The 1,153,433-nt window shown below is 42.2% G+C and overlaps 2 protein-coding genes, 9 long non-coding RNA genes and 3 pseudogenes across 31 annotated transcripts, besides 48 other annotated features; 5 read left to right on the top strand and 9 right to left on the bottom strand.

The window, feature by feature from the left end:
- Window positions 60,767–60,856: a silencer, noted in NCBI's record as "silent region_16827". NCBI's record gives its function as "represses an Ori minimal core promoter by ATAC-STARR-seq in GM12878 lymphoblastoid cells {active_cell/tissue: GM12878}" and the evidence as "EXISTENCE:reporter gene assay evidence [ECO:0000049][PMID:35858748]".
- Window positions 168,805–170,004: an enhancer, noted in NCBI's record as "BRD4-independent group 4 enhancer chr6:2434059-2435258 (GRCh37/hg19 assembly coordinates)". NCBI's record gives its function as "activates an origin of replication core promoter dependent on BRD2, P300/CBP, MED14 and CDK7 cofactors, and independent of BRD4, by STARR-seq in HCT116 cells {active_cell/tissue: HCT116}" and the evidence as "EXISTENCE:reporter gene assay evidence [ECO:0000049][PMID:35650434]".
- Window positions 168,933–169,666: an enhancer, noted in NCBI's record as "H3K4me1 hESC enhancer chr6:2434397-2435130 (GRCh37/hg19 assembly coordinates)". NCBI's record gives its function as "activates a minimal SCP1, AML or CMV promoter by ChIP-STARR-seq in primed H9 embryonic stem cells {active_cell/tissue: H9 hESC(primed)}" and the evidence as "EXISTENCE:reporter gene assay evidence [ECO:0000049][PMID:30033119]".
- Window positions 180,340–180,914: an enhancer, noted in NCBI's record as "OCT4-NANOG-H3K27ac-H3K4me1 hESC enhancer chr6:2423149-2423723 (GRCh37/hg19 assembly coordinates)". NCBI's record gives its function as "activates a minimal SCP1, AML or CMV promoter by ChIP-STARR-seq in naive H9 embryonic stem cells {active_cell/tissue: H9 hESC(naive)}" and the evidence as "EXISTENCE:reporter gene assay evidence [ECO:0000049][PMID:30033119]".
- On the bottom strand, window positions 190,238–358,076 carry GMDS-DT (GMDS divergent transcript). Its single transcript, NR_046229.1, has 7 exons — window positions 357,899–358,076; window positions 354,903–354,992; window positions 340,145–340,228; window positions 274,497–274,546; window positions 205,051–205,252; window positions 204,792–204,963; window positions 190,238–191,049 (listed from the first exon to the last, which is right to left on the bottom strand). It is a non-coding gene; the product is annotated as a GMDS divergent transcript (long non-coding RNA).
- On the bottom strand, window positions 261,329–262,472 carry HMGN2P28 (high mobility group nucleosomal binding domain 2 pseudogene 28; annotated as a pseudogene).
- Window positions 357,952–358,581: a silencer, noted in NCBI's record as "silent region_16826". NCBI's record gives its function as "represses an Ori minimal core promoter by ATAC-STARR-seq in GM12878 lymphoblastoid cells {active_cell/tissue: GM12878}" and the evidence as "EXISTENCE:reporter gene assay evidence [ECO:0000049][PMID:35858748]".
- Window positions 357,952–358,582: a biological region, named in NCBI's record as "H3K27ac hESC enhancer GRCh37_chr6:2245481-2245981".
- Window positions 358,082–358,582: an enhancer, noted in NCBI's record as "H3K27ac hESC enhancer chr6:2245481-2245981 (GRCh37/hg19 assembly coordinates)". NCBI's record gives its function as "activates a minimal SCP1, AML or CMV promoter by ChIP-STARR-seq in naive H9 embryonic stem cells {active_cell/tissue: H9 hESC(naive)}" and the evidence as "EXISTENCE:reporter gene assay evidence [ECO:0000049][PMID:30033119]".
- Window positions 358,224–980,023, top strand: GMDS (GDP-mannose 4,6-dehydratase). Of its 12 annotated transcripts, none has more exons than NM_001500.4 (11): window positions 358,224–358,508; window positions 479,098–479,142; window positions 486,273–486,360; window positions 487,949–488,058; window positions 642,863–643,055; window positions 643,858–643,962; window positions 673,599–673,726; window positions 861,243–861,361; window positions 877,317–877,413; window positions 979,289–979,357; window positions 979,598–980,023. In NM_001500.4, the coding sequence occupies exons 1-11, from the start codon at window positions 358,407–358,409 to the stop codon at window positions 979,658–979,660; spliced, it is 1,119 nt and encodes a 372-aa protein (NP_001491.1). In that variant the 5' UTR covers window positions 358,224–358,406; the 3' UTR covers window positions 979,661–980,023. The 12 variants fall into 12 exon arrangements, 11 of the variants coding, with proteins under 11 accessions (NP_001491.1, XP_011512804.1, XP_047274611.1 ...); XM_011514500.2 differs by lacking the exon at window positions 358,224–358,508 and adding an exon at window positions 358,651–358,894; NM_001253846.2 differs by lacking the exon at window positions 358,224–358,508 and adding an exon at window positions 427,838–427,897.
- LOC107986512 (uncharacterized) lies at window positions 369,518–372,461 on the bottom strand. The gene is made up of 2 exons (XR_007059405.1): window positions 372,379–372,461; window positions 369,518–371,246 (listed from the first exon to the last, which is right to left on the bottom strand). It is a non-coding gene; the product is annotated as an uncharacterized LOC107986512 (long non-coding RNA).
- Window positions 376,780–377,074: a silencer, noted in NCBI's record as "tiled region #10202; HepG2 Repressive DNase matched - State 5:Enh, and K562 Repressive non-DNase unmatched - State 19:H4K20". NCBI's record gives its function as "represses a minimal TATA promoter and a strong SV40 promoter by Sharpr-MPRA in HepG2 and K562 cells {active_cell/tissue: HepG2 | K562}" and the evidence as "EXISTENCE:reporter gene assay evidence [ECO:0000049][PMID:27701403]".
- Window positions 381,034–381,651: an enhancer, noted in NCBI's record as "NANOG hESC enhancer chr6:2222412-2223029 (GRCh37/hg19 assembly coordinates)". NCBI's record gives its function as "activates a minimal SCP1, AML or CMV promoter by ChIP-STARR-seq in naive and primed H9 embryonic stem cells {active_cell/tissue: H9 hESC(naive and primed)}" and the evidence as "EXISTENCE:reporter gene assay evidence [ECO:0000049][PMID:30033119]".
- Window positions 381,818–381,887: an enhancer, noted in NCBI's record as "active region_23871". NCBI's record gives its function as "activates an Ori minimal core promoter by ATAC-STARR-seq in GM12878 lymphoblastoid cells {active_cell/tissue: GM12878}" and the evidence as "EXISTENCE:reporter gene assay evidence [ECO:0000049][PMID:35858748]".
- Window positions 414,520–414,814: a silencer, noted in NCBI's record as "tiled region #5333; HepG2 Repressive non-DNase unmatched - State 19:H4K20". NCBI's record gives its function as "represses a minimal TATA promoter and a strong SV40 promoter by Sharpr-MPRA in HepG2 cells {active_cell/tissue: HepG2}" and the evidence as "EXISTENCE:reporter gene assay evidence [ECO:0000049][PMID:27701403]".
- Window positions 486,307–486,857: an enhancer, noted in NCBI's record as "NANOG hESC enhancer chr6:2117206-2117756 (GRCh37/hg19 assembly coordinates)". NCBI's record gives its function as "activates a minimal SCP1, AML or CMV promoter by ChIP-STARR-seq in naive H9 embryonic stem cells {active_cell/tissue: H9 hESC(naive)}" and the evidence as "EXISTENCE:reporter gene assay evidence [ECO:0000049][PMID:30033119]".
- Window positions 603,987–604,187: a silencer, noted in NCBI's record as "peak5622 fragment used in MPRA reporter construct". NCBI's record gives its function as "represses an SCP1 promoter by STARR-seq MPRAs in K562 erythroleukemia cells {active_cell/tissue: K562}" and the evidence as "EXISTENCE:reporter gene assay evidence [ECO:0000049][PMID:32103011]".
- Window positions 650,215–651,414: an enhancer, noted in NCBI's record as "P300/CBP strongly-dependent group 1 enhancer chr6:1952649-1953848 (GRCh37/hg19 assembly coordinates)". NCBI's record gives its function as "activates an origin of replication core promoter dependent on BRD2, BRD4, P300/CBP, MED14 and CDK7 cofactors, with strong dependence on P300/CBP, by STARR-seq in HCT116 cells {active_cell/tissue: HCT116}" and the evidence as "EXISTENCE:reporter gene assay evidence [ECO:0000049][PMID:35650434]".
- Window positions 663,192–663,261: a silencer, noted in NCBI's record as "silent region_16825". NCBI's record gives its function as "represses an Ori minimal core promoter by ATAC-STARR-seq in GM12878 lymphoblastoid cells {active_cell/tissue: GM12878}" and the evidence as "EXISTENCE:reporter gene assay evidence [ECO:0000049][PMID:35858748]".
- Window positions 683,659–684,204: an enhancer, noted in NCBI's record as "NANOG hESC enhancer chr6:1919859-1920404 (GRCh37/hg19 assembly coordinates)". NCBI's record gives its function as "activates a minimal SCP1, AML or CMV promoter by ChIP-STARR-seq in primed H9 embryonic stem cells {active_cell/tissue: H9 hESC(primed)}" and the evidence as "EXISTENCE:reporter gene assay evidence [ECO:0000049][PMID:30033119]".
- Window positions 729,260–729,760: an enhancer, noted in NCBI's record as "H3K4me1 hESC enhancer chr6:1874303-1874803 (GRCh37/hg19 assembly coordinates)". NCBI's record gives its function as "activates a minimal SCP1, AML or CMV promoter by ChIP-STARR-seq in naive H9 embryonic stem cells {active_cell/tissue: H9 hESC(naive)}" and the evidence as "EXISTENCE:reporter gene assay evidence [ECO:0000049][PMID:30033119]".
- Window positions 729,761–730,262: an enhancer, noted in NCBI's record as "H3K4me1 hESC enhancer chr6:1873801-1874302 (GRCh37/hg19 assembly coordinates)". NCBI's record gives its function as "activates a minimal SCP1, AML or CMV promoter by ChIP-STARR-seq in naive H9 embryonic stem cells {active_cell/tissue: H9 hESC(naive)}" and the evidence as "EXISTENCE:reporter gene assay evidence [ECO:0000049][PMID:30033119]".
- Window positions 806,445–806,624: an enhancer, noted in NCBI's record as "active region_23870". NCBI's record gives its function as "activates an Ori minimal core promoter by ATAC-STARR-seq in GM12878 lymphoblastoid cells {active_cell/tissue: GM12878}" and the evidence as "EXISTENCE:reporter gene assay evidence [ECO:0000049][PMID:35858748]".
- Window positions 816,975–817,044: an enhancer, noted in NCBI's record as "active region_23869". NCBI's record gives its function as "activates an Ori minimal core promoter by ATAC-STARR-seq in GM12878 lymphoblastoid cells {active_cell/tissue: GM12878}" and the evidence as "EXISTENCE:reporter gene assay evidence [ECO:0000049][PMID:35858748]".
- Window positions 838,218–847,407, top strand: LOC124901239 (uncharacterized). The gene is made up of 2 exons (XR_007059404.1): window positions 838,218–846,519; window positions 846,849–847,407. It is a non-coding gene; the product is annotated as an uncharacterized LOC124901239 (long non-coding RNA).
- Window positions 863,824–864,163: an enhancer, noted in NCBI's record as "active region_23868". NCBI's record gives its function as "activates an Ori minimal core promoter by ATAC-STARR-seq in GM12878 lymphoblastoid cells {active_cell/tissue: GM12878}" and the evidence as "EXISTENCE:reporter gene assay evidence [ECO:0000049][PMID:35858748]".
- Window positions 873,690–874,191: an enhancer, noted in NCBI's record as "NANOG hESC enhancer chr6:1729872-1730373 (GRCh37/hg19 assembly coordinates)". NCBI's record gives its function as "activates a minimal SCP1, AML or CMV promoter by ChIP-STARR-seq in naive H9 embryonic stem cells {active_cell/tissue: H9 hESC(naive)}" and the evidence as "EXISTENCE:reporter gene assay evidence [ECO:0000049][PMID:30033119]".
- Window positions 935,507–946,956, bottom strand: LOC107986514 (uncharacterized). The gene is made up of 2 exons (XR_001743788.2): window positions 937,925–946,956; window positions 935,507–936,981 (listed from the first exon to the last, which is right to left on the bottom strand). It is a non-coding gene; the product is annotated as an uncharacterized LOC107986514 (long non-coding RNA).
- Window positions 938,079–938,248: an enhancer, noted in NCBI's record as "active region_23867". NCBI's record gives its function as "activates an Ori minimal core promoter by ATAC-STARR-seq in GM12878 lymphoblastoid cells {active_cell/tissue: GM12878}" and the evidence as "EXISTENCE:reporter gene assay evidence [ECO:0000049][PMID:35858748]".
- Window positions 938,259–938,488: an enhancer, noted in NCBI's record as "active region_23866". NCBI's record gives its function as "activates an Ori minimal core promoter by ATAC-STARR-seq in GM12878 lymphoblastoid cells {active_cell/tissue: GM12878}" and the evidence as "EXISTENCE:reporter gene assay evidence [ECO:0000049][PMID:35858748]".
- Window positions 958,985–959,932: an enhancer, noted in NCBI's record as "H3K4me1 hESC enhancer chr6:1644131-1645078 (GRCh37/hg19 assembly coordinates)". NCBI's record gives its function as "activates a minimal SCP1, AML or CMV promoter by ChIP-STARR-seq in naive H9 embryonic stem cells {active_cell/tissue: H9 hESC(naive)}" and the evidence as "EXISTENCE:reporter gene assay evidence [ECO:0000049][PMID:30033119]".
- Window positions 966,722–967,253: an enhancer, noted in NCBI's record as "H3K4me1 hESC enhancer chr6:1636810-1637341 (GRCh37/hg19 assembly coordinates)". NCBI's record gives its function as "activates a minimal SCP1, AML or CMV promoter by ChIP-STARR-seq in primed H9 embryonic stem cells {active_cell/tissue: H9 hESC(primed)}" and the evidence as "EXISTENCE:reporter gene assay evidence [ECO:0000049][PMID:30033119]".
- Window positions 969,605–970,105: an enhancer, noted in NCBI's record as "H3K4me1 hESC enhancer chr6:1633959-1634459 (GRCh37/hg19 assembly coordinates)". NCBI's record gives its function as "activates a minimal SCP1, AML or CMV promoter by ChIP-STARR-seq in naive H9 embryonic stem cells {active_cell/tissue: H9 hESC(naive)}" and the evidence as "EXISTENCE:reporter gene assay evidence [ECO:0000049][PMID:30033119]".
- Window positions 972,908–973,834: an enhancer, noted in NCBI's record as "H3K4me1 hESC enhancer chr6:1630230-1631156 (GRCh37/hg19 assembly coordinates)". NCBI's record gives its function as "activates a minimal SCP1, AML or CMV promoter by ChIP-STARR-seq in naive H9 embryonic stem cells {active_cell/tissue: H9 hESC(naive)}" and the evidence as "EXISTENCE:reporter gene assay evidence [ECO:0000049][PMID:30033119]".
- Window positions 973,835–974,762: an enhancer, noted in NCBI's record as "H3K4me1 hESC enhancer chr6:1629302-1630229 (GRCh37/hg19 assembly coordinates)". NCBI's record gives its function as "activates a minimal SCP1, AML or CMV promoter by ChIP-STARR-seq in naive H9 embryonic stem cells {active_cell/tissue: H9 hESC(naive)}" and the evidence as "EXISTENCE:reporter gene assay evidence [ECO:0000049][PMID:30033119]".
- Window positions 979,232–979,341: an enhancer, noted in NCBI's record as "active region_23865". NCBI's record gives its function as "activates an Ori minimal core promoter by ATAC-STARR-seq in GM12878 lymphoblastoid cells {active_cell/tissue: GM12878}" and the evidence as "EXISTENCE:reporter gene assay evidence [ECO:0000049][PMID:35858748]".
- Window positions 984,358–985,220: an enhancer, noted in NCBI's record as "H3K27ac-H3K4me1 hESC enhancer chr6:1618844-1619706 (GRCh37/hg19 assembly coordinates)". NCBI's record gives its function as "activates a minimal SCP1, AML or CMV promoter by ChIP-STARR-seq in primed H9 embryonic stem cells {active_cell/tissue: H9 hESC(primed)}" and the evidence as "EXISTENCE:reporter gene assay evidence [ECO:0000049][PMID:30033119]".
- Window positions 988,968–989,584: an enhancer, noted in NCBI's record as "H3K27ac-H3K4me1 hESC enhancer chr6:1614480-1615096 (GRCh37/hg19 assembly coordinates)". NCBI's record gives its function as "activates a minimal SCP1, AML or CMV promoter by ChIP-STARR-seq in naive H9 embryonic stem cells {active_cell/tissue: H9 hESC(naive)}" and the evidence as "EXISTENCE:reporter gene assay evidence [ECO:0000049][PMID:30033119]".
- Window positions 989,585–990,202: an enhancer, noted in NCBI's record as "NANOG-H3K27ac-H3K4me1 hESC enhancer chr6:1613862-1614479 (GRCh37/hg19 assembly coordinates)". NCBI's record gives its function as "activates a minimal SCP1, AML or CMV promoter by ChIP-STARR-seq in naive H9 embryonic stem cells {active_cell/tissue: H9 hESC(naive)}" and the evidence as "EXISTENCE:reporter gene assay evidence [ECO:0000049][PMID:30033119]".
- FOXC1 (forkhead box C1) lies at window positions 989,932–993,914 on the bottom strand. The gene has a single exon (NM_001453.3). It carries the CDS (start codon window positions 993,381–993,383, stop codon window positions 991,722–991,724), a length of 1,662 nt encoding a protein of 553 aa, NP_001444.2. The 5' UTR covers window positions 993,384–993,914; the 3' UTR covers window positions 989,932–991,721.
- Window positions 993,057–993,156: an enhancer, noted in NCBI's record as "active region_23864". NCBI's record gives its function as "activates an Ori minimal core promoter by ATAC-STARR-seq in GM12878 lymphoblastoid cells {active_cell/tissue: GM12878}" and the evidence as "EXISTENCE:reporter gene assay evidence [ECO:0000049][PMID:35858748]".
- Window positions 993,487–994,106: a silencer, noted in NCBI's record as "silent region_16824". NCBI's record gives its function as "represses an Ori minimal core promoter by ATAC-STARR-seq in GM12878 lymphoblastoid cells {active_cell/tissue: GM12878}" and the evidence as "EXISTENCE:reporter gene assay evidence [ECO:0000049][PMID:35858748]".
- Window positions 995,870–996,379: an enhancer, noted in NCBI's record as "OCT4-NANOG-H3K4me1 hESC enhancer chr6:1607685-1608194 (GRCh37/hg19 assembly coordinates)". NCBI's record gives its function as "activates a minimal SCP1, AML or CMV promoter by ChIP-STARR-seq in naive H9 embryonic stem cells {active_cell/tissue: H9 hESC(naive)}" and the evidence as "EXISTENCE:reporter gene assay evidence [ECO:0000049][PMID:30033119]".
- FOXCUT (FOXC1 upstream transcript) lies at window positions 996,471–998,298 on the bottom strand. The gene is made up of 2 exons (NR_125804.1): window positions 998,030–998,298; window positions 996,471–997,813 (listed from the first exon to the last, which is right to left on the bottom strand). It is a non-coding gene; the product is annotated as an FOXC1 upstream transcript (long non-coding RNA).
- Window positions 996,737–997,237: an enhancer, noted in NCBI's record as "H3K4me1 hESC enhancer chr6:1606827-1607327 (GRCh37/hg19 assembly coordinates)". NCBI's record gives its function as "activates a minimal SCP1, AML or CMV promoter by ChIP-STARR-seq in naive and primed H9 embryonic stem cells {active_cell/tissue: H9 hESC(naive and primed)}" and the evidence as "EXISTENCE:reporter gene assay evidence [ECO:0000049][PMID:30033119]".
- Window positions 997,238–997,738: an enhancer, noted in NCBI's record as "H3K4me1 hESC enhancer chr6:1606326-1606826 (GRCh37/hg19 assembly coordinates)". NCBI's record gives its function as "activates a minimal SCP1, AML or CMV promoter by ChIP-STARR-seq in naive H9 embryonic stem cells {active_cell/tissue: H9 hESC(naive)}" and the evidence as "EXISTENCE:reporter gene assay evidence [ECO:0000049][PMID:30033119]".
- Window positions 999,040–999,109: a silencer, noted in NCBI's record as "silent region_16823". NCBI's record gives its function as "represses an Ori minimal core promoter by ATAC-STARR-seq in GM12878 lymphoblastoid cells {active_cell/tissue: GM12878}" and the evidence as "EXISTENCE:reporter gene assay evidence [ECO:0000049][PMID:35858748]".
- Window positions 999,160–999,579: a silencer, noted in NCBI's record as "silent region_16822". NCBI's record gives its function as "represses an Ori minimal core promoter by ATAC-STARR-seq in GM12878 lymphoblastoid cells {active_cell/tissue: GM12878}" and the evidence as "EXISTENCE:reporter gene assay evidence [ECO:0000049][PMID:35858748]".
- Window positions 1,006,097–1,006,331: a silencer, noted in NCBI's record as "fragment chr6:1597733-1597967 (GRCh37/hg19 assembly coordinates)". NCBI's record gives its function as "represses an EF-1alpha promoter that drives an FKBP-Casp9 reporter gene in an ReSE screen in K562 erythroleukemia cells {active_cell/tissue: K562}" and the evidence as "EXISTENCE:reporter gene assay evidence [ECO:0000049][PMID:32094911]".
- Window positions 1,007,368–1,007,921: an enhancer, noted in NCBI's record as "H3K4me1 hESC enhancer chr6:1596143-1596696 (GRCh37/hg19 assembly coordinates)". NCBI's record gives its function as "activates a minimal SCP1, AML or CMV promoter by ChIP-STARR-seq in naive H9 embryonic stem cells {active_cell/tissue: H9 hESC(naive)}" and the evidence as "EXISTENCE:reporter gene assay evidence [ECO:0000049][PMID:30033119]".
- Window positions 1,007,442–1,007,491: an enhancer, noted in NCBI's record as "active region_23863". NCBI's record gives its function as "activates an Ori minimal core promoter by ATAC-STARR-seq in GM12878 lymphoblastoid cells {active_cell/tissue: GM12878}" and the evidence as "EXISTENCE:reporter gene assay evidence [ECO:0000049][PMID:35858748]".
- Window positions 1,009,126–1,009,643: an enhancer, noted in NCBI's record as "H3K27ac-H3K4me1 hESC enhancer chr6:1594421-1594938 (GRCh37/hg19 assembly coordinates)". NCBI's record gives its function as "activates a minimal SCP1, AML or CMV promoter by ChIP-STARR-seq in naive H9 embryonic stem cells {active_cell/tissue: H9 hESC(naive)}" and the evidence as "EXISTENCE:reporter gene assay evidence [ECO:0000049][PMID:30033119]".
- Window positions 1,017,053–1,017,235: a silencer, noted in NCBI's record as "fragment chr6:1586829-1587011 (GRCh37/hg19 assembly coordinates)". NCBI's record gives its function as "represses an EF-1alpha promoter that drives an FKBP-Casp9 reporter gene in an ReSE screen in phorbol 12-myristate 13-acetate-treated (for megakaryocytic differentiation) K562 erythroleukemia cells {active_cell/tissue: K562(+PMA)}" and the evidence as "EXISTENCE:reporter gene assay evidence [ECO:0000049][PMID:32094911]".
- Window positions 1,026,637–1,027,410: an enhancer, noted in NCBI's record as "H3K4me1 hESC enhancer chr6:1576654-1577427 (GRCh37/hg19 assembly coordinates)". NCBI's record gives its function as "activates a minimal SCP1, AML or CMV promoter by ChIP-STARR-seq in naive H9 embryonic stem cells {active_cell/tissue: H9 hESC(naive)}" and the evidence as "EXISTENCE:reporter gene assay evidence [ECO:0000049][PMID:30033119]".
- Window positions 1,040,871–1,044,971, top strand: LOC107986555 (uncharacterized). The gene is made up of 2 exons (XR_007059403.1): window positions 1,040,871–1,043,696; window positions 1,044,649–1,044,971. It is a non-coding gene; the product is annotated as an uncharacterized LOC107986555 (long non-coding RNA).
- Window positions 1,044,972–1,048,542: 3,571 nt separating this feature from the next.
- On the top strand, window positions 1,048,543–1,150,551 carry LOC102723944 (uncharacterized). Of its 6 annotated transcripts, XR_427861.4 has the most exons (7): window positions 1,048,603–1,048,697; window positions 1,051,345–1,051,483; window positions 1,101,266–1,101,378; window positions 1,139,516–1,139,690; window positions 1,144,728–1,145,005; window positions 1,149,597–1,149,669; window positions 1,150,264–1,150,551. It is a non-coding gene; the product is annotated as an uncharacterized LOC102723944 (long non-coding RNA). The 6 variants fall into 6 exon arrangements; XR_926384.2 differs by lacking the exons at window positions 1,101,266–1,101,378; window positions 1,139,516–1,139,690; window positions 1,144,728–1,145,005; window positions 1,149,597–1,149,669; window positions 1,150,264–1,150,551 and adding an exon at window positions 1,074,650–1,075,465 and having other exon boundaries at window positions 1,048,543–1,048,697; window positions 1,051,345–1,051,448; XR_001743921.2 differs by lacking the exons at window positions 1,101,266–1,101,378; window positions 1,139,516–1,139,690; window positions 1,144,728–1,145,005; window positions 1,149,597–1,149,669; window positions 1,150,264–1,150,551 and adding an exon at window positions 1,074,674–1,075,465 and having other exon boundaries at window positions 1,048,543–1,048,697.
- Window positions 1,079,561–1,079,730: an enhancer, noted in NCBI's record as "experimental_90995 CRE fragment used in MPRA reporter constructs". NCBI's record gives its function as "activates a minimal promoter by MPRAs in K562 erythroleukemia cells, with activity observed for both the introgressed and non-introgressed 6:1524419 variant alleles {active_cell/tissue: K562}" and the evidence as "EXISTENCE:reporter gene assay evidence [ECO:0000049][PMID:34662402]".
- Window positions 1,079,597–1,079,656: a silencer, noted in NCBI's record as "silent region_16821". NCBI's record gives its function as "represses an Ori minimal core promoter by ATAC-STARR-seq in GM12878 lymphoblastoid cells {active_cell/tissue: GM12878}" and the evidence as "EXISTENCE:reporter gene assay evidence [ECO:0000049][PMID:35858748]".
- ELF2P2 (ELF2 pseudogene 2) lies at window positions 1,088,264–1,091,488 on the top strand (annotated as a pseudogene).
- LOC124901238 (uncharacterized) lies at window positions 1,091,320–1,107,732 on the bottom strand. 4 transcript variants are annotated; one of them, XR_007059399.1, is made up of 4 exons: window positions 1,107,606–1,107,732; window positions 1,105,287–1,105,500; window positions 1,094,915–1,095,016; window positions 1,091,320–1,091,465 (listed from the first exon to the last, which is right to left on the bottom strand). It is a non-coding gene; the product is annotated as an uncharacterized LOC124901238 (long non-coding RNA). The 4 variants fall into 4 exon arrangements; XR_007059400.1 differs by lacking the exon at window positions 1,091,320–1,091,465 and adding an exon at window positions 1,092,547–1,092,786; XR_007059398.1 differs by lacking the exon at window positions 1,091,320–1,091,465 and having other exon boundaries at window positions 1,094,742–1,095,016.
- On the bottom strand, window positions 1,096,231–1,096,507 carry RN7SL352P (RNA, 7SL, cytoplasmic 352, pseudogene; annotated as a pseudogene).
- Window positions 1,111,361–1,114,340, bottom strand: LOC105374883 (uncharacterized). Of its 2 annotated transcripts, none has more exons than XR_926387.3 (3): window positions 1,114,252–1,114,340; window positions 1,113,886–1,114,061; window positions 1,111,361–1,111,634 (listed from the first exon to the last, which is right to left on the bottom strand). It is a non-coding gene; the product is annotated as an uncharacterized LOC105374883 (long non-coding RNA). The 2 variants fall into 2 exon arrangements; XR_007059402.1 differs by lacking the exon at window positions 1,111,361–1,111,634 and adding an exon at window positions 1,113,048–1,113,131.
- Window positions 1,150,552–1,153,433: the final 2,882 nt, after the last annotated feature.

The following is a 1,153,433-nucleotide window of genomic DNA, read 5'->3' as shown; positions in this document are numbered from 1 at the left end:
TGCAGTGAGCCGAGATCATGCCACTGCACTCTAGCCTGGGCAACAGAGTGAGACTCCGTCTCAAAAATAAACAAATAAATAAAAACAAAAACAAAAGAGGTGACACTAACTACTCATAAGTCATAAGGTTGTTTCAAGGATTCTTTGCAGCCTTTTATGCCACTCTGGCTGAGTGTTGCCATTTTTTATTGGGCCCCCAAAGTGGGAGTCTTTGTCCTTAGATTCTGACATCCCTCCAAGCATGACACCCCATTTACATGATGCCTTCTTTTAGTTCCCCAGTGTCCCCTTTTCTCCAGCAACCGGAGGTGTACAATGTTGCCCCCAAAAGATCCTTTCCAGTAGACCATCATCAGCACCCCTGACTCCCCCTCACTCTGGTCTTGCTGAAGCTCTCTCCTGGGAAAGGTGGATTCTCCGATCAACTCTACAGGGAGTTTAAAAGGGCAAGCTCTGTGGTGACCACCTCCGGGCTTATTTCCTTGGGATGAACTTCAGGAAGTGAATTGTTGGCCAAAGAATCTGTCTTTTACATACTGCTTGCAATAGCTCTTTATATTTAAGGACGCTGGTTCTGTATCTGGAATACATATGGCAGGTATTTTTCTGCTTTGTGAAGTGACATTTCATTTTGCTCAGGAGATTTATGGAATTTATCACATGCAGTCAGAGATACTGGTAATTTAGTTTACAATCCCCGACTTCAATGTTGTTTTTAGAAAGGGCCGTTCAAACACCCAAATTATATAAATATTTAGCTAAATTTCTTCTACTACTTGTAAGGTCTCATTTTTAACACTTTATCTCTTTAATCCATCTGGAATTTATTTTGATATTTGGAGTAAGGTAAAAAGCTTAATTTTTTCCAGATAGGTAAGTAGGTTTCCTGGTACATTTAATAATCTTTCCTTTCCTTGTTTATACGAAGCGCCAAAGTTATCTTATATTAAATAATGATATGCACTTGTGCCTGTTTCTGGATTTTTGAATGATCTTTCTAAATCTGCTCTGTCTCTTTTTACATTAACAGAAACCTGTTTTAACTATGTAGCAAAATACACATTAATATGTAATAATAAAAATACACTCATCATCATTTTCAGGTATTGTTATTAATTTTTCTTAGTTATTCCTCCCAAATTATTCCTCAAGTTTAAATTTGTAATCACTTTTTAAAGTTAAAGAAAATATTGGGGTTGTGATGGAGATTGCATTAACACTTTACGTTCCATTTGAGGATAATTTACATGGATGTACTATATCTTCTCACTCAGCAACATGATCTGCCTTTCCATTTTATTGCCTTTTTTTTTTTTTAATCTTAATAAAGTTCTTGGCCAGGCACAGTGGCTCACGTCTGTAATCTCAGCACTTTGGGAGGCCAAGGTGGGCAGATCACCTGAGGTCAGGAGTTCGAGACCAGCCTGACCAACATGGTGAAACCCTGTCTCTACTAAAAATACAACAATTGCCCGGGCACAGTGGTGGATGCCTGTAATCCCAGCTACTCAGGAGGCTGAGGCAGGAGAATCACTTGAACCTGGGAGGTGGAGGTTGCAGTGAGCCGAGATCGCGCCGCTGCACTCCAGCCTGGGTGACAAAGTGAGACTCAGTCTCATAAAATAACATAAAATAAAGTTTTTAAGGCTTTTTTCTAAATAAATACCTTCTATATTCCTCTTAAAATAAGTTTAATTTGTAGACAGTTCACATTTTTAAAGCTATTGTGAACATTTTGCAGTTCTGTTTAACATTTTCAACATATTTCTTTTTCATAACTCTCTGCTGCTAGATGCCTCATTACAAGAGCTAATTGTCCTAAAATATTTTAGGCAATGTTCGACTCATTTGTTAGTATCTGTGAATAGCTCTGAATTTCCTTATCCCTGAGGACAATTTTCTGTCACTTCACCAATATTTACTCCTCTGTCTTCACCCTGTTGCTTCTTGACAACAGTAAATAGGAGTGGTCAGCATGAGCCTCCTCTTCTTAACTTTGATAGAATTGGCTCTAACTGACACCATCAAGTATGATGTTGGCTGTTGGTTTGAAATATTCTTTATCATATTAAAGAAGTATCCAGTTTTGGCTTTCTGAAAGTTTTCATTCTGAAAGGATGTTGACTTTTACCAAATGCCTACAGTCTATCTGCTAAGACCCTTAATGGGGGCATCCTGTGTTCATCTGCTTTGATCAGAGACACAGATTGATTTGCTGCCATTAATCAGCCTTAAGTTCTAGAATAAACCCTACTTAAGCGTGAGTTTATGCATTGATATTCAAAGTTTAGATTTACTTATAGATTCTTTTCTTTTTTGCTCCTTCTGCCAGTAAAATTACCTGATGTGACTTTCCTATTTCTACATGTTTTTAAATTATTCATTATTATTATTCCCTAAAAGCTTAAAAGAACTTGCGCATAAAAAAAGTGGTTTATAGAACTTTTTGAAGCAATTTATTTGACATCTTTTCTCAATTTCTTCCATGGTATTGGTCTGTTCTAATTTTCTATATTTCTTTCTTCTCAATTCAATTGCATTTCAATTTCCCATTTTATTACCACAGAGTTATACATAATTCTTTTTCATAATATAATTTTCAAAATGTGAAGGCTTATTTCTGCCTCTGTGTTCATAGACATCTCAGTCTGTTCAGGTTGCTGTAACAAATCACCATAGAATGAGTGGCTTATAGACAACAGGAATTTATTTCTCACAGTGCTAGAGGCTGGGAAGTCCAAGATCGAGGTGCTGACAGATCCTGTACCTGGCGAGGGCCCTCTTTCTAGTTTGCAGATGGCCATCTTCTTGTTGTATCCTCAAAGGCAGAAAGAGAGATAAAGAGCTCTCTGGGTTCTCTTGGTAAGGGCACTAATTCCATCATGAGGGCTCCTCTCTAATCACCTCCTAAAGGCCCCACCTTCTAAGACTATCACCTGGGAGGCTAGGATTTCAACAGGTGAATCCTGGGGGATGCAAACCTTCAGACCAAAGCAATAGAGGACATGGCTAACATGAAGAAGAATGAGGGAAGAAGGTAAGACATCTCTCCAGGCCTCAGTGAGATGCAACCCTGTGGTGCTGAGAAACCTAAGGAGCCAGAGGGTTCTAGTAGCTCAGCCCTGTGTCTCGATTGCTCACAATGAAGATGGGGAGGTGTATGCTGTGAAAGCCACACACAGCTTGGTGTAGCCAGGTTGGCCCAGGGTATGCTGCAGTAACAAGCACAATTTCTCACTCACGCTCCATGTCTTATCTGGATTACAGACAGGCTGTGCTCATCAAAGTCCCCCAGGGTCCCAGGCAGACGAGGCTCCTACAGTTATCATTGGCCATGGACAGGATGTAAAGAATAGTGGCCTGACACTCACAGCTTCTGCCCAGAAGCAACACACACCACATCCTCACCTCCATTGCCAAAGCAGGCCTGTGGCCATAGTTAACTCACAGAGGGTGAGGCACAAACCTGCTCTGCACTGGAAGTGAGAGCAACAGCACCAATGACTACCACTGGCTCTGAAAAAATCAGCTTCACCTACTCCCTCACGTTGCCGGAGCAATGTCCACCAGCTTAGACTTCTGCGGTTCACAATTTAACCCCCAAAGTGAGTGATGTAGTATGTTAAGGTTTCTGGAAGAGAAAAGGAGAAATATTTTGGGGGGAGTTGGGGTGGATGTTGCCTTTTCGTGCTCATCAAATCATTCACCAGAAGTGACTGCTGACTTTGCTGGGATGTGGCCATATAAGAAAGGACGCCATGACCTTGGGTAAGCATGAGAACCATGAGCTAATTAAAGAGCATTTCCAACTGTCAACTGGTGGTGTCATTATAGGAATTATTCATTGCAGTTAAGGACATCTAGAGCTTTCCCAAGATGGGGTAGTACAATGGTGAATTACATGTGTCAACTCGGCCAGGCCGTAGTACCCAGTTGTTTGGTCAATACCAGTCTAAATGTTGCTGTGAAGGCATCTGTTAGACGTGATTAAGATTTGAATCAGTAGACTGAGGAAAGCAGATGACCCTCCATGATGTGGGTGGGCATTATCCAATCAGCTGAAGGACTTAGGAGGAAAGGCTGAGGTTTCTGGAAGGAATTCAGTCTGACCGCTGCAACATCAATCTCCTAACTGAATTGCCAGCCTGCCTGCCTGACAAACTTCAGACTTGCAGGGCCCCACAACTGTGTGAGCCAATTCCTTAAAATAAAATTTCTTTCTCAATGGATAGATAGATTAGACACAGAGAGAGAGAGAGAGAGAGAGCAAGCAATCCTATCCGTTCTGCTTCTCCAGAACACCCTGACTAATGTAGGAGGCCCCACAAGAGGCAATTATTTCTTGTTTGCAAGGCCACTCAATAGAGATGCTGCAGAAGAAGTGTTTGGGCATTTCTGGGGTAAAATTTGGTAAATATTAAATACTCTGTCCTCAGAAGAAACCCATACACCCATCCATTGTATGTGCACACACTTTTGCTTATGATATTAGTGAGTTCAGTCTCCCGGAAGCTTATTCCCACCCTTTCTGACTAACATGGAACTGTGATCCTCTCAACCCTGCAAAGTTATTTTGTGTCACTGAACCATCAAAGAACCTTCCTTTTCATAGTTCTCCCCAATCTCCCATGACTTTGTTGCCTCATGCACCACACACAGAAGAGATGGGTGTGACCATGAGCGTGGGGAGGTTGAACAGTGCTGGCGTTGGACACAGGGCAGGAGCAGTGAGGGGCAGGCCCACCTGCAGGGGGCCCTGCAGTCAGCCACACACGGCGCCACTCCTGTTGCGGTCATGTCACCCATGCCACCATTGCTGCTGTGTGCCTGTGTGGCTGCCCAGGTCTGTAAGACAAGTAAAAATGATCACCAGGACAAAAGAATGGCTTAAAATATTTCCACTTAAGAGAAAACAAAAATAAATGTCAGGACCAATCCTACCCATGGACGAGGCCTTCAGACACAGAGGCCACCAAAAGCTAGCTCCTCTCCCCAGCACTTGGCTCAGATAGGCCCTGCCCAAAGGGAGCGCATGGGCACTGAGGAAGGTCCGGTGACCCCCAGCGCGCGCACACACACACACACACACACACACACACACACACACACACACAACCTGTGGCTGTGTGTGGCTGGGCAGTGGACACTAAACTTAGGTTGCCTTCTCTTTGAATAAATACAGTGTTTGTGCTTCCACAAGAGTTAGTTCAAAGCGTCCTCAAAGAATCATCCTAATATTATAATGCTCATGAAATCCAAAATGACAGACCCACTTTTTTTTGTTCATATTCAGACAAAGAACAGAAAGGTGAAGTGACTTTCTCAGAATTAGAAGAGAGTACTGAGAATAGAACTGTGGTCTCCTTGCTCTAAGTGTAGAATTAAATCAGTCTCCGAACCTGACGTATAACTGGCCCTTGTGTGGACTTTTTGATCCCCTCTAATTCTCTAATGTGTGTCTCAGAATATTTTGGATCTGGCTTTATTTTCTTAAAGCAGTAAAGGACCTCCTTATGTTTCCATTCACTTTATTTTAACAGCATTTTTTTTTCTTTTAATGATTTTTTTCCCCCGGAGCTGTTTCTACGTGGAGGAAGTGCGGTATAGCATCTAGAGGAAGCCATATGTCTGTGGTCCATTTTCTTTGACTGGAGAGACTGAGTGGTCTCAAATAAAAAAACACTGCTTGCCAATTGTCAGGCAGGCAGGTCAGGTGATGAGGAATTGGGGTGAGGGGCTGTGGTCTCCGTGGCCCCTAATCCCTCTCTCTCCCACAACCCCTCCCACCCATAAGGGTGTAACTCTCTCACTGGCTTACATGGAGCCTGCATCTCTCCAACATAACACTTCTCACAGTTGCAATAAAACAGTTGTGTGTGTAATTAATGGTTTAATACTTGTCTCATGAAAACATGACCTATGCAGGCTGGCATCATGGGCAAAGAATCTGTGCAGCCGCACAGGGTCCCTGAAGGGACCCTCACTGGATTTAATGCTCTGCTGTTGCTGTCTTGAATTTTTTTTTTTTTTTTTTTTTTTTTGAGGTGGAGTGTCGCTCTGTCACCCAGGCTGGAGTGCAGTGGCGCTATCTTGGCTCACTGCAATCTCCACCTCCCAGGTTCAAGTGATTCTCCTGCCTCAGCCTTCTGAGTAGCTGAGATTACAGGCATCTGCCACCACACCTGGCTGATTTTTGTATTTTTAGTAGAGATAGGGTTTCACCATATTGACCAGGCTGGTCTCAAACTCCTGACCTCAGGTGATGCACCTGCCTCAGCCTTCCAAAGTGCTGGGATTACAGGCATGAGCCACCATGAAATTCTTGAAATAAGCCTGTCTTTAAATTCTTAGCAATTTTTTAAGGGCCCTGCAAATCAAGCAGCCGGCCCTGGACCTAAGTCCGTCTTGTCTTTGTTGTGTCCCGGGCTCAGCACCGTGTGGACAGCAAACACACAGTGATTGTTAAAAGTTGTTACTGAATAAACTCATGAAGATGAGCAAGGACAAACTTGGTTATTTCAGTTAAGGCCGATTCTGGAAGAGGGGAAGATGAGCAACGCTTCCAGAGTTCTCAGGAGGCTGACTCTGACATGGGGGTTTGTGTATGAGAATCCTCAGGGAGTCCTCAAGCATTGGCCAAGGTACAGGTTGGGTGATGCAGTCACACAAAGAGTGCCTGGGCCCCCATGCAGGCTGGCAGGGCCCTCGGGGTGGCTGGGGCTCAGTGACCAGAGGCAGGTTGGCAGGAAGGAGGTGTGCTTCCCAGCAAGGCGGCCCTCCAGCCTGGTGCAGTGGTTCTCAGCCGGGGTGATTCTGCTTCCTGGGGACATTTGGCAATGTCTGTGGGCATTTTGGGTTGTCATGACTTGGGGAGGGCTTCCAGTGGGTAGAGGCCTGAGAGGCTGCTGAGCACCCTCCAATGCACAGCTGGCCCTCCACAACAAAGGACCACCAGCCCTGAATGTCATCAGCCAAGGGCAAGCCTTGCATGGCTGGGCCTTACTTCTTCCCAGACATCTGAAGGCAGCATTTCCATGAGCCTGGTGGGCTTGATTTCCTGGGGGGAAATGTGTAAAAGGACAAACCACAGCCCCAGCCACTGCAAAGGGTGGGAAAGCAACAACAGGTGTTCCCCATTCCAGGATTCCCCATGCTCACCGGGCACCTTTGCTGGCCTTGGTGGCTCACCTAGTGGCACCGTCTCTCGATGCCAGCCCTGAGAGGGGCTGTAGAGCCCTGTAGAGCAGCTGGAGTTCATTTCTGGCTCACACTCATGCACTGTGTGATCATATCTCAGCATTGCTCCTCCTTCTTGAGCTGGCCAGGAAGGACCCCTCCCCATAAGGGTCTAGAGGTGCTTGAGGGAGAGGCACTGCTGCCACCCAGTGGGCGGCCTGGGGTCTGGGCACCTGCCCAAGTGGCTCCCCCATGCCTCCAGCCTTGCACACTCTCATGTTATGATGGATGACTTGGCTGGGCCCATCCAACCTTACAACCTGGGGGGATCTGAGAGAACTTAGCTATGATGGGCAGTTCTGGCTTTAGGGTCACTTGGTGACACAACTTTGGCACTCTACCAGGGTCTCCTAGCTTACTGGGAGTTGTTTTCCATGACGTGTATAATTCTCCTCTTCGGGTGGCACGGCCCTGGTCTAAAGCCCTTGGGACTATGTTGGAATTCTCCTACTGGGGCTTGTCATATATTCTATGTAGCATCTTTCCCCACAGATACCCCCATACCACAGAGTCTGCAAGGTTGTATGGCTAAGTGACACTTCCTTGTTCCACATCTTGATCTCACTCCACTCAAAGCTGACATCCCTTTGCTTTTCTTGGTATAATGGATTAAACTGTCCGCTCCATGCAAAAGAGGTATCCAAGTCCTAACCTCTAGTACCTGTGAATGTGACCCTAAAATAGTCTTTACAGATGTCATTAAATTATGAATCTTGAGATGAGATCATTCTGGATGTAGGGTGGGTCCTAATATAATGACAAATGCCTTTATAAGAAAAAGGAAAGGGAGACCTGAAACATATAGAAATACACAAGGAAAAGGTCACATGAAGATGGGAAAGGGAGATCTGAAACATACAGAAATACACAAGGGAAAGGTCACATGAAGATGGGGGCAGAGATTGGAGTGCTGCTTCTACAAACCAAGAAATGCCAGGAGCCTCTAGAAGCTGAACGGAAGGATCCTTCCCTAGAGCATTTGGAGAGACCATGGCCTTGCCAACACCTTGATTTTAGACTTCTGGCCTCCACAACCATGGGAGAGCAGGTGTCTGTTGCTTTAAGCCCCCCGTTTGTGGTGATTGGTTACAGCAGTCCTAGGAAATACCATAATACTATATGGCTAGGTATGAAGGATGTTGTCTCCATGGCTTCTCAGGTGCTATGCCTCCTTCATGGCGGGAGGTGTAAGAAGCAGTAATGTGTCTTTAACTTTGGAGGGATGTCCTGGCATTCCCAGACTGCTGGATCTTATAACTTTTATTGATGTGGTGGCCTCTAAATTATCATGGAATTTATCTCCCACCTCATAGAGTGCATGGGTCTTACTATAGCATCCAACATACTTGCCATATCTTGCCTATCTGCTCTAATTAGCAAGCAGTCATCAGCACAGTGGGCCAGTGTGAGTTTCTGCAGGTGTCCAATGTCCAGGCCTCCCCAGGCTATATGATCATAGAGGATAGAAGAGACATCATGGCTCTGTGGCAGAACCGTACGTGTGCAATCTTGTCTGATCCAAAGGAATGTGTATTGTTTCTAATCCTTTAGGCATAGAAAAGAGGATCAATGGCTGTATTGTTAATCTGCTTCTGCAAGATGCCACATCTGGCACTGCAGCTGCACTTGGGGAGTGCCTTGGCAGAGTTTGCAGTTGTTCACTGCTGTCTTCCAAGACCTGTCTTGTTCTTCTGGGGAGTGACTGGTGGGTGACATGGAGATTTGATAGAGGACTATTAATTCCAAGTCCTTTAGGTTTTGAAGGGTGGCACTCATCTCTGCCATCCTCCCAAATGCAATACTGTTTCTGACTTGCTCCTTTCACTGGGGATGGGCAGTTTCTGAGGGTTCAGCTTGGCTTTTCCTGCCCTGATAGCCGATCCACAGGCCCATGAACCAACATGAGAGTTGTGCCAGTTATGAAATATGTCCATGCCAATTATACACCCAGGGACAGCGAAGATGACTACGGGGTGGGTCTGTGGGTCCTGTGGACTCCTGTAGCCCAGACCTGTGCCAGGACTCCACTTATTAACTGGCCTCTACATGCCCTGCTCCATCAAGGTAGCAGTGGGGACATAATGACATTCGGGATCCCTGGGTATTAACATCAATTTGGGTCTTCTGTACAATCATCCTCAAAATAGTTGGGCATTCCCATTTCCCCAGTGTTCAGTTGTCTGAGTGAACAGCCATAGCTCCCTTTACAGAAGGACAGGAAATGATTATACACACTTGTCATGGTGCTGTAGGTTTTCATCCCATTGGCCTGGCCCTACTTCAGTCAATGAGTGCAAGACTAGAAAGCAGGCAAGGGGATCTTGACACTCTCTTTTTTTCTGAGATGGAGACTCACCCTGTCTCCCAGGCTGGAGTGCAATGGTGTGATCTCGGCTCACCACAACCTCTGCCTCCTGGGTTCAAGCGATTCTCCTGCCTCAGCCTCCTGAGTAGCTGGAATTACAGGCACCCACCACCATGCCCGGCTAACTTTTGTATTTTTAGTAGAGACAGGGTTTCACCATTTTGGCTAGGCTGGTCTCGAACTCCTGACCTCAAGTGATCTGCCTGCCTTGGCCTCCCAAAGTGCTAGGATTACAGGCGTGAGTCACTGTGCCTGGGCTTTTTTTTTTTTTTTTTTTTTTTTTTTTTGAATCAGGGTCTCACTCTGTTCACTCTGTTGCCCAGGCTGGAGAGCAGTGTTGCAATCATGGCTCACTGCAGCCTCAAACTCCTGGGCTCAAGCAATCCTCCCACTTCAGCCTCCCAAATAGCTGGAACTACAGGTGTGTGCCACCTCACTGGGCTAATTTTTAACATTTTTTGTAGAGATTGGGTTTTAGTATGTTGCCCAGGCTGGTCTTGAACCCCTGACCTCAAGCAATCCTCCTGCCTCAGCCTTCCAAAGTGCTGGCATTACAGGCATGAGCCACTGTGCCCAGCCAGATCTTGACTTTTTATGGGGATGGCTGTCCTCAGCCTCTTGCTTATCCACCCTTGATGTCTGTTGTTCTGATTTGAGCAATCAGTGCTCTTGCTGGCTGCTCAGCCTTCTTGCCTCAGGGATCTAGCCTCTGTTACCACAGTAGCTGTCTACAGGGCAGGCCTCTGGCTGCCTCCAGTCTTGCCACTCCCTAGGATAACTGATGCTGAAGCCCTCTCACCTGACCTCTGCTGTTCCAGCGGCCTCCTCACCAGTGTCATCAGGGAACCTGGTTCTGTGACAGCCCTGCCGGGGTTATCCCTGGCCTGATAGGAGGGCTGCCACCGAGCTTCTCCGGGAGGCTGGTGCCCTCACTGTGGCATTCCTCAATGCTATCCTAAACAGAGACTCCTCAAGTCCCTCCTGCAGAACGTGGTCATCGGGTGGGTTTTCTGGCCTTGCCTAATGTGGCTAGTCTAGCAGGCCCATTTCCTGAGGCTGTGATCCTTTCTTCTACCATGAGCTGTGGAAGTTTGGGTCTTTCCACCTCACTTGACGTGGACCATCACTGGTGTGCAGCACCATCTCCAGGGTCAAGTCTTGAATCAGGAAGCATTCCTGTGTATCCATACAGTCCTCCTCAGCCAACTTTGGCTCCAGCCTTCTCAGCATCCAGTCCCATCTATACTCTCCCAATCCCTGCCAGCTCACACTGGCTGGGTCCTGCAGCTGTCCTCAGAATAGGCCCTAACCTGCTCCCCAAGACCAGCACACCTCCAGCCAGATTAGGCTGTGACTTAACCCCAGTGAGTGGTCCAGGTGCAGAGAGGGACTCAGGACAGATCCAGAGCAGGCCTGCACTGTCTCATGAGGAGAGGCCTCTGCACCGACTGCACAAGGGGAAGGTGCACACCTCAAACAGGGGGAAGTGGGTTGCTTCTGGCAGCCAGAGGGTTCAAAGGAACCTGGAGATTCAAAACTTCCAAGTGCCTCTTCCCAAATGTCCCCATCCTAGGACTTAGAGTCCCACTCCTCCCCAGGCGGGTCCCTGACCCTGGCTTAGCAGCCCGGCCTAGGTTGAGAGTTCAGCTTTCTCTGGTGTTTCTGATGTTGAGTCCTGAGCCTGGCTCTCACCTCTGTCGCCCTTTGGCTGCAGCACATGGAAGTGTCTCCTATTTTACCAAGGCGGCCTTTGGCTCTCAGGCCCAGCCATTCACAGCTGTGTGATCTTCCACGGCCTTTCGTCTTGTTTTCTGAAGAACCTGCCACCTCTAGCAATAGTCTTTCCATTCCACTGCCCTTATAATTTTTTAGTTCCTCCATATTCCTCCAACACTTGATACAGTGAGCCCTTTGGTACCTTCTTTCCATCACTGTGACATCCCTGCCTCCTCCAGTCTGAGTTTCACCACTGCCACTCTGCTCCAGAGCCAACCTACAACTAGTGATGGGGCTCCCACTGCCAGTGGCAGGGGTGCAGCACTGGGACCCCACTTGGTATTGCTTCCCCAGACAATCCTGAGACTAACAGCTGCTGATCAGGTGCCCAGGACGTGGGCCTTCATAAAAGAAGCTCTCAGAAACTCCTTAGAGAGTGCTGCTGGGCAGACCACCTATGAAGGAAGGAAGGGAGCAGGGCTGGGTGGAAGATGAAGCTCTCAGCTCACCCCACAGGCAGCCCACAGGAAAGCTGGGGTGTTCTGTGGAGTTGCCCCAAATTGGGATAAGGGGACCAAGCCTGAACACTCCATAACAACTAGTCATTTGGACACAAGCTGTCCCTAGGAAAATGGCAGGAAGCTTGAGTGAGGTAGCTGTCTTCAGCCAAGAGCAATTCCTGGAGAGGGTTGACAGCTGAGCTCTGTCAGTCAGCAGCAACAGCCGTAGTAATACAATAATATCCATTATATAATATATAATGTAATAGTATGTTATATAATAATTATATATTATTTGATATATAATGTAATTGCATGTTATATAATAATCATGTGATATATATCATAATTTGTATATGCATAATATATGAAAATATATCATGTACATAACATTATATATTATATCATTATATTCTACTTCATTTGTGAAAATTGGTATAAGCAGCAATAGTACATGCTATGTAATATTAGGTATTGCTATGTAATAACTTCATATATTATATTTTAAATTATATTATATATCGTGATGTGTTATGTCCTGTTGACTTTTATTAATAGATATTTAATTATTGAGAGCCAGATTGCTCCAAGACCTTAGGATCAAGAATGCACTTGCGTTGAAAGCAGAATGACCAGCAACAGCATCTCACCTTGGCAGAGTCAAAAGGAGCATCAGAAATTTTTCCCCCAATTTCCATTAACTGGGGCTTGATTCTGGCAGGAAAATGTCTTGTTCCTCTACTTTATGCAAAGCGTGTGCCAGGCAGTCAACGAGCATGCACTTTTGCACATTTTTCAGACACCCTTGTTGGCTCCAGCCTTGGTAGCACATGGCTGGGCTATGGCAATAAAAGTCTGGCAAGTTAGCAACCCGTGCTCTCCTCAGACCCAGGGAAAAGCATAGCTTTATGGTCACCAGCAATGGTCTGGAGACTGTAGTTTTAAAACATTGTACAGTCAATTCTCCACATGCATAGGAGTAGAACAAATCATCTGAAAGGCTTTGATATTTGGCTCCACAGGCATTGTGCATGGGGAGTAAAAGGGATTGATTTTTGTTTTGAGTTGTTTTAATTTTTGTCTTTTGCAGGTTTACCTTCTCAATTATATTTTGATTAGATAAATTGTAAAACTGGGCTTCATTCCCTCGGTGCTTTCTGGCTGAAAGATGGAGAGAGTGGCCAGAAGTTAGCCCAGAATTAAAGTTAGATAAAGCACAGATTACAGTCCTGCTGATAACCAAGACTTTGCTATTGACTTTCTGAGCTTAGTTCTCTGGCACAAGAGAAAGACTGTTTTCTTTTAAGCTCACAGATGTGCCTAGGTCTCAAGCCTATCTAATATAAATCTTGCAGGTTTGCCAAACAGTAAGACTTTGGAAAGTTTTACCAAGAAAGCCAGGCTTACATGCAGCAACAGCACCATTGTCCCTCCAGTGTAGACTACAATTTACATGCAGAAGAATGAAGCCAGACCCCTATCTCTCACATTATACAAAAACCAGCTCAAAATGGATCAAAGATCTAAATGTAAGATCTGAAACTAAAACTACTGGAAGAAAACATAAGAGAAATTCTTCAGGACGTTGGTTTGGGAAAAGATTTTATGAATAAGGCCTCAAAAGCACAGGCAATCAAAGCAAAAATAAACAACTGAGATTACATCAAACTGAAAAGCTTCTGTACAGCAAAGGAAACACTCAACAGAGTGGAAAGACAACCCACAGATGATACAAACTATTCATCTGACAGGGAATTAATATGCAAAATATGTAAGGAAGTGAAACATTTCAACAGCAAAAAACAAACAGTCCCATCAAAAATGGAGAGAGGTCTGAACAGACATTTCTCAAAAGACAACATGCAAACGTCCAATAAATATATGAAAAAATGCCTGGGATCATGGTGGACGGGAGGCAGGATTAGATTGCATCTCCGGAGAGAGCAGCATGCAGAGTCTCGCACTGTGAATCTGAGCTTTAGATCCACTGCAAGAACAAACCAGCAAAACTAAGAGGATCCACAGACCCTCTGAAGGAAGTGGATTCCTCCTGCAGGACCCAGGAGACACCCCAAATACTGTGAATGCCCCAACTGCAGAAGTGGGAAAGGGAAACCCCCCTCTTCCAAACACTCCCCCCTCTCCCCCACTGGAGAAGCTGAAGATCTGTTTGTGGGAGAAGTTTCTGACTTTACCTGGAGCTGAGTCAAGTTAGAGAGCCCAGCAAAACACAGGGGTAGAGAAAGCAGCAGAAAGGCCCTGGGAGCTCTTTGGGTCCCCTAGCAGCCCATTCCTGCCTGGCACCACAGGGATCCAGCAGGAAGGTGGCCTGAGGGGCAGGGGGTAACACTCTACAAGGAGAAGGAATTCTCTAGCTGAACTTTGTAACAATTTGAAGAGAACAAGAAGCCTCCTGGCCAGAATTCAGGGGAGGGCGCGAATCAGGCATGCAGACTTCACAGTGGGGGTGGGGGGATGGGGCATAAATGAAAGCCCTTCTCTCTCACAGCTGGGAGGCAGGTAGCCTCAGGCAAGTTTTCAAGCCCGTCTCACCCTCCACCTAAAAACAGACTCAGGGCTGTTGGGGAGCACGGTGGGAGTGAGACTGGCTTTTTGGTTTGCGTGGGAGCTGGATGAAACCTGTGACTGCCAGCTTTCCCCCACCTCCCTGACAACCTGCATGACTCAACAGAGGCAGCCTTAATCCTTCTAGGTACACAACTCCAGTGACCCTGGACTCTCACCCTCACCCACCACAGCAGCCGCAGCAAGACCTGCCCAAGGAGAGGCTGAGCTCAGACACGCCTAGCTCCGCCCACACCTGATGGTCCTTCCCTATCCACCCTGGTAGGGGAAGACAAAGGACATATAATCTTGGGAGTTCTAGGGCCCCTCCCACCACTGGTCCCTCTCCACACTACTACAGCTGATGCTTTCTGGAAAGCATCACCTCCTGGTAAGAGGCCAACCAGCACAAAAATAGAGCATTAAACCACCAAACCGAAGGACCCTTACAGAGTCCAATGCACCCTCTGCCACCTCCACCAGAACAGGCGCTGGTATCCACAGCTGAGAGACCCATAGATAATTCACATTCCAGGACTCCATGCAGACAACCTCCAGTAACAGCCCAGTGCCAGGTAGACTCGCTGGGTGGCTAGACCCATAACAGAGACAACAATCACTGCAGTTCAGCTCACAGGAAGCCACATCCACAGGAAAAGGGGGAGAGCACTACATCAAGGGAACACACCGTGGGACAAAAAAATCTGAACAACAGCCTTCAGCCCTAGACCTTCCCTCTGACAATGCCTAAAATGAGAAGGAACTGTAATATGACAAAACAAGGCTCTTCAACACCCCCCAAAAATCACAGTAGTTCACCAGCAATAGATCCAAACCAAGAAGAAATCCTTGATTTACCTGAAAAAGAATTCAGGAGGTCAGTTATTAAGGTAATCAGGGAGGGAACAGAAAAAGGTGAAGCCCAATGCAAGGAAATCCAAAAAATTATACAAGAAGTGAAGGGAGAAATATTCTTGGAAATAGATAGCTTAAAGAAACAACAATCAAAAATTCAGGAAACATTGGACACACTTTTAGAAATGCAAAATGCTCTGGAAAGTCTCAGCAATAGAATTGAACAAGTAAAAGAAAGAAATTCAGAGCTCGAAGACAAGGTCTTCAAATTAACCCAGTCCAACAAAGACAAAGAATAAGAAAATACAAACAAAGCCTCCAAGAAGTCTGGGATTGTGTTAAACGACCAAACCCAAGAATAATCGGTGTTCCTGAGGAGGATGAGAATTCTAAAAACCTGGAAAACATATTTGGGGGACTAATTGAGGAAAACTTCCCCAGTCTTGTGACAGACCTAGACAGCCAAATACAAGAAGCACACAGAACACCTGGGAAATTCATCACAAAAAAGATCTTCACCTAGGCACATTGTAGTCAGGTTGTCTAAAGTTAAGACAAGGGAAAGAATCTTAAGAGCTGTGAGACAGAAGCACCAGGTAACCTATAAAGGAAAACCTATCAGATTAACAGCAGATTTCTCAGCAGAAACCCTACAAGCTAGAAGGGATTGGGGACCTATCTTCAGCCTCCTCAAACAAAACATTTATCACCCAAGAATTTTGTGTCCAGTGAAACTAAGCATCATATATGAAGGAAAGATACAGTTGTTTTCAGACAAACAAATGCTGAGAGAATTCACCATTACCAAACCACTGCTATAAGAATTGCTGAAAGGAGCTCTAAATCTGGAAACAAATCCTGGAAACACATCAAAACAGAACCTCTTTAAAGCATAAATCACACAGCACCTACAAAACAGAAATGCACTTTAAAAAGCAAAAACAAAAAACAAAACCAAAGTATACAGGCACAAAGAGCATGATGAAAGCATCGGTAGCTCACATTTCAATACTAACATTGAATGTAAATGGCCTAAATGCTCCACTTAAAAGATACAAAACCACAGAATGGATAAGAACTCACCAACCAACTATCTGCTGCCTTCAGGAAACTCACCTAACACGTAAGGACTCACATAAACTTAAAGTAAAAGGGTGGAAAAAGGCAATTCATACAAAGGGACACCAAAAGCGAGCAGGGTTAACCATTCTTGTATCAGACAAAACAAATGTTAAAGCAACAGCAATTAAAAGAGACAAAGAGGGACAGTATATAATGGTAAAAGGCCTTGTCCAACATGAAAATATCACAATCCTAAACATATATGCACTTAACACTGGAGTTCCCAAATTCATAAAACGATTACTAATAGACCTAAGAAATGAGATAGCAACACAATAACAGTGGGGGACTTCAATATTCCACTGACAGCACTAGACAGGTCATTAAGACAGAAAGTCAACAAAGAAACAATGGATTTAAACTACACCTTGGAACAAATGGACTTAACAGATATATATGAACATTTCATCCAACAACTGCAGAATATACATTCAATTCAACAGCATATGGAACTTTCTCCAAGACAGACCATATGATAGGCCATAAAACGAGCCTCAATAAATTTAAGAAAATTGAAATTATATCAAGCACTCTCTCAGACCACAGTGGAATAAAACTGGAAATCAACTCCAAAAGGAACTTTCAAAACCATGCAAATACATGGAAATTAAATAACCTGCTCCTGAAAGAGCACTGGGTCAAAAACGAAATCAAGATGGAAATTAAAAAGTTTTTCAAACTGAATGACAATAATGACACAACCTATCAAAAGCTCTGGGATTCAGCAAAGGCAGTGCTAAGAGGAAAGTTCATAGCCCTGAACGCCTACATTGAAACGTCTGAAAGAGCACAAACAGACAATCTAAGGTCACATCTCAAGGAACTAGAGAAACAAAAACAAACCAAACCCAAACCCAGCAGAAGAAAGGAAATAACCAAGATCAGAGCAGAACTACATGAAATTGAAACAAACAAACAAACAAAAAATACAAAAGATAAATGGAACAAAAAGCTGTTTCTTTGAAAACATAAATGAAATTGATAGACCATTAGCAAGATTAACCAAGAAAAGAAGAGAGAAAATCCAAATAACCTCACTAAGAAATGAAACAGGAGATATTACAACTGACACCACTGAAATACAAAAGATGATTTGAGGCTACTATGAACACCTTTACGCACATAACTAGAAAACCTAGAGGAGATGGATAAATTCCTGGAAAAATACAACCCTCCTAGCTTAAATCAGGAGGAATTGGATACCCTGAACAGACCAATAACAAGCAGCAAGATTGAAATGGTAATTTTAAAATTACCAACAAAAAAAAGTCCAGGACCAGAAGGATTCACAGCAGAATTCTACCAGACATTCAAAGAAGAATTGGTACCAATCCTTTTGACACTATTCCACAAGATAGAGAAAGAAGGAACCCTCCCTAATTCATTCTATGAAGCTCCCATCATCCTAATACCAAAACCAGGAAATGACATAACCAGAAAAGAAAACTGCAGACCGATATCCTTGATGAACATAGATGCTAAAATCCTTAACAAAATACCAGCTAACTGAATCTAACAACATATCAAAAAGATAATCCACCATGATCAAGTGGGTTTCACACCAGGGATGCAGGGATGGTTTAACGTATGCAAGTCAATAAATGTGATACACCACATAAACAGAATTAAAAACAAAAATCACATGATCATGTCAATAGATGCAGGAAAAACATTCGACAAAATCCAGCATCGCTTTATCATTAAAACCCTCAGGAAAACCGGCATACAAGGGACATACCTTAACATAATAAAAGCCATCTATGACAAACCCATAGCCAACATAATACTGAATGGGGAAAAGTTCAAAGCATTCCCTCTGAGAACGGGAACAAGACTAGGATGCCTACTCTCACCACTTGTCTTCAATATAGTACTGAAAGTCCTAGTCAAAGCAATCAGACAAGAGAAAGAAATAAAGGGTGTCCAACTCGGTAAAGAGGAAGTCAAACTGTCACTGTTTGCTGACGATATGATCATTTACCTTGAAAACCCTAACAACTCCTCCAGAAAGTTCCTAGAACTGATAAAATAATTCAGCAACTTTCTCAATACAAGATTAATGTATACAAATCAGTAACTCTTCTATACATCAACAGCAACCAAGCAGAGAATCAAATCAAGAACTCAACCCTTTTTACAGTAGTTGCAAAAAATAAAATAAAATAAAATACTTAGGAATATACCTGACAAAGGAGTTGAAAGACCTCTACAAGAAAAACTACAAAACACTGCTGAAAGAAATCATAGACAACACAAACAAATGGAAACATATCCCATGCTCATGGGTGGGTAGAATCAATATTGTGAAAATGACTATACTGCCGAAAGCAGTCTACAAATTCAATGCAATCCCCACCAAAATACCATCATCATTCTTCACAGACTTAGAAAAAACAATTATAAAATTCACATGGAACCAAAAAAGAACTTGTATAGCCAAAGCAAGACTAAGCAAAAAGAACAAATCTTGAGGCATCACACTATCTGATTTTAAACTATGCTATAAAGATATAGTCACCAAAACAGTGTGGTAGTAGTATAAAAATAAGCACATAGACCAAGGGAACAGAATAGAGAACCCAGAAATAATCCAAAATAATCCCAAATACTTACAGTCAACTGATCTTCGACAAAGCAAACAAAAACCTAAAGTGGGGAAAGGACACCCTTTTCAACAAATGGTGCTGGGATAATTGGCTAGCCACATGTAGGAGAATGAAACTGGATCCTCATCTCTCACCTTATACAAAAATCAACTCAAGATGGATTAAGGATTTAAACCTACGACCTGAAGGTATAAAAAGTGCTAGAAGGTGACATTGGAAAAACCTTTTAGACATTGGCTTAGGCAAGGATTTCATGACCAAGAACCCAAAAGCAAATGCAATAAAAACAAAAATAAATAGCTGGGCCTAATTAAACTAAAGAGCTTTTGCACGGCAAAAGGAACAGTCAGCAGAGTAAACAGACAACCCACAGAGTGGGAGAAAATCTTCACAATCTATACATCTGACAAAGGACTAATATCCAGAATTTACAATGAATTTAAACAAATCAGTAAGAAAAAAAACAAATAATCCCATCAAAAAGTGGGCTAAGGACATGAACAGACAATCCTCAAAAGAAGATATACAAATGGCTAACAAACATATGAAAAAATGCTCAACACCACTAATGATCAGGGAAACTCAAATCAAAACTACAATGCGATACCACCTTACTCTTTCAAGAATGTCCATAATCAAAAAATCAAAAAACGGTAGACCCTTGGCATGGATGTGGTGTACAAGGAACACTTCTACACTGCTGGCAGGAATGTAAACTAGTACAGCCACTGTGGGAAACAGTGTGGAGATTCCTTAAAGAACTAAAAGTAGAACTACCATTTGATCCAGCAATCCCACTACTGGGTATCTACCCAGAGGAAAAGTCAATATTTGACAAAGATACTTGCACACGCATGTTTACAGCAGCATAATTCACAATTGCAAAATTGTGGAACCAACCCAAATGCCCATCAATCAACCAGCAGGTAAAGAAACTGTGATGTGTGTGTGTGTGTGTATGTAAGTGTGTGTGTGTGTATATATATATATATGATGGAATATGTATATGATGGAATACTATGTAGCCATAAACAGGTATGAATTAACAGCATTTGCAGTGATCTGGATGAGACTGGAGTCTATTATTCTAAGTGATGTAATGCAGGAATGGAAAACCAAACATCGTATGTTCTCACTGATATGTGGGAGCTAAGCTATGAGGATGCAAAGGCATACGAATGAGTCAGTGGACTTTGGGGACTTGAGGGGAAGAGTGGGAGGAGGGCGAGGGATAAAAGACTACAAATATGGTGCATTGTATACGTGGGTGGTGGGTGCACCAAAATCTCACAAATCACCACTAAAGAACTTATTCATAAAACCAAATACCACCTGTGCCCCAATAACTATGGAAACAAATTTGAAAAAATGTTCAGCATCACTAATCATCAGGGAATTGCAAGTCAAAACTACAGTTAGGTATCATCTCACCCAAGTTAGGATGGCTATTATCAAAAAGACAAAAAGACAAACAAACAAACAAACAAACAAAAAAAACATTGTTAAGTATATAGAGAAAAGGGAACTCTTGTATGCCATTGGTGGGAGTGTAAACTGGTACAGCCACTATGGGGAACAGCATGGAGGCTCCTCAAAAAACTACAAATAGAACTATCACATGCTTCAGCAACCCCACTACTGGGAATTTATCAAAAGAAAGGAAATCGGCACTTTTAAGACATCTGCACCCCCATGTTTATTGCAGCACTATTCCCAATAGCTAAGATATGGAAACTATGTAAGTGTTCAACATAGACAAATGAATGAAGAAAATGTATGTTATATATACACAATGAAATACTATCCAGTCATAAAGAGGAATGAAATACTGTCATTTGCAGCAATAAGTGTGGAAAGGGAGGACATTACGTTAAGTGAAATAAGCTCAGAACAGAAAGTTAAACACAACGTGTTCTCACTCATATGTGGAAGCTAAAAAAAAAAGTTGATTTCATAGAAGTAAAAAGAACACAGGAGACTAGAGCCTGGGAAGGGTAGGGGAAAGGAGGGATTGGCAAAAGAACAGCTGGATAGGAGGAATAGGTTCTAGTGTTCTTCAGCACGGTAGGATGACTGTAGTTAACAGTGATGATACGGATAGTGTCAATAGCTAGAAGGAGGAGGATATGGAATGTTCCCAACAAAAAGAGATGATAAATATTTGACCTAAAGGATATGCTGATTGCCACTATACATTATATATATCAAAACATCACTATAAAGATGTATAATTATGTCAATCAAAAAAATTTTTAATAAAAAGGAAATGAAAAAAGAAAACATCATAGAGAAGAAAGGATACCTGCCTGCATAGGTTTTCATTGCAAACGAAGGTGGCCTATCTGATTCTCATTTCTGCACAGTGGAATGTGGCAGCAGCCCCTACCGGTGACTGAGTTCTCATCATAATGGCAGAAAACACGGTTTTGAAAGCTGATATCTTTAAAGGCAGGTGTGACCCAGCAGCCTACGCTGCAACAATCACTTTTATTTCTTACACTGCTCGTGGGCTCAGTCTGACCGGTAACTTGCACCAATAGTACAAGCCAGAATGCCAACCTGCCCACTTCCATCTCACACCAACCTTGATGTTCTATTGGGTACTGAAACCAAAAATCGAAGTTTAGCTGAAAAACACACATCTACTATGTTGAGCATCTACTGTGTGGAGCGATTCTAGCATTCTTGATTTGTTTTGTTTTATTGCTGCTGTCATTTTGTTTTGCGTTTTAGTGGACAGACCTCTCCTTTGAGGCATCTTTTACTTCTTCTCTGGTGGAAGCCAAAACCATCGGTCTTTCACGTGCCTTTCTAATTGTTTTTAACCCACTGTGATCTAACCCAGTGGCTGACAGAGAAGGAGCTGGAGGAGATATGAATTGCTGACTGAGTCTCCAACAGGTTGGAGTCTAGGAGAGAGGGAGACTTGGGCTTTAGTGTAGACCATTGTTGAATTGTGGGGTAATCTTTGAAGCCATGCCCAGATTCTATACAATGGTGCATTTTAAAGATAGGAAAAACAAATATGGAAGAAATGAATAAACCAAAAGAGATAGTATCAGTGCCCTGGGGCTTGATTAAAACAACAATAGGACAAGCAGAAACTCTGGTAACTCCCAGACTGGGAAGCCAGTTAGGGATTTGAGGGCTGTTTTTGCATGTCTTTTAATTTAGCGTGACATACTAAAAGAATCTTAGAGTATTTTGGTTCATTTTTCCTGTCCTTAATTCTCTTTTATTGGTTTCTGCTTCGACGTTACCTTTTAGTTCGGTTTTGTTTGATGAGAAATGGTTTTGGAATTTTGACTCAAAAATGGAGGGATTCTTTATCTATTTTGTTCCTGGATCAAATAAAATCACCGAATGTCTGACATCAGTTCTACTGTTTGAGATCTTTTATGCTACTCCTTTAATTCCTTCTCACATGGGGTCTGAAATCCTGAATTGGAAGCTGTCATTTCCCTACCAGCTCTTCTGTCACCTATTTTATAAATTCCCTGAAGCCAAATCACATTAGTCTACCCTTCCTTGAGGTTAACAGTTGATTTAATTTAACTGTGTCTCCTAGGAAGGCCCTTTCACTAGCTATCCTGGTTGGCAGCGTTTCCTCTTTCTCTTGGGCCCATGTTTCCTCCTTAGAGATAACAAAGGCCCCATTTTTTCCCTCCTCTCCATACATAGCCGAGAAGTTTAACAACCCACAGCTATTCACTCTGCTCCCAGTTATTTGTCCAGCAGTGTCCCGTGTGTACGTGCATGTGTGTCTGGTGTAGGGAGGTGCCCACCAGGGCAGAACACACTAGAAAGATATCACTGCTTTTGCCCTTCAAGACCTTACAACTTAATGGGGTACATAAGATGGCCTTAATGTAATTAAGCAGACAAATTAAAGCAGACAAATAGGAAAAAGCTCAAATGGGAGAATAAGAAAAAGTAGTAGAGCAACAACAAGAATTTGTTGAATGATTCTTAATTCATTGCCAGGCACTATACTAAGCACATTGTGAGCAATATCCTATTCAATTCTCTCTACAGCCTTACAAGTCTGGGGGACTATGATTAGTCCCATTTTACAGATAAGACAATGAAGGCTCTGAAGTGTTAAGTGACTTGGCCCAAACCGCACAGCTACTGCATACAGGTGACTTCTGGTTCTGGGGCCTGAGCTTGTAACCATGGCCATGTCCTTGCTGTGGGTGCGACAGACTCTCAGAGCAGGAGCAAGTCAGGAAGAGCCACACGAGTCGGAAGTTGCACAGCTGAGCTGGGCTTTGAGAGACTCACAGAGTTCAGCTCAAAGGAAGGGCATTTCAGGAGGCAGGTGGGAGGATGGAGGAGAGCATAATAATGAGGCATGGTGAACGGCAGGAAAGGTTGGGTCAGGGGCTTGTGCACAGAAGGTGGCCACAAAACATGGGACTCGACGTGGCAGGCTGCAGGCGGGCTCCAAGCCTGAGAGACGATGTGGACTGTGGGCTTTGGCTCAGCCGTGGCTCAGGAGGCACCGGCGCTGACGTGTAGGTGCTGTCCTGGGCTGGGCTGGTGTCTGCAGGATGAAGCAATGGGGCATCCTCCAGTTTATTCCAATTTTGGGTTTAGTTCTCCTTTTTGAAATTCCTTTTCTTTTATGGTTACTTTAATTCTGTTCACTTTTGTGAGCAATGACTTTGAAATCATGACTCGGAAAGGTCAGAGAAAGAGACACCCGGAGACCAATAATCACCAACAGGGCTGGGGACAGATTCAATAGGAAGGAAAAAAAAACCAAAGGCTTCCCCAAAGGCAGGCTCTGGGTGTCTGGAAATGTGGTTTTGCTGACAGAATTAGGACAAGGAGCCAGTCTGGGGGAGGATGACCTCAGTTTTGGATAAGTTGAGTCTGAGGTGACATCAGAGAGCCGGTGGAGCAGTCTAGTCGGTAGCCTGGGGTACAGCGAGAGGTCAAGGCCAAGAGAACAGGCTTGTTATTTTCTTTCTCTTTATTTCCAAGAAATTCCACATTGCCACTCCCACACCCTACCTTTTTTTTTTTTTCCTTTTATATGGCTACTAGATTTTTCCAGAACCATCCAGACACTTCCACAATCCCAGCACCCTTCTAGTCCAGCCTACACAGCCCTGTCTCCATGACAGGCTTGGTAAAACTGCCCCCATGGAAAGCGTTGCTGATTCCTCACCAGAATGTCTCTCTGCAGGAAGTGCAGACTCCCGGGAGCTTTGAGAACGTGGCTCATTACTCATGGTCTGTCCAAGCCCTGCTGTCTGTGCAGAGGGGACTCTGACTTCAGTTAGGTCTGTGACATGCACTCTCCCATCAGGGGCAGCTGCCAAAACCCAAGCAGAAATCTACAGTGACGGTTTCCATTCACAGATAATATTGTGTGTGTGGCTGGCTGCGGACTGGAAATGTGGATCCTGTCAGTACCACTGAACTCACTTGGAAAACGCGGCTGCAATGTGTCACGCACAGGCACACTGGCCAGAGGCCGGGACCCAGGCCCTGCGGCGGTGGGAGCTGCGAATGCACTGACTGGACGTGGGCCCTGTCAGAAACACTTCATCCATCAGTGCGCAGCCCACTGGGGCCCGGAGGGCTCCATGAAAGTCACCGGGCCCTGAGACACCAGGAATATGCTTCCTGTGCTCCAAGATCACCCAGTACCCCTCTGGTCCCTTCAAAGGCTGTGATTCCACCTCTGAAAATGGGTTAGAGAAACCTGGCATTAAACAAAGATGATGAGAGTCCACCGCTTCAGACTGAACTCCTGCCCTAGGCCCCAACAGACCAGGCCAAATCAAAATGGAATCACTCATGCCAAATGTCACATCATCAAACTGAAACTTGAAGGAAGCAAATAGGGCCCAAAACAGACCAGTTTTTCCTGAAAACAGGAGATTCCAGTCTACTGAGTCAGCATAATAAGGAAGTTACGTTCTCCAAACCTTCCAAAACAAGTATCCTCATGCTAACCAGTCAGCTTTTTTCTTGTTTCCCTGTTCCCACCTTACCAAACCCACTGTTCTGCTCTTGCCCAGTGAGATCTCTCATTCTGTTTAATAGAAGGGAGGCTGCCCTGGTTCATGAATCATGCATAAAAGCCAATGAGACCTACAGCTAAATGGGTTGTAATTTTGTCAACAGGTAGGTTTGATGTGCCCTGGGGTTAGAGGTGAGAGCAGGTATGGGCTCTGTGGGTGAGGCCCTGTGGACCAGGGCATGGAGGAGGCCGTGTGGCTTTGTGGAGCCACACAGCAATGGTGTGGGCTGCTGGGTTCTTCTAACCACAGCAGGACAACAGGTCCCTGAAGCTGGAGGCAGCCCCAGAGGCATCTCAGCCAGCCTTCTCCTTGTAAAGGTAAAACTCGGAGCTCAGAAGGGATCTGTGTCTTGTCCCTGTAGGAGTAGAAGAGAGAACTCTAACCCAAATCCCGGGATCCCTCCACTACTCCCTAACCCCCTTTTCAAGTGCGTTTCAAAAGAATGGGGAAGTGAGGCTAATATTAAGAATTTGTCACAGGTTATAACTGCTTTATGAAACAGATCTTCAGGTTTCTTGGTGGTGCAAAGGCAGTATCACCCTCCCCTTCTCACAGTACTGTGACTCCTTCTGCCAGGTTAGTTACAAATATAGGACCTGCTTTTTCTTTCTTTCTTTCTTTCTTTCTTTCTTTCTTTCTTTCTTTCTTTCTTTCTTTCTTTCTTCTTTCTTTCTTTCTTTCTTTCTTCTTTTTTTAATCAGGGGAAGCAAGGATTCAGGTAGTGCTCCAAGGCTAGGTGGTGTCCGCCCTCTTCAAGGCCACAGCAAGGCTCCAGGCTAGAAAAATCTTGGTTCCTTTACATGTACCTCTCTGGTTACTTTTCTTCTCATCTATAAAAACACAGCATTAGCCAGATGTGGTGGTACATGCCTGTAGTCCCAGCAACTTAGGAGGCTGAGGTGGGAGGATCCCTTGAGCCCAGGAGGTTGAGGCTGCAGTGAGCTATGATCATGCCACTGTGCTCCACCTGGGCAACAGAGCAAGATCCCATCTTTAAAATATGAATAAGTAAATAAAATCATAGTGGTAGGTACTGTGACTTCTACTGTCCTCCCAAGCTCTCAAATTCTATTATTCCATAAAATCAAAGTGGCTTTAGTCTTCCTGAGAAGTCCTTATCCACGCAGATTTTAGTGATAACACTCAGAGTTGGCGCTGGTGGATAGTACCTACGCTGGGCCTTTGTAGAAATCACACTGGCAGTGTGCGTAAGGAAATCTAAAATGGCACCAGTCTTTTTACTTTCTACAAGTCTGTCCTGGGGAAATAATCTGAACTGCAATCCAGATATATCTATAAGCATATTTATTATTATAACATTATTTAGAGAATCAGAGAATTACAAACTATTTCCAATGTAATTTCCAATTACAAACAATGTCCAATATAGGGCAGTGGTTAAATCTAGTCATAATGGTAATAGTACGCAGTTACCAAAACTATGTTTTCAGAGAATATTTGTAAGAAAAATACTCATAGTATGTTATATGTTAATATAATATACAAATGAAAATTGCCAGTAATCCTTAGTTTTAGGAAAAGAGATCTACAATTTATACATGAATTTTTAAAAACTAGAAATAAAAGAAAATGCTAGCAGTGAACATAGGAATCATAGATGATTTTTAAAAATGTTCTCTACAATTTTTAAGTTTTCTCTGAAGAATAGGTATATCTTTTATAATCATAAAATAAATAATGGGACAAAAATTACTCACTAGGACTTCTGCTTCCAGGAAGATAGAGTCATCCACTTTTCCCTAAGTCATCCACTTTTCCACCCTCTAAGTACAACTAAAGACCATGCACATTATCTACAAAACAAATATAAGAAGACTCTGAAAGATGGAGAAGAAGGCAGACCAGCTGGGGACATGACGGGCTAAGGAAAAAACAGCGGTGAGTTCGCTGGGTTATCTTCTTCTCTCATATATCCCTGTCTTGGAGCTGAAGAAGGCAGAAACCCAGGCACAGGAAAAAAAAAAAACAAAAAAAAAAGCCCCAACAAAAGCCTGCTCTCTCTAGCTAAAGGACCAGGAAAAGGGCAGATTAGCAAAACAGGATACTTTTAGACAATGACTGCTGTATTCCAGGCAAACAGCACAGAAAAAACTTTGCCCCCCAACCCCCACCCCACCGCCCAACACAAATAAAGGCCAGATAGGATGCCCAGACTTCACTCTTGCAAGGCTGCAATGAGCCCTAAACCCCGACTGGGGTGGTGTCAGAGAGGACTGAGTTGGGAGCTGGGACTTCCACGATAGTGAGTAATGAGCCTCCTGCCTCTCCCCATTCTCATAGTGTCATTGGACATCATGCAGAGAACTTGGACTTCTGCCCCCACCAATCAGTAATAAGTAGTGCCCCTCTTTTTCCCCTGTTGGAGCATTGCCACAGAAAGCCAGCAAAACAGAAAGTTTAAATAAGGTCCAGGGTTTTAGGCCAGGTGTGGTGGCTCATGCCTGTAATCCCAGCACTTTGGGAGGCCGAGGCAGGTGGATCACCTGAGGTCGGGAGTTTGAGACCAGCCTGACCAACACGGAGAAACCCTGTTTCTACTAAAAATTCAAAATTAGCTGGGTGTGGTGGCACATGCCTGTAATCCCAGCTACTCGGGAGGCTGAGGCAGGAGAATCGCTTGAACCTGGGAGGCGGAGGTTGCAGTGAGCCAAGGTCGCGCCATTGCACTTCAGCCTGGGAAACATAAGCGAAACGCCATCTCAAAAAAAAAAAAAAAAAAAGATCCAGGGTTTTATATGCCCAAAAATGTCCAGGCTTCAATAAAAAAATTACTCATCATACTAAGAACCAGGAAACTCACAGTCTGAATGAAAAAGGACAATCAATAGACACCCACACCAACCTTAGAAAGATGTTAGAATTATCCGAAAAGGTTTTAAAGCAGCCATGACAAAAAAAGCTTCACTAGCAAATATAAACAAATTTGAAACAAAAGAAAAAAAAATAAAAGTTTCAGAAAAGAAATAGAAAGTTTACACAAAAAAGAAGGCATAAAGAAGAACCAAATGGAAATTTGAAGGTTGAAATAATGCAATAACCAAAAATTAAAAACTCAGTGAATGGGCTCAACACCAGAATGGAGGAGACAAAGGAAAAAATCAGTAGTTGAAGTTAGAACAGAAGTTCCCCAACCTGAACAACTAAAAGAAAACAGGCTAGAAAAATAAATAAATAAACAGACGCTCACAAACTTGGAGGACTATAATAAAAGACATGACATCAGGGTCATCAGAGTCCCACAGGGAGAAGACAAAGAAAGTGGTGCTGAAAAAGTACTCGAAGAAATAATGATTCAAAATTCCCCAAATTTAGCCAAAGACATAAACTAACAGATTGAGGAAGTCAAGCAAACCCTCAACTGGATATACCCGAAGGAATCCACACCAAGACACATCACGTCATCATTCTAAAAACAAAACAAAACTCTTACAAGCAGCAAGAGAGGAGTGACATCTGGCCTATAGAGGAAAAGTGATTCAAATGTCAGTAGATTTTTCACCAGAAACCATGGATGCAAGAAGGAAGCGGCACAACATTTTTCAAAGGCTGAAATAGAAGAACTATTAGCCCAGAATCTTATATCTGATGAAAATGTTAAGGTATGAAGGAAAAATAAAGATATTTTCAGATGAAGAAAAATAAAGATAATTTGCTGCCATCATACCTGCTCTAAAAGAATGGCTAAAGGAGATTCTCCAACAAGTAAGGAAATCCTTAAAAAAAGAAAACAGAATCTTGAAATATCAGAAAGGAAGAAAGAACAATGGAAAGAGAAAAATGTGATAAATAAAATACATTTTCTTTTCTTAAGTTTCCTAAATTATGTTTGATGACTGATATAGTTATTAGAAGAAACATTTAAGATAGTTATTAAATGGGGGAAGATAAAAGGACATAAGGGAAGTAAGATTTCTGCACTTTACTTAAACTGGCAATATGTAGTACACTGTGATGTTATGTATATATAATCTAATGCCTAGAATAATCACTGAAAAAGCTAAACAAAGAAATACACTCAAAAATATGATAGATGAATCAAAATGGAATTCTAAAAAATGTTCAAGTAGCCCGACAGGAAAGCGGGAAAAGAAAACAAATAAAAAACAGAGTAAACAGAAAACAAAAACAAAAAAGTAGACTAAAGCCCTAACATGGCAAAAATTACACTAAATGTAAAGGCCTAAATACTCAATTAAAAGACACAGATTGGCAGATTGAATTTTAAAAATTGCTATATGTGCTGTCTAAAAGAAACTCACTTCAGCTATAACAATAGAGGCAGATTAAAATTAAAATAAAGAATATATTATACAAATATAAATCAAAATAAATCACTATTAGCTATATAGTAACATCAGATAAAGTAGATTTCAAAGCAAGGCAAACTACCAGAAACAGAGATATTACATAATGATTAAAAGCTCAGTCCACCAAGAAGACATAGCAATCCTAAGGTATGCACCAAACAATAGAGAAATATGTCAAATATGTGAAGGAAAAAATACATAGAATGAAGACAAATATATAAATCTGTAATTATAATTGGAAACTTCCACAACACTTCCTTCAATAATTGACAGAATAACAAGACAGAAAACTGGCAAGGATACAGAAAACCTCAATAACGTCATCAACCAATAGGATTGAATTGACATTTATAGAACACTCTGCCCCCAAATAGCACAATATATATTTTCCTCAAGCATCCACAGAAATATACTAAGATAGACTATATCCTGGGCTATAAAACAAATCTCAAAATTTTAAAAATATTTTAAATTGTACCGAGTGTACTTCTGACTAAAATGAAATCAAATTAGAAATTAGTAACAGAAAGATAACAGGAAAATCTCCAAACATTTGGTAACTAGACAATACACGTCTAAATAACCACAGATAACAGAGAAAGTCTCCAGGGAATTAAAAAAAATGCATTAAACTGAACGAAAGTGAAAATACAATGTAAAAATATTTGTGGCATACAACTAAAATAGCGCTGACAAGGAAATGCGTATTACTAAGTGCTTACATTAGAACAGAGAAAAAGCCTGAAATCAATAGTCTAATCTCCCACCGCAGGAATCTAGGAAAAGAAGAGAAAAATTAACACAAAACCAGGAAAAAAAAGAAATAATAAAGATCAGAGCACCAATCAATAAAATTGAAAAGAAAAGAGAGAAAATCAATGAAACTAAAGGATGGTTCTTTGAAATGTTCGATAAAATTGACAAGCTGGTATGAAGACTGACAAAGAAAAAAGAGAGTGGACACAATTTGCCAATGCCGGAAATGGCATGAAAGATCACTAGAGAACTTACAGCTATCAAAAGGATAGTGAGGTGATACTAAAATAAATAAATCTGACAACTTAAATGAATGGATCAACTTACTGAAAAGCACAAACTACCACCACTCATTCAAAATAAATAGATCATTAAATATCCATTTAACTATAAAGGAATTGAATTAATAATTTTAAAACACCCCAAAGATAAAATCTCAAGGCCCAGGTGGTTTCGCTGAAAAATTACACCAAATGTTTAAAGAATTAACACTAACTCTATGCAATCTCTTTCAAAAAATAGAAGAAAAGGGAATACTTTTCAATTCATCTTATGAAGCTAGAATTATTCTGGTACAAAAAAAAAAACAGAAAAAGGCAGTACAAAAAAAGAAAAATACAGACCCATATAGATGCAAAACATCTTATCAAAATATTAGCAAATAGAATTTGGCAATACATAAAAATATATGCCATGAGCAAGTAAAGTATACTTCAGTAAAGTAAAGCTGCTTAAATATTTCAAAATCAATGAATGTAACCTACCATACTAATATGCTTAAAAAAAACTATTAAATCAATTGGTGAAGAAAATACTTTCTAAAAATTCAAAACTGAATCATAACAAAAACTCTCAGAAAAATGCAAATAGAGGATAATTTCTACTTGATAAAGAGCATCTACAGAAACCCTACAGCTAACAATATACTTAATAGTGAAATAGTGAATGTTTTCTTACTTTTTTTTTTTTTTTATTGACCAGGCTGGTGTGCAGCGGCTCCATCTTGGCTCACTGCAATCTCCGCCTCCTGAGTTGAAGTGATTCTCCTGCTCTGACTCCCAAGTAGCTGGGATTACAGGGGCCCAACACCAGGCCTAGCTAATTTTTGTATTTTAGTGGAGATGGGGTTTCACCACATTGGCCAGGCTGGTCTTGAACTCCTGACCTCAGGTGATCCACCTGCCTCTGCCTCCCAAAGTGCTGGGATTATAGGCATAAGCCACTGTGCCCCACCTGAATGTTTTCTTTCTAAGATTAAGAACAAGGCAAGAATGTCCCATCTCTCAACTCCCATTTAACACAGTAGTGGAAATTGTATTCAATGCAATAAGGCGAGAAAATAAAATGAAAGGCGTACAGAGTAGAGGTGACGAAATAAAACTGTTCCTATTTGTAGATAATATGATGATCTATGTAGAAAATCCCCCCAAAATCCACAAAAACTCCTAAACTAATCATATTAATAAACTATTTAGCTAATAAGCAAGCTCTGCAAGGTTACAGGATAGAAGACAAACCAATGTATGAAAATCAAGTGTATTTATATATTCTAGCCATGAAAATGTGGACACCTCAATTAAAAATACAATACAGTTATAATCACTAACAAGCAGGAAACACTTTAGGGTAAATACAACAAAATATATAGAACTTGCATGCTGAAAACTACAAAATGCTAACAAAAGAAGTCAAAGAAGACCTAAATAAATGGAGAGATATACCATGTTTATGAATTGGAAGAGCTAAAATAATTAAAATGTCAATTCTCCCCACACTGATACACAGTTTATAGTAGATTGAGTAAAATCTGTGAATATATTCAGGTCATAATCCCTGGAAGGAGTAAAATCTGTGAATATATTCAGGTCATAATCCTTGGAACCTCTGAATGCTATCTTATATAAAGGAACTGGGCTGGGCATGGTAACTCACATCTGTAATCCCAGCACTTTGGGAGGCCGAGGTGGGCCGATCACCTGAGATCAGGAGTTCGAGATCAGACTGTCCAACATGGTGAAACCCCGTCTCTACTAAACATACAAAAATTTAGCCAGGCATAGTGGCACATGTCTGTAATCCCAGCTACTTGGGAGGGTGAGGCAGGAGAATCACTTGAACCGTGGAGGCAGAGGTTGTAGTGAGCCGAGATTGCACATTGCACTCCAGCCTGGGCAACAAGAGGGAAACTCTGTTTCAGAAAACAAAAAACAAAAAAACGGAACTGTGCACTTGTGATTAAGCTAAGGATGTTGAGGTTGGGAGACTATCCTAGATTATTTTGGGCGTCTAAAATGTAATCACAAGTGTCCTTATAAGAGGGAACCAGAGGGATAGTTGACGCAGAAGTGCAAGTGGGAGGTGAAAATGAAGCAAAAGGTTGGAGCAATGGACTTTGAAGATGGAGGAAGGAGTCCTAAGCCAAGCCATGCAGACGGCCACTAGAAACCAGAAGAGGCAAGAAAACAGATTCTTCCCTCAGAGCCTCCAAAATAAACCAGCCCTGTCCATACCTTAACTTCAGTCCAATATGTCTGAAGACTTCTCGCCACCAGAACTGTAAGAGAATAAACTCGTTGTTTTAAGCCAGTAAGTCTGTGAGAATTTGTTAAAGCAGTAATAGGAAACTAGTAAACAGGTTTAATGAGATTCCTACCAAAATCTCAACAAGATTTTTTTTTGTAGCTATAGATAAGCTTATTCTACATTTATATGAAAAAGCAAAAAAACTAGAATAGCCAAAAACATTTTTAAAAAGAGATGAAATTCTTGAAAGAATTTAGTCTACCCAATTTAGATTGATTGAAAGAAATTAGTCTACCCAATTTCAGGATTCCTTACATAGCTAAGACTGTGTGGCATTGGGGGAGGGATAGGCATATATAGATCAATGAAACAGAATAGAGAACACAAAAATTGATGCACACAAATATGCCCGATTGACTTTTGACAAAGGTACAAAAGCAATTCAATGGGGAAAGTATAGCCTTTTCAACAAATAGTAGACAAGTGGACATATATAGGCAAAAAAAAAAGAAACCCCTTAAACTAACCCTTATTAAATTTATATAAAAATTAATCAAAATGGATCATGCTCTTAAATTAAAATTAAAAATTATGACACTTTTTGAAAAAAATAGGAGGAAATCTTTGCGAACTAGGGCTAGGTAAAGAGTTATTAGACTTGACATGAAAAACATGATTCATAAAAGAAAAAAGTGATAAATTGGATTTCATCAAAACTAAAAACTTTTGCTATGTGAAAGTTTTAAGAGAATGAAAAGACAAGCTATAGACCAGGAAAAAATATTTGAAAACCACATATTTGACAAGGGACTAGTATCTATTAAACAAATATAGCAAGATTGCTGACAAAAAAACAAAGATAAAAAAATCATATTCTTCTTGGCAACTTCTCTGTAACAAGCAATTGGGAACTGAAAATAAGAAAACAATGCCCCTTAATAACACCAAAAAATGAAATACTTAGGTATAAATCTAACAAAATATGTACCTGATCTCTATGTATGAAACTGCAAACAACGGTGAAAGAAATCAAAGAAGATCTAATAAATAGGAAAATATTCCATATTCATGGACTGGAAAACTCAATATTGTTGAAATGTAAATTCTTCACAACTTGATCTATAGATTAAATGCAATCCCAATCCCAATGAAAATCTCAGTGAGCTATTCTATCGATATTGGCAAACTGCTTCTAAAATTCATATGGAAAACAGAAGATCTAGAATAGCCAATGCAAAACAAAAGAAGATCAAAGTTGGAGGACTCAACATTCCAATTTCAAGACTTACTATAAAACTACAGTAATCAAAGCAGCATGATACTAGCCAAAGAATAGACATGTATATCAATGGGATAGAATACAGAATCCAGAAACAGAGCTCCCCAGATACAGTGATACAGTTTGGTTCTGTGTCCCCACCCAAATCTCACCTTGAATTGTAATAATCCCCATGTGTCAAGGGTGGAGCCAGATGGAGATAATTGAATCATGAGGGCAGTTTCCCCCATGCCATTCTCATGATAGTGAGTGAGTTCTCACAAGATCTGATAGTTGTATAAGTAAGTGTCTGGCGTTTCCCCTGCTGGCACTCATTTGCTCTTGCCTGCTGCCATGTAAGATGTGCCTTTGCTCCTCCTTTGCCTTCTGCCATGATTGTGAGGCCTCCCCAGCCATGGGGAACTGTGAGTCCATTAAACCTCTTTTTCTTTATAAACTACCCAGTCTCAGTTATGTCTTTATTAGCAGCATGAAAGTGGACTAATACATAGAGTAAAATGATTTTTAAAACAAAAAAAAAAAATTCAGGGGCAAAGTCACTTCACTGGCAAAAGAATAGTCTCTTTAACAAATGATGCTGGAACACTTGTATGTACATATGCATAACAAACAAAGAATAAAAATAGACTTTACACCTTATACAAAAGTTAATTCAAAATGAATCATAGGCCTAAGTTAAATACTGCAAAATTATAAAACTTAGAAAATATACAAGAAAATCTATGTGACCTTGGATTGGTGATGAGTTTTCAGAAAAATATTGAAACAATATCAAAAGCATGATCCATGAAAGAAAAAAGTAGATAAGTTGAACTTTATTAAAATTAAATTTTATTCTGCAAAAGGCACTCTTAAGAGAATGGAAAGATAAGCCACTGGCTGGGAGAAAATTCATGTCAAATATATATCTGATAAAGGACTTGTATCCAAAATATAAAGAACTGTTAAAACTCAAAAATATAAAATAAACAACCCAATATAAAAATGGGCAAAAGGCCAGGCGCAGTGGCTCACGCCTGTAATCCCAGCACTTTGGGAGGCCATAAAAATGGCTAAAATCTAAAACACTGACAATAGCAATTGCTGGTGAAGATGTAGAGCAAAGGAGACTCATTTATTGCTTGTGAGAATGCAAAACGATACAGTTACTTTGGAGGACAGTTGGGCAGTTTCTTACAAAATTAAACGTAATCTTACCATATGATCCAGCAATTGTACTCCTAGTAGTTATCCAATTGATATGAAAACTTATGTCCACACCAAAACCTACCCATAAATTATTATAGAAGCTTTATTTATGATTGCCTCAAAGTTGAAGGAAGCAAGATACCTTTCAGTAGGTGATTTGAAAAACTGTAAAGCATCCATAGGATAGAATGCCATTCAGTGATCAAAAAGAATAAGCTATCAAGCTTAAAGGCCATGGAAGAACATTCAATGCATATGTCTAAGTGAAAGAAGCTAATCTTAAAAGGTTACATACTGCACAATTCCCCATATATAAATACGACATTCTGGGAAAGACGAAACTACAGAGATGGCAAACAGATCAGTGGTTTAGGGTGGAGAGAGGGTTAAGTCTGTGAAACAGGGAATTTTTTTTAGGGTGGTGAAATTATTCTGGTGGACAATGACACTATGTATTTGTCAAGACATTGAATTTTACAGCAGCAAGAGTGAACCTTAGTGTATGCAATTTTTAAAATAATCATTTATTAGGTTGGGGGATCCTAGAATGGAATGCAGATTGCATCAAAAGAATCTAACTATATTACAAAGGTATGAAACACCCTCATGGAGGGGGTTGGAGGAAAAAGATGCTGACACCAGTAACTTTGAAAATGAGTGGCGGATGTTTGACTAAGGGCAAAAATGAGCTGAATGTGTGCACTGTACTGTAAAGTTGTTCTCATGAAAGTATGGTATAAAGTTTTGTGAAGGTATAAAGTTGTTTGTGAAGGAAAGTGTTAACAATTATAAAACCACTACACACATATTCTGGAACTGAACAATTAAGAAAATACATGACAGATGGTCGGTAGATTTCTAACTCTTGGAGTAAGAAGTTATAGACAAGCAAGGGAAAGAAGTTAGAATGATCTATTTGGTGATAGATTGCAGTTGGAGACATTGCTATGAACACATGTCTTGCTTAATATAGATACAGATAGATACATAGATAAATATTTATGGATATGTCCATATACATAGGTTACCACACACATATATATTTCCTTGCTCTGTTAGCTGAGAAGGCCTGGAAGCAATGATATCCCAGGAACAAGGAGCACCCCTAGCACCCAGATCTTGGTGTCTAACACCGTTCTCCAACAAAAGGAAACAGGGCACCTTGGAGAAATGGCTGATTCTATCTCCAACAAAAGGAAACAGGGCACCTTGGAGAAATGGCTGATTCTAGGACTAAGGTAGGAAATACACAAGATGATCCTGGGGCAACTATAGTGCCAGAAAGTAGAGAAGTGTGCAGAAATAAAATCCCCAATGATAGGAATATGTCAAAAGGATTCAGAAACCAACTGAAAGAACTCCAGTGCCCAAAGCTGGAACAATTTGAGCAACAAAATAAATGAAATAGTACTGGGTTAGAGCCCAAAGTGTAAAATAAGTATTCATGAGTCCAAGTGATATAGATAAATGATTGAATAAGTAAATAATTGAGAGGGAAGAGGCAAATCTATGCAAAGGAATTCCAAATAGTTCATGTAGACACTGCCCTCAAGGAGAGAGAGGGCGCAGCTCTTCTCTCCTTAAGCATGGGCTGTGCATAGGGACTTCCTTCCAAAGCGTACAGTATTGAATGGGGAAAAATAGAGCAACTTTACAGTGTAGAAGCCTGACCAACACATTAGCCAGGAGTAAGAGTCAACATGACGGTGAAAAGCCATGTTGATACTATGTACCCTTGATAGGGTGTGATGAGAATGGCACTTTGCAGTCTTCCTCCTCAAAACACTGGGGTTACCCAATCCAATAAGGAGGAAAGTGTCAGACTGATCCCAACTGAGGGATTTTCTACAAAGTGTCTGAGCAGTACTCCTCAAAACAGTCAAGGTTATCTAAAATAAGGAAAGCCAGAGACACTGTCACAGTCAAGAGGAGACTAAGGAGACGTGACCAATGGCTACAACATGGCATCCTGCATGGGACTCTGGAAGAGAAAAAGGACACTAGGTAAAAATGAAGGAAATCTGAGTAAACTATGAACCTTAATAAAGAATAATGTATCAACATTGGTTCATTGATTGTGGCAAATGTACCAGACAAATATAAGATGTTAATGAAAGGAAAACTGGGTGTGAAGCGTATGGAAACTCTGTACTACCTTCAGAACTTTTCTGTACATTTAAATCTACTCTATAATGAAAAGTTTATTTAAAATTTTTTAAAAGTTAGTAAGCTATCCCTTTTCTGAAAAGGTTAACTCTTGTTTATATTCAAGGTCAGCAAATAAGACAGCTTTTAGTGGATAGATGATTACAAAGTTAATCATAAAGACCTTTTAAGGCAAGATAACAAATACCTATCTATCATTTATCTATCCTCTATCTATCTATTATCTATCTATCTATCATCTATCTCTGTCTATATCTATCTATCTGTCTATCATCTATGTATTATCTATCCATCTATCATCTTTTTAATTTTTATCTGGCTATCTATCATCTATCTATCTATCTATCTATCTATCTATCTATCTATCTATCAATCATCTATCTATCTATTATCTTTTTAACTTCTATCTGGGACCTGACTCTGAGCTCAGGCACTGTAATGAATAAGAAATATTCCCCACTCTGGATAAACGCAAATCTCCTTGAACTGTGTCTGAGTTTCTATTGCTGTGGGTATTCAGGGTTAAAATGATGCATGCCTGTCTTCTTTGCAAGGGCACAGGCATATAACCCAGCTATGAGGACACACACAGCATTCTGAGTCTAAGGTTTTATGGGTTTTGCTTTGTTTTTAATATATTGGTTGGAATTTCAAAAAATTTCAATATTTGAGGCAAGATAGTGGAAACTTTAGCAACCTCAGGGCACCTTATTGGTCTTGATGTCCTGCTCTCCAGTCGACATCCTGCATCACAGAAGGCTGTACAAATGCTGTGATGGTTTTCACACATTTCACAGCTGAAGTAGCTGAAGGCCGCAGTAGCTCAAGGCCTCAGTGGGGAACACCGAGACTTACCCTTCACTGTGTACATTACAGCTAACACACTGTGTACATTACAGCTAACATTCATAGGTCACCATGGTTATGGTCACTTCTGTTGTTTACAGAAACTTAGTTAAACTTACACCAGTTGAGACCACCAGCCCTACACTGGGCCTGAGCAAACGCCCAAAGAGGTGGCCTTTCAGCGATGGAGAGCCAAAAACTCCACCCTCAGATCATGATAATGCTTCCATTTTCTGTACACATGCCCCATGAAATGCCATGAACCTTGACTGTGCTTGCCCAGAATGAACCTGTTACTTCATTTTTCTCCACTGCCAATCACCTTTCTCCAAGCCTTAGAACACCCCACTTCCCTAACCCATAAAAATCCCCAAGCCTTATCTTCTACTTCCTCACTTGGTGGCCCTGCAAATAACCCTTTTCTCTTTTGCAAAACCTGTGTCACAGTGATTGATTTACTGTGCACAGGCAGAACGGACATGGAACTGGCTGGTAACACCAATCCCCCAGAAAGCCAGTTGTGGAAACATTTACCAAACATTACACCAAGGGTCCACAGCCAGCTTTACTTGAAGAAAAGATGTCTGCATTTTGTGTGGTAATGGCCTCCATATTCTAGCTAGGGTGAACTTTTTGAAAGGCAAATCTGATCTTGTCATTTATTTGCTTAAAACACTTTGCAGGCCAGGCATGGTGGCTCACGCCTGTAATCCCAACACTTTGGGGGGCCAAGACAGGTGAGGAGATCGAGACCATCATGGCCAACATGGTGAAACCCTGTCTCTACTCAAAATACAAAAATTAACCGGGTGTGGTGGTGTGCGCCTGTAGTCTCAGCTACTCAGGAGGCTGAGGCAGGAAGAATTGCTTGAACCCGGGAGGTGGAGGTTGCAGTGAGCCACAATCGCGCCACTGCACTGCAGCCTGGTGACAGGGTGAGACTCCATCTCAAAAAAAAAGGCAACAGCAACAAAAAAACACTTTCCATTGCTGTTAGGATAGAGACCTGAGGATGACTTTTAAGGCCCTACATGACTTGGCCCCTTGTCTCTCACTGGATCTCAGCTGGGGCTGGGTACTGCCAGGTTTTTTCAGCAACTCTAGCAATTCCTCAAATGCTCCGTGCCCCCTTCTGTGATGGGGTCTTTTCAGGCTCTGTAACCTTATGTGTAGGTTTGCCTGGGACTGTCCTGCTTTCAATACTGAAAGTCCCATATCCTGGGAACTCCCTCTGACCCAGCAAAGCCCACTCATGAGGAAACGCTCCACCTTTCTCAAGCCATCTAGTTGCTGTTTGATACTGGCCCAAGCATCATTAAAGCAGAGTTTTCCCTGACTTCCTAACCCTTTACCCATTTCCTTCAACCAAGCAATGTGCCTCCCCCCGCCCCTCGCCCCAGTGATATGCTATGATAATGACTCTACTTCATGGTACAATGCTTATTGCAGTTTTAATGACAAATTCTTTCTTGTGATCATTTGATTAATGTTTCTCTCTTCCTCTGCACAGCAAGGGAATGGGGCCGTATTGGTGTGCATCCCTAATGCCTAGCACAGAGCCCAGCATCCAAGAGCTACTCATGTATTTGTGGAATAAATCAATGAATGAAAGAACTCCCCATCCAATACCTTTTACTGTGGGACTACACCCCTATGGACTGGAGCACAGAATGGCTTAAAGGTGGGGAAAAGAATGGTTTACAGGTGGCAAAGCAGAGGACCAGGGCTTAAAGAAAACAAACAGAAAATGGCTACGAGGGAGTTGGGAGTGTTTCAGAACCAAATCTCTGCCTCTTTCAGTTTCTGCCTATCAAGCCCCAAACATGGAACAGCTCGTAGTTCAAAGTGTCAACATATGACTATTGAATCTGGAAACTCAAACACATACTTTCGTTTCTGGTAAGGCTACACTCCTATTTGAGGCTTATCTTGTAATGCTTGAGCCACCACAATGTAATTGAAGTAGGAAAGCGTCTCATTTCAGAACCACAAGCAAACACTGACACACATCGTCCTTTACACCAAAGGGCTGTGGATCTGGAGCTCCCATGGCCTGTGATTGTGCCCCACCACCGTTTGAAGCCTGGAGCAACATACCTCAAATCCAGCTTTAGATCCAGGTGAAGGCTCTGGAAAATGTAATTCCATGAACACTTTCAGTTTACTGACAACAGTAATTAATTAGTGCTGAAATGGGAGCAGCAAACACTCCTTGTTTGAGGATTGTTTCTTCATTCATTTTCCATGTCCCCCAATTAGGCAACACTCGTGGGTGGGAAGAGCTTTTGCTTTAAGGAATTAGTTAAAAATAAAAAGGATCATTTTGCATACTGCATGCTGCAAGAAAAAGCAGTTCCGCTGTCCTTCACCTCAACCATCACTTCATACATTCCCATTGCTGTCTGCTGGAATCACAACACATTATGCCAACTGGCAATGTCGGTGTGCATTTTTAACTCACTGGGGAGTGAAGCAAGAAAAACATTTTTGTAAGACTATTTAAAAATTATTTGCAAGGGAAACAATTAAAAAAATGTGTGGCCATTTTCTTGATGTTGAAGAAATGCTATATCCAACATCCAGTTCCAGTGGGCCAATTTTCTCCTGCAAGATTTATGAAGCAAACGCTGCCAAGCAGACAGAAATCTAAATAGTAACATGTTTCCTTTTAATAGAACTTTAATTTAATAAGAATAATACTCCCAAATAGCCAGACAGCTTTATAGCACTCTAGTCATGGTATCTCACTTTCCCCCAGAGCCCTGGGGTGATAAGTATGTTCTTGTACATCATCACCAGAGGCTGCCTGGCAACCAGCTGTCAGGATGGCCTGGCTGGGCCTCCGGTCTTCCAGGATTAACTGGGAATTCCATTTCCCAACAAGCACACATATGCCACACCTCTAGGCAGATACTGTAATTTCTACTCAAAAATTCCCACTTCTTGTTTGGTAAATCCACAGTTTGAAGATAATCCCCTAAAGTCTATACCTGCTGATAGGCCATAGGTCATTTTCAAAGCCTTATAGCAAAGTGGTGGGAAGGTTTTATTTTTATTGTTTCTTGGGATGGAATATCTAAATGCAGTAGAGACCCTTTATAAATCACAGGTTGGGGGGTCTACATGGACTTCAATGTTCTAATGTATTATTATCTCTGACTTTTCCTCTAAGCATTTTTAGTATTTCAGGAACTAGCCTTTGAACTACACGGTACACAAATCAATGTAAGATGGAGCCCTGGCACAAGGGGATTCTGCTGTAGTTCACAGTTGGGGCTGAGGAAGTCCATGCATTGAGCTCTGTTTTAACTCTGCATTAATGATTCATCCTTGGGCTATATCCACTCCAGACTAGGCACGTTTGTGGCATGCATGCTGTTCCTCCCTCCACACAAGGCATCAATGACAACCAACTAATCACAGCACCATATCCTGTTAAAACCAAACACAACCTCAGAATCTTCCTCAGCAAGGTGTTCTGCAGAGACACACCAATCCATTCAATGAACTCGGCATTGAAACCTACCTACCATTCCCTGGTTTATCAATTTAGATCATTAAAGAAAACAAAACAAATTACTCTCTAAAACAACTGGCATTTTGGGGAAAGAACTTTGTAATCCATTATTGTAAAAATAAACAATTATTAACTCCTCGTGCATCTCCACTACCTCTCTGTACTTCCATTGCACTTAATCGAGCTGTTAATGTTACTTATAAGCTCCCATGAGAGTGTGTCTGCCTTTGTGCTAGATTGAGTCCCTTGAAAAATAAACAATAATTAACTCCTTGTACATCTCCACTACCTCTCTGTACTTCCACTGTACTTAATCTGAGCTGTTAATGTTACTTATAAGCTCCCATGAGAGTGTGTCTGCCTTTGTGCTAGATTGAGTCCCTTGAATTCAGGCATATGAGGCTCCATTCCGAGCTCTAAGCATACGGCGGGAATACTGTCGTTGCTCCATAAGTGTTTGTTGACTGAATTGGAAGCATTGAGAGGATCTACTCAACCAAATGTCAAGAGTTTCTGGAAGGGAAGCTAAAAACTTTAGGGAGCCCAGGAAGCACTTATGTCATAGGACAAAACCAGGGATGGCCAAATGCAAGGGTATGGGGTAGAGCTTTCAAGCACTTTTATTGCAATTAGAACCACCAAACAGTGTTTCAAAGTGCACTTGCTAATTCAAGGTTTATCTGAACCCGGGGAATGCTTTGGTCAGCAAAACTGGACAGAAAAACCTCCTGAGAACAAACTGTCTCATAAGATTTCCGTTACCTGCTGCTTCCAGTCCGACTGAAAATACCTCGGGGCAGCCTTTCGAATGGTGGTTTTGGCACTTCTTCCCCCAGATGGAGCCCAGAAGTGCAGGAGTGCACAGAAATCAAATGTCCTGGGAGGGGAGTTGATTAAATGTTTTCAAACCTCAAAACAGGAGAAAGAAAAAGAAAAAAATCAGTTCAGGTAGAGTTCAAGTTTTGGGGTCAAGCTTTAGGGACCCCTGGGACTCTTTTGTAGTGAGGCCATTAACTGCCTCCTTGAAATCGTACCCCGGAGAGCTTATCAACAGCAACAGTGTTCAGTCACAGCACTGCCCTTCTTTGTTTTGTGTGGTCCGTTTGTTACAGAGCAAGCCCAGAATCGTGCTGCACTCTGTCTGCTGAAGGCCAGCGTGGGCCAAGTCACAGAAGAATCCAGCATTCATCCCGAGGCAGAGGCTGTCTTTATTTTCCACACTTCCTTCTACTTTCCTCTTGAAATCAGAACTTCAAATGGCTGACCCTTGCGCAGATCTGTTTTTCCTGTGGAGATGGTATCACTTCAAGCTGCTTTTTCACATGGAAAACTTTAAAGCCTCTCGCTGACACAACCACCCTCCCAAGATGCTGACGGATGAAGCTGGAGAAAAACAGGCCAGGGTGTGTTTGAAAACTGGGCAATTTCAAGATTTTTACCTAATTTTGAGTCCTTTCCAGATGTTATCTAGTGTGGTTGACTTTAGGGATAGATTGCTATTTTTCTGAATAGGAAATCGGGCATTTTCACTTGGGTGCAAGAATAATTCATGAAATGGCTGCTGAAGACTCTGAACTGCCGCCTCACCCAGGGGTTCTCCCTTAGGTGCTCACCCCCTTCCCTCTTTGTGATACTGTCTGCTTTTTGCTCTCTGGGAAGGAGTTGTGGGTTTTGATTACTCTTTACAAAAGAAGGCTAACATCATCCCCTGGCTGAAGTAAAACAGAATCACAACATTTTAGAGTACGGTCTGGAAACTTTTTTGTAAAGGACCTGAGAGTCAATATTTTCATCTTCGCAGTCTCTGCCACAACCACTAAACACTGCTGTTGAGAAAGCAGTCAAGGACAAGATGCAAACAAGTGGCATGGGTGCGTTCCAATAAAACTTTATTCATAAAAACAGGCTTCAGGCCAAATGTGGCCCGCCGGCCATAATTTGCACATCCCTGTTTTAGTCGATTCAACTTCTGTTTGCTTCCTTGACTCATGGTTTCCAATAAGGAAAAGTAACTGTGATGACAGATTACTGTTCCTGAAAATGCCCATGCAGTATCTAGATATAGAAATAGTCTTCTTTTTTTGAATCAAATATTTATATATTCAATATTTAATGTTCATCGGGGAATATTCTTAACAAGCAGGTGTTTCAGCTTGGCCATATATCCTGCCAAGAGACGGGTCTCATTGCCTCATCACTCAGCTTGATGATATGAGTGCTGTTTTCAAGACTTGACCTTGGAAGCCAGGGGCAAAAGTGTAACCATTTTTCATCTGAAGCCTCCAGGGAAATTTTAATTTGAATGGCTCCCATTAGGCCTACCCACCTCCGCCCTCCCAATTAGATACAAAACTTCCTTCTCCTCTGATCCTATTCAGTTGGGACGTAGGACTCTACATATTCGGAACCACCCAAGCTGAGACTGGCCCAAGGACTCATAAGAACCCCACCAGGGCCCAGAAATACTGTCCCCACCAGGAAGAGCAGGGACAGAGGAGGTCGGGGAGAGGTCAGCACCCCTCCCCATTCCCTCCAAGTTAGAACATGTGCAGAAGCTATCTGATTGCACCGGTCACTTTCATTAGGTTAACATGTGCACATTTAGCCAAACAGGTGAAATTGATTTATGCCAGGCTTTAAGGGTCAGGGGCTGCCCAAGCACACGGTCTTTGTGTGAGAAGACTGGGATTCTTCTGGGTTGAAATTTGTGAGAAATTCAGTTTGAGTGCACACGCTTTTCACCTCTGAGGCAAGCCTGAGGCCACCTGAATCAGAACCAGATGGATTCTCAGGCCTAAAGACAACAAATAGCAGTTAGGAATCCTGTCGGTAGAAAACCACCAGAGCAAGGGCTGGCCAGAGACACGGCCAACTCCTTTCTAGAACTCCGCAGTGCTGCTGCCCACGAATGCTCACCAGATCTGGAGTTGGGCCTCAGCCCTTTTGTTACCCGCAACGCCAAGAACACCGCATCATTGTAAACCGGTTATTTGAGACTGTTCAAGTGAAACCCGGAGCTCCTTGTCCCTCCAGCCCCCCTTCCTGTGCAATGTGCCCCTTGCAGGGGCTGGTTTGTTTTGGCAGGGCGAGCAGATGCCCTCCCAGTGCTGAGATCTGAGCCCCGACGGGAGGTCAGCAGTGACCTGAAGTCTTGGGTGGCCGCCTTCACGCTTGCACTTCCCCGTCAGCTGATCCCTCTACCACCCACGCACTGGACGGTTCTGCGAGCTCAGAGATTCCTGAAGGAGGGAGTGCCGACCTCCCATGCCCCCACCCCCCACCAGCCTGGCCCCCTGGAAGAGCCTGCCCGCTTGGAAATCTCAGGCTCTGCTTTTTCATAAACAGCGAGGGAGGTGAGCATTTAAACATGTGGTCTGTGAAACATTAGCTTCCAACTGATCATTGAAATGGGGCCTTGTAGACAAATGATGACTTAGCTGTCAAGAAGTTTCTCTAAAATCGCCTTCGAAGAGAGAAGAGGGGTCAATGGACTATTTTTCAGAGACTGGGTTTGTTTGGGGACCCCAATCACAGGAGCATTGCCAGAGTGGACCTTTTTCTTCCCAGCCTGTCATTAAATTCCTGGGCATCGCACTGGAAGTCCAGGAGGGCCCTAGCACCCCCGGAAGTCACCGATCCATCTCCACTGTCATGAGAACAAAGCCGAGGATGCTCACAGGGGTGTGGGGGGTTGGTTTCCATTTCTCTCCTCAAGGCACAAGACACCCATTCAGATCATGGAATAAAATCCCCCTAATTGACTTGCAGCTATTTCCATAGCGTTGCCCAAGCTCTGACCTTAGTCCCGCCCCTGGGAGTCACTATGAAATTCCTGCTGATCGCAGAGCAAAGGAGCATGGAGCTGTGGATAGTGTATAGCTGCAGGTGCCACACCCCTTGGCAGCCCGAGCATCCACGCTGGCCCGGCCACCTGTTGTCCTCTCCTCCCAGGAGGGAGGAAGCAGGTTGGAGTGGGACTCTGCCCTCTCTCTGTCCCATTCACTGCATTGCAAGAAATGAGTAAGGGAAACAGAGCACCGAGGACAGGGCGGGTGCTGGGGGCATCCAGAATTGTGAGAAGGAGGCATGGCCTGGAGCAGCTTCCTCCCCGCAGCAAGGCTTCTGGTGGGTCATGCTCAATGCAAGGGCTTCATGACAGTTGGAGCTGGACTAAGTGGAGGCATCTTTCCTAGGAGTCATCCTGAATGTTTCCTTTGCACAAAGCATTTAAAATCCTCCCAGGAACTAGAGGTCTAGCAATTCCATTCACACAGATGCCCAATGACGGGAAGGGATGGGAAGTATAAGGGGGTACAAAAAGGGCCATTCTTTGTTCTGGTGAGCAGGTGAAGTAAACTCCTATTAAAGAGTTTATTGGTCTCTCTGTGGCTCATGACATTTATTTAGTGCTTGCTGAGTGCCAGGGCTCTGCTAAACACTTTACGTACATTGTTTTACTTGATTCTCACAGCAGCTTTTATTATGCCCATTTGCACAGCAGTAACTGAGGCTTAAAGACAGTGACCTGCCTAAGATGGGGGAGCTGATCTGTGAGGATGATGGAGTGGATTCAAGAGACTTCACTCTTCCCTACGACCGCATCACTCAGGGTTTCATCTAAGGTCACCAGCAACATCTTGGACAGCCATTATACCGACCAGTTTTTCTTTGCGATCACGTTGAGGTGACTGGGGTGTGGGAGAAACCCAAGAAGAGGCTGATGTAGGAGAAATCTAGGTACAGTTTGCATCAAAGACAAGAGGCCCTGCCAGAACCAAAGCATGTGTGCTACAAAGCAGACACACACAAGTGCACACATGTGCACACACACATGCACATGCATGCAGACCATACACACATGCACATATGAACATGTGCATGTACCACACACATGCTACAGGCATGCTGGAGCAGCCCCCTCCCACCAGGCAAGGCTTCCGGTGGGTCGTACCCAGTGCTAGGGTTTCATAAGAGTTGGAGTTGAACTAAATGGAGAAACCTTTCCTAGGAGTTACTTCAACAGCCTGAGAGATCATTAATAGAGGAGAGGGTGTGGCTGCTGAAACAGTGGTCTTTTATCTGTTTTCTCCCATTTCTCTACATCGCACCTCCCTCTAGTGACAGGAGTGAGGGGAAGGTAGGGGAAATGTTGAGGATGGAGCAAGTGCCCTGAAATGCTGTATTCTTGGAAGAGTCAAGTTGGGTGTCTTTGCTTTGTTTTGTTTGAGATAAGGTCTTGCTCTGTTGCCCAGGCTGGAGTATAGTAACACCATCATGACTCACTGCAGCCTCCAACTCAAGCGATCCTCCTGCCTCAGCATCCTAAAGTGCTGAGATTACAGAACACTGTGCCTGGCCGAAGAGTGGAGATTTAAAATCCCAGTAAAGTAGGGAATGTGGCAGTGCTTGTAGGGCGGGCGGGCCCTGCAAGAAGGAGCATGTGTGTGTGCCTGCAGCCTCCAGTGGCTGTCAGACTCTGCTTCAAGGCCCAGGAGGCTCCTGAAGGCCTCTGTATATTTGCCAGGGAGAAGTGGCTGAGAAGTGAACAGGGTTGGTGACGGCACCAGGCCTGATAGCACATCTGGAATCAGGGTGACCTGAATCCTACATCCCAGTCAACCCATGCTGGTGGGTCACAGTATGACTTGAGCCCAATTCCAAAAGCTTCTCCAGCTCAAATGTTTAAAATCCCATCACTAGAGTAGACCCCACTTGAATTCTTAATTTAAAATCTCTCTGTAACTTGTCCTCGTAGGCCCTGGGGTGCACGAGGAGCTAAAATGTGGGATGAGAAGAGAACTGGAACGTGAGAATTAGCCCCTGGTTCTTAACTCTGGCTGCTCCTTACCACGGTTGGGGGAAACATTGAAGAATGTTGAGGCCTGAACCTGGGTCACTCAAGTCAAAGTCTCTTGTCACACAGCTGGGCAGCTGGCAATTTTTTTGAAGTCCCCACCCCACGTGATCCCATTGCTCTGCCAGGTTAAGACCTGTGAGACAGGCTGGATGCAGTGGCTCACGTGTGTAATCCCAGTACTTTGGGAGGCTGAAGTGGGCGGATCACCTGAGGTCAGGAGTTCGAGATCAGCCTGGCCGACATGGTGAAACCCTGTCTCTACTAAAAATACAAAAAAATACCGGGCGTGGTGGCAGGCACCTGTAATCCTGTAATCCAGCTACTCCTGAGGCCGAGGCAGGAGAATCTCTTGAACCTAGGAGGCAGAGGTTGCAGTGAGCCGAGATGGCACCACTGTACTGCAGCCTGGGTGACAGAGCAAGACTCTATCTCAAGGTGGGGGGTGGGAAAGACCTATGAGACAGCAGCAAGGTTGGTGGGGGCCCTAAGAACAGAAAAGCAGGTGGGAAGGAGCCAGGTCACCCCCGCCTCCCACCCATCCGAGCACGAGGATGAGGAAAAGACTGGATTTGTAACAAACAGCAGAACCTAGCCAGAAAATCCAACTTGGCGAATTAGAAGAGAACTACTCTGTGTGTGTGTGTGGGTGTGTGTTAGTGTTTGGGGGAATGCTTAGTTCTCTTTATTGACTGACATTAAGTGCACTAATTAAAATAACTTTCCCTATTCAAATACAAGTGGGAGGGATTAGCAGAATTGGGTAACCACCCACTTCAGCCACTCAGGGCACCAGTGATCCAATATCAAGTAGCAAGGACAAAATAATGCTCAGGCCATTGGATCACTCTGCTCTTTTTTACTTTTTTGAAAGAAACAAAAGGAAGGAAGAGTAGAAGGGAGGGAGGAAGAAGGAATTCCCTTTCAGAAACCTAAATCAAGACGTACCTAGAAATCGACAAACTTGGTGAAAATGTAAGCCCTGGTGTTGTGGCATGTGCTCTTCTCTAAAGATCCTTTGAAGTGGCCAAGTCTGGAAGCCTTTGAAAAAGCTGCAGAGAGTAGATTTTAGGTGCTATTACCAAAAAAAAAAAAAAAAAAAAAAAAAAAAAAAAAAAAAAACCCACAAAAGACAGAAGATAACTTTGGAAGGATGGATATGTTAATTTGCTTGCCTGGCATCATATCAAACATCTTAAATAATAAATATATACAATAAAACATAGCTTTGGAAAAAACAGAAAAGAAAGCTGCTCCAAGCCTTGCTTTCAGCAGAGCGTGATTAAGATGCTCTTCGGGGAGGAGGGGCCCCATCCTTCCAGAGAGGCTGCAAGTGATCAGAGGAGGGACTTGTTCATTTCAGACTTGATAGCTAAGAAGCCAAATTTGTCTTCACATTATTTGAAACTTACGTATCAGGTGTTGCTTGGAGAGGTAACATCTGTCAGAAGGGGTTGCATGTTCATTTTTTAAAAATCTGTACTTTGAAAGATTAAAGTTGACAAACCGGCTCCTTAGTGGTTGAGTCAGAGGCAGGACTGGCAATTTGTAGACATCATCTGTGTTTTCATCACCCCATCAGGAAGCATTTACATTGCACTTTATATTTGCAGCATATTTCACCTTGTATTAGTTTTCTCCAAGGTTTACTATTTAAAAGATTTTGCTGGGTAAAATTACAGAAGTGATTTAACAAAGCAGTCTCATACAAGCCAACCACATTCTGAATAACAGCCCTTGAAATATGTTTGCTTTTTTGTTACAAATAACAAAAATTGAAGTCCGGGAAAAGTCAAATCTTCAGTAGCGTTTACACATATTATTTTCAGAGCAGGACTTTGGAAACTTGGGTCCCTGGGTTTGTATTTTATCTTTTCACCTGTAGAGCCATTCCTCTTCATCTTTCTTGCACGGCAACCTAGTTTGGGTTTTGTTTTTTGTTTTTTGGTTTTTTTTTACCTGTTATTTCACATTTTTATCAATGCACGGCATCTTTTATTTTTTGAAGGAGTCATTGACAAGAAAAAAATTTCCATTTTGATATCATGCAAAATGCAATAAAGAAATGGTAGAGATTCTGTCACTTTAATTTTTAAATCTTCATTGGTTGTTGCCCTTCTTAGTGAAACTATTCCTGTCCCTACTGGGGCTACCGACCACCTCAATCCTTTTGTAAATAGGAGATGCATGAACATGCGTGCGTGTGTCTGTCTGTGTGTGTGTGTACTCAATTTTCAGACTGCTTTGTCTTTATATAATATCTCTGTGAGGGGTGGGGAGAAGGTCACCTTTATATTCTGCAAGATGGAACTAAAACTGAGACTGATTAATCAGTTACCAAGTTCACGAAGGATCTTAGGGAAGCCGTGTAGCAGTAGGGATGAGGGGAGTCATCTGCTAACCAATCATGGAGGTAGATGACCTTGGAGCTTACTTAACCTTAGGCCTTATTATTTTCAACAGCAAAACTGAAATAATATCAGTCATGCTTCATGTTCTGTTATTATGACTATCAAAACTGATCATGGTTGGAAAATGTTTTGTAAACGTCAAATGACTATCCACTGTGTATATCATTATATACTACTATATACATTTGTATTTGTTATTAAAGTCTATACATACTTAATTCATGCATTCTTACTAAAATTGGAGTTGAAGTTATTTCATTTCAGAAAGGGCAGACGCATTTTCTAACTTTGCTAAAGGTAATTTTTTTTTTAGAGAGAGTCTCACACTGTTGCCCAGGCTGGAGTGCTATGGCACGATCTCGGCTCACTGCAACCTCCACCTCCTGGGTTCATGCAATTCTCCTGCTTCAGCCTCCCAAGTAGCTGAGATTACAGGCGCACACCACCACATCAGGCTAATTTTTTGTATTTTTAGTGGAGACGGGGTTTCACTATGTTGGCCAGACTGGTCTCGAACTCCTGACCTCATGATCCACCTGCCTCGGCCTCCCAAAGTGCTGGGATTACAGGCGTGAGCCACCGCGCCCAGCTGGTAAAGGTAATCTTTTGCCCCTTGATACAGTGTAACTGCTTTCTGAAATAATTTTATAAAGAGATTCTCATTTAAGTGAGAATTATTTATAAAAACAAACCTCAAATACCTCTAACAAAAGGTCATTGTAAGGAAAAAGCACATTTTGTGAACTCGAGTAGACTTTAATACTAGTCCTTCAGAGATGTGTGGGATAAGATCACACTGATGAAAAATATATTACTTTCTCTTTCAAGGAATAATATACATCCCCCTCCACTTTTTCCCTTTGCTTTTGGAACAAATATTGAAGAAGTTCTCTCTCTTTTAAAAGCCAGGAAATTTAAGAAACTTTAAAAGAGAAGCTCAGTGGTTTGATGGGCCTGCAGCCAAGACCTCCAGGACCCGGGGAGGCCCGAGTCTCTGAAGGGATCACGCGCCTCGGAGGTGGGCTGAGATGATACCCAACCATGGCTTTTCTCTAGCTTAACTTGAAGGCACGTGTGTCCTGCTGTTCTTTTGAAAGCCTTTTCTGTGTTCTAGGGAACTACCCCAAGAAAATAATCAGAATGTGGACAAGATTTACATTCAAGGAGAGTTATCAGAGTGTTGTTTAGAATAGCAACAATAGAAGAATGTTTATATATATTTTATATGTGTATGTGCATACGTGTAGTCATCGGTATGGTATTTTCAGAGAATGTTTATTAATATGGTAAATACTTTGTGCTACAGTATTTGATGAAAAAGGTAAAACACAAAATCAGGAATGCAATGCTTTCGATTTTATAAATGTATATGTGCACAGGAAAAAAAAGATCAAGTGAAAGTATGTCCAAGGCTGGGCGTGGTAACTCATGCCTGTAATCCCAGCACTTTGGGAGGCCAAGGCAGGCAGATCATTTGAGGTCAGGAGTTCAAGACCAGCCTGGCCAACATGGTGGAACCCCGTCTCTACTAAAAATACAAAAAAATGAGCCACGCATGGTGGCGTGCACCTGTAATCCCAGCTACTTGGGAGGCTGAGGCACGAGAATCCCTTGAACCCAGGAGGTGGAGGTTGCAGTGAGCCGAGATCACGCCACTGGGTAACAAACTGAGGCCCTGCCTCAAAAAAAAAAAAAAAAAAAATAGAAAATATCTTCAAATAATACTCATGGCTATCTCCCAGTGATAGGTATGAGGAAATTTAATTTCTTCTTATGCTTTGCTGTATTTTCTACAATAATTATATATTATAATTGAAAAGACAGTTTGTTGTTTTTATCAAGAAAGTTTTTTCCAAAGATGTGAGTTCTAGTGGAGCATGGTGGCATGCACCTGTAGTCCCAGTTACTTGGGAGGCTGAAACAGGAGGATCACTTGAGCCTCAGAGTACAAGTCTAGCCTGGGAAACATAGTAAGACCTTGTCTCTAAAATAAGTAAATAAATAAATAGATAAAATTAAGAAATGTAAGTTCTGTTCTGACTCAGCAATAAATCTGTGTAGAATAAGAACTTATTTTTTCAACACTTGGCTTATCTTTGTATAGCCCTTCTTTTGGCTGTAGCTTCTGCTGGACTAAGCATTGTGTCTGTAACCATCCCAGAGCCGTGACAACGAGACTCCACAAGGAAGGCAAGTGGAGGACTTGAAGCAATCAATTCACGTGTTCACTGACCCAGCAAATGCTTCTTGATCTGCTGCACTTTTGGGCATGTTTTCAGGTATTTTATATTTAGAAACTCAGTATGATGGGCATGGGAGAAGAGATTAGGGCCATGGTTTGAGGCTTCTTTTCTTTTGGAAGCTATGTCCAGCTAAATATTTCTCAAATATGTCAGTTCTTCTCATCCTGAACAGATTAGCAAAACTCTCCGAAAGATGACCTTTGAGTTCTTGACTTCAAAAAGTATTTAACAATCATGTTCTGTGTGTCCAATACTGTGCTAGGACCTTGGATATGGAAAAGAAGAGTAATGAACAATCTCTACCTTCAGGCAAGGCATCAGTGTTTTCCTATTGTGTAGACTGCTTGGTTTGACCACCATTAATAATTACTGTCTATTATGTAGAGAGGAGAAGGCAATATTTTTTGATTACCCCATTGGATACTTCAAACTTTGCCATTATGAATTTCTACTCTATCAGTTACTTGATATTCAAGTACTCCCCTCCTAATTCTTTTTTTCAGACGGAGTCTGGCTCTGCCACCCAGGCTGGAGTGTAGTGGTGCGATCTTGGCTCACTGCAACCTCGGCCTCCCAGGTTCAAGCTATTCTCCTGCGTCAGCCTTCCAAGTAGCTAGGATTTCAGGCACATGCCACCATGGCCAACTAATTTTTTAATTTTTAGTAGAGACAGGGTTTCACCATGTTGGCCAGGCTGGTCCTGAACTCCTGACCTCAGGTGATCCACCCGCCTCGACCTCCCAAAGTGCTGGGATTACAGGCGTGAGCCACCACGCCCACCTGCCCCCTCCTAATTCTTTTGGTAGACTTTAATGTACCCTGACAAATAAAAACAATGGCCTTTCTGTCTATTTATAAATCATGTGAAACCTATGTGGACCAGAGAACATCCTAATCTCTAGTCTTCTGGATGTTTAAAATAAAGCGGCTTTCATTGAGTACATGTTATAATTCTAGATATTTTAACACTAGATTAATCAAGATCACCCAGGATTTAAGTATTTATCTCAAACAATATGCAAAAGTAGTCTGTGATTTTTCCTAAAACTCCCACTTCTGGACACTCCTTGAGGTCCAGATACTGACTCTCCCCAACTCACTATGTGTTTAAAAGTATCAAGAATATCAGTGAGTGAGTATTCAGTAACCTAGCAAAGCTAACAGGATATACGGGATGAAGGCTTGTAATGAATACTGCATTTATCAGCAAAATCATAAGAATTTTCCCTCTGTGTACTCAACATTTTTTAGGTATGTGCAGCCATTATAGCAGAGCTTTTCAGCCTTCAGTGTGCCCAGGAATCCCCTGGGACCATGGGGGATCTGTTAAAATGCAGATCCTGGGAGGGCTGGGTGGCCCTGAAAGTCTGAGTTTTAACAAGATCAGGTGATGCTGATGCTGCCGGTCCATGGGCCACACTGAGTCACCGGGGTCTTTAGATTTATCTCATAGAGAGAAACACGAGCATTGGAAGGAAATTCTGAACTATTGAAAATAAAGAAATCTTCTTTTACAGCCAGATAATATGCCCCAGGGAACTCTTTGAGGTGTGTGATGGGATATAGCCTTTGGAAGGCCATGCATGATTGAGTCACTGTTAAGGCCCCTGTGAGTCTAGCACATTACAAAAAGGCCTCGGAGGTGGGAATTGCAGCGAATAAGGATGTCCTGGCAGCCCAAAGCCTTGCAGGTGGGGCGTGGAAGCAGCATCTCTTCAAACATACAGGCCAAGTGAGATATGAAGTGTGAAATTGCTTTGCAAAGTACAATATAAATGTCAGGTGATATTATCATCATCATTGTTTTGCACAATGTGTACTGGGTCCTGAGGCACAGTCTTGGTGGCTGTGGAAAATAAAAGAATTGCAATTCCTATTCTAGAAAGCACCGAGGCACTTCACTGCAGGTTTCTTGAGGTTAAGGCTTGGGCCATATGTAGGGATGGGGCAGGTGGTTCACGCTGACCCCTGTCTCTTCCCTGTCTTAATATCAGCTTAGTTCTCTATTTACTCCAGGCTGCCTTCATCCCTTTTCCTACCCACACCCGCGACCAAGCCTTTCCCAGCACGCAGTGCTAGAATGAGCTGTTTGACCTGTCTTCCTTACTCAAATTCTCTGTATAGCTTTTATCTCTGACCTCACCCAATGCCTCTCACTCCCTACCCTTCACGGAACAAAACGTAGTACAGTATAGGGCAAATTTGCTCATCTAATCGTCAGCCTTAAGAAGTAAAAACAACAGTCTGGCTTCCCCCTTTATGTTTTAGATTTTCCATCCATACATCTATCTGTCTGTCTTATCTATCTACACATGTGTATGCATATATGCATATATTTTTTCTGCACTTATATTTTTCATGAGGTTGAAATTTCTCAGTCTTTGTTGCTGCATGTGGTTCATGATGCTATTTTATTTTATTTTGTTGCATATATCTGTATTGTGGGTTGATCTTGGACAGTTAACATTATTATGATGCTTCCCTTGTTGGTATATGCTAATCTATCTATGCTCTTGTTAGCCCACTCTCAATGCAAACAGTGTTTGCTCAAGAGTAGGAACTGTTTTCATTTGCTTGAGTCTCTGATAGAAACTATTCAGAGGATGACATTGCCTTGCTCTTGACAGCTCAAACTTTATCTGATTGGGTGTATTTTGGGAACTGGGAGAAGTAATTGGACTTCAAAGCCCCAATTGTTATCAGTGGATTCTCAGCTAGAATAAAAAAAAATGGAAAATTCCTGATCAAATGTTTAACAGCAGTGGACCATAAGAAGTGCATAGTCTGGCACATCATTCCTCATTTAACATTTATTCAGCAACTATTTATTGACCACTTACTGTGATCAAGGATCTTGGTGAACATTGAACAGTGAATATTGTTGTGGTCCTGAAGATACTCATAGCCTGTGTGTATATGTGTGCTAGTATGTATGTATCTAAATAAGCATGTCTGTTCCAAAGTATGTGGGTCTAAATGTGTACGTGTGTGTGTGGTACAGACAGGGAGAGTGCTCACAGGGTGGATAGACAAACAGACTTCTTCAAAATTGCCTGTCAAAGCATAGTAGAAGTAAGCCCAGAGCACTGAGAGGAACCAGACCCAGACTCGAAGTTTACAGGAAGGATTTCCACCAGAGCAACAGCAAAACTGAGACTTGAAGGTTGAATAGGAATGGAGCCACACAATGTGTAGGAGGAACAAAGATGTTTTAGTTAGAGGAAAAGGCATATCCAAGGCCCAAAGTGAGACTGTTTCAGCATGAATATGGCTTTGAGTGTGACACAGGAGTGTAATCACCTGACAGGTTCATCTTGCCCACCACCCACAAAAGCTGGTGCACTGAAAACAGCAGGTCTTTGCAATAGAGAAAGAGTTTAATACATGCAGAGCCAGCTATGTGGAAGCACAGCAGTTTGTTATTACTCAAACCAGCTTCTCCGAACATTTGGAGGATAGGGTTTTTTAAGGATAGTTTGATGGGTGAGGGGCTAGGGAATGAGGAATGCTGATTGGCTGGGTCAGGAATTAAATCACAGGGGGTTGAAGCTGTCTTCTTGTGCTGACCCAGTTCCTGGGTAGGGGCCAAAAGACCAGATGAACTAGCAGTCTGGGGGGTGCCAGCTGATCCATCAGAATGCAGAGTTTGAAAAATGCCTCAAACACCAATCTTAGGTTTTACAATAGGAGCAGTTGGGGAGGTTTCAGATCTTATGACCACTGGAATAATGGCTGGTTATCCTTCAACTACGCCTACATCTTAGCAGAGTTCGGACCCCTCCCTAATCTTGTAGCCTTTCATTAGTTTTTCAAAGGCAATTTGGTATCTAAACAAGGAATGCATAGCTTTGCAAAAGGCTGTTATCATCCTTGCTTTAAGGTTAAACTATAAACTAAATTCCTCCCAAAGTTAGCTTGGCCTATGCCCAGCAATGAAGAAGGAGAACTTAGAGCTAAGAAGCCAAATGAAGTTAGCTATGTCAGAGTTCTCCTACTGTCATAATTTTGCAAAGGCAGTTTCAGGAGGACCTGTGAGAGTCAACGTGGGGGAGTTAAGAGACCAGATCACACCTCCAAGCCCCAAGTGTGAGACGGAAGCTCCATAGCACATTTCCATTCTGCTAGAGTAACAGTCCCTAGAATAGCGCTCTGTGGTTTGTTCACTGGGAGAGCCTGAAAATCCTCCTGCTCTGTCTTCACCCCCACTTCTTCCTGCTCAGTGTAATCATGTAATCATTGCACAAGACTCAAGAAGACCGTAGTGTGTTTGGTGTGAGACAGAAGGAGAGCTAGACCTCTCTTTCCACTGAAGCCACACACTCTTTGTGAACAAGCAGTGTTTGTACCCCTTTGTAAGATATTCCAGCACTGTGAGGCATCTGAACAAACGTTTTAATAGATACCACACTCTGCTCCCCCGTGGTCAGGCAAGAACATGAAGGCCTCTTTCCTGCACCCAATGGTGTGGATTGCAGATTTAGGCGAGTTGATGTAAAAGATCTGATGGGGCTGCTTGGACGGATTTCCAAATAAGCAGTTTCTCACGAACGTGGAGCAGAGTGATGCAGAGACCTACAATGTGATGAAAGAAGTCCAAGACAGCATCAGAAATGACCCATTAGAGGGGAACGGGGGCAGAGGTGATCAGCGTCCCAGCTTTTGCTAAATGTAACATGACTAGCCAAGAAAGAGAAGTCATTATTGAGAAAATGTGGAAGTCCAGCCAAGAGTTTGGGTGACGGAAAATTAAATATAGTTGAGACATAAAATTTTACAATATAGGGATTGTAGGATGATTGGAAGGCTTTCATAGTTTAAGAATGCAGTTCAATGGACCATCTCTTAGCATTATCCTGGAAGCTTATACTTTTGATTAAAACCACACAAATCTATCTTAGAAATTCAGGAAAGTGTGTGCATACCTTAAACCCACACATGCTACCACCTGGACGACTAGTGTTTTCATTTTCTTTCTATCTAACTTAATTAAAGTGGCCATGGCCAAGCTGGAATTCCTATGTGAACTTGGTGTAGAAAATTCAAAGAGGTTAGAGATTTTTAAAAGATTATTTAAGAGTTTACGCATAGGATCATTTTCAAGGGATATAGGCCAGACACAAATATAGCCACAGTGCTTGGAAAAATGACCATAAATATGCTTTGGTGCTGCCTACCTGGAGGGGCTTGAGGCTGAGCAGGGATAGCACGACCTGACCCATGTGAATAGTTCTATGATCGATCACGTGCAGATTTGGAGGGGGTGGTGATCGAGGAGGGAGGAGGTGAGCTGGAGACAGGCTAGATTTGAGTCCTGGCTGTGGTCCTCTCCAGATGTCGCTTTGTTCATTTCTACGTTGTCTGCTTCACTTACATCCACTTTCCTGACTCAGCCAGCTCCCAAGCACTCATGTAATTGCACTGGGGCAGGAAGATGAGAGAGTGCTGAGGTTTGGAATTACTAAGGCCAAGATCTGTCACACCAGAGAGCATTGTGTGCCATGAACAAGAAGCCCAAAGGAATAAAAAGTAATCAAATAATAATCATGGTTTTGAGGTGTTTAGCAGATCTGAATTTCCACAACATGCTAAATAATAAAAATGTTTCTCAAGAAACATCTACCCTAATAAGAAGGAATCTCATGGTCTTAAATCAGCTGAGTTCAGTTCAATGAGCATATATTGAGATTCTCTTATATTTGAGGTGCTGTGAAAAACAATGGGAATAAGAAGAGGAATCACATGTGTGCACATCGGTGACAATTCTATCCCTCTCTATCCCTACTGCAAACAGAATTGCGATGTATCTACAGGAACGGCCAACCTCAGTTGCTTACCAGTTCTGGGCGAGGCACTGTGCTAGGCCCTGAGGCTATAGAATTTATTATGACAAAGTTCTCGTTCCTAGGAGCTCATATACAATGACTATTGCCTTCTTTCTCCTGCTTGATAAAGCTCATAAACTCTCAGCATCAAAAAAGTCATCATGCAGTACAGGAATAAAACCCTAAAAGATGCCAAAACTTGGTCTAGCTTTTTGGGAACATGATCAAGAGGAAAAAAAAAAAGAGAGAGAGAGAGATACAAGAATGAGGGAAAAGTTTCAGTCACTTCCTTCGCATTAAATTTTAAGTTATGTATATTCTGACTTGGCACACTTTCATCTTCTGTGGCTGTTTTATTCCCATGTATTCTAAATATGCCTGCAAGAATTAGCAAAAAAAAATCTCAAAACAGGAAATATAGTTAAATGTAGATTTCAGATAAAGAATGAATAGCTTATTATAAGCTATAAAAAGTTATTCATTCTTATCTGAAATCCAAATTTAACTGTCATGAATTTTATCTGGTAATGCTAATTAGGAGTTAGCTCTGTGGGTTTATTTATTTATTTTTTGCTTTTTTTTTTTTTTTGAGACAGAGTCTCACTCCATTGCCCAGGCTAGAGTGCAGTGGCGCCATCTCGGCTCACTGCAACCTCCGCCTCCCGGGTTCAAGAAATTCTCCTGCTGCAGCCTCCCGAGTAGCTGGGACTACAGGCACTTGCCACCACACCTGGCTAATTTTTTTATTTTTAGTAGAGACGGGGTTTCAGAATGTTGGCCAGGCTGGTCTTGAACTCCTGACCTCAGGTGATCTCCTCTTCTTGGCCTCCCAAAGTGCTAGGATTACAGGTGTGAGCCAATGCGTCTGGCCAGCTCTGTGTTTATAGAGAAGATGTACTGCATTCTCCTGGGGGGTACTCAGTCTTACACCTGAGCAAGCTCTATGCTTAAAGTTCTCTCTAGATCCTGGGATTCAGTTAGTCTAAAAGCTCAAAACTTTTGTTTTATCCATCTTTGATTTAAGCTAAGAATATTTGCCTGCTTCTTTGAAGAATTTTATTAGCTTTTTACTTGCTGCTTTTTAATTTTCATTTGGTCCTGGTCTATATTATATTCTTGATCTTATTTTCTAAAATCGATTGGCATATGCAATCCTATCTAGTCGTCATGTGGAAAATCAGTCCATTTTAATCAAGTGAGGCATTACATAGTACCTCCCAAAAAAGTTCTCATCGTCAACCCAAATTTTGCTGGTAAAGGGAAAAAAGCAACGAGAATAATGGCAGAGTTTGTCCTGCTGAGAATGTGATACCAGCAATATTCTTTATATGGGACATTTGGTTTCAAATACATAACCTCTTTAGTTAAATTTAAATTAGTTAAACTCACTTATTTATTCACAGATATTTAAATGCCCATGTGGGAGCCACCATGGGCAGCAACAGAGACTGGCACCTGCTTGTGCAGAGCGGGCAGCCCATAGCTGTGTGGCCAACCAGGTGGCTGCCAGCCACATGTAGCTACTTGAATTTAAATTTAAATTAATAAAAATCACATGCTGTGTGATATGGTTTGGCTGTGTCCCCACCCAGATCTCACCTTGAATTGTAATAATCCCCATGTGTCAAAGGTAGGGTCAGGTAGAGATAATTGAACCATGGGGCAGTTTCCCCCATACTATTCTTGTGGTAATAAATAAGTCTCAAGAAATCTGATGGTTTTATAAGTGGGAGTTCCCCTGTACAAACTCTCTTGCCTGCTACCATGTAAGACATAACTTTGCTCTTCATTTGCTGTCTGCCATGATTGTGAGGCTTCCCCAGCCATGTGGAACTGTGAGTCAGTTAAAATTCTTTCCTTTATAAATTACCCAGTCTCTCGTATGTCTTTATTAGCAGCGTGAGAACAGACTAATACACCATGCTAGCCACATTTCAAGTACTCAATAGCCACATGGGGCTAATGGTTACTGTGTTAGACAGCACAGACTATGGAATGCTTCCAGCAGTGCCCGGTGTCCTACAGGACAGTGCAGAGCTATAGGGAAGCAAAGGTGGGATGATTAATTTCTCAAATTATTACTTATAGTAATTGCAAATATGTTACCTCCCATGAAATAGACATCCAAGGAGTTATACGGTCACATAACTAGAGAAGCCTCTCTGAGGAAGGGATGTTTGATGTGCAGTGGAAAGTAATGCACAGGTGGCTACGGGACAGAGAGCTGTCTGGGTAGAGGGGCTGGTGCAAACCAAGGTCCTCAGGGGCAGGGAAAAAAAAGCATTAGAGGAACAGACAGAGGCATGAAGGAAAAAGAGAAAAAAGGCACAAAAGGAACTTGGAGCAGGAGCCTGGAGGGCTGTGGTGAAGACCAGAGGGTTTATCTGAAGAGCCAAAGAAGGGTTGAAGTGATGTGTTGAGATCCACACTGCCTGCTGGGCAGTGTTAACTGAATAATGAGGTTCATATTTTTGGAAAGGAGAGATTTCTCATACAGGGTTGCATCCTGCAGGGTAGCCATTCTGACAGGTTGGGAAGCGTAGCCTCTGGCCAGAAGCTAGAAACAGACACTTAGAAGGTGGGAAGAATGTAAAAGGGATTTATGCTGAACCAGGTGACCAAATGCACATATTCAGTAAGCTACAGAAGGAGGCACGAATGGAGAAACGTGCACATGTGCAATTGAGCTTCATGCCTCTTCATGGGTGGCATGTACAAAAAAATGACAGTGCTAGCATAACCTGAGAGTGGAGTGTTTGGCCCTCTGAGATCAGAAGGTGAAGTGGAGGACAGGAAAACCCTTAGTATGCAATCTCCATAGACTCAGCAGAACCACTCTGTGGTTGGTGGTTTCTTATCAGGAAGGAACGCAGTTGTGTTGAAACCACAAAAGGGAGGGGCAGAAGTCAGGAGATTCTTCAAAATCAGCAATGGAGCTAGTCTTTCAAAACAGCTGGTTTCTGTTTAACCATTGAGGAAGAAAACCTAGTGGCGGTTAGCAAGGGAGCGGGTATAGCAAGGCGTGTCTGACCTTCTATCCATCATGGCCATGAACTCAGTTTTTACAGTTTCTCTAGGGTTCCCCTGGCCAAGAGAGTGTCTGCTCAGTTGGTTGAGGGGCTTAGGATTTTATCTTTATTTCTCAGCAGCAAAGTGAGCACTGAGACACCAGGTGTATGCTGTTGCAGGGATCCAGGTGGGAGAGAGTATGGCAGCTGGGAAAGTGTAACAAGCACCACAGACTGAGAGACTTGAACAACAGAGACTGGTCTCCTCACAGTCTTTGGGGCTGTGAGTCTGAGATCAAGGGGTCGTCAGGGTTGGTTTCCCCTGAGGCCTCTCTCCTGGGCTGGTGGAGGGTTGGCTTCTCCCTGTGTCCCCACATGGTCTTCCCTCTCTGCATGTCTGCGTCCTCATGTCCTCTTCTGATAAGGGCACCAGTCAGATTGGGTTAGGACCCACCCTAATGACCTTGTTTTAATTTAATTACCTCTTAAAAAACCCATTTCCAAATACAGCCACGTTCTTAAGTACTGGGGTTTAGGACTTTAACATAGGAATTTGGGGAGAACCAGTTCAGCAAGTTTAACTGTTCAACTAGTGTCAGAGGGATCTTAGCATGAAGGTCAAGTAGGTTCATCGTATGTCACTGGCTTATGCCCCTACCCACCCGGATAGCCGAGAGACACATTCAACTCGAGAAACACACAGGACAGAAAAACGGTCTCCACTTTAGAAGCTCTAGTCACAACATATTTGAAGGAGTTCAATAAAAAGAAAGGGAGATGGGCAGAAGTTAGTGCTCTACCAGAGCTATGTGATGATGTGAGTTCTAATTGCCCACTATAGTCCTCATGACTCCCGCTTGGGAGTTTCGGGTTAGCAGATTGGCAGGGCTGTAGCTCCCAGCAGCTTGGCTGCAACCTTCCCCCATCTCCCTCTGGTTTGCCTCCTCTCTCTTTGGGAATGGCCTTCTCAGTCCTGTCTACCTCGCTAGTTGCCTCTCAGCTTAGACATCGGCTCCTCTGGAAGGGGTTGAAGCTTTGCAGGAGGTGTAAATGCTTTGGCTGCCCTGCCAAGTAGCAGACCACTGGGCAGGGCCCATGTGAGCAGCAACTCTGAAGTTCTCCTTTACAAATCAAAACTACCAATAAAATTATCTTAAATAAATTTCTGATTGTCATCAAGGGTCAACCAGGTAAACCCGAAGACTAATGGCAAAAGGAAACGTTTTTCTCTGGAAGTAACAAAACAATTTTTAACTGAAAATTTCAAGAGCCCAGAAAAGTCATAAAAGAAGTCTGACATTTTTTTAAAAAGTGGGCCGGGTGTGGTGGTTCATGCCTGTAATCACAGCACATTGGGAGGCTGAGACAAGCAAATCTCTTGAGCCCAGGAATTTGAGACCAGCCTGGGCAACATGCCAAGACCCTGTCTCTACAAAAAATAGCCAGGCATGGTGGCGCGGACCCATGGTCTCAGCCACTCAGGAGGCTGAGGTGAGAGGATCGCTTGAGCCTGGGAGGTTAAGGCCACAGTGAGCCATGACTGCATCACTGCACTCCGGCCTGGGTGACAAAGTGAGATCCTGTCTCAAAAAAAGAAAACAAGTGTGTGAGTCTGTGTGTGTGTGTGTGTGTGTGTGAGAGAGAGAGAGAGAGAAAGAGAGGGAGAGAGAGACAATTCATAGAAGGAGTTAGATCTAAGGCAAGCTAACTTTCTAGGGGAACTACTGTTTTGAGCACTTTACTTGTATTGTGTCATTTAATCCTCACAGCAGCTCATGAAGTAGATATCACATCCACATTTAAGAAGTGAGGAAATGGAGTACTGTAAATACTTGGCCGAGGTCAGACTAACTACTAAGCAGCCGAATCAAGATTTAAACCTATGTTTGTGTAATTCTACAACATGGGCTCTTAAAAGCTGCGCTACAGGTAAAAGATCAGAGAAGACATAGCAGGTATCCAGCAAGGTCAGGATGTTGAGAAGTGACTGAGTGATTGAATTGTCACTGTCCCTAGTTTGACGGTGAGGGATGCACAGAGAAACAGCCCCACCTCATATTGCTCAAACGACCGAGTATTGGTCCATCCTCTCTAGAAGAGCATTTGTAAAAAAGAGACTTAAACAAGCACAATTCTTCTTCAGGAATCCAACCTAAAAATAGTCAGAAACTCCAGAAAAGCATTGCAATAAATTGTTATATAATGTTAATGTTACATTATGTAGCCATCTAAATGGTACTATTGAAAAAAACATGTTTTCTAATGATATTAGAAAATGCTTTCATGACTAAGAAAAGAATTTCAAGAAGAATACTTGTATATACATATAGTATTATCCTAATTTTGTTATTTTTAAAGAACATATACATGTGCTTAGAAAAAAAAATCACTGGAAAAAGCCCACAAAATAATGGCTACTCCTGAGTATTGTATCTACTAGTGATTTATATTTTCTTCTTTAAATTTTTGTTTTCCAAATTCTCTATAATGAGCATGTATTGTTTTAGAATTAAAATATTAATAGTAGAACAATTTTAAAAGGTCAAATAATAAATTTATGCCATGTTATGGGAATAGTTCTTTGACTTCTTAAATAATAAAAGAAATAATAAAGAAAATGGGAAAATAATAAGGAAAACAATGAAATAGGAAAAACTGGAAGTAAAGGCAAGTGACAAAAGTTTATTAATTGAATAGAATTTGTAATAGTAACATACTGGAAATAATACGTGCAATGATGAGGTTAATTATGTTAATCATAATATATAAGTCTGCAGGTATTTGTAAACAGCTACAAGCTAAGAACGTAAAGACTTGGGAGATGTATATATCTCTCTTCTGACACCATCACTCTTTGAGGTCACCAATGACATCCACACAGTTAAATCCAATGGCAAATTCCCAGTCCTGTCAATTGACTCCTCCTTTGACCCATTGGCAACTTCCTCCTCTTTGACATTCTTTCTGCCCTTGACTTCCAGAACACTCCAGGCTTTCTTCCTGCTTTAACTGGCTACTATTTCTCCGTCTTTTTTTGAGGGTTCTGTCTCCCCTTTGGGAAACAACAGTTCAGTGTTCTGAGTCTTGGTCCTCAGTCCTTACCTCCTTTCTATTTACATTCATCTCTGGGTGATCTGATGATGTAGGTCTATAGGCTGACAATTCTTAAATGTCTCTGTCTAGCCCAGATCCTCCCATAACTCTGGACTCCTATCTCTATCACCTCCACATGAATTTCCAACAGACAGGTCCAATTTAGTACATCATACACACACACACACACACACACACACACACACACACATACATGATAAATAGTACATGACCTTCAGAGCCTAAAATATTTGCTATCTGGCCCTTTTCAGAAAAAGTTGATCAATATAATATGTATATAATCTTCACATTAAATTAATAAGAATAAAAGTTCTGTTATTACAATATCAAAACATATATGTAAAATCACATTATATGAAATATCGCAAAATGAGAGAATGCATAAAGATGAGAAGAGACCAAAAATTGATAGCTGTTTTTACGCATTCATTCATTATCCAATATTCTTGAGACAATTAACTATGTGTCAGACCTTGTTTCTGTGCAGAAGAAACATCAATGATGAAAACAGACAGAAGCCAATGCCCTGTGGAGCTTACATTCTAGCAGGAGGGAGGCAGATGGTTAACAATAAGTATTTAGTATGCTCCAAAGTCAGTGCTGTGGAAAAGGTGTGTTGTCGCAGGATTGTAAATAGAGTAGGCCATGCATGTCTCATTGAGAAGGTGAGGGATGATCAAAACCTGGAAGGAGGTAAAGGCGTTATCAATATGGGTTGTGGGCAGAAGCACATTCCAGGCAGAGGCCCTGAGGCTAGAGAGTACCGGGAATGATGAGGAATAGCAGGAGAGCCATCCACTGGACCTCCATGAGTTAGAGAGGTGGTGGGGTGGGGTCAGGGCTTTGAAGACCTTTTGAAGGACTGAGAACAGTGTTTGAACAGAGGACAGGAGTGACATAGTGTGAGCCCCATCTTCAAGGAGTTGCTATGGCTGCTGTGTTCATAATGGACTTTAGGGGCTGGGGTGGCATCTGGGACCCCAGCTGGAAAACTGACTGTAGTAGTCCAGAAAAGAAAGCCATATTGGTGGCGCAAATAGTTAGAGGTGATCAGATTCTGACATATTTTTGAAGATAAGGCAGAGTCAAAATGATTTCTTCCTGGATTATGTGGTGGGAGAGTCAAGAATAACATCAACATTTTTGGACCAAGCAACTGGCAGGGTGGAGTCACCAATTAACTAGATGGGGATGACTCTCTGTGGGGTCAGCTTTTGTTGTACTAAATTGGACCTGTCTGTTGGAAATTCAGGTGGAGGTGTTAGATATAGGAGTCTAGAGTTGTGGGACGATCTGGGCTAGACAGACATCTGGGAATTGTCAGCATATAGACCTAAGTCATCGGATCATCCAGGGGTGAATGTAACCAGTTCAGAACACTGAACTGTTGTGTCCCAAAGGGGAGAAGAAACCTGCAAAAGAGACGGAGAAATAGTAGCCAGTTAAAGTAGGCAGAAAGCCTGGAGTGTTCTGGAAGTCAAGGGTAGAAAGAGTGTCAAAGAGGAGGAAGTTGCCAATGGGTCAGAGGAGGAGTCAGTTGATAAGCCCAGGAATTTGCCATTGGATGTAGCCATGTGGACATCATTAGTAACCTCGAAGGGAATAGGCTTAGTAGAATGATGGCATCGGAAGCCCAGTTGGAAGAACTTAAGAGAGAATGAGAGGACAAGAATTGGAAAGAGCAAATGTGGACAGCATTTCTGAGAGATTTTCTTGCAAAAGACAGCAAAGTAGAACCATAGATAGAATGAAAATTGCAGTCCAGAGAGGTTTTTTTTTCTCTCTTGCCAGAAGAAATAACAGCACGTCTGCTTGCTTATATGAATTATCCAGTAAGGCAGGAAGATTTGATGATGTAGGAAAAGAGGCTCCTTGGATGCTGGACTGATGTCCTTGAGTAAGCAAGAGATGGGATCCAGGGCCCAGATGGAGAGTCTGACTTTAGACAGTGACAGGGTTCAGAACATGCTACACCAAAATATGGCATCTCGGCGCTTGAGAAAACAGAAGCAGAAAGGCCACTCTCCCTTTCCCATTCCCTTCTTCGTGAAGCACGTCATGAGACCTAGGAAGGTCACTCTGACCTTCTCCTTCTCCCTCGCTCGTCTCCTGAAGACAGGAAGGAATGTCACAGAGGGACACCAACACCAAGAAGACTCTGAACAAACTAGCCTTAAGTTCCCCCTAGTTGTTACCATTAGATCCGGAGTTCGAGACCAGCCTGACCCACATGGTGAAGCCCCATCTCTACTAAAAATACAAAATTAGCTGGGCATGGTGGCAGGCGCCTGTAATTCCAGTTACTCAGGAGGCTGAGGCGGGAGAATCACTTGAACCTGGAAGGCTGAGGTGGCAGCGAGCCGAGATCGCGCCACTGCACTCCAACCTGGGCAACAGAGCTAGACTCCATCTCAAAAAAAAAAAGAAAGTATAAGCAATTTAATTAATGGAGCAAACATTTATGTCTAGGTCTGACTCAATGCCCTTATTTAAATCTTTTCTTTTAACCATTATGATAAAATATCCATAACATGAAATTTAGCAACTTAGTCATTTTTAAGTGAGCAGTTCAGTGGCATTAAGTACCTTCACATTGTACAACCATCACTGCCGTCCATCTCCAAGCCTCTTACACCTTCCCACAATGAAATTCTGTACTCGTTGAATTAAAACTCCCCAATTTAATTATTTTAAATACACAAATGTATTATAAAAACAAACTAGACTGCCTTTACTAAATATAAATATTACATTAAAGAGAAGAGGTTGAGGCATTTTTGGCAATGCTGTTAATATAAAAAATACTCATTAAAGAAATCTTGTAAACTATAGGCCAGGAGAACTGCCCTTAAGTCTTAAGTGCTGAGATAAGGGAAGCTAAGGGAAACTGGTGACGTCCCCTCCCAGGCTCTTTCTGGGTGCCCCACAGAGTCTGGACTCAGCAGACAGGTGCTCAGAGGGCAGGTGAGAGAGGAGCTCTTTCTGCTCCTCACAGAGCCATCATCACAGTGGGGGCCTGGGCAGTCTGCACACCTGCCCGGCCAAAGCTCACTCACTCTCCAAGAGCATGGGGACCGCCAGCTCCAGAGGGTCTCAGCTTTGCTTCAGTCCTGAGCTTACCTCACTCTTACCTGAGCAGGTCAAGTCCCTCTCGACCTTCAAGACCACAGCTCGTTCCCTCGAGACCACAGCTTGTCTCCTCCTCAGAGGCCAGCAGGCCACTCACATGAGTCCACTAGGTGCTCCTGCAGGTGCCGGCAACTCTTGCATAGGAAACAAGGAATCCTCCCAAATGACTCTGAGTTACAGATAGAGTAGCAGTGAGACTTAGGTGATTTCTAGCCTGATTCCCTTTCCAAAGAGAGTACCCGAGCACCCTCCTCATCCCTCTGATATTAGTAATTACAAAGCCTCAGACTGCAGCAACCTAATTTGGGGGAGAAAAAAAAAACAAGATGAGAAAAACACAGATATAATACACATTTTAGTTTCAATACAAGGAACACATCTGGGGGACCCGTGCTTTGGAGTGGAATATTAGAATACAATATCTTGAAGTGTTACCCTACGTTTCTTCCTATAGAGTGAGTAGAGTAGGGGTATGTTGACCTTACCCCGTACAAGACAATACATCATGAAACTCGGTAACTTGACAAATCTCAACTCGCATCAAGCATCTTGGTGCTCACCACTTCGTCTTTTAAACACGTACCTGTTTTTTAAAAAGCATCTGCTGATTTGTCAGTAAAGCCAGAACATAACACCTTTATTGTTATCTCCATAAATATTTCTATACCACGTGAAACAACCAATAATAGGCTAATTTATTAAGCACTAACTGCGTCAGGCATTGTTCTAAGAGATTTACATGTAATAACTTGTTTAATGTGCATAACAACCCTATGGAATGAGTATTATTATTACCCGCTGTGCCATTTATGAAGTTATTATAACGCCAGCTATGAAGAAAGCTCAAGAACTTTGGAAATACTGCACTAAGTGAAAGAAGTTAGTCACACATCATATGATTTCATTTATATGAACTATGAAGTGTCCAGAGTAGGCACATGTCTTTCCAGAGACAGAAAATAGATAAGCGGTTGCCAGGGACTCGGGGGAGGGTAGGCTGGGAAGCGACGCTAGTGGGTACGGGGTTTCTTTTTGGGATGATTAGAGTGTTCATGGTGGTGGTTGCATGACTGGGTGATTATATGAAAAACCACTGAATTGTACATTTAAACAGTCAAGTTTTATGACGTGAATTATACATCAATAAAGATGTTTAAAATCATACCAACTATCATCCCATGACCAGTTACAGATACAGGAATGGTAGCAGCTGTATTTACCTTTTATGTATTTATAGAAATATTATTAATGTATATAAGTTTTGATGTAAGGTAACTTTACAGTCTAGTTTTAGGTAACAATATATGCAGGTGGGATTGTTGCTGAATCTGAGAACTGATTAGCGTAGACAGAGACAGAGGGTGTGCCTTTCCCAGCCTGCTCCCAGAGCTGGACATGAGTGCTGCTTTTCCTCATTTTGTGGAGAGGGTAGAAACATCTTTGCTTGTTCCAAGGATAGTTGCCTCTCATCAGGTGAAAACACAGAGTTGGTTTTGTCATAGTATGAAATTCCAAATAGAAGAGGGTGTGTCTGGAAGGTGAGTGGACAGAGGGGTAGACTGCAATCCTGGCCCCTTCCCCAACCTCCTCCTTCTAGCCTCTCTGTCATGCGGCAGCAAGGGCTCTGCAAACCACCGTCTGCACTCCAGCTCACTCCCTGTTAGGCTTTGCACACTGTATGACTGGGGAGAGACCGGAAGAGGAGGAAGAAGAAGGGATTTGCTCCTTCCTGTTGGCTTCCTGTTTGCCTGCAATTGTGAGTTTTATCCCAACAAGACTTCTTCAATCTGGAAGCTGCAGTTTCTTCTTGTAGCAACAGCTGAATCACATTTGAAGTTTTTTCAGTATTTGCAGAATCAGTGTCATTGCATCCCCTCTGAGTCATCAGCAACAGCACATGTGTCCCCTCCCCAGGGGTCTGGGTTGCAGGCCAAAGGGACCCCTCCTGTGATCTCAGAGGTATTAGCAACAGCCAAGTTCCACATCCTACTTAGAGGTCTGTTTTGACTCTATTTGACCTCTTAGAGGTGGAATTCGGTCCCATGCCACACTCGTATGTTGAAATCTAACATCATAGTGCCTCTGAATGTGATGTAATTTGAAAATAGGGTCATAGAAGATGTAATTAGGAAGCTAAGATGAGGTCATCAGGGTGGACCCTAATCCAATATGACTGATGTCTTTGTAAAGAGAAGAGATTTGAGCACAGAGATGTGCACACAGGAGGAGCTGCCCTGTGAGGCTGAAGGAGAGAGCAGCCAAGGAACATCAAAGATTACCAGTAAACCACCAGGAGTTAGGAGAGAACATGGAAGAAATTGTCCCTCACAAGCCTCAGAAGGAACCAACCCTGCCTGCACCTTTACCTTGGACTTCTTACCTCCAGGACTGTGTTGTTCAAGCCAGAAAGTACCCTGCACACTATCTCTTTTTTCTCATCTATTGAAGCATGATTGTCAAATAAAAAGTGTATATATTTGAGGTGTACAACATAATGTTTTGATATGCATATACATTGTGAAATGGCTGCCACAATCAATCTAATTAACACATTCACCACTTCACATGGTTACGTGTGTGTGTGTGTGTGTGTGTGTGTGTGTGTGTAGTGAGAATACTGAAGATCTACTCTCTTAGCAAATTTCAAATATAAAATATATCATTGTTAACTATAGTCATCATGCTGTACATTAGGTCTCCAACACTTATTATCTTACAATGGAAAGTTTATACGCTTTGAGCAACCTCTCCAATTTGCCCCAGCCATCAGTCCCTGGAACCACCATTCTACTCTTTGTTTCCATGAGTTCAACTTTTTTAGATTCTACATATAAGTAAGACAACGCAGCACTTAATGTTCTGTGCCTGGCTCATTTTGCTAAGCACAATGTCTTCCAGGTTCATCCATGTTGTTGCAAATGTCAAGATTTCCTTCTTTCTTAAGACTAGATAATATTCCATTGTGTATATAATAGCTCTATTTTTAATTTTTTGGTTTTTTGAGACAGGGTCCCACTCTGTTGCCCAAGCTGGAATGCTTTGTAATGTAATTTGAAATCAGGAAGTGTGATGCCTCCAGCTTTGTTCTTCTTGCTTAAGATTGCTTTAGCTATTTGGAGTCCTCTGTGGTTCTATATGCATTTTGGAATTATTTTTTCTATTTCTTTGAGAAATGTCATTGAGATTTTGATAGAGCTTGCACTGAATCTGTAGATCACATTGGGTAGTACATTGGGTGGCACGATCATGGCTTACTGCAGACCTGACCTCCCCAGGCTCAGGTGATCCTCCCACCTCACTTTTTGTGCTTTTTTTTTTAAGAGATGGGGTTTCGCCATGTTGCCCAGGCTGGTCTTGAACTGCAGAGCTCAAGTGATCCACCCACCTTAGCCTCCCAAAATACTAGGATTACAGGTGTGAGCCATCACACCTGTATCTTTTGACTTTTTGATAACGGCCTTTCCAACAGGTGTGAGGTAATACCTCACTGTGGTTTTGATTAAAGAAGACACAAATAAATGGAGAGATATTACACATTCATGAATTAGAAGAATTAATACTGTTAAAATACCTGTACTACCCAATGTGATCTGCAGATTCAGTGCAAGCTCTATCAAAATCTCAATGACATTTCTCAAAGAAATAGAAAAAAAAATTCTAAAATGCATATAGAACCACAAAGGACCCCAAATAGCTAAAGCAATCTTGAGCAAGAAGAACCAAGCTGGAGGCATCTCACTTCCTGATTTCAAATTACATTACAAAGCTATAGTAATCAAAACAGTTTGCTACTGTTGCATAAAAACAGACACATAAACCAATGGAACTGAATAGAGAACCTGAAATAAACCCCTACATGTATAGCTAATCTTCAACAAAGGTACCAATGTGGAAAGGAGAATCTTCTCAATAAATGGTGCTGAAAAACTGGTTAATCACATGCAAAGGAATAAAATTGGACCTTATCTTAAACCATACACAAAAATAAACTTAAAGTGAATTAAAGACTTAAATGTAAGACCTGAGATCATAAAATTCCTAGAGGAAAGTATAGGGGAAAATCTCCTTAGCATTGCTCTTGGCAATGATTTCTTGAATATGACACCAAAAGCACAGGCAGGAAAAGCAAGAATAAACAAGTGGAACTACCTCAAACTAGAAAGCTTCTGTATGGCAAAGGAAACAATCAACAAAATGAATAGGCAAACTACAGAGTAAGAGAAAATATTGCAAACCATTAATCCAATGGGGAGTTACATTTAAAATGTATAAGGAACACATATGACTCAATAGTAAAAATGCAAACACAAATAACCCAATTTAAAAATGGGCAAAGGACCTGAATAGACATTTTTCCAAAGAAGACATACAAATGGCCAAGTATATTGTGCTCTACATTGTGAACCAGTGGGAATTTATGTTGAAGTATAACACGCTCAACATCACGAATCATCAAGGAAATGCAAATCAATACCTTGTGTAATTTCTATCCCCCAACTGAGCCTTGGCTGATACACCCAGTTTTCATATAAAGAAACCAAGCACAGAGGAATTAAACAAATCGTCCAAAGCCAAAGAGCTCATGAGTGACTAAGCTAGGGTTGGTGCAACTCCAGAAGCCATGCTCTTAACCACAATGCATGACTGTATCTCCACAAACTAAAAACCTCAGTAAATTGGTGACTACACATGTAAAATATAAGATAGCATAACACCCCTTTCTTTCAAAGCTGAACACAGACTTCATCTTTAACTTACTTTCCTGTCTTTGCAGATACCTATAACCTGCACCAGCTCAGGTCCTCTGAAAATCAGAGAAAGTCTTGGGAAAGCTGATGAGGAGTCTTTGAGTAAAGGTTGTCCATGGTTAGGGTCCCATTTCTGGCAGGAATGAGCCAGATTTAGTTGTTCTGCCATGTTCAGTCAATGGCTGGATGTAGCTTGGGGGAAACACAGGCTCAATATGACCACCATGGTGGATCCAAAGGGACTGTGGCTTGAGGCTGTTAGTCAACTGTGCTTTCTGCAGCAGGTTTTCTTGAAGGAGACCTCTAAGAGATATGTCACTGTGAGGGATGTGAATCCACATGTCCATGCATGTCTGGGGAGTGGCTACTCCATGATCCAGGGGGCTATTCCTGAGACAAGACTTAGAAGAGGGAGGTTATTGGGGTGTGATGGTTAATTTTACGGGTCAACTCGACTGGGTCACGGGGTGCCCATATTAAACACTGCCTCTGGTTGTGTCTGTGAGATTAGCAAATTAGATTAGCATTTGAATCAGTGGACTCAGTAGATGGCCCTCCCCAGTGTGGGTGGGCATTCTCCAATCCTTTGAGGCCCTGAATACAGCAAAAAGCAGAGAAAGGAGGAATTCACTCCTTTTGCTCCTGTCTCACTGCTTAAGCAGGGACATCTCTTCTGAACTATGCCATCAGCTTTCCTGAGTCTCCAGTTTATAGGCAGCACATCATGGGACTTCTCAGCCTCCATAATCCCGTGAGTCAATTCCTTGTAATAAATCTCTCTCTCTGTTTCTCTCTCTCTCTCTCTCCTATTGGTTCTGTTTCTCCAGAGGAGCCCAACTAATACATGGGTGAACCACACCCCTACCACTGCAGGGGGTTGCTGCTTGCCACCGTTGATACTCATCAGCCCTTCTCCTCTATCCATTCTAAATTCCCTTCATTTATGGCTACCATGGTGGTCTTGGTGGCCCGGTGGTGTGACTCAAACCTTTGTTTCTAAGGGATCTGAGCCATTGGTTATCGTGTCCTTTTCAGGTTAGAGTTGCTGCACGTTGCCATTCCTGGTTACAACTGGGTCCCTGGGTGGATGGCCTGAGCGCTGCACATATTCCTGCTGCCTCCGCTGTGTAGCAGCAGCCCTTCCTCCCCTGCTGGGGAAACAGCATGCGCGATACAAGGGTTGCTGGTTTAATCCCTATGCTGTGTCCCGAAGGATGGTACCCTATCCCCTCAGTGAGCTGACGCTTCAGTTTTGCCTTTAGAAGGCTATTCTATACTTTCCGAGGCCAGCGGTTTCTGGAGCACATAGAAGTGATAAAACCAGGGGATCCCATCTGCAGCTCCTTTGCTCTGAGGTGGGCCCCCTGGTTGAATGCTGCACTGTGTGGGGTTCCACACCTGTGCATCAGGCATTCTGTGAGCCCCTGGATAGTGGTGCTGGCTGAGGCCCTAGAGACAGGAAAGGCAAACCCTATCTGAAGAGGCATCTACTTCTGTTAAGAAAACTTGCTGGCTCTTCCAGGATGGAAATCGTGCAACAAGAGGCCGATTGGTTTCCTTGAAACATAGTATCATGTTAGGGGCTCAGCATAACTTTCTACTGCTCGCACGTTGGCCAGCCAGGGGCAGCAGTAGCTAGACTAGCCTGGTAAGTAAAAATTCAAGCATTTGCACCCACCATGGCTGCTCTAGTTGCATGCTCATTGTACTAGCTTCAGGGACAAAGCTTCGTCAGCCTGAACTGGTTGAGCCGTTTGTTTTCTTCCTTATGCAGTGTATGGTTTATGGTGGACACCAACAAGCAATACAAAAGCTGAATTCCTCATGTCCCCTCCCCAGCTGCACACCTTGACTTCAGATGCCCTTGTCTTTGACCTCCTTGTCTTTGATCTTGTCTTCCTTCTCCTCCCATGCCCTTGACCAGCTGGTGAAACCATTTCTTACAACCCAGAAAACTATATATTCCACTTCAGGCCACTTCTCCTTCCACATAAAGTGGATGACCAGGTGTACCACACAATTCTGCCCACTGTTTCCAGGGCCACTCCTGAATGTGACTGCAACGCAGCCACTGTCTATTTCTGGTGTGCACCTGCTTTCCAAGTTTAACGGTCTCTAACTAAATTTCTCCTACAGCTGGTCATAGAGGATCCCACTGGCCACAGGGATGAGCTACGGTTGGTGACATGCGGGTCTGTTCTACCTGCTCATGCAGCTTGCTGTTCCCCTGGTCCTGCTCAGACTTGATCCAGATGTACCATCTCCATCCAATGATAGATGGCTGCTGGGCCAACATTATGACTTAATCGGTCTGATGAATGAGCCTGTAGTGGGCAGCTGCCTTATGGTCAAGTGCGTTCCATCTCCCCCAGAGCCTGGTAACATGCCAAGAGCTGTCTCTCACGAGGTGTGCAGTGCCCTACTGCGGATGCAATTGCATGGCCCTGCTCCAGCACCCCAGAGGCAGGTGCTGATTGATCTGCTGGGGTTCAGCACAAATTCACACAGCATCTGGTTCCACTGATACCTCTGATACCATAGGATCTGTGCCAGCTCATACGGCCCCCATGGCAGGTCTGGATTTGCTTCAGGCCCCATTTTTAAAGCTGGAAGCCTTCCATGCCATCTGGTATAGGGCCAGAGCCTATCCTTGGTGTGCAGTGTTGCCTGAAGAACTCCAAGAGGTTAAACTGGCAATGTACTTCCTTTGCCGTAGGGATGCAGGATGTAGCAGTGTATCTGTTACTTTGGAGGGGATATCTGGGCAACCCTCCTGACCACTGAAAAACTTTCCTCAAATGGCAGGCCCCTGAATTTTTATGTGGCTGATCCTCTACCCTTTGAAACATACGTATCTTACCAATATACTAGCCATCTCTTGCTTGTCCTGGCCAATCAGTGTGATGTCATCAAGTTAAAAAAATCAACATAATGTTTTGTAGGATGTCCAATGGTCCATATTTCCTTGGACTAATACAGAGAGCAGGAAAGCTAACATGGTTCTGGGGCAAAAATATGAATGCATATTGTTGTCTTTTTCATGTGAATACAAATGGTGCCTGATCCATTTTTTTTCTGATAGGAATACAAAATACATCCACCAAATGGATACCATGTACCTGAGGATTCATGAATCTGCCCTAGCAACAGTCCTGCATCTGGTTTTGAGCACACTTTTTGCAAATGGAGCTACTACTTGACTGAGCTCGGGTAGTCCACCTTGATACAGAACAGAGAGGGAGCTTGTGCAAATTCACAGAGAAAACTGTGGAGCCAGAAAAGACATACTGTTCTTTCCAATATGATGTGGAAGTCTGAAAGATTAGGAATTGTTTGGTAAGAAAAAAATATACATAGCTATTTGTGGATGACAATGCCCTGACACTGTTCCTCCTTTCTGTCCTTGGTTGGGGGCCTGCCTCATTTCTCATTGAGGGGAATTCCTTCATCAGGACCTGCTACGCTAATGGTCACGGACCAATGTTCTTTTTGCTGTTTGAACAGAATGCTTGCCTTGTGTATGTCCAGTCACAAAGTTCCCTTGATAAAAACCATATGAAAATACCACAAAGCCAAAGGGCAATAAATATTGTTACATAGAGCACGTTTTGTTGAAAATCATGGTTTTAACACTTTAAAAAATATCTCTTGCTAAGGCTTACTCTCCCAACACAGGCTTCTTGACCCAGCCCCTTTCTTTGAGATAGCTCTCATCTAACACAGTCGGGATACTGGTTTGTCATTTGATATCAATCAGAACTTTAAAAAGGAGAAAGGAGACAAACTTGGATTAGATGACTTCTGGGGTCAGGTTAGTGCCAACCCTGAGGTGGTGCAGAGTCAGGGGCCTCCACCTTTGCAGAAAGGGTCCATCGCCTTCATCTCCCAGCTGCCTTGATTAAGCAGAGGCCCTGCAAGGTGTGGAGAGCTGCTTCAGATTCTCATCATCCTTTTCTCTATCACGTTTCACAAACTACCTCCCATTACCCAAATGCCCACTTCTTTCCTCTGCCAAGGGGAAAATTATTAGGTGCCAGCACACTCAATAGGTGGTTATTCAGTTGCACTTGAAAATGTTCATTTACTGTAACAGGCTCATTATTCTAGGAATGTAATTGGAACCCAGACTGTTATGACCTCAGGAAATAGAATGTAACAAAGCTACACAGAAATATTAACTTTGCCCCAAAGCAGGGCAGCCCTTTCCTTAGGGAAAGTGGAAGAATCCATCCTATTCTCTCATAGGCCTATAGATGGTTGGAGCTGAAGCAACTTTAGAGGACTTCTAATAAAAATTTCTTAATTGACCCATGGGGAAACTGAAGCTTATCCACTTAAAAAAATAGACCTCTGCCATAGAGAACTTTTTCTAGTGACCACTAAAATTTAGAGTAGCCAAGAATTAGGCAAGAAAGACTTTATCTATACAACATGGAAGTTAAGGGTACTTATAACCAGATGTTAGGATGACAAGTATTAAAAACATTTTAAAAGTTGAAGAAAAATAAGGAGAGAGGAGTAAAAACCAAAAACCCATATTAATAGCTTATGTAAAGCAAGGGGTTTAGACAAGATGACAGAGGTCTTTCCAGCTCTGACATTCTATTTCATCATGTCTAGTGTGCTTTTAAAAATCATTAATAAAGTGGAGTTTAATACACATATAATGCACTGTACACTAATCAAATAGCCAACGCAGGAATCTGGTTTGATATTAATGATTTAGACTGGAAACTGTTCAACAAATGGGCTTAAAATAATTAAAAAGGCTATCCCCTTCAAGTGAGCGATGCTTAGGCTAATCTGGGACCTTATTTTTAAGCCTCAGAATAGCTATATTCCAGAGACCTCATTTGAGTTCAGTTTCCCTTTTTGGAGTAAAGTTTTATGGCCTCATGTGACTTTATAAGAAGGACATCATTATATGCACACACGCATACATATGAGCCATGTTTGAAATTGCTAATTTCAGCCTCTGAACAAAGAGTATTTTGTAGTATAGTAAGACATATTTACTAGTATTAAAACGGCAGACTTAGTATAAGTTTTACAACATTAAAAATGCAATGGAATTTTTTAGACCCAAAATAATATATAGTGCTTAACTTTTCTCAATTGTGTTAAAAACACAGAGTCAAGATCCATGACCCAGTAGAGACATGCACAGGATATGAATAGACAATTCAAAAAAAAAAAAGGAAAAGTACTTGTCTGTTGAACATAAGAAAAGAGGCTCACTGTACTTATTATCAGAGAAATACAAAGTAAAACTATACTGCGAGGTAATTTTTCATAAATCAAACTGGCAAAAATCCAAAAGTTGCTAATCTTTCTCGTGGTAGAAGCTGTGGGGAAACCACTCTCATGCATTGTGGGGAGAGTCTAAATTGCTACAGCCCCAGTGAAGGTCTATTTAGCAACAGCTATCAAAATTACAAATGTGGCTGGGCACAGTGGCTCACGCCTGTAATCCCAGCACTTTGGGAGGTGAGGTGGGCAGATCGCGAGGTCAGGAGATTGAGACCATCCTGGCTAACACGGTGAAACCCCGTCTCTACTAAAAATACACAAAAAATTAGCTGGGTGTGGTGGCGGGCACCTGTAGTCCCAGCTACTTGGGAGGCTGAGGCAGGACAATGGCGTGAACCCAGGAGGCGGAGCTTGCAGCGAGCCCAGATCACGCCACAGCACTGCAGTCTGAGTGACAGAGCAGGACTCCGTCTCAAAATAAAAATAAAACAAAATTACAAATGCATATTGCCCTTTGACCCAGTAATTCACTTCTGTAACTATCCTACAGATATACTTGCACATGTGCAAAAAACTGACATATATCTACAAGGTAACTCATGGCAGCATTGTTGGTAGTAATAAAAGATTGGAAACCTCTAAAATTTCCATTAGCAAGGTTTATTTAAATACAGTATGGTACATACAGTTTTTTTTAATGAAGAGGCTCTCTATACCTATGATATGGAAATATATCCAGATACAAAATTTTGTGAAGAAGCAAGGTGAAGAAAAGTATGTGCATAGTATGTTCCTTTTGCGTAAAACCGAAAGGGGAGATAATAATATATATTTGTGTTTGCTAACACTTATGCTTAAAAACTCTGGAAAGAGATACAAAAAAAATTAAAAGTTTTTATTTTTAAATTTAGATTCAGGGGGTACATGTGCAGGTTTGTTACAAGGGCATATTGTTTGATTCTGAGATTTGGACTCATGATTCAGTCACCCAAGTAGTGAACATAGTACTCAATAGGTAGTTTTCCAACCCTTCCCCTCCTTTCATCCCCTCTTTTGGAATTGCCAGTATTTATTAACCCCACGTTTAGCTCCCACATATAAGTGAGGATATGCTATATTTGGTTTTCTGTTTCTGCATTAATTTGCTTAGGATATGGCCTCCACTGCTTCCATGATACTGCAAAGTACATGATCTCATTCTTTTTTATGGCTGCATAGCATTCCATGGTGTGCATGTACCATATTTTCTTTCTTTTTTTTTTTTCTTGAGATTGAGTCTTGCTCTATCGCCCAGACTGGAGTGTAGTGGCTCAATCTTGGCTCACCGCAATCTCTGCATCCCAGGTTCAATTGATTCTTGTGCCTCAGCCTTCCTAGTAGCTGGGATTACAGGCATCTGCCACCATGTCCAGCTAATTTTTGTGTTTTCAGAAGAGTTGGGGTTTCACCATGTCGGCCAGGCTGGTCTCAAACTCCTGACCTTAAGTGATCTGCCTGCCTTAGCCTCCCAAAGTGCTGGGATTACAGGCATGAGCCACCACACCCGGCCTGTACCACATTTTCTTTATCCAAACCACTGGCAAACAAAAGTTTTATGGGAACAGGACACATAGTGGATAAAGGCAGAAGAAAGACTTTTTACTGAATACTTTTGCATATCTTTGTTTTATTTTGAAAACGATGTGAATGTATTACTAATCAAAAAGATTCAATAATTTTCAAAATAGAGATGTTAAGAAATCACTTTGCCAAAAAAATCAAAACACCAAATGTCTGTTTGATTTGGTTTACTTTGAGTTTATATTGCAATATAATCATAATCACCTACTATGAAAGTCGGCATGTATTTTGTGGTGATTGATTTTTTTAATGTTCTTTAAAAAATACTTATTTCTTATTTAGACTTAGAGTTAGCAGTGATGGTTAGGTAAGATATCGTAACAGTCCCATAGGAATATCTTTATTACATAAATGCTAAACAGCCTGCTAAATTCTTATTGCAATATTAACACAACAGCCTCCTCACCAGCTTCCACCTTGCCTTCCTCTGGTCCATTCTCAGCTCGGGAACCAGAATCATCCTGCTGAAAGTATGAATAAGGTTGTGTCATTCTTCTGCTCGAAGCCCTCTTGCTCTTGTAAAAGTCCTTACAGTGGAGTATGAGGTCCTATAGACAGCAGTGCCCAGCTTGTGGCAGGTGTCACTTTGGCTCCAAACACACTCTTCTTTGCCTGTCTTGCAATGCTGGAGCTGGTCCCTGTTGATATTCTCCTGACACAATGCTCAGCTCTGTCAGCAGAGGGCACTGCAGGAGGAAGGAGTAAAATAACATTTCAAGGCCAAAGCAGAAAGCATGTGGTTCAAAATCCAGGTCATCACATTCCAGAACCTGCACTTTTAATCTGTTTACACTGTTGGTTCCCCATTTTTGGCAGGCAGTTAGGTGGTGGGTTAGGGCATCTCTTCCAGTTGACAAGGGCCATTGCTAATATTATTTAGCAAAGATATTTAACAAACTTTGAAACCACCTGTCTATATCTTCATTTAGCTTGGTCTTTGACAGCTATCAAATGAGAATGTTTTGATGTTTTTGCAGCAATTCTGAGGTGAAGGGCTAGCTCTTTGTTCCCATCTATAAGTTTGTCATTGCAACCCCATCAGAAACAGAAATGATGTGTCTGTTCTTTCATGCGTGATATCTACTGGTGAATATTAATTTAGTGATATGTTTTCGAAGGTCACTGGGGATTGATTTCAAGCTTACTTGTTCATCATTTCCAAAATTCAGCCATTATGCTTAGGCAAGTAAACAAGCAGGACCTTGCCCAGCTCCCTGCTTCTGGTAGTACTGTGATGATGCTCCATGAGTTAACGTAGCAAAGTGACCCTGAAATTACATCACCAAGGTTTTCCAATAATCTGGATGTTTATCTATTCTTGATTTAATATCTTGCTAAAATTCCCCAAACAAAAAATTCCAATAGGTAATATCTCATAATAAAATACTAAAACATCCATAATCGTCAATTGCTTCTGGTTTCTAAAAATTATAGGCTATTTTCCTAATAGGTGCATTCATAACCCAGTCATCATAAACTCCAAGATACTAATTTTGTTCAAAATCTATGGTGATCTGACCCAACTTGAAAGACTCCAGGACTGCTCTGTCCTCTTTCTCTGATACTTATGTGCCCTAGGATAAAGTGTTGCCTACTAGCGAGTCTTTGCCCTTCCTGGTCACTGTATGCCTTGTACAGTTACGTGTTCTGCAGGCTCTGTGTTGATACATGTCCACCTTGTAAGAAAATCCAACTTCCGGGGCCCAGGCCAAAGATGTGTTAATCTAAATCATAGTAACAGTCATGAGACATCACTCTTTCTCTATTTCCAAATTTCCCCCATTTGTTCTTTCAAAGGTTGGCTGTGTGCCTCTGCACAACATGTCAGGGCCAAGAAGTTGCTTCCAGCTCATCTAATCTGGAGAGATGGGATTACCTGTCAGACTTAGATTTTGCTGCTTTTGTAAAATGAGTCTACAGGATAGAGTGGCACAGAGTGGGAGTAGAAAAATAAAACTCTAAGTGACAGACTCTCAAGGGTGAGAAGTTGAACGTGTGAAGCGTTGGGGTTTAAAGACCCTGCAGTCCAGATGGGCTTTTTGTCACCTGTGGGAGCCCACACATAATCACCAGTGGACCCAGCGCCCTGAGTTCAACTGGTCAGTAGCTGCGAGAGAGCAGGAGCCAGGAGCGATCTTCTTTGGAAAAAGCACATTTATTCAAGGGATACACGTCAGGAGACAGCAAGAGAGAAGGTAGAGGGGGGCGAGGTTGGGGAGGAAAAGGGGACGTGGTGAAGAAGGAAGGAAGTGAAGTTCCCTCTGTGGTTAGATGATTAGTCATGAGTAATGTGCTCTTTACATTGTTGTGTTATGTTTTTTGTTGTTGCTGTTGGTCAGAAAGGTTCAAATATGTGTAGACAGAGAATTTTTTTGTGAAAGATCCTACTACTTGAACTGAAGCCATTTTCTGAGGCCGGGAAGCTCGCTTTGTAGAAGGAATTTTAGTGTTATCATCATAAATTTAAAAGAATCAGGCTCTTGTCTTTCCTTGGCCTTGGTTGGTTTGTGTTTTCAGAACAGCTGTGCTATAAAAATATGCCCTCAAACACATGTGCTTTAAGTGGTAGGATCATAGAATTCACAAAGACACACACTTTAAAATGCTGGAGTTTGCAATCCCCAATAGTGATATAATTGTTATGAATTTGCGCCGTACAGCACAGCACCAACACTGATGGAGTAAAACCCACAGGAAATGCAAGAAGAAATATGCAGAAATTCACCGACAATAGGAAACTCAGTTCATGTTAGATCAAGCACATGTGCACACATACAATGTAAAAAAACAAGACCTAAACCAGTAATGAAACGGATCTAATTGCTATATGTCAGATGCTATACTCTCAAATTAGAGAATGAACGAATCCTTTTCCCAAATGATCCAGTAATAGTCATAAAAATGGACTAAGTCAGGCAGAGAGAAAACATCAATTGTTTTTAAGTTAAAATGTACAAACATTTTTATCATAATTCAATAAAATAAGAAGTCAATAATAAAATTAGAAACTAGAGAACAAATAAACAGGGCCGGGTGCAGCAGCTCACACCTGTAATCCCAGTACTTTGGGAGGCCGAGGTGGGTGGATCGCCTGAGGTCAGGAGTTCAAGACCAGCCTGACCAACATGGTGAAACCGTGTCTTTACTAAAAATACAAAAATTAGCCAGACGTGGTGGCACATGCCTGCAATTCCAGCTACTTGGGAGGCTGAGGCAGAAGAATCACTTGAACCTGGGAGGCAGAGGCTGGAGTGAGCCGAGATCATGCCACTGCACTCCAGCCTGGGTGACAGAGCGAGACTCCATCCCAAAAAATAAATAAATAAAGTAAAACCACCACTAAAATATTTTGAAAACTCTTTTTTAATTCTTCTGTCAATGAAAAATCAAAATCAACATCAAAATTGCAGAATATTTAGAAAATAATGATAATTAGAACAATATATATATAAGCCTATGGGGTGCCAGTAAAGCAGCGTTCAGAGAAAAACAGTAGCTTTAGATGTTCATATTGTTAAAAATAAAATATGGAAGGCAAGTACATTAAGCCTGCATTTTAGGAGCTTGAGGAAAAATAACAGAATGAATGTAAGGAAAACAGAAAGAAGTAATTTCTTTTTTTTCTTTGAGACGGAGTTTTGCTCTTGTTGCCCAGGTTGGAGTGCAATGGTGCGATCTTGGCTCACCACAACCTCTGCCTCCCGGGTTCAAGTGATTCTCCTGTCTCAGCCTCCGTAGTAGCTGGGATTACAGGCATGTGCCACCAGGCCCAGCTAATTTTGTATTTTTAGTAGAGACGGGGTTTCTCCATGTTGGTCAGGCTGGTCTCGAACTCCTGACCTCAGGTGATCCACCCGCCTCAGCCCCCCAAAGTGCTGAGATTATAGGCATGAGCCACCATGCCCGGCCAGAAAGAAGTAATTTCTATGGATAAAAACAGAAATGAAACAATTTTTAAAAAGAAAATCAGTAGTACCCATAAATAAACTCAGCTGTTGCTTTCAGTAAAACTCATATCAAAAAACATTAGCATGAATAAGGAGAGAAATACAAACACAAAAATTTAGAAAGAATAATGCAAATAGAGTACAAACTTAAAATTATAAGAGACTAATGTCAAAATGTTATACAAATAAATGCATATTAATTATCAAAATTGATCCCTAAGCAGAAAAATCTACTCAGACCAATTAACACAGAAGAATTAAAATTAATGAAGATCTGCTCCCCAAAATGCATCAAATCTGGACATTTTCCACAGATTCCTATCAAGCCTTAAGGATTAGGTCACTCTAGTGCTATTTAATTTGTTTCAGAGCATTCATATTCTTTCTATGCAAGTAGCATAACATTGATAACAAAACCTCCCACAAATTATTGCATAAAAGAAAAATACAGGCCAATTTCATTTGTGAAGACCCATGGAGAAAACACACACAAAATAGTGCAGATAAGAGCAGACCAAGAGGAGCAGCATGAACAGGGAACACTCAACATCCTTGGGCAAATGTGTAGTGCCTTGTTATCCATGCTGTCTGAAGCACAACAGGCAACCTGGTAGAGCCGTCTATGAGACTAGGGGAGAAGGATCCTGACTCTCGGGTTGAGGGGCTTTTGTACTGCATTACTAGAGAGGGATTGGCCCTTGCCTGGTGTAATCAGTGCTAAAATGCAATAAAATGCAATACCAACATGATGCTATAGGACCTTGGTTTCTGCTGTAGCATACCAGCCCATGGCTCATGGAGTCTGCAGAGAAGCATTGTACTCTCTGCCTCTGGTGAGAGAGGGATTGATTCCTTGCAAACCTTGGGGTTCAAACTTTGCAGCTATAGTTAATAAAGAAGCAATGTAATGGCAGGATTTATCATCTCAGCATTCATGTTTAGGGAAATACCAGCTCCTACCCTGGCACATTCAGGAGCTGGGATCCAGGCTTTGCAATTGACCAGAAATGATGCTTAAACACTGCACTGTAGCCAGTTTCCACGTAGCTTGAAAGACCAGCTCTCTTTCTGGCAGCCACATTTCAGGAGCTCAGTCTTGGACAGACCAACTTTTACCTCAATAAGTAAATAGAATCCAGAAAAATACTGAAAGAGTAATATGCCACACCAAGTGCTTTATCCCAAGAATTCAAGGATGGTTCAATATTAGGAAATCTGTTGATATAATGTACCTACTGAAATGTTAAAGGAAAAAATATGATACAATCTTCATAGATAATGAAAAGTATTGGTAAAACTCAACATCCAAAATCTATTCTTGATTTTTAAAATACTTAATAATTTAGAAAAAGTTTATTTGGTAAGAAGATTCTCTTTAAATTCAGAAACAAATAAAAGATGTCCTTTATCATCACTATGATTTAAAATTGTTCTGCAGGTACTAAAATTTCAATTAGATAAGAGAAAGAAATAAAAACACAAAATTGGAAAACAGAAGGTAAAATTATTATAATTTTACCGAATAGACTCAATCTAAAATCATTGTAACCAATAATAGAATACAACAACATTTTTGAGTAGAAAACTTCTATGATAAACAGACATTATACCACTGGTGGAATTTTTTAAATATGATGAAAGAGCTGGGCAAATTTACACATGCCTGTAGTCCCAGCTACTCAGGAGGCTGAGGTGGGAGGATTGCTTGAGGCCAGGAGTTTGAGGCTGCAGTGCATCTTGATTTTGTCTGTGAATAGCCTCTGTACTCCAACCAGGGCAACATAGTGAGATACTGTCTCTTAAAAAAAAAAAATGAAAGAAAAGACCCCATTTGTGAAAGTAATAAAAAAAAAAGCATATAATGAATAAAAACATGCAATTCCTAAATGCTACTGAAGGACAGAAATAAAGACTTGGACAAACACAAAAAAGGTATTTCCCTAAATTAATCTATAAATTTACCATAATCCCAATAAAAAACCAACAAGATAGTTTTTACTAGATAAGTTGATTTCTAAAGTTAGTATGAAAACAAACAGCACAACCGTCGCAGACCCAGGAAAGGAAGGGCAGTGCTTCCATGGAGGTTAGAGTCATGCAGACCCAGGAAAGGCAAAAGAGTATTCCAGATGAAGAACAGGGGTATGGTAGACCTAGGGCAGGGAGGGGAGTGCCCCCCATGGAAGACACAGCCACTGCAGACCCCAGGCAGGCAGGTGAAGCATTCAGTCTCTGTTCCCTCTCATCCTCTGGTATTCCACTGATGTTGCCCATTGATCAAACCCAACTGGACACCAACCTCCCAGGACACAGAACATGCTGAGAAGGGTAGAGAACAGATCCGGGCTGAGTGGCCAATAAACAATAGCCAACACAGTTGCCGCCTGCCCCTGAGGCTCAACTGTCCCCCATGGAGGGCATGTCCTTTCTTCCGAGATTAAACCACTGATGGCATTTCCAGAGTTCACTCCTACTTTATGTTCACAAGGATTGATAGACTTTACTGTCTTGGCAGGTGTGAAGTACAGTCACTGAGAAGCTGAAGTGTGTTATAGAGAACGGATTCATTATTAGCTCACCAAAACTACCCACAACATCTCCAAAAGTAAATAAAAATTTTAAAAGAAAAAAAAAAAGACTAGCCAGGCATTTTCTGTGGGGGGATTGTTTGGACACCATTGAAAATCAGTGTTGGAATGATAGGTTTAGAAAAGCCAAAATGCTCTCTTAGGATAAATTCCATCATCCATAAATTCCATAAATTCCATCCATAAATTCCATCATCCATAAAATAGGATCTTTGTATTCCCTGTGGTTATCAGGCATAGGAATGAAAATAAAATGACGTTGATGAAAGTATTTATTCAACTGTAAAGAATTAGGCAAATATAAGGTTGGATTATTTGCTTCTAGATCATGGCATGTAAAAATTATATAAAATGTAAATGTTAGTGTCCATAAATAAACTTTTGTTGGAACACGACCACACCCATTTGTTTACATATTGACCTTTGGGAGTTTGTGCTACGACTGCAGAGGTGGGTAGTTGATACAGACACCGTGTGGCCCACGAAGCCTAAAGTAGTATCTGGCCCTTTACAGAAAAATGTTGCCTCTAATCTAGTAGAAGAAAACAAATCTATAAACAATTAACTGTAAATAGGATGAGTCGAGTTTGCAGGGACAGAGTCAAGAGCAAATGCGGGAAAAGATGACCTCTTCCTGCAGGAGGCGGGGGCAGAGTGAGGGGCCAGGAAGGGAGGCTAGCCCCTTATGAGCACTGGCCTGCTGCACTGACCATAAAATGTCAATAAACGTACACATCAGCAGGACTTCCTCCAGAAAGCACTTTTCCAGTGCTGGTGGTGGATTTATACAGATCCCACCAAATATTCATCCTTTACCCCTGTGGCCAACACCAGCACTTGCTGGATTGCTGGATGATTCGATGGCTGGACATTTTAGAGACACTCTGCCCAAACATGGCATAACTGACTTGCTCAGAAATTGAAGCCATGCCAACCTATACATTTGTTGCCACTGGGTTGCCATCAACTACGCTAACTGGCCACAGATAGAAATGGGGATTTGTGGTTGGAGGTTATTCAAAGATGAAAAATAACAAAAGGAATTGGGTTGGAAATCATGGCCCACAGCTGGAGGGATAACTCCAAGATCTTCAGCAAAACCATCTCCAACTCACTGCAGGACTGAGACAAGAAGCTACAATATGTGATGAAAGACAGTTGAGAACAACAAGCCTCAGCAAACAGCAGGCCCCGAAGAGCAAGTGGTAAGGGGGCAATCTTGGAAAACAGCACAGCAGAGCACACAGCCTCCTGTGTCCAGCCAGTGCAGGAAATTCATCTCGTCTCCCCAAATTCCAATAATAAAATGGGTTGACATTAGCAAGAATGATATGCCACTGGCTTATCTGAAATGAACTAGTTGTCCTAGGGGTTATGGTGCTAGTTGACAGTGCCTCTCCTCCTTCTCCTTCCTGCCATGTGTTAGCCATGCTTGCTGGCTCACCATGCTCATGGCAAGAGATGCTAGCTGAGGATGCCGGAAGGATTCCCAAAGAACTAAAGGAAGGCGAAGATTTGCAGTACAGACAGGATTCACAGTAACCTGGAGGGGGTGTGAGGGCACCCCCTGCATCTCGTGCAGGGTTGATCAGAAGAGATCCTGAGGTGTTTGGAAATCCTGTCTTCTACTTGAGCCCCACGCAATCTGGTCTTCTGCTATTCAGTTACCTGGGAGGGAGCTGAGTCTCTGGTGTCGCCACTGGCCAGCCTCAAAGAGCTATGCCCCTCCCTCCCCATACACCTCCTGCCCCGGCGTGCCACCCCCTCTTTCTGAATCCCAGAATAGCAAAGAGTTGAAGGCATCTTTGCACAGAGCTTCAGGTTCATTTCTGTTTCACTCTCATCCTCATGATCCATGTGTGCTGTACTCTTCGGGACCATGGCATTTAGCCATGGGACTATAAAGGAGCCTGGCTCGGACTTGGTCCTTGCCTAAAAGGAGACAACCAATTAGCGGCAGTGATAACTACTCTATAGCATTTCACAGATTTAAAATGCTTACATCTTATATAGCCTCACAATAACGCTGTGGGGAGGATCATTTTATTCCCCCTTTACAGACAAGACAACCAAGACCTAACCGAGACCTAGAGAGGCAAAGTAACTTATCCCAGATGCTTTAGCTGGGAAGCAGCGGGGTCAGGGTGGGGTCTGGTTTTCAGAAGCAGAGTCCTTAGAGTTCCTTACCTGAGGCTGCCTGGAGATAACGCTATGAATAAAATCACTGACTCAGCGCAATGCGTTACAAAAGAGTAAATTTCAAAAGTTCTTTGTTTATGCCTATCCCAGAGAGCAAGATTCTCCTTTAAGAAGTAAAAGCTAGGTAGAAAGTGAATAAATGAAATATTATGCCACTTGTTTTGAAAGCCTCATATTTATACATTCCTTAATTTGTTTTTCACTCACCATATCTGAATGGCTAATGCCACGGATAGAAAAATTCATCATTATTTCCAGTTTCTTAATAGGGTCCTCTAGCATCTGACAACCAGAGAATCATAATTGTCTATGTTGCTAACTAGTATGAGTTTAGATATTCTGTTAGCCAGGCAACTACTTAAAGCAAACTTGCGAGCTATAAACAATTTTCTTTGGAAATATCTGCGGTGACTGATTTAGCATTGTTTGTTTGTTTTCGTTTAAGAAACTCCACTGAGAACTCTGGGTTCTGAAATACGTAACTGTTTGAAAGCTTCCTTGATTTTCTAAATGCCATTTGCCTTCTGAGAGTCAAAGGGCAAACTTGAATATAACAATATTCAAGTTATTTTTTAACAGATTATCTAAAAGCCTGAACGGAGTAAGGTTATACATATTTACTTACTGAGAGCTTGCTTGGTGGAGACACCACCAAGCATTTCAAATAACTGAAGACAATTCCTGCTACAACCTTATGGGGCCAGGTGACCACCTGCGTCTTTGCGGGTGGGAACCTGAGGATCAGACTTGCAGAACGCCCACCTCATAGTGGCTGAGGTGGGGCTCGGACTGCCCTGCCTGACGCCAACGCTGTGCAAGAAAGGCCAGCTCTCCATTACACCTGTTCCCAGGGTGTGGCCACCCCTGGCAAGGTCCCCATCTTTCTTTTTCCTTCTTATCTTCCACATACTAGGCAGGCACCCAACATTCTCTTGCTTTGTTTTCATTTTCCAAATCCACCCAATGGAATCTCTCCTCTCAGGAAGAATCTGATAAACGTACTGAGGAAACAAAAATGTCCAGAGAAGCTTCGCGTGTGCTCTCCCTGTTGCAGGGTATTCTCGTGGAGGACAAAGTCCTTGTCTGGCAGACATCAAAGGCATGGGAGGGTGTGACTGTGGAATTTCAGGCCTCAGTGAGCCAAGGGGAAAGAATTTCGAAAGGCAGAAGATCCAAAAGTCACACCGTTTAGACAGCTCCCACACGGACGCCCTCTGAATTCTCCCGCAGCGTGCCTTGCCTTCTGTGCTTTACTCATGGCCCCTGCACACCTAAGTGTGAGAAATACAAGTGGCTTCCTCGCCTGCTAGTAGAAGCCCTGAGTTATTTTTTAACAAACTCTTATGTCGTATCCACCACATGCTAAGAACTTTGTAAATATTAATTCATTTACTTTTCATACGAATCCTGTGAGGTAGGATTATTATGATTCTCATTTTGCAAACGCAGAAACTGAAGTACAGTGAGAGTAAGTAACATGCTCAATGAGAAAGGAGGTGGCAGAACAGAAATCTGGGCCCAGGCAATCTATGGTCTTATTCCATGTTAAATTCAGAGACAAGCCTAACCCTCAGGTTTGCAAATCTGGGAGTAGAGTTTCCCGATGAATGAACGATCCGAGGGCAGTCCACTGGGGGACGAGAATGAACGTTGATATTTGCCCACTGAAACGAGTGAGGGCTGTTGTTAGATTGCAATTATATGCTGAAATTTCCCTTAAATAATAGTAAAATTACAGAGTGAATTCGGGAGCTGGAGATACCTTAATGATCATTTGATCTAATTGCCCACAACTGTCTGCATTTTACAAAACCCAGAGACTCAAATAACAAGGAAAAGCCGGGCACAATGACTCACAACTGTAATCCCAGCACTTTTGGGGGCCGAGGCAGGTGGATCACCTGAGGTCAGGAGTTCTAAACCAGCCTGGCCAACATGGCACAACCCCGTCTCTACTAAAAATATAGAAAAAAAATAGCTGGGCATGGTGGTGTGCGCCTGTAGTCCCAGCTACTCAGGAGGCTGAGGCAGGGGAATCACTTGAACCCGGGAGGCGGAGGTTGCAGTGAGCCGAGATCCCATCACTGCATTCCAGCCTGGGTGACAGAGCGAGACTCCATCTAAAAACAAACAAACAAAAACAGGGTAAGTCTACAAGACACATTGAAATAAGTATAAACACAATGTGATACGAAAACATAAAGAATAGTATGTGGTTTCTGTGTTCAAGGACTACGAAGAATTGGAGAGACAGAGCAAACCACCAAAAACCCCAGGAGCAAAAGGGAAGTGGGAAGGAAGCACACGGGTTACACTGACTGTGTGGACCTGCGTGCTGCCGGAGGAATTCGGAGCGGCTCTGTCAGGGAGAACTCCTCAGGGAAGGGGAACCTGAATCCCGAAGGATGGGGATACTGAGGCCTGTGCGGTCTCCATCTCTCCCTCCATCCATGACGGGAGGGCCAATCGCTCACCCCATTGCCAAGCTGTCTTGTGTGTTTACTTCAACCATGAGAAATTTCTGAGGAGCAGTTGAAGCGATGTGTGTTCCTAAAGGTAGGCCTGAAAGAAGGCACTGTGGCTTATGGCATGAGTTTTATTTACAATTTCCCGTGACAGTTTTAAGCCTATTGGCGTTCCTTACCTTACTCTTCAGAGAATTTTTATTCAAGAAAATCAACAAATCGTTCATCCCTGAAACACTAGATGGTTTTGTGACTCTGAGAGTATTATGGAAATTATAAATGATAAGGAAACTCTGGGCCAAATTTAAGTTTTATGTGACTGTCCAAGAATTATAGAGGATGGGAACCTGACCCTTTGAGAGTTAAAAATGTTGCTAAGACAGAGAAGACTGGATGCACAGAGCCAAAGTGTACTAAATCACATTGGTGGTGCAATTATCTCCCAGCAAAGATCCGTGGAGGTGAAGGTCAGGCTGGGGGTCCAGAGGATGGTTAGGGAAACAGGGTCCCCCTTGTTAAAATAAAGCAATTAGTTTAATATATACTGTAGGGAAAGGAGAGAAGGGAAGGGAAATTCCCCTTGTCAAATGTCGAGCGTTTTGAATACCGCTTAGAGCAAAAGTAATAAGGCACTCTTCATGAAAAAATTAGCCATATACCACGTCTAAGTGCAAACATGTGTGTTCTTTATGTCTCTAATTCATTTCAACTTCTGTTAACTGGGAATATTTTTATGTGCATTCTCCGTTGTTCCCTTTCTCACTCTAACAAAAATGTGTCAGGGGGCAGGAACGCTGCTCATGGTTGCAAGTACATTTACATACCATAAAATATTTAATGGCTCTTTCTAGTATGGTTAAGCCCCACCAAATGGCTAAACCAACTTTAATTTACAATTCATGGACCGAAGCATCTAAAGGGCCATAATATTTTGCTGCTGCTAATTTATATCTCTTAGAGAGACATTAAATTTAAAATCGGCCATTTAGAAGTTCCAACTTCACATTCCTTTCTGTAAAATAAAGACCCAAACATTTCTTTACTTCCAGGAGTTTATGTTCTTTGCCATAGCAGGGAGCCGCATTTCTCTGATAATTTTAAAGATCTTTGCTCCCTACAGAGAGTGTTTAAAAACCACCTTTGAAAATAACCAATTTTGACTTAACTAGAAACTGGAGTTTGTTTGGTTCTTACAGAAAGAATGAAAAAAAAAGTTTCTGCAATGAAATACACAACAACATGGATGATGATTTTCAAAAATATTATGCAGATAACACAAAGGATAAATACTGGAGGGGATGGATACACCATTCTCCATGATATGATTACTATGCGTTGCATGCCTGCATCACAACATGTATCCCACAGATATATGCACCTACTATGTACCCACAGAAATTAAAAAATATATATTATGCAGAGTAAAATAAGCCTTACCCAAAAGGGTGCCTACGGTGTGACTTCATTTAACAGATGTTCTAAAACAGGCAAAATAATATATATTGAAAAAAAAAATCAGAACATTGGATCATCTGGGTGGAGGGAGACAGAGGAGGAGGCCTCTCCAGTCAGAAGAGGCCATAAGGGAACATTCTAGGGTGGCGGTGATGCTTCATGCCTTGGTAAGGATTTGTTACCCATTTGTCAACATTCTGCCAATATACACTTAGGGCATACATTTCATTTTATGTTAATTTTCCTTCAAAAGAAAAAACTGTAAATGAATATAGAACTCTGATTAATGACGTAATTAAGGATAAGTATAGTGATGTCTGTAATTTACTCCACAATGCACCCAAAGAATATAAGGCGGTCTGATGAAGGGAGTGATCTGAGTAGTAAATAGTTAATGGTAGAATCTAGTAGATAATATACAGCTATTCCCATAAAATCGTCTCAACTTTTTTCATGATAACATGAAATTTCTCATAATAACACGTTGCGGGAAAGTAAAAGGCAGGCGGTACTTATTAGCAATTAGGCCGGGAACCCAGGCTTCGGCTGGGAGCATCTCAGACAAACTGGACATGGGGCCACCCCACGCGTAGCGGATCCTGACTCTTCATTTAAACCTGCCTCAAGGCCACTTTCATGGAGTCAAGATATGTGTTTCCTCTGGATTTTGTTATACAGTGCTCAGAGTCCTCACAAAACTATGCAAAAGCCATGCGTCACCCCTTCTTCCAATACAGAAGCTGGAGAATTTGTGTGTAGCAAAGGGCAGATATGAGAGCCAGTTCTGAGCGATGATAAGTGAGTAGATTTATTACAGCTGAGCATCCCAGAAAGCTTTTTAAAGAGGAGAGAATCAGCAGGCTTCCCCTTCTGCCCTTTTTCCGCCTCTTCTCCCTTTGCCTTCCTTTGCCTCCTTATGCCTGCCTGGAATACAGACACAGTGCCTGGAAGTAAGGCAGTCACTTTGCAACAATGAGGATAAAAACCCACAATCCAAGGGTGGCAGAGCAGGAAGCCAGATGGAGCCTGGATATCAACCGTGTTCCAGTTACACTGAGATGTCTTGTTACCTGACACAAATACATCTCTTATTATTTAAACATCCTTGGGTTTTCGGTTACATTTAGCGAAATGCATGCCTAACTGATATTCAGGGTTCTTGCATCAGCTCTCGAAAAAGTTTTATGTTAATTCACATTAATTTGTGCAATTTATTGGGCTGAAAGATTTGAACAGGAAGGAGGAAAGGAGGAACGCCACAGAACTAAACAAACAGGGGATCATGAAGCCCGAGTGTGTGTCTGTGTGTTTGCGGGGACGGGGGGTGTTAGAAGCAAACCAGTGTGTCTTCCTTTTCCTCCTCTACCCTCTTTAACATTTTTTTTTATTTTTGAGACAGAGTCTTGCTCTGTCGCCCAGGCTGGAGTGCAGTGGCGCGATCTCGGCTCACTGCAAGCTCCACCTCCCGGGTTCAGGCCATTCTCCTGCCTCAGCCTCCCAAGTAGCTGGGACTATAGGCGCGTGCCAACACGCCCGGCTAATTTTTTGTATTTTTTAGTAGAGATGGGGTTTCACCATGTTAGCCAGGATGGTCTGGATCTCCTGACCTTGTGATCCACCCGCCTCGGCCTCCCAAAGTGCTGGGATTACAGGTGTGAGCCACAGCTCCCGACCCCTCTTTAACAGTTTTGTGCTGAATCTGATTAAAATAAACACACAGAGTAGGCTTGAAATGAAGAGAAGCTGTTGCAGAGAGCATGATACAGCAGGCTGGGAGGGGCTGTAGAGAGAACAAGGGAAATTGTTGCCAAAGTGCTAGCCCTAGGGTTACATTAACTGTGCGTGTGAGTATACACGAGGAACGCAGGTCGTTCTTCATCCCAGCTTCTAACCACCTCCCTGCATTCCCAGTCGACGGCTCTGCCTGGTAGCCAAAGCCATATGGGCCTCCGAATGCCTGGGGTCCGGAAATAACTACATGAAATGCTGAGCCCCGGGATATCTTGGGGACAGTGGCGGGGAGCCCCATCTGCACTGATGGCCGGGAGTCACGAAGATGCAGGAAACGAGGACGGCCAAGTGACTCTGCAGGCATCGCCGCGACTCTCTAGCCCCAGGTTCTTAGATGAGGTTTCAATAAAATAATTTGAGCAGAATGAATTCATACTCCATGAAAACATAGAGGAGATACAAATCCCTACCTTTCTCATGTTCCCAGAAACTGCTGGCTTCCTGCCCATGGCATATGAAAACCTGTAATCTGCTAAACTTTTAGAAAGGATGATTTCACTTAACATTGGTCTGTAGGACACTTCAGATAAAGGTCTTTCAGCATCTTATGATTCAGCATTACCACGTCATTCTGATATTGTTTAAGCCTCTGTCATCAAGCTAGGCGGCAACGCTCGGCTGGTAACTCAGGCGGCGAACGACAGAGCGCAGGTGGAGAAGCATCACGCGGTGGCGTCCTGGGGTCCACATGGTGAATTTCACTGGACACTTGCTTATTACAGAACCTAAAAAATATTGTAAACATCTTTCAAAGCCAAACCTCGCCCCGCCTCAACAACTAACACTATGTGAGTGGCCCGTGAGCTTATAAATCTGGAAGTCACATTCGATCACGAGCAGGGAGGGAGTTAACTTTCATGGCCAAACCTGTTTTCTGCTTAGGACAGGATTTTAAAAAATTGCTAGTGAAAATTGCTATGACACAGATGGAAAATTACCAAGCACTGACGGTTTCACTTTGAGATGATTATTCTGCCCCGTTTTGTTTTTGAAAATAGCAGCTTTTTAGAAAATAGAAAATGGTATTTTTTGGGCTTCAAAGTTTTTGCCCCGCCTTAGTTACACACGAGGTTTAAAACAAACCATTTTATTTCAAGGAATGTACCTACTGGAAACGCGTACAAGTGGACGTGCTAGTATGTATTTGTGTGTGCAGTTTAATCATTCATTCCAGCTCTCCCTGGAAACTTGACCGTGGTGATTTAGTGGGCACAGAGCTGGGATACTTGGATATCTACGACCTGCACATCAAACCCAAGCATCACAAGCACCACACAAGCCTCTGGATACGTGGGCCTCTGACACAGCCGCCCCTCTTCACACTAATGTTCAGCATCCTTTGGGCATGGCTTCCATTACATAGGTCACCGCATAAACCCAGACACTTTGCCACTCATTCTTAGCAAGGTGTAAATACGAAGAAACACTGTCATCCACATGTTAATTGGAAAAACAATTAAAATAGGTTTTATTGGAGTCCCTTAGAAATGCAGAAGGGGATTCTATTAATTAAAAATGAATAAAATGTGGGAGGCCAAAGAGAGAGGATCGCTTGGGGCCAGGAGTTTGAGATCAGCCTGGGCAACATAGCGAGATGACATCTCTGCAAAAATAAATTAGTAAAATCAAATAAACAAATAAAAACTCACAAAGGACTAAGGAAAATGTTCTTCCCCATCATTCTCTTTCTTTGAATGTCCGAATTGCATGTCAACTTCCCCTAAATCTTCCCTCTTCCTTCTCCCCAAAATACTCCTTTGAGTCAGTCTGAGCTGATGCTCACCCTTCTCCCTGTCCATCCATCCCTTTCTTTTCACCTGTAACTTTCTGGAAATCGATCAACTCTTCCTGGATTCTCTGTCTTCACCACTATCTCCTCACATAATCTCTGTCCAATAAAGACTCAGAAGTGAAGCAAGTTAAGACAGATGCCCTTCTCTGAGTGGGAGTGGGGAGAAGGTGCAAATACTCATGTAGTAATTATTTCTCCCGTCATTGTTTACATTAATGGGGATTCCACAGTCAAGGGGAAAATATAAATATTCAGAAAGTTTCTTAGCCAAATTCCAACTCCTTTTCTAGGAAATCACAACAAACAGTAAATCTCAAGACTGATCAACTGGAGTTCAGTTCCTCTATGCACCTTGCTCTTCTGACTTGGTACCATGAAAGGGGTGCTGCCAGGAAGCAAATGGGAAAAAAAAAAAGTTCCCCACTCCACCTGTAGCCATTGTAAAGCTAAAAGCACCCATCTTCAATCGCCAAGAACAAGTCAAAAACCACAATGACCGAGGCAAGGGCAGAATTATCTTCAGATGCATTCACAGATGTCTCCACACTGTATTTTTGTTAAGTCATCCATCAACCTCATGTATAACTCAGAAATGAAAAAACTTTTCTTAGAGATAATTTACAGCCTGGAAAAATAATCCACAATGGATTATATGGGGTCCACTGTGTGTGGGTGTTGACCACTGGAATATGCAGGATCCACTCTCTAGCGTTTGTTCAGTAAATAAGTTGGGTAGTGTATTCACTTGCTTTTTTTCACTCTTCCATCTTCCCCTATGCCTGAAACAGTGTAAATGTGCAACAAAGAAAAAGAAATGAGTTAGGGATACACTCAGAGCATCATATTTTTTGTATCATGAGGCACAGACAAATCGTTGCTATGTGTGTTAGAAATGCCAGGGTGAGGTGGTAGGCACTTGGCATTGAGGTACCCTCCTATGAAGTACTGGCTGTGGGTCAACTGCCCTTAGTTGACTCTCGCATTTTGTCTCATTATGTGCTGGTGAACAGCCAGCTGATGTCTGCTCTCCTAATCTTTCTGTCATTAATGATTGGCCCTCATTCTGGCAGCTTTTTGGCTTGAAACTGAACACTTCTGACAAGTTCTACAAAGCTGAGAATTTAGCCAAGGGGCTCTTTTGTCAATTAAAACATGTCATCCCGCAATTGCCATCAGGGGCTTTCCAGGGCTCTTGAAGTTCCATTGCTGTCTGGGCTTCAAGAATGAAAAGTAAAAATGTAAGACCTTGTGAAGTCATTCCTTCAATCACAGGAAAGGCAAAGTCTTACCAACTCATATTTAAATACTGGCCCAGAAAGGAGACATCCACACAAGAAGGGCATTTCCCATTTTCCCCATTTTCCCCATGAATGATTGTCTAGCGACTGGGAGTTACCTAGACAGCCAAAACAAATAAATCAGACCTAAGACACCACTTTGGGGTCTGAATTGTCCAAATTGGCTGTCTAACCAAGCTGCTAATTCAGAATGATGCTAATTCATAGGAAAATTGTTGAAACTTCTGCTTCAGCTGTTGAAAGCTGGCCTCAAGTTTCTTAATATTGTGTTACATGGGGCATGCACAGACATGTATCTTGAGCATAATATACTTATTATTATACGGCCATAAGTATGTGACTTAAATTCAACCAAAGCCTGAAATGTTTCTTCATGGAAGCCCAATTCATCACAATTGTTTAGTATAAAACACCAGGCTTACTTGTTTTACTCAGGTTCTATTTCCCTTCTTGAGATGATTTAAGAATTTTAATAAGCTGTAATCTGAAAACTCTCAGGACGTTTTTCAGGCTCTTCTGGGAAGAAGCCGCATAGATGAACCCAGCACTGAGACTGAATTATGTTCCCAAAATCTAAAAGCCAAAATGTCAGGTCAGTCCTCAGAGCCAGGGGGGCTGATTTACAGTATCCCCAAGTTCCCATGGATATGTAATCACTTCTTGTTTCCGTTGCCTTTGTAAATTTCATGTAACTTCAGAACGTTAATGCAGATACAGAGCAGGACGCACAGGCAAACACTCACAGAACAGGGAGCCTCACCCCAAACTCACACTTCCACTTAGTAAACCTCCCTGGATAGAGATTAACTTTCAACTTTAGCAAGTTGATAAAACCATCGAGTTGCTGATCAATTGGTTAACACCAAATTTATTCACAAAATTTCAGATGTGTACATTGAAAGACTTAAGTGAAAATCCACAGAAATCATGACAAGCAAGCTGAGATGGCTGTGAAGTTTTCCAAGATCTTTCAAAGCTGGACACCGTTCAAAGTTCTTCTCAAACCCCACATTCTCCGAATATGTGAGGATTCTTCCTCTGAGAGCTCCAAAGTCATGTCTAATTGTACAGAGATAGCCAAAACTCCAGGATAACAGAAAAAGTAAGAAAGGAGGGTAAATCACTAGAAAATTAGGAAGTTATCATATGCAGAAAGCAGCCCTGTCTTTGCCTTCTCGTTAAAATGAGGAGAAAGAGGAAACTAAGAGGTCTGGCTAAGTGTTTTCAAACTTAATTCACACAGAATCTAATGTTATTAATGATATTACAGATTCATTTTGCCAGAGTGAGTTTTTTACCATAATCTTGTAGGTTTGCACTTCCATGGCTGTTCTTACCATGACCACTTCTCTATTTCTTATCTTGTCTAAATTAACATAACTTAGTTATGCTCCGGGACTGAATGGTCAGGCTTTCCATAGGAATGGCAGCCACAAAAACGCTATCAGTAATTTCCTGCCCAGTTAGGATTTCACTTATTACTGATTCTTTCAATTCAAAAATATAGACGGCAAAGCCAGAAACGGTCTCTGCCTGTGTGGGGCTTCCAGTCCAGAGAGGCAGAAGCCATCATTCAATAGTCATGAACGGGAGTTAAATTAGGATTCTGAAAGGTTTTCCAAACAGAGGCAACGGGAGTTCCAGGCTCTTCCAACAGGGGGCGCCGCCCAACAGGGACGTCAGGACCCAGCTGCGGTCTGAAGGACAAGGAGAGGTAGGTGGGAGTTAACTCAGCAAAGCCAGGAAGACATGTCTGCCCAGGCAGGGAGACCAACATGTAAGACGGGGTGTGTCAGAGGGTGGGTGGTAAGGCTGCATGGTGAGGGTGAGGGTCTGCTGAGGCTGGGAGCAGCAGAGTGAGGGGGTGCTGGAGGCACTGGTGGGGCCACCCCTGCCAGGGTCTCAGACACCATATGAACAGCGCATTCTCCTAAGGACAGGAGGAAGCCATTGATGGCTTTTTGTGCTTTTCCCCAACTTTATTGAGGTATAACTGACAAATGAAAATTGTATATGCTTTCAGTACACCACGTAATGTTATGATATATGAATACATTGTGAAATAATTAGCACAATCTATTGATGTGTTGCAAGTTTCATTTTTATCAAGATTAATCTGGCTGCAGAGTCAGAACTCATTTGGAATGGGCAGCAGAGGGTTTGGCAGAGCTGACTAAAGGCTACACACTGGTCCAAGACAAAGACCCTGATGGCCTGGACTGGGGAAGGAGGGTGCTGAGAATGTGCAGTGACGGGGGAGTGAGGAGGGTTGAGTGGGGGGGAGGAAGGATGGGGGAGGGTAAGGAAGGGTGAGGAGTGAGTGAGGTGTGGATGAGGAGGGGTGAAGAGGGGTGAGGAAGAGACGAGGAGGGGTGAGCAGAGGTGAGGAGGAGATGAGGAGAGGATGAGGAGCAGTGAGGAGGGGTAAAGACAAGATGAGGAGGGGTGTAGAAGGGATGAGGAGGAGATGGGGAGGGGTGGGGAGGAGATGAGGAGGGGTGAGGAGGAGTTGAGGAGGGATGAGGAGGAGATGAGGAGGGTGAGGAGGAGATGGGTGAGGAGGAGATGAGGAGGGGTGAGGAGGAGATGAGGAGGGGTGAGGAGATGAAGGATGAGGAGGGGTGAGGAAGAGATGAGGAGATGAAGGATGAGGAGGGGTGAGGAGGTGATGAGGAAGAGTGAGGAAGAGATGAGGGGTGTGGAGGAGATGAGGAGGGGTGTGGAGGAGATGAGGGGGGCTGAGAAGTGGGGAGGGGTAAGGAAGAGATGAAGGGGGTGAGGAGGAGATGAGGAGGGGTGAGGAGGAGATGAGGAGGGGTGAGGAGGAGATGAGAAGGGGTAAGGAGGGGTGAGGAGGGGTGAGGAGTGAGTGAAGACGAGGTGGGAACTGGTAGGAAAAGGGAGGAGGTTGCTCACTTTTACCCTCTGGAACTGGGTCCTGGGCTTCAGAGACAGAATGAGCTGGACATCCACTGGCTTCCATGGGAAACCCCAAGTGTGGTTTTGAAGTGTGGAAATTGAGCTGCTCTGTGTATCTCAGAGGAAATGTGAAGTGGGCAGTAGGGTATGCAGGCCCCAGTCTCGGAGGGGAGTCCAGGCCGGGGTAGCCATGGATGAGTCACATAACCTGATAGAGGTTAAGCATCTTTTGTAACTCCTGTTACTAACCTTGCTAGTATTTACACATACAGCACTGGGAGTAAAATGTAAATAATAAAAACATCTGGACACTTCTGTTATCAATCACTCTTTGACACCATTCCTCCCCTCTTCTCTCCCCTCCAGGCTTGACGCTTCATCATAACTCCCACAGGCCCTTCATTCCACAGTTGAAATTCTTCTGGGAAATCTATTTGACTCTGCATTTCACACGTCAAAATCATTTTCTTCCTTCCTGGTTGGGAAACAGCAATTAAGGTTCTTCAGTTTAGCAAAAGTTACAATATGTCGATGTCTTGCACAGCCTGTTGCTAAATTCCCCCAAGACCTTGAGGTGCACTCCATTCAGACAACTTCTCTTCCCTCTTAGGGTACTTTGCACAGGTTGGGCAACAGAAAATGACTAAAAGAAATACAATATTTATTGGATAGCATAAAACCTAGTCTTTTTTTTCCAATAAACTGACAGTTTTCTACACTCTTGCCTAACTCTTCCAAATTTTCTTAACCATCCTTCCCCTCCCGTATGATCAATAGTTTAACTCAGTGTTATGTTTTATATATTTAATGCTGCAAAAGTCATTCAGAGGATCCAAGACTCACACAGACGTTAGTCTGGAAAGAGCTTGGCATTTCAAAATCTCAGTTTATCAGGTAATAATTGTTTTATGTGTTTTTAACAAAAATCTTTTTAAAAAGGCTTTCGGACCAACAAAACTATAATTTCACTGACAGTTACCTTTTGATCAATCTAAATTTAAAATGCATTACATTGAGCTACTCAAAGGCAATGGATTGTTACAGAAAGAATTTAACTATGGGAAGATCTGGTTCTAGAACTAGTTCTTCCTCTTTCTTCATTTATGAACCTAGAGGGAAGTCACTTCATCTCTTTGAATCTCAGTGTCTTCATCTGTAAAATGGGAATATTAGCACCTGGCTTCATAGGACAGTCTTTTAAATACTGCATATCTATGTAAACTCTCTTGGATTTACACATAAAATCTATCATTTTATTACTATATAAATGCAAACTATTGCTAAGACTTTCAAAAAAAAAGTTTTCTGTGGTTTTCTGAATGTCTGTTTCTTCTTGAAACTATCTGAAATATTTTTGATCGTCAGCATTCCTTCTAGCTGGAAGTAGTCAGGAAGCCTGAAGCGTCTTCGGAGCACCCTGTGACTGGGGACATGTGGAGACCCGCACTTGCACACGCTCATACCCTACGTGTCCTTGAACAAGTTATTGAAGCTCTCGGAGCTTTTCCTTAAAGTCACACGATCTCTGAAGACCTGAACGTTCCAGCCAGGTGCTTGGCATGCAGCAGGCTTTCCCTTCACGCTATTGCCTTTGTCCTTTCTCCTTCTTTTCTTCCCCAAACTCCCTCCCGGCTATGTGAGCGTTCCCCCTCAGGAGGGCTATTTCACAATGCTGCTGGCCTGTGGGCGGTTATGACTGCCCCGGGTGGCTTCTGCTCCTGGGTCAACATTCCGGCTGCTCACCACAACTTCCACGGAGGGCTGCTAAGCGCCCCTGGGACTCCAGTAAGCCTCAAAGGCTCCCAAGGCAATTTCAGATCATGAAAACACAAGACATTAGAGTTATGTTTCAGAAAATAATTTCCAAATGCCATCAACTCCCCAGAAACACCCCACTCTTGCCACCCGCCCTCCTCCCCAACAATGCCAGCAGGCCCACAGCAACTGGGGGTCGCCCTCAGAAGTACCAGGGCCAGGCCTGCAGCAGGGCGCACTGACCGAGCCCAAGGCACTGCACCCACCACGCTCCTCCAATCCCTCCTGCCCTTGCTCTCTCTTGTTTCCTTCTTCCTCTCTGGGAGGCTCCGCCTTTTCTCCTGAAAACCTTTTCCAGAGAGCAGAACAAGAGCCTTCATCCAGGAGATGCCCTCTTCACAGTGTTGCTGGCCTAAATCCTGGCTCTTTATGGCTCTGACCGAATGTAAACAGTTATGACCCAATGGGCAGAATGGTTATTTTTGGAAGGGCACATCTGTTTGCTTTGGAGAAAACTCACCAGGCTGGGAGTGACAAATACTTTTCCCTTTGCTCAAAGATCATTTCTTTGGGGCAATTTGGCAATAGCCAAATTTTCAGATGGTATTTTTTTGAAGGGTCAGCATGTGAACCATACGCAGGAGCTGGGTTGTACTCCCACACTCCCAGGAGGGACTGCCAAGCCGGTCAGCATGCAGGAAATGAAGTTGCAGCACCGCTGGGGGGCATCCAGCTGCCCTCCTTCACATTGTTACGGCAGGCCCTCCCCATGGCTGGGGTACTAATCTGAACTCCCCATCATTCTGTGAGCCCCCAAAGAGCCTGCTTTGATGACCCCCTTCCCATGGAGACACAACCCAGAATGGCATTCCTCTGAGAGTATTGTCTGTGCGCGTCCGTGTGCCACGGTGAACAGTCATCCTCAACAACCTGCCTGTTTTCCAATAAAAATGAAAGCTGCTTAATGGACAAAGAGTTTCAGTTGAGGAAGATGAGAAAGTTCTAAAGGTAAATGATGGTGATGGTTGCACAACAGTGTGAATGTACTTAATGCCTCAGAGCTTAAAATGGTTAACTTAAAAAATGGTTAAAACAGGCCACCAGGCACAGTGGCTTATGCCTGTAATTCCAACACTTTGGGAGGCTGAGATGGGAGGATGGCTTGAGCCCTAGCAATTCAAGGCTGTCGTGAGCTATGATCATGCTACTGCACTCCAGATTGGGCAACAGAGCAAGACCCCATCTCTCAAAAAAAAATTTAAAACAGTAAATTTTACGTTATGTGTGTTATATATGTGTAATATATCAGATTATTGTTTGTTCTTATGTCATTGGTGTAGAACTCCGAAAAGTTTAGTGTCAGAAAAAATGTTAACTGGCAGTCTTTCAGGTCCACCCAAGCATTCCTACACACTTCAACGCACTGCATTGTGACTTGATGTCAACTGTTTTTCTCTACCATGCTGTCAGCAAAATCAGTGTGTCAATTTCTTTACATGTAGAAACACATGCATAGAGGCATTTTCTGCAGTAGACACCGTGAGATAAGAACAAAAGAGCTTCCTGGCCAACGTGGTGAAACCCCATCTCTACTAAATATACAAAAATTAGCTGGGTGTGGTGGCACATGCCTGTAGTCCCAGCTACCCAGGAGGCAGAGGTAGGAGAATTGCTTGAACCTGGGAGGTGGAGGTTGCAGTGGGCCGAGATCGCACCACTGCACTCCAGCCTGGTGACAGAGAGACTCCATCTCAAAAAAAAAAAAAAAAAAAAGAACAAAAGAGTCATCCATGGTGATGGGAGAAATAGGAGGGTCAAGTACAGATACGATGTCAGAGCTAGTGGCTTTCAGGCAAATTAAGCTCAATAACCAACGTTTTGCTCCTGGAGAGGGCAGACATACTGCTCTCAGGTGCTTTAGAGCTGGTACGTCATTCAACCTTCTCAGGAGGCTGCTTAAACTTATTATTTGCTGCTGAAAAATCCTCCAGAAACCATTAGCTTATATTAATGTAAGGCCACTAAATTCTTTCCTAATGACAGAGCCATTCAAAGTGGCTAGTTTGAGAGACGTACAGCTAACTTTACACCAGGGACGTTTTATGGAGAAACTAGACCTGGTGATGCCTTCTTTAAGTGCCCCCCTCAATCACCCCAATGGGAGTTGTCTTGGGGGCCATTGGGAAAGAAAGTTATACCCGTGAAAGGGAATGACTTTCATTTTCCCTCTGCTCCAGAACTCTTAATGACTCGCCCAGGACTAGCTGTCTTGCTTTTGAATTGTGGCAGCTTAATCACGTCAATCACTGTAGGCAACAGCAGTAGTATATGACATCTAAAACCCACCTTTCAGGCCAGGCCTGGTGGCTCACACCTGTAATCCCAGCACTTTGGAAGATAGAAGCTGGAGGATCGCTAGAGGCCAGGAGGTTGAGAACAGTCTGGCAACATAGTAAGACCTCATCTCTACAAAAAAACAGAAACGCCCAAACAAACAAAAACTAGCTGGGCTTGGTGGCATGTGCCTGTAGTCCCAGGTACTCAGGAGGCTGAGGTGGGAAGATCACTTGAGCCCACTTGAGCCCAGGAGTTCAAGACTGCAGTGAGCTATGATTGTACCACTGACCCCACCTAGGTGACAGAGTGAGATAATATATCTAAAAAAACAAATAAACAAAACATTCATCCCCCGAATGCTTGGCAATTATCAAGAAATTATTTCAGTCACTCTTTCTTCATGTGTCCTGAGAAATTCTTGAAGAAGTGACTGCTTCCTAAGAGAACAATACCAAATGAGAAATGGGCACAGGTATCATTTTCACCTGTGGAATGAATCATATTTTTACAAGCACTTTTGTTTATATAGATACAATTTAATCTTACAAATCACAAGAGCAAAGCAAATTATACTTGTTTGAGAGGTATAAAAACTGAGGCCTTAAAGACCGGAATTCAGACCCGAGTCTCCATCTCTTAACTCAATGCTTGCTCAGATACATGCTTACAAAGGTGCCCTGGGGACATTATTAGCCTGCAATTTCCCAGGGATATTTTGAATTTTCCTGGACAACTCTGGATTCATCCTCAAGAACCCACCCAACACATAGTTACTACATACAGTGATAGGAAGTAGAAAAAAGAGTATGTCTCTCTCTCTTATAGACGGGTCTTGCTCTGTTACCCAGGCTACAGTGCTAGAGTGCAGTGGCGCAATCATAGCTCACTGCAGCCTCGAACTCCTGGGCTCAAGCAATCCTCCCACCTCAGCCTCTTGTGTAGCTTGGACTACGGGCATGGGCCACCATCATGCATGGCAAATTTTTTTTTATTTTATGTAGAGACAGGATCTCGCTCTGTTGCTCAGTTATATGGTTTGGATTTGTGTCCCTGCCCAAATCTCTTGGTAAATTGTAATCTGCAATGTTGTGGGAGGGGCCTGGTGGGAGGTGATTTGATGATGGGGGAGGACTTCCTTCTTGCTGTTCTCATGATAGCGAGGAGTTCTCATGAGATCTGGTTGTTTAAAAGTGTGTAGCGCCTCCTCCTTCACTCTCTTCCTCCTGCTTCCACCCTGTAGGACGTGCCAGCTTCCTGTTAGCCTTCTGCCATGATTGAAAGTTCCCTAAGGCCTCCTCAGCCATGCTTCCTGTACAGCTTGTGGGACTGTGAGCCAATTAAACCTCCTTTCTTTATAAATTACCCAGTTTCAGGTAGTTACTGAAAGAAATGTGAGAACTGACTAATACAACCAAAGTAATCTGAAACTCCTGGCCTCAAGCGATCCTCCCAACTCATCCTCCTAAGTAGTTGGTACTACAGAAGCACACTACCATGCCTGGCTATTCTTTTTATTTTTTGTAGGGATGGAGTCTCTCTACGTTGCCCAGGTTGGTCTTGAACTTCTGGCCTCAAGCAATCCTCCCATGTCGGCCTCCCAAAAGTGCCAGGATTACAGGCATGAGCCACTGTACCCAGCCAAGTATTATTTTAATGTTTTTAATTATTTATTTTAATATTTTAATGTTCAATAAATATTTTATTACTTTAGAGTTTTGAAGATGAGTGAGCACATTTGTAAAGAGAACCAAATTTGTAAAACAGAACCTCTAGAAATGGATTGTTCTCTTTGATCCAGAGGCAGATGCTTCCTGCCATTTGCTCCTCAATGAGTGGGGAAGCTAAAGGAGTCATCTTGATCTGCTCCTCCCCTGTGTGAAAACAGTAACATTTACTAATGTTTAGTGAGCACTCTGCAAGTGCTTCACCTGCATGATCTCAGTCCCCACTCGCAACCAGCCCATGAGATGGATGGTGTCAGATGGGTTGCCATGGGAAACAGAGACGTGAGTCACAGAGATGCCAGGAAGCTGGCGTAGCTTGAACTTGGCAGAGCCAGATATCGAAGACAATTGCTTCAAAGTGTGTACAGACCGTCCCTGACTTAAAATGATTCGACTTCAGGATGGTGTGACGCCTTCATAGAAACCGTACTTCTCTCATGGTGCTAGGCAGCGGCAGCGAGCCCCACTCCATCAGCCACACATGTTCAACTTAGGATATTTTACAACAAATCCAGTTTAGGATGGGTTTGTTGGGCTGTAGCCCTGTTGTAAATGGAGGGGCATCTGTACTCTTAACCTCTGCTGTACTGTGTCATTTTTCAGACTGCTGTCTTATAAGCAATCAAAACCTCCCACACATCTAATTATAAGAGCAACTTCTATTCATCCTCCCCACCATATCCTCATTCTTTGTACAGAAAAGACTGACATAAATCACACACATACACACACACACACACACATACACACACATCAGAGCTTCCCATCCACTGGAGGATGAGGAAAGGATGCGATGTGTGTTTGCCTGTGTGTGCAGCCACATACATAGAAAGAGCTAAGAGTTAACAGACCTAACATCCAAGTCATTTTGCAGGCAATTCTCCTTTATGGGACACCACAACTCTGATCAAACCATTGCAGAGACAGGCCGAGCCGTGGGGACTTTTGGAATGCTTGTTACTCATCAAACTCTTTTCTTTGCCTGGCTAACACCATCCCATCCTTTGAGTCTCAGCCCAGAAGTCCCTTCCTTTAGATTAGCTTCCAGACTCCCAAGGCCAGGTCAGCCCCACCAGCCACAAGGTGGTGAATAGTAGACTGTTTGTAAAAGCTAGTGAGGGAAATGCCTGACTTGGTTAGACAGCCATAGGGTAGTGGGTCCTATGTGAGGAATCCTTCACCGAGGCAACCAGAGCCCACACGCCTGCTGTTCCTGGGGCCTGGCCCAGTTGTTAGGACTGCAGATAGTAGGAGTGGGATGGATGCTTGGGCCACTGTGAACAGAGCTGTCTGGTGCCTATCACCTACTATTTTGCATTTATAGCCACACCAAACTTGATGTATCAAGATCCTGGGTTTCTAGGTTTCTTTATTCCCTGTGTCCATTTTTGGCCAGAAGAGTGAACGGAGGAGATTGTGTAACATAGAAGTCAGTGGGGCCACCAGGTCCTCCAGGATTCAACTAAAGTTGGCTAAGCCTCCTTCCCACATCCTGTGGGAAGGCCAGGGACCTACCCAAGATTTCTGCAAACTCCGTGGGAGTGACAGTCCCATGGTCACCTCTTGTTCCAATCTTCTGACCTCCTGACCTCTTGAACTCATGCACAGCTCACCTCCTGTGACCGTCTCCTTCTCTCTGTCCCATGTCACCCCAACCCAGCCACAGCTTCCACCACCCCACGCTCACACAAGTCGGTGGGTGTATCAAAGACCCTGACTCAAGATTAAGGAGGATGGGGATGGGGTGCACACCACGCAGCGTAGCAGATAATTCAAGACAGGAAGTCAGGCATCCCTCCTCCAGAGCTGCTCCCATGAGCCTCTTGGCTGACTTTCCCCCACATCTCTGGTGTCCCGACATGGGGGAAATGCTCTCAACGTGCTCTCGCACCTCTCTTTCAAGTGTTATTGTTGGTCTCCACCCACCATCTCCTGTTATTTTCTAATACCATGCAGTTTCTCCATTTCTTGGTCATTTCCTGACCATTGCGGACCATGCCCTCGTCTTCATAAACAAACATGCTCATTTAGATATATTCCTAAGCAAAGTCAGCTCTGTCCAAGGGAGGAATTCCACAGTCAGTTCTTAAAGTGACTTTCTGCTCAGCATTTCCCAGCAGGAATTAAAACGGCCCTTGTATAGAGAGGGAGGCGGATGGATGAGTGAAGCAGGGGTGGATGAAGTGGAAGATGTGCCTGGCAATTCAGGCTGTGGACCCACAAGTAGCCCACATGGCAGATGGCCAGCCCAGAGCCAGAGCTGCCTTCAGTCATTTGGTAAAACACCATCAAGCGCTTCACGGGTGATGGTCACAGTAAGTGCCGGGCTTGAAACGGAATACAAATCCAGCCCACCCCCAAGGCGCTCACTGCCGTGGGCAGGCACCAGGAAGCATGGTTTTCAGGGCTGTGGGTTCTGTGAGATGCCACTGAGGCCCAGCACCCCCATCATGTTGCCATCTGATCATGGAGGGTGACTAAAACACCGGGACCGTCGGAGGCCTGGGTTCCTCCCCTCGTGCTGGCCTCTGCTGTTGCTGGCATAGGAAACAGAAAGGTGAGCAGTGATCTCAGGGTGCAGCCTCCCCACCCTCCTTCACCTCCCTTCTCCACCTGGCCCCACCCACAATCAGTCAACATTTCACCAGTTTCTCCACATACTGGATGCTGTCCATTGATGCCTAAGCCACATCCCCAATCCCCCTTCTCTTCCTCTGAGAATCCCCATTGTATCCGGTTTCCACCCTACTCACAGTGATGTCATCTCCTGCCCAAATACTATGGGCTGAATCCTGTGTCCCCCTAAAATTCGTGTGTTGAAACCAACACCAAGGTGACGGTTTAGGAGGTGGGGCCTTTGGGAGGAGATTAGGTCATGGGGGTGGAGCCTCCTGAGTTGGATTTGTGCCCTCATAAAAGAGGCTCAAGAGAGACACCTCAGCCCGCCATCCACATGAGGACACAGCAAGAAGAAGCCATCGATGAAGGAAGTGGGACTCCACCAGACAGTGACCTGCTGGCACCTTGATCTTGGACTTCCAGCCTCCAGGACTGCTAGGGCTGTTTATAAATTTCTGTTGTTTAGAATCCACCAGCTGATGGTACTTTGATACAGCAGCCCAAACAGATGAAGACACCCAGGGAAGATTCTGACTCATCTTAGCCAACCACATTTGCCCCGTTTGCCCGAGAGGCATGGTAAATGAGGGAGCCTGCAGAAGGGGCATCTCTGAGACATCCCCTTCTCCTCTGGTGAGACTGGTGTCCAGCAGGAGCTGGACTGTGCAGCCAGCCTGCAGCCAACCAGAGGGCAGCAGGAAAGATGGAACAGGAATCTTGGTCTCCAGTGACATTATTGAGCGGCTGTTCTGTGAGGTCATAAATTCTTGGGTTGTCCAAGCCAGTGGGAGCCAGAACTTTACGTTATTTATGACTGAAAACAACTAATACAGCAGGAGCACAACAGCTGTTTCTGCAAAATATATATTAAAGTACATCTGTGCCTTGCCAAGAGCAATGGGACCCTTTTGGCGTTGTCACAAGAACTGGGGGGGCAATGGCCTATGATGCACAGGACTGTTCCCCAAAATAACTATCTCACATTCTGCAAGATCTGAGGATGTTCTACTGTATAGCCATGTAGGTGAGAGGCCTGCTTGTAGCATTATCTGTGCCTAGAATCTAACCCCATTCTACATAAAAGCACAAAGAATCTTTACACAGGTTTAATATACAGTGATCATGTAAATCTTGAGACTTTTTAAATTTTATTGTTGGAACAATAACAAGATTGGGCACTGGTTTGGAAAATCAGCTCACATTTTGCAAAGCTGCCCACTTTTGAGCCCCACATGTATTCATTCATTGTTCATTGTTCATTCATTCATGCTGACGCTGTTGATTTCCGATGGTTCTCTATGCACATGCACCCATCTGACTTCTTCACTATGTCGTCCTGGCACAAAACTACCTGAGCATTTAGCAATTCATCATTACATTGATTTTTAAAAACATATTTGTAAGTGGATGAATTTCTTTCATGGTGTGTTACAGAATATTTTTTAAAGGATGGTTCCAAAGTTGTATACATACACAAAACTGATCAGATTGTACACCTCAAAAACATACTTCCATTATTCCTCCATAAAGTGGGGAAGAGTGGGATCTTGAGTCTGATAAAGTCACTGGAATAGATAATCCGTGAGGTCTTTTCCAAATCCTAAAATTTCACAAAACCCTATTTCTATTGCATAAAGAATCTTGGGTCACAAACTGTAAATAGGTCAGCAACTTCTGGAGATTTATATTGCCATAGAGGGCATAGGTTGGCCCCTTTTGGCTTGGACTTTTATTAAAGTGTGCTACATGAGAAGATGCTTGATAAATATTGTCCATCTCAAGAGACTGATCATTCCCGTGTGTATCTGATACTACTGGCTCTTACTCTGCCGAAGATAATTCTTGGGAAATTTGAATGTGAAAAACCCTTTCAGATCCTCTTCACCACACCACTTCCAAATCTGACCCTAATTACTTCATAAGCTGTTACTCTTCTGGGTAGTTGATTTATGCTTAGAGATTGGTTCATGGTAAGCTAAGCCCAGAGCAAGTCGGGTGCTGAAGCTGGCTCCTGCTGGCTTCTGAGAGAAAACCATGTGCTGTCCTTCACAACTCCATGTTGAGTGGCCTTGTATTGGTGGCTTATAATCACTCATGAAGGGAACATTTACACCTTAGAAATAGGCAAATGCTGCCAGGGCTTTTCACTGTTGGAGAGCTGATTGTTAAGTATTTGCCAGCACACTACTATCCAGAGCGTGAGCAGACGCCTTCTCCACTTCGATATGCCCAGACTCTGTGCTGAGGCATATGGGGGGCAGACTCTTACTCTTAAAAGTTCACATAAATTGGCTGGGCACGGTGGCTCACGCCTGTAATCCCAGCACTTTGGGAGGCCGAGGCAGGCAGATCATCTGAGGTCAGGAGTTCATGACCAGCCTGACCAACATGGTGAGACACTGTCTCTACTAAAAAAATACTAAATTAGCTAGCTCTGGTGGCACATGACTGTAATCCCAGCTACTCAGGAGGCTGAGGCAGGAGAATCGCTTGAACCTGGGAGGCGGAGGTTGCAGTGATCAGAGATTGCGCCAGCCTGGGCGACAGAGCAAAACTCCGTCTCAAAAAAAAAAAAAAAGAAAAAGAAAAAGAAAAAAAGAAGCTCACATACATTGTAGCTTCATTTTGAATATTAGAATCTGCTTCTCTGTTATCAGAAGACTGAGGATATGTACTTGTGACCTTGACCTTTCCTAGGAGTAGGTAAAAGATCTCTAGATGATTGGGGAAAAGGTGGGTTCATGGATAAGCGGGTAGCAGGGAAGTAAAATGTTGCCAAATATGCACGTGTATGCATGTGTTTGTACGTGTGTGCACGTGTGTGTGTGTGCATGTGCGTGTGCCTGTGCATGTGTGTGTGAAAGCTGGCTTAAAAATCAAAGTTCACAAATGTTGGCCCCAGCTAACAAGTCTGACATCAACGGTCTGATTGCTGGAGGTTCATTAGTGCCTCTTACTGAATGGGGTTTGGCAGCGGGCTTGTTTTCCATTGGCACGAGAGAGTTAAGAAAGAAACTGCCAACAAGTTTTTCAGCCAACCAGATTATAATCAGCTTGCTCCACCTGAACCTGGTGCCCATACAGTCATTTCAGTTAACACCTGGAAGTCTCCAGAAGTTGGTGGGAAGCAGATGAAAAGATTCAGAGTTGGGGAAAACATGTTAAGGGGCTGGGCCTTGAGCTCACAAATAGACTTGGGTTGCAGCCCTGTGAGATGAAGAAAACCCATGTGTGATGAAATACAGGAGTGCGCCCTGGAGGTATAACTCACACTGACAAATATAGACATTCTATGGCCTACAGATCCTCCTAACCCAGGGAGAAGGCACGGAACTTTCCAGGCATCTTGGATGTTTCTGCGTCTCAGGGAAGTTTCTCTGGTGGCCCCCCTTAGGGATCCCTCTGCGCTCTTGTCTTCCTTCCTTCCCTTTGCTGTCTCCTGGCCTCCCTTCAGGCACATATTTACTCAGTACAAGTTTTCCTGCCAAGCACAAGATGCCCTCTTGCTCCCTCTCCACGCCCTGTTAAAACCCACCCCCAGAAATGGATCTAATGTCAGCCATTTCTTCCTCGCTCATCTCAAGCCCAGTCACATCCAGTCAGAAGAGGTGTCTATCTAACATAACATGCTGCTAGGACGGTGACACCGGGGTGTTATTCAGCTCCTGGGAGGGTCTGAATCGCTATACATCAGCCTGGTTGAGTTTTGTCTCCTCTGCCTTGCTGTGGAGTTGACACACTGTGAGGAAGTTTCTGGTTACTTTGCAGATATAATTAGTTGGCTCCAGACAAAAATTAAGCACTCCTCTGAGTTTCTGTAAACAATGAATTTGTTGGTTTTTTTCTGAGTGGATACAGTGGGTACAGGGGAGTTGGGGGAGGCTACTGGGGAGTGGTTCACTGAAAAGATATTGAAAGCATAACAACAGAAAAGCAGGTAGCAAAAAACAAAACAGTACAATTGACAAATAGGATTTGGACTATTTCTGATCAGAAAAAAATCCCTTGGGAATAGAAAATCAGAGCCATCATGCCTAAAGGGACGTTAGACAGTGACCCTGGGAGACAGGGATGCATCCTCTGGTTGATGCTAAGAAGTCCCTGGTGTTTGCAATCAGCCCAGGGCAGCGATGGGCGGTAACAGCAGGATGGTCCTGAGCAGCGGAATTCTGCCAAGCTAAAGGGCTTCTCCTGATGCCTCCGCTTCCATACACATCTGCTCAGGTGCCCTTTAGAAACTTGCTTTCATCCATGCAGTCCTCGAGATTCGCATGAAGTTATTTAGTTAGGACTTTTTTTTTTTTAATTTGGAGGGGTACATAATATTATTTGCCCTGGATCTTAGAAATCCATGTTACAGTGCAAAAAGCATACCTCCAAACTGGCCATTTATTAGGGAAAAATTATATCTCAATACACTTCAAAAGTAGAAAGCACACAGGTCAAGTTTGTTTTCTGTCGTGTGTGTGTGTGTGTGTGTGTGTGTGTGTGTGAATTTTTAAAAGGTAAAATCCTCATGACTTTCATAAAATGAACATATCAAAGATTTTGTTTACATCATTAACCAAGGAGGGCATCAGTAAGATATCAACTACAGTTCAAAATAGAATTAAACACACACACACGCACACACAGGAACACACACGCATACACACACAACACACACATACAACACACACATACAACACACACACAACACACACCACACACAACACACAACACACACAGCACACACACACACGCACACACAACACACACACAACACACACACGCACAACACACACACACGCACACACACAACACACACATGCGCACAACACACACACAAACACACACGCGCAACACACACACAAAACACACACACGCTCGCGCGCGCTGGGGTTGGGGGGCGTGCAGGGGCAATTAGGAATGTTGAAATGAACTTACAAATAGATGCAAAATGTGTCAACATCTACAGGGGCAATAATTAATGTTATCACCACTGGAACTAATTCAGCATTTCTTTGGTCAAGAATTATTTGTATTACTATGCAACTTTTTCAACGTACAGTGTTCTAAAATAGCTCATAGATGATGAAAGTCAGAGATAACCTGGAAGGGTGTGCTGCACCGGACACCCAGTAATCTTTTTGCCCATTTCAAACTTTTCAAAAATGTTTCAGTATATGTGTGTGATTCTTAATTGCACTTACACATCCTTGGACAATCACTACATATTGTTAGAATAAGAAAGAACTCAGCAATGAATCTTTTACTAATTTCTGTTTTATACAGAAACTCTGTTCACCTAAAAAGGTAGATGGTAAGTGAAGGATTTGTTGGTGCAATGTCACTCAATTCTTTGAACTTCTGAGTAATATGCCAGAAGTCATATTATGACTGATAATCAAAGTTATTTTTAATGCTCTATTAACTGCCAATCTCATTAAATCTTCCTTTAATTTTACTGAAGGCAAAGTATTAAAAATAAGCTGGTTCCTCATTTGCTTTCTCAACACCAATGTTTTGAATTGTTTCCTTGTTGCCCCAAGCACTTTTACCTCCTGGAGCAATGTGCCCTAATGTGAGGAAGAGGCCTGTCTTTCTTTTGTAAAATTGGAAAAGAGCATCTGAGAAGGAGGGGGAGGGAGAAGAGAACTAGGCTCACTCACACACAGTGTTCTCCTACCCTTGATATCCCCCAGTGCTTGGCGCGTGGTAGGATTTTTAAGAATTAACAGAAACGACCAAATAACTGAATTAATAGGTGTCCAAAGTAGATTTACTATAAAACAAAGCTGATGCTGCAGTGCCCTTCATTGCACGATCCCCTTCCAGGGCCTGGGTGAGCACCGCAGGCAGTGTCCATGTGAGCATGTATTTCTTGAGGGGGCCTCTAACACTGTGCCCATGTGCTCATATGTAATACAATTTGCAAAAGTAAGCTACTTTAAGAGCAACGGATTCGGATCTTTTTCCATGCTCATGTCCCGTTCATCAATTTCTCCTCTGCAGGGTGAGCTGTGGTGCCCGCAGGCCAACTGGGTTCCAGTTAGGGGCAGTAGAGTTGGGGACATAATTAATTTGGATTTAATGGAATAAATTTATGTGACTTCCAGGCGCTCTTCTTACTGTTAAACGATTGCTAATTATCCTAATGTAGGGATGGCTTCTAGGAATGTCCCTGTTGCACACTGTGTCTACTCACCAAGCAGAAGAACTGATGATTCAGGACCAGCGATAAGAATGCATCCTACAGCACCCAGCTGTGTGTAGCAGAGGGAAGACAAATTTCTCCAGTCATCAGTGATGTAAAGTGATCTGCACAGGGCCAGCAACATCTTCTCAAAATGAAGTTCACCATGCTTTCTTTCTTTTTTGATGGGAATGGCATATTTGATAAAATTGGAACACATTTTTTTAGCAATTAAGAAAGAAAAAACATTTTAATAAAATAAATGAACCCTTGACTTGAATGTATTTTGAAGTGTTGTCTTTTGTCAAGCTTAAATTTATTAAGGACCTGAGAGAAAAATTCACATTAAATTCAATGGAATATGAACAAATGTCAAGAAGCTATGTGATGGAATTAATAGAAATTATTCTGATATAGATGACCAATTTTAACCAAAAAGTGTCCAGATAATTCAAAAAGTAATCCATCAAAAAGAACAAATACATTCTGAGTCAAAATCATGAACAGGCCATTGTATTATTGGAAAATCTAATCAATGAAGATGCAAGAATCTCATGAACGTATTAAGGGTAAGATTTAAATGTCTTGTGGATTTGAGACAAATTAGTTACATCAATGAAAATACCATAAACTTCACAAAAGTTTGTTATAGGAAATCATTAACCAAACTAGCTAATGCAGGTCATCAATTCAATGAATATGTTTAGTCACTGTACATGAAAAACTGAAATGAAAACATGAAAAACTGAAATCTGCAGCTGAAGAATAATGAGGTTCATAAATTTGGTAAAAGAGCTTTATTTCTCATAAAGCATCGCAGCCTGCAGGCTGGCCATCTTGCAGGCTGGGAAGTGTAACCTCCATAACAAGTACTTCAGGAGAGGGGGTCAAGGGAACTGGAATGTACGCTGAGCAGGTTGGCTAAGTATACATGTTCAGCAGGTCATAGGAGGAGCGATGGAAACTCACAAAAGGGAGGCAAGGGCATGTGTAGTAGCTAACAGGCATGCAACGTGCTTCCCTGCTCACTTTGGAGAGGCAACTTAACATTTAAATGTATTACAAGTAGGCTCTAAACATCAAAAGGTAAAGCAGAGGACATGGAGGCCCTCTGTGTGCAGTGTCCGTAGACTGGCCAAAGCCACTCTGTGGCCAGCGGTCTCTCATCTGGAAGGAATGCTGGTCAGTCCTGTGTCAAAACTGTAAGGGAGGGGCAGCATGAGGGCTCGTTGGTATCATAGGTAGAGCCAGTCTTTCCAAAGGGCTGGTTTCTGTGTAACCCTTAAAGAGAAAGCCAGTGGCAGTCAGCAAGGGAGGCGGTGTAACAAGGCCGGCTGCCCTTCCCTCCTGTCATGGCCAGGAACTCAGTTTTTAAGGTTTCTTCAGGGTCCCCTTGGCCAAGAGGGGATCCGTTCAGCTGGGTGGGGGCTTAGAATTTTATTTTTATTTCTCAAATCTTACAGTTCATATATAATGAATGTTTCCTGAAATCTAGACAATATTGAACTTTACATAATGTGACCAATATTAAATTGAAAAGGGAAAGTAAAAAAATTCTCTAAATCTTCAATAATAAATTTTAATCAAACACACTAGAGAAAGGTCTGAATTATCTTTCTCTTCTCTCTATAGAAAATGGTACTGCAAAACTGTTGCATTTTGAGGAGATGATCAAAGAGGGTACAACCAAAATAGGTAAGAAAAAGTGTTTTAGAGATGCATCAGAAAGTTAATTGATAATAATTTTTTTTTTTAGATTTTGTGACATTTAAGTTATGTTGCAGATTTTTTACATTTGTAATTAGTTTGGTAAGTTCTTAATCATGCCTCTTCCTGTGATGTTGTGAAATGTATATGGTCTTCTGGTTTCTTGATTCATAGCTCCCAAAATCCTCGGGATCTCTGGAGTGATGAGTGGCTCTTGTATGCTAATGAGATGACTGGAGCCCCTCGATAGTCTCAGGTGGGAGGCTGTTTGCTGTTTTCAACCCTCCCAAGAGGGAAGGTTGAAACTTTCAGCCCACCTCCTACTCCCCCACACCTCAACCACCTCTCTCACTTCCAGGGAGGATAAAAGGGCTGAATATTGAGTGGATCACCAACAGCCAATGATATAATCAATCATGCCTACTTAATGAAATTTCCATAAAAATCCAAAAGGACTGAGCCCTGGGTCTTCCAGATAGCAGAACACGTACAAGCTCCTGCAGGGTGGTATATCCAGAGAGAGCATGGAAGCCCTGTGCCCCTTTTCCCATTCCTTGCCTTATGTATCTCTTCCATCTGGATGTTCATCTGTATCCTTTGTAATTTATCCTCATAATAAATGTGTAAATGTAAGAATTTCCCTGAGCTCTGTGAGCCACTTTAGCAAATTAAATAAACCCAAGGAGGGGGTTAGTGGAACCCTGGTTTGTAGCTGGTTGGTCAGAAGCACAGGTCACCACCTGCACTGCAATTGGCATCCGAACTGAGGGATAGACTTGTGGGAATGAGCCTTCAACCTGTGAGATCTGACACAATCTCCAGCTAGACAGTGTCAGAGCTGAATCGAATTAGAAGACACCCAGCTGGTGTCCACTGGAGAATCATCTGCAGAACTGCTTGGTATGTGGGGAAAAACTCCACACATCTGGGGTTATAGAAGTGTGAGTGTTGTGAGAGTATAGCAGGAGAAACTGAGTTTGTTTTTTCCTATGTCCTTACACTTCTAAAATTTCTCTTGCATATTCTCTCCTCTTGCTGATGTTAAGCCTTATTACTCTATCCTCTGTCTCTGACCCAGTCTTCTGTAGTTTTCCATTATTTGTCCTTATTATGTTTTATTCTGTTTTCTCCTAACCTGCTTTCTGATTATCCTTAATGACTCATCTGTCAAAGACAGCCAATGAGTTCTTAACTTTGATTACTGAATTTTTTGGTTTTCCAATTTGCCTTTGGTTTTTGTAGCATACACTACAACCTCTCATGTCTGCTAAAATTCTATTGTCTTTCATCTCCTTGAACATAGTAAAAAAATTATATAAAAGTCTGTATATCTATTAAACTTTCTATTTTCTTCTTCTATTTCTATTAAATTTGTACCTCCACTCTCTGGAGTCTTTGTGGCTCTGTTGCCATTGTTAGCTGTTTCAGCTGGTGTTTGTACACAGTGTCGCATCTCCTAGAAGTGTGGTTACTTTTTCATTGTATGCTAGATTCTGTAACCCAAAATTTCTCATAGAAATAATTTGAAGCTCAGGTGCTAACAAGATTGTAAAGAATTACCGAGCCAACTTCCAGAAGGGAGAATTGAGCTCAGCACTGGAGGTCCCTTTTTCATTGGAGGAATTTGCATGTTCCCGAGGGAGAAGCAAAGAGGTGGGGTGAAGCCACTGACTGCCTCATGGGGCTAAAGGACATGCTTGGAACTGCAAAAGGCTCTATGTGTATATGTGCATGAGTGTGTGTGTATGTGCACCTAGGACACAGCCCTTCAGTGCTCCAAGTCAAAGCAAGTGGAGGATTGGGATACACTTAGTTTGGGTTACATTTACACAGCTCATCATTACTTCCAGGTACAGTAAAATCATTGCTGCCATCCTGGTGTGGGCATAGCTTCCGGGAATGCTCAGAAAGCCCATTCTACTGATGCACCCAGCGTGTGACCCAAAGTGCAGAATCACAGGTCATCTCCCAGGCCAAACATCCTCCACAGCACAGGAAGTACGTCGGGAGGGAAGGGAATGAAAGTTTGAAAAAGAGTCAGAAGCCAGTCTGTCAAAAGGTTTTCCAAATCTTACAGCTTACATATGAGAAAAAGTTGACAGAAGTTATCCACAACTTGATAATAACACTAACACTTACATGACTTACCAATAATGAGTTGTAAAACTGAAAGAAAGATTTTCAACTTATCAATAAGAACCAAATTGTGATTGATTGTGCTAAAGACTGAATTTTCTCACTATTATCTCTATAGAAATGACATTACAAAACTGTAGTCAGAAAAAAGGCCATCAAACATTATACAGCAGAAAATATAAGAAAACAGGAATTACAGAGATTGGTTGGACAATTAAGTAATAAAGATATTATTTTCTTGGATTTTATGCTGTTTGTGGTATTTCACAGGTTTTGAAAGTGTGTAATTCACGGTAATTTCTTTTATCTTTCTAAATGATAACAATTGTGTACTTAATTTTGTATTTCTTCTTTCTGAAAGAGGACACCCACATTGTGTAAGCTCAGGCCCCTCTCAGCCTAACTCTGTACCAACGTATGCGTTTCGAAGGCTTTGTTCCATAGTTACTTGAGAAGGGATCCTCTAGCTCTCGTCATGCCACTTAAACTCCCTGGATTTCATTTTAGTCGTCTGTAAAACGAAGGAATTAGCCTAAAACTTCTGAGATCTGTTGCAGCTCTAAAAGCAAGGCCTCTGCAATGCCGTGAATCGTAGCAGTAAGATTCAGCAAGGCTTTCCTCACTGTGTGACCTTGTAAAATTATGTGTCCTGGTTTGACAGATGAGAAAAAAACTGACCCAGAACAAGAAAAAGCACGCACACAACTGCAGAACTCCAAAAGAGAGCAACCGAGACAGAAATCAGAGGGACGAACAAAACAGCAGGTGGCCAATTTGGCCACGTTCCAGGGCAAGGTGCTGGAGCATTTGGGCAAGACTATCAGGGCAGGTGGCCAAGGCCGGCTTTGCAGATCAACTCAACACCATCTCAAGGATATAAAATGGTTAACGGCAAAGAAAATGGAAGACAGCATTTCTTTGGACAAAGTTTTTAGAGTGCCACGGCAATTTCTGTCCCCATATCCAGAGGTTTGGAGTTCATATTTCTGCATAGAAGTAGGTCTTCTAATTATTAAAATCAAACTGTTGTGGTGACTAGAAGTGACTACAGGAGATTTTCTTTCTTTCATTTTTTTGTTGGAGATGGAGTCTCACTCTGTCGCCAAGGCTGGAGTGCAGTGGCACGATCTTGGCTCACTGCAACCTCCGCCTCTGGGTTCAAGCGATTCTCCTGTCTCAGCCTCCTGAGCAGCTGGGACTACAGGGCATGCCACCACGTCCAGCTAATTTTTGTATTTTTAGTAGAGATGGGGTTTCGATATTTTGGCCAGGCTGATCTCGAACTCTCGACCTCAGGTGATCTGCCTGCCTTGGCCTCCCAAAGTGTTGGGATTACCGGCGTGAGCCACCACACCCGTCCAAAGTCACACTCTTAACTTAATGGTTTAAAGATACTCGAGACAGAAATACTATGTAAATTATGCAGTGCTTTACAAATTTTAATTTGGATTACATTGCTTTTATGAGTCATTATATCAACAAATCTCATACTTAATAGATTTTATAGATCAGTATGATTTACAAATATTTTGAGAGGTAGGTATTAGGTTGCTAAGTCTTTATTTGCCAAGTAAAAACATTTTTTAAAATCCCATTGAGAGGTGAAGCTGGCTGGGCTTCTGGGTCTGGTGGGGACTTGGAAAACTTTTCTGTCTAGCTAAAGGATCGTAAACGCACCAATCAGCACTCTGTGTCTAACTAAAGGTTTGTAAACGCACCAATCAGGGCTCTGTGTCTAGCTAATCGGGTAGGGTACTTGGAGAACTTTTCTGTCTAGCTAAAGGATTGTAAATGCACCAATCAGCGCTATGTGTCTAGCTAAGGGTTTATAAATGCACCAATCAGCACTCTGTCAAAATGGACCAATCAGCACTCTGTAAAATGGACCAATCAGCTCTCTGTAAAATGGACCAATCAGCAGGATGTTGGTGAGGCCAAATAAGGGACTAAAAGCAGACCACCTGAGCCAGCAGTGTCAACCCACTTGGGTCTGCTTCCACGCTGTGGGAGGTTTGTTGTTTGGCTCTTGGCAATAAATCTTGCTGTTGCTTACTCTGGGTCTGCGCTGCCTTTTTTTTGTTTTTTTGTTCTTGTTTTTTGAGATGGAGTCTCGCTCTGTCGCCCAGGCTGGAGTGCAGTGACGCAATCTCTGTTCACTACAAGCTCCGCGTCCCGGGTTCACACTATTCTCCTGTCTCAGCCTCCGGAGTAGCTGGGACTATGGGCACCTGCCACCACTCCGGGCTAATATTTGTAATTTTAGTGGAGATGGGGTTTCACTGTATTTTAGCCAGGATGGTCAGGTCCGTGCCCCCTTTAAGAGCTGTAACACTCAATGCAAGGTCTGCACGAGACCATAATCCCACTGGGAGGAAGAAACAACTCTGGACGCACCACCTTTAAGAGCTGTAACACTCACTGCAAAGGTCTGCGGCTTCACTCCTGAAGTCAGCAAGACCACGAACCCACCAGAAGGAAGAAACTCTGGAGACATCTGAACATCTGAGGGAACAAACTTTGGACACACCATCTTTAAGAGCTGTAACACTCACTGTGAGCATCTGTGGCTTCATTCTTGAAGTCAGCAAGACTGAACCCACCAGAAGGAACCAATTCCGGACACACCATCATTTAAAATCACTAACATTTTATAAGAGGAAGAAAATGTTTAAATATGTAGGAAAATATATAACAATACACCAGCAGAATAAAAAATAGGAGTAGAAACGTAATAAATTTAACTTTATAAATGTTTGCCTCATAATTGTTTTTCCCCATAGGCATATAAAAACTTTGTTATAGACCTGGGCATGGGGGCTGTGGATTAAAAGCTTATTGAGGCATTGCTTTAGTTATGGGATTTCAGCAACCAAAAAACCGTGATGGTCCTATCAGCATTTCAAAGCTATTTAAATTGATATGAACCACAAACTGAGCTATAAATCCAATTTCTTTTATTTTCTGATACAATAAACCAAAACATCAAATTCTAACATCACTCTCTTAAGTATCTCCTCCTCAGAATTGTCCATGAACCCCAAAGATTTACCAGGTCCAAGGGTGAAAGTGGGACTTGAGTTCTCAGTGCAAAAGAAAACCCTCAATGCACCACTGCAATTGCTTCTTGTCACATGGTGGCGCTGTTGAAGCTTAGTCCTGCACAGCCCTGGCAATAAAGGAACTGCCTAGGCCACCAAGGATCTTCAGGGGTCTTCAAGCCCTTTCCGAAGTAATGCTTGCCACCAAAAGCATTCTATATTAGAGCTTCAAAGTTGCAGCTCTTAAAGATATGCTCTTTCATCTCACATAGAGGGGAACCTTCCAGAACACCAACTAGCCTAGGAGCAGTTCTAACAGCCACCACCTCAGCCTACAGAACTGGCACTCCCCTTTCCTCCATGTCAACCACTTTGGCAGGAATGGGGCAGATTTTGCTTTGCACACTTTGACCAGAGAAATGCTCACCACGTCCCCTCCCTGGACACTCAGATCTCCATGCAGGGGAAGCCCTGAGTGGCCCTGTTGAACAGAGAGTCCTCTCAGTGATAGCCAGGTGAGTGTGCACTTAGGCCTATGCTGCAGAAAGGCTGCCATCTCTCTGTGATATTCTCAGCAGCCCCCCTCTCTCTCTCCCCACTCCGACCCCGGCTAGACATTGCTCCAGAGAGAACGCCCTGCTTAACGGCCATCATGCCAATCTCAAAATCTGCTTTCTGGGGATGCCAGACGGCAATGCTGGGCTGTACTTCAGAAGTTCTGGTCCTGACCATTGGATTCCTTAGGATCACAACAGACAGCACGAATAACTCACATGCTTACAAAGGTGAGCAGCTACTGCAAAGGAACGTGGGAATACGCCCTAGAGGTCACTGGCCTCAGCAGCAGCCAGTTGATCCAGCATCCTGTCTGCACTTTACAAATTGGCGGGAGGAAGTACAGCACTGCTGCAGATGGCAATGTCACCCATCGTGGTGTTCTGGACAGATCCAGTTACGTTGTCTGGCTCATTCAGTAGGATGTGTCCACATCCTGCACCCCTTGAGCACATCGGGGTGAGCAGCTGTTCACTCTGAAGACGTGTGTGGTTTCATATCTCTGAAAGGCTGGATGCCCAAGCCACAAAGGCTAACCTGGGAAAAGATCACTGGGGACACTTTCTCAAAAGGTGGCTGCACAGCAGGTGGCTCTAGGGATGTCTAGGCTTCTTTCTCACCTGACCCAGCCATCCTGACAACAAGCAGTAGAGCACTGGGGTTTAGGGTAGTGGCTCTCAAAGTGGTCTGTGGACCAGTATGAGCATCACCTGGGAAATTATTTTGAAATGTAAATTCCCAGGCCCTGCTCCAGACTTACTGAATCAGAGACTGGGTGTGGGACCAGGGAGCTGCATTCTAACAAGCCCCACAAGGGGTTCTGATGCAAACATTTCAGATTAGTGTTTGGGGACTTTTTCTGTAAAAGGCCAGATAGTAAATATCTCAGGCTTTATGGACTATGTGGACCCTGTAAGCAGCCAGGGATAGCCTGCAAACGGATGAGGGTGGCTGTGTCCCAATCAAACTGTATTTGTAGATGCTGAAATTTGCATTTCGTGTAATTTGATGATGTCATGAAATATTCTCTTATTTTAATTTTGTCAACCATTTAAAAATGTAAAAAACAATTTTTAGTTGCCAGGCCATACAACAGGCAGTCTTCCAGATTGACCCCAGCCTGTAGGTGCCACCCCTCGTGTTGAGTTCGGACTGGATTGGAATCCTGGAGCTCCCCTAACCAGGTGGGCAGCCTTGGGCAAGTCATACAGTCTGTGTGCCTCAATGTCCGCCAATATGAAATGGGGCAGTACTAGCACCTGTCTCACATGGATGCTATTAACGTTAAATGGTTACCGCACATATCACAGCCCTAAGTAGGAGCTTCTTATTTTCCCGTCCATGCGTAACTTACCTCCTTCTTATGGTCAGTTGTCCATTTCATGAGAGGTACAGCCGTCCAGCACAGAGACCCCCACAAGTGACCCTGAGGCTCCCAATGGTCTTGTCTTGGGCTCCCCGAATGCCTTCCAAGATGGGTTCATAAGGGTTGCATGCTGCTTTTGCCCCAGGAGACGAGAACCCCCAGGGCTCTGGCAGGACAGCATCCTAGTTAGATGAGCTGAATGAGCTCTTTCTCAGCCGTTGATCTGCTGTGCTGCTCGGGGTCATCCGCAATGTTCTAGGCAACGCACCACGGCTCCAATTTAACAGTTGACAAGGTCAGTCCACCCTTTATTTATAGCTTGGCCTGGAAAGTGCCAAAAGCAATGTTTTAAATAACAGTAGGGCAGGTGTCTGTGTGTGAGAGACAGACAGAACATGACAAGGGAAAAGTGACAAGAGTGGCAAATTGGCGATTCTTGCACAGGGAAGCCAGCATACCAGCCCTAAATGACCCTGCTGAAAGGGATGAGGAGGTAGCATGCCTGGAGGAGGAAGTGGAGACCTGGCATGGAGCCTCAGCTGGCTGCCTGGACAGTGCCTGTATGGAACCAGGCCAAGGCCCTGGACATCTGTGATACACACTTGTGATGTGTTCAGGGCTGGGGGTGCCCCTCTTCTACTGTGCTGTCCTTCCAGAGCCTGGGAAGCATGCTCCAAAACGTTCCTTGTCTTCTCTCATCAAAATGTAAGCCACGCTCTCCAGGCAACAATAAAATCCCTATTTGGTGCAACTGGCCCTTTGCTCACTCCTGCCAAATAGGGAAGTGCGTGGTTTATGAACTAGATAACAGTTTCTGGCTGTCCGTGATGAAAGACACTGAAATATGCTACAATGGAAACTGTGAAGTGTTTGTCTCTAGAAATTAAGAGTTTTCGATGTAAGAGGCAGAGGGGAATAAAGAGGTTTTTCTTGTTCAACATTTTCCTATTTTGCTAAACAAAAAGAGTCTGATGCAAAATAGAAAATTCAATTGCACACATTTTATCTAGATATTCTGTCACTTATGTATAACAGGAACTCCAAGAGGTAATCAAGATTCTTCCTATTCACAGACGACTCAACTGAGGCTCAATAAGGTGAAACAACTTTCTCAAGACCCTGTGGGCAGGAGTGGAGGAGTGAAGCTAAGAGTCCATTTGGCAAATGAATCTGAGCCAATGAGAAACAGCTCCAAAACCATCCCACGAGGGAGCAGGTGAGAAAAGGTCCCTATAGAGGCAAGGAAAGCCCCAAAACACTGCCAAAAAGTGCCTACACATGATCTATTTTGTCATTTCTCTGTGGCTTCTTTAAAAATTAATTTCCCCATAGTAAGACAGCCTTTCCAGAATAAATCAATTTCCCCATAGTATGACACCCTTTCCAGAATCAATTAATTTCCCCATAGTAAGACAACCTTTCCAGAATAAATCAATTTCCCCATTGTATGACACCCTTTCCAGAATAAATTAATTTCCCCATAGTGTGACACCCTTTCCAGAATAAATCAATTTCCCCATAGTATGACACCCTTTCCAGAATAAATTAATTTCCCCATAGTGTGACACCCTTTCCTTGGCTTTCAGTGACCACTTGTTAAGATCCTTGGTGACATTGTCCTTCACAGAGATAACTATTTGGGTCGAAATCTCTAACCATGTCATGTGAATGCCAAGGATGGACTGTTCTGACCCCGTCCTCAGAGACAAATGCTCTACACTCTGACACATTATTTTTTGTCTTCTCTTCGACTCCAGCCCTGTCCTTGTTGTCACTGACTCCGTCCTGCTTGGCCCAAGGACAGGCTGAGCTCTCCCCAGTACCATGTGGACACAACAGTCATGAGAGGGCCACAGCAAGGGGTATCCATGGAATATCGTCTTGCTTAGGATGTTTCAAACTTGTCCAAAGGACAACAGGAGGACTTTACCCTGGAGGACTTTTAGAAGAACATGTGTTCCACTATGCACATCTGTAGTAAAGGCCGACAAAGAAACCAAACTGGGACCAATTGAGCTAACATTTCTTGAAGGCCAGTGCCAGACACAAGCCCTGAGTCACAGAAATATGGTAGCCAACTTTGGATGAAGCCAATTTCTCATCCCTACTTCCCTCAGCAGAAGCCAATAGTGAGATGGATACTCCCACCTGACACGTGACTAGAACTCATTCTCCGAATTCTGAATCCTCTTTCATTACTCTATAAACTCTGCAACCTGATAGTCAGTGTTATCCCTAATTCAGAAGAAATTCTACCTTAAAGCTCTGCCTCCCCTGGCCCATTCTCCTTCCCTTGGCATCAGGAGGTATTCAACCATTTTGATGAGCCTGGAGATCTAAACTTATGAGAAAGGTTTGCCTGGGCTAATGCCCCTGCCCTGTTGGGTGGTGCCTGGGGTGCCATGGCACTTGGGCACGAGGAAAACACACCACCCCCCATGCAGGTGCTTTCATGGCTTGGAGAGAGTGCAAAGTGCATACTCATGCCAGGGGTGGCCAGCGTGGCAGGTGGGAGCCCTGGGTCTCCTTCCCAGGTATCCACTGCTGAGTCAGCCCTGCCAATCCTCCTCATCTGTTTTGCTTCAATGTCTGCCCTAAAGGCTGTGAGCAAAATCGTTCCCTCAGCATTTTCCTTACAGCTAAGAGAGGGAGAAAGAGAAAGATGAAGGACATTCACCCTCTGGCCCTACCCAGAGGCCTCTGTGGGCGTCCCGCAGGCAGAAGAGGATGACAGATGTCACCCCTTCCCTTGTGTGCAGGGGAGGCCGCCTCTGCCTGATTCTGTCCAGTTAGCAAAACAGGAGGAGCTGCCAAGACAAATAGCTGAGATATGAGAGTTACAGCTAGCGCTCACCACGGTGTGAAACAGACCCGTGAAACGAGACATCAAGGATGCTGCTTGGAATAGCTTGAATGTCGAACATTCTTTCCCAGTGGAGGGACAGAAGGAGGCCAGCAGCAGCAGTGTGGGAGATGGAGGCACAGTGTTGTCCTGGGGGCCGACACACGGGGCAACCCCAGGTATCACCCTGGGAGGTGGGAGACAGTGCCCACTCTTCACCCATTCCATGCCAAGGCTCCCTGCTACCCTCATCAAAAAATAACACGGCTATTAATAGGTCATATCAAAAGAGCCCTTGTAGTTTATAATCATTTTCATCTGGCTTAGGGAACAGCAACCATAAAATGTCTGTCTGGTGGCTGCTGGGCCGGCAGGGCAGGTTTATATTAGCTAGTACTCAGAACGTGGTGGCAATGACAGACTAGGCAGAGGATGGTTTATGGGCTTTAATGCCTGTGCTGACATGGAGGATCGGAGCGAGATTTATTTTATGCCCGGGCCATCACTGAACACTGAAAACCAGTCATTACAAGCCAGATGACAACTGGAATGCACTAATCACTTGAAGGAATATTTATTTGGTTTTTAAGTTTTTGGATGAATCTGGTTTTCGGAAAGTCAGGCCCGCTAGGAAGTCAGACTATGCCATTATTACATCCAAACCATTATACATTTGCTAGCCAATTATGTAATCCTATATGGAAAACATAACCAGAAAGCAGGATAAGCCCCAAGACCTGAAGGCTCATTATTCCAGGCTCACCATCATCTGTGGTTACTACACACACTAAATATTATTAATGGACCAAAAGAACCCAATACTTGTAAAGTCTGGTCAGTATCATTAAATCCACAGCTTCCTGTGACAGTGAATTTGATGGAGTGGCAATATGTATTAGGTCACTTTTCTTCTGACTCATTTCACTGGATTTCATGCGATAAAGTAGCAAAAAGAGGCCATTTTTATTAAGCCCATTGTCAGCCTAAAGGTTCAATTAAGTTTCTATAAACACATCTTCTTTTGACACTACAACCATCCCTGATGTTAGCATTCCTGCTCTCAAGCAAGTCATGCCTTAGAATTAACTACATTTACTCGTGACATTGTTAACAGTTCCTGCTTCTTCCAGATGAGTAAAGGAGGTTGGGCAGAAATGCTGGATATGCTACTATTTCTTTTTTCTTTCTTTTTTTTTTTTAAGATGGAGTCTCGCTCTGTTACCCTGGGCTGGAGTGCAGTGGTGCCGTCTTGGCTCACTGCAACCTCTGCCTCCTGGGTTCAAGCGATTCTCCTGCCTCAGCCTCTTGAATAGCTGGGACTACCGGTGCATGCCACCATGCCTGGCTAATGTTTTGTATTTTTAGAACAGACAGGGTTTCGCCATGTTAGCCAGGAGGGTCTCGATCTCCTGACCTTGTGACCTGCCCTCCTTGGCCTCCCAAAGTGCTGGGATTACAAGTGTGAGGCACTGCGCCCGGCCATATGCTACTATTTCTATAAACTATGGCCTAACACTACCTGTATCATCTTCAATTCATGCCATCCCACTTAACTATCTTGTTTTTCTTTCCTTTCCAGAACTCTATGCGAGCACTTTTTTGGGATAATTTTTCTCCCTAGGAGGATCCATCATTTTCCCAGTGCACCAGGAACAAGAAGCCTGGGCTGATTCACAGAGGGCGGCTCAGGCAGCCCCTCCCATGACACTCCGCCTAACTGGTCAGCCAAGTGTACCCAAGGCTCCAGACAACGTCACAGCCTAATGGCTGCTGGGTGTGTCCACAGTGTGGAATGCATTGAGCTGTTTGCTCCTGTGGGCACATTTCTGAGTCTATGTCATCCCCACCAAAATAAATCATGTTTTAAATGTACATGAACTATGACCATAGATGTGCTCTCCCTGTCTCTTCTCCATCATTAAGTCTCAGGTAAGTACAAAGCAAATAAAGGAAAAGCCCTCTAATGTGCACGGAGATTCTGGGGCTTTGGAGTGGCTGTGTTATACTTGAGAGATGGCAGCATGCGGGTTTTAGGGAGAAGGCAGATACCAGAACCCAGCTCCTGCCCTTGAATTCGTTGTTGCCAGTTCCTGTCTTGACTTCAGGTGTCGTCTCTTCACCCACCCCCTGGCTTCTGTTCAACAACTTCTACTTTGCAGGATGTTCTTGTTTTGTTTTAGAGACAGGGTCTCACTCCGTCACCCAGGTTGGAGTGCAGTGGTGCGATTATGGCTCACTGCAGCCTCGAACTCCTGGGCTCAAGCAATCATCCCACCTCAGCCTCCTGTGTAGCTGGGTCTGTAGGCATATGCCACCATGCTTGGCTAATTTTTTGTATTTTTTGTAGAGATGGGGGTCTCCCTATGTTGCCCAGGCTGGTCTTGAACTGCTGGCTTCAAGCGATCCTCCTGCCTCCGCCTCTCAAAGTGCTGCGATTACAAGCATGAGCCACTGCTCCTGATCCTACTTTGCATGTTTTGGATTTTGTCACATTTGTATTTAGCAAACTTCAAGAAAAAAGGTATCAGAAAAAAGAAAAGCAAATCTTGCTGCATTTTTCTTCCAGGGTAACCCTGTGCAAGGAATTCATTCATTTTCTTATCTAAGTACCCTTTTTCGACCATGTCAGAAATCAAGACATTTCTAAGACAACATTTAAAGGTAATAAATTAGGCAAACACAAACCTATTTTTCAAAGGCTTTGAAAGACTTTCAAAGCTAGGGCACAGAGGGCCTGGCCAAGGGCTGCAGCTCTCCGTGGCCTCACGCGCAGTACTCTCAGCATCTGCGCCAGGGGTTCTCTGTTCTGGTTCCCACAGGTCCACGCTGCATCTCCCCCATCCTGGCATGGGCCTCCCCAGTGGGCTTCTGTCCTCTGACTTTCAGTTGGCTTTGGTGATAGAGAGTGAGGTCAGGGTATTTGCTCCCCAGCTTCCTTCCTGAGGAGTTGCTTCTGATGGGCTTTGTCCCCTGAGCTAAGGTGACAGTTCTTCTCCAGCTGGCCTTTGCCACAGCACTGTCTCCTTTCATGTTCCTGTAACCACTGGCCGCCCTCATCCAGTGTTACTATCACCTGCCATTTCCCTAAACCCTGTTGTCAACTTTGTCCATCCCCTCAAATTATTATAATTTGTTTCACCGTTTGACTGATTCAACACGGGGTCTCATGGGGAGGTCTGGCCAAGCACAGCCTGGAGCCACGTGCCATGTACTAGAATGTTCCGAGGTTTGGGATGTTTGTGGCCGCAGAAAGGAAAGGATCTGTGCTGTAATGCATGCTCCAATGCGGCCCATTAGGATTGTACACATCTGAGGGGCTTTTCTGGAAAGCTCTTATCAAAGTCTTTGGTCTATCTCATGGTTCTTTGGCGGTCTACACTCTACATTGAACAACGCTGGCCTGCGTGAATATTGCTAGACATGCACAACCCACAGTTGAACACCTGGATGGATCTTCCAAAAGGAAGCACACTTACGCCAGCAGCACTGGGATCAAGAAACAGGCATGACCAGCATCCTCCAAGCTCCCTCCCGGCCCCAGCCACTCCACCTCCAGTGGTAGCTTTCACACAAACTTTTAATGCCATCGTCCCATTTGTGCTGTTTTTGAATGTTACGTAAGTGGAACCGTGTTATATGTACCTTTTTGTGTCGACCTCCTTTTGCTTTAGATTATGTTTTGGCATTTATCTAGGCTGTTGCATATGTTCATTCTCATTGACGCACAGTTTTTCACTGTGGACACATCACAGCATTTATTCATTCTACTCTAGAAGAACGCTTAGGTTGTTTCCACATCGGGGGCTATGAAAATGGTGCCACCGTGAACATACACGTGTCTTTTGCTGAACATGGTGTATGCATTTCTGTGTGCATGTATGTTGGATCATTGAATCTTAGATAATGTGTATGTTTAGCTTTAGGAGATGATTGCTAAATAGTTTTCTGGAGTGATTGTATTAATTTTCATTCTGGGTAGACTTATCTTTTTGATCATTTCCTGAGTGTGTATGCATGTTGCACCTCTCCTATTGGGATTCTGGACCAATGAAAGGCTCTGGTTTAAGGCCCTGATGAAGATGTTTTTAGGCCCCCAGGCAGACTGGTGAAAACTCTTTGGCAGAATTTGCATCAGTACACCAAAAACCAGGGTCTTGGTGCCGTGATTTGTACCAGCTCCTCCCTGCCTGCCCTTCTGACCCATGTTCCCTCCTGGCCAGCGCTGTTCAGGACAGACAGAAAAGAGGAGACTGGGGTTTGGGAAGAGAAATGGAGATAAAGTACACAACAGAGATGTGGTGTCAATTTCCAGCGCGGATTTGAGAGCAATCCAAGGGGCAGGGTTAACCCAGACCTGAAAACCATCCTGCTCTTCGGGCGTGCGGCCTTGTGTGTGGGGAGTGGGGGACCCCAGGGGGGTTGCTCCACATCAAGCAGACCCAGGAGAAAAACACCTCTTACTTTGCATTATCGGCCACAAAGGAAAATAATGACACAGGCATCTCACTGGAATGGATGGAGAGGAAAATCCTGAAATGTCTCCATCGAATAAGGAATGAGAAGTGGGAAATAATTGTGGAGTCCCCACTACTACCAATGTAAGATACATTAAATACCACCGATAACTTCCCTAACTAGTGTCTAGCAGTATTGTTTCATTTTATAGTATAGATAATTTAATAAGAGCTACTAACATTTATTCACAGTTCTAACCCCTAAGGCTGCCGTAACAAATCACCTCAAACTGTGTGGCTTAAAGTAATGGTAATGTATCCTCTCACTGTTCTTGAGGCCAGAAGTCTTGATCCAGGTGTTTGCTGGTCTGTTCCTTCCAGAGGCCCTGAGGGATCCTCTGTGCTGGGCCTCTCTCTCGGCTCCTGATGCTGCAGCAATGCTGGGCATTCCTTGGCTTGCAAAGCATCCCCTGATGGCTGCCTGTGTTCACATGGTGTTCTCTGTGTGTGTGTGTGTGTGTGTGTGTGTGTGTGTGTGTGCGCGCGTCCAAGCTTTCTTCTCTTGTAAGGACACTAGTCATGTAGGATTTAGAGGCCACCCTACTCCAGTATGGCCTCATCTTAACTTGATTACGTCTACAAAGACCCTGTTTCCAAATAAGGCCACATTCACAGATTCCAAGTAGACATAAATTTGAGGTTGGACAGCGGCGGGGAGAGGCATTGCTTTTCAACCCTTTACACCCCCTACATGATTTTTCTCCATGACCTTAAGATGAAGTATGAATTCTCCTCCTACATAGATGTCCAGGGGCATAATTTTTGCTGTTATAAAGGGAACCCAGATGTATGTAATGAGTCTTGGGATGGAGCGAGAATGTGAGTTAGGAGAAAAGAGGCTCTTGTCCCTTCTCTGATATGCGTAGCTCTTGTCATAACTTAGGAGGGAAGAGAACTAGGGGAGGACACTTAGAGGACAGCTACTGCTAACGTTGGCCAAGGTCTTATAGTACAGTGAAGTAACTAGCTTATAAACCCTGAGGCAGCAATGTCCACAAAATGGGGAATTCCAGCTGCTTATAACCAGAGAGAAAAGGCTGTCCCATGTTTTAGGGCTAATGAACGCTTGCCAATGGCCTATTTCCAGGCAGCCCGGAGCACCTGACTGGCAGGAGAGTAGAGCACCTGTGGAGATCCATGCACAGACACACAGCCATGGAAGCTGTGGAAATCTTTCCACTTTGCTCTGTGATGCACATTTTATGTCTGTCATGCATTCTGTCTGTGAGTTTCTCTTTTTTTCCGGGGTGCCTACAGCAGGACCTCACCCCAGACAATGGCAGGATGGCCTGGAGATGGGAAGGGAGGAAAGGCCATCCTATTCCATGAGCAGCATTCCCAGTGGTGCCGCACAAGCCAGGCCATAGCAACAACTGGAAACCTTCTCCTGGAGACCTGGGGAAGGGTCCAGCTCACACAAAGCCTAACTACTACCATCACCCGACCTCAGATCTCTGTGCCACCATGATCTAGTACACCAGAATCTGCAGGGCCAGGTGAAGTTGGCGCAGCTTTTGGTTAACAGCGATGCAAATGGGACTTCAGATTCAGATGACTGTTGAATCCAATAAAGAGAAAATTGGGAAGTCTCCATTTATTGCTTACATTTTTATTCCGTAAAAAGTCAACTCAGATGACTCAGTCCAAAGGAAACCTATTATCGTGTGTGCTTGGAAATGCCCAAATTCACTCTATAATTTTTAAATTCACTCTATATTTTAACATTTGGTTCATGACTAAAGGAGCTTCAGGTTTTGAAGGCAATTACCTTCACAGCATATCAGCTATAGCTAATGATAAATATCCATTCTCAGCTCAATTCAGGGCAGGGTATATTTTCAGAAAATGGCTCTTTTAAAAGTATAACTGAAAAGCAGTGGTCAGGTTAGGCCTACTTAGTGTTTAATTAGGACATGGTTGCCTCCTTAGAAACCCTAAAAAAGAGGACCTTTGAGGCACAGGTTGCTTCTGTAAGCATTGCACATGGATCAGAACCGAATTATTTTCTGTTTCAAAAACAGCTTTTGCCAAGGGAAGGTGCTGCCTGGAGCCACGCTGAGACTGACACGCCCTATCGACTCTTTTGTTCTGACTTTCCAACACACTCATCTCTTCGCCTTGGGTTTGCTCAGCTGGCCACGAGCACGTGCTGAGTGCAGGCTAAAGTTCAGGAGAGGATTCACAGAAACATCAGAGAGGTAAACATGAGAAAGAAACGAGGAAATTCAAATTGCGCTGAATATGCCACCCATCTGTCATTAATTTTGAGTGGAGTTGCAGCTCACCCACAGGGTAGCTTCTCATATCAGAACATAAGAGGGAAATAGGGCATCACCTTGAACCATCCTCAGAATGCCCCACGTGGACATGCCCTTCGTCATTTCCTTCATTGGTAGAAGTGTTGGCTGCTTCTATGGTTGAACACCAAATGAAGGTGTTGCCTGGGTTTAGAGGCCATTTCTCTTTAAGCCCTAGGCTCACACTCAGCGCATGGGATGTTTATGCCATAAGTGCGTGGATGTTTATGCCACTTGTGGCTGATGAGCGGCACGGCACCTGCAGAGCCCCCAGCCCTGCTTCACTCCAGGACACACAGTGAAGCATGAGAGTGTGTAATCAACCACAGCATTTAACATTTTTTTTATTTTTGCAGAACACGTAAGGTTGAATTCATAGAAGTGAAATGTAATTTTGATATAACTCCACTCAATTTCAAACCGACATGCACATCTCAGGGGTGATACATAAAACATGTATGATAATTTTCCATATTTATGTAGTTAGTATGTAATTAATAGCTAAGTAGTTAAAGCAGTTACATGTGCTGGGCCTGTGCATTTCATGGAAAATGAATGAACAGACTCATTTATGGTAATTGGTTGAATAAGCTTCGGAGTGGCAGAAACACATCTAAAATTAAGACTAATGAACATAAATAAATCATTTGTTTTATGATGGCTCAATCTATAGGCTATAAATGATAAACTTTGAAAGATATGTTTTATATCTTTATACATGTTTTATAAAAGATTATATTACTGCAAGTTGGAGACAAGCAAGAACCAAATAAGTGCTATCAGCCTGAAATGCTGGAACTAATCAAGCATTGAAGACAGGGAGGTGAATAGATTTCTTGCTGTTCCTGGATACTGAGCTATAAAGTGAACTCTAACACAATTTCTAATGGACTATTTTCATACACCAAACAAATAATAAATTGTGATCCATGGAGCAAGTCCAGCAAAAGCTTCTAGCAAATAACAATTAAAAGAATAGAAGGCTTATTGATTACTATGGAGTTATTTATTTTAAAATATTGCCATCTTAAAGCAACATATTACTAAATTATGGATGATTTTTAACAAATTCCTCATTTAAAAAGATGGAAAGCTCTGGGAAGCCTCATGATCTTTATAGAATTCTCTGTCCCCCAAAGGCATGGGAGAGCTAAACTCTGGAGTAGACATTTCCTTAACCAGTCTTAGCAATTCTTGCTTCCTCTCCCCCAAGAAACTCTCCCCTTTCTCTGATGGAGGAGAACAATACAAATTTCCTTAGAATCGACAGGCTATGCCTTAGAAGCCACAATAGCTTGTGAGATCCAGCTGACCTATATTGGGTAGAAAAACCCACAACTGAAATGAAACAAAATTCTTCCTTGAATCTACAATATTGGAGCTTTACTCTGGAAAGAGATAAAATGACCAAAACTTTCCCGATGTGCCTCCTTCACCTGGGCTTCCCATCCTGAGGAAGTAGCTGGAGTGAGCTGGGCCTGGCAGGTCTCAGCACAGCCACCCCAGGAAGAGCGTGTCCTCCTGCATCTTCGCCCGGCTCAGCCAGGTGAGGAGCCAGTCCACATCTGAGGCCGTATCATTTACCCAAAAAAGAAGAAATGCAGTGCATTTCCCCAAGAATGGGCTGTTTGGGAGCAAATCCAATTTGTCATAGAAATAGCCTGCATGGATCAGTGCAGGATGGTCAGCTTGTCAGAGATGCAACCAGCTACTCATGATCCATCCTGAAGTCAATTATAACCCCTAGAATCTAGCAGAGTAGATCACCACAGCCCCATTTTGCACACACACATGCACACGTACACACACGTCCACATGCAGGCACAGACATGCACACACACACGTCCACAGGCATGCACAGACATGCACACATGCACGCACATGCACGCACACATGCATGGATGCACAGACTCCCAAGCACATTCCCCGCTCTGCTTCCTGCCCAGGTACAGGTGTGGCTCTGTCCACATGGTCCCCACTGCTCCCACGTCCCACAGCATAAATGCACGCCCAGGTGTGTGGAGACTCCTGGTGCAGGGGAAGTGAAAACACATGCTCCTCACACATGAAGCACTAATTTCCAGCTGTGGGCAAAGGTGAGTACAGCAAGGCCACTGCCAGCCTCCCCGCAGCACCCACTGGGATCCCTCCATTCTGCTCTGGGACTTTGCTGGGATGCCCACCAGCTCTGCAGGGCAGGCTATGCATGCAAGGGCCGCGTAAACAGATGCCCACAAAAACTGGGTCCATCAAGACCACCAGTCTTGTTTTCCCTCTGAACCAGCCAGAAGTTTAAGTCAAGTCACCCTAGGGGAGCAAGTGCCCAACCGTCGCATCCACTGTGACAATAGTGCCACATCCGCTGCAGGCTGAGGTTCTGGGAACAGAAAAGAAAGCTTGGAGAAGAGAACCCCTTTGACATTCCCGAAATCCAAACCAGTGCAGTCCCAAACACCAGAGTGACTCCCTGGAGGGACACTTGTTTATCCGTTTGTTTGCATCTCTTGGTTTCCTACTTTTACCCCAAACCAGAAAAAGGGACAGGCGATACTAAAAGCAATGGTACATTTTTGTCATATTTCTCATCCATTCAGAACTAGAAAGCAGCAGAAATCTTGTGGGAAAGTCACTTCTCAGGAGATTTCTAACCCGATTTCTTAACTACAGTGGTCTGGATTTTTTGCCTAAATTTTAGATAAGGTCTTAATTCCTGGTTGCTTGGCTGCTCAAATTTCAAATTCTTCTCAGGTTCACATCAATCATTCCAAGAGACAAGCGAAACATTTCACATAACACAATGTGCTGGCTTTTAGCGTATCTTTGGTCTGAATGTGTAAGACTTCTGTGTCTTTGAGGAAAAGCATATCTCCCAAAAAAGGCCCCCCTGGCTCTCTCTCGCTCCCTCTCTCTCTCCCTCTCCCTCTCTCACTCCCTCTCTCTCACTCCCTCTCTCGCCCCCACCTTGCTCCCTCTCTCTCTCCCTCTCTCTCTCTCCCTTTCTCCCTCTCTCCCTCTCTCTGTCTCTGGCTCCCTCTCTCTCTCCCTCTCTCACTCCCTCTCTCTCTCTCCCTCTCTCTCCCTCTCTCCCTCTCTCCCTCTCTCGCTCCCTCTCTTTCTCCCTCCCTTTCTCTGTGTCTCACTGTCCTTATGTCTCTGTCTTCCCTTTCTCATTCCCTTCCTCTGTGTCTCTGTTTCTCTCTTATACTCTCCCTTCCCTCCCTCCCTTCCCTCTCTGTCTCCCATTCTCCTCTCTCTGTCTCTCTCTCTCCCCTTCCTCTCTCTGTCTACCCTCCCCTCTCCTCAACTCTGAAGCTGGATCTCACCACCCCTGCAGCCCAGACTCCGACTCTCTCTCTCTCCCCTTCCTCTCCCTGTCTACCCTCCCCTCTCCTCAACTCTGAAGCTCGATCTCACCACCCCTGCAGCCCAGACTCCCACACTCTCTCTCTCCCCTTTCTCTCTCTGTCTACCCTCCCCTCTTCTCAACTCTGAAGCTCGATCTCACCATCCCTGCAGCCCAGACTCCGACACTGAGCTGGGAAACCAAGTGTGCTGTAAACACAATGTATGAGGAAACCACAGAAATGAAGACAATTAGGGTAAATAAGATCCAGTGATCAAATATAGCTAATTTGTATCCATAATATTTGGGAGTTACACAGTCTGCTTCAATTTGAAAGATATCTTCCAGACCACACTGTTTTTTCTCCGTGGGGACTGCCTTTTGCTTTTAATTATTGAACCTGAAGAATTCTTGCCATAATTTGGGGTTAGCTTGTCATTCTTGAAGAAGAAAAAAAAATCTAGTCCACAAATCCTCCTGTATTCCAACAATTCCAATACTAGGCTTCTGTGGCCAAATTGACCATCAATTAGCTGTGTTTTTCAGAAGGAGTGGGTGAAGCAGGGAGAGGAATCGGAGAAACTCACAGCAAGCATGGCCTCAAATAGCAGTGGGGTGGATGCAAACTCCTTGGCAAACAGCCTTGGCTAAATAAAATGTATAAGAAAGATCTCGGAAATAGAATATGTTACAAAGAAAAAGTGAACTCTAAACAACAAGGCTTCACCTTCCTCCTTGAAGAGGTGTTGGGTGCTTTTAGGAATTTGCTAACACTGTCCACAATTTAGGAAGTGCATTCCGCGGCGCCGTCTTGTTAATACTAATTGTTCCTCGTGATAGAAGGTGGAGCATGCCCTTGGTCCCACCCAGGGGTGCTGGGATGCATGGAGGACCCTGACAACAAGTGAGCTTTCATTCTCCAAGCAGGGCTTGCAGCGACAAGGACAGCAGCCTGAGCCACCTCACTTGACACGAGATCGTTTTGCACACTCAGGCACACCATCCGTGAGCCAGCTGCATGCCGTATGAACCGTGCCTTTATTTTCTATACTTTGGTGCTTCCACATCCAGGGTCTAGGCTGACCCTGGAGAGACTGCTCCTCCCCACTCCTCCCCACCACACCGCCAGTTAGTTAATTCCTTGAGATGATAAACAACTCCCTGCAAGCTCACCTTTCATAGACACCCCGACCACCTCCCTCATGGGGCTCTCATGCTCTGGGCCACCATCCACCTTCCCTGATACACCCAGGTCCATGTACCAGACAACAAGGAACAGTCTTATGAGCCAGAGCCTGCTGAAATTATTCCACCTGGCCGATCCTCAGCCTGCTTATCCCTCCTTACCTGTTCCTTCCTGCTGAAACCCCAGAGAAGCCTCTGGCCACAGTTTCTCCCCTTCCTCTACCTCCCAACCAGCCTGGTGCTTTCATTGCCCCCATGACACGGCACGCCCCTCCTCTTTGGAACCGTGTGTAATAAGCTGCCTCTTCAGTGGTAGTCTTCTCCTGGTCTGTTGGCCTTACATACCCGAATAACAATAAAACTCACATTTTAAAACACAGGTATTTCCAGCCAGAGACATCAAAGACCAGGAATTCATTTCTTGGGGAAGATAGGCTTATTTTCTCGCAAACCAGCTGTGTTTTAAAAAGTAACAGGGAACAATAGGATTCCAAATTTTCAAAAATAAAATAGTTTATCAAGTTGGCAATTTTACGTACATACATACACGCCCACACATGGAGCTGCAAGAGCCTGTCGTCGGAACATAGACTCTCTCATCAATGTTGTGGGAATGTGAGTAAGAACAACTTTTCCGGAACTGTATTTGGTATGACTATTTGAAGCTTTAAAAATCTGCATCCCCTTTCACCTGGAAATTCTACTTTGAGGAATATATCCTAGGGGGGGAAACAAAAAGATGTAGTAAAATGGTTTTCCTGAAAGCATCGTTTGTAATTTAAAAGAGTGGGGAAAAGCATCAACCATAAATATCCAGGAACAGAGGACTTGGTGAGTAAGTGACCTCCTGCAGAACGGGAAGTTCCATCCTGCCGCTACAATGATAACTGGTGAATGTAGAAAGATGTTCACAACATAATTTTAACTTAAAAAAAAGATATTACAGGCCGGGCACGGTGGCTCTCGCCTGTAATCCTAGCACTTTGGGAGGCCAAGGTGGGCAGATCACCTGAGGTCAGGAGTTCGCAACCAGCCTGGCCAACATGGAGAAACCCCATCTCTACTAAAAATACAAAATTAGTGGGGCATGGTGGCACATGCCTGTAATCCCAGCTACTCGGGAGGCTGAGACAGGAGAATCGCTTGAACCCGGGAGGTGGAGGTTGCGGTGAGCTGAGATCATGCCATTGCACTCCAGCCTGGGCAACAAGAGCAAAACTCCGTCTCAAAAAAACCAGATATGATTATCACTCTATGTTCTGACAGGTAGTAAAACAGATATTTACCAATATCTGCTCTGAATATCTTAAAATCATAAATGTCCACCTCCAGCATCAGCGTGCATGGAGAGCAATGTCAGCACCCAGGGACCACTGAAACATTACGGGGCACTTGGGACAAATGTATAAAGGGGCTGGACAGGTACGTGCTGGGGTGTAAATAACAGTGAGTCTTGGATGATGAAATCATGAGTGTTATATAGTCATAACTGTGGTAAGTTTAAAAAAAGAAATCAGGACGGGCGCGGTGTAATCCCAGCACTTTGGGAGGGCGAGGCGGGCAGATCACTTGAGGTCAGGAGTTTGAGACCAGCCTGGCCAACACGGTGAAACATCATCTCTACTAAAAATACAAAAATTAGCCGGGTGTGGTGGCGGGTGCCTGTAATCCCAGCTACTCGGGAGGCTGGGGCATGAGAATAGCTTGAACCCAGGTTGCAGTGAGCTGAGATCACACCACTGTACTACAGCCTGGGTGACAGAGTGAGACTCCATCTCAAAACAACAACAACAAAAGAAATCATGAGTGTTTTAAAATTCTCTTTTGCTTGCTTATGTTCATATCTAATGTTCCTATAATGAACGTATTTCTTTTGTATTAAGAAAAGATACACTTTTAAAACATTTCTCAAAAGGCCGTTTCTAAGAAATGGAAGAAAATTCAACTCAAAAGAGGTATTGACCCACTCACCCAAGAGAATTCCATTTTTAGGGCTACCAGGGTTCCTTCAGGTCAGTTGGGTATAATTCAGACCACGAGGGCTGACAACCGGCTTTGCTGAGCGACTAGGTTTTCTAGACCAAAGAACAGGGCACAGAGTTTGGTAACTGTGCCTGCTCTTTGGAAGTAAGATCACCCCAGGGCAGGGCAATCCTGTAGTTGCTGAACTAGTCTAAACTTTGAAAACCACAGAGACCCACAGGTGGAGGCTTAAAGGAAAATTAAGCTGAAGCAAAAACAAATAAGCAAACATGGTTTCTAAACACTGGAAAGATGGCCCTTCATTAAACTGTCCCTCAATTCCCTTCGACTCAGCAACATTTCGGGGGATCTTGTCTGTGCCAGACAGAGGCTGGGTGCCAAGGACAGAGAAGTGGATGGGCATGGACTCCGCCTGTGCTCTGCAGGGCCTTTTAGCATCTTCTCATCTGGTGGGAGGAATGCAGGCCCTTGGAAGTACGAATGCAGGGAGGACTAGACAGAACAGACATGGAGTTCCATTTTATTGACTGACTGTGAAAGTTAGCCACCCTGAGCCTCATTTGCACCCATATCTGCAAAGTGGGCATCATAATAAATATGTCATGACGTTGCTGTAAGAATTGTACCTATGAAGTGGCTAGATCAGTGCCCGTCTCCCCACTTCCATGAACTGTTCCACACCCCACTGAACAAATGGTCAGCTCCTGCCGAGGGAATCCAACCCCGTTCCTCTGCAGACCCAGCATTTTCACCATTTAACTTAGAATTATTATTCTAATCAGTCATGGTTCCAAGAGTGCCTAGTGGATGTTGGGCATTAGTATCTGGAAAGAATTCTTGACAGTCTCCATTTGATCATCTGAATTTCCTAACAGGTACTCCTGGAATGCTTTTATAAAGTAGAATGGCTTGAGCTAGCTGAAAAAATGTCTGTGACATGCTTGCCATACATCTTAACTAATTAGACGGGTCTTCACAGCTTTAAAAAAAGCAGAGATTTGGCCAGGCGCTGTGGCTCACACCCTTAATCCCAGCGCTTTGGGAGGCTGACGTGGGTGGATCATGAGGTCAGGAGATCGAGACCATCCTGACTAATATGGTGAAACCCCATCTCTACTAAAAATACAAAAAATTAGCCAGGCGTGGTGGTGGGCACCTGTAGTCCCAGCTAGTCAGGAGGCTGAGGCAGGAGAATCACTTGAACCCAGGAGGCGGAAGCTGCAGTGAGCCGAGATCACGCCATTGCACTCCAGCCTGGCGACAGAGCAAGACTCCGTTGGAAAAAAAAAAAAAAGCAGAGACTTGTATAATTAGCAGAATACCTCTGTGTCAATAAACTCTGTATCAATCCTTTTCCTGCCCTAATCTCAGAGCGTGCTTGTTATTTTCTATCACATTTTCCTTGGGCATGTCTAAGGAATTTTTAACGGTCACTCTACAGACACTGGCCATGCCTGTGGTTACTACCCAGGAGTGGGAAACAACAGACATTTACTGACTTGTCACAGGGTTCAAGATCCCTGTCCAGCCCTGAGGGTCAGCATGTGAGGCTTCCTCCCTGTGTCTGCCAACACCGGTCAGATGCAGGGCCCACTGTGTTAGTCCAGGTCCCCACAGATGCAGGTACCAAGACCTGTGAAATATGCAAGCACTATAAGGGGAAACACCTAAGAATGGGAGAGCCAGGTACGACTGGGGGAGCCACCAGGCTATGATGCAAGTCAGACCGAGTGAAGGAGAGAGGGGGGCGAGGGTTGGGGAAGGCCTCCGGACCACTCCATAGTCTAAGAATGTTTCTGAGGGGCCATCAGATAGCTCTCAAGCCAACAGTGCCTACCAGAGGAATTCCCCATTTCCCAGGAGGGATACTGCCTCAGTATCCCGGCTGCCTGTAGGAAGCACAGCCTCCAAGGACAGGCGGAAGCCAGTGATGGGTTTCAGAGCCCGCAGCTGGGCCCCCGGGCTCCTTCCGCTTCTGCAGTTGGAGGCCTGTGATGCAGTCTGCTCTGCAGGAAGCTCCTTGCTCTCCAGGCACTCACGCCTTTGCAGCTGTGCCCCTCTGTCCCTAGGGTACCTGTGGATACCCTGGGAAGTGCGTGGTGCCTTACCATGGTGCTCGCTTGGTACATACCTTTGTTTTCTTCTCGATTAAATTCAGCAAATGCCAAGGAGGCCCCAGGCCCTGCGCTGGCCCACAGTGCCCAGAGGTGGCAGCTGTCCTGGGCATGTTTGGCCCTGAAGAGTGAGAGGTTCCAGGCCAGTAAGGAGGGGACATGGCCTGAGAGGAGGAGAGGGTGGAAGAGGCAGATGGAGAAGGGAAAAGCCACAGTCACTGGGATGCAGGACGGGATGAAACCAGAGAGGGCTCATGGATGCCGAAGCGAAGAGGGTGCCGAGGAAAAGGGGCGACTGGCGGCGGACGCAGAGAAGAGGAGGACTTCGCATCACAGGCGGGCAGAAGCCTGAGTTTCCAGGCCATCGGTGAGGCTCAGAGACTGTGAGTGCCTTTGCTCAAGTGCATGTGGGGGCTGGACCAGGACTCTTCAGGGTCTCATTTTGTGGGTTTGCCATCCGAGCCCCCTTCCTTAGCCTTCATTTCTTCATCGCTGTGACCTTCACAGTAACCCTGTGATCTCCCAGGATCTCCCCGAGTCTCCCTTCCTCAGCTTTCTCACCAGGTCATAGGAGCTACCATGGCCCCATCCGGCTAAACCATCCCTGATCCACCAGGGGAGATTAGACGTGGTCACACAGGATGGGTATCTTCATGCCCAGCGAGACCCTCTGTGAGCCTCCACCCCCCGTCTGCAGAGGTGCAGGAGGACGTCTGGAAGTTGCACAGTATGACCTGAGCGGGATTTCTCAGGAGACTTCACTTGTGCCCGGGTCAACAGAAGAAGAACAGGCGCAGGACCCCCTGAGCTTCCGGACACCCCACAGGGCAATGTGCCAGCCCAGGGCACAGCAGGACCTGAGGCGTGGACTTTGTTCTAGGAGGGGACGCAGGCCTCGCTCTTCACAGGGACCCCCACAGCAAAGCAGCCCTGTCCATGGGGGCATCGACAGCCTGCTCGGTGCCAGGCAGTCTGGGTTCGCTCTGTCGGCTCTTTACAGGATGAGACACCTGTTGAACATCAGCCACCCTGAGCCTGGAGAATTATTTATTTATTTATTTATTTGAACGGAGTCTCGCTCTGTTGCCCAGGCTGGAGTGCAGTGGCGTGATCTCTTCTCACCACAACCTCTGCCTCCCGGGTTCAAGTGATTGTCCTGCCTCAGCCTCCCAAGTAGCTGGGACTACAGGCATGTAGTCCCGGCTGATTTTGTATTTTTAGTAGAGATGTGGTTTCACTATGTTGGCCTCGAACTCCTGACCTCGTGATCCACCTGCCTCGGCCTCCCAGAGTGCTGGGATTACAGGCATGAGCCACCGTGCCCAGCTGAGCCTGGAGAATTTATGCACCTGTGGGAATCTGTGGTCCCTCCTGCAATGGGAGGAATCCCCAGTCCTGAGGGAACAAGGTTTGGAGCAGCTTCTTCTACTGAAAAAAGTAGGGAACCCCCTGGTACCAGAGAGTTTATCTATCAGACAACGCAAAGTCAGAGCCCCCAGGGGCACTTTTGGACAAACCTGCTCACGCACCACAGGTCTGTAGCCGAAGTCACTATTTTGTACAAGCCGTGGGTGGCATTAAAAATCAGTGCAGGGCAAATGGAATGGCAAATGTTCAAACAACGGACAGAGAGCCTCAGTGAGTGAGACTATGAGGCAAGGCTTCATAAGAGAGAATTTCTTCAGGGCCTGCAGGGGTCGGTCAGGCTTGGACATGGCACGTGGTGGCAAGAGTGTTCACACTAAGATGTCAACCTAAACCAAGGTCACAGGGAACAGAGAGGAGCTGGGAACATTCCTCACATCAGAACATGGCTGGCTGTCAACACCTGAAACACCCCACCGTTGGATAGGAGTTCACCAAAACAGAGGAACCATGTTCTGTTAAGATTTCAGAACAGAATTCAGAAACATCATTTCCACCAAGTAGATTATAAGACTGGTGATTTCCGCCCATGAACACTTGTTAGCGTTTGCTCTGCTGTCCTGAAACAGTTGGTCTTCTGTTCCATTAGAATCCAGCTAAATTTTTTAAAATTATTCTTCTAGGCCTCAAATTTTGCTACTTCATTAGCATAATGAAATTTTATTGTTCCCAAATATACTATTCTTGCCAGCTCAATTCAGAGGCTGCAATTTTTAATGTGTTTTTTTTTTTTTTTTTGACTGTTTGGGGCAAGCTACCTAGTTTAGAGCTATCTCAGGATAAAGAACTTCTGGAACAAACCATCAGTTTCTAAGTCCTGACAAGGAATGTCTAACAAAAGCACTTTTTGCACAAGGCGAGGAGCTGGCAGCCAAGCTGCGGACCTGGCACCCAGCCTCCTCTCCCTGCTCTGCGGCTCGATGGCTGCCTTTGTCATTGGATCTGTGATGCAAGTAATTCTAAATGACCCCAAAGTGTTTTTCTCTCCTTTATATTGTTTGTCTTGAGGTAGACTGGGTGTTAAAGATAAGCCAGGCTTGGAAGCATGGTTAGAACCAAGTGTGACTAATCGCTGCCACTCGTGCAAGGAATACTTCTTCTCCCATATGCCAGGACACATCCCTCCCTCATTCTCTGCTCGGTCAAGTCCTGCTCTCCAGTCCCCATCCACCGCCAAGGAAAGGCCTCTAGTGGACAGGAAACTGGGCTGGGGCCATACCAGCTCCCCAGTGCACGGTGTGGTGTGTGCAGCCGGGGCTGATCCGTGTGCGTGTCCTCCCTGCCGGCTGTTCGCTCCCCTGGTTGACTCAGCTCCTCCTTTGCGGTGTGTGCTCCCCTACGTGGGGGGAAAACACGGGGTTGTCCTCTAAGCTCTGCCAGGAGCACACATTGGGTTTATTGTATGTCAGTGGCTTCTGGGCATCCGGTTTCTTATCCATAAGAAAAGAAGGCTGGCACCTATGAGGCGTGCCCTCCCTCCCCAAGTCCACGTCCATGACAGACATCTTCCATTGATCACGCCCTTGGGCTCCGACGTGAACCCAGAATCCTTCTCAATTCTGGGCTCCAGGCAGCCACCACCAACCCACTGTTATTGGCTTTTTTAATGAAAGTGATTTGCCATTCTGGGGCTAAGCTTCCTTTCAGATCTAACAGCCTATTACTGTATGAAATGAATGCAACAGCAATATGGCATTCAGAACAGTGGGCTAGACCAGCCAATCCTGCTATTTATATATTCCTTTTTTTGTAGTTAACTTCAAGTGAAGGCTGATCAGTTTGTTTTTTTTTTAAGACAGAACATACTTTTATTTGAAGTAAAATATCTCCAAATTCATGTATGAGCCTTGACGCCCTTTTGTAGGACAATAGAATATCTTTGGTCTTATATTTTGAACCAGATTCCAAATGAGAACCAACTTTTTAAAAAATCATTTTGTAGCTCAGGCAACTGATATCTGGTTATGTTCTCCAAGTCCATTTCCTTCTTCCTTGTTGTAAATTTTACAAAATTTAAGCAATCAGATTAGGATGAACAACTGATGACGAATCTTTCTTTGGTGAAATGAATTCAGTAGATCTAGTAGCCCATGCACGTGCAAGACAGGGGAACAGAGTCCTGGGTGTTAGCAGCCATCAAGCCCCACATGGGAGCTTTAGGCTGAGGCTCTCGGAGCCTTAGAAAGATAACAGTCTTATTGTGCTTTGGCCACGTCACGGTCTTCGACAGTTGGCACATGTCTCTATAGGACAGTAAGTTCCTCCAGGAGAGAGACTGCTTGAGATCAACCAAAGAACTGTGGATAAATTGGTTTTTGAGTGAATCTTCTGTGTTCGGGCCTTCAAGAAGCAGACTTGAAAATGTTTTGGGGGTCTTAGAAGGCAGCCTGCACTCTGTCCGGAAAAACATACTCATCACTGTCAGGCAGTGAAAAGATCCCAAGAATCCTTTCTTTCTTGGAACACTATTCCTGGAAAAGTGAGCCTGAATATTGCTTCCAGGCCTGACTGCAGTTTCTGTTAGGCTGATCCAATTTGCAACCTCTCCAGCAGGCACTCAATGTCCCAGGGCAAGGAGGGGGCGCTTTTTGAAGAATCAGTATCAGATGCTGAGGCCATCCCAATCATTGGCCTTTGGGCAAAACGCATAAACTTGAAATGGCAAAACTCCCAACAAAGTTCATTAGAACATCTGGGCACCTTATCAGGGATTTATCAAGCTTTCCAGAGTTGATCCTAGCCTTGTTTTAATGAAAATCGCCTGTTGATGAACAATTTATGCCAAGAATTTTTCCTTTTCTTCTCCTCTTTCTCCTTCTGCTTCTCCTTCTTCTCTCTCCACAACTCTGGCTTTTATCACTGCAAAAGTTAATTCTGAAACAGTGAACAAGCCTCATATGTCCAGGCCTGCTATATACACTGTTATTATCAAACATTTGTGCTTAGGTTAACCACTCTATGTCAACATAAAATAAGTGTAGTGGACATCCATCATCACAGCTTGAACTGGGGAATGGCATGAGGTTGAATTACCCTCTACTTTTGCAACTGGGTCATTGGCCAAGACAACACAACCTTTCAGTCTTCATTTGTATAAGTTAAGAAAGATCGTCATATGTTTTACTGATTTTAAAACTGGTAATTTTATACTAGTCACATATTTCAATTAACTAATTGTTATTCCTCTGTAATTGTGCCCTAAGATGACTTAACCCTAGAAGTTGCCATTATAAAATTAAAATAAATAACTATATTCTGACAGAGTACTACCCATCATATAAATTAACAACCTTTGTTCATAGCCTTGGGGAAAAATAATGCTCTTTGAATAATCAAAATGCTATTACCATAACATTACCATACACTTTTATTTCTCTGCTCTCACCTGACTCAGTTGGTATGTTTGGTTTTTTTTTTTCTTTTTTTTTTTTTTGATTCCTTGATTTACATGAATAAATTAGCTTACAATGGCAGTTAATGAGACAAAGAAAGGGGATACTGTTGCAGGCTAAGTGAGGGGCAACCTTGGGAATGGAAATTCTCAGAAAACTCTCCAGGCCTAAAGATAGAAACTCTAGAGCCCTAGTGGTCTGGAAGACATAAAAGATGCCCGAGCCTGGAAAGAGGAGTCAAAACTCAAGGATCTGAAAAGCCAGTGGGTGGTAAATACATTTTACAGGAGGCCGTTGGTTTGGACAAAGCCAGTCCCCAGCAGACCACACCAAGCCAGAATGGAGTCCCTCGTGCTCAGCGCCACATAATCAAGCTCAACTTTGAAACAGGTCGGTTTTCCCCAAAAACCCAGGATATTACAGTCAACCTGAATCCTCGTAATAAGGAAGTCCCCTCTGTTTTAACCCTACAAAGAAAGTAACTTGGATGCACCCAATCTGCTTTTTTGTCCCATCTCTGATTTCCTCAGCCCTTTTCTGCCTATAGAGCTAACCACCTCAGGCTGGGCACAGTGGCTCACGCCTGTAATCCCAACACTTTGGGATGCCGAGGTGGGCAGATCACCTGTGGTCAGGAGTTCGAGACCAACCTGGCCAACATGGTGAAACCCTGTCTCTACCAAAAATACAAAAATTAGCTGGGCGTAGTGGCAGATGCCTGTAATCCCAGCTACTCGGGAGGCTGAGGCATGAGAATTGCCTGAACCTCGGAGGTGGAGGTTGCAGTGAGCCTAGATCGCGCCATTGTACTCCACCCTGGGCATCAAGAGCGAAACTCCGTCAAAACAAAAACAAAAACAAAAAAAAAACACACACAAAAAAAACAAACAAACAAAAACAACTAACTGCCCCTGCTCATCTCATTGGAGCACCCATTCTACTTTACAGAATGCGATGTTGCCCGATTCTAGAATCACAAGTAAAAGTCAATTCGATCTTTGAACTATATTTGTGGTAATTTTGTCTTTTGATAATGGGGTTGAGGGGAGCGAGGGATGAGTAGTTGGAACACGGATTATCTTTAGGGTGGTGAGACTGCTCTGTGTGATACTACAGTGGTGGATAATGTCACTAGACATTTACTCAAACCATAGAATGTATTAAATATAACTCCAAGACTGAGCCCTAATGCAAACCATGTGCTCTGAGTGATAATGATGCATCAATGCAGGCTCATCCATTGTAAGTAACGTCTCACACGGGTGGGGGATGCTGATGGTCGGGGAGGCTGAGAGGGGGACGGGGGTGCATGGGAAATCTCTGTGCTCTCCCCTCAAGTTGTGAACCTAAAACTGCTTTAAAAAATAGAGTCTATTTAAAAAATTGTGTACAATGGGATCTGTATCTCCACAGCTGTAGATTTAGTGTTTCATTGTCCACATGCAACAGAACAGTACTGGATCTTCCATTTGGAGACAACTTGCCTTAGAAATGAAGCTTTTGAATCCAAAGAGAACATCTAAACCAGGGGCTTTCTGCTGGTCTCCTGGTTACATCATTAGGATATTATCTTAACGACACACAGCAGCCAAATACATTCAGTCACTCACCTTAAAGTCTATGCTGTTTCTCCTCACTAAATCCCCAGGCCCTGAGGGCAGAGTCTGAACACAGACCCCTCCTAGTCAGCCCTAGAGAACCATATGGTGGTGTGGCATGGTGGTTGGGATGAGGTATTTAAAAGACTGTTTCTCTTTTCAGTCACAGGAGAGCGAAAGACATTTCCAGTTCGTTAAATGAAGCACAGAGGCTAAGCCAGAGGCAGCATTATTCCTACGTCCTTAGGTTTTCTAAGAGGGAATGAAATTTCCACTACACTCCTCCGGGGAAAAGCTGGGGAGGAGTCTTGCAGCTTCGCTCCATCCCTCCCCTCTCCTCCCCAGAGAATGGCGACCTCTGTTTAACGGGTTCATTTGGGAGAAGGAAGTAAGGGCAAGCGCACCTCTGCCTCTCCTGGGATCCCCATCTTCAGGCCTGGTCAGGGGTCCTGCCCTGCTCTCTCCAGCAGGGTGGGGGATGGCAGCTAGGACTGTGCTTGAGGCTCATGGGGAGTTTGACCTTTCCAAGCGTTTTTTTTTTTTTTTTAATTTAAAAAGCCCTTGTGGCTGCCGGTCCTGCATTTTTCATCAGAGCTAGTAGTTTTTCATCTCTATCTGATTCTTGCAATTCCATCCAATATCTCATGAGCCATGGGGGACAGGATCCTAAAAATCACAGCAGGGTAAGGTGGAGGGTTGAAATCTATGTACAGAAAATGGTATGTCCACAGGTCTAGCAAAAGAAGGAGGGTGGAGCTCATGCCCAAGGACCAAAGAATGCCCAGGTCCTCCTCTCTGCTGTCCGTCTAGCCCAAGGAAGAGACAAAGGATGGAGGGAACTCCTGGCCTTCTCTGCTCAGGGCCTTACTTGTTCTTGTTGTGTCTTGCATGTACATCTCTTTCTCCAAGCCACATCTCCAGAACCTGCCAACCTGGTTGAGGCACTGTCTTCATTTTATTCTCTTCTTTATTTTTAAACTCACTTTTAAATTTCATACATAATGTACAAATATAGTCTCACTATAAAAATGTTAAATGCTAGAAAGTAAATATCCCACCTAAACTTCCCCCAACCCCCCACTCCATCCTCCATCTTAACACTTTTCTCTGAGAACAACCTCCTGCAAACATTTCCTGAAGACCCACTTCAGGGCCCTCTGCTGTGATGAGGTCCACCTCTCCAGAACACACTACCTGCCACCCCCTCTCCCAAGGACCAGATTCAGCTTATTTAACACCCAGTGTAGCTACAGGTTATCAGAAACATATTGACTAAATGCAACGCGTGAATCTTTCTTGGATCCATGATTCAAACAAACAAACAGGATCATTAATAGACACTGATGAGACATTTGGAAATGTGAGCCATGACTGGATATGGGATGATGATCAGGAATCATTGTTAATATTGTTGACATGTGACAATGGATTTGGGTCTTTATATTTACAAGTCCTCGTCTTTTAGATATATAATCTGAAACCTGTATGACTGAACTTATATGAGGCCTGGAATTTTCTTCAGAATGGTACTGAGCAGGGGGCAGAAGGTGGGGGTAAAATTGAAACAAGATTGGCCATGCGTGGATAATTGTTGAAGCTGACTGTGGGAATCTGGAGGTTTTCTTTTGCATGTGCTTAGAATTTTCCATAATAAATGTTTAAAAAAAAAAAAAAGCACAAGGCCCTGGCCGAGTTTCACTGATACAGTCCTGGGGAATGAATCTGTTCTTGTCACCTTCAGGACCTCTGGAGTTGGGGACAGCTGACAGACGGGGAGGGCTGCTGGCAGGTGTGGGCACTCACCCAGCTGAGAAGGGGCTCCAGGAGTGGGAGTGGTCCTGACCCCATTAATGAAACTGGACTACTCTCCGCAGAATGCCAAGCTCAGTCTTGGACTCAGATGGAAAACATGAACAGTATACTTTGCAATGACCCCAGCTTTGAGGTTCCCGTCATTTCATTTTAGGACTAGGTTCCCACACCCCGTCTTAATTTGAAACATTCAGGCACATCTCTTCCCCATTATGAAGCAGCGGAGACATGAAGGTCTTAGAAGCAGCCTTGCTCTGTGATTGCACGGTGGAGTTTCTGCCCCGGAACGTGGGCGTTCTGACACATGGGATGCTAGAAGCAGATGTGGCTGAGCAGAGCTTAGGACTGTACCCAGGAGTGAGAGATGATTGGGATATTTACTTTGAAAAGTAGCCTCTGTAGATGGGAAATGATTAATTCACTATGAGGAATTTTATATTCTGCAGGGTGATACCCTCAGGAAAGAAAGGGCCTCTCTGAGAAAGCCAGATTGAGAAAGTCTCCCTTGGTGTCCCAGCACATCAAAGCCCCTTCCTTCCCACAGTCACTTAATTGTCTGCCTTCACAGAGAAGGGAAGCAGCAAGAAAGCCAGGGATGGGGAGAGGGAGAGAGGGAGAAAAGCTATTTTACCTGCTTTGGAAAAGTTGTGGATCATCCAAGGACATTAGCAAGAAAGTGAAAAGACAACCTATAGAATGGGAAATATATATTTAGAAATCATGTATCTGATAAAGGTTTAACATCCAGAATATGTAAAGAATGCCCACAACTCAACAACAGAAAGACATACAACCCAATTTTAAAATGTTCAAAGACTTTGAACAGACATTTCTCCAAAGAAGATACACGAATGGCCAATAAGGACATGACAAATCAGCATCATTAGTGCCTAGGGAAATGCAGATGAAACCCCAAGGAGATGTCACTTCACACCCACTAAAATGACTATAACAAAAGTTAAATAAAAAGTGGAAAACAAGTATTGCTGAAGATATAGGGAAATTAGAGCCCTCATACTTGCTGGTGGAAATGTAAAATGGTGTAGCTGCTATGGAAAACAGTTGGATGGTCCCTCAAAAAACTAAAACAATGACCATATAACCCAGCAATTCTGCTCTTAGGAATATACCCAAACGAATTGAAAGCAGGGCCTTGAACAGTTACTTACCCATGTCCACACAGCACTATCCACAATGGCTGACAGGTGGAAACAACCCAACTGTCCATCAACAGATAAATGGAGAAATAAAATGTGGCACATAAGTACAATGGAATGTGATTCAACCATATAAAGGAAGGACATTCTGACACATGCTCCAACATGGTCGCACCTTGAGAACATTATGCTAGGTGAAATAAGCCAGACACAAAAGAACACATAGTGTATAGTTCCACCTCCATGAAACACCTAGAATAGGCAAATTCACAGAGACAGAAAGTGGATTCAGTTAGTGAGGGGAGGGGGATAGGGAAAGGGAGGAACGGGAAATCGTTGTTTAATAACCAGTAGGCAGGGTTTCTGCTTGAGATGATGCAAACATTTGGGAACTAGATATGGGGACAGTTGCACAGATTTGTGAATGTAATTAATGCTGCTGATTGTACACTTAAAAAATTGTTAAAGGGGCTGGGTGCGGTGGCTCACACCTGTAATCCCAGCACTTTGGGAGGCCAAGGCGAGTGGATGACCTGAGGTCAGGAGTTCGAGACCAGCCTGGCCAACATAGTGAAACCCTATCTCTACTAAAAAATACAAAAATCAGCTGGGCGTGGTGGCAGGTGCCTGTAATCCCAGCTACTCGGGATTGAGGCAGGAGAGTCGCTTGAACCCAGGAGGTGGAGGTTGCAACAAGCTGAGATTGCGCCATTGCACTCTAGCCTGGAAGACAGAGCAAGATTCTGTCTCAAAAAAAAAAAATTATTTTACCACCATTTTAAAAAATGAATAGCATCATATGCCAAAAACCACTGAATTATGCACTTTATATGGGTGAGTTGTAAAGTATATGAATTATATCTCAATAAAGGTGAAAAATAAAAACAATTCACATACACACACACACAACCCTCAAAAAAGTTGTGAGTCCTCACCCAAGTCCACGCTGATGTCCACCAAAGACGTAATTTTCAGAGCGGATGAATCCGCCCACACCCAGTGTTAAGTGAAGTGGCGTCACCTGCAACGGTGATGTTTCTGATCACCGTGAGAGGCACGAGCACCTCCCACCATCTGTGTCAGCTGTGATTGGCCTGTGCTGTCCTGCGGATGCCAGTGGAACTGGGTTTTAGCTGTAACATGTGCCTTCATGTCTTCACAGATCGTGTCTTCAGCGTGTGAGGGAAACGGCTCTTCCAGCATCTTCTCAGCCCCTCTGCAGTGGACACTGACCAGTGTTTATAGAACCCAGTTTGAGACCCTCTTGGTGAATCTGGACAACTGAGCCATTCACTCTTCCTTATAAAACATGAGCAACGTAGGGGGGAGAGCAGACACTGTCCAAGACTTTGGTCCCCTCACATAGTGCAAGCTGAGTGGGGAGAAGCCAGGAGCCCCCTGCAAAGGAGGCTGCCATCTCACCCTGGACCCCACAGGGCCTCCCTGGCCTCCCCAGCCTCTCCCCACAGCCTCCTCCTGCCCGTGCTCCAGCCTCACCACCTAGCACTCCTCCCTCAGCAGGCACAGTGCCCCGCAAATGCTCCAGACTGTCCAGGAATCCTTCAGCCTGAAAAACCCTCCATCCCTTATCCACTGACTTGACTTTATTTCTGGGTCTCAGTCCACTGCTACCTCACCTTCGAACCCTTTCCAGACCCTGGCAATCTGAGTTAGTTGATCTTCCTCTGTGCTCCCAACTTTGACATAGAACTTGTATTGTCCTTGTCTATCTCTGTTTGATCTCTGAAGTCCTTGAGGACAGGGGCTGTGTGTGCATCTCTGCATCCCCATTGCTTAGCACAGTGATTGACACACAATCAGCTCTCACATGTTTGTTGAATGAATGAATGAGTGAATGGCAGGACCACCACATTAGACAACCCAGGGGACAACACTCACATTGAGGGGGCAGGGGAAGTTGCAAATAAAAGTACTGCCTGGAGCTGTACAGCTGGGAGATCTTGAATGATTGCCTCTCTATATCCCCAAATGGAATCCCATCCTCTGAAGACGGTACACAGGGTGTTGTACCCCCAGCTTTCACACTAAGATGGCCACTCATCCAAGATCCTCCAAAATGATTCTTCACTGGCCAGTCCTGGTAATGTCTGTTCCTACAACCTACTTTGAAGATTCGATTTTGCACTCCAAGGGTCTCCAGAGAGGGTCCTCTCCTCATTCTGTGCTTGTGTGTTGGATGGGCCAAGGGAGGGAACTAACTTTTGATTCCATTTCCTCCGTTATCACGCCAGCTTCTTCAAACTGCCTCACTTGGGATTTCAGTCAAAACCACAAAAATAAACTATATTTTCTAATTTTTCATTTTCTGAATATTACATTTTTATGTGGATAGCAATACCAGTGATTGTGTCCCTATATTTCCCTGAACGGTCTAGAGGTCATTCTAATAACATATGAAGTGTATTTCAAAGAGTCCCCACATCAGAGCAGCTTAACAATAGTGGATTGTCAGCATGAATTCCTGCTATATAAGATTTCCAAATGCATCTCAGAGTCTCTGGCTAACACCAGTTTGTGCCCCTTCGTGCTAATATGGAAACTACAATCAACTGAACATTTTTTTTTTTTTTGTAAATGAGTATGTGTTGGAGATTTTTTTTTTACTGCATAATAAAAGCAACATAAAATGAATTTGCTCCAGTGCTTCTTCACACTTCAAAACTCCATGCCCCACCTGCTTGTGCTATTCTTTACTTGGCACCCTGCCCGGACTGTAACTAGGTTATCAGCCGGGTGATGGCAGGAGCCTCCAGCCTGTGCGCTTCAGTCGAGCCCGGGTGTCCCACGGAGGTCCGCGCGGCGCTGATGGAGACCGGGATCAGTTTGCACCCCAAGGGGACTTGGCCACTCTGGATATTGCTTTTATAGACTCCGGTTGTTTCTGACTCTATGTTTTTTATTACATTCCTTTGCAATTCTAGCAGCTGTTTTTGTCAAGAGTCTTAATAAAGTTTGAACTGCTAAACGAACTTTATGGAAATTGGTCACAGAAGAAGTCTATGCGGCACCTTTCAGAAAACCAGAGGTTACGTTGCCCCTGGGCTACCTCCGCAGTAACAGTAGTGACAAACAAACCTAACAGCGTGGGTGAAGGATGATGGTTTGGCAACCAATTTCTGACTCGATTTCTGAGAGACTACCATCCACACACACACTTAGTTTCTTTAGATCTATTTACCACAATTTATTAGAAACATTTGGCTGCATGGCTCAAATGGTGAAGTTGCTCTAAGGACCTTTAAAGAGAGTCAACTCATGTTTGGTGTTTTGTTTTGCTTTGGTTTTATTTCATGTTGCTTTTCAATTTTATAAACCTAAGACTCGGAATAATTGAACTTAGAAACTTTCTATGAAAGAAAAATAAAGTGTCTGAGATACTCTTAGTTTCTCTCTCATTGCTTAATTATACTAAAATGTTGGTCAATTTTGTTATGCATATTAATTTGGCCATGAGGTTAACTTGATTTGATGGCATCTCTAGGAGCCAGTGAAAAACTCAAACCCCATTTTAGACTTGCCTTGGGTATACTGGTTTACCATCCACTTCACATACCGATGTTATGGAAGAATAATTCATCAACAGACCAAAACTAACCATTCATCAGTTTGGGGTGTGACTTCATCCATTTCCATGAATAAAACAGACCCTAAAAGCAATAAAGCAAACTGTTTCATAGCCTTAGTCCGGCAGCTGGATGCCCTCCATCCTGGATAGTCCTGGATTATAATGGGTCCTTTATGAAACATCTCTTTGAAAAATTGGTGTTGCCACCAAACAGAGTTAGTTATTAGCAACACTGCAGCTAGTTGAACTAAAATATTTCTATATAGATGACCCAGTGACTCACCTCAGACTTATGAGGTGTAAAATGCAGAGGTCAGGTTAGATGGTCTTTAAAGATCCTCACACCTCTAACACTGGGGCTTTCTAGGACACAGTGAGAATTCTAGGATGAGAGAAGATAGCCAAAGCGGCGGAGTCGCACTAGGTGGAAGGCACTGGTAACAGAGTGCTTTCACTGCGGAATAAGCAGACACTTCCCCTGTTCCAGGTGGGCTGCGGCGAAAAGCAGGTGACGCCCGGGTGCAGCTGGGTCAAGCTCCAAAGCAAACCAACCTTCACAGAGCCAGTGGCTCCAGGGTCAGCACTCACATCCAGCTTCCTCTCCAGACTGCTGAGAAGTGCATCTGAGTTCAATTTGCTTTTGTCTGTCAGAATCTATTCCAACAAAAAGGAGAGGGAAAACGTAATCATGGTGAAGGACCCCACATCCTCTGCGATGACGTCACAGCGAAACACTCACTCGAGATGATTTACAGCTCCGTTCTCAGTTCCCAGCACCGAGAGTCAGTGGACACTTCTTTATATTGTTCTTGCTACTTTAAAAAATGGCCCGATTCCAATCACTTACTTATGTTCTGATACCCTAACGCCTGTGCTTCGAACGGCAACCGAATCTGCTGCTCATTACGATGACCTTCTTCACTTCCTCCTGTCCACATCACAAAAGCACACTTTCCTTTAGCGACCAGTGGAGGGTGCTGTTGTATTTGGTGTGTTTCCACCTTCCCTCCTCTCAGGACAGTTTTTGTTTTTTTTTTTCCCTAAGGGAAAAGGGCTCTTTCCCATAGTAATGTGAACATGATGTATGATAATGAAAACAATAACTACATCAACATATTTTCCCCAGAAGTTGTTTTTTTTTTTTTTTCAGAGCATGAATGTAGGGCTCTTAGCTATAATACACTAAGATAAATGAATGGACTTTAGAGAAGTGTGGAAGGTATTGAAAAATGCTTTCAAGATGGACATGGGCTTCGCAGACCTTGTAATTTAATGATTTTGACTACTGGATATTAGGAGTTTCATTACATGTCATCGTTCAATAGTTTAAAGATAATATAACAGCAATAAAACGTAGCAAACAGCAAGAATAACATCTGGCCACAATCAGCCCACTGTCATAAAATAGACTCCCTGACTGCCTTTCACAGGGCATGAACCTGGCAAGAATGAATGATAGAAAGACACACTTTCAGACCGAGTTGTGACAGCTGAATATTATTTCCAACCACTACACTCAAGATCTGTGCTAGGCATTGCTCCATTCCCTCCCTGAAGCCTGAACTCAAAACACTCAATTTTGTTCTTGCCTTTTCCTTTCCCACAGTAAACTTCTGCTTCTACGTGACAATATCTTTTTTATAGTTTCTTGCTAATTGGATTTTGCTCTGTACCACACAGGTAACCTAATAAATCGATTTAAGAAGCACAGCAAGCTTATAGCATGCTCCAAAAGAATCTAGAACAACAAGTAAGGAAACCTGGCTTTAGTTCAAGCACTTTCATGAATCCCTAGGAGGGCTGCCAGATAAAACACAAGACATATAGTTAAATTGGAATTTTAGATAAACAACAAATAACTTTTTAGTATAAGTATGTCCCAGATGATATTTGGGATATATCTATGCTTAAACCTGTCTGTTGTTTATCTGAAATTTAAATTTAATGGGGCTTCCAGTAATTTTATTCGCTGAATCTGTCAACCCTAACCATCAAGGACAGCCAAACTTGGAATGACTGCACTATGCTGTCTACAGAATTTCAAGTTTAAAATCTTATTTGTCTATCTTGCATGAAAATATTTTTTAAAGACTGAATTTACATTCATTTAAAAATGTGACTGCTTTATAGCTTTTGAAGAAGATAAAGGTTTCCTTTCTCTCTTAGCCTAAAGAGCTTTCTGCTGCCAAAAGCCAGATGGAGATAATTTGGCTGATTTATTATTCTGATTGATGGAAAACTCAGCTTAGGAAATGAGGTTTTTGTAAAGCAAGGCTGACAGATAACAACAGGATTCAGCCCAAGTTACACCAAACGAGTCAAAGACTTAGCTGCTTTTCTGCCAAACCCAGGTAGAAACCAAGGGGCTGGAACAACGGCCCGCCCAATGTCATCTCTGGTGTGGCATCTGTCACTCATTAACTTTGCTTCCATCTTGGTCACCTGAGCAGAATACCCAGCTCTAGCTGCTGCCTGGGTTTTTTTTCCCCGGGAACAACCAAGCAGGTATTTTGGAATGCTCAGCAAATAGTGGTGCCTACACAAGAAAGAGAGAATAAGCCAGGGTCCCCAGCAGCCAAGTAAGTTAGGCATGTAGGGATGCCCCACTGGCTTTCGGACAATCAGTGAAGCTGGAATCCATGACGCTTCCTCAGCTGCCGGTGTCACTGCTCCCTTAGGAGCTGAACTGAACCGTGCAGATGTGGAGAAAAGGGAACCTTTGCATACCGTTGGTGGGAACGTAAACTAATACAGGTATTCTGGAAACCAGTATGGAGGGTCCTTAAAAAACTAACAATAGAACTACCACACAATCCAGCAATCCCACTTTGGGGTATATGCTCAAAGGATTTGAAGTCAGTACGTTAAAGGAATGTCTTCACCCCCATGTTCATTGCAGCACTATTCGCAATAGCCAAGATATGGAGTCAACCTAAGTGTCCAGCAATGGATGAACAAATAAAGAAAATGTGGTGTATATATTCACAGTGGAACACCACTCAGACTTTAAAAAGAAGGAAATGCTTTCATTTTTGACAACATGGATTGACCTGGAGGACATTATGGTAAGTAAATTAAGCCAGGCACAGAGAGGCAGATACCATGTGATCTCACTTATATGTGGAATCCAAAACACGCAAACACATAGAATTAGAAAGTGGAATAGTGGTTACCAAGGGCAGGACAGTGGATGGACTGGGGAGATGCTGGTCAAAGGGTGCAAAATTTCAGTTAGGAGAAATACATTTTTGTGATCTACTGCAGAGCATGATGACTATAGTTAATAATAATGTATTATGTATTTCAAAATGGCCAAGAGTAAATTTAAAGCGTTCTCACCATAAAAAATAAGTATATGAGGTGATGGATCTGTTAACTGGCTTGATTTAATCATTCTACAGGGTATACCTATATCACAGCATCATGGTGTACCCCATAAGTATATAAAATTTAATTTGTCAATTAAAAATTAAAAATAAATTTTAAAACTTAATAAATGAAAAAAGTCACTGAAAAGTAAAAGAAAAATAACATTTTTTCTAGGTGCAAAACAGTTTTTTTGGAGATGAGGTCTCACTCTGACACCTAGGCTGGAGTACAGTGGTGCTCACTGCAGCTTCAAACTCCCAGGCTCAAGCAATCCTCTCCCCTTAGCCTCCCAAGTAGCTGAGACTAAAGGTGTGTGCCACCATACCTGACTAATTTTTAAAATTTTTTGTAGAGTTGGAGTTTCGCCATGTTGCCCAGGCTGGTTTGGAACTCTTGGGCTTAAGTGATCCACCCACCTTGGCCTCCCAAAGTGCTGGGATTACAGGTGTGAGCCACCATTCCCAGCCAGATGCAAAACAATTTTTAATTAAAAAAAATTGTAGATTTTTCTTAAAAAAAAAAAAGAAAGAGAAAGGAAGAAAGAAAGAAAGAAAGAAAGAAAGAAAGAAAGAAAGAAAGAAAGAAAACTCAATGTAACACCAGAGAGTAGCCCAAGGACTGAGCAGAGGAAAGCCTACTGCCACTGCCATTAGCACCAACACACGTGATACAATGAAGAGATCAAAACCCAGTGTATAATTATTATTGTTGAATCCCCCAAAATGTCACCAGTCAATTAACTGCTAATTAAGCAAAATTAAGTTTATTTGAGCTCATTGCAGGAAGAGACAACATCACCTTAACGGAATCTTAGCAGAGTCTCAGAAGAACAAAGCCAGCAGTGGAGCCTTCTGACTTTGGGCTCTGGGCTCGAGTTGTTTAAGGCAGGTATTCCAAGGTAAGGAATGATAGGGACTGGGCATTTGGGATTGGTGGATGCATCAAAATGACTGTCTCGAAGTGAGTGTGGGTAAGTTCACTGTTTTTTAAATAAGCAAGCTGTTTGCCTTGGTGAGCAGGCTATTTTCTCCAATAAATTGACTGAAGAAATTTCCTGAAGCAAACAGTGAAAATAATTTTTGATTTTCAACCTTATCTCCCCTGGGCAAAGTGTCCCATGAACAAACAAATCATGTTGACATGGGTGGTCTCAATTCTATCTTCACACAGCAACTTTTGGTTTCAGTTGAACCCTAATAGAGAGTTCCTACTTACATGATCACCCACTATATGCTGAGCACGTTCTACATGTTTTATGAAGAAACATGAAAGTAACTATTGGTGTCCCCATTTATTGACAAAGAAACAAGTCTAAAAGCTATTAAGTCATTTGCAAAACCCTTCTGGATCAATCATTTCCTGAAAGAAAAAGATGGCACAGAAGTAAGTTTTATCTGACATAAATAGAAACTGAGGCAGGTTTAAAGGTTTGGGCCAAAGTCTACAGCCCTCTGGAATGACTCTAGGATGACTTTGAAGGATGTGAACTTTGTTCGCCTCATCTCCTGTCTATAGATCATAAGTAATTGCGGTTTTTGCCATTAAAACTTTTGCCATTACTTTTAAATGGCAAAAACCTCAATTACTTTTCCACCAACCTAACAGCATATTTTCCTCCTCCTTCCTTTTTTTTTTTTTGAGACAGAGTCTTGCTCTGTCACCCAGGCTGGAGTGCAGTAGTGCAATCTCGGCTCACTGCAAGCTCCACCTCCCGGGTTCAAGCTATTCTCCTGCCTCAGCCTCCCGAGTAGCTGGGACTACAGGCGCCCGCCACCACGCCCAGCTAATTTTTTGTATTTTTAGTAGAGATGGGGTTTCACCGTGTTAATCAGGATTGTCTCGATCTCCAGACCTCGTGATCCGCCCACCTCGGCCTCCCAAAGTGCTGGGATTACAGGCATGAGCCACCGTGCCCAGCTCCTCCTCCTTCTTGATGCCCCTTTACATCAAGAAAATCACAGTTCCTGTCCAAGAGAAGTTCACAGTCTGATTTATTCACTTAACAACTAACTTAGCATCTACTCTCCCTACTCGCAAACTGAATAGTATGGGCACCTTAAGACCCCACACCTCAGGACGGGGTTTGCACTCAGAAGGTCACCTTTCCCCAGCGTGGACTTCATGTGAGGCATGAGAAACTATCACGTTACTTTCCTAAGGAATTAAATGGTCTGAGCACTGTAGCAACTTTTCTTTCTCAGTATAATCCATGAAAAACATGGCCTAAATCATGATAACACTAAGCCCCAAATTTTCAGAGTAGGACATGAAATTATATCTTAGTGACTTCCTTTGACCCAAAAGAAAAATGCAAAGCTGGCCTCACTTGGTTTATCTTCATGTTAATCGTGAAGGAGGAGTGTGTTTAAAACACCAGCAGACGAATGCCATTTTTCAACTTTTTCCACACAATGTTAGGTGCCTCTTGAGCTACGGTATTTGTTTAAATCATCGACTCCAATGACCCTACTCTCTCTATTTATTATGCTTTGGATGAAATAATATTGTAGGAGTTCCTATTTTTTAAATTCCATGCTACTATAAAATATACACTGGATCCATCACTATTTCACCAATCCGTTCATGACTTTGAAATCATAAATGGGTTAGCTTCAAACCTTCCTTTTCTGAGAAAAATAAGATAAACCCTGTTTCATTTACTTTGGAAAGTGCTAGCTTCTTTATTTCAAATACACAGCTCAGATTTATGTTTTCTTTTTAATAGATTTTTCTGTTTTTCTAATGCCTAGCCTGGATGATCATCTTTGGAAAACAGAACTGCTTTTGGACAAATGCTGATATCACAGATTAAAAGGGGATATAACTCTTTACACATGAAAGGGAAGATTTCCCTTAGTTCTTACCTCAGCAATAACAGCAGCAATAGATTCTATCCAAGAAGTTTTAATCACATATGTCAGCATGACATTTTTATAATAAAGAGAACTTAATTATTAACTGATCACAAATTAACTATCTATTATTGTGTTGGGCCAAATATTGTCTAAAATGAATGATCATTCTTTCTTAAAAATTCTTTCTTCCTCAAAAAGATTATATCAATTTTATTAATTGTAATGGGAGTATATTTACGTAGCTAACATACCAATGTAAACATAGGCATGATATAAATCTGTAAATTAATAGCAACACTGAAGCTATTTGAAATAACATAGTTACGTTTTGGCCATTAAGATTGACAAATAGGCCAGGTGCCATAGCTCACACCTGTAATCCCAACACTTCAGGAGGCTGAGGCAGGCAGATCTCTTGAGGTCAGGAGTTCGAGACCAACCTGGTCAACAAGATAAAACCCCGTCTCTACTAAAAATACAAAAAATTAGCCAGGTGTGGTGGCACTTGCCTGTAGTCCCAGCTACTTGGGAGGCTGAGGCAGGAGAATCGTTTGAACCCAGGAGGCATAGGTTGCAGTGAGCCAAGGTTGTGCTGCCACACTCCAGGCTGGGACTGTCTCAAAAGAAAAAAAAGAAAAGAAAAGAAAAAAAAGATTAGCAAATACATAATTGGAATAGTTGATATACCTGTTATTTCTACCCTGTCCAACCTACGGGATCTCTTTATGAGTAAATGGAATCAGGGACTTTGAAACTATGCTTAGTGTTACAAATAGCAAGTTATAAAAAAAGTGACCATTTAGAACAGCGTTTCTCAATCTTTTACTCATTACCACCCCTCCGCCAAGGAACCCTTTTTAGACATCTTCCCTAATCAATCCCCCGTATGATTCTAATATCACAGATATAGTGTTTATGTACTACATATATGTATATCTGTGACTTATATATAAAAAGGATTTTTAAAACACACCCCTTAAGAACCAATTTTTATTCATCTGGGGGCAGTATTACCCCTACTGATTTTGAGGATTTAAAAATATAGAGAAAGATAGCAGCCCCCAAATTCCCACTTGGAAAGAGGGTTGTTCTACTTTTCTTGAATCACAGCCAAAAACAATGGGCCTAGATCAAAATAAATACAAAATCATTTTCTGGGATTGGGTGGGGAAAGATAAATCTTCATTTCTAAGCTGACTTTTTTCCCCTGAAAATATTAGTTGTTATCTAACAGCAGTGAGCCTATTACTGACTGAAAGGAAATGTTGACCTTTGGTACTCAGCCCTGTATATGACCATAAACACGACTTCACCCATTACCATCATCACTCACTCATTCACTTCCTGACATTTGCCCAACCAGCTCTGCCTCAGGAGTTAGAGATGCAAGGAAGGATAACACTCAACTTGAATTTCTTCATTCCACTAATGAGACCAGCAATCTTAGAAGTAGTAAAAAAGTAAACAAATCTATGTATTCCAAAACACCTAGAATGTCTAAAGAAAGAAAGTGTATTGCTATTTCTGGAAGAGAAATAAAGCATAACATTGAGAGGCAGTGATTATGAATCACAGCCCTGTTACCGTGTACATAGAGACAATTTCCATTCTTTTGAATAAGCAAACCAACAGCCTGACTTTGGCCATCCACAAGTGTGTCAACAAATCTGCCTTAAAACTGACTTGCAAAAGTTTGAGTTACAACTTTAAAGGGCTCATAAAGGAATGGTGAGATGGTGTCTTGTGGCAGCCAGCTTCTACTTTGAATCTAATTAAGTATTTCAACCACTGTAGGTTAAAACGTTGATTCCCAAATGGGGCTTCCACACGGGAGTTGTAGTTTTTCAAAACAGTTGCCTCCTCCATTTGTTTTTGTCTCCAGCCAGCCTTAAACCTCAGGCACCACCTGCTTTAAAAGTTCCCTTTCACAGCCATGATGTAGTGGGAGGACATGCAGCTTTGGCAAGATCATGGTTCACTGAAAAGCAACTTTGCACTAGCACGCCATTTATTTCTGACATGCTGGCAAAATTGAAAAAGGCTTTAACTCCACAAGGGGTAACATTTTTCTTTAGGAAAATTGTCAACACAGGTAAAACAGCTGTGGGCAAATTAAGAGAAATTAGCTATTGAGTCAAATTCCTGTAGCTTGGGGATGATTTTCATTGACATAAACGTAGTCTAAAGTCATAAAAAGGAGTGTTTCCCAAACGAGATCCAGGGATGCTGATGATAGCGAGTCTGTGATCTATCGTCCATCTGAGAGTGAAGGGGGAAATCACATCATCCCTAACTATTTGGCTGCTCCTACTCTTGTTAACAAGGGCCGAGAGCCCCAGTAAGTAAGTGGTGGGAGGAAGGTCAGCACAGATGGGGATGTGGGGACAAATCACATGCATATGACCACCAAAAAGGGAGCTGATGTCAAACGGTATCCCAGAGGCTGGCCTGGCCAAGCTCCTCAGACAGTCTCCATCTTCTCTATGATTTAAAAGCTGCAAAGAGTATGAATGTTGTGAGAGACAATTTTGATGGTGTAAGTCTTATAAGAAGTCTGGGAAAGAATAATGGCAAAAGCCCCTTTTCACCAACTAAGAAAGAAATTACAGCCTTTCCAAAATTCCTACCCATAAGTCCAGATTTTAAACTTGGCTGCTGTCTATGAAATAATAATAATAATGAGGGCTTCCTTTGTCCAAGAGATGAGTTTCAGGGGAGAGGTAGAAAGAAGACAAAGACAGCAAAACAGATTGTCAGGGTGAAAGTAAGAGTGTAGGTGGCTATGGAGCAAGAGAGAGAATAAAATGTAGTCAAAAGAATCAGAGCACCTAGTGTTGAATTGTTCATTTACATCAACATTTCCAAAAGTATCTTCCCTGGACCATAAGTTAACTATGTTCAGAAATGCATGTTCATCTCTCACATGGTGTTTAACAGTGTCTATTTCTATATTCAATTCTCTAAGGAGTCCTGCAATGTGGGATATTTACTGTTCATTACAATAGACCATTCATGGTGGATGTCAGTTGTGTTATAAAACTAGCTTGTACCAGTTCATGAGAGCTGTTTTTAAATTTTTAGGAATTGGCAAACAGGTGTTAAAAATGTAATTGTTAAAAAATCAGTTATAAAATTACAGTTAAATACATTAAAAACAAAGGAAAATAAGCTCACCCAGTGAGTTTGTTTTTAAATTCCAGTTATTTTATTTTTTAGTTCGGCAGAGTGGGGTAACTAAAGTTATCTTTCCATCTATTTTAAGAGTGTCCACAATTGCTTTTTAGAACATTTTAATATTAATAATAGTGCCTCTAATATCTTTGTCATTTAATTCCAAAGTCTGTGTCATCTTAATAGTGTCTGTTGATTGCTTTTTGCCATCTGAGTTGAGATTTGTCTAATTCTTCCCATGCCAAGTAATTTTGGGTTGTGTCCTAGACAGTTTGACTATTATGTTATGAATGGGGTCTTGTTTAAATCCTATGGGAAATGTTGGTATTTTTGTCTTAGCAGACAATAAAATCCAGGTAGGTTCAGGCTTAAGTTCCAACCCGCCATCTTTGGTCTGTGGTTTCAAGGTCAGTTCAATTTTCAGGGCCTTTGCAGTGTTGTTTACCTATGTCCACAAATGTGCTACTCAGTGACTGCCTGGACCCTAGACGGTGGTCTGTCTGTTACTTCAGTTCTCAAAGTCCTTTGTGTGCTGATTAGAATCACATTCATTCGTGTGCAGCTCACGGGGAGCCAGGATTTCATAACCACCTTGAAGGGTTGCTTTCCCAAACTCCTTGCCCTCTGTGCTCTTGTGAGTCCTTGCTAGTTCCCCGGCCCTCCCCTTTTTGATCCTCCACCTGGAAAGCTGGAACTTTAGTTACCCCCTGTGCTGAGCCCCTCTGCAGCTGCACCCACATCCTGGACCCAGCGGTGAAGAGAACTGGAGGAAAAACCTGGTAGACTCACTGCCAGCTCAGCAGTACTTGGAGTTGTGGCCTCCTTCTCCAGTCAACCTTCCACAACTTGCTCTTCTGAGTCCTCCAGTAGCTTCTCCGTGCCTTCGTCCTGGCCCTGCAGCTACATACCACTGGAGAGATGGGGAGGAGAGGAGGAGAGCTTGCTCTGTGCCATCAGGAGCTCCCTGCAGCTTCTGTCAGCCTGCGTTCTTTCTGCCCTCCAAGAGAAGGCACTGTCTATTCTTTATTTCTTTTCAGGAGAGGTAGCCCTGGTTTCTTCAATGATCCCTTATAGTTTATCGTTTCCAGACTCCTCTTCATCTCACTCACTTGCCTCTGGATTTCCCAAATACATTATTTTTCTTAAAGTGTGGTGCCCATAATATGAAACTCTTACCTCCTCTGATCTGTATACTGCAAATCTACTAACTCAGTTGAAAGTACATTTGCATTTTCAGTAATTGCATTTCATTATTGGCTCAGGCTAAACTTTTGGAAGCCCCAGGTCTTTTGCATATGAATAATGTTAGGTCTTTGTCACATTACTGCAATTGGTCATTTTCACTTGGATGCAGGAATTTAGTATTATTAATATTTCATTTTACCTTATCGGCTCTAGTTTGTCATTCTTGCCTATTGAAGCAATGTAGAATTCTGACACTCTTGTCTATTTTATTGGTTATCCACTTTAGCTTCATGTAGTGATAACAGAGGCAGGTTTTATTAAGTTCTGGGGAGCCTGGCAGAGCAGAAAGACTTTCAGAAGTTCAGGTCCATCTCTGCCTTCTCACTTCAGCTGGTAATATCCTCCCCCGACACATCCCATTTGCTTTGCCTGAATATAAGTAATCCTCAACTATAGACAGAGTTCAAGCTATTTCTCTTGGCATTTCTTTGCCCACGTCAAACAAGGGCTAAGTCTAGACACCTGTTTGGATGTGTTCTGTGTTACGTAAAGCAAAGCGGATGGATACCCTACAGTGGCTAAGAGCTCTGGCCCGCTACTCCAGAGGAATTTGAATTGGAGAAATTGTTATAGAACAGCTTTCCCACACCAGAGATAGGAAAGAGAGGTGACTTTGGTACTGAGAGAAAAGAAGGAAAGAGAAGGAATAAGATGAAGAAATATTGAAGGGAGACAAAGAGAAGGGGAAGGGAGGGAAGAGGAGGCAAAAATGGAGCCGAAAGGAGGAAGCTTTTGGTGCTACAGGGCCCACCTCATTCATGCTAGCCTGTGCCCTGGTGGACCTATGTCTTACACGCACCCTGACAGAAGCTGGATGGCAGCGCCCAGCCACACTGCGTGGCAAGCATTGTCTTCTAGTGTTGAGATAGCTTCACAAAGAGCTCCAGGAATCCCACTGCCAGAGGTCATGAACTGGGCAAAATGGTGCTCTTTCCAGAAAAAAAACGTGGAGTCTGCAGGAGAGAATTATGGATCAACAAACCAGAGTCCAGTAAAAGAGAAAAGTGAATCTGGAGAGAATTGAGGAAGACATTTTAATGGAAATTTTCAAACATATGGCAAAACAGAGTAATCTAATAAACCTCCCTGTGCCCAACACGTAGCTTCAATAACAGTTAGCTCACACCCAAGCCGGTCTCACCTAGACCCTTACCTGCATCCCCTACTAGCTCGCCCCACTGGGCGGTTCTGAAGCAAATCCCAGACCTCATTCCATTTCCTTCATATAAACTCCAAGGGAAAGTAAAACTTAAAGAAAAGCAAAAGTAAAGCTACTGAAGAAAAATTTGAAGGGCCCAGTGGGGAAAGGAGAAAAGAAATTCATCCCTAGGAATTATTCTCAGATTTTGGTAACATTTTACTTTGTAAATAAGACATAAGATTCCATTACCACTCCTTTTTATTAATACTACAGCAGAAATCAGACAGTTCATAGGGAAACATGACTGATATTGGGGGGAAATCTACCCACCCCATAGGGTTAAACATGAAAGAAACATTTGAGCTGTGTTGGTCCGTGGTGACAATGTTTTTTAAAATATATGGGCTGTGACCATATTTTTAAAGTTTGTATTTATTTTGCTTCGTTCCATGAGATGTAAACTGGGATATTCAGTTATAAAACAGCATTTTATGGCTTCTGGGTAATTCCCCAAGAGAGGAAAATAAAGTTTCTTTGCCTCCAAAAAAGTGATAAATGTTTAATGAAACATCTAGACCTTTCCCCCTTAAAGTTTAGGCATGACTTTAGAATATTTTTATAAGCATCTGATATCTTCCACCTGAATTTAGCTGATGAATCAGAGCCCAGGTACGGGTCTGGAAAAAGGAAAAGAAATACGTGAGGTTCCCAAAGCAGGATTTGCTCTTTAGTGCTGGGAATTGCCAATCAAATGAGAGCTGTGTGCCTAGGAGGTTCATGAATTGCCTCCAAAGAACAAACCCCACTCGGAAACTACGGACGAAGGTTCAGAATGTCATCCTTAGCTCCAATTGCTGGCTACTTAAAAAGTATGACTATTTTCTCTTTCACACACATACACAGGCACATCCACATACACAGTCCATAAAGGGTTTTCCAGCATCAGGTGGCTTTTAACTTAACTAGTTTCAGGGAGGTATAAAACAAACTGGAAACAAATATGTGAGATGTCACTTAGAATAAAACAAAGATTTCCAAGCAAAAGAGGAAAAATCTTGAAAAGGCATAGTTAAGATTTCACCAAAGCTTAAACCTTTCTCAGTGAGCTCTAGACCCGCGAGCCCCTGATGCAGACAGTCCTGCCCCACCGCCTTCGTCCGCGGTGACTTCCTCTCCGTGTAGCGTGGCTGGTGAGAGTCGTGGCTGTGAACACCCGCATCGCAATGGGCACGCCATCCTCAAGGTGCGGACTTGCCCCCTTTTCGCCCCTTTTATTTCCTGTTATGGTGTTATTTGCTGCCTTATTTTTATACCTCTGGTTTTCATTTAATAAAAGTCAGAAGTAATAGACTGTAAATCTCTTTATGTTCTATGCGGCTGGGCCAGCCAATCCTCAGCCCCTACCTGAGACCTCTCCTGCCAAAGCCCACGGTTCCAGCCCCAGGGGAGGGCAAGCCGGGCGGGGAGGCAGGGAATGGAGACTTTTTGCCCGGGGCCTGTTAACCTGAGTATACTTTCTCCTTCTCGGGTTTGTTTTCTCAGCTGGTGGCACACGCTCTGCTCCAGCACCACTAGGCCTAGTGGAAAACGGCTTCCTCCAAGATCTAACGGTCCATTTTAAAGAAGTGGTTTGGAGTTCAGAAGAAGGGAGCTCAGTTATAGCTCTGTGCCCAGCTTTCTCTGTTTTTCTTAGTCCATGGAAATAGGAGATGTGTAAATAGTTCATATTTCACATTCCACCTGTACCAAAATCAGCCAAGGCAGACAAGGCTGGCTCTTTAGACCCTCCTGCACTTCAACCATTAGTGTCTTCCCACACTCTCCTTAAGTCCCCATCACCCGATTTTCTACCAATTCCCCGCCACACACGCACACTTGTTCACATCCCAAGGGAAAATATGTCTTTTCCTGAAATCATCCATCCTTACAACATCCTATGATGCGTTGACTTTTCTGTTCTGAGCCCCAGCTTGACATACCAATGGGCATCCTTGTAATTATCGGCACTCAGAGGGGGGTTTATTCCTCTTTTTTTCTCTAACCAAACATTAGCAAAAGTTGGCCTCGAAGAACCTAGCTGACAGCTCTCAACTGGGAACTGAAGAGGAGAGACATCAGGACGTTTGCGGCAGCCTGAGAAGGAACGCACCTGTCCTCTGTGGGTGTCCTCTGACCCACATCTTCCCTTTTTTTTTAAAACCTCAGCTGGAAAATGGCCCTAGAGCTTCCATGGGCAAAGAGTCCCCCGCCTGTCATGGAGCAGACACTCAAACAGGTCCCTTGCTTGAAGATTACTGTGAAAGGAATGAATGAGTGATTAGCGATGGCGCGGACCAGCTCTGTAAAACCCCTAATGACAGAAGGGACAGAGGAACATGTTCCACCTGCCTTCAAGCTCTCCAGCTGTTACTGACACCTACACAGAGGCCAGAGCTAGATGGCCTTCAGGGGTATTTTGAGATGAGGTAGAACCTGCCCCGTTAAGCAGCAGCCCTGGCCTCAGGCCAGGCCCAGAGGAAACGTGTTGGGAGCCAGGAATGCCCAATTCCTATTCCAGGGGCCTCTTTCCCTGCTAGAAACGGGAAGGAGGAGGAGGAAGCTTCTCTGTGTCTTAGAGTCTCAAGGGTCAGTGAAGTATCTTGAGGAAAGAAATAAAGAAGAAGGAAGGAGGGAGAGTAAGCAGGGAACGGCAGAGACGATGTTGAAGAGAAGGACGGAGACGTCCCCCGGGACCGTGAGGTGGGCCCTCCTTGTTGCCATAACTCCAGCTGCTAATTTCCAGTTGTCAAGATTCATCTCCCAGAAAAGTAAAAGCTGAAAAGAACGTGTAATCTTCTTGAGAGAGACCCCACAGTATCTCCAGATGTTTTGGGTTATTCTGTGGTGAGGGGAAAAGGCCTAGGTTGAGAGAAGCAAATATGTTCATTCTTTGAAAGGAGGAAGGTCACCAAGTGGGAACGGTTTCCAGCCTTTGGAAGTATCGCATTTCAGCAGAAGGAGCCAGGAATAAGATATCATTTGTTACCTTTGCTAATCCATTAAGTAGACATTGGACAGCTGAGCTATTATTTGGAACTCTCTGCTATGTATCCTCTAACAAGGAAACAGTGTCCTGCTGAGTTTAGGTGTGGTGTGCGCTAAGGCGACATAAAACTTTCAGCAGCTTTCGATGAAGCTGATTTTTATTTTAGGGAACAGCACACACTGAATCAGTAGGAGAGATTGAAACCGCGGCCTTCCCTCCCCTCATCAGGAAACGCATTATTAGTAAATTACTGGATGCTTTAAACGGTTTATGGTGACGTTTTAAATCAAATCTACCCCCAGAAATAGGGTTTGTATTGAGCATGTGTGTGGTGGGGTTTTCTCCCTAAATGCAGTACCTCAGAATCATTGCAAAGGAGCGATGACATCCAGCTTCTCATTCTCCTGATAAAAACACGGAGGTCTGGGGAGGGTCAGTGACTGCATGAGAGCACAAGCTAACGTGGCGGCAGGGCCAGGACTGGAGCTGTGAGTGGTGTTTCAGAGTGCCAGCTGTCGCCCGGGCAGAACACGCATGGACCCAGGAACCACGTGATGGTCCTTGCCACTCCAGTGCCTGCCTGTTGTCTGCACCTTACCTGGGCTTTGGGCTTAGGTCAGCAGCTCTGTCTTCCAGCATGGCTTCTGTTTCTAGTTTGAGCAACACTGAAGGACCAGGGGCAGGGGCGGCCCCGAGCCCAGTGCCAGGTCCTGTGTGGAATAGAAAGGTGTGTGAGCTGCGGATGCTGGAAGCCTGACCCCACCATGACATCGTTCTGCATGACTTGCAGGTGATTCACACAGACCAGCCAGCACTGGCTGCTGCACCGTCCTTCCTCATTCCCATGACACAGCACAGGCCATGGCAGGTAAAGACAGAGGGCAAATTGAAAATACAGGTTAAAAGGCTCCTTTTCATTGAGTCCTGTTCACCTGACAATGACCCGTTGAGTAGGAAGTGTGGGGCTGACAGGTGGAGTGAGCCTAAGGCTAAGCCACAAGCGAGGGGCCCAGGCTGGGCCTGGAGCATGGTGTCGCCAGCTTCGAACCCTGCCCAGACAGCCGTGTCTCCCACGCCTCCTCAAAGAGGGCCTCTGATGCACAAGTGCTGTTTTGCTTGGCCAGCATAAGTTCCCTCTTCTGCTAACAGCCCCTCAGGTTTCCTGTGGGCCTGACTGTACCCTAGACTCAGGCTTTTGGAGGGTTGGCTGGACACCAAGCTCCTGGCGGGGTGCAGGGGCATTCCACCTGCCTTGCCTTGGTGATTGGCTCAGCGGGGCGATCATGATCCCAGCTGGGTGCAGAGACGCTGTCATGAAGAGAAGCTTCCTCTTTCTGCTGGAACTGCCAGCCATAAAGGTCAAGTAAGTCCTGAGCTTTCAGTTTCCCCCTGAGAGCAAAGCCACCAGGTAGGAAAGCTGAGATACAGAGGGCAGCGGGAAAGGGAGAGACCAAATCCGAATGACCGCATCCTGGAAGGCCTGGGATTCAATTGTGCCCCAGATTGAATCCAACACTGTTCAGTAGGTTCCCATTCTGCCTAAGTCAACAGTTACATTTCTGTCACTGCATCAAATACCAGGTTCATAATTCCAGTGTCCACATAGGGCTATGGGAAAAAACAGGAAAACTCTGAGGCAATTGCCAGTAAAGAATGTAAGCCTAATCGCATTCCACCAAGAGTTCTCCCAAAGCCCCCCTGCAGCCTTGCACTCGGGAGAGCCTCATTTAGCAGTGGAGACACACAACAGTGGCTGCCTCCATTTTGCTCCCTGCTTTGAATTGAGCATGAATTGTGCCATGATGGGGTGCACAGAAGGTAGGGCCGAAGAGCAGAGGCAGACCACCCAGCTGAGCCTGGGACAAAAGACAGCTCTCAAGACAGTTTGCAGGATGAGGGAGAACAAGAAGAGGAACATTTGGGGAGCAGGGGAGATGAAAAGCCCACTTTTAGAAATATGAAATTTTGGGCTATCTGCAGGACATCTGAGTAGTCATGTCCACTCAGGATGTAAAACGCAATTCTTAAAGTAATGGTGGACAGACATATGGGTCGGAGATACCAAATTTGTAGTCAACAACATTTGGGCAGTGGGGTTGGGGGAAGGTAGAAGGAGAGGTAGGGTTAGTTAAAACCATGGACACAGATGGATGAGGCTGCCCAGAGACAAGATGAGAGAGGAAGACGACACAGCCAGCCCTTGTGGGACAGCAGCCTTTAAAGGGCAGGACTGGGAGTGGGAACCAGGAAGGAAAACAAAAAGAAATGGTCAAGAATGAGAAGAAAAAAAAAACCAATGGGAAATGTCACTGAGGCTAAGCAAGAGAGTGTTTCCAAAAATAAAAGCCATTGAAAAAACCAAATGCCATGGAGATCAAAGAGAAGAAAAGCTGGGAAGGATCCCTGGGATTTAGTGGCCTTCTGCAGAGCAGCTTCATTGGTGTGACAGTGGCATGGACCACACCAGACACACTGAGCTGTCCCTTTCCTGAAGCGTCCTGCCTCTCTCCAAGAGTTCTGTGTGTTTCTCTCTCTCTCCTCCTCCTTCCCTGAGCCCCATACTTGTCTCTGTGTCTCCTCGTTGTGCATGCCTCCATGACCACGCTTAGTACATTCCAGGGAAATGATTCCCTTTGCATTTTTCTTTCTTACCAGACCATGAGCTCCTCCAAGCCAGGGACTCTGTGACTCATCTTTCTCTTTTAAGCATTGAACTTTGGTATCACTTACATCTGACAAAACGCACACATCTTAAGTAAGCAACTCAACTGATTTTTAGACACGCATCCACCTGGGTGATCCCAGCTAGATGAAGACATACAAGTTTCTAGAACCCGAGACCCCTGCCCCATGACCCCTCCCAGTTGACACTATTCTGACCTCCATCGCCAGGAATTAGTTTTGCCCAGTTTTGAACTTCATAGAAACGGAGCCATGGAGTCTGTACTCTTTGGAGCTGTCTGCTGTCACTTGACCTTTTGTCATCGTATTGCAGGTAACAGTAATCTGCTCCCTTCCACTGCTCTGTGTTGAATGAATCTACCATAATTTACGTGTCCACGGTTCTGTACGCAGACACGTGAGTTGTTTCCAGATTGTGCTGTTAAGAACAAGGCTGCTATGGGCACTCTGGTCCATCTCTTTAGTGGACATAGAACTCATGCTGGGAGGGACATGCTCCGGAGCCTGACTGGCATCTGATCGTTTCAGTACTCTCTCCTCATCCTATACATGGGGCCAATAGAGTAGACACCTAATAAGTAAAAATCACCCTGAAGTCATAAGCAAGTTTTCAGCAAATCTCTTACAGGAAGTTACAGTTAAAGCCGTTTCATAGGGTCTTTGTGGTATCATCAACAAATATTTTTGATTCAGTTTCCAAAAGCTCATGAGTAGGCCAAAAGATCAATTAGCAGACAACATCAGCCCCTCTACTTAAAGAAGTCATAATACAGGCTCATATATGTATATATATATATATATATTCAGTAGATAAGGTGAACAGCTTTTGTAATGAATAAGATAGCATATGAAGAATTTGTCTTCAAAGAAGACTCAGAAATAGGATCTGCAGTTTCACCAAGGGGAGAGATGAGACATGTACTCTACTCTAGGTTGGAAGGAGGGCCGGGTCAATGTAACTATTATTTTGCACAAAAAAATATGCTTGGGCAGGAATGGGGCCTCAGCAGGTGCCTCAATAAGTACCCCAGGAATGAACCTCACCAATCAAGATACCAAATTTGGGGGCTTACTTGTGAGATTCAGTTTTCACTGGTTAGAAGAAGTAAGCACTCCGGGAAAGCCAAGGAAGCAGGAGAAACCAGCCTTCGTAGTATGAAGAATGACATCAGGAAATGCCAGAGTTTCAGACTGTCACTATGTCCCCCTATCCTCACCCCCACTTTGAGGGGCAGAATTTGACCACAGGCTTGGCCTGAGTTTGCATAAAAAGAAGTGAAATCTTACCTGAAAGAAAGGATAAAAGGAACTGCAAGACACTGCAACTTCCGGTTTGGATGCAAGCCTTTTTCTTCATTCCACTTTCCTCCTTCTCCCAGGCCTCTGCCCAACCCATCACCCCAAGGCAGGATGCAAATCCAAATTTGAAGCCAATAGGATTTACTGGTGTTTTTCTGAGTGGCCTCCGTCCCCTTGGAACACTTTCCAAGAGGGAGGGAAATGACTATCTGCCTGCCCTGCTTAAAGTATCCATGCAAAATGAGGAGAGAAATAATTTAATCACAGGTGCTGGTGAGGGTGAATTGAAGGCCATCAATCCTCTGTGGCTGGCAGGCGCAGATAAGAAACAGAGGACATGTGTGGGGGTGGAAATGAACACAAGCGAATATCCTTTGCTTTCTCAGGCAGGGTCTGCCCCAGAGGGAGCAAACTAATGTGTCTCCCTGAGCATCCAACTCCTCTCATTCAAGTGTCAGCTTAAATACAATGACACACTCATTTGCTTCATGGTCTCCCATTAATAATATATGAGAGTTTCTGTAGAAAGCCTGAAAAAAAACTTTATGGGAAACGATGACAAGAGTTTTCACCTGTAGTTCAAGGATGTGTGAACTGGTGACACGGGGGCAAACAAGGAGTGAGTAGTGTACTCACTGGTGTTGGGGACACTGGCTCCTGTGATGCCTGCACCTGGACAGTTCAGAAATCCCAGTGGGAATCTCCAAAGAGGCACAGAACCATGCCAGGGGGCACCATTTACACTGAGAGCCAGTGAGGAACAGAACGGGAATGAACGTCATCACATCACTGTCTGAACATTGGCCAAGTGTCCTGAGATACCCAGAATGCTACTGAATTTTAAGTAGGTTATTTCATTGTCTTGGTAAATGTACTCAGAAGTGTCAGGGTTAGAACTCCTATGTTTTGGAGTTTTGAATATGTATGTACAATGTAAGCACACGAGATGGAAGGCAAGAAAGGGAAGTGGCTGCAGAAGTTTGAGAACCAACCACATCCCCAAGAAACACTCACCCATTGAAGAATGGTGGGAACACAGCACCTTCTCTATACACTGGGAGTTCTAATGGTCAATACACTCTGGTTTAGCACTTCACTAGAAATTCTTAGAAAATGTAGATTTAACTAAATTAAAAGTTTCCCCAAAGGCAAGCACACAACAGGGCATAAAGTAAATGATGAATAAATAATTTTTTATTTGATCCAACAGTCCCTTCCTTTCCTTTTATCATCTTAATTCACATACACTGAAGGTCTGATTCCTGAAGAATTAATCTTCTATTAAGGAAAATACAGTTTCGAATAGCACCAAAAACATTTATTTCTGGTCCCCACTTTCTCTTCCTTGTTCAGCCTGTCTGATCTCCCAGAGCAATAATACTGCTGACTCATTGGTACCTCCAACCCAGCGATCCAGGCCGTCTGTGGCCCACACCCATGTGATGCCCTTGAAGCTTAGTTTACATTCCATGGTAAATCGGTATAATCACTTCTTTGCACATATCCTCAGCTTCCTTGCTTCTTCTGGCTTGGTCACGCTTCCTTAACAAAAATACAATCTCAATCATGTCTTAACTCTCAAGAAACTCGACTCTACTTCCCTGAGAACATCACAGCACCCAGAAGAGAATGCTTACACTCCCACACCTCACCCACCCATTTCCCAGCATCTGTACCCATGCATTCTGCCTTCCTTCCTTTATTGCAGATAAATTGTACAATCTCCTGCTAAAGCAAAGCTCTCTATTTGCACTGTCCAGCCCATATCCTCAGGTCTACTCAAAGGCATTGCTCCCTGTCTCCTACATCACTATGTTTTCCCATTCAACCAGATTATCAGCATACAATCATACTACGCTTTCTCTCACTATAAAGTTTCACAGCCAGTTCTCAGTCCTCATCTTACTTGACTCATCAGTAGCTCCAGACATGGCCAATCACTCCTTTCTCCTTGATTCTCTTTCTTCATTTGACTTTCAGGACACCTCACTCCACTTTCCCCCCCACTTCACTGGTCTTTTCCTTCCCATCTTCACTGCTGGCTCCCCTCTACTCCCTGACCTCAGGTGTTGGAGTTTCCCAGAGCCATGTCTTGGCCTCCACCCTCTCTCTATAGACACTCCTTCCCCTTGGGATCTCATCCAGTCTCACAGCTGTAAACAGTATCTATATGCCAATGACCCTCCCTAGTCCACACCTCTCTCCCAAACTTCAGCGATCCACTCCACAGACCCCACAGATGTCTGATAAGCATGTCAACTTCAATGTGTCCAAAATCAAACTCTCAATCTTCCCTCCCCAACCAGCAGCCTTTCCCGTTTCAGTTGATGCTGACCCATCTCTAGAGTTGTTTATACCTCTTTCTTTCTCTTCTATGCCTCATCCTAACCTATGGGGAATTCTGACTCTACCTTCAAGATATCCCCAGGACCAAACTCTTCTCACCACCTGCCCTGCTGCTACCAGGTCCAACCCACTGTCATCTCTTGCCTAGATTCCTGCAATTACCTTCTAATAGATTCCCCCACTCCTACCCCACCTCCAGATCTACTCTCAAGGCAAGAGCCAACATTATCCTCAGAAAATGTTCTGCAGGTTATTCAGTCTTCTGCTGAGCACTCTCAGATGGCTTTCTGTGGCCCTCTGAGCAAAAGCAGAAGTCACCCATCCCAACCTACTCAGCTCCCATCATTCCCTCTTTGACCTCACCTGACCTTTCTCCTTAGTATTGCAGCCTGTCCCTACTATGACCCTCCATTGCCTGCCCTCTGGTCTATTTTTCTCCCGTCACTGCCCTCACCACCTTCTCATTGATCGTATAATCAATGTATTATCTGCCTTCCTTCACTGGAATATGAACTCCGTGGGGCAGGGTCTTTATTTTGTTCCCTGTTTTCTCCAAACATCTAGAACAATTTCTGCATGCCATAGGTGTCAACTTTCTTGGACCCACTAAACCAACTTTTTCTGAAGTCGTGTTTGTGCTTGTGGAAATGCAGATCAGGTCTCCCAGAATCCAGGAAGCAGATGGCCTGGGAGTGAGGGTGGGGCATCTGCACATTTAACAAGCTCTCAGGTCGTGCATATCCATGTGGAGTATCCCTGAGAATCACATGCGAAGTCTCTTAATGTCTTTTTAGATTCTGTACCCTTTCTTTAAATGTCAGTCTACAGGTTCCTAATCGATCAGACAGATAAATCCATGTGTAAGCAGACAGAGGTGGAAGGAGGGTCCTTGGAAACCCCGTCTCCTTGTAGTGGCCTCTGAGGGGAAAGGGCCATTCCCCAAGGCTTCATAGAATGAAGACATCTGGTGTAATGTGTAGCGCAAGCCTATTGCTTTTAGGAAATTTTTATTAACGTTAACTTTTTACTGACTCAATTCTCCTGATTGAATTAGACTGCACTAAAATTTAGAATGAGCCTAAAGATGCTAAAATATAAAACTCCCCTCTGGAAATGCAACTTTTCTCTCTCTGCTGCCCCCACTGTCACCCCCACCCAACCTGAGCACAGCTCCTGTCCCTCCCCACTCTGTGGAGGCTGCTGCATTCTGACAGTCTCAGTAGCTTTCTTTACCTCTTGCCACAGGAATCTTCTGCTGCCCTGGCCCATGCTGACTTCAGCCCCAGATCACCCTGATTCTCTCTTTTCTCCATTCCTCTTCCTCGATTTCCCAAATACTACCAAAGTAAATGATGCACCCATGTGGATTGGCTCCATTGCAAATTAATGTTTTTGAGTCTGGACTGGAACCACAGTCCTGCACGATAGCTTACTTGGTCATTGGAGGTCAGTCCCCCTTCCCTTCCCTTCTCCAGTGAAGGCTACACCCAACTTTGCCTACTCTCCTCAAAGTGACAACGCCCTTACACCTCTTAATAAATACCATTCCCTTCTGAGTTGACAGAGAAAACAGATGCTATCTGGCACATACTCCCTCAATTCCCCTCTACTTTTGGACTAACCTTACTAATGTTTTCATGGTTGTGGTTTCAAAAAGATGTCTTCACTTCCTTTCAAGATAATTCTTCCCATGCCCTTCATTCCATCCCCCCAGTTCTCCACTGGAATGTGCCCTCTGTTGTATCTTCTGCCTCTTTCTTTCTACTATCCCTACCTTTCAGCCAGAGGAAAAGAAATACAAAAAGAAAATACATCAACACTGTCAACTCTGTGCCCCCTCAAACTACTTGTCCCATCTCTCTCTCTCTATTCTTCTCCAAAGTCTATGAAAATATTCTAAATGGCCACCACTACAGTCACACCTCCTGTTTCCTCCTCAACCAGTTTAAAATAACTTTTGCCCCTGTCTTTTCAAGAAAATGCTTTCTCAAAAATGAGAACTCTTTTTTATTTTTAGCTCCCACATATGAGTGACATCACAAAGTGTTTCTTTTTCTGTGCCTGACTAATTTAACTTAGCATAACGTCCTCCAGGCTCATCCATGTGGCTGCAAATGACAGGGTTTCCTTCTTTTTATGACTGAATAATATTCCACTGGGTGTTTAAAAGTTGATATCATAGAAGTAGAGAGTAGAATAGTGGTTACCGGAGGCTGGGAAGGGAAGCGGGTAGGAGGGTTATGGAGAGGTTGGTTAATGGGAACAAAATTACAGTTAGATAAGAGGAATAAGTTACAGGATAGTAGCATAGTATAGCATAGTAGGATGACTATAGTTAACAGTAATTTATTGTATATTTCAAAATAGCTAGAATGGAGGATATTGAATATCCTCAATACAAAGATACAATAAATATTTGAGGTGATAGGTATCCCAATTACCCTGATTTGATCATTACACATTGTGTACATGTATCAAAATATCGCATGTATTCCATCAATATATATAATTATTCTGTGTCAATCAAAATTTTTTAAAGTTAAAAAATGAGAAATCTTACTTCCACACTGCATCCTTAACACCTAACCCAGTGACTCTCATATAGTAGATTTTATGAATATTTGTTGAAAAAGCAGTTCCTAATGATTTCCTAATTTCCAAATACAACAGCCTCTTGTCACTAAGCCTGGTCTCTCCACCACCCTACAGTCTAACCTCCACACATTACAGTGAGAGGTCTTTTTAAAACATGCATCAGATGGGATGAATAGACTTTAAAGTGACCTCCACGACCCCCACCTCCTAGTATTCAGGTTCTAGTTCATCCCCCTTGAGCGTGAATGAAATCCGTGACTTGCTTCTAACCAATAGAATATGGCAAAGGTGTTGGAAGGTCACTCTTATTACAACGTTATGTTATAAAAAACTATGTCTTGCCAGCAGCCTCTCTCTGGAGTCTTGTTCTCCTTGTTGACTTTGAAGAAGCAAGTCACCAGAAATAAGTGAATTCTGCCAACAACCTAAGGGAGCTTGGAAGTGGACTCTTCCTCAGCTGAGCCTCCAAATGAGAACAAAGCCCAGCTGACACCTTGATCACAGTCAGGAGGGAGGCTGTGCCACCCTCCTACAGAACTCTTAGAAGAAAACTTAGGAGGAAAACACCATGGCATTGGACTTGGCAAGGATTTCCTGAATATGACACCCAAAGTACAGGCAACAAAAATAAAATTAGACAAATTGGACTACATCAAAATTAAACATTTCTGTGCATCAAAGGACACAATCAACAGAGTGAAAAGGCAACCCCTGGAATGAGAGAAAATATTTGCAAATCAGACACCTCGTAAAGGATTAATAGGCAGAATATATAAAGAATCCCTACAACTCACTACAACAACAGAAATAACCTGATTTTAAAAATGGACAAAGGATGCAAATAGACATTTCTCCAAAGAAGATTTACAAAGAGCCAAAAAATATATGAAAAGGTGTCCAATATCATTAATTATTAGAGAAATACAAATCAAAACCACAATGAGACTTTATACCAATTAGGATGATTACTATTTAAAAAAAAAACAGAAAATAACAAATATTGGCAAGGATGTGGAGAAATTAGAAATCTTGCCCACTGTTGATGGGATTCTAAAATGGTGCAGCTATCATAGAATTCAATATGGTAGTTCCTCAAAGTACTAAAAATAGAATTATCACATGACCCAATAATTTCACCCTTAGAAATATACTAAAAGAAATCAAAAGGAGGGACTGAAACAGGTTTGTATGCACCCATGTTCATAGCAGCATTGTTCACAATAGCAAAAGGTGGAAACAACTCACGTGTCCAACAACAGATAAATGGATAAAGAAAACGTGGAATATATGTATACACACACACACACACACACACACACACATAAACACACAATGGAATAGTATTCAGACTTAAAAAGGAAGGAAATTCTGACACATGCTACAACATGGATGCACCTTGTGGACACTATGCTAAGTGAAATAAGCCAGTCATGAAAGGACAAATACTGTAGGATTTCACTTATTTGAGGTGGAATTCGACTAGCAGTCAAATTCAGAGACAGAAAGTAGAATGGGGTTGTCGGGGATCTGGGGAGGGGAAATGGGAGTTATTGTTTAATGAATACAGAGTTTTCACAAGATGAAGAGTTCTGAAGATGGATGGTGATGATGGTTACACAACAATAAGAATACTTAACTCTGCTGAACTGTGCACTTACAATGGTTAAAATGGTAATTTTTTTTTTTTTTTTTTTTGAGACGGAGCCTCGCTCTGTTGCCCAGGCTGGAGTGCAGTGGTGTGATCTCAGCTCACTGCAACCTCCACCTCCCGGGTTCAAGCGATTCTCTTGCCTCAGCCTCCCAAGTAGCTAGGACTACAGGCATGCACCACCAGGCCCGCCTAATTATTGTATTTTTTAGTAGAGATGGGGTTTCACCATGTTGGCCAGGCTAGTCTCGAACTCCTGAGCTCAAGTGATCCACCTACCTCGGCCTCCCAAAGTGATTACAGGTGTGATCCACTGTGCCCTGCAAAGTGGTAAATTTTGTTATGTCTATTTTACCACAATTTAAAATAAGTAAATAAAAATCATTTACAGATAAAAGGTACATTCAAAATATAAAATACATCAATGAATTTTAAAGTAACAGAGTACCAAAAGTTTTTTTATATTGTTTCAGAATCTATGTTGCAATTAACTTTTAAAAATTATCATTTATTTAAATTTATGAAGACTCAAAGAATATTTATAATTATCCAAAAGACTATTTAAATACTTCTCCTTTTGCAACTACATATTTATGTGAAGCCAGATTTTCCTTATACGTTTCAACCAAAACAACATTTTGCAACAGACTGAATGCAAAGCGTGAATGAAAATCCAACTTCTTCTATTATGCCAGACATGACAGAGGTTTGTTTAAAAAAAAAAAATTGTGGAGGAGGAGCCAAGATGGCCGAATAGGAACAGCTCCGGTCTACAGCTCCCAGCGTGAGCGACGCAGAAGACGGGTGATTTCTGCATTTCCATCTGAGGTACCGGGTTCATCTCACTAGGGAGTGCCAGACAGTGGGCGCAGGCCAGTGTGTGTGCGCACCGTGCGCGAGCCGAAGCAGGGCGAGGCATTGCCTCACCTGGGAAGCGCAAGGGGTCAGGGAGTTCCCTTTCCGAGTCAAAGAAAGGGGTGACGGACGCACCTGGAAAATCGGGTCACTCCCACCCGAATATTGCGCTTTTCAGACCGGCTTAAGAAACGGCGCACCACGAGACTATATCCCACACCTGGCTCAGAGGGTCCTACGCCCACGGAATCTCGCTGATTGCTAGCACAGCAGTCTGAGATCAAACTGCAAGGCGGCAACGAGGCTGGGGGAGGGGTGCCCGCCATTGCCCAGGCTTGCTTAGGTAAACAAAGCAGCCGGGAAGCTCGAACTGGGTGGAGCCCACCACAGCTCAAGGAGGCCTGCCTGCCTCTGTAGGCTCCACCTCTGGGGGCAGGGCACAGACAAACAAAAAGACAGCAGTAACCTCTGCAGACTTAAGTGTCCCTGTCTGACAGCTTTGAAGAGAGCAGTGGTTCTCCCAGCACGCAGCTGGAGATCTGAGAACGGGCAGACTGCCTCCTCAAGTGGGTCCCTGACCCCTGACCCCCGAGCAGCCTAACTGGGAGGCACCCCCCAGCAGGGGCACACTGACACCTCACACGGCAGGGTATTCCAACAGACCTGCAGCTGAGGGTCCTGTCTGTTAGAAGGAAAACTAACAACCAGAAAGGACATCTACACCAAAAACCCATCTGTACATCACCATCATCAAAGACCAAAAGTAGATAAAACCACAAAGATGGGGAAAAAACAGAACAGAAAAACTGGAAACTCTAAAACGCAGAGCGCCTCTCCTCCTCCAAAGGAACGCAGTTCCTCACCAGCAACAGAACAAAGCTGGATGGAGAATGATTTTGACGAGCTGAGAGAAGAAGGCTTCAGACGATCAAATTACTCTGAGCTACGGGAGGACATTCAAACCAAAGGCAAAGAAGTTGAAAACTTTGAAAAAAATTTAGAAGAATGTATAACTAGAATAACCAATACAGAGAAGTGCTTAAAGGAGCTGATGGAGCTGAAAACCAAGGCTCGAGAACTACGTGAAGAATGCAGAAGCCTCAGGAGCCGATGCAATCAACTGGAAGAAAGGGTATCAGCAATGGAAGATGAAATGAATGAAATGAAGCGAGAAGGGAAGTTTAGAGAAAAAAGAATAAAAAGAAATGAGCAAAGCCTCCAAGAAATATGGGACTATGTGAAAAGACCAAATCTACGTCTGATTGGTGTACCTGAAAGTGATGGGGAGAATGGAACCAAGTTGGAAAACACTCTGCAGGATATTATCCAGGAGAACTTCCCCAATCTAGCAAGGCAGGCCAACGTTCAGATTCAGGAAATACAGAGAACGCCACAAAGATACTCCTCGAGAAGAGCAACTCCAAGACACATAATTGTCAGATTCACCAAAGTTGAAATGAAGGAAAAAATGTTAAGGGCAGCCAGAGAGAAAGGTCGGGTTACCCTCAAAGGAAAGCCCATCAGACTAACAGCGGATCTCTCGGCAGAAACCCTACAAGCCAGAAGAGAGTGGGGGCCAATATTCAACATTCTTAAAGAAAAGAATTTTCAACCCAGAATTTCATATCCAGCCAAACTAAGCTTCATAAGTGAAGGAGAAATAAAATACTTTATAGACAAGCAAATGCTGAGAGATTTTGTCACCACCAGGCCTGCCCTAAAAGAGCTCCTGAAGGAAGCGCTAAACATGGAAAGGAACAACCGGTACCAGCCGCTGCAAAATCATGCCAAAATGTAAAGACCATCGAGACTAGGAAGAAACTGCATCAACTAATGAGCAAAATCACCAGCTAACATCATAATGACAGGATCAAATTCACACATAACAATATTAACTTTAAATATAAATGGACTAAATTCTGCAATTAAAAGACACAGACTGGCAAGTTGGATAAAGAGTCAAGACCCATCAGTGTGCTGTATTCAGGAAACCCATCTCACGTGCAGAGACACACATAGGCTCAAAATAAAAGGATGGAGGAAGATCTACCAAGCCAATGGAAAACAAAAAAAGGCAGGGGTTGCAATCCTAGTCTCTGATAAAACAGACTTTAAACCAACAAAGATCAAAAGAGACAAAGAAGGCCATTACATAATGGTAAAGGGATCAATTCAACAAGAGGAGCTAACTATCCTAAATATTTATGCACCCAATACAGGAGCACCCAGATTCATAAAGCAAGTCCTCAGTGACCTACAAAGAGACTTAGACTCCCACACATTAATAATGGGAGACTTTAACACCCCACTGTCAACATTAGACAGATCAACGAGACAGAAAGTCAACAAGGATACCCAGGAATTGAACTCAGCTCTGCACCAAGCAGACCTAATAGACATCTACAGAACTCTCCACCCCAAATCAACAGAATATACATTTTTTTCAGCACCACACCACACCTATTCCAAAATTGACCACATAGTTGGAAGTAAAGCTCTCCTCAGCAAATGTAAAAGAACAGAAATTATAACAAACTATCTCTCAGACCACAGTGCAATCAAACTAGAACTCAGGATTAAAAATCTCACTCAAAGCCGCTCAACTACATGGAAACTGAACAACCTGCTCCTGAATGACTACTGGGTACATAACGAAATGAAGGCAGAAATAAAGATGTTCTTTGAAACCAACGAGAACAAAGACACCACATACCAGAATCTCTGGGACGCATTCAAAGCAGTGTGTAGAGGGAAATTTATAGCACTAAATGCCTACAAGAGAAAGCAGGAAAGATCCAAAATTGACACCCTAACATCACAATTAAAAGAACTAGAAAAGCAAGAGCAAACACATTCAAAAGCTAGCAGAAGGCAAGAAATAACTAAAATCAGAGCAGAACTGAAGGAAATAGAGACACAAAAAACCCTTCAAAAAATCAATGAATCCAGGAGCTGGTTTTTTGAAAGGATCAACAAAATTGATAGACCACTAGCAAGACTAATAAAGAAAAAAAGAGAGAAGAATCAAATAGACACAATAAAAAATGATAAAGGGGATATCACCACCGATCCCACAGAAATACAAACTACCATCAGAGAATACTACAAACACCTCTACGCAAATAAACTAGAAAATCTAGAAGAAATGGATACATTCCTCGACACATACACTCTCCCAAGACTAAACCAGGAAGAAGTTGAATCTCTGAATAGACCAATAACAGGTTCTGAAATTGGGGCAATAATCAATAGTTTACCAACCAAAAAGAGTCCAGGACCAGATGGATTCACAGCCGAATTCTACCAGAGGTACAAGGAGGAACTGGTACCATTCCTTCTGAAACTATTCCAATCAATAGAAAAAGAGGGAATCCTCCCTAACTCATTTTATGAGGCCAGCATCATTCTGATACCAAAGCCGGGCAGAGACACAACAAAAAAAGAGAATTTTAGACCAATATCCTTGATGAACATTGATGCAAAAATCCTCAATAAAATACTGGCAAACCAAATCCAGCAGCACATCAAAAAGCTTATCCACCATGATCAAGTGGGCTTCATCCCTGGGATGCAAGGCTGGTTCAATATACGCAAATCAATAAATGTAATCCAGCATATAAACAGAGCCAAAGACAAAAACCACATGATTATCTCAATAGATGCAGAAAAAGCCTTTGACAAAATTCAACAACCCTTCATGCTAAAAACTCTCAATAAATTAGGTATTGATGGGACGTATTTCAAAATAATAAGAGCTATCTATGACAAACCCACAGCCAATATCATACTGAATGGGCAAAAACTGGAAGCATTCCCTTTGAAAACTGGCACAAGACAGGGATGCCCTCTCTCACCGCTCCTATTCAACATAGTGTTGGAAGTTCTGGCCAGGGCAATCAGGCAGGAGAAGGAAATAAAGGGTATTCAATTAGGAAAAGAGGAAGTCAAATTGTCCCTGTTTGCAGACGACATGATTGTTTATCTAGAAAACCCCATCGTCTCAGCCCAAAATCTCCTTAAGCTGATAAGCAACTTCAGCAAAGTCTCAGGATACAAAATCAATGTACAAAAATCACAAGCATTCTTATACACCAACAACAGACAAACAGAGAGCCAAATCATGGGTGAACTCCCATTCACAATTGCTTCAAAGAGAATAAAATACCTAGGAATCCAACTTACAAGGGATGTGAAGGACCTCTTCAAGGAGAACTACAAACCACTGCTCAAGGAAATAAAAGAGGACACAAACAAATGGAAGAACATTCCATGCTCATGGGTAGGAAGAATCAATATCGTGAAAATGGCCATACTGCCCAAGGTAATTTACAGATTCAATGCCATCCCCATCAAGCTACCAATGACTTTCTTCACTGAATTGGAAAAAACTACTTTAAAGTTCATATGGAACCAAAAAAGAGCCCGCATCGCCAAGTCAATCCTAAGCCAAAAGAACAAAGCTGGAGGCATCACACTACCTGACTTCAAACTATACTACAAGGCTACAGTAACCAAAACAGCATGGTACTGGTACCAAAACAGAGATATAGATCAATGGAACAGAACAGAGCCCTCAGAAATAATGCCGCATATCTACAACTATCTGATCTTTGACAAACCTGAGAAAAACAAGCAATGGGGAAAGGATTCCCTATTTAATAAATGGTGCTGGGAAAACTGGCTAGCCATATGTAGAAAGCTGAAACTGGATCCCTTCCTTACACCTTATACAAAAATCAATTCAAAATGGATTAAAGATTTAAACGTCAGACCTAAAACCATAAAAACCCTAGAAGAAAACCTAGGCATTACCATTCAGGACATAGGCGTGGGCAAGGACTTCATGTCCAAAACACCAAAAGCAATGGCAACAAAAGCCAAAATTGACAAATGGGATCTAATTAAACTAAAGAGCTTCTGCACAGCAAAAGAAACTACCATCAGAGTGAACAGGCAACCTACCACATGGGAGAAAATTTTCGCAACCTACTCATCTGACAAAGGGCTAATATCCAGAATCTACAATGAACTCAAACAAATTTACAAGAAAAAAACAAACAACCCCATCAAAAAGTGGGCGAAGGACATGAACAGACACTTCTCAAAAGAAGACATTTATGCAGCCAAAAAACACATGAAGAAATGCTCATCATCACTGGCCATCAGAGAAATGCAAATCAAAACCACTATGAGATATCATCTCACACCAGTTAGAATGGCAATCATTAAAAAGTCAGGAAACAACAGGTGCTGGAGAGGATGTGGAGAAATAGGAACACTTTTACACTGTTGGTGGGACTGTAAACTAGTTCAACCATTGTGGAAGTCAGTGTGGCGATTCCTCAGGGATCTAGAACTAGAAATACCATTTGACCCAGCCATCCCATTACTGGGTATATACCCAAAGGACTATAAATCATGCTGCTATAAAGACACATGCACACGTATGTTTATTGCGGCACTATTCACAATAGCAAAGACTTGGAACCAACCCAAATGTCCAACAATGATAGACTGGATTAAGAAAATGTGGCACATATACACCATGGAATACTATGCAGCCATAAAAAATGATGAGTTCATATCCTTTGTAGGGACATGGATGAAATTGGAAACCATCATTCTCAGTAAACTATCACAAGAACAAAAAACCAAACACCGCATATTCTCACTCATAGGTGGGAATTGAACAATGAGATCATATGGACACAGGAAGGGGAATATCACACTCTGGGGACTGTGGTGGGGTCGGGGGAGGGGGGAGGGATAGCATTGGGAGATATACCTAATGCTAGATGACACATTAGTGGGTGCAGCGCACCAGCATGGCACATGTATACATATGTAACTAACCTGCACAATGTGCACATGTACCCTAAAACTTAGAGTATAATAAAAAAAAAAAAAAAAGTAAAACGATGCCACTTTACTGGGTTTCTGTGTTGAAAATACAGCAATTTTTCATAAAAACATCATTTATGTCAACATGTAATAGGCTTATGTTTATGTGAATTAATGAAAGATGTTTGCATATGAATTAAATATTTTAAATCTGCCCAGTTTGGGTTTCTAATATGGTAATTGTCTATAGGTACGCTCCACATAATGATAAACTATTTGGGGTCCTTGATAATTTTTTAAAGTGACAAGGGGCACTGAGCCCCAAAACTGTGAGAACTGCTGCATTCAGATGGCTGTATTACAGGGCATAGAGCATTTAATCTCCTCCTCTGGCTCCTCTGCCCCTGGAAGATGGCAGTTTTAATAGAGAGAATGTAGACAGTCCCATTCTGGGGGCCGGAAGGTTGAAGCCAGGACTGCTAGGCTGAAATCAAGGTGCCAGCCGTGCTGTGCTCCCTTCGGAGGCTTTAAGGGAGAATCTGCTCCTGCCTCTTCCAGCTTCTGATGGCTGCGGGGTCCCCGGGCCTGCAACTACATCCTCCAGTCTCTGCCTGTCTTCACCTGGCCTTCTCCTCTTCTGTCTGCGTGAAATCTCCTCTTATAAAGACACATGTAGATTGGATACCATTGTTTGATTCAGGTTGAGCAATCCCTTTATAATCATATTTGAGTCTTCTTTTGAAGTTGCAGCCCAACAGTGTCAATAAGAGATGTTTGAGCTGGGTGCCGTAATCCTAACACTTTGGGAGGCTGAGGCCAGAGGATCGCTTGAGGCCAGGAGTTCATTAGCAGCCTGGGGAACACAGGGAGAACCTGTCTCTACAAAAAATAAAAATTAGCTGGGTGTGGTGGTGCACACCTATAGTCTCAGCTACTCAGGAGGCTGAGGCACTTGAACCTGGGAAGTTGAGGTTGCAGTGAGCTGTGATTGCACCACTCCACTCCAGCGTGAGTGACAGAGCAAGACCATCTCTCTCTCTCTCTCTATATATATATATATATACACACACACATATATATATACACACACATATATATATATACACACATATATATATATAATCAAAAATTAAAATTAAAAATTAGCTGGGCATGGTGGCACACACCTGTAGTCCTAACTGCTAAGGAGGCTGAGGCAGGAAGATTGCTTGAGCCCAAGAGTTGGAGGCTGCAGTGAACTATGTCCACTCCAGCCTGGACAACAGAGCTAGATCCTGTCTCAAAAACGAATGAAAGAAAGGAAGAAAGAGAGAGAGGGAAGGAAGGAAGAGAGAAAGGAAGGGAGAGAGAAAGGAAGGGAGAGAGGAAGGAAGAGAGAAAGGAAGGAAGAAAGAAAGAGAGGAAGAAAGGAATAGAGAAAGGAAGGAGGAGAGAGAAAGAAAGGAAGAGAGAAAGGAAGGAAGAAAGAGGAAAGAAGAAGGAAGGAAGGAAAGAAAGAGAGAAAGAAGGAAAGAAAGAAAGAAGAGAAGGAAGGAAGAGAGAAAGGAAGGAAGGAAGAAAGGAAGGAAGAAAGAGAAAGAAAGGAAGAGAGAAAGGAAGGAAGAAAGAGAGGAAAAAAGAAGGAAGGAAGGAAGAGAGAAAAAAGGAAGGAAGGAAGGAAAAGAAAGAAAGAGAGAAACAGGAAAGAAGAAAGAAAGAAACAGGAAAGGAGAAAGAAACGTTTGATTTGTTCACAATCACAGTGTGCTTTGTGTTTGCTTTTCTAGTCTTTTCTTAATTCACAATAAAGAGATACTAGTAAGGATATGGATCCTGAAACCCAACTACCTAGGCTGAAGCTCAGCTCCATTTACAACTTATGTCGCCTCAGAAAACTTAGTTGTTCATTTATATTTCAGTCTCCTCATCCATAAAATGGGAAGGATAATATCCTACTACTTAGAATTGTTGTGAACAGTAAATGAGTCCACAGTTGTAAAACACTTACAAGAGCGCCTGGCACATAGTGAGCGTTATGTAAATGTTCATCGTTATTATTATATGAACAACCTTACCAAGAAGAAATTGAATGTGGTTTAAGGATGAGATCATTGGAATTGCAGTTGGAATTGGAATTAATACCACTGACATGATGGATATGGATGAAGCATTTCAGCTGTCCAATAAGAAGTCACGAGACACTGAGACCTGGGTACCCAACAAGACATCATTTTGCGTTTCCGCAGTAGAACCCGCACCTATTTTTCAGAGGTTTCCGGGCCATGCCGTTCTGCCCCTCCCACCCCAGAGCATCCCGCACAGCCCGAGGCAGCTTCTCTGAACAGTCTCCAAAGTCAGCCGAGTCACTTTGTAGTTTTTTGTTTTTTTTTTTTAATTCTTCTTTAGGCACAGCCTCTTTCTGAAAATGAATGGTGTATATTTACAGAGAAAAAAAAAAATGACAGCATGTTTTCTGTGAAGAGCCACATCATTTTTATTCCACTTCCTGTTTCCGCCATTTGGAGTATTTATAAAGTTTTCCATTTGATCCTTTTTTTTTTTTTTTGGACAGACTGCTTGTTTGGAAACAGCGGAGGAACAACAACTAAATAACATGGAGTGCGCAGGCACCGAAGCTATAAACAGCCTCATCAGCATTGCCCTCCTGCCCAAGGGTGGAATGAGCCGTATCTTGATTGAGACTCAAGGGGACAGGACCCTGAAGTGGCACAAAGAGCGAGCAGTGTGCGGAGCCCATATGCAGGCCCGAGCGGGGCAGACGACGCACAGCGCAGGAGGATTTCTGCTCCCGCCTGGAATTCATTTGCAGTCATTACCTTGTGGGTGCGAAGAGTTGCCCAGAAAACAGAGGATGGAAAGTAAGGGTTATCACAGACTATTAAATACTCTGCGGTTTCTATCCCAAAGGGATCCGGAAAGGGAAGGCTCTTAAAAAGCTGTCTCCAGATAGTCTTTTAAGAGAACCTGTTAGCAGAAGTCAAGCCCTCAATAATATGAGTAGTGAAGTGACAGAAAGCCCTAGAATGAAGGGAGGACGGTGACGATTGGACAGCAAATCCGAGGGTGCTTGTCTCAGGGACTTTGCCGACGGCCTGTTTCTCAAGGCACAGTGGCTTTCTGTTCCTGGAACAAGTGATTCAGTGCATTTCCCAGAATGATTTTTCAAGCTGGCTTCTTTGCTGGATCTGAGACCCAACCCGTCCGTTTATAACATGTTAATTTCAGGGCAGAGTGAAAGCCACCCATCCAAAGCTAGCCCAGAACCAAAATAGAACACAGTAATACAGAATGTTTTTGAGTTTTCCTGCTCGAAGCCCTTTCTGGCTAAAAGACATTCCCTATAGCTTGTAATTCCTCAAGGAAAAAAGCCTGATTGTATTGAAATCCCTGTGTGTTACATCATGGGATGCAGCTTGGTCCCCTTCTTTGTTGCTTGTTACTTAATCTGTCTTACCATTAAGAACAACAACAACAACAAAATACCTCTGGAGTTGGCTGCCAACCCTGTCACCACAGAAGAACAGGTGTCAGGACCACCCTAGTTAAGTCATGTGGTGCTAAGGGACTTGTTCATGGCAATGGTTTTTCCTTTTAAAAAAATACCTCCATGGTCATGGGTCGCACTGAGGTGACTGGAGGATGTCCGGCCTTTGCAGGCAACTCAGAAAAGGATGCAACTTCTGTGAAAGGTGGACTTGTCACGTGGGGTTGGAGCCATGGGTGACAACATGAATTGCCCCAGAATCCAGGAACTGGAGAGATAGGGAGCAATCTCCCTGGACAGCTCTCAAGGAGGATCAGGAAATGCTGCAAAACTTGCCATCAAGATGCACGACTAGCAAGGATGGCATTAGAAAGGGTTCCTGGGTGCAGTGGCTTGCACCTGGAATCCCAGCATTTAGGGAGGCTGAGACAGGGGGATCACTTGAGCCCAGGAATTCGAGACCAGCCTGGGCAACAAAGTAAGACCTCCATCTCTACCAAAAATAAAAAGTAGCCAAGCATGGTGGCACACACCTGTAGTCCCAGCTACTTGGGAGGCTACGGTGGGAGGATCTCTTGAGCCCAGGAGTTCAGGGCTGCAGCAAGCCATGATTGCACAACTACGCTCAGTCTGGGCAGCAGAGCCAGACCCTGTCTCAGAAAGAAAAAAAAAAAGAGGATTCTCAAGGCTGATAATACACAGGTGTTTGCATGCACGTGCTCAGGTACTCTCCTAGAAAGTACCTGAAAAACACACGAGAAAAGCTTTTCGTAAGATTTTATTCAAATCAGCAGTATAAAAGTCACAGCAGAGTATTTAGCCCTATTAAGTAATGGAGCCATTTATCATAGTAAAGGGAAGGGAATTGGGGGTTAGCCTACTTCTAAGCATTTCATTCAAGGGAGAAAGATGAGGGAAAACACATAATATATCTTAGGAACAGTAATGTCCTGTTATTGTTAAAAACTGCTGGGACCTCATTAGAACTTATGAAAACATCATCTATAAGTACTGAAAGGCAATAAATCTTCGGCAGCCAAAAAAAGAAAGTGGGCAATGGGAGGGAAAGGCAAGAGGGAAGAAAAAGAGGGAGAGAAGAAAAAGAAAAATAAAACAAAGAAGAAAATTACCATCTATCTGTGGTCTTCTCACTACGCTAGGAGCCAGCACTTTCCATGTTTGCCTGCCAGCTGGCTTCCCAAAGTGACCGTGTAAATTTGGCAGCTTGATGCCAGTGGACCAGGTAGGAGACTATATTAAATATTTTAAAATAATTATTGACAATTAATAAAATGTTTAGAATAGGTTTTTTCTCTTCACTTTTCATACTATAACCTCTCAGTGATCTTGGTTCCTTCCTTGGACGTGGAAATTCCTTTTGGTAAGCTTCATCCTGTGACTCAAGTCGAGCTAATTCTGAACGGAGCAGATATTGTACAGTAAGAGGTTCAGGTTGCTGCTTTGGGGTTAATGAAACATTGTCCCTATAGCCGTTATTCTTGGCACATGGCTGCAGAGCATCTTCCAGGCCAAATGCCTTTATAAGATTGCAGGGACTATGCAGCTCAATTGTTCTGGAATTGAGAAATGGTCACAGATAATAAGTAATCATCCTCTTTTTGCAAAATGGAAATCATTATAGCTTCAGCAGTGAACTAGGTGGAAAGAATCGACTGTCAGAACCTGCACAGTAACCACGTCAACAGAAAGTTGTCAGTAGAGAAAGAAATCTCTTGGTAAGTAGAGAGCACAGTATATTCTGTATTCCGTAAATGTAATCTTCTTTTTTCTATAAGAGAGATGAGTTGACTCCTCAACTGGCCAATCAGTATGAGGCTGCAAATTCTTCCCTATCTGGCTTTCATGTCTGGAGAGAAACATGCTCACCATTATTTGTACTTTTTTATTGTCTGCTGATCATTTTTAAAACATTTAACACTTCTGTAAATATACACTGCTTTCATAACTTAATATTAAATAAAAAGCTAAATTATTAAGTATTAAACAAAACTATGCATTTAACAAATTTGACCCTTCTAAACATTTAAGCATTAAATAATATAAAAAATTAATCAGATTCTTCCAAACATTTAAATGGCATAAGTCTTAGTGATGCTTTAAACATGTAAAAAGGAAACAAAATTATCATAATGAATACAAAACAGATCACTACACTTATACCCAAACTGGTTCACTAAAGACTTAATTCCGTGAATTTAAGTTTGCTTCTCCATTATTATTTTTATTTGTATTCTATTTTCTTTCTAGAATACAAACTTTACTCATTTAGCTAAGAAATCAAGACTTACCTTTCTAGACTAGCTATGACTGCGGATAGGAGTTTTGAGACTGAAGATAAGATTTTGGCAGCTTCCCAAGGAAATTGTTGCCAAGTCACTTACCCTGGTCCCTTATTAGAATTGTACTTGATCCACCACTTCAGAAGTTCTCCCCATCATTGGCTTTGGAAAATATGATGGGTTTTGACCTTTTGTGACCTTAATCATCTTGTCAATATCCAAATGGTGAGTATTTATCATGTCTTATCTTTATGGAATGTTCAGTACAAGTTCCTTTTTCAGCTTTTATTCTAAGTAAGACCTGGTCTGGTGTATTTAAGTCTAAAGCCTTGGGTTGATTTGGGTCACTGAAACATTGTAACATTTCTTTCTCATCAGCCATTAAGATCCATAATATTGGTGGGACACAGTGGTTCACACCTGTAATCCCAGCACTTTGGGAGGACGAAGGGGGCAATTCACTTGAGGTCAGGAGTTCGAGACCAGCCTGGCCAACATGGTGAAACCCCGTCTCTACTAAAAATACAAAAATTAGCCGGGTGTGGTAGCACAAGCCTATATTCCCAGCTTCTCGGGAGGCTGAGGCAGGAGAATTGGTTGAACCCAGGATGCGGAGGTTGTAGTGAGCCAAGATCGTGCCACTGCACTCCAGCCTGGGAGACAGAGTGAGATTCCATCTCAAAAAAAAAAAAAATCCATAATATTGACATAAAGATGCCAGCAAAAACCCAATAGCTATTCTTCATCTGCCTTTGTGTGTAGGAAGCTGGGACAGCACAATTCTGATGGTATCCTTCACGCCTTTAGGGGCCCAGAGCTGCCTATCTCTTCCACCTTCCTCTTTACATGTAGACCTGATTAAATAGTGCAACATTGAAAACAGTAAGCAGAACATTGCTCAACAAAATTGAGGAACCCAGCAAGAGGATCTCTTTAGGATATATTTCCTTTTAAACTTGACTTTGAGTGCATTATTCAGATTAAAGATGAGGACCACTCGACTATGACCATTATGAAGCTTTGCTACCACCTGTCTTATAATTTCAGCACAGTGGTTCTCTAAGTATGGTTCCCAGACTGGCAGCACCACCTGGGAACTTAGAAGAAATTCAAAGTCTCTGACCCTGACCCAGACCAACTGAATAAGAAACTCTAAGAGTAGGGCCCAGAAGGCCGCCCACAGCCCTCGTGGTTACGACACTGCTGAAGTTGGATGACCGCTGCAGTGGCACCCCCATCAAGCATCTGAGTCTTTATTTCCTTGCACCAGCAGTCAGCAGATGGAAGCTTCTGGTGAAGTTCCCTGAATTTTAAGATTACTAATTTTTGAAGACGATACTTGCAGGAATAAAGACATACTGGCACAGTTTTGTCATGCTCAGAAAGAACCTATCCCAAGAGCGATATTATACATAATGTGCTAGGGTTGAAGACAGAGGTATTTGTTCAATCAAGTCACAGCACAGGGACTTAATTGAGAAAAATGACACTCTAACTGATCAGATTACAACCTACATCAAGGAGTCCTGAAATTGGGAAATTGTGGAGGAAGAGAGGGAAGGGGGAGAAAGAAATTCTATGTTAAAGACTAAAAACTCTGGACACCAGAAAGGTTGAGTTTGTTCTGCACAGGGACCCTCAGCTGTCCCCATCTGCTTTGTATCCAACGAGTTCCACTATGAATTCTTGATTTTCAGCCTTGGTTGGGCGACAAGGCCCCCCATCCTCCAGAGAAGCTCTTTCAAGTGGCCTTGATTTGCCTAAAACTCATCACCCCATCACCTGGTCCTTTACCCTAAGAAAATAACCCTGCCCCAATTCAAAGAGAAAAGAAGTCATCAGATCAGTAATCCCTCAGATTTCTCCCACAAAATATACAGATTTAACCTGTAAGTACATTCACCTTTTCTTCTCCCTCCCTATTAAAATGAAACAGGTGCCCTCCCCCCTCATCTATGGTTACTTCACCTCCACTCTGGAGCCCACCCTTCTGCATCCAAGGGACTTTCCCTCTCATGACTATCTCCCTCTCCTTTTCCTTCACCGTCTCCTTCTATACAGGCTCATTCTCAACCACAGAGAAATGTACTCAAATCCCCCTTACTTTAAATAAAGAGCAGCCGGGCACAGTAGCTCACGCCTGTAATCCCAACACTTTGGAAGGCCCAGATGGGCAGATTGCTTGAGCCCAGGAGTTCAAGACCAGCCTGGGTAACACCGTGAAACTCCATCTCTACAAACAAACAAAAAATGGCCAAGTACGGTGGCTCACTCCTGTAATCCCAGCACTTTGGGAGGCCAAAGTGGGTGGAGTTTGAGAACAGCCTGGCCAACATGGTGAAGCCCCATCTCTACTAAAAATACAAAACTAGCCGGGCCTGATGGAGTGTGCCTGTAATCCCAGCTACCTGGGAGGCTGAGGTGGGAGGATTGCTTGAGCCCGGGAGGTCAAGGCTGCAGTAAGTTGTGATCGCACCACTGCTCTCCAGCCTGGGTGACAGAGCAAGACCCTGTCTCAAAAACAAACAAACAAAAAAGCATACTGAAACCCCATTTTTCCTTACCTACTCTTATCCCTCCAACTACTTGGTATTCTGGCATGAATCCTAGGCAGTTTCCATGTTAAAAGAGAGGATTCACAAGGTTCTACCAGGAAATGCCTTTATTCTATGCACCCCTCATTTCAACCTGTCCTGTGGAATTTGTTCCTGCCCTCCTCTGGAAGGGAGATTGGGTACAACCATAGTTGTAAGAATATACAAGAGTGGTCTTCTTTTTGCCATTGGTGTACTTGTTCCTCTGTCTTAATCAAAATTCTGAACTTTACTTAAAGCTTCTCCCCACTCTCGGCTTTGCCTTGGAGGCCTTGGAGTGGGCAGGGGTCTCTTGTCTTTCTAAGCTTCATGCTTCTGTACTGTCCCCTCCTCACAAATCCTCCTCTGGCTCCTCCTGGGAGAAAGCCAAGGCCAGGGAAGCTCTGATTTGGCAGACAGTGCCTCCACCTTCTAATAGTGCTCCCTTGTCTTGGGGACCCCCAAAACTGACTATTTTTCCTGGAGTACATTTAAGAGACGTTCTGCATAACTGTGGATCTCTCAAAAAGCTCCCTGCTTCCCATGTTTAGCCACTTACAACTCCCTATTAACTCTGTTTCTGATGGTCCAATCAACACAAACTCTCTCCCCGGTCGGGTCTCTGGCTCTCCAGGTGGCCCTTTTAGGTAAAGTCCACTTAAACGTGACTCCAGACATTTATTTCCAAGTCTGGTGGACTAGAAACCCTAAATGACCCAGCCCCAATTTCAGAAAAGGAAAATAAATGAAACTGGATAAATATGAAACAAAAGAAAATAACATTTTAGTGAATCAACATGCCAGCAATAAAGTGAGGCATCTATCTTACTCTGAAACTTGGAAGCAGGAGTTTCCAGTTTCAAAGTAAGATACTGAGCCTGGGAACTACGGAAAGTAAGGAAGATCCAAAGCAGCCTCCACCCAAAACTAAGTACTGAACTCTGATGACCTTTCGTTTCCATTTGAGAGCTACAGGGGCATGAGAAACAGAAAATTAAGCCCACCCAAGGTGGAGAGACTGCCCCACCAAGTGAAGCCTAGAACATCTATAGCCTTAGTATAAGGGTAAGTAGGAAACAGACTAGCAAAGAAGGGGAAAGAAAGAACATGCCTATCTTGAGAAGTCTTAACTACAATCCCCACTCATATGGGTTTTCAGCCAATACACACTATGTCTGTGTTTTGAAAAAACAGACAAATTGGTCTCAAGCTGGTCATGCCCCAGGTGACTTCTAGAAGAAATGTCATATACAGGTGCTCCTCGACTTACCATGAGGTTACCTCCTGATAAACTCATTGTAAGTTGAAAATATCATAGGTCTAAAATGCATTTAATATGACTAGCCTACCAAACATCAGAGCTTGGCCTAGTCACCTTCGTTGTGCTCAGAATTTACATTAGCCTGCAGCTGGGCAACAGACAACACAGCTCACTGTCACTTATCAGTTGTTTGCCCTTACGATCATGATCCCCTGGCTGACTGCCTAGCATCTCAAAAGAGGATCATGCAGTTTTCCGTGAATGCATATCACTTTTGCACCATAGTAAAGTCAAAAAATTGTGAAGTCAAACCATCATAAGTCAGGGACCATCTGTACTCTCAAAAGGAACCCAACCTCAACTCAATCTCAAAGAATTTCAACAGATAAAGTCTCAAGAAACAGAAATACAGAAGGAAACAAGGAACAAGAGCCAGGAACATGAGCAAGTAGCAGCAGAACATGCAGACACACCCACACATGTTGCAGATTGGGTGCTTTGGAAGCAGCCACAGGGTCAGACCTTGGAATACAGTGTTTATTAGGGTCAGCAACTGTGAAAGGGAGGAGAAGGAGAAGTTGAACTGTAATGTAGCTCTAACAAACCCTTGTTCAACCCAGTGTGTGAAAATATCATCCATGAGAGGTGCCAGGTCTTGATACCCTCACAAAATGGCCAGGTCTTGATACCCTCACTCTGTCCTCAGATGCAGGCTATTTTGAATAGGGCATGGCCGTAGGCAAGGCAGCTCCCTGCAGATGGAGGCTGCCTGCTGAGCTCATTTCTCCCCACAGCTGGGCATAGACATCTGGGCGTCAACTCTTTCCTTGATGTGGAATATAGGTGGCACATCTCTGTGTCAGATAGATAGATAGATAGATAGATAGATAGATAGATAGATAGATAGATAGATAGTTAGATTAGATGTCAGAGAGACCAAGATTTTCGATATGGAACCTATCAAATAGAATATAAAATAAGTATTTTATTTATTTTTGAAGACAGGGTATCGCTGTCACTCAGGCTGGAATGCAATGGCACAATTCCAGCTCACTGCAGTCTCAAGCTCCCAGGCTCTAGCAATCCTCCCACCTTAGTCTCCCGAGACTAGGACTACAGGTGCACACCCGCCATGCCTGGCATATATATATATAGTAGAGTTGGGGGTCTCACTACATTACCCAGGCTTATCTCAAACTCCTGACCTCAAGCTGTCCTCCTGCCTTGGCCTTCCAAAGTTCTGGGATTACAGATGTGAGCCACTGTGCCTGGCCAAGTATTTTAATAAATATTTTTATTTCCTTTAGAGTTTTGAAAATAAATGAGCACATTTGTAAGGAGAACCAAATTTGTAAAGTAGAACTTCTAGAAATGAAAATTATAATATTCAGATTTAAAAGTTTATTAGACGTGTTAAACAGCAGATTAAGCACAACCAAAGAAACAATTACTAAACTAGAAAATAGGCATGAAGAAATCCAAAATGCAGCCCAGAGAAACAAAGAGATGGAAGAGAGAATAAGAAGATGTAATATATGTTTAGAGTTCAGTAGAAGACATGAGAGAGAATGAAGAAGAGGTGATATTCAATAAAATAATGACTGAGAGATTTCCAGATTTGTTGAAAGACTCAAACTGTCAGAGCCAGGAAGCCCAATAAATTCCCTGTGGGTTAAATAAAATAAATCCAAAGGTAGATGCATTATTAAAAACAACAACAACAACCAAAGAACATCAAAGACAAGCAGGTTTTCAATGCAAGCCAGAGAGAAAAGACAACAACCTTCAAAGGGAAGGAGTTACATTAAAGGTTATTTCTTATCAACAATAATCAAAGCCAAAAGAGAGTAGAATTTTTTTTTCAGTTTGCGAAATTTTTTCAGTTACTGTCATCCTGGAACTCCATACCGAGTCAAATTATTTTTTCAAGAACGAAGAATAAATAATAACCTTTTCAGACAAACAAAACCTGAGAGAGCTTCCCCCAACGGACTCTTATAAGCAGAAATTCTTGTAATTTCTGCTTGTAAGGTATTTGGCAATCCTAAAATTAAAAACATACTTTCACCAAAAAACATACTGGAGAAAATAAGAAAACAAGGCAAAGAGTGAAAGAAGATACTTGTAATACATATAACCCACAAAGTCTAATATCAATGATATGTACAGGGATGATATGGTTTGGCTGTGTCCCACCCAAATCTTGTCTTGAATTCCCACATGTGTGGGAGGGACTCAGTGAAAGGTAATTGAATCATGGGGGGCAGGTCTTTCCCGTGCTGTTCTTGTGATAGTGAGTAAGTCTCATGAGATCTGATGGTTATCATAAAGGGGAGTTTTCCTGCACAAGCCCTCTTCTCTTGTCTGCCACCATGTGAGCTGTGCCATTCACCTTCTGCCAAGATTGTGAGGCTCCCCCAGGCATGTGGAACTGTGAGTTCTCCATTAAACCTCTTTCCCTTGTAAACTGGCCAGTCTCAGGTATTTCTTTATCAGCAGTGTGAAAACGGACTAATACAAGGGATCTTTCTAATAATGAATAAGAATATGACAACTCAACAGAAAAATGGCAACCAACTCAAACAGGCATTTCATGCAAAAGGAAATTCAAATGGCCGATAAACTTATTTTTAGATGCTCAAATTTATTAGTAATCCAAGAGATGCAAACGAAAATCATAATAAGATACCATTACATTAGGATGTCAGAAACTCTGAAGTTTGATAAACCAAATGTTGGTTGGGACGTGAAGCAACTGGGACTTCCATACACTGCTGTTGGCAGTGGAAGCCAAGAACAGGTTGTTATGGAAGATAAGAATAGAGTGATCGCTTCCATTGGGATCGCCTTTCTAAGAAAATTTTAGCTGAGATTGAAGAATAAGAAGGAGTTCATTAGATCAAGCTTTTCCAGCATAGAAAAATTTGTGGACAGTTGGGCGTGGGGTCTCAAGCCTGTAATCCCAGCAGTTTGGGAGGCCGAGGTGGGTGGATCACCCGAGGTCAGGCGTTCAAGACTAGGCTGGCCAACATAGTGCAACCCCGTTTTTACTAAAAATACAAAAATTAGCCAGGCATGGTCGTGGGCACCTGTAATCCCAGCTACTCGGGAGGCTGAGGCAGGAGAATCGCTTGAACCCAGGAAGCAGAGGTTGCAGTGAGCCGAGATCACGCCACTGCACCCCGGCCTGGGCAACAGAGTGAGACTCCATCTCGAACAAAGAGAAAAATTTGTGGAAAAGCCTGAATGGTAGAGGGCTTGGCATGTCTAAAGAACAGAAAAACAGCCAGTGTTGCAGGACAGAGGAGCAAGGGGTGTGTGTACAGAACAGCCCAGGATTAGGTTAAAGTGGCAGAGGCATTATTCACGTTTTTCAGGTTATTCTGAGGATTTTGACTATCATCCTAAGACCTATGGGAAGCTATTCAAGGGTTTAACGAGCAAGGTAGTGGCGTTATCATATTTGCATTCTTCAAAGATCACTCTGGCTAATAAGGAAAACGGGTTGGGTGCATGTGTGTGTAATAATGGACACAGGGAAATCACCCAGGAGCCTTTTGCAATAATCCAGGTGATGAAGAATGAGAGCATAGTGTAGGGGGAAGTGGGCAGATTGTGGATAGTTAGGAAGTAAAATCAATAGGCCTTAGTGATGGTTTGGGTATGGTGGTGAGGACTACAACTGATGTCTGGGGCCTGGCTTGCAAAACCAGTTTCATTGTGGTGCCATTCACTCAGATAGAAAACCCCAGAAGAGGACAAATTTGAATGTGGGGCAGAGAGAGATTAGTTCAGCTTTGCACATACTGATTTTGAGGTGCTTATTTTCCCTCCAGGTGGACAGATAAAAGATCCGATGGTGCATTAGACCCACTCACACTAGTTTGCATCTCTTCCAATTCTGTGTTCAGTCATATCATGTCAGTAGCTTGATGTCAGCCACAGTGAGAATATATGCACCTGGAAATTGGCAAATGCGACAATTCATGGTGTATTATTTCTTCCCCTTTGGAGAATTGGTTGTTAAACATTGACCAGCACACCACTCTTTGGACTGCAGAGGAGAAGTCTGGTGTCGAGATATAAAATTGGGGAGTCACTGGAAGGCAGCTGGAGGTTCTCAGCTGTGCTTCATTAAGCGGCAACTCATTTTTCACAGAGAGCTGAAAGTCTTAGTGGGGAATTTGCTTATGCCATCCCCATAAAACTGCCTCGTATAGATACATGAATGGCTGGCAGACTCTTCAGACAGGTTGGGGATAATTTTATAAGAAAATGAATAAAAAAGAAATATTTGTCAAAGAAATGCAATTCTCCCATTTTTGGCCTTGCTGATGTGGCAAGGAATGTGAAAAAAAGTGTTAAGGTTTACTCGCATGTTCCATTTACTGCCTTTGGGACCATTTGCACTTGCTTCCTTAGGAGCTCTGTGGCCTGATGCCAGCCCTGTGTACACACCAACACCAGGTGGCAGGCCTTATGCACACCTACCCCACCTGACCTCACATCCAGGCATAAGCAAGAAGACACAAGCAAAGAGCCCTGCCAACAGCCTCGTTTCCATCCACAGAACCATGCACTTCCAGGCCGCACATGGAAGCAGAGCTTAAGAAAATACCGTGGCTAAGGTGTCTGACAACTGGAGCAAGAAGTGTAGCTATTACTGTTCAAAGAAGGGCTTCCAGGGCTGCAAAGCAGTAGTAGTGCATGGTTCTGGGAGCAGCAGCCCTGCCCCTAGGAGGTCTTGGTACGCTTCCAGAGATAACAGCTCTAATGATGGTGGTGGGAGCACCTTCCTCCGGGTTAGGACTTTACACTTTTCCAAGTATTTTCACATGCAGTTTCTCATTTCTTTTTTACGACAGCTCGATGGAGTTGAAAGCACAAGTGTCACTATCTTCCCCTGCTTTACAAATGAAGTAACTAAGGTTCAGAAAGAGTAGTTGTGACTGTCCAATTCCAGCTCCTTCAAATTAACATGGACCACCCAGCAACGCTGTGCTGGGACTGGGTAACATTCACTCAAAGTCTTTCCCATTTATCTTCTCTCCAATGTCTTATTGTTGGCATCTCTGGTTTCCTAACCTTCCTCCCTTCCCTACCCTCCCACCAATTTGAATTCCAGGAAATGGTGTACATACTTGCACATATAATGGAATATACAATTCTATATGTGATTGTATCTGTTAGTAATAGTATATATTTTACCTTCTGAAACATCTGAACAGGCTGCTTATTTATAAAGACATAAGTGGAAATCCAAGCAGTATCCATCATATATGTGTTAATATATATTATAAAAATGTTTTTTAAAAGAGCTTTCATCTGGTTATAAAATTAATACATATGTTTATATTATAAAACTTGGAACAAAACGTTTTTGTGATTATAAAATGATATATTCATTGATATTATAAAGTTTGGAAAATCAGGAATAAACTATTATCCATAATTAATATCCAAACAAAAATATTTGGTGTGATGGAAACCTCCTTAGAGCAAGTATGTAGACTACCAAGATAGTGATTTTTTTTTTTTTTTTGAGACAGAGTCTTGTTCTGTCACCCAGGCTGGAGTGCAATGGCACCATCTTGGCTCACTGCAACCTCCGCCTCCCAGGTTCAAGCAATTCTCCTGCCTCAGTTTCCAGAGTAGCTGGGATTACAGGCACCTGCCACCACGCCCGGCTACTTTTTTGTATTTTTAGTAGAGACAGGGTTTCCCTATGTTGGCCAGGCTGGTCTCGAACTCCTGACCTCAGGTGATCCACCCGCCTCAGCCTCCCAAAGTGCTAAGGATTATGGGCATGAGCCACCACACCCAGCCAATGGTGATTATTTTAAAAGCACACTTATTTGAGTACAGGCATACCTTGGAGATATTGTGAGTTCAGTTTCAGACTACTGCAAAAAAAAAAAAAGGGAATCACACAAACTTTTGGTTTCCTAGTGCATATAAAATTATGTTCACACTATACAGTAGTCTATTAAGTATGCAATAGCATTATGTCTAAAGGAGCAATGTACATACCTTAATTAAAAAGTACTTATTGCTTTAAAAATGCTAACAATCAGCAAGTCATCACCCTTTTGCTTGCAGGTCTTGCCTCACTGTTAATGGTTGCTAACTGATCAGAGTGGTGGTTGCTGAAGGTTGGGGTGGCTGTGCTATTTCTTTAGGACAATGAAGTTTGATGCATCTATGACTTTTCCTTTCACAAAAGATTTCTCTGTAGCCTCCAATGCTGTTTGATAGCATTTACCCAGAACTTTCAAAACTGGAATCAGTCTTCTCAAAGCCTGCTACTACTTTATCAAGCAAGTTCAAGTAATACTCTAAATCCTTTGCTGTCATTTCAACAATGTTCACAGCATCTTCAGCAGAAGTAGGTTCCACCTCAAGGAACTGCTTTCTTTGCTCATCCACAGAATCAGCCCCTCATCCATCTAAGCTTTATCATGAGATGGCAGCAGTTCAGTCACATCTTCAGCCTTCACTTGTAATTCTAGTGCTCTTGCTATTTTTATCACATTTACAGTGATTTTCTCCACTGAAGCCTTGAACCCCTCTAAGTCATCCAAGAGGGTTGGAATCAACTTCCTCCAAACTTCTGAACATCCTTCCAGGAATCACAAATGTTCTTAATGGCATCTAAAATGATAAATCCCTTCCAGAGGTTTTCAATTAACTTTTCCCAGATCCATCAGAGGAATCACTGTCTAGGGCAACTATAGCCTTAGAAAGTGTATATCTGAAATAATAAGACTGAAAGTCGAAATTAGTCCTTGATCCACAGGTTGCAGAATAGATCGTTGTATTAGCAGGCATGAACATAACATTCGTCTCCATCTTCATCAGAGCTCTTGGGTGACTAGGTGCATTGTTAGTGAATAGTAATATTTTGAAAGGAATCTTTTTTTTTTTAATCTGGGCAGTAGGTCTCAACAGAGGGCTTAAAATATTCAGTAAACCATACTGTAAACAGATGTGCTGTCACCCAGACTTTGATGTTTCACCGATAGAGCACAGGCAGAGTAGATTGAGCATCATTCATAGGGACTCTAGCATTTTAGGAATGGTAAAGGAGCACTGACTTCAACTTAAAGTCACCAGCTGCATTAGCCCCTAACAAAAGAGCCAGCCTGCCCCTTGAAGCTTGGAAGCCAGGCATTGACTTCTCTTCTCTAGCTATGAAAGTCCTAGATGACATCTTTTTCCAATGCAAGGCTGATTTATCCACCTTAGAAATCTATTGTTTAGTGTAATCACCTTCATCAGTGATCTGAGCTACGTCTTCTGGACAATTTGCTGGAGCTTCTCCATCAGCACTTGCTGCTTCACCTTGCACTTTTATGTTATGAAGATGGCTTCTTTCCTTAAACCTCACGATCCAGTCTCTGATAGCTTCAGAGTTTTCTTTTGCAGCTTCCTCAGCTCTGTCAGCCTTCACAGATGATACAGTTTGGATGTTTGTCCCCTTAAAATATCATGTTAACATATGATTCCCAATGTTGGAGGTGGGGCCTGGTGGGCGGTGATTGGGTCATGGCGGGTGAATCCCTCATGTCTTGGTGCTGTCCTCATGAGGGTGAGTGAGTTCTGGTGAGATCTGGTTGTTTAAAAGTGTGTGGCAGCCCCCACTCCCTCTCTTGCTCCCATTCTCACTGTGTGATGTGCCTGCTTCCCCTTTACCTTCTGCCACAATCAAAAGCTCCCTCAGGCCCTCACCAGAAGCAAGTGTCAGCACCATACTTCTTATACAGCCTGCAGAACCAGGAGCCAATTAGACCTCTTTTCTTTACAAATCACCCAGCCTCAGGTATTTCTTTATAGCAACACAAGAACAGTCTTACTCAATAGAATTGAAGAGAGTTGGGGGCCTTGCTCTGGATTAGGCTTTGGCTTATGGGAATGTGGTGGCTGGTTTGATCTTCTATTCAGACCACTCAAACTTTCTCCCTATCAGCACTAAGGCTGTTTTGTTTTCTTATCATTCATGTGTTCACTAGAGTAGGACTTTTAACTTTTCAAGAACTTTTTCTTTGCATTCACAACTTGGCTTGTTTGACATAAGAGGCCTAGCTAGCTTTCAACCTGTCTGGGCTTTCAACATGCCTTCCTCACACTCTTAATAATTTCTAGCTTTTAATTTAAAATTAGAGACATGCAACTTTTCCTTTCACTGGAACACTTAGAAACCATTGTAGGCTTAGTGATTGGCCTAATTTCAATATTATTGTATCTTGGGGAATAGGGAGGCTTGAAGAGAGGGAGAGAAATGAAGGAGACGCTGGTTGGTGGAGCAGTCAGAACACACACGACATTTATCAATTAAATTTGCCATCTTATATGGGCATGGTTCATGAAGCTCCAAAACAATTACAATAGTAACATCAAAGATCACAGATTACCACAACAGATATAATAGTCATAAAAACGTTCAAAATATTGTAAGAGTTACCAAAATGTGACACAGAGACACAAAGTGAGCACATGCTGTTGGAAAAACAGTGCTGATAGACTTGCTCAACACAGGGTTGTCACAAACCTTCAATTTCTAAAAAAAATACAATATCTGTGAAGTGCAATAAAGCCACAATAAAACAAGGTGTGCCTGAATACAAATGATGGTATTTACACATATAATGAATATTCCTGTGTATGCCTATTCATGTATATATATTTTTAGTCAATCTCATCCTATGGAATCCCTTTAATCCCCACTTCTAGTCCCAATTCTAGGACTTAGAGTCCTAAGGGGTAGCTGTGGAAGCATCAGATACACAGTCACTATGGTAGCCTGTCTCTTGTGTAGTTCCCTGCCAGCAGCCATGTGAGTGCACCATCCTGAAGTCAGGTCCTCCAGCCCCAGTCAGGCCTTCAGATGACCACAGCCCCCAATACTATGAGGAGAGATCCTATCATGAGAGATCCTGAGCCAGAACCATCCAGCTAAACTGCTCCTCAACTTCTGATCCACAGAAACTATGGATTAATAAACTCGTATTGTTGGTTTAAGCCCAAGATTTGGAGTAATTTATTATGCAGATAACAAATATACTGGCTTTAAATCAGACAATATAACCTAAACCCAGTCTCTATCACTTACTGGATAATGGCCTTGGGAATCACACTTTATCTCTTATTTATAAATTATTTAAAATGGAAATAATATTACCTACCTCAAAGCATTGCTTTAAAGAGTAAATGTGATCATATAGCACAGGGTCAGCATTCCTTGGGTGACTAATTCATTTCAGTTTCTCATTTTTAGCACCAGAAGTGCAGCATCTGGAGAAGCCCCTCAATCCTGGGAAGACTGGGATAGTTGCTTATCCTAGTATTCATTGAAAACTGGATGAAGGTGAAAGGCGTCAGTGGCATATAGAAAATCAAGAAAGCCTAGAAACACCAGATGAACTTACCCCATCCCCTACTTACCTACACATGAAGAGATGTCCTGGCTATAGATTGTATCATCGTATCTGCGAGACCTGGATTCCCAGGTCTTGGGAATACAATGAGGTTGCTTCTTAGACATTCGGCAGTGCCTCTGGAGACTCCTGGCCTGCTGAGGAGCTCTGCTGCCTCCGTCACTCTGGTCTTGCAGTGGAGACTCCGGGTATTGCCATGAGCATGCTTCCTGAAGAATGAGACAGGGCCTGCACTGGAAACAATGCCAGTCTAGAACATCGTATCAGACACTGCTGAAGGATTTTGGGGCACTGACAGGGAAGTGCACCTCAACCAGTGCTAGAAATGGCTACTCTTACACCCAAACCTGACCTTGGAGGCCCTTACCAGGCAGGCTCCCTGGCCAGCCTTCAGTCAGCCTCCAGGGACCCCTAAGATCTCCCAGCCCCTTAGAGTCCACATGCTATGGGACACACCTCCCTCCATTCTGCCTGGAGGTCTCACCTCCAGACCTCCTTGCACTCTGCGCATCTCCACCAACCCACTCCACACATGACTGGTGCCTTCTTGTCCTTCAGGTCTATGCTGAGCCACTGCTTCCTTTTAGAATGTCCCCCAAGACCCAGGGATGGGTCCCAAACCTTGTCCTGGAGGTGGTGCATTGCAGGCCATGGCATGGGTGCCCCTTTGCTTGTCTGCCCCCACTACCACCTGCCAGCAGCCTGCTTGAGCTCAGGACTGTCCTTGTTCACCCTTCTCTTTTCAGTGTCACCACGGTGCCTGCCACATAATAGATGCTCAATAAATAACTGCCAGTTAAATGAATAAATGGCTTTCATTCCACTTTGCTCAATTTTCCAAAGACTGAGAGCTGGGAAGAGTCAAATGCTCCTTCTGCTCCTTCAAGGCCACAGTTTGCTCTGGCTAATGAGCCAGCCACGGGAAGAGGGAGCAAGGACTGGAGTGCTCATCCTCACACAGGATGCATAGTGGTGCACAGCAACAGCACTTCAGCATCCAGGAGTGCCTGTCACAAAGCAAGGGCAGGAGTGGTCATGGCTCTTAAAGGATGTCAGGGGATGTAGTTCTCTGGCTACACTGCTCACTTAGGAAGTCAGGGATAAAAGTAACAAGCTCTGAATGAGTTTTCTTGCTTTTGCAAAACAATATGACACAGACCTGGACTGGGCCATTTGGTAAACTCCAGTGCTGATGGACTCCTGTGACAGGGAGCTTCAGCCTGCAACGACTGAACTGCCCACCTGCAGGTGCAAGCACAGGTAGTGGGTAGTCTGGTGACACGCCAGGGGACGATGCTCAGGCAGTACAGAGGCAGCTAGCCTCGGGGCCATGCCGGGAAGCAGGAGCGAGCGAGGCCATGGCAGCCTGGGCTCCTTGCCAGGGGCTCCTACTTCATGCATCATGTGTCTCGTTGGAGAGAAGAATGTCTTCCAGGAATCCCGGTCACCTCAACATCTGGTTTAGTGCTTTTTCCTCCAGCCCAAATAAAGTGACTTGTTACTTTCAAAATCAGGTCCAAGTAAACAGAGGGGAAGGGTGTTTCCACAAACAGACTTCGTTCCATCTGGTAAACAAGAGAAAAAAAGGGTTGGAGGGCAAAGTGAAGCCTTGCGAAGGGCAGCAGAATGGAGTGGGCAGCCTGCAGGATATTTGCGGTGAGTGCAACATGCTGAAATCCAGGCTCTGAGACAGCTTGTCTGCTGGGCTGCTGAACAGGGAGGGAAGAAACTGCATGCTAATGAGCTATTTGCTATGACGTGGCTGCTATGGGGAGGTAAGCACTATCCCGTATGTGATTCTCCAAGACAGCACTGTGACCAACACACATAAAGTGTCAGGCTGAACAGCTGCAGCCGCCCTTGGGGTTGAGGGAAGGGCTCTTGTAACATTAATTGAATGCCCTTATGCTTTTACATGTTTTCTTTAATGCAATCCTTGCAACAAAGCTGTAAAGAGGAATTATCATCCCTGCTTTATTAATTAGACTAAGCAACTTAAGTGCACACAACTAGTAAATTCAGAACCATGATCCGAACCTGGAGCTCCTACCATTGTTCTGTAGTGCGAGGTGCCACCTTCAGACTACGGCCTCTGCATTACTGTCTTAGACACTTTCCACACGAGGGCTGAGTAACTTTGTTTTCTAGTTTAATGGTGATTTCAATAGGTCCATAGCCAATCACAGCAAGCTATTGATGAGAACATTCTCAGTGAGCATAAACCCCTGGGCCAACCACTCTGCTTCACATTTGCAATCCTGCCTCCTCCTACATTGGGATTTAGCACATTTTCCACAAGGTGGAGCATCGAGGTAACTACATAAAACTCACACTCACTTATGCTTTTTTTTTTTTTTTTCGAATTTGAAAATCCAAATTCCCCATCTGCTCACAAAGTCTTGTCTGGAATTAACCAGACAGAATGATAGCCTCACATTATAGAGTGGGTGCCCAGTTAAGGAAGCAAGTTGAATTTACAGCGGTAACCTTTGCTTGCCAGGAAAGTCATCCAACTGGGGTTGGAAAACCAGTCCTCAAATCTTGAGTATTAATTGGACCTTTGGCCAAAGCAATCACTCTATCAGCCAATTAAGGTCCTTGGAGCAAGAGCATACTGTCACTCAGAGCCAACACAGGCAGCTTAAGCCCTGGTCACAGACCATTTCTTTCCCTCTGCCGCCAAACCCATGCCTTTGCCCCTTTGTCTCCAGTGACTCGAGTTTCCCTTCTTCCGTCTGCAAGCAAAATTAGAGGGCTTTAGAGCTCTCCAGGACCCAGCTACCTATGAGTATTTTAAAAAGAAGCCACAGCTAATCTATTGAAATTTGTAAAGTTTGTGAATTTTCAGTGAGGGTCATCAGGGAGTTTGTTTCCTTCTGGAAAGAGACAAAGAGAAGTGGGAACCAAGAGGAGTGGGAATTTGGAGACCAGCTGATGGGATGGAATTGCGTGGAAGACATGCCAACTTCTCACCATCTTTCTTTCCAGTGTGAAAAGGAACACGTATTCAACACCTGCACTCTTTCTGTTACTGTTTTCGGCATCATATTGACTAGTATGTTCCAATGGCACTCATGTTTCCAATGAGTGTGAACCATCGCTCACTGGAAAGACACATATAGACACTCTGGTGTCCATGGGTATAGGTTGGAATCCAGGCTCTGTCACTTTCTAGTTATAAAATTCTGGACAAGAAACTTACACTCTCAAAGCTTCCATGCTGCCAACCTTAGGTTGCCAAAAGGTTTACATGAAAATTATTTCACACAGTTAACACATGGTATGTACTCAATAAATGTTAGTCACTATTGTTATTGTTATCTGCTGGCCATTTTTCCAAATCCTCTCTCACTCAGAGACTCCTCTCCATTTAAAAAAAAAAAGTATAAAATTGGACATTTCTGTGGGCCCCAAATCTGTATATTTTCTAACTTAGACCAGTGGCAAGCTTGTACTAGGATACATGGGACCAAGCCAAGCTCTCCAGAGAGTCTCTGGTGAATTACAATGTGGATGCTAAGCCCCACATATAGGAAGCAGAAAGTCTTTTTTGATATATGACCAGGAAAATGGAGAATTGAGGCAATCGCAATAAAGTTTTGACTCACTTGAGATATCCCAATCATTGAGGAAAAAAAAGTATTCTGTGGACTTAATTATCTGAAAAATTGCTTCAAGCTTCCAGGGAATCCTGTAGACAGTGAAATGATTGACATGACTTCCCCACAGCACATGATTTGTATGGCCGCCCACAAAAGCAAGAATAACCAGTCAGTGAAAGACTGAATTGGTAAAAAGCTAGAGGAACATTCCCCAACCAAGAGTTATCAGCTCCCAGGGCTCCCTGGAGCAAGAAGTCACCAACTGACAGAGTGGCCATCCTGCAGGACAGTGTGGTTTGGCCACCTGCATCAAAACCAAGTGTGATGCTCAAAAGCACAGAAAGATTTCATCTTGACTTTTCTAACATTATTCCTGACAGTTATCTGAGATTTGGGACCGCTGGTTTTATCTAAGAATAACTGAGTAGCTACCACAATGACAATTCATGGAGTAGTCTCAGAATTCTTCACTTCCAAGATAAACATGAAGAGGCTTATGGAAAAAAGAAATCTTTCCTGTCCATTTCACCTACATTTCTTGGCTTCCTACGTGCTTTGTGAGATATCCCTCACATTTACACTTCTCAACTATTGCTCCCTTCTCCCCATTGGCCCTGGCCGTTAAACCGATAATGATGGCACAGTGTCCTTTCAGACACATTTTTATTGAGGTCCCACTGTCTAAGTGAAGTGGGTGTGCCGAGGGCACTGGGTTGAGACTGCACATTGGAAAGCATCTCAGTGCTGATAACCTCCCAGTGCCTTGTGACAAAGCAATGGGTTTACCATCAGGTCCAAGTAATGTGCCAGAAACGTTCAGGACCTTAGCAGAAAAGAGAGAAAATTATCTTCAAGGCAAGGAGACCCATGAGAGCAGACTTCAATATGTAAAATCAATCAGAAGGGATAGATGTGCCAAGGCTTGTCCCTGGGCTCCAGGTGATCCAGCCACCCCCTGCTACATGCAGTCTTACAACGTTGATGCCCATTCTGCTGCCAGACCAGGATCTTTCCAACACTAGCTTTGCCCCAGTGGATACTTCTAGCTGAACCCTGCAGCCCTTCCACATAGGCTCCACTCAGCACTAGGTACAGTCTGTGTGGCATCTGTGGCCTCATGCCCAGACACATAGGGCAGGACATTAATTCAGAGGGCCTAAAACTTACAACCATAACTTTTAAAGACTGCTATTTTAAACTGTGTTGCATTTACAAGTTGAAAACTCATGAATTCCTTCAAAAGCATGGAAATAACGGCACTAATAAAAATATCTAATGAAATAATACGAGTAAACTGTTACTCAACTGTACCCATTGCTATCAACATCCTCGGTGAGGCACTTGAAACGTGAAGTTGATTGGAAGGACTGTTTAGTGCTACCCGTCCTGAGCACCAATGGGTCAAGCCAGTGCTCTTGCTTCCCTCCTGCTGAGAGCACTGGCCTTGGTCCTGGGTGCCAGGATTGGGAAGGGGGGCAAAGGGGAATGATTATCATCTCCATAGCTGCCCTTCCCAGCACTGGGTGCCAAGAGCTTTACATTCACTAATTTAATCCCATTAACAACTCTATAATAGAGTGGGCACTTCTGTGCCATTCTACAAATGAGGATTCGGAGACTCGAACAGCCTCAGAGTAACCTGCCCCAGTTACACAGTTAGTGTGTTACGGATTTGGGTCTAGAATCCAAATGAGGGCTGTTGGGTCACAAAACACCTATCTCCATGATTAGATCAATGTTCTCAAACTTGAACGTGCATTCAGGTCACCAGGGGAGTCTTGTCAAGATACAGATTCTGATCCTGTGGGTCTGGGCTGAGGCCTGAGCCTCAGCCTTTCTGACAAGCTCCCAGGAGATGCAGAGGTTGCGGGTCTTAGACCACACTTGGAGGAACCAGATGCAGTGTTGCACCCCTCTTCTATGTCCACGAAGTGTCCACAAGTGAGAGAAGGCCGAGTACAGAAAAAAGGAGAAGGAGGAAGACCAGTTTTTCCCTTCTGCAAAATGTTGTTCTGTCCCCTGATGCAGGGGTCCCCAACCCCTGGGCCGAAGACCGGTACCAGTCCATTGCCTGTTAGGAACCAGGCCACAGAGCAGGAGGTGAGCAGTGGACAAACATTACCACCTGAACTCCTGTCAGATCAGCGGTGGCATTAGATTCTCATCGGAGCTGGAACCCTATTGTGAACTGTGCATGGGAGGGATCCGGGTTGCACGCTCCTTATGAGAATCTAATGCCTGATGATCTGAGGTGGAACAGTTTAATCCTGAAACCAATCTATGAAAAACTGTCTTCCACAAAACCAGTCTCCACGGTCAAAAAGTTTAGGGACCACTGCCCTAATGTATACCTGACAATCAAGAAACCCACAGCCAAGAGCTTTGCTCCCATGAAAGCTCTTAACCAGCAACTAAATTCAGTTTCCATGTATCTGTCAGAGATCTTTTCCAGAACACTTGGGCCTCAACAGACTGGCCCAATTTTGCACTTTAGGAAATCAGCCTCCAGGAGTAAGAACTGGTACAACTCCCTTCCCCAAGATGAAACCCGAGGACACAGTGATAGTCACAACTGGGTCAGCCCAAAAGCTTGCATGTGGTCTGCCACACACACACTGGGAGAAAGCGAATGCTGCCTCCTTTAAGGACACCTCAGGGGCATCCAAGGTCATCCACGACAGCCTGATATGGGCCTTTCAGCTCATGACTTTCACCTGGGATTGGTTCTCATTTCTAAGTGGCACTTCCTCCCCCGTGGAGCTTTCTGGGGACACTTCATGGAAGGTGCGTTTTATTTTCATGGAGAGCATCGGGGTGAGTCTTGAGAGTGAGGTTAGGACTCTCAAGAGGGACATGGCAGGGATGTCTGGTGGCAGCTGAAGCTTCAGCCCCACACACAGGACCAGAAGTAACTCGGAGCACAGCCATATGCCAGGCCCGCCAGGAGCCAACACTGCCCCTCCTGCCCTCCTTTCCTGCATTTGGTTCCCTCCCTCTCTGTGGGCATCCTCCCTCTTCCCTACACCCAGAACGTGGAACTGGGAAGTGCCCGGCACAGACCCCATGCCCTCGTCCTTGGCATGAGCTCACCCTTCTTAAAGAAAACATGCAGTGCAGTGACCACCACTAAAAAGCATGGTGAAGACTGGGCAAGAGACATGATGTTTTCATCCTGAGTTTCCTCAGCCTGTTGCTGGAAACTTTAGGGAGTGATTCTTCCATGAAATCATCATCCATTCATTCAGCAAATACTGAGGACCTACTAGGCAGGAGGCACTTTGCTAGGCCTGGGGCTATGGAGATGAGTGTAACACAGTCCCTGGGCCTAAAGAATTTAGCATGTAGAGGGGGACAAACAGGGAGTAAACAGCGATGGCACATTCTCATAAGTGCCGTGAGAAAGGCATGTTCAGAGCAGAGAGGAGCTGGACGAGAGGGCACCCACAGTCACTGAGCACTCACTCTGTGCCAGACACTTTACATCCATTTCTTTGATGCTTTCCAATATTGTTCACATCACTGCTCATCTGGAAAATGAGAATAGCCCTGAGACCAAATGAGGTAAGCTCAGGAGGCCTCTCTTAGCTGGAGGCCCCCTGCCCCGGCTCCAGCCCATCTCAGCAATCCTAACCCATCCTCAGGTATGCTACTGTCCCATACAGCCAGGGAGGGATGAGTTACGTTACACCATCAACTCCTCACAACTCTAAAAATGGTGAAAGAAGGCTGCATGAGTGTAAGCAGCTGGTTCAAGCTGTCCCCGTTCATGAGAAATGAGATTGAGATGCCGACCCAGGCTTGTTCCACAGTAACAGGGTTCCCCGTTGCATTGCCCCCAGCTCTGCCTTGCTTGAGGAGTGGACACCAGGAAAGGGATCTGGACAAGGAGTTTCGCTGCAGGAGAAGGAAAGAGCAGAGATTTCCAAGCATAAGAAACAGCACGTGCAAACACACAGCAACATCAAACAAGTTTTTCCATATCCCAGATTAAGAACTGTGGAATAGTATTCATTTATGTGTGACAAGAATAAAAGGAAATTGTTTTGCTGAGATGGCTTAAAACCTGGATGACGGGTTGATAGGTGCAGCAAGACCCCATGGCGCATGTATGCCTATGTAACAAACACGCACATTCTGCACAACATGTATCCAAAACTTAAAGTAAAATTTACAAAAAGGAAATTATTGCAACACAGTTACTAATAATTGCTTCCCTCTTCACCTTTTAAATAGAAAGGACACTTTGCTCAGGCAGGTTAGCTTTTCAGTTCTGTTCCACTGACTAACAGATGGATTGGAGCATGTCAGATGCTGAAGGGCAGGCCTAATCCAGGTGAGATGGGTAGGTCAGGGGAGGGAAGGAGGAGAGTTTAGCAGGTGGGAACAGAGGAAGAATCATGGGGAACTGGAAGGGCACTGAGAAAGAGAGGGAGAAGTAGCCACAGAGGCTCTTGAAGAGATGTGGGGAGGTTTTGCAGGGTTCTTGTGTGTTGAACAGTCAAGAGACCCTCAGCCAAGGCCTAGCAGAGCCGTTCTGGGTGTTTAGATGTCCATGCTTGTTTCTCTGAGCCATATCACCGTGCTGAAAATGGCCTGGGGGCAAGTCTGTACACTTGAGTTGTACATTTGATCCACAAACTTGCTTTGGAGATCCTACTCCGTCCAACTGCGGTGCTGAGCAGCAGGAATACAGCCCTGTCATCCATGTGCTTCCGGTGAATCCAGGGCACAGACAACCAGCAGGTGCTCTGATGACAGGGTGAGGCCTTTCAGACAAAAGGGACAGCACACGGAATTATTCTTGACTCTTTCTGTGCTCACAGTCCACATCCAGTCCGTCCATGAACTATGAAGCTGTTTCCACTTTGGGGCCATGATGAATAACGCTCCTGTGAACACGAGTTTTTTGTGATGTGATGTTTTCACTTTTCCCGGGTGTGCAGCTACGAGTGGAGTTACTGGGTCACATGGTGCCTCTGTGATCTGTCTGCACATACTCCATATTTTACTTATTAATTTTAGTTCTATCCTATCCTGTTTTCTCACCTTTGCTAAAACGCAAACCTCATGAAGGCAGCAAATTGTTTTCTGTTTTGTTTGCTGCTATATCTCCAGTGCTTAGAAAATAAGTCCTCAGTAAATATTTCTGGAATAAATGACTGAATAAATGTACAGAGGCCTGAGGGTGAAACATCCTTTTGTATTCAGGAAGCTGCAAGTCACTCAGGATGACTGGATTGTAAGATACAGGGGCTTAAAGGGCAATGCTGAGGTTGTGCATAGGGAACAGGTGAACTTACCAAGAACCATGGGCCTTAGGCATGCTCTCTTAACCAGGAGAGCAACCAGATCCATGGGGGCAATTTGTGTTGCAGGTTGTGGGATTCCAGCTCAAGTTAGCCTAAGCAAAAGAGGGATTCTATTGGTTCCCAAGACTTAAGTTCAAGGTAAGCAGTTGCTTCACCCCCTGTGAGATCCAGAGATGAAGATGATTCTCTTTCTCCCTCCTCTTCCCTTTCTCTTTCTCTCAGTCCCTTCTTTTCTCTCCCTCTCTCCTGTGGCCCCTCCTCCACTTTCCACTTTCCTGAATTCATTTGATTCCTGCCTGAGTTCTCTCCTCGCAGTGGCAAAATGGTCAGTGGAAGTTCCAGGCTTTCATCACCCCTTCAGCCTCCAGCACACCCAGAAAAACCAGGGTGCCCACTCTTTCCCCCACATCCGTGGGCATCTCCCGGAAGGTCTTTGATGAACCCCAGTTAGGTCTGAATCTTGTGCTGGATGAGTCACAGGGACACTATCCAGCCACAGTGGCTGGTCCCAGTAGTTGAGGGACCCTGAGAATTGTGTGGAATGTGGTGATGGGGAGTGTGCATGCGGGTGCACACATATAGGGTATTTGTGTGTGTGCACCGTGTACATGCAGGGGTGTATGTGTGTATGTGTATTAGGGTCTGGGTGTGGGTGTGGGGTGTGTTCAGGGAGTGTGCATACACGCATGGGTGCCTGGGTATGTGCACGTGTTTGTGTGTACGTGGAGTGTGTGTTTGTGTGTGCATGGTGTGTGTGCATATGTATGCACTGGTATGTGTGCATACATGGGGTGTGTGTGCATATGTGGAGGTGTAGGTATGTGGGGAGTGTGTAGGTGTACATGTATGAGTGCATGTGCGTGTGTGTGAAGGTGTGTGTGTGTGTGTGTGTGTGTGTGTGTAGCAGTGGGGTTGGGGAGGAGACAGTCTCCAGAAGGAAAGTGGGGGCCTATTAGCAGCAGTGTAGGGATGGGGAGCTGGGCAGTCAAACCCTTCGAGTCCTGATGCAGAACCTAATCAGAGCTGTGTGGCTGATGGATGAAATGACAACTCAGCACGGATGGTGGCGAGGAGATGTGCAGAGGGACATTAAGAATGGGAGCACCTAGTGACAGATGACACATAAAACATGGCCCAAGCAACTCCTGGGGAGCTGGCTGAAGGGACTTGATGTGGCCCGATATCACAGAGTGAACTAAAGAATAATGGAATAGAAGCAGATCTTGTTGAATGGCTTTGGTTTCCTGGTTTTGTTAACACATATTCTGACTTACTTTCAATTTAAGTCGAAAGGACCTGCCTGAAAACTGTGATCAGTAAACAGCCTGGTCATCAGAGCCGCTGTAAAGGGACCGAAGACACACAGTCCCTTTCTCTTTGAGGCTCGAGCACTAACCCAGAAACTGGAGAGGGCATCCAACAACACAAAGTTCCCTTTAATACATATGCACATATTTTAGTGTATATGTATATATGTAATAAAGTGGAATGCAGAAAGCAGGTATTTACATACGCACATATTTTAGTGTATGTGTACATACGTAATAAAGTGGAACGCAGAAAGCAGGTATTTACATACGCACATATTTTAGTGTATGTGTATATACGTAATAAAGTGGAATGCAGAAAGCAGGTATTTACATACGCACATATTTTAGTGTATGTGTACATACGTAATAAAGTGGAAAGCAGAAAGCAGGTATTTACATACGCACATATTTTAGTGTATGTGTATATACGTAATAAAGTGGAATGCAGAAAGCAGGTATTTACATACGCACATATTTTAGTGTATGTGTATATACGTAATAAAGTGGAATGCAGAAAGCAGGTATTTACATATGCACATATTTTAGTGTATGTGTACATACGTAATAAAGTGGAATGCAGAAAGCAGGTATTTACATACGCACATATTTTAGTGTATATGTATATACGTAATAAAGTGGAATGCAGAAAGCAGGTATTGTCTCAAATTCAGAATGGTTACAATTGATCATTTTTTCAGTTAATAGGTAAAGTTGTTCTGGAGTACATGGGATAATGAAATATGTATAAAACAAATAGGAATGGGTTGGCAAAAACCAACCCAGTGAGGAGATAAGCACTGATGACATTAAGATGAGTAATTTATACCCAAGGCTGAGTAATTTATAAAGAAAAAGTGGTTTAATGGACTCACAGTTCCATGTGGCTGAGGAGGCCTCACAATCATGGCAGAAGGCGAAAGCATGTCTTACATGGAGGCAGACAAGACAGAATGAGAGCCAAGCAAAATGGGTTTCCCCTTATAAAACTGTCAGATCTTGTGAGACTTATTCACTACCACAAGAACGATATGGGGGAAACCACCCCCATGACTCAATTACCTCCCACCGGGCCCCTCCCACAACAGGTGGGAATTATGGGAGCTACAATTCAAGATGAGATTTGGGTGGGGACACGGCCAAACCATATCAGGTAGGTAGGTAGGTAGGTAGATAGGTAGATAGACAGATGATAGATAGATAGATGATAGATAGATAGATAGATAGATAGACCAATAGATAGATAATTAGTTTTCTGTAGTTACTGTAACAGAGTATCATAAACTGGGTGGCTTAAAACAACAGAAATCTATTCTCTCACAGTTCTGGAGCTAGAAATCAGAAATTCAGGTATCCACAGGACCACACTCCCCCAGAGCAGAGGCTCTAGGGGAGAATCCGTTCCTCCCCTCTTTCAGTTTCTGGTGGCTCTGGTGTTCCTTTGCTTGTGGCCACATCACTCCAATCTCCACTTCCGTAGCCATGTTCCTGCTTCCTCTTCTCTCTGTCTCTCCTCCAAGTGTCTCTTATAAGGACACTTGTCAATGGATTCAGGACCCACCCACCTAATCCAGGATGGTCTTCTCATCTTGAGATCCTTCCCCTGATTATGTCAGCAAAGACCCTCCTTCCTGAGAAAGTCACATTCAGAGGTTCCAGGGATCAGGATGTGGACATATCCTTCTGGGGAGTAGCCATTCAGCCCACCACAGGTAGACAGACACTAGATATGCCTCCTATTCATATATTAGATTTTATTACATTGCACTCTGTCCAGTTTTATTTTTCCCTTCTCTTAGTTTTGTAACTACTGCAACTTAAGCAACTGTGAGTTGCCTGGGTTCATTTTACCATATCATTTTGCGTCACAAGCTCACAAAAGACTACACTTTTGAAAAAATGATTGTCAAACCAGATGTGAGAACCTCACATGAGACACCCTATAATTCAAACCATGAGCCCTGCAGGCTGTGTTTCAAGAAGGACAGTCCTATAATAAAAATATTGTGTGTATTTCCCCTCGGCCTTCTACAGGTTCAGGTGCACGAAGACCTTGACACCTATGAGCCAAAAAGTTCCGGAACCTATTTGGGTGGACGTAGAGTGAGTACTTGCTTGAAATCTGTCTTTCTGCCAAGAAATAGTCACCATGCCCACAGCCCCAAAAGCATGTGGTTCTAGGTCACAGCCTGTCACATAAGGCATGTCTGTGGAAAACAGATTTTTACGAGTATCCCATTTCTTTAATCTTCCTTTCCTCCTTGTTGAAAAAAACTAAAAAAAGAAAGAAAAGTAATGTGTTTGTGCCAGTGGGAGAAGAATATTGATATTTTTTTCTGTTTAATTTCCAAAACGCAAAGTGCCTAAATAAAACTTGTGATTCTCTTTGCATCCCAGATTGGTTAGGGCGGAAGTTTGTTTCAATGAAAGTGTATTAAATAGTGGCTTAGTTGGCAGAAGGCAGCAAACCCAGAAGAAAGGGAAGAACATAAAAAGCACTGGAAAAGTAAGTGAAAAGTTTTTCTTTTTAAGTTTGTAGTAGGATAATATTTAAATATACAGGAGTTAAGTATAGTAAATATGTTTTTCATTTTAATTGATCAAACATCTCTCTTCATTGGTAACATATCCTCTTTCTTTCACTCAATGAAAATTCTGACTTGAGTTATAAAATAGCTAGTCATGATTTTTATTGCCATAGCTAGCCATATTTACGTCAATGTGCCACAATAAAACAGAGAGAAACGGTCATTTTTATGTGTAAAGAGAGTGAGCTTAAGCCATGTACCTCTCTCTGGCCACATTAGCATGCACTCGGCACAGCTACAGGGGCCTTACACGGCCCTCCTTGCACGGGAGACTCTAACATCTGGCTTACGTCTGTTTGGTCGGAAAAGTTTCTGTTTCATTTTATTTTTCACTTTATGCTGATACTTTTTGGCTTTTCCAAAAGTATTCTTGGGTTTTTAAAATATATATAGTATGGCCTCAAGTAGTTCCATATTTATTCATACACTGATGTAGCCAAGTTACATGAAGAGTGAAGGAAATGCTTCAAGAGAAAACCGCATCTTACCTCTCGTTTTTTTACTGAATATTTTGGACAAAGAGAATTTTTTTATACCAAGAACTGTATAAGTATCTCAATGTGTATCTTCCTTTTTTTCCTTTGCATTTCTGTTGAAATCTTCTTTACTTAAAAAAAAAAAAGTTGCAGTACTGCATTCCTTTAATAAAAATTCCATGAATAGGCCAGAATTCTGTAGGAAATCAAGTGAGCTAGGACTAGTATTATTCACTTATACTTACAGTTTAATACCATAGTATTAAATTCTCAGTTCCTATTATTAAAATGACATTTATATCCTGTTCAACTGCCTGGATAAAAAAAAAAAATCCATTCCTCGGAATCGTGATGCCCAAATGCAGAATAAACTATAATGCTTAGAATTAATTGCTTCTATTACTCAACAAAAATACAAAGCAGAATGTAAATGGTAAAGGTTCCAGGGAACAGCTGGAAAATATTGCCCTCTTGATAGAAGTTACCTTAATTGTGAAATAATTCCCAAGCCAGGATATCAGCTTTAAAATTTTGCTTTTCTGTCCCCTGGGCAATATTTTACTATTCTGGTCTAACTAATAAAGGTTACCTCAGTTGTTTATTTACAGTTATTGCTGTCAGTTGCCAAACCAATAAAATCCATAAACTCTATTATTTATCACAAGAAATCTGTGTGGTTTTATAGACGTATATGGTTATTTTTCTGTGCATTTTATAGGTTCTGTAACCAATACTAAGTCTCTAAACATCTAAGACAGCTTCTGCCCTGCGGGTACCATTTCCCAGCTGTTATATTAGACATTAGTCACTACTTATTTTGTAAGATTTTTAATTTAACATGTTTTACGACTGTACATTTCATTAGTATTCTATGCAGTCATGCAATTGGGTACCTACTGCCTGCCAGGTACTATGTGAGGTCTGGGGGATAAATAAACTCTTACTAGTTCAGGAAGATTCATGTTTCCTGATCCTGTGGACAGTGCAGCCCATCAGAGAGAGAAACCTCAGAACGGGGCAGTGAGAATAGACCTGCTAGCTTTTACTCTGTAGATCATTTGGAACAAAACCTCTTTACCCAGGAGGTCGCAATGGCAATTGCCACAGCTAAAAGGAAACAATAGAAATAAGACTTGGAGCCTGTAATCCCAGCACTTTGGGAGGCCGAGGCAGGTGGATCACCTGAGGTTAGGAGTTTGAGACCATCCTGGCCAACATAGTGAAATCTGGGTTACAAGTACATTTGAGCAAGCAGGCAAATTTGCAAATATGGAATGGCAAATAATGAGGATTGACTGTATATATGAGATATTTTAAAACATTTTTATCATAAAAATTTTCAAATCTGCACAAAAGTAGAGGGAATATTAACTTTTTTTCTATCTGGATCTCTCTCTTTTTTTTTTTAACTTCACCTCTATGACCCACGTATCTCCGGACAAGATAAAATATGTGCTTGCTCTGTTCACATAAAATAAAGCCTCACACATAGGCATGAAATATGCCTATGACCTAGTATTTGCCCAGTTGAGTTCTTCGAGAACACACCGGGGACTGTTGTGGGGTGGGGGGCGGGGGGAGGGATAGCATTAGGAGATATACCTAATGCTAAATGACGAGTTAATGGTGCAGCACACCAACATGGCACATGTATACATATGTAAAAAACGTGCACATTGTGCACACGTACCCTAAAACTTAAAGTATAATAATAATAAAATTAAATTTTTTAAAAAAAGAGAATCAGTTATAAACCAAACCATGCTGAACTCATGATAATGAACAAACAGGAGACAGGATGAAGAATTAGATACTGATTAGATACAAATACATGTAAAAGATAAGCCCTTTATTGGAAAAAGAAAATCAGGATAATAGATGGAAAAAAAAGAATGTATTCATCACAGATATGTAAATTATATTTCATGTCAATTAGAGTCCTACATGTGCCCAAAATTAACAAGCTTCCAGCAGCTGAACATGTCTGAAAAGCATTTTAGTGGACTCTAGACAAGCTAAGTAACACACTACAGAAAACTGACCAGAAAAAGTTGGCCCAAGTAAGTGTCCTGGTTGGAAATTTCCGATGTGAATGCAAATAAGGCTGAACGGGTGTGAATTACTGCTCCAAGAAACGCTATAATTCTAAACAAAAACCTCTTTACCCAAGAGTTCACAATACTAACTGCCAAACTAAAAGAAAATTATAATAATGGTGATAAAACCAAATTGGTAAGAAATAGATGACAAGAAGTTCTTCTTTGTTGGACAAAGAAATAAAAATTCTTTTTCTGTAAGTTTCACGCTTGTCTATTTTTAAAAATTTCTTCCCACAAGAGGTCACAGCTTAGTTAGGCCTCCTACCATAAAAATCTCAAAAATAATTTCTAAGCAGTTTTGTTTTCAACATCACAATCCTGAAATGAAATCAGAAATTGAAACATCTGCCTCATGCATGTGGATTTCAGACTCTGAACACATAACCTTACCAGGCTTTCGGAGGCTAAGGCGTTCTTACTGAAGACCACTTGGATTACCTTTCTTCCCTCTTTTGTTCATGCCATTCTCCATAGCAGGAAATGTATCATGTAGCATATCATTTGCCCCAAACCAAATTTTCCAAGTTACATGGTCATCATCTCCCTTATTCCTGGAACAGAACAGTGTTGCAAAGTTTGCCAACAGTAATTCAGGCTTGTGCTCCAAGTCGCTTCCTAGACAAGCCTGTCTTGACCGACCAATACCTGGTTTCCCAACGCTTCAATCTACGTAATGAGATGTTGCTGCCCTGTAGTGTGGATGGATGTTTGGGAAAGATGGAAGAGAGAAGGGTTTAGATGCAACCTTAATTATCTACCCCTGACTAGTCAGGAAAGATAGAAGAAATCAGGACGCTGGTTTTTGCGAGGTGAAGAAAATTTAACATTAGGAAGCCAGGAATCAAATAGGAGACCAGCCACGTGTTAAATACGGCTCTCCCTTAAAGCACCAGGACAGGGGAGCGGCGGGGACGGTCTTAGGGAAAAGCCGGGCCAGGATCGAATTGTGTGGTGGCTGGCTTGGCCCTTGGCTGGCACAGTGCTGGCTCGCCTCCTAGGCCATTCAATCTATCTTCATTTCTCTGGCAGTTGACATTTGCCTGCAACAAGGCATTCCTAAAATGATACGATCCAAGAATGTCTTTTATTTACGTTATGATATTCAACACAGACCTCGTTTCTTAATTCACATAAGTAAAGACACCGTAAACGTCTCATTTTAGCATAAAGCAATATTCTGTGCCCTGATCAAAGACAGTAACTGTTGGGTTCCTTTTGCCTGGTTCATTTCAATGCAATGTATTCCTTCAGAGACTAAGTCGTTTCATTTCTAAAAGAAATAATACTAAGATAAGAGCAGGCAGTGAGCCTATGGCTTCCACCAGGAACTGGCTGTCAAAGGTAGAATAAACATCTAATGATTAAATGTTCCTTCTGAAAGGATCAGTAACAATTAGGTAGTGACCACTTTATTTGTGTAATTGAGTTACTTTCCTTTGTGACGCACTTTATTTTATTTTTATTTTTTTTTTTTTTGAGACAGGGTTTCACTCTGTCTCCCAAGCTGGAGTGCACTGGCACAATCGCAGCTCACTGCAACCCCTGCCTCCTGGGTTCAAGCAATTCTCGTGCCTCAGCCTCCAGAGTAGCTGAGACTAAAGGCGTGTGCCACCACGCCTGGCTAATTTTTGTATTTTTAGTAGAGATGGGGGGTCTCACCATGTTGGCCAGGCTAGTCTCGAACTCCTGACCTCAAGTCATTCACCCACCTCGGCCTCCCAAAGTGCTGGGATTACAGGCGTGGGTCACCGCACCCAGACTCCTTTGTGACACTTTAATTTGGTTTTGGAAACTGCAGAATATCTGAATTCTTTATTTGAAAACATTTTAAATCTACTTTTCCTTCAATTTGGGGAAACTTTTCCTACCCAAATTAGATAGGCATATCTATTTATGCATAATTCCTAGATATTGCAGATGCTGAAAAAATTTAGTGAAATTAGGAGCTTTTTTAGCTCAAAGTGAAATATTGTCATGATATTAGTTCCCCTGCCCACTCACGTCCCTTACTTTCCATAGTCCTTATTTTCCAAATCAGAAAACAATGTGTCTGTCACACACTAATGTTTTATCAGGAGAGCCGGTCACCACTTTTCTGGCTGTGTTTTTGTTTTGTTTTTGAGACGGAGTCTCACTCTGTTGCCAGGCTGGAGTGCAATGGCACGATCTTGGCTCACTGCAGCCTCTGCCTCCTGAGTTCAAGCTATTCTCCTGCCTCACCCTCCCGAGTAGCTGTGATTACAGGCCGGCGCCACCACATCCAGCTAATTTTTGTATTTTTAGTAGAGACGGGGTTTCACCATGTTGGCTAGGATGGTCTCGATCTCTTGACCTCATGATCTGCCCGCCTCGGCCTCCCAAAGTGCTGGGATTACAGGCGTGAGCCACGGCACCCGGCCTGGCTGTGTTTTTGTGTGTGTGTGTCAGAACCTCATTCGCTCCATCAGCTATGTCCCTAACTTAATTGATTCCTTAACATGTCTCAACCATTCACGCTGGCATATACCTGCGTGTGTGATGTATGGATCCCAATGCATTTTTGCCATGTAGACAAAAATTGGGGTCTTATCTATTTGATGTGCTTGTGCTGAAGGTTCACTGGCCACAAGCTGGGCCACATTGCTCAGTTTTTCCACTGACTAAAGCTATCGGGAAGGCCATTCACACTGGTTCTGTTTGAAGCGTGGAACAAGATACTATAATTTCAGTTCAACCGAGCATGGCCAGAGTAGATGTACATTCCTCAGAGTGCAGGAAGGGCATCCAGCCAGGGGTACATGCAGAGTGGGGGCTCTGTCTAACTTGCCTGGCCACCTCACTGGGCCTCGCCCTCCCACCTTTTAGTTAGTAGTGAGCTCTTGCTTGATTGAGCCTGCTACCTTACTCCAGTGCAGCCCATTGAGAAGCAGGAGGGGCAGATGTGCTGGGTCGCTCCATCATTTAGTCTTTTATTCAAGGAGTACTATTGAAGGCCTACCATGTGCCAGCCACAGTAGGCTCCAGGGACCCCACAGTGAGCAAAACAGACTTGGACCCAGCCTCAGTGACTCCTGCAGTTTAATAGGGAAGATGGACACTAAAAAGCATCAGGATCCATGCCTTGATAAAGCAGTGTGGTTCTAAGCACACAGCACTGAGAGACTAGTGATTCTGCAGTTCTTCCGTGGTGCTAAATTCTCAAGTCCTCCTGACCCCTGAGATGCAAAATAATCTATTTTTTTCTGCAATACTGGATAAATCATGAAGAACTTCAGCAGGAGTGAAGCCCACTTGTGATGGGGCTGTCTTTTCCAGTATCTAGGGCTCTAGGTATAAATTCTAGTCTTGTTTAGCATTCTGTCCTTCTACGGACTTGATGAGTAATACTGCTTTACATGTCTGCAGTGAGTTCTAGTCTCAAAATCAAGCCCATCTACTGAGGCAATCGCTTGACACCTTTCTCTTTATTTTTTTGGAAATGAGCAGGATACTAACTAACCAACTAAGTAATTATCCATTTGTTCTTCACAGCCGTCCTGCAAGGTAGACAAGGCCTGGACTGTTTTCTAGATAAGGAAATGGAAGTTTCAAGGATAGGCAACTCGCTCAAATCTATACAGCGGGGAAGCTGGGGCCTAGGTCTCCACTCAATCAATCCTTCTCTGCTTGAATCACATGTCGGATTTTATTAGAGTGACTGCATGTTTGTAAAACTTGGTCATTTTTCTGCCCTTGTTTTTAATGAGGTTGAACAAGAAAAGACCAAAGGACAAATTAAAGCATAAGCATTTAAATATAAATTTATTTTTTTACATCACCTGAGAAAAAGAGGAAAGAAACATCCTGTTCCCTCCATGGACAGAAACATAGCCTCTTTATAGCTAAAACACTATGAGTTCCTGTCAGTTCATTTCCCCCTGCGACTCATAATGACTTATTTCGAAGCTACTTTATGTTGTTGTTGTTACAGGCAGGACCGTGAGACGTGTACTTGAGTCACCGTGACATCTTCCTGTCTCGTTTTCGTTTGTTTCAGTTTGGTTTTGCCTTGTTTTTTTTTTTTTTTTTTTTTTTGCAAGTTCTATCGCAAACACATATACTGAGGCAGAAAGTTAAATTAAGATCTAATGCAGTTATCTCAAAATTAAGGAACCAGTCAAAGCAGTAATCTTTAATGTGAGTACAGTAAAGTCAGCAAACAAATAAAATGGGCCAAAAGCCCCCTGCCAGCCCCTTGCACCCATTAGGTTCTATTTATGTGCCTCATGCCCTGTAGAAGACAGTGCTGGCATTGAGCAAATGTCTAGGAAAAGCTGTTAAGTCTCACAGATGTACAAATTATGTTAGCTGATTTCCCAATGCTTCTTTAACACACTATAAATAAACTATCCTAACTGGTTTTTGTAAATAACTTTGCGATAGGTCACTTGTGAAATGAATTCACTACTTGTCCTATCTCAGAAGGTGACTGGGAAATTAAATAAAATGATATATTTATGTTTACCATGTATTTGTTTTTATTTATCATCCTAGTCATTACTATTATCAACTTAATATAACAGGTCAGATAACTTCTCTAATGATATTTTTAGCACTGATCAATTAAAATACTTTATATGGGCTTTTGTATTTATGCTTTGGTGATACCAACCCTTTATAGGTTGGCAAAACTGTATGGCTTATTAGATTGTTGGTTAGTTTGCACATGTTTACAAAAATCCGCTAAGACTCAGGAATGCCCTTTTATTCTTTTTTCATAACTCTGCCCATTTTTTTCAGTACCTCTACAAACGCACAAACCTTATTAAGGTATATCTTCTCCAAGTTCCCTAGCAGAGAGTAGGTGCTCCATAAACACTGCAAGAAGAGGGGGACAATCTTACCTAAGTATCCCATACCTCTACCGTTGTGAAGAAAAAATGTAAGTGAAACCAGTTGCCTCACAGGTGTGAAGAATTCCCTAGGGTCACATGCATTTAAAAGAGGCCTTCCTCTTGAGGGCACTGTGTAACACCCACAGGGACAATTCTAACATGGAATCATCAAGACCAGCCCTAGAAATAATGGATCAGAAGTCAAGTCTGGGAAACACTGCATATGCCAACCTTCTCCAAGTCACAATAAAGGCTCTGAGAAGTCCCACAGAAACAAACCTGTTTAACAGTCCTTAAAAACTGAGTTGACTTTAGAACTTTCTCTCCTTCCTCTTTCCTCTCTCCCTCCTTTCCTCCCTTCCCTCTTTCCTTCCTTCTTTCCTTCTTTTCCTCCTTCCCTGATTCTTTCCTTCCTCCCTTTTTCCCTCTGTCTCCTACTTTCTTTCTATTTTCAGGGCACCTTAAAGACTAGTTGAGGAACACTATTATGGTAATTCTAAACTAACAAACACGACTTGTCAAATGGAGAAGGGAGACATTTTTATACTGTACAGCCTTCCTAGCACCTCTCAGAAATTCCCATGCAGGTGTGAAGCAGGACAGTACTCAGCTCATGGGGTGTGAGGGCTGTTAGTGCATGCACAATGCCGAGAGGGCACCACACACAGAGGAAGTGCTCCATAAATATGTGCTATCACCATCATCATCATTATTAATTATGGTATCCACCAGGGATTGGTCCCAGGGCCCCCCTTGGCTACCAAAATGCATGGATGCTCATGTCCTTGATATAAAATGGTATTTGCATATAACCTACACACATCCTCCTGTATACTTCAAATCATCTCAAGTCCTTATAACACCTAATATAATGTAAATGCTATATGAGTGGTTTTATAGTGCATTCTTTTAATTTGTGTTGTTTTTATTGTTGTGTTGTTATTTTTTATTGTTTTTTTTTCTGAATATTTGTCATCCATGGTTAGTTGAATTCATGGATACACAGAGCAACTGGACTAAAGTTAACCTTGGACTAGTCCTGAGTGAACCTCTGAAATGTTAACTGGAGTATATGTTCAGAACACGCTTCTTGGTGGCAAATATTTTTGAATCAACAAATGAACCAGCTTCTCCTGGGGCAGGCTATTTTTAACATGTTTTAAAATGACCTCTCACTGTTCCGTGGGTGGGTGGGCAGCTGTTTGCAATTACAGCCATCTATGTGGTCCACAGGTATGCCAGCGCTGGGGAATCTGGCTTTTTGTGAAATGTTTTTAAGTAACTTGCTGCCACACTGCACTCAGCAGCCAAACCACACCAAATGGAAATGTACTAAAAGAGATGGGCCGAGCAAAGCGCTCCCTGAAAAACAGACAAGTGACTCATGCTCATAAAATATCACTACCATGGTGACTCTTCAAACACGCTGCCCCGTCCTCGGAGGGGCGCGCATGGCATTTCTGCCAACCGTTTATTGGCCTATTGTTGAGAATGATGGTTTTTTCACAGTGGCTTCTTACTTCTTTATTGGCAAGGCCAGAAGACACGTTGGTGCTGAAGACAGGCCTTCTCAGCTCCGGGAGGAAGAAAACCTCCTTCCCGGACTGCTGCAAACTTCTAAACAAAAGCCTGCAGCCAATTGCACTGTAGCAACCACCAGCAAGGGTGTGAGTGGGTTTTTTGTTGGTGGTGTTCTGAGGCATTGAAATGAAGCAAATAGTCACATGAAGGATTTCTGGAAAATACACGCTCTTTTCATCCTTTCAAAAGCTGTCAAGCCTTAGAATACGGAAATGGCAGTTTGGAAAGCTCCTTATTTGGAAAGAGTTAACCCCACGTCCCTCCAGGCTACCTGCTCCCATCAGGGTTCTTCAGCTGCTCACCCCTGACTGGCTGTGCCTGCTTTTCCCCATCCGGCTGTGAGTGGGCACACACGTGTGGTGTGTGTGTGCACATGTGTACATGTGTGGTGGATACATGTGGTATGGTGTGTGTGTACGTGTTAGTTGTGTATATGGGGGGGTTGTGTGTGCAGTCTGTTGTGGAGTGTGTGGGATGTCAGCGTGTGTTGGGTGTGTGTGCTGAGTGTGTGTATATTTGTATATGTGTGTGTAATGCATTGGGTTGGTGTGTGTGTTGGGTATATTTGGAGGTTTGTGTGTGGTGTGTAGAGGGTGTGTGGTGTGTATATGTGCTGGGTGTGTGTGTGTTGGGTGTGGGTATGTGTGTTTATATGTGTATGTGTGTTTGGTGTGTTGAGTTTGTGTGTGGTGTGGTGCATGTGTTGGGGATATAGTGGAGGTTTAGAGTTTGTGGGGAGGGGTTGAGTGTGTGTGGTGTGTGGAGTCTGTGTGGTGTCAATGTGTTTTGGATGTGTACATATGTGTATGTGTGTGTGGTGTGTTGGATTTGGATGTGCTGTGTGTGTGTTGGGTGTAGGGGAGGTTGTATATGTGTTATGTGTATAACAAGGGACAAATGCTCTTAGCACAAACAGGAAAGATTTCTACCCCACAAAAAAATTCATTTTTATGCCACGTCCTGTGGTCATTGCCAGAGCCAAAGCTTCATACTTATTCCACGATGCAGGAGACACTCTCCACCTGCCCTGATGACACCTGGGGCGTCATACGGCCTACAAATCAACGAGAAGTTGCCAACTGGTTTTTCTGCATTTTATATTATGCTATAGTGGTGGCGGCCAAATATTCGAATAGACTATCTTCATTTTGTTTTACTACCTCTTTCTAACTCGTCCATAATCATCACATTGGAACAAAGGAGGAAGTCAAGAAGAAAGGACAAGTAGGAACATAAGAGAGAAGACGGAAAGGGGAACAGAGAAACAGAGAGACGGCACACCGGGAGACGTTCAGCAGGGCTGCTCAGCGTGGCCTGCACGCGCCCTGGAGGAGGAACGCCCTCGCACCTCCCGGAAACCCAGAACAATTGCCCGAGTGTATCTGAGGATCCATGAATTAACGGTCCCAGAACTGTCATCACCCTCTCACTAACACGCTCTCACCTGTGACATGTTGGCTGGCCCGGGTTTGCAGGTTCAAAGCCGGCTTTGTATACCCACTCCCTCACCATTCCCTTGTGAAATGTGTTCAATTTTCCCCACACGCACACTTCTACGTAATTGTTGCATGTTCTTGTGCTTAATGAGAATAGCATAATACTCAGGTAAAGAAGCCCCAGGTGTTCTGGAACAGTGGTGTTTCAGACAAGAGCTTTGAGGGGGGAGGAGGCACAAACATGGATGTCATCCTTTAGACACTGCACTCAAATTCACAACCTTCCTTCAATCTCAATTGTCCTTGAGATCAAATCAAATTATTACTATTGTTAAACAGGTGACTAGCTTAAATGGCAGCAGCAAGCAGTGCGAGGAGGGCTTGCAGTTGTGCTGATTTCCCCCATAAAATGCTGTACTAAATAAACTTTCAACCTCCATTTCCATCTGTCTAGGGATTTTCAACAAATTCAATAGATTCATTCACAGAATGCTACAGCCAGAAGGGACTTTAGTGATCATCTGGTGCAAATACCTCAGGCCCAAATGTATAAAATGACTTGTCCAGAGGACCTTAGCAGGTTGCATGGAACCAGGCCAGGAATTGAAATCATGCTCTCTGCACCCAGTTTCCACAGGCTCCCATCAAGGATACCAGCGCACACAGGACAGAGAGCCAGCTGGTTCAGGACTGTCTTACCATGGGGACATGGGGAGCCATGCTTTAACACAGACTTCATTAAATTAGGTAATTTCACGTGAACTGGTTTGCAAACACCCACCTCCCAGCACTTTCTTGTGCCAGCTCCAGGAAAGAGACTGTGCTTGGTTTGTCATGAGCAAGGATGCACACAGCCATTAAGCAGGTTTAACCCAACAGACCTCACTCTTAATACATTCCTTCTAAAATAAACCCTTTGCAGAATAAGATATTCTTTCCATACTCCACTGAGGGCATTTGTATCTAATTGGTCTAGATGAGGAAAGAGGAGAAAGTATCATTAAAGAATATTCTGAGACTTGAAATTAGGTATTTTTTTAACTCCTGTGAAATATATATGTATGACTTTGTCTCACCATAAAAAGAAATATGAGAGCTAAGTTTCCTTCTTTGGGGAAAAGGAGAAATAGGCCAATATATTACAAGCTCAGAGCATGAAAGAGTTTGGCAAATACAGACTGGTCTGTCTGCTTTTACTTTTGAGACTGTGTAGGAACAAGGTGGGTAGGAAAGCGAAACTTCTTCTCCTGTACTAAGAAAACATGGAATTTAATGTCAATAAATGTCCAGCAACGAACTATCCCAGAGATGCTATCTCGACATTCTAACATGGAACCCAGGCCAAAAACATAAATAGCTGAAAGTCAGAGTGTGCAAATCACTCAGATGTATGCGGCCAATGTATCCATAGACATCTTCATTTTTCCATTCCTCAAAAGTTTTAAGAATGTACCTGGGCACATGCTCTGTATCCTGCCTGGAAGTTTCCTCCTATCCTCTTGGCTTATCTAACTCCTACACATACGCAAAGTCTCAGCTCAAACATGATTTCTTCCCAGGTGCTTCTTCTGTTCCCGACTTCCCCTATTGTGGGATCCCATGATGTCTGCCGCATCTCACCTCACTTAAGTAAAGCCATCCATCCTGCTAAGCTTATGTGAGGGGAGTAAGTGTGTTTTTCCATTCACAACTGTCCCCCAGCAATTATTCCCTTTTGTCTTAATCTGCTTTGTGCAGCTACAACAAAATACCTGAGACTAGATAATTTATGAAGAACAGAAATTTATTTGTCACAGTTCCAGAGGCTGGGAAGTCCAAGATCCAGGTGCCAGCATGTGGTGAGGGCCTACCTGCTGCATCTTCACATAGCTGAAGGCAGAAGGAACAAAAAGACACAGACTCCCTCCATCAAGCCCTTTTACAAGGGTGCCTAATCCCATTCATGAAAGAGGACCCTTCATGGCCTGATCACCTCTTAAATGTCCCACCTCTTTATACTATCACATTGGCAACACCTTTATTTTGGAGGGGACATTTTCACACCATAGCACCTCTAACTTTATGTCAGTGCTAAATACTTAGCATCTAGTAGTGTGAAGTGGTCTAAGTTGCTCCAGAAACATAATTTATAATCAGTAAATCGATCCTGAGTTATCTGAATGCCTACCCCATTACCAAGTACTGTCCCTTGATATAATCAATGCTTGCTTCTGCATTGGGCTTTATGAGGGTATTAGTGTCAAAAAGTACTACCTTAATTGCAATGAGCTAATAAAAGAATAGAGCTTATCCTGTCAATCAGGGGTCAGTAAGCTTTTTCTGTAAAGGGCCAGATAGTAAATACTTTAGACTTTGCAGGCTTTTTGGCTTTTGTCACATTTACCTGATGGCTGATGTGGTGTGAAAGCAGCCATAGACTAAATATGAATAAGTAGACATGGCTGTCTTCTGATAAAGCTTTATTTACAAAAACCGGTAGTAGGCTGAGTTTGGCCCACAAGCTACAGCTTGCCCACCCTGGACCTAATGATACCTCGAGCCAGCCGCTGGCCAGATGACCTATCAGAGGGTTACAGGAAAGCTTGCTGGTGGTTTGAATAGAGAGAAATGGCAGAATAATAGCATCATTTTGCAGAAGATATTAAAATGGTCATCTTGAATTAAAAATAGAAAAGAAACTGAACCTTAACAGTCCATTCCAGATTCACGTTAAGAGCAGTGGTTTTGGTATAGAGTCTATGTACTTGCAGAATTTTTAAATTTATAAATTTAAATATATAATTTTTTTTACAGTAAAAGTCCCTCCTTCCCATTACCACTTTTTTTTTTTATACTTTAAGTTTTAGGGTACATGTGCACAACGTGCAGGTTTGTTACATATGTATACACGTGCCATGTTGGTGTGCTGCACCCATTAACTCGTCATTTAGCATTAGCTATATCTCCTAATGCTATCCCTCCCCACTCCCCCCACCCCACGACAGGCCCCGGTGCGTGATGTTCCCCTTCCTGTGTCCATGTGTCCTCATTGTTCAATTCCCACCTATGAGTGAGAACATGCCGTGTTTGGTTTTTTGTCCTTGGGATAGTTTGCTGAGAATGATGGTTTCCAGCTTCATCCATGTCCCTACAAAGGACATGAACTCATCATTTTTTATGGCTGCATGGTATTCCATGGTGTATATGTGCCACATTTTCTTAATCCAGTCTATCATTGTTGGACATTTGGGTTGGTTCCAAGTCTTTGCTATTGTGAGTAGTGCCGCAATAAACATACGTGTGCATGTGTCTTTATAGCAGCATGATTTATAATCCTTTGAGTACATACCCAGTAATGGGATGGCTGGGTCAAATGGTATTTCTAGTTCTAGATCCCTGAGGAATCTCCACACTGACTTCCACAATGGTTGAACTAGTTTACAGTCCCACCAACAGTGTAAAAGTGTTCCTATTTCTCCACATCCTCTCCAGCACCTGTTGTTTCCTGACTTTTTAATGCATGGGCAAGGACTTCATGTCCAAAACACCAAAAGCAATGGCAACAAAAGCCAAAATTGACAAATGGGATCTAATTAAACTAAAGAGCTTCTGCACAGCAAAAGAAACTACCATCAGAGTGAACAGGCAACCTACAGAATGGGAGAAAATTTTTGCAACCTACTCATCTGACAAAGGGCTAATATCCAGAATCTACGATGAACTCAAACAAATTTACAAGAAAAAAACAACCCCATCAAAAAGTGGGTGAAGGATATGAACAGACACTTCTCAAAAGAAGACATTTATGCAGCCAAAAAACACATGAAAAAATGCTCATCATCACTGGCCATCAGAGAAATGCAAATCAAAACCACAATGAGATACCATCTCACACCAGTTAGAATGGTGATCATTAAATATATAAATTATATAATTATATAAACTATAAATTATAAAATTATAAATTAAAGTAAAGGGAGTTTATGCATAGCTTTAGGGACTGTACATACTGAAGTACTACAACAATGACAATTTATTTAAACACTGGGGGATTCTGTCAGAAATTTTTTTCTTTGAAAGAGATTTGTCCAGACATTTCTCGAGGTTGAGAACCACTGGCCCACATGAAATGTACGCTCTATAGACCCTCTTCATTATTCAAGAGAGCTCAGGAACCAAAGGCACCACTAAAGTTTCAAAGATCAGACTTCACAGAGAGAACTCATTCTAATGCACTATTTGTGTGACCACAAAAACCTTCACAATATGGAGTCCTGATCAGATATCTGATTTCTTTTTGGCCTGTTTGGTTTTGTTTTTGTGAGTTTAGCCAAAGTTTCCTTAGATTTCAACATTTCAAACAGTGTTTCAATCAACACAGAAGCGAGCAAAGGCTTGGTCTTCAGGGTCTTTTTGGAAAGAAAACTATCACTGCATTTATGAAGCCGAAACATTCATATGTGTGCATACGTACCCATGTGTCACAAGTACACATGCTTTTCTGGGGACTCCATTTAAACCTGTTTGTTTAAAGCCTCAGCTTTCCCTAGAGTTTTCAATGTTTCGCCATTGAGTATCATGTTTGCTGCTGTGGGTTTTTTGTAAATATTCTTTATTGGATTATGAAAGTTCCTTTCTGTTCCTAGTTTGCTGGGAGTTTTTATCATGAAGGAGTGCTGAATTTTGTCCAATTTTTTTCTTCATCTATCAAGATGAGCATACGATTTCCCCCTTTTGTTCTAGTAATCTAAAGAATTACATCGACTCTCAAAAGTTAAACCACTCTGAATCCCTAGAATAAACCACATCTGAACATGATGTTCTATCCTTTTTATACACCAGTTGATTTGGTTTGCTAATATCTTATTAGGGAATTAAGCATCTTGTGATTCTCCTGTCTTTTCCTTGTCAGATTTTGATATTCAGGGTAGATGCCTCATAATAGAAAGTGTTCCCTTTTTTCTATCATCTGGAAAACTTTGTATAGCATTGTTATTGTTTCTCTCCTAAACATTTAGAAAATTTGACCAGTGAAACCATCTGGGCCTAATTTTATTTCATATAAAAGATCCTAGAAATCCTTACTTCATTTATTTCACAATAGGGCAAATGTCTACCTAGATATCAGATTATAGGCTGAAGCCCTCTCCCCTCTGAGTACCTCCTTCCAATGCTCACCACTCCCCCAATCCCAGCAACCCAGGGGTGTGGGAAGGTGGGACCCACCCGACCACTGCTTCATTGTAAATCCTCTGCACACGGGTCCCATGGCTAGCACAACAGCGCACCAAAGGAGACTCTGCCATGCACTCCTCTCAGCTGCGAACTCTAGGGACCCAAATCTTTAAGGCCAAAAGTCCCAAGGTCCCCTGAATCTATCAGCATAACTACACTCTTCTAGGATGGCAAACAGCTGCAAGATCTCAGCAGTTTCCTCTACCAAAGACTCTTCACTTGCCCACAGTTCTTATCCATTTCAGGTCTGCTCTTGCTCTGCCCCTGAGGCCCCTGGGATGCAGGTTGACTGATGGCGCAGCTTTCTCTGGAATATCACCATGCTGGTAGTCGTTGTGGAGGAGGCAGAGGGGGCAGGCAGATCACGTGCTGGTGCTGGCTCTTGGAGCCCCAGTCTGAGAGTGGCAGGCCACATGTCCCCTTCTACATCCTTAACTGAAGCAGGACACATCCAGACAGAGCTTCATTAGAGCAGGACCATGTTTGTGAGCCACAGTGATCTAATCTGATTTAGAGCAACAATTCACCATGTCTTCTCTGCCTCCACGCCATTCCCTTGAGCCACGCACTAGTCTCAGATAACCACTTTCGGTTTCAGTTGTCTCACCTTCTAAGGGAATAAAAATATGTTTGCCACAGGGGCCTTGTGGCCATTTGCATTTAAGGTGTCGGGCACGTAGTAAGCACGCAATGATATTAGTTATTACTATCATTTCTCACTGTGTACAGTAATTCCTAATGGGGGTGGGTTGGATAGAAAAGGGAAAGAGCAGATTGCTAATTGTTATCCTAAAGGTTTGGGGGTTTTAGGTGAAACCAAAGCACTTCCCTCCATCACCACCCCAACACACACAGACACACATGGGCTCACACACATGCAGGACTTGAGGTTCTACAGAGGGATTCTTTGGGAAGCGTGGCACTCCTGCATCCATCCTAGTTCCAATGGATTACTCTGGATACTCAGGGTTACTCTGGGCCCCAGATACCCCTTGAAAGCTCAGGCTGCCCATCAGGGGGCCCATAGTCTGGTGGCACTGGAGCAATCGGATCCCAATGGCACAACATGGCTTTCACTTGGTTCTGCAGTATTTCCTTGACTGTGCAAAGAAAACACGCAAAAGACATTTTGTTGCATAGTCCCACGGAAGCCCTGCTTTGCAGTCAGGAGAGGAAACCTCTCTCTTTCTCTTCCTGCTAGTACCCATACACTCACTTTTCTTTTGGTGAGAGCCTACCTCGGTTTTTTTCTAGGGGCCCCCTCCTCCCGCTCCCCAGCTCCAGCGTCAGGCCATGGCTGAGTTAAATCATGTATCACCCTGTGGCGTGGCTTCAGTGAGCAAGACCCTCCTGAGGCAGTGAGGCTGGGCGGCTATTTGCTGGGCCTTCTGGGAAACCAGAAACGTGCTCTTCCTTTGGAGAAGCTACCGGGAGGGAATTCCTTTCTCCTCGGAAAGGGATGCTGAGCTGCCACTGCCATCACATCAGGCCTCTCGACCTCAGCTCTACTGACATTTGGACTGGGCCATTCTTTCTTCTGACATTTGGACTGGGCCACTCTTCGTCACAGCAGCTGTCCTGTGCACTGCTGGATGTTGAGCAGCACGTCTGCCTCTAGCCACTGGATGCCAGTAGCGCCCCCTCCTCAGTTGGGACAACCAAAAATGCTCCAAACGTTGCCACATGTTCCCTGGGGAGGGGGAGCGAGGATGCCAAATAGGCCCAAGTTGAGAACAACTGCTTTCCCTTAAAGTCAGTTCCAGTAGACTTGTCTGTCACTTGCAGCATATAGAAACCTGTGACAGACAAAGAGGAATGACATCCTTTAATCGTCTCCTAGAAATATTTTTAAGTGGGGTACGCTAAACTCAAATTCCACCAGTGAGTCTCATGCGGACCTTGTGTATGCTGGGTTTTTAAGCATTTATTTTAAATTAATTAAACATTTGCTTTATTTTATTTTATTTATTTTTGAGACAGAGTCTCACTCTGGAGTCTCACTCCAGGCTGGCATGCAGTGGTGTAATCTCACCTCACTGCAACGTCCGCCTCCTGGGTTCAAGCAATTCTCAGGCATACAGCACAACTCCAAGCTAATTTTTTGTATTTTTAGTAGAGACGGGGTTTCACTGTGTTGGTCAGGCTGTTCTCAAACTCCTGAGCTCAAGTGATCTGCCCACTTTGGCCTCCCAAAGTGCTGGGATTACAGGTGTGAGCCACCGCACCCGGCCAACTTTTATTTTGATGGTTCTAAAAGCAAGAAAAAGTTCTAGTTTGGAAGACCTCCTTTGAAATACTGACTTGGATTAAGTATCAAATATGGTTGGAAAAAGAGACACCAAGTTTTAAAAGGTTATTCTACAAACATATGTTTATAATTAGGACACAGATTTCAAGGAAATAGTAGATCCTTACAGAAGAAAGAGCAAGACTAAGAAATGACCAAAGTCACTATGTATTCTGTTTTCTTAGAAATGACCAAGGTCATTATTTTCTGCTCTCTTAACAAAGAAATTAGGTCACTTGTAGAACAAGGCTAAGAAAAAAATCAGTCCCGGCCATGAGTGGGGACTGCATCTTTGCATCATACCATTACGAACAGCTGGCCATTGGATTCAGGTGCCTCTCGAGGAGGATGAGACCTTGGACCTAAGCCATTCTCTTCCACTAAAGGCAGTACCCAAAGAGGGGCTTCGCTGAGGACTGTCAGCTACCAACACTGTGGCAGCTGGAGGCACGAGCACCAGGTTCCAAGAGGGTCCCAGCAGCACAGCACAGCAAGACTTGATTAACATGCTGAACACTAAATACAAAGTTTGCATCCCTCAATTATCAGCTTCAGGAGGACATGCACCTTGCCTTTCTTATTTATCCCAGCATCCTTAAGCACCTGGAACAAAGCCTGGCTCATGGTATTTATTGGTCAGTAAAATTTGTTGATTAGTTAGCACTGAGATAAGCAGTGCTGATGCATTGATTACAGCGAGTCAGTTTCCATTCAGGGCTCTGAGTTGAGTTGAAATTTTTCTCAACTAAATTGCATAGATTTATTATTTCTTATGAGCATCATGACATTTTACAAATGTAGCTGGAAAGTCCATTTTAAATGACATGGAGTCAACCCCTCAGTTGCAGAGGTATCTCAACTCGGGTAAGAGAGTGCCCCGGAGGGAGATGAGTAGCAAGCCTCAGTAATGGGATGAGGCAGGAAACGCAACCATCCCCGAGTGCTCCCCACGATGAGAGAAGGGTCCTCTTGGCACCTAGAACAGCCTTCGGCCAGGTCAGCTGGGTGAGGGAGACACACACTGAGATGGCTGGGGTTCCTCTGTGGAAAAGCAGGGGGCAGGGGGCATTTTGGACAGCTCTTTGGAAAGCTGTAAAATAAAATGCAGTTCAGAACACATGGTGTTTGATCAAACAGAGCCTCCACTCAAGCGCCAAGACTCAGCAGAGGCACTCAGAACTGCATATTGTAAGCCAGAGTGTGTGTTCATAGGAATAATTTAAATATTAGGGAACTTAGTTCTTTGTTTGTAAAACAATTTCTAAATGTGTGTGCTGTCTCATTCTACTTGGGAAAAGAGCCAAGTTACCAATACAGGAGTGTGTGGGATGTGTGCATGTGTGTGTGTGTGTGTTCGTCATGCATGTGTGCCATGTGTATGTGTGGGCATGAGTGCTGGCACACAGCACATTCCACAGGATAGTTATTTCTCAAAGCAGGAGCCAATACTTTTCTCTTTTTAAAAAATGTTTTTCTTAGTTTAAGTATATACTCTTCATAGAATAACTGTCCTTTACAATTACAAACCAAGATCTGGGCCACTAATTCCATTCCTTTTCCTTCCCTCCTTCCTCTTCCCTTCCTTCTTTCCTTCCTTCCTTCCTCTTTCTTCCCTTCCTTCCTTTCTCTCTTCTCTTCCACTTTCTCCCTTTCTCTCTCTCTCCCTTCCTTCCTTCTCTCTCTCTCTCTTTCTTTCTTTCCTGATGGAGTCTTGCTCTGTCACCCAGGGTGGAGTGCACTGGCACGATCTTGGCTCACAGCAACCTCTGCCTCCTGCCTCCCAGGCTCAAGCAATCCTCTCACCTTAGCCTCCCAAGTACCTGGGAATACAGGTATACACCACCAAGCCTGGCTAATTTTTTAAATTTTTTTCATAGAGACAAGCTCTCACCATATTGCTAAGCTGGTCTCAAACTCCTGGGCTCAAGTGATCCTCCCGCCTCGGCCTCCAAAAGTGCTGGGATTACAGGCATAAACCACTGCACCTAGCCTAATTTCTTTTTAATTCAACAGATTATTATTTTTCGAATGAGTTGCTTTTTAAAAAAATTTTCCAAAGAGGAGAGGTCGTCATCAGTATGTTATATTCATCAGCTAGCAGGACACAAGTATTGGGCTTTGCCAATACAGTGTGGTGGTTATCAGACTTTGTTTTATAATTTTTAACTTAATTTTATGTTTGAATAGTTAGTAGTTGGAGATGATACACAATTTAAAAGTGTATGTCAAAAAAAATTGAATTTCTCTCCTTCTCTCCTTACCCCTAGCTACCTAGTTTCTTCTAAAGTGGCCCTCCGGCACTTGTTGCTACCGGCCTTTTCTTTCTTTTTTTATACAAATGGGAACTTACATTGCTGCACTGTTCTGCACCTTGCATTTCACCCCAATACACCTTGGAGAACACTCCATATCAATATAGTTTCCTTATTTTTGTTCAGAGCTGCAAAGTTTTCACATTTTAGGTATTTCCAATAATTGGCTATTATAATTAATAACTGTGGATGTGCTGTTTGCACACGTGCAAGTACAGCTGCATAATAAAATCATTGAAGCAGAATTTCTGGATAGAAGTGTTTAGAGTTTTGATGGGTAAGAACAAATTGCTCTCTATAGGGATTGTAATTAATTTACATTCCTTCTAGCAATGTATGAGACTTCCTGTTTTTTTAACTTTTTCTTTAACAAAGTCTGTCAATTTTTTAAATCTTTGTCAATCTGGTAGGTGGAAATGGTATTTCTGAGGGAGCTGTCAGGGAGCGGGGGGCAGGGGGGAGTGGTAATAGATAAAACAAGATTGCCCATGAGTTGATCAATGTTGACGCTGAGTGATGGGTGCAGGCAGGGAGGTTCACTGCCCTATTCTATTTTAGTACAGGTTTGAAGTTTTCCAAAGTAAAGGTGTAGTAAAATAGCCACTTATTTGTATGTGCTTTTCTGGGTCCCGTCTATTCATAGTCTTTTCCCATTTTTCTGTTATGTTGTTAAAGCTTTTCTACTGGTTTATAAGGAATAATTTAAATATTAGGGAAATTAGCCCTTTGTGAAACAATTTCTAAATATTTTTCATACTTCATCCGTTAACTTTTGAACTCTCAGAATGGTTTTTATATATTTGAATTTAATAATTTTTATTTTATGAATTCTGAGTTTTGTAACATAATTAGAGAGATGTTTCCTATTCCAATCTTTTTAAAGTTCTTCTATGCTCTCTTAAAGTGTTTTCATGGTTTCTTTCTAGGTTTTTTGTTTGTTTACACTCAAAGCTTTGGTCGATCTACAGTTTACATGGTGCTAATATTTAAGACTGAATCCAATTTTATTCAGATGTTTGTCCTATTGTCCCAGCATTATTTATTATATGACCCATCTATTCTTCCTTGATTTCATTTCCCTTTTATCATATAATGAATCTTTGGAGGTATTAGGGCCAGTGTATCCCACAGTCTGTCTGAGATAGCTAAAATCCATGACCTCTCTGTCATCTGATTGCAGTGGCTAGTACCACCAAAACAATGCTAAATATTATTGTAATGTTTTGGGTTTTGTTTTTTGTTTTTGTTTTGTTTTTGTTTTTGTTTTGTTTTGTTTGAGATGGTGTCTCACTCTCACCCAGGCTGGAGTGCAGTGGCATGATTTCAGCTCATTGCAACCTCTGCCTCCTGGGTTCAAGCAATTCTCCTGCCTCAGCCTCCCAAGTAGCTGAGATTACAGGCGCCTGCCACCATGCTCGGCTAATTTTTGCATTTTTAGTAGAGACAGGGTTTCACCATGTTGGCCAGGCTGGTCTCGAAGTCCTGACCTCAGGTGATCCACCCACCATGGCCTCCCAAAGTGCTGGGATTACAGGCATGAGCCACCACACCCAGCCCCTGCTTCTAACTTTGATGGAATACTTTGTATTTCCCCATTATGCATGATGCTTGAGACTAAAATAGGTATCTTTTATTTTAAGGAAGTATCCAACTATTGCTAATTTCTGAAACAACCCCCAAATATCAGTGATTTAAAGGTTGTTGTTGTTTTAATCACTCAATCAGAGCCCAACATGGGTCACAGGGGAATGTGAGGACTTTCTTCCATGCGATCCTTCAGGGACCCATGTTCCTTCCATTTCCTGGCACTACTATTCCGAGAGCATCAGAGGCCTTCCCGGATTCTCTGCATCTGAATGGCAGAAAAGCTTAGAGAATATGCAGGGAATTGTATGGGAGATGTTCTATGGGCCAGGCCTAGAAATGGCCACTCACTTCTTTTCACATTTCTCCTACCTGCAAGAGAAGCTGAACAATGTTGCCTATCTTGGTATCCAGGAAGGAAAAGATACAGTTTGATGACTGCATTACTCTGTCCATTATTCCTATTATTTATTTCCCACCTATTTGCATGTTCATTTTATGTGCATGAATATGGAGTTTACTGTGTTAGTCAGGACTAGCTAGGTTATGCTGCAGTCATAGACAACCTGAATGGCTCAGCTTATTCCTTACTAATGATCCATAGGCTCAATGTAGAGGATCAGCTCTGCTCATCCTAGTCACTCGGGAACCCAGATTGACCATCTGATACCTGCTTCCACGATAGCCATGACAGATAAGGAAATGTCTAGAAAGGCAGAAACCACATTTCAGTGACTGAAGCAAGTCACACAGCCATGACTAACTACCAGGCAGGGCAGGAGGAGCATGTGCAATTCTCCCATGTGTTTGGACACAGAAGTAAACCAGATATAACTTAGCTGTGGAAATACCTACCCTACATAGTGCGATAAAACTATAAATCTGTGTTCTAAAGCCTATCTCACATCTAATCTATGATTGTTTTTATATCCATAGACATATATTAATGTAGTAGGAAAACACTGAAGTGCACCTCACCCCAAGAATAGGATAAGGAGTTGAAAAGATTGTTTATAACCTTTTACACCTTGGTCTACTCAGGGTTCCATATCAATACCCCCAGCCACTAAACTCAACAGAGCCTGTCTAGAAAGAGCAGATCTGCATTTGTTTATTATAAAACTGATAAATCGATCCTTAAATCTGACTAAAGCATTTCACAATTCTCCATTCCAAGGACTAAAACTTACTGCAGCTGAAGTTTTCATTTCAGTTGGAATCTGTCAAATACCATAGAGAGGCCAAAACTAAATTCTGTTAGCAAAGGTCAAGATTTGTGGAAATTAAATAAAAAAAAAAATCTTATCAGCAGTTACAGTTTCAATAGCCTTCTCCCTCAAATGTTAGAAACGAAGTGCCCCTTTTTTCTTTATGGACTACTAGGTACAAAGTATTACAAGAAAATATACATATTCTAGGGAAATCAATCAGTCAAGAAATGAATTAAGTTCCTACTATGCACGCCAGCTCTTGGAATGTGGGTAATTTGTTTTTCCATTCCAGTCGTTATTTGGGTTTCTAACCAGAACTTTACTGGATGTGGATGGATGAGAAAAGGTCAGGATGAAATCTGAGCTAAGAGTGCAATTTGGGATGGATTCTCTTCCAAGGTGTGTCACAAAGTAAGCATGGTGGGTATATCATAGAATAATTATCACCTGTCAATCAATATCCCTCTCCGAGTTTTGCTTCTTCAGAAGTATTTGGAAGCAGAGACCCTACCCTTGCCAGATTCTTGAGCAAATCACCCGGAATAAGCTGCTCTTTGTAAACCCTACTGTTAGAGAGAAAGAGAGAGGTGGGTGGGGAGGGCTTTGGGGACGTTCCTTTGATGTCTGGGACTCCATTTGCTCCCCTCTGCCTTCTTCTGACCTCCATAAGGTTAACCTGTGTCCACACACGTTGTACCATTCCTTATTTGCCCCTCAGCTAGCGTCTACTGAGAACTACTATGTACCAGATCCTGTGCCAAGTCATGGTGATACAAAGTAAAACCAAACGTGGATCCTCCTTTTGAGACAGTCACCACCCAGTAAGGAAATGGACATGTTGGTGAGCTTGGCATGGAGACACTGCTCCTGCCGCTTGCTGCGCTGTGCAAGCTGTTTCATTCACGTTAGGTTTCAGATTAAATCAGTACTGGCTTAAGCCTCCACCTGCAGATTGGCAGGAATTCCAGGATCCCAAACTTGCACTTTCTTGTCCTCCTGGATCATCTAGGAGTCCTGGAAGTCTCCACCACAGTCTTCTTCCAAGCCCTGTTTTCTCCCAGGCTGCTGCTTCTATTTTGCTAACTTGGTTTACACTGCCAGCCAGTACTGCGAATCACCTGTCAGCATTGCTCATCCAGGCTGCAGCCAGAGGGTCTTTCAAAAGAGAAATGCTCAGCAGGGACCTTTTCCTCTCTGTCCTCAATCGGTATAGGTCCCTGTCACTCCGCCTCCCAGGGCTGAGGCTCTGAAGACTCAGTCCTTCCAGATTCTTCCGGCAGAGCCTTCATGGAATCCACAATGACCAACCCCCTTTCCAGACCCAGAGATTCTCAGTGGCATGACTGCTTTCCTTCTCAATCCCAGAAATACAAAGGCTGTATTTCTTCTCTTTTCCAGGCCCTGTTGCTATGACGAACATAGGTCTTTCAACTACCTGGCAAGCAGGAGGTCCTCATCCCAGATGTTCCAGTGGCTCATTCTGTGGTCTTGAATCAGGGCCACCGCTTATAGTTGTAAAAGCTACACATTGCGCAACTTCAAGAGTGGGACTGTTGGGTCAGAAGACAGATGCACACTTGAGTTCACAAAGAAACGGATGGTTTTCCAGAATAACTGTACCAGTTGCACTCCCATTAGCAACACCCTGTCTCTCCATATCCTTGTCAAGGCTTGAGTCATTCATCCTTCTAACTGTTTCCATCTCATGGGGATGAAGTCGTTTCCATTACTACACTTTCTAGAGCTGGATTATTGGTGACACTGGGCTTTGGTCATTTATAATCTTAGCCATGAACTGTTATGGTCTGAAGGTTTGAGTCCCCCTCAAATTCATATGTTGAAATCCTAACACCCAATGTGATTTTAGGAGGCAGCGCCTTTGGGAAATGATTAGTCATGAGGGTGGAGCCCTTGCGATGGAATTAGTGCCCTTATAAGAAGAGACAGCAGAGTGCTTGCAACCTTTGTCTCTCTCTGCCATGTGAGGATACAGACAGCTGTCTAGCTGTCTGTAAACCAAGACGAGAGCCCTCACCGAAGCCCAACCATGCTGGCACCCTGACCTCAGACTTCCAGCCTCCAGAACCATGAGAAATACTTTGTTGTTAATGAACAACTCAGTCTATGGTAATTTGTTACAGCAGCTCAGACTGACTAAGGCAAGGACCTGTACCTTAGCGAACAATTTGGAAATAAATATGCTTAATCTAGATGGTATATATTAAGGGTAACCAATAATAAGTAACTTGCTCCCTCTGAAAATGTTAGTTTTCTTGAAGCACACTAAATACATCACCTTCTTGGGCCTGCACAGCCATGGTGTCCAGCACTTTCCAAAGCACGTTTCCCCCGTGGGCAAACAAGGTGCATCTCAAGACAGGCCCTGCGGAGGGATGGGACAGTAGGTAGCACAGCAGAATTCAGCATCAGTCTCATTAGACCAATTATTTATATTATCCATACTACAAACCTTTTCCTATCCTACACTCAGTATTAACAAACACTTCTGAAATGCCAGGCATGGAACTATGTGCAGGGGGTAGGGCAGACGACAGAGGGCCCTCGTGGAATTCACCTTCTGAAAGTGAAACAAACAGCTTTAGATGCAGTAATGTTACTGGAAGTGCCTGAGTGCAGAGTATCAGCACCTTCATTCATTTCCCTGGCATCCACAGACAGAGATATTCCGACCGACACACAGGCCCTGCCTTGGGGCAGGTTAGTGGGGATGGTGTCTTCATGCACAGGAAGCAGCCAAGCCACGGGAAGCTGAGATGGTGACAGAGTAGAGCTGCCCAGCTGGGCCCAGCAGAAGCCAGGTCCCTGAGGACACAGTGGCACTCACTCCTTGTTCTGGGCCTTCTTGCCCCTGCCCTCCTTCCAAGCACACAGCTCATCAGAGGTGACCACACTGGAGACTTCAGGCTCTCCCCAGTGAGCAGGAAGAGGTGCCTGCCCTGTGCTCTTGTGCTGGCCTGAGGCCCCTCTCCTTGGCTTGTAGAGGTCATCTTCTCCCTCTGTCTTCATGTGGTCTTCCCTCTATGTGTGTCTGTGTCCTCATCTCCTCTTCTGATATGGACACCAGTCATACTGGAACAAGGAACACCTTAATGACCTCATTTTAATCTGATTACCTCTGTAAAGACCCTGTCTCCAAATATGATCACATATGAGTTTAGGGAGAACACAATTTAGCCCATAACAGGGAGACACCACATGCCCACTAAAATGTCCTCCTCAAATCAAAGGAGACTGACAAATGAAGGTGTGCAGCAGGTAATAAGATATCATCCCAGCCAACAGCAAACTGGGAAAGCAGCTTATTTAGGTTTTATCTACTTTTCTTTCCCTATGTCTTCCTCTGTTAAGAGCAGGGAGGTGGGAGCTCAATGGTAGCTGAGGAGCAGCTGCAGCCATGAAGCAGGATAGCCCAAACCACTGTGTTATTCTCCGGCAAAGCAACTTTTACCGAAAAGCATAACTTCTATTGAAAAATTCTGCCATGTTCAATGGCTCATGCCTGTAATCCCAACACTTTGGGAATGGCATTTTTTAAGTACCAGGTGTGAGTATCAGTGGCATGACCACTTGTCTTCTCAATCCTAGAAATATGAAGGCTGAGACTTATATGGCATTTTTAAAGCAACTATTAACTATATAAACACCGTATTCAACACTATCAAGAAATATCAAGAGTACGTGAGCTAAATCTTCACATTTTATTTTCAACTTAACAGTACAATTTGTTAGTATGACTTGGAAACCAAAAAGAAAACAATATAAATGCATGCATTTAACTCCTACAACTCAACAACAAAAACAAAATTTAATTCAAAAATGGAATAGACTAGAATAGACATTTCTCTGAAAATATACACATGGCCAATAAGCACATGAAAAGACGTTCAACAACATTAGTCATTAGGGAAGTGCATATCAGTGAAATATCACCTCACAGCCACTAGGATGGCTCTTAGCAAAATAGGTGAGAATGAGGGTGAATAACAAGTGTGGGCAAGGATGTAGAGAAACTGGAACCCTTACGCATTGCTGGTAGGAATGTAAAATTTTGCAGCTGTTGTGGAAGACAGTTTGGTAGTTCCTCAAAAGGTTAAACATAGCACCACAATACGATCCAGCATTCCACTTCTGTGTATAAGCCCAAAATAATTGAAAGTAGGGACCCAAACACGTACTTGTACATCCATGCTCATAGCAGCATTCGTCACAACAGAAAAAAGGCAGAAGCAGCACAATGTTCATCAACAGGGGAATGGATCAGCAGAATATGGTGCATACACTGGAATACCCACTCAGCCATAAATAGAAATGATATTCTGACACACGCCGCAACAAGGATGAACTGCAAAAACATTATGCTAAGAGAATAGCCACACACAAAGGACAAATATTGTATGATCCCACTTTGTGAGCTACCTAAAATGGTCAAAAGCATAGAGAGAGAAAGCAGAATAGGGGTGTCCAGGGCCTGGGGGCAGGGAGAATGGGGAGTTGGTGTTTAATGGGTACAGAGTTTTGGTTTGGGAAGATGAGAAGTTCTGGAGATGGATGGTGGCGATAGCTGCACAACATTGTAAGTGCAGAAATGTCACTGAACTGTGCACTTAAAAATGATGAAGATGAGCCGGGCACAGTGGCTCATGCCTGTAATCCCAGCACTTTGGGAGGCCGAGGTGGGCAAATCACCAGAGGTCAGGAGTTCGAGACCAACCTGGCCAACATGGTGAAACGCCATCTCTACTAAAAATACAAAAAATTAGCTGAGCATGGTGGTGCACACCTGTAATCCCAGCTACTCAGGAGGCTGAGGCAGAAGAATCGCTTGAACCTGGGAGGCAGAGGCTGCAGTGAGCTGAGATCGCAACACTGCACTCCAGCCTGGGCAGCAGAGTGAGACTCTGTCTCAAAAAAAAAAAAAAAAAAAAAAAGCGGTGAAGATGGTAAAGTCTATATTATATAAATTTTACCACGATTTTTTTAAAAGTCTCTCTGTTGGCTTTGTGGAGGAGAGGTTGGAGGAAGGATGGCAGGAATGGAAGCAGAAAGACCCTTTTAGGAGGCAACCGTGACAGTCAAGGCTTAGACTAGAATGGGAGTGATGCCGGTGGGTGGGGATCAGGGGTGAATTTGGATGATCCCAACATTTCCCACTTAACATCATTAATCTGTTCCTGAAAGTCAGATATTCTGTGAAAAACCACTAAAAATTTTCTTATCATTGTTTGTAAATTGAAAAAAAGTTATATTACAGTGCATGGCAACCATAACCCCAACCAATTTCCTAATATATAACTACAACACAGTGAAATGTCCACATATACATAATAAACTATTATGTCAGGATGTGAAATGCTTAAACCATCATTTCCTGACCTCCACATAGTGAATGTGCTGTTACTTATTCATCTGATTTGTAGGCAGTAGCAAGTAACAGTTTATATGCCATAATATAAGCATTTTGTTTACAATGGGCCATGACAAGTAACACACAGCAATGAATCCATTTGTTGGAAAAAATGCAGACAAAAGTTTACAATAAAAAAGTGAGGCTCAGCCAGGCGCGGTGGCTCAAGCCTGTAATCCCAGCACTTTGGGAGGACGAGGTGGGCGGATAACGAGGTCAGGAGATCGAGACCATCCTGGCTAACACGGTGAAACCCCGTCTCTATTAAAAATACAAAAAATTAGCCGGGCGTGGTGGCGGGCGCCTGTAGTTCCAGCTACTCGGGAGGCTGAGGCAGGAGAATGGCGTGAACCCGGGAGATGGAGCTTGCAGTGAGCTGAGATCGCACCACTGCACTCCAGCCTGGGTGACAGAGCGAGACTCTGTCTCAAAAAAAAAAAAAAAAAAAAGTGAGGCTCAGCCGGGCCCCATTACTCACGCCTGCAATCCTAGCACTTTGGGAGGCCGAGGTGGGAGGATCGCTTGAGGCCAGGAGTTCAAGACCAGCCTGGTCAATATAGGGAGACCCCATCTCAAATTTTTAAAAAAATGAGGCTCTTTCCTGTAATTAACTGTGATTCTTCATCTTCACAGTTTCCAGGGATGTGGGCACGGACATCTTTGGAGGCTGCTATTCTACAATGCATGAAGGATGGAGGAAGTACGAGTTGTCAAGCTGCGGAACCTGGGATCTCCTACCTCTGGCTTTCTCACTACGTGAAATGAATTTCCAAACTGTTCAAGCTAAAAAAAAAAATGCATATATCTTAGTTTGCTTTGTGGCTTTCTGACTGATATTATGAACAAATTCATGCTATATAATTGTATCCCCTTGATAACTTTTCATACTAAATTTACACTCATGAACACCAAAGTACGAAATGAAAAATTCAGGCAAGTTACAGCAAAGAGCCCAGATAAACAAGGGAAAAAATGCTTGTCTATGAGCAATCTACCAAATCAGGATCGCTACTTGGAAGCATTCAAAATTAGTCTTTATTATTAAAGTACATTTTTTTCACAGGAAGAAAGACTTCCTGTATATGTCTAAACGGTTGATGTAAAAGTGCAGCTGGCCATACATAGGCTAATCCACATTAATTTAATATTAAAATACAGTATGCCAGCTCTTTCTAAATTTGCTCCAGAGCAATAGATGTCTTGGGAGTCCATATTAATGAAACATTATGTTGCTCTAAGCAAAAAGGAGCCCTGCGGAACAGCCCTGAAAAGAAGAAAAAGACCAGGAAACTTCACAGGCTGCTCTGCTCAAAAAGAAGATTAAAAATACCCACTAGAAGAATTAGGAAACAAATACAAGAGCACCTTTTTCTTTAATTTCTCCACTTTCCTCTTTCCACATATGATTTAACACAAGTTTTGCCATAATAGGCTGTCCTTAATAAAGACAACACAGAATGAATTAATAAGTGAATGAATGAATAAAAAACAAATGATTGGATAGAATGGTTCATCATTTGGGATCAATATGTCTATGAAGGATAGTAATGAAAGTATAAGTAGTTGTCAACAGTTTCCCTCTTCTTTCTCACTCAGCAGCAGCCACATGTTCTCACTGTCCTTAAGCAGATCTAGTAGTTGCGTGGAGTGCTAAAGTCTAACTGTGAACTCATCTTTTAATGAAGACGCTAATTTTTAAATCACATGGATGCTATTGATTTGTTTGGCATATCTCATGCATCAATACATATAACATGCATCATCACATACTATAAATTTTTTAAATGTATAGACCCAAAAGATTGTTTTAAGACATAGTAGACCCAAAGTGGAACAATGAATGTGTGAACAACAGTCAAGAAAAAAGTTTAGTTAGTGCTTCATGAGAATACTCATTCAATTAGGAAGTACACCCACTGCTTACTCTAACGTACGTCCTCGTCCTAACTCAGAAACACATTTTGATACTGAGATGACTTCCTTGGCTACACAGGGCCTCCATTTCCCCCCAAAAAGAGGGTTGGATCAGGTGGTGGTTATGGCGTCTCCCAGTTCAAAAAGCCAACAGCATCATTTCAGCGAGGAGTAGTTTAAACTAATGTTTAAAGTATTACAAGTGCCAAGCACTCCAAATAGACTTTAACCACTAAGTAAGAAACCCTGGGCTATTCTCCAAGAGTCTTAAAACTTGCTTAGAGTCCAAGAAGACGGAATTGCTGAAAATAAGTTGTGTTGCCTTAAGAATAGGAACCAAAATATGGTTTTAACCAAAATATTTGATTTGTGTGTTAATACAGACACACTTTTTGTTCTCTGTCCCAGCTTTTAATATTACAAGTCATTTTAAAGTCTAAAACTACGATCAATGGGTTTTTAATGTCATATTTCTCTTAGATTGTTGCTGTTGTTGTTGTTGCTCGGGGTTTTTAATTTCATTTTTCACTAGAAATCTTAGAAATCTGTCAAAGAATAAAGTATGTCTTTGGGCATATATACTATACTTCAAGTTACATGCATTGGAAATTTTACATATGGTATTATCATTGCTTTCAGATTTAGATATTTCAGCTAACACACACGTAGACTTCCCTAAATCAATCCTACCCCTCCACTACCACCTCCACCACTGCTTTTCAAAGGATTTAGCCCATTACACAAATGTTGCTTATATGTATTTCTTCCAGGCAGCTCCCATTGTCTGCAAGTACTCTCTTCAAAAACAAATTCAAAAGTAAAGTTAAATGCAGTCATATTACAGAGATAGCAGCAACAATATTTGGTTAACATAACTTCCCAAAATGTAATGTGTGGTTCGAATAAATTTGTTGGGAAGTGAATGTTTGCAGTAGAAGAGTATAAGCAGATATAAACATCAGAACCTTTACGATTAAATCAACAGAACGCCATTGAAATGTTCTATATCAATGAAGAATGGCTTTAAAGTACAATGCTTTAGTAAACACAGACCCTCACTTTAATCAGTAATTTTAAACTTCCCTTTCACCAAACATTTCACGAATGCCTGCCAGCATGAGATATAATCGGTTAATGTAAGGTTCACCCTCTTCTCCTTTGTCTCCACTATACACATATTTTGAAAATGGAAAGACAAAAAAATGGAAACCAGGGTATTTACAAACGTAATTATTAGCACCACAAAGATCCATAATTCCCATTATTTTATACGTATATTGGAAATGGTTTGTAGCTGCATATGATACCAATACGTATTCACTCCTATCAAAAGATAACAGTCACACCTAAAGGCACATTTCTGTGAAAGCCATTTCACAAAACAGGAAAAAAACTGAATTTTGAAATGATAGAGCTTTGCGTCCTTCTGCCAGGTGTTTTATTTTTATCACATAGTTTCTGTAAGAGAAATTTAGGCACAAATAGTCTTTCTCAATTAGGCCAGCTGGTGGCGGTGTTGACTGCATACCAGAACAGCCTAAACCTGGCAAGAGCTTCTCATTGTTTCAGAAGAGTATTTCCCAAGAAATACAAATGAGTTCATCTTATCTGTGTTTTGAAACTTTCAAAGATATTATTCCCTCATATCAGCGACTACTGTGAACTCCCTTTGTAAAGCCTGATGATCCGTCTATTTCTCTTGGCTCTGTGTACAGCATTCAAGAGACAGGACGTGTTTCATTTCCAAGGCTTAGTTAATCGATGGATATACATTTTATCTGTTCACAGCTAGCACCACTGTTTACCTTGCCCATGACAGGGCTTTGAAACTACATGGGAATTTTCCTATAAGCAGAAGAAAGGGCAACATCTGCATGAGAGAAACACAAGTTTATATTCGGAGTTAGAAACATTAAAATCGTCCAGGCCGCTGTCAGATTAATGTGTATACAGACCCACTCTGGGTATGCAAATCAGGATCTTCCCACGAACTTCTCTTTAATTGTGCTTTTACTTGATATGTCCTTATCTGTGTGTGTGTGTGTAATCTGCCTACTTAATGGAACAATCTCTGACACCAGGGCTTTGAATCATGCCAACAAGATAAACTGAAACCGATCATATTGTCAAAGAGGCATTTATAAATGTAAATACTTCTGTATAATCTGAATAAAATTTTCTCTTTCTTTATTACCAAAGTTCTCAGGTTTACTTACATGCTCCTCTCCTCTCCATATGCATTGCTGAGTTAGTTGTTCATTCCTTTTCTGTAGAATAGAGTTGGCAAATTTTTCTTAAAAGATCAGATCATAAATATTTCAGGCTTTGGGGACCAAGAGGTAAAGTCGAGACTATTACGTGGGCACCTACATAACCACTTAAAAACGTAAAAGCCATTCTTAACTCAAGAGTAGTACCAGATGCAGAGGAAGGACAGATTTGGCCTTGCAGGCCAAAGTTTGCCAATCATCTTCTAGAGAATAAATTCTATCATGGGATGTATGTATATTTTTCCAGTAAAATCCACAAAGACTGGCAGAAAAAAAGACTCTAGCCTGTATATGATGTTAAAATTTTTCTAGTTAAAAATTTTCCAATTTAAAGCTACATATTAGAATTTGATACTAATCATTTATACTTTTTAAAAATGCATACTATTATCACTAAGAAATAAAAATCCTGGACCTGAGATCAGAAAATTTGGCCCAAGAGACACTCATAATGCTGCACAATGGGCTGTGTGTGGCGACAGGGGCAAGAGAAGACAACCAGAAACACCCCCAAATAAATAACCATAATGCTGTGCACAACATACCAAGCACAGCAGGCAATTTTCAGTAACCACCTTATAGCGTGTTTTAAAACTTAGTGTTGACAACACAACATTTTTTTCTTCTTATCGTTAAACATTTTTAGTTTTATTTGTTTTAACTGACTAATAACAATTATACATATTCATGGAGTTCATAATGATGTTTCAATACATATAAAGTGAGTGATCAGATCAGGGTAATCAGCATTTCCATCATCTCAAACATTTATCATTTCTTTGTGTTGGGGACATTTCATAGGCACCAATACCTTAAATTTTAAATTTAGAATTTATATATTTTTGACAATTATTAGCACTGTAGGTTTTCAAGAAAAGATCCCCCTTCTTGCAGACTTGGGACTGTGCAGGGAGCGCTCCGGAGGCCAGGACAAAGGGTATCAGCGATGGGCTGGTGTTGATGTCTCTTCCCTGGAGATCTGAGAGAATGAGGAACTAATCTGTTGAACTAACTTAGAATGAATCATGAGTTTTGGGTTCACACTTTGTTTTTTTTTTTCCTTTCACCAGCAGCATAGGGTATTTTGCAAACTAGATTAGCTAGTAGAAAAGGAATGGCATGAAATAACAGACTCACTCAATAATTATTTGACTTTGCAATATGGTCAAAAATATTCTCAGAAGCTTACTTTTTGAAAATGAAGAAAAGAAACTTGATATGCCTGCATGCTGGGCCCTGACTTAGAGCTAATAGGGACCTTCAATATCATCCAGTTCAGCCCTCTTAGTTCACAGGTGAGTAAATGACAGCCCAGAGCACTTGAGTGGCTTGCCCAAGGCCACACAGCAAGGAACTAGCTATTCCAGGCTGATGCGTAATCAATCTACTTAACAGCAAACTTTCTAGCTCCAGGGACAGAACCAAAAGCAAGTTATTTTTCTTGAAATGAATGGGTCTTTACTTAGACTCACAAGGTAAGAGTAAAATATGAGCTATTTTGAATGCTTTCCAGCATTGTCCAGAAACCCAATAAAAATGGGAATTAAGGGATACAACTCTCACTACTACTCCAGATAGGATAGGTGCAAGCTGTGGAGAGCCGGGGGTTCGGGGGGAAGTGGGAGGTGGGTGGGGGTTTGAGAGCTGGCCTGCAGATGCCCAGGAACCTGAACCCTGCCTCCTCCAGTGGTCACCAGCCACACTGTGTCTGAGGGTCTCCAATGCTGGCAGAGACCTGCAGCCTCTGTCATCGCCTCAGACTGTACCATTCAGCAGCCACCGGGCCCTCCCTTTTGTGGAATCAAAGGGAAGCATCAGGAGAGACCAGGCATCTCAAAGCTGGGCTCTCCAAACATCACGAGATCAACTCCTTAAACATAGGAAGCCAAGCCTCTCGCCCTTCACATTTAAACATCTCAAACTGCTGCGTTCTAATCAAGTCAAGCAGCCAATGTTGTTTTTAACATTTAGAGTCTCTACTTTATGGGACACTGTGATCCATACAATAAATTTTTATCACAAGCTGGCATTTGCTCAACAGGTTCCTGGCTACTGAAGTGGATTACCCTTGGGCCCTCTATCAAGATGGCTTCATGTCTGGATTCCAGGTGACTTGGATAGTTTTCACTCTACTAAACCACACTACCTATAACGCACCTGATCTCCCTTGAGTGTCAGAGTTGGACATCCTGCCCTGTAGCACCATAACGACAAGAGAACCCAATCTTGTAGAGTCAGTGTGATGGTCTGGGGACATAGGAAATGCCTCTTTCTACACAGAAGGAAGATTATATTACGTAGTCCTGGTGAGTTTTTTCCCCATAATTGTCATCCAACATAAACGTCAGTCTCCATACATACGGCCAACAAACACGTGAAGAAATGCTCAGCATCACTGATCACCAGAGAAATGCAGGTCAAAACCACAATGAGACACCATCTCACACCAGTCAGAATGGCTATGGTTAAAACGTCAAAAAAATAACAGATGCCGGTGAGGCTGCAGAGAAAAGGGCATGCTTATACACTGCTGGTGGGAATGCAAATTAGTTCAGCCCCTGTGGAAAACAGTTTGGAGATTTCTCAAAGAAGCAAAAATAGAATTACCATTCAACCCAGCAACCCCATGACTGGGTATACACCCAAAGGAAAATAAATCACAAAAGACACCTGCCCTTGTATGTTTATCACAGCACTGTTCTCAACAGCAAAGACATAGAAACAACCCAGGTGACTATCAATAGTAGATTGGATAAAGAAAATGTCAGCCGGGCGCGGTGGCTCACGCCTGTAATCCCAGCACTTTGGGAGGCCGAGGCGGGTGGATCACGAGGTCAGGAGATCGAGACCATCCTGGCTAACAGGGTGAAACCCCGTCTCTTTTAAAAAACACAAAAAAATTAGCCGGGCGTGGTGGCGGGCGCCTGTAATCCTAGCTACTCGGGAGGCTGAGGCAAGAGAATGGCATGAACCTGGGAAGTGGAGCCTGCAGTGAAGCCGAGATCACACCACTGCACTCCAGCCTGGGCGACAGGGCGAGACTCCTCTCAAATAAATAAATAAATAAATAAGAACGAAAAAATATCAAACTTATACACCACGGAGTACTACAAAGTCACAAAAAAGAATGAACACGTCCCCTGAAGCAACATGGATGCAGCTGGAGGCCATTATCCTAAGCGAATTGACACAGAAACAGAAAACCAAATACTTCATGTTCTCACTTCTTTTTTTTTTCTTTTGAGACAGGGTCTTGCTCTGTCTCAAAAGCCCAGCCCAGGCTGCGGTGCAGTGGTGTGATCACAGCTCACTGCAGCCTCAATCTCTCAGGATCAAGCAATCCTCCCACCTCAGCCTCCAAAGTTGCTTGGACTACAGGTGTATGCCACCATGCCCAGGTAATTTTTTAAAAATTTTGTAGAGACAGTGTCTTGCCATGTTGCCCAGGCTAGTCTCAAACTCCTGGGCTCAAGTGGTCCTCCCACCTTGGCCTCCCAAAGTGCTGGGATTATAGGCATGAGCCGCCACACCCGGCCTGTTCTCACTTATAGGCTAAACCAATGTTTAGCTTCACCACAAAAGGACATGAAGACGGGAAAAATAGACACTGGGGACTCCAAAAGGAAGGAAGCTGGGGGCATGGGCTGAAAAACTACTCATCGGGTACTATGTCTGCTACTCGGGCAATGGGATCATTAGAAGCCCAAACCTCAGCATCACACAATATACCCTTGTAACAAACCTGCACCTGTGCCCCCGAATCTAAAATAAAAAGTAAAATTGAAAAACAAATACATACATAAATAAACAAAATGGAAAAAAAAAGAAATGTCAATCTCCCCTTCAAAATGCAAGGTTAGGACATTTTCTCAGCTGACTACTGAGCTCCCAAGGTTTTTATTTTAAACTAAATTTAATGTTGACAAATATTTACAACTATTTCCATTTGGATGCTGTATATACTCTATACTACTGTAGCTGTTATTAAGAATATTATGTCTATCATTTTTCTCCAAAAATTTCAGAATGTTCTATTAAATCCTAACACAAATTTCCCTCAACCCTACATTGCCCCATAATCCTTATCTTGGGTGTTCCTCAAATATAACAAAAGAGGCTAAGGTACACAGCCAGCCAGAGCAGGCAACGCGATTATGAATGCAGGGTCCTCTGACACCGCAGGAGACAGTCCCCCACCCCCGGTATGCATTTAATATTACAATTCCATTTGCAGAATAGATCTCTCCCTACTAAATTTGCAGGATTGGTGTCAGAGAACAGGAAGAGCCCAAAGGTTGTGGTTAAGGGCTGAGAGACACAAAAAGCCTATGGATTACTTGAAATCCCAATGACTTGTGAGTTGTTACCGTGAGGAGGTTGAACAAAGGCAGCAGGGTTCAATGTATAAAGAGTGTCTACTAGCAGCTGATGAGGACGGCCATCTGCAGTTAAGCTAATTCATCTTGAGTGTTTAAGCATAACAGGACATCATGCCCTTTGTCCTTCTACACAACTCCTTCATTGATATGAATCAAGGAATTTTTGTCATTTTTTTCTGTTCTCTGTGTGTGTGTGTGTGTGAGCGCGCACGCGCATGTGTGTGTAAGATGGGAAGATCTTTCCAGTTTAAGATATCCCAAAGTGTCCTTGTCCATAGGTGGTTGACTGGGGAGTGGGCTACCCAGCTGTTTGATCTGCAGGGCCACAGTTTACTTTGGATCTTGCCTCGTTTTTGTTCTAAAGCCCTTGCAACATGCTGTGCCTGGTGTTGTTGCTCATCTCAGGTGGCTATTCTCCATGCTCATTTCTGTTTTTGAATTAGGTCTCCAACTTCAGGTTCAATTCCATTGACAAAGCCAGATGAAAGGGCTGTTGCTCCCTCAGCACCTCTGTAACGCTCAGCTGTCATCCAAAGTTGCTTTCTAGTCTATCTCGGAAATCTCCTATAGTGTCATCTTTTTTCTTTGTTTGTTTGCATGATTGAATTATGCTCCAGCAGATTTGTTTTGAAAACATTTGGGGTATGACTTTTAGGGCACTTGACCTACATTTTGGGTAGGTCCCTTTTTTTGACTGTCAGGTTTATTGTGGAAAGGGGAATCCTATAAGGCATCGTTCCTGGTCAGTCCAATCAGCTTTTACCCTCCAACCTTTAGCATCGGAGGTTCTGACCAACATGTGTACACGTTGACAAATGTACAAGGTACCCATGTGTACAACATGTGTACAAAGTCAGGGGTCCCTGGGTCATATGCCTCCAGAGGAATTCTAAACTTTTCTAATAAATATTTGCTGGTCTTCTTTGGCTTTAAGGAAATCATTTTTTTTTCAACTTAAAAAAAAATACAGACAGGGTCTCACTGTGTTGCCCAGGCTGGTCTCAGACGCCCGGGCTTAAGCAATCCTCCTGCCTCAACCTCCCTAAGTGCTGAGATTACAAGCATTAGGGAAATCTTTAATTATACCTCTTAATTCAGCCCAGGCCCAAGGCTTAAGTCTACAGTTTCCCCACATAACTGGTTTGAAAGAGGAGTTTTAGGAGGGTTGTTTGGGAAAAGTAGGAGGTCTGGACCAAGGGAAGATGAGGGAGGCGGTGTGGGTGTGGAAGGACAGTGATCAGAGCATAAAAGGAAAAGAGAGCTGGATATTAGGAGACAACCAAGGGAGCATGGAGGGGGAGGTTTTCCAGAAAAATGAGTCTAGTGTGTTCTTTCTTACATTTGTCGAATTGCTCATTAGCTCTGGTCAATGAATCTTTTAGTGAAGCACTTTGTACGTCAGAATTTTATCTGGAGGTGTACCAATCAAAAAATGCCACCCAGCAGGCAGAAAGCCAGAGAGAATGCTGTCTCTGGATCAAAGTCAAGCTCTCAAGACACAAAATCCAGATGGATCAAAGTCAAGCTCTCAAGACACAAAATCCAGACAGAAGGAGAACCTCATCTGGTTTTATTGGTTACCCATAGCTGAGTTTGTCCAAGTGGGTGCCTGTCAGTGAGAACCACAAGCTCACAGGTACGTGAGCGAAAAGGACTGACAAAGAAAGGTATGATTCCACCAAGGCTGCCAAACAAATGGGAACTAATACCCAGTTATTAACAAAAGCTGGATACCAAAGTGAGCACAGTCAAGGAACTCAACACAAAGAGAGTGGGGTTTAGACTCAGGGCTGACTTAGCACATCCGTGCTTCGAGTGGCAAGACACAGGGGGCCTCTGTGGGTACCAGACCTGGCTGAAGGTTGAGTCCAGGACAACAGAGTGTGCAGACCTCCACTGTTAACTATGGAAATACATGAAGACCAACCAAGTGAGAACAAGCAAAGACTATTTATTCAGAGCTTGCCATAGCAAGGGCGTCACCCACCACCTTGCATTTCGGCAGAGACTCAAAGGCAAGGAGAGAGGTAGGAAAGCTTTATAGTAGAATAAGGGGAAGCTTTCAAGTGCATGTTGATTGGAGGATATAGGCGTGGGAAAGCTGGAGGCAGCTAACTAGAAGTGGGGCCTCCTATGTGATTGGTTAGGGTGCATATTTGACTTTCTCTGATTGGCTGTTAGTTGGAAGCAGGAACAAAAATTAGAGAAGTTGTCAATCATCACTCAAGTTCTTGACCTGTTATGGCGGCTCAGGCCTGTAATCCCAACACTCTGGGAGACCAAGGTGGGTGGAACACTTGAGCCCAGGAGTTCAAGACCAGCCTGGGCAGCATGGTGAAACCTTGTCTCTACAAAAAATACAAAAAAAAAATTAGCCGGACACGTTGGCTGTACCTGCAGTCCCAGCTATTCAGGAGAATGAGGTGGGAGGATCACCTGAGCCCAAGAGGTCAAGGCTGCAGTTAGCCATGATCACCAGTGCACTCCAGCCTGGGTGACAGAGTGAGACACGGTCTCAAAAAAAAAAACAAGTTCTTAACATTTTGGGCCAATTGTTACAGAGATTATTGCTGCAGTTTGTGGATCTGAATCCTATTTTTATATAGCCTGGCCATTGTCCACTGGTCTATTCAGTCTCCCAGCACATAGCCTTCAACCCAGCACTTTTGTTCCCGTGTGAATGAAATGAACCATGTACAAGGTTATGCATGGCAACATTGTTTTGATAGACAAAAGAAAAGTTGGAAAACAACCAAAATGTCCATAATCAGGGCACAGGATAAATGAGTGAGGCTGCCCCCCTATAATGGAGTACTAAATCGGTGTCCCCTTAATGTACTCCCAAAGCCCATTGTCCATGCTTTGATGACAGCACTCATCACATGGTGTCCATTTATAGGTCTGATTCCTTAACTTCACTCTTAAGGACTCAAAACAAATTTTAACTTTCTCTATGTGTCTGCTTAACACTTGTCAGGTGACAGCGAAACATGGAACCTGTTCCTCTCTAAACAGAGGATAGGCAGTCATAAAAAGCAGTACAGAGTTTAAATTTCACTAACATAAAAACACAATTCAGTAAATTGAAGCATATTTTTGGGGAAAAATTGTATTCTACTATAAATTTGGACATTAGACTACATTTACAAAAGCAATAGAAGTGTTTAATTCAAATGAAATAAGGTTCTAAAAGCAGGGATCAGCACAGTTTTTATAAAAGGGGTCACACTAAATATTTTAGGCTTTGAGGACCATATTGCATTTGTCACCTGTTCTTTGATTTTTTAAAAATAAACTTGGCCGGGCGCAGTGGCTCATGCCTGTAATCCCAGCACTTTGGGAGGCCGAGGTGGGTGGATCACCTGAAGTCAGGAGTTTGAGACCAGCCTGACCAACATAGTGAAACCCCATCTCTACTAAAAACATAAAAATTAGCCCCACTTGGTGGCGTGCACCTGTAATCCCAGCTACTCGGGAGGCTGAGGCAGGAGAGAGAATCGCTTGAAACCAGGAGGCGGAGGTTTCAGTGAGCCAAGATCGTGCCATTGCACTCCTGCCTGGGCAACAAGAGGGAACCCCGTCTTAAAAAAAAAAAAAAGAAAAGAAAAGAAAAAAAAACTTAAAAATTGGGGCTTGCAGATCTCTGTTTAACAGGCAAAGTTCATTGACTTCTTTCTGTTCTTAAGAGACCATTTTGGAAATCTAAGTATAAATATCTAAGTATGAATATTAAGGATACTAAATAGGTTTTTTCAGACAAAGTAACCATACAAGAAAAGAGACTGAATTGACTACTGAAATTTTAGAGTTAGAAGCAACTCCAGAACTTGTTAAAACTCAAATTGCTATGGGGTCCAAGTTCCAAAGTGATGCTCATGTTTTTTGTCTGGGACCACATTTTGAGATCTGTTGCTGGATAGGCTAAAAGCTTTCCAAATCCTTATTTTTGCTGCATCATGAGGAGATTCTTGTCATCTCTGTGAGCAAAGCTCCTAGGAACAAATTCCCCTCCCAGCAGCCAGTGTATTGGGCACTTTGTTGCTGTCACACGGAAACTTCACAGACCCACCCAAATCTGAGGACAAAAGGAAAATGTTGTCTAACCGGCAACACCCCCTGAGGTACACCTCTGGAACAAGAATACAGCAAGAATCTATTAATAGGAGTGATCCCTTTCGAACTGAAAAGTTCCTGTACCCCTCCCTGAAGTAAGCGCCGGTATTAAAGGCTGCTGACCTGAATGGGCCATAATGCAATATGGTGACAGCTTATGTAACCTGTGAAACTAGTTCAGCCAATCTTCAGGGACAATAGGCTTAAAATGGATTGATGTTAGATCCTTTTTAGGTGGACTTGGGTGTTCAGTTTGGTTTATTAGCCTTCCTTAAGCCTGCTAGCCTGTGCCAATTTTTATCATAATCCTTAGCACTCTAAATGGTCCTTGGGATCAAAGACCAGCTTACTTGTCTTTGTTGAGTTAATACATGTTAAACACTTAGAACAGTACCTGCACATAACGTGTACTATACAAATCTGAGTAATTGCTGTTATTATTCACAGCACCTAGCCTGGAGCTGGGTACTTAGAAGGAGTTGAATAAATACTTTTCAATAATGAATAAACAAACTGTATGATGCATGCTTATGATCCCCTCAGTAAAAATTTTTGTAGTTTATTTGTGGTCCTTGGAAACATTAATAATTTGGGACAGTCCAGACATTAAGTTTCTGTTTGGGATAATGAAAAAAGTTCTGGAAATAGATAGTGGTGATGGTGTATTAGGTTGGTGCAAAAGTAATTGCAGTTTTTGCCATAGCATTCAATGGCAAAAAAATCGCAACTACTTTTGCATCAACCTAAACACAACGTTATGAATGTACTTTTTTAAGCTTCCACATGTAAGTGAGAACATGCAGTATTTAACTTTCTCTTCTAGCCTTACTTCACTTAACATAGTGTCCTCCAGTTTCATCCACGGTGCTGCAAATGACAAGATTTCATTATTTTTCATGACTGAATAGTATTCCAGTGTGTGTGTGTGTGTGTGTGTGTGTGTGTGTGTGTGTGTGTGTGTGTATAATTTTTCTTATCCATTCATCTGGTTTTGGACACCTAGGTTGATCTCACATCTTGGCTATTGTGAATACTGATGCAATAAATGTGGAGGTGCAGATGTCTCTTCAATATAATGATTTCCTTTGCTTTGGATAAATTCCAGTAGTGGAATTGCTGGATCATATTGTAGTTCTGTTTGTAGTTTTTTGAGGAACCTCCATGCTGTTCTCCATAGTGGCTATACTAGTTTACATTTCCACCAACAATGTATAAGAATTCCCTTTTCTTTGCATCCTCACCAGCATTTTATATTTTTTGTCTTTTTGATAACAGCCATCCGAACTGGGGCGAGATGATACCTCATTGTAGTTTTGATTTGCAATTCTCTGATGGTTAGAGATGTGAGCACATTTTCACATATTTCTTGACCATTTTTATGTCTTCTTAGGGAAATGTCTATTCAGATCATTTGCATTTTTTTTTTTTTTGAGACAGAGTTTTGCTCTGTCACCCAGGCTAGAGTACAGTAGCCTGATCTTGGCTCACTGCAACCTCCGCCTCCCAGGTTCAAGCAATTCTCATGCATCAGCCACGTAAGCAGCTAGGATTACAGGCATGTGCCACCACACCCAGCTAATTTTTGTATTTTTAATAGAGACGGGGTTTCACCATGTTGGCCAGGCTGGTCTCGATCTCCTGGGCTCAAGTGATTCACCCACCTCGGCCTCCCAAAGTGCTGGGATTACAGGCGTGAGCCACTGCGCCTGGCCCACATGTCCATCTTTTTCTTTTATTATTATTTTTTGTTAGCTGTTGAAGTGTTTGAGTTCTTTGTATATTCAGGATATTCACCCCAAATTGGATAAGTAGTTTGCACAGATTTTCTCTAATATTGTAAATTATCTTTTCACTCTATTGGTTGTACCCTTTGCTGCACAGAAACTTTTTAGTTTGCTATAATGCCATTTGTTTATTTTTGTTTCTGTTGCTTGTGCTTTGGATATCCTATTCATAAAATCTTTTCCCAGACTCATATCCTGAAGCATTTCCCCCAAAGAACTTCTTCTAGTAATTTCATGGTTTCAGGTCTTAAATTTAGGTCTTTGATCCACTTTAAGTTGACGTTTGTATTGGGTGAGAGGTAGGGGTTTAGTTTCATCCACTTTTCCTAGAACTATTTATTGAAGAAACGGTTCTTTCTCCAATGAGTGTTCTTGGTAGTTTTGACAAAAATCAGTTGACTATAAATATGTGCATTTATTTCTGTGTTCTCTATTCTGTTCCATTGATCTACGTGTTTTTTAATGCCCATTTTGGTTACTACAACTTTGTAATATATTTTGGGGTCTGGTAGTGTGACACCTCCAACTTTTTTTGTTATTTCAAACTTTATCCAGCTTTAGTAAAGGTACTTTCCATAAACAATCATGGTATTTCAAGCAGAACTTGGGCAGACAATCATTAACAGTACACAACAACTTTCAAACTCCCTTCTTCAGTTGACTACCCAAAATCAGAAAGCCACTATAAAACTCAATTAAGTCTTCATCTGATGCTCTGAACAGAGAAAGTTTAGAGTGAGGGTTAACATTTCACATTTAGCATGTTGTTCAACACCTTTTCATGAGCCAACCCTGGCTTTCAGGAAGTAAAATGAAAATGGCAGAATTTATCCAAAGATCCACAACCTACAAATGGAACCACTGCTCTTTTAAGGAGCACCATCTCAGTGCTATCACTGGAAAGTCCAGATTGCCTGACACACTGGTGACCAATTACTGGGGGGTCACATCCCAACAGGTGTCTGGGTTTAAGGGAGTTAAGTCTATGCTGAAAGGTTGAAAGGGAGAAGAGGACATAAAAATGAATTTGTTTTTAATGGCTTTTGTGACAAGGTGGCCATGTGTGTCAAAGTCAGGAAATCCCTCCTCCTGGGAGCCAAGAGGAAGTCTCTCAAAACTAGAAGGGAAAGGTGTCTTCTCCACATCAATCCAGCTTCACGGACATTCTTTTCCCAAAAACAACAATGAATTGTTCTGTGTGCTAACAACATAGCTTTTAAAAAAAGTGAAACAAAATGCTGCATTTTTATAAAACTTGATAAAAAGAGTATTTCACACTCTACAGTCACCTCTAGAGGCACATAGTTATCAAAAATGTGCACACTTCACTTGGCATCTCCAGCACCTTCAGCTTTCTGTGCCTGGTCTGTTTTGGCATCTCCATTTTCTGCAGGGTTATTCCCCTCCTTGCCAGCAACAGCTTTTCCCTTTTTCCATTGGGTACCTTCTCTCCCTTCTTCTCGAGAGCCTTTTTTGGCTTGGGCTCTGGCTTTGGAAGGTTTAGTAGACAACCTCGCGGATCTTCTCAGTGGTTCGTCTTTCACCTTGGCTTTATCTCCTTTAGCATCCCCTTCAATCTTTGTCTTGGGCATGATGGCAGCAATGGCAGTGGGATGTAGGCACTTGGCAAGGGATGCAGTGGCCCGTGGGCTTTGGTCAGCCCAGGGGGCATTCTCACCCTTCTTATTTGATACCTCCAACTTTGTTCTTTTTGTTTGGAATTGCTTTAGATATTCGAAGTCTCTTGTAGTATAATATACATTTATGATTTTTTTCTATTTCTGTGAAAAATGTCATTGGTATTTTCATAGGGATTACATTGAACCTGTAGATTGCTTTGGGTAGTATTGTCATTTGACAATATTAATTCTTCCAACCTATAAGCATGGGGATGTCTTTCTATTTGTTTGTATCCTCTTCAATTTTTTTCATCAAAGTTTTGTAGTTTTCCTTACAGCAGGCTTTCACCTTCTTGGTTACATTTATTACTGGGCAGTTTATTTGTTTTGTAACTATTGTAAATGGGATTGCCTTGTTGATTTCTGTTTCAGCTAGTTCATTGTATGTGCCTACAAAAGCTACTGATTTTCGTATATTAATTATGTATCTTGCAACTCTACTGAATTCATTTATCAGTTCTAAGAATTCTTGGTAGAGCCTTTAAGTTTTTCAGTATATAAGATTATGTCATCTGCAAAGAAAAATTCGACTTCCTCCTTTCCAATTTGGATGCCATTTATTTTCTTCTCTTGGCAATTGCACTGCACAAGACCTCCAGTACTACGTTGAACAAAAGCAATGAGAGTGGACATCCTTGTATTGTTCCAGTTCTTAAGAGAAAAGCTTTTGGCTTTTTCCCATTGAATAAAATGTTAGCTGTGGTTATGTCACACATAGCTTTTATTATATTGAAGTACTTTCCTTCTGTACCTAATTTACTGAGAATTTTGATAATGAAGGGATGTCGAATTTAATCAAATGCTTTTGCTTCATCTATTGAGATGATGACACGGTTTTAGTCCTTTATTCTATTGATGTAATAATGATGTTTATTGATTTGTATATGTTGAACCATCCTTGAATTGCTGGCATAAATTTCACCTGAGCATGGTGTATCATCTTTCTGATGTAATTTTGGATTCAGTTTGCTAGTGTTTCACTGAGAACTTTTCCACCTATGTTCATCAGGGATATTGGCCTGTAGATTGTTTTGTTGCTGTTCTGTTCTTGCCTAGTTTTGGTATCAGGGTTATGCTGACCTCCTAGAATAAATTAGGAAGAATTCCCACTGCTTCAACATTGCTGGAATAACTTGAGAAAAATTGGTATTAATTCTTATTTAAAGGAGCAATAGAATTCAATAGGAAAGCCATTCAGTCCCGAACTTTTCTTTTTTGGGGAACTTTTTATTACTAATTCAATCTCATTACTTCTTTTGTGTGTGTGTATGTGTGTGTGACTTACTCTGTCACCTAGGCTGGAGTGCAGCAGTGCAATCTTGGCTCACTGCAACCTCTGCCTCCTGGGTTCAAGTAATTCTCCTGCCTCAGCCTTCTGAGTAGCTGAGATTACAGGTGCACACCACCATGCCTGGCTAATTTTTGTATTTTTTCAGTACAGACAGGGTTTCACCATGTTGGCCAGGCTAGTCTCAAACTCCTGATCTTGTGATCTGCTCAGCTCAGCCTCCCAAAGTGATGGGAGTACAGGCGTGAGCCACCGTGCCCAGCCCAATTGCATTACTTCTTATCACTCTGTTCAGGTTTTCTATTTCATCTTGGTTAAATCTCAAGAGTTTGTATGTGTCCAGGAACTTGTTCATTTCCTTGAGGTTTTCAAATTTATTGAAATATAGTTATTTTTAGTAGTTTTTAATTATCCTTTGTATTTCTGTGATATCCATTGTGACATCCCCTTTTCATTTCTGATTTTATTTACTTGGTTTTCTCTCTTTTTTAGTTAGTCTAGCTAATTGTCTATTTTGTTTATCTTTTCAAAAATCCAAATTTTTGTTTCATTGATCTTTTGTATTTTTTAGCTTCAATTTTGTTTATTTCTTCTCAGATCTTCATTATTTCCCTTTTTCTACTAATTTTGGATTTGGTTTTTTCTTCTTTTGGTAGATTTGTATCTTTGTGCATCATCAGGCTGTTTATTTGAAATATTTCTAGTGTCTTCATGTAGGCATTGATTGCTATAAATTTGCCATTTAACACTTCTTTTGCTGTGCCCCATAGGTTTTGGTATGTTGTGTTTCTATTTTCATTTGTTTCAAGGAATTTTTAAATTCCCTTCCTAATTTATTCCTTCACTCATTGGTCATTCAGAAGCATGTTTTCTAACTCCCATGTATTTGCATAGTTTTAAATGTTCCTCTTGTAATTGATGTCTAGTTTATTCCACTGTGGTCACATAAGATATTTGACATAATTTTGATGTTTTAGTGTTTTGAGACTTGGAATTTCCTTGTCTCAAGGAAATTCCTTGTGGGCAAAGGACAGAATTCAAAGTCATCCCTCTGAGGTTGACCTGAGACAAATGGATATCTGATTGTTTCCTCTGTCTTATTCTTTATGTAACAATGCAGATGCACCAAGCCAGACTAAATTGTGTATTCAGTGGAAAGCTGATCGAGGACTTAAAAGAATGCAACCTTTTGTCTCTTATCTACTTCTGACCTGGAAGCCCCCACTTCAAGTTGTCCTGAAGTGTCTCATGTCTCCCTGAAATGCATAAAAGCAAGCTATTCCCCAACCACCTTGGGCACATGTCCAAGCCTCAGGACCACCTGAGGCTGTGTCATGGGTGCATCCTTAACCTTGGCAAAATAAACTTTCTAAATTGACTGCGACCTGTCTCAGATATTTTGGGTTCACATTATTATCTTTTCACTTTCAGATGCAAGGCTCCCTTGAGCATTTCTTATAAAATCAGGTTAGTGATAGTGAATTCCCTTATGTTTTGCTTGTCTGGGACTTTATTTCTCCTTTATTTCTGAAGGAGATAGCTTTGCTGAGTATAATATTCCTAGTTGACAGGGGTTTTTTCCCAGTACTTTCAATATCTTGCCCCATTCTCTCTTGGCCTGTAATGTTTGTGTAGAGAAATCTGCTCTTAGTCTAATGGGGATTCCCTTAAGTTTGACTTGACACTTTTCACTTGCTGATTTTAGAATTCTTTGTCTTTGACTGTTGACAATTGGACTGTTATGTACCTTGGAGAGGACCTGTTTGGGTTGAATCTATTTGGAATTCTTTGAGCTTCCTAGACCTGGATGTCCACCTTTCTCTCAAAACTTGCGAAGTTTTCTGCTATTCTTTTATTAAATGTGTTTTTCTCACCTTTTCCCATGTCTTCTGCCTCTGGAACACCCATAATATGAATATTTCTTGGTGTAATAGTGCCCTATAAATCTGATATCCTTGCTTCATTATTTCTTCTTCCTCCTCCTCTTCTTCTTCCTTTTCTTCTTCTTGTTCTCCTCCTCCTCCTTCTTCTTCCTCTTCTTTTCCTTCCTCCTCCTCTTCCTCCTCTTCTTCTTCCTCTTCTTCTTTTCCTCCTTCTCCTCCTCCTGCTTCTGCTGCTTCTACTTCCTGAGTTGTTTGAAAAGACCTATCTTTCAGTTTAGAAATTGTTACTTCTACTTGATCTAGTCTTTTGTTGAAGCTATCAATTTCATTTGTTTTATTCATTGAATTATTTAGCTCTAGGATTTCTGTTTGGTTCTTTTTTATGATACCTTTTTTATGATATCTGTCTCTTTGTTGAATTTCTCATTCAAATCAATTCAAACCATGAATTGCTTTCCTGACTTTATTGAGTTTGTACGTCTGCATTTTATTGTATCTCACTGAGTTTCCTTATGACTATTATTTTACATTTTTCTCCACCTTTCACAGATTTTCTTATAATTATGGACTGTTAATGGAGAATTACTGTTTTCCTTGCTTTCTAATGTTTGATGTATCCCTACATTAATTTTACACATCTGATGGAAAAGTTGCCTTCAGCAATTTTATGGAGTAGGTTTCATAGGGAAACCTCATAGGTTTCATACACTTATTCATATAAGTGAGTTTGGGGGTATCAGTTTGGTGGGGTGCACTGGCCTTTGTTCTACATTAATAAGTAGTGTGTTATCCATTTCTTCAGCTATAATCCACACTAGTGGCATTTGTGAGTGTGTGTATATATATACACACACACATATATGTAAAATTGTGTGTATGTACACATATATGTGTGTATATATATACATATATATGCAAAATTGTGTGTATATATACACACACACATATATACACATATATATGCAAAATTTAATGAAGCTAATACTGTGACCACTACAGAGGCCCCCAGTGTGTCACTTCTAATCATAATCTTTTCCTTCCCTAATCAGAAATAACCATTATGACTTTTGCAAAATTCAGTTTCTTGCTTAAAATTTTCCATTTGTTTATGCATTTCTAAGTGATATAATTTAGTTTGCCTGTTTTAAAAATATGTAAATAGAATCACACTGAATGTGTGTGTGTGTGTGTGTCCTGTTTCTTTCATCTAACATTATATATGTGAGATTCATTTATGTTGTTATGTACAACTGCAGTTAATCAATTTTTATGGTGCATGGTATTCCATTGTATGAATATACCAAAATTAGGTTGTTGTTTTTTTTTTCTGAGACAAGTGGCTGGAACTACAAGCATGCATCACCACACCTGGCTAATTTTTGTATTTTTAATAGAGATGGGTTTCATCATGTTAGCCAGGCTGGTCTCCAACTCCTGAACTCAAGTGATCCACCCGCCTTGAGCTCCCAAAGTGCTGGGATTACAGGCGAGAGCCACCATGCCGGGCCCCAGCATTAGTTTATTAAATAGCTATACCAGCTTCTTTCAATTATAGTGTGAATAATACATCTTTTTTCTTATTTTCATTTTAGACCTTTCTCTACCTTATATTTTGGAAGTACCTTTTGTAGATACCATATAATTGTATTCTTATGGTTTTGATGTTCTTGTTATCTAATCTGATAATCTTTGTATTTTAGCTGACATATTTAAGCCATTTGCATATAATATAATTATTTTATATTTGGGCTTAAATCTAGCATATTTTAGACTTTATATTTGTTATAGCTATTCAGTGTTTCTTTCTTCTCCTACTCCTTTTGTAATATTTTTTATCATTCCATTTTTTTCTCTACTGATTTCAAATTAGATCATCTGATCCTATTCTTTTTTATAAGATAAAACAATATACTTTAATGTAATAAGGTATGAAAAAATAATCAATATGCTTTCAGATTTCAACTGCAACAAGTTTTTTTTTTTTTAAATCACATGATTGGCTCCTCTGGCCACCAGACCCCATCTTCCAAGAGTCACCTCATTAGCACAGACTCCAGTATGATTGAAAGGGGCTTTTTAAAATTATTATTTCAATAAATATTTGGAGAATAGGTGGTATTTGGTTGCATGAATGAGTTCTTTAGTGGTGATTTCTGAGATTTTGTGCACCCATTACCCGAACAGTATATACTGTGCCAAATTTGTAGTTTTTTTTATCCTTCACCCCCTTCCCACCCTTTCCCTTGAGTCCCCTAAGTCCATTGTATTATTCTTTTTTTTTTTTAAACAGAGATGGGGTTTCACCATGTTGGCCAGGCTGGTGTCGAACTCCTGACCTCAAGTGATCCACCCGCCTCGGCCTCCCAAAGTGCTGGAATTACAGGCATGCACCACCACACCTGGCCTGTGTCATTCTTATGACTTTCCATCCTCATAGTTTAGCTCCCACTTATGAGTGATAACATACAATGTTTGGCTTTCCATTCCTGAGTTACTTCACTTAGAATAATAGTCTTGAATTCCATCCAGGTTGCTGCAAATGCCATTATTCTATTCCTTTTTATGACTGAGTAGTATTCCATGGGATAAATATACCAGAGTTTCTTTATCCACTCGTTGAATGATGGGCATTTAGGCTGTTTCCATATTTTTGTAATTGCGAACTGTGCTACTATACATACGTGTGTGCAAGTATCTTTTTCGTATAATGACTTCTTTTTCTCTGGGTAGATACCCAGTAGTGAGATTGTTGCTGATACTATTCTTTTAATGGTTATCCTAGAAATAAAAACATGAATACCTATTACTAAGCAAGCAATGGACTTGCTGACTGATGTTTACAGAAGCCAATGTTATGGCAGAGGCTTTTGAGAAAAGAAAGACTTTATTGTGAATCAACTGGCAAAAAGACAGAAAACAATGCTCAAATCTCCCCAAAAAAATGCTCAAATCTCCCCAAAAAAATCTCCCCAAGCCAGGGGCTTGGGCAGGTTTTACAGGAAAAGGGTAATTAGGTGTGATCTAATTGGATCTTGCAAAGAGGTAACGCCTGGGGGTGTGATCTAATTGGATGATGCCATGAGGTGATGCCAGGGTACTATCTAATTAGAGCATGAGATGAGGTAATCCCCAGGCTTGCTGCCATATTCAGTCCCTGTTCCTTCATATGAGAGGTTTGGTTCCACCTGTGGTAGACTTTTTAGTTCTGCCCGGATCTGGAGTCATGAATAAGGCACATTTGGTTCATCTGGGCATGCTCAGGTTATGTGCCCTGCATTCTAAGGTTTCACAGCAATTGAAAAACAATTCACCATTTTATTACACAAAGATGAATTAGATTGAGCCAGTTCTATGGTTACATACTTAACAAAATCTAAAGATATCCTCCTCCTAGACAATGAATGGACCTCAGAAAAAATTTAATTTCATTTGCCCTTTTCCTAATTTATATGTTATTGTTGGAGTATTAACTCTGTTTTTTTTCAATCCTATTAAATATTAATGTTCATCTTTTTCCTTTAGGATTATCTAGATACTTCTCACTTTCATTGCTCTTTACTTTTTCTTGCATGTTATGTCTTCCACTGGAATTATTTTCTTTTGCCTGAAGTATACTCTTTTTTTTTTTTTTTTAACAGGATGTCACTCTATCACCCAAGTTGGAGTGTAGTGGCACAATCGTAGCTCATTGCAGCCTCAAACTCCTGGGTTCAAGCAATCCTCCTGCCTCAGCAGCCCAAGTAGCAAGGACTAAAGGCATGCACCACCACACCCAGCTAATTTTTTTTTTAAGAGGCAGGGTGTGATATGGTTTGGCTGTGTTCCCACCCAAATCTCATCTTGAATTGTAGCTCCCACAATTCCCACATGTTGTGGGAGGGACCTGGTGGGAGATAATTGAATCATGGGGGTGGTTTCCCTCATACTGTTATCATGGTAGTGAATAAGTCTCATGAGATCTGATGGTTTTATAAAGAGAACCCCCTTTTGCTTGGGTCTCATTCTCTTTTTTTGTCTGCCACCATGTGAGACATGCCTTTCACCTTCCACCATGATTGTAAGCCCTCCCCAGCCACGTGGAACTGTGAGTCCATTAATCCTCTTTCTTTTGTAAATTGCCCAATCTCAGGTATGCCTATATTAGTCCGTATGAAAACGGACTAATATAGGGTGTCACTATGTTTCCTAGGCTGATCTCAAACTCCTGGCCTCAAGCAAACCTCCTGCCTCAGTCTCTGCAAGTGTTGGGATTACAGACATGAGCCACCATGCCTCATCAAGAAGTATATTCATTAAAATTTCATTTAGTAATGCTCAGCTGACAGTGACATTTATCTGAAAATGCCTTTTTTAAAGGTCATTTTTGAAAAAGGTATTTTTTTGTTGCTTACAGAATATAAGATTGGAAACTATTTTCCTTCAGCAAATTGTCTTCTTGTTTAAATTGTTGCTGTTGAGAAGTCTGCTTTTCACTCTCTGATAATATTTTGAAAATAATTGCTTTAAACATTTTCTCTTGCCTTTAGCTAGCATAATTTTTATTAGTATTTGTTATTTTATCATATTTATTTGAGGCTAGATGAGGACGTCTTTGTACTTAGTGTGCGTCCCATATTTGTGAATTTCTGATTTTTAATTCCAGAAAATTCTCAGATTTCATCTTCTCAAATATTGCCTCTCTCATTCTCTTTCTTTAGAACTCCACTTATTTGTTAGAGCTCACTTTATTCTCCTCACCTTCTTACCCTCCTTCTATATTTTGCATCTCTTTGTGTCTCAATAATACAGGCTAGATGAAACATTCTCCCCTATGTTTCAGTTAACTAATTTTATCTGTGGTAGAATTTAATCTTTTGTTAAACACATCCAACAAATTTTTAAAGTTTAGTCTTTCTATTTTCCATTTATTACTCCATTTGGTTCTTTTTTAGATTTGGTAGGTCACTTTTTATAGGGTTCTATTCCTGCATATATTTTTTTCTTTAAACACAGCAAACCTGATTGTTTTACGATCAATCCATGGCTGACATTTTCACTGCCTGAAGTGCTTACGAGTTTATTTCTGCAAACTGATGTTTCTGCTTTTTCCTTTTTCTCTTTTTGTGCCCATAATGCAGTGAATCTATGTACACTCTTTAAATTGTGTGCTAGGCACTATCCATGAAAATTTATTTGTGGAGACTTTTTGAGGCCTAAGATAAAGATATCTCTACCCAGTGGTAAATGCGTAGTGGCACTATTAGTAAAATGACCACTTTTTTTCTAACTTTTTAAACAATATTATTGGGAAACCACATAAAACAATACTTGCATACTTTAATAATACATATCAGTGCCTTTTAACAAGAGTTTACAAACTGTGTAACCACTGTCAATGTCAACAAGTAGAATTTTCTCCTTAGAAAATTACTGTTTGTCAGTTTACCTATGTAACGAACTGGCACTTGTACCCCTGAACTTCAAATTTTTTAAAAAAAGAAATTTACCTTGTGTCTATTTGCAGTCTGTTTTTCCCACCTTAAACCCTAATGAACCACTAATCTGCTTTCTGTCACTATAAATTAGTTTAGCTTGCTCTAGAATTTGACACAAATTACATTGCACACTTTTTGCTTTTTTATACTCTTGCGTCTGCCTACTCTTATTCAGCATAACATTTCTGAGAATCATCCATGTTGTTGTATGTATCAGCAATTTGTCCTTATATCTCAATAGTAACTCAAGTTATAAATATACCACAATTCATTTATCCAGTCAACAGCTCATGGACATTTGAATTGTTTCCAGATTTTAGTCATTTTCAATAAGGCTACTATTCATGAATAGTCCCATTCACATAAATGAACAGGCATTTACAAATATTTTTGTAAACATATGTTTTTGTTTCTCTTGGGGATGGAGTTCCTGGGTCAGGTGGTAGGCACAGATTAACTTTACAAAATCTACCAAACTGTTTTCCAAGGTGATTATACCAAGATCAGTTTTAAATAAACTCAAGGCTTAAAAAAAATTGGCCATGCAGGAGACAAGAATTTATGCTGAACATCCATGAGAAGTGCTACATGTTACTGTTTCTCAGGAATAAGGTCCCTGCCCTCCACATCACCTCTGATAAACTTCAGAGCAGCCTTTCTTATAGATACCTGGTGAGAGTTCACTTCTGATTACTTTACCCTTATGGTATAGCCTTTTGAACCCATCTTAACGTGGGGAGTGTTTTCTCCCCTTCTTAGGCAGATCATGGAATTTGCTTTCTGTCATCTTCTAAGGCCATCGAAACCAAAGATCAACCTTCCCAGACCAGCAAATGCCTTTAGAACCCAAGAGGCTTCTGTGCTTTGCTTACCTTCCTGAGCTTTCATTTTCCCTTAGATTTTAGCTGGGGAATTTCTTACATCTTGGCAGCTTTTCAATGATTGCAAAAAAAAAAAATCTTTTCTATTTTTCCCAAAATTGTAGGTCTTTTCAGAAGGAGGGTTGGTTCTAATAACTAAGTCCACAACAATTTGTTCTTTTCTTTCACCTTCTCTGTTATATCAGGAAACTGGTCTGTTTTATATTCTACTCATGTTTCTAAATTGTTTAAACTTTTATAGTTGGAATACATTCCACTTATAATCAGCAAAAATAATAAAGATATTACCAATTTAAAAACATAGTAGTGATTATCTTTAAATTTTTTCTATGAGAAGTATTTTCCCTACTTCCTTTAAAAGGGCAAGCTAAGTTTTTTTTTTTTTTTTTTTTGAGATGGAGTCTCACTCTGTCACCCAGGCTGGAGTACAGTGGAACAATCTTGGCTCACTACAACCTCCACCTCCCAGGTTCAAGCGACTCTCCTGCCTCAGCCTCCCAAGTAGCTGGGATTACAGGTGCACACTGCCATACCCGGCTAATATTTTGTATTTTTAGTAGAGACGAGGTTTCACTGTGTAAAAGGGCAAGCTAAGTTTTGTGTTTTAAAATTGGAGGTGGGATGAGGGGAGCGGTGGGCTTCCTAGGGTAGCATGCACAAGATCAGACAAGTTGTTATGGGTTGAATTGTGACCCCTAAAAAGAAATATTGAAGTCTTAACATCCATATCTTAGAATACACCCTCATTTGGAAATAAAGTACTTGCCAATATAATTAATTAAGATAATACTGGAGTATGGTGCACCCTTCCAATATGACCAGTTTCTTATAGGAAAAGAAAACAGAGGCATGGTGGCTCATGCCTGTAATTCCAACACTTTGGGAGGCTGAGGCAGATGGATCACTTGATGCCAGGAGTTTGAGACCAGCCTAGCCAACATGGTAAAACCCCATCTCTACTAAAAATACAAAAATTAGCTGGATGTGATGGCACATCCCTGAAATCTCAGCTACTCAGGAGGCTGAGAATCACTTGAGCCTGGAAAATGTAGTGAGCCAAGATCACACCACTGCACTCCAGCCTGGGTGACAGAGGGAGACTCTGTCTCAAAACAAAACAAAACAAAACAAAACAAAAAAAGAAAGAAAGAAAAGAAAAGAACACAGAGACAGGGCCAGGAGTGGTGGCTTATGCTTGTAATCCTAGAACTTTGAGAGGTCAAAGTGAGAGGATCACTTGAGACAAAGAGATCAAGGCTGCAGTGAGATATGATTGTGCCACTGCACTCCAGCCTGTGTAACAGAAAAAGACCCTGTCTCGAAACAAACAAACAAACAAACAAACAAACAAAAAAAAACAGAGACAAAGACAGAGACACATAGAGATAATACCACAGGATGTCAACAATTGTGAGACATCACCAGAAGCTAGAAGAAAGGCATGAACCAAATTCTCCATTAGAGCCCTCAGAAGGAACCCACCCTGCCTACATCTTGTTTTGGGCTTGTAGCCTCCAGAACTTTAAAAGAACAAACATCTGCCTTTTACAGCCATCTATTTTGTGGTACTTTGTTCCAGTAGCTATAGCTAACTAACATACTAATAGAGGAAAAAATACTGGATTATTCTAAGCAAGAATTCATTCATTTGAAAGAATAAGAGAAAAGTCCTAATCCCAGTGGCAAACTATGCTGATGTATAGTATAAACTGCTGGTGATGAAAATGGGAACAGCACTTTCCACAGTGCTGCAGGAGGAGGTAGGACCTCTGATGGTGTTGACATGTGAGGCTAGGCACCAAACCCCTACTCTAAAGGTTTAGCTGACACAAAGCAGGGAAATAGCCTAAGCAGCAGAGTTGCTGGTTTTCCAATAGTCACCATGGGCTCAGAAAATAAACCTCTTTGTTGCATCCCTGTGGTATTCTTTAACATGTTCTTCTGTCCCCTGCACTTTTTCTAAACTGGAAATACACTAGAATATTCATTTCAGAGATGGCCATAGATAACAATGCACAAGAACACACCAGCAGACAGATTCAGGAGCTGCAGATGATAGTGAAACGGTTTAATAGACTAAGAACAAGAAAGATTTCATCAAGTTTTCTGGATAGCAATAGCATTACCCCAGCCCCCACTTTGATGAAGTTGGGCAAGAGTAACCTAAATAAACAATAAATTTAATCTCTTTTCAACTAGACACATTAGAGCTCAAAGACAGATTTTATCTCATTTGGAAAATAAATAAAAATAACAGTGTTTACACCCAGTTGCTGTTAAGCAAGTTATTACTTTAATCATATTGGTATGTTAGAGAAAAACACAGAATAAAGTCAATAGAGATCCCCCTATTTAGACCTGGAATTTGACATACTTTTTCTCTCCTATTTCTATCTTTTACCAAGATATTTCTCTCCAATTCTCACACTTACATTAGAAGCCAGGTGCTTTCTATGACAATGGGCTTTTTGGGAGCCTTCCCAAGAGACTTGTTTCCATCTCACCTGTCTCAGAAAGTAATGGGACCCAGCAAACTGTAGAGGCCTGGGAGCTCCTGAGAACAAAAGAGAGACAGGTAGTTTGCTTATATCCCAGAAGACCCACAGTGCAGCAGACAGTGGCTGTCACAGCTCAGTGACCTCTCCATTGTGGGGGAAATGGAGAAAAGAGTGCACCATGTACCCAATGTTCTGTCTTTTCAGGGAGCTGCTCAAGGCACAATCATTAGAGAAAAAAAGAGATTAGGAGTGCCTGAAAAGAAAAACAGAAGATCCTTCTAATTGATAATTCACACATGTAACTCCAGGGAAGACACATACATAAAAAAAAGGTTTAAGAGGAGTAGCTAATTGTGAAGGTCTTTCTCTGTACAAATCTAGTCCACAAAGAGTGGGAGAAGCAGCTGTTTTTTCAAATGCATGGATCCCAACACAAAGTTACAAGGCACATAAAGAAACAGGAAACATTGCCCTATCAAAAACAAAACAAAACAAAACAAAACAAAATAAGTCTCCAGGAACTGACCCTATATAAATGAACGTATGTGAATTACCTAATAAAACATTGAAAAGAAACGTAATAAAGATATTTAAAAAATTCAGGATAATGATGCAAGAACAAAATGAGAATGTTAACAAAGAGATAGAAAATATTAAATAGGACCAAACAATAATTTAGTGACTGAAACATACAATTACTGAATTGAAAAATGTACCAGAGGCCAGGCGTGGTGGCTCATGCTTGTAATCACAGCACTTTGAGAGGCCAAGGCAGGCAGATTACTTGAGACCAGGCGTTCAAAACCAGCCTTGCCAACATGGTGAGACCCTGTCTCTACTAAAAATACAAAAATCAGCCAGGCGTGGTGGCATGTGCCTATAATCCCAGCTACTTGGAGGGTGCAGCATGAGAATCACTTGAACCCAAGAGGCAGAGGTTGCAGTGAGCCAAGATCCTGCCACTGCACTGCAGCCTGGGTGACAGAGCAAGACTCTGTCAAAAAGAAAGAAGGAAAGGAAGAAAGGAAGGAAGGACGAAGGAAGGAAGGAAGGAAGGAAAGAAGGGAGGAAGGGAGGGAGGGAGGGAAAGAGAAAGAGAAAGAGAAAGAGAAAGAAAGAAGGATGTACCAGAGAGTTTCAACAGTAGACTTGGTCAAATGGAAGAATTAATTAGAAAATTCAAAAACAGGTCATTTGAAATTACCCAGTGAGAGGAGAGAAAAAAAAGAATGAAAAAGAGTAAATAAAACATAAGGGACGTATAAGCCACTGTCAAGTGGGCCAATGGACACATAATGTAAGTCTCAGAAGAAGAAGGGGGAAGGCAGAGAGAAAGAAACAGAAAGTTTTTTTGAAGAAATAATGGTCTAACACCTCCAAAATCTAGGGAAAGAAATGGACACCCAGATTTGAGAAGTTCAAATATCTCTAACTAGATAAACTGATGAAGTGCAAACCACAACACTTTATGATCAAATTGGCAAAGGTCAAAGACAAAGACAACTTTGAAAGCAGCAAGAGAAGAGCAAGTAATTACATACTAGGGAGCTTCCATAAGACAATCAGCAGATTTCTCAGCAGAAACTTTGTAGGCTGAGGGAATGGAAATTCAAATTCTTAAAAAAAAAAAAAAAAAAAGCTGCCAATCCAGAATGCTATTACCTAGAAAAACTATCCTTCAAAAATGAAGAAATAAAGACTTTTCCAAATAAACAAAATCTAAAGAAGTTTATTACTACTAGACCTGCCTTATAAGTGTATAACTATAAAATATGTTAATGGGTACACATTAAAAATAGAACTCATGATATCAATTACAGTTTACACAAATGTAATGATTTGTGTAACTGATGATGAGGAGTAACAATTACATCAAATACATATTACATCAAATATGTAATCTGTGACAGTAAGTAGAGGGGAAAAGTAAAAGAGCAGTTTTTTATGTGATTAAAATTGAGTTGTTATAAGCTTTAAATAGACTGTTATAACTATAACATGTTTTATGTAAATCCAATGGTAACAACAAGGAAAATATTTGGCTGGGCGTGGTGGCTCATGCCTGTAATCCCAACACTTTGAGAGGCCAAGGTGGGCAGATCACCTGAGGTCGGGAGTTTGAGACCAGCCTGACCAACTGGAGAAACCCTACCTCCACTAAAAAAAAATACAAAATTAGCTGAGTGTGGTGGCACATGCCTGTAATCCCAGCTACTTGGGAGGCTGAGGCAGGAGAATCGCTTGAGCCCAGGAGGCAGATGTTGCGGTGAGCTGAGATCGTGCCATTGCACTCCAGCCTGGGCAACGAGAGCAAAATTCCATCTCAAAAAAAAAAAAAATATATATATATATATATATATATATGACAAATATATATATATATATATATATATATATATATATATGACACACAGAAAATTAGAAATGACTCAAAGTATGTAACTGAGAAGTTCAACAAAACACAAAGGAAAATGGCAAGAGAGGAAAAGTGACAAAAAGCTCCAAGACAGAAAACAATCAACAAAATGGCAATAGTAAGTCCTTCCCTATTAGTAATTCTTTAAAGGTTAAAGGATTAAACTCCCACATCACATGACATAGAGTGGCTAAGTGGATTTTAAGAAAAAAATAAGATTTAACTGTATCATGTCTATGACTCTGTCAATTACATAAAAAGAGACTCACTCTAGATATCAGATATAGTGTCTAAGTGAAAGGATGAAGATATTTCACACAAATGGTAACCAAAAAGAACAGGGTGACCACACCTATATCTGATAAAAGAGCCTATAAGTCAAATTGGTCACAAGAGACAAAGAAGGTCACTATATAATGATAATAGGGTCAGTTTGCCAAGGATATATAACAATAATAAATATATATGGACCCAACACATAAAACAAACATTGACAGAACTGAAGGGAGAAATAGATAGCAACACAATAATAGTAGGAGATTCCAATACCCCACAGTCAAGAATGAATAGACCATTATCCAAACAGAAGATCAATAACAAAACAGGATTTGTGAAACCCTATTATTGATCCATTCTTGTATTGCTTATAAAGAACTACCTGAGACTAAGTAATTTATAAAGAAAAGAGGTTTAATTGACTTACAGTTCTGCACGTTGCACAGGAAGCATGGCTGGGGAGGCCTCAGGAAACTTACAATCATGGCAGAAGGTGAAAAGGAAGGAGGCATGTCTTACATGGATAGAACAGGAAGAAGAGAGCTGGGGGAGGTGCTACACACTTTTAAACAACCAGATCTAGTGAGAACTCACTCACTATCATAAGAATAGCAAGGAGGAAATCTGCTCCCATGATCCAATCATCTCCCACCAGGCCCCATCCTCCAACACTGGGAATCACAGTTCGACATGAGATTTGGGCAGGGAGACTAATCCAAACCATATTATTCCACCCCAGCCCCTCCCAAATCTCATGTCCTTCTTACATTTCAAAACCAATCATGCCTTCCCAACAGTTCCCTCAAAGTCTTAATTCATTCCAGCATTAACTCAAAAGTCCACAGTCCAAAGACTCATCTGAGACAAAGCAAGTTGATTCCACCCATGAGCCTGTAGAATCGAAAACAATTGGTTACTTCCAAAATATAATGGGGGTATAAGCACTGGTTAAATACTCCCATTCCAAAAGGGAGAAATCAGCCAAAACAAAGGGGCTACAGGCCCCATGCAAGTCCAAAACCCAGAAGGGCAGTTGTTAAATCTTAAAGCTCCAAAATATTCTCCTTTGACTCCATGTCTCACATCCAAGAAACACTGATGCCAAAGGTGGTCTCCCAAGGCCTTGGACATCTCTGTCCCAGTGGCTGTGTAGGATGCAGCCCCCTTGGCTGCTTTCATGTGCTGGCATTGAGTGCCTGTGGCTCTTCCAGGTGAATGGTGCATTCTGGGGTCTCGGGGCCAGTGGCCCTCTTCTCACAGCTCCACTAGGCAGTGCCCCATTGGGGACCCTGTATGGTGATTCCAGCCTCACAATTCCCCTCTGCACTGCCCTAGTAGAGGTTTTCCATGATGGCTATGCCCCAAAGAAGACATCTGCCTGGACATCCAGGTGGTTCCATACACCCTCTGAAATCTAGGTGAAAACTCCCAAGCATCAACAATTACCCTCTGGGCACCTGCAGGCTTAACACCACATGGAAGCCACCAAGGCTTATGGTTTGCACCCTCTGGAACAGCAGCCTGAGACATATCTGGGGCCCTTTTAGCCACAACTGGAGCTGGAGCAGCTAGGACACAGGGAGCAGTGTCCCAAGGTTGTGCCTGGCAGCAGGGCCCTGGACCTGGCCTGCAAGACCATTCTTCCTTCCTAGGCCTCTGGGCCTGTTACAGGAGGGGCTGCTGCAAAGGTCTCTGAAATGCCTTCGAGGCACTTTCCCCATTGTCTTGGCTGTTAACATTCAGCTCTTCTTTACTTATGCAAAGTTCTGCAGTCAGCTTGAATTCCTCCCCAGAAAATGGATTTGTCTTTTCTACTACATGGCCAGACTTCAAATTTTCCAAACTGTTACCCTCTGCTCCCCTTTCAAATATAAGTTCCAGTTTCAGGTCATTTGTTTGCTCACAAATATAAGCATAGGCTGCTAGAAGCAGCCAGACCACATCTTGAACATTTTGCTGCTTAGAAATTTCTTCTGCCAGATACCATAAATCATCAATCTCAAGTTCAACATTCCACAGATCTCTAGTGCAGGAGCACAATGCCTCCAACCTCTTTGCTAATGATTAACAATTGACCTTTGCTCCAGTTCCCAATAAGTTCCTCATCTCCATCTGAGACCTCCTCAGCCTGGACCTCGTTAACCATATCACCAACAGCATTTTGGTCACAACAATTTAACAAGTCTCTAGAAAGTTTCAAACTTTCCCTCATCTTCCTGTCTTCTTCTAAGCCATCCAAACTGTTCCAGTCTCTGCCCTTTACCCAGTTCTGAAACTGCTTCCACATTTTCAGGTACCTTTATAGCAATACCCCACTCTTGGTACCAATTTTCTGCATTAGTCCATTCTCACATTGCTATAAAAAATGCCTGAGACTGGGTAATTTATAAAGAAAAGGGGTTTAACTGACTCACAGTTCCACAGGCTGTACATAAAGCATGGCTGGGGAGGCCTCAGGAAACTTACAATCATGGCAGAAGGTGAAAAGAAAGGAGGCACATCTTAATGGCTGGAACAGGAAGAAGAGAAAGTAGGGGGAGGTGCTATACACTTTTAAACAACCAAATCTAGTGAGAACTCACCCACTATCACAAGAACAGCAAGGGGGAATTCTGCCCCTATGATCCAGTCACCTCCCATTAGGCCCCCTCATCCAACATTGGAATTACAATTCAACATGAGATTTTGGCAGGGACACAACTCCAAATGATATCACCTACAGACCAAATGAACCTAAGAAACATGTACTGTATTATCCATCCAGCTGGTATAGAATATACATTTTTCTCAAGTGCACATAAAACATCATCCAGGATAAAACATATGTTAGGTTAAAAAATAAATCTTAGCAAATTTATGATGATTGAAATCATACCAAGTATCTTTTCTGGCCACAATGTGATAAAACTAGAAAGCAGTAACAATAGAAAAACTGCAAAATTCACAAATATTTAGAAATTAAACAACACACTCTTGAACTACCTGTGGGTCCAAAAGAAATCAGAAGGTAAATTAGGAAATATCTTGAGACAAATGAAAATAGAAACACAATATACCAAAACTCATGGGATGCAGTAAAAGCAGTACTAAGAAGAAAGTTTATAGTGTAAACTTTATGTATAAAAATATACATATATCTCAAATTAGTAATCTAACCTCAAGGAACTAGAAAAAGAACAAACTAAGTCCAAAGTTACAGAAGGAAAAAAACAATAAGATTAGAGCAGAAATAAATGAAATAGAGAATAGAAAAACAGTAAAAAAAAAAAAAATAAATGTAAAGATTCTTTCTTGAAGAGATCAATAAAATTGACAAACCTTTAGTTATATTAAGAAAAAATCCAGGGGCCAGGCATGGTGGCTGACACTTGTAATCCCTGCACTTTGGGAGGCCGAGGTGGGTGGATCACCTGAGGTCAGGAGTTTGAGACCAGCCTGACCAACATGGCGAAACCTCATCTCTACTAAAAATACAAAATTAGTCAGGCATGGTAGTGTGCAGCTGTAATCCCAGCTATTTGGGAGGCTGAGGCAGGAGAATCACTTGAACCCTGGAGATGGAAGTTCCAGTGAGCCAAGATCACACCACTGCACTCCAGCCTGGGTGACAAAGTGAGACTCCGTCTCAAAAAAAAAAAAAAAAAAAAAAAAAGAAAAAGAAAAAGAAAAAAAGGAAAAATGCAGAAGACTCAAATAAAATCAGAAATGAAAGAGGAAACATTAAAAAAGATAACACAGAAATAAAAAGTATTACAGAACACTAGTATGAACAATTATACATCAACACATCGGTAACCTAGAATAAACGAATAAATTCCTAGAAACATACAACCTACCAAGTCCGAACCATGATAAATAGAAAATCTGAACAGACCTAAAACTAGTAAAATGATAGAATCACAATCAAACACCTCCCAACAATGAAGAGCCCATGACCAGATAGCTTCACTAGTTAATTCCATCAAAATTTAAATAATTAATGCCAAATCCTTCTTAAACTCTTCCAAAAAAAGTGAAGAGAAGGGAATATTTTCAAACTCATTTTATGAAGCCAACATTTCCCCGATACCAAAGGCAGACAAAGAGGCTACAAGAAAAAAAATTCAAGACCAATCTGAATAGAGATGCAAAAATTGTCACCTAGCAAACCAAATTTAGCAGTACATTAATGGCACTATATACCATAGCAAAGTGAAATTTTTCCTGGAATGAAAGGACAGTTCAACATACAAAAATCAATCATAATGACATACCACATTAACATAACAAAGAATAAAAATGACATGGTGATTTCCATAGATGCAGAAAGAGCATTTGAGAATGTTCAACACTCTTTCATGACAAAAACACTCAACAAACTAGGAATAGAAGGAAATTACTTTCCAATAACAAAGGAAATGAAAAGTCCATAGCTAATATCATACTCGATAGCTAAAAGCTAAAAGCTTTTTCTCAAGATCAGGTAAAAGGCAAGGATACCTACTGTCACTACTTTTATTCAACATAGTTCTAGAAGTCGTAGCTAGAGCAATTAGGCAAGATAAAAAATAAAAGTCATCCAAATCTGAAAGGAAGAAGTCACATTATCTTTGTTCACAGATGTCATAATGTTATAAGTAGAAAACCAAAACAATGCCACACAAAAACTGTTAGAATTGAAAAATTAACTCAGCAAAGTTTCAGGATAAAACTACCTAAATCCAAGTTGTGGGATTAAGATACAAAAATCAGTCACATTTCTATACACTACAAAAAATCAAAGCAAACATAAATTAAGAAAACAATCTCATTTACAATGGCATTCAAAAGAGTAAAATACTAAAGAATAAGTTCAAACAAGGAGGTGAAGACTTATGCCCTGAAAACTATAGACTATTGATTAAAAAAATTAAAGAAGGCATAAATAAATGAAAAGACACCATATGTACATGGAATGTACTTAACATTGTTAAGATGTCCACATTACCCAAAGTGACCTACAGATTCAAAGTAATCCTTATAAAAATACCAGTCACATTTTTTGGCAGAAGTAGAAAAAGAATCCTAAAATGTATATGGAACCATAAAATTTAGACAAACAATAGCTGAACCCAAATAGACAAAGCAATCTTGAGAAACAACAAAGCTGGAGGCCTTACACTTTCTGACTTCAAAACATGTAAAGCTACATTAATCAAAACAGTATGATACTGTGAAACAGACCAATGGAACCGAATAGAGAGCCCAAAATTAACCATCTATATACATTCAACAAATTTTTGACAAGAGCACCAAGAAGACAAAATGAAGAAAAGAGAGTCTCTTCAATAAGTGGTGTTGGGATAACCAAATATCCACGTGCAAAAGAATGAAATTGGACCCTTTTCTTGCACCACACATCTGGTTTAGGAGGTAAACATCGTTAGGGAGATGTGATTGTGCTTACTACAAACTGCTTGGTATGTTTGACTTTGGAGCCATGTGAATTTCCTACCTTATTGTAAAACAAAAGATAATTTTTTAAAAGACATCTACAAATTGAGAATAAAACATAACAAATTAACTTAATTGTATACTTAGTTGGAGGCATAAACATAGAGGCTAACTATTCCAAGTGAGTTTAAAACACAGTGATATCATTGCAGCACAAAAGAGATGAAAAACAAAAAGATCAAAACTATTTTCAGTAATCATATTGTTGGTTGCATTTAGTACTGTTATTCTGAAACTATTGCATGTTGTGTGGGTTAAAGGAAATAAACAATTATGTAATACGCTAATTGTATTTACCAGTAACCTTAAGAATTGTGGTTCATATCTGGGAAAAAGGAGATATAGATATAAACCAGAAAATAAGATATTGCATGGATTTATTGGCCAATATCATTTCTTCAGACTAAGGAACACACTGTACAGCCTGTAATGTCCAGCAATAGGCAGAGAGATATTCTCCTTAGAGTAATGGTTTGATAGGGAAGTAGAACAGGCAATTAAAACATTGATTTAAAACCACTATTTAAAAGCATAAAGATTGGATTACACACCTTCATGACTGTGTGCTCACACTCAACACTAGTGGAACTAAAGGATCTAAAATTCTCCATTTTTCTGGTGCATCTGAGGAAGAGGGATTGGAGAGTATGCAGGTATGACTATGCGATTCTTGCCAAGGGGGGAATATGCTGGTATAATGATCCTACTTTTTTCCTTTTCTCCATGTATTACCTCAACTTTTATCTCCCTACCTGATGCAGTGGTCACAGGACCAGGGCTACGACTACAAGTGCTGGAAGTAGGTATAATTCCTAAGAAATCTTATGCTAGAATTCCTAAGGGCCTGATAGAAGTGGGTTGTACTTCACTCCATCTAGCATAATTGGGGTTAGCAGTAAATGCAACTATATGGCCTGGTGGTAAAAACAGTGTTAGCAACAGAAGGCACAGAAATTCTAGACAAATGGGGTAGGTCTCTGGCAAAACCCCACCTTCGAGACAAAAAGCCTGAAACCCACGGCCCAAAGTGAGAACTTCCATTTCTGTTAGCCCACTCTCTCCTGATTGGTTCTGAGTAATGTCTTTTTACCAATTGAATGTTGCCTTTTCCAAAACTACCTACAGCCCCCTTGATCCCATCCTGTGCCTATAAAGAACCCATACTCAGCTGACAGAGAGAAGAAGTGGCTGGACATCAGAAGAAGCAGCTGGACACTGGGGAGAGGCAACTTCGACTTCAGAGATGGTGGCTGGATGAGGCAACTTAACTTTGGAAGAGAGAGGTAGAGAGGCAGCTTGACTTCAGGGGACAGCGACCTGCCCTTCCCATCCTCTTTCCAGCTCCCCTCTCCTCTGAGAGCCACTTTCATTACTCAATAAAATGCTCCACATTCACCATCCTTCAATTCGTCTGCGGGACCTTATTCCTCTTGGGCACCAGATAAGAATTTGGGACTCACCAGGTGCAGGTACCCAAAAAGGCTGTCACACTGGCCCTTTGCCCTTGCTGGTGGAGGGCAGCCACCCCACAAAATGAGGCAAAGGGCCCACTGAGCTGATAACACACTGCTGTCTTCAGACAATGGAGCTAAGAGAGCATTGTAACACGCCCTCTGGGGCCTTGGGGTCGCAGCCACCTCCAGCTAGATGCTGCCATGGGGCCTGCACAGAGTTCACTCCTGCTGGCACTAAAGCAGCTGGTTTCTGCACTTGCTCACCTGCATGCGTCCTCCCATGAGGGGTGAAGCACAGCAGACCCAAGCAAGTGGAATTTGCTTTTGCTGGCACCACAGAAGCCAGTCAGTTCCTGTGCCCGTTTGCTCACAGGCTCCCTCCCACAAGGGGTTGAATGGGGTAGGCTAAGTAAACGAGACACCCTGCCATTAATCCAACAAAGGGGTCATGAAAATATCCTGCATCATCATCCACAGTTTTGCACCTGTTTCACCTTATCCTATGTCAATGGGAATGAACTGAAGGGAAGGAACTTGCTGCTAGACTAGTATTGTTGCCTGCAGTGTAGACAAGCACAGTAGCTGAACCTAATGTCTCTTCCAGAGGTGGAAAAGTTTGGGTATAAATGAAGAGAAGGAAGAATAGTAGCTGAGGGTAAAAGAATGAACAAATGGATTACAAATTGAGAGAAACCTAGTATTACATTAATACCTTGAAAGATGACATCCTGGACATCCTGTCTTAGCTCAATTATGTCAGCTGCCTGAAAGGGTGAAGCATGTGTTGGCCAAGACTCCTCCTGCTTTTGGAAGCTGACAAGATTAGATGGAAACCTGTAAATCTGAGTGGCTTCACCCTGGAAGACAGTCACACGAGATGATGGACTGGAGTAATTATTAATGACTGAATGGGATGCTAGCAATATGGCAGTATCTTTTCAATTGTATGTCCTTTTGATATAAGGTATTTGGGTTCAAAGATCAGGGTGGATTGTGATATTCTAAAATATATATTTGGCCTTCATCTTGGTTTTCTGGCATACAACTCCTAAAATCCTTGGAATCCTCAAGGTAATTCCTCTTTTAGTATGCTAATGAGTTCACTGATGCCTGGCAGCCCCCAGGTAGCTTCAGAATGACGGGCTGGTCCCCAGAAAGATCAAGGCAGGATTAGAGGGTTTCTACTTTCAGCACCCCCTATCTTTCAGAGGGGAGAGGGACTAAAGGTTGAGTTGATCACCAATGGCCAATGATTTACTCAATCATGCCTGCATAATGAAGCCTCCATAAAAACCCAAAAGGACTGGCTTCAGGGAGCTTCCTTCTGGACACCTAAAAACGTGGAGGTTCCTGGAGAGTGATGCACTCAAGGAAGGCATGGAAGCTCCATGCCCCTTCCCATAATTCACCCTATACATCTCTTCATCTGTATCCTTTGCAATATCCTTCATGATAAACCAGTAAACATGTTTCCCTGAGTTCTGTGAGCTGCCCTACCAAACTAAGCGAACCTAAAGAGGAAGTCATAGGATGCTGATTTATAGCCAGTTGGTCAGAAGCACAGGTTAAACAAACAAACAAACAAACAAAAACCTGGGTTTGCAACTGGCATTGGAAGTAAGGGAGACCACCCCTCATATTGTCTTATGCCTAATTTCTGCCTCCAAAGAAAGAAGTAAAAACTAAAAGGCAGAAATGAAATCCACAAGCAGACAGCCCGGCACCACACCCTGTGTCTGGTAGTTAAAGATCAACCCCTGACTTAATCGGTTATGTTATCTATAGATTACAGACACTGTATAGAAAAGCATTGTGAAAATACCTGTCCTGTTCTGTCCTTTTCTAATTACCGGTGCATGCAGCCCCCAGTCACATACCCCCTGCTTGCTCAATCGATCATGACCCTCTCACGAGGACCCCCTTAAAGTTGTGAGCCCTTAAAAGGGACAGGAATTGCTCATGTGGGGAGCTTGGTTGTTGGACACGTGAGTCTTGCTGAAGCTCCCAGCCGAATAAAGCCTTTCCTTCTTTAACTCGGTGTCTGAGGGGTTTTGTCTGTGGCTTGTCCTGCTACATTTTTTGGTTCCCTGACCGGGAAGCAAGGTGATTAACGGACGGTCGAGGCAGTCCCTTAGGTGGCTTAGGCCTGCCCTGTGGAGCATCCCTGCAGGGGACTCCGGCCAGCTTGAGTGACACAGATCCTGAGAGCACTCCTGGGTATGCAATTGCCCTAGTGGAATGCCTCACCAGAGCAGTGCATGGCAGGCCCCCGTGGAGGATCAACGCAGTGGCTGAACACCGGGAAGGAACTGGCACTTGGAGTCCGGACATCTGAAACTTGGTAAGACTGGTCTTTGGAACTTGCCCATTCCATTTGAGTGGAAGCATGGCCTGATCACCCACGACGTGCCTGTACCAGCACTTTGGTTTTTGTTTTTGACTTGACTTGGATTGCTTGATACTTTGGTTTTGGTTTTGACCTGGCTTGGATTTCCTGATACTCTGATTTTGGTTTTGATTCTGGTTTGGTGTAAACTGTAAAAGTGTGTGTGTGCCCTTTTTACCTGTTCTTTGTGGTGTGCGTGTGGTGTGAGCATGGTGTTTTGTCTCAAAGAAGCATGGGTCAGGCACAAAGTAAGCCCACCCCACTAGGAAATATGTTCAGAAATTTCAAGAAAGGATTTAAGGGAGACTATGGAGTACTATGACACCAGGAAAACTTAAAACTTTGTGTAAGATAGACTGGCCAGCATTAGAGGTGGGTTGGCCATCAGAAGGAAGCCTGGACAGGTCCCTTGTTTCAAAGGTATGGCACAAAGTAACCTGTAAGCCAAGCCACCCAGACCAGTTCCCATATATAGACACTTGGTTATAGCTGGTTTTAGACCCACCCTCCACACACACACACAGTGGTTGAGAGAACAGCAACATAGGTGGTTGGCAGAGGCAAGGAAAGACCAGCAGAGAGAGAGAGAGAGAGAGAGAGAGAAAGAGAGAGGCAGAGAGAGAAACAGACAGATGCAAAAGTAAAGTCAAAGAGAAAAAGAGACAGAAAATCAAAGAGAGAAAGAAAGAAAGACAGAGATATGCAAGCAGTTAAGAAAAAAAACAGTGTATACTATTCCTTTAAAAGCCAAGGTAAATTAAGAACCTATAATTGAAGGTATTCTCCTTACCCTATAACACTCCAATACCACTTTGTTGTCAGTGTAAACAAGGGCGTATCCCGAAAGCACTGAGGCCTTCCTATCAAAAGTCCTTAACCCAGTAACCTGCAGATGGCCCAAATGCATTCAATCTGTAGCAGCAACTGCTTTGCTAACAGAAAAAAGTAAAAAAATAACTTTTAGAGGAAACCTCATTGTGAGCACACCTCACCAGTTCAGAAGTATCCTAACGAAAAAAAAAAAAAAGGATGATTTAACATTAACCACTGAAAATTCCCTTAACCCAGCAGGTTTCCTAATAGGGGATCTAAATCTAAATTACCATACAAAGGACCAACCAGACCTAGGAGGAACTCCCTTCAGGACAGGAGGATCGATGGTTCCTCCCAGGTAATTGAAGGGAAAAAAAAAATGCCATCTATACCAATTCTAAGTTAATTTGGACAAAACAAGGCCTTATTAATGGCAAAGGATAATTGAAGTCCCAAACTTACAAGGGTTTCAACAGAAGTAAAGTTTGCTAAAAGTTAACAGTGTAATATGTATTATAGTAACTTCTAATCTTGTGGCCTTAGACAGTCTAGTCCACAGACATAAAAGAAGTTTGCTTTGGAAAAGAATGGTTATCATCTCGAAAAACAAAAGGGAAAAAAAGGGGGGGGCAGAATTTATGTAAAAAGAGTGTTATATGGTAAATTCTTGTCCTGAATTAACTGGTTGTTTAAAGACAGAAATGTTTGTAATAAGTCAGAATGTTGAGGCATGTCGAAGAATTGTCTACAAAAGTCATGAAAGAGAAAAATGTTATAAAAAAAGAATTTATGCAAGAAATGTTGTATAATTTAAAAGTTACTAGGCCTCCTGAATGTAAAACTATTAAAAAAAAAAGTTTATGTGCAAGGTGTATAAGGAAAGTAAAATATACCTTTGATAAAAGGATTATAAGGAGGCATAAGAATGCAAATTTTTATCTACACTAAAAGGTTAAAAAATTTTTGTTTTGAAGGTTTAAGCAAGTTTTAAAATGTTAATTATATAAAAAAATTCTGTGTGTAAACATATTAGCTAAAGTTAAACGAGTATCATCCAGTTTTTCTGTGAACTGGACATTAAAGTGAAAACACAATGGGTTTTTCTTAAAGCACTAACCTGCTCTTTAACAGAGATTATAAAAGGTTAAAAAGAATCTATAAAAATCTTACCTTATGGTCTGACATTAAAAATTGAATAAGTATGTATACAAAGTTTTATTAAAACTAAGTTTAACATTAAATATAAAGGTGAAATTTAGCTTATCTGGTATAAAAAAATCATACAAGAAGCATTATTAAATATAAAATGGTGTTTGGCTTTCTTTGTCTAAAAACTAATAAAAATAGATGCTAAAGGAAATTTCTCAGCAAGAAGGCACCAAAGACCAAAGTCCACTGTTGATGTCCCCACATTTAAAAGAAAAAGTCAGTTTCTTAGAAATTATATACTTGGTTTATCTTCCACTTTCCTTTCCCTCAAAACTAAAAGTCTTTTAGTACAAGTACCACCCCTAGAATTTCCAGTAAACCAGCACCAGCCTGAAGATCACCTTCCTATCAAAGGGTGGAAAGAAGAAAAACTCAAGCCAGCCTGGGAAGGACCCTATCTTGTGCTGCTACCACCAAGACTGCTGTTCGTACAGCGGAAAAGGGATGGACTCATCACACCAGAGTCAAAGCGCCACCCCCTCCAGAGTCGTGGGCCACAGTCCCAGGGGAAAACCCTGCCAAACTAACACTAAGAAAAATTTAACTCTTTCGTCATTCTATTACTTTCTTCTTTCCTCGCTCTATTGCTGACCATCTGGTTATTAACATAAGCAAGTCGATTTTGCCTCAAACTATTGCATTTAATGCTTGCCTTGTTATACCCTGTGGGGACTTGCCAAGTGAAAGACAGCTCTCTACTTCAGAAAACTACCTCTTTCCTTCCTGACTCTCCTCAGACTGGGCATTAGTAAATTAGGACCACTTAATCCAGGGAAATTTTGATAAAGACTCCAGTGTCAACCAGGAGTGTTGCTCCCCAATGTAGAGCTTTTATGCCGTAGTTGGTCCAACATTCTGTGGACCACTAAAGAGAAAGGATGGACTGCCCCAACCAATTTTTGTAATTTCCCAAAATCACACATTCATTTTACTAGACGATCATGGAAGTTAAAGACTTAAAACAAACTTTGGCAATTAAGACAGCATACCAAGATGCAAATGCCTCGTTGGAATGGATCAAATATTCCACCTGCACGTTAAACAAAAGCAATTGTTATGCTTGTGCACATGGCAGGCCAGAGGCCCAGATTGTCCCCTTTCCACTAAGGTGGTCCTCCAGTCGACCAGGCATGGGCTGCATGGTAGCTCTTTTCCAGGATTCTACAGCCTGGAGTAATAAGTCGTGCCAAGCTCTCTTGCTATATCCCAAAGTCCAGCACCCTGTGGGTCAGCCCCTGAGGGCCATCCAGCCTCCATTTCCCAACACTAAGTTCACTTCGTGTCTCTCATGACAGGGAGGAAACTTAGCATCCCTTGGAGACCTGAAAGGATGCGGTGAGCTTAAAAATTTTCAAGAGCTTATCAATCAGTCAGCCCTTGTTCATCCCCGAGCAGATGTGTGGTGGTATTGTGGTGGATCTTTACTGGGCACTCTGCCGAATAACTGGAGTGGCTCTTGTACTTTAGTCCAATTGGCTATCCCTTTCACCCTGGCATTTTATCAACCAGAGGGAGGAAAATAAGACATTGTAAAGCGAGAGGAGCCCCTTATGGGTCTTTCGACTCTCACATCCATTTAGACACAATTGGAGTCCCATGGAGAATACCAGATCAATTTAAAGCTTGAAATCAAATAGCTGCAGGATTTGAGTCAATATTTTGGTAGGTGACACTTAATAAAAATGTAAATTGGATAAACTACATCTATTACAACCAACAGCAATGAGCTTTTCATGAGTTAAAAGAAATCATGTCGGCCCCAGCCTTGGGGCTACCTGACCTGATAAAACCTTTTATACCCTATGTGTCAGAAAGAGAAAAAATGGCAGTTGGAGTTTTAACCCAGACTATAGGTCCCTGGCTAAGGCCAGTGGCCTATCTCTCAAAACAACTAAATGGAATTTCCAAAGCCTGGCCCCCATGTCTAAGGGCCCTGGCAGCAATGGCCCTGTTAGCGCAAGAAGCAGATAAACTAACCCTTGGGTAAAACCTGAATATAAAGACCCCCCATGCTGTGGTAACTTTAATGATTACCAAAGGACATCATTGTTAACAAATGCCAGATTAACCAAGTACCAAAGCTTGCTATGTGAAAATCCCCACATAATCATTGAAGTTTGCAACACCCTAAACCCTGCCACCTTGCTCCCGGTATCAGAGAGCCCAGTTGAACATAACTATGTAGAGTTGTTGGACTCAGTTTATTTTAGTGGGCCCAACCTCCGAAACCATCCTTGAACATCAGTAGACTGTGAGCTGTACATGGACAGAAGCAGCTTCGCCAGCCCCTGCAAAGTGACTCTGAAGAAGATGACAAGCCCTGCTCCAGTCATACCCAGAAGTTGATGCATGGCCGAAGCATGAGAAAACTCATCGCGGGACTCATTTTCCTTAAAATTTGGACTTGTACAGTAAGGACTTTAAATGACCTTCCTCAGACTGAGCACTGTTCCCAGTGTATACATCAAGTCACTGAGGTAGGACAAAAAGTTGCTACAGTCCTATTATTTTATGATTATTACAAGTGTACTGGGACTCTAAAAAGAAACATATTTGTATAATGCTATTCTATGCAAGGTATGTAGCCCAGGAAATCACCAACCTGATGTGTGTTATGACCCATCTGAGCCTCCAATGACCACAGTTTTTGAAATAAGATTAAGGACTGAGGAATGGTGGGGGCTCATAAATCATACGAGTAAAGTGTTAGCCAAAACAAAAGTAAAAGGGGTGCCCAAACAAGTCACCTTGAAGTTTGATGCCTGTGCTGTCATTAATAGTAATAAGTTAGGAATAGGATGTAGTTCTCTTAATTAGGAAAGAGGCTATATGGCAGAAAATAATTACATTTTTCATGAATTAGGACTGTGTGGAAATGAATGTAGATACTAGTCTTGTGTCATTTAGGCTACTTGGATAAATAATAAAAAGGATCCTGTCCACCTTCAGAAAGGGAAAAGTGGCCTTTCCTGTACCAGTGGTCAGTGTAAACCCTTAGAACTAGTAATAACCAACCCCTTTGATCCTCGCTGGAAAAAAGGGGAGCATGTAACCCTAGAAATCGATGAGGCTGGACTGGATCCTCGAGTAAATATCGTGGTTTGAGGAGAAGTTTATAAATGCTCTCCTGAGCCAGTATTTCACAACTTCTATGATAAACTGAATGTACCAGTACCAGAAATCCCAGGAAAAACAAGAAATTTGTCTTTGCAATTAGTTGAGCATGTGGCCCAGTCTCTCAATGTCACTTCATGTTATGTATGTAGAGGAACTGTAATAGGAGATCAATGGCCACGGGAAGCCCGAGAATTAGTACCTACAGACCCAGTTCCTGATTAATTCCCGGCTCAAAAGAATCATGCTGATAACTTCTGGGTCCTAAAAGCCTCAATCATTGACAATACTGTATAGCAAGAGTGGGGAAGGACTTCACCTTTCCTGTGGGAAGACTCAGCTGCCTTGGGCAAAAACTGTATAATACTACTACAAAAACAGCCACCTGCTGGAGTTCAAACCACACAAAGAAAAATCCATTTAGTAAATTCCCAAAGTTGCAAACCGTGTGAACCCACTTGGAGTCCCACCGGGACTGGACAGCCCCCACTGGATTATACTGGATATGCGGGCATAAAGCTTACATCAAATTACCTGACTAGTGGGCAGGTAGTTGTGTGATTGGCACTATTAAACCATCTTTATTCCTACTGCCCATAAAGACAGGTGAACTCCTGGCCTTCCCTGTCTGTGCTTCCTGCAAAAAGAGAAGCATAGCTATAGAAAATTAAAAAGATGATGAATGGCCTCCTGAGAGAATCATACAATATTATAGGCCTGGTACTTGGGCACAAGACAGCTCATGGGGATACCCGAACCCCATTTACATGCTCACCAAATCATACCGTTACAAGCAGTCTTAGAAATAATTACTAATAAGACCGGCAGAGCCTTGACTATTCTGGCCTGGAAAGAAACTCAGATGATAAATGCTATCTATCAAAATAGATTGGCTCTCAACTACTTCCTAGCAGCTGAAGGAGGGGTCTGTAGAAAATTTAACCTTACTAATTGCTGTCTACACATAGATGATCAAGGGCAAGTAGTTGAAGACATAGTTATTAGAAATATGACAAAACTGGCACATGTGCCCGTGCAAGTGTGGCATGGATTTGATCCTGGGGCCATGTTTGGAAAATGGTTCCCAGTCCTAAAAATATTTAAAACTCTTATAATAGGAGTTATAACAGTAATAGAAACCTGCTTAATGCTCCCTTGTTTGCTACCTGTACTTCTTCAAATGATAAAAAGCTTCATTGCTACCTTAGTTCACCAAAATGCTTCAGCACAAATGTACTATATGAATCACTATCGCTCTGTCTTGCAAGAAGGCATAGGTAGTGAGAATGAAAGTGAGAACTCCCACTATTGAGTGAAATTCTCAAAGGGGTGGAATAAGGGAGGAGAGCATATTGTTTATGGCCAATTTCTGCCTCCAAAGAAAGAAGAAGTAAAAACTAACAGGCAGAAATGAAATCCACAAGCAGACAGCCTGGTGCCACACCCTGGGCCTGGCCGTTAAAGATCAACCCCTGACCTAATCGATTATATTATCTATAGATTACAGACATTGTATAGAAAAGCACTGTGAAAATCCCTGTCCTGTTCTGTGCTATTCTAATTACCGGTGCATGCAGCCCCCAGTCATGTACCCCCTGCTTGCTCAATCAATCACGACACTCTCACATGGACCCCCTTAAAGTTGTGAGCCCTTAAAAGGGACAGGAATTGCTCACTTGGGGAGCTCGGTTGTTGGAGATGTGAGTCTTGCCGAAGCTCCCAGCTGAATAAAGCCTTTCCTTCCTTAACTCGGTGTCTGAGGGGTTTTGTCTGCAGCTTGTCCTGCTACAGAAGTGGAGGCAGTCTTGTGGCACTGAGCCCTCAACCTGTGGGATCTGATGCTAACTTCAGGTAGACAGTGTCAGAATTGAATCAAATTAGAGGACACCCAGCTGGTGTCTCCTATACAACTAATTGCTTGCTTGGTGTGTGGGGAAAAACCCTCACACATTTGGTCACAGAAGTCTTTTGTGTTGATTGCTGTGGTGTGAGAGCAGAGAAAAAGTTTCCTTTTTTTTTTTTTTCTAATGGCTCTAATTCTATTATATGGACTCTACCCTCATGACCTAATTACCTGTCAAAAACCCCATCTCTGAATAATACCTAATAAGAGGGTTAGTGCTTTAACATGAATTTTGAGGGGGACACATTTAGCCCATAACAATTTAGGTTTGCACAGAATAGAAAGATTAGCCAACATTGTTCCCCAAAGAGAAAATTAATACATGTGTTTTAGTTACCTTGAAGTCTTCAATAAATAAACTAGAAGTTTCTTTCCTCCTCATATAATCCTGGGCTAGAATGGCAGCTCCATGACCATAGAGAGCCAGGCTTCTACCTTATTTCTCTGCCATCCTCAATACATGGCTCCCTCCTCATTGTTCACGGTGATTACTGGAACTATAGCCATAACCTCCACATTCCAACCAGCAAGAAGGATAAAGAAGGGCATGCAGCCGGGTGCGGTGGCTCACACCTGTAATCCCTGCACTTTGGGAGGCTGAGGCGGGTGGATCACCTGAGGTCAGGAGTTTGAGACCAGTCTGGCCAACATGATGAAACCCCATCTCTATTAAAAATACAAAAACTCAGCTTGGCATGGTGGCATGTGCCTGTAATCCCAGCTACTCAGGAGGCTGAGGCAGGAGAATTGCTTGAACCCAGGAGGCGGAGGTTACAGTGAGCCAAGATCACGTCACTGCACTCCAGCCTGGGCAACAAGAGCAAAATTCTATCTTAAAAAAAAAAAAATAAAAAAGAACAAAAAAAGAAGGGCATGCCTCTCTGTTTTTATGATAGCAACTAACTAAACAATTCTCTGCATTAGGTACAAAGTTCTAAGAATTTATTACCAATTTCCATAGAGCCCAGAGGTCCGATACGCTGACATCCTTTTGCAAAGTGGGAGATTTCTCACATTTCCACCTTATGGCTAATTATGCCACCTTAGGGTAGCAATAAAATCAAATTTTACACACTTTTTTTTTTTCCAATAGTCTTTGCCAGTATGCTAGCAGGAAAAAAAAAGTATGGTATTCAAATAAAGTGACTTCTGGTGTGGAAAACAGCAAGCGTTGTCCCATAAAACTTCAAAACTGACCTAAAACTGGTATAAGAACTCCTACAGAACTCCCACATCATCAAAAATGGAGGGAAAATATTAATTTTTCAAAGACCAAAAATACAGAATATTTTTGTGTAGATGTCAGTAAGGATGCTTTGGTGGTACTATCTTAAGACTGAAACAAAACAGAGGAGATGATTATATATACATTCATGTGTGCTTTTTCTGGATTCTCATTATCTTTAATTTTCTTGTTCCTGGGAAAGGCATACACAACCCTGAGGCTCCTTTTGTAATAAGACCTTTCCAAAGGTCTCTGGTTCAATGGCACTCAATAAATATTTTAAAATAGTAAAATTGAAGGCAACATTTTTAAATGTCCCAAGACAATATCCTGTCTCACAAGCATTAGGATTAGTACTCAAGGAAGAGAATTTCTGGTAAAACACTGATAGAGCTTAGTATAGCATACTTCACAATAGTCTGGAAGAGATTACTAAGAGCTCACCCACTAGGGATTAAAGCCAAAATTTTCTGAACAGGCTGATGATTAGGTTATTAAGGATAATCTGGTCCTTGATCCAGTAGTGATTCTCTACCATCAACAACTTGATGATGGGTAAGCTACAAGGAACCATAAAAAAAGAAAGAAAACACATTCCAATCCCTTCTGGTGATGCATACCTCGTTGTTCTAGGCAAACATGAGATATCCAGCTGTTAAAAGTTGTTATCTGAATTTTAGAAGGGCAATAAAATGTATGCTTATAAGGAATGAAGTGTTATACCTGTTTTTGGAGAATATACCCTGTTTTACTTTTTAGGGAGATATTAAAATCATTTTGTTTTCTTGAAAACTTGAATTTGTGAGTTCCTAAGATATGAGTAAGCCATACTTAACATCTGTGGGGGCCCATTTAGACCCCCAAAGTTGGCATAAAGATTATTTTAAAGTGAAAACATTTGAGCTACAGAATATGCCGAAAGGAATCTTATCTGAACATCTCTGATCTGACTATAGCAGACCCTCCCCAAAATACAGCTACCATTAGCCACCCTCCAAGGGAGCTTCCTGCTAATTCAGCTGCCAAAGAGACACAGACTGTCCATTCCTATTAGCATCAAAAAGCCCAGTAGTACTTTCCCATTGTTCCCCTTCAAGTTCTAACACCACAAGCCCCTCCCCTCCCATTAAATTGTTATATAAATTCTTATCTCCGGTTATTCAGTGAGTTGCTCATCATTGAGCAACTCTCAAATGCACATGGAAATAAACCTTGTTTTTTTTCTTATTAATCTATTGTCAGTGAATTCGCAGGCCTCCAACCACTGGAACCTCAAATGGTAGAGGAAAGAGTTCCTCCCAAAACTATCTAAGACTCTCTAAGATTATTCTGCCACAAAGACATAAATTGGGGTGGGGAAGGGAATCCAATAAAAATCGTAGACTTGAAGGTATAAAATAAACTTGCTCAGGATAAAACAGAGTAAGTTAGATAGAGTAAGGCTCATAGTTTTAGCCAGATGTGGAAAATTATTTTTGATTTTCTCCTGTGTTCAGGGTCTGTATTAGTCAGCGTTCTCTAGAGGGACAGAACTAAAGGAATATATATATATATATATATATATATAGTTTATTAAGTACAACTCACATGATCACAAGGTCCCACAATAGGCCATCTACAGACTGAGGAGGAAGAAGAGCCAGTCCAAGTTCCAGAACTGAAGAACTTGGAGTCTGATGTTCAAGGGCAGGAAGCATCCAGCATGGCAGAAAGATGTAGGCTGGGAGGCTAGGCCAGTACCTTTTTTCACATTTTCTATCTGCTTATTATATTCTAGCCATGCTGGCAGCTGATTAGATGGTACCCAACCCGATTAAGGGTGGGTCTGCCTTGCCCAGCCCACCGACTCAAATGTTAATCTCCTTTGGCAACACCCTCACAGATACACCCAGGATGAATACTTGGTATCCTTCAATCCAATCAAGTTGACACTCAGTATTAACCATCACAAGTCCACCCTTTGTCAACTTGAACCCATACACATCTCCTGAGATCATACATAATATTCAAATAAAGACAATAATAAGGTCATAATTATGCCTAACATAACTATCCTTCATACAACTGGAAACACACCAATCCCCAACCCAAATACTATTACATAAAGTTAACAATACTTAAATGTTGATGTCAAGTCAATAAATCTTACATCACATGATAAAGGAGAAAGGAAACAAAATAAAGATATTTTCTTAGTACAAGTGTATACATGCAAAAACATGTTTTTAACAAAAGAAGGAGTAAATACTCATGACAATTACAGTCCTGGTTTCTGCAGCTGGTCACGTGGTCGTAGCTGGTATTGATGACCACCTTCTTCTACTACTCATTCTGTATTCCCTTTGCCTTCAACAAGCACCTCAGCAGGCTGTGGTTTTTTCCCTGGTGGAGTGACCCAAACCTTCATTCCTGAAGGGTCTGGGTCATTTGTAGTCCTGCCTGGATTGGGCTGTTGTAGTTTCCCATTGACCTTAATCACAGGGCATGGTAATACTAAGAGATGTCCTAATGGATCTTCTGTATTCCATGCTTACTCTTCCTTACCTCTGCTGTGGAGTAGTAGACTGATTTCATCTTGATAGTCCAGGTCAATCACCTCAGTCAACACTGTAACTCCCTTCTTAGCCTGTTGATTTAAAGATAGCAGGAGTCCAAAGTGTCCAGGTGGCAATCTTAACTTCCAGTTTAACGGAATTGCTGTTGTGTCTCCTGGTGGCAGCGTTCCTCCCTCTGGAACTAAGACCTCTAGGCCAACAGAACGTAACGTCATGGGAAGAGGCAGCAAAAATTTTGCTGGTGGATCACTAGGGGTGATGGTGAGTGGTGCCACTTCCACTTCCACCTCTTGATTCCTGGACCTGTGAGTCCTGGCTATGGGAGAAACAGTACCGTATATTAAACGCTGATTCAGAGCATACATGGCCTGCTGGAGAACTTTGCCCCCACCCTGCAAAGTATTTTCACCTAGTTGGCATTGCAATTGTGACTTCAAAAGGCCATTCCTCCATTCTATCAATCCAGCTGCTTCAGGATGATGGGGAACGTGGTAAGACCAGTGAATTCCATGAGCATGGAGCCCACTGCCACACTTCTGTAGCCATAAAGTGGGTGCTTTGGTCAGAGGCAATGCTGTGTGGAATACCATGATGGTGGATAAGGTATTCCATGAATCCCTGGATGGTAGTCTGGGCAGAAGCATTGAATGCAAGACAGACAAACCCATATTTGGAGTTAAGTGTCTATTCCATTGAGGACAAACCTCTGCCCTTTTCATGATGGAAGAGGTCCAATATAATCAACCTGCCACTAGGTAGCTGGCTGATCACCCCCAGGAATGGTGCTATATTGAGGGCTCAGTGCTGGTCTCTGCTGCTGGCAAATTGGGCAGTCAGCAGTGGCCATAATCAGGTCAGCCTTGGTGAGTGGAGGTCGATGTTGCTGAGCCCATGCATAACCTCCATCCCTGCCACCATGGCCACTTTGTTCATGGGCCCATTGGGCGATGACAGGGGTGGCTGGGGAAAGAGACTGAGTGGTGTCCACAGAACAGGTCATCCTATCCACTTGATTATTAAAATCCTCCTCTGCTGAGGTCACCCACTGGTGAGCACTCATGTGGGATACAGATATCTTCACAGTTTTTGGCTACTCAGAGAGGTCCATCTGCATACCTCTTCCCCAAATGTCTTTGTCACCAATTTTCCAATCATGCTTCTTCCAAGTCCCTGATCATCCAGCCAAACCACTGGCTACAGCCCATGAATCAGTATATAATCACACATCTGGCCATTTCTCCTTCCATGCAAAGTGCACAACCAGGTGCACTGCTCAAAGTTCTGCCCACTAGGAAGATTTCCCTTCACCATTGTCCTTCAGGGATGTCCTAGAAAGGGGCTGTAGTGCTGCAGCTGTCCACTTTCGGGTGGTGCTTGCATATCACGTAGAACCATCTGTGAACCAGGCTCTAGTTCTCTTCCTCTCTTCTCTTCCTCTGTCAACTGAGCAAATGGAACTCCCCATGAGGCCATTGGTGCAGGCTGGGGGAGAGAAGGCAGGGTGGCAGGAGTGGAGAACATGGGCATTTGAGTCACTCCATCATGTAACTTACTTGTGCCTTCAGGACCTGCTTGAGCCCAATCACGTTATATACCACTTTCATTTGGAGATGGTATGCTGCTGTGCACAACCCACTTTATGGCTAGATGGGTCAGAAAGCACCCAGTTCATGACAGGCAGTTCAGGTCCTATGCTGACTTGATGACCCATAGTCAATTGTTCAGTTTCCACCAAAGCCCAGTGACAGGCAAGAGCTGTCTCTCAAAAGGAGAGTAGTTATCTGCAGAAGATGGCAGGGCCTTGCTCCAAAATCCTAGAGGCCTCTTCTGTGATTCACTTATGGGGGCCTACCAAAGGCTCCAAACAGCATCCCTATCTGCCACTGACACCTCAAGCACCATTGGATCTGCTGGGTCATATGGCCCAAGTAGCAGAGCAGTTTGTACAGCAGCCTGGATCTGTTGTAGAGCCTTCTGTTCTGGACCCCACTCAAAACTGGCAGCATTTTGGGTCACTTGACAAATGGGCCGGAGTAACACATCCAAATGAGGAATGTGTTGCCTGCAAAATCCAAATAGGCCCACTAGGCATTGTGCCCCTTCCTGGGTTGTAGAAGGGGCCAAATGCAGCAACGTAACCCTCACCTTAGAAGGAATGTCTCGACAGACCCCACACCACTGGACTCCTAGAAATTTTACTGAGGTGGAAGTTCCCTGAATTTTACCCAGATTTATTTCCCATCCTATGGCACACAAATGTCTCACCAATAAGTCCAGTGAGTTTACTACTTCTTGCTCACTGGATCCAAACGGCATAATGGCATCAATGTAATAGACCAGTGTGATATCTTGTGGAAGCGAAAAGCAATCAAGGTCTCTCCGAAAAAGATTATACCACAAAGCCAGAGAGTTGATATATCCCTGAGGTAGGACAGTAAAAGCATATTGCTGGCCTTGCCAGCTGAAGGCAAATTGCTTCTAGTGGGCCTTATGAACAGGAATGGAAAAAAATGCACTTGCCAAGTCAATGGTGGCATACCAGGTACCAGGAGATGTGTTAATTTGCTCAAGCAATGAAACCGCATCTTGTACAGCAGCTGCAATTGGAGTCACCACTTGGTTAAGCTTACAATAATCCACTGTCATTCTCCAAGACCCATCTGTCTTCTTCACAGACCAAATAGGAAAGTTGAACAGGGATGTTTTGGGAATCACCACCACTGTATCTTTCAAATCTTTGATGGTAGCACTAATCTCCACAGTCCCTCCAGGGATGTGATGTTGTTTTTGATTTACTATTTTTCTAGGTAGAGGCAGCTCTAATGGCTTTGATTTGACCTTTGCCACCATAATAGCCCTCACCCTACCAGTCAGGAAGCCAATGTGGGGGTTCTACCAGCTGCTAAGGATGTCTATGCCAAATATGCATTCTGACACTGGGGAAATGACCACAGGATAAGTCTAGGGAACCAGCGCACCCAATGTTAAGTCGGACCTGAGCTAAAACTCCATTAATTACCTGATCTTCATAAGACCCTACTTCAATTGGAGGACAACAATGATGTTTTGGGTCCCCTGGAATCAATGTGAGCTCAGAGCCAGTGTCCAACAGTTCCTGAAATATCTGATCATTTCCCTTTCCCCAGTGCACAGTTACCCTGGTAAAAGGCCAGAGGTCTCCTTGAGGAAGGATGGGTGAAAGATTCACTACATAAATTGTTGGTAATGTAGTGGGGTCCTTCCTGAAGGGTACCTGGCCTCCCCTTCATTCAAGGGGCTCCAGATCTGTAAACTGGCTCAAGTCTGGAAATTGAGGGGCTGTGATTCTCTCTTTTTATAATTCAAATCAGTATTTTGTCCATTCGACCTAGAAGTTTTCTGCTTTTATAAATTAAGCAGAAATGCAGTAGGCTTCCTGTCGATTTAACTTCTAGAAACACCATAATTAATTAGCCATTGCCAGAGCTCTACAAGAGTCAGACTATTTTTTTTTTTTTTTTTTTTTTTTTAGTACTTTAAGTTCCAGGGTACATGTGCACAACATGCGGGTTTTTTTTTACATAGGTATACATATGCCATGTTGGTTTCCTGCACCCATTAACTTGTCATTTACATTAGGTATTTCTCCTAATGCTATTCCTCCCCCATACCCCCACCCCATGCCAGACCCCAGTGTGTGATGTTCCCCGCCCTGTGTCCCAGTGTTCTCATTGTTCAATTTCCACCTATAAGTGAGAACATGTGGTGTTTGGTTTTCTGTTCTTGCGATAGTTTGCTCAGAATGATGGTTTCCAGCTTCACCCATGTCCCTACAAAGGACATTAACTCATCCTTTTTTACGGCTGCATAGTATTCCATGGTGTACATGTGCCACATTTTCTTAATCCAGTCTATCATTGATGGACATTTGGGTTAGTTCCAAGTCTTTGCTATTGTGAATAGTGCCACAATAAACATACGTGTGCATGTGTCTTTATAGTAGCATGATTTATAATCCTTTGGGTATGTACCAAGTAATGGGATGGCGGGTCAAATGATATTTCTAGTTCTAGATCCTTGAGGAATCGCCACACTGACTTCCACAATGGTTGAACTAGTTTACACTCCCACCAACAGTGTAAAAGCGTTCCTATTTCTCCACTTACTCTCCAGCACCTGTTGTTTCCTGACTTTTTTAATGATCACCATTCTAACTGGTGTGAGATGGTATCTCATTGTGGTTTTGATTTGCATTTCTGATGAGAAATGCATGAGCATTCAGTGACAATGAGCATTTTTTCATGTGTCTGTTGGCTGCATAAATATCTTCTTTTGAGAAGTGTCTGTTCATATCCTTTGCCCACTTTTTGATGGGGTTGTTTGATTTTTTCTTGTAAATTTGTTTAAGTTCTTTGTAGATTCTGGGTATTAGCCCTTTGTCAGATGGGTAGACTGCAAAAATTTTCTCCCATTCTGTAGGCTGCCTGTTCACTCTGATGATAGTTTCTTTTGCTGTGCAGAAACTCTTTAGTTTAATTAGATCCCATTTGTCTATTTTGGCGTTTGTTGCCATTGCTTTTGGTGTTTTAGTCATGGAGTCCTTGCCCATGCCTATGTCCTGAATGGTATTGCCTAGGTTTTCTTCTAGGATTTTTATGGCTTTAGGTCTAACGTTTAAGTCTTTCATCCATCTTGAATTAATTTTTGTATAAGATGTAAGGAAGGGATCCAGTTTCAGCTTTCTACATAGGGCTAGCCAGTTTTCCCAACACCATTTATTAAATAGGGAATCCTTTCCCCATTGCTTGTTTTTGTCAGGTTTGTCAAAGATCAGATGGTTGTAGATGTGTGGTGTTATTTCTGAGGCCTTTGTTCTGTTCCATTGGTCTATCTCTCTGTTTTTGTACCAGTATCATGCTGTTTTGGTTACTGTAGGCTTGTAGTATAGTTTGAAGTCAGGTAGCATGATGCCTCCAGCTTTGTTCTTTTTGCTTAGGATTGTCTTGGCAATGCGGGCTCTTTTTGGTTCCATATGAACTTTAAAGTAGTTTTTTCCAATTCTGTGAAGAAAGTTATTGGTAGCTTGACGGGGATGGCACTGAATCTATAAATTACCTTGGGTAGTATGGCCATTGTCACGATATTGATTCTTCCTATCCATGAGCATGGAACGTTCTTCCATTTGTTTGTGTCCTCTTTTATTTCGTTGGGCAGTGGTTTATTGTTCGCCCTCAAGAGGTCCTTCAAATACCTTGCAAGTTGGATTCCTAGGTATTTTATTCTCTTTGTAGCAATTGTGAATGGGAGTTCACTCATGATTTGGCTCTCTGTCTGTTATTGGCGTACAGGAATGCTTGTGATTTTTGCACATTGATTTTCTATCCTGAGACTTTGCTGAAGTTGTTTATTAGCTTAAGGGGATTTTGGGCTGAGACGATGGGGTTTTCTAAATATACACTCATGTCATCTACAAACAGAGACAATTTGACTTCCTGTTTTCCTAATTGAATACCCTTTATTTCTTCCTCTTGCCTGATTGCCCTGGCCAGAACTTCCAACACTATGCTGAACAGGAGTGGTGAGAGAGGGCATCCCTGCCTTGTGTCGGTTTTCAAAGGGAATGCTTCCAGTTTTTGCCCATTTAGTATGATATTGGCTGTGGGTTTGTGATAAATAGCTCTTATTATTTTGAGATATGTTCCATCAATACCTAGTTTACTGAGAGTTTTTAGCATGAAGCGCTGTTGAATTTTGTCAAAGACCTTTTCTGCATCTATTGAGATAATCATGTGGTTTTTGTCTTTGGTTCTGTTTATGTGATGGATTACGTTTATTGATTTGAGCATGTTGAACCAGCCTTGCATCCCAGGGATGAAGCCGACTTGATCTTGGTGGATAAGCTTTTTGATGTGCTGATGGATTCGGTTTGCCAGTATTTTATTGAGGATTTTCGCATAGATATTCATCAGGGATATTAGTCTAAAATTCTCTTTTTTTGTTGTGTCTCTGCCAGGTTTTGGTATCAGGATCATGCTGGCCTCATAAAATGAGTTAGGGAGGACTCCCTCTTTTTCTATTGATTGGAATAGTTTCAGAAGGAATGGGACCAGCTCCTCTTTGTACCTCTGGTAGAATTCGGCTGTGAATCTGTCTGGTCCTGGACTTTTTTGGTTGTTAGGCTATTAATTATTGCCTCAATTTCAGAGCCTGTTATTGGTCTATTCAGGGATTCCACTTCTTGCTGGTTTAGTCTTGGGAGGGTGTATGTGTCCAGGAATTTATCTATTTCTTCTAGATTTTCTAGTTTATTTGCATAGAGGTGTTTATAGTATTTTCTGATGGTAGTTTGTATTTCTGTGGGATCAGTGGAGATATCCCCTTTATCATTTTTTATTGCGTCTTTTTGATTCTTCTCTTTTCTTATTAGTCTTACTAGCAGTCTGTCAACTTTGTTGATCTTTTTAAAAAAACAGCTCCTGGATTCAGTGATTTTTTGAAGGGTTTTTTGTGTCTCTATCTCCTTCAGTTCTGCTCTGATCTTAGTTATTTCTTGCCTTCTGCTAGCTTTTGAATTTGTTTGCTCTTGTTTCTCTAGTTCTTCTAATTGTGATGTTAGGGTGTCAATTTTAGATCCTTCCTTCTTTCTCTTGTGGGCATTTAGTGCTATAAAGTTCCCTCGACACACTGCGTTAAATGTGTCTGTATTAAATGGAGTCTGTATTAGTACCCCTTTCCAATAACAATACCTACAGATTTGGATGAATTCTTCTCTTGTTGAGATCCTCAAGATATCCTAGGGTCCTGGGCCTGCCAGGAAGTGACATTCTTTTCTCACCTGTAAGGCCCAGAACCCTGTAAGCCGGGTATCAGTCCAGTTTTTCCAAAGGGAAGAGAGATTAATTGGCATTATAAAATCCACCTTCGTTTCTTTTTTAAATTTTTATTTTTTTTGAGACAGGGTCTTGCTCTGTCACCAAGGCTGGAGGGCAGTGGCGCCATCTCAGCTCAATACAACCTCTGTCTGCCTGCAACCTCCGCCTCTCTGCATCCTCTGCCTCCCAGGCTCAAGCCATCCTCCCACCTCAGCCTCCTGAGTAGCTAAGACTACAGGCGCGCCTTACCATGCCTGGCTAATTTTTTGTATTTTTTTTTTTTTTTTTTTTTTGTAGAGACGAGTTTTCGTCATGTTGCTCAGGTTGGTCAAAAACTCATGAACTCAAGCAATCCACGTGCTTCACCCTCCCATCGTGCTGGGATTACATTAGAGGCATGAGCCATTGGGCCTCAACCTTAGTTTCTTGAAGCTGCTTGTGATAGAGACAGTAGACAGTGAAGAGTACCCAGTGAAACCCAACCTTCAGGCCTAAAACAGCCTGAAGGCTGAAAGATTGGACTGCTGGTCCCAGATGAAAAACACGACCCAGAGGGAGAACTGCCCCTGTTTGTCCACCCTTTCCCAACTGATTCTTTCTGAATAATGCCCACATGTGCACTGGAGGAATGGGGTGGAGTGACCAGGAATTTGCACCTTATGCAGGGGGAGGAGTCTGGCTCTTCAGCTCATGTGTGGGGGCCTGATATTCAATCTGTGAGGTGGGAGGCCATTGGCAGGACACCCCTCACTTTGCTGAAAGTTTTTTTTTTCTTCCTTTTTGCCCAATAAATTCCACTGTCCTCACCCTTCAGAGTGTCCACATGCCTAATTTTTCCTGGTCGTGGCAGAAGAATCCAGATTTAGCTTAACTAAGGAACAAAAATTCTGCATCGCTTGGTCATATCTGATCTATACACATTCTCAAGTACGACGTTCCAGTCAAAACCTTGGTTATAAAACCAATGCTTCCAATTATGTTCTGTTACGAAGAGAACAGATTCTTATTGAACTTACATAAATAACTTTATTGCCATGAAAAAAGGATAGTCACTAATAGCTTCTGAATTCTGGACGGGTCAAGTAGGGAGAAAAAGTAATTGTATTTTGTTTATAAAGGAGTAATCTACCAAGCTGCTGTAAGCAATAGGTAGTCTAAGAGAAAAAAGAAAATTTTCCTTAAATCTGGAAAACAAAACCAGCAATGATTCAAATAAAATGTCATGAGTTCATTTAGTCTCATGTAACTAATTCTTGTTCTGCTAGATTTTGGTTCTAGCAATTTTATGAACCCAAGAGTTTCCTTATCAGAGTTCTGGAAATCCTTACCCAATTCAAGGTATAACAAAGTTACCAGAAACCTGAACCTATCAGTTATTTTCATGAATCTACTTGAAGATGAAATACTTTCAGACTACACTTACTTGTAAATGTAAGGTTCTTGTATTGGTTCAAACACCGTCTCAAAAAAAGAGAACTGCCCAAAACTGGGTAATTTATAAAGGAAAGAGGCTTAATTGACTCACAGTTCAGCATGGCTGGGGAGGCCTCGGGAAACTTAAAATCATGGCAGAAGGTGAAGGGAAACCCAGGCACCTTCTTCACAAGGCAGCAGGAAGGAGAATTGCCGAGCAAAGGGGGAAAAGCCCCTTACAAAACCATCAGATCTTGTGAGAACTCACCCACTAGCGTGAGAACAGCATGGAGGAACTGCCCCCATGATTCAATTACATCCACCTGGTCTCTCCTTTGGCACGTGGGGATTATAGGGATTATGGAAATTTCAATTCAAGATGAGATTTGGGTGGGAACACAAAGCCTAACCATATCATTCTGCCCCTGGCCCCTCCCAAATCTCAGGTCTTTTTCACATTTCAAAACCAATCATGCCTTCCCAACACTCCCTCAAAGTCTTAATTCATTCCAGCATTAACCCAAAAGTCCAAGTCCAAAGTCTCTTTGAGACAAGGTAAGTGCTCTCCACCCATAAGCTTGTAAAATCAAAAGCTGAACAATTGATTTACAGCCTTGTTGCCATGGGTGAGACCGCCAGTTGGCCCATTACTCAATACAACCATCACAACCAGATGTGCAGACCTCTATACCCTACCCCTCACGTGCTTTACCCAGCCCAGCCTGTATACCCTACCCCCAGTATCAATTCTTGCACTTTGCCTAATAAAAATCCCAACCTTTTCAAAGAGTCAGTGAGGGAATTCTCTCTCTCTTGTGCTGCCTCCCTTATGCCCATGCATAAGCTCCAGTGAAGTCTCAGGAAAACTCTTTGGGCCTCACATCAATTTCTATTGCATTGAGAGCCCAAGAACCCATAGTTTCTAACAAGCCTAGACAATGCAGTGTGAACCCCCTGAAAAAATTTTAAAGAAAAAGAAAAGGAAGAACTTGGTGTAAGAACCACGTTGGGAGGAGAGAAGGGTGTGTCTTACGTTAATGAATTCAATTTGGGATTTTAAAGAATAATTCTTTAAGATAGTCCCCAAATCCCTATCTAGATGCCTCTCCTTTGCTTGGTGAAATAAGTCAATGGAGTTTGCTGAAAGATCAGCCACAGGACATGATCACAAAAGGCAGAGGAGTGAGACAAAGAAAGCTAAATGGTTTAGTCTACATGATAAAGAATTAAGAGTGAAACTCTGTCAAAAAAAAAAAAAAAAAAAAGAATCTGGAGTTTCCTGAAAAAACTTTCAGATAGAGGGATAGGACCTTGCAACCCAGTAAACTGGAACCCATGGTGCGAAAGGGGGTTGGGGAGATGAGAGTGACTGAGGAAATGAGAACAAGGAAGTCTAACTATTGGTGCTTGCTTATCCTCATTACCACTGCCCCTGCCCGTCCCTGCCACTGCCTCCAAAGAAGCTTTTTGGTACAGGGGTGCACTACACAACTACCATATGTTAGTGATAGTTTGTGGGAATTGAAAACAACACAAAAACCAATGCTATATCCCACATTAGTTGGGAAGAGGAGAGGTGGAAACAGGAGGAAGGATAAACTGAGATGGCATTTAGTAGGGGCACAGGAAACAAAGGGCAAAGACCAGGAGAATTCATAGAAATAGAGGAATAAGGGGATGGAGCTCCAACTACTTTCGTTTTAGTGTAGTGTGACCATCCCCCCCCCCACACACATATGTATACATAAGGTGGGTGAGCTGGAGTCATTTGAGAGCCCGAAGTGTGATTGTGTTAAATCAAGGTGTCTCTAAACCAGTTTGAACTTCTGAATGGATTCCCTACTGTAAGGAGCTCCTTCCTGTTACCTAAATCCTTTTCAGAATACAAGTCCTTTGCCAAGTGTATACTCTGCAAATATCTACTTCAAGTGTGTCGTTTGCCTTTGCTCCCATTATGGTGTCTTTTGAGAAAGAGCAGCTCTCATTTTTCTTGGAGCCCAATTTTTCAATGTATCAATAAAGTATGATGAATACTTTTTTAATGAAGTCTTTGCCAACCCCAAAGTCATAAAGATATTCTCTTATGCTTTCTTCTGAAAGCTTCGTTAGTTTAATCTGTTACATTAGGTCTAAAATCCTTCTTGTGGTTTTTGTAAAGAAGAAGCGTTCTGGATACATGTATTTTACTTATAGATATCTGATTGGCACAGCACCATTTATTGGGAAGACCATACCCACTGCACTACAATAACACCTTTATAAAAAAAAAATCAATAGTGGTCTATTTCTGGATTTTCTATTCTGTTATCTAGTCAGCTTGCCTATCTGTGCTAATACCACACTGTCTTAATTACGATCACTGTAAGTTTTAGAATCTAGTAGTAATATCTACAAATCTTCTTCAAGCACACCTTTGCAATATGCGGCACATTTGTTTTTATATATATTTTAGAATCAGCTTATTTTTATATAAACCTGCTGGGAGTTTGATTAGGATTAGATTAAATCTATCGATTTGGGGGGAACTAAAATCTTTACAATCGTGAGTCTTCCACCCCATTAACATGATATAACCCTCCATTTATTTAAAGCTACTTAAAAAGATCTTTTATATCTTTGATTAGATTTATTCTAAGGTTTTTAATTTTTTGTAAGTAATATCATCTTCCTTATTTCTTTTTTTGTTACTTTGTTGCTAATATTTAAAAAATTGATTTTTTGTATGTTGATCTCATTTCACAAAATTGTTAAATTTACTTATAGTTATTCTACATTAATAACTATAATTCTTTTTTTTCCTTTTTAAATTTCAATAGCTTTAGGGGTACAAGTGGTTTTTGGTTACATGGATTAATTGTATAGTTGAAAGTCTGAGAGTTTAATGTACCTGTCACCTGAGTAGTGGACACTGTACCCAATATGCAGTTTTTTATCCCTTATCCTCATTTCACCCCTCCCCCTTGTCAGTCTCCAATGTCCATTCTACCACTCTGTATGCCTTTGCATACCCATAGCTTAGCTCCCATTTATAAGTGAGAAAATACGGTATTTGTTCCATTCCTGAGTTACTTCACTTAGAATAATGACCTCCAGCTCCATCCAAGTTGCTGCAAAAGACATCATTTCATTTTTTCGTGGCTGAGTAGTTCTCGATGGTGTATATATACCATGTTTTCTTTATCCATTCATCAGCTGATGAACACTTAGGTTGGTTCCATATCTTTGCAATTGTGAATTGTGCTGCAATAAACATATGTGTGCAGGTGTCTTTTTTTGAAATAATGACTTCTTTTCCTTTGGGTAGATACCCTGTAGTGGGATTGCTGGATCAAATGGTAGATCTTTTTTTTTTTTTTTTTTTTTTTTGAGACAAGGACTCAGTCTGTCACTGAGGCTGGAGTGCAGTGGCATGAAAATGGCTCAGTGCAGCCTCTACCTCCTGAACTCAAGCAATCCTCCCACCTCAGCCTCCTGAGACCACAGCTCATCTCCTAGCTGGGACCACAGGCTGGCAACTCCTGTGGCTAATATTTTACTTATTTGTTTGTATTGACATGGTCTCACCATGTTGCCCAGGCTAGTCGGGAACTCCAGGGATCAAGCAATCCTCTTGCCTTGGCCTCCCAAAATGCTAGGATTACAGGCGTGAGCCACTGCACCTGGACTAGATCTACTTTTAGTTGTTTGAGAAATCTCCACACTATTTTTAGAGATAGTACTAATTTACATTTCCACCAGTAGTGTATAAGCATTTGTGGTTGGGTGAAGTGGCTCATGACTGTAATCCCAGCACTTTGGGAGGCTGAGGTGGGAGGATCACTTGAGCCCAGGAGTTCAAGGCCAACGTGGGCAACATAGTGAGACCCTGTCTCTACAAAAAAAAATTTTTTTTAATTAGCCAGGCATGGTGGCACATACCCATAGTCCCAGCTACTTGGGAGGCTGAGGTGGGAGCATCACTTGAGCCCAGGAGCTTGAGACTGCAGTGAACCATGTTCATGCCACTGCACTCCAGTCTGGGTGACAGAGTGAGACCCTATCTCAAAACAAAAAACAACAACAACAAAAAAACATCATTCCCCTTTCACCACATCAATGCCAACATTTGTTGTTTTTTGACTTTTCAATAATGGCCATTCTGGCGGGGGTAAGATGGTATCTCACTGTAGTTTAATTTGCATTTTCCTGATGATTAATGATGTCGAGCATTTTTTCATGTTTGTTGGTCATTTGTACATCTTCCTTTGAGAAATGTCATTTGCCCAATTTTTGATGGGATTATTTGTTTTTTTCTTACTGATTTGTTTGAGTTCCTTGTAGATTCTGGATATTAATCCTTTGTTGGATGCATAGTTTTCAAGTATTTTCTCCCATTCTGTGGGTTGTCTGTTTACTCTGATTATTATTTTTGCTATGCAGAAGATTTTTAGTTATAATTAGGTTTCATTTATTTATTTTTGCTTTTGTTGTATTTGCTTTAGGAGTCTTAGTCATAAATTCTAGGTTTTCCTAGGTTTTCTTCTAGAATTTTTATGGCTTCAAGTCTTAGATTTAAGACTTCAATTCATCTTGAGTTGATTTTTGTACACGATGAGAGATAGGGATCCAGTTTCTTTCTGCTACATGTGGGCATCCAGTTTGCCCAGCACCATTTATTGTATAGGGTATCCTTTCCCTAATTTGTGTTTTTGTATGCTTTGTCAAAGATCAGTTGGTTGTAAGTGCATGGCTTTATTTTTGGGTTCTCTATTATGTTCCATTGGTCTATGTATTTACTTTTATACAAGTACCATGCTGTTTCGGTTACTATAGTCTTATAGTATAATTTGAAATTCGAGTAATGTGATAACTCTAGATTTGTTCTTTTTGTTTAGGATTGCTATTCAGGCTCTTTTTTGGATCCATATCAATTTTGGGATCAATTTCCTAATTCTGTGGAAAACGATGTGGTATTTTGATAAGAATTACATTGAATCTGTAGATTGCTTTGGGCAATATGGTCATTTTCACGATATTGATCCTTTCAATCCATGAATATGGGATATATTTCCATTTGTTTGTGTCATCTATAATTTCTTTCAGCAATGTTTTGTAGTTATCCTCGTAGAGATCTTTCATCTCTTTGGTTAAGTATCTTCCTATGTATTTTTTTTCTTTTGCAGCTATTGTAAAAGGGATTGAGTTCTTGATTTGATTCTCACCCTGGTTGTTTTATAGCAGTGCCACTGTTTTGTGTACACTGATTTTGTAATCTGAAACTTTACTGAATTCATTTATCAAATACAGAAGTCTTTTGGAGGAGTCTTTAGGGTTTTCTAGGTACACAGTCATATCATCGGAAACCAGGGATAGTTTGACTTCCTCTTTTCCAATTTGGATGCCCTTTATTTCCTTCTCTTGCCTGATTGCTCTGGCTAGGACTTCCAATAACTATAATTCTAAGATTCTTTCTGTGGTCTTTTGAATTTTTATAAGTACAACATGTTGTTGACTGAAAATTTCTCTTACTCCCACTTCTTTTTATATGTGGTAAATTAAGTTGATTTTTCTTTTTTCTTTTTCTTTCTAATTATACTTTTAAGTTCTGGGGTACATGTGCAGAATATGCAGGTTTGTTACATAGGTATACACGTGACATGCTGGTTAGCTGCACCCATCAACCCGTCATCCGTATTAGGTATTTCTCTTAATGCTATCCCTCCCCTAGTCCCTGCCCCCTGAGAGGCCCCAGTGCATGATGTTCCCCTCCCTGTGTCCATGTGTACTCATTGTTCAACTCCCACTTATGAGTGAGAAAATGCAGTGTTTGGTTTTCTGTTCTTGTGTTAGTTTGCTGAGAATGATGGTTTCCAGCTTCATCCATGTCCCTGGAAAGGTAATGACCTCATCCTTTTTTTATAGCTGCATAGTATTCCGTGGTGAATATGTGCCACGTTTTCTTTATACAGTCTATCATTGATGGGCATTTGGGTTGGTTCCAAGTCTTTGCTATTGTGAATACTGCATATTGTTTATGCAATAAACATATGTGTACATGTGTTTTTATAGTAGAATGATTTATAATCTTTTGGGTATATACCCAGTAATTGGATTGCTGGGTCAAATGATATTTCTAGTTCTAGATTCTTGAGGAATCGCCACACTGTCTTCCACAATGGTTGAACTAATTTATACTCCTGCCAACAGTGCAAAAGTGTTCCTATTTCTTGGCATCCTCTCCAGCATCTGTTGTTTCCTGACTTTTTAATGATCGCCATTCTAACTGGTGTGAGATGGTATCTCATTGTGGTTCTGATTTGCATTTCTCTAATGACCAGTCATGATAAGCTATTTTTCATATGTTTGTTGGCCACATAAATGTCTAATTTTACAAAGTGCCCGTTCATATCCTTTACCCACTTTTTGACAGGGTTGTTTTTTTCTTGTAAATTTGTTTAAATTCTTTGTAGAGTCTAGATATTAGCCCTTTGTCAGATGGATTGCAAAAATTTTCTCCCATTCTGTAGGTTGCTTGTTCACTCTGATGACAGTTTCTTTTGCTGTGCAGAAGCTCTTTAGTTTAATTAGATCCCATTTGTCTATTTTGGCTTTTGTTGCCATTGCTTTTGGTGTTTTAGTCACAAAGTCTTTGCCCATGCCTATGTACTGAATGGTATTACCTAAGTTTTCTTCTAGGGTTTTTATGGTTTTAGGTTTTACATTTAAGTCTTTAATCCATCTTGATTTAATTTTTGTATTAGGTGCAAGGAAGGGATCCAGTTTCAGCTTTCTGCAGGTTGCTAGCCAGTTTTCCCAACACCATTTATTAAACAGGGAATCCTTTCCCCATTGTTTTTGTCAGGTTTGTCAAAGATCAGATGGTTGTAGATGTGTGGTGTTATTTCTGAGGTCTCTGTTCTGTTCCATTGGTTTATATATCTGTTTTGTTACCAATATCATGCTGTTTTGGTTACTGTAGCCCTGTAGTATAGTTTGAAGTCAGGTAGCGTGATGCCTCCAGCTTTGTTCTTTTTGCTTAGGATTGTCTTGGCTATGTGGGCTCTTTTTTGGTTCCATATGAAATTTAAAGCAGATTTTTGTAATTCTGTGAAGAAAGTCAATGGTAGCTTGATGGGGATAGCATTGAATCTATAAATTACTTTGGGCAGTATGGCCATTGTCAGGATATTGATTCTTCCTATCCATGAGCATGGAATGTTTTTCCATTTATTTGTGTCCTGTCTTATTTCCCTGAGGAGTGGTTTGTAGTTTTCTTGGAAGAGGTCCTTCAAATCCCTTGTAAGTTATATTCCTAGGTATTTTATTCTCTTTGTAGCAATTGTGAATGGGAGTTCACTCATGATTTGGCTCTGTTTTTCTGTTATTGGTGTATAGGAATGCTTGTGATTTTTGCACATTGATTTTGTATCCTGAGACTTTGCTGAGGTTGTTTATCAGCTTAAGGAGGTTTGGGGCTGAGACAATGGTGTTTTCTAAATATACAATCATGTCATCTGCAAACAGGAACAATTTGAATTCCTCTTTTCCTGTTTGAATACCCTTTATTTCTTCCTCTGGTCTGATTGCCCTGGCCAGAACTTCCAATACTATGTTGAATAGGAGTGGTAAGAGAGGGCATCCTTGTCTTGTGCTGGTTTTCAAAGGGAATGCGTCCAGTTTTTGCCCATTCAGTATGATATTGGCTGTGGGTTTGTCATAAATAACTCTTATTATTTTGAGATATGTTCCATCAATACCTAGTTTACTCAGAGTTTTTAGGATGAAGGCTGTTGAATTCTGTCGAAGGCCTTTTCTGCATCTATTGAGATAATCGTGTGGTTTTGTCATTGGTTCTGTTTATGTGATGGATTACGTTTATTGGTTTGCATATGTTGAACCAGCCTTGCATCCCAAGGATGAAGCCAACTGGATCTTGGTGGATAAGCTTTTTGATGTGCTGCTGGATTTGGTTTGCCAGTATTTTATTGAGGATTTTCGTTTTGATTTTCATCAAGGATATTCACCTGTAATTTTCTTTTTTTGTTGTGTCTCTGCCAGGTTTTGGTACCAGAATGATGCTGGCCTCATAAAATGAGTTAGGGAGGATTCCCTCTTTTTCTATTGTTTGGAATAGTTTCAGAAGGAATGGTACCAGCTCCTCTTTGTACCTCTGGTAGAATTTGGCTGTGAATCTGTCTGGTCCTGGACTTTTTTTGGTTGGGAGGCTATTAATGACTGCCTCAATTTCAGAACTTGTTATTGGTCTATTCAGGGATTCCACTTCTTCCCGGTTTAGTCTTAGGAGGGTGTATGTGTCCAGGAATTTATGCATTTCTTCTAGATTTTCTAGTTTATTTGTGTAGAGGTGTTTATAGTATTCTCTGATGGTAGTTTGTATTTCTGTGGGATCAGTGGTGATATCCCCTTTATTTTTATTGCATCTATTTGATTCTTCTCTCTTTTATTCTTTATTAGTCTGGCTACCAATCTATCTATTTTGTTGATCTTTTAAAAAAAAAACAGCTCCTGGATTCGTTGATTTTTTTGAAGTATTTTATTTTGTGTTTCTAACTCCTTCAGTTCTGCTCTGATCTTAGTTATTTCTTGCCTTGTGCTAGCTTGTGAATTTGTATGCTCTTGCTTCTCTGTTCTTTTAATTTTGATGGTAGAGTGTCAATTTTAGATCTTTCCTTCTTTCTCTTGTGGGCATTTAGTGCTATAAATTTCTCTCTAACCACTGCTTTAAATGTGTTCCAGAGATTCTGGTACTTTGTGTCTTTGTTCTCATTGGTTTCAAAGAACATCTTCATTTCTGCCTTAATTTCGTTACTTACCCAGTAGTCATTCAGGAGCAGGTTGTTCAGTTTCCATGTAGTTGTGTGGTTTTGAGTGAGTTTCTTAATCTGCAGTTCTTTATTTGCAGTTCTAATTTGATTGCCCTGTGGTCTGAGAGACTGTTATGATTTCCATTCTTTTGCATTTGCTGAGGCATGTTTTACTTCCAATTATGTGGTTAATTTTAGAATAAGTGCAAGGTCGTGCTGAGAATGTATATTCTGTTGATTTGGGGTGGAGAGTTCTGTAGATGTCTATTAGGTCCGCTTGTTCCGGAGCCGAGTTCAAGTCCTGAATATTCTTTTTAATTTTCTGTCTCGATCTGTCTAATATTGACAATGGGGTATTAAAGTCTCCCACTATTATTGTATGGGAGCCTAAGTCTCTTTGTAGGTCTCTAAGAACTTGCTTTATGAATCTGGGTGCTCCTGTACTGGGAGCATATATATTTAGGATAGTTAGCTCTTCTTGTTGCATGATCCCTTTACCATTATGTAATGCCCTTCTTTGTCTCTTTTGATCTTTGTTGGTTTAAAGTTTGTTTTATCAGAGACTAGAATTGCAACCCCTGCTTTTTTTTGCTTTCCATTTACTTGGTAAATATTCCTCCATCCCTTTATTTTGAGCCTATGTGTGTCTTTGCACATGAGATGGGTCTCCTGAATACAGCACACCAATGGGTCTTGACCCTTTATCCAATTTGCCAGTCTGTGTCTTTTAATTGGGGCAATTAGCCCATTAACATTTAAGGTTAACATTGCTATGTGTGAATTTGATCCTGTCATTATGATGTTAGCTGGTTATTTTGCCCATTAGTTGATGCCGTTTCTTTGTAGTGTTGATGGTCTTTACAATTTGATATGTTTTTGCAGTGGCTGGTACTGGTTGTTCCTTTCCATGTTTAGTGCTTCCTTCAGGAGCTCTTGTAAGGCAGGCCTGGTGGTGACAAATTCTCTCAGCATTTGCTTGTCTGTAAAGGATTTTATTTCTCCTTCACTTATGAAGCTTAGTTTGGCTGGATATGAAATTCTGGGTTGAAAATTATTTTCTTTGAGAATGTTGAATGTTGGCCTCCACTCTCTTCTGGCTTATAGGATTTCTGCTGATTAATCTGCTGTTAGTCTGATGGGCTTCCCTTTGTGGGTAACCAGACGTTTCTCTCTGGCTGTAGTTAACATTTTTCCCTTCATTTCAACCTTGGTGAATCTGATGATTATGTGTCTTGGGGTTGCTGTTCTGGAGGAGAATCTTCGTGGCGTTCTCTGTATTTCCTGAGTTTGAATGTTGGCCCGTCTTGCTAGGTTGGGGAAGTTCTCCTGGATAATATCCTGAAGAGTGTTTTCCAACTTTGTTCCATTCTCCCTGTCACTTTCAGGTACACCAATCAAATGTAGTTTTGGTCTTTTCACATAGTCTCATATTTCTTGGAGGCTTTGTTCATTCCTTTTCATTCTTTTCTCTCTAGTCTTGTCTTCTTGCTTTACTTCATTGAGTTGATATTGAATCTCTGATATCCTTTCTTCTGCTTGATCAATTTGGCTTTTGATACTTGTGTATGCTTCATAAAGTTCTCGTGCTGTGCTTTTCAGCTCCATTAGGTCATTTATGTTCTTCTCTAAACTGGTTATTCTAGTTAGCAATTCATCTAACCTTCTTTCAAGGTTCTTAGCTTCCTTGCATTGGGTTAGAGCATGCTCCTTTAGCTCGGAGGAGTTTGTTATTATCCACCTTCTAAAGCCTACTTCTGTCAATTTGTCAAACTCATTCTCCATCCAGTTTTGTTCCCTTCCAGGCAGGGAGTTGTGATCCTTTGGAGGAGAAGAGGCATTCTGCTTTTTGGAATTTTCAGCCGTTTTGCACTGGTTTCTTCCCATCTTCGTGGATTTATCAACCTTTGGTGTTTGATGTTGGTGACCTTTGGATGGGGTCTCTGAGTGGACGTCCTTTTTATTGATGTTGATGCTATTCCTTTCTGTGTGTTAGTTTTCATTCTAACAGTCAGGCCCGTTTGCTGCAGGTCTGCTGGAGTTTGCTGGAGGTTTGCACCAGGCCCTCTTTTCCTGGGTATCACCAGCAGAGGCTGCAGAACAGCAAAGATTGCTGCCTGTTCCTTCCTCTGCAAGCTTGATCCCAGAGGAGCACCTGCCAGATGCCAGCCAGAGCTCTCCTGTAGGAGGTGTCTGTCGACCTCTACTGGGAAGTGTCTTCCAGTCAGGAGACATGGGGGTCAGTGACCCACTTGAGGAGGCAGTCTGACCCTTACCAGAGCTCAAGCACTGTACTGGGAGATCTGCTGTTCTCTTCAGAGTCATCAGGCAGGACGTTTAAGTCAGCTGAAGCTGTGCCCACAGCCACCTCTTCCCCCAGGTGCTCTGTCCCAGGGAGATGGGGGTTTTATTTATAAGCCTCTGACTGGGGCTGCTGCCTTTGTTTCAGAGATGCCCTGCCCAGAGAGGAGGAATCTAGTGAGGCAGTCCGGCCACAGTGGCCTTGCTGAGCTGTGGTGGTCTCTGTCCAGTTCGAACTTCCTGATAGCTTTGTTTACACTGTGAGGGTAAAACCACCTACTCAAGTCTCAGCAATGGTGGATGCCCCTCCCCGCACCAAGCTCAAGCATCCCAGGTTGACCTCAGACTGCTGTGCTGGCAGTGAGAATTTCAAGCCAGTGGATCTCAGCTTGCTGGGCTCTGTGGGGGTGGGACCCACCGAGCCAGACAACTTGGCTCCCTGGCTTCAGCCCCCTTTCCAGGGGAGTGAATGGTTCTGTCTCATTGGTGTTCCAGGTGCCACTGGAGTATGAAAAAAAAAAAAAATTCCTGCAGCTAGCTCGGTGTCTGCCCAAATAGCTGCCCAGTTTTGTGCTTGACACCTAGGGTCCTGGTGGTGTAGGCACCGGGGGGAATCTCCTGGTCTGCAGGTTGCAAAGACCATGGGGAGAGTGCATTATCTAGGCTGGAGTGCACTGTTCACAGTCCCTCCCAGCTTTCCTTGGCTAGGGCAGGGAACTCCCCAACCCCTTGTGCTTCCCAGGTGAGGCAATGCCCCACTCTGCTTCGGCTCGCACCCACTGTCCAACCAGTCCCAGTGAGATAAAGCGGGTACCTCAGTTGGAAATGCAAAATCACCCGCCTTCTGCGTCTCTCTCACTGGGAGCTGTGGACCGGAGCTGTTCCTATTTGGCCACCTTGCCAGCAATCATGTTGATTGATTTTTAAGTGGGAAACTAACATTGCGTTATTGAAATTAACCCTGACTTGTTGTGATGTACTAGTCTTTATTTGGTAATTTTTAAAAGCATTTTCTTCTAGAAATTGGCCTATAATTTTCCTTTCTTGTATGTTTTAGAATTAAGATCATATTGGCCTTACAAAAAAGTAGAGAAGTGTTTCCTCTTTCTATCCCCTAAGAGAATTTATGTAAGATTGTTGTTATTTCCTCATTTAATGTTTGAAAGAAATCACCGGTGAAACCACTGAATCTGGAGTTTTACTTGTGTGAACGTTTTTAATTATAGGTTAGGTTTTTAAAATAGATATATGAATTTTTTTTCTCTTTGTGTCCATTTTGGTAGGCTATGTTTTTCTAGGGATTTCTCAGTTTCACCACAATTTTAAATGACATAATTATTGATTATATTCCTTATTAATCTATTCGATATCTATATAACTTGATGGATGTTTCATTTTTCTTCCTAATAGTGAAAATTTGTGTCTTTGCTTCTATTTATGATGTCATGCTAAAGGGCCTATCAATTTTATTGTTCTTTTCAAATAATACACTTTGGGTTTTGTTTATTTTTTCTAGTGAACATCTGTTTTATATTTTTCTGCTCCTATATTCATTCTACATTTTAATCCCCATAAGACATTAAATTATTGACATATATGGTGAATATTTACTTACATTTACCCTCATATCATCTCTTTTTATTTTTCTTTATTATTTTCTCATGTTTCCATGCTTCTGTGTGGGACCATTTTTCTTTTGTCTGCGGAATTCCTTTTAGTATTTCTTTTAGTTCACATCTGCTAATGATGAATATTTTCACTCTTGTTTATCTAGAAATGTCTTCAATTTGCCTTCATTTTTGAATAGTATTTTTGCTTGGTACAGAGTTCTAGATGGGCAATTATTTTCTTTCAGCACCTTTTGCTTTTCATATTTTTTCTTTTTCTTTTTTTTTAGAAATGTGGTCTAAGTTCCCCAGGCTGGTCTCAAATTCCTGGGCTCAAGTGATACTCCTGCCTCATCCTTCCATGTAGCTGAGATTACAGGTGTGAGCTACCACACCCAACTCTTTCAGCACTTTTTAAATGTTATTTCATTGTCTTCCATCTTCCATCATCTCAGCTGAGGAGTGAATTTAAGTCTTTTGTTGCTTTTACAACTACTATGCTTTTTTTAAAATCTAACTGCCTGAAAGATTTTCACTTGTCTTTGGTTTTAACAGTTTGGCTATAATGTGCTTAGGTTGTATTTTTAAAATTCATCTTACTTTGGGTTTGTAGGCTTGAATCTGAGGCTTGTCTTTCATTAATTTCAGAGAATTTTGCAGCCATTATTTATTAAAATATTGCTTCTGATCTGATATGGTTTGGCTCTGTGTCCTCACCGAGATCTCATCTTGAATTTTAATCTGAATTGTAATCCCCACATGTTCAGAGAGGGACCTCATGGGAGGTGAATGAATTACGGGGGCAGTTCCCCCATGCTGTTCTCGTGATAGTGAATGAGTTCTCACAAGATCTGATGGTTTTGTGAAGGGCTTCCCCCACCCCTTTGTTCTGCACTTCTCTCATTCTTCTTCTTCCTGCCACCATGTGAAGAAGGACATGTTTCCATCCTCTTCCACCATGATTGTAAGTTTCCTGAGGCTTCCCCAGCCATGCAGAACTGAGTCAATTAAACCTCTTTCCTTTATAAATTAACCAGTCTCAGGCAGTTCTTTATAGCAGCATGAGAACAAACTGATACATGACCCATTCTTGTACTTTTCTCTTTTGGAGACTTTAATTTCAAAAGTACACAGTACTCTCTTTTCTATATTACCCACCCTTTTTAAACATTATGCTTCAGTTTGCATATTTTCTATTCACTTTTCTTCTAGTTTACTACTATTTTGGTCTTGTATGGCTAATGTGCTGTTAAACTCTTTTATTGAGTACTTAATTTCAGTTTTTGAATTTTTCAGTTCTAGTATTTCTATTTTATGGATTCAAATTTTCTAGTAAAATTCTCCATTTTTCTCTATTATCTTGACATATTAATCATAGCTATCTTAAATTATTTTTCTAATAATTCTAATATTTGGCTTTCCTTGAAACTGTTTTTATTGTGTTTTTTCTATTGTTATTTTTCAGTCATAAGGTGTGCCATGCCTAGCAACTTTTTATTAAATGTCGCACATTGTGTATGAAAATGTTTAGGGGTTGTGGATGATTTTATCTTATCTTCCTTCAGTGATTACTATTTCCTTTGCTAGCAGATCAAGTAGGCGATTAATGCTTTGTTCCCATTCGAGACTGAGATGACTACAGGTTCAGTTTACTTCTAGATCAATCCTGACTCTTCGGTCATAGCATCTAGGTGTTTCACCTGAGGACTTATGGAGGTCTGACATCTAATACCTCCCTTTTCAGCAATAAGTGATTACCAAAACCTGTGCACTACTTACCAGAGGTTTTTATTTGGCCTCTAATCTCCATCCCAGCACAGCCCGAGAATTCAGCAAATGTCTTTAGGCAAGTCCAACAAAGTATCGAGGTCAGTTTCTCACTTCTCTTTCCTTATAAAAATCAAGCCTCTATGACTTTTTGTCTTTCCAGTGTGAGATGGCAAAAGGCTTCATTGGTTTCTCTGCCTCTTAGTAGCAATCCTCTTCCTGATCCCTTTGCTTGAATTCTTCTTTTATTGCTCTATACCTAGAATTTAAAAATGTCCTGAGGAAAAAAGAGACTGCATAATGTCAGCTCAATTCTCTATATGGTTCTCCCTTCTCCAAGGTTTTGTCCCGTTAATTACTATTTTCCTCTGTAGCTCTTTGATTACTTCAAACATATATTTAAAATATATATTTTTCTAACTTCTCTAGCTGATCTTAGAAGAAGCGTTATTCTGTCTGAACTATTCCATCATACCTGAAAGTTAGTGAGTTTTGTTTGTTTGTTTGTTTTTGAGATGGAGTCTCACTCTGTTGCCCAGGCTAGATAGATGGTAATGGCATGACCTTGGTTCACTGCAACCTTTGCCACCTGGGTTCAAGCGATTCTCCGACCTCAGCCTCCCGAGTAGCTGGGATTGCAGGCACTCACCATCATGCCCGGCTTTTTTTTTTTTTTTTTTTTTTTTTGAGACGGAGTTTCGCTCGTCACCCAGGCTGGAGTACAATGGCACGATCTTGGCTCACAGCAACCTCCGCCTCCCGGGTTCAAGTGATTCTTCTGCTTCAGCCTCTCGAGTAGCTGGGATTACACGCATGCACCACCATGCCCAGCTGATTTTGTATTTTTAGTAGAGATGGGGTTTCTCCATGTTGGTCCGGCTGGTTTTGAACTCCTGACCTAAGGTGATCCACCCGCCTTGGCCTCCCAAAGTGCTGGGTTTACAGGCATGAGCCACCACGCCCGGCCATGCCTGGCTAATTTTTTTTTATGTTTTTGTAGAGAGGGGATTTAACCATGTTGGCCAGTCTTGTTTTGAACTCCTGACCTTGGGTGATCCACCTGCCTCAGCCTCCCAAAGTGCTGGGATTACAGGTGTGAGCCACCGCACCTGGCCAAGTTTTCTTTTTTAAACAAAAATTTTATAATATTCTACTCAGCTTGAGTTATTTTTTTGCCTACAGAATAAAATCCAAACTTCTTACCAGGTTAGAGAAGTTCCTTTTACCACCTAGTGTTAGGAAATCTTTCCAGCTTCATCTCCTGCTACTCCCTTTCATTCACCCTATAACTCAGTCAAATTGAACTGCTCATGAATCCTCAAATATACCATGCTTTTCCACCGTTTTAAGCCTTTGCACAAGCCATATCTCTTGCTAAAAATTCCCTTTCCCTTTTCTCTCTTCCCAAGCTACTACTGATCAGTAAGGCTCATCTTAAATGCCACTTCCTCTATGAAGCTTTGCCTGTGCTCCAAGAAAAAAGTTAGATACTCCTTCTTTTAAATATCTATGTTCATACTACTATTTTAACACTTTCTTTGTTATAATGTATGTTAATCTGTTTATCTTCTCCAGTAGACCCTGAGATACTTGAAGGTAAGAATATGACATTATGATTACTTGTATCTTCAATGTCCAGAATAGTACTTGGCATATATTAAGCTCAAGTTTAGGAGTCTTCATTGTATATAGTTCTTACTAAAAGCCCTTGGAATTCTTTTCTACCTGCTATCCCAATCAATCTACTTTTCCTCTTTTCCTTCATAGTCAAACTTTAGCCACAAATGGTCTAAAACTCTGCCTTAATTATCTCAATTTCCACAATATCAAATATTTCTTTTACTAAAATTTGGCAATTGCCCTACGACTTTACAGAAACAACACTCTTGAAATTGCCCAAAATTTCCTTCTCACTGTATACTGCGTTTTTTATTAATTGATCCTGTGAACTTCAGAATTGATGTACATCTTGTTTTAAAATCATTTGTATATAATTTATTTACCTGACAGACTATTAAAAATTGATAGAATTTTTGTGTGTATTAATACCACAAAAAGTCTTAAACTTAGTAAGTCAGATAAAGAATGAAGGCCATCTTCAAAGATCTTACTACAGTTCTATCCTTCTATGTCTCCTTTGTATCAGCTGAGACTGCTTACTATCTTCTTCAAATCTCTTTCCTCACAGGGAAGAGACAATACCTCCATCTGGCTCTATACTACTTCTACTACTTCTATGTGTTAAATCATGTGGGAATGAAAGAGAATTCAAAGGGTAAATGGCACAAATGTGATTGGATTTAGCCAGAAGAGGAAGTAGTAATCAGGGTAGGACCAGCTGCATGATGAAAAATGTCACTATCATTTTGACCATGAGATAGCATCAGGGATTTCATCATAATCAAAAAGATTTGTGATGGTCACAGGCAGTTTCAACCTTTCTGGTATTCAGAATCATGATATAGGGACTGAGGATATGAGTATCTCAAAATACTGAGTAAAGATCGATGTTGTCCATTTGGCTGAGAGTGATAACAGGTAGAGCCCAAACTGCTTAGAGAAAAGAAAACAAGCAAAAGAATAAAGGAAAGTTGCACTAGATGACTGGCTAAAAAGGTATACTGCTCTTTAATATGAGTAGAACACTAGTCACAAGGATCAAGAGTAAATCAGGAGGGAGTAGAAAGAATTGCTTGAACTCACAGTGGCTAAGCATGAAATTGCCACTGTAGTTCCTAGTCCTACCCAGTTTATTTCCACTCCAGAATAGGGATAGAGTTTGGCACGATGTAAACTTTTCTAGCTTCTCTTTTTCTTCCCATTCCAGCTGTGGCCATTCTCCCATATTCTCTATTTTTATCCCTCTTCCGTCTATTGCTTCTCTTCAGAGTCTCATTTTGCTTACCTTATTTCAATCATTATATCTTTTCAGATGTCTCTGTTTTGCTGCCTTCTGGAGTGTAGGCAATCATCAAATCTATAGATCTCTAGCCTTATCCTGTGTAGTAAGACCCACATATTTCAAATTTCCTACTAAACATTACCATCTCACAAAATTCCTCAGTAAAATACTAGCAAACTGACTTCAATAACACGTCAAAAATATTATACACCATGACCAAGTGAGATTTGTCCCTGAGATGCAAGATGAGTTCAACATATACAAATCAATCAATGTCATATGCTACAAAACAGAATGAAAGTTAAAAACCATGTGATCATCTTAATAGATGCAGAAAAGCATTTGACAAAGTTCAACATCCATTTATGATAAACACTCAACAAAATAGGAATAGATAGAAATTCCCTCAACATATCAGGTCATTTACGAAAAGCTTACAGCTAACATCATAATCCATGGAGAAAAACTGAAAATTTTTCCTCTAAGATCCAGTACAAAGCAACAATGCCCATCATCACTACTTCTATTCAATCTAGTAGTAGAAGTACTGGCAAGAGCAATCAGACAAGAAAAAGAAATAAAAAGTGTCCACTTGGAAAGAAGAGGTAAAATTATCCCTATTTACAGATGGCATGATTCTATATGTAGAAAATACTAAAGGCTCCAGAAAAAAAAAACACGATTTGACTAATAAACAAATTCATTAAAGTTGTAGAATACAAAATCAGGATACAAAAATCAGTTGCATTTATATACACCAATAACAAACCATCTGAAAGAAAATCAAGAAAGTAACCCTATTTATGATAGCATCAAAAAGAATAAAATACTTAGGAATTAATTTAACCAGAGAAGTGAAAGATTTGAAAACTGAAAAGTATAAAACATTGATTTAAAAAATTGAAGAAGACACAAATAAATGGAAAGATACTCTATGTTCATGGATTGGAAAACATTAATATTATTAAAATGTCCATACTACAAAAAGTAATCTACAGATTGAATGCAATTTCTATGAAAATTTCAGACATTTTTCACAAAAATAGAAAAACCCATTCTAGAATTTGTATGAAACCACAAAAGACCATGAGTAGCAAAAGCAGTCTTGAGAAAGGAAAATAAAGTTGGAGGAATTACATTTCCTGATTTCAAATTATATTACAAAGTTATAGTATCTTAACAGTATGATATTAGTATACAACCACATGCATAGACCAATGGATCAGAATAGGGAGCCCAGAAATAAACCCACACATTTATCAACTGACCTTCAACAAGGACACCAGTAAGACACAATAGGAAAAAGATAGTCTATTCCACAAATGGTGCTGGGAAAACTGGATATCCACATACAAAGGAATGAAATTGGCCCCCCTTTTTTAACACCATATACAAAAATCAGCTCAAAATGGATTAAAGGTTTAAATGTGACCTGAAACTAAAGAACTTCTAGAAATAAGTCGGGAGAAAAACTTTTTGATCTTGGCTTTGGCAATTATTTCTTAACACACATAAAAAATTCAGGCAACAGAAGCAAAAATAAACAAGTGGGACAATATCAAACTAAAAAGCTTCTGCACAGCAAAGAGAGCAATCAACAAAATGAAAAGGCACTCTATGAATTGGGAGAAAATATTTGCAAACCATATATCTGGTAAAGGGTTAATATCCACAACATATAAGAAACTCACACAACTCAATAACAAAAAAACAAACAACCCGATTTAAAAATGGGCAAAGGACTTGCAACAGACATTTTTCTGAGGAAGACATACCAATGGCCAACAGATATATGAAAAGGTATTCAACATCACTAATCATCAAGGAAATACAAATTAAAACTACTATGAGATATCACCTTACACCTGTTAGGATGGCTATTATCAAAAAGACAAGCGATAAGTATTGGTGAGGGTATGGAGAAAAGGGAAGCATGTACACTATTTGTGGGAATGTAAATTGGTACAGCCCCATTCATAAAAAACAGCACAGAGGTTCCTCAAAAAATTAAAAATAGAATTGCCACATTATCTAGCTCTCCCACTTCTGGGTATATATCCAAACACAATGAAATCAGCACCTCGAAAAGATCATCTGAACTCCCATGTTCACTGCAGCATAATTCATAACAGCTAAGATATAGAAACAACCTGCATCTGTTGATGGATGAATGGATAGAAAGAATGTGATGTATGTGTACATATACACACTTATATACACACACCCAATGGAATATTAGGCAGCCTTAAAAAAGAAGGAGATCATGCCTGTAATCCCAGCACTTTGGGAGGCTGAGGTGGGCGGATCACAAGGTCAGGAAATCGAGACCATACTGGCTAACACAGTGAAACCCCATCTCTACTAAAAATACAAAAAATTAGCCAGGCGCAGTGGCGGGCGCCTGTAGTCCCAGCTACTCGGGAGGCTGAGGCAGGAGAATGGCATGAACCCGGGAGGTGGAGCTTGCAGTGAGACGAGATTGCGCCACTGCACTCCAGCCTGGGTGAAAGAGCAAGACACCATCTCAAAAAAAAAAAAAAAAAAAAAAAAAAAAAAAAAGAAAAAGGAGATCCTGTCATTTACAACAACATGGATGAAGCTGGTGGACATTATGCTAAGTGAAATCAGCCATGCGTGGAAAGAAAACCAGTTCATGATCCCACTTACATGTGGAATCTAAAAAAGTCATACATAGAAACAGAGAGTAGAACAGTGCTTCCCAGGGGCAGAGAGTTGGAGAAACATGAAGACGTTGGTCAAAGGGTACAAAGTTGCAGTTCTGTAGGATGAAGGAGTTTAGAGATCTAACGTACAGCATGGTGACCATAGTTAATAATACTGTGTTGTATACCGGAAATTTGCTGAGAGACTTCAAGTGCTCTCACTCTAAAACAAAAAAAATGGGGTGACTATGTGAAGAGATGAATGTATTAATTTGCACGACTTTAGTAATCATTTCACTATGTATATGTGTTTCAAAATATCATGTCAGGCCGGGCGTGGTGGCTCATGCCTGTAATTCCAGCACTTTGGGAGGCTGAGGCAAGCAGATTGCCTGAGGTCAGGAGTTCGAGACCAGCCTGGCCAACATGGTGAAACCCCATCTCTACTAAAAATACAAAAATTAGCCGGACGTGGTGGCAGGCACCTGTAGTATCAGCTACTCAGGAGGCTGAAGCAGGAGAATGGCTTGAACCCGGGAGGCGAAACTTGCAATGAGCCGAGAACGCACCACTACACTCTAGCCTGGGCAACAGAACAAGACTCTGTCTCAAAAAAAAAAAAAAAAAAAAAAAATCCCAGCACTTTGGGAGGCCAAGGTGGGCAGATCACGAGGTCAGGAGATCGAGACCATCCTGGCTAACACGTTGAAACCCCGTCTCTACTAAAAATACAGAAAATTAGCTGGGCATGGTGGCAGGTGCCTGTAGTCTCAGCTACTCGGGAGGCTGAGACAGGAGAATGGCTTGAACCTGGGAGGCAGAGCTTGCAATGAGCCAAGATCGCACCACTGCACTCCAGCCTGGGCAACAGTGCGAGACTCCGTCTAAAAATAAATAAATAAATAAAAAAATAAAAAACAAAACAAAATATCCTGTTTCACACCTGAAATATATGAGATTTTAAAATTATTTTAATATGCTTCTTTCATCTCAAAATCAGACATCAATTCCCCCTCAAACCTTTTCTGACTTCCCTATTTCTTTTACTATTTAACCAGCCTGGCTATTATAGGCTATGAGGCTGAGTCTGTGTAAGGAACCATTCATCTAGCAGTGGTGACTATGCATTAGAATCACCTGGGGAGCTTTCAAAACATACCAATGCCAAAAAAAAAAAAAAAAAAAAAACAATGCCTGCACTGAACCCTGGACAAATGGAATCAGAACCACCTAGGGGAGAGTGTGAAGTCTGTTCCAGTCCCAGTCTGGGCTTTTGTTTCTCACCTGTAAAATGGATATAATATTATTTTCCATATGGAATTGTCGTGAAGATGAAAAATAAACTATGTAATTCACCTACCACAATACCTGGTACATAACTGGGGGCTCAGTGAATGGTTTCTATTAATAAGAATAATACCTTTATTTTCCTGTTATTCTAATCACTGAAGTTCATGGTAACTCCCACTTCTCTGGGTCCTCATTCCCTACATTCAGTTATGCCAAGCTTTATCAATTCAAATTTTAAAATACCACTGGATTCATTCTCTGCTTCAAATCCTTTTCTCTCCTACAGTTTAGTACAAAAAATTTTAAATATATAACAAAGTTGAAAGAATTGTATAGCGAATGTGCATATACTCACCACCTAGGTTCTACCATGAACATGTTAACTACACTTGCTTTATCACATAACTCTTCATCCATTGATCCGTCTTAGTTTCTGATACACTTTAGATTACAGACAACAGTGCACTTCCCTCTAAATGCAATCATTAACTAGAGTTCCATGTTTACAGTTTTTGTTTCTGTGACAAAACTTACATATAATGTAGTGCACAAATCTTACGTGTACATTTACTGATTCATTTTACAAATGAATATACCCTTTGAACCCAAATTCCTAACAAGATATAGAATATTACCATTACCCCAAAAAGTTTTCTCATGCTTTCCCCATCAATGGCCACCTTTCCTCCCCAAAACAACTTCGGTTCCAATTTTTTCCAACACAGAGAAGTTTTGTCAGGCCCTTATTAATTCACACCAACCTAGACTATGAGGTAGTCTTCAAACTGGTTTTCCTGCCTCAACTAGAATCACTCTTTACCTTTAATTAACCTTTCATCCAGATGCTACAATAATCTCCTAAAGCACCACTTTGTCACGTCACCACTCCACCCTGCACCATTTCATAAGCTCCCACTGCCTGTGAAGTCCAAGCTGGCCCCAGCCTGTTTTTAGGTTCATCCCTACCACTCCTGAAGTATAAAACTTTGAACTTCTTTCAAGGCATTACACACTTCCTTGGGTTTAGTTAGTTGTAGAAAACTGGACTGTAAGCATCTTGAAAACTCAAGTGGTATCCTAAGTATCTTTTTATCTGCTGCAGCACGTGATGACACTTCCTTGCACATAATTAGCAGCCAATAGATAAGCATGGAATAAACTAATGGTTACATTTTAAGAAGGAAATGAATGAGTCTTTAACTCCCTGACACTGCCCTGGCGTTAACTTGGATTGGTTATATTTACTGTTTCTATCTCATAAGAATGTGGTGAGGTCACTGTATAACAATTCCTCAAGGAACCCTATAAGATTCAGGGATCAAAAAGAGAGGGGGATGTAAGGGGAATCCACTGAAAATTTCTGACTGGAACTCTACAGTGTGATCTTATGCTACAAAAAGATTGAAACTTCGATTTTTTAAAGTTAGTTCTTGTCTTGTTAATTCAATAAGAAGCTGAATTAACTAACTCTCCAGTTTCAAGTGTACAGCTTAGAGCAGTGGATCTCAACCTTGGCTGCATATTAGAAGCATCTGGGGAGCTTTTAAAACTTACTGGTGCCCACACTCCACCCCCAGCCATTTTGATTCCATTTGTCTGGGGTTCAGTGCAGGCACGGGTATGTTTTGAAAGCTCCCAAGGTGATTCTAATGTGCAGTCACCACTGCTAGATGAATGGTTCCTCACACAGACTCAGCCCCACAGCCTGTGATAAATACACAAGCAAATTTACTGCCGCCTCCTCTCCCTCCAGAGACCCAGTGTGAAAGGAAAGAGAAAATTCCTAGTCAAAGAGGATAATTTGTTTTGTGCCACTCCTGGCAGAGTACGGCATGTGTGTGTGTGCGCACCACAGAGGAGGGGTGTGGGTCTTTGCAGCAGCTACAGGTTCTCAGAGAGCGGGGCCCTTCCCCTTAGCTGCAGGAAGGCTAGGTCAGCAGCTGCCAGGCAGGAAAGGTAGTCACATAAGGTTCATGTGAATCCTGTTGCTTCAGACTGTCCCAGTGAGAGGCCATCATGCCTCTTAATCACATGGGCAATGACTAGGAGGGTAGGGGGAGGAGGTTCTCAGCAAAAATAACCATCAAACCTTTTAAAACACAGATGCTGAAGATAGCCACATACTACTTGTATTTCAAACATAAAGTCGGGGCCTGTCGCATGGAAGGGTAGACACGAGTAGATGTGTCAGTCAAGTTTCTGTGTAACAACCAAAGTAGGCCAGGGCTCCCCAGCCTTTCCTTTTCAGGGCAGTAATGGAAAATAGTACAGTTTTCCATATGTTGGGTAAACTAAAGGCAATGGTGAGGGCATCTGTGTTGAACTTAGTGAAAAAAAAATCATTTCTTTATATTACATGATTAAAAGAAAACTAAAATGCTAAGTATACAGGAAAGTATTAAATGCTGAGTTTAAAATTTCCAAATAAAATGTGATCAAAATTTCAATGAGAAAATGAACTTCTTTTTAGAATAATTCTTTTTCTTCTGAACCCCAGTGGGTTTTTATACCCTTCAGTTGTATCAGTGGTCCCTGCTAGGCTGATTGTTCCCTTATCCCACTCTCATTATCACTGCCCTGCCCCTCCCAAAGGGCAACCACTCTATTCTGTTTCATGTGTATTTTTTATTTGTCTGTGCTCTTATAAAATGTGCTTTGTTGCTTTGTATGATGTACTTTTAATTTGTGTAGATAGCATTGTGTTCTATACCTCATTTTATTCCTTTGCTTTGTTTTCAGCACAATCCAAAGTGTTCTGTGTATTTTTCATCCTCTACTTCCCATTGTTGCATGGCACTCCATGGAGTGCAGACACATGGTTCACCTACCCACACGCAGGCTGCTTTCAATACTTTGTCACCATGAACAGCATGCATTTTCTGCAACTGAAGGAAACCGCTTTCCTGTCCTCAACTGGAATTCAGATCATTTGCTCCTTTAATTTATACTTCTTTAAGTCTAACAGCTAGCTATTCCTATTGTGGAATGCAAATGTTAAATCATAATGCAAATGGATTTCCAGTTCAATTAAACTTTTTCTTTGTTTTTAGAGACAGGATCCTGCTATGTTGCCCAGGCTGGAGTGCAGTGGTTATTCACAGGCATGATCATAACATACTACAGCCTTGAACTCCTAGGCTCAAGCAATCCTCCAGCCTCAGCCTCCTGAGTAGCTGGGACTACAGGTGTGAATCACTGCACCTGGCTAAAACTGAACTTTTTTACATCAAGTATTCAGAAATAATAATTTTTTCCTCAAGCATATCACCATTATACTTGTAACTTCATTGTTTTGAATTCCGTTCAAAGATTAAAATCATAACCCCAGTAAGTGTCTCCAGTGAACTTTGTTGTGCCCCATTTTCCCAGGTTGAAGTTTTGCTGTGCTTCCTTAAATTTTGTCAGTACACAATAACATATTTTCACACAGCTCTTATAATTTTCCTGTCCCAAGTAAAAGTTACCACTATAAACATCTTTTGCAGTTGTCATGTGTTGCTTACCTGTCTTTTCTCTCCAGTAACAGACCTGACCTGTTGCAGGTGGGGAGTCTGCCACTGAGAACAGCAAGAGGTAGCTGGTTTCTTCTCCCTTTTTGCAGTCTGGCTGCTACCCTTCCTCCCATCTTGCAGAAGATGGTTTCTGACCCTTCTCTGGGATGGGAAATTAGGAGTGAGGAAAGGAGAGGCACAACATTTTTGCTACTGCCAGAGTTGCATTGCTCTCTTTGGATGTAGCAGGTTTAAAACTAGGGTTTTCTCATCTGTGGTATCCTTGTTGTAGGTAATACACTCTGCTCCTACTCAAAATTAAGATCTTGCCTCAGCCCTGAGGAACTGGCAGTTCATCTGTGGATTCTTTTCACTGATAGCCTTTTGTCCCTCTGGGCAGTCTTTTGGTGGACCTAAGTCACCCCCTGGTTCATTCTTGCATAAGATCTGCACCTGGTCCTTGGGCTCCATCCATGCATGTTTTTAGGCCCTCCCAGCACAGCAGAAATCTCTCCTCGACCAGCTCTGAAGAGCAGCTGACCAGCTCAGTTCCCATCTCTCCTGATCCCTGGTCAAGAGGCAGAGGCCAGTCCTCTGTGAGTCCTCTGTGTCTCCCATACCATAAGAGAACACACATCCCATCACACATTACCATTAAAACTCCATTCCCGGGACTTCAGGAGAGTTTAGACGGTTTCATCCTCCAGCATTTCCACACACAGAGAGAGTGAGGCTCACAAAACATCAGCAGTTCTCTCCAAAAGCACCCTCCAAGTCTCCTTCGGTCTCCACTGACACAGGTGAGTCGTGGGACATCATCTCATTGGCTCTCTGCCCCTCCTTTCTGCATGTCCTGCACAGCTGTGGTCCTCACACTTCACTCTGGCATTGCATGTCCAGGGTCTTAGGGTCTCAGCTGAAAGTTTCTTGGAACACTCTGTTGCATGTACATTATGATGCCCTGGCTGAGGCGGGTTGATGGCTTTTGATGAAAACAACAGAAGTTGACAGGAAAACAACAGAAGTTGACAGGAGAACAAAAGCATGCACACTGTGTAAAAACTTGTGGTCCAGCTCGTCCATGATTCTGCAGCTAGCATGGTTCCCTCCTGCAAAGTATACCTGCTCTCTTTGAAACCGACATTAAAAATCAGAAAATCCCAGCTTCTCTTAGTAGCCATATTCAGCAGTTTCTCAGATTAATGCAGTCTTTTTGAGGCCTATTTTTTTTTTAAGTTTTCCAGAAGGAAGAAAGGGCCAGGGCAGGGGTTTGTTACCGGAAAAAGGGTCTTATCCCAGATGCCAAGAGTGAGTTCTTGAATCTCTCACGGGAAAGAATTCAGGGTCTTTATTTACTTAGCATCATTAACTTATTCCCTCAACCTTAAATATCTTGTGACCAGGACTGCCCAATCCCCTGGGACTATAACCCAGCAGGTTTGGCTTTATCCAGCCTCTATTCAGGATGGGGGCACTCTGGTTAGGACGACTCTGACAGATTCACTGCAGCACCAGCCGAGGGCTCCTCCAGAGCTAAGAGCAGGAGAAGCAAGGCCACCCCAACACACAGGAACCACCAGACTTGAATGGGCAACAGCAAGATTCCAGCAGGAACTATGAGATCCAAAACATCCAGTTATTAGGGGTTGTTACCACAGGAAGGTGCTGAAGTCAGCACAGAGCAGAGGACTTGCAACCAAGAGCTTAAAATTTATTTAAAAACAAACAAACAAAGAATAAGAGTTGTTTGTCTGCTTGTTGGCAATTTTTGAAAGTTTTTATTTGTGCTAATTATCTGGACATGAAAAATATTATAAGGAAATTAACCTTGGTACATTTTCACATATTTTGATGGGTTTCTTAGTTGTACCTGTGTCTAATACTGGTCAATGGCATTTCTCTAAAGACTTTTTATTTGGTGAGTAAACCAAGATGAAAATTCTAAGCCCCCCAACTGACTGAATGGACCCCCCCAGCCAAGAGGATGCCAAAGAAACCTGAAAAACCAGTTCCTGCCATGGTGAGAAGTGGGGTCAGACATGCCTTATTATACCCACTCCCTTTTGCAGTTTAGACACAACTGACCAGCACTCACATTAAAACAGAGATCCTAAGACTCACCGAACAGACTCTTTGTAGCAATCAGACACCAATGTCAACCTGACTCAGCTACAGTATCACATGACACATAACAGGCCCTAAAGGAAATCAAACTAATTTACGCCCAGAATATGTTTCTTTGACATATTCTGAAATGGCCTTGAAAAGCTGTCTCTTGTAGGGGAAATTTACATTCTGTAGAGAATCCCCCTTTCTTTCCAGGTCTTTTCCTGAGCCAGGAGCAATGTGACTGAGTCTGACACGTTTTAAGGTATGTTAAGAGACATTTACCATCTGTTCTCTCCGAAGCCTTCTACCTGAACCTTAACTTCCACAACTCCTCCACCCCCACTGCCACCCCAACACTTACCTTAATTCAAGCTGATGTCAACTCTTCAGGTATAGCTTAACTCTTTCAATCAACTGCTAACCAGGAAAGCTTTGAATACACCTGTGACCTGGACGCCCCTTCCCACCTGCTTCAAGATGTCCTGCCTTTTTTGGCTGAATCAATGTATATCTTAAATGTATTGATCTATGTCACTGCCTGTCACTACTGTCTCCCTAAAATGTATAAAATCAAGCTATAACCCAGTCACCTTGGGCACATGTTCTCAGGACCTCCTGAGGCTGTGTTACTGGCCCCCTCAACTTTGGCAAAATAAACCTCTAAATCAGTTTAGACCTGTCTCATACTTTTTGGTTTACAGGTATCATTATCATTAATTTTCTTTCACAAAATTGCCAGCAATATTATTCAAAGTGGCATTTTGTGGTTACTACCTTTGAGAGCTTTTTGACTCCTTTAATTGACCTTCTCTGTAGATCATGTTATTTCAAATTGAGAAAGTTCTCCCTTCATGGGTCCTAAGGTACCTGGACAGCACCAAGCAAATTCTGTAAATGGTGGGTGTTTTCAATTCTACTTTCTTTGGTATTAAATGTGTAAATATTTCAGTCCCAATATATTCGCAGTTACTGCCTTTTGCCCCTGCCCCTCATCTCTCAGGCTTGTCCTTGCTATAAGCTTCAGAGCAGGTGGACTGATCTCACCATGCCCTTTGCATGTCACTGTGACGTGGCCCAGGGCCCAGGCCTCTCCTGGACTCTGACCTGCATGCTTCCCCATACATCCTTCTATCTGACTTTATTTCTCCGTCTTTTAAGCTCTGGAAACCTTTCCCAAGTACCCTTGAGAATAGTGTTGTCCAAAGGAAATCTCTTACATTTCCTTTGTCTTATATATGACAGTCATATATATAATTTCAAATTATCCAGTAACCACATTTAAAAAGTAAAAAGAAACAGATAAAATTGCCTTAAATATATTTTAATTCAATATATTAAGAAATTATTATTTCAATATACAACCTGGCTGGGTACAGTGGCTCACATCTATAACCCTAGCACTTTAGGAGACTGAGGCAGGAGGATTACTTGAACCCAAGAGTTCAATACCAGCCTGGGCAACAAAGTTAGATCTCGTCTCTACAAAAAATAAAAAAATTAGTTGGGAGTGGTGGCACATACCTGTAGTCCTAGCTACTTGGGAGGCTGAGGCAGGAGGATCCCTTGAGCCCAGGAATTTGAGGTTGCAGTGAGCCATGATTGCACCACTGCACTCCAGCCAGCCTGTGCAACAGAGCGAGATGCTGTCTCAATAACAATAATTTCTATGGGTGGACTGAATGTTTATATCACCCCCAAATTCATAAGATCAAATCCTAACCCCCAATGTGATGGTCCATGGAGGTGGGGCCTTTGGGAGATTAGGTCATGAGAGTAGAAGCCTCATGAATGGGATTAATGCCTTTGTGAAAGGGACCCTAGAGAATTATCTGGCTGTCATTCCACCATGTGAGGATACAACTGGAAATCAGCAGTCTACAACTTGGAAGAGGCTTCTTATCAGATCCCATGATGCTGACTCCTTGAAACTGGACTTACAGCCTCCAAAGCTGTGAGAAAAAACATGTGTTGTTTAAGCCACCCAGTCTATGGCAATCTGTTATAGCAGCCTAAACTAAGTTGAGTGCAGTGGCTCAGTGCAGTGTCACGATCATACCTCACTGCAGTCTCACTTTCCTGAGTTCAAGTGATCCTCCTGCCTCAGCCTCCTGAGTAGTGGGGCCACAGGTATGCATCACCATGGCCAGCTAGTTTTTTTGATTTTTAGTAGAGATGGGGTATTGCTGTGTTGCTCAGGTTGGTCTCAAACTCCAGAGCTCAAGTGATCCTCCCACCTTGGCCTCCCAAAGTGCTGGGATTACAGGCCTGAGACACTGCACTCACCCAAGAAATTATTAATAAGACATTTTATATTCTTTTATTGGCCTGAAAATGCAGTGTGCATTTTATACTTCTGGCACATCCCAATTCAAATGAGCCACATTTTCAGTGCTCAGTAGCTGTATGTGCTGGTAGTTCCCACATGGGACCTCGGTGCTCTGAGTGTAGTCCAAAGACCAGCAGCAGCATCACCTGGGACCTTGTTAGAAATGCAGAGACACTGTATCTCAGAACTTAAAGTAAAATGGTAATAATTAAAAAAAAGAAATGCAGAGACCTGGGCTCCACCCAAGACCTGCGGAATCAGAATGTGCATTTTAACAGGACTCCCCAGGCGACATGGCTGCACATTAAAGTTTGAGACACTCTGGTCTGGAAGACACAGTCAGTCCTCGGTAGAATCCCTCACATCCTCCACTTTTTCCTGAACATCCCCATCACCTGCCTGGTCTTGCTGAAACCTGGCTCTGACCTGGGGCACTCCTGCCCCCCGCAGTTCTCTCCAGTGGTGCCTGTTTCCCTCTTCTTCCCCACTCCCAAGGCCCTCCTGGCTCTGTGTCCCATGCCAGCAGGTCGTACCACCCACTTGCTCTTGTGGTTGCTATCCTTGACTGACCCTAGTCACTGCTTGGCACTTCTAGTTCCTTGTCACTCCAACAAGACTTAGTGATTTCAGCATCTGGTGATCCATCCAGTGTCCTGGCCCCCTCAGTTCTCTCCCCACCTCCAAAAAGCTTGACTTCCATGATTATACCTTAGACATTCCCATTACGGAACACACACACACACACACACACACACACACACACACACCCCTCTACATCCTTGCCATAAACTCAGTTTCAAGTAACCACTCTCCAGCCACTATTTCCTATTTTCCTCCTCACTCCCTCAAGCACCTTGATGGTCTTTCTACCATTGCAGGACCCACAACACATTGATCCATCCTCCACCTCACTGTCCCTCACCCCTCATCTCGTTATTTCTCTCCTTGCCACGGTTATTCCATGCTTCATCCATACAAGCAATCTCTTCCATATACCCCCCTCCTCTCTCTTTTGGTCATACATCCTCACCAAAGTCACAGTCTTGGTTAAATCCAACTCTCTGCCTTCACCATGCAGTTGTACATAGCCCAAGAAAAGCTTGTAACTATTACTTTAAGTACAAGATGATTAACCAAGTTATACTTGAGTGTTGCCAGCCCATTTCCCCAGTCTGTTCTCTCTTCTACTCTCCTAGATGACTCTCACTCCCCTTCCTTAAACTCTCAACACCCCTCCCCCATCCTCACTCTTGGAACCAATGCGGTGGTTAATGTTAGGTGTTCACCTGATGGGGCTTAGGTTGGGGTTTCACCATGTTGACCAGGCTGGTCTCGAACTCCTGATCTTAAATGATCCACCCACCTCGGCCTCCCAAAGTTTTTGATCTTGAAATTTGTGATGAGCATGGAGTTAGAGTGAGAGAGGTAAGGGCCACTTTGAGTTTTACCTAGTTCCATCTCCTATTTTCCCATTGCCCCTCCAAGAGACAGAGTGCTCACACATCTCATCGACAATCTGTAGTGGTTCATATTATACACTTCTTTAGTAGCTCACTCTAGCAGCTCACCCAGCAGTAACAAGTAGTTATCACAGTGCCTGGTATACAGTGGACACTAATAAATATTTGCTGAGTGAAGGCTGAATAAATAAAACGTTCAATCAAAATGTAAATTTGTCTCTTTTGTCTTCCTTGAACTTTAGAAAAAAGGAAACTGCTCAGCATTTTTCTCAAAGCCCTTGATTAGACTTGAAGAGAACATTAAAGAAGGCTTTTCTCTTGACAAAATGACTTCTTAAAACTTTTAATAGGGGCACTTGTTTTTGCTTTTCATTTTTATAGGAATTCTGGTGACTAGTCTATATTTTATGCAAGGAGGAATACTGAATACAATAAGCTGTAAAAGGCTTCCAGGAATATAGAGTGAGGAAGAAGGAATAACATTCCTGACCTTGAATGTCATCATCTAAATTGATTAATTTTTAAGCTACCCCCATAAAATAAAACTAATAGAAGAACAGAATTATCTGTTTCTCATCAAGATTCAATTCAGTAGGCATTTGCTGAATATCTTTGCAATGTGTTCTGGGTGCGTTCAAAGAAGTAAAATGTACAGCTGGTAACTTTGGAGATGCTCTGTTTTTTCAACAGTGTGAATTAAGATGTCTTTTTTTTTTTTTTTTTTTTTTTGATTTGGCATAACCCAAGAAGGCTTTTTAAAGGAAACACTAATTTCTAGTGTTTACTTGCCTTAGAACTTTGAATCAAGAAGCAGAGAAAGGCAGTTAGGGAGGTGTGAAATGTTTTAACTGACCAAGAATTTCCTTTCTCTTTGAATGCTCTCTTTCCATTTTGCCATTTCACATTTTAAAATTTTTTATAAATACTATCAAAGGTTTATGCTGGATTCCAAAGAAGTTAATAGAAACTTTGAATACATAAATGGAATTCCCAGCATAGTTGAACGGAATGTATACTATTGTGAGTAAATGCTTTATAATTTTTTCCTTTTACTTATTCTCATTGCCATTATATGAATTCAATTGTATGACATTTTATAAATTCACCATTTATGTGATTTTTTTGGCAGGGATTTTTAAAAAGATAGGCAGCAGCTTTTTATAAGTTGCAAAAACCATTCTTAGATGCCACATTTAACCAGGAACACTTAAAAAATAAAAAGCATTTTAAAAATATCCATTTTTAATATTTTAGATGAGATTTATTTTTAGTTAATGTATTTTTAGTTAACTCAGCAATATTGTTTATTTGGAATCCTGTTACTTAAATGTACAAGCTTTCGCCCTGAGATGAGCTTTATGGATTTTCTCAGGATTGACTTGGAAGATATATAATAAGTATTAAGGGAAAGTTTCAGTAACGTTCTTAGTTAAGGATATCAATGAACAGTGGTAATAATGTTTGGTCCAATTTATGCCTTGATTGATTTAAATTCCTGATAACTAAAATGAGAAGGGAAACTTGGCTTAATTAGGAGGTATACTGTATTTTTTTAATGATCATAGATTTCACTATTGGAAGGGAACAAAAACGATAATTTTCTCCAGCACCCTAAGACCTTGCTCCCTGGGGGCCAGGGCTGTGTCTTTGTCTCTAGAGTTTGCTGAGATTCTGGAATGTGTGCTCAGGAAATAGAGTGAGAGAGGGGAGGCATATCTGCCCCATTTAATTGTGAAGCAATGGAGGACAAAGAAGTTTCCTGAGATTACATAACCATCAACAGTTACAATCCCAGATTTTCTGCATCCTCTTGTGGGACATGACAAGAAATAGATACCTGGTCTCTGCTCCTGATTCCTGACACAGAGTTCCAAAAACCTTTGTAACTGCCTGGATGATAGGAATGCTGGGAACATCTTTTTGTTATAATATTTGGTCTTAGTCCCCAGTTTCTAACACAAGAGCTTCTAAGACCCTTGGAATTTCTGGAGTGATGAATGTCCTTCTCTAATGAAATGACTCGGTATTGGGGGCCCTAGATAGCTTCAGGATGGGGTTTGGGGAATGGAGACCAAGGCATGATCAGAGGGATGGACTTCCTGCCTCCCCAACCTTCAGGGAGGGCAAAGGGGCTGGAGATTGAGTTAATCACCAATGGCTCATGCCCAAATAATAAAGTCTGAATAAAAACCATTAAATTTCTTATTCCTCTGCCCCTCACACCTCATCGTCTTACCACTACCATGCCCATCCCTTTGCCATCCTGAAATTCTTTTCCTTCTGGTTTTTAAGCCTAGCTAAAGTGACCTCTGACAGCACAGGATACTGAAAGAGAAAGATCAGGACTTCTATTTCCTCCTGTAGGCTGTGTCCTGTACTGTCTTGTGGGAAAGAAGTTGGCTTATAGCAGGATGAGTCAGAAATCGGGGACTGTTTCCTAACACTAGGTAGTCCCTATGCCTTCTCCTTGTCAGATGTGGTTTTGTTCACTATTAGGTTGATCCACTTTGAGTGTTCAGGAAATACCTAGTTCCATCAGTCCTAGTTTCCATTCATGGGGATGGGTGACTCCTGAACATTCATTCATAGGATGGTCCTACCTAGGCTCTACACATGTTCATACAGGTGTAAGAGCCAGACCCCAGTAGCAGATGAAAACTCTATGATGTGTATCTCTTATGCACTGGTCTCATGCATGAGTGGAGGTGCTGGCCATTTGGGCTCTACCCATCCACATAAGGATTTCTAGAATCCAAGCCTATCCATCTGAAGGTGCTCATACCATTCTAGAGCCTTCCCGTCTCCCCAAGGCACATTGTTTCCTTAATCACTAGTGGGGCATCTGTCCCTTTGTTCTGCCTGCATATAGTCAGCTTGTCGTAAGAATACTAGAATGGCAGGGATTTCTACCCTATGGGCCTCTTTACATGACTGGCATGCTCCATTTACCACTGTGGTAGTCAAAAAAGCTCTCTGTCTAAAAACGGCCTTAATATGCTAGGTCTTTGCCTGACATTAGCATTCAAGGCCTAACGGGGTTTGTCTTAATGTGTTCTGGCTGCTATGACTATGTACCACAGGCTGCATGGCTTGAACAACAGGATTTATTTTCTCACAGTTCTGAAGGCAAGAGGTCCAAGATTAAGGTGTTGGAAAATTTGGTTTCTGGTGAGGCCTTACTTTCTGGCTTGCAGATGGCTGCCTTCTTCTTGTGTCCTCACATGGAGTCTCTGTTCCCTCCCCTTCAGCCTGCACATGACTTTGCAACTGCCTTGACTAACAAAGTACAGCTGAAGGCAATACAACATCTACCTAGCTCTCTCTCAGGATACTTGGCCTTGGGAACCAGCCATTGTGCTGTGAGAATGCCTAGCTCTGAGCTGTGGCTGAGCTCCCACACAGAGGCAGTGAGTACCGACTTGCCAACTGTGTGTTAGCTAGCCTGGAGGTGGACCTTCCAGCCACTGAATGTCCCTGTGAGGCAGAGATGAGCCTTCCCTGCAGAGCCCTGCCCAGATTGCAATTAACAGGCAACATAAATGACCATTGTTGTTTAAATCACCAAGTTTTGGGGTGGTTTACTAAGCAATAATAGGCACCAGGAACAATTGGGGATAAGTCTTTTCTCTTGTTGCTTCCTTGTAATATAATTTTTAACTCCTCAGAACATAAAAGAGATTTCTCCAGACTTTTGTTAAGCTTTTAGAAATATAACTGGTTCAAAAGGAATGACTGAATATATGCATCTACATCTTTTTTATTCCAATATCCTGATGAAATTATAAAAGAGATTTCATATTTTAAAAATCCAGCAAACTAAAGCTGACACTGTATAAAATGAAATACATACCATGATCAACAGGGGTTTATCCCACATGCATAAGGCTGGCTCAACATTCAAAAATCAATTAAGGTAGTCCATCACATCAACTGGCTAAAAAAGAAAATCATATGATCTTATCAATATACACAGAAAAGACATTTGACAAAATCCACTGCCTGTTTATGATAAAAACACTCAGCCTACTAAGAATAGAGGGGAGCTTCCTAAACCTGCTAAATAATATATCTGTTTAAAGCCCTACAGTTAATACCATGCTTAATAGTGAGAAATTAGAAGCTTTCTGGCTAAGATTAGCAACAAGACAAGGGTGATCCCTCTTGCCACTCTTTTTCAACATCATACTAGCAGTCCTAGCTAGTGCAGTTGGACAAAAAAAGGAAATAAAATGTACACTGATTGGGAAGAAAGAAATAAAACTGTCTTTGTTCATAGATGACACAATCATCTACATAGACAATTCAGAAGAATCTCCAAAAACCTCCTGGCCCTTATAAGTAATTATGGCAAGGTTGAAGGATGTAAGGTTAATTTACAAAAATCTACGTCTTTCATAAAAATGAACAATAAACAAATAAATTACAAACACAATACCATTTACATTAGCACCCCTAAAGTTATATACTTAGGTATAAATCTAACAAAATATGTGCTTGATACACATAAGAAAATCTATGAAACTGTGATAATAGAAATCAAAGATGAACTAAGTAAAATGGAGAGATATTTTATGTTCATGGGTGGGAAGACAATATTGTCAAGATATCAGTTCTTCCCAACTTGATCTCATTTTGGGGTGGTTTATTAAGCACTATATAATAGGGACTCAATAGGGATTCAATGCAATCTCAATCAAAATTCCAGCAAGTTATTTTGTGGATATTGACAAACTGATTATTGAATTTATATGGAGAGATGAAAGACCTAGAATAGCCAAATCAATATTGAAACAGAAAAACAGGGTTGTGGACTGACACTACTCGACTTCAAGACTTGCTATAAAGCTTCAGTAATCAAGATGGTATGATATTAGCAAAAGAATGGACAAATAGATCAGTGGAACAGAATAGAGAGCCCAGGAATAGAACCACGTAACAATTGACCTTTGAAAAAGAAGCAAAGAAAACTCAGTGGAGAAAAGTCAGTCTTTTCCTCAAATGTGCTGAAACAACCGGCCATCCACACGCAAACAAAACAAAACAAAACAAAATAAAAAACTGAATCTAGACACAGAGATTACATCTTTCACAAAAGTTAACTCAAATGGATCATAGACCTTCATGTTAAGTGCAAAATTATAAAATTCCCAGAAGATAACATAAGAGAAAATCTAGATATCCTTGGATATGGTGATTGTTTTTAAAATACAGTAACAAAGATAAAATTGATAAGCAAAGCTTCATTAAAATTAAAAATTGCTCTATGAAAGGACTCTCAAGAGAATGTAAAGACAAGTCACAGACTGGGAGAAAATATTTGCAAAACACACATCTGACAAAGGATTGTTATCTAAAATATGCAAAGAACTCTTAAAACTCAACAATAAGGAAAGGAATAACTCAATTTAAAAAATGGGCAAAAGACCTGAATAAATATCTCACCAAATAAAGTATATAGATGGCAAATAAGCACATGAAAAGATGCTCAACATCGTATGTCATTAGAGAATTGTAAATTAAAATGACACTAAGATAAAACTACACATCTATTAGAACGGCCAAAATCCAGAACACCTGATGCTGACAAAGATGTGGAACAGTAGGAATTTTCATTCATTGATGGTGGGGATGCAAAATGGTCCAGACACTTTGGAAGATAGTTCGGCAGTTTCTTACAAAACTAAACATACTCTTACCACATAATACAGCAATCACACACCTTACTATTTACCCAAATGTGTTAAAAACTTGTCCACAAAAAAACTTGCACAAAGATGTTTGTAATGGCATGATTACTAATTTCCCACACTTGGAAGCGACCAAGACATCCTTCAGTGGGTGAATGACTAAGCAAACTCTGGTAGATCCAGACAATGGAATATTATTCAGTGATAAAAAGAAATAATCTATCATGCCAAGAAAAGATATGGAGGAACCTTAAATGCATATTAGTAAGTGAAAGAAACCAATCTGAAAAGGCCATATACAGTATGATTCCAACAACGTGACCTTTGGAAAAGGCAAAACTATGAAGACAGTAAAAAGATCAGTGGCTGTCAGGGGTTGCAAGGAGAGAGGGATGAATAGGCAGAGCACAGAGGGCAGTGGAACTAACCTGTATGATACTATTATATAACGGTAATTACATGCCATTATACATTTGTCCATACCCATACGATGTACAACACTTGTTAAGCCCTAATATAAACTGTGGAGTTTGGGTAATAATAATGTGTCAGTGTAGGTTCATTGATTATAACAAATGTACTACTTTGGTGGGAGATGTCGATAGTGGAGAAGGTTGTGGGTGTGTGACAGAAGGGGGATATGGGAACTCTCTGTATTTTCTGTTCAATTTTGCTATAAATCTAAAACTGCTATAAAACATAAAGTCTATTTTAAAATACATATAATCTTTATATAATTAAATATATATAATGTTTAATGTCCATAAAAGCACTAGAAAGCCAAGAGAGGTAGAACTAGCTTAGAAAAGAGAGGACTTTCAGGAAGACAAAAAGAATTGATTATGGTGAAATCCAGTAGTGTGAAAAAAAAAATCAAGATAACAGAAATAATGGTTTCTATATTTTAGTTTCTTATTTTTTCAGCAATAACTATAAAAGGAAATATCAGGAAAAATAGATTCCCACTCACAATTGCAACATAAATTATAAAACCTTGGTTGAAATGTAATAAGAAAAACATTAGAGCTAAGTGACAAAACTTTAAAACTTTAAGTCTTAAATAAATTGGTAGGAAATAATTCTGTACATATTAATATAAAATGTAAGTATTTTATATGAATCTGTAAATATAATATTAGTCCCACTGCAAAGAAAAAATCCTAGTGGAAAGAATTTGATAAGATAATTCTGATATTTTCTAGGAAGAGAAAATGTGTTAAGAATAGAACATAGCTGGGCATGGTGGATTACGCCTGTAATCCCAGCACTTTGGAAGGCTGAGACAGGTGGATCACTTGAGGTCAGGAGTTTGAAACCAGCCTGGCCAACATGGTGAAACCCCGTCTCTACTAAAAATACAAAAAAATTAGCTGGGTGTGGTGGCATGTGCCTGTAATCACAGCTACTTGGGAGGCTGAGATAGGAGAACTACTTGAACCTGGGAGGTGGAAGTTGCAGTGATCCGAGATCACACCACTGCAATCCAGCCTGGGTGACAGAGCAAGACTTCGTCTCAAAAAAAAAAAAAAAAAGAATAGAACATAAATTTTAAAAATGAAGAATCATAAAGTGGAAATGATTAAGCTATTATACTGAAAAAGCTTGACACTGAAAGGTTTGAAAATTAAGGCAGTTAAACAAATGAGCTTCTAGTAAAATATCTATATGTAAATTCCAATTCAAGATACAAGAAAGACAAAATATCAAATTAGTGGGGGGAGGATGGACTAATCAACAGATAGCTTTGAGATCATTGATCAATGACTGTCCAGTTGAGAAAAAACATTTTATTACATTTTACATAAAAATACATACACAGGGGTGAGTAGTGGCTTACACCTATAATACAACACTTCGGGAGGCCAAGAGGCAGGAGGATCGCTTGAGGTCAGGAGTTTGAGACAAGCCTGGGCAAAACAGTGGCAAAAAAATCTCTACAAAAAATAAATAAATAAATAAATAAAAATCAGCCGGGCATGGTGGCACATGCCAGTAGTCCCAGCTACTCGGGAGGCTGAGGTGGGAGGGTTCCCCGCTTGAGCACAGAAGTTGTAGGCTGTGGTGAGCTAGGATCACACCTCTAAAGCCTGGGGCAGAGTGGGGCCCCATCTCTTCAAACAAACAAACAAACCATATACAGAAGAAAATAGAAGGACAGTGTTATCATCTTGCTGTGGGGAATATCTTTCTAAGTAAGTTCCTAGAAACAAAGCAAAATGAAAAGCAACTTAATGGGAGGATGTATTTGTAACATATAAAATGACACGGTGTTGATATCTATCATATACAAAAAGCTTCAACAAATCTACATGATAAACAACCGCACAGAAAATGCACAAAATATATGACAAGACAATTCAGAGAAAAGGAAATAGAAATGGTTAAGCATTTGAAGAGATGCACAACTTCACTAATCATCAAGAACACGCAAATTAAAACAAGATACCACTTTTTAAACATCTGGTTTTAAACGATTCCGAGTTGAATATTCAGTGCTGGGAATGGTCTGTGGAATCAGGCACTTTCCTACACTGTAAGTGGAAATGTAAACTGTGATCACCTTTGTCCAAGGCAGCTTGGCAGCATATATCCTGACACACCCCTGGGTCCTGTACCTGGCATAGATTACATATGGGATAATTATTTGTTCACTTAGTGCAGGATTAGTTTCACAAACGGAAAGAGCATGGACTTTGCTATGAGACAGAGAGGGCTTTCATTCCTGGCTTTGCCATTTATTTACTAAATAACCTCTAAGCAATTGACTGTAACTTCCCTGTGTTCCAACTTCTTATCTAAAAAAAAATGGAGATAACTTCCTACCTTGTAGGCTGTGAGGAATACTGAAACAATACATGAAGTGTTTCATCTAGGCTACCAACTTATAAGTGCTCAATGAAGAAAAGACTTTATTCTCCCCATATGATTTTCCTGACAACCCAAGAGAAATCCATTTCCTCAGAAAACTTTATCAGCTTCTTTTTACGTTCTCCTTCCTCCTCATCCAACCTTCTCAGAATTGCCCTTAGGCTCTTGTCTTTTGCCAACACAGTTTATTAGACTCTTGCTACTGAGGATGATGTTCATTACTACATCAGTCCTTTAATAGACTTGACTGCTGTGGGTTGAATTGAGTTCCCCAAAAAGGTGTTTAGGTCCTAACCTCTGGTATGTACTAATGTGACCTTATTTGGAAAAAGGGTCTTTACAGATGTGATCAAGCGAAGATGAAGTCAGAGTGGCGTAGGGTGGCCCTGACCCAACTCAACTGTTGTCCCTATTAAAAGAGGGAAATTTTTAACACAGACACACACAGGGAGAACATCACGTAACTACAGAGGCAAAGAAGGAAGCAACGTGTCTATAAGCCAAGGAAGGCCAAGGAATGCTGGCAACCACCAGAAGCTAGGAAGAGGCAGACACGATCCTTCCCTAGAGCCTGCAGAGCGGATGTGGGCCTGTTGACACCTTAATTTCAGATTTCTAGCCTCCAGAGTGTGAGAGAATAAATTTGTTTGAAGTCATCAAGTTTGTAGTATTTTGTTATAGCAGTCCTAGGAGACTAATACACTCCTGCACAAAAGGTCAATTGACTAATTCTCAGTTTGGTAATAACCAGTGGAACAGATGGAGATGACACAAGGTTTTGGGTAAGTATGGATAAATCCCCTAAAATATAAACTTGGTTTTTCCACATTAAGCTAGGGTTAGAAAAGGGAAGAATGATTATCAGTCTTTGTGTGTGTGTGTGTGTGTGTGTGTGTGTGTGTGTGTGTGCTGCTATAACAGAATACCACAGACTAGGAAATGTTAAAGAACAGAAACTTATTTCTCATAGTTCTGGACACTGGGAAGTCCAAGATTAAGGTGCCAGCATATTTAGTCTCTGGTTCCAAGATGGTGCATCATTGCTGCATTCTCCAGCAAGGGGGAACACTGTGTCCTCACATGGCAGAAGAGTAGAAGAGAGAGCGAGAGAGAGAAAGCCCACTTCCACAAGCCCTTTTCATAGCAGCATTAATCCATTCATGAGGGCAAAGCCCTCATGACTTACAGACATCCCGTTAGTCCACACCTCCCAATTCTGTTGCATGAATTTTGGAGGCATCACTTTCAAACCATAGCAATGTTTAAGGGTCAGATGGGTAAAAAAAAAAAAAAAAAAAAAAAAATTCTAAGGAACAAAACATAAGCTTGTTCTCTCAGTCCACTTGGAATAAGGAAGGAAAATTAAGGGTGTGGTTTTCCAAGCATTAAGCTCCAAAGGCCCCAAATTTCCCTGGCAGGGTGCCAGATGATTGTATGTTCTTAGTGGCCATTAAAGTTCTTCTACTGTGGCTCCAGGCTCCTTTCTTCTTCACTACTTAGTGGTCTAGAGAGATGTAGCAATAAAAATAAATTGATCAAAATTAGTTTAGATGAGTTGGCTAAAACAAAAAATGTATTGAGTTGCAAGGAACAGAAAATCCAGTTAAGGTGATTTAAAAAATAAGGAATGTACTGTCTCACATAGAAATCTAAAGGTAAGAAGTTTCAGGGTTGGTTACTATCGCAGCTCAATTATGTCAGGATTCTGAGTTGCTTTTGTACAATTTTTGACTTTCCCTTCATAGTCATAGGATATTCGGTATAACTCCAGGCATCATACCTACAGAACAACCCCCACAACCAGAAAGCGAAGTTTGTCTTTGCCCATCTCTTTTCAGGAAGGAAAGCCCTTTCTAGCCCAGCATACTCGGTTGTGATGAACTCTGAGCTATCAGAGATAATGGACAATGCATGCCCATGGCATGGTACACACTTTCTTGTTTTTTTTTTTTTTTGTTTTCTTTTTTTTTTTTTGAGACAGAGTTTCACTCTTGTTGCCCAGGCTGGAGGGCAATAGCACGATCTCGGCTCACTGCAACCTCTGCCTCCCGGGTTCAAGCCATTCTCCTGCCTCAGCCTCCCGAGTAGCTGGGGTTACAGGCATGCGCCACCACACCTGGCTAATTTTGTATTTTTAGTAGAGATGGGGTTTTTCCATGTTGGTCAAGGTGGTCTCGAACTCCCAACCTCAGGTGATCCACCCGCCTCAGCCTCCCAAAGTGCTGGGATTACAGGCATGAGCCACCGCGCCTGGCCTAGGAACATAACTTTCATTGTGACCATGTGACTATGCACGTTTGATGCCTGGCTTTATTGTATAATGCACCAACATGGCATTAGTTGCTCAGTCAAAATTTGTACATGGAATCTGGATATAAATCTAGGTGATGTTCTTGTGGGAGGTAGTTTTAGAAACCATACATAGTAATTACGTTGCTTTTCCAAGTCGATATATTTAATAGTCTTCACAAATAGCTCCCCCAATGAGCTGTGCCTCCTATGATTCACCCCTTGAATCTGGGCTGGCCTTGTGACTTGCTTTTGACTAATAGAATGTGACAGAAGACACACTGCATGACTGCTGAGTCCAGACCATCCAAAGCCTTGCAGCTTCCTCCTAGGACTGTTGTAATGTTTACTTTTGTGAAGTGAACTACCACGTGTAAGTCCCACCACTCAGACTCCCACACTGTGAGAAAGCCCAGGCCAGCCACACGGAGAGGGCTTCGTGGAGAGAAAGAAATGCTCAGCCAGGCCCTCGCATTCTCGTCATCTTAACCCAGGCAAGAGACATGTGCATGACGAAGCCATTTTGAACTTCTAACCCAATCAAACCTTCAGAGGATCCCAGCTCCAGATGCCATCTGACTGCAACCGGAATCACAATCCCAAGTAACAACTTCCGATCTGAGCTCAGCCAACACATAGAACCACAAGAGATAATAACATTTTTTTTTCTTTAATTAAACCATCAAATTTGGGGCCTCCAAAAAGGGAATGTGATGGACAGGTCCTACGGTCAATAATTTTCACCTCTTGTTGTTTATGTCTTCTTAACATTCCCCTCCCCTTGAGTGAGGGTGGGACTTATGTTATACAAGGCTCTGTCTTAGCATACTGGACTGGGAGATTCTTTTTGCTGGCTTCATGCAGTAAGTAGCCATGTTGAGAAAGCCCACATTGTAAGGAGCCACAGGTGGTCTCTAGGACCCAAGACTGGCCTCTTCTGATGGCTAGCAAAAAGCCAGGGTCCTCAGTCATACATCCACAATGGAGTGAATTCTACCACCAACCTAATGAACTTGGAAGTAGGCTCTTCCCCTGTCAAGCCTCCAGATGAGAATATAGCTCATCTGACACCTTGACTGCAGTCACATGAGACCCTGAGCAGAGGACCTAGCTGAGTCATGCCCAGGCTCCTGCCCCACAGAAACTAAGATAATAAATGTGTATTACTTAAGGCTGCTATGTTTGTAGTAATTTGTTACGCAGCATAGAAAACAAATGCAAGAGGTGAGTGTATTTTGCATAAGGAAGAGCTATGAATTGAAGTGGCCCAAGGATGGCCTGAGATAGTTTTCAAAGAGGGCCACAATCAATTCCTTTCCTCTCTGCATATTTGTGCTGCTCCTTAGATTGAGATGTGGAATCTAATTCCTTCCTGTTGAGTTGGACTGGTCTTGTGTCTTACTTTGTCTAGTAGAATGTGAGAAGAAGTGATGTTCTGAGACTTCAAGGCTAAGTCATAAGGAGTCTTGCAGTTTTTTCCTCAGTCTTTTAGAACCCTATACTTGGTAGTACTGACTCACCATGTAAGCTGTCTCCCACACTGAAGGGACCATGTGGAGAGGCCATAGAGAGGCCAGGGAGAGAGAGGCCTGGCCACTTAGATTCTATCTGAGCCCTGCTTTCCAGACTTCCCTGTCAAGGCACGAGACTGTGAGGGAAGAGTTAATGAACTCTCCAGCCACCATCTGAATACCACTGAGTAACTCCAGTTAATGTCACAAGGAGCAGAATAACTGCCCAGCAGAGCCCCGTCCTAATTACCCATAGAACGATGGGCTGCCATCAGGCAGGATCTGGATGGATCTCATACAGGAAAGGCTGAATGCCTTCAACACTAACCTGAGGATATCACCTATAGGAGGTGGGCAGGAGGGACTCAATGGCAGAATAATTCCACTTATTTCATCTCAGGGGCTAGGGTTGCATAACATGGCTATGCCTAAGTCCTTCTTTGACAAGGGGAATGGAACTAACATGATGGCTTTAGACGAATCAGGATTAACTCCCTGGCGTTTTCACTGAACACTTTACTTGGCTGAATGCTCCTTCTGTTGGGAGCCAAGCCATAGTATCTGTCATGATGATTTGAAGCCATGGTAATTTTGCCAGGATCCCAGCTGATACTGATTTTGCCACAACTATCTCCACTGCTCACTGGCTGCTGAAGGTTCCATCTTCACTAGCGCTTACTGCTTTTTGGTGAGGTTCCCAAAGGAGCAGCTTGCTTTTTTAAGACTTAGTTTGCTTGAGAACATGGAACAAATTACCCCAGAGTTGCATGTCAGGATTATTTAGTGATCCTATCCAATGTCAAGTCAAAAATGGGTCTTCTCACTAACATTTAGGACACAATCCAGGACAGAGCCCAGATACTCTTCAGCACTCTTCTATCCTAGGGCGAGTTTCCCAAGGCATGCCTCCTGGAGGTTGATGAAAGATCTCTCTTAGTGGGAATGAGGGGGCCATTTAAAAAAATTCATTAGGATCAAAGTTCTCTTTCCCAGAAAGTCTAGCAAATTCTCTATTGCATAGGATTCGTGACGCTTGCCTTTATAGTCCTAGCATTCTCATTATGCAGATTAGGCCCTTAGCCAACCCTTTACCAGTCATCAAAAATGACTGGAAGCCATTACTAGTTGAAGTGGACTGAGCCATGAGGAGCCTGAGATTTATGACAGCATCTTGAACATGTTAAACATATTAGTACAAAATGGTAAGGTTTCTCTGGCATTACAGTGCTTAGAATTAGCAATAAGACCAATATCTTAACCTTGAGGCAATTTTGACACATTATAAGAATCAGACTAGTAACCAGGAACTGGAAAATTTCCATAGCAGTCAATGGTGTTTTATTACCTCATCTATTTTAAAGAACAATGTATTACTTCATCTCTAGTGTTTTATGTTATTAGAGATTCACTTTTATTGAGCAAGGCTTTAAGAAATGTCACAAAGGGAGGAGTGGGCATAGGCATGTTCTCAAATCCTGAGGGGAAAATGCTGAAAATAAGCTCCATGGACAACTTAAACCTTCACATGCTTTTCCTCTCTGGGTTTGATGCTGCTAATGGAAAAGCAATGCTGTGCTCCTTGAGAGGAGGTTCTAATTAGACAGTATAGCAATGATTCCAAGGCTCTGCTCCCTGGGTTTTAGCGCATTGAGAAATTGAGATTATTAGAGTGGAAAACCTTCCCAATAAAATGTCCCCAATGAAGTTTTCTAGCTTGAAGACTATTGGTCAAAAGAAAAAAAAAAAAGAAAAAAGAAAAATTAAAAAACAGAGGAGTAGGCTCGGTGCGGGGGCTCATGCCTGTAACCCCAACACTTTGGGAGGCCAAGGCAGGTGGATCACTTGAGGTCAGGAGTTCGAGACCGGGCGTGGTGGCACATGCTTGTAATCCCAGCTACTCAGGAGGCTTAGGCGGGAGAATTGCTTGAATCCGGGAGGCGGGGGTTGCAGTGAGCTGAGATCAGGCCACTGCACCCCAGGCTGGGTGACAGAGCGAGACTCCATCTCAACAAACAAAACAACAACAACAAAAACCCAGAGGAGCTAGAGACAAAGTGACTTAGGCTTACATACATAGCCTGCTGTAGATAAGGTATATACGTGGCCCAGAACTCATACTTGTAATACTCATTTGCCTGAAGACAGCTATCTGATGGGAAATTGTATGAGTGAGGATGTAAGAGAAAAAAAATAAATGTGTTCAATTATTTTGAACACATTTATTTTTCCTTTTCTAAATACATCATTCAAAAAACTTGCTGTAGTCTGATTTCATTTGTAGGATGGTATATTCCAAAGTTGAGGTGGCAGATTTCAGGAACTTCCTAGAAATTTTAGAGCTATTGGCCGGGTGTGGTGGCTCATGCCTGTAATCCCAGCACTTTGGGAGGCCGAGGTGGGTGGATTACCTGAGGTCAGGAGTTTGAGACCAGCTTGACCAACATGGAGAAACCCTGTCTGTACTAAAAATACAAAAAATTAGCCAGGCATGGTGGCACATGCCTGTAATCTCAGCTACTCAGGAGGCTGAGGCAGGAGAATCGCTTGAACCCAGGAAGCGGAGGTGGCAGTGAGCCGAGATCGCGCCATTGCACTCCAGACTGGGCAACAAGAGTGAAACTCTGTCTCAAAAAAATAAAAAGAAATTTTAGAGCTATCTCATTGCCTTTTAACTCTGCTTCTAAAACCCTGCTGCTTCTGCTATGCATTCTAAGAAAGATTTATGCGATGTATTTTATTCCAGTGGAAAAGCAGGGATCTAAGTTGTCTCATGTCCAACAAAGTTGGATTGTCTCAGATTTTATTTAAAAATCCAGTGCTTCTATTCTGCTTATTACCTGAACTGGAAAACTGGTATAAATCTTGAAGTTGAAGTTCAGGGAAAGTAAAAAAAAAAAAAAAAAAAAAAAAAGAAATGGTCTCTACTTCTCCTTCTCTACTGGATGCTTTCTGTTGCCCCGACCCTTCTCTCTCATTCATTTTCATGCACTCAGGAGGTCATCTCTTTGGTCTTCCAGTCTTGGTTAAGAGCACTGGGTCTGAAGTTTGAGCCATGTCAGCCAAGGGTTAGAGCTGGACACAGAAGCCACTATAGGGATCTCAAGTAGAAAGGGATTTAATACAGGAAATTCTGTATTTACAAAATCCTTGCAAGAAAAAAATCTGGCAGTCTAAAAAAAAAAAAAAAAACTAAACATGCAATGATCACGGGACCCAGCAATTGCACTCTTGGGCAAAGTGAAAATGTGTGTTCACACAAAAACCTGTACATGAATGTTCACAGCGGCTTTATTTGTAGTGGTCCCAAACTGGAAACAGCTGAGATATCCTTCAGTAAGTGAATAGTTAAACCAGCGATTGTACTGCCATACTATGGAATACTACTCAACAAAAAAATTAATGAGGCCGGGTGCAGTGGCTTATGCCTGTAATCCCAGCACTTTGGGAGGCAGAGGTGGGCAGATCACTTGAGGTCAGGAGTTCGAGACCAGCCTGGCCAACATGGTGAAACACTGTCTCTACTAAAATACAAAAATTAGCTGGGTGTGGTGGAGGGTGCCTGCAATCCCAGGTACTTGGGAGGCTGAGGCAGGACAATCGCTTGAACCTGGGAGGCAGAGGCTGCAGTGAGCCGAGATTGCACCACTGCACTCCAAGCATGGGTGACAGAGCAAGACACCCTCTCAAAAATAACTAACTAACTAAATAAATAAACAAACTATCCATACACACAACATCTTGGATGATGACTCTCCAGAAAACTTGAATGACAAAAGCACATTTCAAAAGATTATTCATTTATAATGCTTAAAAAAAATTGAGACAAGGTCTTGCTCTGTCACTCAGGCTGGAGTGCAGTGGTGCGATCATGGCTCATTGCAGCCTCAATTTCCTGGGGTCAAATGAGGTCCCAGCATCCCCAGTAGCTGGGACCAGAGGCACGTGCCACCCTGCCTGGCTAGTTTTTATTTTTTGTTGAGCTAAGGTCTCGCTATATTGCTCAGGCTGGTCTCAAACTCCTGGGTTCAAGCAATTCTCCAGACTTTATCTCCCAAAGTGCTGGGATTACAGGCGTGAACCATTCCACTCAGCCTATGATACATTTTGAAATGACAAAATTTTAAAAATAGAGGACAGATTTGTGTTTTCAAAGGATTAGGGATGGGGGTGGGAGGGAGGTGGTGCAGTTATAAAGGGGTAACATGAGGTGTCCTGGTGGTTTTGGAATCTTGATGGCGGTGGTGGATGCATGAATATATACATGCAATAAAACTGTATAGAAGTAGGCCACACATGGTGGCTCATGCCTGTAATCCCAGCCCTGTGGGAGAGGCCAAGGCAGGAGGATTGCTTGAGCCCAAGAGTTCAAGACCAGTCTGGGCAACAAAGTGAGACTCCTGTCTCTACTCAAAATAAATAAATTAAAAAAATAGCTGGGCATGGTGGCTCATACCTGTAATCCCAGCTCTGTGGGTGGCCAAGGAGGGAGGATCAATTGAGCCCAGGAGCTGAAGACCAGCCTTGGCAAAAGTGAGACCTCGTTTCTACTAAAAATAAGCAAATTAGCTGGCCATGGTGGTGTGTACCTGTGGTCCCAGCTATATAGAAGGCTGAGGCAGGAGGACGGCTTGAGCCCAGGAGGTTGAGGCTGCAAGTGAGTCTGGATGACAGAGTGAGACCTTGTCTCAGGCAAAACAAACCAAACCAAACGGTACACAAGTAAATACACATACTCTTGCACAAATGAGTACAAAAACTGAGGAAATCTGAATGAGATTGGTGAATTCTATCAACGCCAATATGCTGCTTGTGCTATTGCTCTATAGTATTTGAAGACATGACCATGTCACTCACTGTATTTCTTAAAAATACATTTGAATCTACAATTATTAGTTGAAAAAAATATTTATGAGACAGAGGAAGAGAACTCGGAGGGCCTTCAGTTGTTGATGTCAGGACATTACCACCATAGCTGAAGGCCAGAATTCAGAAAACCACTCCTGCTGCCATGCTGCTCCCCCAACCCAAGTGGCTCTCATGCCCATGAAAACGGTGACTAGACCCAAACTTGGACTCTAACTGCCGTTAATCCTCATGTCAGTTGGACCAGAAAGCAGAAGGATGGCTTCTGTTTCACTTCCACCTGCCAGATTGAGCAGGAACGCATCTAATTGACAAAGCTCAATTTGCTTCCTATATATGAGATGCAAAATGGTCTGGGACATGTGGCTTTGAGCACTCTAATTTTTCCAAAGAGAGTATGGAATGGGAGTTGAATGAGCATAATATCTACCATAACCAGCCACTAGCTATGTGGCCTTGGGCGAGTTTATTAATGTTTCCAATCCTCAGTTTCTGACTCTATGAAATAAAGATCATTATCATACTGAGTGTGGACAAACTCAAATTGTTTTTCCCCTGCTCTAACAAAACACCAATCAACAGAGAAGACTTCTGTGACCAAGTATGCATGGGATTTCTTCCCACCCACAAGCAGGCAATCAATTCTATAGGGCACACCAGCTGGGTGCCCTTCAATTCCATTCAACTCTGACACTGTCTCCTTGGAGATAGCATCAGATCCCACAGGTCAAGGGCTCAGTCCCCAATACTGTGCCCCCGCCAACTTCTGATGCCAATTGCAAGCCCCAGGTTATTCTACCTGTGCTTCTGACTGGCCAAAAAGTGGGCTTCACGTGACCCCCTTCTTAGGTTTATTAATCTGAAAGAGTGGCTCACGGAACTCAGGGAATCTCTTACTCAGGATTACCAGTTTACTGGTATGACAAAGTATATGACAAAGGATGCAGATGAGGAGATGTACAGGGCAAGGAATAGGAGGAGCTTGGAGCTTTGGTGCCCACCCTGAAGCGTCACCCTCCATGTACCTCCACGTGTTCAACTATCTAGAACTCTCTGCACACAGTCCTTTTTGGGTTTTTATGGAGGCTTCATTATGTCGGCATGATTGATTAAATCGTTGGCCGTTGGTGATCAACTTAACCATCAGCTTCTCTCTCCTCCCTGGAGGTTAGGGGATGGGGCTGAAAGTCCCAGCCCTCTAATCCTGCATTGGTCTTTACAATGACCAGTTTCCACCCTGAAGCCACCTAAGGGCTGCCAGCCAACAGTGAACTCACTCATTACCCTACAAAATACATCGCTTTGGTGATTCTAAGCATTTTAGAAATCATATGCCAGGAAAACAGAAATGAAGACCAAATATAGATTTCACCACAGCAGACGCACTTACCTCCTGGAGTTGGCTGAGATGCAGCACGCTGCCCCACACATCTCACACGCTCCCTCCATCCATGCTGGCCATTAGCATGGTTTGTGCAATCTGAGAAAGAAGATCAGCAAATGTTCCATGTGAAAAGCAAAGGAAAGAAATGTTTAAAAAAGGAGAGGAGAGAGAATTTTAAAGGGAATGCTGGAGAATCGTTCTTGAATAACTGGCATGCACTCAGTGGCAAGAGATGGGAAAGAAAGAAGTGAAAAATGTTATTCCACATATTTAGTCTTGTACAGAATGATTGACTTTTATCCAATTAGAGGACTTGGAGTTGGAGGCCTCACTCTTTTCTCTATATTTTGTATCATATTAAAACAAATATGAAAATGTTATGAAAAGTCATAAAATGATTCAATATCATATCCCTTTCAGATTATAGCCCCTTGAAGATTATTTCTCCTCTACTGCTATACCCTCAGCAGCTAGTATGTTTCTGGAGATTAGCCAAGTTTGTGAGTAAAGGTATCAGCATCAACAATTAGCTACCAAATGTATTTGCTTCTTCTGACATACCATGAAGTCACTGTATAGTATAGCCAGTGTCTGTCAGTTCAACCACCCGCTTGTTAACATCTTTCACTGGCCTCCTGGAGAAGGGTTACTCAGCCTCAGCACTATTGACATTTTGGGCTAGAAAAATCTTTGTTGTGGGAGCTTCCTGTGCACTGCAGATGGTGAGCAAAATACTTAACCTCTACTCATTAGATACCTATAGCACAACTCCATTTGTGACAATCAAAAATGCCTCCAGACATTGTCAAATGTCCCCTGGGGGCAAAATCACCCAGGGATGAGAACTGTGTTAGAGGAAAACACAACTGAGCCATCACCCTTAGAGCTTTCCACTACCGCTGGTCGCTTTACTTCTAGTTAATGTAATCTTCTTATGCTGCCCCAGACCCTGTGCTGACGTTGTTCAAGTTGCCCTAATGCTACTGGGAAAATGACAACAACCTCCACTACCAACCTCCTCCCTCCGAGCCCACAAACAGTTAAAAAAAAGAACCTCTTTTTCCCTCTAGCTGTCAATCATGGGTTGAATTTTGTCCCTCCCCCAATTAATATATTGATGTCTTAACTCTTAGTAGCTCAAAATGTGACTGTATTTGGAAATAAGGTCATTAAAGAGGGTCCTAATCAAATGTAACTGGTGTTCTTATAAGAACAGGAAGTTTGGACACAGACACACATACAGAGAGAACGCCATGTGAACATGAAGACAGCCAGCTACAAGAAAAGGAGAGAGGCCTCAGAAGAAATCAGCCCTTGATCCTAAACTTCCAGTCTCCAGAACTGTGAGGAAATAAATTTCTATCGTTTGTCACCCTATGGATGGTACGTTGCTGTAGCAGACCTACCACCTGTCTTCAGAAAAGTTCTCTAGAGAAATAGCCTTTATTCTTCAAGCTTCCTCTGACCTACCATTTCCCATCATTTTATAAATATTTTCAGGCCCTAATAATGTTGATTTTTTTTCCATTTTTCTTCTACTGTCACACACTTCTAGGGCAGGTGTTTGGTGGTGTGACAGGAAATTGACTGGTGTCAACTTCCAGTGTTTGTGTGATAGGAGGTCTCAAAACTACAGGATAAATGTGTCATATCTCCCATAAGTATCAGTTTTGCTCAGTGATTTTTTTTTTTTTTTTTTGAGATGGAGTTTTGCTCTTCTTGCCCAGGCTGGAACGCAATGGCAAGATCTCGGCTCACTGCAACCTCCTCCTCCCGGGTTCAAGCGATTCTTCTGCCTCAGCCTCCAGAGTAGCTGGGATTACAGGTGCCCACCACCACGCCTGGCTAATTTTTTGTATTTTTAGTAGAGACGGGTTTTCACCGTGTTGGCCAGGCTGGTCTTGAACTCCTGACCTCAGGTGATCCACCTGCCGCAGCTTCCCAAAGTGCTGGGATTACAGGCGTGAGCCACTGCGCCCGGCTTGCTCAGTGATTTTTTTAAGGAAAATGTTAAATAATTGGCTCATGCATTAATTTAAAGCGTATTTACATGAAAATGAGTATAGTTTTAGCATATTCCCGTATATTTCACAGACATTTCTAGCTTATAGCATGTTCCTCTCAATGGAAGTGTTCCCTCTCCTCAGCTTCAGGGTCTCTTCATCACTCAGAGGCACCATCAGATGTTTGTTGAGCCATTCTCCTCATAGAACGCAGAGGAGAGGCCAGGTGTGAAACCAGACCAGTCTATCTATAGCTAAGAAATATTCCTAACGGACCTCGAGGAGCGCGAGAGGGAGGTTTTAAATGTAATCCTGAGCTTTTCTGATTTTGGGGTTCCAGGTCTGCTATACATACTCTTGCACGTTATATTGGGCACAGCCCTAGTAACTCTGTGATTTGAAATGATGATCTGAAGTTATCGATTAGGGAGAGGAATGTGGACAGAGAAGCAGAGCAACGGAGACCGGGAAGTTTCCGTCTGTGTCCTGGATTGCAGCCAACTGCTTAGGCACACACACCTGCTGCCCTCCCGGCTCTGAGTCACCTCCTCTCCTCTCCCTGTCCAACGAGCAGCTGCCAAATGGCAGCCAAATCCAACAGATGTAAGCCGGGACCCCACCTGTGTTTGAATTACTTTCTTTGAAATCTGCCACGTCCAGGTTTATTGACCCGGGCAGTCTTTTCAACATTTCCTTATGCCGCATACGGGTGGGGCTAGGGACTTTCTTGTGCACTGGCAGTCCTCAGAAGAGAAAACTTTGAATTCAGCTATTTGGAACCTCGTTACTGGTTCCGAGCCTCAGGAAAGGCCAGAAGAGCGAGAGCCAGCCTAGTTAGTCACTCCCACATCTGTGACCCCCGTTTACGGGCCTTGTACGCTACTGCCCTTCAGGTACCATAAACCGGGCTTCTCAAAGGGCACTGCAACAGGTTTCCAGGAATTATTTATCAAAGTCCATGACCCCGGCCCTGTGACCCCTGGGTTTGAAAATTCAGACCTTCAGCCTAACGGAGAGGTCGGCTCAGCGTTCCTCCCAGCATCCTCGGGCGATATTAGGGTCCTGGGAGATTCGGGAGGCCACTGCGTCCAGGCCCCCCACGGCCAGCCAGGCGAGAGGCGGGACGCGAAGCCGCGGCCTCCTTCCTCTTCCCTGAGGCGGTGGCGGCGGCAGGCCCCGCCCCTCCCGCGCGGTGGCCGTCGGCGGAGGGGCGGGGCCTGCTACAGCGTCGCCGGCTGACGCGAATGACGCTGCGCCAGTCAGGCCGCAGCCCCGCTGCTTGGCCCGTCGGGCCCGCCTTGGCCGGCTCGGCCCGCCCCCGGCCCTCCCTGCACGGCCTCCCGTGCGCCCCTGTCAGACTGTGGCGGCCGGTCGCGCGGTGCGCTCTCCCTCCCTGCCCGCAGCCTGGAGAGGCGCTTCGTGCTGCACACCCCCGCGTTCCTGCCGGCACCGCGCCTGCCCTCTGCCGCGCTCCGCCCTGCCGCCGACCGCACGCCCGCCGCGGGACATGGCACACGCACCGGCACGCTGCCCCAGCGCCCGGGGCTCCGGGGACGGCGAGATGGGCAAGCCCAGGAACGTGGCGCTCATCACCGGTATCACAGGCCAGGTGAGTGCGGGGGCGGGGGCGCGCCGGCCGAGGCAGCCTGGGCACGCGTGCTCTCCCTACGCGCCGCTACTCGTGGGCTGCGGTCTCTCCAGGAACAGCCCTCTCGGCGTCCCGGAAGGGGTCTGCTGCCGGGAGGTGGGACGGAAGGTACGGTGCAGTTAGTGTGTTGCGTGTGGGGTGTGCGGGATACATCGAGCGCCTCTGGTCTTTCTCTGGGGGCTGTGAGCGTGTGTGCCGCGCGGGATGTCGCGCTCACACCCGGGCAGGACCGCCCGCTCTCACCTGCCCCTCAGGTGACCGCAGCGTCTCTTCCTCCAAGCCCATGTCGTGCTTCGCAGCTCCTAGTGCCGGAAAGGGAAAAGAACCGGTGATCAATGAACTTGCGGGTGAGGTCTTCTTGATGTGTCTCGGCTCAAGGGGCGCTTACCTGCTAACGTTTGGGAAGCAAGAAAAAGGGTGCTTTGCTGGTTTCGTCCCCTATCACCGGATTTCCAGATAGAAAAGAGAACATGAAAGAAAGTAATGCTGTGGAGTCACCTACTAGGACATGTTTAGGAAAAAGAACTTAAAAAACTTTTTAAAATCACGCCAACTTCTGAGATTCAGGTTGACACATTTGGAAGTGTATCCGAGGCACACTGGTCCAAAAGTGCGGCTAGTTCCATTTTCAAAGGAATAAGTTCGTCGAGTAAGGTAATCAAGAGGAGGTCTTCGGAATGTCTCAGGCTAAGCATGGCTGGTTTGTGAGGGTCGCCTCTTAGAGGTGTTGCAGTAGGTGGGATCCGACCGCTGTGTCTTACCAAGCTGTGCTGTTTTAGATTCAGTGGTCATGAAGTAATCGTGCCCACATATTGCTGTAGAAAGAATGTGATGTGTGTGCTCCTGGGTATCTCTGGGTGGTGGCCAATATAACACTGAGATAAAGGTGATAATGGCTAATACATATTGTGTCTATCATGTTCCAGTCGCTTGCCTAACATTAACTCATTTAGTTCTCATAACAAACTCTTTGAGGAGGTACTTTTATTATCTCTATATATGTGGAAACTGAGGCATGGGAGTTTGATTTGCCTGAGGTTAAACCGCTGGGAAGTGTCCAGTTGGTATTGAAACCACTCTCAAAGTTCTCTAGTGTTAGAAAGGGCTAAGTGGGCAGGAGGCAGCGGCTCATACTTGAAATCTCAGCACTTCGGTGTGCAGAGGTGGAAGGATTGCTCGAGGTGAGGCCAGGAGTTTGAGACCAGCCTGGGCAACATATTGAGACGTTGTCTCTACAAAAAAATTTAAAAAATGAGGCAGGCATGTTGGTGCTCACCTGTAGTGCTAGCTACTCAGGAGGCTGAGGCAGGAGGATCACTTGAGTCCGGGAGTCTGAGGCTGCTGCAGTGAGCAATGATGGTACCACTGTACTCCAGCCTGGGGCAAGAGAGTGAGATCCTGCCTCAAAAAAAAAAAAAAAAAAAAAAAAAAAAAAAAAGAAGGAGAAGTTGAAATTGGCCAGATGCACAGTCACAGAATATTACACAATTTCAAGTATTGAATACCTGATTTACTGCTGGTTATTCATGCATCTTGCTTTGCTTAAGGTAATCATAATAGACAAGAGTTTGAAAACTAGTAAGAGGTGGATCTGAGTTTGAAAACTAGTAAGAGGGCAAGGATCTGAGGTTGAGAAATTGAATCCTTGAATTGAGGCAGTAAGACAGGTCAGGGCCTACATACTGTCCTCCCCCTTCTCTTTGTTTTCTAATGCTGGGACCTTTCTGCAGATGATTCCCTTTTTTCCATTTTGTCAGACTGGACCTGAAGCTCAAATGTTTACCAAGTTTACCTAATCTCTGGAAAGTAGAGATTTTATTTTAGTATTGTCCGGAAATTAGTTAAGATTAACATCTTAACTAATGTGCTGTGTTGGTGTGGCCTATACCAATTTACACGACCAGCAGTATGAATCAGTGCAGATTAGAAATGGAACCTAATTTTGACTTTTAAGAGCAGTCATTTGGCTGGAACTGAGTGGCCAGGAAGGTATGGAAGTGGGCCCCCACTCTAGTTTGTCCTGCAGCCTGTCATGGGAGTCTACCTGAAGCACCACACTCAGCAGACCACTCCCTGACTGGAATTTTTTGGTTCCTCATTTCATTTCCAACTTAAAACACCTGCATGGCTTTCAGGTTGGGTTGAATCTCTGCCCCAGTGTTTCTTTCTTCCCTCCGGCATCTGCCCTCTGCATTGTCTCCTCATTTGGTGTTGCATTGGCTTCTGTACCCCTAGCATAGTGCTGAATTCTGTAGCTACCACATAAACACTTGCAGATGGAATTTACTGCTCTTTTATGTTTTTTATTTGTATTCCAGGACAGTGACTCCCAACTTGAGTATCAAGGATCTCTGGAGCACTGTGGTGTTAATGCAAGGGGTCTGAAAATCCATACCTTATTGTATGTTTTCTTAATAATATTGGCTGAGAACTTACTGAGCTATTCACTCTGCTAAGCATTTTGTATATCCCTACCTAAGAGACAGGTATAATAAGTATCCCCATTTATCCCTGGCTAAGTAAGGTTAAATATGTTCCCTGAGGTCGTACATCTAATGAGTGTCAGAACTGAGATCTGAACCCAGATCTCAGCAGTTGCTGTAAGTCATTTTGTTATACAGACTGTGGTGAGCCTTATGAGACAGAGAGAAATAAATAGTCTTACTCTAAGAAGAGATTTCAGATTCAAATGCCACTGCTCTGGCACTTGGGGCTATCATGGCATTTGTGCCAAGATGGGCTCTTAAATGGGTTGTCCCAAATTCCCGCTTGAGAATAGTGCGGACAGCCAGGGTGTCCTGTCTGCTGTGTATCTCTAGTACGTATTGTCAGGCTTCTTATTCTAGCCTTCCCCTCCCATCGGTTCTTGACACACTCCTTTTCCAAAGTGGGAACCTTATTAAATAGGCTTTAAAGAAGCTCAGGCTCTGGCTTTGCATTGCTGTCTCCAGGCCCTCTGCCAGCCACTCTTAAAAGCTCACCCCCATTGGCTAATGATGCTGTTCTTTACTGCACTCTTGGAGATGTTCTTGCTGTTTTTTGAATACTGTTGCCTTGTACCTCTTTGGAGTAATTATTTGTGGCTGAATGGCCTCACAATTCTTATTCCTTTTAAGGTGAGTCTCAGTGTTCTCAGCCTAATCCTGATAAATGCAGCCATTCCAGGAACTTCCTCTGTATTTACATGTATGCAGTCCCTGTTGATTGTATAAGTAATTTCATATCTTTTGTCTTGAGATTATGAACTACTTTAAGATAGAAATCTCATTTTCAGCCTGTTACCTCCCACATGCCTTCATCTAGTGGGGTTTCAAAACTGTTGACTTACTTTTTCCATTAGCAGAACACATCTTCACTGCATGTCTGCAGTGTCCAAGGCTTGTTTTGGTGCTGCTGCAGATATAAAGATATGAAAGTTGTCTTCATCTGTTTGTGTTGCTATAAAGGAATACCTGAGGCTGGGTAATTTATAAAGAAAAGAGGTTTATTTGGTTCATGGTTCTGAAGGCTGTACAAGAAGCATGGCACCAGCATCTGCTTCTGCTGAAAGCTTTAGGCTTCCACTCATGGAGCTAGTGTATGCAGAGATTACATGGTGAGAGAGGAAGCAAGAGGTGGGGTGGGGTGTGGGGTGCCAGGCTCTTTTTAACAACCGGCTCTAGCGGGAGCTAATAGAGTGAGGAGTCACTCATTACTGTGAGGATGGCACCAAGCATTCATGAGGGATCTGCTTCCATGACCAAAACACCTCCTATTAGTTCCCACCTCCAACCTTGGGGATTAAATTTCAGTGTGAGATTTGGAGGGGTCAAAGATCCAAACCATGGCATTCCATCCCTGACCCCCCAGATCTCATCCTTCTCACATGCAAAATACAATCATCTTTCTCATGCAAAATACAATTCCAATAGTCCCTAAAATTCTTAACTTGTTCCAGCACCAACTTAACGGTTCAAAGTCTGAGACTCAAAGCAAGTTCCTTCTAGCTATGAGCCTGTAAAACCAAAAACGAATAATTTTTTTCCAAGATACAATGGTTGTACGGTCATTGGGTAGACATTCTGTGACTGCAGCAGCCAGGATGTCGGAGCAGCATGTAGGACGTTCCAGGACTCCTTGAGGTGTGCCAGGCCAGCTGTGCCCCGGGCCTGTCTCCCCAAACCATGCTGTCCTCCTAGGTCTCTGGGCCTCTGATGGGAGAGACAGCCTCAAAGATGTCTGAGATGCCTTCAGGGTCTTTTCCCATTGTTCTGACTATTAGCACCTGGCTCCCTTTTATCCATGCCAACCTCTTTAGCAGGTGATTGCTCCCCAGCACCATTGGCTTTCTTTACTGAAAAATGCTGTTTTCTTTCACTATCACATGACCAGGTTGTAGATTTGAAAAATTTTTCTGATCTGTTTCCCTTTTCTCTACCAATTCTACAAGTAATGCACTTTGAACAGCAAATGCAACAGACTGAATTACCATCTTCCTTATGACATTGATAGTCTAGTGGTATGATGATGGTGATAGTTATAATTATGGTAGATTAAAATAATTAACAAGTACTGAGCATTTAGTTTGTGCCAGGTACCGTTCAAAGTGCATTACATTTTGTTCAAAGTATATTTGTTGAAGCAACAGAGAGCTTCTATGAGGTGGTTTTCTTTTTCTTTTCTTTTTTTTTTTTTTTTTTTGAGACAGTCTTATTCTGTTGTCCAGGCTGGAGTGCAGTGACGTGACCTCGGTTTACTGCAACCTCTACCTTCCAGGTTCAAATGATTCTCGTGCCTTAGCTGCCTGAGTAGCTGGGATTACAGGTGTTTGAATTACTGCTTAGCTCTTTCTGAACTGCACTGGCTTTGGGTAAGTCACTTATCTTTTCTGCCAGGTTGGAAGAATAATTCTTATCAAATAGGAAATAAATCTGCACATAGTAGTGGCCTTTGCCTCATTACTGGAATGGACCTTCCCTCCATAGTGTTAACAGAATAATAAAAGATTTCTTGACTTTTAGGAAAGGAAGTTGAATGTGGGAGGTATTACTATTTAGCCTTGCTTTGCATGGGGAATCTATTATCTAGAAGCAGAAAGTTCTGTAATATTTGGAATCAACCACAAGGCTATAAAGTACTGGGAGGCCAACAGATTTAATGTCCAGTGAGTCTTTCAAGACTGTGCAAAGCAGATCTGGGAGCTGGTCTTATCTTCTCATATAAGAGGATTGTAGGCAGTGACTTCCATTCTAAATCTTCCTTGCTGGGATTTGCAGTCCTGGGATAAAAGGTTTGGCATTATTGGGCTGGGCGTGGTGGCTCACACCTGTGGTCCCAGCACTTTGGGAGGCTGAGGCGGGCCTCCCAAATCTCTGGATCACGAGGTCAGGAGATCGATACCATCCTGGCTAACATAGTGAAACCCTGTCTCTACTAAAAATACAAAAAAATTAGCTGGGCATGGGGGCAGGTGCCTGTAGTCCCAGCTGCTTGGGAGGCTGAGGCAGGAGAGTGGGGTGAACCCGGGAGGCAGAGCTTGCAGTGAGCCGAGATCGTGCCACTGCACTCCAGCCTGGGCGACAGAGCAAGACTCCATTTCAAAAAAAAAAAAAAGGTCTGGCATTATTGGAAGTGAGAGAGATGTCTTGAGTACTGTCCTGCTTAATCAAAGACTGTTACATGTGATTAATTGAAAGAGCTCTGGACTGGGAATCAGAGGTTGGGTTTTGATACCAATTAATTGTATAGCCTTACATTTTTTGAGTGTTTTTCTTAACTTGTCAAGTGAAAGGGTTACCTGGTTATTCTTAGGGATCTAAGGGCTGCTCCTAGTCTACAGTAGTGTGATGTTTGGATTACATGCTGACTTATTATGTGTACAATAGAGAAATTATGCAATTATCTTTATATTTAAGCAGTGCAGTAATTTCAGTTTTAGACATAAAGCCAATTGGATTTTTTTTTTTTTTTTTTGAGACAGATCTTACTCTGTTGCCTAGGCTGGAGTGCAATGGTGGTATGATCTCACTCACTGCAACATCCGTGTCCTGGGTTCAAGTGATTCTTGTGCCTCAGCCTCCTGAGTAGCTGGGATTACAGGCGTGCGCTACCACGCCCAACTAATTTTTGTATTTTTAGTAGAGTTGGGGTTTTGCCATGTTGGCCAGGCTGGTCTTGAACTCTTGGCCTCAAGTCATCCGCCCACCTTGGCCTCCCAAAGTGCTGGGATTATAGGCGTGAGCCACCGTGCCCGGCCAGGATAGTTTTTTTTTTAAATGAAACCAATGAACTATTAATTTTACTGAATTTGAAATTAAGTTTGTAAACTAAGAAGAAATTCATATGAGTTGTATGTTGTCAGAATTTGTAAGGATAGAGTGAAAACTTGGAGCTGTCCATCTTTGTAGGACATATCAAATGAATGAAGTGACTTTTTGGTGAGGAACGATTTTTTTTTTAACTGGTACATAATAATTGTACATATTTATGGGGTATGTGTGATATTTTGGTACATGTTTGTAAAGTTCAAATCAGGGAAATTAGGATAGAGGAAGGAGTTTTAAATTCTTGGGTTTTTCTTGGGTAGAAAAATGGAGTTAATTATGCCCACATCACAAATTGATGTGTGGATTACAAATGATGATTATATTATAATAAGGCCTATCACTGTTCCTGGCATGTAGTGTTTATGAAGTGATAGTTCTTATTTATTATGAATAAGTTCTCACAGTGGGAAGGAATGAGAGAAGGATGGAGAAGTGCTTGGGAATGCAGTTAGGGGTATGTAGGATGAATGAGAATAGTAAAAGTATGAGGATAATGAGATCAAGGATGCAAATGCATTTTGGTGACAGGTTGGATGGTAATAGTATGGCCAGAAATGCAACCACTGGGAAGGAAAATCAGTTTTCTGGGGGAAGACAGTGAATTATTTTGTTCCTCTGGAGTTTGAAGTGCAGTGGTGCAATCATAGCTCGCTGCAGCTTTGAACTCCTGGGCTCAGGTGATCCTCCTGCTTCAGCCTCCCTGGTAGCTGCCACCAAGCCTGACTGATTTTTTTACTATTTTTTTTTTTTTTTTGTAGAGACAGGATCTCACCAGCTGACCAGGCTAGTCTTGAACTCCTGGCCTCAAGCAATCCTCTGGTCTTGGCCTCCCAAGTGCTGATAATACAGGTGTGAGCCACTGCACCTGGCCTCTTTGTCTTAAAAATGACTTAAAAGTGCTCAGAGGTGGCTGCTGTAGAGTGGGCAAGTCCTAAAGGTGGCCATGCTGCTGTGCTGTACCTTTAGCCAGTCTTCTTCCCTGTCTCCCAGAACTTTCTGTAGCTCTTACTTAGAAGGCATGAAAATTAACACTTTCCCTTTAGTTTCATGATTGATGTTAACCAGGCTATTCTTAGTATATTTCAGTTTTCTCCTTTCTTTCTCCTTTATTTATTTGTTGATTATTTGCATTTCCTAATGTTAAAGATACTTCCAGGCGGGGCGAGGTGGCTCATGCCTGTAATCCCAACACTTTGGGAGGCCAAGGTGGGTAGATCACCTGAGGCCAGGAGTTCAAGACTACCCTGGCCAACGTGGAGAAACCCCATCTCTACTAAAAATACAAAAATTAGCCTGGCATGGTGGTGGGCGCCTGGAATCTCAAGTACTCGGGAGGCTGAGGCAGGAGAATCGCTTGAACCCGGGAGGCAGAGCTTGCAGTGAGCCGAGATCATACCACTGTACTCCAGCCTGGGTGACAGAGCGAGACTTTGTCTCAAAAAAAAAAAAAAAAAAAAAGGTACTTCCAAACTTCCAATTTACAATTTCTCATGCTTTTCTTCCTTTCTTGAGGAATTTTGGGAATCTCACACTTCCAGAAGTAAGGTGCTCAGTTGCATTAACCATTCCTGTATAAGCTTAATACATAGGAAATGAGTGAGTAAAACATGTCTGAAAGGTAATCCTATAGGATAGAAAGCTGATTATCAGTAATGTTCTTGGCAGTGGGGCACCAATGTGCCAAACCTAGTCTTTGGCAAGCTAGTAAGCAATTTTCCTGCCAAAATCTTGTGACTTACCATAAGTAGTAACCCAATTGTTTATATAAATTTACTCATTGAAATGACTCAGCTTTCCAGGATATTATTTTGGCATTTACTTATGTAGAATTGAGTTACATAGACTTGAGGTTAGATGATTTTATATGCAGTGACGTTCTTGGCTGAAGGGTATTTACTTCATTTGTTTCAGACTGTTCATACTGTGCCTTTTAAACAATTTACCACATGTGATTCTAGGGGAATCCTTTCTCAGATCTTCATACTAAGTTCTTTTAAACTTAAGAGTGAAAAAATAAAGGTATTTACTAGGGATTTATAGAAAGTATTTCTTTATACTGACTAATTACACTTGGGAAAATGAACCACCAAAGCTTGGTTGTATTATATATATATTATGCTTGAGCATTTGGTTTGATTGTAATGTGAAATGAATTGCTTGATCATGTTTAACAAAAATATGTTCCTTAATGCTGAGTGAAAAAGCCTCTAATTGGCACTTTTAGAAATCTTTTAAAATCAAAACATGATTTTTCTATGTTTCTTAGAATGGTACTGTATTTCTATCACTTTTCACAAAAGTTAGATTTTTAGTATTGCTTTATTCGAACTATATTTTTACATCGGTTCTTTAAAAATGATGAATTGGAATTTTGCAAGTATATGCAGACACTAGTAGTATTTTTTGGTGATCAATATTGATAAACGTGTTTATTGTAGTTTACAGTGGAATCCTTCAAAATGGAAGCTTTGTTGCAAGAGACCTGCAGGACAAAATGCAAGTGTGGCATATATGCTTGTTGGAGTAAACCCAGTCAAGGAGAAAGACAGCAGAAACCCTGTTTGTCAAGAATTGTGGGAGGCCTGAGATTTTACCTTACTTGCAGGCTAACAAGTTAGCTTCTTAAAATTCCACGGATGATGGCAGAAGACACAGCACTCCTGGGTCAGCAGGCAGTATGAACTTCATGTTTGTGACAGCTCTGTTTGTATAGTATTTTCTTGCCCCTCAAAGACCATGTGGGTAACACGGTGGCTGGGTGGGTCTAGGTGGATGTTGCCCATGCAGTGGGTATGCACCACAGTTGAGAAAATCTGAGATTGGGAAACCCCAATTTTTTATAAGGGAACTAATAATCCTGCCCAGCCTTTGCTTTGAGGGAGACATTATTTTTATTATTCTGCATAGCAAACAAATCTTCCATCTGCTCCAGAGAGAAACACTATTGCTATCTTAAAATGCTATCTACAGATGTCCTGTACAGGAAAGATAGTAGCCAATAAAAGCTGTCAGTGCAATCTGCTCATAAGACATGCAGAAACTGGAGAGACCCATAGAGAACTGGCTCCCAACACCATTTGTTTGCCTTGTTCCTGAAACTTACCAGATTGGCAACACAGACCAGTTTTCCTCTTTTTTTTTTTTTCTTATTTTTTTTATTTTTTTTTATTTTCCAGAAAGGGTCTTGCTCAGGCTGGAGTGCAGCAGTGCAAACACAGATCACTGGAGCCTCAACCTCCTGGGCTCAAGCGATCCTTTGGCCTCAGCCTCCCGAGAAGCTGGGATCACAGATGTGCACCACTATGCCTGGCTAATTTTTGTATTTTTTTTTTTTGTTAAGATGGGGTCTTGCCGTGCTGCTCAGGCTGGTTTCAAACTCCTTGGCTCAAGCAATTCTACCATCTCAACCTCTCCAAGTGCTGGTATTGCAGGTGTCAGCCACTGTGCCTGGCCCCAGTTTTCCTCTTATGTCTCCATGCAGACTATGGGGAGCTCCAGCTTTGCATTTGTTTTCTTTTTGCTTGAAGAACAAAATGATAAGACCTGGATTTGGGTGCTTAGTATGGAATGAATTAGGCATTGTCCCTGGGGGAGGCATTTTATATTTCCCTGTATGTATAGGCATGGGAAGTATAGTAGGTTTGATTTTGTTGGAATGTTTAGTAAGTTTAATCTGATAGATTAGTCTCAGTTGGCCTGAAGAAGTCTAGCTCAGAAGGACATTTTTCCAGCCCTGAAGAAGAATATGCCTGCTTCCCCATCACCCCTAAGGGGATGATTCTAACTCTGTTGGCTGTGGCACCTTTGTGTACACGTATCATCACTTGTTTTTTTGTTTTTTTGTTTTTTTTGAGATGGAGTTTTGCTCTTGTTGCCCAGGCTGGAGTGCAATGGCATAATCTTGGTTCACAGCAACCTCCACCTCCCAGGTTCAAGCGATTCTCCTGCCTCAGCCTCCAGAGTACCTGGGATTACAGGCATGTGCCACCACGCCCGGCTAATTTTCTATTTTTAGTAGAGACGGGGTTTCTCCATGTTGGTCAGGCTGGTCTCGAACTCCAGACCTCAGGTGATCCGCCCACCTTGGCCTCCCAGAGTGCTGGGATTACAGGTCCTCACTTGTTTTTAATTTACTCACTGAGTGACCGTAAACTTCTTGCATTAATTTCAATGCTTTCTCTTTTTTTGCTTTAAAATTGTACCTGATGTAAACTCTCATACCTTCATTTAGAGATTACTCCTATCATTTTTGAGAATGTTTCTCTGGTGTCTACCATATGCTAATAGGGCCTGCCCTCGAGGTCAGAAAATTTATGTCTTTTCAAATCTTGTAAGTTTGCTAGGATTTTATTTTTTTTATTTTTTTTGATACGGAGTTTCGCTCTTATTGCCCAGGCTGGAGTGCAGTGGTGCGATTTTGGCTCACTGCAACCTCCGCCTCCTGGGTTCAAGTGATTCTCCTGCTTCAGCCTCCTGAGTAGCTGGGATTACAGGCACCCGCTACCATGCCCAGCTAATTTTTTGTATTTTTAGTAGAGATGGGGTTTCACCACGTTGACCAGGCTGGTCTCGAACTCCCGGCCTCAGGTGATCTGCCTGCCTCGGCCTCCCAGTAGGATCTTGTTTTGATTTTCATGAATTTTGATGTTATCATTGAAATATCTAGAAATCTGCATATTTTATTTAAGAGAGTCTGCTTTTTGTACACAAGGAATGCTTGTTCTTGGTGAAGCCTCAGGTATGATGGATAGGAAGGAATAAGAAAGCTGTTTGAGAGGAGAATAAAAGGACTTAGCTACTGATTGGATTGTTGGATTGGGAAAGTCAGGAGAAGTAAGGGTTTTTGTTTTGTTTGTTGTCTTTATTTTTATGGTTGATACCAATGACATTCAGTTTGTGTAAATCCATGAGGACAAGACTGTATTTTACTGCTGTATCCCTAGTGCAGTGTCTGAAATATGGTGGGCTCTCAATAGATATTTATTGAATGACATCTGGAGTTCATACTTCCTCAGAAATCCTGGAGGAAATACACTGCATATAAGAAGGAATGGGAATGTAGATGTGCAGTGTATCATACTTTAGAGCAGGATCGACAAACTGTATCCCCTGGACCAAGTCCAGCTGCCTCCTGTTTTTGTTTTTGTTTTTCGAGATGGAGTCTCCCTCTGTTGTCCAGGCTGGAGTGCAGTGGCGCGATCACTGCCCACTGCAACTTCGGCGCCCCCCACCGGGATCAAGAGAGTCTCATCCCTCAGCCTCCTGAGTAGCTGGGACTACAGGTGCCTGCCACCATGCTTGGCTAATTTTTGTATTTTTAGTAGAATTGGGGTTTCTCCATGTTGGCCAGGCTGGTCTAGAACTCCTGACCTCAAGTGATCTGCCCACCTCAGCCTCTCAAAGTGCTGGGATTACAGGTGTAAGCCACCACGGCAAGCCCTGTTTTTGTAAATAAAGGTTTGTTAGAGCATAGAACACCTGTTTACTTATTGTTTCTGGCTGCTTCCACATAGAGTTAAATAGCTGCAACAGAGACCATGTGGCTTTGAAAGCCTGAAATGTTTACTCTCTGGCCCTTCACTGAAAAAGTTTTCTAAGGTTTGCTGTAGAGCTCTCTTCCTTAGGGTGGATAGTGGAATTGCTACTGATCATAGATGATATCTCCAAATGAGAGAATGTGGAGACAGAAGGATGAGAGTGAGGAGGAGGAAAATGTTTGCATTTCAGGCTTGGAAGAGAAGGAAGCTAGGGAGGGAGGGGAGAGGAGAGAGAACAAAAGTACTGAGTAATATCGTGGAATCTGAGGGAGGCCAGAGATGTTTTTGTTGTTTTGGTGGTAACATGTAACATACAATTTATCATTACTGACATTTAGTACATTTACGAGGTCGTACCTTCTTTACCACTCTAGTTCCAGAACACTTTTTGATCACTCCGGAAGGAGAGCCCATACCCATTCATCAGTCACTCCCCATCCCCTCCTTTCCCAGCCCCTGGCAGCACAAATTTACATTCTGTCTTGTATGTTTTTCCCTTTGCCTTAGATCTGGGAAAGGTTTTTTTTCGTCATGGTGGGGAAATGGGCTTCTGTGCAGTCAGGGGAGAAGCCGATGGAGGAAAGGAGTAGTGTGGTTATGGAAGAGGCTGAAGGGGAGAAGGTCGCGGGCATCTGGAGGCCTGAGATGTGCATGAGCATCCAGTCCTGCACCGGCGCTGGTGCTGCAGTGGTGCCGTCTCTGTCACTGCAGTGCTGTTCTCTGAGAGCTGTTCCGCAGCGTGATTTTGGGTGCTGTTCCTCATTATGAAGCCTCTCAGTCATCTTCTTCAGTCTGCACTGTACCTTTCATAGATTTCTGATTCAATTAGCTGCAGATTGGTTTTTGTGGCTTCCTACCTGAACGAAGATAGAAAATGATGATATATATGATGGTGGACGGTAAGATGACAAACCAGTTTTGAAGTCCTCTAAGAAACATGAAAGTGGATGTGAGTGGTAGATCACACCAGTGAGGTTGTGATTTTGATTAGAGTGTTGTGAGTAAATTTCATGGGCCATAAGTGCTGACAAACAAAGATTGTTATGGTTTGATGTTTCAAAAGGGGCATCAGGAATTGAGGATAAAGTGTTTGTTGTACCCCCTTTTGGGGTCTAGGAGAATGAATGAGTAAAAATCCTGAATGTCAGTAGCTCATGGAGTGTTAGATTTTACATAGACTGGTAAAAACCTGAGATTGATATATGGTGGCTAGGTTATTTTGAAAGTAAGAATCTTAGGAGTAACAAATTGCTGTCTGCTATCACAGTATTTAAAAAAAAAAACCCGTTTTACACACCAAAATGTAAGAAGAACATGCTCCCAGAATAAAGAACACTCACCAAATTATATACTTTTGACTATGTGAACTACTTTTTCTCATTTCCATTTTTTTCATTTTGCTAAAGAACGGGTTAAAAATGTGTCATGGATTGGCATTAGTCCATACAGTACATTTGGGAACCACCTATTGAATACTATTAAAAAAATTTCATTTGTCCAATTTCATTTGTTCAGATTCTGAAATGAAAAACAATTTCATTTATCTGATTTCATTTGCTCAGAACCGAAATATGAACTTCTTGGGGATAGGGATCATGTCTTAAACCTGTGGTGACCATTTTTTTTCTTGACTCCAAGGTAGGACACACGTTATCTCATATATAAATGATCTAGAGTGGAACTGAATGTTGGAAACCAGGGCTGTCTGGAAGAATTTGGAGTTACTATACTTTATAATACTTCATTCTTCCTGGTACCCATTTGATATTGAGCACCATAAAAGGTGCTTGGTAAGCATTCGTTTGTTGGTTGTTTCAGATTTCATTTTAACCACTTCCTTTGGCATGCTGAGCAAATTCCTTAGGCTTTTTTTTTGGAGACAAGGTCTGGCTCTATTGCCCAGGCTGAAAAGCAGTGGAGCCATCTCAGCTCACTGCAACCTCCGCCTCCTGGGCTCAAGCCATCCTCCCACCTCAGCCCCCTGAGTACCTGCGACTTTGGGTGGGTTCTACCATATCTGGCTACTTTTTGTATTTTTCTTTTTGTAGAGATGGGGTTTTGCCACGTTGCCCAATCTGATCTCAAACTTGTGAGCTCAAGCCATCCGCCCACCTCAGGCCTCCTAAACTGCTGGGATAACAGGTGTGAGCCACTGTTCCTGGCCCTTGGGCACTTTTCATACCTCACAAAGAATATACTAGCAGAACTTAGGAGTCAAGATACCCAGGGAATCCTTACAGCTCTGTTTCTGCAGCTCTCCCTAGTCTCTGAGTGTGCTTGGAAGGAATATTCAAATCATCATTGTGTTGTTTCAGGTTTAACTTGGGAACTTGAAACTGAAATCAAGTTTTGGGGACCTTCTGGGTGGTGACAGATCTTGTTGTTTTGACCAGGCACTCTTTCTTGTCCCCCTGTCCTTATAATGTTGACTTAGGCATCCTGCTAGCTTTGTGAGTTGGTCAACCCTGGGTATTAGGGGAAGGAACGGGGGGGGGGGGTGGGAGGGGGGAAGAGAATACTAAATGCATTAAGTGAATTTCTCAAGGTGGATGGGAAGGTTTTGGGGTTTTTTTTTGAGGAGAAGTAATAATACATAGTAGATTTTTGTTAAAGTTTTGCTTTTCTACATTTAAATATAAACCTTGAAAAGGAGAAATAGGAAGAGTTGACCAAGTATTGAAGTCCCTTTTTTTTTCCTTTTGGCTTTTTTATGGACAACGGTGGTTTTTAATTTTATCCCTTATCAATTTTGCTATTTTGACTAATTTAGTAAGTTCAAATTATTTAAATTTATGTAGTATTTTCTTTCCATTGAGTTGTCTTTTAATATTTACTGTTTGAACATATAGGTTTTAACCTATTTAAGCGTTACCAAAAGTTTATACTATTGCCAGATTGTTACTATGGAAAATTTCATTTTAGTTGCTAAAAACAAGGAAGTATTTTATCTAGGCCAGGGAAATAATTGGGAGCCCAACTAGAAATCTTAGCAGATTCTCTATATAGGACATCGCTGTTAGTGGAGGGCTTAGGGATGGATCCAGGAAACCTGAGATTACTGCTTAGGTCTTTGAAGAATGGAGATCACTTAACCTTTATGGGCTGTGGTTTTTCTTCTCTTTAAATATACGTTTCAGAAAATAGATGTAAATATACGTAGCTAATAAAAGCATCTAGATTTTTAGTTTTCATCAGTCAAAATTTATAGCATGTGTAATGGAAACTTTTAGTAGGACATTGACTGATGTAGATAATGCTTAACGTTTGGATTTGGGAAAGATTTCAGGAATTAATCCTGTGGTAGGACTCTGAGGAGGAAGTCAACTGTGGACTCTGGAGAGGGGTCTTCAGAGGAGTCTCGCAACTGTGGACTCTGGATAGGGGTCTTCAGAGGAGTCTCGCAACTGTGGACTCTGGAGGGAGGTCTTCAGAGGAGTCTCGCAAAGCCTGTAGTGGAATAGGCAGCATTGTTGTTTCCATGGCAGCTTGGAATGTGGAGGTGGAAGCTGCTTCCCTGGGGCTCTAGGCAGGAATAAGCCTTCGAGGTTTACAGGTAGAGTCTCATGCTGGATGACTGGGTTACAATTTAGTATTCTTCAGGTAGAGCAACCAAATAATGCTTTGAAAGATTCATTTATCTTATAGGTCAACAGTTTTTGTTTTCTATTTAGTTGTAGTAAGATTGTGTTAATAGGCAAATATTTTTGTCAGGGATGATCTGGGCAAAGTACCCATTTCTGGTACCTGAATTCTGGCCTTGGAATTAAGATAAATCTGTAAAGGGAGAGGAGAGAAAGATGAACATGAGTTTGATTCCTGACCTCAGTACTCACTGGGTGTCACAGGCAAATTTACTTTTTTTTTGTCTTGCTCTTGCCCAGGCTGGAGTACAGTGGCGTGATCTTTGCTTACCGCAGCCTGGACATGCTGGGCTCAACTAATCCTCCCACCCCAGCCTTCTGAGTAGCTAGGATCACAGGTGTGTGCCACCACACGTGACTCATTTTTGTATTTTTTTTTTTTTTTTTTTTGTAGAAACAGGGTCTCTCTATGTTGCCCAGACTGGTCTTGAACTCCTGGGCTCAAGTGATTCTCCTATCTTGGCCTCCCAAAGTGCTGGGATTACAGGCATGAATCACCATGCACAGCCCATGGGCAAACTTTTGAGTCTTTTTGAACCACCCTTATCTGTACTAGGACGAAAGAAAGTGCCTTGCGTAATGATCTTCTGGAAATGAGAACATTGTTATCCTGGAGGATCACTTTGGTTTTTCTTGTATACCAGACTGGATGCGGGCAGTGTCCTACCTCTGGACAGTGATTGGCTGATGCCCTCTCTCACCCCATCTGCAGTGAAGCCCTGGGGAAAAGTGGAGCCACGGGAGACCCCCACCACTAGAAGTTTGCTTCAGGGACTCTTGCTTTTCCTGTCTTCTTCCCCTTCCCTTTCCCCACTTCATCACATCAATCATAGAGTTTGCCTCCAGGAGCTAGCCTCTGGTGTGGTTGCTGCCCAGAGCCTGGCTGCCTGGCCACTTCCATTGCCCCATTGTCGACTGGAGCCTTATTTTACTCACTTCTCAGATGTCATACCTGGATCCCACTTGTTGAAGCTGTCAACGGGGGGTATTGGGGCTAATTCCAGGGGCAAAAAGGGAGCTCTACAGCACTACACAGTTGTACTGAGAAAGCTATTCCATGCAGCAAATGCATTGTTCAGGGTTACTCTTAACACTGCACATTATGGCGCAGGAACTAAATTTGTGTTCAAATGAATGCCCTTCCTACAGAGAAGTGGACTCCAAGTTTAAATAGCTGATTTCCAAGTTTTCTTTGGAAGGATTTGTTAAAGCACACACTTTGGATCAGTTCTTACCACCAGTTCCAAAGCTCACCAAGCTTAGGTGGAAGGAGGCATGGCTGCCCTGGGGATGGGGAAGGGATGCTTTCTTAATTGTACTCTGCATGGGAGAAATGTTTCTTTCTCTTAAAAGCAGTTTTACCTGTTTAAAAAACGGGCTCAGCTCAAGGCAGATCACTTAAGGTGGGACGGAGAGGGTTTGGAGTGTATATTGAAGAAAAGGAGAGTGCTTATAAAGGTGGGGGAGGAAAAGGAGGACGTGAAGGCCCAGAAGTGCTGAGAAGCACAGAAGGGTGGTGTTGGTGTTGGCTTTTCAGTCTTCATTTTCCTCTGTGAGTGGATCCTTTTAGATCAGTGGTGGGATGTCATAAACGTTTAATCCTGAGTGACACAGAAGGTGACACAGGCTTGCACTTTATATCCAAGAGGAACCAAGCACACTCAGATAGGTGCCTGCCATTCTTGTTTCTCTAGGAAAAGTTCCTAAAGGTGCTAAGAGGGGTACATTTTGTCTAGGTTCAGCACTGGGAGGGAGGTGTAAGAAGCTGCTTGCCTTCTTTTTACCTTGTACTTCACTGCGTAGACCCAGCACAGGCTTGGGCCACGTGCCGAGAAAGGGCCGCACAGCCACAGGTTGGCTCTCATTGAGCATGGTTATGTGTTAACTACCCATATTTCCTGGAAATGCCACAGAACTGAAGTTGGAAGCAGGTAGGAGAGCCTATGTCTGGACAGCAAGGGGAGTCCTGGGCAGCTGCACTTACATGGACCTTGGGGAGCTGGCCCCGTTGTTGCCTTGCTGTCATGGCCACTGAGATTCAGCTGCTATTGTGACCCAGGGGACCTCTGTGTGGCACAGCCTTCTGTTCTGGAATCCCAGGGAAACAGCTCTGGCCTGCCCGCTCCTTCCTATAGTTCCAGCCACAATTGGCACCTCACTCCCTGCATCCAGTGCAATCTCAGGTGTCTCCTGCTGTGCTTGCCTTTTCCACAGTCACTCTCTAGGAACTACTGAAATTCTCACTAGAATCAGCTGTTTCTCTAGATATGGAGCTTGTTCCAAAAGAATACTTTGCTTTTTTGTTGATGTTCTGACCTTTGATTTCAGTCCTCTCCAAAGATAAGAAACTTGCCATTTGTAGTTGAAGCATCCATAAAGCATGGTTCTGATGTTGGTGGTGTAATAGAATTACTTGGGCAGGTTGAATAACTCTTGGCTCTTCTATGCAGTTCAGTGGGCTTAGGGTAGAACTTGGAGCTGGCTGTTTTTAGAAACATTCTGAGGTGTTTGAAAAGTGAGGTGTTGTGGTTGAGAACCATTCATTTATGGGGACCGTAGTAGTGACTTGAAACATTTTATATATATATATGACATATATATGGAAATATATATATTTCATAAACTTTTTTCCTTAACATTTATTCAGAATAGTAAAAATAATGTTCACTATTGAAAAATTGGAAGTATAGGAGGATATAAAGTTTCAGGGGGAAAAAAAACAACACCCGCAATCCCACCACTCAGAAGTAATTACTGCCTGCATTATCTTTTCTTCATTGTTTTGACTAACTTGTTACTGATTGACTTCACTGCTTTTCAGCAAATGTTACTGGCCTTGAGTTGGATATGGAACTTAAATTCCATCTGGAATCATTCCTGGATGATTCTTTCAGAGTCATCAAGTACTGATTGAGTACGAGGGACTCCAGGGATGAATGCATCTGGGGGTCTAGGGTGAGGAAAATCCCAGCCTCAAGAGATCTTGTTAGTTAACCAGCTTAGCACCTCCTATTATGATTGTCATAGACATTTGTGTGTATATTTTAGTTCACATGTTAGGTGTTTTTAATGGTTTCATATTATTTTGAGTGATAGAATTTAGGAGAGTAAATGCTAGTAGAATCAGAGTTCATTAGTTTTTGACATGTTATATGCAAACACTTAAAAAAATTCCTGTGATGTTTGCTGAAGTTTGCATTTCCAGATACTCATATTCCATTTCTGTGTATTCTGATAGGAGGGTTATAATATCTCTGTTGTTGGGGCTATTGCTCTGGAGTATTTATCGATTAACTTTTGTTAATGATATACTCTGTGAAAGCACTTTATTAACTGGATTAAAAAAATTAATTGTAGCACACAGTAATGCGAAAATTTAGTTGGAATGTTGCCCTTATGGACAGTTATCATAGGCAGAATCTAACTCTTAGATGGGAACAGCAATCATGATCTCACAGGTCTCCTACAGCTCTGACAAATTCTTTCAAAATTAGTGAACTGCATTCTGGGTCTCTACTATAGAAGAGTCTCTGACTTCACGGGTTTCATGTTATTTCTACCCAGGAATCAGGATGCCTCACCCAAAGGCAGTTTTGACAAAATTAAAGTATATTGTTGGTGAGTGTCCAGAAGAGAGTGAAAACTGGGATGGCCTGGCTCAGTGTTGGTCTAGCAGAAACTACCTCTAGTGTAATTGTTTCCTTTCTCCCTCCTCTTTGTTTTCTGCCTCTATTTCATTTCTTTCTTTTCACAGTTTTTTCTTTTCTATTCCTCTCTCTTTTTTTCTTTTCTTAGGTTAGGCTTTCAGGGGCTGGAATGGGAGCAGAGTTCACCTGCCAGGAAGTGAGAATGGCAGGAAAGCTGGAATGGCAGTCCTTGGCTCTCCTGTGGTCGAGGTCTGATTACCTTCTAGGTAGTCATTGTGTCCCAGGAGATTTCAGAGAACAAACAGTGGAATCTTATTTAAATAGTTCTGTTAGGAGCATTAATGTTGTTTGTAGGTCATGGTCCAGATGGAAGCTGGCCCTTTTCTGACAAATACCTGGAAACATTTCCTTATTCTACTGTACGTTAGGATTTTGCAATCATTCTTTTCTGATCCCTAGCTTACTGGATAATCACAAAGGCTTTTTACTTCCTTTGTGCTGTAATATTGATCATCTGTGTTGGTTGGTTTACAGCCAACACACTGATCCGGATGCAAGCCGGAAAATCTAAGGGTTGGCAAATGATTCGTCATTTGCATAGAACAGCCTAGGACTCTTCAGAATGAACTTATGGAAGAGAGCTGTGGCATAGGAGCAGGAGAAGGTACAAGTTAGGGAGCAGTTTGGTATTGCACTTCATCTTTAGTTCAGCTTTGTTGCAGGGATCAAGACTGCAAGTTAAAGGGCAAGTTAGGGGGCACCTCTGTCTTTAATGAGATCATAGGATAAAGGCTTATTTATTTGTTTGTTTGTTTATTTATTGAGACAGGGTCTTGCTTGGTTACTCAGGATGGAGTGCGGTGGTGCAGTCTTGGCTTACTGAAGCCTTGACCTCCCCAGCTCAGACAATACTTCTGCCTCAGCCTCCCGAGTAGCTGGGACCACAGTTGTGCACTACCATGCCCAGCTAATTTTTTTTTTTTTTTGTATTTTTTATAGAAACGAGGTTTCACCATGTTGCCCAGGCTGGTCTTGAATTCCTGGGCCCAAGCGATCCACCCACCTCGGCTTCCCAAAGTGCTGAGGTTACAGGCCTGAGCCACCATGCCCGGCCAAGGCTTACTGTTCATCTCAGGTAGCGTCTGACATCGTGTGGACGTACGTGCGTTCAAATCTCCTCTCTGCCAGTTCTCAGTTCTGTGACTTTCAAGTAATTATTCAGCCTCTCTGTGCCTCAGTTTTCTCTTTTGTAAAGTGAGGATAATGGTACTAGCCATAGGTGAGGGTTGAAGGACACAGTGTCTGGCACATAATATTAATAAATATTCATTAATGTTTTACTCTTGGCTGTCCTGAACATTAGTCTGCTTTGACCTAGAATTCTTTTCCTGAAGACACGCTATAATTTTGATGAGAGTAAACAACTAACTCTTATTTGCATGTTCAAATAAACATGTTTTTATGAAGGTACTTGGTGTTCATTAACAAATGCTATACTTATGATTTTTTTTCTCTGAGACATAATACCAAACTTGTACATAAAATATTTCTGATCACTGATCTTCGCTCCTATAACTATAAAATTATATGTAAAATAGCTAAAAACTACTCAGTGCACTCTTTAGAATATATGTATTTCTCCTATGAGAAGCATCATTGAGATCTTTATTTGGGAAGCAATTAGGTTGCAAATTGAAAACAGTTTCCAACATCATCACCAAACTGAAAATGCCAAGTTGTCTGAGTCTAATGTCCAGAAGTCATTGTGGCCCTGTGGTCAGTGTTCTGCATTAGGGATCCCTGCAACAGAGCTGAATTAAAGATGAAGCACAGTAACCCAACACCTGTGTCAATAAGGGTGGATAATTTCTAGGGTTCCACAACGGGCTGTCAGTATCTTTCTCATTATTCCCCCAGCCTTTGTTTCACAGCCCAGTGGCTTCAGTCACTATGTCCATTTTCTTATCTCTTAAGGACTGTTCAACTCATTATATTTGGTTGCTTTCCCCATCCTACCCTAAACTGTTGTTATATAAGATCTTCTAAATTACCTTTCACGGCTAAACCCTGCAACTTCAGTCCTTGTCTTACTTGCTTTGTTGGCGTGTGTTATCACTGTCACTTTTCCTCTTGATTTTCCCTCCTCTGCTGGTTTTCCTTGTACCTCTTTGTCAGTGCATTGTTCTGCCCACCCTTGCAGGTTAGTGTGTCTTAACATACCATTCCTGACTCTCTCCTACTTTGTTCACTTTCTATGTCTACAACTGCAGTCACTCTTCCCTTGTGAATCCCAAAGCCTTGTCTCCAGTCCAGATTTGTTTCCTGAGTTCCAGACCCTGAGTTCCAAATGCCTCAACATTTCCATGTAGGTATTTCATAGACATCTCCTACTCCACATGTCCCTCCCTTCTATCATCTCTGTGTTTTTCCCCACCCTATTTCAAAGCAGGACCACAATCCATTTGGGAGCCAAAGTCAGAAATCTTGGAGTCATCCTATCGTCCTCCTTTCCCCTCACTCCTCATGTCTTCACCAGCAGGTCCTGCTGATTTTACCCCACTAGCATAGCTTTGGTAGCGGTGTCATCTCTTGTCCTTTCCTTGCCCACATCAGTTACCTTGTCCTGCCTGGGCTGTTATAGTAACCTCCTACCTGGTCTTCTGCTTCCAGTCTTTTTTTTTTCCATTCATTTGCTGCCAGTGAGTTTTAGCTGGAGTGACCATCTGATCATGTCAGATGGTCGCTCCTCAGCTTAAACTATTGGTGGCTCTCTCTTGCCCTGGGGGGAGTGTAAACTCTCCAGTGTCCCAGTGCCTTTGTGACTAGCACTTTCCTGCCTTTGCACCACATGCCCCCTGGCTTGTGTGTGTTTTGTAACCCAGCCATTTTGTACGGATAGTTTCTTGAATTCACCATATCCACATTAGTCATGGTTCTCTGGAGAAACAGAACCAGTGGGATGGATGGATATGGATATATATATATGTGTGTATATATATATAGAGAGAGAGAGAGCGCGCTATTGATTGATTGATTGATTGATTGATTGATTTGAAGGAATTGGTTCATGTCATTGTGGGGGCTGGCAAGTCTGAGATTTGCAGGGCTGGCTGGCAAGCTAGAGACACAGGAAAGAGTTGATGTTGCAGCTCCAGTCCAACATCTAGGCCGCTTGGAGGCAGAATTAGTTGTTCCTCCTGGGTAATGTCTTTGAGTGGATGAAGCCCACTCACATTGTAGGGAGTATTACTCAGTGTACTGATTTAAATGTTAATCACATCTAAAAAATAGCCTTCAGAGCAACATCTAGGCAGGTGTTTGACCAAGTCTGGTTGGCATATCCTAGTTAGCACACAAAATTAACTGCCTCACTGTCTTTCTCAATGTTGCTCGTGTTTGTATCTGTCCAGATTTCCCCCACACCTACTGTGGTGCCTACTGACCGCCTGGAAACCTGCCACTCATCCTGTGCTCCACTCTCAGCCTGCCCTGACCTTCTCAAGCAGCACAGCATTTCTTAGTACAGCATTTCCTTTTTTTGTTCCTAATTGGCTGGTAATTGCGTCTATTACAGTATTCCCCCTTTGCTGTGAGTATTCTTAAATTGCCTAACAGAATCAGTATGCCTCAAGGACCAAGCTTCTATTGTTTACATTCACCAGTGCTTAAGCACCTGATGAGTACCCAATAATTGTGTAATGAGGCACCGAATGAATGGAGACATTTGGGCCAAAGGGTCGGAGATAAGCAGTGAGAATGGAAGCAGTTGAGGGAGAAAGCAGAGGTTTTGGAGCCATTTGGAATTGGAGGAATCCCATTCACTGCACCAGGGTGTGGTCTCTAACCCCAGGAGAGCATTTTAGACGCCTAGGGAAAGCAGCTCTGCAGTCAGATTGACAGGATCGGAGTAAACCTCTGAGAAGCTCCAAAACTCAATCCCAGATCATACTTCTTACAGTGAGTGCTGGTCTAATGATTTCCATAGAATTTGCATCGTAATTTGGTGACAGTGTGTAAAAGCTGTCATTATCAGACTTCAGCATACTAGTCGCTTCCAGCTAATCACCTCCATGCAGGGGAGCCTAGACTGAAACATTGTTGCTTTTCATTATTTTGGAGAATAATTTAGGTAGAATTACTGTTTAATTTTTGTATTTCCTATTTAAGAAAACCTGTTTCTTTACGGCCCTTTGACTTTCATTTTCTCTTTTTCTTCCCACTGACCTGGCGGCTTCTTAAAGGGGCAGCACCAAGTTTCCTGTTGCCCCTGTGGGCAGTGGCCACAGATTGTCTTCTTTTTCTTCTTTTATACCCCATGGCACATTCTGAGAGTATTTTCTTTTTTCGTTGTTGTTTGTTTTCTTTTTGCTTGGGACTGCTATAATGTGAATATGATATTCTCATTAATTCATTTACTCATGTTGCAAAATTCACTAAAATCCCTTTGTTAAAAGAACATTTTAAGGCCGGGCATGGTGGCTCACTCCTGTAATCCCAGCACTTTGGGAGGCCGAGGCAGTCGGATCACGAGGTCAGGATATGGAGACCATCCTAGCTAACACGGTGAAACCCCGTCTCTACTAAAAATACAAAAAATTAGCCGGTCGTGGTGGCGGGTGCCTGTAGTCCCAGCTACTCTGGAGGCTGAGGCAGGAGAATGGTGTGAACCCGGGAGGCCGGGAGGCGGAGCTTGCAGTGAGCCGAGATTGCGCCACCGCACTCTAGCCTGGGTGACAGAGCAAGACTCCGTCTCAAAAAAAAAAAGAACATTTTAGATGACACTACTTTAAGTAATGTAATATTGTGTTTAAGGGAGCTTGATTAAAATAATAAAATGCAATTGAAGTCAAAACAGATGGATAAATCATGATATTACAAGTGAGAACTGGAATTCTACGTGAAGCCAGGAATAAAGCTGAGAGGTAATCTTTGAGCCACAATTTTGTGTTTTTTTGTTTATTTGTTTGAGATTGGGTGTTGCTTCTTGCTCTGTTGCCTAGGCTGGAGTACAGTGGCTCCTGTAACCTCAAACTCTTAGATTCAAGCAATCCTCCCACCTCAGTCTCCTGAGGAGTACATTACTTGTGGTAATGTACTACAGGTGTACATTACCATGCCTGGCTAATTAAAAAATTTCTGTATAGACGGGGTCTTGCTGTATTCCCCACGCTGGTTGTGAACTCCTAATCTCAAGTGATCTTCCCACGTTGGCCTCCCCAAATGCTTGGATTCCAGGTGTGAACCACTGTGCCTGAGCTTGTACATCCCTTCTTAGAAGGCCACAGCTTTATTACCATTATCAAACAGGGACATACAAGTACAGGTTGAGTATCCCTTATCTGAAGTGCTTGGGAGCACAAGTGTTTCAGATTTTTTTTTTTTCCGATTTTGAAATATTTTCATATACGTAGAGAAATGTATATACAAATCTTGGGGGTGGGACCCAAGTTTAAACATGAAATTTGTTTATCTTCATATATACCTTAAACACATAGCCCGAAGGTAATTTTATACAACACATTAAGTAATTTTATGTGTGTAGCAAAGTTTGTGTACATTGAACTGTCAGAAAGTGAAGGTGACTCTATCTGAGCCACCCATGTGGACAGTCTGTAGTTGTCTGGCATCCCCATCCTTCTTGAGGCTGAATTTATATGCTACGTATAAGCAATTATTGTCTCACATCTATTCACATTAAAGCACTTAACAGTAAAAAATATGACATGCCATTATTACAGCGAGAAAATAAGTGTCAGGGTAACCAAGCAGCACAGAGCATCACCAGACATCTGTACCAGCTGCTAAACCACAGCAACAGCACACAGCAGCAGGCTTTCCGTCTCCATCTGTGAGGCCTTGTGTTGACTAAAAGGTTACCGTACCTGTATCTTGTGTTTGGTGGGTGAAAAGAAACATCAGAAGTATTGAAGGACCGGGAAATTGAGTCCTCTAGGGATAAGGAGGCGTTCTGCTGGATGGCTTTTAAAGATGTTTCCTCCGGAGTCATCTGCCTCATTAGCCATGATTTTTGTCTTACAAGTCTTTGATTTTATACACTGACAGGATTTCATGTTTTATTGTGAATGCACACTGCCCTAGCCCTTGAATAAGCCCTTCACACATTTTCAACATGTTGTCTCTGGGCACTTTTTCTGCAGTGTTGACATCATCTTCATTGTCACCATTATAGGTTGAATATCCCTTATCTGAAATGCTTGGGACCAGAGGGGTGGAATTTTCCACTTCTGGTGCCATGTTGACACTAAAAAAGTTTTGGATTTGGGGACATTTTGGATTTTCAGATTAGGGATGCTTAACCTGTAGTTGTATAATTTATGACATTTGAAGAAAACGGAAGTGACCCGGCTGCTCAGGAGCAATATTCATGATACTGAAATCAGAGGGAATTTTTTTTTAAAGTTTCTGGTTTAAGTTGGTGCCCAGGAGGTGTGGTCTTTTAACTGGTGTGGTCGGTGCTCTGTTTGTTACTGGTCTGTGACAAGGTAAGTACAGAAAATGAGAGTAAATTTAGAAGCTTTTATAGCAAGTTCCTGAGACATTTACATCTAATCATTTTTTTTTAGTAACTCACCTTCAGTTGTATTTTACAAAAGAACCAGTTCATGATGGATTAGAAATTTAAAATGAGGATGCTGACAATAACTAGTTCTTTACTGCAGACAGTTTGAGAAGCACTGGTTTAGAGGATCCTGTGTAAAGTGATTACGAATATCGTCCATATAGTAAGTTCTATGTTGTCTTCTCACTTAACAGGATGCACTGTTGGCTGATGGCCTAATGACAGCATGCTCTTCAGCCAAACTGGTTCTGTAGGACTCAAGTTTCTACCCTCTCTATCATCTGGCTTCTATTTAGATTTTGCTTTATTTCCAAATTTTTATTTATCTTCTGGGTAGGTAATATATTCAGCTAATTTAAAATATAAAGATGCAAATGGGTATTCAGGTGAGTCGTCCTATGCCTGTCCGCCACCTCCCCATTTCCTCTTCTCAGAGGACCGACCTGTTGCCTGTTTACTTTCTTTTTTTGTTTTTCACACAGGGTCTTGCTCTGTCGCCCAGGCTGGAGTACAGTGGTATGATCGTAGCTCACTTCAGCCTTGACCTCCTGGGCTCAAGCGGTCCTCCCTCCTCAACCTCCCAAGTAGCCAGAACTCAGGCCTGAATCACTGTGCCCAGCCTATTTATTTATTAAGAGATTTTTAAAGAAATTCCTAATGCTTAGAATCTGTGAAAAAGCACAGGTGTTAGGTTAGCTCTTGGAACCTTGTGACCCTGAATAAACTTTAGCCTCTACAAACCTCAGTTTCATAATGTATAGAATGAAGATAATTAACTCTAATTTCAGGGTTGTTGGCACGTAACATAGCTCTCAATAAATGATCTGGTGATTGTAATCTGAAATACTTTAGAATGCACATTAAGATATATAGAAGATTCATAATTACAATTGTGCATATTAAATATATTTAATAATTATTTGGGAAAGATAAAAATTAAGATAATGTTCTGTACTCTCTGAGGTGAATTTTTAAAAATTGCTTATTTTCCATTGCAAGATGTAAAAGTGTGGTATCATAGTATATTTGCAAAAGTGAATCACTACTTTCTGGCAAAGACAGAGTGTCTTAGTCCAAGAAACAATATAAGGTGAAAAATTTTGTAATTTACGGATGATCTGATCTAACTGGTTTGTCCTAATTTTTCACTTCCGGTGGTCAAAGATATCTTCATCCCTTGTTTAAAACTTAGAAGGGAGGCAATTTCTGTGGACTTGAGGTGGAGAAAGATGGGGTTCCTTTTTGCTGTTTACTGCCTTGCTTTTCTTTCACCTGTGCATTTCCAGAGGTGAGTCTGGGTGTTGTCTTGGTATTCAGATGAGTTCATCGTAATCCTCAACTTTCTTCTCTTTCTTTTCCTCTTTTTCTCTGAGGTGTTCGCTCCAACTCTGCATATGTTACAAAAAGGGGAGTAAGTGAGAAAATGGTCAGGCTTGGGGTGGTGCTGGGGAAGCAGTGAGGAAAGGTGGTGAGGAGGTTTGGAAGGCGTTTTGGGGCTTAGGGGTACCCCCACAGGTGATCGTGAATACTCACTTGACAAACCACTTGTCAGCTCATTTGGAGCCCGAGAGCAGTTGTTTTCAGTCACTTTGTCCTTTAGACACTGGCAGAATAATTCCAGAGTCCAAATTAACTTGGGTAAAATACTGCTTGACTTTTTATTTTCTGGATCAAAACTAATCTTTTCTTTACTCCTTTAAAAGAAGGATGTGTAGGGCTGTTTCTTGGTAGGCTTTGGCTCCAGTTAACTCAGTTCATCCAGGGCTTTGGGGGGCACTGGGAGGCTTGGAGGGGAATGGGAGGGGCTTACTTACCTTTATTAAAGTGCCCTGATAGTTCAGTTATTAACATGCAAAGCCACTAATAGCAGCTGAAACATATTGAGTGCTTATATATACCAGGCCTTATGTGTGTTAAGATGTTTGCAAGTTTAATCTTCAGAAGATACCATCACTTTATAAGCTATTTGCAGCATTATTGTAAGCACATTTTGATGTTTACTATTTAAAACAGAGTTGGGAGGTGTTTCTCCTACCTTACCCCAGTAAAAGGCTTAGTTCAAAAGCAAGTTAATGAGATTATATGTGTTTCTCCCTTAAAGTTAAACAACAAACCACAAACATAAACCTTCACTTAATATTGAAAATATTATTACATGTCATATATTTTACTATATAAATATTAAGTTGTATTATTAAAGTATTATAGTATGTTAAAAATATATGGCAGCTCTCTATTACAGGCAAACACGTGTCCTGGTAATAGAACTGGCAGCTCTTGGTGTGGTGCAGAGTGAGGTGAGGGGAAATTAAGCAGGGCAGGCCAGGAAGCAGGGGAGGGTCAGGTGGGAGGGGGTGCAGCCAGGTGTCCCAGTGTGGGCTTCACAGAAACTGCTGTCTGATGATCTCTGTCCCTCTAGTGACCAATGCCAAGCTGCTTACCTGATGCTTACAGTTGAGAGCTGTGTTCTGAGCTGGGTGCAGAGCCAGCTCGAGTCCACGTGCTGAGCGCTCAGGCCAGGTGGGCGGCTGAAGCCAGGGCGGCTGCGGGAGGCTGGCAGGGAGGTCTGATGTGCGGGTCTCAGAATGGTGCAAACCTTGCCAAGTCTCGGGGAAGTGTCCTGGAGTAGGAACCACTGAGCTCCCTTTCCGTGAGGAGCCATGGGAGTTGGCTGCGAAAAGGGGTTGAGGTGCAGGGGCTGCTGCAGAGGCACCTGCCCAGGAGAGGCGGGTGGGAAGCAGCCAACTTAAAGCACTTTGGGGGTGTTTGGAGCACGTAAATGCAGTGTAAAAGGGATAGCACAAAGGGCTATGAAGAATCCTAGTGATTATATTACAGATGTGCTTCCTCCTTAGAAAATTTGTATGTGTGCAAGTTGATAGTTAAGCAGGTTTCAGTGACCCAGGCTGGCATTGAACTCCTGGGCTCAAGTGCTCCTCCTGTCTCAGTCTTCTGAGTACCTGAGACTGCAGGTGCGTGCTGCCACACCAGCTCAGACCTCTTTAACTGAAGTCAGGCTCTTTCCCACAAAGAAGTGTGAGTGCAGTTTACCCATGTGCACACGTGCTCACACACGCTTACACCTGCACACACCTCCATGTAATCTTAGAGGTTCATAGCACTCTGGAAACACATGCCTGTTACTCTGATTAAGGTAGAATCTGTTTCATACTAACTTAAGCCAGTAAAGATCATGTTTTTGTTAAAATGTTCAAAATAACTTATAATGTAGGAATTATGGAATGAGATTGTTAGTCTCTTCAATTGAGTTTAAACACATTATGTACATATTTCTGAACTTTAAATGCTGTGTAACTAGAAATCAAAATATCTTTCATTGTAACTCCTTAAGTAGCATATATTGTCCCCTTTAAAACTATTTAATCTAAAATCTTTTAAGTCTATATGCTGTCCTATTCCCAAAATGATTCAAGGCAGCCTTATTTATTTAAACTTTTTATTAAGGAAGTTTTCAAATATATACTGAAGTAAAAATCATAGTATAGTGAGCCCCCACATACCCATCCTCTAATTGTAATTATTAACTCATAGACAAATTTATTTCATATGTAGCTCTATGTTTCCGTGATCCCCTTCCAAATTTTTTACAGTAAATTCTGGTCACTGTATATGATTTCAGCTGTATTTATTATATTATATATCTTTAATTGGCTCTTTGAAAAAGTAACTACACAACCTTTATTGTATTTACTAAGTTAATAATAGTTTGTTAACACAATTAGATGTCTATCAATGTTCAGATTTCACTAATTGTCTCATAATTATTTTTAATAATTTGTTTGAATCAGGGTCCGAATAAGGTGATACATTAAATTGGTCAATGTCTCTTAGCCTGTCTTTAATTACCTCCTTTCCCCCTTCCTTCCTTTCCTTCCTTTCTCCTATTTTTCTTCCCTCCCCATCTCTTTCTCTCTTCTCCCTCTCTACTGTCTCTTTCTCCCTCCTTCCCCCACTGATATGGTTTGGCTGTATCTCTACCCAAATCTCATCTCGAATTATAGCTCCATTACTCCCACGTGTTGTGGGAAGGACCCGGTGGGAGATCACTGAGTCATGGGGGTGGTTGCCCCCATGCTGTTCTTGTGGTAGTGAGTGAGTCTCATGAGATCTGATGGTTTTATAAAGGGAAACCCTTTTGCTTGGCTCTCATTTTTCCTTTTGCTTTCTGCCATGATTGTGAGACCTCCCCAGCCATGTGGAACTGTGAGTTCATTAAACCTCTTTTTCTTCATAAATTACCCAGTCTGAGTTATGTCTTTATCAGCAGCTTGAAAACGGACTAATAACATCCTCTCTCTGTCTCTTTTTCTCTGTGTCTCTATCTCTGTATGTGTCTCTTTCTCCCTTCCCCATCCTCTCTTATAATCTGTTTGTTGAGGACACTGAGCCATTTGCTGTGTTTTGTTTCTTCCATAGTCTGAATTTGGTTATATTCCCAAAGTGTTCTTTTATCCCTTTATTTCCTGTAAATTGATGTTTAGATTTAAAGACTTAATCAGATTCAGTCTTGATTTTTCTTGATGTGGGGTGGAGACAAAAGTACTTCACAGTTGGTCTTAACGTACTTACATTAAGAAGCATGTGATGTCTTGGTTTTCTTCATGTAATATCAGCAACCATTGAAGATCATTCTCAAGATTATCCATTATTTCATTAGAAGTTGCAAAGTTGTGATAATCTAATTCTGTAGTTTTTTCTTCAGTGATTAGTGGAATACTTTTAAAAAGAGAAGCTCCTGCTGGATATGGTGGCTCTTGCCTGTAATCCCAGCACTTTGGGAGGCTGAGGAGGGAGGATCACTTGAGGCTATGAATTCAAGACTAGCCCAACCAACATAGTGAGACCTTGTCTCTTAAAAGAAAGAAAGAAAATTTATGTAAAAAAAGAAGCTCATAAGTGTAATCATTCCTTGGTATCCATGAAGGATAGATTCCAGGACCCTCGCAGACACCAGCATCCACAGATGCTCAAGTCCCTTAAATAAAATGGCATAATATTTGCATGTAACCTGCACACATTCTGCTATGTATGATAAATCATACTTAGATTACTTATAATATCTAATACAATGAAAATGCTATGTAAATAGTTGTTATACTGTATTGTTTAGGGAATAATGACAATAAAGGTCTGTACATGTTCATTACAGGTGCAAAACCATCCATTTTTTTTCCCTCATATTTTTGATCTGCAGTTGGTTGAATCCTCAATGAGGAACCGATGGATATAGGGGCCAACTGTATTCGGTTACTCTGAGGTATAGAAAAGGCAAAATAAATGATCAGTTATTTTTCTTTACCAGTTTTTAATGACTTGGTTTCATACCAATTTCCAATGGTGACTAATTTTGTTTTTAGTACCATTATGAATTCATGGAATGAAATATTGTTGATGTGTGTCAGTTGAAGCTTGTTGTCCTATTGTTGAAGTTCTAGTTGTCCTAATCTGTGAACCTTTCCATTTGGCCTCTGTGTCCTTTTGATACAGGCTTGATAGTCTTTGCTTCATTGCTTTCTGGTATGACAAGAGGATTCATACATTTTTCCTGCACCAGATCTGGAATCAGCTCTTTTTCTAAGGAGCCCAAAGGCAGGTTTATTTTAATTTTGAAAATATTTAAATGAAAAATTAACACTCCGTAGGTCATCTTGACGTTGCTGCTAAAGTACTTGTTTTAGTTGTTGCCTCAAAGTATGTAAGGAACATTACCTTGTTCACTTTTTCATTTAATCAGAAACTCTGAAGAGTGTTAGTTTACCCCTTCTCCCCCTTAAGCTTGAATTCTAGCCTTCGTCCTCCTATTCTCATAGACCCCACTGTGCTTTCTTCTGGTCCTGCTGTGTCCTCTAATGCTCGCTGATTGGTATTCTCCTTATGTGGGTTAGTTTTTAAAGGGTGCTCTTCCTAGCTGCCCTGCACTGAAGCACGGCCCAGCAATCTGCTCTGGGACTACCCTTGTTTTATTTTTTTACTCCGTATGTGCCCCTCCTTCACCCCAAACTATAGTAGAACTGTTTTGTGTACCTTTATGACAAAATCAATTTGTATTTTATTTGCTCTCCTTTTTCAAAGTGAGTTTACATCAAATATCCCATTTAATTCCTACAACTGCTTTGTCAAGACCATTGGGTCTGTATTGTTATTTTCATGTCACAAATGAAAAAGATTGAAACCCAAAGAGCTTAATGGGCCTAAGGTCCCACCATTAGTAAATGACAGATTAATGAGCAGCTGGAATTAGAATTTAGAGCTGCAGAGTCCACCCCCACTGCCAGGTTTCACCAACTACCATAAATCAAGGGATTCCTTGCTACGTATTTTGAGGGACTCTTGAGTCAGGACAGTCTAAAAAGGCTTCCCTCAGTGATATTTGCCACCTGTGGTGAGCTTTTGCTGTGGATTACAGTTTTATGATTTCTAATACTGTGGACAGAGATCAGCAGTGAGAGCCCACGCCCCCTTTATTGAATTCAAAAATACTGGGACAAAAATAATGTACAGTAGGGGGCTAATTTTGATTTCCCTGTCCCTAAGGTTCCTAAGCCACCTAGAAAGGGAGTAACCTTAGGGGATACAAGTTAAGTAAAAGAATGCCATGGGCATACAGAAGAAATGATAAGAAAAGGTGATATTTTTCTTTTTAAAGACTTAAACTGATTATTTTTTACAGGAGTAACCATTCAGAAAATACTGCCCTTTTAAGCTTTCCAGAGGATGACACACGCTCTTATGGTTTATAGTCAGAATCCATGTCGAGCTGCACATGTGAAAAATGAATGTCATGTTGTTTTCAAGTAGTAAGCTCAATGTTTCTAATTTAGTTTTTTTTTTTTTTTTTTTTTTACAAGTTAATCTAATTTTGGTATAAGTGGAAAAGTTGATAATTAAAGAAAGCAGGTCCTTTCTAACACAAAGACCACTAAGGATGTTTTCTCCAGCAATTCTTAATAACTTTATAGTTTTTATTCCCTTGCAAAACATGGGTTTGGGGCTGTGCAGTTAGAGAATATGTATTGTTTAAGTGTAAATTTTAAGCACATAAGGAATATCCTATAACTTGTATTATTATCTAAAAATTGTTGTAATGTTTTTGAGGTTTTGTCCTGTTGATTTTTTTGTTGCTCTTTCTTTTTAGGAAAAATTCTTTGAAATGTTGGTCCTGCAATGCTCGCTGCTTGAAGCAGTGTTTTGTCTAAGCTTGGGTGGATTCTGAATTGTTAACATGTCTGTATGCTTGCCTGCTTAAGTTTTTGACAAAGACCTTCTTGAACTCTTAACTTTCCCAAGTAGAAAATAACAGTAGAGCCACTGCAGGAGTTAGTTGAGATATTGCTATTTTATAATTGAATTCATATGTTAAAAGCTCCAGGTTTGAAGTAGTATAACTTTTCTTTATCATATCACAAAATATCACATCTACTTGGCTTCTTAATCAATTGAATTACAGAGAAATGTAACACAGGTTCTAAATTAAAAACAAATAGGTACTATGACATTAAAATTCCCTGCACAGTTATACTATATTTACTTACTTGAATGAACTGTAATTAAAAAGAGATGGGTTAAATTATTACCAATTGTTGAAGGTTTAGTTAAATTTTAGGTGACGAAACTGTGAAAAGGGATAGGAAAGTCATATTTTTGGAAGGCTTTTATGTATAATGTCTTACAAGAGTACCTAGTTCCTACTTTGGCTCACCTAAAAGACTGGAAGTCGTAAACTTGGTAACATTGTTTTCAAATTGAATAAATATTTCATGGGAATTTAGAATTCTGGGCTCATTCTCACTAATGTCTGTTTTCTGACCCTACGGCATAGATTATTTAAAAACTACTAACATGAAATACGTATTTTTTCCTGCCTTACGTGTTCTTTGGGAGTTAAAAAATTTTTTCTAGTTATTTTTGGTGGGGAAGATCTTGCTACAAAGAGGAGTGAGACTATTTGAGCATTTCAAATAGACCTATTTGAGCATCCTTTTGGTTTATTTTGAACATCTTTTGATGTAGGGTCTATTTTTTAAAAAAACATATAGGGCAGATGTTACTATTAATTAGTCTTATCTAAAGTTTAACATGCAAATTAGAGAATTGTAGGAGAAAGTAATTGAAAGTGTTATACACATTAAAAATAAGCAGATGTCATTTGGAAAACAAATAGATACTTGAGATTATTTTATTACTTCTTCAGCAGGTATTTGCTGAACACCCACTATGTTCAGGTGGGAATGAACGTGGTAGACATGGCCCCAGACGTCAAGTACGTGTGTAAGGGGCGTTAGTAATGCACATCCCCAAAAAACATTCCTCTTACTCTTCTAGTGTGGTGGCAGAGGAAAGACAGAAGTAAACAAACCAGAGCTGTTTTGGGTAATCACTGTGTTAGTCCGTTCTCACACTGCTATAAAGAGCTACCTGAGACTGGGTAATTTATGAAGAAAAAGAGGTTTAATTGACTCACAGTTATGCAGGCTGTACAGGGAGTATGCCTGGGAGGCTGCAGGAAACTTGCAATCATGGTGGAAGGGCGAAGGAGAAGCAAGCACATCTTCACATGGCATCAGAAGAAACAGTGAAGGGAGAAGTGCCACACACTTTTAAACCATCAGATCTCATGATAACTCATTATCACGAGAACAGAAAGGGGGACATCCGCCCCCATGATCCAATTATCTCCCACCAGGTCCCTCCCTCAGTGCTGGGAATTACAATTCAACATGAGATTTGGATGGGGACACAGAGCCAAACCATGTTAGTCACTAAGTGCCGTGAAAGGGATGAACTACATGTGGTGTGATAGGGCAGAGGGTGGGTGTAGACCCTCCAGGTGCCGTGCCCAGAGATGCGGGTTCAGGAGGAGACACCACTGCCCATGGCCCACCTCTGTCTGTCTCTTACCCCACCTTGGGAGTAAGCAGACCTTTCCTGGGAGCCCCTAGCTGATTTCCTTTCCCACCTTGGGAGTAAGCAGACCTTTCCTGGAAGCCCCTAGCTGATTTCCTTTCCTGTCTCATTGGTCTGAAATGAACCCCATACTCATGTCTTAGCCCGTCCATTCTCGAGGCACTCCTGGGGCTGCGTTACACCAGGAAAGGATGGGTAAGCACATTGGGGATTTTGTTAGATAACTTGGTAGTTAACAAACCCTGACCACTACAGGTTTTCTTAATAATAGGTAAAATATATTGAGCACTTACTATTTGCCAGGCTAAGTGTTCTAAGTATTTTATGTGCATTATGCCATTTAATCCTTTTAACAGTGTGCTAAGGTAGGTGCAGAAACTGAGGCTTATGGAGATGAACTTGGCCTGCCTTGTGTGGTGGACCTGGGATGCTAACTGGGCACTCTGGTTTCAGAGCTTGCATCCTTAAAATGCAATCTGTGGAAAGTAGGAAATAGATTTTTGAAATATTCTGTACAAATTTGTTGATTATAATAAAGGCACTCAGGAGCTAAATTGGTTACTTTCAGTAGCTAGAAAATTTATTTATATGAAGCTTTGTTTTCTCTAGTGTAGAATAGTGATTATCTTTTTCACTAATTACATACAACAGAATATATCACCTTTCTATATGTTAAGGCTGTCTTGTTTACGGATCATTTCACGCTAGGTTTTGGGTCCTTTGGGTAAGGAGTGTGTGTTCTATCTTCCTGTGCCTGGCAGCCATGGTAGTGTGAGCTGGGCTCTGTTAGCCTCTTGGTTTATCTGAAACAGCTTAAGAATCTGTCTTAAGCCTAGCATTAAACATTGTGGTAAATCGTATTAGAACCCCGAAGATAGATTTTCCTCCCAATTTTAAAATTATTTTTTCTTACGTGTCCTTTTTTAGGGCCACTTACTGGCTTCTAGAGGTTTTATAAATGCACGTTTGATAATGCTAAACATAGGTAAAATAAGCAGAAGTTTTCTAGAATTCAGTCCAGAGAGAGAGAGAGAGAGAGAACGTGTGTGTGTGTGTGTGTGTGTGTGTGTGTGTGTATGTGTATGTGTATGTATGTGTATTAGAGATACATTACATGCAAGGTTTGACTTGGCACTTGAAAACTGACAGCAGGTGTGTGAGTACCCACTGTGGTCAAGGCATCTTGGCTAACACCTGCCTATTGTGCGGGACTACTCCCCCTGCAGGGGGAAGGTGAGCTAGTCAGCCAGTTCTGGCATTTGCCATTGAGCTGAGGCTGCTTAAAACATCAGATCTGCAGAGTACATTGTGTTCAGTGGCCCAGACTTTTTTATTTCCTTAACTAGTAGCCTCTACCCCCACAGTATGTACTAATTTCAGGTTCACTGTGGGGCAACCAGTGCTCTTATTTTTTCAACCAAGTGTATTTTGGGTTCCCATCATTTAAAATAAAGGATATTTTAACACCAGAATAGTTAGGAAGTAATCTCAAAAGATGTTATAAGAAGTCTGATTATGGAGTCATGGGCTTATCTAATAAATCTTGATTTCTTTTTTTATTTTGCAATGCCCTGCTGAACACTTAACCATGTGCTGTTAACATGAAGGAGGTGGGGATCCAAAACAGTTTTCTTGAAGTGATGGAAGAGGTTTCTAAAACTGAGCTTGAGAATTAAGTTTGGTAATATTCTTGCTCTTATGCTTGGACAGGACAGCTTGGGTCAGACACGTAGTTGTTACCTGTGCTACTGATGAGAACATTAGATTGCCTAATAGTTTTTTTTTTTTTTTTAATGTAGCCCACTGTACCGGCCTTAGAATTCAGTTAGTGATAATCGTTTAGCAAAATGTGTTTAACTTGAAGAAAATAGTAAAACATGCTCTTTCTAAAATTATGGCTTCTCAAATTACCACATCTTGGGCAAGCTATTTTCTAAAGTGCTTTTACTTTCCTTCGGGTATTTCAGCTACATTGAGCTCTTCCACAGTTTGGGCTGCCATAAATCTATGGGAAAGTGTTTTGAATAATTATGCAGACAGTTTCTTAGAAGCATCTAACATATGTGGGCCTCCATCAGTACCACCTCTTTGTGGCCCTGCAAGCTGTGGGAAAATTGTCTGTACAGCTTGTATATAATACTCTACAATTTTCCTGTGACTGTAAAAAGTATGGACTGGCGATCAGAAATAGTAGCTTCTGTTTTTAGCTTTGCTATGATTTGATATTTATCCTTAGGTGAGTTGCTTAGCCTTTCTTTGTGACAATTGTGTCATCTGTAAAACGGAATATTGAATGTAGATAAGCTAACTGCACTGTTCAGCTGTGATGCAGCTGGTAACAGAACAAGTCTCCTGAAAATGATGGATAAATCTTTTCTAATCTAAACTGCTCCAGCAGCAGTTTTGGGTGATGGCGTAAACTTGAGGGTAGAAGCCAGATATAGAAGGAGGCTACCTAGGTCATTGATTATCGTTGACCCCGTAATCAGCAGTTCTTGACTGGCTACCATCAGACTTCTCTTACATGATGTGTGTTGGGTTCTAACTTATGCACAGCTTCACCTAATCCTAACAGAGTAAAGCTTATGTTTTCATGACCTTATAAGTAAAACTTTTCTAATCTGGGAAGGGAATACCTGTCTGCCTTTTCCACCTCATCTTTCCTGACTGGGTTTTTCATATGCCTGGAAAAAGCTACTAACTTGGCAAACATATATATGCTTAATTTCTTGGTTCTCAAGATCCTGTTTTAGAGAAATCTTCTCAATATTTTCCTGTTGAGAGGAATTTACTGTGTCCCTTAGTTATTAAGAAAATTGCCTGTGGCCATGTTAACCTTACAGTCTTCCCTGCAGAAACTTCAAATGGGCAGGACTGTAATTTCCAGAGGGGAAGGGGTGATCTAAAATGAGAATCACTTTTATTTTTACGTAACAATAGGCGAATTGCTCTTAGGGGTAGTATTCATTCCTTCAACAAATATTTACTGAGCATCTGCTAGGTGCTAGGAACAAAACCGTCCTAGGAACAATGCAGACAAGTTAATGGGCAATTTGAATCCAATACAGATTTTGTAAGTTTGATTACAATTCTAAACTCTAATGTTATAAGCTCAGTAGTTTGTTGTCATTGTGGCATGGACAACCAGTTAGTCTTCACTTCCTCCTTAAAAATACAATCCCTATATTATTTGGGGTGAACACTGAGCTTAATTAAATGATGACATTTTCCAGCTTCCTTAGCAGTAAATGTGACTGTGATTCAATTCTGGCCAATGAACATAAGTGACAGTGCTTTGTGGAACTTCTGGAAAGCCTGCTTAAAGGAAGTTGAGAGTTGGGAGACATGTCCCCTGTGCCTTTACCTTCTGCTTTTCTGTTTCTTGGTACATGGATGTGATGTCTGGAGCTCCAGCAGCAGTTTTCATTGGTGACATAAACTTGAGGGTAGAAGCCAGATATAGAAGGAGGCTACCTAGGTCATTGATTATTGTTGACCCCGTAATCAGCAGTTCTTGACTGGCTACCATCAGACTTCTTTTACATGATGTGTGTTGGATTCTAACTTATGTGCAGCTTCACCTAATCCTAATAGAGTAAAGCTTATGTTTTCATGACCTTATAAGTAAAACTTATGTTTTCTCTGACCTCATGGCATGGCTGTGAATACCACCACTAAGACTTCTGGGAGTGTGGTTTTCAGTAGTTCACCCCTGTGCTTATTCTCCCTTCATGGCTCTGATGGACTGCTGGAGTAATTTCAGATAACAGGTAAGGACATCCTCAGACTAAGGAATATCATCTGTACTGTTCCTAAACAAATATACCTGGAAATACTTTAAAGCAGTGGTTCCCATAGTGTTTCCTCAGATCAGCAATACCGGCATCAATCTGGGAATTTGTTTGGAATCTTAGGCCCACATTTTGACCTACCAAGCCAGAGCTCTGAGGGGTGGGGCCCAGCAGTCTGAATGAGTGACTTGGATGCAGCCTAAAGTTTAAGAACCACTGCTATATGGTCTTCTGCATCTTGATACTCAAAGTGGTATATGAATATGAGGTTGGTCAGGTGACAGTGATGGTTGAGTTTGACAAAGTTGATGAAAATAACCACTTGGACTCTGTTCAACTTGTTTCCTCTTATTTACTACTGAATGGACAAATGAATACATCAAAAGATGCATGAATTCATGCAAGAGACAAGTAGACCTATGAAGGAGTGGGCATAGGTCTTCAGTGCCTCCTAGAGCCTCCCAGAGGCACCCCTGGAGTCTGACCACACTCCACTTGGGTTGAGAACCCAGAAGCATCCGATATTAAAGATAACAACACTTTGCTTGAATGGGAAAACTCATTTCAGAGTTGGATGTCCGGGCTTTTTTTTTTCTTGAGATGGAGTTTTGCTCTTGTTGCCCAGGTTGGAGTGCAATGGTGTGATCTTGGCTCACCACAACCTCTGCCTCCCGGGTTCAAGCGATTCTCCTGCCTCAGCCTCCTGAGTAGCTGGGATTACAGGCATGTGCCACCACGCCCGGCTAATTTTGTATTTTTAGTAGAGACATGATTTCTCCATGTTGGTCAGGCTGGTCTCGAACTCCTGACCTTGGGTGATCTGCCCGCCTTGGCCTCCCAAAGCGCTGAGATTACAGGTGTGAGCCACTGCACCCAGCCGTCTGTGCTTTTATACTGCCACCAAACTGTTACAGTGAAAAATGGACAAGTTGCTTGAAAAAGGACAACCAGCCTAAACTGACTTATCATGAAACAGAACACACGTGTGGTAGCATATCTATTAAAGAAATTGATATCATTATCAAAAACCTCTCTGTCACACTTACACACAAAAGCCTACAACACCCCCCTCCCCCCCCACACACACACCCTGAAGGCTTGGACTGAAGAGTGAAAAAGAGTCCAACTTGTAGCAATCTGTGGGGGTAGATGGAAGAGATGGAAGCAGAGATGCAGTGGCTCCAGCATAAGAACTTCTTTGGTAACATCTCTGCATATCGCAAGGGCTGCATTGTGCAGGACTTGTAAGAATGTAGGCATTTGGATGTCATTCTAATTGGAATCGGAAACAAATGGGAGCTATTAAATAGAAAAGAATTAGGATCTGATTTGTGATGTAATCCTCATTCTGGCAGCTTTATAGAAGCTACTCCAGAGGGCCACGCTGGAAGAAGGGAGACCAGTTAGGAGGCTGTTAGAATAGTCTGGACACAAGGACAGTGTGCTTTGGATTAGAGGACATGGTAAGAAGGCGGCAGGATGTGTGGGATTTGCTACAGGATTGAACTTAAGGAGATGAACTTTTCAATGGGGGAGTTTTATATGCAACTAATGGTGAACTTAGGTAGAGGATGGGGAATAGTAGCATTTAAAAGCAAAGAACATACAGCTCTGGGTTGATTGCTTCAGCTTTGCAACTATCCACTGATAACTTGGCTTTAACCAAGTTATGCTGTATCTTCAAAATTTTCATTTGTAAAATGGTGTTATTAACATCCACCTTTGGGATTGCTGAGAGAATTAAGTGAGAAAAACTCTGTTAAAGGGTTTAGGACAATATCCAGCGACAGCAAATGCTCAATAAATGTCATAATTATTTTTCTTTGTAAAACTTTAGACGTAAAAAAAATTCAATATTAGAAAAAGTTCTTCATCAAACCACACATAGTATAGATTGACTTTTGTTACAGAAACAAATGGTATTCATAAATTTTAGCATTATGGTAATTATGTAGGAGATAACAGAAAAATGGCCCCTAACACAAGCATGGGCTTAAAAAAGAGTGCTGTGGTCAAGTTGTGGAGCTAAATAGTTTGCCACCTTTTACCAGTAGGCGAAAGGGACATTATATGATGATCCTTGGTCTTGTAAACTGGTCAAAACCATCAGTGATAAAGGTAACCTGTCCACTAGGGAAGTGCTGGCCAATAAAATTTTCTGCAATGATGGGAATGCTCCGTTCTGCACCATCTGAAATAACAGCCTCTAGCCACGTGTAGTTATTGAGCACTTGAAATATGACTGATGCAATTGCACAACTGAATTTCTAATTTTATTTCATTTTAATTGATTTAAGTAGCCACTTGTGGTTAGTAGCTACTGTATTGAATAGCACAGCTCTGGAAGGTGAGCTTGTAAATGCAGGGACTTCGTATCATAACACTGTCCCTACATGCCTAAAGCAGCATTTGGCACATGAGCAATATTTGGTAAATATTAGTTGAATGAGTGAAAGGGTATCCTTTACACATAAGGGATGTATGCAGGAAGATAGTAAATGGAATCATTGCTATTTAATTGTTGCATTACAGTAGTAGAGGGATGAGAGAGCATTGGACAAGATTTGGGGGAAGAAGGGAGATGACAAAGTGGGCAGGAGCACTTCTTGGTAAAAAAATTAACTCTACCTGTGGAAAGGCAAACATAAAGAGGGCCGGGAAAATGACCCGATCACAGACCAGCCCACAGCTGTGGTGATTGATGATGTATACTTGGCATGTAGAGAAAATGGTGTGAATCTTAACCCTATCCCTAACCCTATCAAAATAAAGACAACTAGGATGCTAGTTTTGTAGTTTCCTGAAATAAGTTTCCTTAAGAATGTTAGTCACCCAAATTAAGAAAATTTGTAAAGTCAGGTTTTCCAGAGATACCTCTGCTTAGCTTCAAGGGAAATCACACCCTCCCACCCTCAATTAAGGAAAACGTTAAATGCTGATGTATGTTGGTCTACAATAATCTTTAGTCTTACAAAATGCCTTTTTCCATGTGAAATCGTGTGATCATTTACAGTTTTCATTCCCTGTGCTATTGCGATGATGTTTCACCTGCCTTCCTCCCAGCCTACAGCAAGGTTTTCTACTAAAATGTACCCACCTGTGAAGAAAACCTGGTAGAGTTATTGGAATCAGCGTAAACTACTTATATTTCTTTGGTATACCAGTTAGATTCTATTTTAAAAACACATTTTTTTTTCGTAGTGTTAACCACTGTCTCCAAATCATTACAGAAAACATTGTTTTAAAAGTTATTTAAAAAATCTGGACACATAAAAAAAAAATCATAGCCTAAATGTCACACCAGTATTCACACTGTGCTTCCACAGTGGGCCTACTGTACTGTCCAAAGAAACTTGGCATTTTGTCTAAGAATAAGTCAATAACAGGAACTCCATCATAAATGCCCTGGTTTCCTGCTAATACAAGACTCTCAGCTGCTGACTCTCACTAGGCAGGAGCATACAAGTTTAAATAACAGCTGGCAGCAAAGCCCGACAGGGAAGGCCGTATTATTTTTAAATTGGAGAATTGTTTTTCATAAGTTTCTTACATATTTTTTTTCCAATTTTACCATCATTTTTCATTTCAAAATTGAATAAATGTCCTCAAAGTGACAGGAAAAACTACATTGAATCAATAAACGTTAACTACCCCCCAACCCCCCAGTGGCCTAAAGTAACTCCAGTACATAAGCATCGGCCTTTTATTAATTGGACAAGCCTTCAAAAATGAGGAAAAGTAATTTATGTTGGCAATTTGATTAACAGGCTTCCTATGAACACACATTCCTGTAAAGTTAACAAGTATGAGCCATTCAAGACACACCAAGAACGGTTCTTAGAAACCTTGCAAATGAAAATGTGGCAGGATACTTCTGGCCAAAGGGGGTGCACAGCCCAGACCCAGGCGCCTTTATTGCTTGATTCAGGGTGACTTTCTGCAGACCCTGTCAAGTGTAAGATGCCATGACTGCTTCTTTAGGACCAAGCTCACAATCTGGAACCTTCTTTGTTTCCGTCTCTGCTCCATCCCCTCTCTCCACTGTGGTCCAGAACCAGGGTCATAGCTTATCTTTATTGCAGCAGGAGGCATTTCAAGGCAGAAACAGCCCATTCTATCCAGGTAAACCACAACAGACGTGGCATCATGTCAGATTCAATAGCTCTTTCATGCAGTAGCTCCCTTCCCTTGCCAGGACATAGGCCACGAGGCCAGTCTCTGAGCCTATGAGCTACCGTGACTGTTCCCACCTTACTCAGTTTCCATCAATTAACTCCATTCTCTTCCATCAGCCTGTCCCCTCCTCTGCAACTGAGGCACGGAGAGAATTAAGAGGTTGTCAAATAAGCATTTGAGTTGAAACCAGACATGTAAGCATATCAATGTCAGAGAAGATTGTATCTGTAAAAAAAAAAAAAAATAGAAAGAAATTGGCAGCAGTCTTACTCGACTGTGCTTACTCGACTGTGCAGTGAGGACATGCTGCCCTCACTGCCTAGATGGTTTCATCTCGGATGTGCATGTGGTGTTCTGTCTTCATCCTTCGCCTCTCTGCTAACATGCTGCCCTCACTGCCTAGATGGTTTCATCTCGGATGTCCATGTGGTGCTCTCTCTTCATCCTTCACCTCTCTGCTAACATGCTGCCCTCACTGCCTAGATGGTTACATCTCGGATGTCCATGTGGTGCTCTCTCTTCATCCTTCACCTCTCTGCTAACATGCTGCCCTCACTGCCTAGATGGTTACATCTCGGATGTGCATGTGGTGCTCTCTCTTCATCCTTCACCTCTCTGCTAACGCGCTGCCCTCACTGCCTAGATGGTTTCATCTCGGATGCCCATGTGGTGCTCTCTCTTCATCCTTCACCTCTCTGCTAACATGCTGCCCTCACTGCCTAGATGGTTTCATCTCGGATGTCCATGTGGTGCTCTCTCTTCATCCTTCACCTCCCTGCTAACATGCTGCCCTCACTGCCTAGATGGTTTCATCTCGGATGCCCATGTGGTGCTCTCTCTTCATCCTTCGCCTCTCTGCTAACATGCTGTCCTCACTGCCTAGATGGTTACATCTCGGATGCCCATGTGGTGCTCTGTCTTCATCCTTCACCTCTCTGCTAACATGCTGCCCTCACTGCCTAGATGGTTTCATCTCGGATGCCCATGTGGTGCTCTCTCTTCATCCTTCACCTCTCTGCTAACATGCTGCCCTCACTGCCTAGATGGTTTCATCTCGGATGTCCATGTGGTGTTCTGTCTTCATCCTTCACCTCTCTGCTAACATGCTGCCCTCACTGCCTAGATGGTTTCATCTCGGATGCCCATGTGGTGCTCTCTCTTCATCCTTCACCTCTCTGCTAACATGCTGCCCTCACTGCCTAGATGGTTTCATCTCAGATGTGCATGTGGTGCTCTCTCTTCATCCTTCACCTCTCTGCTAACATGCTGCCCTCACTGCCTAGATGGTTTCATCTCAGATGTGCATGTGGTGCTCTCTCTTCATCCTTCACCTCTCTGCTAACATGCTGCCCTCACTGCCTAGATGGTTTCATCTCGGATGCGCATGTGGTGTTCTGTCTTCATCCTTCACCTCTCTGCTAACATGCTGCCCTCACTGCCTAGATGGTTGTTACATCTCGGATGTCCATGTGGTGCTCTCTCTTCATCCCTCACCTCTCTGCTAACATGCTGCCCTCACTGCCTAGATGGTTTCATCTCGGATGCTCATGTGGTGCTCTCTCTTCATCTTTCACCCCTCTGCTAACATGCTGCCCTCACTGCCTAGATGGTTTCATCTCGGATGCCCATGTGGTGCTCTGTCTTCATCCTTCACGTCTCTGCTAACATGCTGCCCTCACTGCCTAGATTGGTTCATCTCGGATGCCCATGTGGTGCTCTGTCTTCATCCTTCATCTCTCTGCTAACATGCTGCCCTCACTGCCTAGATGGTTACATTTCGGATGCCCATTTGGTGCTCTCTCTTCATCCTTCACCTCTCTGCTAACATGCTGCCCTCACTGCCTAGATGGTTACATCTCGGATGCCCATTTGGTGCTCTGTCTTCATCCTTCACCTCTCTGCTAACATGCTGCCCTCACTGCCTAGATGGTTACATCTCGGATGTCCATGTGGTGCTCTCTCTTCATCCTTCACCTCTCTGCTAACATGCTGCCCTCACTGCCTAGATGGTTTCATCTCGGATGTGCATGTGGTGTTCTGTCTTCATCCTTCGCCTCTCTGCTAACATGCTGCCCTCACTGCCTAGATGGTTACATCTCGGATGTCCATGTGGTGCTCTCTCTTCATCCTTCACCTCTCTGCTAACATGATGCCCTCACTGCCTAGTTGGTTACATCTCGGATGTCCATGTGGTGCTCTCTCTTCATCCTTCACCTCTCTGCTAACATGCTGCCCTCACTGCCTGGATGGTTACATCTCGGATGTCCATGTGGTGTTCTGTCTTCATCCTTCACCTCTCTGCTAACATGCTGCCCTCACTGCCTAGATTGTTTCATCTCGGATGTGCATGTGGTGTTCTGTCTTCATCCTTCGCCTCTCTGCTAACATGTCATCTTCTACTGAGGCTCCCATCCCTTCCACTCTCTTACACTGCTGTGTTTTTTCCTATAGCACTTTTCATCACCTGGCACATGTATTTGTTTCTCGTCTGTGTCCCTTGTCTACAGAATAAACTTCCTCAGTGTAGAGTGTTCTGTTTACTGCTGGAGTCTCTGCTGCCTAGAATAATATCTGACACAGTGGATGTGCAATAAATATTTGTTTAATAAATGAATGAATATATTCTAGAGCTATTTGTACAAGGCAGAGATTTCCAGATCACAGTGTTCATATGTATAACATACAATCCTGTAATGTTTCTAATTTGCTATGGTATGGAATAGCATTTACCATATATAGCTTAGGTTTGTAGGCTTTATCTTTTAGAAATCCTTAATTCTTAGACTTCTCACTCATTTATTTATTTTTGATAAATATTCCTGTATCTGCTCTGTACCTGGTACTATTTCTAGGTACTGCTGAAAAGTGGTTAACAAGCAGACAAGTGTTCTGCTTTTAAGTTGATACTTGAATGAAGAAGACTGAAATAAAGGAAGATACTAATAATTTCAACAAATGATAAAAAGCCATGAAAATCATCTTAGGAATAGAGATTGAAATGAGCTTGGGGCATTGCATTAAGTTGTTGGTAAGAAGGCCTTCAGAGGAGCTGAAAATGGAGAGGAGGAAGGGTTTCAGGCAGTGGAAAAGATGGCGCCAAGGTCCTGAGTAGGCTGTATTCTAGAACACAGAGAAAGTGGCAGTACATTTAGGGGAGGGAGCAGTGAGTGGGGAGAGCAGCGAGGACAGAGAGTGGAGGCATTTGAAGGCAGAAAGTAAATGGATTGTGTAGGCCATTGTATCAGGTTTATATTTTATTCCATTAGAAATGGGAAGCCAATGGAATGACATTTGATTTGTATTTTATAAAGATTTCTGGCTGCCTGTGAGTTGTTGTGTCAGAGAATTAATTTATTTTGGGTTCCTGTTAAGGTCCAACAGAGATATTTGAGTATAATACTTTGTTGCCATCCATAAAACTAAATATTTTCATTAAATGGAGTTTAGGAAAATCTTGATTAATGAGTAAACACCACCATGTATTGTGGACATGAAGTTAAAAACAAAAGGTAAATTAGTCTAAATATTTATACCATTATGTCCAATAAGAAATGAATAATGTTGAATATGAAGTTTTTAATATGAATTAGGGAATTACATTTTGAAATATTTTAGGATAGGAAAATGGGTAGATGATTAGAGATTCAGCTTTATGTATAAAGATAGTTGTATGTTCTCTTTAGGTTAGCAATGGCAAACACTTGATATAAGGACATCATAAGCAAAGCTGTAAGCCATTACCAAGCCTGAATTATTGACTTTATGAATGGTCTGTTTTCTACCTGTTCTCATTCTAACCAATTGTGGTCTTAGAGCTAGGCTAGAGACACCTCTGTAGATAGACTAGTATAATTCTTCTGGTTTAGGATCCACAATTGCTACCCTTTCTATTCCAGACACCATGCATTTCAAAATGCTTAGTTTTTCTTGAACTTGTTGAGAAGTCTGATGTGGTATAGAAGTTTCAGCAGTTCTAATATTTTCCAGTTTCGCACAGGCAAACATAATTTTCTGATTTTGTAAAATACCTCGTAGCAGTAAAATGAAATTTTTCTTATTCATTTCTTCTCTGCAGCATTACTTTTCTTTATTGCTTAATTCTCTTGTTTTTTTTTTTTTGTTTATTTGTTTCTTATCCAGTGATCTCTGGAACATGATTAAAAACTCATATAAACTTGGACCTTTTGGTCATTGAAGAGTCTTAGCATACTTTGACATTTTAGAAAAGAAAAACAGAATTGAAGGGGACACAAGGTACATTGGTTTATGGGATGTTCCTCAAACCCTTTCTCAAATATTTTGGATGTATTTCATTTCCTAACAAATATTTTTTTCCTATTTTGAGGCAGGAAGTGAGGATATGCCTGTTGACAGGCAGCCCCTTCTTCAGGAATTACATGTATCTGTATAATGTGTACAGGCATATGCATCTGTGTATACATAGCCAGATTTGTCATCATGGCCAGGAAATTACCCTTTAGCTCCTGCTGCAAGTTCTGCATTCTTCGTTACTTTTCTCATTGGCTGGTCCTGGTCTCAGGCTCCCTTCCAGTGGCTGCTTATTTTAGTAAATTTCACACACTTTCCCATCATTCGTTCACAGTAAGCCTGTGGCACGATGTGCATCATTTCCATTTTATAGATGGGGATAGGAATGATCAGAGAAGTTACTTTGTACAGTGTCTCCCCGATGGTAAATGATAGAGATGGGATTTGGGGAGACCTGGCTTTCTGACTCTAATGCACGCATCCTCCACTGGTACCTGTGTTGTTTCTCAATAACAGCTTGAGGAAATGAATGACAGAAAGTAAAATCTGCCTTTTAGCCCTGCAGAATGGGCTCCTCTGTGAGAACGTGGCTTCCATGAGAGGGGTGTCTTCCTTTGCCATCCCTACTTGTGCCATTGTTTCTCTCACAAGGCGGCTGTGTCCTGTTAGCACCCAGAATTAGGAAGTGTGGAAAATTAAAGCCATATTATCCTGTTAAAGTGTTTCAGGGAAATGGGATACTTTGATTTGCATGGAGGAAAATGCCAAGCCCATGTGTCACTTTTTGATTTGTTCACAGCAAAGCCAGAGCTTCTCTAGTGCAGTGCTCCCTTGTGAAGGCAAATGGTGCAGGGCCAGGCAGGCCCTTTTACGGGAAATGTCATCATTTTTATAGACCTGGCCCTTGACGTGGTCAGGTTTAGCAACTTACTTGGGACCACACAGGCAGTGGAGCTGGAGAAACAGCTGGCAACAAAGCCTCCTCCTTCCAGCCAAATGGTCTTTCCCTGAAACTATCTACCTTCCTCAGGAAACTAGTCTTTTAATAGCATCTACCCTCCACCAAGAACCTGGGCGGGAGGAGGAATAGAGGCATCCTTTGAGAGCCTCCTTCCCACTCAGTGTTTCCACTTGGAGAGCTGGGCGGCCTTGAGTCGCTTGGATGAGTCAGGGACATGAAGCGCTTTGCCTTATGGTGCGGGAGAGCCTCTGGCATCACCTCCTACTAAAGCCAGTAATGGGAACAGTTATCATAATGGATGTGTCAGTTTGCTAATGACATTATTTAATACTGACTTTATTCGTTCTTCACATAAGACATTATTGAAACTTAAATTGAGGAAGTTGCTTCTCCTAGGAAGGGTGTGGGACTGCTGCTGGACACAGAGGTTTAACTTGCAACCCTTTTACTAGTTAAAAGGCTTAAATTTTCACTGGCTTTTTGACAAGTATCCGTTTAGAATCAAGTCATCACCACCATTATCATTAGAATTGTCATGGCTCCTGTCTAATGCACTCCAGCTGTTAGGCTAGTAAGCTTGAAGATAAAGGTATGCTTTGGACACATTCTGCTTTGATAAAAATCTTGATCACCCCAAGAGTCCCTAATTTGAAGTCAGAGTCACAAAGATTGGTGTTCTGCAGCTTTCCTCTTGGTAACAGAGTGTACTTTTGTTTAACTTTTTTTCCTGTGTTTTTTAACCAACATCTCTGAGCACCTATTACTACCTTGCTTGACAGTTAAGACAGCAACCTTTAAAAGTTAATGTGGTCTGTCCTGAACTGTCCAGAACTAGGCAAGAGGTAAAGAAACCACAAGCAAACCTGAGGCATGATCTGCAGTTTATTTGAATTTGTTTTGGATTCTATGTTTACTGTAGGCATCAAACACTGTAGAAAAAAACATAAGAAAACAGTTCTAGAGACCTGCTATGGTAGATTTCAGGAGTGCCTTCTGTACTTAGCAACAGTGAACTTTTTAAGTGCTTCCAAGTAGACTTGTGCCTTGTGACCCACACTATTACTACATTTTGGTAAAAGTAAACTCTTTCTGGTCTTGGCACCAAAAGTAAAACTTGTAGAGTCTAATTAAGGTTGTGTGCATAGCACTAGGTGTTTATCAGTGCAGTGAGGGAAATAAACCACCAGGTGGCTCAAGTATATAGCATCTGCGTGTTTTAGTCCTTGATAATTATAGTTTTGCAGTTGCTTTGTACTTCAGGGAGACCATTTAATATAAACCATTGTAATAATTTATCTAGTTTTTTACACAATCTTAGAATGCTAAAGTAGAAGATTGACTGTTTTGAACTGTTACTAATGTTTGTAAGTTTTTGGGCACAAACTTATGTTTTGCTTAATAAAATAAAAACTTAGACATTATTTGTGTTTTGGCTGAAATCAGTCCCCAATTGTCATCTTGGGATGTTATGATTATTTACTTATATATGTATATATTTATTTTGGCATATACTCTCCACAGTTGCAAATGAAATTAATAGATAGATGTTTAACTTCACTGTTGAAATTTAAACTGTCAGCATGATTTATTATTTATATATTTATTTTTATTAACTTTTTTTTTTTTTTTGGTAGAGACAAGGTCTTTCTTATGTTGCCCAGGGTGGTTTCAAACTCCTGGTATCAAGCCAGCCTTCTGGTTTGGCCTCCCAAAGAGCTGGGGTTATAGGCATGAGCTGCCATACCCAACCTTGTTGCCATGGTTTACATTGTCTTATTTTATACCTTCATTCTTTAGAAAAAAAGAAGGACACATAATACCTAAGAAATCAACATGTAATTTTTATGGACTTAATTATTTCCAAAGAAGGCTTTTAAAAACTTACTTTATCCCCTGAAAAGGAAGTTGCTTTGTAGCTTTCCACTTACATTAGGATAAAAAGAATAAAATGTCAAAGTATTTGCTTTACTTTAGAATATATATGCAGCAAAGTTCAAGAAAATTATCACAGTTCTCAGCAGACCAAGGCATAGCATCTCAGTTTTGGTTCTCATACTTTTTATATTTGAATCACAGAGTTCTTGGAATAGATTTTTTTTTTTTTGGCCTGATAGCCTTAAGGAATAATGGAAAATAAAACACTTCTTCAAAAATGTAACGTCTAATTTCCTATTTGTCTAGGTCTTTTTGCTTCAGAATTTTTGAACAGAATCATTAAGTACTATCGCTTCTACAGAAGAAGAAAAAGGAAAAGACAGTGAAATTCAAATCCGTTTTTTCTTTATACTAAGTCTGGTTAAAGCTTTTACTGGAGAAAAGATGCAAGCTTTTAAGCATGTGTTTTAAAATTACTATGATTTTACCCTTGCTAACTTCATGTGTGTATAATTACCTCAGAAAGGAAACAAAGATTTTTATTGATATTATTTAAAATAATGTTTTCTTTTTCTTTTTAGCAAAGTACAGGCTGATAATTCCAAAGGCTGTTTAAGGGGTAATTGTGGCTGACAGAGCAGCATTCACGGAACATCACTACTGTGCTTGGCTGGAACAGTGTCACTGTGTCTGAAAGTCTTGATAATGTTCAGTTGACTGTACTAATTGTCCTGTTTTATGCATGGCTAGCCAAGTGGTAACCAAGAGTTTTAAACAATGGATCTTTATTAAGGTATTAATTTTTGTCAAGGAAACTGACGTGATTTGAAAGAATGTTTACTGTGTGTGACACGTGTGGAAGAAATTGTTTGTGTTTTCCCCTCTTCCATGTTTAGGAAATAAAATAACCAAAAAGTGTGTGCGTGTAGCACTTTTTAACCTTAATTGTCTTTTATTTATATTGGTATCTTGATATAAAAATTGAAATTTGTTATAATGATAAAGAAATTAGAGATGTGAAACATGATTGATAAAGTAAGGAAGTAAAATTGGTAAAAATGCTTAAAGATATAATTTAGTGTTATAATACTTTTAGCTGAAATGTTTATTTATTGGGTTTAAACAACTATATATGTATGTGTGTATGTTTAAAATATATTCCATGAGGAATCGACCTTTAAGAATCATGAAGCATATTTTCCCCAACTTTCTTCACTCTTCTTTACAAGTCTTAATTTTTTGTATTGTGAATATTATAATGCCATTTCTCTCTGCTTTAATGTTCTTTTAAAGAACATTCAAAGATTACAGTGATTTAAAAAATTAACCTTGAACTCAAGAAGAACTCAATGGAGAATACAGAAGCACCTTAATCAATAGATGCCTTTTCCTCCCCTCACACACACACACAGTCCAAACTGCTGACAGAGCTGAGATTAAGCCAGGATTTCCTGAGGCATGGGAACTACCTAACTTGACTTACATCATGCTGAATTGAGAAAGACACATCATATTTATAATGCTTCTTTTTTTTTAAAAAAAAATAGCATTTTTGGCTGGACGCGGTGGCTCACGCCTGTAATCCAGCACTTTGGGAGGCCGAGCGGGTGGATCATGAGGTCAGGAGATGGAGACCATCCTGGCTAACATGGTGAAACCCCATCTCTACTAAAAATACAAAAAATTAGCTGGGCGTGGTGGTGGATGCCTGTAGTTCCACCTACTTGGGAGGCTGAGGCAGGAGAATGGCGTGAACCTGGGAGGTAGAGCTTGCAGTGAGCCGAGATCGCGCCACTGCACTCCAGCCTGGCAACAGAGCGAGACTCCATCTCAAAAAAAAAAAAAAAAAAAAAATAGCATTTTCACTAAGCTTCCACTATTCCAGGAATCCATCTGGCTATTTCATGTGTATTTGCCACCTTTACAATCCTAAAATGAAATTTGTGAATAACATATCCTAATTACACATGTTATTTAAAAAAATCCATATACCCTTTTTATGACAGTGAAAAAGGAAATGAAAAGCAAGTTGTTTGCCAGGAGAACTTGCATCTCAGTATTCAGATGTGGAGACCCTGCTGCCTAGGGTGTGGAGGAACTGCTCAGAGGCCACACTTTGGGAGCATCCCTGCTGTGGCAGCTGCAGATGCAGACTGTGGCACGTGGATGGCAGTGGAGACTCAGCAAGCACTGGTGGTGTGCTGTTGGTGTCATTGTTTCTTGAAATGGTCAAATTTGGTTAAATTTGGAATAAAATGGTAGTCTTCCTGTTTAACACATACTTTGTAACACATACGTTGTGCCTATGTAATAACTTGAGTGAGGTTTTACGCTCAGACAATTATAAACAGGTTTTTTACCCACGTGAATATTCAGCAGGACTTGAGGAAGTTGTGAGGAATGCAGAAGTCTTTGGCCGTGCAGACTGTCCTGGGTGTCTTAGGACCTCTAGTGTTCCTGGTTTCCACCCACTCAGTGCCAGTAGCATCCCCCAGTGATTGTGACAACTGAAACGTTCACAAATTCCCAAAACCCTCCTTAGGGATCCTGGGATGAGGGCTATCAGAGCCAATGGTTAAGCCCTAGCACATTTCTCTGCCACTTTCTGGAAATAGTGTTACAGGATCTTTGGGGTGTCATTTTTCTGGTTGGAAAGCTGTGGCCAGTGGTGTCTTTGTCCAACTTTTGTTTGGGCCTGCTGGGCTTGTTCCTCCCACTTGGCCTGGCAGGCTGCACTTAGCTCATGGTACCGGCCTGGATCCCACACCTCCAAGGGAGACTGAGTCAGGCGTGGACTGGCAAGACGTGTGTGAGTGAGTGCGGGGTTGGGCTACTGCACAGTCAGACATGCTGGCTGCTGCTGTGGGGCTGTCAGCTCTAGGTGCCAGCATGGGCACTGGCTCTCTGTGAGGCTGCGGCTGGACCAGGTGCACTGCAGACAGCTTCCCCAGCTGGCACCAAGGAATGCAATGGCTCCCAGAAGCTTGGAGATGCCAGGAACCATGGGGCCCCAAAGAAGGAGTCACAGCCCTGGCTTGGGGAGCTCCCAGGTCAGGGCTCCTTGAAGGACCACAGCTGTTCTCCCCTCTTCACCTGCAATTTGATGAGTGAGGAGCATGTTTCAGCCCTGTGTGTGTTACAGCTCTTTTAGCCTTGCCATTTAGTGGGTCCTGAGTTCTTGTCTTGTGACCAGGAAGACTGAGGTACGCAGACAAGTGGAGGGTGAGCAAGGCAAAGAGGAGCTTTATTGAGTAATAGAACAGCTCAGAGAAGACCCACAGTGGGCAGCTCCTCTCCATAGCCAGGGTGTCCCGATGAGTGTTCAGCTCCTAGCAGAGAGGGTAGCTCCTCTCTGCAGCTGGTCATCCCAACAAGTGTTCAGCTGTCAGCAGAGAGGGTAGCTCCTGTAGTCTGCAGCTGTCGGCACAGAGGAGGCCCTAGAGTGGGTGGCTTCTCTCTGTAGGCAGCTTGTCCCATTGTCTCTGCAGCTCTTAGCAGAGAGAGTAGCTCCTCTCTGCATCTGGTCATCTCATCTTCTCCCCATCCCCTGCCCTGCTCTAGCTGAGCCCGGGGCTTTTATGGGCCTCAGAGTGGAGGAAGTGTGTGCCAGTTGGTCCATGGGTGGTCATGGGCAGGCCCAGAAAAGTCACCATAAGCCTGCAGTGTGGTCTGTGGGACTGGTGGCCTGGCTCCCAGCCTTCATGCCCTCCCTGGCCTGAAGGTGGGGTCTCACCAGGGACCTACCCCCTTCCACCCCGGAGCCTGTCTGCTTCCTGCCATGGTCTGTGGTACCCAGGCTGCTCATCCATGGGGTACCTGCAGGCCAGCATCAAGCTGCTCTCAGTGTCCCCCTAGGTTCCACATCCCATGCTTGTCAGCACACAGAGTCTGGAGGGAGCTGAGGTGGCAGGACCCTCACATACCTGGCTGGGCTGTGACAGCTCCCCGGCTTGGCCCCAACCCCATTCGGAGATCATAGCAGGTGCCTGGAGCGGGGAGAGGCCAGACAGTGGAGGTAGGCACCTCCGAGCCTGCAAGGGCAAGGCGGGGGCCTTCCAGGGCCCCCAAGAGTGCAGAGAGGCCCGGGTCCACAGCCCCACCTGGGCGGCTGCAGATGTGTCTGGGAGGGCAGGGCTGGTGCCTGCTCCTGGCTCCCGGTTCCATGAAGCGGGAAGTCCCAGCTGTGCCCCCTTGCAGCCTGGGGGCTCTAGGTCCTTGCTGGGCCTGGGCTGGTGTCCAGGGACATCACTGTGAGCTCCCCCGTGGCCCCCGCACTCAGGGGCAGCCTAGAGCTCCCCCTCATCCCGCTTGCGGCCCTTCCCCAGGGGGTGCCTCCAGGAGCGGATAGCGGGTCGGGAGTGTCAGGCCCGGTGGTCACCCCATGCGGGGCGGACCCCTGGGGACATGGCTGTGGGTGGCCCTGTGCAGAGTCCTCTCTGGGGGCGCAAGAACACGGCACCCTTGGTGCAGTGGGCGTGGTGACCGCACCACTGGCTGGGTCCCTGTAGTGGGCACTGCTCCCATTTCCCCCTCCCGCCCTGGGTCCCCCAGTGCTGCCTCCTCCTGGTGCCCTCCCCGCAGCAGTTGTGGGTGAGAGTGGTGGTGTGGGGCTAGGGTCCGGAGCCACTGATGTTCCAGGCCTGGGAGCGGGTCCTGCCTGGCCACATGAGGGTGGGGGCAGCACAGTTTGCTGCCTTGGGGACACGGGGCACAGGGGACCCACCTTTGCCATTGCTGCTCCTGCAGCCGCTCCTGCTGCCGCCTCCCGCCACCACCCACGCCTCCCCTGCCGTGGACAGCCCCCTGCTGCCATCAATAGGACTGTTAAGAACCTTCTTTGTGATAGGCAGTGATAGGTGCTGCCAAGTGGAGGATGGTGCCACTGGTTTCCTTCCCCAAGAGAGTGCAGTCTTTTTTGCAAAAAAACATGTGCTGTGTCAGGGAGGGTGAGGTAACTTGGCCGCTGGTGGAATCCAGAAAAAAGTATTCTCTCCCAAATTGTGGCAGCCTCTTGGGGTCCTGTCCGAGAGGACACTGACCTCAGGAAACACTGGGTGGGAATTCTAGTTCTTCCCCCATGAGAAGTGAGACCTTGAGCAAAAACATGACTTGTCTGAGCCTTGGTGTTTTTATCTGTAGAAGTGAGGATCATGAGATTACTTACAGAGCAGAATAACTGTGAGAATTAAATGAGAAATTTTATGTGAATTTCACAGTATATTATAGTGAGTGCATAAAAGGTTTCCTTTTACTATTTTTTTAAACAAAAGTGAGAAAACAAGCAATCAAAATGGGGTTAGGGTTAGTCATACTAAACTATATTTGCTTTTATTAGAAACGTTTAAAAAATAAAATTCCCATAGTTTGCAATGTCAGGTTCCCATTCCACATTTGCTCTTTTTTCCCTGATGTGGTTATTTTCAGAAATAAAATATAAAATAAAAGCATTTTGTACTTTATTAAAAGTTGAAGGTTGAATGTTTTCCGTTGGCTGAGCTGCCTTCCTGAGCTTAATGATCTCACCTTGATGGGGTGGAAAAGGAGATGGGAGTAGTGAAAGGACTTGGAGCCAGGAGTCTATAAAAGGTTCACATTTGATACCACGAGTTACCCCATAATCTCACTGCGCTCCATTATTAAAACAGAAACGCTCTTACTACACATTGTTACCAACCCAGTAGTCCTGGAGTCATGAGTTATCTTGGTCACTTTAAGTTTGAGCAGAATTGATCTCTGTGTTGTAGTAGTTGTTACTTTGCCGACCTAGACCATCAGTTATGTAGTAGCATATCAAAGCCATTCCCCAGAACGGGTAGAATACAGACTGAGAAGTAATTATTTTCAAATGTGAGAGTGTGCTTCCAATCCTCCAGAGCAGTGTACTAGTTTCACATTCTGCAAATGTCCCTTCCCCCAGAAAAATGCTCTGGATGTATATTCAGAACTATGAAGGCAGGAGATTATGAAGTGCAGAGTGAGCAGAGCACAGAGGGCAGTGGCTCCCACCCTGGGCTTCTAAATCATAGGATTCCTGGGCCCCATCCCAGATTTACTTAGGATTTCTTAGGGTGGGACTTTTGGGGGAGGACAGGTTCCCCAGCTGATTCTGATGGTCATATGGATTTGGGAATCACCATTATGGACTGAAAAATTAACCCTCCGCATATAAGATTCTCCTGCATCTCCAGTTGTCCATTTGATATCTCTAAATCTCTCCCTAAATCTGAAAGTCACCACAGGTAAAACAACCCATCTGCACCCCTGACGGTCTCCTTCCTCTCAACCTACTCCTACCTCTGTTGTTTGCTTGGCTAACCTCCCTGTAACCCAGACTCAAAACACCAGTTGCCTTTGAACAGTTTTCTGCTCCCTTTTTTCCCTCAGACCAGTCACCGTGTGTTCTGTCTCTTTCATTTTTCTTATCTATCCTTGTCCCTTTCCTGTCCATGTTTTTATTAACCCTCACTTGGTATTTTGCAGTCTCATTGGTTTTACTGGATTCAGTGTTCTCCACCAGTTCATATAACTATGAAATTTGTTTTCTTAGAGCAGCCTTCTGATACTGAGTTCAGCTCTTCAGCCAAGTGTTCTAGCTTTGTGACACGGTCACCCCAGTTCTCTCTCTTCTATGTATGGCAAGCTTTGGCCATAGTGGGCTGTTGAGTGTTCTCTTACCTTACCCTGCTGATCTTTCTCCAGGGCCCACCTTGTTGTTTCTGGGTATGGCAGCCTCTTCCACGTCCTCACCTGTGGCTCTCCCACCATTCCTTATAACCCAGCTCAAATTTCATGCACTTAGAAGGCCTCATGGTTCCTCCTTTGCAACATGTGCCCTCGCCTGCCTCGCAGTCTTCTGTTGTATGTTATAATCAGTCAGTTATTGGCTTATCATTATGATGGGACAGTAAATTCCTTGAGAATCAAGACTTGTCATCTTGATATCCTGACACTTAGTGAGGAACCTAACCATTGTCGATGAAGCAATAACTTGAAATCTTTAGAAGTGAAATTACCTGGAACATACTTCATTGCTGCAAAGAGTACGAATTAAAACCTCTTAACTACTTTTTCCTACTTCAGTAATGAATCCCCGTCCATATCAAAATAGCATTTTTTCCCTTTGGCTCTCAAGGGGAGAGATGGATTAGTGACCAGCATATGATAGTTTCAGACATCCCAGATGAGGCAGCTGGGGAGACTAAAAGAAGGTTGCTGATACTGTTTTTATAGGCAGTGCTAAATTACCTTTGGTTTTGGAATTAAGGTGTTGAATAAGAAAGCTAAAATTATTTTTTGGCCATTGATGCATTTCAGCTAAATTGGACTTTGTGTCTGAGGAGACATTTCTGAGCATTTGGGTAAAATAACCGGATTTGTACTCCAGCTGTCTCCAGAGCAGGAGCCTCTGTGTGTGCTTCTTGATGCTTTGAGTCCCCCTCCTCGGTGGGCATGTTGCCCCCAGTGATGCAGCAGGTTGTCAGCCTGAATTGAGAACCAGCCTGCATGTGTATGGAATTGACTTGTCAGTTATTAACAGACCTGGGTTAGTGTGCTAATCATTACCATCCTAAGCTGAATGCTCTGCAAGGAGGCTGAAGGCTTGACTGTTCTCCTTTCCTAGGCAAATTACTTGTGGATATTGTTTCCTAGGATTTTAGAGGCAAGAATTGAATAGTGATTCTGAAACGAGAGTGGTGGTTTGAATCCACAATTTCCTGTTCTTTAGAAATTTTATTGAAGCCCTTTTTAAATAACAGTCTCCTTGAATAAAATAATTTCAGTGTGAAAACCTTTCTTCATTTTCTCCTAATGTGGATGCTATTTTTCTATTGTCTGTTGCAGTAAAAGAAAGGCAGACAAAAGTCACAGCCTAGGGTTTAAGTCTTTACTGTTCTACTCGTTTGATGTGTCATCTTAAGCAAAGCTTTCTCAAATTTAAACCTTAATGTTCTTTTCTGGAAAGTAGGCAGAGTGATGGTGGCACCACTCTCATAGGATAGGATCTCATGGTGGATTAAGTGAAATGAGGCATAGCAAGCACTGTATCTCTCAATGTAAATTTTTTCTAAATAGAACACTGTGAGGAGGCATTTTTGTGTTTCTTCCATTTTGCATTTTGTCTCAGAGCTCACTACTTCTCTAAGGAGTAGTTTAGGTCTGCTTGGATGAGAGTCAAGCTTGTGACATGACTGTTGGTGCCATAGGTAAACCAAACTGAGAGAAATATGAACATTTGCTGGTGATAAAAGAAGGAAACGTACTTCCCACAGGTCTTGTAGGCCACTGTGACTTCATCCCAGACCAGTGGGGTAGAAGTGAAGTAGAATCTGAAGACAGGTAGGGGCCACTCCTTGGCCTGAGACAGGAACGCTTTACCTGCACACCAGCCTGAGACATCTTCCTGCCTCAGTGCAGAAAGGACCAGCTGAAGCCAACTTACTCATCCATTTCTTTTGTGAACTTTGCTGATGAATGAAGAATATCTCTGTCATTGTAAAATTCATACAATATACACAATATAGAGGAAAATAGGAAATACGATTGACTAAAGAGCAAGAATCATTTAGGATGTTTTAATGATCTGGTAAAGTTTTTACATTTATTGTTTTTAAACATAGAGAATCACTAATGTTTAATAGTAGACTTTTTATCGAAAGTATAAAGCTTATCCACATGCATAATTATAAATATGAAATATATGTACACGTATATATACTATTTGTGCAATGTGGCAAATCCAAATACAGACTTCTTTTAGGCACCCGTTTTAAACTCCAACAGTGAGAGAATTAGTACATAACCACTCAGTAATTTCAGTTCTTCACCTTGATTAGTCAGATCCTCCTAAGCGAAACTGTGTAGGTGGTTGTGTGGTTTTTAGTACTTGCTTGACAGAATGGATTTTTTTTCTCTAAATTAATAAATATACCTAAACAATGGTCTTCAGTGTGTATTAGAGCAAATGCTTGAAGGCAGCTGGAAGGGACATCAAATACAGAGATGAAGTTCTTTTAGCATGTTTAATTTATTATGGAAAGGCTAGCGAACACATTGTTTCTGCAGAAGTAACTGTAGGGGCTTGTTATAGATTCCTCTTTCATCCAGGTTGATTCAGATATTCAAGTGTATTAATGGAAATCTTTAAATAGTGCCCTTTGCCTTATTTTGGGAATCAGCTAAGTTGAGTAGGTAGACTTATGCCAGATTTCATTAATTGGTATTTTTGCTAATTTTAAGGGATACTTAAAAATATCCCCTGATTACAGTAACATAAACATCTGAAGTGATTTTTGAATTGCTACACAAACAGTATTCTATTAACATTGTACATTAAAACATTGCAGCGGTCCGCATAGGCTGTGGAAATGAGTAGATTTCATTTTCCTACATTCCCTTTATGTTTCTGTTTGTACACTTGGTTTTTACATGGCAAATTTCATTGGTTCCTAGTGCCAGTTTGGCTTCATTAGAACCACCTGGCAACTCTGTTCACTACAGTTTGGGTGACTTGAAGCCTAGCCAAGTTTGGGACTCATTGGTAAGAACATTGTATTTAATATAAGAATTTAATAAATATATGTTAACTTATTTTTTGAGAATTATTACTAAACGCGTGGTTCTCAGTTTTCTCATTTGTAAAATGGGAATAATAACAATCTGCAGAGTTTTGGGGGAGATAATGAGTTGATTGAATGACAGTGGAAGGAATGTGAGCATATTCTAGAAACTCAGGGTGCAGCCCCAGCCTTACTACATAGACGAGGCTGATGTGTTCTGAATGGGGACCTTATTTTAATCACAAGCTGATGAGGCTTCAGGAAATTGGGTTATGGATTTGTTAGGTTTAACATTATCTTGGCCCTAGGGTGGCAGTATTTAGGCATTGATTACATCTTGGGTGGCTCTTTTAACTGCTCATCTGAGACATGTGGGTGAAGGAACTTGCACACAGGGTGGAATGACACAGGGCAGCCTTGGTACACATCTGGGCAGTTTAGCTGTGGAAAATGAGTAAAATGGCTGTAACTGTATTTATTGTTGTTGGCTCCAGACACTCGTTGAAGATGTTTAACTCTTCCACATTGTTGGATCCTCAGAGTTGGTATCTCAATGTGTACCAATTTAGAAGTAATTATTTTGATTAAAATATTTGGTTGGTGTACAATACAAAGAATACGTAATGTAAAGTGCAGTAGTTTTGAGGAAGAAATGGTGGTGTACATGAGAGTCAGAAGTACCACATTGGATCAGATGCATGCCAATATGCTGCAGCTGGCGGTGACCACAGGCATGTTTTGTAGGAGGATGTTGTTGTTGATATCAACTTTGAAAAAACTTAAGTTTGTTCAGTAATTGTATCCCAGCTTTCATTTCTTCCTCCCTGATTAGGATGCATTTGGCATACTTCACTGCTTAGCTAAGTGCTGAAGATTTTTCAGAACTCAGGAAAAACCGTGGAGTCAAATCTAAGTTTAAAGCTGGCTTTGCCTTGTCGGCTTGACCAATAGCCTATCCTCCCTGGGCCTCCACCATAGAACGTGAGCCCTGTGAGTGCAGGGATCTTGTCTGTTTTGTTGATCGCTTCAATTCCAGTGCCTAAAACAGTGTCTGGTACAGATCAACACATAAATGAATAGCGACTCTAGAGTGTGGCAAGTATTGTGAAAGGAATTAGCTTGGTGGCACACTGGAGCAATGTCACAGTCTTATCTGCTGACAGTTGTGTGCTGATTACAATGGTTCCCAATGGTATAAACACAGAAAACAAGAGACTTTTATGGTAATATGATAGATTTTTTGACTGTTAATGCTGATAATGAGAATTTTGGGCTTGTATTTTATATGTTTTTAAAGTTACATTTTTAAAAGAAAATTTTTTATTGAATTTTTACAAAAGTTTTATGACAGATTGACAATGAAAAACAATGGGTCCTTCATCACAGATAGTTTGGGAAGCACCGTGCTAGAGAGTGACAGGGAATGATAGCTATGTAGGTCCGGGCAGCCTCTCTGAGCTGAGATTTGAACTGAAATCTAAAGTCATCAGAGAGGACCTTTCTAGGCAGAACAAATAGAAGTGCAAAGACCTCAAAGTAGCAAAAAGCCTAGTTAGTGTGTTCAAGGGATGGAAAGAGGCCAGGAGTATAATGAGGAAGAGAATCGTTAAGAGAGGTGGGGGGAAGGTAGGCAAGGGCCAGATCTTCTAGGGGCTTAATTGACTTGGTCATGAGTTTTAGTTTTATTCTTAGTGCCAGTTGTTGAGTGGAAGTGGTGTCTCACGTGTGGTTTGAGATCACTTTTGCTGCATATGGATTTTAGGGAGCCAATAGTGAAAGAAAATATACCTATTAAGAGGCTATTACAGTAGTCAGGCGAGAGATGTTGGAGGATTGGATAAAAGTGTGGGCAGAGAAAATGGAGAGAAGTTGACCGCCTGTATGATACAGGCATACCTCTGAGATATTGTAGATTTGGTTCCAGACCACTGTGATCCCAAAGTGAATATGACAATAAAATGAGTCACATGAATATGTAAGTTATATATAACTTATGCATATACAAGTTATATATAACTTATGCATATATAAGTTATGTTGTGCATATATGTTATGTTGACACTGTACTGTAGTCTATTAAGTGTACAGTAGCATTATATCTAAAAAATGTACATAACTAAAGTATATCTTATGCTAAAGAATGCCAGTGATCATCTGAACCTTCAGTGAGTTGTAATCTATTTGCTAGTAGAGGGTATTGCCTCCCTTTTAGTGGCTGCTGACTGATCAGGGTGGTGGTTGCTGAAGGTTGGGGTGGCTGTGGCAATTTCTTACAATAAGACAATAATAAAGTTTGCCACATTGGTTGACTCCTCCTTTCACAAAAGATTTCTCTGTGCCATTCAGCTGTTTGCTAACATTTTACTCACTGTAGAACTTCTTTAAAAAAGGGAATCAATCTTCTCAAACCCTGCTGCTGCTAAATTTATCAACTAAGTTTATGTAATACTCTTTGTTGCTATTTCAACAATGTTCATAGCATCTTCACCAGGAGTAGATTTGATCTCAACAGACTACTTTCTTTGCTTATCTATAAGAAGCAACTCCTCAGCCATTCAAGTTTTATCATGATATTGCAGCAATTCAGTCCTATCTTCAGGCTGCACTTCTGTGGTTCTTCCTCCATGGCAGTCTTGACCCTCTCAAAGTCATCCATGAGGATTGGAATCAACTTCTTCCAAACTTATGTTAATAAGTTCCAAACTTATGTTAATGTTGCTATTTTGACCCTTTTCCATGAATCATGAATCTAGAATGGTGAATCCCTATCTAGAAGATTTTCATTCCATTAGATGAATCACTTGCTGTGGCAGGTATAGCCTAAGAAAAATGCATTTCTTAAATAATAAGACTGAAAGTTGAAATTACTCCTTGATCCATGGGCTGCAGAATGGATGTTGTGTTAGCAGGCATGAAAACAACATATTAACCTCCTTGTACATCTCCATCAGAGCTCTTGGGTAACTAGGTACATTGTCAGTGAACAGTAATGATTTGCAAATAATCTTTTGTCTGGGCGTGGTGGCTCACACCTGTAATCCCAGCACTTTGGGAGGCTGAGGCAGGCAGATCGTTTGAGCCCAGGAGCTTGAGACCAACCTGGGGAACATGGCGAAACCCTGTCTCTACAAAAAAATACAAAAATTAGCCTGGCATGGTGATGCATACCCTATAGTCCCAGTTACTCGGGAAGCTGAGGTGGGAGGATGACTTGAGCCCGCGAGGTAGAGGATGCAGTGAGTTTAGATTGCACCACTGTACTCTGGCCTGGGCAACACAGTGATACTCTGTCTCAAAGACAAGTAAATCTTTTGAGCAATAGGTCTCAATAGTGTGCTTAAAATATTCAGTAAACCAATTTGTAAACAGATGTGCTGTCATCCAGGCTTTGTTGTTTCATTTATAGCACAGAAACATAATAGATTTAACAAAATTCTTAAGGGCCTTATAATTTTTGGAATTGCAAATAAACACTGGCTCACATAAGTCAGCTGATTAGTCCCAAACAAGAGAGTCAGCCTGTCAGTTGAAGCTGTGAAGATAGGCATTGACATCTCTGCAGCTATGAAAGTCCCAGATGACGTCTTCTTCCAATAGAAGACTGTTTTGTCTACATTGAGAATCTGTTGTTTAGTGTAACCACCCTCACTAATTATGTTGGCTAGATATTCTGGCTGACTTGTAGCTTCTCTATCAGCACTTGCTGCTTCAGCTTACACTTTCATGTTATGGAGATAGTTTTTTCACTTTGGCCCCATGAACCAACCTGTGCTAGCTTCCAGCTTTTCTTCTGCAATTTCCTCACCTCTCTCAACCATCATATAATAGAATTGAAGAGAGTTAGAGCCTTGCTCTGGATTAGGCTTTGGCTTAAGGCACTGTTGTTACTAGTTTGATCTTCCATTCAGATCACTAGAACTTTATCCACATCAGCAGTAAGGCTGTTTCACTTTCTTATCATTTGTATGTACACTGGAGTAGTACTTTTAATTTTCTCCAAGAACTTTTCATGTGCATTCACAGCTAAGCTAACTGTTTGGTGCAAGAGGCTACCTTTCAGCCGGTCTTGACTTTGGACATGTCTTTCTCCCTAAGCTTAATCATTTCTAGCTTTTTATTTAAAGTGAGAGATGTGTGACTGTTCCTTTCACTTGAACACATGGAGGTCATTGCTGGGTTATTAGTTGGTCTAATTTCAATGTTGTTTTTCTAAGGAAGGGGGAGGCCTGAGGAGAGGGAAGAGGGAGGAGAGTCAGTTGGTGGAGCAGTCAGAACACACATGACATTTTCCGATTACATTTACCATTTTGTATGGGCTTGGTTTGTGGTCCTGGTTCCCCTAAACAATTACAGTGGTAACAAAGATGACTGATCACAGACCACCACAACTGACATAATAATAATGAAAAAGTTTGAAATACTGTGAGAATTATCAAAGTGTAAAATAGTGACATGGAGCAAGCACATGCTATTGGAAAAATGTATGACACAGGATTGCCACAAGCCTTCAGTTTATTAAAAAAAAGCAGTGTCTGGGAATTGCAATAAAACGTAGCACAGCAAAACAAGATATGGCTGTAATTTGAAATAGAATTGGTAGGATTTGCCGATGGATTGGATTTTGTGAGTAAAGGGAGGAGTTAAGAATGAATCCTAAGTGTTTTGATCATTTGGGTGAATACAGATGCCATCTGTCGAGCAGAGACACTTTTTGAGGAGAGAGGTAGGTGGGAATTAGGAATTGAGAGGTATTAGTTATATTCCTTGCTGCTGTGTACCTTTTTAATGAATTCTGTTAAACATGGAATTTCATCGATCTGTCTTTTTTTTTTTTTTTTTTTTTGAGATGGAGTCTCGCTCTGTCACCCAGGATGGAGTGCAGTGGTGTGATCTCGGCTCACTGCAAGCTCCACCACCCGGGTTCATGCCATTCTCCTGCCTCAGCCAGCCTGAGTAGCTGGGACTACAGGCACCCAGGTGTAGTCACTACGTCTGGCTAATTTTTTGTATTTTTAGTAGAGACTGGGCTTCACTGTTTTAGCCAGGATGGTCTCGATCTCCTGACCTCATGATCTGCCCGCCTCAGCCTCCCAAAGTGCTGGGATTACAGGCTTGATCCACCGCACCTGGCCTTCATCCATCTGTCTTATGTACTTTTGTTACAAATGACTTGGAGAGGAAATACCTAATGAAGTAGGCTTCTTGGACCTCTGGCTGGTTCTAACAGTTTAAAAACATTGGAGAAAGAAATCTTGTTTATCAAATATTTTGGAAATTCTTTGTAAAATTCTTTGGAATTAATGGGAGGATTTGTTCACATTAGCTATTATTTGTTCCAAGGTGACATCTTGCTCTGTATTTATTTATTTATTTATATATAATTTATGTCTCAACTAATTCCACAGAGGAACAAGTTACTCAAGTAGTCAAGTATAGATAGATATTGTGGGCTACTATATAGCTTTATCACAATTCTTCTTAAGTCAGTGAGAGGAAAAAGGGAAAAATTCAATTTTTCATATTCTAAGTCTTGAACTTTATTTTCCAATTTTTATGTTTGCTAACCATTTTTTTCTTAGTACATTCAAAAGATGAAAAGATCAAAATTTATTGTCAAACTTGGAATTACCACACTGGACCTAGCCCCTGGTCAGGACAGCTGAGAAAGCAGATTAGTTCTGGTATATACCTTTCTCTGTAGCATTAGTCTTTTCAAAAAGATCTAGGTGCTTTATGTTTGGTTTGTGCTCTGTAAGTTGAGATCTTGACATCCTTCATCTTTTATTTCCCTGAGAGAGGTACTTTGATATTTTGAAATATGCCTTTGACATTGCACAACCTCTGGTGTCTATGCCTATGGTGGTAGCCAGCCAGTTGCTAGTCCTCTGGCTTTGTTTTCCTCCTGCATTCCTGAGCAGTCTTGAAGTACCCATTTGGTTTCATTTAGACCACAGATCCAGAGGAACTGCTTGGTCAGTCCACCTGCAGTTAACCTGTTCTTTGTAATGGGCACTGGTAGGAAATTGTGGTGTTACAATGCATCTTTCTCATCTTTAAATGTGATCAGATAGATGGGTGTATCACCTTAAGTTTCATTTCTATTTCTAAACGATGGGTGTTTTGAGATAGATGAGTGTTTCAGGATATTTGTATGATCTTATGGACTCACATTGGTATAAGAAACTTCAGGGCTTCTTCTAAATGTCTGATAGATGGGTAGATAGATAGATGGGTTTATCACCTTAAGTTTCATTTCTATTTCTAAATGATGATTTTACTGATTTTACATACTTTGGCAGTATCTTAATCTGTTTGTGCTACTGTAACAAAATACTACAGAGTAATTTATAAATAATAGAAATTTATTTCTCAAATTCTGGAGGCTGAGAAGTCTGATCAAGGCACTACAGGATTGGTGTCTGGTGAGGGCTGCTCTCTACTTCCAAGATGGTGCCTAGTCATGGCATCCTCTGGAGGATGTTCTCACGTGGGAGAACAAAAGAATGAGAATGACTCTCTCTGAAGCCTCTTTTATAAGGGCATAATTTATTTGTGAGGACAGAACACTCATGTCTTAATTACTTCCCCAAAGGTGTTTCCTCTTAATACTACCACAGTGGGCATTAAGTTTTAACACATGATTTGGGGCAATATTCAGGCTATAGCAGGCAGTAATTATAATTTCAAAATGGAGAACCCTAAAATATTTTTTTTTTGGCATAACCTTTTTGTCTTCTCTGTGGACCTTGATACTGTTACTTCTTGAAATCAAGTTTTAAGATATTTTGAAATGTTTTATTAGAGAGCCAACAACCTCTTGTTTCTCTAAAGGAGTTATCTTAGATTTAAGTTGGATTGTTCTGTAATATTTGTACTATAACGTTTTACTGTGTTTACGATGCTCATGTGCATGTACTATGGTGGTTTGCATTTATTTCTCATCCCGTGGATTTCATAATAGTATTCTTGAGGACAGGCAGCATTCTTATTCGCTGTTTATGCCACATGAAGAATGAAATTGTCTTTTGCACAAAGTTATTCAATGGAAGAATATTGAGAGATTTCAAATTATTCTGTTCTGATAATGACATCTCCATTTGTCTATACTTGTTTGTGGTATACACCATTTTTTAACAAAGAATATTTCCAAGGATGTTTTGGCATCAGAATATCATTGTTAGTCTGGAAAGTCAGGGCCTGTGGATGTTCAAAGACATTGAAAAAGGGGAATTAAATATGAAAATTCTTTTAAATCCTGACTTAATGCCAGCTATGTTTCTTGATTTAAACTTTTATTTTAGATTCATGGAGTACATACACAGGTGTGTTACAAAGGTACATTGTGTGATGCTTAGGTGTGGAGCGTGAATGAATCTGTCACTCAGGTAGTGAGCATAGTGCCTGATATGGTTTGGATTTGTGTCCCTGCCTAAATCTTATGTTGGATTGGAACCCCTGGTGTTGGAGGTAGAGCCTACTGGGAGGTGATTGGATCATGGGGGTGGATCTTTCATGAATGGCTTTCATGAATGGCACCACCTACCGGTGGTGTTCTCTTCAAACAGTGCCCACGAGATCTGGTTGTTTAAAGCATGTGGCACCTCTTCCCTTTCTCCTCTTCCTCCTGCTTTGGCCATGTCAGACATGCCTCCTTCCCCTTCACCTCCTTCCACCATGATTGTAAGCTTCCTGAGGCCTCCCCAGAAGCCAAGCAGATGCCAGCATCATGCTTCCTGTATAGCCTGTGGAACCGTGAGCCAATTAAACATCTTTTCTTTATAAGTTACCTAGCCTCAGGTATTTCTTTATAGCAGTGCAAGAATGGACTAATACAGTACACAATAAGTAGTTTTCCAGCTGTTGCTCTCCTTCTTCCCTCCCGCCAGTAGTCCCCAGTGTCTATTGTTCCCATCTTTAGGTCCATGAATACCCAATGTTTATCTCCCACTTATATGTGAAAATATGTGGGATTTGGTTTTCTGTTTCTGCTTTAGTTTGCTTAGGATAATGGCCTTCAGCTGCATCCATGTTGCTGCAAAGGACACAATTTTGTTCTTTTTTATGGCTGAATAGTATTCCATGGTGTATAGATACCACGTTTTCTTTATCTAGTCCACTGTTGATGAGCACCTGCGTTGATTCTATGTCTTTACTATTGTGAATAATGCTGCGGTGAATATTCAAGTATGCATGTCTTTTTGGTAGGATGATTTATTTTCTTTTGGGACTGTCTTGTTCCAGTTCTGAAGGGGAATGCTTCCAGCTTTTGCCTGTTGAGTATGATGTGGGCTGTCATCTGATCATACATGGTTCTTATTATTTTTAGGCACGTTCCTTTGATGCCTAGTGTTTTGAGGGTTTTTATCACGAAAGGATGTTGGATTTTATCGAAAACTTTTTCTGTGTCTATTGAGATGATCATGTGGTTTTTGTTTTTAATTCTCTTTATGTGGTGAATCATATATATTGATTTGTGTATGTTGAACCAATCTGGCATTTCAGAAATAAAGCCTACTTGATCGTGGTGAATAAACTTTTTGATGTGCTGCTAGATTCAGTTTGCCAGTATTTTGTTGAGGATTTTATGTCTGTTTATCAGGGATATTGGCCTGAAGTTTTATTTTTTCGTTGTTTTTCTGCCAAATTTTGATATCAGGATGACGGCCAGCTATGTTTTTATTCATCTGATTGTCTAGTTGTTTTTGTCTTCATAGTTACTACCCCAAACCCAGTCTACTTTCCTGATCTCTCCAGATTATACGTACTGCAGACCCATCTGCTTTAACAAAATCTTTTTCCCACTTCATTGAGATTAAGTCTGCCCTTAGGTGAAGTACCTTCATCCCTTCATAATCTCTCTGTGGTTTAATGGTCCCCTTCTTCTTAGTCTCTGAACAGGAAAACATGCCTCCTGCTTACCAAGGCTGGCGTTCCAACTGCGTTCTTGGTACCAAAGACTTTTCTTACTGGATCCAGCTCCATTTATTTCCTGCCCTTTCCTGTTTCTCTCTTCCCCATCTGCCTACAAATTTTCTGAGACCATCCCTTTCCTAAAAGAGCTCTCTTCCTTTGTCACTGCTGCCTGCTTAGGTTGCTTTCCTAACCTGCTTGCCTTGATGGCCACATCTTTTCGAGGTGTCCCCTCAGTGCCAGGCCTTTTACCTGACCCTTCTCCCTCCTTGGCCCTGCACTATAACCTGTGTGCAGGACTGCCCTAGCACTGAAAGGTGTCTTCTGCAGGGAAGGAAGCAATTACTTCTGGGCCAATTCCCACTTTACTCCCCAGGATTGTCTGGGGAGAGTTTCTGAGAGGGAGTGTGAGATGAAGGATCTCTCCATATGGCTATTCTTTCCCACCTTTCTTGCTTCCTTGCACTCTTCACATGCCCTCCCCTCCTACCCCAACCAGCAGATCAGGTTGTCTCTACACCTTGCCTAAGTTAAGCCAGTAGGTGGTTTCTATGAGCTTTGCTCTGCTTCCTTCCTGGTTTATTCCCACCCAACCCCGAATTTCCTCCAAGTTAAGTTGGTTTACCAGACACTGGGTTAGGAACTTCATGCTTTAATCTTTGCTCGACTTCATGAAACACTGCTCACTTCACAAACATGTGAAACAACTTAGCTGAAGTAATGCAGCTGGGAAGAACCAAATTTCTGACATCAAAGTCTGTTTTTAACCATTGCTGCATTGTCTTAAGTGCTTGGAATTCTTTCCACAGTGAGATAAAATATTAAGAAAAAAAAATTTTTTTTAAGAAAAATGGGTTTTTCTAAACCATTTGTTTAGAAAATTGCTAATATATAATTAATAAATATAGTGAATCAGAATCTGTCCTGTTTTGGTACTATTTGTCAATCAGCAAAAGTAACTGATGTGGGGAGGCAGTCATCCCTGGTTGTAGAAGGGGGGCTGGACACCAGAATTACATGTTGTCAGTGTGCATTTAGCTGTAGTCACATCTGCTGTCTTCAGCCTCTTGACAGTAAAGCATCTGTGCTCTGAGGCACTTTTGTGTGATCCAGTTTTGTACACAGGCAGTTTGTTGGGAGCGTTACCATTGCCTCTGGTTCCTCATGTGTAAAATGGTGAGAAAATAGTATTACCTTATAAAATGGGGCTAATCATAGTGCCACAAGCCTGATAGGGCTGTTTATGTGGGTTCATGAACTTACGTGGGTTCATGCATAAGGTGCTTACAACATGTTTTAAGGGCTATATAAATGTTAGCTATAAAAATAATAATTACTCTTATTGTTAATAGAAATTGTTATTGGATATTTTATTTATGGTAACATGAGAGGGGCAGTGTATCTGCCTTTGTACGTGTATTAAAACCAAAGCATGCTCATTTCTCAGGAGCTCTGTTCTGTGAGGCTTGGGTAATGACAGTGTGAGCATGACTGGAAAGTTAAATTGGAGAGGGGCAATTCATTGAGTGAAATGATACAACCTCTGCTTCTTGGTTCTTCCCAAGCTGAGGTATAGTAATGCTGCTCTCTTTTTTCTGTCGACACAACTCCCTCAGGAATATCTGCAGAGTAGTGGGTCTGATGTCTCTTTTGCTTAACAGTTTTTACATAGTAACTTTTCTACCTCAAGTCCGAGGTGGCATATGTCTTCTTGGAAAAGAATTTCCTCTTTGAGCTCAACAGTGACAGGAACCATATTTTTGTTATTCTTTAGACTGCTTAAATTGCTGAGACTTTTAAAGGTTAATAATATTTTTATCCACCTTCAATTTTTCAATTTACTGTTGTTATATTGCATAACATGTGCTGTTCTCTTTTTGAGTTAATATATTGTAAGTTAACTTACATTAATAAATAAAACATCTCCTTTTTCAAGAAGCAAAAATGTGATTATTTCATAGATCCCCAAATCATCCAACCATAAGACTTCTCAAGAGATCTTTAAAATTATTACTTTGCACTGTGTTTCAAATAGCTACCCTCACCCCCCTTCCCCTTCAGATGATGAGATAGTTCCTCTGGTGTGGTCTGTGTGGCCTGCCTAGAGAGCCCTGATGCCCCACAGTGGCTGTAGACCTGGCCCCAAGTCCTGAAGGCTTCTGCCTTCCCAGGTGCATGTCTTATCCTGTTTCCTATATTTCATATTTGTGGTTGAGCCTTTAGAAACTAGGCACCATTCGGCCAGGCATGGTGGATCATGCCTATAATGCTAGCACTTTGGGAGGCCAAGATGGGCAGATCACTTGAGGTCAGGAGTTCGAGATCAGCCTGGCCAACATGGTGCAATCCCGTCTCTACTAAAAATACAAAAAGTTAGCCTGGCATGGTGGCACGTGCCTGCAGTCCTAGCTACTCGGGATCCTGAGGCAGGAGAATCACTTGAACCCAGGAGGTGGAGGTTGTAGTGAGCCGAGATCGCACCACCACACTCCAGCCCAGGTGACAGAGCAAGACTCCGTCTCAATTTAAAAAACAAAACAAAACAAAACAAAACAAAAAAAACTAGGCACCATTAAATTCTATTCCTGTTTGTGGCTATTCTTTGATTGTCTCAACAATACTTAAGATGAAAAAATAAAGTTTTAAAAAATTTAGCATGGTCTTTATCCTTGATTTAGATACTCTGCAAGCATAGTTTAAAAAAGATGAAATTCACCCATTAAAAAAGATGAAATGGGTGAATTTAAGCATGGAGTTCTAAACTTTTCTATGCGAGACCTGAAGATATCTTAGCAGGAAAGAATGGTATTCAAACATTCTCTTATCCTTTTTAAAAAGTACTTTTGTAAGCATTTTATCATCCATCCCCTCAGCCTTTTGAAGTAGATTGTGTATTTGATTATATTTTTTGAAATTCAGGAACTCTGAGCCTCCAGCATCTAAGCACAGAACCTTGCACACAGAAGATGCTTAATACATATTTATTGAATGAGTGAGACCGCCCAAGGTCACATGATTAGTTACTGTTCGTAGCCTGTAATTCATCTATATCTTGGTCCTCAGTCTCATGGTTTTACTCAATAATTATAATGTATTGGGATCGAGGGTTGGAATCCTCACTTGGACCTTTCTAGTTATATGGCCTTTGGACCCATTCTGGACCTCAGTTTGCTTCTAAGTAAATTGGCGATGCTAACCTGCCCTTTCTGTTCCTTAGGATGAGAAGAAATGTTACTCAGATGCTTGAGGAATGGTAGATATTCCTAAAACCAATCTTATGAAATGCTAGCGTAAGACTCAGTGGGTGTGGAAACCATCTATTTTATAATCTCTGAATATGGGCTTATTGCACTTATAAAAGCTACCACTGCAGTAATTCAGAAGCCTGGGTATTTTCCTTGACTCTTGATTATCAGAACTACAAGCAACCACAGCCTTTATAAGCAATCAGGGAATTATTTTTTCCTGTATCATTGATGTAGAATAGAACTTCCTGTTTTCACTACTTCTCTGTATAACTTCAATTTATGCCCACTCAGAATTAATTATACAAAGAAAAATGGATACATATTAAACTGTCTTCTGTGCCCCCAGTCTCTACTTTTGAACCCTTCTAAATCCGTGACTTTCTCTGCCTTGCTGCCCTCCTTCCCTCCATGCCCTGTAAAAACATGGAAGCATCTGGTATTAGTTAAAGTTATCAAATCATCGGCTGGGTGCAGGTGGCCTAAAACTGGTTCATTCTGAAGTATGTTGTCTTAAACTATGGATTTGTACTTTAACTCCTTTAATTTCTTACTGTAGATGAAAACATTTCTACCCTCCTGCTCTTTTTGGATAAACTAGGTATCAGCAAGTAGGCAGGAAGATTTTTCTATTTTTAATAATGAAAGGCTTAAGACTCAATTTTCTTCAGACTGTATCTGATTATATTTCCTAAGTGTTGATAAGCAGTAGTATGTTGTTTTTAAAATAACCTAGAAGTGCAGATTTCTTTTTTAATCCATTAATTAGACTAGTATTTAAAAATTTCTAATATTTGTGTCATTTTAAAATTAGTAATTTTATTTCTTTGGAAACTGAGAACACGGCATTGTGTACAGTTTATGTTTGTTTGGAACTTTTTGAAATTTTCAAATTTTCTTTGTGGCCTAATATGTTAATATTAGTTTTTACAAATGTTTCATGAATGCTGTAGAAGGAAGATATATTTTTAAAATGTCAGTACAAAGCCTGATATCCACTAATGTTATCAATTGTATAATTCCAGTCCTCCATGCTTTGTTAAGTTTTTCCTACACAGTAGGTCAGACTGAGGTGTGTGCTCTTCTAATGTGAGTAGGTTTTGGGGCACCAGTTTTCCATGCAATTCTAATACTTTTTGCATTTTGTCATATCAATTCTGTTTTTTTTTTGGAGATGGAGCCTCACTGTGTCGCCCAGGCTGGAGTGCAGTGGCGCGATCTCGGCTCACTGCAACCTCCGCCTCCCGGGTTCAAGCAATTCTCTGCCTCAGTCTCCCGAGTAGCTGGGATTATAGGTGCCCACCACCATGCCTGGCTAATTTTTTGGTATTTTTAGTAGAGATGGGGTTTCACTATCTTGGCAAGGCTGGTTTTGAACTCCTGACCTCGTGATCCACCTGCCTCGGCCTCCCAAAGTGCTGGGATTGCAGGCGTGAGCCACTGCGCCCGGCCATATCAATTCTTTTTAATCTTTCAGTGTAATGGTAGTTCAAACAGAAATTCATGCTTTTTGTGTCTTAATTATTGTTCCACTTAATACTTTTGCCTTGAATTCTATTTTGTCTTGTGTTCATATTGTCACTCTCTCCTTTTATTTTTATCTTCTTGAGATACAACATATCTGGTTGTTTTGAGAGGTAGTATCTCATTTTTTCTCCTCAATCTGAGAGACTTTGTCTTTAATATTGGGGAGGTCAATTCATTTATGATGATCATCATAAAAGATAAGTTCAGTTCTACTTGTGCCTTCTTATTTTTTGTTTTAAATGTATTCTTGCTTTTCGTGGGGGTTGGGAGGTCTGCTTTTTGTTACACATGCTGTCTTTGATGTCTTCCGTAGTGTTTGGAAGGTATCTTTTTTTAATTCTACAGTCTGGGAAAGCCTCTCAGATTAGCCGGCCACGTGAGTTGTTTCTCTGCCATTTATTGCGTCAGTTTAGCCCCTCACTGCTCTCTGTATGCATTTAAGTTCTGTTGACATTTTAGTTTCCTTCCTTATTTTGTTCATCTCCTTACATTATCCTATTATCTTTTTACCTTAACTTCTTTCTTTCATTGTGGCTCTTTGCACCTTTTTCATGGAAGTCTTTGTGCATTTTAATGTGGATATTGAAGACTTTCCTGATGCTTTCTTCTGGCTTCTGTGGTAAATAGTTTCACACTATGTATTTCTGAGTCCTTAGGATGATGATCTCATTTTTTGTTCCCTGTGCTATCCACCCACCTGCAGCAAGCACAATTTTGTTAGTTTTATTTTCTCTTTATTAAATCCTAATATATTTACTGACTGCTTCCTAGAGATACATAGGTAAATTAGACAGACTTTATTCTGTGTTTGTTTTCTGGATTTTAATTTTTCTCCACTCAGTTAATTGCATCTAATCATCAACACATCTGCCATTTATTTATTTATTTTTGCCATTTGCTTGTCTGTTCGGGTAGTTGATCTTGGACTTCCTAGGCTCCAAATCTGTGAGAAAGAAGAGAACTAGGCACCTAGTTTATGGTATTTTGTTATAGCAGACCGAATGGGCCAAGAAAATGTTAAACAAATTACTTACATTCTGTCTCTGTCCTGTCTTCCTTTTTTGTTGTTATTCTTTTAATCTTTTGAATATGTGTACAGACTCATCACTCCATTTTATTAAGCTCCTCAGACCACTGAAAGTTGTGTGACAATGCCATAAGCTTTACTCTTAAGATTAAGAAGCACAGACTCCTGAATTCAAGTTCATGAGTTCCTGAATTCATTTACCAATGTGTATTTGCAATTTTTGGTACTATGATTTGGATTGACAGATATTTAAAGGTAGTAATTTTTTTCAGTCTGATACATACTTGTTTTTAGAGTATTTTTTTTTTCTTTTGGAGACGGAGTCTCACTCTTTTGCCCAGGCTGGAGTGCAGTGGTGCAATCTCGGCTCACCACAAGCTCTGCCTCCTGGGTTCATGCCATTCTCCTGCCTCAGCCTCCCGAGTAGCTGGGACTACAGGCGCCCGCCACTGCACCTGGCTAATTTTTTGTATTTTTAGTAGAGATGGGGTTTCACCGTGTTAGTCAGGATGGTCTCGATCTCCTGACCTCGTGATCCACCCGCCTCGGCCTCCCAAAGTGCTGGGATTACAGGCGTGAACCACCGCGCCTGGCCTGTTTTTAGAGTTTTAACTTCTAAAAAAGGTAACCAAATGGGTTAGTCTGTAATGTAATTATGCCTTTTTTTTTTTTATTTTTTTTTAAGGCAGGGTCACACTCTGTCACCCAGGCTGGAATGCAGTGGTGCAGTCATAGCCCACTGCAACCTTGAACTCCTGGGCTCAAGTGATCCTCCCACGTCAGCCTCCTGAGTAGCTAGGACTATAGGTGTGCACCACTATGCCCATCTAATTTTTATTTTTTTCTGTAGAGGTAGGGTCTTGCTGTGTTGCTCAGGCTGGTCTCGAACTCCTGGCCTCAAGATATCCTCCTGTCTTGGCCTTCCAAAATGTTTAGATTATAGGTATGAGCTAGTACACCTGGCCTAATTGTGCTTCTATTTAGTTTAGAACATATGGTAACAAGGATAATGGATTTAAACCAATCTGTAAGTAATAACATTCTCTTAAAATTGCATGGAGAAAGTCGAATCCTGTTTTCTTTCTTTCTCTCTTTTTTTTTTTTTGAGATGTAGTTTCGTTGTTGTTGCCCAGGCTGGAGTGCAATGGCACGATCTTGGCTCACCACAACCTCCACCTCCCGGGTTCAAGCGATTCTCCTGCCTCAGGCTCCCGAGTAGCTGGGATTACAGGCATCTGCCACCACGCCTGGCTGATTTTGTATTTTTAATAGAGATGGGGTTTCTTTATGTTGGTCAGGCTGGTCGTGAACTCCCGACCTCAGGTGATCGGCCCACCTTGGCCTCCCAAAGTGCTGGGATTACAGGCGTGAGCCACCGCGCCCAGCCAGTCCTCTTTTCTAATATACCACCAGATAGCACCTTCTGAATCAGCCCAGCACCCTTAAAGCAGTAATTGATAGTCAGGGCTTGCCAGCTGAACACGTAACTGAGTTCTCTCTGGATCTGTGTTTTGAATCAGTATTTGAGGATGGTGTTCTGCTGTAGGAGTTGTGTAAGTTAAAAGTCTCAGATCCTGGCAAATATTTTATGAAATCAAAGGGAAAAATAAGTTATTCTTCTGATGGCCTCTGTTTTCCCAGAAAACTTAAAATTATATTGCCTTTTTTTTTGTTTTTTTTTTTTTTTGCTGCCTGGTGGCTTTAAACTATTCTTGCTCTGTTGCCCAGGCTGGAGTGCAGTGATGTGATCTCAGCTCACTGCAACCTCTGCATCCTTGGTTCAATCGATTCTCCAGCTCCAGCCTCCTGAGTAGCTGGGATTACAGGTGCTTGCCACCACACCCAGCTAATTTTTGTGTTCTGAGTAGAGACGAGGGTCTTACCATGTTGGCCAAGCTGGTCTCGAACTCCTGGCCTCAGGTGTTCCTCCCACCTTGGCCTCCCAAAGTGCTGGGATTACAGGCGTGAGCCACCATACTGTTATATGTAGTGTTGTTGAAGGAACTCTTTCTTATGAAGATTTTTCAACTGGTTTTAATATCAAATGGACTTTTAAGTATTTTTGTAATAACGATATTAATAACTTCTGTTTCATTATTAGGTTTTTCAAAGTGCCTTCCAGTTCTTAATTTGTCCCTGACTCATGTTGGGTGAATTTAACACCTTCTGATGTTTAAGGTTATCCTAGATACTAAGAATGTGGGAGAATTTTAGTTTTTTTTCCCTCTGGAAAGATGACTGTGGAGTCTAAAATAAAGTCTACAAATTCTCTCTGAATCCTAGTATCTTTATTCAAGTGTTCTTTCTACCTATGACTTTAAACTTTCAGTATTTACATGATACGGTCTTGGTTATATAATCATATCTTGTCAGTGTAATATATCCAGATAGAATTTTAAATACCAGTGGAGTTTTTTGTTCTTTGTTGGCTGTAAGGACTTAGAAATACATCAAAATTGAGAGCAGACTTTTTTATTCTAAATATTCAGAAGTGGAGTTCCTTTTAATAATTTTGACCTTGCTTACAATACTTGTATTAAATTTATGTTTAGAAACAGAGTCCTTATTTGGCATCTACTTTGCCCCATTTTAAGAGTTTCTTTTAAAAGAAGCAGTTGATGTGTTCTGACTGGTATTTGAAGAATTTAACTGATTCATTTAACTTCAGAAAGTACAGCAAAGAAAAGAAAAAGCATAGTAGAAATCTAAATTTGTGGTTTATGAAATGGAAGCATAGTTAGGGTCTTTTCTACAGTGTATCCTCTCTCAATGTATAAATACACTGTCTTAGTTATTTAATATTGATTTGTGGTGATGTAGGCTAAAGGCTGCCATCTGACATTCATATCATGTAAGATTTTCTTGCCTCACATTCTGAGGCCCACATTTTGTTTGTAGGGAAGTGACCTTTTGCTTTGCTCCTTGTTTCTTCTACTCATGGATCTCAGGCCTTAAAGTGGTGCGCATGAAGCTGTCCGGTATCAAGGTAGTTTTGGTTTTGGATGCTGTTGTTGGTAAAGAACAAGCTTCACGCTCACCCTTCCCTGCAGTTTGCAGACCCTCAGAGAGCTAAGGAGGGAAATGGAAAGAATTGGAGCATGACTGTTGCTAACACATCTTTCCTTCTGAGGAAGGAAGGGAAAGAGCAGGCAAATGTAGAAACAATAAAGATGGAAGGGGCACCCTTAGAGAAGTTTGTACCTCCTCAGTGTAGGGGCATGAAATGACACCCACAAAGAAGAGCCATGGTATTGTCTTGCTTTCTGCCTCAGTATTGGCTAACTTTCACTTTAAAGGAATTTTTAAAATTGGTAGGACATAATAAATGCTTCAATGAAGGCACCTTAGTCATCCAGCCATTTGTTCGCTTATTTAAGCAGTACTTATTGACTGCCTGCTGTGTGAATCCGGTTGTTTCACTAGGCATTGAAGGTACAAGAGGAATGTTGTTCCCATGGAATTAATACCAGTATATATATACGATTTAGTGGAGTGGGATGTTGCCGAAATGGAAGTCTGTGTAACTTGTGATGGGAGCAAGGAGGTAAGAGCAGCCAGAGGAATTATCAGAGGAGGATTGGCTTGGGCTGGGTTTTTTTCAGGCAGGCTAGCTGGGGGCAGGCATTTTAGGAAGAAGCTGCATGTAAAGACAGGAAAGGGCATATTACGTGTGAGGGTGGGGGAAGATGCATGGCAAGAGATTAGGTGGAATCATAAGGGCATCGTATGTCTTCTGGTAGAATTAAGGTTTATGGGGGACCTGTAAAGTTGAAGAGGTTTTGACTCTGATGAGATTTGAATTTTGAAAGATCATTCTGCTAGCTTTTAGATCATTCTGGTAGATGATGTTCTGGTAGACAATGAATTGGAGAGGGAAATGAAACTGCAGGTGTGATGACCAGTAAGGAAACTAGTATACTAGTTGAGATTAGGGATGATGAGGAGCTAGATGAGGCAGTATAGATAAAACAAAGAAAATGGGTGTGGTAAGTATCAAGAAGACAGAATAGATAGAATGTATTGACTAATTGGTGGGTATAGAGGAGACATCTAGGATGACTTTCCCATTTTGCCTTAAGTGACTGGGTGAGTATTAGCACCCATATCTTCCTGGTTAACCAAGTGAAATGCTACGAAAAGTTTAAGGAAGACAAGGTCTGAAAAAATGTCCACTGAATTAGGTATCTAGGAAGTCATTGGTGAATTTACTGAAATGGGAAAGTGTAATGATTCAGTCACAGTTTAAAATTGCTTGGGAGAAACAGTGGCCTTGAAGGTGTCATAGGTTTGCTGGGCAGTTCTGACTATGCAATTGCAATTGAATCATCTATTTGTAGAGGCAACGGTCTTCCCTGGGATTTTCCTTGGCCTATTTCAGCTGCCTGGGATTAGGAACAGAGAATGTAAACAAGATCTTGGCTGATGAGGAAGGAGTGGGATGGCAGAGTTGGGGTTTTGCTCACTAGGTGTGACAGGCTGGCAAGGTGTCAGACTCTTGGAGGAACTGGGAGAACAATTAGCATTGGCCACATTTTTTGCAGGTGAAGAAACTGAGGCCTGCTGATGAGTGATTTATCACAGCAGAAGGAGCATGCTTTTGGAGTAAGATAGCGCCTGACTTGATACTTATTAACTCTGTGACCTGGGAACATTATTTTAAAATCTTTCTTCACATAAATCTTCTTACTCTGCCATTCCAGATGAAGAATCTAAGAGCAGCTATTTGTGGGTGATTGTGAGGAGTAGTATGAATAAGGTTCTAGGGTTCAGAGTCAGATCCGAATTTGAATTTCAGATGTCCTTGTGTAATTTACTTGAACTCTGAGCTTGTTTCTTCATCTGTACAATGAAAATATTCTTACATGCTGTTTTGAAGCCTAAAACTACAAGAGATAATTGTAATATTTTCTTAGTATAGGGACTGGCAAAGAGTAACAGCACAGAAACTGACAGCCATTTATTATGTTGTTATTTTTACTGGGAATCTTTGGGAACAGTTGGGCTTTTCTTTCCCTCAGAATTTGTGTCAGTTACTTTATGGAGTTTCAGTAAGATAAACTGAAGATATTCAGTATAGGAGTGAATTTTCCCAAATTTGTTCTGCCTGATACTCCATATGTTTTTTCTGCATGGGGACCGTCTTCAGTTCTGGCTAGTGTTCTGCGAGTGTTAACGTGAATGCTCACGTTCTCTGTTTTCTTGCTTCTTTTTTGTTTTTCCTGTTGAATGCTTTGCTTGTTGGGTCGCCCAGTCTGTCATCCATTTAGTCTGTTTCCATACTTGTCTTTCATATTTACTGGCTTTTTATCTCTGAGTAACTTCAGATGATTTCTTCTAATATTTGCCTTGATTCTTTTTTTTATCTTTATTTTTTTACCTTTGTCAAGTCTACTGTTCAACCCATCCTTGAGTTCATTTTAATAACTATGTATTTTCCTACGTGGAATGTCTGTGTTTCTTTTTCAGAACTGCCCATTTTTATTTCAAAGTGTTCTCTTGTTGCATTATGAATTTGATTCCTTCCTTTATGTCTCAACTCTATATATTTTAAAGTCCTGTGGAGAATATTCTGTTGTCTAATATATGCTATATGAGCTGACATTATTTTATTTAGCTTTTAACATGAGTTGTCTTCCACAGGATGCAGATTATGAGATAAACATACTATGCTATGTGATGGTTATTTTGTGTGCCAACTGACATTTGGTCAGACATTCTGGGTGTATCTGTGAGGGTGTTTTTGGATGAGGCTAACATTTGTGTTGGTAAACTTGAGTATAACAGATGGCCCTCCCTAATGTGGGTGGGCCCCATCCAATGAGTTGAAAGGCTGAATGGAACAAAAAGGCTGACTCTCCCATGAGTAAGAGGGAATTTCTCCTGCCTGATATCCATGAGCTGGGACATGGGTCTTCTCCTCCCTTTGGACTCAAAGTGAAATACCAGCTGTTCTCAGGTCTCAAAGCTGCTGGCTTTCAGACAGGAACTATACCAAGGCTCTCCTGGCTCTTCAGCGTGTGGACTGCAGATCTTGGGATTGCCAGTTTCTCTCTCATACTGTTTCTATGTCTCTCCACACACTTTATTGGTCCTATTTCTGGAGAATCCTGACTAGTACAGATTTTGGTACTGGGAGTGGTTCTAGAGGAGCAGAGTTTCCAGGATGGGTTTTCTGAATGTGATTCTGGGGTTTCTAGAAGTGGCTCTCTAATCTGATAAGACTAAAATATGCTGATAACTCTTTCCAGTAGTAAGGAGAGCACTGATAGGCCATGGCATGATCTGGCAATAGAGATATACAAGATATCACCATTGGATACTCCTAACCAACCACTTAAAGCAATCAAGGATCTGGGTACTGTGTATATGATATTTTTGAACATTTTTGGTAAACTAACAAATACGGTGAGATTGGCTGGTTGTCACTGGACAAAGTGGGGAAAGAAAAGGATGAGCTCAAGCATTTTATTTTCCAGCTCAAACACCACATAAATGCCCTGAAGGCTTGTATGTGTGCCCTGAAGGAGAACCTTAAGTTGTATTAGTTGCAGGGCTGAAATGGCTAAAAAACCCAGAATCTTATCCTGTGACTGGCTGTATTATGATGCAAATTGAACTCCCAGTCTCATAGGGTGAATACTGTTAAAGGCATTGATTGGGAAGGAAGGGGGTGCCGAAAGTTGGGATGGGGATGTGTGGGAAGATCCTGATGAAGCTGGGGATATCGAACCCTAAATTCTGATGAGTCCTCTTTGCCAGTGGATGTGGCCTCTCCACCCCCAATGGGAGTAGCCTCTCCACCCCTGTTTGAGGGCATTAACCCTGCATTGTCTAAGGAAACTGTAGTGGCTTCCTTGAGGCAGTTGCTTTGTAAGATAATGCTGAGTCTACTCAGGACCCACCTTTACCACGGCTCTGTTTTTAGACCAGTAACTCCAGCAGGCTCCTAAAGGTGAAGGTTCAAGACATGACCCCTGAGAAGGTACACTACACTCCAAAATAACTACTTGAGTTTTCTAACCTATACAGACAGAAACCTGGGGAACAAATGTGGGCATGTATATTAAGACTGTGGAATAATGGTGGAAGAAACGTGAAGTTGTATCGGGCTGAATTTGTTGACATATACTCACTAAGCAAAGATTCTGCATTTAATGTTGCAGTTTAGTGAGTCAGAAAGTGCTCTAATAGTACGTTGGGTTGGCTGAACCATGGACCAAAAGGTGGCCTACGGTGATTGAATTAGAAATGCTAGACTTGGCTCATTTTAATGTAGAGAAAAGGATTCAAAGGCTTATTAGGAAGAATGAAATGTTAGAGTAGATTTGTCGTTAAAGACCTACTTGCCCACCACGGGAGGGTCCAGAAGACATGGCTTTCACAATGGTGAGAAATGCATTTGTGACGGGAGCCCCAGCATCCTGGAAGAGCTCTGTGGTTGCTTTCGTCTGTTAGGCCTTACAGTGGGAGCTGTAGTCACTGAATTGGGAAACCTAATGCAGCAGGAGCAATTGGATCCCAGGGGCCAAGTGGCAGCGCTCAGCCTGTGGTGTTGGCTAGTTCATCCTGTGTGTCTAATGTGGGTAGGTATCACCAGGTATTTGAAGTCCTGAATAGAACAAAGGTTGACCCTCTTAACAAGTAAGAACTCTTCCTGCCTGACTGTCTTGAGCTGGGACATGGTCTTTTCCTCCCTTTGGACTCAAATTAAAATGTTATCTCCTTTTGGTTCTTGAACCTGTCAGCTTTCATGCTGGAACTTACACCATTGGCTCTCCTGGGTCTACAGCTTATTGACTGCAGATCTTGGGACTTCTCAGCCTCTATAATCACACGAGCCAGTTTGTTGTAGTAAATCTCTCTCTCTCTCTCACACACACACACACACATAGACACACACATGTTGTTGGTCCAGTTTTCCTGGAGAACCCTGACTAACACAGCTATTTAGTGTTTGCCTCTCCTGGACCCTGTGGACCTGCTCAAGAATCCCACATGATGTGAGTGGGCTTGGAAATCTGACTTTTCCTTGGTGATTCTCTTTCCACCTGAGAATCAAGGCAGATGACAGGATTTCTGACACTTCCCTTGCTTGTAGGCAATTTTTATAGTCCCTGTTCACTGTTAGGACAGTTTATTATTGTCACCTGGGCCTATTATTCAGCATTATAAAAGTAGCCTCCTAGGCACATGTCATCGGTCGTGATTGAATATATCAAGAACTTGTCCAGACTTTCCTTACGACAGTTTACATCAGCTACACTACAGTGTGCAAGGATCAATGAGAAAATGAGAGAGCTGTCTAGATCAGTGGGCTGTTGCTCCTCTAATTTTTTATTTTTTGATGTAGTCCCAGAGCCGATAGAGTGAGTGAGAGGGATGGCCACAAGGAACAAAGGATGGCAGGAATGAACTGAAATTGCAGTGGCCCCAGAGCTTGGAGAGCAGGAGGGAACTCGGTTTCCTGTGGAAGCAGTGTGGGTGGGAAGTATGCATCACTGCTGCTGTCTCCTCTCAACCCAGGGCCACTTCTTAGACGTTACTTATCTCATGGGTCTCACTCAAATCTGGTAATGTAGGGAAGCACCAGGAAAGTTTTGTGTGTGTGTGTGTGTGTGTGTGTGTGTGTGTGTGTGTGTGTGTGTGTGTTGGAATGTTATGAAAACCTGATATTTTTATTCTATTATTTGAACCAGGAATAATTTTGCTAGCAATAAGTAAGACTGTTTTAAGTATGAAGTTTAAAATTCTAACCCTGAATACATGAGACTAGAAAAAACAATAAGGTCTACTCCTTTTTTCTGCTTCCTTTTAGCAGACAAGTACTTTCAAGCCCCAGAGGTATAAGGAAAAAATTATGGGAAAGAACTTTGGAAACAGATGTCTATTATTTGATTTGAGCCACAGAAAGCCACAGTCTTAATTAGTGGAACCCTGGTGTTCCATGGGAGGAGATTTTGAGAACCACCAAACTTGTCTAGTCAGTTCCTTGTCACCATTGCAAAAACTGGCCTCCCTACGCTGTGGCTTACTCACAATTCCCAGGTCATGTAGCTTGGGGCAGAAGCATGATTAGAACCTAGGCACCCACAGGTATTCTTTCTGCTCCTTGGAAAATGGACTTCCTTTATTTTTAAAATAGGCATTGGAATGTATATCTTGGTGTGGCTCTGGGGCCAGTTTAGTCTCAAGAGATTTTTGTCTATGAATGCAGTGACCTTATCAAGCATAGACAATTTCCTGTGTCATTAAGATGTTCCTTGGCAGAATATTATTTTTCTTGGTGAATATATTGTGGTATAAAACATGCATAGAGAACCAGCTCTGTTTTTTTCTGAGTGAATTAGCTGTATTGTAGCTTATCTGTGGCAAGATCTTGCTTTTGAGTTTATTGACAGTGACTCCTGTCATTAGTGACTTGCTTGAATGAGGTCTTGGCTTTCTCTCCTTTTATTTTGACTTTTTAGCAGTCTGAGTCACAGCCAGGAAGTCCTTTGAAACCAAACCCTTAGCCCTTTTTTGTGTTTCAGGGACAGTTTGGGAAATGTCCCTTAAAGGGGTCCTTTGGTTTCTCTGTTGGGTCCCTTATCTTTTTCACCAGCCCCACGTAGGTCCTTGTTCTGTCCTAGACTGATTGGTTTGAAGGTCACAGTGGGGAATTGGGGGTTCCCCCACCACCTCTGGGTCAGCACTTTATAGCACAGTTTTATTAAGATGTGGAAAATGAATTTTCAAATCCTCAAGTACACCCAAATTGAAACAGAAAACCTCCAAGAAACACTGTGAAGCTTCCTGAGGGAAGCTGTCAATCCTCTGATAATTCCTAAATCTTGTCCCAGTACTCATAAGATGTCAGATGGTAGATACAGTAGGTGCACTGAAAGCACCTGTGGTCAGTCGTGTCATTTGTTACTATTTAACAGCTTGTTTCAGTCAGTGAGCAAAACTAACATATACACAGAACTAAAGATTTTATACTTTAAAATTATCTTAGCATATAGGCCGGGTGTGGTGGCTCACGCTTGTAATCCCAGCACTTTGGGAGGCCGAGGCAGGCGGATCACAAGGTCAGGAGATCGAGACCATCCTGGTGAACATGGTGAAATCCCGTCTCTACTAAAAATACAAAAAATTAGCTGGGCGTGATGGTGTGCCCGTAGTCCCAGCTACTTGGGAGGCTGAGGCATGAGAATTGCTTGAACCTGGGAGGCAGAGGTTGCAGTGAGCCGAGATCACACCATTGCACTCCAGCTAGGGCAACAGAGAGAGACTCCGTCTCAAAAAAAAAAAGTTAACATATAATCCTTTTGACAAAGTTTATTAAAAATAATTCTTTCAAAGAGCTTCAGGGTATGGTCATTGATTATTCAGCTTGAAAGAATAAAGAAAATATATTTAGAGAAGTGGTATTTATTGGAATATTTGCAGTCTGTGCTCATTCAGTAAATTGAGTTTGAACAACAATACATCAGAGTCTTTGGTCAGGTGTGGTCGTGGCTCATGCCTGTAATCCAGCACTTTGGGAGGCCGAGGTGGGTGGATAGCTTAGGCTCAGGAGTTGGAGACCAGCCTAGGCAACATGGTGAAATTCCATCTCTACAAAAAATTAGCCAGGTGTGGTGGTGTGCACCTCTAGTTCCAGCTACCCAGGAGGCTGAGGTAGCTGGAACTACCTGGTGGTTGAGGCTGTAGCGAGCCATGATGGCACCACTACACTGCAGCCTGGGCAACACCTGTCTCAAAATCTTCATAGACTTATATAACAACCATGACAATTGAATGACATTTTTCTACAACTTGAAAATTTGTCTTTAAAAAGAATCTATTTTAAAAAAGAGTTAATAAAGTTGGAGTTTGGTGTCAGACCTAGGTTGATTCCTAGTTCTTTCTAGCTGAAAAGTGTTCCACCTATAAAATGGGATCATAGTAGTGCTTATCCATTATATCTTAGTGAAGATTAAATGTTAGAAGCTGTGTTACATATTTAGTGCAAGGCCTGGACACTCTCTGTTAATGTCAGCCACTGTCACTCTTCTGATGAGAAATTGTTATCCGAACTTCACTCTTCTCAGAGTTCAGATATGATATTTTGGCTGAACTTGCAATTTAGAAAGATAAAAACTATCGCATGTAGTAAAAATCTGTTGGAAAATATAGTACTACTTTTCTTTAATGGGGGAGAAGTTTATGTTTTTCTTTGAAATATGTTAATATTTAGGCTTAAATTGTTCATAGTTGCTTTCTATTAACTCTAAAAGATTGAATGATTTTTTCAGCCCAAGATTTTTTGTAGGTTTCGTTGTTAATTTATGCTCCTGTGCATGGTGCTATATAATATGACTATAAAATTGCATATTTTATATATTACAGTTGACCCTTAACACGGGTTTGAACTTTTTTTCAATAAATATATTGGAAGATGTTTTGGAGATTTGTGACAATTTGAAAAAACACATAGATGAACTGTGTAGCCTAGAAATATTGAAAAAATTGGCCGGGTGCTGTGGCTCACACCTGTAGTCCCAGCACTTTGGGAGGCCAAGGCAGGCAGATCACCTGAGGTCAGGTTCGAAACCAGCTTGGCCAACATGGTGAAACCCCATCTCTAGTAAAAATACCAAAATTAGTTGGGCGTGGTGGCATACGTCTGCAATCCCAGTTACTTGGGAGGCTGAGGCAGGAGCATTGCTTGAGCCTGGGAGATGGAGGTTACAGTGAGCCGAGATCATGCCACTGCACTCCAGCCTGGCCGGCAGAGCAAGACTCTGTCTCAAAAAAAAAAAAAAAAAAAAAAGAAAAAAAGAAATATTGAAAAAATTAAGAAAAAGGTATGCCATGAATGCATAAAATGTATGTAGATATTAGTCTGTTTTGTCATTTACTCTCATAAAATATACACAAATCTATCATAAAACGTTAAAATTGGCTGGATGTGGTGGCTCATGCCTATAATCCCAGCACTTTGGGAGGCTGAGGTGGGCGGATCATGTGAGCCCAAGAGTAGGCAATTAGCAGTTAAATTTTTGGGATCAGAAGTTATCTGAGGATTTCTGACTGCACAGGAGGTCGGTACCCCTCTGTCTCCTCCCCCTCACATTGTTCAAGGGTCAACTATACGTAGAAGGAATTTTTAAAAATAACTTTTTTGGCCTAAATTTAATATGTATCCCCAAAGTTGGACTTAGTTTAACTTAACATGTGATAGAAACACTGGAAGTGTTGACTTTCATGAAGTGTCGCAATTCTAAAAAATTGAGGAAAAATTCAGTACATATTCAGTACCTGTGTTTATCCAGAGCACATAATTACTTATCTTCCTTCTAAACCCCAACCTAATGTTCAGTGATTTCTTTTCTTGTGAGAGTTAAGCTTGATGCTTTTTGATGTAAGTAGGTATACTTGTCAAAAACAGCTAAGAACTTGGCTCACCTCACCGCCTCTGGCAGCGTAAGGAATTAACCACCGTGGACACTGTGGGGAGGAAGCATCATTGATGCCGGTTGGCAAAGGAAAGGCCATAGTCAGCGCATCCATGTTGCCACTGCTTTGAGTGAGCGCTAGGGGGCGGTAAGAAGCGATTCGCTAAGTCCCCATCCTAACTTTCCCCACTTTCTTGCCCCAATACTGAAGGGAAGTCAGACCAAATATCTTGATAAACAAAAAGTGGCCAGCAGATAGCCAAAGAGGTTTTTACTAAGGAGTGAGCAGTTTTGATTTGTGATTCTTACTGAGGTTGGAAGTTCCTATTTTGATGTCTTCTGAAACATTATCACTTCCATTTAACTGATGGGGAATGCCATTTTATTTTAGCATCTAGATTATTTATTTGAGGTTGATTGGAAATTTTGCTTTACAATTCTTTTTCATTTTTCAGAAAAACCAGTTGTCACATATTTATGCTTTACTTTTGTGTTGTATTTTTACCAAACTGTAGGAAGTACTTTTTTCAATTATAAATTAAGGAATCCCTCCCAGAGCAGTTACATGAATGTCAAATTGAGATAGCCTTTGAATTCTGTTTCCCTTATGCGTACATATGTTTTATTTTGCTATTGTTTTTAAACTATTATATATGTATGTATATATGTATATAGCATTACTAGAAACTATTTTGCTATTGTTTTTAAACTATTATATATATAGCATTACTAGAAACTATGAAGGGAAAATAAAAGCTGGAACCAGCAAGGTGATGAAAAGGCCACTGTGGGAGTTGAACATGAAAGAATGGTGCTTTCATGAGGAAGGAGGTATTGATGTGGTTTTGGGGGCTGAGGTTTGTTTTTGTTTCAGCTACCATCTTAGAGACAATAGTGAATCAGAACTGTATCAGGCAGGCAGATTTTAATGCCCATTTCCAAACAGAGATGTCTCTCTTAGATACTCAGGGAAAGAGTCACATAGACCATCTGTATTTGTTCTGCTTCTCATTTTACCCTTGAGGAATGAAGGAATTCTGTTGAACAGTGCCAGCATTAGTTTAGGCTGAAACATATAATTGTATTGAGTAATAAAGGAATTTTAAAATTCCTGTTTTTTCCTGTGGCTCTCTTTCACAAAACAGGCTAATGGTGAAATACTTTTGCAAGTGTTCCCATTCATCTCTGGCTGATGCAAGATGCCTAGTGCCTTGTGGTTTCCTAATTACTGAAGCCCTAATTTCTTTGGCAAATCTCTCCCCTATAGATTTCGTTTTGGTAGTGAAAATTACTCACAAGACAAGATGAGCACTGGCATCTCTGGTCTGGTTAAGGCAACATCTGGATGCTGAGATTAGCCATAGGGATGGGTCATCTTTTCTACTCAGGTCAGCAGATTAGTTGTCCTTGGTCAGTGGGCTGAGACATAGATTTCTTACCACTTACTTGTTTCCTGGCTCACTTAAAATGAATCAAAGACAATAGCTTGCATTCTACCGCAGAAATTAGCAATCATATTGCCCACAGTCAGAAAGAAGACAAAGAATTTGAATGCACTTGACTATCTTAGTGGAGGTCTCTAGAAACTTATTGCCCAAAGTAGGGTTTACAGATAAACTGTCCTCTGAGAGCCTGTAAGACATGCAGAGTCTCTGGCCCCTGCCCAATCATACTGAAATTAGAACTTTCATGTTAATAAGATGTCAAGTAATTTGGATGCACAAGTAAAGTTTGAGAAGCTCTGCTCTAGAACATAAGTCTATGAAGACGATCTGTGCTGTGCTACAGTTATAAATGGAGTTTTTAGTGAGTCTGTCAGTCACTGCAGTACTTTTTACAAAAGGTAAATTCCTCTGGAATATGAAGGAATAAAAGTTTATTATATACACAGGTAGAAAAAAAATCTGAACTAGTTTTTCTGTGATTTTTAAAATAATTTGTTGATAGTTTTATGTTCAATGAATTTAGCAATATGTACAGAGAAAACTGTGGCATTTGGCTTTCTTAAAATCCTGAGACCTTTTTCCTTTCTTCTCATTTTAACAGAACATTGAAGAAAGTATGGGTTTATATATGGCATATGTAAAGAAAATAGATGTATATTCAGAAAGGAAGTTTAAAAGTTCTCATGCACAGAGATAAACATAATATCTACCCCGAGACATATTCATCTTTTAAAAATAGTGATGTTTTGAATCATAATCTCAGTTCTTACCTTACTTTAGGAAAAAAAGAAAGTAATTTGCTTTGTTGGTCATATTTTGAAATTTAAGTTTTTTTTATTTCTTAAAACAAAGTATCACTACACTTAATATTTTAATAGTTATCAAAGAAATGTTCTAAGACTATATTTGTAAAAAAACAGTGACTTAAATTTGTTGTGAAAGTCATTATTTGCTTGTTTGCCTGATTCTCTTTTGTTTTCTTATTAATCTCACCATTTGTCGAGCATGTGCTGTGGGCTGATACTGTGCAAGGCAGGCAGGCTTGCCTTTGATTTTCTTAAAAAATCAATATCCTTTTTCAGTAAAAACATCTAAAAAAATTCACCGTGATAGTGACGTAGAGATAATTGCATTACCATAGGAAGGTGTTTTTTTGAGTGACAATTAGTCTGTTGCTAGTTTTCCTTTCACACCTTTACCTTGAAATTATGACATGCAACATACAAACAAATATGGGAGAACCAGCTTTTCAAGACGCTCTATAATATATTTATAATTTTCTAAGCCCCGAATCAGAAAGTGGTATCAATTGAAAATATTTAAAGCAAGAAAACACTATATTATCCATCTATTTAGATTTTTCTTGACATTTAGGAAAGCTAACAATTATTCTTCCTTCCTGGAATCATTAAAAAAAGTAACCCTAATAGTCAAGTCTAATAAATGTAAAAAACAATGAGCGATTTAAATTTTCTTTTGTTGTGGGTTTATTTCTTTATACCTGAGTTTGATTTTATAAGTAGGTTAGTTTAAAATATCTTTTCAAATCATGGCTGTTGTATCTGGTTTCATTTACGTAATTTAGAATTCGCATTTGGGAAATCTTCACGACCTAATTTAAAAATACTTTTCAGCAGAGATACTGATTCTTATCCTTCATTTCAAGAAAGAGCAAACAGCTTGATGGAGCTGCTGCTTAAGAGGAAACTGGTATCATGGCTATTCTTCTTACACATCATTTTTCTTAAGGATATGGTATCCCAGAGTGCTCCATTAATACGCAACTCCTGTGAACGTGGTGCCTGAATTTGAAAAATTTAAAACAATTATATTCTTATCTGCTGCTTGGTACACACTAATCTTCTCCTGTCAGTCAGATGCAATTAGGTTGAAATGTTGATCTGTCATATATTGGTGGTAAGGAAGTAAAATGCTTCCTTTTAAATGGAGGAACTGTGAGAGAGGTCCAAAATAAATTTTGGGCCTTTGGTCACAAGGTTCAGCCACAAAAGACATCCACCCAAATGGTAATTACCTTTTATGTCATGCCGTGAATCCACTTCATTTCTGGAAACTGTCCAATTTTCTGTTTGTTTTAAAATTAATTATTGGGGAAAAATCATAGTCTTTTTTGCAGCTTCTCAGCTTTTGTGTTTTGTCTGTTAAAATATAATTACTAGGAAATAGTAAAGATAAACTTGGTTGTAGATAGTCTTCTGAGTGTTAAGGACAAATATCCTTATGATTTGATATCTTTGCATTATATCAGATTGGGCATATAAAGCCTCATTTAAAGATGTTAATTTGTTTGCTTTTTTGAAGTGGTCGACATTTATCAAGTATTTGTGCCAGTATGGGAAATGTATATAAAAAATGAAGTATGATACATGTCTTATGGGTTGAAAAAAGATAATGTTGTGAAAGAGTTATCAGCCTCTTTAAAGGTTGAATATTAGCCTTAACCATATGAAGTAGGTAAAAATCTGTAGAGTGTTGAATACTGGAATTTTATATTGTTCAACTTTTTATATTATTCTTGGAATAGATTGGTTTTTGTCTTTTTTTTTTTTTTTTTTTTTTTGCATCTCTTCAATAAGAGGCTTTTGTTGAACTCGTCTTTAGCCAAATGAAATTCAGCACAGGGTTGGGTCTGGCCAAAAGTTCAGGTCGTTAGTGATAAAAACTTTGAAAAATCCAGCTTTTCTCTGATCGGTCATATAATTGCATATCTGGGCATATGTTTATTGAAGTAATTATTATTAATACTATAAACCCTAGAATTAGTCAAGAGAACAACGTTTGGGTGGCACCAGACAATGAATGTCTGGAGTCGAGTGGCCTAAGTTTAGGTGGAAAAACCTTTTTCTGAATTTGAGTTGGAAAAGAATTGGTGCATACTTGTGGTCACTGCCTTTCTTTCCTATTTTATATGCCAAAATCCAAATTACAGATTTTAACCACTTCCCAGTATCTTAATTTAATTTTGAATATGAGTACTTTTTGAACATTACTTTTTGTATGTTAGTTAATGTAAATTATTAACAGCAATCTGAATAGAAAAGAAAATTTATTTTAAATGTTATTTTGCTGTTGGATAGAATTTCTGAAATAGAAGTAAATGCGTTCCCAAATAGGGTTGTTGTATGTATTCACAAACCATTTTTCTTTTAAGTCAGAAAAATGTGGACTGGGCCAACAGCTGAAGAAGAAAGACTAAATATACTTCATGGTTTTTCCATTTTTGTGTCTAAAATCTACCCTGAAATATAAAAATCTTTTAATTTAAATTTTCAATAAACATGATTGTGACTTGGAATTGTGCGTGTTGGGAAGAATAATTAGTTGAATGCTTGAATATAGAAACATAAAAAGCAACCTTCATGCATCCTTTCTTACTTTTCTTTTTAATGAAAGTATTGTATGGACAAGGCAAAAATCAAACTGTATATAAAGTCTCTCTGGTCACATTTATCCCTAGTGCTATATCTTCCCTTCAGAGTATAATTTTTGGTATGTTTTCTAGCAATACTAGTGTCTAACCTCTACAAATTTCTGTAAACGTTATATTCTGCATACAGTTCTGCCTTTTGCTGGAATAGACATTCTTGTTCTTGCACATGTATATAACTTGTCGTACATTTTTGAGTATATTCTTAGTCTAAAATTCTTAGCTTTGGAATTGCTGGGTCAGAGGGTAATTTTTCTTCTCTAAAAGTATCTCTACCAATAGCATATGAAAACACCTTATCACAGTGGGGTTTAGATAACTTTTTTTTGTCAGTTCAATAGGTGAACAATATAGTATTTCATTTTGATTTATATTTATTTCATTTTGAGTAGGGATCAGTATCTTTGCCTGTAAATCTGTTTATGAGTTCATTTATATATGAACTCATTTCTCTTAATTGCCTGTTCATCAACTGCCATTTTCCCTACTGGACTGTTGTTATGTTTACTTTTCATATTGGACACATTCTTTGTTTATTTGGACATTAGTTCTTTTTGTTATATTCATAAATTTTTTCCCTCCAGTTTGTCATTTGCTTTTTAATTATTTGGTATTTTTTGGCCCTACAGAAGTTTTTAGTTTTCCTATAGCCAGTCAGATTATCAGTCTTTTTCCTTTATGATCTCTGGATTTTGTGTCCTTCTTAAAATATTCCCTGGTCTAGGGTTGTAAATGCGTTTATCCAGCCTTTTTCTAGTATTTTATCATAAAATTTCCTTTTTAACCTTTGTTGTATCTGAAAGGTCTTTTGGCATAAAGAATGAAGTAGGGCTGTAGCTTTACTTGCTTCCTAAAATGTTGTTTCCAAGCATAATTTATTGAATAGTCCATTGATTAAAAGATGCTACTTTTGTCTTTTTTATTTATTTATTTATTTTGAGGAGGAGTCTTGCTTTCTTGCCCAGGCTGGAGTGCAGCGACTTCCGCCTACTGGGTTCAAGCGATGCCCCTGCCTCAGCTTCCCAAGTAGCTGGGATTACAGGCGCCCACCACCACGCCTGGCTAATTGCTACCTTTATCTTATACTACATTCCTGTATGTATTTGGGACTGTATCTAGATTTTGATTATATCATTGGTATCTCTGATATAGTTATATTTTCATAATACATAATTTTTATGATTAAAATGATTCTATCCTTTTAATATTTTTTAAGATCTAGGTTATCCTTGCATATTTATATGACTCCAACATATAATTTTGTCACCTGTCCAAATTTTTGTAACTTGTTGTTTAATTAAACTTAAAGTTAATTAGAGTACAGTGGATTTCTTCATGATGTTGAATCTTCTAATCCAGGAGCAAGAATTTTCTTCCAATATTTAAAAATATTTTCTGTTTATACATCTTAGAAGAGCTTAAAGTTTTCTTTATATTGTTCCTATTAATATCTTGTTAACTCCATTTTAAGTGTTCAAATTTGTTGCTAGTATAAATAGGATATTTCCTCCCAGCATAATTTTCTTGAATGTTATCATTTTTAAATTTGGAAACTCCTGATTTTGAATAATAATTTTGTAGCCAGTTAATAAATTCTTGTGTTTTAGGTATACAGTTATATCATCAATCAAATGATAATTTTAGTCTTCTTTTTCTTTCTTTTATTTAATTGCATTGGCTAGTAGCAGTAACAAATTCTACGTTTTTTAAATACTATTAAATTGGCCTATAAAGTGCCTTGAATGAATTCAATTTGATTTTAAAGAGCCTTTCAGAAAGGTAGTCTTGAGTTTAGTTTTGTATTTAATAAAGGACTTTAAACATCATTCTTAAATAAAGTCAAAGTATAAGGAACTAAAAAATGTGGACTTAGGTATTTGTTTACTATATTGATATTTTCAGATTAGAGAACTATCTGTGTTTATGACATTGACCTGTCGACTTGTGTGTGGCCTTCAACTATGATGGACTTTCTAACAGAACATGTCATCTTTAATTTGAAAACCTGGTACAGATTAGCAAATGCCAGTTTAGGCCAGTGTTTCTTAAAACTATTGGTAAGGTAACATGAAATATTTTAAGGGGTACATTTAAAAATAATAGTTATATCTAATTTTAATTTGTCATAAGAAAAAATCATATACCCATTTCTTACCTGTGTGTTAATGGTTGACATTTAGTTAGAACAAGATTAAGATGAATGGATTTAAAGAAAAATTTACAGTACACAGATGTCTTAAATTCTTAAAGAGTATGAGAAATTGATTGAAATATAGAAAACCCAGTTTTAGATTAATATTAAGGTGCATAAATTTTCAGAGATAAAGAGTAGGTTTTTTGCATATTTTGTTAATAGCAAGGCTTAGTAAATAACAGTACTGGTGATAATACTGAAGATGATTATGAGTAATAGGTTACACTAAGAGCTTTTATACATTATCTCAGAAACTGATTACAAGAATTTACCTTCCTGGCATTACAGTCACAAAGACATATAGCTTACTTGTACCAGATTACATAGCTAGCAAATGGCTATATTGCTCATGTATTGTAAATTTTATTTACTCAGAATTCACTCCAATTCATATTTACATGAGATAATTATTTTTACAAGTTATATTTGCTTTTGGGGATCTTCAATGAAAATAAAATAAAAAAATTGTTTTAAGTTTTTGATTTTTAATTTTTGTGGGTACATATTAAGTGATTTATGGGTTACATGAGATATTTTGATACAGGTATGCAATGTGTAATAATCACATCAGGGTAAATGGAATGTCCATCATCTCAAACATTTATCCTTTGTGTTACAAACAACCCAATTATACTCTTTAATTTTAAAATGTATAATTATATTATTTTTGATGATTGTCTCCCTGTTGTGCTAGCAAATACTAGGTCTTATTCTTTCTAACTATTTTTTGTACCCATAAAATTAAATATTTTAAGCTAATATTACCTTATAGACAAATACATGAAAGTAGTTTGTCTCGTTAAATCTAGGGATATCGCTAATAGTTCAGGCATTTCTAAGGGAAATTTGCCAGTGTAAAAGCAGTCTAATCATATTTCATTCATAATTTCCAAATATTCAAATTAGCTAGAAGCTGTGAACTTTGACTGTGGTCTGTATAAATTTTTGTGGAATAGAGATAGCTTGTATTAGGTATCATATAATTAAAGATAGAAGTGTTGATAACAGAAGTGGTAGTCAGCCTAAGCACTTTTAAATTTACTGAGTAATTAGAACTCAGTTTATGGCCAAAATCTTCAAAGTTTGCAGAAACACCCCATCTTTTAAATATTCTTTAGTTTAAGATTGTTGTGGATTCTTAATCTGAAATAATTGCTTCTTATAGGTGGAAATAATTTTAGAGATTACTTTAGGGTGTGAAGCCCTAATTTTATAGATGAGAAAACTGAAGCCAAAAGAAGTTAGTGGTTTTCCCACAGGACATTGTTATAAATGGTAAAGCTAATCTGATACTGGAATCCACATCCCTAGAATTCCATGGAGATAGTTTCGTGTTAGTGGGAGAGGTAGACTTTATAGCCAGAGGCATTCCACTTAGTGAAATTTTATTTTTATGTTTAAAAATTTTTATTTTTTTAAAATAGAAAGGAGTCTCACTGTGTAGCCCAGGCTTTTCTTGAACTCCTGGGCTCAAATGGTCCCACCTCAGCCTCCCAAAATGCCAGGATTAGAGTCATGAACCACTGCATCTGGCCTTAGTGAAATCATTAATTTATTTCACCTTGATCAGAAGTTGGTGATTTCATTGTCATTCTAGTCAGTTCCAAATACCGTTAATCTGTATATACCTGTTCCTAAATGAAAATTATTTTACAAGTACTTGATCTTCTCTCACAATACGTACTAGATGGAATGAGTGTTTTTTCAAGGAAATAATAAAATACTTACAAACTGTAAGAATACTGGGTCGTGGCAGTGTTTGCCTTGAGCATATTGTTAATATGATTAAAAATATCAGGACTCAACCTATACAGCAAACCAAAATAGAGGGTCTTTTAAAATTTTTCTGTTATTTCCAGGATATAAGGTAATTTTAAGACATGTGAAGAAGATGAAAAAAAGAAAGAGAAAGCTCCCAAGCAAAAAACCTTGGGACTTAGTTAATGCACACAATCCTGGCTGGAATCTGCTGTGTGTACTCAGTCTCCCCACAGCTTGTAAAGTCAGTTAAATATAGTCACCGTTGGGTTCTGGGGACGAGCAAATAGGAAAAGAAGGGAAAGCTGGAGGCGTGTTGTAGAAATACACTTCAAAGTAATTTATTCTAACGCTTTTTAAAGCCCTCTTTGTAAATGCACTTTTAAATAGTAGTTCTGTTTCCTTGAATCCACGCAAGAGCATAAAATAGACTGGATTCAGAACTGGCGTGGGAATATTGTCAGCTCCATTACTGCCTGTGTTGGGACAGCTGCTCTGCTCCACGCTGCCTAGTTTCTTTTAATGGACCTAGGTTCAGGTGGCTGAAAAAGCCATTCTGTGGTAGACGCCTCACATAATCCTTATGTGCGTGTTTATTGTGTGTGCCTGTTCATGGGAGTTCTGTGGCAGTTAAATTGTCCACCCAGGATTTCCAGACAGAAGGAAACACACATGTAAGTGATGCAGTATTTGCTGGTGGTGTGGCTAAAAAAATAAAAAGTCAATACACCTTGTTCTCTTTACATTCATTTTAATGAAATCAACAAAACTGATGCTCTCTTCAAATCAAACCACTGGCTGTTCAATGATTTTTCCAATTAATAAGAATATATAGTTGCCTACCTTTTTTTTCTGTGAGCTAAGCATTCCAAGATAAAGCCCTTAATCATCTTAAATTGTCGGGGATAACTTTGAGCAAGCAGAAGAAATGTTATGTGCGTCTATTTTTATTCTTTTCCGTATTTTATGTCATCAAGGTCTTGCTTTCCTCATTGGTGAAGCAGTTATATTAGGTGATCCCTCAGGTGCTCTCCATGTCTGATGTGATGATTCGTAACCATGCTGTGGAAGCCTGCTGTATCAGCGGTACCTGCATGTTGTACCTCTAGGGTAGGGTGCTTGTGTTACAGTGCAGTCCAGATGAGCAGTTTCTCACGTGTTCTACCGTATTGCTGCATGTCCGTGAATGGTGCTCCCATAGACTTACTCAGATTTGGGGTTTTTATGAAACACAGCTTCCTAAACTTCACCTCTTTGACAAAGCTGATATAATACACAGGATGTAATAATAGGTCTTTGAGAACCTTCCATCAAGACTAACTTCAGGCCGGACGTGGTGGTTCATGCCTGTAATCCCAGCACTTTGGGAGGCCAAGGCGGGCGGATCACCTGAGGTCAGGAGTTGGAGACCAGCCTGGCCAACATGGTGAAACACCTGCTCTACTAATAATACAAAATTAGCCAGGCGTGGTGGTGCATGCCTGTAATCCCAGCTACTTGAGAGGCTGAGGCAGGAGAATAGCTTGAACCCAGGACGTGAAGGTTTCAGTGAGCAGAGATCACACCATTGCACTCCAGCCTGGGCGACAAGAGGTAAACTCCATCTCAAAAAAAACAAAAACAAACAAACAAACAAAAACTTGATAGATGTGAATACAAACTCAGAGATCAGAGAATGCTTGTAAGTCTCATATTTATACTTTGCTGCCCGGCTTACGACTTGGAGGTGCATGTTGAATCACTGAATAGATCTATTAACTGGAGGTGTCCACACTGCAAATCAGAATTTGCCACACTTGGCTTAGTCATACCAGCATTTAATTTATTTTGGATCAGCCCTTCTAGCAAGGAACTTAAGGTTTTACTACTCTAAAAATGCTTTTGAAAAGTTATTTACCCTGTTGCTCACTCAACGTCTGACAAAAATGTGAAAGTGTTTCCAGGAATAGTAAAAATGTGTTTCAAAACACAGGACTGAAACAGGGAGTTTAATTCTATGGTATGGGTGCCGCACTTTGAGAATGTCTAATATACAACAACCTTTTTAGAGGCTTTTACCCAAGATTCTACTCCTAACGTATTTCAAATGTGAGTCAATATATAAATATTTTGTTAAGACAACTTGTCAGCAACACATCTGTGTCATTATGCATAAAATGCAACTACTTTTAGTTTCTACGTTGTGGAATTATCTAGTATGCTCAGGGGACTTGCTCTAAATTTAAAGCATGTACTAGGCTTGGATACATCTTTACATTTTTTTGAGTCTCTTAAAGAAAAAGGTCTGTGTTTTGTAGCATGATCTGCTTTGTAAGCATCTCATTAAGAAATGAATCCCTGTGAGAAATACAAGCTTGTTGCTCTTCTCACTTGATGGATGGTGGTGGCATGTATGTGGAGAGGGGAGGGATAAATTGATAAATGTAGGGGACTCTAGAGTGATGATCTGGGAATGATGCAGAGGTTTCCAATGTCTTAACGCCAGACTGGAGATAATTAATGCTAAGGTTTCAAAATTATAGGAGTCCGATGTCTAGGTCTTTCCTTCCCCATTTGGAATTTTATCAAAATATCCTTTTGGACCAAATCACTGGAAACTTTAGGTTCAGAGTCTTATGCATCTCTTCTGGGCTAGCAACCAATGTCACGTACTGCTGAAATTAGGGACGCTAAACGTGTATGTGAGTGGGGGCAAGCTAGTATTGGTTTTCTACTCTTGGCAGAGTCTGCTGTGTCAGAGGTTTAAATGGTTACCATTTTGATTATCTTCATGATTTGTTTCAGACCATCGCTCTTGCATTTTGGCCAACCGGTAACTTTTTTAAGGTTTCATCAAAACCAAACAGCTTTCTGAATAGTACTGTTTTTCTCTTCATCCCAGTATACTGCCTTTGACTCTACAATAGTAAAAGAAAATAAACATCTTGAGTTTAAGAATCAACTGGGTAAGTATAAGTCAAATAGGACTCCTATTTTCCTTCACCTTTGGTCCTGCAGTGCCAGTTAATGGTGTACCAGATCTATCAGCAATATCCTCTTTCCAGTCTTCATACCCTTGGGATGCACCGTTCTTTCTACCAAGAATAATATCACTTTCCTCTTCTCTGCTAAGTAAGTTCCTTTCCATCTCCAAAAGGCTGGCTGAAAATTTATCTTTAGGAAGACTTTGCTGTTAGATTGTACTTAACAGTTAACTCTTCCTTTGTTCCATTTAGGGGGAAAAATTACTTTGTGTATTGTAGTAGAAGGCACTCTGAGGAAAGAAGATCAACACTTTCATACCCCTTCAGGAACTGATTGTCTAGCTGAAGAACCAAGAAAAAAATCAAACATCCCTACTATAAAGACATTTTGAGAGGGGCGTGTTGTTAAAAAGCTTGTTTGAGTGTGCAAGAATACAGAGTACAAAAGAAGTTAATTATAGCAAAATACTTGAGTGAGCCGTGGAATTTGGCCCTTTCTGATAGTATCATAAGATCACAAAGCTTTAGGGCTACAAGAGTCATTAGAGATCATGTAATATAACATAATTCCTGTCTGTGAGTATTTTGTTAATGCCGGAGACTCAAAATGCCCAAAACGAAGTATAATCTTTTCCCACCAAACCAGCCCACCCATTTTTACCATTCTTCAGTTAACTCGACTGTCTTCCTTCCTCTTGCCCTGTAACTGTTGACTTTGCCCATCCTTTATGTGTTCATATCACTACCCTTATTTAGGAACTTAACCACCTTCATATGTCTTCAAGGTATATCCTACATCTTGCGGTATGAGCAACTTCAACATTGGAAAATAAATGACTGTTGATCTTGTAAAGTGGTTTTACCAATTTACAGTCCTACCAACAGTGCACAAGAACATGTCTTCCTAACATATCTTCATTAATAATTGATTTTGGTAGTTTATCAAACTTTGGCTAATCTGCTAGGTGTGAAACGTTATTTCGCTGTGGTTTTAACTTGCATTTCCATGATTGCTAATGAAAACTCAGGATCTTTCATGTGATTACTGGTGACTTATGTTTTGTCTTCTATGACATACCTGCCCATGCACTTGCCAGCATAGTTGTCTCTCAGTATGCATGAGCGATTGGTTCCAGGAACCCTCATGGGTGCTTAGTCCCGTATATGAGATGGTGTGGTATTTGCATATAACTTACGTACATCCTCCTGTATACTTTATTTTTGAGATAGATGTCGCTATGTAGCCAGGCTGGTCCTGAACTCTGGGCCCAAGGCATCCTCTTGTCTCAGCCTCCTAAGTAGCTGGGACTGCAGTCCTCCGTATACTTTAAATCATCTCTAGATTACTTATATAATACAGTGTAAACACTGTATAAATAGTTGTTATACTATATTTTTAAATGTGGCATTGCTGTTTTTTTATTGTTTGTTTTCTGAATATTTTCCATCTGACGTTGGTTTAATCCGTGGATGCAGCGGGCCATCTGTGTTTCCATTGGGTTGTCTCTTTATTTTATTTATTTATTTATTTATTTATTTATTTTGAGACAGAGTCTCACTCTGTCGCCCAGGTTGGAGTATAGTGGCACCGTGCCAGCTCACTGCAACCTCCATCTCCTGGGTTCAAGCAATTCTCCTGCCTCAGCTTCCCGAGTAGCTGGGATTACAGGCATCCACCACCACGCCCGGCTAATTTTTATATTTTTTTTAGTAGAGATGGGGTTTCACCCTGTTGGCCAGGATGGTCTCGAACTCCTGACCTCAGGTAATCCACCTGCCTCAGCCTCCCAAAGTGCTGGGATTACAGGCATGAGCCACCGTGCCCGGTCTAAAAATTTGATATTTAAGGCTTCTTAGATACGTTTGGTGTTTTGGGTACTAAATGTTTCTGTTATATGTGAGCTTACACTATACTTAGTGCTTAATAAACCCTTGAAATCTATTCATACTACCTGTTATCATACACCTAATTGAAAATTAGGGATTCTTGCCCAGGCCTGCGTCTCCATCCTCATCTTTAGTGCTGTCCCAGGACCCTGGCCCCAGAGACATCAAGGCACAGCAGCCAACTGGACTGGCCAGGTTGCCTTTTTATTGCCCAGTCCCTTTGCTTGGAAAGTCCTTCTTTTATTCTTATCCTCGTGGAAGCTTCTATGTTTCCTTTATTGTTGATGTGCTTTGAGTGCTGCCTTTGTGGATCTTTTTCTCACCTTCCAGAGGCCTTCATTGTGTCTCCTACCTGGCCTTACTTTGTGCAGTCACTATGCTGGGGATGTAGCAGGCACAGTTGCTGAAGGCTTGAAGTCAGGTAGTCTGGTGTATTATTTACGGTTTTTATTTTCTATATATTATGATGTTTTGACATCTTAGAAACCATTGTGGTTGGGAAGAGGCTGCCCTTGCAGGTCTAGCCAGTTCTGAGAGGGAGCCAGGGCCTAGCCAGGAGCATGCCTTTGAGATACAAACCAACTAGTCCATACCCAGACCTCCTCTATCTGGCCCTTACACTTCAGGAAGCAGTATTCCCTTGCTTACATCATTCAAGGCTAGGTGCCAGGCAACTAGAGACCACCTCTGTAGCCCAAAGCCTGCTGAAATTATTCAACTTAGCCACTCCTAACCTGTTCACCCTGCCCCGCCTTGTTTTTCCTGGAAGTCCATTAAAGACTGTGGCCTAGTTCTCTCCTCCTCCTGCCCACTCTGCCTCTCACCAGCCTGAGGCGTTCCAGTGTGGCCTGCATGGCGGGCCTCCTGTCTCTAGGATCACTGAGGACAATCAGCTGATTCCTGAGCCTCTACTGTGTGGCCTCTTGTGACCACACCTGACTGGGATCACCTAAAATAGCATAGAACGTATGGTTTGTAATCTTCCTTTGCCCTCTTTCTAGCTGGTGACCTGACCTGACCTCCTCAAGACTCTTTATTTCCTCATCCTTAAAATTGGGATAATTATGGGACCCTCCCTAAAGGGTTGTTCAGAAGGCTAATGCACATAGAATACTTCCAGTGCTGCCTGTGGTAAATATTGCCTGTTATTTTTATTATTACTGTTTTTACATATGTCAATGGACACAACTGTCTTATTTACTGCATTGCTGTTTTTTGAAGGCAAGGCATCTCTGTAACCTTGGACCACTTCCTAAAACAGCAGATTTCTGATGAATGAATGAATGAATGAATATGGGAGGGAAGAATTGGAGCCAAGATATGGAATGTTCACGTGAAGATGTTTGTTTTTATTTGGTTATGCTTTTGACAATGGAGGTGATAGTTAAATGAAGAGCCTTGATTCCTTTACTAAAAAGGCTGGATTTAACCAGAGGGACCTGTGATTTCTACACTGTTGTGAGGAGCCCTGAGTTACCTGGAATGCCTCAAGATTTGCTAAGAGGTGGGGTGGGAGTGTGACACAAAGGGTAGTGGGAGGCCACTGCTTGGGAGGCGCCTTGCCTCTCCCACAGCCATTCACAGCTTCCCCACCCAGAAACCAGACAGTTCTGTGGTAATCCCTTGCATAGATTTGATTTCTGCTTTTAAAAAAAATTACTTTAGAATAGGCAATGGAAATCAAGCTGATTTTTAAGTAAAGAGTAGCACAGTCAGTTTATCCTGGTGTGTGGGTGCTCCCACCTGGATGCTGGGGCAGGAAGACCATGGACACTGCCCAGATGATGGGGATGGGAGTGGATGGCAGTGGTTAAGTCTGAGAAGTTCTGTAGGGGAAAGGAGAGCCCGTGTGGCTCTGCAGAGAAAGGGTCAGTAGTGCCCCTCAATTGACAATGTGGGAGACCAGAGCCCAGGGGTATCTCATGTTTTAAGACAAAGAGGCCAAGCTGGTGATACAGGTTTGCTATAAAAGTTGTAGACATCATCAGGGCATTGGCGTGTCTGCTGGAGCCATAGGACCTGTGAGATTAGTAACCCAAGGACAATGAATTTTAATTTATGGAGCAAATATGTATTCCAGCCAACCAGCAACATCATGTTGAGCAATGCAGTCATGGTCCTGTCCTTGTAGACCCTACAGACCAGTGGGAAACAGTGGGGTCTGATGCAGGCTGGAGGGATCAGGATGCATTTCTGAGAAAGTGGTGGTTGAATCGGCATTTAGAATTGTGAGTTCCACTGAATGAGTGTGTGAGGGACAGGGGCAGCTGGAAGAGTTGAGGAAGGACCAGCAGCTTATGCCAAGCTCAGGAGCGATGGATGATGGACCCCAGAGAAAGCCAGTGTGACAGGCAGGCGAGTCTGGGGGCTTCCTGACAGTTAACTAGAGGTGCAAAGAGTGGAAACTCTTTCCTCCAAACTTGCCCGGCCACCTTGCCTGACCTTTCAGTTGCCACTCTCCTGATTCTTTTGGTCTTGTGTTAGTCCACTAGGGCTGCCATAACAAAGTACCACAGACTGGGTGGTTCAAGCAACTGAAACTTATTGTCTCATAGCTCTGGAGGCTGGAAGTCCATGATCAAGGTGTTGTCAGGGTTGGTTCCTTCTGAGGGCTGTGAGGGAAGGATCTGTTCCAGGCCCCTTACCTTGCCGCTGGTGGTTTTCTGGCAATATTTGGTGTTCCTTGGCTTGTAGAAACACCATTCCACTTCATCATCCTGTGACATTCTTGCTGGGTGTTGCCTGTGTCCAGATTTTCTTTTCTTTCTTTTTTTTTAAATAAGGACACCACTCATATTGGATTAGGGGCCACCTACTTTAGTATGACCTAATCTTAACTAATTACATCTGCACCAACCGTATCTCCAACTAACATCCCATTCCCAGGTCCTGGAGGTTAGGGCTTCAGCATATACATTTTCAGGGGGACAGAATTCGACCTATAACAGATCCCGCTTTTGCCAGGTATTGTTGTTATTGTTATTTAAACAGCTCCTTCGAATATGAACAGGAACCTGCTCTTTTTTCTCTTATGGCCTAGGGACAAAAACGTAAAATTGAAACTGGCTTGTAGTAAACGTGCAGTAAAACTTAAATAGTAAGGTCTTTGTTCAAGTGCCATAATTTACCTCCCCCGTATAAGAAAATACAAGTGCCTATTGTTGGGCATTAACCTACCAGACAGTTACCGCCAAATGGATAAGCCGGCAACCAGTGGAACCAAAATGTATGCTATAGGAGCGGGGTCGGAGAGAAGGGGGAGTGTAGGTGGGAGGAGGAGTGTTGTGGGGGAGAAGAAAGAGAAGAGAGAGAGAGAGAGAGAGAGAGAGCACGCACAACCAAAACCAAACCCAGACTTCCCAGTGTGTCGTTAGGTCGCAGCCGTGCTGAGTCAGTGGCCTTGGAGATGGCAGGGCCACAGTGTGTGGCTGCCGGCCGTTTGTGGTCAGAGATGCTGTATTTAGAATGTGGCTTCCAGCCTACCTGGTCACCTTTCCTTGACATCCTGTGGCTTCCCAAAATGGGGGACCTGCTGTCAGTTCAAGTGAAGTTTTTAAACGGCAGTAGTTTCTTCCCCTCCCCTCTTCATCCCTGCCTGTTCAGAATCTGTTTCCAACTCTCCGTCAGCGTTCACGGTTTTATGAAGGCTGAAATTCAGGAGGTGGGCACCTACCTGTAGGCACATAAGCTGGGATACGTTCTGGTGGGTCAGTGCCTGTGCTACGCAGGTTATTCAATATTTTGAATTTCACCCCTAGTTTCACACAATATTTTTGAAATTCAGTTTTTATTCCAGCTCTACATGTGCGTATGATAAACAGGCCTGTGTCCAGTTTAGGTCATGAAATCTTAGACTTGTGGAAGCTGGTCAGTTTTGAGGTCCAGCTTCCTATGCAGTGTGGGTTTTCTTCTCCTGTGGCAGCCTGATAACTTGTCTCCACAGGAAGATCCATACTGGCCAGGTGCTTCTTACTGCAGATGCCCATGGGCAGCTTCCTGTTGACCTGATCCCACTCCCCTTGATGGTTTCACCTTTGACTTTTATTGAACCGTTTGTAGCTCATTTTTTGTTATTAACAATATATTTTAGCCTTTCGTTTACTTGAAGGTACTGCTATTTTGTTTCCCATTTGAATATTGCTCTCTAGCACAACACTTCTTTCATTCTTTTATGTCATTTCTCACTCGTCACACTGTGAAGCCACTTTAGTTTGTCAGCATCCCTCATGACAGGAGCACTTCCCAGAGGAGGTGGTTCCATCAGGGCAGAGTTCACTGCTGTCAGCTGGGAGGGCTGGCTCAGCTGCTGACATGTTTTATCTTCCAAAGCAATGCATTCTGCTACTTTGAAGCTACCCTGAATCCAGGGTCACAGGGTCCTGGATTTCCTCACCCCAAATGGTTGACTTCTTGCAACATTTCTTAAAAACCTTCGATCGTTTTTGCATTGTTTGAATAAAGTTCAGACTTACTTGATTAAATTGCCTTCCAGAATGTGACTTGGGTTAGGAATTCCCAAACTTTGTTAGAGGAATGTTAGGTATGCCAGATGCTAAAAGGTGCATGCTTTCACCACCAGCTCTCTCTTTCTGGGAAATGGGTATTCTCTCATTAAATAGACTGGGAACGACTGCTTGCTAGATTGACCTCTTGCTGATTCACAAGGTCGCTTTGCATGTTGCAGGTTTTGAGAGGTTCTAAGCTGTATTAGTTTCCTATGGCTTTTGAAACAGACTGAGTGGCCTAAACAACACAGCTGTCTTCTCACAGTTCTGGATGTCCAAAATCAAGGTGTATGTCAGAAAGGCCATGTTCCCTTTGGAGGCTTCAAGAGGAGAATTCCTTGCTTTCTTCTTCTAACTTCTAGTGGCTGCTGGAATCCCTTGACTTGGGGCACATGGCCCTAATCTCTGCTTCTGTGGTCTCGTGGCCTCGTCTTCTGACTGGGTGAAATCTCCCACTGCCTGTTTCTTATAAGGACTCTCGCGATTATGCTCAGAGTTCACCCAGATAATCCACGATAATCTCCAGTCTCCCCAACGCAAGGTCCTTAACTTCATCACATCTGCAAAGATGATTTTCTAATATGAGGTATCAGTCACAGATTTCAGTGGTGAGGATGTGGCTGTGTCTTTTGGGGGCCATTTTTTAGCCTGCTGCATTAACTCCACAGCTGACTCACTTTACCTGTTCATGGCTAAACACACTTTGCTCGCGCTTCGCACACCTACTCCTCCTGCGCTCAGCTGCCTGGGCTGTTTATCTGCAGCATTTATCTTGGACTACGCAGCTCAAGTCTTTCTCCCTCTTTCACGACGTCTTCCTGTGAGTTCTGGCTTCCTTCTTTTCATTGCAAAGTAGTTTGGTTTATATATATATTTTTAACACACTCTGCATCTCTTGCCTCATCTCTCATGAAACCCTGTGCTGTTGTTGAACTTCTGGCGGTGTGGAATAGTGGATAAGAGTCTCTGGAGTCAGACTGTCTGGGTTGAAATCCCAGTTCCCCAGTTAATAGCTTTGTGACTTTGGGTAAGTCACTTAATTACTTTTGCCTAAATTCCATTGTCTGTAATGTGGGGATAATTAGAGTAAAGACTTCTCTTCCTTGTGAGAATTACCACAATTAATAAATACAGACTGCCATGAACACAGCCTCTCATCGTATGATCAGGAACAATAGCTATAAGCCACATGTGTCTGTCGAGCAGTTCAGTGTGACTAGCGTACCCGAGGAACTGGATTTTTAAGATGGAAGCAGTGCACGATATATTTCTGTTAAACACAGTTTTCTTGTTTTGGTAAGACTACATTAGCATACATAAACACACTACCAATCTTGCTGGTGTCAAATAATTTATTCAGTATATACTTTTTCTGTGTTCTCACTTTATAGTATTTATTAAATATTTTGTGCAGACAGTGCAGCTTATAGTGATGCAAGTACATTATCATTAGTAATTAAATTGAAATGTTTGTTTTAAATTTTTTATTTCAATAGCTTTTGGGGTACAAGAAGTTCTTGGTTACGTGGGTGAATTGTATGGTGGTAAAATCTGAGATTTCAGTGTACCTGTCACCCAAGTAGTGTACATGGTACCTGACATGTAGATTTTTATCCCTCATCCCCCAGAAATGTTTAAGTGATATATAAAATTAAGGTAACTACATCACTTGTTAGTAAATAAATATGGACAGTTTTTAAATTTGAAGTGAAGGCATACTACTGTTGCGGAGTGAGTACAGATACAGAAATTAGTAGTATGATCAAAGCAGTGGGAACACAAAGAGACTAGGGACTTCATGATGAATCTCATTTGCAATTGTATAAAAAATGTAAAGAAAATGAAATGGGCAATATTAAGACATTTTCAAGAAATCTGTGGTAGATTTGATGAGAAGTTTTTTCTCAAAGGTCAATGAAGAATTGATGGAAGTAATTGCCTGAAAGCAGAATTTAGTGTTTTATTAGTCCGTTTTGCATTACTGTAAAGGAATACCTGAGACCGTGTAACTTATAAAGAAAAGAGGCTTATTTGGCTCTCAGTTCTGCAGATGTTAGCATGGCAGTAACACTCATTCATGAGGGATCTGTCCCCCTGTCTCAAACACCTCCCACTAGACCGCACCTTCAACATTGAGGATCACATTTCAACATGAGATTTGGAGGGACAGAAATCTAAACTATATCAAATGTTCATTAAGTTTAAAAATTTTAACAGAGTATGAGCCTGTAACTTTGGCCACCTATACAGTGTCTTGGATTCATGCACTATAGAGGAAGCCAGTTTAAGATGGAGAGATGGCAGAAGGAATTATTGCAGGTACCAAAATTTTATTAGAAAATTATGAGAAGAGACAAAAATATATTTCACAAAAACTTAAAGATATTTTTCACTAAACAGTTGCCTATAGACTACATGACCCATTTGAAATTTGAAACATTTCAATTACTTTCCTTTAGCTTTGTGTAAGTTATACAGTATGATGATCCATTGTCCGATTAATACAGACTTTAAGATTTATAAATAAATGTTGTAATTTTTTTTGCCAAAAATAACAGATTTGTGGCAGAGATATTTTTGAATGTTTTAAGAACATTCAATTCAAACATTTGACTGTTTCAAAGAATTTCAGATGGATATGAAAAAATTAATTTCTATTACAGTTGACCCAGCTCTCTTAGACCGAATTCTGTATTTATTGGAATTTTTCAAGAGGCTGGTATTTCTCTTATTGCTTCATTCGACTGTATTCTGAAGCTGGACAGAGTACAATACAGTAGTTAACTTGGCAAAAAGTGTGACACATACTAGTAGTTAAAATTATCCAGTCTATAAGTGTAAATTCATAGATCATTGCTGGTTTATGGACCTGCAGAAAGAAATGGAAGACAGTGAAGGCAGTGACCTTGTGATCTTTAGCAGCACTTGTTGGTGGAGTCCTGGACGAGTTTTACACAGATTTCTATAGCATAATATTTACTCCAACCAAAGATGATCTTTTGTTGAAACAAAAAGGGGCACTTGCCCAAGTATTCAGTACTTAAAAAGGGAATATGGGCCGGGCGCGGTGGCTCACACCTGCAATCCCAGCACTTTGGGAAGCCAAAGTGGGTGGATCACCTGAGGTCGGGAGTTTGAGACCAGCCTGACCAACATGGAGAAACCCTGTCTCTACTAAAAAATACAAAATTAGCCGGGTATGGTGACGCATGCCTGTAATCCCAGCTACTCGGGAGGCTGAGGCAGGAGAATCACTTGAACCGGGGAGGCAGAGGTTGCAGTGAGCCAAGATCGTGCCATTGCACTCCAGCCTGGGCAACAAGAGCAAAACTCCATCCAAAAAAAAAAAAAAAAAAGGGAATATAGCAGTATGGTTTATGTTTTCTGACTCAGATCACACTACTTTTGAATGAACTAATTTGAAAGTCTCAGGAAAGGACAAGGTAATTTGTCAACTAGCTAGGCAGATATTAGAATTCATGTTGAAATTGAAGGTTTTCATAATATAAGTCAATAGTAATGATTAATGTGCAGAAGATTTTAATTATAAATACCATTATATATATTGGCTACAAAAACTAGAATTTGAAGAGCTCTTTGTTGATACTGATAAATTTAGAGTTGTTTTCCAATTTATGCAAATATTCCTTTGAATCCAGTGTTAATACTGACTTGACACAAGAGTTAATTAGCTTACTTAACTTGAACCGATATGGATTTGAAACTGATATGCTTATACTTCAAAGTCAAATCAGTTTTTCTTTCTTTTTTTTTTTTTTTTTTGTTTGAAATGAAGTCTCACTCTGTCACCCAGGCTAGAATGTAGTGGCCTGGTCATAGTTCACTGCAGTCTTGAACTCTTGGGCTCAGGCAATTCTCCTGTCCCAGCTTTCCAAGTAGCTAGGACTACAGGCCTGCCTCACCATGCCCAGTTTACTTTAAAATAACAAACATTTTCTTTGTTTTTTTTGGTACATGGTCTCATTCTGTCACCCAGGTTGAGTGCAGTGGTGTGATCATGGCACACTGCAGCCTTGACCTTCTGGACTACAAGCAATCTTCCTGTGTCAGCCTCCTGAGCAGCTGGGACACACCCAGCTAATTAAAAAAATATTATTTTAAAAATCTTTTGTAGAGATGGGGTCTCACTATGTTGCCCAGGGAGGCCTTGAGCTCTTGGCCTCAAGCCATACTTTGGCTTTGGTTTGGCTTCCCAAAGTGCTGGAATTATAGGAAGGAGCCACCACGCCTGGCCCAAATCAGTTCTTTTAAACAAAAGTGAACCAGTTTTGTCAATGTACTTGTGAAAATTAAAGGAAAATGATTTTTTGGATACTCAATTTCGTTATGAGAAAACTTTTAAGTATATTTGGTACAGGTTGGGTACATGAATTTACTTTTTCAATGATCAGTTTTATGAAATCTAAAACAGATCAAGTATTTCTGATGAAAATTTACATTTGAATTGTGATATGCCATAAGTGTAAAATATAGTCATGTGCTGCATAATGACATGTGGGTCAGCAAGGGACCATACACAATGGTAGTCCCATAAGATACCATATTTTCACTGTACCTTTTCTGTGTAGATACACAAATACTTACAATAGTGCGACAGTTGCCTACAGTATTCAGTACAGTAACATGCTGTACAGGTTGCAACCTAGGCACCATAAGACTATATCATATATCCTAGGTATGTAGTTGGCTCTACTACCTAGGTTTGTGCAAGTATACTGTAATGTTCATGCAATGGTACATTTCTCAGAATGTTTCCCCGTTGTTATGTAATTCATTGACTGCGTTGGATTTTGGAGACTTTAATATGAAAAAGTATGTAAAATATCTGGATAATTTTTTATTAACATGTGCATAAAACATTCTAGATATATGTGTTAAATAAAATTCATCTTTATCTGTTTCTTTTTACCTTTTTTAATTTGGCTACTGGAAAATTAAAAATTACATATGTGGCTCACATTATATTTCTGTTGGCCAGTGCTGGCCTAAAATGTGAGAAGTATGTAGTGAATGAATGTCGGCATTAATGTCATTGCTAATATGATGATGATGATGATGATGATGATGATGATGTGGTAGATGTGTTGTTTCCTTGTCCTCTCGCTAGATTATAGAAACTCAAATGTAGGAAATGCATCTTATTCTTATTTTCATTTACTCTGTCATGTTGCATAGTACATCAGATATTAATAGATGGTTATTAGCTGATTGATTGCTCCATGATCTGCTTTTAACAATGAAAATTCAGACCTCACTGTTTTTAAACCTCAGGATAAAGGTATCCCTTTAAATGAGCTCAGGCAAGCATGCACACACTCACTCACGGATACACAAATACACACAGTAGCACGTTGTTTAGTATACTTAAAGGGGGGATTAGTTTAAGCAATGGCTTTTGATAGTGGATTATTGCAAGGATAATTGAAGATACTTAAATTTGAAATATTATTTTGTGCTAAACTGTATATGGGTTTTTATATAAATTTATTAATTTCTTTAAAAAACTGCTGTGGCATCTTATTTTGGTTGAAACGTTTTTATTTTGATTGAGGGAGAGGTATTGTGGACATAACACTGTAATTAGAATTAAACAAATTGGTTTCATATTCTGCCAAGTTCTCTAACTAGCTCTATGACCTTGAACAAGGGATTTATGCTTTCTTCAATTTTCTGATCCGGAAAAATGAGGATAATATCAGCTACCTCACCAGGATGTTGTGAGATATAAATGGGAAAAAACATCTAAAGAGTACTTAGCAACTATAAGAAATTACAGGAATGTAAGATATTATTTTGATAGAAACAATAATAAATACTTTGCTGTATAGTGTAAGGTTGAAGAATGTATGTTATAGTATAAGGCAAACTATGTCTATAGAAAGTTGATAGCTTAACTATATGACTCAAATAGTTGACTTAACTATATGACTTAACTATATGACTCAAATCTACTGTCAAATAGCCAAGATATATCATAAATATTAGGAGAGAATAGCTGGGAAACAGAAGTAGTTGTTAGACATTTAAGTATTTTAAGATTAGACCAAAAAGTGCATGTGGTCAGGCTAGACTGAATCAGAGACACCTACCTGCTTTTCAGCTTCTACACTGAAGGTAAGACTCACTTCGGCCTTAGCATAAGGGCCTGGCTAGATTGGCAATTTAAAGTTTGGTGCTATTGAGACCAAGATGTGGGTGGTGGTGTCCAATCCCTATTAGGCGAGGAAGTTATTTTTCCACCTAGAGAACTCCACTACCCTTACAAAGCTCTGGTCTTTTTCAGTGGAATCTTGAAAATGTTTTCTATCAGTACCACTGAGTAGAGATTTTAAAAAGTATATGGTTGAATAAGAGCTAAGCCCCCGCTGCTGTTGGCAAAAGAAAGCAAAGCAACAAAATAAAGAACAACCTAAAAGCATTAGTCCTATAGAGGTTCAAACTGCAGTCTCAGTATCTCGCCAACTGTTCATTTTATCCCCTTTATTTCTGTGGTGGAGCTGAGCTATCTAGAATCACACCATGATTGTGCAGTCTACAAGGCAGTGACACTGGAAGACAGCTGCACAAGCATGAAGGAGGCACAGACTTTGGGACTTTTAATATGTGATTCCTCCACGCCCACCACAAGTTATTTTGGATACCTTCTTTGGGTGGCAGAACCGAAATACACAATATAGCACAACCTAACAAATACAGAGATTTAGTAGCCCACAGAATGGAGTTTTGCCAGGTGTGCCTATCCCCAGTCACCACACCCCGGTGAAATCAACATTCTTTGTGCTAACTTGGAGCTCTCCTTGCCTCCGGTGACTTAAAGTTGTTTTTACAAAATTTGATATATCCTTGGGCACTGAATATGAGTTAGCTTTATTAGTTTAATGATCTGCACCTTTCTGGGTAAATGCTTACAGATTTCTACATTTACGCTCCTGATATATGCTTGAATTTTGTCTATTTTTCAGTAATTTTAAGTAACAAAATCACAGTTCTTAACTTGTATGTTTCTTCAGTGATTTACAATGTTTCCTGTCTGTCTGGAACTCTATAGTGGCAGAGCAGATCTGAAATGCATCAGAGAGTTGACAAGTGACATTTCTATCATGACCTGCACATATTTTAAGAACGGTCTTAACTGGATTAATTATATCCTTGAAAGAAATTGGGTTAAAAAGACAAGAATATTTTTAAATAGTTAACTCTGTGCTTAACCAACAGCAGTATTTCAGTAGCAGACTGTTAAATTAATGTACAGTGAAATAGGGAAAGATATAGTCATCAGTATTTATGTATCCTTTTGTTATTCTTATGACCTTTTTAAAGCCATAAACAAAAGGACATTTGTTTTGCCTTCCTGCCTTAGCCAGGACACAAATTATAAAAAGAAATGCACAAGGAAACATTAATAAATCAAGTAAATACTAAAATTTCATAATTCTTCTCTTTTTACTGCAGTTTTTTTCCTTCCAAATTTAAAGTTTTTCATTAAGCATGGCCTTGCACACTGGACAAAGTGCAGCTCTGTTTTAGAGTACCTGCAAAACATCATTTCCTCTATAAATCACTCGAGTGATTAGAACTGCAAAGCATGGACTTTGCAAAGAAACAGCCTTTAATTGTATGGCCTGTCACTTTGAGAGATAGTGAGAAAGGGAGGAGAGAGGAACTCTAATTTTATTTTTCATCAGTTTTAATTTTTTAATATGTGTAGCTATTTACTGCAAAGAAGTTATTATTTCAGTGTGAAGTTCACTGTTAATTTATTATTAACTTCCCTACACACCTGTACAAATCTTTATTAATGTATTTGGAACCCTGGTTCTAAAAACTTTCAGCTAGTATATTGTAAACTTGAAAGGAGTTACTCACATCAGCACTGAACTGTCCGGTTAGGCAGATCTTTAAAAGGATCTGATAGGGATATTCTTCTTGTATTTCCTGTGTATTTTCCCAATCCTGATTTCATGCTCGTGTGGTGATTTATTTTTCCAGGGCACTGTGCCATCCAGTATAGAAGAGGTCAGTGTGGTAGTATTTCATAGCTTTTCTTTCATCCACAAAGCCTTGCCACCTTCTGTCCATGACTCATGCATCTACTGGTGTTCTCTGATAGCAAGAACATTTTGATTAGCTGTACAGGTTACCTGGTTATTATTCTCATGCTGTCCACATGTGGGTGGATGTGTGTGAAATCTGGAGGTCCTAGCCAATGTTGAAACATAATCCTATCTAGACCAGGAAATGCCTGGCTTCCCAGATACTTCTCAGAGCAATAGGGCAGGGACTAAATTTCTTATTTCCTTCCTGTCCTCCTCCATCCCATAACACCTATGGTCCAAATGGGTGTTTGATAGTCATTATTAATACATTCTATAGAAGCCATATTTTATGTGAAAATATCTCTAGGCCCATCATTTTCCATTCTAATAGGATCCATTATAGAGGGATCGATCCTATTAGTGAAGCAAATTGCCATATAAATAATGTATTACAAGTAGACATAGTTTAAATCCTTGTTCTACCTACTAACTATTAGACCCTGAGCTATTACCTCTCAATTCACCTCAGATTCCTCATCTGTAAAATCGAGATGAAAACAGTACCAATGACATGGGGTTATTATGAAGAGTTAAAAAGATACTGAATGCAGAGCACTTAGTGCATACTGGGCATATACCAAGTGCTGTACAAGTGCTCACTATCCTTCTTAGTACTGCTGTCATCATTTGTAGTGATAGTAGGCCATATGAAGATTTTTTTTTCTCTGATGGATGAAAACTTCAGTATGAGTGGCAAGAATGGGATGGAGGGAGGGAGAGGAAAATAGAGGTTCAAATAAAAGGAGCTTACGTTAAGAAAAAAAAAAAAAAGGAAAACCAGTGAGATACTGTATGCCTTGGGCATGCTTGTATTCACGTAGTGATGAGCAGGTGGACTCACCCTTGCTGTATCTATATATTATGTACCACCTAGCACACACGTAGGCTGTTAATAGATGCCTTTGGATTTACAGATGTTCTTTAACTTACAGTGGGGGTCTGTCCCTATAAATCCTTCGTATGTTGAAAATATCAAAAGTACATTTTTGATTTACAGTATCTTCAATGTATTATGGGTTTATCTTGGACTCCATTGTAAGTTGAGGAGTGTACTGAATGTGTACCGTTTTCATACCATCATAGAGTTGAAGAATTGTAGGTGGATCCATCGTAAGTTGGGGACTGGTTGTCCCTTTGAGGCTTCTCCAGCATTTCTGGGACTGTATTTATTGGAGTATCTGTGTGTGTGTGTGCTGTTTTTCTCCTAATCATTTAATTAAAAATTAATCTTTCTATACCTTACCAACAGTTGCTTCCTTTGTACCTGCTTGTTTTAAACCCTTTAGTCTCATTTTTCTTATAGAGTTTGCCTAAATTATAGAAAATTATTTTAGTATGTTGAAAGTAGTATTATTACACATGTTGGGTTGTGCAAAGATGTGAATTCCTGAGTTCACATTGTATTTGCGTTCTTCCTTGCTCTAATATTATACTAAGGGTTTACAATAATCATTTGCAATATAAAAGAGACTGAAGATTTGCTAGCCTGCTTCAAAATATCAGTTTTTGAGTGGCTTTTATTGGAGGTGAAAATTAGTCAATTTTGTACATGTTCTTGATACTTCCAAGAACAAACCAATTGGTAAAACACAGCCTACTAGAAAAATAGGTAAAGTGTATATATAATTCCCTGAAAAAAAAATTAAGGCCACAAACACCAAAAACTCTGTAGTGTTACTACCAGTCAAAAAATGAAAAAACACGTCTGTACCATTTTTTAAAAACCTATCACATTGGGGAAAGTATTTTTTTTTAAATTAATCTTTTAGGGCATTTCTTCCCTGTTTGATATTTTTTATATGTAAATCTTTTTTTTCTTATCAAACTAATCATGGACATAACATAACATTGCAATGTACTGAAACTGAGTGTGTTTTGGGGGAGAGAATTCTGTGCCATGGTAGACCAATATCAAGGATGATTGAAAGCCTCTGGCCTCTTTCTGAAATGCTGATACTTGGTTAGCCTTACACTCATCACCCAATACTAGAAGGTATTGTGTCTGGCCACAGAGCGGCTCTCTTTTCTTGATAGGTTTGAGGTGTATGTGCAACCACTGAGCACCTGTTTGCGAGGCTATTGCCCTTGAAAGGAGGGAAGGGGTGGCTATGTAAAGAGTATCTTAGCTGCTGGACATAAACGATTCTTCATTATTCAGAGGTTATTGATCATGTTGCTGGATTGCAGTGCTTCTCTGTATCAGGAGGTAAATCAAAGGAAGGGAAAGTTGGTTCTTTGGTGACAGCAGCTTTTATGGGGAAATATTTTTCACCTTTGAAGACTATAGGAGATGGGAGTTATTTCTGTGTTTTAAATATTGATGGTATCCTCATTTCCTTTCTACTAATTAGTTAATTATTGCTCTATTGATAATTATTGGCTCTATTTTTGTTCTTCACTTTGGTAATTCCATTTGTCTGTTTTACCGGGTTCTCAATTGTAGTCATTAGTCCAGCCTCTTCATTTTAGATATTTCCCCGGTATTTTTTAGTGCAAAATTCTGAGGTCTGGGAGTCCAGAGACCTGGTTTTCATTTTTATTTTTTGGTTGCAGGTTCTGCTACTTCCTAACTGTGACTGTACAATAAACATTTACCTGCTTTGAATCTCCATTTCCTGATCTGTAAAATGAGAGGGTTGGATTAATTAATCCCCATGGTCTTTTGAATTTTGTGAGTCTGACAGAGATTTTGTCCAATGATTTGTGTTACAAACATGACCTAGGTATAAACACCTTTCTATTATATTCTGTCTCCGTATTCTTCACAGCAGTGGTTAAATCATTGGAAGTTTTCATTCTCATTCAAAACAGCATCATTTGTTAATCATTGAAGTGTTTGTGTTTTGCTTATTGGAGGCACAGATTACCTTGATATTGTAATTCCGATTAGCTGGGAAGATGCCTTAGGAGTAATTAGACAACATGGAGTTAAAGAACATAAAAAGGCAGTGCAAACGAGTGCTTTCTCTTCTTGCAGAAGGGGTTATTCTATTTCCTGATGCCTGAGATGATCTAAACAAAGAGATTCGTTTTATTAGTGGTGTGGTTTCTTTAGCCCAGTACCATGACCGTATCCTGTTCAAAGAAGCCGCCACAGGGTGCTTAAGTAGAAACATACAGTATGATTTAGCATGCAGTTCAGAGGGGCCAGGTTCTCACATTGCATGTAAGAAAGTTCCCTTTTCGTTTGTCTGTCTGGGCTACTTATTCATCTGTATTGGAAGAGAGGAGAAAAATGCTAGTCTTCCTGTGTTGCGGGAGGATGGCTTGCCCTCGTACATAGGTGTTGGGATGGGGTGTGTGTGGGGGATGTGTGGATGTGAGATCAGTCTTTTTTTTAGCCATCTGTGGTCATTGAGAAACACAGAAACTTTCTGTGTTTCTTTCAGCTTTTCATAGTTGTGGAATTTTAGGTAGTTGTCATACTGTAGTCAAAACATGATTCTGTGAATTTCTGGAATTGGTCTTTAATTTTTACATAACTCTGTCTGGAACATTTCTGAGTACTTCATGAAAAGTGAGGGTCCATCCCCTCGGAAGAACAGGATAGGCGTCAGGAACACTGAAACCTGGCCCCATGGGACCCTGGTGCCCTGCCCTTTGGCCCCAAAGCTGGACCTACAACCACCAGCAATCTAAATCCACCTCCAAACAACACTGAACAACTGCATGGGCAGTGCCAGTCCCCCAAAAACCCAGACCGGGAAAATCTCAGGTGCTGTATCCTTTCTCCCTCCTCTGAGCTCTGGAGTGTTCTAAAATTACATGACTTCTCTGCATTTGGGTCACTTGATTAGAACTGGAAGCACTGTTTCATCCATAAAATACCCTGTAATGGAAAATGACTACATCAACTTGGTTTGAAAATGTATCTTTTATGGTCTCTTATTATTTTGTTGGGTTTTGACATGTTTTGGTGCCAGGTAGAGGAGTGGGAGGAAGGAGATTATTTTCTACTTCAAAACAGTGGGTGGCTAGGATTCTAGTCCTGGCTTTGTCTGTAACTAGTGTGATATTAGAAAAGTTGGCTAACCCCCCTGTGCCTCAGTTACCCGAGATGCCAAATATCTGCCCACCTTCCTAGCTTAGTTCTTGCGAGAGTAGGATGGGTGGCTCACACCTATAATCCCAGCACTTTGAGAGGCTGAGGCAGGTGGATCACCTGAGGTCAGGGGTTTGAGAACAGCCTGGCCAACATGGTGAAACCTGTCTCTACTAAAAATACAAAAAATTAGCTGGGTGTGGTGGTGGGCACCTGTAATCTGAGTTACTCAGGAGGCTCAGGCAGGAGAATCACTGGAACCTGTGAGATGGAGGTTGCAGTGAGCCGAGATTGCACTATCGCACTCCAGCCTGGGCAACAAGAGTGAAATTCTGTCTCAAAAAAAAAAAAAAAGGAAAATATTTCTGTGTCTTGAAAATGTTAAAGCCATGGTGATTGCTCAAAATAGTATGGCATTTAATATAAAATAGATACCCTTAATAGCCCACGTGTAAAATTAAACTTAAAAGGGTCATATTGGGACATTATCTTTACAACTAAAGAGTTTTCTGTAACAAGGATTGAACCTAGGCAGGACTTTATACCAGAATAATTGTGTTCATACTGAATGAGTTACAGATTTAGTCTGTTTGTTCCTTGTTTCAGAGGAGTCAAGCGTCAGAACTTAATGGTGGTTGTAGGTTCTCATTTGCTGTGACATTTCAGTCATTAGTCTGATTGGAGCATTCTTTATCAGCTCTGTGCTTCAAGAGGAGGCGGAAACCACCATCCTGTTGGCTTGGCGGACGTCTGCCTGCTCAGATACCACGTCTCTCCTGGAGTCCCCCAGGGGCCTGGGGAAAGGACGAGGGGGCGGCCAGCTGGGCCCCCTGGGCTGGGGACCAGGAGCCCTCGCTCGGCTCGTTTCCCACTCATTGTGCGGCCCAGGCCCTATCACTCGAGAGGCCTGGCAAGGAAGTGAGGAGGAAGCCGGTGCCACTACTGGTTCAGAATGTTCCAGTGTGGTTGGAAAGTCTGAGAAGCAGCCTGGGTGAGAAGAACAAGACCTTATTGACAGGGTTCAGTCCTGGTCAGGTCTGTTTCACATCAGCTCTCTAAATAATCACAGCTCTTGCCACCTCAGGGATCTCTAGCACGTTTACCTCTGGCTTTTTTTTTTTTAAACATTTAATGTAGCTATGGTAGAACACAAAGCATTCAAACTTTTTATTCCAAGAGAATGATTAGAAGTATAGTGTTGCCTGCTTCAAAACAATAATAGCAAAACAAAGTCCAAACTTCATACTTTACAGGGCTTTCCAACCTACTGCCAAATTATTAGTCTTATTGCAAATATTTTTCTATTAAGCTGTTTTCTCATTGATTGATTTATAGGGATATTGATTATCCTATAATAACATTTTCAGTGGTTGTGTAGCCCGACTTGGCTTGTCATGGTCTGAATTGGTCAGTGTCATTATCTAACTTAGATAATGGTCAGTGTCATTATCTGACATATATTTTAGATATGTAAAAACGGTAAGAATTGTAAGAATGGGATTAAAAAAGAATATGCCAAACATTTTCTCTTCTGCACATGAATCTATAAACTAGAATATTTACCTCAAGAAGTCAGAAGAAAATCTGCTGGAGATTTTAGCCCTGGCATGGTGGCTAACGCCTGAATCTCAGCCTTTGGGAGGCCCAGGCAGGCAGATCACGTGAGGTCTAGAGTTCCAGATCAGCCTGGCCAACATGGTGAAAACCCGTCTCTACTAAAAATATGAATATTAGCTAGGGGTGGTGGCACGCACCTGTAATCCCAGCTATTTGGGAGGCTGAGGCACGAGAATCGCTTGAACCCGGAGGCAGAGGTTGCAGTGAGCCACGATAACAGCACTGCACTCCGGCCTGGGTGAAAGAGCGAGACTCCATCTTAAAAAAGAAGAAGAAGAAGAAAATCTGCTCTAGGTTTTAATGAACCACAGAATGTGTCCCTTGTATGCTTTGCCTTGTCATTCTGCCTGAATTTATGCATGACTTCTGCATTAATGTAGTAAACACACACTTGGCAGTCCTTTCATTTTCAGGACCCATAGGGTGTTTCCAATTCCAGCTTTTGGTCAAGTAATAAGAAAAAGGTTTTTTGTTTTTTTTTCCCCCTGGAATATCTGGTAGGAGCTTTTGAAGCTCTAAGGGATATTTAAAGCCTGTTCAAATTGAAGAAACCGAAGAAAACCCAAACGTCCCCAACCACTTCTGAGGACACGAATTTCCAGTGGTTGGAGCTTCCCATTTTTATCTTTTCGTCTGAATGAGATGGATGGGGACCCTCTAGTTGGGCAGAAAGCAGAGGAGCAGTTATGGGATCGACTGCAAAATGTCTAACCAATTTATTTTCTGAGAGAGGCTGGTGACTTTTTATAGCACCTACAGAATGGTGATTTTTGAACTTTTGACCTATTAAATAGTTTAATTATATGTCTCTCATACTTTCCCTCTAAAAGTGGCACATGAAATATTTTAGGTCAAATGAAGACCCCTACCCAGAAATTTTAAAAATAATTATTAAGAACCAGTTGAGAATCTCTGTATTTTGTCAGACACCTTCATTTTAAGGCAGGAATTAGCTATATGATTTAAGATTAATACAAAGGAAATACGATTTTATAAAAAAAGAGAATATCTTCTTTTTTTAAAAGTTCATTTGTATGTGTGCATAATAATACAAATCTGATCCCCATCCCTGCTCCCTGCCACCTTAAAACCTTTTCAAGCCTTCAGTGATTTTCCAGAACCTTTAGGGTTAGCAGCCAGCTGTGGCCATTGCCTGGAAAGGCCAGCCCTCCAAAGGTACTCACCTTCCTCCACATCCCCCTGGCCTTCTTTATTCTACCATGGAGTCTTTTCCTCTCCACACTAGCCCTTCTATATCCCCAACCCACCTAGTTCCCATCTTATCCCCTTCCCCAGTGATTTTTTTTTTCTTTCCCTCTGGAGACAATGTCTCCCTCTGCCACCCAGGCTGGAGTGCAGTTTTGCAATCATGGCTTACTCCAGCCTCGAACTCCCAGGTTCAAGTGATCCTCCCACCTCAGCTTCCCAAGTAGCTGGTACCATAGGCACGAGCCACCAAGACTGGCTAATTTTTAAAGATGTTTTGGGCTGGGCATGGTGGCTCACACCTGTAATACAACAGTTTGGGAGGCCACGGTGGGAAGATCACTTGTGTCCAGGAGTTTGACACCAGCCTGGGCAACATAGTGAGACCCCATCTCCACCAATTTTTTGTTTTGTTTTGTTTTGTTTTGTTTTAACAGTGCTAAGGTCTCACTGTGTTGCTCAGGCTATTCTCCAACTCTTGGATGCAAGTAATCCTCCTGCCTTGACCTCCCAAAGTACCAGGATTATAGGTGTGAGCAACTGTGCCTGACCCCCAGTGATCTTGTTTAATGACCCCCCAGAATTACTAAGATTTCTGCTTTATGTTGCTATGACACCAAGGCATTCTGCCCCCATATTCTGCATGTTTCACACAACTGGTAAGTGGCAAAACCTAAACCCAAATCCATCTGATTCTGGAACTTCATGCTGTCTGTTGATGCATATCACTTTCCTGGATTTCATTTTCATCCTCTGTCTTCTGTGGAGCTCAAATGAATACTGTTTGTGAAAATGCTTTGTGTATAGTGGAACACCATGTGGTATTTATTGACATTATTGGTGTTATTTTTATTTTAGGTTGCCATTGTCCTTAAGTTAGGTAGCCTTTTAAATGCTTTTCTCAAAACTCTTCATCTAGACCACCTTTCTATACCACTATGAGACTGACGTTTTGCAATTTTTTCTTTCTCCCCAGGATGGTTCCTACCTGGCTGAGTTCCTGCTGGAGAAAGGCTATGAGGTGGGTGACTCAATGGGAAGCGGGCGCAGGCTGGTGGGGTTGCTCGCATGCAGCGGCCACATGCTTCCTCTGCTGCCGTCCTCCTGAGTGTGTTTTCCACTGAAACGCAGATAACAAATCAGAATCCGGGGAAGAATGTGTCTTTGGGCTTGTGAGCCTGCCAACCCATTGTGCTGTTTATCTGCTGGTGAGCACTGGTGGCTCCCCTGCACTCACAGTGTTCAGCTGTGGTGCACACTTCCCACATTCTCCGATAACGCAGCAGCCTGTGCAAGCGAAGCTGTAACATGATTCGGGTTAATTTATGATGTAATGTGTTTCATAAGAAAGTCCTACTCACCATGAAGTCACTTAATTCAGAAATTACAGAGAACAATAAAAACCAAGCTGATTGTTGGCAAACTTGAATGAAAAATTTATACCTGGAGGTTTTCCTTTCTAATAGGCAACCATATATTTTATGGAGCTGAAACTTTTAGGTTTGCTGCTTTTGTCGTTGTCTTCACCATTTCTCCTTTCCTTAAAAGAAACAATAGTTTTATATATTAATTTTGATGTGCTAAGTATGTACAACTTAATTTTTTAAAGAACGTTTTTCAGATATATACATGTATATAAATTCATGCTATACAGAAAAAAAAAAAAACCTTTACAGTGGCCCGTATGCTCTGATCTGTTTTATGAATGTTTACATTAATACTTTAGGATTATCTGTTTATTCTAATTGTTGGTACGTTGTTTTAAAAATGTGTAATTGGGGCAAATGGAAACACAACAGGAAAGAATTTGGCATCTAAATGCCAACATTATTTGAAGAAAAAAAGTTAATTTTCTTTTAACTCATAATCTGAGAGCCTTGACTTTTAGACTTGAAGAAGTAACAGTAGATATGTTTAGCACCTTCTGTACCCTTATCCAAGAGCTAATGCTACATTTTGTAATTATATGAAAATAAATGGAATTATGAAAGTACATATGTATACGTATGTCCATATGCATAAGCTGCTGTAATAATCGAGAAAGAAATGCATATTCTACGGAGCAGAGAGTTTTAGAGTAGGTTATGTATAGTACAAAGTGTTGGTTTTAGAGAAAGACCTATATTTATTCAGGCTAGATTAACCTAACGCCTTAATATCTGTTAAAAGGAATAGCTTGGCAGAGAGATGCCCATACTGTGTTTCAGATATTTGGGATGAGCTGAGAGATGTTTGGTGGCTAGAGAGGAATTAGTGATGTTGTTGTGTATCGAGTGAACCTAGAAAATGAGCTAGCTGAGCAGAAATCGCTGCACTTGTGAAGAGTGAGGTGGCGTGTCAGGCATGTCAGAAGTGATGCTCAAAACCACGCAAGTGTTGCGATCCACTCTTAGGGGGACAAGGTGGGCTGAGACTGGAGGTGAGGGTGGTGTTAACAGGCAGCATCTGTGTCTAGTCCAGAGGAGGAGGGAGCACGGCTATGCGCTGCAGTGATGGTGGACCCAGTGACAGTGACAGGGCGAGTTTGGATGTGTAGATGGCAACCATTCTCAAGCACCTGGTACTGTTAGTGTTACTGGAAAAGGCAGAGAAGCAGATCTCCATTTAGGTGTCCCTTGTTAAGGAACTAGCAGACTTCAGAAGACAAGAAGGATGAGAGATTTGCAAATCGATGCAACAAGAACCTAGGACTGCCAGATAAGCTGCAGATGTTTTTGTGGTATTTGAAATTGTAAGAGCAGATTTTATTATGACACAAAAAGACAATAGAAGGCCCACTTGGCAAATCATAGTTAATGGGAGGAATTTATCATTGAAACAATGTTTGAGAGAGAAAACAGGTTTAGGAGAGAGATCCGTGAACTGATAGAAGGAAACATGGTTGACACTATAGCGGGAAAGTACACAGCCACAAAGCATAATCAGAAATTAGTTCTCTTCCTAGTCCAGGGGAAATGTGAGCTCTCTGCATATTGTGGGACTGTAAGTGTGTTTATCCTTACTGTATTCAACTTTAATAGGCTGCTGTCCTCAATTTTAAGAGATTCGTATAATTCGAGAATAAACCATTAGGAGGAATCTGATGGTGGCACAGGCCTTATGTTTTTATGCTTAGGTCAAAGTAAATGTTAGAGTAATTTTTCAAATTGGCTGCATTGGAAAATTTCCCAAATTATCAGCTGCAGTCCCTGATTATTGAAGGCCATGAGTAAAAGAATAGGATTAGTAGATTGCATGAAGTAGGATGAGAGAGGGACGTATTTTATTACGTGTGAACTCGGGGTGGGGGGCAGTGGTGGTGGTCAACATCAGCAATTTTGGATGCTTACAGACTTCAGACTCTCAGCCTTTAGTGTGCATCAGAATCACTCAGGCCCTGTTAAGACACAGAAGGCTGGTTCAGGGATCTGGGAATTGTTCTTTCTAACACGACCCCAGTCAGTGTGACATTGCTTGCCTGGGTACTACAGATAGAGAAACCACCACAACTAAAGGTTTAGATGAGATCAGGTGATTGATTGAATCATATGATGAAGTTGAACACGGTACCCTAAGACATTTTAAATCCGTGAGGCCTTGCTTCTCTGGGTTGCCATATTATTTTGAATCTAGCCTTTGTATGAGGTATACTACTAAGGTCAGGAACAGCTGGAAACAACCTACTTAGGGATAGCAGAGGACAAACCAGGAACAGATAAACACTGTGAAGAAGAGCTTGATGCTGAGGCTGAGTTGTTCTTTCTAGAAAAGAAAGGCACACTGGTTGGTTAGCAGTGGTAAGGCCAGCTGTGCATTTTGAAACTGGGAAGCATGGGCAGTGTGGAGAGGCCACAGTCACCTGGAGGGGAGCATGCAGGAGAGCAGGGCCAGGTTGGTGGGGTAGTGATGGTGGGTGGTGTAGGCAAAAACAAACCCTGTGTATGGAATTCATGTAGCACAGTTAGACGCACTCCTTTACTTTTTCTCCCATCAGAAAAGCAAAATGAAAGTATAAATAACTTAGCTAGCCTTAAAGCAAAAATAGGCATTTGCAGATGACTTGAAAAGCAATAGCGTGTACTAACAGATTGATTAGTTGTGGTTAATCACTTTGTGTCACCTCACGCACATTTAGACTCCTGAAGCCGTGGGGCCTTGCCATCAAATGTGGCCACTGAAATCCACACATCTGATCATGCTCTGAATGAACCGTTTGAAATGAAAAAGTGAAGGGTTACTTCTCACTGAGAAGTGACTCAATTTAAAAGTTTAAAGGGACAGTTTTTAATGTTGTTTGTTTCTTGAATTTTGCTCAGGATTAAATGTTAAGGAGAGCATGAGGAGAATGGATGTAACACTCTTTCATTCTTTATTACCTACAGGGGTCATCTCATAATGAGGAAACCTAAGAATTCTTGGGTTTTATGGACAATCGCTCTTTGATTATGCTATACACTTAATTCTACACATTGCTGAAGTGCAGAGGATCATTCTCCTTTATCCCTGTTGACCAGTACAGAGCCAGAGGGGTGGACAAAGTGGTTAGCTCGCTGTGGCAAAGGAGCCTCAGGCTGGGCACTGGACACCTGTGTCTCACTCTTCCTCTGCCACTTTCAGGCTCCGTGACCCTGGGCAAGTCACTCAACCCCTCTGAGACTTAGTTGCCTTTTCTGTAAATGGGGATGATAAGCACACCTATCTCCCAAGGTGGTTGTGAAGGTTAGATAAGACAGTATATGGAAAATACTTAGCCCAATGGAGCTCTGTGGGACTCATGGGCTTATTGATCTGGAGGTGGCAGAGTGACATGGGGTCTAATGTGGACAAGCCAGTGGACACAGATCTTTAATAGGCTCTTTAGTTGGATTCATTAATGAGTATTCCTGAGTAGCAGGCATGTTCTGTTGCCTAGGAAGCTGGAGCTGTTTGCATTTCTTCCTGTCATAAGGGAAAACGGAGGATTGACAGAAATGAAGCTTTTTATGAAAGCGCATTCTAGTTCTAAGTGTGTTTCCAGCACCACTGTTAGCAGATAAACCAACACACTTTTGTACCCATTTTGCACTAAGTACAGAGGAAAACCAGAGAAGTAAAGACAATGTTGAACCCTTTAAAAGCTAAAATCTGGGACTATATGAAAATATATTAAATAACTTGGTAACAGCTACAACACAATGTATCAGAATTTAAAATAAAGAATAGGTAAATTGTGACATGAAGTATCAGCATAGAAAAGAAATGGATATAAGGTTAGTCCCATTGTTATCTCTGGGAGATTTTTTGTTAGAACATGGAGATACTTTCTTTCTTAATCTGTGAGAATCCTTGAACTGGTTTTCTTCTGGGTTGTTATCCCAGAAGCCTTTATACTTTGATTAAAAAAAAGGCTAAGCTTTTATGGATTTCATGTTGAAACTATACTGAGTGTTGGCAGGGCTGACCAAGTCTATGTCCTTTAACGTTGCCACTTACTAGCTGTGTTATCTCAGGCAACATCCTCATTCATGGAATGGGACCAGTAATATTATAGTAAGGGTGTTGTGATGATTAAGTGATTTGATACATACAGAGAACGGTGTCCAGTACATGATCATTGCTGTGTAAGTGTTAGCTATTGATATTACTTAAATAATCTATACTTTTCAAAAGGTGAGTGACATTAACCATCCCTGGGAGTCGTCCTTGCCTCCAAGAGAAATCTAGACACTAAGAATTTGAAATTCAGTGATAATAATTTTCCATTTTCTTGATCATAATTAATAAATAATAAAGCATTTCTGTTATGTTACCTGATCTGACTGTGGATTTTGAAGTTAAATCAACTTTGTTTTAAATGGAAAGAACTTGAAATTTTCCATTTTATCACCTTGTTAAGTGGGACATGAAATTTGTCAAAAAACTCATTTTCATTTATTGTAAGACCTCAGTGTTTCAGAATTATATTTTGTTTTTGAACTACTATAACTTTGTAATGATTTTGATTAAGTTTATATAAAGCCAAATTCAGCTCTTTTATCTTTTCAGTTTGGTTCCTAACACCTCATATCTTTTTCTCCCAAAATCCTTATAAAAACAAACAAAAAGCTCTACCTACATCCCTTCTGTAAAGAGAAAGCCGCTAATCTCAAATTCTTAACTAGATTGTGCAGTTTGCACACATTTTGGCTTGTCTTGAAGTTTGTATTTCACCTGTCTCAGAAGCAGACAGACCCAGCTTTCATTAGTTCTTAGAATAATACCTGCTGTCATGGATTAAGCATTTGGCAGGTCTTTCTTTCCCTGTGTACACATACCAAATGTTGGGAGTTAGAGGAAATTAAAACACTTGATTTAAAAAAAAAGCAACCAGTGCTTAATGCTTTTGATTTTTAATGTGACAGTAAAGTCTTGGTTATGATTGGCTTGACTTTGTATAGTTGTCTGCATTTTAGATGGAATGCATCAAAATCATTTAATATTTTTGTCAAAGCTTTTTATGTTTATATGTAATGAATATATATTAATAAATGGCATGTCTCTATATTTTGGGCTGTTGGAATATGTGACTTCCCCAGAATCCAGCAATCTAGAGAAGATAGCCGAAATAACACTATTGTTATTCTTTTCATTGTCAAACTTAAATTACTCTTTTTAGTATATAGACTTTTTTTATTTAATAAAACAGAGAATTTACATCTGAGAAATCTATTTCATAAGTAACTTTGATAGTAAACACAAGTTTTGCTATGTATAAGTATATATGTGAAATATATACTTTTTGTTAAAATTAAGTTTATAGAGCAGTTCAACTTTACAATTAAGTAGCAACCTGAAAAATTGGAGATCATGAAGTAGAACAGATAAGCTTAAAATTAGTGTTTTCTCCACGTTTAAATTAAGAAGTGGATATGTATAGCCAAATCTCAATTTAATGCTTCCTAGGGTTGAATGTTTGCCTCCTAAAATGTGAAACCAAGTTTGCGAAGTTCCTTTCCTAAAATATTTTCGTGTTTACCAACTTTTCTTGGGTTTCGTTCTTTTGGAAAATAATGTTGATGAGTGCTTTTCTTCCAAAGCAACTAACCAACAGAAATATTAACTGTGGGTGTGTTGTATCCTTCGCAGAAGTCAATTTCTCATGTATGCCATTTAAAATGATGACATTTCTTTCTGTTTGAAAGAAAGTCTTATATTCTTATAATTTACCTCCGTATTTGGAATATTTGAGTCATACCAAGGATTAATTTTGGTTTGAAATAGAAATGATTGAGTTAAAATATAGAAGTATATTCAGCTGCAAATGAACTTTTCAGCATAAGAAGGAACACTTCTAAAATAAGTCAAGGATTAAAACTGCCACCAGTAGAACTGGAACTTGGGCAGCTGGTGACAAGCTGGTGTTAGCATTGGCAGCACAAAGGGAGCAATCTGACATGAGAAGGAAGTGGGACCAGGTCTGGAACAATTTCTCCTGTGTGTCAGACACAAATAGTCTTTTCTTCAATATCAGGCAAGTATGCATTACATTCCTGTTTTATCAACTGTCCCCCCACCCCCCACCTATGGTTAAGTCAAGATAAAACAATTTTAAGAATCCTCTCTTCGTTTGAGTTTTCTTTAGGTCTTAAATCGAGTAGTACATAAGTGCTGTCTCTTACCCATGCTCTTTAGCTTTCCGACTTTTCTACTTAGCTGCATAGTAACATCTGCTCTCTGATGATGTCTGTGGCTCCAGAAATACATACAGTAGATGCAAAGTGCAAGCTCTGAGGCCACTGAGAAGCTGTGATGGCCTGGTGCTCTGTGGTGAGCAGGCCACAAAGGCTGTTTTACCGACACGGCCTCGAATGGTCTGTCTTCAGTTTCAAATGGAAAAGATATTTTTGTCAGCAGTTAGGCTGTAAGTGTGTGTGTTTGGAAAAGGAGACATTTGAGTATCTACAACTAAGCATGAAGTCACATAATTACCTGATTACGTTTGTTGAGATTGGCAGTAAAATCGCTGGGGAAAGACAGAGGTAGGATGTTCGTAGCTGGTGGACAGTGGTTGGGGAGAAAGTAAGCAGTGGGACTATTTCTAATAATTTAAAATAATGCTTACAAATCATTTTTTTCATAAAGCTAAACATTAGCTAAAGAAGTTGTTTATTAGTCCTCATTGCACATTTATCTTTCCACACTGTAAAAACTCAGGTCCATGGAATTGTACGGCGGTCCAGTTCATTTAATACGGGTCGAATTGAGCATCTGTATAAGAATCCCCAGGCTCACATTGAAGGAAGTAAGTCATTTTCTTTTTCTAGAATCTCTTTCTATAAGGTGTTTTCAGATGTTCCTATGTTCAGATAAGGTGTTTTCAAATGTCATTTTTGTCAAAGCCCAACAAGTCACAATTACTTACCCATGAATTACTGCACTGAATACGATTTACATGCCTTGAAAACCTTCCCTGCTCACTGCCCTAGGCCGTAGTGTCATGATGGTTTGGCTGTTAGAAGGCTATGAAGTAGATGGCTTGGAGAGACCAAGAAAGGGCATGCCTTTGATCACCGCTCTGCAGGTGTCCTTATCCCCTCAAGTAAGAGCAGTTCCACACTGGCAGTGCACCGACCCGCTTTTTATATTCAGTCCAATTTAATCAATTTAAACAATCTTTGTACATTTAATTATTTTTAAAAATAATTTGTGAAGATAGGCCCAAATAAATGGCAATCAAAACTGTTCTAAATGACTGATCATTGTCAGCATTTGCAGTTGTTTTGCTGCTTTTATTAATTTGTCTGTATGCAGCTGTACAGTTTATATAGCACAAGCAGACTGTTTTCTTGTTTGAGCTTATGGTAACTCCTGAGGTGGATAGGGAGACCCAGAGAGCACATTATAGTTGAGGAAATGGAGACAGAGAGGTTATGAGTTTTCTGAGGTTGCGCACTGTGAAGAAGGCAGAGCTGTCACCAGGACACAGGGATTTTAACTCCAAGTTCAGCCTGCATTATGTGGCCAGTTTTTCCAGCCAGCAAGGACGATACAGTCAGCTTGTAAACCATATGTGGTTTTGTATTCACCCCTGACCCCTGCATATTTGAAGGTTTGGGCTACTTGTATAGGTAGTGACAGCATCAGGAAGATGATGCAGTTGTCCACAGTAAAAGGCTTTCCACTTTAAGTCATGAAGTGTGTTGTCTTTGAAAATCATTATTGTTTTTGTGCAAAGTTCAGAACAGTCCTGCCACTGGATGTAGATATAGATCAATATTATGTAAAAATGATGAAAAGATCAAGTTAGTACATCACCCATCCACATGTATCAAATTCTTATGCTAATGAAGTCAGTGTAAGGATCTGTTTAGATTTAGGAGTTGTCCTTCAATCAATTATGTCACCACATCGGGCATTCAGTCAGGGCCTAAGGTTGATGTTTATAAAGTACTTGAAAATTACTAGATAAAAGTATCTAAAGAAAAGAGAGCTGTCTTCATCATCATCAGTGTTATGGATTGCTTTAGATGGTATACATGTTATTACAAGGTTTTCTTTTTCTGAATCTCATTCTTGCAGAACACATCTTACAACCACCTGGAGCCCTAAGATATGTTATTGTATAACATGTTCGTGATACTGTGCTTTAAAAAACATTTTTCTGAGTTTACCACCAAAATCTTTTACAGACATAGGCATTATGTAGCTATCTTTCTATTATTTAGGTAAAGGTGACAGTTATATTCTGCTACTCCAGAACCATCAGTACAGCATTTCCATTTTGACCCTGGTTTTCAGACTTTCCAAATATGCATTTCAATTTTGATGTTTTTAAAAATTGAGCTTATGTTGCTTTTCTCTATCTAATGGGATGTTTTTGTATCCTGAAGACATGAAGTTGCACTATGGCGATCTCACTGACAGTACCTGCCTTGTGAAGATCATTAATGAAGTAAAGCCCACAGAGATCTACAACCTTGGAGCCCAGAGCCACGTCAAAGTAAGCATTTTCATTGGGATTTCTCTGGCCGTGTTTCTGTGGCGTTCTGTATTTTACTTGTGTCTGCTGCTTCTCAGTGTAGTAATATAATCACTGGTCTTAGTCTTCAAGTTGAATTGTCAGTGTTAGTTTAAGTATTAATCCTAATTGAAGTACTCATAGATTTTTTAAAAGTCTCTTGTCTGTTATTAAACAATATAATAAAACCTTACCACTAATATTGGAATAGCAGTATTTGTTTATTTTGGGTTGTTCCCTGTAGCCATGAGGCCCATGGATGTGTTTTCTGCCATTTCAAATAACAGATTGTGAATTAAATGTTTTGTTAAAATGTTGGAAGATGTAACTAAGTAAAACCTTTATGTTAATATCAATTTTTGGTAGCGGCTAAATTACTGGCTGAGAGAATATTTTTGAGTCCCAATAATATGTTAAAATTAGCTGAATTAACTTTTTAATTGTGAATGGTAAAAATCATTGGAAGAAAGCTTTTTAGTCTCCCTCCTCCTCAGTGTGATATAGCCAGTGTGGATTTTCCCCTCTATTCGCATTCTGGAAGGAATCACGGTAAACATCACAGGCCCATCCTTAGGGTTCTAGTGGTCTGCTTAATTCAAGTTTTTGTTGCCGTGTCCTCCTGCTCACATGAATAAGTGAAATCTGAAGCCATGAATGATAGGAGTTCTATTTAGATACTTGTTCAGACAGGATGGTTAGTGGACCTGAGAAATAAAAGCAAGTAACTCTTAAGTTATAAAAGCCCCTCAAAAGTCCAGAAAATGTATGAGGTTTTTTTTTGTTTGTTTGTTTGTTTGTTTGTTTTGCTATTTAATGAACAAGTACAGGAGTCTTATTTCAGAAAGTTTTTCTTAGGTGATTGGCTATTTTTCTGTATCCCCATGTTTGCATAGAATGGAAGCTAAATGCCTATTCTATATACCTCTGCTTGTTTAAGGAAGAAATCATGAACTAGATAAAATGAAACCAAGTGGAGAACATGGTGAGAGAAACATAGCAATAAACTCAATCTTATAACTGATTGCCAGTCTTCATTATATGTATTTCTTTCAAATGTTAACCTTGAAGGATGGCTACATATCGATGAATGATGATACCTCATATCTGCCTGTGCTGTCTATGAAGAAACATTTTTCTTTTCTTAATCTGTGATGATTCTGTTCTATATCCAGACTTTCACCAAAGTCTGTGAAAGGTATCAGGGTCTTTAGGTTACAGCTTAGCTATTTTTCTAAATGATTCTCCATGTGTTTTTTCATTTTGGAAAGTCTCTTATGCATACTGTGTGCTTGAGAAATTACATCCCTTCTTTCCTATAGAGAAGCGGTGACTTTTTATCATTCCAGGAATGAAGACTTTATTTTTCCCTAATTGAGGTAGTCAGTCTATCTTCCACATTATAAGTCATCTGGCTGCTTCTTGACCTTCCTGACCAGCCATGAGAGTATCTTCCAGACAAAACAGAATGTTTTGGAATGAACATTCTGTTATTCAGTTTCCTTTAGATTAAGAAGTTTCCTTTGTAATCATAGATAGTTTATCACCTCTAGGAGCTGAAAATTGTAATGAAAGATGCAGAAAATTTTTATAAAGGTTTATTTATAGAAGACCTTCCCCTTGTCATTTAGTATTAAATGGGCTGATTCTTTCCTTTCCCCAAAACATATTTATAGTTCAGAAATATGTTATAGTTGGTTTTCTTAGTTGTAGTGATCATGATAGTGTTTTGTTATCGTTCTGGTGTGGTTGTACTGTAAGTAATAGAAATCATAGGCTATTGAGTTGGTTCCCTCTACATTGCTACACATGTGAAGTTTATCTTTTTTTATGGTATTTTGGCTGCTTTTCTTAATGGTTAGTTAATGGGCGGAAATGGCACTCTTCAGTGAGAATTTTGGTTTGTAAGGTCATTTAATCTTCCAACAAATATTTGTTGAGTGCATACCTCATGCAAGGTGTCATGCATGGTACAGTACGAAAAGCTGTGTCAGATACACCTCTGCTGTGGGGGTTTCAACTCTAGGAGGGGTGATTGGCACAAGTGTCTGACTCTTTAGAGGAGGGTAAGAGAGAACTTCCGTCTGGGGGTAGATGGATAGTGCGAGGCGGAACCGACACTGGCTCTGGTGTTGAGGTATAGAGAGGACAGTTACAGAGTTACAGACGTAGCGGGAAACTAATAGTTGAAACGGGGGTAATAATATGAGGCAAAGAGAAGTGGGAAAACTTGGTACATGTTTGCAGCATCATGAGCATTCGAGATGAGCTGAGCAGAACCAGTATGAGGAGAAGTGTGAGGTAAGGTCAGGTAGGAAGCTGGGCTGTGCCTGGGCAGCTACCCATGTTTTGAACGGGGGAAGATATATTCAGTGATGACTTCTAGAGGTAAGAGTCTAGAGGTAGGGCTTAAGAAGAGCTAGGAAGTTGCTGGATGAGGATGGTGTCACTAGAAATGGGGGTGGGAGTGAGGAATGAAACAGGATGCCAGGTGGGGCTGATTTCTCTATGCACTGATGTGGTCACTAGAGAAGAGGGAAACCCAGGGCTCCAGTGCCCAGGGGACCAGAAGGTCAATAGAACCAGTACTAGAAACCGACATTCAAGGAGGAACTTTTGGAGTGGGGTTGGAGAAATAAGTTCCCTTTTGGAAACATTTTACTGGCGTTACTTGAAGGACATTCAAGGGAAGCAGGCTATAAGGTAGCTTCAAATATGCTGTGAGTTTTGAGAGAGATCTAGGGTACAGAGCTGTATATTCAGCTCTTGAGGTCTTAAAGATGCCAAGTAGTAACTGGAGAAAGACGGGTAGAGGACTGAAGATTGAATCTTGGAAACAGGTTGATAGTGAGAGGGTGGGATGAGGACAAGTAGGGCTGATGACTGAAGTGGAGGAGGCAGAGGGTGGGATTGTGCCATGGCAGTCAAGAAATTGGGTCATTGCAAGCAAGAGGGGATGAGGCTAGGAGAATGAGGACCAGGAAAAGTCACCGGCCTTGCCAGTTAGGCCAGCGAGGATTTGTGACGTTTTAAAGAAACATTTTAGTGATGTGACAGAAGAACTTGGCCAGCGTGCAAGGGGTTTAGAAGTTGAGAGGTTATAAGGGAAATGCAAATTGAATGCATTTTTTTCCAGAAATTTTTATGTAGAGGGACAAGAGAGAATATGATGGGTAAAGCTTGTAGCATCATTTGTGGGTTGCCAGGCCTCTCTTCAGAATCCTTGATTCTTTAGGTCTAGGGTGGGGTCTTCGAACTTGCATTTTTAGGGTGTGTCCAGATGATGCTGTCCCTGGTCTGGGAACCGCACTTTGAGAACCCTTGTTCTAGTGTTTCAGGTTTCTTGGTTTATCCAAATAGAATATGTTCCTTAAATGCTTTCTTCTTAGACCTTTGCCTTTAATATATAGGTTTTTGAGTTTGATGTAAAATAATCCTATTACTTACTAGTTAATGACTTAATGAGCTTTTAAAGCCCAAAACTACGTCTGCAGTCAGGAGTTATAAGAATGGAAAGCGAATATGATATATGTTTGTATCAAAGTTCTTGATATTCAGAAACCTCTTTTTCTGAATTGTACATAGTCTGAGATAATAAATACTTCTCAAGTACTTAGTATGAACAGCTCCTCTTAGAATGTCCTTCGAAATCCCTGTTCCATACCACTGTTTATGCTGTGATCTGTGGACAGGCTTCGTCATGGCCAGAGCGGGCGTGGGGAAGGGGCCTGGGATGATGGCGCCATGTGATCACAGACTGCTCATCTGTCAGGTTGCTGGCAGCATGCTGCTGTGTTCCCTCACCTCTCCAGGGCTCTCCATGGTGGGTTGCAATTGTTTGTTTGTTTTCTAGTAGCTTGTTAGGGAAGGAATTAGGATGAAAAAATACATATTTTGTTTCTTATAGTTAATTTCTCTATATTAATCAGCTTTGTAGAATTTATTGTATTCATAGATATATTTAGACAAAAAAAGTTACTTCTGACAGTGTAATGTTTGCCATAAGATTAATTAAATTTCTTGTTATTTGGTTTGGTGTCCTTTTGAAAAAAGGTCCTAATATTAGCACACATTTGCATTTAATTTTGCACCCGTGACTTCTAGACTGGGTGTTGTTTGTGTTGGCTTCTGTTTGTATGGAATAAAGTCTCCTACCGCTCTCACTTCCAGTTAACTTGATGTGGGCTAGGGTATGCTAAAAGTAAGGAAAATAAAATAATAGGAAGTTGCTCTGGTTTCCTGTAGGAAACCAGCGAAGATGAAATTGGTTCTTGGAATAAACCCACAGAAGTCTGGGAAATACTGACTGAAGACATTTTTCTGAATCATAAACAGAAAAATTATGACTCATGAAGTAGGTCATTGAAAGGCTGGTTTGATCTTATGTGGGAGAAAGTGAGAGATGACTGAAATGTACTAGTTATTAAAAGAAGTTAAACCTAGCATGATGACATCATCCAAGTAGGAACAAATTATCCAATGCGTAGTCCTGCCCATTTGATGGAGAAAATGTTTTAGGAAACTGCTTTTTTTGTTGTGGTTGTGCGGTTGGTTGGTTTGTGTATTTTTTGCTGTGTAAGTAATAGTGTTGCTTAATTGTTTAACTTTAATTGCTGTCCGGATTTTCGATTCGTCCCCCATGTCTTGGAGCTTCTTTAATAATCTTAATGTCATTTTCAAAGTAGTGGTGTTGGTGAGATCTTTCTACAGTGAACCTAGTGCAGTATTTCTTTCCTTTGCCTCACAATGCCATGTTGGAATTGCCTTGATTTTTCTCAAAGAAACAACAGTTATTCCATTGTGGAATGTGTCTTTAGTGGAGACAGAAAGTCACTTAGTCTTTTTTTTAGTTTTGAAAAGGATTTTCAAATTCTTTCTCAGCGTTACAAACCATGAGTGTGTCTTTCTTTCACTTTCTCTTACTCAGATTGAATAACCCATACTTTCTACTCCTTTTCTAACCCTTTAAATATCTGTATTACTTTCCTTTTCAAGTCTCTGTGTAAGTTATTTGTTTAATTTTGTTTCAGGACTGCTAGGAGGCATGAGTGCCTGGGAGGTACACTGGGTCATGACCATGTGGCAGGAGCTGAGATTTCCTCACAGAGTTGTGCGGGACAAGTTAGCAGATTCTGACTGTGGAAGCCCCAGGGGGTTGAGTCTGAACACTCCTCCACGTGGGACTTCAAGCTTGGGATGCCAGTCAGGAGGCAGAGTTGACTGTGAGTCAAGGGGCCAGTGCGTTAGTGACCTGGCACGAAGTTAGAATCTAGGAGGGATGAGACAGAAAAGCTAGTTAAAGGAATGGAGGTGGGAATAAAAATAGCCATAGGAATTAAATCTGTGGCCCCTGGGAAAGGGCCCAAGAAACTGAATTACCTAAGCTAAAGAACTGTCATCTCCAGTGACATTTTCCTGGTGGTTCTGAGAGTTGAAATCCGTACCTTAATAGCTGACCCCCATATTCGTCCCCAGGAAGCCTGAACCTCTTGGGGCTGTTCTAATTGAGGGAGGGGGGTGGGTGAACAAATACATTGGGAGAATTGCATTATGGGGGGGAAGGGCGGTTGGTGAAAGGTGGGAGTCTATAGTTGAACATCTGGTTAGTGCCTGGCTAACCCAATTATAGAACAAAACAAAATTGCAACAGCGTGGCCCTTTACCGTGTAATTACAGTAAGGATAGGGGGTAGCCTATTAAAAACCCAGAGCAAACAGCAGAGAGGGACTGTTCTTCTGTGTTCTTGCTCATTCATTTATTTATTTTGGACCCTGGGGAGCCTGACAGGGAGGTGTGAGTAGAGCAGGAAAGTAAGGAGCAGGCAGGGAGCGTAGCTATTGCTGTTAGAAGGAAAGAGAAGCTGTTAGAACATCCTGAAATGTGGATGAGGGCCTGGCCTGTGGCCCATACAATTGCATGTTAGCATTCAGTAAGTTAACATGTGTGAATACAGCCATCGGCCCTTTACAGGCCCTGTGCCCAGAGGATGCAGCGGGGAGACATTATGTCCACTACTGGAACAGACGACTGCCATGGGGCAGAAGAGAGGAATGTTCTCACAAGAAACTATGGTCCAGGCAAGGTTATCAAATCAGGGGTGCATATCACGGTTCCTGGGACACACTCTAAAACTTCATATCCAGGTCCACACCAGACCCTGGGTCTTGGACTTTTCTGTGGCTTAAAATCCTGGTCACGTCACATGCTCACTACATGACCCTAAGAGGGCACTTAGCCTTTTTATGCTTCTGTTTTTCTCATCCATGCAGCAAGCACCTGCCTTAGGCTGTGTTTCCTTAAGATGTGATTCTACCTGTGGGCCTATGTATGTGGACTTGACTGTAACTCTTTTTCCCTAGATATCTACTTGTCTCATTCCCTTAACTACACTCGAACTTAAGCATCAGCTTCTCCGTGAGGCCCCCTGACCATCCTGTCTCCAATAATATCTCTCCTGGGATTGGACCCTCACCACCCCAAGTCCTGATGAAGGAGGCAAGCAGTGAATGCAGTGGGCATGGGGGAAAGGAAATATGCATTGGCCGCTGTGTGTCCTCCTTCACTTCAGTCCCAGTGTGCTGCCTGCTCACAGTTCAGTCTAACTTGAGGCAAATTATCTAGAGAAATGGATGGGCTCAGGTTACATAGTCAACATATCCGTCTTTGCTGTTTCTGCCTGGGACTGAGGCCTGTCATTTGCCTTAGCTGCTGTTCGAAATGATTGCAAGAATGTCTTCCTCATTCAAATAACTGTATTTCCTGCCACCAAAATGTTAACTTGTTATGATGTATTCTAAAGGAAAAAGTGATGTTTTGGATCCTTTGTTTTTTAATAAATGGGCTCTAGAATTCTAAAGTGGCAAAGATTTTGGCACAGAGCCAGCTCAAGCACTTATTTCACAGGTGCCCACCTGGACGTGCGGTTCATAAGCAGCCACACGCTACCTAGTCTCCAGCCCAGATATGATGCCACTCAGTCTTCCTGTCACACTACTAAGCTGAGAATACCGAGGTGGGCAGTATCGTTGAACTGTGAGGGGAAGATACCGCAGGACTCTGATACTTTATATCGGACCTCTTGTCATTCCCACTGTTTACTACGGTGAAATGAAGTTTTGGTGCATTTGAGTTTGAGTTTAAAACATTGTTCTTTCCTTGCTGGAGGGAACTGGTTTTAATTAATACCATATGAAAGAGTATTTGAATAGCTAGAAGATCCCCAAATTCAACAATGCCAGGTGCAATGTTAGCACATCAGTGATACTAACATAAAATTAATATATATAATATATACAGACAACAGAAATCCACGGTACTAACTCATCAGGAATGATAATCATCTTTTTGGTTAGGGTAGTACAATTTAATTCAATATAAAATTTAAAATTTTGAATATCTACACCATGGTGGTTTGTAAGTTAGCTTCCCTAAAAGCTATGGGAGGCAAATAATATTTGCTACAATTTCTTAATGAAGACGTTGTTAGAATGAGCAGCTTGTTCCTATTCATACAATTATTTTTAAATGAAATTGTCAAGTCAGTTATATAAGTATAATGTGAATTAACCTATTTTCTAAGATCTAAAAATAAATATTTCTGCTTTAGCACTGAAAATACATTTTTGTCCATATATTAGTATACACAAACTGTAACTTCATATTGGGTCTCTGAAGATAACTTATTTTGCTTAGTATATTTATGAATCGATATAGTTTATTATGATGTTATATGAGTTTTAAAACTCATTGTTTTCTTGTCTTATGTAATTTTTAGATGTGCTCAGAGCAACATAAATCACTCTAGTTTGTTAGCAAATTATGAATGTTCAAATAATAAAGATTCCTTATGAGCAGAATGCTTTACTTGTTAAAGAGCAGTGAGTACTTTGAAAGCCTGAGGATTAATAAGGTATGTTTGCATTTAGACCTAATATCCCTGCATACTATAGTGCCTTTTGTGTCTAGAAGAATTAGCTCTCTTACAGGTACAGTGAGTAGGTGCTTGGAGCAAAGACTGGATACTTTTAATCTCTGTGAATAGGTGATGTGGATGGAACAAACCTCTACGGTCAAGTAATGTTACGGTTTTGTTTGTTTTTGTTCTACAAGCTCCCATTTCTTTCTGATCAGTCCTGTTGTCCCTTCACCTGTGTGGACACAGCCCCCGTGATAACTTAATACAGTTTGTAACCACTTTTATTTGTTACAGCGCAAAATTGCAATACGAAACCTTTTTCATTTTATAATTTCATGTTTAGGTTTATAATGAATAAACACCACGATTGTAAATATGACTAGTTTATTCCCATGGTTCTTAGGAAGAAGTTGAGCATGTTTGACTTTGTATTCATCAGGGTAGGCAGGAGTGTATGCTGTTGGTGGGTGCCTGTGTGTCATCTGGCTCAGATTCTTCTTGGAAGCCTGTTGTAGATTTGAGCAATTGAATTCAAATCTAAAACCACTTAAAAAGTCCTTTATAGTCCATTAAGAATTTATATGAGAGAGAACACTCTATGAAAGTTCTCCTCTCCCTGTTCAAACAGATTGTTCTGTTTTATTAGAGCTAGGTGGTATTGTAATTTTGATAACAGCTAATAATGTTTGGAATTTTGCTCATAATTAATTAGTGGACCACACAAAGCTATGCTTGTTGGGTTTTTCACCCTTAATGTGTTTATAAATAGTGGCTTGTTTACTAAATAAAATCCAGAGTAGCATTATTTTAGTATTGCAACATTATTTTATATATATTAAGCTAAAATTAATACAAATAGCTAAATGAACATATTTACCACAATATTAATTTCTAGATGCTATTTATAAAAATGGTGGGTAAAGAGTAAGTTAGTAAATACACTGTGAGTAAAACTTTTCCTTTTTTTTTTCTTTTTTTGAGACAGAGTCTCGCTCTGTCGCCCAGGCTGGAGTGCAGTGGCACCATATTGGCTCACTGCAATCTCTGTCTCCTGAGTTGAAGCAATTCTCCTGCCTCAGCCTCCCGAGTAGCTGTGATTACAGGTGCCCACCACCACGCTCAGCTAATTTTTGTATTTTTAGTAGAGACAGGGTTTCACCATGTTGGCCAGGCCGGTCTCCATCTCCTGACCTCAGGTGATCCACCTGCCTTGGCCTCCCAAAGTGCTAGGATTACAGGTATGAGCCACCTTGCCCAGCCAGGATTCTTGATTAGATTACAGTATGTAATTTACATAAATTAAGGTGAAGACATAAATGATACTTTGTTTAATACCATAATGTATCTCCCCCGCCCCCAAAATTTGTATGTATATTTAAAAAAATTAGACTTAATACCTCTTTTAAAATACATAGTAAAGCTTGATATTAAATATGATTTCTACTTTATCCTTACATATGGCGGAGTTTATAAAATTTGCCTTGTTAAAGTTGGATCCTTAAAGTTAGTACGGTAAAATAAAATGAAATCTTTTCTAGTTCAAAAAATGTAATGCGTAAGAATTTTTTCTGCTACTTTGTACTGTAAATCATTAATTGGATACCTTACCAGTGCCAGCAAGAAATAAATCATATGAAAATGGTTTGAATGTATCAGATTTCTATTTTTTGAAAAATGTCTAAGATCGAAGATGAGTGATTAGTAGGTATCACTTTTACTCTTTGAAAAATGGCAGAGTATGTTCCTAGTTTGGAAATGTTAATTTAAAGTGTAATCCACAGCGAATTTAGATTTGCTTTATTTATAAGAAACCGCACATCAAGCCTTGGTTTGGCATGTTACAGCTCCGTTAACAGTTTATCGTTAAGAGACTGATTCTTTAGAAAATGTTGCACCCTGAAAGGTTAGCTCAACTTGTGTACGGTTCTAGTGTTGATAATTAAAGTGAAATGTTTGCCAGAGAAGAGGAGTATTGTGTTGATAGCAATTATGCAGTTATTCTAAATGGGAGCTGATAGAGAAGAGGCAGCAGTTTCGCACTTCTTATGCTGTTTGGTATATCAGGGTAAAAAAACCTGTTCCTGAGTTTCTTTTCTACTCCCATTCCATATATTTCATTGGTGCCAGGTTTTTATTTTTTTAGTATATAACAGTAAAGTCTTTTAGAAATTAGTGGTATTGACAAAATAAACCTTTTAGGACATTCTTCAAGACTGTCAACCCACATTATTAGTACTGATGGTAAATAACCAGTCTTTACCCTGAGTGCATGGATTAATTGTTACATGGTGTAGGGGACAGGGTTTTTTTGTTTGTTGTAACATTCCCATATGGCTCACACTAGAGTGCCTTTCTATTTGTTTGTTTGACACTAACTTATCTTAGGACAATTCAGAGCCAGTATGGTCAGTCCTAAAGGGGAGGCTGAGAGGCTCTTTAGTGTGGTCTGATACATTTCTCCATCTTCCCTAGAGAAGAAGTGTTTGAATATTTGACAGAAGTTAGTCGATTATTATGTCACAATATTTGAGTTATTGGTTGTTTACATAATGTGTGTAAATAATTTTTTCATCTGTTTGCTTTGCATTTGCTTTATATTAAATATTAGGAAAGTGTTTTGGTTTAGTGATCATTTCTTTTTTTTTTTTTTTTTTTTTTTGAGACGGAGTCTCGCTCTGTCACCCAGGCTGGAGTGCAGTGGCGTGATCTCCGCTCACTGCAAGCTCCGCCTCCCGGGTTCACGCCATTCTCCAGCCTCAGCCTCCCGAGTCGCTGGGACTACAGGTGCCTGCCACCACACCTGGCTAATTTTTTGTGTTTTTGGTAGAGACGGGGTTTCACCATGTTAGCCAGGATGGTCTCGATCTCCTGACTTTGTGATCTGCCCGCCTCAGCCTCCCAAAGTGCTGGGATTATAGGCGTGAGCCACCGCACCCGGTTAGGTTTAGTGATCATTTCACTCTATCATTTGGCAAGATATTTAGATTGCAATTTAGCAAAAATTAATTTATCTTATTGGAATTATTTACTTAAGTGACTTAAAATTTCAACTTTTGTTTTTCAAGCATAAGTTCATCAAATTTGCCAAATTAAAATTTATCAGCAGCAATAATGGAAAAAATCTATTGGTTATGTTCAATAATATTATGTTAAATAATGTAACTTCAGTCATTTTTCAGTTTTATAAATTTGCTTCACAGAGAAAGAAATGGAAATTTCCAATAAGCTTTACGTTTGTGTAGGGAAGCAAATTATCCCTAAAGCTTCCTTCTTCATCCCTCTAGATTAGAGACATGATTGTTTTTGAAACTGAGGAAGTTTCTGGTGTGTTTAAGAATGTTGTGCTCTTTTATACACATAGATGGCAGCAAAGAATTAGACAAAGGAAGTGAACCTTGCAGTTGTAGTGAAAGATGAGTGACAGTACAAACTGACTCCATCAGCATAGCTGCCTGTGTCTCATACTTAAACATAAAATAAGAAAGAAAGCTACTATTGATAACACAAGAATATAGGAGAACGAAGAAGGCTCTGAGAAGCTGTAATACACTGAATTTCTGGACAAATCCCAGGTGGGGAAGCTTAATCTTTTAAGGTATGTCATCCACTCCTGTAAGATGATTGAAATCAGCTAAGATAATATGCATGTCAAAATAAAGAGACAGTGAAGGGCTGAGGGGCAGTAGGGCCAGAGGGAAGTAAAAGAGAAACCACGCACAAGTTGCAGCGGCAAGCAATAGCCTGCTGCCTGCGGGCACTGTGGAGTTTGGCCTGCATGTCTCCTCTTTAGTTAAGCAAGTTACAAAGAGGAAATGTCAGTCCACGAATCAGGCAAACATTCCCTGGGAACGTTTGCTCAAATGTCAGCATTTTAGAAAATAGAACTGTAGTCTATTATGGTTCAGTCCCCATACTGGGTTTGCTGTTAAGTGCACAAGCACAAATATATTGCTTAAGAATGCATTTGCTATTAACAAGTCATTTTATGTCTTAATTAACATTCCTAAATAATGACATAATCACTATAAAAGATGACAGTCATCATTATAATTAATATTTAATATGTGTGTGCTTCCGAGGACCTTTCTGTGGCTTCTCACAAATTTCCAAGGTAATTTTCAAGTTTTAGAATTGCATTTGGTGAGATCACAGTCATGAGGATCTAATGAAGTAGAATCATATTTAGTAGAAACTGAGATTCGGAAGTGAGTTGTAGAAAAGCAATTTGTAACATGTCCTTAACAATCCCATCACCTCAGTATCTTACTAATTATAAACGAAATAAGGGCTTCTTAATGCCACTAGAGTAATGCTAACATTGTTTAGGAAAACATTTCTCCTACCCTCTATTTTTTTTCTGGTCTACTCTCAGGAATTTTAGTACCACAGACTAATCTCTGGGTCACAAAATTTATTCTAAAGGTGTGTATAACAACGTGCTTAAAAGCAGTATCTGGCAAGTCTCTCTTGTGACAGCAACGTTATTTCTGACATAATTATTTTCTTAGTAAATTTGATATCTTAACAACCCCTTCCCTCATTTCTGAGTTCAAAAAATAACACTTAATATAATTTATTTCTCATACTTAATAAAAGCTTACTTGAGAGCATATTGCCATTCATCCTCTAGCTGCTTCCCCCAAATGAGGTTAGAAGGGAATGCGGTTTGCGAGGGTATAAGGTGGTTTCCAGCATCGTACGCTGTGTACTGTAATGGGCCTCAATGTTGTTTTAATGAAGCATTAAACATATTCTGGCTGTTGCTTGTTACTTATTAATGATTAATTGGTTATACTCTGTCATATCAGTAGAAAAAGAAGATATGTATGTAGTTTTTCTGTTTTAAGCAGTCTACTGTGTTAACTTCAGTTTGTATGCACAGATATTATCTGTGTTACCCTAATATTTTTAGTAGTGTAGGCGGTTTGAAAACAAGGACAAAGAAAATTCTGATGTCTAAACACATAATCTTGCAATTTTGTGAATTTTTAATTTAATTAAATGGAATTTTATAAGTTGAACTTTCATTATCATATATTTCTTAAAACCAGGGTGTAAGATAATTGAATTAGTCACAATTACATAAACATTTCTTTATAGGTCATTTTTGAGATAGCAAATGGGTTTTAGATTAAAAGGTTGTTTAAAAACAGCTTTTAATCAGAATATAATATGTTTTGCAGGTGACTGCGTACTTTTTCTTTTACACTTTTAGCCCCTCTTTGGCAGGCATTAGATTTAGACTGTGACTTTCTTAATGCAATAACATCGTGCAGATTATTTATGTGACCTTTTCACTGCCACGGTTTTCATTAAACGGACAGTATTGCAACACCATTTCCTTCAATTGCTTGGTTTCAAAAGAATCGTGTCTCAAGCAGGCAAATCTAAGTGATTTGTGTTGCTTACTAACTGAAGAATATTGTTTTAAAACTTTTTTTAAAAACCAGCATATTAATTTTCTTCATATTAGCACTAGAACATTTATTTTCCTTGACAATATTTTATAAATATTTTGCATGAATAATTAAATGTTGGATAATTAATAACATTTTTTTCAATTTGCTTATAATTTTTAAATGGGCTTTTAAAAATGATACACTTTATAGTTTTTGATGCCCTTTTTAAAGTCTAAAAACAGATTTTGTATGAATTATAGGGGACTTCAATGTTTTATTGGCATTTTATAACCAATTTTAATTTATGATGGCTTTACATTTGTTTACGTGACTACATCTTACAAAATCTTAGATATTTGAAAAATTTCCAGTGTAGTATAATAATAGCTTAAGTAATACTTGCCTTGTTTGTCTTTCTTACTTACTTTAACTTTCACATGGTTAATTAAGTAGCATTCCTGTTGATTAATAAACTAGAGCGCACACTGTTGTTTGAGGTTAAAATACCAAAGTTTTGTGCTTATGATACTTAGATTTTCCTTTATGTCCAAATTGTCCTTTCTTTTATCTGATGTAAAATATTTAAACATATATAGATACTTTGAAAATTATTTAAATTGATAGATGATTGCATGTAATCACGAAGTATGTTTTCTCATGTGGCCATTGTTTTTCAATGAAGTGTTAATGGTTAGTGGAAAAATTTGTGTAATATAAATGCCCTAAAGTTCAATTTTGGCGCTAAATTTAATTGCCTTTTTTCCCCCACAGTTTGTGTCTTTATTTTAGATAAACACATAAGTTCATAAATGTATTGCTCATATTTCGTCTTTCTTGAGGAATGGTTTCAGATAGATTTGATATACTTTCTCTCATTTCGTGGGAGATTCTTTTCTCTTTCTCTCAGTTTCTAACTGGGGATTCCACTTATCAGGTTGAACCATCTTACATGATGATGATTCTTGGTGGTGCAACTTTGTTGGCACAGGATCCAGAGACTAATCCATAAAGCAGTTACTGGATTTCCAATGTGTGAAATATTAGTTTGTCCCTTTTTCTTGTGTTTTTTCTTCTGAAAAGCTTTACTGAAATTTCATTTTTTATTTTCTCTCTTTTTTTTGTTTTTTGTTTTTTTAGTGTTTTTTTACCATGCTACTTATGAAAGAATTTCCTAAGAACTTTCCCAAGTTCTATCACTTGGGAAAAGATGTGTTTTAACTACAACAGAAACATCCCGGTTAAACCCTTATCTGGTCAGAGATTTTTAGTTCCTAGCCAGTAAAAAACTGTTTTTTATAATGTAACATAAATTACATACTAAATTAGTACTTTCAGTAAAAACTTTTCAGTAAAATTTTGACACTTAAATGCTCACTTTTTAAAAAAAAAATCTCAGTAATGTCAGGTCATAGGCACATGAAATGTTTAATACAAAAATTGCAATATCTTTCATAATAACATAGAAGTTAACAGAGTTTTGACTAATCTTACTCATTTTCTTGCATTCTTACAGAAAATACTAGTACAATTGTAACCTTTAGTGAAATTAGTTCTTTGTAAGAATTACATTTCTATATGTAAAACAACTATAAAAAGAGTGCCAAGATTTAATGCGTGCCTTCACTTTTCGGGGACGTTTTATTTTTTCCACTGTAAGTAATCTTAATTCCAGATGTTAGCACATGACATTTTGTGTAGTGCCCCTATCACATGTTTGAGTTTTTTTAACATTAGCTCTATGATCTGATGCTATGTATACTATCTTGACTCGTCAGTGATATAGATTTTGTTGCTGTCATTTAGTTTTTATTAATAGTCTTCCATTTGTATTAGTCAAACTTAAAGGCATATGTTTGTTGCCACATACAAAATATTTTACGGAATAATCTGTAGTTTATTTACATTGTATTGTGACGTTAGACCTTTCTAGTACAGCTTTATAAAATAAAATAGTTGGTTGCATATAGAGGTATCTTATTGAAACATCAGTGTAATGATAAAAATATTAATTGTTGTAATGTTTAGGACATTAGAAGAACACAGATGTGGCCACCTTTTGAAAACTTAGAAGTTATTTATCTCATAGGAATTTGTAATAAATCCAAAAGATAACTATAGGGTTAACACATGGAATGACGATTTCACTATATTGGCAATTTATTTACATTTCTTTAACCCAATTTTAATTGTAATTCTGTGATTTAAGCCTCATTGATTTATATTTTTGATTGGTATATTGAAATATAAAACCTTCTAAATTCTAACTAGCACAGGGTACTTTTTCTTTGTCATGTGAAATTAAGGGAATTAATCTTGTCAGAATTTTTATAATCATGTAAAACAAACCTGTGAGGAAGACACATAGTCTCTCTGGGCCTCAGTTTTCCCATCTGTAAAATAGGATGTGAGGCTTTGGGAAACAGGTAAGAGTTATGCTGTATGTTCTCCAAGATCTCCTACAACCCCAAAATTTCATGATTGTCCAATTTGTTTTTGAAGTGGTATTGTGCTTATCAATATAAATTACATGTCCTGTCTAATGAAAACATCAGTGTTAATAAAACCTAAGGATGAAAAGTTCAGTTTCTTTTAAAAATCATACTTTTTGGGAGAAACAATTGTCAGATATTAGCATATAATGGTTTTTCTCAAGAAATATTTAAAACTTTATATAAAGTTATCTTGCACCTTTTTAAAAACTTAATGCAGAATAGTGGAAATTCTGGGATGGAAAAGGCATTATATTCTATTTTGTCAGAAAGTATAAATTAAAGTTAAATGCTGTATAAGCTTTTGGTCATACTGTTAATATGGGGATATCTTATCTAGAGAAAATTAGTATGTGAATATTTTCTATAAAATAGAAATCTGAATGAAGAAGTTGATTTGTTTTCTTACAGGTAAATAAATATACATGAACTTCCATGAAATGATTCTGAGGCATGTAAATAAATTTAGGTGCCAGTGTTAATTTTCCACATTTAGCTTTGGTATTTATTATAATTTACAGACAATTACAGTAGAACCTGTTGTGCCCCAAAATTGCTCACCAGGGAAAAATACAAACAAACCTATTTCATGCCGTAACTATATTGACTGTATAGGATGTGATTATGAAAACTAAGCTTCTTAATACTGTACTTTCACTCAAGTACAACTTTGCAGAAATTTCTATTTAACGAATTGATGCTTTTTTGTGGGGAAGGGGAAGTAGCTGTTTGGAGAAGTAGTTAAGTTTAAAACACATATTTGATTTGTATAATAATAGACCATTATTGGCCACTGTAGTAAATGTATGCTAAATGAGAGTTTATAATGTAAAAATAGTGGTTAAACGTAGATGACTTAGAGAACAAAAAGTAAATGTTTTAAAAATGTGTCTTTATAAGCGACAGTATTGTAGTATCCCAAGCACAGCACAAATTCCACCTATAGCAGAAAAAAAATAGTTAAAAGTTTTAATTTTCAAAGCGTCCTTTTTTGTTAATTTTTTACTTGAATAAGGGATTTCTGTTGATTTGTAGAGTTTCTAAAAGTCAAAGAAAAATACTTATATAATAATAAAACTTTTCATCTTAACTGTCATTGTATTTAAACCTTGGATTCCCAAGTAAAAGATTCCAGGATTTATAGCTAGCATAGATTCAATTATTTTAAAGCCATCCAGATTCCATTTTCAATTTAGTGGCATTTCATACTGTCAAGGTGGCAAACTTGTTCCTAAGTTAGTTTTTTTAAGCTTATTATCAGCCATAGTTTAACCCCAATCAAGACATTCCTAAGAGGTTTACTCCGAGCTTTTATAAGTTTATTTATATGTCTTGTGGAAATTTTCAGTTCAGTGCAGGGTTTGCTTTAAGTGTTTCTCAACTAAGCGTATAAAAATTAGACTTTTTCTACCTTTTATGAAATTACCATAAGGATTTAAGATTTTGTTTCTAAATAAAGTTATAAACTACGTACAAATTCTTAGATTGGTGTTTATCCTTGTTAATCTATGATAGCTAAAAATATTTCAAGTAGATTACTTTCTTTATTACTAAATTTTCCTTATTTGAAGAGTAATTATAAAAATAATTTATGTGGCTGGGCGCGGTGGCTTACGCCTGTAATCCCAGCACTTTGGGAAGCTGAGGCAGGTGGATCGACTGAGGTCAGGAGTTTGAGACCTGCCTGGCCAACATGGCGAAACACCATCTCTACTAAAATATAAAAATTAGCCGGGTGTGGTGGTGGGCACCTGTAATCCCAGCTACAGGGAGGCTGAGGCAGGAGAATCACCTGAACCTGGGAGACGGAGGTTGCAGTGAGCGAGCCGAGATCGTGCCACTGCACACCAGCCTGGGCGATAAAGAGATTTCGTCTCAAAAAAATAATAATAATAATATTATGTGTAATTTTCTTATTGTCCCAGTTTAGTTTTTTTTTTTTTCTTAAAACATAAGGGAGCATTGAAACAGCTTTATAGTTTGTTTTCACATGCTTTGGTAGTTTGAAAGTTGTTTTGTTTTGTTTGTTTTTATAGTCGTACTAAATTTAGAAAGTACCTGCAAATAAATTCTATTTAATGGTAACCATTTATTTATTTGACATGTTTCTTTTGTTTGTCACTATCCTAACCATGTAGACTGGTAATTGCCTTGCTACGAGAAGATCCTAGTCTTTTCTACAGTCAAACAGCTAGGTTTTAGGGCGGAACTGGAGCCTAGAGTAAAGGCTCACTTTCTTAACTCTTCACTGGGAGCTAAAGCTCTTCTTCCCGTGGCCTCTCCCTTGCTTTGTCAAAGTATGACATGGATGGATTGCTTGGAATTCTTTCAAAGCCTTTCCTGTGTAATAATGATGGCAAAGATTTCAGGCATTTGTCAAGGGCCACTAGCATGTGTGTGACAGCAGTTTAAGGGGGGAAAACAGTGGATTTATTACTAATAAAATATTAAAACTCTTATATTTAAAGCCAGGCATAATTTACATTCAGTTTCACCCCTCGTCGTTTTAGCTGTCCATTTTCTACTTAAGCTGCACCCTCTTTCTCTTCCCAGAAGCCTTCATCCTCCTTTTAGCCACCCCCGCACCACCATCTCCTTCCCTAGATAGGTGATAATGCTCAGTCGCCGAGGGGCTTTGACTAGAGCCATCTGTTCTACTCTCTCTCAAGAACAACAGACAAGGCATTATTCTGTGGGGGCTTGTGTATACAATTATCTACAATAATAAAATATAAAACTACAGAGTTTTTAGATTCCAAAAATTCAGTGATCTGTAACAGCTTCCATTGGGTTTCTGGGTGTTCTTGTAATTCATTTTTTCATTTATTACCTGGAATTTGCAAACTTTTTTTTTCTTTTCAAATATATTTTCTTTATATTTTTGTACAGCATGATATCATTAAAATGATACCTGTTGAATTCACATTGTCTGTTAGTATATATACATATTATATATCTGTCTTTAGTGACTATATAAAAAAGACAACTATTCTTTGACTCTTAAATATATGGGCATTTTTATATATAAAATTTACAGTCACTAACTTAATTAGTCTCTAGATGTGTCTGTGTACACATACATGTAATATACGTACACACAACTAAAATATAAAGTCATGTGTTCATTGTGACTTGTTTGGAATTTTAGTGAGATAACTGTACTTGGAGCTTTTATCCATCTGTTTGAATGGAGAACCTCCCTTTTTGGCATAGGTCAAATAGGTTTTCACTGACCCCAAGCTAGTGAGAATTGTTTTTTTCTATTTGCTTTTGATTAGTCCTAGAATTACTGAGTAATATGTGGACTTCCCAGCTAAAGAACCTATTTAAATGTTTTTTGGAACTAACTATGCCGATTGAATTGTGTTTGACCTACTGACAGCTGTTACTTAGCTTGTCATGCTCCTTAAAATGGCAAATCATTAATGTAGTCCTTTCCACTACATTAGTTAACATAAAGTGTCTTATTTCTGAAATAGACACGGTGAATGTTTCCCTGACTAGGTTGTGCTTAAACAGTGTTCAAGTTTGTAAATATGTTGTTTTCTGAAACAAAAACAAATTCTAGTAATAAAAACAAATTAAATATATATGTTTTTACTTGGAAATCATAAAATATAGTTTATTTCTCTGTACAGGTCCCTGCTTTAAGACACTGGATGTATAACAACAAATCACATGGATATTTACTTCTTTCATTTCACGCCTCTTTTTAATAAACTTTCTGTTTCACATCATTAAAATTAAGATCTACCCTTTTACTCTGCAAACTGGAGGAGAGTTATATAATGTCATAGCTGTACCTCTAATTAATAATGGGGTTGAACTCACTTTATAGATTTAGAAATTCTGGCGTTTCTTTCTGTCAAATGCCTCTTCCTATCCTTTGTCCATTCAGTTTTTATTGCTAATTTGTAGGAATTCCTATTAACTTTTTATCAGGTATATATGTTGCAGATATATTCTTCCAGTTGTCACTTCTATGCTTGCTCTATCTGTGATGTCCTTCACAGAACGTAAATCTTAAATTTCATTGAGGTCAAACCTCTCTCCCCCTTTTTTGAGGGGACTTGAGAATTCTTCTTTTGGATAGCATACTTTCCACAATTGGTGGATGTCTTTCAGCTTCTTTAAAAGTTGTCATCCAGCACATTAGATATATCATTGAAAGGGTTTATATGCTAGATTGAGTTTATGTTCAAATGACTTCCAAGGTTTCATCCAACTCTGCAATTCTAAGATTCCCGTATATTAAAGAGAGATTAAAAATAAAGTGCTCTGTCTATGAAATCTACATCACATTTGCAAGAAACACTCTGTATTTCACTGATTCTGCAACACCGATTTTCAGATGCATCATTATTTTATGTACCATTAGGAAAGCACAAGCTCTTCTGATTAAACTATGACTCAACTCTTTCTCACCACTGAGATTCTTAATATTTTATACTTATTGATAAGCTTATTTAGATTTATTGAGACATGGATTTGTATCATTTTACTCTTGTGTATATGTCTAAAACAAATAGCAAAATGAATTGATTACTTTGCAGGAAAATACAGAATTGTAGACATCCGTCAAGTGGCAGATGTTCTTAAGTTAATACGAGTTTGTGCCCCACTGAGTATTTTAGTTACTTTCTATGTTTAACTTTTTATTACTGAACTATAGTGTCATTAAGCTTAAGATGTGTAATACCTGAAGCATGCACTATTTAACTCAAGTAACTGGCATTAACAGTGATGATCAGGTGTGCACGTGATCAGGCAAGGACAACTACACCACTGCAACCTGGCCGACTGCGATTGTAAGGTACCACCTGATTTTGGGGATAATAGAATATGAGAATATGTACGGCATTCTGTGCTATATTGTAAACCTGGGTGCACGTGTTTAGTGTTTTGGGGGAGTGTGGCATCTGCTCCACAGTTTCTAGAGAAAATAACCATTCATTTGATTCTTAGTGAGAAAATTTCATAGAGAATCATTTCATTTTCAGTGTTGGTATAGTTGTGCTTCCCATACTGTGCCTCCGTTGGTTTAACACATCAAGAAATGTAGCAGCTGGAAGAGATTTTGCAGGTGTCTATGCTTATCTTTTATATAGTGCAGGGGTCTTTTCTGTAGCTTCCCTGACCACATGTAAGAGTTAATGTGTGCTTCCGTATGACTGCCTTTGCTAGGAGCCTGATCTGTATTTGGGCTGCTTTCTGGTGAGAAAAGTCTTCCTTATATTGAACCCAAATCTGCTTCTTTCCAGTCTCTGTACCATTGATTCTAACTCCCCTCAACCCCTAAACTGCACCAAATATGCCTACCCACTTCTTAGGTAAGTTCTCCTTTAAAATGTGAATGTTATTCTTAAATCTGCTCCGTTTTTTCCAAGTACTTAGGTCATGACTGTCCTTATAGAATGTGGTACTGAACACGGTACATGGCACGACCGTCTTCTCTTTTCAGCAGTCTAGAATTGTATTTGCTTTATTGGCAGTCATGCCATGCTGTTGAGTGACAATTAAAATGCCTGTGTTTTCCTCAGATATTTGGTCTCTTAGCTATATTTCCTTGTGCCCCACTTATACAGTTAATATTTGGACCTAGTAGAGGACTTTAGATTTATCTTTGTTAAGTTGCAATCTTGTAGATCTAGCTCAAATTTTTCTAGTCTATACAAATTAAACAAAAAATCTTAGTCTGTTATACAGTGTCTAATTGTAATCATTTCTAGTACTTTCTAACGTGTGCAACATGTTTCTCAGTGTGTGTCTGCCTCACTGTCACATGTAGTGCACAGGACAGTCTTGTGAAGAGAGCTCTTGTGTCCAGTAGAATCTTATCGACATTGGTCTTCAGCTCCCTTGGGAGTGGTCATTTAGCCAGTTGAGAATCTCCCTGTTTCCGCACAAAGGCCCACATTTCATTATCCAGTCATGAATAACTGGATGTCATGAAGAACTTCATTGAGGCTTCAAGATTGTTGGGAAATTATCACAGGATTGTTTCTTGAGAAATCTGTCTCCCACCATAAGCACTGTTTTCCAGGTCTTCCTAACAAATTTCAAATGAAATTTTAATAATACAAAAGTGACATAATATTAGCACAAATTTGGAAAACCAAAAAAAGTTACCTAAAATCTTAACACCAGACCTATGTTTTTTTCTTTTTTTTTTTGCTGCTTTTCTTTCTAGTCTGTTATCAGATATTTCTGACATACACACAGTCATGATATGCATTTAATTTGTATCTTTTTTAGAATTTAATTTTTATAAGATCATCTTCTTTTTGCAATAAGCAACATTTCATTGGCTGTGTAATTGTATGAGTCTTTCACCTTGAAGAATAATGCAGAATAATGATTTTTAACCTCATATTTATATTGAGCATTATAATTAAAATGCTATCTTATGCATTTTTCTCATTTGTTTGGATCCTCTCCCTGGTTATCTATAATTGGTACTATTGCAGTCATTAACAACTATTACTAGTTTTTTAGGGGATTAAGTTGAATCTTTGCTGATCATTTGAAACACCCTGAATGTTTCTTTTAAAGTCAAATTTATATTTTTGTTTTCTCATCATTCATCTTTTACGAGAAACAGAATGCATAATGCAAAAAACAAAGGTTTTTGGCTTATTTGTACTTATTTGTGTTTTTTCAAGTGTTTTCGCTGCTTCTTTTAAATATGAGAAATAATGTTTCATGGTCTTGTAGACCTGTTTTTCTTTAAAAGTAGAGATTTCTCAAAACTCAATAAGAATGGCTTAAGGTAAATATGTTTGGACTTAATTCACAGTCCGTGTAGTTGGACGTGGAAAGACTGGTCACAATGGAAATATTTGACTTGGTGGTGAGACTATAGGTTTCCTGCTTTGTCTTACTTTTATAGTTTTGGCATATGTCAATGAGTAAGTTCAAAATAGAGCCCAGAAAAAGAGGATAATGAATAATTTTTGTTTTATGGATTTGTAATCTGGTAACTACTGGCTGAATACACATACTCCTTCATATTTCTTGACAACCTCCTATTATCTTTCTGTATCTATCATTCTGTTTTATTTAGAATATCATTTATATTGCTATTCAATTAAAGGTTGTTTTTTGGATATCTAAAATGTCCAACTTATACCTATGGAGTTTTTGCATGAATTTTTTGTTTTTACTGTTGGAAGAAATGTACTGGATTCTGAGTCTTTCTAGTTCTGTTTAAGGGTACATGTGTAGCACTTTTTTAGGCATGTCGGTGTTAGAGAATCTTCTGTGTTCACTGCTAAAAGTCCTTAAACGTGTCTCTACATTTTCTAGTACCATAGAATCTCAGTGTCTTAAAGTCATCTAGGTTGACTCTGCATCTATTATTTGTATATTATCTACATTTCCAAACAAATCTGTTACGTACAATAAATGCGCTAAAATTATGCCAGACACAACACATTTACCAAGAATATAATTACAATAGTCTATATGTTTTGTTATACTTTAGTGTAGGTATATACTGTAATAGAAAACACAAAAAGTGCTGCATAAGCTGGGATGAGGTGATGATTAATTCTAAGGATGGGAAGGTTTAGGGGAAAGAGTGATGTCAGGGAAAATTGTAGAAAGGGCAATGTGTGAGTAGAATGATTGAAGTTATATTTTGCCAGGTAGTCACAGAAGGGGACTGGTTCAGGGAACAGCACAGCTTAGGCAAGATTGTGTGATGGTGCATGGATACTTAGTGTGGATTAACAAGTATACCCTGAAGGAGTAGTTTAGTTCACTACTACTAACCGGTCGTAGCAGTTCATTCCATCCACAAACAACTCTAGTTGAAAGTCTCTCTCCATAGCTTATTTTACACATATTATTTCTAATTTCTTTCCTTGGGAATCCATGTAAAATTCATTGTTTTTGTATATTTCTATTTTTAATATTTAGAAAGGGTTGTTCCCATGAATCCACTCTTCCCTGAGTCCTGGCCCAAACCAGGTCATATAGCCCTATCCTTGTAGTTGCTCTTTTTGTTATGTAGATTCATGGTCTGTAACTCTCCTGATTTTTTTTTTCCTTTTTCTGAGATAGGGTCTTGCTCTGTCGCCCAGGTTGGAGTGCAGTGGTGCCATAACAGCTCACTCAGCTTCTCAGGCTCAAAGGATCCTCCCACCTCAGTCTCCCGAGTAGCTGGGACCACAGCTGTGCATCACTATACCTGGCTAATTAAAAAAAAAATTTTTTTCTTTGCAGAGATGTCCAGGCTGGTTGTGAATTCCTTGGGCTCCAGTTATCCTCCCACCTTGCCCTCCCTTATAGGCGTGAGCTGTTGTGCCAGCCTCCTGATTCTTATCTGCCAAGCACATCCCACTTGTCTTTATCCTTCTTAAGGTATAATGCTCAGAATTAAGCATCTTATACTAGGTGTGGCCTGACTGGTTTGGAAAGAAATAAGACTGTCATTTTCTTTGTTCTAGTGACTAAACTTATGTTTTTCAGACTAAAAGTATGAGTCTGTATTGGTGACCGTATCAAACTGTTCCATTGTCCAGTCACATTAAATTACTTACACTGTCCTTGTAGCTCATTATCACTTAACATTTATTGAGATCCTGATAGTCCAAAGAGGATGGATAGAATTTGAGTTCCTAGTAATGGAAAATGGAAGAACTAAGTTCATTTCCCCTGAAGAGTTTTAATGTGTTTTGATCCATTGAAGTTGTTAAATGTATGAGCCTATGTATTATACAGCTAATGGTAGTTTGGATCTCCTTTTGATATGTGTTGGTTTCACATCTATCCAAACATCTGGTGAGGATATTTCAAACCACACTGGGTTTTCTATCAGCGTACTTTAAAAGTAAGCAATTCCAACTAAACATTATGAAGTCTTCCATACTATAAACCAAGAAGCAATTTAGTTGGCAACTCAAAAGTGGAATGTAGAATGAAAATGAAATGAGATAAACTCCCCCCACGAGGCAGTCCACAGTGTACACCCTAAAGGGATGAATGCTGATACAGTACATAAAGTGTGCTTTTATAAAAGCTTGGAATTTCCAAATATTTATCATGGCAGTGTTTTATGCTTAAATCACATAATGAATATAGTGTCATTTTTCTTTTTAGTTCTGTTATGCTGATAGTTTGAACTAATAAGTGATGAGACTCGAAACTTCAGCTAAATCCTTCTTCAATACTCTAAAGCATATATTCCACTTCAGTTGCAGAAGAGTCGTTCAAATTATTTAATGCCACTATAGACACAGTAAGAGTATCAGTATAAAACATAGCACCATTCCAAAAACTTTTGGTTTTTATTCCACTGTAATTAAGATTGAGAAACAAGGATTTGTCGTTGTTGTTCTAGCTTATGATTGGAATCCTAGAAAGCAATTTTAAACAGGTCGTTTTATAAGCTTAAGAGTTTAAAAAATCTATTTCTGTTTATTCAGGTTGAATTTTGCTTTGAAAATGTAAGAGATTTGTTGATACTTAGAATATACATCATTGTGAGTATTTTCTATGTACTGTTGGTTGATGGCCTAATAACAGTTTTTAGTGGTGTATAAATGTGTTTATAACTATCGTCAGATAAACTTGTTAACCTCAGTTTTTCAGATACTGATTTCTTTCCGAAGTATAGGAATTTCTTATACATGTTTCCTACTCTTTACCATCGGATTTGGGACCAGGTATTTCCATGGCTGACCACAACACTTTTTGTGTAGAGATTTGAATTTATTGTTTTGTTTCACATCCAGGAATTTGGTAGGCTAGATTATTTGGATCAAATCTTCTATTGAAAACAACTAAAATGCAGAATATAAAATTCTTTAAAATCTCCTTAAAATAATTGAAGAACTAACTACATGGTAAGCCATTATCAGGCTGATACTTGTGGGAAAGTAGAGGAGGTAAGCTACAAATTTAGGCTGTTTTGATCTTGAGGACATTTGCCCATTTGGCAAACTGGAACTTCATTTTGACAGTCCTATGTGATCAAAGGCACAGAAATCAAAGGGTCACATTCTTAGATTTATGGTGAATTATGCCTAAACCCTCTCTCCACATGGCCCCAGCGTGTTCCACAGGAAAAGTACTTTTGTGCTACGCAGAGCAGGAGTGGAGGGGGATTCCTAAGAAGGTGTAACCACAAGTAGACCCTCAAGCATACTGTAATCCAAAGACGTACTGCTTGGGTAGTCCAGAACATTTTAAACTCAGGATTTAGTTTTAGGAGTTTGGGAACTTGTGTAAGTCCTAGGTTCCTGACACAAGCCAACAGAATTTCTCTCTGGAGGAAGTTACCACAAATAAGACCCAAGAATAAGTTTTCAAAAGCAGTGAACAACACATAGTAAAAAATAACCAGGCACTCAAGGAAAAAGTCTGATGAGACCTCTCCTCTTACATCTCCTTTTCTCTTTTACTTTGGGTGCTGCTTCTCTTTTTCCTTCTGCTTCTCTTTTCTTTCTTATTATCTATTCTCCCTTCTTCAACTTTTGTAGCTGTTTTATTTGCATTGAAAATCATCCTCTACTTTGTGGCCTCTTGAAGCATTTATTTTATTTTGTTCTCGGTTCTGTTGCTCTGGTTAAGTCCTTCCTTGTCATCTCACAAATAGTCTATTGTTAGAACCTTTTAGTTGACTTTAATTTTATTTTTTCTTCCTAAATTCAATAGTAAATCAGGTTCAGGCTAATTAAGTCTCTTCTCACAATCCTTCAGTAGTTTCTCTGTGAAAATTCCTGAGCATGACTTTTGATTTCCTTGTAATCTGGCCCCAGATAAAAGAACTAAAAAGTATTGGAAGCTGGGGGAATGATTGAGCACCATTTATTCATGACATTCATTTCCATACTGGATAACAGTATTTTAAATGAATCTATACGCTGTTTGAGAAATTAGTTTTTTTTGTTTTGTTTTAGTATTACCATTGGCTTTTCGTGTAGTGATTTACACATAATAGCTGCCCAATAAATGTTCACTGGATGAATTAATGACTAAAGAGAGAACAGATAAAACTGTTCAGTCACCTGCCTCCCTTGGCACATGTTGCCTCTATCAAGGATAAAGGGACAAGGACCAGCTCTGACATGCTTGTTGTCACACTGTGGATTGTCCTTTGTGCTCTCAGTTTCTCAGTGTATCCCCAATACCCATTGAGTTATGCATCTTATCTGAGCTTCAGCTCTCTTGGTGGTGGGATATAGGGAAAGAGTGGTGCCAACATAAACCATGCTTAGGGCATGACATGAGGCCTGGATTTTCCTCTCTTGCCAGGTGGAGTATTTCATCTCTAGGATCAAGATTGTGATCAGAAAGAACCAGTGTTCTCTAATTTACAGAGCCAGTAACAATGTCATTCATTTTAAGTAAAGTATGCATAGAAAATTTCTATCTCAATAAAAAAGAGAGATCAGGAAACTATTTATTTTGTACAACCCAAAGACTTAAGGAATTTCGAGACTGGAAGAATGTGTGAGTTATCAGGCAAGATGAGGTTGATAGGAGGAACCTGCATTCACTGGTGGTTCATTATAGTTTGCAGGTCTTTCCACGTATTATCTCTTTTTGTCTTTATACCAATCCTATGATACAGGCAAAGCAGATTCCTATTATTACCATTTTACAGACAAGTTAATGTCTAGCTAGCCTTTCTTTTTGCAAACGAATCACTTAGATCATTTCTGGAAGCATTAGCTGAATACCTCCCATATCCCCCACACTCTGCTCTTGATTGCATTTTTTTTCTGATCTCCGCTATCACTAATTAAGCTTTGTAATCTCAGCAAAACACTGACTGTTTTCTTCCATAACATTCTTGTTTGTAAAATCTGTACTCTATATCACAGCATTTTTTTTTTTTACTTTCTACATCTCATTTTAACCTTTCTAGCCACCTTTCTTTCCTCCACTCCAGCATATGAGCATATTACTTTGTAGACAAATAAAATAAGTAAATGCTGAATTAATTGTTAAGTCAAAAGCTTCTCTTTCAGCCCTTTTAGGTTAGGAAAAACAAAGATCCTACTTGGCATAAACAAAATGTCAACAGAAGATGCGCAATAATGTCTATAAAAATCTGAGGACACAAAACTTGGGCAATGCAGATAATCTACCTTGATTATAGGGACTTCACTCAATCTAACATTCTGGCAAACTAAAAACTTCTTTGATGTTGATAATATTTGAGAGCAAATAGGCACACTGTGTTAGGTCTTGGGATAACTAAACGTCCAAGACTTATTTTTCAGGTTCATAAGCAAGTGAACAACATTCAAGCAATACTAAAATTGCGTGTGGCTAAGTGCTAAAACATGAAGTTTACTTACCACAGCAGTCATTGAGTGCCTACTTTTTCTGGGTACTGAGAATAAACACAGAAATCTGTCCTTAAATTTGAATAGTGAAGATGAAATTGTGGGCCTGAGTGCAAATTGTCTCTTCTGTTAGAGATTTTCTTAATGAGAATATTTCTGTTAAGATTGAGTTCAGAGAGAATTCATGAATACTCAAAGATTATTGATGTTACTGATGTTGGGCTCACTTCCTTTCTGATAGATTATTATCACTAATTAATTTGTTACATTTTGAGGCCAAATTTTTCAACTTAAGTAAATAAATCTACATTTAGGATGACAGGAAGAAAGAAAAAGTATTTTCATATACAAAAGAAGTAATCATCATTTCTTCAAATAAAATTGTAAGAACTGACTATTGGTTTACTAAGTGTCCATCTAATCAAGAAATGAATCATGACAGCTTTCCTTGTCCATCTAATCTATCCTGTCAGAACTTCTGAGGATCCCCAAAGCAATTCGTTCTGGTTGGTGGCATCTATGTTGTGTGAGAACAATACCAAACATGTGCCTGTGGTGGGAGTGGAAAGGCCCTTAGGAGGTGAAGGCACTCATATCCTCATAAATTACAGCTGTGGTCATAATTCTTTAGTATTTTAGCTCAACATTTCAACAAGTTTTTTATGTTAATATTTTATTTGGAGCAATATTGTGATTTTCCAAGTGATTTCTCTTATGGAAACTCTTGGGTCTATGGAGGACACAGACAAATATTTCAGAGCTTTTTTATTGCTCCAGACAGCAGCAAACACATGGCAACAATAATACACTAAAAGGAAAACTATTATAGTCGGCCTGAACATTCTTCGTCAAAGCCCTTCTTTCATAATCTTGGCCATAAAGGGCCTGGAAAGGCATACTATCACCTCTTCATTGTGTTATTCTCTGCCAGCACGTAGCCCAGAAGGGAAATAAAACACATTTAACTGATGTGCACAGGCAGAAGAAAATCTATCAGCAACTTTCTGTGAAATGTCTATTATATGAATTGAAAAGTATGTAAAAGCTGGGAGCAGCCTTTGTCACTACTGAAGTTGTTTCGAAGTCCCCGAGTCAGCTGCAGAACGGCAGCTTTGGGGAGGAGCAGCAGCATGCTGGTTACTCATGGTTGGCTGTTCCCTTCTGATTTAAGTGGAGATGCTGCCTGGCCAGTGTGCCTTGAAAGGTCTGGATTTTAACAGAGTAGCTCTCTGTATCGTATTAGAATGATGGGAATTCTAGGTGTGTGAGCCACAATTTTCTATTGTGTAAGATCAATGTCTTTGACTTGTGTGTTAGCACAAAAGTGTTGCTTCTAGTAGAGGGATGAAAAGAAGAAAGGGGAGGCAGGGTTTCATTGAAACTGCCAGCCTCTAGGTCAGTGCACATAGATAGTTACTGCCTCAGGAGGCACAATTGCTGGGTGAATGGTACCACAGAGATTGATTTAGAGTCATGGCTAGTGGGGGTGTTCTACATGTCATGTCTGGAAGAAAATCAGGTGTGTTTTTGAGACAGTGTGTTTTCATGTGGAGCAAACAATCAAAACCAGTGAGTGAGAGCAACCCCAGCATGACCATTGTTTCCTCACCTGTGCCACACTCTCTGTGAAGAGTTGTGTCCACACTTTAGTTTATTTAATAATTTGATGTAATCTGTATTGTATCCCTCATTTTATTCAGAAAATAAGCTCAGAGAATTTTTATATCTTAAGGCCACAGAATTAATGAATGACAGGAGAGCCTGGATTAATGAATGACTAGAGAGTTCAGGTATGCCTGACTTTAGTAATGTCTACATTTCATGGTTGGCCAGGTGTGGTGACTCACGCCTGTAATCCAGCACTTTGGGAAGCCGAGGCAGGTGGATTGCTTAAGCTCAGGAGTTTGAGACCAGCCTGGGAAACATAGTGAGACCCTGTTTCTACAAAAAATACAAAAATTAGCCGGTGTGGTGGTGAGCGCCTGTAGTCCCAGTTACTTGGAGGCTGAAGTGAGAGGATCACTTGAGCCCAAAATGTTGAGGCTACAGTGAGCTGAGATAGTGACACTGCACTCCAGCCTGGATGACAGAGTGAGACCCTGTTTAAAAAAAAATAGTTAGATTTTTCTCTTCCGAGGAGACTGATGTGCAAAAAAGTCAGAGAAACTGGAAGGAAGTGCATATGACTGCTAAATGTGTAAGGTAAGGTGCACAGACAATTAAGAATAATGTTAATTCAAGATGAAATATTATAATCAGAGTTATTTACTTAGTGAGAAAAGAAACCCGATTTTTTTATTTAGCCTAACATATTTGCTATACTAAAAAGCCACAGGTGATTCACAAGAAAAAAATAAGTGAGAAAATAATGAAAATAACCATGTTACAGATACCTAGGGAGAAAGAAAGGAATAAAAAAGATAAGGTCACGAGAGTGGACCTGGGTTTGCCTTAAAGATTTCTAAGCTAAGAAAAATAATTTTTTTTTTTGCTTCTTTCATGGAAGAGAAAATACTTTCATAAACTTAAGGATCTCATGACATTGGTTAAATAGGACTGTAGAAGAGTAGACTTTTCTAAATGTGAACATGTTCAGGTATTTTCCTAGGCTTCATTTGCTTTGTCTAGTAAAAACTGGTACAACCTTGAAAAATGATAGGGTTGCTAAATTTGGTACTGACTTCTGAATTTGGTTGTGGTTTTATGTAACTAATTGCAAGACTGGTTCTTTCACTTTAATAGTGTCAGAAAGTTTCTGATGAAGGGGATAGTCCTCTCTGGTTTGCTCAAATTATATGTAAACCCACTCTTTTACTTTTGAGAAGTTGAATTAAAGAGTTTTATTTAGGCCGGGCATGGTGGCTCACACCTGTAATCCCAGCACTTTGGGAAGCTGAGGCGGGCGGATCACAAGGTCAGGAGATCGAGACCATCCTGGCTAACACGGTGAAACCCCATCTCTATTTAAAAATACAAAAAATTAGCCGGGCGTGGTGGCGGGCGCCTGTAGTCCCAGCTACACGGGAGGCTGAGGCAGGAGAATGGTGTGAACCCGGGAGGCGGAGCTTGCAGTGAGTCAAGATCGCGCCACTGCACTCCAGCCTGGGTGACAGAGCAAGACTCCGTCTCAAAAAAAAGAAAAAAAAAGAGTTTTATTTAGATTATTTTATTAGAGCTGCTTGCTGTGAAATGAAGGGTAATTGAGTAATCTAGAATCTGGGAGCTATTTTAGAGATTGGAAAGTTTGATCATCATCTGCTACTTGAACAAATAAGCAGCTTGTCAAATGTGAGTCCAACCACTTGATGAAAAAGGGTATGTTTATGGGGTGGCCACTTGTTCATTTGTTTTTAAAGTTTATATGATTTTTAAAATCTCTTTTCTCCCTCAAACCTCTCAAACGCAGATGCCTCTACATTATAGGTATAGTACTTGGAAATACATAAATTGATATGAAGAGTATCTATGAGGAGGAAGGAAAAGGTTAATTAAGTTTTATGTAATCAATTGTAATTTTTATAATCTGACCCAAGACTTTAGCCAGGAAAGTAAGTTACTTGCATTTACCTAAAATATAAAGTGTAGCACGGTATTTTGCATATAGAGGGCATTTGATTAAGTATTTGTTAATTTGGTTTTCTCTGCCCAGAACTGTCCTTGAGACATATAATTTGACTGATTTATGATTTATTATAACTTAAATATTATATATTTTAGCTTTAGCTGTTTCTTCTTATTCAAGTTGAATAATTTCTGTTAATGTGGGCCATTGTAATACCCCCCAATTAACTGGAATATTTTGTTAGAAATAAACCTCCACTTGAGTATATCTGTCAGGATATAGGATATCAATAGCAAATGATAAATATACCATAATTTGCAGATTAGTTGATGATGGACTTACCCAATAAGCTGTAGTTATATTAAGACTCAAATTGCATGAAGGTTTGTGAGAAATCAGAGACTTGATTGTAAAATGAAGGCAAAATTAGCTTTCTGAGGGTATAGGCATAACCTTCAACTCTTGATTATCTAGAAGATGTTTGGGTCAATCTTTCAAAGTAGTTAGAATTAACCAAAATATCAGAAGAGGTGTCTGTATTCTGTATTCAGTGTGGCATTTTCATTTGAATGATTTGATTTTTCCTTCTTAAGTGGTTGTTTTGAATCTTGTTTTTCTGTCCACTTCATTTAATTTTACAACCCATTAGAGTAAGTCAGGATGTATTTATGGTTTTTGTGTTTTCTTGGGGCTGCCTTAGATACTTGACGAGTTGCAGATTACTTAATAATGGTAATACTATGGTTGGGTAGCTGGATTAGATGGAAGATTTGCTGTTGTTGGATGGTCTGGGCTCCATCCAGGCTCAAGCTGTATGGATGTGAAAGTGCAGGAAGTATGATTAAGGAAGATACTAGCGTTTACTAAGTGCTCGACATCGTGCTAAAGTGTTAAAGGTATCTAATCTTGTATTGATTAAAAGCCACAGTGCCGTGTTTCTAATCCCACTGTCTGATTTTACCCTGAGAACCTACATTTGCCAAGTGACTTGGAGAAATTGTTTAAGTTGTTTATACTCAATTCTCTGAAAAATTTGCAGATACCTGCTTCTGTGTTTTATAAATGATGATGTTTAGTGGGACTTTTAAGAATTGTAGAAATGGGATTGTGGTTTTTCTTAAAAAGACATCTTGTGATGAAGAATGAATAGGTTTGAATCCTTGTCAGTACCAAGGTGTGTAACTTACTTTAACCACCTTTACCCACTTTGGGGTTCGGTTTTGTCATCCAGTGAGGATATTGAATTAGATAAATATTTTGAAGGCTTTTGTTTAAATGAGTGCAACCCACAGTAAGAAATATGTTTTATAAAACATTATAGCACAGACACATGTTGAAAACAGAAATTTTACAAACCAGTATATGTTCTTACAGTGTGCAATATTTCTTTATTTTTTAAAAGTGTCATTAACTAAATTGATTTTGTGACCCATAACCATTACTTTCAGTTTGAAAAACACTGTTTTAGATGCTCTCAGACAGCTCTTTCAGTGTTAGGATTTATAAGTGAGATTTAGGATTTAATTTTGTTATTTTTGATCAAAGAAATGCACTTTGAGTTTTTAGCAATGTTGAGCTGTAATCCTCATTGTAACATGGAGGGGACATGATAGGAGCCCATGCCTGCAATTTTATGAGGGGACCTGCCAGATAGACTGCTGTGGGATATGTGGGGCCCTGGGCCGCTGGCCTGGCCAGCAGCAGTGACACTCTTCTCTTTTTGTCTCCTTCTGTTGACTGTCTCCCTGTCGCAGTACCTCATTCTTTGTGCTGCCTTACTTTCCTGATTACTAAAAGAAAATACTTGAAGTGCATCGAGGGAATGACCAGTGAGCCCTGTGGTAAATGTCATCAGCTGATGGGTTCTTGAAAAGTCCATGGATTTTGTTTGAGTGTGTGTTTGTGTGTGTGTGCGCACACGTGTGTGTAAAGTAGGGAACACGTATCATGTGTCTTTTATCTCATTACTTTCTTCATCTTGAATGTTATTACTATGCATATAATTGTTTGTATAGCTGGGATGAACGTAGAAATAGTGTTCCATCATGTAAGAACAATGAGGGTATTTCCTATTGTGGCTAAATCGCCTGAACTTTTTGGCAGTGGTGAGATTGAGCTGGGCATTGGGTTTGTTACACCACATTCTGCTTGCTTACACGCTCCTGGAAGTCAGACAGTTTTGAAGTGGGTGGTAATTGAGAGGCCACCTTCGTTGATATCTTTTTGCTTGAGAGAGGGAGAGGGGAGATCTCAGCAATAAACATATCTATTCTGGAATTCCAAAGACCTCATTAGAACAGAAATGATGGGTCATTCACCTACGCTGAATTTTTCATTGTGAATATTCTCTAAAACAGAGAGAAGGGCTCCAGATCAAACCCATACTGTAAGGAGGCCTACAAAAGCAAATCGGTACACTGTGGTAGCATAGAGTGTGGCTTGTGGCCTGTGACTTTCAGGGTTGTGGTTAATCTTATTGCTAAAATGCAAACATTGGCTTTTTTTTTCCCCCTCAAAGTCAGCCTAGGTCAGGGGAGCAAGCTGCAGAACTGGGTAATGTAAGTTCAAATGATGAGGTGATGGAAGGGCTCTAGGACAAGGACATTCCAGAGCAGAGGGATGTGGACAGACAAGCAGAAGGTTGTCTGGAGGAATCCGGAGGGGAAGTCCTGATGAAAGACTTTGTGTGGTCCTTCATAAGGCTGTTGGGTGTTCAGGGAAAGAAGGCCGAGCCATCCTACTGAGCTGCACAGAGAGGGCATAGAGCAGCCCTCTGGGACTGAGCCATTAGCAGTGTGCAGACTCTTTGTGTGTAGCCAGAGAAAACCATCCGGAGTTCCTAGGGCATATTTTTCTGTCCTGATTGTTTTGTTTTGTTTTTTTTTCCACCACAGAAGTGCTGATTTTACCATATCTTTTTCATCTTTCAAAAGTTTAAAATATAGAACATGGGTTTCTCACTAAGAATCTGACATTTTACGTTTACTAACACATTTTAAAACAAACCTTTGATAAAAATATTTAAAGAGTTTTTGTGAGACTATTGTATGAGCCCATACAATGGCCTTGTTAAGTTGGGGGATATTTTCTCAGTTTTACAGAAAATTGAGGCTACTATAATTATTCAGTTGGGCCATATGAAATTGCGATCTTGTAGCACCCAAATACAGTAGTTGAATATCAGCAGTATTAGGTTGTTCAACCTAATAACTTACCTGAGATGAAATACCCAGGAAGTGACAGGAATGGTATTGTAATTCAGCTCTGATGACACCAGAATTAATCTTCGCATTTTTATACTTTCCAAGAATTGGCCTGCTTGGACCTGTAACACCAGTGCCAGTGTACACTGCCTTGGGGCCCAAGGAAATGCATGCTCAACCCACTGCTGCTATCATGGGGCCTGAAGACTGACTTACCTGCCACCCCAGGCCCTAGCAAAACGTTACCACAGCCTCCACTAATAACTGCACCATAAGCTACTGAGGAAATCACAGATAACTGGTGCTGTGTACAGCTGAAGAAATCTTACAGAGACTACACTACTGCATACATCTAGAATCATAGCTAAAGTGCCCTACCCAACCAACACCATAGATACATGTTCAAAACAATGCCCTCCCCTGTTAAAGTAAATTCAAAAAATTGAAGGCAGTGACTGACACCAGATGCCCAAGTAGCAACATAAGGATGCAGGAAACATCAAAAAGCAAGGAAATATGACATCTCCAGGGGAACACAATAATTCTTCAGCAATGATTCCGATCAAAAAGAAATTCACGAAATCCTGAACAAATAATTCACATTCTTGATTGTGAAGAAGCTCAGTGAGATACCAGGGAATTATGAAAAATAATACATAGAAATCAGAAAAACAGTGCAGGATATGAATGAAAAATTTGCCAAAGAGATAGTTATCATAAAAAAGAACCATACAGAAATCCTGAAACTGAAGAATTCATTGAATGAAATAAAAAATGTTAGATTCAACAATAGTCTAGATTAAGCAGAAGAAGGAATCTGACAACTCAAAGACAGAAGACAGGTCTTTCAAAATAACCTAATCAGACAGAAATAATGTTAAAAGAATAAAAAAGAATAATTGAAGCCTTCGAGACATATGGGATACTATAAAGCCACCACATATTTGAATCATTTGGGTCCCAGAAGACAGAGAACAAAAGGATTGGAAAACTCATCTATTTTTTTGTTATTAAATAATAGATGAAAACTTCCCAAATCTATCAAATGATTTAGATATCCAGAAACAGGAGGCTCCAAGATCCGCAAACATATACAATGCAAGAAAGTCTTCTCCTTGGCACATTATAGTCAAACTATCTAAAGTCAAAGACAGAATTCTGAAAAAGGCAAGAGAAAAGTGCCTAGTCAGTTGTAAAGAAAACCTTATCAGGCTAATAGTGAATTTCTCAGCAGAAACCTTACAAGCCAGGAAAGAATGATACATTCAAAGTACTGAATGAAAAAAATGCTATCCAAGGGATACTATATCTAGCAAAAATATTCTTTGTAACTGAAGGAGAAATAAAGTCTTCCCCAGAAATTGCTTAAGGGAGTCCTAATCCTGGGAGCAAAATGACTACATTTACCATCATGAAAACTTATGAATGTGTAAAACCTGCTAATAAAGCAATCACACAAAGGAATAAGGGAAAGTAATTAAATGGTACCTGTACGGAAAACCACCAAACCAAAATTAGAAAAAATAAGTGAAAAAGAAAGGAATGAAGAGTATATAAAACCAGAAAACAATAACAATATAATAGGAACAAAACCTCACATGTTAATAATAATCTTGAATGTGGAAGGATTGAATTTTCCACTTAGAAGCTACAGCCTGGCAGAATGGATTAAAAATTAAGATCCAGCTATATATTACCTGCAAGAAACACACTTTACCTATAATGGCACATGTAGACTAAAAATAAAGGAATGGAAAAAATTACTCCACACGAACAGAAACCAAAAGTGAGTAGGAGTAGCTATACTTATGTCAGATAAAACAGACTTTAAGTCAAACACAGTAAAAAAAAAAAAAAAAAAAAAAAAAAGACAAGGTCATTATGCAATGACAAAGGAATCAATTCAGCAACAGAATATTATGGCTCTAAATATATATGTGTCCAACACTGGAGCAACAAGATTCATAGGATAAATATTACTAGATTTAAGGAGAGAGACTACAATACAATAATAGTGGGGAACTCCAACCCCATTCTCAGCATGAGACAAATCATTTAGACAGAAAGTTAACAAACATTTATAAACTTTTATTTAAACTGGATTTTAGACTACCTGGACTCAACAGATATTTACAGAACATTTTATCCAAAAACTACAGAATATAAAGTCTTCTCATCAGCACATGGAATATTCTCCAGAATAGACTGTTAGGCCACAAAATAGGTAACAACAATTTTTTAAAACGCAAGATCATATCAACTATGTCCTCAGAACACAATGGAATAAAACTAGAAATATCAAGAGGATCTTTGGAAACTATACGGATGTATGGAATTAAACAACATGTTCCTGAATGACGATTAGATCAATTAAGAAATTAAGAAGGAAGTTAAAAAATTTCTTGAAACGAATGAAAGTGGAAACACAACATACCAAAACCTGTGGGATACAGCAAAAGCAGTACTAACATGAAGTTTATAGCAATAAATGCCCACATCAAAACAGTAGAGTTTAAATAAACAATCTAATGATGCACCTCAAGAAACTAGAAAAGCAAGAACAAAACAAATCCAAGATTAGGAGAAAGAAAGAAATAATGTAGATCAGGGCAGAGATAAGCAAAATAGAGACTAAAGTAACAGTTCAAAGGATCAGTTAAACGAAAAGTTGATTCTTTGAAAAGACACAAAATTGATAAATCACTAGCTTGACTAACCAAGAAAAGGAGAGATGACCCACATAAATCAGAAATAAAAAAGAAATTACATCTGATACCACAGAAATACAAAGGTTCATCAGAGACTATCATGAACAGCTACACACTAACAGACTGGAAAATCTAGAGGAAATGGATAATTTCCTGGACACCTACCATCTACCAAGCTTGAATCTGGAAAAAACAGAAAGCCTGAACAAACCAATAACCAGTAACAAAGTCATATCAGTAATAAAAAGTCTCTCAGCAAAGAAAGGGCTAGGAGCAGATTGATTCTTGGCCGAATTCTACCATATGTATAAAGAAGAACTGATACTAATCCTCTTGAAACTATTCCAAAAAATTGAAGAGAAAGGAATTCTCCCTAACTCATTCTATGAGGGCAGCATCACCCTTATACCAAAACCAGACAAGGACACACAAAAAAAGAAAAGTACAGGTCATTATTCTTGATGAATATGGATTCAAAAATCCTCGACAGAATACTGGCAAACTGATTCCTACTGCACATTGAAAAGATAATACACCACAATCAAGTGGGCTTTATACCAGGGCTACAAGGATGGTTCAACATATGCAAATTAACAAATGTGATACATCACGTAAGCAGAATGAATGATAAAAAACATACGATCATCTCAATAGTTGTAGAAAAAGCATTTGATAAAATTCAGCATCCCTTCATGATAAAAAACTCTCAGCAAATATGGCATAGAAGAAACATACCTCAAAATCATAAAGGACATATATGGCAAACTCACAGCTAACATCATACTGAATGGGGAAAAGTTGAAAGTCTTTGCTTTAGGAACAGAAACAATACCAGGATGCCCATTTTCACCACTCCTATTCTACATGGCACTGGAAATCCTAGCAAATCACACAAGATTAAAAAATAAAATGCATTTAAATTGGTAGAAAGGAAGTCAGACTGTTTACCTTTGAGATGACGTGATCTTATTAGAAAAAAACAAGACTACCACAAAAAACTCTTAGAACTGATAAACAAATTCAGCCAAGTTGCAGAATACAAAATGAACATGTAAAAATCAGTAGTGTTCCTATACAAGTATAATGAAATAGCCACCAAAGATATCAAGAAGGCAATTCTATTTACACTAGCTATTAAAAAAACATAGGAATAAATTTAACCAAGGAGGTAAAGATTTCGACAAAGCAAACTACAAAAGATGGATGAACGAAATAGAAGACAAACAAATGAAAAGATATCCCATGCTCATGAATCAAAAGAATTTATAGCATTTGTCAATTTTGGCTTTTGTTGCCATTGCTTTTGGTGTTTTAGACATGAAGTCCTTGCCCATGCGTATGTCCTGAATGGTATTGCCTAGGTTTTCTTCTAGGGTTTTTATGGCTTTAGGTCTAACATTTAAGTCTTTAATCCATCTTGAATTAATTTTTGTATAAGGTGTAAGGAAGGGATCCAGTTTCAGCTTTCTACATACAGCTAGCCAGTTTTCCCAGCACCATTTATTAAATAGGGAATCCTTTCCCCATTGCTTATTTTTGTCAGGTTTGTCAAAGATCAGATAGTTGTAGATATGTGGCATTATTTCTGAGGGCTCTGTTCTGTTCCATTGGTCTATATCTCTGTTTTGGTACCAGTACCATGCTGTTTTGGTTACTGTAGCCTTGTAGTACAGTTTGAAGTCAGGTAGCGTGATGCCTCCAGCATTATTCTTTTGGCTTAGGATTGGCTTGGCAATGTGGGCTCTCTTTTGGTTCCATATGAACTTTAAAGTAGTTTTTTTCCAATTCTGTGAAGAAAGTCATTGGTAGCTTGATGGGGATGGCATTGAATCTATAAATTACCTTGGGCAGTATGGCCATTTTCACGATATTGATTCTTCCTACCCATGAGCATGGAAAGTTCTTCCATTTGTATGGGATCTAATTAATCTAAAGAGCTTCTGCACAGCAAAAGAAACTACCATCAGAGTGAACAGGCAACCTACAGAATGGGAGAAAATTTTTGCAATCTACGCATCTGACAAAGGGCTAATATCCAGAATCTACAAAGAACTCAGACAAATTTAGAAGAAAAAACAACCCCATCAACAAGTGGGCGAAGGATATGAACAGACACTTCTCAAAAGAAGACATTTATGCAGCCAAAAGACACATGAAAAAATGCTCATCATCACTGGCCATCAGAGAAATGCAAATCAAAACCACAGTGAGATACCATCTCACACCAGTTAGAATGGCAATCATTAAAAAGTCAGGAAACAACAGGTGCTGGAGAGGATGTGGAGAAATAGGAACACTTTTACACTGTTGGTGGGACTGTGAACTAGTTCAACCATTGTGGAAGTCAGTGTGGCGATCCCTCAGGGATCTAGAATTAGAAATACCATTTGACCCAGCCATCCCATTACTGGGTATATACCCAAAGAATTATAAATCATGCTGCTATAAAGACACATGCACACGTATGTTTATTGCAGCACTATTCACAATAGCAAAGACTTGGAACCAACCCAAATGTCCAACAATGATAGACTGGATTAAGAAAATGTGGCACATATACACCATGGAAAACTATGTAGCCATAAAAAATGATGAGTTCATGTCCTTTGTAGGAACATGGATGAAGATGGAAACCATCATTCTCAGCAAACTTTCGCAAGGACAAAAACCAAACATCGCGTGTTCTCACTCATAGGTGGGAATTGAACAATGAGAACACTTGGACACAGGAAGAGGAACATCACACACCAGGGCCTGTTGTGGGGAGGGATAGCATTAGGAGGTATGCCTAATGTTAAATGACGAGTTAACGGGTGCAGCACACCAACATGGCACATGTATACATATGTAACAAACCTGCACATTGTGCACATGTACCCTAAAACTTAAAGTATAATTTAAAAAATCCACTTTCCTGTAAAAAAAAAAAATTTATAGCATTAACATGACAATACTGCTCAAAGGCATCTACTATATCAGTGCAGTCCCTATCAAAATAGCAATGTCATTTCTCACAGAAATAGAAAAAATAATTCTAATGTTGTTATGGAACCAAAGAGAACAGCCAAAGAAATCCTGAGCAAAAGGAATAAAGCTGGAAGCATCACACTCTCTGACCTCAAAATATATTTCAAGACTATAGTAATCAAAATATCATCATATAGCTATAAAAAGTTATATAGAACAGTGGAACAGAATAGAGAACCCAGAAATAAATCTACATACTTATAACAACTGATTTTTGACAAAGACACCAAGAGCATACGTTAGGGAAAGTACACCCTCTTCAATAAATGGTTCTGGGGAAAATTGGATATCCACATGCAGAAGAATGAAACTGGACCTGACTTTCTCCCAGTATAGGAAGACTTAAATGTGGTCAGGCATGGTGGCTCATGCTTGTAATCCCAGCACTTTGAGAGGCTGAATCAGGAGAATTTCTTGAGGCCAGGAGTTCAAGACCCACCTTGGCAACATAGTGAGACCCTACCTTTGTTAAAAATAAATAATTAATTTTTTAAAAGACTTAAACGTAAGACCCAAAGCTGTAAAACTACTAGAATAAAACATAGGGAAAACACTTAAGGATGTTGTTCTAGACAAAGATTTTATGGTTAAGATCTCAAAGCACAGAGAACTAAAACAAAAATAGACAAATGGCACTATATTAAACTAAAAAGCATCTGCACAGCAAAGGAAACAGTCAAAAGAATGAAGAAACAACCTATTGAGCGGAAAAAAATATTTGCAAACTATTCATCCAACAATGGACTGATATCCAAAATGTGCAGGGTACTCAAATAGCTCAACAATAAAAAAAATCCCATTGAAAAGTAGGCAAAGCCCATAAATGGACAATTCTCCAAAGCCATGCAAGTGGCCAACAGGTATTTGAAAAGATGCTCAAGATCACTAAGTGTCAGGGAAATGTAAATCAATACAAGGATGATATATCATCTTACCCCAGTTAGAATGGTTATCATTAAAAAGGCAAAAAATAGCAGATGTTGGCAAGGATATAGAGGAAAGGGAACTCTTGTACACTGGTTGTGGGAAGGTGAATTAATACAACCACTTATGGAAAACAGTATGGATATTTCTTAGAAAACTAAAAATAGAACTGTCATACTGTCCATCAATTCTACTATTGGGCATCTATCCAAAGGAAAGGAAATTAGTATTTCAAAGGCATACCTGCACTTGCATGTTTATTGCAGCAGTATTCACAATAGGAAAGTGAATTATGGAATCAACCTAACTGTTCATCGGTGGACAAATGTATAAAGAAAATGTGGTATATATACATGATGGAATATTATTTGGCCGTAAAACATAATGAAAGAATGAAATCATATTATTTGCAGCCACATGTATGGAACTGGAGGTCATTATATAACCCAGGCACAGAAAGATAAATTCCACATGTTGTCACTGATATGTGTGAGCTAAAAAACTTACCCTTGTGGCAGTAAAGAGTAGAACGATAGATGCCAGAGAGTGGGAAGGATGTGTGGGTGGCAGGGGTTGGAGGGGAACAGATAAAGAGAGTTTGGTCAATGAGTACAAACATACAGTTAGAAGATGTAAGTTCTAATATTTGGTAGCAGGGTAGGGTGACTGTAGTTAGTGACAATGTGTTGTATATTTCAGAGCAGCTAGAAGAGAGGACTTGAAATGTTCCCAACACATAGAAATGATAAATACCCAAGGTGATGAATACCCCAAACACCCTAACTTGATCATTACACATTCTATACATGTAGCAAAATATCACATGTGCTCTGAAAATATGTAAAATATGTATCAACAAAAGTTTTTGTTTGTTTTTAAAGCAGCCTATAAACAGAGTGTCATTTTCTGAATACTAAAGATATTCCTTTTTTATGCATCTGGTAAGTGGCTTCTTTTTATTCTGCAGACTGATGCTCTGCCTTTCCAGGATGCCACGATGATGAAGAGTAACCAGATACATTTAGAAAAGGTGCCTCTCCGGGGCCCAGAGCTGTTGCCAAGGCGCACTGGTGCATTCGGCACAAAGCGGTGCGGGCAGAAATTAACATGGTCTGCATCAGGTGGAGGCTGTGTTAATTTTCCCTGTGCACTGACTGTCTAACCTAAACATCCCATGGTGGAAACAGAACCATTAGTTGGTATTTCTAGGGAAGGGACATTGAGCCTCAGATGGGTTAAAACAATATTTGCAAAAAGAAAATAGTCTATTAATGAAGATTATCTGAACCTGAGACAGAGAAAGGTCACACACTCAGCTTATTTAAGCAAATAGAAATTCACAAATGTGTTTGTGATTTTACCAGTTATAGCAATTTCAAGTATTGAAATGGCATTTGGAACAAGAAGATGGGGTTCAGGTTAGAGCACAGTGAATAACAAAGTGAAAATGTTGTTATTCTTGCAGCTTATAGATACCTCATTGTGTTTGCTTCTGCTAAATGCTGATGAAATGGTCTTGAAAGAGCAATGCCTGTTGTTCTTGGCTTCTATTGATTTTGTTCCATGCAGTGTGAAGGATCTACTGCTTGTCCTAAAATGATGAAATTGTAAGAAGATTGGTTTTGGATGACAGCCAGTATCTTTCCTTAACTTCAGTTTGCAGAAATTGGTCACCCAAAAACAAAACTGTAACTCCCAGAATCCACTCCCTACTCCTATGAAACTAAAACTTAGAGTTCATGCTCCTAATAGCTTTGAGAGAATTGGAAATTCCAGCATATTTTGGAGCAATAATCCATGTTTGATCAGTTTTATTTAAAATGAAAAGGATAGGCAGGCTGCCTTCAGACATCCTAAGCCTTTGTAGATATCTTACTTTTCTTCAAATATTCACGAGGAGTAACTGTTGGAACCTTCATGAATTATGGTATTGAAGGTAAAGGAGATTTGCTCCCCTTTCTTTTAGAATTTTGAACATTTTACTGGATCTCAATTGTAGAAACAAAAGTTTTTAAATGTAAATTAATAGTGGCTTTGTTCTAAGGCATACATTTCCTACTGTGTAAAGGAAAAGTTAAGCATGTAAATTGTATCCATGGCCAAACACCTACACAGACAAACACAGACAAGCAACACACAGACATGCAATACACACACACATGCACACACGCCCCTGCCTGGCAAGAACCCTCTTACTCACATGTGGGTTTCTTCGCTAATAAAGAATTGTTCTACGAATGCAAAGAAGGCTTTTTCATCACTTTTACTCTTTTTTCCCCCCTTCGTTGCTTTAATCAAAGTGTTTCCATTTTAGACATAAAGAAAGTGAGGTATAGGTATGTGCTGTGAACTTCCCAAGATCACATTCAAAGTAAGAAACATTGGCATAAGCAGCTCGAGCTTGGACCGTCTTGGAATTGGTATTCAGTCTTCGCAATCATTTGCCTTTTTGCTATCTTAGACACTTCAACTATGGCACTACAGGTCCGTGAATGGAGGTTTGGGGTTTGAGGGTTTAGAATTTTTGTTCTTTTTTTTTTTTTTTAAATGTGAAGTATCCCGTATGTCATTGTTTTTCATAGCTTTTTCAGTTGTTAAATGTTGAGGAAGATGCAATGCTTTTTCTTTGCTAGAGATGCTGCCTTTGGGTACATTTTTAGTGTCTTTACTTTGTTGTTCTTGTACACCTGTAGCATTTATTGAGCTCCTGTTAATTAAGAGGTAGCCATGTGGGATATACAAATGTGTACAGCATTGTCTTTGTTCTCAAGAAATTTATTATCTAGTACGTCACATGGGCTCATGGAAAGGAATAAAGGAGTGTCTCACACAGGACAAACTCTTGTCACCCCTTATGCTAATGGGATAAAAGGAACATTTGTGATTTCTTAGTTGAGACCAATTCATCAGGATAAGAAGTAGAAAAGGTATGTAGAAAGAAAAATAAAGACAGCTGAAATGCCCTGTGCACTTTATCTTAAAAATTTCTGATTTGGGTTTCGTAGGTAATTTAACAGGGAATTTAGGATTTGACGTTTATTATTCTGGTTTTGATCCAGTTAACATCTGGGATGTGGGTTCAGTAGGGAATGCTTGGTGGCAACTCATGTTCTTCAGAACAGATGTGTATGTGGACAAGAGACAGAGCAAGCCATTGGAAAAAGAGCACTTTCCCTCTGCTTGGTGGGAATCTCTTCTGTTGTTTAGGGTTTCTGGGTGTCATTTCTGGAGCAAGGGCATGTCTTCTGTGGGTAGACAAGAGTGAGGAAATATCACTAAGAGTAAATGTGGTGTGTGGTAGTGGCAGATAAAGACCAGGAGAGCCAGTCAGGAATTTACTAAGCAGTGTTCCACAGGATACTGGTTTTATGATATACACTCTGATGGGAATCCTTTGGACATATCTGTGTTCAGGAATTGGAAGAACTGCAGAAGGAACAGAAATGGAAAAGTAGGAGTTGCAGGTAAGCGTGGGTTCTTAGGAGCCATGGGTGAGGACGTCCTGGGACCCTGGAGTTTCAGTGAGGTCAAGTGCACTGGGACTGAAGAAAGCTTCTGGATCAGGAGTATTTAGAGCCATCTTTTGAGACATCTGACTTTTGCTATATGGTGGTCTTAGTATTGATAATGCCTTTAAACATATATAACATATATAAAGAAGTGTTTTCAGTTCATATATTTTATGACATTTCCAGCCCCAGCTCTTGTGACCTCATCCATCAGATTGCTAGATCTTAAAGGATATGTATTACTATATCATAAATTTGCTTTTCAGAATATTTTGATAATGGTTTTTCTTTTTTTTATTATTATTATACTTTAGGTTTTACGGTACATGTGCACAATGTGCAGGTTAGTTACATATGTATACATGTGCCATGCTGGTGCACTGCACCCACTAACTCGTCATCTAGCATTAGGTATATCTCCCAATGCTATCCCTCCCCCCTCCCCCCACCCCACAACAGGCCCCAGAGTGTGATGTTCCCCTTCTTGTGTCCATGTGTTCTCATTGTTCAATTGCCACCTATGAGTGAGAATATGTGGTGTTTTGTTTTTTGTTCTTGCGATAGTTTACTGAGAATGATGATTTCCAATTTCATCCATGTCCCTACAAAGGACATGAACTCATCATTTATTATGGCTGCATAGTATTCCATGGTGTATATGTGCCACATTTTCTTAATCCAGTCTATCATTGTTGGACATTTGGGTTGGTTCCAAGTCTTTGCTATTGTGAATAATGCTGCAATAAACATACGTGTGCATGTGTCTTTATAGCAGCATGATTTATAATTCTTTGGGTATATACCCAGTAATGGGATGGCTGGGTCAAATGGTATTTCTAATTCTAGATACCTGAGGGATCGCCACACTGACTTCCACAATGGTTGAACTAGTTTACAGTCCCACCAGCAGTGTAAAAGTGTTCCTATTTCTCCACATCCTCTCCAGCACCTGTTGTTTCTTGACTTTTTAATGATTGCCATTCTAACTGGTGTGAGATGGTATCTCATTGTGGTTTTGATTTGCATTTCTCTGATGGCCAGTGATGGTGAGCATTTCTTCATGTGTTTTTTGGCTGCATAAATGTCTTCTTTTGAGAAGTGTCTGTTCATGTCCTTCGCCCACTTTTTGATGGGATTGTTTGTTTTTTTCTTGTAAATTTGTTTGAGTTCATTGTAGATTCTGGATATTAGCCCTTTGTCAGATGAGTAGGTTGCGAAAATTTTCTCCCATTCTGTAGGTTGCCTGTTCACTCTGATGGTAGTTTCTTTTGCTGTGCAGAAGCTCTTTAGTTTAATGAGATCCCATTTGTCAATTTTGGCTTTTGTTGCCATTGCTTTTGGTGTTTTAGACATGAAGTCCTTGCCCATGCCTATGTCCTGAATGGTAAAGCCTAGGTTTTCTTCTAGGGTTTTTATCGTTTTAGATCTAACGTTTAAGTCTTTAATCCATCTTGAATTGATTTTTGTATAAGGTGTAAGGAAGGGATCCAGTTTCAGCTTTCTACATAGGGCTAGCCAGTTTTCCCAGCACCATTTATTAAATAGGGAATCCTTTCCCCATTGCTTGTTTTTCTCAGGTTTGTCAAAGATCAGATAGTTTTAGATACGCGACGTTATTCCTGAGGGCTCTGTTCTGTTCCATTGATCTATATCTCTGTTTTGGTACCAGTACCATGCTGTTTTGGTTACTGTAGCCTTATAGTATAGTTTGAAGTCAGGTAGTGTGATGCCTCCAGCTTTGTTCTTTTGACTTAGGCTTGACTTGGCGATGCAGGCTGTTTTTTGGTTCCATATGAACTTTAAAGCAGTTTTTTCCATTTCTGTGAAGAGAGTCATTGGTAGCTTGATGGGGATGGCATTGAATCTGTAAATTACCTTGGGCAGTATGGCCATTTTCACGATATTGATTCTTCCTACCCATGAGCATGGAATGTTCTTCCATTTGTTTGTATCCTCTTTTATTTCCTTGAGCAGTGGCTTGTAGTTTTCCTTGAAGAGGTCCTTCACATCCCTTGTAAGTTGGATTCCTAGGTATTTTATTCTCTTTGAAGCAATTGTGAATGGGAGTTCACCCATGATTTGGCTCTCTGTTTGTCTGTTGTTGGTGTATAAGAATGCTTGTGATTTTTGCACATTGATTTTGTATCCTGAGACTTTGCTGAAGTTGCTTATCAGCTTAAGGAGATTTTGGGCTGAGACAATGGGGTTTTCTAGGTATACAATCATGTCATCTGCAAACAGGGCCAATTTGACTTCCTCTTTTCCTAATTGAATACCCTTTATTTCCTTCTCCTGCCTAATTGCCCTGGTCAGAACTTCCAACACTATGTTGAATAGGAGTGGTGAGAGAGGGCATCCCTGTCTTGTGCCAGTTTTCAAAGGGAATGCTTCCAGTTTTTGCCCATTCAGTATGATATTGGCTGTGGGTTTGTCATAGATAGCTCTTATTATTTTGAAATACGTCCCATCAATACCTAATTTATTGGGAGTTTTTAGCATGAAGCGTTGTTGAGTTTTGTCAAAGGCCTTTTCTGCATCTATTGAGATAATCATGTGGTTTTTGTCTTTGGTTCTGTTTATATGCTGGATTACATTTATTGATTTGTGTATATTGAACCAGCCTTGCATCCCAGGGATGAAGCCCACTTGATCATGGTGGATAAGCTTTTTGATGTGCTGCTGGATTCGTTTTGCCAGTATTTTATTGAGGATTTTTGCATCAATGTTCATCAAGGATATTGGTCTAAAATTCTCTTTTTTTGTTGTGTCTCTGCCCGGCTTTGGTATCAGGATGATGCTGGCCTCATAAAATGAGTTAGGGAGGATTCCCTCTTTTTCTATTGATTGAAATAGTTTCAGAAGGAATGGTAGCAGTTCCTCCTCGTACCTCTGGTAGAATTCGGCTGTGAATCCATCTGGTCCTGGACACTTTTTGGTTGGTAAGCTATTGATTATTGCCACAATTTCGGATCCTGTTATTGGTCTATTCAGAGATTCAACTTCTTCCTGGTTTAGTCTTGGGAGAGTGTATGTGTCGAGGAATTTATCTGTTTCTTCTAGATTTTCTAGTTTATTTGCGTAGAGGTGTTTATAGTATTCTCTGATGGTAGTTTGTATTTCTGTGGGATCGGTGGTGATATCCCCTTTATCATTTTTTATTGTGTCTATTTGATTCTTCTCTCTTTTTTTCTTTATTAGTCTTGCTAGCGGTTTATCAATTTTGTTGATCCTTTCAAAAAAGCAGCTCCTGGATTCATTAATTTTTTGAAGGGTTTTTTGTGTCTCTATTTCCTTCAGTTCTGCTCTGATTTTAGTTATTTCTTGCCTTCTGCTAGCTTTTGAATGTGTTTGCTCTTGCTTTTCTAGTTCTTTTAATTGTGATGTTAGGGTGTCAATTTTGGATCTTTCCTGCTTTCTCTTGTGGGCATTTAGTGCTATAAATTTCCCTCTACATACTGCTTTGCATGCGTCCCAGAGATTCTGGTATGTTGTGTCTTTGTTCTCATTGGTTTCAAAGAACATCTTTATTTCTGCCTTCATTTCGTTATGTACCCAGTAGTCATTCAGGAGCAGGTTGTTCAGTTTCCATGTAGTTGAGCGGTTTTGAGTGAGATTCTTAATCCTGAGTTCTAATTTGATTGCACTGTGGTCTGAGAGATAGTTTGTTATAATTTCTGTTCTTTTACATTTGCTGAGGAGAGCTTTACTTCCAACTATGTGGTCAATTTTGGAATAGGTGTGGTGTGGTGCTGAAAAAAATGTATATTCTGTTGATTTGGGGTGGAGGGTTCTGTAGATGTGTATTAGGTCCGCTTGGTGCAGAGCTGAGTTCAATTCCTGGGTATCCTTGTTGACTTTCTGTCTCGTTGATCTGTCTAATGTTGACAGTGGGGTGTTAAAGTCTCCCATTATTAATGTGTGGGAGTCTAAGTCTCTTTGTAGTTCACTCAGGACTTGCTTTATGAATCTGGGTGCTCCTGTATTGGGCGCATATATATTTAGGATAGTTAGCTCTTCTTGTTGAATTGATCCCTTTACCATTAAGTAATGGCATTCTTTGTCTCTTTTGATCTTTGTTGGTTTAAAGTCTGTTTTATCAGAGACTAGGATTGCAACCCCTGCCTTTTTTTGTTTTCCATTTGCTTGGTAGATCTTCATCCTTTTATTTTGAGCCTATGTGTGTCTCTGCACATGAGATGGGTTTCCTGAATACAGCACACTGATGGGTCTTGACTCTTTATCCAATTTGCCAGTCTGTGTCTTTTAATTGGAGCATTTAGTCCATTTACATTTAAAGTTAATATTGTTATGTGTGAATTTGATCCTGTCATTATGATGTTAGCTGGTTATTTTGCTCATTAGTTGATGCAGTTTCTTCCTAGTCTCAATGGTCTTTACATTTTGGCATGATTTTGCAGTGGCTGGTACCGGTTGTTCCTTTCCATGTTTAGCGCTTTCTTCAGGAGCTCTTTTAGGGCAGGCCTGGTGGTGACAAAATCTCAGCATTTGCTTGTCTGTAAAGTATTTTATTTCTCCTTCACTTATGAAGCTTAGTTTGGCTGGATATGAAATTCTGGGTTGAAAATTCTTTTCTTTAAGAATGTTGAATATTGGCCCCCACTCTCTTCTGGCTGGTAGAGTTTCTGCCGAGAGATCCGCTTAGTCTGATGGGCTTCCCTTTGAGGGTAACCTGACCTTTCTCTCTGACTGTCCTTAACATTTTTTCCTTCATTTCAACTTTGGTGAATCTGACAATTATGTGTCTTGGAGTTGCTCTTCTTGAGCAGTATCTTTGTGGCATTCTCTGTATTTCCTGAACCTGAATGTTGGCCTGCCTTGCTAGATTGGGGAAGTTCTTCTGGATAATATCCTGCAGAGTGTTTTCCAACTTGGTTCCATTCTCCCCGTGACTTTCAGGTACACCAATCAGACGTAGATTTGGTCTTTTCACATAGTCCCATATTTCTTGGAGGCTTTGCTCGTTTCTTTTTATTCTTTTTTCTCTAAACTTCCCTTCTCGCTTCATTTCATTCATTTCATCTTCCATTGCTGATACCCTTTCTTCCAGTTGATCGCATCAGCTCCTGAGGCTTCTGCATTCTTCACGTAGTTCTCGAGCCTTGGTTTTCAGCTCCATCAGCTCCTTTAAGCACTTCTCTGTATTGGTTTATTCTAGTTATACATTCTTCTAAATTTTTTTCAAAGTTTTCAACTTCTTTGCCTTTGGTTTGAATGTCCTCTTGTAACTCGGAGTAATTTGATCGTCTGAAGCCTTCTCTCAGCTCGTCAAAGTCATTCTCCATCCAGCTTTGTTCCATTGCTGGTGAGGAACTGTGTTCCTTTGGAGGAGGAGAGGCGCTCTGCTTTTTAGAGTTTCCAGTTTTTCTGCTGTGTTTTTTCCCCGTCTTTGTGGTTTTATCTACTTTTGGTCTTTGATGATGGTGATGTACAGATGGGTTTTTGGTGTGGATGTCCTTTCAGTTTGTTAGTTTTCCCTCTAACAGACAGGACCCTCAGCTGCAGGTCTGTTGGAGTACCAGGCTGTGTGAGGTGTCAGTCTGCCCCTGCTGGGGGGTGCCTCCCAGTTAGGCTGCTCAGGGGTCAGGGGTCAGGGATCCACTTGAGGAGGCAGTCTGCCTGTCCTCAGATCTCCAGCTGCATGCTGGGAGAACCACTGCTCTCTTCAAAGCTGTCAGACAGTAACATTTAAGTCTGCAGAGGTTACTGCTGTCTTTTTGAGCCCTTTCTGTGCCACATGCTGATTTTTGTGACCTTGAGCAAGCTGCTTAACTTTTTTGTTCCCAGCTTCCTTATCCATAACAGTACTATTGGGTTATTGTGAACTTTATAGGAATATAAGTGAAATGCTTAGAATGACATCTCCCTCCCCAAAAGCACTCTGTAAGTGGTCTATTGTGGCATCCCCAAAGAATCAGCTCATACGAAATCAGCCTAGGTTTTCTGAAAAGGGCTTCCTTTCTTCTCCCCATGCCAGCTTCATTAACTGACCAGGCTGCCCTCACCTCAACATCAGGCCTTGTGTCGGGAAGTGTAACTGTCAGCAACAGGGCTGCAAGAGCCTGGGTGACTTGGCCAGAGTGGGATGAAGGGGCATGGGTAATATAGAAGAAATTGTAGGGAATCGGGGAGGAGGTCCTTTGGGATCCTAGGTGGGGGAAAAAACAGGTTTTCCCTTCACATGGACACAATGTCTCTGTCAGCAAGCCCCAGGGACAAAAACAATGGGAAAGTATTCAGTCAAGAAGGATTTTGCATCAAGTATGTAAGCATGATTGGTCAGAATATACTTTTTCTCTCCCTCTGCTCTTCCTCCTCCCACACTTCGGTTTTTTGTAAACCTTCTATTGGCCTTATTTCTTATTCTGATTTCCAAAATAATTTTACTAAATTTGATAAACTGAAAAATATAGTAATTACATGTATAATTTGTGATTATTAACAAAGTTTAATTTTTAAAAATTCTGAAGTACTTCTCTAAACTTTTAGTATCACTTGGATCAATGAAAACATAACTTATGCAGGGTCTACTTTTCAGGTGATGAAAATATGAGATCTACTCTTTGTATTCTGAAAGCCGTTTTATTGGGTGCCTTTTGTTGGTGTTTTAAATGTGTGAGATCTCTTTTCCACATGGTCTGTTATTAATTATTCATTCTTCCTATCTTTATTTGTAGATCACCTATTTAGATAACTCAATTTGCCCGACACTTGGGCATGTAGTTATACTAGTAACATCTGTTAATTCATGACTATTTTTGACTAGCAGTGTTAGGGGCATTAACAAGTTTTATTTATTGCTGTTCTTTTAAACTGCTCATAGTACTTCTAACCTTCAAACAGCTTTTTCTGGCTCGTTCTCACTCCACATTTGACATGCAACAAAAGTGACTTTTGTCTTGTTATGGAAGTGGGCCAAATTGTTTGACATAATGACAGGTGGGATATTATTTAGGGCTGCCGAGACCTTGGGCTCCACGAATGCTTTGTTCCCTCTAGATTGTGTTTTGACTTGCATGTTTCTGACAGCCATTGTGGCATTCACCTCTTTTATTGAGTTTGGAACATGCCTGTGAGAGCTAGCCTCATAAAGGTTTTAACTGTAGTGTTAGCAGTTTCTTAAACATTTTACATATTAACATTTATTATAGTTTCATTTTGGTGTTAATATTATACTTACCATTTATTATGGTTTGGTTTGGTTTGTTTTTACATAGTTTCCCATTATGAGGAATACAGCCACTGTGTTTATGGCTGTGAATATTTGTGCTTTGTGATTTCTTGGCCTTTTGGACACACACAGAATGTCTTGACATGTATTTACTTACAAATTGAAAAAATACAACAGATCTTACCGTTTCAGGTAAATGAATTCCTTAAGAAATTAAAACTTTTGCTGATTAGATATCTTCAGTACCAGAAGTACCAGAGTATACTATTACAACAGGAAGTGATAGGCCAATCCCAAATTTGAGATTTATTATAATACTCCACAGGGGTAGTGATTTATCTTTTTTTCTTACTTTTCAATAAAAATATCTTTATTTGATACCTTTAAAGTTTCAGGCACTGTGCCATGCATGGGGGAGGTAGCAATGAAGCAGACAAACAGAAACCTTGTCCTGGGCTTGTGTGCCACAATTTGTATCTCTGGCTCATCATAGCAAATGCCCTGTCTATAGGATCTCACCAAAAGCAAATTCTAACACAGATTGGTAGCAGTAATGCTGTAGCTACTGTTCACTGAGAGCTAGATGCTTTGTGTATGATATTGCCAACCCTTACAAGTGAGAAAGAGCTGTTACTAGCTTCATTTTATAGGTAAATGAACTGAGGCTCAGAAACATTAATTAATTTGTCCCAAATCACAGGTAGTCATGAGAATTTTAAAACTCCAGTCTTTTTGTTGCCAGTTGTTCCTTTCTATTATGATTTATCTCTGAATACAGGTTTTAGACTAATGCTATTAACTTCTTTTTAAGATAAAATCAAGGCATTGACATTTAAAACTTGGTGGTTTGGATCAACAAAGAAAATGGCTATTTTTGTATCTTGACTTTTGTTTTTTTGAATGAATGAAGGAAGAATGATTGGCCTTAAAATTTTACCAGCCACATATTTTTGGATACAGTTTATGTATATATACATTATGGCATGAGGATTTTTTTTTCTAATTTTATTGCAGAGTGACAATATATCTGTCACGGTTCTTCTTGGCATCTTCACAAATATCCACGTCAGTCCCAGTGATCTTAAGTGTATGGGATCCCTCTTCCTAGTTTTTGTCACAAGGCACAGATGTTTCAGGTCAGCAATGCAGAACGATCCCTTATGCAGTCTGAATTTTGTTTTTGAGTTGGACCTACTTGTAGCGTTCTGTGAGATTTTGCAGTAGATAGATCTATTTATTGAAGGGAGACAATGCCCCAGAAGAGCGACTGCTGCATGCAACCATGCAGGACTCTCAGGTGCCCATCCAGCGCCTCAGGTAGATGCTTCTCTTGGGCCACTAAGAAGCTTCCCCTCCTGTGACCACAGATGGGAAAATTGCCTCAGGACCTGCTGCAGGGAATATTGCTGGCAGGCTTTCTTTGGTTTCTTGTGCTGATCTAGGCATAATTGTGGTCAAGAAAATATTGAGTGAATGATTAACATATAGTTCTCAATTTTATTCAGCTGCCGAACTTGTAGCACTAGGATATAATCCAGGCCAACTACCTTGCTGTGGCTTAGGATTTCAGGTTTTAAAGTCAAAATTCAAAGCTGTAAAAACATTTGAATCCTTTTAATGTATTGTAAAGATAAATAATGACTAATGAGATAAAATTTATGTCAACACACATATTTCTTCCTCTACCCTCTAGTCTCCTATTGTTTTATTTGGGGCTGTAATAAGCATCTGTAATGATCATTCCAACTGAGGTAGTTTCAAATAATGAGGGTTGGTAACCACTTCAGATTTTTTTTTTTTTTTTTTTTTTTTTGAGACAGAGTCTTGCACTGTCACCCAGGCTGGAGTGCAGTGACACAATCTCGGCTCACTGCAACCTCCGTCTCCGAGGTTCAAGCATTTCTTGTGCCTCTGTCTCCTGAGTAGTTGGGGTTACAAGCGTGCACCACCATGCCCGGCTAGTTTTTTTGTATTTTTAGTAGAGATAGGGTTTTGCCATGTTGGCCAAGTTGGTCTCCAAGTCCTGGCCTCAAGTGATCCGACCGCCTCAACCTCCCAAAGTGTTGGGATTACGGGCATGAGCCACCATGCCTGGCCCACCTCAGATCTTTAATACTGATTTTCATACACCTGAGGATAGATTTGGGGAAACTGCCAATTCATGGAAAAATGCTTTCCTCTTTTTTTCAAAATACCATAATGACTTCTTACTTGATTTCATCTCATCTCAGATGTGTGAGGTTCAGGGAGACAGGGTGTGAGTGAGGATGGTGGGTGGTAAAGGCGGTGAACAAGCAGCTGGTCTGTTTGCAAGGGTTTCCAGGGTCTGGTTCCACCTTCGTTTCCCGTCCTTTTCCTCTATGACCTCGGGTGCAGGGTGTCAGCCACACTGGCCTTCTTGCAGACCCAGGACACAGCAACCGTGCTCCTGCCTCACGGCCTTCTGCTCCCAGACGCCTTCACAACTTGCTTCTTTTCTTTTCTTTCCCTTTCCCTTTCTTTTTTTTTTTTGTTTTTTTAGATGGAGTCTTGCTCTGTTGCCAGGCTGGAGTGGCGCGATCTTGGCTCACCGCAACCTCCATGTCCCAGGTTCAAGCGATTCTCCTGCCTCAGCCTCCCAGGTAGCTGGGATTAAAGGCGCCTGCCACTACGCCCGGCTAATTTTTGTATTTTTGGTAGAGACAGGGTTTCACCATGTTGGCCAGGATGTTCTTGATCTCGTGATCCACCCACCTCGGCCTCCCAAAGTGCTGGGATTACAGGTGTGAGTCACCGCGCCCGGCCCCCTTCTTTCTTTTTGGTCACCTCTCAGTGACGTGTTCCCTCACCTTGTTTGACATGCAGTCTGCTCATACCTCATCCTTTTCTCTGCTTTTACATTTCTCCATAGCATTTATCACTATCTAACGTACTCTACATATTTCACTTATCTGTTGTTTATTCTTCCCACACTAAAGTATAAGAGGTCCATTAAGGCAGAGATTTTTATCTGTGTAGCACCTCCTAGAATGGATAAGCTAGAATGGTGTCTCAAATGGTGGTGGCCCATCGTAGGTGCCCAGTCATCATGATTTGAATGAATGGAAGGAGATTTTCTGTGTAATCACAGCACTTCAAAGCTAGCTTCATTTTGTTTTGCTGTTTTCAAGAACTTTAAAATAAAATATGAATATTCAAGCTGTGCTTCCTGTTGTGTATTTAAGGAAAAAAGAAAACAAAAAAACGAAAAACGAGCATCATGGAGGCCTCTTCTGGAGTCAAAGCAGCAAGGCAGTCGTGATGAGCAGTGTGGAGCAGAGGGGCAGAGAATGCAGGGACCCGGGAACAGTACGCCAGGGTCGCCTTGCTTGGGAGGCTGGACAAGTGATCCCAGTCAGTTTTTCACCTATCAAACATGGGTGTTTGTGTCACTGATGTCCCTTCTGTGGTTTAATGACTACAGAGAACAGTTTTGAAGAAAGGAAAACGTAGCTTAGTGAAAAAATGAGGGAGGTTTATTATTTGCTTATGTATTTTTTTTAATTTTGAAAATGTGGTTATATTATTTGTTGTCATTTCGTTAATAAAGCTTATTTCATAAATGTAAAGAAATTCAAAAGGTAGATTCTAATACCAATGTTGAGAATGGGGCAGTCCTACTTTCATTTAGAAGACTATATTTATTACTATGCAAATTTTTGGGGGCCAGTGTCTCTGAGCTTCGCCCTGTCAGAATTATTTATTATATATTTGGGGTTGGTAAGTTTAAAAAGTATTTAAGGATTAAATACATTTTTTTTTCTTTAGGAGTTGAACAGTAGTGCATTTTTTTTTTTTTTTTTTTTGAGACGGAGTCTCGCTCTGTCGCCCAGGCTGGAGTGCAGTGGTGCGATCTCGGCTCACTGCAAGCTCCGCCTCCCGGGTTCACGCCATTCTCCTGCCTCAGCCTCCCGAGTAGCTGGGACTACAGGCGCCCGCTACCACGCCCGGCTAATTTTTTGTATTTTTAGTAGAGACGGGGTTTCACCGTGTTAGCCAGGATGGTCTCGATCTCCTGACCTCGTGATCCACCCGCCTCGGCCTCCCAAAGTGCTGGGATTACAGGCGTGAGCCACCGCGCCCGGCCAGTAGTGCATTTTTAAGTCTTGCTAAATAAGTGAATAATTTTCTAAAACATCACTTAAGCGGATGATAATGAGCTCTGTAGGCAAAACTGTGAAATATTTTCTAATATTCTAATCAGATTTTTAATATGCCTCAAATTAAAAAAACAATAGTTCAAATAAATTACATATTTTCAAATATACACCTCTTTTGGGTTCATAAAGAAACACTGGACATGATGACTTTTTTTTTTTTTTTTTTTTTTTTTTTTTTGAGACAGAGGATCACTCTGTCGCCCAGGCTGGAGTGCAGAGGCGTGATCTCGGCTCACTATAACCTCCACCTCCCAGGTTCAAGAGATTCTCCTGGCTTAGCCTTCCAAGTAGCTGGGATTACAGGCACCCGCCACCACACCCAGCTAATTTTTGTGTTTTTAGTAGAGATGGGGTTTCACCGTGTTGGCCAGGCTGGTGTTGAACTCCTGAACTCAGGCAATCTGCTCACCTTGGCCCCCCAAATTGTTGGGATTACAGGTGCCACCCGGCCTGATGACATGTTTAATGGACGTCACTACCAGCAATTTTAGCTGAAATCTAGGACCTTTTAAACAACTTTGAAGTGTGTGATGGATGCCCCTAGTCTAGTGGGCAGAATGGATCGGAGGTCGGAAGGTCTGGATCTCCTTCGCAGCCGTCGCTCTGACTCACATGACAATATTTAGAAAAGCAGATTCTTCTGTCTTGACTCCGTTGATCTCTGCTGGACTTCCACGCTTAGACTTTGATGGTTGCTATTCCACACATTGCTCCCAGGCTCCACATCCCTTCCCAGGAATCCTGAATATGGTAGTTGGAGAGATTCTTGAACATCTTGGGTTATATGGAACTCTCTACCTCTCAAGATATTCTTTTCTACCTTCGGATAGCTCTACACTCTCATGAGGGTTTTGGCTTGTTTTGGGGGTTTGGTGTTTTAGTCTCTTTTTACTCATTTTTATTAAATGTGCTAGATACCGCTCGTACTGGTATCTTGGCACCAGTATCTTTTTTAGGGACATTTTTCCTCCTTCTAATGCATTAACTTCTCTTTTCAGCTTTTTTTTTTTTTTTTGAGTCTTACTCTGTCACATAGGCTGGAGTGCAGTGGTGCCATCTTGGCTCACTGCAACCTCTGCCTCCCAGGTTCAAGTGATTCTCCTCAGTAGCTGGAATTACAGGTACATGCCACCACGCCTGGCTGATTTTTGTATTTTTAGTGGAGACAGGGTTTCATCATGTTGGCCAGAATGGTCTCGGACCCTGACCTCAAGTGATCCGCCTGCCTTGGCCTTCCAAAGTGCTGGGATTATAGGCATGAGCCACTGTGCCTAGCCCCTTTTCAGCTTTTTATCATTGAAACACTTGATGTGAGGTATTAATGCTAATATAAAGATTGAGTGGGTTGAGGCTGGAGATGTTTCTCTGTGGTGTACCCCGAAGTGCCTCTAGACCCGTGCTGCCCAAGGTGGTTGTCATGTGCACTATTTTGATTTATATTTTAATTAATTAAAGCCAAATGAAATGAAAAATTTAGCCCTTAAACTTCACTAGCTACATGTTAAGTACTCATTAGCCACATGTGGCTATTGGACAGCATTGATACAGAATATTTCTATTACCACAGAAAGTTCTGCTGGACAGTGTGGCTATAGTCCGATATTGATCCCCAGTACTCTGAAAAATAAGAATTCCATGAATTATTTCTCCATACCTCCCTGCATTTATTTCTTCAATTTTACTATAGCAGATGATTAAAGTGACACTTTATTTGAGGGAGTCAGGCAAGTTTAAATGGAAGAGATGCAGTTTAATTTGTGTTTTGAAGGAAGAGTATGATTTTGAGAATAGATATTGGTGGAATTGTTAATTTCTTGGCAAGAGTGGGTAACAAAGACATGAGTAATTCAACATTACAGGCAATTAAAGTGTGAGGTTTTCACCTAGAGATGTACTTGGAAAAAGAAGAAGTTGGGGAAATTAAGTTCTATTAAAAAATATGTGTGTACATATATGTAAAACAGTGATGTAAGTGTCAAGTATGAATTAGAGGAAGAATTTGTTCATTCATTTAGTAATTATTTGTTGAGTTTCTACTCTGTTCTGACACTGAACTACATGTAGAAGATATTATCATGAGACCTCTCCCTGGGAGGGTCTCATGATAGTATCAGTGGGTGAGATAAACACAGAAGAACATCACTGTATTTTGCCATGTGCTGTGGTTGAGAGAGGGATGATGTCCTTAGGAAGTAAGGCTGGTGGCCTGGGAAGGCATTACCAAGCAGGCACTTTCAGTGTTTGTCACCGAGGTGGTAGTTTGACAAACACATTGTTTTATTCAAAAGCACTTTGTTTCATTTTCCTCATCAGGCTAGGAACTGCCACATTTTGATCATTTCACAGTGTATTCATATTAAATGGGCAGTAATGCTGTATTTATACAGAAATGGAAATTCCCTTTCTCAGCAGTCTCAAATATACCAGTAATACATTTTTTTATTTTAAAAAATATAATGAGGTTAAATTAAGATCATATTAACATCAGAATACTTTTGGTTGGTGTAAAGTGAACTTTTTATTACCTGGTTGCAGATTAATGGTAGTAAGAGTAACAGAGAGTATACCAATGGAAAAAAAATTATTCTAAAACAAGATTGGTTGGTTAAGATTGATTGGTCCTCAAGTCCAGCCATGTGGCAGAGTGACTTTTGGAGCATTAAAGTATGTGCATATCTCTATATTCTAATCCTGGAGATTTTGAGTTAGTAAGTCTGGGGTTATTTCCTGGCATCTGCGGTTTTTTTAAGCACCTGAAGTGATTCTGATGGGTAGCCAGGGTTGAAAACCATGGTCTCTTGTGTTGAAATTTGTAATAAATAATAGATGTCACATTTTGTATCTCACAGCATGGAATGGCCCTCTTTTACATCTGTCAGAGTCTGACATTATTCTTGTGCAGATTTGAGGCTTATGGTATTGGTGAACATTCAAAGTTAATAAAAAGATGGAACTCAAGAAAAACAGAGGTACTTACATGTGCAGTGGCTAATAGCAAGAGCTCTGAAACCAGTTTGCCTGTCTTTGAATCCTGCCTTACTGTTTACCACCTTTGTAATTTAGGGACTTACTTAACTTTGTGGACCTCAATTTCTTCACTTGAAAATTAGGGATAATAGTATCTATCTTGTAGAGCTTAATTTGTGATAATTGAAGGAGTTATATGTGTCTTATTTAATAAGATGTACTTGTTATTACCTCTGGAATCAGGAGACATATGTTTCTTATTTGGTGACATACAAGCAGTAGAATGTTTTGGTTCAGTTGGCAACATTCTTTCTTTCTGTGTGGTGCATAAAATAAAATCTTATCTTACATTGATGATGTCTTACATTCATTTATGACATGCTAATAATTAGATGTATTAATTATTAAAAATAAAGTGGAATGCTTTGGTCTTTTCTTTAAACTGAAAAATTACAATGATGAGTATTAATTTCAAGCGAGTATTGGGCATTTCTCTGTGCCAGGGACAGTGCTAAGCATTTAATCTTCATAACAGGAATCATAGTAGGTATTTTGGGGCATGATTTTGAGGCAGCTAAGAAAATCACAAAACTAAGATTTAAACACACTTGACTCTAAACCCCAGCCTAATAACCACTGTGCTATACTGACTATCCTGATATTTAATCTACAGTTCTGTGCCTAATCCGCAGAGTTAGTTAGTCCTTTTTAGGTAATGTGGCAAGGAATATAAACCAAGGGGAGTCCAATTTAGTGTTTTCTCCGTTAACCACTCAGCCCTAAATGCTAACCTATGAGGTTAAGGGAAAAATTGGTTAAGAAAGAGAATACAGTAATTTGACATCCTTAGGGCAAGATTCTGGACTGTACAAATACCAGAAGCATCATGGCCAGACATGATAGTAAGTAGGAAGACTGTGAATGTCATATAGTAAATAGTGGACCAGCCAACGATTAGGTGATTTTCTTCATTGTTGATGGTCATTTGACTGACATGCCTATGTGTGGCTTTCTTTGTATTTATCCTGTTTGGGATTTGCTGACCTTTATGAATCTGTAGATTTATGACTTATATCCTTTTAGGGAAATATATGTCTTCTGCCTCATTCTCTCTCTCTCTCTCTTTTTTTTTCTTCTCTGGGAGCCCAATTACAAGAATGTTATAATATTGTCCCACAGGTTCTTAAGATCTCTTCATTTTGTTTGATACATTTTCTCTCTATTCCTCAGATTCAGTAGTTTTTATCGCTCTATCTTTACAGGAAAGTCTTTACTGACTCTGTCATCACCAATCTGCTAAACCCATTTGCTGCTTAACAATGTCGATTTTATATCCGTATGATGTTGTTTAGTTTTAGAATTTTTATTAGATTCTTTTTTACAACAGATTTTTTTCTGATGATATTCCTTTCATTCATCATGGGCATATTTTTCTGTATAACCTTGATGAAACTTATAGCAGCTGGTTGAAGATCCTTCTCTGCTAATTTCAACATCTGGGTCTACTCAGGGTCAGGGGTCAGTCTTCATTGATTTTCTTCTGAAAATGGATCATGTGGTTTTTTTTGTTTTGTTTTGTTTTTGTTTTCCTGGATTCTGTTACATTTGTTCCAACAATGTTTTTTTTTTCCCCCCCTGGGTAAAAAATTAATTTTGGTGACTCAAACTGCAAACTCAGACTCATGGGTGGTAACTGAAATCATACTTCGTTTGTTTTAGTCTTAGTCTGGTTTAAATGTCAGCCAGAGATTTGGGCAGAGTTTATACACAGAATTTATGCATCGTCTTCTCTAGGTCTGTCTCTTTGCTGGGATTCACTGTTATTGCCAACCTCATTTCCAATAGCTATGGTTGCCTTAAACTCTGTCCTTTGGTTCTTCAAGCCAGTAAGACAATGGGTTTTCTATTGGAGATTTTGGTATCTGTGGAGCTTGCAAATTCATAAAAATTAGGAAATTCACTAGAGCTATTCCTTTATCTTTATTGCAAGTGTCACTTCCCTTCCAGAATCTTCCCACTTTTGATGATCTCAGATGCCCTTAGCTAGTTTTGTTATTGTTGTTTGTTTGTTTTTAGATGTCATTCATGGTTTATAGTTACTATATGTGGGCAATTTAAAAATAGGTCTTTTAAAATTTCTTCTGGAGAGGACTCTTCTGGATATCTTCCTTTTTAATACCCGCAGATGTTTCTTGTGAAGAAGACATCTATAAAGGTTACATTTCGGGCTGAAGAACTAATGAAATTTCTGCTTCCTAACACCCTGCAGTGGAGGTTTACAACTCTTGCTTCATTTTCCCTGATAAATGAATGTATTCTTTTGTAACTTTAGTGTCTTTCATGAATATAATTTATTCTGAATTTTCAGTGAGCACATTTGATGTGGTTTTTATAGGAATTAGAATGCTTTCTTTTATATATTGAAACATTTGACCTGCTAACAACTCTTGTGTTATATAATTGTGTATGTAATAGGAGGAAAAGTAAACTCTGCTTAATTTGCCTAGAGAATTGCCCAACTATTTACTTAGTTAACATAATGTTAACCTAGTTAGCAATGCCTATCCATTATTAGAAATATTTTATCTTTATTTTCTTGATTATAGTTTAAAAAATCAAAGGTTTCTGCTTGATCATATAGGAACTGGAAAAAATTTTTCTCAGTGTGTTTAATCCCTTATTTCTCAAAATTATGTACTGTGAAATTTTAGTATGTTGAATAAGTACCTTATTAGATAATGTATGTCTCACTCTTCTACAATTTTCTCATTTGAACTATTATGATGCAAAATTTGATAGGACAACTATAAAAAGTTAATAAGTGTAGGTTTCAATGTGGAAAATAATGAAAAATGTAAAAATTTAATTTCTTTTTATACTTGCTAATTTGTTTAAAAATCTCAGAAAAGCCATAAGAGCTTTAATTTTGAAATGTCTCATTCTAGGCTGCATTGTGTATATGCCATTTGTGTGGTTGTTTTTCTGGGATTTAGTTAAATTCATTTTTATGTCTTATTTCTTAATTTATTGTACTTTCCCTTTGTCAAGACCAGACATGGAAACTGTACTTTCAAATAGAATCACTGTAAGACTATTAATTTTTAAGGATTATAGAATGGTTATATATTTGACCATTTACAAATCGTTATATATTTACCATTTACATTTTATATAAGGCCTATTTTTTGATAATGTAAAATTTACATTTCTAAATATTTTGGGCAATTATGTAATATGCATGTATCAATGGATGGGGAAACAGTAAAAATATATATTTTCTTGTGTAGATTATACAATTTGGGAAATATTCTTCAGCAATCTCTTATTATTTAACATTGGGAATTTTAAAAAACAATCAAAAAGTGGTATGTAAGGATCTTGCATCAGTTGCAAGGAGCAGAAAAAACTTAGCTAAAAGTTTCCTAACGATGAGAAGTTTATAAGCTTATAAAGCAGAAAGTTGGACACAGGTCTAGGTCAGCAGTGTTAGTGTAGACAGAGGCTCTTTCTATTGTTTGGGCCTGACAGTCTTATTGTATTATCTTGGTCCTAGGGCTAGTTTCCTCATTCTTATAAAGTGGTTGCTACAGCTCCAGATATCTGGATTTTTTCCCCATGATGGTATTAGAGGAGAAAACCTCTTTTAAAAGTTTCTCCTGTATTCTATTCCACTGGCTGGGGGAAGAGAATTCTTACAATTGTCTTGCAACCATAATAATCTATGCTCTTGGTCTAGACCATGTGTTTCCTGACCACCTGGAAGAGTGAATACCAGAACAAAATTAGGACTCTGGCTGTTACCAAGGAAGGAATGTAAGGTGGAGACTGTTGTTCTTACTCACAGATTTTAGATGGCAAAGATATTTCAGTTCCATGAAAGAGCCATATTCTCTTTGCCTTCAGGACCTTGTCAGGACCAAGCACACCTTGCTGTGTGGAGGTTTTTCTCTCTGTTTACCCAACAGACTTCTTCCCATCCTTTAACTTTCAGCTTAGAGATAACTTCTTTTCCGAAGTCTTAAATATCAGAAAATACAGGGACTTTAAAGCTAAAAGTACTACTACCGGTAAAGAAAGATACTTTGTAATATAAAGGTTCAATTCTTAGGAAGAGATAACAATTCTAAATTTGTCTCCATTTAACCTAGCATCAAACCATATAAAGCAGAAGTTGACTGAACTAAAAGGTGAAGTAGACAAATTACAAACATAGCAGGAGATTTTAGCCTATTTTTCTTTTCTGTTTTTTTTTTTTCTTTTTTTTTTTTTTGAGACAGAGTCTTGCTCTGTCACCCAGGCTGGAGTGCAGTGGTGCAATCTTGGCTCACTGCAACCTCCACCTCCCAGGTTCAAGCGATTCTCCTGCCTCAGCCTCCCATGTAGCTGGGATTACAGGTGCTTGCCACCACGCCCGACTAATTTTTGTATTTTTAGTAGGGATGGGGTTTCACCGTGTTGGCCAGGCTGGTCTTGAACTCCTGACCTCGTGATCTGCCCGCCTAGGCCTCCCAAAGTGCTGGCATTACAGGCGTGAGCCACTGCACCCAGCCAGCCCACTTTTCTTAATACCTGCTAGAAGCAGATGGAAAAGAAGGAAGATTTAAACAACACAATTATCACTTTAGCTAAGGGCCAAATCATGTGGTTTAATATATGCTTAGATTAGGGTATATGGCACCAGACTTAAACATATTCTTCCAAAGAATACAAAAATAGGGAATACTTCTCAACTTCCTTTATAAAGTGGTACAACTTAGTGAGAATAGTTAGAGAAAGGAACATTACAGACCAATCTCACTTATGAACCTTCATACCAAAAAACCCCACAAAAAATCCTGCAAATAAAAGCCAGTTATATATAATAAGCCTAACATAATATTAGCCAATTGAGTTTATTCCCGGAATATATAGATGGTTTAACATTTTAAAATCAATTAGTGTATTTTACCATGTTATCTAAATAAAGATGAAAAATTATATGGTGCTTTTACCAGAAGCAGAAAATTGATAATAAAGGAACTTAAAAAATCTGCCATATCTATGTTTTCTACTGCTGCTCTACCAAATAACTACAAACCTAGTGGCTTAAAACAACAAAAACTTACTGTCTTATGGTTCTTACAGGAGACCTGAAGCCAACATAGGTGACACTGGCAGGCGGTGTCCTTCTAGAGGCTCCAGGGGAGAATGTATTTCATTGCCTATTGAAGCTTTAGAGGCTGCCTACATTCCTCGGCTCATGGCCCCTGCATCACTCTAACCTTTTTTGTTTTTTTTAAATTGTATTTTAAGTTCTAGGGTACATGTGTACAACGTACAGGTTTGTTACCTAGGTATACATGTGCCATGTTGGTTTGTTACACCCATCAACTCATTATTTACATTAGATATTTCTCCTAATACTATCCCTCCCCCAGCCCCACACCCCCTGACAGGCTCCGGTGTGTGATGTTCCCCGCCCTGTGTCCAAGTGTTCTCATTCATTTCCCACCTATGAGTGAGAAAATGCAGTGTTTTCCATCAATACCTAGTTTATTGATAGTTTTTAGGATGAAGGGATGTTCAATTTTGTTGAAGGCCTTTTTTGCATCTATTGAGATAATCATGTGGTTTTTGTTGTTGGTTCTGTTTATGTGATGGATTACGTTTATTGATTTGCGTATGTTGAACCAGCCTTGCATCCCAGGGATGAAGCCGACTTGATTGTGGTGGATAAACTTTTTGATGTGCTACTGGATTCGGTTTGCCAGTATTTTATTGAGGTTTTTCACATCGATGTTCATCAGGGATATTGGTCTAAAATTCTCTTTTTTCGTTGTGTCTCTGCTATGCTTTGGTATTAGGATGATGCTGGCCTCATAAAATGAGTTAGGGAGGATTCCCTCTTTTTCTAATCATTGGAATAGTTTCAGAAGGAATGGTACCAGCTCCTCCTTGTACCTCTGGTAGAATTCGGCTGTGAATCTATCTGGTCCTGGACTTTTTTTGGTTGGTAGTCTATTAATTATTGCCTCAATTTCAGAGCCTGTTATTGGTCTATTCAGAGATTCAACTTCTTCCTGGTTTGGTCTTAGGAGGGTGTATGTGTCCAGGAATTTATGCTATTTCTTCTACATGTTCCAGTTTATTTGTGTAGAGGTGTTGATAGTATTCTCTGATGGTAGTTTGTATTTCTGTGAGATCGGTGGTGATATCCCCTCTATCATTTTTTTATTGCGTCTATTCGATTCTTCTCTCTTTTCTTCTTTATTAGCCTTGCTAGCAGTCTATCAATTTTGATCTTTTCCAAAAACCAGCTCCTGGTTTTAGTGATTTTTTAAAGGGTTTTTTGTGTCTCTATGTCTTTCAGTTTTGCTCTGATCTTAGTTATTTCTTGCTTTCTGCTAGCTTTTGAATTTGTTTGCTCTTGCTTCTCTAGTTCTGTTAATTGTGATGTTAGGGTGTTGATTTTAGATGTTTTCTGCTTTCTCTTGTGGGCATTTAGTGCTATAAATTTCCCTCTACACACTGCTTTACATGTGTCCCAGAGATTCTGGTACATTGTGTCTTTGTTCTCATTGGTTTCAAAGAACATCTTTATTTCTGCCTTCATTTCGTTATGTACCCAGTGGTCATTCAGGAGCAGGTTGTTCAGTCTCCATGTTGTTGTGCGGTTTTGAGGCATCGCTCTAACCTTTTTATCTGTCATCACAGCATCTTCCCTGACTCTGGCCCTACTACCTCCCTCTTTTCCTTAAAAGGACCCTAGTGATTCCACTGGGCCCATCTGGGTAATAATCCAGGGCAAGCTCACCATCTTAAGATCCTTACCTTGATCACATATGTAGAGTCCCTTTTGCTTTGAGGTATAACATAGTCACAGGTTCTGAGGACTAGAACATGAACATTTGTGTTGGGGGAGATTATTCTGCTTAGTACTGCAGTGCTAAGAATGTGTGTAAAGAATATTCTACTTAATTATAAAAATCTTTCTGATACAGCAAATGAGACAGCGTTGCCCTCTAACACCATATGTATTTGACATTGGAATGGAGGACATACCCAATACATTTAGGCATATAAGTAAACAAAATATGATCTCAGGAAGAAATCTCTCATATTTGCAGATAAATATGATTGTAAACAAAGGAAATTCCTAATGAATCTATAGATAAATTACTGGAATAATACATAATTTTTGGCATTAATCTTAGCTCAGGTTGCCATAACAAAATACTGCACACTGGGTGTCTTCAACAACAGAAGTTTTTACTTTTGCAGTTCTGGAGGCCGGGAAGTCACAAGATCAAGGCAAATTCAGTTCTTGTTGAGGGCTCGCTTCCTTCCTTGTCGTGTCCCCATGTGGCAGGGAGAGAGAGGGAGTAAGCTCTCTGGTGTGTCTTCTCATAAGGGCACGAATCCCATGTGGAGTCCCCCACCCTCATGCCTCATCTAACCCTGCTTACCTCCCAAAGGCCCATCTCCATCCCCATATTGGTATTTTGGGAGGGGAAACAAACATTCAGTCCTTAATAGAAATATTGCTGGATGCAAAGTCAATACAGTGGATAAAATCAGTTGTATTTCTATAGAATAACAACAAACAGAAAAGAAAAATTTGAAAATATGCTGTTTATGATAGCATAAAATATCAATTAGAAGCAGTAAAAAATATGCAAGATCACAAGAAGAAAAACATTATTGAGAGGAAATTATAGAAGACTTAAGAGAAAGTAGGTAATATGATGGTGATCAGTGGGAAGACTCAATATCACTAATATGTAGCTCCCCTAATTCATCTGTAGATTTATAAGCAGTTCAGCAGATGCATATGTGAATATGTAAATTGATAAGTTGATTACAAAATATATATGTAAATGCAAAGGGACAAGAATTGTCAATACAGTCTTGAAGGAAAACATAGCATGGGGGAAGAACTGCTCAGGTGGTTAGTAAAATTTATTTTAAGTCATATTAATTAAAACAGTGAGGCATTGGCCTGAGAGTAACATATAGACCAGTGGAACAGAGTATTAAGGACTTTGTGTAGTGCCTTGGGAAGGACTTATCTTTTTAATAATTGATGCTGGCCATATGGAAAAAATTCTTATACCATCTATAACATTTCTACATGGATTATAGAATGTGAAAGAAAAAATAATTAGCCTTCTAAAACATGATAGAGTAGAATATTTTCATAACCTTAAGGTAGGGAAAGATCTCTCATACAGGACATAAAAAGCTTAACCAGTTTTTTGATCTTTGCAGTTTGAATGATGAGGTTCCTCTTGGTCATCAGAGACTGTTAGCACGTGAGAATGTGTACACATGAATAATGGCTGTTGACTTCTTGAACGCTAGTTTTCAGAGTGATTGCACCATACATTTTTTAGTGCTGTTACTCAGTATGAACCCAGGGGTATAGCATTATGGAAACATTGATATAGCTTCATCTAAAAGTATCTGGAATCCAAAATCTAGTTATCAAACTTTGCCAAGTTTTCTAACACTACATGTAATTTCCTTGTGGAATTTCCTTTAAATGGTGACAGTGCATTTAAAAAAATATTTAATATGTTTATTCTTTATGTAATTTTATGCTTAAAAATTGTGTGAACGGGCTGAGTGCAGTGGCTCATGCCTGTAATCCCAGCACTTTGGGAGACTGAGGCTGGTGGATCACCTGAGGTCAGGAGTTTGAGACCAGCCTGGCTAACATGGCGAGACCCCATCTCTACTAAAATGACGAAAATTAGATGGGGAAGGTGGTGCACACCTGTAATCCCAGCTACTCAGGAGGCTGAGGCAGGAGAATCGCTGGAACCCAGGAGGCGGAGGTTGCAGCGAGCTGAGATCACACCACTGCACTGCCCAGCCTGGGCAACAAGAGCGAAACTCCGTCTCAAAAAAAAGAAAAAACAAAATTATGTGAATTATTTGAATATAATTCAGGTTTTAGAAGTCATGTGACTTTCTCAGGAGGAATTCCGTACTAAATTTGCTTTGCACAGCCACAGACTCCTCAGTGACCCCAGTAGTCACACTTTCTTTTCCACTGCCCTTGTTCGTTGTTAAGGTAAAATTACATTGGTGAATCCACTTCACAAGGATATTGCCAGAGTTGTGTGCTCACAACTCTTAATATAACTTGAACTATGCAGGGCAGTACAAAGAGAATGGCCAAAAGATTTGTGTTCCAGTGGATTATATCAAGTGTCAGCTACAATACAACTATAATCTAGAATGTGAATTGGGTATTGACTTTAGTATATAGTCAAGCTGCTTCTGATTTTTTAGTGTCTGGAATTTTTCCAAACAAAACTAAAAAGTAAAATTTGTACTCAATATAGTCAGAATTTCTAGTAATTGCTTTGTGTGTATGAATCTGCTTCTGTGCTGCACAAATTCATGAGTATACATGAGTAGAAAAAGAAAACTAATTCCTGAATTCACCATTTCATGTAAGGATTATGATGGAGTTGGGGGATACTTTTAGTCTTCCAATCACTGCCCATATTTCTTTATCGCTGCCCCCAACAGTTTGAAAAATGTGTCAGAAAATGAGCAAATTAATGTTACTTTATTCAAGTAATATATAAATATAGGAAACCTGGACATTGGTTTAGCCAGGGAACATGGATGATGTGCAAATTCAAGAAACATTGTAGCTTGTAATCCCAGCACACTGGGAGGCCAGGCAGGTGGATTGCATGAGCTCAGCAGTTTGAGATCAGTCTGGGCAACGTGACAAAACCTCATCTCCACAAAAAAATACAAAAAATTAACCGGGGGTAGTGGCACCTGCTTGTAGTCCCAGCTACTCTGGAGGCTGAGGTGGGAGGATCACTTGAGCCTGAGACGTGAAGGTTGCAGTGAGCAAAGATCGCATAACTGCCCTCCAACCTAGGTGACAGAGTGAGACCCTGTGTCCAAAAAAGAAAAAACAAAAGGAAACATCATAGAAGGAAGGTTTTGCCTGTGTAATTAATACTGTGATTTGTAAATGTGTTACTTTTTAGGTTTGATTAATGGGTATTTCCTATGATAATCTAGTTATTTCATATGAGGACCAAAAAAGAGATTTCACTAAACAATGTGCTTTCAGAAATCTGTCAGCTTTTGAATCCTATAAAGTTTTACAAAACACATTGGTTTGTCTAATTTTCTTTAGTCTATGATTTTATTTTACTTTTTTGAGACAGGCTCTTGCTCTGTTGCCCAGGCTGGAGTGCAGTGGCATGATCTTGGCTCACTGTAGACTCTGCTCCCTGGGCTCAAGCGATCCTCCCACCTCAGCCTCCTGAGTAGCTGGGACTACAGGTGTGTGTGTGTGACCACTCCTGGCTTGTTTTTACATTTTTGTAGAGACAGGTCTTGCTATATTGCCTAGGCTGGTCTTGAATTCCTGAGCTCAAGTGATCCTCCTGCCTTGGCCTCCCAAAATTCTGGGATTACAGGTGTAAGCCACTGCACCCAGCTGAGCTTATGATTTTAAAAACTAAGCTGTCTCATATATGCATATTGTTTTTAGTGACCCGTAGCCTTCATCCATGTCTAGTGGTGTTATAGTTATTACTTACAAATGGGATTGTTGAAATTAAGCTCATAGTAAAATATATTTAATTTGATTTTTTTTTTGACTGGGGCTAGCTCTTTTTTATTTCAGTGCTAGTTTAAGAACTCCATTGTCATGACATTTAGGATTACTCCAGGAAAGGTTGATAATCTCCTCCCTGCACCCTTACCACCACTGTCACCATGCAACCCTACCTCTTGTAGAAACAAGCAAACATACAAACAAAACCCCCAAAACCAATTATGGTGAAATATAAAACACAACAACATGATGCCTTTTAACTTTTTGTATTAAAAAAATAAACTGAAACTTTGAGAATGGATTATTTTGACCTTAGCAATAGTATTACAATTATAAATCATGTTGAAATTTTGTCCTTAAGCAAGAAAGAAAAAAACAGCTAATTATTCAATTCTTTCTCAGGAAAAAAAAAAGAACCTGAAAAAATAGAGGAAGGAATTAATAAATATAAGAACATTAAGCAGTAATATATAAACAATATAATTAATGAATTTAAAATATGGTTATTGATTGCCAGTGCTAATCAAGAATAAAGGAGAGAAGAAAGACACGCCTAAAAATGTAAGAAATGAGAGATGAAATATCTTTTAGAGAGGAGATTTTTCCTTAAATTTAAGACTTTTTAACATGATAAAAGATATGGGAAAAATAATGAAATGAATTTTATAGGAAAATATAAATTATTAAAATTAATTCAAGAAAATCTAAATAGGCTAGTGACCACAGAAATAACAGTTACAAAACATTAGTAACAATTGTGAAAACAAAGTTCTGAAAGGCTCTTTTTCTTCATCATTTTATAAGCCTTTAGTGAATGGATGATTTTTGTGCCATTTAATTTTCGGAGTGCTTTGAAAAAGGTGAGATAGTTCCTAATCGAATTGTAAAGTTATCAAAGGCCTGAAAAAAACACACACACACACACACAGAAAAGAAAAAATTATAGATTGAACAAGTGCCAGGCATTAATAAAATTCTACCTGGAACCATTAACAGACATATTTAGCTGTGAAACACTTGAAGTGTTCCAATTAATAATGGCATTTCCTGTATTCACTTTGAAACTATGCTGTACTTAAAAACATTTTTTTTAACTTTTAAAAGTTCAGGGGTACACGTGCAGGTTTGTTATATGGGTGAACTCACGCCACGGGGTTTGTTGTTCGGATTATTTCATCATCCAGGTATTAAGCCTAGTACCCATGAGTTATTTTTCCTGATCTTCTCCCTCCTCTCACCCTCCACCCTCTGGGAAGCCCCAGTGTCTGTTGTTTTCCTCTGTATGTCCATGTGTTCTCATCATTTAGCTTGCACTTTCAAGTGAGAACATGCAGTATTTGGTTTTCCTGTTCCTCCAGTAGTTTGCTAAGGATAATGGCCTTCAGCTCCATCCATGTCCCCACCAAGAATATGATCTTGTTCTTTTTTACGGCTGCATAGTATTCCACGGTGTATACATAGCACATTTTTAAAAACCCAGTCTACTATTGATGGACATTTAGGTTGATTTCATGTCTTCTATTGCGAATAGTGCTGCAGTGAACATATGCGTGCATGTGTCTTTATGATAGAGTTATTTACATTTCTTTGGGTATATACCCTGTAATGGGATTGCTGGGTTGAATGTTAGTTCTGTTTTTAGTTCTTTGAGGAATTGCCATACTGCTTTTCACAGTGTTTGAACAATTTATATGCCCACCAGCAGTGTGTAAGCATTCTTTTTTCTCCACAACCTTGCCAGCATGTTTTATTTTGACTTTTTAATAATAGCCATTCTGACTGGTGTGAGATGATATCTCACTGTATTTTGATGTGCATTTCTCTAATGATCAGTGATGTTGAGCTTTTTTCTCATATGCTTGTTGGCCACACGTATGTCTTCTTTTATAAAGTGTCTGTTCATGTCCTTTGCCCACTTTTAATGGGGTTGTTGTTGTTTTTTTTTCTGCAAATTTGTAGATTTAAGTTACTAATATGTGTTGGATATTAGACCATTGTTAGATGTATAGTTTGCAAAAACTTTCTCCCATCCTGTAAGTTTGTCTGTCTACTCTGTTGATAGTTTATTTTGCTGTGCAGAAGCTCAAAAACAAGTTTATTTTTTATCTCACAGGTAAGAGTGCAAGCTAGCACTGTCTCACAGAAATATAGTGTGAGTATCACGTGCACTTTCAAATTTTATAATAGCCACATTTAAAAAACTTAAACAGATAAATTAGTGTTAATAATATGTTTTATTTAATTCAAAATATCCAAATGAGTGCTTACCATATGGTAGTGGCCCTCTTCCAAGTGTTTCTGTGCCAGGGGCTGCTGTGGTCAGACAGGTGGGAGCTGTGGAGACAGGGCTGTGCTGCTGGCTCTGCCCGCTGTGGCTCCCAGTGCTCTGGCTTTGCTTCTCTCTAGCTCCATCCAGCTTATGAAGGTGTTGAGACTGCTGAGATGAAATCAGGAAAGCAACTAGGATCTTATGAGGTATATTCGAGTGCTTTTCCTACAAGATTGCTTGAATAGTAAAGATTTGCAGGAGCCCTGTTAAGGGACAGGAAAACTGAGGATTTTTCAACAGTGATGTAACCTTGCTTTGAACAGAGAGGTCTGACTTGTGAAGCCATGTAAGCTAGCTGCAGAGGACAGCTGTCACTGTGGGCAAACCATCTCTGCCTCCTCGAGCTGAGGTGCTGAGTGACGGCAGGAACCTTCTGCTTGCTGCAGGACCCCTTTGTCTTCACATCACTCTTTTAGACTCATGAGGCTTGATGAAACCCCAGAGACGTCCACAGATGTCTTTCTAGCCATAGTGCTGTCTTTATTAGTACTTTATTAGAACCAAGGGAACTTTAGAAAGTGTCATATGGATGCTTATGAATATTTAGGTCATAGTCAGTCTTCACTTTACCTAAACATTTTGGAGGGTGTTTGTGAATCATACCATAATTTATTTAGTGTCTTAATTTAAGGAAACGAGTCCGAGTGGAAAGTAATTATAGTCATCAGCAGGCTTTGTTAGTTGTTACTGGGTCTTTAAAAAATATTAAGTTTCATGTGTTTTTGATTTCTTTTGAAAATGATAAAGGGTTTGAATCTAATAAGAGCACTTCTCAAGATAGGTTCTAAAGACTACATACATCAAAATTGTCTGGACTCCATGTTGAAAATTCAGGTTCCTTGGTACTAAGCCACAACTTAAAAAAAATTTTTTAAGCTACAACTTTTTAAATTGGAATTTAAAAATTGGACTGTCAATAGATGAGCCCTGTAAATGTGTTTTGGAACAATTTTCCCATGTAATTCTTTCGCTGTAAGCTTTGGAGAGAGGTGTATAGCCTGTAAAGGTGACTCTGGCCACACTACGGAGGGTGCCCAGGGTATGGGGTGGGGACGAGTTTGAGTGCAGGTGGGGTTGGGAGGAAGTGAATTTGAGAGATACTGGGAAGTAGAACAGAGGAGACCTGCTGATGGGTCAGCCATTGGGCATTAGGAGAAGAAAAGAGGCCAGGAAATTTCCTTAGCCGTTGTGGATAATTTTTAATAGTCTTTCCTTTTTCTTAACTGTTGAATACTTTAAGGTATTCACTGTTAAAGGCAATGCTTGTTAAAGTTAAGTACAATCAGTGGAACACCCGTAAATGCAAGTTCATGTAGCTTTCAAGCAAGCAAACTTAAAATGTTTTTCTTTACTGCCTTTTCTAAAATTATATGTCATTTTGTCATGATTTCCCACAGTTATCTCAGGGTTATCTCCTTCAGACCCAAAGTCTCACTTATTGATCAGGGCGTTTGACCCAAATTTTAAGTGATATCTTTTCCATTAAAGCGATTTCCTTGGATGGGATGGAATATTACACAGTCCATGTGCATAGGCATGTGGGAAATGGTCACATTTGTGGGTGGCATTGTCACCTCTGCTCTTGGACACATATCTTCTTTTTAAAAAGGTATTTGTTTACTTTATCTCCACTTCTGTCCATGCTGCTATTTGTAATAGACTTTCTACCATTTTTACCTGAAACTTTTCTAGGAGTTTCCAAATTTATGTGTTTTTACAATGTCATATGGTATAAAATTGATGTTTAAAAAATGTATCAAGCAGTATGTTCAGCAGACACCCCTGAGCCCTACTGCACTCCTGACCTCCACCTCCCCATGACCCCACCTCCCCTTGACCCTCACCTCAGCCTGCTCCCCACCTCTTCTTCAGGCCCAGGATGGGAGGGTGAGGATCAGGGATTAGGTCAGCTGTCTGTAGCACATGTTAGTGGATAATGTTTTAAAAGTCGAAACAGTTCAATGGTTTGTTTTCTTTAAGCCCAGTCAAAATGGCCTTGGTGTCAGAATGGCTCTGTAAAAAATGTCTCATGCCATATAGTTTAATTAAATGGTCTGAGATAAATGTCATGGGTGTTACTATCATTACCTGTGGTCCATTAGTGAACACACCACTCTCCAGGTGACTGAAATAGTCACATTCTCTTGCATTTCAGTTTTTTCATTTATTACCATTTTTTGGGCATACCTATAACAAGTACTGCCTTAGGCATTTATTTATCTAATCTTTTTTTCACCTTTTACTGCAGGCTTTGCAGTTATTAGAAATTCTGTTTATATATATGTCGGCATATGTGCATTTTTGTATACATATTTACATGCATTTGTACATGGATGTAATATCCTTTTGAGTATTAGTTAGCTTTCTACCTTAGAACCACAGAGCAAGAATTCTGCAAGTAAAGTTGTCTCTGTAGGGGAGAAAAAGTAATGTCCTTTCTCATCTATTACAAGGTTCATTGCTAAGGCCCCTAAAATAAAAGATTAATAAAAGAAAAGTGTAGACGTTTATTTGCTGTCAATTTTAAGTTACACGGCAGTCTTCAGAAATGAAGACCCAAAGAAACAGGGAAACCTGTGTATTTTTGTGCTGTGTTTGATGAAGAAATAGACAGTCTACACAAGTGTGATTGGAGGATAACAGGGTTTGATCTCTTTGATCAGAGATAAGGGTGTTCTTTTCCTCTGGGTATTGGGAGGACACCTCTGGAAGGAGAGTTTTATGACCTGCTTCGGGGGAGAAGGGTGAGGAGAAGGTGAGAGTGACCTTCCTGCTTCTGCTGTTTTCTCAAATGTCAGTGTGCCATATTTTTGGGCAATGTGTCCTAAACCTCATCATCTCCTATTGCCTCTACTTTCTCTTCATAAAGTCCTCTACAGCTCTTACAGGCTGATATATTTTACTTTAAAAATTAATGTACATTGCTGCTGGAAAGGAACATATGAATAATGAATACAAAGATAATGTTATTAATGTGCTTTCTATAAAGAGCCATCCTTTCTGATAGCAAGTAAGCCATGTAGATCATATAACTGTTTCCTAACCCATGTTCTGGATAGTAACTAGCCTCTAATTTCCCACAGTCACTGATTCTTTCTCTAAAAAGCATGATCATAAAATTGTGTTTTATTACACAGGGTTTAAGCCAAATTTATGATATGCCCACCACCTGGTGCTGATCAACATTGATGAATGTTCTTATTGGCCCAGTGTTGCATTGAGCCCCTACTTTAAATGCATCTGTGGACATAGCAGCCTACCTGCCCTTTGCCACTCCCCCTTCTTTGTAGAGAGGTACAAGGGTGGTCTGGTGTGCTCTCTCACTTGGGCAATGAGGAGCCATTGGGCTTAGAGGAAGTACAGTTATGTGCTGCATAACCGCATTTTGGTCAATGAAGGACTGGATATACAGTGGCACCATAAGATTATAGTGGTGCTGAAAAGTTTCTATCACCTAGTGATGTTGCCATTGTAATATTGTAGCACAACATGTTACGCAGGTGTTTGTGACGCTGGTGTAAACAAACCTACTGCACTGCCAGTGGTATAGAAGTCTAGCGCATACAGTTATGTACTGTACATAATACTTGATAATAAATGACTATACTACTAGTTTATGTGCTTATTATACTTTTTCATCATTATTTTAGACTGTGCTTCTGCTTATATTAAAAGTTAACTATAAAACAGCTTTAGGCGGGTCTTTCAAAAGGGATTTCAGAAGAAGGTGTTATCATAGGAGACGACAGCTCCTTGCATATCACTGCCCCTGAAGACCTTCCAGCAGGAGAAGACGTGGAGGTAACAGACAGTGATATTGATGTTCCTGACCCTATGTAAGCCTAGGGTAATGTGTGTGCTCGTGTCTTCATTTCTAACAAAAAATCTAAAAAGTTCATAAAAATTAGAAAAAAAACCTTATAGAATAAGGATATAAAGAAAGAAAATATTTTTTGTTTAACTGTATAGTGTGTTTACATTTTCAGCTATGTAATATTACAAAGGAATCAAAAAATTAAAAATACTAAAAAGTTTATAAAGTAAAAAATTTATGGTGAGCTAAGGTTAATTATATTTTTGTGACTTTAATATAGCCTAAGTGTACAGTGCTCATAAAGTCCATATTAGTCCATAAAGTTCATGAAGTCCATATTAGTGTGGATTAATGTCCTAGGCCTTCACATCAACTCACCACTCACTCACTCTCACCCAGAGCAACTTCCAGTCCTGCAAGCTCCATTCATGGGAAGTACCTTATACGGATGTACCATTTTTCATCTCTTGTACTGTACTTTTACTGTACTTTTCGTGTTTATAAACACACATACTTACCATTGTGTCACAGTTGCCTACAGTATTCAGTACAGCAGCCTGCTGTACAGGTTGGGAGCCTAGGAGCAATAGGCTCTACCATACAGCCTAGGCGTATAGTAGGCTGTACCATCCAGGTTTATGTAAATTCACTCCATGATGTTTGCACGATGAAATTGCCTAGTGACACATTTCTCAGAATGTATCCCCGCTGTTATGTGATACATGGCTGTATGTTAGCGGAATTCAAGCACTCCAGTCCACAAATCTAAATGAGGGACATATTCCCAAAGAAAAACATTAGTTAAGGTTAGTGTGCCTTCACGTTGCCCCTGCCTTCTGCCATTAATGAGCAACTATATGTCCAGAGTGCACAGCAGTTGAAACTCCAAATAACCCTCATGTTTTTTAACTTCAAATTTCATTTTGTTAATAAAAGTTGGAGAAAAAATTTATGTGCTTATGTTACTCAGCAGTCACTGATCCAAGGAGCATATTTCGGGAGGAATTAATGCTTTGCTTCTCATAGGAGTCTGAATTGGGAAGAATACTTTTGAGAAAAGTTATATGAAGAGCTGTTTTTTTTTGCAGTGTTTTAAAATATATATTTGTTTTTCTGTATGAGCAGGATATTGATTTGACATATCAAAGAATGGGTCTTGCTGCTAGCTGAAGGAACACTGAAGTGTGCGGGCCCAGTGGAGGTGGGGACCAGGAGTGAAGGCTAAAGTCGACAGTGTGAAAGCATAAGCTCCCTCAAAACAAGCCTGCATTCATTCTTGAGCGCGGCTTTTCTGGCAGTCTTTCCAGCTTTTACCAGTATAGTTTGCTTATCAAAGCACTTTATCAGTGGGGAAGGGATGTGGGTTAACCACTTCACTTAGCTCTAGCTAGCTGTCCCAGTTCGCAGTCTGTCAGCAAACAGCTGCTTTTCAGCATGTACACCCTGTACTGTGCAGCTGATGCAAGGCTGGGACAAAACCAGCTTTGTGTCAGGAGGTGGGGATGGCAAAGGGGGGCGATCTTCAATGAAAAGGGACCGAGCCCAACTTCAGGCTTTAATTTATAAGGGCGCTTTGGTGAGCTAGTTTTTTCACCACCACCTCCCCCCCAACCCTCTTTATTTCAAGGTTCAAGGTTAACTTTAAAAGTATGGTGTACCAAGGCAGGTAAACTGGAGATATTGTGGCAGGGAATAGTTAAAATGTTTATCTTTGGAAACAACCATTATACTAGTACTACTTACAGTACTTATTTATCTATTTATTTATTTATTTTTACCGCTTTTCTCTTTCCCCTGCTCTCTTGTCTTCATTTGCTCCTTGTCTTTATGTCTTCCTTTCAGGCTCCTTTAGAAACCATGTGCAGGTTGCCAACACCTTTGAGACCTTAGTGCTAAGGAAAGTGCGGCTTGAGCGGTTGTAAACACTAGAGAGCAGCAGAACCAAATCCCAAGCAACCACTTCTTTCTATTCACAGCATCCAGGCGCTTTGTTATGTTACAGCATAATTTGTAGAATTTTCCCCTCCCAAAGACATAATTTGAGGTGAACTATGACGTAGACATTGATGCCATCACCGATGTTTGGTTTCTTGTTCTGGGCACAAGATAGGATTGTACTTCTCGTCTGTTTGAACTCAGACTTACCAAACCAGAGTTTTCTTTCCTGCTACTCCCTCCCCCATTGTGAGGGACATGTGTCAGATGCTGCTTCTCTGTCCTGGGAGTCCAGAATGAGCAGGACCCCCATGCACAGCTGACTAGTGAGGGAACTGCAGTGTGAACCAGCGTACTTCAGTGGGAATGGTTTATTTGGAGGCTCTGGTTACAACAACGTCGTGTAGTTTTTTGACTGATTCTACAGTGTGAGAACTTAATCTAGTTTACCTCCTTTTTGGACCATTTGTAACTCTCCACTAAGATTTTTATCTGTTTCCCACCTTCTTTTACTTGTACAAGAAGCAGTTCTCATTGAGGGTGAAGTTGAAGGGGCATTGTCAGTTCACGGGAGAGCTCCAAGTGTATGAAGTGTTGATACCCAGACAGTTTGCCTGACTGAACCATTTCTTCAGCTCCCTAAGTGCAGTTACCTTTATTAGAGAAATGTCATTTATAATCATGATGCTACCAAGGGCTCCCTCCTTTTATCTCACAAGTTCAGGCTGTTCCTACCTCATTACCTTTCGCCTCCAAAAGATAACTCCAGGTACAACAGGAATAGAAATTAGGATGTATCTACTGAGCACTTATTTAAAACCTTACTTACGAAAGTGTGTTTTATGGTTCAGGATAGCATAAGGTGAGCTACGCCACGTTAATTTGGAGAATACTGCTTACCATGCAGATTTCACAGTACATATCAGCATGCCATAGGCTCTGAAGTCTTTCCGTGCAGCTTGTTTTATCTTGTTTATGGTTTACTTTTCCCATAGAATATGCTTCGTGAGGATAACTGCTTATTCTCAGTATATCCTATATTTACTTTCTGACATTTATAGGAAGAGAATTATCATTAATCAGCATATATGGTCTTACTGTTTAACACTGTCTTGGCATTTTGCCTGGAGCCCCATTTATTTGGGACACACAAGTATGATAATGGGTAACGCCAGGAATTTCTATATGCCTTGTATGGATTGCTAAAGCCTAGAACAGTTGATGTACTAAGTGATCCCTGGGACAGACCTTCCTGGGAAGAAGCATTGATTACTAGGTGCCAACAAGCAGTAAGGCTCTGAAAATCAGTGATTTTTTTTTTCCAGTTAGCAAACCTATTAATGAATCAATAACTCAGTTTATTCCCGAGATCTGCGTTTATGAAAGACAACTTCATAATCTGTTATACTGATGTGTTTAGATCTTTATCCAGCCAAGACCTAATTTATCAACACCTTGTTATCTTAAATACTTTACACAGAAGGGTCATAAATCCTCCTTAAAAGGGCTTTATTTCACCATTTAATTAAGTCTCCCGATTTCCTTCATTGACTTGAAAAGGGAGTTCAGGGTTGAGTTGATTTTCATTAGGCACACAAATTCTTACATTAAATTAAAGTTAGGTGAAAGGAGAACACTGTCATCTAATTCTTAGAGGTGCAATAAATGACGGCTGAGACAGTCGCCCAGGCCAGGCTGCCCTGCGACATGAGATTACTTGTGGAGAGGATTTTAAAGTACTCTTTTGGCTGGGCGCGGTGGCTCATACCTGTAATCCCAGCACTTTAGGAGGCCAAGGTGGTTGGATCACTTGAGGTCAGTAGTTCAAGACCAGCCTGGCCAACATGGTGAAACCCCGTTTTTACTAAAAATATAAAAATTAGCCGGGCATGGTGGTGCACACCTGTAATCCTAGCTGCTCAGGAGGCTGAGGTGGGAGAATCACTTGAACTTGGGAGGTAGAGGTTGCAGTGAATTAAGATTGCACCATTGCACTCCAGCCTGGGTGACAGAGCGAGACTCCATCTCAAAAAATAAATAAATAAATAAATATAAATAAATAAGTTACTCTTTTACTCTGTTGTTCTGTGTTATTTTCTGCTTCCTAAATAACTTGACCATAGGTAATAATATTGATATAATTGACACAAATTTGAGCTTTTATTTAGGAGAGAAGTCTCTTGGTATGTATGATGGGGGATACAGAAATGAATGATAAGACAGAGAAATAGGTCAAATGCCAAATAGAAAGTAAGTGCCATTTGAGACACAAGATGTGGGAGATGTATAGTGGTGAATCCTTGGAAAATCAGGGAAGACATATCCTGATATCATGAGGAGCTGACTCATGAGTTGGGTTGGCCTTGAAGAATGGATAAGCTTTGAGCTCTGGGAAATGGAGAGAAGGGCATCTAGGCAGGTCAGGCACAGCATTCAACATACCGAGGAGAGAAAACTTGGCACATGAGGGGAGAACAGTTAATTTGACATCTTTGTTAATGATTAACACCTTTCATAATGAAGCCTTCCCTCCACATGGTGTAGCCTGGCTTGAGGCCATCTGAGAGGAGACAGTGTTCAGGGGGAGGGTTCTGTTTATGAATTGTGGAGCAATGTGATGTTGTGTGTGTGAAGAATTTTATTCAGCTATAAGTTAGAGGCCTGAAAACAGCTTAAATCATTTTTTCTTATGTGGTAAGAAGGCTAGAGAAGGTAGACTAGAGATGGTGTAGCAGTTCCATAGGGCTAGCAGGGGTGGCAGCTTCTTCTTTTTCCCCCCAACCATCCTCAGGCTGGGTTTCTTCCTCATGGTCTCAAAAGTGGTTGCTTGACCTTGGGAATGATGCCTACCTTCCAGGCCAGAAACGGATTGGCTGGCTTCTCCTATCTGCTTCTGCATTTGGTGTGTTTTAATACGTATCAGGTAAGCTCTGGACAACTTCACTGTATACGTGTGAGAATATAAGAACAAAAAAGGCAAATGATGTGTTTGTATTTTTTGATAATAGTTTTGGCTTCGCAGACACCCCAGAAGTGTCTTGGACACTCTCTGGACTTCCAGACCGTACTTTGAGAACTGTTGTTCTAGATCACTGTTGGCCTGTGAGCCAGTTGCAACCCAGAGGTAAAAAGGAATGTTACGTTTTTTAATAACAGCGTTGTTGACATTAAAATCCACATACCATAAATTCAACTATTTAAAGTACAACATTCAGTAGTTTTTAGTTTATTCCTAGAGTTGCGTAACTATCATCACAGTGAATTTTAGAGCATTGTCATCACCCCGAACAGAAAGCTCATACCCATTGGCACCAACATTCCTTTTCTCTCCTACCGCCCCAGCCCCTGGCAACCACAAATGTACTTTGTCTCTGTAGATTTGCTCATTCTAGACGTTTCATGTAAATGGAATAATACAGTATGTAATCTTTTTTTAATAGGAGTTGTTACATTTTTAAATGTTTGTAAAAGAAAAACAGCAAAGATGATTATACAACAGAGATGATATGTGGCCTGGAAAGTTTAAAATAGTTACTGTCTGTCCGTAAACTAAAGAAGTTTACTGACCCCTGTTATAGAAGATAAGTGCACATATTTAATATTTTTGTACGTGTCCCTTATATACACACACATATATGCATATACATATATCTATTTATCATTAAATACCTTTAATCCTGTACCAGTATATTCTGTGTGTTAGAAATCATGTGACTAAAAAATTGAAATGGATGACATAACAATGACTATGAAAGTTTTAATATTTTTTTCAGTATCCCCATGGGTTCTTTTATATGCCTCCGGACTGGTACACAGTCTCCTTCGGATCTGATTCCAGAATATTTACAAATAGGCCATATTAGAAACATTTTGGCAATTGTGAAAAGTACAGTTTCAACACCTCCATCTTAGAGCTACTGAAACATGTTCTCTGGAGGTTAAACCCAAGAATCTGCATTTTAGAAAGTACCTCCAGTGATTCTTTGTGCAACTTAGTTTAGGAACGACTCATCTGTACTGTTAGGATCTAAGCTCATCACAGGGCAAAAGGGGCAATAAAAGCAATGGCGGTGAACACCTGATAGTTTAATCCTTAAGTAACTAATTTCCAGAAGCCTTCTTATATTCTGAAAGCATTCTTTTAAGAAATAAATTTATTCTTATAAATCAAACATTGTTAATTTTTTCCTTAGGAAGTTACTTACAAAAGGTTTAAGAAGACAGAAGACTATTTGGTTCAGTGATAAAGTGAAGGATTTGTCCTATGCCTGACCAGTTTCAGTATACAACTTTTTCAGAAAGTCTGGAAAGATTTCCTTAGGCCCTTGGTCAAAAATAATTGAGAACCCTCCCAATCAATTAATATGATAGATGTTTAAGGGAAATATTGCTCTAGCTTTTTAATTTAAGAGCAGTATAACATGATACTTTGGAAACTTCTTGCTGCCTTCTTTACTCCTAACCACATGATTGGGTTTGTGGTGTCTTTCAGCAATTATTATGCATTGGTTAATGAATCATTGCATTATTGATTCAGTGATTATGCAATTATTATTTCATTGGTCATATGGTTTGGCTCAAACTATAAATGAAGGAAGTATCAATTTAAAATAATCTGGGATTGGAAACTACTTGAATTGCAAAGACTTCATTTTCCTTCATGATAATTCATTCAACTGTTTGCATGATTTAACATACTTTTTCCTTTGAAAAGATAATTTAACTACATGTTACATGTTTATTTGCATTTTATGCTTTCAATTTAGAATTTTTAAAAATGAAATTTGAGAAGTTCCAGATTGGTGTTAGAAGTTTTCTTTGCATCCTCTCCTTAGAGGAATTAGTAAGTTACATGGCAAATCAGTAAGAGGAACTGTATTGTATCTATCACCACAGGTTGTATTCCAAATGCTACCTCTGTTTTATATGGTGACTTTCTGGAAGACGTTTTAGCTACCTGTGAATTAGCAGTTTTATAATGATGAATGGAGATACTACTGCTACCAGTTAGGTTACTGGTTAAATCAGACTCCTTGTAAGCAAATTACCTTTTTGTTTTATGCCTCTCTCTATATTTTCATAAGCTTTCTAAGGGCCGACATCTTTGTTTTGTTTTCTGATATATACCCAAGAACCTAAAACAATACTTGTTGTGTAGTAGGCATCAGTAAATATTTAATAAATGAATGGATTCCAGATCTCATTTTGAAAGGGATTTAAGGAGACTTAAGGATTGTGCAAATACATACAATATGCCAAGAGAAAATAAATTTAATATTGTGGTACCAAAAATGAGATTAGTACACATACAAATTATATCCATGAAATTCTGTAGATTTCCTGAGAAGGCTTGCAGATTTGGCCCTGAGATTTCCAGCTGTATAGGATTCCATAAGAAGAAGATAAAAGACAAATTTGATTTATTGTCTCTTAAGGCATCCTTGACCTGGGCTACTTTCCTTTCAAATGCTTGACATTGATTACAGAGAGACTGAGGAATAGCTGTATGTCTCCAGTTCAAACCTATCACCAGCACCAGAAAAACAGTTCACAGTATATGTCTTCCCGATGATGAACTAGCAACTGTTGATGGGCAACTGGATACTATCTTTTGCTGGGATTTTATTCCACCCTTTGGTCATTGAGAGGTTCTAACTTCTACACTTGTTCTTTATGGATCTTTGTGTGTGCCCATTTTCAATAATAAGTTCTGATTATACAATTATAAATTTTTAATATAGTTTAAGACTTAGGAGAAATTAGGCAGTAATAAAAATGGCTAATGTTTTCATAAGGCATTTCACTAAAATGTTAATTGTATTTTCAAACTTTTAAAACTATAGAGGCCAGAAAGTGGTGACCATGGGCCTAAAATATTTTCTAAAGTTACAACTTAGTTGTTAGCATTTAGAAATCAGAAGAAAGTACAGGAAACATTTAGGCTTTAAGGTACCCGCCAGGCTTGCCCACAGTCACTCTGCTCCTCAGCTGCCTGGCCTCTGGGGCAGTTCAGTTTCACACACCAGGAATGCCCTGAGCCCAGATTTCCTACCTCTGTTTTTTACTTCTGTTTTTGCTTCTGTTTCTTTCCCCAGATGTCCTCATAGCTTTCTTCTTCACTTTCTTCCAGGGACTCAAATATCACATTTTCAGTGAGACCATCTCTGGTCACCCTATCTCAGATTGTATCCCCATCCCCACCCTGACACACACACCCTTTTCAACTTGATTTTTTTTTTTTTCTCTAAGCACTTACACTGGTCTATACATTTTACTTATTTATCTTGTTGGGTGTCTCTCCTCTCCTGTTATCCAGGTAACTCTGTGAGGGCATCCATTTGTAGTTGTTTGGTTCACTGCTACATCTTTAGTATCTAGGATACCTAGAACACAGAAGAGGTTGGGAAACTGATTGAATGAGTGAATTTCCAGCTTTTGAGAAATCACCAGCACCAAGCCCAGTGGCACTCCTGTGTGGAGGCCTCAGCCTGGGCAAAACAGCTGAAAGGGAAAAGAGCTCTCTAGTTCTTTGCTTTTCTGAGGAGCTTGTTTGAAATTCAAAATCCATGGCTCCACCCCAGAACTACTGCATCAGGATGTGCGTGTTAACAGGGCGATTTCTGTATGCACATTAAAGTGTGAGAACCATTGTTTGAGTTTACCGTAGCTGCACCTGGCCTGCTTTATGTATTTATACTACATGCTTGCATTTGAATTTGTGACCCTGGTGTAGAGAGTAATGTGATCATCTTTACGTGTGAGAGAGTTGATACAGTAATAATTTATTTTGTTTATAAAAGGAATTGGAGAAAATCCTTGTTATTGTATTGGTGTTGAGTCACAAAGATAATACTTGTGTTCTAGGCTTTTTCACATTTTAGTGAAACATATGCTATATATCACTATGTCCCAAGCAATACATTTTGAGCTACAGTATAGCTACAATTTAGCGAACCACTTTATAACAGTTTTACTATGTTTATCTAGCGCACACGGCCTTGTTTGGAGCCAATGCATAGTTTGTCAACTGTACTACTTAAAAAAAATCTGTTACCTTCACCCTCAGAAAGTAATAGTTCCAAAGGAACTGTTATAGAGTGAGTCTTATAAATTCTTCTGTGTGCACATGTCATTCATCCCCAGAGGTCATTTAGAGCCCTGAGACTTACTGTGGCCAAATGTGTTGTACAAACTGCTGCAAATCCTTGGGAAATTTAAATAAGAAAGGGTTTTATATGCATTTTATGTAGGGAGCAAGGTCCATGTAAAATAGAAGTTGGGACAACATTGGAAGTTGTGTGCTCCCTCTTAACCTCGTCCTACAAATTCGCAGATGCTGGAGAAAGAACAGCAAAATTTCCTCCAGGTGCTTTACAACCACCAGATTCAGATTTGCCTCCCTTATCTTTTTCTTGGCTCTCCAGCATCACAAATTTGACACAGGTGTTCCCATGCACCACCCCCACACATACTTTAAGAAGATGTGGGCATATATTATCTTTGTCCACTTTTAATTTCGAAATGATCTTGCAAAGACCAAACCCACAGACTCTTGTGGAGGAGATGGACAGTAACCAGCAGTGATGGATCTGTCTGGTTGTGCAGAGCATGCTGTGGGAACCACATGGGCTGTGTGTTGATCTCTGTGTGGGCACCCGCTTCCCTCCTCCTCCAACCTGCCCCCTTCTCTGGACTGTCTTCATATCACTGGGAGAAAGGCAGTTCACGAGTTGGATGTAATGCATGCTATCTGTTTTTATTGTAGAGGTTTGACTAGGACCGAGTAAAATCCTTAGGAGGCCCCCAGCACAGAAGATAGTATTACATGCTGCTCCTGTACACCCCAATATATAATTCAAAATGACACAAAATTTAAATTTATATTTAAATTAAAGTACCTTCTTCAAAATATTTCTTTGGAATATTTTGATGTCAAAATTTTAAATAAATTTGTTAAAGATAAGCTTTTCTTTTGGGGTGACACATGGAATCCAAGCATACACTTAGTAAGACTTATGTGATCCAGCATGGGGTTGGCCCCAGATCCCTCCAGAACACAATTCAAGATTATTTCATAATAGAAGTGATGCCTGACACAAGTCTTGTAAAATGAGCAAAGTGTTTCCAGCCTTTTTAAGTTTGCCACTTATACTGGGAGGAGAGGTTGGGCTGGACTGCAGGTGCAGTTGGCAAAACTGTCCTGTCAATGCAGACATAATTCTGGGAAATTACCAATACCCTGGACAATTTGCAGTAAATTTTTGCCAGGTAGATAATTTATCTGCTTTTAATATCTCTTAGTTGAGGTGTTAAGAAATAGCAGAATGCCCCAAGGATTACTGATAGGTGGTGAGAAGGAATTTGAGGGGAGTCAGAGACAGGGCAGGTTGACAAACCGGACAGTCACCTGCTGAGTAATTAAATAAAGGTTATGATTTATTTTAATGTAGTTGCAAAATATCTGGTTAGGGTGTGTGTGTAAATATATGTGTGTGAGAGACAGACACACACAGACACAGGCAGAGATGGAAGAAGCCAAAAGGTGATGTCCACAATTAAATTTAGATTAATATTTGCTGGGATTTTGATTGGATTTACTTTCTGTCTTGAAAGAGATTAAACTTTAACAAAATGCTTTCCAGTTCTTAAACATATATAATTATCTATTTTTTAAAAAAGGTATGGTAAAGGTCTTAATTTCTGCCATCTCATTCCCTCTGGTTAAAAAAAAAAGAAAGAAAGAAAAAAAATCACCCAGCAGAGCCATCTATCTTGTATAATCATCCTCATAAACCCCTAAAGTATGCTTTGCTCCCAAAACATTATTGGCATGGATCCTGGCATACAATCATCACACCAGTAATTACAGCTGTTAACTGGAATATAGTCGTTAGTATTTACTAGCCTCTATTATGAACACATAAATCATTTCATAAAACGGTGAGTGGACACATTACTTGTCGTTTTGTTTATGTTAGACATTCTCTGCAGGTATTCTACATGAAAGTTAAAGCATTCTGAGGCTCTTTTTGTAGACTGTGCTTATCATTAATAGAAAGCAGCATGTGTGCATCCTGCAAGCCCATTTCCTTATTTAAAGTGGGCATCCTTCCTCTGCTGAGATGTGCTTCCTCTTTCGTTACAAGACTGAAGATCAAGCCTTTGTAAACCCTTAAAGGTACATCCCTTCCAAATGACCTTTTGTCCTGAGCGACGAAGATGTATTGTTTAGTCCACTCAGAATTACATGGGGTGTCCTAAGAATTTTTGTTTTGGTTAATTAAATTTGGAAATGTGTCATTTTTTCCTATTATAAAGCATAAATGAAAGTCCAGTCAAATTGATTTTAGAGTTCTGGTAGATGAGATAATTGCAGAAGCTAAATGATTTAGGGTTTAAAAATGTGTTTAGCTTTTCTTCACTTAGAGAAACTTAAAACATATTTAACTTAAGTGAACTTGTCTGTGCTTCTTTTAATCTTATAAGGTGAGTTTATATCAATGTCATATGCTAAGCAGTCTTATGAATTAAACTAAATGGAATGAGGCGCTGTTTGTGTGAACAAAAGTATTCATTTTACACATAAAGATGTTTGTTCAAAGAAGCTAAAATGGAGATCTAAATCAGAATTCATTGAAATATGTAAGATATTGTTTTACAAGCTAGATTTTTTTAAGGCGGGCCCTTTAATAGTAGCTTTCGCCAAGAGTTCTGTTTTTCTTTAAAGTTTTGAAGCTTTTTTTAAACCTTTGTTCAAAGAACTATAGACACTAGAATTTTTTTAAGAGTCCAAAAGTGTAGAAGAACAGGACTCTGCAGTGGCAATGAGTTTATATATTGTATCATGATAGAAAGCCAATTTGATTAATATGACAAAACCTCCATTTTCTTCTACTGTACATGTTCAAATTTTGCAGATCATTTTGTGAAGTTTTTACTTTCCGTTAAAAATATATTTTTAATAAAAACTTTTCATAAACTTTATGAAATGTAAATTTATGGCTTCTTGCTGTGTCTGTATTATTACATGCTATTTACCCTGTTTTCTAATAACTGTCTTGTACTCTGCTATTTCCTTACATTTGTTTCTGGAAGAATCTTCCTTGCCTTTAGCTGCCATGTTCATAGAGCAGTAAGTTCTGCTGTTGTTTCTCACTCCTGCCAAATATGCTTATCATTATGTTGATGATTTCTCTTCCTATTCCAAACCCTAACACTTTTCTCCTGGACTTGCAAGAATTTCTCCCTCCATCTCTGCATATTTTATATATTCAAATAAAAATCTTTCAAATTCCCTGCTTTAAAATAAAATCACCTTAGCCCCTTTCTGAGCATGCTAAACTCAAAGGAAAAGAAAATATTAATTAAGCCCTGGGTTGCAGAGCTTTCTACCTGTGAATCTCTCTATATCTGGCTGCCTTTTTTCTCCCATTACCTTCACTTGTTCTGCCCATGCAGCCAGTCTCACACAGAGAATGTCCTTGCCCAAAATGTGTTCGCTCCTTCCTCTGGCTGTGTCCACCTGTTCCACGTTTTTCTCCAAGGACTTCATTCTCCCTCGCTTCATAAGATCAGAATGCTACAACTTCCAGAGTACCAGCCAGGGTCCTCTTCTTCATGGAGCCATTTAGACACAATGATCTTGTTTCAAACTATATTCTCTGGTTCCTGTTCTTAGTTTACCATTATGCTTTTGATTATGTACATGCTAAAATGTATTCCATAATTTCTGGGGGATTTTTTGGTATATTTTCTTTGATATTATTATTTCTTATATGATCTGTGTTCCTTGGAAAATGTATTTACCTCATTTCCTATTTCTTGGTAACATCTCAGAATTAGTACAAAGGTCTTCATGTGGGCAATATTCAATAAACTAATGAAGCTGTAATAGTCAAGTTACAAAGTATATAATTTCGGCTTGATTAATATGCACTGACATCCCACTTCTCTATTGCTCTGGCAGCTGGCTGCCTCATCCACAGACACTGGGTTCTATGAAGTTCACTTTGCTCTGTATCCATCAGCATTATCCAAACCAGGCACTGGGAGGAATTCCCAGGAAGTTTTGAGAGTGGCTGTGAGCACTTTAGGAAATGTTCATGCTAAAATTAAAACAATTTTTCTGATAACATGTACAAATTACAAAACTGAGATTCACAACAAGTTTCTGTCTATGGCCAGTGACGTAGAAAATAAAAATGTCGATTCAGCTGCTGGTGGTTTTGAATATCATGCTAAGAGAAACGATGTGTGCGTTAACCCTTCTCTTTATGTCTCGTGTAAATTGCAAAGATCTTTCTGCATGACTTGGTGTTATTATTATCCTTATTTTCCACGTCATTAAGTCCATGACACATTCTGAAGATACTTGTGTGAGGACTGGGAAAGCAGAACAAATGGAACCTCATGAATGGAGAGTGAAGGTGTGTGCTTGGGAACTAAGACTAGATGGAGCTTTTTGAGTTTGAAGTGAGAGAAGCTGGGAGGCTTTCCACACCTTGAGATAAAGAGCGAGCCACATGGCCAGAAAGCCCAGGGGGTCTCTGGCCTAGGACCAGGTGGTGGCCTTTGACCTCCCTTTGCCTTTTGAGCACCGTTTTTGGTGGGTATCTGTTGAACTAAAGTAATTGTTCTTAGAGTTAAACCTCTTACATTAAAAATATAGTGAAACTTGAGTATTTGAGTACAATGTGCTAAGGAACCTTAAAATTAATTTAAAAAGTTATTTGGTAATGTAAAAAAGTTCTAAGGACTATGTGGCCATGTAGCAGTTAAAAATCTTTTTTTTAACAAAAAAGATGTAACATCTTAGAGAAAGGCAGACATGATAATTTGCCATGTGACTGTTAGAATAATCTAATTTACAGAGCTGATTATTCAGGCAATTTCCTATGTCGGTTTTTTAGGATTAAGAAAGAACTTGCCCTCTTTGTTTCCATTTTGTATTCTGTACATACTGAGTTGAGCTTGAAGCATGTATTCAGATTGCTGGAGAACATACTGACTTAGCAGCTGGCTACATGGTATATACATCTTTATTCATTCATTTATAGACCCAAAGGTTAAGGTACAAGTATTAGGAAATACTTTCTTTTTATTACTCATGCAGTATGTTAGTTTAATTTACTTGGATAATAATAGCTGTATAATGTTAAGTGAATGCTTGATTTGATTTTTTTTTCAATTACAAGGAGAAAGAAATCTTCCACTGTGCATGTATGTGTGTGCGTGTGTGCATGTGTATTGGTTCTAAATATTTATTTTCTTGACATGAACATTTTATCCTGACCATTTAATAGGCACTTAATAAATATTTACCAAAACACACACACACACACACACACACACACACACACACACACACACACACACCCCACCATCAGATTTACAGAACTAATAGTTTTGATTTTTGAATTATTCCAGTATATTTAATAATATATAAGATCTTAATGGCATTAACAACATGTGAATACAAATGGAAACAAATTTGATGTCTTTACAAAATAAAAATAAAAATCAACTTTAATGTCTTCTTTCTTTGAGTTGTTTTCTTCTGTTCCTTCTTTTATTGAATGTTAGGTTCATTTATTTTAGTATCTTTTCCTAAATGATTGCATTGAAGACTATAATATTCCTACAAAGTATCAAAATCTCTCACTGCCATTATAGTTTTATCTGTTTCTCCTTGTTGTATGATTATCATATCCTTTTGGTGGATACTTTTACTAGTATATGGTATACTTTTTTATTCTTATTAGTATTAGAATTTAAAAGAAGAAAGGATTAATGCTAAATCAACTTTCTTTTTGTGACTAGTTGCCTGAGATTTCTTTTTCTACTAATATTTTCAATTAATTGTCCTTTTTGCTTTCAGTGTATTTGAGTGATAATTAGGTATTTTTTTTAACTTAGGAGTTGTCTTTCCCTTTTATAGGTAATAATGCACTTATACTTATTGCTGTTATTGATATAAAGATGAGTTCTATCTTGTTAATTTATGTTTTGTCCTTTTTCTTTGCTTCTCTTTTCTTTCTTGCTTTTGGCTAGTCTGATAGAATTTTCTTCATTTCCTTTTCCATGGCTGTTGGTTACAAATTTATACTTTCTCTTTGTATTCTTTTTGCTTTTATAGTTAACTTTAACATGCATACTTGATGAAGTCTAAATCTAATTAATAGTTCCCATTGCCTACTGAGAACACTTTAACCCTGAACTGCTACTTCCCATGTTTCGATTTATTGCTTTCCAGTAATTTCATTCTCTCTTGTTTGCCTTTCTTTCCAATTAATCATTGTTATTTTTGTTATTTTTAAATAAGGCTGGTAATTCTTTAGATGTATCCATATGTTCACCAGTTTCTTTACTCACTGTTATTTCTGCCATCTTGCTGCTGCATTGTGAGTTCATCTTCCTTCTTGATAAAGTCTGTCCTTTGATGATAGTTTCTGTGAAGGCGTGTGAGTTATAAACTCTCTGTCTTGTCTGAAAAAAATCTCTATTTTGCTTTTACTTTTGAATAGTATTTTGGCTAGTTACAAAATTCTAAACTGGCAGTAATTTTCTCTTGGCAATATGAAAATATCCTATTATCTCTTACTATCTATTTTTGCTATTGGTGTAATTGTTACTCTTTCAAGATTCTTTTCTCCTCAATTTTTTTTCTTTTTTTGATTATTAGAAAGTGAAAAGCAATTCTCCCTGATTGTGTTTCTCAGTTGTATTACAGTATATCTGGATGTGGGTTAATCTTGTCTTTTAACCTGAGAATTTGTGGTTTTCTTTGATTATTGAAAATTCTCAACCATGTCTCCTTGCTTCACTCACATATTATCTATTTCTTTCCTATGTAACCTTTATTAGGCACATTTTGGAGCATCTCAGCCTCTCTTCCATATCTTTAAGATTCTCTTTCATCTATTTTTAACTTTTTGGTTTTTGTGCAGCATTTTGGATGATGTTCTCATCTCTGTCTTTTAGAGCATGATGTCTCCTACTCACCTTACCCATTTGGGGATAATTTTTGTGACCATTTTACTAAATATATGAAAAATCAGTTTAGTGCTTACTTCAAATCTACCTTTTCTTGCCTGTGGCTTTACTTCCTTCTTGTACCTCTTTGAACATTTCAAATACAGTTATTTTAGAGAGTCTTTTGTATTCTGTGTTTAGTTCTTGGCGTGCACATGCTCCTGTGTGTCACATCTCTGCCCTCCGTGGAATGCTGTCCACTTGGCCTGCAGAAGGGCCCCTGAAGGGGGTCTCACCTTTGCTTGTGCCAAGACTCCTCAGGTTTCACCTGTTTCAAACAAGTTTTCTTATGTTTTGAATTCTGAAAATTGTGGCACAGAACAGTTTATCCAACCCATAGTTGTTACGAGGAAGAGACACAAGTCCTGTCCTTTTGTAGCTTATGGCCATCATCATTAATGAAAGAGGTTCGAGTATATGTAAAGATGGCAGGGGAAGCTTTATTCTGAAGTCAAACTATAAATAAGTTTAATTTGACAGTACATATCTAGGTAATTACTAGTGTTTTAAAAGTCAGTGTCATTTACATGTGAATTTGAATATAGTTTTCCTATAGTGTAAAATGAAATTCAAGCCAGCTATTTGAAAAATGCCCAGAACATCTCTGGAGACACAGTTTGATGACCATTTACCTAGATTCTAGGTCCTACGTCAGTATTAGCTGACATTATTTGCCAAGAAGTTCCAGGATCTGTGTATTTAATGAAATAAATTAGAGAGGAAATTATAAGTAATTAAAAAAACCCTCTAATTACATAAATTTAGATTTAACACACAATTCTTAAAAGACACATGCCTGAACAGTTTTTATTATTCCTCAGACAGAGGGCTTATTGGAGTTTTGGAAGTTCTCTGTCTGTGTTCTAAATGTTCACTATTATTGGCTGAGGTGCTTTCTAATTAACTGATTTCCAACTGTGTTTTACATATAAAGTAAAATCTCTGCTCTTTTGGGAATGCTCTTTTCCTGTTTCATCAAATATGCAGTCAATAGAATGAAATTCAAAAATACAGATTTTAGTAGTCTAAAATTCTGTGCACTAGAACCTTGGGTATAGATAATAACAAATCTTGTGCAGCTAAGTTCAGTTTTGTACTGTTAAATGTGGTGGTGCTTTTTATTTCATAATGTGCATTATCGCGAGCAGATTGAACAGGTGATCTCATTTCTGATATTTTCCACTCCTTTTCTTTTAAAATTTGAATTTTAAAAATCATTGAATTCGTGTTATTTTAAATATTTTGTAGCATCACTATGGTCCTCTTAATCTCATGAATCTCACGAATGCAAAAAATACCAGAAAAGTGCCACAAAATTGTCACTTGTCTTTCAGAGCATGGATTTTATGCCAGTTAGGGATTAAGAGCTACTGCTTCTATGTGTGGATCCTATATCCACCCATTTACAATTAGTACCTTGAAGGTTTGCCCTTCCTACCCTGGCTGATATATTTGCTTTAAATTTTTCTTTACCCTCCTATGAGATTTTCTTTAGATTTTGCTCCACTTTGGTTTTTTTAGACCCTGTTCCCTGTCCTTCTGGTTTTGCATCTTCTACTTTTGGTACAGCTTATAAGAGTTGCCTGTGTCGTCTTTCCATACCCTGTTGCCTTGTTAGGCTTAGGCAGCCTGTCAGGCTATAAAACTCAGGCTTCAATGAAAAGCATTCCCTCATCCTCAAGTCCAGCTTTTCTCATCCTTTGGCTTATTAGGATTACACAAAGGCCATTTGATGTTGGGCCTGCTGTGTTAGCAATTTAATGATGTTGAGAAAGAGACAGTGGCCAAGTCTTAATGAGACTGCCATTTCACAACCTCTAAATCAAGACTATCCAGCTGAGGAAGCCTGGCTCCTTGCCACCCCACCAGCTGGGTGGTGCATGCATTGTTAGTATCGCCTTACAGAGCGATTGGAGCCCAGGAGTGCAGGGTGTGTGGTGTGGTGGAGAGTCATTTCCACAGTTGGGTGGGGACGGGAACTTGGAATGCTGTCGTTAGTGGATATAACTGCTATGTTTTACCTGTCCAAGATGCTGCCCACTTGCAAAACTGGGATTAGAGTTTTAGGAACTGAGGTTAACACAAGACCTGGAGACTAAGAGAGCCACAAATATTTTACTTATTATATTAATTTTTGGCTTTTTTTCCACCTTGTATCTTTACTTATGCATTTATTGTTTCTAGTGATTGAATGCTTAAGTTTTTGGACTAAGCCTTTAAACACTCACTTTATGTCTCTTTATTATTAGGAAAAAGGCACCTAGATCTCTTAGTCTGTTAATCGACTATCTTAAGGGTCTAGAGACCACTACAACTAGTGTCTCATCTGTTGATCTCTGCTGTTTTTATTTCAGAATCAGGTGACTATCCATTCTTTGTTTCATTCCTAACTTCTAGGTTCCAGTAGATAAAGATGATCAGCATTTGGCTCCTTAGAATGGCTGGTTATAAATAGACCAGAAAATAGCAACAAGCTGGGCTGCTCCTTCACTAATGGCCCTTTTCAAATACTTAAAAGCAAATGATTCATCAAATAGAATCACTACAGGCAGAAACCTGCCAATTTGTAGAATTTGACTCCTCCTAATCAGAGTAAGGCAACAGGATGTGGAGTTCCTGCTCTGCACCTGATTAAAGCCAAATGCAGGAGAAGCAGCTGGGAGAAGGAGGAAGCTCAAGACCATCTCAGCTGGGGGTAGAACTGCTGCAGAAATTTAGAGGAAGATGATGTTACAAAACCTTTCACATTTGTTTTATTTTTCCAGTATAGTAGTAGATAAGCACATATGCAGCGCTGGGGTTTAAAGTTTTTAAAGTAACCCTGCATGTGCTGTTTAAGCAGAAACAATAAATCTAATGATGTATGGTTTAAGCAACATTCTTCCTTATGAGTAGCTGTATTATTTTTAGGTAATTCTGTTGTCCTAAATTTGCCTAATTTCCTCTTTCAGTGTTTATTTTGACTATTAACAGAATCACTGTCTTCACTTACATTAAATATTAATTTCCCCCACTGGATTTCTATTTCAGTAAGCATTTTTTTTTGCCATTAAGGGGCTCTCTGATTTTGATTTTTTAAAAAAAATATGCCTCTGGATGCATTGTAGTGTTTTCTCATGATGTATTAAAGCATGCAAAATGTATTATCTGTAGTAATTTTACAACTTTTACAAAGGTAAACTAAAACTCCGTTTCCATAAAAATAAATTTTAAAGAAGTTGGAAGCATTCTGCCTCTGCTAAAGTAGAACCAATAAAATATTAAGACATTTCAGATTCTTTTTATATAATCTTAGTTTCTAAATCTTGCTGTTTAGGATTCTCTATGTGATCTCTCATAACTGATATGTACATTGTTTTTATTTTTTAATTTATTTAATTTATTTTATTTATTTATATAGGCATAACATATGCCTAAGTTATGACCTTTAGGCATACATATTCAATGTTGACAATTTCAATTTTTATGCATACTTTTATTGTTCTCAAGGCTAGCCTTAAAATATTATTTTCTTGGAACAAATATGAATATATGCAGCATCAGTCATACATATATAAACTCCTAAGGCTCATAGCAGTTTTCTGGATGTTTGACAGTTTAAGACTTTAGGTTAAACATATGGTTTCAAATATCAAGAAGCAGTCAAAGACATCACAAGAAAACAATATACTAATATCTTTTCTGAATAGATGCAAAAATCCAAAACAAAATATTAACAGATTGAATCAAGCAACATATAAAAAGGATTATACACCATGACCAAGTGGGATTTATCTCAGGAATGCAAGGTTGGTTTCATATACAAAATTTGGCTACTGTAATATAGCATATCAGTAGAACAAAGGGCAAACACCACATAATGGTCTTAGTAGATGCTGAAAAATTTGACATTTGAAAAAATAAAACACCCTTTCATGATAATAGCCACCAAACTAGGAATAAAAGAACTTCTGGCAGGAAGAGGTGGCTCATGCCTGTAATCTCAGGACTTTGGGAGGCCGAGGCAGGTGGATCACCTGAGGTCAAGGGTTCGAGACCAGCCTGGCCAACATGGTGAAACTCCGTCTCTACTAAAAATACAAAAATTAGCCGGGCATGATGGTGGGTGCCTGTAATCCCAACTACTTCGGAGGCTGAGGCAGGAGAATCACTTGAACCTGGAAGTGAGCTGAGATCATGCCATTGCACTCCAGCCTGGGCAACAGAGTGAGACTAAAAAAGGAAAAGGAGAACTTCTGCAACCTGAAAAAGAGGATCTAGAAAAAACTCACAGGTAATATCATACTTAATAGTGAAAGATAGGATGCTTGCCCTCTAAGATGAGTAACAAGAGGAGATTATGGGCTGTCTCTGCTTCATTCAACATTGCATGGAGGCTGGAGCTAGAGCAGTTAGGCAAGAAAAAGAAACAAAAGACATCCACATTGGAAAGGAAGAAGTTAAACTATTTCTATTTGGAGATGACATCATCTTATATTGTATATAGATGATCCTAAGGAATCCACTAAAAATTATTTCAGCTGATAATTCAGCAAAGATTCAGGATACTAGATCAATATATAAAAATCATTTGTATTTCTATACACTCTCAGTGGTCAATAAGCACATAAAAACATTATTAACCATCAGGGAAATGCAAATCAAGACCACAGTGAGGTGACATTTCACATCTACTGGGGTGGCTATAATAAAAAAGACAGTACCAAGCGTTGATGAGGTTGTGGAAAAATGGGAACTTTCATACACTGCTGGTGTGAATGTAAAGTGATGTAGCCACTTTAAAAAATAGATGGGCAGTTCCTTGAAAGGTTAAATGTCAAGTTACCATGTACCCCAGCAATTCCATCCCTAGATATATACCCCAAAGAAATTAAAATGCATATTCATAGAAAAACCTGTACATGAATGTTCACAGCAGCATTATTCATAATAGCCAAAAGATGAAAACAACACAAATGTTCATTTATTGATGGATAAATGGAATGTAATTTATCTATACAATGAAATATTTTCAGCCACTTAAAGTCAATGAAGTACTTATGCTACAACTTGGATGAACCTTGAAAACATTATGGTAAGTGAAAAAGCCAGTTAGTAAAAACCACCACGTATTATGATTCCATTAATATGAAGAGTTTGGAATAGATAAATCTATAGGCATAGAAGGCTGACTAGTGGTTGTCTAGGGTTGAGGGATTGGGAACAAATGGCCAGTGACTGCTAAAAGGGGTGTAAGGTTTCTTTTGAGAGTGTTAGAAATGTTCTGAAGTTGACTATGTTGATGGTTGCTCAACAACCATCAGTGTATTACTGAAAACCATTGAACTGTACACTTTATATGGGTGAATTACGTGGTATGTTAATTATATCTCAACAAAACCACTGTCTAGAACTTGACATAACTCCTTATTGTTTCACTAAGTGAAGCTATGTATGTTTAGATACGATTTGAGTCATAGCATCAGCGTAATTCTATTCTATAATCATTATAGACCTTAAAGTTTAAGGCAGATTATATGTCAGGTTGTTGCCAGTAGATAGAGAAGGTTCAAATTAATACTCTGAGAAAATAAAAGTTATACAGAACTGTAGCTGAAGATTTCAATGAAGAAACAAAAATTGTAAAGGTTTTTGTGGATGACAAGTAGGGTGAGGAAGACTATGGATGGCAGAATATTTTGAATTAAGTTGAACATTTTAAATTTAAAAATTATTTCTATTTTTAAAAAACAAGATAAGCTTAATTCTTTACCAAGTATACCTGCAGCGTATGCAGCTTTCTTCAGTAGTGTTAGAATGGTGACCTGGTGACAATATGGCTTAATTTTAGATTTGACTTTTTTGGAAATGTAATGTTTTTTCCTTCTTTACAATTTTCTTAACATTTTCTTTTCTCTGGCTTACTTTGTTGTTAAGAATGCAGTATATAATACATATAACATATGAAATATATATTAATCCATGATTAAGACTTCAGTCAACAGTAAGTAGTTAGCAATTAAGTTTCAGGGCAGTAAAAATTTATAAATGGATTTTTGACTGCAATGGGGGTTGGCACTCCTAATTCCTATGTTGTTAAAAGGGTCAATTGTGGGCTGGACACGGTAGCTCACACCTGTAATTCCAGCACTTTGGGAGACTGAAGCAGGCAGATCACCTGAGGTAGGGAGTACGAGACCAGCCTGGACAACATGGTGAAACCCTGTCTCTACTAAAAATACAAAAATTAGCTGGGTGCAGTGGCACGCGCCTGTAATCCCAGTTACTCAGGAGGCTGAGGCAGGAGAATTGCTGGAACCCAGGAGGCGGAGGTTGCAGTGAGCGGAGATAGCGCCACTGCACTCCTGCCTGGCAAACAGAGTGAGACTCTGTCTCAGGGGGAAAAAAAAAAATAAAAAGAATCAACTGTGGTTGTTTATGGCATTTCTTTTTAATATTTGTAAGATCTGCAGATAATTTGCTGTCTTTCATTCCTGGCATGAAAATTTTGTGTCTTGTGTCCACGCTCCTCTCCTCCACCCTCGCCACCCCCACCACCTTTCAGTGCTACCTGGAAATATTTCTTCATTTTATTGATCTTTTCAGCAAATTACCTTTGGCTTCATTGATTTTTCTCTGTTGTTTTTTCCTTTCCAGTTCATTACTTTCAGCTTTTATGTTTATTTCTTTTCTTCTGCTTACTTGGGGATCGATTTGTCTTTTTTTTTAGCTTCTCAAGATGAAATTTAGATTATGTGTTTTAGATCTTTCTGCTCTTTCTATAAGTGTTTAAAACCATAATTAGCCTCCCAGCACTGCCTTTGCTGACTGATTTTTGATATGTTTTAATTTTCAATCAATTAAAATACATATTCTAATTTCTCTTGTGACTTCTTTGACCCATGGGTTATTTAGAAATATGCTCTTTCTAAATATTTGCATATTTTCTAGAAGTCGTTTTTATTGATTTATAGTTTGATTCTATTGTTGTTGAGAGTATTTTCTTTGTTATTTCGATCCTTTTAAATTTGTGGAAACATGGTTTTGGTCCATTTTATAGTCTTATTACATGAGCATTTTGGAAAGAATATATAATCATCTGCTCTTAGATATAGTGTTCATTAATCGTCCATTAGTTCAAGTTAGTTGATAGTGTTATTTCTCGATTTCCTGTTCTCTAGTTTCAGCAATCACTGATAAAACTGTTGAAATATCCAATAATAGTTCTGAATTTGATTCTGTCTCCTTTTGGTTGTGGTAGCTTTTGAGTCATATATCTTGTAGCTCTATTATTGGGTCCATGTACATTTAGGATGGTTATGCCTTCTTTATTAATTGACCACTTTTTTATTGCGATAGCTTCCCCTTTATTTCTGGAAGTACTCCTTGATTCTCTGTTGTTTGTTTGTTTTCTGGACAATTGTCTGTTTTTTCATCGTCTGCTTTCTGCTTTTTTTTTTTTTTGAGACCGAGCCTTGCTCTGTTGCCTAGGCTAGAGTGCAGTGGCGCAATCACAGCTCACTGCAGCCTCAACTTCCCAGGCTCAAGCAGTCCTTCCACCTCAGCCTCCCAAGTAGCTGGGACTACAGTTGTGTGCCACCATGCCCAGATAATTTTTCTGTTTTTTTTTTTTTTAATTTATTTTTTTTTTTTTTAGAAACAGGGTTTTGTTGCCTAGGCTGGTCTCTATTTCCTGGGCTCAAGCAATCTGCCTGCCTCGGCCTCCCAAAGTGCTGGGATTACAGACCTGTGCTGCTACATCTAGCCTTCCTTTAAGGTGAAATCTCCCAACAAGGAAAGAAAAAAACCATAAACTGAGGTTGCTAAGAATGAATCTTCTATTCTTAAAATGGGAAAGAAAAAGTCATGCTAGTTTTGCTGTTTTGCTAGTTTTGCTGAACTGCAAAATTTGGGCCACATTGCATGATAAATGTCCAGTTAAGATGGAAAGGCATTAAATTTGTGGGTAGAAGACATGAACAAACGTGTGTTCCAATTCATAGTAGTTGGATTTGGTACTGTCTGCAGTTTCAGGCATCCAGTGGAGATCTTGGAAAATACACCTTACAGATAAGGGGGACTGCTCTATTTTCTTTATTTGGCTTGCTTTAGGTTTATATTGCCCTTCTTTCTCTAGTTTCCTAAGATTATTGATTTGAGAACTTTCCTCTTTCCTAATGTTGCATTCAATACTATACATTTTCCTCTAAGCACTGCTTTTCCTGCACCCCACACATTTTGATAAATTGTAGTTTTACTTTTATTAGTTAAAAATATTTAAACATTTATCTTGATACTTCTCTGATCTATTTTTTATTTGAAAGTATGCTATTTAATCTCCAAGTATTTTCTAAATTTAATTTTGTTGTGATCTGGGGGCACAGTTTAATTTCTGTTTTTTGAATTTTGTTACTGTGTGTTTTATGGTCCCATCCATGGTCTATCTTAGTAAATGTTTTATGTGACAGTGAAGAGAATGTGTACTCTGAAGTAATCAGTAAATATCAATTAAGTCTTTTTAGCAGATTGATGGCGTTTTTCACTTCAGCTATGTCCTTGCTGATTTTCTGCCAGTTGGATCTGTGAATTACTGATAGAGGGAGGTGTATAGTCTCCATCTCTAATAATGGCTTTATTTCCCCTTGCATTATTAGTCATGTCTGATGAATTTTGTTGTTCTTTTGTAGGGTGCTTACTTCTTAAGGATTATTATGTTTTCTTGGAGAAATGACCCCTTTATCATTACATAATGTCTTCCTTATTCCTGATAATTTTCTTTGTTCTCTCTGAGATTAATATACCTATTATAACTTTCTTTTGATTAGTGTTGGCATGATATACACTTATCCATCCCTTTACTTTTGATCTACCTGTGACTTTATACTTAAAAGTGAGTTTCTTATAGACAACATATAGTCAGGTCTTATTTTTTATCCACTGTGTCACTCTTTGTTTTCTAATTAGTATATTTAGACTATTTACATTGCAAATAATTATTGATATGGTAGAATTAATATCTGTGATATTTGCATCAGTTTTCTATTTTTTGCAGTTATATTTTATTCTTCATCTTCCTCTCTATTCTTGCCTTCTCTGATTTTCATTAAACATTTTATATTCTATTTTTTCTCCTGTCTTAACCAAAAAACTTATTGGAAAAAATTTTCAGTGGTTGCCCTAAAGTTTGGGATATACATTAGTAGCTAATTTAAATTCACTTTTAAATAACGGTATGCTGCTTAACAGATAGTTCATGTACTTTATAACAGAGTATTTTGAACATCTCCCTTCCACCTCTTATAACATTGCTGTCCTTCTTTTCACTTATCCATATACTATAATCACCCATATGTTGTTTCGTTTCTGTTATCACTTTGAACAGTTATATATTAAATCAGTTAAGAATAAAAACGATTTCATTTTACCCTTGTTTCTTTCTTTTTTTTTATGGTTGTTGTTTTTGTTTCCTGAGTTTTTGACCTATATAATTTTCCTTCTCGCTGAAGAATTTCTTTCAGCATTTCTTGCCAGGCAGGTCTCCTGGCAATACATTCCCTCAGTTTTATTTGCCTTAGAAAGTTTTTATTTTTATTTTTTTGGGGGGGGGGGATAATTTTGTTGTATATAAAATTTTAGTTTGTTGGGTGTTTTTCTTTTAATACTTTTAAATATTTCATACAGTTGTCTTTTGGCTTGCTTGTTTTTTGACAAGCTTCTTTCAAAATACTCTCTTTCTCTTTGGTTTTTTGCAGTTATGATATGCATATATATATATATATATATATATATATATATATGGTTTTTATCCTCTCTGGTGTTCTCTGAGCTTCCTTGACTTTTGATTTGTTATTTGTTGCTAGATTTGGGAAATTCTCAGCCATTTCTTCCTTTCTTTGCTCTTTTTCTGGCATTCTCATTACATGTTGGTTACACCTTTTGTAATGGTATCACAGTTCTTGGACATTGTTTCATTTCTTTTATTCTCTTTTCTCTGCATTGTAGTTTGCGATGCATCTATTGATATATCTTCAAGCTCACTGACTTTTTCTGTGGTCATGCCAGGGGAACTCATTTCTGTCAGTGTTTTCATTTCTATCATTTTCTTTTGGTTCTTTTTCCCACCTCTTTTCTTGCATTACGCATATCTTCTTGTATGTTGTCTACTTTTTCCATTAAGTTTCCTAAAATATTAATCATAATTATTTTAACTTCCCTATCTGATAATTTAAAAATCTGTTATATGTGAATCTGTTTCTAATGCTCACTTTGTTTTTTTAGATGGTGCTTTTTCTTGTTTTTCTTTTGTCATGACCTTGTCATTTTTTTTGTTGAAAGCTGGACTTGACTTGTCAAGTAATAGGAACTGAGATAGTAAGCTTTTAGTGTGAGGTTTTATGTTAATCTGACAATGAGCTGGGTTTTGTTTAGTATTTGCTATAGCTGTAAGTGCCACAGGTTTTAGTTTTCCATAGTTGACTTGTGATGTTGTTTCTTCACTCTCTTGTCTAGGATACCTTGAGAACTATTTCCTAAATAGAGTCTGTGGCTTACTGCTCTCTCAGTTGTAATCCACTCTTACTATATGGAAGCCCTGTTGATGAATGTTGGTAAGGTCCTATTTTTAAAATGAGGCTGAATTTCTGGCCTGTGGCCAGAATTGTTTCTTAGCAGTTTTTTTTCTTTCTCTTTCAAAGGAGACAGGACAGATAGATGCGGCCAGAGTTGAGTGTCTGCTTTTCCCCTAGGTCAGAGAAGACTTTGTCGAAGCATTTTCCCTGAGAAGGCAAGTTTTTGTTAGGGAGACCAGAACACCCTTGGTGTATTTCAAAACTGTTACTGCAACAGGAGGGGGTTTTCTCTGATGTTCACCGTAAAGACTGTCTTGGAGCTCTTGAAGGTAAAATTCTTAAAAGTGTGGGGACTCCTCTAAGTTGGGGCTCCTGGGACTTTTTTTAACTCCCAAGCTAGTGCATATTCATTCTGCAGGAATTCACTGAAGTTACCATTTTGATTTTCCTGGCGGTTTCTCCTTCAGATAAGCCAATCTCAACCGCCATTCTCTATATTCACCTGTCTCTCCAGAAAAAAAATAAAAAAGAATAATTTTAATGTGGTTGTTTGCCCTGTGACCTAAATTCTCACATGGACCTAAGAAAAGTCATCGGTTTTCCATTTCCTCAGCATTTTTCTTGTTGTGAGGACTAGTGGTAAACCCAATTTCTTTATATTTTGTAGCTGAAACCACCCAGCTTTCTTTTCATTAGTGTTTGCATGATAAAACTGTCCGTCCTTTTAACCAATCTGTCTTCATACTTATATTTCACATAAAAAACATATTATTGAGTCTTACAACAATTTTATCTAGTGTGAAAATCTCTATTAATTAGAATATTCAGACCATTTCACTTAATGTAATTATTCATCTAATTAGATTACAGTCTTTTAATTTTATTTCATTTGTATTTCTATAAATTTAGGGGGTGTGAGTGCGGTTTGGATCCGTGGATATATTGTGTGGTGGCGAAATCTGGGTTTTTAGTGTAATCATCACCCAAATAGAGTACATTATACCCACCACGTAATTTCTCATCCCTCACCCCCCTCCTGCCCTTCCAAGTCTGTGATATCTTTTATTCCACTCTCTATGTCCATGTGTACACATTATTTAACTCCCATTTATAAGTGAGGATATACAGTATTTGACTTTCTGTTTCTGAGCTATTTCACTTAAGATAATGGCCTCTTGTTTCATACACATTGCTAGAAAAGACATGATTTTGTTCTTGTTTTATTTTACTTTTTATTTTTGAAGACAGAGTCTTGCTGTAGACAAGAATGCAATGGCATAATCATAGCTGATTGCAGCCTCAAGTTCTAGGCTCAGGGGTTTTCCCATCTCAGCCTCCCACGTAGCCAGGACTATAGGTAATGCGCGACCACGCTTAGCTAATTTTTAATTTTTAATTTTTTTCTAGAGACTGAGTGTCATTATGTTGCCCAGGATGGTCACGAACTCCTTGCCTCAGGCAAATCCTTCCACCTCAGCCTTTCAAAGTGTTGGGATTACAGGCATGAGTCACCGTACCCGGCCCTGATTTTGTTCTTTTTTATGACTGAGTAGTATTCCATGGTATATATGCCACATTTTTAATCCAGTCTTCCAATGATGGACATGTATGTTGTTTCCACATCTTTACTATTGTGAATAGTTCCGTGATAAACATATAATTGGAGGTATCTTTTTTATATAATTGTTTCTTTTCCTCTGGATAGATACCAAGTAGTGGGATTGCTAGATCGAATGATAGTTCTATTTTCAGTTCTTTGAGAAATCTCTATACTGTTTTTCATATAAGTTGTATTAATTTACATTCCCACCAACAGCGTATGTGTTTCCTTCTCTTTGCATCCTCACCAACATCTTCTATTTTTAGACTTTTTAGTAATAGTCATTTGGACTGTTGTAAGATGATACTTCATTGTGGTTTTAATTTGCATTTCCCTGATTAGAGATGTTGTGATCATTTTTTCTTATGCTTTTTGGCCATTTGTATGTCTTCTTTTGAAAAATATCTGTTCATGTCCTTTGCTGAGTTAAGCCCTTTTAATGTTTTGGTTTTTATTTGTCACATTTGTTCTTGGATCCTTTCCCCCGTCTTTTCTTGCCTTATTTGGGTTGAATTTGGTATTTTTAAAGCATTCTTTTAAATCTTTATCTTATTTGTTTATACCTGTTTGATTTTTTAAAAAATAATTTCTCTAGATTTTGTAATAAGCACCTGTATCTTATCTCTCTCTATTTGTAGACAGTATTATATCACTTCCCATATAATGTAAGAGGTTGACAATAATATACTTCCATTTCCTCATTTGGTCTTTGTTCTATTGTTTTCATAGATTTTATTTCCCCATGTTTTTAACCCTGCAATATATTTTTATTATTTTGACTTTAAACAATTTTTAAAACAATTTTTAAATGAATAAAAGGCTTATTTACCCACATCTTTATCACTTCTGATGTTCTTCATTTCTTTACATAGATGGAAGTTTTTATTTGGTATAGTTTTTGTTTAGTCTGATTTACATTTCATGTAGTTTCTGTTTGCTCTCAGTGAATTTTTTCAGCTCTTGTTTGTGTCAGCCAACATCTTCATTTTACCTTATTGAGTGTTATTTTCATAGATATAGAATGCTAGTGACTTTTAGCACTTTAAAACTCTTTTTAGATTAGATTCTGTTTAACATTTTGACAAGTAATCTCATCATCCTTGTGTTCATTTCTCTATGGGTCTTTTTCACTCTGTTTGCAACATTTTTGCTATATCACTAGCTTAGGGTAATTTGATTTTGATGTGCTATGTGTTTTTTTTTTTCTTTCTTTCTTTTTTTTTTTTTTGAGATGGAGTCTTGCTATGTCACCCAGGCTGGAGTGCAATGGCACGATCTCGGCTCCCTGCAACCTCTGCCTCTCGGGTTCAAGCGATTCTCTTGCCTCATCCTCCCGAGTAGCTGGGACTACAGGTGACCACCACCACACCTGGCTAATTTTTGTATTTTTAGTGGAGACGGGGTTTCACCATGTTGGCCAGGCTGGCCTTGAACTCCTGATGTTGTGATCCACCCACCTCGGCCTCCCAAAGTGCTGGGATTACAGGTGTGAGCCACCGTGCCCAGCCTGATGTGCTGTGTGTTTTTCTTGTGTTTATCCTGCTCAGGGTTCGTTGGGTTTCTTGGATCAGAAGGATTACAGTCTTTATCAATTTATGACAGTTTTCAGCCATTATATCTTCAAGTATTTTTCTTGTATTTCAATAGCATGTTAGACCACTTTTTCCAACTGGTCATTGAGGCTATGTTCAAAATAAATATAAGCAATCTGTTTTGGAGAGTACAGTAACGTGTTTTTTGATACTTTGTAGAATTCTGCTGATAGAGATGAAGATCCTATTTGTCATTGACATTGGCAGCTTTTATCACATTCTGTAATAATAATCATTTTCCCTTTCCATTTTTTAGTATCTTTACCAGTTTTCATCTCCTTTGTTCCTGATGTTTTGGGTTCACATTAAATCTTTGCTGCTTGATTTATTCCTTGCTTAGACTTATCTGTGCTGCTTTAAACGAACCAAGGATTGAATGGTTTTCTGTGCTCAGATCTAACATATTTGTGAAAGAGACCCTCCTGCCTTTTAAAAAGCATATCTTTGTGGCATTGTGAAAAGTTCCCAGCTGGGAATCTTGGATTCTAGTCTGCTTTTGACAGCAATTACAGGACCTAAGATCTCTGAGGTGTAGTTTACTAAACCATTGGTTCCTGAATCTGGCCATGTACCTAAAGATAACGTTCTGAATTCCCATTCCTCAAGTGTCTGATATCATAGATGTAGTATGGGATTTGGGAAGCTATCTGTATAAAAAGTCACCTAAATGGAGCCTGTTTCACTGTTGAGAGTTGGTTGGTCACTACTTCTTCATGGTTTAACCAAATGTCAATCAGGAAATACAGAATGTAGAGGCATCAGGATGTGTGAATGTTCGTATCTTGAGTTTAGTTTGGGAACAAAGAGCCTAAAATGTGTTCCCAAATGTGACTGGTCAGTCAAGAAGTGGCACTAAATACAAACCTAGCCACTTTTCTCCTTTAAATTAGAATAAAAATACCTAGCTCATTGGATTGTTACAAAGATTAAATGAAATGCTGAATATAAAATACTGACAGTAATAACAGCACTTAACATCTTGCTTCCTGTTTTTATTTTTATAAACTCAGTTACCAATCTAGCAACTTGCTTTTCATAGAGTAATTGGCAAAGTAAGTAAGAGAGAAAGCTGAAACTTAAACACAAAACCAAAAAATGAGGTATGTTACGTACCTGCTAGGGCATGTAACAAACTAAGATCAGTGCTGTGGAGCACATGTCTACACCACCTTGGGAGCAAAGGAACTTCCAGCAGGACTCACAGGACAAGTATGAAGCACTAGTTAATCTCTGAGATTCATTTAAGATATAAAATATTTTTCTAAATGAGTCATTTTCTACAGTCTTGGCCTATTGATATGGTTTAGGTACATGCAAGCTAAGCTCCTTAATTGTCTGTTATCTACAAGAATGCTTCTCTTTTTGCCCAGCAATATAGAGTATCAGCATTTCTATCAGTCATCAACAAGCTTGATAGTGAACTGTCAGCTGCTCAGCTCAGGGGTAGAAGAGCTGAGTAGTTATGAAAGAGGCAGCCAAGGGACACACTGCTGAGTCCATCCACTAGATCAGCCAGTCCTGACATGTATGCCATAACAGCCATAACATATTAACTCCACAGTCAGTGAAGAAAAACGCATCATATGTAAGTGTGACAAGTATTGGTTTAAATATGTATAAATCAAAGCCATATATTTTGTTTTTCATCAAGAATAAATAAAAGAAACAATCCTAACAAGAAATTTTACATTTAAAACGATGTTAAAAATGCTTTCCTACTGAAATTTAGTGCTAAGAAAATGTTGCTGTCTTGGGAAGAACTAATATGGATACTCTTAATCAAATGATGAGAAAGATATGATTTTTAACCTACTTATATTTTATTTCTAAAGTATTTTGAATGTAAATAGACTATAAATTGCAATTTTAGAAGTATTTTGGAAATAAATGGAGTAGAAAAGATAAATTTTAAAATGTTCTGAAATTACACAAAATAGTAACATGAGGTCATAGTATATTTTCTTTGTAATACATGGTGATAAGCACTTAAGTTTTGATATTTAGTTTACAGTTGACCCTGAAAAAACTTGTGGAACCAAATACTCAAGAAAAAAGAATATACCCTTTAGCACTGCTGACTCAACTGCTGTGCTGAGAATCCTTCTATTATTTGAACATTTTTCCCCTGAAATATACCACTTTATAATATCAGCCATTCAGTTTTGAAGAACTATAAGATTGTTTTCAACAGTGCAAAAGCCCTTAAGCTTTGGAAGCCAGGAAATTAAAACATCAGGCTCTTTTATGAGAAAACCAAGTAAATTTGAGAACATAGTGAGGAAACAGTGTCAAGCTATGTAATATTCTTGAATGTAGAAGAACTGGAAGGTTGCACATGTATCCCCTGAACGTAAAATAAAAGTTGGAAAGAAATAAAATTAAATAAACTAAAAAAAAAAGAAAAAAGAAAAAACTGAAAGTAACAAGAGAAAACTAATTAAAGGCTAAATTTCTTACAGAATTTTTCGTTATAAAAGCCTGGACAGATAATGTTCTCTGGAAGTGTAGACGCTTAGAATTGTGAAAGAGTGGCATGTTTTACCAGAAGTGTACATGCTTAGAATTGTGAAAGAGTGGCATGTTTTACCGGAAGTGTACACGCTTAGAATTGTGAAAGAATGGCATGTTTTAATTAGGGGAATGCTTATGGTGTGCTGTAATGGTATTACTTGCATTGGTCCTGTTAGTTCATTCAGTAACACACTTTGTGTTACACAGATGCACACACACACACAGCTCCTAAAGTTGTGGTTTCATGGGATAATTGCATGCCTGACAGAATCTGAGGTACTTTTCTGTATTTTATGCCTTGAAGCTACCTAAGGATGAGATCTTTGTACAATTATTCCACCTCATCAAAATCTGTTCAAAACTGTGTTTTCTAGAGTAATTTGTTATCTTCTATTGTGTTTATAAGAGTACTGTATATGAAACTTTCTTTAATCTTTTGTCACTTTTTCTCTATTCCTAGGGAAAGTTATAAGAAAAGAAATTATATGACAGATGGGCATTTTTCTTCTGCATAAGCATTTACTAAGCGTATTGCTCAAAACACATCTGCATTTGAGGGCAAATTATTTGCCGTGTGTCCTGCAAATAATTCTCCCAGTTGCTTTGAACACTGTGTTTGCAAAACTTCGTATATTTTGTATTCATATAAATTAATTTAAAGGTCAGAATGTTGTGAAGTAATTTTGTGTGATTAATTTATTTAGGGGAAAGCTAAATGCCTTGCTAGCTTTTTGGTTACAGAATGGAAAAGGTGGTAGAAATTATTGAGAGGGAGACACAGGAAAATGATGTTGAAAAGTGTGTTTTCAGCTAATATAGAAACATAAAACAATACACATAGTATATAAAATATTAATTTGTAGGTTTTCCTAGAAATTAGTAAAAATTGTATTTTGTGGCAGTTGTTAAGAAATGCATAGTAATTATGAGCAGAGATTTAGAACCCAGCGCTTTTTCCTTCATGCCAGAAACCAGTGGATTTGATGATGTCTATACTTGTCTTATCTTTCTTTTTCCTTTTCTGGAGACAGGATCTTGCTGTGTGGTTCAGGCAGAGGTGCAGTGGCATGATCATAGCTCACTGCAACGTCAATATCCTAGGCTCAAGCGATCTTCCCACCTCAGCCTCCTGAGTTGCTGGGACTACAGACATGGGCCACTACTCTTGGCTATTTTTTTTTTTTTAATTGTTTGCAGAGTCAAATTCTCCCTGTGTTTCCCAGGCCAGTCTCAAACTCCTGGGGTCAAGTGATCCTCCCACCTCGGCCTCCTAAAGTGCTGTGATTGCAGGCGTGAACCACCGTGCCTGGCCAATTTTTATGTTTCTGTTGGTGCCACTGAGTGAATGGAGGTGAGGGCATTCAGGTGGAGGAAGCTGGACATGCTTGTCTGGAACTCAGAAGGTGATTGAATTAGAAATGAGGATTTGGAGGTCATTAGTGTATAAAATGGTAGGTGACTGTGAGGAAATCAGTCTGACAAAATGAGTTCTGTAGGGGACAGAGACAGACATTGGGAACACCAAGTGTCAAGGGTGTCGAGTGAAAAGAGCCTGGTTAGGAGTGATTAGAAAAGTAGCAGGAGAATTAGGAGGTGGTGATATATAAAGACCAAGGGAAGGGAACATATTTCAAGAAGCATGGCACAGCCTCCTTGAGTCAAATGTTGTCACCTGTCCCAGGTGGTCTGGAGGGTCTAGCTGAGTCTGGAAGTTGGATATCTGAGGTGTGTGCCAGTTGGCAGACCTCTGTGGTTTTCTCTTTGAGGTCGAACACACTGGGTGTAGAAGTGGAGAAGACAAATGGGTAGGTTGTACTGGATTAATGGAAGATCAAGAAGGTAAGATATTGGTCCTGATAGAGTGAGTCGAGTGACAGACTATGGGGTCTAGACTTTTTTCTGCTGTACCAAGATTTCTGATGGAAAATGAGCCAGCAGAAACGAAAACTGTTAAAGTAGATTTTACATGTCAAAATGCCAGTTGATTTAGGATGCAACTCCAGGCTCTGTCCATTCCAAGACACATAAATTTGTCTCTGCTTTCCCCTGAAAGAGTTGAAATCATAAAGCGGCAATTGTTTCCTGAGGGGTAAATGGCCATTATGCACTGGCTTCGACTAGGATTTTCTTACCTCTAGCTTGGACCATACAGTTGAATTCCCTGAATCCTAGTGATACTTAACATATTGCACGAGGCCTTGTATTTTGAGGTAATTTAAAACGTTATTAATCCAGGCCCCATTGAGTAAGGACTTGAGCTATTCCAGACACAAGCCTTATTAAAACTCACAGTAACAGTCTCTGAAAAAAGTTCCACTAAGCAAACTAATAGTGCAAACAAGATTTTAGCAAGAATGTTTGAACTACTTACAACAGGACTTTGTTTATAAGCACCCTTAAGTACTTCTTAAGTACTTGAGAAGCTCTGACTTACCTATAAACTGTCTATATACTCATTGCAAATCACCCTTATCTGGTTATTAAATCTGTGGATTGATACTGTGTAAGATTTTATTAGTTTAATTCCAGTTGCTGTATTTTATAGATTTCAGCCGCTAATGTCAAACATTCGCTCAAATAATTTTCTAACGAGCATTATTAAATCCAAACATCAGAAACCCACTGAAAGCTTTCTTAAAATTAGGGTCTGTCTTTGTACTCCTTGCTCCTGTATCCCACAATCCTTATTTTGATCACTTCTGCTGTCTCCTCACACAATTTTGGGAAATGTCATTGGATGAAGTGTTCAGGATTTCTTTCCTGTTTCCAGAAGTCTCAAGTTGTGGTATCACCCGCTAAGTTCAGTGATAGTTCAGAAGGCTTCTGTCAGTAAGAATATTGAGCCAAGCCCAGGGGATGTGTCTTTGTATCAAGCTCCCCTGTGTTAAGCAACTATGAGCTGTCAGACTTCCCTGGTATAATATCTGGTATCATCTGGAAGGACTTAAGAGGAGAAATACCTTTAATGTTTTTAAAATTAGTTAATATCATAGTAAATTACTGAGTTGTAAAATTCAAAAAATGGCTACATTTTACTCTCAAATTTTGAGTTGTTTTGAAATATTAATAGTAATAGGTAGCTATTTCATGGTGAGGGATAATAAATAGCGGCGTCTTGATGGCCTCCATAGGTCATGATCTCCACAAAGCACTATATCCAGAAAAAGTCCTTTAAAGACTATGCTGCTTTAAATCTGTATCACTCCTTTTAGGCTGTAGGCGTTGTATGACCAATAAGTACTTTCAAATTGTCAGTCTAATGGAAGGGCTTGCCCTAGAGCCATTTGGCAATGAACATACTCTAAAAGCTTGAATAAATAATTTTAAATGTAGAGATATATGTCCAGATGACTTATTTCATTGATCTCTGACTATTTTGTATATTTCAAAGAGAAGAAGAGCCTTGTCACAAGCTGAATCATAGCCATGGAAGAGTTTAACTCTGTGGCATATAGTTCAGGATGCTATGTGAACATGATATCAATCTTAATTTAATGTGTGGTAGATGTCTAATGCCAGAATGTAATTACCTACATTGGATCTTTACCAGAAATTTAGTGCAAAATAGCTGTCTTGGGCAAAGACAGCATTGGAAAAGGGACATAATAAACAGGAGTTTGGTGCAGTAGTAACTTAATGGCCCTGACCCTAGCTCAGGGCAGTTGTTTCCTTGACCTTTGAAAGGTGTCAGTTTATTTCTGAGACGATTTTATCCTTCCTTATTGCACAGCAAGTTGTTTCAAAACACAAGAATTTGCTACTCCAAATTTAACTGTTTTGTACTCCAATTTAACTGCTTTGAGATTGTAAGGCAAATACTTTATGATTAAGGAAATTGGTAGGTCCTGTGCAGCTCTTCAGTCGTAGCAAGTCTTACTCTAGGTAATCCCTTTGGAATTTGATGCTGGTGCTGCCACTTGGACATTTCTGCTTTAATTTTTGTCACAGATTCTTTTGGGGAGTGGGTGGGATATAAATGACAAGTGCTTGCTAAATTTATGGTTTAATGGGCAGATTGTTTACACTAGTCATTTCGCTTGGCAGTGCTTTGATTTGTTGGAATTTTAAGTAAATTATTTTACTTATGGTTTCCTAATTTGCAAAATTGAAATACGTGGTCTCTCCTTACCTCAAAGAGATACAAAGAATATTAATAAGGTAACATTCCCAACCTCAGTGGGATTCTGATGCCACATAAATATATGGTATCATCATCCTCCTGCTCGTTATCATCCATTAGCAACATTGTCGTCAAGGTTTTCTCTGTATCTAGATTAATTATGACTAAGGAGTAAATTATTCCATATATGGAATCTGATTTTCACTCTGACACTCTTTTACAAGTATGTTAGCTTAGGTAACATATACTTTATTATCAGGTACTCTATTATAGAAGATGATCTTGTGGTAGCCAGTGTTCTATATGTTCAAACAGGGATTCTTCATGTTAAATGTATTTTTTTTTCTGACTTTTGGTAGTTGGAAAAAAGGTTTATAAAAGCTCAAATTTTCAAAATAACCTGTCCACAAGAACTTTTCCACACCCATGTAAGAGTGGTAGATATTTCTGGCATGATTTTAAAGTACATCTAATTTGTGAAGATAAGAATACTCTATTAAGTATGGGATTTTTTACAGGTGTAACACTTTGAAGGTACTAGAGATTTAACAGTAGATGTTGAATTTATTTCTAGGGGTAGTATTTGTGATTTCTGTTACAGTGTCTTTAAAAAGTTGTCTCATGCATGGATTTTCAGCTCAGAAGTCTATCATGCTTATCTCTGATGTGGTTTGAAATTATTATGAAATGGAGCTGTATGGCCTAGAACCTTCTTCAATATTTAAGTTCTTGAAATTAGCACAGGGTAGGATTTCATAGAAGCATATTTTCAGTTTAAGGAATAAATAGTGACATTGAAAGAACTCCTCAACTTCAGATTAATTCCTTTTCATTAGATTAATATTTGACATTAGTTCCTAAAAGATCCTCAACAGTAAAGGTAAGAAAGGATTATGAAAAACAGAAGTTGACACATTTTTTGACAGTATGTTTACATTTATAATTCAGTCTCTAACTATATCCCTCATTCATCCTGCCTTATCTCTGTAGTGTTTGCCACCACCTGATACATAACTTTTGTTGATTATTTCCTTCCAATAGGATAAAGGAGCCCTGAGGGCAGAGACACTGTCTTTCGCCACTACCGTCTGACATGCGGTAGGCACGCAACAATGTTTGTTAAATGAATAAATGAATGAATAAGTTCTTGGTCTTAGAAGATGGTGGAACAAAGGAAATGTGATTCCAGAACTTTATATAAATCCAATTTTCCCTTCAAGACCATTTTAAAACAAACTTTTAAAAACGAATATTAAACAATTGTGATTATTCAGCACCTATGCACTTCTACTTGGAAACCATCTGAGAGTATAATTCAGCCAGCAAATTGATGAAGCAAAATAAAATTGGAATAGTAAAGCCACAGTAAAAGGAATTGGTGGCAAATAGTGAATGTATTTAAATATAAAACTGAGACTGCTACATTTAGGTCTTAGATCCATTTGAGTTAAGTTTTATATATGCTATGAAGTAAGGGCAAACTTCATTCTTTTACATGTAGCTCTCCAGTTGTCCGTGCACCATTTGTTGAAAAGACTACTCTTTCCCACTGAATGGTCCTAGCAACTCTTGTCGAAATCAGTCGATCCTAGACACATGGGTTTTTTTCTGGACTCATGTTTCTAGTCCATTGATTTGTGCATCTATTCTTATGCCAGTACAGCACTTTCTTTATTACTGTTGCTTGTATTATAAGTTTGGAATTTAGGAAGTGTGAGTCCTCCAACTTTGTTCTTTTTCTGGTTATTCTGGATCCTTTGCTATTTCATATGGTTTTTAAAATCAGTGCATCAGTTTCAAAAACCTAATGTAAGAGCTAAAAGCATAAAACTCTTAAAAGAAAAAAATTAGAAACCTTTGTGTTTCAAAAGATACCATGAAGAAAGAGAATGGCAACCCACAGAATGAGAGAAACTATTTGCAAATCATGTATCTGATAAGGGATAGAGATTTAGAATATCTAAAAACTCTTACAACTCAGTAATAAAAAGACAACCCAATTAAAAAGTGGGCAAAGGAACTGAGTAAACATTTCTCCAAAAAAGATTTACAAATGACCAATAAGCATGTGAAAAGATGCTTGACATCATTAGTCATTAGGGAAATGCAAATCAAAACCATAATGAAATACCAGTCCATATCTATTATGATGAGTGGAATCAAAAGTCAGATCATAACAGGTGTTGGTGAAGAAATTAGAGAATTGGAAATCTCGTACACTACTGATGAAAATGTAAATTAGTGTAGCCACTTCTGCAAACAGTCTGTAGTTCTTCACATTGTTAACCGTAGAACTACCACTTGATGATCTAGCAATTCTACTCTACCCAAGAGAAATGAAAGCATAGGTCCACACAAAAACTTAAACAAGAATGTTTATAGCAGTGCTACTCATAGCAGCTAAAATATAGAAACAATCCGAATGTCCATCGGCTGGTTAATGGATAAACAAATGTATTATACATTGGGTATACAAAGGAATAGTATTTCTTAGAAAGGAATGAAGGCTGGGCATGGTGGTGTATGCCTATAGTTCCAGTTACTTGGGAGGCTAAGGTGGGAGAACCACTTGAGCCCATGAGTTCCAGGCTGCAGTAAGCTATGATTGTGCCACTGCACTTCAACCTGAGCAAAAGAGCGAGACCCTGTCTCTCAAAGAACCACTAAAACAAAAAAAGAGACTTCATACACAAGTGAGATTGACAGTTTCTTTTTAAGGTAATAAAGTAGTGATACATGCTCCAATATAGATGAACCTTAAAAATATTATGCTAATCGAAAGAGGTAGCTTACAAAAGACCACATTTACATGAAATGTCCAAAATAGGTAATAGAGACATAAAATAGTTGAGTGGGTTTTAGGGATTGGGGAGGGTTGAAGGGACAGGGGTTGGGGAGGTGACTGCTAATGAATACATAGTTTCTTTTGGAATGATTAAAATGCTCTGAAATGGACTATGGTGATAGTTGTAGAAACCAGTTAATATAGTAAATACTGTCCGGGAGTGGTGGCTCACGCCTGTAATCCCAGCATTTTGGGAGGCCAAGGCGGGTGGATCACAAGGTCAGGAGATGGAGACCATCCTGGCTAACACGGTGAAACCCCATCTCTACCAAAAATACAAAAAATTAGCCGGGCATGGTGGCGGGCGCCTGTAGTCCCAGCTACTTGGGGAGGCTGAGGCAGGAGAATGGCGTGAACCTGGGAAGTGGAGCTTGCAGTGAGCTGAGATCATGCCACTGCACTCCAGCCTGGGCGACAGAATGAGACTCCATCTCAAAAAAAAAAAAAAAAAGATATAGATATATATATATATAAAAAATATATATATATAATATATATATATAAAATATATATATAATATATATATAATATACATATTATATATTATATATAATAATATATAATATGTATATAATATATATATTATATATATCGTTATGTCTCAATAAAACTGGTATTTTTGAAAAGTAAGACCAAACAGCTGTGTGAACTATGGCAACAGATAAGAATGTCAGTGTTAACTATGTTTTTAAGAAAGGGGAGTAATATCATCTAGCAAAATTGGGAGAGGAGATTTCCTTATCTTTCACAGCATATTACCCTTGTCCTAATTCCTGTCATTCATTTTTGTTTGTTTTTAAAATTTATGTTCTCATTTTATTTTTTTTTATGTTTCTGATGTCTCTAATGGATCTAATTTTTTTAAAACTATATTCTACCTCCAGTTGAGTCCAACTATATTTTGTTGGTTGTTCCTCATTAGAATATTTGAACTTGTAAATTCCAAGACTGTAGCAAAATCTTCATGCCACTGTATCCTTGCCAAGGATCAAAGGAAATCTTGTGCAAACTTTTAAGCTAGTCTGCCATCTTCTACCTGAAATTCTAGGTTTTGTAGAAATAACTTATATTTTAAATACTAGATCAGCTTGTTTTTACATCTTTTAATATCTTTCTGAACAATTGCAGTTAATTCATTATCTGCAGTTTTTTTTTTTTTTTTTTTTGAGACAGAGTCTCGCTCTGTCACCAGGCTGTAGTACAGTGGTGCAGTCTCGGCTCACTGCAGCCTCCAACTCCCTGGTTCAAGCGATTCTCCTGCCTCAGCCTCCCAAGTAGCTGGAATTACAGGCATGCACCACCACGCCCTGCTAATTTTTGTATTTTTAGTAGAGACGGGGTTTCACCATGTTGGCCAGGCTGGTCTCGATTTCCTGACCTCATGATATGGCCGCCTTGGCCTCCCAAAGTGCTGGGATTACAGGCGTGAGCCACCGCACCTGGCCTATTATCTGCATTATTTAAAATGGTTTGGGATAATTAGAATTATTATCTTTATTACTTATTGCTTGTTGCATGTCTTATCTATTTGTACTTTTTTGGCTGAAGTATTTCCCAAGTAATATCTTGCATTGGTTGTATAATTTCTGAGTCTTTTTGTTTTAAAAAAAACAGTTTTCCTTTATTTTTATGCTTAATACAGCTGTCCCTTGGCATCCATGGGGGATTGCTTCCAGGAGCCTTCTTGGATACCAAAATCCATGGATGCCCAAGTTGCTTATGTAAAATGATGTGATATTTGCAAACAGCATATATACATCCTGCTGTATTTTTCAAATCGTCTTAGATAACTTATAATACCTAATACATTATAAATGCTATGTAAATAATTGGTACACTGTAGTTTTAAAAAGTAATACTTTTTATTCTTGTATGTTATTAAAATTTTTTTCTGAATATTTTGAATTGTGGTTGATTGAATCTGCAGCTGCTGAACCTATGGATACGAAGGGCTGACTGTTAATATTTTGTTTCCATTCTGGGGTTATAATCCTTTTCCTCAGATTTGTGTAATTATTGCTCTATACTTTTTAGCATTTAGAATTGCCTTCCCTGTCCCTTTCTTCCTCTTCTTTTCTTCCCTCCTTTTCCTTCCTTTCCTTATTTCTTACTAGGGAGCTCATAGTGACTTTCTTTTTATTATTTTATTTAGAAACTCTACCAGGAGTTTGTGCGTAGATGATCTGTCAATATTCTTATCTGGTATTTCATGGGCTGTTTATCCTCTTGGAAGTTTTTCGTTAGGTTGATGATTCTTTCTCTTTCATTCAATTGTTTTCACAGCTATGATAACTCCTGGATATGACATTTATGTTTCTCATTTGTTCTTTCATTATTTTTCCTTTACATTCTGGAAGGTCACTTTCAGATCATTTTCTAAATCAAGATTTGATCTTCCCCGATGTTTATTTGTTTGCCTAAGGTCTCCAGTGAGTAGCTTCCCTAAGTAACTGGTTTTTCATTTCCTGGAGCTCTTTCTTGGTACTCATTTGCTCTTCCTTCTTCATAGGCTTCTTGTACTGCCTCTGAGAGGCAGTATCTTTGCATTTCCCAGAAGATACAGAGGAAAGGCCGTTTCCCCTGCCTACTCAGCTTGGCTCCTATCCCATTTTTGGTCTTCTTCCAGTGTTCATTGACCCTTCATAGCCTGCTTGTTTTTATAGAGAGGTATAAACTGATCAATGTGGGTAGTTGGCAGGTGCCCCTCGATGCACTTGTGGAAGTCTCTGTTTGCTGTCTCCCAGGGGTCTCTGCTCACCAAATTGGCCAGTGGAGATGAACCTCACTAGGGTCCACAGGCCAAAAGTTGGCCTTCCCTTCCAGGTGTATTTCCTGGGAACAGACAAGAATCATGATCCCTTTAGGAAGCCACCACAGGGGTTGAGGAGGAGTTTTCTGCACACTGATGATTTCTGTCCAAAGCAGAGGTCTTAGAGATGTGATGTGAAGTCCTCACATCTTTTTTTTTTTTTTTTTTTTGAGACAGAGTCTCACTCTGTCTCCCAGGCTGGAGTGCAGTGGCGCGATCTCAGCTCACTACAGCCTCCGCCTCCCAGGTTCAAACAAATCTCCTGCCTCAGCCTCCTGAGTAGCTGGGACTACAGGCGTGTGCCACCACGCCTGGCTAATTTTTGTATTTTTAGTAGAGATGGTGTTTCACCATGTTGGCCAGGATGGTTTCCGTCTCCTGACCTCGTGATTTGCCCACCTTGGCCTCCCAAAGTGCTGTGATTACAGGCATGAGCCACCGTGCCCAGCCAGTCTTCACTTTCTCAAGAAAACCATCAATAACTGAGACCTATTCCTTCCTCAGGTCTTAAGAAGCAGTTATCAGAACCAACTTTGCTATCTGCCAGCACCTTCCCTCTTTACCCCATCCCTTCCTCTGCCTGGCTGTCAGAGCACATTGAGTAGAAGGAGGGGGCTGAGAATCATCAGCCCACTAGGAAATACCATGGCCGTTCCCTCCTCTCACCAAGCTAAGTGAGGTGGGCATCAGAAGACTTACTTGGAAAATTCGATGGTGCTTTAAAAACAAAAAAAAAGACTAGGGTCTTACTCCTTAGTTGGAAATCTGTTTAGGTAGTATGGAAAACACTGTTGGTTGTCTGTCAATTTCTGTTTTTCTCTTCTGAGTAGTGGAATTCTCAATTTTTGTCTGAGTACATGTCCTCAGACATGAAGAACTACATTTTTTAGCTCCCCTTATACCTAGGTGTGGTCATGTGACCCCCTTCTAAGAAATCACTTTTAGGTAGAAATGATGTGTGCAGCTTCCTAGAAGAATCCATAAAGTAGAAGGGAAATAATCCTCTTGATGGGAAGGTGCATGTGATGGCAGGAATTCTGCCAACCATTTTGTACCAAGAGTTGGAAGCCATATGATGCAGAGAGTGGAGAAATATATAGAAAAAAATAACGTCCCTAGTAATTGTTAGGATACTACGCTAGCCCTTCCTGTCTACCAGCAGACTTATGTAAGTGAAAGAGAAATAAACCTTCATCTTATTTAAACTTCTCTAGCTTTTCTATCACTGTTACATGAGCTTAGTTCTAATAGAGGTAGTCTACTAAAGCAGGGAAGAAGAGAATGGGAAGAGAAATGGCAGGGCAGAGAGAAAGGACAGCAGTGGAATAGCCACCCCCTGTCTCTTAAAAAGGTACACTACCCAGAAGATGCACTCCCAGTGAGGAAACCCCAGCAGCTGGACACTGTAAGCTGTGGTGTTGTTGGCTGTGCTTGAAGCAGTTGTTGGGGGCAGGGAGTGTGTGAGAAGAGGCTGTCCCTTGGTACCATAGTTATAGAAGAATGAGAAAGAGGAAGGAGGAAGGAAGAGGAAGGAGGAAGAAGAGGAAGGAGGAAGGAGGAGGAAGGAGAAGGAGAAGGAAGAAGGAGAAGAAGAAAAGAAGGAAAGAAAGAAAAGAAAAGAAGAGGCTATCCCAAAGCCATGTTTCTCCCTCCCTCAGGGAACTGTGCAGTGGTATAGCCTTCCCCTCCACCCCCAGGCTTTTGCAGATCCAACTTCAGCAAAGCATGCTTGAGTTAGCATGTGTCTATTTGCCACCTAGCGACCCAGCTGGGCATTGTTAAACAAAGAAGTAGAGATCACCAAAAAGAAGGAAATGTAACCTCAGGCAGTTAAGCAGGACCAGAAAGAGGGAGGTGTTCCCAGAACCAGGTTCAGCTTCTCTTCCCAGTCAGTGGAGAGCCTGGCCCTTCCCAAGCCACGTGCCCTGAGCCATAGGACTGGCTTGCATTAGAGTGGTGATGTCAGAAAGTAACCAGGAATGTCTTGGATCTGCCTGCATGTGGTTGAAGGTTCTTCTTAGGAGAAAGAGTATTTGACAGTGCAGCTGGGGGCAGTGGTGGAAGATTAAATGCTTCATGTGTTTATCTCCCTAAGTGCAGGATCTCTAGTAAACCTAACGCAGGTACCCATGGAAATGTTAGTGCGGATGGAGTTGATTTTGTTGTTGTTGATGTTCTCTCTGAGACAACACAGGGATGGAATACTGTGGACAGCCACTCTCTATTGGAGTTTTTGATAGAATCCCTAAGTGTGTTGGTTTGCTTCCCATCTTCTCCTTCTTCCTTACTCTTTTTGGTAGAGCCCGTGCACTGGTTAGGGCTGGGGTCACAGGCAGCCTGTGTCCAGTCAGAGCTGTAGCTAGCAGAGGAGTAGACCTGGAGGTGTGGTGCAAGACTGGTCTTCCCATTCCCTCTCTGTCACTGTGGTCCTCCCTTGTACCCCACTGTAAACGATCTGTGGCACAACACCTACCCTCCCAATTACATGGTGAGCCGTGTTCTCCAGGCATTGCCATGGTGGCCCCTCAGTTTCTGCTGCCCCATTTCTCCCTGGCTGTGGTGTACAGCCAGGTTGCTGCTTACGGCTTGCAGGTTTTTAGGGGTTTGTAAGGTGCCTTCGTATAAGGTTACTGCCTCTGTGTTGTGTTGATGCTAACTAAGCATGGATTATTTTTGTGTGATCCAATCATACATGCTTTATAGTGTTCAAAAAAGTTCTTTAGTTTTTCCTTTGTTGGGTGTTCCCTTTTCTGTTTCCTAGAGCTGCTATTGATATTTTTCTTAATTTTATATTGCTTTAGTGATTTCCATATGACTTTTTTAAGTAGGAGAAATAAATGTGAGTTATCAGTTTTTCTTCTTAAAAGTGGGACTATGTTGTGTCTTTGCAGGCCATGTATCCCCTGTGTGCCCTTCCTCCCAACCTATCCAGTGAAACTCAGCTTAATGCCACCTCCTTCTGGAGGCCCCAGGCTCCCAGAGCATATATACACATACTTGCTAAAGTCCTTTTTCTCTGCGTACCATATGCCCATACTTCTGATTGTGCAGTAAACAGATTTTAATGTTATTATTGCTTTGCATCTATGAGACCCAGATATATCATGGGTTCCTCAATGACAAAGTTTGCGCCTCATTTATCTTTCTGTTCCCAAACTCAGCACAGTGCCTGGCCTGAGTAAATGGTTCATAAATGTTTGCTGAAGGGTTATTTATGGCCTGCCTTCTTGATGCTTTGTGAAAATTAAAAGCTTGCAAATTATGGAATATAGCATATCATTTCCCTCATGGGAAAACTGAAATACTAAGAATTAGTTTCAGGAGTGATGTTAATATCACCTAAGAGTGTAGCCTTCTACTTTCACATACTAACTTTCTATCATGATTGTATATTTGTTTTGGTTGAGAGAATTGGAAAGGGGTTTGTGTCTGTGTGTTTTGTTGATAAAATATTCTAAATGTTTTTTAGCATAAAAAGAACAAGAAAATAAAGGAGACAATGTGACTTTATCTTGGGAGCCACATCTAAGTACAAATACAAGGAATAAGAAAATTATTCAGATTCTTAACTATTCTATGAACTTATAAAACCAGTTCTTAAATGCCTCCTTTGCAGGCTTCCTTGTAAGTCACTACACCAAAGCAGTTGCTGTAATGGAACATGTTAAAGGCTACTGTCTTCACTTCCTTCAAGCACTAGAAAAGTGTGGTGGGAGGTGTGGAGTGGGTGAGCAGAGGTGGGCAGAGCCCCATGGAGTGGGAGACCTCTCATCACCGTCCCGTGGCACTGGGAGAATATAGGAAATTTGCAGCTAGAGCTAGCTTTTTAGGCAAGAATCCACTCACATTCCATACGTGGCTGATGATAAGTCTTTGTCTGGATTTTTAAGTTTCTTTTGAACTTATATAAATCTTTACTTTTTCTGCCTTTTTTTTTTTTAGAGAAGGAGTCATTAAAGATTGAGGGCTGGAGAGTAAATGTTAGGATTAACTTAAAGCTCTGCAAACATTTATAAAATAGAGCTTTGTGAGGAATTGGAGAATGAGGAAATAATAATGAAGCACGGCCCTGAAGAGATAGAAACAGAGCTTCCGTCGCACTTTTTTGTTTCTTGCCTGAGGATCATCTTTTACTTTCCGTAGTAAGATTTTCTTTTTTCTTTTAGCAGCTGCCTTCGGCAGAGGTTTATTGAGCATCTAGCAGCTGCCAGGCCCTCTGCAGAGGTGTTGTCCATACACATGTGGAATAATCACAGACCTTGCTCTCAGGAGTCCACAAGTCAGAAGTGTAGGGTCTTCTATTGCAGCTGATAATGTAATGTTGAAAGTGATAGAGGAAAAGTTACCTAATTCAGGATTGAGGGATTAAAAAGAAGGATGAATTGGTCAGGAATTCCCCCACATGACTAAGGCAGCAATGAAACTAACAAAACCACGAGCCAGCATAGAAGCGAGAATACCCATACCCTCCGAGAAGGAAGAGAAGTTTGGTGGACTGGATATACAGTGCAGTGTGGGCTGGGCAAGGCTGGGGCAAGGGAGAGGAGATGGGACTGCATCCAGGTGACAGAGCACTGTGAGCGTTCCCGAGAGAATCTAGTATTTATTCTGTAGGAAAAGCAGCTGGACGATCTACTCACATCTGTGGTGCTGCATCATTTTCCCTTTAATAGTTCTTTCTTTTCATTCATAAACTATTTCAAATATAGTCCTATTGAAATGTCACTGTGCTTTTTGTGGGAAGTGCAGGGGATGTGTTGGTTGGGACAGAGCTGGTCATTGGAATACCAGAGGAAGCCTGTTCATCTCCTGTAGATCAACACACTCAGCAGGAAAGTAAAGAGCAGCTTCTCTTTGCCAGGCACTGGCCCTCAGTGTTTGGGACCTGTTGGGGAACAAGGTAAGCCCTGGTGGGGAGTACATTCATGACTGAAGACAGTAATACTGAGTAAATAAGCCAACAGGCCAGCAAGTTATATATTCTTTTAGAAGATGATGAATCCTGTAGGCCAAGGATTGGGAGTGCTAGGGCGGAGGCAGTGTGGGCATGGGTCACAGAGACCTCATGTGGAAGGCAACATTTGAGTGAAAAGCTGAGTAAAGTTGGGGGTGGTAGCCATGCAGATTTCTAGGGGAAACATTTTAGGCAGTAGGAACAGGTGCTGCAAAGCCCCTAGGTCGGGAACATGCCTGGTGTGTTGAGGAACAGCCTGGACGCTGATGTGGGTGAATAGGCAAGAGGATTGGCCTGGGAAAATGGCAGTGGAGCAGAGAAGACCTGAGGTTAGCCTGAAGAAGGGGAGGGAGGAGTGGATGATCACCAGCCTTGCTTCAGGTGAGGTGGTGGCCATGAACAGCGAAGGCCAGAGAGATCACCAGGTTAGTGAGGAGATTTTAGACAGGGTGAGATGGAGAGGCTCGCAGAGTGCCCAGTTAAGGGCCAATTCGTTGTGTAGTGTGAGTCTGGAGCTCAGCGGGGGTACTGGGCTAGAAATACCCCTTGGGGAATACTCAGAAACTCAGAATATATGCTCAGGTACAGCTGCCCTAACAAAGGCCCACACACTGTGTGGCTTAAACAAAAGGCATTTATTGTCTCACCATTCTGGAGGCTAATGTCCAAAACTAAGGTGTCAGCAGGGCTGTGCTCCCTTTGAAGCAGGTGGGGGACTCCTTCCATGCCTCTTCCTCGCATCTAGGGATTTGCAGCGATTTGGCCTTCCTTGCCGTGGAGCTGCGTAACTCCGATCTGTCCTCATCATCACACGACATCTCCCTGTGTCTTTGTGTCTGTGTCTTCTCTCCTCACAAGGACACCAGTCACGGTGGACTGTGTGCCAACCCTACCCCTGTATGACTTCATCTTATCAAATTACATCGGCAGGTACTCTAATTACAAATGAGATCACATTCTGAGTTGCCAGGGATTAGGACTTACACATGTCTTTTCTGGGGGGACACTGTTCAATCCCACACTAGGCAACATGAACGAAGCCCTGGATCCAGAAAAGCCAGTAAAGAAAACAGAGAAAGAACAACCATAGGGATCAGAGGAGAATTTGGGCAAAATGAAGTGATCAAAGTCCTGGGGAGAGAGAGAAGTCAACACTCAGGAAAGTCAGGAGCACATAGTCCTAGAAAGGGTATTGGACTTGGCAGTCAAGCCTATCATTGGCCACCCTCCTAAGAGCCTGGTCACAGGAGACCAGCGGTTACTGGTGGTAAAGAAGGGAAGCAGCCAAGCAGGCTGTTCTTTCTAAGGTGTTTGACAATGAAGTGAAGTGGGGTGGGTGACGATGTGGGGAGTAGGCCAGGTGCGGGAAAGGAGATGGAGCTTTTTAGGGGGGCCCTTGAGCACTTATATGAGACCAGAAGAAGAAGTTGAAAATGCCGGAGCTGTGGAAGAGCCTGGGAGTCGGGGCCTGGGAGAAGATTGGTCCTGGAAAGGAATAGGGACATCTCTCCCACTAAGAGGCAGAAAGAAGGGAAGACTGGTGGAGTTATCCAAGTACAGCATTTGAGAAAACTTACACTCCAGTGACTTGTCTGTTTTCTGGGTGAGGTAAGGGGATAGTCTGCTGGAGAATAAGAGGAATAGGAAGGGGTAGGAACATTGAGAGGAGGGGTAGAGAACCCAAAAGGGAGCTAATTAAAAATATGTGACATGACTGAACACTATACTGACTAATATTACAACATCCTTACTAATATTAACATCCACAAGTTGATAATGCCCACTTAACACCCATTTTTTGGCAGCCAGAGAGTTAGAGTAGAAGGAAAAACAAACAGTTGGCCGGGCACGGAGGCTTATGCCTGTAATCTCAGCACTTTGGGAGGCCAAGATGGAAGGATCACTTGAACCCAGGAGTTCGAGACCAACTTGGGCAGCAACATGGTGAAACCCTGCCTCTACCCCCCCAAAAAAAAAAAAAATTAGCTGGGTGTGCTGATCTGCGCCTGTAGTCCCAGCTACTCTGGAGGCTAAGGTGGGAGGATTGCTTTAGCCTGGGAGGCGGAGATTAGAATGAGCCGAGGTTGTGTCACTGCACTGGAGCCTAGGTGACAAGAGACCCTGTCTCAACAAAAAAAGAATAAAACAGAAACAATTGATAAGGGGTTGACATTTGTCAGGGGGTATGTTCCACTATGTATTAGTAAGAATACAGGTTAATTGACTGATCAACAGAGAACCAGCCAGATTACTGAAAGAAAGTGGAGACAACATCTGAGCAGAAGGTGAAGTCAATGGAGAATTTCCTTTACACCAGAATGTGGCTTTAAGAGGTCACAGTGGAAGGCCAAAGGGACAGGGACTTGTTAGGATGGGATGGTGGTGGTGGTGGCGCTGGCTAACATTTCTTTCTTTCTTTCTTTTTCTTTTGAGACAGTCTCGCTCTGTCTCCCAGGCTGGAGTGCAGTGGTGCCATCTCGGCTCACTGCAAACTCCGCCTCCCGGGTTCAAGCGATTCTCCTGCCTCAGTCTCCTGGGTAGCTGGGACTACAGGCACGTGCCACCATGCCTGGCTAATTTTTTATATTTTTAGTAGAGACGGGGTTTCACTGTATTAGCCAAGATGGTCTCGATCTCCTGACCTCATGATCCACCCGCCTTGGCCTCCCAAAGTGCTGGGATTACAGGCGTGAGCCATTGCGCCCAGCCTATGGCTAACATTTCTTAAGCACCTACGTGGAAAATCTTCACAGTTGCCTTGTAGGGTGAATAATATTTGTATCCATCTTCTACATATGAAGAAACCAAAGTACTAAAAGGTTCAGTACCATGTCCAAAATTGCACTCCTGCTAAAAAGTAGAGCTGGGCCTGGCCCCAAGGGCGTATCTTCAGCCCCTCACATTGGATGTGCTCCAGACCAGGGAAGGCAGGGCCAGGCTGGACAGGGGTCACAGAGAGCAGCTAGCCAGGAGTGTGATTGTGAATCTCCAGATGAGGGTCAGGCCGAGGGGTAGCATCAGAGAGGAGTGTTTGGAAGGGAGTGTACCAGTCTTGGTTTGTTGTGGCAGGGGACCCTAGGAGGAGTTAGTCATCTAGTGCCCACAGTGTTCTAGGTACTCAGAGCTTTTTTGCGTTTCAAAGATTAAACAAAGTCTTTTGGATTTTTCCTTACAAATCTGCAGAGTGAATTTTCTGCCTCTTGAATTTAAATGTGAAGTGTCACGCTGGGTGAAAATATGAACATGTGAACACAAAGCCTTTCTTAGCCTTTCTTCTTTGGGGATCTCAGGGTTACCCTCTCCCCTCAGAGCAAACTCTTTATCTCTCTCTCTTTTTTCCCTGACCTTGACCACATACCAGCCTAGCTGTTCTGATGTAGGAATTTGCACATGTAACCTTCTCTTCCATTAACAGCCTTTTTACCAACTCTCTGCTTCTCTTCCTCACACCAAGAGTATGCCCATTTCTTAGCTCTCGGATTCTAAAGTACTTAGCCCTATCTACTTCTTTTCTTGGCCTTAAATGTCTTGGAAAGTATTGCATTAACCACCAGATTGTAACTTGTAGGACTTTCCTAAATTCCCATACCCCCATGACCTTCCACTATGCCAGTTCTGTCATGTGGAATAAACTTGTGTCAACGTTCTCCGTTCCCATTGTCAGGATCATTACTGTAAGAAAAAATGAGCATGGGCTCATGCCCCCTGCAGCTCTGAGTCCTTGCTGACTCTTGGAAGTCCTCTGTAATCCAAGAGGGCCAGCCTTTCTGCTCTTACTGCTCACTGCTCCCGGCATAACTCTTGACAAGTGCAGCTTGCCCAGATCAACCTGGGGTTTTCTTAAGCTTTTTTTTTTTGGTTCTCACCTGTGTTTTTTTCCAAACCATTTATCTATATCCTATTCATCTCTCAAAGCTAGCTAACAAACATTCAAAATATTTCAAAATCCACTTCTCATTTTAAAATATTGATTTATTTTCTTTTGTTATTTTTTAAAAACACTGTTTTTAAATATTGTTTTTAAACATTGACAATACTTAAGCCTATCAGGCCCTGATTGCCTGTTTCTACAGTTCAAAATAATTCTTTCTTGTTAAATACACAGGACATGGCATTATTACAGATGGCATGCATGTTCCAAAATTCACATGGAGGGTTATTCTACCGGGAAGAACGTGCAGTTGGGGTGAGCTGGATAGGGAGCCCAAATTGGAGCACACTCTGGAGCACCCTGGGTTTGGAGCCCCCCTCGCCCCCACCGCCAAGAAGGAGCTCTTTCATCCCAAAGGGAGGAGATGAGGGTGGGATTGGGCTGGAGAAGGGGTACAGTTGCAGGGAGGATATATTATCACATTCTTTTTTTTTTTTAACTTGTATATTTATTTAGCTTCAGCCTGAATCACGTAGGCTTATATGAAGTTAAGCCACTATTTACTATATTGTATCTAAGAGAAAATATACTCTGAATTATGAAAAACCATCATGAAAATATACTCTTAGAGGCAACCTGATTCTAAATCACAACCACCTTGTTTTTAGAAAAAGTGAAGCATCATCTTGGTGTTAAATTGCACAGAAAATTAGGCTACCAATTCTGTATCTAGCTTGTAGTTAAAGAAAATAGTATATGTTATAGAAAATAGTAAAGAATGCATATGGGGGCTGTGCATATGCATGTATGTGTATGTGTTGTTGGTGGTTTGGTTGTTTTCCTTATGTTATTATTTTTTCCTTGGTGTTAATCCCAGTTCTGTTGCTTACTAACTGTGACCATAAGCAAGCTCCTTAATTGCTCTGAGCTTTAGTTTTTTTTCGAGAGGTAAAATAAATATAATAGTAGTCCCTGACTCACAGACTTGTCATAATACTTAAATGGCAGAGTGCATGTAAAGCACTTGGCCTAGTGCCTGGCACATGGCAAATTTCAAACTTAAATTACTATGAAGTAGACTACAACTGCTTCTTCAGTGCCTACTACATTTCCATTTTTATGTTTCATTCTTTTGCTTAGAAAAGCTTTACCATATTTAAAAGTACAACCCAACGTCCTCTCCCTTTCCAGCTTTTTTCCCCCATAGTTCTTATCACTATTGAACTTACTATATATTTCACCTCTTTATATTGTCAGTTTTCTTCTCCTCTCACTAGAATGTAAGCTCTAAAAGGCAGGGATTTTTGCTTGTTCCCTTCACGATTGTGTCCTGGTGCCTAGAACAGTTCCAGGGCCTTAGGTGTTGCGCTATAAATATTTGTTGAATGAACAAAAATACGACTGTCAAGTGATAGTTTTGCAAATACTCAATGTGTCTTAAGCAAAAACTGAAAAGAGTAAAATGAGAGAAAATTCCATACCAATTGAGAGACACAGCAATTTTCAGTAGATTTTAAACTTCGAGTGTGTTTTAAATGTATGTATATAAATAGAAAGGAAGAAAAAAAAAGTTGAAAAAAGGTTTTAAAAATTCCTTTCCCACATTTAGACTCAGTCTTTTTTCCCTTGACACAAATAAGGAAAATATGAATGGGCTATCTTTTTACATCTTCATACTAATGTTCTCTGGTGGTTTCTCAAGTCCCTTTTCTGCCCCTAACTTCTGTGTAGTAGGGAAGCTTCTAGCACAGCTGGCTCTGGCTTGTGTAAGCAAACTCACAGAGCACTACCATGTCACTCATCACAGAGGGTACAACGTTGCCTCAAACAACAAAACCTCTTCTGGCTCAACTACTGGTTTATTGTGCTTTTGCAGTGTGAAATAAAGAGAATAGTGTTTACAATATCTCCTTTGAAAAAATGTTGTCTCTTGCTTCTTAGCTTATTTACCATCCTTCTTACCTCCCTTCCCTACCCAGCCCCCTTACTCTCATTCTGTGTAGCTTAAAGCTAAAAAAATTTTGAATAATGGGCTGGAGATTATCCTGGAAGAGAAATTGCTCTTACCAAATATCCCTGACAGCTCCCCAGACCATTAAATTAATAGCAATGAGTGGAGAGATAAGCAAAACTAATGGCATGCTTAAAGCTTTGTGACAGAGGTTTGGAGTCATCATGATTCTCAGGGTCTCCTGAGATCACTCCTACAGCCCTCCTTTCATTTTCATACTGTAGTGTTTGATTATGTAAAGTCTGCCTTCACAGAGAAGTCTGAAGATTAGCTATTAATACAGCTTTGTGATAATGTAGCACCACATTCTTAGAAACTTAAGACAACTTTCTTAGGTATTTAATTCTTAATATATTTTCTGCCCTCTTTAAGGTAGTGAAAGACTAGGTTTCATAGGGAATTCACAGATGCAAGTTCTGGGTCTTTGTTGATGGTAAGTTTAGAAGCCTTATCAGTTTTTTCCCTGCCGTTGTACCACGTATCAGCCTCCAGCATTGAGGGAAGCACACTGTTTTCGTATTATACTTGTCCAGACGGCACTGGTACTTCCCTGGATAGTTAACCTGGAAAGAAGCAAGAGTAATTTGAGGTAGGGAAAGCAGGTAACATCTCACCTGACTTTAGAAAACTCCCCTGGGAAGCTCCTTTTCTCATTTGTTTTTAAGAACACGTTTACAGATTACCTGTGATTCAAGACCTTGTCTTATTAAAATAAATCTTCAAGGAAAGCAATGTTATTTTGAGTAAAAGAAATGTTGAAACTTAAAATTATGGTCCCTCACTAGTTTTCTAGGTCATCCATTTTTCAAAGGGTCATAAATATGCCAGTGTACCAAGCTAAGGTTTGTGCATCTTGAAGCTGTGGAAAAATAAAGTGGTTCTTGTATTATGGAAATGAACCATTTCCCAAATACCACTAGTGCCAGGGGCAAATTCTGACTTGCCCATTTTCCTCTAAGCTAGATTTTAAGACCAGTAAACTTCTGCCACCTTTCAGTTCTTGAAGATCTCGGTTTTAGTAGCCCGCCTCTTCCTTGTGTGGTCACCAATCACCCTTCTCTTGCTCCCTCTTTTCACTGAACTGGGATGTTTTCTGCCTGTGTGTCTTCTTGTGGTGTCTGTTCTTGCTATGAGTTTTCTAGGTGTATTTTCCAAAGGCTTGCACCTTTCTATATTTTTAGTTTTGTTGTTTGAATGTTTTATTTCCAGAATTTTGATTCCTTTTCAAATCTGTTGTTTCATTTTAGCCTGCTTATAAAAATGCTTTCTTGTTTTTAGCTGATTTTTTTTCTTGGTTTAAGATATATTTAAAAGTCATTGTTAAAGAGAGATGTTTCAAAGTCATTTTCAGAATGCTATCTTATTTTCATGTTCTCTGTAGTAAATGTTCTCTTCAGTTACATTAAATAGTTCTTATTGGTTCTTTCTTGACATTAATGTTCTTTTTAAAAAAAAATCGGTTTGCAAGCCTGTATTGAATAGGACCCCTACCCCTCTTGTATTCTTATCCCGTATGGTTAATGGTTGTGTGGCTGCCACCATTCAGCCTCTAGGATGCTCTGGTCCAGAACTAGTTCTATATTGGTGGCATAGAGCTTCATCCAGCTCTGATATTGGAAATCTAACAGCTCTGTTCAGTGGAAAAGCCAGCAGGCATCTGGAGCAGACCCTTGTGTAAAGCTTTGTCTGTTGCCATGTGCCTCTTTTTTTAGACACTTAACTTTATGTTAAATAAAAAAGAAACAACTTCTTTGATCTTTTTTTCATGGGCTGGAAAATTCTGCCTCTGCATTGGATTTTAAGCAACAAGCCTGACTGAATTCCCTCTTCACTAGGTGCTTTTAGCTGTTACCCTGTTACTCATGGGGGCTGAAATCCCACCTTTGCCTTGAACTCCCAACAGACTTGCAGCTTCAGCCTTACTTTCTGCTTTGTTTTTCAGTAGCTTTGTGTTGTTTTGGGCCATTCCTACCCAGTCATGCCTTTTTAATTTTCTAATTTAAAATTTCATCATTGCTGTACAGAGAGTGGCAGCAGTGGGAATTGTGGCCTACTGGAATTATTTAAGCTAAGCTGTTGAACTTCACCCGAAAGCTCTGGGAGCCATTATACTTTAGAAGGGTGTGACCTGAGTAGGTTTTACAATTTAGAAAGATAATTTTGGTAGCATGGAGGATGGATTGTAGAAATGCCAGATAGAGACCAGGAAACCTGTTTGAAGAATTTTGCCTATAGGCCAATGAGTCATGAGAGATCCAAGGTGTTAAGGGGGTAGATTTATAAAGGACATTAGGGTCACTAGGAGCAGCTGTAGTGTACTGGCCTGGATATTCAGTGATGCCCAGATGTCTTGTTTTCACCCTCAGGGCCAGCCCTGTTTCTTAATTATACCTCTCATTAGATTACTCACTGGCTATTTCTCTTGTTTTTGGAGGCGGGGGCGGGGATTTCTAACTTTTATTTTAAGTTCAGAGGTACATGTGCAGGATGTGCAGGTTTGTTACATATGTAAACATATGCCATGGTGGTTGTCTGCAGAGATCATCTCATCATCTAGGTATTAAGCCCAGAATTCATTAGCTATTCTTCCCGATGCTCTCCCTCCTCTCATTCTCCACCCTCTGACAGGCCCCAGTGTGTGTTAGTCCCTGCAGTGTGTCCATATGTTCTCATCATTCACCTCCCACTTATAAGTGAGAACACACAGTATTTGGTTTTCTGTTCTGTTCTGTTAGTTTGCTGAAGATAATGGCTTCCAGCTCCATCCATGTCCCACAAAGGACATTATCTCATTCCTTTTCATGGCTGCATAGTATCCCATGGTGTATATGTACCACATTTTTTAATTCAGTCTATCATTGATGAGCATTTAGGTTGATTCCATGCCTTTACTAATATGAATAGTGCTGCACTGAACATACGCATGCATGTATCTTCATAATAGAATGATTTATATTCTTTTGAATGTATACCCAGTAATGGGATTGCTGGATAAAATGGTATTTCTGCCTCTGGGTCTTTGAGGAATTACCACACTGTCTTCCACAATGGTTGAACTAATTTACACTCCAACCAACAGTGTAAAACCATTTCTTTTTCTCCACAACCTTGCCAGCATCTGTTGTTTTTTGACATTTTAAATAGCCTTTTGGACTGGCATGAGATGGTATCTCATTGTGGTTTTGATTTGCATTTTTCTAATGATCAGTGATGTTGAGCTTTTTTTTCAAATGCTTGTTGGCCACATGTGTGTCTTCTTTAGAGAAATGTCTGTTCATGTTCTTTGCCCACTTTTTAATGGTTTATTTTTTTCTTGTAGATTTAAGTTCCTAATGGATGATGGATGTTAGACCTTTGTCAGATGGATAGATTGGAAAAATTTTTTTCCATTCTGTAGGTTGTCTGTTTACTCTGTTGATCGTTTCTTTTGCTGTACAGAAGCTCTTCTGTTTAATTAGATACAATTTCTCAACTTTTGCTTTTGTTGCAATTGCTTTTGGTGCCTTGGTCATGAAATCTTTACCTGTGCCTATGTCCTGAATGGTATTGCCTAGATTTTCTTCTAGGGATTTTTTAGTTTTGGGTTTTACATTTAAGTCTTTAGTCCGTGTTGAGTTGATGTTTGTATATGGTGTAAGGAAGGAATCCAGTTTCAGTTTTCTGCATACGGCTAGCAAGTTCTCTCATCACCATTTATTAACTAAGGAATCCTTTCCCCATTGCTTGTTTTTGTCAGGTTTGTCAAAGATCAGTTGGTTGTGGGTGTGCGGTCTCATTTTTGGGTTCTCTATTCTGTTTCATTGGTCTATGTGTCTGTTCTTATACCAGTACCATGCTGTTTTGATTACTGTAGCCTTGTAGTGTAGTTTGAATTCAGGTAGCATGATGCCTCCAGTTTTGTTCTTTTTGCTTAACATTGTCTTGGCTGTTTGGAATCTTTTTTTGGTTCCATATGAATTTTAAAGTAGTCTTTTTCTAATTCCATTAAGAATGTCAATGGTAGTTTAATGGGAATAGCATTGAATATATAAATTGCTTTGGGCAATGTGGCCATTTTCATGATATTGATTCTTCCTATCCATGAGCATTTGATGTTTTTCCATTTGTTTTTGTCATCTCTGATTTCTTTGAGCAGTGGTTTGTAGTTCTCCTTGAAGGGGTCCTTTACTTCCCTTGTTAGCTGTATTCCTGGGTATTTTATTTTTTTTGTGGCAATTGTGAATGGGAGTTCATTCATGATTTTGCTCTCAGCCTGCGTGTGGTTGGTGTACAGGAATGCTAGTAGTTTTTGCACAGTGATCCTGAGACTTGGCCAAAGTTGCTTATCAACTTCAGAAGTTTTTGGGCTGAGACAATGGGGTTTTCTAGATACAGGATCATGTCATCTGCAAACAAAGATAGTTTGATTTCATCTCTTCCTGTTTGAATACCTTATATTTCTTTCCCTTGCCTGATTGTCCTGGCCAGAACTTCCAATATATGTTGAATAGGAGTGGTGAGAGAGGGCATCCTTGTCTTGTGCTGGTTTTCAAGGGGAATGCTTCCAGCTTTTGCTCATTCAGTATGATAATGGCTGTGAGTTTATCATATTCACTGCAACCTCTGCCTCCCAGATTCAAGTGATTCTCCTGCCTCAGCCTACCAAGTAGCTAGGATTACAGACACCTACCACCACGCCTGGCTAATTTTTGTATTTTTAGTAGAGATGGGGTTTCACCATGTCAGCCAGGCTGGTCTTGGGACTCCTGACCTCAGGTGATCCACCCGCCTCAGCCTCCCAAAGTGCCTGGATTACAGGTGTGAGCCACCGCACCTGGCCAAAGTATTTTCTGTTAATACCTAGTTTACTGAGAGTTTTTACATGAGGGGATGTTGAATTTTATGGAAGGCCTTTTCTCATCTATTGAGATAATCATGTGTTTTGTGTCTTTAGTTCTGTTTATGTGATGAATCACATTTATTGATTTGTGTATGTTAAACCAACCTTGCATCCTGGGCATGAAGCCAACTTGATTGTAGTGGATAAACTTTCTGATGTGCTGCCAGATTCGGTTTGCCAGTATTTGGTTGAGGATTTTTGCACTGATGTTCATCAAGGATATTGGCCTGAAGTTTTTCTTTTTTTTGTTGTACCTCTGCTAGGTTTTGGTGTCAGCATGATGCTGGTTTCATAGAATGAGTTAGGAAGGAGTCCCTCATCCTCAATTTTTTGGAATAGTTTCAGTAAAAATGGTACCAGCTCCTCTTTGTACCTCTGGTAGAATTCAACTGTGAATCTATCTGGTCCTGGGCTTTCTTTGGTTTGACCTCCTCAATTTCAGACTCATTATTGGTCTATTCAGGGATTCAGTTGCTTCCTGGTTCAGTCTTGGGAGAGTGTATGTGTCCAGGAATTTATCCATTTCTTGTAGATTTTCTAGTTTATGTGCTTATAGGTGTTTGTAGTATTCTTTGATGGTTGCTTGTATTTCTGTGGGAACAGTGGTGATATCCCCCTTATCATTTCTGATTGTGTTTATTTGAATCTTCTCTCTTTTCTTCTTGATTAGTCTAGCTAGCAGTCTATTTTATTAATTTTTTTCCAAAAACCAGCCTGAATTTTTTTTTTTTGCAGGTTTTTTCATGTCTCTGTCTTCTTTAGTTCAGCTCTGATCTTGGTTATTTCTTGTCTTCTGCTAGCTTTGGGGTTTGTTTGCTCTTGGTTCTCTAGTTCTATTAATTCTGATGTTAGGTTGTTAATTTGAGATCTTTCTAGCTTTTTGATGTGGGCATTTAGTGCTATGAATTTTTCTTTTAACACAGCTTTAGCCGTGTCCCAGAGATTGTGGTATGTTGTCTCTTTGTTCTGATTAGTTTCAAAGAACTTCTTGATTTCTGTCTTCATTTCATTATTTATCCAAGAGTCATTAAGGAGCAGGTGTTCAATTTCCATGTATTAATAGTTGTGTAGTTTTGAGTGAGTTTATTAGTCTTGAGTTCTAATTTGATTGGGCTGTAGTCTGAGAAACTGTTATGATTTCAGTTCTTTTACATTTCCTGAGGAGTGTTTTTCCTCTGATTATGTGATTAATTTTAGAGTAAGTCTCACGTGGCTATGAGAAGAATGTTTCTGGGTGGACAGTTCTGTAAATATCTATCAGATCCTCTTGATCCAGAGCTGAGTTCAGGTCCAAAATATCTTGGTTAATTTTCTGTTTTGATGATCTGTCTAATATTATCAGTGGAGTGTTAAAGTCTCCCACTATTATTGTTGGGAGTCTAAGTCTTTTTTTGAAGGTCTCTAAGAACTTGCTTTATGAACTTGGCAGTGCTTTTTTATTGAGTGTTTGTATATGTAAGACAGTTAGCTCTTCTTGTTGAATTGAGCCCTTTACCATTATGTATGCCCTTCTTTGTCTTTTTTTTTTTTAATCTTTGTTGGTTTAAAGTCTGTTTTGTCAGAAACTAGGATTGCAACCCCTGCTTTTTTCTGTTTTCCATTTGCTTGGTAACTTTTCTTTCATTTCTTTATTTTGAGCCTATGTGTGTCCTTGCATGTGAGATGAGTCTCTTGAACACAGCATACCAATGGGTCTTGTTTTTTTATCCAGCTTGCCATTCTGTGTCTTTTAATTGGAGCATTTAGCCCATTTACATTTAAGGTTAGTATTGTTATGTGTGGATTAAATCCTGTCATGATACTAGCTGGTTATTGTGCAGACTTGTTTATGTGGTTACTTCATAGTGTCACTGGTCTGTGTACTTCAGTATGTCTTTGTAGTGACTGGTAACAGGTTTTCCTTTTCATATTTAGTGCTTCCTTCAGGAGCTCTTGCAAGACAGGTCTGGTGGTGACCAATTTTCTCAGCATTTGTTTGTCTGAAAAGGATCTTAAATCTCCTTCACTTATGAAGCTTAGTTTGGACAGATATGAAATTCTAGATAGGAAATTCTTTTCTTTAAGAATGTTGAATATTGGCCACCAATCTCTTCCAGCTGGTAGGGTTTCCACTGAGAGGTCTGCTGTTAGTCTGACGTGCTTCCCTTTGTAGGTGATCTGGCCTTTCTCTCTGGCTGCCCTCAACATTTTTTCTTTTATTTCGACCTTGGAGAATCTGATGATTATGTGTCTTGGGGATCATCTTCTTATGAAGTATTTCACAGGGATTCTCTGCATTTCCTGAATTTGAATGTTGGCCTATCTTGCTAGGCTGAGGAAGTTCTCCTAGATGATAACCTGAAGTATATTTTCCAACTTGGTTCCATTCTCCCCATATTGTTCAAGTATCCCAGTCAGTTGTAGATTCATTCTCTTTACATAATCCCATATTTCTCAGAGGTTTTGTTTATTTCTTTTCATTCTTTTTTCTCTATTCTTTTTTGCCTGTCTTATTTCAGAAAGACAGTCTTCAAGCTCTAAGATTCTTTTCTCCACTTGGTCTATTCTGCTGTTAATATTTGTGATTGCATTGTAAAGTTCTTGTAGCATGTTTTTTAGCTTAGCTCTATCAGGTTGGTTCTGTTCCTCTAGACTGGCTATTTTGGCTGTCAGCTCCCATATGTATTGTTTTAGCTTCTTCGCTTTGGGTTACAACATGCTCCCTTAGCTCAGCAAAGTTCATTATTACCCACATTCTGAAGTCTCCTTCTGTTATTTCAGCCATCTCATCCTCAACCCAGTTCTGAGCCCTTGCTGGAGTTACTGCAGTCATTTGGAGGAAAAGGGGCACTCCAGATTATTGAGTTTTCAGAGTTTTTGTGTTGATTTTTTTTCTCATCTTTGTGGGCTTATTTACAAATGAGTTGCTGACCTTTGGATGGAGTTCTTGTGGTTTTGTTTTTGTTGTTTTGTGTTTGTATGTTTGTTTGTTTTTAATAGTCTGGCCACTCCAGACCCTAGTTGCCTCAGTTTTTCCAGTACCTATCACCAGTGAAGGCTGTGATATAGCAAAGATGGCAGCTTGCCCCTTCCTCTGGAAGCTTCATCCCACAAGGGTACTGACCTATTGCTGGCCTGAACGCACCTGGAGGAGGTGGCTGGAGACCCTGGTTGGAAGTCACACCCACTCAGGAGGAACAAGATCAGAGACCCACTTAAAAAAACAATCTGGCTGCTTTTTGGTAGAGCAGCTATGCTGTGTTGGGGATCCCTTCAGCCCCTGATTGGTTTGGGCTCTCCATGGCCCACAGGCAGCCCAAACAGGCAAGGTGATGACCTGCCCCACCACTCAGGCGCTCTGCCCCAGGGTGAAATTAGAGCTCTTTAGGCCCCAAAGAACATGGGGTGGGAGGGGGTGGCTGGAGGCCCCAGCTGGGAGGACCCGCCCCACAAGGAGGAGTATAACGGAGTCCTGCTTAAAGAAGCAGTCTGGCCACACCTCTACAAAACAGCCTTCATGGTGGGGAACCCCCTTTGCCTCAGTCGGCTAGGACTCTCCAAAGCTGGCAGGCTGGAATGGCTGAGTTATCCAACCAACCCAGGTGGTGGCCCTTTCCTCTTCCAGGCACTCCATCCCAGGGAGACATCAGAGCTCTGTCCCTAATACATGCGCTTGGGCATGGCTGGTGGGCCCACCAGGTAGGTCCCGTCCAGTGAGGAGGAATGGATTGATGTCCTGCCTAAAGTAGCAGTCTGGCCTTTAACTGACAAAGCTGCTTTGGTTCACTGCTGGGGGGACCCTTCCTCGTTGGGACCCTTTGGACTCTCCAAAGCCCGCAGGTTGGAACAGCTGAGTTATCCAGCAATCCAGGTGGCAGCCTGCCCCTCTCTCCGTGGGCTCCGTCTGGTCTCAGGCAGTCTCCACTCTGTTGCTGGTGGCCAGCTGGAATTCCAAGACAGTAGGTCTTATCTTGTGAAGTGCAGTGGAAGTGGGGCCCGCAGAATGATGCTGCCTGGTTCCCTGGATTCAGCCCCTTTCCTAGGGTATGTGCAGACCTCTTGCCTTGCCTGAGCTGTAGACATATTTGCTGGATATCCTGGGGCTGGAGTATGTAAAGCTTCTGGGTCTGTGTCTGTGCCTGAGCAGCTGTTCTGCCAAGACTCCACACAGCTCTGTGTGTCAGACTCAAGGCCCTGGTAGCATGGGCTCACGAGGGGATCTCCTGATCCGTGGGTTGCAAAGATCTGTGGGAGAAGCATGCTTTCCCAGTGTCACACAATCACTCATCACTTCCCTTGGCTGGGGGTGGGGGTTCCCTTGCCTCCATGATGCCCCTAGGTGGGCCATTGCCCCACCCTGCTTTTCTTCATTCTCCATGGGTTGAGTTGTTTTCCTAGTCCGTTCCAATGCGATAACCTAGGTATTTCAGCTAAGGGTGCTGTATTCACTCACCCCTTTCACTCCTCTCCATGAGTGCCATGGACTGCAGCTGCTTCTAATTGGTGCCTCTCCCTCACTGGCTATTTTGAATTGAACATTGAATGTTGGTTTTCCTTGCTTCTTCTGAACTTCAAATTTATGTTTGCTAGATACTTGTGTGGCATCCTGAATTCCATAGAAGAGTCAGGGTATGGTATTTAGGAGAAAGAAGCTGAGGCTTAGAGAGGCTCATTTATTTGCCTGTTGGTTATTGGCAAAATATGGATTTTTAGTTAATTGTCATAAGTAACTTTCTATGTCAATTTCTTCTTGTTTCTCATTCATCATTCATACATACACAAGCATCTTTTCACTTACCCAATGGAATTACTTTTCATAGCAAATTAGTATTTTTCTTCCTCTGCTTTGTGATTCTTTTGCTGAACTCCAACTTGGATAGTGATTTTTTTCCCCTTTACTTTGAACTAATTTCTATTTCTCAATTCCTCTGCTTTCCTACAGTACCATAGGTACAGGCATCATTCTCTTCCAGCCTCTTGTCTTCAGGTGCTTTGCTTGTTTCTCATCAGCCCGCAGATCCCAAGGAAACAGACATTGACCTGCGTTGTAGTAGAATAATCATGAGCAATATTCAAAAGAAAATAAGATATATCTCCTGTTCAGTGTAGGGTGTGTTTTCCCATAAAATCTAAATACTGTATTGCACAGCAATTTAAATATGAAAAAGTTGAAAACACAGCATTCATGTTTTTCCATTTTGGAAACTATGTGGTGAATACCTTTTGTTTCTATTAGAAAGATGCTAGTTTTAAAGTAATGTTTAATACTACTAAACATTAATACCAGAAGTATTAATACCAGTATACTATTATCATTAATTTTTTCCTCTTATAGTATCTGTTGCTGAATTTCCTAATCATATGCTTATATCAGGTTTGTTACATCATTGTTATTATTGAAATTATTCTCCATTAGAAGCTTAAACATGGAATTTAGAAAAAGGCATCTACAGAGGAAGAAGCCTTTTGGAAATACTGTCTTCTCTGAGGATCTTTGCCATATTGGATGATATTGGAACACCCTGCTCCTATTCATTCATTCCCTCAAGAAACATTGCTGTGTTCCCGTTATGTGCCAGGCACTGGGTTAGGCACATACTGGTGAACAAGACAGAGGTAGTTCCTGTTATTAAATTTGCCTCTAAAATTCATGGTTTTATGTATGTATGATTTGCTTCTCAAGAGATTGGCCTCCTCCAAATGGAGCAGAATAAGCACATTGTTCTTCAAATATTGGTCAGTTGAAGACAACCTTCTTTTCTATTAATTTAATCAGACTTAAACAAAGAGTATACCCTCATTCAGGTCTTCTGGACTCATAATGGGCTGATCTATGATCTCTATCCATATTCTTTATTATTTTACAAAGCCTAAATCATTGTACTACTTCCTGACCTAGAGTTCACAAGCCAAAGAAGTCTAATTTTTTTGGTGACATTCTTCATATACTAGCCACTGTATTTCCTGGAACATTTTTCTTGAGTTGTGTAGATATTTTTCGAGTTCCAGGTGACCATCTCAAAGTGTGGTTACCAGGACTTCACAGCCTCCTAGGGGTGCAGGAACCTCAGGCTTCTGCAGAGGGACTCTGCTTTCTACTCTGCTTATTCTTTGTTGAGACTACATTTTCTTGGCTTGTTAGTGTCAAACCAAAGCCTGGTGTCTTTAGGAAACTGAGGATATTCAGTACTCTGAGACTATGGGTACAGTTTTCTTTGTTCCCCTCCTGTTTGAAATGCATTGTCTTCAAATGGTCCAATTTGAATGTTCTTCCCATTTTTCAAGTCCTTTAGGTAGCCCCAAGAGATCTTGCAGTTTCCTATTCCTAATGTGACTTTCTACTTTTCTGGAAAAACATTAGAGCCTTAGGAGATTTTCATAGTGTATTCCCTTTCCTAGATTGTTTTTAAAACATTAAGTAAGAATAATCTCTAAACTGGCCATTGACAGGATCTACTTTGTATATTTTGCTTTTTCAGCTTGTATGTTTTACTCCTACTTTTAGTTTTCTGTCCGAAGTTTCCTGATTATAGTGGGGTGGGAGGTGCTGGAGATGCAGCAGAGTCTGCTGTTGGTGACTGGGAGCTGGAACATTCTCCCAGTCCCAGAGTCAGTGTTACTGCTTTCTGAAATGCACTTTGTTACAGTATTTGTCAAGGCCTATGACAGTCTAGGTGAATTATGTCCATGGGTTTCCCCCTCATTCTTCCTTGCCCATATGCTTATTTATCCCTTAAAGAATTTTGTAAAAATCGTGAGGCGGTATTGATTCTCACAAAGCCACTTTACTTTCTGCCATGGGATTATCTTTATTCCTTTATGTGGTGTGCTGCCATAGACGTTGCTAGATTTTTCACTATGAAAATGATATCTAACAATATCCTGGCAGTTTGAGTTCATCTGCAGTGTGACCATTGGTTACCCTGTTTTGTTTTGTTTTTTTTTTGAGACAGAGTCTCACTCTGTTGCCCAGGCTGGAGTGCAGTGGCATAATCTCAGCTCACTGCAACCTCTGCCTCCTGGGTTCAAGCAATTCTCCTGCCTCAGCCTCCCAAGTAGCTAGGATTACAGGCGCCCACCATCGTGCCTGGCTAATTTTTTTTTCTTTTTTTTTTAATAGAGACGGGATTTCACCATGTTGGCCAGGCTGGTCTTGAACTCCTGACCTCAGGTGATCTGCCCGCCTCGGCCTCCCAAAGTGCTGGGATTGCAGGCATGAGCCACCGTGCCCAGCCCATTGGTTACCTTTTTATGGGCATTAGTAATCTGTTGGCATTTTCATCATAGTGCATGTAGTTCTACAGTATCACTCCTGACTTCTTGAATGCCAGTCATTCTTAGCAATTTGTCGACATTTTAGTTTGTCTGTTAGATCAAGAGGCTCCTTGATATTTACCAGTGTTCCTACCTGCCTGTCTCAAACATCAGTTTGAGACTTGGAACCTGCCTTGTGTCTTCCACAGCAAATAGAGAGAAAACGTGTGGCTGTTCCTTTCCCGGACCTCTGCATCCCTCCTGTGCCTACTTCTCTAGCAGCCTTCTCTCTGTATCTGGTTGCTGTTCTTATTTATTTTGCATTTCTGTGCTTGAACCCCACTCTGTTCTTTCTTGAGCATTATTTTAATTTTACTCCATTTTGTTAAAGGCACCTTTTCCCATTTTCCTTTTGCTTGCCAGTGTATCACACAGTTCTTGTTGGTTTTGAGCTTCTGGCCCTCCTTTCCAAGTCTTTCAATAAAATGTTTCTAGTGAAACATGTAGGTATCTCATGAGGGCTTACTTATTTTAAAAAGGCTCTTTTACATTTCTCTCACAGCTTAGGTTTTTTTTTTTTAATATTCCTTCTAAAATTAATTTACTATCTGCTATTTTTGGAGGAGAGAGGTCAAGAGAAATCGAGGTGAGGAAGGAGGGAAAACAGCTTATTATCCACATAATATGATGTTGCTTTGGCCTCTCTTGTTTTGTGACTTACAAAGACTTGGATATACCACTTGCCAGTGGGATTGAAGGCTCCCAACACTGAGTTATTTGTCCTGCCTAGAAGCCTTAGCTCTACTTCTTGTCTTAAATGAACTCTCCCATATGGATAGTTGAGACTTACATTGTTGTAACCACAGGCCATGTTGTGGCGTCTCAGTCATTGAAGCATTTCAGTAAGTTCTCTTTTTTTTGTTGTTGTTCTGTCATTTTATCTATTAACTAAAGAATTATTAGCTATTTAGATGCCAAGGTTATTGCTCTCTTCCTACTTTAATGTTATAGTAGTGACCATTTTAAATGTAATTATAGTATTCATAAAAGGAAAGTAAAACTTTATAATAATATTATAATAATGAAGACTGTATGTTGTTTACTGTGTTTCAGTCTCTTTATATGCAGCTGAAGTGACTTTTCATTATTTGTCCCCAAATTACTATAATCTGGGTGGTAACTGGCAGCAAACATTAAATCTTCTATTTATCTCTTGATTATCTTCCAACAAATATTTTTAATCCCCTGATTTTTAATCCCCAGGGGTACAGGCCATTGGCTAAATACCCCTCATATAATCAGTCCCTTTATTCACTCCTGTGCTATCACTCTCTGCCAACAGAGCTTGGGGATGTTAACTCATCTTGGTAGATATATGATCAAAATAACTCAGATTAAAGTTATAAACATTACAAAATGCATTCAAAAGCTAATGTAATTGTTTAATTTTTGATTGTGTGTACATCTCTAGTGTCATGTTAATGCCTTAGTGTATTTATGTACTTTTGGAGCTTTGTCATTGAGGTCAGGAACCTATTGAATGACCCAAACCATTGAGCAATTGGTTATGTAGCAATGATGCTTTTAGGTCACACACGTGCAGATTTCAAAATGGCTGATGAGAGCTTATTTATCTGGCTGGATATAGGTGGTAAGAGAGATTTAGTGACTTTTTTTCTTTAAGCACATTCTAAAATACTGAAATTTTGTCACTACCACTTGATTTACAGGGGACGTTTTAACCTTTCTTACGCCATGGACTCCTTCAGCAATCTGGTGAAGTGTATGGATATTCTCAGAATAATGTTTTTAGAGGTATAAAACCAAATGTGTAGAATTGCCAAGGAAACTGACTCTTAATCTGTTAATATACTTAAAAACCAGGTTTGTGATTATAGCACAAGACCTGGCAGTGGGCCTGGTAAACATTGGAACTTAAGCAGTGATGGGCAGAAGTGATGCCTCCAGGCATCTGCGGCGACTGTATAGTCGTGTTGAAATGGCTGTTGTCCCTATTGATGGAAAGGTCACAAGTACTATTACTACTGAGGATTGTGGCTTACATTCAAAATAGAAGGGAACTCTAAATTTCAGATAGAATTTAGTGAAAATAAAGACATGCATTTTAAAATTTTTTAATCCAAATCTGTGTGCTCTCCTGAGTTTTATCCATGGACCCTGTGAATCCTTGGTTAAGTATTCCTGCTATAATAAATTCCATTAAGTAAGTTGATTTGTTATTTCTGTTTATCTGTAAAGAATCTCAGTGAGTTTTTCTCTAGAAAAGACCCGGATAGTTACTTCTGGTGCCATTTTCTTATACAGAAATCATGACAGATTTTTCTGTATTTATCAGCAGCTGATAAACTGTAAAATGACAGAGAAAAGGCATCTAATATGGCTAATTTCTGATAATTGGGGTCACAAAGTATTTTTAAATTAAGATTTTCTAAAAAAAAAAAAAAAACAAAAACCCAGGAGACTTAGTTTAATATTTGTTTTAAATAATTTTAACTAATTAGAACAAATTAGAATTTATTTTAAAATTATATATTTTTTAATTGAAAAAGAATGAAAGGCTTTCAGGAATGGCACCAGAGGTTCTCAGAGGTTGTGGAAGTGGCAAAGAATTGTGACCACGGAGTTATAACTGAAGTCAGGGTGCGGGGTGCAGAACTCAACATTTTAGAAATGAAGATTCTCAAACTCAAGGAATGTTGCTGGGGCAGCTGTTCTTCGTTTTGGAGTAAGTCAGAAGAGCTGGCAGACTTGGTGAGGTTGTTAAAGCACGGTCAGTCTTCCAGAGCAGTGGCTGAGTCCTTAGAAAAAAAGCAAGAGCTGGAGGGTGCTGTGAGAACAGAGCCCTGCATATGCTTTCTACTCTGACTTGTGAGAGCTCCAATTCGCCTCTGTGGCTAAAATGTAAACACATGACAAAAATCAATACCATTATTTCAACAAATATTTTCCAGCCCTCCTGTGTGCTAAGCAGTAGGGGTGAGAGATGGAAAGCCATGGCCCCCACAGTGTGGAGAGTGGACGGACAGACAGAAGCAGTGTGTGCAGCCTTGCCTCTCATCAGAGTCACTGGGAGCAGGGTGCGTTTGGGGATTGTTACCTTGTCATGTGTAATCAGTGTTCTGATTCCCTGTGAGAGCCCTTAGTCTACTTTGAGCATTTCAAAACTCTAGTGGAACTATACCTTAATATGCCTTGAGCATACAAAGGCAAACAAAGATGTCACATTTGTTTAGTCTGGTTAGCATTTGTCACTCTGGAGTAACAACCCTGTGACTGTATGATGTTCCAAATTGTAATTATAAACATTTTTGAAGAAAAATATAATTGCAACAGAATAAGGAAAAATCATACAAAATTGGGGTTATGAGTGTGAGGAAGAATAGTTTCTGAACTATAGAGCTGGGCCTTGGGCTGGGCTGGAGGCAAATAGAAGAGGCTGGGAGTATAGCACTGGTGAAAGGGCCCAGATAAAGTGATGCTGTCCTCTGCTCCAGAGCCACTGCTGGCTCCCCAGTGCCCACTGAACAAACTATAGACTGGCATATATAATTTGCTCCAGAATAGCTTCTACTTACATTACATAAATATAGCACTTTATTCCCCAAACATTGCCGGTGCATTTATCTCTCCTTTTGCTCATGCTGATGATCACTGCCCCCTTTAGAATGTCTCATCCTCACCTTTCCAAACCCCCACTCCCCCAGTCCCTATCCCCCACCCCTGCCCACCCCCATGGACCCTACTTTTTCTCTTTAAGTCTGGGATACGTGTGTAGGACATGCAGGTATGTTACACAGGTAAACACGTGCCATGCTGGTTGGCTGCACCTATCATCCCATCACCTAGGTATTAAGCCCTGCATGGATTAGCTATTTATCCTGATGCTCTCCCTCCTTCCACCTCCCTGACAGGTCCCAGTGTGTGTTGTTCCCCTCCCTGTGCCTGCGGACCCTACTTTGATCTGTCCATGTCATCTGTCCCTCCTTTGGATCTCTATCCTCCCACCCCACACTTTGTAACCATCTCAGGATGCCTTTCTTAATCCCTGTGGCCTCCCTTTTGTAGCCTCTTCAAACCTCTGTCTACTCGACACCCATAAGGCAGGCTACAGGCTACAGGAGGGCAAGGCAAGGCCCTGTCTCTGTCGCCTTTGGATTTCCTGGAATCACAGCCTGCGGCCTGCTCCTGGTCGGGTAGCGCCTTCTCTCCATTCCTTCCCTGCCCACTGAGCCGCAGTGCTTCTAGGTCTGCACCTGCCTGACTCCTATCCAGCTCTGGAGCGGGGCGGGGGCGGGGGAAAGATCTGCATCTGGCCCCAGCTGCTAAGTCAATGTCAGCTCTGCTGAGCTGCTAACTGGGAAAAACTGGTTCATGATGGAACGTAAGGTTTTATTGTTGCTGTCCTTGATTAATAACTTTCACTTACAGAGAAGCAGTAAACAGTGCAGCTGCTTGTGTGGTCTTAGGCATTTCCAGCTCACTGGTATCATGAGCCTCCTCTTGTGTCTGTGAAATCAAATGTTAGAGGAAAAGATTTCCTGTTCTCTGGTTATCTTTTACCACATGTAGTTCTTTTGCAGACAGATCTCTTTTTCCGACACCACATTTGTAGTCAGGAAACTTTGGCTCATTCATTGAGATTTTTTAAATGGAATTTGCTCCATATATAAAGTTTGTTCCATTCTTAATTGTGTACTGAAATCATTGGGGAATTATATGCCTAAACTTCAGACTGAATGTTGTCTTATTTATTCAAGTAATATTCCTGAGTACTCTCCATGTGGCAGGTATTCTTTAAGTGGTGGGAGCAATGAGAAAAAACAAACAGAGCCCTTAACCTCATGGAGCTTACAAGCTCACTAAACCAGTGAAGATGCTTTCTCTGTACTTAGAGTCCAATGGACTGAGAACTCCGAGGTGAAGCACGCCAGGGGAGGATGAGGTGAAGGTAGAGATGGCCAGGTCCAGGAAGGCCTCTTGGGGGAAGGAAGGGAGGAGTGAACCCTGGGGAAAATGTTCTGAGTAGAGGGAAAGGGCAACACCCAGACTCTGAGATGGGAGGAAGTCAAACTGGAAAGGACAAATCACTTGGAACTTAGAGGCCGCCCCACTGAACCATACGGGACTGAAGAGGCAAACAACGTATGTTACAAGCAATTTTGCCTGTCTTCACATTCCTACATATATTCTTCTTCTTGTTTCAGCTGAAAAGCCTGTAATGTGTTCAGCCTTACTCATTAATGTGTTATGGACTTCTCTTCTGCTGTGTTTGAAATGTTTTTCCTTACTAAAATTGTTATTCAAATACCTTCCCTTAATTCATTTACACTTTAGAAGATAATAGTTCTATTAACATTTACAGGATAATTAAATATATAAATATATATTTCATCTAATTTCTTTTTTTCTTTCTTTCTCTTTTTTTTTTTTTTTTTTTTTTTTTTTTTGAGATGGAGCCTCACTCTGTCACCCAGGCTGGAGTGCAGTGGCACAATCTCAGCTCACTGCAAGCGCCGCCTCCCGGGTTCACACCATTCTCCTGCCTCAGCCTCCCAAGCAGCTGGGACTACAGGCACCTGCCACCATGCCCAGCTAATTTTTTTGTATTTTTAGTAGAGATGGGGTTTCACCGTGTTAGCCAGGATGGTCTTGATCTCCTGACCTCGTGATCCGCCCGCCTCGGCCTCCCAAAGTGCTGGGATTACAGGTGTGAGCCACCGCACCAGGCCAATTTCTTATAAATAAATGAACTTTCTCTTCACGTGGCTTTCTGTTTTAAAATTACAGATATATTTTTACCTCTGTATGATTCTTGGGGATTTAATGGTGAACAGAGTCAAGGGCCCTGCTGCTGTAGAGTTTACAGTCTAGTGGGGTAGGGGCTGTTTGTGATCTTTTTCATTTACCCCAGCTTTTGCGTTCAGTAGATTTCAGAATTTTAAAAATGTGTGCTCTTTAATTGTATTAATATTTTGAAGTAAGAGTACAGTATGTGGGGAGGAAATATGAGGGAGATGCAGTGGGTCAGTGTTGGCAGACCACTCACACTAGACTCCTGATGACTATAGCCGCCTCTCTCCCTGAACCTGAAATTTACCCCTCCCAGACTACCATTTGAGGAAGAGAGCTAGTCCATTATGAGAGACTCAGGACCAAGGCGAGGAATTGGAACACTGTAAACCCCGCAAGAGGGGAGTGGGCCTTGCAGAGAGTTCCAGAATAGTGCCTGATCAGCAGTGTCTCAGGATCATCAAAGATCCTGGCTTCAGGAGCTGGAATGTTACTTGCTGTGCTTCTTGGAAAAAGAGTCACAATGTGTGACATTTCTGACCTCAAGGATTCAGTTTTGGTGGTCATTTTAAATATGTAAAATTGTGAGCACTGTAGTTACCAACACATGACAACCACTCCACTAATCAGACACACTGTATTTTCTCTTGTAATCATCTAATATAAGTGATAGTTTGTCATTATTATGACTAGTCAATATATTATATGTGAATAGTGGCATTTATCTTATCCTACTTGGTTAGCATGCCCTCTTTCATCTCTGTTCAGTTTCACATAGTTATAAAATTAACATTTAGTTATAATGAGTTTGGAGGGGTAAAAGGGCTTCAGTGATCCTGGAATGATTGTTGTCATTTGTTTTATTTGCTGTGAGGTCTAGCACAGTGAACTCAGGCCTTCCCTGATGCAGCTTTAAAAGCACATGGGATTTACATTCCATTTTGTAGACTACAGAATTGACACGTGAACTTTCAGCATCTATATCTGGTCCCTTTCAGCCCATTTAAAGGACTAATTCTAATTTTCTGTTTCCTTTAAGAAAGGCTATGATTTACCACTCACAAATAAATGTGGACAATTCTTTGGGTATCTGTTTGTATCTTTGAATGTTGATAAATTAACTTTATGTTTGAACTTAAATTTCCTGCTTCCTATGACTTTAAATCTTTCTCTCATTTCTCTGGCTTTGCTACTCGCCCCTGAGGCTGCCCTGACTGCGCCTTAAGAATGATATCCCATCGCAGTGTCTTTGCGCATTTTCCTAACTATCTCCTCCTGCCTGCACTTCGAGTATGTCTAAGATTCTTCTTCTGCACTCTGAGTTCTGACTCTTTATATAGCGTAACTGTGAAAACTATTGTTATTGTTATGCTAGAGCTTTGGAATTTATAGAGAGTTTTATCTGTCTTGCCCTTTGAAATTTTACCTTTTATTTCAGTAATATTAAATTATCAAACTTGTTTTATCATTCTCATAGCTCATTTTCTTTCCTACTGGTTTTTGTGTTTTTGTGTTGATGTTTGTATATTTGACATTTAGATTTCTCATTAGTTTACTCACTGTCTTCATTCACTCAGCAAATACTGTGCCAAGGCGTGCTTCCGGCATGGGAGACACTGCGGAGAACAAGATGAAACCCAGCTCTCATGGAGCTTACCTTTTAATTGGGGAGATAGATCATAAATAAGTAAACAGATAAAAGTTTAAAGTTAACGTGAAATGAAGCAGGATAAAGACGGGTGGATAAGGATAGAATGGCAAGGACGGGATGTTTTTAGCGAGGGAGGCAGGGCAGTGGTGAGGGGCACAGCATACAGAGGGGTCAGCAGCGTGAAGGCTCCAGGCAGGACCAGCTGACGCCAGACTAGGACAGCAGGGTGGCCGGAGAGGCTGCATCGTCGTAGTGGGGGATAAGTGTGGTAGGTTATGAGGTCAAGTGCCAGGGTGCCAGGTGGGGGAGGACTCAAATTGAACTAGTTAGAGGTTCCTGCAGTGGTTCCCATGAAAGGTGATGCCAGACTAAATTAAGGTGTGGGCTAAGTGGTGGGAACTGGTTAAATTTCAGTGAACTGTGCAGGGAAGGAAGTGTTAGGGAAGATTTCTAGGTTTTGCTTGGAATGGGTGCTATTTACAGACAGGGAGGGGCCATGGGAAAGAAGAGCTTTGGAGACAGCTTCAGGAACCCTGTTTGGGGCCATCTCAGTGTGACATGTGAACATATGAGAGGCTGTTGCTCCAAGAGGTGCCCTGGAGGTGGGCCTTTGGGCCCATTTGGACAGATGGTGAATTGAGACCTCGGACTGAGTGATGACACAGCTGGAGGGTGGGTCGGGGAGAAAACCCTCAGCACTGAGCCCAGGGCTAGAGTCGGGGTGCAGGGGACCTGGTAGACCTGCAGGCACTGGCACAAGAAAGAGCCTGGAGACTTGATGCCAATCGAGTGGAAAGAAAATTGGAAGAATATGCGATGTGGGAGCCCACTGAAGAAAATCTTTCAAGAAAGCGAGTTTGGGCAGTATTTTGTAGGCTTGGTTTTTTTTTTTTTTCATCAGTCTGATTTTTTGTTCTCCTTATTAGGTGAAATAAGATTTTTACTGTTAACTTGGTCTGCATGCCTCTGAAAATGCAACTCTCTTTGTGATTGGATGCATACTTCATAATCATCCCATAGTATTGAGAAGATAGAGAAAAAGATAATGATAGAAACCAACCACAACCAAAACCCTACTCATTTTGGCTCCCAGTTATAACTATGGTTTAGTTTTGGGGGTTTGGAAGCTTCTTCTGTAAAGGTCCAGATCGTAAATATTTTCTGCTTCATGGGAAATAACTCTGTTGCAGCTATTCAAGCCTGCTGTCATAGTGTGGAAACAAGCATAGAAGACCTGTAAACAAATGAATGTTTATAGGGCTATGACCTATAAAACTTAATTACAAAAGCAGATGGTAGGTCGGATTTGGCCTGTGGGCTGTAGCTCTCTGGACCTTCCATGTTTTCGTGTGTTTCAGAATCACACTTCTAACCTTTAGTTTTACTTAAAAATAATCTCTCTCTCTCTCTTTCTTTTTTTAACCTACGTTTCATTTTGAGACAGTCTTGCTCTGTTGCCCAGGCTGGAGTGCAGTGTCATGATCATGGCTCACTGGAGCCTCAACCTCCTGGGTTCGAGTAATCCTTCTGCTTCAGCCTCTTGAGTAGCTGGGACCACTGGTATGTGCCACCACAGCCGGCTAATTTTTTTTACTTTTAATTTTTTTTGTAGACATAGGACCTTGCTGTGTTTCCCAGGCTGGTCTTGCTCTCTGGGGCTCAACTGATCCTCTGGCCTCAGCCTCCCAAAGTGTCGGGACCACAGGTGTGAGCCACTGTGCCTGGCCAACACTTCTAAGCTTTAGGAATTGATCAGCCACAATGTACTGTTCAGATTTTCTTTTTTTAAGGAAACCACTTAATTTGTTACTTTATATTGTAAAACACTTTGTAACCAATTAGATTTTATCAGCTAATCTTATCCTGTAGCATGTTGAATATCAAACACATATGCTTAATTTTCTCTGCAGTTACCTAAAAATCTGCAAACACACAACCATCCTTTCCCCCATGCTCCCCTATCTTATTTACTATCTTTAGTCTAACAGTGCTTAATTCTTTTCCATGAGTTATGTGCTCTAGGCGATTCCTCAGGGATCTAGAACTAGAAATACCATTTGACCCAGCCATCCCATTACTGGGTATATACCCAAAGGATTATAAATCATGCTGCTATAAAGACACATGCACACATATGTTTATTGCAGCACTATTCACAATAGCAAAGACCTGGAACTAACCCAAAGACCTGGAACAACGATAGACTGGATTAAGAAAATGTGGCACATATACACCATGGAATACTATGCAGCCATAAAAAATGATGAGTTCATGTCCTTTGTAGGGACATGGATGAAGCTGGAAACCATCATTCTCAGCAAACTATTACAAGGACAAAAAACCAAACACCACATGTTCTCATTCATAGGTGGCAATTGAACAATGAGAACACATGGACACAGGAAGGGGAACATCACACACCGGGGCCTGTTGTGGGGTAGGGGGAGGGATAGCTTTAGGAGATATACCTAATGCTAAATGACGAGTTACTGGGTGCAGCACACCAACATGGCACATGTATACATATGTAACCTGCGCACTGTGCACATGTACCCCAAAACTTAAAGTATAATAAAAAAATTAATAATGACCTATTAGTGATCTAAATTGGATTCCCTAGCATAAGTGAAAACTTTCATGTTGTACAGCTTCCTTATTCTATGTTCTAATGGTTAAGGTGCTTATGCAAGGATGTGTGGTTCACGGTGAATGTAACATATCCACATATAATCTATTCAATGTATATAGAACGTTCACCACGAATATAACATTTAGTGCCACCACTTGCTGTAGCTTCTCTGTGTCAGTGGAAATACTTACCTGTTCTTAGGATTAAATAATATATACTCGCAAAATGCCTAGGATGATATGCATGTGTCTGGTACTGAGTACTTAACAAATACTAGCTATTCCTTCTTGGAGCTGTTTAGGCGGCATGTCTATAAATGAAAAACTAGTCAAGGAAAGAGAAAAAACTCACAACATTCTCATTGTTGTTCAAAATTGACTGGTCCCTTGAAAAAGACTGCAAATACCATGGGATAAGAACTTATACCTAAAAATATTTTGAGTACAGACACTTGATGTCAGAGAAGATCTTCAGAAAGATCTAGTTTAAGGTTTCTTAATCTGCAATCCACAAATCTCTGGAAAGCGTAGGCAATTGTTTGTGTCTGTGTGTGCGTATGTGTTTCTCCTCAGAGCATCTGGCTTTTATGAGACCCTCACGGAGGGAGTGGCTGAATCCTGCTTTTGTGGTGAGCCTCATCCAGGGACTCACTTGGAGTCCTGGTTCTGCTGCTCCTAGGCAGTGTGGCTTTTAGCACCTCCATCTTTCTGAACCTCAGTACCTAGTTTCTGTTTCTCCTAGGATTGTTACAAAGCTTGAACAAAAGCACTTTTGAATTGTAAAGTGTCAAATAAATTACAGTTGTGGCCCTGCTGTGGTGAGGAAACTACGGCCAGGGGAAGTGGTTGAGTGATCTGCTCAGTGGCCACTACCAGTGGTCCCAGAGCCCTGACACCCGCTCTCCCAAGGCCTTCTCAATGCACTGTTTCCTCAAAATAAGGCCATGGCTTTTCCTGATAACAAAAAGACCCAGTGCAAAAACCATTCAACAGGGAAAAACTGGCCTTTTCAACAAATGGTGCTGGGACAACTAGATATCCATCTGCAAAAAATGAAGTTGGACCCCTAACCATACACAAAATTTAACTCAAAATGGATCATAGAATTAAGTACATGAAACAAAACTATAAAACTCTTGGAATAAAACATTAGGAGTAAATCTTCCTGATCTTGGGTTAAGTAAAGTATTCTTAGATATAACATTGAAAGCACACACAACAAAAGAAAAAGTAGATAAATGGGACTTCTGTGCTTCATAAGACACCTGTAAGAAGTGAAAAGACATTAGCCCAGCACTGTACCACATGCCTGTATTCCCAGCTATTCAGCAAGAGGCTGAGGTAGGAGAATCACTTGAGCAGGTTTTGAGGCTATAGTTTGCTATGATTATGCCTGTGAATAGCCACTGCACTCCAGCCTGGGCAACATAGTGAGACCCTGTCTTTAAAAAAAAAAAAGGAAGTAGGCTGGGCGTGGTGGCTCATGTCTGTAATTCCAGCACTTTGGGAGGCTGAGGTGGGTGGATCATGAGATCAGGAGTTTGAGACCACCCTAGTCAACATGGTGAAACCACGTCTCTACTAAGAATACAAAAATTAGCTGGGCGTGGTGGTGCATGCCTGTAATCCCAGCTACTCAGGAGGCTGAGGCAGGAAAATCACTTGAACCCGGGAGGCAGAGGTTGCAGTGAGTCCAGATCGCGCCATTGCACTCCAGCCTGGGTGACAGAGCAAGACTCCATCTTAAAAAAAAAAAAAAGAAAGAAAAAAAAGAAAAGAAAAAGACAACCCTGATAATGGGAGGAAAGATTGCAAGTCATATATTTGATAAGGGACTTGTATTCAGAATATATATATATGTATGTATATGCATATGTATATATATATAAACTTTTACAGCTCAACAAATGACCCAATTTAAAAATGGCTAACGGATTCAAATACACATTTCTACAAAAACAAGATACAAATGGCTGATAAGCATATGAAAAGATGCTGAACATTATTTATTAGGAAAAAGAAAAACCACAACAAGATAGCACTTCACACCACTAGGATGGATATAACAAAAAAGACCACAGCAAGTCTATGTAGGATGTGGAGAAATTGGAACTCTTGTTCATTGATGGTGAGAAGGTGAAATGACGCAGGCATTTTGGAAAATGGTCTGGTAGTTCTTCAAAATGTTAAATATAGTGTTACTGTATGACCCAGCAACTACATTCCTAGGTATATACTCAACCAAAGTGAAAACATGGTAAGCGAAGGAAGCCAGTCACTAAAAACCACCTATTGTATGATTCCATTTGTATGAAACATCCACAGTAGGCAAATATATAGTGACAGGGCTGTTGGGGTCAGAGTGAGAGTTGGGGACCAGAGAGTGGCTGCTGATACTAGGTTCTGAGGTACTGAGTACTAGGTACGGAGTTTCTTTTTGGGGTGATGAAAATGTTCTGGGCTTAGATGGTGATGATGGCATCTACTGCTGTGAATGTACTAGAAACCACTGAACTGTAAACTGTTAAAAGGGTGAATTTTATGGGTGTGAATTATATCTTAATGAACTGTTATTAGAAAAGAATAAAAATAACAGACTTCCAAATTTGCTTTCTTACCTTTGAAAGACTGTGGATGAAACATACTTTTTTTCTTTTGATTTCCCGGCAGCCACATGACCTTTACTCACAGGCCTAAATGACATGAGTTTAGTGGTCTAAATAGGGTCCCTGGTGAGCAGTTGCCTGAATACCATTTGCATGTGCCAGGGGACAGCTTCTGCTCCAGGGCACACATGCAGGACCCAGCAGTGACGAAGACCAGTGACCTTACCCCTCAAAGGGGTTTTTCCAGTTGAGGATTCACGAGGCAGCAGGGGAAGCCTGTTTGCACTGTGCCCAGCTATATTAGCCTACGAATAAACCAGTGACAAAGATTTTGAGCCTTATTATTTTAGGGGACTTAATATTAGATTATTTTGTTCATTATGCATAAATAGAATAATTTCAGAAAGCATATCAGTCACACTTGTTTTTAAAAAGTGCTCTAAAGAACTGCAAAATATCGAATTATTCCTCAGCATTCGCTTAGAAATTGGTTCATATATACATTAGCATCTTGCTGTATGCTCTGTGTCTCAAATTAAAAAAAGATTATGCATTCGTGTAATAGATTACAAATTTATTATTGTACCTTTAGAATAGAAAATAAAACAACCCTTTTTAAATTCAGCTGTGTTCTAAAGCACATGTTCCAAAACTTCTCTGTACATAAAAATCAACTGGGGCTCATTAAAAATGTAAATTTCCTAGGTCCCTACCCCCCAAAGAGATTGGTTCAGACTGAATTTTTAAGGAAGATCCCAGATAATTCTGAGGAATAGGGTTTGCCCTATAATAACCCATGCCCTAGGAACTCCAGCCTAGAATTACGAGTAGTAGAAGGGCGGTTAAAGTGTTCTTCACATTACCATAGGTAATTAATAGGAATTAAGATATTTTTAGCAATTTGATACTGTATGTAGATGACATCCACGTTCTTATTGTGCTGTTAGAAAATAATATTTTCTCACCAACATTTCACAGTGTGTGAAATTGTAGTCTTTGTTCCTGCTGACAGCACCTTTGTGCTATGAAGCTATTAATGCAGCCCTGTCTCCGCCTGCTTTTTCCAGATTTCCTTTGACCTCGCTGAGTACACTGCGGACGTTGACGGAGTTGGCACTCTACGACTTCTAGATGCAGTTAAGACTTGTGGCCTTATCAACTCTGTGAAGTTCTACCAAGCCTCAACAAGTGAACTTTATGGGAAAGTGCAGGAAATACCCCAGAAGGAGACCACCCCTTTCTATCCCCGGTCACCCTATGGTGAGAACATGCGTGCACACCGGAGCACATGTGTGGCGTTATCTGTGGGTGTGGGGGGTGTGTGTTTTTCCTTTCATTCTGTTCATGTCTCACAGCTGAAGTCATTTGGGTGTGAGGTTAACATTAAGGTAGACTAAAGTGACTGAACTTGTTGAGAAGCATACCTTTATACGTTGCTAACTACAAGTATTTGCTGCCATTGCCTTCGGGGTGAAATTACCACCTCACTTCACCAACCCATGTTCATTCAGCCCTTCCATACAGATCACTTGAAATGGAAAATCAGACCCAATGTGATTCTTTTTCTAAACTGTTATGAGATTATACTGAAGTGATAAGGTTTCATGTTTTTTTTTATTTTCCATGAAATTTCCTTGAGCTCAAAACCTTCAAAAAAAAAGACTATTGTGTCTAATATGTTTGTAAGGAGAATATTAATGAAAGACTTCAGTGATAAAATTTCAAAGCAGTTGGAATGTTAAGATCCTCATTTTTTTCCATTCTAATTCCTCAAAAGTTAGAGAGAGAGAATGAGAGAGAAAAAGATCTAAGAAAGATTCAATCAATTCGATTGTCAAATAATGCACTGTTGGCATTACAAAAGTAAGAAATTCTTAAAATATTTCCTGGTGAACATGATTGACAGGTGTAATAACCTTTATTTCGTCTTTGGGTTTTGATACTTTTTTGTATTTGGATGCATTACAAGTTATTATTTCGGCCAAGATGTTACTGTTGAAGATGGTGAGAATCACTGTCTTTTACAACAAACTTCATTGCTTAAAAAAAATTATTCCAACAGGGGCAGCAAAACTCTATGCCTATTGGATTGTGGTGAACTTCCGTGAGGCGTATAATCTCTTTGCAGTGAACGGCATTCTCTTCAATCATGAGAGTCCCAGAAGAGGTCAGTAAATATATTAACTGAAAAGAGAATTTCAGACTTGAACAACAACAACAAGTTGCATGTCTATTTGGTGTATGTACTACAGAGACTGAAAAATTTCCTATCTGTATCTAATTATGATGAATGTCAGAGCAGCAAATGAAGAAATGTATACCCAGCCTTAGTTTTTTGTAATTTTATTTTGAGTTTGTGGGATTTTAAATTTTAACATTAAAAACTGGACAGTGTTCCAGTTTTACCATTTTAATTAGTAGATCTTATCAAGCTTGTTTTCAACCTGAGTATTAGGAAGCTACTATATGAATGCAAAGGAATAAGTAGTAAACTAATGATTGTTTTTAGAAATTACTCCTATTCAAATAGACTCAATCTGTAGGATCTATGTTATTTTTTGACTTTGAATGGTTAGATATTTGGTATTCTTTCTTTACATTTCATTAAATAGACGTCCAGAAATTACTATGCTTCTAAATTATTTTAAAATAAAGTTGAAATCAGTTTTTTAACAAGATTTTAAAAAATTGACACATTTTTATGGAGTACATAGTAATGTTTTGAAACAATGTGTAGTGATCAAATCAGAGTAATTAGCATATCTGTCACCTCAGACATTTATTGTATGTTTGTGTTAGGAACATTTAAAAACCTCTTTTCTAGCTAATTGAGAAATACTTAATATGATAAACTATAGAGCACTCCACAGAACACTAGAATTTAATGTGTCTGTCTAGCTATAATTTTATATTCTTTAAGAAATCTCCCCTTATTCCCCACTCCCTTGAAGTCAGCTCTTAATTTAGAAGTATTATCAGGTATTTTTGGAAAACTGTATTTGTTTGTATTGGCTTGTTGCCTTTTCAGAGTTGTTGATGAGACTGTAGCAACGTGCTAGTTCTCTTGTTCCCAGTATTAAGTTTTAAGTAAGAAAATGTGTACCCCCATCATTACTTCTGATTTACTGAAGCATGAGAAAGCTTTACAAAGCATGCACATGCTTTACAAAGTAAAAATTATCTGTAAGCCTTCCAAGAAGTTTTATTAAATTTCGCTATCATTTAGATTTTTAGTCTGAGAATAAACGTGAAGTCCAATGTTATAAGTTGTTTCATGACCAACAACTAGTAAGCATATAATTTTTCCGTGAAATTTTATGTGACTATATAGCTGCCTAATTACACCAACAAGTCATGAAGAAAGATTAAAGCGACAGGTTTATAAATGAATCTTTAGCGTCAGTACATTTTTATTTTATAATTGCTTAAGTTAAAAATTCCCATGATGGGCTGTTAAAGCATAAGAACCTAGCCTGTCATCACATTGCCTGAAAGGAAAACAAATTCACAAGCAGTGAGAAACATTTCTTTAATGAATTTTGTGGTCCTGGGTGCCAGCGGTAAGGGAGAAAGGAAAAGGAAGATCCTAGCTGTGGTTGCCTGCAGCATGTGGTATGAGGGCGCCCACAGAGTCTGCTCAGTCGTGGTAATCCCTGCCTCTTTCTCACAAACATGTTCATACACATTGTTTGGGTTTCTGTGTTCTTCCTCCCTCAACTTTTCCACCTGCAAAAAAAAAATAAAAGTTAATTGTTGTGAATCAGGTCAGGATAGGGAAAAACATTCCTGGGTTGCAAAGTAAAAAAAGATAAATTTGAATATAACTCCCCCTAATTCTCTCTTTGTGTACCTCCTAATGAGAACTTATTTTTTGTCTTTGTAGATGTTAACCACTAACTAAAAAAAAAAAAAAAAAAACATATTTTAAGGCCAGGCACAGTGCCCCACATCTGTAATCCCAGAACTCTGGGAAGCTAAGTTCGGGGGATCACTTGAGCCCAGGAGTTTGGGACCAGCCTGGGCAACATAGTAAGATCCTGTCTCTCAAAAAAATAAAAAACGAATCAGCCAGGTGTGGTCATGGGTGCCTGAAGTCCTAGCTACTCGGGAAGCTGAGTTGGGAAGATTCTTTGAGCCCAGGAGTTCGAGGCTGCAGTGGGTTATAATTGTGCCACTGCACTCTAGCCTGGGCAACATAGTGAGACCCCTGTCTCTAAAAAAATTGTTTTAAAGTAATAAAAAATGTTCTAAAAGTAACACGTCTTCATTTAAAATAAAATTTTAAAGTAAAAGTTCCCACCCTCGTGATAACTGCCAGCCCTATCCTCAGACCCACTGTTAACATTCCTTCAGAAAAGTTCTCTCTTTAAACATACAAAGAGGGTTCTGCTCTACATATTGTTCTGCAGCGTCAGGCTTCTATTAAATCTCTTTAGGAACTTGACCTCAACTGTAGCATACACCATTTTGTTTTGTTTTATTATATGCCTGGAAATCAGTGGTACCACATTTTTAACTATATGATCAAATAATGAGAAAAAGAGATGTACGTGAAAATGATATTAATACTTTGATATGTAATGCCTACTATTTACAGCATTTCTTAAAACTTGATCATTAATTTTCAGATTAAATTAATCTGACAGTAATGTTGTTTTCCAAGGAGATTTCTTTCCCAGACTGAAAATTCCATAATGGCAGGACTGTGTTGTATTCATACATCTCCAGCTTCCAGGCAATGCCTAATTGCTAATAAGCATTCAGTAAATATTTTTAAATGAATGAATAAGTTAATATCTCATGTTTCAGGAACAGCTTACTGACTTGAAAGCTAGGTGGTCTGAATTACAGAAAAGTAGAAATTATATCGATATTTATAAATATATACATATTGTTGATTTTACTCATATAGTAATTAAAGCTAATAAATGGGCCGGGCGCGATGGCTCATGCCTGTAATTCCAGCACTTTGGGAGGCCGAGGCAGGTGAATCACTTAAGGTCAGGAGTTTGAGACCAGCCTGGCCAACATGGTGAAACCCCGTCTCTACTAAAAATACAAAAAATTAGCTGAGTGTGGTGGTGGGTGCCTGTAATCCCAGCTACTCGGGAGGCTGAGGCAGGAGAATGGTGTGAACCCAGGAGGCAGAGGTTGCAATGAGCCGAGATTGTGCCAGCCCAGGCGACAGTGCGAGACTCCATCTCAAAAAAAAAAAAGCTAATAAATGATTTTGAAGTAAAGATTCAATCTGATATACATTAATAAACAGATAAAATTTGTTTTTTGTTAATAATCTTTGTAAACCTAGAATTTCCTGTGGTACTTTAAGTGAGTTTATTTTCTTAAGTTGGTTGAACATTTACTCATCAGTCTTCTTGTTCCCTGTTATTACAGGGAACAAACCCTTTTTTTTCTACATGGTGTAGAAAAACCTTGGTAAACCTCAATCTAGTCCTAGGTATCCAGTCACCCATGCTGAATTTGTAGAGCCCAAGTTGATGCAGTTTTTGGGGGCCATATACTTTTTCTCTAACAAAGTGTAATTGTCAAAGGTGCCCTCTCACTGCATGAATAACATTTCATGAGAATTTCTGACTTTCAAAAGTGGGGAAAAGTATTTTTTAATCTAACAATAGGCTAAACCAGAAGTTGACAATCTAGGACTCATGGGCCAAATCTGGCCTACCAGCATAGTTTTGAAAATAAAGTTTTATTGTAACACAGGCAGATGCACTTGTTTATATATCATCTATGGCTGCTTTCATCTATGGAGTCTTGTAGTGTGCAGAGCCTAAAATATTTGTTGTCTGGGCCTCTAAGAAAACATTTGCTGGCCCCAGCTGTAGACAGATCCTCAACATTCGAGAAAACTTTCACTTGGGTTGATTGTGGGTTTCTCCTATGGTAGCAAGGTAGTCTTTTAGAAAGATTTCCTATAAATGTTAAAGAGCATAGTGAGCCAGTCCTTAAGCAGAATTCTGAAGTGCTTTGGCAGGTTGGGGTTCTGTTGTACTTCACTGCTGTATGCAGGTAACCAAGTGCTCCAAAGGATCAAGCACTATGACCAAGTGCTCTAAAGGAAAGCTAGTTGTCAGTGATGTATGAAACCAAATAAGCTAGTAACTGATGATATACATGTAGCATAGTTTGTCCAACAACCACAACTCCTGAGCTTGGACACGTGCTCATTACGGTTTTGACTGCCTTCTGTGTCTTTTCTCCATCCCAACCATTTTTGGTTTTCTTTCTTTTTCTTTTTTTTTTTTGAAGACTTCATTTATTTATTTAGGTTTTCTTTCTAAATATATTTGTTTTGAGAACCGTGTAATACATCTAGAGATGTAAGAATCACCTATGCTAGCATCAGATCAACAGTTGGAAATCACTGATTTAGGGAATAGAGCCAATAATCTGCGACTTTGCATCCCTCAGTCAGCCTTCCAGTCACTCCGTTGGTGAAAGCAAGAGGGTGGATGGCACTTGTGCTATAGACTTGCTTCTTATGAAATGGGAGCACTTTAGTAATATTTACTACAAATTAATAAGAATAACAGAATTTTAGAATTAAATGTCTATAAGTCATGAAAATGTATATAGTAGTATATGTTTTATGAATAACTATTACTATGTATTATATACTGATATTCACAGACATTAACCAGGTGCTTTCTTTCATATGTACTCAGTTTTTTAAAATAAAAAAGTAGGCAATCATAACCTGCATAACAAATTTTGGTAAATGATGGACTGCAGTGGTCCCATAAGATTATCATACTGTATTATAATTAAAAAGTCACATTTTTACTGTACTTTTTCTGTTTGGGTACACTTAAATACACGAGTTTAGGCATATGTTATTTTATTGCTTCGTAGATATTGCTTTTTTCTTCTTTTCATACTGAAGGTGTGTGGCAACCCTGCATTAAGCAAATCTGTAGGTACTATTTTTTCAGGTGTTCACCTCCTGTCTCTGTGTCGCATTTTGAGAATTCTCCTAATATTTCAAACTTCTGATTATTATTATATCTGTTACGGTGATCTGTGATCAGTGATCTTTGGTTTTGCTGTTGTGATTGTTTTCAGGCACCATGAACTGCACCCATAAAAGACAGTGAATTTAATCCGTAAATATTGTGTGTGTTCTGGCTGCTCCACCAACTGGCCATTACCACCCCCTGCCACCGCCGCCCCGTTCCCTGAGACACAACAATATTGAAATTAGGCCACTTAATAGCCCTCCATTGGCCTCCAAGTGGAGGAAGTAGTTGCAGATGTGGGGGAAATAGCAAGAGAGCTAGAATTAAAAGTAGAATCTGAAGATGTGACTGCTTTTATCGTGTGCAATCTCATAATAAAGTTTTCACTGATGAGGAGCTGCTTCTTATGGATCAACAAAGAATGTATTTTCTTAAGATGGAATCTATTCCTGGTGAAGATGCTGTGAATGTTGTCAAAATAACAAAAGAAGGGTTTATAATACTACATAGGTTTAGTTGTTAAAGCAGCAGCAGGGTTTGAGAGATTGACTCCAATTCTGAAACAAATTCTACTGCGGGTAAATGCTGTTACACAGCACTGGATGCTACAGAGAAATCTTTCCTGAAAGGAAGAGTCAGTGATTGCAGCAGACTTCATTGTTGTCTTATTGTAAGAAATGGCCACAGCCGCTCCAGCCTTTAGCAACCACCATCCTGATCAGTTAGCAGCCATCGACACTGAGGCAAGCCCTCTACCAGCAAAAGGCACAGATGGTCATTAACGGTTTTCAGTGATAAAGTAATTTTTAGTTAAGGTTGTACAGGGCTTTTAAAAACATACTATTATTACACACTTAATAAACTGCTTTTTCCTTTTGTATTGTTTCTTCAAACCTGAAATTGTGTATCTCCCTGGCTGTTCCATTACATATCTTTATTTTTATATTTACATACATACAGTATTCTTTTTGCCACAAATGTGGATATAATGATAGCTTTCTACTGGAAATACAGCTTCACATTATCTGTAATAGAGAATAGACTCTCTAGGGAAAAAGGTTTTGTTTATTATCTCAAACTGTTTAATATCTATGAGGAAATAGACATGTACAAAAATTTTCTTGCCTTATTACATTTCTTTGAAAAACTAAACAATCAGACTTGTCATAAAGATATTAATTATTATATAAGTTGTGAACTATGGGGAAAATATTGAGAGGTTTTTTTAATTATTTAAAAATAGTTCATAAATAAGTATATTAGTTTCTTTTCAAATATGTTATTTACCAGTAATAAAATCTACTCTTAAAGATTATGCTATAAATTGGAACATGGGAAGCAAGCCTATTTAGTAAAGCTAACAATATTTCTAGTTTTGACTGTTTATTACATTAGGAGGTAAATAAGAAGAATAACTACTGTTCATCACATATGTAATGTAACCAGTTGGGGCTAATTATGTCTTAATTCTTAACATTGGCAGAGTACTTTGGCATGCCATAAATACAAATATGGTGACCTTTACAAAACTATAAATAACACTAATATGAGTGTATTCTAAATTAAGAAAAAACATTTTGCATGATAATTAAGAGGGAACAAAAAATACATTCTACCTTCTACTTTTGGAAGGTTAAAAAATTTAATGATTAGATTATCCCTGATTTCCTAATTTTGATGACAGTAGCTATTGTGAATAAAGGGTGAAACACACATAATATTCAGCATTCTTTTTTTTTAAATGTGATTTTTCAGTTTTCAGTATGAGTGTAGAATTAGCCGCTTTGATTTCCTACACTAAGAACAGCAGCCTCGGTTTCTGTGAGACTTCCTAGGGTCCACGTCCTGGAGGAGAAAGCCCTGACCCAGGGGTGTGACGGAGAAAGTTGTTCTGTGCTGCCGGCTGTTGGCAGGCCTGCCTCTCATACCCAGCAGCCCTTTGCTTTCCGCAGGAGATCAGTTGAAGATTTCCGTCTTTCGATGAGGATATTTTTCTTATGTTGACTCATTTTAGTCTTTCGATCATTAGGAAAGTTTGGGCAATGTAGTAACCTCTACTTCCAGGACTGACTGAGGAGGTGATGTTTGGTTACATGAGCCTACCTCGTGGGCCGTTGGTTACCAGCCGTGAGTCACTCATAGGGATTGGCTTCATCCCTGGATACCTTTAGCCTGAGTAAGAAATCACGTTCCCTGTTGACAGCGTATTTCTTCCATTCTCCTCCCACTCTTTCTTCTCTCAGTGTTTAAGAATGGGACATTTACTCAGTCTGGGTAAAGCATTCTCTCTCCCTGTGGATCTTCTTTTCTCTTCCTTTCCATATTTGCCTAACGCCTAACTGAGCCTCTCTTCTACTTGCCATATGTAACTTTGCTCCTCTGTCTCTGACCATGGGGCCTTGCAACAGATCCATCACTACCTTCTTCCCCCAGGAGCGCTTCCGTTGCTAAACTGTCTGTTCAGAATTTCATGAGATCCTAGTAAATACTTCCAGAAAGCTGGTTTATTTTGTATTTCATTCTGAGTCACGAAGAACTTTTTTTAATCATCTCCCAGCTGAGGAATCAGAGGGGTTTGGCTATCATCATCATCATCATCCTTACTGTGAAAAATGCACGCTCATTAGCTCTTCGTGTTGCGTTTGACATAGTGATTTAATACTCCACAGGTACTTTCAGAGACATTTTGACTAACTTGTTTAACTTACAAATTTTTTATCTGTATGTGGAAATGAAATTCATGTGTACTTCTATTTTTCTCTATTTTTTAATTTTAAAAATGTGTATTAAGCCATTAGATACTATTTTTTCCTTGAAAGAGCTTCTAGGGAGCAGCCAGTTAACATCCACCTGTAGGTATTCTCCCAAAATACCCTCAGAATTTGTGAAATAGGAATTTAAAGCTTCTTTCATCTCCCTTTTTTCAGCAATGAGGAAACAGAAGCAGCATGAGATTGAGTTGTCCAAGGTCGTGAAGCCAATAAATGCTAACACGGAGACCAGAAATAATCCTAGGAGAAGTCATGTAAATATTGTACATATTTGTGGAAATAACATATATACGAATTTTAGAGTTGAACTTGAGCAAAGAAACCCCTGTGACACTGAGTGGGCCACCTCAGCTTGGCAGTGAAGCAAGTGGACAAGTTGGAAACGGAATGTCTCAGCTGCTCTTATCTTTGTAAAAGACCATTAGTTTGCTTAAAGGCAATATTCCTTTAAGATGTTTGACAGAAATAATTACAATAAACATAGTTTTATAATATTAGAATATAAATGTGATATGAAATAAATAACTTCTCTTGCCTGTTATCAAGAAGTTGGTAATAGGAAGAACTAATATAAAAGACATTAAAAATCAGGCCGGGCATGGTGGTCATGCTTGTAATTCCAGCACTTTGGGAGGCTAAGACAGGAGGATAACTTGAGGCCAGGAGTTGTAGACCAGCCTGAGCAATATAGTGAAACCTCATCCCTACCACAAAATAAAAAATAAAACATTAAAAATCATGTGGCAATGGGAAGCTATAAAGTACTTTAAATATACCCATAATTAACCGTGTGAGATTGCCACAAATGGATGGTGTACTAGCACTGTTTAGATACTGAGCCATTTCTAGATGAGATAGGACATTCCTTTAAATATGGGCTTCATAAGAAATCATATACATCAGTCTAAACACAGTATTCACCTGACTGAAAGAATCTGGCATTTTTAAGGTTCATGAACTTGTGGTTTTGAGTTTTCGTCTTGAGCATTTTTTTAGCTGCCAAGTACTTTGCTTTATAAAATGTCTGACTGTATTTATCTTTATAAATTAATCTTCAGAATTTTTAAAATAATTCATGTAAAAATTACTTGTCAAAATTTAAGTAAAATTTGGGGTAATTTTCCTTTTGATTTGTTTTTTAAAGATTGTCTTTATTTGTTGCTGTAAAGATAAGATTAATGCTCTAGAATAGTGGTTCTCAACTAGGGGTGGGGAATGGGGAGAGAGTGGCTCTTTCCTCCAGAGGACGTCTGGCAGTGTCTGGAGATATTTTTCTTGTCCCAACGGAGGAGGGGGCTACTATTGGTGTCTGGTAGGTAGAGGCCAGGGATGCTGCTGAACATCCTACAGTGCACGGGATGGCTCTATAACAAACGCCTGTCCTGTCCAGATGGTTCATAGTGGTGTGCACGGGATGGCTCTATAACAAACGCCTGTCCTGTCCAGATGGTTCATGGTGGTGAGGATAAGAAACTCTGCCCTAGGATGTCATCCTTCCAAATGTGCTTGCAGAATCTGTGTGAATGCCACCTGTAACAGATGAGATGAATGCCATCTCATTTTTCGTTACACTTCAGTTTTACTTTACAGTAAATTCTTCATAGAACAACAGTAGGGTCTCATTTTTCTTTAGGTATCACTTTCACTTTACAGTAAATTCTTCATAGAACTTTAGCAAACATTTACGTGAACACCAAAGAAAACATTCGGATTCAAATAGCTCCAGGGCCTTAAGTATTATGGTCTGCTGCAGGTCAGACCCAACTCAAACCCAGGACTCTTCTAATCATTGGAGGCTGAACCCTCACCTCAGTGACCCACTGATTCACGAGCCAAGTCAAGATGGGTTTGGGACCCTCCCAAGCCTCCAAAATCAATGAACATGTTTACTTTTTGTTATTAGTTATAAGAATAACACATTTTTCATTTGAGAATAAGTTGTAGAGTCCATGATCTGGCTTTGATATAAAACAACAGTTAGAACTGATTCAAGATTATCTTTCAATGCATAGGATTATACTAATATTAGTGTGAAGGGTTCACTGCATATGAGAATTTTCCTTTAAAACTATTAGAATTCATAGATGTTTTAGTGCTTTAGGGAATAATATAATGCATGATAGAAATTAGGTAACTGGGACTTGTTTTCAGTTAATCACAATAGGCAGAAAACACTTTCTCTCTGTGTAAATACTACATATAACATGTCTAAATAAAATAATCTTTAAAAAATTACTGAATATTGGCCAGTTTGGCAAATTCAAATCATGCACTGTAGAAGTATCAAACAGGCAAACCAATAGCAAATACCTTAATATTTTGTTTGTATTTCTAGCTATAAAAGGTGCTTTGTGGCTTTTGTAGATGAGCATCAGAGACTTAATTTATTGCAAAAAATTTTAGCAGCCCATTGTGAAATCAGGGGATGAAGTAATCTCCTGTTGGAGTTCAGTAGAGCATTATAGGTTTTACACAATACCATTTGTCTGTCCATAAATGGTTAGATTGTTGGCCGCTACTCTTGGACCCACCAGGTTCTGGGTAGCCTTTCTGGTTGGGGCACAAAGTGACATCATCTGGTTTACCATTGCATTTGTAGACTATGATACTTCATAGATGACATGTACACTTGGCGATCACAAAGCTGTCTGGCCCATGTTATTCTTTGTGGAGAGATGAGGTGTAATTGCTTAAACATAAAAGACTTTTGAAGCAATACTTGGTCTAATGCAGGTGCTGATTACCACCAAACAAAATGAAATCCCTCCCATCTCCTGAGGTGAGATTTCTGGAATTGTTAAATTGAATTCAAGGGGTTGTTTTTCAGTGTTTTGTAATGTCTGTGACATTTATGTTTGAAACCAAACTGATAACTGTCTGATGACATGTAGCACAGTTCCCTGCAATATAGCCACGCAGTATATATACACAGAGAATTTGGCCACTCATCATCAGCTGTGTGCATTTGGGCACGTCACTTACTCAGATCTCAGTTTCTGCATCTGCACATGGAGAGGTTAATAACGCCCACCTGATGGAGCAAAGTGCAGCTCTGTCATTTCAGCTCACTGTGAAGGTGATGGGGAAAACTTACAGGGAAAAGATTAATACAGTGCATAGTAGATTTTGAAGATTTATTTCATATTTCCTTTCTCTTTTCTTCCCTGTTCCTGTATTTTCAATGCTGAAAGCTAGAGAATTAGTTTTTTTACTCCTTCCCTTCCAAAGTGAAAGACCCTGTTGGAGGCAGCTCTGTTAGTGGGATTGCTGTGGCTACTGGCATAAGAGGACAGTGAGAAATGTGAACGCTGCAGTGCCAGCCAACAGAAGATGGTCCTGAACCAAAAGCCAAGAATCTTTCAGTGGTGTTGACAGATAAAACAGAGTAGTTCGGCGAGACACCCGTGAATTGCAAAAAAATAAAATGTAAGTAGTATTGAAGAATTGCTGGAATCACAGGAAAAGCCATTCAAAACGAGATTTTGGCAGGTAAACCAGTTAACATTTGAATTAGGAAAGTCAAGAAAAGACGATGATGAATGAAAGGCTTATGGATAAATATCAAGGACGTGTGAAAGATTCTTAAGAAAATTAGTGAAACTGTCAAGTATTTTTTTTTTAATAGAGACACAGCCTCACTGTGTTGTACAGTGCTCAGGCTGGAGTACAGCGGTGATCATAGTTCACTGCAGCCTCGGACTCCTGGGCTCGAGAGATCCTCCTGCCATTGCCTCCTGAGCAGCTGGGTCGACAGGTGTACACTACCACACCAGGCTAATTTTTTCAAGTATTTTTTTAAGTGATACATGTATTTTTTTAATGGTCCTGTAAAAATCTTACATGAAATGTATATGGTTGTGTCAATTACAAGAAGAAAACCTTACTTTACTTTGTGACTAGACTAACAAAAATTACATAGATGCAGTTGTAATTTAAATTTTGTTAATTGTAAGTGGAAATTTTTCTTCAAAATAACATTCTTAAGTTTTTGAAATTTAGTTTGAGTCAAAACTTTCTTTTCCACTATTTGTTATGGAATATTGTTCCCCTTTTTAAGTGGTTCACGTAAGGATATAGAAGTGTTCAACTACTTGGACTCAGTCTAGGTTCTACTACATACTAGAACAACTCTGGCCAGTTTCTCAATCTCTCTGAGTCTCAGTTTTCTCATCTCTAAAATGGGGTAATCATAGTGTTCACTTAAGGTTGTTATAAGCATTAAAGGAAATCGTGGAAGTGAAGTTATTAGCACGTCATTATTATTACCATCACTGCTGCTAATGTCCCACCTAGAGAAGTAAGCTCAGTTTGTGCCACCTCGCAACTTAAAATTAATAAACAGAAGGAATAAAGGGGAAAATGCATAAAGGAACATATGACTTTGTTTTCTCTGAACAAGTTAAAAAAGTTAAGGTTTCAGAGCTTAGTAAGTGATAAGTAAAGTAGGTAAGATCTGGTAAAGTAACTTGTGGGATATTGAATATTAAATGCTAGAAGAATAATGGTCTTTGCTTCTGTTGTTTATGGGCTAATTCCCAGATATTGTTATTAGATGTTTCTGGTGTGGACAAACTCTAATGATTCCTAGAGTAAAAAATTCCCAGATTAAGCCAGATTTTATGTTTCAGAAGGTTTGCGTCTGCCTTCTATTTCTGTTGGTAAGTTTAAGATTCCTGAAAGGCTGCTAAAGCAGGATGTACGTGAGGATAACCAGCCCATGAGGGTATGCAAGTAAGGAAGTGAACATCAGTGCGGTCACAGAGAAACCCTCCTGGCAGCAAGAAAGGTGGGTTTTCAGCACAATTGTATCAGAGGAATAAGGGAGGCCCTAATGCCCACACAGTGTAAAGAAGGCTTGGTAGAGGTACCCAGGAAAGAGCTCAACCCTGGCCCCAGTGCCTCTTATGACCCTAACAGTTAATTTGTACATAAGAAATAAACCTTGTTTTAAGGAGGATGAAGGTGTTTCTCAGAGGAACACTGATAAATGTTTTTTGAGGAAGACAAAATAGGTTGGTGAGAACCTTAGTACCAGCATATCCCCATTCTGGCTGGCAGACGACTGTGTGGTCCCAAGTTCACAGAGAACATTTAATTGGGAGTGCTGGACATTGAGGAATGTTTCATAAATCTGCAAGCACAGGGAAATATTTCCCTATAGGAAGCAAATATTAAGACAGGGAACTGAAAATATAGGAAAAGAAGTTCATCTACTCTTCTACTCCCAGCACTAAAATGAGCTAATATACCATATGCGAAAAATGATCTATCTACTTCTTTCCAAAAAATGTGCAGAACTCGCTAGACACCATTGAATTCTGCTATATTAATTAAGATTGATGGTTATTAAAATGAAATCGCTTTTCTGAGCCAGATTTGGGGGATGGGGATTGCAATAGTTGAGTGCTCCTTGTGAAACATGCCTAGAGAGCTTCTTGGCACTCCTGCCCAAAGGAGGGCTGCCAGCACATGCCCACTGGTAGCTATTGTGCCCATTCACTTTGAGTCTTGGTGCAGGGGCTGTACCTGACACACGCTCCTCCTTTTCTGCAGCCAAGGGCTGAGCATGCCCTGTGATCACTTCCTGGAAAGCCTTCCGTACCTGCTTGATGTTTTCAGCATATCCCCCTTTCTTTGGCTGAATTCTAAGTGCATCTGATACTGGAATTTTTAAACACAAATTCTTATTGAGAAGTGTAAAGTGCTCTTGAGCTAATATATTAGAATTTTGAAAAGTTTCAACTTACGGGACTGTTAGTGATGTTAGTAATGATAATGATAGCATAGCAGGTAACACTTATTTAGTTCTGACCATGTGCCAGATGCTCTGTCACTCATCTCTTTTAATCCCCATAATAAAACGATGAAGTAGTTGTAGTTATATCCATTTTACAGGTAAGGTGACAGGAGTTTAGAGAAGTGAAATTACTTTCCCATAGTAGTGAAGGATATAGGATTTGGACTCATGTGGTTTGACCCTGGAACTGTGTGACTGTCCATTACCTTGTGCGGCTCCTTTGGTGGCCTGCCCCTTCCATCACATTTCATTGCCCCAGTGAGTATTTTTCCAGTTACATTAGCTGCCTTTCCTGGCCCTCTAGTTTTTCCTCAAGACCATTCTTCCTGTTTGACTTTTTGTTGCTTCTTTCCTTTCCTTATTTTTCATTTTAGGTTTGCTAAATTCTAAATTTAATTAGTGAGAAAAGGAAGTGATGAAGTAAAATATGGAAGCAAATCTTTCACCTGAAATTTTGCCACATGGGTGACATAGAAACTGGGACTAAACTGTTAAGCTGTCTTGTAACTCAGTCTATTAACTTTAAAAAAAACTGTTTCATGGTGTTTAGTTTATAGACACTATCCTGGGAATACCATGTCAGGGATACTGCTGAATGACAGATACCTTCGGTTTTAGAATTATTTGTAGTTTACATGTTTTACATGGTTGTTAAGTCCGCTTTTCTGTGATTCTCTTCACAGTATTTGTTCCTGAGTGATTTGAAGAATGTTGGGGATTTTTGTTGGTGGTGTTTGTTGTTTAGAAAACAGGGTTTCACGATGTTTCCCAAGCTGAAATCTAACTCCTAGGCTTAAGCAATCTTCCTGCCTCAGCCTCCCGAGTGGCTGGATCTACGGGTGCAGGCCATGACCCCAGGCGTGAAGAATATTGGGTTCACAGACATTACTGTCATGCAAATCTATCAAGGGCCTCTGTAACCGTATGTGCATACTCTAAATTTCAAGCCAACCCGACTATAACCAACCACAAGAAAAAAAAGTGTGAAACTTTATCTCCTTGCGTATTATGGTCTGTTGTCAGTATGTGTTAAAAACATCTCATCTAGTACTGACCAAATGCTTTTTTTGCTCATTACCTAATTTCCAGAAAGTGTACCTTGGGCCACACTCCTGTTGCCACACAGGCTCAGTCTCTGCTGCTGCTCTGGTGAGCTTGAGAGGCACGCTATTGCCTCCTGCATGCCCATTCATCTCATTAGGCTTGTGGCTGAGAACCCCACAGTTATAAAGAACCTCAAAAAGTTATAGATATGATTCAAGCAGAGAGGCTAAGTCACTAGTAAGAAAGCCATAATTTCTCTTCCTTGCATTTTTCATTCCTTAGTATTACTTTATATTGTATGTCGACAACTAAGACAGTGTTTTCTGACTGGCACACAATTCTTAGAAGTCATCCTTTATTTCTAATTGTGCTTGTTCTTGGAGTCTGACCCTTCTTGAAAAACTGCTTGAAGTCCAAATCAATAATTAGCAATAGTTATTACAGAGGAGGCAATGTTACTTATTTTCCTTGGGTGAATAAGTATCTTTTGTATGTATTTGTTTTCAGGGTATTGCCTATATTTACTTTTCTGTGACAGAAGAGAATAACAGAAACTGTCATTAGAGCCAACTAAGATTCTTGTGGAAGGAGACATGATTGCATCATTTTATGGACATTTATCTTGTCCCAATTTTCTATCAGATCAAGAATTTGAATCAAAGGTCTTTTGAAGATTTCGTTACTTTGCAGTCTTTATGCTGGGTGGCTATAAGCCAATACTATTTTTGTTAAGTTACTTCGAACGTGAAATTTTTTTTTTTTTTTTTTTTTTTTTGAGACGGAGTCTCGCTCTGTCACCCAGGCTGGAGTGCAGTGGCACGATCTCGGCTCACTGCAAGCTCCGCTTCCTGGGTTCACGCCATTCTCCTGCCTCAGCCTCCCGAGTAGCTGGGACTACAGGCGCCCGCCACCACGCCTGGCTAATATATATATATTTTTTTAGACGCAATCTGGCTCTGTCGCCCAGGCTAGCGTGCAGTGGCGCCATCTCGGCTCACTGCAAGCTCTGCCTCCCAGATTCACGCCATTCTCCTGCCTCAGCCTCCCGAGCAGCTGGGACTACAGGCGCCCGCCACCACGCCTGTCTAATTTTTGTATTTTTAGTAGAGACGGGGTTTCACTGTGTTAGCCAGGATGGTCTCGAACTCCTGATCTCGTGATCCGTCCGCCTCGGCCTCCCAAGGTGCTGGGATTACAGGCATGAGCCCCAACGCCCAGCTGAGTGTGAAATTTTAGGAAGTGGCTCTGCCTTACTTCTTAAATGTCACTACACTTCCGAGTCGAGATGGGAGCTAAAGAGAAATTGTAATCCAAGAGGTTTCAGTATGAGTGTCCTCAAACAGAAGTATGAACATTATCCTTCTGTGAAATAGCTCTATCAATTCTGAAGTAAAGCCCAAACATGATGTGGAACGATGTGGGATAAGTCATTTTTAATGCAAATAAGTCATTTCTGCAAAAAGGAGTTGATTTCAGAAGATGATATACATATCTCTATATTGTTCCAGTGTTTTTCATTCTTACATAGACTGAATATATTGAATTTGATACTCTCTCTGTCACAACAGAAAGTTTTTATCCTTCTCACATCCCTCCTCTATTTGCTACAGCTCTGATTATAGAGGTAAAAGTGTATACAGAGGTCCCTACAAACATGAAGGCAGAGAAGAACCCTAATACGTGTCAGAAGAGAGACAAGCTGCCTAGTGTGACCAGATAATTTCTTTGTTCTGAACTGGCATCTGTGGTATTACCTTTATTCTTATTAGTATGCAAGTCCTTGAAAAATAAATGTATCAGTGGAAGCATTTAATCATTCCTGAGACTCTGGAATTATGGCAGAAGCAATAAGAGAATCAGGTTCATTATGTCCTACATGTGTAAATGTAAAGATACCTTCCTGTTTAAACTGTGGAATAGCCCTGCTCCCCTCCCTCTCCCTGCAGAAAATGTTGATTGAACACCTATCATGTGTTATATACTGTGTTAGACACTGGCGAGACACTAGAGAGACAGAATAGAATGCTTGTCTTTAAGAAGCTCACAGTTGAGGTGAGTAAACTGAAGATTGCAGTGGAGTGTAATGAGAGCAGGTAGCTTGTGCAAGGGTGATGGAGGAGCACAGAAGAGGGACAGCCCCCACCAGGGGAGGAGTCAGGAAACCCTTCCACTGAGATGACACTTGGAGTGCCAGGCAGTTGGGAACTAGCTGTGGATACAGATGTTTCTCAGAGAAGGGGCCGTCCAGAGAAGGAGAAGACACCTGTGCATGCTGGGGGGTCTGCACACAGTAGGATGTCACTGGAGAGAGCTGTGAGGGGGACAGGGCAGGAGGAGATGCTGGGGACGGGGCCGGTGACAGGGCACACAGGAGCTTCCGGCCCATAGGCAGTTTATAGCCATTGAAGAAAGAGGCTTGTGGTTGCATTTGCATTTGGAAGTCATGAGTTTTCAGGACAGGTGCAGAGCAGGAAGAGAGTCAGGGCAAAGAGAGTACCTGGTAGCAGTGACAGCAATCCAGTAAAGAAAATGATAAGGGCCTGGGCCAGATGGAATTATTCGCTGAGTTTGTGCTTGTGCGTCTATCAGGACTCTGGCTTTAGAAATGGCAAAAAGCGAACCTCACGCTAAGCTTAAGTGAAATAATTGAAGATAGCGCTGTATGGGTGTTACCCAAGTATGGGAATGGCAGGAACGTCCGATTTCAGGGACAGCTGGAACCAGTAACTCAGATATCTTCAGGATTCTCCCTTTTTATCTTCTGTCTCCATTTTTCTTTCTGTCTTGGCCTCATCTTTTCAGTCCAGTTTTTTCTATGAAACTAGAACTAGGATCACTGCCCCTTTCAGTCTTGCCACTTGGAGGAAAACTGTTTTCTCTTTCAACTCCATCTGGAATGGCCTGGGGTAGGGCCTTGGTCAGGTTTCCACTCCCTCAACCAGTCCCAGTAGCCAGTGAGTGGTGCTTTGGGCCAGCTTGGGCCAGGATCTTACCTTGAATAAATCAGTGCAGTCAGGATGGCAGGGTTAGGCTACTCCCATTAGAACCATGTGAAGTAGGAAAGAGCACCAAAGCATGCTTTGGGGAATCTGCATTGAGCAGCCACCTCATTTGTGGCCTACTAGAGGCTGGGATGGGGAATTATTTAGGACTGCTGAAGAAACAGACTCAGAAGGACTTGATGAGCAGTTGACTAATGGAAGAGTGAGAAAGGAATCAAAGAGGACTCCCGGGCTACTGGGTGCAGGGTGAGACCATTCACCATGCAGGGCCATCCAGAAAGTTGTGTTAGCTTGGGGTAAAAGGAGAAGCGAACTAGAGTTAATGGTAATGTCTCCTGAGGTGAACAGGAGGAAGATCCGACCAGGAAGTTGCAGGTCATCATGACCAGGCAGCACGAGCTTAGCTCTCGCTGGAGAGCGCAGTCAGCATAGGTGTGCGAAGGTTCTCCCTCCGACTCAGTTCACGGCGTAGGAGCAGAGACAGTGGGAGAGGTGAGCGAGGCGGGGTTGAGTCGTGTAGTCAGGATGGGGTGTGTGTTTAAGATTTGAGCAGGAAGAAAAGTCCTCAGAACATCTGAACTCTGCCTTCCTGCGTTTGTGTTCTCCCTACCTGCTCTCCTGTGCCCTGGAGGAGCTGTCTGTCTGGAGCTCCTGTCTGCTACCACCTCCTTGAAGACTTGGCATCAGCAATTCTCACCTCTCTCCTGGATCAGTTTCTCCGTCATCACTAGGATCTTTCCCTCAGCATGCAAAGAGGCTGCTTTCATGCCCATCTTGAAGTGCAGTCCTCCCAGTCTCACCCCTTTCTCTCACTGACAGCAGAAGTTTTCAGAAGCTGTTTGTGCTCCTTGTCTACGAAATCTCACCCCCATTCTTTCTTGAGCCCTCTCCTTCCTTGGACTTTTGTCCACCTCTTTCAGAAGCTCTCCCATCAAGGTCACGTTTCTGTCTTTGTCCTTCTGACCTGCAGTCATGGTGATCACTCCCTCCTGGATACAGACTATCCAGACTGTTAGGATACTCCCGTGTCCTTGCTTCCCCTCACTGCTTCCTCCTCATCTGGCCTGTAAACATTATAGCATCAGTGTATTTGGTTCTCTGACCATTTATGTTTTGTTGCTAACATTCCTTTCTTGGTGGTCTCAGCTGGCCTCAGGACTTGAAATATCATCCATACATAAATAGTTCCCAAATGTGTGCCCTCAGCCTAGACCCTCGTTGGAAGGCCAGGCTTATAGATTCACTGCAGTGTTAAATGAAGACTCACCCTTGTCTCATCCTGATTTAAATATTTCATGTTTATTAGTTCCCCGATAGTTTTGTTAGTGTATCGAATGAATAGAGGTACTTAAAAGCTATACATTTTTTTTTTTATTTTGGGGATTTTGTCTTTGTGGGGTTGTTTTATTTGACTAAGGCCATGGTTCTCAACCAGGGCAGTTTTGTCCCCCCAGGGGGAAGTTGGCAACACCTGTGAACATAATTGAGGGGGTGCTCCTGGCATCTACTGGGTAAAGGCCAGTGACGCTCCTAAACACTGCAAAGCACAGCACAACCAGCAATAAAAAGGACTTATTCCTCCTTAAATGTCAATAGTACCAAACTGGAGAAAACCTGAAAGGAAGACTTACAAATTTGAATTATCTCACTGTCAGTGGAAAATGCATTGAACATTTGATACAAATAGCAAAGTAGTTTGAACATTTCTCTTTATACACATATTTTAAATAGTTGCCAAAAGGTGGTAGCTATCTCAGACAAATGCACATTGTGAATTGTCCTCTTTTAAGCCTGAGATTCCTTTAAACGTGCCTATTGGATTTTGAGTACCTGCAGTTAAATAGTGTTGCTCTTGGCAGGACTTAGTGAGCAAATGAGGTATGATCTCTCTGATCTCAGTCATCTGCTCAGTCAGCCATGACCTTCTCAGTGTCTCTTCTTTCCACACCCTGTCTCCACTGAGCCATGGCCCAGGCAGTTCACAGTGGGGTGGCCAGAGATTACCACAGGGGAAAAATGCAGGGCCCCAAGGCGGAGGTTCATGTGGGGTTCAGGATAAATTGGAATGATTTCTGTTTTCCAATGAATATTGTCCAAACTGTCATTGTACTTTATCTAACTCCAAAAAAATCTTTAAATCAAAAGCTTTTGGATGAAGTATTGAGCAATGGAATAGAATTTTTATTAGACAAATTTTGGTTACTTCAAGTACCATTTGGATATGGATGGATAATGTTTAGATATGTATGTATGCATGCATGCATGCACATATACAATCGTGTATCTGTAGACACACAAACAATAAAAATTGCCACAGGGCCATAGGAAATATACATTTGAAAAAGAAGTAATTTTGTATAGTGTGATAAGTAGAATTGTCCCTAGTAGGACTTAGTGAACCTCCTGTAGGGTTTCTTCCTTACGTCTACGGCATCATCAGAGGGTGTCAAAAAGAAGTAATTTTGTGTAGTGTGGTAAGTAGAACTGTCCCTAGTAGGACTTAGTGAACCTCCCATAGGGTTTCTTCCTTACGTCTACGGCATCATCAGAGGGCGCCCAAGGTTGCATTTTGTTTTTAAAAATAAATCTCTATTGAAGTAATACATTGTGGAAAAGATTGTGACCTAATATGCAATCAAATTCTTTAATAAATTGGCTATTATTCATGTCTTAAAGGCAATTCCATTGTTTTCAGTTTAATGCTGGCAATTTAAAGTGTGTTTTCCAAATTTTGTCAGTTTTTTTCCTTTAATGTTTGTTATAGAAGATAGAGATGTTATGTTGGTATGCTTTATAATATAATAGAAACTTTAACATGGACTCTGTGTGTGTGTATGTGTATATGTGTGTGTGTGTGTGTATATATATGTATATAGGTATATATATGTATATATATGTATATATGTGTATATATATGTGTGTGTATATATATATGCATGTGTGTATATGTATATCCTTGGGTCTTTAGGGAACACCCAGCCTCTTTAATCAGTAGATAGCAGTCAAGGGGAAGAGCAGAACCTTGTTAACCTGTGCATTCTGGAAGGGGATGAGCATCCCAGGTGTTAGTATCTCCTGGCCCCCAGGAGAAACAAACAGTGACTGTCTCAGGAGGAAGCCGTCATTTGCGTTGATGTCCTCTGGTCTCCAGCAAATTAAGGTTACTAAACATGAACTCTCACTAAATGCACAAGGAAAGAAACCACCATCAGTCAAAGTCAGCATAAATAACAAGTAATAAATAAGTCCCCCCAAAACTTCAGATACTGGAATTATCTAATTCAGAATATAAAATTACAAAAACATGTGTAAATAAAGATGTCAAATCAGAAAAAATAAGCAAGCAAGAACAGAATGTAAAAATGCCCAGGCAGGTTTGAAAAAGAACCAAAGAGAACTTTGGATGTGCCAAAAAAGAAAGAGAGAGAGAGAGAAGAGAAGAGGAGAGGAGAGGAGAGAGGAGGGGAGGGGAGGGGAGGGGAGGGGAGGAAAGAAGGGAGGAAGGAAGGGAAGAAGGAAGGGTTAAATGGCCGACTTAGATTAGATTGCTGAAGGACAATTAGATGGCTATACGGAAATTAACCCAGACTATTACAGATAAGAGCAAAGAGATGAAAATTACCAAAAAAAAGAAATTAAGAGAGTAGAAAGTAAAAGTAGTAGTCTAATATCCTTTCCCAGAAGAAAATAGAGTGAAAAGAGGCAATATCTAAAGAGATAGTTGCTGAGAAATTTCTAGACTTGATTAAAGAGTCACAGATGCAGGAAGCACCATGGACCCCAAGCAGAAAGCCATGCGTAGACACATTGGAGTGAAACCCCAGAATACCAAAGAAAACAGGAATATCTTTACATTAACAGGAGAAAAAAAGACATTACATTACCTACAAAGGAATGACAATTAGACCGGAAACACACTTCTTCCTAGCAGAAACTGCAAACCAGAAGACAGTGGGAAAATACTGTCAGCATGGAAGAGAAGATAATTTTCAACCTTGAACTGTGCACTTAGCAAAACTTCTTTCAAATACGAGCTAGTTAATTTTTCCACATTAAGGGAACTTCTAAAAATGCATTTTAAGAAGGGAATTTATGCCACAAGAAAGATGCAAGAAAGAATGATGACAAAGGAAATTGGTAGACACAGGAATTCACACAGAATTTTCAGTCTGAAATTATAAGAAGATGTATATTCCCCTGAAGAAGGAGACCCAGGGAGCTATTTAAATTAACTGAGGAAAACTTGCAGAGCTGAAACAGAGGGGAAACTTACTTTATCACCTCTAAATTAATCTTCTACAAATGGAGACCCTATTTGGCTATTATGCTCACGAAAGGAATGTAGTTACCCTTAAAATGATGTTTAAGTGAGGAAACAATGCCCCTCTCATGTTTTATCATGTATTTCAAGTATCCCCCTTTTTTTTTCTTTTAAATTAGTAGAGAAGGGGTCTTGCTATGTTGCCCAGGCTGATCTCAAACTCCTCGTCTGAAGTGATCCTCCCACCTCCCAATGTGCTGGGATTATAGGCATGAGCCACCGCACCTAGCCTCAAATATTCTAAACCTTCGTTCTTATAGTGGGTTGGGTGGTAGCCCCCAGAAAGATATGTCCACATCCTAATATCTGAACCTGTTGATGTGACCTTATTTGGAAATGAGGTCTTTGCAGTTATAATTAGTTAAGGATCTTGAGATGAAGGGATCATCCTGGATTACCAAGGTGGGCCCTAAATCTAATGACAAGTGTCCACATAATAAAAAGAAGAGCCAGAGACATAGACACACATTGGAGAAAGCACTATTCATATGGTGTGAATATGGGGGCAGAGATTGGACCACAAGCCAAGGAATGCCATCACATGCTGAGACAGCATCAGGGTTCTCCTGTAGATATTCTCGAAGGAGCATGGCCCTGTTGGATATTAACCTTCAAGCCTCCAGAGCTGTGAGACAGGAAATTTTGGTTGTTCGAAGCCACCCAGTGTGTGGGAGTTTGTTATGGCAGCCCTAGGAACTAATATAGTCCTTAACAGTTAATTTATACTTGTTTTTCAAAAACAGCAAATTAAAATTTAAAAGAAAGTTCAGTGTCTGCTATTAATGTAACAGAATGTTGAAGCTTTTTTCTAGGCGTGCTTTCTTTTCTTGTTTCTGTTCAGGATGGCATCTACCTACAGTCATGCGTCACGGAACCACAGGGATTTGTTCTGAGAAATGCATCATTAGGCAGTGTCATTGTGTGACGGTTGTAGACGTAGAGTGTTCCACAAGCCTGGATGGTATATCTTCCTGCACACCTATCGCTGCTAGGCTACAAACTGGGACAGCAGATTACTGAACACTGTAGGCAGTTGCAACACAATGTGTATTGGTGTATCTAAACATAGAAAAGGTAAAGTAAAAATACCATATAAAGGACAAAAGATATGCCTGTATTGGGCAGCTCTATTGTAATTTTTTTTTTTTTTTTTTTGAGACAGAGTCTCACTCTGTCATTCAGGCTGGATTGCAGTGGGGTGATCTCAGCTCACTGCAACCTCCACCTCCCAGGTTCAAATGATTTTCGTGCCTCAGCCTCCTGAGTAGCTAGGATTATATGCTCGCACCACCACACCTGGCTAATTTTTGTATTTTTAGTAGAGATGAGGTTTTACCACGTTGGCCAGGCTGGTCTCAAACTCCTGACCTCAGTTGATCTGCCCACCTCAGCCTCCCAAAGTGTTGGGATTACAGGCGTGAGCCACTGTGCCTGGCCTCTATTGTAATCTTACGGGACCATTGTCATATAAGCGGTCCATGCTTGACCTAAACGTTGTGGTGTGGCGTGTGGTGCTATATGGGACGTAGATGTGGCTTATTTGACCTAGTGTTGGAAAAGGGGCAGGTGGTGTCTTCAGGTGTTTGTGGTACATTCTGAATGCCTCCTGGTCTCAGCTGATGACTTGCTGGTCTGAGCTATTATTCCCTTGCCTTGTGGCCACAGAGGAGGTGGGATTAGTCCCACTTCTGGCTGTGCCTGGTGTCTGCTGCTGGTAAAATTCACAGGCTTCACTTTCCCTAGGTTCATGGAAGGAGTGAGCTTTACTCTTAAGTAGTCTTAGCCTTCAAGTCTCAATGCACCATTTCAGCGACTGCCTTAGGGTCCATGCAGGCCTGCTGGCCCTCTTGCCACTGCTCACATTGAGCCTTGCTTCACTGCTTCCTGTAGCATGATATTTTATTCTTAGTGTGGATTGTGATCCCATTTTATTGGTAAGAGAACTGAGAAATTAAAACACTTGCTTAAGATAATAGCACTGACAAAAGTAGCAAGCAGAATTATGCATAACTAACATAGTGTGTTAGACACGGTTCTAGTAATCTACCCTGAAAATTTTGTCCTTTGTCACAGATAGATATTAAAGCTGAACCTGTTTCCAGGGCATGAGATGGCCTTCCATTTTCACTTCCAGCCCAGACTCCTCAGTGCCCACCCATGATCTGTGCTCTGGAGATCCCCCTTCACCTGGGGATTTTCTTTCATTTCTTTGAGGCTCAGCTTTGTATTTAACAAAATAGGAATAGTAATATTTTACCCAGCATATACTGGTTTTTAATGTGGCAGTTTTTGTTGTCTACTGCATTGCGTGAACAGAAGTTCTGTTCTCATTCTATCAATGCTGGCAAAACTCATTATCTCAATCCAACGAGTGTTTAGGCTAAAAACCTTATTAGTTGTTCTCGGTCTTATGGATATACTTTTACTTGCATACTCTCTTTCCTAGGTTAATGAGTTAATATTGAAAGCCAAAGTCATTCAAGAAATGTTTATTATTGCTTCCTGTGTAGGCCCACATGCCTGGCTGTTTATTTTGATTTTTCCTCAATCTCAGACTTTCAAAATCAGAGAATTAAGAGATGTAGTCATCTATTAATAAAAGAACTAAGAAATCTTAACTTTCCATTGAGACTTAATTGTAGATACCATTAACATTGTAATGTAATCATTATAATAATGTCTAACAGTTACTGAGTACTTACTGATAACCAGAAAACCTAGATTTTCTCCTTTAAACATCAAAGCTTTTAGGTACTATTACTATCCTTATTTTACAAACAAGGACATAGTGATGTTCTTACATTTCTGTAAGAAATGCCATTTAACCTACATTAGTGTACCCAGTGATTTGGCATGGCAAATGTTAATATGCAAGTAGTACACAGAGGAGACTATGACTTCAGAGTGGTTAAATGGTTTGTGTAAGATATCACAGCTGGTTACTAACAGAGCTGGCTTTCCCTCCATTCATTGAGCTAACTTTTCTTAGTCCTCTTTCTAACGAGAATCTTATAGTTTAAGGCTTTATAAATCAAGTATGTATTTAAGTTAATTATAGGGGTTCCATTATCCACATGTGCTATAATAATTCACAAACACTTAGGTCATCTCATCGCAGAAGAGATTCCTCCTGCATTGCACTGTGGCTTAGCAAAACAGCACAAGGCTAGAAAGCCAGTGAGACAGGCCTGGGTCCGGCTCGGCTACTTGTCCTGACTCAGGACAGGTGTGCAGCCTCTGTGCGTTTCTCTTTCTTCACCTCTCACTTGGGATAGTCTCAGCCCTCATGTTCTATGCTTTTATATAGTTTCTTCCTTAAAAGAGCATTCTTCTGTAACATGGAGTAAAAATGAGGAGAGCAAATTTAAAAAAAAAATCATTTTAAGCCTTTCTTGAGAATTAAGTAGTAAAACATGTGGTTACAAAAATGTTTAAAATTAATCCAAAACTTTTTCTTGAAATCAAGAAAACAATTGTATTTATAATAAAATAAAAAAGAATAAAGTGTTTAGGAACAAATTTAGCAGAAGTGTAAAAATTATTCTCTGAAAACTATTAAACATTGTTGAAAGAAATTTTAAAAGACCAAAATAAAGGAGAAAGACATCCTATATTCATGTATCGGAAGGCACAATAATGTTAGCATGGGCATAGCCTCCATTTTGATCTACAGATTCAACATGATCCCTTTCAGAATCCCTGTTGGTGTTTTTGCAGAAATCAACAAGCTGATCCTAAAGTTCATATGGAAATTCAAGGGACAGAGAATAGCTAAAATAACCTTAAAAAAGAACAAAGTTGGAGAACTCATACTTCCTAATTTTTAAACTTGCCACAGAGCTACAGTAACCAGGACTGTGTGGTACTGTCATAAGGATAGACATAGAGTAAGTACATCAATGAAATCGAATTGAAAGTCAGAAATTGTCTCCCACATTTTTCATTAATTAATTGATTTTTGAGGAAAATGCTATTGAATGGGAAAAATAACCTTTCTAACAAATAATACTGAGACAGCTGGATGTCAACATGCAAATGAATGAAGTTAGACCCTTTCATCACACCATATATAAAAATTTACTAAAAATTGATCAAAAATTCAAATGTAAGAAGAAAAACTATAAAACTCATAAAAATATATAGGAATAAATCTTCATGACCTTGGATTAACGAAGCCTTCTCGAATATGACACCAAAAGCATCTGCCACACAAGCGAATGTAGACAAATTGGACTTCATCAAAATTAAAAGATAAAAAAGCTTTTATGCTTCAGAGAGCACAACCAAGAAAGTGAAAAGTCAGCCTACAGAATGAGAGAAAATCTTTGCAAATTATATAGCTGATAAGGGACTTGGATCCAGAATGTATAAAGAATTCTTACAACTCTATAATAAAAAGATAAGTAATCCGATTTAAAAATGGACAAAGGATCTGAATAGACATGTCTCCAAAATTGATATACAAGTGGCCAGTAGGCACATGAAAAGGTAGTTGCTTCATATGATTAGTTATTGAGAAGGACACATCGGAACCACAATAAGATACCACTCGGTGCCAACTAGCATGACTACAGTTTAACAGACCATAACAAGTACTGGGGAGAATGGGAAGAAATCAGAGCCCTGTTACCCTGCTGGTGGGAATGTAAAGTGGTGCAGCCACATTGGAAAAGTCTACAGTTCCTCAATTGGTAAAACAGAGTTCTCATATGACCCAGCAATTCCACCCCTAGGTATATACCTAAAAGAAATTAAAGCATACGTTCACAAAAAGGCATGAACGCTCATGGTAGCATTATTCACAAAAGGCAAAGGATGGAGGCACCACAGATAGTCATCTCGTGGACGGTTAAATAAAATTTGGTATATACATATAATAGAATATTATTTGGCCATAAAAAAGGAACAATGTACTGATTCAAGCTACAGTATGGATGAACCTTGAAAATGTTATGCTAACTAAAAGAAACCAGAAACAAAGACCAGACATTAATATAATTCCATTTATAGGAAGTGTCCAGAATAGGCAAATCTAGAGATAAAAGGTAGATTATCTGTATGCCAGGGCTAGGGTACTAGGAGAAAACTGGTGAGTGACTGCTAAATGATACAGGGTTTCTTTTTGGGATGATGAAAGTGTTCTGAAATTGATTGTGATGATGGTTGTACATTTCTATGAATATAAGAAAAGCCATTGAAGCATATGCTTTAAATGAATGAATTGTATGCTATGTGAATTATATCTCAAAATAGCTGTTCTAAATAATAGTTAAAATTACATTTTGAGCGGGCGCGGTGGCTCATGCCTGTAATCCCAGTGCTTTCGGAGGCCAAGGCAGGTGGATCACGAGGTCAGGAGATCGAGACCATCCTGACTAACACGGTGAAACCCCGTCTCTACTAAAAAATACAAAAAATTAGCTGGGCGTGGTGACGGGCACCTGTAGTCCCAGCTTTTCGGGAGGCTGAGGCAGGAGAATGGCGTGAACCCGGGAGGCGGAGCTTGCAGTGAGCCGAGATCGCGCCACTGCACTCCAGCCTGGGTGACAGAGTGAGACTCCATCTCAAAAAAAAAAAAAAAAAAGAATTAGAAATTATAGTTAATTTTGGCTAGTTATCCAAGATAACTTTAGGAACCAGATAAGAAAAGATCCACCTTTCTAGCACGACATGAAAGTTCTGGTAATATAAGAACTTGGTAGTCATATAGCTCTCGATTTGAATGCTGTTTTAGAATAGTTAATTTATATAGCTTCCCTGAATCTCAGCTTCTTCATGTACAAAATGGGGGTAATATTAGCACATGGGTTGCTCGGAAAATTAAATGAGTTACCCCATCTAAAGAGCTCAGCACAGTGCTATCAGCGATAGCCCTCATTGGAGGTGCCATAACCATCATAAGGTTGTGGTAAGAGTTGGAAGAGAAAGGCCCTTCCTCATCTTTGCAAGTGCCGTTCCTCCTGCCTGGAGTACCACCCTGTCTCACAGCTTGATGAGTCCCTTCATGACCTCACTGGTAGACTCCATTCAAGCTCCATTTCTGGTAGGCATTTCTCACGTGCGTTGCGCCTGGCAGCCATGCTACAACCCCAAAGGCTTTCCCCCCTTGCAGACCTGGCATTTTACTAGGTTCAGCACTGGTTTATTGGCCCACCTGACCCTCTCTGTGATACCTGAGAGCAGGGGCTGCTGCTTCTCTCCCAGATCCCCAGTGCCTAGCTCAGTGCTTAGTGATTGGTGGGTGCGTAGTCAACACTGGGTAAAAGAATCAATAAATTGTATGAATAGGGTCAAATACTTCCATTGGACTCCCAAACATTACTTTACTGGTAAACAGGTTAATCTGAAATGTTTTATGTTGGAATCTTCATTTAATAGTTTGCCATCATTGGTTTCTTAGTATACTTTGAGAAAATAGTATAGTCCTGACATTGAAATAATGATAAACATCAAAAAACCTAAATTTAATTCTTACAAGTCAATAGAAAAATTTTTAAAATTACTAATTAGCCACTAATTACTTACTGGCTAATAAGTAGTTTTTCATTTCGAAAGGCACTTTTTTTTGAAGGACCTCTATGTGCTATATAAACCTCTGTGGAAAGTTGAAACTTTGTATTTCTTAACATACCATCTGAATTGACAAGGGGAATTGAAAATTTGGATTTCCACGGTAGTCCCATTGTATTTCTTAATGATAATGGTGTAGGTATAAATGTACGTATCAAGTTTGTGGAGTAAGTGAATCTGGTGTATGTTTGAACTTGCGCTAAGCCACGTTCTTGCCAAAATTTGGAAAACCTATTTAGAAATATTCCCCTTATCCCTGTGCCAGCTCTCCAGAAGCCAAACACTTTGATCATAATATTTGCCTCCCTGCTTCATCTGCAAAAGAACATAGTTAAAGTCATTGGTATGTGATAAATCATGATATTCACATATCTAAACTGTATGAATCCATTATTAACTAGCTAATATGAGTATTATTACCTTGAGAATTTGGTATTAAATGGTGTTTTCTCATAACCTTACCTAGATAACAAGGTAAAACTGTCTCAGAAGTGCCTTTTAACTTTGTGATCTTTGAAAAAGCAGATAGAGTTTTCATTAAAGACCAGAGAACATTAAAACAATTTCAGTGCTTTCATCAAGATATGGCCCCTTTCAACCAATCATTTCAAAATATTACACAAAATTTAGGAGCCCTTTCTGTAAATAACACTGAAATGAATTTGGAAAGTGGCATTGCCTTAAGTATAGTACAGAGAAACTTTTGCCCAGGGGCCATATCATATCATTTGGATGGCTGTGCAGGTTTCTAAATAAGAGCCATCACCACTTATTTTGTTAAGAGAAAGGCAGCCTAAATAAATTCCTTTCTTGTTTCCTTTAACTAGTTACCCTGTGAACTAAGCTATGTTTCTTTCTCTCCCCATGAGTCCCAAAGTAGCTTTATTAATAGGAATATATGATGTTTGTGTTCTTAAAAAAAATCAGGGTGGTCTTAGATGTCTGTCGTCCATTCTGGCATTTCCCTTTATACAACCCTTTTGAATTTTCTGTTTAAAAACTGGCATTCCAACAGCTTTTCTTTGGCCTAATGCCTGGGTTGCATATTGAAGCAACAAATTAGGAATGTTAAGATGTCCCCCAAAGAAAAACGTTTGTTCTGAAAGTAGAGCTGATGTGACACATGGAATTAGGGCTTCTTAACTTGTCTAAATGACAGTTAATGATCTTTTCTCTTTTTCTTTTCTTTTATTGTTTTAACAGGGTGGCTGGGAGTGTAGAATGAAAGAAATGCCCAGAGGCCGAAATCGGGTTTGGTTCACCAAACTGTTAAATGTGTCAAGTGCACTTGACTGATACTACATCTTTTGCCTCTTTTTAGGAGCTAATTTCGTTACTCGAAAAATTAGCCGGTCAGTAGCTAAGATTTACCTTGGACAACTGGAATGTTTCAGTTTGGGAAATCTGGATGCCAAACGAGATTGGGGCCATGCCAAGGACTATGTGGAGGTAGGAACTGACACATTACATTCTTGAAAATACCCGTATCCATTGATATTCTAAATGCCAAGCGTACAGTGAAAAAGTGTGACCTAGAGGTGGGGGCATACAAACCTTTGCCAAGGCAGGTATGTTTACACTCATGCTGCTTTCACTTCAGGGATCAGTCGTTCAGGGATTGGTGGTTCAGACGTACAGGTAGCTTACACTGAATGGTACTTGAATGAGGAAAACTTTCACAAATACTCTTCCAATTATTTGTGCTGGATGATGGATAGATAGATGGAAAAAGTGTTTGAATGGTGCTCCTCTTTATTTTGGGGGTATAAAAGTACTAGTTCTCAGATCTTCTAGAAATACTGCCTCATTTCAATGTATATAATTCAAGATTCTTGGACTTACATTATTCTACTAAGTCCCGCCAAGAGTAATATTCTTATGGAACTCTGCTTTCTGCTGCTGAAGAGTCTGGTTATTACATCACACACTTCTTAACATGTTATATTGCATGTCGTTGAGCTTTACCTATTAAAGAGAGATAGAGAAAGATGTTAATAATGATTCTATTGTGAAATAATGGATATTGTTAAAGGGAAATTCAGATTTTCATTCTTGGCATTCCTAGACATGCTGTTTTGGGTTTGCATATATTACATACGCAAGTAGTATGATTTTTCTTTTATAAACAAATGGTTACCTTTTACTTTGCCCTGATCTCCCTGCTTTTAAATATCCATGTTGGTTCTGTGGTCAGACATGAGCAAGCATGGTAGAGACATTGTCCTTTCCCTGGAGTAGCCTGTCCTTGTTCAAGTGCTCACAGATTTCCTGTGCTCATGAGCCTATTTCTGTCCTGAATGATGTCTCTCTAGGAAACTGGACCCAGCTTTCTTGTTCATTTATGCAATTCAAAAAGAAACTTTAATGCCTACAAAAGAAAGCAAACAATTAGTTTGTTTGCTAGTGCAGAGATGAGGCTCACCTGCCATCTTGTTTTTGGTCATAACAATAAAAAATGTGTGTGTGTTTGAACAGCTAATACTGATTTCTGTTATGCACAAAATAATTAGCTTTGACTTTAGATTTTGAATAGTGCAACATTTAGATCTATTTATTTATTTATTTATTTATTTATTTATTTTTGAGACAGAGTCTCTCTCTGTTGCTCAGGCTAGAGTGCAGTGGCATGATTTCGCCTCACTACAACCTCGGCCTCCCAGGTTCAAGCGATTCTCCTGCCTCAGCCTCCTGCGTAGGTGGGACTATAGGCATGCGCCACCACACCCGACTAATTTTTGTTTTTTTAGCAGAGATGGGGTTTCACCATTTTGACCAGGCGGGTCTCAAACTCCTGACCTCAGGTGATCCACCCGCCTTAGCCTCCCAAAGTGCTGGGATTACAGGGATGAGCCACCGTGCCCAGCCTAAATCTTTTAAATATGTGCTTCTAAGCTATAATTACAAAGAAGCATTTTATGACATTAATCCTTAGATTTATTTTCAGAACATCACATCAAAAAATATATAGGTTCACGCTTAGAAATTATGAGAAAGTAGATACTGGCAAGAGAAGCCAAAACTTTCTTTTGTCTAACCTAAATGACCTTACCTACTGAAAAATATGAGGCTTGTTATGTAAAAATACATTATTTTCTCAATAATATCTATTTATTGTTTAGCCTTCTAGCCATCAGCATCTGCATAGAGCTACATAGTAAGCTATAGGTATTCTTTTTTTTTTTTTTCTTAAGGCAGAGTCTCGCTCTGTTGCCAGTCTGGAATGCAGTGGCACAATCTTGGCTCACTGCAACCTCTGCCTCCCGGGTTCAAGCGATTCTCCTGCCTCAGACTCATGAGTAGCTGGGACTACAGGCGCGTACCACGACGCCCAGCTAATTTTTATATTTTTAGTAGAGACGGGGTTTCACTGTGTTGACCAGGATGGTCTCCATCTGTTGACCTCATGATCCACCCACCTTGGCCTCCCAAAGTGCCGGGATTACAGGCTTGAGCCACTGCACCTGGCCCTATATAGGTATTATTTATCCAAACTCTTCTCCAAGTTCAAGGAACCAAATCGATTAAATTTCATTCAATTTTATTATTTTGCACGTAGGTGAAAAAGGATTCGGAAATCTAATAGATTTTGATAGTGAGGGAAACAGTATACCATAATGTTGATAGTGCTTTTTACAGGTTGTGTTTATTTTCTTCTTTATACTGTCTTTATTTTCCATAGATTTTAAATGAACATGTGTAAACCTTTGTAATTGGCCGGGGTAGGAGGTGACATTTCAGAAACAGGCCAAAAAGTCTCATGAAAATGAATGAGAGTGTTAAGTAAGTAAGGAGGAAGTCTTGTGTCAACGAGTAGATCTGAAAGAAGGACGCTGCTGTCATCTCACTTCCCAAATGCCAAGCTAGCTCCACTGTGAGTGTAGTCCACATCTGGGCACAACACTTCCCAAATGCCAAGCTAGCGCTGCTGCGAGTGTAGTCCACATCTGGGCACAACAGGCCCACGTTTGAATTAGCATAAAATAAAAATATTTTATATACATTTTGGCTCCAGTAGGGGTTGGTGCAAAAAGGTCGTGTTCAGTGAAGTCATTTATGATTGTTTGACAAGGCGGTGTCATTACAGCCTTTCACAAGCCAGCATGTGCACACAGCACGCTACCCTCTGAGTAAAAACACAGCAACACGCTACCCTCTGAATAAAAATACACCAACACGCTACCCTCTGAATAAAAATACACCAACACGCTACCCTCCGAATAAAAATACACCAACACGCTACCCTCTGAATAAAAATACACCAACACGCTACCCTCCGAATAAAAATACACCAACACGCTACCCTCTGAATAAAAATACACCAACACGCTACCCTCTGAATAAAAATACATCAACACGCTACCCTCTGAATAAAAATACACCAACACGCTACCCTCTGAATAAAAATACATCAACACGCTACCCTCTGAATAAAAATACACCAACACGCTACCCTCTGAATAAAAATACACCAACACGCTACCCTCTGAATAAAAATACATCAACACGCTACCCTCTGAATAAAAATACATCAACACGCTACCCTCTGAATAAAAATACATCAACACGCTACCCTCTGAATAAAAATTTGAAATGGTCAGATTCCATGGAGAGACAGATAGAAAGTTAGGTCATTCTCCTTGCCATCCAAGCCTTGATTTGTTCTATAATACAAGTGGGTCTTGTGTATTAAGGACTCTCCTGGGTTTCTAATATGTTGATGATGTAGGAAGCATTTTATAGTTCTCATTTATGTGTTCTGAACAAAGTCTAAATTACGTTTATTCAGTAAGAATTTATAGCTTGGTACCCTCCGTTTTAAGAAATATGATCATTCCTTGCAATTTTAAGTGTATTAACATAAGATTACTTCAGAGATTTATGACTAAAGGTAAATTTGTTGCCAAAATTAAAGTCAGCAATCATAAAAATGAAAAAGGAGAGGTATTGTTTGTTTAAAACACACATGCACCCTGACACTGAAATCAACTTTAGAATAAAGAAGTGTTTGCAAATGTAGGTCAAACAAGTCATAATACCATCTCATTTACACACACGTTTTAATTATACAGCTGAAATGGGAAAGGTTCCCTTATCCCCCTCGCAGAGCGTGTGATGGTGGTATGGGTTGCTTCCTCAGTGCCCCACTGCTCAGACCTCTTGGAGGAGCATGCAGATGGGCAGGTTGTGGGGCTCAACCCCACAGCAGTATCTAGGGGTGAATGTTTACAGCTGAAGCCTCTGTGCGCATGTGTTACAGGGTGCTCTTTCAGTTTAGCCATCCATAGGTGGCTTGTGTTAGCTCAGTTAGACCCCTTTCCTTATCTCCAGGACAGAGGGCTTTCTGTATCCTGAGGTTCTTGCTTTGGTATACTGGAAGAATCAGATCACACGTGGGCTTGGAGAATGAGTGCAAGGTTTTATTGAGTGGAAGTAGCTCTCAGCAGATGGGGGAACCAGAAGAGAGATGGTGTGGGAAGGTGGTTTTCCCCTGGAGTCGGGTCTCTCAGTGGCTGGAGCTCTCCTCTCTCCGCCCCAGCCAAACTCGGCATAGTTCCACCCGTCTGTGGCCTGCCGGTGTGCTGGTGCCTGTTGGTATGCTCTCGACATTCTCTCAATATCCAGCTGCTGGTGTGTTCCTCTTGATGTTCAGCTGCTTGTGTCTTGGGGTTTTTATAGGCACAGCATGGGGGTGTGGTGGGCCAGGGTGGTCTTGGGAAATGCAGCATTTGGGCGTGAAGGCAGGAGTGCCTGTCCTCACCTAGTCCGTGGGCATAGGCCTGGGGGTGGAGCCCTCACCAGGGACCTGCCCTTCTCCTCCCGGCACTTCCCTGCCCCTCTTCCGTATCACAACCTCTCTCTTTTATATGCAAAAATTTTAGTAAACCTTCAGATGAAGTGACTGACACTTTTTTACTTGTCAGTGAATTTCCATCATGAAGAGCAGAGAGCATTTTCTCCTCGTGTTGTGAGGTGGGTGCTGGTTATCCCTGCTGTGCAAGTACATTGTTTCTCAGCTTAGACAAGCTGTTTTATCTTGATTTTTCCATCTGTGTAAAGGACAGAATATAAACCCTGTAAAAAATTAGCATCAGTGTGCTATACATACATACATGAATAAAGTTTACCTCTGACTTGTAAAAATTTTCACAATGATTTATAAAAAGTCCTTACTTGTTGCTGATTCCAATTTATTTTCATCCATCTGTAGTCTTGCTTCCTAGATCAAGATGTTTTCAAAGTTATTTAAATGAGTGAGAAGTATTTCAACTTGAAGAAAAAAATATATACAGCTATATTAAATTATATTGTACTTCTGAATAAAGTCATAGGCAGTTAGATCTCTTCCAGTATTTTATTATAAAACTTTTTAAACATACAGAATAACTGAATAAATTTTACCTCAAACACCTGCGTACCACCCAGATTCTGTAATTAATGTCTACAATTACTGTTGCATTTTGAACAAAAATTAGTATTTAAGTAATTACTGTAGTGCTAATGGCTTACAGCTACAAATATTCAATTTGCACAAACACAAGCTACTAAAAATTTGCATTTTATGGGGTATAGATAGCAGTTCAAACTTTTTTTTTTTTGAGACGGAGTCTCGCCGTCGCCCGGGCTGGAGTGCAGTGGTGCGATTTCGGCCAGTTCAAACTTTTAAAATATTTTTATCTTAAGTATTTACCTGACCCCTCTACAACCTGCTTTTATGCCCACCTCTCTCCATATAGGCTCAAGCAGCTTCACGAGAACACTCTAGTGGCAATGCGCCATTTTCAACCAATGTCCAGCAGTCAGGATTATAGCAGTGGTGGCAGAAAACACTAAGGGAGAGAACCTCTGACTTCTCAGGGTGGCACTGTTCATTCAACATGTATTCTATTGAGTTCCTGCCATGGTCACAGTTCTGGTTGCTACAAATGGCAGTATATGGTCCCAATGAGATCCCACTTTGATATAAATATGTGAAACACAACTATAGCCAGAACATATTGACTGATAAGCTAAATGGTAGGAGCTGGGCCAGAGTATCTTCAGGCTTTTACCACCCACAAAAAAGGCCCCTTGCTCTTGGGAGACAGGGTTAATCAAGAGACCTAAGTCCAGCCTCTTTCCAGGACTCAGTAAAAGCCATGTATAAAGTGGCAAGAGGTTTTCCTGCTACAGCTAATCCCACAGATGCTCCAGAAGGGTCCTACTGGTAACCCAGAGGACGTGAGGATCGTTAGGGGTGAGCGTTGAAATTCATCAGAATTTAACGTCATATACCTGCATCCTTTTTTGTGTGGAGGTGGCAGGGGACAGTGAGCACAGACTGAATCATAACAAAACTACTTTTAGAAATAAACGTAATTGCCAAATGTTAAGCACTTATTATATGCCAGAAACTTTTGAAGACTTCTTATAGGTTTTAAATGTAAGAAAGAGTCTGGCTGAGACAGCTGTCAGATCTTGCCGAACCTATGCTATTGGCTGTATCAGGTAAAGAAGTAAAGGGTGTGTTTGGGGAAAATATGTAGTCAGGTCTCCAGCCCCCTCTATCCCTTGTCCTCTGAATGAATTTACCTTCATTCCAGCTCTCAGTTCTCAGCTAATACAGAGACCTGGGGAAGGTGAGGAGCCTCTGGAAGGGTACATAGGTTACAGACAGAGCTGGGAGAACTGCCCACTGCTGCCCAGTCCTTTCTTTCCTATCTGTCCATCTTCTACTAGCATTTTGTATCCTATGTTACACAAATCTGGAAGGAAGAGACGTCATTTAAACTTTGAGATCTTATTTAAGGGAAGTTTGCTTGTTGCAACATCACCATTGATGTCGGATTTTTCACGACCCTTTCACTGGACTTGTGACAGGGTGCTCCGTTTACTTGGCCCACCATGCTCAACCGCTTGTAGGAGGGAGCGCGTGAGTGAGCGAGTGCGGGATCCGGCTGGCTGCTGCTCTGTGCGCTGGCAGGAACAAGCTCCATTTACTCAGCCTGCTGCGCTCAACCCCTTGTGGGAGGGAGCACGTGAGAGAGCAAGACCAGCTGCTCTGGTCACCAGCAGGAGCAATCTTCGTGTGAGTGTTGCTGTGGTACACAGGTGGGGGTGCCTGTGACCCTGAAGCCCCAGAGGGTGTGTTACAGTGCTCTCTTAGCTCTGCCGTCTGTGGACAGCAGTGTGTTATCAACTCGGTTGGTCCTTTGCCTCGTCACGTGGAGCAGCTGCCCTCTGCCAGCGAAGGCAAAGGGCCAGTGTGACAGCTTTTTTTGGGTACCCGCACTCAGTGGGTCCTGAGCTCTTGTTGGGAGTCCAAGAAGAATGAGGTAGTGTGGACACTTGAAGGATGGTGAAGGTGGATGTATTAGTCCGTTCTCATGCTGCTGATAAAGACATACTGGAGACTGGGTGTTTATAAAGACAAAGAGGTTTAATGGACTCACAGTTCCACGTGGCTGGGGAGGCCTCACAGTCATGGTGGAAGGCGAAAGGCACGTCTTACATGGCAGCAGGGAAGAGAGAGAATGAGAGCCAAGTGAAAGGGGTTCCCCTTTTAAAGCCAACAGCTCTTGTGAGACTTACTACCATGAGAACAGGATGGGGGAACCGCCCCCATGATTCAGTTATCTCCCACCAGGTCCCTCCCACAACACGTGGGAATTATGGGAGCTACAATTCAAGATGAGATTTGAAAGGGGACGCAGCTGAACTGTATTAGTGGAGGATTTTATTTAGCAACGGAAATGGCTCTCAGCAGAGACGGGAGCTAGCTGTAGATGGGACGGGACAAGTCTTCCCCTGACGTCCAGCCGGCTCTTCCCTGAGTCAAGCCATCTCTCTTCCAAAGTCCAGCTGCTCTCTGAAGTCAAGTTTTCCCTCTCCAGTCAAACCACGTTTCTCTCTTCTACTGACTGAGTCTGGGGTCTTTATAGGCAGAGGATGGGGTACAGGACGGGCTATCGGTAGTTTTGAAAAAGGCAACATTTGATGGGCAAAAAGGCATTATTCCGAAGGAACCATTCAGGAGAGAGTGGGCAAACAGGAGTAGAGTTGTCGCCTTGGGCCGTGAGTTTCAGGCTTTTTGGTTTGAAGGTGGAGCTTCACCAGGGACCTGCCCCTGTCTGCCTCCTGCCTCTGTCACCATCAGTAGACCATGTTTGTTCATATGCAGGAGAGTAGCATATAGCAGTAGTATCTTTTTGTGTTTCCATTGTCTAAAGTGTTAGTGGTGCCTGAATCCATTTGTTAGTAAGGCCTTACTTAACAGAAAGCAACGGTGAGGTTGTATCTGTCTCATAAAGTGACAGTGGTCTGGAAAAACCAGGGATCTGCTGAGAGCTCTCTATCTTAACAACATCGTTCCTGTCTTCCTAGCAGAGGGGAAGGCATTGTGTAACTACGTGCAGAGGATATTTACCTGGGGAGTTTCCTAGAAAACCTATTCTATTAGAATCTTTGTCAAGTGACTGTTTGTTAGGTAATAAGGTCAGCAATTGAATTTCTACTCACTGTGGGAGTCTAATTCCATATTATTACTTAGGAGCCTAAGGTGTTCTTTCTTGGAAGGGAAATATGTCAGTGGCCTCCTCACTGAATGTGTTGTAATACTCATCGATTTTTTATTTTGACTTTTTATATTGATTAGTGAGGTATTGCTATTGTTTTCCATTGTGGGAAAAAATCTTCTAGCCTTCTGTGGAGCTATTTAATATACTCTCTTTGAAAAATATTCCAAGAAATACAAATGAAAATAACTAAATAAATAGTCTCTCCTTTATCTGTATTTAGAAGAACGTGGTTTCTGTGTTGTTTCTAACAAACCAAACATTTAAGAAAGGCAATTCAAGGGCCTTGATTAATAAAGAAAAAAGAACAGCTTTATTTATAGGAAAAGAAAAGCTTGTAACAGTTTCCTGCATCTTTGAAACATAAAATGTTTAGATTAAGCAAAAAACCATTTTCCTGATCTGGCTATGGAAAACTCTGTATAACAAATTCAGCTTGCCATTTCTCTTTTTTTCTCTTCTTCATCCTGTGCAGTAAACTTTTCAGTGTATTATTTAAAATAAGTTAAGAAAAATGTAGAAAATCAATTGCCTGTTTTATCTGGCTAGGTCTTGCTTGATTGGAATGACATCCCAGAAGCTGCTGTGTCCCCAAATAAGAACCTGTAGAGCCCGTTTTAAATTGTTGTTTAATGAAAGACACCTGTATCACCCATATTTCTAGTATGAATTGAGTTTTCATTTACAGATAGTTTAGAAACATGAGACTGGGTGCATTCTTAGATCACATTTTCAGTTTGATTTAAACCACATAAAATTGAGCATATGTCATTAAATCAGAAAAGCAGTTATTGGCCAGGGTATGTATGGAGAGAGGATGCAAATGCATAGAGAATAAAGTTGCATGTTCATATAAAATGGGTTAGGTATAGTGCCTGTGGACGTGGATTATGAGGGTTATGAAACTTCATGTAAGTGCTGCTTAAGTTCTAATGGGTAGCAATTAACCACATTAAGATGGAAGCTTGTACTCCACCCTTTAGTCACGCTCATTGATGTGAAGGGTCATTATACCATTGCAGATCATGAAGTGACCCATTGTACTTAAGAAAGTCATGGTGCTAGTCTTGAGAGCAAAACTCCTAGGAAAATAGTGTAAGAAAATTCTTACACTAAAGAACTGTTCACACTTAGGTTAGCTATTCACTTTCACACTTACCAAGTCCATGAGATTCCTTGAGCTTTCTCAGTCCACCCCAGCCTGTTCTGCCCTTCCTCTTTCCCTGCCCTGCTCCCCACCTGTCTCTTCTTTCACTGACGTCTCCCACTTTTTTGTGACTTCTGTGAAAGTCTGGAAAATCTGAAAATATGAACTAAACTGACTGTTTAATTTTAATAACAAGACTGTCCACAGGAAATAGATGTAAATATCTCTCACAAGATGTGACATCATCTAAATTTAGTGATGATTTTGCTTATATCTTCAATATTCAGTGCTTCATCTTTATACTCATGCACTCTGGAGAGGGCAAAACGTATTTGCAATCAAGGCAGTCTTTTGCACACATACCATACGTTAATCACTCTATCTCTCTTGCTCTGTCTCTTTCCTATACACACACAAGCTAGAAGTCAAATCTCTGTTTTTGAATGCATGCTAAAGTACTGTTTGGCTTTATCCTACTTATTAGCACCTTTATTGCAGGAAATAATTGACTAAAATTACATGTTTTGTCTTTGCAGAGCTCTGGTGGAGAAGCCTGGGGGCTCTGCTCTGTCCTTTTTTGGGCCACCTGAATGCCCAAGCCCAAGCTCCAGGTTCCCAGGCTCATCCTCAGGGGACCCTCTAATACAAGCATGTTAATCTTGCCTTTGTATCCAAAGACACAAAACAAAACCTTTTTTAAGTTGAATGTTCCCGAAAGCAAAGAAACACATTTTATTTTCAGCCCCGTTCACTTCATGCTGGAAAACATCTCTTCTGCTTATTCCGTGGGAAGGAATTATAGCAGTAATGCCACAAAGATTCTCCTTATCCTTTTTCTCAGGTAAAGAAGAAAGTTCAATCCTCTCTGTGAGTGTTGGGTCATTTGTATCTGTTATTTCAGTTTTCTACCTGTTGACTTCAATACAGCTGGGATAATTGATGGCTTTGTAGTGCTGATTTGATCCTGAAATCCCTGTGACTCTGATTGATGGCCCAGGGCATCAACGGTAAGACCTGGCAACACGGAATGGATACTGTAGGAAATGGGCCAGATCTCGTGTAAGAATAAGATGTTTAACACTGACTTGCTGGAGAAATAAGTTTAATATAGGCTGGGGACTTGGTTCCATGTGCTTCTACTCTATGCCTTATTGAAGGTGAAGAATATTCAAAAGCCATTGTACTCTTGGGATCAAATTTCCAGAGGATTTTTGACTTGTTAGAGTTGCTTCAGAAACTATGCTGCATATGCCCCAAACAGATAAATTTGAGGTATAGTTAAGTGAAAGTCTCCTTTTCCTTTTAGAAGAGAAAAACAATTGGACTTCTACTAGGGCCAGTTAGTTACAGGTACAGTTTACAGAAGCCGAATTATGTAAAGGCAAAATTGAGAAATCCTTTGAGAAATTGTCTTTACATTGTTGGCCTAAGCCTCATATGGAAATTATTAGTAGAGTTCTCAAAGAAAGGGATGAAATTACTCCATAGGATAGCTTCCCTAAGTACCTCTCAGAGTTATGTAAAATATTTGAGATCACTTTTACCATTTTTTCTCATAGAGAGAATGGTTGGGCTCTCACTATAGAGAGAAAAGTGAGGGAGACCTCTGAGGAGCAGTCAGGACTTTGTTAGCTATCTCATGTCGGTCTCTCTTGGGGAAGCTCCTTGAAGGCAGGACCTGGATCCTATCCCTCTTTATCTTTAATCATCCCTCCCAACATGCCTGGCACATAACAGATGCCCAGTAAATACCTGAATTGGATCTCCCTGCCCATCATTTCTTTATAAAATTATAAAAATGAAATCTGTATATATGAAATGTGTTCCATTTCTCTTACTATTAAAAGATGCTTTCTTTAGCTAGCACAAGACATTGCCCCCAGAATATGATCTTACCACACTTAGGTTGAGTTGTGCTAGATTTACTTGATATCAGCAAAATGTTTGCAAGCACCTTTCTTTCTGGTTGAGTGCAGATCATAAATGAAAGGAAGTAACGTCTATATGTTCTCACACAGTGGCCAGTTTCCTGATTATCTCTAGATTCTACTATTATTAGACTTTATTCCTAGCTTTATTTTTACTTTTGATTTACTTATTTATTTTGAGGTAGGTCTCACTCTGTCACCCATACTGGAGTGCAGTGGCATGATTTTGGCTCACTGCAGCCTTGATCTCCCAGGCTCAAGTGATCCTCCCACCTCAGCCTCCTGAGTAGCTGGGACTACAGGCATGTACCACCATGCCCGGCTGAATTTTTTTTTCTTTTTAGTAGAGATGAGGCCTCCCTATGTTGCCCAGGCTGGTCTTGAACTCCAGAGCTCAAATGATCTGTCCACCTCGGCCCCCCAAAGGACTGGATTATAGGTATGAGCCACCATGCCCGGCCTTATTCTTATTTTTAAAGGAAGAATATCTGAGCAGATAGAAAAATGGAAAGGCAGAAGGATAAACTGGCCCTGTTTTACAAAATAATATTTAAAAATCACTAATATACCATTAGCTTATAAGACCAAGTACCCATGGGAGTACTTGATGATATTGACATCAGCTCATTCAGAAACCTTTTTGTGTGATCATCACTCTATTTCCTCTCAGTTTTCAAGGATCTCATTTGTTAGAGGATTCTTCTAGAGAGCCAGAGTTCCAAGGAGGGCTCTATTATTATGGAAAACCGTCACACTCTCCCATCCCTTCTCTTCTCCCCTCTCTATCCTCTCTCTCAGTCTGTACCCATCACCAACACATGCAAATTAGAAGCAGGTCATGTTGTAATAATAGGACTTTATTTTTAAATACATATAGAATTTAAAGATTCTTATGTATTTATTTGACAGTGGCTCTGGGAATATCTGTGGAAACAGTGCAGTAAGAAGAAAAGAAAAGCCTTCTGCAGTACCATTTTCTGTCCCTCGTGAGTGTGATTTCATTTCCTCCCTGGTCGCACATCACCCACATGCTCAGACGACATATCCCTGTTCTTGGGTCCGTCCTCCAGCTTCTGACTCACAGAGCAGAGCGATAGTCTGTGGGTGCCTGTGTTGGAGGGTACAGGTTGCATTCCAGGAAGGTGACTCGGCTGGCATCCTGCCTCTCGGGGCATTCTGTCACCAAGTCCACAGGATACAGATACCCCATTCAAGGTAGCAGAGCTGCGCCTACTTTGTCTCAACAGAAAAAGGCAGAGATGAGGATTTCAAGGGCTGCATAGTTTCATGTGCTTTTTCTTACAGTGTGTCCTTTAGTCAAGAATTACTTGCTGGTTTTGCCTGGGTCTCAAATTTCAAGTTTGAAAATAAAATATAAAGATCTATCACTAGAACTTATTTTAAACCCTGGAAGATTGTCCTATTCTATTCCTGTAGTGCTTTGTCATTTACATCTTTGTATTTGATTCTCCCAACACATATTTGACCATGGTTAGGAGAGCACGGATTGTTTTTTGTCATTTTCATAGGAAAAGGCTGACATTGAAAGGAGAAACCCTTGTTTGATGTCTTCTCTTGGTATCAGGCAGTGGGTTCCAGCCCTGCTCTGCCAACTCCTCAGTGCAGTGACTTACCATGATACTGTGCCATGTTTCTGGGCTGATTTTTGGTATATTTAGTCATTCTTGTGAGATTTTTAAAGTCATTTTTTTTTAGTGACTTCAAGTGTTGATTGTGTAGCAAACGTATTCCTCTCGCTAGGTATTACATATAAACTAGCATCTCTACTGCTGGCCTAATACCTCTAATCATCCTGTGAAACCACTCCAGTGTGAGGAACTGAGTGTGAAGGAAACTGTAGAACATCTGAGGAGCCACATGTGAAAAGGCCAGTCCCTGTGTCCTAAACAGACTTCCTCTACATTAAGCAGTCCTTTAATAGTTGTACAATCATATAATTTGAAGAAGATATCCATTCTGTACAGGAAATACAAGTTTAACAGAAGTCGTTTCATTTGATCCTTATCTTCAAAAAAAAAAAAACCTGAAGAAGCTTGAAGACGTGGCATGGGTGGTTTAGATTCCATTGCCTTTTGTCAGTGGCAGTAGAAGCCTCATTGTAGTTAAGCATCTGCCTGGGCCTCTGGGAAAACAAAGCATCATTAACTGGCTGGCTAATGAGTCATCTATTAAAATTATCCCTAATGAATTGTGGGTTTGCTTGTTTAATTGCGCGTGGTATTGTGCTCTCAAATGTTAGCAGTCCAGTGGGGCTCAAAGAAATTACACTGGCTTTATTGAGCATTTCAGTAGGATTCTTCCTAAGTCACTGTGCCACGATTGGCTCTCTCTCTTTCTCTCCCTCCCTTTTTCGTCTCTCTCTCTTTCTTTCACTCTCCTTTCCCTCTGTTCATCCCTACCTCTCTTTTTCCCTCTTCCCTTTCCCTCCTTTCCCTTCCCCTCCCTTCAGCTCATCTCCTCTCTCTCTCCCTTTCTTTCACAGATTGTGGGGTAGGAATACAATATGAAAACTCTTACTTTGGAGAATCTGCGCTAATGGCATCTTGAGTATGAACAGCCCCCCACCCCCGCACGTGAAGGGTTGATAGAGCCTGGTGAGCAGCTGGCAGACGCCCCATTTTCCTTCAGCTGCACCCTCACGTTTCATCAGCGCTGGTCACTGTGGGCGTGCTACCTTGTAACTAGGTGGCTGCTGGTCTTCCTTTCCCTACAGCCATGTTGTCAGTCTAGAATGGGGTAGCAAAAACATCATAGGAATAAAGGGCTAAACTACGTAAAAACCATGATTGTATATTGAAAAATGCTTAATGACAGTTTTTACACCAGTAAGAATGCCAAGATCTTCAGGTACAGCTTAGCTTCCACCTGCGAAGCCTGCGTGAGCAGTGGCTGGGCGGGACATGTCTGAATGGTGAAGGTGTTGCCACCTCCCAATATGGCCCTTTCTTTATGAACAGCTCTAATGGTCAGTTGTTATTTTAAAGTCAAAGCCTTCCTTGAGCCTGAAACCATGAATTAAAATATCCAGTTAGTCTTTATTTTCAAGTTCAAAACCTTATTGCGTACTGAAAATGCATGAACTACTGGACACTTTTACAAGCTTACTTTCACAGGAGTCTGGTAAGATACGTGCTATTCTCATATTTTTCTCACTAGAGGGAAAACATAAGGCATAGAGAGAGAGGCTTGCTGAGTCTGGCCCAGATCAGGCGCGTTCATTCGGCCGACCCTTGTGCTGGCTGTACCCTGCACTGTGATGCTCTCTCTGCCTCCCACATGGCTGCCAGAGTCGCCTTTCTGAGATACAGATACTGTCATATTTCAACTTAAAACCATCACTGTCTCCACCATGGAATAAAGGCCGCTGTCTGGAGCATGCATTCTCGGCCTTGGGCAGGGCCCCAGCGTCCTCCTCCGGAGCTGGGAGCTGCTGGCCCTGCACCGTGCCGGCCCTGGGCTGCCCCTGCTGCTTGCCCTTGGAGTCCTGCCCTGCTCAGGCTCAGCACTCAGCTGCCTCTGCAGATGCCCTCCTCAGGGGCCCTACTCTCCTGGCCACTTCACTGAAGAATTGGCCATTTCCCGCCTTGTCTGCAATGCTTTATTCTCAGCCCTGTGAGCCTCTGCCAGGGCCTGGCTGACAATGCTTGCATCTGGCCCCTAGCATCTCTCACAGCGTCTTGAACCCCGGTGCTCAACTGCCTGAGATTGAACTCAGTCAAACCAACTCAGCCTCAAATCCAAGTGTCCAGCTTCTTTATGGGAAAAGCAAAACCACTGGTTCTGTGGGGACACATATTCTCTGCAGATACAGTGGATGGTTCGAGGTCTAAGGGCATGCGAGGCCTCCGTGCTGCTCTCCCTTTAGTGGATGCCAGCCACCTGCTGTAGCTGGAGCCCAGGGTGGGCAATGGCTGGCCACTGCCTGACTTGCAGACCTCCCAAGGTATCCTCACCATCCCAAGGTCATGACAACCTCGCACACTTCTGCCCAGGCCTAAGCAGGAGGGGGGCCTGTGTGGGAGAGAGGGCCTAGCACCTCACTCATCAGAGCTGTGTACATGACCACACTGCTGTGCTTCAGGGAGGCCCAGTGGCTGGATGTTGAGCTTTGCAGACACCAGTCAAGAATGATGGGTAGTTGGGCGCGACAGGAGAGGATTCAGAATTTGCCATCCAAAGCCCTGTGAGACACAAGACTAAGGCCCAGTGCCTGGTGCAGTTCTGCCTTTGACATTGTGAGGGGCGCACCTTGGGAACTTGGAGCACAGGGATCTTCCCTGGAAATAGTCTCAGGTGTCACTTGTCACCCTGCATTGGGACTTCATGAGACTGTGAATAACTACAGTAAACCAGATGTGCAAGAAGCCAGAGTCTAGGTTATAGTTACTTCAGACTCTGTATTTAAAGATTCTCTCTTTTTTTTCTTTTTTTTTTTTTTGAGACAGAGTCTTGCTCTGTTGCCCAGGCTGGAGTGCAGTGGTGCGATCTCGGCTCACTTTAAGCTCCACCTCCTGGGTTCACGCCATTCTCCTCAACTGGAGGATTCTACGCCTCCCAAGTAGCTGGGAATGCAGGCGCCCACCACCACGCCAGGCTAACTTTTTGTATTTTTAGTAGAGATGGGGTTTCACCGTGTTAGCCAGGATGGTCTTAATCTCCTGACCTCATGATACCCCGGCCTCAGCCTCCCAAAGTGCTGGGATTACAGGCGTGAGCCACCGCGCCTAGCCCAAAAGTTCTCTTAATTAAAAAAAAAAAAAAAAAAAAAAAAAACAAACAAAAAACGCTTTCATGATAATTGACACACGTTCTATGTAACACAAATCATATGCTGGCTTTTGGCTCCCACAGTTTAGCAGCAGTGCCTAAATGGGATTGCTAGTAGCATTTCTCCCATCAGCAGAAAGATCTATAGGATGGATATACTGTATTATTTTTTCCTTTCCCCCCGTACATCCACTCACTGATGTAGATGGGAACATAATGCAAACTTAAGCTTGCCTTATTTACATAAATCTTCCTGTTAGCTTTCCGCTTTACCATATCTGCATTTTTATGTTTGACCTATTAGTACTTTTTTGGTTTTATAAAGAAAAAAAAGTGCTTCCCTCAGCAGAACCATCTGGCTTCGTTTCCTGTTCCTCAGCAACTATATGTGTATTCTAGCAGGGCCACCCCTGTGGTTTTCTGAGTGGTGCTGTTTCACTGGTGGTCTTAGAATTCAACTGGAGTGATGGAAAACTTATACTATGGGCTTCTTTCAAGTCTAAAGTTTCCAAGGTGAAAAAGTGCATATTATTGTCATTTTTGACATAGCCTTTTTTTCCCTGTGACTGGAATATGGTCTTTTAAAACAAATCACACCCTTCTATTCTTTGAGGAAGAAAACTCACTTCTAAAAATGTCTTTTAGATAGTTTGCTACCAAATTTCCTTGGCAGCAAACTGAGGCAACTGAGAATATAATCCAGACATTTTTACCACATGCAAACTTTCTTTTTTTTTTTTTTTTTTTTTGTTTGTTTGAGACGGAGTCTCGCTCTGTCGCCCAGGCTGGAGTGCAGTGGCAGGATCTCGGCTCACTGCAAGCTCCGCCTCCCGGGTTCACGCCATTCTCCTGCCTCAGCCTCCCGAGTAGCTGGGACTACAGGCGCCCGCCACTACGCCCGGCTAATTTTTTGTATTTTTAGTAGAGACGGGGTTTCACCGTTTTAGCCGGGATGGTCTCGATCTCCTGACCTCGTGATCCGCCCGCCTCGGCCTCCCAAAGTGCTGGGATTACAGGCGTGAGCCACCGCGCCTGGCCCACATGCAAACTTTCTTAAAGGGTCAGTTATTAATAACTAGTTTTCTTGATCAAATAACAATAAATGAGCAAGTTAACAATAAACAATGAGCAAATTACATAACTAAAGGGTGTGGCATTCAGTTTATAGTTTGTGTGGCAGAGGTAAGGTCAGTCTCATCCAGAAGGGCAATGTGTAATGCTGCTTTGGGCTTGTGGTACACACAGAGAATCCCAGCTGGTCACTGGGCACATTTTCAGAGGGGTGTGTGCATGAGGTTGAAATTCTGTATTTTTATGTTGTAATATTCTACAGATTTTGAAAATTTTCTGACCAAGTGTGCACTTATTTTTCACTTTGTGAAATACTGCTTTCTAAATCTTTGTTTTTAGAAACAGTCACCAAAAGGTTTTGTTTGTATATATATATTTCATTTTTTCTCTTTTTCTGTTTTTGGTCTGTGCACATCCCACGGGTAGTTGAGATCCACAAGCTATGGAGAGAGGAAGACCCCACAGTATTTTCTTTTTCTTTTTTTAAGGGAAGGTGGGGTATCACATTCACCCAGTAGGCACTACATTTCACATTTGGATAAGACTTTGTTTTATAACTGTTTGTATTTAAAGCTTTCAAATTTTACTGTGTAAGGTAATGCAAAGTGTTTAACCTGTTACCTATCACATAGAAAGAACTCTAAAAAGTTGGAGTGCTCCCCACAGTCCTTTGATTAGATCACTTTTTAAAAAATTTTTTTTAGACAAAGTCTCACTCTGTTGCCCAGGCTGGAGTGCAGTGGCGTGATCTTGGTTCACTGCAACCTCTGCCTCCTGGGATCAAGCCATTGTCGTGCCTCAGCCTCCCAAGTAGCTAGGATTACAGGCGCCCGCCACCGCACCTGGCTAATTTTTGTATTTTTAGTAGAGACAGAGTTTCACTGTTTTGGCCAGGCTGGTCTCAAACTCCTGACCTCAGGTGATCCACCCGCCTCAGCCTCCCAAAGTGCTGGGATTGGAGAAGTGAGCCACCATGCCCAGCCAAGATCACTTATTTTTAGTGATCAGAAATGGTCGATTCTAAAATGATAAGATTATGAAATCTTTATTCTTCTCCTTAGTTTGAAAAAGTCTTCAAATGTAGCCTCAGACCTATTATTTTTTATGAAGAGTTTAGAGACATTGAAAAAAACTCTGTACTAGAGGATTTGGTTTTTGGAGGTGTTTTTTCCCTACAGAGTAGTTCGTGGTCCCTCAAAGACCTTGCTTAGTCAGAATGTTGCTTGAAGGTGTGCAAAGTTGAAGGGAATGCTCATTTTTAATTTTAAGAGGAAGGAAAAAAGTTAAAAATTGAGGCTAATAAAAGTTAATGAGGAACATTTAAATCCTTCAATGGTTCAATTTATGTTGCAAGTCAGAATGGTTCATGCCGTTATTATATGTGTGTGGCAACATCCTCTCTCTGCTGTAATTCTTTTCCCTTGAAAACTAGCCCATGCAGCGTGGAAGGCATATCATACTCTCATGATTGCTGTTCATTCTTTTGACAAATTCCACGGCTTTTTTTTTTTTTAATAGGGGAAAGAACAGGCACAAGGAAATTAAAATATAAACGTCTGTTTTTTCTGCCATTTTTTTCCTGTTTGACAGATTACTGAATAAAGCATGGTTATCAGCAGAGTGACCATTTCTAACTGTCTCTTTGTGCTTAAAAATTTATTTTGGGATGGGAAACATTCCCCAAACCCAGAGGGTACACTTAATATGCCAGTTTTCATTTGAGAAGAATTACTTTTCAGTTGTAGGTGTTTTGGGATGTAGCCTGACTCAACATCCAGTATTAATGGTCCAAAGATAGAACAGCTGAACTTTCTGACTGCCCTTCTTTGGGAGACATTAGCATGTCCCTGGAGACAGTTTCCCCAGCTCTGGTTACGCGGATCAGTATGTAGGGAAAGCTTATTACTTTTAGAAACGTTCCTCTTGGAGGGCCCTGTCTATTACCCACATCAAATATATGGTACACGTTGCTGTTTTCTTTGCTTTCGAAATGCTTCAGAACTAGCCCCTCCATCTTTCCCTGACTGTAGGGTCCAGGCTGTGGGAACAGATTTTCCATCAGACCACCTTGGGAAATGAAGTGAACTTTTTAGTGGTACATTTAATTCATTAATTGCCCTGTCTCCAGAGCTTCCAGAGATTTTTCTTAAAAACACAATGCCAGTTTTTTAATAGCAATGTTTAAAAAGTCAATGCTTAACTCATTCAGAGAAAAACTCCTGTGACACATTTCCTGGAGGGCATTGGCCTCACCACTTGTTTTTATTAACAATCTATATATACTTGTGGAATTTATCTCTAGATGGAATATTCAGTCTTATCCCTACACTTTCCTCAGACTGAGGCTTTTCATGGTGAGGTTGGTGACTGCACGCCAGAATCAAAAGACCCTCGTGTATGTGCAAAGCGTCTGCTGTGCTGTATGTTGGGTCCTCAGCCTCTTCCTGCTGCTGCCTGGCCTCCTACAATCACTTCACCGTTCCAAATCTTACTTTCCTTCTATTCAAAGGGAGGGGGCTGGAGTTCAACACAGGTTAAGATTTAGAAACTGAGAATATGGAATCATCTTTTGAACACTTTTTCCGTACAGCAGTATTTACCATCTAGTATAAACTTTATGTTGTTTTTAAATATATCTGCTAACAGAACGTAGTGTTCTGTGACACAGATTATGATTTTGTGTTTTAACATTGTACAATCCCTCAGTGAAACAAATTATTTATAAAGCCCAGTATCATCTTCTTTTTTTTTTCAGTTTCATTTATTATTCTGAGCTTAAGCTAAGCTAACATCTTTTTTTTTTTTTAAACATACCAGGACAAAAAATACTATAGAAAGTGCTACCTGATAGAAATAAAATTCAAGCTATACATGCATGCCATATGTTATATAATTTTAAATTTTCAGTGATTATTACACTATAAAAAGTAAAAATGTAACATTAATTTTAAGAATATTTTTAAGTCAATAAATCCCAAATATTAAGCATGTAAAAAATATTAAAAAATTATTGAGACATTTTACATTCCTTTTTCTGTACGACGTCTTCAAAATCCAGTGTACATTTTATACTTCACAGCACACCTCATCTCAGATGAGCCACAGTTCAGGCCTCTGGATCTTGATCGGGAGTTTGCTTTCTTATACACGGAATCCCATATTTAAAAACCACTGTTCTTAACTACGGTTATGGAATCCTGAAGAGGGGCAGCGGTGAGAAAAGAAAATCTGGATGCTTCTGTGATGCCATCTTGATGGATAAGCACTGTATCACTTTCATTGTGGTGATCATGTGACCCTCGCCTTGTGCCTACTGACTCACCCATGGGGCCATAGCCATGCCGTCCCTGCATGTGGAAGGAGTAAGCAGAAGACTCTTCTCAGTCTTCTCCCCAGAGGGAGAGTCTTCAGGGAGGTTTTGGAGTGGCTGTAGCCAGCATCACACACGGATGGACACATTTTACCTTCTAGAATACAGATTGTCCTTGGAGAAAAGCAACCACACAAGAATCACCCTCAGTGACTACTGGGCCCCACTCAAAAGGAGGGCAGCTTACACTCACAGCAAGATCCTGTTGCAACCCGGAGAATCCCAGGATTTCTAAAGTAAAGGACCTAAGAAAGCATCTGGTTGTTGACATAGGATTAACCAAAGAACATAGTCTATACTTTTGGGTCTTTGATTTGTACTAGGCAGAGTCTTTGTACCTGTTCTTTTAAGCAGGTAATTCACAAGTAGGCAGAACCTAAATTGTCAAGTGGGAATTTTGAAAAAACTTTACTCAAGTGCCTCGGCTTCAGACTAAGAATTAATTTCATCATGGAGAGCAGTTTAGCTGCACCTTTCTCTGGGGTTTATCTCACTTAATTCACCAAACTTTACTTGTTCCAAAAACCGTAAAGTCTTTGTTTGAAAGGCATTTCATCAAGATGTATGATATGCTCTTTTTATTCCTAGTGGCAGCAATACAAATAAATTAAACGTTTATAACTTGACCGGTGTGACTAATATCCTGCGTTTTCTGGTGGATACCCTGTCATTCTTTCATCTACGTAGCCTTTTTTCCCCTGGGAATCTCAAAGTCTTTTTGTCTGAACTGGTTGGTTATAGGCATGCTAATTACAGAGATGTGGATGGTGTAACCCCCCTCCAGCTAAAATGGCTTGCCTTTAGGGTCAGCCGTGAGTCAGGTGCAGACCTGGGATCTTAACGCAGAACTCTTGATTTTTTAATTTCTGCTCTAATCTTTAGCTACATAAACATATGAAGAAACTGACTACAGCAGATTATTCCAATACATGTCCAGCTGTCTGAGCAAACAGCCGTAGGGAAGAGCTTACCTCTCACCTCTCTTGGAATCATCAAGCCTTCGAGCAGCAGTTCCTGCCTTATGGTGCCATGTGTGTGTCTGAGGATCAGAGGAATGATAAGAAGTCAAGAGGAAGGGAGGATGGCTGAGTAGAGTGATGCACTTTCTATGCCTCTTTATTAACTGGAATGATGAAATTAAAATTATGCCACTTTTATTGAGGTTTGTAGCATAGCCCAAATTTAAAGAAAATTTTGATTCAAGAAAATATCTTTTGCCAAGAGACTTTCAGAACAAAATTGGTCTACATTTGTAAACTACTTGGGACAGAGAAACATTAGTTTAAGCTTTTAAGTGAAAAATATAAGAAAAGGAACCTACAAAGAATGGTACGGTAGCCCCCTCCTATCCGCAGTTTCACTCTCCACGGTTTCACCTGTCCGCAGTCAACCGTGATCTGAAAATATTAAATGGGAAATTACAGAAATAATTCATAAGTTTTAAATCGTGCACCTTTCTGAGTAGCATGATGAAATCTCACACCATCCCACTTCGTTCTGCCCGGACGTGAACCATTCCTTTGTCCGGTGGATCCCCACTGTCGATGTTCCCCACCCATTAGTCTCTTAGTAGCCTCCTTGGTTATCAGATTGACTGTTGAAGTATTGTAGTGTTTGTGTTCACTGAATCCTTACTTTACCTAATAATGGCCCCATGGTGCAAGCGTTTTGATGCTGGCATATTGTTATCATTGTTCTATTATTAGTTCTTGTTGTTAAGCTCTTACTGTGTCTAATTTTTAAACGATTTATCGTGGATATGTATGCATGGGAAAAAACATCGTGTGTGTACGGTTTGGTATTTGCAATTTCAGGTATCCACCGGGGACTTTGGAACATCTCCCACAGATAAGAGGGGAGAACTGTATAGTTCATTTATTGGCCAGTTATTGTCTCTTTTATATGGACATGCAACTTATGTTTATAACCCTATATTCCCTTAAAATTCTGTGCTTTTGTAAAATGTGTACCAGCTCAGGAGGCTCACCTGCCTCCCATGGAAGCAGGCTTTCATGCTTGCTCTGTGTCCGACTGACTTCGTAACATTAAATGTGTCACTGATGGTTGCTTTAGGAAATTATTTGCCTGGGAAAAGAAATACACCATGTCATAAAACAGAGAGTTCACCTATGTTAGTGAGATGATACCTTCAAAGGTGGAACATTTCTAGAAGGGTTCCTGTCCTGTCACTTCCCTTGTTTCAATACTGTATTGGCCCAAGGTAGGTATTGGTTTGGGATTTCTTAAACAAAACTTCTTTTTAAATATTTTTAGAAAGTTGCTTTTATTCAGAGGTCTCAGTATCTTGCTTTGTGCCAAGTTTGTTTTGTTGGCTTAAATTATGTTAAAATTCAGCTTTGAAAATCAGTACATGGGACCGTGGGGTGCTTGATTTGCTGAAACCCATCCACCAGTTTCTCATCTTCCCCTCATCTGTCATGTGGAGCTTTAGAGTATCAGAGTCTATGCGTGTTGAGTTCAAGTTGATACACATACACTGACACGTGCATGCCAAGCCATCTTCCCCATAAGCCAGTTGTCAAATGGGTAGAGAGATTACACATGCGAAACAGCAAATAATGTTAGAGTGTGTGCTTGCAGACACAAATATATATGCCTGTGAGACAATGACAGAAAAATAAGGAATCCTGGAAGCATACAGACTGACAGTTTTGCAGTGCATCTGAGTTCTCACCCTCCATGGTCTGGGAGAGGAACATGTGCCATCCACCCTTGCCTCCTCTCGGAGGCTGGGGCTGTGTGCAGGGAGCCCCTACGGTGGGTTCTCTGCCCATTTCCTGCTATGTAAAGTGTTATTAGGGAATGAATGGCTGGTGAAAAGGACCTTGCAGCCTGTGCTTTGAGTAGCCTGGGACCGTTGGGAACAGCCGCTTCTGTCTGTGTGATCCGAAGATAGCTCCCAGATGGGAGAGCTCCTACTCCTTTCCTTGTCCTCCCTCCCTGCCCTCTAGCACAAAAGCTTTTGGAACTGCAGGAAACCCCCTGGCTTGCAAACCCAGGACCCGTAGGCTTCACAGGTCTTGTGAATGGCCAGCATTTTGGGCTTCACACCCCACTAACCTCTTGAGAATTTCTTTGAAAAACTAGAGTATCATAGAGATGTGAAAAGAGTTTGATTTCTAAAATCAGTGAGTGCATGTATTCAGATAACCTAGGTTTAAAAAAGGCAATAAAAATTAAAATCTGCTGACTGCAATGACAGAATAATTGCATTTTATTGTGCAAATATCTAATTTGACCCAGGTTATTTTACTTAACAGCAATTAGTGTTTTGGTGTGGGCTAAATAGTACCTGAGAATCCCTAGGATTGTGTTAGTTTCATGGTGCAAAGGCTCACTGCACATTTGGAACTGGCTTACTGAGTCCTGGCACCCCAGCTCTCAATGCTGGCACTTGACTATTTGCAGGAATGGGGAACTGACCACCCACAGAATGGCTTATATGCATATGTAGGATGGCTTATATACATATATACATATGCCATGCAGCCAGCTTTGAAATGTGATAGCACTTCTCTGAGGTCCCTAATGTGCTGCTCAACCTTTAAGACTAATCAACAAAGCTAACAGTTACAGTAATACTTGTCACAAGCATCACTTATTTGGTAGTTTCATGTAAAGATCATTGTATCGTTTTTTGGAACAGCTGTTCTGTGTGGATCTGTGAAGAAAGTCTCGGTGGGTACTTTCCATTTCCATTTGAGCATGTCAGATGGCTTGGACTCAACAGCCACCTGGGCGCTCCTTCTCAGGGACACCTGCATACGTGTTCCCAGATGGCCTATGGGGTTATTGTCACATGCCAGCACCCACAGCTATGTGCTGGCCCCACATGCAGATGCACAGGTACCTTTGAGGTCCCACCTACAAGCCAGCACCCACAGCTATGTGCTGGCCCCACATGCAGATGCACAGGTACCTTTGAGGTCCCACCTACACGCCAGCACCCATAGCTATGTGCTGGCCCCACATGCAGATGCACAGGTACCTTTGAGGCCCCACCTACACGCCAGCACCCACAGCTATGTGCTGGCCCCACATGCAGATGCACAGGTACCTTTGAGGTCCCACCTACACACCAACACCCACAGCTATGTGCTGGCCCCACATGCAGATGCACAGGCACCTTTGAGGTCCAACCTACACGCCAGCACCCACAGCTATGTGCTGGCCCCACATGCAGATGCACAGGCACCTTTTAGGCCCCACCTACACGCCAGCACCCATAGCTATGTGCTGGCCCCACATGCAGATGCACAGGCACCTTTGAGGTCCCACCTACACGCCAGCACCCACAGCTATGTGCTGGCCCCACATGCAGATGCACAGGCACCTTTGAGGTCCCACCTACACGCCAGCACCCACAGCTATGTGCTGGCCCCACATGCAGATGCACAGGCACCTTTGAGGCCCCACCTCTAATGACACCGGCCAGTGCCCTCGGCACCAGGGGTGAGGCCCAGTGTGGAAGAGCTTTGCAAGGCTTTCCCCTGGACCTCACAGCTGCCCTGAGAATAAGTGCTCGCTGCCCAAAGGAGGCATCGCTTGGTTAAGTAGCTTGCACAGAGCACATGCAGGTAAGTCGCTGGGATGGAGTTTGGATCTCATGTCATGGATGCCAGAGCTTGTGCTGTTCTTACTTGCTTGGGCCATGCTACCTCTATCCATCTTTTCTGCCCTTATCCCCTTTCTTCTGCTTCCCCTCTTCTTTGTTTTGCAACACATTTTTCCTACCATTATCTCCCTTTTAAGGAACTTAACGTTGCCTCTGAGAATTGTTGACGTTGCCCTTTGTCAACCATGTGACACTGGGGACAGGTCCATCTCATGCACTCCTTCTGCCACCCCCAAGGAGGGAACAGGGCTTTGTCAGCAGTCAAAGCTGCTGTGCTGGGGGCTCCTGGCTATGTGCGAGGCATCATGCTAGGCCCAGTGAAGCCTGCAGTGAGGTATTAAGTGGGCACCACCCTGAGCCCTAACTTGGCCAACAGGAAGGTACTGCGCATTGCTGGTGTGGGAGCCGGCGAGTCACTGTTCTGACAACCCACGCTCAAGGACACAGCAGTGAGCACAGCACTCTACTATCGGCTCTGTCAGGAAAGCCTGGCCGGAAAGGAAACAAATTCGTTCGTTAAATGGACTGACCCTTTTGTCTTTGCTTAATGGAGTAACTTTGCCTTCTTTTGACTTATTCTGTCTGCCTGCAAAAAGGAAATCTGCTCTCATTTAATGGACTATCAGTTGTTGGTGTTGCCGAGGAGGGGGCAGTCCTCCTGGCCTTTGCTCTCAGGAAGGACAGACGGCCACACAGAGCAGCCCCCGAATGCAAATGAGAGTCCTGATTAACAGTAAGGCCCCCAGGGTTTCCTCCTTTTCCCAGAGATAAGGCTGGGGCTTCCTACCCTGCCACAATCAGCCAACTGTTTCAGGAGCCATTTTCTCTCCTCTGTGATTACATTTATTTTGTCTGGTACAATTTCGTGTTATTTAAATCTTAGGGTTTTAAAATGGCTTTCTCAGAAGCCATTCTCTTCTGAACCGCTTGTCCCGTGCCCCTGGAAGTCTGGAGGGCCTGTCCTGACATCACGTGCTCAACATTCAACAGCGCTTTTCTGTTCCAAGCTTGCCTTCCTCCCCTAAGCTGAAATAAATCAAAGTTGGTTGGGACTCAGTCGCAATAAATCAAGACCTGTCCAGAACTGGAGCCTGCCCAGTCAAAATGTCATAGCTTGGCTTTCACTGAGGATTAATTAAAGGCCTAATATAAAGCCCAGATGTGCTTCAGGAGAGTAGCAAGCTGCCTGGTGGCTGCATCTCCCCAGGTTCCTGCCCACCCAAGAATATGGAGGAGGACAGAAAGGCATCCAGGGTTGGGAGGGCACTGAGGGGAGGGAGGCGCCCGTAAGCACATCTGAGTGAACTTTATCTAGTTTGGAGAAAACAGGACAAGCTTTCCAGCAAGGCAAGAAGAAAAATCTATGTCAGACTGTGTGTGTACAGTATTTAAAGGGAAGGAACATGTAATATATCAGAAGGTGTGCTTTAATTGAGGAGACAAAAGAAAATGAACCAAGTAAAGAGGTTTCATTGTTTTAAAAAAATGCAGTGAGATTTATGCCTGGTTCCTGCTGAACCTGTAAATTGTTTAGAGCAGAGAAGCTGTGTAGATGAAATGCTTTTGAGATATTTTTATTCACAGAAAGTTGAATTAGACGAGAATAGCTTTTGGATTAGGACTTATCCAGGTCTTCCTTTAGTTCCACACAATTCCATGTACTCAACAAAAGGGTGCCTAATTAAATTCCGATTGAAGAAATTCATATGAAAAGCAATGTGCAACATTAATTCTCCGTATGTGCAAAGTACTGCATTTGAAGTAGGAAACAAGAAAGTGTATAATTCAAAACCCTATATCGTGATCATATTATATGACTTTAAAGTTAAATTTTACCACTATTTGTAGAAATTTGATTCTGAAGTTGGGAAAAGAAGACATCATCAAAGACTAATAAATCCACAATCTTTTTTTGTGGTAATGTGTATACTTTCCTTCCCTGAATATCTGTAAATCAGCTATGTAGAAACTTTGTAAATAAAACAAAGTGAATCTCCTGATTGCTGTGCAATTTATAATAGACACATTTGATGCAAATAATTGGAATCTTTTGATAGATATAAATAGGCTTTTTGTGACTAGGAGGGCTTGCTATTATACAGCCTATCTTTATATTAACATTAAGCTTTTATCCATGGAAAATTCAACTTTCCCCAGAAGATGTTACTTCCTCACAATGTTATATTGATGTTTAAATTCTAGACCTGAAAATTTTGTTAATAAACAATAGTTTATGTGCTGAACAGATTTAAGAAAAATATTATGGTTTAATTTGAGTGATCAGAGTGTTTTTACCTGTTATTTGACCCAGATATTTAAATGTACAATCATATTTACTTGTAAGGAATTTTTAGAAGTCCACTGGCCTTTTAATAGTGACATTGTGAGTCGTCATATATAGCGTCTTACTATTTTTTTATCCTATATTCACCTTATCTTGTGGTTGAAGTATCAATTTAAATGAATTTTAACATAGCTGTGCGATATCCCAGAAACAGGAATTTCACCTATTTTCCAGATGTGCTACACATTTCTATTGAGATTACTGAGGACTGGTAGATCATTTTGGGTTATTAAGGATCTAGCAGCATGATACTTTGTTTTTTAAGGCCTTTCCTCTAGGACCCTTTACTTATTTTAGTCAGTAATCTAGAAAAAATAATTTACTACAAATTTACATTTCCATTAGTTCAGATAATTTATGTTTTTAGAAGGGTTTCTGTGTCATGCTTTATTACTTAGTCCATAAATAACTTTTGTATTTACCATTGCCTTTTATTCTATATTTTAGTTTTAATAACATCAAGTGAGAATGAATGGCCTAGGACAATGTGTCTCCAGAATGAGGACTAGATTTTAAGAGCAAGGAAATTTAGATAAATAAGCTTGCCCCATTGCCGATTTTAAATACTCTTGCATACTTAATTCTCAATGTGCAGAATTAATTACACACTTCTAGAACTTTGAGCCAGTTGGCATTTGGTAAATGGCACAGCGTATGTGATATTTCACCCCAGATTTTCGCATCCATTAGGTTGTTCTTTTGTATTTTAATTTTGAAGTATTTTCGTGTTTAAATAAAGCTGTATCCTTTACCATTGCGCAGAAGTCATCTGAGCACCCACAGTAGCCCTTTTCCCTGTCTCCCCTCTGTGTGTGTGGTCTCCATAGCAGTAACTGATTACTTATTGTTTATGTGTTTCCCTATTCAGATGGATGACTGGTTTGTTAAGGGCAAGAATGCATGTTTCATTTTGTTTCTTCAGCGTCTAACTTAGTAACAAGCACATAGGATGAGCTCAGTATACACTGAATGAGCAAAGGCTGGCCTGTGTCTTTTCAGACTAGTTAGGGACAGTTTGGTGAGTCATTGCCATGACATATCAAAGGCCACAGTAGAGTTCTCTGAGCTTCAAAAAAAAAGCCTTGTGGGAAAGAGCAACAAAATTCTCCTAGCATATAAGAATTTTTGGAAAATGTGTTAACTCTTTGTATTTGGATCCCTTTTATTTTGTGGAAACCATAATATGGGGTCTTCAACTGATCTGAAGGAGTTACTGCAATTCCTTAAAATAGGTGGCCTGACCTCCTAATAGAATCTTTTTCATTATATATTTTTTCTTTTCTATGTTTTTTTTGTTACAATGGGATGAAAAGCTGACTTAACAGACCTAATGTAGTTTTGATCAATGTGAGCAAGAACATCTCGTTACCAAGCCCAAGTAGTAACACGTTGTTAAAATTCAGAAAAGGCTGACTTTAAGAGCTTGCCATAGTCAACATCAGAATTATGTTCCACGGTCGTGGAGAGAAACGTATCGTAATTAGCACAGGCCATCTCTGTAGCCCGGAATATTGGGCACCATGTGGCGACTCCAGGCATGCTTGCCCCCAGGAGCTGAGAGCCGGGAGCCACGGAACCAGGGAGCCACATCTAAAAGGCTCACTGGAAAGCAGGTGCAGGCACCCAAGGGCTGCTTACGCTCTGCTACCAGCGCTTCGCCGTTCTCTGACGTGGATGGTTGCTGAAGACATGCCTTTCTTGCTAGTAAATGTATTAGGAAGTGGCCTGGGAAGGAAAAAGTTGCAGCATAACTACTTTCTCCCTTGCGTGGTAGTGAGTTAGCGCGACATGTTGGCATAACTGAGTCGTCTGAAACACTGTGAGTGATATCATCGAGAGTGCTTTTTTGCAGTTAAGGGAACATACATTTTCAAAGTATAACATTTTAGACTAGAAGGTACACTTAGAAATTGTCTACTCTGATTAGATGTGGAAATGAAGACTGAAATAAGTCACTGATTTATCCAGTGTCGGAGAGCCAGAATGAAGTAAAATGACCCAGCAGCTTCTCTGGCTACTGGTTTTTCCTTTTCACTATGCCAAACTGTCTCTTCTTGTCACATTATTTGAAAGATTAGTAGAAGTTGGCCATAAAACTTCATGACTAGTTTCTGAAAATACATCAAGCCATGTGCTTGTGATATGTGTACTTTTTAATTTGTATATTATACTTCAGTAGAAGTTATCTTAAAAACTTCATGATTTATGAAATTTGACATCAGACTTAACAGCAGGGGCTCTTTATCAACACATTTTTAATCGTAATAAAGGCTTAGGTCTTAAAGTTGAAGTGGTTATAAAAAGATGGATTTCATTGGTGCTTGTGTGTTATGTGCTAGCATATCAGACATTTTAAAATTTTTTCCTGCACGCATTGTTGACGGTGTTCACTGTAGACTCTGCATGATAACGCCTCAGATTGTGAAATTTTAGCAGCATCTGCTCAGGAGCTGCCTCTACCTGCGTGGCCATCCACACCTACCTCTATGTTGGAACTCCATGGAGGTCACCCCACAACCCTAGTTTCTCCCCGTCCAATGAAGAAGGCTCCAGAGCGATGCCTCTGACCCAGATAAGGCTCCCTGCTCCTCCAAGCTTGACTTTCTAGGGAAGGGACAGTTCATGTAGAAAATAGAGTGACTTAAGCCTTGAACGTTGACTCAGAGTGTGTAGGCAGATGTGTGGACTTTTCAGCAGCTAACAACACGGTGCCCTGTGGAAGGTCTCCACGTGGCCTTAGAGTGGCGACTGTGTTCTCTTTAGTGTGTAGGCAGATGTGTGGACTTTCTTCAGCAGCTAACGACAGGGTGCCCTGTCGCAGGTCTCCACGTGGCCTTAGAGTGGCGACTGTGTTCTCTTTAGTGTGTAGGCAGATGTGTGGACTTTCTTCAGCAGCTAACGACAGGGTGCCCTGTTGCAGGTCTCCACGGGGCCTTAGAGTGGCGACTGTGTTCTCTTTGCTCTACTCCTTCACTGCCAAATTCCAAATGATGCAGCGTTTCATAAAGATTAGGTCATGTTTACAAAACAGTGTGAGCTAAGTTTCCACTGAAGCCTTAGGAGATTGTTTTTTGGCTTTGAAATGTAATATTTTTTATAGTGAACTTATTAAAACTACTACTTTCTTCCATAATCTCCTGGAATGGCCCACCGGCTTTCTCTCTTGGTTCATTGCAGCTATAGCACCAGGCTTTCTTGACGAAGGTCTTCTCTCTTGAACGGAGTCTACTCCTTAAAAAGTTCCATGGGTCACCTTTATTCCACTTTGCCATATCAAGCATTGTAACTGCTACTCACTTTAGTCCCCTTAGCCAGGACGCGTGGGGACCACGGTCTTACATTTTCTCCTAGTAATAAAGTTAGATATTACTAATTATGCCAGTGCATTCTGATGGATCAAAGCATGCAGGAAAAAAAAAAAACACAAATCAAAACAAACACTGATAACATTTAAATCTGACATTCTAAGTAAGATTGGAGAAGAAAAATAACACCATAAATGACTATCTAATTATTTACCATGTGCCTGGTGTGTTCACAAGAGATATCTTACCAGCTCCCCAGACAGACGGGCAGGATGGATGGAGAAAAGGAGGAAGAGGGAGAGAGGAAAGCAGGAAGAAAGGAAGCTTTCTTTCTAACTTTATTCTCCCATTGCCACTTCTATTATTCTTAGCACAGAGGAGCATTTATAAGGCAGGCGAAAGCTCATGAAGCACTGTTATGTACATTATTTCATTTCCTTTTATGACATTTATCGCCGTTGTAATTAATTCATTATTTGTGTAATCCATGATGTTCTTTATTGTTGGCTGTAAGTTCCGTTAGGGCAGGAGCCCCGTCAGTCCTGTTCATTGGAAATCCCCAGCCACTGGCACACTTTCTGGCCCAGCATAGGTGGGAAGGAATATCTCTTAGATCAATACACGCTGGGATTTGATTCTCACAGCACCTTCCTTTAGAGTGTCATCTCCCCGCAGGAAGTTGTTCTGATCCCCCATATTACATTGGCATCTCATTCCCAAGCTTGCATTGGATCCTGTTTTTTATTTTGTAACTGACAGGACACTTGTGGTTAGTTGTTCAAAGTCTTTCTTCCATGCTAGACTGTGAGGTCAGGAGGGCTTGACTGGTGTGCAATTTTTCACTGCTGCGCCCCTACAGACTTAGGAACTGGTAAATGCCCTCCAAACAAGGAGGGTGGAAACTATTATTTTGCCCATATTATAGAAAAGGAGGTTGGACCCTAGGAAGCGAATGGGCTGACTGTAATCACATCACTTGTATGAAACATACTGGCACCAGAGCTGTCTATACCTGCAAGCATGAGTTTCCTCATCTTAAAGAGACTCAACTAGGCAGTTTCTAAGGTATCTTGCAATTCTGATTTTTAAATTGCCAAATAATTTTATTTAGAAGGTGATTTTCTTTAGCAAAATTTAGTAAGTTTTATGATGGCCTGAAGCCAGGGGAAAGGCCTCCAGGGTCTCTTCCGGGGTGGGATTTGCCACCCAGTGGAGAACCCTGAGCAGAAGAGGGTAAGGGAGGCCAGGGTAGGTGTCCAGGATGGCAAGGGAGGCCAGGGTAGGTGTCCAGGATGGCAAGGGAGGCCAGGATAGGTGTCCAGGATGGCAAGGGAGGCCAGGGTAGGTGTCCAGGATGGCAAGGGAGGCCAGGGTAGGTGTCCAGGATGGCAAGGGAGGCCAGGGTAGGTGTCCAGGATGGCAAGGGAGGCCAGGGTAGGTGTCCAGGATGGCAAGGGTGGCCAGGATAGGTGTCCAGGATGGCAAGGGTGGCCGTGGAGTAGATCCAGCCTGTGGGACTCATTAGATAACCTCAGTTATCAGGAGCTTCTTTTGCATGAAAGGCTGTCTAGGGATCATTCAGCATTGGACAGGTCATGTCGAGGGATGAAAAGAGGTTGGTTAATGAGTACGTACATAGAGGTAGCTAGAAGAAATAAGTTCTAGTGTTTGATTGCACAGTAGAATAACTATTGTTAAGAATAATTTATCGTGTATTTCAAAGTAGCTAAAAGAGAAATGAGATGCTCCCAACTCAGAGAACTGATAAATGTTTGAGGTAAAGAACATTCTTGGCCACTCATTTTCAGTCTTTATTACAAACTTTGTTTCTTCAGATTGTCCCTTAAATATTGGCAAGATATACAATTTGTCCAGGTCCCAAAGCTAGAGGAGACAGAACCTGGACTCCACGCAATTTAACCATGCTCTCAACCCCACATTAAGCTCCCTTTCCAGGATGCCATCCTCAGCCTCTGCTATGGGCTGAATTTTGCCACCTAACCCCAACCAAAATTCAGATGTTGAAATGCTAACCCCCAGTACCTCAGAATGTGACCGTATTTGGAGATAAGTTATTTAAACAGGTGATTAATTTAAAATGACCATTAGGGTAGGGACCTATCCAATAGGACTGGTGTCCTCATGAGAAGAGGAAGAGACCCCAGGAGTACGTGCACACTGAGGAAAGGCCATGTGAGGACACAGGGAAAAGGCAGCCATCAGGCAGCCAAGATGAGGCTTCAGGAGAAACCAAACCTGTGGCGTCTTGATCTTGGATTTCCAGTCTGTGGTGCAGCAGGTACAGCAGCCCTAACCAGCTAAGCAGCCTTCGCCTCCCTTGTCCAGACCTCTTTGTTCACCTGCTGCTCCTCCCGAATCTCCCACCTTTGTTGATATGAGCTCCATGTACATTGTTGTCTTTGCCCCAAAACTGGGAAATCAGCCTAGAGTCCTGCCCTCGTCTTCCCTACAACACCAACAGTGAGCCCTGTCCTTCCCAGAGACATCAGTCAAATCCCTGTCTCCCTGTTCATCCCTATTATATCACCTGTGATTTGTAACCTTGTTATCTTAACCGGAAAAAGACTCCCAGTCAGTCTGTCTGCAGTGTAGACGCTTGATGGCACTTGTGTTTGTCAATCACACTTTGATGGGACAGAGTCTACACCACCATCCAGAAGGTAATCCTGCCCATGTATTCCTTTGTTCAGATTTCTTCACGATGAAATCTAACTTTGATACAACCCCTGCAGCACACCAACACCTTCATGATCTGACTCTGCTCCCGCCTCACATGGGTCCTGCCTCACATGGCCCTCACCTGACACCCCCTCTCCTCCCAGCACCGAGCCCCCTTCCCCGCTGTCAGATTCCCCGGATTTGTCAGTCGTCTATACTTTCTTACATGCTTTCCCCACGTTCTGAAGTCACCTTCTCCTTTGCCCATTTGTCCACTCTAGTTCCCGCCAGACTTTGAGGTCCTTCGTGTGAGGACTTTGTCCTTCCCTCTTGTTATTCTCACCACTTGTTTGCAGTAAGTTCCTCAAGAATGTTATGGAGTAAATAAACAAACATGTCCCAAAGGCCTTAGCTCAGTGCTTCTCTAAAGGCAGCAATCTTGCCCCCAGGGAACGTTTCCAATGTCTGGCGACAGTTTTTAGGGGGAGTGCACATATCTAATGGGTTGAGGCCGAGGATGCTGCTGAACATCCTCCGATACACAGGGCAACAATGAATGGTCCAAGCTAAAAGGCCAGTAGTGCCAAGTTTGAGAAACTCTGCCTTAGCTCCAGCCCTTACATAATCATCCTCAAGCCAAGCTCTCTGCTCCCCCAATCTGCTTGTGCCTTTATTGGAGCCCTTAGGAAATTCCTCTTTTTCCTTTTCCATATTCTTCATTAGATTGTGCTCCTGGAGGTCAGGAACGATGAATCACTCAGCTTTGTAGCTTCAGTGCCTGCACTGTGGCTCGGTAAGTAATAGTTGAGTAGAAGAATGGATAGGGAAAGAAAGGAGTAGGAGAAGAAGCTGATGGCATATTTCACCGCTTTATGTTTTAAACTTAGGTCAGCTCTGGATCTGTCTCTGTATCTGGTGGTTCTGGTTAGAAACAAAGAGAGGGGCCAAGTGGTGAGTAAACTGAGAACTATGTACAAAACCTATTGGGCAGGATACTAGTTTCAAACTGACAGGGCATAACTGGCGTGCATGTTCATTTTGTTACACATTTCTATTTGATAATGACCAGAGTTTACATAGAAGGTGGGAAGAATAATCATGTAAAGCACGTCTGTTCAATAAAAGATTCTTTAGTGATAGAAATGTTCTTTATCAGTGCTGTTCAATACAGTATCCCTGGCCACACATGTGTATTGAGCACTTGAGTGTGGCCTATGCACATGAAGAGCTCAGTTTTTAATTGTATCATTTTAATTGATATTATCTTAAATGGTCATATGTGGTCACTGGTTACCTTAGTGGGCAATGCATAGCTGAAGTCTGTTTTTTGGCTGACCCCACTACACATGATAGCTTGGCAGTGTTTTGTTAAGCTTACTATAGTTCATTTTGACCAGAGGAAGATAACACAAAGGTTTAAAAGAAAATGCAGCGGAGAAACGGTTCATCTTTCCAAGAAACCCTAGTGTTCTGAGTCACATCATGAGTAAATGGTGGACGGAAGGCAGGTTTAGCTGGGCAGTCATCAAAAATCATGAAGGGCAAGCAAGCCAGGTACCACACCCTCAGGCACTCCCCAAACTCGTTGCCCATCGGATAAAGTTAGTCCAAGTGCCAACTCCTGCCACAACAATGCCTTATAAGGACTCTTAAATCCTGTCTGACCTTTGAACAGGTTCAGAGTGTGCTGTGTTCAAATGGGAAGGAATATAAAGTAATTCTAGAAGATATCCAACCGGTTGATAAATTGTAGACCCTAAAGGGGGAAAAAGAACATCTTTTGTCTGGAATTTACTTTGAGGGGATGTGATTTTTGAGGGTAAGATTTTCAGTAGGTAATAAAGTAAAATCCCGTACCTCAACTAATAACTATTTCCTAAATGTCTGTTGCTTTAATCTTAGTGTCTATAGACAATGGGGCCATACCTAAGAGTACTTTTAGATTTAACCTCCAAACTCCATGGAGCTCAGTCTTTTGTATAAAACAGAATTTTTTAAAAAAATGATTGTATTACCATCCCATTTCTCTATAATGCTTTTGACAAAATATCCTGTGGTACTTGATTTACATTTATTCCCTTACTGGATATCTGATTGTGGAAATTAAAAAATAGGTATAACATCTCACTCTCTATGTAATAAGACACATTTAGGTGAAAATGAGATAAACGGGTGCTCTCACTTTGAAACTGTAAAGAAAGCACTAAACAGCATTTAAGATATTTAATACCAGTATTCATTATTGTTCTCTTAATGTTTTAATATTATGAAATGTTTTAATATTAAAATTAGGTGGTTACTTAAGGAAGGAATAATTTTCCATAACACTGTCCTAATAAATACCCCTATAATATAAAACATAAAATAAATACCTATAACACAAAATATGAAATATACGTCTAGTATAAAGGACTTTTTGCTTGTAACTACACCATCATTCTTCCATTGGAATTCCCCATAGCTTTTCTTAGAGTGGCAGTAAGATCAGATTAGAAGTGTGAGTAAAATATTATTGCAATCAATTAAAGCATTAGGCTCATAAATTGATCAATAACTTTTTGAGAACATGATAGGTCGTGATTTCATTTTGTTGAAGAAAAATGTGATAGCTAAGATGAAAAGACATGTTTATTTTTGTGTCAGGTGTTCTGTGATTAGTTAATTAAATATTTTCATCAGTTCCGGTGACCTCTTGTCTCTCAGCTGCATATTGACTTTCCCAACTGTGCCTTCCATCCTTCTGGCTGCAGTAAGAGAAACCAGATTTTCCTCAGCCCCTCCAGGCTCTTTCTTATCTAACTCAGGAGCGCCTCCTGCCAGCGGGGCTGGGCAAAGAACAGACCCAGAGGTCTCCATTTTTGTAAAAAGGTTCATGGCAGGTCGGTTATTTTTCAGTATATTTTTTAAAGGCGTGGTTGAGCTAATTTAATTTCTTCTGTTCATTAATTTCTCTCCTTTCACCTCCACCCCCTCTGAATAAACGGCCCTTCACACGAGTCCAGTGTAGCTTCAATACACCTTATTCACACTGCCTTTTATTGCAGCTGCATTCCAGCCAGCTGGAGGTGGCCTGGCTGCCTCAGCTTTCCCGATTTAGCTCTGGAAATGACTTCAGCATGGCAAAAACGTTTCACTGGCCAATTTGGAAAACAGGATTCAATTTGTGAAGAAAGCTCAAAATGGCAACTGAGAATGAAAAAGAGGATGGAGAAGGTTGCGGCAGCAAAGCAGTAAGGGAACAGAGATGGGCCGGGTGCAGTGGCTCACACCTGTAATCCCAGCACTTTGGGAGGCAGGCGGATCACCTAATGTCAGGAGTTCGAGACCAGCCTGGCCAACATGGTGAAACCCTGTCTCTACTAAAAATACAAGTTAGCTGGGCATGGTGGTGGGCACCTGTGATCCCAGCTACTCAGGAGGCAGAGGCAGGAGAATGGCTTGAACCCGGGAGGTGGAGGTTTCAGTGAGCTGACATCGCGCCACTGCACTCCAGCCTGGGTGACAGAGTCAGACTCCGTCTCAAAAAAAAAAAAAAAAAAGAAAACAAAAAACCAGAGATGAGAAACTGTTGTTCTCTGCTCATGCTCCTTCCTTCTTCCCAGCTGGGCCCCCATTTCCACTCTCTTAAATTGAGGTCAGGTGGGAAGGAGGTGGATGGGGAAGCTGCAGCCGAAAGCCAGTTCTTTGCCTTGCACTTTCGTTGCCCTCTTTGGGACTTCTCTTCCTGGCCCTGGCTTAATTACGGGACTGATATAAACAAGGAGCTAGTGTGGAACTCTGCACAGGCCGCTGGAGAGGACCAGGCAGCAGTTGCCAGGACTGGGTTCTGTGCAGCGGTCTTATCTGGGAGCAGCCATAAGAAGGGAAACTGCAGCTGCAAGTCAGAATGCGTGTCCAGTCACAGTAGGCCAAGGCATTGGCTGTTCCATTGACACAGCTAGGGGTAAAAAGTGGTAACACCTTCTTTTTTGCAAACACTGTGAACCTAAAGCCACCCTGATAAATTTGTGTCTGTCTGTTAGATCCAATAGTTAATTTTTAAGTAATTCATATAGGGAGTTAAAAGCTTAATTAAGGCTGGGTGTGGTGGCTCATGCCTGTAATCTCAGCACTTTGGGAGCCAAGGCAAGTAGATCACCTGAGGTCAGGAGTTTGAGACCAGCCTGACCAATGTGGTGAAACCCCATTTCTACTAAAAATACAAAAATTAGCCAGGCATGGTGGTGTGCACCTGTAATCCTGCTACTCAGGATGCTGAGGTGGGAGAATCACTTGAACCTGGGTAGTGGAGGTTGCAGTGAGCCAAGATCATACCACTGCACTCCACCCTGGGCAACAGAGCGAGATTCCATCTAAAAAGAAAAAAGCTTAATTAAAAGTGGATTTATGGTAGTGGGTTTTGGTAACAGATTTGTTACTGAAATGCATTACAGACAGGCAGATTCCAGATTCCCAAGGCTGATGGATTTCAAGTCTAGGGAAGACATATTTCTAGGTAAAAGCTGTATGTGTATTGTGGCTTTCTCTTTGGATATATATTTCAGTCTCCCCCGAGAGAAAAGAAATGTCATATTTAAGTAGGAACATACTTTAATAATAGGTGCTACTTACATCTCTACTATGTTGTTTCTGTTATGTGGGATTTGTGGTATAAAAATAAGCAAGTATATTATTTATAGTTTTTTTCTTAAGAGAACACTAAATTTTGAATAATTTCAAAAGCCTATGCTACCTTCAGAAGTTAAGCATGGATCCTAACAATTTATATGGCGTAACTACTGAATGTTTACAGTCGATGGGATTTGTGGAGTTCTGTGGCCTCCTTGGCAATTTCAGCATGTGGAAGAGGTGTTGATATTGTCATATGACCTCAGCCCTGGATCCTCATCTGTCTTCTAGCTCAGTGGTTATCAAACTTCTAGTGTGCATAGGAATGACCTGGTAGTCTTGTTAAAACACTGATTTTGGTCTTCACTCCCAGAGGTCTCATTTAGTAGATCTGGGTGGGACCCACGAATGTGCATTTTTAACAAGTTCCCTGGAGATACTGATGCTGCTACTCTTGCTCCCACATTTTAAGAATGACTGCCCTAGCGGTTCGTCCTCTTCTTGACCTAACACTAAGGAAGTGGTAACCAAGTTTTAAAAATTAGCCTCTCTTGTTAAATTAGGAGATCAAGTACTTAATACTAAGTGGCAGTTTCTTTTAAATAACTTGGAAATTTTTGAATCCTCCAGGACTGCCCCTGTTTTCCAAATTAGCATAATCTACTCTGGAAGTTCAGGGATTAGGCTAGAATATGAATGGGCTGGGCTCTTGTTCTGACACAGCCATTCATAGCACCAGCTTATTTCTTATCCCAGCACATTAAACTCCTCTTCTCTGGCCACTAGCTGTATAGTAGGTTGGATTTGGACAGCACAGTATGCCCATTTAGACATGAATTTATTTCTCAGCCCTTCTGAAGACAGCAGTAGTGAGGATTTGATTTGATATAATGACACTGAAAATGGAAAGGAAAGGATGAGTGAAAACAACCTGTAGAAATGGAAACCACGTGGTTTGACTAATGCCTGTGTGGGGGAGGCACAGGAAAGGAACGAATCAAAGATGGCTTTATGTATCAGACCAGGAGAATAGATGGCAATACCAGTAAAAATCAGGAGTTGGCTTTGTGAAAGAAAATAAGGTTGATTTTTAAAATATAAGCCCATACATTTGTAATTGGTTGATTTTCAACAATGGTACCCAGACAAATCAGTGGGGAAGGAACGTCACAAAAATTAACTCAAAATGGATCCTAGCTGGAAATGTAAGTGCTAAAATTGAGGCATCAACTGTTCACATTGACACGGCTGGGGTAAAAAATAGTAACACTTTCTTTTGAAAACACCATTGAACCTTAATCCACCCTGCTAAATTTGTGTCTGTTATTTTTAAGTAATTCATATGAAGTGTTAAAAGCTTAATTAAAAGTGGATTTATTGTGGGCTTTGGTAAAAGGTACATTACAGGCAGATTCCAGATTTCCAAGGCTGATTGATTGAAAACACAGGTGAGAGATACTCTTCTTGAACTTTAATTAGACATAGCCTTCTTAGATATATAACACCTAAAGCACAAGCAACAATGGAAAAAATAGATAAAATGGACTCCATCAAAGTTAAAAACTGTTCTGATAGCACACCATCAAAAAAGTAAAAAAGCAGCCTACCAAATGGGAGAAAACATTTGCAAGTCATATATCTGATAAGGGGCCAGTATCCAGAATATATAAAGAACTCTTACAACTCAAGAATAAGAAGACAGCCTAATTAAAAATAGGCACAAGACTTAAATAGACATTTCCCCACAGAAAATATTCAGCCGACATGAAAGGACATGCACGTGAAAAGATGTGCCGCACCATTAGTCATTAAGGAAATGCCGCTCAAAACCACAGGGAAATACCACTTCACCCCCACTAGACTGGCTGTGATAAAAAAGACAGACTGTAACAAGTATTGGCGATGACGTGGAGATGTTGGAACCCTCGTGCATTGATAATGTAAGACAGCTTAGCCACTTTGTAAAGCAGTTTGACAGTTTCTCGGTGTTCAAGAAAGGCACATATTTAAGATAAATGAAAACATACTTCCACATGAAAACTTGCACAGGGATCCTAGTGGCAGCATTATTCACAATAGCCAAAAAGTGGAACTTTTGGTAGAATGATGTCCATTAATTCATAAATGGATAAATAAAATGTAATTCATCCATAATACGTCATATTATTCAACCATAAAAAGCACTAATGGACACTGCAATGTGGATGAACCTGGAAAACATTATGCTAAGTAAAAGAAGATAGACCCAAAAGGCAACATATTATATGATTCCATTTATATGAAATGTCCAGAACACAAGAATCCATAGACACTGAAAGTACACTGTAGTTGCCGTGGGCTAGGTACCAGAAATGGGGAACGACTGCTAATGGGTACAGTGTTTCTTTTTGGGTGATGAAGTATTCTAAACTTAGATCGTGGTAATGGTTGTGTGACTCCCTGAGTATACTAAAATCAATCTGTTTGTATGTGAATTATATATCAATGAAGATTTTTTTAAGTAGTAAAAATCTTAAGAAACCAAGAATAAATGCCAGGGTAAAATCCAGTGGACGTTTGGAACTTGGGAGAGAGGTCTGTGCCAGAGGGAAACGTGAAGTTCCTTGCATGGAAGAGTAGTCGAAGCCGTGGAAGTGAACCAACTGTCCAGGGAGAATGTGGAGGGAGGGAGAGCAGTGAAGTTGTTGGAATGCAGAACCTGGGAGCACGGCTCTTTTTTTAAGGACCAAGAAGAAGGTAGAAGAATGATTGAGAGATAAGGAAGAAACCAGGATGGCACAGAATAACGAAAGTGAAGGAAGAGAGGCAGGTTTACAGAATGGGCAGTCACAAAGGGAAATGCTATGGAATGACTCAACGAGCCACTGAGTTTGATGTTTGGGAGGTCGCTGTTTTTCATATAGATCCAGTGGAGGTGGAAGCCACATACAAAGTTTTAATGAGTGTGTGGAGAATGAGTGAAGGCTTAAGGAAAGTAGCATAGTCAGCCCTTTGTTTTTACACGTTCCGCATCCATGGATTCTACAATAAAAAATAACAATACAGCAAAATATATACATATATATTTTTAAATACTGACCAGGTGCAGTGGTTCATACCTATAATCCCAGCCCTCCTTTGGGAGGCCTAGTTGGGAGTACCCAAGGCCATGGGGGCCCACCTCTTGCATTAGTGTGACCTTGATGTGAGACATGACGTCAAAGGAGATTATTTTGGAACATTAAGGCTTAATGACCACCCAGCTGATTTCAGACTTGAATGGGACCTGTGTCCCCTTTGTTTTGGCCAATTTCTCCCATTTAGAATGGGAACATTTACCCAATGCCTGTACCCTCATTGCATCTTGGCAGTAACTAACTTGCTTTAGATTTTGCAGGCTTCTAGGCAGAAGGGACTTGCCTTGTCTCATATGAGACTTTGGACTTGGACTTTTGGGTTAATGCTGGAATGAATTAAGACTTTGGGGGATTGTTGGGAAGGCATGATTGGTTCTGAAATGTGAAAGGGACCTGAGATTTGGGAGAGACCAGGGGCAGAATGATATGGTTAGGCTTTGTGTTCCCACCCAAATCTCATCTTGAATTATAATCCCCATAATCCCCTCGTGTAAGAGAGAGACCAGGTGGAGGTAACTGGATGATGGGGGTCGTTTCCCCCATGGTGTTCTTTCGATAGTGAGTGAGTTCTCACGAGATCTGATGGTTTTATAAGTGTCTGGTCATTCCTCTGGCATTGTCCTTCCTGCCGCCTTATGAAGAAGGTGCCTTGCTTCCCCTTCACCTTCCACCATGATTATAAGTTTCCTGAGGCCTCCCCAGCCTTGCTGAACTGTGAGTTGATTAAACCTCTTTCCATTATAAATTACCCAGTCTTAGTAATTATAGCAGTGTGAAAACATACTAATATGGGGAGGATAGCTTGAGCCCAGGAGTTTGAGACCAGCCTGGGCAACACAGCAAGACCCTCATCTCTTCAAAAAAAAAAAAAAAATAATAATAATAATAAAAAAATAGCCAGGAATGGTGGCACATCCCTGTAGTCTCAGGTACTTGGTGGGCTGAGGTGGGAGGATCATTTTAGCCCAGGCGGTCAAGGCTGCAGACAGCCATGATTGCACCGTTACACTCCAGGCTAGGCCACAGAGCCTCTGTCTCAAAACAAAACAAAACAAAACAAAAAAACCTAAAAACTAAAAATACAGTGCAACTATTTATATAACATCTACATTGTATTTAGTATTATGGGTAATCTAGAGATGATTTAAGGTATATAGGAGAATGCATGTAGGTTATATGCAATTACTATACCATTTCACATAAGGGAGTTGAGCATCCTTGGATTTTTGTATCTGCAGGAGGTCCTGGAACCGATCCTCTGTAAATACTGAAGAATACCTGTATGGAGTAGTTTTTAAGTAATTTGGGAGGAAGAAGAAAATAAATTGCTGAGGGTTGAAGAAAGGTTTTGTTTTTGCTAATGACAATGACATTGTTTAGAAGAGCAAATCTTAAGATTTAAAGGCAGAAGGAAAGGAACCGGTAGAGAAGGATGATTGATAATGAAGGCAGAGCAGAAGAAAATTCATAACAGAATAAAACTCTGGATCCAGTTATTATAAACACGTGGTACCTCATTCTCACCTTCATAGCTCTTTCTTCCTGTTTTGGAGGTAGCCGAACATAAATATGTTCGGTGTAAATTTGGGGTTTTTTTACTTAATCAAAAATATACCTAGAAACGTTGATAACTTGCAGTTTTGTAAAGTGTTTCCAAATCTATGGCCTTCTAACACCTGGAGTCTTTGTAAGATCCCTCCTGGTACCCTGAGCTCAGAAGCCAGCACTGCCTTTTACCAGCTTTGGCAAAATTTTGTAAACCTCTCCAAGTATGCGTTGTCATCTCTAAAGTGGTAATGATATCTACTTGCAAGGTTTTTATTAAGATTATCAAAAAGGTATTATTGAATAATATATATAGCTGCTAAGTGGTAAAGAACAGGGCCCTACAACAGACTTTCATGGGTTTGAATCCAAGACAAGTTGCTTACCCTCTCTACATGTCTGTTTTCTCATCTGTGAAATGGATCTGATAGAAGTATTTATGTCATGTGGTGGTGAAGATGAATAAATGAGAACATCTGTATAAGTGCAGAGCCTGGCACATCTGTAAGTTTGCTCAGCAATTGAAAGTAGTAGCAGCAGTTGCCACCACTTTTACTACTCAGAGTAAAAATGCTAAGAGCAAATAAGAAAAAATCTGCCAATTGTTAGTGAGAGCTAACCAATAAGAATGAGTTCTACTAATTTAATCATTTTTCAAATTAAAGCCTGGAGCTGCTGGAAAAAAAGTTTAATATTTGCTGAAAGAGTCAAATCTAATTCTTATTATAATAACCAGACATTATTACCTCTGACACAGAAACTTTAGTGTTTGTTCCCTGAGTCACTGGTGTTGATAAATATAAGATAAATATTGTTTTTATTCTTGATTTAAAAAAATCAGTGTAATTATTAAAATTAAATAAGTAAGGTGGTCATTGTTCCTTACAAAACTGCTCAGTAAGATACACTTACAGTCTATTTTTTATTGAGAATGCTATTAGTAATTCTAGTAGTCTATTTTTTATTGAGAATGCTGCTAATAAAGTAACTATTAGATTTATAGGCCCCTGTAAATGAAATGTCTTAATAATATAAAATCTACTTGCATTCACAACAACTGGGTCTCTAATTTATGTTTTATTTCCATCTATGATATGTGACATTTTTTGATTTATCACAGAATAAAATTTGTGTCATTTCTGGTCATTCTCATTTTTTATTGATATTTAGTTGTTAGAGTAAAATTCCGACAGAATTACACAACTGAGAAAGAATGATTTGATAGGTCCTAAAAGTATATGCCCAGTGGATTTCTAATGGAGATTGAACTTGATGGAAGTATGCTAAGTTCTTCAAGTTGGAAATTAATGTTATATTTTAAGAGGACATTCTTGGCATTGCTTTTACCTTTTGGGAGGACGGGAGGAGGAAAATCATAACTTTTCTTCTTTTCTCAGACAAATGACCAAGCAGGAAATTTTTTATGAATTACAGAAACATTCAGATTGAATAGCATGCTGTGATTCCCGGCTCAGTCACTTTACTTTACCCTGCCCTTCACGTTTCTACAGACAGCAGTAATCAGAGCGGTCTGGGAACCACTCAGTCTGTGTCAGTGCAGCCTGGTGAGTTCAGAAGACTCCTTTGTTTTGAGCTGTGGAACAAGAGGAAAGGGTAAAATTGGCCCCTCTGCCTGCGGCTGGATGCAGCATGGTATCCCAGGCCAGCCTGCCACTGCAGTAGTTTAAACAAGGTTTGTGGTCTTCACGTTCCATACCAGAGGAGGAGCGATGTCCCGTAGGGAATAGCAAGTAGATGGTAACATCAGACACTTAAACGTGGGAAGCGGGCAGCCCACAGACTGACAAGGTGGACTCTGCCCTCTAATACTTAGGCAACCTCGGAGACCAAGGAACAGTCACGACCTTGTCACGTCACTTTCCACTGTGATCTTTATAAACTAAAGCATAGTGTCTTAGCACTATGAAAACACTTCGTTCTTTGCCTTTGTAGTCTCCAGCCAATGTCGGTTTAGATATATCCCTCCCATGGTTTCTCCTACTCTTCCTTGGTGTGAGAAAGTGAAATAAAGTTCAGATTAAACATTTCACTTCTTCACTGGTATTTGTGGCACATTAATTTGATATATGATAAAGATAAACAAGCAGAACCAGAGAGTAAGGGGGAGAATCCACTTATTCTAAGATAGCTTTTCTTTTTCAACTTCAAAATGAGAAATAATTATATTTATCTCTGTAACATGGAGATAACTAGGCTGTAAATTAATTTCCATGCAGGCTTTTCTAATAAATTACAGAGTTTTACTCTTTTCCAGAATCAGGAGTCCAAAATGGCATCTCTGGGTCAAGTGCTCTGAGACTTCTGACCTTGTTTCTCCATAACGAGGGCTTTATCCCCTTAAATTCATAAATTACTTAAAACATCCTTTTAACATCTCAGAGGAGAGGTGCCAGATTGCTTAAATATCTCCTGTTTTATCAGAGTGCTACATTCATTTTTCACTCATTTCAATGTAGTTTCCTCCTATAGTTAAATCACCATTTCAAAATTTAACATTGAGTTAGGGAGCGTATAGATAAATGATAGAACTTTGTGACTGAAATAGATAAATCTTGGGCCACTGCCAGTAGATAAATAATGTCTATTCAAGCATTTTAGAAGTGATCAGCTATGAGGTCGCGCAGCTCAGGGCACCGTAGCCTAATGCACTTTTTAATGAGTAAATCATTGCTAACTGGTGTGCTCATAATTTAACTCCTTTTTAAATATACTGCCCATGGGTTTTGCCCCTAAAATGCAAGTGAGGTACCCTAAGGGCCAGAAGAGGACTGGGAACATTTACAAATGAGCATGACACTAATGTGAACCAATGGATTATTTGCATTCCACTGCTTCAGTTATCACTTAATGGCTGCAGGCTCTGATGGCAGGCCTGTGGACTGTGTTATGTTAGCCTCAAAAATAAATGCTAATATCTGCGAAGTTTTCACATTCCCCACCATATTTGGTCAATTGTGCTAGCTTAGCCCCTTAAGGGCTGCCAAGAGTCTTGTTGGCAAAAATGCCACTTTGGTGAAGACATAGCTGACCACCAGTCCTATTTGTAGACTTTCCCTGGTTAACGCTACATCATTTCCTCCCCTTAGAACTCTGGGATTTGTGCTTTTTATTAAGTGTGATCATTTGAGTTAAATATAAATTGCCCTCTTATATCATATTTTCCTTTGTTGGCAGTGTTTTGGTCTTTGGATAATTCTCCCAAGGGAAGTTCTCAACTGTATAAGTTTAATGAATGGTTGTATTGATCTGCTTTTCACATAGATATTTGATTGGGTACTTGGGACCATTTGGTAGAAAAGTAAGATATATGGGGAGAAAGGAAATGACTATTTCAGGTTCCTATATGTGGTTTAATTGTGGCTCCTTTTCCTTACATTGAGGCTCTCGCTCTGATTGTAATTACATTAAATCAAAATCTTTACTAGTTAAAAATTGTATAATAAATATTATATAGATGGCCATGTTCTGTCCATCTATTCTAAATGAACTGGGATTAAAACTAGGTAATAAATTTTGTAATGATTGGGAAATGCCTAGTTTTGATTAAATAAATGTGTAATAATGTGTTTGAGTTTATGCCCTTTATTTGGTTAATACTGAAACAAAGTATATGGGGTCAAAATTCCTTTTAGATATATTTAAATGTTAAAATTTAAATATTCATGTTTTAATGGTGAAGCTTTTTCATTGCTTGGCTCAGCACACAAAATAATTTGTACATTTTTAAGTAGGAGGAAATGTCTTTCAGTACGAGGGGAGCTGACTTGTAGTGCTGTGTCTGCTCCTTAAATATGTATGTGTGTGAAAATTAGACTTACCTAGATTTTTTTCAGCAAAACAGGGTTTTAGAGTGAGCTCATGTATCTGAGAGTATTTCTAGCTTTTAAAATCTATGATTTTATAATATATGTGGAAGGTTCTTTTTATTCAAATTGTCTTTAAGGTATTTAATTTGTTTAATTTTTAAAAATCCATTAATCAATGTATAAAAAAGATAAATGGACAATTGTGATTTCCATAAAATTATTATTATCATTTTATTTTATTTTTTTTGAGATGGAGTCTCGCTTTGTCATTAGGCTGGAGTGCAGTGGCACGATCTTGGCTCACTGCAGCCTCCGCCTCCTAGGGTTAAGCAATTCTCCTGCCTCAGCCTCCCGAGTAGCTGGGATTGTAGGCGTGCCTCACCACACCCAGCTAATTTTTGTATTTTTAGTAGAGATGGGGTTTCACTAAGTTGGCCAGGATGGTCTGGATCTCTTGACCTCGTGATTCTTCTGCCTCAGCCTCCCAAAGTGCTGGGATTGCCACCGCACCCGGCCCATAAAATTATATTTTTAAAGAAATCAAAGTCCTACTTATATATTTGTTTTTAATGCCACAAATTGTACATATGCAAAAAGAGTAATCCTTTTCTCTAGGAAATGGCTCATGCTAGTACTGCCAGCATACCTACCATGATATGAGTTCCTATGAGGAACCAAGCTAGATTACATACACAGTTTCTTCTAATCCTCACAACAATCACTCGTGATAGAGATTTGTTCTGTTTTACCAAAGGAAAAACCTGGAGCTAAGCCTAAAAGTTATAAAGACCGGGGAATTCTGAACTTGGATAACCCATGAGTTTTCTATTATGTCATGTTGCCTTATCCTTATAAATCCATTAGATAATGACTTCAAGACAATATGATGTGGAATTTAAATATCCTGTCTGTGGCCACATTAGTGCTTATTAGATAATCAGCAGTAATAATTGTGTTTGGATCCTTTTGCTCACTGACCCTCTGCTAGACACTGCTTATGACGTTGAGTTCTTAAGATTGGATTTTTTTCTTTTTTCTTTCTTAACTCCCTATGCAAAGTCCTTCGTTAATTATTTCTCTCTCTTCTGTTTAATTGATTCTGTGTCATGATTATTCTAATTGCAAAATATGGAATCTTGTAATTAACTTGTCATACTATTCTAAGAGCACCTCTCATTACACTTTGGTTTATTTCATTCTAGCCATTTATTCATATTTGAGTGTATACAGTTGTACTTATGTACACACACGCATATATCCTTGTGCATGCTCAACTAAACTGGGAATTTTAACCAATATTTGCATTTCTAAGCAATATTATATATCCATTTTAAAAAGCCAATTAAATAGCTCTTTGGTGCAGTACACTGAGAGTATTGTATGTCAGTTTTCTCTGCCTCCAGCTCTGAGGGACCAAGGGCTATGAAGAATTCTCAGACCCCAGATGCCTGCTAAATATGCTTAATTTAGACAGCATAAACTGTATGTTCCAGTTTGAAAATACCACACCATGTTTTTTAAGCCCATGCCTTCCTTCATTGATTTAGAAAAGAAGTTCTAAAAATAAAATACTCACCAGAAATAAACCTACTTACATGTGTATTTAAAAATAATCACTTAGATTATCTTTTGTGGACCAAGAATTGGTGACATAGGACCTTGTCTTGGAAAAACTCTGTGAGTTTTACTGTAGCTTGTGAGACTTTGAATCTTACTGCTGTCTGTGGTTCTGGAAGGTTTTGTCTGCCTCCTTCTAATGGTAATTCTTACCAGATCTCTCGCTGACTGTTGGTCATCTTGCCAGATCTTGAGTGATGTCTTTTGCTTCATCCTGCTGTGCATCTTGCAGGAAAGTAGATGCTCTTGGTCATTTGAGTAATCCGAATCTTGTTATTTCCAGTCAACTCAGTTGGATTTCTGGGATGAGAATTAGAGGAGTCCCATTGAAAAACTGGAATGAGAGATGAGAAGTTTGCTGAAAACAGAACATTTTTTTGTGTGTGGATTGATTTGCCTCGTATACCTGCCTTGTACTTTAACCACATCTTTGCAGTTTAAAATAGAACACATTATTTCTTCAGATTCACTTATTTTGACTACATCAGTAATGCTCTTACAAGGCTGCATGACAGATTTATGGTGACATGCTTTAGGCAGTTCAAAATCCTTAAACCTATATTCAGCTCCTTTTTTCCTAGAAAGTAAGTCATCTTAATTTTCAATCTTTCTTTCTTTTTAATCTTTTAATGATTTTTTGGGGGAGAGGAATCTTGTAAGTTAGATTCTTCAAGCTTGGCTACAAATGGGTTAAAATATAGTGTGAAATATTATACTTTCTCCTATTTGATTTTGTCTGCTCATTTGTTTCTCCCATGTTCTCAGTATACATTCCAAGTTTATTGTCTGTATCACTTGTTCCATTTCTGCAGGAAAGGCTGCTTTTCTAATTGTGTTTGGTCTTTTAAATTTATCGGTGCCCCCACTTCCCTCCTGCCTGTTTTTAAATTAATAGTTGAATGTCTTTTTTACTGATGATAGAAAAATACCTTTTTCTAACATTTTCTCTTCATCTCAGAAACGCAGTGCTGGAATGATCTTACTTTTGGTGCAGTCTATTATTTTTAAGATACTAGGATTTTCTTCTTTTGTTTCTTTATCCTGGATTTCTACTTTAATATTTCATCAACAATTCATACCCTTCTTTCTAGTTTAATTTTTCTACTAAGTACCTGTCTATCTAGTAGTGATATTCATTTCAGTGATTACCTAAATACAGGTGGAGATATTATAATGGGTAGGCAGTGTTTGACATTTCCAGCTGGCCATTGTTGGAACATAAGGCCATTGTTTCTGCTGCTGAAGTTATCTTTGTTTCTAAAGAGTTTTGAAGTATATTAATGGAGGTTAGTTAGAATTAGGAAAATATTAGGGTCAACTATATTGCTCGTCTGCTTTCACAGTGAAAGGTAGCATGGAAGTGTATACTTGCTGGTTACCCTGGCAGAAATACCAACTCTAGCAGCTATTTGGATGTTAACCACAATGGCTAGGAACCAAAGCAGTAAACTTACAGTGTTAGGGAAAGGAAGAGTGCTCAGCAGTGTTGAGTTAAACAAGAGTAGTAAGCCCTCAACGTAGCTCACTTACATTTTTAAAAATTTCTTTGTCGTTGTTGTTTTAGAGACAAAATCTTGCTGTGTCACCCAGGCTGGAGTTCAGTGGCACGATCAGGGCCTCCTCACCCTCAAATGCCTGGGCTCAAGAAGTCCTTCCACCTCAACCTCCTGAGTAGCTGGGGCAACAAACGTGCACCACCACACCTGGTGATTTTTTTTTTTTTTTTTTTTTTTTTGTGGAAATGAGGTCTCGTTTCATTGTTCAGGCTGGTCTTAAACTCCTGGCTTCAAGCAGTCCTCCCATCTCAGCCTCCCAAAGTGCTGGGATTACAGGTGTGAGCCACTGTGCCCAGCCTAAAAATTTTTATAACAGTAAAATACTTTTGTGACTTTACCTTCCTCTTCTTTTTATTTTTACTGTGTGCCTTTCTACTCCTGTAATAGAAACTCTATTTAAGAAATATTCATCATCATTTATCATTATTCATTCTTCTCCCAAATCAACTCAGATATACGTTGAATAATAAAATCAGTTTATTGTCTCTCCTATCATCTTTGTTAATTTCCCTTAACATCTCATATGTAAGACGAGGTCATGTGTTCTTGCAGTGTAGGTCGTGCCTCTTATACCCTTAAATACAGTATCAGGGTTCAAAAATGTTATCATCCTAGAAAGGCTGTACTATCTCTGAGGTCTCATACACGATATCGAGATCAGATCTCACTATATGTGAGGAAAGTTTTTAGAGATGCTTTAGAAATACAACAGATGTCTGAGTTGGTTAATCTGAAAAGAGTCAGTGGATTATTCTGTTAGCATGATTACCACCCAGTACTACAGATTTCAATACTGCTTTAACACAGAGGAGTAAAAATCAGAAAATCTATAGTGAAAGGCACTTCTCTCTATCTCAATATTCTTTAAAAAAAAAAAAACCTTTGGTAACATAATAAGAAATAAGAATAGGTTTCTGTCTTCAAGAAATATTTAGTTTTTAGCTTAACATAAAAATGCCTATATTGGCTTATAATTCTGTTTTATTTAGTATAAAAGTGCCCATATTGGCTCATTGGCCCATAGGGGCTCTGAAGTCACTTGAAGTTTACTCACCCAGCAAGCTTGACTCCTTAGCAGGTGAATATTCACCCTATGCGAGGGGTGCATTTATTTCAAAGGTTTCTGAGAATGCTGATAAATTCCACCACCTTTCTTAGTAGCGTATTTAATGTTTTTTCTTCTTGTGCTCAAGTCCTCCTCACTTGTATGTAAATATTTTGCTGTATTTTATACCCAATTTTAATTTTTACTTAATTTTAATTTTGTTTAAATAGAAAATAACCAGATAATTACTTTATTTTCCATGTCTGTAATGAAATTTGGGAAATAATTCTTGAATTCTTCTTTTTAATCTTTATCGCAACTTTGTATAATCATTTATTTAGCAACTATTTGAAAAATACCAGCCATTAGGTGAAACTGTTTTTTCACTCTGGGGATGGACAACAGGATGAATACAGCAGAGCCTCTGCCTTCACTGGGCCCACTGTGTAACAAAGAAACATGCTTGCAGAAACCAAGTATAATCACCAGTGGTGAGGCTGATGATAGCTCAGGGCCCAGGTATATTTAGAAAAGGCTGGGGCTCTTTCAAACCCTGCTTTCTGTCATTTGCTTTTTTCAGTATGTATCTGCTGGGAAAATCTTCACCCTTTTAGAGTCTTTTAAATGATATTCTTAAGTGTTATTTTCTGTATATCCAATCACTTACTGTACTATATACTATAGAAAATACACTCTATTCATTTATACTTCATATTTATATTTACTGATAATTAATATTTTTAGGTATTAAATAATTGCTGTCAGGTATTAACATGTACATTTGCATTTTGCACCTCACACTTCTGTAAATGTTACTTTCTTTTTTCCACACAAGCAGATTCCCGCATGGCCAGCAGAAGTGTCTGAGCCTGCCCCACCGGAATGAATGTCGCATGTCTGTGATGTCACATGTCTGTGTCTGTACACTTTGGGCACATCCGTAGAGCCAAGAATCCCCCTTTGGTTGTCAGCATTTCTGAGGGCTAACATCTCCTAGAATCTTTTGGAAGACCCATAGTTGTAAAACTGGAAGGATGTCTTTGGGGAATATTTTCACATCGATTGTTTTGCCTGGATAACTTTTTTTTTTTTTTTTTTTTTTTTGAGATGGATTCTCGCTCTGTCACCCAGGCTGGAGTGCAGTGGTGCAATCTCGGCTCACTGCAAGCTCCGCCTCCCAGGTTCATGCCGTTCTCCTGCCTCAGCCTCCCAAGTAGCTGGGACTACAGGTGCCCGCCACCACGCCTGGCTAATTTTTTGTGTATTTTTAGTAGAGACGGGGTTTCACCATGTTAGCCAGGATGGTCTCGATCTCCTGACTTCGTGATCTGCCCACCTCGGCCTCCCAGAGTGCTGGGATGACAGGCGTGAGCCACCGCGCCCAGCAGGACTTCTTAAAGAATGACATTTCTACATACAGTTATATGTTACATCTCCTCATACCAAGGATGTAGCCAATCAAATGGCCAAGAGGGCTGAAGAGAGCACATAGGTGTGGCTAACCTCTAAATCTTAAAAGTTTGCTTCAAATAGCAAAAATATTTTGCTTTTAGATCATATAATTTGTATAATTTTACTTTCCAAATGAAGCATCTCTCAGAAAATGTGAAATTCCACTGACCCCCATATCCTGGGATGTACATATTTAAGATCCCTTGTGCCAGGTGGCCAGAGAAACAACGCAGCTGCCAACCTTTTCATTCTTTAAATGTCTCTTCAGTGTATTACAAATAACCTGTATTGGACCTGTCTTTTTTTTTTTTTTTTTTTTTTTAATTTTTGAGATGGGGTCTCACTCTGTCATCCAGGATGGAATACAGTGGTGCAGTCATAGCTCACTGCAGCCTCAAATTCCTGGGCTCAAGTGATCCTCCCTCCTCAACTTCCCGAGTTGTTGGGACTAAAGGGACACACCGTCACGCCTGGCTAATTTTTATTTTTTGTAGACATAGGATCTTGCTATGTTGCCCAGGCTGGTCTCGAACTCCTTTCCTCAAGCAATCCTCCCACCTTGGCCTCTCAAAGTACTGAGATTACAGAGGTGAGCCACCATGCTCTGCTGGATGTATCTTAATTGTAAATTTTTCCTCCAAAATGCACTTTTTAATGGATATCTAAGGTCTGAAGAGGAAAATGGAAGACTTGACAGAAGAAGGTGTACCTTCAATCCTTCCCTTTTTTTGGCCTCTTTTATATTTTCCACCAGTGGTTCAACTGAACATCTGGGAATCAACAGCACACCGAGACTTCTGTGCCTCTGGCTGTTAGATGGAAGAAATGTTATGTGAATTCATTCCCTTCCATCACCGGGTGGGACGTGGTGGTCAGCCCCAGCAGGCAGATTTCCAAGGTGACACTGAGGAGGGAAAAAAGTCTTACCCTGCTGTCCACCAGCATGTCAGAGACCAGAGCCAGAACTTCTGAGAGCACCACAGTTCCAAAACAAAGGAGATACAGGATGTCAGATCACACTGGTGTTTCAGCCATAACTGTTCTCAGGGCATTTTTTAACAATGTGGTCACTTTCTCCTGGTTTGTCCACTGTAGGAAGGGGTAAAGATGATCAGAGAACCTCTTTACATAGGAGAATTAATTGTCTTATTTTTTACTAGAAATCAAAAAGGAAGGAAACATTTTATTTTATGGTATATTCCAAATAAAAGTTCGTTGAACTAACAAACAGAAATGTCCCACATCTAGCATTTATATTGTATTTATATTTATATTGAGTTTCCAGAAGGCTTTCCTATGAATAACCTCCTTTCATCAGTTGTCACAATAGCACAAGTTAGTATTGTTATTACCATTTGAAGTGAGGGAGATAAAGATCCCAGAAGTTCAGGAATTGTCTAAGAGCTAGGCATGAACCCTCGTCTTTCTACTCAAACCTCCTCTCTTTTCTACCAGCCAAAGAGCACAGCCTCCTGACAACCTGGGCATAAGTTTAGTTCTTTAACAAATCACCACATTTATTTTCAGAGCCTAGTTATTATATCGTAAGGATTACATCCTTAGGTTAAAGAATGTATAAATCAATAAATTATCTCTTTTATGTTTCACTTCAAACACGTCTTTTTTTCTCATCACCTTCAGCTCCCGAGCATAGCAGAAAACATAGTTAGAAAGTGTCCTTTCCGGTATAACAGAATTTTTTTTTTTTGAGACAGAGTTTCGCTCTTGTTGCCCAGGTTGGAGTGCAGTGGTGCGATCTCGGCTCACTGCAACCTCTGCCTGCCGGGTTCAAGCGAGTCTCCTGCCTCAGTCTCCCTAGTAGCTGGGATTACAGGTGCCAACCACCACACCCAGCCAATTTTTTTAACATAATTTTTTAAAATGAAGATATAGTAGAAGACTGCATTATTTATGCTCACATTTTTTTTCTTTTCTTTTCTTTTTTTTTTTTGAGATAGTGCTCTCTCGTTGCCCAGGCTGGAGTGCAATGGCACGATCTCGGCTCACCGCAACCTCTGCCTTCTGGGTTCAAGGGATTCTTCTGCCCCAGAGTAGCTGGGATTACAGCCATGTGCCACCATGCCTGGCTAATTTTGTATTTTTAGTAGAAACGGGGTTTCTCCATGTTCGTCAGGCTGGTCTCAAACTCGTGACCTCAGGTGTTGCGCTGCCCTCAGCCTCCCAAAGTGCTGGGATTACGGGTGTGAGCCACCACACCCAGCTATGCTCACATATTTTTAAACATGTGATTAACAATGTGCTATTATTATTTTGAGTAAATTTAATATATGACAATAGAAATTGTGAAAATATTTGGCAGTATTACAAGGATAAAAACCCATTGAAAACATCTTGACATACAAGATAGTGACTTTAAGAATAGTGATAAGAATATTAAAATCTGGCAATTTCTTAAGATTTTGAATCTACCAATATAATTCTGATGTTTAAAGGTTTTGAGACAGTAATATATAGTGCTGTGGGTTTTATTTGTGTGTCGGCGGGGGAGTGTGCTACAATTTTTCTGTAATACATCTTGTGGCACTTATACATGTTTGAAATTTTTTTTAAATTCTAACATTCAGAGAGTTTGTTGATACATATCTTTCCAGTCCGTGTGTGTGTGTGTGTGTGTGTGTGTGTGTGTGTAAATACAAAAAAAGACTTCAATATAAAATGTATTTGGTTAAATCAGAGTTATTCAAATATGTGAATATCTCAAATCAGAGATATTCAAATATTATAAACATCAAAATTGAGGTTCTCTTAATTTAAATTTATTAACTTCAAAGGACTTGTTTGAATAGAACTCTATTGGATATTATTCTTTTTATTTTGAATTTTATATACCCAAGAATAGGTAACCCAAATAGGGGGCAGTCCCATGTTTTCCAAATGAGAAGAAACAAAAAAATATTCTAAGCCAACTGAATATTTAAACTTTTAAGAATGTGGACAAAATAGTCAAGTGACTTTAAATGTTTAATTTACTGAATAGCTACGCATACATTTGTAAAATAACATTAAAATATTTCCAAACATTGGGGTTTTTTCTTCTCGCATTTTGAAAAACAATTTTATTCAGTATCCTTTAACACATCCTCATCATCTGTGTCTTTATTACTACGAGACACTTTTTGGTCATCTGTTTTCTAGAGCACATTTTCACACAGGGCTTTCACATCCATTGCTAGTGCTGCCAAAGGGAAGTCCATCCCAAGCCATGAGTCTTCAGCGCATATATGAGGACTTGTGCTGATGTATATTATATATACGTATTTTATATATACACATGTATATTAAATATTGTCATGCTTCCCCTAGCTTCCTAATGTATTGCTTTTTTAAAGGGTTACTGACATATAACTCTTATAAGAGCATACTCAGGATAACGACAGCTACATTTTTATCTCTTGTTTTGAAGAGATTGTCGTGTGTGACCCTTGAAGCATGGAAACTAGGATTAATTAATGTTATTTCAAACTATCATGTCCTCTCTCTCCACCACTCCAACGTAGTACTTAGTTCTTCAAAATAATATAATTGAGAAATTGCCCCATAATACATGGGATTTTGATAGTACTTGAGTATAAGGGGACCAACTCTCTTTTTACTAAGGAGTATTAGGGAGGAAAAATGGAAAGTGTAAACCACAACTTAAATGTTCACTTCTCCACCGTTTTTTCTATACTATCTGTTGATTTTCACATTTCTTTCTACCAGCCTAACATTTCTTTCATTAAACTTTTCTATATAATCAAAATAACAAACTTGAAACTCCATCAAGCCACAGTGAAAAACTAAAAGTGAAGTCAAGAACAGAGTGACTCCTAGCACCGGAGGCCAAGTGGCCGTGCAGTCCCCGTGGGGTGGCACGCCTCCAAGCAGGTCGTCTCTGGAGGCCGGTGCCCTGTTCGAGGCAGTGGTCACCCTTCCTCCCACTGGTCCGTCTGCCTCCTGCAAGCTGTAATTACACCACGGCCCTAATACAGCTGTGGCCTTTGGGGAACACAAAGGCACAATCGATTGATTGTTTCATGTGAATAAAGCGAGTGTGTGGTATAAGAGGATTTGATGAGTTGTGGTGGGTTTCTGGTGCTTTGGTAGAGGTTGGCACTTGTCTTTTCTTAGGAAATTGTGGCCCCATCCAAACAGGGTAGGGTGTTGTGTTTTCCTGCTGTCACCAGCTTCTCCTCTTGATTAAGCTTGTCTTTCACCAAGCTGGCGTTACTGAAGTACTTGAAATCACAGATAAAGAGGATCTTTACTGCTTAAAAATTTAGTGCACTGATATGGTATTTGGGTCTCAGCTTTTTACATAGCAAAATCTTCATTTTCCTGTCTTTTTCAGTCCTTCAGTCTTAGTGCTAGTTTCTTCAGTGCTGCCTGAATATTGTGGACAATAATAAAATTACCAAGTATGTCAGCTGGCATTTCATTTCTCAGTGTCTAAGCTTGTTGTGTGCCCTGTTTCCAGGGAAAAAGTGGCCCCAATATAGGCATCCTTCTGGGAAGCTGTTGCTCAAAATTCCATTCCCTTATTGCACAGTTTAGTTGTGGCATTGCACTCTTCTTCCAAAGGTGGGGCAGGATGGTTGGCGATGGAATTAAGGATGTGGATGTGGATCCAGCCCAAGTGAAAATTTTCTGAAGGAGAAGCGGTGGGAGGAGGTCAAATGCAAACACCGTCTGACAGGCAGCAATGTTGCAATGCATAATCATAATCTTTAGGACTGGTATAGATAACCCTTTTCTCTTCAAAGCATTTTGCTAACATTTAGTTCGTTAATTCTACCAACAGCCCTGTAGGGAGATAAGTTTTTATTATAATAGCTTCACGTTGCCTTTAAAGAACTGGGCGACTTGCCGAATGCCACCTGGGCTGTCCCTCACTGTCTAGGTGTCTCTATCTTTCCTGTGAAACAGTTCACGCAGACTGACGAAAGAGTGGGGATTTCAGCGGTTCCCAGAAACCTGTGTGATACAGGAATCTACTGCCACTTGTTGCTCTAGAAAATACCATGCCTCCTGCTCCTGCAGCCCTGTGGCTGCTTACAACAGCAAGGCGCAGAGACTGAAAACTTGTAAACAGCTGTCGGGGGCTGGGGGCGGGCAGAGTGTAACAGAATAGGCTGCCAAATTCCTGACTGCCATATGTGCTGTGTAATACTTGTCATCTCAAGTGAGTCATTAAAAGGTTTCCCCTTAATGGGGCTTTGAAGTGCTGGGACAGCTTGAGCGCATCTATAAATTGCCACAAACAGCCCTCTGACCGAGTTAGCTAATTGCTTGCTCTTTGACTTATTAGGATCAACTGAGTTAAATAATTTGTCACATGTGTGGCTCGTAATAAATAATGTGACTAGCCAGTTTGTGGGCTGTTTCAGTGATATATTGTACCCCTTTTGGACGTTGTCACAAGTAGCTGGCAAATGTGGGCTATTTTATCCATAGGACTATCATATCCCTGCAAAAAGAGTTAGTTCTGACAGAGCGATTGGGGAAAAAATGCTAAAAGGAGTCTAGTTACTAACAAATGTGTTCAGTTCTTCAACCTTTCCATAAAGCATAACTATCATTTTTCTTGGCTATTGGGCACATACATCAGACATCATGCAAGTCATAGGCAAAAGAATAGAAATTATAAGTACTGAATTATTCTAGTTCATATAGACTGAATTATTACAGTTAAAATATTATCTGTTCCCTTTGTGAAAACAAGCAATCCCTGCTAGCCAGCCCGGTGGATGTGCTCGGCCCAGCTACGCTCAGCACTGCATTCCGGCCAGTGTTTGTGCTGTGGGCTGTGCCAAGGGCATTGTTGTCTACTGCCAGAAGACAGGGAGGGTGACAACTGGGATAGAGAGGACCATGGATGAGGGAAAGATTAATTTGAAAGAGGGGATCTGAGAAAGTAATTGTCCAGTAATAGGGAAAGGAGGATGCTTTGCTAGCCAGAAGTTAGAATTAAGTGCTTCTCTTGCCTAATAAATAATCTGTTGACTGTAGGTGCTCACAGCGTCTCACAGAAAGAGGATAGTGCCAGCACATCTGGGCTGGCTGGCTTTGATAGCAGTATCTTCGTCCTCATTCACAAAAGAGAAAAGAAAAGAAGGCAAGTAACTTGCCGTGCTGTTAATGTGAACTATGCTCTTGTAGAAAGTATTATTATGTGAGTAACAGGAAAATAATTGAGCCGTTTGTAACTGTTTTTAAAAAATCCTTACAAGAATACATCATAATTGGCTTTCCTTACTATTCACAACAGCAGCTTAGGACAGAATTTTGTCGTATTTAGCATGGAACAAGTATCAAGTATGTTTAAAACAAGGATCATTACGTTTTTCTATTATAAAATTGGTAGATGAACCCTTTTATTATTTCATGAAAAAAAGTAATTTCTGTAACAAAGAAGGATAGAAAAATTCCAGTTTACCAAAGGTTGCTTTCAACTCCTCATGTCAGGGAACATCATTTATTGTTATTTATTTGATTGTGTTCCCTGAAGTACTCAATTGAAATAATAATGGCCTTAACTCATATTTTTACAGCAATTTTTAAAATTAAAATATTACATTCTCTGTAGACGTCATTTCAAAATTAATGTTCTTTCACTATTTAATGACCTACTCTTTTTCTTTCCTTAAACGTATTTACGTAGGTTTTTAATATATCTCTATGCTTGCACATTATCACTGAGACAACAGGCAATAAAAATGCCAGAACGTCTCAAACAGTGAGGCCGAGAAGTCACAAACAGGTCCCAGCTGGAGGGTCCCCCAGCTTGTTCTCCCCTCCCCTTTCTGGCCAGCCCCTTTTAACCCTTGGTACTCGTTAACTCTCCTTGTGGATGTTCAGAGTAATTAGACAGTGGTTTAAGTGTGTGTGTGTGTGTGTGTGTGTGTGTGCTGGGGGATAGTGATATGGATGGGTGGATGCAGTTTGGAAAGGAGAGGCATTTCTCTCTAATTAGCGGAAGCCACCCAAACCTCGATTTGTTTCATATGCAAAATAGTAAATGTCTGCAGCAGACCCAGACACCTATCTGGCATTTGGAACAGGTGACATTATTAGTTCCCTGGGCCCTGTTTGTGTTTACTTTTGTTCACATAAGTTAATTAGCTGGTTTTAAAAAAGTATCATTTCTGCCTTCTGAAGAAATAAAACTTTACTCTCTTAATATGGCTTAATTTAATAGTGTGTGTTTTGCATTTGTTTTGGATATTATTTCTAAGTGACATCTTAAACTTCATAGGTGTGTCTTGGGCGTAACAAAAGTAATTATTCTATTAAAAAGAGTACGTATAAGGAAGAGTATATTTAAAGATATTTATCTCAAGATAACTAGCACTGAACTAAGTAGCTCCTTCCCTTAAAAGACAAAATGTGCTGAGACTGTACTCACACAGCCAGTCTGAGGCATCCGAAATCACAAGCAAAGAGCCTCTCTGGTGATGTGGCTCGGACTGTTTTGCAGCTGTGCTTGGTGTGCGGGTGTGTAGGTGTTTGTGGGGCTGGGGTGGGGGAGGAAGATTGACATTGTGGCTTGATTGGCACAGGCATATATCATGCTTCTAAGGGTTGGGCGTATCTTCGTTGCTGAAAGTACAAGCTGGATGAAGTGCTCATCCTTAGCTCTTCTGGAAGAGCTCATAGAATGGATCTCCTAGTTTCTTACTCAGTGTCCAGTGACATAGCTGTCACCACCAAGTGCACTTCTCTGTACAAACCTGCCGTATTGATCATGGGGTGTCATCCAGCACTGAGGAGCAAGGAGGGACAGAAAGAGGAAAATGACATTAAAGGGCCACTGAATTAAAGCCTTCAACTCAAGTGCCAGAGACACCGTGCTGGCAGACGCCAGCCCTGTGTGGCTCTTGTCCTGGCATGGTCTTCCTATCTGCCCAGGAAGGCAGGCCCCAGGCACAACCTGTGAGAGAACAGGCACTGCCTACTTGGGGAGAATGGACAGCAGACAGTCGTGGTCTGAGCCGTCTCAGCTGTACCCACCCTGCGGCAGAAGGACCCCTCCAGGCATGCAGGGCTGTTTGGCTGCCCTCTCCTGTCCAGAGTGTGTGGAAAAATATGCCAAGAAATTAGTCTCCCTGCTTTTGTAACAGTAGCACATCCAGGAGGAAGAGCCAGGGATCAGTGGGTCCTCCACAGAGTGTGAAGGGGACGCCATCCACTAAATGTTCCTTTTCCGCACTGTGGTCCCAAACACTGGGTTCTGTGCCGATTTCTTTTTTATTTTTTAACAGTAAAAGTTTCTTTCTGCCTGTGTTTTTGCTACTTACTTTCCTCCCTTGCTGAGAAGCAGAAGTAAAATGGTCGCAGGTTTTTCATTATTTCTAACCATTGTCAGAAACTGCCTGAATATCTGAAGGCTGTGGTTCTTATGCAGATCAACAGTTCCAAATACCTGAATACCAGACATTGACCAGGAGCTAGACCTTGACAGCCCTTCAGCTCCTGCCACAAGTGAGTCTGAAGTAATTGCTGTTGAAAGAATGACCCCATGCCACCCTCTTCTTTGCTGTCTAAACCCTCAATCGGCCTCAAATTAGATCACCATAGAGAAACATACCTGGGCCACAGATGGATCACCTCCTCCTCTCATTGTGGCCTGCCTGTGACTTACGCCCTTGATTTTTATTTAGGAACGCTATTAAAAAAATAGGAACAAAGAAAGGAACAATCTACGACTTTGAAAACCTTCCCACTTGTGTTCATCAGTATCCATGTATGAGACCTTATGTACCTAGTGCCAGAGAAAAGCATTACCTAAAGAACTAGTATTTTTCTTTTATACAAGCAGCGTGAGCTATCTCCCCCAGTAGAGCCTTTTCCTGCTGCAGTTGCCTCATCTTCTCAGAGAGTGACAAGATGGTGCTCATAAGCTTTAACCATGCTATGCAAAGCTCTGGGGCATTTCCCCACTGTCACGGATGGTTTCATATCCCTATTTTAATATTTCTTTTGCACTTTATTATTTCACTTGTACGTGTTCACATTGTAAGAACATATTAAATCATTTTTAGAAGGAGAGTAGATACAAATTATGAGTAATTCATTAAAATAAATATTTTAAACATATTCATAATTTTCTGATTTCAAATAATGTACAAATAATGCCTTATAAGATTCTAAGTTATAGAACTACTTGATCTGGATATTGAGCCTCTGAATTCACAACCATACATAACATATTCAGCACATTCTGGAGTCACTAAGCATTTACTTGTAACCTTTGCAGCACATTATACTGGGACGAGCCCTACACTTGAGTTCAGAGATTTAGGAATGAATCCCAACTATGCCACTTTGGTGACTTTGAGATAAAATTTTTCATCTGTAAAATTCTTAAAGAATACTAAAAATTATTAAATAAAGTAAGAAATATAGACACGCCTACCTCAGTGCTCTGCAGAATATGGCTCTCGATTTCCTTCCATCCACTTGTGCTCCCTGAATGTGAGGCAGTCTTGTGATGAAGGGTCTGGGAAACTAAATGCATTCAACCGGGATCACTGCGGTCCTCCTTGGTTCATCCATGTATGTATTTACTCCATATTTACTTCATCCATGTAGGAAAATATGTTCCAGGTTACCTGATTAGACACTTAGAATAGACTGGTGAAGAAACATAGTGGGTAAACATGATGACAGAACAGCTGTTGAGGGCCGGGTGCGGTGGATCACGCCTGTAATCCCAGCACTTTGGGAGGCCGAGGCAGGCAGGTCACAAGGTCAGGAGTTCGAGACCAGCCTGGCCAATATGGTAAAACCCCATCTCTACTAAAAATATAAAAATTAGCCAGGCGTGCTGGCGGGTGCCTGTAGTCCCAGCTACTCAGGAGGCTGAAGCAGGAGAATAGCTTGAACCCGGGAAGCAGAGGTTGCAGTGAGCCAAGATCGTGCCACTGCACTCCAGCCTGGGTGACAGAGCGAGACTCCAGGGAAAAAAAAAAAAAGAACAGCTGTTGAGAAGGAAAGTCAGCATTTAGGAGCCTCCCTTCCTAGGATCATCTGTTGGGGGAAGCACCCATCCACAGACACGAGGAACACCTACAAATAACACAGGAGTGTTTCTTGTACCTCCAAAACTCCTGCCTTCTATTACCAGTATTCCTCAATGTGTGTTTTCTTTATCATTTTACCTCTCAATTTTAACTTTTATTCTGATTTGTTTTCTGAGACTTTTCTTTTGATTTACTGACTTACTAAACATCTTAGTCATGCTTATGAATAATTTACAATTACCTAATTAATAGAGGGAAATTTTCTCATATCTCCCTATCCTCTAAGATATTTATCCACTTGTTTCTAGAGATCCCTGTGACAGGACCTTCTTCAGTGCTTAGGGAATGTCCAGGGGTCCAGCTTTTGGCTGGGTAGGTGTCAGTAAGCTGGTGAGTGTTAGGATGAAAACATTCTGGTAGTCTGTGTCTACAATGTTGTAAAATCCAGATAAATGGATTCTAGATTTGTACAAATTGCTCCTGTCTATATTTGCCTGCACACTCTATCACATCTGTCAGACTGACATCATCCTACCGATCGTTACCTTTTTAAACACACACCTAATTGTTTGTATTGCCCTGTAGTAGTATAAGTAAAATATGTTTTCGTTAATATTTCACAAAGGAAAATAATTTCTTTTTAGAAAATGTTTAAAAAGACTTATTTAACTACTTTTAAAAGTAATCCTTAGTTGACCCTATTAGCATGTCATATAAGAATATGCAGTATGTGAACATTTTCACTTTTAAAATGGTCACAATTTACAACTTTTTTGAGTTCAAAGTAACTTTTGCATTTATTAAAGATTTCACCAGAATTGATATCATCAGAGTGGAATACAATGAGTCTCTGTAAATTATTGTCAGTGAATTGGGAAATGTAGCTAAATATATCCATGTAATTTGTCAGGAGCATAATTTTTACATAAATTGAAATGTAACACTGATTGTTTTAACTTTTTAAAAATTGTTGTCGATTTAAAAGTTAACAAAACAGTCAATTATAAACCAAGGAATATATTGTTGTTATCATCCAGTGAGCATGGTGTGTGTCAGATGATTCTCCTTCCTGAGCAGGACTTGAGCAAGCATACTGTCCATGCTGTATGTGCTGACCATAGGGATTTAGGGGTACCCCGGGGGGGCACTGTGTGGCAAGTGTACTCCCAAGGTTCAGCAGCATCTGCTCACCTAGCAGGCTTTCTGCTCTTTTCTGGGATGTTGGTGCTGTAGTGTGGCCCAGAGCTCTTCACCAAACACAGTGCATGCATTACCTTTTTTAAAAATAAAACTTTTATATTGTAACTACTACATTTGTAAAGGTTAATTATTTTGTTTTTCTTGGTCTCAGCAGGTTTAATTGTTAAACTTCGGGAAACAATTCAGAGTGGCCCATTGAACTGGCTGCTGCTCAGGAGTAAACTGAGACCTGCCCTTTAATAAATAGAAAACCAAATGATTAGCAGCAGAATTAGCTCATACTCACTACTAACTACCTGCTCTCTGTATGGCACTCAGTAGCTCCAACCACTTAACATTTTTAAGCCTTTTTTCCCCTCTGTAATGTAAACTTCGTGAAGCTCAGGCCTTTTTAAAATGTATACCCTTCGCTAAGTACGCTTGATACAATAAAATCTTTGTTCTCTGCAGCATTGCAGATTCATATATGTATATACACACATGCACTGTCTAATATTTATCTGGTCTGGAATAAGCATTAATCTTTAATTACTATATAAACATTTTAAACAGGTGTGGAATAACTGCACTCTCAAAAATGCAGTGTTTATCTCCTTGCTGCCTGATGGCATCAGCCCCACTGCCTGACAGCTTTCACCTCCCTGTGCTTGAGGTGGAAACGGAGAGGTGGTGGGTAAAGGGCAAAGAAATGCCCCAAATCCCACATGAATCAGAAATTTCCAGTTGTAAATTATGCACCACCATAACATCCTTTACCACAGTTTGCCAGCCAGGAATTGAGTTTGGGGTAGTGTTTTTCTGTGTTGGTAGGGTGTGGGGCTGGGGGCTGTATATATAGCCATGCATTTTTTTTTCTTCCTGTGGATTGTACGCCCTCAGCCGCCTTTTCTTGGGGCTGTGCACGGAGCCTGTGGTGTGAGGAGATATAAAGCAGCATTTTTCTAACTGCCTTTGGAAACAATGAGGGCTCTGTTAACAGGAGCCCAAGCCTCTGCAGACCGCTTCGCTGGGTGGAATGACTGGTGGAGCCCAGGTTCAAAGCCATTGGCCTCCAAGTGCTTTAATTCAGCGTTATTTTTGCTTCTCTAACATCTTTTTTCCTTTCGTTCTTTTTTTCTTTTTTAACCTAAGCATTCTGAGGTCTCCTTGTTTGGTAGGGAAGTGAGCAGCAACTTTTTATAATTAGATTAAAGTTAATCAAATGAAGGCTTGGATATTTTTAAATGTCATTTAATCTGCTTCTCTTCTTCCTTCATGGATTTTATCACTCTAGCTTAATTTGTTATAAAATTTCACCTCATTTTTGCCTAGTACCAGGTTTTCCAGTTTAAAATAAAGTAGAAATAGAAGACAACAGATATTTTCAGCAGTCTCTGTTCTTCCTTGAAATACACAAACTCAATTCTGTACTAGACTTGACACCAAGTAGTTGTAATATTCCTAGTAGTAATTTTTCTGCTATTACAAATCTGCTAGGTTGGAGAAATGAAAGAGAAATAGGAAATACAAGGTTCTATAATTAAGGACAAAATGAAGAGGATAAAGTTCTCAAGAAAACTTAATTGAGGAATATTTCTTACAGAAAGCAGTTTATGTCTGTGGTAAGTGCTGACTGATGAAGTTAGGATATTTTGGTCAATCTAAAATGATAATCCCTGAAGAGAGAGAGATGGGAGCATGGAGTTGGGGAGCACAGATGATGGCGTTTCTAAGCTCCGGCAATAAAAATGTAAACATCCTTTCTTGTTTGGTCAAAAACTCTATCTTCTGTACTATGTTTTGCAAATGAAATATGAAAACAAGGCAAAGGAAACAATGTTCAAAACTATTTTTAACATCTTACACTGTTGTAAACTCAAGGTATCATATGAAGTTTGACTTTACACTTGGGGTCTTTCTCTGCTTTGGGGAGTTTGCTGCTCAGCTCAGCCTTGTCGGGTGTTTGCTGCTCAGCTTAGCCTGACAAGCCTACTTTCTACTCAGAGGAGGGGAGATCAGGTTTCCAATTTGTTAGGCGATAGGCAGTGAGGCGGTGCACTGACAGGTCTGGTTCTGATTTTTAAGTGGTGTTAAAAAGGTCAAGGTTCACATTTTTCCCATTTTATCCTGAGTTCATCACCAGCAAATCTGCCTTTGCCACATTTAGTCAACACTACTAAATGAACCAAGACCAGAAATGGGGATCATGGGTTTGCTTTCCTCCCTGGTTATATTCTAGCATCCACTGCAGAAAAAGAAAAATTCATGTCATCATAGAGTGGCCCTTGCTTCATAGTTTTGACTAGTAGTCTGATCATATAAATCTCTAGTTAACATTTTTTATTTATTGTGAAAATAAATAGCTCAATAATTTTAATGTTTGAAGGTAAGAATGGAGGGCTGTTTTATTAATTCATTTTTCCTTTGTCATGGTTCTTTAAGTTTACACTTCTGTTTTGAAAAATGCTGTTAAGAGCTGCATTATGTAAAAATATGTAATATTGAAATTATCTTTTTTCTAACACAGAAGTTAACAATAGCTTCCCAAATCTCTGCTATAAAAGATTAAGTATCATTTTATGTAGTAATGCTAATAAATAATGAGAAAAGTTTAGAGAAATAATTCTTGATATTTATAATGTTTTATCTCCTTGGGATTGTTTTTTGAACTGATGATAAACTAGAAAGTTAATTTATTTTTGCAAAAAGTGACAAAACTTAAATAAATGAAACGTTATGACCCACCCCTCTTAGAGAAATTAATTGTATCAATTGAAAATGGCCACACTTTTTTGCTGGTTTATTGGCTAATTTGTTTGAAATTGATTAATGCTTTTTTTAAATGACACATTAGAAAATATATATTAAACTTTTATTTTTATTTTGAGATAAACCTGAAAACTTTAAAGTTTGGTAATTTGTGATTTGCTAAAATGCAGAAATGTGAAGAAATGTACATGTATGTGAGATGTTTGGCTTTTATTGGCTTTGCAATAATGATAAAGTGATTTATAGATTATCAAACTACTATACTCTTCAGACACATATATTATGATGTTCCGGTGTGATCTCAGGCAACCTTGTAAACCTGTCTAAATCTTTAATTTAAAGAAGAATTTTCATTTGTAAGACTTAAAAGAAGCTTGTGGGACGTGTCAGAATTTTTAAATTACTGCTCTTTTATTCACAAAAAGCTATGTGGGTACTCCATGTAAATTGAGAGATACTGAATGTCCCCTTCCCCACTTATATTGGAACACACACACACATGCACGCACACACACAATATTTTTCTGTGTTTATAAGTGCTATATAAAGAATTAATATGTGGACACATTACATAATACCTTAGAGTTTTACAGCCAAACGTTTGTGGGTGCTGTTTCCACTCCCACCCTTCTTAAACACAAATATGTACTTAAATAAGGAAAAATATACCCTCTGAAGTGAAATCGTAAAAACATTTTCTTTTTTACTTGCGAGAATTTTTCCTATGGTGGGTTTTCCTAAACATGTGAAAGAAACTAATGGTTATGGGTGATTTTAACACCTCCTAAGAGCTAATTGATAGGGCCAGTTCATTAAGATCCCCCTAGCCCCTTACAGCCACACAGGTAATAAAAACCATCGATGCAACAGATAACAATCAGAAACCTTTGAATTTAATGTTTAAAATCAGAGTTACTAAAAAAGCTTCTTTTTTCTGCAGGATAAAAATGCAAACATTTTACATGTTAAAAAGTAGAATAATGTGGCTAGTTTAGCCTTTAACAGTTATTACTCATAATGAATTATCTATACCTTTAGTATTTAACTTATCCAATTTTTGGGATGTTTTCTCAGTGTTTTGTATAAGTTGTATGTTTTATATTTGGAAGAGACAATGTTGCTTGAAAGACTTACTCATAAGTGTTATAGACATTATATGCATAAAAACTATAGCTCTCCTCCAATAAATCTTATGTTATCCCCATTATTTTATTCTAAAGAAGAATGTAGATCACCGGCACAACATAATAAGAAGTATGGAATTTTTTTACCCAGGGAACTATGTGAATAAAACGTTAGATGTTTTCAAGTTAATTTGACAGAGTTGTCATTCCAGGATATTGCTGAATGCAGCTGGGAAAGGTTCTTTGGCAAAGACTAATCAGTACAAGCTCCAGCAAGTTGTGGAAATATATTAATCACAGAATCCTTTTATGAACAGTTATAATGTTTGTTAACCTTGTTCTAGCTAATACAAAGAATTTTTTCTGAGACACACTTGGTATATTCAGCAGATTCTCTTTGATAGCTTGATAAGCTGCACCTAGCATTGAGTAAAGCAGTGGTGTGTGTTGCTAATACATTTCAGTGATGTCCCCCCGGATTCGAAGCTGTGCCAGCAGGATCCTTTGTCTTTTCCTGATACCTCTTGTTCAAGGTGTATTGATGTAAAGGGAGAACCATTATTTTAGTTTAAAATATTAAACAAAATAATTTTTATTTCTATTTCAATACTGATGGATCACCCACTGCCACAAAAATAAATAAATGAGCTTAAGTCATCAAACAACGTTATTTTATTGGTCTGGTTTATGAAGAATGCGAAGTCCCAGTGCAGAAGTAAGTATCTGCTCTTTCCTCATCATCAACTCCCTTCCTGTTCTAGTTATTGTCTGTAAATCCCAGTTAAGTACTCAAAGATTTAAAGTGTAATGAAACTTAGATGGTTGGGAAAGTGGTTGAAGTGAATGTTCTCTGTGAAGCTTTTTTATTATTTAAAAGTTTGGGTAATTCCGTTGTTCTCTTTTCCTAAATATATTCAAGAATACCTGCTTTCAGTTCAGATTTTAACAATCATAATTTTCAGTGCAACAGATAAAATGTATTTTATTTTATGTAGACTTTGCTATCTACTCACTTTTTCAGAGGTGAAGTCCGAAAAGACAAAATGTGTTTATAAAACCCTAGACTCACCTGTGACTGGGGACTAAAGTGCATTTCTTCCCATTCTCTTATGTTGGCTTCTCCACAGAAGAGGCCACGACACCAGGTCAGGAGGCTGATAGGAGACCAGATCACTCTAGCCAATTAGCCCATTTCCCTGTAACCTATGGGATACCTCCTGCCTTTTCGCATTTTTTTTTCTTTTTTTTTTTTTTGGGAGAAAGAGCAGTGATGCCCTCTAGCCACTGACATTTCTGCTTCATGCCCCGAAATTAGAGGAATCTGCTCAGCCTGGTTAGTGTGAGCAATCCAACCCTGTGGGCTGGTATTCCCACTGGAACAGCCTCTCCTGATCAAAAATGTAGTTTCCAAGATGCCTAACCCAGGCTGTGTGGTAAAATTAAACCCCTCACCATCCCCAGCTGCACCACACTGGAGTGGCCCCTCCTGGTCCTCTAGACGGTGTGATTCTCAGTCCTGTTTGTTCATTATGCAAACCATTCTTTTGTTTTGTTTAAATATGTTTCATCATCTCTTCCCATTTTATACACATGTATCCTCCCAGAATGAACACTAACTCAACACAGGACTGAGCCCAGAACTTTAGAGATGTCAGTCGGCTTCCTGCTCCTTCATTCACTGAGGGTGCTTTCCCCTTGTGTGCACGTCACCCTCCAGGTGATTTCTAAAACTCTCCTCCAGTGATCTGGCTCAGAAGCAGACATCTTACTTAGTAGTTTAACAGTGCACTAACTGGAAGGCAGAGTAAAGACAGACAGATCTTGTTTCGGTAACTCTGTTCTTGAATGGAGAAGCGTGATATTTCATTGCCCTAACAGTGGAGTCTGGGCCAAGGGCATGTGAGTGAGAGTGTGCTGCTGACTGGTGCAGTTAGTGGAGCAAGACTAGAGAAGGCACCAGCCCTTCTGGGCACACATCACAAACACAGACCTGCCTAGGTTCCTCTCTCCTTCCCATCAGTGTGTGCCTGCCATGTAACTCAGCAAGTTGGAGAACTTCTTAGCTTATTTAATCTTCTTAAAGTACCCTTGGATTTTGCCTTCCCCATCAAGTTCCTACAACCCAAACCTGTGGACCAGCCGTTCTCTTCTTCACGGTTGACAATGTGAGAAGACTCTTCTCGTCCTTTTTTTGGACACCAGACATATATTGGTGGAGAATATCAGCCATTTAGGCAGGTGTATTGAGGTGTAACTTATATACAGTTAAATGTACTGTTATTAGTATGTAGTTCTATGATTTAAAAACTGCATATAGGCCTGTAACTACCACCATCATCAAGATATAGAACAATCCATCTTGCACAAAATTCCCCTGAGCATCTTCAGAGTCGGCTTCCTCCTCTCTCTCCCCAGCCCCCACCTTATAATCTCTAATGTTTTCTGCCCTAATGTTTTTCCTTTTCCAGGATATCATATAAATGGAATAATCCTCTGGGTAACTTTTGGAGTCTGTCTTCTTTTACTTCACATGTGCATTTGAGATTTATCCATGTTGTGTATATCAGTAGTCCATTCCTTTTTGATTGCTGAATGGTAATCTATTGTATAGATCAACTTATTTTTTAACTTCAGAAACAAAATCATAGAACTTCATTATAAGATTTTTATTACATATCACATTTATATGTATTCTTAACATTTTAAGTTATATATAATTAAAGTCTGAGATACAATGGTTAATTTTTAATTCTTGTATTCCTCTTTTAAACATTGTTATATAGGGTTTTGTTTTGTTTTACTGTTATTTTCAGTTTATCTTATTCACTACAATATGAAGTCTAGAAGGCCAGTGGGGCTCAGGACTGTCTGCAAGACAATCTATAGGTCAATCTGTATAATAGGCCTCTACTCCAATCATATTAAAGTAAGATTTTCTAATTTTTTAAAATTTTTACCTATGTATTATTTTCTTAAAATAAGGACTGAATATGTTTGAAGGCATTAAATAATACATTATGATGTTTGTTCTTCAGATACAATCAAGGGTTCTGATTCAGAGATCAAATGTGACTATTGTAAGGGCTGCAGACATCACCTGTCAGTCCCCTGATTTCACAGTAGGGAATCTCAACAGATGCAGGGACCCCTCAGTCATTCACTCAGTGGAAGGGCAGACCTCAGTCTTCACTCCTGGTCCAGGCTGTGCTTCCAGAGGCTCCTCAGCACTTCCTCTGAGGCTACCTTACTGGTCTTTTGACAGACCATCCAGAAACAAGGGCTTTAGGATTCTTTCTCGTTGGCTCAAAAAACCAAAACCAAAAAAGGCAAAGGTTTGAAGTGCAGCATCATCATGAGGCATAAACTTGTGAAGGTAATTGGATTCATTTCATTGCACGTTTGGTGGCCATTACAGCTGAAATGTTGCAGTTTTATGCCAAATTGAATGAATTTCTTGTATTACTTTTTTTCATCCAACAAACTACAGCCTAGCTCCATTTGACTTTCTACCTGGTGGAAGGTTTTTATTTTTATTGTTCTCTGTCATGAAACAGATTTTAGTAAATAGTTTGTAGAGGGCCATTGTCCAAGCAGCAGCATTTGCAGACATCATTTCTGTCAGCAGCGCCGAAGTAGCACCAGGGTTCCACGTTGGAATCCTCTTTTCCAGTGAGGTATCAATGTCTACGGTCAGACTCCTGGGTAAGTGCTGCATCTGGATGTCAGCAAGAGCTGCAAGACAGTTTGCTAGTCAATCAGCTACTGCCAGGGCTGGCTGGAAGCACCATCTCTGTGCAGGTCTGACTGCAAACAAAGCACAGACCTGTAGGGCAGACTGCGTCACCTCAGACCTGAGAATCCTGCCAGTGTGCTTCTATGTCATCTCAGTTAAGTGCCTGCCCCCCCCAAAACACAAAAAAAGCACTGAGATACGGCCATTTCTCCTTTAATGTACCCTGCCAAGGCTTATAGATGACCTTAAACCATTAAAATTCATTTTTTAAAGTTGAATAGATTGTAACTTCTTATGTAGACAGTAAGGAAAAAACAAAAATTGTCGTTTTTATTACGTTCTCATAAGATCAGCAAATGGTGCTCAATATTAATGATCCCAGGAAGGTCTATAGAAATGTTAAAGTGTCTCTTTAAACTTGCCAGAGAGAATGATCTTGGGAGTTAAAAAAGCATTGGCTCTCGGTGTCAGAAATAAACATTTGAATTTGCTCTTCTTTCTCCATTACGTTTCTCTCCCTGTTTTTATCCCTATTCAGTAATATATAGTGTGCATTTCTCAGTGAAAATAACAACCAAAGAAAGTAATTGGAAATAAGTAAAATCTAAACCAAATACTAGTGTGAAGTAGTAGAAAAAAATGAAATGGAAATCTAGTGACAAGCAAAGCATTGTTATTGAAAGGTTTTTGGAAAAAAGCCTCTTTCACTTTGCTGGCCCAGTTAGAAAGTTTGGTCCCTGGTACAAAGCCATACAGCTGCACACAATATAAAGTAAGGTTAACAGCATATTTGGTGCGTTTATAACTTCCCTAGGGCATTTTAACATTAAAAATAGCGATTGTTAACCCGGTCCATCTGAACTTAAATATGAGCTTACTTTGCAAGAAATGAGGGGTAACGTCTAAGCACTTTTCTCTAGGTTTTATTATTATTTTTAGGTTTTACATTATAGCTTCTTTTTTTGTCTGTTTTATATGTTTTATTCCATGTACTGAGATACTTGGAGTTGTAGGCTAATTGGATATAAGACTCTTGACTCTCAACTCTGTAACTTTACTCTTAGGTAGTATGACATAGATCTTCGTAAGTATAATACATTCGTTACTCTTACACAGGGTGACATTGATCTTCATAAATATATGCGCTTTCCTCTAACATGGTGTGACATTGATGGTCATAAACATAACACAAGCTTATGGTGGATGTGGTAGTTCTTTATCTTAGAATGGCCCATGAGTGTTCCAAGATGATAATTATAGACAACTACCTTAGTATATTTTGATCATAATCACAGAAATGCAGTTCCTAACAAGGGTGGCAACTTCTAGACTGTCAGAATGGTTGCAGCCATATATATGATTTTTATTAATAAACAAAACCAAGAAGTCTGCACATGGACTAGGGCTCAGTCTTGCTAAAAATATAGTGAATAACACAAATACACTTTATTATCTCTTCGATAATGCAAAAAAGGTAGAAGCATCCATCCTTTCAAGGCTGAGGGAGGTGTACATTCTGCTTGGCAATTCTCCAACTCACAAACAGGAAGCAAATATATTTAACCATAAGAGGCATCCTGATAAAAATAAGTTTAAGGGCACTTTCCAAGTTAGTCCCTACTGTGATCCTGAAGTCAACCAACTATTAGCCAGAGCCAAACAGCAATTTCCAAGGTGAAAGGAGATAAAGATACTAGAGCAGACAGCAACTCTCAGCCCAGATCCAATGTAACACACCACAGAGGCTGCTGTCTCCGTATGTCCCCAGCCTTATTCATGGTTCATGGGCTTTGGAAGCTGTCACCCAGGTAATCCTGTGCTTCCCTTTATGATGAGTGGAACTGAACGCAGCATACGGACTGTCAGGTGATTTTTTGAAGTGGGAAAACTGCAAAACCCAGTTACGTTCACTACAACAAGGAATGTCGTATGAATGTTTTCCTCTGTACCATCTCTAAGACCCACTTCCTTTTATACTTTATAACTTGGTAGTGGAGTCAACATTGTCTGAGATAAGAGCCTGAGAGCATCTTGATGACAGATTCGAATGGCAAGTGCTGGTGCTCATTCCCTCTGGAAAGCACAGGGAACTCTTGATAGAGGTAGAAATCTATTCGCATGTGGGACAACTCTATGCATTCTGGGACTGAGTTCATTAGTTTAGTTTCTTAGATGATAAGTGTGCTGAAAAACTTACAAACTCACAAGGTGTCCTTCCAGCAATGGTTTTTAATATTTTTGCCCTCTCTCTCAGTGGCACATGAGAGTTGATGCCTCTCACCTCCAAGATGGACATAAGGAAGGATTCTGTTCACATCCACATGGCCCTGTAGGGAACAAAGTGATTGGTCACAAGGGTAAGATGTCTAGGATGGAATATCAAAACTACGCAGCCTAAAGAGTTCCACACCAAACACTTCTAAGCTAGCTGCTGGGTCTAGGGTGGAGCCCCCTACCTGTTGAACTCTGTTGGAAATAAGAGTCTGTACTCTTGCATTTTGTCCAGATCCGCTACAGCTTCCTTGCTCTGGGCAGTATGCCAGGATTGCCTGTCTTGAGCAAAGCTGGGGCATCCCCATCATAAAGTGAAAGGAGTCCACTGCAGCTGCAGACTATTAAAATGCAAATTGGGCAAATACGTTAGCTCTCAGCCATCTGAAGAGCTAATGTCTACAGCAGTGGTAGAGTTTGGCACTCCATATGGTAGCTAATAATGTTTTCAGGGCCAGGAGGAGTTTTCTGATTTATGGAAGTAAAGGGAGAGAGTGTAGCTGCTGAGTTGTAAGTAGGAATAGATACAGGCAACCTCTCACAGGTAGGTTAGAGCACATTTCTGTGACGTTGTGGCAAGCCTGTGTGAATTATAAAGAGAGTTTTCATTTTCAGCAACTTTATTCACCAAAATCAGAAGATGAAAAAAGTTAGGGTATTTTAAAGACACATACACCAGCATTATCACCATCACTACCGACAAGTTTGATCCTCACCAGCCATAATTCCAAAATACAAAACTGACCCCCTGAGGCAGTCTATGTACTTACAGGGAGGTTAAGGATTCCCAAGATACTTTACTGTTCATTGTTCAGCCATTTGAAATTCTGGAGGATGTTGAAACGGTTGTGGGGAGATTTTGGATTTGAGAGATTAGGTACACAGACACACTGTCTGTATGAATATGTATTTATAAATCCAATTTGTCACGGTCAGAATCTCCCTGTAATGTACCTGCATGCATCCATCCATCCATACGTGTGTTTGTGTGTGTGCATTGTAGTAGCAGATAGAAAAGAGAAGGTTAGACTGTATGGTGCCTAAAATTTGTTGAAAAAGTAAATTAAAATTCATTTTCAAATGTTTCCATTTCCAGAAGGGTGAATTTGTGTACATTTTTTTCTTGAAAAATATTGTTTCTTTGTCAACCTGCTAGTCAGCATCCTGCTCTCAGACTGTATTTTGGTTAACAAAAGTAACATTTTTATCACTTGGTCCAGTTGAATATTTCTCTCAGTGGATCTTTGAGTTCTTTTTCCTCTGATATTTAACTTCATTTACTACTTCCTGGTGACAGCTGTTTACATAACAAGTCAGGTACCCTCTCAATACTTGGGGAGTAGTACCAGCCCTCTCTAGACTGCATTCTGGACTCTGCAGTGATCTCTGTTCTAGAATAGAACTCTGTTCTGTTTAGTGTTAACTGAAAAATCCTTGGCCAGACTCCAGCTTCTTGCATTTTTACTTTTTCTTTACTAAGTAGGCCCTCCCTTCAATGGTAGAAATAAGAAAGAAAATGAGTTGTAATTTAAGTCACCAAAATTTGCTTGATTAGTGGTTTGAGCAAATGGCTGACACCTAGAGAAGATGTTGATGTGAATGGCTAACAGCTCTGGGACTCTGAATGTCTTAGGTCTATGGATCCCCAAGTGCTTTTCCCAGAGCAGGTCATACAGGCACTTGGAGCCACCTGATGTCTTTCCTGACACCATATGCAGAGATTGTTTGGCTGATCAACTGACATATAAAGTATGGGAGTTAGCTCTCTCTATTTGTCATAGGTAAACAAAGATCAACAAAATAAATGCAGAAAGGTTTTTAGATGCCAAGTGCTTATCTACCACAGATGAGGAACTTTTATTTTTTTTCTGACAACTACACATCTCAGACCCACAGACTTTTCTTCTCTAAAGAAAACACAAAAAATAACCATCAGTTAATAGTGAAGAATGGCTTATTTCTCATCTTCTTTTTCATTCCATTTACTAATTATCTCTGTGCTTTAGAGTGAGCTATCCCTTAGCAAGAAAGGATGATAATAAAGGAAATATTCCAGGATAATTTGAGATTTTGAGGTATCTCCTCTCCTCTAAACGTGAAAAGAAGACAAGACAATCTCAAGACATTGGAGATAAGGCTGCTCATGAATGTGGCCCATCTTGCTGCTAGATCGCGAGTCTGCAGGCAGCATCTGGTGTGCCCACATGCTGAATGAGAATGGCTCTGCAATGTGGTACTGACATTTTAGACCAAATAATTCTAGCTGTTCTGTTCAACAGTGTCCCTGAGCTCTGCCTGCTAGAAGCACCCAGACAGCCCCAGTTGTGACAATCACAGATGTCTCCAGATATTGCCACATATAGCTTGGGTGATAAAATCACTCCCAGTTGGAAACCACTCTTCTAAAAGGATAGATAGGAGCTAAATAGTGCTGGAGGACATGATTAACAGAGAACATTGGAAGTTTGTCATCAGCGTGTTGTGTTTTGGTGTTTACAACAAAATCTGAGTTCTGAAGTCTGAAATTCCAATTTGGTATGTGGTATTTTTGCCCTTGTTTGCAGTAAAATAATGCCATTAAGGTAAACTCAATGTCAGTGGCCTCATCCATACACACAGACTCATAATCCATCTTTCTCTAAGTTCTGTTATCACATATCTGTGTATGGAAAATTGGTGCACATTAAAATACGACTTTTAAGACAAGCATAGTTTTCAGTTTTACAGAATAAAAGCATTTCTGCTACCAAATCTTGCCTGGGTGTGAATTTTTACACCTGAGATATTAATCCTTGAAAAGAGGTTTTTATAATGGAAATGCTGACACAACCTTAGCTGCCCTGCTTGAAATGGTATCATTATATTATTCCACTCTTGACCATGTCCATGTTCTGAAAACAGTGGCAGCATTGTCTGCCTCTGAATAGTGCTAAAGGACCATGGAGGGGAAGGATTTGGCACTGATATCAGAAGGGGGGAAATTAAAAATACACCTTGCATTTATGACTCATTCATTCAACTCGGGGGATTTTCTACAATGAATAAGTAAGTTTGATCCACATAGAATTGATATATTTCTCCATATATGGACAACTCAAACTGATAAGAATGTCTTTTGGTTCTATCTCCCAGACTATTTTAACTGAGTCTTCAATAGCTAATCACTTTTCTGTTGGATAACTTATGAAATTTTCATTAGGCTCTGTGGCTACTAACAGCCCACATAGACATCTTGAAATAATGTTTTATGTCTTGCCCTGTACACGTGGTTGTCCAGATGTGTATACACACACACACACACTCATATGAGTTATCTCCTTGTATAATCTTTTTTTTTTTTTTTTTTTTTTTGAGACGGAGTCTCGCTCTGTCGCCCAGGCTGGAGTGCAGTGGCGCGATCTCAGCTCACTGCAAGCTCCGCCTCCCGGGTTCACGCCATTCTCCTGCCTCAGCCTCCCCAGTAGCTGGGACTACAGGCGCCCGCTACCACGCCCGGCTAATTTTTTGTATTTTTAGTAGAGACGGGGTTTCACCGTTTTAGCCAGGATGGTCTCGATCTCCTGACCTCGTGATCCGCCCGCCTCGGCCTCCCAAAGTGCTGGGATTACAGGCATGAGCCACCGCGCCCGGCCCTCCTTATATAATCTTCAGACAGCCTTTTCCAAAAAGGCAGTGTTTTGTGTCTTGTGTTGGCAGTATTTCATGTCTCAGATACTTTTCAGAGTTTCTTGTATGCCCTTAGTGAGTAGGAAAGGGGAAAAAATTCTCCTAGCAAGTCCTGCCTGCATTTCCCCTTTCCCCTTTCTCTCAACAAGGACAGAAATGAGAACATTCTCCAAGATGTGCGCAGACTTTAAAGCGGATCCCAGGCAGGCGCGGTGGCTCAAGCCTGTAATCCCAGCACTTTGGGAGGCTGAGGCGGATCACCTGAGGTCGGGAGTTCGAGACCAGCCTGACCAACAAACAGGCACACCATCTCCACTAAAAATACAAAATTAGCCGGGCGTGGTGGCGCATGCCTGAAATCCCAGCTACTCAGGAGGCTGAGGCAGGAAAATCGCTTGAACCCGGAAGGCAGAGGTTGCATCGCGCCGAGATCACACCATTGCACTCTAGCCTGGGCAACGAGCGAAACTCCATCTCGGGAAAAAAAAAAATCGGATCCCACGTCCCACCGTCCTTCCACCATTGCCAGGGACAGAAAAAATAGTTCAGGATAGTTAGTAACAAAATTAAGAGAAAAAAAAAGACACTAAGAAAAACATAATGCTAAATTTTCAAAGCAAGTATTATAAAGAAACGCACCTTTTTAGTGGAGGGGAAGCTTGTGGAAAATAAAAGAAATAGTGAAAAAGCCCTGTTAAACTCGTTTGCTCTCAGGCACAGGACAGAAAATGTATCACTGTGCCTACAATGGAAAGGCTACTGAAGTTTTTTTCATATGCACCTCAACTGCCATTTTTGAGTTTACTCGTTAAGCAAAAAGCTTTTATTACAGAAAATATCCTTGAAAGATTTTGAACAAAAGGACATACTGTAAATTTATTGTTTGATTTTAAGTTCTTGGCATGCATACTACATATTGGTAACCATTCCTTCATTTAAAGGGCATTTTGCGAGCTCTTGAGGCCTGTGGCTTTGAGGGAACTGCGTAATGCCCCGCTGAGTTTTCATCTGCTGCTACTGCACCAACACATGGCTTTGAATTTGAGTTGCCAGCAAAACTGCGGTGGTTGGAGTGACCACTGTGGAAAAGACTTATTTCAGAGCCTCCGCTATGGCCCAGAACAAAGTAGATGGCACTGTCCAGAAACACGTTCTGCATCTCTTTCTCGCTCCCTTCAGGGACCCTTGTGATTCCGTGTGGGAGCCTCTCCTCCTGCCTCTCCCTGCCAGTGATAGGGTGCTGAGACGTTAGTACCCATGGTCACAGAAGCTGCCCAGGTGGTGACAAGACACACACGTGTGTGCCTGCTCCGGATGTCTGCTGTGGGTGGAGCCTGTCGTTTGGAAAGTGTTCATCTCCACAAATCAAAGGTGCTTGTTGTGAACAAGAAACACAGTCACCTCAGACTGCCATTAAAAGCATTTCATGTTCTGTGGGCAATTCTGAACTCCAGCTTTTCTTTTTTTTCTTTTAAAATTATTATTTTTAAAAAATATAGTGTTCAGTGGTAAAATCCAGAGTGAGGGAAAGCTCCCCAATACTGGAATACTGGTGATCACTTCCTCATTAGCTGGCCCACATTTATAGCCCCGCAAACACAGTCCCCTTATTAAATGTATTAAATGCCTCGTTCTGCTGTCCAGTATGGGGTCTGCTATACAGTATGTGTGTTTTCAAACAATTAGATAGCACAGGAAAGAAACAAATCCCTGCCCCGAAGGTCCTAACTTTAATAAAGTATGTTATTTCCAATAAGCCCCTTTAATATAATATTATATTGTTTGCCAAATGAATTTAAATATTTTAATGTTGAAATGATATCAGCAAATACCTAAAACTTATTTCCTGTTGCAATAAAATACACGTTTTCTCAGTCTCACAACTTTCCACATTAATAATAATTAAAAGGTTAGAAGGCAGCCTTAATTACATAGCTAATCACTCGGCCTTTCCCCTCGTTGTTTGGGACAAACATACAAGTTTTCTAAATGTCTTAGCCAAAATGTCCTACGTTCCATTCTTCTTCTTCTTTTATCTAATGTGTAAGAAAGCGCATTTGATGGATGGAACATTCCCGTCCACAACCTCTCCAGTAAATCTCTCAAAGTCCTTAACCTCGTACAGCCTGCCTGATAGAGCATTTGCTGTTGTTTATAGTCTGTTATCCCAGGGATTGGCTTTCTGTGTAATAAAGTACTAAAAGTCTCGTAGAGTAGGATCAACTTGGGTGTTCTGCGGTTTGCATGGTGGTGGTTATACCTAATTCCCACAGCAGAGACGGGAGTTAGAGGGAGCATCATAAAGAACACAAGTCAGTGGGCTGCCAGCTGAGTGAGCTGCCCTGCGAACAGGTTTGGGTAATAGCAATATTTCTAAAAGGGAGGGCAATGACACTTAAGTGAGGTTGGTCTTAGGAAGCAGTTGCAGGTCTGGATCCAATAACGTATCATTGACTGCGTCTGGAATAGATCGCCGGATAAATTGAGTGAACTCTTACCCTGCTGGGAGCTTTTTTGCTGTGTGCTCTGTGCTTATTAGCCTCCTAGCCCTCGTTTGACCCTGTTCCCTTTTTAAATTAATGCATCTCCAATTCCCTAATCTAGACTTTTTTTTAATCTCATGTTTCTTTGTTTCCACCCAATTTGAGGAAATAGCTGAGGAGTTTTCAACTGTTTACCCAAAGGCAAAATTAACAGGTGCATTCAGGGTTATTGTAAGGCTCATCAAATACACTGAAGGCCTGGCCCATTTCCAGTTCTGATAAATAAGTTAGCATTGTAAATTAACTGAAAACTGACAGATAAGAAGCAGTATTTAGTGGCCTAGATAAAAGTTTTACTGTGCATGTGTAGAAGCGCCTCACTACAACATGTATCTTGACACTTAGGTCCATAATAATGAGTTTCTAATGAGCAGAACCTGGGTAATAGACACTGAAGCGAAACCAGAAAGATCCTGCTTTTAACACAGTCTAGGAATGTATTTACATCCGATAGCAGCTTGGCACAAGGAAGAAAGTGTTCAGGAGTTTGGCCATCTGTTTGCTGCAGTTTATGCCTTTATTTGGAGGCAGTTAGCAGAAGACCCATGAGATTGCATGAGGAGGATTAGGAAGAAAAGGCACTGGGAAAAATAAGGTGTCTCTGATATTTTACGTTGGAACACATGATGATCATTTATGGGGAAACAAATAGTATTTTATGTGCAGTGAATGTCTTCAGGTGTAAAAAGCTCTTTAAGACCTAGCTTCCTTATTTTGAAAAACGAACTTCCTATTTTGCAAAAAACACCCACTTTTTTTCTGAGCAATTCTAGCTCCACGAAAGGGTTTTGAAAAGTTCTTTGTTAGATAGAAGGGATTGCAAAACTGTGTCACCATAATATTGATGGTGTTGCTGTTTTATATAATATGGCAAAGAGCTTCGGTCTGTTCTGTCGAGTCTCTAGACATAATAGGGTAATTCTTATAGTAGACTCTTTAGAATAAAGAGCTTATAATAAACATTTTGGAAAGTCAAATTCAGGGAAAAGCTACAACAACAGTAATTCTAGGATTTATTTTTGCAATGCTAAAATTATTTTATTCCACATAACTTAAGTACATTTACTGGGTATTCACAGGTTATTCCCAAATAAAAAGCCTTCACATTTTTGCGTTTATTAGCAAGTCAGCAAACTTTCCTGGGTCTGGAGAGTAAAAAGAAATAACAGTGCTGTTTGCTTTTTTACCCTTTGTCACCTCCTTTAAGAAAGAGCATCATGTACATGAAGTCACTACATTCCTACTCCCCTGTGTTCATTCATGAGCACGTGTGGCCTGTAGGTGCATGAAGATGAAACAGTTTGATCAGCATGCGTATGGTGGTCATATTCTTTTATGAATCCCTAGGTTTATATTACCAGATGTTTTCCTGAAATGTAGCATTTTTTAATTTATTTACTAAATGTTTATTAAGCATCTAGCATTGGCCTCCAGTGTGCCTTATACATAATAGAAGTGTATCAAGCATTTGTTTAACAATTAATTTAATCAACAAGTGACTAAATCACAGGAAGAAAGAAACTTGCTTAGAACCTATACTTACAGGTCTAGGCCAGCAGTGCTCAAATGGTGGCAATTTTGTCCCCCAGGGGAGTTTTAGCAATGTCTGGAGACAGGTTTGATTGTTATAACTGAGGGATGGGGAACAGGGAGGTAGTTGCCACTGTCATCTAGTGGTTGAGGCCAGGTATGCTGCTACACATCCTGCAGTCACAGGAAAGCCCCCACAACAAAGAACTATCTGGCCCAAAACGTCAGTGATGCCACTGCTGAAAAACTGTGCTAGTAGAAGAGACAGTGTATGCTCACCCATCCCTCCCTATCAGCCCACTTCACTATACTTCACACACCCTCCTAGGTGATGCCTACACTCATGGGACCCTCAACAGCCATGTGCACCATCATTACTTACAAATTCTTGTCTTCAGCCCAGACCACTCCATGAAGTCCAGCCCTATGCAGTCCTGCCCTCTGGACGTTCCCACCCCACTATCTTCAAAAGCTCTTTCAAGCACAGAGCAACCAAGTTGGAATTCACCATCTTTTACTCAAACATTAGCTTACAGCATTCTGCTGGGCACATGGTTGTCACTTAGAAACAAAACAAAACAAGAAAACCAAAAAACTTTGTTAAATCAAATTGTATAAGGTACCCAAGACAGAGAGTAGTCAATGTCAAGAGAGGTGACGAGAGTTTTCAGAATAAGGATAAAGTGCTTTTTGCTTTAAAGGCAGTAGGAGCCAGGGTGTGATGGGAGGCCAGGAATCCATAGAGATTTTGTGGAGAAGTTGCCAACTGAGCTGAGCATGAAGGATAAGTGGCGTTTAATCACCTGGGATTCTGGGTGGTGGGAACAGATGAGCAGAGGCACAGAGGTTGGAAACAGGGCCATGAGCAGAGGCTACATAACGGAGCACTGTGACTCTACAAGCGGTAGATGATGAAATGGGGCGGTACGTTGGGACCTGGTCTTGGAGATTTTACATGCAAAGGTGAGAAGTCCATGCTTCACTCTGTAGCCGGTGTGGATCTATGAAGATTGGAAATTGAGATGATTTGTGGTAGATTTTTGGAGACAAACTAACAGCAGTGCCTGCCTTCTACCTCACATCCTTCAAGTCTCATTTCGATGTCACTTCCTTGGAGAGGCTTCTCCAGCACCCATGGTTTGGCTTAATGCCTTGGCCGTACACTCCCAGGGTGTCTTATACTTCTCTTTCATATATCTCGTCTCACTCTTTCCTTCTCCTAAAGTGCTGATCTTCCCGTTAGACAGTACACCCTCACCAAGTCTATTTCAGTGTACTCGAACACCCAGACCGCACAAACCAAAATATCAGCCTGGTTGACAGAGATGTTGCCTGGGTAGACACTGTGTAGAACTTACCAACTGATTAGTATTGGGGCAAAGTGAAAAATGAATTAAGAATGACTCCAAGGTTGTAAACCTTCCTAATAGGGGCATGTGGTACATTCGGATTACTAATATTAATATTTCTATCTATGAAACATAGGTTGACACATTCTGCAGAAAGTAGCTGAGTTCTGTATTGGACACACTGAGATTGAAGTGTTGGTTGGTATTGGTGTGGAGAGATTAGTAAGCATGGGACATGTGCAAGGGAACTTAGGGAATGGAATTAGAGATGAATGTCCACTGAGGTGATGGTATTTAAAACCGCTCCAAGACAGACTGAATAGGCTTCTGTTACTTGGATCTTCTGAAAATTGCCATGAATGACTATTTCATTGTTGTTCCCCCATGATTTTTCTCACCATCTTCTAGATTTCTTAAAGAATATTTACCCTAGGGCAGGTGCCGTGGCTCATACCTGTAATCTTCAGGAGGCCAAGGCAAGAGGATCACTTGAGCCCAGGAGTTTCAGACCAGCTTGAGCAACACAGGAAGACCCTGTCTCTACAAAATATAAGAAAATTAGCCAGGCGTGGTGGCTTGTACCTGTAGTCCCAGCTACTAGGGAGGTTTAGGCAGGAGGATACTTGAGCCCAGGAGTGGTAGACTGCAGTGAGCTATGATTGCACCACTGCACACCAGCCTAGGTGGCAGAGCAAGACCGTCTTTTATTTTAAAAAGGGGGTGGGGGAAATATTTACCCTCTCCCCAGTAAAAGGTACATCATAATTCTATTTCAATACATCTGAAAGGTCAAGCATGATTTCATCTGCTGTTTCTCCCCCTGCACCTTAGTCATTATCAGGAGTCTTCTCCAGCTTCATACTTGTCATTGTTTTGCTGGAGTTTTTGCCTCCTTGGTTTAGTAGAGTCCACAGTGATATATTTGATACATCCTAAAAGATATGAGCTGTACATAAATGTTCTAAGTGTTTGTAAAATACCTGCTCAAATGCTGCCCTGAGGCTTTGCTTTCCGGTACACACAGTCTTCTGGCCACATCTCTCACTGTCACTGAGTGTTCCCCTCAGTACGTTGCTTTGCCTAGCCCTTGTCTTTCAGAGTACGGTTTGCAATTTTCACCTTCATTGGGGGAAACAGAGGTTCACAATCTAGGATTGGAAAGAATGTAGAGCATAGCTTCTCTTTCCATGTTCCCATGGCTTCCATATCGTTTCCCTGTCCCTGCCAGCCTCTTAGAGTTTTCCCATCTTTCCTATCAATGGAGAGAAACTTATTCATTGTTTTTTATAAACTATGGTTCACTCTAACCCAATATTGTAGTAGTTTTGTTTCCTTTTATTGATATTGAGAATTTTAGAGAGAAAAAGGGCATTAGAATCATGGTGTCTGGCTGGACACAGTGGCTCACACCTGTAATCCCAACACTTTGGGAGGCCAAGGCAAGTGGATCACTTGAGCCCAGGAGTTCAAGACCAGCCTGGGCAACATGGCAAAACCCTGTCTCTACGAAAAATACAAAATTTAGCTGGACATGGCGGCACACACCTATAGCCCCCACTACTTGGGAGGCTGTGGTGGGAGGATCACTTGAGCCTGGGAGGTTGAGGCTGCATTGAGCTGTGATTGTGGCACTGCACTCCAGCCTGGGTCACAGAGCAAAGAGACCTTGTCTCAAGGAGGAAAAAAAAAAAAAAAAAAAAGAAACATGGTGTCTGGCCCTGGACCTTGACTCCCCATCTAATATTATCAAAAAGACCACAGGACACCTGGTATCCCAGGGATCATATGCTTCAGGCCAAGGATTCAATGCTACTCCACTATGTCCTCATGCCTGAATATTGCTATGAGGACTTAACAGCAGGGGTCCCCAACCCCCTGAGCCACAGACCAGTACTGGTCCATGGCCTGTTAGGAACCAGGCCGCACAGCAGGAGGTGAGTGGTGGAAAAGCCTTACCTCCTGAGTGCCACCTCCTGTCAGATCAGTGGTAGCATTAGATTCTCATAGCACAGCCTCTATTGTGTACTGTGCATGCAAGAGAGCTAGGTTATGCGCTCCTTATGAAAATCTAATGCCTGATGATCTGAGGTGGAACAGTTTCATCCCAAAACCATCGCCCCACACCCCCAGTCCGTGGAAAAATTGTCTTCCACAAAACCAGTCCCTGGTGCCAAAAAGGATGGGGACCGCTGACTTACAGCATTCAGAGGAAGGGTACCCTGTGAAGAATTTAAAGTAGTAGAGAGCCACCTGAGAATGTCTCAACATATGCTAGATATTCATTTAATGTTTATAAGCCGTGAAGTGGTTGGCTAATAAAACTGGACCAGATAGTTATTCTACTATAATCTTCAATGTGCATTTTCTACAAGATCTATGTTTTATATATATATGCTCATCACTGATAAATGGTACAAAGAGAATCTGGGTATCCTTTTCTTCCTCTAAAAGCATAAGTACAATGTTGAATATGGGATAATAAACTATGACCGTGAAACCCATTACACTTTCTGCCATTAACTCAGTCTGTGACCTTATATAAGTCACTTATTTTACTTTTAATGTACAATAGAGGAATCATTAGAGAGTCAGATGATGACATTGACAAATTGCCTCAATCTCAGATGTAAAATGCTGTGTGATATGAAAACAATTTGTCTTGCCATTATTTCAGATGTTTCTACTTTCCTCCTGTAACCAGAGTCACATTTCATCATCAGTTTGAACATGAGAAAAATATTAAGAGTACATGATCTAAATGCACTGAGCTTTAGCAGCACTTACAGACTGGTACAGTAAAACCTAAGGATTTCTTCTGAGGCCAAATTTTCCTTCCTGAATAGGGCCACTCATTTAGTTATTATCCATTCTTATAAAGAAGTGTTACCCTCAGGTTACAGTTGTAACTCTCTGTCGTTAATTTCTTCTAGTTAAATGAAGTTGTCTGAGAAAGAAGCTAACCTATTTATAAAAGTATATATTTGTTCTTGAGCCAAAAGTCATTTCGAGATGCACTTTCATCTGTTAATGTCACTGAAAGTTGCTAGATAGGTGCAGCTTGAACTTCCATTTTCTTTGTCATGATTGCAGACCCAAATATTTTAAACACAAGAGAAGACACTGCTAAAATCAGGTTTTTTTTTCTCAGATCCAGGAAAAAAGGTGTAGGTTGTTAATGTTTCTTGTTACAAAGTTTTGAAATATTTTCTCAGATAATGAAGGCTATTTATAATTGATTTTAGGAAAACTCAAGCTAACTGTAATAAATATGCCAAGCATTAAGTCTGAAAATTCAAGCTGAATGCAAAAAGTATGGTATGCCAAGAATTTTAAGTTTAATCCTGACATAGGTAAAAACTGTTTGAGGTAGGTTTGCTGTAATACTATTTTTAAAGACCAAATCACAACATTAAATGTACAATCCAAGTACATACAATCCACTCAGTAGTCAGTAAGTTTTCATCCTAGTCTTTTCTTTGAGAAAAATTCATTCTACTTTAGATTTTTTTAAGCTTCATTTTATTTAGGTAATATACCACACTAGGAAAAATACAGGGTTTAGAGACAAACTTGCATATAAACCCCAGCTCTGCTATTCAACCAATTGTGGACTTTGGGGATAATAAGCCCTAGTGAATGGGATTATCATGGGAATTCGATCTGTCAGTATATCTAAAGCTCCTAACACAGTGCCAGCACATGATAGATATTCCGTAAGTAGTAGTTGTTGCTATTGTGATTACTTATATCCTCACATTGAAAGCGCACCCTGTGAACAAGGTGAGAAGAGAGATGCTGAGGGCGAGTTGAAGTCTCTTGCCGACAAGCCGACACCACAGCTCTCCTGCATTTCTGACAGATCATGCAGACGCTATGGCCTCAGTTCTCCCCTTTCTTCTTTTGGAGGGGCCTGGTGGGATGGAGCATGGCAGCATCAGAGGCTACCCTGTTCTCAGCAAAGGTTGGCTTTAACCAACATACTCCACGCATGCATGCATTTATTTATTTATTTGAGGCAGGGTCTCACTCTGTCATCCAGGCTGGAGTTGCAGTGGCACGATCTCTGCTCAGCGCAACCTCCACCTCATGGGTTCAAGTGATTCTCGTGCCTCAGCCTCCTGGGTAACTGGGACTACAGGTGCGTGCCACCACACCCAGCTAATTTTTGTATTTTCAGTAGAGATAAGGTTTCGCCATGTTGCCCAGGCTGGTCTCAAACTCATGAGCTTGAGTGATCTACCTACTTTGGCCTCCCAAAGTGCTGGGATTACAGGCGTGAGCCACCATTCCTGGCCTGCTCCTTACATTTAAGAGAGACCCTATAGGGCTCTGGTCTTTTTTATTTTGTTGTTCTCACACCTTATACTGTACATTGATGTAGCTTCTTTTCTAACATAGGAGTCCAGAGACCCAGAGAAGTTGACAGACATTTCCTTTTGATCCACATGGCCATGGCCTGCTTTGTGCATGAGTGGGCCTGCCTGCTTGAGACCAGCACCTACTGCCAATCTGAGGGCCATCCCCTTGGGTATGGACAGTGATGTTGGCTCACTGGTCAGCGGCTCATAACCCTCATAATCTGTACTGTCTGTTCTGTACCAACCAGGCAGAATCCAGGTAGAAATTCTCTTTATTTTATTTTATTTTATTTTATTTTATTTTATTTTATTTGATGCAGGGTCTTACTCTGTTGCTCAGGCTGGAGAGCAGTGACACGATTTCAGCTCACTCACTGCAACCTCCGCCTCCTGGGCTCACTGACCCTCCCACCTCAGCCTCCTAAGTAGCCGGGACTACAGGTGTGCACCACCATGTCCAGCTAATTTTTGGTAGCAATGTGGTTTCACCATGTTGCCCAGGCTGGTCTCGAATGCCTGAGCTCAAGCAATCCACCTGCCTTGGCATCCCAAAGTGCTGGGATTACAGGTGTGAGCCACGGCTCCTGGCTGAAATTTTCTTATTTAAAATATACAATGTGAGCCTCTGTACCTCATTGCAACCTTTGAAAGCAAGAAATACTAGGCAGTTTATCCCCTATCCCCACCCCTCAAAATAGGATATTTTTAGCTTCAAGTAACAGAAAATTTGAATCAAATTGGCTTTAACCTTAAAAAATGTATTGTCTCCTGTAATCCGACATTTGGAGGTAGGCTGGGATTTGCAGTTGGCTAATACAGAGTCATCTAGGACCCAGGCTTCTCTTTGCTGTCCACAGTATTGACATCATCCCCAGACTGGTCCCTGCTGTGGCTGTAAGTCGGCTGCCAGCAGCAGTTGGAGTCACATTCTTCTCCATTTGGAGAAACAGAGTGACTTCCCTGGCCTTTCCTGAAGTCCTCAGCAGGCCTCCTCTCCCATCTCCCTAGCTAGAGTTGGGTCATATATCCAGACCCAGGCTATTTGCCAGTCAGAGGAGTTGGGATTGCCTTTCCTTAGGCTACTGCTGTGGGCAGCCTCCCTGATGCATAAGGGCAAGAACAAACACCCAAACTACAGTGGGGTTCCCTTCAGAAAGGAGAAGGTGGGACTGTAACGACCACTACAGCAAAGCCACTACAGAAGACTTTTTGGAGGAGGGGATTTTTGTGCTGGGTTTTGAAGAATAAATAGAGTTAGGAAGAGGTGAGGTGGAGATTTTAAGTTGATGGAACATCATATACAGAAAGTTCAGAAGTGGGAGAGAACACAGCCTTTGAGAGGGAACTGTGAGTATGTGAATATGGAGAATGGTTAGAGTCACAGGGGATGAGCCTGGGGAAGAGTCCATGTGTGTCACGTAGAAGTCTGAATGCCATTCCGAATTGTGAGAGCATCCAGAGAAGATATGAGGAAGGTCCTGGTTAAGACAATGGTGGGAAAAACGGAGAGGAAGTGGCATTTAGGGAAATAGGCATTGCAGGACGTTCTGGCCAGTGGGATAGAAGTGAGTGAGAAGAAAGCAGTCAAGTGGTGGATATGAACAAGTCACGTGTCCTCCAGCCACTGGAACCACCTGTGTCAGCGTCCTTCCTCATGGTTCTTCCTCCCTTCCTATCTGTGTCTCTACATCACAAACATACACATGAACACCACCTACCTGTACCTGTACAGAGAGACAATTTCTATAGCAGTGACACTACAGCAAAAATAGGGATATATGTGCAAAATATTGTTAATTTGTTGTGTTACCCATTCTGATATTAATAGCGTCCCCTTTCCTAATCTTTGGAAATCTTTTAAATAAACAATTATGCTTATTTGAGGAAAAAAATGAGTTGGTAATTTCTAATTAGCAGTGACATGGATCTTTAGTAGGAAGCAATCATTTCAAAAACGTTAGCATTTGGTTATCAGCTTGTGAGTTTGTTAGGTTCGATAGAAGTTTCACTTTGCAGTGAGAGTTTGGGAGGAAACACTATTTTCCAGGATCATGTTTCTTACAAAGGACTAAAATATGCTTAAGCCAACCTCCTCCCTGCATAAAGTTCACCTCTGAACTAAGACCAAACTGAAAACAAGGAACGCCTTGAAATATTTTGGGATGTTCTGAGAGCAAGGGATTCTAGGAGAGAGAGTTCATTTGATTTTTAGCACTTCCAGCACTTTAGCACTCCTTAAAGGTAAATGCCCATGACTTACCACCCTTATTCTTTTACTACATAGGATCTTTTTATATCACTATAAAACATTAGTCAACAAAGCTTAAAAAAATCCCGAGAATTAAAAATGTCTAGCTAGTTCAGTCTCTGATACCTACATTCTGTTTATGCAGTGTGTCCACCTGGCAGAAACATGAAAAAAATTTGACTCATAAGTTTCCGTCTGTCCTGTTTGTTTGTAACTTGCATTACGTGTACAGTGTAGCTGGATGGTGCAACAGTCGCCCTCACAATGTCATTAGTGGCTGCCAGATCCGGTGAGCTCCAAACTGCCACTGAGGCATTTTAACCAACCCGAACGCTGTTTGTTGAGATTACCCTCAAGACCACACATTACGGCTATTCTACAAATTTTTCCTTTTTTTAAGTCTAGCAGAGTCACATGCCAGTTTTGGCTCCTTTGAGAAAGCAGGCTTCTGGATTAGCTGGCCACCAGAGCCCGGTCTCCACTCAGTGCTCCACTTGGAAGTGCGGCTGACCCACACTTTGGTTTCTTAGAGTAGCCAAAAACGAGCATCTGGCCCTAATTTAGACTGAGCGTAGGGGCTCCCCACTAGCAGCAAATACGTCTCTTGCCCTCTTTCCTCTCTGCTGGGGTATAGTGTGGGGGCTGGATATCAGCAATACATGCTCCTGTTTTCCTGGCTTGGACTCTCTCACTTCCAGTAACATTCTTCTTTTTACTTGCACAAGCCTAGTTGACATTTCTGGTTGGCATGTTTGCCTCTGTAAGCCATTTTCATGACTGCTGGGTTTATTTAACACTCATTCAAAAAGTTTTGGAGAACCTACTATGTGCCAGGCACGTGATGTATGTTCTGGAAGGGGTGAGGAGAGGCAGAGCGTGAGAGGGGTGGTACCACTCCTGAACTAGAGACCTGGGTGCCCCTTCCAGGTGGGAGGTCTTGCAAAGTCTCAACAGAATAGCATTCACTTATCTTTTTAAAGTGGGTATTGCCTAATGAGGGCCCTTTCTAGCCCATCTTTTGGATTAAAATACATTTCAAGAACTGTGACATTTGAAGTGCACTGGTTTTGTGCGTAACATTCTGTGAGAGTTTTACACCATAGCAGAAAAAATGCAGTCCTCGCCTCTCATTGCTTCTATCTAGGCATTTTCTGCCTAGGAAACCTCAAGGAAATTTAAATAATACACTTCCCAAATCATACCTCAATAAAGTTGATTTCAAACAAATGAAAACAGTTTCCAAAATATTCCTTTCACGATTGCGAGCCGAAGACGAAACTGGTTCTAAAGCATCCCACAAAGGCGCAGAGGGCTGGCCAGAGCCAAAGAGCAACCCACGTCCCCTCGGCTGCAGCCTGCTCCTCACACTCATCACTGGGACTCCTGACTGGCAGCACACCCTGCCCCTTCCATGGGTAGCATCTAGTAACAAGTGCTTTCAGCTTTGCCTGACAGAGCTCATTGTGAAGCCCATGATTTTATTTCCACTTCCAGGGTGAAAATTACAACATCAGTTGGAATAGTACATCTGACTTGGAATAGACTAGAGTGGTCAGAATGATGGATCTGATATATACTTGAAGGGATAATTGTACACAACCAGTTTAAAAGCTGGTAAATATTTAAGGGTCAGGGGTTAAATGTCAAAGCCACAGTGCTTGGGCTCAGCTCCATAAAGTATCTAGAATGACTGCTAATTAAATCCAGGGTATATTTCACCAAAGGGAAATAAATTTGACAGCTAACAACCAATACTGGATTACCACCTTACAGAGGTTAGGGATCATGCTAGTAATTGTAGGTGGTTTACAGTTTTTAACCCAGTACTAATCGGGAGGATGATTGCTTACAGTTACAGATTACCATACTAAAGAAAGTTAAGTCTTATGAGCCAAAAATAAGCAGTACCACAAGCATATAGATCTGGGTCCCCTGGCTCACTTCTTGTTTAAAAATAAATGCCCTCTGGCTGTTGCGGAGCAAATCACTAAAACAAATGTAGACATGCTCACTTTTTTTTTTTCTGAGCTGAAAATTTTCTCTGTGATTAATAATTACCAACCAGTGCTGTAGCCAACTATGAAATTAGATGAATTGGATTTTCAAACCAGAGCAGCAAATTGAAGGCAGAAAAATGTCGGCTAAAGGTATAATAGTCCCTCTCCTAGTCAAACACTTGTCGTTGTACTTAGGTAATGTGATATTTTTCTCAAGTTCAGCATCCTTACATGGGCATGTAATTTGGACGCTCCTTTGGATGTCCCACCTCAGGGAAAAAGCTGTTTACCTTCAGATGAGATATACCTTATGAGCACTAAGCAAACAGAGTAATTGTAATATTTTAATAGGTATGTTTACATGCAGATCTTGAGATTGTTTCTGCATTAGGTGATTTATAGGGCTATATTAAGTAAATCACACTTGGAATGCTGTTCCAAAGAATGACTCATAAAATACTGCCATCTCCCCTTTCTCCTTTCAATAGAGAGCTCCAAGGGAAAGAGACAAAAGAGGAATTCCTCCGCTCTTCATACCAATCACAGTACTAACCAAGAAATCATCCCATTTAATAACAGTTCAGCTATTTTCGATATTTTATTTGCATTGCCAAGTCAGTGTAAAATAAAATTGTCTAACTCAAAATTTCACAGAGGTAAATTTATGTGGAAAAAAACAGCCAAAGCCTTTATAGAAAACCTCATCATCCCTGATACTCCAACTTCTGCAGGCTGAACTAATTACTGCATGATCTTTACTTGAGGTATTGGTTATATCAATTAAGTTGTTAGGAGTAATTTCAATAATGCTAGTGTTTGAGAGAACTACATAGCAAACATGATTTGCCTTAATTAGACTTTTAAATTCAGAGCCCTATCTAAGTCTGGAGCCAAGAGCTCTATTTTGATTCTCTTCTGTATTCACTTAGTTGTAAAGGGAAATTTTTTAATATGTCTGGCTCTAAGTAATTAGTTTGCAAATTTGTAATGTGAGATGTTGTAGGAGCTGAGTTGGGAAAGGAGAGCAAAGCCTCCTCCCTTTTTCTTTTATTAGCATTTCCTGTATCTGGAGACTTCCTGCAAGGATGGAACATTCCTTTAAGTTCAACTCGTGGGAGGTTTGCACCAATAGCATAAAATGCCTCCAGACAGGTACCTACCACTGACCTTCATGCACCTTTTGCCCTTAAAAAAATAGCAATGCTTTTATTTGTCAAGCCTTTCAGAGCACTTGGTGGGCAGTGGAGCCTGTGGGCGGCCTGAGCAGTGTCCCCCTAGTCCTCCTGTCTGCTCCCTGTGAGGCCTGGGTCTCCTTCCTCCCTGAGCTGTAGATGCTGAGCTGGAGATCCTGTCCAGACCTGTGGGAAAGTGCACAAAGCCCCAGCCATTCATCCTGCGTCTTTCCCACTCACTGGGGAAGGAACTCCCAGCAGGAAGGCTTCATTAGCCTGAAAGAATATCGTGCCTTCGCTTTAACTCTTTGGCCCCTATGGCAGTCAGTCCATTGAGTGCAGTATTCACATATAAGATGTCGAAGTTCTTGAGAGAGTCTTCATTGCTTGGCTCCCACAGAGAATTTTCCCAGTAACTTCCTTTACTAGGCAAGCGTTTATTAAAATGTGTTCCTGTCCACAGAAAATTCAGGATTCGGGACGGGGGTACACCACACTTACCAACACTTTGAGTCGTGCCATTAAGCATCGTGTATGCAAGTAACAGATTAGGAAGCAAAAAGGCCACATTGTCATGGAATCTAAATCCTGAGTAAAATGTAAGTTGTTTAGGGTTTCCCATTCTGCAAAGACCACATTTCTGTAATTTTATGTTAACTTACTATATGTTTTGAAGAACCGGCTATGTCCCTTCCATTGGCAAAGAACTTTCCCTCCACCCACCCCTGCCCTTTTGTAAATACAGAAAAATCACCACAATGATGACATACAATTATAATAAACATTTAAGAATCTTGTACTTTCCCAGGTTTATCTTATCATCTGAACATGTGGTGAGCCCAAATTGGTTGTCTTTTCCCTAAGGTACAATATTTCTACACATTTTAATGCAATTTACATTTTATTTTTAAAGACTTACAGTGACATATTTGAACATTCTGAAAATTAAACTTTGTATGAACGTAATTGCAAGAGTTAGCGGAAACTGAAATGAAATATAAAGACTTCCACTTCCTGTATATGAATTTTTAGCCTTTTCCCAAACTTTCTCTATTGTAAACTTAAAACAAAGTCTTATCAGCAAGTACCAAAGAATAGCAGCTGGATATCATTAAATCCCTCTGTCTAAGCTATTCTTCTTCATTACCTTTTTCCTGACAGCTCTTGCTCTGCACAGAAATTGTAACTTTGTGATAGAGATTTATGTAATTCAGGTGTCCTCTATCCTGAATGAGAGCTTGGCTGCAAAAGAATGAAGGGTTTGCCAGAGTCCATAGAGTTTTATAAGAAGAAGAGGGGAAACCATACGAAATTCAGTGAAGAAACACATGTTAATGTAACCAGTTCATCAGCCGCTTCTACCCAATCTCCCTTTTATGGACTATTTTCGTAAGAATATTTTTCTGCAAACTGATGTAGTTAGTAGATGTCATTATACTAATGAAAGGACATTAGCTATTTTATCATAAAGTATGCACCAGCACTTTGCAGATTCAGTGAAACTCTAAAAATGTCTTTATCTAGCAACATAATAGAAAATACTATGATAGACATCCAACCATAAACAAATTAGAACAGGCAACACAAATGCCTTTTTCAGTTTAGTGAAATAGCGTAGCAGTTGCTTAGTTGATGGTGACGTGGTAACATACATATGCCGATCTGTGAGCATTTCATTTGGCCTCTACTAGCTTTCATACCTCAAATTTTGAGTTCAGGTCTCAGAGTTTTTCTTTCATTTACACAGCAAAACCACCAGGAAAGAGACTTTAAAAGAGACTATCAGGCATGACAAGATACTAGTGAATCAAAAACGTACTTAAAAAATAAAGCAAACGAGGCCAGGCACGGTGGCTCAGGCCTGTAATCCCAGCACTTTGGGAGGCTGAGGCGGGTGGATCACGAGATCAGGAGATCGAGACCATCCTGGCTAACATGGTGAAACCCTGTCTCTACTAAAAATCCAAAAAATTAGCCAGGCGTGGTGGTGGGCACCTGTAGTCACAGCTCCGGTGGTGTGAACCCGGGAGGCGGAGCTTACAGTGAGCGCTACAGATAGCGCTACTGCACTCCTGCCTGGGCGACATAGCGAGACTCCGTCTCAAAAAAATAATAATAAAATAAAATAAATAAAAAATAAAATAAAATAAAAAGCAAATGAAAAAAATGTCTAATGACTCCCATGAACATTAAATTGATGGCCTCTTCTTTCCTTGATTTAACAGTTATTTTTTGCCCTATTACCAAATTGATATCTTAAAGAATTGTTTTACTCCAAATGCACTTATTATGTGCAGTTTTATTCATGGTTCCTCACAATCAACAAATTAAATGATATTTATGCCCATCTGCCTGCACTTGTTTTTTGAATTAGAAATACAAAAGAGATCTAAGAACTTATAAAATAGTTGGTTTATCAAGCCTAAAAAGACATAAATCTAATTTAGTAATTTAAATGTGAAAATTACTAGATTTTTAAAGATTATTTTATAGTGACATATCTCCTTCTATGTAAACTCTGTTTCACATTATTTTCTGTAAAAGCAGAATAAGAATTCACCAAATTTGTTATAACAACTCCCTACAAAGAATGCTGCTGATCTCCCAGCATGTGAGATGTTGTGGGAGCTGAGTTGGGAAAGGAGAGCAAAGCCGCCTCCTTCCACTCTTCTAGAGACACAGAATGTAGAATGCTGCCCTGAGTTCCGACCTGCAGCAGCATAAGCCACCTCCACCCTATCCCAGTGATCTGTCCCTGTGTGCTCTTCTTCTGGCTGCCTTAGGGTGTTCTTCAGCCAGTTTCAATGTCATGTCCTCAAGGAAAACTTCCCTGACAGACCCCCCCTTACGCAACACAGACTCTGTGCCCCTCCCGTCCGTGTTATTTGCCCCGTGTTAGCACTTAGCACTCACTTTATATTCCCTCCCTCCTTCCCTCTCCCTCTCTATCAGTAGAGAACTAATTAATATCTAAATAAAAAAATAATTAAACTGTGGTAAATCTATCATGTGATTTGCTTGCATCTGTAGGAAAGTACAAGAACATTCTCCGTGAAACTGAAATGCCCTCAGAGACATTAAGTTGAAAAAACAAGAATAGTGTGTATAAAGTAGTATAAAAAGGTGGATGGGGGTAATAAAACTGTTCCTGTGGTTGCCTGGTTGCAGGAAGGGGGACGGAACAAACAGGGTTCCCGGGACCTGGATGGAGAAAATCGAGTAATGTCACATTAATTTTTGAGATTTTAACCATATGAATGCAATATCTGATCTTTAAAAATGAGTTATTCTGGAATTATTGTATAGTTTAATAAGTTATAGTTTATATAAGTTTAATAAGTTTAATAGGAAATTGTTTAATAAGAAATTGCCCTTCAATTCTCTTTAAGAACAGAGTAATCTTGCATTTAACTTAGAAGTATGTTAAAAGCTTAACATACTTCTGATGCTTAAACCAAATCTTACAAAAGCACTGTAAATAAAGGATTTTGTTGTGTTTTGTTATTTAATGAAAGGGAGTTGCCGACTCTCCCCATAGATGTCAAGCGCTAAGAAAAGATGGATCCCAACTGGAGCCAACAGACAGATGATGTATCATGGTGCCTCTGACATTTGGTAACCTCCAGGCCCTCAGAGCAATTGCTCAGGGAAATGCAACATTGTAGGTCTGGATCTGTTCTACCAGATGGAAATTAGTGCCTTAAAATAGCCCAGCATTTTTCCCCCACCACTGAGAACATTTTAAATGGAATCTCTTTTAGATTTAAATATTTTTAAATCTTCAATGGACATTTAATGAATCCTTATAGAATAGCTTTTATTTTCTTGATAATTGATGAAATTAATATCATCTGTTTTAATTTCAAAGCATGCCAAGCATTTTAACCTGCAAATCCGTAACCTACCAGGATTGAACTTTAACTACTAGATTTTAAGGTGCTAATTCTTAATAATTTCTATTTAATTTTTTTGTAAATTTTAACCAGAACCTAAGCTCTGACTTTGTGATTCAGTTATGTTTGTATATACATGTCTTCATTTTTGAGTGAGTAAGAATATTAGAGTTGTTCTATGGATTTGATGCGATATATGCATTGTGATTTTAAGGAGAGCATGTTTCTCATTTAGATATTGACTAGAAATAGAGAAAACCTAACCAACAACTTCTTAATTTACTTTGTTTGTTTAATGAGCAGTTTGGGTTTGGTATTAATTTCTGCCTTCATAAATTTCCCTTCTCTTGAATAATGAGGATCTTTCAACCCACTGCCCTTCCATGTGAAAATGGTTTTTTAAACAACCTTGGTTATAGTTTTAAACTTCGCTGGAAGAATTAGGTCATCCAAAATATGTGTGGGGTGTGAAGTTTTGTTTTCTGCACAAAGACTTGTCATGAGTCTAAACATTTCTCTCTCAAGTAATTTACAATTTAATTACCTTGTGTTATGTTCCCTCAGGAAGGGGAGGAGAAGGGAAAGGAAGAAAAGGCAAAAAAAAAAAGTTTTAAAAATGTGTGCTGCATTCAGGATTTAGATTTCACCTTATAAAGTTTTTATTACAGCGTCCTCCTCCCCTCATTGTGCCATGAAATAGTGAATCACTCTGCTTGGTCTCTGAGGACAGATGCTGTTCTCATGTTTTATCCTGACACCTCCGAGATGAGCTTTCCATATGAAGGAAGGGAGGACATTTGATGTGTCCAGTGTTGTTCTGGGGCCTCCCCTTCTCTGGAAGTCACTGACACGTGTAGTTTTGGCATTGAAGCCCAGCGGGAGACGACATTTGGCCAATTCCCCTGCTGATTAATGTGCCTGAGGGTCCATGCCACCCTTTGCCCCCTTCCAGTGCATTAGTTTAAAAAAAAAAAAAAAAAAAAAAAGGCTTTCATACGCTCCACTGCCGGGTGAGCTGGGCACAGGTCCAGCGGCGCCAGCAATTTTCCGTCCTTTGTGTGAGTGATCAGAGGCCAACCCCACAAAACTGACAGTGGTTGCACTCAGTGCTACTAATGATCTTCAGTAGCCGAAGACTTCCTTCCTCGTGTGGCCTGAATGTTTTTACTGGGTAAATATGTGATCTGGAAAGTGGCCACAGAGACGCAGCCTGATAAAGTTCATCGTGTGCTTCACATGTTCATGCTGACTTTTCCGCTGAAGCTCATCAGGTCTGTGGCAGGCAAAGACAGAACTTACGAGACAGAAAATGAAAAGTTCGCTTTTGCCTTATAGGCAGTTTGCAGATATGCTTTCTGAAATGTGTCGGCCTCACTTTGTTCATTCTTTTCTCACTGAAAAGAGCTTTGCAGTCAAGCTAACAATGCATGTGGTGGACTATTTTTAAGACCAAGGAGTCTTTGGCTCTGGCTTACCTTTACCTGTCCTTTTCCACTTCTCCACTTCTTCATCCTGAACATCCAGTGAGTCCGGAACAGCCAAGTTACTGCTTGTGTAATGGGCACAAAAGTAGGTGATCATGCTGTGACTGGCTGTCAGTGCATTTACATGCTCTCCAACACACATAAAAAAAATAAAAGCCATCACTCCAGTCACAGAGTCAAATGCTACAAATAAAAATTAATCTCTAAGGAGTTTTGGATTGTTTTTTTTGTAGGGGTATAGAGAGTCTCACTCCGTCCCCCAGGCTAGAGTGCAGTGGCTCAATCATAACTCACTGCAACCTCAAACTCCTGGTGGGTTCGAGGAGCTTCCAGACTCAGCCTCCCTAGTAGCTGGGACTACAGGCACATGACACCACACCTGGCTAATTTTCTTATTTTTTGTAGAGATGGGGTCTTGTTATATTGCCCAGGCTGGTCTCAAACTCCTGAACAACTTCGAGACCAGCCTGGGCAATATAGCAAGTTGCTCAAGTGATCCTCCCACCTTGGCCTCCCAGAGTGCTAGGATTATAGACATGAGCCACTGTTCTAAAGAGATTTTAATTCTGTACCCTACCTTCACTTAGTGCTAATCAAACCACGTAAGATGGTAGTTTTTATATATTTATTAAATTTCTGAAGACGTTATCAACCACCTTATGGTTTTTTGTTCTAAAAACAAACCAACTGTGACCAGACAGAAATTTCCTTGGAATTATGTATTTACAAAAATTCTTATGGGGAGGGTAAAAGTGGCTGAAACTCCTCTTTGGCCTTTGTGCATTGGCTGTGTAGAGACCTGGTGAGAGATGGTGACTGTGGGCTGGAACTAGGCTACCAGGGATTGAACATCTAATTTTTCAATATGCTAGCTTGCTCTGGCAAATACCTCTAGAAGCAGGCTTCAGCTCCTTCAGATAAATAATCCCTACAGGTGCTTAAAGAATTTTCAAGATTTTATAAAAAACCTAAAAAGGTTAGGAATATGTGTGTTCGGATGAATCCTCAGAAAGCTGGAATAAAAAACTTTCTTCTATCGCCTGAGTGACATGGCATCCTACAGTGTTTATTTTTATTTTACTAAGTCATGTTTCCCTAACTGCCTCTGGGATTGTAATTCTCATTGATGAGTGCTCTTCTTTAGTCCCTTTGCTAAAAACTTTATAACCTTACCTAAAATACTTAAAATTGGCATCTGTTTAGTGTTTTGCAGTTCATAGAGATTTTCCCTTCACGCTTCCCTTAAGGAATGATTATCTGGACTCCTCGTTTTACTAAAGAAACTGAGAAATGGCACATTGGTAAGTGGCAGATCCAGAGTACAGGCATTCTTGCTTATATCACTTGTCACACATGGCAGATGGGACACAGCCACTGAATTCTCCTTTAGTTTCAGGATGGGAGGGCTTTGACCTAACGTCCAGGAGGCCAGTGTAACCAGCGGAATGATTTAGAGGGAAGAAAGCCATTGACTTACTTTAATCCTATAATGGCAGTAATGCCTTTGTAGCCAATCAGGAAACAATTTACAAATGGCCTTACCAGAATAACTCTGCTGGATCATTCTGATTTGGGAATATTGAACCTGTATCTGCATTGGCCAAATATAGCAAACAAGATAATCATGTTTATGTGCATTACTTTTGAAGAACCATTTAAAAATTATAATGCTTTGGGCAAATAGTTTCCTAGACATGAATGGAAGGACTACATTTTCTGAAGTGTTTGGGTACATTTTCACATATCGGTCTACAAAACAGGCATATTCTCGAAGAGGTTCTAAGAGTTATATATATTTCTTATCCCTGAAATGCCTTATAGTATAGTGTGTATACTATAGTGTATAGTGTGGAGGATTCAATTTTATATAAATTTCAGATAATTTAATATCTTGTTGATAATAACTATCACATAGATTTCTGAACAGGTGCCAGATATAGTTTATCATTCGCTTACATTCTAGGCAAAAGCAACTACATCATTTATTGCTGTAGTTATTGTTGGCTTAAAAAAACTAGAGAAGTGTTGTACCTTTGTTAGAGTGGAAAACCACTCACTGCTTAGGGCTTGCTTCTGTCTCATCTTCTTGTCTTTATTTCTTAACATACATTGAACCCCTGTACTATATCCTCTGTGGTTGGTTATATGTAATACAAAGCTGAATACACATACTCCCTCTCCTTAAGATGTTTAGAGTCTAGAACAGTGGTTCTCAATCCAGGGCAATGTGTGGAGACATTTTGGTTGTCGCTACTGGGGGAATGGTCTTGATACCTAGTGGGTAGAAGTTGCTAAGCATCTTAAAATGCATAAGACAGACTCCACAACAAAGAATTATTTGTCACAAAATGTCAGTAGTGCCTAGGTTGGGAAATCCTGATCTAGAGTAGTTTTAGTGAATAGAATTTTATCTGCTTATGGGAATGTTCTATATCTGCAATGTCCCACATGATAGCCAACAGCCACATGTAGATTTTGAGCACTTGAAATTTGGCTAGTATAACTGAGGAACTAAATTATTAATTTAATTTAATTTTGATTAATTTAAATTTAAATAAAAAAGCCACTAGTGTCTACCATATTGGACAGCGGCAGTCTAGAAGAAGAGACTGATAAGTTAACTAGTGATTACAGCTCTATGTAAGATAACTCAAAACCAAGGCTTGTGACAGTAGTTATGAGAACATACAGAAAAAGGATTCTGAATTAGGCTGAGGCAAGAGGCAGCTTTCCAAGAACATAGCACACAGAGGGTGATTCTTGAGCTAAGTGTTGAAGAGTTAAAATGTACCATATATGCCTATGTATAAAGTGGCTTGGAATATTTGATGATGATTTGATTCCCCCCGTCCACCTAATAAGAAGATTCATTAAAATACTAGGTGTAAGCAGCCAGATGTGGTGGCTACGCCTGTAATCCCTGCATTTTGGGAGGCCGAGGAGGGTGGATCGCTTGAGCCCAGGAGTTCACAACCAGCCCAGCCAACATGGCAGAACCCCATCTCTGCAAAACATTTTAGAAATTAGCCAGCCATGGTGGCGTGTGCCTGTGTTCCCAGCTACTTTACAGGCTGAGGCAGGAGCATCACCTGAGTGAGCCCAGAATGTTAAGTCTGCAGTGAGCTGTGATCCACACCAGTGCACTCCAGCCTGGATGATACAGCAAGACTGTGTCCCAGAAACAAAACAAACAAAACAAATTGGGTGTAGGGTCAACTTGGATAAACAACCTCTTAGGGGAAAATGCCTATGCATAATATATTTTTTTATTTGGTTATACAAACATTTAAAATTATATACACATACGCACACGTTCACATACATAGATACACACACGTATCTTCCTATATCCATATATATTCATTTAGAAATATAGATACACAGTTAACCCTTGAACAACATGGGTTTGAACTGTGCAGGTTCACTTATACATGGATTTTCTTCCACTTCTGCCACTCCTGAGACATCAAGACCGACCCCTCCCCTTTCTTGTTCTCTCAAGCCTAGTCAATGTGAAGACAAGGATGAAGACCTTTATGATGATCCACTTCCACTTAATTAATAGCAAATATATGTTTCTTATGATTTTCCTAATGAAACTTTTTCCCGTAGCTTTCTTCATTGTAAGAATACAGTATATGGTACACATATACAAAATATGTGTTAATCAACAATTCTTGGTATCAGCAAGGCTTGCAGTCAACAGTCGGAATTAGTAGTTAAGTTTTTGGTGAGTCAAACATTATATGTAATTTTTTTACAGTGCAGGGGTTTGGCACCCCTAACCCTCCATGTTAAGGGTCAACTATGCTACATTTTTAAAATTTCAAGCTGAAAGACTCACTTTGGTGTTTCTTGTAGGAGAGGTATAGTGGTAATGAACTTTCTTAGCTTATCTGGGAATGTCTTATTTTCTGCCTTGTTTCATGGGACAGTTTTGCTAAATATAGAATTCTTGGTTAACATTGTTTTTGTTTTAGCACTTTGAATATATCAGCCACTGGGCCTTCTTACCTCCAAGATATCATATGAGAAAATGGCTGATAATCATATTGAAGATCCCTTATATGTGATGAATTGTTACTGTTTTGCTGCTTTTAAGATTCCATCTTTACCTTTGGCTTTTGACAATTTGAATATGTCTCAGGATAGTTCTCTTTGAGTTTATCTTACTTGTTTGGTGAGCTTCTTGGATTTGTAGAGTCATGTTTTTCATCAAATTTGGGAAGTTATCAACCATTACTTCTTCAAATACACTTTCTGGCCCCTTCTTCTCTCTGCTTCTTCTGTGACTCCTGCAGATTATGTTGGTCTGCTTGATGGTGTCCCTTGAGTTCCTTAGGCGCTGTTCACTTTTTTTCATTCATTTTCATTCATTCTTCTTTCTGTTTCTCAAACTCAGTAATTTGACCTTCAAATTTACTAATTCTTCTGCTTGCTTAAATTTGCTTTTGAGCCCCCTCTATTGTATTTTCCATTTTACTTATTATACTTTCCAGCTCCAGAATTTCTTTTGGTTTCTTTTTTAAAATTTCTCTTTTTGTTGTTATTCTCATTTTGTTCATACATTGTTTTCCTGTCTTTGTCCATGACTTACCCTAGATCTTTGATTACCTTAAAGATAGTTATTTATCTGGTAAGTCCAAAGTTTAGGCTTCCTCAGGTATGTTTTATGTCATTTTATTTTGTTCCTTTGAATGCTCTGTACTTTCCTTTTCCTTTCTATGTCTTATTTTTCCATTGTTGTTGAAACCTGGACATTTGAATCTTAGAATGTGGTAACTTTGGAAATCCAGTTCTTTCCCTTCCCTAGCATTTCCTGTGGGTTTTCTAACTGTTGTAGGGTGTGTCTGTGCCAGGGATCATCCCAAATTGAAATCTTAAGATCTTGTGAGGTCTTTTCTGAGTCTGCATTTCACCCTGGCTATGCATGGTGGCTTCCTAAATCCCCTCATCTATGCAGCTGTTTTGAATAGCCAAAAAAAATATGTGCAATTCTTTTGAATCCCTTGGAAGCTGCTTCAGCCAGTGGAAGTTGAAATAATGATATCAAAGCCTTATCTTTTACTAAAGCTTATGTAAAACGTTAAAGCTAAGGAATCTACCTTAGGACTTTTCCAAAACGTGTGTATATACAGGTTTTCCAAAACGTGTGTATATACAGGTTTTCCAAAACGTGTGTATATACAGGTTTTCCAAAACGTGTGTATATACAGGTTTTCCAAAACGTGTGTATATACAGGTTTTCCAAAACGTGTGTATATACAGGTTTTCCAAAACGTGTGTATATACAGGTTTTCTAAAACGTGTGTATATACAGGTTTTCCAAAACATGTGTGTATATACATGTTTTCCAAAACATGTATTTATACATATATATATATTCCAAAACATTGTATTCAATCCCTTGAAGCGAGTGTGTATCCAGGATACATATATGTATATATATCCTGGATATGTGTGTGTGTGTGTGTGCATATATATATATATATATCCTGGATACACATACACACACACACACACACACACACACACACACACACACACACATATATATTTTTTTAAGAGACAGCGTAGCTCTTCTGCTTAGGCTGGAATGCGGGCCACAATCATAGCTCACTGTAACCTTGAACTCCTACGCTCAGGTGATCTTTCTGCCTCAGCCTCCCAAGTAGCTAGGACTACAGGTACATGCCACTGTGCCTGGCTAATTAAAGAAACCTTTTTTTTTAGAGAGTGTCACTATGCTGCACAGACTACTCTCAAACTCCTGGCCTCAAGTGATCCTCCCACCTCAGCCTCTCTAAACACTGGTATTACAGGCATGAGCCACCACACCCAGCCAGATATTTGTTAAATTATAATAAACAATAGCTCTACAAACTTCATTTTGTACATACTGGGCTTCTAAAATGAAATGATTTCAGATAACAATTTGAAACTTATATAGGGCCTCAGGACATTCTTGATAAAACCTCAGAATTGAAAATGCAATCAGGTATTATGTGTAATTAAAGTCAGGCTATTTTAACTTGCCTCATTAATTTGGAGTTTATAACTATATTGACAATATCTGCAGAAAGGATTTGTTTAGCATATTAATGGTTTAGACAAGGTCCAAATAATGCACACCTACAACAAACTTTTAAGCACTTAAAATAATTTTAGAACCTCCTTTTGCATGAAAACAATTTGCTAAAATAAATTTTATGTCTATTTGTAAATTTGGATCTCATATGCTCTCTACTTAGAAATATTCCAAGATCCTCTTACTAAAGATATAGTCGTGCACCACATAATGACGTTTCGGTCAGCGGCAGACCACATATACAGTGTTGATACCAGAAGATTATAATGGACTTGAAAATTGTTTAATCATGTAGTGACGTGGTAGCCATCCAAACATCATAGCACAATTACCTTATTTTTAAATTTCCTTTAGCCTAAGTGTACAGTGTTTACAAATTCTACAGTAGTGTGCAGTCATGTCCTAGGCCTTCATATTGACTCACCTCTCACTCACTCACTCACCCAGAGCAACTTCCAGTGCTGCAGGCTTCCTTCATGGTGAGTGCCTGTACATGTGTACCATTTTCTATCTTTTTATTTTTTTGAGAGAGAGCCTCAATCTGTCGCCCAGGCTGGAGTACAGTGGTGTGATCTCCGCTCACTGCCACCTCCCCCTCCTAGGTTCAAGTGATCCTCGTGCCTCAGCCACCCAAGTAGCTGGGATTACATGTGCATGCCACCACGCCTGGCTAATTTTTGTGTTTTTAGTAGAGATGGGGTTTCGCCATGTCTGCCAGGCGGCTGGTCTGAAACTCCTAGCTAGCCTCAAGTGATCTGCCTGCCTTGGCCTCCCAAAGTGCTGGGATTACAGGCATGAGCCATGGCACCCAGCCATTTTCTATCTTTTATGCTATATTTTACTGCACAGTAAAACTGTTTCGAAATGTTTAGAAACACAAATAATTATCACCATGTTATAGTTGCTTAAATGAGTATACAGATTTGTAGTATAGGAGCAATAGGCTATACTATATGGCCTAGTTGTATAGTAGACTCTACTATGTGGGTTTGTGTAAGTGCACTGTGTGATTTGGGCCCAACAAAATCACCTAAGGACACATTTCTCAGAATGTGTTTCTGTCGTTAAATGATGCATGACTGTGTTCAAACTAGTTCCTCAAATTAGACTGGCAGTATTTATTCACCATAGCTCAATTATGCCAGTGTTTAATTTATTTGTCTGCTATTTTGTAAACCTGAGGTTTTGTAATGCATTTGGTTTGGTCCATTTTTAAGAGGTAAGAAAATATATGCTTTGTAGAATTTTTATGTTTTCTGTATCCAATGAACATGTTCTCCCAAGAGTCATGATGTTTTGAAGGATGCTATACAAGTTAAACGTCATCAGCGATCTTCTCAGCCAATGCGTTGCTTTGGCACATGTAAATACCCACTAGGCATTGTGTCCTGTGTGCAACTCTGAAATGGTGACTGACTTTCGTAATGCGATTTATCTGCAAGTGAAGGATCTAACATCTCTGTAGTTCTTCCACCCTTTTGCCTCCTTGACCTCCAGTAAATTCTGGCCCAAGAGAGAGTGACTTCAGAAAAATAACCACATATTTAGTAAGCACCTACTATGTGTAAGGCACCGTGCTGGGTGCCCGAGGTGATTTAAATATGATAGTGCATGCCCCTGACTTCTAAAATCATATTTGGGAGGCAGGAAAACAACAAACGTATGGTACCACAGTCCAAAGCAGAGGATACAGGAGAATGAAATCGTTACTGGGAGTGAGGATATTAAAATAACAGCTAAAAAATATTGAGCACTTAAAAAGTACCAGGTACTTAATAGGCATTATATTTCATTTAATCCTCACATCCTAACTGTTAAATTTTGTCCCTGCTTTAAAAGGAGGCCCTAGGTGTGGAGAGTTCAAGTAGTTTACAAAAGACTACTTGAGTAGTTCATGTTAGTGGAGCTGGGGTTTGGATCCTCATCTGATACCCACATGCTTACACTCTGCCCTACTGAAAACTTCATGGGAGAGACCAACAGAAGACAGACCACCAGGCATTGTGAGAGGTGGGCATTTGGTGATATTTTTCCAAAACACAGATCAGCAGGCGTTGTGACACAAAGACAAAAAAAGTGTGGACGTATTCAGGGAATGTGAATAGTTAATTTTGTATGGGGGGCGGGGCGCGGCGGTATAGTTGAAATAGGCTGTACAGGGAAGTGAGAATGATGTTGTAGAAAGTGTAGAAGTGCACACCTGAATTCACTGGTTGTGCACACAGCCTTGGAGTTTCCGTCACGTTGCATGGAGATATGTTGCATTTGCAGAGAATGTGACAAGAATTGCAGCCCCTGGAATGGTGCAACACTGGCCACCCTGGATGAGGAGAAGGTTATAAGGCAACTCAATCACATAGTATACTTCAAGGGTCCCGGGCTAAAGGGATGGTGGTGGAAACAGATGAGAAGAGAAGCCTCAGGCTTGCACTAGTTGGAGTTGCTGGATGAGGGAGAAAGGAGAGTCTCAGGGATGGTAGGGTGGTAATAGCATAAGCACACAGGAGACACAGGAGAAGGGATGTTCTTAGGAGGAGGCCCGTCATGAGAACAGCCTGAGTGTGAAGTACTAGTATGCTGGGAATACCCCAGTGAAGGTGCTCAGTTAGGCTGCTGGAGCCATTCTGGTGTAGCAAGTGGTGGTGAGGTTGGGTTTTCTTTTCTTTTTGAGTCATGGACAGCTTTCCATGACCATTTTGGATTCTCAACAACAACAAAAAATGCATCTATTTATGCATATATTCTAACATAGTATCAGGAGTCTAATGAATATTCAAACTCCCTCCATAGACCCTCTGTGCCTAGCTTAACAATGCTTAGGCTAAAAACATAGATATTTGAAGCCATATATATTAGTGGGTAAATTTACTGGAAAACAGTATGTAAAAGGAAAAGAAGGGGGAGGTAAGGTCACAACCTTAGGAAATGCTAAACTTCAGGTGCCAGAAAGGGCATGTGGGCAGTGGTGGGGGGTAGGAATCCTCAGGACACATGCAGGAGGAAGAAGATGAACCTGCCATTTGTAGTGTCCTAGGAGCCCAGGGTCTTTCCACCAGAAGGCTGTGCTCAGCTGTGTAAGAACATACAATTGGGAAGATCATGACTGAAAAACTTTAGACTTGATGAGTTATTGCAGTTCAATATTATCCTTCCCATTTTTACAAATAACTTTGAGAAAAGAGGTCAGATTTTAAACTGAAGAAGAGCTGGTTGTGAGAAATTAGAGATAATACGGAATCTTATTAATTTGGTGTCACGATATATAGTAATTTTTCACTAATTTCTGACCCAAGAAAATAAGCAATTAGTAGTAACTACCATGCTGTGTTTGGCTCTAGAGGGCATTTAAATATAAAAATTGGGTAATTTTATGTATGTTGTACAAATAAGTTTCATTTTACAAATGAGTTTTGCCAAATATTTTACACACTTCTAGTATCCATACCAAATCTTTTTAATGAGCTCTAAATTATAAAAGTACAAAAAGCCACTGGAATTGAGAGGATGTTTGCAAAGAAGGAAATCCTGTGGTATAAATGACCCAAATTTATAGTATTTTCACCATACTGTAACTAGATTGAAGGATTTTTCTATTGCATTTTGTAATTTGGGGAAAACCTGTTTATTTCTTCTGTCAGACTTCTCTTAATCGGAAATATTTATAGTAAAATGTACACAAAAAGTACTTTTTACATTATAGGTCATTTTAAAGTTAACAGTATTGAAATATTTAAAATATAGGCGAGGCATTTCACTGAAGTTTTTACTTCTATATTATTGTAACCTGACTTAGCATCTCATATAAGAAAAAGCAAGTCTCCAAGTATGTAAATAAATTTCAAACATGCTTCTACTTTTGGTTTATTTGTATATTCATCACAAAGCCTTAAACATTAACAGATAATTCTATTTCTCCTTTTTTCATCTTTGTCATCTATTGGAATATTAACTGTTAAGTAATTTTCTAATTTTGCTAATCTAGAAAAATATCAATATTTTTCTTGAACTATCTCATGACTATGTATTGTTTCCACGATTCCTTTCTACTCTTGGAATTCGTCAGATTATTACCGGAGTTTGTATATGTATTTTTTTCCCTCTTTTTCATCCTAACAAACTCACTTCCTGTGAAAATAATCAGAGCACTGTCAATACTACCAGGGATATGTGACCTAAATCTTACCCCAATACTTCTCAGAATGATGAGTTTCTAAATGTGTTTGGGCTTTGCCAAGCCATCACACACTTTAAAATATAGCTATGGTTTTGAATTTCCAAATGCATTCACATTAAGTAATTTTATAATGTTGATATTTTTTAAATGGGAAAATGTGAGTTGGGTCAGAAAGCTACCTTTCACCCTGAGTTCTCCAGCTTGGTGACGTGTGGTACCATTTCATTATGCAGGACTCAGTGAACAAGAAGTCAGTTGTCATAGCCGTCTGTTTCCTGGTAGTTTACACACCAGAAACTGAAATCTGAGAATGGTACTTGAAGGAAAACAAAGAGCTTTACAGTATTTTTTTTTCTTTTCAGGAAAACACACAGAAGCTAATTTTAGCGTCTTGATCAAATTGACCCAGCCTTTAACCCTGGCAAACGTTACCACGACACACTTCCAATAGACAATAGTTTGCATACCAGCATTGCACTGGAAACAGATGTGCATGCAGAATTGGCGTCCCCTCCCCCGCCGCAAGACTGAGCCCGCCACTGTCATGAAAGTTGAAATGTGGTCCTTCCTAATTGGGGAAAAAACTAGGTCTTCTTTCAAATTTCAAACTACAAGCTTTCATGACTTCTTTAAAAATTTATTATGTCACAGTTATGTTTTGACCAGAGTTTCAAAATATCATTCACTAGAGAAACATCTCTTGGCTTTAGCATGATTTTTATCTTGGTAAAAAAAAAAAAAAAAAAAAAAAAAAACAAATAAATTGTTAGCAGCTGCGCTATTCATGAGTGATGGTTACACAGTTTATATATTAAAACGTTTGGAATGTGCACAATTACCTCTTTTACTTTCTCACCAGGTCTCCTACAGTTTATATAAACTGCATTTTTATTACCAAAGAACTGTCCGTCTTTCCCTCCTTATCCTCGCCCATCCCAGCTTGGCAGAGTTTGCTCCCTAAAGCCCACGACAGCGAGCTGCCCCCCGTCCCCACCCACCAGCCGCGGCTCCCCTGGCAGTGTTGAATTCAGCCTCTCCGCTCAAAAGGAGCTGGGAGGGTTTGCTCAGTTTAGGATTACTTAGCATAGACCCTTCTCAGAACCTCCGGGAGACCCACTCACTTCCGAAATGCAAGAGAGTTTTTCCATTTTTGCCGAGAGACAAGAAACAAATATCTGTGTTTCTTGAGCAATGGAAAAGGATGTTTCCTGTCTCATTTGCTGTAATAATTGCTTCTCTCAAAATATCCTTTCACTCTGGGATAGCTATAATTGGTTGCAGTATATGCATCCATATATAGAGTCCATGTATACAAGACACAATGAGGTGGCATTTTGTAAGCATGTTCCATAACTTAAAAATATACATGTGTTTAGAAAACATTGGCCCTGTGACTTCTCTGAGGCCATAGAGAAGTTAGTGACAGGCAGGCCTGGGCTAGAGCCCCATGCCCATGCGTGCAGGACCACCCAGTGGCCAGGAGCAGAGATTTCTATGTTGTAGGCAGAGAAATCTCAACTGATAATTCATATTTTTAAAATATGAATTTAGGGGAATGCATCATTGTTTAAAAAGCAGCAGGCTTGCAGTTATAAAGCACTATGTAAACTATAGTGCTTATTAGAATTTTGGAAATTCAGTGAACTTACTCAGTTCAAAAGTGAGTTGTTAGCTCTCTACAATATTCTTGTCTCTAAAGAAATAATGAGTGCTGCTTATTCCTGTAGGTGAAGTGTTTACATTAAAACGTAAACAGAATTTGAGGATTCTATTTAGAATTATAATTCATCTGTATGGAATTGCAGTAAACAGATTTTGGACTACTGAAACAGTAATTTCATGTGAGATATATTAAATGCAAAAGTTATTCTAAATTTTATAGGGTCCATAAATAACCATTAGTCAGATACCCAGACCGAAATGTTATTTCTTATATTTGCAAGTTAATAACCAATAGCTACATTTGAACTTTGTGAAGGGAATTTAAACTATTTTCCTGGAATTTTTGTTTGACTGCCAAAGGGGGAAAATTCTCATTGGACTTTGATTGTGAAATCCAGTGCTTTTTGTGTGTATGTTTTTACTACCAAAGCATTCTTTATCCACATTTTATTTTTTCATAATAAAATTCATGCCTCTTCTTTCAGTAACACATGAGTAGCAGCTAACTACCCTAAGTACTTTTCCCCTATTTATAATTTATATTAAATGTTTTCAAGATTTTAGGTTTCATTTCATTAATGCTAAGTCAGAAATATGTATTTATAAACTATAAGAAAAACTAGAAAATGTACAATATCATAAAATAATTGTTTTCAGAGAGCTTTTTATATTAGTACCAGACAGAAATGTTTGTGTGATATATGTAGTTATTGTGTAGAGTGTACCAAGATAAACACTCAAAATTAATGTAATACTTTCTGCTTAGCATGAGGATTCCTAATCTGTATCATACTATTTTATTTTCTTTAATGATTTTATCATTACAGTGAAGCAAGGAGACAAACATTACTCCTAAAATGTCTACTTGTCATATTCTATCTCTATGAGAAACATAACCCAAGGTAGATATATATATATATATATATATTTTTTTTTTTTTTTTTGAGGCAGAGTCTCACTTTATTGCCTAGGCTGGAGTGCAGTGGCATGATCTCAGCTCACTGCAACTTCTGCCTCCTGGGTTCAAGCAATTCTCCTGCCTCTCCCTTTCAAGTAGCTGGGATGACAGGCGCCTGCCCCCACGCCTGGCTAATTTTTGTATTTTTAGTAGAGACAGGGTTTCACCATGTTGGCCAGGCTGGTCTCAAACTTCTGACCTCAAGTGATCCACCCACCTCAGCCTCCCAAAGTGCTGGGATTACAGGCAGGAGCCACCGCACCCAGGCCCAAGGTAGATTTTTAAGTGGATATAAAGAAATATCTTTCAAAGAGAAGAGCTTTTCCATGTGACTTTTCTGATACACCAAGGTACAACTCAGTGCTTTTCACAGAAAATAATGAATCCGTCGAATAAAAACATTTGAGTTTATTAAAATAAACCACTTAGTAATTGCAGGGTATAACACTTGGGCCTTACCTGCATTAACTTTTTATTTCTCTGAGTATGTAAATATATATGTGTAAATACCAGCTTCTGTGTAGTCATGCCGCTTTTCTTAGGTGTGGCCACTGCTAAGTTACTATGATGAGTCTGTTTTTCAACCTTGCCAAGTTAAAAGAAAATGTAGACTCATTTGTATTAGAATAGGAAGGCATGTTCTAGATTGCAGTCTGTCAGTAGCATCTTGTATGTGAGTGTATGTGTGAGAGTGTGTGTATGTGTGTGTGTGAAGGAGCAGTGTGTTAAATATATATGTGTAAATACCAGCTTCTATCTAGTCATGCGGCTTTCCTTAGGTATGACCACTGCTAATTTACTAATGATAAATTTTTTAGATATGCTTTAGAATTAAGGTGAGTGGTATTATCTCTAGTTTGAGACAAAGAGAAGCGAAGTAACAAAAGGCCACATAAGTGATAAATAGTGGACCTGGAGTTTAAACCTGGGATCCCCACCTAAATCAGAAATACAAAATCAACCACTTTTTTGATGATCCAGGGTCTATGTATATTTATTACATGTATGTATATATGTATATATATATGCATGTGTATATATGTACATACATACATATAGATGTGCTTGTACTAGTGTTTTTCCCACCAGATAGTTAGCCTTTCTTCTCCCCTTGCTCACTTTTTTTTTTTTTTTTTTTGAGATGAAGTCTCACTCTTGTCCCCCAGGCTAGAGTGGAATGGCACGATCTCGGCTCACTGTAACCTCCGCCTCCTGGGTTCAAGTGATTCTCCTGCCTCAGCCTCCCGAGTAGCTGGGATTACAGGTACCTGCCACCACGCCTGGCTAATTTTTGTATTTTCAATAGAGACAGGGTTTCACCATGTTGGCCAGGATGGTCTTGAACTCCTGACCTCAGGTGATCCACCCGCCTCGGCCTCCCAAAGTGCTGGGATTACAGGCATGAGCCACTGCACCCAGCCAAAGGAGAAAACTTTTATTTAGAAAAACTTAACTTTCACTCGTTAGAAAAACGTGTTTTGATAATCTAATTTTTAAAAATGCATTAACTATGTCTTATCTTGGCTAACACATTTTAGTTGACCTGGTTATTTCCCAGAAATTTAACAGATACAGGAGATATATTCATTTTTGGTAATATTTATACCTGTCGTCATACCATAAATATGCATCATGCATTAATGTGCATTCAGATTATGTATTTGCATAGTTCAGTCTTCTGTACTTTCTATAGTTTTCAGGTGGGCTAGTGATTATGGGGCATACTTTTAAGGCAAGCTCTGTATTTCAGAAAAGTAAAAAGTGGATTCACTTTTTCCCCCTTTTTAGCTTTTTGCACCATTACAATTTTTCTTTCCTTTGCAGTTCTCCATTAAAAAAAGAAAGAAAAAGAAAAATAGTTGATCATTCTGTTATAATCTTCCTTACCGTACTGGGAATGGGTTGCTTTTCCTGCTGTTAACCAGGCTTTTACCTCCGTCCTAGGGTGCAGACCCTTGAAGTATTGAGAGAGTCAGGTCACGTGAATAGCATGCAGATTGTAGACTCCCCACAAACCAAGGGGTGCTCCTGACCCAGCTTCATCTGGAGCTATTGCCCTCACAAGGACAGAAGCAATTAAATTGTTTGTTCTGCTACAGAGTAAATGGTCTACTGAGAACTTGTTTGTACTTTTATATGTTTTTATGGTTAATGTTTTCAGTGACCCATGTTATAAAGTAAACCATAACTACTTCTGTAAGCATGTTATAGTAGTAAAGCAAAACTGTATATTCCTAGATATTTATATCACTTCACTCAAACCCTCGGAGTAAAACTTAAAAAAGAAAAGATTTCTTTCCAAACATTTCAGTTAGAAACTCAATTTCAGAACCTTGGCAGTCTTATGTATAGGCTTTCTTACATGATTGTTGAATAACATGTTATTATACGTGGGGGGAAGAATAGTTCTTTTGTTGGCTGCATTACATTTTGTGGTGAAATTGGAGAAAACAAATCATTAAGGAAGTCTATTTTGGTTCAAGACATTACACACTTATGACGAGTCTGTTTTTCAACCTTGCCAAGTTAAAAGAAAATGCAGACCCATTTGTATTAGAACAGGAAGGCATGTTCTAGATTGCAATCTATCAGTAGCATCTTGTATGTGTGTTATGTGAGTGTGTGTGTGTGTGTGTGTAAAGGAGCAATGTATTAAATATATATGTATAAATACCAGCTTCTATCTAGTCATGCCGCTTTTCTTAGGTATGGACACTGCTAATTTACTAATGACAAATTTTTTTAGATACTGCTTTAGAATTAAGGAAAAAAATATTTTCTCGATGAAATGTTAAACTCTGTGACAACCCCACCCAGACCTGCTTTTCTCTGGCAGTTTTCCTAGTCTTCCAAACTCTACCACCCCCCTTCCATTGAAACTCCTATCCCCACCTGTGCCTTATGGTCAGCAGACAAAAAGAAAGACCTCCACCACTTTAAAAAAAGAAGAAGAAGGAGAAAAACAAATCTGTATTTGTTTGTTGCAGTTTGTGAGCAGAGATAGAAGTATGAAAAGAAATACACTAAACTTTACATGTTCATTAATTGGTTGAAAAGGTGGAGAAACCTGTTAATTCTGTGCACTTCTGTGTTCTTTGATTAATGACAATGAGAATATATTACTTTTATATGAGTTATAAAAAACAGAAAACAAAGCAAAATCGTTTACAGTATACTGAGAATTCCCAGTACTGTCTTCCATATTACCTCTTTGGATAATATCCGTATTTTAGAAGGGAGTGCTGCCACTGTATATGAATAAATCGAATTAATGGTGGTATTTTGTTGGGTCCCCATGATACAGTCATCAGTGAACACCTGAGCTTTGGAATGAGACAAAATTGGAATCCAGTCATAAATCAGTCGTTTTATGTGATTTAAGACTCCTAAATAAGCTCTCTGAATCCATTTCCTTATCTGGCAGTCATAAAAATATTATTTCTCTAAGGTGGTACAAAGATGAGATAATTAAAACCTGCTAGCACATGGCAGATCTTCCATAAATACCACCTGGGATGTTGCCAAGCACACAGTAGGCTCTCATAAATACCGAGTGAATAGATAGGCGAATGAATGGTCACTTCTTCTCCCACCCTCTACCGCCTACCCTATCCCACCACCTTCAGGGTCAGATCAAGGCAGGAGAGCAAGCCCCCAACTTGGCTCAGCGCCCTCACTGGTGGGGCAGTGAGCATGCGTGCTCGTTTACTTCCCCTTGCAGAGAGCCGGGAATGTTAGCAACCATAGTGTGTCAGAGGTGGGGAAATGGATTTGGTGTCATGGATGAAGACTTTCTATTCCCAGCTGAAGTTCTTCCTTTTCCTCTTTATTTTGCAACATTCTGTCAGCTGTTTTCTTGTGAAAGAAATCTGGAAGAGTGAAAACAAGAATTGACATCAGGATAAGGTGTAAAACAGGCAGAGGGTCATCAAAAACAGCTGAGCTAACGACAGCACGCTCTCTGTAGAATGTGTCTTGGCCTTCTTCTTGTGTTCCTTTTCATTTAAAAAAGAAAGCAAAAAGAAAGGGATTGGAAGTCTCATCTTTTGCCTTGTGAGTGGGAGTGGGTTTATGTTTAAAATCTCACTTGAACAACCTTATAGATTATTTTTAATAAAAGATGTTTGAAAAAAGCATGTGGCCCATCACAAAGGAGAAAACAAAAATTTAGACTGTTTTTCGTTTGGTTTTCACATAAATGGATTATTCCATGGCCATATTCACCAAGTGGAAGGTCCCCTTTTAATTCCATATAAGGCTGTTGCGCAGGTCTAGGGATCTATTCAGTGGGATCAATAAGGTTGAGACCACATGTAGCCTTCGTTTAGAACTTAGCAGTAAAAATGAAGGCACTGAAATTTTCTGCTGTAACTATTTTTCTCCAGAAGTACAGAAGTTATATAATACTTTGTGAAAATATCCCTTATTATATACATTTGCATATAATAACTTGGGGTAAATTTTTTACTTATATGGCTAATTGAGACTCTAAGCCTGCCTAAGGTGAATTGCTGAATTTTTTTCGGTAGATGAATTGCATTTTTATTGCAGACAATACATGCATTGGGTGACAAAATCTGAAATGATCTGAAGTATTTGAACACAGAGTGGAGCCCCAGCTTTCTATGTGAAAAAGATGTACTATGTACGTGGGAGATTAACCCACAGCAGAATTTATTTCATCTTAAAGAGGGGTGTTTTATAACATGATTATGTGTTTTGTCTTAGAATTTATGATACTTTATTGCATGCCTGTTGTCCACAAATGTGACCTATTTTGTTTTCCATATTTGATTTGAAATAGACACCTTTCTTTCCTTAGTACAAGTCAATTAAATACAGAACTGTTCCTACTATCATTTTTAATTGGAAACTGAAATATCAGGAAATGTTACAGAATCATGAAATAAATGCCAGTTGTTTAATTTGTTTTATATAAAGAGGTTTAGAGACTGAATTATAAAACAGGATTGCTTCATATAAATGAATTTTGAATATATATATATTTACGTACACATATGGCATCTAAAGATTTAGTATAATTAAATATGAATATAATTTTTAAGTTATCAGTCAAATATATATATTACATCCATGTGATATTTCTTCATAAAAACACAAAATACCTTCAGATTAAATCTGTATCTTTTACTTTAGAGTTCCTTAAAACTATGAACATGAAGTTGCTCAGGTCTTCATAATATCCCACACGTGTTTAACGTGCTCTCTTGCCTCATGTGGCACAGCCCCAAACTTAGAACATACAGTGTGGGTGGTCCTGAGGGTTCCAAAGGCAGCTGCGTTTTTTTTTTCTGGGTGCCCTTATCTTGAGTAATAGTGTTGAAAACATTGTAAGACTTATCAGAATGTTCCAGTAGTCTTTATAGTCCCAAAATGCACACCTCTTTTAGAAAAGAAAGAAAACAAAAAGCTGTTCTAGCCGTGGTCCTTTGAGTGTGGGATGCTTCTTCCTGTAGTGGAGAAGGTGCCTGTCTCTGGTACAGGCACTCCTACAGCTAAGGAGAATGAAAGCCTCCCAGTTTTGCTAACTAAAAACCTTCTTGTAGCCACATTGCATTTAATCAGACTCTTATGCTAGAACTGACATTCTGATTTGGTTTAAAATTATGTGGTCAATCTTAGTTTTTCTTATCAACATGTCAGAATCTGCTGAAATGAAAGTGGAAACACAAATCACAAATAGGCTCCAGGTTCCCTTAGAACACTGAACTTCATTTTGAAAGTACAGCACAGCTCTCATAATGTCAGTTTTCAAAATTTACTCACATGAAGCAATTAGATTTTACAATTCAGGCTCTATATGTCTTTATATAAGCCCGAATATTACTGTTTATGTTAAGCAATGCATGGAATCTATTCTCTGATTTTCCCCCTAATATTTCAGTTTCCAATTATAAGACAATAAGATGGATAATTCTGTATTTAGTTGACTCATACTAATAAAAATCTAAAAGGAATTAAAAAAAATAATACATGAGCACAAATCAGTAAAGGCTTTATTACTAGAGGAAAAGTCAGTGGATCGCTCCTACCCTCTTACTTGAAGACCTTACGTGTCGCATGGGGATGCTGTAATCTTTGGAAAGATGCTCTTATTTAAACCTCTGGAGCTCTCTCTGTTTTCTCAACCATCCATTATTAGCTATCTAGAACTAATTACTCTCAAGGCATCACTTTAGGAATTTTATGATTCTTTCTGTCTCCTGGGACATCATGTAAAGTTTTCAAATGATAAAAGAAGCCTCAAAAAGTTATTTCTTTTTCTCAAGTCAGGTGAAGATAGGAATGGCTCAGGAGTAGCAGTTTCTAAAATAACCTCACTTAGGCATTGAGCGCTGGGTTTCTCTTCTGAACCTTCATCTAACGAACGCTTTAAAGTGATTAGCTTAGAAAAAAATAATTCTTATTCTTTCCCAAGATTCTTGAAAACATATTGATTCTTAATATCTAATTTTATTTCAATTTTTTTAATTAAGGTTTTTTTTTTTTTTTTTTTTTTTTTAAGAGACAGAGTCTTGCTCTGTCACACAGGCTTCAGTGCGGCGGCACATTCACAGCTTCCTGTAGCCTTGAACTCCTAGGCTCAAGTCATCTTCCCGCCTCAGCCTCCTGAGTAGCTGGGACTGTGCTCATACACCACCAGACCCAGCTAATTAAAAAAAATTTTTTTGGTAGAGATGGGGTTTTGCTGTGTTAGCCCAGCTGGTCTCGACCGCCTCAAGCAGTCCTCCTGCCTTGGTCTCCCGAAGTTCTGGGATTACAGGCATGAGCCACCATGCTTGGCTTAATAACTTATTTTAGAAGCACCTAGAGAATAATAAAAAAGATAAAGCAATAAAAGCACTAACAAAAATAAATTTCTGTTCCCAGTATACATTCTTTTTGTACTGAAGTCTAAGAAATCTACATCAAACTGAGCCTTTTGTTTTCTTTTCAAAAACAGATGAAAAAACCATCTACCTCCTCTTCAATGAGACTGAGAATTTACACTAACAAATCTCAAACCTGGTTGCATAATAACTGCAGCTTCCTCAGCCCCTGGTTTGCAGATCCTGAATCAGTCGGTGGGGGGTTTGGGAACTGGAATCGAGTTGTCCTCCTCCTGTTCTGGTGTCTCTGACCTGCTCCCTTCCTTTTGTGGCTTCTCCTCTGTGTCCCCTTTGCTGCCCCTTCTCTTCCTCTTCCTCCTCTCCCTCTCCCCCTTGCCTTTCTTTCCTCTGCCCTTTCTTCTTTTTTTCCCCTCAGATCCTCCTCCTGAGTTTCCTAGAAGATTCTACAGCTGCCAACACTGGGAACCTCTGGTTTGCTCTACTTTTCTAAATTTACTGTTAGCGAAACTGTGGAGGCCCCAGTAGGTAATCCTCTGGTCCTAGTTTATGGACTGAAATCCCCCTTCTCACGCTCTCTTCACATCAGTCACCAGGGTCCTGGGCCTTTCTTTAACTTGCTCTGTGCTCGGAGTCCTGTGTACTTTGCTGGTCCTGTTTACTCTGCCTGGACTACACAGCCTCTCCCTGGCTTGTGAGCTCCTCCTCGTTCTATAAGGTCCTCCTCTAAAATGTTGCCTCTGTGAGTTTTGCGCCAATCTACCTTTTACACCATTCAAAACGAATTCCTCTCTCTGCGGTACTTCTATAGCACTAGTGCAGATCTGTATTTAGCATTTATTAGATCTTAATTGTAGATCTCTTCCCCTACTTGACTATGATTCCTCGGACAGTAGAAAGGTATCATTTGTATATTTCCAGCAGTGTACCTGGAACATAGTAGGTGTACAATGAACATTGGTTAAATGAATATCAGAGCTTTTGATTCTAATATGAAAACAGAGCTTTTTAAAATTAGGTACTTAATTTCTAGTGGATTTGTGTTAGATAGCCCAAGAGAATTCTGTGGACATTGTACTGTAATGGACCATCAAACTTACTCAAAGAATTGCAGATAGCAAAATAGGAATAGAAAACCAGTACATCACTGTCATTAAACGTGGAGTGCCTACTGTGTGCAGTGGCAGTGGAGGATGAGCAGTATTTGCATCTTTCAGTGAGGCACGAAGGTTGTGCCTGTAGATGTTTCAAATGCTTGTTGTAACAGGAAGCAAGACACCTCTTTCCCGTAAGTCTCCAGAAAGCATTGTGAAGGGCTTCAGTTGAAAAAAAAAAAAAAAAAAGCTTGACTAGTCTAAATATTTTAATTATTGTACAAATAAGATTTTGTGTCTTAAAGATACAATAAAATGAAATAATCTACTCCAGTTAAAAGCAGTACTCATTTATTTCATTTATTGAAGGTGTTTTTAATCACCTACTCTGTGAAAAATACTGGAGAATTATAACTAGACATTAATAAAACTCAGCTGATAAGGCTTCCATGACTTGTTTGTCCAAATGTCTATTCATGGCAGTTCAAACTTCATGGCATCATACTGAATATTAGAAAAGATCGCAAGAGTATGTTCTTAGATGACTTTTATGGAAAAGGACATATTTCTTTTTGACAAGGGTGAAAGATCTTAAATAATTATTTTATCATTTCAACTTCAGAAATATATGAGCGTTTACTCAGCACAGCATTGTCTTGTGGTCAGTGAAGTAATCAGAAAACCAAAAGAAGACTGTAAAAGTCTTTCCTCTAAACACAGGACCAGCTCTCATCAAGATTCTGTTTCATGTTGTCAGAATCTTCCTAAAACAATTACAAACCACTTTACAGCAATACTGGGAGAGGGAAAAAAAAAACTAGGAGAAAAGACAAGCTCATGCCTAAGTATCATTGTGAGATACTTCCCGTTTCCACAGAAAATGCCACAAGGATACATAATTGCCACAAAGGTATGTTTTTAGTTTCCATTATTGTTCTGTTTAAAAGCCAAAATGCCTAACTTTGATCATTAAATGGTGTTCTAATGAAATTAGCCACAGTGATAAAGGAATAATCGTTCTAAATGCCAATCTGATCTCGCCATTGGCCTGCTTGTCTGCAAGGTTATGTCCAGTCATCTCCTTTGGCTGAGGAAACCCTTAGTAATTTTGACCCCTGCCAACCTTCCCTCTTCCCCTCCTCCCTGTCTGTTCCCTGGCAGATCAGGCTCTTCACGCCTCTTTCACATACCCTGCTCCCCCTGCCATAAAACTGCTCCTTTCAGCCAGGTGTGGTGGCTCACGCCTGTAACCCTAGCACTCTGGGAGGCCGAGGCAGGTGGATCACCTGAGGTCAAGAGTTCGAGACCAGCCTGGCCAACACAGTGAAACCCTGTCTCTACTAAAAATACAAAAATTAGCCAGGTGTGGTGGCACACACCTGTAGTCCCATCTACTCAGGAGGCCAAGGCAGGAGAATCATTTGAACCCAGGAGATGGAGGTTGCAGTGAGTCACTGCACTCCAGCCTGGGTGACGGAGCAAGACTCCATCTCAAAAAAATAAAAATAAATAAACTTCTCCTCTGCCCCCTGCCTATTCCTCCCACTTGTCCTGCCCACCTATCCAGCTGAGTTCCCTCCCTCTGGTGTGCCCCATCCCACACCTGGGGCTGCTCTGTGACAGCACACAGTGACATACGCAGTTAGCCAGCTCCCTCTCCTCTGGAATGTGAGCTCCTCTAGGGGAGGGCAGGGCTGTGCCTTATTAATTTCAATACCCCACCCCCGGCTCAGGGGCTACCACATAGCAACTGCTCAGTGTAGTTGAGCTGCGTAACCGAAGGAACTGTTAACCACATTTAAGAATTAATATTGGTTATTAAAAATAACCCTCCAATGTTTATCTCTGTGACACTTGATACCAGTGTCTACCCTTTGATATGTGCAAATAAGACTATAAATATAAAATATATTTCAAAGTGAACCTGAGTTGTATTGTAACGTATCACCCTCCGGTTACCGTAAATATTCCATGCGTGGTTGTTGCATCACTCTCCCTCCATTCCCCTGAAAAGAGAAAAGATTCTCTTTTCTTTTATACCAAGATTGTCTTTTCAGGATCTTAATCCTGATCTGTTCTTAGGATTTCAGAATTCTTTCACTAGCCCTCTTCTTTGTCACTAGTTCTTTAATTTACACAGTTGGTTGGCTGGTTCCTGTTACTCGGCCTACAAATCTGTCCTATGTCATCTCCTTTGAGTAATTTATATCCTCCATAAAATGCCACGTAGAGGCACTTTTTCACATTTTTGAGTAATGGCGAGAAAGAATCGCCTTGGGAATCAAAAATCCAATGAGTCACAAGATTATTTTGTTATTTATGACCAGAGAGTGGTCATTGACAATATTTGGCAATTTTACAGCTATGAGCCTAGGCTATTGTGCTTTAGAATGTAATTTATTAAGCAAATAAAACTCTTACTGGTAATGGGTTCTGTTAAACCTGGGGAACCACGTGAGCTCCCGGCCGGTACAGCTGTGGAAGTTTCATAGTAGCCACATACATCTCAGATGTCTGGACACTAGTATTTTACACTTACTTCATGGTTTTATTTATTCAGTTGCCTTTATATTCTTGATTGGATTCTGACCAACCATTTTGGTTTAAGAAGTCATCAACTTTGAGTAGTGAGGGAGGAGCCTGGAGAAAATAAAATGAATTTATGTTGAAAAAACATAAATCCCTCTTTCATTAGATATGACATTTAGTAAATCCAGGCTATAAAGAAACACCAGATGTGTTCATGGAAAGTATTGATATAAAATCATCTTTGAGAAAGAAAAAGATAAGGACCTAAAATTTCCTTAAATACTAATTGTGTTTAATTCCATTAAATATAGACACAGAGATAGGTAAATAATGGATGTGTATAGGTGTACACACACACACACACACACACAGAGAGAGCATGCACTAGTGCAAAGAAGTCTGAGTGAGCAAGCTTAGGATTTTTTTTAAAAAATTACTCATTTATATCAGTAGTATTTTGTAATGTTGGGTTCAGTTTAGTAAGTAATGGAATTCTAGCTATTATCTTTTAATATGTTTGGAGGAAAGGAAAATCTTGAAATTCTCAAGATAAGTTGATCTTTTTCTAAATGGCAACATTAGGCAATATTAATTTTTTAATATTTTAAAACTTGAAATTTATCTCCTTTGATGTAACCATTGTATGTATGTACCTGGCACCTAGGATTAGAGAAATTCAGTTCTGTACTAAACTGTATGAAACACTGTCAGGAAGCCGGATCTAAATTCAAGCTCTAAATAGTGATCAATAAGAAAATTCCATTTCTTTTGAAAGTAAGTTCTAGATGTTCAGCTAGCTCTCTGCTCTACAAGTCATTCATTTAACCGCACCGTAGCCATTGCCTCATGTCTCTGTTTAGCAAGAGGTGGACAAGTAAGACTTCAGTATGTGTGGTAGAAGTGGCAATAATAAAAATGAGATTAGAAGGAAATGAAACTAGTTACGTGACCTTCAGGACTACCTTTAACTTAGCCAAGCCTCATCATAAGGAAAAGCTAAGAGCCCCCAATTTTCCAACTAACAGTCATCATTTGCCCTGAGAAATAGGATCAAACCAACAGCACGGCAGCAACTTGTTCATTCATTCAAGCATGTTCCTTGTTCCTGGTACCTGACTCACCTTAGGAACTGTGAACACACAGTTGATCAAATACATGACAAGAAGTTATCAGTTTAATCAGGGAGGCAGAAAAGCGTACTGCAAATTACATAATACAGTGGGAAATGGCTTTTCCTTATGAATTTCTAGTTATTTATATAGTCTAGAAATGAAGTCCTCTGCTAGTTATGTCCATTGTAAATATTTCTCCGAATCTGTGGCTTTCCTTTTCGCTTCCTTAATGCTCTCTTTTGATGAGCAGTTTTTATCTGTCATGAAGTCCAGTTTATAATTTTTTTCATGGTTAGTGATTTTTGTGCCTTTAAGAAATATTTGCCTTAATCCTTATGATTATGAAGATATTCTGTGTTTCTTTGAGAAGCTCCATAGTTGTGGCTTTCACATTTACCTCTATGATCCACTGCTAACTAATTTTGTGTGTGATGTGAGATAGGGATGGAGATTAATTACTTTCCACATGGACATCCAGTTGCTCTGGAATCTTACTGAAAACACCTCCCTTGGCCCCACTGAATGGCTTTGATGGTGTCATTCAGTTAAAAATTAGAATAATAGATACATTTATAAAAACTATCCTAATGAATTCTAATGAGTTTATGGTATAGGTATTGTCAAAACAAGGGTGAAAAATGGACACAGTTTCTGCCCTCATGGGGTTCACAGTCCATGGGTCTACCCCTTGATTAAGATTGAAACAGGGACAGGATTGTATGAGAGTAACAATCCGTCAGCTTAAGCATGGGATCCCTATCAGTAAATCTCACTGCCTCTAATATGTTCTTTGAATTTTTAAACTAAATATTGTGACTAAAACAAAACAATTAGGCTGAGTGCAGTATAATCCCAACACTTTGGGAGGCCAAGGTGGGAGGATTGCCTGAGCCCAGGAGTTCGAGACCAGCCTGGACAATATAGCAAGACCTCGTCTTTACAAAAAATGTAAAAATTTGCCAGGCATGGTGGTACAGACTTGTAGTCCTGCTTCTCAGGGGGCTAAGACAGAAGGCTCACTTGAGCCCAGGAAGTTGAGGCTGCGGTGAGCCCTGATTGCCACACCGCACTCCAGCCTGGACAACACAGCAAGACCCTGTCTCAAAAAAAAAATTATAATTCTGAAAATGCTTTTTCAAAGCATAAAAACTGCTTCCACTCCTCTCCCCGTATTGAGATTTTTCTGGTCTAAATTAAGACAAATATGCATATTATATTTATAGCACGAAGACAGAATCTATCCATAATTCACAAGGCTGGAGTGGTTGAATGATGAGATTTCTTTATCCTAAACCTGATGACATACATATACAGACTGAGCAGTGGCTGTCAACTCAGAGGAAGAACCATTAGTTGGTTCCTGAAGTTGAGAGATATTTACGGTTCTATTTTTGAAAGGTAACCATGGCTTAAATAAAACCCTGTGATTCAATGCTAGTATCAGTATGTGAAAATATCAACAGAGCCTCTTTCTCATTTTGATATGTAAGAATCCTAAATTCTAACCTAGACAAATTCAAATCTATTATATGTCACTGCCAACTATTAATAGCTGTAATAACAGACGGTTTTGGTGTCAAATAACAAAATGGACAGAGTGGAAACAATGTTTAAGCCCCGATTTGTTCAGTTACAAAAGAGCCTACAGACTCGGGTCTCATTAAGGATTTGTGTGTATGCATGTGCGTGCCTGTGTGTGTGTGTGTGTGTGTGTGTGTGTGTGTTCCCATGTGCTCGAGGTCTCTTTTGACAGTTGATAGAGCACCCATCCTGAAATTCAGTCTTTCTTTGATTTGAATTACATTGACAGCATAAACCCTAATCTAAAGGAATCTGCCTCTCTAATCCAAAACCGAGTTTTCAATTTATAAGAACCTTTAGTAGTATTCAGTACGTTAGCCTATGATAAGCAAATACTAGGACCTGTTTTAATTTTTGAATGACTAACTCCTTCCTCCAATGTATGAGGGACTAAATTGGACTTGGAGAGAAAAGTTGATTACCCAGATACCTTTTTAAAGCTTTTTTTCTTTCCTTTGTTTCCTTTTTTAGAGACAGGGTCTCACTATGTTGCCCAGGCTGGACTCAAACTCCTTGGCTCACAAGATCTTCCTGCCTCAGCCTCCTGAGTAGCTGGGACTACTGTCTCATACCAGCAAGCCCAGAACCCACATATATTTTTATATACTTACCACAATTACATATATCTACATTTTCATATAAATTGAAGTTTCATAATGAAGGAGCATAAAATTGGAAACAACCTAAATACCTTATACCAGAGTTTCTCCAACTGTTTTTGTCTCAGAACTCCTCTTGACAGTCTTAAAAATGCTGAGGGTCCAAAAGCACTTTTGCTTATGTGGGTTATATCTATCAACCATAGTAGGAGATAAAACTGCAACATTTAAAGGATATTTATTCATTTAAAAATAACGTGATAAATATTTTTATGAAAAATAACTGTATTTTCCCAGACAAAAATATTAGTAAAGTGGCATTGTTTCAAAATTTAAAAAAATCTCATTAATGTCTGCATTAACAGAAGACAGTTGAGTTCTCTTAACTGCTTCAGTATCTCCTGTATATCGGTGAAAGAATGTGGATGCCAAAGAAGTATGGTTCTAGTATTATCATAAAAATGGTTTTGCCCTTGAAGACCAAACGAAAGCATCTTAGAGACCTCCAGAGGTGCCTGGACCATACTTTGGGAACTGCTGCCCTGTACTGTTAGAATGCTTATGGTAAACATGTTAGAGCAGTACAGCAGAATACCATATAACTCTGTACAGTGGCATGTATGTGGGGGACTGTCAATACATCAAAATACACTTTTTAGTAAGATATGTTCCTCCTGGTCAGAAAAGAAACAGTGTATCTTGTAATACTGTAGTGCATATATAACTACCAGGAAAAATAAAGCATAAATGTCAGACCCCTTCTTATATTAATATTTAATAAAAATCCAACAACTTAGCATTGAACCATCTCAAAGAACTAAACTAATAATTTACCTTATAGAAATCTAACAATATAAAGACAGAGATATGAGTTCTGTGTTACTGAAGAGAGACCCATCAGCTCCAAAAATGAAATAAAGCAGGTGGGAAAGTTCACACTCTGTTATAGATGGTAAGATAGCTGTCTTCATTTCTTTTTGAAATAGAAAGCCACTCAACTTCTTTAGAAGGTTGGCTACAGGATACTTAGAGACCAAGGTTTTTCCTCGAACGAAGGCATTAATTCTTTTGAAGCCCTTGGAAATACATTCCATTGAGAGCTTAGTGTTCTATGCCTTAAAGTTTGGCAGAGATGACTTTAGCCTAAAAAATATTAAGGGTAATATAGTTCAGCTGCCATTGAAAATGAGCGTATGATGTTAAAGAATTTTAGAAAATCACAAAATAGAATAAACACATTTCTGCCATGTAAAAAAAAAACCTATTGATAAGGATTCGAAGTGAGTTTTTAATAAATTTTTAGAATTTTCTGTTTGCTGGCTTCTTTCTATAAAGTTAATGTATAATGAAGTTCTATAATTTTAAATGAAAGCATATACAATTCATGACACATAGGAGATCTGAGTGTTCTGTGGTAGTGAATCTGCTGAGGCCCAGCACGCACTGCAGTTCTGATTCACTGGCAAAATTAGCAATAAAGCCAACAGTTTTACCCAGAATCCCAACAGTGGGGAAGAAAAAAGCAGAGAGGAGAAGTGGAGGTGGCAGACGCCACAGTTACCAGTGGTGGAGATGAGCCTCAGGGATGGCCGGGGTGCGCCACATGGGCATCTGCCCGCTGGCCAGCCGTGAGTTCAGACTGACGGGAAATGCATGGCTTCCACGGCCTCTTTAGAACCAAGCTGGTGTGCACAAGGGGAACTCGCCACGTAGCAGTGAGGACTGGCAAACTGCACAGAGAGCTTTTATTGTTCTTGCTTCTTTAGAGCAAATGAATTTACAAATCAAATTGACCATAAAGCATTTAAAGAATGAAGACAAAAAGGAAACAGCGCATCTTATTAAAAACAAAAACAACGACAAATTAATGGTTAAAGTTTCGCCTTGAATTTGAGCAGTCACCTTATGCTTAGAATCTGTTTTCTTGTGGTGAACAGCCAAGTTTTACCTTCTCTTTTATTGAAACCCCTAGGATTTTGGCACTTCTTTCAAAATGTGTATTAAAACTCAGAGACACTAAATCATACCTGTGAGCTTAAAGCAGCAAAAATAATTTACTGACCTTATTCACCCCTTCAGTTGCAGCAAACTCTTTACTGTATATTTCCTGTACCCCAAGCAAGTGGAGAGTCCATTTTTTACTTCTGAACCTCTCCTCCACTCTCTCCCACCTCATTTCCCCTCAGTGTAACCAAATATTTTCAGCAACTAGAGGCCCAAACAATCTTGTTAACTTAAAAGTTTTCCTGCAGATTTATTGACCCAGCAGAGTTAAACAGGGTAAGTGTTGATCAACACCTCTCAGGTATTTCTTTAATTATTGGCCTGGCATCTCTAGAGCCTAATAAAAATTTGTAATGTGAGTTTGTAATAAAGTAACTATTATATTTATTTATTTATTTATTTATTTGGGGACGGGAAGGGAGCATTTTGGTTTTTCTAAAGGGGAGCCTCCACCTTTTGCCATAAATTGTAGCTGTAGCCTTGATAATACTGTGGTTGAACAATAAGGTCTCAAGGGCTGCTCGCTGAAAGAGATTAAACTGTAATTAAACTACACTATGAGTAAGGAGAGACGGAAAAAAGAAAAAAAAAATTGTGGTTTTCATAAAGCAGAAAAGAAATACATTGACTGGTGTTTACAGCCCAGAGACGTTTTTTGCCTTCTCGACTGCAAAACAGTCTTATTTTTAGCCAGCCAGGGTTTTGCAAGAATGCCGTATCAATCCCACATTTCTGTTCTTTGAAATAATTGCACCAAGCTGGTCCCAAATCAGCAGTAACTAACTGAAAAGCAGGAGGGAAACATTTCTCAAACATACAGTGCCGATGAAATTTGCCATAACACTATGAGTTATGTCGGCTGCCTGCATGAGGTTCCACATAATGGGAAAAAAGAATTTAACTAGATCTTAATTGAACATGCAGCTACATAATATCCTTTTGTTTAGGCTCAAAAATGGATTTTTTTAAACCTCCTTATCAGCGCAGCTATTAAATATTGTGGCTCTCCAGCTATCAGTCTCCGATCAGCACAGTTAGTGCATTTTACCTTCCAAGGAAGTGCACTTTGAGCCAGCTGGAGCACAAGAAATGTAGGAGCTGGAGAAAGTCGTAATTGAAACAGGCGACTGCTTCAGTACAGACAGGAAATAAAAGGAAGACTGGCCCTCCAATGGATTAAATTAGATGTTTCAAATTCAGACAGTATCAGGAAAAAGAAGACTTATGTTAGAGGGGGAAAAAGGTAACAGTAAGTTCATTCAGCGGAGCGCCCCCTCCTCCCCGCATAACACATGTTTTTGCTGGAATCTTACTGTGCCGCCCTGTAGGGCAGACTCGCCCAGGCCTACCTCCTGCCGAACAACAGCGGAGCAGGTCCCTGTGTTAATGTCACACTATCCTTTCTCTCCTGCCTGCCCTCTCCCTTTCAGAGGCCTTTGGTATTCTATTTCCATAAATTAGGCGTGAAATTATGTTGGGCTGAGGATACATGATTTCAGCTGTTTTATAGTTGGAAAGGAAAATCTTTTAGACCTAAAGCAAAAACATTTTTTTAAATATACTTCCTGCCTTATTAGTTTGAGATATGCCTATTATAGAAAATGCTTGCTGTGTAGAAACTTTATTATTTTTTTTGGTCTCACAGATTGCTGTCTTGTCCTTCAGTTCAAGTAATATTGATTGAGTAACGACTATAGGCAAGATCCCAGACTAACTGGTGTCTGCAAAATTGTACATTCATTAGGACAGTATTAATTTATGGGAAATGTAAATTCTCAAATGAAGACTTGTACCTCTGTTGAAATATTTGAAGAAGCTGATTTTATTTTACATTGGAATAATCTACTGAAACTTTCAACATTTTTTCACTTTAGGTGGTACTGCATCTCCGTTTTTCTATTTAGGCAAATATGGCCTTTATTAAGTACAATTTGCTTAAATATCCAACTCCCAATTTTGTTACTGGCAATGCCTGAGACAGTGGCTTTTAAGGTCAGTGGCTATTTCAACATTATAGTGTCCAGTGCCGTTTTTATTCGGGGTGGGAGGGTAGCATTAGATGAAGTCTTTCTCTGAGATGTAAATAAATAAACCACAAAATTCAACAAGCTAAAAATTACTGTGGTTCTTCTTTGTCCCCTCATGAAAGCTGATAAAGTTGAACAGTATAGCAAGTGGACAGAATTCCAACTTTCAAGCTTGAAAATGCCTTTCTTTTCTACCCTCTATGGCCCTCTGTGTGCGGAAAACATAGTCTTGGAAAAATGTGGGGCTTGTGCCCGGGGCTGCCCGCCAGAGCCAGGCCTCATTTGCTCAGGTGTGCTCACCGTTTTAGCTTCTTGAATTAAGCCCTGGGAAAATTCCTGTGCAAACATCTGCTCCCTTTGCCCTGCCTCTCCGACGGGAGTGAGGTGGGGTGGGGAATGCATCATGTGAGTGGGTTTTGCATGGAAAATGTTGCGGGTTGCCTCCACTCCAGCTGGACAGCTTTATACAGCTATAAACCTTTACTGCTGTATTAAGGTTCTATTCAAAGGGTATGAATCTCTGATATTCATGGTCCAACAAAACTGTTACTAATTACTTATCTACTGAATAGCTACCAGGATTGGCAGCTTGAATAACAATCACAAAAATCTGTGTACTCATTATTCTCCAACAAGGCAAGATTCTCATTCCTGTAAGGAGCATAGCTTGCTTTTTTGAAAACTCATGAACAAACTGGAAATGTCTACTTGTGCCCCCTTCCTCAAGAGGCCACCTTGCATAGCTTCCTCACAGAATATTTCTCTGTTCCTGAAAGGTAATTTCGGTGCAGGTCTCATAGAATAAGCACATTTTACAGCTCTGGGCAGGCTATTCTAGTCACAGGTCCTCATGGTCCGGGCTCCAGGGAGCACCTGGAAGCAGATTGTATCCCCCGAGTGTCACTTTTCAGGAGCAGGGATGAAGTGGCAGCTGCCTGCTGCAGAGATCTGTCACATTCACTACCCTGAAACAGGACACACTCTTCAAGAATCACCAATAACCAGAGTTCGCTCCTCCAGCAGTTCTTCCCAGAAGTTTACTCAGCACCTTGACATCTTTTGGTGTGACTCCATTCTTGGAGGTCCAGACCCACCTCTGTGCTTTCAGATGCAGAATCACATCCACTTCTTGCAGCTGTTTGCTGTGCTGTGCCTGCTTCACCCAGGGCTAAGGAGCTGATGATAACTGTGCAGTGCTCTGAAGAAATAGATGTCTAATCCCAGCACTTTGGGAGGCTGAGGCAGGCAGATCACTGAGGTCAGGAGTTCAAGACCAGCCTGGCCATTATGGTGAAACCCCATCTCTGCTTAAAAAAAAAAAAAGAAAGAAAGAAAAAGAAAAAGAAAAATTAATTGGGCATGGTGGCTCATTCCTGTAGTCCCACCTACTCAGGAGGCTGAGGCAGGAGAAACACTTGAACCCAGGAGGCGGAGGTTGCAGTGAGCTGAGATCACACCACTGCCCTCCAGCCTGGGTGACAGAGCTAGACTCCATCTCAAAAAAAGAAAAGAAAAGAAATGGTTGTGAGTAGGAGTCATAAGAACATTCTGCTGGCCTTTTATAGATGTCTAACCCTCCTGAGAAAGGTTGGTGTTACTATCCACTTTTTACAAATTAGTAAACTGAGACTTAAAGAGTTGAAGAAGCTCACCAATATCAATACAACCTGTGTTTGGAGTTGCTAGGGTTCACAACCAGAGTTCTCAGAATCGGAAGCTTCTTTATTTCCATATATCATGTTACTTAAACTAGACCTTATTCACCTTGGAAACCTAAATTTTATTTCAGGAGACCTTGTCGAGAAGGAAGAATTTCAGAGGCCAACCACCATATGGGCATCATCAAGCAGCCCTAGTCAAGGTGGGAGGAAGGAAGGGAAGGCTGGCCTCCTCTTCCCCTGGCCTCCTGCTCTCTTCCCTTACTGCAAAGCTCTGAATCACTGAGACCATTGCAGCTAGCTGGGATTTTAATTTTTTTTAAAAAAAGACATTAAGGTATGAATGACCTACTATCTTAACCCTTGGAGAGTCTGTTAATCTAAACAAATCTCCAACCGATATAAATGTGTGAGGAGGTATTTGAAGTAGTGGTTGAGTTTTCTTGTGTGTTCAGAGAGGGAGTCCCAAAATTAGTGTATCTAGGAACAAAGTACGCAGTTTGTTTCGTAGGCTGTAACCCTGAAATCAACAATGTGTGTTAGTGGCAACATACAGCATTAAATGGGTAGCATATGCATATATCAAGAGTCATCTTCTCTGGAGTCTCCCTCCAGTTTTAATTCTCCCTCCCTCCCCAGCCCCTCAGCCAATTTCTCTTGATTTCCTTGCTTTGCCTTCCTTCTTTCCTGACTTCTGTTATTCTAGAATGTGACTAGAAAGTAGGGAAGGAAAAGCACAGCCCTATTTTCTCGTCTTCTTTCACCTATTTCGATAATAATGAAGACCTTCAGACTTAAAAGTATATCTTGATCACAGTTTTCCCATTTAAAAATTATTCCCATCAGAGGTATCACAACTTGAAAAAGAAAACTAGACCAAAGGCAGGTGGCTGGGAGTCAAAAGGCACCGTGTTGCCAAGGCTTGAGCTTTCTTAGATATATGCCATCCACTCCAGCATATCATCGTTAGAGATTAAATCCATAATAAATTGGATGTTTTAAAGAGACTGTTTTTTATTATCTGAACATTGAGGGGAAAAGAAGGAGGGAGCGGGGGACTCTTTGCCAGCGGGAAGCACAGAACTAGCTGCCTCCCCTCACCACCCGCACCCTCCACCCTCGTCACGGCCAGTTCTCCACTCTTACTCCACCTCCAGCCCAGATCCCTGGCTCCAGTCCCTTCCCTCGCTAATCTTTGACCTACACGATATCCTAGGGATCGGTAGGAGTAAAGGTTTGAAAGTTCCTATTTGAAAACAAGTCTTAGTGATCAAAATGCCTCTTTGCTGGCTGGTGAAGTATGGACCAGGCCCAGAACACCCTATGTTTGACAGAAGTAAGTTGGGGGATTTTTAAGTTATTTGTGTTCCAGTACTTTCCATAAGGAAGAAGTATGTTTTGAAGCAAGCAAGATACAGGTTTGTGTTGCCACCAGTGTGTCATAGCCTGCAGTTCACACACCCGGTGTAGGTGTCAACAAAGCTGTCTCGTATTCTCCAACAGTATGCGATGCCAAAACCAGAAAATGGGATCTGATTGCAAGGGAGGCACTGGCAAAACAGAACTTTACAGTGCTCGGTTCTGTTTGACATTTAGGGGACATTCGCTTGGAGGACTCCCAAACAAGTAATACGCCAAGAGAAGGGATGGCTTCTGCCTTCTCTTGGAGATTCAGCGGGTGGCTGGCTTTAGGCAGAATTACAGAGCCTTCTGATCCAAAGGAGCCTCACGCTTCTACCTCCACATGGGCCTCACTCACATTCCAGCTACGAGAAAGCCTGGATGCTCTTCCAGACCCACCCACACAAAAGGTTTGCACAAGACTCAGTGGTTCTACAGGTTCTGCTCTTATCTGAGAACTAAGTACAGAAACAGTTTCTTAATATTTCTTTAAAAATCTGGTTTCTTTTAAAATTATCCACTACAGTGACTTATATGAAAATCATACCACAGTGTGGAGTTGCATCTTGCAATGATAGCTTTTAAATTCTTAAAACTTTTAAGACAGGAGTGTGTGTGTGTGTGTGTGTGTGTGTGTGTGTGTGTGTGTGTGTGTGCTCTGTAATTAGAAGTAAATTTATACATCAAAATTTAAGCAAGGTTGTTCTTCAGAGTGCAGTCACAGTTAATGAAATTTCTAGAACTTTGGAATGAGTGCTTTTCTGAAGCTGGTACAAACTGAGATCGAAACCAAAACTGGAAAAATGTGAAAACTTTGTGTCCTTTGACTCCTTTGTTCAAGAATTGCAGGAAGATGTTTTCCAGGAGTACTTTTGAATATATAAAACCAGGAAATAACTATGTGACATTCCTAGCATTAGAACTGAAAAATGAGTCAGAGACAAAACTGAAACAAACAGAGACATCAAAGTGTCTGTTATCAAAGTGCAGATGCCTTGACTTGTTAGCAAACCTGTCCTGGTATATGCCAAGGCATGGGATCTGGTAATTATAGAGGACACTCCAAGCTGTGCCCATTGGGGTCCACAAATGCACACCTTCCCTTGTATTTATGTGAATGGTGTCCCTTGGAACATAATTTCTGAGCTTCCTGGGTTCAGATACCGGCTCTGCCACACATCCTAGCTGTGAAATGCTGGCCAAGTCTATTAAGTTCTTTCTGCCTCAGTTTCTCTCTATGTAAAATGAAGATAATATTCATACTTACCTCATAGGATTCCAGTGGGAAATTAAACACATTAATGTGTGTAGCTTTGGACTGTGACTATTTTAAAATGTTAGTAACTCTGATGATGATGATAGTACTGACATATACTTGCCACTGTGCTTTTCATTGTACAAATCAAAACATCACAAAACACTTACTTGAGAGGAGCTTTCAGTTTCATAGAAAGTCAGCATAGGTGGACACAAGTCTATTAAAATATTTATGACCTAAGCTCAAGAAGGAAGTGAGAGAGTTCTTTTTACCTTTTTAACATGTGGAGTTTACCAGATACACCTGTGCTTATAGCAGGCCAGCTATAACATTTAAATGACAATTTTTCCACTGACTGGGGGGTGGGGACGCTTTCATGACAAAACTGTTTCACCTCAGATCATCAAGCATTAGAGTTTCATAAGGAGTGTGCCACCTGGATCCCTCGCACGTGCAGTTCACAGTAGGGTTCACGCTCCTGTGAGAATCTGATGCCTTGGCTAATCTGTCAGGAGGCAGAGCTCAGGCAGTAATGCTCGCTTGCAGGCTGCTCACCTCCTGCTTTGCGGCCCAGTTCCTAACAGGCCATATACTGGTACTGGTCCCTGGCCTGGGGTTTAGGGATCCCTGCTTGAGCACACAGCAGTCATGATCTAAGGATCATTTGTTGGGCATATAGTAACACCATTCTTCCTACATTTTTGAGCCATTTGAATAAACATTCCTCACTGAATCAGATCACTTTTTTACTGACTTACTGTAAGGGAATGGGTAAAGCATCTGATGAGCGTATCAAACATCACTACAGTTTGAAGGAGCTACATCTTTCCTAAGTGCAGAGGAAGGAAGAAGCTTGTTCTCTGCTTCCTCAAGTTTTTCGCTACTAAAACAAAGTGAGCATTTGAATGGAAAACACAGCAAATTAATATTTTATGATTGTTATTTTTAACTGAAGCGAGAGGGTCAGTGAATTATTATGTTGCTAATGGAGCAAGTGTATGTAGAAGTTCAATATTAGAAGATTGAAATAAATTTTGAGGGTTGTGATTTGAAGTCATATTATCCCAAGGAAATTTTCCAAAACAGCATCAAATCTGAGCTCCCAAACATGACTTGATCATTATGAGCATTTGGGGAGCTTTATAAAATTAGAGTTTCCTGGGCCCCTCTCCAGTATACCTAATTGCAGTCTGCAGGCGTGAGGCCTGAGAATTTGTATTTTTTAAAAGTGCCACAAGGGTCTGAAAATACACTAAGAGTAGTCTATAACCTGGACCAGCTTCACTTTTTATCCTATTTTTTGAAGATCTATCATACTGAAAAATGACAAGTTTCATACTTTTTCTTACATAGATTTTTTTTCCTACATGTCTTCCTGCCTAAGATTTAATGACTACAGATCCCAGATCTCGGTAAGCCTACAAGGAGGAACTATGAGGCTGGGTGGACTTCCAGAGCCAGCATTCCAGGATCTCTTCCCCAGAGCCCTGTCCACAGTTCACAGCTGCAGAGCCCTCCAGGTCCTGTGGGGTTGTTGAATAGAGAAGCATACACAACCCTGTGCTTACATGGGGAGAAGAACTCTTTCCGCTGAAGCCACACCTCTGGTTACCACTTTCTCTTCCGATACAGGCATCCTGCTAATTTGGTGGAGTTTGTAGAGAGAAGAGAACTGGCCAGTCCCCGCCTTCCCCCCATCTCTGGCCTCACTGTTTATTGGGTCACTGTGACTATGCAGATTATATATTTCGGATAAATTATTAGCATTCATCTGAGTGCTTATTTAGGGTCCTGTTGCAAATGTTTCTTGAATATTTTAAAATTAAGGAGATGTTTAAATTGAGTACACTGAAATGTGGATGACTGTTAATGTGAATGAACTGCTTTCAGAATAAGAACATTTATTTACAAGTTCTTTAAATTGCAAAGCTTATTATACCATTGAAGCATTTCATGTGAACTTTCTGTTTTGAACTAATCTTTAAATTTTATTTGCATTCAAAGCATATTTCCTCCTGATTTGCCCATTTCTCATTGTTTGATTATCATTTTAAAATCTGTAATGTTTCATTCACCTTTTAATTTTTCCCCAATAAGGAAATACAGTTTATGAGGCACGCATAGATACTCTTCCTAATAAATGATTTAAGAGAAATATATGCATATATGCATCATATATCTGTATGTATATATACAGATATATGGGAAAAGGGATGAATATTCAGAAGGAAGATCAGTAGACTCCACACAGTCATTTTAGCCATTAGACTAGTGTTGTATGCATTAGTGTAATTTTGATGCCTTGTGGGTTTTAGATATAACTGGGAATTCCTTAAAAAACAAAAAATCTGTACCTCAGAGTCTTTGGTAGCATGTAGAAGTCTATGTATGAAAATACATTCATTTTTGATGATGATGATGATTGTTATTATTTTTGAGACGGAGTCTGACTGTGTCACCTTGGCAAGAGTGCAGTAGTGCTGTCTCAGCTCACTGTAACCTCTGCCTCCCGGACTCAAGTGATCCTCCCACCTCAGCCTCCAGAGTAGCTGGGACTACAGGCATGCGCCACCATGCCTGGCTAATTTTTGTGTTTTTGTTTTTGTTTTGTAGAGATGGGGCTTCGCTATGTTTCCCAGGCTGGTCTCAAACTCCTGGGCTCAAGTAATCACCCACCCCACCTCAGCCTCCCAAAGTGCTGGGATTACAGGGGTGAGCCACCGCACCTTGACCCCAGCCTCATTTTAGATTACTTAGGATATCATCGTCCAGGTGCAGTGGCTCACCCCTGTAAATTAACTTTTAAATACATTTAATCTAGAATGGACCATCTGTCTCCTTTTCAGAGGTTCCATATGATTTTTATATATTTGGGATAAGAATGACGTGTCCCGAATAGTACACATATAAAGGTCTTGTCAGGAAATGTATATAGCTCTCAATCAATCTATAAAATGATTTGGGTACCATTGTTAATATCCAGAGTTGAGAGGAAGTTTTGAAAATGATATTTAATCATTCCTTCAACCCAACAGTGTTAACCCTACTGTGTTATGAAGTCAAACTGAGGCCAAATTCTCTAAGGCTAGTACATTTTCTGCAGCTTCTCAGTACCAGATTTGACCTCAGATTCTGTCCCTAGACATAGAACATTCCATGGTTTCGACCACCAACCAAACACCCAGCTTTCTATATAATGCCGTAGTTTCCTTTCCCTGTGATTTTTGCTGATATACATGTGTCTTTGTTTATTTAAATGTTTTGTACCACCTCAGTGGTTTATATATGGTGCTGCAATTTTCCAAGTATTTTTTTTTTTGCCTCAGTGAAGTTATTTTAGAGAATATCTTAGATTAATAAATCTTTGGATTAGAGTAGACATACGTAAATGGGATTTGGAATGCAATTATTTAACTGGAAATCTTCATGGGTTTATCATAAAAGGAGAAAGAACCCTCTAGGTGTTGATAGGGCATTGGAAAAGTGGCCAGTAAATTCATTTCAAAATGTTAGGATAAACTCCTCAGATAGATCCAAACATTATATTTTGTTGTTTCTTTTTTCTCATCCTCCTGGGATAATCATTCACTGACCCAATCTTTGTTTAGAAGTATCCGTCTTCATCCCCTGTTCACTTAAAATGAAGTTATTCCCACGTAAGTGTGTAAAGCCCTTTCCATCATTCCACTTCTACCATTATTGGCGACTCTGTCCTATAGACCTAAGCACATTATATTTTAAACTGAGTACAAACATTTCTTCATTTTTGGCAATAAGCTGGTCAAACTTTCTGTTTTTTTAAAATCTTAGACATTTGGGAGAAGCACTGAGATGTGAGATACACTGGCAGGGAATTTGTGTTTCTCCAGGAATACTAAGCAAAATGAGAAACCCAGAATTCCAGGTGACCATAAAATTGCAGAGAATGAAGGAAAAGGGTAGTAATTTTCCTCTACGTGGCTTTTGACTTCCTTTGGCATTTTAAAGTAGGAAGATGAGCTGCCTTCACAATAAACTATATGTATCACCTCTGTACACAAGGTACTCCAGTCTCCACCTGCGGTGGCTCAGAAACATCCAGGTGTCCTGGAGTTGATGACATTCGCTGACATAAAAGCAGACTCATCAAGTCCATGGACATCTTAAAGATCATAAGTCAGATTTTTGTTCATGAACTTCTTGAAAGAGGTCATTTAAGGTTTCCCACCCTGGTTCAGGCCTACTTTAAGGGGAAATGGAATTTATAAGTTTATCTGAATTTCTTGTAAACTGTTCTGAAGTGAGCTGGAACTCTTAAGCTCATGTTAACCTCTATCTCTATCCCTAGAACAGATTCATAGGCTCCTAAAGCCGTCCTGGAGTAGAGAAGTACCTCACAAATGCATAGTCATTTTATCATGGGTTCTGAGACTATCATAGAACACAGGACATTGGGGAATGTATCATGACCCAGGAAACTGCCCCACAGTGCCCCTGGAGGAAACCTGAAGAAGTCGTTTGTTGAAACTAGAAGAGATCACTATTGCAGTGAGTGTAGATAGGGAAAGGGCATCAAGAAAGGGGTGAAGATGAGATACATGGGGATTAGAGGATATACTGAAGAGTGAAAACGTCTAATAAGAATTTCATAGTGAGAGATGGAAAATATAAGGAAATTATCATATGAATATGTGAAGAAAATTTCCCAGAGCAGAATGTAATTCTTGAGATTGTAAAGGCTGTGTAATTGTCCAGCTCAGTGGATGAACAAAGACCCACACCAAATACTGTTATTGTCATATTTCAGCATTGGAGTTAAAAAGAAGATCATAAAACTTCCAGAAGTACAGATTTCAGACACATGATCAGGAGTAAATTTGGCATTCTATCAATATTGGAATAAGAAGCCAGTAGAGCAAAACCACCCTCTAAATTTTGGAAATGACTTTTAATTTGAAATTCTAAACCAAGTCAAGGTATTACAGATATTTTCAAACACATATCATTTTTAATGTAATTATCCTCCATGTACTTTTCTGAGAAAGCTATTGGTAGATATACTCTACCAAAACAAGGGAATACATCAAGAAAGGTGAAGGTGTAGTATTCAGGAATAGTTGCAGGAGATCCAACACAGAGAGAGAAGGGAATTCTCAGGATGACAGCAAAGGAAGTCCCAAGCAGACAACAGTAGCTGGTCTAGGTGAAACGATCAGTATCGAAGGTGAAACAAACTGGATTGAACACTGATCCCTTCAAGAGAGATGTTTCCAGGAGAAGAGTATAAAGGAAGCAGTAGGTTCTCTGACAGGTTTGAAGGTATGAAAAATTACATTGGCATGTGTGTTATAGAAAGTTGGAGAGTGTGAGAAAATGATATATAAGGAAAACTAATCCGAGGAAAAAAAAAAAACTAACAGTTAAGCCTGGTGGGGAAAGGGGATGGGTTTTTAAAGAAAGGAATGAAATCATGTTATACTAGTTGACTCTGAAGAAAATAATATTTATATAGAAACTAATAATTGCTACTATGAATATAGACTTAACCAAAAATTGAGAAGTAATTATAGAGGGGAAGTGAGTTTAAAAGTATATAAATATGCTAAAAATTCTGTAGTGCTGTAATAAGTCAGTAGTTAATTCCTCAAATACATCGATCAGGAGATAACAGAATAGACACATCATTTGGCAAACTATAAGTATTGAAAGGGGACTCTGAAGAGTCTGGCAAGGTGGGAGGAGCAAGAAACAAGAGATTTCTGTTTTTTATTATCAGTCTCATCAATATTTGACTTTCTATATTACTTATATATGCTATTTTGATTAGATTAAAAATTCATTAAAAAATGTGTCATTTGGCTGTATATTATAAACAGTAGTAAAGTTTAAAAATATATTCAGGTTTAATCTTTCCTAAAAACACCAAAATGCACGTTGTATTCTAGGAACAGGAAATAATATGTTAATTCCACTTAGGAGGAAGGGAACAAACCATACTTGTTTCTTATTTTTTCTGATTTTACAAAACCAGTGACTTAAAACAACACTGCTGTGGACTGAATTGTGTCTCCCCAAAATTCATATGTTGAAGCCGTAACTCCTAATGTGATCGTATTTGGAGATGTGGCCTTTGGGAGATCACTAGGTTTAGATGAGTTCAAGAGGCCAGGGCTTCATAATGGGATTAGTGTCCTTATAAGAAGAGGAAGAGACATCAGAGCTCTCCCCCAGCCCACCACGGTTGAGAACACAGTGAGAATGCAGCCACCATCTATAAGCTAGGAAGAGCATCCTCACTAGAAAAAGACCATGCTGGTAGTGTGATCTCAGAAGTATAGCCTCCAGGACTGTGAAAAAATAAATTTCTGTGTTTAAGCGCCCAGTACAAGGTAGTTTGTATTGGCAGCCCAAGCAAACTGAGACAAACACAAATTATCATCTTACAGTTCTGGAATCAGAAGTCCAAATGAGTGTTATAGTCAAGGTATCTAGCAAAGCTACATCCCTTCCAGAGGCTCTGGGGGAGAATCTGTTTCCTTGCCTTTTCCAGTTTCTAGAGGCCACCTGCATTTCTTGGCTTGTGGCTCTCTCCAGTGCCTACAAAGTACATTCTCTGTCCTTTGCTTCCATCATCACTTACCTTCTCTGTCTTCTGACCTTTTGCCTTGTAGCCCTTTGATGACATTGGGTCCACCTAGACAGCCGGGATCACTCCCCAACTCAGCATTCTCTTAATCACATCTGTGAAGACCATCTTGCCATGTGAGGTAACATAGTCACTGATTAGGAGTTAGGGCATGAACATCTTTGGGAGGCATTACTCAGCCTACCACAAGAGGTAAAGCAGGCAGCAGCAGAACTTCTTCACACTTAATCCCTAAGTATCACGATTGTTGTCAATGAACTGGCATTCACTGAAGACCACATATTCCTCGGTACATGTGGATATAAATGAAAATTCAAATCATACAATTATATATAGCTACTATAGAAAAACATATATACTATACAAAAACGATATATACTATATATAACCGCTATAGAAAAACTATAGAAAACCTCGATATGTTGGAAAATTTGGAAACTTCATGTAAAATTTGCCTCATGAAATTTTTATCTGCTTGTTTCCTTTAAAACAGGTAGGTAAGCCAACAGCAGCTACGAGTTTAGGTGCTAGAGTCAAAGAGTTTTAAAAGCCAACTTCACTTTCTGTGTGAATCTGAACAAGTTACTCAGCCTCTCTACATTTCACTTTTGCTTCTTTATAAAATAAAGAAAATAGTAGTGTCTGCCCTACTGGGCTGTGGTAAGACCATGCCTAACTCCCATGGAGACTTTGGAGGCATTCAGTAATTGTGAGCTCTTATTATTATTATTGCTAATTATTGGCTCATCTTCTTTTTGAGAAGAGGGGCTTGTCTAATAAGCCCTAAATGCTGAAAATTTCTTTCTGAGCTGTCATACTGGAGTGTGACCATTTATTTCTGGATTTCTCACCAAGTGAGTAGGATTGATAAGATTGTTGACAGAAAGAGTGAGGTTTTCGGGATGACTCTGAAAATGTGAGAAGCAGTTCATCAAAAATAATAAGAACTTTCATAGCAATAAATGCAATGTCATATATTTAGGAACAGAAAAATGTATCTTTATGAATACGAGATGGGGAAAGACTGATAGAATATACCAGAGTGGATCACAAATGATAGAGGCTCATAAATATAAGTGTGATATTATTTAAACAGATATGCCACTTCTTTAAATGCTAGCATAATATTTAGCTATGCTACCAGCAGTAAGATACAATTAGAAAGTAATTTTAGGCTGGGTGTGGTGGCTCACACCCACAATCCCATCACTGGGAGGCTGAGGTGGAAGGACCACATGAACCCAGGAGTTCAGGACTATCCTGGGCAACATAGTGAGACCCCATCTCTACAAAAAAAATACACAAAAATTAGCCAAGTGTGGTGGCATGCACCTGTAGTCCCAGCTACTAGGGAGGCTAAGGTGGGAGGATTGCTTGAGCCTGGGAGGTCGAGACTGCAGGGAGCCGTGATCGCACCACTGTGCTCCAGCCTGGGTAACAGAGCAAGAGCCTGTCAGGAAAAAAAAAAAAAAAAAAAAGAAAAAAGAAAAAGAAAAAATAATTTTTTGTCAAGTTCTATCTAACTTATATAATAAAGAATTTGGCCTTTGTCCTGATTCCTAGGAGGGAGACTACATCCTTGGCATTTCCTAAGTAATAGGAGCGTCTCTGTAATTCATGGTGGGCCCCTGTATGGTTTCAGGGTGGGGGCTGGCCAAGCTAGATAAGCCAACCATGGGCTTAGAGAGTCAGGGCCTTGAGCCAAGTGAGGTCAGCATACGGCCAGTGGTTCAGTCAGTCATGACTATGTAATGAAACCTCAATAGAAACCCTGGGCAGTGCAGCTTCTGGGTAGTGAACACGTTGATGTAATAAGGGGGTGATGCATCTTGAGCACATGGAAGCTTTGCCTTTGGGGCCCTTCCAGACCGTCCCCTGCTGTCCCTTCATTTGGCTGGTCCTGAGTTGTATCCTTTCTAATAACACTGTCATTACATGACTATTGTGTCCTGAGTTCTGTGAGTCATCCTAGCAAATTATGAAACTTAAGGTGGAGACCCCTCAGGTTTATAACCAGTTGGTTATAAGTGCAGGTGACCTGGGGACCCGCAAACCGGGGCTGGTGCCCGAAGTGAGGGCTGTCTCGTTGGGGATCATGCCCTTCAGTCTGCAGAGTCACTTCCTAACTCCAGGTGGGTAGCAGCAGAATTGCTTTGCAGTTTTACACTAACACATAGAGGAAAATGAAAGGGTGTCCAGAGATCTAAGTTAATTAATTTTTTTATTTTAACTAAAATCCAACAAATGGCTTTTGAAAGAGTTAAAATTATTTGACCTAAAATATAGAGTTCCATTAACAGCATTTGAGCCAAATTCCAGCATTTGAGAAACTTGGATATTTCTTAATGACTAGATTGAAGGTTAGCCCTAAATTAGAGGTTTGTGAAAAAGGAGAATTCTGACAGAAGCTCTTTTTCTCTTACCTGAAGTAATGAAGTCATCACCTGCAGGTCTTATTGTTCCCCTTCCATTGCTAGTGTAATATCAGAAACTACCTCTTTCTTGTAACTATTTCCAGGCAGATCTTCCCAGACATTTCTGCCAGGAAACCCCAGGATAGTAAAGCCTGTGAATGAATTGATGCATACCTCTTAGGAACCAACAAAATGCCCCCAGAATTAAGCCATTCATGTGCTACTGCCTCCCTTTAACTCTTGTCCCATTGCTTTTTAATTTTGAAGAAATTGAAGAATCTATTGGAGTACACAGTACGCGTAAGACATCCTTTACCTGTGCAATTCTGCCCTGCATTCTTTAAGCCTGCCTGTTCCTCCACCTCCCTGGTCTGAACTCTGGATCGCCCTCCCGACTGTGGCCTTGGTCGGCTCCCAGTCTTTGCCTCTGTCTCCCTTACTTGTGACTCATGGTTTCCTCTCTGTGCCTGTTTCTGGCTTGCTTGCCAAGCCTTTCCTCATTGCCTGTCTAACCTCCACATGTTAATATTCCAATTTGACATCTGGGCGACTGAGAGCAAGGGTGAGCAACCTGCCAAGGCTGCACGGTGGGCAGTGGCAGGTCTGGGCTCCCAGTCTGCCTGTCTCGGGTTGCCTTCTCCACACTCTCCCATGCCACCTCCCACTAGCCGCACCTCCAGCACCAGGCGGAGGTCCACATTTCAGTCCTGTACACACTCCTCTTTGAAAAATGATGCATTTGCCAGCAAAACCTTAGGGTTAAAAAGTTTACAAAAGTGTGTGTGTCCCACAAAAAATATTCCAAACAAAATCCCCTCTTTTCTGTATTTACGCATTTCAGGCAGCTTATGAAATTGATGTGGGCTTTGTTTCTACTCTGCAGTCTGAATTCTGTCTTTGGTGTCCAGGAAAATGTTTTTATACCTTCTTCACATTAAAAATGTTTCAAGTATCCAGGACTTGTTCGCTCTCCTTTTTCATGTATTTAGATGAAGAGACTTTGCATATTAATTTTGTTGTTTAAAAAAGAGTCAAACCAATTGATACTAAAATTAAAAAGCTAACAATTTAGATCCAACAGAACATTTCAAGATCTGTTTTTTCCCTTACTGTAAGTGAAATTCCCATTAATGGCAGCCAGGCCTGAACACCGATAGTGAATGGGGCCTCTCGTGTTCTGAGATGGACTTATCACATGGTTAGCAGCTGGGATTTATGTGGAGACTCATTAAATAAAACAGCAGTGGCAGCTACCTCCTGCTGTAGTACACTTGGAGGTACAGTACCTGAATTTTTCCAATCCTAGCTGGTCCTTTATACTTTGTTTTATGTCTCGCTCATTTTTCTGACTGGTCTTGACATTTTCTGACCTCACAGTGCTTTTATTATTATTTTTATTGCTACTAGAACAATGATAACTCATGACTCTGATTTATATGATGGCAGCTTAGCCAGGGGAGAGATTAAGGCATACCCAAAAACATGCAGTAAATGTTCAAGTCTATTAGCCTTTCGCTTTTATTAAGTGGGAAACTTTAGTTTTGTTTTGACACAGATGAGTCTGGAGAGTCATGAGTGGCTGCGGGGCTGAGCTTGCTGATGGGCCCTTGGCTGTGGGTACGCGCTGGCAGAGTGGCGCGAGGCTGTAGGTACGTGTGAGGTGGCTCATGGTCACAATCCTGCAGTCAGCTCACTCACTTCCGTTGTACATTTTGAGTAACTGGTAGTCATTCTTTTGTTCTTTTCTTTTCCACTGTAATCATAGTTTTCAACTTACTGCAGTGATAAAAAAAAAAACCACAAATTACTGACAGATTTCCTTGATTTTAATAATTTCGCTATACAACTGTCTCATTTAGGAGATGCCACAGCTCCTGCTCTCATAACCAAAACCAGGCTCCTGGGAGTGTGGGCAGCATTGCTTCGAGCTTCCAGGCCCAGAGACTTTTTCAGGCCTCTGTTGTGCTCAGTCTGTAGGGAGGAGACTGCCCAGCGCCACTCCAGGTAGTGCCTGAACCATCACAAACTCAGGGCCAGAGTTCAGTTCATTTGGCCCCAGTGTGTGGCCCCAGCCTGGGATGCTGAGGTCCCCTCCTGCCCATGAAGCCTCTGCTATGCTTGCTCAGGCTGTGCGAGGGGCTTGTCTTAAGTCTTTGCATCCTATTCCCAGAGACTGGAGTCCCACTCTTTCCCTGGCCTGCTGGCCTTGGTTCTTACTGGTGCTTGCCCATAGCCAACCCTGCTTCCTGTGCTGCTTCCCTCAGCCGAGGCTCTAGACCTCCTGGATGCTTTTTACTGAGGCATTGCATTTCCATCTTTCTGGATCACAGTTATCAACCTCATTGATGGCTGCAATTTAATGAATTTTGGTGATGAACTGAATTGAACTGTAAATGATAAAACATTTTCATGGAGTTATTAAAATCACATCATTCTGCATAGATTATATGACCTTGAGCTTCACTAGAAAGACTTTCCAAGACCTTCACCGTCTCCAAATTCTCGGACGGCACTGGAATATCACGCTGAAGCAGCAGCACGCTGGTTTTACGTGAATTTTTTTTTCCTTTACCGCTGTCATATTTAACATCTCACTCCTTAATATTTCAGATTTCTGACTAAGAACCATCTCTGCTGAGCCTCTTCTCCTCCTCCATCAGCACTTGCATTGGAATTTATTTCCAGGAGCATTTTTCACAAAGGAAATGTCATCCCTTCTTGGGAGTAAGAGGGTGCTGAATGGTGCGCAGAAAATGAGCACTGCTGAAGCTCACAGAGATGAGCTCTACCAAGCCACTATGGCAGATTATGCTCTAAATACGACCACATTGGAGTCCCACATGCTCTTCCAGAGCCTTGCTACCCCCATCAGGAGATGGAGCCTCCTTCCCTGCCGAGGATGCTGGGCAGGATGGTCATGGCTGCCCAGATGAAGAGAAGACAGGGCTGGTGCTGAGGCAGGTCGTGGCAGGCAACACTGCCCCACCTGACTTGCTCTCGTGGGATCTAGTCATTGTCCTGGGAGGATGCCCAAGGGGGCCCACGTGGCGAGGGCTGCGTAGAAGGGCCTGGAGGTCAGCACTGACCTCCAGACATAGGAGTGAACGGCCTTTCCAACAAGTACAGCTGCCAGCTGTGGAATCTCCCAGCTCAGGCCCCAGACAACACCTCTGTCCAAATTGCGGGCCCAAAGAATTCATGACCATAGGAAATGGTGGTCTTAAGCTACCAAGTTTTAAGGCAATTTGTTCTTGCTACTTGTTAGAATTTTTCTTGACCTACCATCTAGAGCTCTTTTTTATTTTTTACATTCCATGCTGAAGATTTATTAAGAGCACAAATAAAAACACGTTTTTATTTTGTTTTTCAATTACTAACCACCTAGATTTGTTATAGCAAGACAAAGAGCTTCATGAATTATATACATAACCCTGTTTAGGTAATATAACTCTCTGTTAGAAAATAATGGGTCAACTTCTTAGACTTTGAGGTGTTACTATAGCTTTATCCAGCAGTTTTATGTTGATTCTTGCCCTGTTAGACTAAAAAGCCACCTTTTATCCTTTCTTTGAGAAAAATTTGTTATAGCACAGATTGTTTCTGCATCAGAACTATTCTTGAAAATTCTCTAAGTAACTTTTTCTTCATATTTTATGAATAGTAATGTTCAAAACTAATTGTGCAGTAGTTCAATTAATTGTGCAATTGTTGGTGTTCTGCAGTGCTCCCTCAGTCAGATCCGCAAAGGCATAACAGTTGTAGCTTGGAGAATGACATCAGTGCACTTTACACATAAGCAAAGGAAGGAAGCTTGCTGCTGGGTGGTCAGCCTTAGTTCAGTGTTCCATCCAAAAGAAGCATGAGCCAGCCACACTGTGAAGCATGGGAAAATGGTTTTATTCTTTTCTGCAGTCTCTAGAAGAAGTGGCATAAGGGTGTCAATCACATGACCCAGAGCAGTAAGTCCAAAAGTTTCTCTACCATCCATCTCCCCAGATGTCTCCAGATTTGTTTTATCCCTCTCAGCTCCAGACTTTGCTCTGACATCCGGCCAAATCTGCTGTCTCCTCTCTCCCCTCTGGCTCTGGCCTCTGCTCTCCTTCCCGCCCCGGGTAGTCCTGGGATCAGGCAAACCGAACATCCTCAGGCAGGGGAAAGGGAAGGAGTTTTGCGAAAATTTTCTTTTTTTTTTTTTTTTTTTTTTTTGAGACGAGTCTTGCTCTGTCACCCAGGCTGGAGTGCAGTGGCGTGATCTTGGCTCACTGCCACCTCCACCTCCCAGGTTCAAGTGATTCTCCTGCCTCAGCCTCCTGAGTAGCTGGGATTACAGGTGCCCGCCACCACACCCAGCCAATTTTTATATTTTCAGTAGAGACGGGGTTTCACCATGTTGGTCAGATTGGTCAAGATTATCAAACTGACTTTTCAGTTCTCTGTCCCATATTATTATACTCAGAAATCTTTTTAAATGGACAAAAATAAATAGCCCACCTATAACATACAAATATTACTTTTATTACAACAGATTTAATTTCCTAATTTTTTTTACTCCTGTTAGGGCCTTAACTAAGGCCTTCAGTGAAGTTGAGACATGTTCATGGTTTGGGGTTTTTTTAGGCTTGTTCATCTTGTGTCACAACCTACTGAGTTATCACAAAATCCAGGGCTTGCATAGACCCAGGGGCAAGGGACAGGGCTTCATAGTCACCCAGAGTAACCTTCACATCGCAATGTTGTTTCTGTCACTAAGTACAAAGAGCCTCATGGCCTTTTAGTATGTGTATTTGAAGCTTATTAATGTGAATGAGCAAGCTTCCTTGTCAGATAGCTTATACCTACTGAATGTTTTCAAATTTCTCTCTACCTTGTTATTTTCAGTAGTAATAAAATTACCACCTCTTAAAATAGCCAAGTATTTATTGTAGCAATGTTATCACTACCTATGTAAAACATCATGGCTTCTCCTAAGGAACAAGGAAAGGTTAAATTTATTCAGTGTGCATTTTATTATTTTGATTCACTAATTTTATTCAGATTCTATATTGCAAACAATAAGAGAATCGTGCTCCTCCATTTGGATTGTCTTTGATGTGTGGATCCTGACTTCAGTGTTTGTCTGATACTTGAGTCAGGCATTAGGGATACAGTGGTCAACGAAGCACCATACTTCCATACTTCCCTCAAGGGATGTATAATTTTGCGGGACATGCCCAAGTAAATAGATTATTAAAATATCAGAGCCCATTAAGACTTGCACCTGCACCCCGTGGAACCTCAGGAGCAAGATCTCCCAAAGGAAGGGATATCAGAGTCTTTAAGTTGAGTGATTAAGTCCTGTTTGAGGTTTGGTGTTAAATAACTTGTTCAGAATTCAGCTCCCCAGTTACTCCCCTAGTTATACCAGTTTCTTAACCTTCTCCTCTCTCCTCTCCTCTCCTCTCTTTGGCAAGGTCTCACTCTGTTGCCCAGGCTGGAGTGCAGTGGCGTGATCTCTGCTCACTACAGCCTTGACCTCCCAGGCTCGAGTGATCCTCCCACCTCAGCTTCCAGAGTAGCTGGGACCACAGTTGCATGCTAACATGCCCGACTATTTTAAATTTTTTTTTGTAAAGATGGAGTCCCACTATGTTGCCCAGGCTGGTCTCAAACTCCTGGGCTCAAGCAATCCTCCCACCTCAGCCTCCGAAAGTTTTGGGATTACAGGCATGAGCCACCACACCCAGCCTCTGTGATCCTTTCTTGACAGAGAAATAATAATGCCTCCTTTACAACGTTATTCTGAGAATTAGACAAGTTCACACCCAAGTATGGGGTAGTGCCTGGCCCACAGTGGACATTTAGTCAAATTATTTTATAAGTGTTTTATTTCATTTTGATCTATGTTCTCATTTCACCCGTACTTATTCCTTCCTAACAACTTCCTAATATTTGCCTTTGCCAAGAGTGAGTTAAAATCAGTAAGCTCTAAAAATCAGCCAGTTAGCCATGAGGCATGTCTATCCAAAGTCTCTTTATAAAGAGCATTCATCCTTCTATGGGTAATACGAAATTTGTGTTTGAAGATGGTCCCATTTTCTCTAAATTCAGGTTTTTATTAGTCCTAACAAAGTTGGTCTTAAGGCTTGGACTGGAAAGATATTATTAAAAGATTACAGATTTGAAGCTTCTTGTGGCCTCTGATGAGATAATAAAAATGTTATCTATTTGTCCTTACTCAAGATAAATAAGTAAATGAATGTTCACAGAGCTTAAATTGTAGATGAGTGTGTTTGGTTATGGGCATCTGGAAACAGTGACTCCTACAGTACACCTATGTTTAGGCTTATTGGTTTGGTGTTTTATTTTTCCTTCATGCTTTTTAAATACATGTAACTGGGTCTTTTGCTAGAAATATATTTTGGGCTAAGTTGGTATAAGGTAGTAAATGAAAGAATTGGACCAAATTCTGTGAGTCTGGACTAAACTGGGTCAAATTCTCTTTCTTCCATGCAGTTTCAATAGAATTCCATTGAATTAATTTTACTCATCATAAAATCAGTTGTATTTCAAGCCTGCTTCAAGACTCTCAGATCCTTTTGATCCAAGCACAACAGCCTGTTGCTGTGCAGTCTGTTGAACTTGGCGGCGAGGTGTAGGGACCGGGATTTGTGTTTGAAGTTAGCCCACTTTACTCCTGCTCGTCAATATTTCAGGACAGCTGGGATTCTCTAAAAATCAGTTTTTGCCAAAAAAAAAAAAAAGTTGGTTTGAGAGGATTGCACCAGTTCTATATTATTATTCCTACAATACTGTAAAATTGTACAAAGGCCCCCATGACCATTAAGAATATTGGAATATGGTGACTCATCTTTCAGTACTAAGTTGAAAGGAAAGGAAGTTATGACCAGCAGGGTTCATTTCAGAGGATATTCACAGCGGGATGTTATTCTCCCGGCTGACAATTCAGAGGGCTTAAGGCCATGTGTGGAAGAGCCATCACCACATTTGATTTGAGGTGGCCTCACCTGGGTGTGAGGGTGCCAGGGAGACAGCAGAGGGGAGTAGGCCCTAGAGTTCAGGCTTCACACGCAGGCACTCAAGCTCATCAGGCCCAGTGGGAGCAGTGGCCTGAGGAAGTAGGCAGAAGGCTCGGCAGAGTCAGCTTGAGGAGCAGAGGGCTAGAAGCCCAGGCCAGGGCCCAGAGTAGCACAACAGCAGAAACCCACGCCAGCGAGAGTAAGCAGCGAGAGCCCAGGAGCCGGGCAGCAATCTGCACACTGGGCAAGGACCACCAGCAGCAGCAGGAACACAGCCCATTCTGAGCTCTGTCCTTCACCCGGGACCTGAACCAGCAGCAAGGACACCTGGAGGAAGGACCACGAAGGCAGGGAGCCAGGCAGAGCTGGAGACCCCTTCGTGAGGCCTGCCTTGGTTCCCTGAAACACAAGGCCATTTTCTTACTGTTGGTCAGCAAAGAGCTTTTTCTAAACAGCAAGCTGTCATGTGCCTTCTCGGTGTCCTTCGTCTTGCAATCGTGTTTTCCCACTTAAGGCGAGCGCTTGGGATTCGATGCTTTTACAACACAGATTGGTTTTTGTCGAACTGCAACAGTTTCAGAGAAAAACTCGCTCCCCACAGACCAGTCTTCAAACTCAAACTGTGTTCAGAATGAGATGTGAAAGGAAAAGGAGAAGGGAAATCTGGTTCTAGTTTTTAAAATATAAGTTTGGTTCCTTGATGTAATTTGTAAATCCTGGGTTACAGTTCAGTCTCTCTGATTAAATGGAATCATCACCTTGGTGTATAACAAAGCAAAACAAGATGGCGAAGTTCTTCTGAGTCTGACATCTCACCAGGCACTAGGACTCCTGTGATGGCGTGAGCGAGCCCTGCAGCCTGGGGAGGTGGCAGTGAGCCGTTGCGTGTTGATGCTGCCGGCACCTGGGCAGGAGACGGGCAGAGGATGGGCAGAGCAGCGCGGGAGCCAGCTCCTGGGCCTGGCACCCAGCAGCCCCGCTCTCCTCAGGCAGGCAGAGAGGCTGGGAAGCAGGAGGGGAAGGAGAGGGTTTATAACTGACCAAAAGGCTCCTGGTGCTGCAGACAGGCAGAGAGGTGGAGGCCCTGCCATGCCGTCCTCTCCCAGGCCAGCAGAGGAAGCGCTCTCAGGAAGCTGTGGGGACACCGTTGCCACTGCATGAGTAACCCATAATAACAGTAGTAGTTGCCATTTATTGAATACATTCTGTGTGTCTTCTAGCATCCTTGGTACTGTAATTTAACCCCTAAAAGAATCTCTGTGGCACTACATGGTAGTATCATCATTTTACAGATGAGAAGACTAGGGCCTGGAGAAGTGATTTGCCTGAAGTCACACATTGCCAAAGGATTAGAAATCATTATTTAGAAAACAAAACTTTTACTCATCAAACTTACTTATACAAAACACAATTGCCAGCATGTATCTTTACGTATAAGCCAGGGACAGGCTGCAAGCGGAGCAAGAGTGTCGGATTCACTTCGCTCTTTTTCGATTTGGCGTCCATTCCCCACTTTGAGTGAGGCGTGCTCACGGTGGCTCCTGGCCTGAGAGAGCTGTTGGGTGGGATGTGTCCTCAAAAGACTAAACTCAGAACTGGACCACACTGTGCCTTTGGTGGCCTTCAGCCAACCGAGGCAGGATTTGGGAAAGGTGATTCTCTCCAGCAGTTTTGGTACCAGCCTGGCTGTGTCTGGTGTTCACTAAAATATGCCTGATATGACAGTCACAGGGCCGACTTCCACTCCGCTCTGTGCACTCGAAACACAGACACTTCGCTCAGTTACGTCTGTGGCCTTCAATGAGTTAAAGAAGAAATTGAATTTGGTCAGTGTTTTTTTCATTTTACCACTATCAGTTAGAGGGACAGGTTCGCATCCATGATTGAGTCATGCTTGTGCAGCTGCTTATACGCTGTTCTTGGGAGGGGATGGGAAACACAAGAGCGCTTTTGGGGTCATTTCCTATCAGAGGACATTCGTTTTCACACAGACGCACACTCATGGAGGACATGAGGATTGTCTCTGCAGGGGTCACACGCATTGTTTCTCGCTGGAAAATCGCAGACTCTATCAAAAACTTTCCTTCCAGAGTCATTGTCTCTAGAAGCTTCTCAATTCACACACAGTTACCTTTATCTGTGGTGGCAGTTGGAGGCAGAGGGCCCAGGTAGAGTCCCAGGCTGTTAATTCACCTGATCTGTGACCCTGGGCATTGGCAAATGCATCAGGATGCCACAGGAGCACTTCCAGCTCCAGAAGCAGGATACTTCCCCCGGCCAGGAGGCTGTGTTAGTGGGACTGGGCTAGAATGGTCAGAACTGGGCCTGGGCTCAGAGGGGAGCATCAGGGGATGAAAGACCCTCCTCTGAAGTTTCCAGTAAGTGGAGCCTTGGACAGAAAGTCCTCCAGCATGACCCTGAGAGGGCTGCTGGAGGAAGGCTGTCCTCGTACCCAGAGGCATGTGGACGGTGGTGATCACATCTGGTCTGATTTCTAAACAGAGTACAGCTCATTTCTCTTGAGACCCCCACTTGAGCGCTCCCTCCTCACTCCCACCCCAGCCAGGACTGGTCCAGGGATCAGCATGGGAGGCCACGCCAGCACTGCGAGATGATGGGGTAGGCCTTTGAAGGGCCAGACACGGCAATAAGAAACCTGAACCAGGAGGGCAGCAGGGGTGTTGGGGTTGGAAAAACATTTTCAGGCGTATTTCTGCTATAAGAGAAAAAAAAAACAAGAAAATGCAAGGGGCCAAGTTCTGACTGCAGAGCTGGTACAGTCCTGGCCCACACTGGTCAGGCTGCTGCTGTCGACGAGCTTTGAGGTCTGAGCTGCAAACGTCAGCAGGCTTTTTCCTGGCTGGCAGGAAGGGAAAGTTCCCTCCAGTGACAGACAAAAATAATGGATTTGGGGCAAGTCTAGGCCTTCAGAGGTTATAGTGAAAATTAATGGAGGGCCACGTTAACTAATGTTACTCTAATCCTGCAGTTCGAGACATTGGGCTAAATTTCTGTTTTATGGCATGTTTTACAAACTAACCTATTTTAGATCTTGGAACACTCCAGGCTGGAGTAAGTTCCAGGTCAGGAAGGCTGCCCCCTCCTCTTGAATTCCACAGTTCCTTGGCCACTCCTCAGCACAGTGCCCGCCGTTCCACTCGTCTGCTGTCTCCACTGAACCTTTAACATCAGCTCATTTATCTTTCAGGTGTTATAATAATTGACTTCAATCAGTATTCCATTATCCTAAACAGGCAATTATCCACATTGTCACTTTTGCATTTGCTCTTTTGACCTAGGGGTCACAGAGGCCCTAGTGTAACAGAATCCAGCAAAGTTATTCCCTTACCTGTCATATAAATAGTCATCCCAGCAAAATGAGACCCAAGGGCGCTTTTCGTGAGGTGTTGAGAAGGCCAGTCTAACTCGATCCTTTATTCAGCTCTTTAAGGAATGCAGTACTGTTTTGGCACTCTATCAAAATAAAACAAAGTTCCATTTTTCAGCTTCTTTTTTTAATGCGTGCACCCCTGAGCTTACAAATGCTTCTTTGTGGCCCTCTTTATTGAAATTTCCATTCAGCTCTTCCATCTGTTAGCTGTGTTTACCTCTATTTCTAGGGAAAGAATTCAGCATTTCACCTTTATTTGGGGTGTAAGGTCATAAAACTGTCTGGATTATTTCAGCTATATTTATACCAAACTTAATATTGCTTCTTTAACAGGTTTAAAGCTTTTAATTCCCTGGTTCGTTATTCATGGTGAGCCGTCTGCTGAGAACAGTTTGCATTTTATAATGGAGAAGGTACTTTATACCCTCTTGCTATCCCTCCATCCCCCGAAGAAGAAAGTGTTCCACAAATGTGAATTTCATCCAAAGATCATCTAATTTAAACTCTAGTTCTATTCCCTACACATGCCTGCTGAATGCACATAATTGCATTTCAGGAGCAGAGACGTGTTCAACATTCTCCTTTTTCCTAGAAATATTGATGTCATTACAATCTCGGGAAACTCTTTTCAGAGTGATGGTGTAACACACACTGTTGAAATGGAGTCTCCAGATGGAGCTGGTGTGTGTGTGTATTTTCTTAATTTTTCAAAATAAAGTGACTTCAGCCTTCAGCAGTAAATCTGGAAGTATATCAAGAAGAAATATAGAAATAACATAAAATAAAAATATAAGCAGATTAGTTTTCTTTCTAGAATTGCCACATTTAAAAAAATATCACACATCCTCCGAAGCAACATGAACATTAAGGAAGCAGTGTGGAATAGTGGAATGAACATTACCTTTGAAGTGGACAGGATCTCCAGGCTGCCTAGGAGCTGTGCTATGTAGGCGCAGCAGCGCGTCTCCCCTCCATGTCTTCTGCCACCCAGCAGGAGCCACGTAACCTGTTTCACTGCCGGCGTGAGGATTAGGGGTATGGCCCATGCCCATATGGTGCCTGGCACACGGTAGGCATTCATCAGTGAGGGGCTTTATTATCATTATGCCAAATTTTACAGGGTAAAATGTGCCTAGAATTAGTGTCTAAAGCCGTTTGTTTTCACACTCATGATTATCTAACACCTCATCTATCATCTGGGACCTCTGGCCAGATCCCCACCTACAGATGCTCTTGTTGTTGCTTCCTTAGTTGATGAGGTTTGGGCCACATCCCCCCAGGACTTGGCAGATCTTGGGGGAGAAGAGTGTCAGTCTTCACCCGTATATCTGCGCATTTCCTGTTTAATGGTCTTTCAGGGCAGGCAAGCTAAGTGCCCAGATAGAAAGGAGCAAAATCAGTGCTTTGAAAATTTACTTAGAGGCAGGTTTCGATGGTGTAAATCTGAAACAGAGCCTAACAGTCCACATATTTCACTCTCAAGTGATGCCCACAGACCTTAATTTTTTTAGGGACAAGGTCTTGTTATGTTGCCCAGGCTGGAGTGCAATAGTGCAATCATAGCTCACTGCAGCCTCCAACTCCTGGGCTCAGAGTGATCCTCCTGAGTAGCTGGGACCACAGGTACATGCCACCATGCTCAGCTAAATTTTTTTTTTTTTTTCTGTAGAGACAGAGTCTTGCCATGTTGCCAAGGCTGGTATCAAACTCCTGGCCTCAAGTGATCTCCATGCCTCGGCCCCCCAAAGCACTGAGATTACAGATGTGAGCCACCACACCTGGCCCCACAGACCATTTTTTGAAAACCAAGGATTTAATATTCCAAAAATTCTGTGTGGGACATAATTCTTCGTAATAATGGCGATGCCTTAGATTTAACGAAATCTTAAATGAAAATTCTATGTATTTTTGCATCGTTTGTTCAAAGAGAGGCAGCAACTGTCCTCTGACTTTCCAAACTCGATGGAAAGAGAAATGGTCTTTATTCACTGCCCTCCCATGAATGGTTGAGAAAACTCTGTGTCTTCTTGAGCCTGGTGTATAGTCAACTCCGGATTCTGAACGGTCACGGCTTTCGTTGGAGGTTGATGCAGGCACTGAGTCTCTGAGTCCAGCTGGCTGCCCGTGTCATTCCACGACGGTAGCAGTGCAGAGGTTGTGCTAGTACAGCACAGGAGGGGACAGGACACCCATTGTATTGCTCAGTAGAATATTATCATAAAACCCCACATACCTCCCATCTCCCTTTTTTTATTTCTCAAAAATAAACTTTTCTTTTTTCACAATAAAGACAGAAAAGAATAAATGTTCATTTTAGAGAATTTAGAGAACTTGAAGAAAAAATAACTATTATGTAAAGACAGCCATCTATTACTCATATTTTTGAAAAAGTGTAGGATAATTTCTCTGTATTTCAAAGAACCGTGTTTTGAACTCCAAGCCACAGAAGTTTCTAGAAGAAAAACAAAAAACTTTCATTGCATTTCACAGCAACATGGAAACTATCTGGCAAAACACTGCCTTTTTTATATCCCTGGATCCCTGGAGCAGGGCATCAGGCCAGCTGCAAATCGCTCTATATACACAGGCTTCAAAGTAATGTGTTTTGACCCCTGCTAAACATGAGGTCAAGGAAGGTTCAAAGTATAGTGGGTCCAAGCACATCATGTCCAGTGAGAGTGCCACTCTTACAGACATCTTTGATTTGTATACTTGTGGTAATTTTCTGGCAAGTGACAGTAAAGTGTTTTATCGTAAGAATCAACATATTAATAGAGTTTTTCAACAGAGTAAAAGGAAAAGGCACCTTCCTCTAAGACACTCAAAAGATGCCTTTGAGCTAGCAGCCACCCTGTAGAATTGGTGGTGGTTATGCAGTGTTTGTCTTTTAATATTTGCATCGTTTTGGCTCTTCCAGTATCTCCAAATACCATGCAGATAGAAAGGAAGATGTTGTATGAGTAAAGAAGATGAGTAGTGGGGTCTTACCAAGGTTGTCCATAAAACTCCCCACCTTCAGCCATGCATGCGCTTGCTAGCATAATTCTCCATCTCTTCTCTAGAAGGCTTGGTATTTCTGAAGAACTTCATTCCTGGGTCCTTGATTTATTATTACTTTTCCTGTCAATCATATTAGCTGTTACAGATTTTATTAAGTTGTTGTCTCTAACAGACTTGTCTTTCGGAATCAGCCAAAGACAGGAGGCCATCGAGCAGGCTCCGCTTGGAAATTTCTCATCCCCTTCAACTCCCCCTGGAATGGACATTCCTCGCTAGTCAGCCTGGCCTTGCCTCTGATGAACTGCCCACCTTCAGCTCTCTGAAACTCAGTTCCCTTTCCTCAATCTCCAGTCTTCTGATCCCTGAAGTTACATGCCACACTGATTCAATCAGATGACTGCAGTGATGACTGATGAAAGTTTGCTTCTTTATAACCACAGAGGAGAGTTTTGGAAGCTGTTCCTTTAGGTGAAGTCGTTTCCACCCCAACATGAGTTAGCATGCCTTTCTGCACATATGTTTTCAATGTGACTGTAGCCTGAAACATCTTTCCTGGATATTTGGTGAGACAGACAGAAGGACGAGTGTGTGCATTCTTGTACATGTTTGTCTGTGTGTCTGCACATTTACACACAATCATCATTTGGGGATGCTGATGGGCCCTAATCCACTTTAATAACACAGTGAGAGATTGCCTCATGCTTTGCTTTATAAAATATGAAAACTATCTGCAGCTGTGAAGGAATGACCCTCATAATTCATCTGAGAGCCTGCCCCTCTTCCTTGTGGGATATACTCCATATCTCATATCAACTCATTGCTCTGAGTGTCCTCCACAGATGCAGAAAGATCCTATGATAGATGCTGTGATTTCCGCAGCGGGGGTGGTTAGCCTGTGACATGTGAGTGATGAGGCACAAGTGAGTTACGAAGACAGTACATCTCTCCACACCAGATAATATACTGTCCTTTATTCTGCAGCTATGTTTATATGAACATTACAGCTAAGAAAAGAGATGAGGGAAGTAGAATTCTTATGGTTTTGATTCATTTATTTATAAGGCCTTGCCTCTGATATAGTCAGCACTCTTTGGGAATTTTTTAAGGAGCAACAATGGTCATCACTTTCTTCTTTCAAGATTTTCTTCAATTAATTTTTGTACGTCATGTTTGGCTTCAAATAGTTTGTCATTTCTGTGCTTTAAATTAAAGCTACTACTCAAAATTCAGTTTAGTTCCTGTTTTTCAAAAATGTACAGTGTATAGTGGTTTGAACTTTTGACCCAATAGTAAATGTTTGAAGTCTGAGATACTCATAAACTGTTAATGGATTTGATATTTCTTAAAAACAAGTCTACACCCTTTCATGTGAAACTCTCCTGGGTGCTTCCCAAGGAGACTGAAATCTTGATTAACTCTTTCCTTCTTGGAATAAGATATAATTACCTCCACGGTAGTTTCTTCCTTGCAAATCCTCTCAAGAGGAGTGAAACGGTTAGAATTCCTGTGTCAGACACTCCCCAAGGAGAACTGGGCCAGTCCATCTGACAGCCATCGATGCTGCTCAGCACAGGCCTGTTTCCGAGCCAGTCGAGCCCTTCTCTGGCCCACTGTGAAGCTGTCACACCACACGTGCTCAGATTTCCCTCCGATGTGCACGCACCTGCCCAAGGGCAGCCCTCTTCCTCCATGAGTGTCACTCTGCAGGTTGTAGTCCCCAGGCATCCCCAACCACTTTGTGAAACGATTTAGCACCAACATGTATTTCATGCCTAACACTTCAACATTGCTGAGCGCTAAACATTCTAAGCAGTGGTCAGAGCTTTCGTTAATAACCTTGTTAAGAGAAGAGAGTTGTATTTAGAGAATTATTCAGTAAATGCTGTTACTTTCAAGGAATATCATAACTATTGAGAAAGACCTTGGAGAACCCAAATAATATAGATATTGCTCTCAAATAGTAGACTTCTCTTAAAGTTAAAAAAAAAAAAAAAAGAGGACCCTCTGTGCATTTTCTAACTGCCTTGAATGCATATAAAATGTAAAGGCCATGCTCTGTTTTTCCCCTTGAATTTCTGCTGCCTTTTTTCATCATCCAGTGAGTTAGTCTAAACCCTCCTTGCCAAGAGCCTCCTCTGTCCTTGCAGTTTGCTTTAACCCTGCCATTTGAGCCTCATGTTTGCAAATAGGGATTAGCAGGCTCTGTCATTCACAAAGTAAGAATATGATTTTACAATATTGGTTCCAGCTAATGACAGTTAACTGCTATTTTGCTCTGAAACATCCATTTCAGCTTAAGCATGAGGAATATTAAACAGGAACACAGAGGTAGTATTTTCAATAAAACTCTCTTTCTAGAAACTAGTTGTTGCTGACAAGCCACCACCTACAGAACAGTGGAGAGGAAGCGAAGCGACCCTGAGTCCATGCTTGTTTTTGTTTTTTACGTTTGGTGTCATCACGAACCCTGACCAGTTTTTCAGCCAGGCTTCGTCTGCAGTCATCAGCTGGTTTTCAAAGTTCTTATATGCCAGTCCCCACGAACGTATACTCCCCCGTGCTTTGCTAGTCTAGATAATCCAGCACATGATGGCAGATGATGTTGCACCCCAAACTTCAGTGGATGACCTCTGCATCTCTGTTCAAGCGTTTTTTACTTTAATTGAAGAAATAAGTAGAATTTGTAAAATGTCTAACCATTGTTGGATGCAGTTCCAGTACCCAGTGAAATCCTTTAATGGCCCCTTTTGGATTTGAAACTTGCCTTTTCTCTTTATGTGCAGATTCAAATGGAGGGGGTATGCCATGTTTTTCTCTGGGGATTAAAAGAAAGGACTCAGGAAATTATGTGCATCAGAATTTCTCCACACATACTACAAGCACTTTCCAATTATAAGAAACATGTTTTTTCTTTTCTTTAGCATATTCCTTCCTTGTCCTACCCTCAGGGGTTAAAAAAGAGAGAGCTCATGCATTGGATTTTGATTATGGTCTTCAATTCATTGTCTCCTTCTTCATTTTCCTTGTAACAGTAACTGAAAATAGCATGAGATTTTGGAGATTACAAAAGGGCAGTGTATACTTGGACACATTATTGTACTGTTTTCATAAATATCATTCTTCTAGTCCCTGTAAGCCCAGACCTCAGTAAGGCTACAGGTTTCCGCTCACAGGGCTGTTCTTTCTATTGCTGTTGGAAATTACACAAAAACCTTCTTTGCCTGCTCTTCCTTTTCTTTCTTAGACTCTAAAGTTTCTCCTGAGACTGATTGCCTCCTAGATATATGTTCGTGTTTCTCAGATAGCTCTTCTCTTCTTCCCCTTCTTGGATTTTTACAGTATTCATAGAGCTGAGCTTAAGCATCATACTGTACCAATAGATGCTGATAACGTAGGATGCTTTTCTGGCTGGACATATCAGATATTGTCAAACTCCAGCTTTCAGTTGGACCACTTCTTATTTCTGCACTGTGTGACTTTGACAGATCAGCGAACATCTCACAGGTTACAGTAAGATTTGCACAAAACTCAGAAATGTGTCATGAGGAACAAATGACATCTGCATGAAGGTGTTTTGCAAAACAGACAGTGCTGTGTAGCTGTAGGATGCATGCATCCAATTTACTCAGAGGAAATGGCATCATCAGTGCACACTATTGTAGCCACCATTGTATTGACTCACTACTATTTGCTTGGCACCGTTCCAGGCACTTCACACTCCTTTTCTTGTGCATTTTGTTTGGGCCTGCAAAGGAGGCATTGTTATCATAATTTTACAGCGGAGGTGACTTGCCAGCGTCACAGTCATTAAGTAGCAGAGCTGGGATTCAAACCAGAGTGTGTCTGAGGCCCAGGCCTTCCTCATGGTTTCTTTCAGCATCCTAAGTTAGGTTGAAGAGAGTGAGGAGGAAGAGAAGACAAAGAAACCCCCAGCACAGCCATCCTCAGTGGGATGCATCTGGAACTGAATATGATTTGTTTGACTGTCTGGAAGCTGACACGCTCCAGATTAATCACACTTTCAGGCTTAGATGGCTTCACTCCAAAAGAATATTGATATTTTAACACCAGGGAGGGGCTATTTTAGCATATTCTGTGTAAGAAATAAGTGACTATGCCTTATAAACATTTCACTTATTTAATTTATTTAATTTTAGTTTGTTTATATATCCTATGAAGACATGAATAGCTCATTATTTTACATATATCAAAAATATCTGGGACTGCCTGAAAATGGAAATTAAATAACACTTTTCATAAACTCACAGTCAGAGCTCCATGCTGCAATGGCAAATGCCTCTTCAATTATTACCTTGGCAGTTTTCTTTCTTATTGGATCATCATTTTAAAATACCTTTTCAGAACAGTTGACTGGATGCTTTTGGTATGCAGACTCCTGATTAAGTGATCTTCTATCCTCATTAAGAAGACCCTTTTGGATGTTTCTGACTAATCTTCTGCCATCTCACTTTCACTTTCCTGGTATAAATTTTTGGTTTACTACTCAGTGGTTGGCTCTCAAAACAGGAAAGCAAGTTTGACTTCATAAAACCAACAGCTAACACTTGCACAGTGGTTTACCACTTACAAAGCAAGTACTGTTCACTCTCATTGTCTCACTCCCCACACCGTGGGGTCATGGCAGGGACTCCAAATCACCAAGGAGGAAACGGCCATCCCAGAGGCGCTCTGCAGCAGCCGCGTTGATGGTGTCTGTGGCTTCACCCTATGTGTGCTCCACGGTCAGATTCTCCGCTGCCACAACAAGATTCGATAGTTCCTTGTGTCCCACACAGCTTTACGTACAGTGCCTTACGCGTGGTCTTCAGTAAACACATGCAAAATTGAAGCATCAGTGAGTGAAAGATCACTGGAAATTGTGGCTTTCTCTCTGAAAATCCAAATTTCCTAACCTAGGGTCTAAAACTGTCTGTGAATTTCCTCAAGTCGTAGGTAAAAATGTGTTCGTGTGTTGGCTCACACATGTGTGCAGTTCTCAGGGAAGAAGATATCCTCATTTTTCATCAGATTCTCAAAGGAGTCCATGACTCAAGTAAAGTTAATAATAAGTGCTTTTAAAAATTAAACAGAGAACCCCAAAATGTTGTAAGATTTTAGTTAGCATTCATAACAAAAGATATCAATCATTAGAAAGTTACATTTAGGCTGGGTGCGGTGGCTCACACCTGTAATCCCAGCACTCGGGGAGGCCGAGGCGGGTGGTCACTTAGAGTCAGGAGTTTGGGACCAGCCTGGCCAATATGGCAAAACCCCATCTCCTCTAAAAATACAAAAATTAGCCAGGCCTGGTGGTCCACGCCCATAATCCCAGCTACTTGGAAGGCTGAGGCACGAGAATCACTTGAACCTGGGAGGTGGAGGTTGCAGTGAGCAGAGATCACGCATTTTTTGGTTGTGGAGATCACGCCACTGCACTCCAGCCTGGGTGACAGTGCAAGACTCCGTCTCAAAAAAAAAAATAAAAAATAAAAAACATTTAAACTCTGTGTTACCTAAAGGATATCAAAATTTTGTGTCTGTGCTAATTGATGTTGGTTTGTTAGAGCTTTAAACTATTGAGGTCGAAGCTTGGGCTTCAGTCTTCCTCCTGGCCAATTAATAGCCTCGTTAAGTGGCTGAGGATTTCACTGAGTCCTGCCAGTCCCCTTGAAAATGCCCATGAGGGGTTAGCAAAAGGGAAGGCAGGGAATTACAGAATGCCAATCAATTCCATCCCTGTGCTTCCTGGGTTGTTTGTGTTTTCATAGCTTCAGTGTGAATATAACTTGGATTTTAGCTGAGAAGTAGCTTGACACAGGTTAAAGTGTCATTTTCTTTATTTCCTCCAGCTTTGAGAGAATTTGTTACCCCAGTATTGGACATTCCAGAATTCTGTTTACTCACAAGTTAGACTGCATACCTTCTGTTACACTGGTTGCTTCTGGGAGAAGGATCCGCTTCCTCTTTATCTCCGTAAACCCAGTTCTATTAGTGTCAGTTATTGTCGTGAAGCTTGAGTGAAAGTCGATCACACAGAATCACCAAGTCAAAATAAAGGACTTTTCTAGGAACGAATTACATCAGTAGATAACCTAACTTAAATTATAATATACTAGTGAATAATTTTTTATCACTGAGTACTTTTCTCTCTGTAGAATATAGTATAATCAGACAGAGTAAGCTGTTATTTCCTCTCCTGGGCATATTATTCTGTATCTTTTATCTCTTACAATATTGAAGGAATATTAAAAGGAACTCAAAATGAATAAGCACACAAAAAATGAGAAATATAAGCATAACTCTTTTAGTCTGTAAAATGTCAGTAGTTAAATAGGAGTTGTGAAGTGCCAGTTTTTACAAATTATGAATATTCAAAAGATACAAAAACATGTTTAAATCAAAGCAAAATATATAGATTGAGTATTCCTTATCTGAAATGCTTGGGAACAGAAATGTTTTGGGTTTTGGAGTATCTGCATTATACTTACTGGTCGAACATCCCAAATCCAAAAACAGAAATGCTCCAATGAGCATGTCCTTTGGACGTTAAGTCAGCACTCAAAAAGTTCAGATTTTGGAACATTTCAGATTTCAGATTTTTGGATTGGGGTACTCAACCTGTATATTATGTGACAGTGACTAACAAGAAACATTTATTCATGAAGGAATGAGTAAACGTAGTACCTCCTTGGTTGAAGCAGGAGTTCTAAGGTATGTACCCAAGTTTGAATTCTTCAGTATCTTATCTGTCATATATTGGTAGTAGCTGGCAATATTGATCCCTTTTTTGGAGCTGTTCTTCCAATTAAATTTTTAGAAGCAAATGCTGAAATCATCATCCTTGCACTTTTTGAACATATCCTATTGATTATACTGTCGTTCTAAATATTTACAATGTATTCTTTCAAATATTTGTGGATATAATAGAAAGCATGTCTCTATGACATTGTATGCTTTACTGAAGTGACATTAGATATTCCCCTGTTTACACACATTCATATGGTTAATGACTCATGTTACCTATTAAGGTTTCCTGTTTCCTGATTTAAAAGATATTTAAAGGCCTCAGTACTGAAATGTTTATTTTTACCTCTGGATCTTCTGCTTCATATAGTAACATATACAGGCTAAATACCTATTTTAACACCACCAGACCCACTTTTTACCTTTATTATGAAACTAGGGTTTGGTCAGCTGAGGGCAAGCTGTATGCATAACATAGCTGGCAGTATAGTCGGTGAACTGTCACCGAGAAGAGAGTCAAAATGTAAACACTGAGCAATTCTACAGCAGCTTAGAGCCGGGATTAACTGGGATCACCTAGTATTCTGTTTTTAATGAAACTCTCTCCCTTGTATTTTCATGTTTGGGAGAGAGTCCAAAGTTATCTCATGCTAATTTAGTTAGGCAGTGCCCTCCGGGGATGTCACAGGCTTCCCTGACCTCTCCAGAGAGAGATTCAGTGAAGGGATGAGGAGAATTAAACATTCCTGAGAAATTGGAAAGCAACAACCCCCAGAGAATTTGCAGAGAAACTCGCTCCAGACTCGGCTGCCAGAGACTCAAGTCACCTTTTCAGCACTTGCTTAACATCTCTCTCAGTCCCATCTGGCTTGACTCAGAGGTCAGTCTGGGAGACTCGGGAGTGGTGGCAGCTCAGAGAAGAATTCAAGGGAGGGCCACCAATAGCACATTCTGCTCTTGTTGCTTGTTTTTATCTGAAGTACATTTGAAAAGATGGACAGGGCATAAGGTTGAAGTAATAACTTGACTTTGCTTGGCCATCTTTTTTTCCTTTTAACCCAAAATTTACTTTAAGGTGAACTGGTATTTTTATTTCCCAAATAATAAGTTCCTTGATTCTTGATGACTGAAACTTAAGAGTTGTTGTCGTTTCTGTTATACAGGACCTCTGTGACTAATTATTTTGTAATTAGCCATTTTACAAAGGATATTTTCTTTTATGCGTTTAATGAAATTTGGGGGGGTGGTGGGTGGAAAATATGTTTCCGGTTTTAAAATCATATTCCCTTTGTGGTTTACATTTCGTATATGAAGAATTTCAGAAAACTAGGAAAACAAAAGTATTATTAAATATTGAATCTGTATTATAAACAAATCTAAGGAGCTACATTTTATAGTTTGTTCATTTCATTTTCTACTGAACAGAATAAAGTTCAGTGTGCCCTACAGCTGTGGTGTGAGAGGAAGGTTTGGGGATCCCTGCTCGATTTTACACTTAAGTCAGATTCAGCAGGAAATAAAGAACCCTTACCCGGTGCTCCTTTAAGCCAGATTGCTGAGCTGGGAGACCTAGCTGACCAGATCTGGCCCATTGCCAGGCTTTGTTTAGTCCAGTCAGTGTTTCAGCCCACAGCTAACATTTTAGAGTTTGTTGGGTTTTTAAAAAACATAACGCAGTTTTTAGCATGTTCGATGTGCAGCTCCTCCGTGTAAGCAGATCTGGTGAGACTGGTTCAACATCCCCAGGTGGGAACCGTCTGTGGGAAACGGGGCGCTTGCTGGGCCTTCTAGAAGGGGAGAGCCTCTGCAGGCTGCCTGAGGTGAGCTTCCCTGGGCTCCGGAGGCACTGGAGTAGCGAGGCCCACCTTAGACCCTCCTCCCGAGCCATACACAAGAGAGAAATCACTTTTCAAAGTAAGCGACTTTGTTCATTAGAAAGTGAGTTATAGCAGATATATAAATATGATACTCATTTCTTCATTGGTTCCCATTAGGATTCTCAAGATGCTTTTCTCTCTCCGTGGTGGCCTACAAAGAGACCTGGCCCGGGAGACGGAAGGTGTGGGTTCTAACGCAGAGCCTTTCCCCAGCACCTGAAACAGCTCATGCACCGCGTTTCCTGAAGCCCAAATGAATCTGCTGCCTCGAAAGTTCTGTGGTCTTTGCTCCTGTCCAATTTCCAGTGACTCAATGCACATCAGCTTAAATTAGCTAACTTCTCCTTGCTTCTGTGCCACACACAAAAATTAATCATGGCATCAGGTATCTTGATGCACTGAAAGAGTATTACATTTAAACAGACGGGCAGCGAATCCATGAATCATCCTGAGCTTCACATACCCACCCTCCATTTCACATGTGTCGTTTTCATATAGTGCAGCCGCTCTGCCCACTGGGAGAGAGGACGTTTGCAGCTGATTTCTGAAGTAGAGGAGTTAATAAAGGCACCAGGCATGTTTCGAAGGACCCAGGTGAAAGCCTTCTTACATCCTCAGCCCTTTGCTTTAGGGCTGAAGATAGGACAGAGAGAAGAGTCCTGGGCTGAGTCTCGCAAGGGCCTTCTCAAGGCCTTTGCGTTTGTTCTGCTATTTCCTAAACCTTTCTCCACTGTGCCGAAGGAGTTAAAGGGCTCCGAGCCCTAACCCTCCATCGGGGAGTGTCTCGGGCACCAGCGAGAATCTGGCACAGGACATGTTTTCATGGAACTGCTTATCAAAACTAAGCTTCTGCCGTTTCATTTAGACGGGGTAGATTGGGTGGAAAACTGGCCCAGGGACCAGGAAATTTGCCTTCTGTTCCTGCTCAGCCGCCGCGTGACCCTGTTGCAGGTCAGTCCTCCAAGCATGTCTCAGTTTCTCCATCTGTAAAATTAGACAATGAAATGAATGTTATTTATAAGAAACCTGAGGGAAATCCTTCTGATTATCTTCACTGAAACAATGCGAATGAATATTTTTGTGGGGGCTCTGCCTTGCTCTCTTCCTGGGCTCACTCTTGCCTAGCGCCTTCTTATCTGCTCGAGGGGTTTTTCAGACCACAGCCTTCTCAGTGCTTGTTAATGGGTTGTGTTCCCATCTCACCTTCTTGTTAACACCATCCCCAGCTCTAGGAAAAGAGGCGGTGGCCTTGGGAACTCTTTATGCCAAAATAAACAACAAAGTTTGGAAACATTTAGACCAAGATAATTAGGAAAATGGTGTTGAATAAAAGATAGCATTAGAATTGCTACCATGCTTAAGTTAGAATCCGGTTCCAAAAAGCACAATCTCCAGTTAACTGATCTGTTGTAAATTTTTTTTTTCTTTTTGGTTTAGTTTTGTTTTTTAAAAGATTTAAATTGTTTAAATCTTCTGATCACTCCTGTCAGTTAAGGTTTCTTCCTCATTGAGAAGTCACACTGGGGGGAAAAAAATGTGCCCACAGCTGTTTACTATTTAGCAACACTATTAAAGGAACACTATTTAACAATAATTCATGAAGCTCCCTACTCAGAAAAAAAGACAGCTCCTCTGAACTATCTACCTATATAATACAAATTTATTTTCTTGAAATTGCAAAAACCCGCATGTTGAGACAAACATATAAATTGCCAGGATTTTTGTGTTCTTTCAGAACTTAAATATAACCAAACGATTTTGGGCAAGGAATCAGAAATTCTTTAGAACGGAAATGTTGAAACCCCAGATTCAGTTCTAAAACTCATCTTTCAAAAAGAATTCATGCTCTGAAAAATGCAGCGTTTTTATGTTTGGTATGATAACAGCCCCATGGAATTATCACATCATATCTTGACGATCGTTACGGAGCGGTGATGATCTCTTAGGCATTAACCCAGGATTTTCTCCAATAATATTATCATTTATAACAGCAATAACATTTTGTAGATCACAGAGTGCTTTTAACATATTATCTGATGGGATACCTAAAACCCTATAACCTGTGTAAGAAAATCAAGGGTGAAATGAGTAAGTTGTCTAAAGTGACAAGCCTATTCCAGACAGGGCCCAGCGTTTTAGGACTTCAGTCCAAGTTCTTTTCACTACATGATATTAAGACTATCCTTTATCATCGAGTATTTTCCTGTAAAAATAATTCATTTGGAAAGATGAAGAAACACATAAAGCCTCCATCTCTTGCCTCTGTGAACCTCTCGGCTCTCACATCCCACACACGGGCCTCCGTTTTGAGTGCATGTTTTCGTATTCACCCTCACAGCACATTCCCAGCTTTAAATAGTTGTCTCCCATCTTGTATGAATGTACATTTGTGATCACAGAAAGGCCTTCTCAGTTACCAGCACTGTTTTTACTGCTGGGAACAAAATCATTTCAAACAAACAGCTTTTTTTTTTCTTCGCTCCTTCACTCTTAACCCCCAGCCTCAGTAGCACTACGAGGAGATGTACCGGACAAGCAGCAGGCAGGCCTACAATGCCCGCTCTGTCTTTCCCCTGCAGACCCTCCAAACTAGCAGGGGTGCCTGCCAAGAGGGGGTGCCTCAGCTCCAGTGGATCGCAGCTTCAGCAAATGGCACTGCTCCCTCCAAGGGAGCCCTCCACCTGTGCCCCCAGTGTGGAGACAGGGAGCACTCTTCACTCTCAGGAGCGGATGTTCACTACTTTCACTAGTGGTCCTAGCAAAGTTTCAAACTGAGCTACTGAGTGGGAGACAGATTCGTACCAATGGAGAAACTGGTTCTTCCGCTTTCTAGATTTCATGCCACCATGATGACTGGGATGTCCCATTGTTCCCCCTGGGCAAACCGGAAATCCATTTTACTGTTAGAAATACTAGATCTTTAAAAAATCTGTTTATTCTGGAGTCAGTCACACACAGGGCAATCTATGTGAAAGAAAAGAGGAAGGAGCAGTTGCATAATTGTCATACCATCCATCATGTTCATTCTCACACTGACCATGGTTTTTAATGTCTGTCCACCTGCAGTCTGTGGCCTCGCCAGACAGTAAGGGCAGCGCCCTGGAAGTGGGGGATTTATCACTTGCCAGTAGGTTTACTCTTGGGGAGACGCTGGGGTTTTATCTCCATGCCCCTGGAGAATTGACTTACTGAATGCTTCCCTTGAAGACCTAAGTCACTGGTTCTTCAGCCCCTTTGCATAGTCCTCTCACTGAAATCAGAACTGAATTTGTTCTTTTTCATTTTTGGTTAAGAAGATGCACATTAGAAGACAGCTCAGAGCAATGGGGCTGACCTAGTGGGAAAAGACACTGGTTTCTTTTCACGTTTCTGGATGGCCCGTGGCCCACATCTGCCAGCATCTTCGCACGTGTCCACAGCACCAGTCAGCCTCACCCACCTTGTCTTTCCCTTTGCGATCTTAGAAAGAATTTGGTAGAAATGGGAACCGAAGATTGAGCAGAAAGTATAATTACCACATGTATTTACCAGCTCATTTTCAAGAGCAGTAAAAGTACACTAAACATTCTGCTTGTACATACACTAGCACTTTAAAACTACCAGCTTTCTAAAACATGGTTTTGATTTTTGGAGCAAACATTCAATTGCTATTCTTTGATATTATTGATTTATAAACAAAATGATCAGCATTCCCTAATGTCTCGAAGCAAAGAAATTAGGGTAACACATTTAAAATTTATCAGTTTGAAACTTTCTAAATACTCTTCCTTAATAATAACCACAATACACTGAAAATGTCAAGTTCTGTAAAAAATGAACAGGGACGCGAATGTGTCGGGCTTCATTTTGAAGACCCAGCGTGTTTCTCATCCTCCCCAGGAAGGGAAGGTTGAAATCATGAAGTTAACATCTGCCTTTTCGTAAACACCACCTCAAAGTGCTCTTTCTCTTAGGTTGGAGGCTGAAAGAAAGAAGCACAAATCTTCCCTGGGCCAAGAGTTTCATCATAAGCCCTGTGTGATCAATAAGTACATTGTGGTGGTTATTTCATAGCTGATTAACTTATATGTCTACAAGCCAACACTTGACTTGAAAGGCTGGTCGGGTTGCTCGCCGTGCGAGCATGGCCTTTACCAGCCTGCCCTGGCAGCCAGCTCTGGGACTGCTCACTCCTGACCACAACCCGGGTACAGCCCTGAAGTTTCGTCGTGAGTAACCCGTCAGCAGGAGCCCATGCCTCTCTGAAAGGGCATTTTGTCTTTTTTGGCAGTACCAAATGGCAGGATAATTAGTGTTAGGGAGGGAAAAAACAGAATTGAAAACCACATCCGATACCTGGTTATGGACTCTTCAACTTTGTGGAGGCAGAAAATGTGGTGGCTTTATTTTTCTTAATAAATGCAGACGGTTATAAGCAATTGAGCATTTAATGATGAGATGATGCTGAAAGGCATAACTTAATAAAAATTGCCTCTGTGTTTCTCACTTCATGGTTGAAACAGACTGTGCTTCTCGGCTTTTTCTGTAATCAGGTTTATATCAGATTGTCCTTTAATTCACGTTAAGATCTTACATCTTAGTACTTCCTCTTAGAGTTTTTGTATTCCTCCTTGCAAAGTCTCTGTTTCATTTTTAGGGAAAGGGTTTCCTATAGTTTTTTTTTCGTCTCCAGTGTTGCTTTTAATTTCACCAATTATGGAGTAAATAAATCATTGTGTACTTGGAAGAAAAATTGGCAGGAGAGCAGAATATGTTAAGGACTCTTGCTTTTCATTGTGAGCGAGATTTCCCAACTGGAGCGTCTCTGTTTTATTTTGCCTCTGGCTAACATCTGAAGATCAGTAATAAAGCTCTATGCAAATACTTTCATGTATTAAAAGAACAATATTTTGACACTCATTGACACAAGCAAAAAAAATACAACATTAAATTAGTGTTCAGGCAAACAATGAAGACATTGTTCATTCACATGAAATGCATGTGAAAAATGCTGTGTTATATTAACAGAAAAGCTTGCTCCTCAGAACTCGACCTTTAGCACTGGCGTAAATGACATTACTTATGGTGCTGTATAGTATTAGACAGGCTTTCTTGTTAACAGTCTTGAGCAGCCGTTGATAACTTGTCAGACTACTGAGAATTTTAGTCACCAAAAAATAAATGTTCATTCTCAGTACCTGATAATTTAAGTTTCTCACAGATTTTTTAAATTATCTTTTGGATATTTTAGAGTTTTCAAATACTCGATAAGTTAAATACTTTAAAAGTGTTAATTCATTGTAGGCTTTTTCTACTTGTTTTTCCAGATTTCATCTAGAATTAAGTAGACTTAATTTTTTAAAAACTCCCTTGATCATCTATAATGTGTTTTTAAAATAATTGAACTTCAAGGTACGCTCTTGATTTTTATTCTGAATCTTGGAGAACACAGGGGGCCTTTTGTTTAATTTTCAGTCATGTGGACAGGCCCTTCCATGGAAGGGGAGGTTTCTCTAGATGACTCTTTGCATGTATGTAGTAGAATTTCTTTCCTCCTTTATCACTACACTCAAATGTTACAGTTACAATCATTGTTTTCTTAAATACAACTGGCTTCCCTTTTCATCTGTGTTGATCCAGGACATTGCAGAGTCAGCATCTGGGAAATCATTATGCCAACAGACCATCCCAGTCCCGGGTGAGGTCAAGTTAGTAAGAGCAATTGGACCACCCGAAAGAACAAAGCTCAGATACTCCTCATAGTGGGACATTCTCAGATTAGCAAACAAAAATTAAAAGAAGAATGATTAAATCTAATTATATTCAGCATGTTTTTCAGAGTACTGAGTGGAAGAGTGACTTTTAACTTGACATCTAGATTTTTGTGAATGAAGACACTGGGGAAACACATTTGAAATGAGTTTTAACCAACAAGTTGCATAGGACACTAGGTTCCCAGTTACAAAGACGGTGCATGTCCCAGCCTGCCATCTTTAGAGGCGCTCAAGGGTGGGCGGTCCTCGGCGGTGGGGACTGCGGGGGCCATGGGTTGATGACACCCTCATGAGGACCCTGAGTACTCCTCCTCCTCTGGTGTACTGGGTTGTCTCCTCTGTGTTCCCACAGCTCCTTTCACACTGGCCCCTCTCCCATCATTTTAGTGGCTGGCTGGGCAAGTGGCCATCTTCCCCACTGGATACTGAGGTCAACAGGTGGTGACTTATCCCCCCTGGAGCTCCCTTCTTACCACTGAATACAGAGCTGATACACAACTGGTCCCATATACTCGTGGTCCAGAAGTCCTATTTGCTCTTTATCCAAACTTGTTTGCTAAAGGAGCAGAAACCAACTCAAAGAAATTCATGGAAAACGGGATTTTTTGTAAGGAGCCTCAGGGCACCTCGCAGGAATGGGAAAGGAGGATCTGCTTTCCTCTGTGTCTGCACATCTCCCTCACTCCCTCCCTCCTCGTGGGCTCCCTTTCCCACTCTGCTGCCCACACAGGTCTTCATGCCTCCCAGTCTCTCCAGCTGGCTCCGCCCCGGTGACAGTCTCACGCCTGGGTGCTCAGCCCTTTCCTGCTGTTTCTGCCTCTGGGTCTCTTACTGCAAATGTCTTTGACATTCCCATTGGCCCAGAATATGTTAGGTCTCCATCCATGGAAACCGAAGGGTGTTGGGGGGTGGGGGGCTGGGGCGCAGTAGGCACAGGGACACATCACCTGGTTTAAATACACCTGGCTTGACTCACTCCTTCATCAAGAGCAGTGTGTGGGGACAGTCTTATTAGGAGGAAGGTTTTAGAAAGGAGCCATACCTGATAGTTCCCTGATAACTACCTGAAGCCTCTGTCCCAAAAGTTATTTCTTAAATCAGATTTGGACTTTTAAAACGCTTTTTCCTATATAAATGTTTAAAGCACGTAGGCCAGGCACAGTGTCTTCCCTGTCTGTTCCTACGTGGTCTATCGCCAGACTCTAGCACAGTGCCCAGCAACTAGCAGGCACACTGTAAACATTCATTTCTTGTCTGGTCAGGTCCCCAGGTTAGCTCACAAAAGTCCACACAGCTATTTGTAACCAGCACGTAGAATTGAGTTTCAACAAGAAAATGTATTCTACACACAGCCATTAGGAGAATGCACAAGAGCATCATGCAGTCGCAAGAATACAGGAAAGGGAGTTGAGGTTCCAGCCCCAGCTCTAACACTTAGCAGGTGTATGACTTCAGGTGAACCATTTAATCTCTCCAGTTTCAGCTGCTTCATCTTTAACATTTGTGGAATTGAATGACAACACCTCTAAGGCCCCTTCCAGCTATTAAATTCTGTGGCTGTGACTAACATAATCAGGATTTAATTCACTCCACCCTATCAGTCTTCCTTCCCCATGCTATTTATGGGTGCAAGAGTTTGGTTGTGGAGATGAACTACACATTCTCCTGGGCACCAGTAACTCCCTCAAGATACGTAATCATCATTGTCATCATCCTGATGAAAAAATTAGCCGGGCGTGGTGGCGCACACCTGTAGTCCCAGCTACTCTAGAGGCTGAGGCGTGAGAATCACTTGAACCCGGGAGGCAGAGGTTGCAGTGAGCTGAGATCGTGCCACTACACTCCAGCCTGGGCGACACAGTGAGACTCCGTGTCAAAAATAATAAATACATAAAACAGCCCCCTGAGGTAGGGATTATTATTATTTTTTGAGAAAAGGCTGGTCTCTAACTCCTGACCTCGGGTGATCCACCTGCCTTGGCTTCCCAAAGTGCTGGGATTACAGGCGTGAGCCACCGCGCCTGTAATCCAGAAGTCACCCAGTGAATAGTGGGGCTGGAGCTTAGACGCGGGTTTCTGATTCCCAGCCCAAGCTCTAGACACAGAGTTTCTCAGCGCGCTTCCCAGATCAGCAGCCTCCTGCTTCACCCTGGAACTTGCACATTCTCCAGCTCCACCCAGGCCTATTGAATCTGTAGCTCCAGGCCTCAAGGGGGCCAGCAGCCTGCGTTCTAATCTTCCAGAGGATTGCAGTGCACACTTCTAGCCTGACAGATGATTCTAATGCACGCTAACGTTTGAGAACACCTACCCCCTCTGCAGCACTACATTTCACCAAACTCCAGAGGGTTTCTCAGGTGTTTACTCCCAGGTATTCCAATTGGGGAGAGAGTGTGGTATGAGTGCCCATTTGTGGATGGATGAGGCAGGCAGGCATTCAAACGTCAAGTGCCTGTAAATTAGGAGCTAGTTGTGCTACTTTTCAAACACTCACTCTCTCCCAGTTGTCATCGCTGATGAAATCACTACTGAAGAAGTCAGGAGGTGGAGATAATGACCAAGAAGGGAGGAGGGGCCATTATTCCTCCAGCCGTGCTGTGGAGAAAATGAGGAGGCCTTCTCCAAGAAGCCCCGGCAGAGAGTTTTAGCAGGATAAGCAAACAGGATTAGAGTAGGGTGTCACATAGCAAGGTTCCTTCTCCCTCTTGAACATAAGGCTGGCTCTGTAGCCCCACGCAGCCCAGCGTGGTAGCCACAGCCTTGTGTGTCTGCTGAGCACTCAAATTGTGCCTCTTCTGAGTGGAGATGTCCTGTGAGGACAAAAGACAGGCTACACTTCAAAGTCTTGGTACATAGAAAAGGAACGTGAAATATCTCAATCATATTTTGTATTGAAATGGTAACATACTGGATATATTCGATTAAATGAAACATCAAATTTAGCTTCACCTTTTCTTTTTACTTTTTCAATGCAACTGATAGAAAATTTTATATTACGTGTGGCTCACATTATATTTCTATTGGGCAGTGCTGTTTTAGAATAATCCTGAAAGTCCTGTCTACATCCACCTTAATGCACGCACTGTGATGTCCATAAGTTGATATTTTCTGGTAACAGTGATTGTCAACACTTCAACCAAGAAACCTAGTGGGCCTAGAATCAGTTCAGAGGTTAAATTCCCAAGGTCAGAGTTAGACCAAGAGGCAGAATCAGGTGCTCAGGATGACTAGCTTGAAGAATAAGGTCATAGAAAGGTCATAATGGCTTCCCAGGAACAGATTTAGGTAGCACAGTCAGGAGCCAAGAGCATGGAGATGAAGGATCAGGTGGTCATGAGTGTAAAGAAACTTCCTCCTGCATGCCCAGAGCTTTTATGTTGTTCCTACTGGGCCAGGAACTAATTCTAGAATGGCTTACCCAGGTATCCGAGCGACAGAAGATAATTGGAAACACCTGGCTGAAGTAGGTGGCTTGGCACGCTCCAGGAAACAACCACTTCTGGGAAGTACGTTGTGACAGCAGTGGTATTGGGCCAGTTAGAGCATTCGTTAGATTAGAGTGACCTGAAAGTGAGCTCCCATATCCCAGGTGTATGCGTCGTGAGTTATTTTTGCCCTCATTTAAACCTGTCACTGCACGATGTTAAAGATAGATGGAGCTTAATTAAAAACTGCAAGCTGAAGCAATGTTTATATTAGAGACAAGAATAATAACTTCATTGCTATATTGAAACAATCAGCTGACATTAGAGTTATCACAAGATAGCTCTTTGTGGTAGATTTTTTTCTAGAGATGGCTACGGTAACCCCTCCCATCCTGCGTGTCCTTTTGCAGTGTGACTCTACCACCCCTCCCATAAGGGGGAGAGTCTGTTTCCCCTTTGTTTGAATTTGGGCTGATCCTGTCGCCAATGCGTGCGGAGGAAGTGAACTGGACAGCTTCCAGGCCAAGGCCTTAGGATGCTTTGTGGCTTTTGTTTTGCCACCTTGGAAGCAGCCACCACGTAAAGAAGCATCGTCTAGACTAATGAACAATGTCAGAACGCTTAGCTGGAGAATGGCCACGTGGAGGAGAACTGAGGTGCATCCAGCACCCAGCACCAGACCTGTGAGGGAGGCCATCTTGGCCCCACTGCCCCAGTCAGTCCGCCTTGGCCATCACCACCGGGAGCAGAGAGGAACTGTCCTCTGAGCCCTCTTGAGTTCCTGCACACTGAATCACAAACAATCAAAAGGCTGCAGCCAGCCGGGCATGGTGGCTCATGCCTGTAATCCCAGCACCTTGGGAGGCCGAGGCGGGCAGATCACCTGAGGTCAGGAGTTCAAGACCAGCCTGACCAACATGGTGAAACCCTCTCTCCACTAAAATAAAACACACACAAAAATTAGCTGGACGTGGTGGTAGGTGCCTGTAATTCCAGCTACTCAGGAGGCTGAGGCAGGAGAATTGCTTGAACACGGGAGGCGGAGGTTGCAGTGAGCTGAGATTGCGCCATTGTACTCCAGCCAGGGAGACAAAAGCGAAACTCCATCTCAAAAAAAAAAAAAAACCAGAACAAAAGGCTGCAGCCATGAAGCTTTGGGATGGCTTATTAAGCATCAGCAGACAGTGAAACAGCCTTTGTTTATATGTGTATTTTTCATTAAGCTTCTTTCATACATTATTTACATGGTCACATAATTGGGGAATATATTGTTTATGGTAATTCTGTTCATATCCTTTGCCCACTTTTGGAGGGGGTTGTTGTTTTCTTTTACATTTGTTTAAGTTCCTTATAGATTCTGCATATTAGCCCTTTGTCAGATGGATAGATTGCAAAATTTTTCAACCATTCTGTAGGTTGCCTGTTTACTCTGATGATAGTTTCTTTTGCTGTGCAACAGCTCTTTAGTTTAATGAGATCCCATTTGTCAATTATGGCTTTTGTTTCCATTGCTTTTGGTGTTTTAGTCATGAAGTCTTTGCGCATGCCTATGTCCTGAATGGTATTGCCTAGGTTTTCTTCTAGGGTTTTTATTGTTTTAGGACTTACTTAAGTCTTTAATCCATCTTTAGTTAATTTTTGTATAAGGCATAAGGAAGGGGTCCATTTTCAGTTTTCTGCATATGGCTAGCCAGTTTTCCCAGCACTATTTATTAAATAGGGAATCCTTTCCCCATTGCTGTTTTGGGTACAGTGGTCTTGCAGTATAGTTCGAAGTCAGGTAGTGTGATGCCTCCAGCTTTGTTCTTTTTGCTGACGATTGTCTTGGCTATACGGGCATTTTTTTGGTTCCATATGAAATTTAAAGTAGTTTTTTCTAATTCTATGAAGAAAGTCAGTGGCAGCTTGATGGGGATAGCATTGAATCTACAAATTACTTTGGGCAGTATGTCCATTTTCATGATATTCATTCTTCCTATCCATGATCATGGAAAGTTTTTCCATTTCTTTGTGTCCTCTCTTGTTTCCTTGAGCAGTGGTTTATAGCTCTCCTTGAGGTCCCTCACATCTCTTGTAAGTTGTATTCCTAGGTATTTTATTCTCTTTGTAGCAATTGTGAATGGGAGTTCACTCATGATTTGGCTGTTTGTCTATTATTGGTATATAGGAATGCTTGTGATTTTTGCACATTGATTTTGTACCCTGAGACTTTGCTGAAGTTGCTTATGAGCTTAAGGAGATTTTGGGCTGAGACAGTGGGGTTTTCTAAATATACAATCATGTCATCTGCAAACAGATAATTTGACTTACTCTCTTCCTGTTTGAATACTCTTGATTTCTTTCTCTTGCCTGATTGCCCTGGCCAGAACTTCCAACACTATGTTGAAAAGAAGTGGTGAGAGAGGGCATCCTTGTCTTGTGCCAGTTTTCAAAGGGAATGCTTTTGCCCATTCAGTATGATATTGGCTGTGGGTTTGTCATAAATGGCTGTTATTATTTTGTTATTATTTTGAGATACGTTCAATCAGTACCTAGTTTATTGAGAGTTTTTAGCATGAAGGGGTGTTGATTTTTATCGAAGGCCCTTTCTGCATCTGTTGAGATAATCATGTGGGTTTTGTCATTGGTTCTGTTTATGTGATGGATTATATTTATTGATTTGTGTATGTTGAACCAGCCTTGCATCCCAGGGATGAAGCCGACTTGATCGTGGTGGATAAGCTTTTTGATGTGCTACTGGATTTGGTTTGCCAGGATGTTATTGAGGATTTTCACATCGATGTTCATCAGGGATATTGGCCTAAAATTGTCTTTTTTTGTTGTGTCTCACCAAGTTTTGGTATCAGGATGATGCTGGCCTCATAAAATGAGTTAAGGAGGATTCCTTCTTTTTCTCTTGCTTGGAATAGTTTCAGAAGGAATGGTACCAGCTCCTCTTTGTACCTCTGGTAGAATTCGGCTGTGAATCCATCTGGTCCTGGACTTTTTTGGTTGATAGGTATTACTGCCTCAATTTCAGAACTTGTTATTGGTCTATTCAGGGATTTGACTTCTTCCTGGTTTAGTCTTGGGAGGGTGTATGTGTCCAGGAATTTATCCATTTCTTCTAGAATTTCTAGTTTATTTGCATAGAGGTGTTTATAGTATTCTCTGATGGTAGTTTGTATTTCTGTGGGATCAGTGGTGATGTCCCCTTTATCATTTTATATTGTGTCTATTTGATTCTTCTCTCTTTTCTTCTTTATTATTCTGGATAACAGTCTACCTATTTTGTTGATCTTTTCAAAAAACCAGCTCCTGTATTCATTGATTTTTTGAAGGGTTTTTCATGTCTCTAATCTCCTTCAGTTATGCTCTAATGTTAGTTATTTCTTGTCTTCTGCTAGCTTTTGAATTTATTTGCTCTTGCTTCTCTAGTCCTTTTAATTGTGATGTTATGGTGTTGATTTTAGATCTTTTCTGCATTCTCCTGTGGGCATTTAGTACTATAAATTACCCTCTAAACACTGCTTTAGCTGTGTCCCAGAGATTCTGGTGTGTTGTGTCTTTGTTCTTGTTGGTTTCAAATAACTTATTTAGTTCTGCCCTAATTTTGTTATTTACCCAGTAGTCATTCAGGAGCAGGTTGTTCAGTTTCCATATATTTGTGTGGTTTTGAGTGCGTTTCTTAATCCTGAGTTTTAATTTGATTGCACTGTGGTCTGAGAGACTGTTATGATTTCCATGCTTTTGCATTTGCTGAGGAGTGTTTACTTCCAATTATGTGGTCAGTTTTAGAATAAGTGGAATGTGGTGCTGAGAAGAAATTATATTCTGTTGATTTGGGGTGGAGAGTTCTGTAGCTGTCTATTAGATCCGCTTGGTCCAGAGCTGAATTCAAGTCCTCAATATCCTTGTAAATTTTCTGTCTCAATGATCTAATATTGACAGTGGGGTGTTAAAGTCTCCCACTATTATTGTGTGGGAGTCTAAGTCTCTTTGTAAGTCTCTAAGAACTTGCTTTATGAATCTGGGTGCTCCTGTATTGGGTGCATATATATTTAGGATAGTTAGCTCTTCTTGTTGCATTGATCCCTTTACCATTATGTAATGCCCTTCTTTGTCTTTTTTGATCTTTGTTCATTTAAAATCTGTTTTATCAGAGACTAGGATTGCACCCCCTGCTTTTTTTTCTTTTTTGCTTTCCATTTGCTTCGTAAATATTCCTCCATCCCTTTATTTTGAGCCTATGTGTGTCTTTGCACATGAGATGGGTCTCCTGAATACAGCACACCGATGGGTCTTGACTCTTTATCCAGTTTGCCAGTCTGTAAGTTTTAATTGGGGCATTAAGCCCATTTACATTTAAGGTTACTATTGTTATGTGTACATTTGATCCTGTCATTATGATGCTAGCTGGTTATTTTGGCCATTAGTTGATGAAGTTTCTTCATAGTGTTGATGGTCTTTACAATTTGGCATGTTTTTGCAGTGGATGGTACCGGTTTTTCCTTTCCATATTTAGTGTTCTTTCAGGAGCTCTTGTAAGGCAGGCCAGGTGGTGACAAAATCTCTCAGCATTTGCTTGTCTGTAAAGGATTTCATTTCTCCTTCGCTTTTGAAGCTTACTTTGGCTGGATATGGAATTCTGAGTTGAAAATTCTTTTATTTAAGAATGTTGAATATTGGCCCCACTCTCTTCTGGCTTGTAGGGTTTCTGCCGAGAGATCTGCTGTTAGTCTGATGGGCTTCCCTTTGTGAGTAACCCGACCTTTCTCTCTGACTGCCCTTAACATTCTTTCCTTCATTTCAACCTTGGTGAATCTGACGATTATGTATCTTGGGATTGCTCTTCTTGAGGAGTATCTTTGTGGTGTTCTCTTTATTTCCTGAATTTGAATGTTCGCCTGTCTTGCTAGATTGGGGAAGTTCTCCTGGGTAATATCCTGAAGAGTGTTTTCCAACTTGGTTCCATTCTTCCCATCACTTTCAGGTACACCAATCAAAGGTAGGTTTGGTCTTTTCACATAGTCCCATATTTCTTGAAGGCTTTGTTCATTCCTTTTCATTCTTTTTTCTCTAATCTTGTCTTCATGCTTTATTTCATTAAGTTGACCTTCAATCTCTGATATCCTTTCTTCCACTTGATTGATTTGGCTATTGATACTTGTGTATGCTTCACGAAGTTCTCATGCTGTGTTTTTCAGCTCCATCAGGTCATTTATGTTCTTCTCTAAGCTGGTTATTCTAGTTAGCAATTCATCTAACATTTTCTCAAGGTTCTTAGCTTTCTTGCATTGGGTTAGAACATGCTCCTGTTGCTCAGAAGAGTTTGTTGTTACCCACCTTCTGAAGCCTACTTCTGTCAATTCATCAAACTCATTCTCTGTCCAGTTTTGTTCCCTTGCTGCCGAGGAGTTGTGATCCTTTGGAGGAGAAGAGGCATTCTGGTTTTTGGAATTTTCAGCCTTTTTGCACTAGTTTTTCCTCATCTTTGTGGAGTTATCTACCTTTGATCTTTGATGTTGGTGACCTTTGGATGGAGTTTTTGTGTGGACGTTCTTTTTGTTGATGTTGATGCTATTTCTTTCTGTTAGTTTTCCTTCTAACAGTCAGGCCCAGCTGGGCACGGTGGCTCATGCCTGTAATCCCAGCACTTTGGGAGCCTGAGGCAGGTGGATCACAAAGTCAGGAGATCAAGACCATCCTGGCCAACATGGTGAAACCTCATCTCTACTAAAAATACAAAAATTAGCTGTGTGTGGTGGCATGTGCCTGTAATCCCAACTACTCGGGAGGCTGAGGCAAGAGAATCGCTTGAACTTGGGAGGCGGAGGTTGCAGTGAGCTGAGATCACGCCATTGCACTCTAGCCTGGCAACAGAGCGACATTCCATCTCAAACAAACAAACAAACAAATGAAAAAACAGGTCCCTCTGCTGCAGGTCTGCTGGAGTTTGCTGGAGGTCCACTCCAGACCCAGTTTTTTTTGGTATCACCAGCAGAGGCTGCAGAACAGCAAAGATTGCTGCCTGTTCCTTCCTCCGGGAGCTTCGTTCCAGAGGGGCACCCATCAGATGCTAGCCGGAGCTCTCCTGTGTGAGGTGTCTGTCAACCCCTGCTAGGAGGTATCTCCCGGTCAGGAGGCACGGGGGTCAGGGACCCACTTGAGGAGGCAGTCTGTCCCTTAGCAGAGCTCAAGTGTTGTGCTGGGAGATCCGCTGCTCTCTTCAGAGCCGGCAGGCAGGAACGTTTAAGTCTGCTGAAGCTGCACCCACAGCCACCCCTTTCCCCAGGTGCTCTGTTCCAGGGAGATGGGAGTTTTATCTATAAGCCCCTGACTGGGGTTGCTGCCTTTCTTTCAGAAATGCTCTGCCCAGAGAGGAGGAATCTAGAGAGGCAGTCTGGCCACAGCAGCTTTGCCAAGCTGTGGTGGGCTCCGCCGCATTTGAACTTCCTGATGGCTTTGTTTACACTGTGAGGGGAAAACCACCTACTCAAGCCTCAGTAATGGCGACCCCCCTTCCCCCACCAAGCGCTGGCATCCCAGGTCAACTTCATACTGCTGTGCTGGCAGCGGGAATTTCAAGCCAGCGGATCTTAGCTTGCTGGGCACCATGGGGGTGGGATCTGCTGAGCAAGACAACTTGGCTCCCTGGCTTCAGCCCTCTTTCCAGGGGAGTGAACGGTTCTTTCTCACTGGTGTTCTAGGCACCACTAGGATATGAAAAAAAACCTCCTGCAGCTAGCTCGGTGTCTGCCCAGTTTTGTGCTTGAAACCCAGGGCCCTGGTGGTATAGGCACCCGAAGGAATCTCCTGGTCTGTGGGTTGCAAAGACCATGGGAAAAGCGTAGTATCTGGGCCGGAATCCACAGTTCCCCATGGCACAGTCCCTCAAGGTTTCCCTTGGCTAGGGGATGGAGTTCCCCAACCCCTTGCGCTTCCCATGTGAGGGAATGCCCCACCCTGCTTCGGCTCACCCTCCATGGGCTGCACCCACTGTCTAACCAGTCCCAATGAGATGAGCCAGGTACCTCAGTTGGAAATGCAGAAATCACCTGCCTTCTGCGTTGATCTCACTGGCAGCTCCAGAGTGGAGCTGTTCCTATTCAGCCATCTTCAAGAAATATATTTTTAAATGACTAAATATAAGGACATTTTCATTCAACACTCCTTTTTTTGAAACCCTCTGAAATCAAGAAAAATAATAAAGTTAAGAGGAAACTTCTGCTTCATTATAACAATGAAATTGGACACAACTTGAAATATGAGGTATTAATAATTTGAGGCTGGTGGCTCAGTCCTTTAGTCCCAGCCCTTTGGGAGGCCAAGGCAGGAAGATTTCTTGAGGCCAGGAACAATGTAGCCCATACATACATTTTTAGTATTTTTGTATACTAAAAATTAAAAGCATTAGCCAAGTGTGGTGATGCATGCCTGTAGTCCCATCTACTTGGAAGGCTGAAGCTGGAGGATCACTTGAGTCCAGGAGTTCAAGGCTGCAGTGAGCTACGATCATGCCACGGCACTACAGTCTGGGTGACAGGGTAAGACCCTGTCTACAAAAAAAATGAAAAAGTATTTGAGACAGATACCATGACATTTGAAGAAAATTTAGAGCAGATGTTAGGAACTATACACACAGGCTATGAATTTTGCACAAAATAATTTCAGTCCTAAAAAACCCATAAAATAGTATTACCTATTAGAGAGAAGCAGAAACTATCCTCATAGATACCCACTTGTACACTACACAGTGGCAAGAAGGTGTTGCTGAAGGAGAAGACAATTTCTTTTTTTTATGTTTAATTTTTTTTTTTTTTGAGATAAAGTCTCTGTCACCCATGCTGGAGTGCAGTGGCATGATCTCAGCTCACTGCCACCTCCGCCTCCAGGGTTCAAGTGATTCTTGTGCCTCAGCCTCCCAAGTGGCTGGGATTACAGGTGCCCCCGCCCCCACCACGCCCAGCTAAGTTTTGTATTTTTTGTAGAGACGGGGTTTTGCCATGTTGGCCAGGCTGGTCTTAAACTCCTCACCTCAAGATATCCGCCTGCCTCAGCCTCCCAAAGTGCTAAGATTGCAGGTGTGAGCCACTACAACCAGCCAGAAGCCAATTTTATTGTCACTGGCATAACCTCCTAGCCAAGGAACACCGCAGATTGTGATCTGGGGTAAAGGCAAAGTGAAAGCAAACATCGCCAGAGAGCACCAGGGCAGCCCTACAATTCATGGGCTCCTTTCCACTAATCACACTCACCAGCAAAATCTTGAGAAATTGTGGCAGCCACGTCCTGGGGCAAAGCGTGCAATGAAGTTGGTAGAGGGCTTTCAGAGAAGCCTGAATTAAAGCTGCAGGCTGTCCTCAGTGTACTTTCCTGTTCCCCCTCCTAAGATTCTTCAGGGAACAGCCAGCCTTGTTCAAGTATAATAATAAGTAGAAAGGCACTACCCCAGAATCTATGCTTGAGTGTGAGTGGGGAAAGGATTGCAAGAAGAAGAAAAGGAACATAAGCAAACAGATGCATTGTGCATATCATAAGGGGTATCATTCAAAAAAATTAGCAGCTAGAGCTTGGGTAATTGTTCTCTGTAGAGTCAAAGAAATTACAGGCAACATATTTTTGTTAAGTTTGCTGAAAGCAAAGGTGGGCAAATCGTAGTCCATGGGCCCTGTAACTGTTTTATTGGAACACAGTCATACCCATTTGATTCCATTTTGTCCATGGCTGTTTTGTGCTGCAACAGCAGAGAAACAGAGACCATGTGGTTCACAAACCTAAAATACTTACTATCTGGCTTTAGAAGAAAAAAGTTGTCTGTCCCCTGGCTTAAATAAAGTCACAAAAAGATAAAAAGCAACCTGGTAGTAAACAGGAAAAGTATGGAAGAGAAAAAAACCCTTACAGAAATTGAAACCATGTTACCAACAAAATATAAAATAAATTTTACTAAAACAATCAGGTGAACAGGCTGGAGGAAATCATATAAATTAATATGAAACAAAACCCAAAAATGATTAGCTCGGAGGTGATAGATGTAAAAGATAAAACAAAAGAGATATATGCATAATTGATGTGCATGAAAAAGAAATTGAATAGAAGAGATAAGATATATTCAAAGATAAATAGAAGAAATAAATATATAACTAGAATCTGCAAATTGAAAGAATAGATAATATCCTAGAAAACTGATTCAGAATGATTAACACAAGACTAGGAGCTGTTCGATTTTATATTGTTTCTAGGGAAGAGAAACATTAACCCCAACCTGGAGTTTTTAGCTGTGTATTCCTGGCTAGAGTTAAAAGATAAAGGGCAAAACAAATTTTGACATTGCCTCTTTCTTTCAGTACATATGGTGTTGATATAGAATGATATGTTAGCAAAGAAAGAAGCAAGAGCTATATGGCTTTCTGGGTTGTGTTCTTTTATTTTTGGTCCTTTGATTAATTTATTATCTTTTTTTTTCTGTTCAGTAACGTCGTATCTTTAAAACGTCTAAAAGTCCCTTAATCTAAGGAATCCGTGTGACACAGCGTTTTTGCCCAGGAAGAAAATAGACATAGCCATAAGGCCAGACTTTGGTTTCACACTGTTTGTTTTTATTAGTATAGTTTTATTAATTAAAACTAACCCAAAGACCTAAGACCTACCTATGTGAATTCCACAAAGAATAAGGCTTGGCTGACCACAAAACTACTGGAGGTCCTGACTCAAACTAAATACCAGGCTGCCATCATGAAAACAGCTACTAAATAATGTTTAGAGATGAAACGCATGTGAATGGGTACACACTGGGCATCCTTTCTCTGGAACTTTAATTTCCATTTGTTCAAATTTCCATGATTTTTATTAGAGTTATTTCATACATGTTCTCCCCTGAAATGCGTATACATACATAAGTGTGTGTGTGTGTGTGTGCGCGCACACGCATGAGCGTGTGTGTGTGTGTAGTTTTAAGGTTTTTGTGACAGTAGCACGTAAAGCACAAAAGCACCAGGGTGAAAAAGTAACAGTCAAATAGACATAGTTAAACATAACCTTCATTAACAAATCTTGTTATTCATGGATGCCAGCTCAGTTAATAAGTGTTTGTGGCTTGGATACTGAACTGGAGGTTAACGTCGAGGTGGAAGCAATTGTAGAATCCAGATTTTTAAGACAAACACACATCCCACCACAGAAGGCATGCACGGAATCAGGTGTAGTCAGTCGGCTGTGGTGATGCACTTTGAGTGTTCTCCTTCATTGGTCCAGCTCTGAACAGCCACCAGAGCTGGCAGCTTCCCAAGCAGGGGAGTGGCCCTTCCTGAGCCTCCCAAACCACTTCTGCATCCACCCCTCAAATTACCAAATGGGAGACTGTGAGAGAGGAGTATTTTTATTTGACATTTTAAAATTTAAGTTTTGTAGGCTGGGAGCGGTGGCTCACACCTGTAATCTCAGCACTTTGGGAGGCTGAGGCCGGCAGATCACAAGGTCAGGAGTTCAAGACCAGCCTGACCAACATGGTGAAACCCCATCTCTACTAAAAATACAAAAATTAGCCGGGTATGGTGGCGCACAACTATAATCCCAGCTACTCGGGAGTCTGAGGCAGGAGAATCGCTTGAACCCGGGAGGCGGAGGTTGCAGTGAGCCGAGATTGTGCCACTGTACTCCAGCCTGGGCGACAGAGCAAGATTCTGTCTCAAAAAATAAATAAATAAATAAATAAATAAAACTAAAGTTTTATTTTTACTTCTCCAAATTGGATTTGTAGAACAGATAGATTAATTATATACTTACAGAAGAGTACGTGTCCAAATTTAAGTAATATTTATACCCATCTTGACTTGGCCATCAAAAGTCAATGGTCTGGAGTCAGATTTCCCTTGAACTTCATTTGCTTAAAAGCAAAATGAATGCAAGACATGATTTGAAAACTGCCCTGTTTTTTTGGCAATTAAGGGACATTTTTATGTTAAAGAATCTGAAGCCCTGGCACATTCCTTAACTGATTTGCTTTCCTCTCTGTGAGATGGATTAAAAAACAGGAGATTTTTTTCATGTGCACTGGTAATCAGGTCAGGACTGAAAGTAAATAAGTATTTGAGGAAGTGGACAAGTCAGTCACATCCTCAAAGGACACCAAAAGAATGCAGGAAGACTGTCTTTTTCCTCCTTCATTCCTTGAGAGACAAAGAGAGAAGACTGACCTCTAAAACATGTAACCTCAACACTGTTTCTCTAGTCAGAAGCCAAAGCTGGGTGGCGATTTGATCACAGAGTGTGGCCTGGCCATGTCATGGGTCATGTGGTCCAGCATGTGAACAGGAAGGTGAGAACGGGTGAACTTTTGCCTCAGTTGTGCCATCCATCAGGGAATCAATGGAGCACATCAACGTGTGCAGCTGTATAAGGAGGCGGATGGCTGCGTCCTTCTCACACAGGGGCCTTTGTCTCCTGGACATGATCTAGCATTACGACGGGATGCACTCAGCCTCGGCTTTGTGGTGAATTACTAACCCATTATCACACCAGAACACAGGATCATTTATCTTCTAATCCAGAGTGTCACCTGTTCTTCATTTACCAGTCAATAACCATTAATTATGCTCAGTGGAAATTTAAACAAAGCCCTATCCCTCTGTTGAAACCAGTAAACTATTCAGTAATAACAAATAAATCTGGAGTTGTATATCCTTTCTCTTCTCATTCCCAGACTGGAGTCTGGTACAATATGAACTTTAGAGGAAATGCCTAGAAATTGATAGGTCAAAGGCCACAGATAGTCTGATGGAGAAGAAAAGAGCAGATTCTTGGCTCTTGCTCTAGTAAAAGGAGAGGCCCTGACTGATCCCTAGATTCCTGCCGGGAACAAAACAAGCACCAGGGGACCCGGGCCGGTGTTTAAAGTGACCCACCAGTAGCCAACAGTCAAGTTTCTCCAAGTGATCCACCAGTAGCCAACAGTCAAGTTTCTCCAAGTGACCCACCAGTAGCCAACAGTCATGTTTCTCCAAGTGACCCACCAGTAGCCAACAGTCAAGTTTCTCCAAGTGACCCACCAGTAGCCAACAGTCATGTTTCTCCAAGTGACCCACCAGTAGCCAACAGTCAAGTTTCTCCTTTTACATTTTTAGCACGTCCTTGTCTTCTTTCACATGACTAAAAATAGGACTTTTTTGAGACCACTCTAACACAGCGGACTGTTTCTAAAGAAGTAAAATAAGCTGAGTGGCCCTGAAAGACCTATTTGAGATGTTATTTTTAGAATGGAAATTTGAGTCAAACACATTAAAGTGTATTTACCCCCTTACATCTAATCCCGCAGAAGAACGTTCAGATAGGAATTCTAGCCATAGGCATCATTTAATTTTTCCTAAAAATTCTGAAGGTATTTTGGCAAAAGCCAAAATAAGTTTCTGTGTGTGTGTGTGTGCACGTGTGCCTCTGTGTGTGTCCACGGGTACACTCGTGCGCCCACTTGGGTGAAGTGGGAGGCTCAGCTTAGTTGGGAAGCGGGCCAAAGGGCAGGCCCGATCCCGGTGAAGCCACCATACTGTGTGCATTGGAATTCATTCCAGTGGCTAGACTTGGGACCCTGGTCCGGGACCTAGAGAGAGGTCAGCATTCCCAGACAGATGAGGAGACAGGGTGTTCCAGGCCGCGGGAATTTCACTTGCAGGCACAGACCTACAAGGAGCAGCTGCTCACTAGGCCTCTGCTCGTGCACACAGGCCTTGGTGCCCCTTTCAGAAAGACACCTTGGGGAACTTCTTGACAAACGGTGCCGAGCCTGGGCTGTACTTCAGATCTCATTGCTCTCCTCAGCCCCCAGTGTTTAACAGTGTTCAGGGAGCTACCAAGCCATTGTAGACTCCATCTGCTTGTGTGGACTATCCCAAAACAGTGAACAACTTGTATTTCATGCCTTTTAAAAGCTCATGCTTTATCATTAGTAGTAGTAGTGGTAGTATAACATTTAAAAAGTCTTGTGGCTCAGTTCACCAACCATGATTTCTTAAGGCAAAATGAAATTGCAGGTATTCCATTAATGTGAACAAATATGTCTTCTCGCCAAGATAATTTCTTCCGTCAGTTACTTTATAGAATATCACTGACTTGAAACTATTACCATTGTCCCAACCAGCATGCCACATCTCCAAAGCATATAAAATAGACCAAAATCTTGTCTTCCATATGATTTAAAACAATCTTGTAATAGACCAAAAATACAAAAACATACACAGGAAATAACTTCAGGTAAAAGAGAAATTATTTTAAATTTTATTTTTTAGAAGTTTTCTACAAATTCCAATGAATAAAAAGGAAATTAAACTTTTTTGGTGGCATTTTCTAAGAGAAAATAGGCTGGCTCATTGATTTTAGCAACTTCTTGTTTTTGGCTTATCAAGGAACAACTTAGGGAGACGCAAACCAAACAGTTTTGTTTAAATTTTGCTGGAACGAGAGTTCAATGCACATATCATTGGAGGCTGTGTTATAATTAAGTCCTTACTGTTTTTACCTATTTTATTTTGAGAAGTGGGTGGAAGTGATGAAAAAATAGAGATTGATTTTTTTTTGTTTTGCTTCAACCTTTTTTGAAGAGACATATTCCTGTTGGATTCCTGCTACACTTATTTTTTTTTTTAAATCTTCATCTCCTATCTGTATTAAAAAAAAAAATCTTTAAGGTGCAATTGCGAGATACAGGAACTCCAGGCCTATCTGCTGTTGGTAAAAGCTAACCACGGGGAGCGGGGCTGCGCTGGTGCCACCAGTCAGTATCTTGGACATGCAGTGGCATTTTTGCCCACCAGACTCCTGGCTCCTACTGAGAAAGTGAACCTGTATAGACATCCATTTTTTTTTTTTTTTTTTGAGATGGAGTCTGGTTCTGTCGTCCAGGCTGGAGTGCAGTGGCGCGATCTCGGCTCCCTGCAAGCTCCGCCTCCCGGGTTCACGCCATTCTCCTGCCTCAGCCTCCCGAGTAGCTGGGACTACAGGCGCCCCCCACCACGCCCGGCTAATTTTTTTTGTATTTTTAGTAGAGACGGGGTTTCCCCGTGGTCTCGATCTCCTGACCTCGTGATCCACCCGCCTCGGCCTCCCAAAGTGCTGGGACGACAGGCGTGAGCCACCGCGCCCTGCTAGACATCCATTTTGATGTGGAAGTTGAGCCCCTGGCCTTGAAATGCTGCCTTATGAACCCATTAACTCTGGGATAAATGTTTTCATTGCCTCTCAGACAGCTTTTTTATAATAGTAGTACTCTCCATTACGTGGTTGTTTTTCCATTAATGATTCGCACTTACTTTGTTTTTTGACTAGTACCTTCTCAACTTTATTGTTCAAAAATTAAGTTCTACTTTTGAGGACAAATACCTGTCTTTAAATGGTTTTTTTCCTTGACTACTATCTATGATATGAAGAAAAATTAAACAGTGCTTTTAGAACTGCTCTTTTTGTAAATAATACCATAAAAAGGTTATTTGCCATAGACACTGCTTCACATCACATTCCTCTACGTTGTGGTCTGAGGACCTGCACTATGAGAATCACCTGGGATGTTAAGGATAAATATTCTGAGAGAGAATCTCCAGGCCTCTGAGCCCACCCCTCTACGGCTGCAGCCCTGGCATCCACACCAAGAAGTTCCTCATGTTATTCGGATACTCAGTAAAAGTTGGGAGCCATTGCTGTTGTGCTTAGAATATGCTATGAAATTCATGCTCATGTTCCAGCTGTCGATGTCCATATCTGATTATGTGCACTGGAAAACAATGTGTGGCCACTGAGTGTGACTTCAAAGTGAACTTGCCTCTCTTTCCCTCTAGGCTATGTGGTTGATGTTGCAGAATGATGAGCCGGAGGACTTCGTTATAGCTACTGGGGAGGTCCATAGTGTCCGGGAATTTGTCGAGAAATCATTCTTGCACATTGGAAAAACCATTGTGTAAGTATACCTGAGAAATGACTACTTGTAGCTCTCTGGCAGGTATGCACCTGAGCTTGCTGAAGCCTCGGTTCTGGCTGTCATCTTCCCCCTTCACTCTCCTGAAGAGCAATACAGAAAGTTTCAGTGTAGAGTGGGGCCTTTGCTCTGCTCTGCATCCAGCCCTACTTGTGTTATTTGTCAGATGTTGGTCAGCATCTAAACCAAGTTTTTCCACATTTCTTTCATCTTTCTTTTAAGATGTTTTTGGCCAGGCGCGGTGGTTCACGCCTGTAATCCCAGCACTTTGGGAAGCCGAGACAGGAGGATCATGAGGTCAGGAGTTCAAGACCAGCCTGACCAACATGGTGAAACCCCATCTCTACTACAACTACAAAAATTAGCTGGGCGTGGTGGTGCGCGCCTGTTATCCCAGCTACTCAGGAGGCTGAGGAAAGAGAACCGCTTGAACCCGGGAGGCAGAGATTGCAGTGAGCTGAGATCATGCCATTGCACTCCAGCCTGGGTGAAAGAGCAAGACTCCATCTCAAAAAAAAAAAAGAAAGATGTTTTTACTTTCATTTATTTTTAAATACTATTTTATTTTACTTTTTTTAGTTTTAAATGTTTTGTCTCAATATAAGCACCTTCTTTTTTTTTTTTTTTTTTTTTTTTTTGAGACAGAGTCTTGCTCTGTTGCTCAGGCTGGAGTGCAGTGGTGCGATCTTGGCTCACTGCAACCTCCACCTCCCAGGTTCAAGCAATTCTCCTGCCTCAGCCTCCCAAGTAGCTGGGATTACAGGCATGCCCCACCATGCCCAGCTAATTTTTGTATTTTTAGTAGAGATGGGGTTTCATTGTGTTGACCAGGCTAGTCTTCGAACTCCTGACCTCAGGTGATCCACCCGCCTTGGCCTCCCAAAGTGCTGGGATTACAGGCATGAACCACCACGCCTGGCCAAAAACATCTTAAAAGAAAGATGAAAGAAATTTGGAAAATTTTCCAAATTTCTTTCATCATGTTATGTGAAAGAAGCCAGACACAGAATGACAAGTACTGAATGATATCACTCCTGTGAAATCTAAAGAAAGATGATAGAGAAGCAGAGAGTAGAATGGTGCTTACCAGAAGCTGAGGAAGGGATGGGTGGAAAGAGGCTGGGGAGAGAATGGTAAATGGGTACAAAGTAACAATAAGATAGGAGAAATAAGTTCTGGTATTCTGTTGTACAATAGGGTGTCTAAGGTTAACAATACCTATTGTATATGTCAAAATAGCTGGAAGAGAGAATTTTTAATGTTGTCACCAGAAAGAAATATGTGCATGAGCTGATAGAGATACACTAACTACCCTGAATGGATCATTATACAACATATACATGTGTCAAAATATCAAAATGTACCCCATAAATGTGTACAATTATAATGTGTCAATTAAAATTTTAAAAACAAAAATAAGAACACTCAGAAAAAGAGATACTGCCCAATTATTTTGTGAACATTTTGTCTCAATATACTTCCAATTTTATGAAAAATATTGACAATTCGTGGCCAAGAGTTACATAAATTTGTTTTGCATGAAAACTTTGTGCAGGAAACTAATGACATTAATTATAGAAAATTAAGGCAAAAATAAGATCTTTTTCAAATTTTACGTATAATATGGGGAGTTGGAAAATAGCATATAGATAGGAAGCAAGAAGATATAAAATAATCTTTGAAGTGTAATTTGGTTATGTTGATTCTTTTGGCCTTCTATTTTATTTTTTAAAGAAGATACCTCATTTTTCAAAAAAAAAAATTGGCCTTCTTCTCTTGTGGACTGAAAAATGCATTGTTGGATTGATTATGTTTGGAATTGAGGGTTTTTTTATACTTTTCAAATATAAAATTTATGTTGCTTCTAAGTAACCCTCCTTTTTTTTTTTTTTTGAGACGGAGTCTCACTCTGTCCCCCAGGCTGGAGTGCAGTGGCACGATCTTGGCTCACTACAACCTCCGCCTTCTGGGTTCCAGTGATTCTCCTGCCTCAGCCTCCCAAGTAGCTGGGATTACAGGCATGGACCACCACGCCCATCTAATTTTTGTATTTTTAGTAGAGACGGGGTTTTACCATATTGGCCAGGCTGGTCTCAAACTCCTGACCTCAAGTGATCCGCCCACCTCGGCTTCCCAAAGTGCTGGGATTACAGGCATGAGCCACCGCACCTGGCCCAAAAATTTTAATTAAAACGTATAGTTTAGCAGAAATTAATATCTGCCACTCTCATTAATTACTTTTTTTAATAACTCTCTAACATATTTTAACAAATTTATATTGTATATGTGAATAACACAGATTATACTTAAACAAGTTTAATGAGAAAAATAAGATGTAAGCATAACATCTTATTCTTTAAAAAATATGTGCACTTTTGTTTATGTTCTCTGTAGGAATCAAACATGACATTTTATTATTAGGAGTGTCCTGTTATGCTCCAAAAGTTGCGAAGGATGATACGCATGAATTATTTTTTAAATGTGTGAAGTATCTATGCTAATAAAGGCTTAAGCATAGTGAAACTGTTTAGTACTATATTAGGAAAGGGAGAAAAGTGAATGGACTTTCCCAGCAGTCAGAGTTCTTCTGTTTTTCAGGAACTGAAACTGAACTCAGAGTAGCCTTAGGTACCTGGTGCTCCTTCAGGGCCCCTCTGCTTCTTGGCTCCAGTGCCCTGGGATGTTGCCTCCATCCCTCAGCTGCTCCCCATGGCAGAGGGCAGTCTAGACTGCCTTTCTGGGGACACAGCCTCACACAGTCAAAAGAGGAATAGAACCTTTAAGAACAATCCACCTAGAAAAATCCTGAGGAAGGACTGTGGCTGGCCCTTGTGGGTCCTGCAGTTATCCCTAGACCTGTCGCTGTGGCCAGCGTGGGACTGGATCCCAGGCCTTGGCCTGTTTTCAGGGTGTGAGGATTCTGGGATGAGCAGCCCCACTGAAAGTCCACTGTTTGAATGCGGGGGAGCAGGGTCTTCCCCTATAGCAGGATGCTATTGCAGAAGAACGGCAGGATGTGCTCCAAGACAGACAGAGACAGCCCATGCTCACCGCGGCACGCAGGGAGTGGTTAGGGCGAGCCTGGAGGCATGCCAGGAGCCGCACCCCTACTGTGTTTAATTTCCAGGGCTGGGGCACTATTGCACTGAGAAGGAAACTGAGGCACAGTGCAGTTCAGTGCTCTCCCCAGGTCACACAGCAAGGGAGTAGCAGAGCCAGGGTCTGAAATGAGTATGTTGTGACCCAAGACGCTCCTCTTTCCTTTATGTGCACTTTTTATCCTTCTTGTTCATATGCTGTCAAAAAAAACTTTGTGATAGGATATTTGCAGTGAACACAGACCCAGGTCTTCATGCCTGTGGGCATCGTCTCCTTCCCAGGTTATCCTCAGTGCTCTCAACAGCTGACGGTGCTCTGTAAATACTTAATTAAGCACAAGTGGATATCCCAAAAGCCAGCTTATCCAGAAAGTCCTCCCAGAAACACCCACTGTCATCCTGATTTCCGCAGATTTCATGGTTAGCCTTATTCCCTCTCATATGGTGGGGACAGCTTGAGGGAAACCACCATGCTTCCTCCCTAGAGGCTTGTTGGAGCTGTCCAGCTAAGGATGAGGAGGATCTGCATTCAGCCGAGAACATGGAGAGGGAGAGGAGCGATTGATTTGAGTCTTAGAATCAGCGGGATTTGGTGAACAGCCAGATGTAGAGGGTGAAGGACAGCCAAGCTCTCTAGTCTCATTAGCATTGCCATTAATTAAGCTAGAAAGCTTTCTGCTAGCTCAGAGTTCTACTTGTTGTGCTTTGTGTCCTTGCCTCATATTACATGAGGCTGTACCGTATCAGACACACCAATCAGCATCTGGAACATTCTCACTTTTGCTATTCTAAGCTCTGCTGTCTCTTCCCATTTTTGTTATCGTTTTTAAAATTTATCCGTTGTAATGTTCTCCGAAAAGGCTTGACACGTGTCGCCATCTGTATATTTAGAATCGACACAGATATTTCCTCTTGAAGTCTTTGACATCACTTGAGTAATTTGAATAATTTTTGTTTTGCATTTATTAGAAAATAGCACATTAATTTGAGTTTGGGTTAGTAGAAGATATTCGGGGAAGCAGATCAGTACCACATGCAGTCCTGATAAAATGTAAGGTAACGTTTTAAATTCTTACACAGTCATTTGTATTGAGAAAGGCAGCCTTATGACAACTGCTTTCTTTTGATAGCATCTGTGTGTGTGTATGTGTGTGTGTATGTGTGTATATGTGTGTGTGTATGTGTCTGTGTGTGTGTATGTGTATCTGTGTGTGTATGTGTGTATGGGTGTGTGGTGTGTGTGTATATGTGTGGTGTGTATGTGTGTGGTGTGTGTGTGGTATGTGTGTATGTGTGTGGTGTATGTGGTGTGTGTGTGTGGTGTGTGTATGTGTGTATGTGTGTCTGTGTGTGTGGTGTGTTTGTGGTGTGTGTGTATGTGTGTGTATGTATGTGTGTATCTGTGTATGTGTGTGTGGTGTGTATGTATCTGTGTGTGGTGTGTGGTGTGTATGTGTGTGGGGTTGCGTGTGTATGTATGTGTGTATGTGTGCATATCTGTGCGCGTATCTGTGTGTGTGGTGTGTCTTTGTGGTGTGTGTGTATGTGTGTGTATGTATGTGTGTATGTATGTGTATCTGTGTGTGTGGTGTGTGTGTATGTGTATGTGTATGTGTGTGTGTGTTTGTGGTGTGTCTTTGTGGTGTGTGCGTGTGTGTGTATGTATGTGTGTATGTATATCTGTGTGTGTGGTGTGTGTATGTGTATGTATGTGTGCGTGTGTATCTGTGTGTGTGTTTGTGGTGTGTGTGGTGTGTGTATGTGTGTGTATTTTTGTGTGTGTGGTGTGTGTGTGTATCTGTGTGTGTGGTGTGTATGTGTGTGTATCTCTGTGTGTGTGTGTGTGTGTGTTTGTGTGTGTGTGGAGCACATTGCATTGTTGGGGCTCTTTTTAGTGCTGTGTTTTGTTTTTCCTTTCACATCAACTTACCACTAAGTATGTAGTGTGAAAAGGAAACACTTTTCTCCTACAATTAAGATGATAGTAGGATAACCCAAACAGGCAAATACTTGTCTTGACTAATTTTCTGTCATTAATCTTGTTAAATTTTGAGAAGAGAGTTGTAAGAGTACCCTACAACCAGGTGAGAACCAACATCTGCTGCTTGTTGTCGTTGTGGGAGGTGGGTAATGTTTCAGACATGGAAAGTGTTATTGTAGTCTGTGGTACTGAATTTACATTTTCAGTAAAAGTAACAAGGGCAACATTGTTATACATCAGAAAAGAAACCCATTTCTAAAATCCTCCTGGCAGAGGTAACAAGCTGTTTTGTGCTCATGCACCTTGCTCCCTTCATTTGACACTGTTTCCTGATGGATGGGATTTCTGGACCCTGGGTCCTAAGCTTCATGAAGCCTCTGGAGGCCGATCTTGAAGACAGCTCCTGAGAAGGAAGGCCTGGCAGCAGGTTCCAGGGGGTGGATCCTGCAGCCAGTGTAGCTACTGTAATGCATTCCTCGGGAATTTGCAGAGCTTGGGACTGTCAAACTCACTGTGGGAGAGCACATCCCTCCACTCAGTCAGTTGTTGGTGATGAACAGAACTCTCATGTAATGAGCCATACTTCTAAGGGTTCTATGTAGGGGCAAAGTCAGGAGAAGGAAACTCACTGCAGCTCTGTATTATTCCCTAACCTTTCAATGTGGTGTGTTTAGACCAGCCACCGTTGATCCCTGAGATAGATTTAACTCCCACCTCAGCAGCTTGCCAAAGCTTCTTTTGATGTCCATGCTGTGACCAGGTGGAGTAAAATCTGTGACACTGAGTGATGGAAATATAACTCACCTTCATTCATCGTCACTCAAAATCCCCATTAGAGCTAGAAAAAGCAGTCATGCTGAGAAAACCTGCGTAGAGTCCCATGAGAACTTTCTGGAGAGACTCTAAAGGGACTCACACCTTCAAGAGTATTCACATTATATTTGGTCATCATAAAGAGGTTGGACTTTTCATATAAGCTTCAAGTTACCATTTAAATGAGGTCTTCTTCTCTTTTTCTTCTCGCTTTCTTCCTCTCTGTCTCTCTACCTCCCTCCTGGAAATCTGAATCCTACTATCATTTATGTTTCTGAACTTCTAAGATGCTTAGATTTTTAACCCTTAAAAAACAAAATACTACAACATAAGGTGATGTTGTAGTGCCTTTGTTGGAGCAACAGACTTTTGAATTATTGGCACCTGCAAGATCTAAATAGAGCCCTGATGTCATGCTGGGCTGTGGGTCTGAGGCAACCCTCATTTCATTTCATAGGCAGTTGATGCAATTCACCAGGTCGCGGGCCCATTTTCCTTCTTAACTAAGGGTCTGTTAGATCCTCAAAATAACTGCTGCCTTCATAAGTACCTAAACAGCTGGCACAGCACCTCACACCTCTTAGGTGCTCTATAAATGTGTTATTTGCTCATCTAATTTCCTCTCAATGCCAAACTAATCAAAGAGAATTGAAAGAGATTTCCTAGCCCTGGAGAAATATAGACTCTAATTGGGTGTCAATTAATAAGAACACATTATTTACAAATATCTGTGCAAATATGAAGACATTGTGCAAATTTATTATATTGATACTGAAGTAATAGCCTCACAATCATGATTGGAGTTATGTTTGCAGAAAGTTAGATGTAAGCTGGACCTTGTCCAGATTGGGAGATACGGATGATAGGAAGGAGGAAGACATTCCAGGTGGGTGGGAGGGCATGAGAAAAGGCATGGAGGCAGGAGCTAGTGCATTGTGTGTGGGCACTGGGTAAGCTGATGAGCGAGGGTGGAACAGCCTGGCCACACTGGGCTCGTCAAATGCCTGCTCCTACAGTTCCGTCTGCTTCTCCTGGCCACTTCCCACTCATTCTTCAGGTCTTAGCTTAGGCATCCTCCCTCTGACCAACACCCTGCCTCCACCTAGTCTGTGCTAGGTGCCTACCTCCTGGCTCTGACAGCACCCTGGCTCTCTGCCATCATTCCCTCACAAGACTGTGGTGGCCATAGACTGCAGGCTCCTTAAGGACAGAGACATGTCTAGCTTCCACATACCCGTGTCCTTAGCAACTGGCTTAGCTTACTGGCTGGCACCTAGCGGGTGCTTGGTGAAGATTTGTGGGGATGGGAGGAAGGGAGATGGATAGACACAGTCGTGTAGGTGAAAGAGGTGCAGATGCAGATGGCCCAGAACAGTGGCAGCGACTCTGGGGGTACTTGGGCACTGGTCGTTTTGGCACACCTACTCACTGTGGCCCCTCAGGAAGCCTCTGTAAGTTTTGCTTCCCCCACACAGCAGAAGCTCCATCCTTATCCACTGGGGGTGGCTAATATGCCCCAGTTGGGTAAATATAAATGAAGCAGGCAGCTGGAGCGCATTTAATGAGCTGTGCGAGGTAGCGTGGACACGCTGAGGCTCTTTGAAATGCTAGCTCTGCGTCAGAAGATCTGTTCACTGTCATTTTCACAGCCGAGGAGAGCCATCTCTGGTCTTGTCTTCTTGTTACCATTATCATTATTATTATTTGATCTCTTCAGCTACCCTCAGTAGCACCACCTCGCAAGGCTTTTTCTGTTGAATTCATCTTCCTAGTCTGACTTCCTAGGGATGAAGCATAAGAAAAGGCTGTTTAGAGGGGAGCCTCCCTATTAAGTAATTTCTCAGTCCTACTGCTAAAAAGAAGAAAGCAAGGGAAGTATTGACCAGCTGACCACTCTTACTGAAATTAATGTTTGAGGAGGCCTCCCCACAAAAATGGCCATGCCCTTTTGAGAGGGCACCACACCTTTCTGGCTCAGACCACGTGAAACAGGTGTTGTCTGGGCCCAGGGTGGGGCAGCCCAGAAGCCTGGCTTGGCAGTCTTGGCTCCAGCACCCCTTCCCCACGTGCCATCTGTAAATTGTTCAGCCCTGTGAATTTGTGTTCTTCCATTTATGCACTGCAGATGATGGTACTTGCCTGCCTCTTGGCATATGAATTCAGCAAGTGACATTCATAAGGGCCCCACGATAGAGAAATCACAGAATAGATGTAGGCGTTAATCTTAAGAAGTGCCTTCTACATGAACAGCTGTATAATGGATTTAAATTTCACATTTTTTGTGGTAGATGGTTATTCCTTAACTACAACATAACACCTGGGCTGAGTACTGCCAGAAGCCCCTTACTTAGAATAATTATCATAAATAAGATGGAAGAATTCTAGGCATGGATGGAGGCTAACCAGCCTCCATTTCAGTAGCAATGCAAGAGGCCATACACAGCTAAGGTTCTCATAGATCCAGGGTTCACCGTTTACACTAGCGCTGTATTTTAAATGTTAGAGTGCTCTGTGATTAAAGCAGTGCTTCCCAAGCATAAAAACGGCACCCGCCCTCCTTTCCCCTGTCCCACTAGCAGGTCGCCCCGATGCCCCTTGGAAGAGTGCCTCCTCCTGGCCTATGGCCTCAGCCCTTCTGCCTGCTCAAGAGGCTCAGGCTGCCGCTCAGCCTCCCCACTCAGCCCTGGCCCTCTTTTTTTTTTTTTAAGACAAGAGTCTCACTCTGTCGCCCTGGCTGGAGTGCAGTAGCACGATCTCGGCTCACCGCAACCTCTGCCCCCCAGGTTCAAGCAATCCTCCCACCTCTGCCTCACAAGTACTTGGGACAATGGGTGCACACCACCACCAGGCCCAGCTGGGACAATAGGTGCACACCACCAGGCCCAGCTAATTTTTGTATTTGGAGACCTAACATGGTTTCACCATGTTGCCCCGACTAGTCTCAAGCTCGTGGCCTCAAGTGATCCGCCTGCCTCGGCTTCCCAAAGTACTGGGATTACAGGCATGAGCCACTGCATCTGGCCTCTGGCCCTCCTTTGAGGCTCCCTCTCGTCTTTTATAGAGGCCCCTTCAGAATCGGGGTCCCTCCAGTCACTGCCTGGCCTCTCTCTCCCCCTGTTCTGCCAAAAGGCATCAAGGAGCCACCTCCACACACAGCCTCACCCCATCCATTCAGCTCCCGACACCCTATCCAAGTAGCTTTCTCTGATGTGCCCAGGGCCCTGCTTGAGTCCCTGCATCCTCCTGACATCTGCCCATCATCACAGTTTGGCAGTGCTGACCGCCCTCCTCCCTGGGCTGCTGAGGTCGCATACTTCACCTTGGCCTGCCTCTTCCCAGGGTTGCCTGCTCTGTCTTCTCTGCAGATTTCATCTGCCCACCCTGTTAGTGGCTTCTGTGGTGGTGCAGGATCTGGAATGTTGATGGAGCCAAAGATGTCATCCCCTCCCCATCCAGAGGCAGGGTGACAGGGGAATCCTGTAAGGAAGTGCTGGGTCTGTAGCGGAGCTAGTGTGACAGAATACCCATCTCTGGGGCAGAGCTCAGGCTGGGGTGTGCTGAGGCCCATCTTCTTCGTTGCAGTCTCGCTTTCTCTGCAACGTAGAGGGGCCTGCGGGGAGGGGGTTTGTCACTCACATCTGCTACTTACAAAGCTCACATTTGTAATTCTTTTTTCCCTTCTTTATTAGATGTTTTTGTCCAGTTACCCCAGCACCCTAGTCCTCTAATCATTCTACAGGAGTTCTCACAAATCCCTGCTGTCTCCTACCCCTGCTTCCTCCCTGCCCATTTCCCTGGCTAAGCCCATCTGCTAGGGAATGTTCTGTGCTCTGCTGTTTGGGGTGCTCTGTGGGCCCTTTCCGACATACAGAAATGTTTGTTGTTCTGCTGTGGTACACTGTCTTATTTAAAGATAATTATTTGTTTCTGGAAATTCTATTGTACTGTATTACAATTATTTTGGCATTTATCTCCATGTTTCCAAATAACATGTCGTTACTGATTTTGCCCTTCTGGGACTTATCTGTCGGCCTCCTCTTATTCAAAACAAGAGTTTTGCCCTCTTCTTCTCCCCTTGACCCATCCCTCCGTTCTCTTAATACTCAATTGTTATGTTTTAATTTTGGAGTCAAGTCAATATTTAGTGCTACATTACCATGACTGACGAATGCTATGCATTCCAGTAAACCACATGTATTTTATCTTTTTTTATTTTTATTTGTTTATTTGTTGAGACGGAGCCTCGCTCTGTCACCAGGCTGGAGTGCAGTGGTGCGATCTGGGCTCACTGCAACCTCCGCCTCCTGGGTTCAAGCGATTCTCCTGCCTCAGCCTCCCGAGTAGCTGGGACTACAGGTGCCCGCCACCACGCCTGGCTCATTTTTTGTATTTTTAGTAGAGACAGGGTTTCACCATGTTGGCCAGGATGGTCTTGAACTCCAGACCTTGTGATCCACATGCCTCGGCCTCCCAAAGTGCTGGGATTACAGGCGTGAGCCACCATGCCCGGCCTATTTTATCTTCTATGTACAATTGTCATTTGTTTACTGTAGAGCTAACAGATGCCTTCTTTCTCTGTTCTATTGATTTTCTGTGTACTTATCACTAACTTTACCCCATACTCTGCTCCAGCTGTGCAAATCACCTCTCTAGGCTCTCAAACCCCGGTTGGGCTGTCAGTCACATCTTCCTGAGGCAGTCCTAGAGCCTCTGACCTGACCCCGTGTGGACTGCCCAGAAGGTCAAACCCTGCTGTGTCACTTCATGCTCCTCTGGGGGGCTCTCTTAGCTGCTATCCTGCACTGAGCCCCTATTTCCTGACATCTTATTCAAGACTACTTGGTTTGGTAAAGCAAAATCATAATTAGTTTCCTGAGAAAGATACCTGGGAAACAAATACTTTGTGACAAAATATACCTGAAAATATCTCTAGTCCAATCTCAAAATTAATAATGTTGCTGGTATATATTTCTAGATTGGAAATAATTTTCCTTCAGAACTTTGAAGGTGTTACTCCATTGCCTATTAATTTGCAGTATCACCATGGGAAACCAAGAGCCATTCTGACTCCCAGTCCCGTCTGTCCCCTCTAGAAAGTGTTTCAGACCTTCTCTTGGTCCCAGTGGTGTGGAACTTGATGTGAGGTGGGTCTAGACCCATTCGTTATTGGAGGACACCCTTTTGGTGTGGAAATGCATGTGCCTCTCTGCTTTGATCAGTATTCTTGACTTATTTTAAGAGAGTTGTTTGCTCTGCTCCATTTTTTCTGTACTCTCTTTCTGGAAATCCTGTTATACTGACTGCCCTGAGGCACTCTAATGTTCTTATCTTCCTTCTTCTGGTTTTTCATGTCTACACCTTTTTGCTCTACTTTCTGGGAGATTAGATTTCCTCAACTGTATCTTCGAAATCATCTCTTGGATTGTGAATTTCTATGTTTTGTTTTCAACTTCTAAAATCCTGTGTTTCACATTATTTCTTTTTATGTAGTATCCTGTTCTTGTTTGTTTGATATCTTTCCTGATCTCTCTGTCTGAGGACGTCAAAGGTGGTAGATGTGGGGATTTTCTTGTTTGTTTTATTTTGTTTCTGATTCTCCTCCCCCTGCTTGTTCTACTTCCTCCACGTTGCTTTTTTTCAGTTTGTTTCTTTGGATTTCTATTTTTCATATATGTGATTTTCCTTATATATTTCCTGTCTCGTAATACTTGGTTTTCTGCTTCTTTAAAAGTGGGGGGCCTAAAAAGCTACTTGTGAGTTTTGAGAGCATAGTTAGATCTTGTGGCTATTTTATTATAAGAGGACTTGACGGGGCCTTTTAGTTGGAGAATCTCTGATGCCCAGAGGAGCCTCCCCAGTGTCCTCATTGGAAGGAAATAGGCCTGACTGTCAGCCCACAGAGAGCTGTGTGGTGGGCCTCAGTATTCATCGTGCATACAAGCACCTAATTTCCTCTGTCTTCAGCATGGTGACCCACTCTTCACTGAGCCTGTAGCCTTCAGTCCAGCCACCTTCTACCTCAGGGAGGGTGAGGCAGTGAGTGTCGGGGAGGGAATCAGGCCCCAGACTGCTGCCTATGGAGATTTGCAATCAGGTCTCACTTCCTGAGCATTTGGGAACTTCTGCAAGTGTAAATTGGGGCCATTCTCAGCTCTCCCACTGTTGGTTTAGGAGACTTTTCTAGGACTTCTGCTAAGTCCTTTAACACTCATCCATCTGCTTTCCAGCTTCCAGAATTTGGTTTCTCACATCTCTTTCCTGCCCTCTTAGCTCATGTGAGTTTATTCCTTTTTTGAAAGGGGTCTGCGGAAGGAGCAAAAGTGTGTGAAAACCACCATCTTTATCCAGAAGCTAATGCTTCCTCCAGGCCTGCCTTATGGCACTGACTAAATTTTAGCTCCTGCAGCTTCCTACTTCCATACCCTAATTAAATCGCCTTTCTTCAGAATAATCCCTGAGCGCTTTTATGATATTTGGGTCACTACGAGGAGTGTGTTGCCCCCGCCCCACTTAGCTCTAATAGTCCCCAAACTTGACTCATGGTCACTACAAGGAGTGTGTTGTTCCCCCGCCCCCACCAACTTAGGTCTAATAGCCCCAAACTTGACTCATGTGGCTGACTTTGCTTTTGTTGCTCCTTCAAAGGAATGCCGAGTTGAGTAGATTTTCATAGCGCTTTGTCTTGCCTTATTGTCCTTGATTCTGTTATTCTTCAGTGCTTTCTATTGCTATTTAATGCTTATTAGGAGCCAACAATTTATTTTAAAAATTGAATTATACAGGATCCCTGCTCGGTGAGCTGTTGATCTCAATTCGTGGGTAGTAACTCTTGTTAATTAACCGAATCCTCTCCTCTCTGTCAAGCCACCGTCACTTCATTAACAGAGCAGCCCTGCTTCAAGTCGTAACATCACTTGTTAGGACATGTTAGCTGTTACCTTTTACTTGTTAATACAAGTGTTTCATGTATTGTTGTAACTGAATGTTTTTTGGCACTTGGCCGAAACTTTTGCTTACTGCCCTCATTCAGACCTGGTGCAAATTAGAAAGTGGTTTTTGCCAACTCAATTCAGCTTTGAGCCATTTCCTGATTACATTTGCTCATTCAATGTAGCTATATTAATTGTAGAGGGCAATGCCATGCCCTTAGAGACTGTTTTGACTGTAGACAGCATTTGCAAGATGCAAGTTCAGCAGACAGCGTTCAGACAGTGGCAAGAAAGTCGTGCAGGGGAGCTGGTGCCTGTTGAGTGCCAAAGTAGCACCAGACCCAAGTCTGACTTTCAGGCTGTATTTAATAAACCCCTCAGAGAGGGAGTGTTTCTCCTTCAGCCTTTTCCCATTTCAGCTAGTGTTACAAATCCCAAATGTGAGTCTATGACCAGCAAAGCAATCAAAGAGAATCAGTAGTAGACACTAAAATTCAAGCAGTCTAGCCGTGCAGGCCACTGCTATAAACAGGAATTAAATGCTTTCCTTCAGCTGAGGGTGAGGCGATACCATTAACCTGATCGGCCGAAGCAGGAGTGGGCAACTGGAGCCTGTGGGCCAAATCCCAGCTGAGGCCCTTTTGGTTTTGTTTTTGGTTTTTTGTTTTTTGTTTTTTTTTTTTACTGTCCTGGAGGTAAGGACAGGTTTTACAGTCTTAAAGCGTGGTTTAAAAAAAGAAGAAAATAATAAGGAAGAAAAAATAAGAGGAGGAAGAAGAAACAGAAAAAGAAAGAGGAGAAAGGAAAAATATGTAACAGAGACTATATGTGATCTGTGAAGCTTTAAGTATTTACTGTCTGGCTCTTCACAGAAACAGTTTACAGACCCCACCAAAGTCTAAAGACCCCTCAGGCACGGCCTCAGTCCTCTCCTGACTCACACGCTCCCTCCTAAAACAAGAAAAGCTCTCCAAGTCTTTACCAAGGCTTTGTCGATTTAAATATGTGTGTGTGTTTGTGTGTGATTTTTTAAAAATTGAATTATAAATAGATTTGAATCACCAGTTCTCATGGTTGTGGCATTTGAGATTTACCAGTGGAAGAACAGTGGAATATTGGTGCGCACATAAGTCAGCGTGGCCAGCTACAGGCGAAAAATCAGTCAGCAGAATTGTAAATGGTATTTCTGTTAACCCTTTGACTTGGTTGGAGGTACTATCACGCAAGTATCTGCTGAACTTGTTTCTCTTTGCGAAGAACGAAATGTGAGCAAAAATAGATCAAACATGCCTGTGAAATACAAATATACTTTCATCTACTGAAAGCCTAACCAAAATTTTTTTAAAAGGTTCTACTTAAACAATTAACTTTAGAATTAGATAGTTATTTAAAAAAAATAATAATAATGACTTAACCAATTGTCCTCCCTTCCTGTGGATATTAGCTAAGATTTGGTCTTTATCCACAGGAGATGTATGAGGGTCATCATTCCTTCAGGTTATGTTTTAAAACGCTTTCAATCTCCATGCTCCAAAACATCCACTTACCGTTTCCCGGTGAATTTTCCAAAAACTTAGCTCTGATCCTACCTACCAATTCCCTTGCTTTGAAATTCTTAGACCTATATGACCTGCCAAATTGATCTAATCAACATTAAGGAAGAAATGAAAACAAATTACCAAACATCCCTTTTTGTGTTAATTAATTAATATAAAAGTCATGGGGAAATGACCAGTTGTACAGCTGTATATTATTCAACATACTGCGCTATATAATTCTCTGTGTCACAGGACAGTTTTCATACTTGCCTTGAGTCCATTGGTAAATTCAGCACACTAACAAACTGATTATTCCTCCAACGGTGAAATATTTCCCCTTTGCTACCAAGAAGTGATTTGACAGAACATTCAGGTGATTCATCAGAAATAAGGCTTATGAGGTCAGTTTATGTCTTTAATTCTCAACCTATTCCAAAATATAACTGGGATCAACATTTAATGTTCATTTTCAGTGGTGCCTGTGGCTTACATAGGCAGGTAACTAATTTTGTCTTCCCCATGATGACTCTGACCCCGAGAGCACACAGAATTGTCCTGTGTCCATAGGATTCATCTCCAGCTCATAATGCAAACCAGTTCTAAGGATAAACAGTAAAGTCAAACATGTCATACTTGTTAATTTCTTCTCTTTCTTTGCAAAAAAGTTCATATGTAAAAATAAATAACCCAAATTCTGTAATATTATAGACATCCAGACGTTACCATTAAGTGAGTGGCTTGATTTATAAAAAATGAGAACATAAAATGGATAAGTAGAATTTTAGCGAGAAGGTAATCTCGAAGCATATGAGCTCATCCTGCATAGTGTGGACTTGAGGACTCGCTCCTGGGATCCTTACTGCTGTCAACCTTGGATGTTCAGGGAAGGAAACTTGTGTGCAAACAGTATCCTAGCTAGGTCAGAGGAGGTTATAGGAAAGTAATATTGATATACCCTCACTCAGCAGGAAACAAACAATTAGTTCTGTACTTTTTGGAGGTTTAATCATCTGAGACTTACTAAGGGGGCCCACCATTGACGGGAGAGCAGGAGAACTTGTATGTGATCCAGGGATGCATTGAATGGTTAATTAGGTTACAAAACTTATTCCCAAATGGAATGTGTTGAATTAACTCTGAATATCCCTAAAACTACAAAAGAAAGAAAAAAAAAGGGAAGACAGAAGACATTAATTTATATTAATTAATTTATAATAATTTATTAATTAATAATAATGAATTGACCAAGAATGGTCTAGAGAAATACAAAATCTTTGAAATCCCTGAAAGTTGCCCAATTTTATTTTCTGGCTAATCTGTTCATTTCTAAAGTCTCACTTCTGAATTCGTCATGATTTTCTTGAAAAGGAAAAAAACGCTGCCCTTGCAAAACAGATCTAGAAAGGCTTTGAAAGTCGCCGTTGCTTTAATAATCAGCTGGAGCATCAGCCTGTGCTGCTGTGGTTAATGAGCTTAAGCGCTCCTGCGGGGAGAGGGCTGGGGCATCCCAAGGTGCTACAGCATGGCCAAATGTTCCCAAGCAATTAGGAGCTGATTCAGTGTTTATCTTCCTTACAGGTGGGAAGGAAAGAATGAAAATGAAGTGGGCAGATGTAAAGAGACCGGCAAAGTTCACGTGACTGTGGATCTCAAGTACTACCGGCCAACTGAAGTGGTAAGGACTCTCTGGCCACCCAGTGCGTGGCCACATTTGGCTGGCTGGCTGGGCAAATGCGCTCATGGAATGCCTGGTGCCAGCCTTTGGAGCTGTCAGTTCAGCTCCCTGGCATCCTTCAGCGTGCATTTCCAAAATCAGAACACAGTGAATTCAATTTGAGATTATCATTCTTACCACAAACTTCATTGCTCTATAAAGGAAAACAAGAGTTAAACCCACCAAAAGAAATCATTGATTTCAGAAATGGAATCTCACATCACACGCAGATCTCCTCATGTTGGTCTCCTATTCTAATGGCTGGTCCCTGATAACCTACAGGATGCCTGACTTAACAACGCTGTCCCAGACCTGCAGGACATCTAGGTCCTCTCCAGCTATGTCTATGTCTGTGTCTGTGTACTCATACACAAGTGCATACTTGCACACTATACCATAAATGGTCTCCCCTGCTTTTTATAAGACTCAGGTCAGGGACCACCCTGTCCATGTAGCCTTTTCTGGCCGATACATCAGTACTGCTGAAATTCCTTCCCACTCCTTTCTTTGTATCCACATTATATGCTATACATAATTCTATTATAGTACCTACTATAACCCACCATAATCATTTGTTTACATGTCTTTCTCTCTTTACCAAATTGTGAACTCTTTGAGAATAGGGACTTTTAAAAAATATCTTAAGGCCAGGCACAGTGGCTCATGCCTATAATCCCAGCCCTTTGGGAGGCAGAGGCATGCAGATCACCTGAGCTCAGGAGTTCAAGACCAGCCTGACCAACATGTGAAACCCCATCTCTACTAAAAATACAAAATTAGCCGGGTGTGGTAGCGCATGCCTGTAATCCCCACTACTCGGGAGGCTGAGGCAGGAGAATCGCTTGAACCCAGGAGGCGGAGGTTGCAGTGAGCCGAGATCGCGCGCCATTGCACTCCAGCCTAGGCAACAAGAGTGAAACTCCGTCTCAAAAAAAAAAAAATCTTACACTAGACTATAACAAGGTAGGTACTTAATAAATACTGACTGATTGCTAGATGGATGGGCGAATTTCTAAATACAGAACTTCCTGTGTTACAAAATGGTTGTTAGAACATAACATCCTCCTTTCCTAAACTTATAAAGCTGCCTAGCTTGCTGTTATTGCTTTAATGAGGTCCATCCTCACTATGGAAGCAAAGCTCAACATATGAAATATACCTAAAGATAATAGAAAGCATCATCTCTAGAGAGAAACGTTCATATGTGTTACCTAGTGAACATTAACTGTGAAAATTGAATTTTTTGAAACCATTTTCCCTGTGTTCTGAACCAAATTCCTATCTGTTGTTCAACCTTGGAGAGGTTAGGAAAACCCCAGTGAAGAGAGACTGAAAGTGAATCGGTCATCATTTACCACTCTTTAAAATGTCTTGTTTCAGACAGAAGGAAAAAACTGTATTTCATGCACTCTACCACACAGGAGGAAATAAAAAGGAAAGGAAGTAACCAGTGCTTGGGAGAGGTAGGGCTGTGGAGTCGTGCATTGTCCGGGCACAGGGCGTGGCCGGGGCTCTGACACAGTGAACCATTGTTCCCGGTGCTAATGGAGAGTGGGTGTGCCTAGGAGAGGATGTGTACTGGCCCTCAGGGAGGAAGATGCCAGCCACGCTGTGCTGACATAGCAGGGACTGCCGACTGGAGCCCTGAGCTGTGCTGCCATTTGACTCTCTGGCCTGATGAGGTGCGACAGAGATGTCAATTTTCTGGAACATTGCACAGATCACATATTTATGCAAATGCTTTTCTGTATCTACAATCAAAAATGGTCATCTCAGAGAAGGAAATTTACTAAGCCAACAGAAACCTCAATTTTTACAACTTAAATGTGGCTCTTTCCCTCTCTGACACCAAAATAGTTTCAAAAGCTAGGAAGTCATTAAGAATGGCTTGTCTGTCATTCCTACTTAGACAAGGTGTGGGATTGATAAGGACACAGAACAAAAGAATTCACTGAACAGGAAAAGGACCCTCAGACTAACAAGACTGTTCTTGAATCCGCATCGACCCCCTTTCCTGCCGTGACCGACGCCGCATCCCTCCCGTTTCTTTTGTTCATTCAAGTGCTATCATCATACCTGTTCTGCAGCTCTGTTGACACTAGCATTCTTTGAGTATAAGAGTGGTGTCTGATTTCATATGCTTGCTTTATTTTTCCACCGATTTGGCTCTCTCCTGAGCTTCCCTTTACTGTCCAATTTTGAATCTTGAACTACGTTTTATCTTTCTAAGCCTCTAGGCTGCATTAATTTCATTCACTCCACTTCAACCTAATATTCCACTGGGTAAGCTTTTCCTGTATGGTGAGACTAAACTTTTAACCTCATTCCTCAGAACAACAAGTTTTCCTAAAACTTGGATCAACTTGACAGCCTCCTGTTGAATTGCCTCAGGGGTGAGAATATTCTTCCAGTTGAAAGGTAACCAGAACTGGAGACTATATTGTAAATAAGCTTTTAGTTAGGTGTGAGGTCCCAAGAGCCAATGGTCTAGAGCCATTTGGTATGAGTCCTGAAAAGCACCAAGCTTCTTTGAGGTTTGTCTACATTCAACTTAGGATACATGTGGAATTCTCTCACATCTAAACTGAATCTTTCCTTCTCAGGGACTCAGTCCATCCTGCACATGCCAAAGGCTTCTTATTCTTCTTATAGTCTGTAAAAGTGCTTTCACCGATCAGCTTAGGTCATCTGTCCCCCAAGATCTTCTGCACAGAGGGACACTCAAACCAATAACTATGTCTTCTTAGAATCATTTCGGAATGACTGATAGGAAAAAAAAATTGCCATAAAGAGGCCGAGGCGGGTGGATCACAAGATCAGGAGATCGAGACCATCCTGGCTAACACAGTGAAACCCCGTCTCTACTAAAAAAGATACAAAAAATTAGCCGGGTATGGTGGCAGGTGCCTGTAGTCCCAGCTACTCAGGAGGCTGAGGCAGGAGAATGGCGTGAACCCGGGAGGCGGAGCTTTCAGTGAGCCAAGGTCGTGCCACTGCACTCCAGCCTGGGCCACAGAGCGAGACTCCGTCTAAAAAAAAAAAAAAAATGCCATAAAGAAAATTTGAAAAAAAAAAAATAGGACACATCAGGTCTCAGAACACTGATATCCTACAGCAAGACTAAAGGGAAATAGAGCTTTATATTATGTTTTGAATAAGACTCAGAATGGTCTCAAAAATGGCCCTTTGCTCAGCAAAGGCAGGTACTAGCTTGAAAGAGGCCACCAGTGGTTCCATAGAGGGCGTAGTTCCACCTGTGCTGGTAATTTCTTTTTCCTCATTGATTTAGTGCCTCAAAACCTTCAATATCGCTTCTGTACCAGTGTGAAGTTTTCAAAGTGTTTGTTCTGGACTAAGGACTCCAGCATCCAATTAAAGCTCAATTGAGCAACATTTTTTGGTACTCTGCCTACAGGGGTTTGTTACCACAGAGAGCCTGATCCTGGAAATTAGACTTTAAATTTTCCATCACTCCTGAATTCTGGTATTTGTTGATGATAACATTAGTACTTGAGTTCTGTGCCACTTAAGACCCCTGTCTTGTGTATAATTTTCTGTACATGCATACACTGATGCACAGATTTATTGCATTGTGTGTTCATTCTTAGAGAGAAAGTGGTAATTATGCTCAAATGTGGGCCTGTTGGCCAAACTGCCTGAGTTTGAAACCTATTGATTACTAGCTGTGCGACCATAGGCAAGTTCCTTAACTTCTCAGTGCCTCTGTTCCCTCATTTTTAAAAATAAGATTAATAATAGGACTTCTTTCAAAGAATTACTGGAGAATTAACAGAGTCAGTTATGCAAAGTACTTATTAGTACAGTGTCTGGCACAGAGTAAATATCTAATATTGATGTTGTTCTTAACCATTCATTCATGCACTAAGTATTTATCAAACACTGTGCTAGACCCTAGGAGTACAATGATGAACAAAACAGATACAGTCCCCACCCTTGTGGAGATTGCAAATGTAGAAATGATAGCAGTTTGGCCGGGCGCGGTGGCTCACACCTGTAATCCCAGCATTTTGGGAGGCCGAGGCGGGCAGATCACAAGGTCAGGAGATTGAGACCTTCCTGGCTAAGATGGAGAAACCCCATCTCTACTAAAAATACTACTACTACTACTACTAATAATAATAATTAGCCAGGGAGGGTGGCGGGCACCTGTAGTCACAGCTACTGGGGAGGCTGAGGCAGGAGAATGGTGGGAACCCGGGAGGTGGAGCTTGCAGTGAGCCAAGATCACACCACTGCACTCCAGCCTGGGCGTCAAAGCAAGATTCCATCTCAAAAAAAAAAAAAAAAAAAAAAGACGTGATAGCAGTTCCTGGAGTCCAGGATCTTTGGAGAAGCAGAACGACATTGTTAGTGACTTGTGCAGACTAACCAGCCAAAAATGGATAATGAAACATACTTGAAGCTTCTAGTGAGTATTACTAAGCACGTTTTAAGATGCTCATTTTTTTATTGGTTTTCAGCCTTTCTGATCCTGTTTCTGAAAGTTCAGGGGCTACTCAGTAAGTAGTACAGAAATATTGTGTAAATATGAGAAAACTACTATTGACCTATTAATATATATAAAATAACCACAAATATGTCGTCTTCTTATGTGAGAATTTTTAACTTAAAAATTCACAAAGGAAGGATTAATGAAGTAGTCATCCTAACGTGCCAAATTTGTAACCACATCAAATGGTCAATCCACTAAAAAAGCAAAACAAAAGAAAAAAAAAGCAAAGAGATTTTTTTCAGTCAAACAAACAAAAAGTCCCTTTTTTTTCTGCAGAGCATCTTGGGAAATGGGATAAAGGGACACATTCACAGACCCAAATCAAGTATTTTTCATGAAAAGTATCTTGGCTTAAACTCTACTAGCTGATGTTTACTCCTTTTTTTCCTTGCTACACTGTTTGTCTTTAACATTCATTTTTCTTTTTCTTCCCATTGTATTTTTAATCTCCTCAGTTGTGATTGGTTTTTGTTTTATTTACTTAGATATCTGATATTTATTCCTAATCTTTATAGATATCAGGGAAAAATCATAGGTTAAAACCTAGAACTAAGAAAGCAATAACTTCAAAGAAGTCCAACAAGCTAGTTAAAACAACACCTTCCTCCCGTAAAAACATGTGGCCTGTTTCTGATCAAATTACCATATGCTTGTCGAGTTGTCCTCCCCACCCCCCGCAAACTTTTCCTAATATTTTTCTGTAAATGATGTTAAGTTAAATGGCCTATAATTGCTTGCTCTATCTCATAGCCCTGTTTAGAATAATGATATGTAACACTTTCCAGACCTCAGGAACCTGATCTGTCATCAGAGGACTTATATAAATGCCAGTCAGAGCTTCCCTCAGCTCTGTCTCTGCGTTTGGGGGTGAAAAGCCCTCAACACACTCACCAGCCTGGCCTTTTGTCCTGAAACTGTCCCCCTTTTCTCCCATAGCTGTTCTCACCACCTTCTCACACTTCCCCTCCCAAAGCAGGAAATTAGATCCCCCCACTCTATCCCTTCATCTGTACCAGCTCTGTTAGAAGCCAGTCCATCCCTCCCGCTCCTGCTCCTTCTGACCTCTAAGGCTCTAATCCTCCCCTCCACCCCTGCTCTTCTTTGTTCCTTTCTCTGACCAGCGGGAGCCAGGGTCAGAGGATGTGGAGAGAGCAGATTAAGGATGAGTGCCTTTCTTCCTGCACTCTTGGGCCTATAGAAAGAGAGGCGAGACTACTCGTTCTGTAAGGTCCCTTCCCATTTTAATATCCTGGCATCCTGTGCTCCCATAACTTTTGGACCACAGTAGTGTGGAATGCTGATCAGAATGCTTCCTCTTTTGTAATTATTCTCTGAACTTCTTACTGCTTGTATTTTATAAATAGTTTATATCTCTAAATCACTGTTTATATATTTTAAGCCTCCCTCTTAGGCTCCTCATACTAATCTTTATATCCTTCCTTAATCACATTGGCCTTTCCTGCCCTTTTCCTTCCTTGGACTTAACCAAGGGAGCTTTAAGTTTCAGTCTCTTCAGTTGATTCTTAAATATTCCACTGTTTGTTTTCCATACTTCATAGGATCGCATACAAATCCCCAAGGGCCATATAACATTCCTCCTGAAGCCTGGGTTCTTTCCTCGGTTGCTCTCCCCCCTCAAGAGCATTTCATATCTAATGAAATAGTAATTGTGTACTGATTGTAATAACCCCAACTTCCTCCTTTTTTCCTTGAAGTTTCTTTTCTTATTATCAGATCTAGATTAAAATGATGTCATTAAAGACTCAAAAATCTTTATGGCTATACATAGCTATGTATCTTCCCTTATTTAAGAATATTTTTTGATTTATCCTTAAGTCCTTCTGGTATTCCTAGTGCAGATATGTCCATTACTTGCACCCGTGAGGAATTCCTGCAACATCTGTACCTTTTTTCCATAAAGCTATCCAGGTGATGGCTGACTATCCTCATTTATAATCATAATGCAGACTTATTGACGTCTACAAAATAAGTTTCAAAATCTTTTTATCGTCTTAAAAGTCTGTTTTAGCATCTGCATCAACTTTCCATAGGAGGAACAATTAGTTGTTGAGCTCAACTTCTACCTAAAGTAGCTCTGAAGTACATCACCTAAAGAATAGAATTACTTATGAGAGATCCATTCGTCCCTGGTGTGATTACCTGTTCCATCTTTATTTTCATCTTTGGCCGATGACCTCTGTATTCGGAAATCTAAAAAATCCCTCTCTCTTTTTTTTTTTTAAACAAATCAGCAGTGCTCTTCCTGTTCCACCAAGCCTTATTTATCTTCCAAAATAACAGCAATCCAAAAATCTGTGTTCATGGAGATTTCACAGATAATACTGCCTGTGGTTTCTCTCACCCCGTTCTGCCTCATGCTCTCGATAAAGTTAATTATTTTTTATCAAATTTGATTGTTTTCCCAGCACCTTCTTTACTTGAAAACAGTTGCTCTGCAGACACTAGAATATTCTGGGGCTGAAATGTAGTCATGCCCATCTACCGTGGGCTCTGCGCCACCTTTCTCACCCTGCATGCCTTCTCCCACCACCTCACTGCCCACACCTGTGGCTCATGCCAGGCCGGCTTCTCTATCCACTGTTACATCTAGTAGCAAAGGCAAAAACTCGTCTGGCTCCTTTTGTCATTAACTGCCAAGGTGATAGGTCCACCACTGACGGGCTTCCGTCCCAACTTAGTAGCTCTGATCTGCCTCCTAGACAAATGCTTACCAGGTTTGGCCCATCAGTAAATACCTGGTTTCATTCCGCTGTTACTCAGCAATAGGAACTGTCCTTAATAGCAAAATCTACCTTGTACATTTTGTAATGCTGTCATCAATTTGCTAGTTTCCTGAGTAAATCAGGTATGCCTTGCCCCCATGAAAACCTGGTGTAACAATATCCAAACTAAAAAATAAGTGACTGTGTGTAGGTACTAAAAGATTCTGCAGGTTTTAGGATTTATTACAGGAATATTTTAGATAGTACATTGACCATGCACATTTAAAATATAATTCTGATTTACCTTCAGCTTCTCAGATATATATCAGTATATATGAGAAAATATATATATATGAAATATATATATATGTATATATATGAAAATACATGGTTGAGTTTTTAACATTCAATTTTGAAAAGAATGTTTATTGAACATTCCATTACCGTAGAGGTAAGTCCCAGTCTAACACCAAGAAATTTAAAGATAGATGAGATAAGGTCCTTGTCCAATAGAAACTCTCAGATGAAAGGGAAGCAGCTGCGAAGCTGCCGGGACAGCCCGGGGTGGGGTGGGTGTAATGAGGGACTCACGGAACCAGGGCAGCCCAGGCGAGAGAAACAGTGACAGGTGCCAGAACATGGCAGAGATGGAGACCATGGAATCAGAGTGGACTAAGGACATGTGGAAGAGAAGACAGAGCTGAGGTTGACTCCCAGGACAGAGGCTGAACCATGTAGGGTAGTGGGGAGGTGACGATGCTGGAACCCAGATCAGAGATCCAGCGAGAAGACTTACTTTGCAGGGGGAGGTGTTGAGGTGTTCCGTCACACTCCCGGTGCCTTCGGGATATCTGTGCTGCAAAATGAGGGAGGCAGTTGGAGCTGGAGGCCTAGTGTAGAGAAAAGAGGTCAGGGCTAGGGCCTAGATGTGCAAGATGTGCAAGAGCTGAAATCCTGACATACATAAACTCCCTGAAGGAGCATTTCTAGGGGGGAAAAAGAGTGTGCACAGGGAGCTGGTCGCAGAGCCAGGCAAATTCGAATTCCAGGAGGTAAGTCTCAGAAACATATTTTGAAAAAGTAGGTTAATAATTCACAGCATACACAAACTAAGCACTTGTATCTGAGAGCCATAGGGCCAGATTAATGTGTAAAGAGCTAATATCAAAGAGTTACATTAATTGGCAGATGATTACTTCATCTCAATCCAAGAAAAACTGAGTTTCAGGGGGCAAGCAGAGACCCAATTTCAAATCACTATGTCCTGGAAGTCAGGTTGCAAAGCATTTTCAAATTCTTAAAGATGAAAGGGCTTTTATAAGTGTAAGGTACTTTGTGCTGCATATTGTCATTTTATTAGTCATCATTATTAATTATCATTATCATATACTCTTGTGAAATTATTAGTTATCAAAAGACATCTTCTGAAAGGATGCTTTGGGCTCTTCAACTCCTGACATTTTTTATTTAAATATTTATTTTGTTTTATACCTATAGATCTTCATGCAGAAAAAGTTACTTGTTCCTTAGTACTGCCAGCTGTGTGCTTCTTGACCCAGGGGTAGAAAGGATGATCGTGGTGGAAGGTAGGGATATGCTGAATTGGTGATCGACTTCTGATTCTGCCTAAACGGTATGTTTCAAGGGAGTGTGACAGGCGCTGAGATCCAGCAAGCTCTACAGCTCCTCCTAGAACTGCAGTATCCCCAGTAGGCTAGAGAGCAGCCACCAAGGAAGACATCAGGCTATCATCTGCTTTTATCTGCCAACCACCCCCCATGCTCCTCCCTTGGAAACCTGTCTGCAAAAACCCATCTTTGTACTTGCTCCCTAGAGCCAGCTGAGTGTCACTTTGATAGTCTAAAATCTATGTTGGTTTACTATTGCTGATGTAACAAGTAATCACAAACTTAGTGGCTTAAAACTACCCAGATTCATTGTCTTACAGTTCTGGAGGTCAGAAGACCAAATGGAGTCCCACTGAGCTAAATCAAGGTGCTGGCAAAGCCACCTTCCTTGTTGAGGCTCCAGAGTTCTTGGACAGTGAGATTTTCTCTTGGCAGGGAATACTGAGTTAATCACTTGGAACCGGTGCTGGGCTAGTGTTTTCCATGGAATGGATAGCATGTTGTTAATCACTTTGCGGACTAAACCAAAATGGAAGACGCTGGTGCATCATCTATTTAAAATTGCATAATGTACACACTCAGAAAACACCGCTGATACATTTGGGCAACTGGAAATGAGGACAGGTCGTACTTGAGCCTGAGGGACAAGGACAGGCTTCCTAATAAAGGGGAGTTTTAGAGCAGGGCTTTGGAAAGATTTGTAATTAAAAGAGAGAGTTGGGGGACGGGGTGTAAGAACTGGGAAAGAATTCACAATTGGGGCAGGAGGTGCTGTGGGAATGAACCAGCCGCATGAACAGAGACATAGGCAGGGACTCTGTCAGGTGGAGTGGGTGGGTGGCCCAGTCTGGGAACCCTGAGAAGCAAGGCTGGTAGAGCCAATATCACCACACCCTGCCCTGGCCAGGCCTTCTCTCACGCAGCCAGCAGGCCACCCCTCTTCACCGCCTCACCTCCAAGCCTGTCTGTGCAGCAGCTTAGCCACTCCTCTTATTTGTACCTCCTATTTTCTTGCCTTTTTCTTTCTTGCTGTCACGAGTCTTAAAACCAGTCATATGTCATCATTAAACTCCACATGGCCACTATTCTGATACCATTAATCTGTCTTTTGATACCTGCCATCTGACCCCTGATGGGTTCAAATTCTGGAAGAGTGTCTCCTCACCTGTTCCATTAAGTTAGTTAAACAAGTTTTGTGTTTGAGACAAATTCTTAAACAGTTCCCAGCTGTTTCAGTGATTAAAAGGCAGAGCCAGGAATAGGGAAGGCCTTACTTTCATGAGAGAGATTTGTTTATAGCATAAACGTGGATCCTTAACAGTAACTCAGAGAAAACCAATCTAAAGATGTTTTTAATCTTTTTTTACATATTCTTCGACTTCATAATGAAATGTTTCCCTATTTTCCAGGGATTTTGTTGAGAATGAAATTAATTCTGTGTGAATGTTTTTCACAGTGGTATTAGAAAGACACTGTATATTTTAAATTCAGGCTGTTTCTATTATTTTTTGAAAAGAGGTCAGTGGAGAAAAATGTGCCTAACATCGTCATCTAAAACCTGCTGTTTGAATTTTGGGGAATTTGTCATTTTTTCTAAGGCAAGTTACTAAGGTATTGAAGTTAATAAGACGTATTTGTTTCTGAATCAGTTTTTGTTGTGGAGGATTAGAAAGTACTATAGTCCCTTATTGAAATTCTAAAATTTAAAAAGTATAGTGGTAGTTTGAATATGTCCTACTAGCTTGCATTATAAGTTTTAAAGTATGTATCTCAACACCTTTTATTCCCAGCTCTCAAACTTTTGAAGTCTTCTAGAAGCTCCTAACCTCTCCTTACTTCTGTTTTTCCTGCTACAACATAACGATGAGTATTTTCCCACTGATCTCAATAGGCATGTTGAAAAAACTGATGCAATATTAGTTACAAGACCCTGCACAAGTGTCAGCTCCTTGGTGCAGCCTGCACCTGTTCCCCCAGGCAGTCAGCACTTACCGCTTATCCCATTGCATTGTGATGGGTCATTTCCACCTGGGGTCCTGGGGGAAGAATGACATCGGAGGGCCTTGAAGACGACCTGGCACATTGTCAGGGGATAAAGAATGAATGAATGTGCACATTGCCAAAGAATCATTCTTATGCTTTACAGCCAGCTCTGATAGAACCAAAATTATTCAAACCAGTGTATTAAACTATTAGAGAGCAATAGTCTAAACTATACTAAATAGCAAAGGGAATAAAAATAATAATGTTCCTCTTTCTATTTGAGATTCCATGGCAAGATGAGTGTTAAGTTCACTCACAACTTACACTTGTATATCCAACCTTTGAAAAGGTCATATTTCGTTTCTATTGCTTTACCTCTATACATGTCTTTTCACTAATTCTTTCATTTCTGCCACTTTCCTGTCTCCTTATGTTTCTGCTGATGTTCTCTCCTTTTTTCTTCATCTGTTCTGAAACTCTTATTTTCATAGGTTCTGTTCGTTTCTCCACTTCCCTCTGCACCTTTCTTGTTGATCTATCCCAACTGTCTCACACAAGCTCAGCACTCCAGATGTGCTCCCTGGCTCCTCTCCACAGGAAGACCTGGTGATGCCATATTACAGCCACTGCAGCCCGGCTCCACCCTTAGACCACTAGGGCATGATGCCTCCGGCATCCACAGCATATGCACATTGTGGGAAAATCTCATAGTATCTTGAAGTCTTGGCAGACAGCATCAACAATAATGCATATGCAAAAGGCATCCAAGGTTGCTTCTGTCTGAAGAGAGTACGACTGCCAACTGGAGGCATTGCCGGCTCTGAGCCTCCATAAGAAATGCCCCATTGTCAGCCACCATCTTTCCTTTACCCACTCTGAGGCTATATTTGTGGAACAAAGTGTCACCTAGCATAAAAGACACTCAGTTCTCTGGCTTTCCCCATGACACGCGTTTCTCTGCTACTCTGAAACTTTCTGAATTACAAAGTGAGAAATAAGTTCTACTCAGTGAATGGCCATCATGGCTGGTATTGGTATCGTGGAACCAAGGTCTTCCGGAAACCTGGTGGCATGATATTCCTTTTTCTCTTCACCTAGAATCTTCAATGTTTTTCTTTTTTTTTTTTAATGTAAGTGCAAAGAACTTAAATATATGATTGTGTAAGATGATAGTCATTTAGAACAACATTTTTTAAATTTCTGAAAAAGTGAGGCCGGGCACAGTGGCTCACGCCTGTAATCCCAGCACTTTAGGAGGCCAAGGCAGGTGGATCACGAGGTCAGGAGATCGAGACCATCCTGACTAACAAAGTGAAATCCCGTCTGTACTAAAAATACAAAAAAATTAGCTGGGCGTGGTGGTGGGCGCCTGTAGTCCCAGCTACTTGGGAGGCTGAGGCGGGAGAATGGCGTGAATCCAGGAGGCGGAGCTTGCAGTGAGCCAAGATCATGCCACTGCACTCCAGCCTGGGCGACAGAGTGAGACTCCCTCTCAAAAAAAGTCTGAAAAAGTGTTGGGCTTATAGAGATTTTCCTAATAAGGTGTACAGTGTCTTCTTCTTTGCACATCCATTTTGGTGGAAAATTCAGTCAAATGCACTAGAATAGTCTTTGGATATGTTTTCTAAAACAAGTATCTAATTCCCACATGAAGAGAAATGGCCTGATTGAGTATGCCTGTCTTACCAAAACTGTTAACTTACAGTGAGGATGTGAAAAAATAAGAACTCAGATAGGCCCGTGGATCAGATGAATAAGAAAAAGAGAAGAGACTATGGATAAAAACAGTTGCTGATTTTCCTTTGAGATGTTTGTGCTTCATGCCGCCAAATTGAGATGAGAGAAAAGCCAATTTCATGCAGTTTGGCACAACTGTAAAATGCAGCACAAACACACGTACGTGTATGTGTGTGTGTGTGTGTGTCCCATTGATCCAAAAAGCCTGTTTGTCTATTGGCAAGACGAAATATTATCTTCATGCATCACCACCTCCTCCTAAAGGTAGGATGGGGATGGCCGTCAGTGCCAATACATTGTCTCTTCTTTCAGCTGGCGGGGGTGGGCAGTGGGAGGGAGCCACGGGGCGGAGACGCAGAGCAAACAGTGCCAGCACTGGATCCCGGCGTGGGCCGGTGGTGGGTGCCAGGAGCAGCCAGGGCCTGTGCCTAGTCGTCACATGTGGTGCTGAGCAACCACCAACTCTTCCCAGGAAGGAGGTGAAAAGATAACACACACTGGAGTCCAGTGGAGGCGAGGACACTTCATCCCACAGGGACCGCAGTGGCCAAGGGAATGGTTTTAATGGTGGTTTGACTTGGCATACTTATGAAAAGGCTAGCGCCCACCCGCTGGCCTGTGGGTTTATTTGGCAAAACATAAAACAGAGTCAGTTGCTTGTCCTTGAGAGTGGCCACTATGGATCTACCACATTTCTGACTTGTCAGTCTGACATCCGTGGCTGGATTCTACATAGTCTTGTGTTGATGGATTTGTTGCTTTGGGAGAAACGCAGATATGATGGCATGGCCTTCTCACTATCTGCAGCAGAAACGGCCTTGTGTCTGCCCCGTGTCCCTGGTCATCCACGGACATTGGTCAGGCTTTCTGATTCACACCACTTTCTCCTCAGCCCTCCAACTAAGTAATATTTATATTGTTCTGCTAACAACCTCTATTGAAATCCAAACTTAATAACCTATTGCTTGCTAGAAATATTCTCCTCTTCCTTTCTGCCTGTTTCATGATCTTGGTTTTTTTTTTAAAGAATTCAACCCTTTTGCTTTTTCCCTTTCTCCATCTTTATAACTTTTTCAGACAATTGAACTTCTGTCTGAACTTCTGAGCTTTCCGATACCCTCATACTTTGTGGTCAGCATCAGAGACATCAAAGTAAAGTGGGTATTTGTTTCAAACCCTGAGTTGATGATAAGCCATTATGTCTGCTGCGTCTTCTCTCCATGTGAGTGACATTTTGCACCCCAGGCTTAGTTATAGGGAGCAAGTTAGGAATGTGTGTTTTGCAGTTTCTGTTGTTTATGTAAACCATCGATATCAGTTTATTCATCTGAAGGAAATAAGAAAAAACACTTCAGTCAAAATAATTAGGAGCTAAGATAAGAACACAGCACTTCAAAGTTCATTTAGCTACTTACATCTTCTACTTTACACGTCATCTCAGCTTCCCTATCTCCTAAGTGAAGGATGATTATGATAAACTTCACAAAAGTAGTGGGAGGTTAAATTAGTGTTTGTGAAGCATGTTGAGATCTTATGATCAAAGATACCGGAGTATTGCAGAATAGTGTGATTACTATCAAAGAAAAGAATTCCTCAAACCAAGAGTCTGGATTAATCTGACTTAATTTTCCAGCATCTTCTGTATCTGACTGAATTTTCCAGCATCTTCTATACCTTCTATATCTGAAGCCCCAAACCTCCAATCTCTTGCAGTTTTCTCGTGATCTTAGAGTCCGTTTCTAAGCATTGAAGAGGGTTAGAGAGTAGGCTGCAGTCATAAACTTGTAAACAGAGGAGAAGTGTTGGGTGTTAATGAAGGCTCAGGCGAGGGGCCGGATGGGGCTTTGGGGGGCATGTTCGGCTGGTGACTGTGCAGTGCTGCTCTCAGCAGCCACCGTTTGGCTGGTGCTCGGGTGGGGCCTTCACTATGCCAGAAAAACTGTCCCTCCACCCAGCTCATTCCTTAGAATCAACAGGGACTTTCATCCATGCTGCACAAAATCGGACGGAAAAGATGGCTTTCCACAAGTTTCCCAAGTCACTTAAGGGGCACGGAAGGGGTATGCAGGCAGCCGGGGTGTCAGAGGCAAAGACAGGCTGATAGCACAGAGATAAGCAAGGTGGATGGAAAACCATACCTAGACATAACGTGTGCAAAAATTGCAGAGTAGTATCTCCAAAATCACAGGCCACAAATACACAGATTTGGTGCAAACTGGCAAAATGAGTTTGTACATTTATTTCCCACCCATGTGTTTCATTTTGCCTGTAATCATCAGAGCTGTTGTGGATGGGTGGGTTACCCAAGTGTTCTTAAAGAGGCAACCCATTTCTTCTCAGGCAATACTACTACTTTAAGCAAAACCGCAGGCATCCTTTGTCAAGGGTGGCTACCCTAGTCCATGGTTCTTAAGCCTAGTACGTCAGACTCATCCAGAAAGCTGTTGAAAATACAGTCTTCCAGGATTCATCCTCAAACCACTTGAGCGGTGGACCCTGGAAACGTAGGACTCTGCAGGGATCCTGAGGCAGCCGGCTCTGAGGCTGGCCAAGCCTCGGTAAGTGGGGGCAGCTGTGCCCTGGGCTGCAGTCAGGGAATGATGCACACAGTTGGGTTGTCCCTAACCTTGTTGGTTTCATTCACCTCTTGAAGAATTAGATAAAAGCTGATTCCCCCCAGGGGAAAATGCTCAGAATACATCATGTATGTAGTTGTAGGGAATTGTGCCTGTCCAGCTGTCCATGCGGAGAAAACAAAGCTGAACTGCCAGGTCCGGCTCCTTTCTTCTCCAGCCCCAAGTTTTTGCTTGGCTTGGCACATCCTTTCATAGGTGTACGTATTTTGTAAATGTTCATGTCCAGTGATTAAAACTGTCATTGGTATAATTTCTGACGATATGTAGTCAACCCCTTCACAAGTCTGTCGTTAAGCCCTCCACAAACTCACAGGGGTGCTTTGGAAGAGCTTGACATCCGCCCTCCCCAATGGAACATAAGAGCCATTCACACCCCCGCCCTGCAAGGGAGGGTGTGCTTAGGACCTGGACATTGAGCTTGGCAGTATCACCAGATCATTTACCGATTGAAGTTAAATTGATGATAGAAATGTAGACGTCAAGATTTTTGTGCCTAGGTAGTCTCAGCTTCCCTGACCCCATCCTCGGAGAGCTCCAGGTCTAGGGGGACCATTCCCAAGGGGAACCTCAAAAGTGTATCTGCCATGTCAGGGCAGACGTGTGTTTTGGTTGTTTTTGGTGAAGCCCCAGAGGGCATTGTCCCTACACAGTTCTCTGATAGGCGGAAGCTCCATCAGGTCTGACCACAGCCTGGTTATACCACGGCAGGTCCAGAGCAGGTGGCTGCTCAGGGTTTAGGGACTGAATGAATGCCGCAGACGTGGAAAAGAAAATCAACTAGCTGTTTTAGGCATCTGATCAATCAGTGTGATTGGTTTCTTTACCAAGTTGATGAGTAGATCTGCTGTGTTCTCAGCAGTAATGTGGTTAAGCTTCTCAGGAATATACACATACACAAATGTTTTCCCCGGTCTGGTGGAGGGTAGTAATAAAAAGCAGAGCATTTAGAGACAAAGTCAACTTGACAGGCAGAGTGGAGGTAAACAGTCTTCCTCTGCAGGAGCAGTGTTGACAAGCAGTGATTCTTGGGAAGCGTACAGCTGTAGCACGGGCTCTGACTTCAGGGACTTCAGCAGTATAAAAACAATTTTTAAATACCCAAAGTCATTTATTTTAAGTGTACTTGTATGGTTTGGGGTTTTATGTTATCGGTTTATATATATGTGTGATTTTTATTAACTATTTCCAGAAATAATTCTGCAGTTAAGCCAAAAGCTGCTGCATGAAGCAAAAACTCTTCCTCCATAGATACCCTGCCTCAGTCGAGTTAGGCAGGTTTAGCCCAACCAAAGGACTGTATTTGTTGAGAGAAGAGACATTTGTTTTCTCCCCAAACTTCAAGCTCTGGTTTTGAAACATAACTCTCAGTCCCATCTCTAAATCCTAGTTACAGCATTAATTCTCAATAAGTTCTTCTTTTTGCACGTACTCTCATGTAAGCAGCAGTCTAAATAGCCATGTAAGGGCAGCCAGAGGAGTGGGTTTGTGCCTTGGGGAACAGAGGAGCCAAGGCCCACCCACGTTACTTGTCCACTTCTCCTTCCATCTGTGACAATCAGCTCCAAGCATTAAGGGCTTCTCCTGGTCCTGGGGGCCAGGCAACACGTCACCTCTGAGATGTTGGCCTTTGCCACCGTGGCTTCTCCAGCACAGAGCCTCATTGTCACTTCCTCCAGCTGCTCAGGGAACATGATCTTCACTGTTGTCATGTCAGATGAGGAAATTGGGCCACCAGGAAGCCGAGTGACTTGCCCAAGGTCACGCTGTGTGCTAGTGGCACAGCCAGTTTCCAGGCCGTGCTCCCCCACGAAGCCTCTGCAACTTTCCTCCCAGATCACGTGCACTGGGTCACCCAAAAACTTTGCCCTTCTGCACATTAGCCTCTAAGGACAGCTGCTCTAAGCACTTTCTAGCCAGGCCCCTCAGCAGCAGCACTACAAGGGTGGCTGGCACTCTGGTTCTGTAGACACTGTCTCCTGCCTTTTCTCAGTGCTGCAGTGGGTGTATCTGCACCTACTTAATGGTCTGAATCTATAAACCAGCAGTCAGACACCTGCTGTGCATTCAGGGGACATAACCTGTCATGCCTACCTGTGGAGCTGAGTCAGTGTACACGGTTCTCGGCAATCAGGGGACATCAGACAGCTGCACCCTCTTTTCCAGTGACACAGGCACCAGGTATGAAGGCTTTGAGGGATTTTCTGGAAGTAGGAAGGGTCAGGGCCCAACTGAACATGTCACCACAGCACCTGACAATGGCTTTTTGTCCTTTTAGTGTATGACTGGACACACTTACTTACCATGTAAAGGTGCTTCTTTTTTACATTTAAAACCCAAAGCTGTGAGATGCAGCGTACAGAGACGTGACCCCGGTTGGCCTTTTGCTGTTTCAGATGGCAGTACTCAGAGGAACGCCAGCCAGGCCCAGAGGCCCCCGGCGCTCACTGGCCTTTCTTTCATGTGCCCTTGGAGTTCTTAGAATAGACTATGAGATTTTAATTCAAAAGGAATATTCTACCAGCAGTTTATAATAGGCATGGTTTGAGGAAAACCCAAACCTGCTTTTCCCAAGATCTAAACCATTTGATGCACCAGTTATCTGATGCAGTGGGGCTCTCGCCCGATCCATTCTTTGGAGCTACACCATACTCGATTGTGCGGTGACTGACTTAGCCCCGGGCAGTTCAGACTTGGACCCACCGTGTGGCATGTTTGTCCTCGTTGCTGTTGCTGTATTGACAACGCCTTCAGAGGTGGTTTCGAGTGCAAGCCCCCTACCCGCCTTCCCTCCACTCCTCATCTGCCCTCCAGCTTCTCCAAACACGCTTCGCTGCCTGCTGGGAATGCTGCCTTGCAAAGGAGTGACGTCTCAAGTGTCGGGAAAGTTACAGCCTTCGAGTTGTTTCCTTCCCTACCTTTGAGATATACCCAGATGCCGCATTTTGTTTCACGCTTTTCTGTGGATGGTGAGCAAATGGCTGATTCTTTATGGCCCTCAGAGCCCCAGGAGGGTGTGGACAAGCACCTTTCCCACTTGATACTTCTGGATATTTCCTTTCTATGCCATTAAAATCGGATGAGTGCTGTATTTGTTTTTTGTTTATTTGTATTTCATTTATTTATACCTTACCTTACTCCAGAAAATGTTTAATAACGCATGTGAATAGTAAGGATGTAGCCTAGTTTGTGAAGTCTTTGGTGCAACAACAGATTTGGTACTTGAAAACCTTTTTCTCCCAGAAAGCGTGTTTTAAATGATACGAGGGCCCCAGCCCTGCCAACACAAGCCTATTTTCCCAATAACATGCCTGAAATACTAATGAAAATATTTTAACTGCGTCTAGTTACCATATGTAAAATTGCTTTCAGTGCAAGCGCACTTTCCAACGTCCAAATCTGGGTGCTACTCACATGTGTCTTTCAGAAGAGTGGGTGAGTGGCAGAGCTCCTCCCAGGCCTGTGTGTGGTGGGCCATGCCAGGCTGCCTGGGAGGAGGAAGGTGGGGAGCTCCTCCCAGGCCTGTGTGTGGTGGGCCATGCCAGGCTGCCTGGGAGGAGGAAGGTGGGGAGCTCCTCCCAGGCCTGTGTGTGGTGGGCCATGCCAGGCTGCCTGGGAGGAGGAAGGTGGGGAGCCCACCTCCATCTGGTTGCTCACCCTGGACAACGCCATGGAGGAGAGGGCTCTGGAGCAGGGCCTTTGAGAGAGTGTCCTATGATTACTTCTCTCAACTGTGTGGCTGTTCAGTCTGTCACTGAAGCCTTTCCTCCCCTCTTCTGTGAGACCAAGAAGTATTTCTGAGCAATACATAGATAGATGGATCAACAGATAGATATTTTTAAAAATCAGAATATTTTCAGCTCACATTTTGACCTCAAAACCTTATGACTTGGTTTTGCTTCCTTAAAGTCACATTAAAAAGTATGGTTAGCAGAGACGTGGTTCTGGTGAGCACAATGGAGATGTAATTTTAATTCCTTCTATTCACAACCAACACTAATATTGAAATTTTGGGTAAGCAACATTTGAGAGGCACTGAAACTTGAGATTCACTTAACTGCTAAAATACTACTCTGTTATCCACAAACTACCAGTTATAAATGTTTCCGTGCCTGATTCAGTTGACAGCAAGAGACTTCGGAAGGCTATAAGTTAGGAACCAGTATGAGATGCCAAATGCTTCCTTGCCTTCCCGAAAATACTGCCATGAGAGTAGGCCTTTAAAGCAATTTCCTTCAGGTTTAGAGATCTGTTCGACAGCATAGTGTCCAACCATAGGGGATAACTGAGCACAGTCCTTCCAAATGCCACCATGCAGCAAATCCATTAAAGTCCGTGTCCATTCAGACTATGGAGTAGTAGCTCAGGGAAGTGTCTGGGATAAAATGATGGGTGAAAAAAGAAGCATAAAAATGCGCAAACAGTATGATCACAACCATATAAGGAAACCTACACACAGGTGAGCAAACGCTGGGAATCAGCCACGTGCTGCGGACGCCTCGTGCTCCCAGCCTCGTTCCAGCAAAACTGTTAACAGCAGTGTTGTGTTCATGATGGGCCTGCGAGGGGTTCTCCTCCGCTGGTTTGTGTTTTCCAAATGTTCATTAGCGAACATGTGTGACTTTACAACAAAAAGAAAACAGTGGTGAAGTATGTTAGTCAGACTTCAGCATCGTTCTCATCAGTTAGAATAAAGAAACGCATGAGGAAAGAGACAAGTATTTTTCACAGGCCTCAGGTTAGAACACATGGGCAGAACAGCATGGACACTTCCCTTGACTCCCCTGTTTGCCTTGCTGCCCCCACCTCTGATCAGTCACTAAGCCTGTGCTGCTGCCTCTGGAGTGCCTGCCTTTGTGGCTTACTTCTTGTATTCCTGCCTCAGCACCTGCCCACCACCTCCCCTCAGAATCATCAGCTGTGCCGCGATGGTGCCAGCACACCGCACACATCTGATCATACACAATATATACATCTGATTAATATACAAAACCATAACAACCCTTGAGAATCGAAATGAATGAAAATCTGTTCACTTCATTCATTGCCCCAACAATTTGAGGCCTGCCCGCTATAGTACCAATCATTCTATTTCCTCCCATATTAGTTCCAACTTCCAGGCACCTTATCAACAACCGGTTAATTGCTATTCCACAATGACGAATTCAACTCACCCTAAAACTTCTTCAGGGCTTAATGCCCCCCAGATGCACCTGTTCTTGCAAGGGCCTTCCTGCTGCGCCGCCACCCTTCTCATTGCTGTGTGGGTCTAGCCCCAGATTGCTGGGTGCCCAGCCGCCTGCCAGGACTGCAACTTGATGGTCATTCCTGCCCTCCCCAGTTCCCAAACTCTCCTGAAGCTACCTCTCCTCCTCCCTCAGGTCTCAGGTTTACTGGAACTTCCTCTGGAAAGTCCTCCAGCTTCCCAGGAGTGAGCTAGACGTTCTCTCTTCTGTTGCCATGGACACCCACACTTACAGCCCCACACCATGCGCAGTCCATTATCCGTGATTCCAAAATCCAAAGAGCTCAGGGAAAATCAAAACTTCCCTTAAAACCCATTCTCCTACAAAATCTGGCCCAACCTGACACAAGACTAATTATGTAGTCTGTCTTCTTATCACTTACTGTAACTGTTCATACATTTTGCTGAAGGAATATTCACGTTTGATTATGGTGTGCTGGCCAGATGGTGCTGGGGCTGCTCAGAAAGATGGGATTAGGGTAACTACAAACTTACCACCTGCCTATCGAGAGTACAAGGGGCAGGGGACAGAGGCAGCACCAGGACAAGCCTAACTCAGCCTGTCCTGGCAGCACAGGGCAAATGTCCACCTGTGTGTTTTGTGCCCATCACCTTGTGTCTCTACGAGCCAAAACATCTCAACTCCAAGCTCTCCGGAGGCTTTGGAAAGGCTCTGTGCACCTGTACTCTGATTATTTGTGTCTATTTCTACCACTGTCTTTTTGGCTCTTTAAGCATAGGGAAGGTGTTTTGTTCCATTTGTATCCCCAGTGCCTGGCCTGACATGTGGTCAGCTATCAACACTTACTGGTCAAAATGTTCAGTAGTCATCGCTTTGTCGTTTAGTGGTATTTAATAATTATCTATAGAACTAGTATCCTACCATCAAAAGTTACTGAGGTGGGAAATTTCCACCTTGGCTTTCTTCAGCATTTTCAACATGAGTAGTACTATTAAATGCTTTAATAACACAACCATTCAATGACTCAGTTTCAAAGGTACTTTTTAGGAAGAACAAGTATGTACTTGAACCCTCACACCCCTCACCCCCGCCCCCCTCTCCACCGCCGCCAAAACAATAGAACAAATGCTGTCATAGCCAGGTGGCCTTAATATTAATCCACAAAGCAAGCTCCACGCAGGCAGGGACTGTGTTTATTACTTCCAATTTACGTATTTCTCTTCTCACACATGAAAATACCCACAACAACGGAAGTTCAGGAGTGAGCACTTACCGCGTACGTATTACACACTGGACACTGTGCTCAAAACTCCCGGTGCATTTGGTAATTTACTCTTTTCAGTGACATCACAACACAGATATTTTCACGCTCCGCATCCACCTGTCCTGGCCCTCTTCCTTTCTGGGGTGTTCCTTTAATTTTTTGAAGTTTCTTTCTAGTTGGTCTTGCTGATTTCCTCCTTTTGCTCCAACAGACCATCTTGAATGGTACTCCCGTACTGACCTTCCTTCCTCACAGACACGCTCTTGCTCAGTTACCCTCAGTGGCTCTCTGTTGCCCACCCCCATGGAGCCCACACCACTCTGCCAGCCTCAGAGTGCCCAGAACCTGGTTTCCTGTGCATTCCTCAGGCAGGGCTGCCTTACCCCCACACCCACCCCGCCTTGAATCTCAGTGCCTTTATTCAGGCTGCCCCCACCCCTGCGGTCCTCTTTCTCCTTCTGATTGCTCTGTTACATTTACAGCCAGCAGCCCCAAGTCAGCCTGGAGACAACCTTGTGTTGTTGACTCACTGTATCATCAGCGTTGATCTTGTCCCCTTAGCAAAAACGTTAACTTGTTGGAGTCAAGAACGAGGTCTTGTCTTGCTGTCATATCTTCCTCGTGCCTGTCACTGTGGCAGACAAATGATAGGTGATGATGAATAGGGTGATGAATGAGCCTTAGAAAGTCAGGGTGCACAGACTTTCAGAAACACATAATCTGGTTTGCAAGGACAATGTTCTTAAATTCATTTTTACAAGAAGCTAATGCCGAAGGTGAAAGAAAAGGAAAAGAGAAATATGATTACTCTAAGTCTTAAACATAGATCTGAACATCAAGTTGTGGGAGAAATACAACTTCACAGTGTGCCAAAAATAAAACAGCCTTGGCCCTGCGGCCACTGGTGAGCTGAGTGCGAACCAAGCCTGTGCCATGGGGTCCTCAAGTGCAGCTCAGCCCTGGGCTGCTTTCACACCAGTGTGATGCCCAGGAGGTGAATGATGTCCCCACAGTACACCTGGCAGCTGTGGGGCAGGACACCTCGGCAGATGCCAGCAGGCGCATCCAGGCACAGTGGCCAGCGTGCTGCCCCACAGCTTTATTGGGGAGTAGGGAAGAGGATTGTATTTCTTTATTTATACAAAGTAGCTTTGAATGGACTTCCACCCAGCACAGAAAAAGCCGTATAAAAAAGCAACTTTAAGTTTTTTTTTTTTCTTTTGAATGCAAGTCTCTAACTAGCTGAGCTACAGACTTCTCTTTGGTATGACAAGGCATGTTTGGATATGCTGTGTTACCACTTTCGGGTGGAACTGGAGATAAGAAAGGTGAAGTCAGGTAGCAACTGTCTGCCTTAAGAATATTTACAAACTATCAGTTAAAACATCTGCTCTCCCTGAGGAAGAGCAAGAGCCAGAGGGGTGGAGGCAGGGACAGAGGAGGCAGAGAGAGAGAACAAAGTGAGCACACCCCATTTACCCCAGCTCACTTTTCCCTACCATGCCCTGTGCCCACGTAGCCAGCATGCAGGAACTCCTCTGTTTCACACAGGAGTTGCCGACACCAAGGAACCCACTGCATGTGCTTGTCCTCATTATGCTTAAGAAAGATCTCGGCTTCCTTCCCCCAAAAGGTGCTACTGCAGCTGTAGCTCAGGGCGTGTGTTTTGTTCAGCACTTCAACTCATCTCTGCACATGTGGACTCTGGTCCAGTGGCTTAGGAAATCCTCACGGAGAGTGATCTGGGATACAAACCCCAGCAGTCATAAGTCAACATGATGTATTGGCCCTCCTCTTAGCGAGGGTTGGGGTGGAGCTGTCACAGAGCCGAAGTTATCTTTCACAGAGAAGCGATTTCCCCAGATTGAGGTTAGGGTCACCAGATGGGCAGTGAGGCGGACATTATCTGCTATCCAATGTCCAGAGCTCCAAGACCCTGAGTGCTGATGGCTTAAATGCATCCGCCTGAAACCTTGCAGAAACTTTCCTGCTGAAGCTCTTAAGATCTCCCCAGGGTTCCCAACAGGTGGCCACCACCCTTATCAACAGTAGTATTAATGCCACCACAGCTGGGGGACCCACAGAGGGACAACGTGGTGGCTTCTCTCCAAGGCTCTCTGTTATCTTCCCTATGGAATGAGCTTCAGTCATAGCAAGTGTGGATCTTTTTGGTGCTGCTTTCTCTGCCCTCCTAACTACTCCTCCCACATACAGTGAAATTATAAAACCGAGCCAGAATCAATGCTATCAGGAAAGGGTTCTGCACATCAAGCTCTTAAATGGGCAAAGAATATTTTTAATCAAGACTCTGGGTGAGAGAACAGAATACAGTCTCATGTTTTAGGCCAGGCTATGCTCTGACTGAAGTGTGTGCTGCTTTCCCTCTGCCCTGACTCAAACCAAGGAGCCATACCAGGCATTCCTGCCACTCTAAACGTCTGTAATTCTCTCCAAGGCTCTCTAGCAGTGCCTGAGTTAAGCTGCACCTTTACGAAGAGTCGGAGTCCAGCTACTGCTGTCAAAGCTCGAGCTTGCATCAGGCATTGCTGAGAAAACCGCCAGCTCTGACTGGCGTTGTGGCGCCTTTCTTCCAAACTTTCCTTGTCTTAAAGGGGGCATTCCAGTTTCTAGTTCGATAATACCCAAGAGAGGCGTGCGTCATTTGAGAAGAATCTCTCACACCCCCATCGCAAAAATGTTGGCCATCTGACATTTTATAACATCATGTCTGCCTGTAAAAGGCAAACTCCTGTGTTGTGAATCAGCTTTCAGCTACTTTGGAAGAACTACTTCTCTTTGAATCAGAACATGTTTCATTCCATATAAAATTGTCATACCTGTCATCAGTAAACAGAAATAATTAGTTGTAAGGAACTTACTTTAAACTTACAGAAATAGGCACATTTATAGAGGTATGGAAAGGAAGAATTTATAAATACATTTATTTATTATAATAAATATATATTATTTGAAAATAAGACCTCTGCCCCAGTGACCTTTGATTTAATGGATTAACGTTGGAAAATAAAATGTAATAAATTATTTTTAGTTTTGTCATCACAGACCACGCTATTACTCCCTCAGAAATTTGAATACGCATCTTTTCTTTTTCTTTTTTTTTGAATATGCACCTTTTCAATTGTACAGACTTGCCTTTAAGCTCAAACACTGCCCTAATTAAGGACTGAAGTTGCTCTGTCGATGAATGGGAAAGTGTCAGAGTAGATGCGGGTCATGTGTTTTGAAAACATGTAAGCAGGCAGTGTTTAACAAGGGTGGAAAGACACACTGTGGAGACATTGGGTTGAAGGACAGAACTTTGGTCATTATTTTATTCTCTATGGGAAGGAAACATTATGTATACATAATGACACAGTGAACAATGAAAGAAATGTAGCCTGTATTTTTTAAATAATAAGTGCCATTTATGTGTGGAATTGGGGTCAGCTGGTTAATTATAAATGAAAGCTTAACACAAATATAGTTTATCCCTTCGGACAGATTGATGTACTCCACGCTAAGGGAAGGGAGGGAGAGGCAGAGAGACAGGAAGAAATGAAGGAGGGCAAATGGGTTTAGCAAAGGCATGCGCTGTAAATATGGGAGGCGGGTATCTAGTCATTCTACAGTTAATTACCTAAAGATTCCTGAACCCAGACTTTTTAGTCCCTGGTTTGTCACCCCGGCGGCATCATCAGCCTGAGCTGGCTTCCTGGGATTTTGCACTTCACTGTTATGATTTACGAATAGGATAAGTTATGACTGACCCTTCTTGACTCCTGCCACCTGTCTGTCAGTTATCTTTTAAAGTACAGTTAGGGTCTCGGATTTCCAGAACTGGGGCTGGGATGGCCTTTGAGTGTCAGGCATTCCTGTTCTTGGTGGAGGTGGACTGCTCAGCCTCAGGTCCCAGTGCTGGGCCCGAGGAGGGACAGCGCGAGGTGTGCTGGCACCTGCAGTCTTCTTTCTTGCCACCGCATAGGACATCACTAGACAAAAGACATCAAAATCAGATGCTGTTGTCCCACGTTGCCATCTCTCTCCTCAAATCAGTGTCCCAATATTCAGGCCGACTTCGGTTCATCCTGTTTTAGCTGTGCCCACTAGAATTTAAAATGTGGCCGTGCAGCTCCTGACTCTGCTGAGGGTGCCTCGGAACCAGAAGACTGTAGAGCTGCTTTTCTCCCAGGGGAGAAACTAATGATTTGCAGAAGCTAGTAATTTAGAGTCTATGGAACTTGCCCCAGGCTCTCCCTTCCCTCCTGCTTTCAGTGGTACTGAGGAGCTGTATTTAATCTGAACAGAAAATTCCATTTTCTTCTGATGATTTTGTGACTATATGAAAATGGAATTAAGGGATTGTAGATTTCTTCCCCACAAGCATATTTTAAAATCCAGAGTAAAAATAAAAACTTTCGCAGAGTAATTGAGAATAAAGGTGAGAAGTTTTCTAATAATACTTTAAAAAATTCTCATATACAGATAAATTAGAAGAAGCATGAAGACTTTTCCTTAAAGAAATGTTCCTTTCCCTGCACTTTGAATAGATGGACAAAATTAGTATGCAGGGACAGATCCAACTTTTGTGGGAGCTCATACACTTTGGTGTCGGTGCGGAGGGGGTGGTTCTTCTATAGAAAAAGAATGCAAAAATATCTCCCTTTTGCAGAATGTTCACATTCTGCACGTGTGAGCTGCTGTTCTCCTCACCTGGGCCTGGAGAACATGGGTGAGATGCTGAGCCCCAGGGCTTAGGCCAGCTGCCTCTGCGTATGGAGGCTGTGTGTGCCCCTCAGCTGTGCCAGGGAGGAGTCACAGCAGACGGCGTGCTGCCATCCTAATCTCTGTGGCACACAGGAGAATGTCCCCACCCCCAAGGAAGTCCCCATGCTAATTCTAGAATACGTGGCTATGTCACCTTACATGATAATCCAGAGACTTTGCAAATGGGATTGAGTGAAGGGTCTGGAGATGGTCCTGGATTTTCCAGGGAGCCCTAATGGTAACCACAAGGTCCTTATAGGAGGAAGGCAGGAGGGTCAGAGTCAGAAAAGGAGCAGTGAAGACGAAGCGGGGTCAGGGTGATTCAAGGAAGGGGCTGCGAGCCAAGGGGTGTAGGCGCCTCTAGAAGCTGGACAAGGCAAGGGAACGGGTTCTTTCCGGGAGCCTCTAGAGGCAGCCAGCCCTGCCCACACCAAGAACGTAAGAGGATCGACACGTATTGTTTTAAACCCCTACACCTGCGTTAATGTGTTAGGCTGGACTGGCTCCAGCCTCTCCCCTCTAGCCTCTCAGCAACCTCCACAGTTAGGCCCTCCTGGAGACCCCTCCTGGCTGCCTCAGGCCATCTCCTGTACATCCCTCCTCCTCCCCTCACCCAGCTTGTTCTTTCTCCCCACCCCCATCTTCCTTATTTTTCTTCTTTTCTTTGCAACCTCAAAACATAAACCCTCAAGCTCATTTCCGCAGCCTGATGTGCAGTCTTCCTCTCTGTCTTGTGTCTCTCCTCTCACCCATGCCTCCATGGGGGACAGAAGGCTACACCGTGTGGCTCTGGCAGCCCCTCACTCCACACAGTGTAGGCATGTGCTGTTCTATCACACATGGACACTAAGAGATCTTGTCAAGTAGACAGAGACTAAGAGGACCTATGTGTTCATGACACTTTTTAAAGGTCTGAGCTGCCCATTCAGCTTTGCATGAAAATGGAGATTGGGAGTTTTGACCACCCCATGACTGTGGCTTGTTGTGAGTGTCTGCTGTGAAGTGGCACTGCCTCTTCACAATATCGTTGGAATTCCATTTGGCCAGGTGACAAGAAAGTATTCACAAGCCTAAGGAGGAACTTATCTGCTCCTTCCTGAGGAAATATGTGCCCCCACCAAAAAAAAAAAAAAAAAAGGGAAACCAGGCCTCAGTGTGCCACAGAGCAGCACTGCCACTGGAGGCCGCCCTCTGTCCAGGGTCGCGCACACGTGGGCACTGGGGCCGGATGGCCCCCATGCCTGCCCTTCTCAGAGTGGGCTGTGCTGCACTCTGAGAAGCGTCTCCACCTCAATACCAACCCTGTAGACTTGGCTTAAAGCAGCGGTCCTGACTCAGCTCACCTCCCGGCCATCTCATTTCCTTACTCGGGAGAGCGGTGATTCTGTGTATTTTTCTAATAAGCAAAGTCCCCAGAGATGAAAGAAGCCACCACAAAATACTCAACTCTTTCTGGAAACAGAAGAAAGACTGCTGCCCCTATTTGCAGGGAGGGAGGATGTTCTTCCCGAAACACCTGAGTGTGTGTTTGGACCACACGGGTGGAGGACAGTTCAGGGAAACCAGGTTTGCGTTTAAAAGATCTTGGTTCCAACCTCATAGGTGTTGTACACCCATTCCAGGCCTTGTCTCCAGCGCTACCTCACATGTATACCAGCTATAAATACTGCAGTGTATGTATATGTGTAGATACACACAAAGCTAAAGTATACATTCACCAAGATAAACTGTGCTTGCCAGGGCTTTAATCTCCCCAGGAGGCTGTTATTACTGGAGTCCGGCCCCAGAGCGCCAGCTGAGGAGAGGAAGTGAGACTCTGGTGTTGGGAGGCTGGGCGGCGCTCCTCTTTGTCTACTCTTTGCTTTTTAGAACATATACATAGCTAGCATTCACATGTGGCCACAGATGAAATGATATGCTTGACTCCCCTAAAGGTGCCTTTCTTGTCAGTGTGTTACTTTACGGAGATACTTTAACCTTGATCGTCCGCAGCCATACTGGATTCCCATGGAACAAGAGAGCAGGAAGTGCTTCCATCATATTTTCCCCGTTCAGTTTGAGCAATCCAAAATGGAGGGATCATGACAAAGGAAGAAAGCTTCCTCTCGTGAGCTTGCATTGTTTTAGTTCTCCTTGGCATCTAGTCTGACTTCTACTTATGGTCTGGACCAGTGGTTCTCAGACTTGCACAAGCATCAGAAACACCCAGAAGGCTCATTCAAACCCAGATTCCTAGGCCTGATTCCCACAGTTTCTGACTCGTGAGGTGTGCATGGTGCCCCAAATTTGTTTTTCTAACAAGTTCTCATGTGACGCTGATGCTGCTGGCCTGGTTTGGGGACCATACTTTGAGAACCATTGGTTCAGAACATGAGGCTGCAGCGCGCCAAGGTTTTTGCATTGTTTTCTATTAAGGAATAGCCTATAAGAAATAGGTTTCTAGCTTTTTAATTTTGTTACCAGCCTAGACTCTATGATTGACAGGGTGACCAGCTGTCCCAGTTTGCCCTGGGGCACAGGATTATTCTTGCTGAAAATGAGAAAGTCCTGGGCAACCTGGGATGAATTGGCCACCTTCACTATTGATCCAACTTCCCAAATGCTTTGTCTACATTGCTGGTATCTGGCTCGGAGGAAGCCCTGTGGGAAAGGCTGTGAGTGTGTTGCCCCAGGTTCCACAGGACACTTAGAGTTTGGGGGACACCTGCCGTCAACGCACTGCAACAATCTTTAGGGATGTTAATTGTTCCTCAGGAGGCATACGTAGGAATCACATCCACCTTAAACATGCCCACTTATGGCATTTGGGCTCACACAGCCAAACAGCTGCCATTGTCTGAAGTAACGCATGGGCTGTTGGGCTCCTACGGTGTGACAGACATACTTCTCTGCATCATCCATGTACCAGCCTGTTTTCTTCTCACTGCAGCCCAATCAGCTAATTATCATCATTTCCATCTTTCAAAAACAAATGCTTAAAGATGCCATTATTTACCCCAGGGTCACAGATGGTAAAAGTGACAGAACCACAGGCCAAACACTTGTTGTTTTACCATGTGACTCCAAGGAGCATGAAATCTGAGGCTCTTCATCCATGAGATTTTCCAGCCACTCACGTCCCTTCCTCTGTTGGAGATGAAGCCTCTCCAGAGTGGAAGGCAGTGGACCTAGCTTGGATCAGGATGCCTGGACTTTGCTCCTGCTTCTTCCAGATACCGGCTCTATGACTTGTATCAGGTCATCTTTTAACCCCTCTGAGCCTCACTTTCCGCATCTGTGAAATGGACATCATAATGTCTGCCTTACCTTCTGCCTTAGCTTGTCTTGAGGAGAAATAGAAATGATGTCTATGAAGCTGTCAGTAACGTGTGAAAGCGCTGTCCCTGTGAGCATATATGTGTTAAACCTTCTGTTATTCCAAAAGAGAGGTTTGGCACATCAACTCGAGGAATATTTACTTAAGTGGAGGAGAAACAAAGCAACTAAAGTAGCCAAAATTAGCAGTGAACAGAAGAAAATTCTCAGGAGGAAAATGGTTCTTCAGCTGGTTTTGCAAGGATTAGCAACATGTGTGTCCCATTCCAGAGCAGCAAATCACGGCGTAGGCCCTAGCCATTTTGCTCAGGGAGGACTGCGCTCTTCGGGAAAAGTTCTGTTGCAAGTCACAGATTATAGGTGTGTGGTAGAAGGCCAAGCCTGAGTTGTCACTTCCTCAGTGTCAAAGGGTCTCATTACATTTCATTACAGTGATTTTCTTTTTGCTGAAACATTAGGAACCCTGGAGCACTGAGCCAAGATCATGGAACAGAATCACCCTCTCCTGCATGTTTTTGTTTCTGTCTCCTGCTTTTCTGTTCTTTTTCCACTTTCTCTATGTGTGAGTTGACTTGGCTGCCTGTAGCTTCATCGTCAAAGCTGGTCCACGTGGGTTCAACTTGGTGCTCTCACTCTCCTCCAGCATTGTTTTTGTCATCAAAGCTAAAATTAAAAAAAAAAAAAAAGAAAAAAAAAAAAAAACCAAGACAGAAAAGAATGTTGTGATTGCCTTCTGGCCACGTTCAGCTTGCTCATGGAGCCACAGGCTTCATCTCAGCACTGTTTGTTCTCAGGGCCAAGTCACTGGAAACCAGGCTCTTAAGTTTGAGCCTGGAAAAGAACACGTGGGACTCTGAAGAGGCGGTGCCAGGACCTCAGAGTGACAGGGCAGGGTCCCTGCACACAGGGGCCTTGCAGGGAAAAGCACACATCTTCTGTTGCAGCCTTAAGGATTCTGCCAAGAGCTACTTCCAGACTTCATTTGTCATGGCCACATGCTGATGCTGATGTTGAGAAAGAACTGGCTGTTAGACGTTATCTACTGCTGCATGAGAGAGCCCTCTATGATTACCAATATAACATACAGAAAATCTGTGCCCTGTATGTCACTGTCACCCCTTCCTCTTCTGAAATAGGACACACAGTTGAACCATTCAGATGAAAAATAGTGCATTGCAAGGCCAGGATTACAGCAGTCTTTGCATTAAGATAACTATGATTTTGTAGAGGGGATTACTGATGTGAGGCCTCAAAGGTAGTTGAATTTCATTCTACCGTTTCAATGCTATTCATTGGTTCAGTTTTTACAGAAGACTCCAAATTTAAGATTCACTCACTGTGGAGATTTCTAACTCATATCAGAAATGAGGATCTTAAACAGTAGCCAGACTCTTCAGGATTCTCCACGTCACCTAGTGAACTGGTGGTATATTGTGCAGACGAGCTTTCCTGGACCCCGTCATGGGCTGCATTTGTCAATCCAAGTAAATGACCGTCCTCACACTTTTATCCTCAGGGAAGTTTGTTATTTTTTTTTAATTTGCTCATAGAAAGAAATATGACTCTGTTCTCTGTGTTTTACACTGAAGAGATACAGAATTAACAAGAAAACAAAGAAATTCTACTTGAAATGGCACCCTCCTCTGTGGTATTGTGAGGAAGCATTCCTTACTCAAAGAACGTTAGACAAACACCTTCCAAAGCAGGGTTGGCTCTGGGTCTTACTGCACAAAACTAGGTAGGAATCTATAAAAGTAATAGGTACTTTTCATTTGGACAGGTGTATGTCCTAGTTTAAAATTTGGTTATTGCTGCAATAAATACTATAAGCTTTTTCTAAGTTTATGTAACCTTCACGACGTAATTGTTTATTCACTAGATTGTGGGCAGATGAGAAATGTCATTCTGCCAACACACTCATTTATCCTATTTCCACCTCTTGCTATGCTACTAAAGCAAATATAACTCCTAGGGAGCACCTAGGCATATACATGTGTGCAGACGTGTGTGTATACACACATGGGCTTGACATGCCATTAAAAGCATATGTTTGATTTTAATAGGACTGATTTTTTTGACAAGCATATAAGAAGTAGCAAAAGTCTGGCACTGCCATTTACTGCAGTGTGACCTTAGACATGTCACCTACCCTTGAGCCTGAGCCTCAGTTTCTACTTCTGTAAATGCATACCACAATGACTACCTTTTAGGGTTGTTGAAAGAATCAAAAGCAACAGTAGTACCCAGTACATGATACTGTATCATTTTATTGATTTTAATATGCATATTGTTTCTTTTTTAACAATGCTAAAATTGAGATCCACCCTAAAATTAACGGCATCTAAAACACTATGCTGTGGTTTAATGGGTAGATTTTTTTCCTTCTTACGGACAGATAAAATAATAGTACCTCTTACAATCCGTAGCATAGTAGAATCAGTAAAAGAGAGTAATTGGCATCATTATGCTTTGTCAAGTCATCAGAGAATTATGTATTTTAACAATGCTACCATTGTTCAAACACACTTTGGGGGCCCAGGATCTTCTCTTTAGTGCCTTCAGAACTGCAGTGAATAAAAACAGTCTTTGGAATTGGAGAAACTTGTTTTCAACTCAGCCCTGTCACCTGCTAGTTGTATAACCTTGGGCAAGTTATTTGACTCTCTAAGTTCCAGTTTCCTCTTATATAAAATAAAACTCATAGTATTTGTTTTATAAGTTTGTTAGATTAAAATAAGAAAAATGTACATAAAGCACAGCCTACTTGGAGGGTACATAGCACGTGCTCAGTAAATGATAACAGAGAAAACAAACTAGTAACTGTGCTTGCTAGTAACAGAACTTTATCTTTGCCATTTTATTTTCCTGAAATAAGAAAAAGTAATCCAAAGTCAACCCTTGCCAAGTTGATGGCCGCATTGAGTGATACTAAACACTAGCATTAAGACAGCCACTTCCAGCCAAGATGGAGTGACAGGGACAGATTTGCCCTCCTGCCCAAAAGACAAAACAACAACAACAACAACAAAAATATATGGAAATATGTTTTTTAGTACACACTGGATGTCAGGCAACGGAGGACAGTAACCTCTGAGATACAGGAAACAAATGAGGTGAGCCCTTCGAGTACCCTAGCTCACTGCTGGGAGACTGAACAGGATGAGGCATGGGGACAGGATTCGGGCAGAGCCCAGCAAGTTCCCTAAGCTTAGAGGACAGAGTTCAGGGCAGCCGGACTGGTAAGAGAACGCAGGGCAGAGGTGAGGAGAATTGCAGTGATTGCTCCAGAGATCTGCAGAGGTGCCCCTGGAGCAGTCAGGGCAGTGCTGATCAGCACAGGAGGAAACTACCTAAGGCTGGGGAACAACCATCCAAAAGGATTAGAGGGAACAGTACTGAATGTTCACACAGGGCTGGGAAGGTGGCCTGTTTCCACCAGCCAGACTGGAAAAGATTAAAATCCACAGGGCATTGGTAGGGTGTTCGGAAGGGTCTTGCCTCTTAGAAGGGGCACTGGCTGCTCCAGACCTGCCTAACAAATCACGAAAGGAGGAGCCAAAAGTACCGCTGCTTCCAAGTAACATAACTGGGTCCCAGAAACGAAGTTCAAGAGTATGTACAGGAATACAAAAATATCTACTGCCCCAGAAGATAAATTTCACAATTAATGGCATCCAATAAAAAATTACCAAGCTTGCAAAGAAGCAGGAAAATATATCCCCTAAACAAGAGAAAAAGAACCAATCAAAATCAACCCAGAACTGATGCAGATGTTAGAATTAGCAGTAGAGATGTTAAACTAATTTTTAGAACCTTATTCTGTATGTTAAGAAAGTTAAGTAGAAGGAAGATATAAAGAAGACACTCAGATTGAACTTAAAGATGAAATCTATAATGTCTGTCATGAAAATTACATTGACATAATTAATGGCGTATTAGACATTGTAAAAGAAAAGATTAGTGAACTTGAAGACGTAGCAATAGGGACTATGTAATATGAAACAGAAAAACAGAATTTTAAAAAAATTAACAGAGAATCAGTTCTGGAGGACAACTTCCAATGCCCTAATGTATGTGTGTAATTGGAGTCCCCAAAAAGGAGGGGAGGACAGAAAAGATATTTGAAGAAATAATGCTAAACATTTTTTTCCAAATTTCATGAAAACTACGAACACAAATATCCAAGAAGCTCAACAAACCCTGTATTAGTCAGCATTCTCTAGAGGGACAGAACTAATAGGATAGATGAATATATGAAGGGTAGTTTATTAGGAGAACTGACTCACATGGTCACAGGGTGAAGTCCCACCATAGGCTGTCTGCAAGCCGAGGAACCAGGAAGCCAGTCCGAGTCCCAAAACCTTAAAAGCAGGGAAGCCTATAGTGCAGCCTTCAGTCTGTGGCCGAAGGCCCAAGAGCCCCTGGCAAATCACTAGTATAAGTCCAAGAGTTCAAAAGCTGAAGAACTTGGAGTCTGATGTTCCAGGGCAGGAAGCATCTAGCATGGGAGGAAGATGGAGGCCAGAAGGCTCAGCAAGTCTGCCCTTCCCATGTCTGCTTTTACACTGGCAGCTGATTAGATGCTGACCACCCAGACTGAGGGTGGGTCTGCTTCTCCCAGTCCACGGACTCAAATGTTGATCTCCTTTGGCAACTCCCTCACAGACACACCCAGGAACAATACTTTGCATCCTTCAATCCAGTCAAGTTGACATTCAGTATTAACCACCACAAATCCCAACAAAAGAAACATGAAAAAAACTGCACTGAGGTCCTTCATAATCATACAGCACAAAACCAGTGATAAACAAAAATGTTAAAGGTAGCCAGAGAAAAAGGACATGATATGTTTACATAGGAGCACAGATAGGATGCCATCTCTTTATTGTATGTTAATTATATACCTTAATAAAGCTGTTAGGGCAAAATAAATTTTAGAACACTGTAACTATACCATATAAAACTGCTTTTCTAATGTGCCTTGTAGACCCACTGTTAAGGCAGTTCCCAAAGGGACACTTAAGACGTATTTTGAACCAAGACTGGTATAGGTAATAGTAGACTTCTAAGATCACTTTATTTTTATTTTTATTTTATTTTAAATTCCGGGGACCATGTGCAGGATGTGCAGGTTTGTTACTTAGGTGAACGTATGCCATGGTGGTTTGCTGCACCTGTCAACCCATCACCTAAGTATTAAGGCCAGCATGCATTAGCTATTTTTCCTGATGCTCTCCCTCCCCCACACCCCCCGCAACAGGCCCCAGTGTGTGTGCCCCTCCCCGTGTCCATGTGTTCTCATTGTTCAGCTCCCACTTACGAGTGAGAACATGTGGTGTTTGGTTTTCTGTTCCTGCATTAGTTTGCTGAGGGTAATGGCTTCCAGCTTCATCGATGTCCCTGCAAAGGACATGAACTCATTCCTTTTTATGTTTTCGTAGTATTCCATGGTATATATGTACTACATTTTCTTTATCCAGTCTATCATTGATTAGCATTTGGGTTGAGTCCATGTCTTTGCTATTGTGACTAGCACTGCAATGAACATATGTGTGCATATATTTTTATAATAGAATGGTTTATGTTCCTTTGGGTATATACCCAGTAATTGGATTGCTGGGTCAAATGCTATTTCTTCCTCTAGGTCTTTGAGAAATTGCCACACTGTCATCCACAATGGTTGAACTAATTTACATTCCCACCAACAGTGTAAAAGCGTCCCTATCTCTCCACAGCCTTGCCAACATCTGTGGTTTCTTGACTTTAATAATCACCATTCTGACTGGTTTGAGATGGTATCTCACTGTGGTTTTGATTTGCATTTCACTAATGATCAGCGATGTTGAGCTTCTTTTTATATGTTTGTTGGCTGCATAAATGTCTTCTTTTGAGAAGTGTGTGTTTGTGTCCTTTGCCCACTTTTTAATGGAGTTGTTTGGTTTTTTTCTTGTAAATTTGTTTAGGTTCCGTGTAGACTCTGCATATTAGACCTTTGTCAGATGGATAGATTGCAAAACTTTTCTCCCATTCCGTAGGTTGTCTGTTCACTCTGATGGGGACTCAGGAATAAGACTGCACGTCTACAACCGTCTGATCTTCAACAGACCTGACAAAAACAAACAATGGGGGAAGGATTCCCTATTTCATAAAGTATTGGGAGAACTGGCTAGCTATATGCAAAAAATTGAAACTTGACCCCTTCCTTATACCTTACACAGAAATTAACTCAAGATGGATTAAAGACTTAAATGTAAAATCTCGAACTATAAAACCCTAGAAGAAAATCTAGGCAATACCATACATAGGCACGGGCAAAGATTTCATGACAAAAACGTCAAAAGCAGTTGCAACAAAAGCAAAAATTGACAAATGGGATCTAATTAAACTAAAGAGCTTTTGCACAGCAAAAGATGTTTTCTTTAAAACAAATGATGCTCAAATTATTTGTATATGTAAATGGGTGCCCAGTTTTTTGTGGGTTGGTTTGTTTGTTATTGTTATTCTTGAGACAAGGTCTTACTCTGTCTCCCAGGCTGGAGTGCAGTGATGCGATCTCGGTTCACTACAGCCTCTGCCTCCCGGGTTCAAGAGATTCTCCTGCCTTAGCCTCCCTAGTAGGTGGGATTACAGATGGGTACCCAGTTTTATTTTGATTAATAAAAGCAATCTTATTAATCAGTGGTCATGCTTTATGTTATCTACATATATTTCAACTTGTTTTCTATGCTGTTGTAAGCCAGTGTGAATACTCATTTATGATTAATCCAGGTATGCTCCTCTTGACCTAAGGAAATCACGCGTCTTCACTTTATTACAATTTTTCAGAAGACGTTTATGAGGTGATCATTTGCTAGACATTACAGTATATTAATCCTTTGCCAAGGTGACCGTTGAATTAGAATTGTAGACAATGTTGTTGGACAAAAATCCTGGGAAGATAAATAGTTGCAGGACAGAAAAGCAATAAGAAGGAGATTTGTGTGTCAGTGAGGGATGGGCTCAACCCTGAATTTTCAAGTTTACTTAGGGTTGCCAGGAACATATTTACTCCTAATATCCATTGTCTTATACCAGAAGATACAAATGTATCTGATTCAAAGAGGTGGTGTCATTTCTAACATTATATCTCTATTTCAGTTCCACACTGCTTGTTATTCAGGGGGAGTGTCCTACCTTGCTACATTGCTAGATGACATTACTCATGAGACAGATCATTCAAAGAATGAAAAGTTACTTTATAATGCTAGTGAAAGCTTTCAAGTATTCATTGTGAGGTAGGCCTACACTTGGGTAATTTTATGGGCTCTCTTGACTCATGTTTGCAGTATTGGGTGTGGAGCAGTCCGATGAAGAGGAAGAGAGAAGTGGTTGCAGAATCCTTCCCTAACTGTATTCTACCAAGTTTGAAGTATGGAATCCCACACAGGCCATTCCTCCTGCAACTCTACCATGGTTAAAAATATATATCTGACACAACCACAACCTCAGCTTGATTTAATAAAAATAACTTTGTGTCTGTCCATGTAAAAGGTCACTGGTGCTTATTATGGCCCAAAGGTTATCGTTTCAGAGCCTCATTTTTCAATGCAACCCTCATAGCAAGAACATGTTATAAGAAAGTAACCTCTACAGTAATGATCATCCACATCTGCATTCTCTAATGTCAGTTTTAAGTGATTTTTAGGGAAAATGGCTGATGTTGAAGTGCTATCATTTATTTCCCTTCCAAAACTTGCAGGAATATGTAGAGAGCTGACTTTAAAAAAATAAAATAAACTCACATTCCTCAAACAGATGCTGTCAATTGGAAAAGGCAGTACCCCCAAAATCTGCATATACCTCACAAGTGTTAGCTGGCTATCTTTATATAATAGCTACTGTATCCCATCTTGGTGCCTCTAATGAAGACCATTACAGAAATACGTTTAACATAAATTAAACTCTACATGGGAGTATTAAGTCCCCAGGCAAATTCTTTCTTTTTGGCTGGTATTTAAGATAAAGACCTCATGAGAGCTGCAGTGGATTTGTGACTCAATAGCTAAATATATGCTTTGAAGAGCGTGGAGAGGTTTCAGAGGAGAATCACGGAGAGGATGTAATGTAGAAACACACACAAACTTTAGAAGGTGGAGGGAACTGGAGTTGCTTGATTGCTGGAAGCAGATCCAAGTAGGAGGAAGAAAAAGAGGTAGACCAGCTTGTATTCCACACAGCACGCTCCACGTGCGTGACCATAGCAAGGTGCGGGGTTTCCACGAGCCGTCGTTCATCTGTGTAATGGGGGCAAATGCCCACACTTGAGAGTTTCTGAGACTGGTAGAGAAAATATGCTTGACACTTAGTAGGTGCTCAGCAAATGCTGGTATTCTTTTTGCTGAAACCCCAAAGCATCAGAGTCAACATTGACTCCCCTCCCTCTCTCACACCCCACAACTTATCCATCAGCGAACGGTTCACTCACTCTCCTTCGGAAATCAACCCAGAATCCAGCTGTGTCTCACCAGCCTCCCAAGCCCCGCTAAACAAAGCCGCCATCCTCTCTGCTGTGGATTTAAGAGCCTCACGGCCTCCATTCTTGCCCTCCTACAGCCCATTGTGAAGATAGTGGCACTTTTTACGTAAGTGAGACCACATTACCTCTCATTCAGAACCCACCTGTGGCTTTACAGCTCTCTCAGTGGAATTCCAGGTCCTTCCCGCAGCTTACAGTGTTCTCCATGACCTGCCCCGCCCCAACCTCACCCCGCTTAGCTCCTGCCCTCTTACCCCCATGCCCTCTCTCCAACCACACTGACCCTTCAGCTTCACCTTGGGGCACTGACACCTGCTCCTCCCCCAGAAAGTTAGAGGGCAGGACTGCTCCCCACACTCTTTCAGTCTCTGCATCAGAGAAGCCTCCGTGGCTTCTCTGAACCCCCCTCACGTTCTTCACCTGCCTCTTTGTGTCTCTCCTCCCGCTAGAATGGAAGCTGCATGGCTAAGGGCCCTGTCCATTGTGCTGGCAACTCTCTCCCTAGTGTCAAGGACGGTGCCTGGAACACAGGAGAAGGACGGTGCCTGGAACACAGGAGCTTGCTGATGGCCTGCTGAGTGGAGGAGTTAGTATTGGCCCTGGAATCCAATGGGAAGCGTTCTGGGCTGAAATTCAGAACACCTGGGGCCTGAATGCAGCTCCTGACCTTGATACCTACCACCTGTCTGATCTTAGGCAAGACCTTGACCTAGAACATTGGCCTCATCCTCCTCCCCTGGAGGTTGGAGGCCTGCGCCACTTCCAGGTCTGAAACCCAACCAGCCCGTGAAGTGCGGGAGAGTCTAGGTAGCAGGTGCTGTTCACGTCCTTCCTGATGTTCAAGCCTTGGGGGTGTTGCTGTAGTTGAACAGGAGCTCTTTCGTTTCTGTTATGGGAGTTTTTTGTCAGTGAGAAGGTTCGTGAACCTTGAAGGGGTTACTGATGTAGGTAAGGACATCTCTGGGGCCTGACAAACGGGGTGGCGCCTCTTGTCCTGGAAAATATTATAGTTGTGATTTTGCCTAAAACTGAGGATGGAGTTCCAGTCCTACTTGTGATTTTAAACATTTGTATCTTCCTTTAAGTAAATATTATTTGGGATGCAGGAAATGAAGTTTTGGAATATTTCAACAGATGGCGCTGCTGGTAGCTATTATCTGACTATAAAAATTAAATTTAATCCTTACTAATTTCAGTAATTTCATTTAAAAAAATTGTATTGCCTCCAAGGATAACACATTAGTTTGTTTAGTCCTTTATCTTACCAGTACCTCAGAGTGAATGGTTTTAACCCTTTTATAAAGCATTGCCAGCCCTGCAACCTGGGCAGCTCAATTTCAGAAGTTGCTGCGTTAATGTACTGTGCACTGTGACTCAGTGCTGTCATAGAAAATGTGCCAAAATGCTTTACTCAGAGGGAAAGATGGTTTGCATATAAGTACATTCCATTATGGCTTATGCCATAAATACAAGCCAACCCGGGGGGGATCTATTTAGATCCTTTAAATAGATGCAAATATTTTCTTAAATGGTTATACAAAGACAAATACTGTGACTAATCAGTGGACACAGAGAAAGATGCGTGCTTGCTAGAGTCTAAGGAGAAAATGTTTTGCAGAGAATGATGGCCAAAGTGTCAGAGATCCCAGTGACACTCACTCATCAGCTTCCCCCCACACCCTCTCCAACCATTTCCAGTTGGTCTTCCAGCAAGACCATTTTAATTATGTAGCCATGCACTTGCTTCTGGGTGTGGTTTCCCTGATTGCATACTTAAGTGCAGATTACAAATATTTGGCAGGATTCCTTCCTCTGTGGGAACCAGACAAGTCATAACACCAACTGAACGCTCTACACTGTTGTGCGGGAAAGAGGCCGCGTCATCTCGGGTTTCAGAGTGCAGAGCAGGAGAAACTGGCTTCAGTTCTGCTCCTCTCTCACAGCCACATGCCCCCAGCCAGCAAAGGGTCTGTAATGAGGGCTACAGACTTCGCTTCTTCTGCCACCACTGTAACCAGACCCACGGCCAAAAAGAACCAGCCAGAAAGCCCAATGTGGAGCGACTTCTTGTCTCAGAAAATGACTCCACGGCCTGTGCTTTATGGCATGATCACCCAGAATGCTAGAGAGAAATTAAGATTCGGGCATGCACGTCTATGCCAAAGGAAGACTTCACCAGGGGATATTCAGGAATTCACTGATAAGCTTAAGAAGATTTTTGCAATTGTTAGCTCTTAAAATCATTTTTAATTAGTGAAGCAGAGAAATGCTGAGTGAAACAGCCATACTTTTCCCCAACTTGATTGGGAAAATCTCCATCCTGTGCCCCTCCATTCCTTCCCATCCTTCCTCTTCACTCCGTTTTTCCTGGTAAATGTTATGGCCACGTTCTGAGCAACCAACCTCCCTGTGCTCTGTGCGGCCAGCTTGGAACTGCAGGTGGGGGAGGATGGACACCCATTTCCTGTCTCCCAATCTGGGAATCCATGGGCATAAATCTGCAAACGCTGGCATAGTCATTGTTGGCATGAATGGAGACGAGGAATATATTGTCAGCAGGCCTTTGAATTTCATTTTCAGATTAAACAGTTTTTTTTAATTAAAAAAAAACCCTTACTAAAGTCGCTTAGCAAACAAAGAGCTATACTGTTTGCATCATTGAAAACAGAAGAGCAATAGCAGTGCCAGATACTCCTCTATTACTTTGTTTGTTTGTTGTTTTTTGTTTTTGAGATGGAGTCTCGCTCTGTCACCCAGGCTGGAGTGCAGTGGCGTGATCTCGGCTCCGGCCTCAGCCTCCCAAGTAGCTTGGATTACAGGCATGTACCACCACACTGGGCTAATTTTTTTGCTGTTTATAGTAGAGACGGGGGTCTCACCATGTTGACCAGGCTGATCTCGAACTCTTGACCTCAAGTGATCTGCCCACCTCGGCCTCCCAAAGTGCTAGGATTACAGGCATGAGCCACCGCACTCAGCCTCCTCTATTACTTTTTAATTCAAGTGTCTCAAGGTGCTTTACAAGTGTTAATTAAGTCTACCTTTTTTTTAAGGTGGGTAAGTAGTTAAAAAAAAAGGGGGGGGAGAGAGGGAGCAGTTTTGTGTCATAGTATTTGAAGGAGAAAAGCAACACTTAAGCCTGACATCATTGTGGCTTCAGTGGCAGGCACAGGTTGATAATTCTAAATGGCAACTAACAGGAAGAGGATGAATAATTTACTGTGTATATTTACTTGGTGCCAGGTGCTGGACTCGGTTTAACCCCCAGCTTTAATGAGGTATAATTTATTTAAAATAAAAATCACCCACTAAGGGTGTACATTTGATGAGTTTTGGCCATATACAGTTGTGTAACCATCACCACAGCCAAGACAGGACCATCTCCAGCCCCAGCAAAAAGCTCGCTCCTCCTGCTTTGTAGTCAGTCCTGCCCCCAACACCGCCCCTTTTCTGGTCACTGTAAGTTTAGAATGTTGTGTAAATGGAATCCTTCAGTATGTGTCTTTTGTGCTGGCCTTCCTTTACCTGGCACAATGTCATTGAGATTTACCATGTTCCCCGGTGTGTCTGTTCGTTCCTTTTCATTCATTTCATAGTCTTCGTTCGTGTGGATGCATTGCCGCACAGCCGTTCACCTGAAGCTCATTTGGGTTGTTTCCTTTGGGGATGATACGAATGTTGCTGCTGTGAACATTTGCATTCCTGGTTTGTGTGGACATGTGTTTTTATTGCTCTGGTTACATACGTTTGAGTGAGCCCACGGTTCATCTGGGAAGTATGTCTGTGGCCAGGCTCAGGCTGTTTTCCACAACCGCTCTGCCCTGTTGCATTCCCACCAGCAACACGGGAGACTTCCAGCCGCCCCACATCCTGGTGTTTCCATACGACTTCAGCGGATGCTCACACAGCACGGTGAAGTCACTACTTCTGTGACTCCCACTTCACCAAGGAGGAAGCTGAGGCCTGAAGAGAGTGAGTGGTGTAAAATACAAAAAAAATAGCTGATAGAGGGCGGATCCAGGTCTACTGATGGCAAAACCCACCCTCATAGCTGATAGAGGGCGGATCCAGGCCTCCCGATGGCAAAACCCACCCTCATAGCTGATAGAGGGCGGATCCAGGCCTACCGATGGCAAACCCCACCCTCATAGCTGATAGAGGGCGGATCCAGGCCTACCGATCGCAAAACCCACCCTCTTTCTATTACAGTATAAAATGTGTTATGCCTCAACTTAGAAAAACTTCTGTTCATAACCTAGAGGACATTAGGACAGGTGCAGTGTGATTACCTGAATGTCAGAAGCCAAGAGCCTACTACTTCATCTCACGAGTTATGAAAAGTTGAACGTGTCCAAGGGAACTTTCTAAACTAACTAAAAATCAAGTTTAGGAAAAACACAAGTGAGACAAAAGCACCTCTCATGTCTAAAGGTTTTTCCCCCAAATGCGTGTATCGTGTCATTTCTATGTAATAACCGATCCTCATCCTTGAAAGCCATGAGGGCAGTGGTCACATCCTATTTGCTAAAGGTGGGAGAAGATGGTGCATCAGACCCGGGATTCCTGGCCCTCTCACATGTTTCCCACCAGAGTTTCTTGGGTTAAAATAATTTCTCCATTATGACAGGGCTTGAGGCAGATATCCTAAGACCTTTAAAACTAGAGCCATCCAGGCCGCGCGCGGTGGCTCACGCCTGTAATCCCAGCACTTTGGGAGGCCGAGGCGGACAAATCACGAGGTCAGGAGATGGAGACCATCCTGGCTAACACGGTGAAACCCGGTCTCTACTAAAAATACAAAAAACTAGCCGGGCGTGGTGGCGGGCGCCTGTAGTCCCAGCTACTCGGGAGGCTGAGGCAGGAGAATGGTGTGAACCCGGGAGGCAGAGCTTGCAGTGAGCCGAGATTGCACCACTGCACTCCAGCCTGGGCAACAGAGCAAGACTCTGACTCAAAAAACAAACAAAAGAAACCTAGAGCCATCCCTGGAGTAAAATGTGTGCTGTAGGAGCCAGTCCCAAAGAGACAGGATGTCGACGTCGGCATAGTGAGACTCCCACGTGCTCACCCACGTGCGTGGTTTTACCCCGTCTCCATGACCCAGCCACGGGTCTTATATTGGGGGCTTCTAGGACCAACTAGGCCAATAGAAGTGCTTTCTTTAATTGAATTAAAATGTCAGTAAATTTCACCCAAATATCCAGATTTCCCTTTCTAAAAAAATGAGGCCGGGCGCGGTGGCTCACGCCTGTAATCCCAGCACTTTGGGAGGCCGAGGCGGGCGGATCACGAGGTCAGGAGATCGAGACCATCCCGGCTAAAACGGTGAAACCCCGTCTCTACTAAAAATACAAAAAATTAGCCGGGCGTAGTGGCGGGCGCCTGTAGTCCCAGCTACTTGGGAGGCTGAGGCAGGAGAATGGCGTGAACCCGGGAGGCGGAGCTTGCAGTGAGCCGAGATTGCGCCACTGCACTCCAGCCTGGGCGACAGAGCGAGACTCCGTCTCAAAAAAAAAAAAAAAAAAAAAAAAAAATGAAAGGCCATCAGCACTGGGGCAGATTCCTCACTGACTGGCCTGCCCGCCTGCCTGGCCTAGTGGGCACACAGAGTCCCCGGTCCTCCCAGTGGCAATGGCACCAGCATGGCCAGAGGGCACAAGCCTCAATCTCTTTCATGTGGGCTGACCAGAAATGCCAGCAGTGAGGCTGAGCTTGGTAGCAGTGGAGGCCTGAGGAGGCGGGGGTTGGCAGAGGAGCTCGTTTGGGCTCAGACACTGCTGCCTCTTTCTGTCTGAAGGTGTTATGAAGTGTACCTATCTTTTGGGACATAGATTCCTTTTACTCCTTCCTTTGTATTTGTCATAAAATAAATTATAGAATAAAATAAAGACATATCATGAAATTACTCATAATTGCATTACTTGGGAAGGTAAAACATAGGTATTTAACAAACATCAAAGTTTTGGGAGGAAAAGGCATTTCATAAACCTAGACATACGCAATACTGAAGGCCAGGAGACTTGTAAGTGAAGGGGCCATACCGTGGAGCCAGGTCTTCTAAATCTAAATCTCATATCTTTCCATATTAAGAAAAAAAAAAAGCCAGGCACAGTGGTTCACGCCTGTAATCCCAACACTTTGGGAGGCGAAGGCAGATGAATCACTTGAGCCCAAGAATTGAGACCAGCCTGGGCAACATAGCAAGACCTTGTCTCTATAAGAAATACAAAAATTAGCCGCACACTGTGGTGCGTGCCTATAGTCCCATCTACTCAGGAGGCTGAAATGGGAGGATCACCAGCGTGCAGGGAGGTCAAAACTGCAGTGAGCTGTGATCGTGCCACTGCACTCCAGCCTTAGTGCATTTCTGCACAGACACACTGAGTGGTGTTTTGAAAATCAGATTCACGGCATTCTCTTTAGCACCTTCCAGCACTTTATGGTGGGGGTTGCTGGTGAGATCCCCTGGCCTCTCTGCCTGGGGCTGCCAGGGAGCTGGCGGATGCCACTCTCCACCGGAGGCCTTCCCTGGCAGTCGTAGACTGTTCCCACTGTGCGCCTGGGTCTACCGCCTGGTCCTCCTCACCTGGAGCCACACTGATTTCCATCTTGTCCTGAATGGCAGAGCTTTCATAATTTCTTACAACCTCAGATTCTGACCTCTGTAGGACCACTTTCTTCTTGAGCCATTTTGGGACTGTAGATGCTAGAACACAGCAGATTGAAAATGCAGTGACATATCCCACCATGTAACAGAATCTGTAGTAAGATGTCACCCATGGCAGCCAAGCAGAAGCTTTTATCACAGCCCAACAAGTACCAGCGTGTCTTGGCGGCAGGGTGGCAGGACACTGTGAGGAGGCAGGTGTGTAGACACAGTCCTCTTCTGCATTGGCACATGCCCTGTGCTCATCGCCTCTCGGTGGGGGAGGTGTGTGTGTGTGTATATAGGTGTGTGTATCTGTAAGTGTGTGTATTTGTAGGTGTACGTATGTGTATGAGTGTGTTGTGCACTTGTGTGTGTATGTGTGAGCATGTGTATGTATATTCGATGTATGTGAGAGTATATTTGTGTTACTTCTTTCTTTTTATCCTCCCTGCCGAGGAGGCAACAGTAAATGTGAACGGTGAGAGAGAACAGACTAGTTGTTACATTCTGTCTCACCCACTGATGTGACTTTTCTTTAGGAAACATCATCCAGGGTAACCTGTCATGAAAAGCTGCCTTTTAGGTCACTTATGTCCATTTCAGAAATGGCAAGGGCTCTGGGCATCCACCAGGCACCAGGCCCTATTATAAGAAGACCCCTTTGCAGTCATCTTTTTGTGGTTTGTTCAATGGGCACATGCTGGGCAAAGGCACTTACCAGGCAAACCATTATGTGGCTCTGGCGGCTCAAGTGATGCACCTGGAACATACGCCGTTCATGACACTTTGCCTTTATGGGCCCCTTTAACTCGAGGATCTCAAAGGGCCTCAGCAGTATGACCTTGCGTGTCCTGGCCGGGCGCCCAAGGGAGGGAGGCCAGAAGGTCCACGCTGCTTTCCGTGTGAGAAGTCAGGTCACGGTGCCGGATCAGAACTAACACCTGGCCTGCACCCTCATTGGTGTGGTACTTTGGAAGGCAGAGGTATAAGAGGAGAACTAGCAATGTTGGCAAATGCTGATAGTTGGGGTCAGGATCCCAAAACATTTAAATTCTGATAGGGGTCAGGCCCTGTTTATTTACTGCCACTCAGCTCTCTGCCTGTCCTGTTCATTAACCTGATGACTTAGAGTCATGTCTGGATGGTTTGGAAGGTGCCACGAGGAAGCAGGTGGATGAAGGGCGCACATCAAGAATTCATGGTAGCACAGAGAAATGCCTCATATAAGTGAAGTTCACCTCTGAGGCCCGGTCTTTGAATATCTGGATGCCTATTTTCTTAGGCAGTAGAATTTCCTCTTTGTGACCAGCTGAAAATATCATCTACAAAGTGCGCGTAATTTCAGTGTACAAGACTTAGCCTAATGTGTGAAATTACAGACTAGTTGAAATTAATGATCAATTTGGCAGGTATTTGTTCAATGTGGCTATGGCTTATCCAGGCTGTGACATCCAAGAACAATATATTTCATTGTCAATCTTTTATTTTGTTTTCTTTCCTTTTTTTTCCTTGTCTCCAGGAGACCAATTAATTGTTCAAAGGTAATATATAGAGATCTCAAGAGCATTTACTTTGGCACAGTCTCTGCCCCTTTGTGGTCTGGCTAACAATAAAGCTAAGATTTGTTTTGTAATGACGGTTCCAGTTGGACTGGAATTCCTTTGAAGTTCCTGAAGTTTGCTGTTGTGAGAGCTCAAGATATTATTTGACTGCAATGAAACACTCTCTGTGTATTATCAAAATATCGTATACACTGAACTGTAACAACTTGCAGTAATCAGACTTCTCCTTCGAGGTGGCCTGCGTGAGTAGAGAGCATCCACAGAGAGATGAGCTTCTCCCAACATCCATTTAGTGTTCAGTCATCACGGGCCACTCATGGATCTGAACCTTCTTACAAGGTCGATACCAACAGGTATGAGGAGCAGAGAGCAGATCAGCACGGAGCAGCATTAGCTGGGGCCCCCTTGCCTGGCCTGGCAGTGAAGATAGAGCACCATGCCAGTTGTTCAGCTTCTCAGCGCTTGCGTCAGCTGACCTAAATTATTTAAGGATGTTGTCACCTCTAAATAAATATAGTCATTGTCCTGGTCTCTATTTATATTTTAAAACTCTTTCCCAGCCCACCCCGATGGCCTAAAACAATTCATATATTTCAGTAGAAGAGGGTGTCACAGGGCTATTTGCACAGGTTTGGATCCAGTGCCAGCGTTAGCCTTCACACAAGTTACACTCCTCTGAGATGTAACTGTCTCCTGTGTATGAGTGCCAAAGTATTTGATAACCGCCATCTGTCTGCTCTCAACACAGGTTTCACAAGCACAGTGATGTCTTCCATTGTGTGCGTAACAACTGTGTGTGTGCGGAGAGAGAGGACTCTGTACGCATGCACATGTTTGGAGCTACATAAATCTGAGAAGCAGTTTTGTCTAGTGTCGTTTCAGTAAATGGGACTCATTTAGTCAGTTTGCTTTGCTGTCAGAATCATATTCCAGATATCAGAATGTGCTATGGCAGGTACTTGTTTAAAACAAGTAATAATATCCTTGTAATGTTTAGCAATACAGCTGACTGGTCTGTGTTCCATTACTTGTGTAAAAGGAAATATGTAAAGCTTTTAAAAATAAGTTTAAATGATCAAAAGAGATGCCTGAAAATATATTTTGGCACAGGAAATTACAGGAATTTATAAATGTGTCATGTGGAAAGATAATTACAAAGTTTATTTTAATCTTTTATCTCTGACTGAATCTTAAGTTAAAATATTCTTCCCGGCATCCTGTCTGGTTTTTGCCACTGTCCCTGCTTTACGTGTTACCTTTCCATGTTGATCTGAGTTGCATTTAGTTGAGGAGAAAAAAAAAAATAAAAGTCCATTGAACTCACTTCTGATTCCAGCCCAACTTGTAAGGAGCAAGGAAGTTGTCACTCAGCCCCCACAACAAGAAGAAAGCCAAACACACTGAAAATCAGCAGCTCTTCCTGGTTCCTTTAGTGAATCAAGGTCACCAGGGAACCAGGCTGCTCAAATCTGAGAGATCGATGGATACAAAGAATCAGAGCTTGCCAGGAGCAGCAGCTGCCACTGGAGCCAGCATTGGGTGGGAACATTGGGAGGGTGATTGACTAAGGGCTACAGACGCGGTGTGGACTAGCTTGAGGGGAGACCTTTGTTAGGGAGAACAGAGTCCTCTGGGTATATTTCAAAATGGTTACTTTTCTCCTCCTCCTGCCAGAAGCACAGGGGATTTTTTCCTGATCTTCGCCTTGAGAACCTACTAAGGGGTAAAACTCACGCAAGTTGTGGGGTCCCTCCTAAGGCTGGCCACCAAGAGTTTTTGATCTCTCAAGCTAATAAAAACCAGAGCAGCAATTAATAAAAATGAAAACAGGAAATTACAAATATAAAAAGTTAAAGAAGTTCCATCACTATTAATCCCATCGATATGAGAAGGCTAACAAAGGAATTTTTTTATTCAAATGTTTTTATTTATTTTTTTATTATACTTTAAGTTCTAGGGTGCATGTGTACAACGTGCAGGTTTGTTACATATGTAGACATGTGCCATGTTGGTGTGTTGTACCCATTAACGCGTCATTTACATTAGGTATATCTCCTAATGCTATCCCTCCCCCCTCCCCCCACCCCACGACAGGTACCGGTGTGTGATGTTCCGCACCCTGTGTCCAAGTGTTCTCATTGTTCAATTCCCACCTATGAGTGAGAACATGCGGTGCTTGGTTTTCTGTCCTTGCGATCGTTTGCTCAGAATGATGGTTTCCAGCTTCATCCATGTCCCTGCAAAAGACATGAACTCATCCTTTTTTATGGCTGCAAAGTATTCCATGATGTATATGTGCCACATTTTCTTAATCCAGTCTATCATTGATGGACATTTGGGTTGGTTCCAAGTCTTTGCTATTGTGAATAGTGCCACAATAAACATACGTGTGCATGTGTCTTTATAGCAGCATGATTTATAATCCTGTGGGTATATGCCCAGTAATGGGATGGCTGGGTCAAATGGTATTTCTAGTTCTAGATCCCTGAGGAATCGCCACACTGTCTTCCACAATGGTTGAACTAGTTTACAGTCCCACCAACAGTGTATTTCTCCACATCCTATTTCTCCACATCCTCTCCAGCACATCCTCTCCAGACCTGTTGTTTCCTGACTTTTTAATGATCGCCATCCTAACTGGTGTGAGATGGTATCTCATTGTGGTTTTGATTTGCATTTCTCTGATGGCCAGTGATGATGAGCATTTTTTCATGTGTCTGTCGGCTGCATAAATATCTTCTTTTGAGAAGTGTCTGTTCGTATCCTTTGCCCACTTTTTGATAGGGTTGTTTGATTTTTTCTTGTAAATTTGTTTAAGTTCTTTGTAGATTCTGTATATTAGCCCTTTGTCAGATGGGTAGATTGCAAACATTTTCTCCCATTCTGTGGGTTGCCTGTTCACTCTGTTAGTTTCTTTTGCTGTGCAGAAGCTCTTTCGTTTAATTAGATCCCATTTGTCTATTTTGGCTTTTGTTGCCATTGCTTTTGGTGTTTTAGTCATGAAGTCCTTGCCCATGCCTATGTCCTGAATGGTATTGCCTAGGTTTTCTTCTAGGGTTTTTATGGTTTTAGGTCTAACATTTAAGTCTTTAATCCATCTTGAATTAATTTTTCTATAAGATGTAAGGAAGGGATCCAGTTTCAGCTTTCTACATATGGCTAGCCAGTTTTCCCAGCACCGTTTATTAAATAGGGAATCCTTTCCCCATTTCTTGTTTTTGTCAGGTTTGTCAAAGATCAGATGGTTGTAGATGTGTGGTATTATTTCAGGGACTCTATTCTGTTCCATTGGTCTATATCTCTGTTTTGGTACCAGTAGCATGCTGTTTTGGTTACTGTAGCCTTGCAGTATAGTTTGAAGTCAGGTAGTGTGATGCCTCCAGCTTTGTTCTTTTTGCTTAGGATTGTCTTAGCAATGCGGGCTCTTTTTTGGTTCCATATGAAGTTTAAAGTAGTTTTTTCCAATTCTATGAAGAAAGTCATTGGTAGCTTGATGGGGATGGCATTGAATCTATAAATTACCTTGGGCAGTGTGGCCATTTTCACGATATTGATTCTTCCTATCCATGAGCATGGAATGTTCTTCCATTTGTTTGTGTCCTCTTTTATTTTGCTGAGCAGTGGTTTGTAGTTCTCCTTGAAGAGGTCCTTCACATTCCTTGTAAGTTGGATTCCTAAGTATTTTATTCTCTTTGAAGCAATTGTGAATGGGAGTTCACTCATGATTTGGCTCTCTGTTTGTCTGTTATTGGTGTATAAGAATGCTTGTGATTTTTGCACATTGATTTTGTATCCTGAGACTTTGCTGCAGTTGCTTATCAGCTTGAGGAGATTTTGGGCTGAGACAATGGGGTTTTCCAAATAACTTCTTCTTGGTTTAGTCTTGAGAGGGTGTATGTGTCCAAGAATGTATCCATTTCTTCTAGATTTTCTAGTTTATTTGTGTAGAGGTGTTTATAGTATTCTCTGATGGTAGTTTGTATTTCTGTGGAATCGGTGGTGATATCCCCTTTATCATTTTTTTTTTTTTTGAGACAGAGTCTCACTGTGTGGCCCAGGTTGGAGTGCAGTGGCGTGATCTCGGCTCACTGCAACCTCCACCTCCCGAGTTCACGCCATTCTCCTGCCTCAGCTTCCCGAGTAGCTGGGACTACAGGCACCTGCCATCACACCCGGCTAATTTTTTTATATTTTTAGTAGAGATGGGGTTTCACTGTGTTAGCCAGGATGGTCTCAATCTCCTGACTTCGTGATCCACCCGCCTCGGCCTCCCAAAGTGCTGGGATTACAGGCATGAGCCACCGCACCCAGCCAGCTAACATTATACTTGATGGTGAGAAACTAGATGCTTTCCCCCAAGATCAGGAACAAGGTAAGGATGTCCCTTCTTCCACCACCATGATTCAGTGTTGCACTGGAAGCCCTTTCTAATACAATAATGTAAGAAAAGGAATAAAAGGCTTGCAGATTTGGGAAGGAAGAAATAACACTGTCTTTGTCTTTCACAAGTGACATAATGGTCTATATAGAAAATCCCGAAGAAACAACCAAAAAAAAAAAAAAATCCTGGAACTAATTTATAGCAAGGTTGCACGATACAAGTTTAATATACAACAGTCAATTGGTTTTCCATATTCTAACAACGAACGAGTGCAATTTTAAATTTAAAACAATGTATCAGCACTTTGGGAGGCCGAGGCAGGCAGATCACCTGAGGTCAGGAGTTGGAGACCAGCCTGACCAACATGGAGAAACTCCGTCTCTACTAAAAATACAAAATTAGCCAGGCGTGGTGTTGCATACCTGTAATCCCAGCTACTTGGGAGGCTGAGGCAGGAGAATCGCTTGAACCTGGGAGGTGGAGGTTGCAGTGAGCCGAGATCGCATCATTGCACTCCAGCCTGGGCAACAAGAGCAAAACTCTGTCTCAAAAAAGAAAAAAAGAAAGAAATTTAAAACAATGTAATTTACATTAACACCCCCAAAAAAGAAATAGTTGTAAGTCTAAAAATTATGTGTAAGATCTATTTGAAGGGCCAGCCATGTTGGCTCACACCTGCAATTCCAGTACTTTTGGAGGCCAAGGCAGGCAGATTGCTTGAGCCCAGGAGTTCAAGACCAGCCTGGGCAACATGGTAAAAATCCATCTCTATTAAAAAAAAAAAAAAATTAGCTGGGTGTCCCAGCTACCTGGGAGACTGAGGTGGGAGAATAGCTTGAGCCCGGGAGGTTGAGGCTGCAATGAGCCGTGTGAATGCATCACTGCGCTCCAGCCTGGGCGATAGAGCAAGACTATGTCAAAAAAAAAAAAAAAAAAAAAAAAGAGAGAGAGAGAGAGTTGATGAGTTGGAACTTCAGAAAAATTAAAAACTTCTGCTCCATGAAAGACACTGTTAAGAGTGTGAAAAGACAAGTAGACAAGTCAAGACTGGGAGAAGAAGCTTTGCAATACACATAGTCAGTAAAGGACTGATTATCTAGAATGTACAAAGAACTCTTAAAACTCAACCACAAGAAAATGAACAACCTGATTTAAAAATGAGCTAATAGACACCTCACCAAAGAAGATATACAGATGGCAAGTAAGCATATGAAAATATGCTCAGCGTCATACGTCACTAGGGAATTTAAACTAAAACAACCATGAGATACCACTACAATCCTATTAGAATGGCAAAACATTAGAATACTAACATCAAATGCTGACTAGGAGGAGGAGCAGCAGGAACTCTTGTTCATTGCTAGTGGGAATGCAAAAGGTTTAGACACTTTGCACGAATGTTTGCAATTTCATAAATAGCACGATGGTTTCACTACGCAATCAGCAACCTCGCGGCTATGTATTTACCCAATTAAGTTGAAAACATGTCCTCAGAAAAACCTGCGCATAGATGTTTATAGCAGCATTATTAATAATCAACCTAAACTGGAAGCAAGCAAGACATCCTTCTAATGGATCAACTTCTGGTACGTTCATCCAATGGAATGCTCTTCAGTGATAAAAGGAAATGAGCTATCAAGCCATGAAAGGCCATGGAGGAACCTTAAATGTATGTCGCTAAATGAAAGAAGCCAGTCTGAAAAAGCTGAGTACTGTATGATTCCAGCTATATGACATTCTGGGAAAGGCGAAACTATGGAGAGAGTTAAAAGATCAGTGTTTGCCCAGGGTCCAGGGGAGGGATAGAGGAAGAGCACAGGGGGCTTTTGTGGCAGCAGAACTATTCTATATGATATAGTAATGGTGGATACATGACATTATACGTTTGTCAAAATCTGTAGACTCATGCCATGGAGTGAACCCTAATGTAAAAATCTATGGATTTTAGGTAATAATAATATCAGTTCATCAGTTATAACAAATATAACACTCTGAGATATATTGTTAATAGGGGAAATTGTGCAAGAGTGGGGTGGAGGAAAGGTCCTGTGAGAACTCTCTGTACTTTCTGTGTAGTTTTTCTATAAAGCTAAAACTGCTCTAAAAATACTAAGTCTATTTAAAAAAAAAAAAAGCCCTTTGGTAACCTAACTGAGGAGAAGTCACGAAGTTGAAAAAAACTGAGTCTCCTCATGCCAAAAAAGTAGTGGGATGGAGGGGAATGGATGTGGTCCCCTGATCACTTGGCCCTGCAATTTGTTGAACCAAGCAGCCACAGTGTTGTGCAGGCATCGGTCAGCTGAGGATGAGCAGGCTGGACAGCCTGAGATACTAGAAAACAGAGCTGGCATTGGTGACTGTCTGAAACTGGAGAGACCTCTCTGAGATCTTAAACCTCATCTCTTTTCACTGAAGTTCAAGCCACTGGTGGGCCTGCTGGATCCGCTGCCAGCTGCTGTTGGCTGATCAATGTTTGTTTCATGCTGTTTGAAAATACAGTATAGACTTCGCAATTCCCAATCCTCGCTGAAATGCCCGGCTGGGAGTGGTGGGAGTGCACAGCCAGCAATTAGATGTTTCTTTTGTCACATCCAGAAAGGACACCAGGGAATGCCTTTATTCCAGCCCTGTGACATCTCCAGCATCTGACTAGCATCTCAGGGCAGTTTCCTAAGAAAGGGTCAGAAGAATGCAGCGTCAGACAGAGCACAGTTAACCCCAGAATTTTGCATCACCACTGTTCCATTGCCTGGTGAGGTGCTTAGATTCTCTGGCAAACCTATTTGAACAGGAGGGTTTTCACTTTCTGGAAAGGTACCCAGTCTGGTGGTGATGAAACAGGTTTTCTCTCTGTACTCCCGGGTGAACCCTCTGCAGTCTGCCATTTCTTGGAATCCTCTTAACCAATCTTAGAATTATCTCCCAGCATCAGATTTTGCTTATTAAGGAAACCAGGCATTGTGAAATGCTCCTTTCTACACTAATCTGAAAGACATAAATAGTGGCAGAGAATGTTAGACATAGAGCGGGAAATTTCAGAGACTTTTGTTGGAAGAATCATCACTCTCCTGCAGGAACTGCAAAAAACACTTGATCTCTGTTTACACATGCCTGCAGACACACAGAGAGGCCCTAATCAGCGGCTTGTGGACAGCCTTCTATCATAGCTACCCACTTTTCTCTATGACCTTCCCTGTTCTTCCACTCCATGTCTATCCTGACTCTCATTCACGCATCACGGCTTGGACACTTGTGCTGCCTTTATCATTTGGGAAAACATGGCGCAGCAATGGCCTCAAGTTTGTCAGACGTCTCAAATGCTCCACAGTCGTCGTCTCTGAAGCCAGACCCAAATGTAGTTGTCTTGGTGATTACTGGGCATTGTCTAATCCAGGAAAAAACACTCTTTTGTAGAAATATAATAAGACAGTGTGGGTGGTGCTGGATCTGCAGTTTTGTCATTTTGAAATTTATTGGGTTGATGCAAAAATAATCACAATTTTTGCCACTAAAAGTAATGGCAGAAAGTAATTAAAAATAGGCCAGGCGCGGTGGTTCACGCCTGTAATCCTAGCAATTTGGGAAGCCAAGGTGGGCAGATCATGAGGCTGGGAGATCAAGGCCATCCTGGCCAACATGGTGAAACCCTGTCTCTACTAAAAATACAAAAATTAGCCGGGTGTGGTGGCGCACACCTGTAATCCCAGCTATTCGGGAGGCTGAGGCAGGAGAATCAGTTGAACCCGGGGGGCAGAGGTTGCAGCGAGCCAAGATCACACCACTGCACTCCAGCCTGGCGACACAGTGAGATTCCGTCTCAAAAAAAAAAAAAAAAAGTAATTAAAAGTATGGCAAAAACCAAGATTACTTTTGCACCAACCTTAATATCTTATACATACTTAGGGATGGACAAAATGCTTTCCTCTCAAATTCTCAGAATGATATCGTTGATTCCGTGTTTCTACGTATTTGCTTGGTGGTTTACATTTATATACATTGTGACTGTAAACCCAGAAAATAATAATGCCCTTTAGTAGAGTAGCCTTTTGTGGTGGGGTGCGTGGGGGTGGGTGTTGTTTTTGGCTTGATCCCAAAAGCAAGGCATTCAACCTGCTGAAGATTGTGGGGCTTCCCAGAGAGCACCCCAGCAGGGGAGCAGTCTTCAGTCGCTGCTTCCTCTAAACAGGGCGTCGAGTGAGAAGCAGCCTCCTGAACACATGCACCAACATGAATGTGTCTGTAAACTCCTAATTGAGAGTGATAAGCCGCCACCAGACTCTGAAGGGCAGGCGTCTTTGTAGGTCACAGGTTGCCGAGAAAGCTAAGCTCAGTGCCGCTGATTGACACTTGGAGCAGTTACATTGTTCTGTGGCCTTCGTGGGTTACTGTGGTTTGCAGGGGAGCTGCCATCAGATCTTTGCCTGAGTCTGTAGGCTCAAGCCTTCTGAAGGCCCCCACAGTCGCTGCAAGGGGAGCAACATGGAAATGAGCTTCATTGTCTAGAATTTCAAAAAGCCCTGCAGCCATGAGGTGACAGCAAAACTCTGAGCAAAAGTCCGGGCGAGCAGGGAACTATGAACAACTTGTAAGAGGTGTGGTTCATTGAATCCAGCCTCAGAGCAAGAGTTTTCATGTTTTCAGAATGAAGATGCATTTTTTAAAAACGTACTAGGTACTTACCCGAGGCCATGGTTTGACCTGCAGATGACTTCAACGTTTGGAACTATGGAATGCAGAATGAAAACTAAAAGTATGGCTGAAGACAAAAGGCACGAGGAGATGGTTATCTTTCTCTCTAGCACTACTGAACTATTACCTTAGGAAGAATATATTTAGAGCATGGAAGTCTATTAACTTTTCCTCATTTTAAATGTTCTTTTTAATTACAGAGCCACTTAGAAAATATTCTAGCTTTTCATATCAGTGTTTTCTTCTCTGTCTTATCCCGGTGTAGATAAGCCAATTTCTTTTACATATCTGAGCTGCTCATTAATTAAGAAAAACTCAGCATTAGTTACCGTTCATGAGTCCTCAAAAACACAAAATTCCACATTCCAGCATGTGTTACATTAAGTGGAAAAGATTTGTCTAATGCTGTCCTCATTTTTAGTGCAGGTGAAAAAAAAAAAAAACCAAAAAAAACCCAGAAACACTTGATTTTGAAGTAGCTCTTTCAAATCAGGGCAAGAAAAATATTACTTCTGAAAGTCGTATGCAACACCTGTAACCAGCGCATCCCTTCTTGTCTGTGGTCCTCATTACAGTCATTTCACACCCTCTCACCCCCTTGTCCCGGAAGGCTGCTGGGCAGAAGTCCCCGAGCTGCTGGTGCCACAGGGAGGAGTTGAGGGGGTGGGGCAGTGCGGTGCACGTGCGCAGCGCTCTGACTTGAGGCTTCCAGGAGACGTGATGGGTTTCAAAACAGTGTGCAAGATCTCCCCTCGTTTGTGACACCAAGATGTTCCTATGGAGCCCACCCAGCCCCTCCCGACCACCTGCATTCCCAAGGAAGCCCTGTGACCTCTCCGGTCACCCAGCCATCATGGGACCGGCGGTGACAGCTTTTTTTTTTTTTTTTTTTTTTTGAGATGGAGTCTCGTCTCGCTTTTTCACCCAGGTTGGAGTGCAGTGGCGCGATCTCGGCTCACTCCAACCTCCGCCTCCCAGGTTCAAGTGATTCTCCTGCCTCAGCCTCACTAGTAGCTTTGATTACAGGCGCCTGCCACCACACCTGGCTAATTTTTGTATTTTTAGTAGAGATGGAGTTTCACCATGTTGGCCAGGCTGGTCTTGAACTCCTGACCTCAAGTGATCCGCCTGCCTCAGCCTCCCAAAGTGCTGGGATTACAGGCATGAGCCACTGTACCCAGCTGGTGACAGCTCTTGATGCCAAGCCCCTGTTTGAACACAGAGGTGCCTGAGCTGCGGTGAAGTGCTCAGCACATGACGATCTCATTTTCAGCACCCCCATTTTTATGGCAAAACATGCAATATGTGTTTCTATTTACATGACATAGGAAGGTGTCATCCACAAAGTGCGTTTTTCTCTCTAAACAAACGTTTCATACATTTATTGAATCCTAAAAATGGGAAGAACCTCAGAGATGACTGATTCTGAAGTGTATCCCAGAGAGTATGTGTGCCTCCAGAGTGTAGACTCAGAGTAGTGGAGCCTGAATGAACCCCAGAGGCCATCTCCTCTGAAGTGCATGCTTGGCTGAGGAGGCTAAGCCCCAAAAAGGCTGAAATTCCCAAAAAGCACCCCAGACTATGATAGCCAACCCTTGTCCCAGCCTGCCCAACCCTGCTTTGCGCTTTTTTCCATTATTGTGTGAAATCAATGTCTTCTGTCTCTTCCTTCCAGAGAAAAATTATAATAATTCTTTTAATCAGGGCAGCAAGACATTTGACAAAGTTTCCTTAGACCTTGGTATTAGATTTTAATGTTGCAGAGAGTTCTTCACTAGTGAAAACAGTACTGACATATGTTAGAAATATATTCCATTCAGGTCTGTGAGTCTTCACTAATTCCAGGGTGTGTCAAGTTCAGTGTAAAAGTCTCTTTGGCAACTCACTGGCTCTGTTCTCCTGAGCTGATACCTTGGTACTTCTCTGATTTGGCCAGAATTACCTGATGTGTTGCTTTGTCTAGTTATACATCTTTACACATATTTCAAGAAAGTTTATTTCTAAATTCGTAGCATTGTTTTCTTCCCCTTAATGGAGAGTGTTCTGTTTTAATGTTTTGGCTCCTTTTTATTCCCAGTGGTTTTTTTTGTTTGTTTGTTTGTTTGTTTAGACAGAGTCTTACTCTGTTGCCCAGTCTGGAGTGCAGTAGTGCGGTCTCAGCTTACTGCAAACTCCGACTCCCAGGGTCAAGCAGTTCTGCCTCAGCCTCCCAAGTAGCTGGGATTACAGGCGTGCACCACCACACCCAGCTAATTTTTGTATTTTTAGTAGAAATGGGGTTTCACCATGTTGGCCAAGCTGGTCTCAAACTTCTGACCTCAGGTGATCCGCCTGCCTTGGTCTCCTGAAGTGCTGGGATTACAGGCATGAGCCATTGCGCCTGGCCCCCAGTGTGTCTTAAAATATTACATTTTCTACCTAATTTTTATAATCTACAGTTTATAATTCAAAGGCCTTTTTATCTTATTAAGATATATTACGAAGTCATTTCTAAAAGAGTTTATAAATCTTCAACATTTATTTGTTCTCCAGTATCCTATTTTAGCATTTTAACAGAAAGTAACAGTATCCTACTTATTTGGAAACTCAGCCACAAAGTAACTGAATAAACTTTTTATACAAAGCAAAAAAAGAAAAAAGTAAACACCTCTAAGATCAGCCTTCTCTTTTGAAATACCTTTACACTGAGGTATATTTATTTACAAAGACAAATATATGCTTACATTTTTATAGAACATCTAAGTTTTATTGAAATATTAGCAAATCAATAGCCAGGTACGATCACTCCCTTCATTCACCCTGGGACTTGTGCATAGGCCAGACTCCCGGGATGTCAGCCGCATGTGATGTGGAGATAACTGTGATCTTATTATCTGAAATGTTTGAATACGGAGAGGGTCCCAGTCTTCATTAGAAAGAAACTTAACCAGGACAGTAAATATGTTCAATTCCTCTTAAAATGTCCAATTTACTGATAAGTGGGGCACATTTTTTTTCATTTAAAAAAAATTGGAATGGCCACCTTAAGGCAAACATTTGAGAAGAAGAAAAATAATACAAATATATTACTTACAAAACAATACAAAAGTGTCTCAGACCAAAAAAAAAAGAAAAAAAAATACAAAAGTGCCCATTCCATGTTGCCATTAGACCAGTTAGTCTTCAGACAGGACTGTCACCATCAATTTTTCATTTTTAAAGGATTTTAATTCTTTCAGCATGTTCATATGGTTTTATAAAGCCCCAGATACCCAGCAAATCCCCTTGGTGTTGTAAGACAAGATTGCTGTTAAAAAATGTTTAGGCTTAGTCAGCTTCTTCTCACTGCTGACTTCACGAGGGGCTCTGGGAAATGGTGTTTATACTGAGCTTAAATTGATAGGGCAAGTTTAATGCAATTGGGTCAAAGGTACAACTGCTTAGCTGGTCTCATCAACCACTCAGGTTTCAGCATGGGTTTATAAAGAGCAGTCTGTAATGATAACATCTGGCTGCTTGAGCGTGACTGCATTTTGCCTGCTATGATTGAATGGAATTTAATGGTGGGAGGAGAAAAGCTGGGGCAATTTCATTTTTGAGTTATGGTTCTAGATAGATAAGACAAAATGGTAGACTTTGATTGGTCTGAGGCCGGCCATCTCGCAGATTGCTTAACAGACCTGCTTCTTCTATAGAACCCTACCGTCACCACTCTCAAAGACAGCTGTCCTCATTGAGTCAATGGTAGAGGCATGGGGTGGGCACAGCTGCTCTAGGCTCATGTGTGTCTGCACGCTAGGCCTCCTCTTTGGCATTGCTCTTCTCGCTGAGTTCTGGTTTGTTGCTCTGTGGAGACTGTGAAGGTCCTAGCGCTCAGCAGAAAACACAGTGCCCTTCCCCCAGAGGGTGCTCCATTAATGGGAGAGTTGACTCCATTCACTGCTGGGCAGAAGGTGGATAGAAAGCCAGTGCCAAGCTGAGTTCAGGCTGTCAAAGAGAGGAGATGAAGAAGTTAGTTCCCAGTCTCCACTATCGTTCCGCTTAGAAGGACACTGTGACCTTGAGGACCAAAAATGTAAATGTCATAAGTCAGCCGTAGACGTTACAGGAGAAGCCTACTACGCAACACCTCCAGAGAGGGACCAGCTTAAACTGTAGCTCCGGATCCCAAGGGTCCTTTTCATTCTGTGGAAACTCGGTGATTCCATTAGTGATCACACCACCGTCACGTGAAAAGCTGACTGTATAATTTCATATTGCCTAAGGTCTTTTATAGTCTTCTCAACTTCACCTTTGGATCATTGAGTGTATAACCTTTTAAATTTGCAAGAACTTTTAATATAAACAAGTAGGTAGACAAACAGGTAGGGATTTACCTCCCTGGTGTAACTAGGCTGAGAGGGTAGAGGAAGGGTCAGGGCTGTACACTTAGCACTTAACCATATTTCCTCCATAAATAAGAAATATTCTTGGTCTTGGTGCATCATCAGGACCAACAGGAGAGGAACCCTAGCCCACCAGATCCACACTGTAAAATAAAGACGGCACAGAAAAGGAGGGGATGCAGGTACTGTGGTGCAGGGGAGAGGATGCTGGGCAGAGCAGGACTCCCGTCTCTAGGATCTCAGAGCGACTTGACCCTCAGGGACTCTCACGGCCTTTGCTGCTTCATCCATAACAAGGGGCAAATGCCTAATCAGTTCACTTCCCATACACTCAGCCCACTTATATGAAAGCCCTCCTGTAGACCGGAAGCCCTACATGAATGGAAGTGTCGTTGTCACTCCTCTGCTGATGACCCACTTGGCTGTCAGTGTGCCCAGAGGTCGAGTTTAACTCCTCCAAGTCGCTGAAATTAAAAATACGGTCTCCAGAAGGAAATAGTCTATGTATTATAGGACTCAACTTGACATACCAAATCCAAACCTACCAGATATATTAAGGTGATATTTAGAAAGTAGTTCTTATTTGAGCTCAGGAGAGCTTTTTCACACAGCGGGCTTCCTTGTAGCCTGAAGACATGATGATATGTACACAGACCCTGTTTTTCTAGGGCTGTTTAGCTATTATGTGTAGCAAGGCACACGTGTATCCTCCTTCATCCAGTTGTGGCCCATCGAGGCAGGAGTATGTGGCCCCCAGAGAGCAGAAAGGAGGCCTCCTGCTCTGGTCCTGGTAAAGGAAGGAAACCAAGACATGGAAAACAACAGCAAAGCCTTCTGCCCCGTGCACCTTCCTGGCAGATCTCATTCCTACCCAAATGGGTAGGAAAATGGGGGAAAGTAATGTATAAAGTGAACCCCAAGTAAGTATTCTGTTGTACTAACAAGCCAGAGGTCTGTCTCCCTTCCTCTTTTACATTCATATTTCATTGTCACTTTCGATTCTTAGGCTGGCCCATTACCTCCCTCAAACAAGGAACTGAAACAAATCTCTTTAAAGCAATCATGGTTATACATTTTATATTTCATTGTCACTTTTGATTCTTAGGCTGGCCCATTACCTCCTTCAAACAAGGAATTGAAACAAATCCCTTTCAAGCAATCATGGTTATATATTTTGTGCCCTTAAAAGTATAAGCCAGGAGGGGGGAGAGATAGCATTAGGAGATATACCTAATGTTAAATGACGAGTTAATGGGTGCAGCACACCAACATGGCACATGTATACATATGTAACTAACCTGCACATTGTGCACATGTACCCTAGAACTTAAAGTATAATAATAAAAAAAATTAAAAAGTATAAGCCACCTCTGAATATAGTGATCAAAGATAAACTGCCAACTGCCACTTCCACCAGTCATACTCTGTCCAAGAGATACACGTACTCTGTGGTAGAGATGTGCAAAGCCAGCTGAGTATGCAGAAGTCTATCTGTATTCACATAGCACGTGTGGTGTGTGAGAGCGATCCTGGTGAACAATAGTGACGTGAATATGTTCATTCTACAGTTAGGACGCTTCTAACTTTAGTTTCAAAATGTTTCTACTGCACTATACCTTGGTATCAATGAGATTTTTAAAAAATCTCTACCCACATGTGAAGCCTCTTTACTACTATATAATCACTAGTACTTTCCAAATTAAATATTATGCTTACATTATTAAACATTAGCATTGCCCCCTGTTAGGCCAGAACTGTGGCTGATCAGGGAATAGTTTACATGAGTCTCAAACATGTCAATGTGACAGAGTGACACAGTAAATCACCTCTAACCAGTATGGCTTATACTCAAAAGCACATTGCTTTCAGCTTCGTTATGTGATTGTCCGTGCTGTGCCTGTAGGAGTGGCCAGACACCATGAATCGGGGACTCTAGGGAGAACAGGACACTCATTCATCTCACGCCTCTCTAAGGAGAAACAATTCCTCTCCTCTGAAGAGAATACTCACGGTCTCCCATGTGAGTGAACGATGAAGTTGTAAGAACACTCCCCCACCTCACTGTTGGTGACAGAGGACAGTGTGGTTCCAGGGGGTGGGCAGGTGAGAGGGTCCAGAGAGTGAAGGAGATGCTTGGATGATCCAGAAATCTGGGGCCAGCTCATTGGCCCAGACTTTCATTAGTTTTGACTGAAGGCTGACACAAGATTCAAGTAGCAAAGGGCAGATTCTCGGCCTTACAGAGAAATGATAAAGATTCCAAGAGTTGATTTTTGCAGTAAGAATGGGTAACATTTAAGAAACACCAAAGTAAAATTTGACTAGGTTACTTCTTTTTCTTTTTATAAGCAACTTTTAGCCTAATTATTGTAAAGAACTATAACGGGGCATGCATGTGATTTATTTGTTGAAATAAATGTAAGCACTTATCCAACAAATTCTTACTGGGTGCCTACCGTGTGCCAGGCACTGCTCTGGGTCCTGAGGGTGCTAAGCCAGTAGGTGACTTATTCCAACAAATTACAACAAATAAATTACATGCTCCCATTCATACAGGAGGGCACAGACCACAAACATGTTAATAACATGTCAGGAGGAGATCTGTGCCATGAAGAAAAATAAAGCAGGGTAAAGGTGATCAAGGAAGGCCTCTCTGATGAGACATTTCAGCAGAGCCATGAAGGAAATGAGGGAGCAGGGCACACGGATCTTCACCAGTCACCGGGGGACTCCTGTGCAAAGGCCCTGTGGCAGGTGTATGCTTTGCCAGTTGAAGGAACAGCAGTGGGGCCAGTATTCCTGGCACAGAGAAATGGTGAGGGCAGTAGCCACAAGCAGTCACATAAGGCGGTGCAGGCCAGTGGTAGGGTTTGGGGTTCCAGGCTGTGAGGAGGAGGGCCGCCGTGTACTTGCATTCACAAAAACATCACTGGTACCTTTGGAAAAATTCCGCAGGGGCAAGGATAAAAGCAAGGAAAAGGGAGCTTGGTTTCCTGCTCTTCTAGGAGAGATGATAGCTAAAATCTCTTCTAGGGAACTTTGGGACGTTTCAGTTAAGTAGGTGAGAACAAGAAGCAATATGGGGGTGCTTTGGTGAAGGAGGTCCCACAGTTCAGACTGAGCTGGGCTCCTAAATGAAAACAGTGGCTGCCTTTTCTGAGCCAACGACCTGCACGGTGCTTCTGTGCGTTGCCATCACTTCCCAGCATCCCTAACGAAGGGTGCAGAGACACCCCAAGTTGAATTTCTCTCCCTTTCCTTATCAGTGCATGTTCTAGAAAAGCCATAAGACACTATGAAAAGCTACAGTCTGCTCCTAAGTATCATATTTGAGCAGTAAGTTCTAAGAAATTCTATTTTAGGTTTGACATCTGGCTAAAGGAAATCAGAGAAAGAAATGTCATATTTGAAACAGAAAGGTCAAACCCCTTACGATATCCAGAAAGGAGGGAAGTAGGAAGCTTTTAGTAAAATAAATAAATGCAAACCTATATCCTTATTCTGACAGTCTCGTTGGGAGGATTCATGCACTATGGAAGTTTTGCTTCTGAATCTGTGCTCATTCTTTATTCAACAAACTTTAATTCATCCCCAAAGTAGCATTCCTCCCAGCTGACTGCCCTCAGCATCTTGGCAGGAGAGAACACAAAATGTTATGCAGCAGTAAGCCCTAAATTTGTGTTTCTGTCAAATAATTGGGAAAATGTTGGAATGATTTTTTTCAGCTCATCTTTGTTGAGAATTTAAGGCATTTCCCTTGGCTCTCAGGACAGTTTATATACATCAACATAAAGCAGCTGATGTCATATACAGAGTCCACTTGCCTGCTTCTCCTTGGATGTTCCAGTGGTACAGACAGGCCTGGACCTCCCACTCCCACCTCTGGGCCCTCCCCACCTCTCTGAGACTGTCCTCAGATCAACTGTACTTCTTTGTGTGGGAACTCTAATCCTTGGATTCCAAGGTACTGGTCACCCATGCCACAGGTTCCAGAATTCAAAGTGGAGCCCCCAGCACACACGGTGCTGCTATCATTTCTCCAGCTGTTCCCAAGTCTGCACCTTCTGCAGCTCTTCCCAGAGGCCCTCCTGCCATGTCACTGTTTCCAACGTCCAGAGTCCTTACCTGTCTGTGGTGGTGTGGGATCACTGTCATCATCCACACATGGACTCGATTCTGATCCTGCCTGAAAACTCACCATTGCCACCTCAGTTTCCCAGTGCTAAGATAAGAATAAGATGAAGTAATGTTCACCTGGGGGAGCTGATCTGAGGATTAAATAAGTGAATGCTGTAAAGGTCTGGAACACAGAAGGCACCGAGAAGTGCTGGCTCCCTTCCTTCCTTTCCCAGTCCCGCACAATGCCTTCCAGCCACGCAGTTCCTCTCTCTCCACCAGCAGCTTCGGAGCCAAGGCGAGTCGCCATTTGTGACTCCCGGTGCTCCTGCTGTAGGATTTCATCTAGTTCTCAGGTCCTTCCTCCATCTCCCCAGTGTAGCTGTCTGTCATGGGTTTTTGATGACCCTCAGATGATAGCCTCCTCCATGCTTCCTCCATTTTCTGCCCCCTCAGGCACCCACCCGCCCCTTAACAATGACATCCGACTGTCCACTGCCTAGTCCGCCTCAGCAGCAGGGAATGCTGAAGCAAGGGCTGCACCCCCCATCACTGCAGCTGGACCCAGCAGTGGATTTGCTAGAGCTTGCTCTTGCTCACTCGCTCTCTGTCAGACTCTTACTAACTCTTTTGGGTTGGAACGTGGTTGAGGAAGATCCGGGCAGGGTCCTCGGACAGCCTGTCAGCAGATCTCCTGCAGCCACAGTCCCACTTGCTGGGGATGGCGAGGGCTGGGGAGTGGGTGAGCTTCTTGACCTGCCACTAGCACGCCTCCGTGTGTGCTGGATCAGGTGCTTCCAAACTACATTCCCAGACCCACTCGGGCTTGTGTGGCCTCAAGCAAGCCGCTTAACCTGTTTCCTTATATGTCAAATGGAGGTAATCATACTTAACGACATCACAGGGGTGTCGTCTATATTAATTAATTAATGTTTGTAGTGAGCTTTGAAGATGCAAAGCTGCTTAAATGTTGAGGTATTCTGATGATAGTCCTTGCGTGTTATTAGAACCTTCCCAGGTTCCTGGACCATCACTCACTGATTACAACTAGGATCTAATAGCACCTGCTGTGCAATCCACTCAGGGATCTATGGCACGACCCATGAGGATTTAACCCAAATGGATAATTGAAAAAGGTATCAGTGAGGCCTGTACGCAGACTTCAGGCCAGTTACAGCGCTCCGTAGCAGTTTTCCAGAAGCCGAGAGGACTGCCCCATGGTATTTGCTGCAAATGGTGTTCGTTGTAATCACGTGGGAACTCTGATCCTTAGATGCCAAGGTACCAGTCACCCAAGCCACATCTTTTATGTGGCGCTGCTCAGATATGGATTGAAAACTGCTTGCTGGGACTTGTGATCTGCTTGGGCCATATCTCAAGGTCATGATGGGAGGAAATGGAGGCCATCTGTTGTGATCAGCTGTGATTCATTTACAAACCTGTGGAACTATGCTGGAAAGAAGGAATTACTACCATGGTTGTCTTCTAGGCAGCTCTCAAAGACTCCAGGTCCGCATGAGAATATTCTTTGCCGCCAACATCTCCTGTCATCTCGTATTGCCTGTACTTCACAAACTAAATCAGTAGGTTGAATTCAGATACTAGATACTAATAATCAGAACAGAGAGAATCCACTCCCACATCTTGTTTGAGATATGCCTCTTATTCAGTTGATCTGCATCCCCGCGTCTCGCAGCTTTCATCACACTGCCTGACTACTTGAACCGGAGGTGTGATTCCTGTGCCTTTTCCTCATTGACACATGTTTTCATTTTCTCCTACTGGATGAGCCACATGTGACCCCCTACATCCGTTCTCCTCCCCGGCCTCTCCGCAGAAACTCATCCCGTGTCTGCAGTATTGTCAAAGTTTCAGAAAGCCAAAATGGCGTTCTTAGTTTTCTGGGCACATTGTGTTGTTTTTGTTTCTTTTGGATTTTGGATGCTGTCAACCTAAAGACACTAAAAGCCCCCACTCTTCAAGATTTGTGTGAAAAATTAACTCTGGATGTTTTTAAATTCCTACAGCTGAAATCCTAGACTTTGCCTTAAAAAAATGATGCTGGTGCCAATAGGACCCCTTGCTTGAAATGTAATTGGCACATGGTTTGGTGGCTTTGCCTGGCCCATCCCATGATGATTACCCCCAGATATGGTCAGCAGGGGCTTTCCAGGAATGCTTTAGCAAGGAAGGATGCGGGTGTACATAACACAGCAAGCATATCATCTTCTTCAAGGTGCCACTTAGGCACCTCCTGTAAGAACACAAGCAGGTCCGCGGCTGGGGAGCCACGTGACGCATGCAGGGTGTCTCTCACTGGACGTTGGAGTCTAGGCCACCGAGACTTCCTTTTGGGGTGCACCACAGGGAGCCCAGGTTTAAAAAGGACTTCCTTTTTCTGGTTAACATATATTAACATGTCAGGGAAACTAATTGGGTTTAAAATGGCTGTTACTCTTTCTTTTTTTTTTAATGGATATTATGTAACAATTATGATCATCTTTTTACTAGAAGTTTCTGAGCTTCAGTTACTCAGTTTCCTGAATAACAAAGTCTTTCTCAAGTAATTCAGTGTTGCTGAGAGAACCATTGAAGTTTATTATGATACATGGTCAGGGTGAAAAGTGTCCTCTGCCCGAAACAGATTCACTATATGGGAGTATGGGGCAGGGGGGCAGTGAGAGAAGCAGCTACCCTATCCTGTTGCCCCCTCAGTGGCATCTGCCCTTGGTCCACTGGGTGCTATCACCCAGCTGCCAACCTTTTCCTGTCCACCCAGCCCCTTCCTTGCCTGAACCTATCTGGGTAGACAGTATGGATATTGCTTATTGGTACAACACCCTATCACACCCAAAGCAAGGTACCCAGGCTGTAACTGGGAGGACTGGGATGGAATGCATGTGAGACAGGCCCCTCCCGAGACAGCCATAGTCCCAAGAGACCTGCTTTAGTTGAAACTCTGTCCCCATGGGACCTCATTGGGATGAAAGGTTCTGACACTGATGTATCATGAAGCTTGCACAATGTGGTAAAGTTACTAAAGGCCACTGAATCGTGCAGTTGAAACGAGTGAATTTTATGATATGTAAAACATGCAACAGTGATGTTTAAAAAAAAAAAAAAGGCCCTGCCACCGAAGAGCCCACAGCATCCAGTGTCCCCTGCCCAGCCTCCCTCCACAGAGCAGGAACTGCATACACCCCACAGAGGCCCATGGTTCATGAGGAATAGCAGGAACTGCATACGCCCCACAGAGGCCCATGGTTCATGAGGAGTTTGCCACTGGCCCACAAGGCTGCCTTTTCCACTCTCAGAAGGCCATCAGAAAGTTGTTTTGGGTTTTTTTTCCTATTAAACTCAAACCTGCCTCACGTGACTTCTACATATATCTACCCCAAGTAGTTCCAGCCCCTCACAGCCTTGTGAGAGCCGTTCAGGTATTCCAGGACGTCTCTTTTCTCTAAGCAAACTCTCATTGCTCCCTGGATGTTTGTAACTGCGAGCTTGGCTGGGGCAACAGTGCCATGCCGGCAAGGTGACAATAGTCAGAATGTTGGCCTTCCCAAGCGTGTGCCTCAGTTCCTGTCTGTGAGCAGAAAGCCGAGCTAAATAGTCTCAAGCAACTTAAATATTCTAGAGTCTGTGATTTGAGACAAATAATTCCAAATGTATATGTTGATTTTTTAAATCTTACTCTAGAAGTATTTTTTTATTTTTCTGTGAAAGTATTCTTTAAGAAAACAATATCATTACCCATTCAGAAAGACTGATGTTTCTTTTCATTCAACTGAGTGTGTCATACAGTAGAGGAAGCATTCCATAATGATGGAGAGCTTCCCTCTGCCTGTCCAGGAGGATGCCTGTGATGCACTCTCACCTGGACACAGGTAGGCAGAGCGCTGGGCTGTGTGGGCGCAGGGCCGAATGCCAGCAGTCGGTGGGATGATACTCTTATGTTCCTCAGCAAGGCCCAGGTGGGAAAGCCTTCGGGAAAATGCGACTTCGCAAATTGCAGCTTCAGCTTTGAAACAGTGAACAAGTTGAAGGGTCCTCAGTAGAGAAGCAACATCTGCTGGGTGATGACTGGTGTTTTCATCCCAATCCCGGTGAAGAGATCATGCTGTGGACACCTTCAGTAGGAAGGACAGTGGCATGTATAAAGGCAGCTCACGATGGACCACCCAAATTGAAGGCAAATAACCCTCAAAATTATGTCTTTTCACTTGGAATTCAGAGGCACGTTTTCTAGATAATCATTCAGGTATCTATTTGCAAACACACACCCCCGGCACTCCCTGCCTCTGAGCAGTTCCAAGAGAATGCTCCAGAAACTCCAGACCCCGGCGCTACGCAAGGCAGGCCTGTAGAGGCAGCCAGTTTGCTGCCATGCGCAGAGCTCACTTCACTTTAAAAAGGGGAGGGGGATGGGATGCCACTTAGTCTAATTATGGGATTTTCTTTTTCTTTTTTTTTTTTTTTTGCTTGAGTTCTTTGTTACAAGGATCTTTTAGGAGTAAAGAATAAAAGAAATGACAGAGAATTTTGCCCAACTCTCCAGGGAGAGAGAAAGTAAGTGGGATAGAAATTGGTGAGTGCGGGGCACCTGCCCCCGACTGTCATTTCTGATGGAAACGTTTTGAGGCGCCCACATGGTTGCTGCTCCCACAGGAATACTTAGGACAGGAAATCTGGTCTCGCCTCACAAACTCAGCCAGTGAAAGAGCCGTGTGAACACCAGTTAATAAATGCCTATGTCTGTCTTTAACAATGGAGGGTATCAGTGTCCTGCTTGAAAGCATTCCTAGGCTAGTCAATGCTGTAAAATAATACAGAAAACTGACATTTTTATTGTGGCACGAGTTACCATACAGCGGCTATCTGCTGGCTCATCTGGTTTTTATAATCTGCCATGTTGCTGTCATACTGAGACTTGACCTGCTGTCTTCAGGCACAGCCTCTCTCATTTCAGCACCTGCCTAAGTGCATAAGCACCGCTTCCAGCACAGAGGTCGATGGGTGCTGTCCACCTTGCACCTGCGCTGTCTCTTTCTCCCTTCAGTCCTCACTCTCCACTCTGTCTGGGGAAGAATGTCCTTGAAACAGAGATTCCAGCAGGCCCATGACACATCGTCAGGGACTTCATGCTTGTCAGTAGTCTAGTGGCATCAAAGATCTCTTTAAGAGGATTCGTGGTCAGCCATCCATGAATCAGTCAAGAGGACCAAGGCTCCCAAGGAGCCAATGGTCATCCTGTGGCAAAAGAAACCCTCTTGCTGTCCCCACACCAAGGAGCCCCTCTGCAAGTGGACAGGGCAGAGTGGCCTTGGGTGAGATGTGCCCCCCGCCACTGAGACCTCCAGCATGGTGCTCTTGGCGCCAGACTTCAGTCTTTCCTTGTGGCTAGTGAAGGTAAAGATTGCCTCCTGGGGAAGAGGCTGCTTGAAGGGACACTCAGCACTTCTCCAACAAAGTCCTGTACAGGTAGTATCTCAGTTATACGGTAGAAGGAGGCACCGTGTACAGCCAGGAGCCAAGCCCAGATCCAGAAGATGTAATTTTTTTTTTTTTTTGAGACAGAGTCTCGCTCTGTCGCCCAGGCTGGAGTGCAGTGGCGCGATCTCGGCTCACTGCAACCTTTACCTCCCAGGTTCAAGCGATTCTCCTGCCTCAGCCTCCTGAGCACTTGGGATTACAGGCACACACCACCACACCCAGCTAATTTTTGTATTTTTTTAGTAGAGACGGGGTTTCACCATGTTGGTCAGGCTGGTCTCGAACTCCTGACCTCGTGATCTGCCCACTTCAGCCTCCCAAAGTGCTGGGATTACAGGCATGAGCCACCACTCCCGGCCCCAGAAAATGTGAATTTGTGTTTTTTTGTGTTTTCCAACAATCATATCAATCCTACATGACCATGTATACTGATTCACCATTTATGGAACTCTTCACAGATGTTGTCTCCTTTGAGCCTGAATTTGTGATGGCAAATCTGTCTGGTGAACAGCGTGAAAAAGAAAGAGGGCAAAAACCATTTTTGGAGCTCTTGGAGACAGTAGTGACATTTCAAAGGCTCAAACACCGGGGCCAGGAGACCACTGACTCATAAGGCATTTATTTTCTGTTTTAGAAAGTTCCATTAACCTTATCTGAAAAATGGGCTAAGTTTTGGAAAATTAATCTTATTAGTTAAGATCAACTTGTATAAATAAAATTCAGGCTAATACATTTGGCAGATGTCCTAGAGCCAGGGCCATGGAGACAGGTGTTCTGGGTTCCAGCATCAGCTCCACCACGCACTCTCTGTGTGACCTGGGTCCAGTTGCTCACCTCTATGTGCCTCAGCCTCCACATGTATGACCTGGCTGTGGGGTGTGCGTGACATCACAATGTGATTCTGACTCTGAGGACATTATCATTAACACATATACACTGTGGCCAAATTAGAAATCATGAGTTGTTGAATCTGGGAATGTATCCGCAGGCTCATCATGCTCTTGTCTCCGGTTTTGTATAAAAATATGTTAAAGACAGCCAGGCGCGGTGGCTCACACCTGTAATCCCAGCACTTTGGGAGGCTGAGGTGGGCAGATCACCTGAGATCAGAAGTTTGAGACCAACCTGGCCAACATGGTGAAACCCTGTCTCTACTGAAAGTACAAAAGATTAGCAAGGCGTGGTGGCTGGCGCCTGTAATCCCAGCTACTCAGGAGGCTGAGGCGGGAGAATTGTTTGAACCTGGGAGGCGGAGGCTGCAGAGAGCCACTGCACTCCAGCTGGGCAACAGAGCGAGACTCCGTCTCAAAAAAAAAAAATATGTGTGTGTGTGTGTGTGTGTGTATGTGTGTGTGTGTGTGTGTAAGGCTTTCAAACGTAAGGAAAAAAACTAATGTAAATATTTTACATAAATAGGAAAATGTGTCAATTGAAAAAAGAATATATACATGTCAGTGCAATATGAAATAGCTTAGTGAGTAGCCTTAGAAATTTAAGAAAAGAATAATCAGAACCCACGTATTCATCCCTGCACATTATTTTTAAAATTTCGTTTACCCAGTTCCCGTGATGTAACCAGCACTGTGCTAGGCACTAATGATACAACAATTAAGGCTCAGATACCCCCAAGGAAGTAGCTCTAGTGTGACACTTTTTGTCTTTTTTGAAAATATACTTTTAATCTCCTTTTTGAAAAGAAAAATGAGAGTTAGTGATTCAGTATAGTGAGTTATTTTATTTTTCAAGTTAAGTATCAGTGGAATTTTTTTTTTTTTTTTTTTGAGACGGTATCTCACTCTGTCACCAGGCTGGAGTGCAGTGGTGTGATCTTGGCTCACTGCAGCCTCTGCCTCCCGGGTTCAAGTGATTCTCCTGCCTCAGTCTCCCGAGTAGCTGGTACTACAAGTGCGCACCACCACGCCCAGCTAATGTTTGTATTTTTAGTAGAGATGGGGTTTCACCATGTTGGCCAGGATAGTCTCAATCTCTTGACCTCATGATCCGCCCACCTCGAGCTCCCAAAGTGCTGGAATTACAGGCTTGTGCCACCATGCCTGGCCCAGTGGGATATTTTTTAAATAATGGTAAAGTACACATAAAACTTACATCTTAACCATTTTCAAGTGTGCAGTTCCGTGGCATTAAGTACATTCACAGTGTTGTGCAGCCATCACCACCACCCATCTCCAGGACTCTTTTTTCCTCTAAAACTAAAACTCTACCCCATTTTCTCCACCCCAAGCTCTGGCAACCACCATTTTTTCCATCTTTATGAATTTGACTACTCTAGGAACTTCACGTAAGTGGAACCATGGAGTATTTGTCTTTTCATAATGGGCTTATTTCACTTACAGCATAGTCGATGCATGATTTATCCATGTTGTAGCAGGTGTCAAAATTGTCTTCCTCCTTAAGGAGGAATAATATTCCATAGCAAATATTACCACAGTCTGTCGATTCATTAATCTGTCAACGGACACTTAGGTTCCCTCCACATTCTGGCTGTTTTGAATAATGCTGCTGTAAATATGAGTGGACAAGTGTCTATTTGAGACTCAGCTTTCAGTTCTTCTGGTTACTAGCCCAGAAGTGGAAATGCCAGATCATATGGTAATTCTATATTTAATTTTTTGAGGAACTACCATACTCGTTTTCCATTACGACTGCAGAGTTTTACATTCCAATCATCAGAGCACAAGGATTCCAGTTTCTACATATTCTTCCCCAATACTTATTATTTTCTGGGTTTTTTGATAGTAAACCTCCTAATGGGTATGAGATGGTATCTCATGGTGGTTTTGACTTGCATTTCCCTAATGAGTAGCGATGTTGGGCACTCTCTTATTTGCTTGTTCTTTCTTTTGTTGTTGTTGTTGTTAAGTTGTAGGAGTCCACTTTGTCTGCTTTTACTCGTGTTGCCCATGCTTTTGGTGTCATATCTAAGAAATCATTGCCAAACCCAATGTCATGAAGCTGTTCTCCTGTTTTCTTCTCAGAGTTTTATAGATTTAAGTCTTATGTATAGGTCTTCAATCTATTTGAGGTGACTTTTATGTACGATGTAAGGTAAGGGTCCAGCTGTGTTCTTTCGCATGTGGATATCCAGTTTTCCAGTACCATTCGTTGAAGAGACTGTTCTTTCCCCGTAGTGTGGTCTTGGTACCCTTGTTGAAAATCAATTGGCCGGGTATATTAGGGTTTACATCTGGGTTTTCTGTTCCATCCTTCGTATCCGCGTCTGTCTTTATGCTGGTTCCACACTGTTGTGATTACTGTATCTTTGTAGTTTTCAAATCAGGAAATGTGAGCTCTCCAACTTTGCTATTGTTTGTTGTTGTTGTTTTCAAAATTCTTCTGGCTATTCAGAGTCCCTTGAGATTCCATGTAAATTTCAAGATGGATTTCTATTTCTGCAAAAACATCATTGGGATTTTGATAGGGATTGCACTGAATCTGTAGATCACTTTGTGTAATGATCTTTACCCTAACAATAGTAAGTCTTCCAGTCCGTGAACACAAGTTGTCTTTGCATTTATTGGTGTCTTTTGCAACTTGCATTTGAAGGCCTATTATAAGTGAAGTACTTGTAAGTGAAGTATATGTGGTCATGGAAAAATAATTTAATCTTTTTCCTACGGCAGTGTACAGTCCAGTTTAAACAATAAGACAAATTGTACAAATAAGAGTGTAGATGGGAAGTGACACTGGCACCTTGGGGACGTGCCACGGGGGTCTGTGGAGGGAGGCATGCATCTGTGCTCCTCAAGGCTGCCGAGCAGTAGGACCTGTGGGAGACAACAGGAGCCACGCGGGCCAGGTGTCTAGTGGGTCGGAGACCTGGGTGACTGCAGGTGGCCCGGAAGGCCAAAATACAATGCAGGCCTGAGGGATCGAGAGGGACATACACAGACACACGTGACCCAGGAGGGCAGGAAGAAGGCCAGCAAGCACACATGAGTGTGGCAGCCTGTACACATCCCACAAGCAGAAGCAGGACAAACAGCAGGTCCGGACAGGAGGGAGACCTCAGTGTCTGAGCTGGCCAGAAAGAAATCCAGTTTATTAAGGTGTCTGTCTGTCTGTCTGTCTGTCTGTCTGTCTCTCTCTCTCTCTCTCTCTCTATATATATATATATATATATAATATATTATATATAAATAATATATATTATATATATTATATATAAATAATATATATTATATATATTATATATAAATAATATATATTATATATATTATATATAATATATTATATATAAATAATATATATTATATATAATATATATAATATATTATATATAAATAATATATATTATATATAAATATATATAATATATTATATAAATAATATATATTATATATAATATATATAATATATTATATATAAATAATATATAAATATATATAATATATTATATATATATTATATATAATATATATATATATATAATATATATATATTTTTTTTTTTAGCGGAGTTTCACTCTTGTCACCCAGGCTGGAGTGCAATGGCACGATCTCAGCTCACTGCAACCTCTGCCTCCTGGGTTCAAGAGATTCTCCTGCCTCAGCCTCCCAAGTAGCTGGGATTACAGGTGCCTGCCACCACAGCAGGCTAATTTTTGTATTTTTAGTAGAGACAGGGTTTCACCATGTTGGCCAGGCTGGTCTCGAACTCTTGACCTCAGATGATCCACCCGCCTCGCCTCCCAAAGTGCTGGGATTACAGACATGAGCCACCACACCCGGCCTGTTAAGGATAATCTTAGAAGATTTCTGATCTTAGCTCTCTCAGTTCCACCAAGAGAAAGCTCAGATTAACGTTTCTGAGTTCTGCACTGCTGCCAGCAGAGAAAACATCAAACAAGGAACTTTCATTCCCCAGCACGTGCCAGTGCAGGAGACACCCGACTGAGTGTGTGATGTTGAAGTTCATTGTTTCTATCTCTAAAGCACCCTTGAAAAACAAGGCATTTGGGCAGCTATACTTTTAAATAGGAACAAGCGAATATTGTTGTTTATCGAGTGCCAGGTGTAGGGCTTTTGCATACACATTATCTCATTTACTTCCTTACAACTCTGTGGGGTAGGGCTCATGGGTCTATCTAAGGATGGAGAGGTTGGCACGGAGATCACCTCAAAGATGGTAAAAACTGAACAGTCACATTTGTGTGATGCCAACCACAGGCTCACATCTGAATCTGTTTTCTCCCAGAACAGAGATGAGGGCCAGGGCAAAAGTCTAGCTTCAGACCTGGACAGGATGAGCCAAGTATGTCCCACGCCCTGGGTGCGGCCCCCAACAACTGTTCTTCTAGTTAAAGGAGGGTGTGCCCATGGGATGGCCAGGACCCTGGTGACACCAGCCCTGGAAGTGAAGATGCACAGAGCATCTGAGAAGGAGGCTCCAGGAGAACATCTACCTCCCTTCCCTGTTCTTTGCCAGGAAGGTTGAGATGCCAGTCCCAGGACAGTGTGCACAGAACTATTCCTGTGAGACACCATGCTGGGCCTTAGTGAGCCATGCCAGGCTGCTCCCTCACACCAGCCGGACTCTTTGAACTTGTCATTGAATTTTCCAAACCAGCATGATGGGTGTGAGCTGATGACCCAGTGAGAAGGGGTGCATGCTGCCACTGGTGTGGGCTGCTCCATCAAACCAAGCACAATGCCACACTCCTGGTGGAGCTGCGGCCCAGCATGGCCATCGTCATCCAGATAGCAGCTCAGCAGGGCAGGTGCACCCACTCAGGACAAGCCTAATTTTCCTCCCATGCAGGGCCCAGGAAAACCACTCACCAATCTTCACTGTAGAGCTGGCCCTGCCTTCTCAGGGGACATGGCAGGGTTGCCGAGTACTTTTCTGTTTCATTCATCTACTCATTTGCTTTTCAATCTAACAAGACTGTTTTATTCTTTAGAGCATTTAATCTTAAGAGTCAGAGGATGAGAATAGAAAATTGGCTGGGCACAGTGGTTCACGGCTCTAATCCCAACAGTTTGGGAGGCCAAGGCAGGTGGATCACTTCAGGTCAGGAGTTCAAGATCAGCCTGGACAACATGGCGAAACCCCCATCTCTACTAAAAATACAAAAAAAAATTAGCCAGGCATGGTGATGCACACCTGTAATCCAGCTACTCGAGAGGCTGAGGTGGGAGAATCACTTGAACCTGGGAGGCGGAGGTTGCAGTGAGCTGAGATCACACCACTATACTCCAGCCTGGGTGACAGAGCGAGACCCTATATCAAAATAAATAAGTAAATAAATGTGTTTAATCAGTAGACAGTAAGGGTTAAGAGGGTTTTTCCTCTGTGCTTGACCATTAAAATGAACGAAGAATTGGTAGGAGAAGGCTTTGAGTGATTTGGATTCTGCCTGAATCTGAACGGACTGGAATATTTCACACGTTCTTAAAAGGTGCCACTGTACCAAGCCATCTGATGGGACACACCAGGAGGGCTGAGAACCTAAGGAGTCTCTTATGTCTTTAAAGGAAGAAATAAGCATATAATTAATGGTTGGTTTTTTTTTTCCTGGGCATGAGTTGGATCAAAAGAGAGCTGTCAGAGCCATGGGCAGGAGATGATCCTGTCAGTCTTTGCTGGGCTCACGGCTGCCCTGAAAGTTAAAACTCTTGGTACGATAAATGCAGTTGCTGATAGTATTGGCACCAGTCCCCACGAGCTAGATGAGGAAAGGAAAAGGAGGCCATCTCAGAGCTGCGTGGCCGAGGGAACCTAGATGATTACGGCCAGCATTGCCACTTTACAGCTGAAGAAACTGAGGCCGTGGAAGTCGTTGCTTGCCCAAGGTCAGACGGCAAGATCATCACTTCGGAAGTTACTTTCAGAAGGCAAGGTGCACATTCACTGGCCAGGAGACTGCTGGAAAGTTCCAGTCTGCTCTTTCAAGGCCTCTCTTGACAGAGGGATTTAGAAAACTGTGAAGCCAGGCACTGGCCACCCTCATAAAGTGACAAGTCACCTAAAACTGTTTTCCTGCAGAGCTGTCAGGAGCATGATATCTAAGGGGTGTCTTCGAAGTGCAGTAAAAATGTCTTGATTGGAGAAGGAGGCAATAAACTTTCTTTAAAACTAAAGAAGAGACAGTTTGGAAAGAACCTGGGGTCATTGGCCTTGTGTTTGAGAATGAGTTGGAATGTAGCAAAGGGAAAAAGATGCCCTTTGGCCTGCACATAAAGATGCAGTAATTAGGGCAGGAGCATTTGGATCTAGTGCATCTGTGCCTTGGATAACGTGCCTTCATGTTACAAGGTGCAAAGATAGCAGATTTCAATTCCTCTAGGACTCTTGCTTTAATGGCGTATTATGAGCAAAATTAAAGTGTATTATTAAATGTGTCCTGAAATAGGCTGGATGCACAGTGTACAGTCAGTTTTAATGTTCATGGCATAAGTATCATGAGTTAAATTTAGAGTTGGGAAATTATCAGATATTCTGACCTCAATTTGAACTAAAGGCAAGTCATTGACCTCTGAGACTGAGTTTTCCTGTCTGTGAAGAGTTAATGACATACACTTGAAACACGGGTTGAGGTGAATCACAGCAAGACTGTATAAAACCCCAAAAGAGTAATCGGCTAATGTCTTCCTAGTACCCAAGCTTACTTCCTGACAGTACATCACAGTATTATTCCAAACCAGGACCCCCAGTGGCTAGACAGGGTTAACGTGTCATTCCTGCCCCATGAACCCTAGACTTACTGGCAAGTGATTTGCAGCATAACCCAAAACCTGATGTATGAATAATATTTGAAGGACAGTGTCATAAATTTACACTTTTTAAAAATAAGAGTTGTAATTATATGTGTGTAAATGTGAATGACTGCCTTAAACGTAAGCTCATGTTCTCTCTCTGATTCTGTATAGTGTTGCCTTGAGAACCATTATATCTGGAAATGTGGAGCAAAAAAGTCAAATAAGAGCTCTCGGAAGACTGTATGTTTTAGATCTTTTATCAGCAAGATCTCTGGGACAGCTAGTGGAGAAATCAAACAGGGAGGCAGCAGGCCAGTGATCGCCGTAATAGTTTAAACTTAGACCAGTAAAACGGAGCTATTTTACAAAAAACTGTGGCATTCTAAATCGTTGAAAGTTACGTTTCATTATTTGGGAGTGGTAATTAGCTAGACAATGTATGATTAAAGTATTATGAAACTAACGGATCTGACAGTTCTCTTTGCAAAGAAGGAGGCAAGAGCCATGCTTTTTTGTGTGCAGAGGAAGACTTCATCGCATATTCTTTACGTGTTCAAAATGATTCCTTGCTATTGATACTTGTTCTAAGTTTTCCCCACATAAATTACAGTAGCATTGTGAGGCTAGTTGTGAAATTAAGCCATACTTTATGGAGCTGCCCTTAGTGGTGATGTAAAATAATCTTTAGAGTCTCTTGTGTTACTGAGTACAGATCATAGGCAGCTTCAAATAAGTGGGCAGCTACATCAGAAAGCATGACGCTGGAGAGAAAGGTTTCCTTCCGACCAAGGTAGAACCTGAAATGTCCAGATATATTGGAAACATGAAATGTATCCAGCGTAACTTCCACTGCTATCTGCCACACAGAACAACCACACTGTTTATATTGTCACTTCTGAAGAGTAATAGTGAGGAGATCCTGAGGAGAGAGGATATGATAAGCCATTGCCCAAATTACAGAGCCCCAGGCCTATTCCATCTAATCAGGAGAAAGAGCTTTAGGCGAGGATGTCCTCACTCTCTCAAGAGATATATTTTGAGTCCTCACTATAGGCAAATAGGTATGGGCTCTGAACAGGGTGGCTAATGAACAAGACCGAGTTCCTTTACCGTCGAGAAGCCCCTGCAGGTACAGAGCACCCGAGCATCAGGGATGTGGGAACTGTGCTGGTCCCTGAGATGAGAACAGCTGTGGTTCAAGGGAAGACCAGACCGCTAGCATCGTTGTACTCTGAGAGGAGGTGGCATTCGGCTGGCACTGGAGGGATCAGTACAGTGTCGGTAGGTCCGGATGCTGAGAAGGACATTCCAGGAGGAAGGAAGGGCTTGTCCTTCCCCCACTCCGGCCTGAGAATGTGTCCGAGATTCCTCAGGACTCAGCCCAGATGACTCCTTCTCTCCAGAGCATTCCGTTCCACACAAGAGTGAGGACTCACACCCTTTCCTACTTTCCTTCCACTGTGCCCAGGAACTAAGTCAGTGTCTTGTCACACTACATGGCAGTTACTGGCATATGTGTCTGTGTCCCCTTGACCTTGTTCATTAGCCACCCTGTTCAGAGTCTAGTACCTATTTGCCTGTAGTGAGTACTCAAAATATATCTCTTGAGAGAGTGACCATATCCTCTGGTATAGCTGAAGGTATTAATTCTTATTTCAGTATCCCAGGTATCAGCTTCCAGACCCTTCAGCCTGCTGGGGACACTCTTTTTTTAGGATTTGGGGGTGGGGAGAAGCTGCTTAAATTCCTGTTCCCATCCAGCAGGAAACCCCATGTCTCCCCAGTAGCTCTGAGAATCACCTGGCTCCAGTGAAACTCCGAATGCCCTGCAGCCTCCATTTCCTACGTTCCACAGCAAATAAGATGTTCTATAACTGCAGGTGTTCAGCGGAGGGGTTATGTCTTGGTTAAGAAACCACTTTAAAGCCACATCGTGGACAGGCCTGTTCTCGAAGCTTCCTGGTCATTGTTTCTTGCAGAACACTGGTTCCTCTGGGAGGGGATGGAGTTCTTCTCCCTCTGCACCTGCCCAGCTGCCCTGAGCAGCCCTTGTCACCTTTATGCAAAGCAGTCCAGCCCTTTCCGCCATCCTTCCTCCCTAGCCAGGGCAAGGAAGGGGCAAGAGGCCTGGCTACCACCCGTGCCCACAGGAGCCATCAAGGTGGTCTTTTTGTAAGAGACTGAGTGAGCCCAGTAGGCCCCCTCTGACCTGGCTTTTGAACTAACCTCCCCACCCCACCCCCCACCACATGGGGTGCCCAGGACCCAGGCATTCAATGAATTCCTCTTCAGGGAGTTTTCTAAATGTGCAGAAGTGGGGAGTCTTCAGCCTATGCCTGATTCCTGGTTAATCTGACTTTTCCTGAATGCAGGATATAGGTGGAAAAAAATGGGAAATAAACCTGGAAAAGGAGGTTGGGATCATATTGAAAGATACTGGGCTGGGCATAGTGGCTCATGACTGTAATTTCAGCACTTTGGGAGGCCAAAGTGGGTGGATTGCTTGAGCCCAGGAGTTTGAGACCAGCCCGGGCAACATGGCAAAAATCCATCTCTAAAAAAAACATAACACAATTTAGCTACGTGCCGTGGCATGAACCTGTAGTCCCGGCTGCTTGGGAGGCTGCAGTGAGCCATGATCGTGCCACTGCACTCCAGCCTAGGTGACAGAGCCAGACCCTGTCTCAAAACACAGTGGTCAGATATTGGAGGTCAGGGTGAGAGTTTGGCTTTTATTTGGCAAGTAATGGAGGGTCCTGACTAAGGGACTGTCACAGAAAAGCCCTAGGTGGAATGAGCACGGACCCCAGAGCAGGGGAGGGCTGGTCTGTGAAGCGGGAGGATGCTGTCATCCTCCAAGGACACGGGAACTGAGGGCTTGGGCCACAGCAGTGATGCAGAAGAGGTGCAAGGAAAGCCTGGGTGCCAGAGGTACTGGAAGTGGCAAAATAGAGAAGAAGGAGCTAAAGGTGGCTAAGATTTTAAATCTCAAGGATGGGAGTGAGTGAGAGGAATGGTAACAGTGCAACAGGAAAAGAACAATTGCATTTAGTTGGGGGGAGATACATTGACTTCAGTTTTAAACATCCCTTGAGGCATTCTGCAAATACCGATCGAGTGCCTCTGCGTGCCAGGCACAGTGCCAGGTCCTGAAGACAGAGGTCCATATAGTGCACTCAGCACTGATGTTCTAGGGAGGCAGACGACAGGGTAGTGGGTGGATTGGCAAAATAACCACAGATTGTTAACAAGTCCTCAGAGAAATGAGAGGGACACTGTGCTAGAGAGAAGCGAAGTTGCATGTGGAGACTTCTCACAGGAGATGCTTGCTGTAGACAGGGTGACGCTGCGGTGGCCATGGGCACTGGCTGCAGTTGTCAGGCTGGAAAGAAGAATGCAGCCCTGGAATCCAGGAGAAAGGCAAAGGCTGAAGATAGAGTGATGTCCTCACATAGAGGCCATAGTTGAAGTTGTCTGCAGAAAGGGGCCCGCCCCAGGAGAGCCTGCAGAAAGCAGAGACACTAAAGCCAAGGTTGGACCCGGAGAGTGGGAGGAAAAGAGCAAGTGAGGCAAGGCAAGGACAGCACAGGGAACACCAGGCGAGGGCTCCGGACCTCCAGGAGGACAGGGTGAGCGTCCCCGGGCACTCGAGCATGCCGTGCACATGCCATCATGGGGGTAGAAGGCGCCATTTGCACAGTGATTGAAAAGTGCCTTCTGCCATCAAGACAGCATCCGTGGGATATTTTAGCGCTGATGGGTGCAGGAAGCTATGCTAGGCACAGCACGGGTGACTGAAAATGGGCACCATAGATTCTCTGCCCATGGGGGGCTTGCATTCAGTTTGGGGAAGGAAGTGTGCTGGATGACAGGGTATAAGAATCAAGCAGGCTGGGCGCGGTGGCTCATGCCTGTAATCCCAGCACTTTGGGAGGCCGAGGTGGGTGAATTACGAGGTCAGGAGTTCGAGACCAGCCTGACCAGCATGGTGAAACGCCGTCTCTACTAAAAATACAAAAATTAGCTGGGCGTGGTGGCACATGCCTGTAATCCCAGCTACTCATGAGGCTGAGGCAAGAGAATCGCTTGAACCTGGGAGGTGGAGGTTGCAGTGAGCCAGGATCACGCCACTGCACTCCAGGCTGGGCGACAAAGCAAGACTCCGTCTCGTTTAAAAAAAAAAAAAAAAAAAGGACCAGAGTCTGAATCTCATCCTGATACACCCCACTTCCTAACCTCGTGACTCTGGGCAAGTTACTCACTAAGCCTCAGCTTCCTCATCTGCAGAATGTAGGTGCTGGCCAGGCCCTGAGAGCCAAAGCTGTCAGAGCTTGCAGTGGGTGCAAGGCTCACAGTACAGGTGCAAGAAACGGCAGTGGGGGTGGCCGTGAACCCTGGCTCTGTGGTCACCAGAAAACCTCACAGTCCCTCCTCTTCGCCATAAATCAGGGACCTTGGGATCTCCTTCCTGGGCGGGCAGCAGGGATTAGAGCAGCTCCCTGTGGGACGGTACCTGGCTCCTCCCGACAGGAGATGCTGAGAAATGTTGGCTGACTTAGAGCACAAATTTGGTCTTCTAAAGTGGAGAGAATTTCAGCTGGGGAACTTGGGAAGGGAGGAAAAAGTGCAAGGTGGTGAGAAAGGCAGGAGCAAAGTGCAGGCAGCAGCAAAGTTTTGAGCCTGTGGGGAGTGCAGCCTAGCGGCTCATATGCAGCCTATTTATGGCAATGGTGAGACGCCAACAGGAAGGCAGGAAGGCTCTGGCTGTGTTGAGGGCAGGTTTGGATGCCCAGCAGAGGGCTTCCAGGTGGCAATCTGCAGTCCACCTGACAGGCCCTAGTCACAGCTGCAGTGCCATCCGCTATCGTTCACACGTTCGCTCGGGTGGAATCAGGGGTCTCCCCTGGCGGTGGAGGGCCCTCCCCGCGTGGGTCCCTGGAGGAAGAGTGGATCCTCATACTGGTGGCTGCAGGCTACTAGTATCTGCAGGCTGAGGTGCCGTGCTGACCTACCTCAGACCGGGGGTTCCTTGCCAGAAGAGCAGGCCGAGGACACGGGGCAATGTCAGTCACAGCGCTGGGCCCTGGGGCTCAGAGGGGAGGTGTCTGGGGACAACGGGGGCTGGGTAAGGGCCGTCCGCCCTGGGAGCCTTGTCAGCTGAGGAGTCAGGCTTGGCCTCTAGAGAGGGCCCACCTGCAGGGTGCTTTGCTCCTTTGTTTCCTCTCAGGGTTTTTAAAAGGACTTTTTTTTTAGAGGGGAGGGGAGCTGGGAAGAGACTTTCAACTTTTTTTAATTTTTAAACAATTTTATTGAGGTATAATTCACACATCATACAGTTCACCCACTTAAAGTATATGATCAATGGGTTTTAGTCTGCTCAGTGTGCAGCCATCACCACAATCAACTCTAGGGCATTTTCATCACCGGAGGCAAAAACTCCATAACCATTAGCAGTCCCCAGTGTCCCCCCCACCGTGGCCCAGGTGGTCACCTCTCCACCCCTGTCTCTATGCATCTGCTGATTCTGAACTTCCGCTGTCCCCACCTAGCTATAGGTGTGTATCCTTTGACCAGCATCCCCACAACTGCCTAAGGCCCTGGTAACCACATCCTACTCTACTAAAAGGACTCTCGAAGGCTCTCCTTGCCTCATTTATGCCATGGGAGCCGAGGAAGGCATGAGCACCTTGACAGCCACCTGGAGATGAGCACAGTTGCAGCAACAGAGCCTCGGGGGCTCAGCTGCCCCGTGGGCAGTCAGGGTTCGTTTTCAGGAAGGCGTAAGGAAATTGCATTTCCTTACAATGCCTGTGTGTCCTGCCAAATGGGCTGGGTCTCAGGGACACCAAGCTGAGTGAGATGCTGTCCCTGCCCCCCACACTTGTCTGGTCTGGTGAATCAATCCTCAGACACCTTCTATGAGGGCACCCTTGGAGATTCCGGCACATCTCACCTGGCTGAGGACCTCACCAAGCTCCACTTTTCACAAACTCCACAGGATGTGTTGAGAATCACCAGTTTCTCTGGGGAGACTCAGGGGAAGAGACTCAGGATAAGAAAATAAAAGGAAGTATGGACCGGCTCTGCAGGATGCCCCCCTCGTCAGCAGATCCCTCATGATGTGGTTGTGTTAACTCTGCTAAGACCAGGGCTGTTTAAAAGCCCCCAAAGATTCTCTGTGAAGAGCTATTTTAAAATAGGGGAAAAAACTCAGTGAGGAAGGGGACTCCATAAGGAGTAAAGGGAAGGGGCTTCGTGGGGCCCGGCTTTAGGAGCAGAGATCCGAGGCCCATCCTGATCTTCCTGTTGGACTTGGAGAGACAGACCGTCCAGGCCCAGCTTGCCTGTCGCCCACATGGGACCAGCACAGCTGCCCACCTGTGCTATTCACAAAGACACAAGAAGCCATCATGAAGCAGGCTTTATAAAGTCAAAATATTACTCCACGTCTGTTATGCATAAGGACTCAGGACGATGGTCACCATGGAACCCCGTTCTCCAACCTAGAGGACAAAGACCAGGTTGACCTTCACCTTAGGGGGAAGGTGGAGATTTTGAAGGAGAAATTTATTTTCTCCCTGACAAAACCAAAATTTTCAGACAAATCTGAGCAACAGTTATAGAACCTTTGGGGTAGGTTTAAAGACGGAAACTGGCCGGGTGTGGTGGCTCACGCCTGTAATCCCAGCATTTTGGGAGGCCGAGGTGGGCCGATCATTTGAGGTCAGGAGTTTGAGACTAGCCTGACCAACATGGTGAAACCCTGTCTCTACTAAAGACACAAAAATATTAGCCGGGCGTGGTGGCACATTCCTGTAGTCCCAGCTGCTTGGGAACCTGAGGCAGGAGAATCTCTTGAACCTGGGAGGTGGAGGTTGCAGTGAGCCGAGATCACACCACTGCACTCCAGCCTGGGCGATAGAGTGAGACTCTATTTTTTTCTTAAAAAAAAAAAAAAAAAAAAAAAAAGATGGAAACTGCCCAGATTTCAAGAGAATTGAGGCTTGCTGCGCTCCCCTTAGTTTCTGAAGAGCAGGGTTCCAAGTGAGCGAGGACAGGATGAAAAGGAGAGTGCTACGCAGGGCGATCTTTCTGAGCCAGGGGCCAGTAGGAAAGGACAGGGGCATCCTGAAGGAGCAGGTGAAACGAGGGCCTTCTTCGGGGTTCTGAGAACTTCCTAGTGTGCTTCCACTGTTTGGGACAAAAGAAGTGTGCCGAGTTGTTGGGGTATTTCCGCTTCACCTTTCATGAAGGTAAGTCAGAGAGATGCGTGGGGGAGCCCCAGGGCAGACCCCAAATATCCAACAGGAGGCTGACCAATATTTAAAAACCTGACTTTCAATTAATTAAATCCTGAAGAAGGAAAGGGAGAGAGAAGAGGGATAGAAAAGAGAGAGAGAGAGAGAGAGAGAGAGAGAAATCATCCGAGAGACGCGAGCTGTACGCGCCTGACTGCTGGAGGTAATGCCTTGAGCAGCAGAATGGAGCGCTCCTGTCTGGGCTGCTCAGGGCCTCTCCACGGGACCTTCTGTGCCTGCTCCATGCTCCGCCCTTCCCCAGTGCTAAGCACTGAGTCACCTGATAAAGATCGCAGTGGCCCTTCAGGTTCTGCCACAGGCTGGGGTCAGGCAGGCACTTGCCAGGTGCACGGCACCCTGACCTTCCACAAGGTATTTCCCTCCTTTGACAGGAAGAAGATAAAGCTTTTTTCCTGTCCATTCTGAGACGCAGGCTGTGCTGCTCCATGGCACTTTCTGAGTGCCACCAGCTGGCAGGGCATATTTCTCTCCATTTATCTTCACTAACGTGACAGTGACATAGATTGTCCCTGAGGAACACAAGACTAGCCCCTGAATTACATCCTTCAGGACCTCCAGGGTGCACAGGAATGGATGAGGACCTCACTGAGCCCCAGAAGCCCCTGAATGACAGCATGTCTCAGGATGTCCCAAAATGAGTCCAGTCCAATCTCCAGCATGTGAGTAGCCACCAGTTTCCCCAAGGGAACTCCTAAGACCATCTGCAGGCAAAGGGTCTAATGAGCACCCAGAGGAAGAAATATATACAGGGATCTTTCCTGAGGAAGCCAGAAATAATTCTCACAGCTGTGGAGCCAACGCCACCTGTAACAGCTTCCCTGACCCCAGCCCCATGGGGTCACTCTGGACTTCAGGGTTTCTAACCAGCCGGCCCTTCAGGGCCCTAGCCCAGCCTGCTCCCTCCACCTCAAGCTTTACCCAGGGCAGCCCCCACTGTCAATCATAACTCTGCCTAAACAGTACCGTGTTGGCATTCGTGACCCCCCCCATTACCCAATTTTCTTTTTATCAGAGGCCTTGTAACCACCTGATTGTTTCCTTGATTGCCTGTTTACTGACAGTGCCCCCACAGTAGAACATGAGCTCCCCGTGTGTCTGGTTGGCTGCTGTGTCGGCAGCCCTGGGCCTGCGCTGTGGGGATGCAAGGGCACATTCCATGTGCTCTGGAACCACACCTGAGACAGCCTGCCCTGCTGTTTATAAGAAATGTATTCTCTCCAAAACGGGCACCTAGAAGGCACAGCCACATCCAGCATGTTCCACGGGCATGGGATAGCCTCAGAGAGCCGCTCAGCAGAGAGGTCAGGGAGGTTCAAGGCTGGGGAGTGGCCAACACTTAAAGAGGGACCTGAGGCAGGAGGAGAGCGAGCATACGTGGAAGGCCTTACCCCGTGACAGGTGCATAACACACCTGCAGGTGTGGCATGCCTGAGGATGAGGACACCAAGCCACCTCAAACGTGGTGAATCTAGTGTCAACCTAAGTCTCTGTGACCCTAAATCCCATGTGCTTCTCCACGGGCACAGTTTCAGTGAAGAAGAGGAAGCATATTCCAGGCTGTCGGGAACCAACTGCATGAGGAGGGCAGCAGATTGCTAGAACTGAAGAGTGATGTGGGGGAGCCTTGGGCAACAGTGCTGCCGAGCTGGTGCCATGGACTGGTACATCCTTCTGGGGTCTAACTGCATCCCCTGGGCCCCAGTAGAGCCGTCACTGACTGTGCAGTGGCAGGAGCTGCTGTCTGTCGGGCACTTACCCAACATCAGGCACTGATTTTATCTCTGATCTTTAGCATTGGTCGATATCATTCAACAGGCTTATACATCATGGAACCTAGGCCCAGTGAGGTTCAGGGCATCCAGGAAGTAAGTGGCAGAACTGGAATTCAGCTTGGATCTGTGTTTTCATTTTGTTTTGTTTTGTTTTGAGACAAGGTCTGGCTCTATCACCCAGGCTGGAGTGCAGTGGTATGATCTTGGCTCACTGCAGCCTCTGTCTCCCGGACTCAAGCCATCCTCCTACCTCAGCTTCCCAAGTAGCTGAGCCTACAGGCATGCACCACCACACCCGGCTGGTTTTTGTAGAGATGGGCTTTCACCATATTGCCCAGGCTAATCTCGAACTTGTGAGCTCAAGCAATCCACCTGCCTTGGCCTCCCAGGTGCTGGGATTACAGGCATGAGCCACCGTGCCCGGCCTCAGCTTGGATCTGACTCCAAAGCTCATGCTCAGCTGGCGATGACTGCTTTGCACCTGGGGGGTCCACATTCAGCAAACGAGAGAGTTCCACTTGGCCCCCAGCCGTACTAAACGGGGCAGTTCTGGGAGGTTCTCTAACACCACTGGGTCCTTGAACAGCTGTCTGCATCTGGACTGTTAGCCTTGCACTTCGTCTCCCTACCTTCTGCTCGTTCCTCACAACCCAGCTCAGGGAATATCTTCTCTGGGAAGTATTTCCCAAGAGCCCTCACTTCACTGGCCTGTGAGCGCCTCCTGCGTCCCACTGTGAAGGTAGCTTAATCCTTCCACTTCCCCCAGTGGGAAAATGCTAGGCACGTCACCCAGTATCTGTTTCTGCAAGTGCCTCAGTGGCATCCTTAACATGGTGCGTTGTGGAGGCCACCACACAGCCCTCTCTCCTCCGCTCCTGCTCCTCTTCAAGCCTGAGCCCTCTCCCCGTATCCACAGGCACCCACCTCCTTATCTGCTAGCCTGCCCTTGTTGCCTGCCGCAGACACAGGTACCTGTCGGAGATCACCATCTATGTCAGTCTCCATCACTGACCTTGAGCTTCTGGGCTGACTGCATGTATGAACGAATGTTGGCCAGGATGGAATAAGAAGATTTCAAGGTGTCTCTTTCTTTCTGCACTCTCACTATCCAGACTCATGAGCTAAGTAGTTGTAGATAAAGTCTTTATGTACCTCCAGACTCACTCTACTCATGCAGGTCCCATTGACCTGAAAACATGGTCTCCCTCAGTCTCCACACCCTAAGGAATATTTGTGTTTCTGTTAGTAGTCATGGTGGTAGCATTAATAAGACCCAGAGAGTTCTTTCTAATTCTGTGACTTGGGTTCCTTTCATAGAAAAGAGTGCTCTGAAGGGAACAGATACCAAGCAAAGGTCCCTTGGTAGTATCCCAAACCCCAGAGTTCCCATGTCAGGTGGCTCTGAGTGTTCCTTGCCATCCTCAAAGGCAATACTTCCTTGAATAATGCCCCCCAGAGCCCAGTCCTGCCTGAGGAAGTCTGGGAGTCTCACGGCCTCATAGTGTCGGGGGTTGGGGGGGTGGGGCATAGAATGAATCCATGGGCACACAGCCAGTGGCCTGTGTTTAAGCTGCTCATAAGTATAAAGTTCAGGATCATGGCCATCCTGCTGGCACTCGAGGAGCTGATCAGTGTTTTCGAGAAAGCTACGTTAATTAACCAAATCAAAGATGCTTTTTCTTCAGCCAGGGTTCCCTCTGTGAAACCATTCATCTCCAGCTGGAGAAAAGCAGTGGAATTTTTGTTTTGCTCTAAACCCAGGGCGGCATCAGGCTTTTTTAGTGTGGGGCTTTGACATGAAGAGACCATGCTCATTTCTGCCTGGTGTCTCTCATGCCCCCCACCTTTGTTTCTAACTCTTAGGTTCCATTCCTGTCTCTGCTCTAATCTAATCTGGACCCCTGTAGCGCAGAAGCACATTCTCTCTCTTCTGTCCGTGTTGTTGGCAAATGCTTTCTTTACACACCTCAGCCTCTACCTGGTGGTGAACGCATGGCTTTGCATTTATTGTTACCAAGTGTCAGCACACATAACTAAAGAGAGAAGACCCTCAGGGGAGGTGGTCTAGGTTAATGGGCTAGTAACCTAGTCTTTGGAGTCAGATAAGCCTGGGTTTGAATCCAGGATCCACCTCGAGTGGCACACGGCAAGTTACCCACTTACCAGCACCGCCGTTTCCTTGCCTACCTCGTAGGACTGTTAGAAGGCTGAAGGACAGGGGGCATGTTGCTGCTGGTCTAAGGGCCCTCGGGGAACCCTTGTCTAAACTGGTAAAAAACCCATTCTGAACAGCCAGTGCAGGGACTGACTGGCCCACTGCAGAGGGAACTCCCCTTGGGAGCCTTCTGCATGGAGGCCTCTGTCCCCACAACAGTCTGCAGTAGGTCAGGCATTTGGTTATGATCTGTGCTGGTGCGGAACGTGCTTCCCCTTGTGCCATTATTTATGTGTGATGCAAGTGCTTCAGTGACCTGCTCCACCCAGGGCAATAAGGTGCCACAAGTGTCCGCTTTATAGCCACGAGAGAGCATAAGCACCCAGAGAGCCTGACTTGGCACAGGTGACAGCTCCCCGGAAGTCCAGCCGTGCCTTCACGGGGGAGAGTTTGAAGCAGTAGTTTCCTCGGGGCCTTGTTCAGCACACCAGAACTGAGTCAGACCTCTGCCCTCCAGGCCACCTGCCTCCTCACAAGTGCTGTCTGCGGGGCCGGCCGGGAAGCACATGCCCAGCTGCGGGGCTCCTGGGCCTGGAGAGATGCCTGGAAAGGCCTTACTGGGCAGAGGTGCAGGGAGACCAGGGCCAAGGGAGGCCTCTCCACCCTTTGCCACCTGACAATCTGCTGAGTCACCCAGCTCCCCCAGACACCTGGCTTGACTCAGACTCAGTGCAGACAACGAGCCAGATGGAGCCCAGCTGGGACACCTTCAGTCCTACCACTCTGCTGCCACAGCTGCCTGGAGCCATGCCTGGCGCTGGGCTAGGAGGCACAGTGCGGGGTCCCCAAGGCAAGAAGCAGTCTCAAGGTGTTATGCGAGCACCAGCAGGCCTGGCAGAATGGCAAGCAGTAGCTTGGAGAGGGGCCGTTAGAGTTCTTCCGGTCCCAGCGATCCCCCGTGTGCAGGTGAGGCAAGCCCAGGTTCAGAGCTTGTGCTACAGGGCCAGGCCTAGGCCTCACCTCTCCTCCCTGCTGCCTTCCACGCCATTCCCATTCCTGCACAGAACCTTGGGCAGGTGAGGCATGGGCAGACCTTCCGGGGCCCACTGGTACGGGTAAGAATCAAACTTGCAAGGACATAACCGTAGCGTGGTAAGGGCTGCCTGTGTGGCAGCCAGTGCCCCCAATCCTAGGCTCATGGTGTCAGGCTAGGCCCTGAGCTCTCCATCCTGGGGGCTCATCCCTCCATGGGAGCCCGTTCCTCCATGGGGGCCGCATCAGCACCAACCTTCCAGGCACCTTCAGGACGGCCAGAGAGGTGTTGGTGGCTGTGTTCTCACATGAGTCTCTTGATCATCTTGTGAGTGATCTTCATGCTGCACGCTTCCTTGTATAACAGTTAAATGAAGTGAAAGTAACTTTGAATTGAGTCCAAGGGTTGATTTTTGCCCAACTTCAGCCTCAGGCTAGCCCTTTGTCAGCCCTGGCTCAATCTTTATATTGTCTGTCTTCTCCAAACTCAGGAATCCCAAGACCTTCAGAGTGGGCATTACTTTGCAAAGATGGGCCTACTTTCTACGCCAACAGGCTTTTTAGAATTGATGTGGCCAGATTTCTAGAACTATCCCACACTCTAGGCCACCCTTGTCCCTCTTTCCTGTGTTTATTTGGAGAGCATGTTGTGCACATCAAAGAAGAGGTTCCTGCTGGTGGTTTCATCAAATTACTGAGCAAGAGAAGCACCGAAGAGATGCAGACATTCCTGGAACAGATTCCTCGTGGCACGCGGATCTCATCCCTTTATTTCTATTTCCGCTGACATTCTGGGAATGTCTCTTTTCTGTCGTCTCCTAGTCCTCTTTGTGATGAGGAGGGCTGCCACGGTGGCAGGTTACTCTGGAAATGCGACGTAGGAAAAGTGCCTTGTGAGGAAAGGGCTCTAACCAAACAGTAGTGTCCTAAAGATAGCCCCAGCTGAGAGCAGAGAAGAGCAGCTCCCAGACGCAGTGCTGGAGGTGCCGAGGCTGGGCCCTGCTTGCCTGGAGTGGCTGTGGGTTATGTACAAGGCTGTAATCAGTAATTTCTCACATTTGGATAGAGCTGTCTTTTCCAAAGCGCCTTCACATCCACCGCAGTATCATTTTAGGCAAGTTGGCAGAGTATGAACCAGGCTCTCGTTTGCATCTGCAGACTTGAGGGCCACACCCCCCGGTGGGCTTTGCACAGCACAGACCCTCAGCCTTGTCAGTGAGGCTGGCCCCGACGGCAAACAAAGCACCTGCCAAGGGTCGCCGCACAGTGTCGCCCTCGGAGTCCCCACCAAAGCTCCCATCAAAGTCAGCCTGATTATTTTCCACTGCATTTTCCTGAAAGGATGTTATGATTTTCTAGATGTTTGGTGGCCGGCGATAAATCAGGCTTTTATGATGTCATGTGAAAGGCCCCCTCTCGGACTTCCTCCTGCTGCAGCCGGAGGATGAAAGTGGGCCATGTTGGTTGCGCAGTGGACACAGCTTGCCTTAACCCTTTCCTCGCCTGTCCCGTGGACCAGGGTCACGGAAGAAGACAAGCTGTTTCCCCTCAGCCTGCCTTTCACAGGAGCATAGCCAGGACATGTGAAACGGAGCCCCTTTCCCAGAGCTAAGCAGACTTGCTCAGCAGAGAGGCTTTGGCCTCAAATCAGGATCAAAACAAGAAGGCGTGCTCCATGGAATGATATGAGAGATCACAGGTGATTCTCTAGAAGTAATCTTTTGGAAGAGTCCCTGTTCTCTAATCTTGAAATCGTGAAAAAGGAGATGACACGTAATGCTGGCAGGGCTGTGGTGAGAGGCACACGCAGACTCCACTAGGAGAACTTCGCTTCTGGCATTGTTGATTCGTAGAATGTCTTTGAAAGCAATAAAAACGTTCTCATTCAGATGAAAATCCTAGGAGTTCTCTGTCAGTCCTCTTTCCCCCACCACCGCCTCCAACCCCAGGGAGGCCTTTTCTGCTCTTTCTCCAAGATCATCTCAAGTTCACCCACGCCTTTCCGTCGCTATGTCCCCTCCCCACCCCTCGTGTCCAGGCCACCATCGTCTCTCACCACATCTGTGACTGGAGTCTCTTAGCTGGTCTCTCCCCTGCTCTTGCCCCTCTTTCTAACCCACAGGCAGCATCTGCAGGCATCTTTGAACTCATGCATCGCAGCATATGCCCCCAGCACTTAAAACCCCACTGTGGCTCTAAGCAAAGCCCAGACTCCATATTGGATGTGCTGGGCCGGTAAAGGATGGAGTTCAAAGTGAGCGGGTTCTCACTGTAAACGAGTGGACTTTTACATAGTGCACATGGACACAGAGAGACACACCCAGAGAGAGACAGAGAAAAACACATACACACAAGAGTATGGTAAAAATGTTTTCAAAACACAGACAGGTTTCAGTGCTGTGCCTCATCCTCTTGAGAGCTACTGGGAAAGGAGAAGGCCTTTAACCAGCAAGGGGAGCTCAGGGTCACAGCTTCACTTCAGGCAGGAGGAAATGAAGGGTGGAGCGGCATCTCAGTAGCCTTCAGAGGCTGAGCGTGTCCTCATTTGGCCAGAAGAGGGACAGCCCTATCACAGCACACCCTAGCAGGTGCTGGAATAGGATGGCCAGGTTACTGCCTCTGGTGATCCCTAGTCTCCATGTCTTTCAGGGCCAGCTGGGTGCAGTCCCGCTGCAGTGGCCAGCACCTGAGTCGCCAGGTGCTTTTAGGTTAGGTGGACCAAGCACATCAAAGAGTGGCAGATTTTCCAGGGGAAGAGGGATTATGTATTAGAGTTGGGCCATGCAGGGCAAGAACGACTCGTCCACCTTTTTAAAAAGACACACAGCTAAATGACAGTTTATAGTCAGTTCCATACTTTCAAAAATTGGCACCAGAAAGTCAGAATTGTAAGCTCCATCAGGTTGAGGTAGCCAGCTTTCCAACCTCCAGCCACAGCCTGCAGGCGGTAGATACTCCAAGGCAGTCACTGTGACCAGACAGCAGAGCCTTGTGACCACGTGGCTTTGCTGGGAAAGGCCTGGGCTCCATGGCAGAAACCACCCGGGAGGCCAACAGTGCCTGCCTCTGTGTCCCTCCCAGCCTCGTGGTCATGGGCTCCTCTCCCCGTCACTCCCCATGCCCAGTCACAGCAGCCTTCTCTCCGGGGTTCCCTTAAGGCCTTTTTACCTGCAGTGTCCCCAAGAGACCCTCACACCCCAGATCTTTCTGTGACCGGCCCGTGCACATTGTGCAGATCTCTGATCCAGTGACCTCTGTGGAAGGCCTTCCCCGCCCAGCCAGTACAGAGTGCCCTCCCGCCCTCCAACAAGCCAGCCCCCTCTGCAGTCGCTCCCTCGCACTCCCATCAGCCGAAACTCAGGTCTCCGCCAACTCTTGTGCTGCCAGACCCTAGAACATGGGCTTCATGACAGCCACGGCCTTCTCTTGTCCACGTTTGCTTCTCCAAGGCTTAAAGCAGTAAATATGTGGCAACAAGCAAGCAAGAGACTGTGAAATGTTTGCAGAAATTGAGGGACAGCAGAGTACAAAATCTTCTACACTCTGTTACAGCTATTCAGAAAATGATTATCTAAAATTAGAGGAAGGGTTGGGGTGCAGGGTAAAAGTTGCATGTAAGTATCAAAGAAAAACTATAAAACAGCCCACTTAAAAATATTACATCTTCATCCATGATGTTACTGCAAGAAATGAAAAGAATCGTTTTTCCTACATTTTAGTGATAAATAATAGCCTCAATGGAAAGCCTGTATAGGATGAATTAGAAATGGTTCTAGCTGTTAAAAGCAGCTGTGCAATTTTGAATTCTCACACAACTTTGCAAGCCTTGCTGTCCCCGTTTTACAGATTTAAAACCTGAATCTCAGAGTTATTAAGAAAGAGTTAAGTGGTTGAGCCACGTTGTGATTCCAGGTCTCTCCAGCAATGCCGCCATGTTGGTTGTGTCCACGAATTTTTCTTCCTTTAGAGGCGAAGTCTCATTCTGTCACCTAGGCTGGAGTACAGTGGTGTAATCATAGCTCACTGCAGCCTCAAACTCCTGGGCTCAAGCAGTCCTCCCACCTCAGCCTCCCAAGTAGCTGGGACCACAGGCAAGTGCCACCACACCCAGCTAATTTTTTAAAGTTTTTTGTAGAGACAGGGTCCTGCCATACTGCCCAGGCTGGTCTCAAACTTCTGGCCTCAAGCAGTCCTCCTACCTCAGCCTCTCAAAGCACTGGGATTACAGGCATGAGCTATCATGCCTGGCCACGTTTTTGTGTTGAGATAAAATCTATATACTGTGAAATGCACAAATGTTGAACTGCAGTTTGATCTGTTCTGACAAACGCACACACTCTTGTAACCGACACTCCTATTCATATAAGGAGCATTTCCTCACTCCAGAAAGTTCCTTGGTGAACCTTCCCAGTCAGTACTCCTCCCCTGTCCTCCAGTCTCGTTTCTATAACCATGGATGCCTCTTCTGGGACCTCACATACAGCAAATCATACAATATGTACAATATGGACTCTTCTGTGTCAGTTTCCATCCAGCATTAAGTTGATATTTCTGTGTGTTGATACCATCTATTACTTAGAGACCTCTTTGCCACTCAAATTAATGTGTGTAAAGTGTATTGTTTACAACACATTCTACAGAGGGTTTTGTCCTATTGAGTGTTGTGACTGCTGGACTAGGAATGGCAGAACCTGACCACTAGATGACTTTGTGACATTCTCAAGTACTTGGCTGAAATACCTCTGCAGATACATTTCGGTATAGGACTTTGTTCCTCTCATGAAGATGTAAAGAAGGAATGCCAGGTGACCATGTAGTATAGACACCTGACAAAACCCTCTGAGCCTTCCTGTGATGATGGGTGGCCAAATGAGTGATAACAGAATTATAGTAAACCTAAAGAGTTGTCATCATGCTCATCTCCTCTCCATACCTCTCCAAAAATTTGCTAACAGATATCACAGTAATTGTCTTAATCTTTTCTCCAATATAAAAGTCCCCAGAGAAATGGCCAAAAAGCAAGAATCTGGATGTGGTCAGGTGTTTGGCTAGGCCTTGAGTTGCTTAAGAAGTGGCTGAGGGAATGAATATTTGGAGGAGCCTGTGGGTATATGTTTGATAGACCCTGTTTGAATGACCCTGTTACGTTATTTATATTTGGATTGGGGAGAAGGAGGAAGGGGAGTGAGGGAGGGAGGGAGGAAGGAAGGATTATTGAAGTGAGGTGTGTTGAATTGGAGGACTTAATATACTGTATACATTGAGAAAAACCACAAAGGAAAAAAACCCCATCTACATTGTACTGTGTAGTACTCATGTCCGAAGCAGTGGTGGTGGGGCGGAGGGGGGGACATTTCTAAGAGGTGGGTAGATTTCCTAACAAACTAGAAGGAAACAAGCTTAAGGAAAATTACCTTCCTCTTATGCAATTCAGGATCCCCTGTGGCCTAGGTAGGCATTCCTAGATGAGAAGGTGCGGGGTAAAGATAAGCCAGATGACAAGTACTTTAGCTTTTACCTCCGAGATACTTTGCTTTGCACAGAACTTTCATCTCTAGGAAAGAGGCCACCTGCAACAGATACAAAATCTCTTAAGTTGCATTTTGGATGTGATTGTTTTGTGGTTTAATTAGCTGATGTCTATAAAGCGCTTTGAGGGTAGAAAGCCCTAAGTGGCAAGAGCACAGCGGCCTTCCTCTTGTATCCAGGGTGCCACTTGCCAGCGATGTCACAAGAGTCCCTAATCGGTCCACTCAAAGGCGCTTTATCTCCTGTCCTCGGGGTTTTGCCACCTCCTTCCAGCATGGGTAAATCTTTACACCCTAGATCCAGTTATTAACAGTAACCAGTAATTTCCGACCAACATGGTGCTGGCTTTGAAGCCTGGAATGCTGAGGTCACTGACAACCTTATCTCCTTTTCATTAAATGGCCCCCGCATCACAACTATGAGTCAGCCACCCCCCATCTCAGCTCGTCAGAGTGGAGATCAGTGAACTAACCGGAACCAAGAGGGCTCTAGTTACAGTCATTAATCTAGCTTTCCCCAGGCTGATGCTACTGTAAGCACCGGATCAAGAAATAAAGCTGACAAAAAATTAACTCCACGATTGCAATTCAGATGTAGAACAGGTACAGACAGACGCAGCACCTTGTAAATAGGTATGATGCAAGATGACATCCCCAAAGTCTTATATGGTTATTTCATTTAAAGAAACCTGTTAGACACCTACCTATGAGTAGGCAGCTCCCCAAAAGCTTCCCAGCGCAGCCTCTGAGAAGTGCTTTCCTCTGCTCAGCTGGCTCAGACTGCTGCCTGGTTGAACGGGGAAGGCCTCAAAGTTGCACAGGGCTGGACAGGGCAGACAGTGGGCATGTTCCTGGGCTGGGCCCCACTCAGGAGGTGGGGAGCATGCTCCTCTGTCCCAGTCAAAGGCCAGGCAGCCAATGGGCAGGCGGACACAGCCAGGGCAACCGCCTGGTCTGGGGAAAGGAACAAGCTTTGGGGTGGCATAAACTGCATAGGCCACATGCGGTTCGTCCCATGGAGGAAAGAGGACCGCCGCACTCATCTCCACACATCTCCAGCATGTCTGCTAGAAAGGGCTTTCTCCAGAATATGTTTTAAAACTTTGTTTAAAAGGAAGTTAACTTGCTTAAATCCTGTATTTCTCCTAAATAATTATGTTGTCTGTGTAGCTTATGAGCCCTTTTTGCTTAACTACAATTCTTGTTTTATGTCAACTATGTCAACCATATTTTTAAAATATAAATGAAAAAAGATCCATTTATATGTAGGTTGCACTATACATGCCATTAAGTTCTCCTTTCCTGAAGTGAACACCTGTAACTTTTTTTACCACCCTAAGCTTTATTGACAAGTAGGCATATAATGAAGACCACGTTCTCATTTACTTTCCACGAAAGCTCTACTGTACTAGCCGGACTTTGTCGCTGGTTTCTGGGGCATGCATACGGATGGATGCATTTCTTTCCATTTGTTTAGTAGTGCTTAACAGCCGCTGATCCCAAATGACAAATTCTACCGAGATCCCATCAGAAAAGTGGGATCGGCGAGAGGGGTGGTCAGAGGATTTTAAAGTGCCCATTAGGCACCATGCAGGAGGACTGGACCGCACGTCCGGAGTCATCTAAGGAGGCTCCCAGCAGAGGTGACAGTGGCGACAGTGGGAGTGTCCAGTGGTGGTTTTATTCCAAGTCTACACCGTCGCTGATTGCCACACGGCAGCCTCCATAAGGGTGGCCACGGACGAGGCCATGGTGCAGGGCCTGCTCCTCCCTCTGCCACTTCCTCTCCACTGCCTGCACCCTCCTCGGGCCAGTGCTGACTGACTCCATTTCCCTGAGGCTGCCTGAGCATTGTTTGAGCTCTGCCTACGGACAGTCCCACCGAGTCCCGCTTCCTGAGCAGACAGGACCGCCTGCTGTTTTCTTCTCCTCTCTTATTGCCCCTTGTCATGAAAGGAGAGGTCTGACTTCCACTTCAGTTTGTGTGGATAGACAGCAGTAAGGGAACAGAGGGGAAATGTTCATTACCGCTGTTAACACCACAGCATTTCTTACTGCTCGGACATTCGCTCCCTCTTTGGGAAGGATTAAACCAAAGGATAAATTCGTGAGCATGTAAGGCTTCAAGCTACACCCAAGAAGAGATGTCGTATATTGCAAATTTTCTGGGGGATCTTTCAGAATTCATTTTTTGTTATTTCCCAGTCTTATTCTCAACTATCTGGAATCTTGACTAGGATACTCTGTGAGACTTGAGAGCTTTTTCCTGAGGCTTTTTGTTGTTGTTTAGCAGCTCTGCCTTTCTGAAAAAGAAACATTGCCCCAAGAGTCAAGCTTTCCTATTCACTCTACACTAGCAGAAAGTTGGATCAAGAACCAAATTCACTGGCATTCTTTTATTCCCTTGGAACCTGAGCTATTCCTCAATTTTGCTTTTCTAAGAAAAGTAGAAGGGAAAAAAAGAATATTAAGCGCCCCTCACAGCTCTGTATCTTAAATTCCTGAAGATATTTCGCCAAGGCTTTCATCAGTCTCGGCTTTCCTTATTAACATCCCTGTCCATACATCTTCTCCTATTTAGGGCATCAAGAGTCAATTTCTTCCAAGATGTACATTAGAAATTTAACAATAATCTGCCAAAAGATCTCATACTCTTAGAATATTTCTCCACCTAAACAGATGTTCTTTGCAAACCTTATAAGCAGACCTGTTGAGGAAATGTGGCATCCAACACCTAGTTTGAACTAAATATTAAAGTTTTCCCAAAGCAAACTCAGTGAAAAGGGGAGAAAATGAAATGAGACTGTGAACCTCAAAAAATCATCCTATGTGATACAGTCTGTTGAATAGCATTCCCCACAATGGTTTTAGAGAAAGTGATATGGAGGTGGGAGGATCCCAGGCAATAAATGTGTTAAAGAAGGATCAAAATAACATCGGGGGAAGGAATGAAAACTAACCAGTGTGATTTTAAAGCTGCGTTGTTATCTAGATGGGAGAGATCTGAGGAAAGGGACCTGTCGTTAGGGTAGAAGATAATGGCACACTATGGTCTCTCCTTTTCTGGAGTTTGCGTTAACTACTGTGGGCTCAGAAACAGGCTTAATGACTTTTCCAGCATTTGGTCTGGCGCTTTATCAGTTCACTTTAACAAGAACGTAAGCCAGGAAAGCCTAAAAAATGGCTGCAGCCAAACATGCCCTCCTCCATGCTGCTGTTTGCAGCTCTGTAAATGTATGCCTGGATGGTACAGCTAAAGGACAACTCCCGAAGGTCAAATGAATACACACAGTCCGTGAGTCAGAAATCTGGAGGGCTGTGTGGACGGAGACATTGCTCCTGCTGTTTTGCTGCTGTGAAATGCTCAGTGAAACCTAATTGAATTTGACAATTATAAATTACATATTGAAACCGTATAGTTCACCTAAGGAATAGCAATGAAAACAGTGAAGACACCAGAAGCCAGAGTTCAGGAAATGTCATATTCACATAGAAATACTTTAAATTTTTCTCAAAGCTTTATTTTCTCTTTTTTCAAGAAAAGCTCCAGACCACCCAGTTGCACTGGTGGAAGTCCTTTTGGGAAGCTGTACATAAAATCATCACTTTAATTCAGCTTTTGCCCCCATTGTCATACTAAGGCTGTAAGCATATGTATAATGAAGGAAACGAACTGTCAAAAAAGAAGAAAAGAGCACAGTAGATAAGCTCATTCTTCTCTCTTGTCCTTAGGAGCTGATTATACCCTATTGGAGGGGATTTGTGGAAGTTCAAAAATCTTTAAGAGGGAGGTAAAGATTAAAGGGACGTGTATCATGGCCCACGCTCCCCTCTCACTCCTCACAGTTCTGTATCTGAGCACAGCAGTTTGGACCCCGTTGTATGAGCATTTGCCACCACCTAATTCCTTCTCAGCCCAGAGGAAGCCTTATTTAAGGAAGGGAATCCACATCCTTGCTCTCCTTCTAGAGCTGTGTGCGCTTTCCCACACAGGCCCTCCCCACGCCACCCTTTAAGTATGTCCTGTGCCTAGAACCTTGCAGGATGAACCATTGACTATATCTTTTCTATAAATGACACAATGGGAAGAAGTAAGAAATTCCTTCAGGAACAGTTAAGTGTAAAACAAGCTGGGATGCTCGTAGTCTTTCCTTAAAAGTTGATTGGAACATAAGCTTACTGCCCAGTCCAGATGTCAGCCTAGGAACAGCTGGCATAGAGAGCCAATGTTTTGTTCTGAGGGGACCTCATCCTTTTTCTTCCCAAGGTCTCTTGGTCTAATTAAATTTCAGGGAGACAGAGCCTTGGCAGAAGGTTAAAGGAAGCAGCTAGACTGCAGTATTGGAGCTAGGCTCAAAACTAAATTGAGAAGTTTAACTGGGTGCGTCTCTGGTTTCAATGAAATACTTTTACAGTGTATGGTAGCAAGGTCTGTTTCTAAGCCTTTGAAAAACATTTTTCTTTTTCCTTAATTGTAGTTCCCTGGTTGTTTTTATATTGTGAGCTACTTGTAGAAAACTACAGGAAACATAATTACAATACAAAGCTCCATTTCCCAAGCCTACCAAGATTATTTGAAGCCAAACTGGGTTTTAGGGTTTTGCTGACTATGAGTTCACAGCCATGAAATGCATCCTATGTCGTGCTGGTTGATTTACAGCCAGTGTGATGTGATTAAACAATAACCATGTTTCTCCACACCGTCTAGCCGCTATAGGATTGAGAGAGGGGAGGGATGGGCTGCATGACTCCACATTGCACAGCTTCCTCTGGGGAAAAAGAATGAGTATCTTTGTGTGACGCTTATAGCAAAATAGAAGCCTGTAGAAATATATACAAGTTTATTTAGGGAGGGGAAAGAAAAATAAATTACTTCGTTTTTCTGCTTATATTGCTATTTCCTTGTAGCGCTATGTTAAATTGCTAATTACTACTTTTTGTATTCTACTTTTCCTGAAGAATCTGTATATGGACTTTTAGGGCCAGCAGAAATAACTTGTTTTAGTACTATTAACACTCTGGGGAGGAAACTGGTACTTCAGTGTATTGCGAAATGCAAAGCGTTTGAAAAAGTAGTGATGGATGATGAGAACGACAGCGAGAGTCGCTGCGTGTACTGCTGCAGCCCCATTGCAAGCCCACGGTGCAGACATTCAGCAGGATCCAGACAGCCTCTGCTCTAGAAGGCTCAGCAGAGAAGGTGAGCTCCAAACCCAGGGCAAAGCAGGTCCCACCCCTGCCCTCTCGACCATCATGAATCTAGAACAAATTCCCCACCTGCCAAGTTTCAGGGAAGTCTGAAGAAAATAAGCAGGAAAGGCTTTCAGTGGCAGCTTGACTGGCTGTTACTTTCACACGATGAAACTCCTTTTAGGCTGTTCTTTAATTTGTATGTAGCTGAAATAGAATGATCGAGTATTTCTCACCTTTAAAGATCGGCTATTTTCGTACGGCCTTTGCGTTCGGTTTATTTCGAGGAATCACATCTGATGTGTTATTTGACGAGTACATTTGTGTATGCAAAAGCTAAATATTTATCTCACTTCTAGCAATTATGTATCTCAAAGTCTTTTTTCTTTCTTCCCTCCTTTCTTTCCTCCCTTTCTCCTTTCCTCCTTTCTTCCTTCTTTCCTATTTTGTAATTCATCTTGAAATTCTCATCTCAACCTTCATGTCAGTCAGTCTTCACAGAGCTGTAAGAAAGACATTGGTGAGTAGGGGCTGAGAGCAGGATTAAGTTCTTCTCCGCTGGTTTTCTTTTAGCCAGCCTTCCTTCCAGGGAAGCCTCTTAAGTCGATGGAGATGAAATGCCCTTGTTTCCTCGAGTGGAGCAGTTGGGGAAAGCGGGAGGAGGAAGGCACTGCCAGAGGGGACGGTGGCGGGCAGTGCGGGGTCCTGCAGAGCTGCTGGCTGCAGCTCCGCTCGTGGAAGTACAAGTGGGTCGAGATCGGCATTTTCTTAGGAACAGAATCGAACCGAGTAGAATAGGGGTAGAATAGAATAGACCGTCTACAGCGTTCCTGGACGCTAAGCCTAAGAATTGCTTCGTGAAACTCCAGTTTCGTTTTATGAACGCGTGTGTGCGGGAGGCGACGTGAACTGACTTGACTGTGGGTACGAAAAGCCCAAAGCCACCGCCCAGGAAGAACCGCGCTTGGCTGCGGCCCGGGAAGAAACATCCACGGCCGCGTTAGAAAGAGGGTCGCACGCTGCCGCCGAGGTAGAGGGGTCCCCGAGTCCTGGGGCCTCGCGCCCCACAGCCCGAGTCCCTTCCCCGCGGGGCTGGTGGCTTTGGGTAGGACGCGCGCTTGGCGCGGCCAGCCCTGCGGCAGGAGCTGAGCGGCGCAGGGACACGGGCAGCTGGGAGGGGCGCCTGGTGATTTACTCACTTCCCTCCTAGCCAGAGAAGTGCAGCAATTCCAAACAGTTCTCATAGGAGCGTCCCTGACAACTTCATGTTATAAAAAAAAAAAAAAAAAAAAAAAAAAAGCATTAAGAGCCCAAGGGACGCCTTGGGGAGAAGAGGTGTGGAGGTAGCTGGGGGTGGATCGCGGTCACGGTCCTCACGGGTCCGCACAGCACATTCTTAACCGCGACCTAGTGATTTACGGCGCCGAGAGCCGCAACTGAACGCGCACAGCAGGGACCGAAAGCAGGGAAACCCGGAGCCTTGTGCGCCCAGAGGGAGCGGAACGGTGGGAGTTCCCGGGGCTCGGGACCTGCTGCCCCCACCCCCACGACCCACGCCTGCTTCGTCTCCCCCTCTTCTTCCCTAGGACTTTCTGCAGGGCGACTGCACCAAAGCGAAACAGAAGCTGAACTGGAAGCCCCGGGTCGCTTTCGATGTGAGTATCTCTTAGGGCGCACGCCGCCCGCTGCGGGGCCCCGGGCTGCAGGGCGGCAGCTCTCAGGGTCGGGCGCCTGAGGCGCCTGCGATGCCCAAAGCCCGGAAGGCGGGGTGCGGGAGAAGTGAGGGGAGCTGGAACGAGGGACGCGGAGGCCTCTCTGGGGCCGACACCCGGGGTGGGGTGTCACCAGGAGAGAGTGGCAGAAGCTCCTCCCTCACGCCCACCCCTGTGTTGCAGGAGCTGGTGAGGGAGATGGTGCACGCCGACGTGGAGCTCATGAGGACAAACCCCAATGCCTGAGCAGCGCCTCGGAGCCCGGCCCGCCCTCCGGCTACAATCCCCGCAGAGTCTCCGGTGCAGACGCGCTGCGGGGATGGGGAGCGGCGTGCCAATCTGCGGGTCCCCTGCGGCCCCTGCTGCCGCTGCGCTGTCCCGGCCGCAAGAGCGGGGCCGCCCCGCCGAGGTTTGTAGCAGCCGGGATGTGACCCTCCAGGGTTTGGGTCGCTTTGCGTTTGTCGAAGCCTCCTCTGAATGGCTTTGTGAAATCAAGATGTTTTAATCACATTCACTTTACTTGAAATTATGTTGTTACACAACAAATTGTGGGGCCTTCAAATTGTTTTTCTCTTTTCATATTAAAAATGGTCTTTCTGTGAACTAGCATTCACAGGGTCAGTGTGGATGTTTTCTCCCAAGTTATGAACACGGCTATAGGGGTCCCCAAACAACCCCACAATCCAGGCCTTGGAATGAGATCGCTGTGGTCAGGCCTTGCCCTGTTTTGAGAAAGCCCTTGGTGGGAGGACTCCTGCAAGGCTAAGGGGGGCGGGGGTGCTCCGGCGAGCCTCCTCCTTAGTCTTTGCCTGGGACATTTCTTTCCCCCTCCTGGTGACAAGTCACTCTGGAAACCTAGTTCCTGCAGAAGGGAGGAATTCACACCCTGGCTGGTCTCTGCTGACTATAATTAGAACCCAAGGGCTCTCACCCATCTGAAAAAGAAGTCTTGAGAAATAGAGGGGGGTCAGAAGAAGAAACTTGAAGGTAAGCAAATACTGTTGGAACATTCCATGGCAAAGCCACCAAGTTACCTAGAGGTCTCTGAGCCTGTGCCTTTCCTTGTGGTCTAGAATCTTTTACACAGTGCTTATTTGCAGCCTCTTCTTATGACTACTAGGTCACTTTTTAAATCTCAGTTTAATGTATTCATTCAGCCATTTATGTTAAGTGCCTAATACATGCCAGACATTGTGCTATGCACTTGAACGACATCAGCGTTAATTTGAAGCTATAATAAAAAGGTTTAAGGCTCAGCCTCAGATCTCTGGATCTGGTTTGTTTGCATGCATCATTTAGGTGGCCTGGGTAAGACCACAGGTGTGTGCTCCTGAGCTGTGTATGGTGTACAGCTACAGGTAGGCTGACGCACACATGTGCAGGACACCCACAGGCAGCAAGCAAGGATTCATGTACAGGTGTATACCTCCACATGAAATACAGTATTTTGCCCTAGAACAAATTAGGTCAGGACACTTCTCCCCCTCACTCCCCTTCCAAGCAAAATAAAATAAAACTTTATAGCAAATGGAATTCCAGCCTTTGCACATGTGTGTGTGAGTGCGGGTAAACTATTTCTGAACGTCTTCACAGGCAGGTTTATGATCTGGGGGAGGACCGAGTCTCCAACGACTGGCGCAGGAGAGAGGGCTCTTTGTGTGGCTGCCCAGTTGCTGTGAAAGCTTGCTGGCCGGGCGGCCTCGCCCTCGATGGAGCAGAACTGGGGGGCCTGAGCTAGCCCACCCGCTCCTCAGAAGCTGTCCCAGGACTCGCCTTCTCTGCACTCCCAGGCGGGATGCTGCTAATTGGAAACACATGGTTGCTGGGAGGCCGGGCCTCAGCCTGGGCGGGATAGTGGGCACACACACAGATACATACTCACACATTGGCTCGAACACAAACATCCATGCACATCCATTCACAAGTGCACATACACTCCACAAACATGCCATCTCACAGTCACACATTCTCACAAACACTTGCAAACCCAACTCCCAAACCCACTGTCACACACATCCTCCAACAAATCTCACAAAGAGTCACATTCCTCTTAGCCTTGACCCTGATGGGCAGGCACCCCCTCTCCTCTGACCACCGGAACCTCCCTTCCCACACCCAGGAGAGACTATTCCAGGGGCCCTCAGGCTTGCCATGGCCCTGTTTAATTCAGTGTTGCTTGTTTGGACACCTAGAATCAGGAGAGATTCTAGGCAGGGGTTTATGCAGCTCCAGTTGAGCCATGATGTTGAATTCTACTTCTCCAAACGGATGGCAGCATCCATGTTTGAAGGAAACTAAAAAGTATTTTTGGTTGCAACCTTCTCACTGCTCCTGCACCCTGAGTAATGGAAGGAGCGGGAGTTCATTTGGCTTCCTGGTGTATGTGGTTTAAAAGGAGAAAAGGAGAATCGATTTACTTCGGCATTTTTTATCTATTTCTGTGCTATGAGAGAAATTCATTTGGACATCCTTCAAGACAATTCTTATTACAGGGTTTCTTCTATCTTAAATCTCAATTAAATTTCAGTAAACTTATTTTTTCCTGCTCTGCCAGACTTTGGCTGTTGGTTTCAAATGTTACAAAACATCTTCCACCTTGATATTTTTAAGGAAAAACTGAGAAAGTTAAACCTTCAGTTAAACTCACATACCATGGCAAAGCAATCTTGCCCGAGTTTGTGCAGGAGGTGCGTGGAACCCGGGTAGGCCAGGCCCCGTCGCGGGCTCTCTCTGCTGCCCTTTGTCTTTAAGGAATTGCGAGCGAGCTAGGCCCAGCATAATAAACCTGTCACACCTCTGCAGCTGTTTAGGGGCTCAGGCTCAGCCGCTGCTGCTGCTGCGCGCAAGATGGCTCCTTCGGAAGGCCGGGTCCGCTTGGCCGCGGGCGCTGGCGAGGAGCGGGTCGGCGCTGGCAAACCCCACAGGCATGGCTTTGGGTTCTTTTTCGCCCCTTTTAGTAGCCTTCGCCTACACCAACCACCGCGAACCTCGTGGAACCTCTGGCAGCCAGTTGGAGGGCTCCTGGCAGATGCAAGGAGTGTTATTATCGCACTAATGTGTTATTAGAGCTTGGAGCAGGCAGCACTTTAAACATTCACTTGAAAATAACCTTAAATGTATTGTTTACAAGTAACTTTTTAACACCCCTCCCCCCAAGTCTCAAAGCACCCTACGCACTTTATTTGGATTTGGGAGTGCCTACTGGGTGAATTCTGTTTTAAGGTGCAGCCCACACACGTCCAGGTGTTTTCTACAACCTGCATCCTTGATTGGTACGCGGGTGGCATGGAGGGGTGGTGGCAGCGCCCATCTAGGTTTTACAAAATGAGTGTCCCTGTGTGTGCGTGGACGTGCCTCACAAAGAGACCTTCACGTCCGTACATGCCACCCGCACCCTCCAAAAATTGTGGATTGCCATCACGGGGGTCGCTAATACTTTTAACAAGCAGCAGGGGCAATGGGGGACAAAACGGCGCTAGGAACTGGTCCACCGTCCACAGTGTGTCCCCTGAGAACACCCGGGGTCTGGGCCTGATCTCCAGGAGTTGGAGGAGGCGCCCCCGCCCCGTGCCAAGCGGGCCCAAGGCCCGAGGCTCCCCCGCTCACAACCCCGGTGCCCGGAACACGTCTTCGAGGGGCCGTGCTGTCGGGGTTATTACTCGCGACTGGACCTCGCGCCGTGTTGCTCTCCTCGGGCCCCGAGCCCGCCCAGCGGTCTGCACGGCCCAGGCCTGAGCTGCGGGCTTCTCCTGTGGGGCGCGCTGGGAGTGAGCTCTATCCCCAAAGCCCATTTCAACGTCCCAGGTATGACTACGACGGCAGAGGCCGGCCGCCCACCCTCGCCCCCTTCCCCGGCCAGAGCGCCTTTGCCGGGAGCCGACGACCGCGGCCTGACCCCGGGCCCCACCGCCTACTCCCGGCTCCCGCCCTTCCTCCACGGTCAGGGGTCACACACAGCGGACGCCCCGTTCTCAGCCGCCCCTCTGATCTCTGAATTTGGGAGCCAGCGTGTCCGCTGGGGCATGCACTGCCACGGGCACTGGGACCCCTTTGCTGCTGCGGGGAGGAGCCCCGACGGCAGGTGGGAAGACCTAGCCTGCCCGCGTCCCCGCTCCCCAGCTCCTGCGACCCGGGCCGAGGCTCTCAGCCCCTGGGCTTCCCCGCTCCGGGTTTGAGGGAGGGGCCGGGCCTTCGGGCCTGCAGACCCGCCACCGCGCGTGCGCATGCGTCGGCCGCGAGCCCCCGGGTGCAGGCCTGGGCGGCTCCGGCCCGCGCACTTGTCCAGGCGCTGCGGCTCAGCGCGCCCCAACCTCCAGCTCGGGCGGAGAGCGGGGGCGGGACTGAAGCACCGTGTTCCTCAAAGTATCCTCTCGCCGTCGGCAGCCCTGGCCTCGCAAATGCTCCAGCGCGCTCAGGCGCACGCAGAGACTGGCGCGGCAGCCTCCGGGCCAACGGCACGCGAGCAAAGCTGGTTGGCGACCTGGGACACGCAGTAGAAGTTGAGGCTGCACCGACTCCCGCCGCTTCGGGGGAGGCATGGGCCCGGGCAGGCCTAGGAGGAAGCTGCACAGCCCGAGGCCCGGGCGGGAGTGGCGGGCCGCGGGCAAGGGAACGTATATTTGGAAGGGGTCAGGACCTCGGCTGGAGTCTGGCTTTTTATGGCGAGGAAGCCGACTGGGAAGGGCCCTCTGGCGAGGCTTTCCTGTTGTGCCACTTTTCCCCGGCAGCGCCGGGCGCGGGGAACGCGGGGCTGCACCGGGGCGGGGGAGGGGGCTTTACCCGGCGGCTCCGAGGACTCGACTCTGGGGTCGGGCCCGGCGGGTAGGCCTGCCCAGGAGCCAGCTGGCAAATGCAGCGGACTGTCACGTTATTCCACTGTCACCACTTACTGTAAATCACTGTCCTAAGCCTCCGGGAGAATCCGTCGAACCTGAGAGGGGGGAGGGGGATGGGGGTGGGCGCGCAGGAAGCCCCACAGGCACCAGGGACTGGTGACCCAGGACATCAGCCCCTCGAGTTCTCTCTGGGAATTTCTAGCACCCAGACTGTCCCTGACTGTAGGGACCACGGTGGGGCGTCTTCCTTCTAAGCTCTCCCCGGGACACCGGGCGCGCCCCCCTCGCCCCTGGGTTAGCGCACACTCCTCCACGCGATGACCAGCACAGCCACTGTGAGGCCCGGCCTTGGCCGCGTTTGTCCTTTGCGAGTGATAATAATAAAAATCATTGGAATTGCAAGGAAGCCCCTGGCCCCGGCTCCCCAGCCGCTGCTGTCCTGGGTGTCCCGGCTGCGGAAAGACCCCGCAGCCGGGCCCGACCCACGAGTGGAACACCGGGCTGCGGACCCAGCCGGGCCTACAGGACTGGCGCGGGGCTCCGGGGACAGGCCTCGCAGGGCCCTCCTGCGCACCGTCTGGGACGCCGATTTTGCCAACTTGGAGGACAATTTTTGTTTTCACTCTACCAGCAGATTTTTAAAAATCCAGTCGCCGCTGAAACGTGCTTCCCACCCGTCCGGTTTGTTTGTAGCCTTTGACGAGCCCCGGCACAGCCTCCGGGACCAATGACCTGCTTTTATACCGAAGGAAATGTGGAGGCCTTAAGAGTTAATGGCGCTAAATGTGTTGGTTTTCCTGCTTTTTCCCCGGGGTAGGTAATGGGAGGGGGGATGTCCCTCTCTCCACGTCTTCCCTCCCCCTCTCTTTCCATCTCCCTCTCCCCCATCTCGGGATCTAAGTCGTCCTCAAAGCTCTCCAAAAAACTCCTTCCTTTCCCAACCTTGAGTACAGGGAACCACATAACCACCCCGCTGGAGCCCCTCCCTGGAGCCTCCTCCGCCTCTCTAGGCCCTGCCTGGGGTCCCACCACTTGGGTCAAGCCAGAGGCCTCACTGCCTGGTCCTGGCTCCCGCTCTGATGCTCACTTGCTGGGCTCACAAATTGCTCTCCCATGCCCACCCAAGTAGCACCAAGCTGTGTTGACTTAGGGGGCCAAGGAGCAGCCCACTGAGTCCCCTCAGTAGGAGCGGCCTGCAGTGGCAGCTGCAGGAGAGGGTGGGCCCGTCAAGTCCTAATGACACCCATGGGGACCAGTGGGCTTGGAGGGGCCCACGGACACGCCAGAGAAAGAAGATGCTCTTTGGAGAAAGGGAGGCATCCTCTGGACCAGGAGGGGGCCCGGGAGAAGCCCCATTGAGGCTTGCCAGGTCACCCTCCCAACCCCAGGCAGGGAGATTCTGAGCTGGGAGCAATTCCAAGCCCTCCCCGAGGACCACACAGACCCAGCCTCTTCTCTCTGGCTGTGTCTCCCTGTGTGAGCTCCAGCCTTCTCCAAGACAGGGCCAGGTCTATGTGCAAGGAAATTCCAGATCCTACTGCATCTCCCGTAATACGCTCAATATGCTGCAAATTTGAAATCAGTGAGGGAAAAAATCAAGTAAACAACCAAAAAAGTAATATAAACCAGAGGGTCTCTTTGGGGCCAGGGTAAGATGGGAAAGGAGCACAACAAAGGTCTTAAATTGAGCCGTACGCTCCCCGCGTCGTACTTTGGTTTCCAATAAGGTAGATATGGTACATTTTGCTCAATTTTCCAGTCGTAATCACGTTGAGAAGGTTCGTGGAGAAGCTGCTTTCATTTTCCTAAATGGGTTTTGGAGCTGGAATTCATTTACTTAAGTATTGTTTCTTTCCCAGCCGACTAGGACCTGGAACCTGCCTGTCCGGCTGCAGTGTGGCCCCAAGTCTGTTGAGGCCTGGGCGCAAGCTCCGCATCAGGGCTGCATCCGGCCCATCCCCCAGATGGTGCAGTGGAGGGCAGGCATGCAGGCCCCTGAGCTGGGCTCGGAGTGGGGACATCCCAGAGAAACTTTGGGGCCCCACAGCCTTCTGTGGGGGCAGGAAGGGAAAAGGATGGGGAAAAGTGACAGAGACGAAGAGACAGACACAAAGACGCACAGAGCCTAATGGTTATGATGCATTCCCACCGAAAAGGGGGAGATGGGATAAAAGAGGGTGGGAAATCAAGGCCTCGGAAGCTTCAGACAAGAAGACAGAGCCCCAGCTGCAAAGGAAGACATTCGGTTAAGGTGGGAGGGAAAGCATCAATAATAAAAGCTCTTTGCAGGGAAACTTTTGGCTTTGTTATAAATGGAAATAGAAGATTTCAGAAAGTGGGCTTTCTGAAGCTGGCATTTAGGGCCCCATGGCAAATCTCAGTGGGTTTCTCTTCCTGCCTAAGTGGACGTTGTCAGAATAAATTAAACTTCCCTGTCGGGAGCTCTCCTGAGCTCCCCCCTCAGATGGGTGGGGGGAAGACTGACACAGTCTCTTGGTCCTACACCCCAATCTCTCTGCTTGGCTGAAGAATGGCTGCCCGCACACAATCATATTCTGTCCTGCCTGGCCAGCTTTATGACTTGGCCACCATCAATCTTGCCCCTAACACGACATTTGTTTATGACGGGTGGGAAGGGCTAATGGCTTCATGAACTGTCCATGAAATGCCTGTAGTGGAGAAGGCCCTGCAATACCAGGCAGGCCCAAGGAGCAGGGGACTCGGAGCTAAGCTCTGAAGCAAATGGCCGGGGTTGGGGGAGGGGGGGGTGGCCTCGCAAATGAGAGCCCCTCTCACAGAGCTCTCAGAGGTGGGGCAGGAGTAGAGGGAAACTGTCACTCCAACTGGCCTTGCTTTGGGTGCCACTAACAGCCTCAGAGAACACTGGTGTGGGTGCCTGAGGCCTGATCAAGTATGGATACCTCTTGTCCCTCCTGGGCAATCTGTCCAGGCAGCCTCCACCTGCAGAGGGTTCAGAGTCTCTTGGGTTTTGCACCATTAAGAACAAAACTAATGACATTCCGCCTTAGAAACGGAGACCCCTGCCCTATGTCCTTTCCTCGCCTATCAAAGTTAGGGAGAGCCCAATAGGACTATAAGGCACTCTTGTTTCCTGACCCTTGTTTCTGACCCGGCAGGAAACAGCCAGGAGCTTACAGGCCACCAGTACAATCGAGCCCTATTCCTTTGCAAGCATCGATTATTAATGACACAAATTTTGTGGAATAATAAATTGTAAAATGCATGCTTGTTTGCACTCAGTCTGGAGAAAAAGGTCTGCTAACTACACAACCCTGGAGAAGTCAGCACCGGTCCCTCCCACACGTGCAACATGCCAAATGCAAGACTGCCTATGGCATGTGGCATGCTGGCATTTGTGTAGTCGTGGCATAAATTGCTATTAAAATAAATGTGCCCATTTCTGCATAAAGGACAAAATACTTACTCTCCTAAAGCTTTTTACAGAGGCTATTTTAAAAATTAGCTGATTCCCCGCCATGGATCTGGACTGCTGTCACAGGCTAATTTCAAAATGTACTGGCTATTAGTTAAACTATCAAGGAGTTTTTCTTAGAATATTTCACAGGAAAATTATCCTTATTCCTAAAACAGTACAAACCAAACGTGCAAACCTCTAAGGAATAAGTAGTGCCACGTTAAATAAGGTTGGCAGAAGTTGGTTTTCTTAAATCGGGTGTGAGAATCGAAAAGGTAATGTACTGATAGTAGGAGACATTACCTAGATGTGGTTTTTAAAATCCGAATAATGAGCAGAACTTCTCTCCTTCCACTCAACATAGCTTCTAAACTTGCACAGGCAACGAGTGCAGAAATGACTACGTCATGTATGTTTAACACAAACACCTTCTTAGACACATGTGTGTTTCATGCCTAATTTTCAAACATTCGAATAGAAGAGGGTAAAGCAAGTTGCTAAGAAGCTTTGCTCGCGCACGCCTATAAACACTCTCGACCTGTGGGCCAGGGGCTCCTCGCTGGCCACGGAAACCGAAGCACCGCGCTTCGCCCCGTACCCGCTTCCTCTCCTGCAGCTGGGACTGGAGCCCCGCAAGGAAGGACAGGGGCTGCTCTCGGCCCACTCCTCGGCAGGCCAGACTCGGCAGGGCCCCCAGCCGGGAGCGGGTCGACTCTTTCCCAGCTCGCTCCCGCCGCTGGGAACGGTGCAGAAAAGCCCGCCGAGCTTTCCACTGCCGACCTGGGCCTAGGCCGGGGCTGACTGCGGCCGCCACCTCCTCCGGGCCGCAAAGCCGAGACCCAAGGAGAGTGGAGAGTCGCAGGCACGTGGGCTCGGAACACGCTGAGCCTGCAGCTCGCCCGAGGGCTTCTGGCATCCTTGAGGCCGAGCGACTCCCCGCACGGCCACTGCCAAGCGACTGGTGGCCTCTGCAAACCTCACACACCGCGCGAGGACGCAGCCCTGCCGGGGAGGCCGCCTGGGGCCGCAGCGCCGGCCCGGGCAGGTCTGGTGCGGCCAGGCCGAGGCGGGTGGGCCGGGGGTGGCCCTGCAAACGCGCAGCTCCGGGTCCCGCGCCTGGAGGCTGCGGGCCGGCGCGGGGCGAGCTGTCACCCGTGAGCAATGAAGTGCCTCTGACCTTTCCACCCCAGCTGCGCTCCTAAACACACGTGCGTCTTCACAACAAAGGAGGCCAGCGAGGAGGAAGTGAGAGCTCGGCGGGGCCCTGCGGCGCCAGGCGGAGACGCGGGGTGACCGGGCGAGGGAGCGGGCTCCTCCGAGCTTCTCGGCCGGAGCCCCGAGGGCGCTTCTCCCGGCTCGGCGCCCCCCGCCCCGTCCCCGTCCCCGGCACCGCGCGCCTGCCACCCTCCCTCAGCGCGCGCTTCCCGGCACCCCGACCCAGCCCGCGAGGAACCCAGCGAAACTAACAGGGGTCTCCCTTTGACTCGCTTTTCTCCAACGACTAATTTCAGGAGGAGGCCGCGGAGGCCGGGGCTAATCTGGGGAGGGGGGTGTGGGGAGGAAGGAGCTCCAAACGCAAACCGAAGCCGGGCCCCGCGCCGCCGCGGGTAATTACAGCTCATTAGCTGGAGAGCGTTGCCGTCGCGAGCGGCGTCCAGGAGGCCGGCGTCGGGGCGGGCGCGACTCGGAAGGGACCGGGCCTGCGAGAAACGCCCCAGCCGGAAAGCCAGGCGTGGGCCGCGCGGGTCTCCACCCGCCACCCCCTACTCCACAGAGTCCGACCGGACACGTCGAGAACGGTACCGTCTCCGGCGGCCGAGCTGCTCCGCCTCGGGCTGGGCCAGCCCGCCCGTGGGGACAGGGCCGTGAGTCACCTGCTGCAGCTCCCCTTCCGGGCCTCGACACCCCAGCTCCGGCCGCGGGCCCTTTGTCCGCAAATCCCAGCTCCTCGCCGGGCTCCCCAAAGTGGAGCGATCACACCAAACTCCTGGAGACTGGCGGTGGAGTCTCTACCGTCACCCCCTCCCCTTCCCCCGCCCCGAAAGAGGCTGTAACCCGAGGAAGCTGGAGGCAGCCCCGGGACCTAGCGCCGCGACAGCCCAGCGAGATTTAAACGGGGCCGTGAGGCCACCCCCAGCCCGCCTGCCCCGAGGAGACACCCGCGCCAGCGCCGCTGCGATCTTCCCGGCGATTAGGTTACGACCCTGGGGGAGGGGACCGAGCGAATCACAGGCCACGTAGAGCAGTTTTTGACTGAAATTAAAGTGTATTTATTTGCAGCAATCCTTTAACAATGATCAAATTTTGACAACAAGCAACAGCAATTACTGCTTAAGTGTTGCCTCTAGATAGGAGCGGCAGATAGCAGGAAACTGTATTATCTCCAAAACAAACTGCAAGCCCCCCACCCCCCCGAACGTCTGTAATCAAATCGCCATCTCCCCAAAGTCTGATTGGCAGGGCAGATCACCCTAAGATAATGAATTTATTACATTTCCTGGGTTATTTACAAAAGGGGGAGGGCCAATCCGGATTGTCCCCTAGGTTTAACTGTAAATTAACAAGAAAAAATGGTTTAAAAAGAAACCACCCTAGACCAAAATGTTCTGCTCCTCTCGCCTTCCTTCTTGTTATTGCTTTAAATCTTTTTCAAAAATAATTGTTCTACAAACATATTTTCTAAAATAGTTTCTCAAAGATTAAATATCCCTTTCCAACCCGCAGTATATTTTTAAAAAAGCAATCCTTCTATGTAATACATGAAGGATTGTAAATGGGGGAGAATTATATACATACATTTAAAAACTGGTTTATTTTTCCTTTTATAAAGGACTGAAATAATAGGAAAATATCTATTCAGCATCTGGCTCACAGGGATGTATAATATGCACTGCAATTTTATATGGAATACACAAGCCAAATATTTATCTGTGCATATCTGGCCGCACAGTCCCATCTCTCGGCACACAGGCATCACCGTGGTAAGACCGCGGCTGATTCATGGGCTTAAAATTTCCGAATCATGGACTGTCATTAGTGAGAAAACGTATTTGTTTATATGCCAACTCCAATCTGTTTAGAAAAATATCTTTTTACTAGCCTCAAAGCAAGCTGACTATATAGTACATTTTGCAGAAGATGCTGCAGGAAAATAAATCTAAACAAAAAGACTTTTAGTAAAATTTGACATGGACTAGTCAGAGGGTTTCTCCATTTTTCAGAGATTTAGGTGGAGAATAGGTAACTTCTAGTGTTTTATCTCTGAAATCTTTTTTCGTAATAATTAAAGCTCTATTAAAGTATCCAGACATATAGGTCTCATTCAAACTGAATGGTAATTTATTAATAAACAAACAATGAATATGTTCAACAAAAAGAAAGAAAAGAGGATAGAATAAGATTAATACAGTTTCCCTTTTTATAATGAGAAAAAAAGCACAATTTAAAGTTTCAGGCAATTTAACGTCAGGTTTTGGGAACACTTTCTGGCGTTTGGTCCACGACATCCAACTACAAATTAAAAATAAATTACTATGTTGCAATTTACATTTTAAAACAAGTCCATGAATAAAAAGAAAGCGACTTTCATAAACGGGGACTTTCCCCCTCCCTTCAACATAGGATAAAATAATATCTTACAGGTGAGAGGCAAGGAAGAAGGCAAGAGAGGGGAGACGGGAGGAGGGGAAAGCAGGTCTCTGAAAAGCAAGAAGAAACTTACGTGTTATCTGGAGTAACACTGTCCTTTAATAAACCAAGATTTTGCTGTCTCTGTATAAAACAGTTTACGGGTTTGTTTATTTAGACAAGGCAAAGTGGAGGTGGCTCTGAATTAATCGGTTAAGAAAATAGAGTTTTCTTCGTGCTGGTGCTGGTGAGCTGAATTTTTGGAGGGATATTCTGTTCGCTGGTGTGGTGAATATTCTCAGGGGTTTTTTTTAATTGGATTTTTTTTTTTTAGTTTCGATTTTGCCTTGATGGGTTCCTTTAGCTTTTCCTGCTTTGGGGTTCGATTTAGTTCGGCTTTGAGGGTGTGTCAAAACTTGCTACAGTCGTAGACGAAAGCTCCGGACGTGCGGTACAGAGACTGGCTGGAAGGGAAGGCCATTTGACAGCTACTATTCCCGTTCACTGGAGAGTTGTTCAAGCCGATCCTCTGTGACTCGAACATCTCCCGCACCGAGTGGAAGTTCTGCTGCTGGCCCGGGTAGCCTGCGGCCGCCGCCGCCGCCGCCGCGCTCGCCAAGTGGCCCAGGTCTCCGCCCGCCTGGTTCAGGTACCACGAGGTGAGGCGGCCTTGGTGGGCCGCAGGGTGGTGGCCGGCCTCCTGGCCTCCCCCGCCGCCGCCGCCGCCGCCGCCGTGACTCAGGGACGACGAGCTGCTGCTGGTGACCGGAGGCAGAGAGTAGTCGGGCAGGGGGTCGTCCACGGCCGAGCCGCCCGCGCCCCCGGGCGCGCCCTGCAAGTGGCCCCCGCGCTCGCCGGCCGCGTACAGGCTCATGGCTTGCAGGTTGCAGTGGTAGGTCCCGGCGCCGCCCGCGCCCCCCGCGGCCCCCGCGCCGCCGCCGCCGCCGCCCGAGCTGCCCGCGCTGGAGGTCTGGCTGCAGGGGGAGCTGTAGAGGGAGCTCTGGCCGGGCGAGTAGGCGCCGAGCGCCAGCGGGGGTGCGATCCCCGCGCGCGAGGACGCGGCCGCCGAGGCCAGAAGGCCGGAGCTGAGCTCCGCGGCCGCGCTCTGCGGCGACCCCCGCAGCGACGTCATGATGTTGTCCACGCTGAAGCCCTGGCTATGGTGCGGCGGCGGGGCGGAGGGCGCGGGCGGCGGCGGCGCGGAATCCGCACCGTCCAGGCTGAGCGGCCGCGCCGACGGCAGGCTGCCCGGGGGGCTGCTCCCGCTGGACAGGCTGCTGCTGCTGCTGTCGGGGCTCTCGATCTTGGGCACCGCGGCGGCGCTGCCGCTGCCCAGGGCGGCGGCCGGGGACAGGGGCTGGGGCGGCGAGGGGCACGTACCGTTCTCGGTCTTGATGTCCTGGATGCGCACGGGCGGCGGCTGCGGACCGGGCGCGTTGCCGTCGGCCTGCTCCGGCGGCGCGGGCGGGGGCTGGCGGCCGGGCGGGGGCGGCTCCTTGAGGTGCAGCCTGTCCTTCTCCTCCTTGTCCTTCACCGCGTCCTTCTTCTTGAAGCGCCGCCGCCGCCGCAGGAAGCTGCCGTTCTCGAACATGTTGTAGGAGTCCGGGTCCAGCGTCCAGTAGCTGCCCTTGCCCGGCTTCTTGTCGTCGCGCGGCACCTTGACGAAGCACTCGTTGAGCGAGAGGTTGTGGCGGATGCTGTTCTGCCAGCCCTGCTTGTTGTCCCGGTAGAAGGGGAAGCGGTCCATGATGAACTGGTAGATGCCGTTCAGGGTGATCTTCTTGTCCGGGGCGTTCTGGATGGCCATGGTGATGAGCGCGATGTAGCTATAGGGCGGCTTCACCATGTCCTTGGGCTGCGGCTGCGGCGTGTAGGGCCCGTAGGCGCGGGCCATGCCGCCCGGGTACTGCTCGGCGTGCGCAGGGTGCGAGTACACGCTCATGGGGGCCGGCATGGCGGTGTAGCCGCCCCCGGCCGCCGCGGCCGCCGCGCGGTAGTAGCTCTGCTCGCCGCCGAGGTAGGGCACCACTCCCAGGGAGTTGGGGCTGGACACGGAGTAGCGCGCCTGCATGGCCCCCGCTCGCCGCCGCCCCGCGCCGCCCGCCGCCCCCCACCCTCGCTCGGGCCGGGCCGCGCCGCGCCGGCCGCCGAGTCCGAGTCCGGGCCCGGCCGAGCTGGTGCCGGCCCGCTGCGCTGTGCGTCCGGCTGCGCTGCCGCCTCTCCCGGCGCTCGCTGGGGCTGGCTCCTCCGGCGCCTCGGGCTACCTCGGGGCCCGCGCGGCCGCGAGGCGGGGTCGCTGCGAGGGGAGAAGGCCGGGCCCGGCCGCGGCAGACCGCCTTGCAGGAACTCGCGGCGCAGCTTCCAGGCGCAAACGGGGGAAAGCAGACAAAAAGAAAGAACAAGCAGGCGCCCTTCTCGCCACACTGCCTGCGCCTTCCAGGAGACTCTGCCCTGAGCTGCCGGCGAAGGCGGCCAAATAACCAGGGCGGGGGGGGGGGGGGCCGCGCGCCGGCCGCCTGCCCGGGCCCCGCGTCACCTTTTCTCGGTCTCTCGCGCGCCAGCCGCTTAAGGAAGCATTGGGAAAACTTCTGAACTTTTGAGCATCCGTCACCCAGGCGAGGACTTTTTTACGCAGTTACACTTTTTTCCGGGCAGCGGAGCCCCGCCCCGCCAGCGGCGGCAGCCAATGGGAGGTGAGAACCGCCTCCGAATGAGCCGGAGGCCGAGCCCTGCCGGCCCGCTCCCGGAGGCCGGAGGACCGCGGGGCTGACCACACGCGCGCCGGCCGCCCTGGCCCGGGCCCCGGCCCTGCGCCCGCGCCGGCGCCCGGCCCGCCGTCGGTTCGCCCCCCGCAGTCCACCTGCCTGCCGCCGGCGCCCGGCAGACCTCCCACCCCGGGCCCTCCGGACCCACGCCCGCCGTTCGCGCAGACTTCCTGGGTCCTCCCGGGACCCCGTGCAGACCCTTCCTTCGCCCACGGCTCCCGAGTGGCCCTGGCGTCTCCGCCCCGCCTCGTGCTGGCTCGCTCTCATTCCTTCGCCAGCCCCGCCGACGCCAGCGCTGGGGTTGCCCCAGCCTCTCCTCCCCGCCGCCTCTCCCCTCCCGCAGCCCCTTCCCTCCCTTCTCCAACGCCAGTCTCACTCGGGTCACTGACGTCTCCGGCTTTTCTCCACTTGGAGGTTCTCCTGTCCTGAACTCGGCTACAAAGGACATGATTTTGAGGGCTCGGTCACAGCCAGGCCCTGCTCGCGGTGGGGAAGAAGGTTCGTCGCCCATCTGGCCCCCCTCCATGACCCCTCCCCAGCCGAAATGAAGGCAAGGGGTGCGGGGCCCTGCTGGGAGTTTCCGACGGCCGTTCACCCGCGAAGGATGAGCCCGCCCCGCTGCGGGCCGCCCTGCTTCTCGCCCCCCTCCCCGGGGGGCCGGCCCTTGGCGGCCTGAGGGTGCGGGCGGCGAGGGCTGCCGGAGCCCGGCTGCTGCCCCGCGCTCCCCTGCCCGCCCGCGAGGGTCCCACCGGCTCGCCGCGCCGCCGCCCCCTCTGATCCCGTCAGGCCCGTTTCGGCTCAGATGAGGGGTCAGGCTGCGGGCTCGGTGACATTAGCAGGTGTGATGACAAGAAGCAAATAAATATGTCTAAGAGCTTAACGCTTCCCCAGGCCAGTCTCCATCTCCACATGCGCGGGGCTGCCGGCTCGCAGAGACAACGGGTGTGTCTGGGGGAACGTCCAGGGTCGCACCTAGAGGGCGGTTCAAGGATTCTGGGGGGACACGCACGGAAGGGCCCCCGCTCGTTGTGCACACGCCTGAGATTCGCCGTCGCTGGGTGGTTGGAATGGGACAGGAAGAAGAGAAATGAGGGAAAGAAACGAAGGAGCGGGAAAGAGCCAGGCCTCCCTCCCCCGGCACGGCGATTCTGCATTTTAGCGACTTGAGGAGAGACCCTCCCGGAGGCTGAATCCCAAGTCGTTCACTAGAAGCTGGGGGAAGTGGCGAGCTCAGGAGACTGCGAAGAAGCGTGCGTGACGCATTTAACAGCTCCGCTGCCCCTGATTTCCGACCATCTATTAAATCCAAGGACATGTTCGGGACCCCTTTTGTCTCCCCGGTTCGAATCCCGGCTTCCTCACGTTGGCAGGAAAATTCAAATTGCAGCTTCGGCTGTTACATGTGAAGGACGCTGACGTGTAGCAGGCGCATCTCCGTGTCACCTGAATATTTAAAAATTACTGTTTCATAATGGACATTGACATCGAAGGAAAGAGGACCTGCCTCTTCTAGAATTAGCCTTTGGAGGAGGGAGGGTTGCCCCGAGGTTGCTCTGAATCCCGGGGCAGCTGCCTCCTGGCCTGCTGTGCGCCGGGGTCTCTGGAGACTCCTTTTCCAGGTGGTTTGCGGGCCAAGTCACTGGTGGGTTGGAGAAGCACCAACAGGAGGCTCAGCACTTGCTGGTTGCCAAGGACACTAGACAGGGGCGAGGGTGGTGGTGAAGCCCCAGGACCTGAACACTTAATTCCTGTTCAGCCCCCAGCCCGGCACCCTGAAGGTCTTATCAGCCCGCCTGGTCGAGGCTTTAAGGAGTGCTGTGGCTTCAGCCTGGAGGAGATTTAAGTGGTCTCCCTGAACACCTCAGCAAGTGGTGAGTTCGGTCTTGAAGCTGCCTTTTACACTGCTAGCGGTGCGCGGAGATGAACGCAGCGATTACGGATGCTTTGTTTTCCGAATGCGGGAAACGCCTTCGGCCCCGAGTTTTGCAACAGGCAATGGTGCCCCGCTGCCCCCTCCCCCACCAGCCTGTCGCCTCCTGCTCTTCCCTGCCTCCTCCCTCCATCGGCCCAGTGAAGTGTAAACAGCTTGTTATGTAAATTGCAAATCGACCTGCAGCGGTGTTCTCAGCTCTCCGTTTTGGGTATAAAAGTCGCCGTTGTGAAATTAGTGTCTGGCGTGCGAGAAAAAATGGAGGGACGTAGTTTTATCAAGATCAACTTTCCACTGGTTTAGCTCTGGATATTCGCCAGGAAAAGATATTTGCATTTGTGTTTTATAAACTTACTCGGAAGCAAGCCTCCAGTAAGCGGCTTGATTGTATTTCAAGCACTTTTCTTATTTCATTTTTGTTGTTAGTGGTGTTATTTGAACATTAAGACGCAGGCATGAAGTCTTTTGGGGAACAGGTTAAAGCTTTTATTTTCAGGTTACAGTTTTTGATGCCCCTTTCTGCTACTCCACGGGGTACTTCAATCATCCGCTTCCGCACATCTCTTGACTCATTTGGCAGAAGAGCCCCCACGGGAACCCTTCGGCTTCTTTTCTGACACCTCACGTACTTGCAGCCTGAAGGCCCCGCAGGCGACAGCGGTAATGGATGTTTGGTGGAACCCTCCCTGGGCCCACACTCCGCCCCTCCCCAGCAGGCCGGGCAACAATTCCCAGGGCCCACCGAGGGGTGCTTAGCTCGGAGGAGGGGGAGTGACGTCACAGCGATGTTCAAAACAAGGCCTCCCCTGGCCCCACCATAGAAAAGCACCAGGAAGGGGAATGTGGCGAGCACTCCAGGAAATGCTCGGATTGGGGACCAGGTGACACTGTAGGAATGTGTGTGCTGGGGGATGGGATGGTGTCCTAAATATGGGTCACCAGGAGCCAGAAGGAGCTCTCTTTTTTCTTTTTCTTTTTCAAGTAAAGCAGAGGAGGTGGAGATTGGGATGGGGGCAGTCCGGAAAAATCACTCCCTAGGGGTGTGAGCTTAGCTCGTGTTGTGCGGATTGTCCCCGTCACAGCCCAATCACCTCTGTGGTGTGCCTAGACGCCCTCTCCCTTACCTCCCCGCTTTCTGGCTTCTCCATCCTCTGGGCTCTGGGTTCAGCCCTGAAAGCCGAACTGTGGGCTGCAGTGGGGAGGCGAGGGCAGGTAGAAACCAGCTTCAGGGGGGGCTCCACCTGGCCCAGGAGCTGGGGGACAACAGAAAAGGCAGGCTTAGGGCATGAGGGAAGGCGCTTCTCCTGCTGCACTGGGGCAGTGATTCCTGGGGGCTCTGCACACACAGGAGGGAGGCTGCAAGTCCACAGCTGCTTTAGCATCTTTCCCTTTGCTGGGGCAGACAGAGTGGAAGATTAAGGCAATTAACCCCAGAGGGCCACTAGAAAACTGTCCACTAGGCTGCCATCACAGACCACTGGAGCAAGGTCCGCTTGGGGATGTCTTTGAGCTTTTTAGATTACTTAGATAATTGTCTTAGTTCTCCATTCGGCCTCCTTTGCTTAGACCAGAATCCCAGGGGTAGGGGAGGATATCCTTGCATCAATGCCCGGCATTCGTTTTCAAACCACCAGGCCGGCAGGCAACGTTAGTCATCGGTGCGACTTTTCAGCGGAGGAAGGAGTGGGGACCGAACATCTGGGTGGCCGCGACCTTGGGCAGATACTCCTTAGCTGGGGGATTTTCAAGTAGAGGATTTGTCAGCACAGTCCCTCCAATTCAGCCCCGTCCTTAGTAGAAAAATTTCTACAATAAACGAAAAGAGCGTTTGGTTTTCGATTGTTTTAAAGACAAAGTGATCCATATTGCCTGTCTACATGGTTGGATTAATCCGATAGTTGCCCTCCTGGGGGCAGACCTCCACGGGAAGTTTGTGTGATGGGATAATTTAATGTCATCTAAGTCCCCTGGAGGGGCGGTTCCCCTAACTACTCACCCAGGAGAAAGCCAGCCAACACCTACCTGATCGTTCCCGCCTCGGGATGGCCCACCTATCGCCCCTTGGCAGGAAAGCCCCCGCCTCGAAGGGCGTTTCGGGGGCTCAGAGCCGAGCTAAGCTGCAAGAGGGGGCCATGGGGAATGCGGGAAGTGAATCTTTAACTTTGGTGCCCGGCTTCAAAAGACTCAGGGCTTCTTGTGTTCAGGCAGAGGTAAATGGAGATTCAAACTGTCGTCTTGCATTAACAATCCGGAATAAAAATAAAATTCGTAAAGGGATAGATGATCGGAAAGAACAAATGGTGCATGTGTGCGCGAACGAGCCCCAGTTTCTCTCCATCCAGGTCCCCAGCGGACTCAGAGCGGCCGCCGCACTCCACGGCCTGGGAGGACAGAGGCCCCGCAGCCTCCCAACCTCGGCTCATGTGGGGGGCGCGCCGCGCAGGGTGGGCGAGTCCCCAGGCCCCAGAGTCTGCCGGAGCCAGGGTGCGCGGTGCGGCGGGAGCCGGCCGTCGGAGGACTGCAGGGCGAAAGCGCCTTCCTGGGGCTGGAGCAGAAGGCGTGTGCCCCTGCACGGACGCGCCTTGGCTGTGGGTGTGGGAAGAAAGGCTTTGCCCCGTGAGACAGACCCACAGACAGCCCCGGAGCCGCCGGCGGGGTGAGGTGGGCTGCAACCTTGCAGGTGGCTGGCTGTTCCCAGGTCTCCGGCCCGGCGCCGCAGCGGACCCAGGCGCCGGGGCCGCAGCCAGCCTTCCTTCCGAGTGCTCCCTTCGCGGAACCCTGCGCCCTGGGACCTTCCTTCCGACGTCCCTCACCCCGGCCGGGGAGTGGCACCAACGCGGACGCACCGCCGGGCCTCCTGCGGGTAAGGCGCGGTCGGCCCCCAGCTCTGAGCCTTCTGGGCAGGAGCCCCGGGGGCCTGGGCCGGGGCCGGTGTTTGCACCTCTCAGGACAGGGACAAGGCCGACACCCGGCTCGGTGCAGCCGGCCTCCCCCGAGGACCTGAGGGCCGACGCCTCCGGGAACCGCTGGTCCTCGCGAGTGGGTCGGCGCCTGGCAGCGCGCGCCGGTGACCTGGTGGTCCGTCTGCTCCCAGGCCGCCCCTCACAGGCTTCCCGCCGCTTCCCCGCGAGCGTCAGCAGAAAAAGGGACGATGTGGAAGCCCGGAGGCCCCTTGGCCGACCCAGGCTGGGGCTCTCAGGCTGGGGGCACCTCACCCCGGCAGGTCCCGCGCCTCGGGAACCCGGGGCCAGGCAGCCGTCCTGGGCGCCCGCACCGCGCACTGCGCGTGCTACGAGCGCCCCCTGCCGTCGGAGGCGTTGTCTCCGCGGCGCCTCTGCCCGCGCCGGGCTCCAAGGGCCGGCTCCGCCTGTCCCCGCACAGCGTCCCCTGGGAACCGGGTCTCCAGAGAAGGAGGCCTGGGGAAGACCGCGCCGCCCGCGTGGGACCCCGCAGGGCCTGGCACCTGGTTTTCTAGGCTGCAACTCTCATCCCTCAGGGTCCGGGCGGGAACAGCCCCATCGGGGAGACCCTCTCAGACTTCCAGGCACAGACCACGGACGCTTTTGTTCCTGGAGTGGAGGGAGGTGACCCGAGACTGGGGCTTTCAGCCACCGCTACGCATTCCTTCCAGGCGGCCCTTTTAATTGACGTACACGTTACAGAAAAAGCAAGGCCGCTCCATCCAGTGAATTACATTGTGGGAGATGCCAAGGAATGTATTTACTGGCAGCCAGGTTTGCCAATAAAAGTTGCAAATAAAGACTGCTGGTTTCCAGGAAAATGTACTTCTGTTTTTTAAACACTCCTTAGTCTTAATTACCAAAAACTGAGCCTCCAAAGAACCGGTTTCGAGAACAGGACCAGTGAGTGGCGGTGCTGGCGAGGCCTCACACCCCCACGTGCAATCACACACCCCGATGTCGCCTATGGGAACAAGGACCATGCACACCTATGGCTTTGCCCACAGAGAGGCTCGCCCGTATTTACATACGCAGCAGACACAGACACAGGCGAAACGTTGGCACACAGAGAGGTATGCGCTCGGATTAGGGCTGTTTAGTTTGGAAGTGAAGAAATAAGAAAAGACAAACTATGGCAAACAGGCGAATTTCCACAGAAATAAATGTCTGCGAGGAAAGGAGGCACTTGCTCTGTAGTGTTTAGTTATGGTCGCCCTGGTAGTTCTTTTTAGTCCGACCGGGTTGACTATAAATGAAGGCAGCAGAGAAATGCAGAATTTACATTTACTAAAGGTCCGCTTTGGCTTGGGGTCACAAGGACCCCAGTGGGAATTAGAAAATCTCCCCACTCACTAGATGGAGCAGCACCTCCCCCCACAAAAAAAGGGGTTTGGGGCAGAGTGTGCACGCTAATGAGAGGCAAATTTATTCCATGTTTCTCCAATCTTAAACACGGACACTCATAACCACAATTATAAAGACTGGTAGGATGCACAGAACACTTAGTATGCGGTCATCCTGCTGTGTGCTTTAAACACTCCTTTCACCTAATCCTCACAAGGACGCTGACATGGATATTATGATCTACATCTTACACATGAGGAAACTGAGCTTAAAGAAAAGAGAGAGCTTTCCCAAGATTACACAGCCCTCGCAGTTGCACTCTGCACAGGCTCACTGGATCTAAGACGCCACTTATGATAAGGTACAGTGCTTATGAGCCACTAAGAGGGGAAAAAACTAAATTATTAAATATCATCAGTGGTAAATCTCATCTCCGTTTCAGTTGCTAAAATGAAAAAAAAAATGTGCATTTCAGATCGATGATACGTTTACTAATCCATGTAATCAACAAACACATAGAGGCCTGCTCCGTGTTTGGCTTTCTTCTAGCAGCTGGGTGTGTAACAGAGCACCCTTTGCAGACATCCATGAAGCTAAATACTAATTATTATGGGAAGGATGTTTACCCACAGCAACCGTTGAATCTATTATATATGTGTACACATACTGACTTGCACTGGTCTGGTTTATCTGCACACTTCCATACTCTTCTAGAGATGCTCACGCCAGTGCTATGAGGAGAAACTGGTATACGCGCATGCACAGAAAAATGGTATATATTTGGACACAGACATTCTGTATAAACGAATAAAGGACCTGCTGGTGAATGCATTGTTCTCTCCTCCTGGATGCTATCTGGTGGCTCCTCTCCTGCTTTTCCCTTCATTTAGTTTCCCCAAGGAAGATTCTCCAGAAAACACAGCAAATAAAGCAGAGAGGCTCTTTTCTGCCCCTGCCTCAATGGTGGGCCCGCTCTTACCCACAGCTCCAGACAGATGGGCAGGCAGGCAGGCAGGCCAGGAGCCTCAGAACACTGAGGAAGCAGGAGCAGTTCCTCTCGGACCCATGGCAGACGTCAGCCAGAGGAGGCTGGAGGAGGGATGGGCAGCAGGAGGTGGGTTTCAGGTTGTAGCTCACCTCCAGGACACCATGCCGGGGCTGTCCAGAAGTCACCAAAGTCAAGCCCTTGGCATCATAGAGAGGGAAACTGAGGCTCTCAGAAGAGAGCTGGCCCAAGATGGGGAGGGCTTCTACCCAGGACTTGCAGTCTAGTGCGGCCTTCCCCCAGCAGATGCCCAGGCTCCTCCGCCTTCAGTCCCACCAAGGCCTAGCGACTAACGCAGCTGTTGTCTTTGGCCAGGTAGGCCTTGAGGGTCAGGGTTGGGGTAGGAGCAGGGAAAAGGAGAGAGTGGGTGGCAGGGAAGATGAATGAAGGGCGGAGGGTGGCAGGGGCTTTTTCCTTTTCCAGGAATTCCTCCCTTGCCCAACACAAGCTTGGCTTGGGTCTGGACGATTGACCCAAAGGCCAACCCTTGGGGGAGAGAAGAGAACCCCGGACGCAGAGCCAGAGGAGGCCCAAGACCTCAGGCTCCGGAGGTGTTTGGCCACCAAGTGCGCGGGGCAGCAGGGGCCCTACTTTCCCGGGGTCCGGCCCGCCACAGGGGTGCCCAGGGTCTTCTCTGTGCGGTCTTCCCTCGAAGAGCCGGGGAAGCCCAGTCCTGCCGGAGTGGGGCACAGGGCACCGCGGCCCAGATTCCCCGCGGAGCGCCCGGCCCTGCCGGCCGCGGCGACAGTCTGGGGCGGTCCTGCTTCTCCTCAAGACCAGCCGATGGGTCGGGGCGCCTGGTCTCCCGGTGTCTCCCCGTCGTGCGCAGGAAGGTGCTTTTAAAGGCCGGCGGCCGGCGCGCGAGCTCGCACACCGCAGCCGCGCCGGCCTGTGTTTAGTCTGGCGCTGAGGTCCTTCCTGAGCAGATGGGAGGAGGAAGCCTTCTCCAGGCCGTTCCTGCCGTCGCCCACCCGGCCCATCCATCATTTTCTCACCTACTGGCCCCAGGACCGCGAAGTCCTCACTGAGAGCTGGGCACAAAGTCCGGGCCGGGTCACAGACCCCCGCCACCTCGCCCGCGCGTGAGAGCTTTTCCTTCTTCCTTCAGCACAAAGGCTGCCATTATTGCATGTCCCTGTGATGAAACACGCACCAGATTAGATAAGGCTGAATTGCACTTTTATAGGGTGCCAGTATCGTCCATGAGACACTCTCCTTTTATTCGTGAGAGTGTGCGCTTATAAGAATGGTTTGCTTGAGTAGTTATCACTCTCCTCAAAGAGACAACATCTACACACAGAGTGACTTCTTAGGGAAGGACTGCGGGATGCCCAGAGCGGGGGAAATTAGTTACTCGCCGAGAAAGAGCAAGTTACTAAAAGTTGCTGACCTCTGGGGCCTGGCCCAGTCAGCCAGGAGCACTGTTTTGCTTTTGTGTGTGGCAATTCCGCATGGTGCCCGGTGCCATCCCAAGAAACGCACCCTAGGAGTTTTCATTGTTTGCCTTTGTGAGCATTTGCTATCAAAGATGCGGTGTTAGGCGTATTTGTTTTAGTAAGGAACGCATCCAGAGGCGGGCAGACGTGTCACTGGGAGAATGTTTTGGCAGGAGCGGGGCAGGGGTTTTACATAATAGGAAAACAGATGCAGCTCCACCCTTCGAACATCAAGGCAAACACATCCACGCATTTTGTTTAATATCAGTCACATTGTCTACTGTCTGCTGGAAGTAGGTTAATTTTCTAGTAAACACCACTCTTACTGCTGCCAACTGTTTTTTTCTGGAATGGGCTCAGACTCACCCAGGTCCTCCTGCTTTGTTCATTTCAGGTTGTCTTTGGATATTTTAAAAGAGCTAATGCATGACAATAATATTTCCATATATATATGGAAATACATATATGTGTGTGTGTGTGTGTATATATATATAGAGAGAGAGAGAGAGAGAGTGTGTGTGTGTGTGTGTGTGTGTGTGTGTGTGTCTTAGTGACCCAGGCTGGAGTGTAGTGGAGGGATCCTTTTGCTTCTAAACAAAGCTTGAGAAAACTATACCTCGTATTTCTCTTTCTCCTTAGTTGGGCAAATTTTGCATTTCCCTTGATTATGCATTAAATGGAGTAAAATCAGTTTTTCTAATTCTTTTTTTTTCTTCTTGCTTGTTTGTACATCAGCTTTCCTGATGATATCTCTATAGCTCTGCCGATTTCAAGGAGATTCAATTATCAGATGGTGTTGACAGTCTGCTGTAAATCTCATAAAAGGAGAGTTGGGCTTTATTTTCTGGCTGTGCCAGACATTTTCCAATTAAGCATTTAGAACCTAGAAGGCATCCCCGACTAGATCAGAGTAATATGAAATACAGGTCAAGTGCTGGATTCAAAGTCCTTAGCAATGTCCCTTTAAAAACAAATTTCTCTGATATGCCCAGATCTGGGTTTCCAATATTAGCATAACTTTCAGTTTTATCCACCAGGCAAACAAATGTTGTGTCTACATTTGGGGCAAAAAGAAAATGATGGATGCATAATTTCTTTCTCTTAGGAAGAGTTTCTGGAATTTTGAGGGTTCACTCTGGTGTGTCCCTGGATGGCCTCAATTCATCTTCCCCCAGGTGACCAATTGCTGGCCATTTAATATGCATTATTTTTAAAGTTTGACATTAGGTGGATGTGGAGGGATAGAAGACAGAATGGGGGTGGCATCAGAAAAGAGATCAGAGTCCAGAACTGTGAAGAAAGAGTGTGATGGGCCTTTTACTGCGACGACCTTCTCTGAGGAAGCACGAGGACTGTGGTGCAAATTCCCTCATATTTGGAAGGGCTCATTGATGACCATAGGGAGCAAACTGTGTGACAGGGAGAGACGTCGCAGGGAAGCTCCCCTTCCCCTGTTTGGTGATGCCTCTGAAACCCCCGGGATGGCCATGCACAGAGCGTCCCTTGGCGTCTGCTGGCTGGATTGCGGACCTTCTGGCTGCAGCTTGAGACGCCTTCTGTCCTTTCTGTTTTAAAAGATACAGGACCTCTCTGAAACTTCGGTGCTGATTGCTTTGACGTAATCGTTTCCTTCATTAGAGACCCTGGGCCCTGGGGAGGAGAAGGGACAGAGGGAGGAGGTGGCGTAGAGAAGGCCCCTCTGGTGAAGACAGCAGGGGAAACCCGCACCCACTGGCATCCAGAACTTGGAGGGGGGCAGGGGGCGGTCCCAGGATTTGAGCTTCTCAGCCAGCTCCTCCGTTCTAGGGGCAGCCGCTTCCTTTCCTCAGGTGCAGAGGAGACTGGGCTGGCTGGGCCTCTCCAGGCCTCCGCAGGTGGGTCCCGGGGCGCAGGCACACGGAGCACTTTAGTGCACACGGGCAGGAAACTTCTGGACCTTCCTATCGCAGCCACCCAAGGGCGGATAAAGCAGGTGCGGAGGCCGGCCTGGGGAGCAGAGGCTGCCTGGCCGCTGGCGGGTCTCCGGCGGAGGAGGCACTCAGGTGTGGGGCCAGCGCTGGGGCTCGCTTCTCTGCGGGAGCGTGGGTGTCGAGTGTGCGTGTTCACCCTGAATATTTTCCATCTCTGTGCGGAGCTCTATGTCTGCCCGGTCCAATTTCTGCCCACATTCCGTAAACGCCGTGAAAGGCCATTTTTCTTTCTGAAGCAAATCCAAAATAATACACACGATGAAGTGCAGGCAGGATGCCTGTGGAAAAAAGAACTTCTCCAATTATTTCAATGGAACGAAATAGCTGGGCTCTCCAAGCAAAATCTGACTGAGAAATCTGACCTTCCTCCATTGAAGGCCGAGGAGGTCCGGGGGACACAGCCTGGTCACCAGCAGCCACAGGTTAGACCAGGCAGTGCAAGGCCCCGCCGGCCCATCAGGCCCAGGGGCACGACGGGCTTAGCTGTGCCTCAGTTTATTTTTTCTCAAAGGAATGAATCATATCTATCTCTTATAACTTAGACGTTTGAGCTGTCTTTTAAGAGGGGTTTTAGTGAGATGATTCAATGGAGAACCTTCGGAATGCCTTTGAGAAAAACTGTAAATACAGGAAATTAAAACACGAGGATAAACCGCAAGTGAGAGAGTGTGGTGGGGCTCTGAAGTTATGGTTCTGTCGCGAGAGTCGAAGGGTCCCCATGCTGCCGGGAGCCGTGTGTTCGCGTCTCACTCTGCTAAGGAAAGAAGCCGCAGACAGAGGCGGGCAGCATGGCTGGGAGAGGCTCAGATGCCTGCAGGGCCAAGGAAGTCTTCCCCTCAGAGCACCTGCCTGTGCCTCTCCCCCATCATAGTTTGTGTATAAGCCGTCTCAATGAGCTTCAGAAAAAATTGCATCATAGTTTGAAACAAAGGGAGCTATGAAGTCTAGGAAAAGTCATCCTTTATATGTCGCAACAGATATTTAGATTTGTAAATATGCATAAATGACTAACATGCATATCATACTAGTTTACTCCAGTGTGAGTTCGATGTTAAACACAAGTGAGGCTTTCAACAGTGAAATATTTTAAGCCAACTAGATGTCCACTACTAAAAACATCAACTTAATGGGATCACACCAAAAAAGAAGAATGAGGACTTTGCAAAGCCTGGAATGGCGAGCTGCAGATGGATTCATTTGGATGGAGAATGTTAAAGAAAATGCAAAATAAAAATGATGGCCGAGGTCAGGGGGTGATGCTTGTATGATTGTGTAGGTTTTAAAATTACACAGTGGGAAAACAGAATTTGGAAAAACACTGTTTGCCATTTGAGAGCTCAGAACACATCCAGAGAAGCCTCTGAGAAATCCCCACCAATAAGCATGGGACCAGCGGTGGGACAGGCAGAGAGCCTCACAGAAGGCGTGGGAAGAGAAGGAAGCTGAGCTGGTGGGGGAAGGAGACGTGTAAATGGCCCGAAGTAATTTGGTGAGAGGAAGAGATAAACAAGGGGCCTAAAGCCCTGGGAAGCCAGAGAAGGAAAGCCTCCGTGACTCCCAACACCATGGCTTCAAGTGTCACACAAAGCCCCTTATCTCCCTCTGGTCTGATGTTATCGCACCTTTAAATGGTAAATCATTTATATAACATTTGCTGATTCACAAAATGAAGGCACTGAGAATTAACATGAGGATGGGGGGGATAGTTAGGGGCACAGTCTTCGGGAGTGTGGATTTCCCTTGTCACCTGGCATAATCTTATCTCTGGGGCTTATCGTGGGGAGGTGCAGAGGCAGGGAAGGGGCCAGAACTGGAGCTGGGGGGAGGGGGCTGGTAAGGAGGGTTGAGGGCTGTTCTTTTGTTTTTTCTGGGCTGGTTGTGTGTGTGTGTGTGTCCCTGTGAGCCTCCAGGGCAAATGACTCTGGCTTTCCCAGGGGGAGAATTTTCATGAAGCCTTGTCTCTTGGCAAGTTGACTATTGGAACTTCACTCTGCACATTGTAACAGGGGGAGGAGGAGCCTGGGATCTTAGGTGATGTCTTAAACAGAAGAGAGGCTCTGAGAATAGGAAAGAGTGAGAGGAACCAAGAAGTTCCCCATGTTCAACTCCAGCCAAGATGAGCTTTCTTGTCCATCAGCGTCTACAGAAAAGAAATTGCTTTTAAAAATCCGTTATTTACTAGCCTGTTTCAGACATGCTGGATGCGATCAGTGGCATTTTATTTGGGGCTACAAATTAAAGAGAGCTTCCATCTTTTGTACTTATTTGTTGCAAACTTAGTTGCTATGGGTTTAATGCATGGTGTTCTCTTATGATTCCAAATAAGCTAGAATTGGACCTTGTTTTTTGTGTTTGTTTGTTTGGATTATTTACCAATTTAACAGTGGGGCATTGTATACCAACTTCAGTGACTCTAAAGTTAGTAAGTTCTGATAACCCACTGCCAATGGGCCTTGGTTTTCAAGACTGGAACCGGTGGCTTTAGTTATTTCTCAACTTCATAAGAAAGTATTGGCAAATTATTTCCCACCCGCGCCCCCTCCCCTCCTTTTGTTTTCGGTTTCCCCAGCAGGAATCCAGTCTGAGTTGAGGCGCCGGTGGGCAGGGACCGTGATGGAGCTCTGATGCCATCTAGTGGCAACCCGGAGAAGCGCACTTAGATGCCTCGCCTCGGCTGGAGTGAAAGCCCAGGCGGTTTCGCACCAGCAAGGTGGTGAGATGTGTTTGCCAGGTGAAGTCCTTGAGCCTTAGGACAAAGCATTTGCAAGCCAAGGACCTTCCTACCACATTTGGAGTGGAAATACACCGCAAGGGCTTTACGGCTGGGTCCGTAGCGTGACTCCAGCTCATGAGGGAGAGAGAGCAGCTGAACGTCACTGTGGGAAACCGGGGTGTGCTTCGGTGGGCCTGTTCCCCTACCGCGGGCCAAAAAGCCCTCGATGAACTTCGTTTTCCTTGCTTTCTGCTCGGTTCTCTCCAGCTTCAAATCCAAATGTACCCAGAGGCAACGGAGGCCCAGAAAAGCTGAAGATGTGTGTGCAGCACACGGCTCTGCTGAAAGGGCTGAGGGCTGTGCTTGGCCAGCGTGGCTCACATTATCTCCAAAATTAATATTGACCCCGTTGTTACCCCTCCTCAAAGAAGACCCCCTAAACCAAGCTGTTCTTTTGGTGCTCCACGGTAAACTTGGGTAGTGGAGGCGGGGAGAGAAGAGGGTGGGAAGGCGGAGGAGGGCCAGGGGAGGTGCAAGCCCCCCGTGGTTTGCAAAGTGCAGGCTGGCACCCGCGGAGGGAGGTGGGAAGGAGAGCCCCGAGGAGCAATCTCAGGCCCAGTGATTTCAGGGAAGAGTGTGTGCAGAAGTTAGGGAGCTAGGAGCTGAGTTTCCTAAAGCGATCCACACCTAGGCAGCTGCTGGAGAGTCTGTGTGAGGCACGTGGCCCCCAGGGTCCAGATGCTCACTGAGAGAAGAAGGGGCCATGACCACCTCACCCTACTCAGTGCTGCGCTTCTGAACTGGAAGTAGACCCGGGGTGCCCGGACCCGCTGTAGGGGAGGCAGACGCCCGCTGGGGTCCAGGAACAGCCGCCCACCCTGGCCTGGTGTGCCCCGGCCGGCACGGCCCCGCGGCCATCCTGAGGAGCAGCCCTGGGCTGATGGGGCCCCTGGGGATCCCCAGTCTGCTGGCAGACACTTTCCGACCATCCTGGCTGCCTTAGATGTGGGTGCGTCACCTAAAAATACAGCCTGTGGAGAGACCTCAATTGTGGTTCCCACGAGGGGGCATGATGGGTGAAATTAACTGATAAAACAAAATGTTTGTAACTGCCTCCGACGATTCCCGGGAATTACAGAAAGCTCACCTTCGTCTCTCTTAGTCATTGGTTTATTCAACACAGTATCCTCAATAAAGCAGCTAGGACTGCGCGCTATTGTGTCGCAGGCCCCCACCCCCCCGTGACAAGCTCAGCCCCTCCCTTTCCTCCTCTGCTTTGTTGTCACACGAGACACAGGTGGGGGGGACCGTGGCCTGCCTGCGCACGGCTGGAGAGCGGGAGGGCTTGCAGGGGGCGGTGAGGTTGAAGGACATTTCAGCATGGACGGCTGATGGAACGCCTAGAGAGCAGGCTGGGCTTTTGGTGCAGGGTGTTTAGGCTGTACATTTTGAATGCTAATTTCTAAGTCCTGGGCCTGCCTCAGTTGTCGCCATCGGTTATGGTGAGGGCGCTGCAGCCCACGCTGTTCCTCGCCACCACGGCTGGTGGCCAGCCACCTGTCTCACCCAGCGCCCTGCCAGGCTGGGGGCTCCTCCAGAGACCAGCTTCCATGGCGAGGTGCCTGCCCCTCCCTCCTCCCTTGGCCCGTGGCCCCCGAGGGCCCAAGTCAGCATGAAACGCCTGAATCCCGGTGGGAAAAAGGGCCTGCGAGGTGGGTCCCGGCTGGGCAGGGCCGAGACACCCTGGGTGCTGGGAGGGGCGTGGTGGGGCTGCCCGAGGCAAGAGCCGCGCAGGGATGTGGGATCCCCCGCAGTCGCTCCCTGCCCAGGTATTGCCTGACTGCAGTTACATAAAAAGCCTTTATGGGCTGGGGGGAGTGTGTAATTTGTTCTGGAAGAACATAAAGTTCATTGTTTTCCCTCAGCTGTGGTCACTCTGCTCCATCTGTGCTATAAGCGCTCACAACCTCGTCTCTTCCGCAGGCAGTTTTTTCCACGGGCTTCCATGAGGCAGGTTTTAGACGACAGAATTCTAGCCCTTTAGGAATGAAAGAGAAATCAGGGCTTTCTCTCCGTGCCACGGTGGTGAGGCGAGTATTCTATCGAAGCCCACGCTTGGCACGTTTGCTTGTCTCCCGGGCCATTGGAACCGTGTGATCCATAAGGCGCCTGAGCGCGCGTTTGGTCAGAGGGGCTCGGTCACTCGCCAGGGGAAACCCTGGGTGCGGGAGCTTCCTCTGCATTTGGGCTGCACCTTGATAGACTCAGAACCTACAGGGAAAGATGACGGCTAACTCCGCCGACCTCTCAACCGGGAGAGCCCCAGAGAGGAAGCAGATTTGTCTCCTGGACTATCGAAGTGTCCCGGTGGCAAGCTAAGCGGAAAGCTAGTAAGTGGGTGAGTCTGCCCTTGCCAGGAATTCCTCAGCCGTTTTCTGTGCCTTCGTCTGACTTTTTCTTTTTTTAGGATGGTAAAATGAAAACAGCTTATCACACACACGCACACACACGCGCACACACACGCACCTGAATTCCCCACGGAAGCTACAGGAACGTCACCGCCCTCGGCTGCCAAGCAGATTCCAGTGAGGGCAGAAAGAACACCAGTCAAGCAAGGGAGCACTTCCTTGTCCTACAACCTCATCCCAGAGTCTATTTTTGTTAAAACTCCAGAAGAAGGAAGGAAACCCTCCAGCACCCTCACATGTGTTTCTTTCCCACAGGAGAGTCTTGTCTTTTCTTTTTCCCGACCCCCCTGTCCCTTGGAGAAAGAGACCTGGGTCCTTTGCCAGTGGGTGGTGCTGCTGGGGAGAGCGAGGGGGCCCGAAGCTCCTACCTGTGACTTTCTTCCTGGGACGCAGGCTCAGAGTCTCTGTCCCTCCGAGGCCAGCTCTTCCGGACAAAGGTGGCAGGGTCTGGGGTCCCTTTGGTTGGGCAAAGAGATATGCAGAAACCCGACAGATTAGCACAGGTTCCCAAAAGCATTGGATGCGTTCATGGGGTGGGGGTAGCCTCGGCAGGGCTTCCAGAAAATTCGCTAAAGGAGGAAAAGTTCTTCCTTAGCCTCATGAAGCCTGACTTTGTGTCTGATTTTCTCACCCCCGTTGTGTGTTTGTAGAAGAAAAATCCCTGGGAATTGCCTCACTCCTCACAAACACTCCGCACAGCCTTCAACATCACCCAAGGATCTTTTCCTTAGTTCAAAGGAAAAATGTGCTCTTTCAGTCCATGAATGTACCCCTTTCTAGCCGCAGAATCATCACATCACGCACTGTGCATGCCGCACCTGGGGGCGGGGGATGATCAGAAAGCGCTTTCCTTGTAGTGTCTTTTCCACTGAATATACCTCAAAATCAGACTTACCTGGCTGCAACCTTCTGCTCATGGGCTGAGTCTAGGGGCATGCATATGCTTTTTTCAGTTGTCATGTTATTTAAGTTTTGTTTAAATCGATTAGAATGAGCCCCTGCTTTTTGTGGTCTTTCATGTTATTGATATTTTTGAAGAGTCCAGATCAGCTGTCTAGTAGAATGTGCCACCATCTGGATTTGTTAAATTATTTCCTCACAATTATATTAGGGTTAAACATTTAAAAATTATTTTAAATTCCGGGGTACACATGCATGTTTGTTACATGGGTCTGTTGTGTCATGGTGGGAACTGGGCTTCCAATGTACCCAACACCCAAATATTGAACATGGTACCCAATAGGTATTTTTGCCCCTCCCCCTCCTCTCATCCTCTCCGCTTTTGGAGTCTCCCATGTCTATTATTTCCATCTTTATGTCCACGTGTGCCCATTGTTTAGCTCCCATTCATAAGTGAGAACATAAGATATTTGATTTTCTGCTTCTTAGGGTAATGGCCCCCAGCTCCATCCATGTTGCTGCAGAGGACATGATTTCATTCTTTTCTATGGCTGCATGGGAAGAAGCTTGTATTTTATTAAAGATTAAGCAAGATCCATGTTGCTGAGGATGTTTTGTCTGTGTGTGTGTGTGTGTGTGTGTGTGTGTGTGTGTGTGTGTGTGTGTGTGGAGAGGGGTAGGTAGAGTATACCGGAAGGAAGTAGGACTGTAGATGTTGAGCTTTTTGTCCTCCAGAATTGAATGTGGGCCACGCTGGTGTTTGTGGAGTTCCATGATGGCTGAGCTGTGATGACTGATGTTGCCAGGAGCTTTGTCTGTGTGGACTCGACCCTCTGCCATGTTGCCCAGTTCTCCTTGAAGTCAGTGGAAGCTGCATGGCCTGGCCTGGCGCAGCTGCAGGTGATGCAGCCACTGTTAGGTGAGCCTGGCCTCATTCAGAAATGATCTCCAAAATTCTTTAGAGAAAAGGGGGAGACTGCTGTGTGAAAAATGTCTGCTGATGCCTGCAGACCTTCCTAAAGCTGCTTGCGATTACAGCCGTACTTTATTGTCATGATGTTTCGAATGTAGTAGATCTTGACCACAAATTAGCCGAGAAAAGAACAATATTTTAGCATGGCAGCCACCCTGCTGGGAATACTGTTTTGCATCTGGGGCATCATTTGGTTGTTTCTGTTAGGAATTGAAAAAAAAAACTGCTGAGGGTAGAATGAGAAAGAATTAGAAAGAAGACAGCGTCACACACAGGGTTGACAGACTGGCTGCAGATTGAGTGCAAATAGCACATTTACCTGCATGCCCTATCAGAAAGGGCCCGAGGAAGAATGCCTGGCAGCCGGATGACGGCTTCTGTTTTCTTCCCCAGGTTTGGCATCTCACAGCACCCAGGCTCACCCATAGTCTGTTCACTTTCTTGAAACCATCCTGTTCAACTTCTGTAAGACATTTTCTTGACAGAAACTTTGTTCATTGCTATCCAAATACAACACCTGATTCTCATGATCGCGGTAGTTACGTTCTGCAAAGTCACCACGAACACTGACTCAGCACATCATGAGCCATTGCTCCTAGGAGAAGCACAGGGTTGGGTTCCTGCAAGCCTCTGGTCACATTTTTGTCCACTGACCACTACACTTTGTTTTTGTTTGTTAGTTTTTTTTCTGTTGTTGTTTTTCTTGAGACAGGGACTCACTATGCTGCCCAGATTGTAGTGCAGTGGCACTATCATGGCTCACTACAGCCTCTGTCTCCCAAGCTCAGGTGATCCTCCCACCTCAGCCTCCCGAGTAGCTGGGACTACAGGCACACACCACCATGCCTGGCTAATAAAAAAAAAATTTTTTTCATAGAGATGATGGCTCACTATATTGCCTAGGCTGGTCTCAAACTCCTGGGCTCATGCAATCCTCCTGCCTCGACCTCCCAAAATGCTGGGATTATAGGCGTGAGCCACCATGCCTGACCTACACTTTGTTTTATGTGTGTTCTTGTTTAAGGTCACTATATTTAATATATGATTTTGATTCATGAACATTAAACTCAGAGTGACACCACCAGCACTTGTGCCTGAATGGAGTTTCACCGACACACCTGGCTTCTCGCCTTCTGTGCTCAGAAACACTACATAGCTCAGCACTGTGTTTGGGGCTACCCTGGACTTGAAACCACCAACACAAGCGTGAAAATGGGGCACTCAATCAGCTGTGGACAGGGTGCGTGTTTACCACATGAGCTGGAGCGTGGCATGGTCAGCCAGGATCATGCACATCAGGAAACTCCAACGTTTTGCCGCTCAGCACATGTCCACGAATAACTGGGAAAGCAGCACCAGGGTTGATTTGGGAGTTACGAATAAGTTTTAGTTAGGAGAACAATTTACATATATGGAATCTGTGGGTCATGAGGGCTGATCATATATTGATGCAGCCAATGTGCATTTTTAAGATCTGTTGATTGTGGATAATGGTTAACTCCTAGGAAGTGAGTTTTGGGTCTTATCTAATGTCAAACCATTAAAAAAATTAATTGCATTTATACAGTGTTTTGTTGGTGAAGACATGACTTGGGAAATAACTCTTTACTTTTCTTGCCCCTTGAAGTCTTTCAAGCTTGTCTCTCCAGGTTGTCTTTCTACATCCATCAAGGAAATCACCCACCAAACACCTTCTGCATCCCTGGGTGTGCAGAAGGACCTGGTGTTAAGCCTCATTTACCTGCCAACAATAACAGAGTTCTGGGATGTCCTAAAGACCAGCATTTCATCATCGTTGAACTAGGAATATGAGCATGTTCAACAAATTGGGGGAGAGGATAATTTCACTTAGGGATGGCGTTTTTGCCCTCTTGGGCTATATTAGGGAAAAATATTTCACGTAAAGGATCTCTTTCATGTGGCCTTTTCACATTTTCATGAAAAGGGAGGTTTATCAACTTTTTCCTAAGTGAGATTATGACGCTGCCCCCGTAGGGCACCATTCCCTAAGCTGAGTGCCGTAGAGAACCAGCAACACGGGTTATGCAATTGTATAAACTTGGGAATTATGAGCGACGTTGAATTGTTTCCTGCTGCAGACCTTTCCAGAGCCTTCAGCAGCTAATGTACCTTTTGAAATCACAAGGTATGGAAGGCGTCTCACAGAGTTGACCATGGGATGATCTCCTGGATTTGTGTTCTCTAGGCTTATTTTGGGAAACACCCCGATAAGGACTGGATGGATGGTGCACAGAATACACAGGGAGTGTCCGAGGCTGAGGTGCTGCCCCAGTGCTTGGTTTCTGGTGTTGTTTCCCTCATGGATAGAGGGCAGGCAGGGTGGCGGCCACAATGAAATGAAAGATTCCCTCCCGTTGTCTTGCGTAAGTGAAGTGATGGTTGCTCTCTTTTCTCTTTAAGTAGGTATTAGGGGATCATTGCCTGGTTTTCAGGCACTGAAATGGACACGCTCCTCTCTCATGCCTGATTGTGTAAGAAGCATTTATTAACCATGATGAGGAGCAGACGCTGCCTGGTGTGGGCAGTGCACAGGTGAATGAGACCTGGAGTTGCCAAGAGAAGAAAGAAACTCGTAGTGACTTCCCTTTGATCTTGCTTTTCTGGGTGCGTTGATAATCATCTCCACCTCAGTTACCAAACACAAAGATTTCAGGAGTGCCTTGGCCGAAGTTCACTGCCGGCCAATCCCAGTCTTGTAATGACTATTGTTGAAATGCTGTGGCTTTTCCTTCCCTGTTCATATGTCTTGTGTGGACAGTGTCACATGCCCAGCCACCAGATCATAATAGTATGTTTAAAAGATTGCTCTAAAATGGGCTTTTGGAAGGGGAGTCAATCAATCAACCAATCAATCAAGGGAGTCATGAATTCTCAATGTGCCTCTTTTACTTTGCGCAATTTGAGACTTCATATCAGTCATCTCTGTCCATGAGAAAACATGATGGCATTGTAGTTAAAGGCCTCTTATGTGCCAGTCACTGTGCTGAGTACTAGGAGACAGCCCGTGAGATGTAATTTCTGTCCCAATTGAAAGAAGTAAACAGTAACAATTACAGCTGCCGTTTATCAAATACCCACTCTGTACCAAACACTGCTTGAAGACTGAAGGTTTGCTCTGAACAATCACTCTCATATTGCTGGCAATGTTTCATACAAAGATTTTTTGAATGGAATTGACTATAATTGTTGGGGAATAAATGAAATTGCAAAGCACCTTGTACAGCATTGGCCTTGTGGTAAGAGTGAAGGAAAATAGCCTTCACTGCCCATTGTAATTATAATGCCGGGCAACATCTGTTTCTTATTCATCTTTGTCTTCTCAGTACCTGGCCCAGAACACACACTTGATAAATGTTTGTTAACAATGAATGATGGGCTGGGCGTGGTGGCTCACGCCTATAATCCCAGCACTTTGGGAGGCCCAGGCAGGCAGATCACTTGAGATCAGGGGTTCCAGACCAGATTGGCCAACATGGTGAAACACCGTCTGTACTAAAAATACAAAAGTTAACCAGGTGTTGTGGTGTACGCCTGTAATCCTGGCTACTCAGGAGGCTGAGGCAGGAGAATTGCTTGAACCCAGGAGGCAGAGGTCGCAGTGAGCCGGGATTGTGCCACTGCATTGCAGCCTAGGCAACAGAGCAAGACCTCGTTTCAAAAAACAAAAAAACCAACCAACAAACAAAAATCGATGATGATGACTCAAGTAAGAAATAACAATTAACTACTCGGCAAAATAGAGTAGATAGACAGTCACTTTCATACTTTTAACTTTTAGACTTGTTTATTTTGCTCATTTGGAGAACTAATGACGTGTGACTGACGTGGAGACTTGAGTCGAGTCATCAGATAAATCAAGGCAGTGCCGGGTATTAGCACGCATTATCTTGATAATTCAGGCACAGATAGTTTGGGGCCACATATTCTTTGGAAAATGTCCTTACTTTCACGTGAATTTCCACATTGTGGATTGGCGGAAGTTCGGGAACATTACAAACGCTTACCATGAACTCAGGACAACTTGCTCTTAGATGTGGGTCTATATTTTGCAGGAAGGGTTACCATGGGATTGATTCTGAGCAGGCAAGGTTCTGCATGGAGATGGCTTTAGGATAAGTATATGGGTTTTCCTGTGATGTCGACAGCACATGATATTTCCATAAAGGTCACTTAACATAAGCGCACAAAAGCCTTCATGGGTTGTAACGCTGCAGCTGCCAAGCCAGGTGAGCCAAGTCTCACTGCCTGGGGAATTGTGCCGGAGTCAAGACTAGAACCGGCGCTGCCTGGTGTTAACAGGAGCAAACAGGTTCGTGGCAGTGATCTATGGAGTCTCATTTCCAGCTCCTTTATTCACTTGTTCATAACTTTCTGCCAAATTCTTTGAGGCTGAAAGCTTTCTTGTCTGGTGCTGGGCCATGACTGCCCAAAGGTAAATTTTTCTGGAGAGTTTCTGCCAGAGCTATTAAGCCTTTCTTGAATCAATGAAAAAAGAAATTCTTCATTTGAATTTGTTGGCGTCGGTTCTCTGGTAATTCAGCACTTAGCCCAGTCACCCAGAAGATCTCTCTCTCTCACACATACACACACACACCAATACTTGAATACACACATGCACACCCAACCCACACACATAAGCAGACACACACCCAATACACTTGCACACAACTTACACACATGCACACTCACATACACCCATACTCTCACACACCACATACTCATATGCACACACACCCAACACACACCCTCATGCACACTCTCATACACCCAGTACATTCACTATACCACACACACAGACGCACACACCACACATGAACACACACACACACATGCAGGGCCTACACTCTTGGTCTAGACCATGCAAACCTGAACCACAGGGTCATTTTTCCCTTGGGGGCACTGCAGGCTCTCGCACCTGGTCCTGTGGGAAAGGGAGGCTGGAGGAGCAGACAGACTCATCAGATCATGCCCTCCATTCTTTCTCAGCAACAAACAAATGCACTCATTTGCCTGCTGCTTCAAAAGCAGGAGTGTGGCCTGGGTGCGGTGGCTCACACCTGCAATCCCAGCACTTTGCAGGGCCGAGGCAAGATCGTTTGAGGACAGGTGTTAGAGACCAGCCTGAGCAACAAAGGGAGACCCGTCTCTACACAAAATTAGAAAAAAAATTAGCCAGGTGTGATGGTGCACACCTGTAGTCCCAGCTACTTGGGAGGCTGAGGTGGGAGGATGGCTTGAGCTTGGGAATTGGAGGCTGCAGTGAGCTGAGATCACACCACTTCACTCCAGCCTGGACCACACAGTGAGACCCTGTCTCTAAAAAAAAAAAAGAAAAAAAAAAAAAAAGCAGGAGCGTGAACTTGAATGGGAACAGCAGTGAACGCTGAGTCCTGGGCACATTCACTCAATGCCTGTTACCACATAAGAGGGGGAGAGGGGCAACCCCCCGGACCTACATTTTTATATTGGTAGGAAATAGTAACCCTTGAAAACAAGAGGAAGGAGGAAGGCACTGTGGCTACACCCCGGCTATGGAGGTGAGCACCAGCCTGCCTCTGTGTCGTCCTCCGTTTCCTCCATGCCTTCCATACTCAGTTGAGTGGATGCCACTTGTCAAGAGCTATAGTCAGTAGCAATTACTAGCTCCAGCTGTCTGGAGGGAAAAGTGCTGGCTTGATGAATGAAGTGACTTCTAGTCCGTCAGAGGTATGGTTCTGGGAGAGCAACAATCATAACTAATAGTTTTTTACTTAACAGACCTTTTTACAACCCGAAACTCTCTTCACAAGGGCTCTGAAAAATAACTGGACACTAACATGACCTGATTTGGGAAAAAACTGAATTCTCTAATTTTCCATATTGAAAAATTATATTGCCTTGTTCTTTTATTCTGCAAAAGGAAAACAGAAAAAGGCAAAAGTCACAGAATGGAAAAGGGCAAAGAATTTAAGAGGATGAATTGAAGAAGAAAATAAAATGCTGAGGTTGGCTTGGCTTGTTCCAGGGAGAACCTGGCTGGAACAACCGGGTGTTCATCGGGAATTCAGAGGCTGTGCCGACCCTCCAGGGAGCCAGTGCCCGACCTGTCCTCCGGGTGGGGACTGAGGATGCAGAGAATGGCTCAATCGGCTGCACGAGAGGCCCTGCCCTGTGGGCGCTGAGCAGTAGCCATGGTCCCCTGCCGGGTCGGCAGAGTTACCTTTGCTGCTGCATCCATGAAAGACCCTTTCTCCTTGAGCTAGTCGGGGAACCCACGGTGGCCAAGGAAATGCACCACCTCCTTCTACAGACACTTTCCTCCTGGCTGCAGGGGCTTTCTGGTGAGTGTTTTAGTCTCTTCCCAACTGTTTCTTTTAACCAGATTTCACCTGCATGAAAGCCCCCAGTAGGGTGTCAGAATGTGGGGAGAGTGGGGGGATACTTGGCGGGATTGCCCGAGCCTCAGTCCCTAGCCTGTCACCTCGCTGGGGAGTGTGGCAGTTCAGGGCCATCATCTTCACGGCAGCTACGTTCTGCAGAGTATTCCATGCTAAAGCCAGGAGCTTCTGGGGGAGGGTGGTGGGTTTCACATGGATCCTAGCATTTCCTGCCCGTGTTACAGGCATGTGAAACACTCGGTTCTTCTCTCTTATGAAAAGAACTAGAACAAATGGAGTCCGTACATGTGGCCTTCGGGCACTGGGGTGGCTCAGAGGGGAGGAGAGGTGCTTAGAGTTGGTTTTTTGGACAAGACCCAGTGGAGCAATTCTAATTCCCTCTCTGTTGAATGACAGCCAACACTCTTGTGCTGTTGATCTTCTCACCTCCGTATTTGTTTATGAATTATCTGGAAAGGTGATTGTATGAGCTTACCGAGACAGAGTTCCAGGGGCCCCTGGGGGAAGCCGGGCAATGTCTCCACAAGCAAAGCCATGTGGGAGGGCCAGTGGGACACGCAGAGGAAAGCCCCTGTTCCTTGCCACCGAAGAGAGGGTTTTCATGCTCTGAATTGGTACAGTGAGCTCCCTATAAGCACTAAACTCACCCGCTGAAACATTGGCTCTTTATTTTGCGCAATTTAAGAGACAACCAAGGTTATGGAAAATGTTGAGAGTAAAGGTTTTGACCTGACAACTCATAGAATACCCTTCAAAATAAGTATTACCAACATTTAAGAAACTTTTTTCAAAAATCAAAAGAAAGCCTTGAGTTTTTCTGACAGTTCTCTGTTTTTATTTTAAATCAAATTTTATTGTTCGAATAGCAAACCATGAGCATGATTTAAATAGAAAAAAGACCTAAGAAGATAGGCATTGAGAAGCCTTTCTCCCATTCAGGTCCAAATCCCACCGCCAAATATAACTACTAAGCAAATATAACTTCGATTAGTTTTGTGGGAGGGCAGGTGGGAGTACGTCCATCCCTTATGGAAATATATTCATAATTTTGAAAATTCTTATTTTTCATTCTTTCATGACCAATACAACCTTGCTTTTTTTCACTTAATATGGCATCCTGTTGGTCTCCCCTTTGTACACAGGGCCTCCCCTTTTAGAATTGCCTGGTATTCTATGGGGTGGAGAGGCCTCAGTTGATTTAACACGGCCCCTATAGATGGATACTTGTGCTGTTGCCAGCCTTGACCATAACAAACACGGATTCAACAGAGCGCCTTGGCCATATGTCATTAAGTATGGAAGTGGGAGCATCCACAGGGTCAATCTCCAAAGTCAGATTGCTAGGTCATGGGGCCACGCACTGACAGCTCTGATAAACAGAAAATCCCTCTTCACCAGTGTCTTACCTCCCTGCCCTCCTACCAGCCACAAGGAGATGGACTGTTTCCTCACAGCCTTACCAACCGAACATGCTGACCAGTTTTTGGATTTTGCCAGTCTGATAAGTGAGAAATGTTATCTCAATGTAGTTGAATTAGAATTTCCTTTGAGTTCTTTTCATACATTCTATTTCTTTTCCTGTGAACTATTTATTCATTTGTCCACCTTCCTATTGGGTTATTGGACTTTTTCTTCCTGATTTATAGAAGTTCTTTATGTATTAGGAAGATTAACCCTTGTCTATGATATGAGTTACAAACATTTTTTCCCCAGTTTGTCATTTGCCTTTTGACTTCGTTGATGGTGTATTTTTCAGTTTTCTCTTATGCATAAATAAATAATGGAAAGAATAGTACAATGGTCAGCTGTATGTCCACCCTCTAAATTCAACAATTTGAATTGACATCGGGTACCGCTTCTGCCTTATCTCTGTGTGTGCGCACGTGTGTGTGCTCATGTGTGGGCATGTGTGTGTGTGTTTGTGTGCTTCTAGACACCAAGGACTTCTGTGTGTACCTTCTAAAAATAAGGACGTTTTATTATACACTCATCATACCATTATCACATCCAAGAGAATTTACAATAATTCCTTAATATCATCTCACATCCATACTATCTATGGTGTTTTCCACATAGAAGTTTTTGATTTTTATGTTTAGATTAGCCAATATCTCTCAATCTTTTTTTAAATGGCTACTGAAGTTTTGCGTTACAGTTAAAAAGACCTCCCTCTTCAAGGCTTTAAAGGTAGATATCTGACCTTGAATTTTTCTGCTACTTTTTGTGCTTCTACTTTCTAATGTTTAGATCTGTGATACATTTGGAGTTACTCCGGCACATTCTGGGAAGGGCGGGTCCACTTTACCTTTTTCCAGATGGCTGCCTGATGGCACCGGCCTCCTTTATTTAAAAGTCCATCTTTACTGCCACCAAGCTAAGATGTAGTCTTGATCATATATTGGTTTCACATATTCATTTGACCCTCCTTCTGAGTTTTTGACTCTTTTCCACAGGTCTGCCTTTCAGTTTTAATTATTTAATTAACACCTTTAGAATATGTTTTAATACCTCTGAGGGCTGGTCCTTCTTCATTTTTCTTTCTTTTCAGAATTGTCTTGCTTCTTCCTTTTTTTCTCCATATTAACTTTAAAACTACATGTCTAGTTCCAGAAAAATCCTCTTTTAAAAATGGAGATGATGTTCATATATAAGTGACCTTAGAGATAATTGATGCCTTTTTTTTTTTTTTTTTTTGAGATGGAGTCTTGCTCCGTCCCCCAGGCTGGAGTGCAGTGGTGCAATCTTGGCTCACTGCAACCTCTGCCTCCCGAGTTCAAGCGATTCTCCTGCCTCAGCCTCCCAAGTAGCTGGGATTACAGGTGCCCACCACCAGGCCTGGCTAATTTTTGTATTTTTTAGTAGACACAGGGTTTTACCATGTTGGCCAGGCTAGTCTCAAACTCCTGACCTCAGGTGATCCACCTGCCTCGGCCTCCCGGAGTGCTGGGATTACAGGTGTGAGCCACTGTGCCTGGCCATTGATGCCCTTTAATGCTGAGTCTTCCTAACAAGAGATGAGTAAGGTCTGTCCTTCCATCCACACAGCTGTACCCTGTGTTCTTCAGGAGCATTTTGAAGTTTCATCCTAAAGGTCTACACATTTCTTGTTATGTTTTTCCTGTGTATGAATGGCTGAGTGAAACCACCCGAGATATGGGAAATGAGACCTTATGAACCCCCCCAGAACTGTGTCCCGCCCCAGGAAGGCAGCTGCCATGGGCCATTCCCAGTCGCATCTTTGTCTCCCTTCTCTGTAGATGTTTGCTTTGCCGCCTAGATGTAACCCCTAAACCATACAGGGTAGTGGTCTTTCTTGTGCCTGTCTTAGAGTTTTCTGGAAGTGGCGTCATATTGCCTGGGCTTTTTTTTTTTTTTTTTAGATGGAGTTTCGCTCGTATTGCCCAGGCTGGAGCGCAGTGGTGCAATCTCAGCTCACTGCAACCTCCGCCTCCCGGATTCAAACGATTGTCCTGCCTCAGTCTCCCAAGTAGCTGAAATTACAGACATGTGCTACCACACCTGGCTAATTTGTTTGTATTTAGTAGAGATGGGGTTTCACCACATTGGTCAGACTGGTCTCGAACTCCTGACCTCAGGTGATCCACCTGCCTTGGCGTCCCAAAGTATTGGGATTACAGGCATGAGCCACCGTGCCTGGCCAACGTGGGGTCTTGGTTGCTTCTCTTCCTAAACCTCAGGCTTGTGAGATGGAGCCTGTCTCATGTGCGTCTCTCTGGTTCACTGTTTTCATTGCTTATAATGCTCCTTTGTTCATTTTCTACTCATTTGTGTCCGCTAGGTGTTTGGGTTGCTTCCAGTTTGGGGATGCTATGAAGAGGCTCTGTGCAGCTCTCCCATTCGATGCTGTTGTGCCTGTGCGTGCATTTCTGTGAAGTGTGTCCCTGGATGGGAAATTATTGGGTCACAGGCAGGGACACTGTCGTGGACATTACCAACGATGTACACTCCCGGGAGTACTGTCACTGAGCTCCGGGTGGCCCACGTCCTCCCCGAGTAGTGGCTCCACATGGCGGTGATTCCTCCCTCGTACACCTTGACTAACGTGTGTCCCAGCTCCCGATCCCTGTGCGCAGTCTTCTTCTCTGGACGGTCCCGCTTCCAGTGTAGGGCCCCAGTGCTGTCATGCTTCCTATCAGCCAAAAGCTTTGTGGTCAGGGACAGTGGCTTCAGGCATGGCTCTAGGTGGGCGGCCACACATGAAGGTGGGAGTTGGTGAGATGGGGCGCTGCTGGGACGGCGGCACAAGGAGAGCACATGACGGGGGCGGTGACGTGCCCGGAGCCAGCCTCCCAGCACTGGGCTCTCAGGTCAGTGCACCCCTCCGCTGTGGCCAGCCCCTCCCCACCCTGTGGCTGTCGCGTGGGTGAATCAGCCCCACAGAGAGGGCCCGGGAGTCTTTCTGCCCACTGTCTCTGCTGGGGTCTTTGGGACTCACTCCATGAGCTCTCCAAGCCTCACCTCCCCAGGCATCTTGGGTAACTCTGGGCAGGCCAAGTCCTCTCTGGGCTCAGGAGTCCTTCATCTGCTCTCCTGGTCTCATAGGACAGTAGCCCTCACCCGCCCCAGGCCTGACTCCCTCCTGCAGCCTCTCTGAGTCCCTCCTTCAGCCATTCTGACAATGCCCAGCTGCTGCTTTAGTACAAGGACGAGCAGGAGACCCTGGTGTAGAGGATCCCCACCATCCCAGAGCCTGCAAGACAAAGGCTCAGGTAGAAGAAGGAGGGCCAGGGGCTGCAGGAAGGCAGGAGGATGCCAGGGGGAACCGAGGTAGCTGGAAATGTTGCGAAACACACACTCACATGCCCCAGCTTGCCCCCAAGCCGGCTGCACTGCTTTCCCCTCCTCAGCCCACTCATGGCTCGGGTCAGCCGACGTCCCATCCTGTGCCTTTCCATGGTGGGAGACCACCGCGGGATGGACCTGTGCCCCTGACCAAGCCTGAATTATAAGATAATTCTTTTGCTTCTAAAGGCTTCTTTCTAAGGCAGAAGAGTAGACACAGGTTCTGAAGATTCTGATCCCAGAGTTCTGGCTTTCCCCTCCCTTTGTGGCCCCCAGTTCCACCAGCAAAGCATGGGGTGCTTTCCGGCCACCCTGCAAGCTGGGCTCCCAGGTAAGTCATCCACGACCTCTCGTCCAGGTTTGCTGGCTCATGGATTTTTCTCTACGCTGATTTTATCACTTCATATAAAATTGGACCTTGGTTGTTTTTAGCCAATGCAGTAGTAATATTTTTTTTAAAGTAGACTCATGAGAGTGTTCCCCAGCTGGGGCATGAGTAATCCATCCCTAAGCTGCTCCAAGTAACAATCCTGTTAGTGGACCAGAAAGCTGCTTTCTCTCAGACCATTGATTTCAAAGCTGGAAAACAGCAGGTAACTCTCTCACATCTTTGTGTATCTTTTTTTAAAAATTTAGAGCAAGCGGTTGTGTGTTTCAGGGAAAGATAGGCTTGGGATGGTTGTGGGAAGGGGAGGATAGACGGCTCGTTCCGGAAGATAGCAGACCTTGGTCTCTGCCCCTGATGCTGCGGTGGCTCCAGGCTAAGCGAGGAGCTCACACAGGGGAGGACAGTGGCCCAGGACCGTCCCCAGCCACCAAGTCCACTGGCTTCACTATCTGCACAGGTGCTTCCCTCTCGGAGGTGAATTTTCAGAGCTACTCGCACCTTCAGGGAAACCTCTTCATCATCTCATTGTCCTCCTGGACTAGGGAAGCTGGTGTAACAGAAGGGTCCTTGCAAGGAGTAGGGGGGAGGAAGGAGCGCACAGGAAAGGGGGGAAGGGCTGGAAGTGAGGAGGGGTGAAATGAGGGGGGAACGCACCTGACACTAACCTGGGCTCACTCCCCTGTCCCTGGGGGCTGCTTCTTTTGGAGCTTGTTACCCCCTGTAGGACAATGTCCCTGACAGTTGACCTTGCTATTCGTAGCACAGGCAGGCCAGCAACCACGGGCCCTGGAAGCTGCAAGTGTATAAATATATCATGGGCTCCTTGGCCCTGAGCCTGGGTGTGGTCTACAGCTGCCCAGGTCTCCATCCTGGGCAGAATGGAAACCTTCTTCATCGGGGAGGCCCTGGGATTATTTGTAGGTCATTCTTGCCCCGGTTGACTTACAGCCACAGCACTTACTCAGTGTTTAATGCTGTTGACCCTCTCTCCACTGCTCAGCCCTCGCAGCCTGCAACTCAGCTTTGTGGCTCCTTTCTGGAAGGTTTCCAGTGTCTCAATGTTCCTCTGAACTTGGGGTGCTCCAAACTGTCTGCGGTCTTCTTTTGGGGCTGAGCTAAGGTTGGGATCTGCAGAATAAAGGACGTCTTGTTCTCACCGAAGCCTGCAGTGTTTGCCTCTTTGTATGCACCCAGTGTATCATGTCTTTAAAAAAAATTCCTTTCTGTGACTACATTACATTATGTATTTATAATGACTCTGCTGTTCACTGATACACCCAGACCATTCCTGGAACCTTGCTTTCCCCCATCATCTTCCCACTGTTTCTCTATATCTGCCACTGGAGCAGACATGAACTAATAAAAATGTGGCCTCTCTGCCTTTGGAGGGCTTTGATGTGGTGATGAGTATGTTCTTCCCAGGTAAAGAAAAGTCCCATCCGTGGTCTCTTTTCAGCCTGGGGAATGGGGTGCATCTCAGCCCAGGTCTCTTTGCCTACTGGGGTGCTAAACTCAGGCTGCAGAATCTCTCTAGAAATCAGAAAGGATGAACTCTGATTTCAGAATCTGGAGGGATCCCTTTTCCCTCCTGTTAGGGGAGATAGGGTCAATGTTATTCCCATCATCAGTTCCTCTTCGGTCTTTCTTGCTCATTTCTTCCAAGATATTACCTGATTTTTTTCTTGCAAATTACAAGGTAAGATCATGGAGTTTCAGGCCAGAAGCCTATTAGGGACTAATTTTAGAGCCGGGGCATCTGAGCATCAGAGGGGACACATGTGACCTGACCACAGTCGTGGTTAGCTGCTGGTGCACTGGACCAGAACCCATGCAGGATGTTTTCCGGACCATTTGTTCAAACAGCTAATAAATGATCAATAAATCTGATATAAGCGAGAACTCACCGGGCGTTTCCCCACAATGCCTCATCCTCAATTTATGAGGAGGGAATTTGTATGATTTTTCCTGTGCGTGGCCACTAGGCTTGAATTCATCATACCTAGCCTAGCCTCTGTGGAAAGGACTGTGGTCAAAATCTGACTAATTCATCAATGAATTTATGGTCTGTTCAAAGCCCACGTAAGAAATGGAAAGAACCGTGGCCAGTCTGTGACAACAGGAGGATTTATTTGGTATGAGATGGTTACCATAGAGGGACTCTTTATAATTTGTTGGATACAAGGTTCTTGCAACCGTGGAATTTTGGACATGTGGCATTATTGTTTTTGGAGAGCTGGTGGAGTAACCCACTCAATTATCAGTTGTGCTTGGATGAGCAATAAATTCCAGCAAAGAAATGCAGAAAGCAGAGCGGCAGGCCTTCTCCCCGAGAGCGCCGGCTGCCGCGCAGTCCCTCTCACCCCTCCTGCGTCTCACTGGCTTTTCCTTGCAGTTTCATTTTTGAGGTGTTCAAAAGCAGGATTTTCTACACAAAATAATAAAATGTAAATGTAAAAACAAATCCCGCCACTGGCGTTTGAAGGCAGGTTGTTGCATACCCAAGTGCCAGCTTCCTTTCCAAAAGTGGAACATCACGGAGGAACACGGGGCCCCGGCTGAGGGTGCGCGGTGTTTATTCTCGCCTTTGCCCTCAGGACTCAGTGTTCCTTCTTTCCAGGGACAGCTTGACACAGATGGCATCCAAGGTTCTCTTCGTCCTTCTTGGGACGGTTGTTTCTTACCGTTTAATGATCACAGTGTGGAAATATAACATTGAGCTTTGAGGCCGCTGTTGTTTCCAAATGCTTTGACAGCTACATGCAGTTTAGTGTGCGTGTATTCCGCCCCCTTTCAGTGCCCATTTTCAGATATTCATCCTCATTTGGGACTTTTGATCTGTCCTGGATGCCTTCCAGCCTGGGCCAGGTAGGAGTGTGGCAGGCATGGCAGGGGCAGGCAGGGCTGGCAGGCACAGCTGCCCCGACGGGTGGGGATGACCAGCCGGGGCTCGGCTTTGTCTCCACACCACAAATGTCTTCCAAAGTTGGCCTGCAGCTTGCGGGGCTCCTGAAGCCTGAAATGGACCAGGGGATGCTAATATCTCACCTCTCCCAATTCAGGTCCCCGGCTGCAGGCAGGGGGAGATCTGGGCAGCCAGTGTCCTGGGAGAAGGAGGAGTGTCCCTTGACCCTCTATGGGACATTTGCTAGCAGAAGCTGGAGGGGCCGCAGCCAGAAGGAGTGGCTGAGTGAGGGGGTATTCAGGCCAAAGCAGTGGTGGGAAGTGGTACCTCTGAGGGGGCGTGTGGAGGCTGTCTAGGCTGGGGGCCCCCTGGCCGGGCCCTTTCCATTTGCTCTCTGTCTATGTATTTGTTACACATAACAGAATCATTTGATGGCATTTTCTGATAGGGCCCTGAAGTCTATTGAAAATGGTCCATCTCAGTTGCTTGGCTCCAAGGGTGTCGAGTATGTTCCATTCACTCCAGAACAGGGTTCTGAAGCTCAGACACTCCCAGCAGCCTGGCGTGGCGGCTGTGCTGAGTGGGAGTGGGACAACCGACCTAGGGGGCAGGTGCTGTCAGCCCCACAGATGATGCCACACGGGACGGTGGGCCTCACGAAGCCTCATTTTCCAATCCACGGAGAGGAGCAGGAAACCGGGACTTTCAATGGTGGCGACTAATTCACCTTTTTCAAAGAACCAACAAAATTCCCTGAAGGCCAAACACGACCATTTTGGGTCTGTTTGCTTTCCCATGGTCACTAGTATTTTCTAGACTTCCTCCGTGAAGTCAAGAAGAGACACTAGGTGGTCTTTCCTAAAGAGCTTTGTCTTAACTTCCTGGGAGTTAACGTACCCATTAAGTTAGGTTATCCACTGAGCAATGCTGGAGTGTGGGCCCTGGCTGTGTCTTTTTCCAACTCCTCCTCTTTCATTATTGCCAGGACTAGTTGTTCTGCATGTTATTTCATAAACTGACCTCTAAGAAATACGTAGTAAAATAGCATGATAGAATTTGAGAGCCGAAGTCCATCAAGCTGGGTTGTGAGAACAAGTGAGAAAGTCCTGTAGGCACCATTAGGTCAATTGCAAATGTAAGTGCATTCCCGGTCTCAGGGATGTTTATGGGATCTCTGCAGAGGTCTCTGTCCTATGCAAACATTCTGCGCCCCCCGACCCCGCCAGCTGTGCCTCGGGTGCTTCTGGGCTTGTGAACTGACCTCAAAGACAGTGTCTCAGACCCTTTTCGAGGCTAGGTGTTCTAAACCCCCGGCCATGACCCTGCAGCACAATGGGTCATAACTAAAAATTAAAAATGAAGTTTTAATTTCCTTTCCCACTGGGGCCAGAAGTTCAGAGAAAACAAGGCTAGCAGGGGGTTTACTGGCAGCCTCCTTTTCCCAGACCTTGCCGCCAGGAGTGTCTGTCACAAAGCCTGTTGAAATGTGCACTTTAATCATCAAAACTGCATTTTCGGATTGTGGGGAGCCACAGTGCTGCTTTCCCATCAGAACAAGGCCAGCCTTTCATTCCCCACTGAGTGCCGTCTTTCCTGCTTTGGCTGAGGTCTGGGTGTGAAGAAACGTTTCAAAATAGGGCTTCCGGGTCCGCCGGTTTTGGAGAGAGAACTTCTGGTGTTACTGGAATCCTTTTCTTTGTGAACAGGAGCAAATGCAGTCTGAAGCCCTGAGACCACAGCCTCTGTGGCCCGTGGGGGAGTCAGTGTTACGCCTGGGCTGAGGCTGGAGTGGGGCTGGCTTCTGGCGTGGGGAGGCTGTGGGGCAGTGGGGGTTTTGGCTGTCTTCCTGGAAGAGTGGGATGATTGCCCAAATCTCCCTGCTTCCCAGGTGGACATGACTCTCCTATGAGAACGCCACTCAGGACGCTCCTTCCCCTCTTTCACTTTGCTGCTTACAGCTTGAAGCTGTGGGGGAACTGTCAGCTGCTTACTATAACCTCAGCTGCTTTTTCTAAAAACCAGACTTGCGCTTTTAAACCGCTCCCAGGGGATCGCTGGCCACTGCCTGCATTAGCTGTGAGGTGACAGGGCTCTGTGGGCTGACAAAGAGCCTGGGAACTTGGAGCTTGTGAGTTTTATGGTCCCAGCTCACTCCAACACCGAAGCCCTCTGAGGCTGTTCAGGGCCGGGGTTCCCAGGCCTACCCACACCTACAGAGGAGGCCTGGCCAGGGCAGGCACTGGGGGAAGGCTCCAGGCTCCTGTGTGGGTGGGTGGTCATGGCCCTGACACCACAGGGCAAGCCCAGGGCCTTAACAGAACTCTGCCCTTGTTGGGGGGTGGAGGGGGGTTGTGTGAAGATAAAATCAGTGCGGGGGATTAGGAGGAAGGGAGCTCAGGTTTATTGAGTTGCTAGCTGGGACAGTGATTAACACTTCAAGGCGCGGGAAGGAGAGACCTAGTGAGCAAACGCCAAGGCAGCCCTCCCTGCATTCTCCAGACACTTAGAAGATGCAAGGCTGAGAAGGCTCTGCTGTTTTTTTCACAGATGAGAAAGCTGAGACTCCAGGAGGGTGAGCGTGGAGCTCAGGGACACAGGGTTCACAAAGGTTGAGTCAGGGACCGTGCCTTTCCCCTGTGGGAACTGCCTTTCTAGGGCCATCGAAGAAATTTTCAGAGCCAAAAAATCTGATCATGATCTGATAAAGGAACTCATCATTCATAATTTAAACTGTTCTGGAAAATCAGAGCTGTGGCCATCAGGTCATTATATGGGGAAAGGATACCGCCTGGGTCATTTGCCAAGGCTGCTGGTCCGGATGGGGCCCATTGTGGGTGCAAGGCCTGGAGCTCATTCAGCTGAGAGTGGATGCCTTGGGGGCAATTGTGCAAGCTGGGAAACCTGGGGTGGGAGAGAAATCGCTGAGTGAGGATTATTCAAAGTTGCCCGTTCCTGTTCCAGGCCGTCAAGTCTGGCCCAGGATTGCAGATGGGCAAGAACTGGGCCTAGTTGGTGCAATCTTGCTTTAAGTTGTTTGCCCTTGAAGTAGGAAACAGCAGTGCAAAGAATATAAAGGAGATGGGGTGTGGATGGCAGCTGTGGCTCCCCTTGTCCCTGTGAGTTTCTCAGCTCTGTGCCCAAGCTCCCTGCTCTTGGCAGGCTGCACGGCGTGGGTCGACTGCCAGTGTGGGGGAATGTTGAACCGTGTGCTCACTGCCTTTTATATTTCTAGCCACATCAGCCCCAGAAACAGCAGAGACAACCATAGAAGGCAACGCTTCTCCTTGGTGAGGCATGTCCCCCAAGGCTGGCGTGAGGGGCGCTGAGGTTTATGCAGAGTGATTGCTGGGCTGCCTCCCTTTCTCTGGGCCCAGGAGTTTCCCTCTGATGCCTGCTAGGGGCTTTCCGTGAGCAGGCCTGGCCATGCCCACACATGATGAGGAGACCCGACTTTTCACCCAGAGGTTGCAACCTGGCAGCTCACAGGTTGGATTCATTCTGCAAATGTGTTTTGTTGGATCCACATAGTGTTTCCAAACATTCTGAATCATTATTTTAAAAATCAGGAATATTTAAAGTCTGGATCTCTAGCTTCTGTTTCAAAAGTCAGACCATCTGGCAATACTGTACCTGCATTCCACATGACAATTGGTGACGGGAAGCCCTGTGAACCTGGGGAGGCTATGAACACATCTGCGGATGATCCTCAATCAGAAAGCAGACCATGAGAAAGGGCAGCACACGGATGCCTGCTCCTGCTCTGCTCACCTGTGCCTCTTTGTGCAGCTGGATCTGCCAGCCTATTTGAATCTAATCCCCGTTCAATATTTGCATTTTTGTGAATACCCCTCCCTTTGATTCTTTGCTCACCAAACAACTTCCCTATTATAATTTGGCTTCAGTACTGACCACCCTGAATAAGAGAAGGCACCAGATCTCTGGACTGTGGTGAATGCAACCAAGTAAACTCTACCTTGTGCAACACTTCAACCCCCTACCTCATTGTATCCCTTCCTTTTTAGCATCGACAACTGTAGGAACTGGCATCTGTACGGAATCGAGGGGCCTGGCCAGAGGCTCTAACTGCTCTAACTGAAAAAGCTGCTCTAACTCCTGCGAGCTCACTGGCTAGGATTCCCCAGCCGTTGATGGCAAGTGGTTCTGGATCTCTCCAGCATCTCACAATGCTCTTTTAATTTCCACCTGCTGATCAGGAGGTATAAGAGAAGGAAGCAAATCTGAGAACAGAACTATCACTGGAACACATTCTGAATGTTACCCCCAGTTCCAGTTATCTTTTGCTGTGTAATAAGCCACCCCAAACTGCAGGGCCTAAAACAGTCATTCTCTTTGTCTGACAGGTTCTGTGGGTCAGATTTTGGTTGGGACTTGGCAAGGACAGCTTGTATCTGTTGCACAATGTCTGGTCCTTAGCTGAACAGCTGGGGACGATTTAAATGTTTGGGGCTGGCATGTGGGCTGAGATGACTTGATGGCTTGGCTTAGCTGGGTTTCTCCATGTGGCTTAGGCTTCCTTATAGTATGGCAGGCTCAGGATAGCCAGACATCTCACAAGAGAGCTGAGGATTCCTACAGCAAGTCTTCATCAGACAGGGCAGAATCTGCATGATATTTTATGATCTAGCTTTGAAATTGCTTATTTTTTTATTTTTAAAAGGAAAAACATATTCCAATACAGATTGGTTTTAAATGAAAGTAATTTTATCTCCCCCTCCATCCTTCCATTAACAATTTCTTAAATATTCTCCCCTAAGCATGATTTTGCGTAAATAAGCACATATGATGAACTCACTTCTGGAATGGTGGTGTGAGGAGTTCCACGGACATGTTCCCTAGCCAAACAACCATAGCTAATTAGAATTATTTTGTTAAAGCTCAACCATTTAAAACTTGTGGATGTTGTCTTAAGAGCATTAAATGAATTAACAAATAGTTTTTTCAAGAAACTCTATTAAATCTCTGTAAGAAGAGCAAGGGTCTGTGGAACTTAAGCCGCAACCTGCTCTCCCCACCAGCTCATCATGATGGCAGTCACACTCCAGGTGTGTGTGCTCAAGACATGGGGCTTCCTCTCCCACCAGCTCTCAGTCAGGGGCTACTGTACCTATTCAGAAGGGGCAGGCCACCAGCATTTCACATCTTCCCAAGTTCTGTGTTGAATAGGTTAAATTCCATGTGAGTGTGGCTGAGGTCAGGGGCTCCCTTCCTCCATTCAGCTCTTTTTCATAGAGTGGAAGCTCTACCCCAGATGTGGCAGGCTAGGAATACTGTGACCCCAGTTGCTTTTGCCCAGCTCACTCATTGGGTAGAAGTTCCATGCTGGGAGGGGCAAGGCAAAAAGATCAGAGAGGCTACTTTCCCTGCCCAGGATGCTGCTCTTAAAGATGGGGTGTTGCTCAGCAGTGGGGAGAGATTTTTGCCTGGCAGAAAGTGGGCCTTAAGAACAGAGACCTCTGAAGCTTTCCGTAAATGAGCTGACTTTATTTAGAACAGAATGTGGGGGAAGTTCACGCCTAAGGGAGCTCTCAAAAACAATAGACATTCTGGTGGTAAGCACTGAAGAAGAGGCTGGAAGCTCCATGAGAGCAACAAGTGAAACTGTGGATCAGCTAGATTATAAAAAAATAACCATGGAAAGAGACATCTAAGAAGGGCCTTCTTGAGGCTCAAAAACAAAAACAAAAAATCTCAAAGCTAGCTCAAAAACTATCCTTGCAAAGGGGCTTGAACTTGATTGACTGAGACCGTGGAGCAATGTATGCACCAGGACACTATCACAAACAATAGAGCAACCAACAGGCAATTAGTAGAGTCTAATAGCTGGATGAGATATCAAGAGACATAGAGATAGACAGCTTACAGACAGATCAGGTAAACAAACAGTGAAAGAGAATCCTGCTAAAACCACTGTTATCCCATGATGACTATGTACGTGCTCAAGGCTGTGCTTTCTAAGGAGCAACATCAGTGCCTTTACACTGCAGGAAAAGTGGACTTCACCCAGATGGGCCAGTCAAATTACTAAACAGATAAACAACAAAGAACAACAATCTCCAGAGACAGGGGCTTCAGGGAAAATCAGTATTCTGAGTGGCTATAGTATATTATCTAAAATGTCAAATTTTCGACAAAAAATCATGAGGCACACAAATAAACATGACAGGGAAACTCATACATGGGAGGTAAAAGCAGATAACACAAACTGTCAGAGGGCCCAAACACAAGACTTAACAAAGATAATCATCACAAATATATCCAAAAAACTGAAGGCAACCATGCTTAAGGAAGTAAGAGAAGAGATGATGATGCTGTCTCATTAAATAGAGAATATCAATAAAGAGACAGAAATGATTAAAAAGATTCGAATGGAAATTCTGGAGTTGAAAAGTATAATAACCAAAGTAGAAAATTCACTAGAGGAGTTCAACAGAAGGTTTGAACTGCCAGAAAAAAAGAATCAGCAAACATGAAGATATATTAATAGAGACTGTGAAATAAAAAACAGAGAGATAAAAAATGAAGAAAAATGAACAAAACCTCAAAGAAATGTGGGACACCATAAAGTGTACAGATATACATGATGATTATATAAGAAGAAGAGGGAGAGGAAAGAGCAGAAAAAATATTTGAATAAGTAATGGCTGAAATGTATCACATTTGATAAAAAATTAATATACATATCCAAGAACCCCAACAAACTCCAAGTAGGATTAATGCAAACAAATCCATGCCCAGACACATCATATTAAAAATGTTAACCCTCCAAAACATTAACAGTTGACTTCTCATCAGAAATAGTGCCATCCAGAAGGCAATGGGATTCCATATTCAAAGTGCTAAAAGAAAAAATCCAACCAAGAATCTTATATCCAGAAAATCAATCCTTCAAAAAAGAGGGTATAATAAAAATATTCCCAGATAAACAAAAACTAAGAGATTTTATTGCTGGAAGACCTATCTCACAAGAATACTCAAGGGAAAAATTTTCAGGTTGACAAGTGACCCCAGATGGAATTTTGAGTTTACATAAAAAACAAAGGGCATCAGTAAAGGTAAGCATGTAATTATAAAAGACGTGGATGTAATTATAAAATAAATGGATATTTATTCTTTCTTCTCTTAACCTATTTGAAAAGCAGTGGTATAAAACAATATGTATTTAATTGTATTGTTGAGCCAAAACATATAGAAATGTAATATATTTGACAAGAACAGTATCAAGGATGTGAATGTGAACAAAGCTGTATTTGTGTAAGACAATAACACCAGATGGCAACTGGAATGTACAGGAACAAATGAAGAGGGCTATAAATGGTAAATAATAAGGTTAATGTAACAAACTTCATAATTATAAACTTGTTCTCCTTTCTTCTCTTCTTTAAAAGACATAAAATTATGTAATGCAATAAGTATAACTGTACCATTGGGTTTGTTATATATATATATGTATATGTGCTATTATTGTTATATATATATATATAATAGCATAAAAAAGGATGGAAAGGTATAGAGCTATGTAGAAGCAACACTTCTATATCTTATTGAAATTAAGTTACTATAAATCTGAAGTTGATTCTAAGTTAAGGTGTATATGATAAACCATGTAAAAGCCACTAAGAAAATAACTCAGAAATACAGTGAAAAATTATTAAAGCAATTAAAATATTACACAAGAAAATATTTACTTAATGCAAAAGAAGCAGTAAAGGAGAAATAGATGAACAAAAAAGACATGAGATATGTGATATGTAGAAAACAAAGAGCAAAATGACAGACATAAGTCCAACTTTATTTATTTATTTGTTTTTTTAATTATACTTTAAGTTCTAGGGTACATGTGCACCACGTGCAGGTTTGTTACATATGTATACATGCGCCATGTTGGTGTGCTGCACCCATTTGTCCAACTTTAAAAAATAACATTAAATGTAAATGGATTAAACAATCCAACAAAAAGGTTGATATTTTCAGACTGAATAAAAAAATAAGACCTAACTATAAGCTGTGTGTAGGAGACACACTTTAGAACTAACAATACAAATAAGTAAAAAGTAAAAAGATGAAAAAACATTTATCATGCGAACAGTAACCATAAGAAAGAAGTGGCAGCTCTGCTGATATCAGACACTGTAAAACAAAAAATGTTACTAAAGGCAAATACAAACATTTAAATTGATCAAATTTATCAGAAAAATGTAATAATTATAAACACATATGTACCTAATAATAGAGCCTCCTAAAAACATGAAGCAAAAACAGAAATGAAAGGAAAAATAGACAATTCAACAATAATAGTTGGAGACTTCAATATCCCACTTTCAGTAATGGCTAGAACAACAAAGCAGAAGGAAGTAGAAGAAGCAAGGAAGTAGAAGACTTGAGCAACACCATAAATCAACTAGGTCTTTGAAATACACATTTCACCCAAGAGCAAGATACACGTTCTTCTCGAATGCACATGGAACATTTGCCATAAGAGACCATATGCCAGGCAGTAAAACAAGCCTCAAGAAATTTTTTTAAAAAACTAAAATCCTATAAAGTATGTTCTCTGACTACAATAGAATGAAACTAGAACTCAATAACAGAAAGTTTGGGAAATTTACAAATATGTGGAAATTAAAAACACATCCCTATGTAACCAATACATCAATAAAGAAATCACAGGGGAAATTACAAAACACTTAGAGGCGAGTGAAAATGAAGATATAAGATGTTGAAACTTACGGGATGCAGCTAACGCGGTGTCTAGAGGGTATTCAATAGCTGTTAATACCTCTGTTAAAAAAGAAGAAAGATTTTAAATCACTAGCCTAGTTTTCCACCTTAAGACACTGAAAAAAGGAGAGTAAATTCAATCTAAAACAAGCAAAAGGAAGAAAGTAATAGAGATTAGGTCGGCTATTAACGAACCAGAAGAAAAACAACAGAGAAAGTGAACAAAACCAAAAGTTGTTTCTGTGAAAAGATCATCAAAATTGACAATTAGCTAGACTGACCAAGAAAAAGAAGACTCAAATTACTAACATCAGGAATAAAAAAGATGACAATTCTATTGACCTCACAGACATAAGAAGGATTATAAGGGAATACTATAAACATTTATATGCTAATAAATTCAAAAAACTTAGACGAAATGAACATGTTTCTAGGAAACTCAAACTACTAAAACTGAATCAAGAAGAAATAGATAACCTAAATAGACCCGTGAAAATGAAGAGGTTGAATTAGCAGTTTGAAAACTTCCCACGAAAATGGCCTAGGCCCAAAAGCCTTCACTTTTTAATTCTCCAAACATTTAAAATAGAGTTAATACAAATTATTTTTTTTTTTAAAGAAAAAGAATAGGAGGGAACAGTTACCAAGGTATTCTTTGAGGTCAGTATTACCCAGATACCAAAACCAAACAAAGACATCATAAAAGAAAGGAAAAAAAAATAGGAAATAGCCTTAAAAGGGCAAATCCAAGTGTTGTTGGCCTTGAAGAGGTGGTAGAGAGACAGGAGCAGAACGTTTATTCAAAGTGATAATAACGGAGGACTTTCCAAACCTAGAGAAAGATATTAATATCCAAGTAAAAGAAGGTTCTAGACCACCTAGCAGATTTAACCCGAAGAAGACGACCTCAAGGCATCTAATAATTCAATCATGAAGGTAAAGGATAAAGAAAGTTTCCAAAAAGCAGCAAGGGATAAGAAACAAACAACATACAATGGAGCTCCAATACATCTGGCAGCAGACTTTTCACTGAAAACCTTACAGGCCAGGAGAGAGTGACATAACATATTGAAAGTGCCTAAGGAAAAAAACTTTTACCCTAGATTAGTATATCCAGTGAAAATATCTTTCAGACACGAAGGAGAAGTAAAGGCTTTCCCAGACAAACAAAAGCAGAGGGATCTCAATACCAGATCTGTCCTACAAATAATGCCAAAGGGAGTTCTTTAATCTGAAAGAAAATAACATTAATGAGCAATAAGATGTCATCTGAAGGTACAGAACTCACTAGTAATAGCACACAGAAAAACACAGAATATTATAAAACTGTAATTGTGGTGTGTAAATTACTCATATTTTAAGTAGAAAGATGATAAGATAAACTGATCAGAAAAAATAACTACATCAACTTTTCAAGACATAGTGCAATAAGATATAAATAAAAACAACAAAAAGTTAAAAAGTCTGGGTGTAGTGGCTTACGTCTATAATCACAGCACTTTGGGAGGCCAAAGCAGGCAAATCGCTTGAGCCCAGGAGTTCAAGACCAGCCTGGGCAACATGGTGAAACTCTGTTTCTACAAAAAATTATAAAAAAATTTAGCTGGGTGTGGTGATGTGTGCCTGTAGTCTCAGCTACTCGGGAGGCTGAGGTGCGAGAATCACTTGAGCCCAGGAAGTCAAAGCTGCAGTGAGCTGTGATTGTCTGCACTCCAGCCAGGGCAACAGAGTGAGATACTGTCTCACAAAAAGAAAAAGGTAAAAAGAAGGGAGACAAAGTTGAAGTATAGAGTTTTTATTAGTTTTCTTTTTACTTGTTTGTTTATGCAATCGGTGTTGTCATCAGTTTAAAATAATGGATTATAAGATATTATTTGCAAGTCTATGGTAATCTCAAATCTAAAAACATACAACTGGTACATAAAAATAAGGAGCAAGAAAAGAAACAATTCCAGTTACAAAGAAGAACAAACTAGAAGGATTCACACTTTCTTTTCTTTTTTCTTTTGAGATGGAGTCTTGCTCTTGTCGCCCAGGTTGGAGTGTAATGGCACGATCCTGACTCACCGCAACCTCCGCCTCCCGGGTTCAAGTGATTCTCCTGCCTCAGCCTTCCGAGCAGCTGGGATTACAGGCCTGTGCCACCATGCCCAGCTAATTTTGTATTTTTAGTAGAGATGAGGTTTCTCCATGTTGGTCAGGCTGGTCTCGAACTCCTGACCTCAGGTGATCTGCCTGCCTTGGCTTCTCAAAGTGCTGGGATTACAGGTGTAAGCCACTGTGCCTGGCTAATTTTGTATATTTTTAGTAGAAATTTTTTGTATTTTTAGTAGAAATATTGGCCAGGCTGGTCTCAAACTCCTGACCTCAGGTGATGCACTCGTCTCGGCCTCCCAAAGTGCTGGGATTACAGGTGTGAGCCACAGAGCCAGGCCAGGACTCACACTTTCTGAAATCTAAATAGCTGCAAAAGAATGAAATGCTTAGGAATAAACTTACAAAAGAAATAAAATACATATATTGAAACTACAAAATGTTGTTGAAAAAGACCTGAATAAATGGAATGACATCCTGTGTTTATGGATCAGAAGATTTAATATTTTAAAATGCTAATACCTCCTCCCAAACTGACCTACCAACTCAAAGTGATTTGTATCCTAATCCCAGCTGACTTGTTTGTAGAAATTGACAAACTGGTTCTCAAATTCATATGGAAATTCAAAGGATCCAGGATAACCAAAGCGTTCTTGAAAAAGAAAAACAAAATTGAAGGACCCACACTTCCTGAATTCAAAACTTATTACAGAGCTTGTGCCTTATGCACCAGGATCCATTCCTTCAAAGCTGGCCTTGAGCAGATAGTTCTTCTCCTTTCTAGTGCTCTTCAATTCTCTGCTGCAGTTTTATGTTTCTGTCTGTGACAATTTTTCTTCAACCCAAGAACTTCCTTTAGCATTTTTTATACTGCCAGTGTGCTGATGATAAATTCTCTCAGCTTTTGTTTTTCAGTAAAGTGTCTTTATTTCACTTTTAATTTATTTTCTTTCTTTTCTTTTCTTTTCTTTTTTTTTTTTCCTTAGTCAGGGTCTTGCTCATGTCACCCAGGCTGCAGTGCAGTGGTGGGATCATAGCTCACTGTAACCTTGAACTCCAGGACTCAAGTGATCTTCCACCTCAGCCTCTTGAGTAGTTGGGACTACAGGCACATGCCACCATGCCCTGCTAAGTTTATGTTCTATTTTTGGAGAGATGGAGTATTGCCCAGGCTGGTCTCAAACTCCTAGCCTCAAGCAATCCTCCTGCCTCAGCCTCTCAAAGTGCTCAGATTACAAGGCATGAGCCATCATGTCCAACCATATTTCACCTTAATTTGCAAATAACATTTTTACTGGGTATAAAATTCAAGGTTGGCCGTTTCCTTCAGCACTGTAAAGATGTCATTCTATTGTCTTTTGGTTTCCAGTTTCTGTTGAAAAGTCAGCCATCAGTTTTATTGCTGCTCCTTTGAAGGTAATGTGTCTTCTCTTCCTGTGATTGTCACTTTTCTCAGGTTTTTCAGTAGTTTGACTATAGGATGGTAGGCGTGTTTCCTTTGATTTATCCTGCTTTGGGTTTCTGAGATTTTAAAATCTGTGCGTTGATGTCTTCTCATAAATTTTGGAATATTCTTGGCCATTATATCTTCTGCCCCATGTATTGCTTCTTCTCTGGTCTCTTGCTCTTCCTCTTCTAGGACTTTGGTTACGTATATATTGTGTTTTAAAATTATATCCTCAACATGCCTTCTTTTTCTTCTCTGTGCTTCAGTGTATATATTTTCTATTTGTCTCTAACTTGACTTCTTTTGTTTCCAGCCTTTTATGATACCCACCTGAAATTAAGAAATTAAGATTCTTAATTAAAGATAGTTTTTCAGTTTTATCATGTTGACTTGATTGTTTTGTATAGATTCCAATTCTCTGTTGATTTCCATTCATCTTTTCCTCTACTTTCTGTTGATTTCTGTTCATCTTTTCCTCTACTTTCTTTAATATAATGTTATGTATTTGAATATCCTTCCCTTCTAATTCCAAACCCTGTATTTTTGGTAAGTTTGCCTCTATTGTTCATTTTTGTCTTGATTTTTGATCATACCTTCCTGTCTCTTTGTTGTTGTGTGCTTACACACAAAATAACTACACCAGCTCCATATGATTTTTTAAAATCAGGAATGGTCTTCATTTTCTTTTCTTTTCTTTTTTTCTTTTTCTTTTTTCTTTTGAGATAGAGTCTCACTCTGTCGCCCAGGCTGGAGTGCAGTGGCATGATCTTGGCTCACTGCAAGCTCCACCTCCCGGGTTCATGCCATTCTCCTGCCTCAGCCTCTGAGTAGCTGGGACTATAGGTGCCCGCCACCACGCCTGGCTAATTTTTTTTTTTTTTTGTATTTTTAGTAGAGACAGGGTTTCACCGTGTTAGCCAGGATGGTCTCGATCTCCTGACTTCGTGATCCGCCTGCCTCGGCCTCCCAAAGTGCTGGGATTACAGGCATGAGCCACCGCACCTGGCCAGTCTTCATTTTCTTCTGTGTAGCATCCTATGATTACCTAAATGAAAAGGGGATCTGAGCTGGGCTGGGACTAGGTTGCAGTTTTAGTAAAACTTGGTTCAGCTCTGGTTAATCCCTATTCCTTGGCTGTGGTCCTTTTAGGCTTTGAATTGAGCCTAGCTATTCTTTCTCTCTTCAGCCTTAGACTTTTTGTCATTCCAAGGTTTTAGCTTAGTTTTTTACCCTCTGCTGCTAGATGTAGCTTCAAAATCTGACAAACATGTTGTAATGAAGACCTGTTGTTTCCTTATTCTAGGCTCCTTCTCTCTAGCAGGACATTATCTTCACAGCACTCTGAGACTGTGGAAGATTTTACTCTGTCTTTCTGGCCAGACTCCGCAGTCTTCTACACCACCCCTGCATTCAGCCAATGACTAATGAGGAAAGCCAGCTTTGCATTTGGCCCTCTCTCACTTCCAATTCTTTGGGCTGGTTTGATGCAACTGCCAAAAGCTCTTATGGCATCTCCTTACCTGAGCCTAGCACCTCTTTTTGGGGTCAGAGTTGGCAAATGCTCCCAGGAAAAAAAAAAATGGCCAGTGACCCTTGGATTACCTTGAAAGGACTTCTTTCTTATTTGAAATTTATTTCATCTAATTATTGTTGCTTTTGCGTCTCTCCAGTGCCTTTAGAAACATGATCATTCCAATTTAGCTTTTCAAATTGCAGCAGAAATGCTGCCTTTCCTGATCTCCTATATTGTACTCAAATTTTTTGATTTTTAATTACAACTCTCTTGGGTTTCGTGTGTTGTTTGAACATGAGAAACCACTTGATGAAGATGACTGTACATTACACAGAGAACTGGAGTTTCATTGAGTACATTTCATGTAGGCATGAGCAAGAAGAGTACGGATATCAGGAAGCTAAAGGGGTGGACTATAGTTGACACAGTTGATTGTCTTCTCAGGATTTATCCCTTGCTTCTTTCCTCTTAAGAGGAAAGTTCAGGCATCTACCTTCCCATGTGGTATTCGCTTTCATATGACTTATGGGAAAGCTAATTCTCTACTTAGCTTTATGGAGTGGATCTAATTGGTATAAGTATAATCTCATCTCTATTGCTAATGATTTAGTTAAGGAAAGCATAGGTATTCCCATGGTTTGGGATGGATGGATTTTTGACACTACCTTTGCATGTGGGAGATTCTCACCTGGGAAAGGTGGAAAACAACAAAGTTATGAGGTTTTATAATTTAGTTTCTAAAGCAGCATCAGAAGCTGAATAATGTTTAGCTTAAGCAGCTCAGTGATCTCAATGTTGTTCCAACATGTGGCATCATATGCCCCAAGTAGCCTCTTAAGGCAAAGTGTATCTGTTTATGTGTGATCCAGTCCCTGATCATTCGCATGAAAGCGAATAAGGCCTCATTGTAATGCAAGGTATTAGATCCCTTTGCAACTCATAGTGCCATAAATCAGAGCCCTGTGGTTGACTTGGCCCTTCAGTTTCATCTGCAATAACAATTGAAGCTCTGTCTTCAGAACTGAACTGGATACATAGCTAAAGTCAACCCAGGGAGTGACTGCTTTTCTCTGGCATTATATCTTCATTTCCCCCATAATTCATTTGAACAGGAATTTCTGTGGCTTAAGCCAAGAAATAGCAGCCCATTCACATTTGTAAATGCTCCTGCATAGCTATAATTATATCTTTAATAATTGGGCCCTAGCAATGTTTTAGTTTTATGCCCATCAGTATTTCATGCTTAAATGAATGAAAAGTTTCATATTTTCATTTCTTCCTTCAACAAACATTGACTGGTCATTTGCTATTTCAGGCACTGTGTTGGGAGTAAGCAATGTGGAGTCATCTCTTCCCCCAGAGAAACGCTGACAAGTATTAGCTCACAGACATGTGTGCACAAAGATGGATGCTCACAGTTGTCCGTTGGAGCACTGTTTGAAGCAGCAAAAGGAACCAATTCAACTTTCCCTGAGTAGGAAAATGGCTAAATAAATGGTAACTTATTCACAGAAGGGAATATAATACAGCTGTTAAAATCATGAAAAAAGGTACATATTATACCATGAATAAATCTCAAAAACATCAGTTCTAAAAAAAAGAAAGTAGCTAAAGTATCCACCCAGCCTGATACCATTTACATAGACCTTAAAGATCCAATACATGCAATAGTATATCTTGATCAGGAATTTGTATGTGTGAAATAAAATTACAAAAACATGCTGTAAGATGGGCATTTCCTCTGAAAAGGAAAGCATGAGGGAAGTATGGGGGTGAGGCTTTATCTGGTCGGTAACATTACTTTTTTTAAAGAAGAAAGATGAAGCCAAATAGACAAACTATCAATTTTTGCTTAATTTTGGTGGTGGGTACTTAAGTGTCAGTTATATATTTTTTTCTGCATGAAATATTTTAACATGAAAACAACATTTAAATAAAAAACACAGAGGCATTATCTGTGAGTATAATAGCTCACATTTTAGTGAGGAAGAGAAACAAGCAAACTAAGAGTGGTTTGATAAATGCTGATAACACAAAAGACAGGGCAGCTGCTGGCAGCTCCGCCTGGGGGCTTGGGAGGACCTGTTGGAAGAGGTAATGGTTGACTGAAATGTTGAAAAGCCGCATGGAGTTAGGAGGACAGGTTGGAGAGGAACATCCCAGGAAGAGAACAGAGCCATTGTTGATATCTCCATAATGGTAGAATAATAACACACATTACTAAAAATTTATCTTGCTAACCAAGGCCAAGACTCCCCTGGGTTGGAGATAAGATAAGCTCCCCTTTCAGCAGCATCAGAGGCTGCTCAGGGCCTGTGACATACCCTTGGAGAAGAATCCTCCATATGCAAAGTGGTCTAATGGTTAACTTCTAAAAGAAAATAGCTGAATCTGATGGCACTATGGGCCAACTACCACTTCTAAGAACTTTACCTGTTTTGACTCACTTAAACAGCCCCCTGAGGAAGGTACTATTATAGTCATCCAATTTACAGATGGGGAAACTGAGGCACAGAGAAGTGAAATAATTTGCTCCCAGATACTCAGCTATAAGGGGCAGAGCCAAGATTTAAACCCAGACAGTCTGGCTTTACAGTCTCATGCAAGGTCCCCAGAAGGTCTCTCTCCTGGGTCCTGAGATATTACATTGCCTGGGCTCTCAATACAGCATTGAGCTTAGCTGCCTTGGTTCCAGGCCCTCGCCTTCTGGATTCAACCCAGCTACAAAAACCCTCAGCCCTGACTGTTCATTCAATGCCTGGCTCCCAATTTCCAGCAAGCCCTTTCTGCCTTGACTCCATCTGCCCCGGCTCTTGAGCTGCTCATGCCTGAACCCCATCCCATGCCTGCCCCACGCCCTCTCCTGCCTCCTGTCTTACAGCTTGCCATCCTGCCCACCTGAGGCTCTGCCTACTGACATGCTATTCCCAGGACAAGACCAGCTTCCAGGACAAGCACTGCACTCAGAAGCCATGTCATTCAAATCAGGGGCAGGCTTGTTAGGGTCAAAAATGGTCCAAATTCTGGGGATGTCATTTGAAAAAAGACTGTTTTCAGGAAACAATCTTCCTATCTGTGGTGATTTTAAAAATATAGTTCTCAAATTGTGTGTAGGAAAGGAAAGTAGCAATATGGGTGCAGGAAGAGCATGACTGTGTGGATAAAAAGATGATGTATGCACATGAACATGCAGAACTGAGAACTCAGGTTAAGTTACAGCAAGATATGGCAGGTACTGTGGTTTGAATGTGTTCCCCAAAGTTCCTGTGTTGGAAACTAAATCTTCAATGCAACAGCAGGACCTTCAAGAGGTGATTGGGTCATGAGAGTTCTGCACTCGTGAATGGATTAATGTCAACATCATGTGAGTAATAGGTTTAATAATTGGGCCCTAGTGATGTTTTAGTTCTATGCCCATCACTATTTCATGCTTAAATGAATGAAAAGTTTCATATTTTCATTTCTTTCTCCCCTATCTTTCTCATGCACACATGCACTCTCTTTCCCTTCCATCTTTCACACCATGGGACAACACAGCAAGAAGCCCCTTGCCAGAAGCAAGCCTCATGACTTAGGACTTTCCAGCCTCCAGAATTGTAAGAAATAGATTTCTGTACTTCATATAAAAAAGTATGATGTGATTGATGCTTTATATGTGCTTCTCTTGCCACTCTTTACAATAACTTCATAAGTCAGTCATTATTGTTCCTATTTAATAAATGATATAATTATGGTATAAATAGCTTGCCCAAGATCACATAGTTCACAGGCAGTGGGTCTTCCACAGAAATCTGTTAGGCTGTAAATTTTGTGCTCTTTCCGTTAGACCATGCAAGACTTTGTGTATCCTCCCTACTAAGAAATTGCACAGAAAAAAGACATCCTTATTCATAGTAGTTAGAAATGGCATAACTGAGACACCTTTTCAAGGGGAAGAGCAAATCATAAAGCTGAACAACCTCAGAAGAGGTTACAGTGAATCTTATGAAGGACCTAGATACAATTATCAGCTTACACAAAGTACAGGGGACTTTTCAATGAAATCACCAGCATGCAATCAGGAAATTCAGATCATAGAAAACACTGTAGGACAAATGACCTGATTTCTTCAACAAATGCATTACAAGGAAAAAGAAAGAGAGAGAAACTATAGATTTAAAATGTGCTAAGAAACATGTAAGCCAACTATTATGCATGGGCTTTTGGCCTGATTTGAACAGAACATAAAAAGAAATGATGAAATGATTGATTTAAACACTGACAGGAAATTTGATGATGTTAATAAATTGCTGTTACTTTGTTTTAGGTGTGATAATTATAATATAGTTGTGCTTTTTTTTAAAGAGTCATTATATTTTAGAAATACCTACTGAAATATTTTGCATGAAATGATATATCTTGTTTTACTTCAAGGTAACTGAGGGAGGGAGGAATTAGATAAACGTATATATAAATAATACATGACAATGTATTGGTAACTGTTGAATTATGTGAAGGCTATGGGAGGAATTATTATAATATTCTCTCTACTTTTTATATATTTTTCAGCTGGGCATGGTGGCTCACACCTGTAATCCCAGCACTTCGGGAGGCCCAGGTGGGCGGATCACCTGAGGTCAGGAGTTTGAAACCAGCCTGAGCAACATGGTGAAACCCCATCTCTACTACAAATACAAAAATTAGCTGGGTGTGGTGGCTTGCATCTGTAATTCCAGCTACTAGGGAGGCAGAGGAAGAAGAACTCCTTGAACCTGGGAGGTGGAGGTTGTGGTGAGCCAAAATCACATCACTGCACTTCAGCCTGGGCAAAAAAGCAAGACTCTATCTCAAATATATATATATTTTTTTTTCAATAAAAAGCTAGAAAAATTGGAGAGGTATATCAGGCTGTTCTTGCATTGCTATGAATAAAGAAAAGATGTTTAATTGGCTCATGGTTCTGCAGGCTGCAGAGGAAGATACACAGGTATCTGCTTCTGGGGAGGCCTCAGGAAGCTTCCAGTCATGGTAGAAGGTAAAGAGGGAGCAGATGTCTCACACGGTGGGAGCAGGAGCAGGGGGCGGGGAGGTGCCACACGCACTTTTAAACGACCGGATCTTGAGAGAACTCACTCACCGTCACGAGAATAGCACCAAAGGAATGGTGCTAAACCACGCATGAGATATCCTCTCCCGTGACTCAGGCCCCACCTCCAACAATGAGGATCACATTTCAACATGAGATTTGGGCGGGGACACAGATCCAAACCACCCAAACAGAGGCAATAAAGACTACCTAGTCTAACTGTCTTGACGCTGCCTGAACCCCCTTGGTGGAATGACAATTACATAAAAGCCTGAACTCATTCATTCTCCCACTCTCTTAAACTTATTATTCTTTCAAAGTTTAGTTTATTTGTTTGTTTGTTTGTTTGAGTAAACTATCATGGTGGAGAAAAGAAAGCTTAATTTCCTTGGGAACACTGTCTTGGAATGGGAAATCTTTTTGTTATATGGCATTGTAAAGCTTAAATCTTTCACATGTAAAAATTATGTAGCCCTCGTTTTTCATTTTCAGGGGAAGCATAAAGACTTCATGATCCATTTAGACTTAATTTAACCTGACATAAATAAATGCTGAAATGTTTCATTATGAGTTAAGTTGAAATATAGTCTAAATTTATTTTTTATATTCATTAATTTTAATTTTAATTTTTTTTGTTGTTGTTTTTGAGACAGAGTCTTGCTCTGTCGCCCAGGCTGGAGTGCAGTGGTGTGATCTTGGCTCATTGCAACCTCTGCCTCCTGGGTTCAAGCAATTCTCCTGCCTCAGCCTCCTGAGTAGTTGGGATTACGGGCGTGCACCATCACACCTGGCTAATTTTTGTATTTTTAGTAGATACAGGGTTTCCCATGTTGGCCAAGCTGGTCTCGAACTCCTGACCTCAAGTGCTCCGCCCACCTCTGCCTCCCAAAGTGCTGGGATTACAGGTGAGCCACCGCACCTGGCCTATAGTCTCAATTGATAAGTTAATTGTAAAACTCTGGGAATAACTCACTGTAGAAAGGTCTTCAGTATGAACTAAATTTTAAAAACTCTTTTATCTGAGCACATTGGTGTTATTTGGCTTTGCAACCATCATTCTTATTTCTCATTTACTGACTGTCGATTACATACAGGTCTAAGGGAAGAATAATGTGCCTGATTAATTAATTAAAGGCAGTTATTAAAAGAAAACAATATAATGCCAAGCATAATGGTGCCGGGTTGGACCCCTGGGCTCCTTTACCTCGGGCCCAGTAACTATCATCTATAAGCCTCAGTGTACTCAGGTGGAAAATGGAGGCAATTTCAGTCCCTACCTTCCACAAAGCTGTGAGAGATTCCATGTAATAATACATTCCTGGCACATAGAATATGCTCTACATGTACTAGCTCTTATTCATTCCTGGGATCCCTGTGTGTATTATAACGATAATATGGGCTGGGTATGGTGGCTCATGCCTGTAATTCCAGGACTTTGGGAGGCCAAGGCAAGAGGATAGCTTGAGATCAGGAGGTTGAGGCTGCAGTGAGCTAGGATTGATGCCACTGCACTCCGGCCTGGGCAACAGAGTGAGACCCTGCCACAAACAAACAAACAAACAAACAAACAAACAATCAAACAAAAAAAAGATAATACAGGCACCATGCAGCAGCTATAGAGAATGTGGAAGACACGGCCCAGGCTTCTGGTTATCATCTGAGTTGAAGAGCAAGAGCTCACTCTGCACGGCACTTGCTATGTCTGAGGTCATGTGTGACGAGGTGAGAAACTGCGTCCTGAGCGGCCTCCAGCACCAATCAGCCACACCAAGCCTGCAAGTCCCTGAAAGGAGACTTTTGTTTAAAATGAAATTCCACATGTTTCAGGGCAGGAAATTGAAATAGTGTCTCTGAAAATGATGAAAAGAAGGGATTTTAAACATGCACATATGTACATACTTTAGGTAGCAGTAAAGATACTTTTAGTCACAGAAGCTTACCAAATTTTAAGGACTGCAACATTTTTTAAAGGAGGATACCAAAAATGTGTCTGGACCTCTCCCTTTAAGTAAACGTAATTGGGAGCACCTCTTCTGGCTGAATGTGACCTTCGCATACAATTTTGTTTGCCTTTCCAACGGTTCTCAGCGTTTGTCTTTCTTAACTGCAGGAGGAGTAGGAAGCTATTGTCATTCTAGATGCCCATCGTTTGTTTTTCCAACGTCTTGTAAGAGAGAATATACTTCAGGATGGTTAATACTTACGATGTTCCCGGTTTGTAGGCTCCATCAGCTTTGCCATGTAGGTGGGGACTTCTTTTGGGAATTCTCAACATTGACCCAGTGGCCAATAATAGATATGCTGAGCATGTCTACAAATGCAGCTTTTATCATTTATGGCCAGAATATGTTTACGTTCTTTTAATATCTGGTTGATTCCTAGTGAAAAGCATTTTATGCATATGTGAATGCAAAACATAACAAAAAAGTGTATAATGCAATCCACTCATTAAAAGAAAGCCCAGCTGAAGTAAGAACAGGAACAGGTCTATGTCCTTGGCAAGTTTGCCAACCTTCCCATTAAGGAATCTCTTCGGATTACGTTTTAGTTCGAAATCTTAAATGCTGATTCGGGGACATGTCACACAAGTTGTTAGAGAAAGCGTTGGTTTTATTATTCAAAGAATATTGAGTTTTGGAAATGACACATAGACACAAATGACACAAATGACAATTGACCAACTAGTTTGCCTTGCATTTTTTTTTTTTTTTTTTTTGAGACGGACTTTTTCACTCCTGTTGCCCAGGCTGGAGTGCAATGGCACTATCTCAGCTCACTGCAACCTCCGCCTCCCTGGTTCAAGCGATTCTCTTGCCTCAGCCTCCCGAGTAGCTGGGATTACAGGCATGCGCCACCACACGCGGCCAATTTTGTATTTTTAGTAAAGACGGGGTTTCTCCACGCTGGTCAGGCTGGTCTCGAACTCCTGACCCCAGGCGATCCGCCCGCCTCAGCCTCCCAAAGTTCTGGGACTACAGGCATGAGCCACCGCGCCCGGCTGCCTTGCATTTTTATTTTAATTTTGTAAAATGTATTAAAACGTAGATGATGTTAATTGCCAATTATTATCTCTTTTCATTTTCTAAAGTGGTTGACGCTGCTGTCGAAGTTGGATGATATTGCTCACGGAGGAGGCTTCTGAGAAGGGCATAAATGGGTTTTAAAAAAGCAGTGAATTGGAATGGGAATGGCAGATAAAGAGAAACACATTTTCTGCATTTTCTAATGATTACTCACATAGTTGAGCCTTGCACGTTATATTTATTAGAACGACCACCCCCCATTTAGTTTTCCTTTGAAGAGTCTTTCTTGTAAACCGTGGGTGCGTGTGTGTTTGCGTCCCGATCTGCCAGGGCTGGGCGCCAAGTGCAAAGTGCGCAGCCGCGAAGTGGAGTCGGCGCCGGCGGGAGCGCGGGGCTCAGGGCCAGGGCCCGCCTCCAGGGGGCGGTGTGCGCCCCCGGCGCTGGAGCAGCCGCGTTTCGGGGACCCGGGCAGGCGTGGGGGGCTGCGCTGAGCTCCAGGCCTCCTGCAGGTAGGGATGCTTTGCTGACAGATTCGGGCGTCCTCCCCTGAACGAATGTCCTGGCGGGGCGTGCCCAGCCACCATCCAGCTTCAGAGGCAATGGCCGGGCGTCGTGAGAAGGGGAGGGAGAAGGAAGCGGAAGAGAGAGAGTTGGAAAGACTAGAGGAAGAGGTGGCCACGTCTTTTGCCATCCCAGCTTTAAACTGCAGTGTTTAAGGCCTCGTCTGCCCTGCTAAGGTCACCGAACTTTTTACTTTATGTGAAAAGTGCTTCCCAAGGGAGGCACAGGGACTCCGGTTCTGAAACCGATTAATGGTCTTAGAGCCCCCAGTAAGCCGTTACCAAAGTGTCCGGGTCACAGTTGCAGAGGAAGTGAGAAGCGTGTTCGACCTCATTTGAAACGGCTTCACAGAGGGTAAACCTCAAGTTGATTTTGTAAAAAGGAAAGCCTGTGGTTTGGCCGAGAAGAATAAATAATATATTCTAGATCCACGTGTAGTGACTTGGTTTGGGAAAAAAGAATCCACAGGGAGAGGAACAGCGCAGAGGGTTCTGTGGTCTATCGCCCAGGCTGGCTTGCAGAGAACGGAATTCAATCTAGTTAGTTTAAGCAGAAAGGGATTTGCGGCAGGATATTAAGTGGTTTACAGACTCTTTGGGAAGACTGAAGGATCAGATTCCAGACTGATCTTTTAAGAACACGACCCAAAGCCACCCTGAAGAACTAAAGAATCTAATGCCCCTCCTCGAATTCAGCAGACACCAGTGGCGTAGGGAAACGGTGGCCACAGCTGCTAGCCCCAGAACCATGCCACCTGCCCGGGTCGGAAACCACCATGACAGGCAATTGATATAGTCAAGAAACTCCCCCAAGCCGAAAGCTACTGCTAGTGCTGCCAACTCTAAAACCGTGACACCCCTGGCATAACCCACACCAGCAAATAGGTTCCCTGGGCAGTGCTTTTTAATACTCCACAAAGCCAGTAAGTAGACACTGAGACCTCTCCTCCCGCTTTCAGAGCGAAACCAGGTACCTTCACAATGGTGCTTGTCAGCAGAATATTAGAAACATGCCTTCCTAATCTCGCACTAATTCTCCTGAATAGTGGAATCTAAATCACCGTAGAACCCTAGATGCAAGGGAGTTGGGGAAATATAGTAAAAACTCCAGCGTCCCAGCTCCTACAATACATGAAGGCATGCTAGGATGATGTCAGCATGGTTGCTGGTGACTCAATCCGCAGTTCCCATCACAGTCCTCCACCTGGTTACTCAACTCCCATGCACTCCTCTCTTCTCATACGTACACTTCCAAATGGCAATGATTCCCCCTGCAGTAAAACATGGAACTCACTTTCTTCCCAAAATGGGGAAGTGCCATGAGCCACTGCATCCTGCTGTCACGGAGGTTCTATGTTCTAGATTCTGTCCTGGTGTTCATTCGAGTTCAGTCATAATCCTCCCTTGATATCTTATAACCCGTAGACCTAATTATAAAGTCACATCTTATATAAAACACATCCAATATAAAATGTTAAGGGAAACGGGGAGGACAAATATAAATTGACTAGGATAGAGAAAAGAAGGAAAACAATGCTATTACAGTCCTCATTTTTCCAAGGCTTGTGAGTCTGAGGTTGGACTGTTGAGCATCCTTGCTTTATCCTGGCATGTATTTCCTTTCACCATATCCGGCGCCTCTGCTGGTTAGTGCTCTTTATCTAGTGGAGCAATCTAAGTCTTTTTTCCTGAGAGGTCCTATTTCTGTGTGGTCTTTCTTGTATTGAGATGCTGTAGTCTTCCACCAACTCTGTGATTGGACATACAGCCTTGCCTATGATTTTCCTTGAGGGGTTCTGCAGTGGCATATTCTGGCAGTGGTATGTTCAGTCTTACATTTTTAAAATAAGACCTAACATTTTAAAATAAGACACCATCGTATCCTGATTGGCTATGGATGCTTCCAGCACTATTAGATCTGTTACGGATCCAAGTGGTGGTAAAGCTGCTTGCACATGGCCTGAAATTTTTGTTTTTGTTTTTTAAGACAGTCTCTCTCTGTCACCCAGGCTGGAGTGGCACAGTGGTGCAACCATACCTCACTGCAGCCTTCAACTCCTGGGGCTCAAGAAATCCTCTTGCCTCAGCATCCTGAGAAGCTAGGACTATAGGTGTATGCCACCATGCACCCAGCTAATTAAAAAAAATTTTTTTTGAGACAGAGTCATGGTTTTTTTTTGCCCAGGCTTGTCTTGAACTTCTGGGTTCAAGCGATCCTACTGCCTTGGCCCTCACAAAGTGCTGGGATTATAGGCATGAGCTACCATGCCTGGCCTGCCCTGGGATTTTCTCAAAGCTGGCAGACTAATGGGTTATTCAGAATATGGGTCAGAGCTGCACACACACCCACATACACACACACACACACACACACACACACACAGTACATATTGGTTCCCCAATCCAGAGTCGTATCAAGTGCTATAGCTCTTTATTAGCAGTAGGGGGTGCAAGATTCAGAGAGATATCCCATCGCTCACCAGATCACTGGGCACAGCAATTCTGCTGAGAGAGCAGGTTCTTGAATTCTTGTGACACAACATTCCACTCTTTGGCACACATGTAGGCACATAATGTACTTGTTTCCGCTCACTAGGTGCAATAAGAATCGTATTACTAATGTGGTGTCCTCTGGAATGGTCACATGAACACAGTTCCCTGCAGATGTAATTGGGAGAGAAGGCACAGTCCTGACACAGGGTAAGACTGTGGAGGTGTATTGCTGTCCCTACCAGGTAAAATAATATTGCTTCTGGTGGTTTTATTGGGAAAGAGACAACACATTTACCAAACTGATAGCTGCATATTGGGTGCTGGGGGCTGTGTTGATTTGCTACAGTCATAAAACTATGTCTAGAACAAAAGCTGCAATGGAAGCCATCTATTGACTAAATTAACAGTGAACCCTTATTATCCTCCAACAGCCATATGTGTTCTACATAGGTGAAGCAGGGGAGTTAAGTGGCCGTAATAGGAAATGTCATCTCTACATCTTTTTTGTTTGTTTGTTTTGTTTTTTTTTTTAGACAGAGTCTTACTCTGTCGCCCAGGCTGGGGGGCAGTGGCGTGATCTTGGCTCACTACAAGCTCTGCCTCCTGGGTTCATCCCATTCTCCTCCTCAGCCTCCCGAGTAGCTGGAACTACAAGTGCCCGCCACCAAGCCCGGCTAATTTTTTGTATTTTTAGTAGAGACAGGGTTTCACTGTGTTAGCCAGGATGGTCTTGATCTCCTGACCTCATGATCCACCTGCCTCGGCCTCCCAAAGTGCTGGGATTACAGGCATGAGCCACCACGCCCGGCCATCTCTACATCTTTCAAGTCTTTGGCAGTTCATTCAGGGATGTGATGTTGCTTTTGATAACTCTTGATAGGAAGAAGTGGTTCCAGGGTTTTCCACTTGCTCCTTCTTACCTAAATAGTCCTCACTTCCTGGGCCAGGGATGAGTGTGGGGATTCTGTAGCTGGGTGTTTCTGCATACATTCATAGAGTTTCTGCATAGAGAGTGCTCTGCATTCAGAAACCCAGGAAATGCTACAGGATAAGTTTATAGACCTACAAGGTACATCATGAGAAGCACGTGAGCCAAAACTCCACTTATCACTTGACTCCTATAACCCCAACTCTGAAAGCAGAGTTCAAGCAACTGTTGCGTCACCTCTTGCTACAGAGCACCAGGGTCCCACCTTCTGATGTGAATGAGACCTCCTGTGCTTCAAGCCCAGCCAAGTCAGATAACTTAGTGGTCTTCAAATTTTTTTCTGCATACACTCCTGAAGACAATTTAGAAAAAATTTAGAAAAATAATGTACCCTTCACCCACTTTTTTTTTTTCTGAGATGGAGTCTCACTTTGTTGCCAGGATAGAGTGCAGTGGCAGGATCTTGGCTTACTGCAACCTCTGCCTCCTGGGTTCGAGCAATTCCCCTGCCTCAGCCTCCCAAGTAGCTGGGACTACAGGCATGCGCCACCACTCCTGGCTAATTTTTGTATTTTTAGTAGAGACAGCGTTTCACCATGTTGGCCAGGATGATCTCAATCTCCTGACCTCACCTTCACCCACTTTTTAACTTGACATCTCACCTTTTCCTGATAAGTGTAAATAGTTGAAATGGATCACAGAACATTAGAAGTTTAAAAAAAGCTAACATGACAAAACCTAAGAAAGAGATCTTTTTATTGAAGATCTGCCTGATTCATCTCTATTATGTTTTTACGTAGACTGGCTTCTGGTTGTGTACATTTCCAACCTTATTTCTTCTCTACTGTCCACACATTCATGGTGCTGGTCACCACAGAAAATGAATATCACAGCATGACTTCTGGTCCTCAGGACCGTGGGCAGAGGGAGTATTTCTAGAAATCATTTTTACACTAGAGGGGCTAGCAATAACATAATCATATGTGGAAGTTACTGCACCAGTAAATACATCCTCTGAAACCCCAACTAACTTGTTTATCCCAATTCAATTAGTGGACTTTCAAAAGCACCCATGGCCACTGCAATGCCACCACACATGGGGAGAAGAAAGACAAAGGGGAGTGTAAAAAGAGGTATTAATCCTTAAGGTTGAAAGGTCTTACTCTTGTAAATTTTACTAAAATATGTGACCCAGAAGAGCCATTTCTAGGCCTTGGGGGTGGCCTGTGCTAGTGAAAGCCTCTGAAGATTGGGGTTTGTTAGCTACGGGGTGAATCTACCGCTGCACTGTCAATAGGGACATTATGATAAAAATGTCATGTAACTTTGTGAAAAGTATCCATGGAGCCTAAACACTATAATGACATGCTATCCATCATCATTTACTTTGAAATATTTGAACAATCTCTTTAATTTTCGAAAATTTTTCAAAATTTTGAAAATTTGTCTTTTTACTCTTGAACATATAAAGTTCCATTTCACTTTCTTCTTAGGATTCCTTCATAATGTAATGTGTGTGTGTGTGTGTGTGTATGTATATATATATTTTTAGACAGGGTCTCACTCTGTTGCTCCAGCTGAAGTACGTAGTGCAATCACAGCTCACTGCAGCTTTGAACTCCTGGGCTTAAGCCATCCTCCCACCTCAGCCTCCTGACCAGCTGGGGTTACAGACATGTGCCACCACACCCAGCTAATTGCTTTTTCATTTCTTTTGTAGAGATAGAGGGTCTCACTGTGTTTCCCACGCTGGTCTCGAACTCCTGGTCTCAAACAGTCCTCCCATCTCAGCCTCCCAAAGTGCTGTGATTATAGGTGTGAGCCACTGTGCCCAGCCTAATGTATATTTTTAACAGCTTTATTAAGATATAATTTATCTATTGTACAATTCACATAAGTAAAGTGTGCTATTGAATGGCTTTTAATATATTCACAGACTTTTACATCGTGACCACAATATATGTTAGAACATTTTTATTTCAAAAGAAGCCCTACACCCCTCAGCTATCACCCCGGCAATTGTTCCATCTCCCTCAACCCCACCCAGTTCTAGGTCACCATTAATTCACTTTCTGTCTCTATGGAGTTGCTCACTCCAAGCATTTATATGTAAATGGAATCATGCAGTATGCTATCCTTTGAGACTGGCTTCCTTCAGTTACAAGGTTCATCCTATACTTACGCTTGAAACATTTATTAATCACCCTTTTCTGCAACCAAAAATGTATGTGAATCGAAATTGTAAAGTGTTCTTTATTTCCTGCCACCAAAAGACTTTAGGAATTTAAAGTATTTTCTGGGTCATGATTACAATGGTTGTTATCATGCAACTTATGAAAACAACATAAATGTTATAAACGTTGCTAAAAAAATTGTGTTAATTCAAAGAGTGAAATTTTATTGGAAATGTCTCACTTACATGATGAGTTTTTAAAATTTTCTCTGTCTTTCTCTCTCTCGGGATCTCACTTTGCTGCCCAGCCTGGAGTGCAGTAGTGTAATCTCGGCTCACTGCAGCCTCAAACTTCTGGGCTCGAGCGATCCTCTCACCTCAGCCTCCTGAGTAGCTGGGACTACAGGTGCGTGCCACCATGTCTAGGTAATTTTTAAAGTTTTTTTGTAGAGATGAGGCCTCCCTATGTTGCCCAGGCTGGTCTCAAACTCCTGGGGTCAGGAGATGCTCCCAAAGTGCTGGGATTACAGGCATGAGCTACTACGCCCAGCTGGAATTTCCTTATTTTAAAAATGTATGACTGAATCTACCACCGCCAGAATCTACCACTGCCAGATGGTTCTGCCTGGATTCTTTTCCTACTTTTTGTGCTTCGTAGGTATAATTGCTGGAAAGCCTGATCACAAAATTAAGCTGATGGGAATGGAAAAGGTTTCTTATAGAAATATCAGTCAATTCTCCCAATTCTTTCCTCTTTCTCTTCCCCCAAATCACCTAGCATTCCTTACCCAGGTCCCCACAGGACTCCTCCTGCAGAACGATGCCTCCTTTGACGGTAGATAGATACGTCAGAGATGAGGTCGTTACTCAGCGCTTGTCACTGCTCACCAGCTCACTATCATATACCTGAATTCAGAACATCCCAACATGGGCCAAAAGCCAGGCCCCTTCCTTAGCAGAAAGTACCATGAGGCAGGGAAAGCTGGAACGGCAGAGGGTGGTGGGGCCTTGCTTGGTTATCAGGACAGCCTTTCCCTGTGTTTGGCATTTGAGGGTTTAGAAACCCTCGTGGAGTAAGTTTGGGAAGGCTGAGGGCTAGTGCTTTCTTTTATAAAGTGTGCTTTTGAACACTTGCCTTGAGGCAAGAGTGTATAAAGGAGGTAAGGATCTGGAAATTGATTTCTTTGAAATTATGTGTATACATTTGGACCCAGGAGTTTGAAAACCACCCAGCCGAGGGAGCTGAGACTTTGATTCCTAAGACTCAGTCCTACGACCTCTCCTGATTCCAGTCTCGGTGTTGGTCAGGGTTCAGTTACAGAGCAGAGCAGAAAGGGATTTATTTCAGGATATTAAATGGTTTATGGAATCATGGGGAAGGTGAACAAACAGGCTCTAGCCTGAACTTCCCAGGGGACTCCTGGAGTCCCATGTAGCAAGGAAGCTTAAGGCTCTTCTCTGACAACTTGGGAAGCTGTTGCTGCGGCTGCTGCATCAGACACCCCGCCATGGCGCTGAGCAGGGTGGGGTTTAGATTCCCAGTCACGTGTAAAGGCAGTCACACCATCCACGTGCCAGTGGAGTACAACTTGGCAGGCAGTGAGAAGGTGCCAGGATTTTTCGGAGTTAAGTGACTGTGGTAAGTAGGATGGGCTAGAAGAAGAGTGAACGCTGGCTGAGCTTGCTGTGGCTGTGAAAGCGTGCAATCCCGGGAGGGTGGCAGGGGCCAGGGGCCACCACAGGACTCAGCGTGCAGGGTTCACCTACAAAGATCACGTGGACCAAGTGTGCCTGGACCAAGTGTGCCTGAAGCGGTGCTCTGCGTGGGTACAAAATGTGACAGCAGTGTTTGCCAGTCCACTTCACTGGCAAAGGGTGAGTTCTATGCCTACTTATTTCCAAAGACACTGCAAGGTAACTTTGTGTTTCTTCAAAGACTCTAAAGTGGGCCAGGCACAGTGGCTCACTAATCCCAACACTTTGGGAGGCTGAGGTGGGCAGATTACTTGAGCCCAGGAGTTTGAGACCAGCCTGGGCAACAAGCAAGACCCATCTACCCAAAATTTTTTTTTTAATTTTTTAAATCAGGAGTTCGAGAGCAACCTGACCAACATGTGAAACCCCGTCTCTGCTAAAAATACAAAATTAGCTGGGTGTGGTGGTGCACGCCTGTAATCCCAGCTATTCGGGAAGCTGAGGCAGGAGAATTGCTTGAACCTGGGAGGTGGAGGTTGCAGTGAGCCGAGATCACGCCATTGCACTCCAGCCTGGGCAACAAGAGTGAAATTCCATCTCGAAAAAAAAAAAAAAAAAATGAGCCGGGCTTGGTGGTGCACGCCTGTAGTCCTGGCTACTTGGGAGGCTGATGCGGGAGGATCGCTCCCAGTCCAGGAGGTTGAGGCTACCTTGAGCTATGCTTGCACCACTATACTCTAGCCTGGGCCACAGAGTGAGACTTGGTCTCTAAAAAAACAAAAATTAATTAATTAAAAATAAAATAAGATAAAAAATTAAAAACAAAGACCATAAATGCCATGAGTTATGTTTGTTTTTTCTAAAATTTTATTCCCAGCATAGGGAATAAATGCAGAAGAGGTGCTTCATAAATATGTACTGAATTAACAGATAAAACGAGGGTTCATAATAAGAACCTAGACTCCTTGGAGGGTCCATGAGAAGGTTTTTCTTTGTGTCTGCGTGACAAATTGTCAGTCCCAGGATGGTGCCAGAAGTAAAGTTGGGTCATTGGAGGGTGACTTTGACAACGTCTGACATCTGCAGAGAAGAGGCAGATGTTTCGATCACCTAGCCGACACTGTTCATGACGTCAAAGGCCACGGTGGCTTTACAGCTACAATCTCAACAGCAACAAGAATTTAATGAGGGCCGATTATGTGCAAGATACTATAGTAAGTGCTTAATATTCATTATCTCATGTAATCCTTACAATAGGCCTTGGGGTAGCTTTTATTATTCCTATTTATAAGTGAGTAAACGTTGTCTCAGGTAGGTAAGTGACCAACCCAAGGTCCTTGGATTAGAGCCTAGTTGAATTTTCACTTGAGCCATTTACTCTGGCCACAGAATAGGAACATTGGAAGGAAATCCAGAGGACTTGGTGATATGGTTTGGATCTATGTCCCCACCCAAATCTCATGCTCAATTGTAATCCCCAATATTGGAGGTGGGGCCTGGTGGGTGGTGATTGGATCACAGGGCTGGTTTCTCATGGTTTAGCATTTGGTACTGTATAGTGAGTGAGTTCTCATGAGGTCTGGTTGTTTAACAGTGTATGGCATTTCCCCCTCCTTCTTCCTCCTGCTCTGGCCATGTGAGGTGTCTGCTTGCCCTTTGCCTTCCACCATGTCTGTAGGCTTCCTGAGGACTCTCCAGAAGCCAAGCAGATGCTGGCACCATGCTTCCTGTACAGTCTGCAGAACTGTGAGCCAATTAAATCCCTTTTCTTTATAAATTGCCTAGTCTCAGGTATTTCTTTATAACAGTGTGAGAACAGACTAATATGCTTGGGCTCTGGACCCAGCTCTGCTGCTGCCTGCCCTGGCTTGGTGGACGTCGCCAGCCTCTCTCCTGCCCTGCCCACAAAGAGAAGTGTACTTCCCAGCCACTGCTCGGGGACAGTCACGCGGCCAACTCTGCCCAACAGGCAGTGAGTGGAGATGACTTGTGCTCTGTGTGGGTGAAGCACTTTGATCGCTGGTCGCCTCCTTTTCTCTCACCGTGAGACGGAGGAGACACGTGTTCGCCAGCCTCCCAGATGAGAAGGCCGTGTGCTTTGATGCTGTGGCTGTAAGATGAAAGAGCCTCCATCCTAGGTCCCAAACAGGGCTGTAGAGCAGAATTTTGTGCAACTCATGTTGGATACCATGTGAGCAAGAGCACACGTGTATGTTGAGGCACTGGGATTTTAGGATTGTTTGTCAACATAGGTAACCCAGGTTATTGTGACTAATGCATTTGATCCACTCTTGTTAATCCTCTAAGTATCGGTTTTGCCATCTGTAACTGATGATAATAATATCTATCAGCCAGCTATCTGGGGGCTGTTAAAAGAGATAAGGGAGGAAATGGTTCCCTCCAGGTCTAACATTCTCCAGAACCATCTAGCTTAGTGAAATGGCATGCTCTAAAAATAGAGTTTTCTTCATGACCATTGTATTATGTGCTTAAGGTCTTAAGATCTGACCCTCTGTATTCGCAGATTTGATGACAAAGAGCCGGAACTAGAGATGTCCAGGGCTTCCTGTGGCTTTGGGTTGGGATTTTTCCAAGCTTCTGTCAGAGGTCAATTCTGTTATTTTGAGAAAGGTGTTGCAGTGAGCCTTGTTTTTGTCTCTCCCTACCCTTGTAATGCAAAATATGGGAGGTATAGACCATTCCCAAAGCTGCCCTGTGGGTTATTAAATAGTGACTGCAGTCAGGGCTGGTGTGGAAGACATTTCGCAAGCTCCCTAATATTTTTATTCTCCCCTTCTTGGACATAACGGAGGATTACATTTCTCCAACTTCCCAGAGCCTTGCTTTGGCTAATGAGATGGGAGTGGCAGGGACACAGGTCACTTTTGGGTGGAGGCATGGAAGAGCTGCTGGGAGACTTCTATGTTCTCTCTACCCACAGCAGTGAACTTGAAGACTGTCTGGGGAGATGGCCATGACCTCAGATGGTGAAACTCTGTCAGCCGAAGTCTCTGACTGGCTGAGGTGAGCAGAGCACCCTTCTGCAGAACAGCTGTGGACATGTGGTGTAGGCAGGAAGTCAACCATTGTTGTTTTGAGCCATGGAGATTTGGCCATTGGTTCCTATTGCAGAATAAATTAGTTTGAACTGGCTAATTCCATTAGGACTGAGACAAAATAGCAATATTAGACCTCTGGACTGGGAGGCAGCAGTCTTGGATTTTAGGTCTCACTGGGGGAACCATGGACTTGGTCTCCCTGGGCTTCAGCTTCCTCATCAGTACATAAAGGGAAATGAACTACATTTTCTCTCAATCATCTGATGATTCTAATAGTTTCTCTATTTGTCTCTCTCTCTCTCTCTTACTCTTTTCCTCTCCTTCTCTCATCCATCCACTCACCCTTCCACCTATCCATCCATCCGTCCATCCATCCATCCACCCATCCACTCATCCATCCACCCATCCACTCATCCATACACCCATCCACTCATCCATCCATCCACCCACCCATCCACTCACCCATCCATCCACCCACCCACCCATCCATCCATCCACCCATTCATCTACCCACCCATCCGTTCACCCATGTACTCATCCATCCATCCATCCACCCACCAGTCCACTCATCCATCCACCGACCCACCCATCCATCTACCTATCCACTCATCCATCCACTCTTCCACCCACCCATCAGTTTATTCTTCTATTTACCCATCCTTCCATTCACCCATCCACACACCCATCAATCCCTCTATCTCTTTATTTATTCATCCATCCTTATTCTAAAGACCAAAGCAAGTGACTGAATCATGATATTTTCACAAAATTCAACTAATATTTTACTTAATTAACATCGTATGCAAAAGTTACCTTAAAAGAAGAAAGCAAACTTATCATGAACTTTTCCTTAGATGACATTATTTCTGAGAGGAAGAAGAATCCAACATTTTCATTGTGAGAAAACCTTTTGTTTCTAAGGTGGGCCTTGCTTCATTTTGTTTGCACATAGAAAGAATAAGGAGCTCTTGAGTTGGGGTCAGACAGCTGGAAAAGATATTTAATCAAACATATTCTAATCAAAATAGTTTTGCTTCCCTTCTTACATCAATTTACTGACTCAAAAATAAACTTCCTCTTATTGAAACTTGATTCCTGACAGATGGAGAAAAAGGGGTAGGAACCTGGAGAAAAGATCACAACTGAGTGACTTGGCAACCTCGTGGTGAGAGTCTCCATCCAAAAGGGCAAGCAGGCAAGAAAATGAGAATAAGATTTACAGGAGAAATTTATATCATGAAAGCAAAGATTGGTGCAAACCCACGTGTATAACACTTTAAGGAATCTGGCAAAGAAAACATAATTCCTCTCCTGTAGAAAGGAGAAAGGGCCACAGGCTAAGATTCTGGGTGAGGAGGAATCCCTAGACAGAGAGGAAATTTTGCTATTTGTTATCAGGTAATAGATCATGTTTCACTTGGAAAAACAGCTGGGAAGATGGAAGTTTATTGGAAAGCTGGCCAGATCTCCTGAGCCAGGGGTATCAATAAACTCTCTCAAGTAGTGACTGTCTTTTCTTTGGTTAAGATTTGGCTTCATTACATATAAAAGAAAACCCCCAGTTATAGTGACTTAAGCATACAAGTGTTCATTTTGTTATCAGGTCTAAATGTAGGCATTCCTGAACTAGTATGGCAGCTTCACAATGTCAGCAGAGACCCAGGCCCCTTCTGCCTTTCCGATCCCACATCCTTAGTGCATAGCTTCCATTGTCAGGGTAACCTCATGGTCCAAAATAGTTGATGGAGCTCCTGCCATCACATCTGCATTCCAGACGGCAGAAAAAAGGAGCCATGAAATGGCAAAATGGGCTCACTACCCAACTGAATTATCTCTTGTTAAGAAACCCTCCCCAAAGCCCCACTAGTACTGTCCCATTGGCCAGAATATAGTTATTGGCAATACTTAGCTATAAAGGCGATTGGGAGATGTAGTTTTTAGTTGGCCAAGTTGCCACCCCCAAATAAAATCAGGGTTCTGTGACCAAAGAAGAGAAGAAAGGATATTATGAGGCAACTAACAGCTTCTGTTATGTTATTTTTTTCCATCTATTATCTATGAGATGACTATTGAACTTAGTTATATATTCAGAAATCTTAAAGCATACTCAGTTATCAGCAGAGAAAATAGTACCTTGGCTCTAAATTCTAAAATGTGTCATTTTAGTAGGCTGTCAGAGTATGTTCTGACAATACCTAGTTTCATGGGCTGTCAGTAGCTGTCAATGATGCAATTTGAAAAGTCAATTCTAGTGACAAATCTTAAAGTGATTTTCACAAGCCTTTAATGTGCTAATGTGTTTTGTGATTCTCCACAAACAATGTCTTCCCAAATCATCTGAGTGTTTTCTCCCTGAGCATTTCATGAAATTACTGCTCCATAGAACACATGGACTTGGAAGACCAGGTCTCCCTTGCTCCCTCCCTCCCTCCCTCCCTCCCTCCCTCCCTCCCTCCCTCCCTCCCTTCCTTCCTTCCTTCCTTCTTTCCTTCCTTCCTTCCCTCCCCTCCTCCCTCCTTCCCTGCCTCCCTCCTTCCCTCCCCTCCTCCCTCCTTCCCTCCCTCCCTCCTTCCCTCCCTCCTTCTCTCCCTCCCTCTCTCCCTCCTTCTCTCCCTCCCTCTCTCCCTCCTTCTCTCCCTCCCTCTCTCCCTCCTTCTCTCCCTCCCTCTCTCCCTCCTTCCCTCCCCTCCTCCCTCCTTCCCTCCCTCCCTCCTTCCCTCCCTCCCTCCTTCCCTCCCTCCTTCCCTCCCTCCCTCCTTCTCTCCTTCCCTCTCTCTCTCCCTCTCTCTCCTTCCTCTCTCCCTCCTTCCTTCCTTTCTTCCTTTCTCTTCCCCCCACCTCTCTCTCTTTTTCTTTCTTTCTTTCAAATCAAGGCCTTGCTCTGTCACCTAGGCCGAAGTGTAGTGGTGTGATCAAGGCTGTCTGCAGCCTAGACATCCTGGGCTCAAATGATCTTCCCACTTTAGCCTCCCAAGTAACTGGAACTACAGGAGTACCGCCAAGCCCAGCACTTTGGGAGGCTGAGGTGGGAGGATTGCTTAAGACCAGGAGTTCAAGACCAGCCTGGGCAACATAGTGAGACCTCCATCTCTACAGGAAAAAAAAAAATTAGCTGGATGTGGTGGCCTTGGCCTTCCAAAATGCTGGGATTCCAGGCATGAGCCACTGTGCCCACCCAGGTCCTCTGTTTCTTTGTAATCTTGCTAGTCTGCTGTAAGCAATCCCAATATGTTTTCTAATTGCTACTCAAGTAGTCGGGTGATTCTGATCATTTCACAAGGGATTCAGAAATACTGAATTTTCACCCTGTGATGAAAGACAGATCGGATCCCACGGGATGGAGGAGCAGCTCCTGCCCCCAGCTCCCTCCTCCACTCACACTTCAGGCTTTCTGTTCACAGTCCTGCCCTATCCTGGGAGTTGGGCTCCCATGAGTCTTCCTCCAGGGTGATGCATTCTCCGACAGTAGTTGAAGAATGTACGAGGTAAAGTTATTTCAAAAACGTATCACTCCACCGTATCATTTATCTGAACACAGAATATTCCAACACAGGCCGAAATGCTCAGCTTCTCAAAACACCCTCAGCCTTCATAGAATTGATATAAGACAGGGGCAGACAGAGTGTCCTGGCGCCTGTTTAATCATTAACCAAGGCTCTCCGTGTTTGAGAAAGTTGGGGAAGATGTCACTCTTTTGGACAAAAAGTACAATAGGGCTTTCCGGGGGCTGGGGCAAGGGCAGTTGGGAGTCAGTGTTTAGTGGGTGCAGAGTTTCAGTCTGGGAAGATAAGAAGGTTCTGGAGATGGTGGTGGTGGCTGCACAACATGTGAGTGCAGTAATGCCACTGAACTGTGCACTTAAAAATGGCTAAGTGGGCACATTTGATGTTATATGTATTTTACCACAGTACAAATACAAATGAAAAAAGAGAAAAAGAGATGGCTTTCTTCTGTGGGGTGGGAGAGCAGCTGTGATTCCTGGCTTGTTCGTGGGAAAAGAGCACCTGTGGAGATGGAGGATCAGGGAAGGGTTTTCTTCTTGCCATCTTTATCAGCCTGTGTTTCTTATATCCCGGGGATCCCGGGAGCACAGAGCGCCTGCTGTCGACTTCGTCCTTGTGCTCTGCATACCCAGGGGCAGGGTGGGGAGGGTTGTCAATACACGTTTTTGTTTGTTTGTTTGTTTGTTTTTTGTTTTTGAGATGGAATCTCGCTCTGTTGCCCAGGCTGGAGTGTAGTGGTGTGGCCTCGGCTCACTGCAACCTCCACCTCCGGGGTTCAAGCAATTCTCCTGCCTCAGCCTCCTAAGTAGCTGGGATTACAGGCACCCACCACCACACCCAGCTAATTTTTGTATTTTTAGTAGAGACAGGGTTTCACCATGTTGGCCAGGCTGGTCTCAAACTCCTGACCTCAGGTGATCCGCCCGCCTTGGCCTTCCAAAGTGCTGGGATTACAGGTGTGAGCCACTGCACCCGGCCTAATGCACGTAATTTTAACGACCAATCAGGTAAGGTCAATTAGTGAGTTGGCAGTGTGGGACATTGGAGAGTAGTGTGCTTGTGTTTCACGGGTGACCTCAGCCTTGCCTGTTGATTTCGATGGACACATTTTCCAAAGTACTGCACTGGCTAAGTTATACACAGTGTTGCTAAATTGGGTAAATAGGCCTTGAGTTTGTGGCCTCCTAGTCCATGCATACATACATTATTTAATTTTCTTAGCAACTTCACAAAGATGGCATTATGGCCATGGTTTGATGAAGAAACAGGTTCAGAGAGAGGAAGGCAGAGTGGATGTTGGAGTTGGGCAGACCTGTGTTCCCATTCCTGCTCTTGCCAGTGCTGGGACTCCACCTGAGGCAACGGGACCTTCTGATTTCAGTTTGTCCCCATAAAATGGCGGGTGCTCTCCTTGTCAGCAAGACTGAGGTAAGGAAAAGGACAGCCAAACAGGGGGTAATCATATTTGCCTTGAAAGGTGATTGTGGCCGGGCATGGTGGCTGAAACCCCGTCTCTACTAAAAATACAAAAATTAGCTGGATGTGGTGGTACGCCCCTGTAGTCCCAGCTACTCGGGAGGCTGAGGCAGGAGAATCACTTGAACCCCGGAGGCAGAGGTTGCAGCGAGCCGAGATTGCGCCACTGCACTCCAGCCTGGATGACAGAGTGACACTCTGTCTCAAAAAGAAAAACAAAAAAAAAAAAACAAAGGTGGTTGTAAAGATTAGAAATACGCTTAAGCACCTAGCACACTTTGCAGAACTTAGTAGGTCCTCAGTAGGCAGTGCCTGAAACCATGAAAACAAGTTATAAGTTATATTTTCGACAGGATCTTTTCAATACAGCAGAACATCTGGATATTGAAAGTACACTGTGTCAACATGGTTTAAATCTTCATACTTGGGAACATCTGGAGAGTTTAGCACTGTGCAGGCCGAACTTGAGTTCAGTGGAGTCTTTTGGGTCACTGAGTAGTAAAGAGAGCTGGCAATGACCCTGGCCTTGACATCCAGTCGTGATTTCTACTGCAATATGCCAGCCATGGAAGTGCTCTTACCTCTTCCTCTGTGGCAGCCACGGAGTGAGTGGACGGAAGCGCCTTGGGAGATCACCCCGTGTGTGTACACACATCGCTGGATGCTCTGTGGATGTGTGAGCCCTCGAGACATCTGGTTTCAACATTGAAACCCTAACATTGAAAGTGGGCCTGCTCTCTCTGTTGGCCCATCAGATCGCTTTTCTGGCGATCTTTCTGGTGTGTCGGACGTCAGCCAGCCAGCCGAGGCACAGGGAGCTCCCAGGGACTCTCTCGTTCTCACATAAGGAAAAACATTCTGCGCTCCTTGTCCTTGTTCAAGTCCAGCTGCCTGCTCTGGAAGAGGAACCACAGGCCTCCCAGCTCCCTGGCTCTGAGACCTGGGCTCTTATAAGCATTTTATCTAGGGACCCTGAAATTACAAGGACAAAGTTAAATATATCTGCACAGAACTTCCCCAGACCTGCCTTGATACCTACAAACACGTGTCGTCATAGTTGTAATGTAGGCGTCCCTTCTCCATCTTTCTTCCCCTCAGCATCTCTGAATCTGGTTCACGCACGTGAAAGCATTCCAGCAAAGCTCAGCAGGTGGCTGTGGGTGAGGGGCCTGGAGAGCCAGCAGAGGGGCCCAGCAGAACCAGTGCCTGCAGGGTGATCTGAGGCTGGAACACAGCTGAGCACAGCACTTGCCAAGGCATGCTCCTCACAACACCAGCTGCAGGGAAATTAGCCATTCCTGTCAGAAAAAGGAAGACATTCCCTTGATCCAGTAGGTTTGGGAAAGGATGTTTTTAAGCCCACCTTATTTGGGGAGATACTTCTTTCAGGCCAGATTATTGATGAGTATGGGATGGATGTGGGCCACGGAGGCTCTGAGAAGACCAACCCAACCAACTGTTTGACCAACAAAGGGAAACTCATCTTAGGAAATGAATCCACGATTCACATCTGCTAAGCCTTACTGTGTGCTTCATCTGGCATCTGAGGCACCAACATCTATACTACAGCACCTTCTGCCCTCCGGGGGCTGAGGGCGTAATGAGGTCAGGTCTGCACACAAGGGAGACAGCAGCCTGGGGCAGGGACTGGAGTGAGGTGGGGAGCCAGGGTGCATCCCCAGCCCTCCCTCCTTTTCTTTGGTCTTCGTCTGTTCATTTATTTTGTAAATTGCCATCACTAAGGTCTATTATTTTTGGTTTAAAAATTCTTGCTCTATTATTAACTAGACATGAATGAGTTAATTTCTCAAAGCCATGACCACCAAACGTATACATGAACAAACAAAACAAAGCATGGCAGTGATCAACCAGCTATTTTGAGCCTAATTCACTGCCTATTTGGATCCATTAAGCCCTCAAAATAGGTTTTGTCCAAATGAACCGTCTAGCAGCTACCTGCAGACGGATCAAATAAAACAGAGAGCTACCAGACCTACTCTGTACCTTGCAGACAATGGGAAAATCCATTACTTCTACTGTAAAAGAGACCTAAAAGTACTACTCACTCCATACTGAAAGCTCATGAGCATCTTCAGAGGGACACGGGAGCTCCCGTGGCCTGGTGTCAGTGCAACCCATTATCACCACGTAACTCCTAATAACGTTCCCAAATAATCCTCCCTGGTCCGTACGAAGCACTTCCTCCCACAGTTTCCCTTGGTTTCCTTGGTTTGCTTCCCTCAGTTTTATGTGATGCTGGCCACCCAAGTGCGTGGACTCCTGCCTCAGCAATCCTGAGGAATGGGCTTAGGACAGTTTTGAGGTCTCTTATTTTTATAAAGGGCACAGTTGGTACTGAGAGGAGAGCCAAATTGTTTCCCTTTTTAAGCAAACATTCATTCCTTCCAGACCACTGAAAGCTGTTCTTTAAAAAGGGGTTATTTATTTGGCAGTATCTGTAATACCTTGGTGTGTCTATTTTTACGTGGTGTGTAAGTGGCTTTATATGGGTCAGTTTCCCCTGTTCTTGAAAGTTTGGGCACTCTTGTGGTTATCACAGTGGTTCGGGCCCTTGATCGTCATGTCACTGTTTCTGAAACAGTAGCCACCACAGTCCATCTGAGGCGTCTTTGGGGAGCAGAGTCCACGCTGGGCAATAAAAGCAGACAGAGGAAATAAGCCTGCAGGTCCCTTCCTTATGGTTTGCACTTGAGGGTTTGTTAAGGGTGGAGAGGGAGTAGGTTTCTCTGAAAACAGAGTCTCTGAAAACGTGGTGTGCTCTTTAGCCAACTGTTTATGTCTACGAGCACAGCCAGAGAATGTCACATGTCCTCGTGCCTACCTAATGTGCAGTTTTCAAAACAACATTAGGGTATGTGTGCCGTTTCTGCACATGGGGATACATCCAGGTAGCAGAGGCGCATTTTGGAAGCACCGGCCGTGATTTGGGAGTGGGGGCCCGGAGGATCGCTGTGTTCAGGGCAAGTCCCACAGCGGCTGCAGAGGAATGTCAGACGGGTCTACAGAGACAGCCCGGCTGTCGGCTGCTGTGAGGTGAAAGCTGCACCTGAGATGGGGGAAGTTAACGGGAAGTCTCTGGCTGCTCTTGAATCCCGCCCCCGCCATGGTCATTACAGGCATCCCTTAGTATCTGGGGAACTGGTTCCAAGATCCCAGAGGATACCAAAATCCTAGGGTGCCCAAGCCCTGAAATGTAAGATTTGCATATAACCTAATCACATTCTCCTGCATACTGTAAATCATCTCTAGACTACTTTTAAGACCAAATACAGTGAAAATAACATGTGAATAGTTGTTATACTGTACTGTTGTTATTTGTATTTTTTATTGTTGTATTGTTATTTTTAAAATTTCTTTTTTGAGATGGGGTCTCGCTCTGTCACCCAGGCTGGACTGCAATGGCATGATCTCAGCTCACTGCAACCTCTGCCTCCCAGGCTCAAGCGATCCTTCCACCTCAAGGATAGAGTAGCTAGGACTACAGGCATGCACCACCATGCTTGGCTAATTTTTGTGTGTGTGTATATATATATAATATATATATATTATTTTTTATTATCTATATTATTATATATAAGTATATATATTATTTTTTATATATAAGTATATTTATATATTATTTTATATATGTTAGTGTGTGTGTGTGTGTGTGTGTGTGTGTATATATATATTTTTTTTTTTTTTTTTTTTTTTTGGTAGAGATGAGGTTTCATCATGTTGCCCAGGCTAGTCTTGAACTAGGCTCAAGCCATCTCCCTGCTTTGGCCTCCCAAAGTACTGGGATTACAGGGGTGAGTCACCGTGACTGGCTTGTATTGTTTTTATTTTATTTTATTTTTAAAAATAATTTGATCCATGGTCAGTTGGATCTGTGGTTGTAGAACCGCAGATAAGAAAGGCCAACTATATTAATGTAAGTTAAACCTGTAAAACATCTGATACCATTTTCATGAGAGACAACCGCTGTGCTGGGACATGAAACTTTAATTTCCAAGTATATTTCATTGTTCAAGGAGTCTCAAGATATTCGAATGGACTATTTCCAACTTTCCTAAGATGGCATCATTGGTGAGTGAAGCAGGTTATTGGCCCAGGAAAAGACTGTCAAGGAACAACTTCTATCCTGATTTAGGTCATTCTCTGGGCAATGACCTCTCATTGGAACTGGAGGGTGTTTGGCTGTGCAACTGAGACTAGGAAAGCATGCATGGTATTTGGCAGCTTTTGTGCATCTGACTTCAGGAATGACACATGCAGAGGTGTGTGTCCCACTGATGTGTGCTGCTCTGCCCTCCGCTTCCTGCCCCACCCTCCGCTTCCTGCCCCAGCGCAGGATGAGCTAAGATGTACAGTGTTCAGCACAAGGGCCAGTAATCAATATTTGTTGCCGTAATTATTACTATTGAGGATCTCAGGCATCTATCCTTGGATCTACTTTGAAACGAAAGTCTTCATTAATCTCATTTAAGAATAATAATTCAAAATCCTTATCAAAATAGCAGCAAAGAGAACCTAGCAGCTCATTAGGAGAATAATGAACCATGACCCAGTGGCTTTTTTTCCAGGAAGTCAGGATTGGCTCAAAGTAGGAAATATATTAATCACATTCAACATATTAATAGAATATAAGAGAAAAAACATTCCGTTATTCCACAGATTCTAAAAAAACATTTATCTAAATGCATTATTCTTTTTTTTTTTTAACTTTGTGTAATGGAGAATTTCAAACAAATATGAAAGTAGACAGAATAGTAAATAAACCGCCACGCACCCACCGCACAGCTCACACTATGGCCAATCTCATTACTCTATACTCCTCACCCACCGCACAGCTCACACTACGGCCAATCTCATTACTCTATACTCCACACCCACCACACAGCTCACACTATGGCCAGTCTCATTACTCTATACTCCACACCCACCGCACAGCTCACACTATGGCCAATCTCATTACTCTATACTCCTCACCCGCCGCACAGCTCACACTATGGCCAGTCTCATTACTCTATACTCCTCACCCGCCGCACAGCTCACACTATGGCCAGTCTCATTACTCTATACTCCTCACCCACCGCACAGCTCACACTATGGCCAATCTCATTACTCTATACTCCTCACCCACCGCACAGCTCACACTATGGCCAATCTCATTACTCTATACTCCACACCCGCTGCACAGCTCACACTATGGCCAGTCTCATTACTCTATACTCCTCACCCACAGCACAGCTCACACTATGGCGAATCTCATTACTCTATACTCCTCACCCACCGCACAGCTCACGCTATGGCCAATCTCATTACTCTATACTCCTCACCCACCACACAGCTCACACTACGGCCAATCTCATTACTCTATACTCCACACCCACCACACAGCTCACACTATGGCCAGTCTCATTACTCTATACTCCACACCCACCGCACAGCTCACACTATGGCCAGTCTCATTACTCTATACTCCACACCCACCGCACAGCTCACACTATGGCCAGTCTCATTACTCTATACTCCACACCCACCACACAGCTCACACTATGGCCAGTCTCATTACTCTATACTCCACACCCACAGCACAGCTCACACTATGGCGAATCTCATTACTCTATACTCCTCACCCACCGCACAGCTCACGCTATGGCCAATCTCATTACTCTATACTCCTCACCCACCACACAGCTCACACTACGGCCAATCTCATTACTCTATACTCCACACCCACCACACAGCTCACACTATGGCCAGTCTCATTACTCTATACTCCACACCCACTGCACAGCTCACACTATGGCCAGTCTCATTACTCTATACTCCACACCCACCGCACAGCTCACACTATGGCCAGTCTCATTACTCTATACTCCACACCCACCGCACAGCTCACACTATGGCCAGTCTCATTACTCTATACTCCACACCCACCGCACAGCTCACACTATGGCCAGTCTCATTACTCTATACTCCTCCCCATGCTTCCCCGTATACTCTTCTGAACCAAATCCTAGACAGCGTATCATTTCATCCATCAGTTATTTAGTACATATCTCTTCAAGAAGAAGATTTTATGAAACAACCATAATGATATTATCACACCAAAAAAAATTAACAGTACTTTCTTAATGTCATCAAATATCCAGTAAGTGTTCAAAGTTCTAATTGTCTTGTGAATACTTTTTTGACATCATGTTGATTTGAATCAGGATCCCAGTAAGGCCATACATTGCAGTTGGTTGATGTGTTTTAAGTTTCCTTTAACCTAAAGGGATCTCCCTCCATCTTTTGGTTTTCCCCACTTGGAATACATTTGTTGAAAGACCTGGGCCTGTGTCCTGTAGAGTTTCCCAGAGTCTGTGTTTTGCAGCATGCTCCCTCTGTGTAGTGTATTAAATAGACTGTTCTGTCCTCTGCATTTCTGTAAGTTGGTAGTTCGATCTAGAGGCTTGGTGAGATCCAACTTTGATATTTTTATGAAAAATTACTTTTTAGGTTGTGTGTGCTTTTCTATGAGGAGATACCTAACAGCTGGTTGACTCTTTGTTTGCAATGTTAGCAACAATTTTTTGGTTCATGTTTAGCTTCATTAATCCATTAGTGTTATTTATTCTGCATAAAATATCTGAAAATAATAATAAATACGTCCTTAGCATGATATAAAAGCATATTTTAATCCCGAAGACAGTATCATACTTAAAAATGTAGAAACACTTGAATCATTGATATTAAGGAAAGGAGTAAGACAAGTAGATACACTTTCACAAATATCATGTAACACTGTTCTAGAGATCAGTCAATATAACACACTAGAAGAAATGAGATATATAAAAATTTAAAAGGAGAAGGTAAACTATTGTCATTTGAAGCTTCTATGATAGTTATTTTATTCTAGCAGGTTTTCTTGGGTTTTCCAGGGAATTACAAACAGTAACATATTTTAGCAAGTTGGCTGGGATCAAAATTTGTACCCTGTAGTCATTAGCTTAGGACTTAGCCAAGAACAAACAATAACAATAATAAACCAAAACCAAAACCAACCAACCAACCAACCAAACAAATAAACCAAAACCCCCCAGAACAACAAGAAACCCACATACCATGTTATTGTATAACACTTGATATCATTAACAGGTCGATTTTCTATAGGTTAAATATTTCAATATAATATTTTTGGATGTAGGGAGTTAATGCCAAGGCTCTTATGGGAAGATACATAAGCAAGCAGAGGCAGGAAAGTTCTAGAAAAAAGGAATAATAGGGGAAGGGGACTATCTGTGCCAGATATTAGTCACATATTAAGCTATAATAATAAACAATGAGTTTCTGATGTGGAGCGAAAGCTCAATGGAACAGTCTATAAAGTTCAAGAACATTCAAATACATATTAGAATTTAGTATACGTGCTAAAAGTATGACAAAAGTGCAAAAAGACTAAAAGAAAATAAATACAGTTCATCCTCGGTATCTGGGGAATTGGGTCCAGGACCCCCACAGATACCAAAATCTTCAGATGTTAAAGTCCCTGATATAAAATGGTATAGTGTGTACATATAACTGTATACTTTAAATCATCTCTGGGTTACTTATGATAGCTAATACAATGTAAATGCTATGTAAATAGTGGTTATACTGTATAGTTTTTTTATTTGTATTTTTTTTATTGCTGCGTTGTTATTTTTAATTGTTTCTTTTCCAAATATTTTCCATCTGTAGTTGGTTGAATCTGCAGATGTGGACCCATAGTGGGATGACTGTATGTAAAAGAAAAAACCTTCCACATGGCGGAAAACAAACAAAACAGCAAAATACCCCAAATACCTGAGTCAAAGGGGAAAGAAATGCTTCAACTTGGACTGCACAGGGTTCTAATGCTCTTGATGTATAGAGTTCTTACAAATTAGTAAGGAAAGAACCCAGTAGAAACATGGGCAAAGAGGGTGAAGTGAGAGTTGAAAGACAAGCAGAATCAATGCCTCTAAAGCCTAGCAAAAGATGCTCAACCTCATAATATAAGAAATACAACTCAGCCAGGCGCGGTGGCTCACACCTGTAATCCCAGCACTTTGGGAGGCCCACGCAGGTGGATCATGAAGTTAGGAGATCGAGACCATCCTGGCTAACACAGTGAAACCCGGTCTGTACTAAAAACACAAAAAAATTAGACAGGTGTGGTGGCATGCACCCGTAGTCCCAGCTACTCGGGAGGGTGAGGCAGGAGAATCGCTTGAACACCAGGGAGGCAGAGGTTGCAGTGAGCGGAGATCGTGCCACTGCACCCCAGCCTGGGTGACAGAGTGAGACTCCATCTCAAAAAAAAGAAAAAAAAAAAAAAGAAATACAACTCAAAACTTCAATGAGATTTTTTTCATTTATCAGATTAACAAAGATTAAACAGGTGATAAAATATCATAGGCATAAGGAGAGACAGTCACATTCACACATGGTCAACTTAAGTGAGAACTGGCATCAATATCTGTGCAGGACAATTGGACAATTCCTACCCATAATAAAAATGCACATGCCCTTTGACCTAGCAATCCCACTTTAGGACTATATCTTGCAGATATAATTTCACAAGAATGTGCAACATTGCTCATAATAGGAGAAGTCTGAGAACAACTTAAATGCCCATCAGTGGGTGGCAGGTTAAACAGATTATGGTAAATCCACATGGGGATACTACACAGCCATGAAAAAGAACAAGACTGTTCTAAATGTACTGATATAGACAGGACTCCAAGACATGGTGCTAAGTGAAAAGATAGTAATATTGTAATAATATTGGTAATAAGTGAAAAGTGAATAATAAGTAATAAGTGATAGTAATAAGTGAAAAGAAAGTAATATTGTGCTATCACATGCAAAAAAATAGAAGCGATGTACATGCCTATACTATATATGCATAAAATTTCTTTAAAAAGCTGTCTGGGGTTTGGTGAACACATAACAGTCTCTAACACAAATTGTATAAAGCTGAAGCAAGGCGCTGGTTACAGATAATGATCTGAATATTTCAAAGGGGGAGTTTTAAAAGAACCGAAACCAGATGAAACTGATTATCTCTCATAATACCCAGATAGAAAGACTGGCCCAGGATCTTCAAGGAAGTTTGTTGCAATCAGGGCCCAGTAATTTCATTATCAGAGTGTCGCTGATTGCTGATCCCAGGAGGCCACCTGGGATGGCGTGATTACCCTGCAGGGGCTGATGAGGTTCCACCAAGAATGCAGCAGGTGCCCAGGCTTCCTGCTCTGGGGACTAATGCTTAATTGGTAGCTGGTTGGTTCAGGAGGTGGCGGGTTGGTTCCCAAGAAGCTGATGTCAAGGGTTTTATTCGTATGGGCTCTGCGTGGGTTCACATGGGCCCTTGGTCACATGGGATTCTGGGCAGGGGAGCTGTTTGGGGTGGATGGTTAGAACAGATCTTGGTGCTGTTACCTTCTCTGTGCCTCGATTTCCATCCCAGCTCTGCAGTCATCCACTTACTCAAGGAGGGTCAGTATTAGGTCTGTCTCCCTGCTCATTCTGCCTGCATGCAGTAAGCCAATCACTGTGACAATGGGCTTTGCAAAGAAGAAAGGGTTGATCCATGAGGCTACGAAGCAAGGAGGCAGGAGAACAGGTCTCAAATCTGCCTCCCCAAAAGTCAGGTTAGAGATATATATGGCATAAGGAAGCAAGGTGATCTGAGGTGTGGGGAAAGGTGACTGAGGGTGAAGAAAAGCGAGGTAATTGGCCATGTGTACATGCATAGTCAAGCTTCATGGCTCTTCATGGCTCTTCCTGGCTCTTCATAGGCTGCATGTTCAGAAAATGGTGCCCCTGAGGGGGCAGTTTTTGGCCCGGTGATCTCAAAAGGTCACCTCTCAGGCATTCATGCAGGCCTAGTTGAAAGGTTGGTGGTCTCAACTGGTTTAATCTGGACAGGACCTGCCCCCTAGTTCCTAAAAAACAACTTTAAGTGACTGTTACTGTAGTGACCCACTGTCAGAGATGTTATCTATCAGGAAGCTAGAGGGAGTTGAGGCAGGTGCTTTTGGCTCTGTGACTTTTAGCTACATAGGTTAAAAAGCTGACAAGAAGCAAGTGATTAGAAGCATGCAAGGCAGGTTACATTTGATGGGCTTAATCAGATTAGCCCTTGGTTTCACGCCCAAAGCCATTCCTTCACTCAACACCCCCACGGCTTGCCACGAGCTGGGAACAGGAGAAGTGGGAGACGCTCTTGTTTCCCGGACTTGACAGTCTAATGGGAGAGACAGACACAAGCAGACACGTGTCATGTGGGCAATTCCTGCCACGCTAGAGGGGAAAACACGGCACAGCATAGGAACCCCAAGAAGCTCAGGAGTGTGACTGTCCGAGGGACCACGTTTGATGGTTTACAGGGAAATCATCTGTCTAGGACAGTAGAGAAGCTTTTCTGGGAAGGGCTGTTTAATATACGAATAAAGAGTCCTGAATGTTGGAATTAAGATCCTCGTCAGTAGAAAACTCCTTAGACGCCTCAACATCTGGGAAACATGGCAGATGCCCTGCCCCTAATTTCTCACCAGGTTTCTCCTTCTCGTCTTCCAAAGCTGTGCCTTAACTTCCTCGAAAGACAACATCAGTGCTGGCGGGCCTCAAGAAGAGCCATCCCAAGGTATTGACTAGGCATCAGCGTCTTCACCAGGGCAACACAGAACATCCCTGCAGAGTTCCTGGTGGCTGCAGTGGCTGGTAGGGGATGTATGCCTGCTTTCCATCAGATTCCCAAAGCGGAGCCCCTGGAGGCTTTGGCCCATGGCCCTGAAGCTCCCTTTCACAAGGAAGAAAGACTTTGCAAAGCCAACACCACTATTGGAGAGAAAGTGGAGAATGTGTATTAGAAGTACTAGTCTTTGAAGGCAAAACAGCTGTATAGAGTGAGCTTAAGTGCTGGATCCCTGTGGTTAGGAAGGGACACTAAGCCTCCGGGATGTGAGAGTCCCATGGAAGGCAGTAGGCCCAGGATAAAGCAGGTGTCAGCTCAGAAAGCCCACCATCACCCAGAAAAGGGAAGAAATACGCTACCACCATCACTCTTTCTGCCAATGACTTCTTTGCACACCTCCACCCTATCTCCTGGCTCAGTCTCCCATGTTCTCATAGCTAGGGAGGTCTCCATTGTAATTTGTATGGGGAGGTTAACCTATAGGCCATTCTGATGATCCCAGCTCCCTTTCACTACAACCCCCGTCTGCATCCTTTGCTTTGCAGTAGGATTTGAGAGAGGAAGGATGAAGATGTAGCCACAGGATACATTTAAACAGGCACAGAGTTTGAGGGGTGGGGGGGAACAAAAGCAAAACAATAAAACCTTCACCAGTCATTAAAGAAATGAAAATGAACCTTTTGAGATTGTCAATTTTTATCTGCTAAGTCAAGAAAAGCTAATTTAATTCCTGGCAATTTCACAATAAAAAAAATTGTGCTAGCTCTTGGTGGCATTGTAAGTAGTTAAAGGCTTTTTGGGAAGTAATTTGAAATACATCAAGTCTTGAAAATGATTATACCAGTGGATCCAATCATCTCGCTGGTGGAAATTCATCTGAAGGAAATGATTCAGTGGAAAAAACAACCCGTCTACACTTGTTGCACCTAAATGTCCAGGAATAAGGGAATGACAGAAGAAATCTCAGCACATTCTCTGAATGGAACAGAAACCGAGCGTTTGGAACTAGAATTGCGCAGACTGAATTGAATATGGAAGTGGCTTTAAATGGCATGTTAGGTGGAAACACTGGATGTCTGGTTGAAATTTGGTAAGACACACATTCCCATGGTCAGAATCGGAAAATTTCAACAAATGAAAATCATGGGGTTCACAAAGAGGTGTTGTGGGTTATAGAAAGCTATTTTCAAAAATTTCTTTAATGATTCAAAATTGTTTTTCAAAAAAAGTAGAAGATTTAGAAACATGTATTTTAGGAAGTATGGCCCATGGTGTCTATTGGAAAAAAAGTGGAAGACCTGATGCATTGCCCAAGGGGAACTTCTAGCTTAAGATTACACTGATGAGGACTGGGAAACACTCAGGCACTTTCAGGCACGCTGAGTAACAGGGGTGTCCTTTTACACAGAGACAAGGTGCTCTGTGGTCCACCCTTTACTTGGATCCCCAGATCAGCATTCTCATCAGGCAGAAGTAACCAGAGGAGGAAACAGCATTTCTTCAAAGCTGAAGAGAGCTTTTTGGAGGGGAAAATAAAAAATCCTAGGAACTCCTTGCATGACTGATGGTTTGAACAATGGCTTTGCACCCCAAGACCAGCCTGGCCTCGTGGTTGTAAATCTGGGGGCCGTTGACAAACGGTTTCCCACCTTGGGACTTGAGTCTGCAGTTCAAGAGTCACGTGGGCCTGCCTGAGCCGCAGGGCTTGGCCCCTGTGCTGAGCACAGGCTTCTAGAAGAAGGCTTACGGGAAAGGAAATGCTCGGGTTTCACATGAAGGAGGGTGTGTGTGGAGGGGGCAGGGCGGGAGCAGGAGGGAAAGAATGGTCCCTTTCAACGCAGACAGATGCAGTCTGGCTCAGAGTCAGCCCGGTCTCAAAAAAAACCCAAGTGGTCCAGTAACATTTAAAAATCTGCACACATTCTCAGTTGTATTTTAAATACCGCACAAGGACAGACAATAAATGTGATGGCTTTTCCATCCCCTGCATGTGGAGTGCCTGCCATGTCCTGAAGCTCTCAGCATACTGGCACAGGGAGACACATGTACATGCCCACGGTGGGTGTGTGTAAATGCTACCTACAAACACGAGTGCACACCCACACACACCACTGCAGCACACATACTTCCATTCTCGCCTCAGAAAGCTCCAAGCCTGCAGTTGATCTAAGTTTGGCATGGGCTGAAGGCCACACTTGGAACGGCTGCTTGGACTGTTTCTGAGCAGAGTGACAGGCACAGCTTCTAAGAAAACGAATTCCTTTTTTATCGTGCTGGTAAATGAAGATATCAATCGTTGGTTTAGAAGCTATGCTGCAGGGAAGGACCCAGCCCTGATGCACGCCTTCAGGCTCTAGGACAGAATCATTCTGCTCACGAGCTTCCAGTTTCTAAGTGTTCATTCCATGATGGAGAAAATGACATGGAAAATAGGAGTCACGGGGTTTCCAAGGCTCAGGGAGGGGCTTGCTCCCGGGTGCTCCCATCCTCATGGTCCTTTCCTTGATGTTGTGGCTTATTCAGGTGTTCCTCACTCAGGACAGCCCAGAGCGGCAGATCTGGGCCAGGAAAGGCCCTGGGGTGTCCCACTGGGGAGCCAGCTAGACCTGGGTCAGAGGGAAGCCTCTGTGAATCAGGCACTGTCACGTCAGCCTCTTGAGGACGGCAAATGCCTCATGAAACTGTTGCCTAATGGAAGGCAGTGCGCGTCCTGGGCAGGGGTGGCTCTGCTGCCGGAGGGTAACCTGGAGGGTTGAACTGGGGTGGACGGGAAAGGGGCAAGTAAAGTGTCCCGTGCATCTGCTTTATCCCCTAACCAGCCTGCCAGGAAAAGTGGACAGACAGGTGGGGCTGGGGGCCAGAGAATCGCTGAAGGGCTCACAGGTGGGACTGGCTCAATGGCCGTCCCCAGGCCAGTGGGGTCTGGGTGGGTGCTCACAGCTGCTGGAGAACAGGCCCTGGAATCACACAAGAGCCCAGGAAGCAGTGCGGGGCTGTATATTTATGCACTCCTCATATATTCTCCCGGGACAGCGAGATGTTCTACCGGGAACAAACAGGAGATGCAGAGCCCTGTGCCCTTTGTGCCTTTGGGAAGGTCATGGTGCCCTTGTCCCTGAGCGTGTCCTTTTCTAAGAAGCGTGCTCTGGGCCGGCTCGCTGACTCCTCCTGCTGGGGCCCTGTTCCTCTCTGTTTTGGCTTCGTGTGTACTAAATGGGGCATTTGTGCCAGGCCAGTTCTCAGAAAGCTGGCACTCCAAGGCTTCTCAGGGATCGTCTTGTCCAACCCTCTCATTTTCAATGAGGGACTTCCTGCTCAGAGAAGGCACAGGACTCCCTAAAGCAACCAGGGGCCAGCGAGCTGGGCCAGGGATGCTTGTTATTTCTGCTGCTTCTCACCACCAGTCCCGGAGTCCAGGCTGTCCTGAAGACTGAGGAGCTGGAGGAAGCACTCTATAGCGTGTGAATATTAAACAAAATGTGGGAACACTCATCCTGTGTTGCAACAAGAGTGATATGCTGGAGCAGAATGGGAAGGGGGCACGCTGCCTGCTCTCTGCCCACACACTGGGTTCTCTCCACAACCATTGCCCCCAGCAGTTCAGGCAGGCCCAGGAAGGGGCCTGTGCAAGTCGCTGATGTCCTCTTCTGGGGAGGGAGCTAGAAAGAGCCCTGGTGCCAGAGATCTGGAAGGCAGCAGGGCCCGGGCAGCACCGACAGTCACCCCTCCCTGTCTTCGCCCACGTGTTTCTCTGAAATTGGGGCAGAATGGGAATTAGCTACCTTTGATTTTTTATTGTGTTAAAATACACATAACATAAAATCTACCATCTTAACTTTTTTTTTTTTTTTTTTGAGATGGAGTCTCATTATGTTGCCCAGGCTGGAGTGCTGTGGTGCAATCTCACCTCATTGCAACCTCCGCCTCTTGGGTTCAAGTGATTCTCGTGCCTCAGCTTCCGCAGTAGCCAGGATTACAGGCTTGTGCCACCACACCCAGCTAATTTTTGTATTTTTAGTAGAGACGGGGTTTCACCATGTTGACCAGGCTGGTCCCAAACTCCTGACCTCAAGTGATCCACCCCCAGCCCCAGCCTCCCAGAGTGTTGGGATTACAGGCGTGAGCCACCGCACCCAGCCCTTAAACATTTTTAAGTGTGCAGTTCAGTGTGGCATTAAGTATACTCACAATGGTGCACAGCCGTCACCACCATCCATATTCAGAACATTTCATCTTGCAAAACTGAAACTCTGTCCCCAGGAAACACTAGCTCCCCATTCCCCCTTCCTGCAGCCCGTCACCACCATTCTACCTCCTGTCTCCACGAGTCTGACTACTGCAGTGCAACGGACTGAATGTTCATGCCGCACCCCCTTTTCCACAAAGTCACATGTTGACATCCTGACCCCCAAAGTGATAGTCTTAGGAGGTGGGGCCTTTGGGAGACAATACAAACAGGTGGTGGGGCAGAGTCCTCCTGAATGGGATTGATGGACTTATAAAAGAGACCCGGAGGGATCCTCGGCCCCTCCCACCATGTGAGGGTGCCCTGAAAAGACGGCAAGAACCAGGAAGAGGACCTGCGCCAGGCACCGCATCTGCCGGTGCCTTGATCTCATACTTCTCAGCATCCGGAACAATGAGAACTGAATTTCCGTCATTTATAAGCTACAGTCTATGGTATTTTTCTGTGGCAACGCGGAACAGAACGGCAGGTAGGTGGGTGGTCAGCGGAGTGCCGCGGCAGTTGTGCTCTGGTGATTGGCTGGTTTCACTGAGCGTTCGGCCCTGCAGGTTCATCCAGGCCGTGGCACGTGTTTCCATGACTCCGCCCCCTCGGCCCGCGGTTGCGGCCACCCGGGAGCACGCGGCTTGCCGGGAGCGGGCGCTTGGCACGGGCGCCCTCTAGCGTTGCTGGAATTGGGGCCGTCGCGGCCCAGGCTGGGCTTCCGGAGCTCGGGCCCCGCACTCTGTGGCTCGGGGGCTGGTCCGCACCAGACCCCTCGCCGCGCTCCCGCTTTCCCTGCATTCACACAGGAGGGAGACGCGGACTCGGGGCGTGTGCAGGGAGAGGGCGACTGAGCGTGGGGATTTTCACACGCTTCTGCGAGACTTGGAACGTTGGCTGGCTTGAAGCAGCTTTTCTGGTTTTTTTTTTTTTTCTTTTTTCCTAAGTTAACATTAAGTATTTTAGAGAAAATGGGTTTATGCAGCTGACAGAATGCCCGACCTTGATGATGTTTGTCTGCTGGACTTTCCTGTGTGCTCCACGGACCACCAGGACATCACTTCGGGGCAGCCCGAGAGTGGCTGACGCAGAGTGGCCTGTGTGCGAAAGAGTGGCTCACGTTCATTCCCGGTGAGCGCCCAGGACCAGCCATCCAGAACATTCCTTTTCTTGTTCAAACTAGACACCCCTGGAGATGCCCAGGAACAATGGAGTGAAACTTCGTCGGGGAAGTGGGCCTGGGGAGGGAGTGGGGAGACTCCGGACTGTAGTGGCTATTTCCCCACCCACATCCCGCGCTGGCCAGCCGGGGGGTGCAAAGCAGTGCCGACGCTAAGAATGGTGCAGATGCCAGCACCTCTTCCTTCAAGAGGAGTGGAAACCAAGCAAGGCGGTGCACCTCTGCCAGCTGAGCCCTACTCCACTCATGACATTTAAATATATATACACACACACACGCGCGTATATTATTTGTATGGTAAAATATATACCATAAACATCACCCTTTTAACCATTCTTAAGTGTGCAGTGCACTGGCATTAAGTACATTCACATGGCTGTGCAACCATCACCACCACCCGAATCAGGACTTTCTCCTCGTCCCAAACAGAAACTCTGCCCATTAAACCCCAACTCGCCATCTTCCCTTCTCCAGCCCCTGGCAAGCTCTATTCTACTTTCTGTTTCTGTGGATTTGACCACTCCAGGAACCTGGAGTGGACTGATATAGTATCTGTCTTCTTGTATCTGTGCATAACATCCTCAAGGTTCACTCGTGCTGAGATGTGTGACAGGATTCCCTTCCTTTTTTATGAGATGGGGTCTTGCTATGTTGCCCCAGCTGGAGCACAGTGGCTGTTCACAGGCATAATCCCACTACTGATCAGCACGGGGCTTTTGACGGATTTCCTTCCTAAAGCAGAATAACATTCCATGGTGTGCACAGACCAGTGAGGAAGTTTCAACCGAGCGCAAGTCTGTTGGAGAGGTCGTCCAGGCAAATCTGGTCTCCCTTCCTGCTGCTTTCTGGTCTTTGCTTGGCTTTATGTGGAGGGGTTTCTTCTCTTTTCAGGTCTGTAGTCTGGTGAGAAGACTGAGGCTAAGCCCTGTGGCTGGTCAGCAGACGGGGACCATGCTGAGACAAGCCAGGCAGCTCTGGCTTGGGGGTTCAGGGGACTCCAAGGAGGGAGGAAGCACTGTGGGCTGAGAGGGAACCCACAGGCTGGGTGGGCTTCTTGGAGGAGGAGGCGGGGCTTGAGCTGGGAGGAAGAGGGTCAGATGAGTTGAGTAAGGGAGGGGGACACAGGGAGGCACAGTGGAAAGCTGTCCTCACAGGTGTAAGCATTTGTTTCCAGAGGTTTCCACAACGGACAGTTTAAAGGTGACCTCTGCTATCTCCCTGGTCAGTTTTCCTTTTGCACGAAAACAGCAGAAAGCCAATTTTGAGCTCCTGCATCAAAAAAAGCTATGAGCTCTGGAGGTGGAAAGATTTGGATTTTTCTGCTATTATACTCTGCCACCTTAGACATGTTTCTTAATAACCTGAGACATATCTATGGAATGGGCATGCTCATTCCGTATTTTCAGAGATTTTGCCTGATTTTCAGAGACTGAAAATGACGATCCCAGTTTGGACAACGTGCCTGATTTTCAGAGATTTTGAGGGTATTAATGTATGTGAAGTTGCCCAGCACAGTGCCTGGCACATAGAGATTCTCAATAAATAGTAGAAATGGTAGGAGCAGAAGTAGTGGTGATAGTGACAGGAGAGTAATAGAAGATTAATTCATTCATTTAACTCATACTTACTTCAGCCTGCTGTGAGCAGACATCAGGTATCATAAGCGAAACAGGCAAGACACCTGCATTGAGGAGCTGTGTGAAAAGGGAGATGGTGTGAAAGAGCAAAGTGATAAGAGCAACCAAGATTGTAAGGTCGTGATAAATAAGATGAGGCACCGAGAATAATGCCAGGCCTTTTCCTAAGGCGGATAGCTCAGGCAGTCAGGGAAGACCTCTTTGTGCTGCGATGGTCAGGGCTGGGAGGGAGAGCTGGGCAGGAGCTTGGTGCCTCTGAAGAGAAAGGAGCCCTAGGGGTTGCTCAGGGAGCCAGCAGGGAAGTGCTGAGAGGTGGTTTGGAGGTAGCTAGTAACCAGAGAAGGAGACCGATTGCATTCTAAATGCAGTGGAAAGCCAATGATAAGAGGGTAAAGTGGGAGATGACTAGATCTGATTTATGTTTTAAAGGATAAACCTAAAACTCAGCAACAAAACAATTGAAAAATGATCAAGGGGCTTGAATAGATATTTCTCTGAAGAAGACATACAGATAGCCAATGAACATATGAAGAAATGCTCAGCATCACCAGTCATTAGGGAAATGCACGGCAAAACCACAATGAGATCCCATTTCATACCCATCAGGATGGCTATCATAAAAAAAAAAAAAAAAAACAGGCCGGGCGTGGTGGCTCACGCCTGTAATCCCAGCACTTTGGGAGGCCGAGGTGAGCAGATCATGAGGTCAGGAGATCAAGACCATCCTGGCTAACATGGTGAAACCCCGTCTCTACTAAAAATACAAAAAATTAGCCAGGTGTGGTGGCGGGCGCCTGTAGTCCCAGCTACTTGGGAGGCTGAGGCAGGAGAATGGCGTGAACCCGGGAGGCGGAGCTTGCAGTGAGCCGAGATCGCACCACTGCACTCCAGCCTGGGCGACAGAGTGAGATTCCATCTCAAAAAAACAAAAACAAGTGTTGTTGAAGGTGTGGAGTAACTGGGACTCTTGTGCAGTGTTAGTAGGAATGTAACATGGGGTAGCTGTGGCTGGGAAACTGTATGGTGGTTTCTCAAAAAATTAAGCCTAGAACTACCATAAGATCCAGCAATTCCACTTCTCAGGATACTCAAAAGAACTGAAAGCAGGGGCTCGAACAGCTGCTTACCTGCCATGTTTATAGCAGTGTTATTCACGATAGCCAAGAGGTGGAAACAACCCATGTCCATTGACAGATGAATGAGTAAACAAAATGTGGTCTATCCACACAATGGAATATTAGTCTTCAAAAAAAGAGGACATTCTGACACATACTACAACATGCACGCACGTCATGCTCACTGAAATATGCCAGACACCAAAGGACAAATGCTGTGTGATCCCACTCACACGAGGTATCCAGAGTAGTCAAATTCATTGAGAAAGAAAGTAGAGTGGTGGCTGCCAGGGGCTGGAGTGAAGGGAATGGCGAGCTGGTGTTTAATGGGGACAGAGTTTCAGTCTGGGGAGATGAAAAAGTCCTGGAGATGGATGATGGTGACAGTTGGACAACCAAGTGAATGTGCTTAATGCCACTGAACTGTACTCTTAAGAATGGCTAAGACAGTACATTTGATATTGTTTATATCTCACCACATACACACACAGAGATGGGACTGGAAGGCTGCAAGTGTGGAGACAGGGTCCCAGCAGGCAGGCTGTTGCAGGAACTGAGCACAAGATGCTGGCAGCCCCTGCCAGGGCCGTGGCTATGAGTGGGGAGAAGCAGGCGGCCTGCGATATGGCACAGACAGGACTGCCACAGGTTGAATGTGGGAGTAGGGAGGGGAAAGGACCCAAGGAGGAGACCTCAAGTTTTGAAATGGGCAACTGTGTCGTGCCATTTGCTGAAATGATGGCAACTGGGGAAGGGTCTCTTTCAGGGGGAAAAGCAAGTGCTCCTTTTTGTCCATACCATTATTTCAAAACCATTTCATTGAGGTATAATCGACACACAATAAACTACACATATTTAAAATGCATGATTTGATAAATTTCAACGTATGCACATACTAAATTTGAGATGTCTATTACATATCCAAGTGGGTACGACAAGTCGTCAGTTGGATATTTAGAGCTGGAGCTCAGGGGAGAATTTAGAAGGAGTCATGTAATTTTGGAAATGACCAGCATAGGGAGGGTATTTACAGACTCGAGACCAGACAAGAGCATGTTAGAAATAGGAAGAGGAAGAGTTCCCATTTCTTGAATACCAGTGTGTGCTGGGCACATTTACTGTAAGCTACTTGTTGCAACAGCCTGAGGGGAAGGAAGTATCACCTTTGTGATGGAAAATGCTAGTTGTAAGCCAACATCCACTCTAACCCTCATTCATAAAAATAAATTCTACCTGGGATCTGGATACCAACCAGGTACAACCTCTCCCAGTCCTCTCTGCAGTACTTGGGCCAACTTAGCTAAATTCTTCCCATAATGTGGGCCATTTCCATATTGGGGCCCATAAAACAATGGGAGTGCATCATCCTTCCTCACTGCTCCCTCCTTACTGACAACAGTGGCAATGACCACAGCTACCCTGGAAGTCATGGGCCAAAGATGGCAGACATGCTCTCTGCCTGGGGCCCTGAATGACTGCGTGGCCCAGAACCACCTGTCAAACTAGAACATTCATCTAGACTATGATGCGAGAGAGCAACAAACTCCTTTGTTAGTTTTTAAATTTAAATTATTTATTTACTTTTTAGACATAGGGTCTCTTTTTGTTGCCCAGCCTGGAGTGCAGTAGCACAATCATTGCTCACTGCAGCCTAGAACTCCTGGCCTCAGGCGATCCTCTTGCCTCAGCCTCCTGAGTCAGCTGGGACTGCAGGTGCTCACCACCATGACGCCTGGCTATTCCCAAAGCTTCTCCCTAAGACGCCGGAATGTGATGGGATCCTAATGAGAAAGAGGGATCTTTGGTTTGTGTTTCCATGACAACCAAGTAGACTGATGGCTGTTACAAGGTTAAAGAGGACTCCTTAGCTGGGCTGGGAAAGAGCACTGTCTTGACCTTCAGGTCACAAAGTGGGGAGTGCTTCCTCCCATCACCATGATGCCATCCATCCGGATGGGCCTGGGGCAGATGCCAGGGAGGCTGAGTGTTTGACTTCCCGGTCACGTGGGGCAGACACGGCTACTCAGGCCAGCACAGGAGCTGACATGGCTTCGGACCTCCAGTGTGCCTCGGACTGTTAATCACCACTGCCCGCTTTGGAACCAAGGCCAATCGAGGGCACCAGGCTGGTGGTCGTTGCTGGAACCTTCACCTGGAGGATGAGAAGCTGTCAGAGCTCCAGGTCTGATTCCCAGCTCCAGGTGACTACAGAATTTGTTGTCCAAACTGGGATCGTCATTGGCTTGCTTCCCAACACACATAGACACCAATGCTATGGCATGGGCTTTTGAGAAAAGAAAAAGCCTTATTGTGAATGGACTGGCAAAGAGACTGGAGAGGACGCTCATATCCATCTCCCCCAGCCAAAGTCTGGGGGCAGGTTTTATAGGCAGAGGGTAACTATGGGGGAGACAGGAAGATGCCGCAAGGTGGGATCCAACTGGGTCATGCAAAGGGGCAATGATGGGCCCTTGGCTGTAAAGTCTGTACTGCAACAAAACAGGGCACCTCTTGCTTCTTAATTTGCTCTCTGTTCTGCAGCCTGAATATTTTGGTTCCACCTGTGGTTGGCTTTTATGTTCTGGCCAGCATGGATAGGGCTTGCTTAGTTCATCTGGCACACTCAGATTATATGACTTGTAATCTGGGGGTCTGTTGCACTGAAAAACAGCTCACATTTCATTACATTTTGTTACTGACAGGGTTGAATCGGTTTGAACTAGTTCTGTGGTTACAGAATGCCTTTCAATCTGAAAGGGGATGGTGTTAATGATGACCCCGGGACAGCAGGATAAAATGATACTGCCCTGGGCAAGCTAGAAGGGATGGCCACTATGCTCAGCACTAACCAGTTCCTGCAAGGGCCTCAAAGGGTCTCTGCCTTGACCCACTGGCTTCAATACATGAACATCTCTAAGGATCCCTCATTAAGGTCTTTTTCTTACCTATCAGCCTTGTGTTTTTTTATGTGTTTGCTTTGAATCAGGTTGCAATGTTATAGATTTTTAAAAAGAACACACAAAGCCTTCATATTTTTATAAGTATTCCAAGGAAACAACTGCTTTAAGTTCAGTCTTTCTTCCAGTGGTCTTGCTGGGAGAGCTACCCAAGGGTGACGGCAGAAAAGATGAAGGACAAAATCTAAACAGGCAGGTGCTTCCAGGTTCTCATGGACTTTCTGACTCCTGTATGGGCTAGAATCTGTAAACTTGTAAGTCTACGAATGTGTTTCTTTGGATTTACAGCGGAGTATTTTGTGTGTCTTAAAATCCGCGTTCAATAACGTTCCCCACAGCTAAACAGCTAGATACGGAGATCCAGGGGTGAGTGGCCCCTTCGGCTGCCTGCATCACTCATTCCTGCTTCCTGGCGCTGATTTGGCTGATGGAGGGGTGGAGTTACAGTGACACCTGGGGACAGGTGACTGGCTCTGGCCCTCTCCTTCTTGAAACCATAGTTAATTATCACACCCTTGCCTGACCTGTCTTGTCCTCAGTTGTTCCCCCACCGAAATCCCACTGCTGTTGGTTATTGCTTGTGAAGGTGCTTCCTCTTTAGAAGCCACCACTTCCTGCCTCTCTTGACCAGGCAAACCCCACGCATGCTTTCAGGTCATTGCTCCCCATCTTTCATTCTGCACGGTGTGTCCACCCAGGCTCCTGTTGGAAGTGCTGGTGCTTCACGGAGCAGAGAACCTGCTAGCAAATGAAGAATGGGCACCTCACTTTCCCTGGAAAGAATTCTCTCGCAACACTAACTTTCTCGTAATACAGACTCTGTTGTGTGCATGCTGGGGACTGTCGGTTTGCAGTTAGAGCTCAATAAATCCTGTGGCCTTGAGTTGGCCCCTGGGGTATTGCCGTCCACCTCATAAAACTATTACTTAATTAAGTATGGCTGAGTACAATTGGCAGCCTCTGCTTCTGGCCAGAGCACCAGACCTGAGTGTAGATGTGCTCTGGTCTCCTCTGTGCCTCGAGGCTGGTGGGCCCCTCGTGCTGCAGAGGAGACTTCTCTGCAGAGCTGGAGGGCAGTCCTCTGGGATCATGGAAAACACACACGATTGTTACAGGGCTCCCTCCTGTGCCATCAGAACTCAGCGCTCAGAGGTCGCTGAAGGGCTTGCTTTTGGCAAATTGTGTTTCATAGATGTGACATAATTAAAAATAAATAACAAAAAACCATCTTTGATTGGGGAAATGCCAGGTCAATGGTCATTTAGAAACACTATTTAATATGTGCTTCACTTCAGCAGAGCTTTGAGTAAAGGGGGTTCAGACATTTAGACCCGATTTTTCTGCATTAAAAACGACAGCTTCCAACTTTCCTAGTGATAGTAACAGACAATGATAATAAATGTCAATGGTTTCTGATGCCTGCTTTTGCACATCCGTCATAGAAGGATGTTACATTATTAAAATCTGTAACAATGTAGCTCATGAGATAAGTGTGAGGCCATATGACAGTCACCGGGGGGCTTGGGGCCAAGGAGGGGACTGGCGAACGGCTGCTGCCCGGCAAAGCAACTTCCGAGCACCGCTAGGGTCATCTTGGATCACACGACGGGATAACGTCTTTCAGTTAACATAATTGAGCCTTAGTTCCGTTTAAGACTTTATATAGCTTAATGTAAAAAGGGAGAGACTTCTGCCTGGATTATCCATAAGGTCCTTTCCAACTATGACGACCTTTTAGGACACTGTAAATACTTTTTTCTTCCTGGAAGATATAGCATATGCAGTAGGAAGAACATAAGCCAGATATACTCAGGTTTCAATACAGGGTCTGGGACCTGCTGGTCATGTGACTTTAAAATTACATTCCTTCTAAACCTCATTTCTTCCTCTGGAAAATTGTCTGCTATTCCTTATCTTAGGAGGTGATGGTGAGGCATAAATGAACTATCACATAAGGAGCCTTTCCTTAATTCACCCAATACATATGGCACAAAATGTATTCCCTGATGATTTTTTCTTTTTTTAGACGGTCTTGCTCTGTTGCCCAGGCTAGAATGCAGTGGCATGATCCCGGCTCACTGCAACCTCTGCCTTCCGGTTGAAGCGATTCTCCTGCCTCAGCCTCCTGAGTACCTGAGATTACAGGCATACACAACCAGGCCCAGTTAATTTTTGTATTTTTAGTAGAGACGGGGTTTCACCATGTTGGCCAGGCTGGACTCGAACTCCTGACCTCAGGTGATCTGCCCACCTCGGCCTCCCAAAGTGCTGGGATTACAGGCGAGAGCCGCTGCTCCAGGCCCCAGTGATTATTTTTAAAATTAAAGTAGGCGTTGCCAGCTGTGGCCCCTGCCCCTGCCGTTAGGTGGCGGGATTCCTCGGCCCTTTGGCGGGAGGCGGGCCGGCCTCAGCTTCCTTCCGGGCCTTGGAGCGTGTGCAAGTGCGTGAGTGTGTGTTGACCGACCCCACGGCGTGTGTCTCCGGCCGCGGGTTCCACCTCCTCCCCTGCCGCCGCTGCTCACGGTGTAAGTCAGTGTGAAGCAGCAGCTCGCCGCGGGTTCCACCTCCTCCCCTGCCGCCGCTGCTCACCGTGTAAGTCAGTGTGAAGCAGCAGCTCCAGCCCCGGGATGAACGTGGCAACGTCTCTGCATGAGGGACCCATGAACCAGCTGGATCTGCTCATCTCGGGGGTGGAAGCATCTGCTCACAGCAGTAATGTACACTGTACAGATAAGACAGTCGAAGCTGCTGAAGCCCTGCTTCATGTGGAATCTCCTACCTGCTTGAGGGATTCGAGAAGTCCTGTGGAAGTATTTGTCCCTCCTGTGTATCAACTCCAGAATTTATCCATGCTGCTATGAGGCCAGATGTCATTACAGAAACTACAGTGGAGGCGTCAACTGAAGAGTCTGAACCAATGGATACCTCTCCTATTCCTACATCACCAGATAGCTGTGAACCAAGGAAAAAGAAAACAGTTGGCCATAAACCAAAGACCCAGCAATCACCAATTTCCAGTGGATCTCCTGAGTTAGGTATAAAGAAACTGAGAGAAGGAAAAGGAAACACAACCTATTTGTGGGAGTTTCTTTTAGATCTACTTCAAGATAAAAATACTTGTCCCCGGTATATTAAATGGCCTCAGAGAGAAAAAGGCATATTCAAGCTGGTGGATTCAAAAGCTGTCTCTAAGCTTTGGGGAAAGCATAAGAACAAACCAGACGTGAACTATGAAACCATGGGACGAGCTTTGAGATACTATTACCAAAGGGGAATTCTTGCAAAGATTGAAGGACAGAGGCTTGTATATCAGTTCAAGGATATGCCGAAAAACATAGTGGTCATAGACGATAAAAAAGTGAAACCTGTAATGAAGACTTAGCAGGAGCTATGGATGAAAAATTATTAGAACAATGTCACTGTCTGCAGAAAGTCTCCTGAAAGCAGCATCCTCTGTTCATGGTGGAAGAAATTCATCCCCTATAAACTGCTCCAGAGCAGAGAAGGGTGTGGCTAGATTTGTGAGTATCACTTCCCCTGGTCATGATGCTTCATCCAGGTCTCCTGCTATCACTGCATCTGTATCAGCAACAGCAGCTCCAAGGACAGTTCGTGTGGCAATGCAAGTACCTGTTGTAATGACGTCATTGGGCCAGAAAATTTCAGCTGTGGCAGTTCAGTCAAATAGTGCAGGTGCACCATTAATAATCAGCACTAGTCCAACAACAGCCACCTCTCCAAAGGCAGTCATTCAGGCAATCCCTACTGTGATGCCAGCTTCTACCGAAAATGGAAACAAAATCACCATGCAGTGTCCCCAAATTATTTCCATCCCAGCTACACAGCTCGCTCAGTGTCAACTGCAAAGTCAAATCTGACTGGATCAGGAAGCATTCACATTGTTGGAGCTCCATTGGCTGTGAGAGCCGTTACCCCTGTCTCAATAGCCCATGGTACAGCCGTAATGAGACTATCAGTGCCTCCTCAGCAGGCATCTGGGCAGACTCCTCCTCGAGTTATCGGTGTAGTCATACAGGGGCCGGAGGTTAAATCAAAAGCAGTGGCAAAAAAGCAAGAACGTGATGTGGAAACTTTGCAGTTCGTAGAAGAAAAACTGGCTGATGGAAATAAGACAGTGACCCATGTAGTGGTTGTCAGTGTGCCTTCAGCTACTGCCCTTCCTGTAACTATGAAAACAGAAGGACTAGTGACATGTGAGAAATAAAATAGCAGCCCCACCATGGACTTCAGGCTGTTAGTGGCAGTACTGACATAAACATTGGCAAGGGAAGTCATCAAGAAAAGTCAAAGAAGACTTTAAAACATGTTTAATGCATGTAAGAAAACAAGCGAACTTACTGGAAATAAATTACCTATCCCATGTTTCAGTGGGAAATAAACTATGTATTGAGATGCTGACAGAAAACTGCCTCTTCCAGTAGGAAAAACAACTGAACCCGTCGCTAAGAAAAAGGATTGAAAGGGACCAAGCAGCTCACTAAGATATCAAGTTACACTAAGACTTTGAACACTAAAATTCTGTAAGAGGTTATATAGTTTTCTGTGTCAGTGGGGAGGGGTTGGGATGGGTGATCTCATTGTTACATATAGCAATTTTTGATGCATTTTATGTGTGTACCAGCAATCATTACTGTGTTTGCACAGTACTCAACTGGTGCTATGTGAACACTGTCCTAATATATGTATTTTAGAATGTGAATTGAAGAATGGATCCAAAAACTTCAGAAAGAGGATAGCAAAAAAAGGTCTGGTGTGATTAAAATATATATATAGATGATATAGCTTAAGCTGATTTAAAACAAAGGCCTTAGACTAATTTTCGGTTTTCTTTCTCGAAATAAACTAATGGCTTGTTTGTGTAAAGCTTTTTTATAAAATGAAAAAATTTTAAAATCTTGTACCTAGCACAGTACTGTTACAGAGTTTACATGTAAGATTTTATATGGTAGTTTAAGTCTGTGTTTCTTAATTGTGGACAAATTAACAGTTGGCCCTGGCCTTTTGCTATAACATGTCTGTGTCACTCGCTTAGCCCTGGCATTTCTGCAGCCATATCAGTTTCAGTTCTACTGTCACTTGGAAGTTCAGGATCAGCATGACTTTTTGTTAGGTAGCTCTAATACCTGGAGTGAGCTAGCTTGCTTTCTTTCTTTCTTTCTTTCTTTCTTTCTTTCTTTCTTTCTTTCTTTCTTTCTTTCTCTTTCTTTTTTCTTTCTTTCTCTTTCTTTCTTTCTTTCTTTCGTTCGTTCTTTTCTTCTTTTTCTTCTTTCTTTCTTTTCTTCTTTCTTTCTTTCTTTCTCGCTCTCCTTCCTTCTTTTCTTTTCCTTTTCTATTCTTCTTTTCTTTCCTCCCTCCCTCCCTTCCTCCCTCCCTCCCTTCCTTCTTCCTTTCTTTCTTTTCTTTTTTTTTGTTTTAGTTGAAGTTTATGACGGAAAGTACCAGTGTTCAGATTTGAACTATAATGGTTTGTATATTCAACATTTGAAGTCTGTTCTATTTTGTTGGACTGTTGTTTCAAAGTGTATTTAAGTAGGTTTTCTGAAATTTAGAAATGAAATTTAAAAAATAATAAAAATAAAGTACATATACAATTTGCAATTGCAAAGATATGGAACCAACATAACTGCCCATCAGCCAACGAGTGGATAAAGAAAATGTGGTATATATACACCATGGAATACTACTCAGCCATACAAAGGAATGAAACAATGTCTTTTGCACTAACTTGGATGGAACTGGAGGCCATTATCCTAAGTGATGTAACTCAGGAATGGAAAACAAAATATCGTATGTTCTCACTTATAAGTGGAAGCTACACTATGAGGATGCAAAGGCATAAGAATGATATAATGGGCTCTAGGATCTTGGAAAGAAGGGTGGGAGGGGGTAAGGGACACTGCTCAGGTGACAGGTGCACCGAAATCTCAGGAATCACCACTAAATAATTTATCCATGTAACAAAAAACCACCTGTTCCCCAAAAACTGTTGACATAAAAATAAATATTAAAAAAATAAAGTGGATATACAGGTGACCCTTGAACAGTGTGGGGGTAGAGGCACCGATCCCTGCACAGCTGAAAATCTGAGTATAACTTTTGATTCCCCTATGAATAGCTTGCTGTCATCCAGATGCCTTACTGATAACATAAAGTCTTTAATTAACACATATTTTGTATGTGCATGATGTACTGTTTTCTTAAAGTAAGCTGGAGAAAAGAAAATGGTATTCAGAAAATCACAAGGAAGGAAAAACACGTTTACTGTTCATGAAGTGGATCATCACAAAGGTGTTCATCCTCTTCATCTTCACATCGAGTAGGCCGAGAAGGAGGAGGAAGAGGAGGGGTTGGTTTTGCTGTCTCGGGGGTGGCAGAGATGGAAGAAAATCCATGTCTAGGTGGACCCATGCAGTTCAAGCCCATCTCCTGGGATGAAGGCAGAAGCATCTCCTCTGCCTGGCTCTTCTCTTACACACAAGGCACTGAGGCAGGAGTGCATTGTGGCAGAGGAGGCAGCTTTCTCAAGGAGCTCTGCCAGTGTTATGGCTTGACATGTGACTGCAACTGTGGTGCTCCGTCCAACTTGCCACAGAGTCGGGTGGGAGTCCTCCTGGGCTGGAGCTGGGGCTATGGTAAGTAACGCAGCACAGGCTGCACAGCTGTGTGTTAGGAAGCTCAAAGGATTCTTGAAGAAGTCTGGCCTCATTACTGTCTTATCTCCAATCACAGGTAGCTAGAGGTGGTGGCCATGAACTGCACCCGGTCAGCAGGTGCCCTACTGTGTACCAGGCACTGTTCCAGGCTCTGGGTATACAGCACAGGACAGAATAAACAAAACTCATCTGCTTGGTCCTCATGTCTGGTGGAAGAAAACAGGCAGTACATCAGGTCTGAAGTGGGGAACTCCATCAGTAAATATGTATTGTCTGGGACTGAATTCTCGACCACTGGGTCCTACCACCCCTGAGCAAGAGCTGTGTCCCATTCCTCCTCGTTCTCCTCTGGCTCCTCTTTGTGTCAGGCCCAGGAGATTTGAGTTTGGGGGTGCCCCATTGAACAGGTGCCTGCTGAAAGGTAGCAGGCTGGCCCCAGCACATTAGGCTTGAGTTCCACACAGAAAGTCACTTTCACATGGTAAGACCTTGATGTGGATTGTACAAAAGGCCCAGGGGGCAGGACTTCCTCAGCAAAGCAACCATTTAACTGGAGAAAATTAATTAAAAGGTAAAACATAAACCAACAACCATTTAAAGCCTCTAGTAGTTGTTCTAAGGGCAAACAGCAAAGGGAAAACGTCATTCAAGAAAACCTATGAAATCTCAATCAAAATAGCAAGAGTCTATGGCATTTGAGCCAGGGCTTGTACCCCTACAGCCTTTTCATCAGCTCTGTGTGGTGGGGACTCCCTCTACCCTCAGCTCCCAGTCCAAACTCCAGCTTCACACCAGTGGGGGAGGGCCATGTGCATATCCTGTCTTCCCCAGGCTTATGATGTGGAAATGCTACCTGGTGGGCTCAGCATGGAGGACTGGGACTTCCCTCGTCACATAGCCTCCATTTGTAGGGTGAGAGTTTTGCCCAGGACAAAGAATACAGGGGCTCGATTGCCCTACTCCAGCTCATTGGTAGGAAGGAGCTTCCAGGCCCAGCAATAGAAGATGCATCATTAAGGGACCTTGAGCCTTTCTGGCTCCAGGGACTTGAGCACAGCCTCTGACCACACACTGGCTAAACAACAGTTACTCTGACCCAAGGCTGACTCCTAGGAAGCCAGGTCTAAAAATAAAATCATACCGATTCCTGGTCATTTGGAAGACTGTGCACACGCCGAAGGCTACGCCTTTTTGGGAAAGAGAAACTCTGAGCTACCAGACGCTGGCTAAATGCAGGGCAAAATCATGAACTATCTGAGCAGTGAAAGCAGTCTGCAGCCACACACAGACGCAGTGCTAAAGGTGAAAATCTAATTGGCTAAGCAGCTTAAGCACAGTCTTTTACCAATAAGTGGTTTATGCAGACCCAGGGTGAACCCTAGGATGCTGGGGTAAAAGACATACTCAAGGGGAAAATAGCTGAGCCAGGACATCACACTGCAAGGGAAATAAGACTTCACAGATTCAGCCCAGCCATGTCACTAATCAAGTAAACAACCAAAATGACAAAAAAAAAAAAAAAAAAAAAATCAAGCCACCAAATGGGATGTTAGTATCCAGAGTTACTACAAGGTACTATTTAATGTCCAGTTTTCAACAAAAAATTAGGCTTACAAAGAAACAGAGAATAGCTGATACCCAGGAAAAACAACAGGCAATAGAAACTGCCTTTAAGGGGGCTCAGATGTTGGACCAAGCAGGTGCATACTCAAAGTAGGATTGCAAATGTTTTCAGAGGACTAAGGAAACCACGTGTAAATAATTTTAAAAGGGTTTGATAGCAATGACTCATACATAGAGACCGTCACTAAAGAGAGGAATTACAAAAAAGAGCCAAATGGGAATTTTGGAATGGAAAAGCACAATGACAAAAATTTAAAAATCGCTAGAAATGCTCAACAGGAGATTTGAGTTGTTCAAATAGAAAGGATCAGCAAACTTTGAAGGTAGATATACAGGATAGGTAGAGATTATGCAGCTTGAAGAACGGAAAGAAAAAAATACAGAAAAATGAGCAGAGCCCTGGAGAAATGTTGACCACAAGCTCACCCTACGTAAGCACACACAATGGGAGCACCAAAAAGGCCGTGGAAGATCTCTCTCTCCAGAACCGTTAAAATGTGAGTATTTCAGCTACGCCAGGGGTATTACCTATAACAGATTTTCCAGACTTAAATTTATTATTATTATTATTCTTTAAGAAACAGTGTCTTGTTCTGTCAACTGGGCTGGAGTGCAGTGGTGCAGATTAAAGTTAACTGCAGCCTCCACCTTCTGGGCTCGAGTGATCCTCCTATCTCTGCCTCCTGAGTAGCTGGGAACACAGACACGCACCACTGCATCCAGTGCTGAGTAATGATCTCATTTCTGACATCTCCAGCTATTGTCAAAGGAGGCATCATTCTGGGGGAGGAGTCCTGTGAAGACCTGGATGATCTGGGGAATAAAATGAGGAAAGAATTAGGAGAATTGACGGACATTTCAATAACAAACCTTTTCCATTCCCATCAGCTTAATTTTGTGATGGAGTTTTCCAGAAGTTATATCTACAAAGCACAAAAAGTAGGAAAAGAATTAATTCCGAGCTATGTTGCATTCTGGCAGTGGTATATTTATCCTGTTACATTTTAAAATGAGAAAATTCAAACTGGACGCAGTAGCTCACACCTGTAATCCCAGCACTTTGAGAGGATCACTTAAGCCCAGGAGTTTGAGATCAGCCTGAGCAACACAGCAAGACTCCATCTCTACAAAAAATAGAGTGAGTGTAGTGACATACACCTGCAGTCCCAGCCACTTGGGAGACGGAGGCGGGAGGATCCCTTGAGCCCAGGAGTTCTACAAGGAACCACAATCACGCTACTGCATTCTAGCTTGGGTGACAGTGTGAGAGCCCAACTCAAAAAAAAAAAAAAAAAAAAAAAAAGAACATTCATCATATGAGTGATACATTTCCAATTAAAATTTCCTCCTTGCATTAACACAATTTGTAAATCAGCATTTATAACATTTATGTTGTTTTCATTAGTTGCATACAATAACAACATCGTAATCATGATTCAAACCAGAAAATACTTTAAACTCCTGAAGTCTTTTGGTCACGGGGAATAGAGAACTTTTTTTTTTTTTTTTGAGACAGGTTCTCACTCTCGCTCAGGCTGGGGTGCAGTGGTGCAAGCACGGCTCAATATAGCCTCAACCTCCTGGGCTCAAGCAGTCCTCCTGCCTCAGCCTCCCAAGTAGCTGAGACTACAGGCACACACACCATGCCTGGTTAATTTTAAAAAATTATTTTTTAGAAATGGGGTCTCATTATGTTCCCCAGGCTGAACTTGAACTCCTGGCCTCAAGCAATCCTCCTGCTTAGGCCTCCTAAAGTGCTGGGATTAGAGGCGTGAACCACCGCACCCAGCCTCCAAACTTTTTTGACTGAGAACTATGATAAGCAATACATTTTACATTGCAACAATCTGACACTTATATGTGTGTGTGGATTGGAAACAGAAATTTCTTGAAATAATACTTATTCTTACTATATGTGATTTACTCCAATTTTAAAAATTCTATTTCCTTAAATTTTTTAAAATTTGATTTTTATTAATTTATGTATTTCTTTTCTTTTAATTTTTAAGTTTTTAATTTTGCAAGAGACAGGGTCTGTGTTGCCTGGGCAGGCGTGGCTACTCACAGGTGTGATCCCACCACTGATCGGCACAGGAGTTTCAGCTGCTCTGTTTCCAAAGCAGGCTGGTTCATTCCTTCTTAGGCAGCCTGGTGGCCCGCTGCTCTTCATGCTGAACTTAGTGCAGATACCTGATGGGTGTCACCCGATGGGCACCGCGCACTGCAGGGCAGAACTCCTGGGTTCAAGCAATCCTTGAGCCTCCCAAGCAGCTGGGACTACAGGCACCTGCCACCCTGGCTGGCTATTTCTTTTAAAATTTTCTTTATATTGGTGGTCACAGCCCATTGCAATGATCTCAGGACCCTCTAATGGGCAGCCTGCTGGATGAGAAATGCTGTGCTAGAGGGTGCTTCTGCCTACTCTTTTTTTTTTTTTTTGAGTGGAATTTCACTCTTTTTGCCCAGGCTGGAGTGCAGTGGCATGATCTCGGCTCACTGTAACCTCTGTCTCCTGGATTCAAGTGATTCTCCTGCCTCAGCCTCCTGAGTAGCTGGGATTACAGGTGTACACCACTAAGCCCGACTAATTTTCTATTTTTAGTAGAGACAAGGTTTCACCATGTTGGCCAGGCTGGTCTCGAACTCCTGACCTCAAGTGATCCTTCCACCTCGGCCTCCCAAAGTGCTGGGATTACAGGCGTGAGCCACTGCGACTGGCCTCTTCTGCCCACTCTTAACCAAAAGATCGAGAAATGCCTTGTCCTGCAGAACCAGCGGGTTCTCAGCATCTCTTGCCTGCTCTTCAGTGCTCTTGTATCCTGCCTGATTGCTGTGATTCCTTCAACATTTATTCATCCCACCGGTGAAGGTAACAGTGATTTGCTGAGCATTAACTGTATATCAGACACTGTTCTGGGCTCTCAGAATACGTCATGGAACAAAATAAGCAAACAGATGCCTGTCTTTGTTATTCTCAAATCCTGGTTGAGGGAAACAGATAGTAAGCAAGGTAAATAAGTGGAGTCAATAGCTTGTTACATGGTGACAGGGGCTATGAAGTAAAATAAAGCCAGGGCAGAGGTTGCAGTGAGCCGAGATCGTGCCTCTGCACTCCAGCCTGGGCGACAAGAGCAAGATTCCATCTCAAAATAAATAAATAAATGAAATAAAGCCAGGAAAAGGCAATGGGGGGTGTGGGGTGCATGCTTGAATAAAGACTGGGAAGAGATGAGAAATGAGCCTCAGAAATAAACTTTATAGGCAGAGGGAGCAGCAGGTACAAAGGCCCTGTTGGGGGACCATGCCTGGAAAGTTCAAGGAGTTACAAGGACAGAATGGCTGGGGTGGCCTGAGCAAGAAGAATAGACAGAGAGTTCAGAGAAATAACGATCCAGTTACACAGGGCCTCGCCACCCGTGTAAGACTCTGCTTGGCTCACAACCCTTGGAGAGTTCTGAGCAGTGGGCTGGTGTGATCAGACACATATTTTAACAGCGTTGCTTTGGCTCCTGTGTGGAGATTAGGATGAAGGGTGCAAGGAAGGACCCAGGGACACCAATTAGAAAGCCCATATAGCACACAGGCAAGAGAAGAGCTGGGTGGTCAGCCCGGGGCACAGCGGTGGAACTGGCAAGTGCTGGCTGCCTTCGGTGCTATCTGGAAGGTAGAGTTACGGGACCCGCTCATGGGTCGGATATGGGGTTCGAGAGACAGGACTCATGGAGGGGTCCCTCATCTAACACAAGGGTGCTGGCCTTGAGTCCCATTCCATTCAATGTAATTTTAGCTGGTGGGGACTGACGGAGATATTTACACTAATAAAGAAGGTGCTGGAAGCTCAAGATCCCATCTCCATTAAAACAACAACAACAGAAAACCAGATCTGATTGTCTGATTCTGGCAGGAGAGGGAATTGAAGCAAATGCGTGGATGCAGCCCCTGTCCCAATGCCCTTCTCTGTCCCCAAATCTCATGCTCCTGACCACTCTGACGCAGTCCACATGTGGCCCTGGCTCACTGCTAGCAGAGCTGCTATGTCCTAGATAACGGTGGTTTCCAGTTTTCTTCTTTAATCTGAGCAAAAGGAAAGTGATGGGGGAGACACCAGGTATTCCCTGTTTGTGCCGTGCCTGTGTCTGGACAGAAGGAAACTCTCCCCTGGCTGTCTGTGCCGCTTTCTGCTCTGTCTGCTCATTTCTGCATCTTGAGGGTGGCTGAGGATGGGACAAAGAGCTCCACTCCATCACTACGAGGTGAGGGTCACCTTCCAGGGTGTGCCGATGTCCCCCTGCGGCCATCCCAGTGCCACCTGGGACCTTCTGGGCTCCCTGCACCCAAGTCTGAGGCAAGGAGGCCAGATAGCCTTGTTCTTCCTGAGGCAGCCAGTCTGGGTGTCTGGGAGGGGGTACAAGGAAGTTGGTGCCCTATTTTTCCATTTCTGACCATCTAGTTTCACTGATACTGTTTTTAACAAATGCTACATATTTGTGCTCTGGAGGGACTATCTTTATGTAGCTAGCAGAACTAAATGAATCCTTTCAGGGATCCTAACATGAATTATTGGCTTTAATGGCTTCTCCATTCTGCTTAAGCAGAATTCCATCTTGCAGTTTGTAACACTTGCTTCACTGGTGCCTCCTTGCTCCCCACCAGCTTCATTCTTCAGTGCTTCACCTGAACATGGAGGGATGCCATGCTGTTCAAGACAGTCTTGCAGGGAAAAATAAACTACATGTTTTTGGTGACTGGATGGGATTAGGCCACCCTGTATGCCCTGTAAAACATGTAGCGTGCACAGTTTCTGCTAAGTAGAAAATGGAGAATGCAGAGGTGGAAAGCCTTGTAAAGAAAACCACATGTTCTGGCATGCAGGTCACTTGCTATCCTCCTGAGAAGTGTCTTCAGTTCTGGCTTGGACATGCGGATCCATCAATGCCACCTCCGGCAGCACTGCTGGGATTCAAACGCGAGGCACGGCCTCTTGGCAGGCAGCGTGGTCTTAGCGCTCTGCACTCTCCCAGTCCCAAACCAGCAGGCTGCTTTCTTACTTCGTTAGCGTTTTGACTGGAGCAGTTCTTGATTAGTGGTTTCTTTGAGCAAATTGTTCTTCAGATGGATGGGTCAATGCTTGCTCAATGAAATCATTCTTGTTAAATCAAGGTTATTCTAGATAATGCTTCCCTCCATGGAATTCATTTTTCTGTGTCTAAGTGAGACGTTGCAGTGCATTATGCACTGAGGAAATGCATTTACATTAGGAGAGGTTAGATAAAGGGGCTTCCCTGTTGCTGAGGGTCTCTTCTGGTCCATCTGGTGCTGCTGCTACTGGGATTCCCAGCCCATAGGCTTCAATACAGGCCCTCTTGTGGTTTTCATGCAAGTCCTGAGCAGGAAAAAAGACTTAAGGATTTGGCCAGAGAAGGTTTTCAGAGCCAAATATCCAGGCTGTTTTTTTTTAATGGACTTTGCTGATTTTGGCAAACTTTTCCATTTATAACACTTAGTACATTTACAAATAATAATGTGAGTTGAGACGGGAGAGCAAGTGTTTCCTGATGATACAGTCAGATTTCATTGTTTATGATACCACCACAAAAAGAGGCAATTTCAATGTTTTGCACACATGCATTGTTTTAATAACATGTTTTTGCCAGGCGAATTAGTAGCACATGGAGATGGGTGTTATATGTGTGGGTGTGAGCACTGACAAAGTCTTCCTCAGTTGAGATGGTTTATACGCTAAACTGGACCATTTGCAGATTGGTACACAGAAAGTGACTAAGTGCAGAGAATACTTTGACATAGATATTTTAAAAACAAGCATACAAAAATAATTCTTGGAGTAATAGGCAATAAATTTAAAACAATAAAATGTAAAAAGATAGATTCATGATTTTTAGGAGCCAGTGATGCTATTTCACTTGTTGTTACAAGCTCGTGCATGGAGTCCAGGCTTCTTCTAGTATAGTAGGTCCAAATGAGGTGAGTTGCTATGCGGAGGTGCAGAAAAACTTGAAGAAACAGCCAAAGCCAATTGAAGCATGAAAATATGTTGAAGACTTAGACTGATGTCATGGATGTGAGGTAAAGCAGAGAGAATTCCTGTTCAGTATACCTTTCATCCAGCTTCCCCTAATGTTAGCATCTGACACATTTGTATTACAATGGTCAAAATCAGGAAATTAACATTAGTCCAATATTAAGTAAAGTACAGACCTTGGTTGGTTTTCTATTAATGTCCTTTTTTCTGTTGCAGGATGCAATCCAGGGTCCCATATTACAGTTAGCTGCCATCTGTCCTGAGTGTCCTCCAATTATCACAGAGACCATTAGTAACAACAATGACAATCGTTACACTTTACATTTCCACCTTGTCTCACGGGATTATACTGCTTAGGTTTCATCCTAGGGATGTAGGATTCCGTCTCGCAGTGCAGCATCTCAGGAGTCAAAGCCCTGTGAGCTAACTTCTCTGGCATGAAGCTCTCTGATAGCTTCTCTGTGTTCATGAGACTTAGCCATCAAGAAAGTGGGAGTTCTTTGATTTGTGAGATTATTCAATATCAGAAAAGCACTAATTGCATTCTACACATCTTCATACGGAGAACAGTAAATAAATAAACACATCAACAAATAAATAGCTACCATTTACTGGGAATGCCAGGAAATATGAACCTGATTTATTTTTCTGTTTTCTCTTTTTACAGTTTCACTATGTTTTATTTTTTCATATAGCCCCCTGTTCTGTTTCTAAAAGTCATCATGGATGGTGGCACTTTAACTTTTTACAGTTGTGGTTCCTGGCATTGACCTTTGACATTACCGTTACAATGATGATAATAAAGATAATGAAAACTATTTTATATGCAATTTCTATCCTGAAATTTATAGGGCTTTAATATTTCTTCCCTTATTCATCCTCAGAGCATACCTGGGAAGTAGGAGAGAAAATTGTTAGTACCTCCATCACGTGGGCGACATCTGTCATTTCAATTTGATATTTGCATCGACTTGGACACCCGCACTCACCTCTTGGCAATGCTTTGTTTCCTTGTCTCTTAGGACGGAACATGCTGCTGGTTTTTCCATGTCTCGGTCTCCTTCTGCTGAGTATTCTTCTATTTCAATCATGGGTGTAGCAGCCCATTTCAACATACTGAAAACACTCACCCTAGGTAAGTATCCATCCCTGTACCTCTGCTCCATTTAAATGGCAGCTGCTCTGGGTTCCAGGTGGCAGTGTTAGCACCTGTTCGTTTACTAATGGAGGTCTAGAACATAAGGTGCAGCATCTGGCAAAGAGTACGGGCTTGGGAATTAACTGCTGAGTAAACCTCATTCCAATCCTGTCTGTCTCTCCAAACTCCAGACCACATATCCGACGACTTGCTCAACATCTCCAGATTAACAGCTCACAGGACTTCACACTTGACATTTCCCAAGCCTGCTTCCTGCCCAGGATGCCCTTTTGTAGAAAGCAGCCCCACCGTACAAGCCATTGTCAGGCCGGCTTCCTGGGAGACTGACTCCAGTCTCCTCCCATCACCTCATTTCACATATTAATTCACCGCCAAATCTTGGTGTTTCTCTTTCCTGAATAGTTCTCACACTTATCCACGTCTCCTTCACCCCCACTGGCACGACCCGGATGTGGGACAGCACCAGCTCTCTCCACTGCAGCCCCTTCCCTGGCTTCCAGTCTCATTCCCCGTCAGTCCCTTCTCTTCTCTGCTACCAGGGTAGAACTTTTTTTTTTTTTTGAGAAGGAGTCTTGCTCTGTCACCCAGGCCTCAGTTCAGTGGCACGGTTTTGGTTCACTGCAACTTCTGCCTCTCAGGTTCAAGCAATTCTCCTGCCACAGCCTCCCGAGTAGCTGAGATTACAGGCACCCACCACCACACCCGTCTAATTGTTACTTTTTTTTGGTAGAGACGGGGTTTCACCATGTTGGCCAGGCTGGTCTTGAACTCCTGACCTCAGGTGATCCACCCGCCTGGGCCTCCCAAAATGCTGGGATTCCAGGCATGAGCCACCGCACCTGGCCCCAGGGTAGAACTTTTAAAATGCAATCTGGTCAGCATTGTGGCCCAAAAGCCTTCAATAGTTTCCCAGTTCACTCAGGAGAAAGCCATATTTTTCAGGTTTTGACTCGTGTCAATTTTAAGGAAGACTTCTTACATCTGGACCCAACACACACATACCCGCGTGAGTGCACACACACACACACACACGTGAGTGCACACACACGCACACACACATATTTTGATGGGTCATGATGCTCAGATAAGGAATAAAGATGTGTGGGATAAAGATAAATGTAAGTAAAGAGTAAAGCCCATCTGCACTGTGTTCCTGTCCCCGCCACCCTCCCTGGCCTCTCGCGGCCAGGTCTGAAGGGCTGTGTTCTCACGTGGTGAGACATGAGGTTTCCTCCACCTGCAACGACCCCACCCCCAGCAAACATCCCCCTCACCTCTTTCACTCCACCCTTTAGGGCTCAGCCGACATGTGCCTTCTCCATGGAGGCTGTGCCCGACACGCCCTCCCTCCTCCCAGCCTTAGTTCCAGCCTGTTAACTTTCAGCCTGTGTCACTTATGAGATGAATAATGATGTTTTCGCTCCATGAGGGCAGGGGCTGCGTTTGTCTTTCTCACTGCTATATTCAGAGTGTCCGGCCTCAGACAAGTACTAGATATTTGCTAAGTTACCAGATTGATTAATCAGACTCTTTCTGTGTCCTGGTCAAGCTCATGAACTTAAATCTGTGAAGATAAAAACATTGCTTCCTGATTGAAAATGAATTATTTGGCAGTGTGAAACTGGTTTGGGTTTCTCAGCTGGGTATCCAGGAGTACCATATCTTATATAGTTCAAGAGGACATTTATAGAACTGTAAATTCATGCGCGCTTAATGCTTAACTATTTAAATAGCCTTACAATTCCTTTAGTACATCATAAATGTCTAAGTTAAACAGCCCTTGGGTTCCTAAGATAAAAAACAGCAAATGAGATTTTATGATCAAATTGAAAATTAAATTGTAGATCTATACAATATATAAATTCTGGCAATACTGTGCTTACCTTAGTTGAAAATGTTATTTCGCTCATACAGTTCAGTATATTTTGAGCATCAACATAACTGTGTGATTATTGATACATTACTTTTATCCAGCTAGATACATTATACCACAATAGTAAAAACTGGAGAGAAACTTTTAATAACAACTTTATTAATCCATTGGCCAAATACATGTCATTATTAGAATGACATGGAGACCAAGATCTTAGGTTAGAAGTGTCTAACATTACTCTTTAGTATTTTCTTATTGTTTTATCATTGTAATGCTCTGCCTTATATTTGTTAAAATTTCTCAGCATAATTGATTCTTAGAAATCTTCTTCATCATACCCCAAACCCTCCATATCGTCCTCTGAAGGCAATTGTCCAGCCTGTACCTCCCTCCTGAGGCGCGTGTGCTGGAGCAGGCTCGGGCCTGGCTGAAGTCAAGTGTTTCATGCTCAAACAGCTAGAATGATGAGAAGGGCCTCACGTATGTGGAGTTGGAATCCTCCCCCATAGCTTTGGCCTCCTGGCTGTCTCTCTATCTGACTTCTGAATCCAACAGAACAAGGCCAAGTCTGTTTCCAAAGCCAGCTCCCCGGGAACTTAAAGGCAGCGGCTCACATCTGCTAGAATGTCCTCCAGCCGCCCTCGATTCCAGCCAGTTATCCCTAGTGTGGCATGATTTCTGCCTCTGTCAAAGACTTGGTCTCCCTTTTTGGAATCTAGGAAACCCACACTGCTTTTCAGAGGGAAAAAGGGAGCCCCTTAGTCAGTGTATCAGCCAGGGCCCAACAGGGAAATTTGAACAGGGAAAATTTAATATAAAGAATTATTAGCCAGGCACGGTGGCTCATGCCTGTAATCCCAGCACTTTGGTAGGCCTAGGCGGGCAGATCACCAGAGGTCAGGAGTTTAAGACCAGCCTGGCCAACAGGGTGAAACCCCGTCTCTACTAAAAATACAAAAAAAATTAGCCGGGCGTGGTGGTGTGTGCCTGTAATCCCAGTGGGAGGCTGAGGCAGGAGAATCACTGGAACCCGGGAGGTGGAGGCTGCAGTAAGCCGAGATCGTGCCACTGCACTCCAGCCTGGGTGACAGAGCGAGACTCCATCTCAAAACAGAAAACAACAACAAAAATAATTATTAACATAACAGGGGACTGGCGTCCTGAAGGATTGGCTAGTTAGAAGTGGACTCAAGAGTAAAGAAATAGCATATATATAAGGAGTGGCCAGCCCCCCATGGGCTGAGATACATTTCCCAAGAAAGGGCTCCTGTTCCCCAACCTGAGGTTCAAACCTAGTTAGAAAGATCTAATCAGCCATGGTTATGCCTCCCTGAATGGCAGAGAAACTGCTCTGGTACTGTATGGGAGGACTTTCTGGAAATCCATCCTTCAGAACTTGCTAGAAATCTCCCCTCTAGTATCAGGGGAAAGGTATTCACCAAGAGACATCTTGCCAAAGGCCTGAACCCAAGGTGGAGGTCTGGAAGGGAGTCCCTGGCCACTGGGGATTGCTGGCTGCCATGTCCTACAGGAGCCTCGACAAGAGGGCCCACTGGAACCAGGACAGAAAGCCCCTTCCTTCTATAATCTTTCTCTAATGCCCTCTACTGACAAAGCTTAGCACTGCCAGCTGGCAAAAGAAGCATACTTAGTGGGCCAGCTATGTTTTGTAGGTAGACAATGAATGGGTGAACATGGAGCTGTTGATAAACTGACAGTGGGCACAGGTGACGGACAGGTGGCTTGGGTCATGCCATGAACACATCCCTGTGTTTGCCCTGAATCCCTGCCTTCTGCTGAAGCTGAGTCATGTTGGTGCTGTGAACACTTTGGGCTGGAGGGAGCATCTGGGGTGGGCGGACCCGCATGGTGAGGGAGCATGAGACATGGCTGCTGTGGTGTGGGCTGGGAGGCTCGTGTGACCCACTGGCCCCAGATGGCAGATGCCTGGGAAAGAGTACTGGGCTATGTGCCCACATCCCGCCCTCTCCTCACCCTGGCCACGTCTCACCCAGGTTGAAGGCCCTGCAGCAGTGGGACACTTGACCTCCGTAAGATGAGGCTCTGCTCTGCTGAAGTCCCAGTTAACTGCAAGGGTCCAGTGAGGCAGCGGGAGAGCAGGATGCAGGTGCGGGCTGCTGGTGGGGCCGTTTCCCACTAGTATTATGAGTCGGCTTGGTCCCAGGTCTTTGTTCATGGATGGCTTTTTGCTTCTGAGATAGAGTCTGTGGTGGAGGAAAATAACCTCATGCATTAAAGAAAGTAGTTTTGAGGGGGTTAGGTGCATTTGTCCATTGGCCTGGGTCTCTGACTCTCTCCAATGATAAAGCACACATTATGACCCAGACTCCCCCAGTCACACCCAAGGGTGCTTGCCCTGTGCCTAACAAATTGCTGCAGGCCTGCAGGCCTCAGGAAGAGCAGCCCATCTCAAATGAGAAGGTTTCAGAGGCAGGAACAGTGAGTAAGGCACAATCCCACAGGCGCCCAGCTCAGACCAGCAGGATCTGAGGCCAGGGCCTGGCAGACGGAGCTGAGGGGAGAGGCTGCAAGTTCCCTTTTTGAAGAATTTGGTAGCACAACACAGGCACAGGAGAGCTGGAAGTGCAGACACAAAGGGGACACCTGGGGAAGCTTGAATGTTGAAAACAACCACGTGGTAGGGAGGATGCTGTGAGGTGACCTGACAGAGGAAAAAGAGCTTTCCCAGATGAAGGATTCAGCTCTGTTGCTGTGAACTGAGCTTCTACTCCAAGGACAGGCACTCTCCCTGCGGGATGCTGCAGAGCCCCCCTCGCTTGTACCAGACACCCCTGCAATCTGGGCCAAGGTTGTGTCCCACAGCACTGGCCAAGAGAGCCGCTTGCCAGTGGTTTCCTTGCTCTACATAAACCAGACACGGGCTCTGCTTGCCAAGCGCACTTTGCTGTCAGGCTGGGGGGGCTCGGGCCTGGCTCTGGGCTCTGCAGAGGGGAAAGTCAGTGTGCCCATCTGCTGCCCACCCTGGCCCTGCCTGGCTGGCCCAGCATCACACACGTCATTCATGACAGGAGCTTGCAGAGCTGAGTGAAATGCGAGATCCTTAATGGAACACTGAGCATCCTGTTTGTCCCTTTTTTTCAGCAGGTGGGACTTGTGCCTAACCTAACAGCCTGACTGTGGGAGCCAGGCTCACAGGGCAGCCATCTGTGCTGGTGCCTGAAAAACTCTGGCAGGTTTGGCCCTCCCCCCAGCACCCTGAAGAAGAGGCCCTGGGGTAGCATGCACAGGCGTGACCTAGGACTCCAGCCTGGCAGGTTTGGCCCTCCCCCCAGCACCCTGAAGAAGAGGCCCTGGGGTAGCATGCGCAGGCGTGACCTAGGACTCCAGCCTGGCAGGTTTGGCCCTCCCCCCAGCACCCTGAAGAAGAGGCCCTGGGGTAGCATGCGCAGGCGTGACCTAGGACTCCAGCCTCCTTGGCCGGTTGTCGTCACACCCCTGGGGCTTTTCCTATTCTCATGATCACGGGAGGTGGGCACAGTATTTCCATTGTACACAAGGGAGGAGTTCACATAATCATAACTTTCATTCTTGTCCCTGTATAGTATTTCAATTTCAGTTTAGTACATATGATTATCCAGTGTCTGAGTAAGAATATGCAGTGAGTTGGTATTCCTACTAGAGCAGTGAGAACTCAGTACTTGGGGAATGTGAATTACAGACAGGTCAATCGTCCTTTTAAGGAGGTATGAGGGTTGAATTATGTCCCCCGAAGTTTATATGTTGAAGTTCAAAGCCCCAGTACCTCAGAATGTAACTCTATTTGGAGATAGGGTCTTTACAGGAGCAAAGGAGTAAAAATGTAATCTTTAGAGTGGGCCCTAATCCCACCTGACTGGTGTCATTATTAGAAGAGGAGATGAGGATACAGACACACACACAGGGGAGGTGATGTGAGGACACAGGGAGAAGACACCACTTACAAGCCAAAGAGAGACCTCAGGAGAAACCAACTCCATAGACACCTAAATCTTGGACTTCCAGCCCAAGAATGGTGAGAAATAAAATTCTGTTTAACCATCCTGTCTGCAATATTTTGTTATGGCAGCCCTAGCAAACCAGTATAGGAGGTCAGGCAGTGTTCTAGCTTTTCATTGCTGCACAAGAAATTATTCCAAAACCTAGTGGTTTAAAATAACAGTCATATATATACATATAGTTCATGACTTTGTGGGTCAGGATTTCAGGCAGGGCTCAGCCAGGCGGTTCTTATTCTCTGTGTGGAATTGCCTGGCATCACTTGGTGGTATTCAGTGGGCAGACTGGCCAGTCTGGGTGGTCTGAGACTCACATATCTGATGCTGAGGGTGGGGTGTAGAAAGTGAGACACCCGAGCACAGCTGGGCTTAAAGACTGGAGTGCAGCTGCAGTCCACGGCCTCAGGGTAGCTGGACTTCTTATACGGTGGCTCGGGGATCTAAGAGCGAGGGTTCCAAAGAGCAACTGTAGGGCTATTTGTGACCTCACAGTAGAATGCAGCATCATTTCCACCACCATACTCTACTAGTCAGAGGAGCCAAGAGCCCACTCAGCTTTAAAAGGTGCAGGGAATTGTCCCCACCTCTCAGTAGGAAGAAAGGCAAAGACCTTAGTGTCCAACTGCCCTATGTGGCACCTTGGGGAGATCATGTGGGGCATGTTGGCATTCGGTGTATACCAGCCCCTGTCATTTCAGTAACAAGCTGACTGGATTTGGACAAATCCCTTGGGCTTTAGCTTCTACCCTGTAAAAACGATAAGAGAGATCAAAGGATCTCAGAGATGTTTCCAGTGCTAAGATTGTAGGAATGGATGTGCACCAGTAAAGTCTTGTTCAAATGCTATCTAAGTGTATCAAATATCTCCTGGGAAGTCAAGGGTGCGGTGTCTGAGAGGGTCTGAGGAGGGATGCATTTTGCTCTGCATTTGTGGTTGAATGACTAGAACTGGATTTGGGGCAGCTTCTGCTGTCTGCTTCTCTCTGGATCTGCTGACTCATGTGCCTGGGCCCCGATATGCTTTTGGAGGTAGAAGTGGGGCTTCCCATGTGAGAACGATGACAACCATTCTCATAACCACCATCAGAATGTCTGGAGCTGTGGGGCACAGGACAGGGGACAGATGAGAGTCCCAGAACAAGTGTCAGTGATGAATGAACAAGCGACTGTTAGGCTGATGGGGATAGGGATGTGGGGACACTGGAGCAGGTCTCTAGGGACACCTCAGTGCCTGGGAGTTTGGTCTCTGAGTAAGGGAGGATGTGACTATTCACTGTGGTGTTTACTTATTCATCTCTACTTAGAAAAATAACGAGTGCCTAATGGAGCCCACCAGAGTGGGCACAGGAACTCAGGTGTGAGTCCCTTAAGTCTGGAGAAGGCACTCTTTCACTTTCTGTTGGGGGTGGGGGGTGACGGTGGGGTGGAAAAAGGAGCAATGAGGCTACTGGATCACAGTGCGGTTGGGTCGAGGGGGACTTCATGTGATAAGATCCAGATCCTGTTGGCTGGTAGGAGAGGGAGCTGAGGTTTGTTGCAGGGTAGATCCAGCTAGTGAGTAATGGAGAAGTGGTTCAGGCCAGGATGGAAACCCGGAAGCCCAGATGGAACCTTTGGCTATAAAGTGAAGTGCTCTTCTAGCACAGGATTCCAGAAGGGCTTGAGCAGATGGCGTCATGTTGGAGAGAACGAGAGCCGGGGCCCAGGCAGGACTGAGAGCCCTAAGAGTCCATGGCGTCAAAAGCAATGCCTCAAGCCTATTCCCTTTTTGATTCTTGCACAGTGGGGGTGATCCTCTTGCTGCAAATTTCAGTACGCTCCTGAGTGCCCAGAGCATCCGCGGATAAAATGTGTTGAGCATGCTTAAGGGGGCTCTGATGGAGCAGTGACACGGGTGTGGAGACAAGAGGAAGTTTCCACAGCAGAAGTCAGCACGGACCCCCACAGGGAAGGAGGACACACATAGTCTGGGGCCATGTCACCAGCTCCTCTGTCCACCTGGAGACACACTGTCTTGTTGAAGCCCTTCTCTGCTTAGACCTTGGAAGTTCAGTTCTTCATAAGGGAGAGTGACACTGGATGTGGGTAGCACCGGTCAGGTTTCTCTTTGTGGGTATTTGGTTTCCTTACATTCATGTCATGTAAGGGTCCCTAACCTCCAGGCCACAGACTGGTACCAGTCTGCTACCAGTCTGTGGCCTGTTGGGAATCGGGCCACACAGCAGGAGGTGAGTGACGGGTGATCGACCAGTCCTGCCTGAGCTTCTCCTCCTGTCACACCAGCGGTGGCGTTAGATTTTCCCAGGAGCACAAACCCTACTGTGAACTGCGTGTGAGGAACATAGGTTGCACATACCTTATGAGAATCTAAGAAATGCCTGATCATCTGTGGTGGAACGATTTTATCCCAAAACCACCCCCCACCCCACCATCTGTGGAAAAATCATCTTCTACGAAACTGGTCCCTGGTGCCAAAAATGTTGGGGACTGCCAATCTAATAGCTCTCTCCACTCTGTGACTCATTGTGTTTTATGTAAATCCATAGCCAATGATAAAAATGTGCCAAAGAAGAACTTGAATTATGATCAAGTCTTTCAAGATGATTCAAGTGGGGTTGAGCTCAGAGGCTTGTACAATCACTTGGCTATCAAAAAGTCTTAACTCAGTGGGCATGGTGTGACCCTGTAATTCCTGCACCTTGGGGGGCTGAGGCAGGAGGGTGGTTTGATCCCAGGAGTTCCAGACCAGCCTGGACAACAGAGTGAGACCTGGTCTCTGCAAAAGAAAAAAAAAATTAGCCGGGCATGGAGACATGCACCTGTAGTCTCGGCTACTCAGGAGGCTGAGGAGGGAGGATCGCTTAAACTCGAGTCCCAGGCTGCAGTGAGTCATGACATGACAACATCACTGCGCTCCAGCCTGGGTGACAGCAAGACCTTGTCTCAAAGGAGGAAAAAAAAAAAGTCAATAACTCTTTAGGATAAGTTGATTGAGGGACTTTACATGGGAGCAGAGTTCTTTTCTCTTTGGCTTTTAGGATCAATAATTGAAAGTGACAGAAGCAGGGTTTTGTACCGGCAGAAAGCAGAAATCCCTAGCTCAGGGAGTGACCTGGCAAAGGGGACTTGTGCCCGGGGCTGGTCAGTGACTCCAAAGGACCTTTCTTACTCCAAGGGCTCAGGATTCTATAATTCCAAGCCTCAACTTTTCTCCTTCAAAGATAAGCCTTTGGATCCAAGACGTTCACACGGGAACTACAGGCCCTGTCTGCAATGTTTTAAAAAAGGTTCTGGGGGATGTGTTTATGCATCCCCTGAGAAGAGACCAATTTAGTCCTAATTGTAGTTTCTTTACCTTCAAATAATAAATGTCAGACTTACATGAGTCTGGATTTTTCACTCAGGGCTTATTTTCTAGGTGAAAGCTTTGCATTGTGAAAAAGTAAACACATCCCAGAGGGGCTGCAGCACAGCAGCAGCCACTCCACAGATCTGGGAAAAACACTTCTGCCAACCCAGGGTGTAGCCAGGCTCCACAAAGCAAGGCACGGCACCGTGTCCCATCCTCAGACCTGGCCGTGGACACTCTACTAGGGGGCTGTGACTTCCAAGCCTTTTTTTTTTTTTTTTTTTTTTTTTTACTGCAATTGACATTTCCAACCCAGCACATACCCACATACGTAACCAAAGCAAAAGCTTCACGAAATAGTGACCTACTTTACCTTCCTCCCCATGATCGACTCTGATATTTCCACTCTGATTGGATATTTCCAATCATATTTTCTGGTAGGTCCTTTTATTTTCTACCTCATTTTTAAAAAATGTTGGTCACAGTTCACTAAATTGACTTCGTGATGCGCTAATGGGGGTGAGACCCTTAGTTTGAAATTTTGAAGGAGACTGAATTCTAAAGGCAATCCGTAGATTTAGGCATATTTTAGCCCCACTTCATGGATGGGAAAATCAAGGCTTTGTTGTGAATCAGTTTGTCAAAAGCTGTCAAGGCTGTTAGCATTGCTTGGGAGAATGAGATGAGAAGCTGAGATTTATATGAATGCATATGTCTATGTATGGGTATGGTCATTCACATTTATTCATTCAACATTTATTACATGGTTACTATGCATCAGAAGCTGCCTGACTCTATGGATATAAAAAATATAAAAGTTAATAGTCCAGGGCTGGGTGCAGTGGCGTGTGCCTGCAGTCTCAGCTACTTGGGAGGCTGTGGAGGGAGGATCACTTGAGTCCAGGAGTTTGAGGATGTGGTGCACTATGATTGCATCATGATCGTCTGTGAATAGCCAATGCACTCTAGCCTGGGCAACATAGTGAGATCCCATCTCTAAAAAAATTAATGTATTAATTAATAATTAATAAAATTAATAAATTAATAATAATTATATTTATATTATATAAATATATGTTATGTAATATATAATACACATATTATAAATATATGTTTATTATTATTATTATCATTATTTATTATTCATCTCCTCAGTAAGATTAGAGCCAATTCAAGATGAAACTTTTTTCCTAGGGTCCCCTGAGCATGACTTTGGGAAACCTGGCCTTCGTGTATAAATGGGAAGGCCCGTCTTTGGTGGGTGAGTGTCCTGTTGGCTTTGGCTGGGTATGCATAAAATAAGGAGCATTTAGTTTCAGAGACGCCACATGCAGAACGCAGCCTCCCTCCCTGCATTCCAGAGGATAGGAGCACGGTGTGAGAAGGGGGCCAAGTTCCCACTCCGTTTGCCAGAACCCTCCCATTTGGTGTCTCCTGTGCTCAGACAGAGGCCGGTGGCCGCACAACATTTCTTTCTGTTAGTGGGAAGAGACGAGAGGCCCCTGAGTGCTGGATGGTGAGGTGTGACCACCAGGGAGGGCCCACATGCTGGCCTGGCTCCATAGGCCATTTGGGGACAGCCAGGCTTTGGTTCTTCTCTGATAAGCTGATGGTGTGAGGGGAGACCCTGCAGTCCCAGAAAGTACAGTAATAATAATCCCATGCCCTGGGCTCTTTGATCACTCATAGGACCCATCCAACAACCCAAGGAAGGGGCAATGAGCCCCATTTTGTAGATAAAGTAAAGCACTGTATAGTGGATATTGCCCAGGGTCCACATATAGAAATGGCAGAGGATTAGCCTCGGTCGGCCTGTGAGTGAGGGCGGAGGCTAATCCTAAGGAAGAGAGGAGCCTAAAAGAAACTGAGACTTGGCTGGAAGGCCCTGGAAGGGCGGGGTTTGCAGTTCCCTGTCCAGTCTTTACCAGCTCCCCTGCACTGTACCACCCTCTGCCCCTTTCTGCCCCAAGCTGGGGCAGGCTAAGACGGGCCCAACGAGGACATGGTGACTGCGCATTTTTGAGATCTGGTGGAGCTCGTGCACGCAGCCCTTACTCAGCCTGAGCCCTGGGCCCAGGCAGCTTGGGGAGCTCTTCTGCTCTTTCACCAAGGCCCCACCTTAATTCGCAGAAACACATGAGCGGGACCTCCATCTGCAGTTCCTAGGGAAGTTGGCCTTCTTGTCTTCCTGGAAACTCTGCTTCAGGCTCTGCCCCGTCAAGTGCCTCTCCAGGAATGAGGGTGCCTGAGGAGCTGGTTCTATCTGTGATGAGGCTTTGCTGCCAAATGACATATCCTCTGGGCTGACGCAGTGGGCTCTAGATGGCGTGGGTAGAGGGGCGAGAGGCGGCTGCTAATGCAATGAGCTGTAGATGGGGTGGGTGGAGGGGGTGCGGGAGGCAGCTGGGCTCTGTGCTCCTGCCTGTGCTCCCGGCTCACTTGCGTCAGTCATGCTCTCTCAGACTGTAATGGCATCAAAGTTTGGAAATTCCTGGGCAGATACAAAATGTTCATGCTAAATGCTCATGCTAAAGGATTGCTGGTATAGAAATGCCTTTTTATGTCTACATCAAAGTAGACATAAAAAGTTTGCTCCTTGGGGAGACCACAAAAATAGAAGCTGGGCCCCTTTCATCTCCTGCAGATAGCTGTCCATGCCAGGGCCTTGGTAAGGAAAGGGGTCATTTCAGATTCATGAGTGTGCACTTCTTGGCCCTTTATCAAACTAATGCATTTAATGTGAGAATCAAACCATTATTGCCAAGCAAGAACAATGGGTCTAGGTCCCAGACAAAGGCATCTAGAGTTTCACAGACCAGAGTGGTGTTATTCAAAGTTGGACACCCCACCCCTGATTCAGTTTATTTATTCAGCCAGGGACTTGGGGAATATATAATTTAAGTTGAAAAACAAGACTGGGAAGGGTATTATATGTCAATCTGGTTACCAAAAGAGAGGCTACAGTCCAGCCTTGTCTTGACGCCATGTGGCTTTCTCGAGAGGCCCCTATGTAAATCCAGAGACTGTGTGCTGACAGAGCCTTTTGATAAGATCAGCCTTACACCCGACCGTAAAAATCTCATTGGGAAAACTAGAGTTTTGCTTTGAATAAGCCATCAGCTTGGAAGAGGTCCTTCTATTGGGATGAAGTCCGTCAAGCAATGAGAACGTTCGGCCAGACACGCTTTGCAAACTTCCTTCAGTGCCCAAACAGGGGAGCAGAGAAAGAACTGAGAAAGACCTACCTGGTGTGGGATGCGACACGATTAGATCTGGGTTTCTGTAGAGGGACAGACCTTCCGGGTTCTGGATGAAGCCGCTCCTGTCTTTGTGTATGGAATGAACTGTGTCCTCACTCCAAATTCCTGTCTTGAAGTTTCAACCGCCAAGACCTCCGAATGGCTGAATTGGAAGATAGCGCCTTTAAAGAGGTAATAAATAAGGTTAGATGAGGTCATTAGGGTGGGCCCTAACCCAGTATGACTGGTGTCTTTATTAGAGGAGCAGATGAGGACACAGACACAAAGGGATAGCCCTGTGAAGACACAGGGAGAAGAAGCCACCTGCAGGCGAAGGAGAGAGGCCTCAGGGGAAACCAGCCCTGCTCACACCTGGACCTTGGGCTTCCAGCTCCCAGGACTGTGGGGAAATGAAATTCTGTTGAAGCCACCCAGGCTGCGGCATTTGGTTATGGCAGCCCTAGCAACGGAATCTACTTTGTAAGGAAGAATGACTTCATCGGGTAGTTCCAGCGATGGCTTGGGGACATTTTGAGGTGACCTAGAAAACAAATCATTAAGCTTTCAGCATGGAAAAGAAGTTATTCTAATGTAATGAATGAAAAAGATATCCTCTCTCCCTGCCTGCCTCCCTCCCACCCAGCCCCAACCCTGGGGAGTAAGGATGAGAGGGGCTCAGGCATGGGGCAAGGGAGTGCTGAAAACGGTGTGTGAGTCCGTTCTCGCCTTGCTGTAAAGGACTACGCAAGACTGGGTAATTTATAAAGAAAGAGGTTTAATTGGCTCATGGTTCTGTAGGCCGTACAGCAAGCATGGCTGGGGAGGGCTCGGGAAACTTCCAATTGTGGCGGAAGGTGAACGGGGAGCCAGCACGTCCCACAAGGCTGGGGCAGTAGGAAGAGAGTGAAGGGGGACGTGCCACACGCTTTTTTTCTTCCCCCAAGACAGAGTCTGGCTGTCGCCCAGGCTGGAGGACAGTGGTGAGATCTCGGTTCACTGCAACCTCCGCCTTCTGGATTCAAGGGATTCTCGTGCCTCAGCCTCCTGAGTAGCTGGGATTACAGGTGCGTGCCAACACGCCTGGCTAATTTTTGTAATTTTAGTAGAGACGGGGTGTCACTATGTTGGCCAGGCTGGTCTTGAACTCCTGACCTCAGGTGATCTGCCCGCCTCGGCCTCCCAAAGTGCTGGGATTACAGACATGAGCCACCATGCCCAGCCCACACTTTTAAACAACCAGATCTGGTGAGAACTCACTATCACGAGAACAGCAAAGGGGAAGTTCGCCCGCGTGATCCAATCGCCTCCCATCGGGCCCCTCCCCCAACACCGAGGATTACAATTTGATAGGAGATGTGGGCGGGGACCCGAATCCAAACCATATCAGGGTGCAGCGTCCAGCATGGCTACTGGGGCCTTGGGTTTGTAACAGGTGTGAACCTGACCGTGCAAACTCAGACAGGAAAGGCTGCTCTTCTCTCTTCCTTTCAAATCAAATCAAGTCTAACTCAGCCCTTCCCCTGCTGAGCTGGTGGAAAATCCATCTCAGTCATTCTTGGGGCTGTGAGCAATGTGTTTTCATTTTTATATTTTTTATTTCTTACATTGTGGTAAAGTATCTATAAAATTAAGTTTACCATTTTCACCGCTTTTAAGTGTACGTCCATAATGTTGTGCAGCCACCACCACCATCCACCTCCAGAACGATTTCATCTTCCTGAACTGAAACTCTGTACCCATCTAACTCTAACTCCCCACTCTCTGCTTCCCCAGCCCCTGGCAATACCCATTCTACTTTCTACGACTTTGACTACTTTAGGTACCTCACCTAAGTGGAACCACACATTATTTGTCCACCTGTGACTGGCTTATTTCCCTGAGCACATGCCATCCAGGTTCATTCACGTAGCGTGTGTCAGAACTCCCTTTCTTTTCACAGCGGAGTAACATTCCATTGTAGGGATTAATCATGTTTGTGTGTCCATCATCTGTTGAATATGCTGCTATGGACATGGGTGTGCAAATATCTGTTCGAGTTCTTGCTTTCCATCCTTCCGTGTATATATCTGGAGAAGAATTGCTGGGTTGTATGGTCATTCTAAGTGTAACTTTTTCAGGAACTGCCATACTGTTTTCCACAGTGGCGGCAGCATTTTACATTCTCACTGGCCCTGCACAAGGGTTCCAATACCCACGTCTTCACCACACTTGTTATATTGTGTTTTATGTTTTTGTTTGGATAATAACCGTCCTAATTGGTATGCCAAGTATTTGGCAAAGGGGACTGGATCTGAGTCCCAAAGCACCCGGGAGGCCATTCTGGTCACCACTTGAGGTCCTACTCTCAGTGGACATGAATTCTATTGCTGCCAAAGCATGGTCACCTCTCCAGGGGCTGAGAGACAGTGCTCAAGGCCTGGCCTCCTCAGACGTGTCATTCACCTGCCCCTGAGTGCCTGCCATCATCCCAGAACACCGGCATGGGGAGGACCTCACAGTCCCTGGCCCCTTCTCAGTGCTGGGCCCCTTGTCCTCTCTCCCCTGCCCTCCCAGAACACAGCACACAATCTCCTCAACAAGTCCAGGCCAGAGGTCACACACCCGACTCCAGCACTGAATGCAGCTCATCAACATGCTTTGGCTAGCTCACAACAAACTTAGCTTTTACTTTAATTAAAATCTATGCCTGCACTGGAAGATAAACCACGAACCAGCAGCCAGATGAGAGACAGCTTGGAATCCCTGCACTGTCTTCCCTCCTGATGGGCCCATTGGCTGGTGGGTGTGGCATAGCCACTGACCCTAAGGACAGAGCTTTCCAAGTGCTTCCCTCCTTTGTCCCAGGCCAGCCCTGTAATAAAGGGGTCTCTGGAGTAGGCCTTCACAAAGATAGGTGAGAAATGGGCTTGGGGTGACCCCGTGCGGCTTTGTGATGCAAACCTCCCCACAGTCTTGCTGACCTGCTTGCAGTGGAGATTTTATAAAAATGCTGGGAGAACAAAACATAAATTCTGTTCTCAAGAATGCATATTTTTACACAGTAATTTCATAAACAAACAAGCAAGCTAAGTAGAGTAATTTAACTTTTCCTTGTCGATAGCTGTCTCAATACCGTGGCTCCAAAATGGCTGTATTTTTCTGGCTTCGGCCAGTCCAGCTCACTATCTGTGAGAACCAAGGGTCTGATCTGGGAGCAAGGAAGGATTCTGGGCAGGCCTATGGGGAGACGTATTAATGGTGGGCTATTTGTAGGCCTAGACACTTCTTGAGTTCTCAAGACCATCTACAGGCTTGGGATTTCCCTGTGCACCCATGGACTAGGTTGATGCTGTGTGCAGTAGGTGAGGAAGTCAGAGTGAAGACTAATCCCAGATAATAACCACAAAGACTGTCTGCTTCTGCAAGTGAGAACATGACAATGACCTCACATAATTCTGGTGACTACCATTCAGGAGCAGGATGACAACAGTGAGATTTAGGTATTTATTTCACCTATATTTTATTTTTTAAATAAACCTTATTTTTTTTAGGGCAGTTTTAGGTTCACAACACAATTGAGTGGCAGGCATAGAAAGTTCCCATACACTGCCTGTTCCCACACACGCACAGCCTCCCTCACTATAGACATCCCCCAGGACAGCGGTACATCTGTTACAATCGGGTGACCCTACATTGAAACACTGTTCACACCCAGAGTTCAGAGTTTATGTTGGGGTTCACTCTTGTTAGACATCGGTAAGTTGGACACACGTATGATGTGTAGCATCTTGCAGAGTAGTCTCACTGCCACACAAATACTTGGTGATCTGCCTGTTCATCCCGCCCTCCCCTTGATCCTGGCAACCACTGATCTTTTTTCTGTCTTCATAGCTTTCCCTTTTCCAGAATAGGCACTAGTTTTTTAAACTTTGTAGAATTTAACAACCATTAAAACTTTTTGAAAGCTTTTTGTGTCCTTTATATCAAACCCAAATTCCTCCAGCTGTCAAGGTCACCTTAAGTTACTCCGTTCCTTGTCTTATTTTCTGTAAACACCACGCCCTGCATCCTCATCGTCACTGCTGTGATTCATACCTAGCTTAATGCTTCACAGTACGCTGTTCACAGGAGCTGACTCATTAGTCAGCACTCATGGCTCATAAGTTTTTCCTCATCATTCATTTTCCCTGTTTTTAAAAAACAGCTTTATTGAAGAATAACTCACCATAAAAATCCACTCATTACGGATGATCCTCAATTTATAATGGGGCTATGTCCTGATAGACATTACATAGTCCATTGTAAGTTGAACATATCATTAAGTTGAAAATGCATTCAATATACCGAACCTACAGAATATCACAGCTCAGCCCAGCCTACCTTAAACATACTCAGAACACTTACATTAACCTATCATTGGGCAAAATCATTCAACACATAGCCTATTTTTATTATGAAGTGTTGAATATCTCATGTAACTTATTGAATACTGTGCCAAAACTGAAAAACAGAAGTGTTGTATAGGTATGCAAAATATGATTCCTACTGAATGTGGATTGCCTTTGAGCCTTCCTCAAGTCAAAAAATCATAAAGTGAACCATTGTAAGTCAAGGACTGTCTGTACAAGTGTACAATTCAATGATTTTTTTTTTTTTAGCCAATTTATAAAGTTGTGGAGCTGTCACTGAAATCCAGTTTTAGGATGTCTTCATCACTCCAGAAATTTCTCTTGTGCTCATTTGCAGTCCTTGCTTCTACCCGAGTCCCGGGCATCTGTTAATCTTTCTGACTCTGCAGATTTGTCATTTCTGGACATTTTATATAAATAGAATCACAGAATATGTAGTCTTTTCTGTCTGGCTTTTCTCCCTTAACTTAATGTTTCTGAGGCTCATCTGGGTTAGAGCATGGGTCATTGGATTGGCGCTCCTTTTCCGGCTAGAGCCGTTCAAGTGGGCTTGCAGTGCTTCTCGTGGGTTTATTAGCCATTCACATTTCTTCTCTGGTGAAACGCCAATTGAAATAATTCATCCCTTTAAAAATTGGATTAGGAGGGGAATGGGGAAATCATGGTCAAAGGATATACAATCTTAGGAGGAGTAAGGGTTTTTTCTGAGATCTGTTGCACAGCATGGTGAGTATTGTTAATAATAATATTAGTTAATAATAGTGTTAATAGTTAATAATGATAGTAATAGTATAGTGTACATTTAAAAATTGCTAAGAGTCAGCTGGGTGCAGTGGCTCACACCTGTAATTGCAGCACTTTGGGAGACCGAGGAGGGTGGATGACTTGAGGTCTTCGAGACCAGCCTGTCCAACATGGTGGAACCCCATCTCTAATAAAAATACAAAAAAAAATTAGCTGGGCGTGGTGGTGCATGCCTGTAATCCCAGCTACTCGGGAGGCTGAGGCAGGAGAATTGCTTGAACCTGGGAGGTGGAGGTTGCAGTGAGCTGGGATTGAGCCATTGCACTCCATCCTGAGTGACAGAGTAAGACTCCATCTCAAAAAAAAAAAAATGCTTAGAGTCAATTTCAGAAGTTCTCATTACAAAAAATGGTAAGTATTTGAGGTGATGGATATGTTAGTTAGCTTGATTTAATCAATCCACACTGTATTCATAAATCATAACATCATTTTTTGCCCCATTAATATATACAATTATATGTTGCAAATTTTATAACAAAATAATTGGGTTCTTTGTTTTCTTGTTATTAAGCTGTAGGAGTTCTTAATATACTCTGGATAGACACCCTTTAATTAGATGTATGATGTGCAGAATTTTCCCCCCAGTCTGTAGATTGTCTTTTCATTTTTTTAATAGTGTCTTTTGAAGAGCAAAATTATTAATTTTCATAAAGTTCAAGTTATCAAAAACTTTTTGATTATATTTTTGGTGTCATTCTAAGTAATCATTGTCCAACTAAACTTCACAAAGATTTCCTCCTATGTTTTCGTCTAGGCGTTTTGTAGTTTTAACTTTCATATTTAAGTTGATGCTCCATTTTGGGTGTTTTTGTGTATGGTGTGAGGTGAGAGTATAAGTTTTTTGTTGTTGTTGTTGTTGCGTGTGGATATCTAATTGTCCCAGCACCATTTGCTGAAAAGCTACCCTTTCATCATCGAGTTACTCTGGCAACATTGTCTGGAAACATAAAGGTATATTTCTTGCTTTTGTATTCTGTTCTGTTGATCCACGTGAATCCCCACATCGATTCCATGCTGCCTGGATCACTGCAGCTTTATGCGAAGCTTTGAAATGGGGCAGAGGCTCAGTTTGATGAGACACATTTGTTCATGCTCCCTGGCCCACTTTCTGGAACTGTGAATCTATTTACAGGTTACTTATGGACTCTTTTCTTTTCTTTTCTTTTCTTTTCTTTTCTTTTCTTTTCTTTTCTTTTCTTTTCTCTTTTCTTTTCTTTTTTCTTTCTTTCTTTCTTTCTTTCTTTCTTTCTTTCTTTCTTTCTTTCTTTCTTTCTTTCTCTCTTTCTTTCTTTCTTTCTTCCTTCCTTCCTTCCTTTCCCTCCCTCCCTCCCTCTCTCTCTCCTTCCTTCCTTTCTTCTCTCTCTCTCTTTCTTTCTTTCTTTTTGATAGGGTATCACTCTGTCGCCCAGGCTGGAGTGCAGTGGCATGATCTTGGCTCACTGCATCCTCTGCCTCCTGGGTTCAAGCGATTCTCCTGCCTCAGCCTCCCGAGTAGCTGGGATTACAGGCATGTGCCACCATGCCCAGTTAAGTTTTGTATTTTTAGTGGAGACGAGGTTTCACCATGTTGGCCAGACTGGTCTCAAACTCCTGACCTCAGGTGATCTGCCCACCTCAGCCTTCCAAAGTGCTGGGATTACAGGAGTGAGCTACTGCATCCGGCCCTCGAACTTCTTAATATGATAGCTCAGGACTTCAAGACAGCAAGCATGGAAGCTGCAGTGCCTCTTAAGGTCTAGGCCCTAGCACTCTCACCTGTCATGGCTACTGCATTCTCTTGGTCATAATGAGTCATAATGCCATAATCTCAGAAGGGGAAAATAGGCTCCGCCTCTTGATGGGAGACATGTATGTGCATTCAGAGACAGGGGGACCTTTTGGCTACCGTCTTTGCAGATGTTCTACCACAATTCCCAACCCGAGAGACTTCATTTTGTGTGTTAAGTGCCATACTGTAAGATGTGGGAACACAGTAAATGCTCAAAAAATAGTAATTGGCTGATTGTATAGGTGCCTCCTCACGGTAAGAATAGCACAAAACAGGAAGGTGACATTGGCGACATTGAGAGTTAAACTTCACAGTTTTTTCAAGAGTTTTGTGTCGAGTCCAGTGATGTTAAGGCCAACTCTACCAGTCATGATGAAATCTTTCACTGGAGCACAGGCTCAAACCAGTGCTTTTAGTCCAATTTATTAGAATAAAAATAGGTTAAAACAAAATCTCACTTCTCCTTTTGTAAAAACATCTGCTTCCCATGTCAGACAGCTACAGGTCATTCTGTTTCAGCCAGCATCAAGTTCTGTCACTTCCATCTACTAGACAGCCCTCAAATCTGTCTGTTCCTCTACCTGCATTCCTCATCCTCTTACCTCCGACCTTCCTCACTCATCGTCCAGCCTCCAGACATGCTTCTCTTCCACAGCACAACCAGTGTCATTTTTCTAAAATGCTCATCCTACATGACACTCTTATGCCCAGAGGATGAAGTCTCAATTGCTTAGGAGAGTGCCCAAAGGCTTTTGGGATTTAGCCCTGCCTACGTCTCTGGCCGCTTCCACCTCTGCTCTCCACTTGAATTCTTTACCCCAGGCATGCATGTTTACTTATAGTGTTTGAAATTTTCCTTGAATGTGCTTTTCTGTTTTAAGTCTCTGTACCTTTGCACGTACTGTCCCATGGGCCTGGAATACCCCTCCCCAACTTCTAACATCCACCTGATGAAAACTCCTATTAATGCACACATCAGCTTTTCAAGGCCTTGTCGCACACCAATCCATGCAATTGCGTAAAATGATTTAAAGATAACATTTCTGAGCAGTTTCAGGCTGCAGTAATATTTAATGGTATATCACACAGAGTCACAGACATTGTTGGGTCCTGCACAAAAGCTGGTCCTCCTTTCAATCCTTGCTAAAGGACTTTGATTTGGCTCAGCTTCTCACATTCTCTGTGCTCACCAGGGGCTCAGAAGATGGGTGAGTGGGACCATGTTAGGAGTGATGGGAGCATGTGACTTTTCTCAGAGTGGCCAGAAGATTAGCATCAGGTCAGGGAATGCAGAGGGAGGCTGGGAAGGTAGGCTGCTGTGATGTTTCCAAAGCTCTTCTGTATCAAAGAATTTGGGTGGTTTTTCTATAAAGCCACTCCTCAGCACTCTCATGCCCTAGCCATGTGGATAGACCCCTGTGGCTGTGTTTGTACCAGGCTGTGACCCTTCTGATTAAGGTCACATAGCTGAGCAGTGCTCCATAGCTCCAGGGCTGGACTATGCCAGTATGATTACTCTCCTAAGAATTTGGAATTGAAACTGGAGTCACTAAGTCTTAGTCAGAGCTTGAACTGGGAGGACACAAATTTTGGGAACTGAGTAGAAGCTGTCTTTTGCCCTCTGCATTGAGAAGCACAGAAAAATGGCCCAGAGAGAGACAGACAGACACACAGAGAGAGTCAGAGACAAACTGAGACACGATTAGGGACTGAATTTTGTTTCACTCAAATTCGCATGTAGAAGTCTTAATCTCCAATGTGTCTGTATGTGGAGATAGGGTCTTTAAAGAGATAATTAAAGTTGAACCCAGTCATAAGGGTGGGGCCTTGACCTAACAGAGCTGTGTGTCTAAAGGAAGAGAGATACTGGCCGGGTGAGGTGGCTCACTCCTGTAATCCCAGGATTTTGGGAGGCTGAGGCAGGAGGATTGCTTGAGTCCAGAAGTTTGAGACCAGCCTGGGCAATGTGGTGAAATCCCATCTCTACAAAAAAATAGAAAAAAATCAGCTGGGTGTGGTGGTGCATGCCTGTGGTCCCAGCTACTTGGGAGGCTGAGGTGGGAGGATCACCTGGGCCCAGGAGGCAGAGGTTGCAGTGAGCTGAGATTGCACCATGGCACTTCAGCCTGGGTGACAGAGTGAGACCCTGTCTCAAAAAAAAAAAAAAAAAAAAAAAAAAAAGAAGGGACATACCAGAGATATACCAGAGATGGACATGGCATATGAGGACACAGCAAGGAGGTGGCCATCTGTAAGCCAAGGAGGGAGGCCTCAGAGAATTCACCCCTGCCCACACCTTGATCTTGGACTTCCAGCCTCCAGGACTATGAAAAAATATAAGCCCCCTAGCCTGTGGTATTTTGCTATGGCCGCCCTGGCAAACTAGTACAGACACAGAGAGAGAGAGACTGGGCCACAGAGAAATAAAGAGAAGCAGGGACAAAAACTATGGGATGCCAGAGATTGGTGTGGGAGAGCTGACTGCCCTGGTTGTAGAGGATTTCCATTTCCTGCTTCTCATCCCTTATGGGGCGTGACTATACTTCTTGTCCTTGGGTTCTGCGGGGCTCCCTCTGTATCCTTGTGGTAGCCCATATTTTTCTGAAGCTACTTCTAATGAGTTCCTGTTACATCCAAGACAAAGGCAGAGGCACATGTAGGAGGTAATGATTCCAGCTTTCAGCAGGCTGAGTTTGCAGTACCAGGTGGAGCTGCCCAGTAAGCAGCTCAGGACCGACCTCAAGGCAGAAGAAAGAGCCTACCAGAACCTCCCTGGGACCCAGCCCCATGAAGAAAAGGGCCATTCTATCCCAACCCTAGCCCTAGAACACAGTAGGCGTTCAATAGTCATTTATTAAATGAATGAGTGAAGATGGATTTGCTACATAGTAATAGACATTGCTTTTCGCAGTTGAAGGTTTTGTGAGACCTCAGTGATTCCTGTTTGGAGCAGCAGCTCTCTTGTTAAAGCACCGATAAGGGAGGAACAGAAGGCACAAGGGATTGGGCTTATCATGTACAGACTTCAGAAAAGTCCCTGAAAGATTCTTTTTTTATTTTCTTGCAAATTCCTTTCACAAAATCCCCAACATTAGCTAATTTTCTTCTGTTTTTTGTTTTTTTTTTTTGTCTTTCCTAAAAATGGAACAGGATAACCAGTTGTAGTTCAAAGTCTCTTTTAAGCATTTGATCCTTGAACTTCAATAAACATACACTCTGAACTATTGGAATTTATATTTTTTTTAAGAATTAACATTGGTTAATGACAACCTCAGCTCAGAAATGAAGCTCATTTGAATTGCTTTTTTTTAGGCTGCTTAATGAATTTCTGAGACTTACCTGCTTTCCAGGTATTTTTTCTTTGAGCCTAAAGGCCTAAAATGCAACTTAAAAAACAAATTAGGAGGCATGGACTTACCAATAAGTTTAGTTGGGTGCAGAGGTTTGGGATGACTTTATAGACCTCCAACTACACCGAGAGAAAAGCTGAGGAAGACTAAAGAGACCAAATTCCAGAAGTAACTGATTTGGAAAAGACTCAATGAAAGATTGAGGGCCCTAGTGGTTGTTCTGGGGCTTAAGAAACATAAGTGCTTTTGGCCACTTTACTTGCTTTGAAAACCACACAAAATAGTTTTTCCATTTTACTTAGGGTTTGGAACCTCTGTGTTCAAAATAACTTCAAACAGATGTGTTTGATGTCAAACATTCTCCCAAAAGACCACGCCTGCTCCTTTGCAGGGGAAAGTGACACGTAACTCCTGGAAAACAGTCTTTTATGTGATAGTGCCATTTATCTTCTTTCTCTCCAGATTGGGAAATAGTCAAGCCTGAGTCAAGTTAGCCACAACTGGCTTTGAAAACATGTGCTGAGTTTCATAAAAACTGAAATACAAAATTGAATGTGGTAATTCAAAGACCAAGAGTTTGAGGGAAGAAGGCAGGAGAGGTAGGGAAAGGATATAATATTTGAGAGAGAAGATCTGCTTGAAAGGCTCTGGATTCTGTCTGTGTAACTTGACACTCTATGTAGTTGTCTATTAGTGTCCTCTGTAATGGGGATTAGGCATGCTGGTCTCATTCCAAGGGACGTAGTGTAACTAATATGTGGATGCACACCACCACTACCTCCACCTGCACCATCATGACTATCACCACCACAATACCACCTTCACCACAACCACTGCCACCACCAACATCATAACTGCTAGCACCACCACCACTGCCACAAACACCACTACAACCGTCACCATTGCCCATCACCATCACCATCACTACTATCACCACTACCATCACCATCTCTACCACCACTATGACAACACTGTCATCACCATCATCACCATCACCACAACACTACCTTCACCACCACCACCACCGTAACTATTAGCACCATTAGCACCATCACTATCATCACCACTATCATCACCACTACCACCACAATACCATCACCACCACATTACAATACATCATCACTATCACCACCACCATTACCACCATTGTTACAGTCACCACCATCACCACCACTGTCATCACCACCACCACACCACCGTCACCACTATCATCACCAATATCACCACTATTATCACCAATATCACCACCACCACCACCATCACCACCACCACATCACAATACCACCATCATCACTATCACCACCACCACCACCATCACCACCACCACCACCACATCACAATACCACCATCATCACTATCACCACCACCACCATCACCACCATCGTTACAATCACCACCATCACCACCAATGTCACCACCACCACCACCATCACCACTATCATCACCAATATCACCACTATTATCACCAATATCACCACCACCACCACCATCACCACCACCACATCACAATACCACCATCATCACTATCACCACCACCATCACCACCATCGTTACAATCACCACCATCACCACCAATGTCACCACCACCACCACCATCACCACTATCATCACCAATATCACCACCATCACCAACACCACCACTACCATCACCACCATCACCACCATGACCAAAACACTACCCTCAATGTTTGAAGCAGAAACCTCAGGTTAAAAGCAAGGACAAAAAGTTCGCGTGTAGAAGTCAGCCCACCCAGGCTTTATATTTACTAAATCTGCTTAAGAGGATTAAAATCCTGATTTAACAGCCATCTGTTACAAAATTCCTCCAAATCATTACCTCTCTTATGTCAAGGATTATACATCAAAGTCAGGTCGTGTTTTACATTTTACCCCACAATTCAGCCAAACGCTTCTTGAGGAATTTAATTTATTTCAAGACTACATCTCATTGATGTTCCTTGCATTCTTGCCTAACTACTTTCTTTGTATTTACTTTGGCTGATGCATCGTCGCATAGTTAGACGAAAGGAAATAGCTGTGTTTTCCAAGTTGCGAACGCTAAGGGGAGCACTTAATCTTTACAGTATTTTGAGGAGAAATCCAACTTCAAGATACGTGCGTGCCAGCAGACACATGGATTCTTTATGCTGAAATTTTCAGGGATCATGACTAATGTCTAGTGCAGGGCACACTAAATGAATAGAAATCACATAGCAGAATTAGCCTTGTTTCAACATTTGAAAATGAGCATTTGGTGCGATTTTCAGAGTTCTTTGTACTCTTGGAGAAGTGTGTTTCTTTTTCCTCTTGGACACTATGATAATAGGAATAATAATTAGTTAAGTGCACAGTTTATCAATTATCTTCTTGATATAGGTATTTGGCCAGGCAATTTAAGACTCATAAGCTCATTTAGTTCTCCAAGAAAATTCCAAGGTAGGTGAGCACTTTGCACAGTGCCTGACACACAGAAGAAGCTGGAGAAATATGAGCTATGATTACAACTGTTCTAACGCTCCAGGGGGGAAAATTATATCACATGCTCTTGGTCCCACAGTTATGGGTGTAAGGGGCAGAATTCAAGTCTGGTTCAATGTGACTCTGAAACCCAACTTTCCAACTTACCAGGAATCCTCCCCTATGAGAATGCACACACCTAGACTATGGGTTATCAAAGACTAGTATGGATCCACTTTTACTCCATTTTAGACCCCTTTAAGGCCAGTGGGTGAGAGGACATTCCGTAGCTTTGGAACAAAACTAAGTTAGATGGAAGGGAGTGGACCTGGAATCTTGGGTAAGCCCAAGCAGCACTGTGATCTACCTGGAGCCAACTCTAGGGAAAATAAACAGCTGGAAATGTTATTTGAAGCAACCCCCGCCCCCATAACCTGCACACATGGATGCATGTGCGCATGTACACACACACGCATACACATGCACACAGGCATATACCTATCCCCATATCTCCAGGTGTTGCCTTTCTTTCCTCCTCAGCCTCCCAAGGCCTATTCACAATTCCGACTAATATTAGAATTGGGAGGTAAAAAGTTCCCATTTCCAGTGGGAAGACTTTGGAGCAGCCCAGAGTGGGCATTGATGACCCGCAGCTGAGCAGGAGTTGATGAGCTCACATGAAGGGTGGCCTCTCCTCTAAAACCTTGGCGGAGAGGCCCTTCTCAGGATATCATTGCTGACTCAAAAGATCTTGATACTTTACAGAGTCTTTAATATCTAGCCAATTAATTTCTAGATTTTTCTTTCAGAAAAAAACTTTAAACTTTTTATTTTGGAATAATGATAGGTCCACAGGAAGTTTCAAAAATCAAAGGCCTGTGTACCCTTCCCCAACTTTCCCCCAAAAGTAACAGCTTACATGACGATTGTACAGAGCCAGGAAATAGACATGAGTATAGTACTGCTGACTGGTCTACAGACCTTAGGCAGAGTCCCCAGTTTTCACCTGCACTCATTCGTGTGTGTGTGTGTGTGTATAGTTCCATGCAATCTTGTCCCATGTGCAGTTTCTACCACAACCCAAATCCCAACCGTTCTATCTGCACAACGTCACTCTCACACTACCTTTCTTTGTGTGTGTGTGTGTGTGTGTGTGGAATTTTTTTTTAAATTTTACTTTAAGTTCTGGGATTCATGTGCAGAACGTGCAGGTTTGTTGCATAGGTATACATGTGCCATGATGGTTTGCTGCACCTATCAACTCATCATCTAGGTTTTAAGTCCCACATGCATTAGGTATTTGTCCTAATGATCTCCCTCCCCTCACCCCAACCCCCCAACAGGCCCTGGTGTGTGATGTTCCCCTCCCTGTGTCCATGTGTTCTCATTATTCAACTCCGACTTATGAGTGAGAACATGCAATGTTTGGTTTTCTGTTCCTGTGTTAGTTTGCTGAGAATGATGGTTTCCAGCTTCATCCATGTCCCTGCAAAGGACATGAACTCATTCTTTTTTATGGTTGCATAGTATCCTATGGTGTATATGTGCCACATTTTCTTTATCCAGTCTATCACTGATGGGCATTTGGGTTGGTTCCAAGTCTTTGCTATTGTAAATAGTGCTGCAGTAAACATACACTTGCATGTGTCTTTATAGTAGAATGATGTATAATCTTTTGGGTATACACCCAGTAATGGAATTACTGGGCACGCTGCCTTTTTACAGTCACATGCCACTACACACACACATTCCCCCCTGGATCCCCATCCCCTGGCAAACACTAATTTTTCTCCATCTCTATAATGATGTCATTTCAAGAATGTTATATGACTGGGATCATATAGTATGGAACCTTCTGAGATTGGCTTTTTTCACTCAGCATAAAGCCTCAGCACTGTGTTCCTTCTGACTGCTCAGTAGTATGCCATGGTGTTAAACTGTGGCATATCCACACCATGGCATACTACTGAGCAGTCATATGCCACAGTTTAACCATGCAGTCTCCCAAGGACATTTGGATGATTTTCAGGTTTTGATTGTTGGAAATAAAGCTTCTACAAATATTTGTGTGTGGGTTTTTGCATGGACACGAGTTTCCGCTTCTCTGGGATAAATGCTGAGGGGCAAGCTCTGCACCACGTGACAAGTATATGTTTAGTTTCATAAGAAACTGCAAAACTGTTCTTCAGAGTGTCTGTACCACTTTGCCTCCCCACATGCAATGTCTGAGAGATGCAATATGTCTGCCTTCTTGCCAGTGTTTGGAACCATCACTATTTTTTTGTTCTAGCTGTTCTGATAGGTGTGTAGTGATGTGTCAGATATCTCATTGTGGCTTTAATTTGCATTTTCCTAATGGCTAATGAAGTTGAGCAACTTTTCATTGCATATTTGCAATCTCTTCTTTGGTGAAATGTCTGTTCAGGGTAGGTTATGCTGTGGTGGTGATCTTTTCTTGACTTTAATTGCATTCGTATAGTCATTACCACACAACTGAATAAAGGAAAATTAAAGTGGTGAGTGCTTATTCTATTATCTGTTTTTGCCTCCATGGTGCTGTGTTTGGAGTCTAAGGCTCCGCCAGTTATGAGCAGAATGCACTATCCTTTTACATTCTATTAAGGAAAAACATGCTGAAATTAAAATAACCAATGCTGATTTTAGAGCTACTAAAAGTGAAGGCAATGTACATCTTAGAATAGGAAAAGAGGGCGTATTACTTAGACCTCACTTTTATAGGTAGCCCAGTGAGGTTTAAGGTATGAGTCAAGGTCATCCCTGGTGGTGGAGTCAGGCTTTGCAGGTTCTGGCCTCAGCAGAAAGCTCCTTCTGCTCTTTGGTCTCAGATGGTCTTGTGTGTATTGGTTCTGTCTTCTGAGTTTGTTAGAAGCTTCTTGGTTTCGAAAAGTTAATCACTGAATTACTATATGATCCAGCATTACACTTCTAAGTATATACCCCGAAGAATTGGAAGCAGAGACTCTAACAGATACTTTATGCCTATGTGCATAGCGTTGTTATTCACAATAGGAAAGGGTGGAAACCACGCAAGTCTCCATCAACAGATGAACGGCTAAACAAAATGGGATGTATCCATACAACAGAATATGATCCAGCCTTGAAAAGGGAGGAAATCCTGACACCTGCTACAGCATGGACCTTGACATTATGCTAAGTGAAATAAACCAGTCACAAAAGGACAAATACTGTATGATTCCACTTGTTTAGGTACTTAGAATAGTAAAATTCATACAGACAGAAAATAAAATGCTGGTTGCCAGGGGCTGGGGAAGAAAGAATAGGGAATTATTGGTTAATGGGTGCAGAGTTTCAGTTTGGGAAGATAAAAAAAATCCCTGGAGATGAATGCTGTACAGTGATTGCACAACAATGTGAATTACTTACATCACAGAACTATACCCTTAAACATGGTTAAAATGGTACATTTTATGTTATGTATATTTTAACACTATAAATAAAAGCTTCTTGTGGACAGAGACCATGACTTGGGTTCCCCAGAGCTGGAAACACACAGACACTCAGGGAGGGGTGCTTGTCCGTTGTTCAGGAAGGAATCCCTGTCCTCAGAGAGCTCACACTGTCCCTGGAGTGTTCTCCAGACACACAGACACACGGGAAACCAAGATGAGCCACAGGCAAGTATTTGCAGGTGTGGAAGAGGCTCTGCAGTAGGGCCGAGGGGGCGCTAAGTGAGGGGAAGGCATCCTTTGGGACGGTGCCAGTCAGGAGGGCTTTGTGGAGCTCTGTCTTAGACTGGGCCTGAAAGGAAGCGTGGGGATTTCGGTCGTTGGAGTGGAATGTGTGACTTCAAAGTGGACCAAAGAGACAAAGGAAATGCCTGGAGGCCCCTGAGTGCTGGGGGTGGTCAGGGGATGGAGAGGGCTGATGTGGGGGAAGGGGACTGTGGGCAAGTGGTGAGAAGTAACACAGGATGCACAGCGTGGGAAGGGCAGGCTGAGTGGGTCCAGAAGGCAGGAGTGAGGGTCTATCTATCTATCATCTGTTTATGTATGTATGTGTGTATCTATCTATCTATCTATCCATTATCTATCATCTATCTGTGTATCTATGTATCTAGTCACCTATTCATCTATTATCTATCAGCTATCTATGTATCTATGCATCTACCTATGTATCTATTGTCTATATATCTATTATCTATCATTTATTATCTATCTTCATCTATCAATCTATTTTCTATTTTCTATCATCTATCTATCATCTATCTTCACCCATCTATCCATCCATCCATGTATCTATCATCTATCTATTATCTATCATCTATCATCTACTTCTATCTATCTATCTATCTATCTATCTATCTATCTATCTATCTATCTATCATCTATCTTTCTTTCTATCTTCACCCATCTGTCCATCCATCTATCCATATATCTATTATCTATCTATCATCTATCATATACTTCTATCTGTCTATCTATCTATCATCTGTCTTCACCCATCTATCCATCTGTGTATCTATCTACAGTTGTGTTATATATAATACACACAATCCATCATTTCAACCATTTAAGGTGTACAGTTTGGTGGCACTAAGCACATTCACACTGTTGTGCAGCCGTCACCACCACCCATTTCCAGGACTTTTCCCATCTTCCCTAACTGAAGCTCTGAACCCATTAAACACCAACTCCCCATACCCCACTCCTCCCAGCCCCTGGCGAATGAGGTTTAGTTTTGAAGTAGCAATTAAGAACAAGGTCTCATGTCAGGAGGCCTGGCATGTGTGTCTTAAGGTATTTAGGTCACAAAAAGCAAACTCCCCCCTCAGCTGGTTCAAATGGAGGGGCTCTGTGACAGAGAGGCACAGAGGGCAGGAGGCATCCTTGCTGTGACCCCAGGATGGAGGCACAAAAGGGAAGACAAGGTGTGGGGGTCCCAGATCAGGAGTCCTGTCTGCCCTGGGGGCTTCAGCCAGCCCACACAGACACACCTCTAGTGCCTTCAGAGCGACTCAGCTCCACTCTGTTGGTCTGGCCAGCTGATAGTTCGTCTATTCAGGTTCTGAACAGTAGCTGGCCAGAGGCTGTGGGGTGACTGAGGCATAAACACAGCCCCAAGGAGCCGGCAGGAAGAAGCGGCACTGGTCTGGGGAGGGGCAAAGGGAAAAGGGGGGCACATGGTGTTCAGAGAAGACTCTTGCCCAGTTGGGTTTCAGAAGGACCTGGCGGCCAGGGAGACCCACTTAGGGCTGATACAGTGGCCCACGTGTGAGAGGGAGGGCCTGCGCCAGGGGAGAGGTGAACCCCAAAGGTGTGTCAGGAGAGGAAGTGCTGAGAGGCACAGTCCTGAAGGGCAAGGGGCCATGCCGAGTTGAGGTTTGAGCTTGGAGGATGTGGAGTGTTATCTGCAGGGAATGAGGGTATTCTCTAGAGAGCCTGACATGTAATTTCTTCCTCTAATCCTGTCACAACCCTCTAGACTCAGGTAACGCCTGATCTTTGGTGGATGATGGTTCTGAACTTGAGCCCTGGTGCTGCCATAGCAGCCTGACCTTGGGGAGTCATTAGCTCCTCTGAATCTCAATGTTGTAAACTGGGATTGTGACCAATTCAAGTTCGCCTGCTCGCCACACAAGAAGCAAGGTGCAGTTTAAAAAAAGCAACTTTATTTGGGTGCTAGCAGTCAAGAAAAGGCCAGGCCCGTGCCTCTGAAAGAGCATTTCATATTGTTTTGGCTCAGTAAAGGGTTTAAGAAGGGAAACTTGGTATGAGAAGCCTGTGGGAATGGCGCTGGATATGGGATCTATGTGTCTTGTTTCGATGGCTATCTTGAGTTGTGGTCCACCTGGAGTGTGGGCTGGAGCCATCTCGACAGTGGCTGAGTTGTAGACTAACCACCATGAGGTCACCTCTAGATGGGAGGGTTCTGCAGCTGGGTCTCCATGCCTGGTTCATTTCAAGATTAGGCCCTGGAATTTCTAAGCAAGCACATAATTAGGTTAACTATCACAGTGCAAGGAGGGTCCAGTGGGAAGTTAGGGAAACAAAGAGTTTCAAAGTATATTTCAAGGCTAAAACTAGAGAGAAGAAAAGGATGTTTTAAAATGCGTTTTGGAGCTAAGCTACTTGGTTACAGGTCGAGTCACAGGACCTACCTCATGGGGTTGTGCAACGGATCATCTCTAGGCCATGTTAGGTGCCTGGTAAGGTACTGGACACAGAGGAGATGCTTAAGGAACAGTAGAGTGTTATTAGGTATCGTCGGTGCATTAGGTCAGCATTTTCCAAAGTTGTCAATCCTTCCTTGTCCTGGGCAGAGTTCTAAGAGGGCCTGTGAGATCTGAGAGCTGGGGCCCTGAGCACTCACCCTGATGGCTCCTCCCTGGGGTATGAGTGGGGCCGTGGACCTGCTGGACTCTCATTCCTGTGTTTGGGCCACTAATTGGTTGATTTTGCGATAATCAGAAAGGAGACTGACCTGCTTGCCATCTTCAGCTCATATTGTATTATTCTGTCCCTTGCCCACTCCACATAACTTTTTTCTGTTTTTCAAACATTTCAAAGTTTCTTCCCACATTTAGGGCAGCCATGCATAGAAATAACACGGTAGTCTCTCTCCCTTTCCCCCCACAGCAATCACACAAGGCTCTTGCACCTCTTTATAAAGCCTCCGCAGCTGCCATTTACTTCTGTAGTTATGCCTTTCATCTTGATGCTCATTTTGATTGTTTCCACTTAGAAAACAACTAATTTTGGAGATGAGATAGAGTATGTTGGTGTCAGTAGGAATTTCACTCAGCAAATAGGAACCAATGAAGACTTACGAGGGGTACATTTGCTGGTTTCAGTGGAATCAGAAAGGAGCTGTCTCATCAGCAATGTTTAAGGTGGATTCAGAAGAGAAGGGCCCATAGCCAAGTGAAAGGTGTTAATAGTTCCAGGAATAGAATCACATAGAAAAACCCCTCTGTGAAGTGATCTGTGGTTTCTCGTGGTGATTTCCAGCTGAAGCTCATTACAGATGGGCGGGGAAGGCCTGTGCATTAAGGTAAGTACAGCCCCCAGGGGAAAGAAGGGCTCTCCTGAAGCCAGTTCCCTTTTCTGGGATGGCCAGGAGACAGAGGAACCAAGGAGCAGAACTTTAATTGTGACTTTCTTTAGTTGTTCTTGGATAGTCAGTTTCAAACAAGAGTGATTTCACGATCAGTACATGCTGTCTTTGCCCCCTCATCCCTCAAGGATTCTGACAAAGCCCCTACCCCTTCCTCAAGGGTCTGGTTTGTAAAAAACACACACTTTCCCAGAGTTCCACAATTGCTTTCCAAAATAACTGCTCCAGATGCTTTTTGGAAATAAATACTTTTTTTAGAATTCATAAAGCAAATCCTTGGGATCAGAGGAGTAAAGGAGGAAGCTTAGAGCTGAGCAAACCAGGAGATGTTTAAAAGAGAGAGACAGGAAGGACGTGAGGCTTCGGGGTGTGACACGGACGGTTGGGTGGAGTGTCATGCTGGGGCCCAGCTCTTACAGTACCTGAGGGAATCCTTGGGGGGATATGCCACAGCTCTGAAATAAGAAAAATGTCCACCTAGCGTGGTGAAATCTCCACTTTATTTGTTCCAATGAATGTGTATTTGCATATGTTATAAAATTTCCAAGAATTAACTTCCTAAAGAATATTTAGTAGCATTGTTCTATTGGTCTCTGTGGAAAAGATGTAAGCAAAGTAAATGTCCATTGGCTGAGGATGGTTGAATAAATGGGGATAGGTCTACTCTATGGAGTTTTATGCAGCCACTAAAAGGAATGAGTGACAGCTGCCCTGCCAACTCACCTGGTGGGATTTCCACGAGGAGTCTATGAGTGTAGAAAGGAAGGCGTGGGGAAGTGTGAATACTGGGACCCAAAATTTATAAAAGAAACACAGAAAAGCTTTGGTATGCCTATACGTTGTACAGTTCATAGATCCCGATAGTTACAGGGGCGTGGGTGAAACCCTGAAGGACCCATGCCAGGTGTTACCTGTGGTGGAGACAGGGGGAGGTGACATAGAGAAGAAACAGGTGGGGGCAAGCCAGCAAGGAAAAGAAGGCCATGTCAGCTGCAAAGCTTGATTTATACGATGTGACTCCATTTCTATAAACTTTCACCTGTCTGTGAAAGGAAAATAGGATCTTGAGACCCCAAACTCACTAAGCCAAAGGGAAAAGTCAAGCTTGGGAACTGAATCATGCAAAGACTGCTTGTTTTTTGTTCCTAAGTAGATGGCTACAAGGATAAAAGGCCAAAAAGGCTCCCCAGGGTCAGTGGCTCATGCCTGTAATCCCAGCACTTTGGGAGGCCGAGGTGGGTGGATCACCTGAGTTTAGGAGTTCGACACCAGCCTGGCCAACATGGGGAAACCCCATCTCTACTAAAAATACAAAAATTAGCTGGGCGTCATGGCGTCTGCCTGTAATCCCAGCTACTTGAGAGGCTGAGGGAGGAGAATCTCTTGAACCTGGGAGGCGGAGGTTGCAATGAGCCGAGATCGCACCACTGCACTCCAGCCTGGGTAACAAGAATGAAACTCCATCTCAAAAAAAAAAAAAAAAAAGAGGCTCCCCAGGGGGCCTCCCACACAATTTACTCACAAGGAAATTCCTTGTGAACCCCAAGATCTTTACCTTAAAACGGTTCTGTTGAATTTCACCCTGACAGTGTAAATCAGCAGCTTATCTTCACAGGTAGGGAAGGAAGGCAGGACTACAAGTCACTCATCTGCTCACCTGAGACAAATGCGTGTGCGACTGCCCCCTCTACTCTCTGTGTATCTAATGTGAAAATGCAGATTCACTGAGAGCAACTGACTGATCCTCGGCCCCCTCCCTCTCACATGCAAAACGTGGATTGACTGAAAGCTGATCAAAGCCTGGAAAGAATGCAGCTGCTCGACCCTTCTACACTCCCCTTTCATTTCTCTTTTCCCTACTTCCCCCTCTTTGCCTTTAAATACTGAAGTCCCCAAACCATCTTTGGAGGAAGCATGGATCACAGACGTTCCTGTAATTCTGTGCTCCATTTTCCAGGCCATATTGTGAACCTTGGCAAAACAAACCTTTATTGATTGAGACTCGCTTTGGTCATTTTCTTTGGTTTTACATCTATCTGCAAGAAGAAGTCAGATAAAGGAGCCCAGTCTCGCCATTGGTAGGAGGTGCATTAAGTGAAATATGTTAGGTCGAAAAGGCGTGTTGCCAATTAATATGTGTAAGCCAAAAATAAAATCCTAAGACCCCCAACCAACTGGACAGACTCCCCCCCCCAACCCTTGGCCAAGAGGACCCCATAGAAACGTGAAAAAGTGAAATATAGGCCATGATGGGAAGGAAGGTCGGACACCCCTCCGTTTTGCAGTTTAGGCAGAACTGACCAGCATTAAAATAGGATTAAAAAATAGGATTAAAATAGAGATCCTAAAGCTGACAGAACAGAGCTTTTGGCAATAAGCTACCGAATTCCAACCTGACTCTGGTATGGTATCATGTGACAGATGGCAGACCCTGAAGACAATCAAAATATTTTACCTCGGCTGGGAGTGGTGGCTCATGCCTGTAATCCCAGCACCTTGGGAGGCCAAGATGGGCAGATCAACTGAGGTTAGGAGTTTGAGACCAGTCCGGCCAACATGATAAAACCCTGTCTCTACTAAAAATACAAAAATTAGCCGGGCATGGTGGCAGGTGCCTGTAATCCCAGCTACTTGGGAGGCTGAGGCAGGAGAATCGCTTGAACCCAGGAGATGGAGGTTGCAGTGAGCCGAGACCGCACCATTGCACTCCAGCCTGGGCAACAAGAATGAAACTCCGTCTTAAAAAAAAAACAAATTATCTCAAAATATATTTCCTTGACATATTTTGAAATGGACCTGTAAAGCTGTCTTTTGTGGGGAAAATTTGTATCTGTAGATAATTCTCGTCCCTTTCTAGGTCTTTCCCAGATCTAAGAGATTAATTGAGTCTGAGCTTTAAGGTCTGAAAAGAAACATACTATATTCTCTCTAAGGCTGCTACCTGGAGCCTTCATTTACATAGCAAGAACCTTGGCTTCCACAATCCTCCTTATCTTTTTTTTTTTTTGAGACAGGGTCTCACTCTGTTGCCCAGGCTGGAATGCAGTGGCACAATCTCGGCTCACTGCAACCTCTGTCTCCCGGGCTAAAGTGAGCATCCCACCTCAGTCTCCAGAGTAGCTGGGACTATAGGCATGCACCACCACACCTGGCTAATTTTTTTGTTTTTAGTAGAGACAGGGTTTCGCCCTGTTGCCCAGGCTGGTCTCGAACTCCTGGGCTCAAGTGATCCAACCACCTTGGCCTCCCAAAGTGCTAGGATTACAGGCCTGAGACATCGTGCCCAACCAAACCCTCCTTATCTTAACCCAAGCATTTACTTCAATTCTTTAGACAAAGCTTAACTCTTTCAACCAATTACCAATCAGAAAATCTTTGAATCCACCTATGACCTGTAACACCACCTCCCCACTCCACTGGAGGACATTTCACCTTTGCTGGCCAAACCAAGGTACACCTTACATGTATTGATTTATGTCTTTGCCTATAACTTCTGTCTCCCTAAAATGTATAACGCCCAGCTGTAACCTGACCACCTTGGCACATGTTCTCAGGCTCTCTTGAGACTGTACTCAGCCCTTGGTCACTCATATTAGCTCAGAATAAGCCTCTTTACATATCGTCCAGTTTGTTTTTATCATTGACATGTGCATACAATGAGTCTAGTTCCATAAAAAGAAACAAAATCTCCATGTGTATAGATATTTGTTTTTAATCTGTTTATAAGCAAGGGGAAGGCGTGGACAGACATTTTTCAGGTTTTTTAAAACAGTGCCTTAGTTTTGTTTTAATATACCTTTGTCCTCTGAAATGGACAGAAGCCACGTGAGGCACATGGAAAAGTTCCACTCACCCTTTAAGGAAATCAAAATATTTTGCCCATAGTTACACGTCTTTGACATATTTTGAGATGGCTGTTCAGAGAGCCTGCACACAGATGCCACCTTGCAACGCTGTCTTGTGGGGACATTAGTCTCTGTGGAGAATCTGCATGGACACAGCCAGGCTTCCTCTGCACCCCTCCCTTGTCCAGATCTAGGAAAGATTAACCAAGACTCTGCCATCTTAAAGGTCCAAAAGGGACATTTACCTCTATTCTCTCTGACGGCTGCTACCTGTGAAATTTTATTTCCTTCTTTATTTTTGAGACAGATTCTCACTCTGTCATTCAGATCTTGGCTCACTGGAGTCTCTGTCTCCTGAGTTCAAGCGATTCTCCTGCCTCAGCTTCCCAAGTAGCTGGTGGTACCTGTGGCGCCCACCACCAAGCCCAGCTAATTTTTGTAGTTTTAGTAAGGACAGGGTTTCACCATGTTGGCCAGGCTGGTCTCGAACTCCTGACCTCAGATGATCCACCCACCTTGGCCTCCCAAAGTGCTGGGATTACAGGGGTGAGCCCCCATGCCCAGCCTGTTTATTTATTATTTATTTATTTTGCTTTGCAGGCCACCTTTGCTAGCCAGGCCTTCTCTTCTCCCCCTCCCATAACCTGTCTTGCTGCCATCCAAGCCCTTTTTCTTTCTGTAACCTCTAGATGCCTCTGGCCACTTCTTTGCATGCTTACATTTTGTATGACCCCCGTGCATGGCAATACTTTGGTATATACCTTGTTTCCTTTAGTCTGCCTTTTGTCAGTTGATTTTTCAGCAAACCTTCAGAGGATGAAGGGGGAGTTTTTTCTTGGCCCCTGCACTATCTGGCCATCTTGCCCAGAAAGAAGGCACTGGAACAAGGTCCTAAAGTTTGAGATAAGGCAGCTACCAGAAATTAATTAGGGAGTGCCCCATGTTGACAGAGGATCATATTTTTAAATTGAAACTCTTTTCCTGCTGAGACTGTTCTGTGTTACAATTCACGTGTGACCATGAGGTTCACAGAACAGGCAGTGGCATCTAGTAAACTAAGCTTCAGGGTAAATAGAATGTTGGCGCCAGCCACTTCAACTTGCACTAGTGAATATGTCAAGACTTGTCCTCCATTTATTAACCATTAGCTAGAATGGAAGCGTGTGCCTATCTGAGCCTGTGTGGCTGACATTTAAGCTGTGGCTCATCATGGGATTCCATAGCTGATCCTGACATCAGCTAGAGTTTCATGGACATCTGGAAAGTCGGAGTTCTGGGAAGGATGACATTTTTGTGGGCTGGAATATAAGGGTTGGGATTATGGCAGCCATTTGGAAGCTTCCTCCCCTGCTTATTGTGTGGGGTTAGTGGATGGATGGTCTTTGTCAGCATCTCGAACTCTCCTAAGTTTCTTTCAGGCGCACTGTTTACTCTTTTTTTTTTTTTTTTGAGACGGAGTCTTGCTGTCTCCCAGGCTGAACTTCAGTGGCGTGATCTCGGCTCACTGCAAGCTTCGCCTCCCAGGTTCACACCATTCTCCTGCCTCAGCCTCCCGAGTAGCTGGGACTACAGGCGCCCGCCACCACGCCCGGCTATTTTTTTGTATTTTTAGTAGAGATGGGGTTCCACCATGTTAGCCAGGATGGTCTTGATCTCCTGACCTCGTGATCCGCCCATCTCGGTCTCCCAAAGTGCTGGGATGACAGGCGTGAGCCACCGCGCCCGGCCCTCTTCTTTTTGATGATGACACCCAGGATGGTAATTGCTACCTCCGTGCATAATTGAAACTTTAAAAGAGGCGATTCCGCATCAAGCATGCAATGGAAGAAACTGGAAACTTGTGTCTGGTCTTCATCACACAATGTAAGTAAAGAAATGTGTGCAGCGTGCTGACTTATTTTATTTAGCAATTCTGTGCATATCCTCTAGGGCTTTCAAGTCCCTGCTGTGGACAATCTGCATGTGACAGCTGAGACAGGAGGAAGAGGCCCAAGGGAACGCATTCCTGCTAGGACAGAGCTGGCTGGCTGCACAGTGGAGAGTGTTTGCTGGAAGCTGCTACCAGCCATGGGGCACCTACCCGCCCAGCGGCCCTTGCATCCAGGTGGGGCTGCGTGAGTGGCTTTGACCAGTGGGTACCACTTCATGATCTAATGTGATTCAGGGTGTGTTATGGGCTAAGTTATGTCCCCGCCCCCAAATGTATATGTTGACATCTTAAGCCCCTGTATCTCAGAATGTCACTATTGTCATATTTGAAGATAGGGTCTTTAAAAAAGTAATTAAGATTCAATGATGTCATCAGGGTGGGTCCTAATTGTAAGGTCCAAGAAAAGCTGTTCCTTCACCCTCTGAAAATCAACTCACAAAAGGCAGATTAATAGAAGAAATGGCATACAAACGTATTAACATACATAGAGGGAAAATCACAGAGTGGTTACCCCAAGCCCCTGATGGTGTACGGAGCTTGTATGCCATCTTTTCTTTTTCTTTTTTTTTTTTTTGAGACAGGGTATCACTCTGTCGCCCAGGCTGGAGTGCAGTGGCACAATCTCAGCTTACTGCAATCTCTGCCTCCCAGGTTCAAGTGATTCTTGTGCCTCAGCCTCCTGAGCAGCTGGGATTTGTTTACCATCTTGAGGTTACAGAAAGAATAGGGCCTCAGAGCATAACCAAAAACAGGTACGGTGGTGAATGAGGTTACGGTGGCAAGACAGGTTTTGGGAGAGGAGCAGAGGCCCGGCAGTGGTCTTGTCATGTAGATGGAGCGTCAAGGGTAGCATCCCTTAGAGAGAATAGGTGGCAAATGTTCCTTTCAGACCTTTAAAGGTAGCAGCCTCTCAGTTCATCTTTCCTGGATCAGGGCAAGGGACGGCCTCAGAGAAAGCCTGGCTGCACGGATGCAGGTTCTCTACAGACACAAGTCTCTCCACAAGACAGTGTTGCAGGGCGACTTGTGTCTGTAGGCCCTCTGACAGCCACCTCAAACTATGTCAAAGAAGTATTTTTTTTGGGTGAAATATTTTGGTTTCCTTCAGTCCCCATTTTGAAACTGTACTTTCAGAAAGTTTCACATCAAAGCCAAGTTGATAGCTTTGGGTTACAGGTTGTTAGATAAGAGATAGGCAAAGGAAGGGAAGAACACATTGGGATACGCAGAAAGGAACAACTTTATACCATCCCATACCTTCTTGAACCATTCTCTTTTTTTTTGAGATGGAGTTTCGCTCTTGTTGCCCAAGCCAGAGGTGCAATGGCACCATCTTGGTTCACTGCAACCTCCACCTCCTGGGTTCAAGCAATTTTCCTGCCTCAGCCTCCTGAGTAGCTGGGATTACAGGCATGTGTCACCACACCCGGCTAATTTTTGTATTTTTAGTAGAAACGGAGTTTCACCATGTTAGCCAGGCTGGTCTCAAACTCCTGACCTCAGATGATCTGCCCGCCTTGGCCTCCCAAAGTGCTGGAATTAGAGGTGTGAGCCACCGCGCCCTGCCTGAACCATTCTCTTAGTCCTGAGAATAGATCAATTCAGTTAAATAGCTGTGTCTCATTTCAGGAGGCGGCCTTGCAGGCGAGCTCTCAGAGCTAGGCCTCTACATAGGATGCAGGTAAACAGGTCTCTAGTAAGAGGCACCTCTATGGAAACAGAAGGAAAACAAAGGTTTATGTCTGGGATAGTCTAGTAGACCAGTTTTCTTAGAACCTGAAGCATATTCAGATTTCAGTGGCAATCTGACAGATTTTTCTGGATTGCAGTTTGAATCGTGTGTTCTAGTCGACTCTCTGAGTAGTCCCTGCATCCACAGGAACAAAGGCTGTTTATAGATGAGTGACTGTAGGAATTTCTCCCGAAGTTTATATTAAGTTGTCTAACTTCAGTTTGCAGGGCTTTAAGAAAAGCATAGTTTTATTTTCTAGTGATTCCAAGTCAGAAAAAATTGGAGAAAACTTTGAAAATGTTAGTTTGGAGGCTTATAGCCAGGAAAGGATTCAGGATTTAGTCCAAATTGTAGGTTAAAAATAAAAACTCAAAAACAATGGACAAGGCTATAATCTAATAACAGGTATACTATAGCTTTCTTCTGTTAAAAGAAAAACTTCAGCTGAGTTAAATTCAAAGGAGTTTTAATCGAACGATGAACAATTTGAGAACTGGGCAGCTCCCAGAATCACAGCACATTCAGAGAGATTTCAAGGGGTGCCTCATGGTCAGAACAAATTTACAGACAAAAAAAGTAAAGTGACATACAGAATTCAGAAGTGAGATATAGGAACAGCTGAATTGGTTACAGCTCAGTGTTTGCCTCATTTGAACACAGTTTGAACACTCAGCAGTGTATGACTAGTTGAAATATGGCTGCTGGGATTGTCCAAGACTCAGCGATTATTACAGGCACAGACTCCTAGGACAGGTTTTCAGTCTTGTCTACCTATGAAGTTAAGTTGCAGTTCATCCACAAGGACTCAAATATAGAAGTACAGAGTCCTTCTCAGGCCATATTTAGTTTGCTTTAACACTTCTGAATCATAATTTGTCTCTCTCCAGTCCCACCTTTATACCAAGAATATTATGACCAATTTATTTGCAAAATAAGTTTTAGTATTATTGTACTTGGCCTGTTTATTTGCATAAAGTGCAGCACAAATAGTAATTGGCCACATAGGCTCCTTTTAAATTGGCTTTGCTGAAATATTTTCATAAGGAATCTCCAGTTAGACTTTCAAAAGCCTCTTGAGGCTAGAAAGCCAAGTCAAAATTTCTTCATCGGGCTGTGTAATACCTGAATGAGTCAGTGAATTCCTCTCTTCTTGAGGTTCCCGATATTTCTTGAGGTTCCTGGGTCTGTCAGAAAGTGACATTCTTTACTTACCACAGGTCAGAAATCATGTAAGGAAACCACATAGACAAGGCTGGTCTTTCCAAGGGGCTTTTTATCAGCTCTAGGAAGTCAACTTCAATTCCTCACAGCAGTTTGGTTATATTTAAAAATATGCTGGCTGGGTGTGATGGCTCATGCCTATAATCCCAGCACTTTTGGAAGCTGAGGCAGGCAGATCATTGAGGTCAGGAGTTCAAGACCAGCTTGGCCAACATGGTGAAACCCTGTCTCTACTAAAAATACAAAACTTAGCTGTGAGTGGTGGCAGATGCCTGTAATCCCAGCTACTCGGGAGGCTGAGGCAGGGGAATCACTTGAACCCAGGAGGCAGAGGTTGCAGTGAGCCGAGATCGTACCACTGCACTCAAGCCTGGACGGCAGAGAGAGACTCCATCTCAAAAACAACAAAAAAAATGCCATTCCAGTCAAAGCCCTGATAAAATAATTAGCATTACAACTGTGTCCTGTTACAGAAGAAAACAGATTCTTATTAAACTTATGCAAATAACTATGTTGCCATAAAATAAGAATACTTTCAAATAGTTTCTGAATTCTGGAGAAATCAGTTAGAGAGAAAGGTACGTTTGAATTTTTCTTACAAAAGTATACTTTACCCAATTGCTGTAAGCCATAAATAGCTCAAAAGAAAAAAAAAAAGTTTTCTTGACTCTGGAAAACAAAACATAAAGAGAATCAGCACTATTTCAAACAAAAAGTCATAAAAAAGCATTTTGGTACTCTATCAGTTCAGTTCCATGTAATTAACTTTTGTTCTACTTGATGTTGGGTTAGCAATCCTCATGAATGCATCAACTTTTTAATTACAGTCTAGGAAAGTTTTACCTAATCCAGTGGTTTTATCTCCAAATTTATTAGTAACCTGCATTTAAGAGTACTTGTCAGGGTCCTTTCCATGCATTTCCTTCAAGAAGAAGCAAATTTTGTACTGTAGCACATTGTAAACTACTTTTTGAAAAGAATTAAAGTAAATCATTGTCTGTGGATGACAAAAGAATTAGAATGGCTATGGTTAAAGACACAATTGACAAGAAAATTTGGTTATTTCTGTGGCATACAACAGTTTAACATAATAAACATGATTGATAACATAGACAAAGACATCAGAATTTTAGGAATCTCGTACGATTTTGAGACACCTATTAATAATACGCTTATACAAATATAACTCAAAGAAAGTTAAAGACCATTCTTGTTTGACAATCCTTCCCGTAGGATTTTAACGTATCAAATAAGTCTAATATGTCTCTGTTGGACTTCCAGGTTCTTTTAGTTATATTTAAACTATTTCAAAAAGCAAAAACTTGAGCTGGAGGCCATTATCCTAAGCAAACTAACACAGGGACAGAAAACTAGACACTGCATGTTCTCATTTATAAGTGGGAGCTAAACAGTGAGTGTGTATGGACACAAAGAAAGGAATAACAGACACCAGGGCCTGCTTGAGGGTGGAGGGTGAGGGCAGAAAAACCACCTACTGGGTATTGTGCTTATCACCTGTGTGATAAAATTATTTGTACACCAAACCCCCACAACACGTAACACACAATTTAGCTATATAACAAACCTGCACATGTACCCCTGAACCTAAAAAAAAAATTAAAAAACAAAAACTTAGCTCTTTGATAGACAGGAGAAACTCAATTTTTAAAACAATCAAAAGACCTAATAAAGACAGCATGAGGCAAACCCTCTTCTTTTTTTTGTCATTTACTCAAAAGGTAAGCAAAAATCTTTTACTACTTTTTGTTAATACTATATGAACATCTTGTTCAAACACAAAACCAAATTCTATCTTTGCATCAGTGTATTGACACTAAAGCTAATTTTAATAAAACCTTATAAACAGATTCATCCAATCTCAGTCTTAACCACACAAGATAAGATTTCCATAAGCCTTTTAGAAGCTTTGATAATTTTTTCCATTCTCTTTTGCTCTTCAAGTTTCTCTGTCTATTCAGTTTTATCGTTCTTTTTTCCCCTTCAATTTAAAACAGCACTTAAATTACCCTTACACTGACAAAATTGCTTTTCTTTTAACAAAAACTACATTCTCATGCCTTCTTTATAGCCTTCCTTACCAAAACACCTCCTACTTTTCCTGTGCATTTTGCATGAGAAGTGTCTGTCTTGTATCTAGTAGTTTTAATTACATATATTAATTATAATGTTATCTCTTGGTAACTCTAATTTTCAGTAAAAAACCTAGGCAGTAATCCATTTTAATTGTTATGTATCAGATGCAGAGCCCTGGACAAAGGACGGAGCTGTGAAAACAGTGCCTGGAGGATCTGATCCCTTCTAGCAAGGCCAAGAGACACGGCTGGGCTGGGGAGGACGGGGTCTCCAGGCCTCACCATGGCCACTTATCTAGACGCCAGCATCAAAAGGTTCAAAGCCCAGGTCACAGGCTCATGAAAAAATTAAGCAGGTATCAAAAAATATCACAAAGGCAACAGTTTTATGACATGAAAACATCTATCAGAGACAATATAAACCTGTCTGCTAATAGAACCAGGTAAAACTGTCTAAATTAAATTCCGAAGAAATTTCAATTTTATTTTACTAATGATTTTAAAAACTAGCTTTATTTACCCAACATGACTAAAGTCCCATTGACCTGAAAAGCATTTGGGCTTATTTACTTAATTTATGAGTACTCCTTTATTTATAAGTCTATTCAGTACCATGTAGACAATGTTCAAACACAGACATATGCACGCATACATAAAAATACAAATGAACACAAAAAAATAAAGACTACATGCTTTTATTTTTAAAATTTTAGCCATGAGACTGGTAAAATTCACTAGTTTAAAAGGACAGTTGTATTAAATTGTGTCTCTGTAAATGGAACAATTTAAAATGTATCTGTCCTACATGGTTGAAGTCCTTACCTTACAGAGTTTTAGAGAAAGCAGGGTAGCAAATTTACATCTCAAAGCACAGAGAGAATTTTAGCTTTCTCAAGGAGGAGTTTGAGTGTGTTAGAGCAAGATTAAAAATGGATTTCAAGGTAACAAAAAGTTATAGAAATCCACCACAGGATGTTTTTCATTTTGTTTTTGGAGGCAGGGTCTCACTCTGTCGCTGAGGCTGGAGCGCAATGGCGCAATCATGGCTCACTGAAGTCTCGACCTGGGTTCAAGCAATCCCTTTGCCTGAACCTCCTGAGTAGCTGCTACTATAGGCACACGTCATCAACCTGGCTAATTTAAAAATATATATATATTTATATATAAAATATAAAATATATTCTAATATATTTATAATATTTTATATATTTATAATATAATATAAATAATATGTGATATATATTATATATCATATATGATATTGCATATATTATATGTGATATATAATATATAAAAATATTTATATATTTAAATATATTTTTGTATTATAAATATAATATATAAATATATATTTTTTATATTGTAAATATAACATATAAATATACATACTTTTTATAGAGATGGGCCCCTGCTATATTGCCCGAGCTGGTCTCAAATTGCTGGGCTCAAGCAATCCTCCCATCTTGGCCTTCCAAAGTGCTGCAATTACAGGTGTAAACCACCACACCTGGCCATGCCATGGCCCCCACAGGATTTTATAATGAGACTAATTTTAATAAGTATAATCTCTGTTTTCCAACTGGGCAACTGAACTCATTAACAGATCCAACAAAGCATTTGCAGTTTTCAGGGTCTAATATTTAAATATGTGAAAACCAGGCACAGCTGAAAGGCAGAGCCTCTAGATCTTTACATATCAAGGATCCTGCTTTTACACTGAATCTTGAGTCCCCCTGAGAGGTGACAGCATACTGGCAGTCCTCACAGCCCTCACTCGCTCTCGGCGCCTCCTCTGCCTGGGCTCCCACTTTGGCGGCACTTGAGGAGCCCTTCAGCCCACCACTGCACTGTGGGAGCCCCTTTCTGGGCTGGTCAAGGCCAGAGCCGGCTCCCTCAGCTTGCGGGGAGGTGTGGAGGGAGAGGCGCCAGCGGAACCCGGCTGCGCGTGGTGCTTGCGGGCCAGCGCGAGTTCAGGGTGGGCGTGGGCTTGGCGGGCCCCGCACTCGGAGCATCAGGCCGGCCCTGCAGGCCCCGGGCAATGAGGGGCTTAGCACCTGGGCCAGCAGCTGCAGAGGGTGTGCTGGGTCCCCCAGCAGTGCCAGCCCACTGGCGCTGCACTCGATTTCTCTCCGGGCCTTAGCTGCCTCCCCGCGGGACAGGGCTCAGTAACTGCAGCCCGCCATGCCTGAGTCTCCCAACCCCTCCGTGGACTCCTGTGCGGCCCGAGCCTCCCCGACGAGCGCCACCCCCTGCTCTACGGCGCCCAGTCCCATCGACCACCCAAGGGCTGAAGAGTGCGGGCGCACGGCGCGGGACTGGCAGGCAGCTCCACCTGCAGCCCCGGTAGGGGATCCACTGGGTGAAGCCAGTTGGGCTCCTGACTGGTGGGGACTTGCAGAACCTTTATGTCTAGCTAAGGGATTGTAAATACACCAATCGGCACTCTGTATCTAGCTCAAGGTTTGTAAACACACCAATCAGCACCCTGTGTCTAGCTCAGGGTTTGTGAATGCACCAATGGACACTCTGTATTTAGCTACTCTGGTGGGGACGTGGAGAACCTTTGTGTCTAGCTCAGGGATTGTAAACGCACCAATCAGCACCCTGTCAAAACAGACCACTGGGCTCTCTGTAAAATGGACCAATCAGCAGGATGTGGGTGGGGCCAGATAAGACAATAAAAGGAGGCTGCGGGAGCCAGCAGTGGCAACCCGCTTGGGTCCCCTTTCATACTGTGGAAAGTTTGTTCTTTTGCTCTTTGCAATAAATCTTGCTGCTGCTCACTCTTTGGGTACACACTGCCTTTATGAGCTGTAACAGCGCAAAGGTCTACAGCTTCACTACTGAAGCCAATGAGACCACGAACCCACCAGAAGGAAAAGACTCCGAACACATCCGAATATCAGAAGGAATGAACTCCAGACAGGCTGCCTTTAAGAACTGTAACACTCACCGCGAGGGTCCGTGGCTTCATTCTTGAAGTCAGTGAGACCAAGAACACACCAATTCCGGACACAACCCCAAGTGGGAAATGCCACAGGACTGTGTTGCACAATGCTTCCACAGTACACCTGGCTGCAAGGGCTACCAAATGACCATCAGCCCACTCTGTGGTCAGCTCATCCCCTATGGGAGTCTTATTCCTTCATGGTGAGTGCTCCATAGCCTTTCAAACCACACCTTTCTTATATAAATGCACAAAAAAACGAATAACTCCTGCAGTAATAATCATTCACTGCAAACACTGTCAGCCACCTCCAAGGCTGCAGCCCTTGACAGTGACCTTCCAACCATCACACATACAAAGGCCAGGTGCTTCTTGGCCTTACAGTACAAAGTACTCTCTGGTATCCAGGCCAAAGAGACCTGGTGATGCCGTACAAAGGAGAGCAGGGCTTTAGCCCTGGGAGGAACACGGACCCTGCCTATGACTTTATACACTCCCCAAGGAAGACAGAATAGTGCATAAAAGGATCAAGAAGAGCCTTTTTCTGTGTTCCTCAGGGGGTGGCAGAGTCATTGGAAGTCCTCTCTAGAACACTGCATGTGGTGCTGAAGATGATGGCAAAAGGAAGGAGAGGCAGAAGTGGAAGGAAATGAAAGAACAATTTCTACAGAAGCCAATTTGAGGATACTTAAAGTTTTCCAAAAGGCCAATGAAAATATTACATTTTTCCCCGCAAAAGTTATACCATCAAGGAAGGAAGCAAACAGAAGGACTAAATATACTTTAAAAAGGGGTGTCAGTCAACTGAAAAAAGTTCCCAGAAACAGGATCTAAAAGAGAAAAGGCAGGCCTTTATGTATACATAGCTTGAACATCAGCTTTTAATTAATCTGACTTCTGACCAGAGAGCTCTTAAAAACTTTTTTTTTCAAATCTTTTATTATCATATTTTAGTTGGGACTGGTTCCCTGACTTGGAATTGAATCCAGGCTGTGACCGAGAAAGCATGAAATTTTAACTGCCAACCTGCAGGTAGAGTAGCTTTCATTGTGAATTCCACAAGGTTTTCAAAGCAGGTACTTCCAGTGTACAAGGATTTAAAAAATGCTTTAGGCTGGGCACAGTGGCTCATGCCTGTAATCCCAGCACTTTGGGAGGCCAAGGTGGGTGGATCGCCTGAGGTCAGGAGTTCGAGACCAGCCTGGCCACCATGGTGAAACCCCGTCTGTACTAAAAGTACAAAAATTAGCTGAGCGTGGTGGTGCATGCCTGTAGTCCCAGCTACTCGGGAGGCTGAGCCCAGGAGAATTGCTTGAACACGGGAGGCAGAGGTTACAGTGAGCCGAGATCACACCACTGTACTCTAGCCTGGGCGACAGAGCAAGACTCTGTCTCAAAAAATATATATAATAAATAAAAACTGCTTTAGGTCATTTTTATTTGTTAATTTTTTTTAATAGAGAGGGAGGGTCTTGCCATGTTGCCCAGGCTGGTCTTGAACTCCTGGGCTCAAGTGATCCTCCCACCTTGGCCTCAAAATGCCAGGATTAGGGCATGAGCCTTTGGGTCCAGCCAAGGTCATATATTTTTGCTCTTTAATGTTATCAAGGGAATTTCTAAGGCTAGCCATGACACTGTTATTTGTCTTTTAATTTAATCTTAAAAATAAGGCAATTGTTTAGAAGGAGAGATCTCTAAAATCCTTTTTTTTTTAAATTTAGAAGTCCAATTTTAAGGATCCATCTTTTTACCCCTAACAATTAGAATTTTCAATGGTGTACTTATTCCAACAGCAACTCAATCCAATAGACTCTTCATTGGAAGCCCGAGAAGTAATTTTCCAGGTTTAGGTTAAATTTTTAGCATATGTGCAAGAGGTGTTTCCTGGAGAGGGCACAGAAGAGGCAATTCTAATGATTCTCAAAAAGTCCACTCCCAGGAATAAGCTAAGGTAGCCAAAGCCTGTGGTTGCCACAGATGGTTCAGGATAATGTTTGTGTGTATGATGCCTCCAATAGCCCACAAATTTATGGGGGGGCCACTGGTCACAGACTCATTAATCTCTGACACTGTGTACACCATTTTAGGATTGGACTTTCCCAGGATGACCAGGTCGCAAGGGTTGAGATGACAAAATCCCCTTATGGATGGGACTTCTTGGTAAGACATCTCCCCCTGAGAGCCCGACATGATTGGAGCACAAAGTGTGCTGCTTTAAATCTTATGTATCTCAGATTCTCAGCCATTTTCAGATCGCCCACCTGGTGTGACACAAAAATCTCAGCCCCTGGATGGTGGAGACCAAGAGAGAGCTCTCACTTGGTCACAAGTCAAGCTCGTAGGGACATAATGCAAGATGACAGGGAACCTCATCCAACCTTAATTTAGGGACCCACAGTGAAGTTTTGTCTAAATAGATACAGGTCTGATTAGAACGGTAAAACTGACCAGCCTGCAGGGCCGGCTCCAACGATGGGCTTAGGCCCGTGTGCTATCCTGTGGTACCCTTCTTAATGCAACAACACAGAAAGATAAAGACAAAGAAATAGACTCAGGGAGGAAAAGGGATCAAGCAATATGAACATTCACACTAAAAAGTACTATAGAGTTGCTACACCCAAGACTAGTCATAAATCCTTTGCTCCTGTTAACCAAAACTTTTCAGAGAGTGATTTTTACCATCTGCTCAACCAGATTCCACACAGAGAGGCCAAAGCTGGCTGGTAAATTCTTCCCCTTCTGCCTGCCTGTTAGGTCCTGGGTTCCCTTGACTGTGGCTTCCAGAAGAGAAGAGCTTTGGAGTCCTGCTGAGAGTGCCAAAACTGTGGGGGCCAAGAGATAACTCTCCCTTCACCCTCTGAAGTTTCACTGAAACATCAACCGACAAAAAGCAGATTAATAGGAGAAATGGCATACGAATGTGTTAAGGTGCGTGGAGGGAATATCACAGAGTGGTTACCCCAACCCCTCAATGGTGTACAGAGCTTATATACCATCCTGAGCTTCCAAAAAGAATAAAGGCTAACAGCATATGCAAAACCAGGGATGGTGGTGAGTCAGGTTCTAGCGCCAAGACGGGTTACGGGAGGTAGAGAAGAGGGGGTGTGGCCAGCAAGGTTGGTCTTGTGGTGTAGATGAAACCTCACATTAGCAGCCCTCAGAGAGAAGGGATGGCAAATGTTTCTCTCTGACCTTCACCGTGTCAGACTCTCATGTAATCTTTTCTAGGTCCTTCCCAAGGAAGGGCCTCAGAGAAAGTCTGGCTTCGTCAAAGCGGCTTCTCTATAGAGGTGACTCTCCCCACAAAAGGCAGCATCGCGGGGCTACCTATGTCTGCAGGGCCTCTGACAGGCACCTCCAAATATGTCCGAGGAGTATATTTTCAGATAAAATATTCTGGTTTTCTTCATCATCCAATATGACTGATGTCCTTATAAAAAGAGGAAATCAGGACACACAGATAGGAAAACCCTCATGAGAACACAAGGGAGAAGGCAGCCATGTGCAAGCCAAGGAGAGAGGCCTCAGGAGAAACCCACCCAGCCACACCTCGATCTGGACTTCAGCCTCCAGAATGTGAGGCAACAGACTTCTGCTATTTGAGCCCCCCAGTCTGTGGTACTTTGTGACAGTAGCCTGAGGTGACTGCTGAAGACAGGGTGTGTAACTGCCTTTGCAAAATTATGACGGTAAGATAAATCTGGCATAGTTGACTCCATTTCGCTTCTGACCTCCAAGTGAGACACAGTAGAGGTGGAGTTTCATCCCCACAGGAGCATTCCCACTGATCACACAACCCACACCACTACCTCACTGACACTGTGTTTAACCATGCCTTTTACTTAAAGAATTCCAGAAACCAGCCTTAGGAGATAACCAAGGTTGTGGAGTGTCCCACCTTGGGAAGGAATGCTGAACAATTGATTCGTAGCCTTGTGGCTGTTGGCCAGACCACCAGATGACCTACTATTAATCAAGAGAACCATTACAACCAAATAATGCTGGCCTGCATACCCTACCCTTCACATGCTTCGCCCAGCCCAGCCTGTGCACCCTGTCCCTCATTTCAATTCCCATGCTTTGCCTAATAAGAAAGTCCCACCAGCTCTTTTGAGGGAGTCAGTCAGGGAGTTCTCTTTCTCTCTTTCTCTCCCTCCCATGCTGCCTCCCTTATGCCCAGGCATAAGCTCCAATGAAACCTTGTCTGGAAAACTCTTTCACCCTTATGTCAATTTCTATCTCATTGAGAGCCCACGAGCTCATGGTGGGTAACAAGCTGTCTTTGGTCATTCCTGGGCATAGGCCAGGCTAACGGTGGGAGGAATTTAGTTTATAGTTTAACTTAAATGATAATAAAGTAAAGATGATAATAGTCCTTCCCAGAAGCTAACTCCCTCCTTGCTCACCATCAAAAACTTTGTAAGCAAGAATAGGATTATGAGAGGGGCCTGAACTCAGCTAAGATATAGACATATTTTCTGTCATCTTTTACTGCTTTGGGATTATAGAAAATGTGGCTAGAGGTCACAAGAATTGTGACCTTCCCATTTACAGATAACATCACTATTGTAGAACCTAGGGGCTTTTTTGAGATGTTTTTCAGACTGGCCCCACCCAGACTTGTGACTCAGCTGGTGCAGACTCAATGCTGAAGGACCATTTTTCACACACCTGTTATTTCATCCCCCACCAATTAGCAACACCCATTCCCTAGCCCCCTGCTCATCAAATTGTCCATAAAAACCCTAACCTCTGAGCCTACAGGAAGGCTAATTTCAGTGTTAAGTCCTGTTCTCCTGTGTGGGACAGCCTCCAGTCAATTAGTCTTTCTCTTTTGCAACGCTGTTGTCTCAGTGTGCTGATTTTTGTCGGTGCTGTGGGCAGGAAGAACCCATTAGGTGATTGTAGGTGCACCTTCTCTGTTCTCTTTCTTCCTATCCTTGCTGGGTGGGCTGTGGGTGTCCAGAACAAACTTGGAAACATTGCTGAAGATGGTGGGTCCCCTGTTAGCCTAGGTTCTGCATAACTCTGTGGTTTGGAGCCTGCTGTTGACGATAGTCAGAAATATCCATTTGGGATTTACGTAAATGAGGATCAAATTTGTTTCATATGAAGCCGTGGAAATGTTGAGATTTATTCATTACAACAGTCACAGTTACTCTTTCTAAATGGAGAAACCTTCTGAGTAGATTAAGGGAGGACAGGTGGCCACCCCTGGAAGAAGGGGAGCAGCAGTGGAATGTGAAGTGCTGTCCTCCTCAGCCGCGGAGCACCTGGGGTGGCCTAGGAAGGATGAATTAAAGCTACTAAGATGCCTCATTAATTACTGGGAAAAGAACAATAGCTCAGAGAAGTCTGAGCTCTGTGAGGCACACAGACCCAGAGAGAAAAGAGTATGGGTTTAGCTAATCCCTACCCCTGCACCCATGCCCAGGGGCTAGTGTTTTTGTTTTATTCTTTTGAGACAGGGTCTAGTTCTGTCACCCAGGCTGGAGTGCAGTGGCTCAATCACGGCTCACTGCAGCCTCAACCTGCAATTCTCCTGCTCACACCCCTGAGTAGCTGGGGCCACAGGTGCGTGCCACTGCACCTGGCTAATTTTTTTATTTTTTGTAGAGATGGGGGAGTCTCAAACTCCTGAGCTCATGGAATCCTCCTGCTTCAACTTCCCGAAGTGCTGGGATTGCAGGCATGAGCCACTCAGTCCAGTGACAATTACTTCAGGTAATTTTGTTACTGACAAGCTGCCTCACTCATTAAGTTCCTAGATTTTTGTGACACAACGAACAATGCATAGACAACCAATAGCTGATGTTATTTTAATGTATCTGCTTGGTAAACAATTTGGGAACTACCCCTTCTTTCCCTTTCAAGCCTCCTTGTAACCGTTGCTAATTGGAGGGCATACTCAGGACAACTGGCAT

The sequence above is a fragment of the Homo sapiens genome, chromosome 6 (assembly GCF_000001405.40).
Source record: "Homo sapiens chromosome 6, GRCh38.p14 Primary Assembly".
Taxonomy (NCBI): Eukaryota; Metazoa; Chordata; class Mammalia; order Primates; family Hominidae; genus Homo; species Homo sapiens.
This window is presented reverse-complemented; position numbering and strand designations above follow the sequence as displayed.

Bases quoted from the DNA above. Each gene is read 5' to 3' on its own strand.
- GMDS (NM_001500.4), top strand. From the start codon at position 358,407: ATGGCACACGCACCGGCACGCTGCCCCAGCGCCCGGGGCTCCGGGGAC. The intron at 358,509-479,097 runs GTGAGTGCGGGG...CTTTCTCCCCAG, and splicing joins TCACCGGTATCACAGGCCAG to GATGGTTCCTACCTGGCTGA. The intron at 877,414-979,288 runs GTAAGGACTCTC...CTTCTTCCCTAG, and splicing joins ACTACCGGCCAACTGAAGTG to GACTTTCTGCAGGGCGACTG.
- FOXC1 (NM_001453.3), bottom strand. From the start codon at position 993,383: ATGCAGGCGCGCTACTCCGTGTCCAGCCCCAACTCCCTGGGAGTGGTG.